Below are 1,153,433 nucleotides of genomic sequence, written 5' to 3'. Positions count from 1 at the left end.
TATTTGAAACTTTTTTATTTCTTTTCCTCTTTTATACTACCTCCCTATAAGGCACTAACAACTTAAACCCGGCACCTCATGGACTCCATTGTATACACGGAGCTCAGCTGCTTTGCAGTTTAAAGGGAATGATTTTTATTGATTTTATTTTTTTTATTTATTCATTTTTATTAGAGAGGAGAGAGAGAGAGAGAGAGAGAGAGAGAGAGAGAGAGAGAGAGAGAGAAAAGAGATAGAGAGAACAGAGGGAGGAGCAGGAAGCATCAACTTCCATATGTGCCTTGACCAGGGAAGCCCGAGGTTTCGAACCAGCAACCTCAATATTCCAGGTCAATGCTTTACCCAGTGTGCCACCACAGGTCAGGCTAAAGAGAATGATTTTTAAAATATACTTCTACCCCATCTCATCCTTCCTCATCCTGTCCTTGAGCTGAGGCTCTCCTCCTTGATGAGACTGTAGCTTTTGGTAGGGTCCTGTACATGCCGCTCTGCCTCTACAGAATGCCACTTGCTTCTGGATGGACCATCACAAGCTGCAAAGGTCAACCAGAGCAAAAACCATACCCAGCCTCCTGCCAAGGATCAGCAGTTCAAAGACAACTGCATAGCTTTAACAAACTAGCCTCTAAATCCAACAAGCTTTTTAACTTTAATTTCCAAAAGTTTCATCTACATTAAGCAACAGATATATAAATAGAAACATTCTTAAACCTAAGGACAAGTTTGTCATAGATTAATAAAAATCCCCAATTACAGGAAACAAAACCAAAAAGAAAACAGCCTCACAGATCATCTAAGCTGCTAGAATCTACCAAACAGCACTGACTCACGGGCTCCATCAGAGGCCTGTGACTTATATACCATCAACTGCCACTGTTTTGTCCTGTTTCTCAAAGTTCCTAGTTTATGCACCAGTTGTTGGGAGGTTGAGGTTATTTCCTCAAACTTCGAGCCTGCCTGCTCCATGGAAATAGCAGACTAGAATGAGTGCTTCTGGGGGCCACCTGCCCCAAAGAGAGATCGAAGAGGAATGGGAGAGGCTATGAATCTCATTCTCTACCAAATTTATCACCAGATAAATTGCTCCAGCTCAAGGGGGCTGGAAGTGAGAAGGCAGAGAGAAGCCAAGAGTTTTTTTATTAATTTAGGTCCCTTCATGTTTAAAGAAACATCAGGAATGGGAAGTAGGTTTTCCTTCCTAACACTTGTCTAAATTGATCCTCCCAATGCCCATCAATATTGCTGTCTTCTCATACTCCTAAGGATCTCACGTATCCACCTTTCCCACTGCTAGTGCCCAAGGTAGGCCTTTGTTTTCTCTTTTACTAAAAATTGTTTCCTTCTTACTCAGATACTGGCCTTTGTGCCCTAGCCTTTTCCTGTTCCTTTCCTGCCTACCCCACAACATACAAATTAGCAACACTGAAAACATCTTTCTTCCTGGACACCAGAGTGGTCGTTTTATTGTACACATCTGATGTGGCAACTCCCATGCTCAGTATCCACCAGTGGCTTCCCATTGCTTAAAAGATGCTTTCTCCTATGTCTGGCGTACAAGATCCTTCTCATGCTTTCGCCTATGTCTGGCGTACAAGATCCTTCTCAGTTTGAAAGGTTGGTTAAGCTTGTGGGCTCTAGAGAAAGAATGCCTGGTTTGACAGTTATTGCCTAGCTGTGAGCCCTTAAGCTAGTAACTTAACCTCTTTGCACTTCCCCTTCCTCATCTGTCAGATTGGATAATAACAGTACTTATTTCAAAGGAAGATTATCTTATAATAATATAATAATCCACGCAAAACACTTAACTCTGTGCCTGACATATAGTACGCGCTCAGAATTAACCATTATTTTTATTTGGCCTCAACTTGTTTATCTAGCCCCCTATGTGCCCCACTAATCCCCTCAACTGTAAGGTCGAGTCTTGGCTACTTCCTCTTCTCCAACACCGCCATGCTTTCTCAAGTCTGCCTTTCACCCGTGCTGGCCCTTCCATTGGAATGCCTTTGCCCATTTTGACTGCTTGGCAAAGCTGCCTTAATCCTTCAGTTCTCAGGTGAAGTGCTTTGTCCTCTGGGGACAGATTTAAGTGTTTCTTTTCTTGGGCTTCCACTTCCCAACGCACATCCTGTTCATATAGCAATTACCCCCATTCTCCTAAGACCATGCAGTTCCTGAGGCTGGAGACTGGGTCTTTACACCATTATTTCTTACTGGCTAACACAGTAGTAGATTAGAATATAGTAAAAGTAGAAGTATAGAATATCTTGTTGAATGAGTGACATTGCACATGAGCAGGCTTGTTTCTAGGGGAAGTAATTTCAAATTTTGAAAGCTCTGCGTGTATGGTATTTTTTGGAGAAGCAGCCCTTCAGCATACTTTCTGATGTAATTCAGTAGAAACTTTAAATGAAAAAGAATCATAGAATATAGATAATTGCTATTTTCACTTTAAACTACTTTTTAAGGGGTGTAAATTATAAACTAATAGAGAATTTATTTTTACCTGTACTAATATATTGTGGATGTGGGAAGAAGGGGAAAATAATTCACATCTAACCTTTTAGCTACCTTCTCTGTTGAAATAACTTTTCTAAAACTAATGATACAGTTGATAAAATCTCTTTTAAATGAATGGCGATGCATTAATATACTGCCCTAAGGAAGCTGGTTAGTCTCCAAGCAAACAGTTCTTAGATCCTGATAATTTAGAGCTTTCTTTTTTTTTTTAAACTTTTTAAAAGGTCAATTGTTTTATTTTTATGTGTTTAGCAACAGTTTACAAAGCAATCTTTTAGAGTTGTCATTGTATTAATTTTCATGGTTTTAGTAATTGTGAATTTTATATTTCCATGGGAAGCAATTAATACATTTAGGAAACTCTCCTGGGTTTCATAAACACTTCCAATTAAAAATATATTGATTTGGCAGTGGTTTCTCCTTGGAATAGACTCACAAAGACCAACAAGCAGTTCATGTGGCCTTGTCTAAACTGAATGTGAGCGAAAGTGAGACAACTCAAGATATTATCTCTTTTGCCCTTAGAAGTTAATTAGTTCTATAGGTATTATTAGCCTCCAAGTGCCTGGAAGGCAAGAGTAATGTCTTATTCATTATTATATCTCACCCAGGGTCTAGCTGAGGTCCTGCATATATTAAAGATGGCGATGGCAGCCCCAGTGGGGATTTGCATAAATGGAAGAAGCTTTGCCACTGGCCAGTGTGGGGCCCAGGAGGCGAATCAGCAAAGGTCAGTACAGGAGCTTGGTGAATTTCAGGACAGACTGGAACCTCTCAGAGGCCCGTGGGACTAAGGAGATAAGAACATAGCAGAGGAATTTTTCCCAGAAAGCCTGGAAGGGGAGGGGGAATGTGATTCGGATACTTCTGGATGTAGTACGATTCTCTGAATGCATTTCAGGTGGGAATCATGTAGAAAATTTGGATAAATATAGATGCTTGAGGGAAACAAGGGATAATTCCAAAGTCTGGGGATAGGTGTTCTGGTGAGGAGTGTCTGTGGGGCTTTCTCAATGTGGTGTGTGGTGTGTGCGTGTGCGTGTGGTGTGTGGTATGTATTGGGGGTGTATGTGTAGTGATTGAGCATTGTGTATGGGATATTTGGGTTGTTAGGGTGTGTTCGGTGGTGTGGTGTGTAGTATATGTGTGGCACTGATATAAGAAATGTTTAAACCTGTGAGAATTATTATGAGTGTATGTGTAGGGATGGTTGTGAGAGGATCCTCATCAAAGATTAGGCAACTAGTGTAGCAAAGGATTGGATTTCTCTCAGAAGCTAATTATTATCCTTATTCCCTAATGCTGGGTTCAAGTCCTATGGGCGTACAAATAAAATATAAAATATGGTCTGCTCATCTGTGGTCTACAGTGTAATTAGATATGTAAAAAGCATCAAGTAAGCATTGAAACACTATATATGACAAGGAGAAAATAGCGAGATATATTGTTTGGTTTATTCACAAGAGAAAGTCATTCTGGAACTTCTGAGGAGGTAAGGCATGATCTGAGCCGTGAGGGATGAATGAATGGCATTTCTATAAATGGAGGAGAGATTTTGCAGGTATATCCTGTGGCTATACCATCATGGTTTTGAGTGAAAGAGTTTGACTGATGTAGAAGATTCTTATTGTGTGAGGAGTGAGGACAGGAAAAGCTGGTACCTATTGAACATTCACTATAGTCTGGGCCTTGAATGTCAAGTAAAAGCATGTGAGGTTTACCAGTTAGGCAATGGAGAAGCATTTATAGTTTTTTTTTTTACCAGGGAACTGACAAGATCAAAAGAATCTTTCAGATTACTTCAGCAAAAGTGTCCAGGCTGGATTGGAAGAGAATAATCTGAGGCACAGACTGGTTTGGAGGTGAAAAATTTTTAAAACCCTGAAACACTGTATGTAGCATCTCCATTCATTCAAATAGAATTAGTCCACTTTAAGGTCATTCTCAGCAGAGTTCCATATAAAAAAATAAAAAGAACTAAATTTTTACTACATTCTCTTGATCATACTGCACAGTACAGATAAACTATTTTTAAAGTTCTCTTCACCTATTTAAAGGTTTGTTTTTTTTTAAAAAGAAGATAAAGTTATGACTATCATGTTATTCATATATACCATGAACATGTGGTAAAGATTTTATTTAACCTATTAAAGAAGGAACTGGTAAGATGTTATAACCAGTTCCAAGGAGGATCCAATGAATGGATACATTTATAGATCAGATATATTGAAATGAATGTACAAATGGAGATGAGACTGGATTTTCCCACAGTAGTAGAAGGAAGCCAATTGAACCTCTATCAGATAGAATTTACATGCCTATAGACAGAACTGTTTCGAATTTCTATCAGTTACTACAATTTGCAGAGTGGTAAAACAGCTTACTGTCAATGAAAGGCTAGAATCAGGTAATCCAGAAGGTTGTGCTGTAGAATTTTCCACTGAAACACAATATTTTTTCTAAATTTCAGAGGTTTATTATGGCCCTTTTCTTTATACCAAAATCTGTTTTAAAATGCCACCTATCTCTCACCCTGGGCTACTTCCTGTCACCTCTGAATCAGGTTTTTTTTTTTTTTCTAATGCAGATTAATGAATCCTTTCTTATTTCTGTTAGTTCTCATTCTTCCCTTACTAGATCAACTCACACAAACTGAGATTTTTTTTTCCCCTTAGAGGGAAGGTTGTGAACACATGTAGTTAATATATTCTCTATCATGCTCATGTGATTAATTTTATGCAATTATTTTGGACCAAAAATGTTTTGAGATTATGATCCTAATTGCCATTTTTCCCTCAAAGAGTGCAAAAGACAAAAAAGTGGGTAGGAAAAGCATCTTAAGTTTTCTTTTCTTATTTTACTATGCTGTAAATGTCCTACTAAGGGATCCTCTGGTCCAACCTTAGTTCAGAGTGGAAGCTACTAAGGACAGTTAGCTTGAATGTTTTATCCAGTTAGAGGCAGAGAAGAGACTGGATATTGGGTTCCTTGGTTTAAGAGTCAGTCAGACAACACAGACTTATCTGTGCCAGGTCTTCAAGGAGCTTACATTCTATGTGGTGAAATCAGGCATTAAGTAAGGTAAATGAGAAAAGTATGCAGTATATCATATATACATTATTTTATATTGTATTTTACAGAATGTGAACAATGCTATGAAGAAAAATAAAAGCAAGCCATTTAAATAGTGTATTCAAGGAAGACATTGTAGAAAAGGTGGTGTTTGCACAAAGAGAGGGAATTGAGGGAATGAGCCATGAGGATAGGTGGGGGAGAGCATTGTGGGCAGAAGGACCAGAAGCTGGGAGTGTGCCTGGTGTGCTGATGAGCAACAGGAGGCCAATGTGGCTGGGGTGGTGAATAGTGCAGCAGGAGAGCAGATCAGATTAGATCAGTATGGGGAAGGTACAAATCATATAGGATCTTCTAGGCCGTTGTAGGGCTTTCTGACTGAGGTGGGAAACCACTGGAAGGTTTTGAAAACAATTACATATTTTATATTTTAAGATTATCCTGGCTGTTATATTGAAAATAAACTGCAAGGGGACAAGGTTGGAAGCACCTGGCCAGCAGAAGGGTCATTGCACTAACAGAGACGAGGAGCCCTGGGGTGGAAGCGAAGGTAGTAAAATAATGATTGTCACGATGTTGACCTTGAGTCAGTTTACTTAAACTGTCAAATGGTATGGGGTATTTATTCATTTTCTAGCATTTTTCTAGGGACAGGGATATAGAATCACATAAAATCTTATAAGAATAAAAAATGGCCAGTTTCTGTCCCCGAGGAGCCTAATTTTATAAAAGAGACAACTATAAAAAGAAATTAAAAACATTACAGTGTGTTGTAGCAAGTACAACAGTAGAAATATGTTTCAGGTTCAGATGCAGACCCCTCCCCCAAAGGAACAGCAGTAGAGAGGGCTTCTTTAGGAGCTGTATTTTGCAAAAGGAACAACTTTCATGGGTACACTTCTCAGGTAGAAGGAAGCATTGCAGGTGGAGGGAACAGCAAGACTTGTAGGGTAGTGTAAGCTATTAAGTTTTCATTTCTGTTTTGTTCCTGGTGATGCATTAGGGTCCATGTATTGAAATAAGACTCCCCAGTCCTACTCCTTGTGGCCCAAGAAAAGCCCATTCACCCCAGTGGTTTAAAGTCTGTCTTGGGGTAAACGTTCCAGGCACAGTGAACAGCCAAGTGTAAAGACCCTGAAATACAACTTTTGTGTGATAGGGAACATCTGGAGGCTATGAGGCTGATCTGCAAAGGTAAGGGGAGCATAGCACACAGAGAAACATATGCCTGTGGCTATGGGAAGGAAAGGCCATCAAAGTTCATTTAAAGTTTTTCCCAGAGGAGGGAGAGCAATGTTTGTACTTTGAATTGGAGAGGCTGTGGAGCAAAAGGAACTCTCATTCACTGTTGGTGGGAATGTAAAGTAGTACAACCACTATGGAAGAAAGTATGGTGGTTTCTCAAAAAATTAAAAATAGAACTACCAAATGACCCAGCAATCCCTCTACTGGGTATATACCCTCAAAACTCAAAAACACTGGTATGTAAAGACACATGCAGCCCCATGTTCATTGCAGCATTGTTCACAGTGGCCAAGACATGGAAACAACCAAAAAAACCCTTCAATAGAGGATTGGATAAAGAAGATGTGGTACATATATACTATGGAATACTACTCAGCCATAAGAAATGATGACATATTACCATTTACGACAACATGGATGGACCTTGATAACGTTATACTGAGTGAAATAAGTAAAGCAGGAAAAACTAAGAATTGTATGATTTCATACATAGGTGGGACACAAAAATGAGACTCAGGGACATGGACAAGAGTGTAATTGTTACTAGAAGGAGGGAAAGTAGGAGAGAGAGGGGGTGGGGGGAGGGGAGGGGCACAAAGAAAACCAAATAGAAGGTGAAGAAAGACAATTGAACTTTGGGTGATGGGTATACAACATAATCAAATGTCAAAATGATCTGGAGATGTTTTCTCTGAATCTATGTACCCTAATTAATCAGTGTCACCCCATTAAAATTAATTGTCTAAATAAAATTAAAAAAATGAAAAGGAAAGTGGCCCTAGGGGAGTGAAGTAACAGACTTTCAAAGATAAAGATTTGGGTATTTCCTTAAGTCAAGGGCATGAAAGCCTCATGTAGTAGGAAAAGGTACATGTATGCTTGCATGGGGCCCATCAATAAGCCCTTTGGGAGTAATGATGATGTTTGTCTGTGGCCAATCCTGCAGGCCATGGAGAGCTGCACTGTGAACAGTGGTTAAGAGTAGAGTCTGCCCTGGCTGGTTGGTGCAGTTGTAGACCATTGGCCCAGCGTGTGGAAGTCCTGAATTCGATTTCCAGTCAGAGCACATAGGAGAAGCGTCCATCTGTTTCTCCACCCCCCCATCCCCCTCCTGCAGCTATGGCTTGATAGGCTCGAGCGAGTTGGCCTCGGGTGTTGAGCATGGCTCCATGGCCTTGTCTCAGGTGCTAAAAAATGGCTCTGGTTGCAATGAAGCAATGGCCCCAGATGGACAGAGCATCAGCCCCAGACTGGGCTTGCCAGGTGAATCCCAGTCTGAGTGCATGCAGGAGTCTGTCTCTCTGCCTCCCCTCCTCTCACTAAAGTTAAAAATAGATAAATAAAAGCTGTTATAGTCAGGCTGATGGATCAGATCCTAGCCCCACCACTCACCCTGGGCACTCTACTTGACCTCTGTGCCTTGACTACTCCACCTGCAAAATGGAGTTGGCAAGAATAGTACCTACCTCATAAGGTTGCTATGAGGAATATAACAAATCAATATATGAAAATTGCTTAGAACATCAGTTAGCACACTGGAAGTGCCCATGGACTGCAGATAACCTTGACAGAGAGAGGCATGAAATAGCAGACAGAACAGTAACAATAAAGGCATCCCTGTGGACCCTGGACAGGACCTCTTCTGTTGGAAGCCCTGGGATCCTTACAGAGGCCAGCAGAGAGAGAACTGGATTTCTCATCAACACTGGCAAAGAAAGACTGAGCCAGTTTTAATTTTATCTAGAAAAATAAAAAAAAGTGATGTTTCTCAAGTGTATCATGAAGCAAATTCTTAGTGGTTATGTGTTCTTAGGGAATTATAAATAGCTACAAATTGCTGAAAGATAGATTCTGAGGTGGGGCTAGGTGGCACGTAATGGTAGAAAGATGGGCAGGGATCAAATCAAGACAGACCTCAAGTGCCCTTCAATTGACCTTAGCCTTTATTTCATTCATGCTGGGGATCCAGAGAAGGATTTTTAAGCAGAGGAGACATAAAGCAATTTAGATATTTAATAACTTTGTTAGCAGCATGAGCATAGATGTAAAATTGAGAGAGAAAAAGTGATCAGTTAAACGGCTGTTGCCACAATTCCAAGAGGGAAAAGCAGGGACCTGGGTTAATATGTTGACAACAGGGGTGAAGAAGAGACATGGAGCTGAGACCTGTCTAGAAGTCTTGGACCTGATATTACCAACAGGGAAGTCAGGCTTCTGGCTTTGGATATATGATGGCCAAAAGAAAGAACAGACTTGTTACAACAAGATCAGCTTTGTCTCCTCAGCTTGAGATGCCTGTGTCGAAGTGGAGGTGTCAAGACTGGGCCAGAGATAGGGTTTTGAAATCAGCAGCATTGAGGTGGTTTAGGGAGGCCATTGAATTGCTGAAGGCAAGGCAGTAAGGTCAAAAGAGAACTCTGGAAACACAGAGGCTTTGTGGAGGATCGTGGGGAAGAAAAGGTCTGACCAAAAGAAAGATAACGAGAGGGTAGTTGCCAAGAAACTAAGAAAGGAGTCCTTAGGAGGCCTCATGATTAAACTCAGAGAGTCCAGGAACAGAGGACTTCTGCTGGTGCATGTCAGGGGGCTGGCGGAAAGAGAGGGCAGCCTTCAGCAAGTCAGGGAAGGAACAAGAAGCACGTATGGTGAAGGTGAGTGTGGACCACACTGAAGAAACTTAGCTATGAAGTAAAGATAAGGAAGGATCTGGGTCCTAGCCCTCTGGTGTTTAAGAACTTATTAAATAGGTCATGGAGAAGTTCTCCGTGAAAAGAGAACATTTGAGAATCCATATATTTCTACTTAGAAGGCAGGGATGTATGTCATGCTTTTATTGCTTCCCCTAAAGCAAGTCTTAAAAAATTATCAGCATGGCCGTCTGAAAAATGCACATAAGTAAGATGACATGAGTGGGATATGAGGGGAAGGATTTCTGTATTTAATTGACATTTTCATTAAAGTCTGATGCTTATATTTTCTAAAATACATTTTATTCTATGGAAGCAGCTCTCTGGCAGCCTCATCTCATTGCGCAAGTGAGTGTACTTTGTCCCCAAGAAAACTCCTTTTTGAAACTCTTTTACATGTGATATAAAAGTATACAGTTTTTCCTACGGCATAACTCAAAAATTTCAGACCATTAAGCAAGTGCTGAACACTGAAGAAACCCATTTTTACTATTCAAAAGCACACATGCTTCGTGAGAAAAAGGAATGGAGTTTCTATTGTGGAGAAAAAGCAGTGGGAACACTGTGGGAAGTATATTTGGGATAATTGTAAATGTAGTTTTTCTTTGCACGAATGAATCTTAGATTGTTAGTTAGGTATATCAGCGAGAACACACTCAGATGCCTCATTGTGTTCAGTGCTTTCTTTTATTAACTGTAACACCTGCCGCTTCACAGCCTGTGCTTCTGTTTCCAGACATAAAGTGAAGGGGGTCCCACAACAAATATTGGGCTAATTTAAGCCTCCAAATAATATAATAACAATCAAACTGTGTACTGCAACCCCAGGAATCTGGATATGTCAAGCAAAAGTGATTTTCTTCTTGTTAGAATGAAAGGTATTTGGTCTGAGCTGTTCCTTTAACAGATATTAATGAAGTGACCTTTATGTGCTAGGCACTGTGCTAGGCTCTGGAGTTATGGTAGTGACTCAAATAGACAAGTTCCATGGGCTGATGTTATTAATGGTTTTGTATATCAAGGCAACACTCAAACAATAATTCTATACATGAAGAATGAAAGGGAAAACACAGGGGGCATAGTGATATTCAGCAGGCAGGGATGTGGATCTAAATATATCAACTCTTTTTACTTTTTCTTTTTATGTGGTACAGGTGAGAATACTAAGTTTTAATTTGTGAATTTTCTCCATGTGGAGGGACATCCAGTCATCCCATCTGGCCTCTGATGTACCCTCACTTGCCCCTCTCCGTGGGATGAGAGGGGCATTTCAGAGAAGACCTGGCACATCTGTCTCAGCGTCTTCCCTTTCCTAGGAGGACCTGCCCTGTTCCTCAGCCAGATCTTCAGGGGCGACTTCAAACTGCTGCAAGGTGACCAAGTTCCCTGTGCCTTTATGGGCACTTGCTTCAGTGTTGAGTGTTAGGCGGCAGAGATGGACTACCTCAGTTAATGATTCCTCTAATGTTGATCTTTAAACCAAGGGGGAAAGCCACAGAGGAGCTTACCCCTTAGTTTTATTTTTTTGACATGAGCTCCTTAGGATCACACCTACTTTAGTGTCTCAATTTGCCTCTGGATGACTAACTATATACGTTAGCTCTGAATGTGGACTTAGAATTGTAGGACTCAAATAGTGCTCTCATCTATAAAGAGATGTTAGATTTCATTAAACATTTTTTAAAAGAAAGAGAAAGGACCCTTAAAATAGAGAGAATATGCCATATTCTTGGATTGTAGCGGAGAAACCGTTCAATGGAAGTTTTGCAGACTGAAAGGCAAAAAGTTCACAAAGTCTTTATCTGGGCCACTTGATCTCTAGGAATAAGGTTTACTCAGGAAGTCAGGCAGGACCTGGGGAGGTCTGGAAAACAAGCTTCAGTATGGCCAGCAGAAGATGGTAAGGAATGAAAACCGAGAAAGACTTGTTAACTAGAGGAAGAAAGATCCTTTAAGTAAGAAAAAAAAAGAGATATTCTGGACAAAGCAAATAGATATGCATGAGAAAATAACATTCAAGGCTTTGTATTTGTTTTGATAGACAAATACAAAGGTCAAACAAGGTTCTTTCAGACCTACCTCTTTGTACAAAAAAGTACTAGAAATAGGAGACATTCTTTCAATAATCAGGCATCACATGTTTATTGAGTGCTTCCTATGTGTCGGACACTGATTCTGGGTGATTGAAATATATCAGTAAATAGAATAGATTTAAGAATACTATCTCTATGTATTTTATATTTTAGTAGGAAAATCAAACAATAAATATAATAAATGAATACATTATATAGTATATTAGAAAATGATGAGTGTTACTGAAAAGAAAATATATCCAGGTGAAGGGAATTAGGAGTTCCTGGGAGGGAAATGGTGATAATGGTCAAGGTGGGCCTTATTGAGAAGGTAGTATTGGAGTAAGGACTTGAAAGAGATGAGAGAGAGAGCCATATGGTATCAAGGAAAAGAGAATTACAAGTACAAGGAATAGCCAAAGCAAACACCCTAAGGTAGGAGTATGTCTGATGTGTCTTATGAGGAACAAGGAGGCCAGTGATGTGGGAGCAAAGTAAGCAAGGGGGGGAATGGTAGAACATAATCTTAGAGAGGTAACAGGGTATAGAACAGGGGTCCCCAAACTACGGCCTGCAGGCCGCATGCAGCCCCCTGAGGCCATTTATCTGCCCCCACCGCACTTCCTGAAGGGGCACCTCTTTCATTGGTGGTCAGTGAGAGGAGCACATTGACCATCTCATTAGCCAAAAGCAGGCCCATAGTTCCCATCGAAATACTGATCAGTTTGTTGATTTAAATTTACTTGGTCTTTATTTTAAATATTGTATTTGTTCCCATTTTGTTCTTTTACTTTAAAATAAGATATGTGCAGTGTGCATAAGGATTTGTTCATAGTTTTTTTTTTTTATAGTCGGCCCTCCAACGGTCTGAGGGACAGTGAACTGGCCCCCTGTGTAAAAATTTTGGGGACCCCTGCTATAGAACTTTGAAGGTCCTTGTAAAGGCTTGGACTATCTATTAGCAGTGTCTCAAGATAATTGAAACAATCCAAGAGAAGGGTGAAGGTATCTTGGAGCAGGAAGTGGAAATAAAGTTTTGTCAACTTCTATATATATATTTGTGACAGAGACAGAGAGAGACAGAGAGAAGGACCGATAGGGACAGACAGACAGGAAGGGAGAGAGATAAGAAGCATCAATTCTTTGTTGAGGTGCTTTAGTTGTTCATTGATTGCTTTCTCATATGTGCCTTGACCAGGGGGCTACTGCAGACCGAGTGACCCCTTGCTCAAGCCAGTGACCTTGGGCTCAAGCTGGTGAGCCTTGCCCAAACCAGATGAGCCTGCACTCAAGCTGGTGACCTCGGGATTTCGAACTTGGACCCTCTGCATCCCAGTCCGACGCTCTATCCACTGCCCTACCGACTTGTCAAGCTAGATATATTTTGAAGGTAGAGCCAAAGGATTCCCTGATCAATTGGTTTCCAAACCCATATTCTTTTTACTATAACTGGCTGTCTTTTATTTTCTTGGGAGGGAGTAAAATGATCAATTAATTGGCCTACTGATGTCTTGAAAAGTTAATAGCCTTCATTGAAGCTAGAAACTATGTAGACTCCCAAGCTAACCTTTGCATGCGTGCCTGTGTTGTAAATTGCATCCTGAGGATTTTATGCTCTTAATCTGTTACTATTAGGAGCTGTGAAAGGTTATAATGACCTGGGCTCCATTTTCAAGGCAGTTTGACTATTGATGTTCTTTCCTCTCTGCCTCTTTTGCCTCAGTCCTTTCTCGCTTTGTTACACTTCCATCTCCTAAATAATTTTTCAATATAACTTGTAATAAAGCATAGACAACTCTTCTATTATTTATTCTCTCAGCCAAGATTTATTCTGTGCCAGGCTTTATATTGTAAGAACAGTGACAAATAGCACAGCCTATCCTTTATATTTCTCACAGACTTTGAAAGAAACCAACGTATTAGTGGTTCCTTGCAATCCTATGTAACATGGTATGCAGTGTGCATGGGAAAGGAACTGAATGAATCTGAATAAGTGTGTATTGTTGAAGTAGAGGATATTGAGGATGGGGCAGTCACAGTAGACTGAACAGAGGAGATCATTTTAAGTGCTTCTTTAAGAAGCAATTTCTTTAAGAAGCTTTCTGGGTTCAGAAGTAGTAGAGGCATAAAAGGGTCAATGGGTGGATTCATACATTATAGAGAAGTCTGCCCCATAAAAACACACCTGGGTCTTTAAAAAAAAAATCTCAACTCTCTGGCTCCGCCCAAGAACACTTGGAGGTGGGGCCTAAAACCCTAATGGTATTCAAAGCTCCCCAAGGGTTTCTAATGTGCCATCAGCACTGGGAACAACTGCCCTGGCAGATGGCATGATACTGAATGTAGAGGACCTTAAATATTTTAACAACAAAAAAAAACCCTACTAGAACTGATAAATGAATTTAGTGCCCTGGTCAGGTAGCTCAGTTGGTTAGAGCATGATCCCAATATACCAAGATTGTGGGTTCAATTTCCAGTCAGGACACATACCAAGAATCATAAATAATGAATGCATAAATAAGTGGAACAATGAAACAATTTCTCTCTCTCTGTCTCAAGTCAATCAATAAAAAAATAAATGAATTCAGTAGAGCAGCAGAATACAAAATAATATCCAGAAACCAGTTGCATTTTTATACACCAATGGTGAAGTATCAGAAAGGGACACTAAGAAAACAATCCCATTGACAATTGCATTAAAAAATACCTAGGAATAAATATAACCAAGAATGTAAAAGACCTGTACTTGGAAAATTATAAGACACTAAAGAAATTGAAGAAGATACAAATAAGTGAAAGCATATAATGTGTTCATGGATAGGAAAAATTAACATCATTAAAATGTTCCTGTAACCAAAGCAATCTATAGAATCAATATAATTTCTATCAAGATATCAATGATGTATTTCACAGAACTAGAACAAATACTCTAAAAATTTATATAGAACCACAAAAAACCCCAAATAACTACATCAATGTTGAGACAGAAGAACAAAGTTGGAGGAATCATGATACCTGTTATTAAACTATACCATAAGGCCAGGGTAACTAAAACATAAAAACAGACATATAGATCAATAGCACAGAATAGAGAGCCCAGAAATATACCCCTGCCTTTATGGTCAATTAATATTTGAGAAAGGAGGCAAAAACATACAATGGAGTAAAGATAGTCTCTTCAATAAATGGTGCTGGGAAAATTGGACAGAGACATGCAAAAAAAATTTAACTAGACCGCCTTCTTATACCATGCACAATAATAAACTCAAAATGAATTAAAGACTTAAATATTAGACTTGAAACCATGAAAATCCTAAAATAAATTGTAGGCAGTAAAATCTTGGACATTTCTCACAGCAATATTTTTTCTGACATATCTTGTCGGGCAAGGGAAACAAAAGAAAAACTAAACATACGGACTACTCAAACTAAAAGGCTTTTGCACATCAAGGGAAACCATTAACAAAATGAAAAGACAATCTACTGAATGAAAGAACATATTTGCTAATGACACAGCTGAAAATGAATTAATATTCAAAATTCATAAAGAACTTATAAAACTCAACACCAAAAAAATTTTAATTAAAAAATAGGCAAAGGACCTGAATAAACATTTCTCTAAAGAGAACATACAGATGGCCAATAAACGTATGAAAAGATGTTCAATGTCACTAATCATCAGAGAGATGCATTTTAAAACTAGATAAAATCAGATATCACTTCACATATATCAGAATGACTATCATTAATAAATCAATAAACAAGACCCTGGCCAGTGGCTCAGTGGTAGAGTGTTGGCCCAACGTGGGGATGTCCTGGGTTAGATTCTTGGTCAGGGCACACAGGAGAAGCACCCATCTGCTTCTCTACTCCTCCCCCTCTCATTTCTCTCTCTCTCTCTCTCTTCTCCTCCTTCAACCATGGCTTGATTGGAGCAAGTTGGCCCTGGCAACTGAGGATGGCTCCATGGCCACCACCTCAGGTACTAAGAAGAGCTTGGTTGCTGAGCAATGGAGCAATGCCCCAGATGGGCAGAGCATTGACCTTTAGTGGGCTTGCCAGGTGGATCCCGGTTGGGCACATGTAGGAGTCTGTCTCTGCCTCCCCTCCTTTCACTGAATTAAAAAATTAAAAAAAAAAAATAAAATAAAATTTTATTTTAAAAATAAAATCAACAAACAAGTGTTGGTGAGGATGTGGAGAAAAGGGAACCCTCATGTACTATATGGTGGGATTGCAGATTGGTGCAGCCACTATGGAAAGCAGTATGGAGTTATAAAAAATTAAAAATGGAACTGCCTATTACTCAGCAATTTCACTTCTGGGAATATTTCCAAAGAAACATGAAACACTGATTCAAAAGAATATATTATATGCACCCCTATGTTCATTGCAGCATTATTTACAATAGCCAAGATTTGGAAGCAGCCCAAGTACCCTGGTGGATACAAAACCTGTGGTACATTTGTACAATGGAATACTACTCAGCAGTAAAAAAGAAGGAAATCTTGCCTTTTGCAACAGCATGGATAGAACATGGAGATTATTATCCTAAGTAACATAAGCCATGCAGAGAAAGACAAGTACCATATGATTTCACCCATATGTGGAATCTAATGAACAAGATACACTGTACTAACAAACAAAGTAGAAACAGACTCATAAATACAGAGAAGAGACTGATAGCGGTCAGAGGGGAAGGGCTTGGGGAACTGGGTGAAAAATGTGAAGGGAATAATCAAAAAGAAAAAAGTCATAGACACAGGCAATAGTATGGTGATACCAGGGGAAAATGGTAGGGGTATATATAGTAGAGGGTGAAAGGGAAATAAATGGTGAACACAAAATAGTGTATACTCATGATGTATTATAGAATTGCATGCCTTAAATCTATACAATTTTATTAACTAATGTCACCCCATTAAATTTAATTAAAAAAAAAGAAAAGATTCACATCCCTGGAAAAACCCCAGCACTTCGAGCACAAAAAACTACAACAATGCCCATGTTGGTAACAGTATAAAATCTAACAAAACACAACACAACAAATGTGCCTTCATAGAAGGCAGAATAAATAGATTGTGCAATGCATGCTCTGCACTGGAATTTAAGCACCAAAAAGGGAAGAGATTGTGCCTGTTTTATTCACTGCTGCATCCACAGCACCTATATGTAGTACATAGTAAGCACTCAACTATTATTTAACAATGAACATGGTATATTTATATGATCTCATTATGTGGGATACCTGGGAACAATGACAAGTGAATAAATTACAGCTAAGTGCATTAAGGTAGATGACCACCCGAAACATGAATGAGAAAAAGAATAATCACAGTAGGATGCTACTTCTAAAAGTTTGAAATCAAGCAAAACCAAACAATAGAATATTCCATTATACAGCCATATATTCCAAATCTCTATGTAAATACAAGGGAAGGATAAAGCACCAACATTTTGTATTATTGTTGCAGCAGAAGAAGGGGTGGGAGCTACAGAATGACTTTGGGAGAAAAACATAGAAACTTTTTTTTTGAAATGTAGTTTCATAATTTGGGTGAAAGTTTTGGGGGGAATTTGTTTTATTATGCTTCCTTTATGTCTTACATATATTTATTATATATACAAACATTCTGTTAAAAAGTAAAGAGAACTGATGATTATTGATCAAGGGAAACAGGTGCGTATAGAAAGAAGGGTTAGCTCTGCAGGGATTAAAGGCACGGGCTTTGCTTTCTTCCATGTTTAGCAGAATCTGCGGCTATGGGAGAACCTCTTCCCCGGCCCCCTGCCCTACCATAGTCATCACTGAGGTGCCCTTCCTTAGGAGGGTGAGTGTCTTCAGGCTCTTGAACTCTGAAGGGCAGCCATGGAGTAAGGGAGCAGCCCCCCTTCTGGGAGGGAGACTAGCCTAGAAACACCCTAGTTTGGTGTTAGTGAGTGTCTGACCATAGACACCACGTTCACCATGTGGTCTCTCTCAGAGGCTGCCCCTAGGCATTCAGGAAGGGCTACACACACACCTGCAATTGTGTTTAAGATTCTAGTTGACCTACCCTCTAATTTCCTGTGTCAGCTTGGTAGATACCACCTCTCTTGGCTCCAGCCTCTTACACTGGGGGACAAAATTTTTGTTGCATCCACAAAAACACTTGTTCTTACCTAATTTGAGTGTGCTGATCTCAAATCTGACATTAGTTTTTCCCTGTAACCTACAATTTTTTTGCAATTCAAGATTTTAGGTTTTCATCTTATTGTAAATTTTTCAACATTTAGTTTAACATAATGAAGTAGAATGTTTTCTTGGGCATCATGTTTGTAAAAATATAATAATTTATATAATGCAGTAAATACACTAATATACTAAAAGATACAATTGCATCAGAATTTGTCTACAATTTCAAAATGGTACATGTTAAAACACTTATTTTAATCATAAAATTTGTGCAAAACTTATTTAAATTCTATTCAGGCAAAAATTTGCATTTGTAGCTCTTGTGTTTGTGTACTTGTTGAGGGCAATATCATTTGATGCTCCAGCAGTAGTTTGCTCATCACTAACGCTCCAAGATTTTCAGGAAACTTATCAAGGTGACTGTTCAGGAAGTGAATCTTAACGCTCATGTTATATCCAATGTTACGGAAAGCCAACAGCATCCTTTGAACCAGAAGTTCATGGTTTTCTGCTTTTTAGTTGCCAAGGAAGTTCTTTGTAACTGCCACAAAAGACGGCCATCCTGCTTTCTCCTCCTTACTCATCTTCCTGGCAAATTCTTTGTCACGTATGAGGGTTTGAATTTGAGATCCATCGAATACACCTGCTTTTATCTTCTAGAAAGACAAGGCAGGAAAAGCAGAAATAATAAGTTGAAAGCATTCACTTTCTCTATTCAAAGCATGAACAAACTGCTTCATTAAGCCAAGTTTGATGTGAAGTGGGAGAAAAATGATTCTGTCTTGATTAACTACAGGTTCATTCACAATATTTTGCATCCCTACTTCCAGAGCTTCACACTTAGGTCACTCCTTCTGTGTCCAGTGTTTCTCCTGAGCTCGGGTGTCCCACAAACACAGAAAGCAAGGATACTTCATGAAACCTCTCTGTTGTCCTAGCAGGAAATTTACCATTTTAAGATCCACACAAATGATCTAGTTATGCTCCTAATACTTCAGAAAGTTGAGGACAATTTTTATGTCATTATAATCTTCTCGCAGATGAGTTGAATAACCAATTGGAACCACTGCATAAACATTACTGTTGTGTAGGAGAACACATTTCAGACTCCGTTTAGAGCTGTCAAGAATAGCTGCCATTCTGTTGGACTGTGAGTGGTAACACCTAGCTGGCTGTGGAGACTACTGATATCATGACAGTAAACAAAGTGTTTGTCTTCAGAGAAAAGTCCACAAAAATTTGTTTACGCTTCCTGAAATGGGATACTTTAGTTGACCAGTGAAGTACATTTTTTTTTCTTGAAGTCTGGAGGCTAATAACTCAGCTGCTTTCTTTGATAGGCCCAAATCTCTTACTAAGCCATTCAATTTGGGTTGGCTAAACTGCTGAGGGGTTAATGACTGCTTGGAATCAGAAGAAGACCCTTCAGATTCTACAGCCATTTCCTCATGCATCTTATCAAAATACATTTGATCACTATGTTCACTTTCTTCATCTTTAGAAGAAATAAAACCATTGAAAACTGGAACCGGGAGTGTCTCAGAGTGTGAGATAGGTCGTATTGCTGAAGGAATATTAGGATATGCAATTATATGCCACTTTTTCTTGCCAATGCCCTTTGTATGGATCAGACAGAAATAACAGTCACTGCTGTGGTCCTTAGGTTCACACCAAACCATGGGAATACTAAAAGACATTCCTTTGCATTTTCCTTTTGTCCAGTCATGAAGCATTTCCTCACAATTATGACACACAATATGAGGAGCCCAATTCTTGCCTTGATCGCCAAGGGGAACTTGAAAATAGGTAATATATGCACATGTCACAAATGATAAAATATTGCACCTTTGACGTTGAAGTGTGTAACAGCCACATATATAACAGAAGGTGTCAGGACTATTCTTACATTTATGCCTACTCGAAGAAGTCATGATTCAATCTTAAAACAAAATAAGAGGGTGGTTTTTTTTATCAGATAATAACTTTTTACATTTAAAAACAACTACAATTATGTAAAAGTGATGTTTGTAAAACATTAATTGCCTTTTGGTTATGTTCAATCCAAGAGTCGTTGCCCTTTAACTCCAATTTAAAAACCAATGCATGCTATTAATTGTAACAAAAAGAAATTAAAATTGCATAAAAACTAGAGCAGGCACCAAAAAACAGATTTCAGATTTTGAATCAGCAATGCAAGAATATATAGGAACAGTTATAAAATTTCATGCAACAGAAAATAAAAAATAAATTGTTCCCCAGTGTTATCAGTATAATTAAGGGAAGAGATGAGAGTAGTTGTCTTCACACTGTGTCTGGTTTACCTTTAGAATTCCCTGGTGACAATGTTGGGTCACTTAGAGAGGGGGGTACAGTTGCAAAGGAGGTCTCAGCCTTGCCACACGTAGTCCAATCAGGTGGCCACTCTGATGAATTTTATATGTTTAGATTTTGTGTATAATTTGGTTTCAAAGGAAGGTTCTGCTGCTAGAATACAACACAATGAAAGCCTAAAGAATGAATAGTTTGGAAACCACTGGTCTAGATTAATGTTCACAAACCTACCTAAATATCAAACTACCCTGAATTAAAAAGAAATACAGACTCCCCAGACCTTCTCTTTGATTTACTGAATAGTATTTCCAGGCGTAGGGTCTCTGGGGCCTTTTGTAACAAACCCCCTGGGTGGATCCCACAGCAGCAGCTTGTCTCTAGTCTACAGCCTGGTTTTTTGTTTTGTTTTGTTTTTTGGAAACCCCCGTTGTGTTGGAACTTTGGAGTTCTCTAAGCAGTGACATACCACAAGTCTGTGTTTATATTCCTCCTGTGCATAACACCTTCTGTTCCATTTATTTATTTTTCCCCATTTCTACCAAAACAACAGCTTCTAAGAACCAAAATATCAAAACGAAGCTGTCATCTTATTTTGATTTTTTTCCATGCACAGAATTCAGAGTTTTTTGTTTATCTATCTATTATCTATCTATCTATCTATCTATCTATCTATCTATCTATCTATCTATCTATCTATCTATCTACTATTGTCCCTCCCCCTTTATAAACATTGTGTATAAAATAGGCTCTATATTTTTCTACAGTGCCTACCACTGTAGCTCCCACATGCTTCGGAAATCATGTCGTTCAAGTTTGAATAGATACTGAGGGAGTCCAGGGAGTCATTTTCCCTTGCATTGTTCAGGCAACAAAATTTTTCCAAATTGTGCTCTGACACTGACTTTGAAATATTTCTCCCTTCCTGTTTGCCCCCACCTTCTGAAAACATATCAGCATGTTAGATGAAATAGCCCACTGGAGGGAGTTAAAGAAAAGGCTGGAAACACCTTCTCTTGAAATAGTGTCTGTGGTTAGTACCCCTTAACAAAGAAATATGATTCTTAGAAGGGCCAGTGAAGGGCAAATGAAAGAATTAAGGGAATATGTGGGCTGAAACACAAGGTCAAAGTAAGAAGATTAAGACTTCCAGCCCACAGAGATGAAGGCTGCATGGGGAGATGATCAAAGTCCACGAAGCCACGGAAGCATCAATATCTTTGTGTTCACCAAATTCCAGAGTACAAGAATGGGCAGGGAGGATTCTTTGAAGCTTGCAAAAAGGAGAAATTTAGAACAAATAGAAAAAAAATTAGTTTACACAGTGAGTCATAAACTTTTGAAACAAGTCACTCCCAAGATATGGTCTGGGATGAAAATAATGAAGGTTCACAGAGGTGTAATATAGTTATAAGTCATAGAGACACAATAGTTTTTTGAGAGTGAATTATATTTCCTGTGCTACCTCTTTGATTTGTGCCACATGGGAGAAAGAATGCTAAGCTATGTATCTCTGAAGGTGATCTAATATAACACAATTTATGTCCTTTAGGGAGAAACACCTTATTCAGGCATGTGCCTTTAAAAATTTAAGTAATGGACACAATTTCCTCACTATGTAAAAATATTTTGCGTCCTGAAGCCCCATGGTTTATCAGTTGCTGGAGCGGCTTTTCACTAACACAGTGATGTTGGGGTGAGAATAAAGCAAATGTAGTGGTGAATGCATTAAGTAACCTGCAAACACATTAGCAGGGCCAGAGAGTCGTAAAAGATGGGCAGAAACCTCCACTGATGCTGTCACATACCCCATGAGGCTCATATTGGTGAGAAAGCCTTGTAAATAGTCCTCAGTGTGGCAGATGGGATTTCTTTCTGAGGCAAGCATAACCTTTTTACCTACTCATTCTTCCTCACTCATGCAAAGAACTGACAACTGCAGCTGATAGACAGAGGAGCATTACATCTTTGGATGTGAAGTCAGCCACAGAAAAAGGTAGAGCTAAGAAGGGATATCAAACAGGGTTGTTAGCCTTCTTCAAACTCTTTCTCATATTCCAATGAATTATATCTATTAAAACATTAATCTAGTAATAGTACACCAAACAGAAGGGTTAAGAGTTGATCCTTTTTAGCCCAGTAAAATTATACTGTATAAATGGCTGCATCATGTAAAGAATTTGATTAGAAGCTTGTTCTGCTTATCTAGTGCTGTGTAACAAACTATGTCAGCACTTAATGGTTTAAAGCAGCAACCAATGAATTATGCTCATGGATTCTCTAAGTCAGTACTTTGGATGGTTAAGCTCTTCTTCACAATGAATGGAGCCTCAAAATGGTTGGGGTGGTGGTGGAATCATCTGAGGGCTTTTTCACTCACATGTTTGGCACCTGGGCTGGAACCACTTGAGGCTTGAGCTCAACTGAAAATGTCAACCAAAGCTGGACCCTCCACGTGGCTTGGGCTGCTCATAGCACAGCCACTGGGTTCCAAGTGGAAGAATCCAGACATCAAACAGATGAAAGCTATGTGGCCTTTTCTAACATAGTCTGGTTTCCATAATATGAAGCAGCCACTTTTGTTGCATTCTACTGGCATAAGTGAATCACTGAGACTAGCCCATATTCAAGAGATCGGTGTTAAATGCCACCTCTTGACGGGGGCGGGGGAGGATGGTAAGGCTACATTGCAGAAGAGCATGTGGAAGGATAGATATTGCCAAGGGCATCTTGGAAAATGAAATGCAGTCTACCATAAGGACATATATGTATGGGCATGCATAAATAATCACTCTTTTCCCCACATTAAGGTCTGAGAGGGGAATTCTGTTGGCATCTAGGTGGCAAAGAATGTAAGTTATGTTTATTTCAGGATGGGAAGAGGGCAGGTGATTAAGAACAATATTTGCCACTTATCCATCAGAAGAGAGGAGGAACTGGATAGAACTCTCTTCAGTAAAGGATGAACACAAAAATAAACCAATAGAGGACCTTTGGAAAGTTTCTGCAATTTGAGAGATGGGAACCATTGCCTTGAAAGTGCAGGAGAAATACATACTTTGAAAAATGACCTGTTAAAGGGGACAAATGGATGTTTTAAAAATCTTCTGTGAAAGGAAAAAAGAACATAAATGAAACTGCAAATTGCATCTGTTACTTTAAAGAAAAAGTTGAGGGGCTCCTTTAAAGTACAGAGGAAATGGTCAAAGAGATGAGCATAACAGCAAAGTTGATTAATATGGAAGGCAGAGAATAGAGAATGAAACCATGAATATTAGGCATTTCTGAAGATAAAGTCAGCATGAATGCTATCGAAGTATTACTATAAGATATAAAGAAGAAAACTTTCCTAAATGAAAGATCACCAGCATTTAATAAGACTCAATAATTTATAGAGAAAACAAACTGAGTAAGACTTGCTTTCAGACATGTCCTGGCAAAAACATTTGAACTTTATAGACAAAAAACATTGATGCAGAAATCTGAATTCTGAAAGGTTTTATACAGAGGAACAAAATTCAAGTTGAATTCAACTTCATCTTTACAAATTTAACACCAGATAATGATGGAGTAACCTCTATAATATGAAGCACTGGATAATAATATACTGTTTACAAAAATTAGGGGATATTTCAAAATGAATATGAAGCAGTAAAATATCCCCTAATTTTTGTGAGCAGTATAGAGTATGAAGAAAAAAATTTTAACCAAAATACCCATTCAAGTTTTTATTAATGTTTGAAAGCAAAAGAAAAGCATCCTCAAATATATAAGGATTCAGACAGACTATCACACAGGAGTGATTTCTGGAAAATTATTAAAGATATATCTGTTGATGGTCTCTGGAATGAGAAAAGACACATTATGTAAAACTTACTAATAATAATCATGTGGATTTCAAATTCCATATGAGGTTAACAAAGAGTGACGACAATGCTGATGTTCTCAATTTAGATAAGAAGAACTGACAAATGTACTATTTCCACTTCTAGAAAGCAAATTGCAGATTGGTTGAGCATAGTGGAGAAAAACAACCATAATAATTGTAGAAGAGGATGTAGCTGAGAAAGAGCTGCTAGGCTGCCTAAACTATTACAAAAAGAATCTGGACTTCAAGCTCAGAGAGAGTAGACAACTGAGAGAGTGGGAATGAGTTTGCAGAAAGCAGAGAATTGAAGGTTTATATTTTAAAATATATTTATTTAAGGATATATAGTCAACTGTCTTCAGAAAGTCTAACAACCAAATAATTTCCTCCAGGCAAACACAACACCAAGAACAAAACAAAAACCCAGAGTGTTCTTTTGTAAAGAAATGGAACACGGATTTTGGGAGAACTTGAGCTGTTACTGTGGATGTTATCACCCTGGACTAAAGCCCGTCATGTTCTGTCATTTTGATGGCCCATAAATAAAACTGGCTTTCATTTCCTTACTCTGTCACCCTGAAGGGAAGCCTGTGAGTTGACAAATTTTGCTCCTAGTCATCCTTCTATTTGAGGAAGTTCACAGCATGGAAGAGAAGTGAAAAGTAATTATAAAAAAACTGACCCCTGAAGAAACAGAGAATTCAGGGAAATGAATACAGGGTGAGGCAAAATGGGTTCACAGTTGTGAGTACGTGAAACACAGTTTATTCTTGTACTATTATTTATTAACTATTGTATTGTTTTCCATATGAACAACTGTAAAACTACTTTTGCCTCACCCTGTATAATTTGAAAAAAACAAGAATAACAGCTCTAATGTCCTCAGAGAGATATAAGAAGTTATGGATGCTCTTATTGCCACAGAATAACAAGATCCTATGAAAAAGAAAAATACAAAGAACAAGGAAGAACACTTGAAAATTAGAGATGACTGCTCAAATAAAACATTTTCTCCAAAGTAATTGGAAGAAAATGTTGAGTAAATCTCCCAAAAAGTAGCCAAACAAGAGAACATAAAAGCAGAGAAAAGATAGAAGTCAATTAAAATGAAGACTTAGTAGTGTCCAGTGGATGGATTTAGCAAAAATCAGGCCATTGCTGACCTTGCCAAAAATAGTTTCAGGGAACAATAAAGCAAATACAACATAAATATCCAAATGATGTGATTCTGTTTATCTGGCTGAAGAAGATGGGTTCAGTGGTTTGAAGTTAGTGGAAAAGAATCTTGTTATCTCAACTCATATATAAGATCCTAAGTCATCCATATAGTTCAATGGATAGTGACTGCACAGTCTGTAATTCTTATTCAAGAATTACTGCATTATTTGTCACTTCTGGTTCCAGGTGGGTAGCAGTGACCTCAGGCTAGAAACGAGCTAGGCCAAAGTTATTTAGATTATTAATTTATTTTTCAAGAATCTAGGTAATATGCCATTAAGGATCTTAATAGTGTTGATAATCTTTAGTTGTATATTGGTTATCTCTACTAGGAAAAGGATGTGTGAGTTATTTGATGAATTTATTCATTACCACATCAGAAAAAGTACATAAATTTTGGTTTTCTACACATAAATAAATAAACTCAGATAAATGTTAGGAGAAACAAATGAAGATTAAGTAGTAGGAAAAATGATCCATAAACTACATTTTTAAAAGATTTCCATGAAGTATTATTCTTGACCCCAAAGTAGTATGTTACCACTATCAGCACCCTAAGAAAAGTAGTAGCTTGCTTTATTAATATTATTATTAGATTCAGGGGGGGGGGCGAGAGTTTGCTTTCCAGGAAAGAACTGTCTGGGAGCTCATTGTTTAACTACAAATCAAGGGTTTCCACATCTGCTGTGCTCTTTAACTTTGTATCATTGGCAGGAGGCAAAATGATAATGAATAATAGCTTAAAAAGTCACTTTTTATATAGCAAGCAGGCTTGAGACTTTCAATCCTGCAAATTAAGTTAAAATGAATGGCTTCTAAATAGCACACTGGGTGACAGGAAGTTTATAAATGTTATGTCTCCTGAGGTGTTCCAGTAATAGTAAGTTTGGGCAGAACAAGCTTTTTTGTAACAGCCTCCTTGGAAAGACCAGCAGTCTCGAGAGAGATTGGTTAATAAGTCAGTTACCTGAGTGTTGAAAGTGAAATTGAAAAGGTAGGGGAATAAAAAAGACTTTGAAGGAGTAAAATGTTAACCTAGCCAATTCAGCACATCTCCTACCAGAGTGATATTCAAGTCTGGCTCACCTACCGTCTGTGGTTTTATTCTAATTTCAATTTGTAGGATGGTCCCCACAAACACAGAGTTTTGCATTTTGGTCATGCAGAGCTGATCTAGAGAAGATGGTAAATGTAAGATTTAGGTCTGGTGCTGGGAGACAGCTGGAAATGGCCACGGGAGGTCCACTGGGTGTGCTGATTGGACAGCCCAGGGTTTAGAACAGGGGTCTCAAACTCGCGGCCCGCCGAACAATTTTGTGCGGCCCGCAGACTAATCCACGAAGTTCAAAATATTTTAGATAAAATTAAGTAAGCCTAGGGGCCTACTTGTATTTTTCATTTCTCTAGCATCCTAGCTAGATATTAGCTTAGTTAACAGCAGTTGTGATGCGAACTACAGTTTCTGGTCATTTTGTGACACTGAGTAAACTGCATGTACGATTGTGCTTGTTGTACTGATTTTTTTTTGTTTTCAACTGCAGTGAGAAAAGTGTTGCGAAACAGTTGCCTTTTGTAGACCTAGTGCGGCCCGCGGAACGGCTGTGATCTTGCTCTGCGGCCAACATGCTGAGTTGAGTTTGAGACCCCTGGTGTAGAAGATGGTGTTGTCGCCATGTTGCCTTTGCAGATCTCAGCAGGAATCGAGGTCATGGTAAATAGTATATCTGTATATCATGATATGACAGTTATCCCTAAAAAAGCATTTTAATTTTCTCACATAATGATGTTCTCAGAGGAAATGCAGTGAATGGGCTTCAGAAATGCCTTGAGACTTTGAGATCATTGGACAAATGGTGCTTAAAGTGTTCATGGGCAGAATATTCTTGGCTGTGTACAAGAGAGAGCATCTTGACAAAGATGTATTGTTTGCCTGACAAAGGCAGTGTTGTTTGCCTGAAATCTTTTTTTCATTGTCCTTGGGATGGGGTAAGGTTCTGAAGTAGCAGTGATAAAGAGATGAAGGTCTCTTCGGATTTCATGGGCCACCAACCCAGCAAGTCTCATGGTTTCATTGTATACACATAACCCTACATATTTTTACACATAATTTTTAATATTTTTTGGTAGCCCAGAAGTTAATAGTGTTGTTGTTAAATAAATGAATGTATTAATTTTAATGTGAAATGATTTTTGAAGAAGCAATAATGTTTTCTCAAGAAAGCTTCATGAAGTATTCATTTTTCTATCACCACACTGTAAATCTATTTACCAGTTATAATCATTTCAAGGTTTAGTTTGCTCTTTGGTTATTATTTTGACCGAAAGGGAAGGGAGGAGGACATGACATCATTTTATCATCTCTCTCCTACCTTCTATTCTCCTTTTTCTGCTCCAATGCCGTTTCCCCAGTTCAGGCTTGTACCCTCCTTGTCTGGACCATTGCAGTAACCTCCTCTTAACTGGTCTCCTCCATTGAGCTATGTTCCTCTGCAGATCCTCCATACAAAGTAGTAGGTCTCAAGGACTTATCTGAGCATGTTTTTTCCATCTATGATTTCCAGTGCTTAAAAGAGACTATCCAATTCCCATGCAAAGCTATTCATAAATGGACCCATTTCTACCTCTCTAATGTAGGGATTATCAACCAGGTTCAACTTTGCCTCATGGGACATTTGACAATCTCTGAAGACATTTTTGATTGTCACTATGGGTGTATGTGTGTTACTAGGATCTAGTGAGTAGATGTCAGTAATGCTACTAGACATCCTACAATGCATAGGGCAGCCCCCACAATATATAGAGTACATAGTCCAAAATGTTTATATTGCTGAGGTTGAGAAACTCTGCTTTTACCTATTCTGCTCATTGCTCCTCTGCTTGTAAGACTCCACACAGGGAGCTGCGTGCCCCTTCCTTAATATGCTATGCTGTTCCTCTTGTCCTCATCTTTGCACATGCTGTTCCTTTTGGCTGAAATGCCTCTCTCGTTCTCATTTTACCATCTGGAGGTAAAATGGTAACAATCATGGTACCTTGGGTATCTCTCTAATTTGTGCTTATGTTGTACTATAATGTTGGTTTTTAATTCTTTTTTCTTGTTCCCTACTGGGAGAGCCATTCGTGTTAGACATCATGTCTGATATCTTCCTGTTACCACCATCTGGTACAACTCTTGGCATATAATAGGTGTTCAGCATGCTTGTTTGTTGGATACTTGGCTAGATGCATGGAAAACAGAATCTATATTTAGATCAGATGATAGTCCAATATCGTTTACAACCCAAGGCTACTAATATTCCAATTTGGAAATTAATTCTTTGAGTCTGTTGCTTTCTATGTCATCTTGATTATTTTCTTTTGATTTCTACTTTGACTGCTGGTGTGTTGGATGTGGTAAGAGATCAGTTACTCTTTATTAAAGGAATGTTGGCTATAGGTCTAAGTTTGAACAGAGCATAGCATTGGATAATCTTACATTCTTTCTTTTTAGAAAGGCAGAAAAATATTTTTATTTTCTTTAAAATCCTTTAAACCCATTTCCCTGGGCCACCTGCTCCTACTCTGTTTCCTTCTACCTCTGTGGTACCTCTCTACCTCCCAGCTCCCTACCCGTGCTCCACCCAACACAACTCAGCACACCCTGAAAACTTGCGTACAGAACTTAAGTCTCAGGAGTGAGAAGGCCTAAGAGCCTCCCAAAGAATCTGCTGTCTTAGTCCCACTCAAGTTCAGGACATTAAATCCCACCCTTGCTGCACTAGTGCTGGCAGAGATTTGTCTCCTTTAAAGGCCTCAGCCTCTGTTATAGGTTCTTTCCCCTCAATTTTGAGTGCTGGTTAGTTCACCTTGCTTCTACCCTTATGTCTCAAGTTGAGCTATTTCTTTCTTTTCTTTTTTTAAAGTAAAATTAGGGCAGATACAGAGATAGACTACTGCATGCACCCCAACTGGAATTCACCTGGAAACCCTCGTCTGTGGCCAATGCTCTGCCCATCTAGAGCCATGCTTGCGACTGAGTTATTTTTAGCACCTGAGACAGTGGCTTCATAGAGCCATCCTCATTGCCTGGGGCTGATGTGCTCGATCGAATTGAGCCACTGGCTGCGAGGTGGGGGGGGGGGGAAGGGAAGGGGAAAAAAACAGATAGTCCCTTCTCTTGTGTGCCTGACTGGGAATCAAACCCAGGACTTCCATACACCAGGTGGATGCTCTACCGCTGAGCCAACCAACCAGGGCCAAGCTTTTTCTATCTTTAGCCTCCTTTTAGTCATCTGGAAGAGAATGGTCTATCCATTTTCTTGTGAATTTCCTTTCTTGCTCTGGCCTGCAGCATGCATCATTTGCTGGAAGTACTTTTATTGGGTCTGTATTCATGTAATTTTGCATTCATCTGTCCAGCCCTCCCTTCCCACCTTTTTCTCTCAATGCAGTCATTGTGTTGATAGTCTCATTTGGATCCACTTTTTTATTCTCTGGCCTTTTCATTTTTATTATTGGTTCTAGACCTCCTCTATCTGCAACATAATTCTTTCTTGTGAAATCCTTGGCTATTATCTTGTTCCTTGACCTCGTTCTTCTGTAGGTACATATTAGCACTTATATCTGTTCCCTTTGAATTTACCATATCCTTCTTTAGGTGATGGCATTTTTCTCACAGGCCTTTAACTTGAGTCTTCTGCCTATTGTACTTCTTGAGTAGCAGATACTTGGTGGTCTTGGTCTTTGAATTTTATTGTGTCTAAGAAATAGGGTTAGATGATGGTAGGGAGAAAGAGAGTACTTAAAAAAGACAAAAGTAAAAGATCTTCATTTCACTCTTATCAGAAAAGGGTAAGGATCACAGTGACAGGGATTCCTTTCTATTAAACTCAGCTCTGGGTTTTGTTAGAATTTTTTTTTCTTACTTAGAGCCTTGATTTTCACTTTAAACCATGAGCAAAGTTTCAGTAATTTGTCTGAGAAATTTGAAAAAGCAAAACCAACCTTAGGAAGGTTGCTAGTGGAGCCTATTCAGTACTGGGCATGGCAATAGGGCCACAAGGCAGTCAGAAGGGAGAAGGTTGTGATCAAGACTAATGGCATTGTATCAGAAACAAACAAAGGAAGAAAAAAAAATCAGTTTTCAGTAAAGACTCTAATCAGGAAGTTGCTCTTCCCACAAATATAAAAGAAAAAGAAACAAACAAACCAACTTTTCTCTTTCTTTGGCCACAGGCAGACAAAAAATACAGAGTTTAGAGAGTAGACAGACAGTAAGTCACAACATGTCTTCAACCGAGAGACAAACAATATATTCCAGAGGTTTATGCAGAAGGTAGGCAGCCTGTGTGTTACAGAGGATATTCGCAGGAAGCAAAGTATCCTCAGCAAAATGATGGATAATGAGAATGCATAAAGTGAACTGTGAAGTGCATTAAGAGAGGTTTAACAAAAGAACACTGATGAGAAATGCATGCACTGCACTATGAACCAGGGTGGAAAAAGAATAGGATGGTGACACGGAGGCAAAAGAACAGCAATTCAGAGTATATCAGAAGCACAGTCCCCTACTATCAATAGCTGAGAATTTTCAGCCTTTTATTTTTTCATAAGAAAGAACAAGATGTTTCTTTTAGTACCCTATTCTCTTTCTTTTATGTTTGTGTTTGAATAAAGTCCAGTCATTCTCAATGCACTAGTTATCTTCATGAAGAAGTCACAAGCTAACCTCACTGGGTTTCATTACATATAGAGAAGCTGATCCTATTTCAGCCTAGAGTCTGGCATGCAGAATGGAAAGAGTGGGGAAACAGCACCCTTGCTCAGTGCTCTGATTCCCAAGCTCTCCCATCCTCTGCCATCAGTTCTTTTGAATAAGGTAAACCAGTTAAACAGAGGTTCCCACTGCCATTCGCTGTGGTTTTAAATATTTCTTTCAAAATATTATCAGAAAAGGTCAAATATAAAGAAAATGGTTGGTGGCAATACTTAGCACATGAAAAGATCCTGAAAACTGTTTATGATTAATGATTAAGAATTCTGGAGAGAAATGGTGCCGTGAGGAGTGCTCCTGATACCTCTCCCTGAAACTTTAACAAATTCAACATCTAGAGACAGAAAAACAATCTCAGGAGCATCTGAAATACACATACATCAAACAAAGGTATCATTGAACAAAAAGGTGGCTGAATATATAATCCACTCTGAAGGAAATAAGACAGAGAACGGAGTATTCCGCTTTCCTCACTGACCTGAGCAAGGGCTGCTTTCACTTGGAACTGAGAGAAAGCGAAGGCTGGGGGCATGGAAATAGCTAGGCTAGGGCAGAGACATTCAAGCCAAGGAGAGAGTGTGCCCGTGGTTCAGCCTATGTGGAGCTAACACCAGTGGCAGACCCCAGCAGAGGTGGGCAAGCAGTTGCCTTGTTTACTCCTGGTATCCCGGTCAGCAAGTGCGGGCAGTGTGCGAGTGAATCCACCTGAAGCTTCAGGTGTGGGCACCGAGTTCCTGGATGGAGGGGCTGGGTCGGAGACTGTCAGTAGTGACCCTCTTTGTGGGCTGTGACCAGAGTTTCTGAATAATCCCAGCTTCCCAAACAACAGCGTGTGGGAAGTGCATGAAAGCCGGCTTCTCTACACCTGGACCTGTCTGGGCATGGCACCTCCACTAGCCATACAGGCTAACAAAGCACACTCCTGGAGAAGAGAACTGTGGAAGTGGTGGGGGGGAAGGGCATGCAGGCAGCTTGCAGACAGCCTCTGGAGAGCAGACCTGCGGAGTGCTGAGGCATACTAGACATGCATGGAGGCTCGTAGAAAGATACCTGAAAGGCAATTGGCTCCCATTCCTGCCTGATTATGCTAGTGGATCTGTCTGGCAAAACCTTACCCAGAACCCTGCATTGAATGGGGATAGAGGGGGGATTTGGTATCTCTTAGAGCCTCTCACTCTCCAGGTAGTGCTGGGGCAACTTCAAGCTGGGTCCCAGGCTGCTGGTTCAGGAAGGAGAGATTTGGGAAGAGGCTCTGGGAAAATGGACTCTCCCATTGTCGGAACCTGCAAACGCTATCAAGCCCTGCCTACCAACGGGACTGAGGCCTAGTTTATGTCATCACCATAGTGACACAACAACAAATCTCTGCCTAAGAATGCCACAAGGGCAGAACCTGGGGTACAGCACCACTAACCAAAAAGAGAGAGAAGAAAGATAAAGGAAGAAGGTAACCTCTCAAAACCAGAAAAAATCCAGTCTTTATAATTTTTTTCCATTTTTTTCTTGTATTTTTATATATTTTTCTTTTCCTTCCACCTTGGTCATTTTATCCTTTTCCATTTTATTCTTTTCTTTTTATTTTGAACGTTATTACCCATAGGTGTTACATTTTTCATTTTTTTCTTTCTCTATGAGTGTTACATTCCAAACAACTTAACTCAATTTTCTTTCTCTCTCTCTTTTTATTTCTTTTTTTCTCTTTCACTTTTTCTCTCATTTGCATCTCACCCACAAACAAATTTTATTCTGGATTCAATTTTTTTTTTGTGGCATTTTGTGTGCTTTTTACTTCACTTTTTATCTCCATTCTATAGTTTTTGTGCCACTAAATATAATAGCATTTTTATTTTTTACTGTATTTTTTCTATTTTTCTTTTCTCTTACACTATTTCTCTCATTTGACCATCATTTACAAACAAATTATTTTATTCCTGATCCAAATTTTTTCCTTGTGGCATTTTGTGGGTTCTTGCCTCGTTTCTTGCCTCTTTGTCACTCCCCCCAACCCAGGCCCTCCATTCTACATATTTTTGTTCCACATAGCACAATAGAATTTTCAGTTTTTCACTGCATTTTCTCAAAAATTTTTTTATCAACTCTTATTAGTGTTATTAATACCACTCTCAAGTGCCATTAAAGAAAAAGACATTGAATATCATGGATACAAAAGACAATGATATCACTCAGATAGATGAGGAAAAATCTATAGAAAAAAATTTCAATAGCTTAGAAATCTTGGAGTTAAATAACAGAGAATTTAAAATTGAAGTCCTAAAAATACTCAGGGATATACAAGAAAGCACAGAAAGGCAATTTAGGGAGCTCAAAAAACAATTCAATGAACAGAAAGAATACTTCACTAAGGAAATTGAAACTTTGAAAACAAATCAAATAGAAATGAAAAACTCAATTCATGAACTGAAAAACGAGGTAACAAGCTTAGCCAATAGAACAGGCCAGATAGAGGAGAGAATTAGTGACACAGAAGACAGGTAACTAGAGGTACTACAGAGAGAAGAGGAGAGAGACTCATGAATTTTTAAAAAAAAGAGATATCCCTACAGGAATTGCCTGACTCCATCAGAAAGACCAACATAAGAAAAATGGGTATATCAGAAGGAGAAGAGAGAGAATATGGAATGGAGAACATATTCAAACAAATAATAGACAAGAACTTCCCAAGCCTGTGAAAAGAACTAAAGCCTCAAATTCAAGAAGCAAACAGAACATTAAGTTATTTTAACCCTAACAAACCTACTCCAAGACACATCATAATGAAATTGGCACAAAACAATGACAAAAAAAAAATTCTCAAGGCAGGGAAAAGAAGAATACAACATATAAAGGAAGGCCTATTAGATTATCAACAGATTTCTCAGCAGAAACTCTACAAACTAGAAGAGAGTGGACACCAATATTTAAAGTTCTGAAAGAGAGGAACTTCCAGCCAAGAATACTATACCCATCAAAACTATCCTTCAAATACGAAGGAGAAATAAAAACATTCACAGATACAGAAAAGATGAGGGAATTTATCACCAGAAAACCCTCACTTCAGGAAATACTAAAGGGGTTTTTCCAACCAGACACAAAGGAAAAAACAAAACAAAACTACAAGTAAAAGCTCCATCAAGATCACAATAATAAGATTAATCTGTGACAAAGAAACAAAAAAGAGAAGAGGGCAAAGATTAACAGCAGCAAAGGAGGATGGAGTGCAGAAGCCCTTATGAGATAATGTACTACAATGAACATGATATGTATGCTTTCCATTATTTGATGGTAACCATCCCTGAAAAAACCAACACAGAAGTACATGGATTGAAAAAAGAAGTAACAGAAGAAAGAAGTATGGATTACAACAAAACAAAAACAAATGATACAAAAATAAAAGAGAAGAATCAAACAAGATACAAAAGCAATATATAAAATGCAATATATCAGGAAGCAATATATAAAATGACAATAAGAAACCCTGAAATGTTGATAATTACACTAAACATAAATGGATTGAACTCACCAATAAAGAGACACAGAGTAGCAGAATGGATTAAAAAAGAAAATCCAACTGTATGCTGCCTACAAGAATCACATTTAAGCTACAAGGATAAAAAAAAATTCAAAAGTGAAAGGTTGGAAAACAATACTCCAAGCAAATAACATCCAAATAAAAGCAGGTATAGCAATACTCATATCTAATAATGCTGACTACAAGACAGCAAAGGTAATCAGAGACAAAATGGTCATTTCATAATGATAAAGGGGACACTGAATCAAGAAGACATAACATTTCTTAATATATATGCACCAAATCAAGGAGCACCAAAATATATAAGACAGCTACTGACTGACCTAAAAACAAAAACTGACAAAAATACAATCATACTTGGAGACCTGAAACACCGCTGATGGCTCTACATCATTCATCCAAACAGAAAATCAATAAAGAAATATTGGCCTTAAATGAAACACTAGAACAATTGGATATGATAGACATCTACAGGACATTTCATCTCAAAGTAATGGAGTATACATTTTTCTCAAGTGTTCATGGAACATTCTCAAGAATTGACCATATGTTAGGCCACAAATGAAAATAACAATACAACATAGCAGAATCTCTGGGATGCAGCAAAAGCAGTAATGAGAGGGAAGTCCATATCACTACAAGCTGATTTGAACAAACAAGAGAAAGCATAAGTAAACCACTTAACTTCACATCTTAAGGGACTAGAAAAAGAAGAACAAAAACAATCCAATACAAGCAGAAGGAAGGAAATAATAAAAATTAGAGCAGAAATAAATGAAATAGAGAACAGAAAAACTATAGAAAAAATTAATAAAACAAGGAGCTGGTTCTTTGAAAAGATCAACAAAATTGACAAAGCCTTGGCAAGACTCACCAAGGATAAAAGAAAAGGTCTCATATAAACAAAATACAAAATGAAAGAGGAGAAATCACCACAGATATCATAGATATACAAAGAATTATTGTAGAACACTATGAAAAACTATATGCCACCAAATTTAACAACCTAGAAGAAATGGATAAATTCCTAGAACAATACAATCTTCCTAGACTTAACCTTGAAGAAGCAGAAAGCCTAAACAGACCCATAAGCAGGGAGGAAATAGAAACAACTATTAAAAACCTCCCAAAAATAAAAGTCCAGGGCCAGATGGCTATAGTAGTGAATTCTATCAAACATTCAAAGAAGACTTGGTTCCTATTCTACTCAAAGTCTTCCAAAAAATTGAAGAAGAAGCAATACTTCCAAACATATTTTATTAGGCCAACATAACTCTCATACCAAAACCTGGCAAGGACAACACAAAAAGAAAACTATAGACCAATATCTCTAATGAATACAGATGCTAAAATATTAAACAAAATACTAGCAAATCGAATACAACAACACATTAAAAAAATAATTTATCATGATCAAGTGGGATTCATCCCAGAATCACAAGGATGGTTCAACATATATAAAACGGTTAACGTAATACACCATATCAACAAAACAAAGGACAAAACCCACATGATCTTATCAATAGATGCAGAAAAGGCATTCAATAAAATACAACATCATTTTATGTTTAAAACACTTAAAATGGGTATAGAAGGAAAATATCTCAACATAATAAAGGCCATCTATGATAAATCATCAGCTAACATCATATTAAATGGCATAAAACTGAGGACTTTTCCCCAAAATCAGGAAAAAGACAAGGTTGTGCACTCTCTCCACTCTAATTTAATGTAGTGCTGGAAGTTCTAGCCAGAGCAATAAGACAAGAGAAAGAAATAAAAGGCACTCATATTGGGAAAGAAGTAAAGGTCTCACTTTTTTTTTTTTAAGGTTTCACTTTTTGCAGATGATGATCCTGTACATTGAAAACCCCAAAGACCATATATGATAAACCATCAGCTAACATCATATTAAATGGCACTAAACTGAAGGCTTTCCCCCTTAAATCAGGAACAAGACAGGGTTGTCCACTCTCTCCACTCTTATTTAACGTGGTGCTAGAAGTTCTGGCCAGAGCAATCAGACAAGACAAAGAAATAAAAGGCATCCATATTGGAAAAGAAGAAGTAAAGGTATCACTTTTTGCTGATGATATGATCCTATACATCGAAAACCCGAAGGACTCCACAAAAAGATTATTAGAAACAATAAACCAATACAGTAAGGTCACAGGATACAAAATTAACATACAGAAGTCCATAGCCTTTCTCTATGCCAACAATGAAATATTAGAAAACGAACTCAAAAAAATAATCCCCTTCACGATTGCAACAAAAAAAATAAAATACCTAGGAATAAACATAACAAAGAATGTAAAGGACCTATATAATGAAAATTACAAAGCATTGTTAAGGGAAATCGAAAAAGATACAATGAGATGGAAAAATATTCCTTGCTCTTGGATAGGAAGAATAAATATAATCAAAATGGCCATATTACCCAAAGCAATATACAAATTTAATGCAATTCCCATCAAAATTCCTATGAGATTTTTTAAAGAAATGGAACAAAAAATCATCAGATTTATATGGAACTATAAAAAACCCCGAATAGCCAAAACAATCCTAAGGAAAAAGAATGAAGCTGGGGGCATTACAATACCTGACTTTAAACTATATTATAGGGCCACAATAATCAAAACAGCATGGTATTGGCAGAAAAATAGACACTCAGACCAATGGAACAGAATAGAAAGCCCAGAAATAAAACCACATATATATGGTCAAATAATCTTTGATAAAGGGGCCAACAACACACAATGGAGAAAAGAAAGCCTCTTCAACAAATGGTGTTGGGAAAACTGGAAAGCCACATGCAAAAGAATGAAACTCGACTACAGCCTGTCCCCGTGTACTAAAATTAATTCAAAATGGATCAAAGACCTAAATATAAGACTTGAAACAATAAAGTACATAGAAGAAGACATAGGTACTAAACTCATGGACCTAGGTTTTAAAGAACATTTTATGAACTTGACTCCAATGGCAAGAGAAGTGAAGGCAAAGATAAATGAATGGGACTACATCAGAATAAAAAGTTTTTGCTCAGCAAGAGAAACTGATATAAAAATAAACAGACAGCCAACTAAATGGGAAATGATATTTTCAAACAACAGCTCAGATAAGGGCCTAATTTCCAAAATTTACAAAGAACTCATAAAACTCAACAACAAACAAACAAACAATCCAATAAAAAAATGGGAAGAAGACATGAATAGACACTTCTCCCAGGAAGAGATACAAATGGCCAACAGATATATGAAAAAATGCTCAGCTTCATTAGTTATTAGGGAAATGCAAATCAAAACTACAATGAGATACCACCTCACACCTGTTAGATTAGCTATGATCAACAAGACGGGTAATAGCAAATGTTGGAGAGGCTGTGGAGAAAAAGGAACCCTCATTCACTGTTGGTGGGACTGTAAGGTAGTACAACCATTATGGAGGAAAGTATGGTGGTTCCTCAAAAAACTGCAAATAGAACTACCTTATGACCCAGCAATCCCTCTACTGGGTATATACCCCCAAAACTCAGAAACATTGATACGTGAAGACACATGTAGCCCCATGTTCATAGCAGCACTGTTCACAGTGGCCAAGACATGGAAACAACCAAAAAGCCCTTCAATAGAAGACTGGATAAAGAAGATGTGGCACATATACACTATGGAATACTACTCAGCCATAAGAAACGATGACATCAGATCATTTACAGCAAAATGGTGGGATCTTGATAACATTATAAGGAGTGAAATAAGTAAATCAGAAAAAAACAAGAACTACATGATTCCATACATTGGTGGAACATAAAAATGAGACTAAGAGACATGGACAAGAGTGTGGTGGTTACCAGGGGTGGGGGGAGGGAGGACAGGGGGAGAGTTAGGGGGAGGGGGAGGGGCACAGAGAACTAGATAGAGGGTGGCGAAGGACAATCTGACTTTGGGCGAGGGGTATGCAACATAATTTAATGACAAAATAACCTAGACATGTTTTCTTTGAATATATGTACCCTGATTTATTAATGTCATCCCATTACCATTAATAAAAATTTATTTAAAAAAAAAAAAAAAAAAAAAAAAAAAAAAGAAAACCCCAAAGACTCCACAGAAAGACTACTAGAAACAATAAACCAATACAGTAAGATTGCAGGATACAAAATTAATATACAAAAGTCCATTGCCTTTTGGAACAGTGCTATGGTGTTCTTACGGTATTTTCCTAAAAGTGGGATTCCATACATAGATGGTACATAAAAATGAGACTCAGAGACATGGATAAGAATTTGATGGTAACTGGGGAGGGGGGAGGAAGGAGAGGGCGGGGGTGGGGGGGAGGGGAGGGCACAAAGAAAACCAGATAGAAGGTGACGGAAGACAATTTGACTTTGGATGAGGGGTATGCAACATAATCAAATGTCAAAATTATCTGGAGATGTTTTCTCTGAACATATGTACCCTGATTTATCAATGTCATCCCATTAAAAATAAAAAAAAATAGTAAAAAAAAATGTCCATTGCTTTCCTATTTGCCTACAATAAAACATCAGAAAACGAGCCCCAAAAAACAATCCCCTTCATGGTTGCAACAAAAAAAAATTAAAATACCTAGGAATAAACATAACAAAGAATGTAAAGGACCTATATAATGAAAACTACAAAGCATTGTTAAGGGAAATCGAAAAAGATATAATGAAGTGGAAAAATATTCCTTGTTCTTGGATAGGAAGAATAAATATAGTCAAAATGACTATATTACCCAAAATGATATACAAATTTAATGCAATTCCCATCAAAATTCCAATGTCATTTTTTAAAGAAATGGAACAAAAAATCATCAGGTTTATATGGAACTATAAAAAACTGAATAGCCAGAGCAATCCTAAGGAAAAAGAACGAAGCTGGGGGCATTACAATACCTGACTTCAAATTATATTATAGAGCCACGATAATCAAAACAGCATTGTATTAGCAGAAAAATAGACATTCAGACCAATGGAACAGAATAGAAAACCCAGAAATAAAACCACATGTATATGGCCAAATAATTTTTGATAAAGAGGCCAACAACACACAATGGAGAAAAGAAAGCCTCTTCAACAAATGGTGCTGGGAAGACTGGAAAACCACATGCAAAAGAATGAAACTCAATTACAGTTTGTCCCCTTGTACTAAAATTAATTTAAAATGGATCAAAGACCTAAATATAAGACCTGAAACAATAAAGTACATTGAAGAAAACATAGGTACTAAACTCATGGACCTTGGTTACAAAGAGCACTTTATGAATTTTACTCCAGAGGCAAGGGAAGTGAAGGCAAAGATAAATGAATGGGACTATATCAGACTAAGAAGCTTTTGCACAGCAAAAGAAACAGACAACAAAACAAACAGACAGCCATCTAAATGGGAGATGATATTTTCAAACAACAGCACAGATAAGGGCCTAATATCCAAAATATAAAAAGAACTCATAAAACTCAACAACAAACAAGCAAACAATCCAATAAAAAAATGGGAAGAGAACATGAACAGACACTTCTCCCAGAAAGAAATACAAATGGCCAACAGATATATGAAAAGATGCTCATCTTCATTAGTTATTAGAGAAATGCAAATTAAAACTGCAATGAGATACCAACTCTCACCTATTAGATTAAATATTATCAACAAGATAGGTAATAACAAGTGTTGGAGAGGCTGTGGAGAAAAAATAACCCTCATTCACTGTTGGTGGGAATGTAAAGTAGTACAACCATTATGGAAGAAAGTATGGTGGTTCCTCAAAAAATTAAAAATAGACCTACCAAATGACCCAGCAATTCTTCTACTGGGAATATATCCCCATAACTCAAAAACACTGGTATGTAAAGACACATGTAGCCCCATGTTCATTGCAGCATTGTTCACAGTGGGCAAGACATGGAAACAACCAAAAAGCCCTTCAACAGATGATTGGATAAAGGAGATGTGGTACGTATATACTATGGAATACTACTCAGCCAGAAAGAAAGAATGACATCGGGTCATTTACAACAACATGGATGGACCTTGATAACATTATACTGAGTGAAATAAGTAAATCAGAAAAAACTAAGAACTATATGATTCCATACATAGGTGAGACATAAAAATGAGACTCAGGGACATAGACAAGAGTGTGGTGGTTACGGGGGGGGGGGGGGGGAGGGTAAAAGAAGGGATGGGGGAGGGAGGAGGGGCACAAAGAAAACCAGATAAAAGGTGACAGAAGACTATATGACTTTGGGTGATGGGTATGCAACATAATCAAAAGTCAAAATAACCTGGAGATGTTTTCTCTGAACCTATGTACCCTGATTGATTAATGTTACCCCAGTAAAATAAAAAAAAAAAAAGAATTCTGACAACAGTAAGGTGATTACTAGAGAGGAATGGGGTGGAGGAGGTGGAAGAGGGCAAAGAGGGGATACATGGTGATGGAGACCTGACTTGGGGTGTGAACACACCATACAGTATACAGATGATGTATGACAGAATCGTACACCTAAAACTTATATAACTTTATTAACCAGTGTTCACCCCAATCAACTCAATAAAAAGTAAAAACTTAAAAATTCTGGAATTTTTAAGATTTAATTCATTGTCCTTTAGATGATGTAAATCAGTAACTATGGAAACTCCTACTTGAGTTTATTATAATAAGCCTACGATGATGACCTCAGTCATCTAAGAGAGACTCAGCTGTGTTCAGGATGGTGAACGTACTTAGACTGGGCAGAGAACTAATAATGCATCTTAGAAGGATTTCAAACAAAGGTTGAAGCAAAGGTTCCAAAAACATTCTGAATATATATATATTTTTAACTATTTTTTTAAAGAAAATTTTCAGACGTACACAAAAGTAAAGAAGATAATATAATTATCTAGAGGTTCATTTAGATTCAGTTTCAATTTTTAGGCAAGACTTTCCTGGTTTGCTTTGTGTCATGAAACTGTAGGTTCTGTTTGTCCCACTTGAAATGACGCTAAGATCCAGGGATGGGGACAGATGTGTTTATGATTAGATGTGTTATGATTAGTTTTTTTAGTAAAATTTTACTTCAAATATTGCATGGACATACTTCTACTAAAATATTACTTATTTGTCTGAAATACAACTTTAACTGGATGTCCTGTACTCCTGTACTTTTATTTGCTAAATCTGTCAACTCTGTATAGAGGGCTCAGGGAATAATCTGAGAGTGTTTGTGGTTCTGTGTACAGAGCCTCCAGCCCTTGAATTATCTCAGGAAAACTCAAGGGAGTGCTAGGAATGACCATGAATATTCCTATAGAAAGTGCTGATATTCATCAGAGCAAAGCCTTCTGTTCTCTAATAGGTATACCTTTTAATGGCCCCCTTACTGTATAGAAATAAACATCAATAGGCAGAGAGTTTCTAGGAGATCTGAAGGCCCTTGGCTTTCCCTAGCCACTCAGTCATTCTCACTGAGCATCTTAGTTTTATGAGGTCTAGGAACACTGAAATGCTAGGAGTCAGGGCAATTGCCTTTAGATTTAACCAGGTGAAATGGATGTTAAATAACATTTTGTTTAACTTGTTCAGACCTCAGTGAAGAGGACAATATGAAACCTTCATTTTTCATGATTAGTCATAAGACTGGAGAAATTAAAGGAGATGTGAGCATCTGTTTGTTTTAAATGTTGTTGTATAAAATAGATCACATCAAAGCTTATATTTTTTATGATCCCTGAGAAATTTGTGCAGTGATCCTTTTAGTACAGGATCACTGGCAATGTCTAGAGATGTTTGTTTTTGCCTCCTTATAGTGCATGTTGTTCCATTGATTTTTTTTTTTTTTTTAGCAAGAGAGACAGAGACAGAGAGAGACAGAGAGAGGGACAGATAGGGACAAACAGACAGGAAGGTGAGAGATGAGAAACATAAATTATTCGTTGTGGCACCTTAGTTGTTCATTGATTGCTTTTTCATATGCGCCTTGACTGGGGGGACTACAGCTGAGCCAGTGACCCCTTGCTCAAGCCTGCGACCTTGGGCATCGAGCCAATGACCTTTGGGATTAAGCCAGCAACCATGAGGTAGTCATGTCTATGATCTCATACTCAAACCAGCAACCCTGCGCTCAAGCCAGATGAGCCCGTGCTCAAGCCATTGACCTTGGGGTTTTGAACCTGGGTCCTCAGCATCCCAGCTCGACACTCTATTCACTGTGCCACCACCTGGTCAGGAGTTCTGTTGATTTTTTTATGTATATAAATCTGAAATAGAAACAGAGATGGCTGCCTAGCCATCTTTATGTGATATTGAATAATTCTCAGAGAGGAGTCTTTCTTGCAAGACAAAGAGCTAAGATTTAACACAATTGAGCATGCAGGGCTTTATGGTTTTATCTCTTCTTCTGTAAACCACATTTCTTTTATTTCAATGCTGTGGGTCTCTAGGAGCTGCCATTTTTATACAACATGTCCACATAGTTCAACTTCTGCTGATTGGTCCAAGGATGGTTACTTGATAAAAAATGGGCCACTCCTAATAGAGCCCTGTCCTTAATCCTTCCTGTGATCATCTGAGACATCTCTATTATTCTTTTAAAAAATCAATAAGTTCATTTTTTCCCCTATGCCAGAAAGTTCAAATTGGATTTCTAAGATTTGCAACTAAAAAAGTTCTAACTAATATAACCCAAAACTAAATATTTACAAAATATAGTACATAAGCCTTTAGGTTGCTTAAAAAAGAAAAGCAACAATTAAATCCTAACCTACTCACAGTGGACTCTTAAATCCATTTCTATTTATACTTATTTTAATTTTAAACCTCCTCATGAAGCTTTTTGATAATTTTTCTGGAGTTCTTTTTTTTCCTTTAGTGAACTATTATATTTTATTATTTGTACCAATCTTATCACACTTAATTTATATCTTACTTTTTTTTTTGGTGACAGAGACAGAAAGGGACAGAGAGAGGGACAGACAGGGACAGACAGACAGAAAGATGAGAAGCATCAATTCTTTTTTGTGGCACCTTAGTTCTTCAATGATTGCTTTCTCATAAGTGTCTTTACCAGAGGGCTACAGCAGACCAAATGACCCTTTGCTTAAGCCTTGCTCAAAACCAGATGAGCCTACGCTCAAGCCGGTGACCTCGGGGTTTCCAACCTGGGTCCTCCACATTCCAGTCCGATGCTCTATCCACTGTGCCTCTGTCTGGCCAGGCTTAATTTACATGTTATTATAACACAACTATTTTTCTTCACTTCATTCTCCTGTGTTTGAGAGCAAGGATCAACCTTTCATTCATTTAGTAGCCCTTGCTGTATCTACATTGTAAGTAAAAAATAGTATTTGTTAGGTTGATGAATAAAAATTCTTTTAGTTATTTGTTTTATATGTATGTATGTATGTGTGTGTGTTAGTGTAATAGAGGTTTGGTGGTTCTGTATTCCAGAGAAGCTATTTACAATAATTTTCTTTTAATTCTAAGAGATGTATACATATATGTGTGTGAATTGTGTATTTCACACAAACTAGAAAAACTCAAGTTTTGAAAATCTGATTTAAGAGGTGGTGGTAAGATGTGACTGGCGTTCAGAGAAAGGGAATATTGTCCATCAAGGTTCTCTGTGCGCTCTGAGGAGACCAGCCTCTATTGGTAACAGATGTATAAGGTAACTCTTAACTGTCCTGGTCAATTGGAGACAGTGGAAAAGAGCCCCATCCACATCTTTGAGTTGTCTCTGGGAGGAAAGCAGAACAAGGCTCAACAATGAAGTTAGTCTGGAGCAAACTGGATTTCTACCAGAAGCCACATTAGAGTTAGGCACAGGAAGAACTCCGAGTGACATCACTCTGAGGGAAAACATCTGTCCTTCGGCCAGAGGGTGCTGGGGGGAATGTGAGAGAGAGCATGGCTCCAGGTACAATACCTTGACGGATTGCTAACCCAGCCTCCCAAGCACCTGTGTGTCCTGGCATCTAGAGAAGAATCGTGTCCCTGGGGGGCTATAAATTCTGCTATGGGAAAACTCTTAGAGCAGTTTTTTTTTACAGGAGTAGAAGGCACTGTTTTCTTTGCCAGAGAGTCCAGAAGTTGGCCTTCCCAAAGAGACCAGCAGAGGTGGGGATAGCCCTGTGGGAGCTATAGATGGAGATAAGGAAAGCCAGGGAAAGAACAGTGGGGCTTAAGGCCAGGCCATCTCCCTCCCTGACCTCTTTTATTCATCTCAGAATCAAGGAGGGAATTATTGGGAGAAGGATTTCTGAAAAAGTTCAGATTTGGTGATAATCAAGCCAGTGGAGTCTTATAGGTTAGCATTATGGTAAACATATGATAGAATATATAACACATATGGTGTTATATAATATTAAGCATGTAGTATTATAGTATATAGTGTTACAGTATTATAATAAATAAGCATGATGCATTTGTGTACACTGGGATGAGGTCAAAGGACATTGGAGTGCCATGTGTATGAATGACTTGTTTAACCATTTCCAATTGTGTGACAGTTGATTCTAATTTTTCACTGTCATCAATAATGTAGGTATGAATTCATTATCTATAAATCTGTGCCTATATCTCTGATCATTTGCTTAGGAAAAGTTGCTGAAAGTATAATTAAAATCAAAAGTATAAATAATTTTACAGGTCTTGATACCGACTGCCTAATTGCTTTCTAGGATTGGTGTACTAATTTAGACATCAACCCATAGTGCATAATAGTTTCTGTTTCAGTGATAACATTATCAGCCTTGAGTGTTATCACTAAAATAAAAATCTTAGCCCAGGCACAATATGGGTATGTTTTGAATTTTTCATGTTTTTACTCTATTAATATGATATATAAATAAAATTTCTTTTATTGTACTCCTTAGATAAACCCAATTTTGTTTGCAGTAGAATTGCTTTTAAGAAGAGCTATTTGATTTCTTTTTTATAAAAGAAATATATTCAATGTCAAAAGCATAGGCAAGCAAAAAGGAGAAAATAAAGATTACCTATAATCCTACCTCCTGGAAAGAACCACTGTTGAAGCTAAACTGTATATATGTTTGGTCTTCTTTAAAATGAATATATTTCAGAGGTTGTCAAGCCTGGTTGCACATCAGAGTTCCCTGTGGTGATTTTAAAAAGTACAGATGAGCAGACCTCATCTCTGGAGATTCACATTGAATAGGTCCTTCCTTGAACCACTTTCCACCATTGTGCTTAATGGTGTTGCACCCAGCATGCCTTAACACTGTTTATTTACCCACTTTCTGTGGGTCATCTCATTGACTGCCAAAGCTTTGATGACCTATTGAGATGTAGAGATTTCTACCCTTACCCCAGATAGCTTTACTGTCAGAATCCTGCATCTCAACGCATATACCTCAACTCCACATGGGTGTGTTACAGATCCCCCATTTCAATATACAGTATGCAAAACTCACCTTGTTATTTACTGGCAAAAAAATGGGTCACTGCTTCAGTGATCCAAATAATATAGCTATCTACCCTCTTATCCAGGAGTCCCCAAACTTTTTACACAGGGGGTCAGTTCACTGCCCCTCAGACTGTTGGAGGGACGCCACATATAGTGCTCCTCTCACTGACCACCAATGAAAGAGGTGCCCCTACTGGAAGTGCGGTGGGGGGCCAGGTAAATGGCCTCAGGGGGCTGTAGTTTGGGGACGCCTGCTATCCATCTCAACCCACATAGCCAAGCAGACTAAAAAATGTTCTCCAGTGATCACTGCCATTCGGTATTCATGCCACCATGTCATTTCCTCCCCTTCAGCATGAGCTGACCAAGCTATTTGCTTATAACCAATGGATGGCATATCACTTGTATGGTTAAGTCATATAAGATTGGACTTGTGCCTTGCCAGCACACTCTTTCTTTGCCTGGCTTTGCTGAAGCAAACAGTCATGTTGCAGAGGAAGAATGTTCCACATAGCAAGGAATGGAGGCTCTTAGTCCAATTGCTGCAAGGAGCTGATTTCTGTCAAAAAATCACAAGAGTTAGAAGCAGGTCTTTCTCCAGTTGAGTTGTTAGGTGAGACCTTAGCCCTGGCCAATACTTTTTTTAAAAATTGAATTTATTGGAGCAACATTGGTTAATAAAATCATATAGGTTTCAGGTGTACAATTCTATAATACATCATCTGTACATGGTATTGTATATTCACCATCCCAAGTCAAGTCTCTTTCTATCACCAATTTATCCCCCCTCTACCCTCTTCTACCTTTCCCATCATCCCTCCCCGCTGGTCATCTCCATGCTATTGTTGGCTGTGTCTATGTGGTTTTTTTAATTTAATTTTTTTTCTTGATCCTTTTACCTTTTTCACTAAGCCCTGCAACCCCTTCCACTCTGACAGTTGTCAGTCTGTTCTCTATCTATGAATCTGTTTCTGTTTTGTTTGTTAGTATATTTTGTTCATTAAAGTCTACATAGGAGTGAAATCACGTGGTGCTTGTCTTTCTCTGACTGTCTTATTTTACTTAGCATAATGCTCTCCAGGTCCATCAGTGCAGTTGCAAAGGGTAAGAGTAGTATTCTACTGTGTAAATGTACCACAACTTTTTTATGCCTCATTTACTGAAGGACACTTGGCCAGCACTTTGACTTTAGCCTTGTGTGATCCATGAAGCAGAGAACCCAGCTCACCGGGTCCACATTCCTGCCCCATAAAAACTGTGAGATTTAAAAATGTGTTTGTGCTAAGTTGGTAGTAATTTGCTATGACCAGGCACAATCGTGCTGCCTTCTCACCCTGTCAGTAGTCTTGCGGCCTCCATTCTTGATTGTTTATTCACAGAATTGTCTTTCAATATGGAAATTGGATCATATTCCACTACCTAAAACCCACTAGCACTCATATCATTCTTGGGTTGAAGTTCAAGGTTTTAAACATGAGTCAAAGGGTTCTCTATAGCCTGGCCCCCTCTTTGCCACTCCTTAGGTCCTAAATGCATCACGTGCTCTTGGCTTTTAGTCTTCACCTTTGCTGCAGACTCTGCCTGAGGTGCTTCCTTATATGTTTCCCCACTTGCCCTGATTTGAAACCTTTTACCTACTACAACTCATTTTCACATACCAACACTTCCTTTTAGCAAGTCTTTCCCAGATGCTCAAGTCTGAACTGGATGCCTCTGATCATGTGCTGGTTCCATGGTCTGCATCCATCATTGCCATTATCTATTTATTTGTCTCATGTCCCCTATAGGTTGTAAAGTATGGATCAAAAGGATTACTTCCATCTTATGTACTACTTGGTTGACACTCAATCCATATTTATTGAATGAGTGAACAAATAAATGCCAGTGAGGGGGGTCTTTGTTCTCTGGGTTTAGTGACACCTCTGATGCAAAGACCACATTTCTATATGTACCATGTCTGGATAACATTGTTGCTTGATACTTAGAACCAGTATCTGGTCTCCTTCTGTAATATAATCCACCAGATCCCCAACATCATGCCACCTTTCTGCTTTAGGTTGCTGCCAAGTGGATCCTGGGATCACGTTCTTTCCAGTGTTAATATTCATGAGGGGTAGAATGGAGTAGAAGTGGTTCCCGGTTGTCTTAACTCCAGCCAAAGCCTTCAGCTTAGGAATGTCAGTAAGGATCAGTCAGGGCTTCCTCAGGGGCAGCCTGGGTCTGCTGCCTTTTCTTAGGAGACAGCCATGTGAATGAAACTCATTCTGGGTCTTCTCTCAATCTGGCTTTATCTTCAGTGGCTGAGTTTTAAAAGTTTTGTCATGTGAATGCTACCCTTCCATTTCAGGGCTTGTGGTAAAAGATTTCCCCTATATTCATTAGGAAAGTGGGAAGGAAGTAATTAAATGACTGCTTAATACCATTTGGCCTGAAAATAGATTTTCAATTCTTTAAACTTAGTTCTTTATAACTTATGTAATGCTCACCACAGTCTTCACATACAAGACTGCCTAATTTCTGGCTCCTATTTTAAATTCATCTTTGTTTATGGGAATGTATCTTCAAGAATATTTTTAGAGTTCTTACATACCTGAGAATGACTATTTTTGCTTCATGTGTGACTAACAAGCTGATGAAGTAGAAATATTTAGATAGTACCCTGTTCCTTCAAACCCTGTGGAACTGCTGTCATCTGGTGTCTTCACTATAACGTGGAGAAGTCCAAGGCCAGCCTGATTCTTTTCCTTAGTGGATCACTTTCTCCCCCCGCCCCTCTCTGGAGTCTAATGACTATTTTTCTTTATCTTTATAATACATTTTGCCCCTAGCATGTAATTTTAGTTCTTAATTTTGCCTAGAAAATACTAAACCCATTTAGTCTGCATACTCAAGTCATTTTTTTTCTAGCTTTGAAAAGTAATTTTCAATCATGTCTGATTATTGCTTCTGTCTTATTTATGTGTGTTTCTTTTTAAGAAACATTTATAATTCTTATATGGGCTCTTCATATCAATTGTGATTGTTTTTTATGTCTGAGGGCTGCTTTTGTGCAAAGAAAAAAGGCTATGCTGTTATTCAGGGTTTTAATTTTATATTCACTTTACTAAAGGTAGATTTTTTTCTTTGTTTTTTTAGAAATTCAGTTTTTCTTAAACGTTTAGGGTCACCTTACATATTTTATTATTTAATTTATGAATCCAGTAAATTTTAACAATTGCTTTCAAGGGAGCCTTTGAATAACATTTGTTCAGTTTAAGTTGAACACATTCAACTTTCAAACAGGCCCCTTTACAACATAGTTAATAAAATCCCTTTGAGTATTTAAAATCCATTTATAAATTTAATACATTCAGTCTTGTTTTAAAGCTTTTAAACGCCTGACCTATTGGGCAAACCTTAACAAGTCCAATAAATCTAATAAATTTACCTTAAATAATGAATCACATGTTCTACCCATTCTAATATTTTTAAACTTGATTAAATTCTCTAAATCTTTCCACTAAAAGATAAAGGTCTAAAATCCATTATTCAATTACATCTTCAAATTGGAATCCCAAGGTGAATGTGCCATATTCACCAATAAACCATATGCTTTTAAATATTTAACCTCTTTATATACTACGTATATGAATATTGACCCATGATTAGAAACTTATTCCCTAACTTACTACAATGTTATCAATTCTGCAGGTTTGATTTACATTGTTTTTTCTATATTTAATGCAATCTTCCTGGAGGGAAAAGACACTAACCTGCCAGACTTTATTATATAAAATAAATTGAGGTTGCCATTCCAAACAAGTTGGAGTTATCCTTCTGGGAGAAATGGGTGCTATGTTCCATCAGTTGGCTGAGAATGCATATTGGCTAGAAATTTTTGATCAGGATGCATAGGGTATAGGGTGATAGCACAGAGGTGTCATTATAACAGCAGGAGATCCCTTGTCCATTCCCTTCTAGATGTGATTTGTTCCTTCTGGTTTAAATTATGCAAGCCTTCCTTTGATTTAAGTATGTGGGATCTGACACACACACACCCAACCCCCAAGTATTGCCACTAATTCCGAAACTGCCTGTTTGAAGTTTGCATTTATTTAGCTTTTTAAAATCATTTTAATGTATTTCTCTTCACCTTTGGGGCCATGTGTATAATTCTTTTCTCTGATTTGAATAACGATAGCACAACAACCAGTTTATTGAGCATTTGCTATGTGTCAGATTAAGTGTTTTGCAAAACATATCTCTTTAATCCTCATGGCAGTCCTATGAAGAAAAACTATGATCATTCCCATCTTATAATTTGATTATTTTTTAGGCAAAGAGAAATAAAGTAATCTGACTAAGGTCACAGATCCAGGATTTCAACCCAGGTGGTGTCTTTGTGCTTTCTCACTAGGGAATACTTTTTATTTTTCTATTGTATCTAAGACCCAACAAGACTTCTAATAAAAACCTTTTAGTGAGGGGCGACTTTTCCTAAATTCTATTTATGTCTTTAGCTTGTAATCCACCTAATAAGGTTGTAGTTAATGTTCTTCCCAAATTCTTTGCTGCCTCATTGACTCTTGATTCATTGACGGGATATGCATGCAGATGAAGAGTCACGACTCATTGCTGATCTCACAGGTCATCTCCTCTGGTATCACAACCAGTGCCATGCTCATCACGTGCCGTTGTTATCAGTGTGCTTACTTGGCATGCATAGAGAATTCAGTATGTGTGCCCTCCCCATCCCTATTTCTTACTTGATTTTTCTGCAGTGTGACTTTCGCTCTTTACCATTTTCAATATGAGTTGAAATTCTGTTATTTTAATTTTAGTTTTCCTGAAAGTCTTCTTTGTTCCAGCCAGCTCCTTTTGCACTTGGTTTGTTGTTTTCAGAACTCTTTCTGTTGTCTTTGCATTTTTTATCTTATCTTTTCCTAAAGCCTTCTGCTTGGGGTATCACTGAGGGCACAGCTCTTGGACAATATTGGACAGTATCCAATTGGCTGCCAAGCTCATTCTTAGCATTTCTTCTGATTATTCCAAGTAAAACCTTTTTCAGGAATGTGTTCTTCTTCTGCAACCTTGAATAATTTTCCTCCCTCTTTTTTCATGTGACTTTCCCCAGCACCCTTGGGCAAGGGAAGAGGTCTTCCCATAGAGTACAACAAGAGAAGAGAAAGTAATGTATCATTCACTGTCCAGTTCTTGCCTTCCTATTTTCTGGGAGTTTCAGCCCAAAGAAATGGAAGGATTTGGTGAGTTCGAGGAGTTAGGAAGAGTGAGGAGAGGAAATAAGCAGCCTGTGGTTCTTCAGAGTGGGATCTGAGACCCTTCAAGTATAAATTTTAATCCATATTTATGAGCCATATCTTTCATTGAAATACTTCTCAGAGTGTAGTGATAGTTGCCTGTAGCTCTTTTTTGATGGTGTTGTGGGTTTTTTATTTTTCTATGGATTTATAAGTATTCTAGCTAGAAATTAGGAAAGTATATATCAAGGATTGTTAGCCAGATCCCACTTAAACGAGACATATTTAGCTATCATTCTTAGACTTTGATGGATAAATTGGAGATGACAAATGACTTATTTTGGGGTTTTCTAGTGGACTTTAAAATCCCATCAGAGGACACTATTGGCTCTCCATGGTGGCCAGGAGAGTTTAAATCCCTTTGCTTGGTATTCGAAACCACCTACAATTTGGATCCCATCTGCTTTTGCAACCCTCAATCTTACCACATCCCTGTGTGAACCCTATGCTAGAGGCAAACTGATGCACAAGGTGGAGCTTTACAGCAAATCTACGCTCTCCCACCCCGACTCTTTCTGTATAATATCCCCTGGCTGAATGTGCTTCTTCCCTCCTACCCAGAGTCTACTCATCTTCCAAGGCCCAGTTCCTGAAATATTCCAGCATTTATGGTCAGACATGGCCTGTATTGCAGCTGTCTGAGTTCTTGTGTTACCTTTCAGCTTGACTGTTCTTTCCAGTCTGACAGGACCCGCACATTGCAATCACGTGTGTCTGAAGGCCCAGCAAACTGACTTGCACAGAGTAGGACCGCAATGAATAAAATAGGTCATTTGATTGAAAAGAGAGTGATGGCAAGAAGGAAAATAGGAGAGAAAATATATAAATAAAATAGAGATAAGGCAGACAGAAAATAGAGATGACAGATAGAAGGAAACAAAGAAAAGGCCGGAAGGAGTAAGATCGACATCACTTTCTTTTTTATTCAGAGATATATATATATAAACATATTTCGTTGAAATGCTTGTTAGCATGCCAGTGTCTATCACATTGGGGAAAAGAGCCTGTCTGCTTTTATTTAAAAGTGCAAAATGTGCACTGGAAATAAACATTTATTTTCCTGTGGAATGCCGCAGCTTTTGTATTGTGTCAGAGAATGGTTTGGGTTTTTAAAAGTGTTTTGGAAACTCCAGGGTGTCTGTCAATTTTCCAATTATTCCTGTGAGTCTCTTTGACATTCACACTCTAGCATTTTTGCCTAATCTTTGTTATTTGAGAGATTAGGGCTGTCTCATTTCACAATACCTGAAAGATTTTATTTGAGACCAGCATTCATTTTATTATGTGCACACTTTTTTCCCCCCCAAATCAAAGCTATCATGTTCTCAAATTCATTCATTTTTGGTTTTGTTTTAATTGTTTCATGGTGGGGATATGTAGAAGAAGCCAAAATTTCTTCCTGTGCACAAACCCGGGAAGAAATGATTTGCTCCCTGTTCGCAGCCCTTAAGCGATTCTTTTTAAACCTCCAGAGCCTTAATTCTGAGCTCAGTCATCTCAAATGGCCACCGAAGCCAGCTTAGGCTGAGGGTTGTCATGTTACTGCTAGTTCAATACCACCTCGTAACAGCTTTTCTTGGGCCAATTGAAATGAAGACTAAATGTGATTTCTAGGCTATTTTCCACTCCTGCTTACTCTAAGATTCTAGTCAGTGAGAGATTTAAACATCCGAAGCCCTTATAACGCAGGCTCTAGCTGAAATAGGGTAGAATTGACTTTATGGCTTTTTTAATTTACATCATTCCTTTGTGGGAATGAGTTTCTGAACGTTTCATCTCAGTTCACTGCATGATGACAGATATTAAGGTGGTGATTCTGCAATCTGGCTGGCAGCCATGTCTCTCCCCTCACTATTAGGGGACTACCAGGAATGTCGGAGGGCATTCCTAGTGGGGAGGGTGCTGGACCTGGAAGCTCCGGGGAGGGGCACTGAGGATGGTGTATAGTGGAGCAAACTCTCAGTGTTGTGGTCAGTTCAGGATGAAAGAATGCAGAAACCACATAACTAACAATTTTGGCATTAGAAGCTATGGGAGAGAAACACATTTTCCTCTATCCTCAAGGTTCTAGCTGGCCTAATGATCAAATAGACACAAGATATATCAGAAAGAGAAAATAAACAAATTTAATTTGTACACATGTATAGTAAACCTGCACACGTGATAACATCCGAGACCCCACATGCAGAAGTTCTGAGATGGAAAGCGGGAGACTGAGTGTACAAGGCATTCTGAGCCGAGGATGAGGTAATAAACCTTGGGGGCTTCAAAGAACATTGCAGGATGATAAGACGAGCAGATAGATGCTCAGTAAATAGAAGTTTGTGAGGCCCTTTAGGCAGGCCAAAAGAGGTTATCTCTGATCATAGCTTATTATAGGCAGGACCCCTGATTCAAGGTAGTTAAAGGGAGGTGCAGAAATTTCTCTTGAGCCAGAAGCTAAAATTGACGTTAGCTCAAAGTAATCTGTATACCACTGAGGCACATCTTGGGATAGTTCATTCTGAACTCCAACAAAGCCAAATTGGAAGGTGAATAAGAGCAGTGGAGGGGGAGGGGGAGGAAAGGAAATTAATTTTGGGTAGAGGCATCAGCATATGCAAAGACCCAGAGGCAAGAAAGAACTGTGTTCTGAGAAGTGTGAGTGTAGGTAGAACATGGTGTTAGAATAGCTGCACAGAAACTCCATCTCTTTAACGTGACCCTTTCTCCTTTCTGTCCATCCACTCCTTTTCTTAATCATTAAGCCCTGAGTACATCAGATTTTGGTCAGCATCAAACTGTCTTAAGAGCACGTCTGTTGACCACAGAAACAGTCAAACTAAAGATAACATCTTGACCTCAGTTGTGTTTCAATCCCAGGCCCATAAAAGCAGCATAACCCTACTGACCACACCCTCAGGAAGTACAGAATAATGCCATAGCTGACATTAAGACCTGATACAATGATCGACTATTCCCTACCCTGGCCCCAACCAATCAGTAGAGCCCATAACCCCAACTACTTTAATCACCATGATTAGTAATTCTTCTTTCTATAATCTATCCCCATAGAGGCCTTTGAGTAGCCAGGCTTTATAATACTAACTTACCTGTGTCTTCAGGCTTCACACCATTTTCTTAACTATTAAACTTCTACTTTCTTTGTTGTAAACTGTTCGCGTTTTACTGTGTGCAGGCAAATAGACCCCTTTAGTCCAGTAGCAGAAGTAAAGAGAGGCAAGGGCCTTGTACCACCAGCAGAAGGAATGGAGACTTTGAGCTCAGAGAACAGGAGAGCTGGCTCCATGCAGTGGGAGTAATGATAGTGTCCACCTGAGGATTCAGTTCGGTAACTTCAGCCTGCATAGCATTGAGAAGGGCTTTAAGTCAGGGCTGCTGCCAGTATAAACAGAGCCTCTGCATGACTTTAGAAATAAACCCTTGTGGATGATGCTTTTGTTACCAGCTGCTGCATAACCAACCATTTCAAGCCAGAGTAGCATAAGACAACTATTTTATTATGCTCACAGAATCTGTGGGTCAGGAATTTGGACAGAGCCCAGCAGCGACGACTTGCTCAATATCTGGGGTATCAGATGGAGAGACTAGAAGGCTAAAGACAGCACAACAGCTGTGTATCATCTGTAGGTGCCTTCACATAAACATTTGCTGGCTGATATTAGCCGTCAGCTAGGACCTTAGCACAGACTGTTGGGCAGAACACCTGGTCACGTCTTCTCCATGTAGCCTGAGCTTCCTCATGGCACGGTGGCTGGGTTCTGAGATGGAACGTCCCAAAACACAGGAAGAAAGAGACGCTGCTTTGTCCTTTCCAATATTCTATTGATTGAACAGTAAAAAGCTTAGATTCTGAGGGGATGGACTATAAGTCTCATTTCTTGAGAGGAGGAGTATCAAAAAATTCAGAAGCTATTTTTAAAATCACCACCTGCTAATTAGAAGAAGATACTCACTCTTGGAAGACACATTGTTTCAGGCAAGAACAACTACTACTCCGTTCTGCAAACACCAGGGAGCACAGGCTGGACCCAGCCCCACTCAGCACCTCCAGTGGGAGCTTTTGTGCAGGTCACAGCCTGCACAACCACACACAGAGACCGGGCTCAGGAAATTCTAGGGGCTCACCTCCTCTACACTCCTCAAAATGGAAAGGAAAACTACCTTTCTCTTTGCAATGTTTAGCCTGTTCCCTAAATCTATTTTTCTCTTAATTGTGATTGACTCCATTTAATTAGAATTATTTTTTGTCATGTGGCTTGTGCTGATTCTGAATTTTTCTGATTGGTTATTTAAAAACAAGGCTTCACATTACTTATCATCGTGTATTCTCTTGTTTTCTACTTAATTTCCCCCATGCCTTTTTGGAACATACTTGAGACAATATAAATAATAGGTATTGTTTCTAAAAGACCCAGTTTTAATGATTTGTATTTTCTATTTTGGATCCTTATTTTTGGAAGGGGGGGCATTTTAAGAGTATTAACCTACTGTTCTCTTAAAAACTTCCATGTGTTAAATGTTTATCAAGTCAGAGAAGTTTTTAAATTAAAAAAAAAAAAAGAAACCACAAAAATCTAAATCACGTTATAATTTTTGAAACTTTTCCCTAAATCTTTCCCAAAGCAATTCACATTAAACGAGAGTGGGCAAGGAAATAAGTTAAAGATAATGGTTTCTGGTGAGAAATGGTTACTGAGATAAAATTAATTGAGCTATAAATAGGTGAAGCATAGGAAAATGGGCTAGTTTAGCATATTCATGATCCTACTGAGGTGGGGATGGCAAGGTGATGAAGAGAATTTGGGTCAGAACACCATCTTGTGCCAGCCGTCAGCTGACCCTGTTAGTCAAGGACAGCTTTGGGTATTCCCTGGAGGAGGTCCGAGGGAGAAAGGCTGGAGGCCTCACTGAGGAAGAAAGCCCGTTCATATGAAAGGTACCTTTACAAATAGCATACGCTGAGGGATTGATCAGCAATATTACATTATCTATACAGTATTCTCTGATTTATTTCCTGATTATAAGTTGCCTAATTGGGCAGACACTTATTTTATATTTTCCCAAATACAGCCAGAGTCAGTCCTGTCATAAAAGCCTTAAAATATGGAGTAAAATTCAATAGTGATTTCTAACCAAAGGTCTTTGCAGCCTTTATTCTTCAGTGGACCCATGTCTCCTCCTCTCTCTCTTTCTGAATTAGGAGATCTTGGTCATATTAAGAGAAGAAAAATGACTTTAGGAGTCATAAGGAGAAAAACTGCCTTCAGATTGGGAATCATCTGAATATTCAAAGTCTAAGAGTGGGAGTGTTTTGGTTATTGAAAGACTGTGAGTAAATATATTCTGTTTATTACATATTAAATGTAAGGCAGGTGGAAAATTTGTGCAGGTGACATTTTGTGTTCCTAAGTGCTGACTTTTGGAAAATCCCAAGTGAAATCAGAAAGACCTACTGTTTTAAATGGGCCTGGAGGGATTCAAAATAAAGGTTTTACTTTAGTGAGCCCTATGGCCAAGTACTGGTTTCCTCTGGGTGTTCAGTTACTGCACAACCCCGGGGGCACTGCCCCCTGCGGCTGTTCCCTCTAGGAGCAGAAGGAAGAAGATTGGCATGATCAGGACCTGAGGTTTTCAGTGAGGTGGCAGTTGAGGCTTGAGAAATTCTCTGTCGTCTTGATCTGGTTGAGTGCCAACAAGCTGCAGAGGGGACGGTGGAATACTGCTCTTTCAACTGCCCTCCAATGTGAACTTCAAGGCCCGGCCTCTCTTCCTTTAACCCACTTATGAGAGTATAACACTGTTAGATTATTTGTCTACTAGATGGCTCTGTCCTAATGAATTCTATTTTTACCCTTCTACACTTTTTCTAACCTACTTAAGAAATGTGGAAAAGACTACTGGTTTTTTAAAACCCTACTCTTCAATGCACCCTTTTCAACCAGTTTAAAAGCACTTTTTGAGGGGTACGATATTAGGGTAATAGCTTTTCTCATCCACTCAAGTCACCATCATTTTATGTACCATTAAAAAAGGAGGAAAAAATCTCTGGCAGTTAACTGAGAGATACCAGATGCCATCAATTGTAAGATGCATTCTGATTTCAGAGACATTAAAAAGCTTCGAGTCAATAAAGCAAGGTATACATACTTGATTTTCATCACTATATACACACATACAATTTTACATAAATACAGTATTCTAAAAAAGTCTATTTTCCTTTTCTTCCTCCACTATTGCTGCCATATCTATCTATCTATCTATCTATCTATCTATCTATCTATCTATCTATCTATCTATCATCTATCTATCTATCATCTATCTGTCATCTATCCCTCTATCTCATATAGTTAATTGTACATATATTATATAACTACATTGTGTAATGTACTATATAAAAACCTATATTATGTGTAATTCATATTTATCTTCATGATTATATAATCATATGTAAACTTATATACAAGTACATAAATGTAAAATTTTAGGAGGATTCATCATTATTCTATAATAATGTGCTTTTTATAGGCATTTTTTTTTCCTTTTAGAGTTTGTCACCCCAAACACCTTATGGAAACAAACCCCTTTTATAACAACTGGCAGAGCTGTAATTCATAATTTTTTTATGGTTATATAATATTTCAATTGGAACCAGTTAATGAGCATTCATTTTCTTTTTATTTTGTTATAGTTGTTATTGCTAACTTTTACAAATAGTGATACAATAACTATCCTGTATCATATTCTTATGTATTTGAGCTTTTATTTCTTTGGCTAGATTTTGAGGAAGGGGAAGTTTTATGTAAAAGATAAGTAAAGTTGCCTGACCTGTGGTGGCGCAGTGGGATAAAGCGTCAACCTGGAAGTGCTGAAGTTGCCGGTTTGAAACCCTGGGCTTGCCCGGTCAAGGCACATATGGGTGTTGATGCTTCCTGCTCCTCCCCCCTTCTCTCTCTCTGTCTCTCCTCTCTCTCTCTCTCTCCCTCTCCTCTCTAAAATGAATAAAAAAAAATTTCCTTTAAAAAAAAAAGATAAGTAAAGTTTTAATGAATATGGACAGACTATTTATCAAAAGATCATTTACAGTTTCCATTTCCTTTTAAACACATTTTTACCCTTATGTACATGTTTGTTCTCTTTTAAGAAATGTAAAATTGACGTATTTTAAGTTCAACACCAGCAGTAGTATTATTCTTTCATACTTTTCCATCTGATGAGCAAAGAGGATATTTCATTTGCTTTCATTTACATTTTTTGTATCACTAGTGAAATAGAACATCTTTGAATATTTCCTGGCAATTTGTATCAACTCTTCTGTGAGTTTTCTCGTGCTCTTTTCAGAGAGACAAAACTGTCTTCCTGTTAACTCATCGGAGCTTTTTGTGTACATCACATGTTAGCTGCCTGTTTTTCATCCATTTTGCAATATTTTTTCCAAATATGTTGTTTGCCTATTGGTTTGCCATCAAAAGTGTTTAGTTTTTACTTAGCCAAATATGTCTACTTGGAGGATGTGAGTTTCCACTTTGGGTTAGAAAAGCTTCCCTAGCCCCCACAATATTACATATAACCTCCTAGATGTTCCTGAAATATTTTTATTTAATATTTTTAATGTTTATATCTTTAACGCATCAAAATTTGTCTTGGCGCATAATGTGAGATGATAGTCCAAACAACTATTTTCCAGATGAGTAACATGGATAATTTATTAAGTGATCCATTTTTTTACCCAGTGAAATGAAATGCTACCCTTGTCATATATTAAATCTTCATATGCTAGCATCTGATTCTTGATTTTCTATTATATTCCAGTGATTTAAGTTTTATTACTAAATGAATACTATATACTTTCTATAGCATGTTATATCTAGTAAACCAAATCTTCTTTTGTATTTTTTAATCCTTTTTTTAAAATTCTTTTCTCAACTGTTCTTTATTCTTTCACAAAAATGTATGACCATGATAGCCAAATAACTTTAAATATCATATTAGAATTCTAATTGAAATTGCATTACAGTTATATAGATATATAGGTTGATATTTATATCGACATCTCTTGGGGAATTAAGCATTCCTATTTGAAGACATATTAAGTGACATACTTGTAGTTTTTTTCTCTATCTTACTATGATTTACTATTACAATAAAGCTAGTGAGATTTTCTTTATTTTCTATTCCCTAGAATAGTTTGAATAACACTGGAATTATCTGTTCATCAGAGCATTTGTAATTATGCTGATGTTTTGCTTATATCAGTGATGATGAGATGCTAATGTTATTTTGTTCCCAGGAGCTAGAAATAGGTTAACGTCAAACATGCAGAAGACAATCCTATACAACAAATTATTGTCCCCTTGAAAATACGAATAGTGTCCCAGCTGAAAAGCACTGGATTTGAAAAACTCAGCCGAGAACTCTCATATATCAATGCTTTTTTCTAATGATAGATTTTAAATTTTTTTTACTTTTTAAACCTTTGTGTTAATGATTATTTTCCCCTTAGGTTTAAAATATATTTTCACAGATTTCGGTATGAAATATTCTTCTGTTCATTGCTTTCAAAATACTTTGTCATTTCTCTTTTGATTTCCTCTTTGGTTCAAGGATTTTCTATAAGTGTGTTTCATCATTTCTTAGTAGTTATACTTTTCTTTCGGAGAAAACTTTTATAATTGATTTCTAATTGCATTATTTTATAATTGGACAATGTAGCATATGTATTTCTCTAATATGTTCAAAGTTCTCTTTGTGATTAAAGAGGATATGATTTTATAGATAATCCATGGGTCTTCTTTCTCTCTCCCTCTCTCTCTTGCTCTCTCTCTTCTTCCTCCCTACAGACACACACACATTCTATATTTGAAAATTAAGAGATTTAATATAAATTGTATTAGTTTGCTTGGGCTGCCATAACAAAATACCACATATTGTGTGGCTTACACCAGTGGTTTTCAACCTTTTTACACTTGGGGACTGGTGAAAATAGAAGAATTATTTTGAGGACCACTAAGGCAGAAATGACCCTGAGCATAAGCAAATTCAACTAAGATCAGCAGGTCTATAATCTTCATACAACGGCAGGGTGGTTAACTCTTGCAGATCAGCATGGAATTTCTGGCAGACTGATCTGCAGACCAGCAGTTGAAGAACACTAGCTTTCCTGACTTGTGGTGGCACTGTGGATTAAGAATCAACCTGGAGTGCTCAGATTGCTGGTTCAAAACCCGGGCTTGCCTTGTCAAGGCACATACCAGAAGCAACAGCTACAAGTTGATGCTTCTTGCTCCTCACCACCCTTCTTTCTTCCTTGCTCATCAATTAATAAAATTTTAAAACAAACAAAAACCAAAAAGAACCCACTGGCTTACACAACAAAAATTCATTTTCTCACAGTTCTAGAAACTAGAAGTTCAAGATCATGATGCTTACAGGTTTGGTTTCCTCAGAGGCCTCTCTCCGTGGCTTGTGGATGGCCACCTTCTTGCTGTGTCTTCACATGGTCTTTCCATTGTGTACACACATCACTCATGTCTCTTTTTGTGTTCAAGTTTCCTCTTCTAGTAAAGATGCCAGTCAGACTGGATTAGGACCTGCCCATATGACCTCATTTGTCCTTAACACCTCTTAAAGACCCTGTCACCATATACAGTCACAGTCTGAAATGCTGGGGATTAGGACTTCAACCTATGAATTTTAGGGGAGGGACAAAAGTAAGACTTATATCATAGATTTATTAAGTAAAGTTTATAAATAGCACTATTCAATTTCTGTCTGATCTGACTTATTTTTGTATGTGTGTGTGAACTAGAGTTGTGTAATGCTCAGAAAAATATATTGATATTTCAACTAAAATTGTATTTTCAAGGTCTCACATTTCTGATCATTTTTGCTTTTTGTATTTAATTCTTATGTTATAAAGAATTATAGTTATTATATCTTCTTAATTTGCACTTTTATTAAAACCTAATGACCATCTGTTTCCTGTTCAGGGCTTTTAATATAAATTTTTCCTTGTATAATACTAATATTATCTATGCCCATACATTTGTTTTCAACCTTTCTTAATCAATTTGTTGTCAATTTTTTATTTTAACTGCAAAAATCAAGGTTATCTCTTTTAGTCCAATTTGACAGTTCCATGCAGTGGGAGAATTCAGTCTATTTGTTTTGAGTGCAATGACTTGATTTTATTATTTTCTTTTTACCTTGTGACTTGTGGTGTTGTTCTGTTTTCCTCTTACCTTAATTTTAATTTGTGTGATCATTCTCTTTTTGATTTGGGGGAGACTTACTGTACTGCTTCTATCTATTAATGATTACTTTTCCTTTCCCTATACAGTGGTACCTTGACACACGAACACTTTAAATCATGAGCAATTTGAGAGACGGGCAGTCACTGTCAGGATTTATTTTTTGTATTTTTTTAAAAATTTTTATTTATTTACTTTTTTAGATTTTATTTATTCATTTTTATTAGAGAGAGAGGGGGGAGAGAGAGAGAGAGATAGAGAGAGAACAGGGGGAGAAGCAAGAAGCATCAACTCCCATATGTGCCTTGACCAGGCAAGCCCAGGGTTTTGAACCGGCGACCTCAGCATTCCAGGTCGATGCTTTATCCACTGTGCCACCACAGGTCAGGCAGGATTTTTTTTTTTTTTTTGTATTTTTCTGAAGCTGGAAATGGAGAGAGACAGTCAGACAGACTCCCGCATGTGCCCGACCGGGATCCACCCGGCACGCCCACCAGGGGCGACGCTCTGCCCTCCAGGGGGCGATGCTCTGCCCCTCCGGGGCGTCGCTCTGCCACGACCAGAGCCACTCTAGCACCTGGGGCAGAGGCCAAGGAGCCATCCCCAGCGCCTGGGCCATCTTTACTCCAATGGAGCCTTGGCTGCAGGAGGGGAAGAGAGAGACAGAGAGGAAGGGGGGGGGGGGTGGAGAAGCAAATGGGCGCTTCTCCTATGTGCCCTGGCCGGGAATCGAACCTGGGTCCCCCGCACGCCAGGCCGACGCTCTACCACTGAGCCAACCGGCCAGGGCCCAGGCAGGATTTTTTGCTTTAAGTCACAAGTGGATATCTGAATCATGAGTATTGGGCAAATGAGTTTGTCAAATTTGTGTTTTTTGAGTGCTCACTTTTATTGTTAAAAACAGCGCTGGGCAGCCATGTGTGTGCTTGCCCTCAGAGCAGGGCAGTTGATAGCAAATTGGGGATTACCTTCCTGCTTGGGTAGGGCCATTGTTATGCTAATGTTGGCTGAAGGAGAGGTTTTGGCACCAGAAAAGTTTTAAAAAGGAGAGTAGAAGAAGGAGGAAGAGAAGAGGCCATGATGGCAGAGAAAGAGCAGAGAGAATGCAGAGTGCTGAAGGAGGAGCCAAGATGGCAGGGTGCTGAAGGAGAAGCCAGTTTGTGCAGAGAGGAGAAGGGAGAAGGTGTGCAGATGGGGAACCATAGGTGACTGAGACTGGTGGGGGCCTTTGATTCTAGGAAAAACTCTTTGTCTTGATTTTTCACCACAAAGTTCTTTTTATTTTCACTCTAATCATTATTGCTTGTATTAAATATTTTAAATTAAAATATATATATTTTTACATCATCATTTATGTTTGCCCAGCAATTCCATTTTTCTAGATATGTGTTCTGTTTACTCTTTATAATCTTATTCTCTTTGGCTTTATTATAATTGTAAACAATATATAAATTTTGTATGCATTTGTTTATTTTTTATTTATTTATTTATTTATTTATTTTGTATTTTTCTGAAGTTGGAAACGGGGAGGCAGTCAGACAGACTCCCGCATGTGCCCGACCGGGATCCACCTCGCATGCCCACCAGGGGGCAATGCTCTGCCCATCTGGGGCATTGCTCTGTTACAACCAGAGCCATTCTAGCGCCTGAGGCAGAGGTGATAGAGCCATCCTCAGCACCTGGGCCAACTTTGCTCTAATGGAGCCTTGGCTGCGGGCGGGGGTGGGGGGAGACAGAGAGGAAGGAGAAGGGGAGGGGTGGAGAAGCAGATGGGCACTTCTCCTGTGTGCCCTGGCTGGGAATCGAACCCGGGACTCCTGCATGCCAGGCCGAAGCTCTACCACTGAGCCAACCAACCAGGGCCATTTGTTTATATTTGTGGTATCCTCATTGGCACTTAGGTCTGGTCATTGAAGAGCAGAAGTGGTAACAAATCAGGAAGTGAGTAGAAAAAAGACGATGTGGTCTCTACATTGTGGGTGGTTGGAGTCACTACAGGCTCCCACGGAGGTAACAAGAAGAAGCCTTTTGTCCTAGTTTTTCTTCAACTCTGCAGGGCTGGAGACAAGGAGGACCAGGCCCACATGCTTAGTTTCTTCTTATCCATTTATTTACTACTTCTTGTCTAAAGATCCTAGGCATGTGCAGGGGTTTTTGAATTTACTGAGTTCTGTGTGTCAAGCTCTTTCCAGCATCTTAGGAGTTGAGAAACTCAGATATGACCCTCTGAGGTTATTTATTTTACCTCCTGAGGTTATTTATTTTACATATATTGAATAGCTCCTATATAGCAAATGTGATGTGTTTTCCCCTTTGGAGACTCACTCTGAGGGGAGGTCTCATTTCCACCTGCAGTTGTTGAACCCAGTAGAAGCTGATAGACTGGAGTTGGGAGTACAGCTGTAGCAAACCTCAGCAAGGTGGCCGCATTATCAGAATCCCTAAAGGCCTATTTTGAAATGGTTACACTGTAAATCAGCAAAATTCTGAGCTTTCTAGCCTTTTAAATCAGGAGAAGTGATCAATCTAGGTTGATTCTTTACCTTAATGCACATTGGCACTGAAAGCTTTTTAGATGCCAAATGATGTTTTTGTGTGTTTATTTTTTGGGTTTTTTTTTTCTCCTTTCACATGTGTGAGACAGAGGAACATTTATTGTAAAAGTTAAACAGAGTGACAGCTTGCTTTGGCTGATGTGTAAGAGTTCTTAACTGGGCTGCTTTCCTTTCTCCCATAATAAGCAGTTAATAGAAACTCACTGACCTGCAGTGCGGACTTAATTTATCCTGTGTCTCAAGTTGATTTAACAGGAATGGAATGTGGTGGAACAATAGTTTCCCCTCTCTCCTCACCTCTTGGTGATCTGCCGACCTTTCGTCTGGAAAGAAAATCAGATTTAACACCATGTAGAACCTTTGTGATTTTAAATAATTGGCTGATGTTTGGAAAAAAATAAGTATTTAATCAATGGCAATCATCTGTTTCCTTGAAACACCATTGGGTTGGGGAGGTGGTATTTGTCTTTAAAATTTTTCACTTGTAGAAAAGGCTGAAATGGCTGAGTACACTCTGCACTTTGCACTGTACAAAAGAAAAACTGCAAACCCTGACTTGCTGCTTTCTTTCATGGCATATTCTCTATTTAGAAAATCCTTAATTAATTTTCTGTGAAAGCAGATGGTCAAAGGATTTAAAGAAGCCAGAACAACATCTTGAATTCCCTTCTGCTTGTGAAATGAGGAAAGTGAAAATGGTAAACTGATTAAAAGAAGTCATCACGAAGTCGACCATTCTAATGAGATGTAAATAACAACAGCAACAAATCTGAATCATTTAGGAAAGTTTTGCCATTTAAAATGCATCCTCCCGCCAACTTTGTTCTCTGGAGACTTCAGCCATTTAAAAGCGTGGTATTGGAACTAACCCAGCATCACTTTTAATTAGCGCAGAAATGCTAATTATACTTTTTCTGTGTGATTTTCCCTGTGAGCTGTCTGGGCCCGATATTGTCACATCACTCTCAGTGAGGTACACACGATCGTCAGGCCCATTTGAAAATTATAAAGGCCAATATATCCACACTGATTATTATTTTTAAACTGAAAGAATCTGCTAGGAGATGCATGAAAATCATGGCATCAAAGTGAACAGAGTGAGCTTTTTATTCACTCCAGACACAGCATATTTCTTTTTATTCAATATTTGTGGTCTGTGCAAATCAAATTTCTTCTCATTGCATCATTTAAAATTCCACATAAAGCTTGACTTTGAAAGAAAGCTACTTTTCATAAAACAGAGTCTCTTTTGAAAAGCAAATCACCTCTCTCTCTTCATTTTACAGGTTTACAGCTTTGAATTGGGATTTTCTTAAGGGAAGGTTGATCCATGTTCTTGATGTGTGTGTGTGTGTGTGTGTATGTGTGTGTGTGTGTGTGTGTGTGTGTGTGTGTGTTTAAGATGATAGCTCTATGATTGCAATGGATATTGTTCTTTAATAAAGTCCTGCATAAATTTAATTAAGCACAAGTTTAATTAACTTTATTTTAGTAATAGCAATTAGACCTAATCCTTTCCTACCCTCAAACACATAGCCTCCATGTTCAAACCTCAGAAACTAAACAAACGCGTCCCACTATAAAATCTGAGCCCTACGTCTTACCAACTTTATCAGAATCAAGGGGAGAGACCAGCTGGCTTTTAAGGGTTATTTATTATTATGTCAAAGGAGTTAATTGTATATTACCTCAATTTTAAAAATATTGATATAATGAGTACTAGAGTCACCCAGAATTTTTGTTGACAAAATTCAAAAAAACTTTGTATTTTTTTTGGGGGGGGGAGTATGATTTTCCCCCTCAACTAAAGTAAATCCTCTGTAATTTTACCTCATTTGGAAAATATTCTGAATTATTTTTTAAAAGTCAGAATTGCAAAATATTATATAAGAATAGGAATTAGATGGCTTTTGGTATACTTGGCCCACTGTATAATGATAATAAGAATGCAACAGTGATCACTGCAAAGCTTATTGACTGCCTACTCTGATCCCGGCCTGTGCTATGCACTTAACATAATAACCATACCAAGGAAGAGCCATTGTAATCTCCATTTTGTGACAGAGTACAATATGGCTGAGGACATTATGGAGCTTGTCCAAGGCTTCACAGCTAGCAAGTGACAAGGGTGGTTCATCTTTGGGCCTGTCTGGAACTAAAGCCTTCTGTTAACCATTGCACTGCTATGATGAAATTTATGTCTTTAGTGATAGAGTAGAAAGCCCTAGAGGTGTTTTTCTCCCTCTGCAATCAGGTTAATATGGTCCCATGATCATACTCTTACTGTTTTTAGGAAATGATTTCTTCTTATCTATGGCAAAAGCTGGTCTTCATTTATTGTGGTTTGAATGCTGACTGCTGTGGACTGAATTGTACCCCCTCATTCATTTGTTGAAGTCCCAACACCTGTCCTGAAGGTATTTGGAGGTGGGGGCCTTTGGGCAGGAATTAAGTTTAGATGAGGTCATGAGGGCAGACCCCATGATAAGATTAGTGTCCTTATAACAAGAGGAGGAAGCACCAGAGTGCTCTCTTTCTCTTTCTCTTTCTCTCCCCCTTCCCTCCTTCTCACCCCCACAACCACTGCCATGTGACCACATAGCCAGAAGGCAGCTTCCTGCAAGCCAGGAAGAGCGCCCTCATCAGGGAAGCAATTCACCTAGCACCTTGATCTTGGAATTCCCAGCCTCCAAAACCATGAGAAATAAATTCTTGTTATAACTGTGTTTTGTTAAGGCAGCTCTAGCTGACTAAGACCCTGACAGAATGCAAATCAGTGGGCTAACACAAAGGAAAAGTCAATGCAGGAAGTTAAATGGCAAGAACATTACTATAACAATGTCAAACACTATGAGTCCTACTATGTACCAGGCACCAATCTGTGTGCCTTCAAGTGCATTACTTACTTGACCGATCCTCACAGTAATCCTCTGTGTTATCTATTATTTATTATTATTCTCCCCATTTTACAGCTGAAAATACCAGAGGATAGAGGTTGAGCAGTTTTTCCAAGGGCATAGCTCTAGGCAAAATCAGAATAGAACCAGAATTCAAACTCAGCAATCTATAGCTCCAGAACCTATGTTCATTCTTTCTTGGTCTCCCAGAGGCTTTTTGTTGGTTTCCTTGTCTGTAAAATGGTGATAACAGCTGCCTTGTTTACAGGGTAAGGGGAAATAGGAGAGGCATGAATGTGAAACTACTACTAAAAAAAAAGAAGTAAAACTGAATATAAGGTATTAATATTTAGTAGCATACATTTTCAACATTGATATTTATTTAGTGAATATATTTCTACCCCAACTCAGTCGAAAAATAAGTTGAGAAAAGCTATCTAGAAGGGCATAAAAGTAGGCCCTGGCCGGTTTGCTCAGTAGTAGAGCATTGGCCTGGAGTGCAGGAGTCCCGGGTTTGATTCCCAGCCAGGGCACACAGGAGAAGCGCCCATCTGCTTCTCCACCCCTCCCCCTCTCCTTCCTCTCTATCTCTCTCTTTCCCTCCCGCAGCTGAGGCTCCATTGGAGCAAAGATGTCCCGGGCGCTGAGGATGGCTCTGTGGCCTCTGCCTCAGGTGCTAGAATGGCTGTGGTCGCAACAGAGTGACGCCCCAGATGGGCAGAGCATCGCCCCCTGGTGGGCATGCCAGGTGGATCCCGGTCGGGTGCATGCGGGAGTCTGTCTGACTGCCTCCCTGTTTCCAACTTCAGAAAATACAAAAAAAAAAGGGGGGGGGCATAAAAGATAAAAGTAAGATCAGTAGGAAAGTCAGATTTAAGCAAAGGCAGAAGACAGAGCTGCAAGAATTTTAAGCCTTCCAATTCCCAAGACAAAAGGTGAAACACTAGCTACATAGTTTTATCAATAAAACAGTGTTTTCTCAGGAGGGAGAAAGTTGATTTTTTTTTTTCTATAACATTACATTTAAAAAAAAAATTTTCACTTTGGAGTTTCTAAAGTAAACATGATGATCACTGGTTTCATTTGATTAATTATAATATCATCACTTCTCTCTCGTTGTCATGATAGAGGAATTAAGGAGCCATGAAACCTTCAGACCTGGTCAGCAGGGGGGAAGTGTTGTAGAATCTAAGGGCAGAGATCATTTAAGTCTAGATGGTCAACCCTTAAATTATCAGAAATTGACTCTTTGCCAGAGAAGGCCTCCCAGGTGTGCCAGATAGATGTGCCATGGCTATGACAATGTTAATCACCAAGCCACCTCACATAGGATCCAAGTAGGGTGTGATATGAGATACATAATTAGAAGATTCCTGCAGTTTCGGTTCTTGGGGACCAAATTTTAAATTAGACACAGTATATTAGTGCAAAGAATGGTTTGGAATATAGTTAAGGGAAACCCATATGCTTTGTAGAATATTTAGACAATATAGAAAAGTATAAAGAAGAGAAACCTCAATCAAATTACCATCATTGTTACTTTTTGATTCATATATTCTTCCAGTCTCTTATTCTCATTCTCTCTGTAAGTGGACCTATGGACACAGATGTGATATAGTTATGATACAGATATAAATATAGATATAGATAGATGTGGGTATAGATCAGGGGTCGGGAAACGTTTTGGCTGAAAGAGCCATGAACGCTACATATTTTAAAATGTAATTTTGTGAGAGCCATACAACGATCCATGTACGTTATGCATTATCCAATAAAAATTTGGCGTTGTCCCGGAGAACAGCTGCGATTGGCTCTAGCCACCCACAACCATGAACATGAGCGGTAGGAAATGAATGGATTGTAATACATGAGAATGTTTTATATTTTTAACGTTATTATTATTTTATTAAATATTTGTATGTGAGCCGGATGCAGCCATTAAAAGAGCCACATCTGGCTCACGAGCCATAGGTTCCCAACCCCTGATATAGATACATGTATGTGTTCATGCATATATTCAGAGATTCAAATGGGTTATGTACCTTTTGCAAGGTTTCAGGTCTACTGTGTGGCAAAGATGGAGCTCAAAACCATTTCTGTTTGATACAAAAGCACAATTCTCTTAGTCACTATTCCATATTCTCAGCATGTCATTTTTTGACACAATTTTTTACAAAAGTAGAAGCATGCACTATTTAGCATTTATTTGTACTATGCATTATTTATTGGTACTATGATATCCCCTCCCCAGTCACCTTGTATTGGGATGCACTATTTCAGGTAATTAGTATTTTTCTAAAACATCATTTTTGATAGATTTTAATTTCTATTATAGACAATCATTTTTAAAATTATCTTATTATTTAAAGTTTCCAGTGTTCACAAATTGTTATGTGTTCCTCATACAGGTGAGGGTGATAAACTCTGCTTGTATATTTTAAGAAAGGCTTTTTTTTTTTTAAAATCAAAGAAGAGGTTTATGGGCTAGTTTTTGAAGTTCCCCAGAGGTGGAATGGACAGTCTTGTAAAAGAAAAGTATACGCAGTGGAGGGATAAAGCATGGTAAGTCTGGAGAACTGGAAGTAGTTAGGGTGGCAATATGGTGTAACAGTTAAGTGATCAGACCTTTTTTTCAGATACACCTGAGTTCCAGGACTGGCTTTTGTGCTTCTTAGCTTTTGACTTCAGGCAACTTGCTTAGCCTCTCTAAGGCTGGGTTTTCTAATCTGTAAAATTGGATTATAACAAAGTTGTAAGGGCACAGAAGGCTCTTCATATAACAACTGATGCCTCACCTGACCAGGCGGTGGCGCAGTGGATAGAGCGTCCGACTGGGATGCCGAGGACCCAGGTTTGAGACCCCAAGGTCGCCAGCTTGAGTGAGGGCTCATCTGGTTTGAGGCAAAAAAAAAAAAAAAAAAGCTCACCAGCTTGGACCCAAGGTTGCTGGCTTGAGCAAGAGGTTACTCGGTCTTCTGAAGGCCTGCGGTTAAGGCACATATGAGAAAGCAATCAATGAACAACTAAGGTATCGCAATGCGCAATGAAAAAACTGATGATTGATGCTTCTCATCTCTCCATTCCTGTCTGTCTGTCCCTGTCTATCCCTCTCTCTGACTCTCTCTCTGTCTCTGTAAAAAAAAAAAAAAAACACACCAAAAAACTGACGCCTCAAATATATTTTTCTTCTTTGGTATTAGTATGATATCAGCCACCTTTGAGTGTATGATGGGGACTTTTTAGAGTCGAAGCAGGAGGAATTCAAGAGAACATTAAATGTCCTGCTGAAGAGCTGGGTATTTATATTATCTGTAGTTAGGCCATGATAGATTTTTAAGCTAAGAAATGCCATGATCAGATTTCAATTGCAGGACAGATACGGGACTAAAAGTGGGTACATTACAATTCCAGGTGACACACGAAGAGGGCTTGAGTTGTCAGTGTTGTAGTCTGAGAGGGGATAATAAGAGCCATGCTAAGGACCAAGAGTCACGGGCAGTAAGCAATTCTTTTGATCAAGGGTGAGGGGCAGAGTTTAGGATGATATAAAAGGTATCTGATGTTTTTGCCTGCGCACTGTTCCTCCTTCCTCTTTCATTCTTGGAAATAGTAGCTAGATTTTTCTCTGGGTAATTACTCTTCTTCCCTATTCAGTCCATTCCCCAATCCTATTCACCCAAGACGTGTGTGGATGACCCAATGGCTCCATATCCCTGACTATAATAACTAGTCAGGAATGGGTCAATGAATAAAGTTGGTCCAATGAGACAGGAATCTTGACTGAGATTATTAGGGAGGAGAACCTTTTTTCTTTGAAATTAAAGCCAGATGAACGTAAGCTTAGTGTAACCAATCTAGAATGGTGCTGGCAATGGAGAAGAGCTGAGAAGAGAGAGCAGGGCAGTGATGTTTGTAATATTACTTATCTGGGTCTTGTCAGACTTAGAGAAAGAGTCACCTTTAGACTTTTCAATTAAGTGATTCAATAAATTATGTTTTCTAGTCTAGCCAGATTCAGTTGAATTTCTTTTCTTTGAAATTGAATGTGAACTTTAATAAATACAAGTGATTTCCATATTTTTGCCTTGAGTGATTGGATAGTTTGACCAATATATCAAACATAGAGGAGATACAGTTTGGGGAGAAAATAATGACTTTCATTTGAAGCAAGTCAGGAGAACTGTCTGGAAGACACATGTATAAATGAATGGGCCTGAAACTTTAGAGAAGAATCAGAGATGGAAACACTAGTTAGAATCCATCAGGTTTTGGTTAGCAACATTTCTTTCTTTTTGAAATAAAATAAATTTATTTCTATTTTGGTGCAATGTTGATCCCATGGCCATTAACTCGGGATGTGTTAGTAAACTAAAGTGCAAATGGCAAGTAAATGAATACCACGTATAAGATTTCTCTGTGGTGATTGCACTTTTTTATCCATTTGATGTCCATTTGTATCACACTATTGATGTTAGAAGCTCCATCAGGTAATTAAGATTTCATTTTCCATATCAGGAAAACCAAAACGTATATTTTGAAAATCATCTTGTGATTTTTTTTTTAGGGACACAATATCACATACAATGCTTTTTAAACCAGAAAAGAACTGTAGTAAGCCTGGCTGCTTTTAGGATGAATGTAGAGTAAATAGCGTGAAAAACTAGAAAAGCTTGCTACGAGCTAAGATAGCATTAAACCCCAAAGCTAAGAGCATCTACACACTTATCTTCCTAATTACCACGTATGGACGTGAAAGTTGCACAGTGAAGAAGGCCAATAGGAAAAAATAGATTCATTGGAAATATGGTGTTGGAGGAGAGCTCTACAGATACCCTGTACCACTAGAATGACAGACAACTGGATCCTAGAGCAAATTAAGCCCAAGACATTGCTGGAGGCAGAAAAGACAAAACAGATGCTCTCTTCCTTTGGGTTCATCATGAGAAAGCAGGGTTCTTTGGAAAAGACAATAATGCTGGGGAAATAAAAGGCAGCAGAAAAAGAGGAAGACCAAATATGTGATGGGTTGACTCTATAAAAGAAGCCACAGGCATGAGTCTATTGGAGCTGAGCAGAGCTTTTGAGGGTAGGACATTGTGAACATCACACATTCATAGAGCCACCAGGAGTCAGAGGCGACTCAACAGCATGTCACGGACTAAATAGATGGGTTGGTTTCATGGATATTGGTCCAGGTGTTTGGCATTTGAATTATCTGTAGAGCTTTTTAAATCTGCAAAATTTTGAATTCCACTCCCCAGAGTCTGATTTTGTAAGTCTATGTGTCCAGGAAGCTGTATGTTTGTTCCCAGGTGACTGATGTTTGGATATAATTGGGGATTACTTAGTGGTGGTAAAAAATGTAGAGGCAGTCTTCCATCACACATATCTTTGAATGGCCATTTTGATTATTTTGCTAAAAATAGGCTGTTTCCTATATTCTTAAACTGAGGGACTTGAAATGATCTTTCAGGTCCCTTCTGTCTCTAAACATACCTTCATTTCATTAACTATACCAGTTTTTTTTTCTCCATTCATATATGACTATTATAAAGTGCTTCTCTTACTACATGAAGGAGATAAAAGAAATAAAATTCCAACCAGCATTTCAGCTGTCTTTTGACTGCGGACAAGATTTAGCAGCGTCTTGGTTTAGTGATGTGTAACAGTGATGAGAGCGAGCTGTGTTGTATGTAATTTAATCCTTAAGCATGCATCCGCCACACCAAGTTATTTTCTATGCACTCAAAATGATAAAATAGTGAGCAGAATATTCTTGAACTTTCTCTATTTTGTTATCGTATACTGTGCTATTCCCACAGGAGAAAGCATAGTGATTTTTTTTTCTGGCCTTTGAAAAATCAAGATCACGCAAAGTGACAGGTTTAGAACATATTTCTAAATCAAAGAATGACCATTATAAGACTCGATCATACAAGTTACCTCCCTAACTACAATTTATTTGTGCTAAAATTGGCTGCATTCCTGATGCTAATTCTACAAGACAGCAGTAGGATATGACTTGCCTTCCCACTGTTTGATATAAATCTCCACTGATATGAACTGAGTTCAGCTACAGTGAACTTAAATGCTAATGCTGAAAACATAAGGCAGCCTGCTGTTTCATTTATACCAGAAAGTTTTAACTTCCACAGTCTTCGGTATCCCCCCCACACTTCCATTTAGGTTAGATCAAATTAGAACCACTCCATTTCTGTCTGAAGGGTGACATGTGCAAGCTTGATTTACATAACTCAACATGAAAATGGAAGAAGAAATTAATCATAAGGCTGGGTGCACCACTCTTGTCCTTGAATAATATACCATAACGATCATGGGAAAATGGCGCCATAGCTTTTATCAGATAGCCCACTAGTATTTGTTAAGCACCAACTTCATCCAGTACTGTGTAAAGCAGTCTAGGGTCTAGAAAATAATCAAATTGGTAATAATGGAATTCGTTGGGTGCTCACTAAGTGCCGGACATTGTTGTCAGCACTTTATAGTTTTCTCACAGAATCCTCAAAACAACCCTAGGAAGTAAGTACTTATTATTATACACATTTTACTGTGTATATAATATGAGGCTCAGAGAGATTTTTTTTTTAAATGTCCCAGGTACTCCAGAAACCAGAAGTCAGACATAGGTGTCCATACTCTTGGCTTACTGATGTTCTTTAACTTTAAAGAGTTTATGATCTAGCTGGGAACACAAGGAATATAGCTCTTCTGGAAAAGGCCCAGCATTGCATAAAACAAGTAGAATCAGGACTCCTCTTTTATCAGGGAAGATGTAGACAGAGGAAAAAGGATCATACTGAAGCAGGGGCATGACCCAGGAGGAAAATACAAACAAGGATGGAAAAGAAGAGTCAGTTCAATTGTACAACACTTGCCTGGCTCACACCTAGGACATTTTTCTCAAGCTTGCGTGCATGCACTTTTCCCCATTTACTTGTGTTCTGATTCAGATCTGATCCTGGGATGCCCTGATATTAGGAGTGCCTGGAACCTTAGATGCTTACTTACCATTGCTGGTGCTCTGAACTTGACAGGGAGAGTAGGATGAGATGAGATGGAAGTGGCAGGCAGAGGCTCGATGGTGGGGGTTGTTGATGGTATCGTGAGGAATGTGGTCTGTATCCTAAGTGGGTCAGGGGAGTGACATGCTCAAAATTATATTTTAGCAAAATTATTTTGGGTGTGAGATGGGGAATAGGTTGAAGCAGATGCATGAGTGATGGCAGTGGTTTAAACTTGAGGTAGGATGGAATGAATGAGGTATATTTGAACAATATGTAAAAAACAGAGCTATAGGATTTCCAGTCTATGCCTTCACTATTCCTCTTAACGCCGCCTCTGTCATAGTCACAGTCAGTTAATGTTGCTGCACCTATGCGCCCTCTTCTGTTCTTGTTCTATTTAACAGTACTCTAGTTGACCTGTTGACTTTTGGACCCCATTTTTTCTTTTACCAGCTATTTTCTTTTTCAGATTACATTTACTTATTTCTCTTTTTCAACTTACCCTTTCAGTCTTTTTGTATTTTTTCTCTCTTTTAAACACGCATGATGAAGTTTATCAACGTTAATCTGGGGATTGCTTCCCTTCTCTCCCTCTACAGTGTGTTGTCTACATTGTTTTTCAAGGTGATTTTATTGTCTCTATGCTGCTGACTCATAATTTTATGTCTCAGCCCTAGACTTCACCTTAAAGTGCTAAGTTCACAACCAAACCTGCTACTTGACATGCCCATTTGGAAGTCTAACAGACATTTCAAGCTCAACACATCTAAAACGAACTTGTTGATTTCCTCCTTTTCCACCACCTCTGTTAAAAGCCCTACCATCCACCCAGATATTCAGTTGAGAAGCTGAAAATATTCCTTACTTTTTCTCTTTCTTTCAATACTTGCCTCCAATGCATCCAGAAAACTTTTCAATTCCAAACTCCCAATACCTCTCAGTGTTGAAGGCTTCTGTATTTCTTTGTTGCCCAAACTCCAGTGAAAGCAGAGTTGTCTTTCAACCTGTTTCATTTTCCCTTGCATTTTCTACTTTCTTATTTGTTTGTTTACTCATTTAGTGACTACTGTTTTCACACTAAACTGTAAGTTCCATAAAGGCAGGGAATTTGGCTGTTTTTTGTTTCCCACAGCACCTGATACAAACGATAGACTCAGTAAATATTTGTGGAACGACTGACTGACTGACTGAATGAATAGACTTACATTTGATTTAATATGCATGATGAGAGACATAGAAAGGAGAAAAACTTGCCAAGAGCCATTTCCTCAGATTTCTGATTTAAGTAAGTGGTTACCTGGTTATATCATTTACCAAGACAGAACCAAATTTGGAGAAAAAGAGTTATATTGTTTTTTACACATGTTGAATTTAAGTTTCTGGTAAGACAACCAGTGGATATATCCAATTAGCTTTTTGCTATATTGGACTGGCACTTTTGAAGTCAGTTCTGATGAGATATCACCAGCAAACTCATAAGCCTAATTAAGGATAGTACTTAAAGTCATTGGAGTGTCTAAGCTCCTTTAAGTGAGAGAATGAACCCAGAGAAACATTAAAATTATGAAATCAGTAGAAGAGTGACAAAAGTGATAGGAAGAAAATTTAAGAGTATATGCTGTCAATAGAGAAAGAGAATTTCAGGAAGGAGATTTTCATAATGTCACATGCTGCTTAAAGGTCAGAAAATTATAACTGAAATGTGACCATTGTACTTAGTAACACGGGGACAATGGTGATCTTGGAGAGCAGTTTCAATGGACTATAAAGTAGAGATCCAGATTTAAGAGTCATGAAGAGTAAGGGAGATATGGAAGATGGAGCAGAATTTGTTTAGGACAGAAAAAGGCACTCAAAAGAAACCTCGTCATCAGGAGGCTGGATGTATGGTTGATGGATTTTATTTTTTTAATATGGAAGAGACTTGAGCATGTTAAGTACTGTCCAGAAAAAGGGATAGAACAGTAATAACTGGGAGATCCAGAATGTGGGAAGAGATAGAAACCAGAGTAGGAGTGTCCTTCCACTGGAGAAGGTACAGCCTCCGTTGTAATAGGAAGGAGGAGAGGCCATGTGCATTGTAGATTGATTTGTGAATTTGGTCACAATTGCAAGAGCCCCATCTGATGGCTTTCATTTTTTCTAAGAAAGAGGAAGAAAGTTCTGTGCCAAGATCGTACTTTTTAGGGATTACCCCTTTTCAGTAAGGACTACTCTACAATATTTTGCATGGCTAAGTCTTCTTGAAATACTTCCTTTTGGTGGTAATCCAGAAATGAGTCTACCTGCTGGACTTCCATCTCTTAGTGACATCACCACTTCATGGACAGACTTTCAGAGGATTATGTGGGTGGATTTTAATCCTTCCCATGACTAATATAAAGCTGTTTATTTATTATTCGTTTGTTCCCTTTTTTTATGGCTACTTTGCTTTCACCTTCCTGTTTGCTGCGAGGCGTGATGAGCTGAGCAGATATATATGGTATAATGGTTTCAAATTATAATATCAGTACACTTTTGATGCCCCTAGATAATTAATGCTGAAATTCACAGCCAGTGGTGGTAACAGGAGTCAGAAAATAACTCTAAGAATAATGCAATATGCCCAATAATTGGTTTATTTTTTTTTCTCTGCCTAATAATCAACTTTATTTTTTACCTGCTATGACAAAAACTGGTTGGGGAAGAAACTTGATATGTTATGGTCTCCTCCTTGACCCCGTCCAAGTCTTGAAGACATTTTATCTGTTCAGTGGGTGACTGGGAATTTCAGGCAATATTGCAGTCATGTCTTTTCTATTTCCATTTTGGGATAACAGTAACTGCAACATCATTCACCTCGTGGAAACCCAAGATGCAGTATCTCAGTTGTTCCCTGTGGTTTTATTGCATGACCATTAAACAACTTTGAAAATCAGATTTTCACTGTTAATAATTAAGTAATTAGGGAGTTACGAGCTTTGACAGGGAAAATTAAAACAAGAAACTGAAAGTTAATATACTGAATTCACTAACTGGTTTTCAGATGCCCTGTCATTGAAATTTCAGGGAGAGAGGGACCAGGCATCTCTGAAATGAATTATTTTTTCTTCACTCTTCCAATTGTATGTTTTATTGAAGATTTTCTCTCTCTTATCTTAGAGATAAATATGTGTGACATTGGCTGGGCAACCCTTTGGGAATTTCCCATATTCAATCAGAGGCTTGCAGAGCACTGAGTATCTGTTTTGAATGTCAATGGAGTCTGAGGAATGGTCAACAGGGTAAAATTTGCAGACTAGGAAAGAAGAAAGAGCTTAGAGTGTTATTTATTTATTTATTTTTAAATAATTTTATTTTTTTAATGGGGTGACATCAATAAATCAGGATACATATATTCAAAGATAACAAGTCCAGGTTATCTTGTCGTTCAATTATGTTGCATACCCACCACCCAAAGTCAGATTGTCCTCTGTCACCTTCTATCTTGTTTTCTTTGTGCCCCTCCCCACCCCCTTTCCCTCTCCCATTCCCCCCTCAATGTTAGAGTGTTATTTTTGTCTTGAAGTAAAACAAGCTGATCTTGATGTCAGATCTTGGCTCCATAACTTATTATCTTTCTCTGAGTCTCAGTTTCTCACCTGTATAAAAAGGATAATAATACCCATTTCAAGGATTTCTGGGGATTAAATAAAGCAGGTCATGAGAAGCTCCTAACATGGGGTCTATCTAGAAGATATTACTCTCAATATGGTATTAGTTTCTTTCTCCTTTTTTTAAAAATCAAAATAAAATCTCTTCACAGCGTCAGCATACCTAAAATCTCCTTTGAGATTCATTTTGTTAGCTCTACTTCCGTGATAACCTCATACATCTATGTCCCAAGTTCAGATTGATATCCTTAAGACTTGAGTCCATTCATAGAATAGGCCTGCTCTGAAGCTTTCGGCGGTTTTTCATTGCATGCCTAGAAAACTCCCAAACCTCTTAGCCCAGAGAGGTGGAACGCTCCGTGTTTCAATCTCCATCCCTTCCCAGTCTCTTCACTGAATTCCCTACGTATACCTAACTAAATCATGCTATTCCTGTCTCCCTGAACACTGCTCATCCTGGCCTGCCTCTTTGCCTTCTCTGGCTTAGAATCTCCTCCTCACCCTCTCTTCTTGATGACATCCTACCCTTAGTGCAGGCCAGTACTAGTATGCTATTTAAGATGTCTCCTTTCCCTCCCTTCCTCCCACCCCTGAAAGAAAAGTTTTTTCTCCATCTAAAAACTCACTTAGCAATTTTCTTTGTTTGGCCATGTCTGCAGTGTTCTTTCCAGCCTCTCAGCCTTGTCCCTGCCTATCCATCCCAAGGTCTCAGCCTCAAATGACATCTCCGACTGTTGAGTCTGTATCAGTCCCCTTTGGTATACGCTGCCTTCGGAATACTTGTCTCATGTCTCATGGTGCTGTAGTCATTGTTATTCTGGTCACTCTATGAACCCACTTGCAAGACTGGAAGGAAAGGTGCCTGTTTTTCTCTCTGTTGTATCCTCAGTACATGGCAGAGAAAGCGCTCAATAAATACATGTTGAATCAATAAATATATAAAATATACCACTTGCCTTTCTTTAGAGCTACTTATATCCATGCCTGTCACATCTATGTTACTGAGAACAGGGGCTGTATCATATTAATCCCAACTGGTCCTTCAGCATGTAGCCCAATGCCTTGCTGATTATAGTGCCCACTAAGTATTCATTTGGTAAAAAAAAAAAAAAAAAAAAAAGAGCAAGCATAGAAAGGTAGAACCCACTCATGGAGACTACTACAGACATTTTAAGTGGTGCAGTAGCTATCGAGACAGGAGGGCAGACTAAGCCCACTTCAGGTTTAGTGGGAGTCTTCTCGTTTTAGTAAACAAAACACTTGTAGTGGGTTAGCAAAACCTTAATTTTTCAGATCTCATTCATAAATGGCAAGCCTGTTTTTCTAAGGAAAAAAAAAACATTCTTCAAGCAGAGATTAACATATAAACCCTTTCAGTAACAAAAACAAAAGCTGCCCTTCCACCCCCATGTTACTGATGTAATGGCCTTACTCGGGAGGTATAATTTCCTCTGTTCACCATCTTTCTTTTAAATTGCCCAATCAATCAGAAGGGGATATTTGTACCCCACCTGTGGTGAGACATTTTAAAGAGAGGAGACATTTGATTGCTATGTTTAGATTGATGGGGATTGAGATGACCCTGAAGATTAAATGAAGAAGCAACTGTGAAAAAGAAACTCAAACAAGGAGAAAACTGTTTTTTAAATTGAAGACTTATAGGTGTTGAGAGGTTTAAATGAGGGGATAGGTCAGAATGATAAGGTCCAGGTAGGTGAAGAGGGGGCACTTTGAAGGGAAGCCATGTTCATTGTCATGGGTGTTGACCCCATTGACCTTCAAGAGGCTGTGAGAATGATGATATCATGAGATGTGAATTTTAAAATCACATTTAGTGAACACCTAATCAGAGCTACAGATGGGCTTTAGATTTGATTTTCCTGATGAAACTGAATTAAGACAGGGTAGAAAACCAGTAATGAAGAGTGACTGTGAAATGAAATTCCTCAGTGTTATTTTTCAAGATGCAAGAGGCAGCAAAAATATATTGCTGTCTAAAACAAAAGAAATTTAATCAGTACAGATGAAAATATGAATTTTTTTTTCCAGAGGGAAAAAGATGCCTTGTAAACTTTCCCGTAATGTATGAGAAGTTTCCTTAAAGTGGACCTACTCCTAAATACCTGAGATTGATTACTGTCTGCTTCTTTCTGGGTCACGGGTCTATCCTCTGTTCTGCGTTTGGCACTATAATATCATTCCTTTTTGCTTTTTGCCCATCATCATTTAGTGACTTCAAAAATACCTTCCTAGGACTGATTGTGAAAATTCAGGGGCATTCAGTAAACGTTTCAGGTAGCTGTTCAATACCTTAACAATATTATAGGATTTGAACTGCAGGTCATGTCCTTAAGAATTTAAAGGAACTTTTTTTTTTTGTATTTTTCTGAAGTTAGAAGCTGGGAGGCAGAGAGACAGACTCCTGCATGTGCCCGAGACTGGGATCAACCTGGCAAGTCCACCAGGGGGCGATGCTCTGCCCATCTGGGCTGTTGCTCTGTTGCATCTGGAGCCATTTTAGCGCCTGAGGCAGAGGCCATGGAGCCATCCTCAGTGCCTGGGCCAACTTTGCTCCAGTGGAGCCTTGGCTGCAGGAGGGAAAGAGTGATTAAGAGGAAGGAGAGGGGAAAGGTAGAGAAGCAGATGGGTGCTTTTCCTGTGTGCACTGGCTGGGAATTGAATCCAGGACTTCTACATGCGGGGCCAACACTCTATACCACTGAGCCAACTGGCCAGGGCCTAAGGACTTTTGAAGTTATAAAGCACATACCTGAAATTATGAATAAGCAGTTAGGCCACAGACATCAGTCTAATAGGAGTTCAGGAGAAGAGAGAGGGATCCTTCAGGGCTGGGCCATTGTGGAAAACTACATGATGAAATGGACTTAGATGGGCAGTGGGAATTGGGGAAGTCATGATGAGTGGAGGGAGGGGGAAAGCAGACTAGAAAAATCATGAAGTCCAAATTGAATATAGGTGTTGACTGCCAGTGAGAAGACTGCCCTGTTATTAAGGAGAAGTGAGAGTCAACTGAAGTATAATCTGTTGACTTTGGGTAACTGGAATAAAGGAGAATTTTATGTTCTAAGAACATGATTATATAAATTGTTAAATCATTTATGTGTTGCATTTATGTATATATGCTTAAATACATGGATGTGTATTTATTTTGTTTTTGTTTTTTTTATTCTTGAAGCCTTTCTGTTTATTCTATTTATACATACACATAGAAACACACACACACACACACACACACACACACACGATATGCAAAACACTTTACTAAACATAAAGCTCCAAGCAGTGCTTAATTAATATGATCAATTTTTCTGTGAGGTATGGGGGAAGCAAATAACAAACTTTGTTCTGAGCACATCCCTCCTTTTATTTTACTAGATAAATGAGCTAAAGGGACTTATCTGTGGCCTTATGCTTGGAGAATAAAATTTACTAAACACAAAAATTCCATTAATAAGTCCAGATGGAAATAAAATTACAGTAGCTACATGGTTTAAATACTAGATTGATTATTTTAGAAATGTACATTTAAAATATATATGTGAAGTAAAGACATTTAGGCAATTAAAAAGATATCGGAAACCATATAAGACTATCTTCTGACATGTAGGTAAGGGAGATGAATAGCAATTTGCAGTTGGTAATATTGTAAAAAGAATAATGAAGCTTATTTAAGCTTTATATTTTAAGTGCTGGGAAACTGCAATGGTGAAGAATGAGAGGATAAAATATAATGTATTTGGAAGCAGCCTGAATTGGTGAATTAAGTAAAGCACCGGATTGAGAATGTATGAAAATTTCAAAATTCTTGTGCAAACTCAGTTTCTCTGTTTTAAAAGGATCCTATAAAACTAATAATAATCACCACCATCATCACCACCATCTTTTTAAGAGAGTTTTTGGGTTATTTTCTCTCATAACTCTTTTAACTCTTTAAAATAAAGAGAAAATAAACCCCTCTCTTAACTCTTTCCTGCTCTGCTATGAGGAGCAGAGACCTGTGTTCAAAGGTCACATGTCAGCTGGCATTTTGGTGGTTTCAGCTGTGGGAAGACTTGCAGGAGGTTGGCAGGTGGGAGGAAGCAGGAGGCAGAGTTCTACTTTGCTCCTCTCTGTCTGGTCTGATGCTTCTGCATTGTTCTAGTCATTCCAGATGAGCCCCATAGTTCTGGTTTACTTGGATGACCCTGACTGGGTGCTGGAAACACAAACACAGTTTCCTCCACTGAGTTTAGAGGAAGAGACTTCCTGTGTTGCTAATCTCCCAGTTGCTTCACTGTGTTCTTTGGTTATTCAACTCTTCAATCACCTGTTCAACACAACCCCTTCTGTATTAAATTCTTTCTGTTGTAAATACTGTTTTCTTGGTTGGACCCTGACTGATAGGCTGGTTTTATATGAGTAATACAAGGAATGAATTAACACATTAAACCAGTTTGAAATATTTGGAGAAAAGGAGTGGTACATATTCAAATAATAATTTTTATCTGATACCTCATGAATCTAAAGTAATCATATTTAACACCACAGGCTTTCACAGATGTATTACAAGGCTTACTCATGGGATAAAGTCTCCTAGTGACTCTGTAATTATATATAGGTATTGCTTTCTGCACTTACTAAAAAAATTGATAAATTCTCAAGTTCTGGAATGTACCTAACATATATAATGTGGAAGCAACCCAGATAAATTTTTCTCAGTGTTCAATTTATTTTAGCTCTTTCTATAAAGATATGTGCTTATTTTTATATGGGTAAGTTATTGTAATGTTTCCTTCATTGCTTAATTGGTTTGGCCAAATTGCAGAAGATCATAATGTGTCAGACTGTCTACCTCTATGAATTAAGTATATTTCACAACAGTTCTAGCACTGCAAATATGGATAATACTCTAATACAAATATGGGTAATACTTTGTAAGTCTGTTCTCCTTAAAGTCCTGATTCTGTTGGAAAGTCTTATTCTATGATATTGACCTATAATGGCTGAACTCAATTCTAGTCTTCTTATATTTTGACTCTCCATATCAGTTTTTCTCAAGGGTAGTTTGAGAAGTGCTTATGCTGATTGATTGTAAACTGTAATTGAAAATAAAAATGCTTACACTGGAGTCACCTGGGAGGTGCTTATTAAAAACACAAATGCTGAATCAGAACTTCTGGAAACAAGGCATGAAAATTTGAATTTTAATAATAAAATATTAAATTAATTAACCAATTAATTAATTTTACAAGTTAGAGTTTGCAGAATACTGGGTACCAATGAATGCAGAATTCCCATTAGTCTGTATTTTATCTTTTCAGTGAGATCAATGGCTTCCAATGGAAAGTTTTCTTCTAATCTGTCTTCCCTGCACTGGCAGAGTAATAAGCAATTAGTAAATGTGCAATAAGTATTGTAGAATTGATTTGAACCCCTTAATCAACCCAAATATAAGGAGTAATTTCTTGAGCATTATCCTAATGACAATAATTATTATTGTTCTATAAGAAATGAGCAACACTGACATAATTATGAAGCAAAAGCAAGGTAAGTCTAAAATGAAATAATAAAATGAACATTAATAGAGAATTTGCAAGCATTGATGGAAACATACAGGTAATGATAATGGACATTACAAAATAGAAATTGAAAAAGAGCAAATCATGCCAGAAAAACTTGATTGCTTTTTTTGATAGAGGTACGAGATCAGTAGATAAAAGTAATGTGAAATTGTAGATGCAATCTATCTCAATTTTGGTAAAGTGTTTGATAGTGTCACATGAAATTTTCCATCTTGCATTAATTGAAATCGGCTTCAGGGTGGACCTCTTGTTGTCTGCTCAATGCTACAAAAGGCTACTAACATGAAATAATGATGCATCTGATGACGAGATATTTCAGAAATGAAGTCTAAGTTTGCCTTCAATTGCCTTCTTAGTGTTTGATTTAGAAGCTATATTTAAATAAGTTGGTGAGATTTTACATTTGTGTTGCATTAAAACTTGTGGGAATCACCAGGGAACACTAAGATGTGTTCAGATATCATGAATATTCATATTTTATACCACTGACAACCTTCAGGGTTTTAAATATTCTACCAACTTGCACAGTTATGCTCACATATATCCTTTTCTAGATTTTGTGGATGTATAAGCATATGCCTGTTTGAAACATACTGTGGGGTGCCAGATTTATCAAATTAAAATAAAGACAACCCTAAATATACATAGAATTTATTCTCAAACACATATGCATTATAAGATCGTAAGAAAAAGTTACAAAAAAGTGATAATTATACTTATTCATGTAGGCTTACTGGGTCATTTCTTTTAGGGATAACCTGCTTGCATGGGCTGATATACATGTCTACTCTGAAGTATGTGGCTGTTCAAGTAGGTATATTTGGATGTGAATTAGAAATAACAAATTGAAAAGGACAATGAAATTTCTTTTTTCCTGTGATTTTGAGGGAAATATTATATAAATTATTATATTTTTAAAATTCTGTTTGTATAAAGTGATAAGAATGTTTAGTGCTAAAGAATTTGATTCATATTGCCCTGGCTAGTTGGCTGAGTGGTAGAGTGTTGGCCCACTGTGTGGAAGTCCCGGGTTTGATTCCTGGTCAGGGCACACAGGAGAAGTGCCCATCTGCTTCTCCACCCTTCCCCCTCTCCTTCCTCTCTGTCTCTCTCCTCCCTTCCTGCAGCCGAGGCTCCACTGAAGCAAAGTTGGCCTGGGCACTGAGGATAGCTCCATGGCTTCCACCTCAGGCGCTAGAATGACTCTGGTTGCAACAGAGCAAAGCCCCAAATGGGCAGAGCATCACCCCCTGGTGAGCATACTGGGTGGATCCCGGTCGGAGGCATGCGAGAGTCTGTCTTTCTGCCTCCCCGCCCCACATTGCTTCTCACTTTGGAAAATACAAAAAAAATAAAAAAGAATTTGATTCATGTAAGTCAGGCAAAAATAAATAAAAGAAATAAAGAAGTGTATGTAGTTGATAAAAATGGTAATCAAAGGAGTGTGATGTGTTGAGGTAGTTACTTAATAATATCCAAGGGATAGGAACACTGCATAATTAGTTACCATGGCATATAAGTATTAATGAATGAAATTAAGTAAATGAAAATTTAAAGAGAGTGATAGCAGGGTGAACTATTTTAATTATAAGACTCTTCTAAGAAATTGCTAGGTTGTCTAACTTTTAAAATATTTAAAATTAAACTAAAACTCAGAATATGCTAGGAAAAACTTTTAACTAGAGATGAAAGTGTGAGTCAAATTTGCAAATATGATGTATATGTTTGCTTGCTTATAGTTTGCATTGGGTTTGAGGGACAGGCTGTAAGCAGGCAAGATCCTTATAGCCTAAGGCTTAGTTTTAAAACTAAGCTTTCCCCCATACCCTTAACTGTTGCATGATGTGGGCTGGTGCACTCTCATGAAGAATCCCATTATGCCTCAGATAAGTAACTTTGTATCAAAGACTTCCTTGTTTGTATATTGGATTAAAGATTTGGATTTCTACACTATAAAATTGGGCAGAGGAGCCCATGCTGGAGGAGAGCAGAGAAAGGCCACATGGAGGAGAGGAGAGGCAGCCAAGATGGCGGAGTGCTGAAGGAGAAGCCAGTTTGTGCAGAGAGAAGGAGATGGGGAACAGAGGTGAATAAGGCTGGTGCAGTAAAACCTTTGATTCTAGGAAACTCGGATAAGTCAGTGGCTTTGGGAGCCCTGAATGGAAAGGGGAGTGTTTTCCCACTGTGTATTTCTTGCCCACCGGGTGCAAGCTAGGATTAAAGGTAACGGTCCACCAGTTCTTGGCTCCATTGTTTCATTACCGTCTGTCCAAATAAAATGTGAACCTGCATGAGTCAGGCGGCTGTGATGGTGGCCGTGGCTCCTGGCTTTACAGACAGCTTCTTATTTCTCATTTTCTCTGTATAAATTTACATTTTTCTATATAAGAAAGCTAATGATTGTTAACTTTTACTTAGTGTTTGCTGCGAACCAGTGTGGCTAGTAATTGTCCAGGTCCTGAGTGAGAACGGTGCGGAATGAAGAAATAAACTCAGAGAGAAAAAGGATGGGATCGGGAGGTCTTTGCACAATCCATAGCTTGGAAAAGCAAGTTTCCACCCCCAAACTGCTTTATTTATAGGGCAGAGCAAAGTCATTAGCAAATCAAAGAGATCTCTGATACAAAGTCACATTTCCAAGGCAACCGAAGAATTCTCCCAGGTGCAGAAAACCCTCCACCCTGCATAATATCTTAACTTCACAAAACAAAGAGTAAACATAGCTAACACTGAGGTGTGGAGAAGGGCATGTAAATTGCCTCTAGCAACTTAATTAAGCATGTGAGGTGGGGATATGGGTCAAGTACAAATACTCAGCTTCATAGCCAATATGGAGTTATGGGGAAGAGCTTAGTCTTTAGCTTAAGTCTTAAACTGTGAGGGTTTTGCCAGCATCAGGCTATCACTAAACATTTTTGTGGCAGGGATTAGCTCACTGAATCCTCCCAACAACCTAAGAGGTAGGTATTCTTATTATTCTCATTTTGTAGAAGAAGAATTATTATTTGGCCAAGGTCACATAGCAAGGAAGCTGAGATTTACACCCAGGTGTACCAATTTCTTAAATCTGTGCCCCTAACCATGATGCTGCACAGCCTCGTATGAAGACTAAGGAAGCTTTGATTCAATTCACAAAAGAAATCACCAGTATCTTAAACAGTAAGTTTCACTGGTGCATTTGAAATCATTCATTTTGCTCAAATTTGACTTGAGCACAACTCTTCAGGAGCAGGTCTGTTGGGTAAAGTGAGATATGTCTGCCATGCTCAGATTTCCTGTGGTTAGAGACATCAGTAAACACCACTTTATTCACACTCTAGGTGAGTAAGATATGAGAGATTCATAAACATAAAGAATGCTGCTGGAAACTTTTAAAAACTGTTATGAATGATCTCCTAAGACTAATGCTCCCAGAAAATGTGGTCATGCCCTCAGAGGAGAAGTTGATAGTTGAGCCTAGAAGAGTGTTTATCCCAACAGAGGATCTGAATCTATTTCTCCTACCCCTTTCTAAATTGCTATACAAATAATAATATTTTAGGAAAAATTACATTATAAGGAAAGAGATTTCTTTTTTAATGGTATGTTCTTGAGTTTTTATTTAACCTTCCAATGACTTTATAAACATTAAGGCACCCATGATGGTCTCAGGTTTTAAAACCTGATGGCTTAGCTTCATATCTGAGCTTGAGGGCATCTGCTTCTGGCCAACATGGAGTGACAGAGACTAGACTTACCTTCTAGAAACAGCTAGAAAACCAAACAAGATATATGACATTAGACATTATGCCAGGAAGGATAGCGATCCCTGAGATACAGGAAACAGATAAGGTGAGTCCTGTAATTGTTTCTGCTTACTGCCTGGAGAGAGTTTCCAGATTGAGGGGCAGGAAGGGGAACCCAGATAGAACAGGGCAAGCTCCCTGAGTTGAGAAGTTGTAGCTAAGAGTCCCGGGAGGCTGGGGCCAGCATACAGGATAGAGTATTGGAAAGAAGAGAGCCACACAGAGACAGCGCACTGCATATCCACACAGGGGCCCCCTTGTGTCTTAGGCTGAGTACTGATCAGCACTTTCATGTATGGAAATTACCAAAGACCAGGCAAGAACCACCTGAAAGGATTTTCCCCAGACCTGGCACTACTTCCTGTCTCCTGATTCATGGGACATCTGAAGAATTTTGCTTCCATAGTGGAGAATACTTGGCCCTGGACTTAACTACTTTGGTCCTGCCTAGCAATACTAAACAACAAGACTTGAAAGAATCAAATTGTTCCCAAGTAACCTGACTACATTTCAGAACACAGCTTAAGAAAAAAGTAAAAAAACAACAACACCCCAATACCCAAAAAAGTAAAATTGACCATGTTTTTGCTTCCAATAATAAAATGACCAAATCTATACTTGACCTCTTACCAGTGGCATCTTGAGTGAATATTCAGGCTCTCCAGTCCTGTTTCCTTATCTTCGAAATAAGGACGATAGTAGTATATTTCAGAGAATTGTGAGGAGCAATACCTTCAGAGATGTAAGTACCTAGTCCAGTGGGGAGCATTGTAAGTGCTTAATAGATAATGATCCTATATTACTCTCATGGTCATTTGTGAAGAACCCCATTTCTTACACGGACCTTCAGGAAACTTGTTGAAGACCTTTCAACTTCTAACATCTACATGTCTGTGAAATACAGAATGGTGCTTGCCATTCTTCAAAAATCCCTTTTCTAAGATACACTTTGGTTTTTAACAGCACCCCCCTAATTTTATTATAAGTACTTGGGAATATTCTTAGGGTAACAAAAATGTAAATACTCTATCTTGACAGGCAAAAATACGAGTTGTGTCAGCTGCAGATTTTTATTTGTTGAAAATAAACAGCAATAAGAAAATACTGCCATAAAAATGCCATTATTTGAGAGCCTTTTCTGACACGTAAAAGGGAAACCAAGATTGACCAGAAATTTCCTGACTGCTAACATCTGCCAGAATCTCATGTAGGTCTGTTATATCCGCCTCCCAGGACCCCTTACTCACCCAACATCACCTATGGTCTCCTGTTCACTTCCCCCTGTCACCAATCTTACTGTAATCTTACTGGGGCCAGGGGACCAAGGGTACAAGGCACATGATGGAGTGGGGGCTACCTAAGCCCATGATCCCATCTCTGGCCCTGAGCACTATTATTTTGAACATTAGTGGACAGCTCTGTTAATTATCTCCCAAGGCAACTGCATGTTTAGCAAAATAGAATGGAATTAATTTGGTGCTGTGGAGCCTAATATAAAAAAGTAAACTAATTGAAGTGATTTTAATTTAGAATGATTTATTTCTGGTTTCTTTCATTTTACTGTATAGCTCTGTTATTTCTAGCATTAAACAGATACCATTTTATTTTTAATGTCTAAGGGTTCTACCCTATTATTTTTTTTTCATGACCTTTCCTTCTTTGGTTACTGGATTCTTTGTTTTATTGTATTTGTTTTTTAGATGCTTGCACACTGTACCTCTAAAGGTTGTTAGCATTTGTCAGCTCTCAGAATGACAGTTCTATTCACTCTAGGAGACAAGTCATTTTCTTCCTGAAGAAAGGGGAAGCTAATCTCCTCCCACAGTAACATGTTTTGAGAAACATAATGTAGTGGGAAAATGTACCAATTATTTCGCTGCAAATTGTTTCCCTTCCACTAGATAGACAATCATATCAACATTTTCGGACTTTTTTTGTTGTTGTTGCAGTTTTATAACACAACTTGGCTACTGCAAAGTTAAGCTTGATGTTCAAGAAAACGAATGAATGTTCCATGAACTATATGAGTGATAATGTATTGCTGTGTGGTTCTGGGCAGCTATCATTTGAGATTTCATTTCTGTTGATAGCTTCCATCCAAACCCTTTAGTGAGAACATTTGTTTTCCATCATACAGCGGCAGGAGTGGGGAAGATGGCTGGATCGGTTATTTATTCTTCATGAATTTGGCAGGCAAAATTAGATAGTGTTTATTATATATCTACTTCCCTCTGACCTCATTAATGATTAGAGGGTGGTAGAAAGAAGAAAACAACTTCTTATTTGAGACCATGTGCAAACCAGTTTGTGCATAGTTTTGGGGTTAGAGTCTGACCTGGGTTTAAGTTCTGTCTCCTGCGTAATGATGGCTGGATGGCTTAGGGCAAGTTCCCCAGCTTCTCCAAAGCTTACTTTGTGCACCTGTGAAATGGAGATAGTCATAATATCTTTTCTAAAGGGCTCTTTGGGGGATTAAGGGCCCAATGCACTCAATGCAGTACCCAGTACTCACCAGAGGCTTTAGGATGTGGACCATTGTGATCATGGTCTTGACGCATGTTTAAGCTAAATGACTTTAAAATGATTTTAACCTCATTTAATGTAAAGTTAGCCTCATACAAACTTCACTTGGCATTTCCCTCCCAACAGAGTATATCAGTGCTGCATGTATACAGCATATGTAGAAGTTGCTATCATAGTTTCTGATAATGAGTCCTTCCTTATCTATGGTTTCAATTTTCACAGTTTCAATTATCCATGATCAACTATAGCCCAAAAATATTAAATAGAAAATTCCAGAATTAAACAATTCATAAGTTTTAAATTGCATTTCATTCTGAATAGCATGATGAAAACCTACACTTTCCGGCTCCCTCTGTCGGAGACGTAAATCATCCCTTTGTCCATGCTACTGTTTATGCTACCAATCCATTAGTCACTTAGTGGCTGTCTGGGTTATCAGATCAACATTGCAGGGCTTGTGTTAAAGTAGCCCTTATTTTATGTAATAAAGCTGCATTCACATCACTTTTATTATTGTAATAATTGTTCTATTTGTAAGGTTGTTAATCTCTTACTGTGTCTAATCCATAAGTTAAACTTTATCATATATGTAAGTGTGTATAGGAAATATCATAGTATATATTATTAGGTTTGTTACTATCTGCAATTTCAGGCATCCACTTGGGTCTTGAAAAAAGTCCTATACTGTGGAGGAGGGTTACTGTACGTCAGGGTTATCTGGCCTGTGTTGTTCCCTATCATATCTGAGGTAGGTGAACTTAAATAAATGACAAATTTACCTATTTAAAAATGTAGAATTTTTTTCTAAATTCTGATTATTAGTTCAACCTGATAGCTAAAAAGTATTTGTCCTACAGAGCCTCCTTCAATAATTAGGTAGCATCTTAATTTTTACAAATTGAGGAGACTTGTGTCTTTATCTAATTTATTGTGTTTTACAACTGAGGAAACAGATCTAGAGAATTTAATGTTTTCAAGATTGTGTAATTTATTGTGAACAGATGGGAGTATGAACCCAGATTTCTTCCAGCCTAGTTGAGCACTTGCTCTATATCTTTCTGGCACTCATTGGTTCTTTTGTAATTTAGCATCATTTTTATGCAAACAATGTTAATAATAAGTTACACGTCCTCTCTGCATACTGTTTACAATATAAATTCACACTAGAATTCTTTGTTCAGTAAAGTCCTAGTCAAAGAATTACAATATTGGAATTAGTATTATCCAGATGACTCTTAACTTTATTTTAATAGTGTCTGTGATTTCATTGTGGTTTGTATGGTTTTCACAGAGAACATTTCGTTTTCATGCCTGTGCATCTTTCCATCTCCAAAAGATAAAAATTAAGCTTTTCAGAGATAATAACTCAGAGAGAAACCCAACCAGGTTTTAATTTGACAACGTGAGTCACATGCATGCTAGACTCACAGCTTGCATTTCCCCCCTTACTATGCAATTATCTGTAAATACTGCATGTGCTCAGCTAAAATGCTGGGAAGTCTACAATTATATTAATGTAGCTCTTTAATTGCATATAATGGGATTTTTTTTCCAGGCTCCTGCAACCTATCACATTTATCATATTCCTAATAAAATTACTCAGTTTTTTTATCTAAAGCCTTTTATTTACCGTTCATTTAATTTAAGAGAACAGTAAAAAATAATTTAGTTCTTGAGAAATTAAATCATTTGAAATGAAGAAGGAAAATACAAAATCCAGGTTAAGAGCTGAATCCACTTAAGAGGCAGTTACCCAACACCCCAAGTTTTGTCGATGAGAAATTCCGTGCCACTGGCGGCACACGCTAACAAGTGAGTCATGGCAGGACTCTGCTTATAAGATTCCCAGCTCTCCTTTGGGGAGGAATATGAATGTTTGCAATCCCTTTGATGTCAAAAACAGGTATCCCTTGATATGTAGAGGAGATGTATTCCCCTCCAAAAGTTAGCTGCCTTTAAGGCATATTTCTTCACAGTCAGTCCCATTGACACTGACCGTCATTAGAAATCCGACTAGCATTTCAAGACCAAAAACTGTCCAGCGTATATAGTTTTGAAATCCTAATAAGGGAAAGACCCTGGTTTATAAAAATAAAAAAAAAAAGGCTAATGGTATTCAAAAACCACTGAAAAAAATACCCATGCTGACCCTCAAAGCACGGACCTTGGTTTAAAGCTGTAGTGGAGAGAAAGGCAGGAGCTAAGCACTAAGGAGCTGGATGAGCAAGGTAGGCTGGCGGGTCCCAGCAGGCTCACTGTGAGGCCCGAGCCTGAGCCTGTGGCTAGTTATGCATTACAGGGGCACATAGGAATCAGGTTATGTACTATTGGCTTGTTTGCTCTGTCCTATTCACTCTGGTTCTTTCTCTTTGACTTTTTTTTTTTTTTTTTTTTAATCTATCACATGTGTTGTTTGCTCAAAGCTTTCCATTCTGGTCTATCCAACTCTGGGGTTGAATCTCCTTATGATCTGGTTGGAGTCCCTGGGGTCATGTGTGGGAGCAGCCAATTCACTCTTTTCTCCTCACTTCTGGGGAAACCATGGCACAGAAATGGGAAGTATAGACAAGCTGTTTTTTGCCTTCCTGGTCTCACCATCCCTATCAGAGTCATTCTTCCAGGACAGTGGCAGCCTTTGGCTGCTCCCTTGGGCTCAGTGGAAACTTCCAGTGGCCTGTGTTTTCTAGCTCCTGAGAGATTTAACTCTGTACTGGACCACAAAGTTGGTAAAGAAGTTGTGTCTTATTCCTAAGTGCTAAGCTCCCCAGAGAACATTACTGGGTAGGGGAAGAGAGAGAGGGAGAGAGAGAGAATGAGAATAATAGAGAACATGTGTGTTGAAAAGTAGAGGATAGATAGTGATATAATAGTATATAAGGACATTTTGCGTTAGTCAAGTTTTGATTTATCCAAGTGCACTGGGGACCCTCATGAACAGTAGAGCATGAGGGTAGCAAGCCCCAACAGTTGCACTAAGATTTAACGCCCAGTACCAATTCTTGGCTATGTGACTTTTGGCAAGGTATTTATCTAACACTGTGCTTCAATTTCATCATCTGGAAAATGGGTGTAACAACTTTCTTAGGGTTGTAATGAGGCACAGAGTGTTCTAAGAAGCACAGAGTATTAATATAGGTAAGCTATTGTTACTAGCAACCTCTAAGTACAGTTCCCAACTCACCCTTCCTTTTTATGTGCCTGGTATGGGTTTGAGGGTTAACATGTTCTACATCTTTGGGTAAAATGAACAGACTTGGATCTTAGGGAATGTCGTTACCATCTATTTGTTTTCTGTTACCTATATGCTGTCATTGTGAAATGCTGCTCATCAGGCTGCTCTAGCTTAAGAAACACAAGGTAAGACAAAGTAGGTTTACAGTTGTTTGTGTGCAAAATAATACAATAATTAATAAATAATAATACAAGAATACACCCTGTGTTTTGCATACTCACAACTGTTAACCTACTTTTGTCCCACCCTGCATTTACACTATATGTAGTACATATTTAACATATACGGGGAGAGGGTGCCTAAACCCTCGTGGTTTTAAACTGTAGCATCTCTAATGACAGAAAGACTTTCAGGCTTTTCCCCCTAGAGTTATGTCTGTATTTTTTTCTATGAACCAAGGGCTTTCCTTCACAAATACTGGTTTTTGTTCTATCTCTGTCTCCCTCTCAACCATCTCCCCAGATCCTAATTCTAAGCACTGAATCCCATTTCTCTGGTGCTATACAGAGGCCAGACAGTGCTAGGCCTTGTTGTTATCTTTATTCTACTGAGAACTATCATTCAGATCTTATTGGTGACTGTAAGGGTGATGGAGTGGATGTTAGGAGAATTTCTTACTTTCAGCTTCCTACTCTCTGCCTTTTGCAGGGATTTATCTTGTAGGTTAGACAAATAAAATAAATACCAAAGCTTGGAATATTTTTTTTTGCTCAATCTAATGGGATTATAGTTTTAAAAATTCTGAAGTAGGGTATGATGGTAGAGGGCCAGCTCTTTGTGACTGCCTGGAGAGTGTGAGAATGTTAGAGCCAGTGTGTTATTTGCTAGCCTGCCTGCCTGCTTGACCTGATACATTGGCATCTGAAAGAAATAAATCTCAGGAGAGAATTTGTTTGGGTCACCATAGCAACAGAAGGGGGGGGGGTACAGAGATCGGTCTGGAAGCCTATAAAGACTGCACACAAGTTGGTATGACAACCACAATACCTAGTTCTCTGAGTTTAAATGTTTCAGAGAAAGTCTAATATTTAACTTTTCCAGTGGCATTCAAACTTTTCTTTGGCCATTGGTGGTTAATGTGGCATGACTCAGACTTTGATGTCTGATGTCTTTTTAAGAAGTTAGATTCCTGCAGGAATTCAGTGACTATTACATTTTGAGTCATGATACTCCTGTGGCAGTCTAGCAGGAATAAACTTTTTCTTTTTTAATTATCTTGTTCTATCTTTTTAGGTTTCTGACTAATAAAAAAAAAAAGTTCTTTTTATCGATGTGTCCTAACACCGGGTGCCCTTCTTTATTATTCTGTTACTGAGCCGAACATTTTAAATGTCATTTACAAGAACATTATATTGAGCTGCTCACAAAGAAATGCCTTTCATGTCGGGATTCAATATGGGAATGTAATTCAGCCCTGCCCTGAGATACTGGAAAGATTAACAGATTATGGGATGAGAATGGAAACTTATATGACAGATCAAAGACAATTGTCATCTTGACTTCCCCAACTAAGAGACAGATGAGTAAAATAAAGCATAGGTATTTGAAAAAGAGCAGACATAAAAGCAAGTTATACATATTTTTTGAAATCTTGACACTAGAGCATGGGTTAGAATCTGTAGACTCATAAAAATCTAAAGAGCATGGCGTTTCCAAGATAATGACCTTCTTCCCACCCATTATGTTTTCATCTTCAACCCATCCTAAACTCAGTCTTTTCCCTACTCTTTCCAGCTTTAAATTCTTTAGTTCTTGTGTGGAACTGTATGGCCAGGAGCCACCATTGTGGCCATTCACATGCAGGTTCCCATTGGATTCGGGCGGAAGGTAAAGAAATGGCGGAGTCGGAGGATGGTGGGCCATTCTGTTTATTGGTGTCTCACCAAGACAGGCAAGCCACAAGAGAAGCCAAGGGAAAAGCACATGCTTTTCCCATGGAGGGCAAGGAATCAGGGAAGCCCCTGCAATGGTGATAGCAGGAACTGAGAGAGCGAGCCCCCGGTCTGTCCCCATTTTATAGTGTAGAAATCAAAACCTTTAATCCAATATACAAATAAGAAAGTCTTTGATACAAAGCACTTATCTGAGGCATAAATGGAATTCCTCATAAGAGTGCACCACCCCCTATCATGCAACAGTCAAGGGTTTGGGCAAAAGCTTAGTTTTAAAACTAAGCCTTAGGCTATAATAACTTTGCCAGCTTACAACCTGTCTCCTACACCCAAAGTGAGCAAACATATATGTCATATTTAAAAACTTATTTGACCAACAGAAACCTACTCTTAGTTCTTTCCAGGCACAAGTTGGTTGACTCACTGTTCCAGTTCACCTGGGACTATCACATTGTTAGCACTGACCATCCCATGAAACTTCTCAGTCCCAGCAAACTGGGTGGCTTGGACAGTCACACTGAATGTTCTTTGCAAATTTCTTTCTGCTTTCCACACCCATTTCCCATCACTGCTCTGTTCTCTGCCACGTTATGATTTGCAAATGGCTCAGGCATGCACTGGTCAATATGTTAGTCATTAGCTACATGTGATTATTTAAATTTAAAAATAATTAAAATTAAATTAAATTAAATTAAAATTTTAGTTCCTCACTCTTTTTAGCCAAGTGATGACCAATCATGTGGCTAGTGGCTCCCCAATGGGTAGTGCAGATATAGAGCAGATATAGGATTCCAGAACATTCTATTGGACAGTGATGCTCTATGTAACAGAGATACTGAGAATGGGAGTAGAGCAGTGGAGGGGCATGCATGCAAGTTTTCCTAATAATTTATGGCATCGAGATCATGTTAATGGGAAACCTGAGATGCTGAAAGAACCAAGTAATTCTTCAGTCCAACTTCCTTTGAATTTCATCTTGTACCAACTAGGAAACATGTAATAAGGCTATCTGTCATCCTTATTGGGTCATTCATCAAAGAGTTATTGAGCACCTCTGCTGGGATACCATGATGAATTATGGCATCTTCCTTCTGGTAACTGTGATCTAAAATGAGAAGAAGATTGTGGTTGTTATCATATAAGATTCTTCACGAGGTACACAGGAGGATTTGATGAGCAATTGTGGTTGGTGGTCAGAGAGGGTTTTGCAGAGAAGATGGTACAGGGCAAGGAATCAAAGATGCAGACAGAGGCGGTACAATATGTCGTTAAGAAGCTGGGTTGCCTGAGATTGACGCTTGCCTCCTTTCTCCCCTCACCAGTTTACTGGCTATATAACTTTGGTCAAGTTTCCTAACTGATCTGTGCTGACATTTCTTCATCTATAAAGCAGGGAGAATAATAGTATTTGTGTCACAGGATTATGATTAAATGAGTTGGTGCCCATAAAGCTCATTGAGTAAGATCTAACATGGTAAGAGCTATATACAAATTTGTTAAATACAATATACAAAAAGGGAGGGTAGTGCAGGCACAGAACAGGAGAAGTGCAGAGATTACAACAGCATGGTGGGATTAGAGAACCAGGAGCTTCCTAGAGCTGTTAGAGTTAAAATGGTAGTGGTAAGTGGTGCCCATGCTAAGGGTGTGTGTGTGGATGGGTGGGGAGTAGGGAAGAAGAGGAGGAGTGGAGGAGGTTGAAGAGTCAATGGACATATAAGCGGGGTATGCCAAAGAATGGGAACATGATTCTCTAAGTGACAGGCAGTTGTAAACATTCTTTAAGCAGGGAGGGAAAGAGATAAGGTATGCAGTTTACAAAGGTTCCAATCCAATGACTAGAAGGATGCATTTGAGGAGGTTGACATCTAAAATATGAGAAGTTCTGAAAGGAGATTACAGATTTGAGATATATTCAGGAGGTTAAAAAAAATTGGTGACTAATTGGCTGTGGGGCATGAGTGGAAAGGAGAAGTCCAGTATGACAAAATAACAGTTAACTTAATATACCCGAAAGTAGGAAATGTAGTTTTAAATTTTGGAGCTAATTTCAAAGACACAGTTTTTTCTGCCTCTAGATGTTGTCACAAAAAATATGTGATTATTCTTACTTATGGCTCTATTGTTAACTTATAAATGGAGTTTCCATTTATTTTTAAAGAAAAATTTCCCTGTGATATGGAGAACGAAAAAGGGAAAATTTGAGGGTGGAGAGTGGTAGAAAGTTTAACATCATTCTTTTATTTTAAGTTATTGCTTTGTCTTTGGAAAAGTAATAAAAGCTTATTTCCTTTATAACTTCATCTGTGTACTCAGAGCTGTCACATTAACCCCACATTAGTATTAGATTTTAATAAAAGACAACACAGCAGGAAGAAAGATATTTGCTAAATCTAGAGAGTGGGCCATATAATTTAGTTTTTGGAAGATTTCTAATATTGTTTTTATTTTTTCATTGTCTTAAAATGATATTTGACTTTGCCAAATAACTGCAACAGAGAACAGAGGCTGTGTATGAGTAGTACTTGGAAGGTGTTGGTAAGCTGAGACTTTTGTTTCTTTACAGGTTTACTTCTTGGTAGCATTTGATGCCAAGGAGAATTGGATCCCATGATTGGAACAGAGTTCCTTGAGTTCTTCTTTGGGTTGTTTGAGACATGCTTTTGAGGGCGATCTTCTTTCCAGTGTGCTCCTTTTCTCTCTTTCCACATTCCTTACTCAATGAGTTCGGTGATTATGTTATGGGACCTCATGTAATCTCTGAGTCACCAAAGACTAATGAGCTCTGGTTCTCAACCTGGAGCTGGTTCTTGCTGCTCACACACCTAAATCATATTTTTGGCATGCTCCTTCTGAGCACCTCTTCCCTCACAGCTTCTTCTATGGACCCCAGGTTTCCTATCCAACGTGATCCAAGCCCAGGTATTTCCATGAACAGCAGATTTCTCCACTTAACCCCCCACCCCTGGGTCTACAGATATTATTGCCAAGACTTTTAGTTTCCTTCTTCATTTTGCTTCTTGGCTTTAAGAAGATTAGAAATGAAGGGAGAAGCATAGGTTTCATATTTCTATTTTCTACATGTTTTGTTGAAATATAGGGAGAAACTAAAAATGCCAGGTGAAATAGAATTAAGCAATGGTCTAAGAGCTTCAGTTACCTATGTCATGCCTGCCTCATGGTAGTAATAAACAATTAACAGTTGTAGGATTTGTTTTGCCTTTTGTTTTTCAAGTAGGTCAGTGCCTCTAACCTTCCCATGGCAGGTTCCTTGAGACTTTATTAGTAACATTTTGAGTTGCTTCTTGTGTGCCAGGCATTGTGCTAAGCACTGGACCTTCATTATATAATTCAATCTTTAATATAACTTACTAAAGTGTTTATGGTTATTAACTAGACTTTAAAGGTGAAAAAACTGAAGGTCAGATGGGTTGATTTATTTGTAAACAGTCACATGGTAGCAAGTGGAAGAGTTGGAATTTGGTGTTCTAGGTGGTATGGCTCTAGAATCCAAGCTCTTAGCCAGTATCCTCTAAGTATTACTTTCCCTGCTGGACACCAGCTTGCACGCATCCAGCTAGCTTTACTAAGAAGTGTCATAGGTAGTAGTACAGTCTGAAGCGATGTCAATCTGCAGGATCTCGCCAAAGTATGTAGAGTCTTGCAGATACCAGGCTGTCTTTGCCTTTCCTGTGAGACACAAGCACCTAAATCTTGCTTCTCAATGGTCCCAAAGTGCTCCTCAGAGAAAGAAGAAATTGCCCAAACTCAGTACCTAACTATCAAGTTTCCACAAGAGTAACTTTCTCTTTATAAGACATTTTGATAACAGTAGCTCAAACTCTTCGAGGAGCAAGGCACAATTTTTATCATCCCCATTTTTTCTGATGAACAATGGGACCCAGAAAGGTTAAGAGACTTTCCCCAAGGTTGAGTTGCAAGTCTTCAGAGGTGACACAAGAGGTGGACAGAAGATAAAGAAATCTCAACATTCTTTCAAAGCCCCCAAGGTTTGAGGCTTATAGGATTCTCTTCGCTTAGAATACTACTCTCAGCGTTTGACCTGACTTCTCATTCTTCCCTGAGGAGAGCTGGTGCAACTTTGGCAACAGGACCTTGTGTGGACCCATATCAGTTGATTCGTTTAATAACTGACTTTTGTCGTGCTCTTCCCACTCAGGAAGAGCTCTTGCATTTTGTTCTGTGCGTACTCAATCACATCGCCCGTCTGCTGCTGAGAAAGGCCACGGAGTATTTTTATTCTGGTCATCCTCTCATTACCCTCGGATAAAGTAGCCACAGGCACAGTGAAGGTAGCATTTATAGTGATTTTCAGTGGAGTTGGTATTCTTTTCTGTTTTTCCAAAACACAGCTAAGAAAAATCTCCTGGTAGTCAGAGAGAATGGAAGCTGCTCACCCACAGGTCAAATCCTATTACAAAGAATGCTGCTCCTGCTGACATCTCTGTGTGATGAAAAGAGTTTTCTGCAGTAGCACCCATCCTTCAGAAAGCAACATGAGACCTATTTACGCCTTCCAGCTAGTGTTTCATCTCCTTCCTTTCATCTTAATCACTTCTGGGGCACCATTCCTCCTTACTATTTGAAATTCTCAGAGACCCCTTTCAGAATAGCTCTTATTCTTCCAAATTGCATGGGGCTAAGCAGAGCCCACCTCCATTTACAAGGATTGCTGAAGGCGCCTTCAACTGTCAGAACAAAGGCTACTTCTCAGCCACCACTCTCTCTCTTCTGGTACTGCTCGCTACAGCTTTATTCTTCAGTAGTCTACAAACCCCCTGAGGACCCAGCACAGTGCCAGGTATGTTATAGGAGCATATATAGGGGTTGCCAGGAATGAGAGCCTCTGAGGGGTAGGCCTCAGTGGGCTGCCTATTATTTCTTGAGCATACGTCTTTTTCCTCTCTTAAGCACTCTTGGAGCTTTAGCCTGGCATTCTAAACTTTCCACCTCTCCTTGTAATGATGTATCATTTACATGTTTTGGCTATAATTTTATCTCCTTCAACCTCTACAGTTCCTTTCTCAGTTCAACACCTGCAATGTTCTTCAACCCCAACCCCCTGCACAAGAACACAGCAGATTAAATACCCTTGGACGTTGCTTCTACCAAAGGAGTTAAAAGTGTTATTTCCTTTAGGCAAGAACTTCGGTCCCTTTATCTGTGCCAATGATGCTGTTTTCTGTTGGCAGATATATAAAACTGACTTATCAATTCCAAATGGCTTTGCCCTCCCAACCTCCTAGACCAAGGCTCAGCAAATTTTTCTGTAAAGGACCAGATAGTGAATATTTTAGCTGTTGTGTGCTATATGTTCTCTGCAGCATCTACTCAACTCGACAATATAAAAGTAGCCAGAGGCAATGTGTAAATGAATGGGTGTGGCTATGTTTCAATAAAACTTTATTCATGAAAAAGGGTAGTGAGTGGGCCAGATTTGGGTTTTGGACCTTTGTTTGTAAGTTCCTGACCTCTACTATTCATATTGTTTAGCTTTAGCCTGTAATTTTTGAACCAGTAAAGTGGGATTCCCAGTGTGATATCTGTGATCAGGTACAGGTCAAATTCCTGTGTTTTGTCCACAGCCATGTTACCCCTAATCTATTCTGTAATGTGGGCCTAGAGTTTCATTTTTATGTCCCACCTATGTATGGAATCATATAGTTCTTAGTTTTTTTCTGATTTACTTATTTCACTCTGTATAATGTTATCAAGGTCTATCCATGTTGTCGTAAATGGTAATATGTCATCATTTCTTATGGCTGAGTAGTACTCTGTAGTATATATGTACCACATCTTCTTTATCCAATCATCTATTGAAGGGCTGTTTGGTTGTTTCCATATCTTGGCTACTGTGAACAATGCTGCAATGAACATGGGGCTGCATGTGTCTTTACATGCCATTGTTTTTGAGTTATGGGGGTATATTTCCAGTAGAGGGATTGCTGGGTCATAAGGTGGTTCTATTTTTAATTTTTTGAGGACCCACCATACTTTCTTCCATAGTGGTTGCACTACTTTACATTCCTACCAACAGTGGATGAGGGTTCCTTCAAAAGACAGTTTCCAGTGACAGGAAAAGCATGGATCTGGTGGGGAAAAACATCAAATCTAAAAGATTCATTAGTTCAGCCTCCGTCCTTCAGTTGTAGACAACAGAATTTATTCTACATAGTTTATACAACAATGGTTTTACTACAAGGTATTGGATAATTTACAGACTTTTCAGGCCCAGGAAACAATTTTTCATGCTATGCAGCCAGAAATAATGCAGCCAACAGAAATACTCTAAAATGGCAAGAGACTTCTCCAGAGGAGTCTTCTCAACCAGTTCTGCCTGCTGGTCATCACTCCTATAAATTGAACATAATCTTCACTGCTGACTTCAAAGAACCACAGGCTCTGCACTATGCTTGACAAGAATCCTATTTGTCCACTTGTTACTCATGTCCACCTTCTTTGTTTTGCATGGGTGTATTGGCTTGGCCGAACCCAGGTCATATTGAGTACCAGATCTGTGAGGGAGTCGGAAGCTAGCTCTCCATAGTACAGAAAGGTACAAGGGAAGAGAGCAGAGTGGGTTAATTGTAGTACTTGACACAACCATCTATTGGCCACAACTTTGGGTGAATTACTTACTCTATTTGAATTTCTCTAAAGATAAAATAGGGATAAAAAGACACTTCTTACAGTTTTGGTAAGATTGTTTGAAAAGCACCTAAGACATAAGTGCTTAGTAAATATCCATTATGTTATTTTAAACAGATAATAAATAAATATTTTTAACAGTATAAGTATACAATAAGCACACTGATGAAAAATTTTCTTATATTTAAAAGCATACAGAAATAAGAATGGAGCAAGCTTCTCACCTCAACAATTTTAGTGTCCCAGTTGTAGACATTTGGTCCTTTGGTCACTCCAAACAAATCTCAAAATGCTTTTAACCCATGTTTTACTGAACCAGTCTTACTCCAACTTCTAAAATATACTCACAACTTTCTATTCATAAAATATACTCTCTAAGTTATAAAAGTTACACATGATTATTGTGGAAAAACTGGAAAATATAGAAAAGTACAAAGAAGATGGTAAAGGTAATAGGTAATAATCCATGTTCATTCCTGACTTTTGCACGATAAAGAAAAGGCATTCATGATAGTCCATGTGCCGATTCATTGCTTGATGCAGGGATTGGGGTTCAGGTTCAGCAAAAAAATTGAGCACAGGCTATTCTGTTTGGTGTTTGAACATATGTTGTTAATTTTTTTTTCTCATTAACATTTGGGGAAGCAGCTATAATTGTCATCGTCATTTTACAGTGGAAGAAACTGTGACAGGAGGTGACCAATGTGTGGTTTTACAATATGCATTCTGACAGGTCAAGATTCAAACTTGGATATCCAGACCCAAGTCTAGCTCTTTTCTTATTATCTTTAACATCTTCTCCTTTTATAAGTTGTGTCTCTTCCCCACCCCCTCCCTGTGGTCCATCAGCAATGCAAAGGGGACTCTGCTATTGCTTTCCTACCCATTATATGTTTAAGGTGGGCCATTCTCACCCATTCTCTCATAAAGAGTGGGTTGGAATCACTTTCTCAGTTTAGAAAAGACAATGTCATGCCAAAGATGGTGCCAAATAGTAGCTTAGAAATAACTTTGACATGATGACATCATGAATTGATGGTTCCACACAAAGGTAGTTTGTATTATAATAATGAAGGTAGGGATTTGGGGTTTGGGTTGTTTTTTTTTTTTACCATTAAAGCTTTAGCACATACTAGAGTCTCAGTTAAATATCTTTTGAATTCAATTTATGATTATAAAAAAATAATTGACCTCTGGGAATTGTTTTAAATTGTTTACTAAGTGGATTGGCCTGTTCTTAGAATGAATTATTTCCTCATATATTGGTGAAAGGGGAAAGAGGACAACAAATGCATACCATCTAATTTAAATTTATTTGACTGTATGTTTTTTAATGTTTTAAAGTGCATTTTCACATGGTATTTGAATTTATAAGTGGAAAAAAATACAAAAATAAAACAAACAAAAAAACAGGGAAAAAGGACTCCTAAATCTATGTATAATGCACCAGTGATTTTCCTCTCATGTGTTCCTTGGGAATCCAGTCTCATTCTCTTCTATTCTATATGCAGTTGACACATTGTCATCAGAGTATCAGGGCTAAAAACAAAATTATTTATTTATTTAATTTTTAAAATAAATTTTTATTAATTTTAATGGGGTGTCATCGATAAATCAGGGTACATATGTTCAAAGAAAACATGTCCAGGTTATCTTGTCATTCAATTATGTTGCATACCCATCACCCAAAGTCAGATTATTCACAGTGGCCAAAACATGGAAACAACCAAAAAACCCTTCAATAGATGACTGGATAAAGAAGATGTGGTACATATACACTATGGAATACTACTCAGCCATAAGAAATGATGACATCAGATCATCTACAACAAAATGGTTGGATCTTGATAACATTATACGGAGTGAAATAAGTAAATCAGAAAAAACTAAGAACTGCATGATTTCATACATAGGTGGGACATAAAAACAAGACTAAGAAACATGAACAAGAGTGTGGTGTTTGGAGGGGGAGAAGAGGGTGGGAGAAGGAAAGGGGAAGGGGGAGAAAACTAAAAACAAAATTAAAAAAAATATCACCTGTGTAGAAGAGAATTGACCCAACTAATTTTTAGTGTCATTGGGTCCCACACTAGGGCTGGGGGAAGCAGAGCTAATACACAGGAGCAGCATCACTCCATGAGCTCTGGCAGAGCTCAAAGTAGCCCATGTATGTCTCAAGCCTCCATGAACTGAAGATCACTCATGTTCAAAGGGTCATGGTGCAGGTGACCAAGGCCTGCGGCAGCTGGAGTAGCTGTCAGTTGTAACTGTTGAATTCTCTATGCAGGGAGTGCACAGACATTGGGTTTCTTCTGGTATGTCACCGCATTTTCTTAGTCTCTCTATATAAATTATTCTTATGAAAAGACAAGTCCTCACTTTAGAAGACTAAATGTCAAATATTTCAACATATCATTCTCTCTAGTAATAGACACGTTTATTGTTTCCTGTAGAATTAAATTGCTTTGCTTCTTAGCTAGCTTTTTTCCTCATTGCATTTCACATAACTTTAAAAAATGGCTTCTCACATGGCAAAAAGGTGTCAGTTTACCCCCCTCTCATGATCGCCTCCTAGTCAACAGATTTCACCAAAGACAGCTTTAAACACGGTTCTGAGGTTTCTTCAGGAGAAACATTTCAAGCTTGGAATATATTATTGTGATCTATTTTTTTTTTTTTTTTTTTGTATTTTTCTGAAGCTGGAAATGGGGAGAGACAGTCAGACAGACTCCCGCATGCGCCCGACCGGGATCCACCCGGCACGCCCATCAGGGGCGACACTCTGCCCACTAGGGGGCGATGCTCTGCCCCTCCGGGGCGTCGCTCTGTTGCGACCAGAGCCACTCTAGTGCCTGGGACAGAGGCCAAGGAGCCATCCCCAGCGCCCGGGCCATCTCTGCTCCAATGGAGCCTTGGCTGCGGGAGGGGAAGAGAGAGACAGAGAGGAAGGAGAGGGGGAGGGGTGGAGAAGCAGATGGGCGCTTCTCCTATGTGCCCTGGCCCGGAATCGAACCCGGGACTTCTGCATGCCAGGCCGACATTCTACCACTGAGCAAACCGGCCAGGGCTATTGTGATCTATTTTTAAGTGCAAACCAACAGGAATATTTTCTTCACTGACACAATGCTTTGCTTGTGTTGTTAATAAAAATAGAAAGTATTTACAGTTGTGAAGTTCTTTAAATTTACTTGGTACTAAAAATATCACTTAATCATGAAAAATCTCCTAATTTTTTTATTTTTTGGGAAAACATGTATTCTGAGTGTGATATTTTTTCTTTCTATAAGTTTAAGTTTTGTCTTTAAGGGCATTTCACTTGTCAATACCCTTCTCCTTCATTTTTTTTATTTTTTACAGTAGGCAGGAGGACATATTTACATAAACTCTAGAGCTGTAATTCTCAACCTTGGTTGCACTTAGAATCACCTGGGGCACTTTAACAAGTACTGGTTGAACCCTCATAGAATTTAATTTAATTGGCTTGGGGCCTGGCCGGAGTGCTGGGATTTTAAAAGCTCCTTAGTGATTCTACTGTGCAGCCATAGTTGAGAACCACTGATCTAGAACAAGGATTTCATAGTGCATCCATTGGAGTCTCTGTTTATAGCTATTGAAATGGACTCTTGCTAACTTACGTTATAGGACAAAGGGAAGTTCATTGACTCAGTGAAACAGCTTAAATTACCAGGATTCAGAGAGGATAGAAAGCAAGACAACTATGGCAATCAAAGTAGAGTGAACTAACAAACTCTTTAGGCACTATTAGGATAAATCAGCTCTAACCATCTGCTGTCCTTATTGTTCTGCATAAGGTTTAAATTCTAGGGAAAGGAGAGGATTGGCTCAACTCTTAGGCCCACCTTTAGTCAGGAAAATTGATTTGTTCTTCTTGGAAGATGGCACTGTTTATTCTTGGCAGACAACACCAACAGATGTCCCCACACCCTGAAGTCATTTTGCTCTAAATGGGGAGGATGTAAGGTGCATTTTTCTCAAAAGGTAATTGGCTCAGAATTAGACTCCCTTGGTGTCTGCTAATTTGTTTGTGGTAGTGATTCATTCATTCAGAAAGTGATTATTGAATATCTATAATATAAGTCTTTCTGAGATGCCAAGTTGAGGAAGTTGATGCTTTTAGGGTGCTTACACTCTCATAAGGCTAAGAGACGTGCAAATGTAAGCATGATATGCCAGTCACATCTCTAGACATTACTCTCCAGAGTAAAAGTGGCATCAGTTAGTCCACCAATATTTGAGTGTTTATAATTTATTAGGCCCTCATAGCACCCAGCCAGTGAAGAAAAGATGGAACAGCAATTATATATTTGTGGATAAGGTTGATTCTTGCATTCATTACCCATGGCTGGAATTTCTGATCTTCTGGCTGAATCTTTTCCTATTGTTTCTGCTTCTTAGACTACCTTACCAATGGCATCTTCTCTAGAATGAGTCCTAGAATACTAGGACTCAAAACTGCCTTTATTCTTCTTGCTTTAGTTGAGTTTTCTGATCATTAACCACATGATTGCCTAACTCAAAACTCTGAGCAGCATCATTATTTTTTTCCTGAATCACTATTCTGACATAAGCCCACCTTCTTGTTTCCTTCCTTCCTTCCTTCCTTCCTTCCTTCCTTCCTTCCTTCCTTCCTTCCTTCCTTCCTTCCTTCCTTCCTTCCTTCCTTCCCTTTCTCTCTCTTTCTCTCTTTCCCTTTCTTTCTTTCTTTCTTTCTTTCTTTCTTTCTTTCTTTCTTTCTTTCTTTCTTTCTTTCTTTCTTTCTTTCTTTCTTTTTTTATTTCTTTAAACAAGGTCCAAGAAGAAAGATTCTTTCCTCATTCTTTATTAGGCATGTAGAATGTGCTAGATAGTAGGCAGAAAATATATTCTTAAACTCCTCTCTGGCCTTTTAGGCTTATGTTCTAAACTCTGATATAGTCTGGTGATTATTAGACTTATAGTGTACTTGGGTCTATTTTCTCTGATTTTATACTGAGTATGGTGGAAACCTGCCAAAACTATCAACTCAGCAATAATGATAAAAATAGAAGTCAGAATATGTTCTGATTTTTGAAAAACTAAAGGATCCATGGAATTATAAAAATAGCTCACAGTTATTAAATCTTTACTATGCCTAGCCCGTGGCATATAGTAAATGCCCAAAAAGATTGGTTGTGGGTTTATGGTTATTTGTTAATATTATTTTCATGTGGCCTGGCAGGCATTGTGATATTACTTTATAGTTACCTTATTTATACTAACTTATTTATTCTGCACAACAACCCTGTGAGATTATCCACTCTGATTATCCACATTTTATTGATAAGAATTTTGGGAAATATAGACATTCAAGAATCTGTCCAAGGTCCCCCCCATGTTTATGGCAGCATTGTTCACGATAGTGAAGATCTGGAAACAGCCCAAGTGTCTGTCAGAGGACGAGTGGATTAAAAAGCTTTGGTACATATATACCATGGAATACTACTCAGCCATAAGAAATGATGACATCGGATCATTTACAACAACATGGATGGACCTTGGTAACATTATACTGAGCGAAATAAGTAAATCAGAAAAAACTAAGAACTATATGATTCCATACATAGGTGGGACATAAAAATGAGACTCAGAGACATGGACAAGAGTGTGGGGGTTACGGAGTGGGGGGGAGGAGAGGGAGGGGGTTGGGGGGGAGGGGCAAAAAGAAAACCAGTTAGAAGATGACAGAAGACAATTGGACTTTGAGTGATGGGAATGCAGCATAAGCAAATGTCAAAATAACCTAGAGCTGTTTTCTCTGAACATATGTACCCTGATTAATCAATGTCACCTCATTAAAATTAATCCCAAAAAAAACAACAACAAGAAAAACTAAGTGACATGGTTGGGGACTACACTTGGGCAGTGTGGCTTCATTTACTTAACCTCAAGATAGTTATTGTTTATTTTTACTGATGAATATGTGCCTTGTGATGGCTTCACAAATGATTGTAGGATGAATGAATGTAGGAATTATGGGTTCTGTGGTTGTTGTTTTTTGACAAGTTCTCCATCATGCTCTGGAACACGAGAATTCAAATTTCTTTTTTTTCTTTTTGTATTTTTCTGAAGCTAGAAACGGGGAGAGACAGTCAGACTCCCGCATGCGCCCGACCGGGATCCACCCGGCACGCCCGCCCACCAGGGGCGATGCTCTGCCCACCAGGGGACGATGCTCTGCCCCTCCGGGGCGTCACTCTGCCACGACCAGAGCCACTCTAGCACCTGGGGCAGAGGCCAAGGAGCCATCCCCAGCGCCCGGGCCATCTTTGCTCCAATGGAGCCTCGGCTGTGGGAGGGGAAGAGAGAGACAGAGAGGAAGGAGAGGGGGAGGGGTGGAGAAGCAGATGGGCGCTTCTCCTGTGTGCCCTGGCCGGGAATCGAACCCGGGACTTCTGCATGCCAGGCCGACGCTCTACCACTGAGCCAACTGGCCAGGGCCGAGAATTCAAATTTATCATAGTTAAATTTTATCTGTGTAAAGAACTACTTTATGCTCTAAAAATCTTATTTTCAGTATATGCGTTTTTGTGTCTTGATTTGTTTATTATTTTTGCCAAATTTATTGAGATATAATTGACATATAACATGTAAGTTTATGCTGTATGTGTTGATTGATATACTTATTTATTGCAAAATGATTACCACCATAACATTAGCTAATACCATGTCACATGATTACCATTTCTTTTTTGTAGTGAGTACATTTAGGAGCTACTCTCTTAACAACTTTCGAGTATATACAACGGTATTATTAGCTATAGTCACCATGCTGTCCATTAATTCCCTCAAACTTGTTCATCTCAAACTGGACATTTGTACTTTTGCCCAATATCCTTGCACTTCCTCTGCTCTCTTGTCCCTGGTATCTACCACTCTACTTTCTGTTGCTCTTGAGTTTGGCTTTTACTCAGGTGCTTGGTTAATGTGGTATCGTTGACTTTAATGATTTCACTATTTTGAATCACTGAGATTTGATTATCTTGAGAGCAAAGGTCTATTTGACCAGTGTAAACAGTGCATCAGGGAAATGCAGCAGTTACCGAGAAAAAATATGGAGCTGCTTCATTCTTATCTTCCCGATCCTGTTTCCTGTGCTTTCCTTTTCTTGGATGGAGATGACTCTCCCTGAAGTTAATTCCTCAATTGTCCTTGAACAGTCAGATGCCTTTCTTTCCTGACAGATTTTCTTAATCCACTGTGGTTCTTTAAGTGGCTGTCTTGATAACACTAAGTGTTGCCTGGCAAGCAAATGACCTTACCTGACTAGCCACATATACTGTTAGAGAAGACTGTGAACTTCGTTTTGGCCTTAATTTTAAGAAACCGAATTCCAAGGCAGATAGAACAAACATGAAGATCTGTCCTATTTCCTATTCCTGCACTTTGCTGAAGAATAATAGAAATTACTGCTCTTTTTTTAAATATGTGTTCATTTATGTATTATTTTTGGAGAGCTACTAATTTTTAAAATGTTAGAGGAAGAACACCAGTGAACCCATATGTTGGGCAGATAAAATGTATTATGCTCACTTTGTTATATATAACATGAGGAGGCCGTCGCCCAGGTGATATTAATGTGTGTTGGGGTGGGCTAAAGGCAGGCAGAATCCTAGTAGCCTGGGGCTTGGTTTTGGGATTAAGCCTTTCCTACCCTTTTTGATGTGGGTTGGTACAATCCAATCATGCCTCAGAAAGTGACTTTGTATTAGAGACTTCCCTATTTTGTATATTGGATTAAGTGTTTGGATTTCTACACTATAAAATAGGGACAGAGCGGGAGTTTGGGCTCTTGGTTCCTGGGATGATTAGCATGAGAGAGAGAGGAGAGCAGAGAAAGGCCACGTGGAGGAGGCCAGGAGAAGCAGCCAAGATGGCGGAGTGCTGAGTGAGATGCCAGTTTGTGTAGAGTTTGTATCTGGGATAAGGAAGGAGATGGGGAACTGAGGAGAAGAAGGCTGGTGAGCTAGAAACCTTTGATTCTAGGAAACTCGGATAAGTCAGTGGCTTTGTGAGCACTGAATGTGACTGGGTTTTGGAGCCCAGTGTGTATTTTTACTTGCCCGCTGGGTGCAAGCTAGGATTAAAGGCTATGGCCCACCAGGTTTTGGCTCCATGGTTTCTTTACCAACTGTCCGAATCCAATGCGAACCTGCATGGGCCAGGTGGCTGTGATGGTGGCCTTGGCTCCTGGCTTTACACCATACATGGGTGAGTCATGGATTAAAAGTAGCTGTTGGTCAAATAAGTTTGTAAATGTGATATATATGTTTGCTCGCTTGTGACTTATATTGGGTGTGGGGGACAGGCTATAGGCAGGCCAGGTCGTTGTAGCCTGGGGTTTGGTTTTGGGACTAAGCTTTTCCCCACACCCTTGAATGATTGTATTATCTGGGTGGTGCACTCTCATGAGGAATCCAATTATGCCTTGGATGGGTGACTTTGTATCGGAGACTTCCTTGTTTGTATATTGGATTAAGGGATTTTGGTTTTCTACACTATAAAGTGGGACAGACCAGGAGCTTGGACACACAGTTCCTGCTATCACAATTGCAGGGGCTTCCCTGATCCCTTGCCCTTCATGGGAAGAGCTGGTTTTCTGCTTTTCCCTTGTCTTCTTTTGTGGTTTGCCTGTCTTGGTGAGACACCAATAAATAGGATGGCCCCCCATCCTCTGACACCGCCATTTCTTTATCGTCTGCCCGAATCCAATGGGAACCTGCATGTGAATGGCCACGATGGCGGCTCCTGGCCCTACAACTGGCGTAGTTTCCGGCAGGATTCAGAGATTGGTATGGAGCCACCATCCTTGATGGGTGGGATAGAGTACTGGTTGCTGCTCTGGCTCCCCATGGCTGTCCTTTTAGGGGCCATGGGCTACATGTTTTTTACTCAAGAGGAAACTGCCCGAGGTCAAAAGCTTCAGTATGAATTGAAAATAGAACGGCAGAAAAGGCTGGAATTGGAGCGAGCACTGGAGAAGGAATTACAGGTTCGCGAGTTGCAGTTTACCCTGGAAGCTGAACGTGTTCACCGGCAGTTGGAGAAACAACTGCGGATTCAAGAGCTCGAGTCTCAGCTTCTGGCCAAAAGCCAGCAGCCACAGGAGCCTAAACGGTCACCAAAGGAGCAGCAGCATCCGTGCCGGTGGATTGGCTTTGAGTCAGCGGGAGCAGGCGCTTGCGACTCCTCTTCTGAGGATGAGAAGGCTCAGGCTGAAGCTGCCATACGCACACTGAGAGCCCGACCAGTTGTCGCCAAGAAGGTAAAAACCCAGCAACAAAGAGTCCCTCAGGGGCAGCCACAGCCTCCAGCCCAGGTAATGGAACACTCTGTGGTCCGGCCCTATACCCAGGCAGAGCTGATGGAGTTGGGGGCACAATTTAGGCAGAAACCTACTGAATCCCTGGTAGCCTGGTTACTACGATTATGGGATATAGGGGTGGATGGCATCATGCTCTCCGGAACAGAGATGGAGAAATTGGCCGCCATTACCACACACTCTTCCTTGAGGCAGCGTCTTCAGAACTGCCATGGCAACCCAGGAGACCATACCCTATTAGAATGGGTGATGGCTGCCATTCGTATGGTCTGGCAGAATGCTGGAGAACTGCCGGGGGCAATGAGTCGGTGGCAGTGCTACAGTGAGTTAGTAAAGGTCCTTCGAGAACTAGGTATGAAGAATGCTGTTTTCAACCCTGGGTCTCGTGAGCCAGACGAGGAAGTGTTTATGGCCAAAATGAGGGAATTTGTCCTTGCTAGCGCCCCGTCAGCCCTTTTTGGGTCACTTGTGGCTATCTTGGGCCCCTATGTGGGGCAGCCCATCAATGCAGTTACACAGATGGTAGCAGATTTGGGAGAGCTAGAGGCCGCTTGGGATCATAAAGCAGTGAGGGCTGCTGCCTATGTTTCCCCCCCAACTAACAAGGGAAACGGGCCTGTAAAGGTTACCCGAACACAGATGTGAGTAGACTTGATTGCGGCTGGAGCAGATAAGGGGAAATTGGATGGCCAGTCTAATAAAATTCTTTTGGAGCTTTGGCGGCAGCTTAAACCAGAACAGAAGTTCCAGCCACTGAGACGAAAGGCCCCAGCAGCTACCAGTAAAACGTTTGGTGCACGCACAGCTCGGTTACAAGATTATATGATAGAGACAGCCGAGGGAGAGGGGAACTCCCAAGACCCACTGTACCAGTTTGAATAGGAAAAAGGCCGAGGGACCCGTCTAACGGGGATGGGCGGGGACCGGAGGCCACATGTGGAACTGGCTATCCACTGGTCCCCTTCCAATGTACAACAGGTGTTGGCCTTGGTGGATACAGGTGCAGAATGTTCCCTTCTCTATGGAAACCCAGAGCGGTTTGCTGGGACCCCAGTGGCCATTGACGGTTATGGGGGCCAAACTGTTCAAGTGAAGCCAATAACTATTCTATTGGGGATAGGGAGACTGCCTCCTAAGCCATATAAGGTGTATGTATCTCCTATTCCTGAATATATTTTGGGGGTAGATGTCTTGCAAGGACTGTGGTTGGAAACTACAGCTGGGGAGTTCCGGCTGCGGATCAGGGTTGTGAAGGCAGTATTGCAGGGACATGCATCACATTCCCCTTTGCAATTACCCGTGCCTCGGCGTGTGACTAACACCAAGCAGTACCGCCTGCCAGGTGGTTATGAAGAAGTCACAGGGACAATCCTTGAACTAGAAAAGGTGGGGATCATCCGGCCAGCACACAGTCCTTACAACTCCCCAGTATGGCCTGTGCGCAAAGCAGATGGAACCTGGAGAATGACAGTAGATTACAGGGAACTTAATAAAGTTGTTCCCCCTTTGCACGCTGCTGTTCCTTCGATAGCTAACATGATGGATCGGCTAAGCCATGAATTGGGGACATACCACTTTGTGGCAGACTTGGCCAATGCTTTTTTCTCTATTGATGTAGCCGCAGAGAGTCAAGACCAATTTGCCTTCAGTTGGGAAGGGAGACAATGGACCTTTACAGTGTTACCCCAGGGCTATTTGCATAGCCCCACCTTGTGCCATGGGCTGGTGGCTGCTGACCTGGCTAAATGGAAACAGCCAGAGGTAGTCCGCATGTACCATTATATTGATGATATTATGCTAACTAGTGATTCTCTTTCAGAATTGGAGCAAGCAGTCCCTACCCTGCTATCCCATTTGAAAGCATGTGGCTGGGCAGTTAACGAGAACAAATTACAAGGACCTGGGTTATCTGTTAAATTCTTGGGAGTTGTCTGGTCGGGTAAGACAAAAGTTATCCCTGATGCAGTTTGTTGGGCAGATAAAATGTATTATGCTCACTTTGTTAAAGAGGCCGTTGCCCAGGTGGTATTAATGTGTGTTGGGGTGGGCTAAAGGCAGGCAGAATCCTTGTAGCTTGGGGCTTGGTTTTGGGATTAAGCCTTTCCTACCCTTTTTGGTGTAAGGTGGTACAATCCTATCATGCCTCAGAGAAGTGACTTTGTATTAGAGACTTCCCTATTATGTATATTGGATTAAGGGTTTGGATTTCTACACTATAAAATGGGAACGGAGCGGGAGTTTGGCTCTTGGTTCCTGAGGTTAGCATGAGAGAGCGGAGAGAGTAGAGCCAGCAGCTAAAGGAGGCCACGTGGAGGAGGCCAGGAGAAGCAGCCAAGATGGCGGAGTGCTGAGTGAGATGCCAGTTTGTGTAGAGTTTGTATCTGGGATAAGGAAGGAGATGGGGAACTGAGGAGAAGAAGGCTGGTGAGCTAGAAACCTTTGATTCTAGGAAACTCGGATAAGTCAGTGGCTTTGTGAGCACTGAATGTGACTGGGTTTTGGAGCCCAGTGTGTATTTTTACTTGCCCGCCGGGTGCAAGGTAGGATTAAAGGCTATGGCCCACCAGTTTTTGGCTCCATGGTTTCTTTACCGACTGTCCGAATCCAATGCGAACCTGCATGGGCCAGGCTGCTCTGATGGTGGCCCTGGCCTTGGCTTCTGGCTTTACATTTGGCGTAGTCTGTGGCAGGATTCGATACAGTTCGGTATGGAGCAAGCACCACCTTTGAGCGGTGGAGTAGAGGACTGGCTGCTGTTATGGTTCCCCATGGCTGTCCTTTTGGGGACCGTAGGCTGGCTGACTTTTACAGCCATGCGTGAGGAAACTGAGAGCTCTGTGGAAGAGGCTGCCCGGGACCTGCAAACCGAGCAGTGGAAGGAGCTGGAGCAAACGCAGGAGAAACCGATGCTGACCCTGGAGCTGGAGGAGGAGGCCAACCAGGTGTTCGAGATTCGCCTGGAAATGGAGCAAACGCTGGAGGAGGATTCAGAGGTTCGTGAGTTGCAGCTTGCCCTGGATGTTGCGGAGAGCCAGCAGCGGCAGGAGGCCAGGGCTGAGGCTGAAGCTGAGGCCAGGCCCGGAGCTGCAAGGTCTGCGGAGCAGAAGGCTGCGGCAGCCCGGGGCTCGAGACTGGCAGCAGGAGTTGGTGTTTTCAGTTCCTCTTTGGAGGATGAGGAGAATCGGACTGGAGTTGTGATCTGCAGTCTCTAGAAGATGGAAGCCCAGCTGGAAGGAGCACCTACTGCGGCCCCGGTAGGTCTGCGATTTTGGGACATAGGCCTGGACATGCTTTTTGGAGCAGAGATGGAAATGCTGACTGCCATTGCCACGTGCTCCTCTTTGGGACAGTGTAAGACCTGCGAGGACAGCAGGAATGAGGGGGGTGGCTGATGACCCACGTGCGTGGACTGATTTCCTGGACTACGACCGGAGTGGGCATTGGCTCCTTTGTTGGATGGACTTTCGGATTACGGATTTTGGACAATGTAAAATACCCTGATGGGGGTGGGGGGTGGCTTTGCTGGAAGCACTCCCCTACCCCGGGAAGCTTTTCCCGTGGCTAGAAAGAAGACCGAGGACATTTTGCGCTTTGGGCTAAGTGCTCAGAGACTGGTGAAATGTACCTTTGTAATTGTTGAAACTGTATGATTTTTGCTGTTGTAATCTGTGTAATGTTCTAATTTCCTTGCACAGGAATGCTGGTGATGTAAATTGTGGGTAGTAAAGTGAGCATAGGGGTGGATTGTTGGGCAGATAAAATGTATTATGCTCACTTTGTTAAAGAGGCCGTTGCCCAGGTGGTATTAATGTGTGTTGGGGTGGGCTAAAGGCAGGCAGAATCCTTGTAGCCTGGGGCTTGGTTTTGGGATTAAGCCTTTCCTACCCTTTTTGGTGTAAGGTGGTACAATCCTATCATGCCTCAGAGAAGTGACTTTGTATTAAGAGACTTCCCTATTATGTATATTGGATTAAGGGTTTGGATTTCTACACTATAAAATGGGAACGGAGCGGGAGTTTGTCTCTTGGTTCCTGAGGTTAGCATAAGAGAGCGGAGAGAGTAGAGCCAGCAGCTAAAGGAGGCCACGTGGAGGAGGCCAGGAGAAGCAGCCAAGATGGCGGAGTGCTGAGTGAGATGCCAGTTTGTGTAGAGTTTGTATCTGGGATAAGGAAGGAGATGGGGAACTGAGGAGAAGAAGGCTGGTGAGCTAGAAACCTTTGATTCTAGGAAACTCGGATAAGTCAGTGGCTTTGTGAGCACTGAGTGTGACTGGGTTTTGGAGCCCAGTGTGTATTTTTACTTGCCCGCCGGGTGCAAGGTAGGATTAAAGGCTATGGCCCACCAGTTTTTGGCTCCATGGTTTCTTTACCAACTGTCTGAATCCAATGCGAACCTGCATGGGCCGGGCTGCTCTGATGGTGGCCCTGGCCTTGGCTTCTGGCTTTACACAGTTATAGATAAGATTCAAGCCTACCCCGTGCCCACTACGGTAAAACAGTTACAGGAATTCTTAGGTTTGTTGGGGTATTGGCGAGCATTTATACCGCATTTGGCTCAGTTACTACGCCCCTTGTACAACCTTATTCGAAAGGGGGTTCGCTGGGATTGGACTGAGCAGGCGCAAGGTTCATTTGCAGCTGCTAAGAGAGCTGTCAAGGTGGCACAGGCCTTGAATGTGTTTGATCCTGCCAGGCCCTGTGAGCTGGATGTTCACGTAACCTCGGAGGGGTTTGAGTGGGGCTTGTGGCAGCGGACAGAGCGCCTACGGCAACCTATTGGATTTTGGTCCCAATTGTGGAAAGGTGCTGAGGTTCGTTACTCATTAGTAGAGAAGCAGCTGGCAGCTGTGTATGCTGCCCTCCTGGCAACTGAGAGTATTACAACCACAACACCAGTTACAGTCAAAACAACATACCCTATAGCTGGATGGGTGAGAGATTGGGCAACTAAACCACGTAGTGGTATGGCCCAAATGTCTACCCTGGCCAAGTGGGGTGCCTATCTGCAACAACGCTGTGCTCTTAGCACCAGCCCATTGAGGGCAGAACTGCAGGAAGTCTTGGGTCCAGTCACCTATGCGACTTTAGAGTCAGGTGCAACTGGGGCTCAGGAGGCAGAACCTGAGGTCAGTCCCTACCAGGAGGGGCGGGTGCCCATCCCCGAGGATGCCTGGTATACTGTTGGTTCCAGCAGGGGCCAACCTGCCAAATGGACGGCTATCGCCTTCCATCCGGCCACTGAGACTATTTGGATGGACACGGGTACAGGCCAAAGCAGCCAATGGGCAGAATTAAGAGCTGTTTGGCTGGTTGCCCATAATGAACCTTCACCTCTGGTGATCTGTACTGACAGTTGGGCTGTCTATCATGGACTGACCCTTTGGATTGCTACTTGGCACATTAACCAGTGGATGGTAATGCACCGTCCATTATGGGGTCAGGCCATGTGGCAGGACTTATGGGAAATAGGACACCAGAAGCAGGTGACAGTATATCATGTGACAGGGCATGCCCCTCTAGCCCATCCTGGGAATGATGAGGCAGATACGTTGGCAAGGGTGCGATGGTTGGAGACTGCACCTGCAGGTGATGTGGCACAGTGGCTCCACCGGCGCCTGCTCCATGCAGGACAGAAAACTATGTGGGCTACGGTTAAGGCTTGGAACTTGCCTGTGTCCTATGCAGAGGTACTTGCAGCCTGTGAGCAATGTGCAGTATGTTCCAAGGAACACCCTTGGAGACCACTGGTGTCACCTGGACAGATCCAGAGGGGTCATGTCCCACTGACACGATGGCAGATAGACATCATTGGACCCTTACCAAAGTCAGAAGGGTACCAGTATGCAGTCACTTGTGTAGATACTGCCACCGGGCTGCTTGCTGCTTACCTCGCTCGTAACCCTGACCAGAGGGCAGTCATACAGGCTCTGGACCGCCTGAGTGCTGCATACGGGCGACCGCTGGTCCTTGAAAGTGACAATGGTACCCACTTCACTGGTTCAACGGTGAGGCAATGGGCTCAAAAGCTGGGGGTGGACTGGAAGTACCATGTTCCCTACCACCCCCAGGCTGCTGGTATCATTGAGCGTTATAATGGACTCTTAAAGCAGGGACTGCGACAGGAGGGGGGCACTGGCTCTCTTACTGGATGGACACGCCGCTTATGGACAGTACTTCGGATTTTGAATGAGCGACCTCGACGGGGAAGCCCAGCTCCAGTAGAGGCCCTCCTGCATCGGACAGCTGCCCCTATTCAGTTGCAGATACGCACCAAGGACATTTTACTCAAGCCAGGTTTCGGACAGCAGGGCAACGTGCTCTTGCCTGCTCCAACAGCCCTTCTTAAAGGACAACGGCTTCAATGGACTTGGCCCTGGACTGTACAGGCCCCCCATCTGAGATGGGTGGCCTTGTTGGCACCATGGGGAAAGGGGTTAGAGGTGGACCTCCAGTTAACTCCTTGGGCAACCAGCACCTGGCCACCTAAGGTAGAAGTGTATTATCCCTTGAGTGCTCAAGGGGACAGCATTTTGAAGGGCACCTTTGTAATTTCTTTATGGCCAATAATGAGTTCCCCTATTTTACTACACATAGAACCAGCAGATGCTGGTGTATTGGCCAATAAGGTTTGGTATGCCCGCTCAGGGCGGCCTCTGGTGCCAGCTACAGTGCTGTCTGCAGACAAAACTCTGGCCTGTATTCTGCCAGAGGGAAAAGATTTGCCTCTCTTGGTGCCACTGACAGCTCTCTCATTTCGCCCATAGTTTTTGATCTGTTAATCCTATTGCTGTAGTTGGTACTATTTCTGTTTATGCAATGTATCCTACTCCTTGCACAGTGACCATCATGGAAGATGCCTGTGGTTTAGATTGTAAAGCGAGCAAAAGGGGTGGAATGTTGGTCAAATAAGTTTGTAAATGTGATATATATGTTTGCTCGCTTGTGACTTATATTGGGTGTGGGGGACAGGCTATAGGCAGGCCAGGTCGTTGTAGCCTGGGGTTTGGTTTTGGGACTAAGCTTTTCCCCCACACCCTTGAATGATTGTATTATCTGGGTGGTGCACTCTCATGAGGAATCCAATTATGCCTTGGATGGGTGACTTTGTATCGGAGACTTCCTTGTTTGTATATTGGATTAAGGGATTTTGGTTTTCTACACTATAAAGTGGGACAGACCAGGAGCTTGGACACACAGTTCCTGCTATCACAATTGCAGGGGCTTCCCTGATCCCTTGCCCTTCATGGGAAGAGCTGGTTTTCTGCTTTTCCCTTGTCTTCTTTTGTGGTTTGCCTGTCTTGGTGAGATACCAATAAATAGGATGGCCCCCCATCCTCTGACTCCGCCATTTCTTTATCGTCTGCCCGAATCCAATGGGAACCTGCATGTGAATGGCCATGATGGCGGCTCCTGGCCCTACAGTAGCCCTGCTGAGAGGTCATGAAGATCCTGCAGTGCTTTTCAAACCAGGAGATCCTGAAGGCTACGATTGACAGTATCTCTTTGTAAAGCTTTGCCCTCCGATAAAGCTGTGCTATGATAAAACAAATGTCTCTGACAAACATTGGGTTCTAATTTTTCTGTGCTTGGGGCAGCAAGAATTGGTCATACTCCTCCTGCGTGTGGCTTTGAAAAGATTCTTAGTCTTAGAGGTCAAGTTAGCCTGGCTTCCGTACTGGAACAGGCATCCAGGCAGAGCACTTGGTTGGGGCTGGTGGGTAGGATGGTGGGAATGGGTGGTATGAGGTGAACTCATATCCATTGTTCACATAAAATGAAAGAAATCATCTCCAGGCATTTGGCTTCTCAGACAATCCTGTGTTAGAGAAAATCACCAACGATCTACATCTTTTTTTTTTTTTTTTTAATTTTATTTATTCATTTTTAGAGAGGAGAGAGACAGAGAGGGAGAAGGGGGGAGGAGCTGGAAGCATCAACTCCCATATGTGCCTTGACCAGGCAAGCCCAGGGTTTTGAACCGGCGACCTCAGCATTTCCAGGTCGACGCTTTATCCACTGTGCCACCACAGGTTAGGCCAACAATCTACATCTTAAAGAAGGAAGAGTTATTTCAAAAAAGCTGTCGGGGAGAGCATCCCAGGGAGCGACACATGTGTAGAGATTTAAAAAGGGAAAGAAAGCACAGGTGACCAATGCAGCTGTGTACGGGAGAAGTAGGCAAGAACCAGATTATGAACGTCATGTTTCTCCAAAATAATGTTTTATCCTGTATCCTGAAGGCTCAGGGAAGAAGGGAAGTGAGGAAGTGACAACATTGTATTTCCATTTTTGAACCGTTATGTGAAGAGCAGCACTGTTGAAGGATGGGTTGAGGTTGGCTGAGAACCAGAGGCAAGAAAACTGGCTTTCAAAGAGTGGCAGCAGAAAGAAGAAGAGGGTGTTGGATTGTTAAGATAATGTAGGAAGTGAAATCAATATAATTTGGTGAGTGACCCAACTTGAGTGAAAGGAGGTAACTTTCTGAGGCTGGTGACTGGGAGAATGGTGGTATTGGTTCTAAGAATCAGACTTCTGGAGGAGAAGCAGGTTTGGAGGGAAAGAATACATATGTACATATCTGTGGAAGCTGTTTTTTCAGCCCCAACTTACCTTGTGTACATGTATAATGGTACTTAAAAAATCTCAGCCTCGGCTGATTCAGTCCAGCGACTCCTGTTTAGATGGTCACTACTGATTCTCTTGTGAATCATTTGAAGACCATAGGAACTTGAAAACAGAAACATTTCCTATCTCAAAATAATTTGTGGTCCATTCTACCACAAACTTGAGCCTTAAAAACTGGGAAACCAAATCAGTGTTTCAGCTTAGGGACTTTTGGGGGGTAGACTGGTACAATAGCAACAAAATATACCCAGAAACAATCAAACCACTGAATCTAATGGGAGGATTCAATTCTGCTCTGCTCCATTCAGGGTCTTCTACCCACCCAATCCCATGATGCAGAACTTTCTCATAATATGGGAGAGACTCACACATTTCTGCTTCTCTTTCCTCCTGCCTCACAGACTGCCTGCAATTAAGGACCCATGAATCCTGTGTCCTTTCCTCCTTCAGGCTCCTTGTAGACCAAACACGTTACCATTTCCAAAAGTTATCCTTCAAGTCGCAAACTCTTTCCCCAGATTAATGGGGAGGCTCGAGAATTTTAACAAAATATTCTAAGATTTTTACTTTTATTTATTGTATAGTCCTTTGTGGGAATACCCAGAGGGAGAGGGGTTTTCACATATGTTCATGGGAGTCCTTGTGTTTTACTGTTCTCACTGACCACAGAACCAGTCACCACTGCTGCACCTCCTGGTGTCTTGTGTTTTGGGTGGGGATACTGATGTCTGTGTGGAGGATATTCTAAGAACGACCAATTCTGTACTTTGGTTGTTCCTTGTAGGTATCAACTTCATTGGTTTGTGGTGCCCAGATGTTTAGTCAAACATTAATCTAAATGTTGCTGTGGAAGTATTTTGTAAATGTGATTAACCTTTATGGACACTTGACTTTAAGTAAGGCAGATTACCCTGCAAATGTGGGAGGGCCTCCTCCAGTCAATTGAAGAGCTTCAGAGCGTAACCTGAGCTTTTCTAGGGGTGAAGAAATTCTGCCTCTAAACTATATAACAGGAATCCTGAGTGGCCTCCTGTTGACCTGCCCTATAGATTTCAGAATTGCCAATCCCCCACAATCACGTGAACCAATTTCCGAAAAATTTTCTGTCTATCTATCTATCTATCTATCTATCTATCTATCTATCTATCTATCATCACTTCTATTAGTTCCCCCCTCCCCTCTGGACAACACTGGGCAACACAGATGTCTATAACAAGGGTACTCTGAGCATTCCCAGTTCTTGAGGTTCTAAAGAATTAGGCTCGCTGCAGGGAGAAGATCTCTTTCTTTCACCTGCATGAAGTTTGTCACTAGGGCACAAAGTGACTCTACTGGTGCTTCCCATCTCTAGTGAAGGTCTCCCTGAAACCTTCATGAACACTTCTTTCCTAGCGTCTACCTGTACCTCATCACTCTACCACCCAGTTACAGGTTCTAGATAAGAAAGGGCCAAAATTCTTGCCTTTAGCTGTCCAGAGGGCTGAGATCACATCTACCTTTTCATCCTTGTGTCCCCAGACCTTAGCAGGATACTTAAACTTAAGATTTAGTTTTTATTTGAGGAGTTGTAATGAAGCAGTACATGCTATGTAATAGGTACTAAATATTTGCACATTGAGACAGATTTTTTCCTACTGTCCCCTTTACTGGGCACTTTTCCAATATCCAACAACCCAAATGCAGATCAACTTGTGTCAGTCCTGCCTATGATCAGCACACTCAGACCGAGGGGAGTAGCACTTTTGGCTCTAGAGCAGGGGTCTCAAACTCAACTCAGCATGTGGGCCGCAGAGCAAGATCACAGCCGTTTGGCAGACCGCACTAGGTCTACAAAAGGCAACTGTTATGCAACACTTTTCTCACTGCAGTTGGAAACAAAAAAAAATCAGTACAACAAGCACAATCGTACATGCAGTTTACTCAATGTCACAAAACGACCAGAAACTGTAGTTCGCATCACAACTGCTGTTAACTAAGCTAATATCTAGCTAGGATGCTAGAGAAATGAAAAATACAAGTAGGCCCCTAGGCTTACTTAATTTTATCCAAAATATTTTGAACTTCGTGGATTAGTCTGCGGGCCGCACAAAATTGTTCGGCGGGCCGCATGCGGCCCATGGGCCGCGAGTTTGAGACCCCTGCTAGAGGGAGTTGGGTAATGCTGTCCCCTCTCCTTCCTCTTTGGCTGGAGTTCATCCCCCACCTGCTCCTTTTCCACACTTCTTGTTCACACAGAATCTAGCTCATCTGTCTCACCTTTTAATTGTTTTTTTCCACTGATCTATTTCCCCAACAAGAGTGAAGAAGTCCTGGTTTATATCACTTTGCCTTCTCAGTACCTCAAACAGTACTTGGGGCTTCTTAGATGCTAAGATAATTTGTTTATAAAGAAAGGATAGGTAGAGGAGGAAGAAAGGAGGAGAAAGCCCGAAAAATGGGGAAAAGACAGGTGGAGAGACGTAAATCTCTACTTTTAAGACAGCCTCCACTCTCTGAGAATTGTACTTAGTTTTAGCAGGTTCTCCCCATCACAAAGCTTCTTTCAGCTGGTAAATGAAGTTTTTCAGAGTCCTGCTGGTTTAAAAACTATAGACGCAATACCTAAACTAGTATTCCCATGGGGAAGGAGTAGAAACTGATTTAAAGTCTGAGAATAACCTGAGAATTCAACTCACTGAACGACAGAACCCTAAACATACTTGCTGCACTCACAGTCTGGATCAGACACTTAATGCTGCAATGGAAAATAATCATATTGCCTGGTATATTTTCACTAATGAATGTGTGGGAAGGTACTCCTGTGATGGCAACTAACATGGCTTTTAATATGACTAAGTGGAACTGATGCCTGGTGTGCTGAAGTCTAGCGTTGAAATTGTTGTACTTGCTGCCAGATCCTAGAGAGACTCAGATGGGAGAATCTACCACTATTAGACTGTCACATCACACTTCCCCTCTCCAAATTGCATTTCTAAAAATAAGATAATGAAAATATGTATTCGTGTGGGAGAGAGTTTATTGTAGAAAGCTGCAAATAAGACACAAGAAAAACGTCTGTAGCCCCATTGAGGAGGAGGCTTTCACTGCAGGGAGCTTCTGTGCGATGAAGAAAGCTGCATAATGTGCTCTGAGAACAAAAGGGGAGCAGCCAAGAAAGCCGATTGCGTTTCTAAGCCCCTGGAATAAGAAGGCATGCAGACAACATTGTTTTCCCGGTTAAGGCCAGTTTTTGCTTCTCCCTGTCATCTGATTTCAGACATTCTTTGAAAGGCTTGGGGAGAGACTTACATGGTCTATTAAACCTTGCTGCAGCTTTTAAAGCTTTAAAAGGGTTCATTATTGAATACATTTTGTGGCCACTGTGTAGGGGAAGGCATCTAAAAGAGTCCAAAGGATTTCTCTTGTATTTTCTTTTTCCAGTTTCCCATTGTGCAGATGAAACTAAATATAGTAAAAAAAAAAAAAAAAAAAAGTTTAAGATTGTTATTAGTGTCGAGAGAAAGAATCAGCTGATCTATGAGTTTCCTTCTTTTAGGAGATTATTCTTCAACAATGAGGATTACTTGAGGTAATCTCTCTTTTGGAATGAGTGTATTAAGATGAAGGAGAAGTTTGGGGCACCTATCTTCTCAAGATTTAGTTTTTATTTGGGAGAGCGTAATGAAATAGAATCATTTACAGACCCACAAATAGACGTTTGGATTGTTCTTTTCTTCCTTTTTTAAGATTAATGGATACTTTAGGAATATAACATTGTTTACCTCATGTGAATGTAGAAGTGAAAGAACTATATCCATTTGGAGCAGGTTGGAGATGATGTTATTGTATTAACAGTGATGCACTTATTAAGAGATCATCAGTGCGCTAGAAACTGTCCATACACTGTTGAACTCCCTGCTGTTCTGTAAATTACTAACAGATTTTTGAAAATGTGGGCTTTTTACTGCTTCCTTCTTTCATCTAAATGTTGTTATTTTAGATTATTTTCCTTCTACCAGAAAAAAAGAATCATTTTAGAAATTTCATTTTTTTTAGTTAAGGTCTGCTGGAAATGCATTCTTTCCATTTTGGGGGTTTGTTTGTCTTAAAACATCTGGATTTTCCTTTTATTTTTGAGTATTAAAATCTTGTTATATTCTTTCAATACTTCAAAGAATAATTCCACTGTCTCCTGGTTTTCATCATCTCTTGTAAGAAGTTAGTTGACTTTCCTGTAGTTCTAGTAAAGATAATGTGTCTTCTTTCCACCTTTGTCTACTTTAATATTTTTAAATTTTCTTTAGTTTTCAGGATCTTGATGTGGTATATAGCTAGTTAAAGCTTTCTTTGTATTAACTTTGTTTAAGGTTCTAAGAATTCTCAAAACTATATTGTCTTTCGTAGGTTTTTGAAATTTTTCAGTAATTATTAAAGACAATCATTATTCCAATTTCTCCCTTCCTTCTGGGATATCAATTACAAATAAGTTAAATATATTTTTGGTTATTATTGTTCCACATGTATTTATGCTCTTTTTTGTATTTTTTATTGTTTTTCTTTGTTCTTCAGTATGGGTATTTTTAGGGGTCTATCTTCCATTTCAATAATTTTGTCTTATACTGTGTTAAATCTATTTAATAAATTCTTAGTTTCAGTGATTGTATTTTTCAGTTACAGAATTTTAATTTAATTTTTTATACATTTTAATTTTTGTTGTTTTCCATTATTTTATCTATTTAAAATATTTCTCTTATATATTTTTGAAGTTATATTTAGACTAAAAAATTTTAGTCTAAATTTTTTTCCTCTGTTAGTTATAATATCTGGATCAATATAGACTTATTTTTATACCTAATTTTTCTTTGGGGTTTTCATGTTGTTTTTGTATCTTGGCATGCCCAGTAATTTTGTAATTAAATGCCAGGCATCATATAAAAAAACAAATTGTGATGGCTCCAGATAATGTTATCTTCCTCCAGCAGGAATTTATCCTTTAGTTCTGGTAGGTAGAGTTGGGACTGTTTCTTAATTCAAATAAAGACTATGTTCAATTTTGGTCTACTTCTGGCTCACCTCTATTCCCAAGGCCTAAATGCCCTGAGAGCTTGTTAGTTTACTGAGTCCTTCACCCAGGTAGGGCCTAATCTCTAATTCTTTTCTCCTTAACAACTGAGATTCCTAAGGACTCTGTTTTGCTTTTAAATTTATCTGCTCAGCTTCTAAGCCTCCAAGCCTCACTTGAAAAATTGGCAAATGTGTGAAGAAAAAAGCTGGCTGTGTATCAGGCTTAGTTTTCTATTCCTCCCTTGTTGCCAATAACTTGGCTCTTTAAGCCTCCAAGTTTGTCTCTCTAGCATTATAAGACAGTGACAATCTCTGCTCATTAATCTGTCCCTAGTGGAGGCCTTCTGACTGGGCACAACCCAGGTTTGCATTCTCTCACTCTGAACCCAGAATCATAAAAACAGGAGCACAATGTCAGTATTTTTTTCTAGTTCTCCCCTTCCCAGACTCTTGTTCCCTCTAGTTCTGCTGTTTCAGCAGCTTGCTGATCCCTTTAAGGTTTTTGGTTTTTGCTCACTGTGTCCCTTCCCCTCAATCTTGAATGTTAAGTTAGTCTTGGAAATGTTAACCTACCATCATCTGGATGTTTTGTTGTTGTTGCAGGGAATAACTACTTGAGTCAGCATCTAAGATGCACCAGATGCTGTTTGAGGATGAGGATTGCTAAGGTAGATAAAGTTGATAAATTCTTGGGGTAGACTCTCTTCCCACAAGAATAGGGCCCTTTACTGGGGTTAGTTGTATCCTCTTCAAAAAGATATGTTAAAATCTGTATTCCTAATACCTCAGAATGTGCCCTTATCTGAAAATAGGGCCATTGAAGATATAAATAATTATTGTGAGCTCACACTGGATTGGATAGGCTCCTCGTCCTGTATGACTGCTGTTCTTATAAGAAAACAACCATGTGAAGGCCTAGCAATGGAGGCACAAATTAGAATCATATACCTCCAAGTTAACAAATGCCCAGGAGTGACAGCCACCACCAGAAGCTCAGAAGAGGTGAGAAAAGAATCTTCCCTGCTGATTTCAGAGGGAGGTGACATGCTAACACCATGATTTTTTACTTCTATCCTCTAAAACTTTGAGACAATAAATGTCTGCTGTTTTAAGACTCTCAGGTTGTCATTAGGTCTAGGAAACGGATATAGGTTCCTTGTCTTTAGAAGTCAGAGAAGCTATTCTGATTAATGAGGAACTCCTGGGGGGTAATAGAGAAGGGTGCGGGCTAAGAGGAGGCGACATAAAAAGTTGTAAATAGTGGTTTGATATAATACTTTGTGTTGTTAATAATGTTTGTGATATTCTAGATCTTTGGTGCATTCTAGATAAAGTGCTTCATTGATGTGATTAGATTTTTTTGAAGCAACCAGGAAAGGGCTTGAGAGCAATGCCCAGGTAATTGGGGGACAAAACCAATTAACATCTATGGGTGGGTGATTTTGAGGATGTACTTTGTGTTACTAGGTATAGCAGTGAATAACATGCATGCAGTCCCTCTCCTTATGGAGCTAAGACAAAACCAATAAATACACACACAAAAAGTATATATTACTTGTAACCTTCCCATGGCTGATTTCCCCAACTTAATTGCAAATATTTGAAGGCATTAGGCATATGTTATACTTGTTGGGTTCTTGCACTATGCTTGGTTGGACTCTCATTAACTTGGTTGGTTATTAATTATCTGACCATCTGCTTGAGAAGAAATTCTAGGTTTAAGGACTTCTTGGCAGAAAGAGTTCTCTAAAGTTGACATAGATTCTTACTTGGCTCCAACTTTTTCTCTATTTCCCACACTAGGCAGATGCTCAAGTTTTTCAGGTTGGTTTACAATGTGGTCAAGGGTTAATTTATTCTATTAGAGGTCTATGTTCACCCATGAAATTCAAAGTATTAGACTGAAGTCAGGGGTGCTATTTTCTGTAATTGACTGAAGTTAAGCAGGTGAGTAATACAGTTTCCAATGCAGGTAATACTGCTGAGCTAGCACAATGCTGGCTCTGTCCCAGCGACCCCTGAGCATTAACTTGTCTAAAATAAGCTACAACGTTCTTTTAACCAAGTTAAGCTCTCCCCTACTTCCTGACCCCTGAACAGGGCAGGTTTTTTCTTATATTCCAAGGCAACATCACTTGTGTTATCACACTCGGGACTTAGTTAAAGGAACTTTTATTGGACTTCAGCCTCTCATACTGCCTGGAATCCTCTTGTCTTGTTACTTAATAAGGTTAAGGGCTGCATTGATCTTAAAGTGACCACAGGAACCCAAACCCAGCAACCTGCTGAGAGTAAGGCTGAAGACTTGGCAGATAAGCTGTGCCTCTTAACTGAGAGAATGGGCTTATTATAGTACACTCTGGAAAGGAGGAAGCTGGCAGGAAGAAAATAAGGTCACAGCCTCTACTATTCTCCTTTTTATGCCAACCAATTATTGATATAGTTTAAGAGTCTCTTACCTTGAGAAAGGCATTTTCCCCTTTACTGAGACAAAGAAATGTTTCCCATGTGTTTCCACAGATTACTACATTTTTGGCCTCCTTTGCTTTAAAGCTAGGGGTATGTCCTGATAAAAGGAAGTGGATGCCTTTCAAAATGTGGGAATCATTTGGTGCTAGCATGATTTTGCTTTTTTTTTTCCAATGTGAATGGGGGTATAGAGAGAATATAACTCAGAAGTTTTTGTGCTCAATTTGCAGTTAAGACTGTTTCCATTGTCAAGAATACAATGGAAGTCCATGATTCTTTGTTAGCATTGTTTGTTTCATGTAGGCAAGAGTCAGTCTAGAGAAGTGCTGTTAAAATTAAAATCTGAACTACCTGGAGAACTAACTTATTTTTTTTTTAACTTACTATACTAGTTCCCTAAGACTGTTGTAACAAATTACTACAAAATAAATGGCTTAAAACAGCACAAATGCATTATTTTTACAGTCTGGAAGACCAAAATGGGTCTTACTGGGCTAAAATCAAGGTGCTGGCAGAATGCATTCCTTTCTGGAAGCTCTAAGAGATTCTGTTTTCTTGCCTTTTCCAGTTTTGAGAGACCATCTATAACCCTTGGCTCCTGGCCCCTTCCTCTATCTTTAAAGCCAACATCACTGGGCCTAGTCTTTCTCATACTGCTATTTCTCTGGTTCTCTTCTGGCTTCCACTGCCCTTTTCTAAGGACTCTTGTGATTCCATTGGGTCCCCCTGGATAAACTAAAGCACTCTTCATAATTGAGGTTACTAGCAACTGTCACTGGCTGTCTTAATTCCCCTTTGCCAAGTAACCTTACATATTCATAGGTTCTAGAGATTAGTTTGTGGACATATTTGGGGGCCCATTATTCTGCCTACAACAGGATACAAGATTTTCTCCATCTTATAAACCTGCACCCTGATTATGGGGTGTTTTTTGTCAAATAGTTAAGAAAAAATCTTTGAATTTTGATCTTCCCGGTCTTCACTAGTCTCAATTCATTATTCCTTCACAATATTCTTGACTTTGCAACTTAAGCAGTTAGACACAAGCATTGATTATCAACCACCTATTTCATCAGACTAAAACCTGCTGATGAATTGCTTATTGATTATGTATAACTGTCACATAATTATTTTGCTTTATTGTGTGTCTTTGCAGTGACTTTAAGATAGAATCAGATCAAATTTGTTTCCAGTACAATTTACCATTCTCAGACTACCATCCCTAATAGGCTGCTTCTTTGACTTTCTAATCTTCTCCCAGACGCATAGACTGGAAACTTTAGTGTCATCTTTGATAGTCTGATGCCCAGGCCTTGAAACCCAGAGTATACAAGTTCCCTGATTATTGCAATAGCTTCTAATCATTTGTCCTAATTCCAATCTCTCACCCCTTTGTCCATCCTGCACACTACCAGAAGAAGGATTTTTCTCAAATATCAGTTTCATGCCTGGCTGGTGGTGATGCAGTGGATACAGCATGGACCCGGAGTGCTGACATCACCTGTTTGAAACCTGAGGTTGTTGGTTTGAGCCTGAGGTTGTTGGTTCCATCCTGGTCAAGGCATGTATGAAAAGCAATCAATGGATGCACAACTACAGTGAAGCAACGAGTTGTTGCTTCTTTCTCTTTTTCTCTTTCTCTCTCTCCCCCTTCTTCTCTTCCTGTCAAAAAAACATCAGTTTCACAAATTATTTATTTTTTTATTTTACAGAGAGAGAGTGTCAGAGAGAGGGATAGACAGGGACAGACAGACAGGAACGGAGAGAGATGAGAAGCATTAATCATTAGTTTTTCGTTGTGACACCTTAGTTGTTCATTGATTGCTTTCTCATATGTGCCTTAACCGCAGGCCTTCAGCAGACAGAGTAACCCCTTGCTCGAGCCAGCAACCTTGGGTCCAAGCTGGTGAGCTTTTGCTCAAACCAGATGAACCCGCGCTCAAGCTGGCGACCTTGGGTTCTCGAACCTGGGTCCTTCCGCATCCCAGTCCGATGCTCTATCCACTGCACCAGCGCCTGGTCAGGCCAAATGATTAATTCTTGATGTAGTACTTAATGATTGTGTGTAATCTTACAAGGGTAGTTAACCTCTTTGAAAGACACAGATGAAATAGAGCTAATAATATACAATATCTACTATACTTTTAGGGTGGATGATGAAATGAAATTTAATACATGTAAGGTGCTTTAAGCAGTGCCAGGTATATATTGATCACTTAATAAACATTTACAGGTATCATTATTTATGATTATCATCAGTATTATTACTATAATAACCAATATCAATGCCTCTGCTTTGGTCTGCATGAACGCTTTGGCCCAGTCCTCTCCTTTGGAGAGATTGACCTCTCCCCTGCTTTCTTCCCCTTCATCTTCTACTCACTACCCACGTTCTAGCCTTAGATCTAAGAACCATTATCTGCTATTAGGCAGGGAGAGTTGGGAAGCCCTTCTTTATTATATCAAGCCTTCTTGCCTGTATCCCCTCTGGGCCTGAGCTTATGAGACCTAAAGGGCCAGGCTTTGAACTTCAAAAAAGCCTTTTCTTTTTTTTTCTGACAACCATGGCTGAGTTTGAAGCTTCACTTTTTCACTTGACTGAGGAAAATGCCAGAGTACACAGAAAATACTAGGAATCTCCTAACCCTGCGAACACACACACGCACAACCCACTTAAATTATTGAAATACTATCTGGTATAAGAAATGTTCTGAACAACAACAACAAATATTGAGGAAGCTCTTTCTCTGCAGTGGATGCTGTCCTTGGCTGGCCCCCACCTGTGCCTCTTCCCTTCCGCCTCTGCTTCCACCGGCCTCTGCCTCTGGCCTCTGCTTTACCGCTTTTCGGCAGGACAGCTGGATACTGTAGGCTTTGCATCCCCACCACTGACACTTTGCTTCTGCTGTTTCCTGTTTAAATCACCCTTCTCTTTCTTGACCATTTACCCAAATCCTCCTCCTCCTTTTCATGGCCCATGGGTAACACTTTCTCTGATCACTCTAAAATCCACGGTTCCTCCTTTGGCCAGGCACCATCGAAATGAAAATGAAGCTAGAGGAAAGGGCCTTGGACAAGCTAGCCGAGGAGAAAAGGCCAATACAAGACACAACAGAGAAAACACCGCAGTACTGTTAAATCACAATTTCTCTATAAGTTTCCAGAAAGCATAGTCAAATGACTGATTATAACTCTATATCTAACACATATATCAAATTGACCAAATCCTTTCACCTTGAAGCAGACTTCTGCTGTGAGCTTATGAACCTGTTTCAGTTACTATGTATAAATTAGTTCCAGAGCTTCCCACTTTCAGTAAAGCTGATACATGCAAAACAGGATTTACAAAATATTTTAGGTCATGATTATTTTTTCCACCAAAACTCTCAGCATAAAATTTTTTCTAAGGAGCAAACTTTATTTGCTAAATAGATTTAAAACATGATGTGATTTACAAAACAGTTTTGTTTGCATAGAATTTAAGAACAAGTAGCCATTACATTAAAAGGAGGCAGACCTCTAATTATTTCACCAAATAGCTTAAAGTGCCATGACTTAATGCAACTCCTCGATGAGCTTATTTCATTCCTAGGAAGTAATCTGAATTTAAGTTTTGGTAGAAGATATTAACAGAGATAATTAACTGCTAATATTCATCAATTCAGTTGCCCTTGGGAGATGTCACCACCCTCTTGACTCATTTATGGTTTTATTTATGAATAATGAGTCACTACAGAAAGAGTATTAGAACCTACAGAAAGGAATGGTCTTGAAATTTAGGTTGCTTCCGTCTTTAGAACAGGTTTCTTAAATGGGATTCTCAAGTCACAGATGAGTTTTAGGGAGTTTTTGTAAGGAGAAGACCATAGATAACTGATCAGATTTCTTAAAGGGATCCATGATCCTCACCCCCTTCCCCAAAGCCATTCTCACATGGATGGCCTTCTGGAAGTCCCATGAACCTTCTTGATTTGTAACACAATCTTGTATATCATATATACTTAGGATAAAGCCAACTAGGTACCCAAACTCTCAACTCCACTTTCCCTTCCTTCATCCTTCTCTACATTAATATTTGCCTATTTGAGTTTCTGAGAACTGACTTTATACTGAGTTTCATTAAATATACTTTTCTTATTATTGTCAAATAACAAAACTGAAACAATTTAGTAACAAGCTTATGCCTTTTTTTCCAGGGAAAACAATCCATGGATTTGGGGAGGATAGTGCCTCACTAGCAGTGGAGCACTTTGCCTAAGGGGTTTGGGCAAAAACGAGGTTATAGAATGTTCAAAGAGGAAATGTAGAAATGGACATGATTGCTAGGAGGTCAGGGATTTTCTCATAAGGCTAGCAGTTCCTGTTTTCTAGGGTAAAGTAAGCTGGCTAAAGATGAGGTGGGGAATTGTGGTTGGTGTTAGATTTTTTGGACATTGAGGCATTTTCCGTAACTGCAGGCTGACATGGGCTGGGTGACTAGAGTGGTCTTCAATCTGTGGGTCCCAATATATGAGTTAATTTTGTCAGTGTGGATTTAGTATTTCATGAGACTCAGAGTGCCTTAAAAGGATCACCACAGGGTCATCCTTGCACTTACCTATTTGTTTTGAGTTGCACGAATTTCGCCTTTCCAAGTGGTCATCTATTCTTTGCCAGGGATTATTATGCACAGCATGGCCCTTCTGATGTCAATTTATTCAATAAGTGTGAGGTTATTTGTATCATTTTCATGGGTTTATTTTGACTTCACTGGAATTTTTTTTTCTGTGTTTAAAGATTGAATTGCCTAACAGAATACTATTTGTATACCTTTCTGTGAGCATTGCTTTATATTCATAAGCTAAAAAATAGCACCATAAAAAAAGAAAACACAAAAAGAATCAAGGGAACAACCATATTGTAGAATAACTAATGAAGGGAAAATACCTTGTTAGGTTATGTTATGATAATGAATGTTAAATATTGTGGTAATTGAGCTCATTGTAATGGGATTTGATGTTGTTTAACATAAATGTCTATCAATTTGGAGGATGGAAACACAAAACAACTTCCCATTGAAATTGACTGTAATAGCATTTTGGAGAAATAGCCCTACAGACTTCTTTTCAGGAACAAATTTCTCCCAATGGTTGGTATAAGACTTGATTTTACTCTTGTCTAGAAAGATTCTTTTCCAAGGTTCTCTGATCTACAACGATATCAACCTTCTTTAGTTTTAAGGAAAGTGCAATGTGTGTGATGACCATTCTTCCTAGTCACAAGCAGGTGACTTTTCTCTTTGTTAGAAAAAACAAAACAAAACAAGAAAACAAACAAACAAAAAAACTTCACACTGTAAACATGGATATCAAAGAGGGGAAAAATGAGAATCAGTGATTGCCTTACAAAACTTTAGGTAAAATAAGTTTCATCTTGCTGTAGCATGTTTTCGTTTTCATCAGCATCCACTAGAAGTGCTAAAAATACCTATGACAGTCAGTCGAATGTGTGTGTGTGGGTGTGTGTGGGGGAGGGGCTGGAGGTGATTAACTTGGAGGATATTGAGAAGAAGCAGGTAGATTGCCGCAGGCTCCCCGGTGCTGTAGGAAGATTTTGATAGATGCTGTTTACTGTTGTTGAAGATCTGACTCAAGCCTTCTGGAGAAAGGTCATTAGTGACACCCAACAAATCACTTTTATGGTGTGGCTGATGTGAAAGTCAAATGGAAATTGTTTTTAAAAGTCAATCGGAGAAAGGCTTACCATGAAGTCTGGTTAAAATAACTTTTCCCAAACTTACTAGTTTACGGGCTACGAAGCCATGGCCAAGAGTACCAGAAAAAACAAAAGAGAAACAAACAATCTGGCTTCAGCAGCCTCTGTGGGAAGGAGGGCCCAGTAGGAGACTGTTTACAGGGCCATACAGCCTTCCCAGAGCCAGAACAGCACCCCCCACACCCACCCAGCAGCTTTCCCTCAACAATGTGAGCACTTAGCACGGAATGCCGCCAGCGCCACTGGACAGAGCCGCTAAGCAGCGCCTGCCAGCTCAAGCAGAAAGACTGAAGGGAATTGAAGCCCATGATTAGGAAATTGAAGACTGGCTGAAAACTTGAGATTTCCTGTACTTAGCCAGGGGGGACTCGTGAGAGATTTGACTAGAATGCACACCGAGGGGCCCAGTCTTTTGTCTCCTCTGCTCAACACTGGGCGGAAGTGGTGGGGTGCATTCCAGCATCCTTATTGGATTTGTCTCCAAAGATTTAAAGCATTCAAAAGTAAAATTTCATTGATCTGAAGGGTCAGGTAGGGCAGGAGAAGGCATTATAGCTTTAATTTTCCAGTTCTGGGTGACTTTCTAATATTTTACCTCCGTGACTTAGTACCTCCTCCATAAAAAATGGAACAACTGAATATTTAAGAAAAAAATAAAGAAGAAAAGCATTTCTCAGAAACAATCTGAATAAAAATATATGCTAAATATTTCCACAAGAAGTTAGTAAAAATGGACATTGTTGATATTGTTTTAACCTAAATCCTGTAGAACTTACTACGTATAAATAAGAAGCAGAAGTAAGACAGGAAGTTGTGTACTGTATGTAGTATATTATGGTCAGTGTGAACGTAAGTAATTTTTTATAAAGAAGAAGTTGGGTTTCTTCTACAGCTTTGGCTCCAATAAAATCCACATATCTAAAAGGGGGAAAAAATAAAAAGAAAAGACCAGATCAAATTGGATAGGTTGTTGTAATGCCAAGAAATAGTCCACAGCAACTTGGGTGCTCCTAATAGGTGTGCAGCCAGATGTGAGTGAAATGTGTTACATGCTTCCGTATCTCCGGGAGCCGATGACAATGAGATTCTTTTCTCTTTACCATTGCAGATACCTTCCAAGTTAGCCCTTTGATTAATTCTGCCAATTTCCTGTACTGCCAGAGCCATTTTGATTTAGTGACATTTTAAACCCAGTTCTTGTGTTTTCCTCCTCCTTCCATCTAAAGTTAGCTCAGCCCGGTCACATTGATGTCCAGTTGCCCTGTATTTCTTCACTTCAGAATCCCGGAGAGAGCCCAGATGTGGCACAGCTGACTTTGCTCACACAGGAGCCGACACAGCTGAGATGTATCTGTGATGGAAATCATTTTACATAGTAAATATGAATATCCCCGCTCTCTCCCGGGTCGCTGTACAGATGTAACATCAGTTTCAGATGCAGGCCTTCCTTTTCTTTTTTCACGTTACGGTTCTTCTCAATAGTTTTCAGCTAAATCAGTTTTTGCATGTTTACATTCTATTTATGACAGGGATGTGCATCGTTAGAATGTTAGAGAAAATGAAAAGGGGAGAAAGGAAGGTGTGTGTTATTCATAATTATATCCCGAATGCCTCATGTTCCTGCCTAAGTCGGCCAGTACCTTGCTGGGCCACATTAGGTGCTAAATATCTACTTTTCCAATGGAATAATTTTGTCTGTGGCCAGTGATTAAAATTAATAAAACCCAGTTCCCAGAATATACATATATATGTATATATATTTTAAAATTAGAAGCTATTTCTAAATTTTAGCTGGAAAATATATTTATAATATGTTCATACTAAGCATCTACCCCAGGGAAAGCTATACTCTCCAATCTAGGGATTGTCTCGGTTCATTCCATGGTAATTATAAGCAATGAGAATAATTTCCTGTCTTGGTTTGGTCAGTGACATGGTCAGTACTGTCCAATGATGTATTTTCTTTTTATGTTTAACAATGCTTCTATCCTTTCCACCTATGATCCTTCTATTCTCTCACTCCCACATACAATGAGTCAATGCATCCTGATGTCTCTACCTTCAAAATATCCAGAATATGACTTTCTTTATTTCTTTTTATTATTATTTTTTTCTTAAGTGAGAAGTGGGGAGGGAGAGAGACAGACTTCGACATGTGCCCCAAACAGGATCCACCCAGCAAGCCCCCTATGGGGCAATCAATGCTCTGCCCATCTGGAGCTATTGCTTCATTGCTTGTCAGTCGAGCTATTTTTAGCGCCTAAGGCAAGGCCATAGAGCTATCCTTGTGCCTGGGGAACACCTGCTCCACCCAAGCCATGGCTGGGTGAGGGGAAGAGAGATATAACGAGAGAGAAGGGAAAGGGGGAGGGGTGGAGAAGCAGATGGTTGCTTCTCCTATGTGCTCTGACTAGGAATTGATCCCGGGACATCCACACACTGGGCCAACACTCTACCGCTGAGCCAACTGGCCAGGGCCCAGAATACAACTTTCATTCATCTGTCAGAGCTCACACCACCACTGTCTCTTGTCTGGAAGGTCCATAATCTCCTAACAGGTCCCCTTTAGATTTTCTCAGCACAGCAGCCAGAATGATTCTTTAAGACCCCTTTTAAGTCAGATCATTAAACTACTCTTCCCCCAAACCCTTAAGTCTTTCCATCTCACTCAGAACAAAAGCCACAGTTTTGACAGTGGCCTCAGATCTGGTCCATATCATCTCTTGCACTTCATCTTGGACCTTATCTCTCTCTCATGCTTCCCAGTGCCAACCACACTTGTTCTTGAGGGCTGCAAACTCGTTTTCTGGCCCTGCATTTGTCATTCTTTTCACCCAGAATGTGTTCCCACCCATATCTCCATGGCTGGTTCCCTGACCTCCTTCAGGTATTTACTCAAATGTCACCTCCAAAAGTCCTTCTTTGATTAGTGTTGGGCAGATAAAATATATTATGCTCACTTTGTTAAAGATGGCGCTGCCCAAGTGGAAGCCCATCGCCCAGGTGATGGTATTGGTTGCCCTTCTTGCTTGGGATGGGCGTGATTATATTAATGTGTGTTGGGGGTGGGCTGTGGGCAGGCAGGGTCCTTGTAACCTGGGGCTTGGTTTTGGGACTAAGCCTTTCATACTCTTTTTGATGTGGGTGGTGCACTTTCATGAGGAATCCCATTATGCCTCGGATGGGTGGCTTTGTATGGGAGACTTCCTTGTTTGTATATTGGATTAAAGGTTTGGATTTCTACACTATAAAGTGGGGCAGACCGGGAGCTTGCTCTCTCTTGGTTCCTGAGATTAGCATTAGAGAGGTGAACAGAGAAAGGCCACATGGAAGAGGCCAGGAAAAGCAGCCAAGATGGTGGAGTGCTGAGGGAAAAGCCAGTTTGTGCAGAGTTTGTATAGAGAGAAGGAGATGGAAAACAGAGGTGAATAAGGCTGGTGAGGTAGAGACCTTTGATTCTAGGAAATTCGGTTAAGTCAGTAGCTTTGTGAGCACTGAGTAAGTGGGATTTGGAGCCCAGTGTGTGTTTTTACTTGCCAGCCAGGTGCAAGCTAGGATTAAAGCTAATGGCCCATCAGTTCTTGGCTCCATTGTTTCATTACCGTCTGTCCAAATCTAATGTGAACCTGCATGTGAATGGCCACATTGGCGGCTCCTGGCTTTACAATTAGTCTATTTTAAAATGATCCCTCCTGACAATTTTGTCCCTGCTTTGTTTTTCTTCATATCACTTGTTGCCCTGTGACATACTTATATTTTACTGATTTATCACTAAATTGTGGATCTCCTCCACAGAAGGTGAACTTCTTAAGACCCAAAGTCTGCATCTGCTCTGTTACCTGCTGTATTTCTGGAACTCAGCAGGGAGCTGACTCATTAAGTATTTGCTGAATGAATGAATACTTTAGCACTGTTTTGACCAAGCTGCAATGTCTATCTCAATTAATGGAATTTTCTTTTTTTTTCTTTCTTTTTTTTTTTTTTGTGATGAGATAGAGGGGGACAGATAGGGACAGACACACAGGAAAGGAGAGAGATGCGAAGCATCAGTTCTTTGTTGTGGCACCTTAGTTGTTCATTGATTGCTTTTTCATACATGTCTTGACTGGGAGGGTACAGCAGAGCGAGTAACCCTTGCTCAAGCCAGCTACCTTGGGCTTCAAAACAGTGACCTTTGGGCTTAAGCCAGAGACCATGGGGTTAGGTCTATGATCTCACGCTCAAGCCGGCGACCTCAGAGCTTTGAAACTGGATCCTCTGCATCCAGTCTGAAGCTCTATCCACTGCGCCACCACCTGGTCAGGCTCAATTAATCCACCTTTTAACAAGCCAAGCAGACTGATTTCTTTCTATGATACAGCTTAATGTGATTTAATATGTATCTAAAAGTAGATGACAGAAAGAAACTTCATCAGTCTTGTGCTCCTCAAATGTAACTGTATGCAATTACTTTAAACTTCATGGAACTCCAATTTAAGGATCTAGAATTGCATGCTTTAGCAAATTGCTTTTAAAAAAATTATTGGTATTCTATTATCTCTCTGAGCCCACCTACTCAGATTCCTCATACTTAGAAGGCTGGAAAGATAGTCACATTGCCTGGTTATTAGGGAGAAAAAGATGCAAAAGTTTAGAAAAGACATAAAAAGTATGGTTATGATAATAACACAGGTGGAGTAAACTGCTGTAATTGATCATTTAGTGTATTTAAGGGATGCTACAAGTTTTGAAAATTATTACAAGGTTTAATCATGTCAAATGTGCGACTTTTGTAAAAAGAACAGTATAAAGTCTTCTCTGAACATTTTTTTGGTATTACTGACCAGCTAGAGAAAGCTGTAACAGTAATTCTCACAAATAATAGTGACCAAAGAAAAGTAAACCCCTTAGAAAGCTGACTGCTCTTGAAAGCCCATTAAAGTACTTACTACATTCCCAAGTTCATTAATAAGCCTAATTAATGGCATCTTATTTCAGTATTAATGAGATAATTCTTTGACATGATTTAGGCTTTGTCACAATAGAATTACAGAGAACAGTGAGACGTTAAATAAAAAGTACTTGCTCCTGTTACTTAGCCTAAGAAACTTTAAAACTGCTTGAGTTTTCTATCTGAAATAAGTTAGAATTAATTACTTGTGTGAATTGATTTCTTTTTACCTTTAAGTTATTATGTAAATACATTGATATATGTATGCTTATGTGGATAATGGAATATATTCAAAGATGACAAATCCAGTAAAATATTTGGTGCAGGTATTTTTATCTTATTTAACTTGTAAATTATTGTCCATGTGCACATTATTTTTGGAAGTCCATTTAATTTTTTTTATAAAACATAAACATATAGGGCTTATACCATAGCAGTCTAGCATGTCCTCCTTTATTTAAAATAATGCGAATACAAAATTTTCCTGTTTTAGAATATCATGATAAGAAAAACTATGATAAAAAAAGATATTAGAAAAATTATTTCTTTTCTGCATTTTTCTTAGTTTTCTATTCAGATCATCATCAACTATAATACTGGGCAGGTTTACACCTGCCCATAGTGTTTTGCAGCTTAGGGTCCAATGGCTGTTACACACCTGTCCCCTCCAACTAAGTGATTAAATTTACATCAAAATGCGTGACAGCTATGGAGCAGTGCATAGAAAAGACATACAAACTTACTAACAATCATTGCAAACCCTGAGAGATAATGTCACATTTAAAGCTGAGAAAGAGAGAAGGGGTACTGTTGGGTGGATATCAAAACCTGTAGCCATTTGAACCCCATTGAATTGGTAGTTGTTCTTCAGCCCATTTTTATTTCCTTATAATTTTTTTAATAAACATTGATATGTAGAGCCAGTGCCTTTGCAGAGGTGGATTTTTTTCCTTTGCAAATGCAAAACTATTTTAAAGAGGTTGCTATTAAGATAAACAAGTGGGCCTGACCAGGCGGTGGTGCAGTGGATAGAACATCAGACTGGGATGCGGAGGACCTATGTTTGAGACCCCGAGGTCGCCAGCTTGAGCACGGGCTCATCTAGTTTGAGCAAAGCTCACCAGCTTGGACTCAAGGTAGTTGGCTTGAGCAAGTGGTTACTCGGTCTGCTGTAGCCCCACAGTCAAGGCACATATGAGAAAGCAATCAATGAACAACTAAGGTGCCGCAATGAAAAACTAATGATTGATGCTTCTCATCTCTCTCCGTTCCTGTCTGTCTGTCCCTATCTATCCCTATCCCTCTCTCTGTCTCTGTAAAAAGAAAAAAAAAAGATAAACAAGTGGGAGCCTAATAGCTGAAGTTATAACTCATTTTTGCCACTTACTAACTATGTGATCTTTGTCAAGTAAATTAATTTCTCTTTGCCACAATTACTTCATCTGTAAAATGGGGATATTAATTGCATCTAACTTAAAGTCTTCATATAAAGATAAATTAAGCAAGTATATGTAACATAATTAGAACAGTGTCTGAAAAATAGTAAATTTTATTACATTAATGAATGAATGGGCTTGGGAATCAAATATATTAGAGTTTGGATCTTTGTTCATTTAATTATTAGCCATATGATAAATTATATAATCTTTCTCAGCTTTGGTTTTCTCATCTGAAAAATCAGGGAAACAATTTCTGTCTCCTGGGATTATTGTGTAACATTTCACTATTAGTGCAGAAAATATATACATTTAACTTTCTTTAATTTTGGAAAAATATGGGGAAATGATTCATCCTCTATTAGGAGTATAAACTGTTGCAACTATTTTAGAGGAAAATTTAGCAATATTTCATCCTTTTGAATGTGCATAATTTGTTTGATTTTTAGTAATTTTACTTCTAGAAGTTTATCTCACTGACAAATAAAATGTATGTACAAGGATACTTATTGCATCATTGTTTTTAATAGTAAATTACTGGAAACAACTTAGAGTTTATCAATAGGAAACTAGTTAAATGATAATAATTCTATACAATGTAATTATATGTAACCATCAAAATTAATGAGGTAGATGCACAGATATGGAAAAATATCCAAAAATAATTATTATATTATATAACATTTGAAAATAGTGTATGACAAAATCATGCAGGAACATATGAATATATATTATATATGTGGGTACATATATATAATTGTGTATAAGTATATAGTAAGGATATAGTAAGTATATATAGACATTAAAATATATAGTATTGTAATATGCTGCACAAACTTGGTACACAGTACATCTCCCCTATTTTTTTCACTAATTGCTCCAGCATCCACCTGCCCTAATGAATTATTTACAAACTCCAGGGTTTATGCAGATCAAAAGGGGTGTGTCAATTCCCAACACCAGGGGGAGCTAGCACAGCAAAGTCTATTCAGTTCTTTCCTCACCTTGCTTCTCAAGTCTAGGCTAAGTTGAACAGACTGGTCTTGGCACCAGCTGCCAAGTAACACTAGTCCATGACTACTGGAATGCCTCATTCTCCCAGGATCCTGAGATACTGTGATGGCCCATGTTTTCACTGTAGAGGATTGCTGTTCTTAGTTTGTGCTCACAGTTTCAGTCATTATTCTCCAAATCACAAGTCCAGTATTAGCCACATTCTCTACAGGAGCCCTTCAGTGGAAACCCTTGGGCCCTGATGATGATTTTATGTCCCTTTGCCATCAATATCTTTTCCTGATAGAACCACCAGCCAGTCACCCAACTATTGATGGTTTTCCTAACTTTAGGCAGAATTTGAACTCTAGATTTCTTTTTCCCCAGAATACAATGAAAACAGGGATTCTTTTTCAAATTGGTCCATCTCCTCTCCAAACTCTTCAAACCAAAGGTAGAGGTGGCTTTTGCTAAAGTACACATGCCTGAATTGTCCCCTTACCCTCTCATCCCAGGAGACTAGATATCTGCTGGCCTTGCATTTGCATAATTATAAGCAGCTACTTTTTCTTTGCAGAATGAAGACCTTCCTTCAAGGTGACTTTCAGGATATGCTTTTTCAAACAGGTAACAACTGGAGAAATGGCTACCCACCCTGCCTCACTGAGCGTTTTACTGAATATATTTATCATGCATGCAACTTTTAATTAATTTGTTTCTTGGTGTCACAGTTTTAATTTGTTTATTCGTTTGTTGGTGATGCTTATGTGTATAAAAACTTCCTGAAACTTGAGTGAAAAATCACTCAAAAATTAATATTGTTTACTTATGAAGATTGAGAATAATCGTTAGGAGGAAGACCTTTATTTTTTACCTTATCCCTTACTGTTTTGCTTGAAATTAAAAAACTTACCTTGTAATAAGAATAAAAACAAAAATACAGAAAAATATAATTTTGAAAATAAGAAAATATGGTTCCTAGAAAATAACAAATATATAAAAAAAATTGTTTCTCTAGCTGTATCTGGCATTTTTGTGACCCTGTTATCTGAACAGAGGAGGCTAAACAAGTCTAACATGTCCAATATTGATGAAAATGTTTCTCCATGGCAGAAATAGGAGATAAAGGTCAAAAAAGATTTGAACTGTTTCCAGGTGGGGCAGTGTGTATGGGTGGTCTTTCTAATCATCTTCATTCACAGGGCTACCCACTATAGTTGTGTGGGATGTGCACTGGTTGCCTTTGCCTGGAAGATATGAAATGTGTCCTGTTCAAACAAAATTATTATATTATGATGATTTTATCGCAGATGGAAGCGAAACACATCGGTGCTTTAGAGCAGACCCCAGCACTGTTTGTCCATTGCCAGAAGCAATCATTTCCAACAAAGCCATTCTCTGATCTTCTCTGTCATTGATCTCCCTCTCTTGTAGGAGAAGTAGTAGGAGAAAAACAAAGGGTGGTATACACTCTCCTTTACCCCGAGCCCTCTCCCCAAACAAGGTACCTTCAGAATTAGTGGAGAGGTTTATTGTTATTTCTGTGAACCAGGACGGTTCTCTTGTGGTCCTTGCTTAGAGGTGTGAGTGATCTTAAACTAGATGGAATTTTTGTACCTTCAGACAAATCTTTACCTTCAAATTGTTGACTTTGAATGCCAGGGAAACTCAAAATGATTGAGAACCTTTGCTTGTGTCGATTATTTGGTATGTATGTCAAAACATAAGAACTGTTGCTGAGGTACTGCTTTGAAATATCCAAAGCATAATTTATTTTAATGTATTGATGTATACTAATGTATGTTATATATTATTTAACTTTAGGGTTAATTCACTTGCAACTTAAGCATCGATAGTTGTGCTTATGTCTCTAGTGTATAACCTTTAGTACTTAAGCTCTAAAAGACAAAGTGCTACATAAATACCTAAAGTTGGTATATTAAGAAGAGTTCAGTTCTAGGAGTCTACCTGTGCAACTCTGTTGGTCTTATCATATATGAGGTACAACCATTAAATAGTCTGTTAACAATGCCCCTGAGTAGGGTATTAAATAGATGAAAGGTTAGAGCAGTTAGGACTCTTTCAATTGCAAGGGATAAATACTCAAATTGAACTGGCTTAAGCACAAAGGGAATTTATTGGCTTCCACAGCAGAAAAGTCCAGAAACCGTGAAGCCTTCAGGACTGACTTGATCCTAGGTCTTAAACAATGTAATGAGGACCTAATCCTTCTTCAGGTGAGTTTCATTTTGGGGCTTTATATGCCAGCAAAACAACTGTAGAAGCTCTTGACATGCACTTACCTAAGTTCAACTCCATCAGAAAAGAGCATGTGCTTCTCCCTCAGCCTTACTGCATCTCTTCCAGATTGATCATGTGCCCATTCCTCAACCAATTTCTTTAACCAGAGAACATGATCTTCTGTTTGGCCAGGAATGGATCACATGCCCACACCTGAAGCCAGAGATGGAGTCAACTCTGCTGTGAATTTGTGGTCTAAAATTGGAGGAAAGGCTGGTTCCTCAGATGACTTCTGGGATACGGGTAGGAGAAGAAAAGACACTGAAAATAAAAAGAAAAAGTGCTCACTCTTAAAGTAAGGGAGTCTAACCAAAAGAGGAGATGGTCACTTCTCTTTAAGATGTCTAAGAACCAAAATAAAGAACAGCAGCACAGTCATGCCTTATGAATGTGCAGGGGAAGTGGTGGTTATGTATGTCAATCTATTAGGCATTGTTTGTTCATTAGATGCACTTAAATCTTAGTGAACTTCTTTAATCTAGATCTGATGGAAAGCACTTACAGTATCTTTGTTTTTAAAATGATTTTTTTAACTTCTTTATGTTCTAATGTAAACATTTCCTTCCCTCCCCCATTCCCTATCATATGTCTTTGTGAAAAACTTGTAAAAATTCCATAAAGTAAAGAGAAACAAACAAAAATCACTCAGATGTACCACCTAAAGATTTTCACTATCAGCATCTTGGCATATTTCTTTCTTTCTTTTTTTTTTCTATTGTTTTGTTTTGCGTCAGAAATTCTATACATGATTTAGAGGGGTTAATGAAATAGTAGCTATTTTAGGCTAGGAGCTCAGTATCTAGAGATAAAAATTCAAATAGAAAATGTTTCAAGAGTATGTGATACACAAAAACAAAACTCAAAAGACAACTGCATTTTCTGATACTGTGTTCTGTCCTGCAGGCAAGACATTATTCTTTCTCAGGATATGAATGGTTATCTCTGTGATATTGGCTTAAATCAAAGAGCCAGGTCAATCTGTCATGTGTCCCTGAGTTTTCTAATCAACAGGATTTACAGTATTATTAATCATATTTTTATGTCATTTAATCAGCTGTAGAGGTTCTGTATAGGGCTCCGGTGAGAATAAACATTGTGTCCTGCATTTTTAATACACTTGATATTAGACCTTCCTAGAGCTCCTCTCCCTTCGTACTGCTGTATTCTCATATTAAATCATTTTCATAATAACATGAAAGTAAAGCAAGGCAGAATGCTGCTTTAATTCTCTTAAAGCTCTTTTCTCTGTTGCAAATGGAAATTGTAGTTAATAAAACATTGCTTTGGAGGAGGCCTCCCAGTGATGTTAGCCTCGGACCCCCATGGCCCAGTTTCTCATATACTTGTGAAGGCTATGGCTCCCTTTAGTTACTGAACAACATACAAATTTCTATTTTTTCCCCCCCACAAAATCCCGTCTTACTGCTCTGTGGCTCAGACAAAATTTCCACATAACTAGCGGCCTGGTTGACAACTTTTCTTAGACAGATTTGGTCTTTCTCCCATAACCTCTATCTCAGGAATTTTTTTTTTTTTTTTTTTGCTTCCACATAGTTGTCAAGACCAGAAATCTGAGACTTCCTTGATTCTTGCTCTTCATTCTCCTCATATCCAGAAACAATTCTGGTTCATTATATATTGTAACCATTTTATATGATCATGAAGGATGGGCCTAGAAAACCATAGGAGCACCAGCCCAGTCATTTACCACATAAATGTCAGCATACCCAACTTCTTGTTATATGAAAAAAAAACCTCCCATCTGTGTAAGTCACCATCATTTGAGCTTTTGCTTCCTTGCAGCTAAAAGCATTCTTAATTGACACAGGGCCATCATAGATCATGTTTATTTTTATTATAATTTGTTATATAATAGCCTATCTCCTAAGCTAGAATGTAAACTGTAGTATGTGTTTGTATTGATCACCTCCTGAACTTAGCAGAGTGCCAAGAACCAGAGGGCCAAGATTTTATTAGGAGCAGCTGGATCCATAGTTCCAGCTAAAGTTGAGTAGTACATGTACCCTTGAACAAGAGCGATCAATAATCATTTTCCCATAGTCCCTACATTTATATTTTGTCCTTGACACTGAAGCCAAGTAGAGTGGTTAAAATTTGTGCTTACACTGCGGTCTAACTTCCAGTAGAGAATGGTCTTTGTATCTATGCAACTATAAGGAGGTGATTAAGAAGTAATTATAGGTAAACAATTAATAAATATTTATTGAATGAGTGTGTGACTTGTACTAGACCCTACTCCTTAGGATAGTAGAATCAACTTAAAAGAGGCAAACACTAACTGAATCACAGATATCCAGGTAATATTGGTGGCTACTTGGGATTACTATACCAAGCAGTGACACAAGGTTTTACAAAGCTAACTTCATGCTTTGGGTCTCATTTCAAAGGCTACTTTCTTGGATAGGCCTACCTTAAACTTCCCTTTTATTTAGGGTTGGAAATTCAAATGCAAAACAGGTAACATGATGAGATACTATAAACAGAGGACATCTTAAGCTGTCTTCTTCCAATACAACATTGTATTTACATTAAAGACATGAAACAGTTTCACTTAGAATAATACTTTACAGGTCCATCTTGCTATCACAAAAGGTAAGATTTTCTTCTTTTTTTAACAGCTGAGTGGTATTCCATTGTATAAATATACCACAGCTTTTTTATCCATTCACCTACTGATGGATATTTGGGCTGCTTCTGAACCTTGGCTATTGTAGATAATGCTGCAATGAACATAAGGACGCATATTCATTTGAAGTAGTATTTCAGCTTTCTTCAGATATTTGCCCAGAAGTGGAATCACTGGGTCAAAAGGCAGTCTTATTTTTAGTTTTTTGAGGTAGCTCTTACTGTTTTCCACAGCGGTTGCACCAATCTGCATTCCCACCAGCAGTGCAGGAGGGTTCCCTTTTGTCCACATCCTTACCAACATTTGTTGTTTATTGATTTATTGGTGATAACCATTCTGATAGCTGTGCGATCATATCTCATTGTGGTTTTAATTTGCATTTCTCTGATGATTAGTGACATTGAGCATCTTTCATATGTCTATTGGCCATCTGAATGTCCTTTTTGGAGAAGTGTCTATTCAGGTCCTTTGCACATTTTTTTTTATACTCAGAGAAAGACAAATACCATATGATTTCACTTATATGCGGAATCTAGTGAACAAAATAAACTAATAAGCAAAACAGAAACAGACTCATAGATACATAAAACAGACTGATGGCTGTCAGAGGGGAGGGGCTGAGGGGCTGGTGAAAAAGGTGAAGGGATTTAGGAAAAAACAAACAAACAAGCAAACAAACAAACAAAGAAAACCCAAAACCCTGACACAAACAACAGTATGGTGATTGCCAGAGGAAAAGAGGGATGAGGGGAAGTGGAAGAGGGCGAAGTGGGATAAATGGTGGTGGGAAGAGACTTGATTTTGGGTACTGAGCAAATAATGCAGTATGTAGATGATGTGTTGTAGAGTTGTGCACTTGAAATGTGTGGTTTTATTAGCCAATGTTACCTCAATATGTTAATAACAACAAACATGGAACAGTTCATCATTTCCACAAATATGCTCTCTCCCCTTTTTCTTGAAATGAGCTGCTCTTTCCATATCTCTCTTACTTTCTCATTTTTTGATAGTTATATTGATACAAAGACAGTGTTTGCTGCTAGAATTTAGACAACAGTACAATCACAAACACTTGGCTTCAACATCAGGGACGAAATATAAATGGTGAGAACTATGGGATATCGGCTACTGATATTCCTTGTTCAGGCATTCAAAACCTACTCAACATTGGCTGAAAATGTATGTTCAGTTTTGACCAAACTGATATTTCAGAAGATAAAAACCTAGATTTTTATAGGGAATCTGTTTCAAAGCTTGGGTCAAGTTAAAAGAAACTAAATAAGCTATGTCAAATATAGCTGGAGTTCAGATATGCCCATGGCTCATGATTTTGTATCCTCTGTTCACAGAATCAAACTCTGGCAGCCATTAATTGTTTACACTCCTCAGCAGAGTGGGTGGGTGGGCACATGAGTGAACAAAGAATTGGTCTTTCTGCTTCCAATTTCTTCTCCCTTTAATGTCTCTAACATGGTCTTACCTGACTCTTCATCCCCACACCTGTTGCACACTCCAGGCACATTGACCAGTCCCTAGATAGCTGAGTTAGTCTTAGTTTTGTTCTTACAATTCCTTCCTAGAAGACATTCCTCTTCATGCTTTTCATAGTAAATCATGCTCACCCAGCTAGTTCCATATTTGTTGTAACCTCCTCTCTGAAGGCTTCACAGGTGTATGTAGAAGAATTAATGGCTCTCTCTATCTTTTCATACCACTTTCTCTTATACTACAGAAACAGCAGGGCCTCTGTATTAATACTGATCAGTTTTAAACTGTCTGTCTCTGTAGCTATGTTATGAAACACTCATAATAGGGGCCAGATTTGGGGTTTCTTCTTGAGTAATCTCTGTGTCTTATTGCTACTTTGTGTTATTAACTTTATTTTTATGGGCTTGTCAATGTCTTAGCTCCCCAATTAATTTGGAAACTTGTGAGGGTAGAGATTGTATGGCTCATAAGACATCATACTCTGTTATATTTAGAGTACATATTTAGTAATTATCTTTTTAAAATGTCAACACCTTTTGAAAAAGAACAAGATGCTGTTTAAGACCAGTGACATGCTCTATTTTCTCTTTAAAATAAATTGATTTAAGGACCATTAAACTGGGCTTATTATCCTTAATCTAGTCCAATTTTGTTGGTTTTTAAAACTGCAAAACCAGAATTATAGGTTTGTAAGGAAATTCTATATTTGTTATATTCAAGTACATAAAGCAACAGTGCTTTTAAAATCAGCCCATCTTTATTACACCGAATTATTCTATGAGTTTTAAAAGTTTGCTGGTCTTTGTGCTTAAGCAGACCCAATTTTGCCCTTGTTTGCATTGTTCATTTGCTTAGCAGCAAATACTTCGTTCCATCTTCTATCCACATGCAGTAGAAAGGCAAACATTACTGGGATGTAATTGGCACACTCTGGTTATTACTACTGTATTGGAGTCTGTTATAATCTGTAGAACCCCTGTTGAACCATTCTATGACAGATTCCAGTGTGGATCCATCTTAAACAAAGTGGTACATAATATCTAGGAGTCTTTGGTTGCAAGAAACAGAAACTGACTCTGCCCAATTTTAATTCGATTATCAGGTAGCTCATAAAATTAATAACCTTGACTTTCTTAATTCTTGAAACATTCTGATTATATGTTATTTTCAAGATTATTTTGTTTTTTAGTGAAGCAATTTCACAAGAAAGTTGCCTTAATTTCTAGTCCAGCAGAATGTATCACAGTCTCCTTAATTTGAGTACCTTAAAGGAAAATAGCTCTCCCATCATAACTCTGTCAACCTCACCCTGACTTTATTTCTTTTTATTTTGTACTCTATGAGAAAAAAATGAAGCAACACCAGGAAAGAAGATTTCACCATTCTTTTAATAGGCACAATTGTATTCCAGGCTATACGTGAGTTTCAATTCAAGACAAGTGGAAGGTCAAATTCAGGATATTAATGAGAACCATATTTTTTCTTCCTTGGTGGCTATTAAAATGATAGATGCCAGTGCAGTAGGCTAGAGGAAACCCACTCAAGACCTTGAATGTTACCATGCATCGTTAAATCTCACACATACACGTGTCATTATATGTGAACAGTGTAAGTGCAGCCAAGCTAAGGCCATGGCTGCTTCCCGGTCTGTCACTGGGCTGTCAAATCCCATGCAAACAAAGAAGGTTCCCTTATTATTGATTTGATGCAGAATAGCGAGGAAGAGCTGAAGCCAGATCTTGGTGGATGCATTCCTGAGCTGAGTTCAAGCCAGGTCAGAAGGGTAGGAGTCAGGCAGCAGAGCAAATTATCCCATGCAGAATGCTAGCCCGAAAGGTGATCTGTGGAGGCAAAGCTCTGTTTACCCAAATGGTCTTGATCTCTAAATCTTACTTTTCTGTCAACTGTTCTTATGCTTAGTGACAGTTTTTAAGGGATGCTGTTTTGCTAGACTGCAGTCATGTCTGGCATTTTAAATCAGAGTGGGAGAAAAAAGAAAATGTATTGGGAGGGGCAGAATGAGAAAGCGAGGGGAAAGAAGAATTTGGATAGGCAGTTAACATGGCATGGGTCCACTTTCTGAGTTAATTTATTCATTCATTTACTCACTCAGTCACTCTCTATCCAATGCCTTTCTATGCATGCTAAATGCTGGGTGTGTCAGTGGTCCCCAAGGCTACCCTCAGATTTAGTGAGTCACTAGATGGACTCACAGAACTGAGAAAAGCTGTTATATTCATGTTTCAGTTTTATTACAGAAAAATGATGTAGATTAAAATCAGTAAAGGAAATGGGCATGTAGGGCAGAGTCCCAAAGAGACCAGCTCTTGCTTCCAGTTGTGCCTTCTCAGTGGAGTCACATGAACAGTGCTTGGCTCTCCTCCATAATGTATGACAACATGTGTGAACTATTTATATTACCAACAGGGAGGCTAAACTGAGCTTTGGTGTCCAAGGTTTTCACTGGGGGTCAACCATGTAGGCCTGGAGCACTCACATGACTGATCTTAGCTCATGAATATCCAGCCCCCATACCCTCAGAAGTTAAATTGACACAATGGAACCCAGAGCCCAAGGCAAGCATTCACCACAAACTACATTGTTAGCATAAACTATTAAGGATGGCCCAAGGATCCACCAGCTATATACAAAGACACTCTGTTAGCCAGCCTATTGCAAAGGCTCAGAACTTGTTTCCCAAAAGCTGGTCAAGGACCAGTACATATCAATAGTTTGGAATGTGCAGGCTTTGAAAATCTCAAAACTGATGAATTAACCCCTTTCAGCACACTGGGGATGAGGTTCTTTCTCCCAAGAGCCTGGAAGTTTGGTTATCCAAATAAGCATTTATAAAACAATACCACCAACACCATATTCTGTTACTTGGACTTAATTTAATGTCTTCTTGTTAACAATTAGAGTGTCTACTATGTGCCTGTGATGGCTGGAGGTACTGCGGATAAAGCAATTTTCTAAACATCATTCCTGTTCTCCTGTAGTTTGTACTCTAGCTGGGGAGATAGATAATAGATAGATGTGTGAATAAATACTATGTGTCAACTAATATGAAAATATAGGGGGGTGGTGAGAGATGGGGTTATGGAGGTTAGTGTTTTATGCGGGATGATGAGGGCAGGTCCCACTGATAAGACATTTGAGCTGAGATTTGAAGGAAGTGAGGGATAGAACCAAATGGACATCTTGGGAAAGGATGTTCCAGTTAGAAGTACGGAGAGAATAAAGGCAGGAAGCAGGTGTTTGCTTGGTGTTCCAGGAAGAACAAGGCAGCCAGTGGTGCAGAAGCAGAGTCAGGAGGATGAGCGAGGAGGAGTGTGATCACAGAAGGATTAGGGCCTGTTAGGATTAGGATTGTTACTCCAAGAGAGATGGGAAGACTTAGGTAGGTGTTGAGAAGAAGAATGACATGATCTAAATTGTGTTTTCAAAAAATCTTTCTGGTTTCTGGGAGGAAAACTAACTTTAGAGAACAGGGATGAAAATGAAGAGATAAAATGGAAAGCTTATATAAAAAGGTGGTAGCTGAGATGAGGTTTATGGTGACAGCAGCAGGGGGTGGTTAGAAGAAGTCCCAATCTATGTCAAGTTCCAAGGTATAGCTGCAGGATTTTCAGATTGGATGGATATGGAATGTGAAGGAAGAAGTAAAGGATGACTTCATTAAGAGAAGGAAATTCAGTCTGAATTTCCCCTGTAATCTTTAATTTCTAAAATATTTACCTGGTGCTTCAGGATGAAACACTGAAAGATCAAATGCAATTTTATGTAATGCTTTACAATTGACAAAATGTCATTTAATTGTTAAGATATGACATGGCATATGAATTAATATTTCCATTTTATGGATGTCAATTTTTGCTAGGGGTTAAGGTCTGACCATTAGTGAAAGTTAGTAGGAATGGTTGGTTCAACCCCAAATCTTACTTTTCATGTGTGACATTTTTATTCTACCAACCTCTGTATCTTTAGAATGCTTTTGGTTGCAAATGATAGAAACCTCACTCAACCTAGTTGAAATATTAAAGACATTCCTTATGTTACATAACTGAAAATCCAGGGATGGGGAAGGTTACAGTCAAAACATCATTTGCTCAAAAATATCATTGAGGGCTCAGGTTCTTTCTGTCTCTCTGATCTGGTCCTTAACATGGGCTCTGTGATGTTCAAGTCTGAGAGAAACTCCTCCTGCAGGTGTGGGATGAAAGTTCTTTATCAGTCTTATGGAGCAGCTTACTACCCCAGTGCCAATGGCCGTCACCAGCTAAAAAAATCATGCTCTGATTGTCTTATGTTAGTCAGGATTTATTTCTGCATCTAGGGAAGAAATCACTGTCCTTTGATTTATGTATGTAGCAGGGAGTGAAAACAATGAAAACAAAGGTCCTAAAGAGCATGACTGGAACATTCTAGACATGACAAGGTGATTAAAGTGGCTGGAGAGAAATGAATTAGAGCTTGAGTTGTAGGGAATAATGTTGGGGGGGGGGCAGATAATGTGCAACCTTATTATCTGATTCAAGTGGTTTATTATTATCAATATTATTTAGTCAACACAAATTCTTTTCAAAGCTCTTAATTGAAATACTCTTCTTTCACTATTGCAGGGTTTTGAGCAGAAGAATGGCATAATTTGACTTATATCTTAAAAGGATTCTTTTTAAAAGGGGAGAAAAGGTAAAAGCAGAGATCTATTAGTTATCCAGGCAAAGTGGTGTTGGTGACTCCCACAGGCAGTACCATTGGAGGTTGTGAGACGTGATTTGATTCTGGATGTATTTTGAACACAGAACACACAGAATTTCTGCAAAGATTGGATTGGTGCATGAAAGAAAAAAGGGTCAACGGTGTCTGTAATGTAAGGATGGAATTGCCGTGAACTATAATGGAGAAGACTTAGGTAGAGCATGGTCTGAGGTTTATGAGAGGTTCAGTTCTGTTTAGACGTGTTGTTTTTGAGATGTCTTTTAGATGCCAAAGTGAGAATATTAAGTAGGCAGCCCATTGTTCAGAGATATCAAGACAAGAAATACAGATGGAAGATGTGTCAGCATATACACGACATGGAAATCCATGAAACAAGACAAGATCACTAAGAAAGTGAGAGTAAAGGAAGAGGACCAAGGACTGACCCCAGAAACACTGTAAATGTATAAGGTTAGGGAGAAGATGAGAAAGCAGCTGAGCTGGGACTGGTGACATAGGAAGGCTGCTGGGAGACTGGGGCACTCTGGAAGCCAAGAGCTGACAGGGCAGCGTGGCGGAGGAATGATGAATGTGCCGCATGCTGCCACGCGGAGGTCTCTGGTGTTTGACAAGGTGCAGTGGGCGATGGCGTCCTAATTAGAGTGGTTTATTATTATTATTATCATTATTATTGTTACTATTATTTTAGTTCATACAAACAACTTTTGAAGCTCTAAATTCAAGTATTCTTCTTTAGGTATTCAGGTCTTTTAATGTTTCTAATTGTGTACAGCTCTCTATCCCCAAATAGTCAAGAATAATAACTTTATACATCATTTTACCCCCTTCTACTGGTTAACTTTTCTCCTGGTGAAGAAACCTGTACAAATAAATTGCTATGGGCAAAAGAATCTTCCTTTGATATTCAAAATCTGAATAGAAAGGATAGGTAAATTAAAGATTACTAATATTAAGGGCCAACACTGAGAACTCTGAGAAACACATGGACTATTCTCCTATTTACTATCCATAATCTAGAAAGGAGCTGCAACTATCATCACCCCAAGAGAGATGATATAACTAGGATTAGAGAGGTTATGTTAACCTAGCAAAGATTTTATTGCTGCAGATGGTAGGATGGCCGACCTGTAATTTAAGGTCATTTTATATAATTAGTTCTCCTGATATTACAAAATTTGAATTACAAAATTAGTTTATGTAAAATGTGTGGTGCAACAAAAATCCTTGTTGAATTTTGCCAAAGCGAATCACGTTATTGGGAATATCGAGTTACCCATGCCATGCCTGGCTGACGGTGTTCTTTGACCAGCCACCCGTTTTCCCAACTGAGAGGTTTACCCCCGCCCCCTTCTCCCCACTACACCAGGCAGACACAATTTCAGGTTGCCTGGTTTAAAAGCAATTATACCTCTAGAGAATCTTGTTGCCTCTGATTTCTAAGTGCTGGTTGTTTATAGAATTACTGCTCAGATCCCTTTAGTTCAAAATGAACATGCCAATGAAACTGAAATGAGAATCTGCACTTCTAAATTGGATTATCGGCTTCCCTTGTGTATCAGTTTGCACCATTCCTCCCTCAGCAAAGTTGCCCGGGATTCTCAGCAGTTTAGTTTTTTTTACAGCTTATGCTGGATGGTTGGAGCTAGGTGCATCTAGTTAACTTATTAGTTATGTTGTGTCTTGGGGATGACTGTTGCTACAGTAACAGACCAATAGACCTTCCTAATGTTTTAAAATAGGTTGGAAATCTCAAGGGAAAAAAAAAAAACTATATTGAGAGGAGGGTAAAATTCAGCTGTCAGTTCCAAGTTAGTATGCTCCAATGCAAAAAAAAAAAGAAAAGAAAAAGTTTTTTTTTTAAAGGAAATATTCCCTTGCTTCTTCCCTTTTTGCTTTCTGCTTGGAAAACCCTTTTCAGCTTTCCTTTGTAAAACAGAGTTGAAATCAATATGGCTATTTTGCTACCACAGCAATTCATACAGTGTGTTTCTATTGCTGACTATTTTTGTTTGGCACTGGCATAATTGACTGACGTCAACAGAACCGGATTAATGTTTATCAGTTAGCTGCCGCTGTAGAGTGGTATAGAGAAAGCAACACAAAGCAGTGTTTTTATAGACTTGATAAAAAGAGTGGGTGGGTGGGTGGATTAATTTCCCCCTAGACTGAGTATTAGAAAAATTAACAGCCTTGCCAGAACACAGTAAGATTACTTTTCAGGTAACTCAGGCTTGGGTCTAATTTCAGTCATGTTACCTTTTAATGTCTAGGAAAGAATTTAATCGAAAGATTTGTCGAGGATAAATTTTTTTAAAAAAATACAGTTTCAACAAAATACCACATATTTATAATTAAATACTAAGAAGAAACTCACTATATTCCTAGGATTTGGAAGCAACAGTTCATTATGTGAAGACAGAGCAGCCTGATGTCCGAGTGGAAGGGACCAAACATGGGGGCAGACACGTGACCCAGGAGCTGCAGTCGGAGGTCACGTGGAGGATAATGTATGCTCTTGCGCGGGCAAAGGGCAGGGTGCTGATGGATGCTGAGGAGTCACATGCTGTCTTTCCCATCCTCTTGAGTGGCACATGCTCTTCAGGGAGCAATCTGCCCACTCTGCCAAGGGAAATAAAAATATGGCAACACATTGGCAGCTGCTAATGAGAATGAAGAGGCCAAATGGGAAAAGTGGAATATGCTATGTTTACTTAGTTGTTTTTGGACTGGTTTTAAAAGATGCTGTGTAGCAAATGCCACTCGCCCTCCCAGAGTGAAAAGTGTTTTCATTCCTTTAAAAACAGGAACAGAAGTGAAGGGATCTACTATGCTCATCAGCGAGCTCAGTTGTACCTTATTGACTCTCTGTACCTCTCGTCTCCCTGTCGGGTCTTCTCACGGGATGAAGCTCTGGACCCAACCTTGACTGCCTGGCTGCCCATGCACATCATCTGTGTAGCTTTCTGAAATCTTGAAGCCCTGATCGTTCAAATGGGGTCTTCAGCATCTTTATTTTAAAAGAAATAATAAATGCCTGGTGATTCTAATGTGCAACCAAGTTTGAGAAACACAGGTTTGGTGATGACACTCTCCTGGCCACCCAGAAGAGGCAGGAGGGGTGGAGATCTTAATTGTGCAGGGATATACTAATTATGAGGAGAAAGCATGTTTTGTGAGAATGGGAATCAGAAGCAAATATTTGCCATAATGATGATGTACAACTTATTTCATTGAGAAACATTTTAAAATGTAGATAGATGTTGGGCATAGGAGGTAATCACGCCAAATATCCTTTATTAGCACCTTATTTTGTGTAAGGGGCACGAGTAGGTACTTTTATTGCGCTATTTCTTTCCATCTTCACAGCAATACTATGAGGTAGCTGGATATATCCACTTGACAGACGAAGAAAAGAGGCTCTGGGAAAAATAAGTCATCTGACACAGCTGGTGGAGCTGGAGTCACATCTGGAGCTGGGAGATTCCAAACCTGCTTCTATCACACTCAGCACTCTTCCCGCTGCCTCTTTAAAGGGAAGCTGTGTAGTCTCGGCCCCCTGTACGCACAGTCATCTTTAGCAGTCCTGCAAACAAGGGACCATTCTGCATTCTTCCTATTATTTGAAATTGCCTCTGCTTTCCTCCCTGTTGGACCCTCTTCTGTTTTATTTTTCTATCTTATTATATTCCTCCTCTTTTCACTTTCTCTGCGAAGGCCAGTATTAGAATGCTTAAATGGCACATTGCAAAAGCTGTTTCCTGGCACATTAAATGTTTTATTTATTTATTTTTAGCCATTATTTGCATACATTCAACTCACAACACACATTTCATTAAACAGATGGGGAACTGAAGAGAGGCAATCTCATTGTTCTTCTAAGATTTGAAATATTTTCCCCAGTGTAAGACTTTGACCATACATCTCACATACTGTACAACTTTACTATTGCCAAAAGGCTCAGCACCATAAGTAAGGGGGAAAAAGTGAGAGGCATAACTCCTGCACTGTTAGTTTCTGTAGCTGGCAATTTGTGTGCCCAGGGTAAGTGCTTGCTACTCACATTTGTCTGGGAAGCACACTGGGATGCTAAGGGTATGCCTTAAAATGCTGATTTGAAGAATGGTGTGAAATCAAGGTGGGCCCTTGCCTGCGTTCTGAAGAATAATGCCTTTGTCTGCAAATGGATGATTAGCTGCAATTGAGATTCTTGTTCTCAGTATAGTTCAGGAGAAGACCTATTAAAATATCAATAAGCTGCCTCCATTTATACAGTTTTACAGCGTTGTAGCGAATATAATTGGTGAGTTTCTCATCTTTCCATGTTCCTCCTCCCCCTGCTTACTTGTGAGTGTTACGTAGTAATGAAAAAGACTGGCTGGAATGAACTACCGCTAGGCAGAACATTTTTCCAGGGTTGCTAAGAGTTTCTTTTCTTTGAAACAAAATTGTTTCTTTATTCCCATAATCATTAGTCTGTGTTTTGATGAGAAAAACAGCATTAGAAAGTTGGGTATCCATAATTAATTCATGTTTACCATGCCAAATGATTTCTTGCTGAATAATGGCAGGAAAGGAGAAGGACTTTTCAATTCTGTGATTCTCAATTAGCCAAACCACACTAGTTACCGTCTGTATAGAAGCAGTATCTTAAATGTCTTAAATGCTGTGATTTGGGGAGGGTGGGAAACCACAACAGAGTTTATTTGATGGACTTTCTCGAATACTCAAGGCATTTTGCTAATTTTCTTGGATTTATTTTTCTGACATAATTAAAAGGTGAAAACAAAATTATAACAAATCTTTGGAAAAAATAGTTATACTGGCTCCTGCAAATTTGAAAAGGCAAACCAAATAGTACAGTTGTCCAATGTGGCAATCCCCATTGACATTTTTTTAAAAAGATTGATATTAGTTATCATTTTAAAACATCGGTGTATTCATAGTTTCTACACTGGAAAAAGTCCAACCATTTCTGATGAAAATCAGAGATAATGTATGTCTTGCCTCAAGAATGATAGCTTTGTATCTGTTCTTGGAAACCATTAATCCCCATCTTCTCTCTGCTACATAACCCCATGTTGTGCCAGAGCCGTAGAATTTTCCTCGTGCTACTTTTTATTTGTGGTATTTATGCGTTTTATTGATTATGTGACATAATAAAACCTAGCAAGTCAGATCCGTATGTGCTATGTGTTTTGTTCAATGGCGGTGCGGAATGTGAAGGCTCTGCTCTCCACTTGGAGAAACATCTTACTGGGATATAAATAGATTTATAATGACTGCTAGGCTCTGTGCCTGCAAAACATCCTGGTAGGTAGCTCATTATAGAGCTAACATCATTAATAAAATAGCTGAAAAATTTCACAAGTACAGGAATATCTTTTATATCAGTAGCTGTAAGGAAAATACCTAGCGTATGCATAATTTGAGGCTCATTTTAAAGCTATAATTTATCATCATTATCTACATATTATAATGGCAAAACAGGTTTAATTGCTTTTGACTGGACTGGCATGATGAGGAGGAGAAAAGTTAGTAGCAGATGGCCCCACTGTCAAAACTGCAGTCTCTTAGTCCAAAATAAAGTAACAGACTGAACAGAGCATGTTTTTGGTCTCTAGCTCTATCTTATCTTGATAAGTATGAATTAGCATTTTCTGGTATTATAATTGTCTAGGGAAAAGTAAAAGTAGTAATTATTTACAGAAGACTAAAATAGCTGTGAAATTCAACTTTAGCAGGTTTAAATCGTCTAACATTTTTGGAGTAGCAGAAATATTTACTCTTGGAATGACTTTGTGAGTTTCCACAATCTTTTCATTCTAGCTTTCCAGTGTCAAGTTGCTGGCATGTGCATATTTTAAAGCACATCTGTTTGGGGATGATGTAATATTTATCTGTCTGCTCCTCCTACAAAGTTCTCCATCCTTTTAATAACATCAGAGGCAAAAATTATTTTATTTGGACTAACCAGCTCATGTATGAACAAATAATGTATCCAGTAGTCCTAAACAATGTGCCCTATTTACAACTCACTGTTTGGAATTTCAGAATTTCTGCATCCATTACAATACAACACGAAAGATCCTCTTATATGAAATGCAACACAGATGAATAACTGTGATTTGTTTAAAAAAATAAGAGTCTACCATACCCATAGAGTTTCTCAGCAAATCAAAGAATTTAGATCAAAGCATAAGAATTCAAACTATAAAATTACCAAAATTAAGTCTCTCTTCCTTTTTTATTTTTTATTTTTATCTTTGATGACTTTGGTGGCTGGAGAGGAACGCAATTATCAGGTGGTAGATTACACTGTTGGCTGGTCAATGCAAGTAAATTAACTGCTTCAGTTGATAGAAGAGAAATGCCAGCTATAACAACTTAAGTGAAGGTGACATGCTATCTGCAAAATAATGTGAATTCGAAAGTACAGTTTAACCCCAAAGTAAAGGGAAGGAAAAAAAAAAAAGAATGGAGCAATCTGCCAGACTAAAATAATGTGCGACAGAGAAATTATTCGGAAATGGAACTGGTTATAGAGATACAGATTTATTATTTGGTTGCTGTCATGATAAATTTGCCTCAGCTATGCCCATACATGTTACAGTATTCATGTCCAAGATGAGTGAGTATGTTGCAAAAGGCTTTGCACAGTTGAAAATTCATTCTGAAAGTATAAATTAAATGCTCTTTTTTAAGGACACATATACATGCAGGTAGTTACGTGGGCGCGCGTGTGCGTGTGCGCAAACACACACACACACACACACACACACACACACACACTTTTACATAAAGAGGAAATAGCCAGTTAGTGAATTGAGGTATCCACATACCATAAGGGATTTGAGGCTATAAAATGAGTTTACTATTATTACCTATTTGTATACATGGTTTAGAAAACCATTTCAATGACTATGAAATGGTCATTTTGATCTAATACCAAATAGTAACTTTCAGCACTGGACACTGTGTGGATCAACATTAGTAATGGGCTTGTTCATTAAATATTAGTAACATATTTAAGCTAAGTAGTTCAATTTAATTTAGCTATATTTTTTTGTTTTCATATTCATGATAGTAATTTTGCCATCATATGATAGATTCATTATGAATTAGATTACTCAAATGTTATGAAAAATAAGATTCAGAGAACATGCAATGACTTTTGATATATAAGAGAAATAAGATAATTTCTCTAGTTGGAATTTATGGAGCCTCTTGTGGGTTGGGAAGCCATAATCCCTTTTTGGCACATTTGGTACAAAAGCTCACAGTTTGTTTGGTAGACTTCTATTAACGCATCTTCTTTTCTACCAATCTGCTTTCTCCAAGAAATATTCATGCATATGGCTCCAGTTTGGACTCTCCCAATGATATGAGCCTCTCTCTACTCTTTAAAGATTTCTGTTGAATGATTATTGTCACTTGATAGCAGAGTTCTGCTAATAGTTCTTGACAACAACATCCTTCTGGGGCTGTCTGAGTCATCTATGACTACACCATTATCTTCATCTCCTCATCTCTTCCTTTTAATTAAAGAAGTATCCTGACTCCTCTTTCTTCAGTCACTCCTCTGTTTAACACAGGTATTTTACATATGTCCTACCTAAATTGTATTTGGTAACAAGTGTAAGGGAGGAAAAAAATTCTTTTCCCCTCTACTCATTTTAGGTTCATTGACTGGACCCCTGCAAACTGGACTGACAAAAGACAGATTAGGAAGAGAAAATAGGTGGAGCACTCAGCAATAAGTAACTCAAAGGACTTATACAGCATAGAACAGAAGAACAATACATTTGCAGAAGTGACAAGAAAATAGAAAATGGCCTTTGAGCTTCTAGAAGCAGCAAATTGTGGGAAGGCAAATATATGGAGGATCTAATGATAGATAAGGACGAGTTTGTAAGAAAGTCTTGTTTGTGTAGACTCTTCCTTAGTGCCATTATCTCCTTCTTGGTATGGGAAATGGATGGAGGTCAGGAACACCCACACAAAGGGAACTTATTTTCTGTTTTTAAGTAGACAACAGGAGGGCAGAAAGTCTGTCCTATATCTGCTGTTCTTCAATTTCCTTCTGCTCAAAATAATCAATATGTCAAAGTGGCATATTTTGGGGGACCATATTCTGCTCTTCATAAACAACTGAATGACGAAAGATATTCTACATGTGTATATGCACCCACTTTTGATTACATTCAACTCTTGTTTTCAGGCAACAGGACGATCAGTTCAGCTATATTCAAATACAGTCTTTTGTGCCTGAATCCTCTGGGTCCACACTGTGATCACCTCCTGCATCACTTCATCTGTATCACATCAATTAACTGACAGTTTGCAACAAGCAGGCACTACCTCAGGGTGCATGGTAACATTTGGTACAGTGGCTCAGTGAGGTCCATATTTTTATGATCATCAAGAAACTGAGGTCTAAAGAGTTAAAGTGACCAAGGCCACACAATTAATGGGAATGATCCCAGCCTACATCTCTTAGATTCCAGAGTCTATGCTCTTAACCTCTAAGCTTTACTGTTTTCTCCCAAATAGTCTCTTTTATATTTAAACTCATCTTGAAACTATAGAATTGGTTAGAATTCCTAAAATGACTGGTATTTGAAAGTCTATTTAAAAAAATAGAAATGAAAACTAAGACCAATAAAAAAGAGAGAAGCATAGTAACTTTTGTTTTATTATAGTGGACTTCTTTTATGTTTTGAACAAATTGGAAACAACAATAAAGTTAATGTAAAGTAGAACCTATTTGTTAGGGGCAAGGAGAGGAAGTCTGACTGTAACAAAATCTATTTCATCTAATTCCTGTGTGAAGATTTATAATGTCCTCCTCTAGAAGAATACAAAAAGAACATTTTGGAACGATGCTGTTGGAAATGCACATTTTACCACTGCAATGTATAATTATAGCCTACTATAGCAGCTTACGTTATCCTTTAAATATTTATTCCTTTGAATAATTAGATCTAGAAGATTTGAATTCATTTGGTGAATGTGTTATTAATTTTTCATATATTTTGATAGTATACCAATCATTCACTTGTCTAGCACCTACTAAATATAATTGAATGGTGCAAAACTTCACAGCAAAATTATTCATCTTTCTGGATCCTTTTGAATATTTATATCCAAATAAAATACCCATTGCGAACTAGAAAAAATTCAGTTACTGATTTACTTCTGGTGGCTAAAAATTAATTTGACTAGCCTTCTATTTTACTTCCCTGCATAGCTGAAAGTAACGGTTAAAAATAAATGAAGACGATATTACATCAAAACCATTCCAAAGCTCAAAGAGGTTTATAGGCTGTTTCCATGGTACCCAGCGCGGCAGCTCACCAGCGGAGTTTGGCAATAGCCTCCTCAACAAAATGAGCCTAACTTTTGTTTTCTACAGGAACAGTAAGACTCCAAAGGCCTGTGTTGACAGGTAATGAGATTTAATTCATCAGAGGACAAAAAAAAAGGGGGTAGGGTGGGGAGAGAAAATATCCATATTCATTGCTTAATCAAATAAAATTCTTTCAGAGGATTCTGGGAATTCTCCCCAGTTGCTTCCAAAGCTTCCCTTTGATAGCTGTAAACAAATTACCTTACGAATAACTTCTTAATCAGGGAAGAGAAGCTCTGTTCTCAACTTGATCTCTCCCTTTGGGTGGTCCCAGCCAGAGAGCAGCAGTCTTCCTCCTGATAGCTTGGCTTCTGAAAAGCCATATAGCATTATGCTGACAGCTGTAGACCTCTTTTTTGTTAGGATAACAAACATCCTGTGTGGAGGACAGCATCAATCCAGCTTGCAGTATGCCCAATTAGAGAAGCTAAAATCTCATTTGTTTCACCATGGGAGCCCCCTGAAAGCACACCGTTTTGGCCTCATTACAGTATTTTTAACTTTACAAAAACAATTTCATTATGGAAATTAAAGAAGCTCATTTGGCCTTAGCGTGTACATGGAAGTTAATACATTCCAGAAGTATTTCAACGAACCCAGCATGTAGTTTTGTCTTCACTTAATCACAGCCAGTAGTGGCTTTGTAGAAAATATGGTGGACCCAAAGAAAATGATCGTTTTCATTTGATTTTGCTGTGCTTTGATGAACAAACCTGCAAGAAAAATAGTAACTTCAACTGTGTCAGACTGGAAGGAATTCATGAAATGGGTGTCTCTGTGGCTGTGTTGATTACATGAATGCATAAGCTCTGCGTGCTCTGTTTATGGGTAACTTCTTTGGACTATACCCACAAGTGAAAGAATAAAATTGAAATTATGTCCTCTACCCATTCAGTGTCCATGGAGTTGTTGGTGAAGGTTTAAAGAAAAGTGCTAAAATTTTTCACAGTTACTTTGAAAAGGGAGGAATGTTTCTGTTTTGGAAGTAGTGGGCTTTTGTTATACCAGTGGAGAGGAAAATAGTAAAACAGATAATGGTGACATTTCATGGTGGTGGATTTAAGACTCAGATTGGTTTATGTAAGATCATATCCCTGCCCAGGTGATGGATACGCTGTGCTAGTTGGTCCCCAACTCCCATCACATTGGACCCTGTGCTGGGCTACGTCATACTCAGTTACTTTCTGGGAAGAGAAACTATGAGCTGAAACATATCACATCTGTTTTTTCCCTTTTCTTCTTTAAGTTTCAGATATTCTGGGATTTCATTTAGCTAAAGTTTTAAGCACTAAACTGATGGCATTAAACAGACCTCTAAAATTACAATATTGAGGCTTTTAATTAAGAGGTAAATATGTAATTTTCTTTCCTCCATCATGAGACAGAAAAATGATGCATTAAAAAAATTAGAGGAAAAGAGAAAAAGCAAAGATTTTTAAAAAATATATAAACTGGAGAAAAGTAACTGTCAAAAAACATTATGGTAGTTTGACTTGAAAAATAAAAGATAGTGAGGCATAATTTCACCTTTCTGTCATATGGAAGTCTATTATTTATTTTTGTGTTTATTTTCTCTCTGTTTATTCGACAGCCCTTTTATCCTTCCTTTCTTTTTTCCTTCCTTCCTTCCTTCCTTCCTTCCTTCCTTCCTTCCTTCCTTCCTTCCTTCCTTCCTTCCTTCCTTCCTTCCTTCCTTCCATCCATCCCTCCAACCATCCATCCACCCATCCATCCACCCATCTATCCACCCATCCATCCACCCATCCATCCACCTATCCATCCACCTATCCATCCATCCATCCATCCAGCCAGCCAGCCAGCCAGCCATCCATCTATCCATCCTCTCTATCTGGGAAATAGTCGAATATTTTTATATAATGTTCTTTGTAACATAATGTCTAACTTGCTATATTTTATCAGTGAGTGCTGTTCATTCGATGCTCTTCTAGAGGGAAGTAGAACTCACACAAACCTTGGTGAGATTAGTTCCACTGTCCAATTAGTTTCACTGTCCTCCCTGAAGATAACTTTGCTGCCTCATAATGGAAAGTTCTGTCAGTGTCTCCAAAAACATTAGCAGTTTAAACTAAATATTCATGGCCTGTCTCACTCTCAAAGATAAAAAGCAGCAACTTAATATCATGGAAAGACTACTGGATTAGGAGTGAGTAAGCTTGAGGTTTATTCTAACTCTGAATATTGGCTAACTATTCTGCATAATATTAATATACTATAAAATTTATAACTCAAAACAATGAATATTATCTTAATTAACATGGCCTTTTAGGTTAGGAATTCAGGAGTGTTTTTTGTTTTGTTTTGTTTTGGGTTTTTTTTTGCCTCTGGTTTGTATCAGTTTTCTAGGGTTTCTGTAACAAAGTACCACAGAGTGGCTTAAAACAGCAGACACTTAATAGCTCACAATTCTGGAGGATAAAAGTTCAAAATCAAGGTGTCAGCAGTGCCATTCTGCCTTTTAAACCCATAAAAGAGAATCCTTTTTTTGCCTCTTCCATCTTCTGGTGTTTGCCTGTAATCTTTAGCTTTCTGTAGTTTATAGATGTATCACTCTCACCTCTGTCTTTATTGTCCCATGGCTGTCTTCTCCTGGTTTGTGTCTACAGAGCCTTTCCTCTGTGTGTATCTGTATTCTTTGTCAAGGTTTTCCCTTTTTATGAGGACAACAGTCATACTGTATTAAGATTTACCCTTATAGACATAATCTTAAACTGATTACATCTAAAAACCCAATTTCCAAATGAAGTCATATTCACAGGAACTAGAGATCAGGACTTCAACATATGTTTTTTTGTTAGTTAGTTTGTTTGAGAAATAAAATTCAACCTATAATAGGACCCTATCATGAAATTGCAATAAGATGTCGGCTAGGCCCGAAGTCCTCTGAAGTCTCAACCATGGCTGGAGGCCCTGCTTCAAGGTGGCTCATTCCTACATCTGCTACAGAAGACAGACACGGCACCCCACAGTGTGCCTCTTTGACATAAGCATCACATTGAGAAGCAGAAGGCTTGGAGAGAAGCCCTGAAGACAGAGTGTAAATTTGTCTTTTGTAAGAGAAATTTACATTTGTGAAGGAAACTTCTGGTTTTAAGGATGTCTCTTTCTATCAGAAGAGAGAGATGACTCCTGATCACAAGAGATACATCCATGGAGAAGGCACAGACTTCACTCTGCATAACATACTTAACCCTTCTTTACCATATTTCCTGATCACCGTCCCATAACTCACCCAGAAACCCAAATCCTCTTTTCCTTTGTTTTTGCCCATGTGGGCCTCTAAACCCAAATTCTAACCACCACTTTAAGTTACTCATCTCCAAGTTTCTCCCATTATAGATGAGATATGCATATTAATAAATTTCTGTCTGTTTTTCTCTTGTTAATATGTCTCTGTTTACAGAGCCCCAGATGAGAACTAAGGGGATAGAAGGGAAACATTTTTTCTTCTCTGCACTGGTATGCTGATGCCAGTTGTGGCAGGAGACCTCCAATTTTTCCCATTGGGTCTCACTCGGGACTGCTGAGGGTCCTCACAGCATAGCCACTGGCTTTCTTCAATACAGGCTACCAAAGAAAGCAAGCAGAAGTGGTAGTGTCTTTTGTGACCTGAAACTGAAAGTCACGCACCATCATTTCTACCACATTCTGTTTGTTACAATGAGTCACAAAGTCTGGCCCACAGTCGTGAAACGAGGAATTAGACTCTACATTTTGAAAGAGGACACGTCAAAGAACATACTGTAAAGTCACCCACTCTGCTACTCAGTAGATGTATGATCTTGTAAAAGCCATGGAGTGTCTGCACCTATGATATTAGTTTAATCATCTTGCAATTATGAGCATAAATTGACTGCTTTGAAGACCTGAGTGACAGTCCCAGTCATAGAATCATAGTAGGAAGGACCTTAAACCCTCTCTCGTCTCAATATTTCATGATGAATATAACACTTTTAATCCTAAAACAGTGAAGTGATCTAGTAGGTGTTTAACCAGCTTTTCCAGAATATTTGAATGAGAAAATTTTTCATCTTCTCTTGAGATGTATGGGTGTTGTGGGGGAGGAACAAACTTTCTTCTGTCTTCAAGGTTCTTTTGGCTGTTTTAATAATCAAATAGACATGAGACAGATTAGCAAAAGAAAATATATACTACATACATACATGCATATATACATACACAATACCTACATACGTACATACATATATGCATACATATGTATAAGAACCCTGCATACATGAGAGAGTCAGAGTCCCCATAGAAAGGGGGACTGAGGTATATAAGACAGACTGAGCTACATATGAGCTAATGCACCTTGGGAGCTTCAAAGTGTCACTGTAGGATGGAGGACAGTGTCACTGTCACTGAGAGGAGCAGATGCTTAGTAAATAGAAGTTTGTTCTGTCCTATAGATAGGTGAAAAGAGGTTATGTCTAATAATCACTTATTATGGGCAAATCCCCTAATTCAAGTTCTTCTAGGTAGTTAAGGAAGAGACAGATGTTTCTCTTGATTCTGTGGCTCAGGTTGCCTTTAACTCAAAACAATCTGCACATAGACACACAACACATACATATATATTTATATATATTAATATATATAAAACTAGAAGATAGAAAAGCTGAAGTCCACGAGGTATCTACAGATTGTGGTTGAAGGTTCAGCACCATCCAGGCATCCAAACCCTGCTGTGACAAAACTGCCTCATACGCCATGGAAGATGGGAAGATGGCCACTGCCTCACTATGCCAGTGCAGTCTTACTCTCTTGCAAGTGAATCTAGTTAGCAAAACACCATTCACACTAGCTGCCATGGAGTCTGGGAAGTATCATTTTATATTTTCTATGCTATCCAAATAGAAGCAGGGTAAAATGAAGGTTGAGAGAGCCAATGCAAGCCTATGCACTTCATGCAGTCTAACTCAGGACTCATGAGGGTTACTGTCACATACCAGGATCATTGTGACAGTTGCCTTCTGACACTTTGCTTACACTGCCACACCCCTAATCCCTTCTGGTGGGTGTTTACAGTCTCTCAATGGTTGCTAGATGTTGTGAACTCCCACCTATACACCCAGTAACTAGACAATAAAAATTTGAAGGCCAACACCTTTTCTAATGTTTCACAACAGCACTCCCACTCTGGTCCAGTGTTTCTGTTTATTAAGAACTCAATATAAATTTGATGAATACCCTGGCTGGTTGGCTCAGTGGTAGAGCGTCGGCCTGGCGTGCAGGAGTCCCGGGTTCAATTCCTGGCCAGGGCACACAGGAGAAGCGCCCATCTGCTTCCCCACCCCTCCCCCTCTCCTTCCTCTCTGTCTCTCTCTTCCCCTCCCGCAGCCAAGGCTCCATTAGAGCAAAGTTGGCCCGGGCGATGAGGATGGCTCTGTGGCCTCTGCCTCAGATGCTAGAATGGCTCTGGTTGCAGCAGAGCAACGCCCCAGATGGGCAGAGCATCGCCCCCTGGTGGGCATGCCGGGTGGATCCCAGTCGGGCGCATGCGGGAGTCTTGTCTGACTGCCTCCCAGTTTCCAACTTCAGAAAAATGCAAAACAAAACAAAATAAAACAAAACAAAAAAAAAGTTAATAAACATTTGATGAATACATGAAGGATTGAGAGCAGTTATGAATCTGTTATGAGTCTATCAGGCACCTTCTTGCCTTCTTGTCAGTGGGCACTGGGGTTGCAAAATATTTATAAGGAACAGAACCTCCCTCAGTACCAGAATCTGTGCAGATATAATTCTGAAGACTGGTCTTAGGAAAGGCTGTGCAATCAAGAAACCAATTTTCAGCTCTCTCTTTTCAGAATTGCATGAAAATCAACAATCTGGGTCAATTTGGTTGAAGAGTTCTCTTATTGAGTGCCATTATCTCATACTTTGAAATTTCACATAACTCTAGATTGATTTTTTAACTGGCTCTTGATATCTTTTTTAATGGAATAACTTATTTACCTACTTTTTACTTATGACTCTTTTTCATGGAGTCTGCCTATGTATTAAAAGATCCTTTGAAGAAGCCCAAGGCAGTCATTCAGTCCAACCTGGTGATGCAAAGTTTCATCTTCAACAAGAGACAATGTGCATAGAGTAGTTAACAACTTAATTAATGCCATTATATATATATATATATATATATATATATATATATATATATATATATATATATATTACTGTAAGATCCTTCACCCTCTCTGCTTTATTTCTGAACATTTTGTTGTTTGCTTTTGTGACTTCACTCATTCAAAGAAAATGTGTTTCTCGTTACATAGATGCTTCTTATCTTGCTCTCCCCATATTTACCATGTGCTTCTGTTGAAAATGGCTAAATAAGAATTCTAAAATTTATTCTCACAATGCATGTTATTCAGACACTAGGTCATATCAAAAGAATTTTTCACATGTATGCCACATGAATCAGTTCTCGTTCATTTTTCTCTCCTGTTTACTTTATACTTGGAGCTTAGATATCTGCATTGGTGGCTCCAGAATTTTACATTGGAGGGGTTGAGAATAGAAGTCTGGCTTATGTATTGTAGCTATATGGGTACTAGGGAAGGAGGTATGTGCATATGTGGGAAGGGGGGAGTGCCCAAGAGTTTTGTTCTTGAGTTGCATTTATATCGTAAGCTACACTTTTTATTTACATTGCCTTTATTTATTTATTTATTTATTTATTTATTTATTATTATTTTTTGTTGTTGTTGCCTATGGAAAGCTGGCAGAGGTTTGGATACAAGGTATTATTCAATGCCTCTCTAACTCATGCCATGATGCACCCATTAGGAATCTGACTTCCTCCAACCCTCAGGAAAACAATGCTCTGCTTCTAAAAATCAGAACTTTACATTCAACAAATTGATGAAATAAAAATATTAGAATCCAAAAACATCAGAACTATAAGGTCTACCGGAAAGTTCTGTCTGTTTCTATCACAACAAGTTTTGACATGTAAGCACGTTTATTTGGCGCATGTGTGCCTCTCTATTTTTATCACTTAATATATACATACTGATGTAGCAAATTAACTAAAACAAAGTTGATTCACGTTAGTCTTATATGTGAAGCCCTAGTGTACCCATGGCTACTGATAAAGTTCATTTACGCCACTGTAATTTTTATGAATTTCAACAAGGAAGAAATGCTACAGAAGCATGTCTGTCTCATCCACCAAATTCCCCAGACTTAGCACCCTCCGACTATCACTTGTTTTTGTCCTTACAAAATTTTTTGAAGGGCAAAAAATTCAAAAATGAAGAAGATATCAAACAAGCACTGGTTCAATTTTTCACATCAAAAGATAAAACATTTTTCAAAAATGGGATATACAAATTGCCCTCATGCTGGCAAGAAATCATTAATAATAATGGCAATTATATTATTTAATAAAGTTTATTGACGGTAAGAAAAATTTGTATTTTGTTTATTCCAAAAACGGACAGAACTTTCTGGTAGACCTTATATATGAGACTTTAGGAGATTTTCCAGATATCGTAAGCTACACTTTTTAGTAGTTTGTTTTCTTTTTTGCAAGAGAGACAGAGACAGAGACAGAGAGACAGAAAGGGAGAGAGATGAGAAGCATCAACTCGTAGTTGTTCATTGATTGTTTCTCAAATGTGCCTTGATGGGGACAGGGAGCAGCTGAGCCAGAGACCCCTTGCTCAAGCCAGTGACCTTGGGTTCAAGCCAGAATCCTTGGGCTAACAACTTTTGGACTCAAGCCAGTGACCATTAGATTATATCAATGATCCCACGCTCAAGCCAGCGACCTGTGCTCAAGCTGGTGACCCTGAACTCAAGCCAATGACCCTGGGGTTTCAAACCTGGGACCTCAGCATCCCAGGTAAATGCCTATCCACTACACCAACACTGGTCGGGCAGAGATTTTCCAATTTTATTTTTTCATAATACAAATGAGAAAACTAGGGTCCGGAGAAGTTAAGTGATTTCAAGGAGGAAAATGAAAGAAACACAGTTGGGAGAGTTGATCCAGATTCAGGACACCAGTGTACTTTCCACTATTTACTCCAGTGTGAAAAGATGAATTGTCTTCCATTGCCACTCAGCAGTGGGAAAAATTTAAAAAGGCCCAAAATATATTAAACATCAAGAGTCTTGGTCCTATGAGTACTTACATTAATTCATTTAGGGGAGACAGGCTATGGATAAATAGATTTGGCTGCTGTGGCAAGTATAAATAGCTCTTTCATTGTCTTAGAAGTCACTGATTCTTTTTAAACATTAGACATACCTCCCGAGAGATACAATGATCACTTCTAGAAGTTACTGAAGAATTTGAAGCTTTGAAGAAAGTTTAAATAAAAATCAAAAGGAAGAACTAATGCTGTGCAGTAGGTAGTCTACCCTGTGTGCCATCTGATTCCCAATAGGCACATTGTTTAGTAGATCAAAGATTCCACGTTTATACCTTCTATGCCAATAAATCTGAAAAGTAGAGGTTTTTGTGGTTTTGTTTGTTTGTTTGTTTTGTTAGCTCTCTCTCTCTTTCTCTCTCTCTCTCTCTAAACTGTGGCTGAATTTCAAATAGGGGCATTCTCTGATTCTAACTATTTTGAACAAAGTGGTAGAGAACATCATCTAAGGCACTCATCAGCCAAATGAGAGATTTTGACAATTACTTAACCTTTCTTATCAGCTATTTCCACACCTGTATAATTAAGGAGCTCTTGATGCCTCCAATGGGGATGGGTTAATAGCAATTTATTCATTCATTTACTCATTTATTCATTTAAATCATTTCTTTAACAAATAATTGAGGATCTAGGATGCTTTTTATTTCTAAAAGTGCCCAGTTCCTTGTCTTACAAAGTAAAAATTGTGTTTTCTGCCTGACCCAGACAATAAACACACTGAGGGCAGGCACTAATGCCTTTTGTATTCACTGATGATTCTGAGTACCCAAGAGTCTGCCTTTCACATACTAGGTATTCATTGGCAATCAGTGAATGCAAATATGTCCCCAATGAGTCTGCAGTGTGTGGACAGACAGAAAAACCACACAGACAGCATTATGACTCCCAGTATGGGCTATAAAAGGAATATACATTCAGCTTTAAAGAAAGCATAAAAGAAAGGCATTGGCCTCAGCTTGGTAGAATTAGGGAGAACGTGTTAAATCTTTACTAAAACTGTGAGATAAATGCTGTTCTATTCACTCGTACAGATGAGGAAAATGAGGCTAGATACTCTTAAGACTCAAGGATCACACAGAAAGTACTGAATCTGGGTCTTACACTCATGTCTTTGCATCTAAACTTTCCCACTGGATCTGCTGTATCCTCACCAGACAGTTCATAGATCGTCTTTCCCAGGGAAGTGCCCAGGAGTTCTATTAATATCTGAATTGCTTGAGATGAACGAGGGTTTTGTGTTGTGGTGTCGTTGAGCTGATAGAATGCTTCCAAACATATTCTCCTTTGTTTCAGGTGGTCCTCCTGAAAGCAGGCAATCTGATAAGTATGCCATTCTTGTATCTTTATTCCAAATCATCAATCTAATGGCCAATATCATTTCAATTTCTTACCTTCAGATGTATATTGATCGATGGATCTTTAAAGTGCCTTTTCTTCTCATTTTGTGATTGCAAAATAAAGTCATTTACATATAAAAAATGAGATCAGTGTTTCCACCCTCCTTCCTTTCAATTATATACTGTTTTGATCCCTCATGCTCCAAAAGGTACCTTCAATGCCATTAGTTACCAATTCAGTAATGGTTTTCAGTTTTCTAACCCCATCAAAATGTTAGCTGATCCTTGCCTTGCCATAAATCCCATCAAAGTCTTTACATTTACCCCCAAATCTCTTTTAAATGCAAATAAACAAGTTCAGCAGAAACACAAACACCACGTGGATCGTTAACTGCAGCCTGCAGACTGTTCCAATCGTTAACTGCATCTTGCAGAGATTCTTGACAAAAAAAGGAAGAAACGAAAGTATGGATGGTCTCCTTAATGAGACTTTCTTCTCCTTTATCAAAGATGGTGTATCTTTGCCCAGCTGGCCTGGTTTGAAAATTAGAAAATAGCTTAATCTGATTCACATAGAACAGTGGCCCCCAACCCCTGGGCCTCGAACTGGTACCAGTCTGTGGGCAATTTGGTACCAGTCCGCAGAGGAAGAATAAATAACTTACATTATTTCCGTTTTATTTATATTTAAGTCTGAACCATGTTTTATTTTTTAAAAATGACCAGATTCCCTCTGTAACATCCATCTAAAACTCACTCTTGATGCTTGTGTCGGTCACATGATACATTTATCTGTCCCACCCTAAAGGCCGGTCTGTGAAAATATTTTCTGACATTAAACTGGTCCGTGGCCCAAAAAAGGTTGGGGACCACTGACATAGAAGACTTTTCATACAAGTGAAGAAGTCCATGTACTAAGGTGAATAATTCTTTGATTTATTCTTTAAACTGTGCCCTTGGCCATCAGGCTTTCAGGACTGTGACAGGAATGATTAAACAAAAGCTGGCCATTTGAATAAATGCCCTATTGACTAGAAACATTCTTCTTTCTAATTATTTCTCAGATGTTCTCCTAGTCAAGATTATTGGGCAAGCATTAGAGTGGAATTATGAGCCTAGAAAACCCTTGCAAATCCTACAGTTGGGACTTCTTATTTCCTAGATAAGAATCAGTCACCCACACTGACTCAGTGGCTTGACTCTTTTCTTACAGAGAGTTAGGGACACCTATGGAACCAGAATGCAGGTCTTCCTGTTCCCGATCTTTTTCCACTACTTTACAATGGCGGATTAGGCATGGAAATGGTTATGCTATTTCCTTCTTTGGAGGGTGAAATACGCAACACAATTTTTAATCTCTTTGGCATGGTCTCTTCAGGCAAGGAGGCAGGTACAAGAAGTTCAGCTCAAATGGGCTTTAGTGAGAAAAGACATTTATGGTTATGCAGCCATATATAAAGTCTAAGGCTTCACGCAGACCTGGGTTTCTTCATTTTGGATCTCCATCATGGCTTCATGGTAGTCTCCATGTAGTGGTTGCCCACAGTGCTGGTACTACATCCTCCCAGGTTCAAATCTAAGGCCAAAAGAGAATTCCTACTTCCCCAGCAGTTTGAACTAATACACACCCATTAACAAACTTACATGCAACCCAGGACAACGTGATGCTTTCCACGGATAGGTCTGAGTTACATGACCTTCCCTTAGAGCTGAGAATGTTACCACTTCTAACAGAAGCATGGAGAGTGGTGGGGACTGTGGTTCTCTAGAAGAAGATTGGTGTATATTTACCTGAATAAGGTTGAGTGGGTATGCATAGCACAAACAATAAACAATCATTACCAACATTCTTATGACAGCCTTTCCAGAAGGCAATGTCTTCCATTCCTTTGTTTAATTGTACGTTTCTTTCAGCTTTAACTCAGCAGAATCATAAATATGCAAATAGCTAAAGTCCTGTGGGAGAGTGTATGCTTGAATATGATAATGATCCTTTCATTAAAATGTAAGTTCTTATTATTTTAGAAAAAAAATACTGGGTGAAATTTTAAAGCAATAACCTGAGTTGACTACCGATAGGCTGAGAACTCAGGGCATGCAGGCAGGGGTCTCGGGAGGAGAGGAATTTTTTCAAGCCTAGCTGAGCCTCTCTTCCCTCCAGCTCACCCACTGTGCTCTTCAATGAATACTGTCTCATGTAGTGGGCTTCTTAGAATTCGATTGCTGCAGAATTTTCTTCTCATTATTCTAATACTCCTACAGCTCAAAGAGAACAAGTCAGCACACACTGATTGAGAAATTGTCAGCCTCCCTTTTCTATCTGGGTTGGATAGTTAAAAGGAGTTTAGATTTAGTTTGACCTTAGAGTAATCCAGTGGGTTTGACAGGTGTCTTCTTAAGCTTCCAAAGCCCTCTTTTGCATTACTGGTTCGGGTCCCCAGTCTGGCCTGGTTCAGTGGGGCACTCCCTTTGAGTCTTGGTGTTTAGATATCTTCTTTCTACTCACTGTCCTGAGGCTGAGAAGGGGAACTCCTGTGGCCACAGGACCATGCTATCTGGGACACTTTATTCGGAAGTTGATGGGGCCTCTGGAGAATGGACCCCAGCCATTCCTTCTGGATGAAAGTGGCTTCGTATTCCTGGGGTTCATGCCACTGTCTGTGTGTGATATCATCTCCAAAGGCAAGGCTGAGGATGATTTATTTAAAATCCCACCTGGAACTACTCAAACAGGTGTTGAGCCCTGTTGATTAGCTCTCATTTCCACACTTGGAGAGGCCTCTGAATTTGAAATGTGTACAATAGTGCTATTCAACTCATTCAAATATTAATTAATGAGCAAGTATGTCTAGGCACTTATAGCACCACATTCTCTTGCTGAGTGATACTATTCTTCGGCAAAGTTGACCCTCCACAAGCGAGGCATTGATGAGAAGCTGAATAACGTTGTAGCAACATGTGCCCACAGCATCTCTATTTCTATGAAATCTCTCATATGGGCACAGCATGGATGTACACTTTCACGATTCAACCAAAAATGAGAGAGTTGCTTGAAGCCTTTGATTAATGCAAATAATTGCTGCTTTAGAGCAGCCCTGATGCTTGGGAGGCCATTAGTGGTGCACAACTGCCATCAGCTAGGATCCGGCTGCACAGACAAAGATGATTCAGGACCAATCGCACGGCTTGAACACACTGAATGCCCTGCAATTTGGTCTGGATAATTCTTAAAGATGAACAGTGTGTGTCTGGGGGTGGGGGACACAGGTGGCTAGAAGAGAGTGCCAGTGGAGGTGGTAGAACAGAATGGGTGATAAAGGAAAATGTCCTCATTCATAATGTCTTCTATTTCTCTGCCACTTTATAGTGGGTCTGTTTTGACTTAGAGTCTCACAATGTATGTGGTAAGAAAGGGAGTATGTATTACCTCCATTTAATTATTAAAGAAAATGAAAGTCACGGAAATGAAATAATGTTTTTAAAATCATAGTGATGACATTTAGTAGAATCAGGACACAAATCAAGACTGAATTAAAATCTAGTGTTCTTCCTACCCTATCAAGTGGTAGTATTGCTCTCTGGCTAGATATAGGGATGTAGGTGAGCTCACCCCTTAAAATCATGGGTGAAGTGATAGGACATTTGAAGGAGGTGAAAGCTATCTGAATTCCATATGAATATTGAATACTGTGTCCCTAAATAAATATCTGACTAGACTTGAACATTATTGTTTTAAAACTGTAGACTTGTTAGCATGCTTCATCCTGTGCAATTCTTGGCAAATACCTTGAACAGAAACCCAAATAGTCAGTCCAGTGAAAAAAATGCATATCTTTCTTGAGAAGAATTATATTAACCAAGTTTTCAGAGACCACGATGCCAAATTAATGTACTCTAAGAAATATAAGATCAGGAAGGATAGCCTGTTGTCTCCCTGAGCACATGCTACATGAAATACTGTTGTGTTTTTCTTGTATTATTTGTTCACAATTCTCTTTCTCACCTTTGCCATGCTTAACTAAGGGCAGAGTATATTTACCTGCCCTCATTGACTTTGGGCTTGGCCATGTGACCTGACTTGACCAATGGAATATGAAGGGCATACTGTGCAAAACATCCAATTCAAAGCTTTAAATGTGCTTGCATGGTTTGGCTTGTACTTGTGTTGCTGCCCTGCATAGTGAGAAGAAGATGCCCAAGTCTGGTCCTTCATTTTGAGTCCTGGAACCAGAGACTCCTGGGACAGATTTTAACGCAACCTGAATTCTAAAGTAGAGCTACCACAGCCAATCAAAAGTTTATGAGCAAGAAACAAATGTTTGTAGCTGAAAGCTACTGAGGTTTTTGCATTGCTTGTTATGAAATATTATTATACAACAATAGCTGACCAATCAGGAAGGTCGTGCTTGAGCATGGGATGGGGTCAGATGGCTCAGGGCCTCAGCCTCACATACGTCCTCTGTGGGGACATATCTGCCACTTGATCCAGATAGGATGAGTCCTTGGATCTGATCACCTTCTTTCCTGAATGGGCGTTCCCATTCTCAACTTCTTCCTTTGTTGCTTGCTGTCTTACTATCTGCTCTTCTCATCAACATAGTCTTTTTTCTCAGTGGAGAATTCTTTTTTTTTTTTTTTTTAGAAATTTCTTTTCTTTTTTTTTTTTAAAGTTTTATTTATTTATTTATTTTTAGAGAGGAGAGGGAGAGAAAGAGAGAGAGAGAGGAGAGACAGAGAGAGAGAAGGGGGGAGGAGCTGGAAGCATCAACTCCCATATGTGCCTTGACCAGGCAAGCCCAGGGTTTCGAACCGGCGACCTCAGCATTTCCAGGTCGACGCTTTATCCACTGCACCACCACAGGTCAGGCAGTGGAGAATTCTTTTAAGTGAGAGTTCACTTTTCTCTTTTATGTTTACTTTAAATTTTTACTTCCAGAGAATAATTGTTTTTCCCTAATTTCTAGTTGGATAAGGGCCTGCTTCATTTGAACTTCTTTGCAGAAACAATATCAACTATCGTTAAGTCTGGACCATTTGGCAAGCAAGAAGGAAGCCCCTGCTAAGCTATACTTACAGTTAAAATTAAACTACAGCTCATATCGAGCAGTTGAGGGGAGGAGCATGGCGTGATTAGGGCAAACAAGCACTGGGATCTACTTATCTCCCTGAAGTGAGGGTGGGAGAAGGGTGGTTGTAAACTGATTAACCCTGATTGCTGACCACCTGTTGGGAAGAGTGAGAGGAGGGGAGGGGAAGGCTGAACAATGTGGCTCAGAGTGAGCATTAGCAGGAGGCCAGGCAGGAGGTGTTCTAGGTCTCCCAACTCCAATTCTAGCAAATCTACCTTGTTGGAAATTGACCATGTCAAGCATTGTGCTTGAAGTAGGGAGGATTCTGGGTAAAACCAACATTTAATAAACCATAGAGTCTCAGGATAAAAACTGCAAGTTCATGGGTTAGGGTACCTGGGCTTGTACCCTGCCTTATCATCACTGTAATCTGTGTCACACAAGTCAACTACATCTTACCTCACCAGTTACATAGAAATAGTTGGTGTTCATAACCTAGGGCTTTTATAAGTTAAAATGCATAATATGCATAAGTAAATACTCAAAATAACACTTAAAACATAGTAAGCAGTCAATAAATATGACTTGTTTATAAGATGTACAGGGTCATCAGAACTTTGATACCAAATGTAAGATAATCTTTATGTTTAAGGAACTTAGAGCCTCATCAAAAAAACTTTACTATTTATCTATAAAAATGTAACTAGCACAGATAATAATATATATCAGAAAAGGAAATTATAAATATTGGTGTGTATTTTATATTTTAGCATAAGGTGAGGTTTTTCAGTGTTGGAAAGATAGGAATCATCATTATGAGACTGGATGAATAATTTACGTACCATCACACAATGGAGGACTATGCAGCTACAAAAAGAAGAAGAACTCTAGATTCTTATTGTGATGGTCTCCAGGCTAAATTGTTAACAGAAAAACTACACAGTCCTAATCTGAGTATGTAGCATGCTACCTTTGGTAAGAAATAAAATTATATAAAAATCTATGTGGTTATTTGCTTACTTGTGAAATAAGAGATACTGGAAAGATTAAGTCAGTTTTAATAAAAATAGTTACTTTTATGGATTGGGACAATAAAAACCAGACTTCTTTGAGTATAATTATTAATATAGTTTCAATTTTTGATCATGTAAATAATTTACATATTCAACAGTCAAAATTAATTCAAAGGATTAAAAAAGACAAGCCCTCAAATGGAAATGAATGGAAAGAAATCAGCCTGATTCTATAGCAGAATGATAACATAATCATACAGAAAAGGACTTATACCACATAACTTTTGAGCCCAATGCTCAGACTATTTGTAAGTGAGATATATAATTAAGAACAACTAAAAAGAGACCTTAAACTTCATTTAGTGATTTTGTTGTTAGTAGTAGTAACATTGATATTATAGATTTGAAACTACTCTATATATAGTGTATGAAAAGAAATGTTGCCTTTGCCAAGTAGCTCAATTGGTTAGACCTTCATCCTGATACACCATGGTTGTGGGTTCGATCCCTGACCAGGGTACATAAAAGAATCAACCAATGAGTGAATAAATAAGTGGGAAAACAATTAATATTTCTCCCTCTCTCTCTTTTTTCCTTTCTCTCTCTTGCTAAAAATAAATGAATAAAAATTTAAAAATGTTAATGTTATTATAAACCAAGATATTCTAATGTAAATATAAAACCAAAGACAGTAATAAAATCCTGTAATTTAATTTTAACCTGGAAGAGATCAATATAAATTTGTAATTTCTAAACCACTAAGGGATTTATAAACAATATAACCCCATAGCAATGAGCCCATTTAATACTGTATCTTGTCCTCTAAATCCCACTCTCTATTCAAAGGAACCAGAGCTCATTAAAGAAATGGCTAATTCTAGATTTGGGGTGGAGGATGATATGAACAAAGGCATGTAGTACTGGAAGACAAAGAAACACTCAGAGACTAACAATTGTGTCAAAGGGTTCACGAGCAATTCCATGTGACTTTCATTGCCCGTAGTTTATGGCAGTTTAAGATTCAAAGAATAAGAATTGTAATGAAGTTTAAAATGTTGAATAACACAAAGCATGAATTTGTAGTAAGAGGGAGAGTCATTTGAGAATATTGAAAGTGGTCATTACATTGACTTTTTAAATGTAATAATTAAAAATAAACCAAAACTGGCCCTGGCTGGTTGGCTCAGTGGTAGAGCATTGGCCTGGAGTGTGGATTTGATTCCTGTCCAGGGCATACAGGAGAAATGCCCATCTGCTTCTCCACCTTTCCCCCCTCCTTTCTATCTATCTATCTCTCTCTTCCCCTCCCCTAGCCAAGGCTCCATTGGAGCAAAGTTGACCTGGGCACTGAGGATGGCTCCATGGCCTCTGCCTCAGGTGCTAGAATGGCTCCAGTTGCAGTGGACCAATGCCCCAGAGGGGCAGAGCCTTGACCCCTATTGGGCATGCCAGGTGGATCTCGGTTGAGTGCATGTAAAAGTCTGTCTGTCTGCCTCTCCCTCACTTCTCACTTCAGAAAAAAAATTGAAACAAACAAACAAACAAATAAATAAACCCAAACTAAAAGTAAAGGATTTACTATATGCTTTTTAGGAAGAACTATAGTTCAACTCTGGTTGTTGAGAAAAAATTAAAAAAAAAAACCCAGCCCTGGCTGGTTGGCTCAGTGGCAGAACGTCAGCCTGGCATGTGGAAGTCCCAGGTTTGCTTCTGGGTTAGGGTACATAAGAGAAGTGACCATCTTCTTCTCCATCCTTCCCCTTCCTTTTTCTTCTCTCTTTCTCTCTCTCTCTCTCTCCACCTCCTGCCATCATTGCTCGAATGATCCAAGCAAGTTGGCCCTGAGCACTGAGGATGGCTCCAGGTGTCTCCACAGGCACTAAAAATGGCTCGGTTGCCAAGCAACACAGCAGCAGTCCCAGATGGGCAGAGCATCGCTTGGTAGGAGGCTTGCCAGGTGGATCCTGGTTGAGATGCATGTGAGAGTCTGTCTCTGCCTCCTCACCTCTCAGTTAATAATAATAATAATAATAATAATAATAATAATAAAATCTCACAACTAAGTGTAGAAGAATGATGGGATTAGAAAATCAGCATTTTGCAGCTTCTGGTGAAATTCTTGATTTAGACAAAGATCATAAGTGGGTGGGAAAATAGCATTAAAAAACATTGAAAGGTAAATATGCACTGGATGATAGGTAATATTATGGAATTATTGTTAATTTTCTTAAGTGTCACGGTGGAATTATGTTTTATGTAGGAGAAGGCGTTTAATTTTAGAAGCTGCTGCTGAAGTATTTGCAGGGAAAATGTGTGTCATCTGCAATTTACTTTCAAACGATCTAACAAAAAACGAATGCACACACATTTATACATAAAGCAAATAAGAAAGAATAGAAATAATTGGTGAATCTAGGTGGTAGTGAAATTGATATTTATCAGACCTAATATCCTTTCAATTATTCTATATGTTTGAAGTTTTTCATAATACAACATTGGCCAAAAAAAAAAAAAAGAGAGAGAGAGAGAGAGAGACTCTTCTCACTCGATGTTTTTAGTGACTTTAATGATTTTGAAATGTCTATATTATTGACAAGCTCTTCCATTAGATTTTAGTCAAGCGTAAACCACATTAATGCCAGCACTAATCATGCCTATTTCTCTGTTATAGAATTTATTTCTCTGCTATTAATAGTAATTTCCAGGCAAGATGAGCTGTGAGAGGATTCGTCCTTTAGTAATACTGGTTTGTGTTTTGTTTTTCTGTGACTGTCATGTCAGATTCTAGAAAAAAAAATCCATCTAGCCCTGTTGTCACCACTGATGAAGTTTGAAAGAATGTCATATATCTTCTCTCAGAACCGTTTGAATGAGAGTCAGATTCCATGTAAAAGATAGGTTGCTTGCAAAACTAATTCATCAGAACTACTATGCACTATTTTGGGATTTGAGGAAATGTACTGACTTTTTAAAAAATGTGTTTAAGACCCAAGTGATTTGGTTCAGGGATCCAATGAGATAAGAAAAAAAATCTATGAAAATTTATCTCAGAAACAAGACAGATCAAGATTTATTTTCATCCTGCCTGAGGGATCTTGATGTGAACCCGACATTAAGATTCCACCCTAGTGGATATGTGTGAGCACCATGCATGACGTAGGGGAGAAGAGACTGAATGGAAAATATTGTGTTAATCTCTTTGAACCATTATGTAGCTATTTCTTCTGTATGTTCTGCACATATGTGTGTATCCATATGTATTCCCTCTCAAATACTTCATTCACATCTTTCCCACCACTACCCGCGACAGCAGAACTCTTCCCTCTCTCCCTTTCTGCCAGTTCCTTTCATACAGTTGGAGTCCTGCTGTCAGTCATTAAATACTCAAGCATTCCAGAGAGTCAGGGTTCCTGTTTTTCCATGGCTTTCCTGTCACCAAGGTGGGGGACTGGACTTTATGGACAGAATAGCATTTACCAACAATTGGAAAGGCAAGGTTAGCACTGTTATTGATACCCTGCTGCTTTAATCCCACCCCTACGAAAGAGAAAACAACTCAGATGTAGACCTCTGAGGCAGGTAAGCAGTTTTCAAGCGAGACCTAAACCACCTACAAAGAGAGACGCCATGAGGAGGACTGAAGTGATCATTTTAATGGAAACAAAACAAAACAAAAGACAAATAATAGGTTGTTAATATCATTTGATTCAATTAGAAATGGTTATTTGTTTAGATCTGCAATAAAGAAATACTAGAAAGATAAAGCAGAAACCCCCTGTCCCTTCTTTAACAGTTTTATTTCTGAAAGCCCTGCCATGAAGTGAAAAAACTTCTTTTTTTAAAATCAATTCTAATTGGAAAAAATTGTGATGCATTCTACTCAGCCCAAAATACTCAAATGATATTCACAGGGAGAAAAAATATGATCAATTGAACATTAGAAATAAATTTTTATAACTAATAAACCATAATGTGAAAGAGAGAGGGTAGACCTGTGCCTGGTGTTTTCTAGTCGTGGGAGTGAGTGGAAAAGACCGGAAGGGAGAGCAGTAGTACGAGGGCTCCTGGGGGCCGGAGCACGAGGGGCCTCTACTTATACAGGGGACATAGGAAGGACCTGAATTTCTGTTTCTTTGAAATGGGAAGCCTTTGCAGATTTTGAGCAGTTGTCATGATCTAAATTACATTTTCACAGGATTTTAACAGGATGAGTCTGGCTGCTGTATTGAGATTGGACTGTAGGAAGATAACAACAGAATAGGAAACTCTTAGGAGATTCCTACAATACTCTAAATGCCAGAATGGCTTTATGAACATACATATCTGACTATGCCGTCCTCTGACTCAAAATTCTTTACTGACTTTCCAATATGAGTAGAATAAAATTGACACTCTTTGAATAGCTTCTAAGGTTAGTCATGATTTGTTAACTTCTACCATTTTGATCTCGTCCCGTGCTAGTCTTGACCACCGCCCCTACCCCCATTCTCTGGCCTAATTGACAGCCTGATAAATGCCCATTGGATTTTTATGACATAGTTTAAATCTTTCTCTTCTAAGAAGACTCCCCTGAGTTTACCTATGTTTCCACCCCACAATTGATTTAAACACTTGTTTCTTGTAATATTAATGTTTTTGGCTCTCTCCCCACTAGAATATATCTCCCTAAGGTTAAGGACTCTACTTTTCATCCTGTTACATTGAAATGACCAAGGAGAGTTAAATGAATGCCTTTAACTATGGAATATGTGTTGGCTTTCTCGATATGCAGTCCAGGGCAGGGGAGTGGAAGAAGGTGGAATAGAAGTGCCGGATTTTGAGATCACATGAGTTACTAGGTCAGGGGTCGGGAAACTTTTTGGCTGAGAGAGCCACGAACACCACATATTTTACAATGTAATTCCATGAGAGCCATACAACGACCTGTGTACATTATGCATTATCCAATAAAAATTTGGTGTTGTCCCAGAGGACAGCTGTGATTGGCTCCAGCCACCCACAACCATGAACATGAGCGGTAGGAAATGAATGGATTGTAATACATGAGAATGTTTTATATTTTTAACGTTTTTTTTTATTATTAAAGATTTATCTGCGAGCCAGATGCAGCCATCAAAAGAGCCACATCTGGCTCGTGAGCCATAGGTTCCCGACCCCTGTACTAGGTTATTGTTTTTTCCTTACTCTTAAAAGATTCCAGAGGCCACTGAAATCCTTCCTCCTTTCTCTCTCTCTCTCTCTCTCTCTTTCTCTTTCTTTCTTTCTAGATTTTATTTATTGATTTTAAAGAGAGAAGAGAGAGAGAGAGAGAGAGAAGGGGGGAGGAGCAGGAAGCATCAAGTCATAGTAGTTGCTTCTCATATGTGACTTGACTGGGCAAGCCCAGGATTTCAAACCGGTGACCTCAGCATTCCAGGTAGATGCTTTATCCACTGCTCCACCACAGGTCAGGCAGGCTAGCACTTATTTTCATGGTTGTGTTAATATTTATTTTACTCAAATCTCCAAGAATGCTATTTTATAAGACTTAATGGAGAAATGCCTATCCCTCAAATTTTGCAAACTATTTTCCCCAAAATATCAGCTTCTAAGATGTTTCTCCCCACTCGTTCTGCTTGTTTAATTTTTTTTAGCAGGTCTTCCAGTTGAGACCGGAAAGTACAGCATCTCCCCACAGTTCCTTCGATAGCAGTAGTTAAGACAGTCTTTTGTCTCATCATGTAGATCATTAATGAAGCTGTTAACTAACACTGGAGCTTCATTGATTCCTGGGGCAGGGTTACCAGACATCTCTGTAATGCAACACACCGCCTTTATTCTTGGTTTCTGTCATCAGCCTTCAGCTCTTAGCCAGCATAGAATGCTGGAGTCCAAATCCAATCCAATTTGAACTCATTTTGCAAGTAAGACTTTATTAGATACTTTATTAAGTGTTTAACCAAAATTAGGTTATGTTACATCTTGATTTCCTCTCTCTTCTATTACTTATGCAATTCCCACCCACTCCCCCCAAAAAAAGAAAAGGGGAGAAAGGAAGGAAGGAAGGAAGGAAGGAAGGAAGGAAGGAAGGAAGGAAGGAAGGAAGGAAGGAAGGAAGGAAGGAAGGAAGGAGGGAGGGAGGGAGGGAAGAAAAAAGAGAAAGAAAGAAAGAAAGAAAGAAAGAAAGAAAGAAAGAAAGAGAGAGAAAAAAGAAGCAACTAGGTTTGCTCAGCTTCATTCAGTCTCAAAACCCAGGCTGCTTATTGCCCATGGTTCTGTTATCATCTAATCAGTAGTAGTCAACCTGGTCCCTACCGCCCACTAGTGGGTGTTCCAGCTTTCATGGTGGGCGGTAGCAGAGCAACCAAAGTATAAATAAAAAGATAGATTTAACTATAGTAAGTTGTTTTATAAAGATTTATTCTGCCAAACTTAGCGAAAATCAGACATAATGTATTTGGTAAGTAATTATTATATGCTTTAACTTGCTCTAACTCTGTTTTATAAATTTTATAAAGTAAAGTTACTTCCCTACTTTATAAATCACCATTACTGTGGAACTAGTGGGCAGTTAGAAAATTTTACTACTAACAGAGTAGTAGGTATAAAAAAAAAGTGGGCGGTAGGTATAAAGAGGTTGACTAGCCCTGAATGTTTGCAGGTGCTAGCTGTCAGGTCCCTGTCTTGCTTCTTTATGAAGTCAGTGCCACATCAGCTTATATCAAAATTTCACACCTCCTTAAGCCTCAGTTGTTTTAGACTGAAAGTCCCATCTGATTAATGATGCTTAGAGCTGGAAGTATCCCCAGAGGTACTAAATAATGTGGTTTCCAAAGTGTTTTTCTCAAAATTCTGTCTTCCCAAAGATGCTTTAGGGACCAGAAGGAAGTGATAAGGAAAGAGCCCAGAAAAGAGGGTTCCTTATTCCTGCTTTAATCAGAGCAATCCAATTTTTATCTGTCTTAGGTATTAGTGTTCCATGTCCTCTAGTCCATATGGAGCTTTTGTGTAAATTAGAAAAAGTTACCCTCCTTCAGGGCAGACACAGACCCCCAACAGGGTAGCTACATTTTGTACAACATTTGACTTCCAAAAAGGGGCTCTTATGCTAAAAATTAGGTTGGAGAACTTTAACCATGTTCTCACGAAGCTTATATTCTAGAAGAGGAAGGCAAGTGATGAAGAAAATCACACATAAATGAAATTCAAGGTAGTAAAATGTGCTACAAAGAAAAATAAAGCAAGGTAAAAGGACAGAGAGTCAGGGATGGGCAGCATTACTTCAAGTACCCCATAAAGTAGTACTAATAATCCACGAGAGTGATTCTCATACCTCTCATCTTTTTTTGAAGTTTTCTATGTGATAGTTTAGGAAACAAAACAAAACAAACAAACATAGTCTTCTCAACTTAGTATTCAGAATATAATAATTCTGTCAATTATAAAATATGTTTCATACAACAATTTTAAAATGTATTCAATAAATATCACTGAATAGACACTGAAAGGAATGCATGCAAACAAATAATATGTGTAATAAAACATTTCTGGCCCTCAAGGTGCTTGAAGTCTAAGGACAGATAGGATATACGCTTAACCAACTATAACATTTATAATGAAATAACAAAGCTCTTTCAGAGAACAATGATTAATTGCCACTGGTAAGAGATGCTGGGAAAAAAAGGTTCTAGTCAATAATATTCAACAAACATTTGTGTGTCTGTATTCAGTTAATGAAGACAAGTCAAATGAGCTAAGCATCAAAGATGAGGAGAATTTTAGTAGAAGGTCAACAAAGAGAAGGAATGAGTGGAGACAAGTAAGCTAGTCTGATCAACAGAGAGGGACTTGATGAGGTGGAATGTGCAGTGTGGGGCACAAGACCATGGAGGAGTTGAATGACAGGCTAAGAAGTTGGGGATTTCTTCTATAAGCCTTAAGGGAAAATGGCAGAACTCAATGAGATGAATGGATAATCTAAAAGAGACATGCAATGGTTTTGTAACATATTGTATTAGTCAATATATTGTCTGAAAATAGAATAAGTGTATTAGTCAGGGTTCTCCAGAAAAAATGAATGCATAAGAGAATAGATGATAGATGATAGATAGATGGATAGATAGATAGATGATAGATACTGATTTAAAAGAATTGGTTTGTCTAATCCTGAATACTAGCAGGTTCAAAATTTGCAGGGTAGAGTGACAACAGTCTGTAGGGACTGCTGGCATAATTATTTCTTTCTTAGGGGAGGTCAGTCATTTTTCTCTTATGATCTTCAACTGATTAGATGAGGCCCACTCATATTATGGAGGATAATCTACATTATTCACAGTCTACTGATAGAAATGTTAATCAAATAAAAAGTACCTTCACAGCTATCTCTAGTTAGTGTTTGACCAGATGTCTAGATACCGAATAGCTTAGCCAAGTTGACACATAGCATTCACCATCATAGACAAGACATCTTCCTACCATTTTGTCTGTGTTATTCAATACATACTCAGTAAACAATTCTACCAGTGGCCTCCACAGCAGCAAGTTTGTGGAAAGTGTATGTTGAAGCCTGTATTCAAGTGATGGGAATGGGGGAGGCCTCTGATACATTTCAAGAGAAGGCACAGAGCTGGAGCTCAGTGCTTGTTGAACACTAACTTGCTTAGAAACTACCTGGAGATCATGTTAAAATATAGATTGTGATTTGGGAGGAATGGAGTGAGACCCAAGATTGTCATTTCTACCAAGGGATGCTGACACCACCAGTCCATGGTCCATACTTAGGACAGTAGTAGAATTCTGAGGCTGTGATTTTGGCAAGATGGGTGCAAGGCAACGTGGATGTCTGTAGGGGAGCAGGGGCCTCTGAGTTGTGATTGAAAGGATAGCGAAAATCACCTCCAGTGTTTGTTTGAAGGCAATGGTTGTCAGACTTTTGTGCCCCACTGTCCCCTAGAGAGCTTACAAAACATAGAGGCTTCCCCTCTGGAGATTATGACCGAATGTGTCTAGGGGCAGGATCATAGTTTAACCATAAAATTCCAGGAGTTGTTGATGCTGGTCTGGGGCTACCCTTTGAGAAACACTGGTTTCCATTTTTAAGGTTCAGAAAACACTACAAATACATTTTCTGGGAAAAGCCTTTGAGTCACCTACAACCACATTTGCTGAGGAGGGGGAGGCGGACTAGAAGGGTGGAAAATAAATTTTGACCAACCAATTTAAAGTTTTATTAGGATGAGGGGACACGCAGCCCTGGGGTATGATGAGTCTACAGCTACATGGAAAAACTCCTAACCAGACTGCACCTTGATTCCTCTACTCTTCCAAGGGCAAGGCACAGGGTGGCACCCAAGACCTGTGCATAGATGCAGAAAGTCTCTAGCTGTACCTGTTGTAGGTTTTCGAATTAGGTCTAACTGTTATATTAAAAAGTCCCCGACTTTACTGAGGTTTGTTTATTTGGCAGGAAGTCATAGTGTAAAGTGGCTGGTGTGGAGAACCCCGACGGTACTGAAGGACACAGCTCCTTCTATCCGTAGTGTACTGTCTCACGGTCTAAGAGAACCAGCTAGCACAGCCATATCATAAGCAGGAAGAGGGAGGAAGGATTGAAGAAAGGCTTGTATTTTTCCTTTTAAGAAGACTTCCCCAGAAGTCCAACGTATTACTTACTTTTACCTTTCAATGACCACACTTACTCAAATAGCCAGTTTAGCTGGAGTATCAGAAATGTCCTCTCAACCCTACCCACTGTCAGTGTTTTCTGCTGGAAGTGAGGTTTTCTTTTATAAAGGAAAAGGGGAGACTGGACATTGGGAGAAAGCTAGAAGTCTCTGCTAGTGTAGTTGCTAGAGGTTAACCCAAAGAGATGCCAGGATGGCAGGTGGGGGAAGAAAGGGAGGCTCTTCATGGGACAACCTAGGCTGGAACAATATATCAAAGCAGGGTTTCTGCAGCTGATTTTGCAATCATTCTGGCCTTCACTCATTGATTCAAACAATGCTGATGGGTTCTTGGGTGTATCAGGCACTGCCCTGTCTGTGTTGTTTATACAACCATGAATAAAGTCCCTGAATACAGCCAATACAGCCCCTGTCATTCAGAAACTTAATTTCTAGTGCAGGTTATTGATAAATTTACTGGTTATTATTATGTGTCAATTGCAGCATTAGTGCCAAACATAAGTCCCGGAATGACCCTTAAATTTGATAGCCAACCTAGTTTTGAGAATCAAGAAAGATGTGTAGGTGAGTAAGGGGTATGGTGAGAGCAGAGGGGTGAGGAGGAGTTAGTAGAAGTGTGTGCATGTGCTTGAGTCTGTGTCTGCCTCTGTGTGTACACACACGTGCGCACACACACACACACACACACACACACACACAGCCAACCCAATGGTAAGCCAGTGAGTGTGTGCGCAAGCGTGCTCACCTACGTGCTTTCAAAGAATGGGGCATTTAGCTGGGGGTTAGGCTGACAGAAGCAGTTATTTGCAAGGCCATGTAGGTAATCATATTTTTAATATTCTCTACAGAAAACAAAATGATTCATGACAAAAGATCTTCCCTCTTCCCTAAACTTAAGGGCTCATGGTTGTGTCACTACGATTGTGACAGTACAATGAGGACTGGGGGTAGATCTGCAACCTTGTACATCTTATGTGCATGCCTGGGAAACAGCTGGAGCCATTCTCCTGGGGTTAGTTTTCCAAAAATAGAATTTTACATTCAAAAGAGCAAGAAGAGCCTTTGAAAACAAGGGTTATTCATTTTTTTCCCAAAGATACCAAGTTTGGAAAGTTAAAAATGTGGTGAAAAGTTTTCATTAAGGTCTCTCTGATCCCCTGTAGTAGATCCATCATAAATCCTAAAGACCCAGGATGGTGCTTTAACATACTGACAAAACTTGTCCACAGCCCCAAAGATACTGTCATAATTAAGAAGTTGTTGTTTCTCCTAATGGAGTTTGATGGTCTTAGTTTATCAGCAACCTTTGAATTGAATTAACAACATGAAACTAATTAATCCTGGTATACCCTAGCAATCCACTTAGAAGTGGCATGCAAAATTCAATTAAGTCCCTTTGGCCTTTTATGAAGTATGCACAGTCGAGAAGCTTCGGTTTACAGCTGAGAATGAGGTAACAAAAAGAAAGAGCTTGTCATGTTTTTCAAACCCCACATTTGGAATTAGACAATGGGTTTTAGAATTCTCCCCCCCACCACCCCCGATTCAGAATGTTGGACTCTAAAAGGACAGAACAAAAACCCTTTCTGAGCTAACCAGCCCTTTCCTCTCTTGCTTCTCCTTAGATCAGAAGAGAAGGGTGGTGGTCTGTGCCTCTACCTCGCTGGCCCTGGTGTGACACCAGAACCGTATAGCTCACGCTGTTTCTTGAATGCTTTTTGCAAACTTCTTTTCCTGGCTTCTGGCATGCTCTGTGCTGTCAGTCTTATTGATTAAAACCCTTGGTGGATTTCAAGACCTTCTCACCCTGTATTGTCACAGATCTACTTAAAATGGATTTTCTCTCTTTGCCAGACCTGCATTTCTCAGTTGGTTGAGCAGATGCAAAGCAGGTGGTACTGAGATTTCAAATAGAGGCTGTTTCTAGTTACCAGGGATAAATGGTGGCATTATAACTTCTTTTGTTTTCTTGTCTCTTTACATTTTTATTGACCTAAAAAAATTCTTTATACCTCTCAGTGTATACGGTTTTCAAATAAGTAGCATTTATTGCTGTTAATAAAAGTGTTTGGCAGCGGTAACAACCCAAGGCTTTCAATATCTGAGAGCCAATGTGAGAAAGATGTGATAATGCACTATAGCACAGAAACTGTGTGCTGTGTACATACTAGTTGCTTCTCCCATATTTATCTTTTCTTTCCCTTTCCCAATAGTCCTTGACATTGGAAAAAAATCTTGGGATCTGATGAATTTGACATCAACCCCTCCGGCTTCAAGTTTGGAATGTATGACTTAGGCAGAGTCCATCAGAACATTTCTTATAAAAGATAGTTCTATCAGAGAGATTCTCAGGACTTTTTTATTTTTTTTATTTTTGAGTACTGGGATAAAGGCATGCTTTATCTTTCTTTTTTTTTGAGGATGAAATATGCAAGGTGAAATATGCAGATAGCGGACCCGGAACTTTTGCTATCTTTTTTTCACTAAGAGAATTGTTTTGTCTGTAGATAGACCTGATACATGAGAGAGTTCAGAGGTCAGAAATTGCAGTGAAATTTGCAGAGGTTTTTAGAAAGGAGGTGAAACTGAACATAAAGCCAAAACTTGCCCTGGCCTTTTCAGTTTGGTGAAACGATGTATTTTTTTATATGCTTTAGCTAGTTATAGGGTTCTATTTCATGTTACATAAAATGAAAAACATTTTAACTATATTAGTCAGCTTTAGTTATATAACAAACACCCCCACATTTAATGGCTTATTAGAATACATAAAAGAATTTATTAATATAGCACAATAGCCTATGAGATGTTTGGGGTCAGTTGATCTAGGCTCAGCTTTGCTGGGCTTCTCTGTTTATCTCTCCTGGGCGTGCCCATGAGTCTACTCATGAGTCATCTAGCGTAATCATTCTTCTGAAGGTAAACTGGGCCTGTGCTTGAGTCTGAGTGGGGTTGAGTGAGATCACCTGGAGTATCTCCATTTGACAGGTCTCTCCTTTTCTTGGGACCAGAAGGATAGCATAGGCATGCCTTTTTGTTGTTATGGTAGAGGCACAAGTTGATAAGTAGAAACATGCATGGCCTCTTGAACTTTAAGCTCATTACTGGCTCATTTCTGCCTCATTGTACCGGCCAAAGAAAATCACATGACCAAACCCAAAGTCAAAAGGTGAGAAAAAGTAGACTTGACCTCTTTGGGGAGGAAATAACAAATCATATGACAAAGGGCAAGGAAAAAGAAGGCTGAAAAACTTGAGTCCAATAATGCAATCTGCCATACTGATTGATATTGGGCCTGGCACCAACATTTATTATCTGGATAGCTCGAGATAGTTAGAAAACTAAGTTATAAAACTATATAGAAAGTTGTTATGCCAGATGTGGCAACCGTTTGAAGCTTACTTTTTGTTAGCTAATGTATTTGTTCTGATTAATTTTTTTCAGTAAAGAAACAAAGTTTAGTTTTGAATTATACTTTGGTATCCATGTCAGCTGATTTCTTTTCAGGCATAAATTAATTTTCTCTAGATTTAAAACATTTATTTTCCCTATGCATAATTGATTTAATGATTGTAAAAACCAACCATGTCTTTGTACAAATGACACACATTTATTTATGGAGCTCACATGTATGAACATATTTAATTAGTTTTACTGGGAAAAGGCACCGATATTGAAATCCTAGAACTTTTTACCTACATCATTCAGTTTAGATTTAAATACTCTATTGAGATTATGAATATAATACTAACAACAATAACAATAGTAATAATAGCTAATGCTTATAAATGCTTAGTATGAGCCAGGCACAGTCCTCAAGTGCTCTACATAAATGACCTCACTTAATCTCAAAACAACCTTATAAAATACTATCACTGTACTCATAATACAGACAAGGAAACTGAGGGACAAAGTCAGATATGTGGTAAATGGAATATCTGGGATTCAAACATATCTGGATTCCAGATTTCATAATCTTATGAGTTAAAATAATGTTGGAAACACCATCATTGCACTGTACTACACTATGATATTATTTTATATTCATATTATCTTTTATATAGTCTGTTAATTTCTGGAGACTAGAGATTGTTTTATTAATTTTTATACTCATAATACCTAGTATAGTGTCTGGAACATGAACAATAATATGAAGATTATTGATATTCATTGGATACTGAAATATATTTTGCAACTATAAAATAAGCAATTATTCTAATCTCCAATTCACTTATGTTCTTGTTTGCCATGATACCCTTATATATACTTAATCTTAACTCATACTTTCTACACTATTTTTTGTGAGTAAATTCATTTTTCCTCCCCTTAAAATTATGGCATCCAAAGTATTTCATCAGTGTTAGTCTGTTATTGACACCAATAATCAACATACTTTCAGGAATGTAGACTATAATGAGATATTTGGTCAAGTGTCAAGTTTCTCCTTTTTCTGTTTGATATGGTGGGAAAAATATAGATATTGTTTTAGAAATGATAGATCATTACTCTAATTATTCATTTTTAAAAGTTAAATATCAAGTTTCTAACTGCAATTAATTCTTTTAAAATACGTAGAATTAACAAGTAGGATGCTCCTTCCTTTAAAAGATTTCTGGATTCTAGCAACTAATTGTCTTCTTTCCCTTGAACCTTTATAGTATTTTATCCCATGACTTTTATTTTGGTTATTCATGCTCTTAAGTGAAGTCTCCACCATTGTTTTGGGAAGGAACTTAAACTGTATTCCAATCACATTCAGTATGATGACATATTAGAAAAGAAGGATATATAGAAATGGCTTAGAGTAAGCAGATTGTATCTTCTGTCTCCCTTTAATGATTTATTAACCAACACTTAAAAATGCAAATAGATTTGGCTTTGTTCCTCTGATACCATGTTGGCACAAATGTTGATAAATTAGACCTTGAGCCAGACACCACCATTAGATTATAAATATCTCAAGAGTAAACTTTATATCTTATTAATCAACATACCACTAGCAGCTAATATGGTGGCTGGTACATAATAATCAGCAGTGGAAAGACAGGTGGATGGATAGATTGATAGGAGGATGTAAGGGAAGATGGATGGATGGATGGATGGATGGATGGATGGATGGATGGATGGATGAATGAATGGATGGGTGAATATCAAAGATATTTTTATAAGGTATGTATTAGTGCTTTCTGATTATAAGATGTTGTCTACCCAGTAGGCTTATGGCAGCTGAAACACTTATTTTCTCACCCAAGAAAGTAACAACTGTCATAATATTGATTATTAGAAAGTCAAGGCAAAGCAAAAAAGTAAAAACAGTGTGTTTTCAACCATCTGTACCAAAAATTATACTTCCAAGTGAATGCTCTCTTTCAAACATGGGGAGACAGGTTTCTTATTTCATCCTTCTTTGCTGCTTATGCTCACAATATTTCTGCAATTTCCTTGAAGTAGATATTACTTTCCTAGAGATTCATTTGGGTATGCTTATTAAAAGTTATTCACATTACTTTGGTAGCCACATGCTCATACTTTAACATGGTGAAAAGATGACACGTGGAAAAGCAAGAGATAACAGAGGTAAAAATATTAATTTTATTGAACTAATGAAATAATATGGGGGACAACTAGAGGATTTGATGGCAAAACAAGAGTTTGGAAATATTTCTTAGAGTCCTTAGCTATAGGCCAGTGATAAAATACTGTATGTCAATTATAAGACCAAGCCTTATCTGCATTTCACTTTGAAAGACTGCATTTTTCAAAGGACTCAATTTTATCTTTTGCTTCCCTTGATTTATGTTCCATAATAGTTAGGTAGGTGACTAGATGGGAGAGTTGGAAGCGTGCCTCAAACACCTGACTATCATTTGCAGATTCTTATATGAACTGTCTTTAAATGCAAGTACCATTACCCTGTGTACCTTCATGGCATGGGCATTATGACATTTTCCTAATAAATTATAGATAAGTGCATCGAGAGACTGAAAGAGCTATGTAAGTGTTATTATCTAGCTTTTATGCATCCTGTAGTTCATATTTTAATATCCACTTTTATCATATTTCTTTAGGTCCTTTAAATTGTGAGAATTCTCTGTGTTCATTAGACTTTAATATCTAAGGAGTGTATTGGGCTTTTGAGGTATCTGTGTAAACTATTGATTATCAAAGAGGAATTCAAGATTTTATATTTACATGGAATTTTTTTCTCTGTCATGATGTTTTTAGAGGTCCCTCTTCTTCCTCACCCTGGGATAAGGATTATACTAAGAGCTCTAAAAACATTTTTTTTTTTCATTTTAAATGTTGAAATCCTGGGACCATGGTTATTCTGTCAGTTACATCCCAGTTATAGGTGTCATAGTGGTTATAACTGTGACCATTGCTAGCAACTTCCCTTCTAAGGACTTCTTTTCTTTTATTTTTTTTTTCTTTAAGCACATTTTGAGAATATTTTTAAAGGACTAGCCCCGTTTTCTTGTAGAAAACCATATTCTGTTCTGCGGTTGGAACCCATCACACTCCACTTCTACTTGGGTTTTAACGCCATAACTCTCTAGGTCCTAGGGATTAAATCCCAGATGTCTCTTGTTTATTCTAATTTCTTCTTTTTACCTCCACTAAGCAGACACATGACTTGTCAATAGTGTATTCTCTATGTCCTCTTTTATTACTGATCTGTCTTTCCTTACTTTTAAAGATTTTTTCCTTTTTAACCAAGAATTTTAAAAAAAATAAAATCCTCTGCCTAATTAAGAGATGCAACTTCAAAAATTATGGATAATATAGGAAAATAAAAAAAAATTGTTTTCTATGGTAAACTTTTATTTACCTTCCCCCAGTCCTCCACCCCTGACAAATAATATGAGAGGGGTTTAACAAGAACAGAGAAAATGAAGCAATTCTTTCTCCCCAATACTGTCTTCTTGTTATTACCATTTTAAGTTGTAGGCTTGAATCTAATACTGGCAATAGTCATTATGAGATGTGTGGATTAGAGAGAGAGTGACAAGAGCTGGTGAAAAGATTTGGGATGCATCAAGGAGACAGGCTTCTAAAAGCTTTGCTGCTTGCTAAAATAAGCTTTTGTGAAAATGGAAATCTCCAGTCATCTCTAAAATAATTGATTGGCAAATACAATGAGTGGCCTCGCTGAACCAGATAGAATTTGAAAAGTGCCAACAACAAAATTATATCCCTTTAGCCAAATATGTTTTCTTTTCTCTGAAATATAATTGACTCATAATAATGCTAATTATGCCTAATTATCATCTTAATTATTTTACCCTATCAAGCACATTTCATCATTGTGGTGTTTATCAATTATCTAATAATAATTTATATTTTTTAAAAGAAAAGTTTCAGTGATATAAACACACTTCCATGGCTTGGTAAGATAGAGCATTATTACTGTTGGCTTTTATTTGCTTCTAAGCTTTGACAAGTTAGAGAAAGTAGGTTTCTTTAAACTCTTCTATGGTAAGTTTGATCAGGAGAACAATTAAAGTGTTATTGCTATGTCTCTGTAAGAAGGCCACCTACGGCTTTACCGATTAATTAAAGGAGTTGAATTATCTTTTGGTGGGATAAATGTGACTAAGGACCTGTTACAGAGGCAACAAGAAGAAAACATTATGTTGCTACTATAACCTCGGAGTTACTAGGAACACACAAAACTTGCCACCATTATATGGGAGATTTCCCCTCTAATGTTCCTTTGGTAACTTCAGCAGGTCAGCCTTTGCCGGTCTCCCGATTTGAAGAAGTCTTTTGACAGAAACAGCCCCTTCTACCGGTGAAAGTCCTTCTTTGCTCTGAGCAGAAATGCTTCTCTCTATCAGTCTGACCTCTACGTCTTGGGGCCACACAGAACACACCTAAAACCTCTTTTATAGTACAGGTCTTCAGCTGTCATCAGGATGGCTAACATTGGTGAAGCATTTGCTCATCGACTAAGTGGTTTACTGTACATTATTACTGTACATTTAGTTGCATCAATTGCGCTGTGGCATCAGCATAGTGATCCCAGCGTGTACTTTTCTCTGCTCTCTCACCTTGTTCACCTTTCTGCAAACCCAGCTTACTCAGTCTTTGAGTCTTTGAATGCCTTTCTGTTCCAGCAGTGGCATCTTAAGTTTTTGTCTGTCAATTTGTCTTTGTTTTAAAAGGGTAACTCTGAGAACTAATTGTCCTGCTGTAAGCCTGGTTATCATGAACCAGACTTTAACCAACCCACTGTGGTCAAAGACTGTTCTCTTAAAGCAAAGTAAGATTTTATTTGTGTTTTCAGCAATGCTGTCTTCTGCAGGATCAATCTAGGCTTGGCCTCAACTAAAACTTAAGAGTTTTAATCATGCAGCTGCTGAGTCACCTTCCCCATCCTGTACTTATGAAGGTTTTTTTGTTTTGTGTGTTTGGTTTTAAGTCTGAAACAGCCCCAGTCCTCAATCCTGTGGGATCTGGGGTGAGTGGGCTGGACGGGGGCAGGAACGACCTGAGTTCAGTTTCCTGCTGCACCACTAATTAGTTGCCTTTCCATCTGTGCAAAGGGCAACCCCAACCTTCCAGGCGCCCAGGCCCAGAACCTTGAAATCAGCCTTGACTCCTCTCTCAAAATTCTTATGCTTTTCTCCTTCAGATATTTCTAGAAAACTTCCATCTTAACCTCTCAGGTTAAGTGCCACCAGTTCCTGCTTGGATTGCTGCAACAGCCTCCTACCTGGTCTCCTCTCCACCTCTGCCCCTTTATAGTCTGTTCTTCATACAACAGTCAGAGCGATCCTTTTAAATCAAGTCAGGACATGTTCTTCTTCTGCTTGAAATTCTCTGCTGTCTTTTCATTTAATTCAGAGCAAAAGCTAAAATATTTACAATGTCTAAAGCCCCTCTAACTGCCATGATTCTCTCCTTGTCTCCAACCGCTTTTTCCCGCGTTCCCGCCCTCTGGCCCTGGGCTCTTTCTGTCCCTCAGATTCGCTAAACCTGGTTCCCCTTCTGCACCTTTTCACTTGAGACCTCCACAGGAAACTCTCTCCTATCAGATTTCTGCTTGGCTCCATGCTCTCATGGTTTTTTGCCAAGTGCCATATCCTTTGTGGCTTAAAACAATAGAAATTTATTCTCTCATAGTTCTAGAGGTCCAATGTCCCAAATTAAGGTGTCAGGAGGATTGGTTCCCTCTGGGTGCTCTGGGGGAGAATTCTTTTCATGTGTCTCTCCTAGCTTCTGGTGGCTGCCAACGAGCCTTGGTACCCTTCGGCTTATAGATACATCACTCAGTCTCTGTCTCCATCTTCACATCACCTTCTCTGCGCAGTATCCCCATCTATTCTAAGAACACTTGTCTTTGGATTGAGTACTCATTCTCATATAAGATGATCTTGCCTCAAAATCCTTAAGTTAATTACATCTGTGAAAGCCTTTTCCAGGTTCTAGATGGACGTCTCTTTTTGGGAGCCACCATTCAACCTACCCCCCCCCCCCCCCCACACACACACACTATTGTGAGGATGACATAAAATAAGGTTTATTGAAGCTCTTTGTAGAATTTAATATATCATTCAGGTGTGAGTCATTCTGTTAAAACATTTTATGCTCTCAGATCTGATTCAGTCCAAGCATATTGAAATATGTTTAAATACTAATTCTAGTTTCCTGGGTGTTCATTAGCTTTCCTAACGCCAAGTCAATAGTAAAATTGCTGAATATGTTTTCTATCTATTCATTCCAGTTATTTATTTAAAATACATATAAAATAGAACAGAGCCATGGAGAAGAAGGTGAGATCTAAAAGTAGACAGTTTCTCTAGATTGGCATGAATTGGTTAATCAGCACTTTTTGTTCAGGTAAGTATCCTCCTCAGGGTACTTTCATTTTTCTATTTCTCCATATTAACCAATATTATGTTACTCTGTTGAATGTCTTATAAAATATAGATATAACTGCCTATCCCATTGCATTTATTTGTTGATTTATTCACCCATTTGTTTGACCAGGAATCATCGAGTGCCTGCTAAGTGCCAGGCACTGGAGAGTTGGTAGTGAACAAGAGACATTGTCTCTACTCTAATGGAACTTGTTGTCATTCATCATCTGGTCTGGTGATGGTGACTTGATTTAGAGAGAAACTATGTGTGTATATTATGGAGAAGGGACTGGAAATGAAGCCAGCCAGTTATGGCTTTTTTGTAGCCCATTCTAAACATCACTGTTCATCTTCGGGTGTTTCAAAACATCCCAATTAACTGGTCTGTTCACAGAGTCCAGCTTTCTCTTTATTTTACATGAAAATTAGAAGTGCATTTGTTGGCCTCCTGTCTAAGGGTGTGTATTAAGGTCTCTGAGTCTTCAGATTCAACCTGTGGTCAATTCCCTTGGAAATTTCTCTTGGTCCTTTGAGGTATAATTCATGCAAGGCAGCAGACCCGAGTCCCTTACCATAATCTGGATGCTCTTTTCTTATAGCAATTATGTGAATATTATTTTAGAAACAACAGCCACTGCTGTGATTTTCAGCAACTCCACCAGGCTAAATGCTTAACAAACACTATTTTTTTTTTAATTCTCACAAAATTTATCCAGTGAAGAAAGCATTTTACCTCTGCATTATAGATCAAGAAGCTGTGGCAACAAGGGGTTAAGCAGCTTGCCCAAGGTTATACAGCCAGTGATGAGAGCAGAGCCAAGTTCAGACCCAAGGCTCATATCCTTTCACCACTAGGCAACCCTGCCTCCCTACCTCCTTTCTTTCCCTTTGATCTCAGAGCTCTTTTAACTCCCTCCTAGAGTTCTTTTTACTGATCTGCGCCCCACCCCTTTCAGTTTAGAAATCCCCCAGTTTTACATAGTGGCTGTGTTCTTCTTCCTCTTGGTTATCCATTGAATTAGACCACCAGCCCAATGCAGAAAGCTGCTTATCCCTGTCAATGTCATGTTCTGAATAAAACTGTAAAAGCTTCCTTTGTTGTCCCTCACATTTTTCTCATCAAGCCTCCGCTCACTTGGGGCTTTCGCCTTTCTGACATAGTTCTTATGAGTCCATGCCTCTTTCATCTGGTTAAGAGCCCTTCTTACCATCTTTTGAATATTTCCATTTTAAAACCTGACTGGTTCAGAGAATTGGCTTCTTTAGGTACTTCTTTTCTTCCTGATGGGATTTGTTTGCAATTGTATCTCAGAATTACTCTTTTTTTTTCCAAAAAAGAACTTCCCACTTTTTTTTGAGTAATCTTCTTTTTAGCATTTTATAGCCTTGGTGTCAGCAATCAAAGAAAAAGTTGTATATGTGTACCTTGGGTCAAACACTGTGTTCAGTATAGAAATCTAAGAATCTGGCTAATCAATCTCTTGAAGGTAATATTAAAATATACCATAATATGTATGGCATCAAATACTGACATACATATTAAGTGTCGAATCTTTGTTTATTCGTTAAGTGGCATAGAGTGGGTTAGGGGAATAGCTGTGGGCTAGAACAGTAGAAGAATCCTTTTGGAACAGGAGAGACTTGAATGATGATAATGTAGTATATGCAACATTATAAACCCACTTAACCCTCCCTAGAGCCTATTAGAGTAACCCCACATTTTAGATAAGTTAATGGAAGTACAGAATGGCTAAGCAAGTTGTCCAAGGACACACAGCATGTTAAGCAGAATTTAAACTTTGTTTATATGACTCTAGAGTTCAAATACTTAACTGCTTGGCTCTCCCGGGAAGTTTCTAGATAAAGAGAAAGGGAGAAAGAAGAACAACCAAATGAAGAACATTCAGGACTTGAAAGGGGCAACATTGAGAAGGAGAGTTTGGTTGAAGGACCTTCACCTTTAATGGAAAGAAATGGATAAGGGCACTATATCTCAATACCTGCACTGAAAACCAATAAAGCCACAATGTACTCAGAGGAAACAGCACCAGATCTCAGGAAGCCCAATTCCGACAACATGACAAGAGTAAAGAAGAGAAGAAAGACTCATTTTGTGAATAATAATAATTTTAAAAACATTTTAAAAATTGGAGTGGCAAATGACAGCAAGCAGTGTCAATAGATGCTCCTTGCAACTAATCAAGTGCATTCAATGTGAAAAATCGTCAGAGTACATTTTGACATCTTGGGGCCATTCTCGTGCTCATAGATAGCTGTATTGTTAACAACACTGTCATTGAAAAGGAAGAAAAATGACACATATAACAAGTAAAATAAAGCCGTGTGAAAGGTATGGAATTTCTCGGAAAAATGAAATGGAAAAATTTCAAAGAAATATACATCTGTTCCACCATTCAATTATCAAACACCTTGAGTGCAAAAAACAGATGAGTTTGAATACCAGTTGGCTATATTGTCCTCTGGTGGGACCTACCCCCAATAGGTAACCCTGTAACAATACTACTCTTATGATTTAATCTCATGTTTTTCATGGAGCATTACGTTGCTTTTTAAGGATTTCTAAATACCAGGTTGCTGACTGGGTGTGATTATTAACAATCAAAGAGTCCTTTTCACAAGTGTAAAGGCTGCAGTCCTGGGAATCTGGCTAACTTCCAGTTGGGTAATTACATACATTAGTCCCCCTTATCCACTGAGGACACATTCCAAGACCCCAGTAGATGCCTGAAATCATGGATATTAACAAACTTTGTATATACTATATTTTTTTCTTATGGGCACATACCTATAATAGTTTAATTTATAAATTAGGCACAGTTAAGTGATTAACAACAGCAAATAATAATAACATAAGACAATTGTAGCAATATACTATAATAAAAGTTATATGAATGTTGTCTCTCTAATTACTGATCTGATAATTGATACGGCTGCTGAGTAGCTAACAGGTGGGTAGTGTATACAGCGTGGATATCTTGAACAAAGGAGTAATTCACAGTCTGGGTGAGACAGACAAGACAACATGAGATTTCATCATGCTACTCAGAACAGCATGCTACTTAAAACTTATGAATTGTTTATTTCTGGAATTTTCCATTTAATTATTTTTGGACTACTGTGACTCTGGATAACTGAAACTGTGGAAAGTAAACTGTAGACAATGGAGACTACTATATAGAGAAACTTGTTGAATCCCTCTTGGAGTTCTAGTTATGAAAGCAACATATAATGTGACTTATAACTGTGCCTTTGGCCAGAAAAATAGTGCAATGCATCAAAAATAAAATAAGCAGTGGCCTCTACAGAAAGGATAGCAAGTATCTATCATGTCTGCTATGAAAAGCTAATGGTCACCCTTACAATAAGAAAAATAATAAAAATGATTACTGACACAATCAAAAGTAAAAAGTAAATGAATCCTTTCTACTCCTAGTTTTGCAAACTTGTAGTTAATTACTAAATTATAGGAATATGTCAGAGAGTGTTTTGGGGTAATAATGTATTTGTTTCTGTTGTATCTATATAAGATATCCTTCCTTCCTTCCTTCCTTCCTTCCTTCCTTCCTTCCTTCCTTCCTTCCTTCCTTCCTTCCTTCCTTCCCTCCTTCCTTCCCTCCTTCCCTCCCTCCTTCCTTTCTTTCTTTCTTTCTTTCTTTCTTTCTTTCTTTCTTTCTTTCTTTCTTTCTTTCTTTCTTTCTTTCTCTTTCTTTCTCTTTCTTTCTTTCTTTCGAGAGGAAGGAAATAGTGAGGCAGACTACTGCATGAACCTGGACCAGTATCCCCCTGGCAACCCCCATCTGGGGCTAATGCTGGAATACCAAGCTATTTTTAGCACCCAAGGCTGATGTGCTCTGACAAACTGAGCTATCCTCAGCACCCTTAGCCACGCTTGAACCAATCAAGCCATTGGCTATGGGAGGGGAAGAGTCAGAGAAGGGGGAGAGGGAGGGGAGGAGAAGTTGATGTTCACTTCTCCTGTGTACCTTGACCAGGAATTGAGCTCAAGATGTCCATACACCAGGTCCATGCTCTATTAGCTGAGTCATCAGCCAGGGAGAGAAATTGTTTCTTAAAAGACAATTGAAATCTGAGCTTTCTTAATTATTTTTATATAATAAAACAAAGTTTTTTATTTTATAAGTTACATCATCCTAAACATTGCATTGAATAGATTAAGATAAAATAAATTTTTAGTTATTTAAAGATTTGTTAATTATGCTACTGGGTGTTTGTGTACAAGAATAACCTGAAAAGTTTAAAGGTAAAAAAAATTCCAAGTTCCTAGCTTCCTAACATGAACTACATAATTAATCAGTGGTTGTGGGTAGGATTTGGTAATCTGTATCTTTCTTTTTTATTTACTTATTTGTTTGTTTCTTTATTTCTTTAATTATTTTTATTATTTTAGTGAGAGGAGGGGAGGCAGAGACACACTTTCGCATGTGCCCCAACTGGGATCCACCTATCACGTGGGCGATGCTCTCCCATCTGGGGTTGTTACTCTGTTGCTCAGCAACTGAGCCACTTTTAGGCCTGAGGTGGAGGCCATAGAGCCATCCACAGCACCCAAGGCCAACTGGCTCAAACCATTCAAGTCATAGCTGTGGGATGGGAAGAGAGAGAGTGAGAGAAGGGGAAGGGGGAGGGGTAGAGAAGCAGATGGTCACTTCTCCTGTGTGCACTGTCTGGGAATCAAACCCAGGACATCCACATGCTGGGTTAATGCTTTACCACTAGACCAACAGGCCAAGGCATCTGTACTTTTCAAAAACATCTGGTGGGTGTGATATGCAGCCAGATTGATAACAGCTGATTAACTCCACTCAGCTTTTAGACAACAACTTTCCTTATGAACTAGCTACTTAAAAAACCCCACAAAGTTTTGATTAAAGAGTGATCGAAATCAAGATAACATCCCACTCTAAGGAGAACCAGCAGCTCTGGGGGTGACAGTAAATGTTAGGGCAAGGACATCTTGCAACCACAGCCTTTTCTTTTGATATGGCCTTAAAGTCATCAATAAAAGTAGAAAAAAAAACTTTAAAAAAATCCTATTGGTGCCTGATTGTTATTAGACAAAGATCATCAACCATCGAGAAATCCCCATTTCTTTAATGCATTTCACTGGAATTTCTTGAAAATATGCTACAGTCATTTTCAAAAACAATTTCTTCAAAAAAAAAAAAAAAGAGTAACGAACTGCAACATTTTCTGTCAAAGTCTCAAAGGAAACCAAATAAAAGTTTATCAATTGCTTCTTCCGGGTACGTTTTTTGGGTGCTCTCAAATTGATAGTATATTTATGGAAGTGATGAAAACTATCTAACTTAAATTGACTTTGTTTATGAAAAAAGTTTATCTTTTGTGGTGAAGAGCAACTCGAGTGTTCAGAACCATGGCCGTCTGAATTCATCAGACCACCTATAACTCAAAACAGTGTATTCATCAGATTTTGCCAGTTTATTGGCAATGGAAAAGAAAAGTTTATTCATCTTGTTGGATTAGATGATCTCTAAGGTGCTTTCCATCTATAAAATCCTATTATTCTTTTCCATCCCAGTAATAGACAAAGCATAGATATTCATCACATGTCTCTGGTACAATAGAAAACAATAGAATCTATAAGTATTTTAACCCCAAAGTTTGGTCTTATATTATATTTCACTGGTGTAGTACCTTATACAACCTTAATTTTTTATGATTCAAAAGTAGAAATTTATTAGTAATAATGATTAGAATCATTAGAGAGGTGCTGAGTAAAGATGGTAAATAATAGACTCATTACTATTCCTTTGGGTCTCATTCCTAGCTGATGATGGTTAATCTTTGAAATATAGAAGATCTTCTAGGATATTAAATTGTATGAAACCTATAGAATATCAAATAGTTGTGGTTTTATCATTGGTGCTCCTATAGTTATTCACATATCTGTTAACATTTATCTCATTATTTTATATTTTTCCTGTTATGCATCTCTGACTTTGTAGGCCAGGAGTTCTTTGGAGGTCAGAACCATTCGTCATTACATTGCCAAGATGCAGTCTAGCGCTAAGTGTATATTTAATTGGCATTGGATTGCATATCTCTTGAATATTAAATAAGCTCAACTGCTTACAGATAACTGCTTAAGGTTTGAAAAAATAGTTTTTTGTTTTTTTGGTTTTGTGTGTGTGTGTGTGTGACAGAGACAGAGAGAGTGAGACAGAGATAGGGACACACAGACAGGAAGGGAGAGAGATGAGAAGCATTAGTTCTTTCATTGTGGCACCTTAGTTGTTCATTGATTGTTTTCTCATATGTGCCTTGACTGGGGGCAGGGGTGGGGGCTACGGCAGACCCAGTAATCCCTTGCTCAAGCCAGTGACCTTGGGCTCAAGCTGGTTAGCCTTGCTCAAACCAGGTTGGCAACCTCGGGGTTTCGAACCTGGGTCCTCTGCATCCCAATCCAACTCTCTATCCACTGCGCCACTGCCTGGTCAGGCAAAACAATAAAGTTTGAAAGAGAAAAATCTTTCTGTAATGTCTATGACAGGGGTCAGGAACTTTTTGACTGAGAGAGCCATAAACACCACATAGTTTAAAATGTAATTCTGTGAGAGCCATACAATATGTTTAACACTAAATACAAGTAAATGTGTGCATTTTATGTAAGACCAACACTTTTAAAGTACAATAAGTCTCTGAATTCTTTTTAATAACATTGTTATGCTGTTGCTAACCAATGATGAATAAAGTACTCTTACCATTAATGCGACTTCTGGTGCTGCATGGTTTTGTTCATGGTTTTGTAGTCTGGTTGATATGTGGTGAGGTTAAGCTTCATGCAGGCGTTGAGACATCTATCCATTAAGTGTGATCGTAGGTTGGTCTTAACATTCTCTAGATGTGAGAAAGACTGCTCACATGCATATGTAGAGCCAAACATTGTCAGTACAGCAATACTCACACACTGCAGTGTGTAGTATGTGACGGGAAGCGCATTCCAAGTTTTGACAATCAGCTGGTCCATGGGTTGAAGTTTTTTCATTTCTCCCCACTGTGTTTGCTTGACAACTTTGCTTGCTGTCGTGCAAGTTTTTCCAAATTTTCATTCAGTGACTTGAACTTATTTACCCCCATGTCTGAGTCCTTCAGGTCAGCAGCTTGTAGCTCAAAATCTCTGATGGAGACATCGGGGATGTAACTCAGGTCGGCGCTGTCCACTGCACACTCGTGTGGATGGGTGATGAACTTAAAAAGACGAGTGCACTCACGAAATTCTCCAAAGCGCACTTTGAATGACTGCAGGAGATTAGATGTGATGTCCCCTAGCTGGTGGAGATCAAGATGTTGAGCAGGGTCACTTGCTGTGCATGCATCTTTAAACTCTCCCACTTTTTCAAAGTGTAGTAAACGACCTGTTTCAATGTCGGCAATGAAGAATTCCAGCTTGTTTTCAAATGCAAATACTGCTTGTTGAAGGGATAAGACTGTATTTCCAACACCTTGCATTTTCACATTGAGCTAGTTCAGATGTTCAGTCATGTCCACGAGATAGTAGAACCTCAGGAGCCACTCAGTGTTAGCTAACTCAGGATGCTCGACATTTTTCATTTCAAGAAAAGTCCAGATTTTGCTCAGACAAGCCATTAAACGGCTGAGCACCTTCTCTCTTGACAACCAACGCACATTGCTGTTCAGAAGCAGACCAGGATAATTATTCCCAACTTCATCCAGCAGTGTTTTAAACTGGCGATCATTTAAAGCTTGGGCAACAATAAAGTTGACCACCCGAATGACCAGTGACATCACCTTACCAAGCTGCTTGCCACACATCTGAGCACAAAGTGCCTCCTGATGTAGAATGCAGTGAAAACTTAGGATGGGTTTCTTTTCATGTTCATGAAGAAGCGCTACGAATCCTCTGTTTTTCCCCACCATGCACGGAGCACCATCAGTACACACCGAAATAAATTTACCCATCGGTAGATTTTTTTCTTTAGTAAACTCAGTGAAAAGATTTGAATAAATCCTCCCCTCTTGTTGTCTCTTTCATAAGCAAAACAGCAGGACTTTCCTCACGTAGTGTGTCACCAACAGCATACCTTGCAATCACGCTGAACTGGGATAAATGGCTTATGTCTGTTGACTCATCCAAAGCAAGAGAAAAGAATGGTGCTGCATTTATGTCCTTCACTTGTGTTGCCTCAATTTGATTTGCCACCATGATGGTACGATCGTGTACAGTTCTTGCATTTTCACATTGAGCTGGTTCAGATGTTCAGTCATGTCAATGAGATAGTAGAACTTCAGGAGCCATTCAGTGTTAGCTAACTCAGGATGCTCGATGTTTTTCATTTCAAGAAAAGTCCGGATTTTGCTCAGACAGCTCAGACAAGCCGCAAAATGGCTGAGCACCTTCCCTCTTGACAACCAACACACACTGGCAAGTTTTTTATTCATTTTATTATCTTGTCTTTATCTGAAAAGTCGTCAAAAAGTTCACTGGCAATATCAAGCATGAATGTTTTGGCATATTTCCCATCTGTGAATGGCTTTCCATTTCTCACAATTGCTAAAGCACCAGCAAAGCTAGCCGAATTCCAGTCACCTTGTTAGGTCCAAACATGAATTCGCTGCTGACTAGCTTGCACTCTCCACAGTAGCTCTTGACATACTTTCTTCCTGCTGTTCCCCACTGGATATTTTGATGCAAATGTAGTATGGCATATGTTGAAGTGCCGCTTTATATTTGACCATTTCATCGATGCAATTTTATCATTGCATATTAGACACACTGCAAAACCTGCTCACTCCAGAAAGGCAAATTCCTCTGTCCATTCCTGCTGAAAAGTACAATATTCCTCATCTTTTTTTCTTTTATCCATCTTCTTCATCAAAAGGGTTTCTGCAATTAACTAGCTGACTACTTGATTAAAAGGAAGAAAGTTTATTTCCTGACCTCACAATGACCCGTGTATGTTACGCATTATCCAATAAAAATTTGGTGTTGTCATGGAGGACAGCTGTGATTGGCTCTAGCCACCTGCAACCATGAACATGAGCGATAGGAAATGAATAGATTGTAATACATGAGAATGTTTTATATTTTTAACGTTATTATTTTTTTTATTAAAGATTTGTCTGTGAGCTAGATGCAGCCATCAAAAGAGCAAGCCATATGTTCCCGACCTCTGGTCTATAATGAAACTTAGAAAAGAAACTAAGAGAACCTAAGTCCCTAGAAAATATCAAGTCAAGAGAAGAAAGCTGGAACATTTACTTATGAGGTAAACTTTTTCTCATTTCTGTTTTTAACAAGGATAGGTAGATTAATTAAACAATCATCATATTTCACTTCAATTCATTATATCTGACTTCAATGTTCCTTAGTGTTTAGATCAAATAACACCATATATACAATGGATTTCATGGGGAACACCTTCCTAAGTCAGTATTTAGGTAGTCACTTGATAGCTTTGGCAAAATATTTAACCTGTCTGAAACTCAGTAGTATATTTTTTTTAAAAGGAAAAGTTAAATAGATCAAGTTTTCTAATATTATTAATAATAAAATCCTTTCTGTCTTTAAATACACACTTATGTGAATACCTTATGTAAAAATGATGCAGTGCTACACTTTAAATTAGGGGATCAGTGAACATGCAGATACTCCAGTACTTTCAGCCTTTCCGTGCATTTTCACTGATGAAATAAAAGTTGGTTTTGCATCTCATTTGCAATAATCAAACAACTTTCTTTGACTTGCCGTTTGTTTTTCTGATGTTCTTGTTTAATAAAAGAAAATGAATTTTTTTATCGCTTCATATTTATTTTGAAATTTACCCTAATATTTAGATGGAAGGAGTGCATTAGTTATTAACATTATACTGTAACAAATGACCCTGAACCTTAGTGACATAAAAAAAATAGTTTATTTCTCACTCACATAAAGTCAGTTTATAACTAAGAGTGGGGGTTGAGGATTGGACCTGTCTCCAAGTGATCACTCAAAGACACTAGTAGACAAGTCTCTGTCACCTTTAGATGGCTCTCGGGCAACTCTAGGTGATGATTCTAACCAGAAAATGTAGAGCGAGAGAGAGAGAGAGAGAGAGAGAGAGAGAGAGAGGATTACTCGTGTGTCTGTGTGTGTGGGGGGGTGTTTTACAGTCAGGCTTGGAAGGGGACACAGAGACTGCATCACACTTAACTGCAATAGAGACTGGGAAATGTAGTCTTTTTCTGTGTTGTTTCATCTTGTCTATCTCCGCCAAGCAATCTTGTGTCTCTTACTCTTTGTGCCTTCCTTAAGCAAGCTAACTGCAACCAGGGTTTTGGTTATCATCTGATGATTTCAAAATCTGTTTATTCAATCCATATCTGCAGACCTGGATACCCAAGTGCTCACAAGACATCTCCATTTGGATACCTCAATGTCATCTCATGTTCAAAATATCCAAGACTAAAATCCTATTTTTTTCTGTTTCTCGGAACTCTTTCTCTGGAATTTCAGTCTTGGAAGATTGTATAATCATTCACTAGTTCATCCAATTCATCATGGTCTGTTTCTCCCTCTTTTTTATCTTCCTCCAAACCAAAGTAGTCACAAAGTTATGACTTATATCTTTTCTTTTATAGAGAGAGGGAGAGAAAGAGAGAGAGGAGAGGGGAGAGAGTGACAAATAGAGGGAAAAATAGAGAGAGATACATCAATTTGTCATTCTAATTATTTATGCATTCATTGGTTTATTCTTAAATGGGCTCTGATTGGGGATCAAACCCACAACCTTGAGTATTGGGATAATGCTCTAAATAACTGAGCTCCCAGCCAGAGCTGACTTACGTCTTTTTTAAAGTTTTAAAAATTATTCCTACTCTCTTTAAATTACCACAGGAACTCAAATGCCCATCTACTCTCAGCTATATTATTTCCATAGGCCCTTGGCTGACCTCTCAGCCTACAGGCTCCCTCCTTTCCTATCTGTAGTGCCTCCAGGTCCCTAACACACACTCCCCCATGTGAACCATTTGCCTGGCTATAAGGCAACTCACGGTCTCATGTCTGCCAACTGTCTATCTTCATTTACTGTCCCTCTCCAGAAGAACAGTTTGCTACAAAGTACTCCCCATTCCCTAAATACACTGTGCCTCTAGTGCCTCCATGAAAAGTCTAGAAGTATCCACAGACAATAAGTAAATGAGCGGTCATGGCTGTGTTCTGATAAAACTGTACATACAAAAGTACGTGGAGGTTGGACTTGACCTTGGGGCTGTAGTTGTTGACCTCTGCTCAGTACCTTTGTATTTGTTGTTCCTTCTGTCTAGATTGCCCTTCCACCCTCATCCCACACTCATTCTATAGTCCCACTCCCCATTTTTAACTTCTAATCTCTTTCTTCCTTCCTTCATTTCTTTCTCTCTCTCTTCTTCCTTCCTTCCTTCCTTCCTTCCTTCCTTCCTTCCTTCCTTCCTTCCTTCCTTCCTTCCTTCCTTCCTTCCTTCCTTCCTTCCTTCCTCCTCCTCCTCCTCCTCCTCCTCCTCCTCCTCCTCCTCCTCTTCTTCTTCTCTCTCTTTCTTTCTTTCTTTCTTTCTTTCTTTCTTTCTTTCTTTCTTTCTTTCTTTCTTTCTTTCCTTCTTTCTCCCTTTCTTTCTTCTTTCCCGCATTTAAGGAAATTGTACAGGTGGGCACATCCAGAGTGCAACGGATAAGCCTTGCCCAGGGAAAACCACCTTTATGATCATGGTATCTTCCCTGCCAGGTATGAACTTCTAATTTTTCAAATATTTACTTAAACATTCTCCTTATATAAAGGCATCTTTGAATAATCCTCACTTCCAGAGCATATTATACATACAGTCACTTCTCACTCCTTGTGGTAGTTGTGCTCTTTAAAGTTGCCTTGAACACGGAATGAGCAAATACTGAACCATTGCTTCTAGGAGACATTCGGGGTTAAGTTGCTGCAAGCCTCTGGTCACAATATTTTCACCAAGTGACAGACGTACAGGCCTGTTTTACATGTTTTCTGGTTAAGACACCTTATTGAGTATATGTTTCGTAAACAAATTGTTTTTTAGGTTTCTTTGCTTGTGTTGGGGCAGCGCCATGTGTGTATAGTCTGTGGAAGACTGCGGGTGCTTGCCCTCAAGGCGGCAGATTGTGAATTGTGGATTGCCTGCTGCAGTGGGGAGGGCAACTGTTTGCTATTGTTTGCTGGAGAAGCCCCCCCCCCCCCAGCCTGTTCTGGCTAGAGCAGGCAGAGAGAGAGAGAGAAGGAGTCCAGAGAGTGAGTCCTGGAGCCCCAAGGGAGAGGGAAGTGGTCTTTCCTGCCTGTTCGTTCATCTGCTGTTAGGAGGCTCTAATAAACAGATTGGCCCACCATTTTCTAGCTCCACTGTTGCTTTACTGTCTGCTAGAATCTAATCAGAACCTGCCTGGCCATGGTGCAGCGTCCCCTGGCCTTACAGTATAGATTATTAGTTCAGTAACATTGAGATCTTAGCCAACAGCATTCTAGCTCAAGCCTACATGAAGCTTATCTGATACACATATTTCTTCCACAACCTTCTTGTGCTTAGAAACACCAGCCAGCCCTCCAGCAGTGGCTTGGAGAATATTTTAAACATCAAAATCACCAACAGAAGCACAAAAATGTAAAACATGGGCCACAAAAGAGACAGCTGCTTAGAGTGTGAGAGAGAAACAAGAAGGCAGAGCATTGCCTCAGATTGATTGCTCTAGCTCAGCTGAGAATGCGCATGTCAGGCAGCTTGGAGGTCTCAGTGCTCCACACACGTCTGCAAGAAAAAGTACCATAATTCTGGGCTTCCAAACTCATTCTAGTGACTAGGGGAATTTGCAAATATGGAATTGGTGAGGACTGATTATATATCCATAGCAGAGTCACCAAACTGGACAGCTAGGTCCTTCTGAACTAGTTCACTTGCTTTCTCTTTTTGATTTCTATGTCCTTAAGGCTCACATGAAGGTTTTGAATACTTGTATGAATAAACGAATAAGTGAATGAATTAACAGATGAATTCAGTGAAATACCTTCTGCTTAATATTTTCAATACAGGCTGTATACATGCAGGAAATGTTTCTATAAAAAAGACTTTCTTTTTAGAATTTGCTAAATGCTTAATAATTCTGCAGGACATAGGGAATGATGTTGCTTTCTTCCTCTTCAACATCTTCATTAACAATTGTCAATAAACAGTGAACAGTAAAATAACAAAATCTGCAGATGATACTATATAAAGAGGTATGGTAAACAGTGAGAGGACTGCTTTATGAATGCACCTAGAGAAGTTAAAAATACAAAGTAAATCAGGAATGAGGCAACCAGAAAAATACAAAATAGAAAATCTAGTCAAGCAAATTTTAAATATCGAGGACATCTGGCCACTCTGCTTGTTGATTTTAAATTACCTGTGTATTGATTCATTCAGTGGGCATTTGTTGAGGGCCTACTTTGTGCCTAGTCCAGTACTCTGTCCTGGAGTTGTTAACATAAACAAGATAGTCAGGGCTCTTGTCTCATGGGGTTTATATTCTAGAGCAGGAGACAGAAAAGAGAAATGAGTAGTCCAGAATCTCTAAGATGAGTGAGGAGAGATATTAGAGTTGAAACAGAGAGAATGAGTGGAAGAACAAGGGAGAAGAGTGCTCCAGAGAAAGACATCTAAAGGGCAAAGGTCCAGAGGGAAAAAAAATGGAAGTGTGGCCAACACAGGAACAGAAAACGCTGCTAGTAGCTAGAGCTTAAGGTAGGGTGGCCTGGAGAATAAGGATGACTTGTGACCAGCAAAAGAGCAGGTAGGGGGGTAGGGGTCAGGTTATGTAGTGCCCTGTAGGCATTGTCAAGGAAGTTGGATTTTATTCTATGTGCCACGGGAAAGCACTGAGCAGTTTTAAGAAGAGTAAGAAGCACGATTCACTGACGTTATTTGAGCAAATATATAGCAAGGAGTTCAATTAGGAGGTTAGAGCAGTAATTGCAGCAAGAGGCTATGTGGCTTGGACTAAGACCTGGAAAAGAGAAGGTGTAGGGGGACTGGGATCTGTTTAGGACTGAACACTAGCAGGACTTGTAATGGATTGGCTGGGGGGGGGGGGGGTCAGGCTGGAAGGACAGGGAAGAATCAAAGGTGAACTACATGTTTTCACTTGAATAAAAATTGGTTTGAGCAACTAGGAACTGAAGCTACTAACTGAAATTAGGGAGTCCTAAAGGAGAAACAGTTTAAAGAAGGAGGTAGAAATTGGTCCTTGTGGATATATTAAGTTTGAGTTGCCTGTTAGACATTCAAATGAGACTTTATTGTGAGTTTAGTTTGAATTTTCCAGATGGTTACTGATGTTGAGTGCTTTTTCATGCGCTCATTGCCATTCTTATATATTCCTTTATACAGCTTTTGTTAAAGACTTTTGCCCATTTTTATTTGGTTATTTTTAGTAATATATGTTAATGATTTTTGCTTCTATGATCATAAGGAAGATGGTTTGTAGTTTTTTGTTTTTGTGATTTTCCTATAATGTCTCTGTCTACTTTTGATATCAGAGCTGATAATTAGCTTATTAGTTTTCAAAATGTGTCCATTGATGAGTAGAATTTTTAAGTGTTACTATGTCCATTATATACTTCATTATATGGTTAGCGTTCGGTTTTTGTCTGAGAAATCTTTGCTTATCTCCACAAGGGGATTCGGGAAGATTAATGCACTCAGAGAGGGCGTGGAAGCTCTGAACTTTCCCCATACCTTGCTCTATTCATTGCTTCCATCTGGCTGATCTAAGTTATAGCCTTACACAATAAACCAGTAATTTGGAGAGTAAATGTTTTTCTGTGTTCTTTGAGCTGCTATAGCATTTGTCAGACCTAAGGTGGGGGTTATTAGAACCTCAGATCTGTAGCTGAATAGAGAAACACAGGTGACAACCTGGACTTTGGATTGGCTTCTGAAGTTGGGAGTGGGGAGCAGTCTCATAGGACTGAGCCTTTAATGCGTGGGTCTGATGCTATCTCCAGATAGACAGAGTCAGATTGAATTGGATTGTAAGACACCTAGATGTCAGAATTGGTCAGAATTGGCACAGGAAACCACCCTGTCTACATTGGAGATTGAGTCCAGAATCTTTATTATCTATCTATTGAGAATTAATATGTGGCCTAACATATGGTGCATCCTGGAAAATCTCTCTTGTGCATTTGAGAGAACGTGTATGACATCATTGTTGGGTAGAGTGGTCTTGATATAGCATTTAGATCTTCGGTTTAGTGTGTTGTGTGTGATCTTCTAATTCCTTACTTACGTTTTGCCTGGAGGTTCTATCCATTATTGTGAGTGAGGTATCGATGTCTCCAACTATTACTGTTGAACTGCCCCTTTTTCCCTTTAATTCTGTCAGCTTTTGCTTCATATATTTTGATGTTCTATCATTAGGTGAATAAATACTTATCATTGTTATATTTTCTTGTTGTATTGAGCCTTATATCAATATATAATATTCTTCATTATTTCTTATAAACTTTTATAATTTAAAGTTTATGTTGCCTGATGTTTGTATAGTCACTCCTGCTCTATTTAAGTTACTATATGCATAGAATATCTTTTTACATTTTTTTCACTTTCAGTCTGTTTGTGTCTTTGAATCTCAAGAGAGCCTCTTGTATACAGCATATAGCTGGACCATGTCTTTTTATCCATTCTGCCAATATCAGTTTTGACTGGAGAATAGGAACTCACTGAGTTCCTACGATGTGTAGGCACTGTGGTTGGCTCTGATGATAAAGCCGTAAATAAGATGGAGACAGTCTGTGACCCCAGAGAGCTTATATGTTCTCAGAGGTATACAACATTAAAAATTAATTACACAATTAATTTCTTACAATTATGTAAATCCTACAACCAGCAGTATATAGGTGGATGAGATTCAGAATAACATGCTTGTGATTAAAATCAGACTTTAAGCCCTAATTAATTAAGTCTGGAACTGACAAAGGAAACTATAGTGGAAATGTTCATCATTTCCAATGACTTTACTTGGCATGCAACTTACATATTGTTTTTCAACATATCACTATTTCTCTTCATAAATAAAATACATTAAGAAACCACTTCAATGTTCATAAATAGACTACATATTGGACATGCCAATAATTAGTGGTGGGATTTAAATAATTTAATAACTGGTTCTCTGCCCTGATGACCGTTTTAAGTATAAAAAAATGATATGCCAAAAGGTAGTTTATTATTTCATGCATTTAATACTTAAATAAGAACAATAAAAGAGGTACACAATACTAGATTATGTTATAAGAAAGAGTTTAAAAACATTAACAAAAAATATTAAATAATACCTGACAAAAAAATCAAACTGTTAAGATATTTCCATATTGCTTCTTGAGTGGCATCCTCACTTGCAATGTTTTTCACCTATGGACAGAATGAACATTACTACATGTACTTAGAATATGCTGTTGTGCAGATAAACGTTCAAAAAGGGAAAGGAATGTAAATTTGTGATTTTCACACTGGGAGGCTGCCCAGGCACTCACCTTAGAGGGAACCCTGATTACAAGTGCCATTTTAACAACCAATTCACCGAACTCAACAAAAAATTAGGTATCAGTTCTGCCAAACTGGTGTGAACTGGCTGAATCACACCACTTCTAATAATGATAACTTTTCTTAGAAACAAGTAATATTAACTTGTTTAATACGTGTTTGTATCACAAAAACAGACACTTTGTATTTTTCTTAGGACTGGATTATAGATATTATAGATGGAAAAAGCAGAGTTGGCCACGAAATGTCAATTCTCCCTACTTAAGAAAATGTCTAAATCTCCAGGCGCCTGTCTGGCCTCCTCATTTTGGTCCACCACTTTAGAATGATTGCATCAGACTTCCCATTGTGCTGGGCAGAGATAAGCACTCCTAAATGTAGACAACAGGAGGTAGGGTAGGCTATTTCTCAAAGATGTGTGATTGTCTCAAGTATTCTGTGGGCAGGCCAGCCATAACTTGTCTGATTACTTCCTTCTCCACGTATTTGATTTTGAGTTCTCTTAGCTGAAAGTTAGCTAAATTTTTAAAAAGTCTCTGAACTCTGATTATCTAAATGAGTTTAAGTGGATTCAATATCCACAACTTCATTAGACGCTGCACTAAATCCATTAATAAATCAAGTATAATTCAACTTGCTTCTGTATAATGGATATTTTTGCTGAAGGTGCTGTAATTGGAAGAACACCACCAATTGCTTGTTATTTAATCTAGGGATTTATACAGCTTTTTAAAAAAAATCATATAATAGGAAACCAATTAGCATTCAGTTTCATTTCTCAATTAATTTTTGGACTCTAATAATTAAACATAGCTACCTGAAATAGCTGCTAATGAGCTGAAACATGATGAAAATATAAGCTATTAATTGACTCATCAATTCATGTAACACAAACTGTTCAGTGAGTATATTTTTAAAGGATTTGAAAGAAAAAAATTTTTTTTGGAGAAGAAGCTAAGGGATCATTCATGGGTAAGACTCTAATTTTTTTCTTTTGACATAAACCTTGTAAATAATTTTAAGCTAAAAAAAAAATCTAAAATTCAAAACTGGACTTCGATAAGAGTGGCATGTGCTGGAAGCCTGTGCTGTCACAATGCAGAGAGATTTGTCAGGCTGTGCAAATTTATCACAAAAACCCATGTCCTTGCAAAGGAGGGCAGGGCTCCCTGTTTCTGTTTCGGTCAGCTCTTTGCATTGTTGATTGATTCGCTGTAGTGCTGTTGTCAGTATTTTATCAATAGTCGCATAGATCTCATGACTGGCATTTTGCCTTTTAAAAACCATCCCCTTTGCTGTGATAGAGGATTGGAACCTCAAAGCCTGTGGGGAATGACCAGTAGCCTTTTTATTATTATTTATGAATTCATCAGAAAGGAATATTGACCTCAAATTAAAAGCCAGAAAATTACTCCTGGAATAAATTGCTAAAGGTCAGTTTCTTTGCAAAGAACTTGCTGTGTGTCTCTCTGTGTGCCTCATGTTGTCACTGTAATAAATAAGGCAGCATTCAACCTATTTGCAAGACTGGGTGAAGATAAGGAATTTTTATATTAGTATTTGCTTTTGGTATTGAATTTAAATTAAACTTTTCTAATGTTTTTTTTTGTTGTTGTTGCTCTTGGTATGTTTTCCTTCTGAAGGTGGGAAAAACTGCTCTGTACCAAAAGCAATTAGAATGTTACATATTTTTTTATTCTTGAGAAAAGTAATATGTTTATTTTTAGTCCAAGAGAATTAAAATAGCAAAAATACTTGAGAACCCCATTCCCTAACAAAATAGAAGGTCTTTCTCCAATTATAAGAAGTTCTGGGCAAAGCATTTGTCTATTTTGGATTAGGAAATCAAAGTGAATCAAAATACTGTAGTAATCAAAAGAAACAGCCTCCCTTGAGATTTTTGGCACCGTGAATAGATATTTAAATATTTAACGACTCTTTTTATCTTTACCTGTTCACAAATGATAAACAGGGAGTTGGAATGAAATGAAAAAGCTGCCTATTGACTTTGAAATTAAAGTAGTTTTTATGCCCAGGGTTTGAATAACTTCCCTTCTGTCAGAAGGCTCTGCTTTCTCTCAGTCTTGCTGGTGTTAAATTAATTATGTGCCTAAAGAGGTGTTCATCATGCGATGTGGATGCTATATAGTCACTCATACTTTTAGAATATTGAGGAGGTTTTGAAATGTATCAACCCTGAAAAAAATATCTTAGAGGTGATTTCTGAAATCTTGTTGTATATTCAATGTAATAAGTAAATTTAAACAATCACAGTCTCTAATTTAAGTGTTTAGCATAAAGGTTCTCAGCTGGGGATGGGGATGAGTCTGTCAATGTCTGGAGACCTTTTGATCACCACAGATGGGGGTGGTTGTGCTACTGGCATCTAGTGGGTGCAGGCCAGGGATTCTGCTCTATACCTCACATTGCACAAGACAGACCTCGACAATACATCTGGCCCTAAATATCCATAGTGCAGGGATTGAGAAATACTCATTTAGAGAAATATGATAAAATGTCATTGAATGGTCATAGTGACTCAACACTAAAATTTCACATTGGGAAATACAAATTTAAATAACAATGGGATGTCTTTATTACTTATCTGAATAGCAAAAAGCAAAGGGAATGATAAAACCCGTTCTGGCAGAGGCCGTAGGAAGCGAGTACACTCATACATTACTAAAGGGAGAAGTCTGGCAGCATCTACTCAAAATGGAGAACAACTTCCTTTCAGTCAGCAACCCCTCATTTGAGAATATCAGTATACAAAGATCCAGCTCTTTTGTTGGGGTTGAAAAAATGACTGGAAAAAAACTGAGTATTAATAGATAGGAGAATAATTTATGAGACATCTATAATATAGAGTATTATGACATATTTAAACACATACATAATAATGGAGATTTTCCATATTTTATTAAGTGAGAAAACCAGTTTCCTAATAACATGTATATTACAAGATCATTTTTATAAAACAAACAGCAAACACCTTCCGTACATTTGTATATTTTTAATGAGCATGTGGAAGGCTGTAGCAGGTGTTGAATTTGATGACTCTTTTTGAAGAGATGAGAATGAAGATGGCTGGAGGTTGCTTATTAACCTCTCCCTTTTTGTATTTGCTTTTCCATTTTCGATTTAAAAATTATAATATTACTTTTCTAATTTATAAACAATTTAACAAAGATAACCTTGAGAAAATTTGGGATCGCTCTTCTGGGATTATTTTATATTTAGCATTGTTGTCTTGTGAACCACCTGGAAATGTATACCTTGGTCAGTGTAATTACAGAGGATATAGTAGGGTTTTGTTTTTGTTTTGTTGATGAATACTGAAATGAAAGGCATTATAAAATGAGTATTTATAAATACATATTTGTATATATGACATATACTATTCTATCATTTATGAAAACATGTAGAGTCCATATAATAAAAATTACCTGCATTAAGAAAATCCTAAAGTGATGGTAAGTAGTAAAGAAAAGTAATTGATAGCTCCAGAGTTGTCCCCGGCCTGGACCAACGGGTTGTCACTCACAGCTGCCCAGGGGCCTGTTAAGGAAAGGGCACTGTTGTTTCCTTGATGTCAACCTCAAAGGTTAGGAATCTTTCCTGAATCTTTTATTATCTCCCCATTTCTATGGACAGCTATTTAGTGTCTCAATAACATAGAAGTTGTTAGAGGTAGGGCAGGATTATTTTACATATTGACAAATAGTGGTGAGGTGGCTTTCTTTTCTTGAAAATTATAAGAGAACACTTTGGTGTCAATATTATAGATAAAATATGGCATTAATAGGCTATCATTGAGCAAGGGAAAGAACAGTGAGAAAATTTAAGGATCAGCACCCTCTTCATACTTTAATTATAATGGATACTAAAATCATGACAGGAAAGTGTTAACTGATCTGATCACCCTGTCCCATCCCTTCTCTATGGAATCAGCCAACATTACTGCATACAGGTTATATTTCTGATCCTAGTCTAATCTGTTCACATGACTTAATTTTCATGACAAAAAACAAAGATATCTGCCATTTTTATCCTTATTTTATACATGAGAAAATATGCACAGAGAAGTTAGGCAACTTTCCCAAAGTCACACAGCTACTATGTGACAGAAATGGAATTCTGCCAGGGAGGAATGATCCCAAGGACTGTGAAAATATAATGAAAATTTGAGACTATGGAAACTGAAGAATCTTACTTTCTTCTCAGTGATTAAAAGAAAAGGACATCATAATTGAATAAATTTTTAGCTTTGGTAATAAATAATTTGGTAAAGAAGACCCTAATGAATTAATCTGAGAATTTATATCACGTACTATGGACATTAGCATTTGGTATTTAGCTAGGAACTGCTTCCAATTTTAAACAATGGCGTTTATTTTTGCCCAGTGAAAAAATAATTTCTTCAACTTCCCCTATTCTTTAGAATGAGTGTGTGCGTATGCTCATGCTCCTGTAATTGCCTTGGACAGCAGTTTATAAGCGATACAATCTCCTGTAAATAAATACATTGAAAGTTTAAATTATTTGGACCATAACCCAGCTTTTCTGGCCTGGTAATCTTGTGTCTATGGTTATAATGAATGCAGTTCCATTACTGTTTAATATCTCATGTATATGTTCAACAGAATTGTGACACCAGCACATCACAGAATGTAGGTTATTCAATGAATAAAAATAGTTTGAAAGTGCTTTCTCACATTTGAGGCTTTAATTCTCTCTCTGCTGGGAGTGTTATATTGAGAAGAACATATTTTGCATCTATTTCCGCCTTTCTGCAATTTCAGATCTCAATTTCTGTCTTCTTCCCCTCCCCACTTTATAATTTTCATGTTCTCATACAATTCTTGAGCCATACAGTCTGCCACTAGCTGACTGATTTTGGGAGGTCTATTTTGTATCTAAGTTTTCCTGTCACTAGTGAGTGTTTTTCCCCCTTCTGCTTTTATTGCATAAATTTTTCACATAACACGTAAACCACCGTTACAGTGAGACACTGAATATAAAGTCCATTTTGAGGAGGCTGAGCCTCTTTCTTTCTTTTTTTTCTTTTTCTTTTTCCCCCAAAGAAGAGAAAATTCAAAGCATCAAACTCTGTAATAACTTACCCACAGTTTTTGATGAATAAACATTTGTACTGACAAGGTGAAAAAATAGCCAAGTGGAAGATCTTTTTTTTTTTTTTTCCAGAGACAGAGTCAGAGAGAGGGATAGACAGGGACAGACAGACAGGAATGGAGAGAGATGAGAAGCATCAATCATCAGCTTTACCTTGCAGCACCTTAGTTATTCATTGATTGCTTTCTCATATGTGCCTTGACTGCGGGCCTTCAGCAAACCGAGTAACCCCTTGCTCAAGCCAGCGACCTTGGGTCCAAGCTGGTGAGCTATGCTCAAACCAGATGAGCCCGTGCTCAAGCTGGCAACCTCGGGGTCTCGAACCTGGGTCCTCCATATCCCAGTCTGATGCTCTATCCATTGCGCCACCTGTCTGGTCAGGCAAGATCTTTGAGCAAGATTTCTGACAGTTGAGGTTATCATAGCTGGGAATAAATGATGATATGGGTTGGGGTGTGGGTCCCATTCTTACAGAAAGCTGTGACAGGGCAGACAGCACTAGGGTTAGGCTCCTGAAATGATAATTCTTTATGATAGTACCTGTTGTGATGGAGGATGGGTGGGGTCATATCTACTAGTCCTTCCCAGTGCTTGCCTAGAAGTAACTAGTCTGAGGAAGAATCAACACAATGGTATTAATAATATACCATGGGGTTCTGCCTAAATGAGGGTGATATCTTTGGGGACAGTTTACCCAATTGAACCTGTGTTACCTTCCTTTTTTAAAATCATTATGTTCTTTTATCTATTAGGTGTGGAAGGTGAACAAAGTTGTGTAAGACATGACACCTGCTCTCTAGAGACACATGATCAATTCTTTGATTCATTGTGGAGATGAGCATCCCTAGAATTAAGTGTAGAAAGTTAGATTGAGGTAAGAGAACTATTATGAAGAATACAAGTTATGTGATATTGAAAGACAACAGAGAGATTGGTTATGATTAAGAATAGGAACTCAAGGAAGTTTGCCTGGAGGAGGTGGTATGTGAACAGGGACTTTAAAAATAAAACTTTGACAGGAAGAAAGCGAAGGATGCGTGAGAAGAGGGTATCACTTGAGTAAAGGCAGGAGAATGCAAGTTGTGCAAAGTAACTACCTCATGATGGTTTTAGAGAATATCAAAGAGGCTGTAGTGGAAGATTAATCTGGACTCCAATCATGGAAGAATGGCACATTTCAATCACTTGCTTACTTATGTCTGAGACCCCCTATAAGAGAAGGAAACATCATTGCATATTGCATTGCCTGGCATTCGATAGATGCTCAATGTACATTTTTGAATAAACATCCAGTTCTCTGTAAACCTAAAGAGTTCATTCCAGCCTGGTTGTGGGCTCTAGTTTATTTTGGCAATAGTCACTTCCATTCGCCGTCAATGTGAATTTCCATCATTAATCCAGATTTAGGTAGTGTGTGTTCTGATTCTTAAATCTTGTGTAGAATAGAACATTACTTGGTGACACAGCTTTGTCTTCATAGTTGTAAATATGAGATAGGTGGCAGGTGACTGAAATGGTATTAACACCATTAATGCATTTGTTTGGCCAATTTGAAGAAGACAAAACACTTCCTTATCTATCAATACTCCCAAACACTATAACTCTTGGCGTTAAAAACAAAATAAAACAAAAAAAACCTGATGAAAGAAGGCTTGGCTACTGCATCTTTTTCACCCTCTCCATTTCGGACATTTCGGAAGGGGAGGCAGCCGCTGAATGCTGCAAAACAAATCACATCAGTATGATTGATCAAGGCTGTGCTTGGCACACCCCAGGTGATTGTGTTGGGTAGGAGAGTCGTCAATTTGCGCCCCCAAAAGGGTGTGTAGTAGAGTCATAAATATTTCACAAAATGTGGGGTGGCATCTGCTTTCTTGTTTACTGAGAACAATGCCTGCTAGAATGTTCCTCCTCCAGACAGTTGTTCCCAGTTCTGATCTATCAAAGACTTATTTACCAGCCAAGGGGAATTGTTGCTGTTTCTTTTATTTTCCTTTGAGTTTTCATTTTGATTTTTGATAACTGTGTATTCTCCAGAGGTTGAATTTTATTTTATTATGCATTTTGTGGGAGGTAAAAGAAAACACACACTCTTGCTTACGGGTTTGAAGTAGGAGCAGTTTCTAAAGGGCAGAATCATTTTTCATGTATTGGTATTTTGTAACTCAGGAAAGAGAAGCTGAATTCTTGTAACATCACAATTGAGAGAGAGAGATCAAGGTGCTCTTTGGGATTTTGGTTGGTCGTCTATTCTTGCTTGTACATTTTCATAATACTTTATATTTTTAAAGTACTTTCATATGTGTAACTTTATATGATTACCACAGAAACTCTGGAAGAAAGGGTAAGATTTTTTTTTTTTTTTTTTTTTTTTTACGGAGACAGAGAGAGAGTCAGAGAGAGGGATAGATAGGGACAGACCGACAGGAACGGAGAGAGATTAGAAGCATCAATCATTAGTTTTTCATTGCACATTGCGACACCTTAGTTGTTCATTGATTGCTTTCTCATATGTGCCTTGACCGCGGGCCTTCAGCAGACCGAGTAACCTCTTGCTCAAGCCAGCGACCTTGGGTCCAAGCTGGTGAGCTTTTGCTCAAACCAAATGAGCCCATGCTCAAGCTGGCAACCTTGGGGTCTCGAACCTGGGTCCTCCGCATCCCAGTCCAACACTCTATCCACTGCGCCACCACCTGGTCACGCAGACAGAGTAAGAATTTAAAAAAGTATTCAGAGAGGAGCAAATCAAGCCTCAGGTAGGTTAAGGAAGTCACCTGAGTTTGTGCAACTAGTTAGTGGCAAAGCTAGAATTAGAATAGTGACTGTCTTTATAAAATTCTCTAGATATGCACAAAAAGGAAGGAAAGAAAGGAGGGAGGCAGGATGGGAGGGAGGAAGGGAGGGGGAGCAAGTGTAAGGAGCTAAGTGTAGCTGGGAGTGTGCATAGGGGATGGGTCCATCTCAGTTCCCTCAAAAGCTGTCCCTGACATAAGAATCTAGGTACAAATAGTTAGAATCCTTTTGCCTGTTAATTATGTTACATATGGGGTGTTCAAAAGTCAATAAAGTTTTAAAATTATGATTGGCAATGGATATTATTTATGTTATTTTGTCCTCTTTGCAGTTAGGAGAAATTGGAGCAAGAGCAGGTAAAGTGAGTGATTTGCTTGCAATCATGAAACTAGCCACCATGGGAAATCGACAAGACTGTGATTTTCTAGGCTCAGCTCAGTGGGGTCACACTACACCTGAAGTCTCTTGCTCTTAATCCAAATAATAAACCTGTGGAGGTGACAGTGGGCTGTCATCCTGAGGCTGGTTATAACTGTGCCATCCTTTCCCGTTGTCATTGTTATGTCCTGGAACTGTGGCTACCCTGCCTAGCAGAGGATTCCACCCTTTGTTAAAAGTCCTATAACTCTGAGTTATTGCAAACCAGACTCCATTCTGTGCTGTTTCCAGTCGAGGTGAATTGTTACCGGCTTCTTGATTATAAACACTTGAAATATGTTTGGTCTTTTTTTTTTTTAAGTTTCAAAAGAGTACTGGAAATCATTTTGAAACACAACTTAATGAAGTTTCTGCTGCAGCTGAACATTCAAATGGGCACAAACCTGAGCTTATTTAGATTTTGCTATTGTTCTCTCTCCGGGGGACTTACAACAGGAAGCAGCTTATATTAGTGATGGGATCCTGCTTTCAGTATTTTTTTTTATATTTATTTTTGCAAAAAAATTTTAAAGACTTTAATTTGTTGATTTTAGAGAGAGGAAAGGCAAGAGAGGGAGAGGGGAGAGAGAGAGAGAGAGAGAAACAGAGAAACATCAACCTGTTGTTCCACCCATCCAAGCATTCATTGGTAGAGTGTAGTATGTGCCCTGACCAGGATGGAACCCACCACCTTGGTGTATTAGGACAATGCTCTAGCCAACTGAGCTACCTGGCCAGGGCTATTATTTTTACAAAGATTTATATGAAGTGCTATTTCTCACCAATCCCAGGGCTAAATCTTTTTTAATTAAAAAAAATTGAGGGGGAATTATATTGGGGGAGACAATATAAAATATTATTTACAAAGGATGTGCTTTATTTTTCTTCTGTTTTGTGGTTATAGGCATGCATCTGTCAACATTTAAACTTTTGAGAAGGTGTTGAATTTGGTTTGCTGCCTGAAGGGAGCCGAGCTGAGGTTTGCTACTGGGACCTTTCTTGAGGAGAAAGAGAAATCAGAGTGTTTGTTTCTATTTTTGTTTCTGGCATTAATGAGAATGTATTCAAAGTCATAAATGGGACTTGGGAGAAAAAGCAGCAGTGTCAACCAGGGAAGCTTATTCTTGAGGACAGCAAGAAAAAAAAATCAGTGTAGACTTGGTCTGGATGGATGATAGATACCTCTCCTCCCCAACCATCATTATACACATAAACTAGTGTATGGGGCCAAGATGCCAATGCACTGAGCTGCACTGCAGACTCAAGTTGTCCCGGGAAATGCCAACTTGATCTTCCAAACCTTGTTAGGCCACCTTGGGAGGAGGCTCTGTTGGGAATAGCCTTGCTCTGCCAGCCCCAGCCAGCTCCTGGGACATGGGGTTCTGAAGCTTTTCTTTTATTCTTGAAATTGGATATCCTCTGAGTTTTCAGTTTAAGGCATATTTTGGCTTTCTGAATAAATTTTTAAAATTTTGGGAAATGACCAGACCTGTCTTTATTTAATTCACATTCACAGTTGCCTTTTCTTTTGGTTCCAAGTCAATAAGACAATTGATCTAGGTCGTGGAAAATAGAATCAGATGAATTTTTTCACCTTGAAATGAGATTGCTGGGTCTGATAGACAATTCCGCTTATTTTATTTATTCAATCAACCACTCAAAAAATATTTATTGAATGTTGACTATGTGACCAACAGTGTCCTAGGCATTGGGATACAATAGGGAAAAATAATACATCAGCAAGAAAAAGGATGAATATTTCTGGAGCATTCACTATGTACCCGGTACCATTCTGAGAGTTATACTTTAAGAATTACATTTTACCTTTGCATCACTTACTAAACACATCATTTTATTCTTCCCAACAAATGTGTGAAGTCAGAATAGCAAGTACAATTTTTACTGTTTTTCATGGATGAAGAAACTGCCCTAGAGAGGAATTTGCCTGAGCTTCCATGTAAACAATCAGGTGAGAATAATTCCAGCTCACTCTACCCGTACTGAACACCTTTTGAGTTTTATCTGGGTTGGTATTCTCATTCACAATGCTGTTGTGTGTGGTTGAGCAGGTTTTCTAACATCTCTACAAAATTAAATCCACTTGGGATTATTCCAGGATTTGGAGTGATTAAAATTTTGAGGGGAAGGGAGGGTTCACGAGTTAGAGAAAGTTTGATGAGACAAGCACTATACACGCCAATTATTTCTAATGTGCAAAGTAGATATATGGGTGGATATTGCTATCCTCACTTTATGAAAGGATGAAAAAATGTAGGGCAGTATTGTGAAAGAATCTATTTGGGCTTGGCCATTTGGCTCAGTGGTAGAGTGTTGTCCTGGTGTGTGGATGTCCTGGGTTCAATACCCATTCAGGGCACACAGGAGAAGTGACCATCTGCTTCTCCACTCCCACCCCCTCTCCCTTCTCTTTCTCTCTCTCTTTTGTTTCCTCCCATAGCCATGGTTTGGGTGGAGCAAGTTGGCCCCAGACACTGAGGATGGCTCCATGGCCTCACCTCAGGTGCTAAAATAGCTCAGTTGCTGAGCAATGGAGCGACAACCCTAGATGGGAAGCACATTGCCCCATAGGGGGGCTTGCTGTGTGCATCCTGGTCAGGGCACATATAAGAGTCTGTCTCTCTGCCTCCCCATTTCTCACTTAAGGAGAAAAAAAGAATCAATTCACAGTCTAGTGGCAGAACTGGAATTTGAACTCAGGATTTTGTGATTCTGAACCCTGTTCTCTTCCTCTTGTAAAATTCCATTTCCCATGCTTATAAGAGAATCAGTTAACTTTTATTCTCAGCATTACTATAATCTTCAAAGGTAGTATGAGAGCTAATATAAAAATAAGGGGCACTAGGAAAAAAAATCTGACCCTATTCCATAGAGAAACAAATTAATACTTCCAGGGAAACTGTTTTTACTGCTTTTTAGCCTATGTGCTATTAAAAAATTATAAGGGACAAAGAAAATGAAATCTTTCTCATATTCCTTTGAAATCAAAATATTCAATGAATTCCCTTTTGAGTAGAATATGACTAATTTAGTCTCTCATTTTGAGAAGTTAAAAAATGTATTTCTCTTGATTATTCAACATTTCTGAATAACCAACAGTAGTAGTATGCAAAAGCCAGAAAGAAAATGTGACTGTAGCTGCCAGACTCCTGTTAATAACTTGGATGGTTCTGGAATCAAGCATGTCACAGTTTCTCTGATGATTTATTTGAGAAATATGCCCCTGTTCCTCATCTCCCCTTCGGAGTCAAGAGTGCAGTCTAGTGGAGTAAGAAACAGATTTGAATCTCTAACGTTCATGGTATGACTGTAGGCCAGTCATTTCTGGCTCCGTAGGGCTTATTTCTGCCTCTGAAATTACACGTAATTATCCTCACAAAGGTTTGGGGAGAAGATTCATTAAGGAAATTACCATTCATTTAGAAAATTGCTGCTCAAGTTCACTAAATGTTTCCCTGGTGGGCTTAATGAGCACACGGCTCTCCTCAAGGTGAATGAATCACCTCTGTCTCCCTGGGGAAGAGCCTTGCTCTTCTTCCACCTCCCTCTTTGTCTGGGGGGTGCCCAGGACTAACAGTTTGGTTTCCTTAGGAAGCACATTGACCTATTTACCTGATCTTTAGAGATAGTTATATTTCTCTAAAGTGATGGTTTGTTCTGAATCTTTTCTTCCAGTTCATTCTAGACTTGGGAACGTGGGGCAGGGGTGTTTAGAAAATGGCCTACACAAAGCAGCATTAAGACGAGCCCCCTTGATGTTTCCATAATCACGGCTGATTATTCACTCTGTAATTTTCAGATATGATTAGTCAAGATAAACACTGTTTTGTTCTGAATTGATTTATAAAGGCACATAAGAGTGGCATGCGGGACAGTTCAATGATCTTACCCACCGCTAAGTATATTATCACCCCCTTGTTTCTCAAGTCATCAGTGAGCAAGCACTAAGAGCAAATGCTGAAGACAGCCTGACTTGTTCAGTAATCAGGCGAGTAGTTGAAGATGCCTGGTCAAAATCTTCTGTGAATATTTGACTGTATGAACAAAATGATGAAGTAGACACTGTTATTGTATTGGAGGTGATGGATGGAAAGACTGGAGCATTAGCAATTTTCTTCCCCTCCCCTCTTGTTCACTGATAACTTCAGGCTTCAAACATACTCCATTCCACATTCTCCTCTTGAAAGTGAAAACACATGAATTATTCTGATTGACTAGGAACATTGGCTGATAGAATATTGTTCTTTTCTTCTATTTCTGGCCCTGCCCGTTTGTCACATAATAATGTCTGAAATCAAAGACTTGGCTAGCAAACACTATAAGCAAAGACCTTTCTGGTGGAGGCTCAGTTTGATGAAAATTTTTGCCTTCATCTTTTCAGTGATTTGGGACCTTGTAGTTGGCTGGACCTCCTCAGTAGGAGCTACAAAATCAAGCTTCAGGTGACTTTGCACAAACCACAAAGTCAGCTTTTTAGGTATGTTTTCTCTAATTCTATCATTTCTTGATATTTGCCATCATATTTTGAGCTCCTATAATAGAAAATAAGATTCCACTTATTAATACACTGACCAGTATTTTATTGAGACTTTTTTTTTTTTGTATTTTTCTGAAGTGAGAAGTGGGAAAGCAGAGAGACAGACTCTTGAATGCATGCAACTGGGATCCACCCGGCATGCTCACTAGGGGACAATGCTCTGCTCATCTGGAGCATTGCTCCATTGCAACTGGAGCCATTTAAGTGCCTGAGGCAGAGGCCATGAAGCCATCCTCAGTGCCTGGGCCAAGTTTGCTCCAATGGAGCCTTGGCTGTGGGAGGGGAAGAGAGAGATAGAGAGAAAGGAGAGGGGGAAGGTGGAGAAGCAGATGGGCATTTCTCCTGTGTGCCCTGGCCAGGAATTGAACCTGGGACTTCCACATGCCAGGCCAATGCTCTATCACTGAGCCAACTGGCCAGGGCCGAAACTTTCTTTATGGCAATATCCATACGACCCTATTTGTAGCTTAGAGTCTCCAGTGATAAGTAGTAGAGATACTATAGTGAGGGGAAATAAAAATATGAGGTCCATGAGGCTCAGATGCTTTATACCAGCAAAAATCAGAGTTAGGAAAAGATGGCAATGTGTGTGTCCATGTTGGGGGAGGGCAACGGGAACAAAGACAAAAGGCCTGCAGAAACATTGACCAGTTCATCTCTTCACTGAATAAATATTTTTTTCTAAGTATTGGGGAATTAATGTGTGCTTTTATTGAGTTGATGGAATTGTTTGGAAAATTCTACTTCAGAAAGTTGATTGAAGTTCTTTTAGTGATATTCTAATATTTGATAAGTAGTGGAGGGAGGCCCAGCTCTTTGAGGGCCCAGGAAATGTGGAGAAAGAAATGACTTGTATCTCTCCTATGAGCCAGTGCCCTGCCAGGAATCTTCACTGTTGTCCCCTCACTCAGGGGTCCCATCGTCATTCAGGGAAGGTCAGATGCTCTGTGTTTTTAATGACAAGGCAGACTTGGAGAGATAATTCAGCTTCTTCAAATGAGGAAGGAAAGGAAGAGAACATATGCACATCCCAAAGAGTATGTGGTAATTAACAAATGCTTCGTGATATTGGCTGCGGACTAGACTTATCCGATCCTTGGTGTCCAGGCTACACCCAGACCAACTAATTCCCACGCTCTGAGGTGGAACCATAGCATCAGTGCCTTTAAAGCTCCCAAGGTGATTCCAATGTCAGCTCATGCTGAGTTATCCTGTTTTAAACAATATTTAAAGTGTATTACGGTATATCTTTCTTTAGTTTCAGAATCAATGAAAGGGCAGGAATTTTAACCCTAAAACCACCTGATCAAATAGCTTACTTGTATCAAGGAAGAATCTATGGATGAGATAAGTAAGGTGACTAACAAAGTTTATCTAGCTAATCAGGGACAGAGCTGGGTGTCTTCCTTTACCTTTGACCTGCTGACCGTTCAAGAAAGGCTTGAATGTGATCATTTCCAGAAGGCTAAAGTACATGATGACTATTGGGGCTTTATCACACATTTTCTTGAACTTTTCTTACTTGTGGGAGTCATTTCTAAACATACACTAATATTTTAGTATTTTAGGATCCATTTTGACAATTTTTTTTAATTAGGGTGGTGATTATTTTTCAAAACAAAAAATATCCAGAAGGCCTTGCTAGAAAAGTAATTTAAATTTTGTTGAGTTCTTGCATAACTGGTGTATCTTTGCTGTCTCAGGAAAAGACTAGGGAATCAAAGGTCAACTTGAAGCACCTCATTTATATGATAATTACCAGTAAGCAGTGGCCAGTGATTCATGATACAAATCATTTGTTCCTCTGGGACTTGTATGTTTACTGGGCAGGAAGTATGTGATTATGTACTAATTAGTTTCTTGGTGACAGAAAATATGTAGCACAATTGAAACTAAGTTTGCTAATTGTGTGCTGTTTAGTTTATTTGCTTGTCATGGCTGAGTTTTTAATTTAATTTTTAATCCACAGGAAGTCTCTGAATGAATATACACCTGGATGACTGGGTATCAACCTTCATATTATTACCTTCATAGTTTATAACATGCCTTAATAGGCTAAGCTTATGTAATCATAGCACCAGCCCTTTGAGGCACATATTATTATTGTTATAAAACTCCCTTTACAGCGAACAAGACAGAGAAGTCAGAGTAAGACTCGAAGCTCCTCTAACTAGAAATGTATCATGTTCCTCATATTTCCTATGATTAGTAACTAGGAAATATGGCAATGAACAGCCAGAAATGATTATTGGTCATCTGGCTTTTTGTCATTTTCTCAACTACTAAGAAAAAGGCTATAAAGAAAGGAGGTAAGCAACCTTTACACAAGGTGTGGGGAATACAATGAGTAGCAGGGAGTATACATTTGAAGAGGTGTTATTTTCACAAGAGGAAAGAGCTTTAGCGAGCATATGTTAAATTAAAAAGCAACAGAGTGGTATTTCTAGTCCAGCAGAAGAGAGGTCTGAGAAAAGGAAGGAGAAGGTCAGAGTAAGCTTGGGCACCAACCAAAACCTGCAAAGGACAATTCAAGTAAATTTCATTGTCAGGGAAGAACAGAAGAAAGTGAAACCTTATGCCCAAATGCAGTGAAAAAGAAGTCGGTCATTAAACCAAGCAAAATGGGAAGTTAGAATTAGATAAATAACAATTTTGGTTTTCAGCGATTTTTTTAATGCTCCAGCAGTTCAGAAATATTAAAGAATGGACGGAAAGTTGTTATGATCTGAAATGAAACAGAAAAAGTGGATAGGCACCACTTCTACCGACAGCCCAGGTTTCGCTGCATTTGTCTCCCAGGCAAATGTTTCCTGAATATTTATGACAGAACCTTTCTGACAAATAGTACAGAGAGTTGTAATGCCTGAAATATAGGGAAAATGTTAGCTAGCTGGGAAGCCAAAGGCCCTCAGCTGTGAGTGATGTGGAAAGGATATTATCTCTGAGATGGCAGATTTTGCTATGCTTATAAAAAGCCCTGGGCGAAATGTAGGTACTACAAGAACCCGAGACGATCGTTCTATAGGTGAAGTGCTCCACAAGCTGACGGACTGGCACTGCCAGAGAAGATTACACCTCACACACTTGAAGGGCACCAGGATTGATTTAATACCTTTACTAAGCTCCAAATGCTTTCTTTGGGAATATTTTCATAAATTCACAGTGAAAAAATAATTTTGGGCCAAACACATACTACATATTGGTCTCTAATACATGAGCTTGGCTTATATCTTAAGCCTTCGTGTGGCCCTTTATAAGAACATCAGAAATAACTATTTGTCAGGACTTTCAGAGAAACAGAGTCAATAGGATATGTGTGTATTTATATCTATATGCTTATCTATTTATGTACTGTAGATATCCAGATATCTATACCAATATGTTAATATAGATATATAGATATCTATATAAACAGATTACTGCTTGTCTTTGATTTTTGCATCAGGAGGGTATTCTGCCAAGATATTTGTTTGTGAGTGGTGGACCTACATTTCATTCTAAGCCTGCCAGCTACCTGTCCATCGTGTCACTCATTTCTGGCTGGTCACGTCCCCCGTTTCCTCAATGGTTGTTTTGAACCTGCCCCACGTTCCTCAAGATCCCTCCCCTCCGTGGTCACTTAGGGACAATGATTTCATTGACTGTCTCACTGAAATGTAGGCCCCAATGGTCACGCACTTCCACAATTTGCCTCTCCTCCATCCCAAAATCAACCTCTTCTTCTCTCATCTTTCTATAACTTTGGGAACCTAGAGCCTTTCCTCTAAACTGATTAGTTCAGGCAGCCCAGGATGTAGTTAAGTACTTTGTGCGGAGGGGGAACTGGGGGATTTTTAGTGCACTTTTCGTTCAAGGTCAGTCTTGAACTTTCTAATATGATCTTTTAAAATTTTGCCTTTTTTTTTTTAAATTTCTTGATTCAAGTATATTTATCCTGTCTTCTACTCACCATTCATATGTGATGCACAGTATTTTGTTATTATTATTGTTATTATTATTTTGGCTTCTCTCTCAAGCATAATGATGCCTTGCCTTCCATAGTTCTTTTTTGGAATACCGAGAGTGTACTATTGACTACATAATGACAATAATAGATAAATATTTAGGGGATGCTTACCACATGGCAGGTACTATGTTAAATGCTTTACAGGGACCTCCTCAAATAAAGATACTTAATCTGTCTTGTATCACTAATTCCTTTGAGAATCTCAATCTTTTCCCCAGAAATATGTATACTTAGGATCATCCATATATCTTTCATTTTTCTATTACTGTCTGAAACAGACTGCCCAAAACAACAACAGTTTTTGTTTTTTATTTTTAATTTTCATGATTGTGTGCATTGGTGGGTGGCTCTTTTTGAGCTGGTGTCAGCTGGGACACTGGGTTCCCTGGAAATTCCTCACTCCCATGGCTGATAGTTGGTGCCAGCTGCTGGCTTGTGGCAAGAGGCTTCAGTAGTCTTCCTCATGGGCCTCCCCATGTGGCTGTATGGACTTCCAACAGTCTGGTGGTCACAGACTCACTTGCTCTGAATTCTATTAATTAAAGCAGATCACAGAGCTTGCCCACATTCATGGGAGAAAACTATACATAAGTGTTAATACTGGGAGGCATGGCTCATAGCAGGCCACCAGAGTTACAACCAATGATATAAATGCCCAGTTGTATATAATAATTGCAAGAGGTATGCATATCCCACAAATCTATTTAAGGACCCCAAGAAATAGATAAATTTCAGGTTAACTTATGATCTATGATTAAGTAAAGAGAAGCATTTTACCCAGCCTGTCTAGCATAGAGAATTCTACTGCATAAGGAATTGCACGTAAATAGCACACTGAGGGACCATGTAGGACATGCTTCAGGGAGAGGTAGAGATGAGTTCACCAAAAGACTAGGAATTAAAGTTGGAATCAGATTATGGAATATTTTGAAAGGCAGCCTGTGGAGCTTGAACTTCATTCAGTAGGCATTGGGGAGCCACTGTAAGTGTGTGTGTGTTTTTTAAAACAGGTGTAATGAGCATACATGCTAAAATAATTCAAGAGAATGACAAGAGTTAAGAAATAAGGTGACTGGTATAGAGGAAATTACATTCAGGAGCTTTATGAGGTTTGGAGTTTTGATTCAGAAGTCACTTTTAATGCCAGGATTAAGAAAATCACTCATTAATAAAGAATGGAAACATAAAAACTTACCATAGAAAAGGTGTTTGTAGTACTTTATATAGCAAATATATAATAATACAGAAAGCATTATATATCTAGTATTATTTTGTGTGTTGGATTAACAAAGAGCTCAGTCAGCCTTTATAGTTTCAATATATATGTATAAATCAAGCCAGGAATATTTGGAATTGCTTTCAGCTAAAGTTAATAGAACTCTTAAGTGGCTGTAAAGGATAATGAGTCTAAGCCTAAAACATGCTTATTTGGGTTCCTAAGAATAAAGAGGAAGCTGGGGTTCAGAGCAAACCTTGAATGTTAGCAGATTACTTTTTACTAAGGGAGAATGTTGAACCTATAGCAATGATCCCAAAGGGAAGAAGACTATCAGTAGGGTAGGGGTCCAATTTCTGTTTCTCAGCCCATAACACTGAGGTGTCCCCACTTTGGGCCTCAAAATGATACCTGTTAGTATGATATTTAGAGGATATGTATCAGGAGTTGGGTGGGAGGGCATAAAGGCACATGTTTATTTCAGGGATGAACTTTCTTATGTAAACTTAAATCTGCTTCTTGATTTTTGAAGCCACCTCTGTTGGACTTCTTTGCCATCAAGCTGTTGACTCTCTTGGTACTTATTACAAATGGCGCTGCCAGGTTCTTGAAGTAATAAATTGGTGCTGAGCTGTCCACATGTATCTTGGAGATTCTAAAGGTCTACCGGCCAGTATTTAAGGAACTGGGCAAGATGAGGTGGACAGTGTCATTAGGGGTGTGGAGCCGATCAAAGTCATGGGACTGCAGAGAGAGATTTCTCAATACTGGTCGTTCCCAAACTAAAAATATACAAAAACAAACAAACAAACAAAGATCTATATTTTATGCTGAGAAATTTCATTTAATTGGACTGAGGAATTGTGTGTGTGTGTTTGTTTTTTTCACTTTATTGAAGAATAATTAACAAATATAATTGTACAACATGATGATTCAATATGCATACAATGGAGAATACTACCAAGGTCAAGGAAACTGAAAATCCATACCTGTTGACCAGTCTCACGGAAACGGGATTTTAATATCCTGTCTAGATGATTCTACTGGGCAGCCATATTTAGAAACCACTACTTTATACACTCTCATTCTTAATCCTGAGCTCTTACCTACTGAGCTGTCCAGCCATGGTTTCTGATTTTGTAAGCATTAAAATGAGTTGGAATAAATCGTTTTCAGGCACCTATCAAGAGATAAAAGATGGAAATAACAAGTGCTGTGTCTATGATATCATAACTTCTTGATATGGAAAATACCAAAATAATGTCTTAGAGGATTTTTTGCTTTCTGCTTTCCTAACAGTTCTGTCTTTGTGATGAATGCCAGGCAAAAACCAACCTGGAAATTCAATGGCAGCAGCACTTAATATAAGAATAAAAGAAAAAGAAAAAAAATCCAGTTGTCTGGTTTTTCACTCAATGTGCCATAGTGTTGGGGGTTGTAGATTTTGTCTTCTTATACTTGATTCAGGGAGTTCCATTCTCCATCTTCAAAACACAACACCATCATTTCTGAATTTTTATCCTCTCCTTAGCTGTTTATAATTACCAATTCCTTGTTGCAATGTGTAGCTTCTGGCCCTCAACCTGCTAATTGTATTTTTCAGCTCTGATTCCGTTTTGGTTGTTCTTTACTGAGACTGGCCTTTCACCTCTCACATCTGTGTTTTCAACATTGAACTCACCAACTAGCATTTCAATCAACCAATCTCTCCCTCCTTCTCTCTCTCTACCCCTCCCCTCACCTTATTATTCTATTTCATCTCCCTTTCTCTAACTTTCAACAACCCCAAAGCAGCCTCTCAAGCAAAAGTCACATTCAATAACTTTATGTTTCCATTCCCTAAAGTAGAGCACACTTTTTTTTTTATTCTCAACAGCAATAGCTTTTATGCTGACAGAGCAAGAGCTTTGTTCTCAGTATAGGAAGAGCTACAAATAAATGTATGTCTCTGTGTGTATATACATCGCAGAGAGGGTTTGTATGCTGAAATATGGACAAAAATAGTGGTCTTTGCTGGGCTTGAAATCTAGTTGGACAATCTGTCTTGACTTTAGTTGAAAACTTTTCGTATTGAATTGCCCTCTTGGGGATTGAATCTATTCAAATTGATCTTTTCTATGAGCAGGCACATCATTTTAGAAATGTTTCTGTGAAGATGTGCTGTTTTCATGCTTAGGGAAGCACACTGCGTGCTGAGTGAGACCGAAGGAAATGCCAAATTAATTCATTATGTCCATGGCAATGTTCTTTTCCCAGGAAAGGGCTGCTTTAATAAGGCAGGTCGCGGCGTGTGCCATGGTGTACCTGCCTCTGTAGGAAGCTTGGTAATCCTCCCCGTAGAAAACTCAGCTCTGGTGTTTGTCGTTTGAGGCTCTTGATTGTAATATTACAATAGTTTCCGGTCCCACTCCTGGCCATATTCTATAAACAGTAGGGTAAGAATAACAATGGAAATTATGGCTGAGAAGGCTTTTCAATATAGGCAGTGTTGTGCATGGCCTTGGGTCTGTTTTCAGCACCCTGCCTGACACAGTGAATGGCTGCTGTTTCCAGCCAAATGCTGGCGATGGCAGGGCCACTTCCAACCGTCAGTGTGACAATGTTATCAAGCAGCTGAGTCCCTGCTTCTGTCAGTAAGCCATCATTATTCCTCATGAGCCAACTGCAGGAGAGGGCCACCGTGACAAATACTCTATTATGTTGCATTTTAATGTGTGCCAATCAGCTTAATTCTGGCCCTGCCGTTCATCTCAGGTGCTGCTCTTTTCCCTAACACATGCCTGCGTGCTTTCTTTGTCTGCAGTTCCCAAAGGTTCCCGAAAGAGCGGGTAGGCATCAGGAAAGGTCACATCCAAAGAAATAGAAATGTACTAAATCCATGGGACGGTTGGGCTCTTCCCAATTAAGTTCCGTAATATAGTTCAAAGTCCTCCGAACATCTGTGGCTCAGCAGTCTTCACATGGACTGATATATTTGGAGATCAAATGCCGAGACACCTATCCAGCCATAATGAACTTGTGCTGTCAAACTGCACCAAAGTGTCTGTTGATCTTTGGGGACTTGTAGGTCCTGTGGGGACTTACTTTTGTTCCTTAGGGAGGGGTGTAAGATGTGGATATGATGTTTGCCGTCACTTGACATTCATTTTAGGCTTGGAGTTGTAGGCCTCCAGAGATGATCTCCTTTGAGCTTCCACACTCTGATCCCAGAGAGCTGACACTTGGATGCTGTAATATCTGGATTGTCAATTTTGGATCATTGTAAGTTGTCTTCCCAGAAGAAGAGACAAATAAGTCAGTGGTCATTAGTAACATTTCTGTCCAACAAGCATGTCCTATGGGGGAGTGAGGGAGAATTTTATTAAAACATCTGAGCCTGACAATCACTGCATTTTAAAAGATCTAAATGTATAATTCAAAACAAGGCTGAAAGAAACACACATACTTGGGTAAACTTCTTGCTAATCTTTCACTGCTGTCACTTACATATCTGAACTTTATAAAAAAATTCACCTTGAATTTCCTCAACAGGTTGAACCTCGTTGGGGGTGTTCTAGGCAGTCTTATCTCCAGAGCAATGAGCTTTTGCTCTATTGGGATATCCCTTTAGCCCGAGGTTCCCAGATGCTACATTGATCTATAAGGAAGAGAAGAATATGTACACTGTGGTGACTTTTTCCTCAAGATGGATTTATTGCAACTGAAATTTTTTTTTTTGAGACTATGACTTTACCATTTGTGGTTGAACTGTCCATTCTTTATGAAATGATGGTGACAACACACGGTGATTTAAAAAAGGTGTCCTAACTTGGCAAAATGAAGTTTAATGTCTGTGGCTTTTTAATTCATTTGGGGGAAGTTAATCTGAAAAGGCTAAATTCTAGAACTGTATAATGGCATATAATATTGCTATTCGTAAGAGAATGAGTATCTTAAAATTTATGCAAATAAAGTGTTATTAAGGAAAGGTCTTATCTGATATTCTTTAGTAACTCCATAATATTTGTTTATAATTATTTTATTTTCATCTAGTCAATAATTGAGGAAGCATTTTTTTTTTCATTTCCAGTGCATGACACATGTTGTAGGGAATAGAAATTATGATTATGACAAGGTTTGCTGTTTTAAGAGACTTGTATTATCAGCAAGGGGTGATGAGAGTGGAACAAAACACATGCAATTATATCAGAAAAAAAAATAAATGTATGCAATCAAGCACTAAATACATTTGATAACACCCTGAACCCTGCTTAGAGAGAGACTGGCTCAATGTTGGGTACAGTTTCTAAAAGCTTTGTCAGGAGAAATAGAACTTGAATGATGAGCGGAGTTTGGAGGGGAAGGAACAAAGAGAGAGGCAGACAGGAAGAGCCGGAATTCACCAGAGAAGGGGGAGAAGTCAGGGAAGCTGTGGGGAGCAGTGAAAGATCAAGTCAGGCCCTGGCCGGTTGACTCAGTGCTAGAGCGTCGGCCTGGCGTGCAGGGTTGGATTCCTGGCCAGGGCACACAGGAGAAGCGCCCATCTGCTTCTCCACCCCTCCCCCTCTCCTTCCTCTCTATTTCTCTCTTCCCCTCCCGCAGCGAGGCTCCATTGGAGCAAGGATGGCCCGGGCGCTGGGGATGGCTCCTTGGCCTCTGCCCCAGGCGCTAGAGTGGCTCTGGTAGCGGCAGAGCGACGCCCCGGAGGGGCAGAGCGTCGCCCCCTGGTGGGCGTGCCGGGTGGATCCCGGTCGGGCGCATGCGGAGTCTGTCTGACTGTCTCTCCCCGTTTCCAGCTTCAGAAAGATAAAAAAAAAAAAAAAAAAAGGGAAGAGCTAAATGGCTTCTCATATTAAAAAAAAAAAAAATGATCAAGTCAGAGGGAGAGGGACAGGTTTGCTTCTGAAGGCTGTTGGATGCTGGAGTGGCTTGCTAGGCAAGTGGAGAATCACTCTGGATTCTTCGGCAGAGGGTAAAGTGGTCATTGGGGGATCTGTCTGGGCTTGATCGATAGCATGAGAACCTGGAAGAGAGGAAGGGGGTGACACCAGGCTGGTGGAAGTGGAAATGATAAAGTGGAACAATATTTCTGATGAAGAATCCACAGTGTGAAGAGGCTGACTAGATATACTAATAGCAGCAGAGTGTGTGTTCACCCTGCCCCTGGGCAGTCTCGTCTCTCCCTGTGAAATGGATAGCATTTAGGCAGCTAAGGGCCTAATTAGGATTCCCATTGATCAGTTGGTTGCACTAACTAGTTGTTATCTCTTGGCTTTGATTCCTGAAATATTCATTTATTAATAAAGGCCTCAAAAGACCAACAGCCACTAACAGTTATTGACATTTTAAGCATTATAACAGGGCCAGCAGGGACCTTTGTGTTATCAGATCACACTGTATATGTGGTGGTGTGCAGCCCATAACAATACTTTCTAAGGTGTCTACAAATTAGTAGTTTTCATAATATTTAATAGGTTTTCTGAAAACAGGAATAAAGAAAACAAACCATACATGTTTTGTGGAAAAGCCCATGGGCAAATGTTTGAGAAACACTGAGTAAAAATTCAAAAGTTCAAAAGGTACAATGTTAATAAATCATCAAGAAGATCCTTGATTGGAGGAACTATAATTTACATGTTTCCCAAACATTTTCACTAATTGAACTATGTGTGTGCGCATGTGTGGGTGTGTGTGGTACACGTGTGCACATCATCTCTGGGACTATTGTTCTGCGCAACATACTTGGGTAAACGCCAGGGTGTCAGCAAGTTCTCAATGAACTTAACAGCTCTTTTAGGAATCTTTTTGGCTTGTGGACTATCAGGTTTTTTCTTGTCATACCTCTTTTGATGTTTTATATAACTGAATTTTAAAGTTATTTCTTTCACAACAGTGCCAGAAATTGGCAAGAAAAAAAAAAGAAGAAAGAAGCAAAAGTAACTCTTTTGCTTGATGTTTCCTGTAAGTGTTTTGAGAAAAAGGCATAGGAAGGGATGCCAAGTTGCCCAATTTTGAAAGACTCTTTACTTTCTGCCACTATCCTCATTCAACAAGCAGGTGTGGGTTTAAATAATACCTGGATCCATTTCTCCTGTTGTAGGCCCTGGAATAAGTTACTTAACCTCTAAACTTCTCCATCTTTTTTGTGTTATTTTCTCCCCATTGATCTATATTTTTAACTATGAATTTTGTTTCTTAGAAGGGAATTTCTATAAGAAGAGCAAGTAATCCTTTAAGTCATAATTTGAAATGCGTTAAGCTTTTATTTTAAAAAACCAAAAACTTCTGTCAGGGCACACAGGAGAAGTGACCCCATCTACTTCTCCACCCATTCCCCTCCTCCTTCTCTCTCTCTCTCTCTCTCTCTCTCTCTCTCCTCTCCCCACAGCCTTGGCTTGATTGATTTGAGTGCATCAGCCCCAGGCATTGAGGATGGTTCTGTGGAGCCTCCACCTCAGGCACTAAAAATAGCTCGGTTGCAAGCATGGCTCTAGATAGGCAGAACATTGGCCCCAGATGGAGGTTGCAGAGTAAGATCCCAGTTGGGGCACATGTGGGAGTTTATCTCTTTATCTCCTTTCCTATGACTTGGAAAAAAAAATTTTAAAAACCCAAAAACTTCCATTGAGTTCTTTTATTAAATTTGGATGCCAGATAACTAGGTTGCTAAGAGAAGCAATTAGCAATTATAATAGGTGGTGGTTGGTAAAGAAATTGGTGTTGGCCTGAGGTATTCAAGTGACCTACTTGATTAAACATGTTCTCACCTGCTATTGTCATTCAAAAGGTGCTATTTTGTTTTTTCAAGGTCAGTGTCATAGTATAAAATGTTTTATATGTCTGTGTCATGCCATGTTTATGCTTTATTTGCAAGGTTTCTAACATGATTTAGGTCATTTAACTGCTTATATATGTCTATTTCAAGTGAGAGAGAGAAACAGTTATTGGCAGGATATAAAATGTTTATAATTCTAATTTTCATATCCTAAAAGAAAACACCATGGTGTTTAACAAAACCTACAAGATCCTCCATGCAAAGCCCATGTAATGTGGGTTACTACTGGCTTGCCATCATCATTAGAACTAGTTTTACTTTCATTATTTGGGTCTTGCATAAATCTTTGAAAAACAGAGCTTATAAGTGGTGATCCTATAATAGTTTTGCTTGAGATGTAAGCAATTAAAGGTTATTTTAACTATATTAGAGTTAAAACCATGATAATGGATGAAATTGCCTGTGGACAGCATGTACTTGCATGTTGAATTGAGCACCTTCTCTGAGTGAGGTAGTGGGAATGCAACAGGAAACCAAAGGTAACTAGGTACCACAATACTGGCTTAGGTCTGGGAATAACACAGAAATATTCCTCCCTCAAACACACACATCCTAGGTTCTTAATCATCTTCAAACTGCTAAGTTTCAGAGCTGCTAGCCGCCCCGAGCACCTAGGGATGATTCTACAGTGCTGTTCTGTCTCAATAAAAGTTCTTTAATATTCAATCACCAAAAGGACTAATAGACTTGATTCAGTTTTTGTTTATTCGAGCTGACCTTTCCTCTCCCAATTTCTCATAACTGTTACTGAGCTAGGTAGCTGTTAGTTACCCACTAATGTTTTTTTAGTTTAAGGTTTCCTTGTGCATCCCATCCTTAAATTTTTAGTACTAGTTAAAATGTACCTTAACTTTTAAATTTCTAACTTACTGAGTTCAAATTCTGTCATCTTATGAGGTTACCTCCATAAAACCTCCCCTAACCCCCCTCACACCCACCCCAGATGGAGCTAACCACTTTATCTGCTATTCTCTGCCTCTCTATACTCCTATCACATGAATGGCATTTAATTATTTAGATGTTGAACTCACAGAGCACAGGAGCTATATATTAATCATCTCTGTTGCTATCTCACAGCACAGACTGAATCATAAATATTAGTTGAATTGGACTGAGACACAAAAAATAACATTGCCAGGGATCACAGATAGGGATATATCTCCGGCCAGCCCTTCCCTTGTCTCCAAGCCACCATATACAAAGCTGGGAAGAGAACCAGGTAAATGAAAATCCATTTGGGAAATTTCAGTGAGCGTAGCCAAGGCTCTTTTCTTGCTGCTTTTGACAAATACCAGAAAATTTTAACAGGCAATTATTTTCAAGGTTCACACCAAATTAGGAAATTTCCAATACATTTAGTTTCTTGTAAATATTTATTTTTTAAGCATATGAAGACAGAAGTCTTGGATCCTATCTGTGTATGCTGAAGACATGCAGAATTTGCCCTTCTGACAATCTGCTATGCATTTTAACAATATTTGGAATTTTTATTGCTAATTAGTCAATTTGATATTTGGCTGTTGCCTTGGGGAATTTACACTGCCCTATTAATATTTAACACTAGGCCAATTAGGTTAAACTTCCAGCTTCCTGGAAATGCCTAGGTATGTGACAGAAGAACATGATGACATCATACTTGGGTAAGTAAGTATTAAGCAGTGAGCCCCTCATTCCCACCTGGGAGATTTGTATGTGCTTCTTAAGATCCACAATTCTGTGGCCCCTGAACATTTATAGACCTGCCCACGTGGCTTGGGGTGGCAGATGGGCGGTGATGGTGGCAGTGATGGGGTAGGGAGTGGACGTTGGAGAGGTTAAGCTTACCTACTCTGCATTCTCTCTGTCTTTCTCTCTCCCCTCCCCTTCTTTCCCCTCTCATTCCCTGCCCTCCCTACTGAGCTACCAGGCTATCATGTCAATATGCATGAAGTCCAGCTCCTTCCTTAGTTTCTACCCCCACCCCATTTTTTTTTTAATTTTTTTTATTTATTCATTTTAGAGAGGAGAGGGAGAGACAGAGAGAAGGGGGGGAGGAGCTGGAAGCATCAACTCCCATATGTGCCCTGACCAGGCAAGCCCAGGGTTCCGAACCAGCAACCTCAGCATTTCCAAGTCGACGCTTTATCCACTGCGCCACCACAGGTCAGGCCTCCCACCCCATTTTTTAAAAGATTTTATTTATTGGTTTTAAAAAAAGAGAGGAGAGAAAGGGGTGGAGCAAAAAGTATGAACCCATGGTTGCTTCACTTTAGTTGTTCATTGCTTGTTTGTCATATGTGCCTTGACCAGGTGAACCCAGGATTTCCAACTGGTAACCTCAGCATTCCAGGTCGACGTTTTATCTGCTGCACCGCCACAGGACAGGCTTCCTTCGCATTTTAAAAAATTTCCTTGGACCTGAGTTTAGTATCTTTATTAAAGAGTCACTGAACGGGGTAAAGAATGAATAAAGGGTTTGGGTGGAGAGTATGAGAATGTTGCCGTTCTTGTCACCTTTCCCCCATGACTCATCTTCTCCCATTATACTCTCCAATGTAGCCCAGTTTCCCACTTCTCTGACACAGCAAAGGTCTATCTACATTCAGAACCACTCCAAGGTGGCTTAGCAGAGTCTTTTCCCAACAATGATACAGTTTCTCTGGAAATTGTTTTTAGAGCCAGCAACAACAGTTTTGTCCAATATTGTTACTCCTCTAATATTAAAAAAACTGTTTTGTATTGGTTTAAAGTTATATTAAACGATTTCTTGGATTTTACTGTAACTGTGCTTGGTTTGAGGTGGGGTGAGGTCGGGAGTGACCTGGACTATAAAAGTTCTGTTATGAGAAATGCTTTTAACTTTATCCTATCCATTTTAGTATCCATTTATTTTTTAAAAATATTTTTGGCACATATATATTATATATATATATGTATATATATAATATATATGTATATATATTATATATGTATATATATTATATATATGTATATATATTATATATATGGAGTCCTCGGATTATGACAGTCTCAATATACAACATTTCGAGTTTACAACACTCACTCCCATAAAATATTAAAATAATTGAGACATGAGTGTTTCAGCTTACACATTAGCATGGAACTTAGGAATTACGTGGGTGAATTAGTTTGGTTGCACGTGGCAGAAGAATATGCAGTACGGTGTACAGTACAATATATTTATGTCCTTCTTTTTCTGTGGTTTAATTGTGATTTTATGTTCTAGATTATAATTTTACAACTGTGTTAGGATAGATAAGTGACTTAGGCTAGGGTGTCTTTGGACGTTCACCAAAAATCAGGTTGTGTCACTGTCGTAGGAACGGAACTGTGTCATAACATGAGGACCCCCGTGTGTGTGTGTGTGTGTGTGTGTGTGTGTGTGTGTGTGTGTGGATTTATTACAAAGAACTGGCTTACATGAGTGAGGAGGCTGGCTAAGCCAGTCCAAAATCTGTAGGATAGGAAGGGGAGGTCATAGGCAGCTGGAACTCATGTCCAAAGGCTGAAGCTGCTTTCCACAGATAGAATTTCTTCTCTTTTTGAGAGACTTGGCTCTCATTTTTGAAAACGTTATTGTGGTAAAATACACACAATAGTTCTTCCCATATTATTTAGGACTGAATGCTGGATACTTTTGTGCCTTTAAATAAAGTCAGTTGGTTAGGAGCTTTAATTATACCTACAAACCACCCTCACAGAAACAGCTAGATTAGTGTTTGAGGAAATGTGAAATGACTGGGGACCGTAGCCTAGCCAAGCTGACATATCAAAAAAAGTCATTGTTGATGCATAAACTGAGTAAAATGTTTATCAAAGGATGATGGTTAGAAAGCATTTCAACAAAATTTTTAAAGGTTAAAGCATGATAAAAAGGAAAAATATATATCTAAGAACTCTTTAAACAAAGTGTTTTTCCTAAGGAAGCATTTATTATTTATTATTTTTATATATTTTTTTAAATTTCTAAACCTTTTGTATTGAATTTATTGGGATGACACCATCTAATAAAATTACAGAAGTTTTAGGTGTCCGATTCTAGAACACATCATCAGTACATTGTATTGTGGGTTTGCCACCCCAAGGTAAGCCTCCCTCAAGGAAGCATCTAAAAGTGGCGATGGTAAGTGTGTAGGTTAAAGAGGGATTCTGACTCATATTGGGAAATATAGTGTTTAGCTTACTTATTACATTTTCAGAGTTCTACCTAAATTTGTAATTATTGCCTGAAAAAGGAAAAAAAGAGATTAATTTAATTTTTAAAGGAACCACTAAGATTTTTTTATCATATGATACTCATTCAGCCAATAAATTTATTCAACAAATATATAATGTAAACACTGTATACAGCAGACACTATTCTAGATCCTATAGATAAACAAATTATGGTCCTGCCTTCAAGAATTCTATAGTCATCAAGAAAAAAAAAATTCATCAAATGTGGACACAAACTATTTATCCAACATTGACACAAATAATTCTTATCAACTGTGATAGTTTCTATGAGGCTCTACAGTAAATGGTTCTTGTCCTTCTCTGAGGTGTTTGAATATTTTCCTGAGGACAAACATTTGAGTTGGTATCTAAACAACGGGCAGACGTTATTTATGCAAAGAAAAGGAGGAAGAGATCTTCAGTAAAGATAAAAATCTACTTGAAGAATGTGGCGAAGTCCAGGAAGGCTGGAACACAGAGAGTCAAGGCCAAAATGGCCAAGACAATGCTGAAGAAGTTGGCAGAAGCTAGTAACTTGGAAACCACAGTGAGAATCTATTTGGTCTTTATCCTAAGAGCAATGGAAGGCATTACAAGATTTTAAGATTTTAATCAAGGGAGTGACACAATTCATAGATAACTTCTTCCAAGACTTTGTAAGGTTCTACTTTTGCTCCTCAGGTAGAGATAGCAAAAATTCAGTTTCTACATCCACAAGTCCTTGTGCCTTATCCATGGCAAATATCACTAACCTATCCTGGCAATACTTTTTTTCCTGATGGAACCAAGACTTAAGAGTCTCAAAACATTCCAGACAACCAATACCAATCAGTATGTTTCAGCAACTAAGACAAACCCTATTTTACTAAATTCTTTTGCTTGTCTGAATAAAAACAAGATTGTTTGAGATAATGTTGTCAAATAAAATATAAGACACCTAACTAAGTTTGAATTTTAAACAAATGATTTTTTTTAGTGTAAGTATGTTTCATGCAGTATTTGGGAAACACACTCAAGAATTACTTGTTGTTATTTAATGATAATTTAAGGTGAAATTCACATTTAACTGGCTATTTGCTAAATCTAGCAACCCTCATTTGAGAGAATTAATTGAACTAACATAGGTTAGTTCATATAAAAATGCTTAATAAATGTTTATTAATTCAATCAGTTCATTTGTTCTAAAGGTATAGCTTCAGAACAGCATAAAAAGTACTGGTTTTTGACTTACCTAAATTTTTCTTCATGTATTAGTTAAAAGAAATAGTCAAAAAGAGTCTAAAGCTATGGTTCAACTACTTGTTTACTATTCTTTGTTTAGACTAATGGTTCTCCATCATTTCTTACCTTACCCCAAAGAGAATGCAAAAAAACCACAGTCCATTTGCTCCACCCATTATAACTTTCTAATGAGAAAAATAATAAGAAGAACATCTCAGTCCTGGCTGGTTGGCTCAGCAGTAGAGTGTTAGCAAGGCATGTGGAAGTCCCAGTTTTGATTCCTGGTCAGGGAACACAGGAGAAGCAACCATCTGCTTCTCCACCCTTCCCTCCTTCTCTCTCTCTCTCTCTCTCTCTCTCTCTCTCACTTTCTCTCTTGCTTTTCCTCTTGCAACCATGGCTTGAATGGTTTTTGCAAGTTGGCTCCAGGTGCTGAGGATGGCTCCATGGCCTAGCCTCAGGTGGTAAAATAGCTCGGTTTCCTAAGCAATGGAGCAGTGGCTCCAGATGGGCAGAACATCACCCCATAGGGGGCTTGTCAGGTGGATCCTGGTCAGAGCACATGTGGGAGTCTGTCTGCCTCCCCTGCCTCTCAATAAAATAATAATAATATTCCCTTCCCTTTCCCTCTGTTCTCTTTTCCTCTGGTCCCTTTGATCTTTCCTCTGTCTCAATTCTGTTCCTTAGTTCACATTGTTCATTGGATTCCTCAAATGAGTGAGGTCATATGATATTTTTCTTTTTCTGCCTGGCTTATTTCACTTAACATAATAGTCTAGGATGGGATAAACTTGAAGGGAAGGGGGGAGGGTGCTATGGAGAGGGGGGCAAAGGAGATGTTGAGGGGAATATGGGAGAGGGGAGATGCATTCGGGACAACACTAGAATCTATGTAAACACAATAAATTAAAATCAATCAAAGAATGGTTAAGATAGTAAAAAAAAATAATAATAATAAAAGAACATCTCAGTGCCTAGAAAGTAGGCTGTAGGGTTAACCAAACAACCTACCACAAAGTGCTGTTATAAAGATAAAAATAAATTAAAATAATTTAACATTCAAAGGAATAATAGAAAGTATTCAAATCATAAACAACTCAAGAAAATTCTTGATGCAATAAAAACAAATCACCCTTCCTGAATTTTGTGGGATTTCCAGTGATCATACACAATAGGAGTTTTTCATCTCATCACACACTGTGTGTGGCAATCAGGTGTCTTAGAAGACTATTGAATTATATTGCTCAATAAACTCTAGGACCTGCCTGGTTCTAGTTTATGAATCCCAAATTTTAGTGATTGTTAACTGATTTAGGAATTTACTAGAAAATAAACCTTGGTTATTTATATAAATGAAAGCCTATAGAATTCTGGGTAATTCATCCAAAGGTACTGAAGCGGAGACTTGCAATTTTAGATCAGTCTCAGGGTAATTAGGTGGCCCTATGTGGCCCACACTTTGGGAATCACTGATCTGGACAGAAGTACTGTCTTTTTCGGGCTTTTGAAATCTAACATAGTGGATATTAGAGTGTCTCAATCTATATATTCAGGTAAACTTTATGAAATAACAATGGTTATTTAAGCCTTCTAATTTTATCAGCAGGAATTGGGGAGAAATGGGAGCTAATAAAACACATCAGAGCACTTGGACCTCTTGGGTCCAAAATGTATTATACAAGCAGAGTATCTATTGTCTATCTAATTAATTCTAGTATCTCAGTGTCTCTAAGCTTGCCAGAATCAGCATCATCCTTCTTCTGAAAGAGTTTATATTACAAGCTTAACTACCAACCTTCCTCCTGGACTCTGTCCTGGGTTGACCACATCTGTATTATATTCAAGACTGATGCGCCTGGAGCTCCTTTGTGGGCTCGCCCAGATTCTTTTCAATATAAAGGTCCTGTAATTAAGGCTGGGAGGTGTGGTTTTGACCAAGTGCCCTGCAGATTGCTCATTACCATGCCATCTGAGCAATTTAATAACCTTTTTAATTAATCCAAAATTGGCATGTCCCCCTTCAGGCTACCGTGCAGCTTTTGCAAGAGTTGGTCTCTTGGTAGTTCTCAATTTAGCTTATTATTTGAAACCTAAATCTGCCCGGGCTAATGAGCGTGACCGATTCCTCTTCCCAAGACCACATAGGAGTCTCCATCTGCACTTCACTAAAGGGTGAGAGGACCAGATGGCTTGGGGTGATATTCTGGTTCTTGGCTTTTTAAAGAAGTTCCCCTCAGCCCAGAGATGAAAGAAAATAATTTATAAAGTAGTTGAAAATCACTTTTTACTTTCACTTTCTTGTTCTTTTAGTATTATCTTCTCGCTTTCAGGCTTGACTTCTATGACTTCTACTCTCAATTAGCCCTTTCATACTTTGGTGTTAGACAGAATTAAAAACAATTTAATGTTTTTTTGTGTGTGTGTGATTTTATATTCTGAAGCTTTAGTATTTCTGAAGAAAGTGGTTATCCCAATGGATTTAAAATATATTTTTGGCAAGGTTGAGCTTATATTTAATTTTTTTTAACTTAGAAAGACAGGACTAGGGGAAACTCTTTAAAGCCAGAAAAAGGTGTGTGTGTGTGTGTGTGTGTGTGTGTGAGAGAGAGAGAGAGAGAGAGAGAGAGAGAGAGAGAGAGAGACTTGGATATAATCTTCAATGTTTTCAATGTTTGAGCTACTTTCCCCTGATCAAACAGAAGATTTTTGGCCTTAAAACGAACCCAGGTTGTTTCTGGAGACTCATAAAGGCATGCCTCACAAAAGCCGACTCTTTCCTGCTTTTCAGTGTCATTCACCTCTGGTCTAGCCACTTTATTCTCCATTCTCAGGCTTACCTGCTTGTGCCTGGAAAAAAGCACTCAGCTGCCACTGCTGAAAATTTCAACCATTCATTCTGATAACAAATATTAGTTGAGTGCTTACATGTGGCATGTGTTGTGCTAGAAATACGTTAATACCATGTGCCTTTGCTATGGGGCTATCTCCATACCCACAGCAGCGGTCTCTTCTTGAGATGCAACAGTGAGGCTGCAGTCCATACAAAAAGTAGAATGCCCTCTGCCTACTGGCACCTGCTGACACCAGCACTTTTGAGCAGTGGGGCTCCACCGTCAGTTTTAGAACCATCTCTTATAAATAGCCCCTGCTTCTTGCCAAACAAGGGAAGATCTGAATTATAGGTTTTCCTGGTTGTATTCATGCCATCAAAGACTCTAAGCTGGATAAAATGTGAGTATCTTGAGAATGACAATTTCCCACTCTAAGTTCTCAGCACCCTTCTGGGCAGTTGTGGATGTGAGAAGGAAACCTGTCTAAGAGAGTGGCCTGGGAATGGAAGCGCAACCCTGGATGTGGCAGTGGGAGGTCTGCTTTCCTGTCCCACAGAACTAGCTTGAGGAAAACTTATTTTGGCTTTAGAAGTTCCATGAGAGCTTAGCACTGGCCAGTACTGTGCATAATCACCTCTCACTTGACAGGCTCAACAATGAAGAAAGCCTCTGCCATTACTAGCCACATCAGCATCCTCCACCAGAGTGGTCCTTTTGTTACAGCTGATGTACAGGTGTGCTCTGCCTGTGTGGGGGCCGAGGGTCTATTGCAAATCTCTCTATCTCCCTCTCCATCTTTCTCTCATTGTCTCCCACACACCTTGAAGAGCAGGCCAGGTGCATGTCTCCAGCCTCTGGCTGTTAGTTTCATGCCCTGGGTTCCTGATCCCAAGTGCAAATTCAGATGCACCTCCCAGGAGGAGGTGGATGAGACAAAGCTTGGCCGTTGGTGATATAGGCAGTGGGGCTCGCCACTACTTATAAACAGGAGGAGCTTGATTCCACCTGAACTTCCCGGAAGCCTGGGTTTATCCATTGTCTATTCTATCAGATTATTTTGTTGGCACTTGAGAACCCTAGAGAACAAACTGCCCTTCTTAAAAACAAATCAAATGTCTTCACTGGCCCACACGCAGCCTGTGTTTCATGTACAGCTCTAAGTTAAGAAGCCACGCTCCAAATGCTCGAGTCCCTTCCATGCGCACCTCATTAATATGGATGAAGCACTCAGCCCCACCACAGGGCTTCTCTAAAGTTGCTGTGGAGAGGTTCTCCCTTCTGGTGAATTCCTCCATTCGGTTGGTGAATGGAGACTGAGCAATATAACTGACAGCAGAAAGTGCCAGAGGGCATGTTACATAAAAACAATAAACAGAAGAGGTCTTTTTGGTAGATCCTTTTTAATTGGATGAAAATGCAGGCTTTGAGTGACAATATTTGCTACATCACCCCAAATGCAATACTTTTAAAAAGCCAGAGGGCCAACAGGTGTGTGGAAAAGCATATGGGTGTTGAATCTCAGTTGTCTTCGGGAGAGGAGTTAACCTCCGATGCACAACAGCCCCATCTATAGCATAAGAACATTGGGATGTTGAAGAGTGAATTGTGATAGAGTATACAGTTCATAAGATACACAGGTCTCTTCCTCCTTTCTCCTTTTTAAAGGCTAGAGAAAGGGGAAGAAAAGCCACCACTGAGGGCTTACTATGGATTTCTATGGGGGAGCAAAAGTTTTCTCTCGATACTCTTAGGGCACCTGGCTGTGTATAAAAATTAAACCGACAAAGGCAGATTTGGAGGAAAAAAAAATCATACAACTTTATTTAAGCTTTCCATGACCCAGGAGCCTTCATAAGGCAAGGAAGACCCTAAGAAGCGGTTGGACCTGTGTATTTTTCTGCCGTGTTTCATGAAAAGCGCACAGTCACGGAGGACGAGGACAGGATAAGGAGTGTGGGTAACTGTAATAAAGTGGGGGAAACTTAGCAAGGCCTGTTTGTTTGGATTCTTCTGGAAACCCTTTTGTTTCTCCCAGAAATAAGAATGCTGCTTCCCTCTGGGAGTAGAAAGGGCACCTCTCACAGGAGGGTTTTATGACCTGTTTCAGGGAAGAAGGGTGAGGGGGGAAGGTCAGATGACATATTTTGGGGTAGAGTGTCCTGAACCCCATCATCACCAGTGACTCATGCACTGAATTTGTGCACAAAAACGTTTACTCAATTGTGTGCAGTTTAAGAATCCAGACTTTTCTCCTTCAACCCCTTCTTCACTGCCTGCTTTCCCAACCTCACTTATTAAAGTCCACTCTCCGGTGCGTGTGAGGGGGGTGGGGGAGGCCACACTTGGCTAAGTGTCAAGTTCACTTCCGCGGCTCTGTTTCCATGGGCTGAAGCCCCACTTGGGCAAGCTCCACTCGGCTGAATGTTTTTCTGTCATTTCAAAGGACAACAGCAAAGATGCAAATTGCTGAGCCTGCTGGGGAGATGGGCACACAGAGAGGCAATTCAGGCTACAAGTGCGCAGGGGGCGGAGGGGGCGGAGGGAGCGGAGGGGCGAGGGAGGCCAGGCAGGGCGCAGTCTTCAGGTTCTTTCTTCTGCCTTTTGTTAGCGGGTTTATTGGGCTTGTTAAGCACTAAGGAAACAACACTGTGAGGCTTGGTGGCCGCCGGGCTTGGGAGGCCCTTTAGAATTCTAAACTGCAGGCATCTTGGGACTCTCTACCTCCTAGGGTCCCCTGAGAACCCTGGGAATGGGCTTCTTAGCAATTGCAGACATGAATCATATTTTTGTTCAAGGTAGCAAGAATAGGACACAGTGCATGACACAGGCAGGTAAAAATCACAGCCCCCTGGTGTCTGATGCAGCCGCCGCCTCATCCGCACCCCTGACCCCTTCTCCGGTCCAATCCAGGCACCTCTTCCAGCCTTAGGTCTCCCCTGCACGTGAACTGTGCTCTCTGAAGGAACCCCCACCACCTGCTCCCAGTGAACACGCCCTGAACGCCACCAGCATTTTTCTCCACCGGGTGGGGGTGTGACTCCTGCACAGGCAGTGTGTCCAGGAGTCCGGAGACCCGGGTCCCAGTGGCAGCCCTAATTGGCACTGTGACTCTGAGCAAGTCACTCTCCCCCTCTAGGCCTGTTACTTCTTTTATAAAATGAGGGGGTTGGGCTGGGTCTTCAGAGCCCTGTCCTGTGCTGACAGGGGAACCCCAGTGGCTCTAATTGCCTCATTAGACCACCAGAGAATGCCTGTCTAGTAATTGTCTCCTTGGCTCCTGTCTGACCCACTCCATACTGGGCTCTGCCTCCCAGGAAACAAGAGCAGCTGCTCTGTCCTCTGGGCCTCCTGGAGCCTGGCGAACCCTCTTTGTCAGCACATGTGTGCAGGCATTCTCCGTCCCACTCCCTCCGTCTGAGGCCTCTGTCCGAAGGCCTTCTGAGTGTCTCCTTTGAGCCGCTCTTTCTCTGGCCTGCTTCTTTGGCTAGAGGCTAGGCTCTATCCCAGGTGAGATTAAAGTGGCCTTTATTACTTGCTCTCCATCTTGCACGTGGATTTGGCAGTGGACGCTTGACCAATGACCATGTGCGACACAGCTGTCATCGAATCGGCTCAGATGTACGTGGCGGTGAATGGCTGGAGGAGGTTAATCTCATGGAATTGTCTCCGAAAACACGCACAGCTGCCCTTCAGATATGGTCTCTTGGCTAAACAGAGGATATTTTATTTTCTCTGTTTTAAGAACTAGGCACAAATGGAGTCGATAGTGTGGTTTTAAAATTCAACAAAAGAGCCTGTCCTCTGAGCCTCTTGTTTAATATGTTTGGGAGTGTGTGTGTTGCTGAGAGGTCAGGAAACAGTTTCTGTATGTTCATCTGGGCACCGGCAGGCAACTGATCAGAGATCTGGGAGAGGCGCTGCTGGAAACTCAGGTCTACTTGCAGAACAAGGAAACCCAAAAGCCTGGTAGAATCCGGAGCATTAGAGTTCTAAAAGCAGACAGAGTGAGTCTAGGAAGGCCGCTGAGGGAGGAAGGCTCAGGCAAGTGTTGGGAGGTCACAGCAGGTGGGGTGTAGCATCCAACATGGCAGAGACCGAGGCTCTAGCAGATGGGAGACGCTACAGTGGTTTGTGCCCCTAGAGAAGAGCCAGCCACCGCTCTCTGCCCTCCTGATGTCCTGGTAGAGGGTGGATGCCCGTGCGTGGCAGGTTTGTGCCCAAACACAGAGCTTAGTGGGTCACTGCTGTTTCTAATTTATTCAGCAGCTTTCCTTCACCCATGCCATGTGAGGCTAAAGAATGTGAATTCAGGCATTAGACAGAATGGGTTCAAATGCCAGATCTACCAGTTTACCAGCTGTTTCGCTATGCCTCGATTTTCTCACCTGCAAATTGGATATAATAATAGCAATTGCCTCACAGGGTGGTTGGAAAGATTCAAAATGCCTACTATAGTGCCTGATACATCAGAGGAAGTGTCAAATACCATTTTTTTAATAACATTTATTTATTGAGATCTCTAATGGGAGCCAGATGACAGAAAGATTCTCCAGGTACTTTAGCTTTCCTCAGAATCACTTGGAGGCCGTGTTTAAATACAGACTTCTGGGAGCCATGCCCAGAGTTTTGAAGTCACTCGGTGTGAGATATGGTCGACAGGTCGTACTTTGAGAACCACTGCTCTATATCCTATACATAGGACGTGTATACAAATGAGACCAGTATTTACTTAACAGACACCTGATTAGCACTTACCATGTGCCAGACTTGTACATATACACAACTCACAGTATTAACAAATATTGACTCATTCACTCCTTATCCAGACCCTAGGAGGCAGGTTCTGTTATACCCATTTCACAGAAAAGAACGCTGAGGCCTAGAGAAATAAAATAACTTTGCCCAGGCACTGTCAGCTAGTAAGTGACATGTTATAAAACCAGATAAGTACCACAAGAGATACAAAATCTTCAACAGGGAGCACAAAGATTCTGGTATTCCCAAGAAGTGTTTGGCATCTCGCAGGTTTTCCGTTTGGGCAGCTTGCTTGGGGAGGCACTCCCGGGCCCCGCCCCGGGTTAAGGCAGTGCAGGTGCAGTGGGGGGGGGGGGGGGGTGCAGAGACTCTGGAGCCAAACTAGGCTTAGAGTCCAGTACTGTCACGTGTGAGTTGTTGTGGACTTAAGCAAAAGAATTTATCCTTCTGTGCCATTTTCTCCATCTAAAAGAAGAAAAGGGGGTAAGAATAATAATACCTAACCAGCAGTGGGACTGTCAGGGACAAGATGAGAAAGCTCCCGGAAAGTCCTTGGGAAGGAACAGATGCTCAGTGAATAGTCTCTTTCCTACTTTCTTCATCTCCTTGTCCTCCTCTTCATGTTGGCAATGGCTTTTGCTTGATGGTGATAAGTATTCATTTCGCTCCCCCCCCCCCCGAATTCCTTTTTCTCAACCCAATTTCAATTTCTCTTTATCAATTTGTAGCATTTTAGGGTGACAGAACTAGAAAACACCTCAGATCATGTATTCCTGGCTGCATATCCAAGTCACTCGGGGATTAAAACATATATATTCGGTTTCTTGGCATCCTGTGTTAGATTGGATTATTCTTCAGAAGTATCTACTCCTTCCTCCTAATTCCCATGAGAAGAACATGCTCTCCCTCTCCAATGTTAGCTTAGGTTTTGTTTCAGTTGCTTGAATATTAAACAGACATGATGTAGTCGAGGCTTGAAATGCGTTTGTGAAGTTCATCTGACTCCTTTGCCCCTGCGCTGTGGCTAAGGGAAGATGGGCCCAGTCCAGCATGCTGGTCCCTAGAGTGGGATAAGATGCAGATGGATCAGAGATGAGCTGCCTCTGTGGAGCTCAGCTCTCACCAGGCCACCCCCAGCTGACCCCCTGATGTGACTGAGCCAGCCAGGATCAACACAGTTATCCAGCTGAGCCCATCAGCCGATATCTGGCCTGCCCACAGACTTGTGACCTAAATATGTGTTGATACATGCCATTAAAATGTTGCGGTTCTTTATAGAGAACCTGATTTTGGCTTTTTCACCAGAGATTCCAGGTAGCAGGCTTAGGAGTCAAGGAATCTGTATTCCTGAAGCTTTCTGCCTTCTCCCCAACAAATGGGATGATAATTTTCAGCTTGATTTGGAAACCACTGACCTCCTCTAATCCCCTCTTCTCTTAGAGGGAGATGCAGAAAACCAGAAAGGTAAAGTGACTTGCCCACAGTCTCAGTACCTGCCAAGGTTAGCATGAGAATACTAGATTTTTCAAAATTAATATGCTTTGTACTCTTTGGCATTGTTCCCATTAAAAAAAAAAAAATTCCCATGGAAGAAGAAATTCTTCATGTCCCATAACTTAGATGCTATGGGTTGGAGTATTTCAGCCCCACACTGATATCCACTCTTTGAAACCCACCGATGAAAGGATATACAAAACAGAAAGAGTATATTGATTTTGGTTGTAATTGTATTTACTGTGCCAAATGGCTCAGCTCAGGGTAAAAAACGCAGTCACTAGATCATGCGCTTTAGAAGGAATTTAAAGTACAGTATTCTTTTTCAACTTGGGAAAGTTTATGCGATTTCTAGGCAATTATTTCTTGTAGGAATAAAAATGTGTTCCTCTTTCATCCTGCTCCTCTTGCCATGGTTTCTCCTCATTAGTGCCTTCCTTCCTCTTGAGCTGCAGTGATGCCCTCCAAGAGCTGAATCTATTACAGCTGAAGCTGGGCTTTACCGACCTGACAGAAATATAGATGGGCAAGCTGAAAGTTCTCTCTTGAGTCAGACTCATATTTATTGAGCACCTGCTATGTGCCCAGCTTTGTGCAAACTGCTTGCACACACAGGATTTTTCAGCACACCTACAGGAATTTACAAGGAGTGGATGTAGACCATGTAGAAGGCAAAGAAGAGAGAGACACTCATGGCTTAAGGCTGTTGTTGCGAACTCCCTTTGTGACATTTCTCTACTTGCCAAGTCTCCTGTTTAATCTCCCCAGTCTACTAAGTAGCGAAGAATCATCTCTTTCCCATAGCAGCCCTCTAGCCCAAATGTCACCCTTTCCCACTCCTTTACTAGGCCAAGGACTGCTTAAGTACATAAAGCCAGACAAGGTACTAAATATGTCTTGGTTGAAATAGGCAGGAGCAGGGGCTCCTTCTTGGTCTAAGGGTTCTCATAGCTTCCCATGTGGGTCACTGCAACGCCCCTCCAGTCTTCTCCCCACCTGTTTCTCTACTGCCTAATCTGTTCTACCCAGCTCAACCTTCAAAATGCCATACTGCCAGACCACAGCTCCTGAGAGGAACCATTCATATAGATCTTCCTGCTGGAATCCTTCACTGTCCTTCTTTTATGACATTGCTTAACCCCCACAGAATCTCTCTTCTGCTCTAGACAGTTCATCTCTCACTTCTTACTCCTCTGATTTTTCTCCTCCTAACTTGAACTACAAACACATGCATGTGCACACACACACACACACACACACACACACACACACACACACAGGACTGATAATCTCTGCTGTTATAATTTTCCATATGCTTTCTCCCAGCCTGAGACCCAAAAAAGCTTTGTGTGTCAAATAAGCAAAACTGCTATACCTTTGTTTGTTCAAGTCCTACCAGATCTTAAAGTCCATCTTAGGTCACATTGAGTCTCAGTTTCTCACAGGGGCCTTGCAGTGTAAATGAGAGAAGCAGATGAGTGAGGGACAATAGGGAGTGGTGGGGAGCAAGCCAAACTGTTGAGGGTACACAGGTCTAAAGGGCACATTGACAACTAGGCCCTGGCGAATGAATGCCATGACACAATGTGGCCCAGTATGGACATATCTTCTACATTTTAGAAGGTAAAAATCCAAATTTTTGAGTGAAATCTCTAGATTTTTAAAGGTATGGAAGTATATTAAAACAAAACCAAAAAAGCTTTGTGTGTCAAATAGGCAAACCTGCTATACCTTTTGTTTGTTCAAGTCCTACCAGATCTTAAAGTCCATCTTAGGTCACATCTGTCCTAAAGCCTGTTTGGATAATTCTGATTGCTGTGTTCTTTCTCCCTGAGTCCTCCTGTGAAAAAGACCTGGGTAGTTATGTGCACAAGGTCCAAAAGCAGAGTACCTGGAAGCAAAGCTACCTGCTGGCTGTCCAGTCTTGGGCAAGGTAACTAGCGTCTCAAAGCTCTCTTTTATGTGTGTGTATGTGTGTGTGTATCCAAAATGATAGGGGTAGCCATGTTATCTATTTTATAGTCATGTAATAAAGATTTAAAAAGAACAGATATAAAGTACTCAACGTAATGTCTGATATTAGAGTAAACTCTCAGTGAATGTTGACTATTATACAGTATTATGGACTGTGGACCAGAGTGATGCTTCTCAACATGTTTTCTGAGATAAAGGTCTATTTTTAAATTTTTAATTCCAAATCTGTCATAAACCAATACTTTTATGAAGCATCATTGCATAGTGGTTAAAAAGAGAATTCTAGAGCCTGATTTCCAGAGTTAAAAATCTCAGTTCCAGCACTTTCTAGCGATGTGGCTTTGGGCAAGTTATTTAACTACTCTGGACTTTAGTTTTCTCATCTGTAAAATGGGGATATTAAAACCTATTGAGTTATTATGAGGAAGTGCCTCTTGAGTCATTTTCCCTTGTCTGTAGGTATGATATTGTTCTTTCTAACCTTACACCAGGCTTTCAGCTCCAGATTTAACCTTGAGTTCCTGGTCTGCAATACCAGCAGACTGGGCACTAAGCATTTCTCTTTACGGAGAGCATTCTGTTCAGCATTGCCAGTAGAGGGTGCTGGAGGAACATCATGGGAGGAGTAGGGGTCTTCTAGTTTTGTGCAATACATTTTCTTTCTTGCTTCTGCAGTATGGCTCGTGTGTGTGTGTGTGTGTGTGTGTGTGTGTGTGTGTGTGTGTGTGTGTGCGTAAGAGATATATGATACTCCTCTGTCCTAGTCATGTGCCCAGAGAATGTGATCTCGTGGTCATCGTGGTCAACTTGCAGTGCTGGCCCGGGCTTTGCAACTACCTTGCTTTGGCCCTCGGACTGCCCACTTCAGGGGTACCCACCACTCTCTTTGTGCCTACTCCCAGCATTGACTCATCTGCACAAGGAGGGCTGGTTCTTGCTTGCTCTGCAACTGTGAACCAGCTCAGGCTGAGGCAAACCAGCAAACATCTCAGCCATCCATTTCCTCCAATGAGGTCTGAGCCCCAGCTGTGGTGCCCTTGGCCTTAGGGCATTCTACAGAGTGCTCTTCACATCTTTGTGTTTACTTTTCTCTCATAGGTTAATCACTCTTCATAATAAACTGCCCCTGTTTAAATCACTGTGTGATTTCTGTCTCCTGATTAACCCTAGACTTATAAATATCTTGAGTCCAAACTTACTCCTGGTAACTCAGACATTCCAGTTCCAGTCTTTTCTCTCCATTTACTTATGCTGAACTTGCTTTCTTTCCTACAACATGCTATTTGGTGCTTAACAGATACTCACTGAGCTCACATGCAGCCTGAGTGTATTGTGTGTTCGCAATGCCCGGAAATCTAAAGGGACTGCTAATATGGACTGTGGACTACACTGCTGCTTCATGACATGCTATCTGTAATAAAGGTTTATTTTTTTAAATTTAACTTTCAAATATCTCATAAACCAATTCTTTTGTGAAGCATAATAAAAATGAACTACTACCAATAGGAAAAAAAATTTAAAGACATACAAAATATGAGCCCAATTTTTATTATCAGATTCTATAGACATAATCATTCTATGAAACTGCTATAAAACTTCCTAAATACCCCCAACTTCTATGCTTGTGTTGTCATGGGTGGTGGCACCGTGTAGATCATACTTTGACCAGCAGCGCTGATCTGGACTGTTTACCAATACCAGGAATCATATTGGGTTCTACACCCTAATTTCTAAATTTAATCCTTTTGTTGCCCCTTGCTTGCCTCTGGTTTTTCCTTTACTACCTTAGTGGACAGCAAAAGGATTCTCATCCATCCTATGGTTCCTCTCTCTGTACCTCTCTCCATCACATTCAACTATCAGCATCAAGTTCATGAGACACCATAGCCTAGTGCAGTTCCCTTTGGTCTTTTTTCGAAGGCTCAGTCCCTCTGTCCATCTATCAGGAGGTAATAGCTGTGACAATAAAGTGTGCCCATATTTCCCTGGGCTCTCGGGCACTGAATTCATAAAGAGACACACCACCATTCTTCCTGCTGCCCCCCACTATGTTTGCAGCTGATAAGAGCCAGAAGCTGAGGGTTATTTGCATATGTGAGTTGTCTTAATAGCATGGGCTGCACCCATTATTACAGCCAAAAGCCATGTGTCAAAGCCCGAGTTCAGCCAATCAGACAAAACAAAAACAAAAACAAATGAACTGGCCATGATGGCCAGCAAAAGCACCATAATTGTAGCTTTAAATGTGAAAATGGAGGCCCGCTACAGTACCCAATCTCCTTGTTCTTCTATTATAATGTGGGCACGGCATCCTTCTGTCTCTTAATTATTGTCATTACACTAGTCTATCTAAAACTATTAATATATTTGTAAAATTCTTTAGACTCCATGGCAATTCCACTGAGTTTATTTTCCCATCTTTCCTCTGGGTGTGTGTCCTGCCTTCTCAGCCCAGTGTGTCAGCCGAAGACTCATTCTGTATTCAGTGGCACTTTCATTCCATTGTTGGTGCTTGCTAGATTGTAATAGAAATGCCATGCCACCGAACTGTGAGTTGAAGCTGAATTACAATGATACCGCCCCAATTTTACAGACACTGCCCAGTGCCAAAGAGCTTTAATAAAATGCTCAAGGTCACAGAGCAAATCCAATGCAGAATCAGGGGTGGGGCCAGCTGTTGTAAATTTTGAGCCCAAATCTCATTTCTTTGTATCAGACTCCTTCTCAAAACCACAAGAGATATTCTTATCAATGTTGTTTGGTGGGTGTTCAGTTCACTGCAGTCAATACCGTCAAATGAAATCTTCAAATGCCAGAAGCGTGCTGTGAAACAGTCTTCACCTTTATGAACTTCAGCGTTAGAAGCTGCAGCAGCACAGGCACAACCAGGAAATCTATAGCCACAGTTAATGCTGGTTGTTAAAAGTATGTCTGCTTGGAAGTTATGTTAGGGTGACAATGATCAGTGCTGACATTCATTAAAACAATAGTGATAAAAACAACAAAACCCACAACCCATCTGAGACAAAATCTAAACTTCCAGCAAGATGGTCTATGGCATCTGTAAAGGACATAGGACTATATCTCTAATAAGCCAAGTAATCCAATTCCAAATAATGATAATATGAAATATGCTTTTTTCAACACACCCTCACCTCCCTCCTTCTCTCTTACCTCCCTTCCAGGATATTCTGATCACCCACCTACACACACACACACACACACACACACATCATCATCATCATCCCGCTTATTCATTGGTCAAAGGCCAGTTGAAACAGAAATAAAGAAAACTGGATTAAAGATAATTTAATGTAAATTGATGGCATTCATTGTAGGTCAAATACTCAGATAAATGCTTTATATACATTTACTCTAATTCTTAAATCAGCCTCATAAAGTAAATTTTATAGATAAAAAACTGAGTCTTGGAGAAAGTAACTTGCCCCTGATATAGATGGTAAGTAACTGAGATTCAAATTGGGTCTCTCTGGTTCTAAATCCTCTACTGCACTTTGCACTTTCCCTTTAAGGAATGGAAAATAACATAAGTAAATGGCAGTGGCTTATCTGTTTACCTTTAACACCAGTTATTTCAGTGCTGTGGTGGAAGTTACAAGAGTAGTCAGTGTGAACTGTTCAAAGTGCAGACAAGCTCTGGGTAGTGAATGCAGAACAACTTAAAAAAATAAAAGTCAGTATCTGATTCTGATTTATAGGTTCTATTTTAGATTACCAACTGCTAATTATGAAATAAAAGGAAAATGATGAGAAAGGGAGCAAAATTTCTCTGGCATTCAGAGTTATTCTTTCTCACTTAAAAGCTTGACTATTTAGAGGGCATGAGAAGGAATATGGACTTGGAAATGAGGTTTTTTATGTGAGATTTAGACACTTTCTCTGTTCTGCAAGCATTCCCTACCCTCACCCCTATTCCATGTGCATTCCTCTCCACCCTCACTCCCTAACCATTTAACCTTTTTTGACTAATAGACTAAGTAAGACAGATTTAGGAATTCACCTTGTCTGTGGGGTGGGTATGGATGTCCATGACAATATCTGTGGCTAATTTGGGGTTAAGCAGAAATAGTCATAATTATAAGAATACCTTGAATATATTTGACTCCTTCCTTTTTAGCTTTATTGAGGTATAATTAACAATAAGAATTGTATATATGTAAGGTATACACCTTGATGTTTTGATATACATACATCTGGTTAAACAATCACCATAATCACTCTAATCAATGTATTCATCACCTTACATACTTAACCTTTTGGGAAGAGGTGAGAATATTTAAGACCTAACCTCAGCATATGTAAAATACGCAATACTATACGGTTAATAAATTAACAACGGAACAGTTGCATTGCTATACCTTAGAGTCCCAGAACTCATGCATCTGGTATAACTAAAACTTTGTACCTTCTGGCCAATTCTTTCCATTTTCCCTTTCCCCCAACCTAGGTAAGCAACTTTCTGCTCTCTGTTATTATGTGCTAAACTATTAAGGGAAGTCATGCGGTATTTGTCTTTCTGTATCTGGCTGATTTCCCTTAACATAATGCATAATGTCTTTCAGGTTCATCCATGTTGTCTTCATATGTCAGGGTCTCCTTTTAAAAAAAAAGAAAGAAAAGAGAACACACACACACATCCATCGGTGGATATCTAATTTATTTCCATGTCTTTGTTATTTGAATAATGCTTCACTGAATGTGGGGGTGCAGATATTGCTCTGATATATGATTTCATTTTCTTTGGGTATGTAACAAGAAGTGGGATTACTAGATCCTATGGAGGTTCTATGTTTAATTTTTTGTGGAATCTCCATACTGTTTCTGATAATGGTTGTGCCAATTTACATTTCCATAAACAGCGTACAAGGTTTGCTTTTCTCCACATCCTTGTCAAAACTTGTTAGATTTTGACGTCTTGATAATAACCATTCTAACAAGTATGAGCTGATATTTCAGTATGTTTTTGATTGGCATTTCCCTGGTGATTAGTAATGTTAAGTTTTTCCATATATCTGTTGGCCTTTTCTATGTCTTTTTTTTTTTTTTTTGAGATATGTTTGTTCAAGTCCTTTGCCCACTTTTAGAGGTTTGCTTTGTGTTTTTTTTTTTTTTTTTGGGGGGGGGGTTGGTGGGCTTTTTGCTATTGAGATAGAATTCCTTATACATTTTAGACATTAACTTTTTATTAGATATATGTTTGCAAATATCTTCTCCCACCCTATAGCCTTTTTATTCTGTTGATGTTTTCCTTTGCTGTGAAGAACCTTTTAGTTTGATACAATTGTACTTGTCTTTTTTTGCATTTGTTGCCTGTGCTTTTGGTGTCATACCCCCCCAAAAATCTCCACCAAGACCAAAGTTTTATTTTTTTTTCTCTATTTGAACAAGATCAAGGCATTTCAAAGGCTTATTCATAGAATATATTGACATTGATTGAGCTGTAGCCTTCTCTGAGCTGGAATCTCCCTGTGGAGTGAGGACTCTTGGAAAGACTTCTCTTGTACTTGAGAGAGGAAGTTCTCAGCTTAGCTAAAGCTGTACTGTTAAAATGGATTTTTCACTCAAAAGAAAAAAAATAGAATATATTGATTCTTAATTCATTCAGAGTTGATAGGCAGCAGTTAATGACTTCATTTTGCACATGTCTAGACTGAGGCATATGGACACATTAAAAGATTTGTGAAGGGATGCAGTCAACTATGCAGGAATATAAGGCAAAATCTGGAACTTTCCATTCCTCCTTTGGAGTCAATTTCACAATACATTAGATATTAAGGTACTGCTGATATTTTCTTCATTGAAACTATTTTAAGCCTTATCAGGCAGTGGCGCCTGATAAGTGGATAAAGCGTCGGACTGGGATGAGGAGGACCCAGGTTCGAGACCCCTAGGTCACCAGCTTGAGCCTGGGCTCATCTGGTTTAAGCAAAAGCTCACCAGCTTGAACCCAAGGTCACTGGCTTGAGCAAGGGGTTACTCCGTCTGCTGAAGGCCCGCAGTCAAGGGCACATATGAGAAAGCAATCAATGAACAACTAAGGTGTCACAACGAAAAACTAATAATTGATGCTTCTCATCTCTCTTTGTTCCTGTCTATCTCTTTCTCTGACTCTCTCTCTGTCTCTGTAAAAAAAAAACAAAAAACAAAAAAAAAACTATTTTAATTTCATAACAAACTTCTGGCTAAAATATGTAGAAATACCAACAAAACAGTATTTCCACAATTGAATTCTAACACTGTGCTAGTCACACTCTGCTGAAGGAGCAAGAATATGGGAGAATGTTCTAAGTGATGTTAAGCGGTGGGCTATGTCCTGAAAGGACGCTGGGGAAAATGAGACATGATTCTACCTTTAAAATGCTCCGAGTCTGGTTTGAGAAACTAAACTCACTCCTATAAAGTCATCACAGCCAAAAATATGGGGTGCTGACCAAGATAACCAGAGGGCTCAATGGGACAAAGAGATTGACTGTAAATGACAAGGTCCATGGAAGGCATGATTGTTGAGTGATGAAGAATAGATAAAATTCAATAAAGACAAAAAGGAGAGAAAAAGAACACCCGTGCAAGCAACATTTGTGTAGTGCTCTTTAGTTGGCAGAGTATTTTCACATTCATCATGGGATTGATTCCTACAGTAACTCAGAAGAAAATGTTATTATTCTCATTTTACTGCTGAGGACCCTGAAGCTCTGAGAAGTCAGGTAGACTTTCTAAGATAACACAGCTTATGAGCAGTAGAGCTTAGCTGATGCATGCTCTTTGGTGCCAGGTCTGGAAGCTTATAAAACCAGGCAGAGGGAAATTATCACTAATGCCACTAGTGTATAAAAGTATATTTCCAGTTTAAAGAACAAAGCAAGCCCTTGTGTATCCCTTCATTCAGGTTAAGAACTAATATTAGCCAATTTATTTTATTATATCACTAAGGGAATGTGATATAATGAAAATGGCATACAGGAGGGTTGGAGACAGGGACATGAACCAAGGATCTCCCCCAGCCACCAAAGCAGCTGGGCTACATCTGTTGTGTGTCCATGACACGTGGTTGTACTTGTTCGATTCTGGCCTGTCTGACCCCTGACTCTAAGCTCCTTGAGGGAAGGGTTTCCCCTTTGATATCAACAAGGTCCAGTATGCTGCTTATCTAGTAGGAAGTTCTAAGAACATTTTGAATGAATAAAGTAGTCACAGCTCTGGTCTTGGCATGGAGTAATGATAATCTGATGACAGCAGTGGGCTTTGGGCAGTGAAGGTGAGTCCATGGGAACTGGTGAAGTAAGGAGTGTTAGGATGATCAGACTGGAGCCCATAAGGAATATCTCAGGTCTGGCTAATATTATTTCTTAACCTGAATGAAGGGATACACAGGGGCTTGCTTTGTTCTTTAAACTGGAAATACACTTTTATACATTTTAGATTACACTAGTAAAATAGAAAAATAGAAACAGAAAAAACAGGAAACATTTGGAGGGAGACATGAGGTCAATTCTGGGTATTCTCAGGGAGACTTTGTGCACTTGCAGGTTACGTCTCAGAGCCACACACCCATCCCGGTAAGTCCCTTGTTCCCTTTACTCCAAGTCCCATTCCCTGCAGAGCTGACTTTCTTCTTTCAGATGCCAGCATCTTCTTGCTATTAGGGGGCTGCTCCTCTCCCCCAAACAGATTCGGTAGTAGGATGATTATTTTTAGCCTCTCTCTTCATTAATGTCCCCCAAACTAAACTCACAGGTAATTTACTTAGAGCTTTTACTGCTGACCTCTGTGTCATGATAGCTAAAGATCAGCAAACCTTGTAAGCACTTGGGGAGTTATAAAATTTACAAAAATCTCACTGAATTTTGTAACAATCCAAGACAGCATTTCTGTATTTTTTAGATAGTATTCAGAAGTCTCTCGTTTCATGGTTCTGAGAGCCTTTCTTAGATGATTCTGAATGATAGTCTAAACTTTTCATAACATAGGATTAATCCTGGTGTCATGCTGATAATGTGCCAGGCAGTATTCTATATACATGACATATATTATCTTATTTAAACCTCAACAATCCCTAGAGCCATGTACTATTATTATCCCCATTTTACAGACGAGGATATTGAGGAATAGACCACGTAAACACTGACCCCCAGGAAGCACAGCTAATATTCAGAACACTGAAATTTGAAGCCAGGCAGCCTGATTTCAGAATCTGTCCACCTGTCTTAGAGGGTACACCACTCAGACATAGCCTGTGAAAGCTGTGGTCAAGAGCTTTGTGAGGTTTGACGCAATCCATGTTTCATTTCTGAGTCGTACATTTCAAGGATGAACCTCTTGGGCCCAGGTTGCTATCCTTCCCCTCAGATGTTCCTCTCCTGGGGTGTAGGCTGTGATACAGCAGCAGCAAAGGTGCTTCCCTGACCTCTTCTGTGGCTGGCCCCCAGAAGTTCAGCTCTTGTCCCAGGCTTTCTCCCCTTCCTTATCTGGTTTCTCCAGGTTCTTTCCTGGGTTCTGAAATCATTCCACAAAGACTTAAAATTGTCTCTCTCCTGCATCTTTCACTCACTTATTCATTCAACAAACATTCAACAATTTATTGTGTGCTGAGAACAGTGCTAAGGCTCTAGGGAATACCTGGATAAATAATGTATCACCCCCATCCTCTAAAGCCCTCACAGTCTTATGGGACATACAGATACAGAAATAAATACAGTTCACTGTAGTAAATGCTGTGGGGGAGGTATGTCCAAACAGAGAAGGGAGTGCACTTGGTTGTTAACCATGTCATGGCTATAGAGAGGGTTTTGCAATAAAGATAATAAATTGACTTTGGATAGTTAGAATTTTTTAAATTTAAAAAGATGGAGGGTCATTCCAAAGACAGAAAAGAGATCATATATATATATATATATTTTTTTTTTCTTTTTTAAGTCAGAGGAGGGGAGATAGACAGACTCCCACATGCACCCCAACTGGGATCCACCCAGCAACCCCCATCTGAGGCCGACGTGCTCAGATCAGCCGAGCTCTCCTCAGCACCTGGGGCTGATGCTAGAAACAATCAAGCCACTGGCTGCGGGAGGGGAAGAGAGAGAGAACACCTGGGTTTTCCTTGCCAGATGGCCTGTAGGTGATTCAACTCCAAAATCTCATTTAGAGTTAACTTCCTAGGATGCCTTCAGCTCTCTTAGGCCTAATGACCCAGGAGACAGGCTGTGAGGCAGGGATTTTCCATGCAAGCATTTTATTGGCAGGCATTCTCAGGGATAATATCTCTAAAGGATTGAGCAAAACAGTACTGGAGAAAGGGAGAAGATAAACTTTGGTGACCCCTAATCACAAATTCTGTATTGGTGAATTTGACTATGTCAACACCAACAATAGCTGTTTCACTCAGGACATACAGACAAAATTGACAGTGGGAGAAAAATCTGTGATGTGTAAAACTGATAAGGGGTTATTATCTGGAATTAAGAAAGAAATTATGATAAATCAGCAACAAAAATAATAGAAAAATAAGAAATGAGGATAAACAGGTAACTTCCACAGAGAAAATCTGGTTGGCTAACAATTGAATGATGAAATACTCAACTTCACTAGTAATCAGAGAAATACAAATTCAAGTGACAATGAGATACCACTTTAGATTCCAGAGATGAGCAAAACTTCGAGAAATCATACCAGGTGCTAGGAACGATGTGGGGATACAGCCCTTTATGTACTGAAGACTAAAGCATAATTGGAACAGTCATTCTGTAAGAAATAGGGCTGTATGTAATGCAATTAAGCATGTGCATATCTCCTAACCTGGAAATTCAGCTCCTGAGAATAGACTTCTAACAAGCAGGCTCAGGGCCATCTGGAGGCACTTATGAAGATGTTCATAGCAGCGGTGTTTGTGGAATACCTAGCACTGAAAAGCCCAATGTTCCTCTCTCCCTCTATTACTCCCTCCCTCCCTCTCTCTCCTGGTGCTCACACACACATGCACCCGTGGAAGGTGAAATGGAAGAATATACACAGAATCCTTTAGCATGGAGATGACGGGAGATGAGTATGGTCAACCAGGCTTCCAACATCTGAGATCTTGAAAGATAAGGGAAAGAAAAACAGATAAAATATTAGCAATACATTTGCTAACATCTGTGTCCTTTGCAAATACCCATTTATGTTATTATAAATTATTAAATTATATAGTTATAAATTATAACAATAAGATATTAACATATGAACCACTAATAACATTATATAGAGTTACATAGAGACTTTCTTCTGATCTCCATTCACAATTCCATCCAGCATTTGGGAATTTTTTTTTTAGTGCGACTCTTATTAGCACTCTTTTGAGGGCATGGCTGACGTGATGATCTTCATTGAAGACTTGAGAGGAGTGAACCATAGTCTTTATTTTATAGTTTAGGGGAAAAGGCTTGAAGAGGTTGAGTAGTATGTCCACGGTTGTGCACACTCTCAGTAGCTTGTAATTAAGGTGGATCTAACTCTGACAATTATATTCTTTTCTCATCATCTGGTTTAGTCCAACTATCTGCAGAATATTGTGCAATAGCAGTTGCCACTCATGGGGTTTCAGACATGCATATGATGTAGATAAAAAAACAGGTTAATTTTTTTCCTTTTTTTTTTTTCTTTGAGACAAATAACAACCTTACACTGGGACTAGAGTCACTTCAAGGTTCAAATAGCCAATGAACCACCCCTGGCAAAGTTCAGACTTGATCTGAGGAAAATGACTTTCTCTTTGGACAGTGCTACGGTTGGGCTCTTTGCTTGCCAATTTCTCTGCTTAGGAGCTCTCTGTTAAGAATTAATTTACTGGCATAGAGAAATATAATCTTCATAATCTCCCCAGTGGCTGGTGCTGTTGTCTGTCTGCTTTTTATGTCTTTTCTGTAGTTTCCTCAAAACACAGATAGGCTTAAACTTGGCTAGTGATTTATCAAATACAACACATATCTGTCTGGTGTTTTACAGTTTACAAACCCTCCCCACCCATTACGTCACTGCATGCTCATAATGGTCCCGTGAGGTGTCACTCGGTCATGATGCAGAAGAAGCAATGAGGCTTCTAGGAGGTCACATGTTTCTACTAGGGGGCAGAGCATACATTTGTATCCTACTTCAAATCCACTATTCTTTCCTCTTAACTATGCCTTCTCTGTTAAGAGTTTTAAAAAAATAAACAAGTTTTATTATTTTCACAGTGTTTTGCATACTTACATCCACCATTACTGTCTTAGAGCCAAGAGACAATTGCTTGTAGAGGCTGGGCGACCTGCCCAACCGCAGCCCGAGCTGGGATGCGAAGGGGGTTCTGGGAGTTCTGCCTCCGCAACTTGTCCTTTGTTCACAGCTACAGAAAAGAATACGCCTCCCGTGTAATGTGCGATCTCTCTAACTTTGGTCAGACTATGCCAATGAAGTGCGTGAGGGTGGTGAGTGGTGCTACCACTTCGGTGAGACTCTGAGCATGAAGGGATCATTTTAAGAGAGAAAGTAACCTGTTTTAAGTTACTTGATAGAACTGGGCTCCAGCCCAGAGCCCTCAGGCCCAGGCCCTTTCTCAGTGACTCTTAGACTGTGAAGAACAGCCCACAAGGGAGCAGGAGGATGGAGAAGTCTCGATGAAGCCACAGAGCTTTGTGAAGCAACTGAGATGAGAATGATGGTCCGAGAGCTCTGAATGAGTCAGGAGGTGATCAGTCCTTGGTGCTTCCTATCAGTCCCCGTTGGTTCTCAGCCTCACCCAGGGGCTGCCTGCCTTCCTTCCCACCCATTAGCATGCCCCGCAGAGGATGTTAGAAGAAATGAATGCCAGAGCAGCAAGCTTCATTATTTGAAGCAGTGTACATGTTGGGTACCAAGAAGTTCTGCCTTGGGCCTCTCAAGACAATAACCCCTGTTCCCAGAGCAGCTCTCCAGACTCTGGGAAGAACAAATTGCAAATCAGGCTCTGATTAGTAAGCTTAGAACTGGGTCCTCCCCGAAAAAAAGCCTGTTTTTTAAAGGCAGTGACCGAGAGATTGTGCCTCTTACACTTGGAATCAGAGGTAAGACAGTCTTATTACAGAAAAGGTATTATTCATCAATGATGCTTCTGTGGTCAGCTGGCTATATGCATAAACACAGGCAATCTACATTTTTCACCTGCTTAGGCTCTTCCTAACCTTGGTCTTTGATTTAGAAATGCGTGCAGGTCATAGGACAACCTGGTAGATGAAGTTCGGATGACTCAGGGCCTCTGTCGTCACGGCTGGTAGATAAACAACACTGAGCTCATGTTCTGACTGCAAGTTCATGGCATTATCTCTGAATGAAAGGATAGCGCTGCCCTATCACTACAGTATAAACCAATTAGCCGATCAGGCTCACAGATGGAACCTCGGCAATATCCCTAGAATCTGTCCTTTTCTCCCCATTTTAACAGCTGCCACGTTAACTCGGATCCTTCTACCCAGCTATGCTCGCAGGCTCCTGCGTGGCCCCCTGCCTCTTTCTCTGGCATACGCTCGACACGAGGCGTTCAGATCCTCCCCCAGGTGCTGCTTCCCATGTGCCCCTTACCAGGAGTGGAGCTTTCCCAAACCCAAACGCCTGCATCCTCCGAGCTGTTAGTCTTCACTGTGTTATGTAGGGACTTGTGTCTTGCATCTTTTTCAAGCTGTTTCATAAATAAATGGGTATGTGGGTCTTCCCTTATATGGTGCTAAGCTTCCTTTGGGGCAGGTCCAGCTCTCTTCTTTCTGTCCGCTCCAAAGCCTAGCCGAGTGCACAACCCACAGTAGGGAGCCATCGAACGACTGCAGAATCAGAATGTTTAATGTGAATTAAAGTTTTATATATGTGCCTACACATATGTTCTGTTACTTCTAGAACAGGGGACAGCAAATTAGAGCTAACCAGCAACCAACTAAGCCAACCCGACTCCTTGTTTTTATAAATAAATTTGTATTTGAACATAGCCGTGTCCATTCATTCATGTATCTCCTATGCCTCCTTTGTACCATGGGGGAGTTGAGAACTTGCAACTGAGATCGTCTGGCCTGCAAAGCTAACAATATTTACTATTTGACACTTTACAGAACCCAGAGCAGGGGTCAGGGACCTATGGCTCGCGAGCCAGATATGGCTCTTTTGATGACTGCATCTGGCTCGCAGACAAATCTTTAATAAAAAAAATAATAACGTTAAAAATAGAAAACATTCTCATGTATTACAATCCATTCACTTCCTACCACTCATGTTCATGGTTGCAGGTGGCTGGAGCCAATCACAGCTGTCCTCTGGGACAACACCAAATTTTTATTGGATAATGTGTAATGTACATGGATCGTTGTATGGCTCTCACGAAATTATATTTTAAAATATGTAGTGTTCATGGCTCTCTCAGCCAAAAAGTTTCCCAACCCCTGACCTAGAGTATAAATATTCTGAGAGAAGGAATTGCTTATTTTTATATCTGGTCTATTTACCAGGAAGCATGATAAATACTTATTGAATAAATTAATCAACACATCAGTATTTAATGAGGAACTGCAGTTCAAAACCTTGTTGTTGTTTTTTTAAAGATGGAACATGCTAGCTAACTTTCTGATGATGGATCAATTCCACTTATTCATTCATTCATTTGTTCATCCATTCCATTATCATTTATTGAGCATCTATTATGTGTGAGACACTATTCTTGGCTTTGAGATAAATGGTGAGTAAAACCATTAGAGTCTTCTGAGGGAACCAGACATCATTCAAATGTCAAATGTATTGTATGATTGCAGTAGGGAAAGAAAGAGACAAATGGGGGTCTGAGAGCCTGTATTTGTGGGACTAGCTCCATGAGGAAGGTCAAGCAAAGCTTCTCTGAGAAAGTGGCTCTGGAACTGAGATCTGCAGGAGGAATGGAAGTCGCTGTCCTACAGTTGAGAGAAGAGTATCCTTACTGCAGGAGTAGCATACAGAAGTCCCTGTGGCAGAGGGAGTTAGTGAGAATGAGGAACAATAGGGCAGAGTGAGGGAAAGTTCAGAGAAGGGACATGAGATGGGGCTGCAGGAAGCAGGGTCTGCTAGAGAGCCTTCAAAGAGTTTCCTCTTTCTTAGGAGCAACAGAAGACCACTGCAGGGTAAGCAGGGAAATGCTAGTAGAGGGGAGGTGAGAAGGGGAAGATTTCAATACAATTTGCATTTTGAAAAGATCACTCTTTGGAGGAAGATTTTTTACTGACAGCTGCTTTCAGATATCAGTTGCATATTTCTTAATAAAACAAACTCAGGAAAATGACAGTCATGTTCTTATTAAATATTGTGATAGTCATACCTTGTACTTGTTCAGTTTTAAGAAAAAACAAAACCCAACCCTCTGTTTTCACATTTAATGCTGTCTCTTTTAATAAGCATTGCTCATATGGTACCACCACGGGTAGAACATTTGGGGCACCCTCCTAGAAACCACACAGAATGGTGTATTAATGGAGGATTTAGACAATGGTTTTAGTTCCAGGGCTGATGCTTCTGGATCTGTTCAGGCTGAAAGCTCCTGGTCCAGGTAAGAGGAAGGATGGGTTGTAATGCCTGTGAGTGGTGGTGACCTGCTTCCGCACTTTGCTTTTTGTGTGTGTGGTTCAGGAAACCTTTGGGCCGACTGTCGTGAGTCACTCTCTCCTAATTGTTCTAGCTATGCATCATCTGACTTCTCCTACCTTTTTCTGTTTTGACCCCTTCACCTTCCTTTCCATGTAGTCATTAAAATGTCTCTCTGCTGCCTTGCCATCCTTTCTTCGGAAAAATTTCCACTTCTTCTCAGCTGGAGCCAATGCCTGTCTTGCTTTTCTGAGAAGAGCTGTGGGATGGCTGCTGTGGCATTCGGTGAGGGCACAGCTGCCAGGAGCAGAGCAACACCTGGCCCTGGAAAAGCCCGTGCAGAACACAAGGCACAGACCTGGTCTTTGTGTTTTTTCTCTTTAAAGTCGAGCCTGTGGTTATCTACTTGGGGATGTTGTAGAAACCCCTGAGAAATCATGTTGGTACACTGGCTCTCCTGACAGCTGACACCGGGAGATCTGGGAGAGCCACTGGAATCCGGAAACCCCTTGGCCAACGTGCGCCTTTTTGGAGGCAGCTGTATAATTAAGAAGAATTTCATGGTTTTCTTCCTTGGTGTCACTCTATATCACATCATTCATTTGTTATTCAATTAAGACATTTTAATGAACCACACCCATTGTTTAGAAAGAGAGGGGGCATTACTCATTTCTAAATTCAGTTGTCTTGGCCATGCCTAACTCTACTCCTACTTTGAATCTAGTCTAGTCCAGTATTTATTATTTTCATTGCAATTAAATATAAACTTGAAAATTGTGTCAGTAAAATGCTATGAAAACATTTTTTTTCACTTAAAAGATTCCCTTTGGGGTTAACCCATCTCTTTGGAGAGTTTTTTTCCCCTGTTCTTTTTTTTTCATTATTCGTTAGTGCATACGATTTACACATTTGATTGCCAAATCTATATTTTGATTCACCTTCCTCCTAAGGTATCTTTTTTTTCCCTCCTGTCTTTAAATTTTTTTCTCTGAAATTTATTTACTCATTTATCATCCTCTGGTTCACTAGCTTCCTTTCCACTCTGTCCATGATTGCATTAACCTTTGGTGCAGAATGAAATAGTTGGCTGTAGAGAGAGAAGGGAGAGAAAAACAGATTCAATTTGGGAGCAACCCTGATGATCAAAGAAGAGATGAGATCTGTGAACCATGGAAGATAAGAACTCAAAGGAGTGTGATATATTTATGACCTTGCTCTATGTTAAGTGTCCAGAGAGTCATCGTTAGTAAAATTACAGTAGACAGTCTCCTGTTCTGATCGAAGCAAAACAAAAAGATAGATCGAAGGAAAAGAGTATTCTCAAAATTGGATGGCAAGGTTTTGACCGAGACTAAAACCAGAAGTTTCTTGGATTTTTCTCTCTTGCTGTAAACAGGGCTGATCTTGCTTGACTCGATGACATTCCCAGGATCTCTTAGTGTTAGAGAAAGAAAAACAAACTGGCAACTTATTTTTATTTAAGATGCCATCTGATAAAAGCTCATATTTGGTTACATAAACATATAACTGTACCCCTTTGGTTCTGGGTTGCCCTGTGGACAGAGCAAATGGCTCCCTGTCTCTTCAGAGGTGGTGAGGCCAGTTAGCGAGGTACCATTAACTACAGACTGAATGCTGCAACTTTACACAAGGCAGTGGGGCAGAAAGTAAGACAAAGAGCTTTTCCCACCTTCAGGTTGGTCAGGATCAGCCTTTTGGATTATCCCACAGAGGAGCCAGAGTGACCAACTGACTCACACGTTAAAAAAAAAAAAAGGTAGCAAATCCTTGGAGGATGCCATATGCTCTGTTCTTCTCAGCAAGCTGCTGACAGCTACAGACCTGAGCTTCAGCACCACCCCAAATCCAGAGGACAGAAAATTCTCCAGGCTTTTTCATTGCTCATGGGGGCACACTCCTCCATCACTGATATTTGTCACCAAGTGAATTAGTTAAAATGCAAATTCTCTCTGCCTGAAGAAGTCTCTGTGTGCTGAGTGAATCAATAAAATACTACTTTTAAAGCACTGTGTCGAAGTTGTAGTTCGAAGTCCTCCTGCCTCTCTGTCATCATAGCCCCAGATGTCCTAACATCCTCAAGTATTGGCTGTTTAAACCTACCCTCTTTCCTGGTAGCCTGAGTGTAGCATGAAGTCGTTTCTGATGCTTCTTTATAAATATTCATTTCAGAAGGCAAGGGTGACCATGTTGCCACAGCACAGTTTTGCATACAAAACAAGTGTATACGGGCCCATGTTGTTAAAAACGCTCTTCCTCCCTTTTTCTCTATGCCTGGGAAATCCTCGTGCCTGTAATTACTGGCCAGGAGCACTACTCCTGCCATGCTCAGCGGCTGGCCTGCTCGTGATGGATGTGCACCGCGCGCCGGCAGGGAGAGCGTCTCCTTTAACAGGCATGGGTTGCTGCATATTTATTATGTATTATTATGCTCTTCCTTGTAACCTAGCCCAGAGTGAGGATGGCAGTGTGATTTCCATTGCAATTTCTTATTTTCATTTACTCCCAGCCCTGAGAAATGAGGTGAATTCTTTCATGAGACCACTCAAAGACCCTCTGATTGTACGCTGGCTGTTCACCTGGTTGTGTCTGACCCAATGAATGTAACGCTAGGTGCACTAATGTATATTTCTGGGAGACTGGGAGATGAATTTACGAGTCAGTGATATTCTGCTATGGCTTTTGCATACTCTGCTCTCCCTGTTTTTTACTGCTGATGGTTCTCTATTAGTGTGGAAGTTTATGTCCTAGTACAGCATCCTACTTAATGCCCAGTTGAGATCTGGCCTGCCCACTAATATTGATCAAGCAAAACAACAGGCTAGAGGAGGAGCACTCGGTTCCGTATTTAGAGAATCTGGGCGAGGGAGGCCTTTTCTGGCTGTTCTCCACAAAACCCTTCTCATTCAACCCCTGCTTTACTTCCTCTCTCTGTCTCTTTATGATTTTTTTTTTGGTCCATGGCTCTAAATTTAATGTTCCAGAAAATTTCACTCTGTTATAAAGCTGTGTTCACTTGAGATAAAGAATTCAGCACAAACACCGAGGTGCTGGACAGGTTGATAGGAAGCAATGACATAGCCAGTTAAACATATAATAACATGGCGATAAAAGCAGAGGGAAAATAATGGGACGACAGGGCGCACGATGAAAATATCAACAGAATAACAACGTCATTGCCTCGAGTCCCAGCCAACCAGAAGGCTGGGCTCTGGAACAAACCTTTGTCCTATATCCGGCCATGGCGTTCTGCTGGTTGGGTAATTCAGGTTTTGAGGGAGAGCAGTTCATGGTCTTGAAACAGACAGCGGCAATATCATGTCATCACCTGGGAACTAGTTAGAGCTGGAAAGTATTGTCCCTTTCTCCAGACTTACTCAATCAGGCCTGGGGATGGGACCTGCACTCTGTGTTTCAACAAGAACTTCTAGGTGGTTCTGATGCTGCGTAAAGCTTGAGTACAACCAGCTTAGGGCCTGGGCGCTAATATTGAAGTCTTCAGATGTTAAGATGTTTGAAGGTACTACCCTTGATTTAAACTCTTCTTCATGATTTGAATGTTTTATTACCAGTGATTGGTCAAACCAAAGGTAGGGAGCCTCAGAAACCAGAGTTCTCTTGGTTATACTATCAAGCTAAGGGGGGACTTCTAAATCAACAACCAGGTGGCTCTTCTATAGTATGATTCTGTCTTTGATGTCTGATTATCACTAGGAAAAGATAAGGAATTTTTATTTCAATTTTTAAAAAGAATAACCTGTTAGTTACTTATGTGTCATTAAGTAGATAACTGGTAGCTTCTTCCTTGGTTTACCAATTTCCTATCTTTCTCAGTGTCTTTCTGAGAACTTTTTGTCCAGTATGTGTGTGGTGAGGAGAAAGCAGTGAGGGAGGGTCTCAAAGGGTGCATAAGATTCAATCGTTTTGTACAATGACCACAGAGTACACAGTTTAGGAAAAACTGCTTCCTTCTCCAGCTCTTTCTGCATTAAACTTTGGTAATCCAGTGTGTACCTGTTAATAGTGACCTCTGCTGTTCAGAAGTAGTACTACAACCATACAAATCCATACGGGAATATGTTCATGAAAAGAAAGATAGTTATGTATTTATGGAAGTTATAAAAAGAAAAAAGAAAAAGTGGTATCTTCTTGCAAAAGCATTTGGGTGTTCTAAAATGAAAATGCACTGCATTTGCCTTGAAAAGAAAAATTATAGTGTTTCTTTTCCATTGCCAGTTACCAAATGTTACCTTTGATGGTTGTTGTTAAGGTAGGAAATTACTAGAATTAAAAAGTCAACAAAATCTCCTAATACCAAGAAGATTCTCAACCTTAAATATGTGACATTATAACCGAACACTAGGCTATTTCTGATTATCTGAAATAAAGTTTTACAATTCCTAAAATCAAACAAAATATTTTTATATGCTGTAAAGTAACAACATAAATTGTGGCATTGGTGGGACTAGGGTTCTAGTATCCAGTAAGTGATCAAATCTATTTGTTGAAAATTATCTAAAGGCAATTGGTACAAAGTTAAAGTACTATATTTGTAGCACCGAAGGCAACCCTGCTTATAGTGGAAAGGTAATCAAGATGGTTGCTTGCCTCTAATATGTAGGCCCTAACCCAAAATTGAATGGACATCCTTCACATTTTACTTTTTCGTGTGCGTAAGCTTTGCTGATAAGAAATTTAAGCACTTTGGGACAGATGTTAACTGCCCTGGGTAGCTTGAGTAATATTTTATGAACTAAGCTTATGGATACAACTCTTATATTAATCAATTTAGAAATATTTATTAAATACCATCTATGTGCTTAACTATAGAGTATTGTAGAAGAAAGTTGGGCATCAGAATTAGACAAACCTTATCACAGATATGTGGTTCTTCTTCTATTTATGGTCCTAGGCAAGGGACTTCACGACTCTGAACCTCAGTTTCCACATCTATAAAATGGAGATGAATTATACCGACTGTGAAGAAAAACTTACAAAACAGGAAATCAGGCAGAAAGAAGATAAAATGGTCTTAATACCATGCTGGGACCATTTTCTAAAACGTCCATCTGACTACAGAAGGAAATATAAAGTTGTACTGTTGATTAGGGTCCAAATATTTTCCAATTCTGTAAAATTGATAAAATGTGATAATATACATTTCTGTCCAATAGAGAAGATAGTCCCAAAAGTTATAGTTCTGTTGCCTTGTAGAACATTAGCTGGTTTTGTAACTAACTTAACAATACTTCCTCAGCATTCTTTCTTTCCTTATTCTCTCCTTCTCCACCCCACTGACTGTAATTCTTGTTTGTCACAACTTTCATGAACTGAATTTGCCATCCAGCCAGTTTCCTTAATAATGAGCTAAGTAAAATTTGTCACATGCTCACTCTATTTTTGTATAAGCATTATGTTTTTACATTTCGAAAATTATATTTTTACATACACTACTACCTTAGTTTGTTTGTGTTTTGGGGGCTATGTTTTTTTTTTGTTTTTTTTTTTTTTCAGAATTGCAAGAGAACACGTGTGGAAACTCCCCTAGTAGAGTAGTTGGTACATAATATACTTATTTTGTTTTCTCTTTCCTGGGTTTAAAATGTTTATGTGTGGTTCTTGCCCTCAAGGAAGAAAAACTCTAGCTAGGAGAATGAAATGATCACCTAAAGCTAACTGGAAAATGCTTATGGTCTGGGCCATGAGGTACCTATTCATTGATTTGGACTTAATGAGGCTGATTCCTAAGGCCTAAGAACCTGCATTTTAAGTAAATATTTCTGGTTACTTTGATATGGATTATAACAGTTTAGGGAAAGAATAGATAGGTGACACGAGACATTTCAGAAGAGACTATACTTGATGACAGACAGGATGTTAGGGTGGAAGGAGATAAATTCCGTGCTCAAACAGATGCAGGCTGTTGCAATCAGGGGGACAAGTAACAGGAATGAATCTCAGATTGCAACGTCAGTGTGCAAGAAACTTATGCTTATTTCTCTATAATTGAACTTAGTATCTATTTGGAGCAGAAGCATAATCCATGACAATAAGGATCACCCAAGGGTTTCTTGGGCTATTCACAAAGCCACACCTTCACAAATAGACACAGCACCCCTGGAGACTGTGGTGGTATGTTCTGGGTATACTCCCCGAGGGCCTAGGAGCTGCGGGAGACCTCAGTGGGCAGAAGGAGCTGGAACTTGGGATGGCGTTGTCTTCTGCTGGCATCAGCTGAGGCAGTCACACTAGAAAGGAGGCTTTCGGCCTGACCTGTGGTGGCGCAGTGGATAAAGCGCCAACCTGGAAATGCTGAGGTCACAGGTTTGAAACCCTGGGCTTGCCTGGGCAAGGCACATATGGGAGTTGATGCTTCCTGCTCCTCCCTCCCTTCTCTCTCTCTGTCTGTTCTCTCTCTCTCTCTGTCTCTCCCACTCCTCTCTAAAAATGAATAAATAAAAATTAAAAAAAAAATTAAAAAGAAAGAAAGGAGGCTTTCATTTTCTTTTCCTTATCTACTGGGAGTCCACAAATGTAGTTACAGAGGCTTGTGGGCTATTATCCATATTTCCAAAGCTTTCCTTGACCAGGTATTCATTTCCCACTCCTTCTGCAGACTGAACTCTCTTTCTCCCAAACAAATACTCAGGAAGCCCGAGTCTGGTTTTTCTTTGAAAGCAAGAAAATATTCCGTTGAAAATGCAAGTATTTAGGATCAGCATCCCAGTGGTTTTCTCTCTTCTTCATTGAAAAGTGAAGGTTTGGCCCTGGCCAGGTGGCTCAGTTGGATGGAGCATTGTTCTGAAACACCAAGGTTGTGGGTTTGATCCCTGGTCGGGGCAAATAAGTAGAACAATAAATACATGTTTCTCTTTCTCCCTTCCTCTCTCTCTAACATCAATAAATTAGTAAAATTTTTAAAAAATGTTTTGTTGGTTTTTTTTAAACTAAAAACTGAAGGCTCCACCTGGGTCTGGTACAAATGGCTTAGGTGGTCCTGGAGAGTGCTTTAGAGAACCAGAGTTTTCTTTTTTTCTTTTTTTTCCCCTCCACTTTCTTTGACCTTCAGTGTAAAAGATTAAAAAACGAAGTCATTAGAAACAAGAGGAATAGATTGGAGAAAGTAAAATAAGATGGTCTCCCCTGGGGCCAGGCAAGCTCCCTAGGCAATGAACAGAAATCCTTGGGAAAAGAACACATCCTAGCACTCAGGATAAAAGGGATCCTGGCTTCTGGGGTTTCCATCTTCTCCCTGTCACTTCTTCCCCATCTCCTATGTCAGGTATACACCACTGGCACCTGGTCTAACTTCAGACGTCCTGGCCCCACTTTGTTTCTAGCTCCTGTCCGTCGGGGAGGGGAGGCTTATTTATTCACCCAGCATGTAGTAATGTGCATTGAACATGGGCACTGTGTCAGGCAGTTGGCTCTGAGAAGTCCCCATAGGCAGAGTGAATGAGACAGATAGAAATATCCCCGGTCCGCCTTTGATGGATAGAATTCCTGACTCCATTTTGGAAGCAGGATGTCTGACCCATTTTGAGTCAAGGGAAATATCGCAGGCCTCTCACATTGGAATCCTGGATGGATTGTTCTGTGGGAACTTTGAGTCTTTGTACGTGCTATAACATTCCCCTGAAATGTCCTTTTCTACGTTGACTACCTGGAAAAATTAGCTGTGTCAGTGTATCATCCCCTTTCCTCGCCCCAGATTGAGAGAGAGAGACTGTTTCTACTGACTTTGCCAATTCTTCATACCTGGAGACACTTCTGCTTAAGCACTCAGCTCTCTCTTTGCATACATCAGTTTATTTTCATATCTTTTTATTGAGTACATACTAAAAAATAGAGTAGTAGAGCAGTAGTAGCCAAGACCATGTTAAAACATAAACTGAGGAATATTAAAACCTTTAAGAGTTTATTTGAGCAAAAATCAACTCTAATAAACCAGAAGTGGTTAGAGGCACTCCACTGATGGGAGCTCAGAGACTTTTATGGAGAAAAAGCAGGCACGAAGGACATTATTGATTAACTGTATCTGAAAGCCTACTTGGCTATTTGTGATTGGTTGTCCTTATGTTCGGATTTTGTAACCTGAAGGTATTTATAGACTTAGAGTTTGGTTGCCGTATGTATATAGGCTGCCAAAGCATTAGAGCCACTTCAATCAACTAGTCTCCTTTTTAAATTACTTTGACAAATGCTGTTCTGGCTTTGCACTCAGACATCCTCAGTTGGGTCTCAGTTTTGCCACTTGTAAGTTCTTTGATCTCAAGTTAGTTGCAGTCTGTCTCAGTTTCCTCCTCTGTAAGATGAGGATAATAATAGACCTAATCCAGAGGGCTGCTGTGTGTCAAATGGTGTAATATGTGTGCAGTTCTTGGAACAGTGATAAATGATTAAGAAATGTTATCTATTACCCTGTTTCAAATATTTTCTATTTGATATTCTGTGCTTTTTGAAGGCAACTGTGTCTTACTCATGTTTATAGCACCAGTTCCTAATGTATGTATAATAAATGAATCATTAATGCATTTACACACACTGAATCCTCCAATCTACCTCAGAGAATAATTTTATGGCTTATACATTTATTTTATGATCACTGATTCTCAAACAAATGGGATATCTGGTTTATACTATTTTTATTTCACAGAAATGCTTTTCTTCTAGATCATTTAGTATTAAAGCTCATGAATGAGTAGCTTCTTGTGAATGCACCGACAGTATTCTCATCATGGTCATCATTATCAGAGCTATAAAGAGGGAAATATATGGTGATGGATAATGATTTGACTTTTGGTGATGGACACACAATGCAATCCACAGTTCAAATGCTATAGACATGTTTACCTGTAACCTATGTATTCTTATTGATCAATGTTACCCTATTAAATTTAATTTATAAATAAAATTTTTAAAAAGAACTTACCATATAGTAAGTTCGGCACTGTACCAAGCCATTCATGAAAATCATCTCATTTCATTTTCACAACCCCCCAGAATGTGCTTATACTTTACATATAAAAAAACAAAACAAAACAAGCAAACAAACAAAAACCCTTTGCTTTACAGATGAAAAATGTAGAGTAATTTACCCCAAATGACATAGCTAGGACAGCCCAGGTGACAGTTTAAATCCATATACCTGACTTCTAAGACAGTGTTCCTAGGGCCTCACTCAACAGTCTGCTTGGCCAAGGGAGTAAAGCTGTTGGCATCACATCAAGCCACCAGTGACTGCAGGAGAGATAGTGAGAGGGGAAAGGGCAGAGTGCTTATTCCCGGAGAGATGCTCTTAGAATTGCCTTGAGAGCCTCATGGGGAAGAGTATTAGAAAGTGATCTAACTTTCTAACTCTGCTTTTCTCTAATTTGGTGATCTTGGCCATGTCATTTAACATTTGAACCTTGACTTCATCTGTAAAGTGACAGTGACAATAACCTACTCCTCAGGATTATTCTGAGACTCCATTCAAATAAAAGGATGATAAAAGGCTGCATACAGGCTTCGGCTGTTTTGTTATCTATCTTTGCTAGGGAAAATCATTAGATTCATGGAGGCAAGAAGGGAACAAGGTGGGGAACTGGCAACTTTCCGTCTTTAGGTCATCAAGGTTAACTGTTAATGGAAATCTCTGTGTAGGGAGGACCTTGACAATACTCATTGCTTGCTTGTGTGGGCACCTGGAGCGGCCAGCCGAAGGGATTTCCCGTATTTGAGGCACTGTGGGCTCCTAATGACCTCTGATTGACAGCTGCCTCCCCCAAGAGTCATATAGTTTATATTTAATTTTAATATGCAGTCATGTCATGGAGTCCATTAGAAAAAAGAAGATTGAGCTAAAAACAAGGAGATCTGGATTTTTTATTTTAGCCCAATCATTACGTGGGTGACTTTAGACAAATCATTTAACTACTCTAGTCCTCCATTTCCTAATCCAAAAATGGGATCATAATCCTTTCACTGAACCTTCATGGTTGCTGGGGTGAATAAAATGAGATAATTTATATGCCAGCGTTTTGAAACAGATGGAAGTACCATGGGAATGAATGTAAGGTTGGAGCTATTCCTTGCTGTTTAACCAAGATTGAAATCATGTATTCATTTACTTTCTGACAAGTCATTCAGAGTCTCCAGTATGGAAGATGTTATCTGAGGCATTAGAAGGGCACAATCACAGGGACAGTGTACTGGGTGGTGGGTGAAGAGAGCAGCAGATGGCACCTAAACTACAGATGTAAGCGTATTGGCAGACATCTTGTCACGGTGTAAGGCACAATGCACAGGAGAGAGAGAGAAATCAGGGGAGGCTCAGATGATCTCAGAGAAGAACCTAGAAGATGAGTGAGATTTCGTCATCTGGAGATGAGAAAGAAACTGGAGTGGGGAAGGAATCCCCTGGCCCGCTCGCAGACACAGCAGGAGTGAGTTCGCCTGCTTGGAATCACTGATGAAACAACTGGCAGCGGAAGAAGGGAGGATGGTTAGAAACTTCATGATCTGAATAATTCCTTTCTCTAGTCCAGAGGTTTTGAGAAGTGTGTTGAAATATACTTAGCCTTTCTGCTCTTTATCAGTGGACAGCTCTGTGCTCTTGTGGGAGTAATCAGCTCTTCTCTCTTGGCTTTGGGGTCTTACATGCCATATCTAGACCATGATGCCTTAAAAGAATTTTCGTGGACAATTTTGTCCCCCGAAATGGTGCTTTTATTAAATGTCAAGGTGTATAAGCAGTATCAAAATAAGTGAAGTCAAAAGAGATGATCATGAAAGGAGAGATTTCCTCTTTTGAGGGAAAAAGAATCAGAGGTACATGGAAAGGGTAGATCCTTTAATACCCTGGGAGGATTCATGAGCTCAATTCCTTACCTTCTATTACCTTAATAAAATGAGAACATAATAAGAGATCAGCAGGAAATGTAAATGTGTCAGGTTGGCTGGTTGTAACTGGAGGGAGATCATAAGTGCCGGGAAGCTTGGTGGGCGTGGTCACCTAGGAGGTGCAGCCATGACGTGGATCCAGAGTTTACTGTCACTCAGGAATGCAGACTTAGTCACCAGATGTGGGACAGTGCATGTAAAAATGGTTGCAATTGCCCGTGTCTCCCAATACCACTCCCCTATGCAGTGGAACTTTGCATTTTCTCTCATCAAAAGGTGAAATCTATTCATATACCCTTTAAACCCAGTTTGGCCTTGTGAGTTACTTTGGAAATAGGACAAAGTGACAAGGTGCCAGTTCTCATGTGCTTCCTCTTACTTTCTTGGAATTCTGCCCAACTTCCATGTGAGCCATCGCAGGCTAGCCACTGGAGGATGAAAGACCACACAGACCAGAGCCCATTGTCCTAGTATAGAGATATGACAGTGCCCAGCTATGAGCAGCGAAACTACCTACCCAACCTGGAGATGACTCCTGATACAGAAGGAAGCCCAGCCAAGACTACAAGGACCACCAAGCTGAGCCCAGCCTAAATTGCTGAACTACAGAACTTCAAGCTAAATAAATCGTGTGAGCCAAACAAGATATGTCTGCAGACCGAACTTAGCTCTCAGGTTATCAATTTGTATCTATGGTCTGACCTTGCATATTCTTCCTAAATGGTCCACAGACCTGGCTAGAATCTAGTTAGACTAACAGTTTATCATTCATTTATTCTCTTAAGAAATTGTCACCTTATAGTTATTGTACAGTTATTCTTCTTATTCTCCAACTCGCATGGCAGCCCACCTTTCCCACTTTGTTTGTGAAAGGTGGAAAAGCTAAAGTGAGACTGTGTCTAGCTACTGAGTCCCTAATGTTTATTCTAATGCAGAACTTGTCTTCAAAATCTGTCCCTCGGCTGACCATCTCCCCATCCACCTCTGAGACTGAGCATTCAGGGACCATATATGATATATCACCATTTTATAGATAACAGCTGGAATGGAAAGGTACATGGATAAACAGGATCATCATTATTGGATGCTTCTCTCAATAAACACCAGAATCTTTTTGCAAGGTAACAGGGCTCCCAAAAAATCTATGTTGGTTATGAGACTGTTCCTGATAAGGTGTTAGATAAAATGACTATTGTCATTCAGACAATTCGGTCATTTCATCCCTTATCTTCTGCTTCCTCTTCTCCTTATGCTTTCTCTCGAGTTCTCCTGGTTACCAAGCCCTTATCGGGTGGGTGTGAGTTGTATATATGTGTGTCCTTTTTCCTGGTGTAGCATTCTAATCATTTTTATGTGTTTGGCTCAGCAAATAATTTCTCCATACATTATTCATTTGGTTTAGTTATGTACAAAATATTCGGCACCTGTGATAGCAGAGTTTGTAAATAAAGGTGGTGTATGTGTGTGTGTATGTGCGTGTATGATAAAATAAATTCTTACATGTCTCCTTATTAGCTTTCCGGACAGTGTTTCTGTGGAGAATTAAATTTTATATCGAATCTGAGAATGAGTGTACTTGTGTTCCAAAGCACATGTCACTCTTCAAGTGAAACCTCTTGTCGATTATGTAGGACAAACCATTCAAAATTTGAAATTTGTTTTAAAGGCACATCACCTTCGGGTTGGATTATTGTCTCTTCTTCGTTGACTGGTTAAAATAAAATTCAGATGGCAGTTGAGGAAACAGAGTGATTGCTTTAGCTGATTAGTCACATTATTAGACATGACTGAAATTAGAAATTATATGACAACAATTCTGATTCTCGTTAATACAAGAAACCTGTTCCCAGCATGCTTTTGAAAGGCTGTCATGATGGCAGGTGACTACTCATTCTGTATTACTCTTGTTTTAATCTTTATTAACAAAGAGCTGGTTACAATATGCTCATGCTAAAATGATTGGTTTATGCACCATCACCGCCTGCCTGACATCTTGTCTTTTGTATTTGAGTTTTGCTCTTTCTTTTTTATAAAGGCTTTCATTTCAGTTCTCTGAGACTGAAGAAATAAGAGTGCTTGCAGTGTTGGAGGTACCCCCGTGCCCTCCGAAGACCATGTCTCCGTCGTCCCTGTTTAACTTGTTCGTCCTGAGCTAAGAGCTCTGCCCCTCCCACCGCAGAGAAAAACACCATTCTTGGGCTGGGTCAGAAAGGGCAGATATAAACCTCCAACGCTCAGATGAGCGTTTGCAATGATTTTAAAGAGACTCTCTTCTTTTAAGTTAGGTCTTAGAGGAAAATAAAACCCACTACACTGCTTACAGATACGGTTATAAAAAGCCCCAGATGCAGGTGAAAACAGGAAGCACGCAGGCTGAGAAATAATGGTCTATAATTGTGCTGGAGCGCCTTGTGTAGGGTGAGAGAGATGATGGCGGGTGGACCTGAGTGTGGGCGGGGGCATGGGTCCTCATATATTATTTCCCAAACCTTTCCTGATTGTGGGACTAGCCCTGTTTCCAGCAGTTGCGGCGAAATAGGAGCGTTATTTGGGCTTCATGCTTTATTGACTAGAGACCAAATGGGGCCACAGATGTCATCATTTCCCGATTATCGCTTTGCCGAGCACTTCCTGGCCTCCCTTCATTATCTTGCTCCACATTAGCAGTTCTAAGTAGCTTCTTTATAGGATCCAAATGCTACTGACTCCCTTTGGCAGTGCTTCTGCTTGGGGGGACCCAGTGGGAGGACATATGGGGGGCATTGCCTCTGCATTTCCAAAATCGTTAATGTGGAAGGCTCTGCTCACCTCTCTGTTCCCAGTGTGGGGGACATTTCCTTTTCCATAATGGTGAGATAACTTTATCTCAGTCATCCTGCCTTTTATTTCCAGGCAAGAATAGAAAGGCACGAACACTGGAAAGTGAAAAGCACAGATAAGGGCTGTGTGTGTCCTAAGAGGAAAGGTTATTAGAGCGTGTGTGCAGCCATTCAGGGCACCTGCCGTCTAAGATGGCTTGTCAGGTGTGTGTGCATGAGGATCAGGTGGCCCAACTGAGCAAACGGGGCAATCAATTTTGCTCAGATTCTGAGCTCGGGTCATTATTCTAAGGCTTCTTATCTCTGAGATGAATGCAACTGAGGCTTAGAAAGTTATTCTCTCACAAAGGAGGCTATACCTGGCACAGAATGCAGAAAATTCAAAACAGGGATTTCTGAGAGAATCCTTGATACCTATAGTATATCTTTCTTTGTACTCTTCATGCCATGATAGGTCTGGGCTTTTTGGACACTGATGAGAGGAAATCTTTGTTTTCTTTCCTTTGTCATTGCTAGTACTGTAGGTGTGTGTGTGTCTGTATGCAAGTTTTTGTGCCCTTGGCAAAGATATCTCATGGAATTCAAGGCGTAGAGCAGTGCAGGACTCACAGTTAAACCCCTACATAAATAGGTGTTGACTGGATGAGTGATTGAAGCTGACTTCACCATGCTCCAGCTCAGTAAGCCCAATGTCCTCATCTTTGTAAGTATGAATTGTCATGGCAACTCCCTATGGCTTCCTTAAAGAGTTAAATGAGACTTTGTATATAAAAACTTGTAAGGGTGCCTACTTGTAGTAATTAGACACTTAAAGTTGGTTTTGTTTTTTTTTTCATTCTTTCTTCTTTTCCTTCCTCTTGGGCTTGTTATGAGCTGCCAAGGGAATTATGGGTGCAAATGTTCTCTAAAAAGTCTACACAGATACACTGTGGTTTTATTGTTGTCTGGTGGGTCCTGGTGGACAAATGTAGATGCACAATGGCTACATATGTGACTCATTTGAAAGACTTCTCATTCTCCCACAGGCAAATGAGAAAGAGAAACACAATCAAGTCTTCTGCCTAATGATTCTTTTGTTGGAGAACTGGGAGAAGGAGAAGGAAAATTCATCATGTAGAAATGTTCAAGAGTTTAACTGGAGAGTCCTAGGTGCCTGTGCCTTCTGTATTGCTAGCAATGTTTCCTTTTAAAAACGAATGATGGTGACCCCGAGCCCCTGGGTCTGGGAAGGTGTGGCCGGCATTTCCCTGGAAATCCATGTTCAGCTACAGTTGAATCAGTCAGCACCTGGGGAACAAGCAAGTTTAAACAGAGTTGCATTTTTAAAAAGCTCTTGGAAGAAGAATAACTATTCATTTGCTCTCTTTTCCACTAGCATGTTTACAGAATATTTAGGGTGAGTAAGTATTTGCCTGTCTGTATTTGTACATGTTTATGGGAAGCAGAGAGAGACAGGAGGAGAAAATCCTGACTAGAGATGGTGAGGCAGGAAGGACAGAGAACTGGAAAGGGAAGAGAGAGCACTGAGACTGTGAAAAATGAAAACGTTCTAGCTTATATAAAAGAAGCCAAAGTGAAGGCTCATAGAAGGAGAGAGTGATGGTGGACACCTGAACAGCAGGAGATGAGAGACTTGGTGGATGCACTCAGCATGGGGGACGTTGGCTGCCTCCTGGAGGAGAGGGGGTGTGTGGATAACAGAAAACATCCTCGCAGGAGGAGGGGGAGTATGAGACAGACAGCAGATGCACACAGCAGGGAGCAGAGAGGCATCACAGAGCAGGGGAAGCAAAGAAATTAGGGATGGAAAAGACCTGTTCAGTCATTCCCTGCTCCTCACCACTGCCAGCACCTTTGTCTAGCACAGATTTTTAAATGTCTTCTGGATTACTACACTCACTCCTTCCTGTCCAGACACTTTGCTGAAAGATGAGGTATCTTTCCACCACCTCTAGTTTCTGAATATATATATATATATATGACATGAAGAAAGACCAGGATGAGAATAAAAAACAGAGAGGTCCTCAATGCAGAAGCATACACCTGTTGGGCACCTGCTGCCTCTCCCACTGATCCTTGTCTAACAAAGCTAATGGCCACTTATTTCCAAAATATTATTTAATGAGTTGGTTTGTTCTTGATTTGGGAGTGGGAAAGGGGAGCTCAGTGAGAAAAGATAGGGGTTAGAGGACATGGAATGTGAGGAGGAGGAGACTGGATGATGGAGGAGAAGAAGGGTATGGGGTGAAAGACACATTCTGTCTTCTAGGAGTAGGAACATGGAAGGGTATAGAGGGAGGAATATGGTGGAGAAGGAGCATGAGAGTATATAAAAACTCATTCTTGTAGTTTGCTTTAAGAATTTAGAGATCATAATTCATTGTCAGAAACATTTTACAAGTAGCACTGTGGTTTGCAACTGTGGGAGCTATTGCTCACCAGGAGATATTTGGCAATGTTGGAACATTTGTGGTTGTCCCAAACATCTGTGTGCATGTGTGTGGGGTATTATGAGTATCTTAGAGGCCAGGGATGCTGCTAAACATCTCATAATTCATAGGACAGCCCCTCACAACAGAGAATCGTCAAGTTCAGAATGCCAGGGGTATTGAGACTGAGAAACCCTGTACACACACATACATGCATGCACACAAACATGAAATGATTGTACAACAATAGTTATCCATCTTCATCATGTGCCATGCATGCTGATATTTTGTTTTCTAGTTTATTTTATTATGTCATTAAATAATGTTGAGCCAATTCTCTAAATTGATTTCCTCAGTCAATGTTTGAAAATACTAAGGACAGTGATGGAAACAGCAGAAAATTCTCTGATCCTTGAACGGTGCCTTGCATAGTAATAGGTATTCAGCGAAGTCCTGAGGACCTTTCTGATCTGGCCACTGGCTAACTTTTTCATCTTCCCTTGCTCCACCCCCTCCCTCACTCTGCTCCAGGCACACTGCCTCCTTCCCGTTCCTTCCTGCCTCCAGTTTCGGTTCTGGGATGGGCCTCTCCTAGGATTCAGATGTCTTACTTGTAATTTTTTTTTTATCTCTCCCCACCAGAATGAAACTTTTGTATAGTGGGAATCTTGTCTGTCTTGTTTATCCCTCTATCCCAAGTGTTTAACACAGTTCCCTGGAACATAGCATTCACTCAGCAAATAATTTCTGGGAACTTCTGAATGAATGAATGACCAAATAGCTTTTGGTTTGGGTAGAATGAAACTCTGCCATGCAATGTTCTTTGAGAGATTTTTTTTTTGTATCCTTCTTAAGCTAGAAGCAGGGAGACAGTCAGACAGATTCCTGCATGCACCTGACCGGGATCCACCCGGCATGCCCACCAGGGGGCGATGCTCTGCCCATCTGGGGTGTTACTCTGTTGCAGCCAGAGCCATTCTAGCACCTGAGGTGGAGGCCATGGAGCTGTCCTCAGCACCCGGGCCAATTTTGCTCCAATGGAGCCTTGGCTGCAGAAGGGGAAGAGAGAGTCAGAAAGGAAGGAGAGGGGGAAGGGTGGAGAAGCAGGTGGGTACTTCTCCTGTGTGCCCTGGCGGGGAATTGAACCCGGGACTTCTACACGAAAGGCCAATGCTCTACCACTGAGCCAATTGGCCAGAGCTCTTTGAGAGATTTTTGAGATCAGAATATTTCTGTCTAAGCGTGAGTAAATTGGATGTAAGGGGGTATGTTTTATATGTCTTAGCTTTGCCTTGTCCCCAGCACCCTCTGTAAAGCACTATCTTTGTTCCAGCACTGCTCTCTTAAAGGAAATACTGGCCCTTTCAATTCCAGAAGCACCTGAGGGGGACTGGCATGTGCAGTGGTTTCACACAACCAAGTATTGTCACGATGTGAGTGTAACTCATGGACCCATCTACTCCTTTCCAGTCTGTAAGATGGGACATCTTTCCTTCTCTGTGGCGGATTTAGATAAGGCTTATATCAAACATTTGACATGGCAGGTGCCTCTTTTTGAGTAGACATTAGCAAATGACCTCTTAAAGAACACAAGGAACACATTGTCTCAAGTCTTTATTTTTTCATTCTATTTTTATTGAGTTATTAAATGTAAAGTAGAGGAAGATCCAGGAAGATGATATAGACAGACCTCATTTTACAGACGAGGTAACTAGGAAAAGGTGAGGGAGATGAGTTCTGATAGGCCTAACAACCACCTTACAAGTGAGGTTGTGTCATTATATCTACTCTTAAGATAAGAGGATGGGGCACTAAGAGGTTGTGACATACTCAAGCTAGACAGCTAATAAATGGTGCAGCCAGGAATCAATGTTAGGTCTTCTTCTGCTTCAAAAAGCAAGATCCAGAGATGTGGGTTGGGGATACATCAACATTTATGGAGTGCCTAAAGCCATGGGAGTTAAATAGTCCACTGAGTACATCATGTAGCAGAAGAAGAGATGGGGGCCTGGGAAAGAAGCTAGGAAACATTAGTCTTTAGCATCCATGCTGAGAGAGATAGACCTGAAAAGGGTGACTGAGAAGGAGAGAGAGAGAGACAGGTTGTGGGTGGGGGAGGGAAGGAGAGCATGGTATCACAGAAACCCAGGAAGAGAGTTTCAAAAGGGCAGGAGTGATCCAGAAGGTCTAATGCTGAAAGAAATAGAATCAAAAGTGTCCTAGAGGACAGTGTTCTAAGGATTTGGCAACATGGGAGCAAGGAGGTTTAATGACCTAGAAGGGAATTACTGGAATAGTCAGATTTCACTGAACTGAGAAAGAAACAGAAGGTGAAAAATGAGACAGAGAGAACAAACACAGTTTGAAGTTTGAAGAGGAAAAGCAGGAGATAACTCAAGATCAATATAGGTTGTGTTTATTTGCTTATTTGTTTTTAAGATAATAGGGAATGACATTTGTGTCATATCAGGGGATCACTTTGTAAAGTATATGATTGGCTACCCACTCTGCTGTACACCTGAAACTAATACCAAATAATATTGAATGTCAACTGTAATTGAAAAACGAAATAAAATAAAGAAGGCCCCAGTGGAGAAGAGAGGCTGAGGATAAAAGTAAAAGAAAATCTTCAAGAGCTCAAGGCCCCCAAGTTCAGGAGAAGATAAATTTGTATGCACAGGAATTGAGAGTGAGCTTTTAGACACAACAAATAAAAATTCAAGCCTAATATTAAATATCAACCATTTATTGTCTATGAAGTCAAATAATTCATACAAAGATAAATCTTACCTCTTTTGGAGAGATCATCTCTTCATTCTTTTATTTTTTATTTTTTTGTATTTTTCTGAAGTTGGAAACGGGAAGGCAGTCAGACAGACTCCCACATGTACCCGACCGGGATCCACTCAGCATGCCCACCAGGGGGCGATGCTCTGCCCCTCTGAGGCGTTGCTCTGTTGCAACCAGAGCCATTCTAGTGCCTGAGGCAGAGGTCACAGAGCCATCCTCAGCGCCTGGGCCAACTTTGCTCCAATGGAGCCTTGGCTGTGGGAGGGGAAGAGAGAGACAGAGAGGAAGGAGAGGGGGAGGGGTGGAGAAGCAGATGGGTGCTTCTCCTGTGTGCCCTGGCCAGGAATCGAACCTGGGACTCCTGCACGCCAGACCAACGCTCTACCACTGAGCCAACCAGCCAGGGCCTCTTTTATTTTTTTTATAGCATTTATAACTTTCATTTCCTCATCTTTGTTTTCTTACTTTTGTCTTTATTTTTATGTAAAATGTGGGATCCATAAGGCAGGACCTACACCAGAGTAATAGAATGAATATTTAGAAAATTTTCCCCTTGAAACAATCTTATTTGGAAAGCAGGGTGATGCAAAAATAAATCTCATATAGAAAGTTTTTAATTAAAGTTGAAAGTGAGAAAAAATAGTCAAGTCACTAAAAAAGTGTGAATGTGCAGACTTGGATTGCATTGAACAAGCAATAAACCTAAGGGCACATAAACAAAACAGAAATTCTCTTCTGAACATGCAAGCGCTCTTGCAGTAAGCATACAACACACTTTCCTCTTGACCTCGCCTCTCAGCTTGATACTTTTCAAATTAGAAAATGAAACCATTAAACTAATTTGACAAAGTTAGGAAGAGCTGGAATGGATTCTTTAAAGGAAACTTGGTGTGTTCTTCTCATTCCCATTTCTCTCATCTGTCTCTCGCTCCCTTGCTAGTGTACCTCCCACTTGCAGAATGAACTTTCCATTCCCTCTAAGAAAACAAGAGCGGCACGCACCACCTGTAGGCCTATTTCTTGGTGTGATTCAGACCACTGAAACTCCCCCCAGCTCCCCGGAAGACTTCCAATCTTTTTCTTTTGAGAGGAACTTTCTGTTTTACTGATCACACACTGATCTTTGAAATTAAATAAGATGAAAATGCTACATCTCTTCCAAACTCACAAAGAGATGGGTGCCTTGGGACTGTGGGAAGCATAGTGAAGGAGAGGACATCCAGCACCATGCAGACAGCGGGGCACAAGGTTTCAGTTTATAATTAGCTGACGATAGCATAGCGAGGAATGCTCAAGGGCATTTAAGGAAGAGGGGACTAGATTTAGATTCTGTTCTGCCACTTACTGGCTGGTAACCTTGGCCTGTACCTTCACTTTTCTGAGAATTAACTTCCTCATATGTAAAAACAGAGGCAATTATGCATTCACAGACCTGTGAGGATGAAATAGATCACCTATGAGCATGACCTATGCCATGCCTCAGCAAATACATGGATTCTCCATGTTTGCATTCAACTTTGCACCCTAGATTACTCTTCTCTTCAGTTCTGCTTCGAGTGAACAATACCATTAAATAGGTGTTTTGTCTCAAGTGTGTTGTGGGGTTACATGAAAATAATCAAAGCAGAATCCAGAGGTGAGAGCAGGTGGTGCTTTCAGTTTGGGGCATGTTAATTTTGAAATACCTCTATGACTTTCAAGAGGAAAAACAACAGTCAAAACTTCTGGAGAGATTGCAATTAACACATAGGTGGTCGTAGGTAAAGAGAGTGAAAGAAACTCTTTAAACCCCCAGGATGACCATATTCTATAGGACCCACCTGAGAATGTGATTGGTGCTCTAGGAGACCTGGACGAGTGCTGCTGGGAACAGGAGAGACTGTGGCCACAAACACCAAAGGGAGAAAGAGTACTTCAGTGAGATGGTAGAAAGTGTGGCTTAAAGTTTTAAAAGTATGGGCCTGACCTGTGGTGGCGCAGTGGATAAAGTGTTGACCTGGAATGCTGAGGTCACCAGTTTGAAACCTGGGCTTGCCTGGTTAAAGCACATATGGGAATTTATGCTTCCTGCTCCTTTCTTCTCTCTACTCTCTCTGTCTCAACTTACTCTCTAAAAATGAGTAAGTTAAATTTTTAAAAAGTATGAAAAAATAAATTAAAAAAAGTTTTTAAAATATGGAGTTCTTTGGTGAACTGGTTGGAAGTATTTCCAGTGAAAGAGTAGAGGCAGAAGCCAGAATGCTAAGTGAAGAAGTGGAGGCGAGAGCATCAACTATTCTCTCAACAAAGAGGGTCACAGCGAGAGAAGGAAACAGGGTCCGGGTGAAGTACATATTTTGGGAGAAGAAGTTTGAACATGTTCATAATTGGAAGGCATGGAGATCTAAAGGAGAAGAAGAGACTGAATCCATAAGAAATAAAAGAATATTTGGGGTAGAAATTGAGAGGAATGGGAAAAAATTGGATTAAGGGTGGGAGGAAGAAGGTACCTTATCCTCTGGGACTAAAAGGAAGATGATGTTTATAAACAGAGGGATTTGAGATGGAAAAGGGTTGCTAGTTGATGGAGCTCACTTCTAATCACTTATTTTATCTTTACACATCCAGATGTGATGAAGTTTGGAATGGTTATTAAAGGGTTTTAAATGTTTTAAGCATTTTGAGGTTTGAAGGTGTTTTCCTAGTTCAAGGCCCCTTGTTCACAGTGCGTTTTTCCTGTATGGGAGGCTTCCATGATGTCTGGATCCTGTCGGTGCTGTGAGCCAGGCTTCTAAGGTATGGCTTCTGCATCCTTTACCATTCGTTTTGTTTTGTTTTGTTTTCCCATCTTAAGCCTTTAAGGATGTAAGCTCCATTGTTATTTTCAAGAACGGCATTCATTCCACAGCAACTTCGTGAGCCCTTTGTAGGAGCTAAATCAGTGGTCAAAATCACATAGTCTCAATCCTCTTTCCATCTAGTGAGGGTAAGAAAAAATCTAAACATAAATTGCTGATGATGTTAATACCTGTGAAAGTAAAGCACAGGACATGATGATAAGGATAAAAATATGAGGAGAGAAAATGATGTGAAAGTTGATTGAGAGAGGGAGACACAGTCCAGACCGTGCTGAACCTTATTAACCCTTGTGGACTGTATGGTGAACAATGGGAGACCATCAAAGAGTATTAAGCTGTATGTGGGGCTAAGGAGAAGTATAATGGGATCATATTTGCAATTTATAAAAGATTCCTCTTATAGTTTTGTGGGGAACCATTGAAGGGAACCAAGAAGGGAGGGAGGTACAGAGTGCCTTTCTAGAAACACTGTGATTGTTCTAGTGAAGGAGAATGGAAGTTTGAATGAGAAGGTGATGGAGGCTCTGGAGAAAAGAAGACTGAATTCAGACCTATTTTTGGAAGAAGGCTCAACCAGGCTTAGATGTGGTCATAAGAGGGAGGGTGCTGTCTTGGGTGATTCTCAGGGTTATGGGTCCACTGAATTCAACAGACTTAGGTAGTACCTTGACATACTATCGCTCCATAGTAGTATGAAGTTACATTTATCTAATAAATCTATTGGTTATAAATTTATTTTTTGAATTCAATTATATTCTCTATCTGAATTATATAGTAACAAAAGAAGATGGGTCTCTAGTTCTTTCAGTATGTTTTTTCTCAGGTTTCAGAAAAGTACCTACTTTCACTATATAACACTGATTAAAACAAGCTTTGAGCCATGTTATTCAGACTTTTTTGTGACCTTAAATAGTTTCACAGTTGTGTGACATTAAGTCAGTCATTTAGTCACCTCAGCTTTAGTTACTTTATCTGTAAAGATAAAAATTCCTGGATAGATAATTTAGGGTTCTATTAAAGATGAATTAATATAATATGACAAAGTTGCATTTCATGAGATTAAATCCAAAGTCAGTACTTAGACTGACCTATGATGTACTTTTGTATCTAATCAAACATATAGATCCAATCTCCTGGTTACAGAAGAGTCAAGGACAACAGAACATATTAATTAGTGTTAAGAAACCATTAGATGAATTCAGCATGTGGAATATTCTATAAGATATCGAGTTTGATCTTTTAAATAGTCAATATTATGGGGAGGGATATAAAAGGACATATCAATTAAGTGTGTGACTGTGATTAGACCTTGATTTGAAAAAACTAGCTCCAAAAGTTATGTGAGGGACTCTTGGGGATATCTGAATATGGATCATGTGGATCACATGAGGACATGACTGTGAATGTTTGCAAGGCATGATAATGGTGACACAGTTATGTAGGAGTGCATCCTTATTTCAGGAGCTGCATTTTGAAGTGTTAGGGGTGAAGTGACTTGATGTCTAACTTTGTAACAATCATACAAAAATAAAGGTGTAGAAATGGATAGATGGATAGGTTGAGAGATAAAGCAAATATGGCAAAATGTGAACACTTACTGGAGGGACTAAATGGGTTTTCATTGTTCTGTTCTTTTAACTCTTTTGTATACTTGAAAATTTCAAGTTGAAATGTCAGCACAAAAGGCAAACATTAAGTATCATCAGCATTGCCAGATGAGGAAGTGGCTTTCTAGAAGTTTAGGCTCCATGCTGTATGAAAGCATTTGTATCTTTAAACACTAGACTCACATGTAGCCTAGGAAGACGTGGCCGCTATAAGAGACCCATGGGGACCTGAGAACTAAGCTCTAGCAGTTCTGGGTGTCCTACATCCCATTCACGTGGAGGCTGATGCTCCTGGACTGGAATGGAGGGAGGGAGTATTTGTACTATGCAAATTTCTAATTTCTCTGTTTGCCATTTGTTTAGCCTAGCTGGTATAGCTGACTCTACTGTGCATTGGAGAAGATGCATAATGCAACTACACTATGGTTTATTTCTGGAAACTTCTCACTATTGTGTGTATATAATATGATAAATGCTATTTTAATCATGTGGCTTCTCATCATTTCAGACCAAAAGTCCGTCTTTGAATTTTGTTACTGCTGACCTGTCTACCCCCAGCCATTAACATCTACTTCCTACTTCTTTGTCTTCTTTTTCTTAGCAACCTAATGCTTTAATTTTGAGAAAGAGTGAAATTTTAACCATTTGATGGGTTTCTAGGACAAGCATTATGGGTTAACATTGAGTTCACTGAAGCATAAACTCAAGTGAGGGCTGAAGTTTTTAGAAACTTTTTAAAGAAAAAATTCAGAATTACATATACAAAATAGATATAAAATTGAACATTTATTTATTATAAGATAAATATCACAGCTTATTTAAAAAAATCTTTTTTTTTTATAATAAATTTTTATTAATGATAATGGGATGACATTAATAAATCAGGGTATATATATTCCAAGAAGACATGTCTAGGTTATTTTGTCATTAAATTATGTTGCATACCCCTCGCCCAAAGTCAGATTGTCCTCCGCCTCCCTCTATCTAGTTCTCTGTGCCCCTCCCCCTCCCCCTAACTCTCTCCCTCCCTCCCTCCCATGTCCTCCCTCCCCCCACCCCTGGTAACCACCACACTCTTGTCCATGTCTCTTAGTCTCGTTTTTATGTTCCACCAATGTATGGAATCATGTAGTTCTTGTTTTTTTCTGATTTACTTATTTCACTCCGTATAATGTTATCAAGATCCTACCATTTTGCTGTAAATGATCTGATGTCATCATTTCTTATGGCTGAGTAGTATTCCATAGTGTATATGTGCCACATCTTCTTTATCCAGTCTTCTATTGAAGGGCTTTCTGGTTGTTTCCATGTCTTGGCCACTGTGAACAGTGCTGCAATGAACATGGGGCTACATGTGTCTTTACGTATCAATGTTTCTGAGGTTTTGGGGTATATACCCAGTAGAGGGATTGCTGGGTCATAAGGTAGTTCTATTTTCAGTTTTTTGAGGAACCACCATACTTTCCTCCATAATGGTTGTACTACTTTACAGTCCCACCAACAGTGGATGAGAGTTCCCTTTTCTCCGCAGCCTCTCCAACATTTGCTATTACCCGTCTTGTTGATAATAGCTAATCTAACAGGGGTGAGGTGGTATCTCATTGTAGTTTTGATTTGCATTTCTCTAATAACTAATGAAGCTGAGCATCTTTTCATATATCTGTTGGCCATTTGTATCTCTTCCTGGGAGAAGTGTCTGTTCATGTCCTCTTCCCATTTTTTTATTGGATTGTTTGTTTGTTTGTTGTTGAGTTTTATGAGTTCTTTGTAAACTTTGGATATTAGGCCCTTATCTGAGCTGTTGTTTGAAAATATCATTTCCCATTTAGTTGGCTGTCTGTTTATTTTTATATCAGTTTCTCTTGCTGAGCAAAAACTTTTTATTCTGATGTAGTCCCATTCATTTACCTTTGCCTTCACTTCTCTTGCCATTGGAGTCAAGTTCATAAAATGTTCTTTAAAACCCAGGTCCATGAGTTTAGTACCTATGTCTTCTTCTATGTACTTTATTGTTTCAGGTCTTATATTTAGGTCTTTGATCCATTTTGAATTAATTTTAGTACACGGGGACAGGCTGTAGTCGAGTTTCATTCTTTTGCATGTGGCTTTCCAGTTTTCCCAACACCATTTGTTGAAGAGGCTTTCTTTTCTCCATTGTGTGTTGTTGGCCCCTTTATCAAAGATTATTTGACCATATATATGTGGTTTTATTTCTGGGTTTTCTATTCTGTTCCATTGGTCTGAGTGTCTATTTTTCTGCCAATACCATGCTGTTTTGATTATTGTGGCCCTATAATATAGTTTAAAGTCAGGTATTGTAATGCCCCCAGCTTCATTCTTTTTCCTTAGGATTGTTTTGGCTATTCGGGGTTTTTTATAGTTCCATATAAATCTGATGATTTTTTGTTCCATTTCTTTAAAAAATCTCATAGGGATTTTGATGGGAATTGCATTAAATTTGTATATTGCTTTGGGTAATATGGCCATTTTAATTATATTTATTCTTCCTATCCAAGAACAAGGAATATTTTTCCATCTCATTGTATCTTTTTCTATTTCTCTTAATAATGCCTTGTAGTTTTCGTTATATAGGTCCTTTACATTCTTTGTTATGTTTATTCCTAGGTATTTTTTTTTTTTGTTGCAATCGTGAAGGGGATTATTTTTTTGAGTTCGTTTTCTAATATTTCATTGTTGGCATATAGAAAGGCTATGGACTTTTGTATGTTAATTTTGTATCCTGCGACCTTACTGTATTGGTTTATTGTTTCTAATAATCTTTTTGTGGAGTCCTTCGGGTTTTCGATGTATAGGATCATATCATCAGCAAAAAGTGATACCTTTACTTCTTCTTTTCTGATATGGATGCCTTTTATTTCTTTGTCTTGTCTGATTGCTCTGGCCAGAACTTCTAGCACCATGTTAAATAAGAGTGGAGAGAGTGGACAACCCTGTCTTGTTCCTGATTTAAGGTAGAAAGTCCTCAGTTTTATGCCGTTTAATATGATGTTGGCTGATGGTTTATCATATATGGCCTTTATCATGTTGAGATATTTTCCTTCTATACCCATTTTGTTGAGAGTCTTAAACATAAAATTGTGTTGTATTTCATCAAAAGCCTTTTCTGCATCTATTGATAAGATCATGTGGTTTTTGTTCTTTGTTTTGTTGATATGGTGTATTACGTTAACCGTTTTGCGTATGTTGAACCATCCTTGAGATTCTGGGATGAATCCCACTTGATCATGATGTATTATTTTTTTAATATGTTGTTGTATTCGGTTTGCCAGTATTTTGTTTAGTATTTTAGCATCTGTATTCATTAGAGATATCGGTCTGTAGTTTTCTTTCTTTGTGCCATCCTTGCCAGGTTTTGGTATGAGGGTTATGTTGGCCTCATAAAATGTGTTTGGAAGTATTGCTTCTTCTTCAATTTTTTGGAAGACTTTGAGTAGAATAGGAACCAAGTCTTCTTTGAATGTTTGATAGAATTCACTAGTATAACCGTCTGGGCCTGGACTTTTATTTTTGGGGAGGTTTTTAATAGTTTTTTCTATTTCCTCCCTGCTGATTGGTCTGTTTAGGCTTTCCGCTTCTTCATGACTCAGTCTAGGAAGGTTGTATTGTTCTAGGAATTTATCCATTTCTTCTAGATTGTTGTATTTGGTGGCATATAATTTTTCATAGTATTCTACAATAATTCTTTGTATATCTATGATGTCTGTGGTGATCTCTCCTCTTTCATTTTGGATTTTATTTATTTGAGTCCTGTGCCTTTTTTCCTTGGTGAGTCTTGCCAAGGGTTTGTCAATTTTGTTGATCTTTTCAAAGAACCAGCTCCTTGTTTTATTGATTTTTTCTATAGTTTTTCTGTTCTCTATTTCATTTATTTCTGCTCTGATTTTTATTATCTCCTTTCTTCGGCTGGTTTTGGGTTGTCTTTGTTCTTCTTTTTCTAGTTCCTTAAGGTGTGAAGTTAAGTGGTTTACTTCGGCTCTCTCTTGTTTGTTCATATAGGCCTGAAGTGATATGAACTTTCCTCTTATTACTGCTTTTGCTGCATCCCAGAGATTCTGATATGTCGTATTTTCATTTTCATTTGTCTGTATATATCTTTTGATCTCTGCGCTTATTTCTTCTTTGACCCATTTATTTTTTAGAAGTATGTTGTTTAGTTTCCACATTTTTGTGGGTTTTTCCCCCTCTTTTTTGCAGTTGAATTCTAGTTTCAAGGCTTTATGATCAGAAAATATGCTTGGTACAATTTCAATTTTTCTAAATTTGCTGATATTGTCTTTGTGGCCCAACATATGGTCAATTCTTGAGAATGTTCCATGTACACTAGAGAAAAATGTATACTCTGTCGCTTTGGGATGAAGTGTCCTGTAGATGTCTATCATATCCAGGTGTTCTAGTATTTCTTTTAAGGCCACTATATCTTTATTGATTCTCTGTTTGGATGACCGATCTAGAGCCGTCAGCGGTGTATTGAGGTCTCCAAGTATGATTGTATTTTTGTTAGTTTTTGTTTTAAGGTCAATAAGTAGTTGTCTTATATATTTTGGTGCTCCTTGGTTTGGTGCATATATATTAAGGATTGTTATGTCTTCTTGATTCAACTTCCCCTTAATCATTATGAAATGACCATTTTTGTCTCTGAGTACTTTTTCTGTCTTGTAGTCAGCATTGTTAGATATGAGTATTGCTACACCTGCTTTTTTTTGGGTGTTGTTTGCTTGGAGTATTGTTTTCCAGCCTTTCACTTTGAATTTGTTTTTATCCTTGTTGCTTAGATGTGTTTCTTGTAGGCAGCATATAGTTGGATTTTCTTTTTTAATCCATTCTGCTACTCTGTGTCTTTTTATTGGTAAGTTTAATCCATTTACATTTAGTGTAAATATTGACACTTGTGGGTTCCCTACTGCCATTTTATAAATTGCTTTCTGTTAGTTTTGTATCTTGTTTGATTCTTCTCTTTTGTTTTTCTATCATTTGTTTTTGTTTGTTTGTGTTCCATACTTCTTTCCTCTGTTGCTACCTTTTTTAAGTCAAGTGTTTTTGTGGTGGTTTTTTTCAAGGGTGGTTACCATTAAGTAATGAAAAGGGTACCTACCATATTCATTGTAGTACCCTATCTTATGAGTATTTCTGCACTTCATCGTCCTTTGCTACTGTTAATCTCCATCCTCTCCCCCCTTTTTTTCCTTTGTTGTCACAGTTTAAGTTTGGTTTTATTGTGTTCTTGGTGGAGCTGTTACTTGTGGTGTTGTTTTCTTTTGTTCTTTGAATCTGGTTGGAAAACCCCCTTTAGTATTTCCTGGAGTGGGGGCTTTCTGCTGATAAATTCTCTCATCTTTTCTGTATTTGTGAATGTTTTTATATCTCCTTCGTACTTGAAGGATAGCTTTGATGGGTATAGTATTCTTGGCTGAAAGTTCCTCTCTTTCAGGGCTTTAAATATTGATGTCCACTCTCTTCTAGCTTGTAGAGTTTCTGCTGAGAAATCTGATGATAATCTAATAGGCCTTCCTTTATATGTTGTACTCTTCTTTTCCCTGGCTGCCTTGAGAATTTTTTCTTTGTCATTGGTTTGTGTCATCTTTATTATGATGTGCCTTGGAGTGGGTTTGTTGGGGTTAAGAAAACTTGGTGTTCTGTTTGCTTCTTGAATTTGAGGCTTTAGTTCTTTCCACAGGCTTGGGAAGTTCTCGTCTATTATTTGTTTGAGTATATTCTCCATTCCATTTTCTTTCTCTTCTCCCTCTGTTATACCTATTATTCTTATGTTATTCTTTCTGATGGAGTCAGACAATTCCTGTAGGGCTTTCTCGTTTTTTATTATTTTTGAGTCTCTTTCTTCTTCTCTCTGTTGTGCCTCAAGTTGTTTGTCTTCTATTTCACTAATCCTATCTTCTATCTGGGCTGTTCTGTTAGCTAAGCTTGTTACCTCGTTTTTCAGCTCGTGAATTGAGTTTTTCATTTATGTTTGATTTGTTTTTATAGTTTCAATTTCCTTGGTAATATATTGTTTGTGTTCATTGAGTTGTTTTCTGATCTCCCTAAATTGCCTTTCTGTGTTTTCTTGTATATCTCTGAGTATTTTTAAGATTTCTATTTTAAATTCTCTGTCATTTAGCTCCAAGGCTTCCAATATGTTGTCTTTTCTCCATAGATTTTTCCACATCTATTTGTGTTACCTCTCTTTCTTTTTTATCCATAATATTCAATTTCCTCTTTCTTATTGGCATCTGAGGGTGGTCTTGTTGATAGCACTAATTAGAATTAATAAAGAGTAAAAAGAAAAAAAAAAAGGTAAAACACCCCACAAAAAAAAAAAACAGTAATAATTTATTATTTCCCCCTTTTTTCTTTCTTCTCTTTCCATCCTCTCCCCTCCTCAGGGAAATATCGTGATGACCTGTGAATTATATTATGCTAAATGGAACAAGAACTGCCTATAATGGAGGGCCTGATTTGGGGTGAAGAGTTCAAGGGGCAAAAAAAGGGAGTAGGGACCTACTAAATGCAAAAAAAAAAAAAAAGGAAGAAAATCTTAGACAAGCATAAGATGATTTGCTTGTAAGTTATGGTTGACTAAGAGATATAATGAGAGGGATAAGAGGGAACCAGAAAATAGGAGAAAAAATAATAATAATAAAGAAAAAAATAAAAATAATAAGTAAAAATCTGTTGTATTAAGTGGAGCGAAGACTAAATACAATGGAGACCTTGGGTTGGGAGGAATGCTAGTGAGTTAAAAAGCAACGTAAAAAGTACCCAAAATGCCACAAAAATAAACAAACAAACAAACAAAAAACAAAAACAAAAGCGAAAAAGAAAAATAAAACCAAAAAAACACCTTGAGTCCCAAATTAACTAATTTGTTCGTGATTGAGGATTAAATGGGAGGAAAAGTAAAATGAGAAATGAAAAAACAAATAGAAAGGAAAAAGTAAGAAAAAGAGAAAAACGAAGGAAGAAAAAAAAAGGAAGAGAAAAAAACAAAATAAAGCAAAACAAAAAAAAAAAACAAAAGAGGAGAGAGTGAGAGTTAAGTGTTTTGGAGTATAGCCTTAAAGGAGGGTGAGGATGAAGATAAGAAATAAAATGTAACACTCATGGGTAGTGTAGTTCAAGAAAAGGGAAACATAAGATGGGCAGAGAATAGAAGGACCGAGGTGGAGGAAATAGAAATAATAATAATAAAGGCAATAAGATAGAAGAAACAAACAACAGCAAAAAAAAAAAAATTAGTGGAACAAGTTGTAAAGTCTGTGGATTTTTCTTGATTTTGAGAGGTTAACTTCTTCCTTTTTCTTTTCTCTCCCTCTTCCTGGTCGATGACTCTGTACCCCAGGCTCTGCCCCTGTGTCACACTTAGGTAGGGATTTGCAGTTGATGGGATTCTATGGCAATGTCATATAATTGGCTTTAGTCTTGCTGGTAGTCAAGGCTTGTAGGCATTTGCAGGGTCCAACGATGAGAGAGTTTGCTTTCCTGGAGTCTCTCTCCTAGTCCCCCCTTCCTGAATTAGCAGCCTGGTGATCCAGCTATAAGGCTGCTACTGCTTCTGCCTGGGGAGTAAGAGGCTCAAAGAGCTAGGAAATCCCCACTCTATCCCCACTCAGCGCAAGGCTTTGGGAAAGGCTCTGGCAGTCAGAGCCTCCAGTGTAATCAAGCGGGGGTGGGAGTCAATTGTTGTCAAGGTGACTGTTCAGTGCCTAGCATTCAGTTGGACCACTCAACCCAGGCTTTCCACACTTTGTAGCCTGTTTTGGCTGGGAAGAAGAGGCACTAGTCTCTGCTTGCGACTAGTGTAGTAAAGATCTTATTATCTGCCAAGTCCCTCTTGTTAGTGTTTATCCCTGAATATGGAGGATCTATCAATCAGAAGTTGCCCCCGTCCCTTTAGTGAGAGGTACTAAGAAATAGCACGCCTCTTGTCTTGGATCGCTGATCTGAGAGAGATCTTATCAATTAGAGCCCATGGGTGCGCAGATTTCATGGGTTAAGCTAATTTCAGTGATTGGGTCCGCAGCTGTGCTCCCGAAGGTATTTCAGGCTGCCTGTGCGCCCCTCCCCCAACGCTTGATTGTTAGCTTGAATGGCTGGGTGAGGTGCCCCGCCCGCGGAGAGAATCTCCCAAGTAGGGAAGACCGCCCTGGTGCCTCTCCCGTTCGCCCCGCCGCTAGCGGCTGGGGCGCACCGTGTGCAGAATAATGGGGCACCCTGGGTGTGCGGGCCAGTAGGGTGCACCGGGCGCAGGATAATGGGGCACCCTGGGTGTGTGGGCCAGTAGGGCACGCGCGCAAATGGGATGCTCCAGGCACCGGTGGCTGGGGACTCTCACTCGCAGTGCGCGGGCCGCTGGGAACGTTAGCGGTGCTCGCTCTGCAACCGGACCGGGCGCGCGCCGGCAGGTGCTCGCCGCTCCCGAGTGTGGGCCGACTCACCACAGGCACACTCCCTCCGCGGCTTGAATGAACGTCCCTGCGGTAGTTAGCTTCCTCCACACCCTCGTCTCTCAGATTCAAGTGATAACAGTCCTTTCGCTTTCAGTTTGTGTGGAACTCCGGAATGCTCCGAGGATAAATTTTTCTGTTTCTAGTTGATAAATTTGTTGTGATTTTGGGGAGATCTGTCGGACGCGCTGCTCACGGCGCCATTTCCGTGACGTCACTCTAAAAAAAAACTTTTTAACAATCTGCCAAAGTTCATAGACATAAAGTTCCCAAAATAAATAACTTTAAAAACCATAATTTTATGACACAGACCTGAAATACTTTTTACACACACACATTTTTGGGCTGAATTTTTTAACTTTTAATGTGACAACAATTTGCAAAATTATTTTCCATGGAGGAAATAAAAAGATAATTCCATCTTACCTCCAGCACTCATATTGAAAGGTTTGAAAAGTTTTCTCATCTTAAATGTTTGTTACTGGTAACATCAGATACATTATTGGAATTATGAGGTTGAAAAAGCTTCTATTAAGCTTCTTTCAGAGATGAGCAGGAAGACTTTAGGTCATTTCAAGTGTTTAATGTGCAGTGACTAATCACAAATTCTCTTGGATTAGACAATATTCATTAACCAGTTTTTCATCAATGTCATGATGAGTTTTTTGTCAACCTTGAAATTTCATGTTGCTGACTTGGGTTGAGCCTGTGCATGGAAATAGGGACTATTCTGCAAACCATTTCTATAGAAGGACAGCTGGCAATAACTTCATTACATAGAGATGGCAATAAAACATTATAAATATATTCTACTAAAACCAAAAGTAAATTTATCCTCAACTCAACTGTCCCTTTGCTTCAAAATGTCTCTCACCACTCCAATACCACCAGGCACAGGGAGAAGCATGACAGAAAAGTTAGAGAGGAAGCCCTGGCCGGTTGGCTCAGTGGTAGAGCGTCGGCCTGGCGTGCAGGGGTCCTGGGTTGGATTCCTGGCCAGGGCACACAGGAGAAGCGCCCATCTGCTTCTCCACCCCTCCCCCTCTCCTTCCTCTCTGTCTCTCTCTTCCCCTCCCGCAGCGAGGCTCCATTGGAGCAAAGATGGCCCGGGCGCTGGGGATGGCTCTGTGGCCTCTGCCTCAGGCGCTAGAATGGCTCTGGATGCAACAGAGCGACGCCCCAGAGGGGCAGAACATCGCCCCCTGGTGGGCATGCCAGGTGGATCCTGGTCGGGCGCATGCAGGAGTCTAACTGCCTCCCCGTTTCCAGCTTCGGAAAAATGAAAAAAAAAGAAAAGGAAAAGTTAGAGAGGAGATGGCAGTGGTGAAACTATATGATTTTTGCTGATTTTGCAAAATTATATGAACATGTCAACATACCACCAAACCCCTCCCATGGGTCTGTGCAAACGAAGTTCCTGAAATTTAACTCATTAGCTTTCTGGTGAATCCTACTGTACTTGTGGTAAACATTTCCTTGTTTTATGTAAACTTATAGCATCTAGTAAGTGTCATGCTTACAATGAGCTCCAGTTGCTAAATTTAAGTTGATTTTTTGGAAAATATTTTATATAGTATTGTACATGTTATTTAAAAGCCTCAAATAAAATAAGCCATGAGGAAAATATTTCTCAAATAATAATATTCAAACTTCTCCCTATATAATTTACATATCTCCAAAGAACCTTCTATAGCTTTGGTTTCCAGGCCTGGCTGCACATTAGAGCCTCCTGGGATACTTTTAGAAAAATACCAACATGGGCAATGGTATTTTTTAAAAGCTCTCCAGGTGATTCTAATGTTCAGCCAGAAATTGATACCCACTGTTCTAGTGGTTAAAATTCCTTTTTTAAATTAAAAAAATTCTTTTTGCTTAAATGCCAAAATATTAGTCTAGTTCTCCCTGGACTCTCTTTCGAATGAAATATAAGGATATGACATGTAATGAAATATACAGAAGTGTGTTGCACACGCGTAACACAATAGGCATTATGTGAAGTGCATCTTTGCTAGAAAGGAACTCTTCTGGTAAAACTGCTGTTTATGTAGAATTTGGTGCCATGGTGTGCTGACAGGACAAGAGAGGATCTAGACAATGTGAACAACTCCTAATTAAAAATTAAATTAAATTTCTACCAAACATCATCCGCTGCTGCACTTTAAAGCAAATGCTTTCTTTCTTTTCTTTTCTTTTTCTTTTTTTTTTTTTTTTTTGGTATAATAAAGGTGCCATGAAGGGGTCAACTGCAAGAGTATTTCAAACAGAAAAGTGTCTAGAATGATAAATCTCTTCTGGTTCATCAAACACCCACTTTCTCTCCGTGACTCAGGTAACCTGCGGAGCTGGGCAGGGCTGCCAACTCTCTCCAGCTCTCTGATCTCCAATCGGCATGGATAGTGCATCACACATGATTAATATCTGCTTGTTCAGTCTGTCCGCACTGAATACATTGCTCTTATTTTCCCAAAAATGGCTGGTTGGAAGAATAAATATAATTGTTTTTCTGTGAATGAAAGAAAATTAGAATAAAGAACTTTTTAAGTGAGATATTTAATGTTTTCCAATATTATTTGATGCTTCCTGAATATGAACTTAATCCCCATCTTTTCTAAGAGCTGTTGTTTTATTTTTTTAAGATGTTGAGAAAATTCTTCATGCCTGCCCTTCCTCTCAGTTATTTCACTCAGACTCATATTTATCAATAAAAGCATTTTTATGTACATTTAAAACTATAGATAATATGTACAGAGTTCACTCTACTCCTGGAAAGTAATCTTGCTCTAATATAAAGAACTTACCTCAGATGTGAAACTGGCCCATGATGGCCTGATTTCATAGGCTTACTGCTGAGCGGCTTAGCTATTGAAGTGTTTAGAAGTGGTTTCCAGCCCAAGGAGGATTTATAACATGGTAGAAGGAAACAACAACATAAAGAATGTCAAACTGAAATGAATTTTATAGTTAAAAAAAAAAAGCAAGCTTTTGAACCTGCTGTATGCCAGAGTCAAAGCATTTCTTTCTGTTTGATCACTCAGAACTGGTTGGGCAGAAAGGCCTTAAAGCTGTAATAAGAGGATCTCCCATCTGATGTATATTTCTTAGAACAGAAAAAATAGGTCTGCAGAAGAAATTCTTAGCCAATCAAGAAGGAAAAGCTCCTCAGTCCAAGGGAAATAGAGAAGCCAGGAGTACAATTTAAGGCATCCAGCAAGTATTCTAAGAATCCACCAGGAAAACGTAGACTCGAGCAAGGGGAATTTTAGTTGCAAGAAAGGATTTCTGGATAATTGCTGAACTACCTTTAACTTCCTCTTTACTTAGAGTGAAAAGTAGCCTCATCAGATCAGGCTCTCTACTACTGCACCATGCTCCAGAGAAATCTTAAAACATAGGACCTGATTATTTTAGACCTCTGCTCATAACTGTGTGATGACTTCCCCCAACTTTCCAAATCAAGTATATGGAATACAAGAATATTTTTTAAATATTATATAAGCCCTCTGCCTTCCTTTCCTATGTTTTCTCCCAGTCCTTCAACCCATTAAACTACTTGCATCACACATACACACACACACACACACACACACACACACACACACACACACACACTCACACAACATTGTGTCTCTCCTGCATAGTCTACTTGTCTTGCCTGGTCCACTTGACAAAGTCACCTTCCGCCATGAAAATTTTGCTTAGTGTCATTTGTCCATGAAGTTTCCTCTGAAGTGCAATTATTAATCACACTGATATCAGCAAGTCTTCTGAATTTCTAAAATTTTATACATTCCCCTGTATTTCTACAACTCTGTTCTACTGCCACAGAGTGTAAGCTCTTCAGGGGCAGGAACCATTTTCCCTTTTGGAGGTTGCTAGCACATACTATGAACCAACACAAAGAGACACTCGATAATTGTTCAATTCCATGAAAGGGCTAAAGTGTATTTTTTTCATTCTCCCTCACTTTTTCTGCTCTCTCACACTGGGTGATCTCCCAGGATCACAGATGAACAGATATTTCTTACACAAGTCCATTTGGTTATTTGTAATTCCGCTTGGGTGCAAACATGACTATAACAATTGTTAATTAACTCTTAAGTCATGACTTGGATATATAATATCTATCATTGTTTTTATTAAATTATTTCCCTTAAAGCTCACCTGGAAAGATTGCTATAGACTATGGTAAATTAAAGAAATCTAGAAGTTCTTTGTCATTCCTCCCATTGAGAGGGGGAATCAAATTCTTCTCCCTTTGAATCTGCTCTGGCCTTAGTGGCACTATTAACCAATGGAAGATAGAAAATGGTACATTCTGAGGTTTCTGAGGTTCAATTGTGCCTTGAAGCTTCCTCCTGAACCTGTCAGGTAAGATGTTCAAATACTCTGAGACCTCTATGCTGGAAGGTCATATATAGGTGTTCTGACAAAACCTTACCCTTTTATGCATCCCTGCCATAGGGCTAACATGTGACTGAATCATTCTTGGACTCCCAGACCACTTTATCCACCAACTTGAATATAGGTCCTCTTTCCCTCATTTCTGCTTCATTCCTCAAGAGCCTTATTAACTGAATCAAATATAGAAAGATTCCTGCTTTGAGTTCTTAAATTATGAGATAAATTTATATCTACAGATCCCTTGTATTTATCCCTAGCTAGGTACATTTTTCTATTTGTTTCTTAGGTAATGAACTTCCAGACGAACTTAGTCTTTAAGATTTCCAAACATTTCTAGCCATATTTTCCCATCATTTTCTTCTTACCTACCACACTCCTATCCCTCTAGTATCACTGTTATGGACATCAATAATTCTCAAATCTCCTTGCCTTTCTCCTCAAGAAAGCTTTATGGAGTTATGCAACAACCAACGTGGCAATAAGTGTTTGAACAGGCAATTAAAAAAATATATTAGAGGCTCTATATTTCCGGAAGACTTAAAATTAGGATAAGTAGTAGGTAAATTACTAGATGAGTAGTTTAAATATTCTTCATTGGAGAGTCAGAGGGCCTTGATTAGACAAGCTCTAGTGATTTCTTTCTGCCCTAAGATTCTATAGTCGATTCAGATGCATAGAACCAATCACAGCCCTGAAACATGTGAGCTATCCATTTCTTGATATCATAATTTTATAATTTTTCACAAGTAAGTAACTGCTTGAACATGCTTTTAATATATACTTGAAGAATTTTTATCTTTTTAGAACATGTTTTATTTTTTGAAAAGAGATAAATATGAGTTTCTTCTAAATATAATCAATGTTCATCACTATATTGATTTATTTTCTGGTATTTTTTAGTCCATTAATTTTTTTTTCTTTGTGAACATTTTCAAACTTTATAAGCAATTTTCCACTTCTAGTGTATTTAACTGTTGCTCAAGTATGTGTGTGTGTGTGTGCATGTACATAGATATGTGTGTGTGTGTGAGAAAGAGAAAGACAGAGAGACAGAGGACAGAGGTGAGAGAAATCTATTTACATATTTTCTTTGGTGACTGATCTGTACACTTCAGAAATGAGCAAGCTTTGTTTCCCCAATTGATGACAAGATGGTCTTCTAAGAATATGGGGAAAATATATAACCTGCTTGTCTTTTCTCTGAAGGTCTTTCCCTCAGAACAAATGGGAAAAAGAAACAGTACTGTCAAGATAATAGTTCAATAGCTTATGTTGACCTTTAAAATGTTTACCCCAGTAAACAATTTTTGGCCAAAGCAAGCAAGATTGCCAGCCACTCTGTATCTTCCACCCAAAACAGTGGAAGTAAAGAATTCTTGACATGTGATGTGTTGAACCACCAGAGGAGAGCTGTGGGTGCACTTATGTCTTAAAGCAGCAGGATTAGAATGAGGGAATGTGATGGGAGTGGGGGAAGCCTGCTATAGAAGGCCCCACACATGCATTACCTGCTGATTCTCGCCAACATGGTAAAATTTGTTTGCTATAACCTAACAACTCAATGGCTCTAAAGGTCTTACTTTCAAGTCTAATTCAGAGTGGGATGGGAATCAAGTTGGAATAGGCTCAGAGAGATTCTTCACTCTATCATGGAGGAAAGGCAATGTCACATAGAGTCTAAGAACCAGAAGCAGTCCCATGAGGAGAGTAGCTAAACGATGCACTGCAGAGCTCATAACAGCAGGAAAATCCGAAGACTCATTCAAGGAAAAGGGAAAATGAGGCTGTGCCTTCAAACAGAAATATGCCCCGAGGTGAAGAAGCCAAGTGAGAAAGAAGAGAACCCTGAGAAACTTCTTTCATCCAATAATTTTTTGACTTATTGTCTACTCGCTGCCAAATACTGTTTTAGACACCGAGAACATCACAATGACCAAAGCAATCAAAACATCTGGCCCTTATAGAACTTATATTGCAGCTGAGGGAATAAGCAATAAGTAAATGTCTTTTTTTTTATCATTGCAGAGTGACATGTCACGTAAGAATGAAAGCTTTGGAGAAAAGTAAAACAGGGTTAAGGAGTAGGTAAGACTGAAGTGGATGAGGCCTTTCAATTTTAAATAAGGTGGTGAGGAAAGGCATCCTTGATCAGGTGACATTTAAGTAAAGACTTGAAGGAGGAAAGAGGGTGAGTGACATCAAAATTTGGGGAAATAACATGTGTGGGTCTAATTGGTGTATGCCTCTGTCCAGTTTGCTCCTTCTGGGATCAGTGATCCCAGGATTACCTTTAAAGGAGCAGTGTGTGCTGGGGATGGAGGGGTCCTCCTGCATGCAGGGACCCTATATACTGACAATAATTATCTCTTTCTTCCAGGGAGAGACCCACACTCCTCGTTAAACAGTGAAGCCCAGTGGATAGAGAGTAAACCTTTGGGAGATGTTTGATGTGTGGGGTGGGGCCACTTATTCTCTGCTCCCAAGCTTGAAGGAAGAAAGGAGTGGTTTGATTGGTGGATTTAAGCATAGAAACTGGGTGTGCATAGTCCTGTCATTTCCTCACTGGTGTATCTTAAAGTCTAGACTGTGAGTTTATGCTCTGGACAATGTGGTAAGCCTTGCAACTCACAGAGGAGAATGGTGGTCATTTGGAGCACTCTGTGGCTGGGTGAGATAAATCACCCTAAGTCTGATGTTTGGTGTTACATTCCCTTGTCTGCATATTAGACACAGTCTCTTCTAGCAGTTTTATTAGATAAAAATATACTAATATAATTTTCATTTATTATTCTTTTTTTTTTTCTGAAGTAAGAGGCAGGAAGGAGGCTGACTCCAACATGCGCCCAACTGGGATCCACCTGGCATGCCTACTAGGGGGTGATGCTCTGCCCATCTGGGGCATTGCTCTGTTGCAACCGGAGCCATTCTAGCACCTGAGGTAGAGGCCATGGAGCCATCCTCAGCACCCAGGTCAACTTTGCTCCAATGGAGCCTTGGCTGTGGGAGGGGAAGAGAGAAACAGAGAGAAAGGAGAGGGGGAAGGGTGGAGAAGTAGATGAGTGCTTCTTCTGTGTGCCCTGGATGGGAATTGAACCTGAGACTTCCACACACCTGGCTGATGCACTACCACTGAGCCAACCGGCCAGGGCCTTCATTTATTATTCTTTTGTTTTATTTCCATTGAGTCAGAATTGGGAGGAGAAGAAAACTGCAATGTATTGGGAATCTTTATTCCCAAAATTGTGTGTGTGTACATGCCCAAAATGTATTATTCATATAATAAATAGTCACTGCATAAACAGATGAATGGATGACAGTTGAGTTTGTGCTCTTCAAACAACCTTGAGATTTTTTGAACTCCAAAACCTAGTGAAAATGCTAATTTAATTCAGATAAGAGTGGGCAAAGCTCTAATAGATAGATACATTAAGAAAAAGAGACCAAAGGGAAAAGGGAGGAATGGTTGTATACAACCAAATTTTTCTTTTTTAATAAGTAAAACTTTATATTCACTGATACACTCACCCCGTGGCATTTAAGTTCAAAAGGGTAGCTCCTTTAATTGAAGTTGCTATAGATAGAATTTTTTTACATACCTGCCCAGATTCCCCCAGTGGGAAAATCACAGCTTTGGTCTTTGATGTAGAATCTAATAAACAAAATAAACTAACAAACCAAATAGAAACAGACTCACAGATATAGACTGACAGCTATGGGGGGGGGGGTAGGAGGAATGGTGAAAAGGTGAAGGGATTAAGCAAAGAAAAATAAAACTCAGAGGCACAGACAACAGTGTGGTGATTGAGCAAAGAGAGTAGGGGAGGGTGGAAGGAGGTAGAGGGGGATCAATGGTGACGGAAGGGACCTTGACTTGGGCTGGTGAACACACAGTACAACATACAGGTGATGTATTACAGAATGATCCACCTGAAACCTGTATGATTCTATTAATCAATGTCACTTTGATAAATTCAATAAAAAAGAAATTAAAAAAAGAAAGAAAGCTTTGCTCACTCTGTCCGGCTGGTGTTCTTAACGGTTTCTGAACAAGTATGATAACGATAGGCACTGTCTCTTCCTGACACCATCACCTAGAACGTGGTCTGTCCTGCAACGTAAGAGGAGGCTTGGCTTTGTCCTTGAGAGGAAAAAAGGAATGAAAGAGCTGGATGTTATGATAAAGGGGGTATTTTCTAAGCTACGTAATCACAAAAAACACTTGAGAATCTGCCGCGTGTTCGGAGATGGCTAACTGGCCTGACCCTCTGAAGAGGCATGCTGCTGAAAAGACAGTCCAGAGGCCACAGCCCTGTGTCACCTTGACACCATGTCTGCACTTTCTGGGCTCTGGGTTGTTTCATGACTATGTTTCTAAAACTTTTTTTCTTTCTTTCTACATAGTTACTGACAAGCCTAAGGGCTCAGACAATGAGAGAGTCAAAACAACAGTTTGCTTTTCTTTTGTATTTGCTGAGCATTAGAATTATGCTTCTGTTTTTAAGTAGAAATTGCAGCATAAAGAGATACCATAATCCACATTTCGGTTCATTTGGGTGGCTGAATCCGGGTGTAATGGGACTTGCTTATATTCTATTGGCTGACAAATGTGACACCATAAACCAGCATGGAGCTTTCTTATGTAAAGAAAAGACCAGAGAAATTAGCATTAGGACAAACTGCATTTATAAAACTCTATTAGCTTTGGAGGTAGATTTAAATTGTTTTCTCTAGATTGTAAAAATCCTCTGCTCTGTCTCCTTTCTGCTCCTTTAGCTGCTGAATTCAATGCTATAAACACAAAGCACTCAATAAATATAACCCACGATGACAGACTTGGATATAAAAGCAAAACAGTATTCAAGATTGCTGAAGTTAGTTGGTTATAGTTAGATTTTTTTTTAAAGGCCACAGTGGTATAATTTATTAGAACTCTCAGCCTCCCTTAAATGATGACAAAAGGTAACCCACGCTGTCTTTGTAAGGCCCCTGGGTGTCTAGAATAAAGATGTATTAGGAGAAAAGGTCCTAGAGACTTAGCAAAGAGCTTTGTCATAAGATGTAGGGTGGCATAACTCTTAAAATTCTTCATGAGGAATCATCTCCATTGATAAGCTTTCCTATGCTTCTCAGAAAGGGCACAAGTAGAACTGTATTAATAACCAATATGAAATGATACATTACCTGGTCACATCTGGCCCATTAGAACTGACTTGGTGGGCTTTAGCAATGTCTCTTCTCTGATAGTTCATCTTAAATGTTTTCTGAATGACAGCCGACCTCTGAGACTATTCACAACCTTTACAAAGAATTGGTAACCCATAAAAGGATCATCCTTTAAAAAATGACCAGTTTTGAACAGATTTGTGAGAAAGGGGACCTTTACTTTTAAACTCTGAAATCATATTAATGTGAGTAGAGGGAGAGTTGGAAGAGACATCATCCTGATATATTACTATCTCAATTCTTTTTGAAGACTAAAACTGGGAATAATTATATGTTATCTATTTTTAAGGGATTTTTTATTTTATTTTCACAGACATTTAGCTTAAACTAGGGAAGAAGTCAGGTAGAATTTTTCAGGACTGTACCTTCAAAAGACACGAGGTTGGTTTATTGGCAGTTTATGGTTGGATGTTCATAACAAGCATAAAATAGTTGAAGCAGCAAATGATTTGTGAGAGTGTGTGATGGATAGGAGTTGAGAGGCATATATTGTTCTCTCTAGCAATCTGCAAATCCACAGCCCCTAAGACACCACTCCTCTGTAAGCGGGATGACCTTATCTAGCTTTTCTTTCTAATATTTGTAGATTCTGGCCTCCTTTAATGATTTACTTTTACCTCCAGTTAGAGTGTTTCTTGCAATTCCTCTGTCTTTAGATATGCTTTGTAGACTGAGAGTAAGAGAAAAATGAGTAAATGCTTAAATTACAAACTGTTCATCAGCTCTCCTTCCTTCTTTTCAAAATTTTACTTCTTTAATTCTCTCCAGGTTACTGAGAAACCTCTTCACATTTGAAGACCAGGCCTGGGTCTGTAATAATGCTTCAGCTGCTCTTGTGACTTTTCGCAATAATACCTCTTTGTTCTTCAGAAAATCCATGCAGATTTATGCTAATGATTATGTACTAGGCAAGTACTTCAAGTTAGTGTTTATAATAAAGGAAGTACTTGTCAGCAGACCAGAAATTGAAATGTAGCTCAGTTCTTAATTGTAAGACCTCATCTATTTGACTTAATCACTTTGGGATATACTTTTGCTTCTGTAGAATGGAGGTCTTAATAACTATCTTATAGTGCTATAGTAAAAATTCAGTAGATGAAAGCTTTATAGATGGCCTACCATACAAGTAGTAGGCATGTAGCAGGGACTGCTATCTAGCCACTCAAATCCATTCTACTCTTTTTCTGAATAATGGAGTTCTATCTGGATCCAGCCTGGGACTGACTGGACTTTCCGGGCTCCTGTGCAGCTAGGTATATCTATTTGTTTTAAATTCTTGCCTAAGGAATAAAAAAGGGAAAGATATGAATCACCTTTTCTTTGTTTACCTTTCAGGATGTCTCTGGCCCTGGATTTCAACTTGTCCTCTGGCTAGAAGAGCTATTAGCAGACTGACCTTGGAGACCAGGTATCATTATACCAGTTTCCTGAATCAAAAAAGGAGGCAAAGGTATGAGCTGAGCTAAAATATCTGCCTTGGACCATTGTTTGAGAGAGAAATGAATTCTACTTTTTTTAGCCTTTGTAATTTTGGGTCTATTTCTAATAGCAGTTTAGTCTACCTTAACTAATACTGACATTAAGTTTTAGTCCATTTTGATAGAGATTCATAGAACTGAAAGGACCCATAGACCTCACCTTACATATAAAATAATGTTTGGAGAAGAAATAATTTTTGCTTGGTCATGAAACAAATTTGTTGCAGAACTGAGATAACATCTAGTTATCATTACACAACTTTACTTCTTTGTAGAGTGGATAATAAACATATGAAACTGAATAGTTCCTGAAAGATGGTACATGCAGGACATATGGATAAATTTAGAAAGTGCCTGCATAAACTTGCTATAACCCCTTTAAAAGTGGCAAGCTAGAGAAGTGACATTTTTACCTAACCTTTTATACTGAGATCAGGTGGATAACCAGGCCCTTGCAGAATACAAACTCTGGGGGTCCTTTTATCAATAGTTCTCAAGCTGGAGGGTCCATGTTGTTACATAAAGGATTGCAACCCCTTCTGGTTCTGTGTCGGAGCAACCTCAGGGAACAGGGGCCAAACTAACGGTGGTGCCTGCCATGCTTTAGCCACAGCTGCTGAGAGCTTCTATACTCAAAAAGATTGATCTGAAATGACTTCTTGAAACATAACCCAACAAAAGAGAGATAAGATTATGTTTCTAGCATTTGAACCAGAACACGCTCACATTCTGTTTTAAAAGGCCTTATGGGACTGAAAAAGCCCAGGGAAACAGAAGTTGCTGTTCTCATTAAAGTAGAGAAGTATTTTTATTCACTGTTTTTATTCACATCGGTTAATTTAACATGCCTTCAAGGGGCCTCTTTCAGGGTAGTAGTATTAAAGTAGCAGCTTACTCACTGATTATAAACAAACATTAGTCAAGTTGACTTATAAATGTTGGTGCATGGATAAAAGGAAAAGAATTACCTTCTACCTGACAGATGTGTCGAGTCTCAAAGGTCTTTTTGGGCCTAATGATAATATACCATGTAAGAAACTTAGAATGAAATCCAAACTCTTTAACCATGACTTGTAAATCTCTCCATGATCTGGCCCAGACCTCCCTCTCGCCCTGACCTCAAGACCCTCCAACTTTGGCTCACTACTGAGAAGGCTGCTTGGTCCTTCTGTTCTATCAGCACAGCCTCTTTCATATGCCACGAGGTTCTGCACGTGCTGTTCATGTGGCTGGTTAATTCTGCTCTTGGGTCCTAACAATCACCACTTTCCTGACCACCCTCCAAAAGGATGATCACACCACTCCATTTTTCTTCAGTTTAGTTTATTTCCTTCAAAACACTTATAGAAACTGCCATTTATTTTATATCTATTGTCTGCTTATCCATTTTCAGGAGGCATTAATCTCCCCCACTGGACAGTGATTTAACTGGCTAATGACCCCTTTTGATCATAAAAGGGGTGAAGTTTAATCCAGGGAGAGTTTGAACACTCCATGCTGAAGCCAAACCAGAGCGCAGGTAGGGAGAACAGAAACCGAGAGACTAGGGATGAAGAGTGAGATTAGTGACCCAAAAGGTTTCCTCGAGAAGGATGGCAGACAGACTGGAGTAGACTCCCAGCGAGGATCAATCTCATATGAGAAGTTGAGCAAGAAAACCAAGGAGGTCAAGGACTTGAGAAGAAGCCAATAAGGCAGAAGTGAAGGCAGGGAAAGAGGCAGAGTCTCAACAGATTGACTAAGACTCTTTCATGCGTACCTCTTCAACTGAGCCTATCAGCACTCTCCTAGATAGCCAGCTGAAGGCCATTCTCAATATCTCTAAGGACCTGGATAATTGGGTCTTGTAGTCTTAGTCCCCAGAACCAGTGACTTCACCACTCTCTGAAGACAGTACTATTTGTCCTTGGATCAGACAACCAGAGGGTGATTCTTCCCTCTGTCTGGTGTCACCCCTGACCAGTTCTTAACTTGATATACACATCACAGCAACAGGACATTCTCCTACAGTTCTGGTTGCTGACTTCTCTGATAGCAGTTTTGCAGCATTGGTCTAGAAGCAGGTTGTAGGCCTTGAACTGCCCTTCCACTGACCCCAAATTCTGACCATCCGACGCCCCATTCATACATCAAAACTTTCTTCAAGTTTTGCTTCTTTTAATGAAAATTCAACTTTTTCCTCTTGGAGATGAACCCAGAAATCCTCCTAGTTTGTGGACTGCCCTCTCATGCATATGATACTCTTTAGACTTTGTCCTTCTATTGTTATAATAAAGGCAGATGTGCTTTCTGGGATGTTATATTTCCTGGAAACACTGTGTGAAGATCATAAGAGAAATTTACTTGGTCCCGACCCTATTTTAGACTTAAAAAAATCTCTTGTACCCATGACTCTATTTGTTTTCTTGCAATATAGAAACTGGGAGAAATTGGAAGGGTAATAGAATCAAGTCTTTATAAGAAGTAGGACATGTAACATGATGGAATCTGATATCTAGAGTGTTCCACTTCACTGAAGAAAACATAATGCTAATAATTTACCTGTACTATGATTATCAGCATAAGTTGTGCAATAAAATATGTGGATATAATGGAAACTTCAAAGGCATCAAGTAGATGATAAACGATATAAAACAGTGGATTATTTTACTTAGCTTTGATTTTAATGTTTGTATAATGAACAAAACTGCATTTACATGCAGAAACCCATATTATCATGAACATATTTGCTAAAACAAAAAGCATAAATTGTGGTTAAATGGAGTGATGTCTGATGATATGCTTGAATGTTGTTTTGTAATTAAATATGAACAATTGCTCCTTTAAGGTAAAGGTCTGTGTATATGTGATTAATCAGATTGAAATGAAAGTGCAGACAGCTCATGCCATGCCTAGTTATCAGAATGATTGATTTTAGTCTGTGCTTCTAGGTGAAAAAATATCTGTTAATAACCCCAGCAGCCAAACCCCTGATGTCACTGATAACTCAATAATTTGTGCACATTCTGCATTATCGCCCCCATTTTCAGGTAGAGGGTCTACACAATGATCCATTGGATTGCAAAATTATGACACGAAAAAGTGACATCCAGATTTATGCAAGAGTTATGACTGCTAAGTGCATTTCATCACTGAGAAGTTTAAAATTGTTGCTGTTGTAGCTGTCACGGGCATGCTATTTTCTTTGGTTTGTGTGTAGGCAAGGCTGTCAAGCTTTTATTGCACAAACTGGTGTTTTGTGTGTACTGTAGCTCTCTGCCTGTCTCTGAATCAAGCTGTTATTAAGTCTTCAACTTTAAGCTAGTGCTTTACCAACTTGGTTGAATTACATACTATCATAAATCCCTAAATGGGTTAGTGGGTAGGAAAGGTGCAGAGCAAAGCACGAAAGCAGTAAGTATTGGAGGGCTGCTGGTGGGGATTGTTGTGCTCTGTCACTGCAGGAGAAGTGGTGTCAGACTCGGAAGTCTCAGTTCTGGGTGCTCTCAGAATGAAGGACCGAGGTTAGCAGGAGACTTCTTGTGTAACATTTCAATGTCTTCTCCATCCTGTAACCCCGGATTTTCAGACCCAGCCACTGTGTCATTCAATGGTCAGACACTCTGGCCCTGCACCCTTCTGCCAAGAACAGTTCTCTCTCCCAGCTACCAAGCTGTTTGCTTCTGGGTGTACACGCATCCAAAATACCTCAGGGACTTTATTTGGCATACAACTCTCTTTCAGATTAATTTTTTTTTCTTGTACCCAAAATTGTTTTTGGTGTCTGCTATAATGAAACCAGGAGAAACTGACAGAGTATTAGAGTCCTATCTTGGCAAGAAAGTAGTGAGATACATTTTATGGGATGAAATATTATGCCTAACATGTTCTACCTTTATGGAAGTTAAATCAGTTCTAACACTTTATCTGTACTTCAATTATTAGGATATATTGTGAGGTAAAATATACAGATATAAGAGAAACATCAAATACTGTGAATAACAGATCTAAACCACAATGGATACATGTATTAGCTTCAATTGTCACACTTGTTAAAATGAATGAAGCAATGTATGCAGAAACCCTTTATTAGAAGATTCCAAACAGATGTGCCTGGCACAATACCTGGCCCGCATCAAGCACTCTATAAATAGGAGCCATTAATAGTAGTAGTATTGTTATGATTAGTATTATAAGCAAAAAAAGAATATAATCACATGTCCATTTATGTGTTGAATGGCCAGATAATGGAGGCCAGAAGCAAGACCACAGAGTAAATGAGATTTCCTGGAGAAATCTCACAGCCTGCCTGGCTTAGTGCTTACATAGCTACATCTTTCCTGGCCTAAAGCTCTGGGGCTGTGCTATCTAATGCAGTAGCTACTAGCCACATGTGGTTCTTTAGGTTTAAATTAATTAAAATTTAATAAAATAAAAAATTCAGCTTCTCAGTCATATTAGTCACATTTCAAGTACTCAGTAGTGACGTGTGGCTAGTGGTTCCCTTATCAAACATCACAGAGAACATTTCATTATCACCACCATGAGTTGTATTAGGTAGCATTGCTCTAGGGTGAACTCTGCAAAGAACCTGGGATTTGCAGAGGTCTGCCAAGGGAAAGGGGTTGTGGGGGAGGGGGATGGGGGAGGACGTAAAGAGGGACAAATGATTTGACTTTGGGTGATGGGCACACAACATTATCAACTGTTCAAATTGGTATGGAAATGTTTACCTGAAACTTATATACTCTTATTGATCAGTGTCACCCCATTAATTTTAATTTTCTAAATAATTTTTTTTAATTTAAAAATTAAAATATAAAAACAAAAACAACTATGCAATCAAGTGAGTACTAGACTGGTCTGTGGAAATCTATTAGGAGAGAATTGAAAAGTAACAAATTGCACCATGTAGATGCACTTTAAAGGCATTGGCTCCTGTTGAGTGACCCTCTTATGCTTGGTTGAAATGGGCAGGTATACAGGGAGAATCATCAGTCTCCTCCCACCATCCCATGGACGGGGAAGTGTGGAAGCGATGAGTCCTAAGGAGCTGCCATGGAATGAAAATCAAACTCAAACCAAAATCCAAAATGAAATTAAACAAGAGAAAAGTGGTGTGAGACTAAATGAATCTGGAACCATGTTGGTAATCTGAAAAGTGGCCTCTTCAGTACCCCAAATAACCAAACTAATCCTGGAAAAGATTAACAAAGTTGGAGGCATCATGCTACCTGATATAAAACTATACTACAAGGCTATAGGAATCCAAACAACATGGTACTGGCATAAAAACAGACACATAAGTCAATAGTACAGAATAGAGAGCCCAGAAATAAACCCATACTTATACGGCCAATTAACTTATGACAAAAGAGGCACAAATATACAGTGGGATAAAGAATCTCTTTAATAAATGGTGTTGGAAAAACTGGATACATACATGCAAAAAAAAAATGAAATTAGACCACGTATTTACATCATATACAAGAATAAACTGAAAATAAATTAAAAACTAAGGTGTAAGACCCAAAACCAGAAAACCCCTAGAATAAAACATAGGCAGTAATCTCTCTGACATTACTCTTAGTAATATATATATTTTTGGATATGTCTTCTTGGGCAGGAGAAACAAAAGAAAAAATAAACAAATGGGACTACATTAAACTAAAAAGGTTTTTCACAGTAAAGGAAACTGAATACAATGAAAAGACAACTTACCAAATGGAAGAAGATGTTCAACAATGATATATCTGATAAGGGATTAATATCCAAATTATATAAGGAATTAATACAACTTAAAACCAAAAAGACAAACAATCTGATTTAAAAATGGGCAGAGGGCGTAAATCTGTATGTCCAAAGAGGACATACAGATGGCCAATAGACATATGGAAAGATGTTCATCATCACTAATCATCAAAGAAATACAAATTAAAACCACAATGAGATATCACCTTATACCTCACACTTCACATACATTCTGACTGAAAGCCAAAATGTCATTCATCAATAAATCAACAAACACGTGTTGGCAAGGATGTGGAAAAAAGAGATCCCTCATGCACTGCTGGTGGGATTGCACATTTGAGCAGCCACTATGGAAAACAGTTTGGAGGTTCCTCAAAAAATTAAAAATAAAACTACCACATGACAAAGCAATCCCACTTCTGGAATTAATTTGAAAAGCTATATGCATCCTTATCTTCATTGCAGCATTACTTACAGTGGCCAAGATATGGAAACAGCCTAAGTGTCCACTGATAGACAATTGTATAAAGAAGATAGTGTACATATATACAATGGAATATTACTTGGCCTTCAAAAGAATGAAACATGCAACAGCATGCATGGACCTAGAGGGTATTGTGCTAAGTGAAATAAATCAGACCAAGAAAGACAAGTACCATATCATTTCACTTATATGTGAAATCTAAAAACACAGAATGAACAAAACAGAAACAAACTTATAGACACAGAGAATAAAGATGGTTGCCGGGGGGGGGGGGCATAGGGGACTAGGTGAAAAAGCTGAAAGAGATTAAGAAGTACAAATTTCCAGTTATAAAAATAGTCACAGAGATACAAAATACAGCATAGGAACATTAGTCAGTACTATTGTAATAACTATATATGATTTCACAGGAGTTCTAGACTTAAGGGGGGAATCACATCGTCAGTTACATAAGCGTCTATCCAGTATGCTGTACATTGGAAACTAATATAATATTCATTGCCAATTTTCCTGAAAAAGAAAAATAAATAAATAAAAGCGGCCTTTTCAAATACAATGTGCTATTTTAGTTTCTTTAATACATCTGAACTGAATTATGCTTAGAAGGTAAGCAAACTCAGTCCTTGTTACTCATTCTTATCTAAGTTTCCAGTTACCATCACATTATCATGCATTGTGCTACATTTACTAATGACTCTCACTTAATTAATCCCAAGAGAGGTAGGAGCTAATGTCTGGTTTTAGCCTTGACAATTATTAAAAATGCAACTGACAGCATTGCATTTAGAATAAGTGACTAGAATTAAATACATGTGATAGTCTTGACATTTGGTCATAAAAACAATATAAAAACATAAGTGACTTTTAAATGTTTACAGTTTTCTCTCCATAAAGGTTTCTTAATATTGTTCATATTTTTCAAATAATTTGAGTCACTTCAGTTAGGGAAAATTGGAAAACCCTGCCTTGAAAGAGTGTACCATTTGTAACCTCCTAGAGAATTTGAATACAGTCAATTTTGCTTAACTTTAGTGAATTGAAAACTGAAATTAGAGGATGTAGTGGATTGCATGATATTGTCAGCATATTAAATATTGAATGTAAGGTATAAAGACTATTGATTGTTTTTAAATTAAAAATGTATCTGTGCATTCAATATCAATTTTACTTCACTTTTTTAGAAATCAAGAAATATATTAGAATCATAATGCTAGCAGATACCTCAAATGACAATCTTATCTTTCCTCTGAGTTCTGAGCCAGGCTGGGGAGAAGTGGTCCTCAGAAGCTCATTGGGAACAGGTGAGTGGGATAGTGGAAAGATCACTGGACTATGGACCATGTGACCTCTACTCTAATCCCGATGTTGCCACAATTTTTCCCTAAACTCCACAATTTTTGTAGGTCTCAGTCTCCTTACTGGTAAAATGAGGGAAATGGACAAAATAGTCTCTATAGCATTTTCCAACTATATTAGTTTTCTATTGCTAAGTAACAATTGACTGCAAATTTAGTAGCTTAAAATCATACCCATTTAGGGCAAAGGACTTTAATAAATATTTTTTTAAAGAAGACATTCAAATGACCAACAAGTGTATGAAAAAATGTTCAACATCATAATCATGAGGAAAATGCAAATCAAAACTACAATGACGTATCACCTCATACCTATTAGAATGACTTCTATTAGAAAGATGAGCCAGTATGCTGGCAAAGATGTGGGGAAAGGAAATTATTGTGCACCATTAGTGGGAATGTAAATTGGTGCAGCCATTATGGGAAACACAATGGCAGTTCCTCCAAAAATTAAAAATTGAACTACCATATAATCCAGCAATCCCACTCCTGAGTATATATCTGAAGGAAGTGAAATCAGTATCTTAAATATCTACACATCCATGTTCATCGCAACATTATTTATAATGGCCAATACATGGAAACATCCTGAGAGTCTGTCAGTGTATGAATGGGTAACAAATATTTATATATACACACACATACAATAAAATAATATTCAGAGAAAGAAGGATATCCTGCCCTTTGTGACAACATGAATGGACTTTGAGGGAATTATGTTAAGTAAGATATGAAAGACAAATACTGTAAGATATCATTTATATGTGGAATCTAGAATAGCCTAACTCAAAAACAGAGAGTAGAATGGTAGTTCCCAGGAGCTAGCAGGTGGGGCAATTGGGGAGATGTTGTTTAGGGGTACAAACTTGCATCTAGTAGATAAATAAGTTCTAAAGATATAATGCATGATACAGTGATTATAGCTATACTATACTGTAAACTGTATTATACTGTATTATAAACTTGAAAGAGAATAGAACTTAATTGTTCTCATCACTTCAATTATGTAACATGATAGCATTGTTAGCTAATGCTGTGATGGTAATCATATTGCAATACATAAATTTATCATATGAACATATTGTACGCCCTAAACTTACACAGTGTTATATGTCAATTATATCTCAATTAAGAAATAAATTAAAAAAAACCAAAAACCATATATTATCTCATACTTCTTTAGGTCAGAAGTCCTGGAAGGCTCAACTGGGTTCTCTGTTGAGGGTTTTATAGGGCCAAAACCAGGATGTCAGGTAAGGTTGGCTCTTCTCTGAAGACTTAGCAGAGGACTTTACTTCCAGCTCATTCAAGTTATCTGCAGGATTAGGTTACTCGGAGTTGTAGGTTTGAGGTCCTTGTTGTCTGCTGGCTGTCAGGCAGGGCACTCAGCTTCTGTAGCTCACCTACATTTCTCATGATGTGGCCTCCTCTATCTTCAAACAGCAACAACATGTCAAATCCTTCTCCTGCGTATCATCTCTCTGACTTCTTTTACTAGCCTGAGAAAACATTCTGCTCTTAAAGGATCATGTGATTAGATTAGGCTCCCCCAGATAATTTCTCTTCATTGAACTCAAAATCAGGATTAGAAGTAACCTTAATAACATCTGCAGAATATCTTTTGCCATGTAATATTATCGGGGACATAACAGCCCATCTTGTTCACAGCTGAAGGAATTAGGAATATTTTAGGGAACAATGTTGGCATTCTGCCTACTATGTAAGTCTTTGATTCCATGTCTTCCAAACCTACAGAGAATGCCATTCTGTAAAGTTCGTTGCCTCTCTCTCTTGCTTCTGCAATCCTTTATTGATATCTGATGTTAGTGTCTCTTGTTGCAATTTAAACGCATTGCTTTCATTTCTGAATGTATTCTTCTGAAATCAGGTTTCATCTTAGTGCACTACTTAGTGCCTGGAGTTTGTGAATATTTCTAGAACCTGTTGTTTATCTCAGTGCAGTACCAACATTTTCTTAATGATGCAGACAGAAGAGGCTGACATGGGCAAATGGAAACCAGTTATTTTACTAACCCTAACAGGTACTTTGATAAACTATTTTATATATTCATTTATTTATTTTTATAGATAATGAGAGAGGAGGGAGAGAGAGACAGAGACAGACAGGGAAGGAGAGAGATGAGGAGCATCAACTCATTGTTTTATCACTTTAGTTGTTCATTGATTGCTTTCTCATACATATCTTGACTGGGGGGCTACAGCTGAGCCAGTGACCCCTTGCTCAAGCCAGTGATCTTGGGCTTCAAGCCAGAGAACTTTGGGCTCAATCCAGCGACCATGAGGTCATGTTTATAATCCCCTGCTCAAGCCAGCAACCCTTTGCTCAAGCTGGTAAACTTGCACTCAAGTGGGATGAGCCCACAATCAAGCTGGCAACCTTGAGGTTTTGAACCTGGGTCCTCAGTGTCTGATCAGGCAGACTACTGTTTAAAAAGTGGCAATGGTTTTACACATATGTGGGATCTAAAAATGAGACTCATGGAGATAGATAAAAGTGGAGTGGTAACCAGGGGTAGGGGGTTTGGGTGGGGGTTAGGGGGAGGGAGTACAGAGGGACAGATTTGTGGTAACAAAAATTATTTGACTTTGGGTGATAGGAACACAACACAATTCAAATGCTATAGAAGTGTTAACCTGAAACCTATGTACTCTTATTGATCAATATCACCCCATTAAATTTAATTTTCTATATAAAATTAAGAAACAAAACAAAAAAGGGGGCAATGAAATCTTCTTACATATCTTTTACAGAGTCAGTCCGATCTTCTTACACACTTAGCACTAGGCAATAGAGAAGAGGCAGAGGGATGCAGTAATATTGCCTTCACCCCTTAACAGCAGCCTCTGCTCAGGACATTCATAGGGAACGATTTTAAGTGAAGGTGATCTTTCTTCGGTCCAGCCCTTTGGTGGTGATTTCAGGTGACTCGGGTATCATTACGCCAATATTTTTTTATAATGATTTTTTGTTATATATACAAATAAAATCAGAAAGATGATCCAATAGGTAAGAATGAATATCACCATAATCATGCCATTCAGGGGTAACTACCATTAATATTGAGTTCTATATACTTCTCAATATTGTTCTATGATATGTGCATAAATTATTTTAAAAGGACATTGTACAACATTTAATAATTTGTAGTGAGAACATTTATGCTAATAAAAATATTTCTAGGATATCATTTTTTATTATCATTATAGAGGTGACAGTGGTTAATAAATTATATATGTTTCTGAGATACAGCTTTATAACACATCATCTGTATATTGTCTTGTGTATTCACCACCCCAAGTTAAGTCTACTTTCATCACCATTTATCCTCCCTTTAGCCTAGCCTACCTCCCCACCACTCTTTTTCCCTCGGTAATCATCAAATGGCTGCCTCCTAATATTTCATCTTGGGGTTATACAAGTATTTATTCAATCATTTATGCTAAACATTTAGGTGGTTTATATTTCTCACTTTTATGAAGAATGCTTCAGTAAATAAGTAGCTAGATCTTTGAGCATCTATTTAATCGCATAGATTAAGTTTCTAGAAGTGAAATTGTTTGGATGGAGCATATATACATATTAAAATTTTTTGAAATGTGTTGGCAATGTCTTCTTATTGTAAAATGCCCATTAATTAATATGGTATCATGGTAAAAACACTAGATTTAAAGTAGAAAGTTGGATAGGATCTCCTCTTTAATTGTTTGGTAGCTCTATAGTTTTAATCAAATCAATATCCTTGACCCTCAGTGTCCTCATCTGAAAACTGGGAATAATAACACTCATTCTCTTTATCTCTTATATGAGAGTTATTATGCAGGTGAAGAAAAATGGGTTATAGAACAAGACTTTGAAATCATAAAGTTATGAATAAATATAAGGCATTTATTTATTCCATCTGCCAAGACAAGGGCAGTGATCTTTAGAAAAAGTCATCCAAATTTCCTCCCATTAAATTACACCTTTTCTGAGAACATTTGATTGTACTGACACCCCCCCAAGTGCACACTGTGAATCTGATGACTTCAGTCCTGATTCAAGATGTGCTTCCATATTTGTTTGCCTGTGTCTTTTTTTGCACAATTATATCTATGACTTGAGAAATCTATTCTATATGGTAACTGTGTTTATTTATTTATTTTTGTCACCTTGCTTTCCCAAGCTGTTTATTTGCTCATCCCTCTCTGATGATCTATTATGTTCTCTCTGATGTTGTCTTTATTGGTCCTCATAGGTTGCATATAGCACTCATATGATACTTTTCACTTTTCATCTTGAAAGTACCTTATAGACATTAGCTAATTAATTTTCACATCACAGCATGATAGGTAGGGAGAGCTAATCTAAGCATTTGAGCTATGGCAATGGAAAGTATGTTACAAGAGCAATAAATTATTTTTTATTATTCTTTGGAGGAGGAAGAGATGGTTATGTAATTTGTCCCAAACTGCAGAAAGCATTTACATTATAGTTGAAATCCAAGCCTAATCTGATAAAGTTAGTTGTATCATAGGCCTTCTTTCCGATGCTGATCAGCTTGCTCCCAAAATCAGTGCTACGGGGGTGAATCCAGCCAGCTGGCTTTCCTTTCCACTCTGCAGGGGAAGCAGCATTACTGCCACTTGAGTCGCTTTGTTCCCTTCTTTTCTTTTTGAATGACAGCACTTACTGAAGTGAACCTGATGAGAAATTTGAAAATAGTTCAGAGGGCCATCCAAGTTTATGAGAGAGAAGGACAGGCACTAGCAGGAGGCAACACTCTGATAGAGCAAATATGGATGATAATTGGATTCAGAGTTAGATTGTAATTTGCTTTTGAAATCTAAGAGTCTTTCTAATTGGTAAAATGATCATATCACCCTTGCTTGAGCAGATGGGAAAGTAATGAATTTACAAACCCTTGACTTGGCTCTCTTGTGCTAGACCATTAGGGAAACTAGAGTAGAGAGGGAGGACCAGAAGAGGAGGACCCAGGAGCACTTGGTCTGGATTTTGCTCTTTAGCCGCTGGGCCTCCCCAAAGCTGTTAAGGATTTCCCAACTGCCCAGAAATCTCCAGACTTCCCCTTCCTGAAAAGTTCCTGCCTAGAACTAAGGCAGTGTTGGGCTTTGAGCCTCCAGGCTTTCTCTCTTCAAGAGATATAACTGAAGGTAATGACAGGATCAGATTCTTTTAGGAGAATATCTAATTCAGCTCCTGTGTCCTGAAATATGGTCAAGACTCACAACAATAGTAATTTAGATGACAAAATCTTTAGACTTTGAAAGGTATTGCTGAAGAGGAAGCCAGAAAGAACGAGTCCTGATATTTGAGCTCTTTGCCAATAGTTCTTCTCTGATAGTCATATTTCCCTGGTCTCTATAATTTCTCATGCCAGTGGGTGTCAGTCTGAACACCTAAGCAGATGGCCTAAATAAGAGAGGAGATTTGACATTTAGCTGTTAATTTATTTTACAATATGGGCCGCCATGTATTATACATGAGGTAAATAAAAGTGATGGACTAATTATGGAAACGAGCACTGCCTTCCAATTATTCTTGGATTACAGGTTTAATATTTTGAAGTATTCCAATTACAGGGAGATTTGTCACTGCAGCAAACTTTTTTATTTGTGGAATTCCAACTTTATCAGCAGCGAGGCTCAGCTGAGTCTGTTCTAAGTAAATGAACGTCTTTGACTTTCCAACACATTGGGATTTTTTTTTCTTTTCCTGGTTGAATCATATTTTAGACTTATATTTTTGACAACCTATTTCACAGATGACTAGCCTCCCCCTCCCAATCTGGGATTCTGGTCCACTTGCAAACAGGAGACCCACATTTGTTATCATAAAAGGGCAATCTTGTCATTTTAAAAAGATCACTTCTGGTTAATTCAAGATCTGTAACTTGTTTTGGTCTATTAAGTTTCTCATATTTCTTTCAAGAACAATTTGATTGGGAGAGGAATGGATCAACTCAGCAAAATGGCTTAGCATTATCCAAATGTCTGGTTAAAAATTACATATAAATTTTAAATAGCAGAAACAACTAAGTTCTTTCAAGCTTAACAGCAATAGGAGCACTAGCATGTTTGGAAACTAGAGGAGTGTTTTTCTTTGTGTCTAAAGACAATGAAACTCAATTTTGTTTTGTTTCAAATTTATTTTCTAATTTATGTTAACTATACAACCCAGAGCCATCCTTCTCAATTTCATAAAATTTAAAATTTTATAAAAATGAAATATTTGTGTTTGCTTTTCAGTTTAAAATAATTATTGCCTCTAATCCAGAGCCTGCCAATTTTATTCTGCTCTTTTGCAAAGAGTGGGCTTTGCACACTGAAGCATAGTAGCTCAGGAAAATACCATGCACATTATATCCATAAATAGTTGCATTATTTTTATATGCTTATATCTAATCTCATTCCAAAAATACCCTATTAGAGGCAGCTTAAACAAACACATAAACCAAAATAGGCAAATTATAAATGAGTTATAAATCGGGAACAAACAATTACAGACAGAATAGAAAGCCAAACCTTGGGAAAGAGTTGGAACATAAAGGAGAGGACACAGTTGCTATAGCTGAGCTACAGATTTGCTCTGCATTCTTTGTGTCCAAAAGAAAAGGGCAGCAGGACCAAGTCCATAAGACATACGTGTTCCTTGAGGTAAATAAAGCTTTTTTTCTTGATAATTAAGTTGTTTATATTAGTATACTACTATAAAAATATTGTGATATTAATATGCATTTTTAAAATAACTCTAAATGCAGGTTTTATTATTTTTTTTGTATGTGAGTCATTTTTGTTCCATAACTCAAGCATGGCAGCTTAGAACAAGTGTTTATTATTCCCCTCTATGCTGTGGTTGGTGGTTCTTTTGGTCTGGGCCGGTTTGGCTAGGGCAGGGTGGTGTAAGATAGTCTGAGCTAGGAAGTTCAGAGTGCCTGGGTCCTATCTCTGCCTGCTCCCTCACCCTCCAGAGGCTACTCAGGCTCGTTCATATTGTGGCAAGAACGTCTCCAGCAACAAGAGAGAGCAAGCTTCAATGAGGGACCACTAAGTCCCTGTTTATATCATGTTTGCTAATGTCCTTTTGGCCAAAGCAAGTCAGATGGCCAACCCAGACGCAAGGAATGGAGAAAGGGGCTGTGCCTCTTGAGGGCAAGAGCTGCGAGGTCCTATTGCAAAGGGTCATGGACGTAGAGAAGGGAGGAATTCTTGTGGCTTTTCTTGCAAACAGTCTCCCAGAGTTGGGAAGTCTGTCCTTCTCTTTACCACTCCGTATTAGTCATTAGGTTTTGCCCAAGTCTGGGCAGAAAAGAAGAATATTGTCTGCTGTCAATTTGTTGCCTTTCAGCTCTAAATGTACCTTTCAATATGCATGCTCTCTGATAACCATGGGATTCTTTTAAATGTTTCACCTTAAAGTAAGAATGGTGGTAAGCATTCTCAGTAGAGGCACTGGGGGACATTGCAAAAGGAAAAGGCTTCCTGCAGTTTCTGATGGGCCACAAGGTCAGCAGTGTGGGTGTGAGGACATCCTGTGGAGCCTGCCCTAGCCATAGGCCCAGGGTCTCTCTGTGATTTTGCAGCCTGGGCCTAGAGGTCACCTTTCCTCAGGCCTCTCTGCATGAAAGCCAGGGCCTTGTGCAACCTGCAGGGCACAATGTTGCCTACAGCCTAGTGAGTCACACACTTAGGTCTCATTCCTTCCGTTAGCACCTGCCCCTCCACCACGCCATACAGCCTGGCAGCCTCTGTGCCTGTTCCTCCAGCGTCCAGGCTCCCCCTGCACACTCAAGGCATGGGTTGCTGATTGTCTGCTCCCCAGCCTGCTCTCCCCAGAATGGCCTGGTGTTTGCCTAGCAGCTCCAGCCCAGCTCTGGCTGTGCTCATCCAGCCTGCTTCTCTGCTCTCCAGGGCCCGAACCACCCCTTTCCAAAGAGGTCTGACCCCTCTTAAGACTTCCTTCCTTAGGCAATCTCCCTTAGCCTTTGGGCGCCTTTGAGAGTTTATCTTGTAGTTTCTCTTTGATCAAAGATAACAATTCTTACATGAAACTCCCCCAGTTTAGCCTACTGTGTGGTTTCTATCTCCTGATTAGACTCAGACTGCTACAGACATGACGTAGAGAAATGGAAAAGCTGAAGACTGTCCTCCTGGTGTTGGTGAACAGGTGGACAATCCAGGTAGATGGAAAGGCAAAGCAAAGAACATGAGATTGTAGGAGGAAGGGAAATGGAGATACAAAGAGCTGATCATTTCTCCTTTTCTCCCTGAGCAGAAGCTAGGAGGATGTGTTTTTGGCATTAAAGCTACCCAGTCAATGTTGAGTAACTGAACTTCTCGTACATTGATGAGAGTGTATCATGGCATAAAATCTTTGACAAACATCTATCAGGTTATTTGTAGGTTTTTTTGTTTTTTTTTTATAAATACATTTTTATTAATTTTAATGGGGTGACATCAATAAATCAGGGTACATATATTCAAAGAAAACATGTCCAGGTTATCTTGTCATTCAATTATGTTGCATACCCATCACCCAAAGTCAGATTGTCCTCCGTCACCTTCTATCTAGTTTTCATTGTGCCCCTCCCCCTCTCCCTCCTTCCCTCCACCCCCCCCCCCCCCCGTAACCACCACACTCTTGTCCATGTCTCTTAGTCTCATTTTTATGTCCCACCGATGTATGGAATCATGCAGTTCTTGTTTTTTTTTTATGATTTACTTATTTCACTCGGTATAATGTTATCAAGATCCCACAATTTTGTTGTAAATGATCCGATGTCATCATTTCTTATGGCTGAGTAGTATACCATAGTGTATATGTGTCACATCTTCTTTATCCAGTCTTCTATTTTTTTTTAGTGATTAAGCAAACTCTTGACCAATATAGCAAGAATCCATAAAAGAGTAGTGTCCTTAACATGTTCACCAAGTCCAAGTTGGCACCAACACCATTCCAAATCCCTGCAAATGCAACCCAACCCCAGTTCAGTCTGTTAGGAGCTGTCACAAGGAGCAGGAGTCCAGGAAAAGTCCACATCCAGGAAAAGTCCGCACGGCACTGGAATTGTTGTCACAATTCTATACTTTGCAGCTCACGTCCAAGTCCCAATGACTGCTGCTTCTAGCTGGTAATGATTCAGGTAGACTGGAAAAGCCATCTGCAGCATGCGTGGATATGGAGCTTCTGTTCTCCTCTGCCTGGAGAGATGAGACCAGGTTGCTTTTCCCTAGAGCTCTGCGACTGTGGCATGGTAAAGAGAACCTTGGGATACACTAAGCTGGGTGGCAAAGGTAGATTCATCATAGAAGTTGGAAAGAGGGGGAAAGAGAGCTCTAAATTAGGAGTAGGTCCCAGCCTGAAATATGAGTGGGACATTGAGGTAGGAGGAATAAAAGAAACACTATATATTAAACAAAGCAGCAGAAAATCGAGATCACCCACAACAGAGATCTTTGAGGGAAGAATAAAAAACCTGACTATTCAGGCAAGACATAGATAAGTGGCCCTTGTGCAAATGAGATCAGTTTACTTGCTTCTTGGAAGAAATACCCTAGGCTCGTCCACAATGTCATAGATGGGGCCGATGGCCCTGGGCACCTTCAGCCTTCAGTGGCAAACCCCAGCTTTCTGGGCAAGGTTGGGTCATAGGTGGCTGGAGCAGGGCTGGAAGAGACTGAACCCTCCCTTAGAGGAGCGAGGGGGAAGCCTACATTCCAGTGTCCCTTTTTCCTCACAGCAAAGGTTATTTGTTTTAATGAAACTGAAAATATGACCCAGAAATTTCAATTCTAGGAATTTACCCAAGAGGAATATAAACATATGTCTACAAAAAGATTTGTACCTAAATGTTCGAAACAACTTTTTTTTGTAATTGGCCTAAACCAGAAATAGCTCAAGTGTTCATCAATAGGAAAATTATTTGTAATAATGCAGAGGTGGCTTAAATGTATGTACAACACACAGGTGAGTGCAGGGATGGTGCTTTGTAGCCAATAATAGTTGTTAAGTAATCAAGTTGCACTTCTTAAGTTTGTTTGTTTTTTTTCTTGAGAATTCTACTCTCATGGGCAAAATCATAATAGAGTTCTTAAACATAAGAGTCTGAAAGGCTGTCCTGGTTGTTGTCCCAGCAATGGAGGCATCATGGCAAACTTGTCAAACCATAAAGGAGGTAAGTTTAAGAAAAGGAGTAATTCATTAAAACTCTTGCTTAGTTAAGCATTCTCTAACCAGTCCAGTGTGCTCATGTTATCTGTGTGAACAGAGCTTCTGTCTATAACAAGCTCTTGGAATCAGAATGTCAGAATTAGACCCATTACTTTCAGATCAGGAAACTGAGAGCCAGGGAGACTGTGGGATTGTTCCCGGTTAGTAGTTGGACAAAAGCAGTGATGGCCCTTAAACTTGACTCTGACTAGTTTTTTTCCAATACTACACCCACAGTAATTCTGAAGTCCTAACCCATGTTAATTTCCTATGAAGTCAGATCATTTATTTCAGGGACACTCAACAATTCTGATGTGTGTTGTGTGAATAGAAGGAACTGCAAAATTGTCAATATTTACCAAATACTTATATCTATTTAGTGCTTATTCTCCACATTCCTTGACCTACCAAAGAAGTTAAAGAGATCTGTCCTAGGGAGCATGGGCGGAGCACCCAAATACTTATAGGATCCAAACCTTTGTTAAAAACGAGCAGGTTGTACAGGGGGTCAGCTCCAGCCAATGATTGTAGGCCCATTGTTGCTGCACTTTCCAGTTTTCCAGAATGCAGGATTTCTCTGTGAAATCTCCAGTTTTGTGTAATGGCCACTAATTCAAATTTTAAAAAATTGGGTTGTCAAAACATTGTGCAGTTAAATTTCAAAAACAAACAAGCATGCCTATGAGATGGATTTGCCCAGAAGCTTCCTCTTTGCAACTCTGATGTAGAGTTTGGAGGTTATTTTGCAATCTCTGTCAATGTGTATATTTTTACTAAGGAACTCCTGTGGACCTAACATTGTAGTCAACACTATGGGGATGAGAAGACGGAAAACCTACAGTAGTTCAGGATGCGTTTCCTACCTTTTGGGAGTTCCTAACTCAGTTGGGAAGACCAACCTATATGTATCTATGCATAGATATATAACTATGTATCTATGCACGAGAAATGACTAAGGAGGCATGTAATCAATATTCGATTGAGCGGTAAACTATAGATACTAGAGGAATTCAGAGGATGGTTAGAAGAAACAAATCGGGGTGTAGTGTATGCTGATTATTGATGTATTATCCTTAGTTCCAAATACATTCTTTTCGCTTGATCTGTGAAATTGGATCTGGGCCCTTTAAATATTTTTCCTTTGCCAACTGGCTCGATATTAAGCTTTGTCATAATAGAAGGAGAGAGTTTTGCTTCCTGGTCCTGGCACGCTAGCTTGGCAGGTCTCCTCACCTGCTCTGCTGCACCTGGCTTCTCTGCTTCCCAAATCCTGCCATGCACGTTGCCTGCAGAGGCCCCTGCCATCCACCTGGGGCAGTTGTATAGTGCCTGACTCCAGAGGACATCTTCCTGTGAACAGCTTTCCAGTGGTTGGCAAACTCATTAATCAGCAGAGCCAAATATCAACAGTACAACGATCGCAATTTCTTTTGAGAACCAAATTTTTTAAACTTAAACTATATAGGTAGGTACATTCCTTATTGAGGTAGTGCCCACACATGGTATTTTGTGGAAGAGCCACACTCAAGGGGCCAAAGAGTCGCATGTGGCTCGCAAGCCGTGGTTTGCTGACCAGGGCCCTAGACAATGGATTTCTGGAAAGTTCCAGAGGAAGGATTTCTGGCAGTGTACACCATGTGAGAGCACCTGTGATTCGGTAAGCCACAGTTGTGCCCAGTCCAAGGTCCAACTCTCATCCCAAGAGCCTCTCCCATGAGTGCCAATCCCTTATTACTCCAATCCCATGTTATAATAACACTTTTTATGTTAAAGTTTCCTTGTTGAAATGACGGTGAAATTTTTGGTCTCCTGATTGGACCAAAAGTGATATAAGCATATGTTTTTCCGCCTCACACTCATGGTGATTTCTCCAGGGCCCATGTCTTTTTTCCACTTGAAGCATTTGGTTTTAGTAGAGACTGTCCACCTTGGTTCTCAGCCTCCTGGTGATTGGCTTATAGGACAGGTACTTCATCAGAGAACCTTCTTCAATTTTTTTTTTTAAAACTAGAGCTATGGTGATGGAAATATTCTACATTGAGGTTGTGATGGTGGTTACCTATGGGTTTATAATGTATACTTAAAATTGGTGCATTTATTTATTGTATGTAAAGTATATCTCACTACAGGTAATTAAAAAACAAAACAAAACAAAACAAAAATCCTTGACCCCTGGGAGTACAGCTAAGAATATCAACTCAGAACTTGCTGAGGCCTGATGGGAAGGCCAGCCAGAGACAAGGATGCTGACGTGCACAGAGACGGAGAAGAGAGACAGAAGAGGGAAAGTCTGCAAGTTCCGGTCCTGGGTTCCTTTTGTTTACAAGAGTGGATCTACCCCTTTCTTTTCTGCTATTTACTCTTATGATCAACAAATTCTCCATTTTGCACAAACTACTTCAATTTGATTGTAAAGAAAGTAAAGGTCAGTGTGGGCAAACCATTAGAGATGAGGGTGAACTGAATTCTGTAGGGTACCCAGAGAAAGGGCAGAAACACACTGTGGGTAGAAAATAAGGAAATAAGGACAGGGTATGATGCTGGTTTAGAGAGGCTCACAGAATATGGCAGTTCAGAGCAGAGACTTTGAAATCATATGAATTTGGGCTTGCCATCTTACCTATGTTTGTAGGCTAGTGTCCTAGTATGGAGACCAGCGGCATTGGAGCTTCAGATAATCCTTGCAATATTTAAATGAGATTAAGTGTTATACTTAAAGCATCAGTGATTGTCATAGTAATAGAAATGATAGGAAAACTAGCATTGATAGTTCTTTGTGGTCATGATTATTGGAAAAGAATAAGGAAAGACATAATTATTTTATTCCATATGAATAATTGGTATAATTGACACCATTCTCTAGAAAATTCAAGAAAAATTATTAACCAAATCTCAATCACTTAGAAAAGAAGTAGTTGATTCCTAAGGGTCGGCAGTAGTTCACCAAGAACAAGTCGTGCCAAATTAACCACCCTTCCTCTTTATTAGTTTTATGAGTTGGAGAGAGTAAGGAAATGGTATCAGCATAGTCTGTCCTCTTTGAAAGGCACTTGTTAAAGTTATAATAAAACCGGACTTGAATACTTGCAGCTGGAGGGCTTTCCTTTGTTTACAGTGTACCCTAGACTTCTCATCAGCTATGTCCAGTTTTTAGGAAGCCTTTCCTTTATTGACCCAAAATTTCTGTATTTGCATCTGTAGCTCTGCTATCTGGATGTGCACACAAAGACTAGCTCTTACTCAAAGATGCCTCCTACATTTCCTTCAGATATCTTCTCCTTTGTTAAATCAATCCTCAGTTCCTCATACTGCTTTTCAATTAAAATAAATTCTAAATATGTCCAGTGTTCCTTCTCCTTAGAGCTTTTTTTTTGTTTTTTAGAGACAGAGAGAGAGTCAGAGAGAGGGATAGGTAGGGACAGACAGACAGGAACGAAAAGAGATGAGAAGCATCAATCACCAGTTTTTTGTTGCAACACCTTAGTTGTTCATTGATTGCTTTCTCATATGTGCCTTGACTATGGGCCTTCAGCAGACCAAGTAAACCCTTGCTCGAGCCAGCAACCTTGGGTCCAAGCTGGTGAGCTTTGCTCAAACCAGTTGAGCCCACGCTCAAGCTGGCGACCTCGGGGTCTTGAACCTGGGTCCTCTGCATCCCAGTCTGATGCTCTATCCACTGCGCATGGCCTGGTCAGTCTCCCTAGTGCTTTATATTGCCATGTTTCATCTGAAACATGGAATCTCTTAGACTTGGTTGTGATATTTCTGATGTTGTCAGACCCGTGTGGATTGCAGAAAGACTGAACACAGGATGCCTTATATTTTTATCTTATGATTTCAGTACTGTTAACATTTTAAAGAAGCTGTGTCACATTGTTGACTCATTTTGAACTTGAGAGGAACAAAATTTAACTATGCAACTTAAATTATGCACTTCTAAATCTATAGTTTTGCTATAACTAATGATGTTTTTTTTAATCTACAAAAATAGGATTTTACCATTACACTTCTTGTTAGTTTCAGCACAGTAACTCAACTGGTCAAAATCTTGATCCTGTCATCTGTCATGTTAGTTATCCCTCCTGGCTTCATTTCATCCTCAAATTGGATTTGCATGATCCCACATCATAAGCCACTGACAGAAGTGTTAAATAAGACAGAACCAAGTGTGAATCCCTGAAGCATGTCTGAAAGACTTCCTTCTGCATCGACATATTATTATTAATTGGTACTCTTTCAGCAAAATGTTTCAACCAGCTAAGAATTTTCTTACTTGCATTTCAGTCATCTTCTCACATGGATATTAAGAAAAACTTCTTCAGAGTTAAGAGAAAAACCTAGATTCTTGGTTATATTAGTCAGTGTTCTTCAGAGAAACAACAATAAACATGTGTGTGTGTGTGTGTGTGTGTGTGTGTGTGTGTGTGTGTGTGTGTGTTCCTCTGATTGGATGAGGCCCCCCCACATTACAGAGAGTAATCTTCTTTACTCAAAGTCCACTGACTTAGATGTTAATGTCATCAGGAACACCTTAACAGAAGCATACAGAATAATGTTTCACCAAACATCTAGGCACCATGGCCTAGCCAAGCTGATACATAAAATTAAGCACTGCGCTATTGTGAGACCCTGCCGTGGGAGCGGTCATGAAGAATTTTTTAGTCCACACCCTTCACAAAGTCACTGTGTTGAAAAAGTGGACACTGGGCTGTAGTCAGTGTACTACTCACCACGCTATGTGCCCCAGCTCTGACTGCATCCGGCACCTTGTACTTAGTGGTGTGTAGGCACGATCTGTGTACCAAGCGTTACGCCTCTGAGCACCTTTTTCTAATTTTCATAGAGGCTTAGAATGGGCAAGCTTTGGTCTTACACTGGGCTCCTGATTCTGCTTCAGTTTCTCACTAGCTTTATGCCCGTGGACTAAGTCATTCATATCTGTGAAGCCAGTTTTCCTCACCTATAAAATGGGATATGTAACTGGTTGTAAGACTTAGATCAAATGAGTTAACATTTATGAAATGCCTGGCTGTCCTGCTGCCTGGCAGACAGTAGTTATGAAGGAAAAGGTAGCCAGGTGTCACATAGCATCTCCCCAATACACAGCCGGGTAGCTCTCCAGAAATAGCCTTTTAGCATGTCCTCAATCTCAAATATTTCTTCTTTATTTTAATTTTTAAAAAAAATTTTCATTGATTTGAGAAGGGGGAGAACAGAGAGAGAGAGAGAGGAAGGAAGAGAAAGAGAAACATCAATTCATTGTTCCATTTAATTGTTCCGTTTCAGTTGTGCACTCACTCATTGATTGCTTCTTGCACATACCCTAATCGCAGAATGGAACCTGTAACCTTGCCGTAAGGAATGACACTTTATCCCCTGAACCTCCCTGCCAGGGCCAAATATTTCTTATTCATTTAGCTTAACTATGGATTCCATTTAAAACTATTGGCTGACCAGATGACCGCAAGGGCTGGTTTCTAAACACTTAAACAACAAGAGACACAGACATTGAAATTCCTTGTCTGGCTTAGCCAAGGACTCTCGGAGTTGAGGGACTGTGAAACAAACCCGTAAATTCCCATTGCCTGAAGCAAACAGCTGGAAAGTCTAATTTTAAGTCCTTACTGAAGTCCTTTTTGACATTATAAATGCAGAATGTTCTATTTTATCAAAACAATAAGTTCTGGGGAGACAATAAACAGATGACAACCATGCAACAACCTTCCTAAATAGAGCAGAATGCATGGCCACAAATAATGTTTATAAATAAATTAATAAGCTGCTGTTCAAAGAAATACAGAATTAGGAATGGATAAATAACAAGACTTCTTTTCCTTAATTAAAAGGACTTGGCTGACTTAAAACACTAAAGTGTCATTTGCCTTTGTAGGAGACGAACACTTGGAATTAAGCATTAAATTGCTTCTAATAATTTCATGACAGCCTTCAATCTCAAATATATAATGTTTTTAGTTTTACATTCTCCCCAAGGAAAGGGACAATGCTTTGAATACATCAAATGTTAATGAGTAGTGCATAAGAAGACATCTTATTTCGATTTTAATAAAAGTCACAATTTGAAAACAGCTGAGAAGGTAGTTCCTCTGTAGAGTATGTCCATACTCCAATAGACTCTGCTCCAGATTAATTCAAAAGTTTTCTTAACAAAGCACTCTTTCTTCTTCTTCTCCCTCCTCTTCCTTTTCTCTACAGAACAGCAGACTTGACAGGGGTGTCTGTGCACACTTGGTGGAGAGAAAAACAAAAGCTAGTAAATCTGGTCTATTTTGTTTTCAGTAGTTCTCCCCAATGTGACTTTCTCTCCCCCTACCCCTGAAGTCAGGCCTTCCTGTGTATACAGGAAGTCTAGGTATACAGGAAGAAAGAAAAGGGAAAAATAAGGAGGGGAGGAAAAGAGGAAAGGAGGGAGGGAGGGAGGGAGAGAGAAAGGAAGGAGGGAAGGAAGGGAAGAAGGGAGGAAGGGAGGAAGGAAGGGAAGGAGGGAGGAAGGGAGGGAGGGAGGAAGGAAGGGAGGAAGGAAGGAAAAAAGGAAGAAAAGATGGAAGGAGGAAGAAAGGGAGGGAGGGAGGCAGGGAGGGAGGGAGGGAGAGGAAACCATAGTAAATGGAAAAGTAGAAACAAAAGGGAGGGAGAATGAGAAATTCTGATGTTCCCTTTGACTTTTTTGCTGATGTCCACTGAATGAGATTAATTCTGTGAAAACTATCAAAGGTAGAAAGAACTCTGTGCTTTCTGTACAGTTTCTGCTTTAGTTGCATAAATCTGCTTGTACCTCCCAAGGCCCTTCACTGACTCAGTTCCTTCTAACCATAGATAATAGAATCATAGCCTCAAATAAAGCCTTGGAGGTGGTCTAGTTCACTCTGTAGGGAAAAGGACTAAGGCCTTGTGGGTGGTGACTGAGCCAAGGCCATTCAGCCAGCTGTGGCTGCAGCTGCACGAGAACCCACGTTTGCTGAAATCAGTTCAGGGCCTTTGTCCCTGTTGTGAGCAGTCTCTGCAAACAGCTCACTGTTCCCATTATCTCAAGTTTGATGTCACTTTGAGATTTCCTGAAAATACAGTTGAACAAATGCCAGTTTGTCTTGTGCATTAACTTACTTCTCTTCTGCTTTTCTAAGAGGCTGAAAAACACAGGAAGTCATATGAACTTTAATACTTTGGTTTAGCTTAAAACATTCCCATAGCTCATGTTTTAGTGACTTGAACCCATTCTCTTCCCTTACACACATCCAGTCCCACTTCCATCCTGCACACACCCTGCCTTCTGCTTGACAAATCGTAACAATGGCAGCAATTGGCATTTATTGGTTGCATACAACGCCTCACCAGCAATGACTGATTGGAAGATCACTGGGATCAATCACCTAGTAACTTAGAGCATTGACACACTGACTAACCATGCAAGGATATTAAGAAATCACAGTGCTGTCATTCATTGCTTCTAAGGCCGAAGGGAATATTTCATTGTGTTATACAGGGTATTTCATGATGTACCAGTTAAGGCTCAGACAGGAAAATAAAAACTGGCCTAGGTATTTCAAGCACAGAAGGCCTATTTTAAATAGGAGATTGGATTCATACAAAACCCTTGGAAGAACTGGATGTAGAAAAGTCAGGAAAAAGTTCTGTTAACTGTGAGACTCCTGCTATAGTTGCAGGACCCAAAGAATGGCCAGCATAGCTTGGAACACTGAAAAAATATTTTTCCCACCTACCCATGGCCATGCACTCACCCACTTCTGCTGGAAGAACACTAGTATCTGTTGCTTTTATGACTTCTACGTATTATGGGAGTTCTTTTTATTGGTGCAATCTAGCCTGGAATCTTTATAGCAAGGGATTCTGGGAAATATAGTTTCCAGATGACATATAAGCCTATGAGGTGGAAGGGGTTTTAGCAAGGAGAGAAGGGTGACAAATTGCCAACAATCTGACACAGATGGCATCTGTATTTCTTCATGCTGCAGTGTGAGAAGGAAGAGGAGAATCCTTTTAGCTTTGATATCCATCCCAGGTAGGCAGTAACTTTTCTTGTCAAGAGGAGTTTCAACTTCTTCCTCTTATCACTACAGCCTGCAAAAGAACCCTGACTATATAGGAAAAAAAGCTATCAATGACATTACAAACACAACACACAACTAAAGGCTGCAGTCTTTCCCAGGTTAATAACCTAGAGCAGAGGTTAAGAATCTTTTATCTGTAAGGCACCAGAGAGGTAAATATTTTAGACTTTGTAGGTTACCTGTGCTCTGACACAGCTACTCAGCTCTGCCCTGATTATGGTAAAGCAGGCATAGACAATATGTAAATGATTCACTATATTCCAATAAAACTTTATTTATGAAAACAAGAGGTGGGCCAGATTTGGCCTGCAGGCCATAATTTTCTGATCTCAGATCTAGATCAGTAATAAGTAAAAAAAATATATAAAAAGCCAAAACCCAAGACCAACCTTCTCCCTAAAGCAAACAAACAAAAACAACCAACCAAACAAACAGAAAAACATTATAGACACCTAGTAGAACTACCTAGGACAATGACAATGCAGGAGAAAGAAGGGTACAGAATAGGTAATTATTTGTTTTTGTTAAGGGTTTGGAGATGACTGCTATTCCTATACTTTGGTGAGGAGCAAACAGAGACCAACAGAATGCATGTACACCTTTGAAGTTGTTTATACCTGTGCCTGTGTATACAGTACTTGAGACATATAATTCTCCTCATAGAGTTTGAACCTAGGCTCTTGAACAAAACTTTTTTTTTACACCATTATCAACAGTCTTTGAATTGCAAATGATGAAAACCCAATCCAGATTGGCTGAAGCAAAAGGAAGGATTTTTTGGCTCTTGTAGCTGAGAACACCAGGGTATAACTGACTTGTGAAGTTGTTTCTAGGTGTACGTACAGCATCAGTAGAGATCAGTCTGGCTCCACTGGTCAGCTTGACTTCTCTCTGCTCTTCCTCATTCTCACTCAGGCAGGCTTTCCCTTCGGGGTGGTACACCTATGATGGGCCAGGCTCATAAAACTATTGGGAAGGGAGAGGCATTTCCCTCTTAGTTCTAGCGAAGTCCCCAGGCTGACTACTCTAACTGTTCTGAACTGAGTCTCAGCTTCAATGCAGAAAGACCTGAGCGTTCTGGCAAGAAGGAAGGAAAATGTTGAGTGTCTAAGCCTAGGTTCTGTGCCCTGTTGCAGGTAGGATTGGCTACACTTCAACCAGACTTGGAATAGGGAAGGAAGCATAGTTCCTAAAAGGAAAATCAGAGTGTCGTTATGAGCGGAGTCAAAGCAAAGCTAGGCAAGTAGACGACCACGAGTCTACCAGTTGGACTTGCTTTCATAGTTCCAAGTTACCCCAAGTCTGCTCAGGCACAGATACCTGAAGCAGGTAGACTATATCTGATGTGTACAGTTCAGGTTCCAGTGTCCCTCTAAAGAGCAGTGCTATCTCAGCCAGAGGCATAAAGCTGGCATGAAGCACATCAATAAATAAGGTTGAATGACAATGGGGCTTACTTAATTTGGATGGATAACTATATCAAACTTTCTGTGAAATATTTTTCTGCAAATTTTTTAAAAATGAGATGGAGACCAGTTTCCTTTGTAAACCAAAATGATTTGATCATTTGTTCTTGTTTTTCTTTAGTTCTCATGAAAGCAGTTAATGAACGAGGGAGAGAGAAACAATGGTCACGGTTTCCTTTCTAGGAGGCAGTAGCACTTGACCTTACCTTTCCTTTAGCTTATTTACCGAAGTTTATACAGACTTTGAAGCTTTTAAAAGCAAAGAGCATATAGATTTCATTGTATCTGGTTACAGAGATGTGAGTTTCATCATGCCTAAAATAGCCCCTACCCTCTCAGCTGTGGATCTGCAATTTAAGTGTGGCCACTGGTATGGTGGTGTGAGCAGGCACTGACCTTTTAGATTAGTGCCTAAGCCTTCATTAAGAAGAGCATCCAAAATGACAGCCATGCCTCTAAGGAAGCCCAGCATTCCACACTGGTAGCCCAAGCAGTGCAAATTGATTTGGCGTGGGATTCTCCTCTCCGGGGCCCCCATACTGGGAGCCAGGAGCACCAGACAGCGTGTTGGCAGATTCCAATCACTTAGGAGCGTTCCCTTATGACGCTGCTTTGTAAAAATGCATCTAGTTAAATTCACAGGGTCATTGACTGTGGCTTTCAAAACATGGGGTTTTATAAAGGAATGCGGACCTGGAATCCAAGGTTCAGAGCCCAGACCTTCAAACATATTAATCGCCATGGGGAGCATCATAAGAGTTTTCCAACTTTGGCTTCATCTTGTGCCCTAGCAACCATGGGGCCCCAATTCAGCAGCCCCAGGTGTTCACTATGGTCTGTTGAACAGAGCACTGGGCGAGGAGCCAGGAACTAGGACAGGCTCATTTCAGCTCCCCAACTGGCTCCTTGTGTGCTCCCTTGAGCAGGTTCTTAACTGCTCTGTCTGCATTTCCATCCTATTAATAGGAGAACAATCATGCCCTAAGACACAGAATTCCAGGTTAGGGGGTAGAGGTGGGACAGGTGCATGTGTGTGCCTGTGTCTGTGAGGAAGAGGGGTGTCTAGAGGGCGAGTAAATCATTTGTGATGGAGAAAACATCCTGCTCTGTCTAGTGGATAAAACAGGTGACTATGTGCTGCTCCTGTCCTTGCCTTCTGATAAGCTGAAGAAGAGTGATGGGGAGACAAAAGAGACAAATGAAAGAGACTGAAAAACAAGTGAAGAATGGACAGTCTAGCTTATGAGCTTAATATCACCTTAAATTTTTTCTAGAATTCTGTGTTAAAGTGTAAAACTATATATTTTTAAATTTGAACTTAAAATAGACTTTTCCCACAGCATAGGGGCTATGGTAGGTAATAAATAAATACCAATCAATTAGGAAAATGATTTCAAATAGTAGCTAGATTCTAGCCTGTCTATACCAGAGAAGGCAACCTGCAGGGAACACTGTGGCATTTACTGAGTACCTGCTGTGTGCCAAAAAACAGAACCTCGCATTTTTGTATAGATTGTCATACTCCTTCCTAAGAATAGATGCACGCAATCGAATGTTTGCCATCATCTTAATTTTACAGATTGTGAAACTAAGCTAGATGTACAAGAGTCATTTAAAATTTTATGATGTTGTGGAGCTATGATTAGAACCAAAGCAGTACAGTCAATTCTGGAGTCCACGAAGTCCCTCCAGTGTTCTGCAGGTGACTGTCCTGTCTACCTGGCGCTGTCATGGGAGACTAGGGAGACTTGGGGCTGAGGGCACCACCTAGAAGGAAGTTCTGGTCTCAGGCAGGCTTGCCAGACTTAGCAAATAAAAACACAGCATGCCCAGATCGATTTGAACTTCAGATAAACAACAGTTCATATTTTATTCTAAGTATGTCTTATTAATTATTTGGGACATGCTTATACTAAAGAATCATGTGTTTAACTAAAATTTAAATTAACATGAGCATCCTCTATTTTATATTAACAACCTGGGAGACATGGCTGTTGTTGAAGGGAGACTCCACTTCATAAATCCTGGGCAGTCTGGGGTCTCAAAGAAGGGGACCTGCACAGTGACCACCAATTTACAACTTACCCCTCATTCTCAACCTTCTACCCAAGGCTATTTGCCTCTTTAAACCAGTTGAAATCTAAAGTGCCTTATGCACGTAGAGTGACTATAGGTAATAGAGCATAAGGGAAGAGTGGGTACCTTATAAAGAAAACCATCCTTATATATGCATGTGCTTTGAGTTTGTGGGAGGAATTCAGGGGCAATTTCTGCTCATGCACACTCGGCCATTAAACAACGCAGTAGGAGGGGTTGGGCACCTATGCCCTGTGCAGTTGACAATCCCTCTATAACTTTGGACTCCCCCAAAAACATAACTGTCATAGCCTACCAGTGACTGGAAGCCTCACCAATAACATAAACAGTTGATTAACACATATTTGGTACGTTTACATATTATATAATGAATTCTTACAATAAAGTAAGCTAGAGAAAATAAAATGTTATTAAGAAAATCATAAAGAAGAGAAAATACATTTACAGAATTTATTGAAAGGGATCCACACATAAATGGCCCCATGCAGTTTAAACTCCTGTTGTTCAAGGATCAACTCTAGTAATAACTGTAGGCCTGCACCCTCTAGCTGCTGTGGCTCAGAGGTGTGGTTTTTTTGACTCAGTGACAATTGTTGACACCCTGCCTTCTGTCCATCAAAGTTTCTGCATATCTTATTTTTTTCTACTTGGCTACTGGCCTACTCTATTAATTTATGTTATCTGCCTACACCCTCCTCCCACAAACTCAAAGCACATATCTCCCAGCCATTTAAGTTGATAACTACTTTTAGGAAGACACCTCCCCAACAGAGAGCCAAAATTCAATTTTATTTCTACAACTGCATTGGATTAGGTGTCATAATTTAGGCAAATGTATGCAGAATTTTAAAATAATTTATGCAAATTTCCAATGATCTTCCTATTTCATGCACAGAGCAACGACCAGTGGTGAAATCCTAGTGAAACCCACAGGTAGAGAATGCGGGTAATGGAGCACTGGATTGAGGCGGGGTTCTCTGAACCTTGAAACAGAATGTGGTGTTAATGTTAATAGGGACTAACATGAAGAAGGCCCAAGGGGCTGGACTGGAACATCTTTGGTTTAGAGTCAGTGAGGCACTTAATCTTTGGATTTGTAAACAGCCTAGAATCAGCTGTAGAAATATCTATTTTCTGCTTATGAGAATCTCTTTCTCCAAAGAAGTAAAGAGATCTTCCAACCATTTAAATGAAAAAAAAAAATGGGTCTTGGACTTTCATTTTGCCTGCCTTGGTAGAAACAGATGACGAATTTAGAAGACTTTAACCTTACTCATGGCTTCATGTTCTGAACAGAATCGTGCTTCACATTGCCAACTGAGATCTGCTCCATGCAGGAAAAGATTGTGGAGGGTTTGAAGGGATGATGTTAACAAATCACAATCACAATTTCATTAAGCAACCGATTTTTTTTTTTTTTTTGCTTTTGACCTCGTTGTTATATCAACACCTTTTATTGAGTGTCAGTGGATTAAATAAAGTAATAATCACGGAAGCGATTCGAAAACTGTACATGTCTAATGTGAAAAGGCATTGATGGAACTATTAAGCAGTTCGTAAACATCCTTTGTCTTTGCTCCCAATTCAACTTTTGCTATATAAGCGGACAATGAAAAGTTGCATGTGAACTGGGGAGAAAAAAGCATCTCGGATTACTTTCTTGTTTCTGGCTCTGAGAAAGATCAGCGACGAGGGGCCGTAGGAGGTAGCGCGTGTGGGAGCAGGAAGGCCAAAGCCTGTTAAGTATTTAAATCTGGCTGGTGACTATTTATCTTCATGTCCCTTTTATCCTCACCCAAACCATTAGGTAATCAAGTTTAGACTATTCACTTATGCATTTTCAATATTTATCTTCAGGCCATTTAAACCAAGGTGCATTTCTGTGATTAAAAGCGGCACAATAAGGAGAGTTATGAAAAATGACTATAAAAGAAGGAAATTAGAGAGATAAGCTAAATAAACGAAGCCAATTAGAAAACAGGCCTCACAAAGGATGGGAATATGTGTAATTTTGTGGAAGAGATAGATAATGTTAGTTAAAGGTTTATAAAGTGCTTGGAGGGAAATGGGAGTCAGTTCTTTAAATATGATGCAGAGATGAACTAGAAATCAGTGGGCTTGATGGAGAGGAAGAATAAATTATTTGAGATTCAAGGTTTTAAACAGGGTTGAAGTGGGGGATGGAGACAAATTTGTCAGACGACCAAGATGGGTGAATTATAGAGATCAAGATGGGAGATAATGAATAAACTGGAGGGGCCTGGATGAAGAAAAGGTAAAGAATGTGGTGATGAAGAACATACTGAGACTAAAATATGAATATTCAACAGTAATATATGATCATCAGATTAAATAGTTAAGAATGATATGAATATAATAGGAAATAGAAAAGACAGAGTAGATGGAAAATACGGCATTTTCTATTTCTCTTTTAAGATGAAGAGTTGATTGCAAAGGAGGGGAAAATGTCAAGATAAATAAAATTAATGTGCTCTTGGCAAATAAAGGAAGCTACTGCCAAAGAGAGAAGAAATGGGGGCCCTACACACCCTCTCTCTCCCTCTCTCCCCCCCTCCTCTCTCCCTCTCTTCTCTCTCTCCCTCTCCTTCTCTCCCTCCCTCTCTCTCTTCTCTCTCTCTCTCCCTCTCTCCCTCTCTCTCTCTCCCCCCTCTCTCCCTCTCTTCTCTCCCTCTCTCTCCCTCTCTCTCTCTCCCTCTTTCTCTCTCTCTTTCTCTCCTCTCTTCTCTCTTCTCTCTCCTCCCTCTCTCCCTTTCTCTCTCCTCTCTCTCTTTTCTCTCTCCTCCCTCTCTCCCTCTTTCTCTCTCCTCTCTCTCTCTTCTCTCCCTCTCTCTTCTCTATCTCCCTTATCTCTCTCTCTCTCTCTCTAGTAAACAATATTTGGCAAGTCTTGCTTCCTCCAGGAACAGTCTCTGAAAATTCTTACATAATGTCATGTTTGTTTTGTTATTGTATTTAAACCTTTAAAGCGGCGCCATTTGTCATATTTTTCTCTCTTAATTTGCAATTATCTTTGTGTTTGGAATGAAAAGTTTTTTCTCGTGGTTATCACACATGTGGGTTTTGTGTCTCTTCCATCGTTTTTCAAGAGTAAGGAACGGGGCTTCAAAACTGTCTGTCCTTTCCCCCGCTGCATAGTACCTGCTCACAGTGTTCTCTGACTGCTTTACCCACCCTTACACCCAAGATAGGAATGGGAAGGGAGTCATGTTTCAGGAGACAGACTAAAATTTAGAGTGAAAATTAAATTCAGAAATAAGCAGTTTGGATAGAAAAATAGAAAAATATTAACTGATGAGAGCCAATTCAGGCAGATGTCTGATTGAGTGGAGGTCACTATGACCATGATGGAACAAGGACATTTCAATTGAAATGCAAAGTGAACTCAAGCATTATTTTACCTGACAAGGATTATGCACATACTTATACAAATGGATTTCTTCCCCAGACATCCCCTACCATAGGCAAAATCAATCCCATCATTTTTCTAAAAAGGGTTGTCCTCTTGCTCTGATAAGAATGGATAGGTGTGTATCTAACATAGATGAATGTTCTTAGGCCCCTGTGTCAGACCTTGAATTTGACCAGAGTTTCTCCTATGGGCATTGGAAAACTTTTCATCTACTGAGTAAAATGAATTTAACAGTCAGAACCCTGTGAATGGCCATGCTGGTCGACCTCATTATCAGTGGAGCAATCTACTCACACTCTTTTTCTTTTCTCTCTCTTTTTTTTTATGAAAAATGATCCAGTCTACAATGAGAATCACAGCTAAAATGCACAAAATGGATGGTGACTTGTTAATTTAGAGACAGAGGCAAAAAGACAGGTATATGGCAGGAAGGTATATTCAGGTGATTTATAGGGGTCTTTCTAAAAGCCAGTGACTCAGGTACAGTTTTAACTCTCTAGGCTCAGTTCATGAATTACCCTGTTGGCAGGATGCAGAGATCTCTGTTTCTTATCATCAGATGACCATTAAGTTAGGTCCTGGATAGGAGGTCTCAATAAAGCCATCTCCCTGCTCTCCAGTGATTCCCCATGGCTGCGGGCTGAAGGGCATCCGTTTGCGGTTTCCCGTGCAAAACAAATGAGAGATTTTCCTGTAAAATGGAAAGCCTGTATTACAGGGCACTAAGCACTCTTTATGACACCAGCACGATGTAAGCGAGGTGTGGATCTTTTCTTTACAGAAGTGCTAATGTGGTACTTTCTGGAATCAGAGCATGACGCAGGGAACTGGAGATATTATGCTCTTTAAAACTCTAAAAATTACTTTTGGCTGAGTTTCAACATGATTCAGGTCCCTGATTCTGTCAGGTAGGGTTAGCAATTGTGTTAATGGCACATGGCTGAGAAGCTGTGAATTTACGAGCATGGCTTCCAGAAAAGAGAAAGTACATTTAATGTGCCTGCTCAAGGCTTGGGATTGTGGGACAGTGATCGGAATGGTCTGTTGCCTCATACGAATTGCTATTCTTTCTGGATTTACCTCTAGCCTATGTTTGAAAGGTTGAGACGTTTGCTTCCCCCTCCCCTTGCTGTTTTCATTAAAATCTCTCCCCGCCAGTATTGCAATCTTCTTTTTATTTATTTTTTTTCATCTAATAATAAAAGCCAATTTTTGACCCTATGCAGACTGCCTACTCTTTTCTTTTTTTTCTCCATCTTTATTTTTTTCTCAAGCCTTGCAATGGGCCAGGCACAGTATCGGTGTTGGGAACAGAGTAAAAAGATGATGGAGCTGCAAAGAGAAATCAACAAATCCACTAGTACAGCAGGAGATTTCCTCATACTCAGTAACAGATAAAAAGGAACCTTGGGCTCACAGTCTAGAGGGGAGTTGGAGATGTGCACACTCCATTATGAGACAGGTGATAAGTTCACCAACAAAGATATCCTCACTCTGTTATGAGGGAGGACGGTCAAGAGCAGGGGTCCCCAAAATTTTTACACAGGGGGCCAGTTCACTGTCCCTCAAACCATTGGAGGGCCGGACTATAAAAAAAACTATGAACATTTTTAAATCCCTATGCACACTGCACATATCTTATTTTAAAGTAGAAAACAAAACAGGAACAAATACAATATTTAAAATAAAGAACAAGTAAATTTAAATCAACAAACTGACCAGTATTTCAATGGGAACTATGCTCCTCTCACTGACCACCAATGAAACAGGTGCCCTTTCCGGAAGTGCGGCGGGGGCCAGATAAATGGCCTCAGGGGGCCGCATGCGGCCAGTGGGCCATAGTTTGGGGACCCCTGGTCAAGAGGGTCTGGGAAAGCTGTAAGCTCCATAAGGCTCAGAATCGCTAGTATTAGATGTTGAAGGAGGTTAAGTATTGAGTAATGAAGGTTAGGTAAATAAAGATAAGAGAGGAGAAAGGGAAAGGATTAATTAAGTGGGACAATTTGCATCCTGAAGAATAAGTGAGTTAATCGTGCATGGGAATACCACATTGGGCATGAGAGGTCGGTCAGCTACTTGAGAGGGTAAAGCAGGAGAGGCAATTTTAAAGCTTTTGGGAGATTGTATATATGTATATATAATTTATGTGTAGTTAATGTATATGTACATGTATATATATGTATAATTTATATATTTATATAGAATTTGTCACAGAACAGGCTATGTATTTTTACCTTTTTAACCTCAATGATTGCAGAGTGGCTTTTGTGAAATCTCAATGAGAAGTATTGTTGGAATGAATGAAGGCAATGGGAGCCATCAGAGTATTTTAATAAAGGGGATAAAATAATTAGAGCTATACTTTAGGAAGATGATCATGTCATCAGTATGAGGTAGCACTTTATAACTTTAGAGTATGGATTATGGCAACTTTATAGTATTGGATTATGGCTCACACTTAAAGAGGGTGTGTGTGTGTGTGTGTGTGTATGTGTGTGTGTGTGTGTGTGTGTGATAGAGAATAAGGAGAGAGAGAGAGAATAATAACCCAGCATGCAGTGCTCTATTTGGTAATGTTTGCACACTGCTCCTCACTTTATTTCTTACAGTGTCATGGACAGCAACAGTAGAAGAAACCATTTAAATATCACTGTATTCAAGTTTGCAGAAGTAGAGATAGCAAGACAGGCTGCATGTGCAATGGGGGCAGAGAACAGTGAAGACCTGAGATGGCAGCTGCTGTATGTTGCACGGAACTACATGAGGTTCATTCTCTGCCTCATCGTTTCTATTCCCGGGTTGGATACGGGAGGAAACTGGTAAACTGGAAGGAAGCTCTACGTTAAGGTCAGAGAACTTTTGTTTAATTTTTTCTTTGGAAAAAAGCTGGGACATCTCTCCTCATCCTAATGTGCTCAATTTGTTTTAGAAAGAGAAATCATAAGATAGATACACATTAAAAGGATTGCTACTGCTTTCCATGGTATCCGAGTCCCACTCCAATGGTGTGGTGAGTGGCTGCATGGCCATGTTGCAGAAGAAGAAATGGCTCTGGTGGAAGGACCAGGGCATGTGGGTGCAGGCTGCATTAATTTCATAGCGCTGCTATAATGGTGTCCACACACTGGTGGCTTAGAGCAACAGGAATTATTCTCTTACACTCCTAGAAGCTGGAGGTCTGAAATCAGGGTGTTGACAGGGCCACACTCCAGAAAACTTTAGGGGAGCATCTGCTCTTTGTCCCTTTCAGGTTCTAGTGACTGCTAGCATCCTCTGACTTGTGGCTGCATCTCTCTAATCTCTGCCTGTGTCTCCATGTGGCTTTTCCCTCTATACCTGTCTTCCCTCTGTCCCTCTTAGTGACACCTGTTATTGGATTTAGGGCCCACCCAGATAATCCATAATGGTTTCCTCATCTCAAGATTCTTAGCTTAATTACACCTGCAATGATCTTACAAATAAGGTAACATTCACAGTGTTGAGGGATTAGGGCAGAAACGTATCTTTAGGGCAATTACTGAGCCCACTACAGGTGGAACGTACACTTTAGCCAATACTGGTATATGACAATTCACCATAAAAGACCTGGCTAGTACATCTGCTACAGGCGGAGTGTTTGTGTCCCCCTCAAGTTCATTTGTTGATACTCTAATTCAGTGGTTCTCAAACATTTTGAAGTCGGGGCACATTTAAAATGCTACAAAATAATTGTAGGCGCACTATATACAAATTTCTGAGAAATATGTTATAATAATTAAGTCAAATATTAAAGAAAAAAATATAAAGTCCAAGATTGGATTTTATGGTAATTAAATGAAATAAATACAACAAAATTAAATTTATTCTGACATTAAAAACATTTTTATGTTACATTTTTTGAGTTGTGTTTTTTTAGAATTTGTAAAAAAGAGGGGTTAAGAAATTTAAAAATGACAAAAAAGTTATCTTTTTTATATATAGAGATACATTCTTAGTAAGATTTAGTAAATTCAGCAGGTACTGGCGCAAACGTGTTAAGTTTTTTCATTCTTGTGTTTATGAGAAACATGAGCCTGATGTGTCCTAGCGATTTCTTCAATGTTTGGGCATATATTTGAAAGGCAAACTCTCATTTCTTCATCAATACATTGAAGAATTCCTCTTTTTTTACTTTTAATTGTGTTGAGAGCAGAAAATCCTAATTCACATAAATAGGATGTTGAAAATTGTAGTAAAATGTTCAAAGCTTTTTTAGATATTGCCACATATTCTTCTTTTATAGAAATCCAAAAGGCTTCAAGAGATAATTCCTTATGTTTAATCATCAATCCAAAAGCCCCACCATACATATCACCTTAACTTGACACCAAACAAAGGATAGAAGAAACTTGCCTCCAGTCTTTCCGGGGAACATGGGGGTAGTGTAAACAATCCAGCACCACAGCTTAACAGCCTTTTGCAACCTAATCAGGCAAGTGAGGTGGGAGGTTGGGCAGACTGTCAGCTTACAGCCTATTCTCCACACCTCTGTCCCCCCAAAATCTAAACTCCAAAAACCCTGTTGGTTTTTTGGTCCCAACAGGCACATATTTTTCTGGAATACCATAGGGTGCACCTGAAAATCTTCTAGGGTGCACCAGTGCGCCCTGGCACACACTTTGAGAGCCACTGCTCTAATACCTAATGTGATGGTGCTTGAAGATGGGGCCTTTGGGAGGTAGACAGCCACGAGGGTAGAGCTACCATGGTGGGATTTGTGCCCTTACAAAAAGGAACAAGAATTGCATGCTATCTTTCTCTTCCTCCCCCCCTCCCTCTCTCTCTGCCTCTCTTTCCTTTCTTTCCTCCTTCTCTCTTGCCCATGTGAGGATACAAACAGAAAGCAGTTGTCTGCAAAACAGAAAGTGGGCCTTCACTGGACACCGGAATTGCCAGCACCTTGACCTTGGACTTCCTAGCCTCTATAACTGTGAGAAATATGTGTTTGTTGTTTAAGCCATCGGTCTGTGCTATTCTATCACAGCAGCTCGAGCCAACAAGACAGCAGCCAAGCTAACACAAGGTGGGAAGGATTCATTCTGCGCGTGATGCTGAGCGTCAGTGCTGAGGCGCGTGAGTGGGATGGTGAGCAGTGAGGCCAAGATTCAGAACCGAGCTTTGGTTTCTTTATTATTGTGAGAAGAAAAGTGCTTATTTGTTGGGAATAAGAGTATATATTTTCCTATGGTACTATTCTGGGAAAGTAACCATGAATATGTAATGCAAATGTGTGTTAAGAAAGGGATGCCTACATATATATAATTTGGGGCAATTGCCTAACCTCTCAGATTCTCAAAATCTTCTGTAAAATTAGTGAGTTAAACCGGATGGCTCTAAGTTCCTCTCCACTTTTACAATTATTTCCTTCTGTCAGAACTTTATAGCAAGTGTCTAGCTCCCCAGCCCCCTTTTCCTCTCCTTGTGCCTTGCCAGGTGCTTGTGGTTTGCCCATGTTATTATCACATGATGGCTGTCGTGCGTGGAAGCTTAACCCCACAGCAGTGAATGGGTCTCTGGGGAACTCCAGAATGGAAACTACCTCATCAAGCAGATGAAAAGCTTTACTGGCAAATGATAACTTAATAATTACCATATATATAATCATTACAACTTAGAAAGAAAGAAGATCCAGTCCGGAACACTAACTGAAGATGAGACGTTAGTTTGCCTGTGAGACCCAGAACACTGGCCTATGGAATAGTCAAGTGTTTGGCTGTTGCCTGCTGTATTCACACACTCAGGTCTGGGCAGGTAATTCTTGGACAGTCTGTAGTTTGAAGGAGTCTCAGCCTCGTCACTGGCTTGCCCACTTTTCCTTCTACTTCAGAGTCGGAAACCTGGGATTGCACTTGAGGTAGGGTTCAGACAGCCATCTCAGTTCAAGAAGTCCAGCCTTGTTACTCGACGGCTCTGTTTCCTTCCCTTCAGTGTCTGGAGCCCCTGGCATTGTATTTACTCCAGGACTCCAAGATTCAAACAGCCCTGCGGGCACCAGCACCTTCAATTCTAAAAGGCCTCAAGCAGTTTTGATGCTTTGGGCTTCGGAAGCCTGGCACCTCTGGCTTCATGGCTTCGGTGCTGCAAACCCTTGTGTGGCTACCCCTTTCCTCTAGGCATCAAACCTTCCATTAGATCCTTCTCTGAACACCAAGGGAAGGCCCTTCCATGGGATGATCTTCAGTCTGTCAAAACCACTTCTCTTCCTGCAAAGCACTACCCTGCATCTTTTCCTCTTCCAAGGTAGAAGGGGGGAAAACAAAGTAGACTGTCTCTGAAGTGCTCATGTACAAGATCTAGCCCAGCTCTGGGGTACCCTTCACCCAGGCAGCTCAGAGGCTGCCTCAGTTACTGTGGCAACCCGTCATTCACAGGGTCTCCCAATCCTCATTAATTGCTAATAAGGATTCTGCATTTTACCGTGTCTCCACTTCAGACTTGTCAGTTGAAGACATCAATCTACCTTCTTTAAATGACTAATCCTGTTGTTTTTTGTTTTTTAAGCTAAAATTTCAGATATAGGAAGTCTCTAATAAATATCTGATGAGTGAATGAATGAATAGAAATACTTTGGGTCTCTAATGATACAAAGTATTTTTAAATGCATTCAGTACAATGGATTCCTCTAGTGAACAAGATAAAAATTACAGAAAATCTATATGAGATTGGGACACTTAATCTTCCCTCATGTAAGATCTACTCTTTTTTTGAAAGGGATCTGTGCTATTATATGATACCGTGCTATATTGTCAACAGATATTTAATCAGAGCAGATGATACTTTTGTACTGGTCTTTAGTCAAATAAGCATTTTCACATAATCTAGAAATGTTACAATGTCATCACCCTTCTAAGACATTGCCCTTCACTTTAGTGCTTGCATATATTTCTGTGTGGCTTCTACCCCACTCAGATACTTCCACCCCACTCAGATACTTCCCCTGAACCTGGCTAACGTCCTCTGCTCTCAGTATTTTTTTTTTTTTTGTATTTTTCCAAAGTTAGAAGCAGGAAGGCAGTCAGACAGACTCCCACATGTGCCCAATCAGAATCCACCTGGCATGCCCACCAGGGGGCGATGCGCTGCCCATCTGGGCTGTTGGTCCATTGCAGCCAGAGCCATTCTAGTGCCTAAGGCAGAGGCCACGAAGCCGTCCTTAGCACCTGGGCCAACTTTGCTCCAATGGACTCTTGGCTATAGGAGGGGAAGAGAGAGAGAGAGAGGAAGGAGAGAGGGAAGGGTGGAGAAGCAGATGGGTGCTTCTCCTGTGTGCTCTGAGCCAACCAGCTAGGGCCTGCTCCCAGTTTTTATTAATTCTAGATTTGTCTTTATCATAAAAAGGGTGATATTATATATTAAATCTAAGTGTGAGTTTGCCTGCCTCCCTAAATTGTTGGTGCCTTTGGTTCTCGGACTTACTCGTTCTTATTTTCCCAGTGCCCTAAAGCATCATTGTTGAACTGAACTTCTTAATTCAATTTCCTCCAACCCTCCTCCAACAGGGCATTCCTGCTCTTATTCTTCAGGAAGCGTTTGGGCTGCCATCTGTCTGTATATGTGCCTTTGCCTTGTATAATGCAGATCAGTGTGGGATTTGAGATAGAAAATGAGGTCAAGTGGCCCATCTGTTCAAGAAAGATTGAAGCTGGCCCTGGACAGTTGGCTCAGTGGTAGAGCATCAGCCCGGCATGTGGAAGTCCCAGGTTTAATTCCTGGCCAGGGCACACAGGAGTAGTGCCCATTTGCTTCTCCATCTTTCCCCCTTTCCTTCCTCTCTGTCTCTCTCTTTCCCTCTAGCAGCCAAGGGTCCATGAGAGCAAAGTTGGCCCGGGTGCTGAGGACAGTTCCATGGCCTCTACCTCAGGTGCTAGAATGGCTCTAGTAACAATGGAGCAACACCCCAGATGGGCAGAGCATTGCCCTCTAGTGGGCATGCTGGGTGGATCCCAGTCAGGTGCATGCAGCAGTCTGTCTCTCTGCCTCCCTGCTTCTCACTTCAGAAAAATATAAATAAATACATAAATAAATAGATAGATAGATAGATAGATAGATAGATAGATAGATAGATAGATAAAAGATTGAAGCTTCTAACATTAGCTGTAACCATCCAGCTAAGGAAGGATTTCTGAAGCTCACAGGCTCTCTTTTCTGAGGGTTTCTCCTGATAAAAGCAACAGGGAAACTTTCTGCTCAAAAGCAACATTCATCCTCCAAATCTCAAGCATTTTCTGGAATGGGATATTCACTTGTTTGTTTAACTGACAAATATCTGTGGTGCCTACTATGTGCCAGACACTTTCAGACCTGATGGGCTAGAGACCAGTGGGCTCTTAAAAACAGACAGCCAGGTGAATTAGTATCTGCATCTCAGGAAATTATTACAAAAAGAGCTTAAACTCCCCATCTTGGGCAATTTTAACATTTTGTGCTATTTTAAAATGTCTTTTGGTGTTGGAAACTAAAGTCAGAGTGCTATGACTTCGGCAACCCCCAGAAACCACCCCTCCCCCAAGTGGTTCTCTCTTCACAATCCAAGAAGATGGTTTGAAAAAGCACAAATGGATTAAGGCAAAACCAACTCATTGACACAGACAACAGTCTGATGATGACCAGAGGGCAAGGAGGGGTAGGAGAGGGCACAGTGGGGACAGACGGTGATGGAAGACTTGATTTTGAGTGGTGAACACACAACACAATATACAGATGAAGTATAGAATTGTACAGTTAAAACCTATATAATATTTTTTTAATTTTTATTTATTAACTTTAATGAGAGAGGAAGGGAGAGAGAGAGAGAGAGAGAGAGAGAGAGGAACATGAATCTGTACCTGTATGTGCCCAGACTGGGGATCGAACCAGCAACCTCTGTGCTTCTGGTCAACGCTCTTACCAACTAGATTATCCAACCAGGGCAAAAAAATATATATAATTTATTCAATAAGTGAAAAATACAATAAGAAAAAATAAAAGTCCAAGCACAAACTAGCTTTTAAAAGGATTCATCATAATTTTCTCATTCTGTAGTTTTAAAAAACAAGCTATTTCATCCCCAGCCACATTTAAATATTGAACTTTCTAGGCTTAGTAAAGCTACTGAACTCTTTCAAACACCCTATTTTTTTATTCATCTTACATATTTTGATATTTTATCTTTTATGCAACTTTTAATATTTCAGTTTTGCAGGAAAATTTACTGACAACTGAAAGTGACAATTGGTCTGTGGAGGCTCTAATTTGGCTTTGTTTCTAATTTACTTGATTTCTAGAACTTTATTACAATGTTTATAAACAAGTGAGTTGTTGTTGTTTTTTAAGATACCAGAACTCTAATGTGGAGGTGAGGAGAAACAAGTTTGTGCCTTAACGCTGCCACTTCCTAGCAAGATAGAGTAGCACCTCACATCTGTCTATGTAGGCAGTGTGGGAGTCAGACAGACCTCAGTTGGAAACCCTGTCCTGCTCTCTCTCCTTTCCCCTGACTTTCAGCTCCACAGTCCACGTCAGCTCCAATCAGTGATTCTCATTGCCAAAGACTTTTCACTTTTAGGTCTGCCTCATTCAGAAGTGCGTTGGAGTTCGTATGGCCAAAATAACTTACTGTTGCTTTGGTTTTAATGACTAGCTGTGTGACATTGGGCCAGTCTGTTAACTCATCTTTAAATGGAGCAGGCTAGATAGCTCTAAAGACTGCTCTGGCTCTAAAATTCAATAACATTTTATGCATGTTTTGGGGAAAAAATAATAGATTTTAAAATATACCTTACATAGTCAGAATATGGTCAGACCCAGTTTCCTTAGAGGTTGTTCTGTATCCTACCATCCTTAAATCTTTAGGAGACTTTCCAGTTTGGTCTTTAAACAACATATTCCTTCAACAAGCCTTTACTCAACACACTGTAGGTGGCAGTCTCCATAATAGACACTGGGTTATGAAGATAAATAAAATATTATCTACTGCTGAGATGGCTACTGGAAAAGGTAGCCATGAAACACTGAACTAGAACAATAAAGAGAGAGGTGTGAAAATCAGTGAGTGGGGCCTAACCGGAGCTGGCACAGTGAACAGAGCATTGATCTGGAGCACCGAGGTCGCTGGCTCAATCTCTGATCAAGGCAGTATGAGAAGCAAACAATGAATGCACAACTAAGGTAGAGCAATAAGTTGATGCTTTGCTCTCTCTCTCTCTCTCTCTCTCTCTCAAAAATAAAAAAAGAAAAGAAAATCAGTTAGTGGGTGCCTTTAGAATATGTCCTTATCTCATGAGAGGATGGGCATTTATGAAAAACAGGTAGATTTTTGGCCCTTCATTTCTACTGCCTCCTGCCTCACCATACATAAACACACAAATGCACATACACATTCAATGCAACCTCACATGCACAGAGACTCACTGTGTACAAAATACTTTCACTTTGTACAGTATATAAGTGAGAGAGGTATAGTCCATTTTATCAAGTAGTTTGCACCCTATTAAGGAAGATAAGATAGGCTCATAAATGTCTACACTAAGTAAAACAAGGTACATACCATAAATAAGGGCTAAAAACATCCCCAAAGGGATTCCCAAGAAGGAGGGAGCACTGCCAGCTCATTTACTTTTTATTTTCATTTATTCTTATTTTTATTGTTTTTATTTCTTTTTAAGTGAGAGTAGGAGAGATACAGAGACAGACTCCCACATGCATCCTGACTGGGATCCAAATGGCAACTTCTATCTGGGGCCAATGCTCTGCCCATGTGGGGCCATGCTCGCATCTGAGCTATTTTTAGTGCCTGAGGAGGAGGCTCCATGGAGCCATCCTCAGCGACTAGGGCCGATGTGCCCAAACCAATCAAGCCATGACTGCAGGAGGAGAAGAGAGAGAGAGAGAGAAAGAGAAAGAGAGAAAGGAGAGGGGGAGAGATGCAAATGGTTGCCTCTTTTGTGTGCCATGACTGGGAATCGAACCTGGGACTTCCACACACTGGATTGATGCTCTACCACTGAGCCATCTGGCCCGTGGCTAGAGCACTGCTAGTTTAGAACATCAGGAAAGGCTTGATGGAGAAGCTGACATTTCAGATAGACTTTCAAATTGGCTGGTAATTTTCAACTAAATATTGGGTGTCTCATGACTACTGACCTTCAAAGTGAAATTTGCAACTTGTATTTAAAAATCATTTCATATTTCTCTTTTGGAAGTGATTATCTTTCTTTTTTTCTTCTTAAATGTGTTTAAAATACTTGATATAAGTTAGCAGTTCTGGCAAATAGAAGCCCATTATTTTATTTTATTTTATTTATTTTTATTGAGTTTACTGGGGTGACATTGGTTAAAAAAAACACACACACATACAAGGTTCACTCAACAAAATATCATCTGCACACTGCATCATATGCCCATCACCCAAACAAAAGTTTCTCTCTGTCTTCATTTACCCCCCTTTTGTCTTCTTTTCCCTCATTTCCTTTCCTTCCTTCCTTCCTTCCTTCCTTCCTTCCTTCCTTCCTTCCTTCCTTCCTTCCTTCCTTCCTTCTTTCTTTTCTTCCTTCTTTCTCTCTCTCTTTCTTTCTTTCTCTCTCTCTCTCTTTTTCTCTCTCTCTCTTTCTCTCTCTTTCTTTCTTTCTTTCTTTCTTTCTTTCTTTCTTTCTTTCTTTCTTTCTTTCTTTCTTTCTTTCTTTCTTTCTTTCTTTCTTTCTTTCTTTCTTTCTTTCTTTCTTTCTCTTTCCCCAGAATAAGAGAAGAAGAGACAGACTCCCTCATGTGCCCCAACCAGGATCTAACCAGCAACCTGCATATTGAGCCAATGCTCTGCCTATCTGGGGCCATGTTCCCAACCAAGCTATTTTCACTGCCTGAGGCAGAGGCTCCATGGAGATGTCCTCAGTCACCAGGCGAATATGCTCGAATTAATCAAACCATGGCTGCAGGAGAGAAAGAGAAAGAGAGAGAGAAGGAAGAAGGGGAGGGGTGGAGAAGCATATGGTCACTTCTTTGATATGCCCTGACCAGCAATTGAATCTGAGACATCCACATGCTGGACCAACACTCTACCACTGAGCAAACTGGCCAGAGCCCCCCCTTTGTCTTCTTTCACCTCCTGCACCCCCTTTCACTTCTGGTTAGAAACCCTTTTAACCGACTCCACAGTTTGCCTGGGTACTTCCACTCCTACTGGCTGCTTTATACGTCTCCCAAGAGTTAATTGTATTTTTCTCAGATTGTTTGTAATTTAATTAAATATTATGTAAAACTGATGAAATATAAGAGAGAGAGAGAAGACAGGAATTGTTTTTTCTATAAAAATTAAATTGCTTCTGAAAGGCTAAATAGAGGTGAGTCATTGAAAAATCGCTGTTAAATTGGGAGCAGATGAAAAAGGTAAAAGACTTAGGAAGATAATAAGAGAAACTCTCTTTAGCAGACCCACACTTAAAGAAGAAGCTTTGACTTTACATAAACCTTAGATTGAAGTAAAACTTTAGCTTTAAATATGTATCATTTTTATGATTCCCTATACTAATTGACTTTTTCATTTGAATGTTTCAAATTGTGTTGGGTAATAAGGCCTCTATCCTAAAACTACCCTTCCTCAGATTCCTTTTATATTACTGCAGACTTTTTCAGAGCCTTTAGCGTAACACTGCAGGAGTTCTACAGCAGTTCATTGGTTTGATTGATGGTTCTAGTATGTACATTTATCATTAAGCTTAAATTCCAGCTTTCACCTCTACTTTTTTTCCTACTTACTAACTCCTAAATCTTTATTTTATGCCCCAAGTTCTTCATATCTTTCTTACTGATACTTGTACATTTTTCATCTAGGTTCATAAAGTCTTTGACTGTTAATGATATACTGTTAAATAATATTATACAGCCAGCCGACTCTCCACATCAACAGCAGATTCAAACAACTGTGGATAAAAAATATTAGGGGAAAAGTTACGTTGTTGCCAATGTGTACTATGTACTTAGCTTTGCAGTGTTTGCATCTGTACTGAACATGTACAGATGTTTTTAATTGTCATTTTTCCTTTAATACTACAGTGGAACAACTATGCATAGCATTTACATTGTATTAGTTATTATATTATAAGTAATCTAGAGATGATTTGAAGTATATGAGAAGATGGATATAGGTTATATGCAAATACTACACTATTTTATATAAGGGACTTGAGCATCAGCAAATTTTTGTATCCTCAGGGTGTCTGAGAGCCAGTGCCCCACAATAACTAGGGACAACTACACTAGTTAGTTGTCTAACCATATTTGCTGGTGTATATTAATGTCCCTTTCCACCTTCCAAAACAAAATCTCCAGATATCAGCCTTGGCAATGGGCAGGCATTACATATAGAAAATGTACATTGTGGGGAAGTGAGCCAAAACAACACATCTGACAATGATTAAATTATTGTGTCCTATTGGTAGTTTTTTGAACAAAGACAATAAAGCCCAAGTGACAGAGCTGATCAGATTTTATGTCACTCTTCTATCATTTGAGATTTAAATATCTTATCACTGCAACCCTTGACAGGTACCAGTGTTTACTGATACCAATATTTTTCTATTTTAGGTATGGTATTCTTTTTTACAATCAGCAGCCTATAAATTGATGTCCATTAATTTTCTTACTAGATTTAAGTATGCAGCATACTTTATAATTTCAAAACTTTATTTTCTCTTCATAACTATCTAAAAATTATTATAAAAATATATTTGGCAAAAATACTTACATGATGCGGTTTGTTTGTTTTTTACCAAAAAAAATATTTTTTTGTGAAGTTAGCATGTATCTTAACTCTGCACGACTTATATGTCAGCAAATGCAGCACCCGTATCTCCTCCTGGATGTGGAGTCCTTGAGTTCAGATCTTTGTCTGATCCATCTTTTTATCCCCACCCTGAGAGCAGAGCCTGGTGCATGAAAATACTTAATAAATATTTATCAAAATAGGTGGAGGCATGCTCTCTAATGATGACTATTTTACTTAGCCAGTCATTTCACATGTAAGTTTTATTTTAGATAATGGCTTGTTCCAGTGAGACTAACTAGAATTCTAAATATCTAATAATATACCTGGTATCCTTAGGCTTAAGAAGGGATAAGTAATTCTATATATTTAATGTGACTGATTTTATAAACCAAGTCCAGGATCAATCAAGCCCGTCCATGAAGAAAATACATCGTCATTGCTTTAAGAGAGGTAGCGTACTCCAACGATCAGAATTGAAATCCTGACTTTCATTTATTTGGCACTTGGGCAAGTAGTACTTGCCTCCATGATAGGTCACTTAATTATTTTGTATCTCAATTCGTCACTGATAAATGGAGATGATAATAATAGGATCTACCTCATAGCTTGTTGTAAAGATTATAAGGATAAAGTTAAACATATATTTCTGTTTATGCATCTATATTTAACTTTCTGTTATTTGGAACAGTGCCTGGGATATATAAATATTTGGCACTGTATACATATTTGCTTTTGGTATCAAACATAAAATTGTTTCCATTGGTAATTTTGCACTTTCTTTAAATATTCTTCTCATTTCATTTGACATATCAGGGACAGAGATACAAATGCCTTCCGTAATTAGTAGGTGAGCTCACAGTGAACAAGGTGTTAGTACCTCGAGATTTTTCTCTTACTAAATTCAACCATTAATTTCACACAAAAAGAATGACTTCCTGCTATATAAAAGGTACTGTGCCACGTATGAAGTCAACACGAACCCTCGATAGGCTGAGAGAGGGATTCGTTCCAGGTAGTTATGTTAGAGATTCATTAAAGAAGTTAGTTTGAAGGCAACTTAAAGGACCAAGGAAGCTGTCTTCTATTACAGTATTACTTTGTATGGCTTACTGCACTGTAAGAATCTAGTTTGGATTAACATTGGATATATGATAATAGTTTTATTTAGTTTGTTTTTTTAAACTTATTTCTTGTATTTACTCTAATGTTGAAGTTATTCATATTTTCTGAGAAACAGACTGACAAAGCCGCAGTCAACACCAGCAATTCCCCCAACTGATGGCGGGTCAGAGTCTCTGGGGGAGGGGGCAGGGAGGAGGGGGGTGGGAGGAGTTTTTTTTAAAAATAAGAAAATTGAACAGCAACTTGGACTTATTTAGACCTACAGATCAGTATGCTTGTAGATGGGACCCAGAATACTTATTTTTAAACTCCAGCTCCCATTCCCAACCTCTAGGATTTGTAGCCACACGTGAGTACTGCTGGACCGCACGCCACCATCTGGTGGAAGTTAACTGGAATGCAAACCCGAAGTCCTGGCTACGTAACTTTTTGAGCTATGTGTTTGGCCATTTGACTATAAGCTACAGAGATATAGAAGCTATCTAGTGACACTATTCAATTTCATTTTGCTGCCCAACAAATATAGGGGAAGCATTGAAATCAGAGCGCTAGATTTGGGAAAACTGTGTGTTGTTTAATCTATGCACATTGATTCAGTTTCTCACTGACAGCCAAAAATGGAGTTAGCAAGAGCGCATGGCTACACACATCCATCTCCAATGTGAGGTGAAGTTCTGACACAGTCCTGTTTCTCTCTCTGCCTTGCGCTCTGTCTGAAATAACTGATCACAGTAATGACTTTTAAACTGCAAATGATTATAGAGAACATTGGTTTTTTTGCAAAGACTAACTGGCAAGAAGGTTAGTGACTTACAAAATACTATTTTTCTCGGCCAAACATTTTGTTTTCCTCATCAGTGCTCTCCACGGCTGGTTTCTATCTCTTGCTTAGCAGCCCCACACCCTTGACTTTATTGCCCCAGAAACATGTGCTTGACTGTTAAGCTACCATTTGCCTGTTCCCTTCGATTGCCACTTTCCCCCTGGTACTTCTAAGTGGACTAGTTCCAATTTGCAGATTGAATTTCTTTTCACCTTTATTCTTATCTAAATTCATTTCCTCTTGAGTTTTCTGTTTAATATCTTTCTGCAGGACTCCAAAGACAAAGCAAACAATCTGTTTATTACTGAGAGAAAGGTTGTTAACCCAAAGTCCTCCAAGGGCCAGATGAGCACAATAATGAGTCAAGCAAGCAGGTCAGGGATGAAGTTGGATAAGGGCCAATAACAATTTGCCCACCTGGATGCTGTCCTGCCATAATATAAGCACAGGGGGCACCTTGATCTTGGACTCCCCAGCCTCCAGAACTGTGAGAAATAAACGTTTGTTATTTAGGCCACCCAGTCTGTGGCATTTGGTTATGGTAGCTAGACTGATGCAGTCACCCAGTCAGTTTGGGTAGTTTGGACTGTGCTCAGTACAGTGGTAGGGTGTTCAGGTGGGAACCTTTCCTCCCCCCAGCTTCATGTTTCCATAGAGAGGGGCAGCGTGAGTGCCACCCTCTCCTATTTGCTTCTTCACTTATTTCCTCCCAGAGGTGGAAGAGCAAACTGAGTGGAAATATTGGAGCTAGAACAGGACATATAGTGAGGGGTCTTCTCCCTCCTTTTCCTTTCCAAGCCAGGAAGTGCCCATCCTACTTTGCTTTTCCATGTTGTAAGTGGGAAGTCTGCGGTAGCAGCTCCGTCTGCGGTTCAGTGGGTAGATCTTTACTGTCCCTGGCTTCAGATGAGGAAGTCCAATGTCATTGCACACCTAAGCTATGTTTTTCACAGGCCAAGGAAGCTGGCATTTCAGTCTCCGTAGGCCTGATGTCTCCTTCTTTTCTGTCTCTTTTTTTGTTTGTTTGTTTGTTTGTTTTTTTGAAGCTGGAAACGGGGAGAGACAGTCAGACAGACTCCTGCATGCGCCCGACCGGGATCCACCCGGCAAGCCCACCAGGGGCGACGCTCTGCCCACCAGGGGGCGATGCTCTGCCCCTCCGGGGCGTCGCTCTGCCGCGACCAGAGCCACTCTAGCGCCTGGGGCAGAGGCCAAGGAGCCATCCCCAGCGCCCGGGCCATCTTTGCTCCAATGGAGCCTTGGCTGCGGGAGGGGAAGAGAGAGACAGAGAGGAAGGAAGGGGGCAGGGGGTGGAGAAGCAAATGTTCGCTTCTCCTATGTGCCCTGGCCGGGAATCGAACCCAGGTCCCCCGCACGCCAGGCCGACACTCTACCGCTGAGCCAACCGGCCAGGGCCTTTTCTGTCTCTTAATTGGTTCAAAGCTCCAGCAGTAAATGGGGGTAATTTCTAATCTCAGGTACCAGTTTTTAAATTCTTTGAAATTAAGTAAACTCTAATTTCAAATCTGTTCAGGAATAATCTATCTTTCTGTGCTTTCCTAGAAGCATATGCAGAATTCTGGTCCTGTTCTTTCTCCCAGGTCCCAAGGATGGGCCAGTCCATTTTTTCTTAGAAAGTGGGATGCCAAAGGCACTTTTGTTTTGCCAATAGGGCACAAGTATAATCAATGTTTGCTCTCAAAATATCCCTCCATGATCTTTTCTATTTGGGCATCACACTTGAGTTTATGTTCTCTTACTATTCTGTAATTGTTAGCTCTCTTGTGATTTTCTGCCTCCAACTAAGTAAATAGGCTTGAGTTGTCATACTTTATCTCTGCTGATGTTAGATCAGAAAGTAGGACCAATTCTTTTCTTCTTCTCATCAAATACCATCAAATATCATCATAGATTTATATTAGAAACACTAGTTTTCTTCCAAATCTTTTCATCATGAGTGTATTCAGGGAGGAAGAGAGAGAAGGGAGGCCAATATGTAATATACCTCTGATTCTAATTATATTAATCCAAGCTAAGTTCAATTCAGTTGGATTCATTAGGAATTATGAAGATTATCACCAGGGCTTCAGCAATGAAAAGAAAAAATATATATGTAGGATTTTATGAAGAAAACCAGAAGCTTGGAACTGTAGAGGAAAAAATAAAATTATTCTTATGTTATAATTGAGTTATCAAGGCTTAGCATGCAACATGCATCACAGTTCTCTAACTGTAAGTTAAGTCTCAGAATAGAAGATTTCACTGTTAGATTTATCATTCTGACCCGTCTGTAGAAGAAGGTCTCCCTAGAAATGTGGCAGAGGGCCTTCCCAAGCTCATTGCATCTTCTGTTCCTCAATCACCCCTTCCATTATAACCTGTGGAATTTTTATTCATTTAGGTATAATATTCTAATTCTACCTTTGCCTCAAATGCTTCTTCTATCTTCCCTTCATTAAAATGTGTATTTTCTGTGGCAATGCTATTCCCTTAGGGGCTGCCTAAATTTAAGGGTACCCATTTGTCCATCATGAGTCAATTGTTTAGGAAGAGGGATCAGTCAATTGTTATTCTCCACCAGTCCTCCCAGATCTCTGTTTTGCCACAATCACTCAGCAATAAACTTCCTCTTGAAAATGGATGCAATATTTTGGAGAGATACTATACTCCTGGGGCAAACAAATCTTACCCAGAGACTTTGGTATTGAACTTTCTTCTTTACCCTGTCCCATACAAGGGCCTCCTTGATAGTCACATCTATGCTGATGGCCTCTAGCTTCCTGGCTTTGATTGTTTTCACCTCTAATGACCTGCCTTAAGCTGGGCCCTTTCTTGCTCTGTCAACTGTCACTCCCTCTCTCTTTGTAAGCACTCAGACATTTTCTCAGCTTTCATTACGTGTTTTTCTGGTTAATCCAAACAACTGTCGTGTTGTCTTTCTGATACCTACCGGGCTGTGCTTTTTGTCTTCTTTCTGTCTCTTACCACGTGTCTGCCTTGTGTTAGAGGCACTCAGGTCCCTTGCCCCCAGTACTTTGTCAGAGGCAAACTAGAAAAGAAGAAAACATGCAGCAGAGTCAGACTGGCTTGACTTCCAATGCCAATAATTCCCCTGCTTTCTCGCCTTGTCATCTTTGGGTATTTACTCCAATATTTTTGGGCCTGAATGATTATGGTCTTTTCCTGAAAATTGGGGATAATAATAGCTACTTTTCTAGGTCACTTTTGAGGACTAAATGAAAAAGTGCACATGAAGTACCTAACATAGATTTTTGTTAAACAGTGATCAGAAAGCTCAAGGAGATTATTATCATTGAACTGAAAGAAAGAGTCTGTTACTGATCTTCACCCCCCCATCCCCGCCATGCTTAGTGTCTTGACCAGTGGCTGTGATGGTCAATATTTATTGAATACATGAATGAACAGGTGAATGAGTGAATGGTGTAAAGACACTTCCTGTTAAAGAATCCTTTCACTTCTTAATAAAAATAAATGCTATTGCATTCGAAACTGAGAAGGATACAAATTTAGTTATTGGTCCTGCCTTCTGTATTAGTTTGTCAGGGCTGCCATAACAAAGCACAGCAAACTGGGTGGCTTACCCAACGGAAATGTCTTGTCTCACAGTTCTGGAGGCCAGAGACTGACATCAAGGTATCGACAGGATTAGTTCTTTCTGAGGGCTGTGAGGGAAGGATCTGTTTCAAACTTCTCCCCTAGCTTCTGGGGATTTGCTAGCCATCTTTGGCATTTGTTGGCTTGTACAAGTATCACCTGATCTCTGCCTTTATCATCACGTGATGTTTCTTATGTCTCCAGGTCTTCTTCCCACTGTACATATTTTTCTTTTGTGTCCAAATTCCTCTATTTTTATAAGGACATAGTCATGTTGTGTTAGAACATGCCCTAATAACTTTGTCTTGATCTGGATCACAGGCAAAAGTTCTATTTCCATATAAGGTAACAATCACAAGTGGTGGGTACTAGACTTCAACATCCTTTTGGGAAACACAATTCAACGTACAGCAGCTACTAATTTATAGAAACTATAAATATGTATGAAAATACAAGAACAACATAAAATTATTGATGAACAATATAAAAGTGTATATATTTAGTCATTAAAATGAATGATATAAACCCTAAATATTTAATAAAACTGATGGTTGCCCTGGCCAGATAGCTCAGTTGGTTAGAACATCATCCTCGTACAGAAAAGTTGCCAGTTTGATCCCTGGTCAGGGCACATACAGGGATGGATTGATGTTTCTCTCTTTTTCCCCCTTCCTCCCTTTCTAAGATAATTTAATAAACATAGCAAAAAAGTAAATAAAATCAATCAATATATAAAAATGATGGTTTGCAAGGTCATAAAAAATTGACAAAGGCTGATTTGGAGGTGGGCTCTTTCCTTAATGAATGGTATTCCTTAAAAAAATTATATTTTCTGTACCTCTTACTGGTTAACATTTTGAAATAGGTTTAGATTACTTGAGCTAATGAGACAGCTCGAACAATAGGATCAGGCTGTTAATGTAGCATACGATAAATGTGTGTTGCAGGAAAGAAGTTTCCAGGGAACAAGAATTGCTATGGTAACCTGATATATCATTAAAAATGTAATGAATAAATATCATCAGGGTCTTAGATGCATCGCACATACACACACAAAAAAACTTCACAACTATTTAGTTCTCATGCTGATTGCTCAATATTTTTGTAAGCTAAATAAGAGTGATTGACCATTAGCACAAAAGTAGAAACATTTAAATAATCCAGGACTCCAGAAGGTACATAAAAACTCCTTCAGTATCGCTTTTTTAATTTAAATTGCTGCCATTTTTCTCAAAATATTAATTTTAGCTGTAAGAAATAGTCATAATGATAGAACTAGTTATATGCTTTGCAAAGAGATTATATTTTGCCAACTCTGAAGAGTCCATTACACACTGTAGTATCTTGGTTTCAATGTAGGTCTCCTTGGGAAGGGAGACCTTTTTCTTAGAGCTCTCCCTTGCTGATAGAAGATCCACCTTTCATACTCCACCTTTTCTCTCACCCCATCTTAGTAAGTTGGTCCTAAGATCTATCTTGCTGTGTTTCAGTTACTTTAGACTTACTGTCTATTTTTATGAGGCAAATATTCTAGCACTTTAAGTGTTAAACACAATTCGGCCTCTTGGGCAGCAGACATGGAAGAAACAGCCTGGGAAGGGTGATAGAGGAACACTGTAGACAAGAGACATCTGTGCCCTTGCTTTCATCAGCTCTCTGTAGCCACTTTCTGGATCTTTCAAGTTATAGTGTACTTTTCTCATCGGTTTCTTTATACCCATTTTCCATCAGAGGTCTTTGTGTTTTTGCCATGCTCCTCCTACCACAGGGTCTTTGCATGAGCTACTTCCTCTCTCTGGAACACTGTTCCCATGTATGGCTCACTTGTCCTTTAGATTGCAGCTCCAAATTCACTCTCTTAGATAAGTATTCACCTGACTTGTCATATAAGTTTTCATGGCATGTATAGCATGTTTACCCTTTTCTTCATAACAACTTGTCATGGTGGCACCTGTATGACATTTGATTAGTGAAACTTCGGTCTTTGGCACCAGCTATGGTCTTTGTATTTTCTTTAGTGGGAGAAAGAAAGAAACAGGTAGGGGAGTGATTAGAGAGATGAGAAAAATCAACTCATAATTGCTTCACTTTAGTTGTTTATTGATTGCGTCTCAATCAATACCCCTTGACCAGGGGTAGAGAAGCTCAAGCTGAGGCAATGACCTCTTTCCCAAGTCAGCAACCTTGGGCTCAAGCCAGCAACCTTTGGGCTTACGCCAGTGACCATAGGATCATGTCTATAATACCATGCTCAAGCTGGCAAGGCCCACATTCAAGCTGCCTAGTCCACACTCAAGCCAATGAACCTGTTCTCCATCCAGCGACCTAGAGGTTTGGAAATGGAGCCTTCATTGTCCGAGGGCCAATGCTCAATCCCCTGTACCACCACCAGTCAGTCCAGCTATGTCTATTTTTATTCACCACTGTGTTTCCAATTCTGGTCTCACTAGGTATTTATTGCTCAAAAAAATGAATGAATAACTTGTGTTCCTTGGATCGCACTTAGGAATTTCTGACTTAGACATGCCTGTATCCAGGAAGCTTTCTGTTTCATGTTTGCACTGGCACAGTGTGTTGGCAATTAGTGCCATGTGGTCTCCCAATCTATAATGATACCATTAATGGCTGTTGAAAATTTAAACATTATATTGCTTTCTTATTTCTGGAAGTATGTTTTGTAAATTGCATCACACGGTTATATCACCATGCTTGTTGATGTGTGTTGTTCATAATATAATGCACCCAGTTGTTGATGTAATGTAGCCAGAAATTTTCTATGGAGAAGAATGTTAGGCTTTAGTAGTTTTTGATGTACTGAATGATTACCACTGAGAATGCAGCTGAAAAAAAAAATGGTTACAGATAGGTGGAAACTTTGAAGTGTAATTAGGTCTTTAGGATTCTAAGGCCATCGCAATATTTAGCAGAAAAAGATTGATGTCATAGACCTTGTGGGCCTAAGAAGTGATAAGTATATTTACTCTCTGTGGTATGGCATTTTGGAATCTCAAAGAGATCCTATAGAGAAGTGCTCTCTGTCTGCAAGAAGCTCATAATCTAGTTGGGAAATGATCCATTAAAACATAAAGCAAGTCTAGATTTCTAACCATATGGTAAAATGCACATGCGTGCGCGCGCGCACACACACACACACACACACACACACACACACACACACACTGCATTCTTCTATAATCATAATTATAAGAAAGAGATAAAATCATCCCAATAAACTGCAAGTAATCTACACAATGTGGATACCAAACTTTCTTCTTTCTCCAACTTCACCTTCTACTGTTCTTTCCTTCTTTTCCTCCATACTGGTCAGCTCACTAATTCTACCACAGGGCCTTTGCACTTGCTGGCCCCACCCCCTGACACACTATTCCCACAGGTAACCACATGGCCGGCTTCTTCATATCCTTCAAGACCTAACTCTATCACCTTCTCAATGAGGCCTATTTTGGCCACTCTGTTTAAAACTGTAACATCAGCCAATCTTGCTGCTCACAACCTCTTTCTCTTCTTTTTTTTCCAATATATTTTACACAGTCTAATAACACTGTATATTTTATTTTTTTTATCATGTTGTTTTTCTGCTTTTCCCCACTAGAATAAAAGCTTCCTAGGAGTGTATACTTTTGTCTGTTTTTTCACCGCTGTGTTTTCAGAGTATAGAACACCTGATACACAGTCAGAGTTTGTTAGATGTTTGTTGACTCAATGAATGAAAGCACTGCACAGAAGAAGAGGGGAAAGTATGCAGGCTTTAGCGTTAAAGACCCTATCTCTACCTTTTACTTTCTGGGTAATTTCAGGCACAACAGTTAACCTCTGTGAACCTCATCTGTAAAATGATAATACCCCCCTTCATCACCACCTAGAATTGCTTTTGTATACCTCGCCTCTTCCTGAACTGAAGTGAGACTAGTAATCTTGTCCTTCTACAGGTAGCCCTGGGGGATGGCATATAGCTGGTGGTCAGTGACAGCTGGCTGTCACTGATGGAGTAAGTTTTGAGTAAGTAGAGATTTGAAAGAGACACTAGCAGAGTCTACAAAAGCAAATAAGTGATTGGTGAGGATTGAATGAGACAATGAGTATTAAGTGTCATTACAGAGCTTGCCTGTAGAAGGGGCTTAATACCAGTGATGGGATGATCGCTGTTCTTATCATGCTTAAGCACAGGGCCTGATCTGCAGGGAAAGAATGAGAGTGTTGAAGCAGGCTAACCATCCCTGAGCCACGTGGAAGACAGCAAGATGAAACAGGAGACGTGGAAAACCAAGACAATCTTAGGACATCATGATGGCCAAATATTGTGCGGGGAAGAGTCTTTCTTTAAGCATGTGTGGATGTTTGGCATTGTGAAAATCAAGTCAAGTCCTATTGGTGATAGGAAACGTTCTAGAGAGAACTGGAAATGTTTATGTGTGTGTGTGTATTGATCTGGCTGGTGGTTATATTGGTGAATATGCATGTTAATTCATGGAGCTGTACAATTTATAATATGTTACTTAAAATTCATCAAGCTGTATACTTTACATACTTTACAGTATGGAAGTTATACTTTTTAAATTTTTTTAATTTTTTGTATTTTTCTGATGTGAGAAGCAGGGAGGCAGAGAGACACACTCCCACAGGCACCAGACTGGGATCTACCCGACAAGCTCACCAGGGGGTGATGATGCTCCACCCATCTGAGCCATTCTAGTGCCTGAGGTGGAGGCCATGGAGCCATCCTCAGCACCCAGGGCTAACTTTGCTCCAGTGGAGCCTTCACTGCTGGAGGGGAAAAGAGAGACAGAGAGAAAGGAGAGGGGGAAGGGTAAAGAAGCAGATGGGCTCTTCTCCTGTGTGCCCTGGCCAGGAATCGAACCTGGGACTTCACCGGGCCCCCACGCTCTACCACTGAGCCAACCAGCCAGGGCTGGTAGTTATACTCTAATTAAAAGAGTTAAATTGTGTGTGTGTGTGTGTGTGTGTGTGTGTGTGTTTAAGTCCCAAGGGAATTTGCTCAACAATGATGAAGTGGTGATGTTAACAATGGCTGGGCCAACACATAAGAAAGGATAGATTCAAGCAAGAAATTTATTAGTAATGAGTGGCCTAGAGAACTTGCACTTGAGAGACCAGAAAGATCATAGTGCTGCTGCTTGTGCTGAGAAGGGAAGGAAGGGAAAGGTGCTTGCTGGCTGTGGAGGGAATCAGGGGGCTCAGGGAGTTTCTCTGGGTCACTCAGTGCTGAGTCTCTGTGTGGTGAGCTGTGAAGAAGCTTCAAGTAAGAGAGTCCTCATTAAAGTTAAAAGAAAAACTGATAGTGCTTCCGACCCTGAAAATTTCTGCTCTGAGCCATGGTGAAAGCTGTAAAAATCTCCTTGCAAAAGTTGGAGATATTTTTTAACACCACAAAGGAATGAGGAAGAGCTCTAGAAACTCTAGCTTTCAAAAGTAAAATACATTAGTGCCAAATATCTATAAGGAAACTTTTATGACCTTTTTGTGACTGATTTATTTTATTTTATTATTATTTTTGCATAGAATCATAGAATGGCAGGATTTAGAAGGATCCCAATGTCATCTGATACAATAGCTTTATTTTCTAAAAGCTAATCTTCAGGAAGGTATGGTGCAGCTGTAGTGACACCACTGGTTTATTTCAAGTTAAGGAGAATTTAGATCTATGTACATAGTAAACTGCTTCCTAGGACTTCCTTCCGTCATGCCCTCCCCGCAACTCTGCTGTCTCCCCTCCCTCTGTCCTCCCATTTTCAAATTAGGGCAGTATGTTTAGCAATCCCTTTAGCAATAAGATGAATAATAACTGCTTTTTAGATATTAAGAAATTGTATTTATTTTTGTTCCCTCTATTGTCAATGAAAATAAAACAAATGGAATGAAATTTTTTAACATACTGAAATTTATTCCTAGTTCTTTATCTGGAGGGAACTGTGAAGTAAAATAGCTTATTTCTTTTCTGCACAGGCACTTTCTTTAACAGGTGGAATAAGACTGTTTTGGGGTCAGTAACACCTTCGCAAAAGGAGAGCAGAAACATTAATATTAGAATCCCAGGTAAACTGTTCAAACACACACAAAGGCAGACTAGTTTCTTTAATTCGCACTAGGGTCTTAAAATTACTCCTGTTTTCAGCATGGGATCTTACTTCTGAGTCTGTAAAACTAACACAGAAAGAAATGATATGAAAACATTGAGAGGAAAGTCAACAATTAAAATTTTTGAACTGTAACGAGTCATCATCAATTAAACAACCAAGGAAGTAAGTCAGTTCTGAGCTGGATCCTAGAACATTTTTTAATTAAAAGAAGCAAATTCATTTTCATTTCTTAGTTATATTTAAGTTTCAACTGAAATCATAAGCTATTATTTTTGAATTAGGCAATATGCCTAAAATTGAATAGATCATCATGCATTCTATTAAAGTTTGCAATATCCTTTTTATTTCAAATATCAAACTGTAAAAATGGTCCTTATTGCCTCTTAGTAGAGTAGAATATATTAAATAAAAGAAATAAGACATTTTTCTATCCCTGCAAGTGCATCTGAGGAAAGAATTTGAAAATACTTTTCCCTTGAGCTCAGATGAGGTTGTGCCCCTGACTGGCCTGTGTACTGTTTGTTCTGTTCCTGCATGTGAATCATTTTTGGCCTCTAAGTCAGGAAAGAAAAGAAGAACAGGAATGGGGGATGTGTTTTCTCTTTGATGTGTTTATTGATCATAAAGGAAACTGGGAATATGGAAATGTATTTTCTCTCTGATGCAGGTTTTATCAGCATATTTATAAGCAACACAGGGAGTTCTTGCGAAGAAATAGAGTTGGGAGAATTCTTCTTTGGTTCCAGTGTATGTGGCATGATTATAGGAAGTACAGGGGAGCTCAGCTTTCATAGTGGGGTTAAATCAGATAGTCAACAATTATTTATTGAGTATCCTCCCAGGGATCATAACTTTGAACTGCACCCCAGGCCATAAACTGTAACTTCTCACGACTCAGCTCTATTGCATAGGAGATTTAAGTGTGGTTAAGAGCATCATAATGGGAAGCATTTCCTTATTTATCCTTAATTCAGTAACTGGCATTAAGTTTGATATCAAGCTGTTGCTGTGGGCGCATTCAAAAGGTTGGTGTGGAAATCCGACCATGTCCCTGAAGCTTGCAGCTGCGCTTCCTCCAGGTCCCGGTGCAAATACTGTATCATCAGTTTTGACTCTTTCAATTCCCAACATTGAATGGAAATCACATTCTTTTTGTGATTTTGGTTACACCCCTAGAAACTCGAAGTGTGTTGGTGACGTAATAGATTTCTAACTGGATTTTCCTTCTTTCGTTCTTTTTTCCCCAAGCAGAGCTCTAAAATGCTTAACCAACTTTGCCGTTATGGTTATTAACTCTCACTCCCAGTAAGATCAGAAATCTTCCTGCAGTCTGTCGCCATGATGTCTGAGTTTGGGCTGCTTAATTTCAGAAATTTGTTCTCTTCTTCTTCATACAGTGTTAATATTTGGTTAAAGGGGAACTGGATATGGAGCAGTGGTTTCAACACCTAAACTATCTAGAATCTTTTATTTAAAAAGAAAAAGTCCCTGGGCCCCATCTCTGTAAATTCTGATGTCAGTAAGTCTGAAATGAATTTGTTGGTGGACCTGACTGGGGAAACATCACTGTCCTATAGAGCCTGCTACTCAGAGTACGGTCTGTAGACCAGCAGCACGGGGCTCACCTCAGGGTTTATTAGAAATACAGAGCCTTGGGCCTCATTCTAGACCTATTATATTAATTAAAAGTGACATGTCAACCAAGTCTCCATGCATTACCATACGAACACTTGAGAGGTTCCTCTGTGAAACACTAGGACTCTGAAGCAAAAAAATCTAGATTGTGCTCCAAATTGCTGTTAGCAAAACGTGACCTAGCACATATGCTTTCAGCTTTCTCTACTCATTCCTCAGAAGAAAGAGAAAGAGAGGATGAGACAGAGAGGACAAGGAGAGTGGGTTTAAATAACACCTTATAGCTTAGGGTTCTAATCAGTTGTAAAGAGGTCTTTTAGCATTAAAGATGAACAGAAGAATAATTAAGAGGAATAAAAATGTCAGGCTATGTGTGTGTGTGTGTGTGTGTGTGTGTGATGGTATGTGTTTGGATGTAATGTGTGTGCATAGTGTGTTTTTGTGCATGGTGATTGGAAAACAAAAAACTCCTTTCCCCACTGTATTAGTTTTCCGGGGCTGATGTAACAAAGGGGCACAAATTGAGTGGCTTGAGCAGCAGAAGCGTGTTGCCTTACTGTCCTGGAGATGGGAGTCTGCAGTCGTGTGTGTGTGTGTGTGTGTGTGTGTGTGTGTGTGTGTGTGTATGTGCCCACACACAGCTGGTTCCTCCTGGGGGCCGTGAGGGAAAGAGGGGTGCAGGCCTCTCCCCAGCTTCTTGTAGTTCCTCAGTTTGTGGCGGTGTCACTCCAGTGTTCACATGGCTTTCTCCCGCTGTATGTGTCTGTCTCCAAATTTCCCCTTTTTATAAAGATATCACTTATATTTAATTAAGGCCCACCCTAATGACTTCATTTTAACTTGATTACTTCTGTAAAGATCCCGTCTCCAAAATAGGTCACATAGTAAGGTACTGGGGATTAGGGCATCAACATGAGAGTTTGAGGGAGAAGCAGCTCAGCCCATAACGTCCACAATAGTAGCAGACTGCAAATGAGAAGAGAGACATGGGGGTCCCTGAATCCCTCTTGCTATCATCCCCACTCCCCCTGGGATTAGGTCAGAACTATTGCAGACAAGCAGTTCCTGAGAATTACCATTCCCTGGCCGTGAGGTCACACCAGCACAGACCGATTATGCTCAGCATCATTCGAAAACAAAAGTCCTTCCATTTTGCTGACTTTTACTTCTTGACCGTAAGTGAATGAGAGACCAAGACAAATGATCTTTGATGGACTACTTGCAAGGTTTATTTCCACTAAAAATTAAATCCACCATAATTTTCTTCTAATGGCCCAACTGATCCCTGTTCAGGGCGTACAAATCTATCAGCCCTGGAATCCTAGTAGCTTCAAGAAGACAAAAATATCAGTGATTTTCTTCACTAGGCACTTGGCCAGAGTCTCTTGGGTCCTGGTTTTATAGTTGCTGTATCCGTGAGGTGTGGTCTGTGCATAATTTCAGAAAGTCAGCTACACGCTGAACGACATTGATTTAGAGCAAAACGCCGTGGATAGACTAACTTTTCCAAACAGGAGCAGACTCGGAGGCAATCGTAAAAGGAAACCTAGGGTGAGAAATGGTTCAGATTTGAGCACCTACTATATTCACAGCACCTGAGTGGACATAGACGACTCACACTGCTGGAGGTAGGAAAAACTTGCACCCCACTACCATTTCTGAGAACCTGCACAATATCAGTGAGTGACTCAGATAGTGGAACAAAGTATAGTCCTATTAAATCTGTCAGCAACACCTGCTTTAATGAATTTACATAAAGTTCAGGGTCACCTTGACAATTTAGAGAAGTGGGTACATGCAAACGGTGAGCAGTTTTACAGGTAATTCATGTAGAATAATTCAAATGTAAATATAAGCCACTGATGAGAATGAGTTGGCAAAAGAGTCACACATAGATATCAGAAGCAGGTGAAGGTAGAGCATGAAGGATCAATATGTGCAAATAGGACAGAAAGAGCCTAGGATAATGGTTTTCAAACTTTTCTGACCATGACTCATAGTAAAAAGTAATTTTACATTGTGACCTAGTACATGTATGCATACATACTTATAAATCTGGAGTAAATGTTTGACAAAAGAGTGCCTTTACTACATGTGAGACTTTATTTCTATTTTATTCTACTCTGTCCTCTGCTCTCCTCTTTTCTCTCCTCCCTAACCCTCCCCTCTCCTCTCCTTTCTTCCCTTCCCCTACTCTTCCCACCCCTTCCCTTCCCTGCTATACCTCTCTACTCCAAACCACTCCATTTCCTTCCAAGCTATTTTATTTTATCCTATATCCTATCCTGTCCTATTCTAATTGTCTTTATTTTATTTCATTCATCTTTTTATTTTGTATTTTGATGCTGGTGTGACCCGCTGCATTGATTTTATATTCCACCTAATGGCTTACAACCTGGAGAAGTTGAAAGGATTATCACTATCGCAGCGGTTCACAGCAGGGAGTGGGGATTTGAACATATCTGGAGATATTTTAGGTTGTCTCAACTGGGAGGGTACTTCTGGCACTCAGAAGATAGAGGCCAAGGACGTTGTAAAACATCCTGCAATGCACAGGGTACCTCCCCACAACAAAAATTTATCCTGCCCAAAATGTCAGTAATGCTGCTGCTGAGAAACTCTATACTTAGCACTCTCCTAAATTCTCTTTAGAACATTATTTTCTGTCTGAGTTTCTTGGAGCCTTGGGAACTCTGTCAGAGTGGTGCAGGCAGCAAGAGTTGGGAGGGTGACAGGGCTGTAGGGCTTCTGTTCTCTCCAACCGCAGTCAGGCTGGACATCTGTGTGTAGGATGACCAGTTGCTTTGAACTTTCATGGTTTTAGCACTTTAAGTCTCATATCCCAGGAATGCCCTTAGACCCCAGCAGCAAACAAGGCCAGTTGAGCCACCTTATAGTATATTAGACAGAACAATGGTTCTTTTTTAAATCACTTCTTTGTTTTTCAGTTACAGTTGATATACATCATTATTTTCAGGTGTATACCAATTGTGATTATTCATTACATACCTTACTAAGTGATTATCACAATTAAGTGTGGCATCCATCTGACATCATACATAGTTATTAGAATATTACTGACTATATTCCCTATGCTGTACTTTACATCCCCATGACTATTCTGTAACAACCAGTGTGTACTCCTTAATCCCTCCAACTTTTCACTCATCCCCCAAAACTGCCCTCCTATCTGGCAACCATCAGAATATTCTCTGTGTCTAACAGTCTGTTTCTGTTCTACTTTGTTCATTTGTTTTTTAGATTCAATTTGTTAGATATGTATTTATTACGATTTTATTGTTCATATTTTTATTCTTTTTTCTTCTTCTTATAGAAGACACTTTAACATTACATATAATACTGGTTTCTCTTGTCTGAGAAGCGCTTTATCTGCCCGTCAATTCTTTTCTTTTTCAATTATATAATTTTATTTAGACAATTAATTTTAATGGGGTGATATTGATCAACTAGAGCACATAGATTTAGAGAGTACATCTCCAGATCATTTTGACATTTGGTTATGTTGTATACCCATCACTCAAAGTCAAATGGTCCTCCTTGACCTTTATTTGGTTTTCTTTATGCCCCTCCCCTCCCACCCTACCCCCTCTCCTCCTGTCCCCTCTCCACTGCATTCTTATCTATGTCCATGAGTCTCAATTTTGTGTCCCACTTATGTATGAAATCATATAGTTCTTAGTTTTTTCTGATTTACTTATTTCACTCAGTATAATGTTATCAAGGTCCATCCATATTGTATAGATGATCCTTTGTCATCATTTCTTATGGCTGAGTAGTATTCCACAGTATATATGATATGTACCACATCTCCTTTATCCAATCATCTGTTGAAGGGCTTTTTGGTTGTTTCCATGTCTTGGCCACGTGAACAATGCTGCAATGAACATGGGGCTGCATGTGTCTTTATGTAGCAATGTTTTTGAGTTTTGGGGGTATATACCCAGTAGAGGGATTGCTGGGTCATATGGTACTCTATTTTTAATTTTTTGAGGAACCACCATACTTTCTTCCAGAATGGTTGTAATACTTTACATTCCCACCAACAGTGAATGAGGGTTCCTTTTTCTCCACAGCATCTCCAACAGCCTTGTTATTATCTGCCCTGTTGATAATAGCTAATCTAACAGGTGTGAGGTGATATCTCATTATAGTTTTGATTTTCATTTCTCTAATAGCTAGTGAAAATGAGCATCTTTTCATATATCTGTTGGCCATTTGTATTTCTTCCTGGGAGAAGTGTCTGTTCACATCCTCTTCCCATTTTTTTTATTGTATTGTTTGCTTATTTGTTGTTGAGTTTTGTGAGTTCTTTGTATATTTTGGATATTAGGCCCTTATCTGAGCTGTTGTTTGAAAATATCATCTCCCATTTAGATGGCTGTTTGTTTTGTTGTCTGTTTCTTTTGCTGTGCAAAAGCTTCTTAGTCTGATGTAGTCCCATTCATTTATCTTTGCCTTCACTTCCCTTGCCTTTGGAGTCAAATTCATAGAAAGCTCTTTTTGTCTGATTGCTCTGGCTAGAACTTCCAGCACTATGTTAAATAGGAGTGGAGAGAGTGGGCAGCCTTGTCTTGTTCCTGATTATAGAGGAAAAGTTTTTAGTTTTTTGCCATTTAATATATTATCTGATGGTTTATCAAAAATGGCCTTTATTATGTTGAGATATTTTCTTCTATACCCATGTTGTTGAGTGTTTTAAACATAAAATGATGTTGTATTTTATCGAATGCCTTTTCTGCATCTATTGATAGGATCATGTGGTTTTTGTTCTTTTTTTGTTGTTGATATGGTGTACTATACTAGTGAATTCTATCAAACATTCAAAGAATATTTGGTTCCTATTCTACTCAAAGTCTTCCAAAAAATTGAAGAAGAAGCAATACTTCCAAACACATTTTATGAGGCCAACATAACCCTTATGCTAAAACCTGGCAAGGACAACACAATAAAAAAAAACTAAAGACCAATATCTCTAATGAATACAGATGCAAAAATCCTAAACAAAATACTAGCAAATCAAATACAACAACACATTAAAAAAATAATTCATCATGATCAAGTGGGATTCATCCCTGAAACACAAGGATAGAACAACATACGTAAAACAATTAACGTAATACACCATATCAACAAAACAAAGAACAAAAACTACATGTCCTTCAATTCTAAATGGTAGCTTTGCTAGGTAGTGTAATTTTGCTTGGAGGTTGTTGCTTTCCATCACTTTGAATATGCTTGCCAATCCTGTTTGGCCTGCAAAGGTTCTGTTGAGACATCAGCTGACAGTCTTATGAGAGCTCCCTTGTAGGTAGCTAACTGCTTTACTGTTGCTTCTTTTAAGATTCTCTCTTTGTCTTTAACTTTTTACATTCTAATTATGATGTGGCTTGGTGTGGGCTTTTTTTATGTTCATCATGTTTGGGACTCTTTGTGTTTCTTGGATTTGTATGTCTAACTTCACCAAATTAGGGAAGTTTTCTGCCATTATTTTTTCAAGTAAACTTTCAATTTCTTTCTCTCTCTTTTCTCTCTCTGCCCCCCCCCCCTAATGCAAATGTTGATGGTATCCTTCAACTTATCCCAGAGGCTCTTTATACTACCCTCATTTTTTTAAACTCTCTTTTCTTTTTGCTGTTCTGGTTGGCTATATTTTACTTCCTCATATTCCGGATTGCTAATTTATTCTCAGTTTCATTTACTCTACTGTTGATTTCTTATAAATTGTTTTTCATTTCAGTTAGTGTATCCTTTATTTTTGACTGATCTTTTTTTATACTGTTGAAGTTCTCACTATATTCATTGAACATCCTTATAACCAGTGTTTTTTTAACTCTGCATCTAGTAGATTATTTGTCTCCATTTGGTTTAGTTTTTCTTTTCTGGAGATTTGTTTTGCTCTTTCATTTGGGACATTTTTCTTTGTCTCCTCATTTGTTTCTATATATTAGTTAGAGCTGCTACATCTCCCAGGCTTTTTAGAGTGGTCTAAAATAGTAGGTCTTCTGTGGGGGTGCCGTGGCACAGCCTCCTCCATGATTCAATGTGGACACTCCATGTACAACCCCCCTCTTATAGGCTGTGTATACCTTCTCTTATAGTTGAGCCTTAATTGCTATTGGCATGTCAATGGGAGGGTTTTACCCTCTGGCTGATCAGCTGCAATGACTGGCTGTGACCACCAACCATCATGGAGGATCAGCTGTGCAGGGATCCACCTCACAGAGCAGAACTTACTTCAATAGGGTTCTGGTGTCTACTGAATCTACTCCTTGAGTATATCACTATAGAGGTGATTGGATGGTGTTTTAATGTGGTCTGAAGCTATACACTGGGTGTGCTGGCTCTGGAACATCTTGGAGGTGCAGGTCAATGAAAACCACCACCTGTGTTCTGCCTGAGGACAGCCAGCATGAGCTACAAAGAAATCTGAAGATAGCTGCACTTGTGCTGGGTTTAGAGGTGACCATGAGAGGCCAACCTGTGAACCAAAGCCAACTGCCACCAGTGCTGGGCCTGGGGTCACTTAGTGAGAAGTACAGGGCATGCTGCTTGTTAGAAATTTTAGGAATGTCTGAAGCATAAGCCAAGACAGGCCATTTGTATGGAAACACCACTAGAAACAGTTTGGATGGGCCTGAAAGTAGGGTTGGGGCAGGGCCTCAGAAAATCACCAAGATGGGGCAAAGAGAATTAGCCAGGGTGATGCAGACTCAGATATGGCACCTGCCAGCTCTGTGGTGGTTGATGTTGGTGGTGGAACATCTCAGAATAGGAACAATAGCCTCTGCCAGCACTTCTGTCTGGGAGAAAACTGCCCCGCCATCAGTTTTTGTCCTGATGCCAGACAATTCAGTTTCTTCCTGTATGTCTCTGGTGCCTTTCAAGCTGCTACCCCAGCACTGAAGCCCAGTAGGAATGAGTTCAACTAAGTCTGTGTGTGGGTTTTTTAAAAGAAACTGCCTGGGACTCTAGCAGCTCCTTGTCTCAGTCAGCCTCAATCTCCACCAGTTTTTACAGCTTGAAGTTATGGGGACTTCTCTTCCTGGCACTAAATTCTGGGCCAGGGGGAGGCCTGGTGTGGGGCTGAAATTCCTCACTTTTCAGGGGGAACCTCTGTAGCCAAGATATCCCTCCCAATCTTAAACTGCCACACGTGGGTGTGGGGCCAGCCCACTCTGTGTCTCCACAACTCCTGCAAATCTCAGTGTGGCTCCTTCTTCAATTTCCTAGTTGTAGGACTTTCATTCAGCCAGATGTCAGTTGAATTTCTGACGGCTGGTTGGTAGTTCAGTTGTAATTTTGATGTGGTTGTGGCAGGAAGCAAGTGCCACATTTACCTATACTGCCATCTTGACTGGAAGCCTCAGGAACAATACTTCTGGAGAAGAAATGGCTCTGCTTAAAATCAGAAAGAAGGCTATTAAAAGCCAAATCTTTCAGAAGCATAAATCTTATCATGGAAGGCAGTTGAGGAGAATGTGGAGAAGATCTCTAAGGGATCATTTCTAAAATGTTATTAATGATTTGAGGACCAGTCTTGTGAAGAAATGTTAAAGAACTAGGTTTTTCTCCCCAGGCTGAGAACCCTGGGGAGAGAAAGATCTTAATCACCGTCTTCATGAGAAGGAAGCAAGCACACTATTTGAATGATTTTAAGCAGCTGTTCTCTGCTTCTGCATTTGACAGGTGAAGAAGGATTCTAGTGAAATATCAGGATGACCTTCTTGCCTTTAACAAAATGTTTGTAATGTCTTATTCTGGATTTCTGTGAAAAAAATAAAGATAAGAATTTATCTTTTAAAATATATGGTGTTTTTTTTTTTTTTTTTTGAATTGGGTACTTCCTATGGTCAAGGGACTTTCAGTTGTGGCCTCTTGAACTTTCTCCAGTCTGTGATTCTATGAATGGCTTGAACCCTTATCTGGTAAGTGCCCTGGCCTAGATGCATGATGGAATAAATGGAAAAAGACACAAATCCTATTCTCTAGGAGATGACATTCCTCAAAAAGTCAATCAAAATTCAACCATATCCTTTTTTTAGGTCAGATTTTCTTAAAAGTGTTTCTATACAGATATTTTTTCTGTTTCCTGCAAGCCAGTTTATTGTGGGTTCTCAGGTACTTTCTCTCAGACCTCAGAGGTACAACTAATTAAACTTAAACTAAGTAGCACCTGACCTCACTGTCTGACCTCTTTTCAGTGCCATTTTCTTATATTATACATTGGCTCAGTGTTCTCATATACCCTTAGCAGAAGGTCAACAAAACAGTTCAGAGCTATAATTAATAATATAGCTGTTGTTCTTTAAATGTTTTAAAAGCAATAGAAAATTCCCTCTGATTGCTATTTGCTGCCCAGAGCTACAATAGTTATGTATCAAAATAGCTTCTTTTGAACTTCCTTTCTCCAGAAGAGACCATAATAACATTTCCCTTATGAAAACGAGATATTCACACAAAGGTGCGAAGATGGAAGACATTTCTCTATATGCAGAGTGTCTCCAGCCATTTTAAAAATAGCTGCTATGCTTTATTTCCCTGACACGATGAGATCTTATAGAGTGTGACATGTTGGGGAAAGTCTGACTCAGGGAGTGAAAGGCCTGCTCATTGTGATGGAAAGCCCCAGAAAGAGGCATGAGAGAGAGCTCAGCTGTGGTGGCCTTCACTGCCCCCTTCATGGAAACTCCCCGGGAAGCAAAGAGGGAGGGTAGTGGAGGGGCCATGGATTTACAAATGAGCTTCTTCTACCAGCTTGACAAGAGGCTTCCAGATGTAAACAGCTCCTTCCTAACAAGGTGACACCTCATTTCCTTTCTTTAGGAATAAACGGAATGCCTTTGAAAACTCAGGAACTGTGTCACCGGTGTTTACAGTATTTTAATTATCATAGACCCATTTGTTCAATTTAAGAGGCTGTGGATAACTCTTAAATACCTGAATGGTCTAGCCTGCATTCAGAGTCGCTGAGCTATAAAATGCTCATTTGCCAAACCCTGTTGTCTTAGGCCATTAGTTACTACCAAGATCCATAATGGTCTGGCCATTTTCAGTGATAAGCAAAAAGAGAAGAGGTTCATTATCTGTAGCACCCACAACGAAAATGACTTGCTGCAATTCTTAACTGAATGGTTCTAGTGGCTAATAGTTCTTCCTAAAATTAAGGTGTTTTCTTTTTCTCCTGTCATTTTCCTCAGATAATGACACATATAGTGTGTTCAAGAATACATATTATATGTCCTTGGCCAAAATTGAATGTGGAAATCTCTCACATTTCAAATAAAAGATCATTAAGCAAAGTTCTTGCTGCTTGAGTGAGAAAAAGTCGCTGTGCAAATAGTACCGTACAAAGTAAATGGCCTCATTCCAGTTCGCTTTCCGGTTGGAACACAATGGCTGAGCACAGACGTTTAAGAACCAAGTTGGTAAGAGGAACAATTCGGAGAGACTAGGAAGGAATGAATTGTAGATTCAGGATGGTTTAGTCATTTGCTAAGCATTTCTCAGCTGGGTAAAGAAAGTGACTTGATCATTACCATAGGGTGGAGGGGGAAACCAGAGGGCCCAGGGTGGCAAGACAGTAAAAATACAAAATATCTAAACTAATGTAAATACAAAATAAAGAAGAACAGAAGTGTATGGAAGGGAGCTGATAGGAGGAGGAGGAGAGGCAAAAAGAAGGGTGAGAAAGCTGGTAAGGAGTTAGGTCTGAGCGGCGGAAATGATGGACATTTTAAGAACAGTAAGCTGAATATTGAATTTGCATGTTTATGTATTATAGAAGTTTCCCCCACTCTCTCAGGACCTTTTGTGAACTCCTATGTGGCTCTCACCTCCCTAGTTCTATGTTTTGTCCTGTTTTTTTCTTTTTGGGGGTCTGGGGATTGTTATTGTTGTCTTATTTTATTTTAGACCGTTTATTCCACTCTCAAACCCCTGTGTAATCTGTGTGTTTGGTTTTGGTCTGACTTTTCCTACTAGATGAGTGGAGTTTGTCTGTTTTGTTTTCTGATATAGTCCAAGGACAAAGCAGTGCCTGACTCACAGTGGATCCTCATATATATTTTTTAATGAATAAAAAAATGATTGACTGGGGCCCTGGTTGTGTAGATTAGTTGGTTAGAACACTGTCCTAATACACCAAGGCTGTGGGTTGGTTCCCTGGTTGGCACCTACAAGAAACAACCAATAAATGCACAAATAAGTAGAACAACAAATTGATGTTTTCCTCTCTTTTCTTGCCTCTCTCTATATAAAATCAATCAATAAAAACAATTTTAATTCAAAAGAATGATAACAAATGATGTTATAAAATAAATGATTGACCGAGAGCTACCCCAACACTTAAAGCTTTCAGAAAAATTGAGGGAGACCCAGGGAAGGCCTGATGGCCTGGCTACTGTGACTTTATTTAAATTCACTGACTTGTATCCTCTGATGTCTCAGGTTCCAGTTACTGTAAAGTCCTAACAGTTCTTCCTTCCCCTGATTTCCTCTTTCTCAGTAGCTTAGCTTTTACTTGCATAAAATCATGGCCCCTCTCTCCAGTCCTGTTCCACATGGCAAATTGAATATTGCTTTCTTTGTTTTATAAGGAAAAGATTACATTTTTTTTAGATTCTGCTAATTCATTTAACAATTTTTTCTATTGTCATTAGCACATGATCAATAATAAAATAATAAACACTTTTTCCTGTTCTAGAAATATGGATGTACACTAGACTTTGGGTACCTCATACCCTACATTCTGATTCTTGGTATTCGACTCCAGGCACTGAAAGCTGACAAACCAAGCATTGAGCTTGCTTGATGCATGAAGTATTTATTAGGATGGCAAATGGAAGCACTTGCACAAAATAGAAGCAGATCTATCTGAAACAATAGGGAGTGGTGGGGCCTGGGGTAGATTCGAAAGTGCTTCCCTCACCTCAATTCACATTTTGAAAATTTATGCTAGCCAAATGTAACACATTTACATTACCATTTTGTGAGTGCCATTTTGTAGTTATGATTCATCATCTCAAGCATAGTGGGGTTAAAAAGCTGATTCTGTTTTTAAATCTGTTTTATAATTCCTTGAAAATTTCACTCTCAAGGGGACTTACATGAAGATTTGAAAGAAAATGGAGTTGTGTGTGAAATCTATAATGTTAAGGTACAGGACAAAGACAATATGCGAAGGATGGTAAGAAAATCTATGAACTGCAATAACTCAGTGAAAGTGGAGCCAGTGGCAAAGAGAAAAATATAAGCTCCCGCCTTGTTTGTGCAATTTCTGGAGAGCTCAGTAAGGGTGAGGCTCTCCCATCACACGTGACTATATCAAAACCTGTTTGCAGTTGGTTCAAATCCCAATTCCTTCTTTGCTAGTTGTTTGGCCTTGGACACATTACTGCACTTGTATTAACTTTGCATCAAAGTGTCCTGCCTGCACAGTGGTGCTTTTAATGGTAGATGCTTCTTATTTCTTCATTAAAAAAGGTGTTATGAGAATCAAATGAGATAAAGCACACAAAGGTCTTAGAAGAGGGACTGGCATTGTACAGGTATATAAAGGATATATATATTTATTTATTCATTTATTTATATTATTGTTATTATAAATTTATTGTCATTTCATTTAGATTATTCCTATTTACGCTCTCAGTCTTCATTATCCCATATGCCCACGTGTTTAGAGCAAATATAATGGGTTGTACTGATCGATGTAACTTCAGTACCTTTACATATCACTTATGGATATGCTCTCTTTATGCATTTTATATAGAGAAATGCTTAAGTGTTGGTTATGTCTTCCAGATGAGCAACCGAAGTCTAGGAGCTTTGCGCCATCCTGGACCTAGACTTCTGATATTCCCAAAGCTACCTTTTTTTTTTTTTTTGTATTTTTCTGAAGCTGGAAACGGGGAGAGACAGTCAGATAGACTCCCGCATGCGCCTGACCGGGATCCACCCCGCACGCCCACCAGGGGCGAAGCTCTGCGCACCAGGGGACGATGCTCTGCCCCTCCGTGGCATCGCTCTGCCGTGACCAGAGCCACTCTAGCGCCTGGGGCAGAGGCCAAGGAGCCATCCCCAGCGCCCGGGCCATCTTTGCTCCAATGGAGCCTTGGCTGCGGGAGGGGAAGAGAGCGACAGAGAGGAAGGGGAAGGGGGTGGAGAAGCAAATGGGCGCTTCTTCTATGTGCCCTGGCCGGGAATCGAACCCGGGTCCCCCACACACCAGGCCAACACTCTACCACTGAGCCAACCGGCCAGGGCAAAGCTAGCTTTTTTTGAAACCTACTGCCAAGCCCAGTTGTTTCCCAATTTGGCATAGCACATAGTAAGTCTCTAATATGAAGCCTGTTGAATATGAGAGACTATTATGCATTCATACTTCCTAATCAATGGAACCCTTTTCCCTAGAGATTTGATTAGAAAGTATGCTCAGTATTTTATCACAAAAACAGCATTGCAGACCTGTAGGATCTTCAGCTTCTGGACATGATTATTCTTTCCAGGAGAAAAACTTGAAAGTGCATCCCTCAGCTAGTGCTCATCAAGTGTCCTGCCAACCTGTCCAACATCTGCTTCATTTCTCCCTCTCCTGGGTACCCCAAACACACACACTCGCATGTGCACAAATCATACACATAAGGCACCAATAAAATTCTCTTCTTTGAGCCAAAACAAAACAATCCTCTGTCCTCCCCAAAATTGACCCTCTATGTATATCAACACACAGTATCGGGACCCACTGAAGTGATTGAACAACCAGTTCTGCAAATAGACATATTAATCTGTCCCTTCACAATCTAAAATGATGTGTTCTCTCCAGGCCCTCAGAAAAGATGGAACTTACATCCTGTAGTCAGAGATGAGGTTACTCTCCATGGGCTGAGTGCCTCTCTTAGGATTTCTTTGAAATCTAGTTTTAGGAGTTTAGTGAAGTTCTAATTGGGCAGGATGCATTTGAAGAGGCTACCTGGCATTGGTCACATTCCACTTTGAGTTTTCAGTCTGGGTGTCTCATCTTCTCAAACTTACAACTTTCTTATGGTCGAAATGGGAGTAAGGTAGGACCTCACCAACCTGAGGGTTGATAAAGAGAGGCAGCTCTGTTAATGTGATCAGCAAATCCCTAACATTTTCTCTGCTTCCTTAGGTGACCAACCAGAGGCCAAGAAGGTAATGACCTCTACCTACCACTATCTGGGACAGTGATTCACAGGTTGTTAGAAATAGTTCAGGAGTTGTTAAAGGTGGTTGGTTTTTATTTTATTTCTGAAAGCTTCTCTCTCTCTCTTTCTCTCTCTCTCTTCTTTATGAGCATTATTTCTACTTGATCCAAATTCAATTACAAAAAAAGTGCATTTGACATTAATATATAATTTAGCGCCATGAAATAAATGTAATTTTCAAATGTTACATATCCTCTAGGCATTAAGGGGTGATGCAGTCCTACCTAATCTCTTAAACAGCAAAGATAATGCAATCACAGAATCACAAAATGTTAGTGCCAGAAGGAATTAAACATGACAAATATTGAATGTCAAGGGACTTTTAGAGGATTCTTACTGAATAGGCCTATATAGCTAAGATCCTAAAGAAACATCCTAAAATCAAAGTTCTTTCTTCACACATAGATGAGGCAGCAAACCATTCTTTTTAAAATAAATAAACTAATATTTGAAAATAAACTATTACTGATGAACGTATCTTGAGTGTTTCCTGTGTGCCTGGCATGGTTCCAAGTGCTTTACATGTGTTAATTCGCTCAGTCCTCAGACCAACTGAATATAGAATCTTGCACAAGGTCACACAGCTCATCAGAGGATTTCATCAGAGATAATTTGGGTCCAGATTGCTGTTTCCTAGTGCAGATGAGAAGCATGCTAACTAAAGAATGTGCAGTGTGATGGCTTTTCCATGCTCCTCTGTCTGTTTGGTTATATTGCCCCGATGTCTGCTGATCATGTTGCTACCTGATTTTAGACGATACCCCCCAGCCTGTTTTATAGCTACCTTTGGCTGTAATGGCCATGCTCCTCCAATGGGGAACAGGACATGTTGCCTGGGAATCCCAGGAAGACTGTTTAAAGGAAGCAGATCCCACTGAGAGGCATCTCCTGTTGTCCTTCTGCTTGTCCTCTTTCAGGCTTACAACTTGGGTGTGAATGTTGGCCCAAGTACATGATAGCGTGACCAGGAAATCAGTCCATGCACATGAGGTCTCAGCCACCCCCCTCATTCCTGCCATCCTGGCAGGTCTTACACGGTCCCAAAGAGGAGCATGTGGCAATGGCAGTCAGCATTTCCATCTCTGCTCTGGAGAGCATGACGGCATCCACCCCTATGTCCCAAAATGTCAGCAAACCCACCAGTGGCTTAGCAGGCACTCCCTGCCTTTCCAGCAGCCACTCGGCAATGCAAGCCTGGCTTCTGTTCATCCTCCTGCCGCAGCTGCCACCATTTACCTTCTGGAGTCTGTGAATTGCAACTCTGGCCCAATTCTCCTCATCCTCCAAAGATGAACTGAAAACACCAGCTCGTGCTGCCAGGATCAAGCCCTGGGCTGCTAATGCCTGCGTCTAGGAGTCAGCGGTTACTATAGCACACATAAGCAAGAACAGAGCACCAGGGCCTGGGGGCCCATCGGGGGCAATTCTCTGAGCCTGCCCTGCCAAAGCCTCCACATCCCTCCAGGTGATGGGGCGTGCAGGCCAGCTGCGAGGTCTTCTCCTGGAGCACTGAGGACACCCTCCCCTCAGGCGTAGTCGGTGTGGAGAAGGCCAGGGCTGTGGCTTTGGACAGGTGAAGACTGAACCTCTTAGAGGGTGCCCAAGAAACCCTGTCAAGCTGGTTGGGGGGTTCCTGGGATCCAAATTGGCTGAAAAATACAAGCATAACCTCTCCCTTGCATTAGAAGAGGGTGTGATCCCCGCCACTGTGCCGTGGCTGGGTCCTTCCAGTGTCATTTCAGAGAGAGGGGTGGGGGAGAGAGAGAGAGAGAGAGAGAGAGATACAGAAAAATAGACAAGACAGACAGAAAGAAGAAAGAGACATAGGGGCATATAGGCTGTCCCATGGGACTGCAGCAGGAACACGTGTTGGAGAAAATGGTGTCTGAGAGGCTGGGGTGGGGCATTGAGCCCTGGCAGGGAATGCGGAAGTAGTGACTTTCGCTTTTTCCAGCCACAGAGCTGATGGCATAGTTTCTAATGTATCTAGTTTCGTTTCTGCACACTCGGCTGCAAGTCCATCATACTCGGTGGCCCAACCCTTTTCTTCCTCTACAGGGGGAGGCGAATACAGAGGTAAGGGTTTCTCTGAAAGAGGAATAGACTGTAGGATGTTAGGGACCAGTGGAGGGTCCCCAGCAGAAGCACCAGTCAGGCAGGCATGTATCATTAGCAGGGCAGGAATGAGGCTGAGAAGGCAGGTTTGTCCCCCATGTACTTCGGCCAAACAAATGCATCGGAGAGCTTGGGCCCAAGTGTCTGGGTCCAAGAGGGGCACATCCTCAATCCAGGGATTGAAACCAAACCAGAGAGAATCTCCCAGTAAGTACAGAGATCATTTTCACAAACTTCAACTTGCCTACTCTGCAATAGGGTGTGCAGGGCTCAAGCCTGCAGGGCTCAAGAGTGTGGGAGAAGGTTTCCCATTGCAGAGGGTCACTCAACCGTCCCTTGGATGCCAGTTAGGTCCCTGCCCGACGTTGGGCATCAGTTGTGGACAAGTCCTGCCAAGGATGAGTACAATGGAGATGCAAAGACCTGACTCCGGGGACTAGGTTCAGTGACACAGATCCACTTTAACTAGGAAGTAAGCTAGCTTATATACATGGATTCAGCCAATAGGATGTTACAGCGTGTCTTTCATAGCCAATGGCTGAAAAGGTCAGGGAGCTGAGTGGTTGGCGCTAAGTCACTTCCTTATAGTGGGCGAGCTTCCTTCCTGGGCATGTCCAGGAGGCTTCTGGGAGCTGGAGTATTCTCACAGCATTGCATCAGCCGCAGCTGCTAGGAATGCACTCTGCGCTCCACCCACAGTTCAAAAGAAGCCTGTTAACACTATTTTTTGAATGAGGATCCTGACCCTTGTTTCCATCACTTTCCCCTAATTTTGTCTATAACGACACATCCATCTCTTGAACGCTCTTCTTTCTATACAGTCTCTTGAGGTTTCTTTTTTCTTCCCCTATCTCTTTCCTTTTCTACCTACAGTTTTCATCATCTTTGGCTCCTTTTCTATTCTTTATTCTCTTTATTATTCACTCTAGCTCTCTCCATGCTCTGTGTATGCATTTCTCTCTTTTTTCAAACATATGAATTAGGAATATATATGGAAGGCGATGTGAGATTTTGAATGAAAATATAGTAATTAAGTTTGCATGGCAGGATTACGGATGATTTTATTACAGCATTGTCAGTAATAATACATTCTAATGTTGTATATATATTTCAATAAAATATAACAAGAAATTGTACATTTAACATTCCATCTAAAGTTGGTGTTAACCATTTTTTGTTTATTCATATACATATTTTTTTAATCCAAGGAGGTTTCCTTCATCATTGAAATGTTCAGAAGTTGCCATTGATGTGTGGCCTGGAAAAACAAACCAGTTTTAGTGTTAGGGCAGGGTAAATATAATTAGAAGGTTCAATATGTTTTTAAATTGTGTAATACATTTTCATTCCCCCTAACAAGGATTTGGGGATTGTCTCTAGGCTTGTGTTATCCAGGTCGGTGAACTCTTCCATGCAGGAGTTGCGTTATTTGAAAATTAGTAATTGGCTCATGTCATCTTAAAGGTAGTTTTCCTAAAACCACTTTTAAGTAAAAGAAAATAAAATGTTTACTAAAGATGAACAGAACAGCATACAATGTAAGCACCTCCTCTATTTATTACTGATCCCTGGAAGTCTGTGCAGTGAGGAGCCATTGATGGTCTAATGGAAAGTTTTGAAGTCTCTTCTCTCTTATCCTCAGTAGACACTTCCCTTCTCAGAGTCTTCAAGTATTTTATACATTTAGGGATGAGAAGTAACCTTTAAGTCCTTTAATTCTACAAAAAGAGGTTGACCAAGGAAATTATTTCTTAAACAGAGCCAAGCTACTTGAAATGAGATGCTCTTTTATTAATGCACATTTTCGTTTCTTAAGGCAACATTTAGTTTCCAAATGAAAGAGATAATATAATTTTTCTTTTAATGTTGACATGATGAAGTTTCCAGTAGACACTTTTGCTGAGGAAGCTAGGAAAGGGGGAATCTGTTTTACGTCTGTGTCTTAAGAAGGGAACATTCCTGGCAACTAGAATAAAATTTACCTTCATATCTAAAACTTTTGAAATTTGAGCAAATAGTGCTCCATCCTTGATTGCCTCGGGAAATTTGCATATGTCCGGATACATCATGAATCAGTATGTATTAAATCATTGTGCAACAGGGATCATTCGTTTCAGAGGGAAAGAAAGCATTTTCCTGGGCATTTAGCTTTCTTCAGGGTTTTACTGCTACTTGTGCTTTTCACGAATGGCTTGTCAGGTCTTGTGGCTTCATTATGTCCCAGGATTTCAGCTGTTCTCTTTTAACCCTTTCACACCTCTTGATTTTCTCTGAACATTTTATTTTGCTATGAATGGCAAAATTGGCAATCTTGACGGAGGAGAAAACATAAGCTATAGTTTAAAGTCACTATCTAGGAATGTGAAAATTATTATGTTCTGTCAATCATAAATTGTGTTGTGTCATCTAGGTAGTTCAGATTTTGTTGTTGGCTCCTACCGTCTCCCTTTTTCCCTTTCTCTCTCCTTTTTTCTTACAATATTAAAAGCCAGTTCAATGATTTTCTTATCTAATGAGACCAGCTGTTTCCCAGAGGTTGGATCTTCTCTCTCCTTTCTAAATCAATGTCTGTCATAGGGAGACAGAAATATGTGTATGACTTACAGGATTTGTCTTCATAACAATGAATGTTTAGTTAGAACATTGATTATAATAGAAACCAGACTTTGAAAAGCAATTTAAAGCTATGGTGTCTGTCTGTTACAATCATTAAAAGCTAATGAGTATATTTCTTTGGTGTGGTTAATCTTTCCACAGTCTAACAACAGTGTTAATGTGGGAAAGATTACATTTAGTGTATGACAAACATTTTGCTGATTAGTCCCCAAATTATATGCTAAATATTTAGCCCATTATTTAAATGTGGAATAGAATAGAATCTGCTTCTTAACTAACAATCATGTAGAAAACACCCAGACTCAGGCAGAATTGAAAGAACATTTCTGTGTTTTATACTAGAAGGTACCTTACATGTGATTAAAATTTTAAATTGTTGCAGGAACAGTTGTTTTCAAAGAGATCAAAGGTTGGCTTTATGCATACGTCTTAACATAGTTGATTTACAATTATTTATCAAATGTCTGACAAGGCTAATGAGCTTTGTCTACATTTTCTATTTCTCTCACTAGAATTATAGTTTTATCCACTTTTGAAGACTATTAATGTGCACAAAACTACAACCACCAGAATTTCCTCTAAATTGGCAGACTTGGTCTTAAAGCACGTAGCTTTAAAAAAATAACAAAACCTTAAGTTTGAAACATCTAAAATTTTTAAATTTCGCCTGACCTGTGGTGGCGCAGTGGGTAAAGCGTCAACCTGGAAATGCTGAGGTCGCCAGTTCGAAACCCTGGGCTTGCCTGGTCAAAGCACATATGGGAGTTGATGCTTCCTGTTCCTCCCCCTTCTCTCTCTCTGTCTCTCCTCTCTCTCCCTCTCTCTCTCTCCTCTCTAAAAATGAATAAATTTAAAAAAATAAACAAAATTTTTAAATTTCATGTAATTGTAGTTTGACTTTTCAAAGAAGAATAGTTGTTTAGATCTGGAATGTAGATATAGAGATTATCTAATCCAATCCCTTTTTATTTTTTCAAAAGAAAATATTGAAGAAAAATTCAATTGGGAAGCTACTCTCAATAAAGTATTTACTTAAACAAGTGAGGTACTAATGGAATCTCTTTAAATATAATTCATGTATATGATATATCCACATGTTTGACTTAATAGTATAAGTATCACTAAATGTAAACTGGCTTTAATGATGAAGAGGATCTATTGGCTTCTGTACTTGGAAAGTCAAAAGGCAGGCCAGGGTTCAAGTTTGGTGTGATTCAGCAGTTCAGCAATGTCTTAGAGGTTCTTCCTTCCTTCCCATTTTTCCTCAATGTCAACTTCATCCTAATGCTTACTTCTTCCATGGTGGCAGAACACCTTGGCAGGTTTAGACTTCCTATCTATATATTGTACCAAGCATATAAAAATAATAATAAATTCTGGCTTTCTCAGATTAATAAATTACCATTTTTTCCCCAAGATACCCCTGGAAAAATCCCCTCATGTTTAAATTGGACCAATATGTCTGGACAGAATTACTCCACAGGTTGAATTGCTTAAGGCTGGCTTTATTTGACAAGTAGCCAGGAAGGTGGGTAGCACCCTAGGTTTAACACTCAGTAAAACATCAGGGCCTATGCCTGGAGTTGGAGGAAGATCTATGCTCAATCCTCCAGCACTCACCTCTGCCCTGTATGTACAAGGCAAACAAACACAACTTCTACTACCTATGCATCCTTTACTTCTAGTAAACATAAACATAATCTATGCTCATTGCAGAAAATTTGAAAAATTCCTTCCAGAATAATAAAAATAAATAATTATAATCTCACTTAAAGATGATGACTAGTCTAATGTTGACTAATTATGAACGTTTGGTGTATCTTCTTTTAATCTTTTTAAAAGATGCAATATTAGGACTGTACAATATCTTTGTCTGTCTGTCAGTCTGTTTATTTGTGTATCTGTCTTCAGCTTTATATCCTATTTTACTTTTCACTGTAACACTATTGGCAGTCTTTCCCCATAACATTGAGAACCTTGATTTTCTAAGATAGTTGAGGAGTAGATTTACGTGGAAGACAAAAACACATATGCAATGTGTTGCTTTCACCGTGTTTTTTAAACCTTTCAGTTTGTCTTTTAGCATTATTGGACTAAAGAGGTCACTGAGACTTTAACCTCATCTCTAAAGGGTTCCAAAACTTCCCTGAGGTTCTGAGACTTGCTGTGGGATAGAATCAGTAGAGGTATAGAAGACGTCAGTTGCTGAAAGAGGGCTTATTTGGATTAAGGCAGATCAATACTAAACTAAGAGCCACTGAGAACTGTCTCGGCATGAGGACAGAATTTTAGTGCAGCCTCTGCCATGATCCCAAGTGTGAATTGAGAAACCATTGCCAATGCTCTGTATCTTCGTTCTCTTATTCCTCAAGTGGAATAAATGTTCTTATTTACTTTGTCAGAATAAAATACTATGAAGTATAACTATGAGTGTTATACTTAGACAACTTCTTAATGTATGTCTCAATGTCGGTACTATTATTTCATTGTCATATTTTGTATTATTTTACACTCTTGTAAAGAGGTTAGCTTGACGGAGAAGATATTATTAACTTCTTATGATGTATGAGAAAACTGAATGTCAAAATAATATGACTTATATTAGAATTACTTTGCTTATTTAAGGTATCAACACTTGTAAAAGCACTTGGTGATGAGGGCGACAATGACAATGATCACAGTCATGATGGTAATTCCTCACAGTCGAGACAGGCTAAGTAACTAAGAATTAAATCACTGTGAATAGATGTATAGCATCTATTTTTAAAAACTGGGCTTGATCATTCAATTTTTTTATCATTCTGTTAAAATTATAATGACTTTAAAAATAAATTATTGGGTTTTAAGTTTAATTTTCTTATTCAGTTGAGACAACTTAGAGAATATATGGGAAGCAAGAAGAAAAATATCATCCTAATTCTGCTAGGTATAGAAAACCAATAGTACCTGGCCCTTTGAGGTTTTTTTTCTATGCTCACATATGTTTATCTTTTGGCGGTATTAAGTTCTTGAAACTAAAGAAGAAATCTTAGAGAGACCTAGAGATGACTCTGTAACATAATAAATAATAATGATTATTAAATGCTAACTCAATGGTATTATCTTAAGTGCTTTAAAGATATTAAATATACTACTCACAATTACTGCTAACAACTAATGGAGTGGAGGAAACCAACACATGTAAAGAGTAAGTCCAAGGTCATATATCTTTGGATTTAGGCATCTGGTTCCAAAGCCTGTGTTTTTAATCTCTGCTCTGTGCTGCTGCCCAAGAGTGTACCAGAACTTCGCGGGGTGCCCTGGAATCTAATGATTTAAGACACTGGCCTACATCTTGGAGGCATTCTTTGGACCATCTTTTGGCTTGTTTTACTTCCTGTGGGGTGTTAAATAAGATTGTAGTCTCCAAGTGGAGCAGCTGGGAAACCAGTTGTAGTGAGACCAGAAATCCCAGAAACCTGGCTACTCATTCATTGCAAGGAGCTTGTGGAGTTTCATGTTTAACTGGTCTACTCGTCTTTCCCCAGGGAACAGTAAAGATGACAGAAGACAGGAATGAGTGTGGTAAGTGTGTGTGTGTGTGTGTGTGTACAAGGGTAGGCAAAAGTAGGTTTATTGTTTGTATGAAAAATAATACATTATTAATAAATAATACAAAATACTCTTTGTTTCATGTATTCACAACTATAAACCTATTTTTGCCCACCAATGTATATATATGTATATATATAATATTATATTTTTTATATGACCTTTTTCTTGTCGAGTCCCTTATCAGGGTCTTGCACAGACATCGCTTTTAATTGCTTTTTTTCTTCCTGAATAGGTACAGGGACAAATGATATTTTTATTATAAATTACTGATAAAAATTGATTTAAAATTTCTCTTATTTGCATTTCTCAAATACTAAATAATAAACACATGAACTTTTTGTAAACAAAAATGAAATCTATTGCTCTTCCTCGGCAGGGGCTATCTAGATGCAAAGTCAAGCTGTCTTGTTTATGTCCAGGCTCTGCCAAACACCATCTTATATTCATTACTAAGTTTCTCAGCATAACGGTGCTATGAGCTCCACATTGATAAAAATGGAGATAAGAACTGTCTATACTTTAAATTGTGATTGTGAGGGTTTTATGAATGACACTTTAATAATTGTGCTGTCACATAGTAAACACTTAATGTTAGAAAGTGTCCTGCAAAAATATGTACAGTCATAAATGAGCAAAGATTTTTCCAGGAATATTGATTGTAATAAAGAAAAATTGGAAACTACCTAAATTTCCATACATAGGGGCATAACTAAGCAAAATTAATGCATTACACTATGGATTATTGCATGGCCATTAAAATTAATTCAATATATCAAAACACTTCCATTAGAATGTAAGGTCAATTAAGACAAAGATGTTCCTAATTATTTTATCCTTTGAGAACAAGTCTAGCAGATAGACAGATCTCTGTGACTATTAATAAAAAAATAAACCTTTGTGGATTAATTTGGACAAATATCTCTTATATGTTATGTGAAAAAAAGCAAGTTATGGGACTTTCCTCCCCATTCTCCACCTGCCTTTTTGTATCCGTCAGGTTGTAGTTTCTCAGAGAGTGTTTTCTGATCCCTCTACCAAATGCTTGCCCCTTCTGTATTCTCTATTCCAACCCTGGATTTCTTTCTTTCCTTCTCTGATTAGAATTTATAATTTTTTGTTTATATTTTGGTTTTTTCTCAGTTTCCTTCTTTCACTAAAAATAAGGTACCTCCCCTGACCAGGTGGTGGCGCAGTGGATAAAGAGTTAGACTGGAATGCAGAGGACCCAGGTTTGAAACCCCAAGGTCGCTGCCTTGAGCGTGGGCTCATCTGGCTTGAGCATGGCATCATAGACAGGACCACATGGTCACTGGCTTGTGCCCAAAGGTAGCTGGCTTGAGCAAAGGGTCACTCTCTCTGTGGGAGGCCCCTGGTCAAGGAATATATGAGAAAGCAATCAATGAACAACTAAGGGGCCACAATGAAGAACTGATGCTTCTCATCTCTTTCTTCCTATTTGTCTGTCCCTCTCTCTCTCTTTGTCTCTGTCAAAAATAAATAAATAAATAAATAAATAAATAAATAAATAAATAAGATACCTAAAGCAGGAATCATGTCTCTTCTGTTCACCATCATAACCCCAGCAGCCAAATACTTTGTAGGTACTAAACAAATATTTGCTGAATGAAGGAATATAAAATTGATATTAAAGCATTCACAATGAATGGTTTTCACTGCTCTCCTCTAAAGAAGGGAATAACTACAGGAACTGGGTAAAAACAAAGTTTTATTTTTACTCTATCTTCTGAATAGTTGATTTTTTAAAATAGAAAGTCTGAATTATGTTTATCACTAAGCTACAGAACTGTGGCAAAACATTCACATTTGACTAGGAAGGAATTACTCTTTACTAACTTATCTTTGCTATGACCATCTCCCTCAGTGAAGTTATAATGGGGGACAGCAAGAGTGGCAAGTTTTTACACCATCACCCTCCACTTCCATGGGAAGGACCTTTCAGGTTTGTAAAAGAAAGTGAAACTCTTGCTAGGGGACTCACTCTTTACGTAGGATTTGTTTCCTTTAAGCATGTTACTTGATTATATGTATTATGCTAATGATTTATTTAAAATGCATTTCTAAGAGCCTCTCAAGATGTGTTGAAGTATTGGCCACAGGTGGTTGGAAGATTATTTACCTATTAATGGTGATGAGCAAAGACATAATATATGGGGAGACAAAAAGGCTTAGGAAATTAGTACATAGCAACGTAGGCTTAAAGAGAGTTATTTCCCATCTTTGTCAGCTGAACAGGTGCTGAAATTGGGGATTGAACAAAAGCTTAATTGGCATTCCAAAAATGAAGACAACGGGCTACCCCAGAATGCAGCAACCAAAGAGCCCACCTGGAGTTATTTTAATGACTCAGATTTGAAGCTAATTTTATATGTACTATTAAAACCATCTTTTCCACATAAACATCTGCTGTGTCTTCCCTGAGGGAAGCCTGAAATTGTCACTGGGTGATGACGACTTGATTAGCAAAATGCTTACCTCAAACACAGTGATGAGGACGAGGTTCAGCCACAGAAATCTGGATGCCCAGTAGGTTCATGGGTGATGGAAGAAAATAAATTCACTGTACAAATACCCTCCCACCTCACTCTCCCACACACACACAACCCCAGGTCTCCAGACACACACACAACATCGTATCACTGTGGTCACATAAACAAACACTACGCTCCCTTTAATTTCTCAATCTTAGCACTGTTAATTCTTAGCACCAAAAATTCTTTGTTGTGGGAGGTTGTCTGGTCCATATGCAGGATGTTCCATGCATCTTCAGCCTCTGTCCGCTAGCTCCCAATGCCACTACTGCCACCCCCAATTGTGACAACCAAAAATGTCTTCTGGAAGGCGAAATCACGCTCTGGTGGAGAATCATTGCTCTAAACAGAGGTGGATTAAGGTCAGTGAGGCCCTGGGTGCAGAAGAAAATATTGGGCCCCCTAAAAAGAGACAGAGACAGGGAAAATAAAAATACATGTTAATCATATTTTTAAATAAATAAAAATATTATGTACTGTTAATGTTAAAATTGTACATATGAAACCAAACTTGGTGTCATTAGAAAAAACTGTAAAGTTGAGGTTTTGCAGGGCCCTTCAGAAGTCGGGCCCAGGGCACGTACCCAGTGCACCCACTGTTAAAATCTGCCTCAGGCTCTAAAACACATTTTCTTTTTTTTTAATTTTTATTAATTTTAATTTATTGTGTCTACATGGATTTTAGTGTCCCACTTAATATAACATCCTCACCCCCCAGCCCCATATCCCTGTTATAACTCCTTTATCCCGTTCCTAACTCCCTCCCCCATTCCCTCTGGGATTTACTGTCCTGTTAGCTGTATCTCTGTGTTACATATATATAATTTCACTAATCCCTTCACCTTCTCTGATCCCATCTCCTCCTCCCCCTTCCCTCTGACAGCTGTCCCTCTGGTCCCTGTGACCCCACCTCTGCCTCTATTCCATTCCTCAGTTCACTTTGTTCATTAGATTCCACATATAAGTGAGATCATATGACATTTGTCTATCTGACAGGCTTATTTCACTTAGCATAATAATCTTCAGGTCCATCAATGCCATTGCAAAAGGTAAGATTTCCTTCTTTTTCACGGCCGTGTAGTATACCATTGTGATATGTACCACTGCTTTTTAATCCACTCGTCCATTGACAGGCACTTGGGCTGTTTCCAAATCTTGGCTATTGTAAACAATGCTGCTATAAACATGGGGGTGCATATCTTCTTTTGAATCAGTGATTAGGTATTCTTAGAATATATTCCTAAAAGTGAAATGGCTGGGTCAAAAGGCAGTTCCATTTTTAATTTTTTGAGGAATCTCCATACTGTTTTCCACAGTGGCTGCACCAGTCTGCATTCCCACCAGCAGTGCAGGAGGGTTCCCTTTTCTTCACATCCTCGCCAGCACTTATTGTGTATTATTTTGTTAATGAGCGCCATTCTGACAGGTGTGAGGTGGTATCTCATTGTGTAAACCACAGTTTCCTAATAATGCAAGCAGTTATTATTATACTTTCATTTGACTAGCACTCCATCATGTGCAAAGCTGTAAGAATATGTTTCAGGAAATCAATTTTATCGCCACCAGGGAAAACAGTATGGAAACATGGATGGTTGTGTCATACAGTGATCTTCCACAAGCTGTTATCAGAAAAAATTGTTGGCCCACAGGAAGCTGATGAATGGAACTTTCCTCTTGGTTTGAGTTCCTTTGAGGTCACCTGCAGTTTGGAACCCTGGGGCAAGTTTTTTGTTCACTTTCTTTTCCCTTTAGAAAATGTCAAAAGAAATACTTCCTACAAAGAAGAAGTCATAACCTGTTATTAACTACAGTGTATTAGTTTGTCTCTTAGGTCTCTACTGTTCAGGGGCTTAGGGAAAAGTGTGAAGGAAATAGTCAATGAAATCTCACCCTTTTCCCTATTAGTCAAGTCTTGAGTTACAATCCATAAGAGAAAGCAGCCTGAAAGGTGGTTTCAATTCATTCAGCAGTTGGGTGCATGAAATAAACAACCTTGAGGTCTTTCACATTGTGTGACTTTTTAATGATTCTATCAGGTTTGTTCAGAGAAGTTTTGCCCCTTTAGATACTGATTTCTTTCTCAAATGTGATGTCGTCCAACAATATAATCTCTCTCTCTCTCTCTGTCTTTTCTCTTTCGCTATTTGTTTTTCCTCAATGGTATCTGAGACCTCAGCATCAAGATGTTATAGGAAGTTTTCATGCAGTGTGTAGAGGATGTTATACTGAGTGGGACACTTGAAACCATGTCAACACAATAAATTTTTTAAAAATGTTATAAGAAGAATGAGGTCTTTGGAGCCAGATAATCCTGATTCAAATCTTGGTTTCAACAATACTATCATTGCGGCATTGGGCAAGATTTCTAGTTTCTTAGTATTTCAAAATTCTATACCTTATGGGTCAGGAAAATAATGGCTATATTATCTGCCAAGACTCCTCAGTTATGAGTGACATATAACCTCACTCAAATTAACATAAGGAAAAAAATTGTTAGTAATATGAACTAAAAAATCCATGAGTAAATTTGTCTGCTTTCAGGCATGGTTTGATCTAGGTCTCAAACATTTTCATAAGGACTCATTTTTCACTGTGTTTTACTATATTGTCAGCTCTACACAGTAACTCCTGTTTACTTCTTCAACACCTGGACAGTATAAGAGTCTGTTTCCTCAATAGATCAACCAAAAGTTCTGGTTTGTCATTGATTCACCACAGTTGGTTAAGAGTTCAGATCTGAACCAGTGACTATAGTGAAGGTGTTGGAATGTACTAATTGGTTGAACCTGTGTCATATACTACATCTTTCAACCTGAAGCACATGGTGAAAGAGCTGAGAAGAGTGGTTCCTCAAAGATAAAATAAAAAATATAAGAAGGGGACTGGCTGCTGAATGAGAAATAAGATAAAACAAAACATTAATTAAAACAAAATAACCCAAACTCATATAAATTATATGTCTACTACAGCTACCTTGAAATACTGAAATATATATTAAATTATATAATATACAAATACTTTCGGAGTAGTTTTATCCTACTTCAGAATTTGGAAAACCAAGATATATGTCACTCTTTGTATGCTGTGTGAGTATGTATGTGTCTGTGAAATCACATTAAACAATCTATATAATGTTTGGTCATTTAAATTACACTGGGGAACAAATTTTTTTTTCCACTTTCTGTTGCATGAAGTTTTAGAACAGTTTCTATAGATTTCTGCATTGCTGATTCAAATCTGAAATCCGTTTTTTGGTGTATGCTCTAGTTTGTATACAATTTTAATTTATTTTTGTTACAGTTAATGGCATGCATTGGTTTTTAAATTAGAGTTAAAGGGCAATGACTCTTGGATTGAACATAACCACAAAACAATTAATGTTTTACAAACATCACTTTTACATAATTGTAGTTGTTTTTAAATGTAAAAAATTATTATCTGATTAAAACACCCTCTTATTTTGTTTTAAGATCAAATCATGGCTTCTTCCAGTAGGCGTAAATGTAAGAATAGTTCTGACACCTTCTGTTGTATATGTGGCTTTTACACACTTCAACGTCAAAGGCACAATATTTCATCAATTGTGACATGTGCATATATTGCCTATTTTCAAGTTCCCCTTGGCGATCAAGACAAGAATTGGGCTCCTCATATTGTGTCATAATTGTGAGGAAATGCTTCATGATTAAACAAAAAGAAAATGCAAAGGAATGCCTTTTGGTATTCCCATGGTTTGGCGTGAACCTAAGGACCACAGCAGTGACTGTTATTTCTGTCTGATCCATACAAAGGGCATCAGCAAGAAACAACAGCATATGATCTCATATCTTAATATTCCTTCAGTAATACAACCTATCCCACACTCTGAGACACTCCCAGTTCCAGTTTTCAATGGTTTTATTTCTTCTAAGAACGAAGAAAGTGAATATGGTAATCAAGTGTATTTTGATAAGATGCATGAGGAAATGGTTGTAGAATCTGAAGGGTCTTCTTCTGATGCCAAGTAGTCATTAACCCCTCAGCAGTTTAGCAAACCCGAATTGAATGACTTAGTAAGAGATTTGGGCCTATCAAAGAAAGAAGCTGAGTTATTAGCCTCTAGGCTTCAAGAAAAGAATGTACTTCACCAGTCAGCTAAAGTATCCCATTTCAGGAAGCGTGAACAAATTTTTAAGGACTTTCTTTTATGAATACAAACACTTTGTTTACTGTCATGATATTAGTAGTCTTCTCAGCCAGTTAGGTGTTACCACTTATAGTCAAACAGAATGGCGGCTATTCTTGACAGCTCTAAACAGAGTCTGAAATGTGTTTTTCTACACAACAGTAATGTTTATGCAGCGGTTCCAATTGGTTATTCAACTCATCTGCAAGAAGATTATAATGACATAAAAATTGTCCTCAACTTTCTGAAGTATGAGGAGCATAACTGGATCATTTGTGTGGATATCAAAATGGTAAATTTTCTACTAGGGCAACAGAGAGGTTTCACAAAGTATCCTTGCTTTCTGTATTTATGGGACAGCTGAGCTCGGGAGAAACACTGGACACAGAAGGAGTGGCCGAAACGTGAAGCTCTGGAAGTAGGAATGCAAAATATTGTAAATGAACCTGTAGTTAATCGAGACAGGATCATTTTCCCCCCACTTCACATCAAACTTGGCTTAATAAGCAGTTTGTTCAGGCTTTGAATAGAGAAAGTGTATGCTTTCTACATATTATTTCTGCTTTTCCTGCCTTGTCTTTCAAGAAGATAAAAGCAGGTGTATTCAATGGATCTCAAATTTGAACCCTCAGACATGATGAAGAATTTGCCGGGAAGATAAATAAGGAGGAGAAAGCAGCAAGGCAGTCTTTTATGGCAGTTACAAAGAACTTCCTTGGCAACAAAAAAGCAGAAAACTATGAACTTCTGGTTCAAAGGGTTCTGTTGGCTTTCTGTGACATTGATGTAACATGAGCATTAAGATTCACTTCCTGAACAGTCACCTTGATAAGTTTTCTGAAAATCTTGGAGCTGTTAGTGATGAGCAGGCTACTGCTGGAGCATCAAATGAGATTGTCCTCAACAAGTACACAAACACAAGAGCTACAAACGCAAATTTTTGCCTGAATAGAATTTAAATAAGTTTTACGCAAATTTTATGATTAAAATAAGTGTTTTAATATGTTCTATGTTGAAATTATAGACAAATTCTGATGCAATCATATCTTTTACTGTGTTAGTGTATTTACTGCATTATATAAATTATTATATTTTCACAAAGATGATGCCCAAGAAGACATTCTACTTCATTATGTTAAACTAAATGTTGAAAATTTTATAATAAGATGAAAACCTAAAATCTTAAATTGCAAAAAAACTGTAGCTTATAGAGAAAAACTAATGTCAGATTTGAGATCAGCACACTCAAATTAGGTAAGAACAGGTATTTTTGTGGATGCAACAAAAATTTTGTTCCCCAATGTTATATATTTTTTATTTTTGAGATATTCTCATATGTCATATTTAAATGAAACAAAATATTATATTATGAAGTCCTAACTGGTGGCACAGTGAATAGAGCATTGGCCTGATTGTATGGACATTGTGGGTTTGATTCCTGATCGAGGCACACAGGAGAAACAACCATCTGCTTCTCCCACCTCCCTTTACTACTTCTCTCCCTCTTTCCCTCCTGCAGCCACTGACTCAATTCGTTCAACTGTGGCCCTGGGTCCTGAGACACATCAGCCACAGGTGCTAAAAATGGCTTCATACTAGAACATCGGCCCCAGATGGGGTTGCCAAATGGATTCCCATTGGGGCAATTACAGGGGTCTGTCTTACTATCTCCACTCCTCTCACTTAGAATATATTAATTATATTATATTATATTATATTATATTATATTATATTATTATATTATATTATATTATATTATATTATATTATATTATATTATATTATATTATATTCTCTGCTCCTCACTCACATAATTGTCTTCCCCAGCATCAAGTTTTACAGTTTCTTTTATAGACTTTTTAAAATTAATTTTAATGAGGTGACATTGATAAATCAGGGTACATATGTTCAGAAAAAATGTCCCCAGGTTATTTTGACATTTGATTATGTTGCATATCCATCATCCAAAGTCAAATTGTCTTCCGTCACCTTCTATCTGGTTTTCTTTGTGCCCCTCCCCTCCCTCCACCCCCCTCTCTCTTTCTCCCCTCCCCCCTGTAACCACCACACTCTTGTCCATGTCTCTCAGTCTCTTTTTTTATGACTCACCTATGTATGGAATCATATAGTTCTTAGTTTTTTCTGATTTACTTGTATCACTCAGTATAATGTATCAAGGTCCATCCATGTTGCTGTAAATGATCCAATGTCATCATTTCTTAAGGCTGAGTAGTATTCCATAGTATATATGTACCACATCTCCTTTATCCAATCATCTGTTGAAGGGCTTTTTGGTTGTTTCCATGTCTTGGCCACTGTGAACAATGCTGCAATGAACATGGGGCTGCATGTGTCTTTATGTAGCAATGTTTTTGAATTTTGGGGGTATATACTCAGTAGAGGAATTGCTGGGTCATATTGTAGCTCTATTTTTAATGTTTTGAGGAACCACCATACTTTCTGCCATAGTGGTTGTACTACTTTACATTCCCACCAACAGTAGATGAGGGTTCCTTTTTCTCCACAGCCTCTCCAACACTTGTTATTACCTGTCTTGTTGATAATAGCTAATCTAACAGGTGTGAAGTGGTATCTCATTCTAGTTTTGATTCGCATTTCTCTAATAGCTAATGAAGATGAGCATCTTTTTATATATCTGATGGCTATTTGTATTTCTTCCCTGGAGAAGTGTCTGTTCATGTCCTCTTCCCATTTTTTTATTGTATTGTTTGCTTGTTTGTTGTTGAGTTTTATGAGTTCTTTGTATATTTTGGATATTAGGCCCTTATCTGAGCTGTTGTTTGAAAATATCGTCTTCCATTTAGTTGGCTATCTGTTTGTTTTGCTGTCAGTTTTTCTTGTTGTGCAAAAGCTTCTTAGTCTGATGTGGTCCCATTCATTTATCTTTGCCTTCACTTCCCTTGCCTTTGGAGTCAAATTCATAAAGTGCTCTTTCAAACCAAGGTCCATGAGTTTAGTATCTATGTTTTATTCTATGTAATTTATTGTTTCACATCTTATATTTAGGTCTTTGATCCATTTTGAATTAATTTTAGTACAAGGGGACAAACTGTAGTCAAGTTTCATTCTTTTGCATGTGGCTTTCCAGTTTTCCCAGCACCATTTGTTGAGGAGGCTTTCTTTTCTCCATTGTGTGTTGTTGGCCCCTTTATTGAAAATTATTTGACCATATATATGTGGTTTTATTTCTGGACTTTCTATTCTGTTCCATTGGTCTGAGTGTCTATTTTTCTGCCAATACCATGCTGTTTTGATTGTTATGGCTCTTTTATAGACTTTTTATCCCTATAAAAAGAGGGATTTTATCTCCCCCTCTCCTCATCATTGACTTCCTCACTCTTCCTTTTTCTTTATTCCAAAAATAGCATATTTTATATAACCTACTGCATTTTACATTTTTTCACTTCATAATATATCTTAGAAATTCACACATAACTATATATAACTTTTCACAATATACTACTAGTTGATTTGTTCAGCTGATTAACAGTAGGTGTTTATTGTATGCCAAACACCCAGTGAACAAAACAAAAATAAAAATGGGCAAAAATATCTGACTTCATGAAACTTATAATCTAATAAGATGATAAAAAGAATAAGAAAATAAGCAAATTATATAGAATAATAGAAGACAATAAATGCTATAGAGAAAAACAAAGCTAGCAAGGGGGTTAGAGTGTGAGAGTGCAAATGTTTAGATTAGGACTGGCCTCACTGAAGGCATTTGAAATATTCAATAAAAAGTAATTGAAGACAGAGAAGGGGTGAACCACACACTTAAGAGCTAAGAATTTCCCAGGCAGAGAAAAGACAGATAGTAAGGTCCTGAAACAGAAGTGTACCTGGTATGCCCAAGAAAAAACAATCCCATACAGACTGAGCTGTGAGAAAGACAGGAAGTGACAGGAGATGATACTTTAGAGGCAGTACAACAGATTGTGGATGGCCCATGGCAACTGTGATGAGGTGTTTTCTATTCTGTGTGAGATGAAGAAACACTAGAGGGTCTTCAGTAAAGGAATAATGTGATTTCACTTCCACTTAAAAACCGTTGCTGTGGTCAACCTGTGAAGACTAGCTATCAGCAGAGAGGGGCCAAGATGGAAGCTAGGAGGCTATATTAATATATTTTTCCATATATTTATATTTTTTGAGTGTATCTCAAAAATATGTTTAATTTTATTTTAGCATGTTTGGTAATAATTAAGATTTTTCTTCTTAGTTCTACTAATATAGTGAATTATAATAATAGATTTCCAAGTAAAGAACCAGTCTTGCATTTCTAAAATAAATCATACTTGGTCATAATATATTGTTCTTAATATGCTTGCTGGTTATCCATAATAATATTATATATGGGATATGTTTATGTTCACAGGTCTAATTGTAGTTTGTAGTTTTCTTTCTGTGCAAACTTTTTTTGACATTTTGAATCAGTGTTTTTATTAGCACATTGTAAGAAAACGGAATTTTTCTTTTTTTAAATTTAAAATAGCATGAGGATTAGCTATTTTTAAAAAGATTTGGTAACTTCCCCTGTGAACCAATTAAACCTTGAACTTTTTTGGAGAGGGTGGGGAAAGTAAACTATTTAACAGATTTCTTCTATAGTAATTGATCAGTTTAGATTTTCTCTCTTTTGAAGTCAGTTTTAATAAGTTATGCTTTCCTAGAAAATTATCCATACAACCAGATTTTCCAATTAATTTGCAAAGTTGTTGATCAAAGTCATCTGATATGATTACTTAAATTTTCTCTGTATCTGTAATTATTTCTTATTTTTTGTGTTTGTCCCCTCCTTTCTAGAGTATATCAAGTTTATCTAGTATTTTACTGTATGTGGGCATGTTGTTGCATTATTCTTAAAGATCATTTTTTGGATTTATTTGTTAGATCTCCATATATTCTATATTCTAGTTTACTAACTTTTACTTTAATATTTACTCATCTTCTGACTCTTGTATTTATTTTATTAATCGGTTTTTAGTTTCATAAGCTGGATACGCAATTCACTTATTTTCTTTTTTGTTTATTAATATGAGTATTTATGTTTGACTTTAGTGGTGATTGTTGGTTTACCTTATCATATACAGTTTTTATGTGTAAGATTTTTGTTTGGGGGGGAGTTTTTTTGGTCAGGGTTCAGACATTTTACAGTTTTGATTGCTGAATATACTCTTTGATCTAAGACTTGTTTGAGAGAGAGTTTTTTTTTTTACAGAGACAGAGAGAGAGAGTCAGAGAGAGGGATAGATAGGGACAGACAGACAGGAACGGAGAGAGATGAGAAGCATCAATCATCAGGTTTTTGTTGCGACACCTTAGTTGTTCATTGATTGCTGTCTCATATGTGCCTTGACCATGGGGCTGCAGCAGACCAAGTAATCCCTTGCTCAAGCCATCGACCTTGGGTCCAAGCTGGTGAGCCTTGTTCAAACCAGATGAGCTCACGCTCAAGCTGGCGACCTCGGGGTCTCGAACCTGGGTGCTCTGCATCCCAGCCTGACACTCTATCCACTGCACCACTGCCTGGTCAGGTGAGAGAGAGCTTTTAGTTTCCAGGTTGTGGGCAATTTTTGTTTTCTGATTTTATTTTGCTGCGTTGGGGTCAAGTAATATTTTCAGTGCTACTTTAACATTTTTGGATTTTTTGTTTGTTTTCTTTGTGACCTACAATATGTATTTTTAAATGACTATGAATTTGATACCTGGTGGTAGAACTAGCCCTTTTTGGGGGGTTATAGGACTTGATATATATCCTTTAGAGACAACATACTTACGTGTTTTCTGTACTTTTGATATGCTATGGATTAAAGAGAAGTTAGTCTACAACTGGTGATTTAGCTCTGTTTCTTGTTGCATCACTTGTTTTTGCTTCAGGAGTGTTAGTATATTGTTTGGTAAATAGATGTTGATTTGAGGACTTCTTTGGGGATTGTACCCTTTGGTATTATAATGTGCCATTAGATGTTTTAGTTAATATTTTGTATGCTAAACTAACCTGTGTCTGAGATTAAGTTCACAACCCTGATTTCTTTTTGTTTAGACTTACTTGCTATGCATTTTCTTATCTTTTTATTCTCAACCATTCTGAATCTCTTTGCTGTGCCTCTGTCTTCTGTGTAGCATATTTTTCATGTGATACTATCTATACATCTCTTAATAGAGGAGATTAGACCATTTGCATTTAGATACATCTGATTTTAATTAGATTTGTTACTTTATTTAGTGTCTGTGTTCATTACTTTTAATTCTTTCACCATGTAGCTTGTTTTTTATTGCTATATCTTCTGATAAATTGGGAAGTATAAAATATATTTTTACACTTGTTTATTATTATAAAAACTTTTCATAATTCTCTTTATTCTCCATTTTTTGGCATTATCTATTATCCTGATCATGAGCAACAATAACCATTTTAATACTTTTTAATCTACCTCTTCTCCTTCTCTTACTACCCAATTTTAGATACTCATTTTATATTTTTATTACTACTTTTGAGACATTACACTTTTACTTCTTTTCTGTGATGTGTCAATTCTAACTGATTTTCTTTGACCTCTATTAAATAGAAAAGAACTACTGTGCTTAAACTTTTCACCTTTTAGCTTACTTTCTCCAAACTTTTGTTAGTTATAACACTTAATTTCTCATGTTTATATCATTATATTCTCTTCTATAAGCACAATCCTCATACATGTTTTAATCTATTTTTATTATTATTAATTAAGTGAGAGGCAGGAGGCAGGGAGGCAAGCCTCCTACAAGGCAGGACGATGCTCTGCCCATCTGGGGCCGCTGCTTCGTTGCTCAGCAATTGAGCTATTTCAGTGCCTGAGGAGAGGCCATAAAGCCATCCTCAGTTCCCAGGGCCTAATTGCTCAAACCACTCAAGCCATGGGTGCATCAGGGAAGGAGAGAGAAAGAAAGAGAGAGAGAGAGAGAAAGAGAAGGGGTAGGGGTAGAGAAGCATTTTCCTGTGTGCCCTGACCAGGAATTAAACCCAGGATTTCCAAATGCTGGGTTGATGCTCTACCACTGAGCCAACTGGCCAAAGCCGCATGTTTTCATCTTAGTTCCACAGTTAAATACATTCAATGCTCACTAGTGGCCTTTTGCTGTAATTCTTTTCAGTTATCTCTTTGTTTAAGTTTACTTTCTAACAGATTGTTCATGAAGTTCTCATCTGAAATAGTCTCTGAATTCTTTAACGTTTTAAACTCTTGGTTTTCTATATACTTGCCTGGTACATTGACTTGCTTTAGATAATAGAGTGACACCATCTTTTCATTAAGATTTTGTAGTTTGTGTGTTGCTTTGGAGAAGTTTAAGGCAGGCTGATTTTTAAATTTTAGTTATTATAAATTATTTTACCATTTGCCTTTAGATCCAAAGTATTCTTTGTCCTTGTATTTTAATAACTTCATAGTATTAAGTCATTTTTTTTTTCTGGGAACAGTGTACCTTTCCAGTAAAAAGATTAAATTTTTTATTTTAGAAATTTTTCTTTATATATTTTAACATTTGTTTTATTTCATTACTTTGGATTCTTTTTTCTGAGACTCCAATTATGTATATGTTGAATTTTCTGTCTGTTCATAACAACTCTTGTCTTCCTTTTTTTCTATCCTTTCTCATTCTCTTTTTTCTCTTCCCTTTCTCCTTCTCTCCCTCACTCTCTTCCTTTCTTCCTTCATTCCCTTCTATTTTATTTTACTCACATATTTCTCTTCTTTGTACCTCTTACTGTATTTTAGTAATGCTTATACTCTATTATGCTTCTAATTTCTCCTATCTCTTGGTTTTATTTTTCTTTCACTTTTTCTGCAGTTCTCTGGGAATTCATGTTTTATCTCCTTTTTCCTAATCACCTTTTCCCTGAGGTCTTATATTCCAGGTTGTTTTCTTGCTTCATAGAGGCAATTACCATATTATTCTTAGTAGTAGTAATTAATTCACAATAAATATTTATCAAAGTTTTTATCTGTTGCATTGAAACATTTAAAAGTTTTTTTTAATTAAATATATTAGGATGACATTGGTTAGCAAATCCATGCAGGTTTCCCCCAACTCAACAAACCACCATCAGCCCAGTGCATGGTGTGCCCTCTGCCACTAGCAGCATCTTTCTGTCCCATTCCCCACCCCCTTTGCTCACCTCCACCTAGTCCCCATCCCCCTTTCTCTCTGGCTATCTCCACTCTGTTGGTGGTATCTATGTGTTATGTATATTTGTCTTTTGACTAATCCATTCATCTGCTTTCTTCCAGTGCCCCCAAACCCCTTCCCTTTGACAGCTGTCAATCTGTTCCATGTGTCCACGCTTCTGTTTTTATTTTGTTCATCAGTTTATTTTGTTCATTAGATTTCACATATAAATAAGAGCATATGATACTTGTTTTTCTCTGTCTGACTTATGTCACTTGGCATAATAATCATCAGGTCCATCCATTCTGTTGCAAATGGTGATATTTCTTTCTTTCTTTTTTATGGCTAAGTAGTATTCCATTCTGTAAATGGACCACAGCTCTTTTATCCATTCATCTATTGATGGGCACTTGGGCTGTTTCCAGATCTTAGCTATTATAAAAAAAGTTTTGGTGGGTCTTCTTCCTCTATCATTAAATTGTGATTTTATTTTATTTTATTTTTTGTATTTTTCCGAAGTGAGAAGCAGGGGAAGCCGACAGATTCCCACATACGCTGAACCAAGATCCACCCAGCATGCCCACCAGGGGTTCGATGCTCAGCCGCTCTGGGGCATTGCTCTGCTGCAACCAGAGCCATTCTAGCACCTGAGGCAAAGACCATGGAGCCATTCTCAGTGCCCGGGCCAACTTTGATCCAATGGAGCCTTGGCTGCTGGAGGGGAAGAAAGAGACAGACAGAAAGAAGAGGGTGGTAGGTTGAAGAAGCAGATGGGCACTTCTCCTGTGTGCCCTGGCCGGGAGTCAAACCCAGGACTTCCACACACCAGGCTGACACTCTACCACTGAGCTAACAGGCCAGGGCCACATTTGTGATTATTTTTCTACTTTTCTGTATTATGGTTATCTCTATAAAAATATCCTTACCTGTTCCTTTTTAATCATTCATCATGAACAATACAACTTTCTTTTTCTGAACACAGCATTTTCAGATTTCTATGTGTGGGTAGGGTAGACCCAAGACCATGCTTTATTTTAGTAGAAATTTTTTTTTTTTTTACTCAAATGATCATTATGGGAGCTTTTTAGCTTTTAAGTTTTTTCAGTTACTAGGGAGAACCAACTGTGGGGTAATTCAGGATGTAAATTCTTGTTTCTCCCCAATGGCACAGGCTGCTTCTTGCAAAACGTGTCTTTTCTATGTTATTCTTCTTAGTCTGGTTTCTTTTGCTTTTCAGAACCAAATCAGACCCGGGGAAATGCCTGTCCCCAGCTGTTGTATATCACTCTTGTGGTTGTAAAGCAAGTATTTAGGTTTTTACCTTAAGTTTGGGAAAGAAAAATTCAATAACTCTTTCTGATTTTTACAACTGAAGAACCTCTCTTTTTAATCCTCTTGCATGCAATTCCATATGGTCTATATTACTGTTTGCAGCCACTCTGTCCATTTTCTGAATTAAAGGTTCAGCTGTAACCAAATTTAATCTGAAATAGAGCTTAAATTTCTTATTCACTTAATTTCTCTGAGGGAGGAGGATTTCCAACTGAAAAAATACTTACTATTACACCATATTGGAACTAGAAAAAATTGCTTATTTGGTAGCTTTAACTCAAACACTTGTTTAAAGTATTTCAGCCATATCTTTTTATTTTGATCAGAAATAATCACATCTTACTTAACTGAAATTGACAACAAAGTTTTCATTTATGATACAATTTTTTGATCCATTTTATTTTAACCAATTTTAATGATCAATGTATTATTTGTGATACATTCAGTATGAGTAAATAAATAAAACCAGCTTTTGTCTTATAAAATTTATATTTCAGGCTTTATTTTAAAAGAAATATGGAACAAATGGTCAATGACATTGAGAGGATTAAACACCTAATTTTAAATTGTTTTTCTTTTCTTAGTAAAAGTAAAATAAATATAGTACCCTAGAATTATCAGTGTTTGATAACCTACCTGGTGTTTGAGTCTATTAGTCAAAAATTATTTATGGCTACATAATATGAACATATGGTTAGATCAGCATCATCAATGTATAAAATTAAATCCAAACCCACCATAATGATTAAATTTTTTTTTTTTTGGAGAGTCATGTCTAATTGAAGAGACTCAATAAAAATTCACCTTTATATTATATTAATTGAAAATAATGGGGATCCAGCCAGGCAGTGGTGCAATGGATAGAACATCAGCCTGGTACACAGAGGACCTAGAAACCCTGATGTCATGGGCTTGAGTGTGGGCTCACCAGCTTGAGCATGGGGTCACTGGCTTGAGAGTGAGATCATAGACATGACTCCATGGTCTCTGGCTTGAGCACAATGTCACTGGCTTGAGTATGGGGTCACTGACTCAACTAAAGCCCCCAGTCAAGGCCATATGAGAAAGCAATCAATAAACAACTAAAGTGCTGCAATGAAGAATTGGTGGCCCTGGCTGGTTGGCTCAGCGGTAGAGCGTCGGCCTGGCGTGCAGGAGTCCCGGGTTTGATTCCCGGCCAGGGCACACAGGAGAAGCGCCCATTTGCTTCTCCACCACCCCCCCTCCTTCCTCTCTGTCTCTCTCCCCCTCCCACAGCCAAGGCTCCATTGGAGCAAAGATGGCCCGGGCGCTGGGGATGGCTCCTTGGCCTCTGCCCCAGGCTCTAGAGTGGCACTGGTCGTGGCAGAGCGACGCCCCGGAGGGGCAGAGCATCGCCCCTGGTGGGCGTGCCGGGTGGATCCCGGTCGGGCGCATGCGGGAGTCTGTCTGACTGTCTCTTCCCGTTTCCAGCTTCAGAAAAATACAAAAAAATAAATTAATTAAAAAAAAAAAAAAAAAGAATTGGTGCTCTCATCTCTCTACCTTCCTGTCTGTCTGTCCCTATCTGTCCCTTTCTCTGCCTCTCTCTCTGTCTCTGTCTCTCATTAAAAACAAACAAATAAATATTAAAAAAATGAAAATAAGGGGGAAATAAACTTTAATAAATTGCTCAGAAATAATATCAAAATACCTGTAATAATAATAAATTCAGAAAAGACAATCACATTCCCTCACCCACTCATCCTATTTCTTAAAACTATTGAATGGTTTCGCATTCCTCTTCAAATGAAAATCAAAACATCTTAACATAGCTAACCAACCTTTCTGTGGCTTGGTTCTTACCTCCATCTCAGCTCCATCTTATATCATGACTCTCCATTGCTTTTCCTGGACCAGAAAATCTTTACTTCCCTCATATATGGTGTGTACTTTCTCACTCCAGGACCTTTGCACTTGCTTTTCCCTCTGGAACCCAATATTTGTTTATTCAATCAATACTCATCCTTTAGATCTCAGCTCAAGTGTCTCCTCTTCCAGGAAGCTTTCCCTAATCTCCTTGACTAGCCACCCTACTATATCTTCTCAAAGAATCTGAACCTTTTCTTTGCAATTGTCTTTCTTTCTTTCTTTCTTTCTTTCTTTCTTTCTTTCTTTCTTTCTTTCTTTCTTTCTTTCTTTCTTTCTTTCTTTCTTTCTTTCTTCTTTCTTTCCTTCTTTCTTTTTCTTTTCTTTCTTTTTCTCTCTCCTTTCTTTCTTTCCTTCCTTCCTTCCTTCCTTCCTTCCTTCCTTCCTTCCTTCCTTCCTTCCTTCCTCCCTCCCTCCCTCCCTCCCTCCCTCTCTTTCTCTCTTTCTTTCTTTCTTTCTTTCTTTCTTTCTTTCTTTCTTTCTTTCTTTCTTTCTTTCTTTCTTCTTTCTTTCTTCTTCTTATTTCTAGAAAAAGGCATAAAAAGAGACAGAGAGATGGGAACATTGAACTATTTCTGTACGTGCCCTGACCAGTGATCAAACTGGCAACCTCTGTGCTTCAACCAACCGAGCTATCCAGCCAGGACTTAATTATTGATTGATTGATTGATTGATTGATTTGTTTAGAGAGATAAAAAGAGGAAGGGAGATAGAGAAGAAGGGAAAGAGAAGCAAAGAAGCATTCATTTGTTATTCCACTTTGTTGTGCATTCACTGGTTACCTCTCATACATGCACTGACTGGGGATCAAACCCACACCGTGTCTTTTCAGGATGGCACTCTAACTGACTGAACTAACCTACTGAGCTAACCAGCTAGGGCCTCCTTTACAATTTTCATGTCTCTTCCACCAGCCATTTGGTCCATGTGCATGGCTGTTTTTTTTCACAGTATTTTGTTACTATCACATTGTAGGCACTTTATAACTATTTGTTGAAAGAATTAATAATGATACTTAGCATTTATTGGGTGCTAACTTTGTTTCAGGCATCTGTGTTAGCTCATCACAAGGACAAATCTTTCTTTGAGAAAATATGAAGTAAAGCAATGACAAAAGAAAGAGGGGAAAGAAGGGAAAAGAAATGAATCTAATTAAGTGTCCTTGAGGAAGAATTTTTGATCTTGTAACATTTTGCATATTTACTTCTTATGTTGGTTGAATATGAAAGGTACCCAGGAGTCTAGAATTTGCATCAAAACTATTTAAACTCTTAAGCTTATAAAAATGAGTAAGGATTCTAATGATGGGTTTTTAGAAGATATATTTGGCATTTTCTACTTGTAATTGGATTAGCATTACAAGCAGATCAAAATTTTCCACACATTTCTTACTTCTACCCTTGATCCTATACTAAATCAGAAAGCCCAAGGTAACAAGGGGGAGATACATTTTTTTAATGCATTGTAATTGAGGCTTTTGTCTTTGGAAACTTAATGAGAAGTTCGCTTTGGGTTTTGATTTTTAATTTCTCATATTTATTCTACTTTGTGGTGCCTAATGAATATGCCCACATACAGAGCTACTTTGAATTTTAAGAGAAAGAAGTGAAGAAATTAAGAAATGACCTGACCAGGAGATGGCACAATGAACAGAGAGCCGGACTAGGATGCAGAGGACCCAGGTTCAAAACCCCAAGGTTGCCGAATTGAGCACAAGCTCACTAGCTTGAGTGTGGGGTCACTGGCTTGAGCATGAGATCATAGACATGACCCCATGGTCACTGGCTTGTGCCCAAGATCTCTGCTGTACTTGTAGCCCCCAAGTCAAGGCACATATGAGAAAGCAATCAATGAAAAACTAAGGAGCAGCAATAAAGAATTGATGTTTCTCATCTCTCTCCCTTCCTGTCTGTCTGTCCCTGTCCTTCTGTCTCTATCACAAAAAAATAAAAATAAAAAAAGAAATGCTTTGTTCAATGCCTTTCATTTTACAGATGAAGAGATGGCTACCTAAAGGGCATATGTGCTGAAAGAATAGTGAGAACTCTGGTTTTCATGCCTCTTTTCCAATGTCCATTCCCAGCTATATTGGGTCGTAGAGAAAGACTAAGGTTAGACCTACTGTTGAATCATACTTTTGCATCAAACTTAGTTTTCTTATTGACTCAACTTAAAGATAAAATGATGGAAAAAGATCATACCTTGAATATACAAGTGTTTTACATAGATTTCATTTAATAACATAGAAGCATTTCAACTTTTAAGTCTATTTTTATTAAATTTTATTTTTCTATTATATAGAAGGTACCACTGTTGATACAATATGGTACCTATACAGCAGAAAGAGCACATAAAGCTAAAGTATAAATATATCTATGCTCAATTCCTGGTCCCTCCACTTATTAGCTTAAGCTTGAAAATGTTACTTACACATAGAAACCTTGGTGTCTTATTTGAAAAATTAAAATATTAGTACCTGTTTCATAGACTACCTGAAATATATTTTGGTAAGTCAGTATGCAAATAAATGTGTTTTTAATAGATAAAATACTTCAGAAGTTGCTATGTGCAATAAATAATATAACAGTGCCTGGCATATAAAAACTGTGTGCTAAATCTAAATTGCCTTTCCTCATAAAACCACTGGAGCCATTTAGGTCAGCCTGGGTGAAATTTTGCTTTGCATCCTACAGAGGCAAGCCATTTGCGATCTCTTAGGAAGGCACCATTAGAAATATTTCATGTCAAAAAAAAAAAAAGAAATATTTCATGTCAGTGTTACATGACATGGAACACATATTGAGAAATGTTTTCGTACTGAGTATTTATAAAATGACCCCTATGGTGATTGCTGCTGTAAGTGACAAGAAAACATGCGTGCGCTTGTGATTGAAAATTGCTGCTTGCTGGCACACCAAACTTTTGTTAATGTATTGATGGAAAATATTTGCATACTAGGTTGAAAGTTCTGTCAGCTTAATAGATTTGACTATCAACCAGAAAATCACAGATTTTTAGTACAAACCAGCAAGTCAAATTTAGTCTGCCTCATGAAGCAGATGAAATTCTTCAAAAGGACTCAATTGCTACATGACACTTGAAGAATATACCACTTCAGGCTGAAATATTGTCTAAGTCTGTAGATTCTGGCTTTTCCCACATAACCTTGTGGGAAGGCCATCGAATTTAGTGGGATCATTAGCACTATATTCCTCTAGTTCCCAGCACCATGAAGAAGGAGCTGAATTAGAGTCCAGGTGCCATTGTATTGTTGAAAATTCATTGAACTAGAATAGAAACTCAGAATCTTGGGTTTTCTCCTAGCACTGTATGACTTTGGACAAAACCACCTATTACTTTCAGTTCTGTTTTCTTAGTAATAAAACCATGGGCCTGGAATAGACTCTAATTAAAAGGATAAGATTCTGAGTCTGCCTCACTTACTAGAAAGATATTTTGGCAACAGCCATGGTGGTCCAGCACCTGGATCTCATTGTCCTATAAGGTAGTCTATAATGTTTGTTTACATGTTATTCTTCTTCTACATAACTCACCTTAAAGCTCTAACAGGCGTCATTTGGTTCTCCCTCTCCACTCTTGTCTATTCTAGGTCAAATATCCTTATTACTGTACATACTGATGTGGTTTCAATTTATTTTACCAAACCAATTGTGCCTGTGATTAAACTCCTAGTGCTCATAGTTCCCCTCATCAGCTAGATCCCTTAAATTCAGCATAATGCTCTTTATAGAACTTTCCCAGGGCAGGGAGTGGAGGTCAAGGTTTCTCAGCTATAGATCAATCTCAGGTCTTCCATCTTGTCCACAAGATTTCTTAAGATAATGATCTGCTACTCTGGAAAGCTCTTTTCAAACAAAAAAATAGTTTTTGTTCTGAATAACTCATTTTTTTAAAAACCAGGAGGGGGGGGTCTCTCAATTATTTTCATGTTCTTTGCTAATTACTCATAACTTAAATAGTCCATCATCTCTCCTAGAATTTTCTCTAGAAATTAACAGACTCATTGATTTGTAGGCTCAGAAATCCAACTTCTCTCTTTTGACTTAGGTATGAGTGCACTGTTTACTCATGGTCTATACTCTAGATTTTCCCCCACTCATCTATTTATAGTAAGAAGACAAAAATTGCACTGTACCTCAGTTTCCTCATCTGTGAACTAGAGATAATAGTAGTATACACCTTTATAGAGTTAATGTGAAGAGTTAACGCATATAAAACATTTAGAATACTACTTGGCACATATAAGATCTCAGTCAGCATTTGCTATCATTTTTTATTATTAAAGTATGTGTGATGAGAAAACATTACCTGCCCCCTGTAACCACTCCCATATATTAGGGGTTTCTTCTCTTTGCTATAACACTCTTTGCATATATTTATAACAGCCAATGTGGAAATGGTATCATATAATGTAATGGTCCAAGATAGTGATTTAAAATCTTTCTTACCCTTTGTTTTAAAAAACTGTTGTCTGAAGGTTACCTTTCCACTTAGTGTTTTCACTCACTGTCTCCTTGGTAACCTCAATCTCATCTCTAATATTCTTTGGACTTTTCTTAAAATATAACAACTAAAAAGTTAATTCTTGATTTGGCTGGGGGACTTTAGGATTCCAACCAATGCTAGTTTCCAGCCTCTTGGTCTGAATGGCCTGTGTCCCAGCTATACTGTTGTTAACTACTGTTAATTTTACCCCTGCTTCATCCCTCTGTGGTTCATGTGGAATATAGGTCCACAATGCTTTATCCATGATTCCAAAATTAGAAAAGAACTGAAAACCAAGTTATTTTTTTCATTCTTCTCTCTAAAAATTTATAGTAAAACTCATTGGGGCACAAATCTTAACCTGAAATGATATATGGAGTTTATCATCCTTATTTCTTATCCATTTAGTATTAAACAAATATGTTCCACTACAAAACTAGTAATGAATTTACTATAACCACTGCCTCAGACTATACTGAGGATGTGATGAAATAAAAGTGTACACATTGTCTTATATTTCTAAGTCCAAAAAAATGTCTGAATTCTAATCTAAAATGTATTTGGCTCTATGAGTCTCTGATAAGAAATTTGTGAATTTTACAGGCTAATATCTTGCATTTAAATGCTGCCCCTCCTATATAAATTATGTGAAATTGAGCGTTTAGTTAAGCATAGATGTTTTTCTTTCTATCATTCATATACAGGAGTAGGAAAAATAGGTTTACAGCTATAATGAAAATTAATAATACAATAATTAATAAATAATAATACAAGAATAAACTTTTTCCACGTACTCACAACTGTAAACCTACTTTTGCCCACTCTTGAATACCCTTATTTAATCAAACACTGTTAAATTGTACAATGTCATGCAATAGTGCCATCTTCAAATTCTTATTGATTTTTTCCTCCTCCTCCTCTTCTTTTTCTTCCTCTCCTCCTCCTCCTCCTCCTCCTCCCCTTCTTCTTCTTCTTCTTCTTCTTCTTCTTCTTCTTCTTCTTCTTCTTCATTTATTTTTTTTTGCCAGAATTGAGCATCCAAGTATTTCTCATCATTCTTGAGACATCTTCACTCTTGTGTTCTTTCTGCAACACACAGACACACATCTATATTTCCTTGAAACACTGAAATCTGTGTACACAGAGTACACATTTCCTTCCTGTGTATACTACAAATCACAAGGAAGAGGGATGGTCTTCTTTGGCTATCATCATTTTAACCCAAGAAAATGTTACCACTGGTACTTAGGGTCTACTTTTGGTTTCCAGCAAAACACAAATAACATCTCAAAACTGTTTTGTTTTTAAAGAATTCAATGCTTCTTTATGGATCAGAATGAAGTTCAGGGAATTGGCCCCAGTCATTGCTTACTCCATCATCTGAGAGGCAAAATGTTGTAAGAATTGACTAAAAATTCGCAAATTGTTCTGCTTGGATTAGAAGGAAACTTTCTAAACAAGTCCTGATCATTGACATTACTCATTATCGTTGTGTCTTTCCTATGTAGTTATTTATTGTATAAATGATGTTTTCCAGCAAGGTAATCTGCGGGGTGCCCTGAAGGCATTATTCTTCTTGTTCCCTTCCTCTCTCATTTTCATCTGAGTCTTTTCTACCTTCAGTGGATATAGTTCTCACTAGCATCCTCTTTCTTGGCATTTTGTGTTTGACTTCTACTGCTTTCATTAAATATATTGACTTTGAGCAAAGGAGACCTTTTTGTTGTCATAGTCTAATCATAATTGCTAACCTGTCAAACACCAGAAATATTTCAGAATAATACTGTTTTCTTGTTTGAATGGTTCATTTCAATGTATTGCATAAGTATTGCTCATTGATAGTGATCATGTATTGGAAGGGACATTTATTATTTGTGATACATTTCCTGTTACTTGAGAACTTAAGTACCTCTTTTCTTCTACTATTCATAAATAGCTCTTCTCTACAATATTGGGCTTTTTTCCTCCCTCTCAAATATAATTTTATCACCCTTACAATCTGATCAGGAAGTATCTGCTAAGGACATTGTTTCTAGAACACATTATTCTTTACCAAGAGTCCTTTATTCAGGAAATGTTTATCATGTTCCAGAAAGACAACCCTGTTCCTTGACCCCGTATAACTTCAATGTTCTTAACTTCCTTGTTGCCTGTGGCCTATTTCTCCACTCAGTCTCAGCTATGCAGTCTCATTGTCATTACTCTTAACGTTGATGGGAACCGCACTACCTCTGATATCTCAATTCCAAATATCTTATTTTCAGACCTCTACCTCCTATCCTTTTATCTTAATTCTTCATTTAGTCTTTAACCTTGTCAAGATATATAATTCATGAACCTTAACCATTTCCATTCCTGAGGAGAGAGGGAAGATTTCTCCTCCCTCCTTCCCAAGACAGGAATCCATAATCCATTAATATAATCATGGTCTAACATTTGCACCCAATTCATTTCATCTAGTTCTCTTTGTTATTTTTCTTGGTAAAATCCCAGCCTGGAAACTTCTCAAATCAAGCAGCTAAAGTTCATCAGAAAAAAAAATCAAATATGCATCCAGAATTTTGTTTCATTTTAAATTCAAGATTTTAATACTCAAATCTGCCTGACAACCCTTCTGTATTTATCTAGTATGCTTATAGTTCTACTCCACAAATGACAAAGACATTCTTCATGGCGAAATTCAGGACTAGCTCCTCTGAGCCCTTTTGTGACATGCTTCGAAACTCATGCCCTTTTCTTGTCTTGCTCAGTCAAGTTTTAGGAAGAACCTTGCTGAATCAATTTAGCAAAAATTCACCACCATTGGTATATGATCACTTCCAATAACTGATCAAATCTCTCATCTTTCCACTCTTGATATATCACCCTGGCCTATCTTCACCAAGAACCCTGTCAAGTTGATTTAGCCAGAATCCCTCTTACCCTTGATGTTTCCTTTTAGTAATTTTTCATCTACTGACTACCACCCTGATAGCTGGCTATAAATCCTCACTTGTCCTGTTGGATTGTGAGATGAGTAGCTCTCAAGTAAAGTCTTCCTTTTTGTTTGTAACAAATCATAATTGGTTTTTGACACAAGATGACATATTTCACGCTTTCTTTCAAACTTCCACATTCTCTCTTTTCCCCTTGCTCTTAGCTAATCACCTTGATTTACACTCATTTAAAATATATAAGCTCTTGGTCACTCAAAACTCATTTCCCTCTCACCAGAAATCCTACTCACCTCCTGCTTCTTCACCCTCTTTCTTCGTCTCTTTCTTCTCTCCTGTTGCAGGGGTGGAAATGTCCCTTCTCCTAGAAAAAGTCAGCCCTTCCACCAGTGCTACAAATCCCATCACTTGTTCCCTTGTCACTTTTTACTCATTTGCTTTCTCTTCAATCAATAAGTCCTTATTTATGAATGAATTAATCCCACCACTGGTAACATGCTTGAGAATCTTCCATATTGAAAAAACAGAATGGAATATCCCTTGGCCCCACTCATACCCAAAGCTGCAGTACCATATGTTGGAATCCATGGGAGTCCGAAAGACCAGAGTAACAGGCTTTATTGAAAGGAAGAAAGGAACCCTGCCGGGCACTTCTCCTGGGGGAGAAGAGCACCGGTAACAGACTAGGGGCCAATTATATAGTGTTTGGGAGAGCCTGAGGGGATACTGAGGCAAAAGTCCTGGTATGTCCGGAATGCTCCTCCTTGGGGGGCTTTGAGCATGTGGGTGTTGAATCAAAAGTCCTGGTATGTCCGGAGCCCCTCCTTGGGGCGGCTTGTCAGCCTTTTGGAATTCCTCTGTCTCAGGGTCAATAGTCCAGTAAGGGTGAGGTCTGACAGATAAGCGGAACATCAAGATGGCAGTTTGGAATTCACGTATCTATCACCATATACTTTATTTCAAGACCAGACTTTTCAAAGATTTGTCTTAACATGAGCTCTATACTTCCTTTGCTCCCAAACATCTCTCAACTCACTCCAGTGTAACTTCTACCCAGCATTCCATAATGTCACCTGTGAACACTCAATTCGAATGCTCTTTTCTATGTGTGTGTGTGTGTGTGTGTGTGTGTGTGTGTGTGTGTGTGTGTGTGTAACAGAGACAGAGAGAGACAGAGAGAGGGATAGATAAGGACAGACAGAGAGGAAGAAGAGAGATGAGAAGCATCAATTCTATGTTGCGGCACCTTAGTTGTTCATTGACTGCTTTCTCATATGTGCCTTGACTGGGGGGCTACAGCAGACAGAGTGACCCCTTGCTCAAACCAGTAACCTTGAGCTCAGGTTGGTGAGCCTTACTCAAACCAGATGAGCTCACGCTCAAGCTGGTGATCTTGGGGTTTCGAACCTGGGCCATCTGTATCCCAGTCCAAGGCTCTATCCATTGTGCCACTGCCTGGTCAGGCACTCTTTTCTATTCTTTTTTTTATCTAAATTTTTTTTAAATTTATTTATTCATTTTAGAGAAGAGAGACAGAGACAAAAGGGGGGGGGGAGAAGCAGGAAGCATCAACTCCCATATGTACCTTGACCGGGTAAGCCCAGGGTTTAGAACTGGCAACCTCAGCGTTCCAGGTTGATACTTTTTCCACTGTGCCACCACCACAGGTCAGGCCCTCTTTTCTATTTTTATTTGACCTCTAAGAAATATTTTTGCACAATTCACCATTTCCTCCTTACTGCTTATTCCTTAACCACCATAGAGCTTAAGTAGAACAGTGTCCTTTTTCATGTTGACCTATTTCACCATCTCTTGGAATTCCCACCATATAAGTCGATTTATAGTTTTCTCTTTCAAAATCCACTTTATAACTTATTTTCTCTGTTGAAAATGTGACAAAAAGAAGAAGAAATCTTATTTTGGTAAATAATTTTGTTCTCACTGAATAAAAAAATCAGAACTAGCTAGCTTGGTTAGGCTATATATTCTTTGAAAATTATATATAAAAAGGTATGATGTGGAGTAAAGTACATGTTGTAATAATCAAAGAGTAGAGCCCGTAGATCTCTATATCTAATAGAAACTCAAAGATTTTAAAATGAAATATCTAATAATATATCTTAAGTACTTCCATGGAAATTTTTTTTCAAAATGATAATTATTTTTATATGTATTGCTATTTCAATAGTTTAATACATACATATAAATAGAATATAAATTTTAGTGATAATTGGCAGTGGTGCTATTTTTTCTTAGAGTCTTAAAAATATTCAGAACTAAATGTTTACTTGTAAAAACATCTGCATCGTGACAAAAGTTCAATATACAGGCTGGGGCAAAAGTAGGTTTACAGTTAGTTGTTTGTATGGAAAGTATTACAATAATGAATAAACAGTAATAAAGGAATGAACTGTGTTTCACATACTCACAGCTGTAAACCTACTTTTGCCCCACCCAATATTTAATAAATTGTTAGAGAACAGACATGTCTCTCAGGATTATAGCAACCTATGACTAGGATTAATCAGATACTAAAATGAAATAATCCGAGGGTTGAAAGAACAATCAATACAATATTTCTAATTCATGCAAATGCTCAGTTTTACAAGGGAAAAGAAGTGTATAAAATAACAGAAGTAAATTAATTACGAATGAGCTCTCACTCAGTAAGGACTAGATAGAATGGCACGGATGTCTTCTACGGCCTTTTTCTGTTTTGCTGTGAACAGTCTAGATTAAGTGAAAAATGCAGTGCAGTTTTTCCTAACAGGAAAAAAATAAAATAAAAGTGAATCAGCTGAGACGTAAGAGAAGAATAAACACCGAAATAAACATTGCAGCTGAAACTAAAGTAACTGAAGTGAAAATGTTTTCATTATGAACTTTTATGTTTAACAAGCTCTGACACTGGGAAACAGTGTAAGCTATATTAAACCTTTTTATGAAAGGATTATGTTTTGTATGATGAGTGTTTTAATATAAGTAGGGTACACTCCGTAAATGACAACCACATTTAACTCAAAGTAATTTCAAGAATTCGGGCAAAATTATTTTCTCCTGTACTATCACATTGATACGGGGAAGAAAAAAAAAATCTTTTGGAATCTTTCACCAACATGTTTCTGTTCAATTATTTTTGGCAATACGTATTGCGTCTCTGCCTCGGCTACCTTTTATATCGACAGTTGGTAGCACAAGCCTTTTAACGTACAAAGGGTAGCAGCTCTTCAGCCAATCTGTGATAAAAGGGGAAAAAAATGAAATCACTATGGAAACTGCAGGAAGGATCTAAAAGCTCTCTTTATAAAGTAAACGTCTGATGTTTGTGACTGCAGGGGTAAAAAATTCATAAATCTGTAATTCATTTCTGATTTGTTATCACTGCAAATGCCAACTGGAAGCCTCCTGACCTCCACTTCATTAAGGGCGGTCTGTTCAGAAAGAGTTACTATTCAACAGGAGGAAGACGTGGTCTGCAGAGAGGTGGGGGTTTTCAGGGCAGAGTGGGGGACTGAGCGAAGAAACTAATTTGCTTAGAATGTTTCCTTTCTTTTCTCATTTGACTGTCTTTTTCTTTTAAATCACGGTGACTTGATGGAATCAGGCACACTGAAGTGTTCTGCTCTGTGTTTGATTTGGGTTTGTTTTTTATTCAGAAATGGAGCAAATCTCAGACCTAAATTCAACTTAGAAAACCATGCCTGTCTTTGATTTTTAATCGAGGGGGGAAAAGAAAAGAAAGAACAAAAACAAAAATGTTAACCCTCTTCTTTCAATCAAAAAGCAAAGAAATACCAAGGAGAAATCACCCTCACTTCAGCACCCTGGACCCTCAGGAAGAACGAAATGAAGGTGATAGTGACTTTACAAGCTCTGGTGAAGCTGAGCAAACAGCAACAGACACCTGTGTCACAGGAGAAGTTTCAGGATATCGCGACAGTTTTTAAAAGTTAAGGAACTTTTAAAAGATAGTTGTGTGGTTGTTGAAATATAGGGAGCTTTTTATTTTCATAATAGTTCACCTGTGGAGGAGGGACTTTGGGGTCAGGAGGACACTGAAAAAATTCTCAGGTGAGAAATTCTGCAAATTCAAGAATAGTCTTAGTTCAAAGGAAGATGAATATTCAAGTAAGTAGACCAGTTTCATGACACTATACCTATTTCTGCACTGTTGACAATTCAATACTACTTCTTTAGTTAGCTTCTCAGGCAACAGAAACTGTGGCTTTATTTCATTTTTTTAAGTATATGGCAACTTTACTACAGTTGTAATGCATTGAATTGTCAAAGATTGATGTGCATGGTAATTGATTTTATATCGTCATGCTGTATTTAGACAATTATAAACATTGCTAATCTAATGATTCAGGGTACTTATGAACAATTAGCAATTCTGCTCTAGCATCACAAACACACTTCTGATGATAATAATATACTGAGGTAGGTTCTATAAATCCTGAAAAGGCTGTTGTATAAATGATGATTAAAAAAAATTCTTTGAGTTTTTTCCCAGTGAAATGATTAAGGCTTTGAAACTGAAAACACGAGTATTCTGGACATGAGCCTGCAAATATTCAGCACAATTAGCAAGAAGGATGCTTTGCTTAACAATAATATACTTGTTTAAAACAAAAGAATATGGCATCCACCATCCAACTTAATTGAACCTCTGCTACTACTAAAGACAACTTGGCAGGCTGTGCAGCCTTTACCATTTCCAGTGCTTTCTCTCATGATAGAAGAGTGTGAATGGTCAGTGTCAGAGAGTCAGATGGAAGTGTGTGTTTGGGCACACAAACATAAGTATATCCACACCTTCGTTTGAAAACATTTAAATGCCTCATACATACTGATTTCATTGATGCTTTTTGGGCATATAATGGAAACCAATTTTCTGTGGAGAAAACTTGACTGGGTGGAAAGAAATTAAATTGGTTTTTAAAGACTTTCTTAAACAGCAGTAACTGGGGAAAGCTCCAATAACATTGTAGCTCAGGATTGTAATGACTTTGCTATATTAATAAATCATGCTTTATCCTGACTTTTATCAAAAGATTTGGATGAGGAGGATTGCACATGACAGAAGGAAGAGAGGGGAGCACTTTTAGCTGAAGTTTTGCATATATCAGACCACTCTCCTAATCCCTGTGAAGCTCTGGAAACAGCTGTTGCAGAAGACAGATAGGTCCTAATTTAAAAAAATGGGAAACAAGATAATATATCTACTAACAAACACTTCCAAAATGTAATTCTTGATGGAAGTATTTATGTTCTGAAATATTCTGGGATTTAAAAATGCTGTACAAAATAAATGTATGGAAATATTGACCGACTTTTCTGCCTAATTCCCTCCTGGAAGATCCCCAACTTCTATAAACTATTTGAATATCAACTCTCATGAATCAGCTCCATGGTAATTTTTTTCCACTGTGCTATAAGTCTGAGACCACTTAAGAGAACATTTATGGGAACATGGAAAACATATTGTTTCATTTATGCATGCAACAATGCAAAAACTTTCTCCTTTGTTTAGTATTCAAAACATTAGCATTCTGTTCTCTGGACGTTTGATCTCAGAATTGACTTTTAGTAGCTAATGTAGAATAAGAAAGGCAAACTATTCTACTGTTACCTCAAAATATCTGATCGACTACTTATTGATAAGTAAAGTATTTCACTGAGTTTTTCTGAAACCAAGTATTTATCTAATTTTAAACTCTATGTGAGCAAATTGATCAGGTAGATTCCATAATATAGATATTATTGTGCTGCAGTGAGGGCACTGTTAAAGAAAATTTATACTTTTTCTTCTATTAATTATCAAATGGCCAAACTATTAAATATTGCAGCTGTTTGGATGGTGGAAGATAGCCCATTAATTATTTTCCATTATATTTTCACTGAGTTTTCTGAACTTTGCTCTCAGACGTAACATTTCTCCTTCTTAGTGGATTAAATGGAAACCCAAGTAGCATACCTCATCCTGGATCCTAAATATCGAAAAGCTTTAGTTTATATAGTTCATGATGAGTTTTCTAATCAGCAAAGTTGCACGATCAGATTTTCAAGATTTCAGTTAGGAATGTAACCATGGTATTACCTTCCTCTCACATCTTGCAAAACTTTCATCTCTCGTCTCTCTTATCTGTCTCTCTCCTACTCTCAAGGAAGTGAAATTCTGTGGAATACATCACCAAGGACTCTCTTTATTGGCACTCAATACCCCTGGTCTTGGAAGTAGTTCATGGTTTTGCATTATTTTCTTTCTGTTAGAATCACATTGTAATACTGCCATGAATTTCTAACTTGTAACCGTCAGAAATCTTGCTTCCCCGTGAGCTTCTGCTCTGAACCAGAATTTATTCTCTAATCCCAAATCAGCCGGCTGAAATGAGACAAAAACTTTTAATTAAAATTTTAATATGTAATTCACGTCATTTATAGATTATGCACAGAGGTGATCTTCTCTGTATTTAATAACTGTGCGGAGAACGTAGATAATGTTTAATTTGGTGGAGAGACTATTTTTAACTTTCCTGGAGTTGAGTTACCTGCAAAGTTCCTGGAGAATCTCTTAGAAGTTCTATCAGCATGAGGTTTTATTGTGTGAATGAGTAACTGACTGTGTCTGTAGCAAATCCGGGGGGGGGGTGATAAAATGATAAAAACCGGACTATTCTGTAATATAAAAAATATTTTTGCTTTCTTTTCACCTTGCTTCTGGGAAACCAGAGTTCGTGTCTCTCAGTTTAAACTATGTGGATGAAAAGAGAGGAGTTCTCAGAGGAGCTCCAGGGGAATTAGCCTGGCCCTTGTTCCTGCTAGTGAGAGGTGCCCCCAACCTCATGTGTTTATCCCTTAAAAACCCAGCACATGAAACAGTGAGGGTTTTTTTTTTTCAAGAAACAGTTGACAGTTTACGTTGGATTTGCCCTTGACATGAATTATTTGGCAAATTGGGAATTGAAGTGTAAATTATAAACTTAAGTCTATATCATAGGTTTTAGGGGTGTTCTTGGACAAAAACATCCTGGTAGGTAATTTCACCAAAAAACTTCATTGAGAAAAAAAAACCCTTTCCCTGCTCATGAAACAGCAACAAAAAATTGTGTACATTGCCCAAATGCCGATACCTTTTTATACACATACACATGTACCTTAGCTGGAGTGTAGAGTGTATCTTGTTTTTTATTTACATATGCACACGACTCTCATTAATGTTGATAACCCTTTGCACATGCTTCCAAAAATAATGGACCCCAACTGTGTGAACTGTCTGTATTCAAACATGTTAAGAGCTGAATATATAAAATCTGTTTGGCACACCAAACTTGGTTTTCTGAACACAACAGAAGTTGGACAGAAAGATCAAAGAAAAAAAAAGGCAAAAGCATCGTGAAAGATAATGGCATCAGGATGGGGCCTGGATAATGCTCTAATTAAATGTACTTACACCTAAGACTTATCACATGTTCAGAAGTGAGAGCTTAGAAGCCCCTTCAAACTGCAGCGTTAGAGGCAGCCATTGCACGGAACTGTTACCTCCGGTGTGGTCCTGCTCTCTTCTATCTGTGCACCATAATCTGTCCTCTACTTTCTGTTATTGAATGGGCTTCTGCTATTTTGCTATTAAGAAGGTCATGATAAATTAGATTATCCTACAGTTTACAAAGACATGCGTGTTCTTTAAAGTGAATTTTTTAAAAATAATAAAATCAGCTTATCCACTTAGATAAAATAGGCTACAAAGTTCTCTTGTTTTATTGCTGGCTCATAGGTTAAGATGAGTTTGGAGTCTACTATTCTCCCTGTCTAGGTAAAGGCTTCTGATGTCCTTCCCCCTCAGAGGGTAATAGAAGCTCTCCCTGAGTATAAAACACGAGGTAAGATTTTGCGATGTCACCAGTTCAAGCAGTTTTAATTTCAAAAAGAGTTTCTAAAGTCTACCTGAATTGGGCAGGGTTTTAGTTAAATTAGCATGACTTAAACTGTTTCCAGAATGCTGGGATTTAAGACAAGAGACAGTGTGAAAGGAGGGAACTGTATTTTCTAGGTCCTTTTTCCTTTTTTATGGAGTTTTGGAAACTCATGATGTAATCTCTTATTTGGTCTTCAAAAAATAAATAAATAAAGCATACACTAGATTTTTAGAAGATACTGGTCAATGCATAGTTATATGCTGCATTACCATTAACAGTGACGCATGGTTGAACCTCCTACTGTTGTGTTGAGTATTAACCCTTTCACTCTGTAAAGTGATGCTTAAGTGTGGGTTTTACCAAGGAATTTCATAACCATTTCACAGTGTAAGATACCTATTGTAGTTGAATACGCAGCATTTCTTGGGAAAATGGTAACGATTGATAAAATTGTTGTTTGATTTAGAAGAAAGGCCAAACTGTTTGTTTATCAAGTTTTTAGGGAGAGTATAAGTCCATTTTTTATTTTAACTCAATGAGAAGCTTACTTTTTCTTTTTTTTCCCTTTTGCTTTTTGTTTCTATTCCCCACCTTCTAATGGTGCTAAATAATCAAATGCAAGGCATTTGCCTTCTTTTATTCCTTAGAAAAAAATAAAGTTGGAAACCCCCTGTAATCTAGAAAGGTCCAGGAATGTAAAGAATCATATGTACCTTCTGGATCTCAGGATTCATCAAGTTAGTTTTCTCGGAACTTCCTTAATTTTGTTTTACTGCCTTAGGCGTAACTTCAACATTGGTGAGGTTTTGGGGAAGCAGATGTTTTGGGGGAGCCTGAGAAAAGAGTGAAGTCAAGAAAGGGAGACCAAAAGACCCCAGCTCCTAGGAAAATGGGGAGGTGTAACTTTCTGTATGGATGTATTCAATGTGCCACACCCCTATGTAAAAGATGGGACCCCTTTGGTTTTGATAACCCCATTCATATTCTGGAGTATACTTATATTTAGGATGCTTTGAACAAACCTAACTTCTGTCTTCCTTTTAAAATTGGCTGCACTGTTCATCTTGGATGTCAAGGTTTTCTTTTACTCACTAAGTCTTCCCTCTGTACTCTAATGCTTTATTTCTCCTCACAAAAATAAGATAGCTGCATTAAATTTAGCATTTCAATAACAGTAGTGAAAAGTCCCCCTTTGTGAAAGGCACAGGATCAGTTGCTACTGTGAGCTCATCTGCATCATCTCCATTTATTTCTCCTGGGTGATGAGTAGACCTTTGCGTTTGACCAAAAAGCACTAGTAAATAAGGAGTTAAATTGAAGGCAGGCTCACTGGTTTGCTGAGATCTGTCAGAGTCTGACTGGCTGGCTACATATCTGTCTCTGGAACAATAGGTACCTGTATTCTGCACGGACTGCTGGGCAGCACTGACACTCTGGAGAAGGTCTGCCTCTGTCTGCGCTTTCCCGGTGAGAATCCCCAATGACAGCTCCACTTTTCAGTGGAGGAGAAAAAAATATCTGTCTACTCTCTTGATGAAGGACAGAGCTTTGATCATTTTTATTCAGGCTTGTCTTGGCCGGAGGTTTTAGGTTCTTAGTCTCAAGTCAGCAGGTCTCTCCCTTTTACTCTCTTTCTCCCTCTCTTTCTTTCTCTCTCTCTTTCTCTTTCTGACACATACATCCCCTCCCTCTCTCTCTCTCTCTCTCTCTCTTTCTCTCTCTCTCTCTTTCTCATTTCCCCTCATAGGTTCTATGCAGGCAGATGAGTGTCACAGCTGTAACTGAGGCACAGAGCAATGAACATAGTGGAGCCAATTTCCACGATGGCGAGAGGGGACACTGGAGGTGACCACAATGACAAGGAGTCAAGGACCGTCCTTCTGACAAGTTTTAGGTAAGAAAACATTTATGGCTTGTTTCTTGTGTTTTTACATCCCTGTGGCTGAGAGCGAATCTCAATAGGGAAATGTTTTCATGAGAGTATCGTCTCTGCTGTCACTTGCCTGCAAACCTGTGTTCTCGGGGCTTTGTGTTACTAGAATCCTTGGAGGTGAGGTGTGAACAGGGCTGGGTGAAAGGGTGAGCTGCTTTTTATATCTGTCTGGTGACATTTATCATGCTGTTTAAATTCATCTTTGGAAAAAATTCTGTTTGATGATAGTTAGCAATGTTTTGTGCAGCGTAGAGCATATGGCCGTGTAGAATTCAAGCGATGCTCTTTCATTCTTAATTTGTAATTATTTTTACACTCAACTGTACTGAGGTCAGAGAATTTTAAAAATTAATGAGCTTCCCTGTGGAGTTCAAATACTAATGTCTATGTGAGCTGACACAAAAAGATAAGATGATGCTGGTATATTTTTAACTTAGACTTAACTGTATTATTTTGAACATACTCCATTTGAAATATATGAATTGTACATTAGTTCATCAAGACTAAGTACTTTAAGATATTAGTGCTTAAAACATTTTTCTTTCATGACCTGGAGAAATGTTGTCAAAATTAGACTGTAGAAAATGCTTATTTTGTGTGGAGACATTGCTAAAACTTGATAGACATTGTTGTTATGACAATGGAGAATACCTTATACTTTCGAGGAAAGGACAAATAATGAATGTGCCACATGCTCAAAAAATCTGCAAATGTGCTTTTGTCGTAAGTCATTTACAAAAATTCAGGAGATATTTAGGGTGAAAAATTGCTGGCATGAACAAAGAAACAAGTGTGCTCATAGATGAGAATTCTTTGTCACCAAAATGAATCCAGGGCATGGATTTAGGAGGGTAAGTGATTTCACATTCTTAGTGCCCCTCCAAAGGGTGTCCAGACATTTAAAAATGTACCCAAAACTTTCATTTCCCACAATTTAAAAACACTGTTTATGTTCCTGCTACCACACATTGTTTAAATGAGGGGGATTGAAAAGCAGTCTGAGTATACAGTAATCGGACTAAAGATGCTTTTTATACCCAGTTCCCCATTTACAAGACCATTCTGAGCTTCCTGTGATATATTGTTATGTAAATACTGTGCAGCCAGGGAAAGCAGTACTATGGAGATTCAATTTACTTTGAAAGTTGTTCATTATAGCAGGGATGAATGTTATTTATTTGATGTGATTCAAAGGCTGGAAATGACTTTTTCATTGTGGCACCTTTTGTAATGGGTGCAGGGTGATCTAATCTTTTTAATTTTGGCTTTCACACCAGTGGAGATGAAAAGAGATCTGAACTCATTTATCGGTTGCTAGGTCCTTCTGGAGACCCAAGTCCTGTTCTTGGTTGCTATGGCCAGGCTGACCTTAATCTCTGTGGTTTGGGGGACTTAAGCAGTTTCTTCTCCTTCCTCTTTTTTTTTAAATTTTTTTTTATGAGGAGTAGGTACCTTGATTTATATCCAAAATTGTGGCTGAACGTCTTTGTCTGCGAGTGATAAATGGTGCCGAGCAATTCATCAGTTCTTACAAGTAAACACTGCTGTCCCGCTAAAAATATGTTTTGTTCTGGGTTAATGGTATGGAACAAGGCAGCCTCCACAAACAGATATCTTTTATTGTGGAGGGGCCTCTGCAACTTGGAACAAAGTGGAGGAAATTGGCTTTCATTTTCTTGTGTATTAGCATTTTATTTGTGATTCGGCTGATGCGGCTTTCGGTGGCTCAGGGGGTCGAGGATGCGAGGGGAACCTTGTTTCCTTACTTTCTGCCTTGTTGGGGCTGCATGTGCCTGGGCGCTGCTGGGTCGCTGAGAAGTCAGGCGTAGTTTCTGCGCTGGGGTTGGGCTTGGATTCGCAAGTGCCAAGTGCTAAGGCACAAACAGGCAGGTGTTCCGTGGCTCTGTTTCCTTCAGTCCCATGCTGGTTGTTTGAGGGAAAGTTGGATCCAGTTTTGGTGACTCCCAGGAATGTTGTGCTGGTGTGCTACTTAAGGGTCCCAGGGCGTTCCTTGTATTCTGGAACCCGGAGAGAAAGGAGCCCTAGTGATTAAGAGGCTGTGGAGAATACAGCCGTGCTCAGCAGATGAGCCCTCATCCATTTCCCCCATCCCCTGAAAAACTGCTTAATTGATGCTACAGGGAGCATACACTCTGCTAATAAGATGACGGTGACAGAAGAGGTGTCAGGAAAGGCATTTATTGCTTATAAGCGCCGTCAGCTTCCTTCCGAGATTGCGACTTTTAGTGTCGTTTTTTTCTCTTATTATTAATATGTTAATGGTTTTTATCCTAAATCGGCCAGCACTGAGCACCTTCAGGAAAAATGGGTTCCATGAGAAGTGGCATCGTCCTCGAATTAAAAGGTAAAAATATTAAACATTTTTCTAAAGTGCCATTTTACAAACCATTTTATGCACTTCTTGATAGTAGCATTAGAAAACTGCTTTCTAAATGAACTATTCAAAACTTTAACGTTTCGTTTCAATGTTAAAGGTTTCACGAAGAGACTGTCTTTGGGAATTTTATTGTTAGTTACTGGCTAAAACTGCCTAGCTTTAATTAACAAAATGCAGCTAGGTACTCTGTTTGTTTGCAGCCTTGAAAATAAGCAGATTTTTATATCTGAGAGAAAAAAATGATCATTTTGGGGATCAATAAAAATGATCTTTATCTATGTTGTGTAGCTTTTATTCCTAGAACTGGTAAACAAGAGCCAGGATTAAGTAATGTGGAATGTCTTTTCCATCTTGAAAATTCTTGAAAGAGTACCAGTTTTCAGAAAGAATGCAGAAGGATACCTTTATTAGGGTAATCGCACACAGTCAGCCCATCTTTAGCTCCTTTTACTTGAGCAGCAGTTAAAAGTGCTGTTCTCTGCTGTACAGGTAATATTTGTGACTGGAAGTAATTTCCAAAAAAAAAAAAAAATTGATTTTGGAAGGAATTTTTTTAAACTGCTACTTTAGCGCTTTATTAAGGCTGGGGTTTTGCAAAGCACAATTGTGGCTCTTTGGTTTTCCTCAGGTCTTCTTAAAGATAATACTTTATTTAAGTGCTTAATGTCACAAGAAATATTTAATTCTAGGATCCGAAGAAGGCCAATATTCCCCAGTGTGTGGTATGTACTTATGTATGTTTATGAACCTATTTTAATGTAAAATGTATAAATTTTACATTGTATTTTGCTTTGCTGTTATTTCAAAAGATTTAAGAGAGTGTTGGATAGTGCTCAATTTCCTGAAATGATTACATTCAGTCTCTGAAGAATCTGGGGGAAAGGCCTGTAATGACATTTTGATGACTTTCATTTTAAGGTGTAATAGAAATTGAGTAAAATATTTTAATAGCTATTCTCTAATATCTCCTTTCAAATACAATGTTTTTATTGCTCATTCTAGCTTACAATTTTCTGGTGATGATAATGTTGGCTGGTAATTGTTTCTTACATAGAAATCATTTTATCCTTATGTAAAAATTATTTCAGAAAAGTCTCCATGAATTTATCTCTGCTGAAGCAATTGCCTTGAACTCTTGAGATAAAACAGTATTTTCAGATTCCTCCTATTTTAATTTGGTACTTTCTTACAAGAATTAGGTGTATCTTAAAGGGAGGAATAGGTGATACGATAGTTTGTCATTTAAAAGGGGAAAATAAAGAGGTGTACAAGTCAAGGGAAGGCTCAGAAAATGGAATAAATACTATGTGCTATTATAAAATTGTCAGTACTTCTGGATGTCATGTATTTTTAAAATTTAAAAACGGGCTGAGAAATAATATATACGTATGTAAATATCCAGTTATTACATCTATCTTTATGGAATAGGTAAGTACAGGTATAGTAATGTAACATGATTGCAACCAATGATGCCAGCAAGATCTTTGCACTTCAATTCATTCAGGAGATGTAGACACAGTCAAGTTAATCACATAGTTTTTAAAGATTCAAATCTTTTGGGAACTAGAGTTGTGACATATTAGATCAATTTATGCAAGTCAAAATGAGATCCTTAAATCAGTCTTTCTGTGTAAGTTACACAAAGCCATTAGCTTCCGAACTGCGTTGTTCTAAACGCTAATTAGAAAATATTTTACTCAATTTAACTTGATTGTAGTGAATATTTAACGTCAGGATGTAATATTATTGCTGAATTAACACGCCATCAGTGAAAATGTTTGTAGAAGTGAAATTAAACGCTGGTATCCGATTATTCTCACACCTAATAGGTTTACTAAATTTCCTCAAATTTGCTTTCTTTTTGTAATTAATATTTCTTTCCAAACACTAGTGTGGCAGAACAATTCATTACTCTTCATGTCTTTGTGCCTGCTATAATTTTGTCTTTTTGGTGTGCCAACATTATCTGTCACCTAAAAAGTTCTATTGACTGTGAAGTAGTCTCTCTGACCTATTTGTCTGAGTTTGGGGTGACACCCCAACACTTATTTCCTTAGAAATTGTGTATAAAGTGTTGAAAGATTTGCATTGGCCTCGGGTTGATATTGGGAGACAGACTTTTCCCAGTAGTATAACAAGTTACTTGCATACTTCAAGAAAGCCTTGCAGTTGCCTCAGTTTATTTTCCACAAAATAGTTCGCCAAGTGGCAGACTTCTGATTTACACTTAGCATCATATAGAAAATTTAATACAGGAGAGAAGTGTCAGGGGAGGGTCTCCTTCTTAGATAGCTAGTGAAGGCGTCACCCCAAATTACTGCTCTAGCATGTTGTCAAGATGCCTGGTAAAATTTTACCTACTGTGGTTCTGTGTTTTAATCACCTCTGAGATCCAACTGCAGGTTTTAATTTGCACTGCCATCAGTCGGATACTTTTGTTTAAATGGCACCATAATAATTTAAGAAAATGAAAGTTATGCTGAAAAGCTTAATTGTATGCTTTAGCATTCACTGATAATTAATTAGGACATTTAAAATCTTGTTCATATTTTTTAATGTGAAAATTATAGTTTGCTTAATGGTGTTTATGATTTTTTTTTAAATCCAGAGATGGCCTGTGTAGACTTGTAATGACCCAGAGTCCTTCTAAAGTGGCTAGACTTAATGACGTTATACCAGATAGTGAAAAGAAAGTTTTTACATTCTTAATAACCCTAAGCCATAATTTATATTCTTAATGCTGCTTGGCATTTTTTAAGCACATGCACTTGTGATTCATACATCTTTGAATTTCCTTTATCTTCCTGACAGTTCACAGTCCAAATGCAAAGACTGAATGAAGTATACCATAATGCTAGGAGTTTCCTTAGAGAAAGGAAGGCAGGGTAGCTCACCATGGTCAGGAACATATGGTGTTTAGTTAATTATCAGAGTCTCAAGGGTTTTAACATAGTTTACTGCAGGCAAAATTGAAAATACAGGCTTTTCCAAAAATATCTGAAGGATTCAATTTGCTAGAAATTTGAAACATAGGAAACAAATACATTATTATAAAAATGTGCTGGCATGGAGATTTAGAACATTCATTCAGCAATCACTTATTCAGTGTATGTCCTGTGCTAGACATTACTCTTGTGGCTCTTAATTTAATATTCATTATTTGCATGATTTTGCAGATTATAGGAGTCTCACCAGTTATTCATACATCTTCAACTAATCATATCACAAACCATATAATTTTTGAGCTTGTATTTCTTTTATCATTCTTTAAATGGCTCTAAGTATATTCTAGGCATATATACAATTCAAAGGAATACATTGGTAAAATAGAGTGTGGTTTAAGATGTTCCCTTATTGATATGTATTTAGAAATGTCTAAATGCAACTCATCTTTTCCCTCACAATTCAGGCCCATGATGCAGTAGGCACTAAGTTGGTTTTATTATTCTTATGCTTTCTTCCAATGCTTCTTACACTTCTTATACTTATGGGGCTTCTAATTCTTATTATTAATGTCTAACATTTATTTTCTATATACCAGTCAATGTGCTAAGCTCTTTACTTTTTTTTTTTTTAGTTTAACCTTTTCAATTTTAAGAAAAGTAGCATCACTATCCCTGCTTGTAGATGAAGACACTGAGGCTTTAAGAAGTTAAGCAACTCCCTTGAGGTCACAGAGCAACTAAACATCTGAGATGACTTAATACCCAGCTCTTTCAAGTTCTATTCATTCTTCTAGTCATTCAGCAAACATTATTGAGCCTCAGTGGTGCTCTAGGCTTTCTCAAGGTGTTTAAAATAAAGCAGTGGCTTTATTCTAACAGGCAAGTGTCTGACCTTAGAATATAAGCTCACAGCCCCCTTGATACTTCCATTATGCATTCCCCTTTGCATCTATGTATTTCTCAGAGCCAATAGGATAAAATTTTTAATTTTCAGAGCTTCACTGGACTTCTCACCATTTGACTTTTGTCTTTTCAACTGCATTACTGACGATTTTTTAAGTAGGAATTTTCTGTGCCGGTAGGCTGACCTGCTCATCACCCTCATGAAGTTTTCTTTGTGTTTTCTCTGATCATTCTTGCACCTGAAATGCTTTCCCACTGCTTTCTCAATGCTTCCCACCCTTCAGTGTCTGGGTCAAAGCCCAAGGCTTCTACAATGCCTGTCTTAGAAACGAAATCCTAAAATTCCTTGGTCTGCATTGATCAGTTGACTCATTTGCAACAACTAATGTGATTTCAGGTTGGGTAACGTTTCACCAATTTCCTGTGTCCCGGCCTCTTCAGTGTTTGTAGAAACGTCCGACTGGCATGCTGGCAAAGAGTCCAGGGAACTAGCACTAAAACAAGAGAAAAAAGTAACAAATGTAACACTAGAAGGTTTGGAAGCAAGAACCCCACTGCCAAGCACATAGTCCGGCATAGAATATGCAGTTAATATACATTTGAGGCTGGGAAGAGGGAAAGAGAGGAGGGGAGGAGGGGAGAGACTGACTATAGGAGGAAACAGCAAGGAAAGAAAAGATAGTGTTCCTAAATTTATAGCCTAGGGCTTTCAAAGAGCTTTAAATAGGGTCAGAGATCCTATTAAGGAATAAATATGTGTACACAATAATCTTCACTTTCAAATATATATTTGCTTCTTCTGGGAATAAATTATCACTCGTCAATATTAATACATTATAGAACAAACTTTCTGGTTTGTCGAAGAAAAGGTGCTATTATGTTGTATTTGTTTATGTTTTCCATCACTATTCATGTCCATGAAGTAGCTGTCTATAAATTATGTTTATTGTATGCTATATATGAATATGACTCTATCTTTTGGGATATTTTTCAGTATCATACAAGTTGCTGACCACCCTTCCCCCCAAAATAGCCATCTTCTTAACCATCATAAAGTTTTATTAGTTAATACTACTAATAAAAGACAATTTAATATTCAAAACCCTAGTGCAAATCTCTTCAATTCACAAGCAGCTCTTTTGGTTAATTTTATTTATATTTTCACTCAATTGTATTCAAAAGTATACTCTTGAAATCTCAAGAAAAAATATATTGATATGGATTCTCAAAGCCAGTGCTTAAGGCAAAATTAAGGTAGAAATTTTACTTTATAGGAAAACCTAGGTGAATAATTCTTAAAGCAACTACTACATCTTGACCTCTACAATGGAGCTATTTTATTGACTGTAAGAGCCATGACTTGTATGCATAGATATGAACATAAGGGTTTCTTCAAGAGAGTACTACCAATACAAAATCTATACGCAACACGTACTAACTTTTCTGGGTGATGCAAGCTACAAAGGTTGCACCTGGAAGCAGTGAACATAGCCTGTGTGTTCCCTCTAATTTATATGGGAGCACTCTGCTGAAGCAACCCCATTCTTTGGGAATTCCTACCTGCTGGTTGAGCTAAGTGGGGATGAAGCTTTGGCCCTGAGGCTTTGAGCTATCATCTACTTTTAAGAAACAAGAAATGTTTCTGCAGTCTGTATTGTAATAGCAGCAGTTGAACAGTCCACAAGCGTTCCAAAAATGAAACTGTGCTCCAAATGCTTATTGCATGCTGTGTTGATGTCAGGAAAATGCAGAGGATGAGCTTGCTTCCCCTTTAACCCTAATTTTCTCTGGTCCTTTCATTTTGACACTAATTTCAGGCATGAACCTTGGCACCCAGCGACAGTGTGTAATTGTTGGTATCTCACTGCCACCTGGGTGCACAATGGAGAACAATATTTAGCCCCTGTGATTTGCCATAAGAACGCACCGCATGCAGTTGGAAAGGGAAATATTTAGTCAGCCAGTTTTCTCCACACAGTTCCAGTCAGTTGGGATGGTTGAAGATTTTATTTTCTCAGGAGTAACTAGAGATTTGTCACCATGAAGACAAAACCTTTGGCTCCCCCTCGAATTCCTACCAGGCAAATTTGGGGACAATTGCATATCAATTTGAATGAGCAACCAAAAAGTGATTTTAAAATATGATAAGTTAATAATTCATTTTGAGCAAAGGACTTGTTTTGAAGTTCTTTTGGTCCTCTGTTTTGTTGGTTGGCTGTGAACTTAATGTATAAACGGCTATATGTGATGCATGAATAATATTCCATTTTTAAGTACGTTGTATGATGACGCTGTTGATCTTTAGAAGAAATTCCATTTGGTGACATTTACAAAAATAGTTTTTACGTTAGCAGCTTTTAATTTTAATTTTTGTAAGAAAAATAACGAGCATGGCATAACTTCCACGTGATTAGCAAGTCACCTAAGTAAGAGGTGTATTCTTACAAAATGGAAACATGAGGTCTACCTGCCTCCCATCAAGTATTGTGCTTATATGCAGTTCAGGGAAATAGTTTTAAAAAGTATGAATATGGTATAAGAATAGATAATCTGTAAAAACAAGTAACATATCTTCTTAAAGACTGAGATCTCTCTCTTTTTTTTTTTTTTTTTCAAGACTGGTGCTTTCCAAGTGCCAGAAAGATTTGAATTCAGAGTTTTGTCTTCATGTTACTTTAGTCCTGTTAATTCAGTGCAATACAATCCATTTAGTTCACCTACTCACTTAGTGGGTTTCCAGCATTTATCAACATTTTAACTTCCTCTGGTCAATTATCTCTTTGATGGTATTATTTTATTTATCTGGTTGCATAAAGACAAATAGGAAATGTTGGAACACATGGCAAAGAATATTTAGCTCTTTCTCATAAAACAAAATAATTTAAAGAGTTTAGAATTTCCAGGTCGTTTGGGACATCTTTTTTTTTTTTTTCATTCCAAGTTTGGTAAAAAAAAAAGGTCGATATATGATCTTTTTTAACTAAAATACTATCTCTTTTACTATAAAAATAAAAACATCTTGATTATTATTGTAAAGTTGAAAAGACTTCAAATCACTTATGTACTCAATTATTCAATTGGCTTCTTTCCCTTAATTATCTTTTCTGACCAGTGCTGCTAAAGTCACTATGGAGGATTTTATAAAAGAAGAAAATAATGACCTTTCCTTCCTCCACTATAATATAATTGCAGGGAGAAAGACAACTCCAAAGAAACATTGAGTAATATAGTATAAGATTGCTCTTAGCAATAATACTTCAATACTGTGAAGGGAGAACCTGTTTTGTGATCATCATTTCATGAGAAATTAAAAAAATTAACTGTGTCACATGGTTAGCGATTGTCAGTGAAACTTACAAATGCTTTATTTTATTGGTGGTTTATAATAAAATGCCTTAGAGGGGGTTGAAGTTTACCAACCCCTTAACTGTATTTCATTATATTATTTTAATTTCTGAACACATATGTAAATTAAAATGCTTTTTGAAACATGTTTATCTTCCTTGCTAACTTAAGAAGACAGGCTCACACATTCTACGCAGTGGAAAACTTTTCAAAGCTGTCTTTAACAACATCCCTGGATGTGTGAAGCCCAGCCCATAGCTTCACTCTCTGGCAGAAATATTACACCAGTCACCCACGTTGATCAAAAACACTGTTCCAAATAAAACCTAACATTAAGCAAAGAGCTTTAGGATTAGTTCAATTCTTAGTTTCTATATGAAATACAAAGGTTTAGGATTTTAAGGAAAAGCATCAACTTGTATGCACACGATCATTTCCAAAGCCAAAGAAATTTAGAACTTTTCTTAAAGCCTTGAAGTTTTTGCCTTTAGTTGAATTGACACTTGTGTCCTGAAAAGTCCAGTGATCACTTAGTATTCTCTTCTTTTATCTTGTAGATTTTGTATTTTGTGGGCATAGAAAGAAGGGTGTTGGCCATTTTCTGCCTTTTCTGCTCAGGGAAGAGAAGAATTGGATAGAAAAATGCATATTCCATTCTTATCAACCATCTCCTATGGACAGTATCTAGCATCCACTAAGCAAGGCAGGATAATATGCTCTGTTATTAAGGGGCCAGGAGGAGATAGTAGCAAATAACTAATTGTCCTATGTATCCTATAATGGGAATGGAGCTATACTAGATACATAATAGGGAGAATCAGATGAAGAATATACAGTGAACCCCATTTGGAGAATAGATAGCAGCATTTTCTCTAGCATGTGGCTGCTCTTAATTATTGGTGTCTTTGGGAAAGAGGGCTTGTCATACACCTCTCTAACCAGGTGAGAGCAAAAACACTACACACCTCTCTGTGACTTGTGAATGTTTTTGGTGCCCCCCAAATACGGAAGTCCTCTCACTGCTTCCCACTCTGAACTGCACTTCATTTTCTTAGCCATTTGCAGGAGGCACATTTGAACTCCATGCAATGTAAAAGGTATGGTTGAGAAATTCTTCAATAGGATTTTTTTTCTACTCCACCTCCCTCCAGTGGGTAATTTGGAACATGAAGACTACAGGCTTATATCTAGCTTATCTCTGAAACTACACATTTAGGCTCACATTGTTTGAAGAAAAATGAAACTTTAAAAAAAGAAAAAAACTTGAGACAGCCAAAGCATTCTACATTAGGGGGTCATATGGTAATCAGTCAAGTCTGTGAATCAAAAAAGGTAAAAGAAAATATTTAGAAGAAGAGATCAAGTTTTTGTTGAACTACAGACTCACCTATTCTCAGTTTCATTTTCACTTGCTAGATCACGATGGCCATTGTATTGTTCAAATTTGATTTCGGTGCCATACCTCTTAACGTAGATATATTTTTGCATGGGCGTCCTTACCCTGTGCATTCTCTCAGGGGATGGCGCACTTCTTTGGTACACCTCCAGCATGCTCATTCATAATGATTTAACTTTGGTGTAACTTGCTCATCGATATCCAGGTCTTTCCCCCAGGAAAGTAGCCGAAGTAATTTGACTAATGGTGCTTCTGATGGCAAATACTACTTCTTATGTTTCATGAAATATTTAAATATGAAACAGAAATTATAGTGCTACATCAATATCCAGGAAGAGAGACTTATTTTCTTGCCCCGGTGGCCAATTCCTATCTTGTCAGTAATCAAAAAGTATCACCTTTTTAGGTTCATGTTCTTATTTTTTAGGCATCATTAACTAGTCATGGCTTCCATTATTTTTACATTTGAGTGTACTGACATGTTATTTGAAGGACTGGAATGATTTTTGAAAGTCTAATATTCAAGTACACACTGTGAAGGAACAGTGATAGAACACAGACATCCTTAGATGAGCATTGGGATGGTATTTGGAGCATCTTCTCGGCTGATGTCTCCTTATCTTAGTCATTCTGGGGACTCTAAGTTAAGCAGCAGCCGTTGAGGCCAGAAGGCTATAGTCTTTGGAATCAAACCAAATTGGACTCAAATCCCAGACCTTCTATTACCTTAGACCAAACACAGTTTCTTCTTCTGTAAAATAAGGGTATAATACCCACATTATGAACATTTCTTGGCTATTTCCCACATGGCAGGCATCATACCCACATGGGCTATAAGGCAAGTACTATTATTATCCACAGTTTATAAATTATCACACTGAGACTTGAAGAGGTTAAAAAAAACCCACACAAAGCACACATAGTTCTTCAGTAGCAGGGCTTCTTTTTGGTTCTTTTATTTTCATATAATTTATTTTTAGGAAAGGAACTGCAGGATCAAAAGAAATACACATAATAATTTTAGTAATTTTCCAAAAGGTTATTTAGTTTGTAGCCCTTGAATATGAGAAGGGGTATTAAAGCTGTAATTTATAGTTCACCATGTTGTTGCATCACTAACTGGTGCTGTCTGAGAGCTTGTAAGTGGCCTTGGAGAGCCATATGCTATGAGAGCTGCTTTATGCTTTTCTTCTTGGAGATGGTGATGGTACTCTCATCTTGATGATCACGACTCCTTTTCAGTAAAGATTCTGGATAAATGGCTGTTGCATGAAATGAATGCTACTCTACAAGGCAATTGTATGCCTGAGATGAAGAATGAATGTCATTTCCAGAAGATTTTGACTTTCTCAGGAAGGAGTTTTATAGCTTTAATGAATTTTATATTTGTGATTTGTGAGACTCTTGATAAAGAAAAAAAAAATAAATGAACCCTGGCTATATAGCTTGGTTGGTTAGGGAATCATCCTGATACGCAAAGGTTGCATGTTCAATCCCCGGTCGGGGCCCATACAAGAACAGATCGATGTTTCTGTCTGTCTGCCTGTCTTTCCCTTCCTCTCTTTAATATCAATAAATACTTTTTAGAAGATGAGACATACTAGAAATTTAAAACTTTTATTCCATTGTAGCTTCCTCTGCTACCCATTCTCCATTTGCAAGACACTGCTAAATTCAGTGTCTTCTCCCACTTCGTCTGCAGGCTCTTGAAGTCTGTAGGATGCCCAAGTGGGTATAGAAACACAAAAATAGCACAGTCCCTTTGGTTAAGAATAACATGTCAGTTTTCTTTCCTTGCTTTTGTGTGCTTTCTTGAGCTCACCCATGCATGATGTTCCAGTTGACTTCAAAGGCAAGTCTCTGGTTAGATGAGCTCCACAGGACAGGGAGCAAGGTAAGAAACAGGCTTAGTGCTTTCAAGGCCCACTGGGGAGCTGACAGAGCCAAGCTATGTGGTTACCAAGGCGACTTGTTCATTTATGTCCTCAGAGAAGAACAGGTAAATTTGCATAATTCCCCTTATTTTATTGTCATTCTTAAAATCATTTTTAAAAACATGGCTGAACAGTACTTTAAAAGGTTGACTTATCACTATATAATTCCTGCATTTGAGAAATTGATAGTCTGATAAGGGAGATACAGATATAATGAATTTGGAGTGAGAAAATACAACTAAAGTTATGAGGGCATGGAACATGCAAACCATAGGATACTTTTAGGTATTCATAAAAGGGATAGCGTAAGGAAAGTTGTGTGTAGGTAAGGTGTGTTTGCTGTCCTGGTTTTGCCAGCAAAGGTAGACATCTCACACAAGGCAAAAGTCAGGCATTCAGTGGGAAGGAAGGGAGAAGACTGGCTGAGTTAAAGACATTGTGGCAGACTTAGGTCACACTTTGGGAGAAGGCTTAGTAATGAAAGAAGAATAGTTAGGTGATGTGAGCACTGAGATGACTTGGCAGAGGATAATATGGCTGACTGGAGAAGGTTAAGAGACAAAGCAGACAGGGTATGAGGTGACCCCATAGACTGTGAAGCTAGGAGGGTCTACAATGTAAAGCATCAATATGGAAACCTAAGGAGGAAGTGGAAGTAATGAAGTCCATGCACAAGCAGGGAAACTGCCCCTAGCAGTTCTGCTGTGTATTGACAGTAGGATTATTTATGAAGTCTGCAAGCCATATGAAGGCAGATGAAGAGTCAATTTTCAGTAATCAGAGGGCCAAGATGAAAGAGGCCACAATAGTCCAAGTGAACAGTTGCCAGGCCCTGGACTGAGATGGTAAAGGTGATGTTAAAAAAAAAAAGAGCTACATTTAGTAATTGTGAAGGAAATAATAACAGCATCAGTGAAATCCAACATCATAGAAAGAAATTAAAAATCACTTGAAGGTTTTGCTTCTTTAATAGAGAAATTACAGATAGAGCAAGACTGAGTGAGGATATATAGCAAATCCTAGAAAGAAAAACAAACATACTTATTGCATTTTTTTTTCTTCTGTCTCTGGAATGAAGAAAAAAAAAGAATAAGGTTATTTCTTTGTACTTTGATTTATTCCATTTTATCTCCAGGATCACAAAGTATATGTTATAGTTACAGACTGCTAAAAGCACTTTTTGGTGTCCCAGCTCCCACACACCAGAGTTCTTTGAGGTTGTTTCAATTGGCATTTTCTAGGGAGACACTACAGAGAGAAACTGCTGTCCATGTGGTAACCAAAGGCACAGACTTTGTGTTACTGCCCCTTAGATTGAGCCTCGACTGTGGTTATGTTCTTCTAGTGAATAGAACAGAAACAGAAATGAATCATTTGTCTCCAGAAATTGTCTTTCTGACTTTGCTTTTGGAGACACCAGCATAGTACTGTGGCTATAGCAACCCTGCTTTGAGTTGTCATCGAACACTTGGTATTGGGTTTTGAAAGGGAAGAAAAATATTGTGTGATTCAAATGAGCTTTTCATTTGAAAAAAGAAAAGACTGAGTGTATAGCTATCTTTTCCAATTATTACCAGTTGACATTTTTCTCCCAAGGTACATGCCATAGTTTTATGACCTTGGAACTGCTCAATATTTGATTCAATATACACAAAGCATAGTTTAATGTAATCTCCTAAATCCTAGAAATTATAACAGGACTTTCAGTTTTATTTTTCTTTTAGCTGGAAAAAAATCTGGAATAAGAAATCATCAAGGGGAAGCACCTCATTTTATAGTTAAAATGAAGGCTGAACTTGGAGAAGAGACTTACTTGATTAAGGTCTCTGGGTTAGGTAGTAACAGAAGCTAGAAAGTCTCAAATCTATTCATATCCAGACTGAGCCTCCTTTTACTATGCTTTGCTGTTTCTTCCCTGAGTAGGAGATTATAAAGCGTAGAAAACAAGAAAACAAACTATATATATAATTGCTATTCACCAATAAATCAGATCTCATGTTTGATGTATAATCATGTGCCCACACATCTGTCACAGAAGAATTATTATAAAATAAAATAAAAGCACTCTGGCAATGACAGACAAGGCTTAAATAGGAGTTAAAAAGGTTTTTAAAAGGCAGTAATTATTTAAGGAAAACATATTTTCTTCTGATTTCCATAGAAGATATAACAAGATAATTATGAATCCAACTCTATCTCGTACCATGTTTGCATGCTAAAGAACCCACTATCCGCCTGACTAGGCAGTGGCGCAGTGGATAGAGCGTCAGACTGGGATGCAGAGGACCTAGGTTCGGGACCCCAAAGTCGCCAGCTTGAGCGCTGGCTCATCTGGTTTGAGCAAAGCTCACCAGCTTGGACCCAAGGTCACTGGCTTGAGCAAGGGGTTACTCAGTCTGCTGCAGCAACATGGTCAAGGCACATATGAGAAAGCAATGAATGACCAACTAAAGTGCCACAACAAAAACTAATGATTGATGCTTCTCATCTCTCTGCATTCCTCTCTGTCTGTCCCTATCTATCCCTCTCTCTGACTCTCAGTGTAAAAAAAAAACACAAAAAAACCCCCACTATCCTAGGACCAGGTCAAAATGCCCCGAATTTTTCTCAAATATGAAAGCGAAAAGAGAACGGAAAGGATCAATAAGAGAGGAAAGAAAAGAGGAGGGGCAGTGGAACAGCCAGCCACTGATAGATAGAGCCATAGCTGAGTTTGCTGTGACCTTGGTTGGCTCTCTGGCACAGATGGTCATCTGCTCTGATGCATCCCTTTTTGTTGTGTCCTAAAAATCTTCTCCTGTGTTCTCTTCCCTGTCCATTGCTCTTCTTACCATCTCATTCAAAGCTCTTGAAAATTTGATCTGTATGCACTTTGCACATTTCTTTGTCCCCACCTTACAATTCCCAGCATCTGGCACCTGCTTTTACGTCACAACTGAACTGATAGTTCTTGAATCGCTAAATCCAGTGGAGTTTTTCAGTCTTTCCTTGGTCTCTTTGCACCTTTGGCCAATTGACCGCTCCTTCCTTCCTAATGTTCTCTGCTCCCTGGCTTCCATGGAGCCATACTCACCAGATCATCTCTAATCATTCCTCTGTGTCTCTTTCATGGCCTTCTCTTCTTCCTCCTCTTGAGGGTTCATCCTCAGCCCATTGCTCTCCTCACCCTCACAACCTCCTTCCATACTCTCATCTACTGTCATGATTACAATTACTCATAAATTTTATATTTAGAGCAAATCAGACTCAACTGCAATTCAGACTCAACTGTCCAACTGCCTGCCATGTTCATTGAGCACTTTTCAACCCAACATGTGTAAATCCACCTCATCATTGTTCCTCTCCTCTTGGTTTCTCCATCTGTGCTCTCTCTATTGTTTTGTGGAATGATTGTTCATTCATTCACCCAAATGTCATTTTTTTTACCCCCCCCCCCCACTTTTGTTGTTTTCTGCATCAAAACCATTACAGGATCTGCTAAACTTCCATCCTAATTACTTCTTGAACCCATCTGTAATGACCATCATTACTACCACTATTCGAGTTCAAAACTGCTGCCACTGCTGTAATTTGTCTCTTATTTGGGCACCTGCACCATTGAAATGGCCTTTCTTCTACCAGCTTTGTCATCCTCAAATGTCATTCTACATACAACTCAAAGTAAACCTGCCTTGCAAGCTTAAAACCTTATGTTTCTCCACCTTGCTGGATAAAGTCCAAAAGAGTCCCAGCTTAAATTCTAACCTTAAATGTGCTGCTTCCTGCCTCTCTGATCTTATCCCTAACAATTTCCTGTTTTAAACTGCTTTCCAACAACACATGCCAGCTGGGAATTCTACATATAAACCATATCATTTCTTTGCTTTTATGACTCCTTTACCTCTAAGATACTTCTCACATCTCTTCCCTGGCTCAGTCCCAAACTTCCTTTCATCAGTCAACACAACGTTGTCACCTCCTCCAAAATCCTTTCCTTGATGTGTCTTCTCACCTTCCATTCCAACTTCCAACTATCTTTATCAAGCCCTTTGCATATGACAGTCATTGCTTTAACTATGTCATTTTCTAATTTGTATTTTTTAAAGCTATACTGTCTATTGACAGCTGTTAGCAACTTGTTAACAAGTAATTTATTTCCTTCAATTAAATTTAGATGTCTTTTGATAAGAATTTGATACAGAACTAAATAAGTCTTTGTCAGTTCCCCTGCTGACAATTGAGTCAAGAAAGTGCCCATTTAAGGATATGGATGGATGGATGGATGAATGGATGGATGGATGGATGGATGGATGGAAAGATAGATAGGTAGGTAGGTAGGTAGGTAGGTAGATAGGTAGGTAGGTAGGTAGGTAGGTAGGTAGGTAGGTAGGTAGGTAGGTAGATTCTTATATGTATGTATATATTTTGCCTTTGGCTTTAATTTAATTTACATATCGTTTCTTCTCAACAGTAACAGAGTCACAAGTATATGAGTATTTTTATTTTACCTCCTTGCCCAACATTTATACTTTTAACTATTGTATATTTTATCCATAAAAAAGCTGAAATTCAAAAAAGACTAAAGTTATAGGCTTGTATAGAACATCACAAATAGTTTAGACGTTTCACAAGATTCTTTTCTCAATCCTCTTATTATTTTATGACATTGCTTCTCTGTGATTCTTTAAACATTTAAAAGTATATCATATGTGATATATATTCTGGTACATGCTAAAACATGGATTTTCCAGGGTGGCCAGTTACTGTACCAGAAAAAAGAGATTTTAAAGCTTTATCTACATTTCATATACATGTTGTGGTGGCAAAAGTAGGTTTACAGTTGTGAATATGTGAAACACATAGTTTATTATTTATTAATTATTGTATTTTTTCCATATCGACAACTGTAAATCTACTTTGCCCCACCCTGTATATAGTTTTCATACAAAGAAGTAGCACACTAAGTTTTGCATTCTCCCAAAATTTTTAAAATGCTATTCTCTCAGAAAGAAGAGTGAGGTTTAATTTTTTGTCAAGGAAATGCCAAAAAACCTCAGCCAATTTGTTGGGCATAATTAAATTGGAACATCATTGGCAATATCTCCATCCATACAAATATTTTGCAAAAGTTTAGCTTAAGCAGTTTTTTTTGCCAGATTCTTTCCAGGATAAAGCTGAAATTCAAGAATTGGGGCAGTTCTCCCCAACATTATACAATACACATTTCCAAAGACTGGTTAAATAAGCTCCATTATCATCCTAATCAGTCAGCTCCAGCTTTCCCTTCTACGCCAACCACACACACCAAAACTTCAGCACTTGCCCATATGAGTGTGATTGTAGTGGCTAAGTTCAGATTTAAAAACACTGCTTGTAGAGTTACTCCATTTCTAATTTATAGTCCCACTGCCTACGTTTTATGCGTTCACTTTCTCTTTTTGGTTCTTCCTCGCATAGAGAGGGAACAAATACATATTACCCAAGAAATCACTCATCGACAGATAAGTTGATTCTATTTTTAAGTACATCATCCAATTTTAATTAAATATATTCTCTAGTATGTCTACTAACCTCTTCTGATGTAGCTCAAAAGCAGCCTGAGGTAATGAGTGGGACTGTGTCCCGGAGGAACTATATTCACACAAACAGGTAGCTCACTGGATTTGGCCACTGGCTATAGTTTGCCACCTCCCCATTTAATGTTTTATTTTGATTTATAAAGTCGTGGACATAAAGATCAATGCTTTTATAAATGAGCAACATGTTAGGTTATATCAAAGACAATAAATTATTTGAGGGTTAGAAAAGATTAATATATTTTAATATTTTTTCTCTATTTTAAGTGATTGCTTGTACAGTTGTAAGTTTCTTGAGGGGAGTGCATGGATCATAATCTATCCCATGCTCCCACCATGACCAAAATGCCTGGTTCATGGGACGGGCATTGTTTTGAACAAACAAATGCATGATTAAGACCACGTGTGCCAACAGAGAAGTTAAGTGGACCACAATGTAGACAAAATGTCAGACCCAATTTTTCAGACTCTTAAGTTCTCTGCTCTGTTCTTCCAAAGGATCCCAGATTAGCTGCTCTCACGTTGGGATAAAGATCGGTGCTATCAGCAGTAGGGGCAGTGTCTGTGCTCCCACCTGAGCCCATGTCCTGAAATGGATGTTTATAGGGGTTTTATAGGATAAGCAGGTATGAACAGGTTTTTAATACACAGGATGTGATTTTTTTTCTCCAGTGCTTTAAATTTGTTTTGTTAATACCAAGAGGGAGACTAACCCTTTTAGCTGTGAATGTGGGCTGGGGAGCATAATGGATTTACTATTCTTTCAACTCCTTAGATTTGAGGTTATCATGGGCATCGTGTCCTGGGTGAAGCTTTTGGAAGTTCTTGTGATGAGTTAGTGGCCATATGTCAGAAAAGATATGCTCTCTATGTTAATAAAAAGATATCTATGCTACAGAACTTTGTGACCAAATAGGTAGTCAGATAGTCATAGGCTCAGTTACAGAAGACTTATAGCCATAGGCTCAGTTACAGAAGACTTATAATTACATTCAGCAATCCCCAAGTATAAGTGCCATAAGTTATAGTTTTTATTCTTTTAAAAATTAATTATAAAAGTGGTAGTAATCATAGTGAAATTTAAAGAGTTTAAATTTTAAATAGTTAAAATTTAAAGAACTTCCTGTTCTCCTTCTGCTTCTTCCTCCCAAATTCTATTTCCCTTCCCATATACAACATCTGTTAACAAATTGATCTTTGCTTTTTCACTTTTTCTGTACATTCACTTGTCTATGTGTGTGAAACTTAACTAGAAAAAATTGAGGTGATAGACAGATATAGATATAGATACAGATAGAAAGAGAGAGATAGCATTCCATGCTAGAGAGGTAAATCTCCCTAATTCACGTATAGTACTACCCATTATATAACCACTTTATACTTTTCATCCCTCCCCCTTCAAACACTGTGGTATGCTTATACTAATACATATTCAAAACAATGCTTGCAGTAGTTAATTAAGAAAAAGAAAACAGGTTTTTCCATGGTGGGGAAATGGATATCTACTTTCATTAATCTAGTTTAACTTTTAGTTGGTTCACAGGTAATTGTTGATAGCCTTGTAGAGTTTTACCAGTGCTCTACCAAATGCATCCTTGGTTCTTACTGTGGCATATTTTCTGTATTACTGTGTGCTTATAGTGATAAAACCATGAGGGCCCGTGCCTGCAAATGCACAAATACAGATTTATTTATTTCAAGGAGACAATTCAGGTGTCCAAACTCAGTGGAGATCATTATGACATGTATCTGCCTTTTGTGACAATGGGATCTTGACAGATTACAGCTTTCAGATGTTGAGCTTTCAGAATATTCTGCCATTCTACAATAATTGCTACATGCTTTCAGCCATATTAGCAAAGAACATCTTTAACTCTCCATGTGCAGAAACCTTTATACCTTACTATTCAGAGACAGCTATTTTAAAAACTTCCAATTTCACTTGCAGCTCTGTTCTCTGCAAGATCTACCCATCTATTCCAACTGTGTCAAACTGTGATGGAAAAAAAAAACCCAGAAGAAAACAAGAATAGACCACATGTCACTCAGGTTGGCTGAGAGATCAGCTGAGAAAGAAAGAACTGGACGATAGAGGGAAAAATGTACCATAATTTGAAAAAGAACTCTTCTCTTTCAAGCTATATATAACTTAGCCCTTGCAAACCGAGTTAAGACTTTTAATAATAATAATTATAATAACACCTTACATTTGTCTAGTTCCATCTAAGTTACAAAGTTTCCCTCAAATTTTAATTCATTTCATCTTTGTGACAACCCCATCAATTAATCAGGACAGAGCCGTTATTTGCTCCCTACTTCCACTTCTGCAGGTATGTCCTGCTTCTTTTTCCAAGCCTGGCATATCTGATTTGGAGAAGTAAAGTCCCCGGCCTTAAATATCATCTCCTGAAAGTCGTCATATTTGGGCATCATACTAAGTGATACGTCAGAAGATGGGGATTTCTGCAGTGAGCAACATTCCCTCAGGGAGTGTACAAATCACTGTAAAGAGCAGATCAGATAACTTAGATTTGAGTTGATGCTACTTTTCTTAAAATAGAGACATGTGACGGTATTAAAAATGGGTAGCATGGATTAATTCCTTAAATTCATTCTTAGTATTATCACAGAGTCATTTAAATTCCATCCATTTCCCCAGTAAATTAGCCACTGATAATCATAATTATGACCCTTAGGTGCAATAAGACAATGCCATGTCTCTTGAATTATTAAGAAATGTTCATTTATGTCAACTCCATATGTAGTTTTGAGTATTTTGCTGCATTATCATTCCTTGAAAATTGGTCACCTGCATATATGATATATACATATGATTAAGTTTTAGTAATGGTAATATATATTTATTTAGAAGAAAGCCCTTATTCCAAGTGCTGAATAAACATGATTATATTTTACCCAGATTTTTTTTTTCTAGGTTTCTTCTCATTATCCATGGTCGTGATATATTTGTGCATTAGCCGTAGGTGGTTCTTTGGGGAAAATAATGCTAAGCATTTTTATAATGCTTTATTAGGATCCAATGCTTTTATTGTCTTTTACATTCTCCAATTCATTCTGCAAACCTCGAAAGGCATTATTATTACCAGCACTTTCTAAAATAAGCCTCAAGGAGCATAAGTGTTTTTGCTCAAAGCCACATGGCTAAAAAGTGGTAGAGAGGAAACCTAATTCCATCAGTCCAAGTCCAGAGCTTTCCCTGTCAAACCACAGCCGTCTCAGAAGCCCGTCTCCCAGAATTTGTGTCAGGAAGCTCTGCCAGCCGTGGGCCACTTGGAAGCCCATCTGGCTGGGTTTCTTCCTAATGCCAGTCAGGGGAGCTACTATCAACAAACAAACCAGAGAGTCTGAAAATGTGCCGCAGTCCTGATTATTAGTGAAAATGGATCATGTCCCCAATATTAATTAGTTTATGTCCCATCCACCTGGAGAGGGGCACAAAACGCATCACTTTTTAGAGAGACGACTTTATTTTGCCTACACTGTGACTGAGCAGGACCCTTTTGTGATAGCTTTTTACCATATATGAGAGTAGGAAGCTTTGAAAGGAGATATAGGTGTGAGCATTCTCCATTTACTGTGGATACCAAACAGATTTTCTGCCTTTGATGAAAAGAACAGGCAGTGCCCATTCTAAGGGGGGGATGTGAAACAAGACCTCTGGGCACCAGGTTTTATCATCACCTTCGCTTTTTGTTATTATTATTATTTCATTCTAAGCAGAAACCTATTATTAAACAAGCTGCCCTGGTATGAATAAGTGACATAGCAAAGTCACCGCTTGAATATGCTCACACAAAAAAAGGGCACGAGAAGTTGAGGGACACCTCTAAGGAAGAAGGGCCTTTGCCAGTGATAATTATCTGTAAGGAACAAACAGTGCCTGGGAAGTGGGGCTGGACTCACAGAAATAGAAACCTAAAACATTAGGGCACGCCTCTGCTTTTGAATGAAATATTGCTGATGTTGACTGAATACTGATTTCCAACTAGAATGATGCTGTAGCTAAGCCATCCTGCAGACAGCCATTCTAGAATATTAAAGAGAAATGTTTTCTGTATGTATTAAGCCCCTTATAATTATTTCTGACATGTCAAATATACTGGGGATAGATAGAATAGTAAAGGATTCAGGGGGGGGGGCTTTTATAATGTGATATCAAATCTTCAAAGAATTGAATGAGTAACCCCAGAAATAAACATGCTTTAACTGTAACGCTGTCATTTAATAAACCAACAGGGAAAATATTGAAAGAAATTCTGTCAACATTCTGAGACTAGTGTAATTTTGAACAATCAAGCATAATAGCAAGATCAGGATTGGTGTCACACTGCATAACTTGCACTTCTGTGAAATTATAAAATTTGAAAACAAAAGGGAATGAGTACCAGGTAATGATGGAATGGACTCAGGGATGTGGGAAGCTGAATGTGCCAGTTCTGTCCCCTCTTGACTTCACTGATATGCAAATGGTTTCTTTATGTCAAAATAGCAGAGGTGAAACCACCCAGGTTTCCCAAGACTTTTCGGTTTCACCACAGAAAAAGATAAGTGTTGCATTTGGGAAGGCTGAGAATACCTGAAGTGTTGTCTCATTAAAATCTATGATCAGAATTAAGTCACATTCATTTCGTTGAGGGCTAACTCGCTGGGTTGACTCTGTGCAGGTGAATCATTAAAAAAAGGATGATGAGAAATGACAGCTGGTCTGCAGAGTGGCCAGTGAGGACCACTCATAGATAGGATCTTTTTCTTTTTCTCTTTTTAACTTTCCATTTGGTGTTTGGGGAATCAAGGTCATTTTTTGGCACTTAGATATGATATGAAATAAGTAGAATCCTTTTTAAAATCACTCAAGTTAAAGGATTAAAACAATCTTAAGTGAGCAGGGAGCAATAAGAAAAATAAGACTCTTACAAGAAAGTAAGAATGGAGCTTGTCGAGGATAATTTTGTGCCATGCACTGTGTTCAGTTGACTTAATGATGTTCTCAGATAGAAAGCTTATGCACTGGATAAATTTCCCACAAAGTTGGTGAAACGGTCCATTTCTTGTGCCCTGATGGCTCATCATCCTAAGTCAGAAAGCAGAGACTCTGTCTGGCTCCTTGTCACCCCTGTTCTTCACCTCTCTTTGGTTGCATAGCACTGGGACAGCATCTCTTTGTGCCTCTGTCATTGGTGTGGATAACTCCCAGCTGAGGATGGAGCCATCAGTTGCCAGTAGAGGTCTTCTGTGGTTCTCAGCCCTTCTGTTTAACTTCTAATAATTGAATGGCTATCGGAAAGTTCATTTCTTCTCTAGCTTTTCAACCACCTTCTTCTATTTCTGTGAGTTCTAATCCTGGAACTGCCCCTCACTCAGTGATCCTCGAGGCAGATGAGCATTTCTGGGGCCCACCCTGTTCACCTAGAAAACCGGAGGCTCATTACTGCTCAGGTCTCTTTTCAGAATCAAGTCTGCTGGTCTGGGAGTTTATACAACAAGTCCATGCTCTCTGAACATGTACACTGGTGGTGAGCTTTCCCAGGCACAAGTGTAGGATTAAAATCAAAACTGTGTGTGCTTTGTCTCACTGTCCCACATTCTGTCTGTTCTCTTTAGACCAGATATGAGACTGCACACTGATCCTGTCATTCAAAATCTTAATTCTTGACTAGGGTGCTACTTTATACGTCAATTCTTCCTTCCCCTCAGGATTGCCAAAGAAGATGTGTTCTCCAAGGCACTGAGGAGTGAGACAAGTGTTCTCTTCCCCACTGCCGGCTGCTTGGGACCAGCAAGCTGTGGCAGCCAGACCACAGAAGGGCAGATCAGTGCATCCAGAGACTATCCAGGTGAAAGAGTTAGTTTTACCTCAAGTATCTTCTCCGTGGTTCCCCTGCTAGACCTGCAGGCTCCTCACTCTCCTGACAGTGCATCCATTTTAGAACTGAAAAGGAAAAAGGTTTCAATCTGCTCCTTTTTCTTTGTGCAATAGTTACTGCGTAGCTCAATACAAGTGGGCATTCAGTGATTTTTTTTCTTCTTGTACTTGCGTTATTTTCTCTTTACGATGGAAATTTCTAGTTCAGGTCCCCAGGCAGCCATTTCTAAGTCAGCCATGTGGCCTCAAAGAGTTGGGACTTTAGCATAAGCCTAAATTTTTAGAAAATAGAGAAGGGAAGGGAAAAGAAAGAGTAAGCACGAGAGAGAGACAGAGAAAGAGAAGTAGGAAGGGGGAAGGGGGACAGGGAGGGAGGGAGGGAGAAAGGAAGAAAAGAAGAGAGAAAGAAAGAAAGAAAGAAAGAAAAGAGAGAGAGAAAGAAAAAGAAAGAAAGAGAAAGAAAGAGAAGAGAAAAAGAAAGAGAAGAGAGAAGGAAGGAAGGAAGGAAGGAAGGAAGGAAGGAAGGAAGGAAGGAAGGAAGGAAGGAAGGAAGGAAGGAAGGAAGGAAGGAAGGAAGGGGGGAGGGAGGGAGGGAGGGAGGGAGGGAGGGAGGGAGGGAGGGAGGGAAGGAAGGAAGGAAGGGAGAAAAACAAGCTGAACGCATGGACTGTGTTACTACAGTGGAATCACAGCATTTTCAAAGTTGCATCTTTACTGTTTTGCTGTCCGGGTCAATTTCACTGCAACAACTCTGCAGAAATCTGGATTATATTTTTAAAAATTAAGCAATAATCATTTTTTATTAGTTAAAACTTGACCTTATAGAAAAATTGACTGGCCCTTAAGGTGAATGTCTGACAACACTGTAAGCTCTGATGACTTTTTAGGTAGTTCTGACGTGTTCTGTGATCTCCCTGTGTGCTTGAAAAAGAAAGGGAGAAAGGAATTATCCGTGCAGATATGTCACTGAATTTTTAAAGCCAAATTATCTCTGGGCTGAAAGGATTTCCTGTGACTACAACAGATTTTTATAAAATCTTTATTAATATTTTTATACCAAAATGACAGGACTTTGAATTGTTAATGTTTAGTTGTATCTGGAGACTAGTCTTATACAAACTAAATATAATAATAACAACATACATTTACCGAGTGCTCGCTGTGTGCCATGCACTGGGTTAAGCATTTTAAGTGGATTTGTTTATTTGATCCTCATAACCCTGAGCAGCAGAACTATTTTTATTCCCATTTAATAGATGAGAAAACTAAGTCATAGAGAGATAAAATCACTGGTCCAACTTGCAAAACATAGTGTCAGGATTTAACCTCGAGAGGCCTGATTCCATGAGGCAACTCTTAGGTACATGCTCTACTCAGAGGCTCTATTTAATCACTTTTATTCTTGATGGGGTTTTTTTTTTTTTCCTTATTTGAATGAGCTTAGTCAATGAGCATCTTCCAGAACTTAAGTTTTAGAGGAGTAAATAGTATCTTGAAATGATGATCAGTGAGAATTAATTTTGCTTCTGAGTGTATTAACTCGTTATGAAAGAAGGAGTGGCTGGCTCAAAATGGAAGAAAATGTCAGTAGGTAGCAGAAAAATGAGTCAAGGGGCCAGACCAGTTCAGAGAGTAAAATTTAGTCTCTTGCTTTCAAATCCCAGTCACATAGGAAAGAAAGAGGCAATGTAAAGGAATCACTTTCTGATACTTTCATCTCCATCCTCATGAGGTCGGCTTGGTTGCCGTGGCCCAGCCGGGGGCAGAGAAGCAACGTGAGAGACAGACTCTGGATTCAAGTCCTGGCCCCACCACTTCCGAACCACCTAACCTGAGGCAAGGTCCTTGCTGCCTCTGTGACTCTTGCTTCCTGTTCTGTAAAAGAGAAATAACAGGACTTACCTTATAGTGTTGTCAGGAAGATTAAATGAGTTCATGCAAACAAAGCGTTTAGAACAGCTCCTAGTGCATAGTCAGGACACTAAGAGTGTTTGCTGTGTCATCATCATCGTCATCATCATCGTCATCATCGTCATCCTGAGGTCCTCAACCATCATATAGCAAAGATATCGATAGCAGTTTTATATTTAGACATTGTTAGGGCTTTTAGATACCAAGAGTAAATAATAGATTAAGTTTATATTAGACTTTGCTATAAGGCAATCCTTAGATCACCTACATTTATTTGGGTTTCAGAGTCTGAGTGGTAACTTATAAGTCATTCAACTAATGTGTTGCCATGACTCAGTCTGAAGGAGGAATTTTGCTCCCAGCAAAGGAGGATTTAGCATCTTAATTGAATGATTGTAAAATAGAAACAGACTGACCACTACCCTGAAAATCTGAAGATAGGAGTGGCAAAAAAAAGGGAGATAATCCTGTCTGCAAAACCCAAGTGATTAGGGACACTGGGATTTGGAGTTTGACAAAGCAAATTTACTTTGGGGTGGTGTTGGCAAAGTGCAACCCATAAAGCACAGTTTGATAGATTCCCATGCTTTTAAGTCTTCACCCCTGCTTTCTTCAAATAGTTGGATTGATGCTCTCTGACACAACTCTGAGGTCATCCATGGGGGTGAGAGAGGCTTTCTTCCTTCAAAGCCACTTGGTCCAACTCTGCCTGCTCACGGATGCGGGAAGCCTGGTGAAATTCCAAAGGTGATTAATGGTCTATCTATTATTTCACAAGGTTTAGTGTGCTTGGGTGGAAAATGGGGGAAGCCTATAGTTACATAGCTTTTAGTAGAACATGTCTGCTAAACCTCTTTTTAATCTAGAATTCTGAAAGTATCTCAGTGTTCAAGATGACTTGAGGGCATTGTGCAGAATAAAAAGCTCCCATAGTTGTTACTAAATCCTGATGTGCAAGTGGGAAGAGGGTAAATATTTCCTCCAAAATATTGATTATCATTTTCACCCATTTGTGTGTGTGTGTGTGTGTGTGTGTGTGTGTGTGTGTGTGTGTGTGTGGTCAAAATTCTCTTATCAATTATTTGAACTCTGAGAATTTTTCTCCCATAAATATAAAATCAGAGTCACTGGCGTAACTTAGACCAGTTAGGAAAATGTATTGCATTTTAAAACTGTGTCACTACTGTTCGGTTTAGAAAAAATATGACTTGGGTTAAACCAAATTTTGAGTTATCAACTATTTCAATAGTCATCCTTGCCTATAGAATATAATCATTCTTCTTATATTTATAGGTTCTTCGATTTACATTCTAAATGACTGCCATGCAAATAAATTAAAACAACAATCATGCCATATTTTTTTTGTTGTGTTGTCATGGGTCGTTTTCATCAAATGCTTAGTAATTTCATTGCACTTGTAATTAGGTGAAGACACCCGCCGAGCATCCATGGGTCAGCTATGTGGACTCTAGCTGCCAAAGGCGCTTCTCCTTCTGAACAGAGCGCTTTGCTCAGCCAGTGTAGACATGGCCTGATACACAATGGAACTTCTCCCCTGAGAGCCGAAGTTTGTATTGATCTGAATCTTTAACTCCAAGGCGCGCACAGGTTTGATGAGCAGTTAAAATGCCTTCCTTTTAGCAAAACGAGAGCTTGCATTGACAGTAATGTGAAGAATCGCATAATTTTTAATGAACTCAAAAGGCAGTAGGACTCCGCAGTTGCACAAGCTAATCAAGGGGCTATCGAATCAAAGTTTTAACATGAGTTTAAATATCTGTGACAGGGAGGTTGTTCTTGTAGGTTTATATCTGTCAGGTCTTAACACTAAACCTGTCAGAGTGCAACATGGCTCTGTCACTTTTAACCAAGATGTCACATATATTGTGGGAAACAACCTGCTTTGTGTTTTCTTCCCTAGGATTTTGCTAGGAAAAGCCAATGAAAAAGGATTTTTTTTTAACACTGTGTTTTTATTTTGCAGATTCTCAGGCTGATGGAGTGAGTGAGTGAGTGACGGAGTGGGTTGACAACTGTAGTTACTCCACTCCTTGCAGTGTGGCTTCGGGCAACAAATCCAGACATGCCCGGGGAAGTCTGCCCAGGGTGAAACAAATACTTTTGAGGTTTAAATCAGGTGCGTGAAGCATGCTGGAAACATGACTTTTGGATTTTTTTTCTTAGTTTTTTTGCATTTATATTTCTCAAGGAAAGTGGAAAGGTTGGTGGCTTTTGATGGTTCACCCAACTCTTAATGCTATAAAATATCCCCAAAAGTTAACCTACTTTCTCGCTTAGGGTTTGATATGCTCTATTTTACTGCCTCGAAGTGCTTTCGGTTTTATCAAAACTTTAGACTTTTAAAGCACAATGGTAATTTTTTCATAGTCAAAATGATTTTGTTTTGGAGACATTTTAGAATTGGAACTTGACGTCTGATAGGCTTTATTTACAACTTGTCAGTTTCCTTGGAAGAATAAATGCTATTGGTTATACATGAGTTAGCTACAAAGTTCCGAAGAAAACTGAAGTCCAGTTATCTTTAAAAATAGATGTTCACATTATCTTCAAAAAGTTGTCAAAGTGGCTCAGAGAAAGCAAGCAAAGGTATCTTTTTTCAGAATGTACAAACCACATTTCCTTACAGGATGAAATCGTACTTACTAGGCTCTGTTTAATTCATTTAGAAACTACACGGTTTTTGTTGCTATATTTTGTTAGAAAGGAAGGAGAGGCTGTTTCTACAGGTGTCATAGAAAAATCAATGCTGAGCCACAGATTATTGGATCCCATAGAACCATGGAGACTTGGCAGTGACATTCTTCCAAAGGTGAGTAGGGGCATTGATTTCCCTTCTCATGCCTGAAGAAATATGACACAAAGAATGGGAGCTAAATTTAGACTTGAAAACAAGTCTGAATTGAAACTATGCCTTCAAAAAATAAGTGACCTTTTTTTTTCCAAGAAAATAAATGAGAAAATTGAAAGAGAATTTGAGCATATAAAATTTTCCCATATATTTCTCTTAGATGTACTTCTATTTCTTATTCCTTTGAGTACTTTTGAAGAACAAAATGAACTATTTGACCAACATTTTATCTGTAATTCAGATCCAGTGATTTCCTTGTGGAATACTTCTGTGATACAATATAAAATAGTCTCTCTCTTAAATGTGTAACCAAAAATGCAGTCGTCCTTCAGCTTCTGACAAAAAGTTTATTATCTACAGTCGTACTGAAAAAATATGAACCCATCTTTACTCTTCCTAATTTAAACAGTGTGTTTTTCCAGAGAATTTGTGCCAGAATATTTAGATGTATACTTGCTTATCTGTTTACTCATTTTGTAGTTTCTTCTAGATTTTGCAAAGTTGAAAAGCTGCACCTAACACATTGGTTGTTTTTCCGCATTGCTTAGCATTCCGTCCGTGCAGGCAGACGGCGCTCCTAAGTTCAGGAGGATCAATCCCAGGGGAAGTACGCTGGAGAACATTTTATGCATCAATCATTCTATTATGAGCCCTCTGCTGTTCCCTCTCTCTACAAGGTAAGAGATTTATTGTGCATTGGCTTCTGGCAGAAAATGACGTATGCTAATGGCTCTTGCTTCAAAGTGTATGTGTTTGGAACTCATAAAGGGGAACATAGAAATTGTTTTATAAGTAAAAGAATAATTGGGAGAATTTTAAGTGACTCACACACGCTCTAACACATGCAGCAGTCCCCAGTAGCATTTGGTTGTTCTACTCTGGGACACACATTCTGTAGTATTGCCTTCCTCATGTTAAGTGAGGTGGTAAATTGGTCATTTTTTTTAAATGAATTTAAGCAGAATACGGGATCAAGAAAGATAATTCAGGTAACAATGTAGAAAATTATCAAATTATCAGTTTGGTTTTGTCTGGGGGGTTAGGTATAATTTAAGTTTTAATATTTTGTGGGATCAAAAAATGATTATGAGAAAATTAAAATGTAAAATACTAGCAAGTTCATGGTAATATATAAAATTACCTTATTATTATTTTTTTATTGCTAGCCAGTGGAATATTCTTACTCTTTTTTTCTTATCCTAAATTTTTAGATTGGCTGTACCAACGACAACAGTTGTTACAATTACCCTTTAACTTTGGATCATCTAGTTAACATGCTGATGCTGATTATCTTGAAAGACAATGTCCTATAAGAAAGACTATTTGAATGCTGCTACTGTATTAGTAATAACAGGGAAAATGCAACATTCTTAATGTGCCATCTGATGAGGTAAGCTTTTATTTGTTCCCATAAAATGAGATTACAGTTGATTTTATTTGTCATTATCCCAATCCCAAGAAGGTTTTCATTTAGCAATTTGACACAGAAACCTATAATAGAAATCTATAATATAAAGCTTCACGGACATTGTCTAAACTGTGACCAATTTGAGGCATTTAAAGCCAAGCTATTTATTTAGGTATTAATTACATTATTTTTTTTACTATTTTTCATCCTTTCCAGTTTAGAAAACTGACTCATTATGCACGCAACCTAGTTAAATAAAAAATAAATTATGTACATAATAATTGTTATTGGGGGAAAGGCCTATCATTCTCTAACTTTTGATGAGATTTAACTGTTGATGTGTGAATTCTTACATGTAAACAAACCAAAGACTATAGCATAGTTTCAAGTGCTCTAAAGTTAAAATGGGAAATAAAGAGTTTGTGGTAAGTGGCAGCCTTGTATTTACCATTGTAATAGTACAATGTCCACATGAAAAGGAAAGAAGTACCAAAGACAATGAAGAGACGATGAGGGAGCCGGACATATGGAAAGGTCCAGGTGCCGGCTGATACAATAAGAAGATAGTAAATATTTGAGTCTATCAAAGTGGTGAGGTGCTCACTTTTTACTCTAAGAATACTGGTGTTTTCAACATTGTTTGTGTTTATACCAAAATCTCCCACAATGTGTAAAACATATTTTATCCATGTCTGAGTAACATGATAGTAGCTATTCTCTCTCAGGGTTAAGCACATCACGTGACTTATTCTAAAATGTTGCAAAGACAAATATTCACTAGCTAAATTGTGGTTTGTAAAATATCATTAATTTTTGAAGGGAAATGTGGCAGTTAATTGAAGCATAAATATCTTAACTGTGAAAACAGTCTGGGATGCCACATTTGGCAAGCACAATGTCTTGCATTCCTTACCATTTTCTTTGCTTGCTTTGTTGTCTTCCTGCAAGTTCTTTCTGGGTCCATCTCTCTTTTGTTCCCCTTTGACTCTATTGTATTCCGGTGGCAGTTAAAGAACAGAAACGGAGCAATAAGACTGCATGGCCACATTTCCCAGTGCCACCCACCGGGAGCTAAGCTGACTAACTTCGTGAAAGCCCAGCCCATTTCCATCACAGCAGGCATGGCAGGTAAAAGCATTTCTGTATTAAAGGACACACTTTGGTTCTTCAGGTTCTTCATCTAATTTCTCTTGTTCGCCAGTTGGGGGGAGAAATGAAAATAGGTTGAGGACCAAATGCCTGGGGTATTTAATCAAATGCCCAGCTACTCTTGATGATAGGATGCAGACATTTCACTTTCGAGGATTAACTGGTGCATTTTGTCCACCCAAATACATGTCTCCTTCTCCCCAGCATGTGACTAGGCTGCTTTCTGCCTGAATAGGATGTCGTGGGAGAATTCCAGAGAGTTTTAATAATAACTCCTGGGTTCACAGAAACTAAGCATGCGGAGTGAAAATGCACCTTAAATAGATGTATGTCTAGTGTTTCTCAAACAGTATATTTAAATGCTATTGTTTCCTTCTACTAAAACAAGCCACAGAATTGATTTTTTACTGTGTTCTGTTAATTTGATGAGTGCTTCGTAAGTGGTAAGTATAAACTCCTTAAATATTTTATGAAATTCATTTAATCAAGCAAATATCCTCAAGCACATCATTATATTGATCCTTGACCTTTTGACCTGTCACCCTGCCATGTCCAATGCCTTTTCTCATATCCTTGCCACGAGAGCTTAGGGAGCAGAAAGAGTAAAGAAAGGCATCTGCTTGTCCTGTGAGCAGCAGCGGGCTGTGTGATTGTCTCCCGGGGGGGTATTGCCTTGTAAGTGGTGAAACTGGGATGAATAATATCAGTTTGCGTTCATACTGAATATAAATTTAGGAAGCTTAAGAGGACTACACAAGAGTCATCTAGGAGGGATAAATGTAATATACAAGTAAGGTGGGAAAATGGAATTGCTGAGACGTGTCAGATTATAGTGATACTATCAGAGCTCTCATTTTATGGGTAAATCAAAATACTCCTCAGCTAGTTCCTGCATGCTGTATATTGAAATAAATTTTCTTCACTGGAGTTTAGAGCCTTAATGTTCATCTTCTTATCCTAGTTTGTTTCGTTTTATGTTCTGTGACCAGTCTATGGATAGATCTTATTAGGTTGGATCAAAAGTTAACAGAGGGTTCCATGTAAAAACAGAATAACTTATTTTTGAAGATTTAGCAAAAAAAAAAAAAATATATATATATATATAAAGGATTAGCAGCCTGATGGATTGTCCACATCATGACTGTACCTGGAATTTTTTCAAGAGTGTGAGGTCCCTTCTCTGTTAGCAGTCAGAATAAACTCTTTACCAATTTGGTCTCAAGTCGACAAATATTTTTTATTTATAAATGTCCTTTGGGGTCCATGAGGAACCTGTGATACTCATTTGATTTCTAAAAAAATAGGTTCAGCATCCATAATTTCAAAACATTTCAGAGTTACCATGGACTTCTCTGCTTGACTGACTCAGCACTGCTGTGGACACACCCGGACACGCAGCACGGCTGACTTCCACAGCCTTGTAGTGCCCTCAGTGGCCTCCTGTTGTCTAGTAGCATGACATCTAACTTTTGGTTAGTGGATGCTGTCTAGTTTTCAAACTCTTTCTCGAGACAGTCATGGTTTGGGGTAAGAGGTCAAAGGGTGGAGGACAAGGACATTTTTGTGTTTCTTTTTCTAATTTCTTAAATGAAAAAAGCTGGAGAATAAATGACTTTCTTTGTGGGGGGGCTCAAATAGTTGCATGAAATGTGAATCACAGCATAACTGTCAGGGAGAGGAGAAAGGGAAAGACTCAATTACCCGTTAGCTATTCTTGTTCCTACGGACACACCATGGTAGCTGTTAGTAAGCTAAAAGGAAGAGGCACCATTCATTTTTGACATAACATAAAAATACAGTTCCCTTAAACAGATTCATTTTAAAATAGAAAGGTCAGAGGGTCCATAATCCAGGTTAAATACATGCATACACATTCATTTGCATATACTTGTCCAAGTGTTTGAGCTAAGTCAGGGGTCGGGAACCTATGTCCTGCCAACCAGATGTGGCTCTTTTGACGGCTGCATCTGGCTCGCAGACAAATCTTTAATAATAATAATAATAATTTTAAAAATATAAAACATTCTCATGTATTACAATCCATTCATTTCCTACCTCTCATGTTCATGGTTGTGGGTTGCTGGAGCCAATCACAGCTGTCCTTCGGGACAGCACCAAATTTTTATTGGATAATGCATAATGTACACGGGTCGTTGTATGGCTCTCATGGAATTACATTTTAAAATATGTGGTGTTCATGGCTTTCTCAGCCAAAAAGGTTCCTGACCCCTGAGCTAAGTAAGTAATAAAAATAGTGGAGAGGAGAGAACAAGATTCCCTATGGATTCAAGAGCTGGTGATCTTGTAATCAGACACCAAAACAAGTCCATATTTAATTTGATACTTTGGGTTTCAGTTTAGAAATTCACTCACATTTTATATTCTGTTCCTTTATATATTGTGGTGGCTTTATTATTGAAAATTTTTAACTTCCTTACCTTTGAGTAAATATGATATTTGTGATGAGTGTGCCACATTTGCCCTTTAATAGCTTATTCCAAGAACATTTATTGAGCTTCTACTATGTGCCAGACACTATTTCACCCCTCGCTCCCAACACTCTCTCCTATGCCAGACACTTCTATTGAAGTTTGAGAAATCATAGACTAGAGATATACAAGGTTGTGAGAATGACGAATGGGCTGTAGATAGGTGAGTTGTAAATTACCATAATAACTTGATGCTGTGCACATTTTTCTGCCCAGGGATTTTATATGATCATTGTCAGAATTTAGCAGAAAGCCTCATCAGAGCTGTAAATTTTTGTTGAACTTAAAGCTAGTTCTTCAAGCATTAGAAGGTTACATTTTCATTATTTATTAGGGATAACAAAAGTTCTTATTTTCCATTTTGACTTTTGACAAGTGCTATGCACTTCATGCTCAAATTCTTCTGTTTTCACTTTTCCCCTCCTTCTTGTTCATCTTTTCCAGTGATGGAATGCTGCATTGTTTTTCCTTCTTAAGCCAATTTTGTATACTTGGTGTATGTTGAACCAGGATGTTAAAAACTCAGTGGATAGGAAGCTCTGGCTTTTATACTACTGGGTCTAAAATAACGAGGTGTGTGTGTGTATGTTATGGTAGAAACATTGCAGCTTCAGTTTAGTGCACAGATATAGTGGTTAAATTGGAATTCGATTGGTTTGAGTTTTTCCTTTACCACTTTCTCACTGATAACAAATCAGTTTCTAAACCTGCTTCTTCAATTATTAAATGAAGAAAAGAACATACCCACCCCACTGGCATACTATAAAGATTAAATGCAGCAATGATTATAAAGCACAGTACTTGGCATATGGAAAGAGATCAAAATAGACTGCTCACAAAAATTAGGGGATATTTCAAAATGAATATGAAGCAATTAAAAAAAGAAGCATTTGATAGATTTTATTAAATAAGAACATCAGAAAAGCAAACGACAAGTCAAAAGAAGTTGTTCAATTATACAAATGAGATGAAAAACCAACTTTTATTTCGTTGGTGAAAATGCACTGTACAAAAGACTGAAAGTGCCGGGGTATCTGCACATTCCCTGGTCCCCTAATTTTTGTGAGCATTGTATGTTAGTAATGCTCTTGAGTATTATTATTTATTGTGTTTCTGTGCAGATTCACACTTATCTTGTATGCACAATTTTTCTAGATCATGCATTATTCAAAGAATGATGGCTACTATTAGGCAAAATTGTGAAAACGGAGATGTATATGTACATCTGCCTTCAACATCGGCAGCTTTCATTGAGACGGTGCCTTCTCTCCTTACACCCCTCAAATACCCAGTGCCTTGCCTCTCGTCTTCTCTTTCTTGGTAAAACCTCCTTTCAGGTAAGGATCTAAAACTTATCCATACAGAGGTCTAGATGACAGAACATTTGAGATGTTGCTTCTGTGAAGGTCAGTGACCTCTTATAAAAGATCAGTCCTGTCATTTACAACAATGTGGATGGACCTTGATAACATTATAATGAGTGAAATAAGTAAATCAGAAAAAACTAAGAACTGTATGATTCCATACATAGGTGGGACACAAAATTGAGACTCATGGACATAGATAAGAGTGCAGTGGTTACCAGGGGGAGGGGAAGGGAGGAGAGAGAGGGAGTGGGGGGGGAGGGCAGGGGCATCAGGAAAACCAAATGAAGGGTGACAGAGGACGATTTGACTTTGGGTGATGGGTCTACAACATAATTGAATGTCAGAATGATCTGGAGATGTTTTCTCTAAATCTATGTGCTCTAGTTGACCAATGTCACCCCATTAAAATTAATTGTCTAAATAAAACTATTTAAAAAAAAAAAAGATCAATCTTGGGCTGATGTGATTGCAAGCACCTGCAGCAGCTGGAGAAATCTGTCAGTGTGATCTCTCCCTGGCCTTCAGGAGGTCTGCCCCAAGTGGGGTTCACGAGGCCAAGGAGTAAGGTTAGATCTGCTGCCGAAGGTCCTGCTGGAGCTCTCCTGGGGGTTGTCTGACATCCTCAAAGCCTGCCTCTCTTTAAGCCCAGGGCCATGTAGAAATGACTGTCAGCTCCTCCTTATTTTTTTTTTTTTCTTCTTTTCTTCTTATTTGTGTCTGCGGGTTTTTTAATCTACTTATGCCTGGGACCACAAGCTGTATTTTTTTGAACTTTTGTTCCTAATATTCTTCTTTATTTTTAGATATACATTCAGTTTTTTATACTCACATCTTATTCACGTATTCATTCTTGGTTGGCCCATTGTATTTCTTTGACAAAGACCTGTATTCATGATTTAAAGTTTTTTACACATCAAACAATTATGCTGAGCCATTCTCCTAAAATAGTCTTGTTATTTATGTAACTCTGCTTCACCTCTATTTCCTGTGCACAGATTTGAGGGTTTAAAGGGCTGGGTTCAAGTTGAAAGTATGCCTTCACATACTTCCAAACAATGTGTGTTTGGATAACTAATTTCTCAGCCTGGGTTTGTCAATGAAGTGGAAATGAAAGGGTTTCCACGATGTCTGGCGTCCTAAGAATCAAATCGTGTTTTGTAAGCTCGAAAGTGACGAGAAGCTTTTTGGTTTTCATTGTAACCATCACAGCTACCCCTTCCAGCAATATATTTTTAAGGGAGGTCATGAAAACACACATTTCGTTCAGCAACTGGTGAAAGAAAAGATAGGATTATCTCTCTCTGACATTGTCCCTCATTACCTGAAATAGCTATTGTGTGCCTTTCTTTTAATATCACTGTCAGTTCCCTCTGGCAGTGTGATATCATTTAATACAAGGAGAGCTCACAAGGGAATATTCTCAGATGAAATTATATGAGGAAAACTGTCCACTGGTAAATAAGGGGCCCAAAATGGTGGACTAGATCCATAAACGGTTTCTCAAAAGATCTAGGTCTGTATAAGACATGATCAGCTGCATTGCCCCAGGTCACTCAGAAGTTTGGACTAGAACTAGGGGGCATAACGTTTTCAGGATCCTCTGTGCAAGTGAGAAAAAATAAAAGCTAGTGATTTTCCAACACTTTCAGTACTAATAACTGCTAACTTGGATTTCTGCTAGACATCAAATAAGCACTGAGCTGCAGACAGTACTCAATTTTCTAATCCTTATGACTCCGTGACACTGGTATTATGTCCACTTTGCAGTGGAGGAAAATTTGGGTCCTCGACACCAAAGCCAGTGCTTTCTGATGGTCCCAAAGATCCTGAACTAGTGATAGCATTCTGTACATTTTGCAGATGAGACTATGTATATGGGAACACAGAGGGATTCTTTAACTTGTCCCAATGGCTCAAAGTCGAAGAGCTAGAATCTTAACCAGGTCAGCCTGACCCTGCACATTAGGCTACACTGCCATTTTGAGTATTTTAAATCTCAAAAGTAGCTTCTCCACCCTACTTTACATGTTGTGGATGGATATTTTCATAAAATTGAATTACTGGAAAACTAGAATTTAAAATGACCTGCAAAATGCAAGCTCAGATCCTTTGGTATTAGCTTCAGAAAAACATAAACTTCCTCTGTCACGTTGCTGTAGACACTTCTAAACACTATCTCACAATTTCTGCCTATGTTACGGTGGGCCAATAACAAAACTGCTCGCGCCAGCACAGACGCACGGGAAACAATTTGAGAAGCACTTCTCTAGACCTCTGGGATATGAAGATAAGACCGTTTTTTCACTTTTCACTCATTAATAGAAGCCTCATAGCCATAGATTTGATTTCAACATTCATCAGGAAGGCCTTGAATAATACCCAGGTTGGAAATACACTAAAACATGGTTAAATATTGAATGTCATGGCCTCTATTTCTGCATGTTTTTTTCTTTTTTATTTAATCTCACCAAAGTTAAATAGAATGTCTTAACAATATACCAACAGGAACTAAATTAATTTTGGATGGAATACATCTATTATTCAAAGGCCTATCCTCTCATCACCTATATAGCCAAGAAACGTGGACCGTTGTAAATTAGCTTATTTGATAGAATAGAGATACCAATATATTGCAAGTGTATCACTCTCTCTCCAGAAGACAGGCTCATTGTTGTGTTGATTAATTAATATTCTCTCCCACTGTATCCAGGCAGGTTAAAGAAATCAAAAGAAACGTGATAACAAAGCCAACATAGCTGGTTAGTTCCCACAGTGACTGGAGTAATGCTTGTCGCCTGCTTTTTCTTGCTGGGCAGAGTAAGTTAGCTTGACGACGGCTCCTTTTCCAATATTTCTGAAAGCAAAGCTTAAAATAGAATGGCCATGAAAAATAACAAATATGTGTTTCCCTGAGGAAAACATGGTCTGCAGCAGGTGCCCGTCTTCACATCCATCTGGAGAAGTGTCTGCAGGGGGAAAAAAATGAGAAAGAAAGGCTTAATAAACAGAAAATGAAGAGTTGCTATTTTTGACATTTAGTTCGCAACACCATACGCAGATTTCAAGACAAAACTTAACTTTTGCCTGATTTCTGGCTCACCCCTCCAAGCACATCCCTGCTGTTTGGAACACTATATTTACACGACATCCGTGGCAGTTCCTGTTAATCTCAGTTGGGATGTTATTTCTAGGGTTAGGTGCAAGATTAAAGAATCTGTTTGGACCAATCATTGTGTTACAAGTGTTACAGCTATATTAATGAGGAACTTTCTTTGCATGCTGCAGAGGTAAAAATAATGGCAGAAAATGCACCAGAGCCGTGTTTGTTCTTATAAAGGAGCCCTGTGCAGACCGCCACACGTTGGTGATCTGAGGACCCTGAAATTCAAATACAGCTCCATTTTGTTCTTTGCCAATGCCCTGCCTTGGCATCTAATCTGATATACAAATTTCATGAAGTCATTCACTAATGAAATACCCACTATGTGACGGGTCCTGTGAGAGATAAGTCGAACTTGGAGAAACAGTTGTGGCAGTTTGGCTCCATCTTCGAAGGGAGCCCAGCCTGGTTGGGAAGGTACAGGGACTGAGATCTAGATTCTGAGCATTGTAGCCCTTGCCATTATAACCAAAGGGACTGACTGGCCTGTGGGTGTAGAGGAAGGGACAGACTTGGGCTGTGAAGTCAGGAGGTGTTGTTTCACAAAATAGGTAACACTCAGCCTAGATCTGGAAAAAAAATAAACAGGAGTATTACATTTAATAACGGGAAATACTTTGTATTAATATTTTCGTGCAATGTGACGTTCCTTGGGTTCTTTTCATTCTCGACCTATTTTCTTACGATTCTCACTTAGTCTCCCAGTAGAACTACTATTTCTTTTATGGACTATTTCATATGGTTTTGCTGCTTCTCTTCATCACATTCCTCTAATAGCTAAGAGTTAAGAGGGGTTAAAAGCAAGCTTTTATTTGTACTTCCCATATCTCCTGACTGTTTTTGCCATATTAATTGCCAGAAGCTTCCTCCTAGTTTAAGAAACTCAGCATTTGCTAATGATTTTATTTTCTTATGTTCTATGATAAAACACATCAGGAGTTATGAGCTTCTAACTACTAAATAGGATTTGAACCTTGCCTTCAAGAATATACAAGACAAGATGTAACTAAGATAGCATTTAAAACAATAAGCTTATATTTATTCAATTTTAGCTATGGGAAACTTGACAAAATGAAAGCTTTTCTTTTCATTTTATTGTTAAAAAAAAGAAGAAAGAAAAAGAAACTCCATAGGGAAGTTAGAAGATGTTTTAAAACACACCCCTTGTTTTAGAATTTCAGGGGGAAAGTATGGTGCTTATTAAAAAAATTAAATAGTACTTTAAAGAATAAAGGCTATAAGCATGCCTTACTAACTTATCCTTTTTTCTTTGTTGGTCTTGTCTAGTTTGCTAACTGGAAAACTAGACAAGGCCAACAAAGAAAAGAAGATATGTTAAAAAAAAAAAAAAGGAAAAAAATTACCCAAGTGATCCAAATACAGTGTGTTCGTAAAGTCATGATGCACTTTTGACTGGTCACAGGCAAGCAACAAAAGACGATAGAAATGTGAAATCTGCACCAAATAAAAGAGAAACCCTCCCAGTTTCTGTAGGATGATGTGGCAGCATATGTGCATGTGCAGATGATGACGTAACACCGTGTATACAGTGGAGCAGTCCACGGCCATGCCAGTCAAGATGTGGACAGTACAGAGGAAAGTTCAATGTGTTCAGTGGCTCGCTAAATTAAAATCTGTGACCAAAGTGCAACGTGAATATCGGCACATTTATAACGAACTGCCACCACATAGGATAACATTACTCGGTGGAATAAGCAGTTGAAGGAAACTGGCAGTTTGGTGGAGAAATCCTGTTCTGGTAGGCCATCAGTCAGTGACGAGTCTGTAGAGTCTATACGGGATAGCTACTACCTAAGGAGCCCTAAAAAAATCTGTGTGTGAGCCCATATCAAACTGCACTGAATAGGTATGAAACTGGGAGAAATTTCCTTTTATTTGGTGTAGATTTCACATTTCTATTGTCTTTTGTTGCTTTCCTGTGACCGGTCAAAAGTGCATCATGACTTTATGGACAGACACACTGTAGGCTGCCTCACAGCTCTTGGCTGCAAACCAGATGTTGGCTTGGGCCACATAGAACTTAAGGGTCATTGATGAGGAGTGCCAAAACTGCTTAACAGTCAGCTGAAATGTGAAGTTAGCAAATTCCTATGCATGTCAAGAAAGTGTCAGGAGTAAATTCCAGTGTCCTATTTTTGTCCAGACACACACTCAATACCCTTCCAGAATCCTGCAGTTCTGAGAATGAATAAAGACATCTGAACATCGGAATAAGTTGATAGTAAGCACTCAAAAAATGTCAGTCACCGTTTATTTATTAAGATAGACTGATGCACTTAAAACACTTTTTAAAAACAAAACCAAGAACTTGGCATCATGCCTTTATCTGTGCCAGTGCAGTTTTCTCGGGATTGGAGACCCTATAGCAGGGGTCCCCAAACATTTTACACAGGGGGCCAGTTCACTGTCCCTCAGACCGTTGGAGGGCCAGACTATAAAAAAAACTATGAACAAATCCCTATGCACACTGCACATATCTTATTTTAAAGTAAAATACAAAATGGGAACAAATACAATATTTAAAATAAAGAACAAGTAAATTTAAATCAACAAACTGATCAGTATTTCAATGGGAACTATGGACCTGCTTTTGGCTAATGAGATGGTCAATGTGCTCCTCTCACTGACCACCAATGAAAGAGGTGCCCCTTCTGGAAGTGTGGCAGGGGCCGGATAAATGGCCTCAGGGGGCTGCATGCGGCTGGCGGGCCGTAGTTTGGGGACCCCTGCCCTATAGCAGCAATTTTCAACTGGTATGTTGCAAGAGTTTTTAAAACATGCAATACCTGAATATTTAGTCAGGGGCACTGCCCTCTTTTTCCCTTAGATTGTCAAATAGAAAAATGACAACAGCCAAGACAACAATAGCCACCGGTGTGAATGCATCAAAATGATACCTATTTTTTTTTATTTTCAGATTGTCAAAAATATATTTTTTGGTGTGCCAAAGAATTTTGGTAATTAGTTTGTGTGTGCCACGAGATGAAAAAGGTTGAAAATCGCTGCACTGTAGTGAATGAGAAATACTTATTCCCTATTGTATCCCAGATAGGGAGACAGATGTTCATCTAGTGCTAAGTAGGTGGCAACATAGTAAGTAGGGGGCACAATGGGTATAACTAACAAGGAGATCTAGCCAACTGTTGGGGTATCTCTGAGAAAGTTTCCTCAGGAAGTGACGTTATAGTTGGGAACTAAAACACCAATGGAAGCTAGTAAGGCTTGAAGAGAGGCTGAAATAGGGCAGACATGGGAGAAACTATTGAGCACATGTGAGCGGTAGGATTGGATGTCATAATAGAATAGACCTATTGGCTAAATCCCAGAATATAAGCATTGGGGCATATACCCCTGGGATCTCAGAGCTGTGGCAGACCAAATACCAGGAGACAGAAGACCCAAGGGCTACTGCCACCTCAGACACTTTCTGGAGGTCAGCTTGTGTGTGCCTGTGGTCTGTCACACCATCTTTTCTCACATCTTTGGAATTGTGGGAATGGTGCACGGTGGGGCAGTGAAAGTAAATACACAGTTTTTTGCATGGAAAGTAAGACAATAATTAATAAATCTGTTTTTCACACTCACAATTACAAGGGGTGTGATATCAATGAACCTCAGCTTTTCCCTTAGACTTCAGTATTGGAATCTGAGTATTGTATATATATATTTATATTTTTAGCAACATGAAAAAAGTTCTTAGAAAAAAAATTACTTTTGTTTAAAAGGATCATATATATATATATATACATATATACATATATATACATATATATGTATATATATATATTGCCATACCTTGTATCTTAATACATATGATTTCAAACTTCAATTTGTTTTATATCCAGGATATTAAAATAGGGAAAATGTGTGATTTCTCTTCACTTATTGCTATACTGAATTCCTCCCTTTAGAAACATGGAAAATGACACTTGGACTTGCTTTCTGCGATGAGTGAAGGAAATGGTAAAGGAAGTAATATAAGAAGGATTACCTTCCCGGGGACCTTGTTCACAACTGTTTGAGAACCTCTCATTTTAATCTTCATGTTATGTTTACTTTTATATTTCATTCTGTTGTTGATAGTCTATCAAAGATTTTAATTGGATAATACTAGGTTCTCATTTTCTCTCTGAGATTTATAATTTGGAATAGGTGAAATGTGCTTGTCAGATGTGTGCAAATTATTTAGGGGTATCTAAGGCAAAGTACTCAAAATTCTCTAAGGTACTCACAAAGCAATTTTAAAACATTAATACTTAACTCCTATTGTTATGCTTAAAGAACTACAAGTGAATATCAAAACAATTCTGAGTTAAGAATATAACTTACTAATTAGGTAATCAGTGATGAATGCAAATCTTCTCAAGTGAATGAATGGCTACAAAGAGTGGGTTTTCACAGAGGTTGAAACAGCAATGACAGCTACATAAGGCTGTGTTTAGATTTCTTCTCCTAGTGGAGCAGATGCTTAGATATGACAACAAAGACTGAAACCTGCGAGTAACACTTGTTTTCTGCGGCAATGACTACTTTAGGCTTCTTCTTTTGAATTACAAACAGTTTCTTTCATGAAAACCACAAATATATATGGTGACAAGGACATGCATTACTAACTCTGTCATTCTTCTCATCCATTAACTAACAAGATGTACACAGTAACTGGGAGATAAATAATAAGTTTAAAATATTTGAAAGAAATCCTACTAGAGATTTCCAGAGATTAGTCATGTGGGTGTGAAACTCAAGAGTTGTGATTGTTTTATTCTTATTTATACCTGTTGAAACAGGTGAATGAGTGTGGAATAGAGGAAGTCATTTTTATGGAACAGTAGAACACCTTTCCTCTCAACCCCTAATCTAAGAGAATGAATGAAAGCATAGAACAGCACCAAAGATGGAAACTTGGCAAATTTGCTTACATTGAAAAGATGAGAAAAATGGAAGAGTCTGTGAAAGTTGACAGAATAAAGCAAAAGAGACTTAGGAAAGAATGACACCATGAAAAAAAAGACAACAATTGATTTTGAACAGAAGAGAGTCCCATTAGTGCCAGTTCAACTGAGTTGCCATGTAGTATGTAGATTAAGCCATCAGCCTTTGGTTGGAAATAAAAAAGTTTATGACCATGTCCAAAAGCTTGAATTATTGAGAATGTAAGCTATATTCCAATGAATGGAATAATAAATATAATTTTAAGAGTCAATGATTGTAAGCAGCTTACATTTTTCTACATATTTGGTGTGGAGGGGAAGCAGGTGAATAGTATCGTAGCTACAAACGGCAGTAGGATCAAAGGAAGTTTTTAGAGAAAGCAAGAGTTGAGCACCTTTGTAGGAAATGATGTTTCTAATGAAAACAGGAACAGATTACCTAATGGACACAATCCACCTGGAAGAGAGGACAGAGAAAGAAAAATGTATCTGTTTCTCCTCCAAGAGAAAAGAGAAGAAGCTGAGGTCAATTGCCAACTGGTGAAATGATGAGATTTCCACTTCTTGGGCCCTTTTATTCTTTAGGAAGAAGAAAGCAAGATAGTTAACTGAGAGTTGGCAAGAGAAGAATAGTAAAGATTTGTAACTGCTTCTTAGGACATGGAGAAGAATAGATGCAAGTGAAGGACTTTCTGACGTCATCCTTTTGCTATGGCATCAATCTGAACAGTGGTGGAAGTTTTTTCAGTATCATTGAATAGCTTTGGAGCAGGGATAGAGAAGATCTATTAATTAAATTACCCAGAGTTAGAAATTGATCCAGGGGGGTGTGACAGAAAGACATTGGGGCAAAATGTAAAGTCTGAAAGCAATTAAATGTAGGATGGCAGAGACTAAATAATCAAGACATAACTTTGCTTTTTTTTTTTAGTACAATCTTAAAGGTTTCAGCAGAAGAAACTTAATTTATTCTAAGTCAGCTTTAAAAGAAGACAAATATTTAGACAGGAACCAGCTACTCTTTTTTTTACTAGGTTTATCATTATGTAAGGCAGCATAAGTAGAGGAAAGCTAGATTTGCTGACTTACTTTTCTTCAGTTTTTCCAGTAAAATGAATTCTCAGAAAATTGATCTTATGAACAGGATTTTAACCAGAAGACCACTATTATTTTGTCTCAACAGCTATCTTTGTAATTATTTGAATCTGTATTTACATTCTAGCTAGTAAGAATAAAACTAGATTTTGGAGAAGGGATAATTATAAATTTATTTGTAAAGACTCCATTATAAGCATACAGCTGATACTAGAGTTCCTCTTTTCTGTTTGTGTCTTTTTTAAATTTATTTTTTAATTCATTGTGTTGACATGGTTTCAAATGTCCCACTTAATATAATACCATCTACACACCACATCATCAGACCTTTAAATACTGTCTCAGAAATTTTTTGAAGTCTGCCTTCAAGTATAAAAAGCTGTTTCATTAATATGTTCTCTGAGATATGACTATATAATATACTAAACTTGCTGGTCTGGTTCTGTTCTCAACCACACAAATCCAAATATGTCACTTTATACTTAGGACTTCAATGTAATCGGCACAAAAATCTCTGTACTTTCCTCCAAGGATAAGCTGGGAGCCTGCCATGTAAGAGAAATCACCTAATAGTGAAATCCTCTTACGTGGACAATGAAGATGGTTCTACCTTCTCCGACTTCCTTTCCCTTTTCTTTGCCACAATTCCTTCCTCCCCCAGGCCCCGCCATCCCCCGTCAATACTGCATGAGGTCAGAATATTCTGGAAATAAATATTCACATTCTGCGTACCAGTGACACCTTTGAACTTGAATGACCTCTGCAATGCTATTTTTACACCACTGTGTTGAAATTTTATTCTCATGTTTATGTCTTATCCACTAGACTCTACCTACCTGAAAAAAAAGAGAATTTCTTCAAATTCTCATGGTGTAGCATAGTATTTGACACATAGTGAATGATCAATAAAGTTTTGTGAAGCAAGTTAATTAGTGAATAGATCAGTTAACATAAGCATGTTTACATTCTGAGACAACGGAGGAAACACATTTACAGAAGATTTAGTATAATTATCTCTTAAGATGTAGTGATCTACCATGTTAGATAGAAAGAAATACATTTCATTAGCTTGATCTGTTTGGTGACCTCAGAAATTAAACAATTTTATAATTTTAGTGAGTTCCAGTTAAACCTCTATGAGCAACATTATCTGCCATTGCTAACAATAGATGGAGGCATTAAAAAATCCCATTCATAAAAACCAGAGAGAGGCTGGTTAAGCTTATAGAGAAAATAAGATTTTTGGTTTTCTTTGTTGCCAACTAATAAATGATTTCTATGAGTCACTTATTTACTTTGTAATTGAGCCAGTCATAAAATGAATTGAGCATCCACAGATCTGTTACAAATGAAGATGAACCACCATGTACTTTTATTAAATAAAAAATTGAATTTTCAAGATAGTTAAAAAGGTTGGTACTGTACATTGTATGGTCATAATGCCATTATTCCAACAAGTGGTTATTCAGTTTGTCTCAGTAGAATGTTAGTTAGCCTTCTTGAGGGAACTGTTTTTTACTAAATTGGCAGTATCTTGAATTTATTTGTCAAAATTGCATTAATCTTTTATCACATATGGAATTACTTCTAGAAACCCCACAGGTGATACAGACATTTGTTTATGCATGTTCACTTTATGTGACACCCATGAAAATGATCAAAAATGTTTTAAAATTCAATTTATTTTTAGTTTATCTCGGTTCATTCCCACCAAATAAGTAAATTTGTTAAATTATACTTTTATGCATAGTTTTTTTTAAAGTTGAATTTAGTGGTTGATTTGTCATTATGCAAACACAGTTTAATCACATGGAGTCTATGATTGGGATCGTGTTTCTCCTCTCTTAAATTTTTAAAAATTATTTTTTACCTCAACTAGTTTTTTTGTGTTATAAGAATGAAATTCAAAATTTGACATAAATTTCAGAGTTGAAATTTTTTTTTAGGATCTTTATCTCTAATTGTTTGAGACTATATAGAACAGAGAAGGTAATATATTTTAAGGAGAATGGACTTTTACTGTAAACTTAATAATAAACTGGGAAATTATATTTCTCTTTACCAGGGAGATACAAATTATTTCAAAGTGTCTCTTTAGAAATCCCTTGACATTATTTTTTGATTTTCTAAAAAGGAGAGCATGGAATAGTGAAAATATACAAAATTTGATCCTGAGGTACATAAATTTAAATCCTGACCCTGGTATTTATTTTGGTATGAACCAAGGTAACTTATTACAGTAATCTGCTGTGTCTCAGTTGTCTAATTTAGGAGATAATGTCACTTTGATGAATAAATGAAGTAAGTAATTACAGCAAGATTAAAAGTAGAATGAAATAACCTAAAGAGAGATATTTACTTTATAGTCAAAAACTATGGAGGTAACAAAGACAAAATGTCTTTGAATCGATTAAGTCCCATAGGTTAACCGTACCATTGTGTTATAATTTTTAGTCATATATATGCATTTGCATATAGTTTTAATTTTAATTTTATTTATTCATTTAAGAGGGGAGAGAGAGAGAGAAGGGGGGGAGGAGCTGGAAGCATCAACTCCCATATGTGCCTTGACCAGGCAAGCCCAGGGTTTCGAACCGGCGACCTCAGCATTTCCAGGTCGACGCTTTATCCACTGCACCACCACAGGTCAGGCATCGTTTGCATATAGTTTTAGCTATTGCAAGCACTTGGTCTTAACTAAGGCAATATTTGGCAGATACAAAGATCTATGTTTAGTTTTTCAAAGATAAGTTTCATAAGCACAGAATTGAAGGGGCCCGGCTTGTCAAGAGCGCAAACAAGCAAAACTCTAGCCACTTTAATTGACTGCTTTATCTTACAATTCATCCACTAATTATTTATTGAGTTTCTATTGTGTGCTAAGTACTGAAAATGGAGCCATAAGCAAAACAGACAAGAATTCTGGCTTCGTAGAGCTTCTGTTCAAATTAATCATAAACCCAACACAAAACAAATCCAATTAAGCGGCTGTGAGAGAAAAAGAGGGAATTCATTTTTTATTATGGTTTCCAGCTACAGTAAATCAGATTCTAATGAATTTTATGCTTATTGGACTTACTTGTTTTCTCATGTTTATTTTTGGAGATACAAGTAAAGGAGATGTTGGTCTATTGCAGCGGTTCTCAACCTGTGGGTCGCAACCAACAGGTTGAGAACCGCTGGTCTATTGGAATGTCTTGGGAAGATAAAACCATAAATTTTTGAAAGCTTGTACATTGTAATTTGTGTGCTAGGAGAAATGGGCAAAGGGACTAGGTAGGTTCAGAAAAGAAAAGCGCTGGAGGAAATGACAGCTGACTTCATGCACTGAAAGGGTTGATTCCAAGGGAAGGCAACAGACTGACTTTCCATTGCTCCAAATATAGGACTAGAACCAAAGAGTGGTAGTTTTTTGTTTTGTTTTTATTTTTTAAAGATTTCAGCTCATGACAGAATTTTCTGTTTAGAAGAGTCATTCTGTAGACAAGAGTTTTTTAGGAGGCAAGCTTCCTTTTTGCTGAGGGTAACTTGGCAGAAGCTGGAAGAACAGGGTCAAGATCCTCTTAGTGGGATATCAGCAAGATACGCCTTGGATTCTGCAACCCCATGACACCATTTTTGCTCTATGGCAACCCACTGCAATAATTTACAGCCTCCCAAAAGCTCAGAGCCAATATATTTTCAATGACAGTATCCCTATAAGTTTCTGACCTTTAAAGTTCCTTACAATCTTGCAACTCTCAAAGTTATCTCTCTACCTGGTAAATTTTATTTGAAAAGAGAATGAAGCCCGTCTTATTTATCAGCCATATTCAAGAAAAAATTTGTGTGTGTGTGTGTGTGTGTGTGTATGGACTTCAGTTTTGTTTTTTAAAATGGTGACTGCCTTGGAGATTTGCTTGTCTAAATCCATTATCTTGTCAGGATTGAACATAACAGGTTAGTCTAATGCCCACATATTTATTTTTATAGTGTATCTATATATTTCATTGGCCAACCTACTGTGAATTTTCTGGATTTTGATTAGCTTGTTCTAAACCCCTGGCAAGCTAAATTCCTCTAATAGTCTTCAATTCGTTGCATTAAATGCCTGATCAGCCTTGGAAGATATATTGATTTTTTTTTCTCTGCGAAGTGACAAATACCATTTTCATGACTGTAATAGAGATTGATTATATTTTATGGAACACACAGAGAGAGCTGATCTTGGCGAGACAACCTTGAGGCTTACAAAAATGAAAAAATCATTTGAATTAATAATGAAGTTAATAAATTCATCTGTTTCTGATGAAGTAGAAGTATTTTGAGAAAGAAAAATGAAAAGTTCTGTTCTGCGGCTCCACAAACACTATGAGGAGTTATGACCAATTTCAATATTTTTTTGGAGGTTCTGGTTTTGTGATACCTTCTGAAAGTTAATAGTAATTGTTTCCAAACCTAAAGCGATGACACAAACCCTCAGCACACCTGGGCATATTGCGTGATAGTATGTATATTGAATGACACTTTTCAATTAAGTCAGGACAAAAACGTAGATCATAATCAGTGTCAGCTAAATGGGAAATATCAAGTAGTCTATGGGGAGCTCTCTATGTTTCTGATGAGATTTATGTAGTCTCAGTTTAAAATTGAACTGATTTCCTTTTCATTCTAAACTTTTTAAAGGTAACCCTTCACTAGAGCAAATGCTAATATGTTTGTGTCATTCTGCCTTGTTGTCCAGTAGCTTTTACCTCAGAACCTAAAAGGTATTTAAAACAAACAAAAAACATGTACACACATCATAAGCTTTACGTATGTAAAGGGTATATGGTTTTTCTTTTTGTGTGTGTGTGGAAGCAAATAAAAATAAGAAACAAAGGGTATTTTAAGGTGTTGAAAAGTTATGGTGGACCCAGAAAACATTGCTAAGAAAGAGTATTGAAACTTTTTGGAAAAAAAAACCCTTCTGAAACAAGGAAACCAGCTTATGTCTGTTTAAGGGCTTTTTCCATTGGTTCACCTTCTATCCCTGTCACCTGACATTTACCAAATATCGTACCTAGCACCTTGTAGGAACTCAATAGTATTTGTTAAAAGAATAAACTAGTTTTCTTGATAGCAGAAAGAAATAAAAATTATCCTAGCAAGCAACATTGTTAAGGTACTAATATGTACTATGGAACTTGACCATTTTTACCTCTAATTTTTGCAATTCTTACATGGCCACAAGGTGATAAGTCCTGGGGTGGGGTCTGGGGAAGGAAAGAAACCAGCATTGATGGAGCTGAAGATATTTATACATGTTCTGAAATATGTGCTTACATAATTGTTAGTTATTGGTTGGGGGTGACCATATCTAAGGATTTGGAAAATACCAGAGAAAGTATGATGGATATTTTGGTAGCCTACTCTTTTATTCTATGATTGTGCTACACATAGAAACACCCTATTATATTTAAAATAGTTTCTTATTATTTCACATAAGCCTTGTCTTTTCTTTAAGCTCCTTGTTGGCAAATTATTTTAGGTCCTTCCTAGAAGTTCTTGCATCAGCCTGACTGTAACTTTGAATACACAGTATTTCTAAAACTCCGTACACCAGGGAGATGAAATCTTCAATTTTATCATATTTATGCTCAAATATGAAAAATCATTGCAGTAATAGTTGACTTTCTTTTTTTTCAAATCATGTTCTAGAGAACACCTTTTATATTATTATTATTATTTTAATTTTGTTAAAATTTCTAACACTACATTTACGGAAAGAATACTTTGTTCAAGAACTTAATGTTCGCATAAGTAGTCTCAGTTTATAAAACGTGACCGTAAAAGTAATTTAAATTAATTAAGAGCTGTAGGACTTGCTAGTTGCCTTCAAATGCTATGAAACTCTGCAGCAGTTTTCTTCTAGTTATTTCCTATCCAAATAGGCTTGGTGAAGCTGTTCCTTTCATTGTAACATACACAGCCAGCGAAGGTGTTCCACTGAAACTATTAAATATATAAAAATGTGAATTCATACCATCACTATTCTATATTTTACTTTTCTTTTCATATTTCTTAAAATTGCAGTAAAGCTACAACCCAGATTAAAACCACTTGCTGAAAAATTCAAACATAAAACCTGGGAAATACAAAAATCTACCTAATTATAGAAAATTTCATGCTGAAGTTAAGTTTTTTTTAATAATGTTTAAGAAATTTCCCAACATTTGAAGATATTTCCTGACTTGAAAAAATATATATAAATTAATTTTGTGAATTATTTTAAATTGCTATGGTGGTATAGAAAAAAAACAACACCATTTTTTTACATGGTATAAATTTAGTGACTTAAATAGCATCTGTTGGATGTCTTTTTGAAAATGAATTGCTATTAAACTTAAAGTAAGTGTTGATAGTCAGCATTCCCATATATTATTAGTTATAGGTTTGTGACTATAACTGCATAATTTCCTGTGCTACATAGGTTCTTGATGTAATTATTTCTTTACTAATGTTTTTGTAAACCGTCTCCTTTTTCTGTAAGTTAATGATTACATGAGCATTTGTATATGTTTGTGTTTGCACTTCTGTTTATTTTTCTAAGCTATGTTTTGTTGTTATTGTTAGGAGTGTGAATATTTAAAATTTTGTTAGGTTTTACCAATTCTCCTCAAAAAGGTATATCAAATTAAACTCTCATAAACAGATGTTAATAATTCTCTTTTTCCACTACCTTCACTAGCACGGAATATTATTTATTCTCTTAATTTTTACAGACAATTGGCTAATTTTTCTAAGGATAACCAAACTAATGTTTAATTATCTGAAGGGCAAGTGAGACCCGAAAATAGCTACTTACAGTAGAGTTATCAGAAGTAGAATAGTGTACTTTAAAAAAGTATTTTTTTAAGATAATAGTAATGTCTTATAGAGAAGTAAGTTGAACTTCAAAAGCATTCTTAAAAACATATCAGAATATTGACATGGGAAATTCTGATGAGAGTTTAGGTTATATATTTAGAGAAAAATAAAAATATTGATATTTATTTGGAGCAAAGGTTATATTAGCACACACCTAGATTAAAATAAGAAATGGTGATTGGATGGCTTGCCCAGCCTATCTTCGTGTCTTTCAGTCCTCCTTTCCCAAGGTCCTTCTAACCTATCCTTCAGGGCACTTTTCTCCAAATACTTTAAAGGCTCTCTATTGCCGCTAAGAGATTAAAATAATATCAGAATTTGTGAATTTATTTAAAAAGCTAATTTCTCAGTTCTGATCCCGGAAGATTCTGATTCACAATGTCTGGAGTGGGTCGGATAATCTGAGTTTTCAATAGGAATGCCAGATCCTTCATCAGACTACATCTTGAGAAAGATCGGGAGGTGGAGGGGGGGCAGTTGATGTCCTAGTAAAAACTCCTCATAATTCTTTCTTACCTTTTTAACATCACACAAGCTTCCTCTGTCCTCTTGCCAAGTGGGATGACTTGCTCTCTCTCCTTTAAATTTGAAGTTCTATCTCTGTACTTTCCCCCTGGAAAACCAGTCCTTTCCTCTTTACCTCTATCTTGACCTTATCCCTCATGTATGTCCTAAATCAAATCATACCTCTCAAATGAAGACTTCCATTTCTTCATCCCAAAATGGGCCACTTCTACAACATGTATTTACATGGTACATTAGACACTTAGGTTTAGTGTTTTTCCTTATGGTTCACGTGTAATTCTTCTCTGTATCCCTTATAGTGCTTTTTACATAATCGGCACTGTAAAAAATGTGTTGGATGAGGAGTGAGAATGTAATCAAATTACTAGGGAACAGGTCAAAGACTACACTTCAACACCACAAAACCACATCATAACATTTTGCAATTTACTCTACTCTTGAGAGATTCCATGATTGCTTGTTTTGGTAAATAAAATCAAAGCTAATGCTGCACATATATTTGGGTCTATTAATAACATATATAATCCATTCTACATGCAGTGCTAGAGAAAGTTACTCCATACAAAAGGTAAAATTTTAAAATTTTATTTGAAATCTAATAACTCTGTACAATTTTTCCCCAGTAGGTGTATGTTGCTAAAGGCCAAGCTTGCATAGCTTTTTTAAAAAGAAAATTGTTTTTATGTTTAGAATAATTTCTTATCAGTAGCTACAACATAACATTGTGGTGAGATCATTAAAATAAATGGAACATTTGTCACAGGCACAGAACCTTAAGTGCATTTGATGCCTGTGCTGTATTGTTGCTATATAGAACTAAATTGTATAATTTAGCATAGCAATGAGTATAACCTGGCGTGGTGTTCATAAAAATCAGGATATAGTTCATGGTACTAAAAATGATAATTTCCTGAGAATGGAAATTACATATGTTTACCGATATTACTCAAGCTTGTCTCAAAAAAAATTACTCACTGGAAACATATTTTGATCATAAGGTAGGCATCTCCTTAATACTGTTTCACAGCATGGGAAGGTTAACACTACCTATTTTTCCTCTATTTTCAAAAGTAAACACTTGGTAAGTCACCTTGGAAAAATGGAAGCGATGTATTAATTTGACTTTTTTTTTTTTTTTTCTGGACTGAAAACAGTGAACAACTAAAAAGGCAGCCATTGCACATATATTTCTTTCTCTTAAAACTAGCAGTTTAGTACTTGGTCGGCTGGTCGCCAGTAGGTTTGACTAGGAGCAGGTGTGCTCTTCCAAAGTGTCTTTACAAGTGCCTCTGTGGGGCTTCCCTCCCACGCCTCCGCGGGAGACGGCTCATCTGTTTAATCCTTATGTTTTAGTCAACCTTTCTTATTATGCAGACAGGGTTCTGAGGCTCAGCTGGATTTGACTCTCCGAATGAATTGATGGGCCTCTTTGATCTTAACTGTGTACTGCATCTGTTTCATCCTTCCTCTTAATGCGGTCTTCCAAACTCCCCTTCTGGCCGGTAACTCTTAAAATAAGTGGATAATTGTACAAACAAATAAAAATTGCTATTTAAAACTCAGCTAGAAACTCTACTTTTCATTTTGGACTTCTCTTTCTCTCTCTCTCTCTCTCTCTCTCTCTCTCTCTCTCTTTCTCTCTCTCATCATAGTAAACTTTCCAGAAAAAAATCCCCAAAGCAAGTTAATTATGTTACTCTGTTTGGGACCACCAGATGAGAGTATTTAACTGTGTGTGTATGAATGTGAATGTGCTTTGTAGGAATAGATTTGCAAAGAAAATAAAGATGACTGACCATTACAATTTAGTAAACTATATGGTAGCATATACTGTATTAATAGATTACATCAGAGCAAGAGGTGTACAACCTAGTTAGAAAATTTTACCATAGAACTATTGAGATCCTGTTGGATGATATTCCTCTTTTTGATGGGGTTGAGGGAGACTGAATTGCAGAGAAAATCAGTTAGAATCAGAACTAATCCATATGGAGAATTTATTCTAGGTCATTGGATGCTAAAATAACATCATTTCTTTTCAGCAAATCTTTAAAATGAAATGTGTAGGTTCTTGTGTGAGGTGGGAGTAGAAAGTGTTTAAGGAACGGCATGAATTGTTTGCTTACCCCCATTAAGGCATAGAAAGTTATGATTAACTCATCCAGCAAATATTGAGTTTTTATCTGAGTAACCTTTGATAGTATAATCTAGTATTTTGGAGACTTATTTTAATTCTTTTTTATTTTTAATTCCCCATGAACCTTTGTTTATCTTGAAGTGTACCATGATCTTGTGATGATATTGTAATGTCAAAGCTGTCAGAATAATTTTAACTGAGCAAAAAAACTGATGTTTCATGAAAGCCAGAAGCCCTGGAGAGAGTTCGGAAAAGGTCTTTCTTCAAGAGGAGGAATATTGTGATATGACCTTTTAGTCTGTTAAACATGTCTTTATCCCAACATATATACACTAAAAGTACTAATAATTATTAGCAAAATGTCAGCACAAACCTTTTCCTCAGAAACATTTAGAGATAAAATATATAAGGAATTTGGTCCCTAATCACAACTCTAAAATATTGATAATTTTGAAAATATTTAGTTAACTTTCTTTCACTCAAGAGTATCTTTCAAGCCCCATACATTGTACCCTACTCTGAACTCGGGAGATTTCTTTTCTGCACGATTTTTGTGTTTTTAATATGGAATCTAGTGCTCGCTTTGGCAGCACATATACTAAAATATGGAATTTGAGAATAATCGTGTGGGAACGTTACCCAGTCCTTCTTTAGGGAGAACTACTCTGAAAGCCACTAAACATGGCATTACTCTCCCAACCAGTTTGTCTTATCTGGCTACCAGCTGTTACACGTTTTCTGTTTGTTTCTTTGTTTGTTAATATTGCAATTGGAAAGAAAAGATCTAACAACCAGTCAATGAGATAGGTGCTTTCAATGTATTTCAGCTTCCCTGACTTTATTTGCTTTAGTTTCTTATCTCACACATCTGATTGTTGTGTCTCTTCTGTAAAATTGAAACAAAAATGCCTACACTCTTAGCCTATGGTGATTCTCTGCTGCTTGAACTTCAGAACTGAACGTGATTTTGCTTTGGCCTCATGAAATGAATTAACACAAACATAAATCTCATTTTTTCCATGGTTTTTTTTATTTTTGGTGATTTATAAGTCTTTAAAAGTTCCAGTTTGTGTTAAAATAATGTCTTATCTGTTTCACTGATGAAACTAACATCAAAGGCAATGAATGCAGCTTACCACATCAGAAGTTATTCGGAAGATACTAAATTGCTACCTGCACATTACCTCGTGTTCATCGATTCTGACCCATGTTCACTCTTAACTTACCTGCTTATAAAACCTCCTAGTGACTGGGTAATTCACTTGAACTTGGTTATTCTATCTAAATGTTAACGGTGATTTGCTTACATTATGTTCAAGAGAAGGGAGGGAAAAAAACGCCATTTATATTGTGTGCCTTATTTTATAACAACCCTTTATGGGCTCTGTAACCATGCCTTTTGGTCTGCCCAGTGTAGCCTCAATTCTTGAACACCTCTTGCACCCATAAACTTCCAAAGAACCAGCCTCAGCTCCAGAAGTTACCCAAGGCTATCTTATTTTTAAAGTCTGAATAACCCATCAGTGGATGAGGAAGCCAACTTAGTAAATCATAACTAGTATTTAAATTAAAAAAGGAGGTAAAAGAAAGAATATCACAGTGCATTGCATGTGGTAAGAGTAAATATTGTTTCATGAACACACTTTTTCAAAAATATTTTTAATTTGTGTGAGGTAGGTATTTCGTTGTGTTGTAAATATTTCCTTTCCATGAATCCAATCAAAAAAAAAAAGAAAAAGAAAAATAAAGCCTGAAAAACAAAATGAAACTAAAACTGAATTGGTCACATATCCTCTAGTAATCTTTGCCTGGATGCTGGGTTTTAGAATTTAGAGTATTATTTTATTGTATTCAAATTTACCAGTTATCCTTAAGCAAAGCAAAAGAATTAGCTCATAGCAATAGAAATAATAATGGAAGCTTAGCAAATATTTCCAAAATTGTTGAGTTAAGACATATCAGCTTACCCAAGGGTATAATATTCTTACTGATTAAACTGTTTAGCTTTAAGTCGTTGTTTTAGAAACAGATATGAATATTTATTTATACAAGAGAAGCATACAGATCACAGAAAAAGGATTTTGTTAATACCTTATTTTGTTACTGGGCCAAACAGAATGACTAAATGACTATAAACTATGACTGTATACATGTGTTATAACAAGAAAAAAAATAACAGTTATCACTCTTCTAAATTAACTCAAGGCCAAAATCTTTGACTTTTCACTTAAAATGTCTTTGTAAATGTTACTATTCCATTATGAATGATACAATCGGGTATTTTTTTTCCTTACCTTTGTGTCCACCAGGTCTTAGCGGAGATTATAGCTGTAACTTTGTTGTTTACTAGTATTTTATTTTAAGACTAAGAGAAGTAAGTGTTTTTCAGCAAAGTAAGCATGAAAGAGAGAAGACAAAAATTATAATTGTACACATGAGTAAGTGGTGTAGTATTCATTGTGTTCATGACCAACCATGTCATTCTTACCTTCTGCAAAGTCCATGGTGGGCTATAACCTTGGTACTCCACTACCAGCAGCAGCATGAGAAGCAGCCTCACTCAGAGCCTGTCAAACATGGGGAAACTTGGCCTCCACCCTAGACCCACTCAATCAGAATCTGCATGTTAACATGATCCCTAAGTGATTTACATGATCATGGACATTTGAGAAGTGCTGGTCTACGAAATAAGTATTGGACTTGTATTTATTTCATTGATAACACATGCTCTGAAAGGAAAAATTAGCATGTGGAAAGAAACAGCAATTTTTCATACCCTAGAGCTGTGATTGACCATCCAATCAAGTTTAAAATGAACAATGATAACAATGACATTGCTGCTAAGAGCACCATTACCAAGTGCTCCCAAGTGTTGACCATTGTGTCTAGTGTGTTAACTAACTCATTTAATCATCATCTTTCCCCTATGAGTTCATTGCTGTTTTACAGACAAGGCAATAGAAACGACAGGTTGCCTAAGATCACCCTGTTTTAAAGCCAAGCATTCTGATTCATTATATCTGTGATTTATAGTTTTACCTTCTAAGCGTAGTAAAAACTATTTGTTTCAAATAGGGTGAAAATGTCTCACCTGGAAGATTCCTATGAAGGTATTGATTGGCATTTGCTTAGATAATGTTTATGATTAGCAATGAATTCTCAAATTTTCATATTTGTAAACACAAGAAGAAAGCTTAAGTTTGAAGCCCACACCACACTTGAAGGCGATCAGTTCACAATTTCATATACAGTAGGTGTATGTGCTCTGTTGTATCTTGTGCCCCATCAGAAGCCCTTGGCTTTGCACATCCTTTGAGAAAGGGGATGCTGTAAGAATATCAACAGTTTGGCATTTATTGGGTGAAGTGAATTAACTCACGCATCAAATGCAATTGAAAATCGCATTGACATGAGAATTCAAAGCAAAAAGTCATGAGGTCGTGTTATAGTTCACAAATCAGTGCTGTGTGTCCTGTGTATTAGCTGGGAAGTCAGGAGCTGGTGAATTGTGACCACTAGCATGAGGAAGTTGAGGGTGTCCAGACTTTCTAATAAAGAGACTGAAATATACTGGTTACATATTGAAGTAGGGATAATGAATTTTTAAGAGAAATGTGTTAATGTTTTAAAAGATACATATATATATGTGTGTGTGTGTATATATATATATATATATATATATATATATATATATATATATATATAACAAATTTATACAATAGCAAAGAATATACTGTAAAGAATAGTTTTCCCTCTACTTCTGCCCCCAAACCCCAGTTTCCCTGCTGAAGCAACCACGATTGGCACTCTTGCAGATTTTTCGGGGTTGTTCTCTAAATATAACATCATATGTACAAAACCCTTGTTAAACAAAATGATACATACAATACACATGGTTCTGCACCATTCTTCTTTCCCTTAAAATGTATCATAGAAATAATTTCATATCCATACTTCATTCATTCCACAGCTGCATGGCATTCCACAGTGTGGGTATACCTTATTTAACCAGTTACCTTTGGTGGTCTTTACACCATCCTCATCCAAATAATACTTCAGTGAATATCCCTGTCCAATTATTGTCAAAGATATGTGAATCTATGTATTTTTAGGTCTTCATAAAGTGCTGATTTAATTTTACTATACAATAGTTAAACGAGGAAGAAATAACCAATTAACATAGAAGCCAGAGCAATACTAATAATTGCAAACATTATTTACTAGGTGGTAAGTACTTGATAGTAGCCATTTAATTTTTATTACTCTATGGGAAAGTTATCATTGTTGTTGTTGTTATTTAAGTGAGAAAGCCAGAGTCTGAACTGACTCAAAATTCCTGATTCTGGATCCCTGGCTCCTATTGCTGGGCTGTACTGCTTCCCAGTTACTCCATTGCCACTTCAGCAATGACAGGACATTGACCGGATACCTACGAAGTGCTAAGCAATTGATACGTATTATTTAATGTTTACAATAACATTGCAAGGTGTTGTTGTTGTTGTTTTAAGGGTCTTAATGAGGTTTACTAACTTGCGCAAAGTGCCAGAGCTAGCAAGGGAGGAGCCAGTATGGCTTGGAAGCAGGATATCTGACTCCTGAGACCACAGCATAAGAAAGATGGGAATTTAGGCATTTGAATTTACACCTAGCAGGCTGGGAGGCAGAAATGAGATGAATATACGTATGAGACTTAATTAAGCATATTCAAGCGATCAAAGAGATTAAGAAGGGCTGTTGCAAGGGCCAGTGGAAGACGGTTGGTGGAACACCTATGAAAACATCTGAGCAGCATGGGACTTGGTGGTCTGTGTGGATGAACAAGGTTTTCCACCGATGGTGTTTCCAAATCTAGATTGCTTTGTTCTTATTGAGTGTGTCCATCTTTGCAAAATTGCACACCTACACACTGTATTTATAAATCAAACATTTGCGATATGTAGCACTGGCATGCCCTGGAGAACGGTGATTCTGCTCTGATTGGGATTTGTACTCACAACAAGTGCCCACCCTGGAAAATGAAAGGAAGAGCAGGGAGGTTTCTGATGGTGTCATTTTCTCCAGGTCAATTTTGCTTGGCGCAACTTTTTTTTTTTCTAACGTTGCATCATTTAATTTAGTTACTTTTATGGAATGTTTCATTGAACAAGTAAATGATGTAGTTAGTATAAAAGACATGTCGAGACTATTTATTATCATTATAACCTACCTAATGTGGATTTACTGATGGTCAGGAAATACGCAAAAGGTTTTATACACATTATATTGGTTTAATGTCAAATCTCTCTCAGAATATTATGATGATTGTTCTTTTTATTTTACAGTTGGGTTCTTTTTTCTTTCTAAGTTTTTTAGAAGTAACAATTATAGTGGGGTTAAGGTATGCTTTTGTAAAAGAAGAGAATACTTTCTAATCCCACAGAACACGTTTTCTATTTTGGAATTTCTTCTTTCAATCTTTGTCCAAATGTACTCAATAGTCAATATATGTACAATTCTGTATTTTTATTTTGTATAGTTGTAAGAAGTTGGTTTTCTCAGTCATTCTCATTATCACATAATAAATGCATACGAGTAATGCTATAATTTCTTTAATAATTTCCCTCACTGGGGATATTAGGTTGTTTCCATTTTCTTTTATAGGTGCTACTGCACTGAAAAATTTTGTGTATGTAATATATTTTACTCTTTTTGCATTTTCTAAAAGAAAGTCCTTTGTTCAGTCAAAGAGTAAAGATCTTTTCGGTGCATCCTAAATTCTGAGTTAGATTTTCATGGCAGCAAAGTGAGCATTATTGATACACTTATTTTGTAATCTTTTTTTAAAATTAAATCTATTATAGTGATACTAATTAATAAATTTATCCAGGTTTCAGTGCACAGTTCTACAACACATCTTCTGTATGTACACTGTATTGCGTATTCACCACCCCAAGTCAATTCTCCATCCATCACCATTTATCCCCTTATACCTTCTTCAAAGAAATATCTAGTTTGAACTCTTTTCAGGAATGAACTGTTTTTTAGTGTTTTAGTGGTATAATTTGAATGAATATATGGTAATTAATATATAGTAATCAATATAGGCCTAATTAGTGTTTTTTTTCTCCATTATTTAATTGTAGAAGTAAGTGAATTGGGCTAGGAAGAGGACAGTGTAGACAGCAGAAGTATTCATTCCTCATCACCAAGTCTTTTTTGAGAAACTACTCTATGCCACGCCTATGGTAGTCACCAAGTTTATGATGGTGAATATGATAGACACAGCTCATTTCCCAACATTCCTAAAAACTCTCATCTAAGATATTTTTGTCCTTGACATTGTGCCAGAACACACTATTGTCGTCTAACATTTCTGACTTCTTTCTTCCTTTGCTTTTATGTAATCTGACTCATTTCCTAATGTTAGTGTAAGGTATAACAAATAAAGAATATCTTACTTTCAGAGAGAAATCTACATATACATATATTTAATTTCTAAGAATTCCGGAAACCGTATTTTCCCCCTCCCATCTCTGTGCTGATGGGATTTAAGAAACCTCTTTATCTTCCTAGATGAAAGTATTTTGCTCTGTAGTTTGGGAATCTCTAAATCATAATTTCCGATGGCTTTAGGCAACCCCTGTGTTTTGGTCATTTGACCCCCGCCGGGGTCGCGACCCACAGGTTGAGAACCACTGCTCTAAATCATCCTAACTGTGTGGCACATACCTTCTATTGCATCTAAACACATTTATCTTTCCAACACCTTAGGCTAAAGAAACCAACTACAGGGAGGGTCCTCCACTATAGGAACATCCTCATGTGAACATAAAATATAAATTCAGGGAACATACCATGGTTTATTAATACAATGCACTATCACTGCAATTTCCACAGGTAGCGATAAACATTTTGGTCCCTTTAGAGAGCCAAATATATAGAATTCTTATGTAAAATGCACTTCAAAATTGCATTTTAACTTTCCACTAAACTTTTCCATCCCAGAAAGACCTGCTAATTGGTTGATGAATATAACTTTATTATCATGTTTTATATTACCCTTTTTTTCAACTCTGCAGTGCACAATTTTTGCTTCACTGGTGCCTAAAATTTCAATGGGGAAAAATATCATTTAGTAAATATGATGTTGGCTTAATGGCTTACTACGCAGATCAAGCTTTTTATGATTAATTGAATGTTTCACTATCAGAGATATTGTAATATCATTTTATAGGAATGTTATGTATGTTACCTAATAAGCATTTAAATTTCAGCAAATTTATTATTGGTATTTGTATGTATATCTACCTATCAATCAATTGATTCAGTTACATGTATATATTTTAGTGGACTGATTTATTTTTCAAAGGAAAATTTGTGCTAGGATATAAATATAGAGATCTATCTCTCTATTCAAAGTTGCATAAGTGATTTTTAGCTGAGATGCCCAAATTAGTTGCTCATATTATTCTGCATAAACATGATTTAAACTTCTATATGAGAATGTGTTCCATAAGTTAAAATTTATACAGTATTGTTCTTGATGGAAAGAGGACGAGTGGACACAATCACGTTAGAATACCATTTCCATGGGTTGATGTAATGCTACTCAGCCCCAAAGCCGGATCCTATGGGTAACAGTCTGACCATAGATATTATCAAGGTGGCATGGAGGTAGGAAAGGAAATACAAAGGCACATGAAAAATGAGCTCTGGTAGATTTTTAAAAAATTCTCCTTAAATTTCTAATAACTCATATCCTTAAAATTGGAATTGAAGTCATCCCTGTTGCAACTTTGCACATACCCTACTGTTTGAACTCAAACCTAGGAACTACATGTCTGAGAGCTGAATGTATCCTTGGTCCCAAATCAATCTTGTCACTGCTTGGAAAGCAATGCAAGATAATAAGTAGTATTCACCCGATTGCTTTCCTGCCCTGAGACAGCTGGTGACGCGTGTCTTCCTGATAACCAGGAGTCTCAGATCTAAGGCAGGGATAAGGGGGAGCTAGGAGCTCGGAGAATCTAAATTTGACAGTCGATGGCTGAGGAGAGGGTCAGAAAGGATAGAATCTGTGACATGTATGAGAAAGGAACAAAATTTATTTGCTCTCGTTGTAATGATTAGATGTCTTTTGTCTGGCTTTCTTACAGTGATTAGCCGCAAGCTGGCTAATATCATAATTAACAAAGTTGCTTCTACGTTTGCAAAGTTTAATCGAAAAATTTTCCAGTGATATGATGGCATTGTCACAAAGATCACAAGGGACACAGAGTCATCTCCGGCTCAAGGTGGAACAGCAAAGCTGTTTAGGCAAGAGGAGAAACCGCGAACTTGTTCAGCCAAAGGTATGTTTCTTTCATAATTCCACATGCCGGGATTTCTTAGTAAGATAGTTTTGCTTGATGGCTGGTGGGTTCTTTTTTGTTTCATGACCAAAATGATTTATAAAAGAATCCATATGCTTCTTGAGCATGTAGAGCATATTCTCTGAAAGCTTTGGGCTTTTTTTTTCCAAAACTGGAAATTCAGAAATAAAATGGATTATCTTTTGATAGTGAGAGTTTTGCCTGCTGTTGTGTCTAGCTGATCTTTATCAGGTTTCAGAATAACTCTTTGGTAACAAGTATCAATTGAACATTTATACTGCATAGCATTGGATTTATTGGGCTCAACAACGTGAAAGCCGTTGTTCTTCTTCATTCTATTGTGTCAACCTAGTTACTGGAGCCAAAAAAGAAAAAAGGCAAGCATAGTTATGGAAGATGTAGAGATTCTATTTTAGTTTCAAGAAATGTTCAAAGTAAGGGACAGAAGGGCTGAAGCCTTGATTTTTATTAAACAAAGTAATTGAGGCTTTTTACAACATTTAGAAAAACCTGTATTTCTTGATATTATGTTCTATTCCCCAATGCCAGTCTGGCCATTGACTGTTATACCTGTATTTTCTTTTCACTGTGGTTTGTTTTGCTTGATTGAATATGCAGGCTCTGGGGAGTTTCCCAAATTATAGCCATCACATATTGCTATATGAATGAACGTGAACACGTGCGTCTGTGTGTATGCCTGTGTGCTTCCTCTGAGTACAGAGACAGGAGGGCATCTCAAAAAATATGCAGGAGACAAAGTCGGGCTTGTTTATGCTGTGTCACATCACTGCTATCATACCAAGGCAACCAATTTGCTATGTGATCAAAGGCATAACATTAAGGTTCTTTTATTTTTCCTATGTGGTCTCTATATCATAGCAATAAAAAGCCCAACAGTTTGTTTTTTGCACATTGCTCTTTGTCTTTTGTATTAATAGCCGTGTTTAAACATCATGAAATAATATTTTGGGAAGAAATAAATTTATAGCACGTATATTTTTAATAAGCTCAGTTAAAACCTTCTCATGGTTTTATGCCTAACCATGGGAGACTAGTCATTTCAGAATACTCATTTTAAAATTTGACAATCAAATTTAATATTCTCGAATCTTAAAAATGAGTCATTTTATGGGATTATGAGATTTAAAGCTTTTAAGTATCCAGATTAGTTTTTAAAAAAGTGCTTATTGAAATTTTGCTTAAAATTTGACTAACATTTTACATCTTTTCTACAACTGCATGACACTGATAAGCTGAAAGTGAAGGTTTAAATAATTATTTTATTATATTCTGGACATCGTTTTCAGAAGAGAATGTTTTTCTCATGACAGTCTCTCTTTTTCCCTTTAAGTTTACATCTTTCTTCTCCTAGTATCTGGCACATAATAGGCACACAATATATATTTATTGAGTGAGTAAATTAATGAATTTAACTCTTTCTACTGCTATTCAAATATGGTTAACATTTGCTCCCTCCGAGTTAGTAATAATTTTTGTATGTGGCAAACATTATGGACAGAAATGAGGAGATGAATGGTATAATCACAGACAATAGGGAGGATTAGGTTCCTAAAATTATATAATGTTGTTTTAACCTAAACCTCCATAATGTTTTGTGTACTTGAGATTTGCTAGTGTATAAACTCAGCTGGAGTGGCGGAGGTCTGTGAGGATTAGAAAGGGCTAGGAAAGTGGTTCACAGCTAATGCACCCGTTCTTTTAAACAGGATTATCTCCTGAGATGTGTAGAAATGAACTCTTGACAGAGTTTCAAAGGAATTAATATTTTTTAGTAAAATGTGCTAATGTAAAGAGTTGGAAGATTAGCGGTGCATAATGAAAGGAATGCATTCTTTCGCATGGAAATAAGAATGTAATAAATGTCCTGTAGGTGATTGGGGCTGTAGCAATTTTATTGAAGATTAAGTTTGATTGACCTTTGTGAGGGTGATTAACCCTTCTGAAATTAAAAGCCAGAGCTGAATTATTCTGGCCAATTTAAATGCAAACATTGAACAGGTCGTATGTCATTCACACAATAATAATAAAAACCCTCCTATTTTAATTTTCATTTCTGCACATCTGGATGGGGTGCTGTTTGGAAGGATCACAGCTCTGGCAAGAGTGGCTCAGTAGCAGAGAATATAAAATAATGTATAGGTAATTGGGAACACGTGGGAAGAGTCCCAGACATCACTCCCTCCCCTCATTCAAAACATCAAGACCACCACCCCAACAAAAGCAGACGGCCTGAAGGCAGTCTGCAGACACCGAAAATGCATGATCTCATTAGAAAACAATCTAAGAATATCCTGAAAAAATTGGGAATAAATAACATCCTAATCCAATGCCAACCACCTAAACTGCATATTATATCCACTATTAATCTATATATGCTGTCTCCTAAAAACAGGGGCTGCTTGATATGGTTGCATTTGAAGCTGTTCATAAAAGTTGATTGTTTCTGATGTCTGGAATTTTATTCCCCATGATCTCTGATATCTATGGATATATTCACTATTTCCATTAAGTTAAAAAATGTCATAGGAGAAGCAAACTCTAGTTATTTAGAAAGCCATTTGATGGTTTGGTTCTATTTTTCTTCATCTAATTTTCTTGAAACCTTTGAAAAGTTGCATATTCACATCACTTCAAAAAAACTGTTTCCATTTTTCATATCATATTCAATTTTTTTTTATTACTAAGTCAGTGAATATTTTTAGATTTTTGGTTCAACCACAGAGTGAAGGCATCTTCCTTTTATGTGTCTGTGGACTATTAAAATGATAATAAAGGCTCTCTTCATTCCATATGTAATTTATTTCTCTCTCTTTTCATCAAAGAATTCACTTTGAATGTGTCAAGGTGGAAAAGTCCAAGGTATTATAGTGTAAAAATTAAGAAGCCTGAGGTGCCATAGTTTATTTTTGTACAAGCTTTTCATGTACTCCTTTAACATCCTTTTAAAAGATAGATTTCTACTCCAGGCTTATGAAGAAAGTCAAAGATGAAAAACTTGAGATAGAGTGATTGAGATTATTCAGCTACCAGAGTGACTCTGGCATTCTCCAGAGACTTAGATAATACCTTGCAGCATAGATTAATAATATGTTTAACTAAGATCTGTTTGCTATAAGGATAATTTCCTAGTTCTTAATTGTGGCGCTAGAATTTAACTGCAAATTATAAACAAATATGTTGTTCTGTACCTTGCCTGATAAAATATAGATTATCAGCTTTAGCTTTGGTTACATTGATTTGTCAAACTTAAAAACAACAACCAAGTGGTTCCATGCTAATACTTGTTTTCTTATTAAAGATAATTTTTACTAAAAACTAAACTCCATCACTAATTTAAATAAGCGCTATTAATTCTCCAGATAGAATTAAGTCATCTTCTCTGATTTGATTATTTTGTTTCACCTCTTACCGGAACTAAATGAAAATAATTTTTGTCATTAAAATTTATCGTAAACACAACATTCTGTAAGCACAAGAAGCTAATGTGCCGAACTACTGACGACAAGCATCCTTCTCTGTGTTGCCATTAATTATCAACAGTCTTTTCCATAAAAGAAAATCATGGCTCGAGAAGGGAGAAATTAATATTGTGTTCATGGAGAAAAAAAAGAAGTGGTGCAAGAGCAAAGACAAATAAGATTATATTTTGTTAAATCCCGAATTCAATACTTTGTTTTGCTCTAGTGTGCTTAGAAGACATCTTAATTTATTTGCTGCCTTTGCTTCTGACCGTCTGTCCCCTCTAATCCATCCAGTTCAGACCTGACGCTTTCCCTCATAGTTGGGGTTCTTTGCTGTTAACAGGCCAAAATTAATCTGTTTGATATTTTTATAAGCACACATTTTGGTTGGAGTTCTTCTGTTTAAAAAACAGGATGCTTAAAAAGTGACCAGTGGTGTTTGTTTTACTTATTTCATATTGTTTGGGAGTCAACAATTTAATTCTACTAAAAATTTAGAGTAGTCCGACCATGAGCAAGTACTTTGCATGGGGTTAAAGAGAGCTAACAACTGAGAAATTCAAGGATTTTCAGGGTTTTTCAAATCATTAATAGTCAAAAAGTAGTCACCTATGAATTTTTCAAGATAGTATTCTCTTTAACAGACAGTAACTTTGGAATGAAATCGTTTGGACAATTTTGATCGAATAAGTTACTTCTTATATAATTTGTTTGACAAAATAATAAAAATACTCTAGATATAATAAACGCTCCAATGTTACCTTTCCAGTGAGTTGTGAAAGTGGGTTCCCGAGCACTAGTTGTCAAGGGAATTGGAAGCCTACCAAATGTAGTGGAGTGATGTGTGGCCTGTTGATGCATTCCTGATATTTTTGTGAAAATTACGCCATTCCCTCTACATATTACTTTAGTATCTTGGAGAACTGCTTAAGATAACTTTGACTAAAATGCCTTTGACGTTAATATTTCTAAAGCCAGACCTTTGTTCAGTTTCAACAAGTATTTATTTATTTATTTATTTATTTATTTATTTATTTATTTATTGACAGATACAGAGAGACAGTCAGAGAGAGCGACAGGGACAGACAGAAAGGAAGGGAGATAGATGAGAAGCATTAATTTTTCATTGTGGCACTTTAGTTGTTTATTGATTGCTTTCTCCTATGTGCCTTGACGGGGGGAGAGGGGGCTACAGCAGACCGAGTAACCCCTTGCTCAAGCAGTGACCTTGGGTCCAAGCTGGTGAGCTTTGCTCAAACCAGATGAGCCCACACTCAAGCTGGTGACCTCAGGGTCTCGAACCTGGGTCCTCCGCATCCCACTCTGACACTCTATCCACTACGCCACCACCTGGTCAGGCTCAACAAGTATTTATTGAACATCTCCTATGTTCTAGATATTCCCTCAAACCTAGGGAGCTACATTTTATGGTCCAGAAACTGAGACTCGCCTGACCTGTGGTGGCACAGTGGATAAAGCGTCGACCTGGAAATGCTGAAGTCGCCAGTTCGAAACCCTGGGCTTGCCTGGTCAAGGCACATATGGGAGTTGATGCTTCCAGCTCCTCCCCCTTCTCTCTCTCTGTCTCTCTCTCCTCTCTTTCCCTCTCTGTTTCTCTTTCCTCTCTAAAAATAAATAAATAAAATTTAAAAAATTAAAAAAAAGAAAAAGAAAAAAAAAAGAAACTGAGACTCAGGATGGAGACTGATTTGCCAGAAGTCAGACAGCCAGTCAGTGGCACAGTTTAGGTTGGAAGCTGGTCCCATATTTTAAGACCTTCTTCACCAGAGCTATTATTGTGATACTTATAACATTTCTCTTTCTAAAATGTGGTGATTTTGAGCACAGGATATTTAGAAGATTAAAACAATTTCTCTAGATGAAGGAATTTACTAAAAGCAAAGAACTAAAATGAATTATTTCTTTCCTGAGTGACTTCTGAGGAAGTAAAAGAGAAGTGGATTAGCATGCCAAAGATTACTGACTGGCACAGTCATCCAGTGACCTTGACTTAGTTGGCTCATTTTATTGAATTTGTCTACCCCAAATATTTATTATTTAGTTCATTAAAAATCAAACATTAGGATCTCTTAAAATTTGTCTTTAAAATGTTTGTGGTTACCTGACTTTCATTTAAAACTTATAAAGAATTCAGTTAAAGTCACTGTCAAAGTCAGACCATTGTCCCACTCCTTATACTTTTCAGGGGCTGAGTAGGTTGATACCCATTGATAAATGGGCCTCCACGTTTTATAGTTCTTGCTTTTGAAACTGGATGAGCACAGAATCTGTTAGATTTCTCTTCCATAGGGAATTATTTATACAAATGCATTTAAAAGGATGTATGGGAAAAAATATTTTCAATAAATATAAAAAATAAACATATATGTTGTATGAGATTGTTGCAATATGCATAAAAGATACCATGCTACTTGGCAAATTAATTTTGGCCCCCATTTCTTGATTTTTATAAGAACAAAATAGTTAACCAATAGCCCAATAGCAAACCTCTGCAAAATTAGCCTGAGAGATTCCAAAAAATTGGAATTTATTGATAAATTTTCACTTGGACACTGGGTCCACCTTTTGAAAGTTGATTCTTTTGGTCTGTAAACTCTGTAAGCTTGGCCCAGAGAAGTATTATAGGTCTAAATCCATCTCTGTATTTACCCACAGGGCCTAGAAGAGTGCCTGATACATGGTGGGTACTGAAAAAATGTAGGTTAAATTATATTGAAAGGAACTATTACCATTAAAATAAAGCTGGGGACGCTGGACTCTATACATCATTATGGAATCCTGGTCTTTTTACTAAGAAATAAATCTAAGTTTCAACGTTTGAAAAGCTAAAGAAGTTGAGATGTATACATATATAGCTAGGTATGTAAGTATAGGTAGAGACAGATGTAGATATTGACATAGCTATAGGTATAGTTGTAGATCTATTCCCATAAATACTCCAGAATGCTTTTTAAAATGGTTCAATATTTTTCTTTCACTTAGCCTTAACTCTAGGCCTATCAGTCTCACCCCACCCAGAAATGTTCATTAATCCTAGTTAATCACTTATAACTTACCAATAGTTAAGATGGTTTTTATGACTTGATTAGATGATTTAATCAAAAAAGAACAGATTTATTCATATTTGGAGAAAAATGGGAAAAATAATTCACAATCTTTATCTTAAAATGAATAAAAAAGTACCTAAACGGCATTGTGTAGATTCAGGGAAGTTTGAGAGCATTTGCAGGAAAATAAGCGATTACTATTGTCAGTCTAACTGCAAAAGAGAGGACTTCACAGCAGAGAAAATTGAAGTGTGTAATAAAACCAGACACACTGAGAGCATCTTCCCTAAGAGATGCTAGGCAAGATGCGAGAGCAAGTTTGACCAACATCTCTTCTAATGATGTAAATACTTGAGAATTCGTTAACCATTTGAATCCTGCTTGATAATGATTAAACCCTTTTGGCAGATGTGAATCAACTTTACTATGTGGAAACATTGAGGAAAACATTTATGAAAAATATCATCCAATTTCTGAAAGTATAAGCCAATTAAAGTTGGAGATTTAATTTAGGAATTTTCACTCTGTCTGCATGATGTATACATTAATGATGATTTCTTTCCCTTCATTCTTCATCTTCATAAGCAAAAGGGGATTTTTTTACTTATTGACATATTACCGAAAAATCTAGCTTTTCCCCCAAATTACACATTTTTTTGCATAAATGTGCCTAATTACCTGAATTCAGTTTTGATTAGCAGTGTTAATTGATGCAGCTGTGGATGGTATCTGTTTATCTAAATTACCATGTGCAAACAGCAATATGTCTGGAAGTGAATATGCTAAACTGAAAATACTAATTAGCTAAGACGGATTGTTATTCAAGTCACATTGTGGAGCTTTCTAATGAAAGCCTGTATGTGTCAGGGTTCTATGATATTCAGACAGAAATGTCTATATTACATATGATTTCTAAATTTAATTCATAAGGACAGATGGGATGTCAGCCAGGGTTCTTCTCCCTTATTCCAGTATTAATGTGAATATTTTACTAAACTGGAGATATATTCATATGTTTCTTTGTAAGAAACTTGTCATGTGCTTTGATAATGTGCCAACCCTGCACATTCAGACTCATCTTATTTCTTGTTTTGATCAAGTTTATTGAGGTGACATTGGTGAATAAACTTATAAAGATATCAGTTGTACCAGTCTATAACACATTATCTGTATATATAATAGAATTGTGTGTTCATCACCCCAAATCAAGTCTCCTTTCATCACCATTCAACTCCTTTTCACCCTCTTCTACCTCCCTGAAACCCCTTTCCCTCTGGTAATCACCATACTGTTGTCTGTGTCTGGGAGGTTTTTCATTTTATTTTATTTTTTGCTTAATCCTTTCACCTTATTTATTTCCTGATCAACATATATCTCAGATTATATCCACTTACTCTCCCCAAGATGAAGATAAACCACCTTGCAAGTTTAATTAAATTAACTGGCTAATTTAATGAAATCTGGTGCAGGAAGGTTAAACAGACAGCTTACACTGATTAGTAGTTTATGGGTGTTTTCTTTTTGCATGCCAAATTAATAATAATAATAATAATAATAATAATAATGTTTGATGATAGAATTCTTAAGAATCAACAAACAACTCACAGGGCTGAAATGTGGGTTTTCATTGCCTTGAGATTGTCTCATCTTTAATCACTTAAAAATAGATAGCAAAGCAGTGCTTATTCCCAAGCACCCAGTTTAAAAGCTTTATAGTCTTTTCTGTCTTTGGTTCCCATTAACTTTTTCCTAAAGTATGACCTGCTTTGCTTAAGGTTTCTCTACAAAGAACGCATTAATCTTTTACTGTCTGCTGTGGCGCTCAGCACTCATTAATGGCAATGTGACTTAGAGGTACCCAAAGATTACAGTACAAATCTTTCACATCATATAGTGAAGTAATAATGAACCCATCTTCCCTTTCCCAAGAGGCTGAATAACTATGCTTAATGCATAATAGGTCTCTTCTTCCCAAAGGCTGTGAAAATAAGGCCTCTTGACTCAAACTTAAGAGTTTAAGATCCTTATTAGATATTTTTAAATGCCATGAGCAAAATGGGGATAATTTTCATGATGCAAATTTGAACATAATTATAGTTTGGCATATTTAATTTAGGTTTAAGTAAGAATTATAATTACCAAAAATTGAATTATATCAGTTATGCTAATTTCTATTCCCAAAGTTTTGTGTAAATTGGGTTCCCTAAGATAGGTTTAAATTCAGCAAAATTTTAATAGAATCTAATACTAAAAATAATAAATTTGTGCAAATGACTGTTTACATCTTATAAATATGTACTGTACGGTCCCAGGAAAACACGAAGTGCTTGAAATTGCTTAAGTCAAAGTGGATAAAAGGGACATTGGGTCCTATGTGGATGGACCATTTGTATTCTAGTTTCTATATCAATACCAATTGTAGCAAATTACTGCTATTTGCTGTCTAATCAGTGAAGTTAATCCCAGGATTTTGTTATAGTGATGATTATTTAGTAATATGCTTTACAAAGTCACCTTCAGAGTTGTTTTGCCTTATCATTTTAGCATCAAGGATGTTTAATGTAAAATTTCTCTATTCTTGTAATTTCTTTATTCTTGAACACTTGGAAAAGTTTCTTTCCCAGTGGCTGTAGGTACTTCGCTAAATGTTTTGTGGAAAGTCTAAGAGATTTACTGTTATAGAAACAAAATGGATGTGTGTGTGTGCATGTATGTGTTCATACATTCACAAAATCACCTAAGTGAAGAGTTGAATTTAGACTCTAGAGTTGGCCAACCGGTTTGATTGTTAGGTGTGTCTACTTTGTGTACTACTGCACTCACTAAAACCACTGCAAAATAAATGTAACCCTGTTTTCAGAGCAAAGATGAAATTAAAAAAATCTCCAGCATAATGTTCAGCTGTCCGTTCCATTCAGAGTGATGTTTGGGGTACTCTTTTCTTGTCATGAGATTCTCTATATATTTTAATAATTTTTTTTGTCTTTATGTGCAAGATGTAAAAATTGTTTTGTGTCAGAATGTTTTTTAATAATCTTTCTTGACACATGAACATTTCTACACAGTAAACCTTAAATTGGGAAAAAAAAGGTCAATGACATGAAATGTGAAATGGAGTTAAGGATTTTTATCAGACATTCCAGTGAATTGTCTTTAGGCAAATCACTTCACTTTAGTGTGCAAATTAGTTAATTTTAAGAATAAATATAGCTATCTTTCTGATTTATAAAGGATTTATCACTGTGCCCAAGGTTCAACGGATCTGTAAATGAAGTGTATGAATCTTGCCTTTGAACTCTAATTGGCATGTGGGGGAAGCCGGTCAGACTGAGTTAAAGGCTGAGGGACTTTAATCCTTCGAAAAAAATTTTTGATTTAATTTTATTACGTCTAAGTACTACTAATGTATTCTAAGATTTATTTGACTCTTTGCTTCCTGTATTGTAATTTCTTTCAAAAGGATAGATTATAGCCTCCCTGAGGAATATCTTTTATTACTTTGTCAAACCTTCCCCTCTGCCTTTATGTGTTTCTTCAGTGAGAAGTGGTAGGCACACAGTAGGTGCTCTCAAGACAATCCTTGATTACAAATCATGGCCATGGATCCCATCTATAATTTTCAGGAACCTATATGACAGGGTACTGTGTATTAACTAAAACAGGGATGTAAATCCTCTGGTGAACTTTTTTAAAAATGTAAACCTCCCCATTATTTTGAAAAAGTTGCGTATTTTCAATCAGTTTATGTTCTGGACGAAGGAACCCTAACATTTCACAAAGGATATGATTCATTTGGACTTGCTCCCTTAACCATATAACATGTGTTTCTCTTGAATTAATGCAAATTTTAAATGAATGTGATTTGAATTGGTAAGCAAAGCTTTGTAGACAGGCAGACCTAAATGCCTATTTTGCCTCTGTTATTCCCAGCAGTGTGACCTTGGGGCATTTTCTTAATTTGGGGAGGGGGGGAGGGTGCTTAGTTTACGCACCTGCAAAAGAGAGTTAACAATACCTATGTAGAGTGGTGTTATGATAAATAAACTACATAATGTATAGAAACACCTTAACTCAATGCATACCATCAAGCTATTTTGTTCCAGGTAAACATTTTGTCCCAGGTATACATGTGTACATGCCACATACATAAGAACAAAATTAAACACCTGACTTCCCAAGGTATGTGATACAGAACTTCTAGCTTTTTCTTTTCTAATAGTTTTCTACATCTATATAACACTTCATAGCTCAAATATAATTCTTTACACATTATTATAAGCAATCCTCACAATCAAGATGGGCAAGTGACATTACATTTCTCTTTGTAAATAAGGTTTGCAGAGATGTTAAGTTACTTACCTAATGTCTTGCTACAGTGAGGGATGGGAAGAAATGAAGGTAGGAGAATACACTTGGAATCTTCTTCTAGACTGTTTAGAAAAAAAAAGCTGACAATGCTGTTTCTACAGGCAATATTGGCAAACAGTAATGTCCTAGGTGTGAATACTATTACATTTAAGTATAGGACCCAGTAATGAGTATATTATGAAATCCTAGATGTTATCCAGGTTTTCATAGGAAGAAGAGAATTTGTTTCTCCTCAACAAACATTTATTAAATATTCTGACTCATTGTACTATTCTCAATAGTTACACATTATCATTTTTCCTGTTATTATCAGAGCTTATGTGGAAATGGGCTGGGCCATATTTGGGAAAGCCAGGACCAGAAACCTGTGTCTCTTTCAGGCCTGGAAAAGGCTTAGAGGTCTAAACATGGCATAAGTCTAGGAATTATTTTAAAAATTAGTGCCAAAAGCCAGATTCTAGAAAAGCCTATTCTTTCATGTAAGGAGCTAGCACAGGAAGGGAAAATGATCCAAGGAAGCCATTGCATCCACTTAATATTTATTATGTGGGTAAAAAAATATTTCACTGATTCAACAAATATCTTACAAATATCTTGCATTTGTGAGGTATCACTGAAAGCACTGTAGGAATATTAGAAATATAGAAACTATAAGGTACTTGCTTCCTGCAAGAGTTTTGAATAACTATCTTTACCTTTTATAGCAGCAACAGTATAGTTTGAGTGGCAAAAATTCTTCATTTTTTCATTTAAAGAACATTAAGTGGCCTGACCTGTGGTGGCGCAGTGGATAAAGCATCGACCTGGAAATGCTGAGGTCGCTGGTTCGAAACCCTGGGCTTGCCTGGTCAAGGCACATATGGGAGTTGATGCTTCCAGCTCCTCCCCCTGTCTCTCTCTCCTCTCTCTCTCTCTCTCTCTCTGTCTCTCTCCCTCTCTCTCTCCTCTCTAAAATGAATAAAAAAATTTAAAAAAATTTAAAAAAAAAAAAGAACATTAAGTAATGCATTTATTCATTCATGTATTCATTCAACTAACATTTTTTCCTCCTGCACTGGGGAATGGAATTCAAATATGGTCTTTGAAATCAGAGGATCTGGGTGTAGGTCATTTGTTGTCTACTCAGTAAAGGTGGAACAATTTATTGGTATCTTCAGCTTGCTTATCTAAAAATTATATTGAGATTCACAGTATTTGTTAGGCCCTCCCACAAATGCGATTATTTCATAAAAATGAATGCTCCCCCACTGAAGGGACGTACAAGTAGTTGGAATGGAGATTCACAAACCTAGAGCAACTAGGGATTTCTATCATGCCATGTCAATAACTACAACGTAACATAGTCTAGATTCCATAGGTGCTGACAGAACTTAGAAAGAGGGAAAGTATTTCAGAGAAAGAGGAAACAGTAGCAAAAATACTTTCTAAGCAGTGTGGTGTCTACATTCCAGCCATGCCTTTGTTCAGTACAAAGCCTGATGAGCATCTCCCTGGAGACCACTGTTAATTTAGGAACCTACAACATCTGTGCAATTTAAATAGGACCAGGGCCCAAAACCAAAAAACACAGTGAACACGATTTCCTATTCAGTGTGGTTGAATAGGATAGCATCCGTCCCTGGGCTGTGATTCATGAACTACATACATGGACCTAATTGACACTGGGCTGTTGCCTTTTCAGATAGCGTGCATGGCAGAGTTTGGGTGTATTTGGACTTGTTCAGGGTTCGTATGTCCAGAAATTCCAAATTATATTTTTGTTATTAGCTTGTCAAGTTTGTCTTAAGCCCACTTAATGAGGTCTGCTGGTGGAATGTCTTTTATGTTCTGTGGCCTTTATGCTTAGTCTCAGCCACTCTCCACTGTGGCTGAAAAGTTAATGAAGTTACCACAGTGCTCGTCTGTCTGCGGCTTTTGAAAACGCACCTCGTATGTGTTTGGGTATTTAAATTCTGTTTTCTAGCTTTTAGGGTTTATATTCTCGTGGTGCATTCAAGTGCTATGGAAATAAGACCAGATGGATGTGACAACCAGCCATTCGGGAAATTACATACACATTACATTTCAGAAAACCAGTGTACATATGTCTATCTGGATGCGCTCATATGCTGGATTATTTTTGTTACATCCAAATGGTTGGGATTTCAGTGAAATTATTACCAAGAATATCGGCTTGAGAATTCCTTGCAGAGGAAAAGTGTGGCCTGCGGTTAGACGTTTTGTCAAATGCGGCTGAACTTAGGGACAGAGGAACAGTCTGTCACTGCTTTTCTCAGCCTTCCTTTGGTTTTCTCCATCAGACTCATAACTCCAGACCTTTTATTATACATTTGTTCAATGTCTAGCATGCTCCTAGAATGTAAACTCTATAAGGATGGGTGATTTTTTTTCTTGGCCTTGTTTAATACTGCACTGTGCTTGGCACATAGTAAGTACACTATGTGTAATAATGAATAAATTGGCTATGACTAGATAATGAAATGATATTTAATTTCCTGTTGTGTTCAGGCCAACATAACATGTAGATTTTCTTTTGGTTTTTTTTTTTAAGTGAGAGAGACAGAAACAGACAAAGAGAAAGACAGAGAGAGAGACAGATAGGGATAGAACAGACAGGAAGGGAGAGACATTAGAAGCATCAATTCTTCATTGCAGCACCTTAGTTGTTCATTGATTGCTTTCTCATATGTGCCTTGACTAGGGGCTATGGCAGAGTGAGTGACCCCTTGCTCAAGCCAGCAATCTTGGACCCAAGACAGCAACCTTTGGGCTCAAGCCAGTGACCATGGGGTCATGTCTATGATCCCAAGCTCAAGCCAGCAACTCAGCAATCAAACTGGTGAGCCATGCTCAAGCCAGATGAGTCCAAGCTGGTGACCTTGGGGTTTCAAACCTGGGTGTCCTCTATATCTCAGGCCAATGCTCTATTCAAAAGAGCCTGATCAGTCTCTTTTGTCTTTTAAATAATGAACATTGAATTGTGAATAATGATGATAATGATGATTATGATCATACCTAACACTTATATAATGTTTACTATGTGCCAAGCACCATTTTAAGCACTCTCAAAAACCCTTGAGAGAATTACTCGCCCTACTTTATGGATGGGAAATCTGAAGCACAAATACTTGTACATGGCACAACCAAAATTCAAAGCCACAAGCCTGCCGTTCTACAGCTCAAGTGTTTTAATAAATTGTGGCTTCCAGAGTTTAAAAATAAGTCATCTCAGGAATTTACCCATCTACCTTTTCAGTTAGCAAAAATCATCACATATTAATGATCTGAGTTTTATGCTATATTCTTTTTTAATTGAATTTATTGGGGTGATATTGGCTAATAAAATTATACATATAGGTTTCAGGTGTACAATTCTATAATACATCATCTGTATGTTGCGTTGTATGTTTACCACGCCCAAGTCTCCTTCCATCACCATTTATTCCCCTTTACCCTCTTCTCCCTCCCCCACCCTCCTTCCCTCTGGTAACACCATACTATTGTCTATGTCTGTGAGTTTAGGTTGTTTATTTTGCTTGATCCCTTCACCTTTTTCACCCAACCCTCAATCCCCTCTCCCTTCTGACAGCTGTCAGTCTGCTCTCTATCTATGAGTCTGTTTCTATTTTTTGTTAGTTTATTTTATTCATTAGATACCACATATGAGTGAAATCATATGGTACTTGTGTTACTCTGACTGACATTAAGTATGCTATTCAACCCGATGGTGCAAGGGTGATTACTCCCATCTCACTCTGAGACGTAGGAATCTGAAGGGGTCATCGCTTTCCCTAATTTCTATCACTCTCTTCATTGATTTGCCTACCTACTTGCTCTTTTGTGGAAAAGGGAAAAGAAGACAGATTAGATGATAAATGCTAGCTGAAATAGTGTGTGAATAAGCCCAAAGCATATTGTCAAGCTGGATGGAAAAATTGGTATTGGGGACTCCCCCTTGGCTCACTCATGGTTCCTCAAATTTCACTCTTACACATATGGTGATAGAAGATTCAAATTTAGATCTAAGGTGAAAACATAGAATGTTTCACAACAAATGTGGCCATCCAGTTGGGTTTGGTTAAGCTGATATTAAAGATTAGTTTCTATACTTCAGCACAGACCTCCCATAGTGGTGTAGGCTTTGTCCCAAATGAGTGGCAGAAGACATGAAGAAGCCAAAATATAATGGTAAATTGCCTGCAAATTGAAATTCACATCCATATATATAGGTAGTCAGGGAGTAGAAGGTGTATAGAATGTAATTAATAGATAATAAATCTTCAAAAAAAGTGCCATGGTTTTCAGTGACTCATTTGTGTGCACAGGGAGAGTGCTCCATAGCCAGAGGGACCATATCTTCACTAGGATTGTGAACTGTGTTCATTACTCATACTGTTCATCCACACAACAGTATTATTTTATCACTTTATTTCTATGATGCTTCCTCAAATCAGTTCAGGTGCCACATCAATGTTCTGGCATCCTTTCTCCTCCTGATTTTATCAGTTCTATAAAATTTCATTTAAAAATGAGCCCTGGCTGGTTGGCTCAGTGGTAGAGTGTTGGCCTGGCGTGAGGGAGTCTCAGGTTCTATTCCCGGCCAGGGCACACAGGAGAAGCGCCTATCTGCTTCTCCACCCCTCCCCCTCTCCTTCCTCTCTGTCTCTCTCTTCCTCTCCTTCAGCCAAGGCTCCATTGGAGCAAATTTTCCCCGGGCGCTGAGGATGGCTCTGTGGCCTCTGCCTCAGGCGCTAGAATGGCTCTGATTGCGGCAGAGCGACGCCCCAGATGGGCAGAGCATCACCCCCTGGTGGGCGTGCTGGCTGGATCCGGGTCGGGCGCATGCGGGGAGTCTGTCTGACTGCCTCCTCGTTTCCAACTTCAGAAAAATGTAGGGAAAAAAAAATTTTCATTTAAAAATGAAATACTTTATTTTCAGCTCACATAATCTTATTGATTCATTTTATATAATATGCATTTATACGCTATGAAATCTTGATATTACCTAATACATTAGGATATCAATTCCTGCCCCTAACTGAATGAGGTATTTCATGGAAAATGTTAAGTAATACCAGTACATGGTAAAAAAACAAAACAATATACCTCAGCAAATGACATCTATTATTAGATATCAATTACCTGTAAATATATGCTAATACATTGGGGAGAAAATTAGAGAAATCAATTTTTCACAAGGCCTTTTGGATGAGCCATGATGGTTTTGGATAAAGCTGTTTGTGGTCCGATAAACAAAATCATAGGTTTATATCAAATTACCCTCTTGGACTTTGTAATCATTGTATTTCTAGTCCTCATTACTTCCCTTTCATATATTATAAAATCCACTGGTTCACATCTAACAATCATCATAATCATCATCCTCACCATGATAAATAGTATCTCCAAAAAACACTATCAATATTTACAGAGTACTTTATAGCTTATATGGCATTCCTCTTACGTTTTCTTTTCTCCACAACCCTTCTCAGTTGACATTACAAGTAGAGAGTACACCATTCATGTTGCTAATGTTACACAGATTGAAGACTATAAGAGTCTGATTCTCAGATGGCATATTGCACTGACTAATGGGAAATATGTGTAATTATTAACACAGCAGAGAATTTTTAATAGTACCTGCGGGCATGTCCCACCTTCAGAGAACATATTTTGTAAAGGACTTTTTTGAAATAATGAGTTACTGAATCTGATCTTAAGGAATGTAGGCATTCTCTCCTGTGTCTCTTCCCCTTCCCCCTCTAGTTAGTGATTTTGGAAAGGGTTCTCAGATGTTGGCTTTCAGGTGTCCCAACTCTTCAGTTAGGCAGAAAGGCAAGTAGGTATAGCAGGTCAGAGAGCTGAGAATAACCGCTGTTTCCATCAGGATTTTAATATTGCCAGGCCAGAAGTGTAGCAGGTACTGAAAAATTTTTTAGAGTAGCTATAGATTTATAACAAAATTGAGAGGAAAGTAGAGGTTCCCTATATAACCCCTGCCCTCACACGTGCATAGCCTCTCTCGTTATCAACATCTCTCGCCAGAATGGCACATTTGTTACAAAGGGTGAACCTACATTGACACATCATGGTCACCCATAGTTCATAGATTACATTAGGGTTCACTCTTGGTGTTCTATAGTCTAGCAGTTCGGACAAATGTATAATGACATAGATCTATCATTATAATATCCTACAGGACATTTTTACTGCCCTAAAACTCCTGTGCTCTGCCTATTCATCTCTCTGCTACCCGTCCCTGGCAACCACTGATCTTTTTCTTGTGTCCATAGTTTTGCCTTTCCCAGATTATCATATAGTTGGAATCAAACAGTATGTAGCCTTTTTAGATTAGCGTCTTTTACTTAGTAATATCCATTTGAGGTTTCTCCATGTCTTTTTATGGCTTGATAGCTCATTTCTTTTTAACACTGAATAATCTTACATTGTCTGGAGGGACCACAGTTTATTTATTTATTTCTCTACTGAAGGACATCGTGGTTGCTCAGGTCATGGAATTTGATGAGGAAAAAATCCTCAGGATGAACAAATTCTCCTCATTAATGTCTAATACTGCAATATTACTATGATTCTGCATAAATATGTCTTAATAGTTTATAGCTAAAGGAGAGATGAGTGGGGAATGGTTTTTACAAATTACCTGTGTCATTGTATAGGATGAGAAATGGAAGTATGCCAGTTTCTTATTTAAACAACAGATCACTGTGTGACAAAACATTCCAGATAACAGGAAAGACTTATCTACGGGTGCAGTGCTGAGTGCTTAGTCATTGCGGGCATGGCAGGAAGTGAGAAATGAAAGAGGGTGATTTATGTAAAACTGAAAGAGATATGCCTCAATCATTATTATCAAGTAACTATTGTTGTTTTTTCATATGTAAAGATAAAAAAATAATGATAACTTTCTTCTCACCTTTCTAAATTCTTCTGTTGTGCTAGTAATCATATTAACATGAGACAGATTAACAGGAGGAAATATCCAAAATATATTATGGAGATACATGCAGGGATGCCGTAAGATATGAGACCAGATGACACATGGGGCGGTTGAGGCTCATAAACCATTCTGGACAAAAGAGAGAAAGGACTTGAGATTTCAAAGAGAAAGCAGGCAATTCATAGGTAGATGAGAAAAAGCAAGGATGTAATAAACAATTTCTTGCTAGGCCACCCAGAAACAATGTGACATAAGAGGAGGTCCAACAAATAGCTCTGCTAAATTTCTCCCTGCTGTCACATTTAGTTTATATTTTGATACCAAGATGATACTCTCTTCCTTTAAGCAGATTTTTCTATATGAATTCCTCGAGGTAGGTAAAGGGGAAGGGTGCAAGTTTCCTCTGAGTCTTTTGTTTCTTAATAACCAGTTTAAAATCAATATCCCCAAAGGCAAATTTTTGGGGTGGCAAAACTTTGGTCCATATTATATCATATATCTTAAATTTGAATGTCATCATCATCCTTGAAGAGCTTATATCTCAGGTAGATAAACATTGCTGGGTTTGTTGGCTTATTTTTTTAGTCACTGAGAATATTTTTAAAGTGTGTGTGTGTGAAGAAGAGTTAATCTTCCACATCTATTTTTTTTTTTAAATAGCAGAACTTACTTTTTCACATTTTTTTTCTTTTTTTTTTTTTAAATTTTATTTATTCATTTTAGAGAGGAGAGAGAGAGAGAGAGAGAGACAGGTGGGAGGAGCTGGAAGCATCAACTCCCATATGTGCCTTGACCAGGCAAGCCCAGGGTTTCGAACTGGTGACCTCAGCATTTCCAGGTCGACGCTTTATCCACTGCACCACCACAGGTCAGGCCCACATCTATATTTTTAATCAAGGTGATGTTCTTGTCAAAGTAAGGCCTTGTGACTTTGACTATTTTGTGGCAGTGGAAGTAAAGAAAAATATATTTGACCATATATAAAACTAATAAAGATAACCAACAGAATTTTAAAAATAACCAATGGAAGTTGACCTGAGAGGTTTTATTTACTTTTATCAAGCTCTAACAGACTTAAAGGTATAAAAACAGAAACTTTCGGGAAGAATGATTTGGGAACATCAATAAAACAAAAACAAACAAAAGATTTCAGAGTTTGCAGGAAGATAAGCTGCCTAGGGCTTGGCTACTCACCTCAAATAGTTTTAAACTCTGAAAACATCTGGCCATCATTGGCATTAGAACAAGACTCTGTAAGAAGTTAGAATATCCTTATAGGAACACATTGATCCTTTTTGGATTGCAGAAGAGTTTTGGATTGACCAGTAGATCTTTGAGAATACCTCTGTGTACATTTGTATTTATTTGATTTGTGAAACTGGCTTGTTCCCATCATGGCCAGAAGGAATCATTCTCAGAAGGCATGCAGGCAATCAAAATATTTTCAAATCCCAGCAGCCAAAAGAATCACTAGCTTTGGGTTCATTTACTGGTATGTGTCTTTCTGAACACTTTAAAAAATATATATAAGTAGCCCTAAAGGGCAATAAACTAAGCCTCCATTGGGCCTACCAGATAAAAAAAGATAAGAAGAAAAGGCATTCAGCAGGAACAATGTCTGTTCAAGATGTGTGTTTACTGAGTTAAATTCAAATGGAAAAGGGGAAACAAAGGATAAATATTTTGAGTTCATACAACGCAGCCAAAACTTTCTCAGGAGCATGCTTATTACAAACTCCATTAGGTAATATATATATATATTTGTCCAGCTAACTCCCATGTGAAATCTGTTTTCCTTTTCTTAGTCCCCATCCCCATTTAGTCTCACACTTCTGTGTCAGCAGTGTGCTAACTACTGATGAGGCAATATGAACATTTCAGAAATGAATGGCTATGATTTGCTGGACATGTCATTGTTGACATGCACACAGGTACTAAATACTAAAGGGTGGGTTCAGTACCTGCACTCCATGGAGAGAGAAATGACATAAACCGAGTTGAGGTTTCAAATCTCTACACAATTCAGTATTTTGTGATGTGTTATTTTTTAAAAAGATTTTATTTCTTGAATAGGGGGAGAGAGAGAGAGAGAGAGAGAGAGAGATGGTGGGAGAGGAGAGGGAAGCATCAACTCGTAATAGCTGCTTCTCGTATGTTCCTTGGCAGGGTAAGCCAGGGTTTCAAACAGGCGATCTCAGCATTCCAGGTCAACGCTTTATCCGCTGCGTCATCACAGGTGAGGCTTTTTTTTTTTTTTTTTCTTTTTGGGGATGTGTTCTTTTTTTTTTAAGATTTTATTTATTGAATAGAAAGAGAGAGAGAAAGAGTATTTCATGTTGAATGCTTTCTTTCCCATTTTCTATGCCAAGGGGTCAAAGTATACAATGTTTGTTAAGTAACTAATTAGCACCAACCAAGAGTTCAGAGTTGAACACAACTTGAGAAAACCAAATGACATTATTGACAAAGGACCAGTTCTCAATGATTTAAATGCTGTGTTGACAGACACTAAAAATAGCTAAATATTAAAGAACTAAAATGATGTAGGTGTGTCCAGATATCAGGACATGGACTGTTTTGACATTTCAAGATGGGGCTTGTACAGGATTGAGGATTTCACCTGTGTCCGATCATTTAAGGTATGTTTGGCCAGTCCTTGCTTCCTTTGAATCACATAAAATATTTATGGGTTTCTGTCAGTTACCACAAAGTTAAAATTGAACCCCTGCTCTTGACTCCATGAAATAAAATATTTCCATAAGAATCTTAATATTCTTGACATTATTTCCAGTTCAATTTACTCTACCTTCATAATCCCATGCCACCATGGATCCAGAACAGAACATTATATTTTGTAGTCTCTCTCCTTAATAAATGTCTTTGGGCCATATAGTCATCCACATACGTGCAAAGTTAGGGTGGGAAGTAGGCTTGCCGAATCCCAGAATCCTCAAAATATGGCATTTTCACTAACATCATTGAGGAAGGTGAATTGATCTACCTTTATTGAACATCTATCATATTGCAGATGGTGTGTGTGTGTGTGTGTGTGTGTGTGTGTATAATATTCTAATCGTCAATCGTCACAACCCAGAAAAGTAGACAACACTATCACTATTTTGTAGAAGACAAAACTGAAGCTCATTGTGTTTAATGAGTTTTCCCAAGGTTCCCCAGATCAGATTTTTAAATGAAGGTTGACTCCAAAGATCATATTCTTCTGACCACACCACAACATGCCAGCTTCCTACCTCAAGAGGCTGTAGCAATCTGAAATATCAAGAGAACCAATGCTGGTTGTAGCACATTGTTAACAAATGCGAAGCCTGCTCTTCTACTGAGGCTCCTCAGTCCTCTCGGTAATTGAGTTACCAAGGCCAGCATTTCTTGTGCCACCTGGGGAAAGATAGAAAGTTAGCTAAAGAAAGGGGAAAAAAAAGAAAAAAGGAGTATTACACTTGTTTACTTGGTGGTGGCTCTTAGAGGAAGTAAAAGAAAAAATACTTGTTTTCCTGCTAATTTTTTTTCTGTTTAAAAGAGAACAGGGATGGCAGGGGGGAAAGGGCAAATACAGAATGTTGATACTGTGGTGATGAGCAACAGAGAGTTGGTTTGGGGGTGTTTCTTCATCTCCCTGGTCATTCCGCCCTTCGCTGAAGAAGACTGTGCCGTTTGGCTTTCAGGCTGGGGTTGTCATGCGAGAAGTGTATGTTAATTTCATATTTTCTCATAACTTTCTTTTGGGGATAAGCATTTTGGTTTTCTGCTGTTTACTATTTCAAAGGCATCTGTATGCTAATATGTTTATGCTAATTATTTTCATGTTTCCCCTTAGGTTATGCTTCATATCACCCACCAGGGAGGATCATCTCTCATGAAAACTTTCTAATTTGATTTTGAAAATTATTCAGAAAAATTTAAGCCACCCTGTCTTCCAATGTAGGAAAGAATATGCTCTGGAGATTCCTATAATTCAAAGAAAATGGACCGGGATAGCATTTGGGTTCTCATGCTACCCAAATCCTCTTGAGCAGGTACACAAAGCATTTAACATTGTGACATTGAAATGTTAGAAGAGCAATTAAAATAATAATCTAATCATAGGTTTGGGGAAATTGCTAAATTTCAATGTTTGATCCAGAGAGGAGAAAGGAAAGGCTATTTTTATTCTCCACAGGTTCTGAGGTGTGTTAATTGCTTCTATTGCTATAATTACTGTGTTTTAATTGTATGCCATTATTCCTTAGCGTCATTTCTGGAAACTTAATTTTAATAATATTAATGCCTGAAGCTGAGTTTCTGCTCACAGGCAAAATCAGGTGAAAGGTAAAAGAAGAACTTCATATAATGAGCTAGTTTGGTGTTTTCTTCCAGCTTTTTTGTTATAGAGAAATTTTTTACAAGGTTGTAATTTGTTTTGAGAGTAGGTTGCCTTTAAAAAAAAAGATACATATAGAAGTTAACCAATTAACCTATCTTAAAAATATCTTTTCAGTCATCTTTTTTTGAAGATAATCAAGACTACAAATCTGATTCACTGACATGAGATATTAACATTTAGTTCACTTTGGAGGGTAATTTGTTTCTCCCTTAGTTAGGCATTGGATTCCTTTTGTTCCTAAGCATTTCTGAGATGCAAAGTAAAGACCCCTGTCTCACTTTTCTCCATGTTATTCTTTGTCCTGCTTGGTGCTTATGAAAATCAAGAAGTAAAAACACAGGAGGATTCATACTCCAGACTTCAGTTTCTTGCGGGTTCTGGCCTCCTCTTTACCTAGCCTCCTCTCTGCGTCTTTTAGTAGCTGCACCTAATTTCATTTCTGTTTTGTAAATGCTCCCACTTTCAGACCTCAACAGTGCTTCACTGTGCAAGAAGTGCAGCCCAGCTACAGCTATTTCTCCTCTTATCTCATTTTACAGCCTCTTGAGCTCCAAGGCAACTCTAACACTAGGAGAGTTCACATTCAGGGCTGCAAGATAGGTCTTCTGAAAGGGGACCTGACCAGTAAACTAGGCTCTTCTAGTTTAGACAGGTTCCTGGACTTCATGTGCTGGAACTGGCAACAACCTGCATTTCAACATTTACTGTCATCTCTCTTCAAACAGGAAGCATTGTTGCTGGAGGTACATTTGGTAAATCATTTAGAATACAGGATTGTCAACTAAAGATGAAATACATTTTGTTGAACCCTGGCTATGTTTGGTACATTCTATTGAAATAAAAAGACCTATAATTGTTTATGTGTTCAACCTTTGCTACCCAACATTATTTTCTTTCCATCCTACTTTTTGTCTGTGATAATAACAAAATAGCTACACATTTTCCCCCTTTGAAGATGTGTTTGGAGAAGGATGTATTGACCATTGAACAGTCGATCTTCAGTCAGTCCCAGCTAGGAAGAAACTTTCTCTTCTTGCTCTTCTCTGAACATAATTTAAAGATAATTCAAATAGAAAAGCAATTTGTGTACAATTAGATCCAAATTTATTAGGTGTGGGTGAACCATGCAATCTGATTAAGGAGGCTGCTTAGAGTGTCTTATTGTCTTTATGAACTAAATTCCTTGAGGACAGGAAATATCTCTATAAGCTACTGTCAGCCCAGAGCTCTAGAAGTTGGCTGCTGTCTGTGGCTATTCAGCAAACAATTGGGGTTCATGACTCAGTCTATATGATTACAGAAATTTGATTCAACACAGCTCCAGAAATGCTGCATGATCTGTGAGGAAGAACACTACTGGGTCCTGCAATGATCATAACTTTGCAAAAGGCACATGGCTTTGAAATAAATTCAGAGAAGCCTGAATTTGCATCTAACATAACTACCTATTAGTTTTCTGACTTAGATGAGATTCTGGGCCTCCTTGAGCCTCAATCTCTTTGTGGAAGATACTAAAAAATAATATCATATTTGTTTTATTTAAATCAGCTGTGACATTTAAACAAGATGCTATATTTGCATGGTACCCACAGCTAGTAAATGTTCAACTAATGGTGGACACTATTTCTATGATTATTATTATTTTTATTTTTAATGATACTTTTTAGGGTTGTCATTACATTGTTAACAATATTAATGGTTATGTGAAAAGTTCAATTTTTTTTTTTTTTTTACTTTTTCTGCTAATAGCACAGGGCCTATGAAATGAAAATGCAGAAAGCTATTCTTTTAAATGTGACTCACTGCACACAAAGAGTCACTAAACATCTTTTTTTTTTATTATTGTTCTTGTTAAATCTAAGATGCTGGACAGAATTTAAAAAAAAAACCATCAAATGGTTTTGCTTGTATCTAATCAATGCCAAATAATTCAAGATAGAAAAAAAGTCACCGACAAGCTAGATATTTTTACCGTGACTTTCAAGAATTCAGATGTCTATCTAATGAGCTGGCTTTTTCACTTGTCTTTGGATACGTGATATTATCAAAGCTATTTTGTGATTAGCTTCTTGTGTTGCTGGTAGTGGTGACCTCATTGATTACGGTGTACAGTTTGAAATTCCTTAGTTTTATGAAGTGCTGACTAGCTTCGAAAATAGGCTTGCTATAGGAAAAGCTATCTTGCAGGTTGAAAAGCCCTAGTAAATGATCAGGCCATCCTTATGGAGCCAGAACATCATATAAGAGCACACAATTAGGTCTCAAGGCCATTAAAAAGTTTCAGTCTTGAAGCTAAACAAGAGAAGAATAAATAGGCTTGTGTTTGCCTCCAAAACTCACGGCTTCTCACAAACAGAAAACTCAGGTGTTAATTAAACCTTTGCAGGTTTAGAATGGATCCTGCCATTCTGTATTAAAAAGTCAGCTTTGACTTTTAATTGCATACAAAAAAAGAAAAACAAAAGAAAAGTTTCAGAAATGTATTTTCTAATAAAGGTCTTTACTATATACAAGACTTGGTTAAAAAAAAAAAGGACAGAAAAATAATTCCTTTTTTTTCCTTTGTATTTGGAATGGTTCACAATAGAGCCTTCATTAAGACACTATCTTGAGTATATATTTGTTTTATTTAACTTTTACCTTTTCCTGTGGATTTCTATTATAAAGCCATCCCACAAAGGAAATGCTGACAATAAATTGATAGCCATACCCTGGTGTATTTTGTGATGTTTCATTTTAAATATTCACAGTTATGTTAAGATGTAGCATCATTTTTATCTTTCACAATACCTAGCGTATAAAAGAGGATAAATAAATAGCAATTAGGAGTAGATCACAGTATTAGAATTAGAGCAAAACTTTCCTATATTTCATTTCTAGTCTGTCATCCTTCACTGATGTTGGTGCAATTTCTCCTCCAACGGGCAAGATTTGGGATATTTCACAGTCACCAGTGAAAAAGAGAAAGCAAAATAAGGGAGATTTTCATTTATAAGATTGCTGTTTTCTTATCTACTGGTCTTGCCTCCCAGACTGTCTGTCTGTCCCTGGAAAGTAGAGTCAATAAAAATGACTAGAATTGGCAACTCACAAATGTACACCCTTAAACCATGAAGCAGTAATGTTGTGCAGGAAATATTTTTCTGACCTTTTCAAATTGCATCCAGCTGTCCCGGGAATTTCTCAGTGACTAGAGGTAATAAGGTTCAATCCGTTTTACTGGCTGGCTTCAAATTCAGTTCCTCCAAATCTCAAACTTATCTATTCTTTGCATCTTGGCTCTGGCATCCATTCGGCTCAGAAATTCATGCATCTAATCTATTTTTTTTTCTCCTCCTCAGGCTTCGCTAAAGGATCACACGGTAGAATCTACAACCCCTTAAGGTCCCTCCGGAAACAAAATATTAGCTTGGGAAGGTTAGTGGGCACGTTGTCTTTTGAGAGCTCTTATTGAAATGAATTAGCTTTTAGATTTCATCTCTGTCTTACATCTCAGTTTTTACCTATTTGATTTATACCTCAATAATCTTCATTATGTAAAGCTTCTTCAACTTAACTATACCATGAGCCCTCTGGAGAATTGTTAAAGAGGCAAAAATATGTGGATTTCTTTCATGTTGAATTGATTTTGGTTTTTCTTCTGTGAGTCCAAATGCAATGGACACACTCCCCCGGCAAGGATGAGAGTCAGCCAAGTGTGGCGTACTAACAGGCAGCAGGGCGGCCCCATTCTTCACCGTGTTCTCTGAAGGGGAACAGAAAACAGAAGCTGGGGACACATTTCTTGACCTCCCAAAAGCATCGGATGTCAGTGAGTCTTGGCAAGGAGTTAAAAAGCTTGTCTTACTTTTCATATTTAGAGCGTTTCAGTGCTGAATGGGATGCTGGGGAGTACCCGTGTTTCTTCACTTGTAGGACACACCCCATGCAGCACTCACTCTGTTCGGTGGCTCCCATTCATTGCCTTTGAACTGTCTTCCACAGCCGTGATTAGATTCTTGGCTGGAAGTTCCTGTGGTCACTGGAGCTTGGAGCTTCTTTCCAGAGCCTCCTCTCTGTTCATGGTCAAACAGCTACCAGGGGGAGGAAATCTTTTTGAAGTTGGCCTTCTAAGGGTTTGTATATGCCCACACAGTAACTGTCAGGCTTGATTACCACCGATATTTGGCTTTATAGAAGGGAGATCATTTTAAAAACCCAATTTAGAAAATAAGTTTGAAAGGAAAAGGATGAAAAGCAGACATTTTTAAAATTTGCAGCAGTGTATGTTTTTCTTGAAAGGAACAGTATACACTTGACCCTGCATATCCATGACCCTGCTTCCACTAATTTGACCAACCACAGATCAAAAATATTTGAGGAAAAAGGTTATCTAAGGGACTTGAACAATGTGGATTTTGGTATTCATGTGTGTGTGTATTGGGAGAGGGAGAGCCTGTACCAGTTCTCCATGGGTACTGAGGGATGTCTCTACATTTGTGCCAAAGTTTGTCTTCATAATAAGCTCAACTTTTCCATTTCAAAAAACAAAATGGTTTTAATGAAAGTTAAAAGAATTCATAGAATGTATGTTTATGAGACAAGGCCATGGAGGCATCCTCAGTGCAACTTGCTTGAATGAATCGAGCCATGGCTGCAGGAAAGGGGGGGGGGGGAGAGAGAGAGAGAGAGAGAGAGAGAGAGAGAGAGAGAGGGAGAGAGAATGTGCTCTCTGCCTGCCTTTCCCTTTTAGAAGCTGCCCTCTGCTTCTCCTGTGTGCCCTAACTGGTAATCAAACCGGGGACTTCCACACTCCGGCCGACACTCTACCGCTGAGCCAGCCAGCCAGGGCCCAATATATAATAACTCATACAACTAACCTGACCTGTGGTGGTGAAGTGGACAAAGTGTGGACCTAGAATGCTGAGTCGCCAATTTGAAACACTGGGCTTGCTTGATCAAGGCACATACAGGAGTTGATGCTTTCTGCTCCTCCCCTCTTTCTCCCCCCTCTCCTCTCTCTCTAAAATGAATAAATAAAAATCTAAAAAAAATTATTGAAAAAAATAAAATTGATATAACTATATACCAAAATATTACATTTATAATAATTTTAGAATAAAATTAAGAAAAAAAAAAGAAAGTATCTTTAAGAATAGAAGTGTTTTCTTGAAGTTGCTATTTTGTTATTTGAAATCCAATTCATCTTGACCATAGAGGCACAACCCCAGTAATGTCTCATGACCTGGGTATGGTTAGCTGGTATTTTTGTTTTCATGGAGATGTGGCATTTGGGCAGTTTTGCATCATCAGATCTACCCAACATTTGCAATGCAGAATAGTATTTTTATCACCAGCTGGGGCAGAGTGAAGACTTTCAGGTGAGGGAGTTAGGGCAGGTCTTTTCCTCACATGGAGCTATAGGACACCTGATAGGTTATGGATGCAGGTGTGTGTGTCTGCATGAATGCTCCTGATTGGATAACACTGCTGTTTACCAGTTTATCACAGCTCACTCACAGGAACCTGCCTTAATCTTCATCCGAGCCTGGTAAGAGCGACACATCTCTCCTCGCTTTGGAAGGACACAGAGTGAGGCTTAGAATGGCTGGAACTGAGTTTGCTTGTATGTGGCAGGAGGATGTTGTGAAGAGCATTATTTTCACATGGAAAAGAAGAAAATAACTCATTTGTTTACTCAGTGGCTTTTTGACATTTTCTTCTTTTTCTCCTCCTTTATCACCTCTTATTTTCTTCTTATGCCACTTCTCCTTTCTCTTTTCTGAAGAAGAGGGTGAATTGAGCCAAGTGGTGACAGCACTGTCCCACTACATCCTCTTCAGTGGGACAGCCCGTCTCTTCTCTATCATCACAGAGCTGCTTTCAGTAGAGTGACCTAATTACTTTGAAAGTTTATAAGAGCCAAAAGTTTGGGGAGGTGTCTTGTATTACTATGACAGGGGTGGGCAGAAGTAGGTTTACAGTCATAAATGAGGAAAATAATAAATGATAATGCAAGAATAAACTCTGTGCTTTGTGTATTCACAACTATAAACCTACTTTTGCCCACCCCTGTATAAAAGGTAACTTTTATTACCTTAAAAGAATAATACAGGTGGCAGAAGATTATATTTTATTTTTTACCTCTTCATGATTTACCAGGGTAAAAGACAGATTGATAAAAGCAGGTGGTCAAAGGTATTTGTGTTAGTAGCCCAGTAAAAACTTTCTTTTTTTTTAACTTGTTTATTGAATTTATTGGTGTTACATGGATTAATAAAACTACATAGGTTTCAGGTGTAAATTCTAGAATCCATCATCTGTATATTGCATTGTGTGTTCCCCACCCGAAGTCAAGTCTCCTTCAATCATAATCTATCTCCCTTATAACTCTTCTATCGCCCTACCCCCTTTCCCTCTGGTCATCACCACACGGTTGTCTGTGTCTTTGTTGTTTTGTTGTGGTTTTGGTGTTTGGTTTTTGCTTAATTCCTTCACCTTTTTTCACCCAGCCCTGCAACATCCTTCCCTTCTGACAGCTGTCAGGCAGTTCTTTGTATATTGGGATGTTAGGAAATTAAAATCCTTCAAATAGATACCTAAAATATTTTTGCTTTTTCTATTTGCCTCACAAATCAATATTACAAAAATAAATGTTCTTGATTGCCAAAGCAAGCTTGTTATCGAGGCCTTAGCTCAATGGAGCTATCTATGCATAGAGAAGGATTCCAGTTTCACTCCTTCCAGTGATGCCTAAGTCACTTCAATCTGTTTCTTAGTGGAGGGGCTTGGTTATTTATGGCAGGTTGAGTGGGCTTCCTGTGTTTCCACAGCATCACTTAGTCCCCAGGGCCGCGGCCAGCAACCTGATGAGGCTTCATTTGTTCCCAGGCATATCAGAAGACAGAAAATTGATTCAAATCTAAGCGGAGTGGTAGAATCTCAAATGCTCTGTCACCGCCATTCACTGCAAACATATCTCTTCCTAGAGTGAGTGTTCTTAAAATCCAGAAGCATCTGAGCTGTAATAAATAAAATTTCAAGCAGATCTGCAGGAAAGGTTTTAGATGGAAATATGCTACCAAGCTCTCTCTCATATGCACGTGATCTCAGTGCAGAGTGCTTCCTTTTTGTTTGCACAAGACCCTTCGGTCCCCACTATCCCCACTATTGGAAACAAACTCAAAATAATATAAAACAAATAAGAATAAGTCACTCTGAAACTATGTGCCGTCTGATATGCCCCAGACAGTCCACCTTCACCATTTTGCTCTCCCTATGGCATAGGGAAGGGCATTGACAGCCTCAGCCTGAACTCGTAGATTTTGTTGTGGGCACCTGCCTGTGCTTCTGTGATATACCGGCAATTCCCACTTACTGTCAGGGTTGCAGCAGTATTTATTTGCTCTTAATTGGAACCCCACTGATACCCTGTGGGATTTCCTCCTCTTGACAAGGCGATATATCCACATGGACATAGAGCATAGCCACCGGGGTCTATGGTAATGTTATAGTCAGAAATATCAACATTGGGGTGAAAATTAAAGCCTGACCTCAGCTAATGGAGTTTCTAGGCTGCCTTTTGATACTATTAGGAGCGCATCATTTTTCTCAGTGTTGATCTTTGGAGTTAGAGCGCTGTCAGCAGAAAATCAAATTGAATACTCTTCCTCACCGTGTTCCCTCTTCTGTTGTAATTCATGGCATCGCTACGAGAAGTGAGGGGTGACTGGTAGGATTACCAGCTATCACGTGTAATGAACAAGTAAACAAACACAAGAGGCTTGGGTACTCCACATAGAAATGTTACGGTTTTGTGATGTTTCCTTTTTTTTTCTTAGCTGAATAAATATAATAAAATCAACTTTATGAAGATGCCTGGAAAACCTTCATATTATTCAAATTGAAGAAACTACAAAGAGATTAACAAGTAAACCCACTTTATCTTTTCATGTCAAAACAGGATGCATTACCTTGGCCATCAGAGGGCCATGTCATTGTCTGTGTTTGTGGTCATGGCATTTGTATTTGCTTCTCCCTTGTGCTATTTTTATTTCTGATACTGGAGTTCATGAAGACTTAATCATCAGCCCTCTAATTTTCCAGGGGGAAAAAAATGTTGATTTATTGAACTGGCTGCAGAAAAAAGAAAGAAGAAAAAGAAGATCAATCTGACATTATAGGTTAATAGTAGGGAACAAAACACATTCATAATTAAAAGAGAAAAGGACTTTCCTTGTTCATTGCAGTATATAATAAAAAGCCTTTCGCCAAAGTGTCTTAGAAAATAATGCATTCAGACTGAGTCGAACTACCGCCTAGCAGATTCTATTTATCTGTAGCTTAAAAAGCAGCTGCGTTTTTGTAAAAAGCAATGAATGTGGCAGTCCTACTTAAAGGTAGAAGAAAAAGAACACCCCTTGTTTTGTAATAAGGGGATTTTCAATTTAAAAGAGAGAGAGAGCCTGTTGTGTGAAGTACGGTTATTACATTCACTGTATTCTATCTCACCCACCAGGAGGCTAATAACGATGGGGCCAGGGAAGGAGGCCAGTGCTACGAGGGTTATCTCACAGCCTCAGATGCTGGATAAGTCGAAGGAGGCAGAATCGCTTTTGGATGACATTCAGAAAGGCCGGAGTGATTATTTGGAAGAGAAAAGCCTGCCTATTCTTTTTCCAAGGTAAACAGTTCATTTCATCTGTCAGCTGCATGTTTCAGTATAAAAATATGTTTATATAAAGATATCTATAAAGGTTGCATTTATTTTTTTAAAAAAATCATTGTAGGTGTGTGACAATTTCCCTGGCCTGCCAGTCCACCGATGAATTACTAGCAACCTGCCTTAGACAAAGGATGCACTCGGGTCCCCACCATACCTAAAGCCATGCTTTGAAGGATCTGCCAAGCTCACTTTTAATCATGAGAAAAAAATTACCCACATGGAGTCAGCAGAAAATGAGAAAGTAGAGCTCGTGCTACGAATAATTCCAGCAAGTGCCAAGGGGCTAGTTGAGGAATGGCTTCATGAGGTGAATATCTTTAGCTTGTACTTAGGGTTTGGCTGGTGTATAATCATTTTCTCTTTTAGGAGCCATGATTACCCTAAGCGCCTTTACTAACTAAAGAGTTCTCAGAGTATTTGTCAGGATGTTGACAGATTCAATGTCAGTTTTGTCTTTGTTGTTATATACTATGATTAATTTTACATTTGCAAATATGCAAAAATCAATTGTGGTGAAGAGGATCTCTGAGCCAATGACTGTTAAGAGCTGTATGTATTTGTGTGTATTGCTGTGTGTGCATGTCCAGTAATCTCTGTCTCTGTGTATGTATGTGCCCTTGTTCTTGTCTTCTCTCTGTTGTGCACATCAGCTGGGAGGATTGGCCAGCCAATGGGTCCACAGATGTGGTCCTAGGCTTTCATTTGATTTTTGGACCAGGAAAAAAAGAATGTGTCACATCATGATTAATGGTCAATCTGGATTTTCAATTCGTATGAAAGGAGAAGGGGGAGGAGAATGTAAGCCCAGTGATGAGACTAACCTTTTCCCTTTGAGGAGAGCATGATTCAAATTAAACATCACTTTCGGTATGAAATTAGTTTGAAGGCCTCTTTTTCTTTGGGGTGGGGGGAAGCCTGGTTTAACTCCTTGACGGCTGCTCTTAACAGAGAGGATCCCTTCCACACTGCCTCTGTGTCCCAGTCTGTTCCCAGAGCCCATGGTTCCCCTTCCTGTGTTCTATTTCTCTAAAGATCAGGTCCAAGAAACCAAGAAAAGAATATTGAAGGTTTCACTATTTTTAATAATCCATTATTCACAAGATAATGATTCTTCCAAAACCATGTTATTTCTTTGTGTCTCAAACTAATGTTGCCAATAAATGGGGAGGAGAGGGAGAAAGAAAGAGAAGGAAGGAAGGAAGGAAGGAAGGAAGGAAGGAAGGAAGGAAGGAAGGAAGGAAGGAAGGAAGGAAGGAAGGAAGGAGGGAGGGAAGGAAGAAAAAAGAAAGAAAAAAAGAGGGAGGGAAGAAAGAAAGAAAGAAAGAAAGAAAGAAAGAAAGAAAGAAAGAAAGAAAGAAAGAAAGAAAGAAGAAAGTAAGAGGGAAGAGGAAATGGAGAAAGAAAGAGAGAAAAAGAAAAGATAAGAAAAATGTTTTCTTTTAAAGATAAACTTGCCAGGGGACAGGGAAAGGAAAACTGAAAGATCTTTTCAGTGTCCTCTGCTCTGTGCCAGTTTCTGCTGGCAGAGTGAGGCACAGAGGGAGATCAGCAACTAAAACTCCAAGATGTCTCTCAATTCTCTAGTCTCCCACAAAACTGAGTCACAGGATTGCCATGCCAACCTGCAGTAACTTTGCCTTCAAGCAATCATGTGCCAGGACACTCTGAAACTGTTTTGCAATACTTACTGGTTCAAGAACTGAGACTCAAACTTGTAGAAAGAACCCCTGTCAGTGGAAATGCTAGCCTGCATGCCCATGTGTGCACAACCTGGATGCCACAATTAGGTGACATCAGGATTTGATATCCAACTGATTCTCTTTCTGGAGTGAGGTGGCTTCTGGGGAAAGGGTAAGTATTGAAAAGGCTAAGAGACAAGGTTATTCTTCCAAAATATTTTCAAAAGGAAAATGCTAGGGCTCTTTAATTCCTTCCCTAAAGGATGGTGAGGTGTGGTGGGGGCGGTGAGGCAGCTGGAGGTGGAGGGAGGTAGGGGAGGTGAGGCAGCTGGGGGTGGAGGGAGAGTTGGATTGAGGGAGGCAGAACATAGAGGCAGATGAGCAGCTGTGTTTATTTTTATACATATCATTTAACCCTTACCTAAAAACAAATTGGAGAGGTTTGGGAGTGCATTAATCTGGACCCAATTAACATGTCTTTCTCCTTCAAAAGTGCAACCTGAGATTAATGAATATAAACTAGAGTTTCAGATGCAGTGCTTAAATCATTTGCATGTTTCATGCATGATAATTGAATTTATGTATGCACTTCCTTTCATTTAACTATTTCCAGTCCCCTCCCTGTGATTCACATAAACCAGGATTTCATTATAGTAACCTCTGGGTGGAAATGGCTTGCCTGGACCTAATCAGAAACTCAAGCTCTTGTTTCTTTTATTTGAGTTTGCATAATAAGGTGTGTTTTGTTTTGGTTTTTTTTTTTTTTAAGCAGAAGGGTGCTCAATAGCCTGGGACACTGTTTCAGGAGTTGGTAATTAGGCACTCAAAGTTTATTTTTGAAAGGCCAGAAATCCATGGGGTTGAGTTTTCAGTGGTCCTGGAGAATTGGGTTTGGGTGTGGCCATTTATAATTCCACAGCAATGCCACTTTAATTCAGCAAAAAAGAGTGTTCTTGGGCTCTGGACCTGAGTTACTTGGATCCCTGAGAGATTTAATGAACAGTATTGTTTCTGGAAGTTAGATATTCTCTTCCATAGATGGGAGCGGGGTTGGTGTCAGCCTCCATGAAGGTCTGTAGGTGAGCAGTTAGCACTCTTGGTCCTTTAGCATGCTGTGGAGTGCTCTCTCTCTCTCTTTCTCTCTCTCTTTTTTTGTTATTTAGATGTAGAAGGCTTAATGATGACTTAGGGCAAGCAGGTGCCCAGTTCCCCCCTCTCCACCTGCTCCAAAATGGAAAGTCTGAGAGCTGGCTGTGGGCATGTAAGAAAGCTTTCTGGGGAAGACATTGAAACCGGAGGCTTGAAATAAATGCCCTGGTTTCAGTTTTTATCAGTGATTTGTCTGTCTTCTGTCTTTCCTCATGTGTTTCCAAGTCCCATGTCAAAGTGATGAGCTTTTCTCCAGAAATTCTCCCCAGTGTCCTTTGTTTTTGGTGACTTCAATGGTTGTGTGTTGCTGAGTGTCTCCTGGTCTTGTTTCCTGGTCCTTGTAGCTAAGAATGTTGTTGAAGGATGAAATCTTGTTAATCTGTGATGTCACAATTTAAGTGTGCTTCCTGTCACTTATGTGTGGTTTAAAATATTCCTTAATTTAGCATGAAATGATTGGTTAGCTTTGAAATGGTTGTGAAATCATGTGAAGAAAATAAGTTTTGCATCCGACCAAGATAAATTCACTCTAGTGCTTTATGGCTTTTTATTCCTATGTGATAGTAATAAAGTCTCATGTAGGGATGGAAGCCATGAAATACATTGTGAAAAATCATCAACTAAGAAGGGGCCATCAGTATAGAAAAATGTTAGCCTGTGGAGCTATGAACGTGACGGAGAAATGATCTAGTGTATAGCTTTGCTACATGCTTGTTGTTTCTTTGAGTTTCTTTACCTTAGATTTTGACAGCTAAGGAATCTAGGTTACCAGAGTTGGTTCATCTTTGTAATCATTGATTTACATGCACATTTGGGTTTGCACATCTCTGTTTACCATACATTTCTCCTCTGTTTTCTGTTAATGAACGTTCTCTAGGAAAACAATTAATAGCCCACCAGTCTGATAGGCAGCATTCAGTCCTATGCCTTCTTTCTCCTGTTGTGGTCTTTCTTCTGAAACAGAAAAGAAATTGTCAGATCCGACTTGCCCTCTTGGAAATGTGGTCCAGATTGCTCTACTCCCAAGCTCCAAAGAAGGTATACAGCGGGTCTTTGGGTTACGACACAGTTCCATTCCAATGACGGTGATATAACCCAATTTTGGTGTAAGTCAAAACACACCCTAGTCTAAGTCACTTACCTATCCTACCACACTTGTAAAAATCATAACCTAGAACATAAAAACACGACTAAGCCACAGAAAAAGGAAAAGGACATAAATATACTGTACTGTACACTGTACTGTGTTAACAGGAAAAAATGACAAAAAATGAGTGTAAAAAAAATTTCTTACCTTTATTCCTGTGGTTGGTTTGCACACTGAAAGGGGCACTGCAAGGTGGGAGAGAGTGACCTATTGGGAGGAGGAAGCTGGAGAGGCAGGAGAACCTGCAGAAGGTGCTGGAGATACTGGGTCAGGTGAATCAGGATTGCCTAAGTAACATGCAGGAGATGCTGGAGATGATTCTACCTGTACTACAGGTGTTTCTTCTTGAGAAGCAGTTGGCACAGAGGGTACAGAATCTGATGGAGGCCTCTCTACCTTCTTAAAGAATTGTTCCAGTCTGTTCTGGAGGGTTGATGACTTCTTCTCTTCCAAATTCTGCCTATAGAAATGTAAGGCATCCATAACAGCTCTGTAGACCTTATTAAATCTGTCATTGCTGCACAGTGCTAACAGCCTAAGCCAAAGCACTCACGTCTCAACTTTTTTAAATTTTTATGCAAGTGAACGTAGTAAACTAGAAACATCGTGTGTTGAGACTGTCATAACCTGAGGATCCCCCTGTATATATTATACATTATATGGGCTAAATCAGTAGCTCTTCAGGTCCATAAATCCATTCAGAATTGTTTTCCACTTATGGGTGTAGTGTGGTCTACAAACACCTGGTGTCAAGGGACAGAGAGTGGGCTTTGGAGTGGAGCTGGGTTCTAATCTCTCTGCCACTCCAACTTCATGATCTGAGCAAGTCATTTAAACTCTAGGAACCTCTTTATCTTTAAAATAAGGAAACGTAATACATTTCACAAAGTTGTAGGATTAAATGAAAACATATAATGCCTAACAAATTATTTAGCTTGTTGTTTTGAAAGCTAATGAAATATTAAGTTTCTCTCCTTCCTTCTTTCTTCCCTCCCTCCCTCCCTCCCTCCTTTCCTTCTTTCCTTCCTTCCTTCCTTCCTTCCTTCCTGTCCTTCTTTTCTTCTCCCATTCCCTTCTCTTTCCTTCTCATGTCCTCCCCTACGTTCAGATGTTAGTCTAACAGCAACATCTTTGGAAAAGAAGTGAATGTCTAGTTGCAAGTTCTTTCTATCTGTACCTTAACCCTTTGAGTAGTACGAACATTCATGTATGTCCTTGTGTCTCCTGACCATCCAGAGTAACTGGAACTAATGTCATTTTTTGAATTAAAAAAAAAAAAAAAGATCTCCTGGGCATCAACAAGCATGAAAAAAACTCACTACTCAAATGTCCTTGTGTCTCCTGACCATCCAGAGTAACTGGAACTAATTTCATGTTTTGAAAAAAAAACAAAAACAAACTCACTCCTGGGGGTCAGCGAGCATGAAAACAAAACAAAACAACAACAAAAAACCACTACTCAAAGGGTTAAATACTTCAGTTGGATTAATAGTTTAATTACTTTTAACTTGAACTGTTTTTATGTTGACAATTGACCAATGAATTCTTTTTACTGTTTTCTGTATATATGTTTTTTCTTCGATTATTTTAATGTTGAATTTGGACCTATACTCACTTTCTTTGGTTTTCTGTATTGGTTTTCAGTGAGAATTCTAATAAAAATTATTTCTGTTATCTTTTGCCTGTCCATTTTCTCCACATAATAAGGTTTCAGCCTGTCTTTTGAAAATGTCTGCAGCAGGGAGATAAATAAAGCCTTTTCCTTAGACACCACCCACTGGCAGCGCTAAGAGGACTGTATCCCCCTGCATTTACCTATCAGTATGCTTGTAGAAATTTATCAATTTAGTTATAAACTTTGATGCTAGTTTGATTTATAGAGATTAGAGACATATAGAGATTATAATTTGACATTATCACTAAAGTCTATAGAATAATTATGGATAAGAAAAGGAGTTAGGAAGTATAAATGCTGAAACTTTAAAAAAATTGGAAATGTATGGCTATAAAAAAATAAACTATAGTGAACATTAGTGACACCATATTTGTATCCAGAGTTATTCTGTTGTAATTGAATTTGTTTTTTAAACCCCAAGCTTACCCCTCTATATCCAGACCCTAGTAATGTCCCTGATACTTGGTAGGTATTTGGATTTTTGTGAATAAATGGAAGGGAAAGATAGGAAAGAGAAAGATAAGAAGAGGGAAATAAAGACAAGGCCATATCGCCACAAGAAATGTATGGTTAGGAAGTAAGGCCAACACACATACACAGTTAAAGATCACTGCAGGTTGAGGAGAGTTTAATTCTGTACTAGGCCATTCAAGATAGACTGTACTGAGTGACATATAAAAAATTACTCTAGGGATCCAGAGCAAGAAAAGTCCCTAGAGTCAAGGAAAGATTCATGTCAGGATTTAGAGTATCAGCCAGATTTCCATAGGCAAGAGTCAAGGATTGAAAATCAATTTATCCAGGAATTTATAAAAAGCTCACGTGGTGAGTGGTTCTTGTGAATTTTTCTTACAAAGTATTCTACCCTGGAGAACATATTTACTTCTAAATATCTTCACAAGTACCATTAGAAGCAGCTAGTAGATTTTAATGGACACACTTACTTAGATTAATTAATTACTGCTGAGTCTCAGTGGGCTGCAATTAGCTATTGCCCGTGTGAGATAGGCTGAGTCTAAGCTGCCAGCATGCCCGGGATTTCAAGGATGACCATGTATTTGCCTTGTTCCCCCCTCCTTTATCTTTGTGTGGTTATATTTTAAACTCCAATCCTTGCTGTACCTATGAGACAACTTGTGCAGAAGTGGTTGTCTACAAGAAGGACTCAGCCTCTCCCAACACCTCTGGATCTTGAGTGTATTACCAGACACTGACCTTTTCAAGATTATTGGTTGGCATTGAATCCCACATTCCTATGTAAAGTGCTTATAAATGCATTGGCCAAGGGCACAAAATGTTGCGATAAACAGTGATCTCACTCAGCAAGTGGATGAGTACATCTCCATCTCGCCGGTGGCCACGACATAAGCAGGAAACGGCATCAAACGAGTAGGAGTGTGAATATGGGACAGAACGGTCCTTTCCAATTTGTTTCCCTCTTATGTCCTACTCAGAAGCTTCACTTCATTAGCAGTGCCACCAACAACATTACTTTAATCAAGGCAGAGTGATATTATGAGATCGGGGTTAAGGCGTTTTAAGAAAAGCCACATATTGCCCTACACATTTAAACCCCAAATGACACTATGGAACTGTGAGTCCTATACAAGAGAAAATAAAGAGTTCAGAATTCTTTTATTCTTTTAGATGGTCTCAAGCATTCTGAATCCATGACTCAAATAACAAAGCCTAGTATTCCGGTCACAATTCAGACCTCAACAAGTAGATACGTACTTTGAGTTGTCTTTGCCCAAGAGGCGTTGGGTTCTATCTGGCTCACACTTTCACTTGTGCATCGATAGCACCAAAGGCACTCAAGTTTGCATGTAAGGCTTGAAAGATGGGTAGGTTCAGCCAGTAGCTCCAGAGAGATGTCTACATAGGACAGCAGAGCCCAGAGCCTCAACAAACACCAATGAAACTGACCTTGGTCATGAGCTTCTAGTTTTCCATCTTTAAATTAATCCTTGGACTCGGATCTGTCCCAGACCCTGGTCTTATAAATTAAACTCTCCTTGGATTTAAAATACTAATGATGGTCAAAGGGTGAGTGGGATGAGGTTTGAGAAAATTTCTCATGATTCTACTAGATGGCTTTTCTTTTCATAACAGGCTCCTTACACATGACAACCCCATGATGGATGCCACGGATGCCAGGCCTTCTTACCTTTCTTTTCACTGTTAGACCTTATCAAGACAAATACAAAATAAATTAGTTGATTTAAGGTAATAATATCAGCCCTCAGAGTTCATCCATTCATTCTCTTAGCTTTCTTCTCTTTCATGTGTTTAATTAAGCATTAAGGGGGGAGGGACATTCTAGTCGAACATAGAAAAATATTCTGGGAGTATGTTTTAGCAAAAAATATATAAGCTACCTACTGGTCACCCAATATAGGTTATACAATGAGGGGTCAATAAATATTGATGACTTAATTTCTTGTTTAATGAAGTTCAGAGTCCTTAGAGTGACCCACGGGGCCACACACAGCCTGCATTTGCTTCATCTGTTTGAACTCACCTCCTGCCCTAGTTCAACTAGTTCTGACTCACTGACTCTGTGGCATTTCATAAATATACCAAATGTGCTTCTATTTCAAAGCATCTGAAATAGCTTTGAAATTTCCAAATCCTCCACCTAGAATACTCTTTGTGGATATCTACAGGCTAGAGCAAAAATAGGTTTACAGGTATGGGTATGTGGAACACAGAGTTTATTCTTGTATTATCTATTAATTATTCTATTATTTTCCATAGAACAATGGCTAACCCACTTTTGCCCCACCCTGGACATGTCTCACCCTCGCATTGCCTCAGGTCTCTACTCAGAAGACCCTTTGTCAGTGAGGACTGCGTGACTATTCTCTGTAAAATAATAAGTCCTCTCCACCAGCCTCCCACCACCTGACCCTGATTCATTCTTCTCTATCCATAACACTTTTCATCATCTAATACAATCCATATTTACCTGCTATTAAAAAATTGATTGATTGATTGTCTTTCCTCACTGGAACATAAGCTCCATGAAGCCAGGGGATGGAGCTGTCTCTTATTTTCTGCTTTATTCACAGAGCCTGGCATTGTGTCTGCTCATAGTAGACACTCAAATGTTTGTTGAATGAAGTAATACTTCTCTGGCACTTCTGGGTGTCTATGTGTAAAGATACTGGGACTATTTATGATGACCACAAAGAATCACTTGTATATCTCACCATTGCCTAATTAATTTTTGGGCGGTACAGATTTCAAGTGTACAACTCAACAAAACACCCTCTGCACACTGCATCATGTGCCCATCGCTCCAAGCAAAGTCTCTTCATCCTCATCCCCCCACCCCTTTGCCCACCTCCACCTATCCTCCACCCCACCTTCCCCTGACTATCACCACACTGCTGTCTGTGTCTCTGTATTACATATATGGGGTTGCTCAATCCCTTGAATTAACCATGCTTTAAGCATCATCTTGTAACACATAGTTTCGCCTTCCAGTTTCCCCTAATACAAAGAATACTGGGATGAACATCTTTGCTCATCAACTTTTATCCCAATTCTCTAGGATGGATTCTTAGTTGTGGAATTACTGAATTAGAAATTAATGGGCATTTTTATGGCTTCTTATATACATTACCAAAATGCTTTCCAGGTGTGTTGTACCAACCCACACTCCTATCAGGAATTAAATGTCAGAAAACTTTTGATTAACTTTTTTTTTTTTTTTTTTAAATCAGTATTATGTTGTTTCTACAGAGTTAACCTGATTCCCTTGCTGTCTTGGTTCTTTTGCTTTATTCATCCTTAATGTATCAAGTAGTGACACCTTTATTTACTTTGTTGAATTTGATTCTAGGTTCCTAAGATAAAATGAATTATTTTAGAAATGAGAGGAAGTCAGAAATTGTATTCTCCAATCCCCCTGTTCTACATGTGAGGAAATGAAGTTCTGAGGTCACATTACCGGTTTCTAGCAAGTCTAGGCCTGAAGGACACAGGACTGCTGACTCTCAAATGACTACCTGGAAATATTTTAAAACTATGAGTCAGCTAATAAGAATCAGAGTACACCATGCTAACTCTTAACATTCAGTGTTTGTCTGTTCCTCATTAAAATTAATGTCAAAATATCCACACGAGTATCTCTTCATGTTGAGAGGTTAAATATATTTATGGTGTGGAGGGTCTAACTTTTAAGTTGAACAACCTGTTCCCCTTGCTGTGAAAACTTGTTCTAGAATCTGTTGTTTATTTTAGTCTCTATTGCAAAATCTGGCCCCTTCACATTTATCTTCTCTGAATTTTATAAAATTACAAGGCAACCAAGAACTAGTAGGGTTTGTTGCATTTCTTTGAATACAAGTGAGACAGTTAAATAGCTGATCTTTTTAACAAAGAAGACAGTCCGTGTGTCTCTGGAGTTAACACAAACTGTCACATGAAGACTTTGTGGGGAGGACTATTCAAACCAGCACACACATTTATAAAAAGTTCTACACCTTTGAAGACATCTCTCTTCACAGGGGAGCACACACAATCTCTGATTTCTCTGTAGAGAAATGAACACTAATGAAAAACTTGAAATTATATTTTGCTTTTCCTATGAAATTCTCAAAATGGATCTCATTTTTTTTTTCTCACATATATATTCCTTTCTAAGGTTTCTTTTCAGATAAGGTGCTCTTACCTTACTCAGGAATTGAATTGTTACAAGAATTCCATAGCTGAAGTCAAACAGGGCTTAACTTCCATGATAAATAAGAACAATGAACAGAGTTCTGTTGATTTCCAAATCTTGAGAGATGAATCCCTTGATAGTTTAAATAGGACACAGTGTCCTCATAAAACCATTAGTATATAAATACATGTCTTATCCTGGGTGCCTACTCTAAGTGCAGGAAGTCTGAAATTCCAATCAATTTATGAAAAACATATTGTTATATACTGATAGGCATTAGTGTCTCTAAAGAAAATGTAAGAGTCTAGGTTAAATTAACTCAAATTGAGAGGACACCTTCAAAGGGAACTACAACAAACGAATTTAATCGCTGTTCACCATAGTTGTATGGGGCAGATGTGTACATGTGGGTCTGTTTCAAAAGCACAAATTTACTTTAAATACAAGGGCAGAAAAGTGTGATGTTTACCTTAAAGAAACTGGGCTTTACACAAAAAATACACATGATTTGGGGGCAAAATTCATTTTAAACATTTATTTCTTGGTTATGGTTCCTTTTTATCTAGAATATAGAAAATGGTTTTAGTAAATTTTTTTTCAGTTTTTCATCAAATCCAAATCTTTAGAGCCAGTTGGACCCCCAATATCTGACAACAGCTAAACCCTCTCAAGTCTAGAAAATAACCTTCTCTTAAGATATTTATGGCCTCATCCCCTCTCACTCCATTTCTATACCATTCCAATCCCCACTGAGCTAGATAGGGACTAAGAAAGGTATAAGCCAACAACCACCTGTTTCAGGCCACGGCTTTTACAGACATCTTGATGTATCCTCTCTACAATCTCACCAGGAAGTTATTGTCCACATATTTTTTATTTATTGTTCAGATTTACAAAAAGGGCTGAGAGATTGTGATTCACCAGGCTGCTTTTCACAATGTTCTCATTATGTGTCTGAGGTCAGTCCTCAACCCCAGGGCATGACTCATACTAGGTATACTGATTATTAATATAATGTTTCTCAGCTCCCAACCCAACTTTTAAGTTTTGTATGTGGTGAGACAGTGTGGTACCTTCACTCATCCCCAGAGGCCTGAGGTTTGTGAGTGCCCAACACCACCCTTCCACACATACCCCTTCCCTTGTTTTCTCTAGTTGTTGAATCGACCCAGGAAAGGGAGGATTTGTAACCCCCCAATCATTGTTCTATCCTCTTACCCCTTCCTGTGTATTGTTGCTGACCTTTTCTCAACATTCTTGCTAAAGGTCAGAGTGAGGCTAGAAAAGGCGGAGATGGCCCTATCAGAGCAAAAAGCCCTCCAGGTACTTGAGCAGTAAACTCCTGCTTCTCAAGAAGGAATGGAAGTGTCAAGGGTCACTGGGTCCCTGTGGGAGGCCTTGTAGACCTTCTTCACTTCCTTGTGAAGACAGGGCAGTTGAAGGTCTGTATCCTAATTCTACTAAGGCAGGTGACATCAAGAATAAAGGAGGCCCTGGCCCGTTGGCTCAGCGGTAGAGCGTTGGCCTGGCGTGCGGGGGACCCAGGTTCGATTCCCAGCCAGGGCACATAGGGGAAGCGCCCATTTGCTTCTCCACCCCCACCCCCTCCTTCCTCTCTGTCTCTCTCTTCCCCTCCCGCAGCCAAGGCTCCATTGGAGCAAGAATGGCCCGGGCGCTGGGGATGGCTCCTTGGCCTCTGCCCCAGGCGCTAGAGTGGCTCTGGTCGCGACAGAGCGCAGAGCATCGCCCCCTGGTGGGCAGAGCGTCGCCCCTGGTGGGCAGAGCGTCGCCCCTGGTGGGCGTGCCGGGTGGATCCCGGTTGGGCGCATGCAGGAGTCTGTCTGACTGTCTCTCCCTGTTTCCAGCTTCAGAAAAATACAAAAAAAATAAATAAATAAAAATAAAAATAAAAGAATAAAGGAAAATGGCGGAGCTGCTATCTCAGAGTGACTCAGCTACCCATTTGCAATCCACAGAGGCTTTGATAATGGAATACAAAGCACATTTTCTGAGGTTGGCTGGTGAACATGACACAAGTATTACAGTCAGAGGGCCCAACTCTGCTCTGGGCTGGCAGTGTGACTGTGAGAAGGTCACTTACTCTCTTGAAACCCAGGTTTCTACCTGTAATCTATGGTAATTTCCATTCTTCTTGTTTCAAGTATTTCAAGGCTCAGCCCAAGCAACACATAAGCAGAAATACTTTCATAAACTAGACAACACTTTGGAGACATAGCATCTAGGGCAGGGGTCTCAAACTCAACTCAGCATGTGGGCCGCAGAGCAAGATCACAGCTGTTCGGTGGGCCACACTAGGTCTACAAAAGGCAACTGTTTCGCAACACTTTTCTCACTGTAGTTGAAAACAAAAAAAAATCAGTACAACATTGTTCAGCGGGCCGCGAGTTTGAGACCCCTGAGGGGGTTATTAAGTTGGAAAATGAGACAAAATGGAAAAAATGTAATTTCTTTTTATTGAAATTTAACAAAGATTTGAAGTTCATTCACTGGTTCACGTGCCAAACCCTGCACCAGAGCTGGGGATGTTGCCGAGAATAAGGCAGTTTCGGTCCTCAGTGGAGATGAATGTCATGGGGGAGGTCACACGCTGAATAAGTCGTCAAAGTAGAAAGAGTGTTATGAAAAGTGATGCCCAGGTCTTAATAGATATAGAAAGAGGTTCCTTTGGGAGATTAGAGAAAGACTGCTAGAGAAGTGACATTTAATTCTGGTTTCAGAGGTGGGTGGCCATAACTTCCTGAATATCATAAAACTAGAGAGCTGCTACTCTCCCGTTCTCTGATTTCCATACCTTACCCAAAGATGAAAAGTCACTCCTTCTTCTACCACACAGATGTAAAAACAAAATCAAAAAGAATTCTGGAGCTAAGGATGATTACTCTTTACACAAAAAATGTTCTACTGTGGTCCTTCTTGGCTAGCTGGGCAGAGCTCAGCATCTCCTGATCCATGGTTGGGAAATCCAATTTCATTTTTCCTGCTAGGTTTAAAACAGGAGCCATAGCCCCATATTTTCTGAGGCAATAAAAATATACATTTCCTACTGTTACATAAAAAGACCAAAGGACTTCTCTCCAAGGATTAGGAAAAAGTCAACCCCTCCAGCAACTTTCCTAAATAAATCTCACCTTCACGTGTGAAACTTTTTCAGGGAATTGTCATTGTGTGTGACCTTGGGCCAGTTATTTAGCCTTTCTATGGAGGAAAAGTAAAATGACAGCGTGTTTCTTATGAGGTTATTGGTAGAGTGAAATCACTTATGACTTAAAGTAGTACTGTACCTGGAATATAGTAAATATTACACAAGGATAAGCTAATATTATTATAATTAAAATCATCATCTTCTTTTCCTTACCTCCTATTTACTCTCAGTTCATTCCAACTTGCTTATAACACATACTCATTCCATAAACAGCTCCTGTTCAGGTCACCAATCACCTCCATATACCTGAACCTCAGGGACTATCTCAGTTCTCATTGCTGACTTCTCCCTGTTTATCAGTGCCTTTTAAAAATGTATTTTCTCACCCTGGCCAGTTGGCTCAGTGGTAGAGTGTTGGCCTGGTGTGCAAGAGTCCCAGGTTCGATTCCCGGCCAGGGCACACAGGAGAAGTGCCCACCTGCTTCTCCAACCCTCCCCCTCTCTTTCCTCTCTGTCTCTCTCTTCCCCTCCCACAGCCAAGGCTCCATTGGAGCAAAGTTGGCCCGGGTGCTGAGGATGGCTCCATGGCCTCTGCCTCAGGCACTAGAATGGCCCTGGTTGCAACAGAGCAACGCCCCAGATGTGCAGAGCATCATCCCCTGGTGGGCATGCCTGGTGTATCCTGGTCAGGTACATGCGGGAGTCTGACTGCCTCCCTGTTTCCAACTTCAGAAAAATACAAAAAAAAAATGTATATTCTCTCTGCTGACATCTATGACACAACAATTTCTTATTCTCTCTTTTTTTTTTTATCTCTTTGGCTACAACTCAATTTCTTTTACTGGCTTTTCCATCTCAGCCCAAACATTTAACATGAGTGACTCAAGATTGGGCTTGGGTCTTTTCCTCTTCTCTTCCTATGTAAGCCTTTTTAGTCCCAAGGCTTGAACAAATTCTTTGATCTCTTTTCTGAGTTTCCACAAAATCACTACCTTTAATACATGTCCATTAAGATGTTTCAAACATATGTCACTTATAATATACTTAAAACAAATAGCTATTTTCTTCCCTAAACCTGGGTTTCCTCCATGGTTTCCTACCTCAGAAAATTTAATCCATTGCATAAAGTAAAAATCAAAAAATAATCCTTGATACAGTTCTTATCTACTTTCTACTCTAATTTCTTTCTTTCTTTTTTTTGTATTTTTTCTGAAGCTGGAAACAGGGAGAGACAGTCAGACAGACTCCCGCATGTGCTTGTGACCAGAGCCACTCTAGCACCTGGGACAGAGGCCAAGGAGCCATCCCCAGCGCCCAGGCCATCTTTGTTCCAATGGAGCCTCGGCTGCGGGAGGGGAAGAGAGAGACAGAGAGGAAGGAGAGGGGGAGGGGTGGAGAAGCAGATGGGCGCTTCTCCTGTGTGCCCTGGCCGGGAATCGAACCCGGGACTTCTGCACGCCAGGCCAACGCTCTACCACTGAGCCAACTGGCCAGGGCCTCTACTCTAATTTCAAGTTTTAGCTCTTATGTGTCTATTGAACCTATTCACTTTTCTCTGTCTCCATTTCCACTATCCATGTACCAGAGCCACTGCAGTAACCTAGACCTTGGCATTTCCAGTTGTTTTCTGCACCCTTTCTAGGCCCCCAGTCTCATAGTGCAGCCAGACATAGGTCTTCAATTCAAGTGTGACATGTCAACTTAATCACCTTTTTCAAACCTTTGAAGGGTTTTCCAATGCTGTCAAAATAAAAGCCAAAGTCATCACCATGCCCTGCAAGGTACTAATGATCTGGACCCTATCTACCTCTCCCCATTGCTTTGTGTGTTCCATACAACCGAGTGTCTCTCAGTCCTTCAGAAACGTTTCTTCTTTTCTGCCTGTTTACACTCATGGCAGCCTCCATCCGTAAAGTTCTCCAACCCCACCACTCTGCCTCTCTCTTTCTAGGGAGGGACTTCTAGTCAACCTTCAGCCTCGCCTTCTCCCATATGCCAGCTTCCCAGTCTAGGTCAGGTTCAACTGTCACATATTTCCACCAAAGTGTGTTTCTATTTTCCAAAAGATTTGACTCTGTTTGTAACTAACAATTCATTTGGTGATTAATTAAGGCTCTTATTCCAAAATATAACTTTGTCTTCATGAAGGAAAGGACTGTTTCTGGTCTTGCCCCTAGTTTTTCTCCAGCACTTACTGGAGGGTCTATTACACAGAAGGAACTCAACATTGGTTGAATAATTGAATGAATGACTTTCCTATTTTGGGTTATGTTATTAGAATATTTCACGTTACTTTTTAAAACCCTCAAATCCCCTCCAAAGCTTGATCTTAACACATTCCAAAAAAGATTTGAAGGTTATAATTGAAATTTTGGCTAAAACAGAGCCAGAGTTCCATTTTAACAGATGCGGTTTCCCTGCAAAAGAGGAGATCTGGTAAGCAGCAGTTGAAAGAATTTGTGTAAACATTCTTAAATCAAATGCACAAGATTCAAACAGCAGTGCAGCTGCAATTAATTTGAAACCTAAATTGTATTTCTACATCAACTGAGTTATAGAGAAAAACGAGTCATTAAGTAATTGCTATTGTGACATAGATTCATATTATACTTGAAGTACTTTGCACAGCTGTAAGCTTAAACTACCTTGAGGTTTGCCACATTTTTAAATTTTCTGATTGATTAAATAGATTTTTTTTGACATTTTGGAAGATCACAGAAATTGCTGAATAACAAAGACTCCTTTCATTCTTCATCATTTGCTCTTTATTGTCCTTAATGCAAATTCCTTAGAAACAAAGGTGTGGTATTTTCTTTTCTACAATTTATTTTAGTGTTGTATTTTTACTGATAATTGTAGCAGTTCCTACACAAAAATTTCACATTATTAACTTAGGTAGCACTCTCTCTAATTGAAATGCAATGCATAATGAGATATGAACTTATATCACATTCTGACTTTTGTAGTCTTGTCATTTGTACAGAGTATTACATGCTTTTGTGTTCCTGTCGTTAGAACAAAGGATTAAAAAATAAATAAAACAGTGATCATGGAAACTTTTTTTGGCTTTGGCTGCTCATGTGTGCATCCTTTGGGAAACTAGGTATTTCCAGGTGGCTGGTTAAGTGATGGTTTGGACAGTGTTTACATTGATTAGACTGGCCAGAGAAAGGCTTTGTGGTTCCAAGCTCATTTTATCTAATCTGGTCCATTCAGTTAGTACTGATGATATAAATATTGTCCCTCATCCGCTGGGACCTACACAGACCTTCATTTATAACCTTCATCCAACTTCTGACTTATGTGAAGTGCCTTAGCATGGCATCTCTAATCAGATTCTCATGTCTCCTCAAAGGGAGTGGATATTTGTTACGGACTGATGGTGTAGAAAATCCACCTCAACAAACATTCCCTGAGTTTGTTTTAAGTGATAGGACCTGAACAAGGCATTAGAAATAGACACTGAAAAGATACTGACTTCTCTTTAGCCCAAGATACTCAAGCGGGGAAAACAATTATGATGTCGTGCAATAGCTGCTATATTGGAGAATTTAATCATCTCCTATGCAGACTTAACAAGCAAGGAAGGCTTGTTAAGGAAGTAAGGTCTTAGCTGAGTTGAAGAATAAGAAGGAGGAAATCCAGTGAAGAGAGGTGGAGGGGGAAAGTAGAGGATACAGAATGAGTCATCCCCAGGATGAGATTCAAGATGTGCAATCAATTCAGTACATCCCTAGCACAGGCTATAAAAAAGATATCTGAAAAGAAGATTCCAGTAGAGACCTGAAGGGCATGTCAAATGAGGAGCTCTATTTTATCTTTGCCTGCAATAGACAGCCACTTTAAGTTTCAAGGACAAGGAAGATTTTCACCAGTTTTGCTTCTAAGGAAGATCTCTCTGGTTGTAGGGTTGGACGGTAAAGATAAGATGGAGGCAGGGAGACCTATTAGGAGGCTGAAGCAGTCATCCAGGAGACTATTTTTCAGGACTGGAACCACTGTGGTGGCAATGGAGATGGAGACCACAGGGGACAGATTAGGAAACTATTTAGGAGGTATATTAGGCAGTCATTTGCAACCACTGAATGCAAAAGGGGAGGAGAAACCAGGCTGAAGGCAATTCTTAGGTTTCCTTGGGCTCCTATGTGGATGGTTTCATATTAGATAACATATGTTTCCTATTGGCAGTGCTAATTAAAAATTGTTGTACATACTTCTAGATCCTGGGATCTTTACATAGAAGGGATCCATAATATTCCTTAGCTGGAAACTTTTCACTCTGTACAAGAGTTTGGAGACTGTGACATTTGTTATCTATAGGGAGTCTTCAGTTAAATGGCGCTTTATGTTTCTGTGTCACCCTCCCCCCTGTTCCTTTGCTTAACTGTTTACCTCACCATACTGTGAGCACCTTTCCAGCAGGAAGTGTGTCTTATGAATCATTACTCAGACATGTATATTGTACTCAATCTACTCAATATCCCTGGTGTCTACTATGTGTCAGGCACTCATTTGTTACATGCTCAGGACCTTGCATAGTGGCTGGCATACAGGAGACCCTGAATGAAAGATAAGTTGAATTCAGCATATGTTTTAGTTGGCTTAATAATCAAAGAATTTGCAATAATGTAAGGAAATTTCAGAGTGTAAGTTTTTTTTCAGACAGGTTGTCCAAACTAACCTTTCTACTCATGTGGTTTGAGGATCAATAACTTGAGCATCACCTGGAAGCTTGTTAGAAATACAGAAAGAATCTCAGACCCTGACCTGACCTAGTGAATGAGAATCTGTGATATAATAAAAGCTCCAGAGACCTGTGTGCATGGTGAGGTTTGAGAAGTCTGGCTCTGGAGTGTCAGTCTGAATTGCTACAGCCCACAGATGAGTAGCATACAAATGGTGATTCCCAAGTATTTCTTGATTATACTTCCGTGTGCTCTACTCCGAGCTAAACTTTTGTCTCACAGCCACCACTGTACTCCAGTACCAAAGGGGTACATTTTTCTCCTGTTTTATCAGTAGCTTATCCTTCTGGGCAAGCTGCATTGTGACAATAATCAATATGGAGAGCAATAATGTCTGCTATTTTCTTTTGGGATAGTAGTGATTAACTGTTGGTGCTTTGCAACCAATTAAATCTGTGTTCAAATCCCAACTCTGTCACTGATTAGTGAGATGTCACAGCTGTTTTATTTTCATTTTCTTAGCACCCATTTTCTCATCAGTAAAATGAAGATAATAATAGGATCCACATCATAGGATGATGGTGAGAAATGAATGAGATATTGAGTTCCTAACTCAGTAATTGATACAGAAATCACTAAATTTATCTACAATGATTCTATTTATGGAAATCCTTTGCAACTTTACAGCATTTACTGTATATCACTGCTGAAGATCTATGATGTATAAAGCCTTGTAGTATGGAGGATGCAAAGATGCATACCTTATGTGTAGCAAAGAAGATAAAATAACAAGTAGACAAATTATTGTACTAAAAGGGAGCATCCTGTAAGTGCCACCCCTCTGCTCAGTGGTCCTCAAGGTGGTTTATATAAAATGTTGGTGCCAGGCTCAACCCTCAGATATTTTGATTCAATTGGCCTAGGCATCTAGTATTTTTTTAAAATGCACCCAGATGGTTTTATGTGCAGCAGGTTGCAGACAAACATAAGAAATTCAATGAGGAAAAAACTATTTAAGGATGAAATTCCTTTAAAAAAAAAAGTTTCACAATAGGGGTAATATTGAGGGAGAAATATAATCATTTTAAAACTTAATTAAGCACTATACTTTTCCTTATAAAAAATGCAAATGGCAACCCACCTCAAATCCCATAATTTATTTTTGTTACGGTTTTCTCCCTTCTTTTGTTAATATGCATATATATTTGTCATACTGAAGCAGAACTATTCAATAGACAGATAATGTTATTGAATAGTTAGAGCCACAGATGCAAGTCATACATATAATTTTGAATTTCTCAAGATTCACATTATAAAAATTAAAATGAGACAGTGAGAAATAATCTTTTTTTTTTTTTTTTTTTTTTTTTTTTTTTTTTTTTTTTTTTTTTTTTACAGAGGCAGAGATAGACAGGGACAGACAGACAGGAACGGAGAGAGATGAGAAGCATCAATCATCAGTTTCTCGTTGTGCGTTGCGACTTCTTAGTTGTTCATTAATTGCTTTCTCACATGTGCCTTGACTGTGGGCCTTCAGCAGACCAAGTAACCCCCTGCTGGAGCCAGCGACCTTGGGTCCAAGCTGGTGAGCTCTTTGCTCAAGCCAGATGAGCCCGCGCTCAAGCTGGCGACCTCGGGGTCTCGAACCTGGGTCCTTCCGTATCCCAGTCCGACGCTCTATCCACTGCGCCACCACCTGGTCAGGTGAGAAATAATCTTAATTAATTTTATTTAACCTAATATATACAAATATTATTGCTCCAACATGTAATCAATGTAAAGTCAATGGGATATAATACATTCTTTTTACATACTAAGTCTTCAAAATCCAGTGTGTATTTTATATTTAATAAAAAATCTTAATTCAGACTAGCCTCATTTCAAGTGTTCAATAGCCCCATGTGGCTGGTGGCTATAATGTTGGACAGCATAGTTCTAGACAGTATGGTCTATATAAGACTATATTCAGAAGAAGCCAATATATTTTTGATGTTACAGTGTTATCTTTGTTGTTATTAATTTAGAGATCTGGTACAAAACAAATCCCGTAGAGTCACAGACAACAGTGTAGATTATATCAAATACTGGGATAAAGAATATAAATTTTATTTAATGGCCATGAGAAAGGACATGCTTTTGAGTAGAAATATTAATTTAGCTAGGATATGTCAGATGAACTGGAACAAAGGGCAATTGGAGGCGAGAAGACCATTTAGAAGTCCAAGGGAGAGGTCATTGTGGAGTGGAATCCAGCCAAGGCAGGCAAAATGAGAAGAAAAGAACAAATGGAATAAAGTTCACAAAGGCACAGTGATTGATTTCATTTGGGATTGAAGTAAAGAAACAATAATAGTCAAAGATGACTCCTTGGCAGATAGGAAAGTCGGGGGAAGCCTTTGTCTAGGCGGTATGGGAGTGATTTTATTTAGTTTTTCATGTTGAATCTGAGGTCTAAGCAAGAAGACTCCTTGATCCAAATGTCTAACTGGCTAGAATGTAGATTTGGAGCTTACCTAGAGTGAAAGTTGGAACCAATAAAGAGAGTAGATAACATAGTAGAGGAAATTGGTGCGGGAATATGATAGCTATCTTTAAGTACTGGTATCTGGGGAAATGGACTCAATTTACCCGTGCAGCACTGTGTCAGGAAAGCTATAGAGAGGCAGACTGTAGCTTCATACATTAACAAGTTCTCTAACACTTAGATAACTGTCCACACATAGAATTGTGGCCTGAAAGGGTAGTGAATTCCTCAGACCTCTTTCTGGAGCAAGCATTTAGAAAGAAAAGCACATGTAAATACAAACCAGACAACTTTTTACCTTTCTATGTAGACTTTGTTTTGCATCATTTCTAGGAGAGCTTATTTTAACTCTAATTTTAAACGCGCAATCTCGGTCAACTGTTAACTTCTATTAAATTTTCATTGTAAGTTCCTGGGCTGTGCCATACTCATTTGTAGCTTAACCCTTGGCAGACAGGTGTGATTAGCCTTGGATCGATGCTTCCGTGCTCCCGAGCCTTTCTGACCGTGTTCTCCCGTCACGTGGCTCCTCTGTTCTCCAGCCAGGCTCAATCTTCCTTTGGTTTCTTTGCTCTATCCAATCAATGGTAACTATTAAGAGGGCATTCTTGGGAAAGTTTATTACTCCCTTTACTCCTCCTCTGTCTCCTTAGATTAAATTGTAATCAATAAAAGGAACATGTAGTCAGTTCAAAGGTTCAGTTGTGGTGTAATTTTGGTATAAAATAAAAGGGAGTAAAATCTGACCTGCTTGTGGCTGCATGCTCTCTTGTCTCTCTCTCTGCCTCTCTCTCTCTCAGCCCCTCCTCCTTTGCCTCCCTCCTTTCATCCCTCCCTTCTTTCCCTCTTCCTCTTTTTTCTTGGATCTTTTGCTTATTTTGGTTTGACATTGGAAATATTAGTGGTTAGAAAGAGGTCTCAGTCCCTCTCCCACTGAAAATAAGGAGATTTTTCACTTCCACCTTCATTGTTTTAGAAAACAAGCAGGATTTGGGGAAGATTTGGGGCATGCCAAGTGTCACTATTGTGTTTTTTTTGTTTTGTTTTGTTTTAGTCCCAAAGCCTGGAAGTAAAAAATGTTTTGTGCTTCCACATTAACTACCACTTCTTCTAGTAGAGAGGGGTGCCATGTAGCGGGCAAGGGCATGGACCCTGCTGCCGGGCTGCCAGGCCCAAGCCCGGCTGCACCACACACCAGCTGTGCGTCCTGAGGCAGTTGGCTTAACCTCTGTGTTTCTCCCACTTCTTAACCTGTAACATTAGGGGGTGCATTATTTCTACTGTTATATGGCTGGCACTGAGGATAAAGCAGTAGCTATAGAGATAACATCCCTGTACAGCTAGAGCTTACATTCTAGCAAAGAAGACAAAAACAAACAAGCCAAAATAATAAATGTATAATTTTTTGAATGATAAGAGCAAAGAAGAAAAACAATACAAGGCTAAGGGACAGAGAATGGTGGAAGGGGTATTGATCTGTATGGCAGATCAGATGACGGCTTCATGAGGAGTGATGTGCAGCCAAGACCTTGTATATATCTGGGAGAAGCATATTCAGACTGAGGGAACAGCAGGTGGAAGGCCCAAACGAGGGAAGCTCCTTCGAGTGTTCGTGACTAGCAAGGAGACCAAGACAACTAGAGTGAAATGAGGAAGGAGAGAAGAATGCAGAGCGAGGACAGATCACTCAGGGCTGACAGGCAAGGATACAGAAGTTGGATGATATTCTGAATGAAATGAAAAGACATTGGAGAAGAGTCAGAGATGACTGCAAAGTCCTTTGCCAGTGCAATTCAAATTCTGTACAAAGTTGTCATTGACTGAGGTGAGGGAAGATTAGGGAAAAGCAGAATGGGAGATCAAGAGTTTATAGAGAAGTACAATACATTGGAGATGCCTACTACATTTTTAATTGAATAAGTCAAAGGAATTTTAATACAATCTATACCTTTAGAGAGTAAAGGCTGCTGGGAGTTCATGTGAGATGAGAACCAACAATTGATTATTGAGTTTGGTAACAAAGAGGTCATTAGTGACCTGGACAGGGTAGTTCAGTATTTTAATATTCCAGTATTTCAATGGGAGAATGAGAGCCTGACAGCTGGGAGCTAGAGGGGATGGGAAGTTCTGCTCCTGGCTCTGATGACTGAGCTTGTAGCAAACCAACTTCCTGCTGAAATAACTAGAAAAGCTGGATTTAAAAAACCTCTTTGAAGATTTCTGAGAGATACTAAGACTGAACGTACTTGAAAGTCAAGCTGCAGATGATGTACAATGAGGGAAGATCAATATTTGATGCTGAATGTTTTTCCACTTAAGGCATTTGCCTATTCATCAGTGGTACCAGAAATAGAGGCTAGGAGACCAAGTAGAAAATAATAGCCAAAGAATTAAGATTCTGAGCAAACCTGTGGACAGTCTAACAGAGCTGTAGAGACAAACATTTAGAAGTAGGTGGACTTCCCTGGCTGTTTAGCTCAGTTGGTTAGAGTGTCATCCAGAAACACCAAGGTTGCAGGTTTGATCCTGGGTCAGGGCAAATAACGGAAGTGACTGATGAATACACAACTAAGTGGAACAACAAATGAACGCTTCTCTTTCTCTCTCCCTTTCTCTCTCTATCTCTCTAAGTAAATAAATAAAAAAGAATCAATCAGTTGAAAAAATTTTTAGAAGGGCTGGTGAATAACTCAGCATTTCATTTGGAAACCAGAAGGGCTTTGTCCTAAGATTAGAAGGAACCACAAACAGAATAACCTTCCCATAAAATAAAGAAAGGCCAGCTTCTACTCACCTAAGTTACAGACTAGAGTAACTGTCTTTCAGAAGTAAAGAATACATCCCCTGCAGCAGGGCTGTCCAAGACAAATTTCTGTGATGATGGAGATATTCTATACCTTTGCTTTCTAAAAAAGTAGCCACTATCCACATGTGTCTATTAAGCACTTGAAATGTGACTAACATGACTGAGAAAATAATTTTAATTTTAATTAATTGCATTTTAAATAACCACAGATACTTAGGTTCTATATACTGGACAGTGTAGCTCTGGAGGAAGATAAGATCATGCAGTGCATCAAATTATGTTTATAATCTTGTATACGTCATACCTACTTTTAATAAAAAATTATCAGGCATGTCAGAATATAATAGCAAATGATCAAAAGGCAAGAAAAAATTTATTAAGAAAGAGAATCATCACCTGACCTGCGGTGGCACAGTGGGTAAAAGTGTCGACCTGGAATGCTGAGGTCGCTGGTTTGAAACCCTAGGCTTACCTGGTCAAGGCACATATGGGAATTGATGCTTTCTGCTCCTCCCCCCTTCTCTCTCTCTGTCTCTTTGTCTCTTCTCTCTAAAAAATGAATAAATAAAATCTAAAAAGAAAAAAAAAGAAAGAGAATCATCGATCATCCAAGTGTATAAACTATGATTAATATATATATATTTTTTAAATTTTAATAAAAAGATGGGTGATTTCACCAGAACATTGGCACTAGAAAAATAGATTTATATAGAGATCCTATAACAGGAAATATAAAAACTCAGTAGATGAGTTTAATCAAAGATTAGAAAGAATTGATGAGAAGATTAGTGAGCTGGACATGGGTCATTAGAAAAATCTCCTGATTGAAGTATAGAGAAAGAAGAATGGAAAATCTTGAAAAGTATCTATAGACATATGAGACAATTAAAAAGTCTATTAAACAGGCAATTAAAGTACTGGAAGTAGAGGGTAGAGAATAGGGTATAAACAATTATTCAAGATATAAGAATTTTCAAACTGATGAAAGTTTTCACCACGTTCAGGAGGGATGAGCTATGACAGTATACCTTTCATGGTCCTGGACTCAAATCAATTCTATAATTCTCATTCATATATTCTATGTCAGTTTATGATCTAAATGAATCAAAACACTATAACAAGAGAAGCTGGTATAAATCCATATGCAATGCTGGATTGGTTATCAGGTTACCCCTATAAACCTAAATAGTTGGCCTTATTAGAATAACAGTCATGGTTAGAAAAAATAAACATAACAGAACAATACATTGAAAAGAACATAAAAGCAAATAATTATTTTGTGATGAGCACCTGCCTGCCCTTCTTACCAGACTGAAAACTGCTGGCATAAAAAGGATATGCTAATTCTGAATAGTTTATTCACCTTCTTTCATTTTGTTTAAGACAGTAGATTGTGGACCATATACTTAAATAAATCTCTTTTTCACATTAATCAGAACTCCACATCATTGAACTTTTGTTTTAGAGGGCAGGTGTAAGAAATGAAAATACTGACAATGAACTGGACACATGAAGTAGAAAGTTTATCAGAAGTAAAAGAAAGAGCTAGAAAGGACCTAAAGCTTTTATAGTCCAGGGAATTCTGGAGATTTGGAAGAAGAATAGGTCTAGGCTGGGGTGAGCAAAAGATCCTTAGGGGCTATTCTGTTTTCCTCCTTCAGCCAGAACTGTCTTGAGTGTTCAATTAGGATTTTATTTGAAGGAAGGTTTCCACTGATTATATAAAAGAAAAACACTTTACAAATGAAATGGTAGATTATTGGTCAAGTCTAACCCACTCAATGAAGAAACTGACTCAGAGAAAAGAACAGCAAAGCTTTATATTATTACAAATTTGTGGAGCTTTAAAGCAAGTTTTCTGTTTCTTGGGGTTTTTTTTCCAGAAAAAATTTTTTTGAGCTTTATCCAATAATAGTTGCTCATGTGTGAAACCTTACATTAGTCAGGTTAAGAAAATTACCTGGTTAATATTACTGGCAAAGAAATCAGTGATTTGAAATGATTTAGCATGGGACTAATGGCACTATATCATTTTAAGAACAGTTAAACTTGTTAATTACAGACACTCTAGAGATTTAGAAAAATGGCTAAATAACAGCCTGTCATTAATTCTAAGGAAACACAGCTTCCTGGGCAATACCTGCTAGGTATATGCAATTGCCAGGTTAATATAGACTATTAGAAATTAATAGTTTCCTTATTCTTAAGCCACAGTGAACTGAAATCTCTACCTGGCTGCAGTGGTAGCCACAGTGATCCATTTGAATATTTTATGCTTTTATTTCGTAACCTTCAAGAGGTTGAGAAAATTCAGTACACATATTGAGTGTTGGACATAGACTATATAAAAGCTGACTCCTCGAAACTATACATTGTAAAAATAAATCTTTTAAGAGGAGTAATATGTACTCAGGGAAAAATTATAGAAGAGAAAATCAAATATGGCACCTCCCATATAACTTTTACTTTCAACGAGAAAAGTTGAGTAAACAGTAATGCACTTCCTTTTATCACTTCCTACGTGTCTGATGGGCTAAGAAATGTATTTACGTTTATCAAATTATCCTCCAGCTTTAGCTATGAAAGCCTTGAGATCTTTGGGTTCTTAGAATCAGGCAGAATTTTGCCTTCAGAAGCCACAAATGCCACACGACTGTGAGGAGGTAATGGCAGCCACACAGTGCATCCATGTATCAGGATGGTTTTAATTACATTGGACATTGAGTACCAACGGCCAGGTCATGTGCTTTACAAGCATTAGCCCCAAATCATCCATCCAACAACAATATGCATTCAGTAATTATATGTGTTTTATAAATTCAGACACTTAGGTTCGGGAAGAAGAAAAACAATTGCCACGTGTCACTGAGTTCATAGCGGCTAAGCTGGGCCTGGACCTCTCTTTCTTATTCCAAAATGTATGCTCAGAAGAGTACAATATTTACCTCTGCTCACGATACTGTGGCCAGGAAAAACATTACCTCATCGTTGCATAATAATACTTTGTATTTACAAAGTCCTTTGTATCACTCTTTCATGTTTGAACCACAAAACTTTCTAGCGAGGAAGGAAGGTGAGACCCTAAGACATAGCGATGAACCCAATAATCTATACATTTTTGTTACTGTAAAGCCCAAGCTCTTCCCACTAACCACACTTCTCCCCCATGCAGAAACATGCTTCGTAATAATAACAAAATAATGTAAACATGTGTTGAATGCAGACTCTGTGCCAAGAGGTTTTTCTGTGTTTAAAAATCATAACATTTCTTTAACATCTTTATGTCTACAGCAATGTTAATGGGTTCACGGCTGTCTCAGTTTTCAGTCTGAATTTGTTTTCCCACATGCACTGTCCCAAGCATCTCACACATTTATTCAGGAGCCCTGTAGATCATTCTTTTAAACTTTTATTGCTCTTCCTAATATCATTAACTTAGTACAAGATGTCTTCATTTCACACTTGAATTACTACAGTTTCCCAAATTGATGTTTTTAAGAGCTTCTTTTTTTTTTTTTTTTTAAGAGCAGCTGTAGGTTTACAACAAACTTGAGAGCTTGAGAGGAAGGTACAGAAACTTCACATATATTGTCTACCTCCACCCACCCCCCCCACACACACACACTTGCACATACCTCTCCTATTACCAGCATCATTTCCCAGAATGGGACTTTTTTTTTTTCTTTTTTACCAAGGAATAACTGCCTTGACACATTGTAGTCACTCGTCTATAGTTTACCTTAGGATTCACTCTTAGTGTTATATAGTCTATACATTTGTTTAATGTATAAGGGCATATATTTATCATTATAATATCATAGAGTTTTTCACTGCCCTCAAGTCCTGCATTCTTTACCTGTTTATCTCCTACTGATACTTTTACTTTCTCCACAGTTTTGCCTTTTCAAGAATGTCATATACGTTGGAATCATACAGTATGTAGCATTTTCAGACTGGCTTCTTTCACTTAGCAACAGATGTTTATGTTTTCTCCATTCTTTTCATGGCTGTATAGTTTATTTCATTTTTAATGCTGAATAATATTCCGTTGTCTTGATTACCACAGCTTATTCATTCAACTACAGAATGGCATCATGGTTGCTTCCAAGTTTTGATAATTATAAAGAAACTGCTATTCACACCCAAGTGAAGGTTTTTATGTAGACATAACTTTTCAACTCCTTTGGATAAATACCAAGAAGTGTGGTTGCTGGATTGTATGGTAAGAGTATGTTTGCTTTTGTAAGAAGCCACCAAACAATGTATGAGGAGTCCTGCTGCTCTATATCCTCTCCAGTATTTGGTATTGTGAGTATTCCTGATTTTGGCCATGCTAATAGCTGTGTAGTGGCATCTTGTTTTAATTTGCATTTCCTAGATTATATAAGATGTGGAGCATCTGTCCACATGCTTACTTGTTATTTGTATAACTTAATTGGTTAGGTATCTGTTAAGATCTTTGATCCATTATTTAGTTAGGTTGTTTTCTTGTTGTTGAGTTTTAAAAGTTTTTGTGTATTTTGGGATAACAGTCCCTTATCAAGTGTGTTTTTTGCAAGTATTTTATCCTAGGGTATGGCTTGTCTTCTCATTCTCTTGACATTGTCTATATCAGAGCAGAGTTTTTAAATTTTAATAATGTCCAGTTTATCAATTACTTTTTCATGGATCATATTTTTGGTGTTGTATTTAGAAACAAACAAATAAATAAACATCATCATACCTAGGTATATCTAGATTTTCTTATATACTATTATCCTCTATGAGTTTTATACTTTTATATTTAGATCTGTGACCCATTTTGAGCTAATTTTTGTAAAGAGTGTAAGGTCTGTGTCTAGATTCACTTTTTTCGCATGTGGATGTCCCATTGTTTCATTATCATTTTTTGAAGAAAGAATCTTTGTTCCATTATATTGCCTTTGATTCTTCATCAAAAATTTGTTGATTGTATTTAGGGAAATCTATTTCTGGGATCTCTGTTCTTCTCCATTGATCTATTTGTCTATTATTTCACCAATACCACACTCTCTTAATTACTGTTGCTTTAGAGTGAGTCTTAAAGTTGGGTATTGTCAGTCCTGAAACACTGCTCTTCTCCTTCAATATGGTGTTGGCTATTTTAGGTCTTCCATTCAGACCTAAAATGGTGTTGGCTATTTTATTGTCTTCTTCAATTTTACGTATCATCTTGCTTCTACACAGTGTTTCCCCTTACCGATAAGTTCCTGAGCAAAGTAATAAATCTCATGTATTCTGTTTCCTTTCCTGTAATTAAAGCATTTGTGTTAGAAACAATGCCAAAATTTCCTAAAATTTTGATATTTACTGATCCCTAAAGCATTCTTTTAATCAGATCACCTCTCTGATTAATTTCCCATGGATTCCCATTACCTACATATAAACTCCAAAAAATATTTACTATTTACAATCTTGAGGAAATATTCTTCTAAAATTGTTTTCCAACATTTTCCCCAGTCTTCAGTCCCTTTGTTTTAATCATAGTCTAATTTGTGAATGTCAAGTTGGTGCCAGACTGTATACTATATTCCTTTCACTCCCATACTTTTTCTCATTAAGCCTCATAACCTTCCCTGCAGAGAACTACAGGAGACCACTACAAATTGAAGACTACAATGTGAGATAATAAATATGCTTAAAATATTTGAAGAGATAAAAGGAAAATCAGAATAAATCAGGTAAAAATAAGGTCTTATGAAATATAATAATAATAAGATTTGAAAAAGAACCAAATAGAATTTCTACAATAAAAAACTAAATGGACAAATTATAGCATAGATTAAAAGCAGCTGAAAATATAATCAGCTAACTGGATGGTTGATTTGGATAAATCATCCACAATGCAAAATAGACAGATGAAGAAATAGAAATTTCGAAGAGCAATGAAAGATGTGAAAGCTAGAGACAGATTCCAATAATATCTCTCTCTCATAAGAATTTTAAGGAGTGAGAGGTGGGCTGGGGTAATTTCAAAAAACAATGGCTGAAAAATTCTTTAAATTGTATTTAGGGAAATCTATTTCTGGGATCTCTGTTCTCCATTGATCTATTTGTCTATTATTTCACCAATACCACACTCTCTTAATTACTGTTGCTTTAGAGTGAGATATGAGTTAAAAAACACATAAACCCATAGATCAAAGAAACACTAATTAGAAATCTATTTTTAAAAAATAAAATAAAAATCAACTTATTCCTACATAGACCCTGGTCAAATTTCAAAATATAAAAGACAAATAGAAAATATGATGTGCAACAAGACAGAAATACAGATTGCCTTCATCTTCAATCTGACAAGCCAAAAATATATATCCTGCTAAATTCTCTAAGAAGAATAAAATTGAAGTATGTATCTGCTCAGGAAATGATACAATTACATGAAATCACAGTCATCCCAGAAAAATAAAAAATCTGCAAATATATTTCTTACCTTTTAGGAATTCATACACTGCTAGAGAAGATGTGTTCATCTTTTCACTTCTTCTCACTAACTTATTATTTTATACTCTGTCTATTAGGACAAATCCCTCTTCACATTGCTGTCTGATTAACATATGTAAAAAGTCTTGATCATACTACTTTTAGTTTAAAAATTACAAAGACTGGCTGTCTAATATTGTCTAAATCAAGGGTCAGCAAACATTTTTTTTGTAAATATTTTAGGCTTGTAGACTACATATAGTTTTCTTTACTGTTTTTTAAATTTCTCTAAAAACATCACAACCATTTTTAGCTCATGTGCCCTCCAAAAAGAGGCTCTAAGCAGATTTGCCTGGGTTTTATTTGCTGACCCTCTATCTAACTCTTAATTTGTCATTCAATGACCTCTACACTCTGTGCAGGTTATTTTCTCAATACTCTACTCTGACGTATTTAACAGAATAAAATACATTTACTACAAGCAATAGCAGAGGATTTTATGTTGTCTTTCTGGACTATCCCAAATGCTATAGTTTGACTGGATCAAGGGGTACTGTTGACCTGTGGTTCAGAAAAAGTTTCCTTTTTAAATAAGGTTATGATTTAAAAGTGAAGCAGTCAACTGAGGTCTTTATCAGTTCATATTTATCCTTGGAATTGTTAGACTACAAAAATAATTGGGGTCTCATCTGAAATGTGAACAATTCAGTTTAACCTTTTTGCATGTTATGAATACCCTGAGCAAATCAAGCATTAGCCTAATTGCTGGTTTGCAAAGATGCATTTAACTGTCACTTCTTTGGAGGACCTCAGAATCTACAAAGAAAAGAATTTAAATGAATTAGTCAAAGAATAACATTTCAAGTTCATGATCATCAGTTTTAAACTATGGTCTATTAAGAGAACATGGTCAGCAAAGTCTAGAGATTAATCTTTAACACTTACCTAAGTCACATAGAAAAAAAATGCAGAAGCTTCTGCCATACAGAAAAATGCCTGGTTATGCCATGATTTTTTCTTTTGTCTATAATTTATACAAATATTTAAAATATATCTGTTATTTCCTCAGGTTCTTATTTGTTAAGGTGCACCCTTGTCCTCTTTGCACAGATTAGAGACTGTTCTAAGTCAGTCTTGCTTTCTGCCCAATATGTGACTGTCTGTATTATGTGGGTTGTATGTATGTGCATTGGGTAGAAGGAATGTGCACTATTGTTGGTAAAAGGATAGGAAGGTCTCCTTCAACCAACAAGGAAAATGCTTTGCTTTCTTGGTCTTTTAAACAATCCAGAAACCCCTGTGGATTCTGTTCGGCTTCCAGTCATCAACTCCATCACTCCATCACAACCTCAGAACAATCACCTTCCAGCTCCCCATATAGCTAGTTCTACACAACATAACTCCAGCTGTCTCAGCACTGAAGCCACAGCCTTAATAGAATGTATCAAGTTGCTTGTGATGCTTCATTCACAGTAATCTGAAAAAGAAGTCAAGCGGGCGCATTTATCATGGTGACCGCAGAGCTTGTAGGTGAGATGCTCGGAAGGGAGAAGATACCTTTGATTAAGTTAAGACAAACTATAATGGATGAGGGTTCTGCTCAAGTCCAATAAATCACCAGAGCCTTTCTAGGCTAGCCGGAATAGGAATCACTGGTAAATTAAAACTTGCTCCATTGGCTATGCTGATGCCTTCAGTGTGGATTCTGTCTGGATACTACTGCAGAGAAAGGCAGGGAAAGGAAGTCTAAATAGTCTTGAGAGGATACTCATGAATGACGACTATAAAATGCATAACCCATTGGACTGATCCGGGGCTATGCTTTAATAAACCTTGGTTCCTTCTAACTGTGGAGGATGTGGTGAAAGGTCGCTGGGCTCAATTTTAGCAATCAGACTGGCAGGCTGAGACAGCAATGATGTTGGGACCACTGTGTTTGCAGATCTGCAATTCCTCTGAGGGACGGGGAGTCAGTCAGAGGTGTCATTGGAAATCAGAAAGTGTGAGCCTTTTTGTTTTGGGTTTCTCTGTCTATATATTTTTGGATTTTTTTTTCCTCTGAAATTCAGAGACCATGAATAAAATATGAGCATGTTCTATTGCCTTTTCCTTAATGAGAGATTGCCTTGGATGGTAAGCCATTCCCCGCACAAAGAAAGCCACACGCTGGATTTATTAACTCTTAGCAAATGTTTGTTCGATGCTGAGTAATGAGGAGGTTTGCCGCTGTGGCAAGATAAAAGGCTTCCCCATTTTGTGTTTATCCTCTGGGTAATGAAAAAACAAATTGGCGATTTTGTATTTTTTCCTGATGGAAATTCATAAGGTCACCCGGGGAAAACAGAAAAGGTTAACTGGCATGAACACTTGCCTGTAAGCATGGTGTCAGGAGAGAAAGGTCACAAATGGATGAAATACCCCAGACCAAGAGCACTGCCACTGCAAATGCAGGATCTGAAGGAAAAGAAATTGCGTTCCATGAAAGCAGAGCTTTGGGAATTGCATGGACTGGCATGCGACTGATCCTGTGTTTTCAGCATGCAGGTGTCAAAAAATACCTTATGAAAAAGCCAATAGAATAATACCTCCCTTCAAAAGTCCTTAGCTCTTTGCCACCTTTCATTATCTCCCACTCTGTTGGAATTATTCCCCTCCCTCTACCTTCTTGACTTGGTATTATGTCCTTCTACCCTTTTTTTCTTTTCATCTCTCACTGAAGAGAAACCCTACTTGCTAAGGATCAAAGGGAGGCAGGGGGAGAGGCTTGGGGAGCCTGAAGTCGCAGCCTTTGGACCATTGCTATCTGCAGTGTTCAGAGCAGCCTTAAGCTTCAGTTGATAACTTGTCTTAACATGGAGTAACCCCGTCCCTTCTTTCTTTTGTTAGACATGAACTCACCAGGAACCAGAGCAATGGGATTTCCTTCAAGTGTGCAGAATATTTCAGTGTGATATTTTGCTGCAAAGTTAAACCAATCGGTTGTTACCTCTGGATGAATAAAACAGTTTAGTTAAAGATTCTGTTAAGGTAGAGGGCAAAGCCTGTGGTCATTTCCTTCCAGCAATCTTATTTTTCTAGCCTGGGGTGGGGGGAATGGGAAATGCCTTTTTCAATCCCTTTAGGAATCCGTGTTCTGCTCCACAACAGTCTAGTTTGGGTTAAACATGGAAGAACATTCTTCTGATTGATGGCTTTCGCAGAAAGCAGAATAACCCCTGTCCTCAGCAGGGAGGCAGGTGATGCTTGTCAACAGAATAAGAAAGCTGAGAGAAGAAAGAGGGAAGGAAGTAAGAAGCTAGTAGGGGAAGAGGGGAAAACCAGAAAGAGAAATGAAAAGATGAAAGCAGGAGAGAATTGTAGAAAAAGAGGAAAATTGTAGAAAAGGGAGGAAGAGACTGGCAGAAACCAAAGTGGAGAGTAAATTTGGTACAAGCCTGGGAAGATGAGGGTGGCCAAAAATAAGGTCATTTTTGAAGAAGATCTTGTTGGATTTCAATTATTTCCCTCATTCTACTCTCCTTCACAAGTGGAAAATTACAGGGTTCTGGCTGGAAAACTATAAGCTCTTTATTTTGAATCTGGAAGGAAGGGGAGACCAAAAAGTGCTCAGAGGAAAAGGGATGTGTACATATTATGTAACTCTCCACTTCGAAGCTTAAAGAAAGCTATGTGGTCATAGACTCTAGAGGTTGGAGGGGACCATTGACATCTATCTAGTCTAACTTAGCTGTTTTGCAGATGGGAAAGTCAATGTTCACATGATTGGAAGGGCTTATCCAAAACTGAGAGTCTGTTACAGTGACACAGTTGAGAGTTGGACTTAAATCATCTGCCCTTTTGTCACGTGACTTCTGTGACTGCTGCGAGAGCTGACCATTTATTTCTCATTACAGATGCCGGGTCCCTGACAGAGCACTGGGCTTAGGCCAGCTGCTCACCCTTCACAGCTCTGACCCTAGACACAATATGGGGCAGCTACAAAAGGTTTTCAAGCAGGGGAGTGATGTAACAAAACTGGGTTGGTGGAGGATCATTCTAGCAGCCGAGTACAGTAGACAGAGGGAAGATAAAGAAGTTACAGCACCATAATGCACTGATGAAATACCTGTGTGACCTAGAACAAACCATTAACCCCTGAACCCAATTCCCTCCCATATAAAATGACAACATTGGCCGGTCTCATGCACCTCTATTATTTCATGACTCTGAACTGCCCCTTTCTATGACCATGACAGTTAACATTACTTAATTGCAGCATCTGACAGGCCATGACATGAGTGTCGTTTATTTCCCTCAATGTTGGCCATAGAGGCCCTGAGGTACACTGACCACTCCACAAACATATCTCTTGAAAAATGGCAATGCTGGCATCTTGCCAGAGGCTGGACTATGGGATCCAAATGAGGAAAAGACGGCAGCACGCAAATGTCTGTTCAACTTTTCTTTCTTTGATTAATGAATACGATCCAAGGTAGTCGCCATAAAATACCAAGAATTTACACAGCAAGAGACTCTCTACCAGTTTCTCCAACCCCAACCAGCTAATAGGAATAGAGTCCCAGGGGTTCTGGCTGAAATAGTTTAGGATCTAATTGAAGGCAAAGAAACAGCAGTCAGCTAATTCTGTCACCGATAACATTGGCATTATGAAGAAAACCTAACTCCTTAATTGTTTGAAAATAATTGCTCTCTTAGTTTTAAAAGGTGTCATTTAAAAGAAAATGTCATCTCTTGGCAGAACTTACCCTTTAGAATCAGGTTGATAGTAGCCCATTATATAAAGAAGGGTCAATAATGAGGATCTGGAAAAATAGTTAGTACTTGTCATCAATGAAGATAGAAGAATCCTTCAAGAGGGAAACATTTTATGGAGAAAATATTGTTCTGATATTTTCAGAAAAGTTGTGTAGGTTGTTCATAAAGCATTCTCTGAGGCTGCAAATGCTAAATTAATGAACAGCTTTGGGGTATTTATTACTGATGGTGAGATATTTAATGGTGTTATCTTTCTTATTCTTTTGTAGTTTATCTTTTCCCTTTTTGCTGAATTTTGAGATATCTTTATCATTGGTAATAGAAAATTTCAGAAATTATACAACTATTTTTTGGAGGGGGAACCTTGAAAAACTATTAAAGTGAAGTTTCATCTCCTTTCAATGTTGGACGTTTTGTTCATGTTTTTTCATTTTGTTTTACTCAAAATCTTTTATTTTTATATATAATCTACTTGAGATATATAAACAAGTCAGAAGAGTACCCTTAATATTTTGTTACAAGCTGCAAATATTCTTGTAACCACCACTAAAAAACAAGAAAGAAACAATTCCACACCCCAGAAACCTTCCTTCTGTTCTCTAATCACTGTACTACCGTGACCAGTCTCCTGATGTCCAACAAGATTAATTGTGTCTGGTTTTGTCTTTTACATAAATGGAATCAATATATCAATTCTTTACTAATTTTCTTCTAGGAGCATTTTTTCATCCTTTCTCTGGACTTCTTGGTTGTCAGATGTTCAACCTTCCAGTTTGATACTTTGTACCTATTATCTATTCTCTATCATGTCCCCCGCTTACCTTAAGAGAATGAAAGGACAAGCCACGGACTCAGAAATAATATTGGCAAGTTTCATACCTACAGAAGGCTTGTATCCAGAAAATATAAAGAATACTCAAAACTCAATAAAAAGAAACTAAACAACCCAATTTAAAAATGGGCCTCAGATTTGAACAGATATATTACTTAGGAAGATATACAGATGATAAATAAGCACAAGAAAATTTGTTTAACATAAATAGTCATCAGGGAAATGCAAATTAAAATGACAGTGTGATACCAGTGCACACTTATTAGGATGGCTCAAGTTAAAAAGACTAACCCTATCAAGTGTTGGCAAAGATATGGACCAACTGGAATTCTTAGACACTGTTGATGGAAATCTAAAATAGTATAATCACTTTTTTTGTTTAATCCCTTCACCTTTTTCACCAAACCCCACAACCTCTATCCCCTCTGACAACTGTCAGTCTTTTCTCCTTATCTATGAGTTTGTTTCTATTTTGTTTATTAGTTTATTTTATTCATTAGATTCCAAATATAAGTGAGATCATATGGTACTTGTCTTTCTCTGACTGGCTTATTTTACTTAGTGTAATACTCCCCAGGCTCATCCATGCTGTCATAAAAGGTAAGGTTTCCTTCTTTTTGACTGTTGAGTAGCACTCCATTGTGCAAATGTACCACAGCTTTTTTATTCACTGGGAGGAAATGGGGTTGGGAGAGGTGGAAGGAGGGGGGGGTAGATGGCGATGGACGGAGACTTGACTTAGGGTGTAAAAACAAAAGGCAATATACAGATGATGTATTATAGAATTGTGCACTTGAAAATTATACAATTTTATTAACCAACATCACCCCAATAAATTTAATAAGTTTTTAAATAAAATCTATTAATAAAAAAGAAAATAAAAACAAAATAATCACTTTGGAGAACAGTTTGACAGTTTCTTAGAAAGTTAAATATACACCTACCAAATGACACTGCTATTCAACTCCTATGTTCTTAGACAAAAGAAATGTAGGCATACATCCATATAAAAATTTATGTTCAAATATTTATAACAGGTTTTTTAGTAGCAGTAGGATTTGGAAATAACTTAAATATCCATTAATAGGTGAATGGATAAACTAACTGTTATATACGTAAACCATGGAATAATAATAAACTATGGATGCACATAACAAATTGGATGATTCTCAAGGTAATTATGCTGGATGAAAGAAACCAGACCAAAAATGAGTACATACTGTAAAATTCCACTGACAGTCTACAATTCCACAAATTGCAAACAAAACTATACTGATAGAAAACAAATCAGCCTGACCTGTGGTGGCGCAGTGGATAAAGCGTCGACCTGGAAATGCTGAGGTCACCGGTTCGAAACCCTGGGCTTGCCTGGTCAAGGCACATATGGGAGTTGATGCTTCCAGCTCCTCCCCCTTCTCTCTCTCTCTCTCTCCTCTCTCTCTCTCTCTCTCTCTCTCCCTCTCCTCTCTAAAAATGAATAAATAAAAAATAAATAAATTAAAAATATTAAAAAAATAAAAGAAAACAAATCAATGTATGTCTGGAAATTAGGTGTGGGGGAGGGAAGAAAGAAAACAATTACCCAGGAACACAGAGAAATATTAGGAATGATGGGTATGCTCACAGTCTCCACTGTTGTAGTGGTTCATGGGTGTATGCACATGTTAAAAGTCTATTACTATTGTACATCTGGCCTGACCAGGCGGTGGTGCAGTGGATAGAGTGTCAGACTGGGATGCGGAGGACCCAGGTTCAGGACCCCGCGGTCATCAGCTTGAGTGCGGGCTCATCTGGTTTGAGCAAAGCTCACCAGCTTGGACCCAAGGTCAATGGCTCGAGCAAGGGGTTACTCGGTCTGCTGAAGGCCCGTGGTCAAGGCACATATGAAAAAGCAATCAATGAAAAACTAAGGTGTCACAACAAAAAACTAATGATTGATGCTTCTCATCCGTCTCCGTTCTTGTCTGTCTGTCCCTATCTCTCTCTCTCTCTCTCTGATTCTCTCTCTCTGTCTCTGTAAAAAAAAAAAAAAATTGTACATCTGAATTTTTTTAAAAAAACCTCACTCTTTTTCCCTCAGAATTTTGACAACCTTTTGTCTTCTCTTTCATCATTCAGTAGACTTTAGAAAACTATTATTTTTAGAAAAATCATTTTGCTGACAGAGGTCTGATGGCACATATTTTGGCTCTTAGCTTCCTTTCATATGTATATGAATATAAATATATAAATATATACATATTTATATTTCACAGGCTAAAGCAGGGATGCTTTAAAATACCCTTTCCTCCGGGGTCATGTTCTTTTCCGATCTAAATATTACTTTTCTACTCTTTTTTGTGCTATTATTGCTTTTAATGACATTCAAGAGAAAGAGTACAGTGGAATGATCATATACCACAAACACCACCTTTAAACATTTTTTCTGAAAGGTATGTCTGTAAGACATGCTAATGCCTTGAGAAATGATGTGATTCATAGTGGAACACAAGAGAGCAGCTGAGGCAGAGATGTGTTCTTTGCACGTGTACCTAAAAATGATATAAAAGAAAAAAAACAATTAGCATGCTAGTACTTTGAAATCTAGATTTACTTTTTCTACTTGGAAGACAAAAAAAGTTCAAGAGAAAAACTTGAACTGCTTGGTTAACCACAAGTTTAGCAAGGATTGCAATAGGCCCCAAACTTGGTATGAATCAGCAATGTTGTGCTATTGTATAAAAGCTACCAGTATTCTGGGTCATGTTAAATAAGGATGTGGCAGAAGAAATCAGAATTGATTCTTTATCTTGCAATATTTTCAGACCTATACTTTAAAAAATAGTATCAAGTTTTTTTCATAAATATTTATTATGCATCTTCTATCTATCCCAGGCTCTGTGTTAAGCATTGATAATCTAATGGGGTAAATCTTTTTCTCTACATTGCCATACTTTAAAGTGTAAGTTCCCCTCTCTTACCTGTATTTTCTGAGTCCCAGTCACCAGAAACACCTCAAACCAGCAGCTGAGGTTGCTTAGATGCTCCAAGGAGTTCTTGGACTTAGGCCCTGAGGTCATCCTGGGCCCCAGGGCTGGCACCTGATTCCAGGCAATGGACCTGGCAAGCTAATCTCTCCTGCTGACCATTGTGGCATTTTCTTCCAGGATCACATGAGCTTCCAGGATGGTACTGGCTCATGTTGTTTTTAGATAGATAGAAATTCTGGAGAATTTGCCTGGGATTCTGCCTATCCAAGGCAAACCTGGGGTAAGGAGCATACTTTTCTGCTAGTGGAACAGAATGTTCAGAATGCCAGTGCAAGAGATCACAAAGGGACTAAGGCACATAATTTAGAAGCTAGAAAATGGGGTGCCTTGCATTCCACAGAAAGGAGGTTGGACTTTATATTAGGGTCGGTGGGAGTCCATGAAAGAATTTCAATGGGGAAATTACTTGATCATATTAGTGTCACCTTTCTTAAAAAACAAAACAAAACAAAAAACTAACAAAAACAGTACTAAGACAGTAGAACAACGAGAAACAAAATGACCAGAGGAAAGCAGTTGGTCCTTAATGGAAAGGTTAGAGAGATAACTTATCTTCCCTCTATGACAATTTGGGGAGGAGGAAATGGGATTTCTCTATGGCTTTCTGAGAGGAAATGAACTTAATTTATATCGGGAGAAAATCTGTCTGAACATTAAGAGGACATTCTCACCCTTGGGAAGGGAACATAGGAACAATTCAGCTCAAGATAGCAGGCCACTATCCCTGGAAACTTACAAGACAGCACCATCTCTAGTGGTTTCTGTCTTCTCCTGTACCAAGAATGGTAAAATAGAGAACCCTGGGAATTAGTAAAGAAAATTTCAGTTTCATGTGATAAAAATGTATCTCTAATTAGTTAGAGAGGAGGGGAGATTATTTGGTTTACATAATTACAAAATCCAAAAGAAATGGATCGAGCTTTAGGCATGGCTGGATCCAGAGGCTCAAACCATGTCATCTACACTCGGTTTCTCTCCACCTCCTCCCTATGCTTTCCTTTTCATTGGTCACATTGCCTCAAACAGTGGTTCCAGACTTATATACTACTTCTTTAGCAACTCAATAAAATGATAATGCCCCTTTCGCAACAGTACTAGCAAGATTCTAAAATTCATTCTGTCTTGTTTTGAGTCAAGGCTTGCACACAAAACCAATTACTGAGAGTTAGTAGTTAGGAAAGTCTACTTTGTCACTATTGAGTTATAAGCTCAACCTTGGCGCTGGGGCTACTGGGTCAGCCTCACATAAATTACGACAAGGTCCTGGTCATGGGCAATTCGCAGAGGTACGCTATAGTGTTCCTAGGAAAGAAGACGGAAGATATGCCAAGCAGGCAAAACAAAAAACAACAAAACAAAACAACCTCTCCCCACACATGGATGTCCACTCTACATTTTAAAGTCTTTTTCAAATCTATATGTACTGAGTTTGGTTATCTTAAGATGATGCCAGCTGAAAGCATTTCTAGATTTACTACATTTTGCTCTGTGATCATTTATGCTTTTGCTATCATTCTCCAAAAGCATTTTTTTTTGTTTCCATCTTGCACACTTTACAATGAAAACCAAAGCATAAAGAAACTAACTTCTTGGCTGTGGGTCACCCAATAGAATGTGTTCTCTTTTATGCCCTGGACTGCAAATACCTCTTGGCAAGAAAATAATGAAACTAGCTGCCCTTGTCATAAGGGAGAGGAACCATGTGTAGCTTGTGTCTGAAAAAAAAACAAAAAATACCCAGTGTACAACTTTCAAACAACAGATTGTCCCCAGCAGTGGCGAACCATGCACAGTGACAAATGAAGCCTTCTCAGGCTGTCCCCTGAACCTTAGTTTTGCTCTGAACTGAGCACAGTAGCAGCTGAGAGTCATCAAGGCACCGTGCCCAGTTAATCCTTAGTGCTCATGCCAAGACTTTCAACAAAGGGCCCCATTGTCACAGCACAGCAGGGCTATGGGTACCAGTATGCTCAGAACTGGATGGAGACCACCAACCCATTGACTGAATGCTGTCTCCCACTCTCTCCCCAAAATGGAAATCAATGTTTGGCACTTAGCATTCGTGAGCAGTCTGACAATTCCATTCTCATTGTGCACAGCCTTGCGAGGAAAAGAAATGGATACACTAAAAGCAGACTTCACGTCCAAACCTCCGAGGGGTTCTCCCATCATTGAGAAAAATTGATTTAGCAAAATTATGGCTGGTGTTGAAGATCTTTTAATTGCATGCTGAGTTCTGGGGTAATGTGTCTGCGTTTCCTCGTGCATTATAAAGATAAAAGAAGTTGCAAGAAAAAGGTTGGGAATCAAGAGTCCCTGAAATTCCCTTGAAAATTTCCAGTCTCGGCACACTGTACTGGCTGTTTCTTTTTATTCCTTGGAAAATAATCTCAGTTTCAGTGTTGGAGGTTATTCTCTTGAACCGTTTCAGACAGTTTTCTGTTATTACTTTAATTCTCAGTAAGCTGTTGGCAATTGCCATCAAATTGCTTCATGGATCAATTCTTCCTTCATAGCCCATTACATTTAGATTTTTTTTTTTGTCCTGAGTAAGAAGTTACAAACACATTTGGTTACATTTGGTCAGTGGGCCATAAGCTTTTTACTCCTCTTTAGAACTTAGTGCAATAGATTCACATTAGGGTTTCTGAATGCCCCGTATTTATGGGGCTTTTTCCTATGCAGCACCATCCTGCCATTACAGCAAGGTCTGCTGGATTCAATGTTATTTGCCTGGCTATGCAATCAGGTAGTGGTGTAAGTGTAAGGGTGTTGTCATACTGGTCAAATCCTGATAGTTTTGTTGTCGATTGCAAAAATGGACACAAATTAGTCCTCTCCTTTTATCCAGGCCACTTAGCAATGCGACTTTGCAGCTGTTTGCCAAATCACAGGTCTCTTTTCCCACCTTTTAAATGTGTGCTGGCCTGTGATTTGCTCTATAGCATTTGGCAGAAGTCATGATGTGCTGTCTCCAGCCTGGGTTTCAAGAGGCTGTGCACACTTCCACTCGCTCTCCTGGAAGCCTGCTTCCCCTAGGTGAGCAGGCCCAGACTAGCTTGCTGGTAGATGAGAAGCTACGTGAAGGAGAGCCACAGGCCCTGGGTTACAATAAACCAGACCCCAGCTGACCTGACAGCTGACTCCCACACAGCTAAGCCAGTGGTGGGATTCAAATAATTTAACAACCGGTTCTCTGCCCTAATGACCGTTTTAAGTATAAAAAAAAACTATATACCAAAGGTAGTTTATTATTTCATGAACTTAATACTTAAATACTGTAAGAACAACAAAAAAAGAGATACACAAAACTAGATTAGAAGTTATAAAATATTAATTAAAAAATATTAATACCTCAGAAAAACAGTAAAACTGTTATTTAAGATATTTCCATATTGCTTCTTGATTGGTGTCCTCACTTGCAATTTTTTTCATTTATGGATGGAATGAACATTACTATGGACACTTAGAATATGCTGTTGCACAGAAGAACATTAAAAAAGAGTAAGCAATGTAAATTTGGGATTTCCACATTGGACAGCTGCCCAGGCGCCCACCTTAGAGGGAACCCTGATCACAAGTGCCATTTTAACAACTAGTTTGCCAAACTCAACAAAAAATTAGGTATCAATTCTGTCGAACTGGTGTGAACCAGCTGAATCCCACCACTGAGCTAAGCTCAGCCCACATGGCCAAATCAATGGTTAACAGTTTAAGCCATTGAATTTTTAAGGTAGTTTATGATGCTATAAAAATTCATTGACAAAATCCTCATCCTATTTTTTCTGGCAGTCCTTGGCATTCTTACCTTTTAAATAACACCTTCCAGTTTCTATTTCAAACTAAGAAATCCTTAGAAATTAGTTAGAAAATTAACAAAGATAAAGATCTATCACTATATTATTTATGTCTATGATGGTATCAGTCTTATTATTAGCTTCTGAATAGTGCTCAAGCTTATCAATCCAACATTCAAGAACCTCCACAATTTGGTTTGGCTTAACCATTCACCCTTATATATATATTTTTCTTTCAGTCTAAAACATTTTTTCTGGACTGTATGAATTATTCTGTTTATTCCCAAATTCCAACTTTGGGAAAGTTTTTACTTTCAGTTCATAGGTAATAAAAATGAGGCTCAAAAACCTAAGTAATTGGTCCAAGGGTCCACAACTCCTGGGTTGTATTAAATTTGGGGTTTCACTTTGTCTCTTAAGTCCCACTCGCAGCCCCCGTGCCGGGACACAAGGCAGTTATCACACCAACGGCATGGAGAAAACGTGGTCAGAGCTTTGAGTCCACATTTTGGCCCATAGGCACCACTGTACTGAGTTAAGGAGTCAAATGAAGGGAAGATAACTGCTGAGGAGACTCAGTAGAGTAGCTAATCACTTGTTTCTTCAACTTCCTTTGGCTAATCCAGAATGTTCTAAAATATCTTATGAGTTATTATTGCCAAATAGTGGCTCACCACTATTCCGCTGTTTGGTGCTAATTGGGAACTAATAACTTTTCTCCCCTCCCAGTCATAATAAATTTCTGTTTGTGTAGTCCAGCTTGTCTGTAAGATTAACACCCACAAGTTTGGCCTTAAATGGTCAGATTTCAATACGGCAACTGCCTTGTGGCCCAGGTCCTGCAGAGCAAGTTGGCAATGGGGATCCCAAGTAAGAGGGAGAAAGCTTGACTTTACTGCTCAGGAAGTGCAGGCTAACCTCTCTTTCTTTACCAGAACTTTTACCAAGGTCTAATTTGTTCGTTTGGAAAGCCATGGATTATTCTTTTACACACATCGTGAAAGTGGGAAAATGTTTCTATACTTGCAATTCTTTTATTTCTTAAAATAGTAAAAAGAATAGAGGAACTCAAAAGAAATCATATTTTAGTCTTATTGAAAACTATTCTTGTAGACAGAAGCATTCAGATTCTAGTTTTGAATGGCAGGAAGGTTAAGGCTGACCCCGTGGTCCTGTGGTCTGCTGGACCACACTCTTGGGCACGGAGACCCTGCTATTCCATCTTCAGTTTGTCTAAGACATGTATCTGATTGGCAAACAGTTCTCATACCTGAGATCTCACAGTGGGAGAGGTTTGTCCTTAAATCCAGGTTTCATAGGATGCAAGTTTCCAGACTGAACCCATGCTCCCACTGAGCGGTTTCCTGGGTCTCTATCTCAAATGGTCCTTCCCTTGGCCATAACCTCGGTGTGGCTGCCTCAGCACAAAGTACCTGCCTGTTCCTTGAGGACCACAGCCAGACTCCATTTCACCTAAAGAAATAGCTACCTACTGCAGAAGGCTCAGCACTATCTGTGGATTTTGTTAGCACTGAAGCACAGTACCATTTGGAAAGGGTGATTCACCCTGACTTCCTTTTCTGGCTCCTTGAAAGCCTCTGACCCCAGTGGAGCTGCAGCTTGGCTGATGCCAAATGCATTCACAGTTTAATTTGATACGCAAATATCTGTAGGCACCATGAAGGCCTGACAGTGCGCTGAGCCCAGAGGGGAATTAGACGTGATTTCGATGCTTCAAAATCTCTTCAAGGATATGATATAAACACATGACATTAGAGAGAGAAAATAGAGCTGGTAGTACAACTGCTTCTCATTGTGTTTCTGATGCTTTTACTCCTTTGGGCTTTACTTGCTTCCTCTTTTACTGCGGCAGTTTCTCATTTTCAGTTCTGAGAACAGCAGAGACAACAGTTAGGCCATGTTTCTTCAACATATTCTTGCCAATTGCTGTGTTTCACTCTGAACTGATAACCTGACATTTGAAAAGCTGTTAGTGGAGGTTCATGATTGGACACTTGCAGTGCCTTGCACATAATAGGTGCTCAAAAAATACTGAATAAAAGAAAGAGTAAATTCATCAAGGAGGAGTAGCCAAGTGGTTAAATTAAGTACATGTTTTTTTTTTTTAATATCAGATGCCTGAGTTTGAAGCATGGCCCTACCACTTGCTTGCAGTGAGTGATAGACACTATGAGCTAATGTCTTGACCTCTCAAAGTCTCTCAGTGTCTTCATCTGTCAAATGAAAATAATAATAAAAAATAATACATAAACTGAGGTTTGTTATGAGGTGTAAGCAATAAGCTCAGTATGTAGGACATATTAAGAACTTGATCAATATTATTATTATTGTTGTCAAGCACTATGCAAAGTGATTTATCTGCATTTTTCTCATTAAATGTTCACAATGTTCACTTTGAAAAAAAAAATATATATATATATATATATTCCAATGGAAAATCTAAACTCAGAGAGATAATGAACTTGTCCAAAGCCATAGAAGGAACTGACTCAGAAATCTATTTCTTCAACCCCAGCAACCACAGAAGGAAAATGTACAAGAAAAGAAAGGCTTTTATTGAACTTAAAAAATAAAGTAGCCTGTGGCCTGACCTGTGGTGGTGCAGTGGATAAAGCGCCGACCTGGAAATGCTGAGGTCGCCGGTTTGAAACCCTGGGCTTGCCTGGTCAAGGCACATATGGGAGTTGATGCTTCCAGCTCCTTCCCCCTTCTCTCTCTCTGTCTCTCCTCTCTCTCTCTCTCTCTCTCTCTCTCTCTGTCTCTCCCTCTCCTCTCTAAAATGAATAAATAAAAAAAATTTTTTTAAAAGAAAAAAGAAAAGAAAATATATTATAAAAAATAAAGTAGCCTGTAAAGTTTGTGGTGGGCTGATTCTTCCAGACTTAGCAAAGGTTATTCTATACAACTTACATAGGTTGCCCTGGAAGTGGGTTAGTAGTTTAGAGCTAAGTTTTCTCTGAAATCTCCTTGCCTACTGCGAGTGTTATTTCCCACCAAATAGAACACTAGGGATCTCATTTCCTTTGTTACTACCTCCTCCTTCTCAGATTACTTGTCACACTAAGAGCCTGAAGCCGAGTTACAATTTAGGATCTCTTCAGCAGGCTCAGGGTCCTGTCCAAATTTGGGTCTCTGTTCCCATCAGGTCTCCCAATGGGGCACTGACATTCTAAAATACCAACTCTCTCTGTTCAGCTCCCTACTAAACCACATTCCAGATACAAAGACACATGTGCACACCATGGTGCCTCTAGGGACCAACAGTGTCTTTGGCAGGGTGCAGTAGGCTGGAGTTCCTAAGAAATAATATTTCCTACAGCACTCAAACCTGGAATTTGGTCACTCCTGGTCCTTATGACAGTGAACTTTTCTGCAATCTCTTTTTATAAAAGAGGTGGGTTTCCCAGTGATGCTGGTGACAACTTCCAACAGCAAGGTCTTCAAAGAGCTAAGCCCTGTTCATGAACCCCCTATGCATGGGATGCCTCAGCCATAATACCATGCTGTTTTGGGGGAGCTCCCATTTGGTGTGGGACTCCTGACAGCAGCCTCCTTCCATGTTGGCTGCTGCTGGTCTTCTGTACTAATGGTCATGGACCACTCTCCTGGCAACTTCACCATCCTCCAAACCTCTCAGGGTCTCTGGAGTCTTAGAGCCCACCCTGAGCATCGTTCCAAAAGGCAGCTTCCAGCTGGATGTCTACTGGCAGAGGTGAGAAACACTCTCTTAAAGAACACCATCCCAGCCTTCAGAATTGTTTACGTAATAACTACCCCTATTAATAATGATGAAAATAAACTAAAAAGAGTTACCACTCTTACACACTTCCTACATGCAGGCCCTATATTAATATATTTTATCTTCATCACGATTTTATGAAGTGAATATCCCAATTTAAGACATGAGGGAATTGGGGACAAGAGAAACTAAGTGACTTGCTCAAGGTTGCTGGTTGGCAAGTGGCAGAGTAAGCATTCAGATGCAAATGTATCTGATTCAAAAGATCTTGCTTTCATCCTCAAACTGCCTGTTGAAAGTGGTAGGTACCCTTCCATACTGAGAGCCTTGCCTAGGTTGACTCACATAAAGAAAGTGTGGACAGTGGGTGCTATGCTAACCACCCATCCTTCTGAGATGGTCCGTGTAACCACCTAGCTCAGTCTGACCTCTCAAGATTCTGAAGAGACATACTCACCTGCTGGGAGAGCCAATCAGGACACTAACAACAGCTTAAATTCTATACCACATCTGTCTTCTCCTCTGCTACCATACCTCCTACCATCTCTACAGAGCAAATCTGGGAAATTGGGGACAAGAGAAACTAAGTGACTTGCTCAAGGTTGCTGGTTGGCAAGTGGCAGAGTAAGCATTCAGATGCAAATGTATCTGATTCAAAAGATCTTGCTTTCATCCTCAAACTGCCTGTTGAAAGTGGTAGGTACCCTTCCATACTGAGAGCCTTGCCTAGGTTGACTCACATAAAGAAAGTGTGGACCGCTTTTTCCTAAGACATGCCAACCAAACTGCCAATTTTGGCTGACCTAGGTTCCCTGAAAAATGGTGGCAATGAGTGCATTTTATACCAGATAAAACCAATTTGTGGATCTTCCAGAAAGCAAGCTGAAGTCAAATCTAACAACTAGCTTAAAACTCCAACTTTGAATATCCATGAATGGAGTATCCATGGCAAATGTTTAATCCCACATGAGCTAACATATGCAAGGGGCTTTGAAAAGAAAAAGAATTCTCCAAATGCCACACTCCCCCTTTTAGCAGGTATGTGCCAAGGGAATAAAAGGACTTCAGGTCTAGTCTGAGCCAAGCTTCATTGGACTGTGTGATGGTAAGGCACCGGATGCCAGGGTCTGAGCCCTCAATAACAGTCAAGAAACCTGGGTCTGAGCCCCTGGCCCGCCATTAACAAGCTGGAAACTCTGGCAAGCCACTAGTCTTTTCTGATCTTCAGTTTAATTCAACAATAATAATGATATTATAGGTAAAAAAAAAAATTAACACAATTACATATGCTTACTTAAGCATGTGGTTCTAAGAGCTTTACATGCAATAGCTCATTTGATTCTCACAGCAGTTCTCTGTGCTATTAACACTCCCATTTTGCAGATGCATAAACAGAGGCCCAGAGATGTTAAATAACATATTCTTGACTTCTTATCAAGTAAGAAAGCCAGCATTTGGATCTAAGCCAAATTCTATTTTGCTATTCATTGCAAAGTCAAGTGGAAATTATTTTGGGGTAATTTGTGCCTTGTTTCCATTTCACTTGCAGGAGAATTAGCCATGGTTAGATTTAGAATTCCTAAAGAAGGAGGAAGAATCTTGTTAGAATCCCAGTGAGAACAAATAGACTTCTAATAACTGAAGCAGGCACATGATTGATTATGACGTTTTCCTAATACACAAGCTGTGCTTGCTTTCTCTTTAGAAAATGCTTTTCAGACTAAGGGCATGGCTACCAGAGGATGCTACCATGGGAGAAAGTGGAATATTGGCCTTAACCCCTTGTAGTACTACTACTAATTGAGGCTTCTCTCTCGCTTTTTCTAGACTCAATGCTTTATGGAAAGTACTAGAACTCACCTACATCCTGGGCACCTATCACAGTGCTTGTCGCATGCATAGTAGATCAATTTCAATGGCAGAATGAATGAACATGTGCTTGCAAGATGAAAGAATATATAAATGAATGAATGCCTGGCTCCTTGCCCTTATAATTTGTTGTTCTTTCTTAGTAGAGCTAAATGACTTTTAGAGTTAAAAGACTAATCTTGTCTTTTGTCACTCAGAGTCTATGAAACCTAGTTCAGCAACTCAAGTATTGAGTTAACCTTGGCACTCATGTTTCTCAGCTGTTGTAGATCTCTGTCTTACTTCTTATAAAAGAGTAACGGACATTTGTTGTTCATGAATGTCCACCGTCTATGTTACCTTCATTCAGAATCATCAACTCCCTACTCTAGACGTGAACCCAGGGTCCAAGTAAGAACAATCAGTATACTCCATTCTCTGGCCAGAGTAATTGCTTAGATCATAAAAGAAGACATCAATCACATAGCCTCAGCGAATCGCAAGACTTTTGTTGAACCAATAGGGAAAAAAAAGCCTATAGCTGCCAGAGGCCACCTTGCTACTGTAAGGGAATAGCCCGCCTGAGAATGAAGCCAAATCAAGAAATGAAGAGAGAGAGGTATTCTCAACAACACAATTTACATTCTGTTTAAAAATCTACCCAGGCTTGAAGACAAATTGGCGATTGGACTTTCAGTTAGGTAATCCAACAAACCCAGTCCCCTCCTCTGTGTGTGTGTGTGTGTGTGTGTATTTGCACGTGTGTAGTCTGTCCACAGCTTGGACTGCTATATCATTCATCCCCATATTTGTTGAGTACTGTGCTTTAAGGACTAACGTAACTTGCCCTGACTACAAGATGGAAACAGCTGTTTTGATTAGTGTCTGTCTCGTGCTGGTGGTTGTATGTAGCCTCTAAGTCTTTGTTCTCCAAGTGTGAGACTGTTCCGTCAGTAATAGAGTCCTGAGTTGCTGTTTTGACACATGTTAGTGGAGAAAACTGGTGTTTTCAGTTAAAGATACAGTAATGTGGCTTAATAGGTATGAGAATTTGGACACAGGTAAAGCTGATTTTATAGCTCACAAGCTATATAACTTTAGGCAAATGGCTTTATCTCCATGAAACTCAGCTCTCTTGACTATAAAATAGAAATAAAAATGTCCATATTGCAAGGATTTTGGCTAAGATTTGTAAAGTGCGTAGAGTTAGGCAATAAATAGTAAAAGCTCCATAAATGGTACCTATTGGATTATCTTTTTATAAGTCTTAAAGGCAATCTACCAAAAAAAAAAAAAAAAAAAAAAAAAAAGCTTCTTTGGGCTTCCTCAAAGCTGAATAAGCTGAATACTGACTGTTGTATGGAAAACAGATACCAGGTACACTTGCAAGGTCATCACTGTTGTAAAGAATGACTCATCAACAGATTGTATGACTGATTACTTAAGAACTTCAGATACCAGAAATAGGAGGTGACAAGTCCTATATTGTTGTGTAATGTAGACTTCAGAAAGAAATCAAAATACCCTGAGAGTTTTCTTTTCATTAAGAGCATTTGGGCAGAAAAATAAACATCTTAAAATTTATTAGGCACCAAATACTTTATATGAATATGAAGAAATATGGGAAATAACTTTAGATTTCATTAAAAAGGATTAGAGAAATATGAGTAAGACCTCTTGATATAAAACCAGCTAAATCAAGTATCAGAAGTAAACAAATATGTAGAAGGATTTATTACAATAATTTGTATACATGTATGTGATATTGTATTATGAAATTTTTAAAAGGCAGGCATATAATTTAGTAGTAGACAAAAATAGCCTCTATGATTTTTTTGAATGAAAATTATAATAGGGGTGACAAAGCAAAATAATTACAGTAGAAAAGAAATATTAAGGAAAATATAAAATAATGATAGACTGAGAGAACAATATTTCTAAAGATATGAATGTCTGTCCCTGGCCAGCTGGCTCTGTGGTAGAGCTTCAGCCTGGCATGTGTAAGTCCCGGGTTTGATTCCCAATCAGGGCACACAGGAAAAGTGTCTGTTTGCTCTCCACCCCTCCCCTCCTCACTTCTTTCTCTCTCTCTCTCTCTCTCTCTCTCTCTCTCTCTCTCTCTCTCTCATTTCTCCTCCCCTCCTGTAGCCATGCCTTGATTAGAGTGAGTTTGCCCTGGGCACTGAGGATGGTTCCATGGCCTCTGCCTCAGGCACTAAAAAATGGCTCCAGTTGCAATGAAGCAAGGGCCCCAGATGGTCAGAGCATCGCCCCCTTGTGGGCTTGCTGGGTGGATCCCGGTTGCAGCACATGTTAAGAGTCTGTCTCTGCCTCCCCTCCTCTCACACACACACAAAAAAGACATGCATGTCCTTAGAAAAGGAATGAAGTGTGGTTGGCAGCAGAGACAGTAGAATGTAATGAAGAGGAGCAGGAGAGGTCACCCCAAAATATGTGCCTGTGGCATATTGACTACAACTTTGAATTAAAATTACTTGAGAAACAGCCAGTGCAAGAAGGACACTCTGACATCCTTTTGTCCTCCTGAAAGCAGAAAAGTACCTTCCCTACACCAAGAGGGTAGAATACATCCTTATTACCACAGATAGAGAATTTGGCACTGACAGGGCTATACAAACAAAAACTTGTTACTTCTTCACTAAGTGACTACCCCTATTCCAAAGCCCTTTGTACTTTCAATTCTTCACAATTTTTTATTTTGTCTAAAAACTACCTGCTTTGGTCACTTCTGTGAGTCTCATATTTCTATGAGCTTCTGTATGTATGAAATTAATTTTTTTCCCTCCTATTACTCTGCCTTATGTCAATTTAATTATTCGAGCAACCAAAGAATAAAGGGAAAGTTTTCCTCCCTGACGGTAACTAAGCAACTCAAGATCAAGTTTTCTTATTGGAGTCCTGGAACTTGCTTTGAAAGAAACTCTCCAATCTGGAGAAGAGTTTAAGTGGAATGAAGAAACAAATTCAAATTTGCAAAATGACAAACTAGTAGTTATATATATAAAAAAAGGGCCACATAAATAATAACATTAAGTCCATAGGATAAAGTTTGGAGGAGTCAGTGGAGGGAAGATAGAGAGAATTCAAAAAAGCAAGAGAAATGGGGCAGAGAATAATAAGAGAGGAAAGAGTGGGGAAGAACCAATGATTTAATAAGCAGGCAGTGGTGTAATGACAGGAGGAAGAGCTTTGAGTTAGTCTAGCATTTCCCAAAGATTCTGTTCAGCAGGATGCAAGATTAATAAGGTATTTGTAGGTGTTCTGCAGAAAGAACACAGGGTCTATGGTCAGATACATTAATACGGGTTATGTAGATTTCTTCATGAAGGGCTTTTCTCAGAGCCTTTTTATGTGTTGCAGAGTGAATATCTAAAAGAAGAGTATAAGAATAAAGAATATGGCTTTTTACTAAAATAATTTTTCAGGGAATGCTGTAGGGGTGGAGAGTAGAGGGAGAGAAACTCATAATATTTTTTAAAATCAGAGTTTCTGTCATTTCAGAAAGACTCAGGAATCAAACACACTGCTAAGACAAAATTTCACCCTGCCTACTCTTTGGCCTGTAGGAAAATGTTCCATCATTGATCAAAACATTATCATGGCACTGTAGAATAGATCCTTCATCGTTCTGGTACTCCTACCCCCGGCTTTCAGTACCTACCAAGGGAATTGGGACAAGATTAGAAAGGGGCCCTGAATGCTTAATATACCTCTTCCCACTTGGGCATGTGAATATTCAGCATTTTCATATACCACCTATAATGAGTTCTTTCCTTGTTAATATATTTCTCTTTTTCTTCACACCCCTCTCTATCCCAGCATTTACCCTAGTAAGCCTAATGTATTAATACATTTAACTACTGTACTGTGTCTAAATTCAGACCTTGTGATCTAACACCACTAATAACAAAAATCTTTTTACTAGTTTTTCAGAGTTGGATTTTCCCAATTCATTTATTGCCTTGGGGAGAAAAGGAATGAAAGGTGGGCACCCTTCCAGAAGCCCCATTGATGAAAAGATGAGGGTTTTGCAATGGAAACCAGTCTCCTTTTATAAATGAGGCTGAATTTCATCTCCATTGCCTTCGACCCTCTCCATCGTCCCTTTAAATGTCACATCTGCCTGTGTCACACAATATGTTTTGCATAGGTCAAGATGTTTCCCTAGCTCAACTGAGGAGGCATGAATTCTTGAGCACTGAGGATTCATCATCTTTGCAGATGTTCAAAGTGCTCAGTGTTAGAAAGAAAAGCCACAAAGAATTGCCTTTAGAGCACAATATGTGAAATCCACTAAACCCTGGTAATTTAGTTCTAAGGAATATTTTGAATGCCATCCTGAGGCTCCTTTAGTGGCATCAGAGAAGGATGACTACAAATTGGTTAGTGAAAATCACTTGCTAATGGTTGGGTGGCTATCATATGATTATTATAAATTTTTTTTTCTCTTAGGCATAAATGTTCATCTGGTATGCACATCTAATGCTGCAGATCCTGATGGGAGATCAATCTAGTTTGTGAGATGGGAGGTTGAGCTACAATTCTGCTGTTTAGCCACCAGGTAATAAGTATAGTTGTCCCTCAGTATCAATGGAAGATTGGTTACAGGACCCTTGTGGATACCAAAATCCATGGGTGCTCAAATCCCTTCTATAAAATGCTATATATAGCATTTGGATGTAACCTGCATTTGCATATAGGCTACAGCAGGGTATGCCTACACATCAATTCACTTGTGCGGATTTATTGTAGTGCCTTGGCAGGTAGCAAATTCTGTTTTGCTTTTTGAAAAATTTTCAGGGTTTTATAATTTCAAATATTTTTAGTCCTTGGATGATTCTGCAGATATGGGGGGCTGGCTATATGCTAAATTCATGCAAGCCTCCATATTTTGCATGTGTTTCAGTAGAAAAGTTATCCTTGAGTCCTTTTATACTCCCCACTAAAACTTGTAATTGGTGTGTTGTGTTTAAATCATAGTCTGTTTTGTTTGCTCAGTTAACTCTCCAAGGATATCTATTTTGAGCAGAAATAGCAAGAATAGGAAACAAAAGTTGTACCTAGAGAATTAATCTAAGAACCCAAACAGAATCCTTTCCAGAGGCAAGAAAATTGACAGAAAATGATGGGTGAGACACAGCTTGCTGTCAAAGTAATCACCTTTAGTTGTGGGAAAGGAGGTGGAGGGTGAGAATGATCACCATTAAATGGAACAGGTATCATGGAGAACGCATTTCTGGGAGCACATTTTGATGGAGATGCCTCATCAACCACCAAATCTCTATGCAGCTTTACAAGGATCATTCTGCAAATGGCCATTGCGGTCTGGATTTCATCGTTTCACATTTTCACCTTGCAGCGTTTAAGAGCCATTAGAACCTAAATATTGTCCCATCAAAGCTCGACCCAGAAAGGGCTATTGCCGACAGACAGATAGCCTGTGAAAATCTTGGCTTTTGACACTTCTTAAATAGGTAAATACTTTTGCTTATGGGAGGAAATGATGATTTGGAAATTCTGATGCTCTAAAATGCTGATGGTATCCGCAAGCAGTTGAATACTTGACATTGACTCCCATAACCGTCTAAAGATAGCGTCACTTTCCTGCAGGTTGGGCTTGACTATCAGAGTCCTCGTCTTTTAAAAATTTTGCATAATGAGAGACTTTAAAATTAAGGCTACTGTTCATTGCTCGGTTCTTATACAGATATTCTCAGATTCACAGTGAGATACTATTTCCCTTGGAGATGCTTTCTGTCCCTGCCAGTTACTGAATGCAATCAGATAGCTTTGCGTGGGCTGGCATACCAATTAGAGGCCTTGTCTGGGTTAAAGTGCCATGTCTTCCATCTGAAGCTCAATAGCACATTGGCACATAAATAGATACACAGAGAAGAAAGCCCAATTTGCATAAAAACCCAGAGACTGTTTCTGTCCTTAAAATTACATGTGTACATGTACTCAAGGTGGAAGGAAACATAGCCATAAAGCATGGCGAATAAAAGAAGATTAATGCAGAAAAGAATCTGACAACAATATTTAATTAGAATGCAATGGCCTGGCCCTATTATCTTGTGTTATTATACATCTTGTCATTAACCGAATCTGTAGCTAAACTGCGGGCATTTGTCTTCATTATGTAGTAAAACGGTATAATGAGCAGGTTCTCAACAACGGGTAACTGCCTTGAAATCATGCAAACCTGGAGAATGGTGAATGTTTTTGTTTTGATTCAGCAGGGCCTGGGAGCGAGAGCTTAGCACTGCTTTGAGAAACCAAGCAAGAGAAATTCCTCTGTGTTTAAAATCATGAGCGCATACATAAAACCAAGGTGTCTTAGAGCGTGACAATTAGCAAACTTGGCATCCAGAGGCCCAGAGGCTGGTCTCTGCTATAAACTTGCCATGAGACCTTCCTTGGAATATAGTTTGCTCATCTGTCAAAGGTGATGAATCTCCATCATCTCAAAGGTCCCTTCTGGTGGTAATATTCTGTGTTCCAGAAAATGACAAGAGTTGATCATTCTTGTTTGGGGTCTAGTTGAACGGATTTCCAGAAAGCCATTCTTCACCCATTCATTTTGTTCATTCACTAAACATTTATTGAATGGAAATAGTAGGCAAACTGATCATTCAGTTATGGATGATTCGGAGATCAAGTTTCTGCCCGTAAGTTAGTTCTGCAGTTCCCAGACCTAACTGTACATTAGATCGACTGGAAGAATATTTTAAAATCCTGATGCCTGGGCCCTGGCCCCAGAGATTCTAATAAAATTGGTTTGCCATAGATCTTCATTGTCAAGTGCAGGCTTGAGAAACTCCTGGTCTAAAGGAAGATGTAGAACTTACACTACATCATACTAGAGGGTTGAGTGTGTTGTCTCTTAAAGAAATACTTTCCAGTCACTCAGGGAACTAACAGAGAGCAAGTCCTCCTGCAGGAAGTAACATCCAAGGTCAATTTTAGAGGCTGAGCAAGAGAGAACCTGGCTGAGAGGGGAAGCACATTCTCTCTCCTGGAAGAGAGAACTACACGCCCTGGTGCAGAGGTGTGAAATGACCTGAAGATGGCCAGACTCTAAGAAGGCCCAGTGTCACCAGAGCACAGGGGGGAAAGCTCAGTAGATAAAGTTTAGAAACATTAGGCACTTGGTTCCCCAATATCACTTGTTTTTTTGTTTTTGTTTTTGTTTTTTTTTCTTTTTTTGTATTTTTCTGAAGCTGGAAACGGGGAAAGACAGTCAGACAGACTCCCGCATGCGCCCGACCGGGATCCACTCGGCTCGCCCACCAGGGGGCGACGCTCTGCCCACCAGGGGGCGATGCTCTGCCCCTCCAGGGCTTTGCTCTGCCTCGACCAGAGCCACTCTAGCGCCTGGGGCAGAGGCCAAAGAGCCATCCCCAGCGCCCGGGCCATCTTTGCTCCAATGGAGCCTTGACTGCGGGGAGGGGAAGAGAGAGACAGAGAGGAAGGAGGGGGTGGGGGGAGAAGCAAATGGGCGCTTCTCCTATGTGCCCTGGCCAGGAATCGAACCCTGGTCCCCCGCATGCCAGGCCGATGCTCTACCACTGAGCCAACCGGCCAGGGCCCAATATCACTTGGTTTTAAGGAGCAACATGGCTACGCAATTAGCAACCATATTCTCCAGCTCCCTGGCAACTAAGTCTGGCCATATAACTAAATTTTGGACCATAGGAATGTGAATAGAAATGATGAAACAATTTCTAGGTCTCATCCTCAGGAACCAATCTGCTGACCTCCCTTCCCATAAGCTAAAAGACACACACAAAAAATACTGCATCGATCATGTTGGTCAATAGCATCCCAGGGAATGAGAGATCAACAAAACAGAAGAAATCCTTCTCTGAATTATACCTGGATCACTCACCAGCTTGGAATTATACCCCAAGGGAGATAAAACTTTTATTTACTTAAGTGAATGGTAATATTTGTTACAGCAGTCTAGACTATTCTCTAATTAATACACCACTAGAAGCTCGCTTTCTTGCAAAGAAAAAGAACCACTACTTTTGGAGGTGTAGCTTTTATAAATGTCTGCTTTTGTGAAGTTCTTTTGTAGGAAGTACATCAGGGGGTTTTTACAAAATCTTAGTAAAGGAAAATATGCTCTGAGCAATCATTTTTCATAAACCACCCGCTTGCTCTCAGTACAGTTTTACTGTAACTAACATGTGCTGGTGTTTCTAAATATTTCAAGAGTATTGATAAATATTTGTCATTCAACAACCTAGTCTGTCTTTGGTTGATGAAGGCCCAGCTATAATTTTCAAGTATTATTGGAATGGGGCTGGCATTGGCCTTTTGTGTAATATGCTGGAATGTGATTTTAGTGTGCAATTCCCAACCTTTGGGGTGATATAAGCACTCAGGCACTTTATTGGGTTTTGATTGAGAATATTTGCAGGAGCAATTTTCAAGGGAACATTTAGGCGATCTGCCTCAGGAAGCTGCAGAGCTAGCTGCAATCTCAGGTCCCAGGGGGAAGGAAATCACCAGCAGAAACATGACTATTACAAGGGAAATAGATCTTCCTGACAGGACATAAATCAGAAGCTCTGACCGGACATGGCAATGGAAATGCCCTTGGCTGTTCTATGAGACCAGAGGTATTAACATCATCAGGACAGAATAGCAAAAACAACAACAACAAAAAACTAACAAAAAAACTGCTTTGAGTTCCAGAGACCTTCCATCTACTTCACTTTATGTCATTCATAGACCTGCTTGCAAACACTGAGCAATTGATAAAGTGATCAAGTGGATCGTAGTGCCTGTATTTCCAACTGGTTTCCACCTTCATTTCTCCAGAGCTGAGTACCCTCATTCAGTCTTGCCCCTAGGACCACATCTGGGCTAAGACCCTTTCCCTACCATCTCTAAGACTTCTATTCTGTCAATCGCTTTTGCTGCTGCCCTGGTTCATATTCTCCACAATCTTTTGTCTGAGCAACAGCAGCCATCAGCTCCTAACCAGTCTTCCATCCTCCCTTGCTTGTCTTTACTCTAACTTCATACTGTATAGCCAGGGACCCTTCAAGAGCACAGTTCTTATTATGCTACCCCTCTGCCCTAGCAACCTCTGCCCCACATCTTCCCTTTGCTCACTGGATCCTTAAAGTACTAGGTCTGCCAACTTCCTATTAATCCCGTGGTCTTAGTTCTTCATTCTCCTTTCCCATAGTTTGGCAGATGCATTGTTTCCCCTTGTCTTTGAGCAGATGAAACCATTTTCATTGGTGGGGGTGGAAGACCCTCCAGCCTCACACCCCAGATCTGAGCCCAAAGTTTTCACTCTGCTTCTATTTGCCCTAGCTCTTAGAGAGCAACATTTCTGCATGATGAATGTAGCCAAATAGTCCAAGTGCTGTCAGCACACTTATAACTGGCTTCTCACCATTCAAGGTACTTCTGCTCTTAGGGTAAGAGACCAAGCTGGCTATGGATGGTTGTTATAATATAACTAGCAAGAGGCAGTTCATGAGCTATGATTCTTAAAAGCCTTAATGAGTCTTATCCCAACACACACACACACACACACACACACACACACACACACACACACACACCTGCTTCCTAAGAACCAAACCGTTATTTAGAATACTTAGGGCAGCAATAGAAAATAAGAGAGCATTAAATGGGGTGAGGGAGTGTTAAAAAAAAGAAGAAGAAGAAGATGGGGAGAATATCCCTGAAAGGTAATTGAAGAGACAAGAGAAACTTTGAATACTTCACAGTTTTGTCAAGAGCTGGCCTTGGGCCCAGATAATTGTGGTCTATGACCAGAGTTGGTTGGGTTTTGGTGGCCAGAGCTGGCCTTGGGCCCAGACAGTTATGGTCTATACCCAAAGTTGTTGGGTTTTGGTGGCCGGTGGATTAATGACTGCAAGGGTGCTTAAAGTTTGTAATAGCCTGTGTGGAAACCTGCTAAGGAGTTGGGATTCTTGGTGACTAGGCCTCTTTCTTCAATTCTCTTGAGAAATGAGGAAGAAAGATACTGAAATGCAAAGAGGAGTGCACCAAGGATAAGAAAAATTGGTGTTCAGTCCCAGCTTTCCCATTTACTACTTGGGTGCCCTTAGATAAGTTATTTATCTTCCCCAAGTCTTAATTTTCTGAATGGTAAACATAGAAACAGAAACACCTCTTTACCAGGTTACCATGAGTCTCAATGAGATGAAGATGCCTCGGTTGCCAGCCTGGAACCAGCACACAGAAGTGATCAACAGATGCTTCGTCTCATCTTCTCTGAGCATTAATCTCATCTATGTCAAATGGTAGGAGGATTATTTGCATTGTTTTTCACAGGGCTGTTAGGTCTATTATTAAATGACATACATGGAAAGACGGTTGAACATTTTAAAGTACTTTATAATGTAAGCAAAATTTTTTGTTGTATATTTGTTAATTATTGTTGTGATTCTTATGATTATTTATGAGGACTTGAAATTTAACATTTTTTTTTGAGAGGTTAATGATTCTTAGTCTAAGAAATGCAGATATCTGGTTCATAAGCAATACATGTCACTCTTGGGAGCTAGCCTACTCCTATTGAAGAGAAGGAAGAAAAACAATGTGTTGGCCATACCTGGGAAAGAAACTGAATGGAGGCTTAGTAGACTTGGACTTAGTCTTTGCTCTACAGTCTTTGGCTCTCATATGACAAGAGAAAGCTCCGAGCTGCTCTACTGATGTGGGGTGATGATGTAATCACTATATAATATCACTCTTATATGATGGTATTCACTGTCTGGTGAACTTCTATCCCACCTCTAAAGCCAGCTCAAGTGTGATCCATTTTATATGGATTTGTTTTTTTTTCTCAATACTTCCACACACTTCATGCTTACTTCTATTTATACAGTTTTCATATTACAATATACTCCATCTATCCACCCATCCTACCATCCACCCATCAGTCTAGCCATTCGTGCATCCATTTTTCAATAAATACTTTTGCATGTCTCTCCTGGGCTGGGCACTGTGCTAATTGCTAAGTCATACAGTTGGTTCATTCATCTATTCCCTCCACTAGACTGACAGCTTTGTGACCTTTATTTTTATTCATGTCTATATTCTTGCGGCTTAGCCTAGGGCCTGGTACATAATATATACTCAGGAGATAGTATAGTGTCGTGACTAAGAGCATGGCAAGTTCTTCACAAAAGTTAGATTTAAGCCTTAAACCTCATTTTCCTCATCTGTTTTAATAACTCCTACCTCTGTGTCTACTGTAAGGATAAAAACAAATACATAAATCACTTGGAAAGGTACCTGGGATCTAGTCAATTCTATATATGTGATAGCCATAATCATAACTGATAAATTATTTGGGTTTACACTCATAAGTACAGGAGACTAGCTGGCCATAATGGATGGGGGAGCTCAGGTATCCTTGTCTTTGTTTCTTTCACCCTTCCCCCAACTTTTCCCCTCACTACCAATGCCCCTCATAACCATGAACATATACAGCAGTGTTTTCTGGGTCCTTCTCTCACTTTGGTTATAAATTTGCTAAGGTCTCTGACAGGCCTTCCCAGAACCAGGTGTCATCTGTCCGATTCTTAGCAACTTTGTCTCTCTGTTCTCACATCAAGGAGAAAAACTCATACAACGTCCCAAGGGGAAAAACTCATATCGGAGTACAAAACATTTCACTTTAGAAGCAATGCCGAAACTGCCTGGCCCCGAACAATGTCCCTTTCCCCAGGATTAATGTTCTCTTTTCATAACTGCTGATCAAATTAAGACTACAGTGTGAGAAATCAGAGCATGGCAGAAAGGGAGCTACAGAGAACAGAGAAGTTTTTCCATTTCCCCACCCCCTACAAAGCCAACCACATAAGGCTCAAAGCTAAAATACAATTAAAGGGAAGAGAAAGAAAGAGAGCAGCACGATAAGGTGCCGGTATGCAGTTTAGAAAATCAGTTTAACTGAAGCTTTAAAAATAAAGTGCTGTGGTGGTTCCTGTGATTAGATTTAAAAATTCATCTTCCCAGATAAAATCCACTCTGTCATTCTGCTTCCCCCTGTCCTGCCTCCAAGTCATCCTGATGCCATGTCAGTAGTCCTTGAGTCTGTCTCCTACCTCCATGGCCAGAGTCACATGATGCTCAGCTAGTGACAGTTACTTCAGGGTCACCAGAAAGAATCTTAACCAAAAACATGGGTCTTGGGTCAGTTCAATCTAGGTTCTATCCCTATTCATCCCTTTTAAGTTAGGTGGCTGTGGACAAGTTTTTGAACAAACTTCTCTAAGTGTGTTTCCCCATCTGTCAAATGTATGTAGTGACACCTTCTTCACCATGGAGTTATGAGTTTGCATAAGGTATAAATGGCCCGGCACATATTAGGTGCTCCATAATCGATAGTTCCTTTCTCCTTGACACCTGAAGTGTCACTTTCACTTTTTTTTTTATCTTGAAAATGTAAACCTCTATGAAAAGAATAAACCTTTAAACTATTATCAGTCATTTGCTCCTGAATGGGTTTCAGATTTTTGTTATTTTGACTATAGGCTTCTATAGAAGAAGTGAAGGGCAGATGCAATGTGACGGATGCAGAGCAAGTGTGGCATCCTTGGAGAAGATGACTCTGAGAGTGGAAGAATTACAGAATCATGAGACCAAGAGCCCCAAGACAATCGTACCTCCTTTAAGAACTTGTCAATTCCCGGTCCTTCCTCCTTTCCTCTCTCCCCCTCCTTCCCCTCCACCTTTGCCCCTCCCTCCCTGAAACATGATATATGACTCCATTTATTGAACTCTTACTACACACAAACACATTATAACTTAATTCTCAAAACTAAAGTATAAATTAGATTTATTTTAATGAAAAAGTTCAGAAAGCTAATTCTAACAACCCAATACTCTATCTATCTATCTATCTATCTATCTATCTATCTATCTATCTATCTATCTATCATCATCTATCGACTTAGGGAACCAAAAAGTCTGGAGTTCTAGTAGGATGCAGAGACTTAAATGGCTTTCTCCAGTTCCTTTCCCTTATTGTTTGTTAGGTTCATGCTCGGGCAGACTCTCTGCAAGGTGTCCAGCAGCTTCAGGTCTAATTCTTCTCAGTTTAGTTACCCTAGCACCCTGCTATTATTTTTTCCCAATAATTCCTTGAAATATTTTTAATTGGGGTCTTATTATACCAGCCTAGGTCATGTGCATGACCTTGAAACAGTTCCCATGGTCAACGGTTGCAGAGTTCTGAAAGCCCAGGTGCAGACTTGAACTTGGGGTGGAAAGCATGCTCTGAGTTCCATTACCAAAAGAGCAGAAATGAATGCTCAGGCCGGTGAAAACAAAAGTTGTTCACTCCAGTATTTCAGGAGGTCAGAATTGGTGTCCTTTTTTTACAGATGGAGAAATGGAGAGTTAAAGAGATTAAGTGACCTGCTCACAGTCACAGAGCTGGGAAATGACAGAGCCAGGACTTGAGCTGACATCTGCCAATTTCAGGTCTTCTGCTCTTCTACAGGACTCTGCTACGTAAACTGGAGGTCAACATGGAATGAAGCAGTTAAGTATTAGATTGGGTTTCTAATACTTATTTTTGTTTGTTTTCAAAGACAAAATGAGGGCTCCCTTCCCCTCCACTATGTTTGATTCACCTCCCTCTCATTCCTTCCCTTGGACAGTCAAGGCTCTGGGCGTGTATACTTCTCTCAACAGGCAGAGCCTCTTTTCAAATACATTGTTATTAGTACATTTAAGGGCATATTTATCTGCTTCCAGATTTCAAGAAAAAAAAGAAAAGAAAGAAAGCCATTCTCAGCAATGTCAGTCTAGTCAAACTAAAATGTCTGGAAATCTGTGTGGCAGCCAAGGATCCGTGGTCTGAGTGGATTTTATTTATTTCTACATTTGCGTTAAGGTCAGTGTATTCATTTCACAGTAGGGAAGGATGAATTCTGACATTTTTATGAGGGTGATTGATTGGTCTGTGTCCATTTGTGAGACTCAATGTGGCAAGAAGCCATGGCTAATGGAAGAGAAGCCGGGGATGGGGGGAATCCAAAAACAACTATTTTTGTCAGAAGCTTTTCTATAACCATTTTGGAAATGCCCAAAAATGTTGGATGTGGACACAGATCTGAGAAGATAGAAAGGTGTTTGATACACATTCATTAAAGTACAAAGGGAAGAATATTAACAAGGATTTTATTTGAAATGTGGATCCCAGCTACCTTGAAAGAGTTATCCATCTCGCCCCACTCCCTTACCCTTTGCTGATAAGCCTACTGTGCTAGTCCCCAAAAATCATTAAAGAAGAAAACTCTCATGGAAGGGCAATGTGCTAGACCTTTAGCCTGGAACCCTCAAGTTTATACTCATGGTCTCCATTTAACTTCAAGTTATATCGACCTTCTTCTAGAGAGTGGGAGCCCTCCTGAGCTCCCAGACTAACTCTGCATGCCCTCCACAGGAGGGTAATGAGAGCACTTTAAACTGCTACTCAGTGGTTGTTTTCCTAGCTAGACTCTAAGTCTAATGAGGCTACGGGATATGCGTATCTGCTCACCATTGTATCTCATGTGGTCAGCTTAGGACATAATGTTTATAGCAGGGTATTTTGTACTGGTCTCAGCCTATCAATAACCAATGTTGTAGCTGGACCAACCCTGTGGTTCTTACTATGATTGTAAGGTGGCCTTTAGCAAGCACCATCAGGAAACTTTGAAGAGATATACTGGTAGGTTTTTTATTTACAGGCCTGGAAAGTACACAGCACAGCTGGGGCCACCCAGTGGGGTTGTAGATATAGGTAGAAAAAGCTCATGGACTTGGGCTTAGGATTCTCTTTCATTGGAATTGAGGGTAGAGGTCAAGAATTTCTAGGGCTCACTATTGGTGATCTGAAAATGTAAGAGCTCGATTTTAAAGTGTGGGAAGAGAGAACAAGTAAGTACCCCAAATGGTCAGTTACTGAAATCAACCAAGATCTCTATAACAAGATGCCTCATTGTTGGGAAGTGGCCTGGTTCTTTGTCTAGTCCTGTGGCTGGCAATGTGTTTATTCAAGATAGCTACCTTTGAAATGGATGCTTTGGCAATCAAAGTTTAAGTCAGGTATTTATATTACAAAAACAAAAAAAAAATCAAGACTTTTATTTTAAAAGCATCATCAAATATTTGTTAAATCAATGAATGAAGGTTGGATTATCTCATGATTTCAGTTATATCTGCATGCAGTCAGGAGGTGGAAATCACTTGGTCCTATTGTCTCCACAGGCAGTTCCTGAAATAGTTAATAAGTTACAGGGCCAGGGATTTGCTGGGGTCAATTATGCCTAGAAGAGTAGCCTCAAGTGTTGCATTTCCTGTTTTGAGTTTTATCTTGTACATTACTATAAAGGGATGAAATTATTACCTTGAGGTTGTTCCCTGACTGCCATGTTACCATTCTTTTCCCCTAAAGAAATTTTGGTTTTTACGGATCAGTACTTTTCCCTCCTCTGTTGTTTTCCTAAGCAGGATGAAAATAGGTCTCAGGTCACAAGTCCTGCACTCTGGGCCATTGCCCATAGAGAAAAACTATCACTAATTAGCATCTTCATGCAGGCCTGAGGACAGGCTGCTGTGTGGAGGGGTTTTTTAGGTGTGTGGGGGGGTTGATTCCTGCTTTTATCCCTTTGGCAAACATCCCTGGAAAGCTAGTGGTAAATGTTCATGAAATCTCAATTTCTATTAGAAGATGCTGTCTTAGAATATTTGGAAGCTCAAAAAGTCCCTTTGCTATGTGGTGCATTGTTGTATATATTAATATGCTTTTGAGACCTGCTTTTTTAATATATAATTTAATGTCTATTTAAAGAGCATTTATCCCAAAGTAAGGCATCGCCTATGACATTTCTCACTTTTACACCATCAGCAGGAACAATTCATTTTAGCCACCTGATATAGAATATATTACCTTTATCCTTGGAGTTCCAAGGCACTTTGGTGCTAAGAACTACACAAATACAGAGGTCCATAGCTGCAAACTTTCAATTTCTCAAGAGGAGTATAAATATGAAAATCTAAAAGAATATGATACAACTCTCGCAGGTGCGGTTCTTTCTTAGAGTTACAGTTTTGATGAAATGCAGTGCCCACCGAGCCCAGCAAACTGCACACCAGGAACAATCACTGTAAGAAAGGCAGCCCTTCGCATCGAACATTAATCTTCTCAATAAGCGAGTTAATCTACTTCCCTACCCCCTAGCAAAAGTGTCAAGTTTATCAGGCCTAAAGTGCACACATCCATTGGAGGTCCTGTGGGGAAGAAGAGAAATATACCCTGGTTTATCAATGACCAGGACACCGGCTGGGCACACTCGGAAGAGAAAACTGGTCTTGGTTACTTCTCCATTTTTAATTCCAGCTTTCTGATCTATTTGAATTTTGTGCTTATTGTTGCTCCCACACAGCCCCTACTGCTTTATTTTTTTCTGTGATTACGCACTGGTGTCTGGTGCTTCACTATAGAGTTTCGAGTCTTGACAGTGTTTCCCATCACAGCGTGAGAATGTTCTATTTTCCCAGGCCCTTGAGATCAGGTCTGTCTTTTGTGAGAAGGAGGCTTTTCAAAGACAGCTCAAGTGGGTAAAGAGCTGCGGCTGGGCCCACCAAGGAGGAGTCCGCCCGTGAGCTGCGGACCGCAGCATTAGCCCAGCTCTGGAATAGCTTGTTTTGAAGAGTTTGGATGAAGTTTATGGAAATAAAAAGACTTTTCTTTTTTTAGCTTTTTTTTTTTAAATTTTATTTATTCATTTTGGAGAGAGAGAGACAGAGAGAGAAGGGAGGGAGGAGCAGAAAGCATCAACTCCCATATGTGCCTTGACCAGGGAAGCCCGGGGCTTTGAACCGGCAACCTCAGTGTTCCAGGTAATAAAAAGACTTTTCAATGTTACCTGGCTCTGGGATGGGCCAGAGCTACCCTTCAGAGAGCACAAGAGGCCCCAGCTAAGAGAAAAATTAACAAAACTTATTTTAATTGAGCAGCAGAGTCTCACTAACAAGGCCAGACAAAAGCAGCCCCTCTTTCCTGGCTCCCTGCTATCTCCTCAGTTTATTTATATATTCAATAACACCATCACCAGCAACTTGAACTCTTCTCCTTTTGAGATGTTTATGACAGGAGCAGACTTCTGAGCAAGAGTCTCTGCGTATCAGTCAACAAGATTGTTTTCCAGGTTAAGTAAGGAGAATGTTGTCATGTGTGTAATACAAGAGAAAACCATTATGCAAAATCAATATCTCTTTAAACACAAATTACTCTAATTAGGTTGGGACAATAAAGGAACTGATTTGGGAAGAAGCGGATGAGTTTATTGCGATAATTATTTATTCTCTCAAAATAATCTTTTGTTAGGTGAGTCAAGACATTTTGGAAGCTCTTCTTTATACCCCAGAGCTGACTTCCCTTTACTCCTTGGCTTTTTGGGCTGCAGCAGAAAGACTAAGGTGTCATAAGAAGACTATTAAAGGTGGCCAAGCAATTGGAATCTGAATTAATATGAGCTCAGGCTGGCCCTTAAAGTCAGCTATGAGAGAGCATGGAGGACAGTGGACTGGGGCATTTATTGCATGGTTCTGTGGGAAGTGATACATGAAAGGAATATTAGTATTATTTCTAGCTTAGGTTACGGTAAAGATAATCTTCATTTCATTGCGCTAAAGACGAGAAGCAAACACAAATGCTTCTATCAGAAGCACTACTTTCTTCTCAGAAACACTTTGGAATAAAATCTTTACTTTAGCAGAGACATATTTCTACATACAGAAATTTTTGAGTTCGTCATGAATAAGAAGTTCTTAGATATACGTAATAAAAAATTTTTAAAAAGATATGTATAATAAAGGTTGTCGCTACCTACTTTTGCTCATAAAGAGAAACCTAATGAAAATGAGATTAAAGTTATGCTTGTATTTTAGCAGTGTTTTAAACTCTGTCCTCCAACGGGAACAATGAATGTGTTTTTAGCTGGAGGCTAAAACATGTAACGTTCTTCAAAATCTACAGGGAAATAATGCATGACAGTTCCTTGGCATGATGGTTTGGCTTATGGAGTGAAATGTTAGCCTGATCATAGCCTGTGGAAGCAGGAGAGGCTGCAGCATGGACATTAAGAATGCCAGGTATTTGATCTTGGTCCTAAACACAAAAGGAACAAGAAAGGGATAGGAGGCTGGTAGAAGGCTAAATGCTATAAGCACGTTTATAGTTGAACATGGATATGGTAGGCAGTTTCCAAGCCAGCTCCTATTATCTCTGCCTTCTGGGTTTCATTCATGCCCTTGTGTAATTTCCTCCCTTTGAGTATAGTGACTCAATTCTAATGAATAGAATAGGGCAGAAAGGACGGGATGTTGCTTCCAAGATTGGTTATAAAGATATAGTGACTTCTATCCCACTTGCATTCTCTCTGTTGCTGCCTGCTTGTTTCTCTGATGCAGGCAGCTGCCATATTGGGAGATTCTCTCTGGAGACAAACAAGTGTCAGAGAAATAGGGGTAGCCTCCAGCTAACAGCCTGGGTGGAACTGGGGCCATCAGTCCAACCAACAGTGAGAAAACAAAACCTGCTAACAACCATGTGGGTGAGCTTGGAAGCAGCTCTTTCCCCAGCAGAACCTAGATGACTACAACTCAGGCTGATGCTCTGATTACCTCCTGTGAGCAATCCTGAGCCAGAGAACCCAGCTAAGCTGCACCTGGATTCCTGACTCATAGACACTCTGAGAGAATACATGTTGTCCTAAGCCACTAAGTTTGGGTGTAATTTTTTACACTGATATTGACAATGAATATAGTAAAGATCTGAAAGTTTTATCAAACTGGGCTTCATTTCCAGAATGGCTCAAGCCTCGCTATTCCAATTTTCAAAAGATAAAAACAACAATAACAATCTTGCCTATGACGGGGAATCTCTTTTTCTCTTTTTCTAGCTATTCTCAGGTGCTCTATTTGGCTAAAGTCTGTTTCTGATCACTGTGGTTCTGGATTTGATCCTTGAATCCCCTGGAGGTTTTGATGACATAGGGGTTATGGTGATGAAGAAGTTACCACAGGTGATAAAATAGCTCAGTCTCAGAGTTCTCAAGGATTTGATTGCAGTTTCATGGTGGTAAGAACATTAGGCTGGATCCTTAAGAGTTCAACTCAGCAACAGTATCTCAATAATTGAACCCTCCCTGCATTATAGCCTTGGCAAGCTGTATATCTTGTGCCTGCAAAATGGAAGGTTCTATGCTAGGTCTTTAAAGAATGAATGAAACCATTCCTGTTCTCTAAGAATGCCTTGTATGATCTGGGAGAAAGACACACTCTAATATGAAGATGGAGCAAACATCTGAGTGAAGTACTCTCTGGCTACTTCTAAGTAAATGACTACAGGAAAGAAAAGTTTGGAAAGTAGTTATCTATAAGACTCTGATAATTGAACCAACTAGGAGAGGTGTTTTCTCATTGATGGGATTCAATTTTTCCGAGAGAAGTTGAATCCGAGGGCATTCAAATTTGAAATACTGTTTTATTGCTGACATGGTATTTGGGCCATGCTCTGCAATGATGTGATCCAATGTGTCCAATGGGATGATCACTGTGTCACCTCCAAAAAAATCTGGTTAAGTACCAGAGCTGGTGGGTGGTGCTATAGCCTAAGATGAGAAATGAAATGGGAGTTAAATATTGCCAGGAAATGGTATAATCTTGGAGTTAACTTAGTTAATGTCCTGTTCTTCCTACTTTTAGCAACAGTGAGAGCAACAAGTAAAATGTGCTTGGTTCTGGTTCCTAGAGCATGAAAAAAAAAAACAGTTAAACTTGGGACCCCAGTTTCTCTGATATTACATTGTTTTTCTTCTCCAAGGAGGCAGTCAGGCCACTCATGGACAGTGAGCTTTGTGATCAGTTCCCACAGGTTAACAGAATAAAGAGATGGAGAATAGAAAAGCAAAGGTACAGGTACAATTTCTGCCCCTTTCCAAGGCTATGTGCTCATTCCTTCTTTAATACTGATCCTATAAGTAGTATCATAAGATGTTGATAACTCCTATTTAGGATATGGTAGGCATATTTTGTGTTACATTGTCATGCATACACCTCAGAGCCTTTTCATTTTTCTCATGTCTCTCTGTGGTTGGGGGTTAAGTGGGAACAGTTTTGAGGCAAGACCTGCCACAAGGAATTTTCACTCTCGTGTACCTTTTCTCCTCAAGACCTACTTGGGAGTTCTATTGAGCCTTTGTTGAAAGAAGCCCTCCTTTGGCCCAGAGAGGGCTAAGGTACAAGCTCCCACCAAGTATCACCAGAATTCTGAATTGGGGGTATAAAGAGTTTGGCCCATGTAATAATTGGCATTTTCTTTCCTATTGAGATCTTCGTCCTTGGGTACATTGGTGTATGTGTGTTTCTTTAGAATTTCAAATCTGTTATCTTAGAAATGGACAGTGTTTGGGTGCTTTAGGGAACAAGACAATTAATTTTGATAAGAAAATCTAGGATGGTTTCATGGAGAGATGAGGTGATTCTTAAATATGAGTAAGAAAGTACTTAAGAGAATATGAAAGGTGAGGGCATTCCAACCTGTTTTGAGTTTAGGAAGCTAGCTCTGGTGGCCACATGGGGAATGTATTAAAGCTGGAGGCAACTAGAGGCATTAAAAGGCAGTTGGCAGAGTTCTGAGATGAACGCTACAAGATATAAAGATTAATGCTATACAGAGAGTGTGTGGTGTCATCAGAGGTGGCACAGGATGAGTCACTTTTTGATAGAAAAGACATCTTAGAAATATCTTTATCAGACAAAATGTGATTAAAGGAGACAAAATGCTTGGAAACCTCCTTTGAGGAGAGAGGGATAACCTACTCATACAGAAAATACCAAGATATTCGAGATGATTGAAAAACACTTATGAAATAATGCACCTGATAAGTGCAAATAGATGTGGTTCTTCCATTGCCAATTTCAGATTGTGAAGAAGAGCACTGAATGGTGATGGAGAAGCAGGGAGAGCTGAAGAGGAATGTACTGATGTGCTTGAACATGTTCAAGGGAATAGATGAGCATGTTGAACTGGTAAGGGTAATTTATTTTCCACCTTGAGCATTGTACTTGCCTAAACAAAGTCAAAGCTGAATAGTAAAAGGTTCCTACCCATATTCTGTATGTCATCTGGGAGAAGTAGTTCTGAACAGATTCAAGGAGAAGAAGTGCAGGAGTTGTTACAAAGAAATGAGTTGCTCATTCTTCCAAGAAAAAGATTGTTAAGTGGAAAGTATGTACATTCCCTGGGCAGGAGATGAAGTTTGGTTAAAGTAGAGGCCAGAGGCCTGACCTGTGGTGGCGCAGTGGGATCAAGTGTCGACCTGGAACACTGAGGTCGCCGGTTCGAAACCTTGGGCTTGCCTGGTCAAGACACATATGGGAGTTGATGCTTCCTGCTCCTCCCCCTTCTCTCTCTCTCTGTCTCACTCCTCTCTCAAAAAAAAAAAAAAAAAAAAAAAAAAAAAAAAAAAAAAAAAAAAGGCCTGGCCTGTGCTGGCGCAGTGGATAAAGCGTCGACCTGGAAATGCTGAGGTCGCCGGTTCGAAACCCTGGGCTTGCCTGGTCAAGGCACATATGAAGGCACATATGGGAATTGATGCTTCCAGCTCCTCCCCCTCTCCTCTCTCTCTCTCTCTCTCTCTCTCTCTCTCTCTCTCTCTCTCTCCTCTCTAAAATGAATAAATAAATAAATAATTTAAAAAAAAGAAAAAAAAAAAAAAAAAAAAAAAGTAGAGGCCAGATGTTAGCAGCTTTGGTGGCCAGACTGTGGATGTTGGTAGAAGTCTTGGTGATAGGTAGGTCATCACACACTGAGCAGCACCTAGTTACTTTCTAATGAAATCTGAAAAATGCCAAGAAGACTCTCAGTTGAACTAACACCATCCTTTCTAAAATGGACCATTACATTGCATAATGAATAAATTTTCTTAATGTTCAACTACCCTAAAAAAGCTAATATATTAAACTGACCTTCAATTATTCATACTCACTGATATTTAATTTAATATAATATAATACTTTTCTTTTAAGATAAATTTCTCCAAAGTCAAGAGTTTTCAGAAATCGGAAGAGGACTGAGAAAGAATTTGTAAGTCCAAGGAATTACCCAAAAGGAATATCCTGAGTTGATTACCTCAGAGGGGCCTATTTCTTAAAGTAAAAACAGGTTGATGAGACTGAAACAGGTAGATAGGAAAGTGGGAGATAAACCAATGTCTCAGAAAAATCTCAATTGGAAGAACACAGATGAAGCAATAGCCAAGATGCCTCTTCACTTAAAATCATGGTCCTGAAAGAAAAGTCAACATAAGTGTTATTAACTGAACTATGCTAACTGGTTATCAGCGACAGCCAACTGATGGGTTATCATCTCGGTATGGGGAGGGCAGACGAGCTATGAATAATATTGTGCCTGGCTGGTAGGACAAGACAGGGAGAGTGGCGATATAAGCAAAACCCATCTGGGGCTTCTGTTATTCTAGTACAGTGGACATCAAAATTTTTCTTTAAAGTCCATATATTAAATATTTCAGGTTGTACAAGCCATATGGCCTCTGCTACAAATAATAAACTTATTATAGTGTGAAAGCAGCCACAGATATCACAGAAATGAATGAGCATGTTTGTATTCCAATAAGACTTAATTAAAAAAATAGAAACTTAGCCCGATTTGAACTATAGGCCATAGTTTGCCCACCCCCATTATAAAATAAAGGATCTTTCTGGTACAATAAATCCAAAAAGAAAAAGAAAAGAAGAAAGGAAGAGATGGAGGGAAGGAAGGAGCAAAGGAGGAAGGAAGGAAGGAAGGAAGGAAGGAAGGAAGGAAGGAAGGAAGGAAGGAAGGAAGGAAGGAAAGAAGGAAAGAAGAAAAAAGGAAGGAAGGAAAGAAGGAAGGGAGGAAGGGAGAGAGGGAGGGAGGGAGGGAGGGAGGAAGGAAGGAAGGGAGGGAGGGAGGGAGGGAGGGAGGGAGGGAGGGAGGGAAGGAGGGAGGGAGGGAGGGAGGAAGGAAGGAAGGAAGGAAGGAAGGAAGGAAGGAAGGAAGGAAGGAAGGAAGGAAAGAAGGAAAGAAGGAAAGAAGGAAAGAAGGAAAGAAGAAAAAAGGAAGGAAGGAAAGAAGGAAGGGAGGAAGGGAGGGAGGAAGGAAGGAAGGAAGGGAGGGAGGGAGGGAGGAAGGAAGGAAGGAAGGAAGGAAGGAAGGAAGGAAGGAAGGAAGGAAGGAAGGAAGGAAGGAAGGAAGGAAGGAAAGGAGGGAGGAAGGGAGGGAGGGAGGGAGGAAACCATGGCCAGGTTCAGCAAATCCCAGGCAACAGTAGTTATAGGTTAAGTATCCAGAATCAGGATCAAAGTACCAGGACCAGGCAGGATGGCCCAGACAGCTACTGTGTCTGATCTTTGTAAAACTCCTTGTTTAGAGTTTAGACAGGCCAAGGGAAGATGGGGGAGGATGAACAGTTTGGGGACTCTCAAGACAAACACCTAAAGAGCTGGTAAGGAGGAGAAGGGACTAATCTGGTCAAAGGGAAAACAGCATATAACTAAGTAAACTGTATGAAGCTAATGTTAAGTAGCCTTCTCTATGGACAGATCGGGGCTGACAGGCATGATACTGACTGAACACTGCTTCACAAACAAAAGGACACTTATGTTACAGCTTCCTCCCTATTCTAACAGGCAGCAATTTCTCATATGTCTCCACCCTCCCTCAGCCCTGGAATTCAGCCTCCTCAACAAATGTGTATTTATTGATATTCCATATGGTTAATTTGTTTCTAAATTTCTTCATAGAATTCAAAAGAGCAGTTTGATTTGGGACGTTTCATTTATTCTCAGAGAATGAGACCAGTTTATCTTTTATGCCTTTTTGCTTTGCATGCCAAATAAAACTCAAATTGTCATTCTGTGTTCAGAAACAAATACCATCTTGAAATTGTTTATTTTTATTGTTTCAATTAATTTTGATTCAGATAGTTTTTCTATTGCAAGTAAACAATGCACATTTAATAAATTAAAATCATTTTTTCCATTGAAATAATTTTCTTTTAGGTAGAACATTGTTTTGTCAAAAATTGAGATGTCTCAATACTGTCTATAATTTTTTTTCAGATACTTCTAGATGAAGTGTTAAATAATGGTCCAAAATCAAAGTCCTTGTTCTGATTCTTCCACTTATTAACCTATGACATCTTCATTGTCGAATTTCATTTTGTTGCTTCTTTTTTTCATCAGGGAAAAACAAAGACATTAATCCTTTTTTAATTGAATTTATTGGAGTGACACTGGTTAAAAATTACATAGTTTAAAGTGCACAATTCTACTACACATCTTCTGAACACCATATTATAACTTGGGAAGAGGGGTGAACACACAATACAAAGATATTCATTCTTCCTCTGGTTCTCTAATAAGAATTTGTAAGAGTCTTATGAGTTAATATATGCAAAATGCTGTAAACTGTAAAGCTCTTTAAGAACAGTAAGTATCATGATTAGTCAAGCATTTATTTTGTTCTTATTTTATACCAAGAACTGTGCAATGGATGAGGCACACAAAAATAAATAAGACTAGTTTCTTCTCTCCAAAAACAAACTGTATTCAATTGTTAATTATAACAGCTAATTTTTATAGTATTCACTGTGTTCTAACCAATCTATATATGTTTCATTTAACCTTTACAGTATAAATAAGTACAATTCTTGTTTCCATTTAAGATGAGGATATTAACAAAAAGATGGGTTGAGTGATTAGCCACAGGTCACACAGCTAGTAAGTGGCTGAGCCACAATTCCAACTTAGAATGATTGCCTCCATCATCCATGTGCTCTACCATTATGCTATATTGAAATTTGGGATTACAAATACTTAACTGGAAGTGATTAGAAAGTCATTAGTGATTTTATAAATCAAATAACCAGGAAGGAATAAAAGTAGGGATGGCCAGAAGAAATAAATATTTTCTAATGTGTGTTCCATGGTACTCAAGTCTCCTTGATACTCTGTTATAAAATAGATTATGTCGCCAGATATTTGGGAAACATCTTGACCCTTTTCAGAGTCTTAAAGTACATTAGCCTAGTAAAGTTTTACTTAGAAGTCCTACAGTAAAGATATTTATCTTCTTTTGTTTGATCTAGTGCTTCTCAAAAGCATTTGTCCTCAGGATCCTTTTTCACCAACATAATTAACTGAGTTCTGCTGTAAATATAGCATCTCCCTAAAACACTGTTGATTTTAGAGAGAGAGGAAAAAAGAGGAAGAGAGAGAGATTTGTTGTCCCACTTATTTATACATTCATTAGTGGGTTCTTTTTTCTTTCTTTCTTTCTTTTTTTTTTTTACAGAGACAGAGAGAGAGTCAGAGAGAGGGATAGATTGGGACAGACAGACAGGAATGGAGAGAGATGAGAAGCATCAATTATCAGTTTTTCGTTGTGACACCTTAGTTGTTCATTGATTGCTTTCTCATATGTGCCTTGACTGTGGGCCTTCAGCAGACCGAGTAACCCCTTACTCGAGCCAGTGACCTTGGGTCCAAGCTGGTGAGCTTTGCTCAAACCAGATGAGCCCGCGATCAAGCTGGAGACCTTGGGGTCTCGAACCTGGGTCCTCCACATCTCAGTCCGATGCTCTATCCATTGTGCCACTTCCTGGTCAGGCTCATTAGTTGATTCTTGATGTGCCCTGACTGGGGATCAAAACTGCAACCTTGGTGTATTGGGACAATGTTATCACCAAATGAGCTATCTGGTCAGGGTCTAGAGTACGGATCTCTTGAAAAAGAGAAGAGGTAGGTTTCAGGTGGCAATGGTAGGGGCTGGGTTCTCTCGGTTGCTGGTCCCAGAAGATCAATGCCCTCTAGTAGTAGGTCTTGGTTCAGTCAGTAAGCACACCACTTTCTAGGGTAGTCCTTAAACTTTTAGGTATCAGGATGCCTTTGCACTCTTAAAAACTATTAAGGTCCTCAAAAATCTTTTGTTTGTGTGGGTTATGTCTATTAATATACATTTTATTTTAAATGAAAACTGAAAATTAAAAAAATATTTATTCATTTATCTCAAAGTAGAAATAATAAACCCACTACATGTTAACATAAATAATACATTATTATAAAAATGTGCTTATTTTCTAAAGTAAAATAAAAATTAGTAAAAAGAAAAAAGTGTCATTGTTTTGTAGTTTTTGCAAATCTCTTTCAATGTTTGCTTAATAGGAAATACTCAGAATCTCCTGTCTGTTTCTGCAATCACTCTGTCGTCATCTGTTGTTTCAATTGAAGAAAATCCTGCCTCCAACATATAACTGGAAAAGGGAGAAGGTTTTGTTTTTGTTTTTCAGACAATTGCAGGCATTCTTCTTTAATATAATACCAAATTTAAAAAGTAATAGTTTGGAATGGTTAGTTACAATGTAGAACCTAAAAACATATTAATGAATTCCTGGTATTTTATTATATTAAAAATTTATTGAATCATTTTATTTTATTTTATTTTATTTTAGAGAGGAGAGAGAGTGAGAGAGAGAGAGAAAGAGAGAGAGAGAGAGAGAGAGAGAGAGAGAGGGAGAAGGGGGAGGGAGGAGCAGGAAGCATCAACTCCCATATGTGCCTTGATCAGTCAAGCCCAGGGTTTTGAACCAGCGACCTCAGCGTTCCAGGTCGATGCTTTATCCACTGCGCCACCACAGGTCAGCATTTTATATTTTAAATGAATCTTTTGTCCATGCAAGATTTTGTAACATCATGCACTGACCAATTGGAAAATATTGGTTAATTAAGATATGCAGATATTCCAAATGTCAGTTGATACAATGAATTACACAATATAAAACATCACATTTAATTAATATCACCTTCATCATCTTAGAAAAGTCTTTATGTTGAGAGAAGCTATCAAGTTCATGATGGCCAACAGAAGTTTTGCAAAATTCTAATGTTTACTTAAAAGCTCAAATTTTATCATCAACAAAAAATACTCTCAGTCTTTCCCTTAAAATGATAGGTTCCCATAGGGTCACCAACTGTCTGCTTTGCCCAAGATTGGGGAGTTTCTAAGGAAGCGTCAGAGTTCCAGCACTGACACCAGGAAATCCCCCGGCAAACCTGGATGAGTCACCCTAGGTTCATTTATTTTTCAGAAAATATCCATAAAATACTCAAGACAGAGTATTTCTAGTCTGTCTGTCAGTCATTCTTTGCAGAAAAAAAGAAATATGATCTTCCAAAACAAAAGCAACTAGTTTAGCTGGTAACTCACACAGCAGCATGAGTGCTTTTTCTCTCAGATAATCATCATTCTTTGTTATGCCACAGAAGCGTTTATGGATATTTCCTATTTTATCACACAGAGTATTAAAAAGACATGCACTCAAGGGTCAATGTTTAATAAAGAGATGAATTCTACTGCTTCATTGAAGGCATTTTTTAAATGAACCTGGGTTTCTAAAGGATGTAATGTATGGCTGTGAAGATTATCATAACTACCAGTAGTTTTGGTGCCACTGCCCTGTGAACCATACCCAGGAGCAGAAGCAGATTAAGGTCAGTTGAGGCCCTGAGCACAGAAAAGAATATTGGGCCCCTTAAAAAAAAGAGAGAGACAGGGAAAATAAAAATACATGTTAACCATATTTTTAAATAAAAAAAAATATGTACTATTTATGTTAAAATTGCACATATGAAACCAAATGTGGTGTCATTAGAAAAAAGTGTAAAATTGGGGTTTTGTGGGGCCCTTCAGAAGTCGGGGCCCAGGACATGTGCCCGGTACACCCACGGTTAAATCCTCCTCTGCTCAGGAGTCAGCAGTTTGATATCCCGTGGCTTTTGCACTATGTAGGTAAAAAACAACAGAGGGAAGAAAAAGTAAATAATGTCTTACAACATTATGAAAATAGTTCTGACTTCATGGACTGCCTATCCCCAAAACTCTACAAACTACGCTTTGAGAACTATGTTCCAGGGCGTAAGCCTTGCCAGTTCAAGCATCTGCTCACTTGTGAACCCAGAATTACCATTCTCTCTTCTTCTCATCCAAGGATCCTCCCAGGATTCCTGAAGTTCTCCTTCCATGTTCTCAAAGCACTCAAGCTTCAAATACACCACCTTTCTGATCATAGAATGCTGACCCTATGCCTATCACTTACTTTCAGGGATTCAGAAGCCTTTCATCATTGTCCTTCCAAGAAAATCCACCTTGTTTGATTCCAACCTGGTTTCCTGGTCCCGTCCGTCTAAAGAAGAGTGAAACATGGTCTTTACTGGGTCACAATTGTGCTGCATATTTTAATACACATTAATATCCGAGTAATCATAATCAAGGCAGAAGACCAGCATTGAATAAAAATGAGAACAGTTTCAAATTAGTAAAAGTACAGATTTTTGTTATTTCACTACAGATACTAATAGGATTTATCTGGGGTTGTTAATAAATACTTAAGATTTGAGATTGATATTGCCAGTAAGAAACCTCAGTTGGAATTATAAAAAATGAAACTGACATCTTGTAACCTTGAGGCCTGTGCATAAAAACAAGGCTTTGTGATGGAAAGTAGACTCTGAGCTACTTTTCCTCCAGTCTTAGAGCTGTCCAGGGTTCTCATTATCTGTCAGAACATCTGCCGTAGCTGCCATAGGCTGATGGAGAATGAAATAAGTGTACTACACTGGTGACATTTCGCTGCATTTAGAGTTTGAAATAGCTGCTTCTTTTTTTTTTCTTAAATTAAAAGAAAGACAGACGAAAGGAAGTCTGAAATGAGATTGACAGGTAGATGTATTCCCTGGAGACATATATTGCTATTCTTTGGAGTCAGAAACATAAGCCAAAATTAATTAACCCGCATAGTTCTACTTTCATTTTACGTAGCATTTTACAGTTTATTAAACACTTAACATGTACTATCTTATATCCCTTTACAATATTCATAAAGTAGGTGTATTTTTTCTCCCTCCATTCAACCGCAGGATTCAAGGCTGAATGATTTGCCTAACATCACACCACAAAGTCTCCTGCTCACATCTGTGGACCCAAAGTACAATGTCTATCCAGTGGGCAGCAGTGGCTTTATAGAAACCTTGATGGTGGAGAGGAAAAGTAGGGGAGCAAAGTTAAATATGGAAGATGGAAATCACTTGTTCACCTATGCTAGCTCCTTGTGCTAGATGTTGGTCATGCAGCACCAACCCCATCTGTGCTCTCCCCTGGGAGCACATGTCCCAGAATCCTTTACCAGAGCATTCCCACAATAGGTGGAAAGTAGAAGAGAGGCAGACATGATTTTATTGGCCCTGTACCAAAAATGTGCGGTGATGTAGCTTCAGTGTGTCTGAGGTTTCGTAGCTGCGTCAAAGTGGTTTGCAGGGTTGCACCCAACTCAGGGTCATTGAGGGTGGTTTCTGTACTTCCTGAAACTGCTTTTCTCTCTGAGAGCTATTGGTGAACCTGAGAACATGCAGAGATCTTATGTGATCTTGAAACTCCAGCCCTTACCACAGTATTCTAAACATCTCTAATACCTAAATTAAATTCCTTCTTGTATGAAATACCTTGAGTGGTTCATTATTTTCTGAAAAGCACCACTGATAAATTTTCCAACCCCACAAAAATGATAGTAAGATAAGAAAAGAAGCATAAACCTTTAATGACAATGAGAATGTAAGTTAAAACAATAGCAAAGACATTAATAGTTTTTCTTTTTTGGATGAGTGTATTTAGATGAGTAAGAACTGACATATCAGAGAGAAGAAAACTGAAAGTCAACGATGAGTTGTGATGAAATATTGATAAGAAGTAAGCTGATTAATACTGTACCACAGATTCCTGGAAAGTTTATGGACTAGAAAGCACCAAGTAATTTAGAAGTTGGTAGCACAGGATGAGTTAGAAATAAGTGTATTGATTGAAAGTCTGTATAGTTTAGAAGCTGGAAAACTTTTTCTGTAAAAGGCCAGATAGTAAATATTGTAAACTTTGTGCCCTATATAGGCTCTGCCACAATTATTTAACTCTGCAGTGTAATATTAAAACAGTTATGGGCAATACCTAAATGAATGGGAATGACTGTGTTCCAATAAAACTTTATTTACAAGAACAAGTGGCAGGTCAGATTTGGCATGCAGGCCATAGTTTGCAACCACTTTTTGGACAATTAGAATGTTTTCACCAGCCTATATAGTTTTCCTCATATCAGATAAGACAAGAATTTTACTCTCTGGAAAGGTTGAAATAAAGAGATTCTATAGTTGTTTATATTAGACCCAGCTGAGGAGTAGTTAAGGAGTGAAGAACCATACAGAAAACAGAAGCATTATATGCTAGAGTACAGACTAAGCCAGGAAAACCATAAACCATACAGGCCGTACCTAGCCCATCTCTGAAAAAGCATGCCTTAAAAAAAATGGAAGTAAATAACAAAAAACAAAACAAGCAAACAAACAAACAAAAACCTGAAAGAAAATTGAAAATGATTCCCAAAGGGTAGTGAGAATCATGAGTAGAGTACTATTTCTCTTTATAGGAAGCATAGTAGTTATTTCACCTACAAAAACAGTGAATATATTATTTAGATAAAATTAAATTAATAAAAAACAAGTTAGGTAATATGAGGTCCCACATTCATGTTTCATGACCTCATGGTGTCTGAAGGGCAGGCACTTGATTTTCCAAGTGAAGAATGAAGGGTTAAATTCTGAAGCAGAATACATAGGGGAAAGCTATTACTGTGGATGAGGGGAAATAGATTAGGTTTAGTCAGTAAATGTAGAAGAAATTATCATCAAATTATGGGAAGTGTTGGTAGAAACTCACAAATACAGGAAGCATTAGAGTGTTTAAACTCTTATGAACCCAAGTATGAGCCAAGAACAGTGCTGGGCACCAACAGCATCAATTGAGCTGAAAAATCTTGCCTAAGCAAGAGCAATGCCAGCATCGCTCCTAGTTGCCTGAGGTTTAAACACCTTCCTCCTGTTAATAATATAATGATGAAATGCAAATGAAGTAAACAATTATTAGATGCAGAGTAGCACATGGCTTAATTATCTACCTTGGAGGAAGTATTAGAATGGAATTTGCAGGATTGGAGTAGTACTGCAGTAGACAAAGGATGAGGCCATGATGAGGTGAACTTTGGTTATCAATAAATGTGAGCTGGAGACTCTCTTGGTTAATACTGACTTGCTTCATCTCTTTCTGATGTCATTAAAGTAGGCGTATGCTGCTAATTCTTCAATCCCTTACCATTTCCACCTGAAGTCTTCACTTCAGGAGAGAAAAGTTCAAGACAGGTAGAAGACGGAGCTTATAATCCACACCCTTCGGTGTGTTTGGAAAATTCACTTGAGTGACTAAGAATGACCACACCTGCCTTTCTTAATTACTCTCCGCATTTCTTACTTCTATCAAAAAGAATAAAACCTACTCAAATGGATATAGTTAGCAGGAAATAGGAGTCAACAAGAAAGTAGGTTTTAGCAACCAATGCCTGGATATTACACCTGCCCCCTCATCTGATAGATGACATCAACAACCTTCTTAGACCCTTTGCTTCCTCTTTCGTTAATAAATATTTGAGAGATGGTGGTTAATTTTATACATCAACTTAAGTGGACAGTGGAGTGTCCAGATATTTGGTTAAACATTATTCTGGGTAGGTCTGTAGGTGTCTCTGGATGAGATGAGTGAATTGGTGGGCTCTGTAAAGCGGGTTGTTCTCCCTAATGTGGGTGGGCCTCATCTAATCTGTTGAAAGCCTGAATAGAACAGAAAGGCTGAGTAAAATTTTGTGCCCTTCTGACCGATCGTCTTTAAGCTGGAACATTGATCTTACCCTGCCTTCAGACTTGGACTGGGACTAGAACGTGTATGATTCATTGTTTCTCTATGTCTCCAGCTTGCTGACCATAGATCTTGGGACTCCTTAGCCTCTATAATCATATGAGTCAATTCTGTATGTCTTCTATTGGTTCTGTTTCCTGGATAATCCTGACGTTCACAAACGTCAGGATTTAGATTTCTGAGAAAGGTTTGATTTGACATAGCACCTGACCAAATGCCAGTAAAAATACATGCACAAAATGATCTTTTCATCATAGTGGTCTGCTTGGGGGAAAAAATGAAGAAAAATCCAGAAGTATAAATGTTTATTACTCTTTGTGAAAAAGCTGTAGAAGGTATTAGGATGGAATGTGAGCATTAGAAAGAAACCCTGCTCCCCAAATATTAGCTGTAAGATGTTAGACAAATGACCTACCTTTACATAATCTCAGTTTCTTCCTATATAAAATGGAGTCAATAACAGTTTTTTGCTGTATGCCTGTTTTGAGGATAAAATGTGATGGCATAGACAACCTTGTGTGCAGTAAATGGTGGCTATTATTTCTAGAGGTCAAATGATTACCAATCACTTAATTGGTTAATGAAGGTAGGGTCCCAATCTAAGCCCCTTTACTATTCAGCCCTGTGACCTACCACTTTATCAACTGTCTTGCAGTTGGAGTGCCATCCCTGGATTTTGCTGGGTGAGAAATAAAATACTCTGGTGCTGCCTGAAGGAAACTAAACCCCACTCTACATGACCTTCCTTAAAGGTGCACTTTTAATGAGAGAAAGACACCTTTATTTGGCATGAACAGTTTCTTTCTTTCCACTGCTAATCACTGAAGTAAAATTGTCCCTAAAAAGAGCCTGTGATCTTATGTCTTGGGCTCTTTTTAATTAAAGGTGTGTCTGGCTAATGATCAGCCCAGGAGTGAGAGTTGGCTGGGGTCAGGGTATGGAGAAGTCCATGAAAACTACTATGTCAGAGACTGCACATCCTACTGAATGCCAGGCATTCAAAGTTCATTATTCAAAATTGATTAAAATGACTTTTTGGACTTGGTACCCGTGTATCAGGCACACACCCACAAAATGCCTTCATCTATTTGGGCAGCAATGGGGCACTTCTTTTTCAAATGGAAAGTGTCTTCCAAGGCTGCATTGTCAAGAAACCTGAACTTCTACAGGCCAGCACCAAACAAAAATAATTCATTTCTGGATAAAACCCTGAATCTGCCATCTTGTTCAGAATATTCTGTGTTTCCTGAAATGTAGGACACAGCTTATCAGAGTTCTGGGCAGTTTTAGAGAGTATGGATGTGATATCTTGGATGATGAGGGGTAGCTCAGGTTACTATTCCACTTTCTATTACAAAAGGGTTCCCTGATGCTCTGCCTGTAAGCCAATGGCTGCTTTGAAAATTGTGGAAGAATCAAATGATTTGTGTCTTTTCTCAAGTTTTTGTTTTTATTTTTAAAAAATAAGTTCATCTTTTTTTTTCTATTTTAATACAATAAAGTATCTAGATCTGTGGTTCTTAATTTCCTTGGGTGGTTGAGGGAGGTGAGGTCACAGACTCCTTGAAACCTGGCCCTACATAGATACATACAGACATTTAGACACACACACACACTTTTATATTGGGTTTTAAGCAACCCATGTTCTAAAAATTATTGATTTGGATGAAGAATAAAAATAGACTAAGGAATAATATGTTTAAGAAAATTTAAGGAGATATTGGAAGGAGATATCTCCCCCTGCTCACTCTTATTTTTTTATTCAGTGAGAGGATGGGAGGCAGAGAGAGAGTCCCACATGGCATGTGCCCTGACCAGGATCCACCCGGCAAGCCCCCTACCAGGTGATGCTCTGACTATCTGGGGTGTTGCTCCATTGCTCAGCAACTGAGCTCTTCTTAGTGCCTAAGGTAGAGGCCATGGAACCATCCTCAGCACCTGGGGCCAACTCACTACAATAAAGCCACGCTGCAAGAGGGGAAAAGAGAGAGAGAGAAGTGAGAGGAGGAAGGATGGAGAAGCAAATAGGCACTTCTCCTGTGTGTCCTAACCAGGAATCAAACCCATGACATCCACACACTGAACTGATGCCATACTGCTGAGTTAACAGGCCAGGGCCATGATCACCCTTGTTCTTTTGGTAGGTCTAATTAAAGTGACATAAAACAGATTAACAGAAGAAAAAAATGATTCAATTTGTACGTACAGAAGTGTCACAGAAATGGTACCTAAAGAAATGACCAAAGAAGGCAGCTTTTGTAATTTCTAGACAAAGAAACATTATGTCTGTTAAGAACTGAACTGACAGAAGATTGATTTCCTGTTTTCAGTAGGGGACAGAGAAAAGAGGGTTAGTGTGTTCTTCTTGCACCAGCTATTTCTCAAATAACTTTAATTCACAATAATCAATACACCACCTGGCACGTTTAGGAGCCACCTGCCCCAAGCTCCAGCAGAAGAGTTGGGAAGATGACTGAATCCCAGCATGCGCTTTCATGACTCAGCTTCTGGAAGGAGGGGAAGAAAGAAGAAGCACTGGGTAAAAAAAGAAGAGAAGAAGGAGGGAGAGAGAAAGAGATGGAAGGGGGAAGAAGGCAGGCAGTCAGAAGCCAGTGGAGAAGTTCAACAAATACTGCTTACTGACTGTCTCCTCTACACCAGGCGTGGTGCTAGGAGCAGGCCATCCAGAGAAACACCTGCACAGGAGTTCACAGAACAGAAAGGAAGCGCAGGCACAATTCTTTAGCTCTATAAAGGGATGCCTGGGGGACTCTCAGAGGACAGTGGGGGACATTTAGGAAAAGCTTCAAATCAGAGGAATAAGTGAATGGGGCCCGCAGTATAACAATGATTTCAGCAGACCCAAGGGTTGAAGTATTTTAGACCTCTCGAATGCCTGCGGATTTGTGCCAGCAGCACGACTAAGGTCATTGTTTGGAACTCCAGTTTCAATTAGAATCCTTCAACAAGGACACATTAGGCCTCTGCTCCAAAGCAGGACTGAGGCAGGAAAGGAAGCATCATGCATGGTCTGCATCAGGGGTCCCCAAACTTTTTACACCGGGGGCCAGTTCACTGTCCCTCAGACCGTTGGAGGGCTGGACTGTAAAAAAAACAAACTATGAACAAATCCCTATGCACACTGCACATATCTTATTTTAAAGTAAAAAAAAAAAAAAAAGGAACAAATACAATATTTAAAATAAAGAACAAGTAAATTTAAATCAACAAACTGACCAGTATTTCAATGGGGACTATGGGCCTACTTTTGGCTAATAAGATGGTCAATGTGCTCCTCTCACTGACCACCAATGAAAGAGGTGCCCCTTCTGGAAGTGCAGTGGGGGCCGGATAAATGGCCTCAGGGGCCGCATGCAGCCCGTGGGCTGTAGTTTGGGGACCTCTGGTCTGCATTCTTCAGGAACTTAGACTCCAAGGGGCAAGACAAGGTAACAACCCGGTAAACCCAGAGCCATGGAGAGGCCAGGGTAGGATGTAAGCAGGAGGCCAAGCAGGGGCCTCTGGCTGAGGTCTCTCCTGGATTCAAAGCATCAAGGGCGGGAACTGGCAGCTGAATCCGGAGATGGGCTATTCCCATCTGGGCTTCCCACCACCTGGGTGTTTCCTAGCCGTGAGAACCTCCGTTAACTTAGATTCTAAAGATTTTATTCTTTGCTTCTTCCTCTAATTTTTTTTTCAGAATTATCATTTTGTGAATTTTGTTTTAAATGATATTTTTGTTTTTTGTCTAATCTCTGGAAAATATAAGTATGCTCATCCGGGATCAGAAGATCCTTGGAGCCCAGGCTACTTCTGGTTAAGTTGCAGAAGAAATGGCAAATATTACAAAAATAAAACTGGTGGTTTTCCATTTTTAAGAACTGTATTTCAGCTGTGTAGGGGAGGAAAAAGAAGTATTTTCCCTCTATCCTTCTAAATTCTCAGCTGGGGCTCTGTAACAAAAGGCAGATTAACCAGAGAAAAGCACACAAATTTATCTCAGTTTTGCATGACAAGGAGCCTTCTGAAGGAAATGAAGACTTTTTGGAATGGTTAACCCTGAATATTTGTATGCTAAGTTGGGTGAGGAGCGGACAATCACAGAAAAATGTCATAAGACAAAATGATATGAGCTAAGGGTAGTGAACTGGGGCATCTTGGCAAGGCCTGCTCATTCTGATCAGATGTCTCTCAGTGTCCTCCATCTTCTGAGCTAAATAGGCTTCTTTCCTGGGGCAGGTTGGTGTTGGGGGACAGGGATCTTTTCCAGGAGAGTTTACAACCTGCTTCTGGGGAAGGTCAAAGAGTCTTTCCAGGTCCTGCCCTTTCTCAAATTCCTTCAGCTTAAAATAGTCAATATTCCACATGTGCCATATTTGGGGGTAATGTTCTGAACCCAGTCAGCTGCTTTCCCCATTTTCTCATATATTTTATTATAACTTTCATGGTCCCCTTTTCTCCTCAGTCTGTGGTTCAACTTCCTTATAAGCCAGGGAAATGAAATCTTTATCTCATTAGGAGGACAGCTAAGAAAGATGGAATAAGAAATACTTGTCTTTCTCAGGAACTGTCTGAGCTTCTTCTAAGAAGCTCATCCCACACCTGTTGGCTGGGAACCTATGCAAAGCTGGCCACAGTTCTAGGGCCTGAGGATGGAGCAGAGTGGGGCAGAGAGGTGAAAATCCCTCCCTCAGAGATCTTACATCCCTGGTGAGGGAGAGGCTCCAGACACAGATAATTAATTAAGATATATAATACTCTAGCTGGATAAAGACAAATAATGAAGAAAAATAAAGCAGGGAATGCTGAGATGGGAAAGGGTAGCAATTTTTAAATAAAGTAGTTAGGAAAGGCCTCCATGATTAAAAGGCATTTAGACAATCTGGGAACAGACTTCCATGAGGCTACAAAGACTTCTGCCTCAAAGAGGCATTCCTTTGGAAACCCTCTCCCCTTTATTTATGCTAAAATACTGTACATATAACATAAACTTTTACCATTCCTTTTTTTAATATAGGGTTATTTATTTATTTATTTTTTTTTTTTCATTTTTAGAGAAGAGAAAGAGAGAAAGAAGGGGAGAGGTACAGGACTTAAACATTCAAATCAGTGTCATTAATTACATTCACAATGTTGTGTTTAACAATCACCAATGTCTACTTCCAGGTATTTCAAATCATTCCAAACAGAAGCTGTTACCATTAAACAGTTAGATAACTCCCCGTTTGCCCTCACACCCCAGCCTCTGATAACTTCTATTCTTTCTGTATGTTTGAATTTGCCTGTTCTAGATTGTTCACATTGGTATAATTGTACAATGTGTCCTTTCATTTCTGGCTAATTTCAATTAGCATAACAGTTTCAAGGTTCATCCATGTTGTAGCATGTGTCGGAATTTCCTGGCTTTTTATGGCTGAGTAATATTCCATTGTATGCATATGCCACATTTTGTTGCCTGTTAATCTGTTGTAACACACTTAGGTTCCCACTTTGGAGCAATCATGAATAATGTTGCAGTGAACACTGGTGTATAAGTATCTGTGTAATTCACCCTTTTCAATTCTAATTTATACCCACGAATGGAATTGCTAAATTGTAGGGCCAGTAGCCGTGGCCGTCATGGCCACTCACATGCAGTTTCTCATTGGATTCAGGCAGATGGTAAAGAAACAGTAGAGCCAAAGAATGGTGAGCCATTCCTTTACTTAAGTCTTGCACTGGCTGATGAGCAAACATACAGGCACCAAAGCCCTGACACATTCTCCGGTTCCACAACCAGGACAATCTTCTCCGGTTCCTTCTAGAACCAAAGGCCCCACTAGTCTCAGCGGAGCTCACAAAAGCCCCTCACCTCTGGTTCACCATCTGCACACCTTCTCTGTCTCTGCACAAACTGGCTTCTTCCTCAGCACTCTGCATTCTCTCTGCTTTTAAGGAAGGAAGCCCTTCCGAACCAGGAAGCTTTTCTTCCTGTTGGAGAGAAGCTTCAAGGACATTTTATGTTTTGGGCAAAGTGCTCAGAGAAAGGCACCTTTGTAATTGTTGAAATTGTATGACTTGTACTGTTACTGTAATTTATTTGTATAATGTACTTCATTCCCTGCACAGGAATGCCTATAGTGTGGATTGCAAAGTGAGCAAAAGGGGTAGAATGTTGGCCAAATATGTTTGTAAAATATAATTTTTATGTTTGCTCGCTTACAGGTTGCAGTGGAGGCTGAGCAGCACCAGCTAAAAGTGGTCTGTGAAATTGCAAATGACCTCCTGCTTGGGAGGGGCCATTGTCTCGCTAATGTATGCTGAAGGAGAGGGTTTTGCACCAAGAAAGTTTTGAACAGAGAAAGGAAGATAGAACTTATCTGAAAACCCCTTCCTCTTCTATTTTCTTAAATAAATTTCAATGCTTATTCTCCGACCTCATCTAAACTAACCCTCCCATCCTGAAATCATGTGATTGATGTGTACGTCTAGATAAAGGAATCATAAACCCCTTGCATGTCAACCTGTTTCTGTAAAGGGTATATAAGATGTAAGAACTCTAACTTTGGGGAGCATGTGTTTGGCTTGCCTCATTTGGGGTCACGCTGTTCCACCAGCTAAATAAATACTACTTCCTTCATCAAGTTCTCTGGGCATTTCCTTTGATTCCTGCAATACTGCCACTGCAAACATGGATTCTCTCTCTCTCTGTACAAACTGGCTTCTTACTGCCTCCTCTCCTTCTTCTCTGCAAAATTTTCTGGCATAAAACCCTCTCCTCCAGCAAACATTAGCAAAACAATGGCCCTTCCCAAGCAGGAAGGTCATTTGCAATTTCACAGATCACATATACTTGGCACTGCCCAGCCCCCAATGCAAACTATAAACGAGCAAACATAAAAACTTATTTGACCAACATGAATCATATGGTCCTTGTATATTTAGTTTTTCACAACAGCTGGGCCTTGTGTAATCCCACCAGCAATCTACAAGGGTTCCAATTTTTCTGCATCCTCACCAACACCATTTAGTTGTCTTCTCTTTGTTGTTGTTGTTTATAATATATATATTATAAACATTCTAGTAGGTATGAAGTGGTACTCCAATGTGATATTGATTTGCATTTCCCTGATGACTAATAATGTTGAGCATCTTTCTATGTGCCTATTGGCCAGCTGTAATCTTCTTTGAAGAAAGTCCATTTTCCCATTTTTTAATGGTGTTGCTTGCCTCTTATTGTTGAGTTTTAGGAGTTCTTTATATGTCCGGTGTTGGGCAGATAAAATGTATTATGCTCACTTTGTAAAAGATAACGCTGCCCACGTGGAGGCCGTTGCCCAGGTGATATTAATGTGTGTTGGGGGCAGGCAGGATCATTGTAACCTGGGGCTTGGTTTTGGGATTAAGCCTTTCCCACCCTTTTTGATGTGGGGCAGTACAATCCAGTCATGCCTCAGAGAAGTGACTTTGTATTAGAGACTTCCCTATTTTGTATACTGGATTAAAGGTTTTGAATCTACACTATAAAATAGGGGCAGAACGGGAGCTTGCTCTCTTGGTTCCTGGGATGATTAGCATGAGAGAGCAGAGGGAGCAGAGCAGAGAGCAGAAAGAGGCCATGTGGCCAGGAGAAGCAGCCAAGATGGCGGAGTGTTGAGTGAGACGCCAGTTTGTGCAGAGTTTGTATCTGGGATAAGGAAGGAGATGGGGAACTGAGAATAAGTCTGGTGAGCTAGAAACCTTTGATTCTAGGAAACTCAGATAAGTCAGTGGCTTTGTGAGCACTGAATGTGAGTGGGTTTTGGAGCCCAGTGTATGTTTTTACTTGCCCGCCAGGTGCAAGCTAGGATTAAAGACTATGGCCCACCAGTTTTTGGCTCCGTTGTTTCTTTACCAGCTGTCCGAATCCAATGCGAACTTGCATGGGCTGGGCTGCTGTGATGGTGACCGTGGCCACTGGCTTTACATCTGGCATATTAAATCTTCACTGAATATATGACTTGTGTAAGGTTGGAGGGCAATGGGGAAAGGTCACATGAAGAACCAGGCCCGGGAACTTTGGCTAGAACCGCCCACACCCATGTGCACCACAAGAAACTTCCCAGGAGTTTTTGGAAAAGAGCGACCGTCTGTCAGCCAGTGAGATTTTGCCACATTGTATCAAATCGCTTTCACCCTGCAGACCCTATGAATTTCTCCCATGTGGACTCCTCCATGCGACTTCGCTGGCCTCTGTCCCTGGGACCAGAGAACATCATTCGAAAAGTGCTGTACTAAATAAAGCTTTTGCTATTCCACACTTCATGGCTATTCCCTTCCTTCTTCCTTGGCTGGAAAAAATACCTTACATTTGGTGCTGAAACCCGGGAGGAGTTGAAGCCCACTGGGGCCGCTCCTCTCCCCTTCCCTTCCAAGGAAGAAGCAGGATCTCCGACTTTCCACCCACTTTGGCACATGGTGTGGTAAATCCCCTGCCTCCAGTCTCCCCTCAGTTCTTTCCACCGAGACTCCCTGTCCATAATCGCAGCTGTGTTAAGGACCTCTTTTCTGTTCCGAGTGCGTGTGTGTCTGTGGAGACGTCCCATGCATATCCACTTTACCTAATCGTCCAGTGGCCAGAGCTTGAGCTGTGGGATGCCAGTTCTCATCTCTGACCACTCCGAGGACTGAGGGTGGCCATAGAGACACAGGAATCTAAACCTGACTCAAAAACACTCCTGGAGTGCCTTATCCGAAATCTCTCCCTCCCTAAAGAAGAAGAAACTGTTCTTCTTTTCTGCTGTGGCTAGGTCACAGAACCCACTGGATAATCGAACAGGTGACCTCCTAAAGGGACTTGTGATTTTAACATCCTCACCAATTTAATTATCACCAAAAGAACCGGGAACTGGTTGGAGATCCCTTACATCCAGGGCTTCTAGTATTTGTGCTCCAGTCCTAATCTCTGTGCCGCCTGCTACATGGCACAGGCCCTTTTTGGCCAGAGAAACCTCACCTAAACCCTCTGCTCCTGATCTTTCCTCCTTCGAAGACTCCCAACTCTTTCCCCCTCCTGACCAACCCCCAGGGTGCCCCTCTTTCGGGAACCCTCTCTGGTCCCTCTGCGGACCTCTTCCACTCGGGTTTCTTCCCTCCAGGAGTCCCCTGCCCTCCCTTCACAGGACCCTGATTCTCATTCACCTGCAAATACCACTCTCTTTCTCCTCCCTTGCTGGCCAGGGGGCCCTCCCTTCCCCATTGTGTTCCTAAATCCCTGCTCTGCAAGGCATTGGCCCTTATGCCTTTGCAGAACTCCTGACTCCACGGCCCAACCCTGATCTTCTTGCAGGAAGGCCTGGCCCTGTCCTGCCTCTGGCTCCAGCGTTTCTGGCCAGATCTGGGTGCCAGGCTCCCCAGGAGCCCCCTCCTCTTATTCTCACCCCCAAACCCCTTATTGAGACCCGTGAACATGGCATTTAAAGCTTTTAATGGTCACGGCTAGTAGAAAAAGGCCAAGGCTGTTCACCAGGCCTGCATGCAGCAAAAGGTAATGCTCCAAACCCAGGCTCTTATGGCAGCCCTGAGGCTGGCAGATCAACAGGGGCAAGGCACAGGAGGTGCCCGACCCAAGTCCAAGCCGCAAAGAGGAATCCAACCAGGACCTTGCTTTAAATGTGGCAAGGGGGGGTCACTGGTCCCGACAGTGCCCCTGCCCCAACTGCAAGCAGCCCGGTCACTGGAGAAACGATTGCCCCTTTGGGCAACAGGCTTTTCCTCAGTGCCTTTACATAGAGGACAAGCCACCCAAATGGGAGGCAAAGCCAGCCAGGCAGGCCCACTGCTCGAACTACTCGACCTCATGGACGACTAATGCGACCCAGACTTGAAGACCCCCATCACCCACATGAAGTCCAGGGTAATGCTGCAAAAACGAGTAAGTCCATCTCATTTCTTGTAGACACGGGGACTACCTTCTCTATTTTACCATCACACTCTGGACCTGTAATTTCCTCACAGGTCTCAGTTATGGGAATGGATGGGACCCCTTCTTTTCCCCTTTGCACCACCCCTGACATGCAGTTTGGACAGGATCCCCTTTTTTCACTCCTTCTTAGTTATGCCATCATTCCCTGTACCCTTCCTGGGTTGAGACATTCTGTACAGTCTTGAAGCCACTATCCAGCTGACAGTATCTTCCTACTTACTCCTACCATTCCTCACTACCAAGGGCTCCCCCATAATCAATACTACCCTCATTTCTAACCATGTCTCTTGCCTCAAGCTTGCCCCCATGCAGGACCGCTGGCAGTTGGAACCACTGGGCCCTACCCATCTCCGGCTCACCAAAAGGCTGGACCCTGCAGATCCTCCTATTGCTCCTCTTTTTTTAAAATCCTTACAGGACCGCATCCACAAAGTTTCTCGAGTCATGGTCAAACAGATGTTCCTCCTAAATCCCCTCAAAACCACCACCTTCCAATCTCCCCTCCCTACGACGCCCCTAACCAGCAGGAAGTAGCTAGATGAATAGTGGCGCCCCTATCTAATACATAAGGTTGGAATGTAAAGTCGATGGGCAATGGGGAAAGGTCACATGAGGAACGAGGCCCAGGAACTTTGGCTAGAACTGCCCACACCCATGCGAGCCACAAGAAACTTCCCAGGAGTCCTTTGGAAAAGTGCGACCATCCGTCAGCCAGTGAGATTTCGCCACGTCATATCAACTTGCCTTCACCCTGCAGACCCTATAAATTTCTCTCACATGGACTCCTCTATGCAACTTCCCTGGCCTCTGTCCTCAGGACCAGAGAACATCATCCAGGAAGCACTGTACTAAATAAAGCTTTTACTATTCCACACTTCATGGCTATGCCCTTCCTTCTTCCTCGGCGAGGAAAAATACCTTACAACTTGCAAATATTTTCTGTTGGGAGAAATCTTTTTAATAAAAACCATATTACAAAAGGTTAAGGAGTAAGGCAAAATGAAGGGAAGAAAGCAGAGGGCAAAAGATTCTTTGAGAAATTAGGTGTAAGAGAAAAGGCAGGAAGAAGGGTTTAGTTTACAAAGCTGAGAGACGATTAAGCATAGAAGGTAGAAAGAGAAGAAGGAGCCAATGAACGTGATGAATTTAAATGAGGGGTCATTGTGAGGGGAAGATGCCAGAGAAGGGAGTGGGTACAAGGATACAGAAGGATATAGCTAGAAATATGAGTCTTGCAAAGAAGTGACCTCTTTTTCCTGATTTAAAAGACAAAGTGACTAGGTGGGGCTCCATGTCCTTTCCGCTATCTTCACGAATATGGAAAGTTGATTTAAAAGAAATCAAGTCAATACCATCTAGAATTTATAATTCCTCCCCCATAAATTCAATATGCTTAATGAACAGTTATATATCTTTAAAACAGCCTCAAACAAAGGCATAAAGCCTATGCTTATACATTATAAGCATGCAATCAAATGACTTTTAAAAGCCCCTAGATTTTCTGGACCTCCAAATTACAAGGCCAAAATGTTTTGCAAAGGATTGCAACACCCCTGTTGCCCAGGGGTAATGGTGGTGATGATGAAACATTGATTTTGACAAACTTATCCTTGTAATTGTGTGTGTGTGTGATCATATTATTACTCAAGTTTGTGTGCTAAATATCCGTGTTTTAAGATGCTAAGTAAAAAGACTTTGACCAATTGTGCCAGGAACACCAGACTTGTATTGCCTCTGCTTGTGCCCTCTCTTAGGGTCTAAGTCTTTGTCTTTATATTAAAGAACCTGAGAAGTCCCGCAGAAATCAATTTAACTTGGCTAACCCATGTTGATAAAAACTCATTTGAACACAAAACGCTTTGGTTTATGTACACAACTGTTAATCTCCCAAGGACTGGAATTCCAGAAAATACACTTTGGAAAGTGCTCAGTTGGATGAGTAATTCCTTTTCAAGATTGTTCCACTTGTCATTGGTTTCATCTCACAAATCTCGAAAGAAAACCTGCTCCCGTCCTGCAATGTTTTCCTTGCTCCCTTCGAAGTTCCTTTGCTTTCTGATTTTCTCAAGGAAGCATTCAGAGTGGCATTTGGCATTTCCACAAATGGCATTATACAGAATTGAGTCTCATACCGGTAATTGAAATATATACAGGACCACAGATACACATACACACATGCACAGACAGATACACACGTATTATTGTTGTTATCATTATTGTCTCCATTTCTTTCTACTGTTCCGATCTCTGACAGCCCTCTGGCAGTTTCATGGGCATCGTTCCATTACATAGGGTTGTTAAGCAGAGATGACTCAGTAGGAGTGTGGAAATGTGCCCCAGGGATGTGGTTAAGACTGCAAAACGAACCCCATATGAACACGTAGCTTAAGAGCAAGGTGGTACGGCAGCAGACCCCCTGCCTGCTTGTAGGTATTTGTAAAGAGAAAGGGGCAGTGGGTATATAATGAAGTGGATGGATAAGCCTATGGCTTTTGTCATGCCACTGTGACCATGAGCCCCTACTGTAATTATAATGAAGTGGTTCCATAAACATTATTACCATGTATTAAACATATGTGATAGCGTCAGATAGACATCATAATAACAACAGAATGTTAACAAGCACATATGTTTTAGGGTTTCGCAAAGTCTAGCACAAAACTTCTTGAAGCAGTGCTTTTCCTTTCAAAGGGTGCCAGCAAGTACAAAACACATGATTCACGTCAGATAAACAGTCAGACAAGGAACAATATACAAAAAAACAACAAAACAAAACTCTACAAAACAGGGAACCTGAATTCCAGTTTTTAAAGGAACATATTGAGTTTCTTTTCTTTGGCCTAGAGTCAGAACGACAATATTATTTAGGTGTGAAAATTGAAATTTAGTGTAAGAAGGAAGTACACTTGATGAAAAAAGAAGTCTTCATTTGGTATATTTAGAGGACGGGGAGAATTGCATCAACAGGAAACGGCCGGCTTCCATTAGAGCAGTAATTTTCAACCTTTTTCATCTCATGGCACACATAAACTAATTACTAAAATTCTGTGGCACACCATAAATTGGTATAATTTTGATTCATTTACACAAGATAGCTATTGTTTTGTTGGCTGCTGTCATTTTTTTATTGGACAATCTAAGGGAAAAGAGGTCAGTGCCCCTGACTAACTAGTCAGGTACTCATGATTTAAAAATCCTGTGGCACACCAGCAGGAAATCACTGCTATGGAAGACAAAGCATGGGTCCCACTGCTGCTGCCGTGACTGACCTCCCTAAGTGTCAAGGTAAATGAAAGTGAAAGAAGGGTAATCTCATTAAGGAAGCAAGACACAGAAAGCAAAGACGTGTTTATTTGTGATAAAATATAGAACGAATGGAAAATCAAGTGATCAGAACTTGAGAAGGCAATGTTTTGGGGAATACGTTTTGACCTGTGCTGGGTAATGAGAAAAAACACAGGACTGAACATCAGTAGACCTGAGTTATAGACTACACAGGGTAAATTAACTCCCATAACACAATGGTCCTCAACCCCCGGGCCTCGGACTGGTACCGGTCCGTGGGCCATTTGGTACTGGTCCGCAGAGAAAGAATAAATAACTTACATTATTTCTGTTTTATTTATATTTAAGTCTGAACGATGTTTTATTTTTAAAAAATGACCAGATTCCCTCTGTTACATCTGTCTAAGACTCACTCTTGACACTTGTCTCAGTCACGTGATACATTTATCCATCCCACTGTAAAGGCTGGTCCATGAAAATATTTTCTGACATTAAACAGGTCCATGGCCCAAAAAAGGTTGGGGACCACTGCCATAACAGACTACTCCAAATGTGAGTGGATTAGCATAATGGAAGTTTACTTCTCATTTATATCACAGACCAATGTGGTCAGCAGTGGGCTCTGCATCACCAAGGTACTCAGGGACCTGAGATAATGTCTTCTATTGGATTCACAGCTCTTAGGTCCTCCTACAGCCTCACAAACTTCCACTCCATGTCTGACAAAAGTAGAAACAGAAGAGAAAGTGTAAAGGACTGTGAGCTTTTATAGGCCTGGATCCTGGAAGTTGAACATATTACTTCCACCCACATTCCACTGGCCAGAACTCAATCATGTGGTTTTGCCTATTTGCAAGGGAAGTTGGGAAATGTAGTCTCTCTATGTGTCAAGGAAGAAAATAAAATGGGTTTACCTTTGCCACATAAATATACAGGTGAAACTTTTTGTCTTACTTTTCTTATCAGTGGTCAGGTCTCAAACCAAAAAGAATTGGGTTCATAGCCAGGTCCTTCCACTGACTAGCAATATGGCTTTGGGCAAGCTGTATGAATTTTTTGAGTCTCATTTTTTGTCATTCTTTAAATTGAATAGTATTGTGTGTGTGTGTGTGTGTGTGTGTGTGTGTGTGTGATAGATATCTATGCTGATTAAGTTATATGGATTATATGAAGGATTTAGCATAGTTGCTGGCATAGAATAAGCACTCATTAAAATTAAATTTATCTGCATTGTAAGAATTATTTTGAGTCTAAGGTTTAAGATTTTATTTTTATTAAATTAGTTATTGGTGGCCCTGGCCGGTTGGCTCAGTGGTAGAGCGTCGGCCTGGCATGCGGAAGTCCCCGGTTCGATTCCCGGCCAGGGCACACAGGAGAAGCGCCCATCTGCTTCTCCACCCCTCCCCCTCTCCTTCCTCTCTGTCTCTCTTCCCCTCCCACAGCCAAGGCTTCAGTGGAGCAAAGATGGCCCGGGCGCTGGGGATGGCTCCATGGCCTTTACCTCAGGCACTAGAGTGGCTCTGGTCGCAGCAGAGCGACGCCCCAGATGGGCAGAGCATCGCCCCCTGGTGGGCATGCTGGGTGGATCCCGGTTGGGCGCATGCGGGAGTCTGTCTGACTGCCTCCCCGTTTCCAGCTTCAGAAAGATACAAAAATTAGTTATTGGCAAGTTAGCCCATAGCTATTGTCATTGGAAAAGGAAAAGGTTCCAGGGTTGACAAATATGACATCTGTGTCACCATTTTCCTCTCCCATACATGTAGTAGCCATTGCTAATTGATAGCCACACTTTCCCTTTTAAGCTGGACAAGCCCTTAGAATCCTCATCAACTTGGCATAAGAAGTGGCATGAATGATACAAACTATCTGCCACCATGAAGTTAACTTTTATTCTAGTAAGAGGTGCGATCAAATGCTCTGGGACCAGTTGTACCATACAGGCAATAGGTTTAGATACAAGAAAGATTTGGATTTCCAAACTGAATTCAGCACTACCCAGAGCAGAGAAGAATGAGACATAATGTCTAGTTGTATGAAGTCCAGCCAGGATGTATGGTAAAGCTTCAGACAGAAAAGAGAATGAGGATGACCGAAGATGATAAAGGGTTTTAATGACCTATTGAATTCCCAAATCGGAAGCTAAATTAAATAAAATCAGGATTGGTGAACAGTTATTTGATCTGAATAGTCAGAGGTTTTCAAGTAGATCTATGAATGCTGTTTGTGGGCTTGGACTGGCTCAGGAACCCAGGTAGGAGCAGGGCTGCAATTGTACGTGTTTGCAGAAAAGGCAGGCTGAGTTCCATTCCGTAGGAGCTGAGCCAAAAATATAAGTGAAAAAATTGGCTCACGCTTAGGCAGAAGTTGATGATCGAGGAAAATTTTTTAATAAAAGGAATCACAAAAGTATGCTCAAAACTGTATGGAAAGAACCACAGAGACCAAAGGTCTATTTCATAATAGCAGCAGAAAGAAATGGAAAAATCCCAAAGAGAAAACCTGCAGGGGCACAGCTGAGTGACAAGAAGTCAGAGGAAATTAATAAGAGGCCAGACACAGTCCTCACAAACTAAAGGCTCCAAATGCAGGAAGAAAAATTGCAAACTTTCTGCTAGTTGGGAATGGTGCAGTGAACCTGTGAAAATTAGGGCAAATGAGTTTAACTGAACTTCGCAAAGTGAGGGGCATAAATTCCATTTTAGATTAGGACAGACTTGCAACTAAGCAGTCTGAGTCATGGAGAGAGGCTGCCCATATATAGTGGTTTTGCTAAGCCATGCTCTTTCATCTCTAGTTCCTCCTTTAACCTTAAAATCTTATTTCCACTCTGATAATCCCTCTTGGACTGCCAGCCTGTTCTTCTTCCATGCTACTCAAATGGAGGAAAGGAACACAGTGCCAGTAGTCAGATGGCCCAGGGTTCGAATCTTAGCTCTAGTGTTTATTTGCTCCTTATAATCACTCTTTCCTCACTTGCTAAGTGGGAATAATGATACATCTCTTTAAGGCTAGTAGGAAAACAAAATAAGAAAATATATATAGAATATCTGGCACTGTGCCTCATACTAAGAGATTCTTAATAATGACTAGCTATTGTTGTTTAAAAGCAAAAGAATTCCACTCCACAGTTCAGTTCTTCTATAGATAGGTGCCTTAAGTTATTTATTTGATTGTTTTGTACCACATTAAAAAAATAAATTAGAAAGTCTGTTTCTGAGGCCCTGGCCGGTTGGCTCAGTGGTAAAGCGTCGGCCTGGCGTGCAGAAGTCCCGAGTTCGATTCCCGGCCAGGGCACATAGGAGAGGCGCCCATCTGCTTCTTCACCCCTCCCCCTCTCCTTCCTCTCTGTCTCTTTCTTCCCCTCCCGCAGCTGAGGCTCCATTGGAGCAAAAGATGGCCCGGGCGCTGGGGATGGCTCCTTGGCCTCTGCCCCAGGCGCTAGAGTGGCTCTGGTCACAGCAGAGCGACGCCCCGGATGGGCAGAGCATCGCCCCCTGGTGGACGAGCCGGGTGGATCCTGGTCAGGCGCATGCGGGAATCTGTCTGACTGCCTCCCTGTTTCTAGCTTCAGAAAAATACAAAAAAATAAATAAATAAATAAATAAAAAGAAAGTCTGTTTCTGATCATGAGAGAGTAACAAGATCTACACTTATCCTCCCACCATAAGTAACTAGAAAACTGAACAAAATATGTAAGCAGTCACTTTCCAACATTGGACCACAGGTTGCATGGGACTGTGATCCTCGAACAAGGAAAACAACAGAGTGAGACATCACTACAGAAGCTGTGCATAAATCAATAATCAGGGTCCTGGCCACTGGTTGGCTCAGTGGTAGAGCATTGGCCTGGCTTGTAAAAGTCACAGGTTCAATTCCTGGTCAAGGCACTCAGGAGAAGGGACCATCTGCCTCTTCATCCCTCCCCTTTCTCTCTCTCTCTCTCTCTTTTCCTTCTCCTGCCACCATTGCTCCATTGGAGCAAGTTGGCCCTGGGTGCTTAGGATGGCACCAAGGCCTTGTCTCAGGTGCTAAATCAGCTTGGTTGCTGAGCAACGAAGCAATGGCCCTAGATGGGCAGAACATCGCCCAGTAGGGGGCTTGCCAGGCAGATCACAGTCAGGGTGCATGAAGGAGTCTGTCTCTCTGCCTTTCTGCCTATCACTTAATTAAAAAAAATAATAAGAAGAATAGTCAGGGAATATTTTGGACAGATTTATTCCAATAAAGTTGACATCCTAGATAAAATTGATACCTTCTTTGGAAGACACTCCTTACAAAACAGACTTAAGAAGTAATGAAAAACCTTAATAATCCTAAATCAATTTGAAAAAATTAACTCCATCTTTAAAACTCTTCTCAAAAGAAAACCCCAGTGATGCCTTTACTGATGAGTTCTATCAAATGCTTAGGGAAGACAGAACACCAATCCTAGGACATTACAAGAAAGAAAAGCTACAGAATAATATTTTTTATGAAGATAGATGAAAAACATTCCTCAACAAAGTATTAACATCAAAGCCTGTTATATAAAAATAACAACACACAATGATCAAGTGGAAATGCAATTTTGGCTCCTTTTCTTATAAGGACATTAATCATTTTGGAATAGGGCCCACCCATATGACCTCATTTTTACTCATTTGCTTCTTTAAAGAACTTATCTTCAAATATTGTCCTATTCTGAGGTACTGGAGTTAGGAATTCAATACGTGAACTTTGAGGGAGACAATTTAGCCCATACAATGACCATTGATTGGGTATGCCTTTGCTCTACATGACAACCAATCCAAATCCTACCCAGCCTCTTTAAAGACCAGATCAGATATTACCTCTGCCTTGAAGTTTTCCCATATGGGCAAACCAGAGAGGCTCGTTCACTATTCTGAGTCTCTGTAACATTTGGTTTGTGCATCTGTCAGAATATGAATCATAGTCACTATGCATTAGAGCTACTAGGGAGCTTTTCTTCTCTCCTCTCCAGTATTGTAAATCTCTGCAGCCAGAGACTATATTATTTTCATTATTGTGACTCCCTTGACTACTAGCATTGTTCAGGCACAAATAAATATTTGTGGTTGACTGTGGTGTTTAAGTCAGCCTTTAAGACAGGATTTCAGGAGCCCAGAAAATCCTCTTCACCTTCTTCCTCCTCACTTCCTGATCTACTTCATTAGTTCACGTACAGCATTGATTCTAAATCAATTGCAGCATCTTGATAAGTATAATGATATTTTTTCAGAGTAGATTTTAATTCTGAGAAAGCATGAGGAATATGGGAATTTGGGGCAAGGAAGAAGGTAAAAAAGGAATAAAAGTATTTATTAAAGACATTACCCGATAGGACCTTTAGAACCTTTTTGTTCATCTGAATGAACCTCATGACAATCCTCGATTTTCTCCATTTTGTAAAAAATAAATCTGAGACTCAGTGAAGTTAAGTGGCATATAGTTAGCAATAGCTCTTGGTAATTAGTGGTACAATCAGGGCAAGCATGTCTTCAGTACTTGACTGAAATCTCTTTCTACCATGTTCCACTCGATTGTAGCTTTGGTAGATCTGATTAAAACCCAGTGTGTGGTGTTTATTAGATGGGAGGCACTGTTCCGGGTACCTTGGATACAGTAATTCATTTCATCCAAACAATAACTCTATGATGTAGGCTCTAAATTTTTCCACTGTTTTCATAGGAGAAAACTGAGGCACCAAGATGTTAAGTAATTTGCCAAGACAACTAGTAAGTAGAAAGTCCAGAACTTGACTCAAGCAACCCGAATCTAAAGTTCCAGCCCTAAGCTACTCTATTGTACGGCATCATTTTACAAGTTGCCAACTTCAAATGTGTCCCAGCTACCCTTCGATTTGCATTTCCATCTGCACTTTGTGCTCATCAGAAGTATGGTCAACAGCGACTCTGCAGACCAGACAGAGAACCACAAGTCAGTTCAACTTTTCCCAGTTCATATTTCTTTCTCAAACTTTTCATCGTTGAGGTAACTACTAAAACAATGGATACTAGACTTGCTTTTCGCCCTTCAGAAAACACATTTCCTGGTCCACGTGCCAGCACATAGACCATCTCAGCCCAAGCTGGGATGAGAATTGGGTTTAATCTTTTCTTTCTTTTTTTTTTAAAAGTAAAAGTGAGTTTCAACCACCTCGTTGATCTCCATTGGTTGCCTTTTGGTTTTGTTTTTATTTTGACTTCTTCGAATAGGGAAAATATGCATTGGGATTTTGTCCAAAAATATATCAATTATTTACACTGCATTTCTGCAGACACTTTTCCCAGCTGCTACTAAAAGGCAAAAAGACATTTTTTTTTCAACTGCTTTACCTTTCTATTAGCTACCTTTGAAGAAGAAAATTGAATTCGTCCAGGAAGTGATGGGAAATGTGTTCTGAGCACTACATCTCCCCTTCTGGCTTCTATGGCTAAGGGGAGAATTTCTTCAAAGATGCCCTTTGCTCACTTTTCCCCTATGGAGATGATATAATTTATCTAAATGGTAAATTTGAAGAGAATAGCTGGATCCTTTTCTATATTTCCTTGAGCTGCCTTCACAGGTAAGAAAGGGGACTAACTTCAAATTTGGGTGGCTGGTTCATACTTCAAAAGACTTTCCCCACAGGACTGCAAATGAACTTTGGATTTAGTAATTACATAAGAAGTGTGTAATTATTTCTCCTTCCTGGGAGAAAATTCTCTCAGGCCTAAGGACTTCCATGACAGGAACCAGTGGTAGTGGGCATACCTGCATATAACCAAAATATCCACTCACACAATGTCACGGAGGCCAAAATACTGAACAAAGCTAACAATGACTAAAGCTGCCACCAACCAAATTTCTACATATTGCTAGAAGGTACAAAGAAAGATCTGACAATAAAGCCAAAATGGAGACCACTGCTTTACTTCCCATACATGGTAAATGCAGGGTGCCGAAATTAAGCTTTTGTAGGACCATTTCTGCCAGTCATGTTTAAGTGCATGGATTATGACTTTGGAACAACTGGCCTTAAGTGGTCAACATCCTGGAGAGGCTACAACCTCTCAAAGACCATTAAGTTTCTAGCACCATCTTTGCAAATACTAATTGAGGCAATGCAGAAGACTGGCTATATGCTGAACTTTCTTTGCTGTTTGAGTTTTGAACAATTTTAGAAAATAAAAGAGATAGAGATCGAAAATACTGACAGAGACTAAATTGGAGTGGTTAGCAAGTTCTGGAAGCCAAATGAACTTAAACAACTACTGAATTTCAGAATTAGACAGACCTAAAGACCTGGTCACATCAGTGCTAAGGACAGTAGGTCGTTCTGACCCTTGCCTTGGAAGAACAGCAGAGAAGCCACATTAAAAGTATGCTCCTTGTAGATAGCTCCCGTCCAGAGGAAGAACGTGAGCTTGGATGAGCAATGCTCAACTGCTATTCTTGCCCAACATAAAGATAGAGAAACCAGAGAAAAATTTCCCTCCTCGTGAGAACAAAGAGTGGGAAAACAACATTCCTATCTATTAAAGTCCAAAATAGCCCAATTTCCTTACTTCTTAATTCAGATCTATCAATAAATCATTTTATTGTGCATTATGCCAGGGAACTTGGTTCTTACACTTTAGTTTTTTGCAACTTCTATAATTATACAGTGCAGGGATTTAGTACCAGGACTGTTGCAGGATGAGGAGTTGTCTCCATGGCTTACCTTGAATAATATGGACACGACTTTCTCTTGTTAATATTTCAGCATAGACCATTTTGGATTACCATGTCAAAAAAAAGTGACTTTCTTTGTTCCTTGGTTGGGCAACCACAATATTTAAATAACCTTAAAATCCAAAGATATATAACCAAGGAAGCAAGTACATCAATTTTGTCCTTTGCCACGAAGGAGGTAATTTCCAAATCATCTTGTTCCCTCTCTTATTTATCTATATCATTCAGGCTTTTCTGCATATATTTAGTTCTCCTTCAATAATAACATATTTTCCACCTTCTCAACCCCACAAGTTTTCTTCCACAACAGGGAGAGCTATTCTATTTGTAACAATTTTTAATATGCTGCCATTGTAAGTTAATAAGATACAATAGGATATACATTTTTAAAAAAATGCAATTGATACAGTGAGCTTAACCTTAGTGAAGTGTGCCTGCACGGCTGTAAAACAATGACTCTTGTTCCTTTCCACTGGAATGATGGGTCCGTGACAGACAGGAGCATTATTTAATGTCCATCTAGACACCTCAACCATCACACATGACACCTGCCATAGTGCTCACTATGTAAGCTGATTTGATTTTCCAACATTGAAAAGGTTAACCAATTTGATTGCTTAAATTTTATTCCTAAGCTGGTTCTTCTCATTAGTGGGACTTGGGAGGAGGATTCATGAATGCAAGTTTGAATTTCAAAAAACATGCCAATTTATGAGACTTTGAAAAGATTTTTTTAAAAACATTTTTATAAGACATTAACTCACAATAAATGTTTATCTTTAATTTTAACCTGAAACTATGTTTGAGAAATTCCAATCCACATGGATCTATTTTTTTTTTTTTTTTTACAAAACTCATCAAAAAGGCTTACAGAAGTACCTGCTGATAAAAGAAAGAAAACAACAACAACCCACAATGATGGAACTGCTGCTTCAACTCTAAGACAGTCTGGAGGGTTTTAGTTATTATGACCCTGATCACTGAAATCCAATTTAAATAAATGAAGAAATTTTTACATGTCCTAAACATTAAAAATGATGAAGGGAAGAAAGGAAGAGGTGGGGAGGAAAGAGAAAGGAGTGTTGAAGAAGCTACACTGACTATCTGAACAAATACTACAGTTCACTTGAAACACCTGGGGTTAGGGACATGGACTGCTCGTGCACTAGAAAGCCATGCACAATTTAAGGTGGCCCTCTGCCTCTGCAGATCCTGCCCCCAGTTGACCCTTAAACAACGTGGGTTTGGACTGTGTGGGTCAAACGGGAAAAAACTCTTGTGTAAGCAGACCTGTGGCACTCAAACCCATGTTGTTCAAGGGTCAACTGTATTAGAGTATGGTTAGGGAAGGTCACTGAGCTGGAGTCCTTTGCCAGTGCCTAGATATCTCACCTTTAGGTGGACTGTCAGTGAGGGCTCACTCTGGACATCACCAGCCACCTGGGCTCTAGGACCACAGTGGGGATGCAGAGTTGATCCATGGGCTGGAGTTGGCAGAACCCTGTGCTTCACCTTCCTCTATGCCAGTGGTAGTCAACCTGGCCCCTACCGCCCACTAGTGGGTGTTCCAGCTTTCATGGTGGGCAGTAGCAGAGCAACCAAAATATAAATAAAAAGAAAGATTTAACTATAATAAGTTGTTTTATAAAGATTTATTCTGCCAAACTTAGCAAAAATATGACATAAAGTATTTGGTAAGTAATTATTATTATATGCTTTAACTTGCTGTAACTCTGCTTTATAAATTTTATAAAGTCAAGTTAGTTCCCTACTTTATAAATCACCATACTGTGGAACTGGTGGGCGGTTAGAAAATTTTACTACTAACAGAGATACAAAAGTGGGCGGTAGGTATAAAAAGGTTGACTACTTCTGCTCTATGCTATCTGTCACCTCTGCCTGGGATGTGTTCAGCAGGCCCTTCACAAGGTCATTTTTTGCTGGGTTTTTGTCTTTTTTTTTTTTTTTTTTTTTTATATTTTTCTGAAGCTAGAAACGGGGAGAGACAATCAGACAGACTCCCGCATGCGTCCGACCGGGATCCACCCAGCATGCCCACCAGGGGGCGATGCTCTGCCCACCAGGGGGCGATGCTCTGCCCCTCCGGGGCGTCGCTCTGTTGCAACCAGAGCCACTCTAGCGCCTGGGGCAGAGGCCAAGGAGCCATCCCCAGCGCCCGGGCCATCCTTGCTCCAATGGAGCCTCGGCTGCGGGAGGGGAAGAGAGAGACAGAGAGGAAGGAGAGGGGGAGGGGTGGAGAAGCAGATGGGCGCTTCTCCTGTGTGCCCTGGCTGGGAATCGAACCCGGGACTCCTGCACGCCAGGCCAACGCTCTACCACTGAGCCAACCAGCCAGGGCCTTTTTGCTGGGTTTTTATTTTTCTTGCCTTGACTTAGGTGCCACTCCCTCTAGAACCTTCCCTTACACCTAACTCCAGGTTACAGGCCCCTCCCCGTGAGCTTCCAGTGCACCCCTACACTGTCCCACCAGTGGCTCAGCACTCTATATTATAATTGGTTTACATATTTGTATCCCTCCCTAGACTGTAAGTCTCACAGGGCAGGGACCAACTTTGTCTTTCTTATTCTAAACTCAGTACCCACACCTAGTAGGTACTCAATAAACAATAACTCTTATGTTTATTATCATCACTGCCAGATTCAGTTAAGCGGGCCACTCTGGGTAAGCCGGAAAACCTAACAATGACTTCTGTCAGAAAAATCAAACTGACAGACTCCAAAGACCAAATTTTCTCAAATCAGGGCTGCCTTGGGTCTGCACGGAGGAGACTGCAGCTGGTAAGCAGGAACAATGGTCTGAGCCCAGAGTCAGTGCTTCTCAGGCTCCGTGTGCATGACAGTCACCTAGGAGAGCTTTTTTTTTTTTTTTTTTTTTTTTTTGTATTTTTCTGAAGCTGGAAACCGGGAGGCAGACAGACTCCTGCATGCGCCCGACCAGGATCCACCCAGCACACTCACCAGGGGGCGATGCTCTGCCCATCCAGGGCGTCGCTCTGTCGTGACCAGAGTCATTCTAGCACCTGGGGCAGAGGCCAAGGAGCTATCCCTAGCACCCGGGCCATCTTTTGCTCCAATGGAGCCTCGGCTGCAGGAGGGGAAGAGAGAGACAGAGAGGAAGGAGAGGGGGAGGGGTGGAGAAGCAGATGGGCGCCTCTCCTGTGTGCCCTGGCCGGGAATCGAACCGGGGACTTCTGCATGCCAGGCCGACGCTCCACTGCTGAGCCAACTGGCAGGGCCACCTAGGAAAGCTTTAAAACTCACCGATGCTTAGATTCTACCAGCCCAGGCTCTGATTCAATCATTCCAGGGTTCAGGCTGGGATGACAGTCTTTACCACCTCCCCAAATTTTTTAGTGCCCTGGGACTGCACAACAAATCTCCACAAATTGGGTGGCTTATAGGAACAGTAGTGTTATTTTCTCAGAGTTCTGCAGGCCAGAAGTCAAAAATGAAATTAAGGGAGGTTCTAAGTGAGAATCCTTCCTTACTTCTCCAGCTTCTGGTGGGGGTAATGTTCCTTGGTGTCTTGGCTTGTGGCCCCATCACTCCAGTCTCTGTCTCCCTCTTTGCATCACCTTCTCCTCTGTGTGCCCATTCTCCTGCATGTGGCTCTTACAAGGACACCTGTCAATGGATTTAATGCCCACTTGGATAACCCAGCATGATCTGTCTCAAGACCTTAATTTGATTATACCTGCAAAGTATTTGATCCAAATAAAGTCACTTTTACAGGTCCTAGGAATTAGAATCTGGACTTATCTCTGGGGGAGGGGGCAACATTCAGCCCCAAACACTAGGTAATTTTGATTTACAGCCACTCTCTGAGTATCAGGCACCCATTTAGAGCTGGGCTCACATATCCGTGCCCAGGCTTGCGTGGGAATTGACCACTTCATGAGCCAGATGAGAATGATTATTTGGGAGCATCCCATACCCCAATGAAAGAAGAATAAAGGGCTAAGGATGAATGGTGATCGAATGCAAGTGGAACAGAGGGAAAGCAAAGCATGCATTTCATAACCAACTTCCCTCTGTTCTTTGTTCTTCACTCGTCTCTCAGAATTATCTTTCTCTATACAAGTGAATCTCTAATACCCAGACTTCCCTTTTTCTCTTTCTTAGTGGAAGCATTCTGCCTTGGACTGAATATCTATAGTCCTATCATCTCGTATTGTTTTAAAGACACCCATCTCCTGCATTTGGGTCAGACTTTTAGACAAAGCTGTGGAAAGGGTTCGGATATGGTTTTTTGGGTAATTGAGATATTCACCGTTACAGCAAAGGAAAGGCTGCTCCTCTTTCAGTCTGGCTGAGGTGGGAGGGTCAGATGTGCGCCATGTATTTCACTGAAATCAGAGCAGTCGCATGCTGAGTGGGAGTCCTTTAAAAGCTAAAAAAAATAGGAGGAAATGAAATGTGTTCTTCTCATGAAATTAGAGCTCTTTCCTGCTTCTCTGTTTGCTGTTTACTTTTCAAAAGTCATTTTACTTTGAGCTCTTACCAGAAATAACTTAGAAAATCTAACAGTGATGATCAGATTCTGGAAAGAGATCAGGGAGGTTGGGGATAGAGTGCCTGGTTACCTTTAGATTTCCCCACTCTGCCGTCTTTTGGAACCAAACATCATTAGGAGCTTTAATAATTACAGCACAAACAGTGCTTTCACGGTAGTCCTTCAGCCACCCCCTTGATGGGAAATGTCTCTTCCTTATTTATAATAGCATAATGTGATTTTGAAAGAGGCAGCCCGATTGTGAGTTTTGTTTTGGCTGAAAAAAAAATAGACACAGCATTTTTTTTTTAAGCAGAGAAATGAAAGGCTGTTGGAGGCTGTGAGATAAGAAGTAGTAGGGAGAGTATACTCATTAATGCATTCTGCAGTCTGTCTGGCATGTGGGCTAATACTACTCCCTGACTGCTGGCACCAACCTGCTTCTGCTATTATGTGGGAGAAAAAAGAAGAAGAAAGAAAATACCCATTCTGCCCATTTCAACTTTATTGTCTCATTCTTATTCTAATCCCCCTATAAAAAGGGCAAATCCTTTCTGCTGATACAAGACCTTTTGCAATTTGGAGAAAAATTCCATTTTATTTCCTCCCCCCCCCCTTTTTTTTGTTTGGATGAGATGATGAGTAATCCTGGTAGACTAATTTAGGTAACTTTTCAGGTGTTCTTACTGAAATGAGAATTGCCAGAGAAATGCGAAAAATGCGAGCACTTATCGGAAATGCAAATGTGGCATTTGTTCAGCTTAATGTGAAGAGCCTTGCCCAGGCAACAACAGAAGAGACAATTAGAATGCAGTCATGGTTCCAAAAACTCACCCTTTCTTCTAACTAATATGACATTCTTTCAAAAGGAGAAGAAAGAAAGAAAAAAAGAAGAGGAGGAAATCTATGTGGTTTCGCTTCAGTTATCAACACACACACACAAATGCCAATTGGGTATGGGTTTTATTTTAACTAAAATATCTGTTATTGTGCAAGTATCATCAGCACAAAGTAGCAATAAAGGAATTTTATGTCTGTGCTGCCTCTATTATGGCTGGGTTTTAAGAGCGTGGAACACAGGTCATCCTGTGTTAGGAGCGACTGTGGGTGTTAATCTCCACGGAGGACTGTTGTGGTGACTGTCCATCATTTTTCAATGATTTTATGCCATCATCTGTGAGAATAAAATAACTCTGTAGCAGGCATGCATGTAAATAAATTAAGCATTAAGAACCAGCAAGTTGTAATCATCTTTCTTTGAGAATGTACTAAATAGTTGCAATCACTGAAATGGATGAGAAATTGCATTAAATTGCCTTTCTGGTTACAGGTTACATAGCATAGCAGCTAAAACAAGACTCAGGGTGTCAGGGGATGTCTGAAGGGAGAGAAGAATGCAGTGGTCTTTGGGGTGTTTTAGACAACAAAACCACACTTGGCATATAATGCATGGTTCACTTAACCTTCCTAAGTGAAAGTATCTATTATTGATGAACAAACAGTGAATGAACTCTTTAGCCATTTGCCTCATTTAAGCATTCAAGTCTCCTAGACCTGAGAACCATAGCAAATATAAGACCAATTGTCCCCTTGTATCATAATGCCTCTTTCCACAATGACCACTTTAATTGTTCAGAGGATCTTTCTAAAATTAAGATTGACTGAGAATAAGAGGAGAGAGTTTGATGAAGAGATGGAGAATTTTTTTCCTTCTTTTTTTCTAAGGAAAATGGGAACTGCGTAGTATAGGGTAGCATTTTCTTTACTTTTATTGAATTCGTGGTTGGACTGTTTTAGCTAGTACCTTCCCCAAAGTAAAAAATGGTGCTGTCCAAACTTTTCCCAATTTTCAGTTGAATAGTGTTACGTTGGACCTTCCTGGATATTTGCTTTAGTCAAGAGATATCTTTAGCTTATCATCTTAAATTCTGATTCATTCGAGCCCATTTATTGGCAGGAGGGGGGGGATGTTGAAGCAGAAAGAAACTATAGGTTTCTCTACCACACTGCGGTTTAAATCCTGGACAAGCTGTTTATCTTCAGGTTAATTTTTTTTAACCTTTCTAAGCCTTTTCCCCCTCATAGATAACATGAAAATATTATGCTCACATGTTACTCTTGTCCTGATACAATGTCCAGCACAGTGTTTGCACAACTGATGAATGCTGAAGCTGCTAGTCTTACAATTCAGGAAACTGGCAGTTAAAGTGCTCTTCTAGAAACAGTATGGCTGACTCACCACTAATGTTTACTGTGCTTCTACTGCGTGCCAGTACTCTGATATGTGCTTTCATGTATGTCGTCTCATTTCTTTCTTACAACATTCAAGGTGTTTTTGCATAACTCCCATTTTGCAGTGGGACAAAATGAAGCATAGGAAGCATCGAGACTAAGTCACTAACTGCTGGGGCTAGAAATTGGATCCAGGTTTTATCTTTTCAGGCTAGAGCCCCCGCCCTTCCAATGTTCCCAACCACATATGGCAGTAAAGTTAGGAGGTCTGAATGTAAGATTTGAAACCTGAAGCTTTATTTATGGCTGACACTATGATTTACTCCAGGGGTCTCAAACTCAACTCAGCATGTGGGCTGCAGAGCAAGATCACAGCCATTCGGCGGGCCGCACTAGGTCTACAAAAGGCAACTGTTATGCAACACTTTTCTCACTGCAGTTGAAAACAAAAAAAAAATCAGTACAAAATTGTTAGAAATAATAGAAATCCAAATCGTACTGGAGAATTATACAGAATTCAAAAGGAGATTTATATACTGAAAGGACTTTTGTATGGAATCCAAAAAGGAGAATTTATTGACCTGAATAATGAAAAAGTTCAGGAGAAGCTGGTTTTAGGTAGAGGTGGGATTGGGGACCTAAGCAAGTTCAAGAACTCTTGGCCGTGTATCATCTTGACCTTTGGCTCCATCTTGGCAAATTCTCCCTTTCCTCCAACTGATAGCGATATGGCTGCCTCCATGCCCACAGTAATAGCTCCACAGTGGAAATAAAGAGCTTCACTTCTCAACAGAAGAAGCTTCCAGAATAAAGTCTCACTCAGCAATTTGGGTCACATCTCCAACCCTGAACCTATCACTCTAACCAGGATAGCTGGCCAGAACTGAGTCACATACATCCTCCTGGAATTAGCAGTAGACTTCAGTCAGCCCAAAGAGCATAAACAGAATTGGGGTTGGGGGTAGATTGCCCAAGGGAAGTGCCTAGAATTAATGTGAGTGAACCAAGTGATGGTTACTCTTCTGGAAAGAAAACTGAGAATCAAGCCTCTCATTTACAAGCCAGGTGACCTGAACCAATCAAGTGTCTGTTAAGAATTAAGGGCTCTGGCGCCTGACAGACTGGATGAATTCTGGCTTTACCATTTTTGAGCTGTGTGACTTGAAGCAGGATACATTGTTTCTCTATACATCAGTTTCCTCACCTGGAAAATGACACAACTTATAGAGTGTTAAGGAAAAGACTAAAGAGGTTAAACCATATCAATTTACATACTGTTAAAAATGATTTGCATATACTAAGTGCTTATTAATTAACTGCTGCCTAACATTTTCAAATTATTATGCCTTAGTTTCCTCAAATTTAATGCAGGACTTTGCTTTCCTTGACTAACACACAGAATGAAAGTGAGAACACACAAGTGATGGTAGACTGAAAAAATTGAAGGCATTCTTGACTGTTAATGCACTTCCAGGAATCCGATGCCCCCCCCCCCCCCCCATGGTACCTTCTTCAAGTAAAATTTGTCTGACCATACCTGTGAAGTGACCTCTTTGGAATCATACTGCTCTTGCCATTTTCCAGTGAGCTGCTCTAACATGAGTGCTTGGCTTTTACACTGAACGAGAAAAGAGGAGCTCTTGCAGGTCATATCTGTCCTCTGTTCAAACCTTCTAGTGATATTCGATCTTATCAGAATAAAACGCAATGTCCACACCATAAGCTAACAATCCTACATAATCTAGCTCCTACCTTCTTTTTCTCTTTTCTTATTGCTTCATATTCCACTCTTCTCTCATTGGCTTCATCCACAGTGGCCTCTTTAATCTTTTTGATATGTGAACATGCTCGGTATATGATAGCCTCAGGACCTTTGCATATACTTTTAACTATCCTTGACCCACCTTCTCACGTTAGTTAAGTATCTGGGCAAATGTTGCCTTGTCTGTGAAGTCTTATCTAATCCACCTGACACAAAAATAACCTCTCCTAATTCTTCAAATTCACTTTATCCTGCCATAGTTATTTTTTATAAGCTCTCATCTTGACTTGTTATTTTATAAATTTATTTATTCACTCATGTATAATCTGTTTCCACTAACTAAAATAAAAGTTCCTTAAAGGAAGGATTGATGTTTTTGTTGATCATGGCTGTATCCCAGTGCCTACAGAGAATGACCATAGTACTAGATAATCAATAAATATTTGCAGAATGAGTGAATAATAAGAGAAATAAAAACCCCTGGTGCAAAGCTTGGAATATAATCAGTATTCAGTAAATGTTTATTTAAAAATATATTTCCAACTAATCCCTCAGTGAAATTTGGTTGGTAGTTATTTGAATTTACCAGAGATACTATTCAGCAGTTGCACTCTTACATATTTATCCAATTGATTTTAAAATTATGTCAACATAAAAATTTGCAAGTGAATATTTATAGCAACTTTACTCATAATCGCCCCAAACTGGAAGCAACCAGAATGGCTTTCAATCAGTAGGTAAATGGATAAATTGTGGTACATCTAGATGATGAAATGTTACTGAGCAACCAAAAGAAACGAGCTACCAATCCGCAAACAAGTCCGGGATGAATCTGCAATGCGTACTGCTAAGTGAAAGGAGTCGGTTTTTAAAAACTACATGCTGTATGATTACAATTATATGGTATTGCAACAAAGGCAAAAAACTTAGTAATAGTAAAAAAAAATAAAATAAAAATCAGTGATTTCCAGGGATTTGAGGGATAAGAAAAGAAGGATTGAATAGCTGAAGCACAGGGAAATTTTTAGGGTGGTGAAACTCTTCTGTAAGATACTATAGTTGTGGATACATGATATCATACATTTATCAAAACCTATTACCTATTAAATTTTACAGCACAAAGAATAAACCTTAATTTTTGTAATTAAAAAAATTATTTAGGAAGTCTGCTCATCATAGGATGGAAAGCAGAAAGTCATTGAACAAGCTAACTGTATACAACCTCACTGGAAGGGGTGGAGGGGAAGGTGACAGCCAAAGCAACTTTGGGAATGGGTGGAATATAAAACTAAGGGCAAAAGAAATTAGAGATAAGCTGATAAGGTTGTATCTCATCAGGCTGCCAGTTAACAATTCTGATACTGCTCTATGTGGGGACTGGAACTGGACAAGTAAGTAAACGGATGGTGGAGGATGGAAGCCAAGTTTATCGCTGGTGGAGTGCCTCCACCAGTGCATAGATATGTACAAGGAAGACAGGTATGCATATATTTTTTTTCTTGCTCTCTCAGTCTAGAGAACATAAAAGCAACAATATCCCAGAAGCAAAGTGCCTATCCAGTGGCCAGATGCTGGTTTCTAATACAGTTCTCCATTAAAAAGAACAGAAGCTCCTTGAGGGAATGGCTAGAACAGTTTATTCCGGGATTAGGACAAGCCTGGAGCATCTATAATGCCAGAAAATCAGGAAGGAAGAAGGGAGGGAGGTAGGGAGGGAGGGAGGGCAGAAGAGAAAACAACAATAAGAAAATAGCCCAAAAATGATGGAGGAATATCAAAGGCACACGAGAACCAAATGAAAGAACTCCCCATGACCAAAGCAATTTGAGCAACAACATAAAAAAGTCTTAGATTATAATCTTAAATATAAAATAAATATCTATGAGTCATAATTATATAAATCAAGGGTTGAATAAATGCATAAATAATTGGCAAATTTCCTATGCTGAAGAATTCCAAATAATTTTGATTATTTTACCCTCAAGACTAGGGAGCATAATTCAGATCTTTCAGTGCAGCTGCACAGAGTGGAGAAACCTGTCAAACACGGCCTCACCCAGGTGACCAAGTCAATGACCTCAATGATAAGTCATGTTAGTGATGTCATGTATCCTTGACATGAGGTGATGAAAACAGCACTTCTCCTCTGTGGCCTTCCTTCTTCTAATCCTTAACCACAGACTAATCATGAGAAGACTTTCAGACCAATCCCAATAGAGGGATATTCTGCAAAATAACTGACCAGTACTGCCCAAACTGTGAAGATCATTGAAAATAAGCCGGGTGTGAGAAACTGTCGCAACCAAGAAAAAACTAAAAAGAAATGATGATTAAATGTGATGTGGCATTCTGGATGGGATCCAGGAAGAGAAAAAGAACATTAGGTAAAAAATTAAAGTAATCTGAATAAAATATGTAATTTAGCAAATACTAATACATCATTATTAGTTCATTAATTGTAACACATATCAATAGATGTTAATAATAGGTAAAACTGGCATCAGGGTTTGTGGATGGGTACTCTCTGAACTATTTTGCATTTTTTTGGTCAACCTGAAACTGTTCTAAAAATAACATTTACATATCTTAGAAAAAGTTACTGAAGACACAATCTGTGGGTAAAGAGTGCATCGACTAAAGTGTGGTGAACAAAAGAAAGAGAGTCGAAAAAGGTCCCAAACTTTAACTTGGACTAATGAACGGGTTTATCCACCTTCATCAATCCATTCATCCAGTGCAGATCTACTGCCTGTCCGCATTTACTAGGACCTCTGCTATGAGATGGGACACAATGGTGAGTCAAGAAGAGGCACATTCCCTATCCTTAAGAAGCCAGATGAGTAGGGAACACAAACATTACTAAAATATTTTAATCACATGAGTAACCGTTAACATTCCAGGGGTAGGTAGTGCTACAAAGAAGCACACAGTACCCATGAGAACACACAGTGGAGCCCATGGGTCCATCACAGAAGCTAAAAAAGGTGTCTCTGATTCAATATTGGAATCACAGTCATAATATACATGCCTCAGGGAGAGGGCAGAGAAAGACGGTAGCCGTCCACCTCACAACATAACTCTTTGAGATGTCTTAGCTTTATTTTGTCCTTGGCAGTCAGCTCGAACAGGAACAGATTGACTGTTGTGCAAACAACTTTCATTTTGTTTAGTTTTTGATAACTATCATCTTATAATAAGCAACTGCTTCTTGTGTGAAGTAGGAAACAAGGCAAAGAAAGAATTCAAAAGACTTTAAGGCTACGCAATAGGGTGGCTTTGTGATAACAAACAGAGCCATGAGAAATGTTTGAAGTGTGACACATGGCTTCATGGGGGTTGTTGTTTTTTTCTTGGTTTTATTGGGTAACCCTTCCTCCACCCCTTTCTAGTGATTTCGTGATAGATACAAAATAATTGTTTGTGAGGAATGAAAAGGACTTATACTAAAGGCTGCTTTCCTCAGATTTGGTGTGAATATGACTACTGTCTATTCTAATCCTTGAGGCATCCTTAAGAGCCAGTGTATGAATCAAGAAAGACTCTTACCTTTATTCCTTGCTCGATATGTAAATTCTATTTTTTAGCTTTCTTTTTTCCCCCTTCAGTTGAAATGCTTACTCCCTCTTCTTTATTTTTTTGAATAAATTTTCTTTCCTTTTGTCTTTTTCCAGGGTGGATGTATTATTACTCACATTTGGGGGGGGGGGTTATATTAAACCTATTAATATGTTTACTTTTTTACCTATTGAGAATGCCGTGAAAGACAAGGAAAATGAAATGACTAAGAGGTGCTTTCTGAATAATGCCATGGCGCTCACAGTAATGGCAGTCATTTCTGAGCACTAAGTAGTAATCTGGCTACATTGTTAAAGTAGAGTATCCAGCATTCTAATATTTTCTCTGTAACAACAGCCCCAGAAGTATATTAATTATAACTGGAGGAATTAACATGAGCGTCTAACACATATGCCCCATTTTCCTCCAGGCTGGATGAAACAGTGTGAGCAGAGAAATAATAATCCTCAGGCTAAGCACTAACCTTTGTTCTCATTTTCCTTCCTGGTTTTATGCAGGAGTAACTAAGCAGGTTAATGTCTCAGGACTGGCTGTGATTATTTTTAGTTTAAACAACAGTGTCTGCCCAGGATAAATGCATGTGCGAGATAGATTTCACCCCTGAGAGCAGTTCATCTCCTCTTTCGTGTGCCATTTTCCATTTACTGCCCCTCAAATGGGTTCTGGACGTACAGATTACATTATCACATTAAATAGCGATGGGCAAATTTCAAAGCGTTTATAGTTGAGATGCACCTGGACTTTTAGATTCAGACTTGAAAGCTAGCTCACATTAACTGATCTATGAAACTGTGATGGAGACACCTAATGTCATTGTCAAATTCCTTTGAATACTTTTTAAATGAGGCAAACTGAATGCAGGATTCCAGGGTTTTTCAGCTATCCTTTCTAAACTGACCCTGCAAAGGAAAGGCAAAGAACGATTTAAAACTTTGCAAAATTATATGTTATAAAAGTGTACTTATATCACTACTCATAACCAAACTTATATCTAGTCCTGTCCATTTAGTTATTCAACAAGAAAAATGTGTGTAAATTGCAGTTATTGGCATGTAGTAACAATGCTATATATCTTTATTAATTTATTTATTGGTTGATTCCTTTATTCATTCAACAAACACACACTGTGTTTCTACTATATCCAAACACTATGCAATTAGGTGAGTTTATAATAGCTTTAGCCACCAGGCTGTGAGCTAAAGTGACTGACATGTGTCATTTTTGGGTCAAAGATTGTAAGACTCTGCAGAGCTCTTTTCTTCATCCAGGGTGAATAAGAAACACATGTCTCATGTGGTTCAATGACAACACGGGGAGATTGTCAGCCTGGGTTGAGTACGGCCTTCACTAACCCACAATGGGCATGTGCTATGAGTACAAAACAAACCTTTACTGTGTGAAACCACGGGATTTTGAGATTCAGTTTTTGTTGCATCATAACTTAGTTTATCTTGACTAATAGTTAACTACTTAACTAGTACCCATGATGATGAGTTACCATTTATTAAGTCCATAAAAAATCAATCATATTTTAGAGGTGAGGAAACTGAAGTTCAGAATATCAAGTAACTTACTCTAGGTCATTCACATAGCTTATGAAGCAGAGAAAGACTTTGGACCAAAGTCCCATGCCCATGAATATGTCTCCCATGCTCTAAATATCCTAATTAGGGGCTATATGTAAGAATAAATATCTTTCATAATATTAAGGAAATAGTTACTAATTTATCCATGTATTTCAAACTCTTTCAGCACTTATGAAACAGAAATATGCTCATAGCAGTGAATCCTAGTGTTCTTTACAAAATTCTGGATCTTCAAGATATCAATAAGATTTGTTCTGTGGTCAAACAAATAATTTTTTGAGACACTCTATACAATTTGCATAAAACCCAATTTAGGTACTCATTCAGATTTATTTAACTTCACCTGTCTCTCAGCTGACAGCACTGTCTCTATTGCTACAGCTGCCACTACCTGGTCTCCCAGCATGACCTGCTCTTTTGACAAGTATTGGGCTCAGCGAGACCTCCATCACTTTTGTTGCTGTGGAGTTAAGATAGCACACAGATGTGTCAGCAGGACATAATGGTGCTTGCTGGAATGAATTGCAGCTGCGTGACAGACACATCAGGAATGAGCCTGAAGCCCTCACAGTGGGCAGAGCTGCAGGTAGTATTCCACAATTGGCCACACACTTGGTATAAAGAAAATGTTCCTGGGGTCAGGCTAGACAATGACTTTTGGGCAGTACAAATGGGCTACCTGGTTGGCTAACAAACTGAAAGAAACAAGGCAGGATTGGTGACAAGAAGGTCTGGGATTGAGCTATGTAAAAGAACCATGGAAACGGGCACAAACAAGCCAGCTTTTGATAGCTTTAGAAATCAAAAGAGAGTATCTCTAAAAAAAAGAACGGAATACAGGGAACTACCATAAGACTTTCCTTGAGACCCACTGTCCTCCAGTTGTCTATTACGATAGCTCTACATGACTCTGAAAAGTCAGTATATGATGTTTAATTAAGTTAATGCGTCACCCTGCCAAAATGACATTTCTATTTTAGAAAAGGTCTTCTAAGTCTAATGTAAGTGGATATGTGGGTGATTACTACTATAGCAGCAAAATAGCAGAAAAAATTTCTGACAGGAGAGTTTTTATTGGTTCCTGCATCAGAGCCAGAACTTGGCCTGAAGAAGACCAATTCTTCAATGGTGTCAGTATCACCCACAAATATACCAATTCTCCCAATATAAAGATTGCTATTCAGGGATGCACTGAAAACCCTTCAGATAGTACATGTCCATGTAAGGACTAAAATGTTTGGCAGAGAAAGAAAGGGTAAAGATAGATGTGCTCCTACCAGCATTTCCTGAATCTTTACTCCTCACCTTTGTTTTTCTGAAAAGTAAGCATCCCTGAAATTAAAACTGTAATTCTGTAGATTAATGTAGTGAAGTCCCCTCAGATGACCTGGACTTGAATCTTGGCTGTGGGGTTCAGTCAATAGGTAACTCTGGGGAAATAGTTCAATCGAAGTTTTAGTTCTCTCGTCTGCAAATTGGATGTAATAAATACTATCCATTCTGTATATATCATCAAGTTATCATGAATTTAATAAGATGATGATTCTTCCATTATTTGTATAATCTTGGACAAGTTAAGTAAATTGCCTGGGATCTAATTTTCTTCACATCATTTCTATATTAGAGACTTAGTTGGGATAATCACCAAGATCCTTCTAGCTCTGATATTATAGATCTATACACATGAAAATGTTCATTGAGAAGCATTAGAGAAATGTAAATTTGATTACCCTTATAATTTATAATATTTCCATTAGTACTGCTAGTTTGAATGCAGTAGTCCTTGAGAACTAGACTTCTTTAAAAAGGGGAAAAGCATGGTCCTTGATACTTTCCACATGGGACTGTTGTCAGCTGCAGGGATTCCTCTCTGTAAAGGGCAGCGGTGAAAAGCATGGAGCCCTTTGCTCCTCCTGCTCAAAATTGATGACCTCCCTGCTCTAACCACCAGAGGGGAGACATCATCTGTTTCATGTTCTGATTTAGACCCAGGAGCTTCTTGTGGCAGGTTTGAAATTAATGAACCCACACCCGCTTGAAGTCAGAAGCAGCAGAATCATCAATTCCTCATTGATTTCTAGAAGAAATGAAGGCTCTGCCCTCTCACCCCCTCTCCTCTACTCTCCTTGGAGGATGGATAGAAAATTGCACAGGAATCCTGGTTTCACTGTATGTTATGGTGCCTTTGCAATGATGATAAATCATTTATTAAGACTTGACTGTGCACTTGGCACTGAGCTCTGTTCTTCACAATTATTTCCTTATTTAATCCTCACGATAATGCCATGAGGAAGGACACTTGGGCTTAGAAACGGTAAGTAACTGAGAAGTCAGTGAAATGGGGACTCCAAAGTTTGAATTCAAGGCTGGTAATTCTGAACTGTTTTTGTTCTCAGGACTGCTTTACATTCTTAAAAATTATTAAGAACTCCAAAAAGGTTTTGTTTCTGTGTGTCATATTTATCGATCTTTACCACATTAGAAATTCAAGTTGAGAAAAATTTAAAACACAAGAATACCCAAACATTCCATTAGTAATTAGGGTAGTGACATCATCATGTTATTTAGCCTCTGGAAAACTCCACTGTACAACCAAAAGATAATGAGAGTAAAAGAGGTAAATATCATCTCAGTATAATATGAAAATAATTTGAATTGGTAGATCCCCTGAAAGAGTTTTGGGGTCCCCAAACCATACTACTCAGAGAACTGCTATTATAAATGTTTACATTTCACACTATGCTAGCATGCCTTGCATTTCTAACATATGTTCAAAATAACATAAATATCTTGTACAAGTCAGACAGAGATCTCCAATTCTCAAATGTTTTATCTCCACAGTGAAAACTTCATATCCTCTGTCCCTTTTGCATTGGAGAGTTAGTCTCTATTTTTTTCCCTTCAAACGGTATATATGAAGGGTCTATAGAAATGAGAGGTGAGACCAGGCAGTGGCTCAGTGAATAAAGCATCAACCTGGGATTCTGAGGACCCTGATTTAAAACACCAAGGTTGCTGGCTTGAAAGTGGGCTCACCAGCTTGAGCACAGGGTTAGGTGCTTGAGCATGGGATTATAGACATGACTCATGCTCACTGGCTTGAGCCCAAAGGTCACTTGCTTGATACCCAAGGTCATTGGCTTGAGCCCAAGGTCTCTATCTTGAGCAAGGGGTCATTGGCTCAGCTGTAGCCCACCCCCGCCCCCATCAAGGCAAGTATGAGAAAGCAATCAATGAATAACTAAAGTGCTGCAACTACAAGTTGTTCTCATCTCTCCTCCTTCCTGTCTGTCTTTCCCTATCTGTCCCTCTCTCTCACTAAAAAAAAAAAAGAAAGAAAGAAAAGAAATGAGAGGTGATATTTTATGCCTGAGGTGGTGTAGTGGATAAAGCATCAACCTGGAACACTGAGGTCACTGGTTTGAAACCCTGGGCTTGCCTGGTTAAGGCACATATGAGAATTGATGCTTCCTGTTCCTCTCCCCCTTCTCTCTCTCTCCCTTTCTAAAATGAATAAAATCTTTACAAAAAGAGAGAGGTAATATTATTATTACCAACTTCTTTGCAACTCTTGCTTACTTCCTTTTTACTTATAGAGTCCTGAAATCCAAATGTTATCTGATAACTTTTTGCCTTTGCATTCCATAAAAAGAGATGCTGGTGGATGTAGTTCATTTTTATTTTCAAGAAGTATTTATCCAGTGCCTACTATGTGCTAGTCACTGCGGCAGGCCCAACATTCACAATAATATTTGTGCCCAGGAAGCTTAGCATCTGATGGGGAAGGATAGACACATCACAAAAGGAAAATTATGAAAACAATATGATAACTTAAGAATATGGAAGCACATAATAATGACACCTAATTGATAGATATATGAATTTACCAGAGATTCCAACTGCCCTTTGGTTGTTCTGCCTGATTGCCTGATCTCACCCTTACTTACTGGACTATCTATCACCCCTGAGGCAGAAGAGTTCTAGGAAGCTGATCAACTGCCTCGAAAAGGAGCCTTCCAGGAAGCCAAAACCGTAAAACTGTAAAAGGGAACATACCAGAACTTCTGACTCAGTATCCCCTCAGGCTCTCTGAAACCCTATAAAATTCGCCTTATAGTCTGTACAGGTGCCCTTCTCACTGAATAAGTGCCCGGCAGGGTTCCTTTCTTCCTTTCAATAAATGCCTGTTACTCTGGTCTTTTCAGACTCCCATGGATTCCAACACTAATTCAGCTTTCAAAGATCAGAGAACATTAAGAAATACACTAGTAATTTGACTGCTGTATTTCACAGCACCCATTTTTATTTTTAACTTCCTTATCTAACTTGATGTCACTTTCAACATTGACTTCTAGTTTTCTCCCCTCTATTTTAATGTTGAAGGTTTCTTTTTTCATATTCAGACAAATCGCTTTACATTTTCAAAGTCAAGTCTCATTGTTATTCCTTCTGTAGGTCCTTTTGTATCATTTCCCTGATATCCCTGGTATTCATAATATCTCCCAAATGAGTACCATCTGTGAATTTCATCAGTATGCTGTCTGTTCCCTGGTCTGGGTTATGAATGAAGATGTTAAATAAGAACAGACATTATAGGGCAGCTGCTTTGTGCAGCACCCCACCAGGAGTTTTCTTGATGTTTGGGACACCTTCTCACTGGCATTCATTACATTTTGTTGATAGTCCTTCAGGTAGCTTTGAATCCAAGTAATAATGATAATGTACAAGCACATTTAAAGTTTTGTGATTGCCTGACCTGTGGTGGCGCAGTGGATAAAGCGCTGACCTGGAAATGCTGAGGTCGCCGATTCGAAACCCTGGGCTTGCCTGGTCAAGGCACATATGGGAGTTGATGCTTCCAGCTCCTCCCCCTTCTCTCTCTCAGTCTCTCCCTCTCTCTCTCTCTCTCTCCTCTCTAAAAATGAATAAATTAAAAAAAATTAAAAAAAAATAAAATAAAGTTTGTGATTAAAATTTTAGTTAAGATGTGGCATACTTTCTGTTAACTTCTGAGTTCTGGAAAGCAGTTACTTAGCTTCCCTATCTCCAGCCCAAAATGACTCTAGTATTTGTTAATAAACTTTAAAATCCACATATGGAGAAAACTTTATTTCCAGGTTTAAGTATCACATTCTCATATGAGGAGGAATGCATGATGGATATTTTCAAGAGAAGAAATAAAAGATTTTTCCAACTACTCGTAGGGTCAAGGGTTGGATTGTTAGAGATTATAGAGGGATTTTCGGAGGCAACTGGTATACTGAGAGTCCCATGCATTCACTAAGGTGTATGAAGGGTATTTTACTCTTCACCTCAAATTAAAAGAAAGGCTTAATTCAGAGAATTTGATAACTATGCTCTAAAGTTTGGGGGATGCTTTATATTATGACCTTTCACTTACAGTAACATCTGAAGATAAGGAGTGACTATGCTAGAAAGCCTTTCTCTTAGAGATTTAATCTGAGCAAGCTATATGGGACCATGTACAATATGCACAAGAGAAATCCATTGGACTGATTTTTGTTCAAAACTGGTCAAAAAGAATTTTTCAGAAAGAAGCCAAAGGTACCACTCAGTTTCCATTGATGAAAAATGAAATGTGAGCATTTGGCTAGGTGGAAATGAATTAATTTAAGCCAATAGAACCACTGGTGAACATGGGGTGGAAATGGTGCAACACAGAAGAACCTGTGTATATCAGTTAGCTTTTGCTGCATAGGAAAATACCCTATAACTTAGTGACTCAAAACAACCGTTTATTTTAGCTCATGATTCTTTCTTTTTATTTTTTTATTTTTCTGAAGCTGGAAACAGGGAGGCAGTCAGACAGACTCCCGCATGCGCCCAACCGGGATCCACCCGGCATGCCCACCATGGGGCGATGCTCTGCCCATCCGGGGCATCGCTCTGTCGTGACCAGAGCCACTCTAGCGCCTGGGGCAGAGGCCAAGGAGACATCCCCAGCGCCCGGGCCATCTTTTGCTCCAATGGAGCCTCGGCTGCGGGAAGGGAAGAGAGAGACAGAGAGGAAGGAGAGGGGGAAGGGTGGAGAAGCAGATGGGTGCTTCTCCTATGTGCCCTGGCCGGGGATCAAACCCGGGACTCCTGCACGCCAGGCCGACACTCTACCACTGAGCCAACCAGCCAGGGCCAGCTCATGATTCTTTAGGTCACCAATTTAGGTGGAAGTTAATCACAACTTTCTTTACAGTCTAGACTGGCCCATTCATATGCCTATGGTTAGATGTGGGTCAGTTTTGGACTCACTGATCTATTATAGCCTTAACCGAGTTAGCTAGTCTCTGCTCCACATGGTCTCTCATCCTCTAGCAGACTGTTTAAGTGACATCAAAGTAGGGTTTCAAAAGAGAGTAAAAAATACAGTACTTCTTGAGGCCTAACTTATAACTGAAACATCTTTAATTCCTTCACATGCTGTTGGTCATGGCAAGTCACAAAGGTCTCATCCTAAAGATAGCCAAGGGGGAGGTTGGAGGAAGAAAAAACAGGATACTTAATAACATTATTGAGCTATGAACCTGCCCTCTACTGCCTACTCCTGTTCCTTTGTTGCATGAACAAAACAAACAAACAAATCCCTTTCCTATTTAAACTACTGTTTATTGGGATTTTTCCTACTTGCAGGCAAACATATTTTTGAGTGGTACAATAATAAATTTTTATAAAAGAAGAGCTAAACTGAGCTGCATGACTACAGAGGGATCAAATTAAAAGATGAGTAAAAAATGGATAAAGGTAATAGAAAAAATAAATTAAATAACATGGATTAAGAGTTATATGAGAAAATATTAAAGTAAGTGGAATTTTTCTGGTCTGAAAAAACATAAAACTTGGAAAATTAGTTTAGCAAAGTTGCATAAATGGTTATTGTGCAAAAGATTATAAATAATCTGCTTTTTTTATTTGTTATAGAAGGAAAAAAATAAGAACCAAGATTTCTTATTAGAAAATGAGATGGATAAATTCATCTTTGCTGATAATAATGTAAACAGTGGAATTCTGTTGAAAGAATGCTCTGAATATTCTTTTCTAGAAATCTTTAAGAATGAACAATACCTGTTCTATTTAGTATTACATATGTTTTGATTCCCAAGAAAAAAAACATAAGTAACTTATTTTTCAGCCTTACATTTCTTCAACAAGTATTAGTTTTACATATAAGAAATAGATAAATGTATAAAACAAACCTGATTTTTTCAGTAATTTGAGGGAGGCTTTTGACAAGCAAAAAGATATGCATTAGAAAGTGTCCTGGTGACTTATGCTTCTATTTTTCTCCATTCAGAATCAAAATCTTGACTTCCTGACTGTCCATGCCTCACTTTCATTTTATTCAGTAAGAGTATCTTCTTCTCTTACAGAGATTCAGGATTTTTCTATACATCTCTTTTATAATAGAAAAGTCATTTATTTTGCCACAATCATAAATTTGATAACTATCATTTTAAAGCTTGTTTAAACATTGTCAAGACATTCATTCATTGCTTGACTCCATTTTTATTTTCTTCATTTACTCCAATTTGTATGTATCATCTGAAGAGCACCATACTTTAGAGTTGAAGCTTTTGCCACAGACTACCAAAATGTAGTGATTGCAAAGAACATATTCATAATATAGGTAATTGTTTCAGCTCTTGAAATATTTTCTCCTTCTGTAACTGTGGCATACACAGAAATTAATGTATATCAAGATAGAATTATATGCAAGGGTTATTTGTCCTAGTTTATCTCACTTGGCACCAAAATCAGGACTATATTAGGTACGTAGTATCCATAAAGGTCAGTTACCTACCTGGAGGGTTTACAAAGACAATAGTAAAATGTGAGAATGACTGAAATCTATATTATAGGATGAAAAAAAAATACATATCTTAAAACACATTCTTATATGTAAAATTTATGAATAAGATATTTTGGGTTCTGACAGCAAAATAGAATTCCTCCTCAATAAGAAACTAGAAGTGGAGACAAGATGGCGCTGGAGTAGGTGGACGTACCAACATCTACCTCCCAGAACCAAAGTGAATTATAAACTAATTTTAAGAACTATCATCTGGAAAAACCAACTTTGGACTAAACTAAGAGGACTCTTCAACCAAGAAACTCAGAAGAAGCCACACCGAGACTGGTAGGAAAAGTGGAAATGCTGAGAGGGCGGCCCAGCTCCCCGGAGCGAACGGCAGCAGGGAGAGACTCGCGTGGCAGGAAGTGAGTTTAGCAGAGGGGAAAGGGTCCTGAGCCCCAGGAACAAAGCCCCAGCCTGCAGCCCCAGAGCCCAGAAGAGGCATAAGGACAGTATTTAGCTGGAAACAAGTCAGGATACTGTTTGTGAGAAAGAATCTGATTTCTCAGACCCAGGATCCTTCTTAAAGGGACCGCGCAGAACATCTCTCTCACAACCACTCACCCGGGGCTCCTGGGGACGGGGGGAGAGAGGAGAGTACCAGAGTAACAGGAAGAGAGTGTAATCTAGGAAGCACACAGAGAAACATTTTGGGAGATAGCCACCCTAACCCGTGGGACGAGTCACGCCCCAAAGCTGAAGTGAATATTTCTCCCGGAAACAGCAATACCAGCAAAGGGAAGCAGGAGAGCAGCCAAACAAGCTCCCCCGCGGCACTCAGAGGAGTCACATAGAAGGAAGGAGCTTTTGGGCCTACAGTAGTGAGTCTTAGGGTCCGAGCTGCAATGCCCCCACCCATGCAGCTGAGGGCGCGCCAGAGGGCGGGCGGCAGCGGAAGACAAAAGCACAGGGGCAGAAGCCAGTTGGCAACCACTGGGCTCAGGTGTGAGCTCAATCTTGCCCGGTTGGGGAGAAGGGGGCGTGCAAAAGCAGTCAAGCTCAGCTGCCGGCAGCCTGTAATCCAGCCTGTGGGAGAAGGGCGGGAACCCCAGAAAGGGTGGAGACCAGCCCCTGAGCAAGAGCAGAGGAGCACAGCCTTGCCCCGCCCATGCAACCCAGGCTTGCGGTCTGACTTGGTAGCCGGCTCCTCCCGTGGGGGTGGAGCCAAAAGCCCAGAAGAGGTGGAGTTCCGCTACTGAGCTGAACTTGGGCACGCAGTCCTGCCCGGCGGTAGAGCCAAGGCTAGCAGCTGTTCCTCGAGTGGGCTCCTCCTGCAAGGGCAGGGTGAAAGCCCGGAAACAGGCGGAGACCCGCAGCTGAGCAAAGGTGCTCGCCAGTGCCCTCAGGACCGAGCATAACGTCACAGACGGGGGTGGGGCAAAGGCCAAGGCCACCAATGCTTGTGCACCCGAGCACATGATCACAGCCACTCCCGTGAAGAGAAAATGCAGAGGCAGAGAAATACAACACAAATAAACCAAGAGAAATCCCCAGAAAAGGACCTAAGTGAATCAGATATAACCAAATTACCAGATGCAGAGTTTAAAATAACGATTGTTAGGATGCTCAAAGATATTAGAACAACCATAGATGGCCATTATGAAAACCTAAATAAAAAGATAACAAATATAAAAAATGACATTGAAATAATAAAAAAGAAGCAGTCAGAAATGACAAATACAATATCTGAAATAAAGAATACGATGGAAGGAATTAAAAGCAGGATGGATGAAGCAGAGAATCAAATCAGCGAGGTAGAGGACACGATAAATAAAGGCACAGAAGCAGAGCATAAAAAAGAAAAGAGACTCAAAAAGTCTGAAGAAACTCTAAGAGAACTCTATGACAACATGAAGAGAAATAACATCCGCATCATAGGGGTTCCTGAAGAAGAAGAGAAAGAACAAGGGATAGAGACTTTGTTCAAACATATCATAGCGGAAAACTTCCCCCAATTAAGGCAGGAAAACATTTCACATGTTCAGGAAGCACAGAGAACTCCATTAAGGAGAAACCCAAAGAAACCAACACCAAGACACATCATAATTAAAATACCAAAGCTAAATGATAAAGAGAAAATATTAAAAGCTGCTAGAGAAAAAAAGGCTATCACCTACAAAGGAGCCCCCATAAGGATGACTTCTGACTTCTCAACAGAAACACTTGAGGCCAGAGGGAATGGCAAGAAATATTCAAAGTAATGCAGAATAAGAACCTACAACCAAGACTACTTTATCCAGCAAGGCTATTGTGTAAAATTGAAGGAGAAAAAAAAAGCTTCCCAGACAAAAAAAACTCAAGGAATTCACTACAACCAAACCAAGACTGCAAGAAATACTAAGAGGCCTGTTGTAAACTGATCAAAGGAGAAAAAGTATATAGCAAAAGAGGAATACAGCTTTAAAGAATAAAATGGCAATACACAACTACATATCAATAATAACCTTAAATGTAAATGGATTAAATGATCCAATCAAAAGACAGAGGGTAGCTGCATAGATAAGAAAACAGGACCTGTACATATGCTCTCTACAAGAGACACACCTTAAATCAAAAGATGCACACAGACTGAAGATAAAAGGATGGAAAAAAATATTTCACGCAAATGGAAATGAAAAAAAAGCTGGGGTAGCAATACTTATATCAGACAAAATGGACTTTAAAACAAAGACCATAGTTAGAGATAAAGAAGGTCACTACATAATGATAAAGGGAGGAATCCAAAAGGAAGATATAACCATTATAAATATCTACACACCTAATATAGAAGCACCTAAATATATAAAGCAGACTTTGATGGACTAAAAGGGTGAGATCAACAGCAATACTATAATAGTAGGGGATATCAATACCCCATTAACATCATTAGATAGATCCTCAAGAAAGAAAATTAACAAAGAAACAGCAGACTTAAAGGACATATTAGATCAACTCAATTTAATAGATATCTTCAGAACCTTTCACCCTAAAACAGCAGAATATACATTCTTTTCAAGTGCTCATGGTACATTCTCTAGAATAGACCACATGTTAGGGCACAAAAGCGGTCTCAACAAATTTAAGAAGATTGAAATCATATCGAGCACTTTCTCTGATCACAAGGGCATTAAACTAGAAATCAACTACAATAGAAAAATTGAAAAACATTCAAACACTTGGAAACTAAATAGCATGTTATTAAATAACGAATGGGTTAACAGTGAGATCAAAGAAGAAATTAAAAAATACCTAGAAACAAACGATAATGAGCATACATCAACTCAAAATTTATGGGACACAGCAAAAGCAGTCCTGAGAGGGAAGTTTATAGCATTACAGGCATATCTCAAGAAGCTAGAAAAAGCTCAAATAAACAACTTAACCCTGCATCTAAAAGAACTAGAAAAAGAACAGCAAGTAAAGCCCAGAGCTAGTAGAAGGAAGGAAATAATAAAGATCAGAGCAGAAATAAATGACATAAAGGCTAAAGAAACAATACAGAGGATCAATGAAACCAGGAGTTGGTTCTTTGAAAAGGTAAACATGATCGATGAACCTTTAACAAGACTCACCAAGAAAAAAAGAGAGAGGACTCAAATAAATAAAATTAGAAACGAGAGTGGAGAAATAACAACGGACACAACAGAAATACAAAATATTGTAAGAAAATACTATGAAGAACTGTATGCCAAAAAACTAGACAACCTAGATAAAATGGACAAATTCCTTGAAACATATAATCTTCCAAAAATCAATCTGGAAGAATCAGAAAACCTAAACAGACCAATTACAACAAATGAGATTGAAACAGCTATCAAAAAACTCCCAAAAAAGAAAAGTCCTGGGCCTGATGGCTTCACAAGTGAATTCTACCAAATATTCAAAGAAGAACTAACTCCTATCCTTCTCAAGCTATTTCAAAAAATTCAAGAGGAAGGAAGACTTCCACGCTCCTTTTATGAGGCGAGCATAATTCTGATTCCGAAACCAGGCAAAGACAACACAAAAAAAGAAAATTATAGGCCAATATCCCTGATGAACTTAGATGCAAAAATCCTCAACAAAATATTAGCAAACCAGATCCAGCAATATATGAAAAAAATTATACATTATGATCAAGTGGGATTTATTCTTGGTAGGCAAGGCTGGTACAATATTTGCAAATTAATCAATGTGATTCATCACATAAACAAAAGAAAGGAGAAAAACCACATGATAATTTCAATAGATGCAGAAAAAGCATTTGATAAAATCCAGCACCCATTCATGATCAAAACTCTCAGCAAAGTGGGAATACAGGGAACATACCTCAACATGATAAAGGCCATCTATGACAAACCCACAGCCAACATCATACTCAATGGGCAAAAATTAAAAGCAATCCCCTTAAGATCAGGAACAAGGCAGGGGTGCCCCCTCTCACTAGTCTTATTCAACATAGTTCTGGAAGTCCTAGCCACAGCAATTAGACAAGAAAAAGAAATAAAAGGCATCCGAATTGGAAAAGAAGAAGTAAAACTATCATTATTTGCAGATGATATGATCTTGTATATAGAAAACCCTAAAGTCTCAGTCAAAAAACTACTAGACCTGATAAATGAATTTGGCAAGGTGGCAGGATATAAAATCAATACTCAGAAATCAGAGGCATTTTTATACACTAATAATGAACTGTCAGAAAGAGAAATCAAGGAATCAATCCCCTTTACCATTGCAACTAAAAAAATAAAGTACCTAGGAATAAATCTAACCAAGGAGATTAAAGACTTGTACTCAGAAAATTATAAAACATTGATAAAAGAAATCAGGGAAGATCCGAATAAGTGGAGGCATATACCATGCTCATGGTTAGGAATAATAAACATCATTAAAATGTCTATATTACCCAAAGTAATTTATAAATTCAATGCAATACCGATTAAAATTCCAACAACTTACTTCAAAGATATTGAACACATATTCCAAAAATTATATGGAACCAAAAGAGAACACGAATAGCCTCAGCAATCTTGAAAAGGAAGAATAAGGTGGGAGGTATCATACTTCCGGATATCAAGTTATATTATAAGGCCATTGTACTCAAAACAGCATGGTACTGGCATAAGAACAGGCACATAGATCATTGGAACAGAACAGAGGACCCAGAAATAAACCCACAGCTCTATGGACAACTGATATTTGACAAAGGAGGTAAGGGCATACAATGGAGTAAAGACAGCCTCTTCAACAAATGGTATTGGGAAAATTGGACAACTACCTGCAAAAAAATGAAACTAGACCACCAACTTACACCACTCACAAAAATAAACTCAAGATGGATAAAAAGACTTAAATGTAAGCCGTAAAACCATAAGCATCTTGGAAGAAAACATAGGCAGTAAGCTCTCTGACATCTCTCGCAGCAATATATTTGCTGATTTGTCTCCACAGGCAAGTGAAACAAGAGACAGGATAAACAAATGGGACGTTATCAAACTAAAAAGCTTGTGCACAGCTAAAGACAATAAGAACAGAATAAAAAGACAAACTACACAATGGGAGAATATATTTGACATTGTGTCTGATAAGGGGTTAATAACCAAAATTTATAAAGAACTTGTAAAACTTAATACCAGGAAGACAAACAATCCAATCCAAAAATGGGCAAAAGAAATGAACAGATACTTCTCCAAAGAGGACATACAGATGGCCAATAGGCATATGAAAAAATGCTCAACATCACTAATGATTAGAGAAATGCAAATTAAAACCACAATGAGATATCATCTCATACCAGTCAGAATGGCGCTCATCAATAAAACAACACAGAATAAGTGCTGGCGAGGATGTGGAGAAAAGGGAACCCTCCTGCACTGCTGGTGGGAATGCAGACTGGTGCAGCCACTGTGGAAAACAGTATGGAGATTCCTCAAGAAATTAAAAATCGAACTGCCTTTTGACCCAGCTATACCACTGTTAGGAATATACCCCAAGAACACCATAGCACTGTTTCAAAAGAAGAAATGCACCCCCATGTTTATGGCAGCACTGTTCACAATAGGAAAGATCTGGAAACAGCCTAAGGGTCCATCAGAGGACGAGTGGATTAAAAAGCTTTGGTATATATATACTATGGAATACTACTCAGCCATAAGAAATGATGACATAGGATCTTTTACAACAACATGGATGGGCCTTGATAACATTATACTGAGCAAAAGAAGTAAATCAGAAAAATCTAAGAACTATATGATTCCATACATAGGTGGGACATAAAGATGAGACTCAGAGACATGGACAACAGTGTTGGGGTTACAGGGTGGGGGGAGGAGAGGGAGGGGGTTGGGGGAGGGGAGGGGCACAAAGATCATGACTTTTCAGCATTTGCCATATTCCCCCTTTAATGTATAGACAGACAGCAAATATTTACTTATGGTGTTTCCACTATAAAGACATAAAGGGGACAAATGCTGATGAACTATGTCAGCAGTTCCTCCTTTTTCAAGGACTTATATGTCAATGTTTCATGTTTCATAGGACATACCCAAGCTCACTCCATGCTCCCTGGAGCTTTAGCACAAGGGAATGCCCTTTTTTTATTTTTCTTTTCTTTTTTTTTTTTTTGTTTGTTGTATTTTTTCTTTTACTTATTTATTTATTTTTTGTATTTTTCTGAAGATGGAAATGGGGAGGCAGTCAGACAGACTCCCGCATGCGCCTGACCGGGATCCGCTTGGCATGCCTATGGGGGGGGGGAATGCTCTGCCCATCTGGGGTGTTGCTCTGTTGCAACCAGAGCCATTCTAGCGCCTGAGGCAGAGGCCATGGGGCCATCCTTAGTGCCTGGGGTGGCTTTGCTCTGGTGGAGCTTGGCTGCGGGAGGGGAAGAGACAGAGAGGAAGGAGAGGGGGAGGGGTGGAGAAGTAGATGGGCGCTTCTTCTGTGTGCTCTGACTGGGAATCGAACCTGGGAATCCTGCACACCAGACCAATGCTCTACCACTGAGCCAACCGGCCAGGTTCTAGGAATGCCCTTGTTGATCAAGCTACCCAAAAGAAAATTATATGGAGCAACCATGACAGACCGAGCAAGTCAGTCTCATACTATTCATCACCAGAACGCTGCAGCCTGGTGTAAACAGTTTCAACTTTCCTGGGAAGCAGCACAGCAGATTGGGAAATCCTGTCCAAGGGGTCCTATACTGCCCCTTCATTTGGAGTTAACCCTCAAGAACCCCTACCAGGACAAATTTGGCAGATGGATGTTACTCATATACCTTCATTTGGCAAACAATCTTATGTCCACATTACAGTAGATACATATTCTGGATCTATAGTAACCTCTGTCAGAACAGGAGAGGCTGCTAAGCTCATTGTCTGTATGCACTGTTCTATTATTGGATTTCCTAAACTGGCTAAACTGAAAATGCTCCTGCATATGGAACAAAAGCATTTACTGTATTTTGTCATGCTTACAATCTTTAAAGTTAAGGTATTATTAAAGTGTACTCAGCAAACATTTTAAGGTCAATTTAAAAAAAAATTTTCAAAGGGGGTAGTCATATCCTATGGGTCTATCATATCATGCTTTTTACTTAAAAAAAATTTACATTTCTTTTGAATGCTGATGAACAGGAGACACCAAATCTTTTTTGCCTGCAAACTACTACCTTCTTTATTAGATCCAACTAATAACACTGTTTTGTCTTTTTCCAAATAGTTTCAGATATATGGAAAAGATTTATATAGAAGGATAGGGATCCTCAAACCCCTCAGTGAGATCTTCTGAGCATGGCTTTTAAGATACCTAGAGGCAGAAAAAGCCCAATAGAGATCAGGGGAACTACCAGCTTTTAGAATACACCCTTAAAGGCTCCAACACCCCAAAGGGGTCTCATAGGATGCCATCTGGGTCCTGCTTCAATAGTGAAAAGGAAGGTCATTGAGCTAAAGCCTGCCAGGCTTATATGCCTCTGCTGTGAGAAAACAGGGACACTGGAAGGTAGGCTTCCCCCTCGCTCCTCTAAGGGAGGGTTCAGTCTCTTCCAGCCCTGCTCCAGCCACCTATGACCTAACCTTGCCCAGAATGCTGGGGTTTGCCACTGAAGGCTGAAGGTGCCCAGGGCCGTCGGCCCCATCTACGACACTGTTGATGAGCCTAGGGTATTTCTTCCAAGAGGCAGGTAAACTGATCTCATTTGCACAAGGGCCACTTAACTATGTTTTGCCTGAATAGTCAGGTTTTTTATTCTTCCCTCAAAGATCTCTGTTGTGGGTGTTGATAGTCCTATTTTCTGCTGCTTAATATATAGTGTTTCCTTTATCCCTCCTACCTCAATGTCCCACTCATATTTCACGCTGGGGCCTACTCCTAATTTAGAGCTCTCTTTCCCCCTTTTGCCAACTTCTATTATGAATCTACCTTTGCCACCCAACTTAGTGTATCCCAAGGTTCTCTTTACCATGCCACAGTCGCAAAGCTCCAGGGAAGAGCAACCTGGTCTCATCTCTCCAGGCAGAGGAGAACAGAAGCTCCATATCCACGCATGCTGCAAATGGCTTTTCCAGTCTACCTGAACCATTACCAGCTAGAAGCAGCGGTCATTGGGACTTGGACATGAGCTGCAAAATATAGAATGGTGACAATTCCAGTGCCATGAGGACTTTTCCTGCATGTGGACTTTTCTGGACTCCTGCTCCCTGTGACAGCTCCTAACAGACTGAACTGTGGTTGGGTTGCATTTTTCAGGGATGTGGCATGGTGATGGGGCCAACTTGGACTTGGTGAACATGTTAAGGACACTACTCTTTTATGGATTCTTGCTGTATTGGCCAAGAGTTTGCTTAAAGGCTTTTAATCAGTGTAAAAAAAATAGAAGGCTGGATAAAGAAGATGGGGCACATATGCACCATGGTATACTATTCAGCTAGAAGAAATGATGACATCGGATCACTTACAGCAGAATGGTGGAATCTTGATAACAGTATGCGGAGTGAAATAAGTGAATCAGAAAAAAAACAAGAGCTGCAGGATTCCATACATTGGTGGGACATCAAAACGAGACTAAGAGACATGGACAGGAGTGGGGTGGTTACAGGGAGTGGGGGGAGGGAAGGAGGGAGAGGGGGAGGGGAGGGGGAGGGGTACAAAAAAACTGGATAGAGGGTGACAGAGGAGATCTCTCTTTGGGTGATGGGTATGCAACAGAACTAAATGACAAGATAACCTGGAAATGTTTTCTTTGAATATATGTACCCTGATTTATTGATATCACCCCACTATAATAAAAATTTATTTATAAAAAAAGAAACTAGAAGATCTATGGTAATATTTCAACACTCTTTAGTATTTTTCTTGTAATCTGTCCTATACCATTTTTATCAATTAAAATTTTCAGAGATATGTCAATACCTTGCTCTAGGACCCTCATTACTAAGCATAACTTATCTCTAGTCTCTGGGAGAGGCCCTATAAATGCATAAATGTATATGAATAAGATAATCTAACCACAATTACTTAAGGCCACTGTTTATTTCCACTCCAAACTCCATTCTGTCATACTTCCCTTCAAGTCAGATATTGCTAATGTGGTTACAGGTATTTGGGACTCTCTCTAAAGAGAGATTGAATGGTTCATATATTCATTTGTGTTTAGAGAGATATATTTATGGAAGTGGCTCACAGCCCCTTCCATATATTGTTAAGATATTGCTGGCCTTCCTGGTGATGCAATGGTCTCCAGGCACACTTCTGTCATTCATTAAGATACCTCATTGAGCTTCAGGACACCAAGATGTGGGACCAAAGGTCATATACAATACAAGCATGCCCTATGGTAGCTGGCATGGGAAGCATGTGGGCATGAAGGAGAACCATGGTTTGAAATATATGAAGCAAGATGCAGGTCAGTGGAGAATCTTCCAATCAGCAGGCATGTAGCAATGGAAGATTTAGCTTTCATTAACGTCTGGTCAGAACTGAATTTCTCTGTTGGGGATTTATTCACAATATGGTAGATGAAACTACATATGTACTAGACATTTATATATGTACTAAACATTTTTGAAGGTAATAGTAAGATACAGAATTTGTCAGAATTCCTGTGTTAGTAATACCCCAAATTATATTAGTATTACACAGAGTGAGCACCTCTGTAATAAATTAGATATAAATAAAAACTTGACACTTTTGCATATTTGTAAGATGTTAATAATTAGTGTTAAAGGTAAAATAAAATTTTTTGAATTATTAACAATAAAATAAATGTTAATCACTAATTTAAGAGACTTTTTTCTGTTTTATCTTGAAAAGATTATATTAAAAAAAATGAAACTTGACCACTTTTTTACCCCATACACAAGAATAAACTAAAAATAGATGAAAGACTTAAATATTAAACTCAAAACTTTAAAAATTCTAGAAAAACCTTAGTAAAATCTTGGAAATTTCATGTAGCAATATTTTTTCTGATATATCCTCTCTGGCAATGGAAACAAAATTAAAAATAAACAAGTGATAATACATCACCTAAAAAGTTTTTGCACAGCAAAGAAAACAAGCAACAAAATAAAAAGACAACTCATGGAATGGTACAACATATTCAATGATACATTAGATAAGGGATTATTATCCAAAATTTATAAAGAACTTCTAAAACTCAACACCAAAAGAACAAACAATTCAATTAAAAATGGATAGACATGAATAGACACTTTTCTAAAGAGGACATACAGATAACCAATAGACATATGAAAAGATGCTCAACATCACTAATTATCAGAGAAATGCAAATTAAAGGCACAATGAGATATCACCTCACACCTGTCAGAATGGCTACCATCAATGAATCCATAAACAACAAGTATTGGTGAGGGTGTGGAGAAAAGGGAACCCTTGTGCACTGCTGGATGGAATGCAGATTAGTTCATCCACTGTGGAAAGCGTTATGGACTTACCTCAGAAAGTTCAAAATAGAACTACTTTATGACCCAGTGATTCCACTTCTAGCAATTTATCTGAAAAAACCCAAAACACTAGTTCAAAAGAAAATATGTATCCTTACATTCATTGCAGCATTATTTACAATAATTAATATTTGGGAGCAGCCGAAGTGCCCATCAGTAGATGAGTGGATATAAAAGCTGTGGTACATTTACACAATGGTATACTATACAGTTATAAAAAAGACAGCATGGATTCCTGAATGCCCTAGCAGAGTAGATGGCGGGCCTGCAGACAGACCACACCTAGGGAACACAGAGGACACCCAGTGGACTCCAGTGGCCAAAACCTTCTTTTACACAGACAAAATGAGAAGGCAGAGAAATGCAACAAAAATGAATCAAGAGAAATCCCCAGAAAAGGACCTGAATGAGTCAGATATAACCAAATTACCAGATTCAGAGTTTAAAATAACGATTGTTAGGATGCTCAAAGATCTTAGAACAAAAATAAATGGTCATTACAAACACCTAAATAAAGAGATAGCAAATATAAAAAAGGACATTAAAATAATAAAAAAGAATCAGTCAGAAATGACAAATACAATAACAGAAATGAAGAACACAATGGAAGGAATTAAAAGCCGGATGGATAAAGCTGAGAATTGAATCAGTGAGTTAGAAGACAAGATAAATGAAGGCATGGAAGCAGAGCAGAAAAAAGAAAAGAGACTCAAAAAAGTCTGAGGAAACTCTAAGAGAGCTCTGTGACAGCATGAAGAGAAATGACATCCGCATCATAGGGGTTCCTGAAGAAGAAAAGAACAAGGGATAGAGACTTTGTTCAAACATATCATAGCGGAAAACTTCCCCCAATTAAGGCAGGAAAACATTTCACATGTTCAGGAAGCACAGAGAACTCCATTAAGGAGAAACCCAAAGAAACCAACACCAAGACACATCATAATTAAAATACCAAAGCTAAATGATAAAGAGAAAATATTAAAAGCTGCTAGAGAAAAAAAGGCTATCACCTACAAAGGAGCCCCCATAAGGATGACTTCTGACTTCTCAACAGAAACACTTGAGGCCAGAAGGGAATGGCAAGAAATATTCAAAGTAATGCAGAATAAGAACCTACAACCAAGACTACTTTATCCAGCAAGGCTATTGTGTAAAATTGAAGGAGAAATAAAAAGCTTCCCAGACAAAAAAAACTCAAGGAATTCACTACAACCAAACCAAGACTGCAAGAAATACTAAGAGGCCTGTTGTAAACCGATCAAAGGAGAAAAAGTATATAGCAAAAGAGGAATACAGCTTTAAAGAATAAAATGGCAATACACAACTACATATCAATAATAACCTTAAATGTAAATGGATTAAATGATCCAATCAAAAGACAGAGGGTAGCTGCATAGATAAGAAAACAGGACCTGTACATATGCTCTCTACAAGAGACACACCTTAAAACAAAAGATGTACATAGACTGAAGATAAAAGGAGGAAAAAAAATATTACATGCAAATAGAAATGAAAAAAAAAGTTGGGCAGCGATACTTATATCAGACAAAATGAACTTTCAAACAAAAGCTATAGTAAGAGATAAAGAAGGTCACTACATAATGATAAAGAGAGTAATCCAAAAGAAAGATATAACCGTTATAAATATCTATGCACCTAATATAGGAGCATCTAAATATATAAATCAGACTTTGATGGATTTAAAGGGTGAGATCAACAGCAATACTATAATAGTAGGGGATTTCAATACCCCACTAACATCACTAGATAGATCCTAAAGACAAAAAATTAACAAAGAAAGAGCAGACTTAAAGGACACACTAGACCAACTCAATTTAATAGATATCCAGAACCTTTCACCCTAAAGCAGCAGAATATACATTCTTTTCAAGTGCTCATGGTACATTCTCTATGATAGACCACATATTAGAGCACAAAAGTGGTATCAACAAATTTAAGAAGATTGAAATCATATCAAACACATTCTCTGATCACAATGGCATAAAACTAGAAATCAACCACAACAGAAAAACTCAAAAATACTCAAACACTTGGAAACTAAATAGCATGTTATTAATAACAAATGGGTTAACCATGAGATCAAAGAAGAAATTAAAAAATTCCTAGAAATGAACGATAATGAGCATACATTAATTCAAATTTATGGGACACAGCAAAAGCAGTCCTGAGAGGGAAGTTCATAGCAATACAGGCATACCATAAGAAGCTATAAAAAGCTCAAATAAACAACTTGACCTTGCATCTAAAAGAACTAGAAAAAGAACAGCAAGTAAAGCCCAGAGCTAGTAGAAGGAAGGAAATAATAAAGATCAGAGCAGAAATAAATGACAAGGAGGCTAAAGAAACAATATAGAGGATCAATGAAACAAGGAGCTTGTTCTTTGAAAAGTTAAACAAGATTGAGGAACCTTTAACAAGACTCACCAAGAAAAAAAGAGAGAGGCCTCAAATAAATAAAATTAGAAATGAGAGTGGAGAAATAACAACTGACACAACAGAAATACAAAATATTATATGAAAATACTATAAAGAACTGTATACCAAAAACTAGACTACCTAGATGAAATGGACAAATTCCTTGAAACATATAATCTTCCAAAAATTAATCTGGAAAAATCAGAAAACCTAAACAGACCAATTACAACAAATGAGATCGAAACAGTTATCAAAAAACTTCCAAAAAAGAAAAATCTTGGGCCTGATGGCTTCACAAGTGATTTCTACCAAATATTCAAAGAAGAACTAACTCCTATCCTTCTCAAGCTATTTCAAAGTATTCAAGAAGAAGGAAGACTTCCAAGCTCCTATTATGAGGCGAGCATAATTCTGATTCCAAAACCAGGCAAAGACAACACAAAGAAAGAAAATTATAGGCCAATATCCCTGATGAATTTAGATGTTAAAATCCTCAACAAAATATTAGCAAACCAGATCCAGCAATATATGAAAAATATCATACACCATGATCAAGTGGGATTTATCTTGGGAGGCAAGGCTGGTATAATATTCATAAATCAATCAATGTGATTCATCACATAAACAAAATGAAGGAGAAAAACCACATAATACTTTCAATAGATGCAGAAAAAGCATTTGATAAAATCCAGCATTCATTCATGATCAAAACTAACAGCAAAGTCGGAATACAGGGAACATACTTCAACATGATAAAGGCCATCTATGACAAACCCACAGCCAACATTATATTCAATGGGCAAAAATTAAAAGCAATCCCCTTAACACCAGGAACAAGGCAGGGGTGCCCCCTTTCACCACTTTTATTCAACATAGTTCTGGAAGTCCTAGCCACAACAATCAGACAAGAAAAAGAAATAAAAGGCATCCAAATTGGAAAAGAAGAAGTAAAACTATCATTATTTGCAGATGATATGATATTGTATATAGAAAACCCTAAAGTCGCAGTCAAAAAACTACTAGACCTGATAAATGAATTCAGCTAGGTGGCAGGATATAAAATTAATACTCAGAAATCAGAGGCATTCTTATACACTAACAATGAACTGTCAGAAAGAGAAATTAAGGAAGCAATCCCCTTTACCATTGCAACCAAAAAAAAATAAAGTACCTAGGAATAAATTTAACCAGGGAGATTAAAGACTTGTACTTGGCAAATTATAAAACATTGATAAAAGAAATCAGGGAAGATAAAAACAAGTGGAAGCATATACCATGCTCATGGTTAGGAACAATAAACATTATTAAAATGTCTATATTACCCAAAGCAATTTATAAATTCAGTGCAATACTGATTAAAATACCAATGACTTACTTCAAAGATATTGAACACATATTCCAAAAATTTATATGGAACCAAAAGAGAACACGAATAGCCTCAGCAATCTTGAAAAGGAAGAATAAAGTGGGAGGTATCACACTTCCAGATATCAAGTTATACTACAAGGCCATTGTACTCAAAACAGCCTGGTATTGGCATAAGAACAGGCATATAGCTCAATGAAACAGAACAGAGAACCCAGAAATAAACAACCCACACTTTTATGGACAACTGATATTTGACAAATGAGGTAAGAGCATACAATGGAGTAAAGACAGCCTCTTCAACAAATGGTGTTGGGAAAATTGGACAGCTACCTGCAAGAAAATGAAACTAGACCACCAACTTACACCATTCACAAAAATAAACTCAAAATCGATAAAAAGACTTAAATGTAAGCCATAAAACCATAAGCATCTTAGAAGAAAACATAGACAGTAAGCTCTCTGACATCTCTTGCAGCAATATATGATATTTGCCGATTTATCTCCATGGGCAAGTGAAACAAGAGACAGGATAAACAAATGGGACTATATCAATCTAAAAAGCTTTCGCACAACTAAAGACATTAAGAACAGAATAAAAAGACAAACTACACAATAGGAGAACATATTTGACAATACGTCTGATAAGGGGTTAATAACCAAAATTTATAAAAAAACTTGTAGAACTCAATACCAGGAAGATAAACAATCCAATCAAAAAATGGGCTAAAGAAATGAATAGACACTTCTCCAAATAGGACATACAGATGGCCAATAGGCATATGAAAAAATGCTCAACATCACTAATCATTAGAGAAATGCAAATTCAAACCACAATGAGATATCACCTCTCACCAGTAAGAATGGCGCTCATCAACAAAACAACACAGAATAAGTGCTGGCGAGGATGTGGAGAAAAGGGAACCCTCCTGCATTTCTGGTGGGAATGCAGACTGGTAGAGCCACTGTGGAAAACAGTATGGAGATTCCTCAAAAAATTAAAAATCAAACTGTGTTTTGACCCAGCTATCCACTTTTAGAAATATACCTCAAGAACACCATAGCACTGTTTCAAAAGAAGAAATGCACCCCCATGTTTATGGCAGCATTGTTCACAATAGCGAAGATCTGGAAACAGCCCAAGTGTCTGTCAGTGGATTAGTGGATTAAAAAGCTTTGGTACACTACGGAATACTACTCAGCCATAAGAAATGACATCAAATCATTTACAACAACATGGATGGACCTTGAGAACATTATACTGAGTGAAATAAGTAAATTAGAAAAGAACCAAAAACTATATGAATCCATAGGTGAGACATAAAAATGAGACTCAGAGACATGGACAAGAGTGTGGTGGTTATGGGGTGGGAGGGGAGGAGAGGGAGGGGGTGGGGGGAGGGGAGGGGCACAAAGAAAACCAGTTAGAAGGTAACAGAAGACAATTGGACTTTGGGTGATGGGAATGCAGCATAATCAAATGTCCAAATAACCTGGAGATGTTTTCTCTGAACATATGTACCTTGGTTTATCAATGTCACTCTATTAAAATTAATTAAAAAAAGACAGCATGGATGGACCTGGAGAGCATTTATGCTCAGTGAAATAAGCTATTCAAAGAAAGATGGGTACCATATGACTTCACTCATATGTGGACTCTAATGAACAAAATGAGCTAACAAAATAGACAGACTCAGACATAGAGAGCAGGCTGACAGCTGTCATGAAGTGGGTGCTGGGTGAGAGAGGTGGAGGGATTGAGAGAAAATGTTAAAAATAAAAATGAAATAAACTCATGGCCAAGAATAACATTGTAGTAATTAACAGGGTGAGGAAGATGGTGGAGGGTTTAGGGGGGGATATATGGTGATGAACAAAGTCTTGACTTAGGAGGGTGAACACCCAATAATACAGTGTAGAGATGTGTTGTAGAAGTGGGTACCTAAAACCTGTATAGTTATGTGACTGGTGTCACCCCAATAAATTCAATTAAATTTTTTGAAATATTGCCATATGAAGAAAGCAATCAATGAACAACTAAGATGCTGCAATGAAGAATTGATGCTTCTCATCTCTTTCCCTTCCTGTCTGTCTGTCCCTCTCTCTGTCTCTGCCACACACACACACAAAAAGTAAATATTATAGAGATATGTCCAGCAGTTAATTAATAAAAACATCATTATTTTTTGTTATGTTTTTGTATTTGGCAGCTTTAAAATGTATATATTATTTGTTTCTATTTTCATTCTAAATAAATACCTTTCTAGTAACTAAGTTTTCATTTATAATTTTATATTCTTTTTTCTGAAATGGGCTCCCTAAATTATGCAAGTTTCAGGTTCCCAGAAATTTAATAAATTTATCCCTGGTTGTCCCCCATCCATTGATATCTCTCTCTCTCTCTCTCTCTCTCTCTCATACACACACACACACACACACACACACACACACACACACACACACCAGAGTTTAGTGCACATGGCCTGCATTTGTGTTCTCTATGATGTTTTGTTTGTTTGTTTATTTAATGAGACTTCTTAATGTAGTAGAGAAGGGGTATTTTTGTATTTTTAACCTCTTTCTGGGGGAATAGCCACTTATTGGGGTTGGCAAGTGAGGTGGAGTCTGAGTGGATAAGAAACTTTCTTGTTGGCCTACTCCATGAGCTTTTTTTTGAACAAGAGGTCAGGGTGTTTAATCATGTCACGTTTTAGTGACCTTCACAGCAATTCTTACATGTCACCAGATTCATTTTTTTCTTCTTTGTCTTCCTTTAATAAACCCTATACATTTAGTTTTCATTATGTCCAAGACAAAGTGATAAGGAAAATAAATGCACCAGGAAGAATACTTCCAGCCCACAAGAGTTCACCCTGCGTTCCAGGTAGGGCTACTCCTCTGTGGTACCAGATGTTGGTACAAGGCAAACAGCAGATATGGAGCCTCTGATTAGGACAGTGTTGAGGTCAAGTTGCAAGTGGTTGGTTAGGGTGGGGGGAAGGTCTTGTACCAGTGAAGAATTCAATTGTTATTAGCCTAAGAACAGAGTCAGGGCCATTGGGAGACACATCTACAGTCTAAAGGAGAAAATGGAAGAGTGAAGTGACTGAGGACAGAGAATGAGTCCTCTGGAAACACTCAGAGATGTAGATTCATTTTAAGTCCCAGATGAAAAAATAACATGGATGCAGTATCAGGATGCAAAACAAATGCCAGGGTATAGATGGCATCCAGGACAAGTTCAGCAGCCAGTTCCCCAACTGCTCCAAACCCAATGTACTACACTTTCAAGGACTAGCTCTGGCTGTTGGCTGGACTTAACAGAGATAAGGGATTGCTTTGCCTGAGGATCTGCATGGCTTTCAAGAGATCAAGACCTTAGATAGTTCCAGCATTAGCTACGGAGTTTATGACATCTCCATCTGGCAATGATTCCAATAACAAATAGGTGTAAGTATGATTCTTTCTTGAATACATTAGTAGCATGTCCCATCTTTGAAAGGAGATGAAAAATTCAAAGGTTCAGTTGCAGTCCCTCCATGACAAAGTCCTTCAACCAATAATTCTCTTCCTTAACTAATAGCAACATCTTTGCTTTACCTTGCAAGTCATTGTTAAAATTATTCCTTGATATTAGCAAGGTAGATTTTTACAAAATAAATTATTATTATACGAATAGCGTTAGCCTGCTTTAGAGGTTTTTATATTCTTTTTCATTAAAGGAGAATAGCATGTATCCTAGATATTGGAGTTCCTTCCATTAGGAAGAATAGTAGCATTGTTTATTTTACTTACGCATTTTATTATATTTGTCCCACTGATTGTTATTACATCCTAGAATAATGGAAGATATTCATAACTTTCTCCAACCTCAAAATAAACCAGACTTAAAGCTTTCCCCAGGTACCTCTAACCTTGAATTCAAGTATTAATTCCTCTTTGCGATTCTTCCATTTTGTTTTATCAGTACTTCCAACTTTAAATATAGCTTCAAATCCCTGAAGATTTTCTCAGCTTAACCACATGATGCACTTAAATAGACTTCACTCATAATTAATTAGTTGAAATGTGTTTAACTATTACTCATTGTCCAAATAAATGCAAAATGAAGTACCTCTACTTAAATGTACAAATAGCCATTTATAAAATCATTAGCATTAAAGTTATATAGTTAGATTTATTCCATTTCTTTGGTGAAGCTAAAACTTGAATGTTAGCTTCTTAATAACATTTTCTTATGCTAAAGAAAGATATACTGCTTCTGATTGCCTATCGTTTTTAATATTTGCTGATATGGAAAAGCGCTAGTCTTTGCTAAATACAGAGAAGCCTTGACCTACTTTATTTGATTTTAACATCTTGCATTTTAAAATGTGGGATCAAGGACTGTAGATTTTTATCATCTTTCTTTAGCCTTATCTACAATAAAGGGAATACAGGCAAATTCTGGAAGAAGAGATGCAGGAATCTTGTGGCTAGTTTGATAGAAAAAATATTTTAAATAAATGCTAAAATGGGACACATTGAAATGTGTGCAAGGAGAGACATGGAATTGTCTACAAAATGTAAAAAATCACACATATTCACAGTGAATGCTTGGAAAGATTTTATAATCCAGTGCCTCTCATTTGCTTGTCTCTCATAAATCTTCCAGACCCTGACAGGCACAAGATATTGACAATTGTCCTTTGAGGTTAAGGCGAGAGAGGGTTGTGTTTCTCTTGAGGGAAAAGCCTACTGTTATGTGTCAAATTTGGGGGCTGTTGATAGAGTATTCAACAGACATGGTTAACTGAGCAGATCACCCATATTTAGACCAGAGAAGAGAAAGACAATGGCACTACCTTCAGCAGACACAGCTGGGTGACAAGACAGGACAGGAAATAGTTTTGCAACTATCAGCAAGCTGTGCAAGTGGTTGAGTGAGGAAAATCAACAGCAGATAAGAGGGAGAGAGGCAGAGACAGAAGGAGGTGTCTGGGGCAAGTCCAGCATACGTTATCACCAGGGTAAATAGACGTCTGGGTGGGGTTGATTAAGAAGGGAGTCGGTGTCCTACAAATACGGATGGCTGAAGAGCGAAAGAAATATTGTTTAACACCTGATGTTACCTGTCTTTACTACCCATCAAGGATGAACGAGAGCAACATAATCCCCAATGCAATTTTAGAAGAAAATCCCCTATATTATACTGCTTCTCAGTAATTTAGAGTGCCTGGGATAGTGAGCACTATTCTGTTACTCAACTATCAAAGAGCTTAAATTTTTCTTGTGTGTGTCTGAATGATTATGGCATTGAAATAAAAATATTTTATGCCCACTAGTCTTGGTTTGATGTCCCTCAAAGCATTTCCTGAAATTAGGACTCTGAGCATATACCACCTCAACCCCCTCCACTCATGATATCATAATATTGCAAATGGATCGTTGGACAGGTGTTATAGTTTAGTAGCCCCAGGCAAAAGCTTGACAAACTACTGAATTTGTAGTCTGATGCTGCTATTTGCTGACCATATGGCCTTTGAGTGGTTACTTGTCTGTGCCTTGATATTCTTATCAAAAAATGTTGATGCTATTAGGATCCAGCTCTTAGACTTGTGCAAATTTAGAGTAAATTAATACAAGAGCTAAGCTTAGAATAGGGCCTAGTGTATAAAAAGTGACCAGTAAATAGCTTTTCTTTTTTATCATGGATTTTTTTTCACGCAGCTTCAAAAATCTTTCTTAAAACAGTGTTTCAGACAGCCACTGTCAATCAGAGTTGACACAAGAGAGGAAACCAATTTGTCTAGTTCCCATAAAGTAAGAGGATAGTAATCCCAGAAGAGTAACCTGTGTTGCTGTGTCCATGAAACTTAAAAAACTTGTGAAATCATAGACTCTCCAATGAGAGAGGGGCCATAGATATCAGCCACTCCAATCTCTAGCCCGCTCTGGAAATCCCCTCCTCAGTTGTGCCCTATGGTATATTCAGGTTCCTGCCTGGTACTCATGCTCATTACATTATTTGATTTTAATGTTTAGATATTGTCTTAGTCAGTTTAAACTGTTCACAATGAAACACCATGACTGGGTGCCTTAAATAACAGAAATATATTTCCTCACAGTTCTAGGGGCTGCAAATTCTAAGATCAAGGTTCTGGCCCATTCGGTACCTGATAAGACCTTTCTTCCTGGCTCACAGACGGTGGGCTTCTTGTGCTGATAGGACTTCTCTTTCATTTGTATTCAGGATGAGAAAGAGGTTTTCCTCTCTCTTGCTTTTTTTTTTTTTAATAAGGCCACTGATTCTACAGGATCACCCTTATGATTAATTACCTCCCTGTCTCTAATATAGTCACATTTGGGATTAGGGCTTCACCATATTAATCTGAGACAGAGGGAACACAGCTCAGTCCATAGAAAACATTTTTAGTTTGAACGGAATCCTGCATCACTGTAAGTCACAAAATTGTGACTTAGAGAGCAACAGAAATGAAACCTCCTTCCACATAACAGTTGCCTAATAATTTAAATCACTTAGTTTTTCTCATCTTCAACCTAAATGTCCTCATTTCTTTCAATAATGTTTCACCATCCCATGAACACTGTCACTTGTTGATTTCTACGTTTCAGAGGGTACCTATAATCGAAAGCAATGTTCCAAATGTGATCTGATCAATATCGAATGCAAAGAAATTAGTATCCTTTCCCTTTCCTGTAACTATTATTGCTTTAATGCAGGTTGACATTGCATTCATTGTTTAGTCGTTAGATGACAACAGGCAAATAGCATACTGCCTGGCATTTTAGGTATTCAGTTAGCATTGGTTGAATTGAACCAGAGTCTACTCAGATGGAGTTCTTTGTAAAAGGGAGTCATATATATTTCTTATCAGTTTCAGTCTAAAGGGTTCTTAGAAGACTGGGAATAGCTATTTGAAATCTTCTTGATATTCTTGCATTTACAATAAAAATAGTAGTAGAGTTCTGGGCTAGAATGGAGAAAAATTGCAATGGACCAATATCAAGAATGTTTGCACTGAAGAAAAATGGAGAAATTTTAAAACTCATTTCTTTTTCTTTTCTTTTTTTAATAATTTTTTAAATAATTTTATTTTTAATGGGGTGACATAAATAAGTCAGGATACATATATTCAAAGATAACAAGTCCAGGTTATCTTGTCGTTCACTTATGTTGCATACCCATCACCAGGACAAGGTGCTATGCTCCTATGGTGTCTTCAGTAATTGCTTTAACATGTGACTTGCTATTTAAGCAATAAATGACATTTACTAAGGGTTTAATATATGTCAACTACGGTGCCAGACACTGTTACATTATCTCGTTAATGCCCTCAACAGCCTTGTGAGGTAGGTCTTATTAGTATCGTTTTAAAGAAAAGTTATGGAGTTTGCCTAATTTTACATGCTAAAGACAGTTCTTGCTTTGGCTGCCAAATCCCAAATACTTTCCAACACACTTGAGCTTGTGGAACTGCAGTGCACCAGGAGATCCTGGAAACCACGGCTGAATGTATGGTGTATTATCCTGAGACATTCATGTCCCTGATAACCGGTGTATTCATTGACTAGGCTTGCCACAACAAGTACTACAGACAGATTAGCTTAAACAACAGAAATTTACTTCCTCAGAGTTCCAAAAGCTGGAAGTCCAAGATCAAGGTATGAGCAGTGTTGATTTCTTCTAAAGCCTCTCTTCTTGTTGTGTAGACATCTGTCTCCTTTCAGTGTCTTCCCAAGGACTCCTCCGATTCTGTCTGGGTCATAATCTGCTCTTCTTATCAGGTCACCAGTCATATTGGACTATGGTTTACCCCAATGACCTCATTTAAACTTAACTGCTTCTTAAAAGGCCCTTTCTCCAAATACAGTCACATTCTATGGTTCTAGGGATTAGAAGTTCAACATAAAAATGAAAGGGGACACAGTTCAGCCCATACAGCAGGTGATCCAAAATATCTTAGAAAGCAAATAAAATATAACACACAACAGCCTGGTTTCTGGAGTAGGATTGCTCTGGTTGAATCCTGATTTTTCCATTAACTAGCTGAGTGACCTTGGGCAAGTTATTTGCCTTTCTGTATCTCAGTTGCCTAATACTTAAAGTGGAGATATAGCATTACATGTACAGGGTTTTGGGTAAGAATTAAATGAATGTGTGTGTGTATGTGCATGTGTGTGTGTGTACACATACATACATGCACTATAAACACACACATATATGTAGATAGATAGATAAATAGATGACAGATAATCAAGCACTAAGTGCCTAGAATATAATAAGCTCTGTATATGAATTAACTCTCATTATAATATAGAATAGATAAACTAAAATGTAATTTTTCTTTAATTTTAAAGCTAAATCATAGAAAATTATTTTATTTACAAGAGACTATTTTAATCATAAATATGTATTCACTTTCCTCTTCTCATGGGGTAGAGTAGAGAAAAGACTGAGAAGTAATTTCTGCTACCAGACATTTGCTCTTCATGCTAGGCAGGCATCTAATATGCCTCCCAATGATCCCCACCTACTGGTATTCATGCCTGACAAAACACCCTCCCTGGGAGTACAGGCTGGACCTAATGGCTCACTTCTAATGAACTAAATAGCAAAAGTGTTAAAATGGCATGTCCAAAATTAGGTTATAAAAATCTGTGGTTTTTATTTTGCTGTCTTTCTCTCAATCTTTCTCTGGCTTTTTTTTTTTTTTTTTTTGCTTACTTCCTCTGATGGGATAAGTTGTCATATTCTGAGTGGCCTTACAAATAGACTTATGTGGCAAGGAACATAGGGAAGCTTCTGGAAAACAGCTGTCAAGAGACTGAAGCTCCTGTGATCAACAATCAAGAAATTGAATCCTGCCAACAACCACAAGATTGAGTTTAGAAGTAGATTCTTCCCCAAGTGGATTCATCCCTTTTTAAGCTTTAGTATGACTGAAGCCCCAGTAGGCACCTTGATTGCAGCTTGTTAGAAGACCTTGCAGCAGAAGACCCATTTGACTTATGCCAAGATTCCTGACCTCTGAATACTATAAGAAAATAGATAGTGTTGATTCAGCCACTCAGTTTTGGGGTAATTTGTTACACAGCTAGAGATAACTAATACACTCTTCTGAAAGTGGAGAATGTTGTAGAAGATGGACCATTATGATTCAAGTGGGAAATAGAGACCATGCAACTAATTGTCTCCTCTGAAAGTGAAGAAGGTTATGAAAGAAGATGGAGCCATCATGATTCAGTGGAAAAGGAGATTCACGTGGGCACAGCAAGATCCAAGAAGTAGAGAGTAAGAAAGCTGCTGCCCTCATAAGATTGTAACTATTCTCTAAGACTCACTCTGCTCAGATAGTGTCTCCCCATTAGCATGTCTGGTATCAATCCTTAATTGAATAGCTTGCAATACCCTTGCTTTGCACTAGTTGTACTTTAAAGCACTTAAGTTGCTCAACTTGCTCAAATACATTTATTCCTACTGTTTTCATCATTAATGAGGTATTCAGCTTTTATAATCTAGGAGATGACCTAAAGATCAGAGTTAATTTAATTTAAAGTCAATGTACTAGAGAGGAAAGTCCTTGCCTTTAGTATTGATGTCAAATTGCAGGCAAAGACATATAACAGCATATGCCATGCAATTATTTCCAACCAGGTGCTTATAGTGACACACAGTCACAAAGTTCTACAAAAAGAGACTCTGAAAATTGGTCCCATCTGACTTAATGCTACTTATTGGAATTCTTTGTTTGATCAAGTGAAATGCAAACCACTTCCTGGATTTATTATTGAGTCTTAAAACCAGTATCAATGAATCCTACATCCCTGATATTTTGGAGATAACTAAAAAGCTAGATTTCTGAGCAATTGTTCTTATAAAATATTTGCTTTTTTTTAATGGAATTCTATTGGCAAAGTTACTTGTCCTACTGCTAGAAATAAGGAGGCTTTGCAATACAATGGCTGAAGGCATCTACCTCAAATATAATTTTTTTAATCTTCTAAGTCTCTTTTCTGATTTCAAGGGTTTTCAGTGAGGTGACTTCCTAGTTAATTGTTTTCATTCATTCAGTCAGTCAATCATTCAGCAAATACTTACTTCATATCTCTTCTGTGCCAAGCACCATGCTAGGTCTTGAAATTAAAAAGGGATAACACAGTACTTCCACCAAAATAGACTCAGTTTCTATAGTAACAAACAAGCTCAAAATCATCTTCATGGCTTATCCTAACGTGTTTATTTCTTACTTATACCAAGTCAGTGAGGTTCATGTAATACTTCTATGGCATCCCAAGCTTCTAATTTTGCTGAGACAAGGGGAGATCAGACTGGAAAGAATGATAGCAGTAATTAAATGCTCCATGAGAAAGAGACACAATTTTTTGTTTGCATGGCTACATCTACCCTCAAGTATAAGTGCAGCCCCCTAGAGTTCCATTAGCAGGAGAAGGAGAAATAGAATATGGTATTGTCTATCATTCACAGACTTTGCCCCCTGACATCCCACACCAGCCTAGTTGTGTTAGCCTATACAGTCTTATCATGGGCATTTGTGGGATATTCTTTAGGCTTTCAAAATATTAAACATTTCTTGGTAACCCCTTATTATGGTATTTATGGACAACTAAGAGAACAAAAATGTTATATTGGAAATGACTGTCTTCATCTCTCCAAACATATTACAGTTCTCAATTTCTTCTCTTCCCCTGTGGCCCAGGAAAGAAGGCCTGGTTCCTCCTTGAGAGTAAGAAAATATACAGAAAAAAAACAAGACTAAGACCAAGTTAGACTGTGAGAATCACCATTAAATTCTCCTATACATATGTATACATGTATGTATGTATGTATGTATGTATGCATGTATGTGATCATATGACTATTTGAGAATTATGTGTTGAGCATTGCTACTGTATGTTGTGTACTAGGAGTAAAATGTTGATTAAAATAGTTAGGATTCAAATAGTATTAATAAGGGCTATGATAGAGCCTGACCAGGCGGTGGTGCAGTGGATAGAGCATCGAACTGGAATGCCGAGGACCCAGGTTCGAGACCCTGAGGTCGCCAGCTTGAGCGTGAGCTCATATGGTTTGGCAAAAGCTCACCAGCTTGGACCCAAGGTCTCTGGCTCAAGCAAGGAGTTAGGCCCGCAGTCAAGGCACATATGAGAAAGCAATCAATGAACAACTAAGGTGTTGCAACACTCAACGAAAAACTAATAATTGATGCTTCTCATCTCTTCGTTTCTGTCTGTCTGTCCCTGTCTATCCCTCTCTCTGACTCTCTCTCTCTCTGTCTCTGTAAAAAAAAAAAAAAGCTATGCTAGAGAAATGCAGAGAGCTCTGGGGATACAGAGTGTGACCCCAGTGGATGAGAGGAGCCCTACAGAGGAAATAATGTTCAAGCAAAGGTCTCAGTGCATGCACATGAGTAAGCTAGGTGAGAAGAGTTGGAAGAAGAATGTTCCAGAGGAACAAAAGTCTGCGGGAGAAAGAGAGACAAAAGAAGAGGCACCATAAAAAGAGAAAAGACAGCAGATGAAGTTTTTGACATGATCAGGGAAGTTTAAGAAGCCAGAGCATAAATTCAATGTGATGGAGTTTTGAGAAATAAGATTGGAGACATTGGGAGGTTCCAAGTTTCAAAGGCCATAAGCAAGGGTTTGGACTTTTTCCTAAGAGCTGTAGGACACCATTGAAAGGTTTCAGTCTGGAAAGAAAGTGATATGATAGATAATTCAGGTTTGAAGTAACAACTGCCTTTTACAAAAGCCCAGCAGTTAATATATATGTGACAAAGGACCAAACCAAACGCTTGCTCACAGCAGTCCTGGTCTTTGGCTGGGTTTCTTGATAGGGTGGTTTAAGAGCAAGTAGATTGTGTGTTTGGGATGATTAAGAACACCAGGAGAGCCCCTAACACAAAACTGACTTTTCCACTCTCAGCCATTGACACTGAAACCCCACTCTTTATTCCTTCATTTTTTTTCACTTCTCCATGTATCAAATATGCCCGAGCACCTGCTATGTAAATGGCATGGAGCTTGTGCAGTAAAGAAAAGAGGATAAGAACAAGGATATTGTTTTCAAAAAGCTAAAGGTCTAGAAAGGAAAATCAGATGGGTTTAATAGTCTCATGTGTGGAAGGAAAAAAAGAGCTATAGAAAAAACCCCAGAGAAAGAAGCAAGCCTTTAAAGCTGGGGAGCCGAGGGAAAGCTTTGCAGAAAAAATACCAGCATGGCTGGGCCTTAAAAAATGAGTAAGGTCTGACCAGGCAGTGGCACAGTGGAGAGAGTATCAAACTGGGACACAGAAGACCCAGATTCAAAACTCCTACATTTGAGCGCAGGGTCACTGGCTTGAGTGTGGCGTCATAGGCATGATCCCATGGCTGCTGGCTTGAGCCCATAGGTCACTGGCTTGAAACTCAAGGTCACTCACTTGAGCCCAAGGTCACTGGCTTGAGCAAAGGGTCACTCTCTCTGCTGTAGCCCCTCCATCAAGGTACATATGAGAAAGCAATCAATAAACAAATAAGGAACTGCAAGGAAGAATTGATGCTTCTCATCTCTCTCCCTTCCTGTCTGTCTGTCCTTATCTGCCCCTCTCCCTCTCTCTCTCTTTCTGTCTCTGTCACAAAAAAAAAAAAAAATTAGTAAGATTTTCTCAGTGCTATCTATGATAACTCAAATGAGTTTAAACAAAAATAGAACATATATTGGCTCCTATGCTGAGAAACCCAGAGGTACAGTTGACATCAACTGGATCCAGGCACTAATGTTATGATCAAAGCTCACTCTTACTCTCTCATCCATAGGACAGATACTCACTGGTGAGCAAGAGAGTGCTCCACAAATCCACTGTATTATTTCTATTAAGCTATGTAGCAAATCCCCACAAACTGGGCAACTTAACTGAAATTTACTCTCTCAGAGTTCAGGTTGGTCTGAACTTAAGGTATCAGCAAGGTTGAGTCCTTTTGGAGGCTCTGAGGAAAAATCTATTCCCTGCCTCTCTCCTAGCTTCTGGTGTTTGCCGAAAGTCTTAGCCATGCATTCCCTCCAGTCTCCGCTTCCACCTTTACACTGCCTTCTTCTCTATTTCTCCACTGTATCTCTTTATGTAAAATCCCCCTTTCCTTTCTCTTGTAAGGACACCAGCCACTGAATTTATGGCCTACCCTAAATCTAAGCATCATCTTACTTGAGATCCTTAACTCAATAATTTCTGCAAAGAACTTGTTGCAAACAAGGTCATATTCTGTGATTCCAGGTAGACATGAATTTTACGGGAACACTATTCAACCCACAACATTCTGCAAAATTATCTTTCCTACTCTCTATGGTGCAAAGATTTCCTTCTAGTTGGCCCAGCCTGGGTTATGTACCAGAACTGTGTTGGAGGGGTGGACCATGGAGTTCAGCCCCACCAGAACCACATGCATTGAGTTCCCAATGGAAAAAAAAAAAACAAAGTTCTGTTATCAAAATAACAGAAGATGTGCCAAAGAAACATAAATGATGGAATTCTGGACCAGAAGGAGAAAGAGGTTTCCAGGCAAGGTCGTAAAAAGTAATTTTTATTTTGTGTCATTTTGTGGCCTCTATTTGGGACAACAAAAATATTAGTGGCCCATATTGGTTTTCTGTATTTTTAGAGAGAAAAGGGACTTTAAGGACTCATGAAATGCAAAGTCTTGGATCTCAAATCTCAACCAACTGCTTTATCTCATGAGGTAGCACCAGATCTGAGCAATCTCAGTGAGAAGTCACAAAGGGCCTCCCTGAACATTCATTTTTCTTAAGGGAAAGGTGGTCTTGGCTTTGAATTGATTTTTACTATGTTTACTGTGTTTTAAAAAAGCTCTGTGTTGCTCAAGATGAGATTGAATTTGTTAGGCATTGTTGGTTGCTAAGGGATGTGCTACTCTGGAGTGAAGAATTCATATGGTGTCTCCTAAACTCCTGTAGCTTAGAGACCTTACCACCATTATCCCAAGTGCTTCAAAACACAAGACCCACTTCTTAGTCAAAGCAGCTGAGCTGGTTGAAAGCCTCTCATTCAATTTGAAAACTTTTACTGATATTTTTTCAAACAGAAAAATTAGCAGGGCATTCTTTAGTGTAATTGACCTGTGAATTTGAGTTTGATTTCTTTATCCACAACAACTATCACACCAACTCAGCAGTAAGCATGCTTCAGCCAAACCTCACAGCTGGTGACATCTGAGTTACACATCATTCGTAACACAAGCACTCGTCGTGGCGCCTCCACCCAAGCCACTCCTGTTAGAATGCATGTTTGGAAGTGGAGAGAGGGATTGTGAAGGCTTATTTAAGGCATCAATCAGAAATAAACAATTTTGGATGGGGGTTGGGGAGGGACTTAGAAGGTGTCAGCAAGGTTGAGTCCTTTTGGAGGCTCTGAGGAAGAATCTATTCCGTGCCTGTCTCCTAGCTTCTGGTGCTATCTCTTCTTACACAGAAAGCAAAGAGATTCTCAAGACTAGCATATTGGCCATTCACTGGATTCCCTAGAGACCTACATTTTTGTTAGGTGGTACTATTGGGTCCACTTTCTCTACCTGCACTAATTTCTTTAGGTATTGATTAGCTCCTGAGGAATGAGGAGATGAACAATACTGAAAAGCCAGCAAAGAATAAGCATAAGAGTAATCTTGTAAACCAGTGCCTCATCCTCCAAGCCCTACAGTAGAAAAAATAGAGGATATTCCCTATCTATTTTTTTATTCATTTATTTGTTTATTTATTGTTTGGCTGATTTATTCACCATTGATCCACTAAAAAATCAAAATTTTATCAGTGACTATTATATGCAAGATAGTTCTTTGTCTCAGATCGTAGAATAAAGAGATAATTAAAATGAACTGAAAGGAAAGAGTATTTAGGAAATTCATCTTAGCTCAGTTTTAAGGAGGTTGTTGGTATCTTGAAGGCCCTTGGGTGTCCTATTGGCCTCAAAAGAGTTGAGCAGGTTTCAAGCTTCTATTTTAGAAGAGATAAAGCCATCCGAAAAGTTGATTAGGGCTTGCTCCAGGCCTAACAATTTAAGGGAGAGAATCACAACACTGATGAGTCCTTCCCAGGGACACTCAGTTCCCCAGGGAAGGAAAGCAGACAAGGATACAGGGCATATTTCTGTCTAGAAAGAGTGTGTGTGTCCCTTGGCACCTAAACCTAGAGGAAAGCTCACAGGGAAAGAAGGGAAAAGGAACGAGTAGTAACTGCCCTGATTTGCCATTAACATAATGCGTACTTATTGATATTAAGACTCATTACTGATTACAGGATATTAATAAGCAATTCAAGTCCTACTTTAGTGCCTATTTTATGACCATCACTGCCTTAGAGTCACAGAAAGACAAAACATAGCTCTTACCTGCAGGAGCTTGTCTGGTCAGAAAGGAAGACTGATGATGGAAAAGAGGAGAGTCTTACCTTTGGTTGAGCTTTATGAAACACATAAGGGAGTATAACATCTTTCCATCGTCCTGGCATTTCCTCCGAAGGCTGGTTCTATCATAATGAAAACAGATTATGTTTTCATTAATAGCCACTCCTATTACATACTTACCAGGTGCTGTTCTGCTCTGCATACATTATCTCACTTACAATGTTATTATCCTGGATTTGCAGATGAAGAAAGTGAGGCACAGAGAGGTTAAGAGACATGCATGTAAGTTATAAGGCTAGTAAATAGTGAAACTCACATTCCAATTCAGGTATCTGATGCAAGGGCATTTGTGCATAACCAGTGTCTATGGTGTTCTGTCTCTGGGGACTGCTGTGTCCGAACCAGGGCTCAGCAGTCACCAGAGTGTGCAAGGCCAATGGCGTTGGTTTCTAGAGACCAGATGGGCAGACCAGGCCTTCAGAGACTGGTTCCATCTACCAGAAATGTCATAAATGGAGGTGGGCATCTGATCATTTGTGAGATGAGCCAGGATAGTCATCCAGATACACTTTCAGGGGTAAGGAACAGGCCTGCAGAGATGCTGATTTGCCTTCAGGGTGAGCAAATAGAGCCACATGGACAGACTGCAGGAGACAGAACCAGGAGGCTGGTGGATGATGACTAAATTAACATAGAGATGACCTGCAAGTGATTTGCTTAGTCTTTGTTTGGTTATAAATAAACTAAGCATAAATCATCTTAAATAAACAAGGAAATGTATTGGTTCATGAGACTGAAGTGTTCATGAGTCTGTTAGCTGCAGGCATGCCTGGATCCAGCAGCTCAAATCAGGAGTCTATATCTGGGACCTTCATTTTCAACAAGACTTTCTTCATGTAGTAGTTTCTGAGAGCTTAGCAATGACAATGAAAAGAAAGCTTCGTTTTTCCAATAATTTATTACTTAATTAAATCAAATATTTATTTACTACCTACAATGAAGAATAGGTAAGTTTCCTTCCTCGTGGACTTTATATGTAATAGGAAAAAAATGGTCAATAAACAAACACAAATACAGTATTTGGTAGTGATAAATGTTATGAGAAAAAATTAAGTCAGGGTAAGGACAGAGAGATATGGAAATAGAATTTTAGCTAAAGTGATTGTTATGCACTGACTACATCCTACCAAACTCAAATGCTGAAATCATAAACCCTAAAGTGATGGTATTAGGAGACGAGGCATTTGGGAGGCAATTAGGTCATGAAAGCAGGACCCTCATGAATGGGATTAGTGCCCTTATTAAGTAGAGCTCTCGGACTCCTTCTACCATATGAGGGCACAAGAGGTAGTGGGCATCTGTAACACAGAAGTGGGTTCTCACCAGAACCTGACCATGCTGGCACTCTGAACTTGGACTTCAGCCTCTAAAATTGTGCAAAAGAAACTTCTGCTTTTTATAAGCTTCCCAGTCTACAATACTTTCTTACAGCAGCTCAAACTGACTAGGACAGTGACCAAGGAAGGTCTTACTGAGGAAGTGACATTTGAGCAGGAAGAGAAGGAATGAGCCATGTGGATGTGTGGAGAGAGAGAACCTCACGAGGAGAGAAGAGCACACGCAGACTCAGGTTTGTTCAGTCTGAGAACATGGGCTTCCAGTGCTATGCTGAGTGTACGAAGGCAAGTACCCTGGAACCCTGTTCTCAGGAAGGTAATAGTCAAACAGAAGGAAATGGGCAGGTTTAAAAAGGTAAACAATATAATCTGATTCACTTGGAGATGTGCCTGACAACCAGTGTTAGAGGGTACAGTGGGGGCACAAAGACAGGAATGCTCAGGGAAGGTTCTCATTTTGGAATCAAAACTTTACCCCCTACGGTTAAAAATACAGCACTCTGATCGTTACACACAGTAACCAGCTTGACAGCTGTGATTTCCATACTCGAGTCTTGGGTGATTGTTTCCTTGTACATTTCCACAGTAAAACTTGTCAAGATTAGCAGATTACACCTAGATCTGCACCCTTGTTCAATGGTCTACAGCCTCTTCTCATGGATGTGATGAAGAATCTGAAATCCCTCAAGAGAAAATGAAAAGATAAGTTTTGTTTCATGAAGGTTAACCTTAAAATCGAATGCTGCCATTTTACCGTGAATAAAGGGACTTTTGCTAAGAATCCTCAACTAAAGCCACCAATCAAGCTGGCTTGCCCTTTCTGGCTCTCTCTCTCTCTAGCTCATGCACTGAAGAATGATTTATCTTTTAACTTAGCTTTAATTCACAATTTCACAATTAATTAAACATCAGCCTAATCATTATACCCACAAAGCATTTAAACTGATGTTGGGAGAATGATGGGGAAATGAATAATGCTTTGAAGGTCCATTTCAAATTAGTTATTTGATTAATGAATATTCCACAAGGGCATTTGGGAGATGACCTCTGTTGATGATTTAAAAAAAGACATGTCTGTTTAGATAATGAGAAGACAAAGCAAGCTTGAGTTATCTCTGGGTATACGTCGTGCAGAATTACAAGGACTAATCCATACAAAAATGTATTACTTTTCCCATGGCTTGTTGGAGATAACATAGAATTGTAAGATCAATAAATAAAGTTTGGCATTTCAAAGATGCTGCTTGATGATAAACTGCATAATGTGCACCCCAGACTGCCAGCCATGGTGGCACTGAGCCCCAGACGCCCACCAGAGGCTTAGGAAAGAAAGCTGGACTTGTCCCTGATAAGGCTGGCAGTAGAGCAGGCTGTTTGCCTCATAAACTCTCCATAATCCCTCCTAACACCTGACCTTTCGATTTCTTAGAGGGAGAAGAAGAAAATTGGTTGTCACCAGCTTCCAGTATATTCAAACAAATAAGAAACAGCTTACCTTGTTTTGTGGTTTAGCAGAAACATTTTACCAGCAGTTTCATGATCAAAAGTGCATATTGTAAAAAAGGAATCAAATATAGGTCAAAGACACTGCCTGCAGCCCATGGTAAGAGTAGGACATGGAGGAGGGCGTGTTTTAATCACAACCAGACTGCCTCCTTCAGTGAGCAACACTCATCTCAAACTCAACATTGTCATCTCAGACACCTAAGTTACTTTTCTTCCTTAATTATGCTAAATCTTAGAACAGCCAAAGCAGAATCAAAAATGGGGGTCATCAGGGTTGCAAAAGGATTGGAGTTCTTTGAACAGGAAGCAAAATGTTAGAGTGGGCTTAATTTTCATGGTAAACAAAATAGTGCATCTTTCTTTCCTGAGTTTTTTCCTTTTCAACAGAGAATGGCTTCTCCTAAAGCAGGAGTTACATTCATGCCACAGATGACTAATAATACAGAGCCTCCTGGTGCTAAATCATTTCTTAATAGCAAGTTGAGAACTTGAACTCTAATGGGCCCCAGGGAACCTCTGGACGCCCAGAAGAAACTGAAAGATCGAGCCTCGCTTGCTATGCACAGGGAGAAGTTGGGAGGGGCCAGGTATTGGTGCCAACCTCCGTCTCGTGGTATAATGAATGAGTTAACATTTTCTAAAATCATATGTTAATGAGTATAATTCTAAGGGAAGAAAGATGGAGTACTCTTTTAGAAACTTTCTTTTAGAAGAGGAGACTTTATGATATGGTTTGAACTTCCAAGCTCTAATTTGAGATAATAGAAATCTTGAAATTACAATATCCCAGTCCTGGGGGCGTCACTGAAACTGATTCACTGTACAAGTATTTACTTTCCTTCTTCTAAAAAAGCAAAGGCTTTGTTCAGTTTAAAGTTTCCTTTCAGCTCATAGTGTCTCTTCATCGATGTGTTTTTCCTTTGCATTGATGAAAAAACAAGGAATTATGACATGGAAATTGTTTATAGTCATTGTCACCTGACCATTAGGAAAATAGATTTTTAGACTTTGGGGTGGTTCTTAGAACTTGAGTCCTCAATTTTTGCTATTTTTTCTTTTTAGATGGCCTTTAACCTAAACCACCAGCAGGAATTTATTTATTATACTCTTCATTCATTTGTACTCACTTCCAAAAAATTACTTGAAAGCAGGTTTCTCATACCATTTATAGCATTGTATGATGATTTGGGTACTCTTTGGCACACAATCTTTTTGGAATTGAAATACTCTAGCTCATATAGTAATTTCTAAGGTTATTGGCAAGGCAAAATCCTTGCTTGAATTTGGTCTTAAAAAGATTTCCTTATGTTGTATATTTCCAAGATGATCTTCCTCCAGGAGAGCATTTGAAAGTCAAATGGCAAGCATTCTCCCTTTTTAAGTCCAGAAAGATTGTCCCAAAATATTTGGCATCCTACCCTTTGGAAAGACAGCATCTGGAATTGCTCAAGATGTCAAGCACTTTTTGGTTTCCAATTTTTGCTGTGTCTTCTTACAAATGGAGACATCCTTGCCACTGGGATCAATTCAGACCTAGGGCAGGAGGGATGTGAGTGAAACTAAGACCTCTTTCTGGGCTTCTTAAATGTGTCTTCCTCAATGCACCTTTAGCTTGGACAGTGAGCCTGCCTTTAGTGACTGATTTTCTCCCATTTTGCCTTTATCTTGTATCTTGGAGCCCTGGCAGATGACTGTCCCTGAGAGCACTCTTGAAGAGTTGTAACTTTTCAATGAATCAGAACAAGATCTTATATTTATTGATAAAGCCAGGCAAGTGGTTGGCATCGGGGAAGAATTTCAGGTAGTATCAGATAGCCCATCACAAGGCACCAGCTTAAGGACCAGGATGACTTTCCTCACAGAAACTGAGGCTCCAAAGGCCTGACCACTTCTTTACCTGTAGCTGGCTTTGTACTTCTGACTTTCCTCCTTGAATTCATTTTTTAAAACTTTTCAATTATAATTGACATTCAATAGATATTAGTTTCAGGTGTGGAACATCATGGCTAGACATTTCTATAACTTACAAAGTAATAGCCCAATAAATCTAGTACCCGCCTGGCACTACAAATAGTTATTACAATAATGACTATTTTTCTTAAACTGTACCTCACATCCTTGTGACTATTTTGTTACTGCTAATTTGGACTTCTTAATATCTGCACCTCTTTCACCCATCCCCCCAACCCCCTTACCATCTGACAACCATCTCTGTAGCTATGAGATTGTTTCTGTTTTGTTTGTTCATTTATTTTGAATTCATTTATTGACTGTAGTCCAATCAGAACTGACACCTGGCTATAATATCCTAGGCAATTCCATCCTCATCAGTATGCATGACAATTTGAATAACATACAACACTATCTTCAGTCAACTAAAAAAAGCAATTTTCCTTATTAGAACTTGATCAACATGCAAATTCTTCTCAAAAATTATTTCAAGTCAGCTTTATTTTAACTTTTTTTAAATTGAGATATAATTAGCATACAGCCTTATATTAGTTTCAGGTGTACGACATAATAGTTTGGTATTTGTATATATGGAAATTCTTTTAGTTATGGTTTGTTGATAACCAGTACTATCCTCCAGAGATTATACAGGGATCTGGATTTCACATCATATCTACTGGACCGAGACAATCAAGGTTGGATTCTGATCAACACACAATTGGATTGCTGAGTTAGCCATCAGAATATCCTGGTTTTTCCACTACCTGCCCAAGGGACTGACTGCTCCTCCTACCAGCAAGATCATTCTGTTAGGAATGTCTGGTTTCTTGTTTTAGGGCCTCCTCTTTCTGGCCAGCTGACGACACTCTGCTTATTCACATGCAAATAAAACCAATTAACCTGACAAAACAACAGATTGACACACGGCAGCTTTACTAACACAAAATGCTCAAATACTCAGAAACTGTAATACTGCCAGTACTTTCCAATGTTCCACTTGCTCCCATTTTCCCTTACCTTTTCCCTTTCATATCTGATGCTACCTTCTCATCAGTATCCTGGGAGGAAAGAGCCTTTGCAGAGAAAGGATGTGGAAACTGTCCCCAAGGAAACCTGTTTGCCTGAACACATTTTCATGGCTGAAACTCATGATTCTATTTGCTACCTGCCCTTCATTACCTGGGCTTTTATGGAAGAAAAGGAATTTTGAGGAGCAAATGTGATAGGAATCTAAAAAAAGAGCAGGAAGAGTACTTAAGGACTGCATCCCCAGCAGAATGGACATGTTTTTGGAGAGTAGTTACAATCTTTACTCAGAAACAGACCCAATTCAGACAGCTTTTAGGGCAGTGAAGTCAGGCAGTTGAAAATCATCTGAAAAGCTTTTTATATTGAACTACCATTGAGGAGTCCCATTTTAAGAGACTTAACTTATTTTCTTCACTCTGTGAAAGTTCAAAATCAGGGCTATTGTAATTGCACCATATTTTTAAAGTGGAGGGGGTTTCCATTATTCCCTGAAGCAATAGGCATTTCTGCACATAAAGATAGAATAGACATCAAGAACTCTTAGGATCATGGCATACGGCAAATGTTAAATTTGGCCCAAGGAGTAACACCTCCCAAGAAAAAGAGAAGAGCAAGAAGTCATGCTGTATAATGTCTTCAATACAAATGTGTAAGTCAAGTGGTGAGGTTATGGGTGAATGTACGGCAAACATAATAAGTTTGTCTCATTTTGGACTCATTGTTCCTGAACTATTGGGAGTCTAGTACTCCTTGAGGCTACAATGTAAAGAGGGCAAAACAGCGTCTAGCATCCCAAGCACCCTTGACTATGAGTATTGTGATTTTAGAGGGTGCTACTTGGTTATTCCTAGCAATTGTTCCCCATCCCAGACAGGTTTTTAGAATTTAAGGCCACAATAGAAGTGGAAATGAGCACAGGGTTGGCAAAAATACAGTGATCTATCTATACTCTATCTTTGTGGGTCATCTTCAGGTCACTGTTAATCTTCATTTTTAAGTAGCTGTGGCTCTTCCATAGCAGGAAGTGACTATAGATAACTTCTTACATATGGTGCCACTGGAACACAAAGAACAAAACCTTTGTTAAATTAATTAAGAATACATGCCCTGGCTGGATAGCTCGGCTGGTTAGAGCATTGTACCAAAGCGCAGAGGTTGCCAGTCCAATCCCCGATCAGGGCACATACAGGAATAGATCTATGTTCCTGTCCCTCTCTCTCTCTCTTTCCCTTCTTCTCTAACTAAAACCAATCAATAAAAAAAACTAAAATAAAGTACATAAAGAGCTCATGGGACTCATTTGTAGGAGGGTTAGCTATGCTTTATACTGGCTGAGTTTGGGAACATAGTGTCAAGACTAAAGGACATTCTCCCTGTAAACTGACTTTTCTCTTCTTGCCAATAGCCCAACATGACCTTAGTCTTTTCATGTTCCCGTAGAGATCATCCGATTCACTCTGCTCAAATTTGGGAGTGTTTCCAGGATCAACCCCTGGTCCAGCCAGCACTGGCCAAGAAGGGACTCTTGTGTGCTGAGTCCCTATTATGCTATTATGGTGAGAGTAATGAGCACTTGATCAATATATATTTGTTGAATAAATAAATGAATTCAATTCAAGTCCATTTTTGTTTTCTTTGAGACCACCACTTTTCTAAAATTTTGGGTAAAGAGATTTTGCATCACTATTTCTCTAATTTATTTAAAGGTTATTTGATTGATTCATTCATTCATTCAACAAAAATATATTGAGTGCCCACCATTTTCTATACTAGGTACTAAGAATACGAGAATCCTTAAAACTCATAGTTATATCTTTTGTTGTTTTATTGTTTAGTTCTTAATTAATTTTCTGTTTTAAAAAATTTAAACAATACATTAATAAAAATGAAATATCCTCATGCACTGACCATGTCACTTCCCTCTCCCAGACTATAGTCTCCCAGAGAGGTTCTTACAGATTTTTCTGCAAGTCCAACCATATGAGCATGGGTTCAGGTGGACCAACTAGTCTCCCCCTGCCACTGACATTGATAACTCATGGCTATTCCCTCGCTACTTTCTCCACTGAAAGTTTTAAACTAATCCTGGTGTCAAGGGAGTCAAATTTTATACACAGTGTCTAAAATATTGTTGATGCTTCACAAATATTTGTTGAATAAATAATCCTCCACACAGACACCTTTGTTAATCCAGGAGCACTGCTGATCCCATAAAACCTTCTGTATCGGCTTTGCCACCAATGACAATTCCCCTATCCGATCTACTATTGCAAATTAAACATACCTTTGCATGTATATTTTTCAAAGTAGTATTTGGCTCCTTTGGTCATATATGTATCTTACCTCACAACTAGAATAAAAAATTTCCTAAGAGGTCAAGGGTGCAGCTCACATTATTAAAAGATTTTAGGCCCTGGCCAGTTGGCTCAGCAGTAGAGCGTCAGCCTGGTGTGTGGGGGACCCGGGTTCGATTCCCAGCCAGGGCACATAGGAGAAGTGCCCATTTGCTTCTCCCCCCCCTCCTCCTTCCTCTCTGTCTCTCTCTTCCCCTCCCGCAGCCAAGCCTCCATTGGAGCAAAGATGGCCCGGGTGCTGGGGATGGCTCCTTGGCCTCTGCCCCAGGCGCTAGAGTGGCTCTGGTTGCAGCAGAGCGACGCCCCAGAGGGGCAGAGCATCGCCTCCTGGTGGGCAGAGCATCGCCCCTGGTGGGCGTGCTGGGTGGATCCCGGTCAGGCGCATGCGGGAGTCTGTCTGACTGTCTCTCCCTGTTTCCAGCTTCAGAAAAATACAAAATAAATAAATAAATAAATAAATAAATAAAAGATTTTAATGTGCCAGACTCTGAACCAAGTGCAGAGTTGTGACAACAATACCTAGTTTTTATAAGCACTTACTATAAACCACATACTTCATTAAGCACATTACATGAGCCTGACCAGGAAGTGGTGCAGTGGATAGAATGTCGGCCTGGGACGATGAGGACCCAGGTTTGAAACCCCAAGTTGTTGGCTTGAGCACAAGCTCATCAACTTGAGACCAAAGGTTGCTGGCTTGAAGCCCAAGGTCGTTGTTTTGAGCAAGAGGTCACTGGCTGGAACCTCATGGTCAAGGCACATATAAGAAAGCAATCAATGAACAACTAAAGTGCCACAACTCTGAGTTAATGCTTCTCATCTCTCTCCCTCCCTGTTTGCCTGTCCCTGTCTCTCTCTCTCTTAAAAAAAAAAAAAAAAAGAGCACATTACATGAATAAACATTTCTTCCTCATTACAACCCTATGAGGCAGGTACTATTATTACTAACACTTTGCTGACGAGGACAGTAAGGCAGACGGGGGCCAAGTAACTTGCTAAAGGCTGCGCAGCCAGCAAGTGGTGCAGCCAGGTTTCAAACCCATACAGTCCAACTCCAGACTCCATGCTGCTGCTGAGCTCTCTGTTTTAGAGTCTGATGCCTAACTCCTGGTTAATTAATTTGAATATATGGGAAGATAAATTTTTTTCTACCATTCACTCAATCTTAAAAGAAACTGCGTTGAAAAAAAAATAGGTTGGCAAGTTTGACATCCTTCTAGCTGCTTTGCTTGAAGAGACGCCCGCTGTTCTGGAAATAACTTCAGCGTGACACTGTGTTTTGCCAGGCGCCCAGCTAACTTTAAATCGTGTGGGTCACAACTATAAATGCTCTGTCCTTTTCTTGTCGGGATTTTGAATTTGCAGAGCTTACATAAGTAGATGTTGTTAAGACAAGGATGAGAGATGATTTGATTCAGGTATATTCAATCAGGGAGGAAGTGTAATAGGGAATTAGCCCGAAGGGGAAGGACTTCTGATATCAGTTTTTCATTTTCCAGACAATCCGCTGTGCCTCTAAGCAAGTCGTTTTATTTCTATCTCCCTGTTTACCCTTCTCTAAAATGTGTGAAATAATTCCTATGCCTCCTACAAGCAGATAAAGAGGCTATCTTATTTAAATACGAGAAGAAAGTAGGAAGAAAAATTCGATGATTCTGTGTTGTTGTTATACTAAACAAGAGCAGATTCATAAACAGTTTCAATGACTCAGTGCTGCAGTGAGCAGGTAGCACAGCCACAAGATGGTAGCTCTGTGAAGGCCACATGCTGAAAGAGGGGCTGCTCACCTGCTTACTCACTCACTGGGGATCCCTGACATTAAACTAAGATAGACTTTGAGGGTTTATTCTATATAAATCACATAAATACCATCAGGAGGGGCTTCAACTAGAGGCTTCATGAAGACAAAGTAAATGGTTCAGAATAACATGCATACTACCCTAGACTAGAACATTATTTTACATATATAACAAATGATAAAGTCTATGCACAGAAGGTTCTGAGATGAACTACCTATTTGTCCTCCCTTAGAATCTGATGACAATGACTCTTTTTCCAATGAGATCAAAAAAAGAGTTTCAAATCCTTTAAGGAAGAGTCTTTATTTAGACTCTCCTGGTTTGGGTGTGTGTGTGTGTGTGTGTGTGTGTGTGTGTGTGTGTGTGTGTGTGTGTAATCTGTGCTGAGGTTGGTAGTATCTTTGTATTAATCCTTATTTCTTTTTGCAAATGATTCTCAGTCTCTGTGAATGTATTAGTATAAAGTGTGCTCTAAGTGGCTTTTATCGATTGACAGAGACTTTTACGCTCTCCAATGGATTTCCCAAGGTGCCTGTAGCCATGATTATTTCTTAAACCCGAATTGATGGGTCTTACCCCTCTGTCTTATGTGCTTTCCATTGTGCTGTGTGCTGAGCAGACATATTTACCCATCTGGTTGAGGGCCTCGCTAAAGAAGACAAAGGCTCATTGTTCAGTACCATGAAAATCTCACTGCTCAACACAGCCCTGAACTTGCAAACAAAGGCAAAAACAAACACTTTTATGCCCAATATAATTCTGCTGCTATCATTAAGTTTTTATCACCTTAACATCAAGATGCCTAGAGGCATCTTGACATTCTTTTGGATAATGAAATACAAATCCCGTTATGTGTGAGAGGAAATGCTGAAATAGAGGGAGAAATGGAGAGTAACTTTAGGATGTAAAGGGGGAAACAGGGTACACTGAATATCATGTCTGGTTTTGTGTTAGGGCTCTTTTTATTTTCCTTCCTTCTGAGGAAATATATATTTTGGAGATGTCTTTTATGCAGGGAGTTATTTCTGTTTACTTCTCTACAGTCCAGTGGCTCAATCTTTTCACAGTTATCAGCAGCTGTGTGGAAGATAGAATGAGAGAATAATTCTACATTTGAAATTCTGTGGAATAAGAAGGAGGTAAGGAAGAAGCACGAGTGCCTTTATACCATAGCTTGCAGCCTGGGCCATGCTGTCCTCCAAAGTACATCAAATATACAGCCATTCTTTGTAAATGATGAAAAGTTATGGAACTGCAAGGTAGCTGTTTTGTTGTAAGTAGAGTCTGGGTATTCGCATGCCCTTTGGCAATTGGATACATCAGAAGTGGCCAATTAAGCTCAAAGGCATAAGCACAAAGCTAGACTAATTCTCTTTCCAGTCAGTGTGCACTAAAAGCCCATTTTCATTTTGATTCAGACCATTCTTCCTAATTGTGGAGGAGCTGATGTTTATTTACTGGTCAGCACCTCCTTGCGACCATACCCAAGAGTACACACAATGTACATGGTAACAGTACTTGTGTGCAGCCGTAAGGAAAATCTGTTTTGTGCTGCTTGTGAAGAGGTGAGGACAAGAAGTCCTCGAGTCTGGTTGACTCATCAGTACTCATATTGTTATGTTCTTCCCACAGGTGGGAGGCCACGCTGTTTTGGCAAAAGGTTGATTCTTGACCCTATCTTCTTTTTCAATTTTCCACTGTGTAAGGAAGGGCCCCTTAACTTTTTAAAGTAGGGTTGAAACAAGCTTTGTACTTTGGTGTGGCATCAACTATGGGAGGATTCTCTTACCTATTTTCATGCAGCTGTTGTGTAATGAGTGAAGCAAGTCTCCCCAAGTGACTTGATGGTGTGGACAGGATGCTGTCATGGAGAAATGGCTGTCTTCAGACTTCAAATCTGGCTCCTCTATTTCTAAGTTGTGTAAACATGGACAGGTTACTTAAATTTTTATTACGTCAGTGTCCTTGTCTACCGAGTAGCAATACTAGTCCTCACTTTCCAGGATGGTCTGATTGTGGGCTTTACTTGCAGGTGTTATTTAAGCAGATGTTTCCTGTATGTCTCAGTTTACTTAAAATCATTGTAAATATAATATCTTTGAAAGATTCTAACAGAGAGATATTGCTGCCTGGGGATTATCACCAGCCCTCACTTTGGTCAGCTAGGTGCTGGATAGCCATGAATATGATAAAAAGACTCAAGAAAGAAGAAGGGTGAATCTCACATCTGGGCAGAATTGTGATAATTTGGGTTTAGAAGATGGAAGATGTATTGTGACTCACAGGAGCCCTTACCAGTGACTCCATCTTGGTCCCCATGCATCCTGGTTCAGGGTAGGGGCCCCCAGGGTGCCTCCATTCAGCTGATAGTCTCCAGAAGTGAACATGCACACTTCCCTCTGACCAGCAGGCCCCTGGATATCTGTGGCCCTGGGCCTGTAGGGCCAGGGCCTGGCCCCATCCACCTAGTCATCCATATGCAGCATGAGGATTTTATGAGTGTCATGGTTTAAAGGGTTGTGTCCTCCAAAATTCATATGTTAAAATCCTAACCCCCAAAGCAATGGTATTAGGAGGTGTGGCTTTGGGAACCCTCATGAGTGGGATTATTGTTTTTATAAAATAAACTTCAGAGAAATCCCTTGCCCCTTCTACCATGTGAGGACACAGTGTGAAGACTATGAAGTCTATAGACCAGGAAGAAAGCCCTCACCATATACCAAATCCACTGCTGCCATGATCTTGGCCTTCCCACTTTCCAAAACTGTGAGAAATAAATGTCTGCTGTTTATAAGCCACCCAGTTTATGTTATTTTTGTTGCAGAAGCCTGAACAGACTAAACAATGAGATTAAATCAGCAGATAGTGCGAGTTCAAAAAATGTGAATTTCCTTCCCTTTTCCTCCTTCATTACAATGCATTTGGGTCTTGTATTATTATAATTGGGCTACTCACGTGAATAAACACTGAGTAGGGTATTTGCCAGTTTGGCATAAATCTAATTTTTTGATTACCAAAAGTAGACACTGTTTAAAAATTAAATTTGTTGGCTTTTTATCCATCCTGCTATAGGATCAAATATAGTACATAAGGAAAACAAATAAGGAACAAATACTTATCCTATACCTTATCGTACTATAACTTTTGCTTCCTTTCGCCCTTGATTTTATTGACTTTATTGGAGAGACAATGGTCAACAAAATCATACAGGTTTAGTTGCTCAATTCTACAACACATCATCTGTTCACTATTGTGTGCACTCCACCCATCACCATTTATTCCCCATACCCTTCTCCACCTCCTTCCCTCCCCTCGCTGACAAATTACCCACCGTTGTTCATGTCTTTGAGGTTTTTAAATTTTTTCTCAGTCCCTTCACTGCCTCCCCTACTTTGTTTTAAATCAGTGAGTGAAATTATAGGCATATGAATGCTTTACACATAATAAAAGTAGGTTGAACTTGCTACCAATAATTTCAAGCTGAAAACCAAACATTTCACTTAGTCCTCATTGTACAGCATGTTCATTTAGTGAGGCTGCTTGGTAGTTATTTTTAAACTCAGCCACTTAAATCATCATGTCTGGCATACTGTCTAGAAGATGCAATGTTTCATTATGAAACAGAAACATTATGTACTGTGGCATATGAGTCATTAAAGGAACAGCAAGATATGTTGGCACTCCCAAATAATAAGGCTTGTTACTATTATTGATGATATGTCCTTTCAGAACCCCTTATCTGAAAATCTCACATAGCATTATAATTGAACTACATAAAATTTCAATAAGGCAGGTATTCTAAATGCGTTTTGCATCCACAATCCACGCTTTTATTTACTTAGAAAACATTTATTGAGCATCAACTATGTGCTAGATACAGTGCTAAACCCTGAGGACTCCAAAATGAATAAGGCCGAGACAAATCTTATAACGTCAATTAGTATTTAGAGATATTTAATTAGAAACTAGGTTTACTTTAACCTGCTGAGTAACCTCTGTGCATTAAAGAATCTCCTATCTTAAAAACAGGACTTTTGGAATGCAAATGTCAAAATATAAAAGCAAAAATGATTTCTGAAAACCATGCAATTTAGAAGAAACTGAGAGTCCATTCAAAAATCTTCCTATATTCTATTGAAATGTATTTTGGTTGAAGGTAATAATAGGAGAAAGTTGGAGGACATCTCAAATGGAATATATATATATTTGGTTATCTTAAAAACTGTCAATAAAACTATGCCTGGAAAAACAAAGACAGTCATGAGGTTATATTTGGACAATGATTCATACTGTATGTTGTCATTTCTCTATTTTAGCTAAGAGAAAAGGAAATATTGATATAGTCAAATACCAAAAAAACTGTTACTAAAACACTTAATCTATTTTTTTGATAAATGTGGAAGCAATTATGTTCCTACTGCTAGAGAGAAAATTTCGTTAATAGCTTCTGATTCTATATGTCTCTGAAACCCCAAAGTCCTAGAAAAATATATTCACAAATATGTGTGTGGCTATGCATGTGACTGTATATGTATATTTTTCCCAAGGACTTTTAGACTTTTATTAATAAGATACCTTTCATAGTTCTGTCAAAAGATTGCTATAAATGAACAGATGAGTCTAAATTAAGTTAAGAGAATATTGAGACAATGACCAATAAAATTAATACTTATTTTTAATAGATTTTATATTTTTTCCTATTTTTATGTTTTAAATTGACATAAAACACTGCATATGTAAAACACTTCAAAATGCTAATTTAAAATAAATTAATTGTAGTTTATTAATAGGTACTGTATTAGAGGTCTAATTTGTGATGGAAAGATTATAAATGAATAGAAATTATACTTTGTAATGTGTCTTAATTATTAACCACACCATGAGAATTAACAACATGGAGCATGAGAACAAAGCTGAGGCATTAGCTACTTCAAAGACACTTACCCAAAGTTCAGACTTAGGACCAGAGAGAAACTGAACATCCTGAAGCCATCTCCATCAACAGGAAGAGTTTAGATTTTCACTTAACGTTTATTGAAAGTCTACTATATGCATGCATTGGCCTAGGTCCTGAAGATTTAGCAATAACTTAGACATATTCCCCTTTTCCAGGAGTTCACACTTTGTCAAGCAAGACACACAAAGTACAATATGACAAAAGTCAATGGATGGACATAAATAAGAGTGCAGTGGTTACCAGGGGGAGGGGAAGGGAGGAGAGAGAGGGGGTGGTGGGAGGGAAGGGGCATAAAGAAAACCAAGTGAAGGGTGATGGAGGATGGTTTGACTTTGGGTGATGGGTATACAACATAATCAAATGTCAAAATGATCTCGAGATGTTTTCTCTAAATTTATGTGCTCTAGTTGACTAATGTCACCCTGTTAAAATTAATTGTCTAAATAAAACTATAAAAAAAAGTCAATGAAATATCTACATCTCTGAGACTGTTCCAACCTTGCCTATCTCGACAGGTAGCATTGGAACATTCTCTTCCTGGAATGTCCATTTCTTCCTTTCCTGGACTACTAATGTTTAATGGAACTTCAGATCTCAGTTTAAACAATACTTTTCTAGAAATAAGTTCTCTAACTCTGTAACCACGGGTGAGTTTATCTGTTTTATATTGTCCATAGCACCCTGTTCTTCCTTCCTTCCTTCCTTCCTTCCTTCCTTCCTTCCTTCCTTCCTTCCTTCCTTCCTTCCTTCCTTCCTTCTTTTTTCATTTCTTCCTTCCTTCATTCATTCCTTCTTCCCTTTTTTCCTCACAGTACCTTATAATTATTTGATGTCCATCTCTCCTATCTTAGTCCACAAAGACAGACTTTGTGTGTTTTCTGTTTACTGCTTTACCCCACATCTAGAGCAGAGATTTTCACAATATAAGCCATTGGAAGAGAGCATAAGAAGGAATCTGAGCAATTGCAAACTTATGTAGTTATTTGATCTTGCCCACTTTTATTGAACTCTGGGGTTTCATCCTCAGCTTACTCTCTGCTTCTGGTCTATTACCTTCTCATTTTTAAAAAACTGATCCTATAATACTTGCCTATAGGGTTGTTCTGTTTGTTCTCTTCACTTCTAAGAAGCACTTGGAATTAAAACTATTCTTCAGAGTTTAGATCTAAGCTACTTTCAAGCCTCTCTTTGGAATGGTTGGTCTTCTAGTTGTTAATTCATGTTTGTGTCACATAATCTCCTAGAGGACTATGTTGAGTTCCAGTGGATGACTTCTAGTCTTGATTGATTTTTGTTTTGTCGAGTTACAGTGCTAGCAATGAGCATGGCAAGCAGAGATCCATCCATAAAGATGCTCCACATGAAAGGCTTTGTGTTTGACATTCTGTTTCTTTTAATATTTAGGTTTAAATATTAATGAAATTTATATCTGTACAAATTAGATAAAAAAACAAGGGGAGAAAAGTGCTTCCCAGATCCCATGAGACAAATCAAGCAAAAGTATGTGCTTACTTCCACAACAGGACATGTTTTAAATGTCCTTCTTCATAAATATTTAAAAGTAAAGTCTAGCAGCAGTTATTTCTGAACAAGGATGACCAGACTGTTACAATAGAAAAAAACAACATTGTCTATCTAAATTTCTTGGTCTACAGGAAAAGTACTAAAACACGGTAATTTCATCAAAATGGAACAATAAGGACAATCCATTTAGGAAGTGCACCAATAAGTTCATTAATGATATATTTACATAAAGAAATACATACATATATTAAACATGATTTGTACTATATTTTTCATTTTGCTGCTTATTTTTCAAAGTATCTATAAGGTACACATTTTAAGTTCTATATTATAACTCCTGCCTTCAAAGAGTGAAATGAGCTTTTAGCCTGAAGGAAAAAAATTATCGCCTATACCCACTTACAGTAAGATTTGGACCAATATTGTTCAAAGAGCAAAGTCAACTAATAGAGAAATGAGATTAGTTCCTAAGGTATTTTTTTATTTGTGTTCATACTTAAAAGTAAAGGGACAATTAAATATCTAAAATAAGTTAGTTAGCTTGGAATCTTACAGTTTCTTAAAATATCTTGTCACCTTTCTTTGAAATTGTAAAATACTAAATATTCAAAAGAAAAGGTTAAAAGAGTTGTGATATCATTGCTTTCAAATATTTAATGAGAATTCAAGCAATTGTTCACATGTCACCTCCAAATAAAACCAACTAATAAGTGTGTGTATGTTTATCCTGATACAGTAAGAAAGAAAACAGTTTCTCATGTTTAACTAAAATACTATAAAAGATTATCAATGAAAACTGAAAAATCATTTATGTTGTCATTTAAAAATATTATCACATACTGTTTTCAGATCACAAATGTCATAAAGCTATATAAAATTCAAATATTATGGAACAAATTTCATAAAAAATTTATATCACTCCCAAAGATAACTACTCTGAAAAATTGGGAGCATATTTCTTTGATGATTTTCTTCACATAATATAATTTATTATTATTTTAAAATGAGATAATATTATATAAATGTTCTGCAACTTGATTTTTATACTTATCTTAAACATCTTTTATATTAGCAATATTTTTCTATTTTTTATTTTTTATTTTTTTCTATGGATGCATATATAAGCAATCCATTATAAGAATTTTATCATATTTTTAACCATGTAGTAGTGATCAACTTTTCTGTTATTTTCATTTTGGGTTCAGAACAAAAAAATACTGTAGTGAATATTATTTTATATATTTATATGTAAATATTGATTATAAAAATTACTAGATACTCTAATATTGCTCTCTGAAAGTATGTACCTGTTCTTACATAACTTTATAACTATTGATACTATCAGTTTTTAAATATGAGGCTAATTTAACAAAACCAAAATATATCTTATTTTTAGTTTTATTTGTATTTCTTTTATCATCTGTGATGTTAAAAATTTGCAAACTTTTTTTTTCTTTTTACCAAAACCAATTGTCCGTTTTCTGCTATTTTTCCCTTTTATTTTGGTTTGTCTTTTTCTTATTAATTTTTAAGATCTCTTTACATATTATAGACAGAACACTGTTTCCATTGAATATTTTGTAAATCTTTTCTAACAGTATTACTTATATTTTAACTTTGTTAAATTGAGCCACTTAACATTTACTGGTTCAAAGTCCATGGAACAGCAAGGCTTGTGCTTAGATTTCTTTTTCCTTCTTTTGTTATTGGTAGACACTTTCATTCATTATAAGTCTGAGGGTACATATATTATTGGTGATGAACTCTCTCCAAAATATTTACCTTCACTTAACCCACTTTTAAGAAGCTCAGAAAGTATTTTACAAATATAAGTAACTGAATAAAGAAAATATGTGTAAGATCAAAACCAAAATGAGTTCAACATAGGTCAAACACGATGAGCATTCCTAGGACGATGGTGAAGGGAAATACTAGTTCAGAGCAGGGTAGCAATCCTAAATCAACTCTTCCATACTAGAGCAAAACAAGTTCCAGGAGGCAAATTTCCAAAGGAAAACATAAAACAGATAAATTTTACCATATTAAAGAGAGTTTCACATTTCTTATAAGAGAGTTTGATGAAAGAATTTGTAATAGTTACATTTAAAAATGAAGCAAAGTGATCATTTTTAACAGAGCCATACAGTAAAGCCAGCCATATAATAAAGTCCAAAGTTGGTACTTTGAAAATACTAATGAAATAAATGAACACTTAAAAAGACTATTTAAGGGGAAAAACTAAAAAAACAAACAAACCATAAATTATCAATAATAAAATCTGGGTATCAGTCCAGAAATAGATATTTTAAAGGAAATAAAGAAATATTGTGAATATCTTCAAAATAATAAATTTGACACTGTAGATAAAATGTAAAAATTTTTTAGAAAATAAAACTTACAAAACAAAGAGAAGTTTTAAACAGTCCAATGTCTATTGAATGAACTGAATCCATCATTAAAGACTTGACCATAAAAATCTAAGTAAACCAAACAAAGAACTGTCCCAGATGGCTTCACCAATTAATTCTTTTGAACATTTAAGAAAAAAAAATAAACCAATCTTATTTTAAAAAGTCTCCCATCCAGAAAATAGAAAAAGGAGAAACACTTTCCAAGTCATTTAGTGAGGCTAGGATAACCCTGATAAAGGGAAAAACAAACAGCAGCCCAATAGAGCTTATGAACATCAATGAAAAAAATGCTAAGCAAATAATTGCAAGTTGAATAGAATGGTATATGAAAAAAGGGGTGCATCATAACTAAGTGGGGCTTATATCAGGTGTGCAGAAGTTGTTAAAAATTGAAAAATTAATTAGCATAACTGACCACAATAATAGAAAAAAGAAAAATTAAGTATATATACCAATAAGCACAGAAAAGCATTCCAGATATTCAATATTAATAAATTCTTACCAAGTTATAAGTAACATATTATTAGTAAGCATAATACTTAGTAATGAATTATTAAAAGTTTTTCCCAGAGAACAGAAAAAATGATAAGACAATTCATTTTTTTTTTCAGTATTGTATTGCATCTCCTAGCTGGGACAATAAAGCAAGAAAAAGAAACAACACATGTAAGAATTGGAAAGGAAAATAAAACTATAATAAAAAAACTTTAATAATCTATGAATCAATTATTAGAATTAAAAATTAAATTTAGCAGGGTTCTAGGTATGAGACCAATTTAAAACAAAGGAAATGCCAGAACCTCTATACTGAAAATGACAAAGCAATGTTGAGAGAAATTTTAAATGACTTAAGGGAAGGAGGATTATACCACATTCATATATCTGAAGACTTAATATTGTGAAGGTATCAATTTTCCTCAGCTTGATCTATAAAATCAGTTTAATCCCAACATAAATGCAAGATGTTTTTGTATGTGTGTGAAAATTGACAAGCTGATTCTAAGATTTATATGGAAATGCAAAGATTAAGAATAGCCAAAGCAATCTTGTAAAAGAAAAACAGAACAGAAGGACTTACATTATCTGAAAGTATGCCTTTGCATACCTTAATAGTAATTAACACAGTGTGGTATCAGTGAAAGGAAGTAATAGAGAATTCAGTAACAGATTTGCAAATATATGGTCACTTGATGTATGACATAGCTGCCTCTCTAAGGCAGTAGAGAAAGGATGGTCTTTCTGGTAACTGATGCTGGATCAATTAGATACCCATATGAGGGAAAATTAACCTATAGCTATACTTCAAATCATTCACACAAAAACAGTTATAAGGAATTACAGATCAAGATGTGATAGGTAAGAAATAAGCTTTCAAAGAAAAACATAGAAGATCATCTTCATAACTTGAAATAGGCAAAAAAAAAAAATTAAACAGGTCACAAAAAATACCTAGTTGTACTAAAATTTAAAATTTCTATTCACCAAAGGACCATTTGAAATAGTAAAAAGGCAAGCCCAGAATGGGAGAACACACTTGCAATTCATAAAACCAATTAAGAACTAGCATCCAAAATACTAGTATGTAAATAATTTTTACAGATCCACAAGAAAAAGCAGAAGATCCACCTTCCATACTAGTAATGACCCTGGTATGACCTATTACCTGTGTATTTTTCTTTCTATGTATTTTAGTTAGTTTAAACTGCTATAACAGAATACTGTAGACTGAGTGGCTTAATAACAAACATTTATTTCTCACAGTTTGGGAGGTTAGATGTCCAAGGTCAAGATGCCAGCAGAATCAGTGTCTGGTGAAAAGTTACATCTGGCTTGTAAACATTTAACTACCTTATCATTGTATATTCACATACTAGAGAGAGAGGGGAAAAAGGAAGCAACCTGTGCCATGTCATATTCCTTCCTATAAATTCACTAATCCCATCATGAGAATCTCAATCTCATGATTTAGTTACTTCCCGATGGCCTCATTTCAAATATTATCACATTGGGAATTAAGGTCTCAGCACAGATAGGAACACAAGCATGCTGTCCATAACACTCAGCTTTTCACAGGTTTTCACTGTTACTCCACACCTACTATCTGGTTTCAAATCTAGCTACACAACTTTAGAAAAATGTCATTATCTTTATGCTCTCATTTTGTTCCTGACTCTTTACCTGAAAAATAGAGATTATTGTATTTTCCTCAGAAGATTGTGACTAAAATTAAGTATCTATTAGCAAATTCTATAAATGTAAAAATTCTAGATAACATTCTAGTAAATAGAGTCAAGTAATATAATAAACTAATAATTCACTACAAAGAAGTAGGGTTTATTTCCCAAATGCAAGCATACTTTATTATTAGAAACTTAGGTCTATAGTGTGGATTCAATCATTATTAGTTAGAGACAATAATAGTATTTGCCTAATAAAGTTATTATAAGAATTAAATGTGATATTTTAAATAATGCTAAACTCAATACCTGGCACATATTAACTAACAATATATTTTGGTTATTTTTATTCTTGACATTATTATTATAGATCATAGGTAAGATAACACATGAACATCTACAGAAATGCTAAACTTTTGATAAAATCTAGCAATTCTTAATTCAAATACATATATAAGCAAGGTATAGAAATAAACTCATTTAATAAAATAAAGACTAGCTATATAAAATTAGTAGGTAATATCATATCTAACAATGAAACAGTAAAATTATCATTAATTCAAATACCAAGGATACTTGTTATCATAGCTATAACTTAACATTATTCTAGGAACTGTTGCTAATGCAATAAGTCAAGAAAAGTATATGAGATACAAATACCTGAAAAGAGTGAACTAATCCATTACTTGCTCATGATACATGTTTCTATCTAGAAATCCTGGGACAGTCAATAGATAAATAAATGTAATAAGGTGGATGCTGACAAAATAAATAGAAAAATAAAAAGCTTTACCTTTCTATTAGCAGTAACCAGTTAGAAATCAGAATAGGAGTTCTTATCCACACAATAAGGGAAAACCTTAATAATGAATTGAACATGCAGTGTGCTAGCCTATGCAAAACAAAGAATAGGATGCCACTGAGATTAAAAAAAGAAGATTGAAACAAAGAATAAAATGGTATCTGCCTGGATAGGAATGATGCTCCTAATGAGATATTAATTTCACACAAATAAATCAATAAATTTAATGTAATTCCAACAGAACTTCTGTGGAAATGAAATCATAATAAAAATATTATATTACATGAAGAAATTTTCTCAATACAATGTGAAATGGGGGGAGTAAGAGAGAAAATTATATGCACTATATGTATTGTTCCTATATTTTATAAATTATAAAAAATTTAATTTTTTAAATTATTTATTTTTTATTATAAATTTTTCTTAAGTTTAATGGGGTGACATCAATAAATCAGGGTACATATGTTCAAAGAAAACATCTCCAGGTTATCTTGTCATTCAATTATGTTGCGTACCCATCACCCAAAGTCAGATTGTCCTCTTATCACCTAATGTCTACTGTCTACTGTTTCTTTGTGCCCCTCCCCGTCCCCCTTCCCCTCTCCCTCCCACTCCTCCCCCTCCCAACCACCACACTCTTGTCCATGACTCTTAGTCTCGTAAAAAATTTAATTTTTATAAACTAAAAGTACAGGAGCAATTCATATAAAATATCTAGAAAAAATATTATAAAATTTTAACATGGGATTGTGCAGACAAAGATTACTGGCAATGTCTTTCTAAATTTTTTAAATTTATCACAATGAGAATATATTTTCTGAAGTTTTAAAAAAGGTATGTCACATAAAATCTAATAAAATGATTTTATCTGTGTGAAATAGGCTGATGATGAGATTTGCTTTTTGTGGGCCCTGCTAAAACACCATTATGCACAGTGTGTTTCTGAGCAATCGAGAATATATTTATTAATTAATTCTCCACAGTATGTGAAAATTATGCTTCAATGCTAAGTATTATTTCACATAATGGATTTCTATAATTTATTTCATCAAACAGTATAATTAGTTAATGGGGTTATATTCATAAAGACTTGGTCCAACATAAAATTATGTTCCCTATATGACCATTTGAAAAGATGTACTTTGTTTGCCTGGATTACACACACTCATTTTTTTTTTATTCAGATGACCATCATTTGTGGCTTTCAGAGAGAGCTTTCTATTTTAATTTCTATTTTTACCTTGTAGTAGAAAAATATCAATAGATTGAAAATCAGGTGAGGTTTAGAAATATCAGTAAGTCTGTTCGTTAAATATTGTGTGTCTAGAATGAGGTAAAAGAGAAAAATTTTCTTCTAGAAAAAATATATTAATTTTAAATGCACTTTTACAATAACATAAAATATTTTATTAACATAGCTATTATGTTATATTGTGCTATAACATTCTTATAAAGGCTTTGCCAAAACATTTTCACCACACAAAATAATGAGCTAATTACTATCATTTTGGTTTCAAAGAATGCTTTGTTTCATAATACAAGGCATTAAGAGACTAGCTCCTGGTAGAAAGAGTAAATATTAAAACTTGTTAGTCATTGATACAAAAACTTCTGTTATACATTAACATAGTAAAATGCTCATATTTGGAAACCAGGAAAATCATACTGAAATATTTTAATAAAATTTATGTCTCTCCTAGTACCCCATGTTGCACTTTCAAATACATTATTGTGACAATTTCACAATAGTTTGGTGATTTTCACATTATTCTCATAATGTTCCAGAGAAAGAAACTTTAACAGAAAGATACCATATCATTTGTCAAGTAACAAAGAGTAGAATTGAGAACTAATGCCCTACTTATTAAAATGCACAGTACTTCTGTTCTGCAGAGTATAACACACATGAGTGTTTGTTGTACTTCTGAAATGATCGATATGTTAGTTACCTTACATCCATTCACCAAACACTAATGCCATGTGATGTATATACACCAGGAAAGGAATTGTTTGCCTTTCTCCTTCGCAAATGAGGAAGATGCTCAGTCTGAAAACTGAGGATTACCTTTGGCCCTGCCTTCACTATTCGCATTCAAGCCTTTGGTGTAAGTCTTGTCCATTTTGCTTGAAAGGCATCATGCATCCATTACTTCTCTTCATCTCCATTGGCCCCATTGCAAGTCAAGTCCAAATCTCCCAGCTAGACCACCACAGCGTCTCCTCACTGATCTCTCCTTTCTGCTTTTATACTCAGGATATTCTCTGCTAAACAGAGTAATTATGTTCTGCTTAAATGCATTCATATCAATCCCTACTCTTTCAAGAAGGCCTTTGTGGCTTCCTAGTCCTCTTAGAATAAAATAATCACATACAAACTTTTCATCCCGCATGAGCAGGACCTCAATTAGCTCTTCAGCTTCCACTTGTTCTGCCCATCCCTTGCTCTTCACTTTCTGGCCACATGGTCTTCTGCGGATACATCATGTTTTTAGTTTCCTCCGGACCATTTTCCTTAGTGCTCCCTCAGTCTGGATCACACTTCAAAGGATCAGTTTTTGTCTTTCAAATTTCATCTTAAATGCACTAACTCAGAGAGCCCTTCCTTAAGCACTCTATCTAAGTAGGGTCCCATCTTTTTATTCTTTACCAGAGCGCCCTATGTATTTCGTTCTGAAACATAACACAACTCATTTGCTACCTCTCTCCACCACTAGAATTTATGCCCAGTAAGAGCAGGGGCCTTGCATGTCTCATTCATCACTGTACAACCTGTTTTGGCACTAGTTTTGGAGCACAGTGGACTCTGAATAAAAATTGAGTGAATGAATACTTTTCTTCACGATCAACACATAGAGGTTATATAGAGAAGGTTAGACACCCACTTTTTCAAGTCTTTCTAACTTCTCATGTGGCTTTCAGTAATACAAAAGCAAATTATGAACTGTAAGATAAGACAGTATTCCACTTTTCTCTAAGAACTGACTGATGAAAATTGGCTTATGAAATATTCAGAGAAAAACAAAATTTTAGTTAATCTAATTCAAAAAGGAAATCTAACACTAGTTTAATTGCTGTAATTGTAGTAAATGTCACTTTAAAAAGATACCTTGGTTAAGTGGATATTGTTAACATTAATATGCTTTCCTTTGATAATTAGTTTCTTGAAGCCTGTGGTTAGGAAATCTTTTATTTTTTTTTAATTAGTTTTGTTTTGTTTTGTTTTCATTTGTTATGAGTTTGTTTGTTTTTCCTAAAGAGTTAATTACATTTTACAGTTCTAAGGGCAGATAATACATATTCTCTTGTACCCAACTTCAGATTTAACTTTTTATTTGGATTTTTAAAATCTTGTGTTGACTTCTGCTTTGGGTTATTTCATACTGTATTTTAAAAACAAAAATCTAGTTACTAAACTATGTAAACTCTAATAGAGAAAATATCACATGTTAGAAGTCTAATATATTTTTCTCAGAATCAGGCATTTATCTTGCTCCTACTGTATACATGGTTCTAGCAAAGTGTAAAAATAATACAAATGGTTATAGAAAAATAGCATCGGTTTGTCCCACTATTTTTTAATTGACATTGGTTCACAAAACCACATAGGTTTCAAGTGTATAACTCAATAAAACACCATCTGCATGCACACTGCATTGTGCACCCATCACTTCAAGCAAAGTCTCTTTCTATCCTCATTTTCCCCCACTTTGCCCACCTCTACCTACCCCCACCCCCTTTTCTCTCTGGCTATCACCACACTGTTGTCTGTGTCTATGTGTAATGTATATACGTTTTTTGGCTAATCCCTTCACCTATTTTCATTCAGTCCCTCAACCCCCCCCCCACCCTTCTGTTAGCTGTCAGTCTGTTTCATGTGTCCATGCCTTTGTTTCTATTTTGTTTGTCAGTTTACATTGTTCATTAGATTTCACATATAAGTTAAATCATATGGTATTTATCTTTCTCTGACTGGCTTATTTTTCATTCTTTTTTACAGTTGCATAGTATTCCATCGTGTAAATATACCACAACTTTTTTATTCATCTACTGATGGATATTGGGGCTATTTTGAGATCTTGGCTATGGTAAATAATGCTGCAAGGGGTGTATATGTTCCTTTGAATTAGTGTTTTGGGTTTCTTAGGATATATTCCCAGAAGTGGGATTGCTGGGACAAAAGGAAGATCCACTTATAATTTTTTTGAGAAAACTCCATATTGTTTTCCTCAATGGCTGCAGGAGTCTGCATTCCCACCAGCAGTGCAGGAGGACTCCTTTTTCTCCACATCCTCACCAGCACTTGTTGATTTATTGCTGTTAACCATTCTAGCAGGTATGAGGTGATATCTCACTGTGGTTTTAATTTGCATCTCTCTGATGATTAGTGACAGCATCCTTTCATATGTCTATTGGCCATCTGTATGTCCTCTTTGAAATGTCTATTTAGGTCCTTTGCCCATTTTTTAATTGGATTGTCTTCCTGGTATTAAGCTTTTTGTATATTTTGGAAATTAACCCCTTATCAGATGTATTATTGGCAAATATGTTCTCCCATTCAGTGAATTCCTTTTCCATTTTGTTGATGGTCTCTTGCTGTGCAAATGCTCTTTATTTACACAGTCCCATTTGTTTATTTTTTTCCTTTGTTTTCCTTGCATGAGGAGATATATCAACAAAAATATTTCTGCAAGAGATGTCTGAGATTTTACTGCCTATGTTTTCTTCTGGGATTTTTATTGTTTTGCAACTTAACATTTAAATATTTTATCCATTTTGAGTTTATTCTTGTGTAAGGTATGAATTGGTAGTCTAGTTTTTTTTGTTGTTGTTTGTTTTTTGCATGTATCTGTCCAATTTTCCCAACACCATTTATTAAAAAAGAAAAGCTGTCTTTACTCCATTGTATGCTTCTGCCTCCTTTGTCAAATATTAATTGACCCTAAAGGTGTGGGTTTATTTCTGGGCTCTCTGTTCCCTTGGTGCTACTGTTGCAAAATTGCTGGTTGAGTGCATCCTCAATATTTCTCTTGTTCTGCTGGTGTTTCGTGGTGTCTGTCTGTTCTTTGTCCTGGACCTAGATTAGGCAGATGACAGTAAAATTCAGCTGAAAGTGCTGGGGGCTGAGACTGCTTGTTGGTTCTTCTGTCAGCAGATGAACTGATGTCTCCATTATTGTTACATGAGTATCTGCCAAATGGTAGGTGGCACCCAGCCAGTGGGATGAAGCATTGAAAGTCTTGTCTTGGAAGACTACATGCTGTAGTCTATGCTTAAGGAGAACAGTTCCTAGATGGAACTGTTGATGAAGAGGCTGCCACCGACCAGGTGTGTAAGGGCCCATTTGAGTGACCCTGTGAGTCAGCTGGATGAGCTCCCCATAAAGTCATTCTCTGTCTACCCTGTGGTCCAAGAGGTCAGGGTGATAGGTGCTGATGGCATCCACACTGGTGGCTGCTCCATCCATCTCAGGCCTGAGGGAGCTCAGTCTGCAACTGATTAATTAGTAGGGCCCAAGATTGCTCTTCTTAAACAGCTTCTGGGCAGGTACTACAGAACTCTTCAGTGCAGTTGAATGTGGCTGAGCCTTTGCTCATGTCTATTGAATAATGGAGGTTGGAGATAGTAAAGTTGAGTGTGAGGGTTTCCTGTTTGGGCCACAGAGTTGTAGAAGGCTCAGTTGGACCATGTTTATTATCACTTGGAGGGTATCCACTGTGAGGGCACAGCCAAGGTCGAGGTGGGGGGTGTTGGAGGGGCTAGGTGAGTTGGGGAAGGCTCTCATAGTCATATCCTCCTCCTCTTGGAATTAGTGCTTCCCACAGTGTAAACCAACTCAGATCTATCCTGTGGATCTCACTGGCAGGTGTATAGGTACAATGTGGAGTAAGTCACTTTCCTAGTCCTCTCTACTCGGCTCAGGCTGATCCTGGAGGCTAATGCTGTATGCATTCCTCCTTTGGAAATCACCTGCATGTCCTGCTACTATTAATAAGGATCCTCTAAGAGAGTTTATCTACTCTGAATTAAAAACATAGAGGGATTTCTTATAGATGGATGGACTTGCCTTGAAGTTAATATGTCAGGATTAATTATTTAAAAAAAAAAAAAACCCAACTTTTTTTTTTTGGCCTGACCTGTGGGGGCGCAGTGGATAGAGCATCAACCTGGAATGCTGAGGTCACAGGTTTGAAACCCTGGGCTTGCCTGGCCAAGGCACATATAGGAGTTGATGCTTCTTGGTCCTCCCCCTCCTTACTTCTCTCTCTCTCTCTCTCCTCTATCTTCTCTCTAAAATGAATAAATAAAGTCTTAAAACAAAAACAAAAATAAACTTTTTTATTTGTGAAATTTTGTAAGTTAAATTACTCTAAAGCAAACAGAAAAAAAAAGAAATAAAATTAGCAAGGCAGTTTGTCACAATTAAAAAAAATACTTAATTGCACACAGCATCCTTCTTCCACTTCTTTCTTTCACACCATTATTCAAAAACCTGGGACTAGAGCTTTGTTCACAGGCCAGCAGTAAATACATCGGCTATAATGTCAATGAACTTTAAAGCAAGCTCACCAAAATGGAACTCATTACTCTTTGAGGCATATCACTATTGGCATATGGTACATTCATTCCATTACTTTCATTGTGTAAGTGGATTATATTTCTCAGAATGATTCTATTTTTTTAATGCCTAAACAGGCATGCATTTTTATTTAATGCAGATCTGAGAAGCTTTGTGTAGAGCAACACATCTTTAAGTACATATAAATTTTGTCCTTGGTGACAAGCTAATATATATTACACCAGGGAATTTGGTATAGATTGGTTTCTGTTTGTGGGTGAGAATAATACAGGCGTGTTTATTCTTCTATAAAGTTCACAAGGGAAGGGGATAAAGAAAAGATGGATTTTGGAGTGGTTCTAATTACAAACAGATTATAGCATTGACATTCCAAAGTAGAAATGGAGAATATGCTCTGATTATACATTGACATAAAATGGTGGATTAGGGATCAGTGAGCTGGTGAATGAATTGTAGGCAAGAGTTATTTGCAGGGAGATAGCTTAGTGTTGAGTTTGACTATGTTGGGCACAGCCTGAAATCACAGCAATCATCTGAATAATTCTCTGCCAGACGTGAGACCTGGAGTTGATCAGAATCAGCAGATCATTTCAATGAGTACAAAATGGAAGTGTATTTGTTCTTTAGGGCAGCGATTTTCAACCTTTTTTATCTCATAGCACATAAACTAATCACTAAAATTCTGTAGCACACCAAAAAAATTTTTTTGCCAATCTGACAAAAAAAAGGGTATATTTTTTATTGGTTTACAAATAATAATAGTAATTACCAACCCTTTCTCATCCAAGTGACTTTTAAAAAATCAGGTGCCTATACTTGTATACAAGGATTTCTGGTACCAAGAATTAACCAGTCAGATGCAACTCTAATATATGACCTATACATGCAAAACAGGCATTCACACCGGGCAGCTATTGTGTTGGCTTTTTATTTTTATACAATTTAAGAGAGGTCAATGCCCTTGACTTAAAGTCAGGTATCACGTTTTAAAAATTCTTGTGGTACTCGGGTTGAAAATCACTGCTTTAGGGGATATCTACTTCTACAAGATGATAATCAGCTGAAAAATCACATTTTTGGTTATAGAAAATATATAAAACATAAACATATCATTTCTTTTTTCAACCTGAAGTCAGGTCATTAACAAACACATGGTTTTGTCCTTTTTCCATCCTATGTAGCATGAAATCAAGATTCAAAATGAACATAATCAAGAAACATCAGGCTAACAGTAAAGTTGTAAGGAAAGAGGTAAGACCATAACACAAACAAATGCACTTTTGGCTATGTTTAGTCCTGATGCTTGGACATCAAATATTGCTTTTCTTTGTAGAGATAAGTTGCCAAATTCTCATTTAATGGTAAGTTTACATAAAACATACATTTTCTTCTATTACATTCTAAAAGGCCTTCTGTTTTTCTTTTGAAATTATTTATTACATAAATCACTCTAAAACTTTTCTGCCCCCCTTTCCTCAAAGATCCCAATATCATCCCCTAAGGACAGACTGATACAATTTAGTACCCCCAATTTCTACTCTAACTTATTTTTAAAATTATAAATACTTGACATTTCTCATTAAGTCCCTGACTCTACTTAGTAATCCAATATCAGGCTCTCATTGGGGGCCTGGCATTTGCTCCAAATTTCTGTTTCATTTTTGTTTGGTTGTTTGTGTGATGGTCAAACTTAATATAGCAAAGCAAGAGATAAAAACTAAGACCAACATTTCAAATTCTGAACTTCACAGGTATCCTGTCATCTCTCCCAATAAAAAAGTAAATAAATAAGTAAATGAAGGCATAATTTAGGGAGAAAAAGTTGAAATAAAATGAAATCTGCTTTGACGAATAAAGGTCAGCTATCAGCTTGTAGTGACAACCTGCACATGGTCACCAGTGTTTCGTAGTCCCTTCCTCGGTGAGGCATGTGTCACCAATGCCTGTCCTGAACTAGGCAAACTGTCTGAGCATTGTAAATAGTAAAAATGTCACTACCTGCTCATAGATTATAAACCTAGTAAAGTTAATTACCCTAAAATTACATGATTACACTTTACTAGATGTACATATAAATTTCCATAATAGTAGTACAAAGAAAATAATAAATTATTTTGTAATTCCACACATATAATAAGGTAATAATACCAGAATGAGTGAATATTTGCTGCTCTTACCCATGTGGCAGACCTTTATATTTGTGTCATTTTATTTTCTTTCTCTTTCTTTCTCTCTTTTCTTCTTTCATTCATTCTTTCTTTTTTTTTTTAACTGAGAGGAGGAGAGATAGTGAAGCAGACTTCCACATGTGCCCCAACCAGAATCCACCTGGCAACCCCATCTGGGGCTGATGCTGGAATCAACCGAGCTATTTTTAGCACCTGAAGCTGATGAACTCTGACCAATCAAGCTATCTTCAGTATCTGGGGCCATGCTTGAACTAATCAAACCATTGGCTGCAGGAGGGAAAGAGAGAGAGGAGGGGGAGGGGGGAGTAGCTGATGGTCGCCTCTCCTGTGAGCCCTGAGTAGGAATTGAACCCAGGATGTCCATATACCAAGCCAATGCTCTATCTACTGAGCCACCAGCCAGGGCTCATTTTATTTTCTTAACTACCTATGAACTGGGTTGAATGAACAGGATGTATCGGGTATAGTCATGAACATTTTTGTTTGTCTCCCAACTCTTACAGTGGGAAAGTGCTTTCTGCTCCACCTGGAAACATGGTCAGGCCTCATGATTTTCTTGACCTGTCTTAAGGATGCAATACTCCTACAGTCATGTTAAGCCACAAAATATAATCTCAATTTTAATATCTACTTAACAAGGACTATTTAAGGTAAAAATCTATTTCTTCCTGAGTCTCTCAAATTCCATGGTTCACATTTAACATTCTTATTCAGGCCTACTTGCCCATATATGCAGTTTTATAGAGCAGATTTTAAGATCTCCAACCTGAAACACTCATACTTTCTGTGTACTATTATTTTGTTGTTGTTATTGTTGATTTTATTGATCTTAGAGAGAGTAATGGAGAAAAAGAAAGAGGGACAGGAACATTGATCTGTTCCTGTATGTGTCCTGACCAGGACTGGACTGGCAACCTCTGTGCTTGAGGATGATGCTCTAATCAACCTAGCTATCTGTCCAGGGCACTCATGCCGTCTTTAAAAAATATATAGCTTAGGCCCTGGCCTGTTGGTTCAGTGGTAGAGCATTGGCCCAGTGTATGGAAGTCCCGGGTTTGATTCCCAGTCAGGACACACAGGAGAAGCACCCATATGCTTCTCCACCCTTTCTCCTCTCATTCCTCTCTATCTCTCTCTTCCCCTCCCGCAGCCAAGGCTCCATTGAAGCAAAGTTGGTCCGGGTGCTGAGGACAGCTCCATGGCCTCTGCCTCAGGCACTAAAATGGCTCCAGTCACAACAGAGCAACACCCCAGATGGGCAGAGCATCGCCCCCTGGTGGGCATGCCAGGTGGATCCCAGTGGGGTGCATGCGGGAGTCTGTCTGACTGCCTTCCTGCTTCTAACTTTGGAAAAATATAAAAAAAGTAAAAATAAAAAAATAAACATATATATATATATATATATAGCTTAGACCCAATATTTATTAGAGTCAAACAGATATTTATAAGGTATGTATAAAATCAAAAGAGTAATAGTAATATGTTTCAATATTCAATTTAAGGAATAGAACAGGCCCTGGTCAGTTGGCTCAGAGGTAGAGCACTGGCCTGGCGTGCAGGAGTCCTGGGTTCGATTCCCGGCCAGGGCACACAGGAGAAGTGCCCATCTGCTTCTGTACCCCTCCCCCTCTCTTTCCTCTCTGTCTCTCTCTTCCCCTCCCACAGCCAAGGCTCCATTGAAGCAAAGCTGGCCCAGGCACTGAGGATGGCTTCATGGCCTCTGCCTCAGGTGCTAGAATGGCTCTGGTTGCAACAGAGCAAGGCCCCAGATGGGCAGAGCATCACCCCCTGGTGGGCATGCCAGGTGGATCCCGGTTGGGTGCATGTGGGAGTCTGTCTGACTGCCTCCCCGTTTCCAACTTCAACTTCAGAAACACACACACACACACACACACACACACACACAAAATAGAACATTCAGTGTGCCTATGCATCATTGCATTATGTAACTGCAGTTTAATCATCTTCTCTAGGATATTTCATTATATGAATTTAGTACAATGTATCCATTTTCCTATTGATGGACATTATGTTTTAATTTTGCATTTCCATGACTATTCATATGGTTAAACATCTTTTCCTATAATTACTGTTCATTCCTATTACTACCTTCTCTTTTTCACATTTACTATTGTTTGACTTTCTCTTACTGAGTTTTAGAATCTCACTTTCCCTCCCTCTCTCTCTTATCCATTGGCAGTTAATATTTTCTGCCAGTGCATAACTTGTTTTTTCATTTTCTTTATGGTGATTTTTGATGAAGAGAACTTAAGATTCTTAAACTTAATGCAATCAAATATATCAATAATTTCCTTTATGCTTTATCATAATACTTCTTTATCCCAAGATTGCAAATAAATGATTTACATTGTCTTATAAAAGTTTTATAGCTTTGCCTTTCACATTTATCTGTAATCTGCATGGAATTGATTTTTGCCTATTGTAAGATATAAAAACTCAATGTCATTTTTATCCATATGAATGACTCTCCCAACACAATTTATTGCATAGACCCTCCTTTCCTCACTGTTCTGTAGTGCCATCGCTGTCACAAAGTTTCCACAGATCTGTGAGTCTGCCTGAGGAGTTCTATATTCCGCTCCATTGATCAGTTCGTCTACCCTTGCAATAATGACACGCTATCTTAATTACTAAAGCTTCATAATCAGTTTTGACATTTCGTATGTCACACTCCCACATATTTTTTTCTTCACCAGGCATATTGTAACTATTCTTGGCTTGTTGCTCATCCATATAGATTTTAGAATCAGCATGTCACAGCTCACATACACAACACAACACAGCACAACAAACAAGAAACCATTCAGATTAAGAGTTTGATTACCTAAAACTCTATAGATAGTTCAGGGAGCATTGACATTTTGCCATGGCTTGGTGATAAGTCTCAACATCATTAAGACAAGTCCTATATAATAATGCTGTTTAATGATGCCTTGCTTGTTTGAGAACATTTCTTTTTACACATGAATTCTAATGCCCTTAGAAGTATTCAATGGAGATTTAATTGGGATTGCATATGTGTTGATTAATCCAGGGGAGAATTTATATCTTTCTTTTAAAGGGATAAAACCATCCAGGAGCATGAACTATTTCTTCATTTTTTCAGAACATCTCTCTCTTTTACTCAAGTTTTAAGACTTTTTTTTATCATAAAAGTCTTGCGTGTTCCTGATTACATTAAAAGCCTTTGTTCCTGTTGCTGTTGTGGAAGGTTTTTAATTTAATTAAATGTTCTGATTCTTTATTGCTTTGGTAGAAACTGTTATTCATTTTTGTACTAGTCTTGTACTTAGCTGCCCTGCTAAGCTGTCTTCTTAGTCTTAATAGATTTTTTTAGGTTTTATTATAATTTTTTCAATCTGTCCAGTTAAATAGAAGCAGTGACATTGGTCTCCCATCATGTACTCCTAGTCCAGTTAAAACCCTTTTCACTAGGCCTCACGTACAGAAAGAGGAGGAGGGATGCCCGCAGAACATCAGCAGCTTATATATATTTGCACTAGTTAGAGCTCTGACAAAAACCTGCTCCATTTAATTCCAAAGACTTTGATCTTTGCACTGGAAGTACAATGAACACTAGAATTGAATTTACTATAATGAAAATGCATTGATTATCTATTAGTGCAAAATATATATTATACTAAGTCACTATGGTTTCTGTCTGAAATTTGTGTTATAATTTCATGGGAAACATATAATATATAATATACTACTTGATTTCATCAACTCCCTCAAAAAAAAAAAAGAAACCATTTAAAAACAAACCCTTGAAATGTTCTCAGCAAGGAGACCCTCAAACAGATTCATTAACCAGAGATTGAACAAGAACAGTGCCATTTTTCAAAGCACTAAATTATCCAAGTGAAATCATAACATCGCTTTTATAAAAGGAATATTTTACTCTTCACTTGAATAGTAGGCCTTAAAAGCTAAAAGTTAGTCATTTGAAGTTTGCCCTTCTTTTAGAGTGGTATTTGATTATTCATAATGAAAAGGCAGTGCCTTTGAAAGTAGACTAGGAGAGAAAATAGGCCTTTTTTTTTTCATTTTTCTAGTGACTGCACAAATGAAGGATCTCATTAATTAAGACAACTCCATTGAAAATTTATCATTAGATGCACTTCACCATGCAGTCATCATTTTTACCCCCCTGTGAACTATTTCAGTTTCATGCACTTGCAAAAACAAGTGTTATCCCTTTGCACCTCATCAAGAATCAAATTGCATGTCTGCAATATTTGAAAAGTATATAGGAGGGAAAGTATACATTCAATGAACATTTATTAAAGCACTAAGGAGGCCCTATGTGACATGCAATGGTCTCAGGATATGGAGAATATGAATTTGTGGAAGTGCTAATCATTGGGCAGTATCCATCTTTAGCATTGCCCCCGGAGAAAAGGAAATATATGATGGAATTTGTTCAAGGATGAAGATAGGCAAAGGGAGCGGCAAAAAGGCCAGGCTCAGCGTAGGGCAAAATAAATCCAGAACAGAGAAGGGACAAGAAGACTGATGGGAGATACAATATCTTCCAACCATACACAGAACAAACTCCAAAGCCCTCACTGAGACCTACAAGGTCCTACACAATCTTGCCCCCAGCTATCTGTCCAAAAGTCCTGATCTACACCTTGTCTAGTGTAACAGGTGTGCTCCTTCTGCGTGCTATTGACAGATACTGTTTCTTCTGCCCAGATCACTCTTTCCCAAGATATCCACCTAGCCCCTTTTTACTTCACTCAGTCTCTTCTTTTAATCATGCCTCCTCAGAGTGGCCCTCCTTGACCAGTTACCCAACATAGCACTTCCTGTCACTCTCCATCTCCTTACTGAACTTTATTTTTCATTTTTAACAATTATCATTATTAGACACTACGGTATATACTTACTGTCTTTTTATTTTCTGTCTCCAACTAGACTATAAAAGTACCAAGAGGACAAAGACTGTACAACATCTTTGATTAAATAATTCTTTTATATTTCAAAAATCAAATAATTTAAGTGTGCATTTCTAAGTCTTGCAGTCCCCCATCCTTTCCATTACCCTAGAAGAAAGCCTCATTCATTAAATTCCTGTGTATCTTTCCAGCATCCAAATGCAAATACAAGCAAATAGGAATACATATCTTCTTAGTTTTCTTCTCCTTCTTCTCGTTCAACTTCTCCTCCTCCTCCTCCTCCTCCTCCTCCTCCTCCTCCTCCTTCTCCTCCTTCTTTTTGCCAAAAAGGGCACGTGTTAAATATACCATTGGGTCCGTGGCTCTTCTCTCACTCTTAATCTTCCTCAGCAGTGCATAAAGTCCTTATTTTACTTTAATTTAGAAGATTTAGAGCATTGGGATTGTTTGATTTACAGCCACATAGTGTTCCATTATATAACTATGCAATAGTTTATTGGACATTTGGGTGTTTTCTATTTGTCCTATTAAATAAATAAGTAACTTTGTACATACTTTATTTTATCTGTATGCAAATATCAATATAGACTAAATTCCCCAAGGCGATTCGATGGCTACATATATTAATAATTTTGACAGAGAATACTGACTTGCCTCCCACAGGGAGTATATTAATTTCCACTTCCACTAGCCATGTGTAAAAATGCTGTTTTCCCACAGTCTTACCAACAGTAAATTTTTTGCCAATCTGAAAAGTGAAATGCATGCCTAGGTGAGATGTTTTGTTTATATTCTCCAATTATGAGTGAAATACAGCTTCCTTTCTCAGGTAAAGGGATTTTATATATTTATATGCATTGTTCTTTCCTATCAACTATTTATTCTGGTATTTTATGAATAGGACTTTGTCTATTGGACCACTAAGTTCTCAGCACCGAGAACAGCATCTGATCTACAGTAGGCTTTTAATATATTTTTTGAACTAATAAATGAATGGGGACAATAAAATGCTGTGCTAAAGATGTGAAACAAAGAGGAGGTGAATAAAGGAAGGGGAACTTTCAAAATACTGATTCTTGAGAGAGAGCAATTTTAAATGATGCTACATTCCTATGTGTCACTATAACAGCAGCATCATAGCCACAAAGATCTTAGAAACAGAGAAATGTGGTGCCTCATCAGCATAGGAAAGGACATGAAATAAAGCGTCACATCGTGAGCTGCCGGGACAGAATGTGCATCCTTATGTCTTCCAAAAGATGCAGATAAAAATGATGCTTTGATTCTAATTAGACATCCAGCGATCTACTTCCAAGATGATCCTCTGGGTGTCCAAACTTACCTGCTTTGGGTCTAACTGCACTCCGCAGCCTCCCACTCTCTTGCCATTTTTCACTGTCTCTGGCCCTGCTTACCTTGGCTTATCATCTTCTCTGGCCTTGAATCCATTCATTCTCCAGTGCCTCCTCTCCTTCAGCTTATTGTTGTTTAGATTCCCTCTCTCTAATTAGCTCCCTTTCGGACTTAGGAGTTCTAGGACCTGTCCTTCTCCCTGCCTTTGGCCGCCTAGAGTTAGGTGTTGAATACAGAAAGTAAATCTTCTTTCCTCGCTGCTCTTGTCTTTCAGCATAAAATGGAATCATTTGTAATTACCAAAGCTATATCCAGAAAATTTCTCTCGCTCTCAAAGATGTGGACAGCTGTCATGGAAAATGACTTTCTAAACTCAGATTTCTCTTTAACAAATCAGAGGATGACAATCACTAAAATGAAAGTGTAGCCTTCAAATCTTTGCGGAGCAGTTTATAATCAGTTTGTGAACCTTTGCTATAGTGTCATTGTGTTGTTCTGTAAATGTATTTTTGGTTCACTCTTTATATTATGAAAAACCATTCTGTTACTGAAAATTCAATTGAATTTAGCATGAATTTATTGAGCACCTAATAATATTTCCAGCATTGTGCTAGAAGTTGTGCGGAAAACAGATGAGGTCTATGATATACCCTTGCCCTGGGGGAGTGTAGGATTTTAGCAAGAAACAATATGTATGCAAATAATCCAATTAGCCTGAAAACCCACAGAGCACAAATATGGAAAATTAGAAAATGAAGTAAGTCAACTGGATAAAAATTATGCTCCAGACACACTGGAGCATTCATCTACACTGGACAAGCTAAACTTGTTCCTTCCTTATGATTTCTGTCCAGAAAGCATTAACTCTAGGTTATGGCATAGCTGGTTTCCATTTCTGATCACTCAGGACTCTATAACGAATTCCATATTGACCCATCGAAATTACCCAGATCTTTCCAGCCCCAATACCACTTTCTCTCTTTTATTTTCTTCATACCATTTCAGTCTTTAAAATGATCAGTTTTAGGTATTTGTTCACTTGCTTATTGTCTTTCTTTTCCCACCAAATGGAAGCTGCATGAGTGCAGGCACTTAGTTCTATTTCCGACTGTGTTCCCAAGGACTATACCAGTACCCAGCGTATCGTAGGGCTCAATAAATCATTGAATTAAATAAAGAAATGGACAAAATGGATAGTATTGACACTAAAGGAGAGAAGAAAGAACCAAATTCTGCTGATCTTGCTGGGTATGGTTTCATGGATGTGGTAGGACTTTAGGTAGTATCTAAAGAATGGGTGACATTTCAATTAAAAAAAAAAAAGGATACTGACTGATTACCCAGTTAGCTGATAGGTATCTTGCTGCAGAGAAGATTTAGTAAGCTTTTATAATTGTTTCTTTTCATCAAAGAGATTGTGTCAAAACCTGTATAATCCACAAGGGAGACAGTTGTGCTTTTCAAAGTACTGTACATTGAAGAGTTTCCTGAATTGGAAGAAATAAGGGCTCCTATATGGCCACTGATAATCCATAAAAACCCATCAGGATACTTGATTTTTTCCAATGACAGAACCTCCTTTCTGGTTCAAAAGTATACTTAATATTATTGGAAAACACTAGACCAAAAAGATCATTCAAAACAAGGATTTTAAGGGAAATTAAATTTGATGTCTCAGGAGACGTAACAATGTGCTTGAGTATATTTCATGGAACTTACTTTCAAAGACAGGGACAAGCTCTATTGCCTAAGAAATAAGCTAGAGACATTGTTATTCTCCATTTTTCCTCCCAATCCATCACCAAATCTCATCAACTTCACCTCCTTATACATCCTTGAATCTGCTCACTCTATGTTCTTTGCAATGCTCCTTCCTCTGTATAATTTTCCATAGCTCTCAGCTGGCTGATTGCCATAGTTCCACGATTGCCTACCCTCACGTTGAGTCTTCCAGTCTAACCTCCACTATGCAGAAGAATAACTTCTAAAAAGCCAATTTGACCACACCACACCTCTGTTAAGGTTTTCTTATTATCTTGTAGGTCAACTCCAAATTCCAAATCATGATATTCAAGCCTCTGAGTGTTATCGATTACCTTCTTCTAACCTCCAGCCTCAGAGCTCAACACTACTCCCAAACTGGTCCCCACCCTCAGCCACCTCTACATTATAGATGATAGAACTGTTTGTTGTTTTCTAAACTAGCAGCATTATTTCTTGATTCTGACATAAGTTCTTTTACCCTATTTACCCTGCCCCACCATTACACTTACCCGAGTTCTAACCCCAGAACTTCTCCTCCTTGTTGTGGCCTCATCTCAAGCGCCTTAGAGTCTGGGAAGTTTTTCTCAACAGTCCCCCTACTATTCAACCAAAATTAGTTCATTACTCTGCCCTTTTCTTCGGTGTGCCCTGCATAGCAGGTACTTCCTGCTCTTGCATTTATTATATTCTACCTTAGTTATTGCTTTATTCCTTGATTCCCCCAACAGCCTGGGAGATATGCCTTACTCATCTTTTTGTCCACAGCATTTCACTTGGGTCTGTCATGTTCCTAATGGACCATCAAGACATATTTGTTAACTTCCAAAACTGGATACCCATTTTAAAAGGCAAGAAAAAGAAATTCACTAGAAAAGCCATGTTTGCCAGAAGCTAATAGTTGCAATCTTATAGTATTAGTCAAGAAAGTGCAGGCAGGGTGGGGAGGGGAGGGTTGGGTATCAAATCTCCAAGTTCAATGCTGTGAAGGAGCTGAAGTTACAGACAAGAACAGTTTTCAGCTCTTACCTCCCCAGCAAGGGAGCAGCTGGTGTCTGGCAGAAGGGGAAGATCCATGTCACTAAACAGCAATAGTGAAGTGGCCACTGAGCCAGCATCCTAAACACTCTTCCCTGGGCCAGAACAAGGCTGGGGGGAAAAGGTGGCCACGCAGCAAGCGTCAGCTGGAGAAAGCAGCAGAGGCCATGGTGACATACTGGCAGGGAAACTGCTTCTCCAGATGAGCCCAGTTAATTAGGACTAACAGGGCACAGGGCCAGGCTGCCAGGCTAAATACCCAAACTTGAAAATGTAGCTCAACAAACACACTGCTTATAAAGTCTCTCATGCAAAGAACTTCAACAAAACCCTTTCTTAGCTTCTCACCACCTACATCCAAGCCAGTCACCAAATGTCAAAGACAGTATCTGATAAGTGGCTACAGACATGCTTTCCCTCCATCATTCTCTCCCACAGCCTTTATTCAGGAATTCATCATTTTAATCTAAACTGTTTTTATCAGCCTACTAACAGATTTCTATGTCCAAAATAATCCCTCTCCTCCATATTCCTAGTATATTTTTTAAAGAGAACCTTTTATTAATTTTAATTTATTATGTTTACATGGATTCAAGTGTCCCACCGAATATAACTCCCCCACCCTCCACCCGTGTCCCCCCTTATACCCTACTTGCCCCCCTCCCCTAAACACCCTCTCCCCTTCCCTCTAGGATTTGCTGTCCTGCTATCTATATCTCTGTTATGTAGATATAATTTCACAAATCCCTTTACTTTCTCTGATCCCAACCCCTCATCCCTCTAACCTCTGAACATTGTTCCTCTGCTCCCTATAACCCTGCCTCTGCCTCTATTCCATTTCTCAGTTCACTTTGTTCATTAGATCCCACATATAAGTGAGATTATCTGATATTTGTCTTTCTCTGCCTGGCTTATTTTACTTAGCATAATAGTCTCCAGGTCCATCCATGCTGTCAAAAAAGGTAAGATTTCCTTCTTTTTCACAGCCACATAGTTTTCTATTGTGTATATATACTGTTGCTTTTTAATTCACTCATCCACTGATGGACACTTGGGCTGTTTCCAGATCTTGGCTATTGTAAACAATGCTGCACTAAACATGGGGGTTCATTTATTCTTCTGAATCAGTGATTCGGTATCCTTAGGATATATTCCTAAAAGTGAGATAGCTGGGTCAAAAGGTAGTTCCATTTTTTATTTTTTGAGGAATCTCCATACTGTTTTCCACAGTGGCTGCACCAGTCTGCATTCCCACCAGCATTGCAGGAGGGTTCCCTTTTCTCCACACCCTCGCCAGCACCTATGGTGAGATGTTTTGTTAATGAGCGCCATTCCGACAGGTGTGAGGTGGTATCTCATTGTGGTTTTAATTTGAATTTCTCTAATGATTAGTGATGTTGAACATTTTTTCATATGCCTATTGGCCATTTGTATGTCCTCTTTGGAGAAGTGTCTATTCAGTTCTTTTTCACATTTTTTAATTGGATCATTTACTTTCCTGGTGTTGAGTTTTATAAGTTCTTTATAAATTTTGATTAACCCCTTATCAGATGTATTGGCGAATATGTTCTCCCATTGTGTGGTTTGTCTTTTTATTCTGTTCATATTGTCTTTAGCTGTGCAAAAGCTTTTTAGCTTGATATAGTCCCATTTGTTCATCCTGTCCTTTATTTCACTTGCCTGTGGAAATAAATCAGCAAAGATATTGCTACAAGAGATGTCGGAGAGTTTACACCCTATGTTTTCTTCGAAGATGTTTATGGTTTCACGACATACATTTAAGTCTTTTATCCACTTTGAGTTTATTTTTGTGAACGGTGTAAGTTGGTAGTCTAGTTTCATTTTTTTTTTTGCATGTACCTGTCCAATTTTCCCAACATCATTTATTAAAGAGACTGTCTTTAGTCCATTGTATGCTCTTGCTGCTTTTGTCAAATATCAATTGGCCATAAAGGTGTGGGTTTATTTCTGGGTTTTCTGTTCTGTTCCATTGATCTATACTGGTTCATATGCCAGTACCAAGCTGTTTTGAGTACAATGGCCTTGTAGTATACTTTGATATCAGAAAGTGTGATACCTCCCACTTTATTCTTCTTTTTCAAGATTGCTGAGGTCATTTGTGTTCTTTTTTGGTTTCATATACATTTTTGGAATATTTGTTCTATATCTTTGAAGTATGCCATTGGTATTTTAATAGGAATTGCATTGAATTTGTAGACTGCTTTGGGTAATATAGACAATTTAATGATGTTATTCTTCTTAATCATGAACACAGTATATGCTACCACTTGTTTGTATCCTCCTTGATTTCTTTTATCAATGTTTCATAATTCTCTGAGTACAACACTTTTACTTCCTTGGTTAAATTTACTCCTAGGTACTTTTTTATTGTTGTTGCAATAGTAAAGGAGATTGTTTCCTTAATTTCTTTCTCAGGCAGTTTATTGTCAGTGTATAAAAATGCCACTGATTGCCTTACCTGTGGCGACGCAGTGTATAAGGCGTTGACCTGGAAATGCTGAGGTCGCTGGTTCGAAACCCTGGGCTTGCCTGGTCAAGGCACATATGGGAGTTGATGCTTCCTGCTCTTCCCCCCCTTCTCTCTTTATCTCTCTCCCTCTCTCTCTCCTTTCTAAAATGAATAAATAAAATAAAAATTGTCACTGATTTATGAATATTAATTTTATATCTTGCAACCTTGCTGAATTCATTTATTAGGTCGAGTAGTTTTTTGACTGAGACTTTAAGGTTTTCTCTGCACAGTATCATGTCATCAGCAAATAATGATAGCTTTACTTCTTTTTTTCCAATTTGGATGCCATTTATTTCTTCTTCTTGTCTGATTGCTGTGGCTAGGACTTCCAGAACTATGTTGAATAAGAGTAGTGAAAAGGGCACCGCTGCCTTGTTCCTGATTTTAAGGGTATTGCTTTTAATTTTTGCTCATTGTGTATGATGTTGGCCATGGGTTTATCATAGATGGCCTTTATCATGTTGAGGTATGTTCCCTGTATTCCACTTTGCTAAGAGTTTTGATCATAAATGGGTGCTGAATTTTATCAAATGCTTTTTTCTACATCTATTGATATTATCATGTGATTTTTCTCCTTCCTTTTCTTTATGTGATGAATCACATTGATTGGTTTGCAAATATTGTACCAGCCTTGCCTCCCCAGAATAAATCCCACTTGATCATATGTATGACTTTTTCACGTATTGCTGGATTCGGTTTGCTAATATTTTGTTGAGAATTTTAACATCTAGGTTCATCAGGGATATTGGCCTATAGTTTTCTTTCTTTGTAGTGTCTTTACCTGGATTTGGAATGAGTATTATGCTTGCTTCATAAATGGAGTTTGGAAGTCTTCCCTCCTCTTGAATTTTTTGAAATAGCTTGAGAAGGATAGGTGTAAGTTCTTCTTTGAATATTTGGTAAAATTCGCCTGTGAAGCCATCTGGTCCAGGACTTTTGTTTGTTGGGAGCTTTTGATAACTGTTTCAATTTCATTTGTTGTTTTCGGCTTGTTTAGGTTTTCTGATTCTTCACGATTTTTTTTTTTTTTTTTGTATTTTTCTGAAGCTGGAAATGTGGAGGGACAGACAGACTCCCACATGTGCCCGACCGGGATCCACCCGGCACGCCCACCAGGGGACGACGCTCTTCCCACCAGGGGGCGATGCTCTGCCCCTCCAGGGGGTCGCTCTGTTGCGACCAGAGCCACTCCAGCGCCTGGGGCAGAGGCCAAGGAGCCATCCCCAGCGCCCAAGCCATCTTTTGCTCCAATGGAGCCTCGCTGCGGGAGGGGAAGAGAGAGACAGAGAGGAAGGAGAGGGGGAGGGGTGGAGAAGCGGATGGGTGCTTCTCCTGTAGCCCTGGCTGGGAATCGAACCTGGGACTTCTGAACACCAGGCCGATGCTCTACCACTGAGCCAACCGGCCAGGGCCCTTCCCGATTGATTTTTGGAAGATTATATGTTTCAAGGAATTTATCCATTTCATCTAGGTTGTCCAATTTTTTGGCATACAGATCTTCATAGTATTTTCTTACAATAATTTGTATTTCTGTGGTGTCAGTTGTTACTTTTCCACTTTCATTTTTAATTTTATTTTTTGAGTCCTCTCTCTTTTTTTCTTGGTGAATCTGGTTAAAGATTCATCAATCTTATTTACCTTCTCAAAGAACCAGCTCTTGGTTTCATTGATCTTCTGTATTGTTTTTTTTAGTTTCTATGTCATTTATTTCCCCTCTGATTGTTATTATTTCCTTCCTTCTACTTCCTCTGGGTTTTATTTGTTGTTCTTTTTCTAGTTCTTTTAAATGCAGGGTTAAGTTATTTATTTGAACTTTTTTTTGCTTCTTAAGGTTGGCCTGTAATGCTATGAACTTTCCTCTCAGGATTCTTTTGCTATGTCCCAGGGATTTTGAGTTGCTGTATGTTCATTTTCATTTGTTTCAAGAAAATTTTTGATTTCTTCCTTGATCTCCTTGTTAACCCATTCATTATTTAATAACATGCTATTTAGTCTCCAAGTGTTTGAATGTTTTTCAGTTTTTCTATTGTAGTTGATTTCTAGTTTCATGCCATTGTGATCAGAGAAGATGCTTGATATAATTTCAGTCTTTTTAAATTTACTGACTAGGTTTGTGTCCTAACATGTGATCTATCCTAGAGAAAATACTGTGAGTACTTGAAAAAAATCTATATTCTTCTGCTTTGGGATAAAAGGTTCTAAAGATATCTATTAAATCCAATTGATCTAGTGTATCATTTAAGGCTACTGTTTCTTTGTTAATTTTCTGTCTGGAGGATCTATCCCTTGATGTTAGTGGGGTATTTAAGTCCCCTATTATTATGGTATTACTGTTGCTCTCACTCTTTATGTTTATTAAAATCTGCTTTAAATATTTAGGTGCTCCTATATTAGGTGCGTAGATATTTACAATGGCTATATTCTCCTGTTGGGTTGCTCCCATTATCATTATGTACTGATCTTCTTTATCCCTTATTATAGCCTTTGTTTTAAAGTCTATTTTGTCAGATATACGTATTGCTAACCCAGCTTTTTTTTCATTTGCATTTGCATAAAATATTTTTTCCATCCCTTCACTTTTAGTCTGTTTGTATCTTTTGTTTTGAGGTGGGTGTCTTGTAGACAGCATATGTACAGGTCCTGTTTTCTTATCCACGCAGCAATCCTATGTCTTTTGATTGGAACATTTAATCCATTTACATTTAAGGTTATTATTGATATGTAGTTGTTTATTCCCATTTTATTCTTTAAATCTACATCCCTCTTTTTCTAGATTTTTTTATCCTTTGCTCTGTTTACAACAGGCCCCTTAACATTTCTTGCCGTATAGGTTTGGTTGTAATAAATTGCTTGAGTTTTTTTGTTTGTTTGTTTTGTTTTTGTTTTTTTGTCTGGGAAGCTTTTTCTTTCTCCTTCAATTTTAAACAATAGCCTTGCTGAATACAGAAATCTTTGTTGTAGGTGTTTGTTTTGCATCTCTCTGAATATTTCTTTCCAATCCCTCTGGCCTCAAGTGTTTCTTTTGAAAAGTTGAATGTCATCTTTTTGAGGGCTCCTCCATAGGTAATTAACTGCTTTTCCCTTGCAGCTTTTAGTATTCTTTCTTTGTCTCTTAACTTTGGTATTTTAATTATGATGTGTCTTGTTGTAGGCTTCCTTGGGTTCCTCTTTAATGGAACTCTCTGTGCTTCTTGAACATGTGTGACTTTTTCCTCCATCAATTTAGGGAAGTTTTCAGCTATGATTTCTTCAAACAGTTTCTCTATCCCTTGTTTTTTTCTTCTCCTTCAGGAACCCCTATAATGTCGATATTGTTTCTCTTCATGTTGTAACAGAGCTCTCTTAGAGTTTCCTCAGACTTTTTGAGCCTTTTTTCTTTTTGCTACTCTGCTTCTGTGCTTTTGTGTATCTTGTCCTCTAAGTTGCTGATTCGGTCCTCTGCTTCATCCAGCCTGCTATTAATTCCTTCTAGTGCAGTCTTCATTACTGATATTGTATTTGTCGTTTCTGACTGATTCTTTTTTACGATCTCAATGTCCTTTTTGATGCTTGCTATCTCTTTATTTAGTTGCTCATTCTGTTCATCTAGTGTTTCTCTAAGATTCTTGAGCATCTTGAAAATCATTGTTTTAAACTCTGCATCTGATACTTTGGTTACTTCCATCTCATCAGCGCTTTTTCTGGGGATTTCTCTTGTTGATTCATTTGGATTGCATTTCTGTCTTCTTATTTTGTCTTTGTATAGACTCCTCCTTTGGGTGTGCTGTTTGTGTAGCGAGTTGAGTCTAGGGTTGGTGCTGTCTGCCTCCAGCTTCCAGTTGTGTTCTTTCTAGATCTTCTTGGGTTGGCCTCAGCTGTTGTTTGTAATCTTCTGTGGACTACTTGTCTGCAGCTACTGTTTTTTTTTTTTTTGCTGTTTGTGTCAGTGTTTTCTGTGCCTTAGCTAGGTCAGGTTTGAGGAGCCCTTCCTTAAGATACCACTCTAACAAGGGTTGTTAGGTCCTGAACTGATGCTCTCTACATCTGGCTGCTGGATGTGCCAGCCCTGGGCCTCCCTGGCAAGAACCTGGCACAGACCAGTGGGGGTCACTGCCTATGACTGGCCCTTAGCAACCTTTTTGGAGCCACAAGCAATCCAGAGTTTGTGGCTGCCTCTGCTGGGCCCAGGTGCCATTGTAAATATCAGCTGCACTCCTAGGCTGGCTTTTATCTACTCCTGGTCTGGGCAAAGTCTGCATAAAAGTTCAAGTTCCTCTGAGATCACTTTCTGCTGCCTCTTACTGCTGGCTGCTTGTTGGGCTCAGCACAGTAATTCAGAGATTAGGAAAGGTAGTAGGTGTGGCTTACCCCTTGACCTCAGGTGTCATTCTATCCAGAATTCTTTTTTTCTTTCAGCCCTCCATAAGATATGGCCACAATAGTCCAGTAGGTGTGTCCTCTGAGATCCAGAGGTGTGGTCTGCCTGCCTGCTGCTGTAGGCCCACCCTCCAGCAAGTATTCAGCTTTGTGGGGGGTAGCTCAAGCCTCAGCACCCCAAACCTGTGTCCCTGATGCACCCCCAGCTTCTGAGTGACCCTTTGCCCTGACTGGAGCAGGGGAGATTCAGGTGGGTGGGGTAATTGCTTCCCTTTGCTGGCGCCACTGAAAGGTGTTGCTTCTCCCAGGAAATATGGCCACTTCAGAACTGGGGAATGACTCCTCAGGACAGGGGTGGCCTTCACCCACAGTGTCTCTCCCTGGGTCTTCGAGTTTACACTCTTCTCTCGCAACTCCAATCCTCTCAGTTGTCCCCGCCACCGGAGTCCCAGGTAAGTGGCTGTGAATGAGGTTTTCTGCATAGGTCCTTTAAGACAGAGCCTTGGTCTGAGAGTTCTGTCTCTTTCTCATAAACAGTAACCTGGCTCTTTTCTCAGCTAAATACTGTCTGGATGCCTCTTCTAGGCTCTGGAGTTCTAGGCTGGGATTCTGGTCCTGGGGCTGAGGACACACACCTCTTAGGGCAACCCACCCTGCCTTGCTCCTGGGAGTGGGGCAGCCCTTTGACGTCTCCAGCCTTCCTATGTCTCAGTGTGACTTTTTCAGTGATCCTTGGTTATAGATTCCTCTTAGTTTAGTCCAAAGTTGGTTTTGCAAGATGATTGTTCTTAAATTAAGTTGTAATCCAATTTGGTCCTGAGAGATGGCAGTTGGAATATCCACCTACTCTGTCGCCACCTTCTGGATCCTCTGATGTGGAGGTGTTTAGCTGAAATCTATGTACTCTTGCTGATCAATGTCACCCACAACGACTCAAGGTTCCAATCCTGGAGCAGGGCTAAGTTGAAGCTGTCCACGGTGGGAGGTGTCAGTGTCAGTGCTGAAGCTGATGCTGCCGAAGCCGCCACCACCACCACCGTGCCTCCGGCCACAAAGCACCACTCACTGGCTCGCACACAGGCACACCCCTAGTATATTTCTATAGAAATTGAACAGGGCCATGTCACATCCTTTCTTAACAATATTTTTGGGCTTCTAAAAGCTGACAGAATAAAAGCCAATTAATTGTTTAATATTCTTAAGAAATTGTACCTTGAATTTCTCATTTTTAAAATGAGATAATAGCATTTACCTCATAGAACTCCTTGAGGATTAAAGAGTTTACTCTATGTGAAGCTTTAGAATTGTGTCTGGCACAGTGTAAGGACTATGTAAGTGTTAGTTATTATCAATATTATTATTTGTATTAGCTTTGTCTCCAAGATTCCTTCTTATCTGATTTAATCTAATTGAAGAAATAACAGAGTATGTGTCAGTGCAGACACAGAAGTCAGAGTGTTCTGGATTCAAACCAAGACACTGTGTGTGTGACCACAGGCAAGAGACCTCTCCAAGTCTTAATTCCTTATATGCAAAATAGGAATAATAGTAGTTGCTAGCCCAATAGGTTATTTTGATAAATGTAGTAGAGAAAGATGAGTCACCAAAGGTAATAAAAAAAGGTTTCTACAAGTTAGGAGGAGAGCCAAGAAGGAATACTCTTCTAAATGCCAAAGAAAAATAAATTGAGAAGAATATAGTTCCAGAGAGTCAAATTGGATGAAGTTTGAAAATAAACCTTAGATAGGGTGTTTCAAGAGTGTCAATGACCTCAACAAGATCAGTGTCAGAATAGTGATGGAGGTAGAAAGCAATTGCAGTAACTTGGAGAACTGAAAGTATAGCAGGCAATGTATTTGGAAAAGTTGCACTGAGGCCAAGTTGCCCTGAGATCTACAGGTGTAGATGAAAGTTGAGTCACAGAATCACAAGCTCAGGACTCATCACTGCCTAAGAGACATGAGCAATAGTAATCATAACATAGGCACGCCAGGCATAACACAACTATGTGCCAACCCTTGGCTTAAGCACTTTCCGTATATTCTAATCATCTTATATTCGCAACAACCTGAATGTCCCCATTTTAAAGAGGATAAAATGGAGCCTCATTAGTGGTAGAGCTACTATTCAAATCTAATTAATCTGGCTCCGGATGTGGTGTAGCCATGCTCTTATGTTACACCCTAATTCAATTCAATTTAACAAATAGTTTTTGAGTGATTCTCTAATGCCAGAGATTATTAAAGTCGCTTGAGGACTCATCAGAGAATAAAAAAGAGTAAGACATATCTTGCACACATCAAAACTTAAAAAAAATATGCCTAGCCTAAACGTCCCCAATCTACTCTGTTGTATTTTCCACGTCATTGGATATGGGCAGCATGTTAAGCGCATGCTATTATAGATAAGAATGGCCAATTTTCCTACATAAGGAAGGTTGCCTTTAGTTTTTCTTCACCTATTAAAAAACAGTGATGGAGACCTCCTAAGAGGTTGTATCAAGAGGTGACAAACGATCTGATAGTAGAATAGACCCCAGATGCCATAGTCCATTGTAATTCTGTTAATCCATTAGCTACTTAAGGCAAGAGTATATGTGTTATCAATGGTTCCCTGTTATAGGAAGACAGTGACAGACAGGGACTCTTTTCCTAGTGACTAGAATTTCTCCACAGAAAATCTGCTTCCCTGCCCACACCTGGGGATAGATTCTCTCTCTCCATTACACCATCTCCTATACCTTTTATCTGACTGCACTTTTGCTCCAGCAATGACTTCAGTTTTCTATTGGAATAGTAGCTTGGTGGCTCAAGGGCAAGTCTTTAACTTTTTGGTCCTCCCCTGTTAATGTCTGAAATCTTTTTTTTTCCAAGTTATCATAAGTTAGGTCAACCATTGATCCTTTCAAAAAGCCTGGTCTCTTTCATACCCAGAGATTACTGTTCATTTCTTCCTTTAGGTCCCACTGTAACTTTTATTCAACTTATTTTTTCTTCCCCTATGAACTTGTACAGGGTGGTCTTTTGATCCATGCTCCCTAGGGAAGTGACTGACACATAGTAGTTTCTTAGCATTCAATAAATTATGAAGGAGCTGATACAGTGCCTGTAGCATTGTAGCATCATAGTTCTCACTAAATGGTGTCTCTTGGGTGTATGATTAAATGAATGAACAAATGAATGAACAAACATAGACGTTAGATGTTTCCATCAGGGACTAAAATGCATAAGCTGTTAGAATTTTCAGTGAAGGTCTAGTGGGTGGTATGTTTTAAAAATCAGTAGTAGAAACTGGTTCTTTCTGATGTCTAAAAGAAAAGAAAAAATTATCAGTCAACTTGAAAAGCCACCACTTTGCATAATGATTTTATTAATGTTATGAGTGATGCTGGGCCCATTTGCTGTAAAATGACAATCATTTCACAGAAATTGCTTGGGGCCTGTTTGGGGATGAAAAGTGCTCCTTTTCAATGTGTGCTTTCATGTGCCATCCACAGGGGCAAGGGAGAGACAAAGAGCTAACTTGGATCCCATGAGGAAGAATCAGACCATTATTAGAGACTCCAGCTTCTTTCCCTGAAAGCTTTGAAGCAGGGGGCTGATGATGACAAAGGGTATATTTCCCTAAAACACAATCTACAACTGGCTGAAAGCCAAAATGCTTCCTAAAGAGGAATCAATAAAAGCCACAGAAAGACAAAAGGAAGAAGTCGCAGTCACAGTGGAACAAAGCCCACCTGGATGACATTACCAGCCGCACATGGGGCCACAAGAAACAGGAAAAGGGGACCACTATTGTGAAGGGAAATTGTAAGCCAAGTACAGTTGCAGTCATAATGAACCCCAGAAAACTTTGCCTTTGCTTTTCTAGCACCTTATCTCTAACTCACGGGCCTTGCCTTTAGAAATCAGTGTCTTCTTTTTTTTTTTTTACTCTTTACCTAACTTGGCTACCTGACTCTCCATTTTGCAATTCCCAACCTGACCTCTGACTCCAGCCCCCAGCCAGTGCTGGCTAATTGGTCCTGTTCTTAGAACGCAGACCAAACACTCACCTCTCCAGCCCCGGCCCCTGGCAGGCCACCAGCTCTCCCACACTGCTCTTTCCTCCACTTAGACGTCACCTGGAGCTTGACTCCAAAGACAAGTCATTTCAGCATTTTCTTGTCCTCAACTCCTAATTGTTTACCTTCTGTCAAAACAACAACAACAAATCATCAGGCCTGTGAAAGAAAAACTTGTCCTGAGAGGAGAATAATAACTCCAGCCTAGGACAGGTTAAAGAAGGTAGCAGGGGAAGTAAGAGATATCAAAACAGTATTTAATTAATTTATGTATACCCTACTTTTCCTTAAAATAGACTTAAAGTCATTTTCAGATACAATATATATATTATATATAAATATATATAATATATATATATATAATATATATATAAAGAAAAGACAGGTTAGAATACCTAGATCAAATTGTTGATCAAAATGGTGTTCACAATGTAAATTATAAAGTCTGATCAACTTGCCAGAGGGTAACTACAAATCTGGCCTTCCCTGTATCCTATCCAAGTTTTTATTTTACTATTTTTACTTTAATTTATGTCACAGAAATTTCTTATCTTATTGTACCATTGCCATAACAAATATTGCAGAAAGACCCATGTGTTCCGTCTTATGGTGCTACTGGCGTGGATCTCAACTTTTTCTGCCTTCTTTCTATTTCTTCATTACTTATGGGACAACAGGAAAGAAATTGACCAGGATAATCCTCGCCAGTGGTAGGAAGGCAATATTCAGTTTGAGCCTGACTTAAACTCTCCAAGACTGCATAAGCCCCAATGCTGGAGTCTTCTCTAGTCTCTTCTCTGTCCCTGATCCTTTCCATTACCATGACAACCCATGTAATTAAATAGAAGAAAGTCCAGGAAACTATCTTTGTGATTCCAAGGTTTACAATGCCACCAATTATGTTCAGCTTTGTGTTTTGAACATCTCAAATCATGTACAGTTTATAGATCCGTGGGAGTGTTTACTTCTGAGGGACAAAATAAGAATAAAAAAACAGTTGAGACTACAGAGAGAACAAAGGTAGGAGCAGAAAAATATAATAAAAATCTGGCATCTGGCATGACTCTGCTTTGAGGAGATAGTGCCAGGTACCTGCAGATGCTGGCATGGGGGGGGGGGGTAGAGGGTGAAGGGGGATGAGGTGGTTGTTACTGAGCTCCCAAACAATTATTGAGATTCCACAAGATTTTAATGCTCTAGCGTTTACTTAATGTTCTCCTATGGTTAAACATGTTGGTGATTGCCAACTTCCTGTTCTTATAAATACATCAACAGAAGACATCTTTACTCATAAAGTGTTTTTCACATTAAGATCTTTGAGAGAGATTCATGGTGGAATGAGGAACTTCAGCTCTGAATTCAGATGGCCCGTTTTTCACCTCATCTCCTCCCTTCCCTAGCTGTGTAGCTGTAAAGCAACTTCTCTCTGTCACAAGTTTCTTCTTTGACAAAATTAGGATGATGTTAGCAGCTAAAGCTATGGGGTAGGTTATGAAATTTAGTTAACATAATATCCAGAAAGGGTTTATGAGAGTGTCTGACACGTAACAAATGTTCTATAAATACTATTAACATTTTCTACTTATGGAGGTTAAACCGTGAGCTTCCAATTGTCTGTGAACACCCAAGTGCAAGTGCTAAGCCTTGATGCTATCAGTGCCTCCAGATCCTAGAACAGTGCCTGGTGGGTAGTAAATCCACAGGTAAGCTCCACGAAGGCAGGGTGTGTGTTGTTGACAGCTAAATATCCACAGCCTATAACAGTACCTGGCACTCAGTTAGCACTCATTATATTTTTGATGAATGTCTAAGAATTTATAGAGCTAAAAGGAACTCATTTGAAGCCCATTTGGACCTGAGCAGGAAATAGTCCATTGTATTTGCTATTGTTACCCGTAATGGTTGGTGCAGGAAACTGAGGATGGGCAAGTATTAAGGGTACATGTGTGTGGCAGGGGCACGGAGGAAGGGAGGGTGCAAGCTGGAGCCTCTGGGAGGAGGCAGCACATGTGCAGAAGAGAAGGGACTGCAAACTGGCATTGGGAAGCAGAGTGAGATCCCAGGACGGTGGGGGTGGGCAGGGAGGAGTGGTAAGGATAAAGTCAGGTTAAAGGTGCCAAGAAAGTAGACTTTGCCTCTTTCCTCTAAAGCAGCCATAAAAGGAATAATTCTCCAGAACAGATACTGAATGGTCCAGCTGTGGAAAGAATTCATTAGGTAGTGTCTATTAAAATGAGGGAGTGTGACACAGTGGGAAAAAAATGGTGTGGGGAGTGGTGAGAGAAAATAGACTTGATGTATAATTCTGCCTGTGCCATTTGTCCATACATGGCTTGAAGCTGAGCCTCAGTTTCTTGATCTGCAAAATAGGCCAATACCACCTCACCCTTACAGGGTTGGGGTGAGGGTTAAACTTCCAGTGAGACAGGGAGCTTGAAGCTCTACAGTACATATAGCGCTGGGCATCTAGTGGGTTCTTAAATGGTAACTAGAGTATAAAAATTAATCACAGTAATCAGGCCTCACAACAAAAACCGACATAGGGCTTATCAAACGAAGTCTCTCCACCGCATGAAAGAAACATGAGAACAAGCCCAGATTAGCTTCCTGTATTCCAGCAGCAAGCGGAGGAGACTGCCGAAGGTCATAGCCGCCATCTCACAGAGAAAGAAAATGACATGGAACCCCAAGTCCCCGCTCATCGGCAGTGAATGCCCACCTAATTAAGCAGCTTAAACATTCACTTGTTGTGATGAAAAAGCCCCCCCCCCACACCCCGTGCAGCTGAGCTAGGCTGCCTTCTCTGCTTCCTCATCCAGAGCCTGTCTGTTAAATCACCCTGCCTTTCCCTTCCACATTCAGGAAATAATTGGCAGTTGTTTAATGCCAAATTTACATTTGTTTTGCATGGGAACAAAATTTGCTTGCAAACAGCTATGTGTGTGAGCAAATGGGCATTTGTGCTGGTAAATAAAATAGACATGCAGTTTTCCAGTTTGCAGATGTATTATTCAACAAAACGAGAAGCAATGGCCTTTAATTTTCAGTTATTCCTAAATACTTAAAGCACAAACTGGAGCAAAAAAAAAAAAAAGGCCCCCCTTTTTTTTGTCATTTGTGCCTGTTCCTGAGGTTTTCACATCTGTCCCAGATGCATATTTATCAGAACAGACCAGATTTTCAGAATTTTTGGAATACATGTCCTCAATGAAGCAATTTATGGAGTTAACAAATATTTGCTAAGTACCTACAACAGACTGGTTTGTAGGGATTCAGAGGTGAATCCATGGTGCCTGGCTTTGGGGAATCTGGCAAGTCATGGAGATTGATATGTAAATGAATGTGACCATAAAACAAAAGGATCACCCTAAGAGAGCTCTAGGTAACAGGTTGGAGTGCAAAAGAAAAAGAGAATAATTACTTCTGCCTGCACAGTTGGAAGAGATGATATTTGATTTTAGCAGTGAAAGCAAAACAAAATAGAAATAGTTTTCCAGGCGAATGGATAAACCTTGGAGGTATGAGGATCCAGAATTCTTCAAGGGTTTTTAAGTGAGGGGGTACAATGTGCCTGAAGAGGGGTTGTGTGAGGACAGGAAGTTGCATTTTGAGATCCTTGAATGCCATGTTAAGTATCTGAACTTTATCATTGCTTCTCTTACTTTAATATGCACATGAATTACTTGGGCTTCTTATTAAATGTTGACTTTGCTTCAGTAAATTTGGGGTGGAGCCAGACAGGCTACATTTATGATAAACCATGTGCTTTTTCTGATAAGTGGTGTGTTGATAAATATTTAACAACTGGCTCTGGAGCCAGGAGTCAGAAGGGAATTTGCCAATTCCCATGGTGTAAATATCACTCTCCCACCCCACCCCCCACCATGGCCTATTTCAGGCCATTTTATCTACTGGATGTCAATAAATACTAGTTGGAAAGAGATGTCTACAATTGGCTCTTTCAAGCCTCTGCAAGCTGGCCCAGGATACCAATGTCTCCTAGGTGGTCCCAATGCTGTTGGTCCGAGGACCCCACTTGGTATAGGAAGGCTCTAGTACAGTGGTTCTCAACCTTAGCTACATATGAGAATTGAGAGAGGTTTTTTCCTTAAGTCAAGAAAGAGAAATGAAGAAAACAAGCTGCCTCCAACCTTAATTCATATGTCAGTAAGTATTTTAAGACATAATACCAAAGTGGTCAAATTGCTCTAATTTTCTCCTCTCCATTTCTGTTCCTTTCTTGTTTCCACTCCCTCACTCCACATGCCTAGGGCTCTTATCCAGATCCTCAATTTGCTGATAAATATTGGTTTTCCTTCTTTCTCTAACAGCTCATCAATTCTATTTTTCTTAAACCTTTTTCTATTTCCAGTCCCCCTAAGGAAAAAAGAAAACATTTATTTCTTTACTGTAGATTCTATTTGGGCATTGGCCAGATAGGTAACAACCTACTCTGTTTTAATAGGTTTTATTGTAATTTAGATAGTGTAAGGCCCACAGATCAGGAGATAACTGTCCTTGGAAAGGTATTTTATTATAATCACAGTTCCCAAGAGAGGGAGAACCCATTACTACCATGCTACAGGGAAGCTGCATGGGAAAGTAGCAGGGTTGGTCACAAGGTGCAGAGGGGAGAACTGCGGGCAAGAGGCTAATTGTGGGAAGGAAAAGGCAAGGGAGGTTAAGCAGGCTTGGGACTGGCTAGTTTGAATAATGTCAGTGGTCCCTGGAACATAGTCACTGTCCCTGCTTATCAGGAACCTGTCCCTGGGATGATTAGAGCTAGTAGATAGTGTGAAAGCTCAACAAGGAAGGTGACTGGGGTTATGGATTCTGGATTGGTTGGTTTGTATTTGAAAAGCATGCCCCCAGGAGGAGGACTTCACTGGAGGAGGATGTCAAGGCAAGGTGCCTCGGGCATATTATCAGGTTGTCCAGAATACAGTGCATCCAGGAAATACCTGTAGAATGGATGCTAAAACATCAAGTTAGCTTACAAAGGCTACAAATAAGGTTAATACACTCATAATTAGATAAAATATTTAGAGCTTTTTTTTTTTGCCTTTCCTTGGAATAGTTGAATTTTAAGAGTTGATACCCATTAACCAAATGATTCTCTAGGGGTTAGAATTATTTAATATGTCATTATCAGCATTTATCCTGTTATTCCATTCAACAGAACTCTGCACACCTGCTACAGCCAGGTTAATGGTAAGCACTGGAGATGGGGAAGGTGTGCCAGCAAGAAGAAGGGATGGAAGAAGAACGACTACAACACAGTTCCGGTCATCCTGCATTTTGTTACCTCACAGGGAGGCCAACACACAAACAGCTACCTGGCAAATAAGGCAGAATAAATTGAAGCTTAGACAAGATAGAGGAAAGAAGATTTAACAGGTAATCCCTGTGAGGTGGCGATTGTCATCGCTGATAGTCGTGTGGAAGACAATTAAAAGTGGAAATCACTCACAAGCCCCAGAAATGCAGATTTTCTGTGGTGTTGATTGAAAGGAGGATAATTTTCTCAGCATACCAGCAGTCCAAGTAGCAGGCAGGTTGTTTCTGTTCTGAAAATTAAAGAATTTAACTTGTAATTTTGTCTAGAGAAAGGCTGCCTTCTCAGCTTGAGAGTCAGCCAGAGGGCAAGTCAAATCATTTAGAATGTATTCGTGGAAAGTAACAGAAAAACTGCCTCATAGTAGTTTAAACCATAGAGATAAGTATTAGTTACATGCATGATGGGAAAAAAAAATGACCACAGTTCTTGGTAACTTCTCCCATCAAGAGGCTGAGCCTATTTTCATCTCTTGAGTCTTGACTGCCTTGCCTCTTTCTTGAGCTAAGAAAACGCAGCAGAGGCAAAGTGGAAACATTTTAAGACTAGGCTTTAAGAGACCTTGTACACTTCCATTTTTACTCTTGAACTCTAGTTAATCACCCCTTCATAAGCCTGGACTAACTTACTGAAGGACGACAGACCATGTGGAATAGAAATGGGCCATCCCAGATGTATACCCACTCTTCCCTCCTCTGTACACCAACCAACTCTCAACTGGCCTAGCAGTTGACTACAGATGTGTAAGTCAGACCAGCTGACTCCAAAAGACCCAATCAGTTGAACTCAGCTCAAATGGCCATGTATAGAATCTTGAGCTGGCCCTGGCCAGTTTGCTCACTGGATAGAGCGTCAGCCCAGAGTATGGACATCCCAGGTTCAATTCCCAATTAGGGCACACAAGGGAAGTGACCATCTGTTCCTCCTTTCTTCCTTGTTGCTCCCCCTTCTCTTCTTCCTCTCCCTCAGTCAGTGGCTCAGTTGGTTTGAGCATGATCCCAGGGTACTGAGGATAGCTCAGTTGGTCCAATTGCATCAGCCTCTGGCACTAAAAATAGCTCAGTTGATTCAAGCATCAGCTTCAGATGAGGGTTGCTGGATGGATCCTGGTCAGGGAACATGCAGGAGTCTGTCTATCTCTCCTCCTCTCACTTAAAAAGAAAGAATTCTGAGCTATATAAATGGTTTTTGTTTTAAGCTATTAAGTTTGGGGATGGTCTGTTACTCAGCAAGAACTAGCAGATACAACATCTTCATGATGTCATCAGGAAGTAGGATCCTTATGCCTTTCTTTGCTGCCATCAACAGTGTGTTATTAGCCATAGCTCCCATTATGGCTAAGGGATGGCCACTGCAGTTCCAGACTCATATCCTTACCCAATAGCATTACAAGTATGAAAGAAGGAAAAGAGGCAAAAAAAAAAAAAGATTAAAAGGCATCTCTGACAGTTCTAGCTTTTACCAGGAGTGTAAGCTCCCTCAGACAGATCTTAGCTGACTTCACCTTGTGTCTCACTGGCTGTGACTGATACACATGGTCTCCCCAGACAATCCTTGGCACAAGATAGTGAAATAGTGTATATAAAATCATTGCATATTTATAAGATGTTAGGATTATCAGTACTTCTTTTATTTATTTTTTCCTGTTTTTTTGCCTTTCCTTACCTCTAGTAGTTGCTCTTAATTCACCAGTTTCCTAGACAAGATCAAGTTTAGTCTAGAAAACAATCACAGGATAAGTGAGTTTTGAAGGAGGAAAGAGATGTTGTTTAATAAATTGGTTATCAGTGAGAGGAAGGCCTTCTGAAGGTAAAGGGAGAGAAAAATGAGCTGTGAGAATGTACACAATATAAGCAAATTAATCCTAAAATAAGAACAATTTGCATATACTGAAAGTCAACAGAGAAGAGCAGTAGCCAAGATGTTGAGAGAACTTAATTTAAGGTTTGGTATTGGCATATGATTGACCTGGTGTATGATTGGCATTTAATTTTAAAGTAAGAACACAGTTGCTGTTCTTAGAAAGATATAGTGCTATTAAAAGAACAACTTATAATTGGGACTCTAATAGTTGGCATCTGAAGTGTAGTTATTATTTATAAAAAGCTGTCCAGACAAGGAGCTTCCTATCCCCTGTTGAGCAAAGTCAAATACATGGAAGAAAAGGAACCTCATAGAGCATTCATCGACTCCTGTTTGGGTTGAAGTAAATATTCCCCCACTGAATGCTTTTATACAATCTGCCACCCAGGAGTGACATATGGGCACTAAAGGAGATTGCATTTATAATGTAAAATTAAATGTAATTTGATTATGAGTGAGAAGTAAAAAAAAAAAAAAAAAAAAAAGGCAGTTTAACTCCTGAGAGGACTTAGAGAGATCATGATTATAGGTCAATACTTGAACCACATGTAAAGGAATTTTAGACTCATTACATGCCTAACGCTTGGTGTGTTTTGAAGCAAGGCTAGAGAAAGGAGAAGAAGAAGAAGAAAGGGTAGGGCAGAGAAAAGGAGAAAATACAAAAATGAGTAAATGAAGAAAATGTAGGTCTGAAAATCAAAATGAAATTTTAAGAATACAGATCCAGGCTCCACATAAGGAACAATTTAATGAAATTTTATTCTCGGCCTCAGTGGGAATGGACTACCTGGGGACATTAAGGGATGTATGCCACTTGAAGTACTCAAGGAAAAGGTACATGGTCACTTGCTCAAGCGTGATGAGGAATTCTCATGTAATAGATGAGGGTTAGACAATATGGTATTTAATATCCTTTCTAACTCTGAGATGATCTGAGTTATAATATATTCAATATTGATTTACTTAGTTACTAGGACAAGACAGACCTAGTTCACCTATGGATGGACTAACCTATTTTATATTTTTCAAAACATCTTCTTTCTTCTATAAGAGTTATTTTTTAATGACCTCTTTCTTCTCTGTACCAATTCTCCCTTTCCCCTATTCCATAGTGATATGGTCACTATAAACTGCCTCCAAAGCAAGAAAGAAAAGCAATCTTATTAACTCACTGCCTTAATGTGTTAGAGACTCAACCCAGTGAATTTTCCCCACCAGACTGATTCCCATTCTAAAGGGACCATGGGGGGAAAGCAATGCTTAGAACAAAGGAACGAATGAATCATTACTGAGGGTAGTGTTCCAGACATCAGACATGTTGCTCTACTTGTAAAAGAGATCTCCTTTCCACCCCTCAAGGCTTGTATTGACTACTCAAACTTGAAGTAAAAAATAGAAGAATACTTGGCAGTCATATAGAAGCTGTTACTGATGAGAACTTTGAATTTGGTTGTGCAGATAGAGTAATAAAACATAGCTACCTTGCCTGCTTCTTGTTTCAGGTAAACAATTATGACTCCATTACCCTAAACTTTAGTTAATTTGTACTTGATTTACATTTGCAGACCCAACTAATAAATAGTATAAAAAATTACCAACAAGAGTGAGTCATACACCATCCAGCTTCCTGGAAAAATAGCATTTATTTAGGTTCTTTGTAGATCATGTATCCTCCTAACCATTCATAAATGGCAACATTTTCTCAGACACTCATGACCACATATGATAAGAATATACATTTTCTCAGAAACATATGAATAAAACTCACCCCAGTGTCTTAGCCAAATCTCATCCTTTCTTGTCTGAACAGCTACAGTAACCACTTAACTGGAGGCTTAGTCCTCAGTAATCTAATTCCCTCAGAGCCACCAGTCACCTTGCTGGAACACATCAGATCATGACACTTTGTTGCTCATAAACCTTCAGCATTTCCCAATGGCCAGCAGAACCAAGTTCAGACCCTCTACCCTGCTACACATAAAGCTATAAAAGAAATTCTATTTTCTTGACTTCTTAATTTAAAACTATTTTGCTTACTGATTATTCTATAGCTGATTATAATTTCCCAGAAATGTCAACATCTGCCAGGTGGATTCTCATTCATGCAGCTGCATGCAAAAAAAAAAAAAAAAAAATCTTTCTTAAGTCATTGGTCTTTATTGTTTTTGGAAAGTTTTAAAAGCTCTTTAAATGAGTTTTTTTTCTCATTTTCTACCAAATACCACCACTTTCACCTACATGTGTACCTAATGGTGGAGCCATTCTTCACTCCTCTGCTAAAAAATAAATCATAAATGTCTCATTGCATTTAGAATAAAATACAGAAATATTAACCTCTCACAAGAGCTTGCATGATCTATTTCCCTCCCAACTCTCCATTTCATCCCCCACAACCCGGGTTCCAACCACACTGATCTTTTCAGATCCTCAAACTCTCTGCATATTTTTCTGCTTCCGGACCTCTTCCTGACACACTGCCTCCCTAACACACACCAGGCTATTTCTAACTCATCCGTCAAAACTCAGGCGAAACAACCCTTCCTCAGAGCTGTCTTCTCTACGACTCTTTTAGGTCTTTCTGTAGTTTTCTTTGAAACATTTATTACAATTTAAAATTCTAAAAAAATTGTTAGATTATTTGTGTTTAACACCTCTATGAAGACAAGATTCAGAAATATATCCATTTGTAACTCTTAATAGAAATCAATATATATTTTTAAAATAAAACAATGATTAGATGCTGAAGAATGAACCATAACTCAAAGCCAGCACCCCCTCCCCAATTTTTGCATTGCTTGATTTAGACAGGTCCAGTCTTTCTTAAATCGGATATATACTACAAAAATCTTTCTTAAAACCGAGAAGAAATTTCTTAGGGAAATTGTACAGGCTCCTCACCTAAACAGCGCAATTACCTAATAACTTTACTAAGTTTTTCCAAAAAGGTCATCCATTAATTAAATCATCTCTCTTTATGAAATAGGTTCAATAATAATAGCATTTTTGAAATCAATTTGTGCAGTTATATTTAAACAGAGAGAAAGTTGTTTATATTTTATATATATTAGGGTTGGACATTTAAATATATCATATGGCAGATCCCAGATATATCCTTAGAGTTTTCTGGAAGTATTATTACAGGATAACGGTGGATAGAATGAGGACGGGAAAGATGAATAGTGGGCACGCCTAAGCTTCAAGCTACATTGCAGAGATTATAATACCAACCTGCTAGTGTGGTGGAAATTACTGAAACTAATATTGAAAATGCCTAGAAAATGCCAGGATGGAGCAGGCATGTAATAAATAGCAGCTATTATTTTTATCATGTTATTAATTTTATTATCATCATGCCTCTTAAAGCCATATGTGAATAGTGTTATTATGGAGCTAATAATCAAAGAGCAATTAATGATATTGCTGAGATAGTCATTTCTGCATAACTGCAAAAACTTTGAAAGCTTCAGTGGCTCCCTATTGCCAATTGGATAATGTCCCAGTTTTCTAGCAGAGCTTTCCATACTCTTTGCAAACAATGGTCAAAGAACATGAAAATAGAAGAGAAAATGCAAAAAGTCAATCAACATTGAATTAATATTTGGCATACACTGATATTCAAAGAAATAGAAATTAAAACAATGGTGTGCTATGTCATCTCACTATCAAATTAGCAAAGCTGTTTTTGTGATAATATTTACTCTGGATGAAGATAAAATGAAAAAGGGGTCTTATATTATATCCTGTAGAAGAAATCATTAAAATAGTTTTGACAAAATTAATAATATGTTATTGGGAACCTTAAAAGGATTTTTACTTTTTTACCCAGTCATTCCATTATTGACAATAAATGTTATATTTGAGCCAACTACTGTGGAAAGCCTCTCATATATATTATATGATAAATCTAGGAAAATAATCCAAAAATTAGAAAAATATTTATGTAAACAATAGTTATCCTAGCATTGTTTATAATGTCAAAATTTTTTTTTAAAATCTACCAACTAAAGCATGGTTTTATTCATGTGATGAACCACTAATATCATGATTATGAAAAAATGATCATAAAGAATTATGTGTGGTGCCTGACCAGGCAGTGGCACAGTGGATAGAACGTCGGACTGGGATGCGGAGGACCCAGGTTTGAGACTCCGAGGTCACCAGCTTGAGCGCGGGCTTATCTGGTTTGAGCAAAGCTCACCAGCTTAGACCCAAGGTCGCTGGCTTGAGCAAGGAGTTACTTGGTCTGCTGAAGGCCCGTGGTCAAGGCACGTATGAGAAAGCTATCAATGAACAATTAAGGTGTTGCAATGCTCAATGAAAAATTAATGATTCATGCTTCTCATCTCTTCATTCCTGTCTGTCTGTCCCTGTCTATCCCTCTCTCTGACTATCTCTCTGTCTCTGTAAAAAAAAAAGAAAAAAAAAGAATTAAGTATGTTATAATGTTATTTGAAAAAGCAATATAAAGCATTGTATGTCTTATTTGATTTCAACTATACCAAAAATATCAATAAATATTTTTAAAGCATGGAAGAAAATGACTGGAAATAAATACACCAAAATATTAGCAATGATTTCCACTGCATGATGAGATTATGAAGGATCACTTTTTCCTTTAAACATCTCTAAATTTTTAATTTTTTACAGTAAGTAGATATCATAACTTTTACAGTTAGAAAAAAATTTTTAAGTGTCCTATGTAAATCAAATATACGGTAAGACAAAAGTAGTTATGAGTATGGAAAACAGAATTGTTCTTGTATTACTATTTATTAATTATTGTATTATTTTTATATGAAAAACTGTAACCCTACTTTTGCCTCACCCTGTATACCTCTCCACAATAGTCTTTTACCATTCAGCCCAGACCACTTTTCCAGACTCAAAGCCTCACACCGACCCAACCTGAGCCTGAATTAAATGCTATGCTTTTCCATAGCAGTGTGCCTTTCTAAGTATGACATTTCCTTTACCATGTTCTTTCTGTTCCATTCGCTTCACGATGACTCATCCTTTAAAACCCCCATTCAACTATCTCCTCCTCAAATAAACCTTCCATTCAGCCAGTAAAGTTAGGTTTTTCCTCTGAGAGCTCACTGCTCCTTGGGTGCACCTTCAGCATCAACTAGAATAGCACACTTTGCTCCATTCTGTGCAGGAATTTATTAACTTGTTCATCTCACAATAGTTGGCAATCTTTCCATGACTCCCTTACACCCAGCATAGAGCCAGCCATACTTGTTGGATGGATAGATGGGGAGATGGATGAATGGATGGAAAGACAAATGGATAATAATGTTGTATTAAGCTCAAAGCCATCTCACAGTAAAGAGACTGACTGAAGAGAGTCAAGATAGTCTTTCAAATAACAATAAGAAATGTACACAGTATCTAATACTACCTGGTTAAAGAATATCAATTTTAGCAACAACAAAAAATTAGGACACATATTCCTTCCACTAAAAAAAAGTAAGATCCTGTTTTTTTTAAAAAAAAAAAGTCATGAAAAAGACACATAACCACCAAGATCTTGTGTTTGTGAGATTTCTTTGCTCTAAGTTTTAATTCTGTGTTTTGAAACTGTGTACGAGACCTTAAGCAGAGGTTGGTCTTGAAATAACTTCTGACCAGAGAACTAGGAGATAAAGCATTTCCTTGAGTGTGATGCACACAGCAATACTTTTCATAGTGTCCAAATATTCTTTTTCATCAAACCTGTAGAAAAGTTTTCAACCTGCCCTAATTTTCACCAATGAATCTAATAGACCTAGATTAAACTGCAAGGAAGATGAGAACATAAATTTCATTCCTTTCATTCCTTGTAATATTAGGGTTTGTATTTTTTCCAGCTGTAATAACCTCTAGACTTCAACAAAATTGAAAACCTTTAAATAGCCTTTCACAACCTTTCAGTGGAGTAATGAAGTTTTAAGTGCTCACCAGGGATTTTTCAGTTCAGAAAAATCTAAGCAGCAGTAGATATTAAAATCTAATGTTTACTTCAACTCTTTTACAGCCTAATGGGTTTTTCTGACAGTGTAATTTTTAAAAGGTTGGGTTTCATTTATTAATATAGTGTACTCATGCTGGTAACCTTTCTTCTTTAAGGACTCTGATGGGAGTCTTATGGTTAAACCTTGGTTGAAAGCCAAAGGTATCAGCAGGCCAGGGAAAACAAAAACATGCAAAAGGGACTAGCAAAGGCTGCCCCAAGCAGGTTGCTTTGGGTTTGGAAAATGGGAAACGTCCTCTCTTTATGACTTAAGCACAACAGGAGGTGAAAAACAAACGCAGGATGAAGAGCCCTTGTGTGCACATTATTGTGAGTGTGTGAGTCACTGGATTTCACAGTTGCTCGCAACCAAAAGGTCTGTAATGGGAAATCTAGCTGTTCGCTACACTGATGGGAGGGTACTATTCTCTGGAGCTGCTCCACCAGGGGCCAGTGGGAGGGTATTTGGAAACCGAGGAGAAATTGCATGGTGAGCAACAGGCATACTAAAGCAGAGAGAGGATGTGATTTGGAGAGATTCCATTTTACATACTGTCTGTGGAAACCAGTATGCAGGGAGAGCCTGAGCGAACTCAAACCAAGTGGTAATAAAAAACCAAATGCAACTTCTCATAGGCATAATGCCTCCGTGTAGTTAATGGAGGTTTGCAAGATAAGTACACTGGAGTGAAAAGGGGCGGGATTTATTTCCAGGGACTACGATGCAGTAAAGCTACTCTCAGGTATACATCTATTATCCAGTGGACTGTTTAATTATAAAATAAAAGTGCCACTTGAGTATGAAATTAAAAATAATATTGTAAAGTAAAAGCTTGATGGTCATAAAGGATGGATAGTTTGATGTTTTACTCATCTCCACATTTCACAAATAGGTGGTTTTGTTCACATGCATATATTTGTGGCCCCAAAATTGGAATCCTCTCTTAATGCATAAGGCAATTTCATAAAACATAGAACATGAACTAAATTAACACTTTAACCATTTTATATTAGTATCAGGATTTATTATAACTACTTGGGAGGCATTTATAGTTTTTTAGAGGATTTTTAAAAATTAGATAAACAAAACCAAAGCTAAAATCTCTTATAATCCCAATAACCATAGGGGAAAAAATTATCAGTATTTGGGCTATGACTTTTCAGTAGATTCTATTTAGCATGAATGTTTTCATATATCCTTTTCTATAGCAATGATTACATAACGTTGTTTTGATTGTTCTGTTGTTAAATTCTGATAAGGACCCAAATGAGCTTCATTAGAAACTATTACTCATTCTATTCAAAAAGTTCTGATTTGAGTGATGAACTCTTACCCTGATTTTTCAATCAAAATCTTGTCTTGTTTCTCCAGTTGCTTTGGTAGATCCCCATTTGGGGCTACCATAACCTTGACACCCCCACCCCAAAAAAAAGCTCATCTTTCCTTTCATTCAATTTCTCACTTACATTCCTTGCAGGTAATCAGTATTTATATCTGGTTTTCACTTCTTTTTCTCATCTAGGCTCTGTAATTCTTATGTTACCAAGGATGGCACATGCAGCTCTTCCGAACAGCTCTAACTTCGGAGCCTACAGCTGGTTCCGGCACTCACCTTGTCATGCCCAGGGTGTTGTCAATAACCAGCTGATCTCTTATATCTCTTTTCTCCTAATTTCAAATCATATAACCCTTTGATGCTTATACGATCAAGCTTAATTAACTAATTTATGAGTTAGTCACTCCGCAAGTATGTAACGTATGCCGACTATACACCAGGTAATGTGCTAGAGACACTGGGGACGTGAAACAAAATTGCATCCTTCCTTATTCAAGAAATTTACAGTCTAATGGGAAATAAGAATGCTAACCCAATAATTATATCATTATCATTAGGATCAAAAAGAATATAAAACAAGGAACACCTAGATCTTTCCCAAAGACTCAAGAAAGAGTTTATCTTTCTAAAATAGAACAATATTTTTATGTCACATCCATAACAAGAAAATTCCTAAATGCCTTCTCTAGCATAAAGTGCAAACTGCTCAATCTGGCTGCATGGCTCTATAAAATGCAATTTCCTCCAATTTATATAATTCCGTCTGTAACTTCTCTGCTCAAACCCTACACTCCAGCTAACCCATCTCCCGTCTCTCACTCTGCTGTTGACCATGCTATTCCTTCACCCAGGATATCTTTCCCACTCCCTTCTGATTCTCCAATCCTAACTGTCCATCATGGCCTGCCTCTTTCCAGACTCCCTGATGTGCCAGCCGATACCGACTGACCTTCCTCTGTTCTGACCTTGTGAGGCAATTATTCCAACATTTCCCATTTTAACTATTACATGTGTGTCCTACATCCCTAAGTAGACATCTGGTTTTCAGGAGAAATAATGTTTTCTTACCCTCAGTACATGGCACAGTACAAATGTCATGTAATCTAACAAATACTCTGACCACAAGAGTGAATGCATAATTGCATAAGCTATTTAACTGTGGTATATAGCTCTTCACTGCTGACAGACAAGGAGCATGACTCGAATTAACTGACTATTCGAAAAATATAAAATGAGTGCCTCCTGAGAAGTGTCAGACACTGCACTGGTATTAGGGAGTCACTGGTGGGCAAGGCTGCCGTGGTGCCTGCCCTCCCTGGGCATACAGTCTGTGATGTGATAAAAGCTCCATCTAGAGAGGTGTTGTGCAAGGGAATGCATGGTGCTAATCAGAACCCAACATAGTCAAGGAGTACAGGAAAAAGCTTCCCAAAGGCAGTAACATTAAAATATGTCCCGAAGAATAAAAGAAATCAGCAAAGTCAAGAGGCCATGAGAGGGGGCGGCAGAAGCAACAAGATCAAAGACGGATGGGCAACATGAGCGTGTCCCAACTGAAGACCTAGAAAAAAATTCAGCGTGGCTCAATGTAAATGAGGGGAATGGGAGATGGAGCTGAGGCAGGAGCTGAGGGTCAGCTCATGCTAAAGATTTCAGACTCTACCCTACAGTGCTGGGAGCCATTTAAGGGCTTTAAAAAAAAAAGCAGATGGCACGAGCAGATATGTATCTGGAGTGTTCATTAGGAAAAGTGGAGAATGGAATAAAAGAGAGGAAAAGGGCTGTTGGGGAAGTAAGTTAAAAGGCTGCTGCTGCAGTCCAGGAGGAGGCAGGCGATGGCCTGAAGCAGACCACCGTGGGCGAATCTGACCTAGGAGTGAGCTGTGTAGGAGAGGAGGGGAGGGCACGTGGCGTTGCACCACAAAACTCACAAAAGCAGTAGCTGGACATTCTAGACCGTTTTGTTGGTTTACAAAAGGGTGATTCTAGCTGGCTCGTGGAAGCTGGGGAGAAGGTGACTCCAGTAAGAGCATACAGACAAACTAAGTAGCACAGTGTTTTTCAGTGCATAGGAGACGCTCAGGAATTGTTAGTTCTTTTTTCTCTCCTCCACATATGAGCAAACTTGTCACTAGGACAGGTATCAATTTCCTAACAAAATCATACCTTGAAATGACCTTTTACTGGAAATCTTTCTAGGGAAACTATTTAGCTCTGTTCTGTGTGATATCTACCTGCATGACGGCAGGGGCTTACACATGATTAAGTAGGTCAAGCACGATGGACAGGTGCACTGGGTATAAGGCAAGGAGGAAGAATGGAAAAGAGAGGGAAAGCAGAGGAGGAGGATGGGAAAATAGGGAAATAAAAAGAAAGAGCATGAACCTATAGGGTGCATAAAATATATCACTTAGATGTTTTCTTCAATTTGGTCATAAATTTATACAAGAAGAGGATTTGTTTTGGGGAAGATTGAAAATTTGCAAGAGTGCAAGTTTCCAGCAATTCACAAAGAAAAACACTCTCTTGGTGCAACTGTTTTATAGCCTAACCCAGATGGAGCATATGTTTACATTTGAAAGGTTATTTCCAGCATTTATTTATCACTCCAGTGAAATGTTAAGCCCACATAAATTTCCCAGTTTTAAGTTTCAGATGAGTAATTTAAACCTCGTGGCAAAATAGCGAAATTACCAGTGACTACATTAATCTTTTATTCCAGTGATTAAGTGTGGCTTTTCTTTTGGTGAACTTCAGTGGACTCTGTCACTGTCTGCTTTACTCTCTGTCTCGTGTAGCATCAGACTTTGCTAACCATACTGGATCCATGCATCTCTTTCTCTGAGGGATGTTTAGATCTCTTGCTGCATTCCATAAAAACCCAGCTCGGCCTATGAAATCCAGGTATGTGCATTATCTAGCATCAGAGTGCTTCATCCTCCCAGACTTGGTGAACAAATGACCCATGCTGGTTCAGAGAGGCTTCTTTAGGAGCTTGTCCAGAACTGTGTAAAAAAAAAAAGGCAGTTCTCACTTCAATGAGATTACAAACTGAAAAAAACAAGTCAACCATGAGAAGAGTTTTCTGCCTGAAACTGAAGCCAATAGGGAAGAAAGTAGAGCTGAGAAATAGAAAGAATAAGACTGGATGATGTATGTATTTGAGCACCTGGATCCAGACACACCTGAAGCTAGCAGTCCCTCCTATGGCTGAGTTACATGAACCAGACATGGCCCTTTTCTTTTTGCTTAACCTTCTTTGTGTTGACTTTCCATCACAACCCAAAACAACTCGACACCACTTTCATATTCAATAATACTTAAATGCTTGCATATTGATAAAAAAATATTTGCTACGAGATATCTAGAATTGTTTTATTGGAATTCTATCTGGATCAAACCCTTAGCCCAATTTTATATTGCATTTTTCTTACGTGTCAATTTGACAGAATTTCAAATAAAGTGTTTTCATTCAAACATATACAAAAGAATATTTGTTACTTTACTAATGCAAGAAGTTGAGGAAGCAGTGTAGCTTACAAGAATGAACACAAGTTAATTCTGGAGTAACATCTTACATGGACCACCTAACAGTTGTATGGTTTTCCACATATTAATAGCAATGGTAGCCTCACATTTCTCATCAATAAAAGGGCAGTGATAATGCATCCTCACCCTGGGGAAGAGTAAATGAAACCACATTAATAAAGTATTAGCACCTTGAAGATAAGAAATGGGTTCTGGCCTGACCAGGCGGTGGTGCAGTGAATAGAGCATTCAACTGGGATGCAGAGGACCCAGGTTCGAGACCCAGAGGTCGCCAGCTTGAGCACAGGCTCATCCAGTTTGAGCAAAAGTTCACCAACTTAAACCCAAGGTCACTGGCTCGAGCAAGGGGTTACTTGGTCTGCTGTAGCTCCATGGTCAAGGCACATATGAGAAAGCAATCAATGAACAACTAAGGTGTCACAATGAAAAACTAATGATTGATGCTTCTCATCTCTCTCCGTTCCTGTCTGTCCCTTATCCATTCCTCTCTCTGACTTTCTCTCTGTCTCTGTAAAAGAAAAAACAAATGGGTTCTGTTTACTGTTACATTCCTAGGCTGTAGGACAATGTTCAGCACACATTACATGCTTACTACTTATTTGTATCTGACAGAAAGTTCTGGGGTCCAGTGAGTGTTCAATACACAATAACTAGTATGATAGTGATGATGGTGATGATAATGTACATGTGGGTTAGTGAACTGTGTCACTTGTAAAGAAAAAAGTGACCTGGTCACCTCATAGGAAAATTGTTCAAGCTATTTCCTTAGCCAAAGCAAACCTCTGACATTACGGAGGTTGACAAATGCATAACTTACTAGGATATTTCTTTATAACCCCAGAACATAAAAAGAAGCCATAGTTTTTCATTAGCATTAATGAGTAATAGAGAGCATACACTGAGTAATATGCTAGATGCCATGAATGCAATAATAAGATTAATAGTAATAGTAACAGCTAAGTTTTACTATTAATATTAAAATATTTTAATAGTAATAAATTATTAATTTATTTGCTTTTTGCCAGGTATGCCTCTGAAGTACTTTATATGCTTTAACTCATTTATTCTCACAAAAGTTCTCACTTACTGGCACTACTATTATAATCACAACTTTACAAATTTTGGAAACTGAGGCATAGAGCCTTTATATAACTTGTCCAAGAGCAGACAACTGAGTGGAGCCAGAATCTGAACGCTGATGTTGTGGCTTCAGGACCCATGGTCTGCCACAGATGCAGATTTTCTTAAAGAGACACCAAAATATGAAAACCAACTTTTAAAGATTGTGGTCTAACAGTAGACATAGGTGGCTAATGTGCTATCGAATGGTATTTTCTTTGTCCTAGAGAATAAACAAGACATGGGGAAGTATACCAAATCCCAAATTAGGATTTCTCAGTTTAAATACAGGGCCAGGTCTAAGAACAACATGAAAGTATTTTAAACATCACCTTCTCCTTCCGGCAGATGCCTGGGCCTACATGTGTCTCAGCCCAAGCAATGCCTTTCCAACCAACTCTGGACTCCTTGGACGTAAGGGTCCCCAAATCACCCTTCCTTCTTTCCTTTCTCCTTATCCTCCCATGTCTTTTTGTGACTGAGTACTATTCGTTGAACAGTTTTTATTTAATTCTTGGGAAAGAGATTGGAGACACTAATTTACACAGAAATTGAGGATTAATCATGGTACCATGGTTTTTCCCTAAAGCATTCATTCAGTTTCTTCCCAGTTAAACTGTTAAATAGTCCTCTAGTCGTCCAGACTTCAGTGTCCACCCTTTTATTTTGGGATACATCTGAAAGGTTCAGCTTTTTCAACACTGTTTTTGATCAGTGTCCTAGTCCAAAATCTGTGGCTGCCCACTTACAACAGAAAGAAGTCCCGATTTGTTAAACTGGCATTTTTACACCAATGTCTGCCTCAATATGTCTTTCAGAATACACGGTCCATCGGAACCTTTCTCCTGCTTTACTGTTTCCTGCGCACACAAGCATGCTCTCTCCGCCTCGCCATTTCCCGTATTCTTCCCTGCACCTGGCATCTTCTTTCCCTTTCATTCAATTCATTCTTTTGCATTTTTATGAGCCTTTGCTGCAGGCCAGTCTCTACGTTAGGCCCTGGGAATGCCGTGTTAATCAAGTGGGACGTGGTATCTACTCTTCACGGAACTGTTCTTCTAATGAGTGAAAACACTAAATAAATGAACACAGGAATTTCAGAGAGTGGTAAGTGCTATGAAGATAATAAAACAGGGTGATGTGGTAGAAAGGGAATGTGTTTATGGGGTGGGGGATCCTTTCACTGGGTGTTCAGGGAAAGATATTTCTGAGTTGATGATGTTTGATCTCAAAATATCAAGAAGGAGCCAGCCATGTGAAGATCAGAGAGTTCCAGGGAGAGAGCTCAGCAAGTGTTCCCGATATTCAAATACCATCCACTCTTGAAAGCCTAGTTCAGATGCAACCTCAGCCTCAAACCTTCCCTTATCTTCCCACCTGAGTTCCATCCAACCTATATTACTTTATCTTCCTTGTGGAGCTTAACACTTTATACCTGGGGTCCCCAAACTTTTTACACAGGGGGCCAGTTCACTGTCCCTCAGACCGTTGGAGGGCCGGACTATAAAAAAACTATGAACAAATCTCTATGCACACTGCACATATCTTATTTTAAAGTAAAAAAACAAAACAGGAACAAATACAATATTTAAAATAAAGAACAAGTAAATTTAAATCAACAAACTGACCAGTATTTCAATGGGAACTATGGGCCTGCTTTTGGCTAATGAGATGGTCAATGTCCGGTTCCATATTTGTCACTGCTAGCCAAACGAGTGATATGATGCACTTCCGGAGCCGTGACGTGTGTGTCTGGCGTCACCGGAAGTAGTACTGTACGTGAGCAACGCAGCGCTTTGCAGCTGTGCAGCTGTGCTCCTCTCACTGACCACCAATGAAAGAGGTGCTCCTTCCGGAAGTGCGGCAGGGGCCAGATAAATGGCCTCAGAGGGCTGCATGCGGCCCGCAGGGCCGTAGTGTGGGGACCCCTGCTTTATACCTTGGATGTTAGCTCTGCATGCACATGTCGTTCTAACCTATGAGAATTTCCAATTCTTGGAGATCTGCTCTTCTGTTTATCACTTACAGTGCTTAGTCCAATATTCATATAGAAATAATAATAAGTCCTACTCAATATTAACTTATTAATTTGTATTAATTAATTTCTTGATATTATAGAATACTATTTCTTGAATGAGAGAATTAAGAAATGAAGGAAGGAATGAAGGAAGATGGTGGAATTTTATTTCACCTGGGGCAGAAGGACAGAGAGCGAGGATGCAGCCCTGGAGTGCTTCGAAAGGGGTCACAGAGCCTGCAAACGAGGCTGGTTCTCCTCGTGGGGAATGGGATTCTCTCATTTCCCATTGGCTCATTTTGGAGGAGCAATTCCTCAATAAATTTTGATTCTCTGTGACTGTCTTAATTTTTTTTTTATTCATTTTAGAGAGGAGAGGGAGAGACAGAGAGAGAGAGAGAGAGAGAGAGAGAGAGAGAGGAGAGACAGAGAGAGAGAAGGGGGGAGGAGCTGGAAGCATCAACTCCCATATGTGCCTTGACCAGGCAAGCCCAGGGTTTTGAACCAGCAACCTCAGCATTTCCAGGTCGACGCTTTATCCACTGCGCCACCACAGGTCAGGCCCAAGATCTTAGTATTTTTTTTTTAATTTTACCAACTTTTTTTTAGATTTTATTTATTCATTTTAGAGAGAGGAGAGAGAGAGAGAGAGAGAGAGAGAGAGAGAAAGGGGGAGGAGCAAAAAGCATCAACTCCCATATGTGCCTTGACCAGGCAAGCCCAGGGTTTTGAACCGGCAACCTCAGCATTCCAGGTCAACACTTTACCCACTGTGCCACCACAGAACTTGGTCTTTTCACCAGGCTTGTTGAGTTGTTCTGCTGGGGCAAACTCCAAAGCCATAGAGAATTTCTTCAAAGATCTGGCACAGTCTGAAGCCTGGGCATGCTTTGATGAATTTAATCATATAGAGCTGGAGGTAATTGTAGTATCAGTTTTTTCACAAACTTGGTATTCAATGTAAGTGACATGCCCGACAACTTCATTAACAGCAATGACATTAAACAACATTGACTGTGTCTCACACAGTTAAATAGTGAAGGAAAAATTACAATTTTGGTACATTTTAATCAAACTCCGCTGGTAGTTTCAGTCAGATCTGCCCTTGTTGGGTTTTTTTTTTCCAGCTGTGTTTTTCAGCGTGCTCCTCCTTTAAGTGCTGCTGGGGAAGTGGTCCTCCCCCAGGCCCCTCTCCACACAGTAACTGGGGGAGGCTCAGGAGTTGATTGATGCTGCATATTGTTCGCTATAGATTAGCTGTGAGCTCCCTCTCTGGCATGCAACCTGCCACTCCTGGTGTCCAACTGACAGTTGCTAACTTTTATCTGTGGAATGCTTATAGCCAGAGAAAGATGCCCTAACGCAGTGTTAATTACCTTTCCAGCACCGCCTCTGCCTTCAGAAATTCTACTAAAGGTGAAATGCCTTTGTTCTTGATTGAGAAGGCATCCTGACTAGAGAATCAATTTCACTTCCCCAATTAACTGGAGAGAATAAATGTGGAGAAATATGGCAGGAAATATTCTATAAGACAGAGGGATGACATGCTTAGTGCCATGTTTTAGCAACAAATGCAGCTCAAGGCTTAAAAAAATAGTTGTATTTCATTCAAATGTCTTGTTTCTGAAGTGGCACAAATACGTGTCTTTTTAAATACTAAAATGGATTTTTCAATTTTTCCATTTGCTACATTTATGTTGTGTTTATGACAAAAATACATTTAGTAAGAAATCAACATTTTTACATCCTTCCTTTGAAATGTCTTTATTTTGTACATTTTACTTCTTGTCAATGTTTTGAATAAATTACCTCTTTGAATGCATTCTCTGGGTGCATGCATATATGTGGTGGTTTACATATCTCTTAAAGGGACGTTGCAAAATAATTTGACATACAGAATTATTTTTTTAAAGTTGCCCAAAAAGATTTGTATAGAGCTTTAAGTTGTTTTTTCTTCACTATCCCTTTAGCAACCCAACATTTTTTTTTCCAACATAGCAGTAACCTTTGACATTGAGCCCTGTCTGAGCCAGACCACATGCCTAAAATTGCTAGTTATAAATTCAATTCTCGGGTAGAGCTGAGCTGTCACCTAATTTCTTTGAGACATGGTGTCAGAGGAATAATGCCAATGTGTCCACAATGGCATAGTTAGGTCTGCGCTATTGGGAAATGACATAACTTTAAGAATGTCCATGTCAAAAGGACAGTGTTTGGCTTCCATCAAGAAAAGACATGTTCCTGTGAAAAATATAAAGTTTATGTTCAAGTAAAACTCATGGGAAGAAAATGTGTGTGTGAAATCTTTATTTGCCTTTGTGCATTTTTCCTCTTACCCTCTGAAGAGTTCCCACAGGACCTACACTAAGCTTCTCTTCATTAGAACCCAGATTTCAATTTAAATTTTAATTAGAACAGATGACTAGAATACTTGCCATTCTCTGTAGCTTCTGCATATAGCTAATCAGCATCTAGAAGCATGTCCTATGTTTTCATAAAAAGATTAGGATCTTATTCCACAAAGATTTACTGCTATCCATAAAATTATTTTATATCCCACCATACCACTATTTTTGTGGATGAGTCATTTTTTGAAGAAATTAATTGTTTTTTCATTTATACAGTAACAAAACTGAGCAGAAAACTTGATTTTAAATATGTAAAAAAATATCAATTTTTGTAAGATTATAGTTTTACTGATAAACAACCCATAAGCCCCTGGACTTTCCCCCTAGCATTTCAAGTATAAATTTGAATATTGTAATAATTTCCACAAAAGAAATTGAAAAGAAATGTTAATCGTACACTATATGCTATTCTATAAACCAACCTAGTTCCATATTAATGAAAGTAGATCTAAGTTATTATTTTTAATGACTACATCACCAACACTTAAGTTTTTTACACTTTAAAGTTTACAAAACAATTGTATTTGATTGGTCATTTATTCATTCAACATAGAGCTATTGGGTGTCTGTCTACTCTATGCCAGAGTCTATCTTAAATTGGGTGAGAAGTAGATTTAATATTAATTAAGGTTGACACGGCCCGGCCCTTGCCAGTTGGCTCAGTGGTAGAATGTCAGCCTGGTGTTTGGATGTCCAGGGTTCAATTCCCAGTAGGGCACAAAGGAGAGACAACCATATGCTTCTCTAACCCTCTCCCTCTTTTTCTTTCTCTTTCTTCCCCTCCCGCAGCCCAGGCTTGACTGGTTTGAGCACATTGGTCCCAGGCACTAAGAATAGCTATATGGAGGCCCTGCCTCAGGTGCTAAAAATAGTTCAGTTATAAGCATGGCCCCAGATGCACAGAGCATCAGCCCCAGATGGGGGTTCCGGCGTTGCCAGGTGGATCCCAGTTGGGTGCATGTGGGAGTCTGTCTTTTTCTCTCCCCTCCTCCCACTTTGAAAAGTAGCAAAAAAATAGAAGATTAGCAAGGCTCGACTGCATATGACTTAACAGTTTCTCAACCACTTAGGAATGGGAGTAGGAAAAGTACTATTATCCAGACTTTATAAGAGCAAAGGAAATAGACTCAGAGAAGCTATATGACTAGCCTAACATCATCACACAGTTGATGAGTAGCCAAACTGTTACTTTTACTTATAGTTTTCTTCAAATAGTTCTTTTCCTATTTGTGACTACTGTATGACAAATCTACCTTAAAATCACAACAAATGCCAGCAGGAATTCAGTGTGGAAAAAAAAATTAGAATATAATATAGCCATTTTCTGTTACACCTAAAGTGTCACTTTCTGTTTCCCCAAAGAGGAAGCCTTCTTTCCTGGAGGGTTTAGTCCTTATAACCAGGATTCTGTGAGCAGAGCTTTGGAAGGTGTTTCTGTTTTCAGCATTGAATATTTTATTCACTTGTTCCCTCACCAGATTTATTGTGTCTACATCCCTAAGAAGGGAGTTTCTTTGGTTAAATGTTTCCTCATTAGGTTGAAAAAAGGTAGTCACCTGGTAATTGGAGTGAGGAAGTAAATATGGGGGATCTAAATGATCCTTTGCCAACCAATCTTAGCATTTTTCAGTCCCATCTTTAACCCTCACCTTTAGATGTACCTGATTTCTCCAGTTCCTTTCTAGGAATTGGTGACAATAGGCTTCTATGACCTTACTCTCCTGAGGGTAGGCAGGTTTCTGTTTTCTCTTTGCTACTAAATTAGTTCCTACTTGTTCATTTGCTCTGTGTCTTGCAGAATTGCTTACATTCTCAAATAGTGTTGTCTTATATGTTCTCATGTATAAGATGCACGCTTTTTCAAAAAATTTGGGGTCTAAAACCTAGGTTGTAGTTTCTTTACTTGCATTTCCCACTTTTTTGCGCTTGTTTTTGCGATCATTGTTGAAGACAGTGATTCGTCATCAGACACAGATGAGGACAAGCTGATGGATGGGAGTTTTGACAGTGATGAAGAGTTGTATGAATTTTATGATGAATAAAACTTGAGTTCAATAAATTTATGTAATACATTTTTTTCAAATTTCTGGCCCCCAAATTTAAGGTGCATCTTATACATGGGAGCATCTTATACCTGGGGAAATATGGTAATTGTTTTTATTCATTTTCAAATGTGAAAAATCAGTCTTTAGAGGCACAAGAAAAGATTCCCATTGTAATTATGCAAAAATTATGTTAAGCAGAATGTCCTCTCCTGCTACTGAGATAGTAATGCTACACTGACACCCCCCACCCCCGGACATCACAGGAGTTATATCAATCCAGCCTTTCCACCTGCCTAAATGATATTGGGCAAGTCATTAACCTTTCTGAGCTTCAGTTTCTTTCTTAATAAATGAAATGATTATTCCTATCTCACAGGGTGTTATGAGAATTAAATTAAATAATGCACATGTAATATTTAACTCATTGTCTGTATATAGCTCAATGAATGTTTTAGCAGTTATCACATTAATTATTAGTATTGTTATCATCATCATCATTATCATCAGTAGCAATTCATAAGGCAAAAACACTCTGAGAGTCCTTTTAGTCCCCCAGCCCCAAACTTCAAAGGACAGTGACCATGGAGATTGATGGAGCCAAGAGAGACATAAATGATCAACGGCACAATAGCAAGAATCTTCTTGGATTTAATCCTACATCTCTTTGGAAAACAACTTGTTCTAGTGGTAGAAATAAGAAACAGTAAACATTGAAATAATATTATCCAGCACACACCATTATTTATCTTAAAAAACCTCATCCAAGTCATTATAGAGACATCTGATGAAGGTCAGTCCAACCACCCCATCAGTAGCAATTCATAAGGCCAGCCATTTGTAAAGGTTTTCTGTAAAGGACCAGCTAGAAAATATCTTAGGATCTGGGAGACCTACTGCTTTTGTCACACTAGTGAACGATGCCGCTGTAGAGTGAAAGCCACCCTAGACAATTCATGAGCAGGACAGGGCTGGGTTTCTAATAAAACCTTATTTACAAAAGCAGGCAGTAGCCCAGTTTGGCTTGAGAGCTTTAGCTTCTAAACCCTGCACAAGAAAAAAAATGTCTTTTGTTGAAAATATTGTTAATTGGGCTAATTAACACTGCTTTGGTAGCTAACCACCGCAAATTCTCAATGGCTTCCTACAATCAATATGTATTTCTGACACACAGTTTGGTGGGCAGCCATCCTATGGTGCTTTCAGGATCCTGTCTCCTTCCTTCCTGTGGCCATCCCATCTCTCAGGGTTCCTTGGAGTCCCTTGCTGGGCCCTCTGCATCCAGCCAGTCATTGAGTGAAGAGAAAGGATAAGGAGGATCATGTGGAGCATCTCAGGGCCAGGCTAAATGTAGACTTAAATCTACATTTCTTTTGCCAGAGCTAACTACAAAAGAGGCTAGGAAATACAATAACTTCCTGTAATAGTGTCCAGTAAAGGAATGGGTTGATGAGCATCTAGACAATCTCTACTAAAAAAAAAGAGAGAGAGAGAGACAGAGACAGAGAGACAGAGAGAGAGAGAAGGGCTAACAAGTTAAAGTGCAAGCCATTCAGTAAGATTTGGCAGCCAAAATTTTCCCTTTAAAAGATCTGAGTCCTCCTTCATGGATAGCTACATAATTCATTAGGTGCAGTATTAAATGAAAATGTGAGGTCCCCTTCAGTAAAAACCAGGTATAAAGCTTTTGCCTTCCTTCTGTAGTCTCTTTCAAGCTGTCATAGCATTTCCTTAATTCATTATTTAACCTCTTATTTTCTTGGTCTTGGGGATACTTATACAGCAAGATACTCACCAAAAAAAAACAACAAAAAATAAAACCCCTAATTCAGCACATGGGGCCCACTTTGGACCCTGACTCTTCTATCTGTACTGAAGCCCCATCACCTAGCCCCAGTGAGGAGGGGTAGGCAGCCAAGAGCTCATCTTGGGGTAGATAAGCATGTTTGTGAGCTAAGACTCTGAGCCCTACAACCTGCTTCATTCCAAACTTCACTTATAAAACATAAATTTAAAAATAAAATTATTAAGAATTTCAAGATGGTAACCACAGAACACTGAATGCCAAGATTGGGGACTCATCTGAGTATGGGTCCTGGGCCACTGCCCTGGTCACATACCCATGAGGCCAGCCCTGCTATCCCTTCATCTCCATCACTTACTGGAGGAGAAAGGCCTACAAGTCCCCACTTTAAAAAGTTTAGTAAAAGTCAAGTCCTGAGTGACAAATCCAGCACCCTTCTGCCAGCTTTCTCCAACCTTCTTCTCCAGAAAAGGCATTGCATTAGATGGCTGTAGAAATTTGGCAAAAATTGAAGTGGCCTTCAACATGAAAACCCTTACCCCTGGATTGTCTATATTATTGCATGTTAAGGAGAGGCTAATGATCTCAGTGCTCTAACATTAAATCATTCTACTATTTTTTATATGCAATATTTATTTCTATTTTAAAAGTTGTATAGGTAGATTTTAAGTTAGCCATTTATTCAGCATTTATTTTGTCCTACTAATAATACTGTGGAAGGCATGCAGAGCCAAGGTAAAGAATTCTGATTGATGTACAGTCTTAGTTCCTGGATTAGCTTTATGGCCATATGAAAGATGTTGCATTTCTAGGAGCCTCCATCTCATCATCTGTAAAATGGATGTGGTAATATCCACTGCACAGTACTGTGGTGAGGATGACAAAGAGATAACCTGTGTACAGATCTTTGCACAAAGAAGCATTCAAAACATGGAAACCATTGACTACCAGGCATTGGTGACAATGTCAGTCATTAGTATTGGGAAGTAGGCTTACAGGGAGATTTAAATTATAAGTTTAGAGGGAGAATGAGTCCTAAACAAAACCCATAAAGCCAAGCAGTAAACACATAAAGCCCCAATAACAGGACAGATCAGGTATGTTATAGGTGCAATAATGGTAAGGTAGCAATATTTCATTAGGATTGAAGAAACTTGTCAGACAGTCTTTCCAGGCTATTTTTAAGACTGCTGGCTCTAAAGATAAACACTTCCAAAGTTTTTTCTTTGGAGAGCAGTGTTGTACAATTTAAATATATGGCTATTTGGTGGCTTAGGAATTTACAGTGGGGCAACTATCTATGAAATGTGGTGCAAGTAAATAATGCAATGCGTGTACCCACAGTAAGTAGTACAAGTCAGGAACTGTAAGTGGTTTCTAGATATTGCCTTTGGTACTGCAATTCAGTCAGCATTAGCTATATGCTATGAGCTCAATGGGGAAGAGAAAGCATCCTCATAAAATAAATACTTGTCTGCAAATTTTCCAGTTGAAGGAGAGTCAGGCTTTTAGCTCTGCTACCTCTACTGCACATGGTGATAGGACATTAGTGAATCACACAGCCTGGTTCAACCTAAAAATTGTCCTACAATGAAACTGAGATATAATAAGAAGTTGTGCTATTTTTGTTATTTCCAAAGGAGGAGGCCTCTGACACAGCTGTGCTCCTGTGCTGAAAAAGTGACCCGCAAAATAAGGAAATGATACAGGGCAATCTAAGCTCTGAGATTAAAAGAAGCAACAAGACAATCTTGTTTCTGTTTCATAAAAGGATGTGCTCACAATAGAAATATGTCTGTGGTACCAGTCATAAAAAAAGATCAAATCAATCAGCTTCTCCTGAACTTCCATGATCTTATGCAGAATTTTAAATATGGGAGCCAGACTTCCCGTCCCAGGTTGATTTTATATTTGAATTAAAAAATATCTGACTATTCTTAGAGGATCCTTGTATAGAAATACAGAAGTCTGCTCTTTTCTACAATGTTCTAGTGGAGTACTGGAATTTCATTAAAATTCGGAAGATATGAAAGAAGAAAACTTGCAAATCCCTTAGTAAAACACAAGTCTGGCTCTTTGGATAAGGATGCTATTGCATAAGATACATATGTATATTTGAACATGCAGTGTACATGTGTGCCCTGCATTGTCCCTAGAAACATGTCTAAACCTACTGGTTTCTCAGCAAGAAAGAGACCATTGTATATAAAATACATATGCCAAATTTATATTTGTAAATTACAGAAAATCACTTCTAAGACTCTTATGGCTGCTATAACAAATTATTACAAACTTAGTGGCTTAAAATTTGGAAAAAATAATCTTTCTTTTTTCAATTCTAAAAATCTTAACCAGCCTGCTACCTGACACCTGCCCCTACCATTCTATCATAGTTTTGGAAACATCAGCAATGACATCCCATTGTCAAAATTCTATTCTTCTTAACATCTTCTTAGCATCCTCTACTGTTAATGAATCCTTTGTTCTTCAAACACTCTCTTCCCTTGAATTTTGTGATGGACATTGGTCCTTTTCCCACTCAGAATTTTATTCTGGAAATTGCACTTGGCTTTGCTTTAGGGAGACACTCTTCCCTCCCTCCCTTACCTTCAGTGCTCCTGAATGTACCTCCAGTGACTGAACTGGGCATGTGACTATGCCTAACCAATCAGGTATCGTCTGTCCTTGGCCACAGTGATTGGTCCAGGGACAGGCAAATGGCCTTATCAGAAGAAGTGAGATACAATCCCAGGACTTCTAGTGAGACAACCGAGAGACCCCTTTTTTCAGCAGGACCATAGAATTTGGCCCCTGATTTGACACTGACTAGAGTCTGCACATAAAGCCCAAGTGATGGAGGAAGCATACATGAAAGAACAAAGACCATATTGTGATTATTTATGTTTGGCTACATGGAAATGAAGTTTAGGAGTGGGTCTGGCTGTAGACAAGTATGTGGGCATCAGGAGGAGCATCTATCTAGGTGGTAAATAATAATGTGAATATTGATTTGGAAGAAAACCTAAGAGAGAAAATGTTAGGGGCAAGGACGGGACCGGAGATTCTTCCATGTTTAAGTGAGAGCAGAAAAAAAGGAGAACAAGGCCCTGGCCGGTTGGCTCAGCAATAGAGTGGAGGCCCAGCGTGTGGAAGTCCTGGGTTCAATTCCCGGCCAGGGCACACAGGAAAAGTGCCCATCTGCTTCTCCACCCTTCCCCCTGTCCTTCCTCTCTGTCTCTCTCTTCCTCTCCCGCAGCCAGGGCTCCATTGGGGCAAAGTTGGCCCGGTAGCTGAAGATGGCTCCATGGCCACCACCTCACACACTAAAATAGTTTCAGCAGCAACAGAGCAATGCCCCAGATGGGCAGATCATCGCCACCTGGTGGGCATGCCGGGTGGATCTTGGTCCGGCGCATGCAGGAGTCTGTCTGACTGCCTGCCTGCTTCTTCTAGCTTTGGAAAAATAAAAAATAAAAATAAAAATTAATTAATTAATTAAAAAGGAGAACACTAGTCTTGAGGAGGGAAACCAGAGACAGAAACAATGTCAGGTGAAACCTTCTCTGAAGGAAGTGACCCAAAAGCTGCTGTAGTTGATTTAAACAACTAAAAGGGATATGGCAGCTCACAAAACCAAACAAAAGCACTGATATCAATGTCCTGAATCCTGGTGCCTCTTTGATGTCAACTATTTACACTGATGCTGTATGATTACAGCCCTTACGTGTTTGCCCCGGATTACTATATCCTCTTCAGGCTCTTTTACTCTCTTTTACTCCAAGTTGCAAGTCTTTTCACTTATCCTCGCTGGAAATTTCCTCTTAACTGTCTTCTTCTTTGAATTCCACCCCTCAAGTTAGTGTAAGAAGGACTGAAGATGATATAGTATTTCAACTAACATCTCACCACTTTCCTGGAAAACAAATCCTACTTTTCTGAATTCACTGCATCCCCATAGGCCTCCAAAGCTCTCTAGGTTTTATTTTTTTTTGCATATGATAAGACCCAAACAAAATAAATAAATAAATAAACTCTCATAGTTTCTTTCCCTTTTGTATTTTCTGTTTCAAGATTATGACCATCCCCTTATTTCTTAGCAACTGAATACTTGGGAACCAGCCCAGCAAATGCACTCCAGCCTTCTATACACAAGTCATACTGGCTGAGTTACTGAGTCCCTCTAGTTCCAACTGAGTCTCTTGAACTTAGGTCTAGCCTCATCTATCCTGGAGCTTTCTTACCAGCACTGACCCTGTGAGATCCAGGACTGCTTTCAGCATCAGCCCTAACCTCAAGAACCTCACAAAAAATGGACATCATTTTTATGTTCCATCTTAAATAAGAGTTCCAGTGACATTTACAGCTCTTGACCCAAAGTAAGAGGCCTAATCCAGAAGTTCCTTGGGGTTAGAGAGAACAGAAACCCTAACTGCATTCCCACTCTTGACAGATTATGTAGAAAGATGTAGATCCATCCTTTCTAATGGAGTTGCCACTAGTCACATATGGTTACCAAACACTGGAAATATGCCTCATGTGACTGGGGAACTGAAATGTTCATTTTAATTTGAAGGAGATTTGACTTTGGGCAGCAGGCATACAATGCAATATACAGATATTATATCATAGAATTGTACACTGGAAACCTATATAATTTTATTAACCAATGTCACTCTGATAAATTTAATTTAAAAAATTAAATCAGTGAAGTTTTAAAACTCATACTCAGTTCAGCTACTAGAACACTTTCAAGGAACAACTCGGGTATGTGACTCTACATTGTCAACTGTTAATTTTATGAAATCTAAATACAGATCAAGTATTTCCAATGAAAACTTACTATTCAATGAGATGTGCTGTAAGTGTAGAATATACCCAGGTTTCAAAAACTTAATAATGAAAATTAAAAACATCTTGTCGATAATTTTATGTTGATTTCATATTGAAAGACTATTTTGGATAGATTGAGTTTAATAAAATATTGTATTCAAATTTTACTTTTTTAACATTTTTTATGTGGCTGCTAAAATGTTTTAACTATATATGTATCTCACATTACATTTCTATTGGATAGCACTGCTCTATGTCAATGTTGGGAGTATGGAGAAACTAATGTGTTCTAGTACACCATGCTTAAATTGCTACTGAGAGGACTAACTTTTATTAATCATCTTCTAAGCTCCAGAAATCATTCTAAGTTCTTTATCTGTGTTAAGTTTTTCAATATGATGAAAACCCCATGATGGAGATATGACTGAAGCTTGTGAAGATTAAGTTTGTGGCCCCTACAAAAGCACATAGCAGAGAAATGGCAAGCTTATGTTTATGCACAATATGTAAAAAACAATAAGAGCATGGCTGGGTAGCTCAGTTGATTAGAGTGTTGTCCCAGTAGGCCAAAGTTGCAGGTTCAATCCCCGATCAGGGCACATACAAGAATCAACCAATGAATGCATAAGTAAGTGGAACAACAAATCAATGTTTCTCTCTCTTTCTCTCTCTCTCAAAATCAATAAATAGAATGCTAAAAATAAATAGTAAAAAAATATTTGAACAAAACCTATGATGTGCTTTCATAGAAGCTTTTTGTATTTTTTCTTATTTAATCATAACATTAATTTTCTGCATTGTAATTATACCTACCTTATAGAGGGATGTGAGTTTGAACCAAGAGAATGAGTGTGAAATCTGAGAAAGGTACTTACTGTTTGTCAATTACTATTTTATTTTTCAGAGGAGCAAATTACAATGTACCTCTGTCTGATTCCACAGGCAAACTATTTCTACTCTATCATGCTGCCTCCCTTTATTATCATAAATTTGCATGCAGCACTTTTTCCAGTTTGGTGTTGGGCTGTTTCTTTTGGTTTTGAATGATGGATTGTATCTACCATTCTGCTTTTCCTTAACTACACTTGTCATATCACACATATGGCCAGTGCCCCTTCAAATATTAATCCCCAAATTAATCTTTAGTCAAAATCAGTCTCCTTTAATATGTCATATGGAAGAATTTAACCTATATCTTTTAGCTTTGCTTTTTTTATCATCAATAAAAATGAACCTCCCATTAATAGGTTAAAAATTAGCCCACTAATTTTTAATTATGTTTAGGACAGGTAGTCAGTGCAAAAAAATAGCAATGACTCTTCCAATAGTGTCTTTTCTATTGTGTTACAGTCTGACTGAAGTGAACAGGTACAAAACAGGAGTCAATGATAGTCCTTATGACAGAAATTCAACCATGGAAACTACAGACACCAAAAATAACCTGCTATCAGAAGCAGCATGTCTAGAAAGCCCAAATGAAATTCTTACTATTTTTTTTGTCATTATTAAGTGAGATATAGAAAGACAGGGAGGCAGAGAGACAGATTCCTGCATACGCCTGACCGGGATTCACCAGGCAAGTCCCCTACTGGGTGATGCTCTGTCCATCTGGGGCCACTGCTCCATTGCTCAGCAACCAAGCTATTTCAGTGCCTGAGGTGAGGCCATGGAGCCATCCTCAGCACCCAGGGCCAACTTTGCTTGAACCATTCAAGCCATGACTGCAGGATGAAAAAAGAGAGAGAGAATAGAGGAGGGGGAGGGGTATAGAAGCAGATGGGCCCTTCTTCTGTGTGCCCTGGCTGGGAATCGAACCTGGGACATCCACACACCGGGCCGATGCCCTACCACTGATTTAACCAGCCAGGACCCAAAAGAAATTCTAAAACAGATGTTTGATTTGCATGTTTCTATTTCTGTCCCTTATGGCTTCTAATAAATCACTGGTGAATTGATTTTAACAAGAAAACCTTAGTGAGTGAGCCATACCTGAACAAGGTATGAAAAAGAGTCACTAAATTTACTTGTTTGTATTTTTATACTTTTAGCTTACAAAATGCACTAGAATCTAAATGTCATATGAGCAGGAATTGTTTCTCTTGTTTCATTCATGGCTCTGTCCCAGCACCTGGACTAGTGCCTAGTCATGTAGTAGGTGCTCAATAAATTAGGTGAGCAGATAGTCTAGAAAACTGAGAGGCAGTATAAATGTAGCCCCAGCAAAATGGCGAAGCATAGACAGAGTTGAACAGGAATGCTGGGCTCTCCTCACCACCTGGTCTGGAAACCGCTTTCCTGCTGATGAACGATAAATGCATTTTCTTTTTTCTTTTTTTTTACACGTGAGTTGTGTTCAGTGGTCCCCTAATCTTTGAGTCTGGCTTTTCAAATGGATGAAAATAATATTCCAGAGAACATCAAACTCAAGCAGAGACCACAGTAAGTGAATCAGTCTGAGCCAATTAGAGGAGACAGGTGAATTGTGAAATCCCCTGGCTGGGCACACAGGGTGTGGTTCAAGGTCCCTTGCATCATGCAGTGAAAATGTCACACAATTGCAAAAATGCATCAGAGTAAATATACATCCATCTCCACACTGAGCCCACGCCGTAACTAAACGTTCACACGCAGGAAAGGCAACAAGGTACAGAGGAGCTGTCTAGACTTCGGTCCCACACGGAGTTGAATTCAACACCTTGCAGGGTGCTGGCAGGCACTGCCTTGCTGTGAGAGCAGGAAGGACTGACACAAAAGGAAGGTTAAACCCCAGGAAGCAAGGGAAGGCATGAACATCTCATTTCCTTCGATTTGGTATGATGCTAAATAAAACCCAGCAAGAAACCCGGAGTGCTCAGGACGACACTGACAAAGGGGCAGGAGGATCTCATATTTATAAACAAGTACCTTTCAGAAAAACTGATTTTGTTTTTTAACACTTTGTAGTCAAACCCTTGAAATATTTAGTGCTTATTTATTTATCCTTTTTTTCCCACTTATTTAACAAATGCAAACCATGTGTCCTGTGCTGGGTTAGGCACAAGATGTGACAGGTGACTAAGACAAGTGGCCCCTTGTCTAGGAGCTTCACTCTATGTCACATGGGAGAAACACCCACAACTAATTGACTTGAAAGACAATTTCTATATGTAATTCTAAAAGCCTAGCTTCCTAGGGTTGCTATAACAGATCGCCACACACTTGTTGTTTGAAAACAACAGAAATTTATTCCCTCACAGTTCTGGAAGTTAGAAGCCTGAAATCAAGGTGTCATCGGGGACACACTTTTTCCAAAGGCTCTTCAGGACAACGCTGCCATGTCTCTTCCAGGGTCTGGGAGCTCAAAACGTTCCTTGGATTACAGCTACATAGCTCTAATCTCTGCCTTCATATTTACATGATTTTATCCACTTCTCCATCTTTCTCTCCTGTGTCTCTTATAGGGACACTTGTTGAATTTAGTGCCCATGTAGATAAACCAGGGTGGCCTCATTTGAAGATTTTAAATTATGTCTTTAAAGAGTCTTTTCCCAAATCAGGTCACATTCACGGGTACCAGGATGGAGCTGTCATTCAACCCACACCGGGTAGTACAGGTCAGTGAAATGGGTAGTATCAAAAAAGCTTACCTGGAGGAGGGTAACATTTGAGTTGCATTTGAAACAATGTGTAGAAAATGTAGGGGTTATACAGGTATTGGGGCTGTGGGCTGTCATTCTAGGCAGAAGGAATAGCATGAATGAAAGTATAAAGACATAATGAGTGAGTGTAAAGCAACAGCAAGCAGCGCAGTATTTCTGGAGGGTAATGTGAACGAAGAAGAGCAGAGAAAGACAAGGCTGGAGATCGAGGCATTGGCCAGACTCTGGACAACTGATGTGCTATGCCATGGAGCTGAGCTACTACTGATCAGTTATGCTTACCTAGTATGCCATGGCACCCTGATGGGTGATCAGCTCACCAAATGCGGTTAAATGTTTGAATAGCTACATTGCAGCCATACTAAACTACTTCCAACTTTTCAAACTGGACATGCTCACTCTCATCTCTGGGTCTTTGTACTTTCTCTTTCCTCTAGTAGGAATGTTGAGTCTAATTATTCTCTCCATTTCTTTTTATTGACTGTATTGGGGTGACATTGATTAATAAAATTATATAGGTTTCAGATATAAAATTCTATAATATATCATCTGTATATTGTATTGTGTGTTCTTATTTTATGAATAAAGAAAATGATATTCAGAATGAACTGTCCAACACACTACATTATCAACCTCAAGTAAAAAATTCCCAAGGATAGCCTGATCAGGCAGTGGTGCAGTGGATAGAGCATTGGATTGGGATGCAAAGAACCTTGGTTCAAAACCCCAAGGTTGCCGGCTTGAGCATGGGCTCACAAGCTTGAGCGTGGGGTCACTGGCTTGAGCATGAGATCATAGACATAACCCCATGGTCACTGGCTTGAGCCAAAAGATCACTGGCTTGAAGCCCAAGGTTGCTGATCTGAGCCCAAGGTCACTGGCTTGAGTAGGGATCACTGGCTCAGCTGCAGCCTCCCGATCAAGACACATATGAGAAAGCAATCAATGAACAACTAAGGTACACAACAAAGAATTGATGCTTCTCATCTCTCTCCCTTCCTGCCTGTCTGTCCCTCTCTCTGTCTCTCTCTCTCTCTGTCTCTCTTGCCAAAATAAAATAAAATAAAATAATAATAATAATTCTAAGAATAAATGGTAGGTCCTGTTCCTTCATATTGTAATTTGAAAGTAGCTGAAAGTAGCAAAGAAGTAGTATAAACTCCAAATAATAGTGGATTATTTCTCTTTCAAGTAAATGATGTGAGTTGTCCAGGGCCAGAATGGTGACTCTGCTATCTAAAGTCCTCAGGAACTAAGCTGCTCCCTCTCCCTAGAGTATGGTTCTGTCCTCATGATAGAAGGTGGCTTCTAGCAATCCTGTCATCATATCTCTGTTCCAGGCATAAGGATAGATAAAGGGATAAAGAATAAAGGACAAAGAGCACCCACCAGATGATGTTGAAAGGAAAACTGGTAGAAGCTACTTCATAACATTTCCATGCCCCTCATCACCAAGAATGCCTGTCTTACTCTGCCCTCTTGCCTGTGGTTCCAGGAGCCAGGAGGAATCTCTGCATGCTACAGGTGACTGTCGTGTCCCTGCCTGCACAGCACTATGGACAGGAGTAATGAGGGTGCCCCAGGACTCTGTGTGCTTCTAGCTAAATGTCAATTAGCCCTCAACTCAGCACTCAAAGCCTCACCACCACTGTCTGCCCTGTCAACAGCTCAGCATGCCTTTTAACCTGTTTACATTAGTCACAGCAAGAACCCCTGAATCCAAAGGCTAACCTTCAACCCCAAAACTCTAATTCCTACTCAGCTTCATCGAGAATGAAGCAACACCCACATCTTCTGTCACTCTCTGTCCTCCTACCTTGCTTCATGATGACATAGCACTTGTCATCACTTGAAATAATGTATTTTTAACTTGTCTATTTCCTCCCAGTAGATTATAAACTCCTTGGGGGTTATGGATTATTGCAGGGGTTTTTTTTTTGTGTATATTTTATTCACTGCTGTATCCCTACAGCCCAGACTACAGAAGGTACTCAATAACTATGTGTTGAATGAATGAATGAATCTCATTGGTTAAGACTTATATATATGGTAAGACCTGAAGAGGAAAGCTAGGAAATGCTGTTTCTATACAGTGATTATAAACCTCACTAAAAACTGGGAGAAGGGAAATATAGGTATGGTGAGACAGTTAGCAATCTCTAATGCAGAGGGTACCCACTAAGTGATTTTATGTAAACTTTGTGAGTATGTTTACTTTCACCAAGATAAAACTATAAAGATAGCATATACAAGCCTGCCTGAAAGACAGGATAAGAGATATGTGACTTAGGAGTTTCAGTGACAGAAAGCTCTGTCAGGAAAAAGACATAGTGAAGAAATAGATGTTTCATCGCTTCATATTTATTTTGAAATATCCCCTAATTTGGCTCACAAAAATTAGGGGATATTTTATTGCTTCATATTCATTTTGAAGTATCCCCTAATTTTTGTGAGCAGTGTATATCTATATCTATCTATTTATTTAGTTGGATGGATAGGTAGGTAGATAGATGATAGATAGATAGATAGATAGATAGATAGATAGATAGATAGATAGATAGATAGATAGATGATAGATAGATGATAGATAGATAGATGATAGATAGATAGATATGTCATGAGATTGTAGTATGTATATGAACAACTGATGTTCAAGAAAATTAAGTAAATTGCTCTATGACACAAAATTCATTAAGTGTCAAAATGAATTAAGGGCCAAAATTCATTAAGGGCCCAAACTTTTGGTTTTGGATTCTACCAGGTGTGCCATAAAACTTTTTGTCATACTGTTGGGTTTTTGTTGATTCTTTATAGACAGAGATATGTATGGAGGGGAAGGTGAGTATATATGTGGTCAGAAAATCTATACGCTTCAGACTGAGCTAATGACTAGGAGTTGAACATAGCTCAGGAGACATGAGAGGCCAGAGAATTCTGAATTTGTAAACTGATGTGTTTTGAAATACTCCGTGAATAACTATCAGACCCCAGCTAGTTCTAGATGTCTCTGTGAATCCAATACCTTATCTGCTATATTATTTAGTTACTGACTATTCCATATGAACATCTATATGTAACCTTTACAACTGGAATCATAAATTCCTAGCATCATTTGTATTAGCCAACTGCCCTACATATTGCTGAAAATAAATTAAAGTAAAAAATAAATAAGTAAATAAAACAGGAGAGTTATCTTTCTATTTTTTCCAGCTCCCCTCATAAGATCTGAGTGTTATAGTGAAAATGACAATTTTGCTAGTAATGTGTGAGTCTGAGCCAAACTCAGCTTTCTCCTTTTCAGATGTCAAGCCTAAAGAAAGTACTGACAAAGAGGTGTTAAAAAAAAGAAGAAGTTGCCACATTTTAGGGCAAGCTATTTGACATGTGGGACATCATTATTTCAGAAAGCAAAATGGCTCCTGGTAACAGACCCAATCCTCCCAAACCATCCCACCATCACCACCACTGCGTACAAACGGAATATCATCTCTTTAAAGATGCCGAAGCCAACGAATGAGAGGGAAATGAGTCCTAGAACTCCTTGTGTCTTCAAGGTTTTAAAGTACGAAGGGAGGCAGGCATCTGATTCTACCTCATCAAGGAAGTAGACCTTGAGTTGCATTATCAGAGCACTGGATTTTCCCTATCAGAGCCCTGCCCCATTACATGGAAATTCCTTCTTGGTTAGTCTCCACCTATCTAGTGTGTGCTTTCTGAGGTCAGGAACTGTCTCTGTCTTTTCACCTAGACCACTCCAAAACTTCTATACAGTGTGGTAGGTAATAAATACTCAGTATAATACTATTGAATCAATTCAGCTGTCGCATCTTAAATGGCAGGTGTGGGAGTTGGATTAAGTGGGAGGCACAGAGAGAAAGGTTAAGGAAGTAATAGATTATCATAGAGAAAAACTGTTAAATAAAACCTAATAAAATTTGATAGTTGCCTACAGAAATTTTAGTCTCCACACTCAGGTGATCTCAGTTTATAAACTTATTTTTGAATTTTTAAAGCATAGATGTATTTTTTTAGCAGTCATACAATGTAAGGAAGTCTAAAATTATTATTGTTAAAGATGACATTGATTTGGGTCGGTGTCATTCTAAGCTTCACGTGAGCTGGAAAGAGGCATGAGTTGGTTGTCACAGAAATTAGAAAATGATTCAGATTCATAAAGAAGCTTGATTGGAATATGGAATTGACTTGCAATTCAGTATATTTTTAGTTGATGTTGAAGCTAGATTCAAAATTAAATCTTCTATCAGTTAATTGTGCAGAAGAGTGTTTAATTAATTTCATCAAAAGCACTGCTGTGATGAAACAATAGTATTCTATTTAGCACACTTGCTTCAAATGTCTTGCCTTAGACTCCAATTCTATTCCAACTTTTCCTAACTCTTCAAACAAAAACACACAAACCCAACGCATAAACCAATCAACAAACCAAACAAACAAAACAACCTTTATGAGTAGATGGGTGATCTATAATTTCTTGCCTGAGGCACTAGAGATCTGTTAAAGAGAAAACAACAAGCCTCAAATGGCATCACTTGTGCTAAAACACATGATAAAAAATCTACTTAGTAACTGACCTAATTGCTGTTTCAACCTCTCTAAGAAATATGTATAAGCTTAATCAACCAGTCTGGAATTTTCTGGTCAACATCAATGAGGTAATCTGTTACATGGCCCTCTCTATCCCCCTTCTAATCTTTCCTTAGAAAGAAGAGGCAATCTGCATAATAAAAACACTTGCCCTTGTCTTCCCCCACCTACCCGAAAATAAGTCCTTGTATAAAAATGTTTTTTTTTTCTTTTGTTAATAGTTCCCTTGACCCACCCTCCTTCCTATGAATCCTCCCATTTTGCACAGCTTCTCAGAACACCCTTCTAGTTGCTAGATAGGATGTTGCCCAAATTCATGAATTGCTTAACAAAGCCAATTAGATCTTAAAATTTACTCAGTTGAAAATTGTTCTTTAACAAGTCTTTTTAGAAGGTAGTGTTTTGATATAGAGAGTGCTATTATTATGTGAGATTTATCCCATCTATCAGTATTTGAATCCTGAAATTATCAGTGGTAAATGATATGAAAGTAATTTAACATTTATATTTTCATACATATATAAATTATGAAGATATATATTTCTATAAATACAGTGTTAAGGGGGAAATGTCAGGAGAAATCTCATGTAAGCCTTATAAATATTTGTACCTTCACTAAAATGAAACTAAAAGGCATCATCCTTTATAAAAACACCATCCTGATGTTTTAAACATATTATATATTACAATTCCTTCTTGATTAAACACTTTCCAATATAATAATGGTTAGTATCTATAAAGTTCTTCCTATATTTTGGGACCCATAGAACATCTGTATGTCATTGTAGCATTTCATTCTTTCATCCTAGGAATAGCTACTATTGTAATCTTCATTTACCCATAAAAAAGTTCAGCATAGAAAGATGAAGTGAGTTGAGAAACAATAGGCAAAGTCATCTCAAATTCCAAAGTCTTGTTCTCTCCCTTAGTTTTAGGAAATTGCCTGGTTACAGAAAATATGCATGATAAAAACTCTTTTGTCTCTTTCCTGTGACCATTCTGTTTGTGATTTTATGACATGAAGAGTGATTCTCACTAGACCCTAAGTTACTTTCCCCCATTTTCATCCTTGTCCTGGATAAAAGTACTTACTAAATCCAACTTTATTTGCCCATGATTTTTCTGATGTAAGAAAAGTTTAGCTTCTTCTCTAATATGCATTTTGCCTTCTTTGCCCATTTCCACTAGAAAAACATCACCCCCCCCCCCAAAGAAAGGTTCATAACATCTGCACACAAAAAGAAGGATTCTCCCAGTTGTCCAAAAGTTATGCTGAATCGCTCTGAATGTAGCTGGGATCAGGTAAGATAAAATTTAGGGATCTGACTTATACATTGAGTGACTACATGCAACCTTCACAAAAAGGAAGCCTACATATGAATTTGTGCTAATTCCTATTTTGAACTAAGCCATGTTCTGAAAATATATATATACAGTGAGTCATGGTACACTTTTGACCGGTCACAGGAAAGCAACAAAAGACGATAGAAATGTGAAATCTGCACCAAATAAAAGAAAAACTCTCCCAGTTTCATACCTATTCAGTGCAGTTCGATGTGGGCTCATGCACAGATTTTTTAGGGCTCCTTAGGTAGCTATACCATATAGCGACTACAGACTCATCACTGACTGATGGCCTACCAGAATGGGGTTTCTCCACCAAACTGATGGTTTCCATCAACTGCTTATCCCACCGAGTAATGTTATTCCTATGTGGTGGTGCTTTGTTATAAACGCGCCGATATTCACGTTGCACTTTATATTGCACAGATTTGAATTTAGCGAGCCACAGGACACACTGAACTTTCCTCTGTACCGTCCATATCTCGACTGGCATGGCCATGAGCTGCTCCACTGTATACATGGTGTTACATCATCATCTGCACATGCACACATGCTGCCACATCATCCTACAGAAACTGGGAGGGTTTTCCTTTTATTTGGTGCAGATTTCACATTTCTATCATCTTTTGTTGCTTTCCTGTGACCAGTCAAAAGTGCACCATGACTTTACGGACACACTGTATATAATTGTTTTATATTGGTGTAGGGCCAATAATCGCTGTCGTTGCCGCCATTCACATGCAGGTTCTCATTGGATTTGGGCAGATAGTAAAGAAACAGTGAAGCCAAAAAATGGTGAACCATTCTTTTATTAAAGTCTTGCACCAACCGACGAGCAAACACACAGGGCCCCCAAAGCCACTGACACATTCTCCAGTTCTACAACCAGGAGAATCTTCTCTGGTTTCTCCTAGAATCAAAAGTCCCACTAGTCTTAACGGAGCTCGCAAAGCCCTTCATCTCTGGTTCCCCATCTGCACACCTTCTCCCTCTCTGCATATGGCTTCTTCTTCAGCACTCTGCATTTTCTCTGTTCTCCCTGCAAAACATGGTTTCTTTCTATTTCTTCTCCTTCTTTCTCTTTCTTCTTCTCTTCAAAACTTTCTGGTGTGAAAACCTCTCCTCCAGCAAACATTAGCAAGACAATGGCCCTTCCCAAGCAGGAAGGTAATGTACAATTTCACAGATATATACCTGGCGCTGCCCAGCACCAGTTGTTAACGCTAAAAGTGAGCAAACTCAAATAATACAAATTTTACAAACTCATTTGCCCAACAATTGGCCACTGAGTGTAAGGAGAATGGTGTGTGGACGCAGACTGCCCTTTCATTTTTATTGTCATCGTATGTGTTGCACAATGTCACCAATATGCATGATGTTTCCTAGTTCTTGGTTTGATGGTTTTTCATCTGGGTTTATCTGTAGACTGAGGAAATACACAGAAAGCCATAAGCCAGGCATCCCCAAACTATGGCCCGCAGGCCGCATGCAGCCCCCTGAGGCCATGTATCCGGCCCCCGCCGCACTTCCGGAAGGGGCACCTCTTTCATTGGTGGTCAGTGAGAGGAGCACTGTATGTGGCAGCCCTCCAACGGTCTGAGGGACAGTGAACTGGCCCCCTGTGTAAAAAGTTTGGGGATCCCTGCAGCATAAGCAATGAAGAACTCTTGTTATGAGATGCATCAAAAAGAGTTTTTGTTTTTGTTTCTTTTTTTAATGTACAATGAGAAGCTGTTGGAATCCATGGGAGTCCGAAAAGACCAGTGTAACAGGCTTTATAGAAAAGAAAAAAGGAACCCTGCCAGGCATTTCTTCAGGGAGAAGGGCACCAGTTACAGACTAGGGGCAAATTTTATAGGATTTGGGAGAGCCTGAGGGGGTACTGAGTCAAAAGTTCTGGTATGTTCCCTTTTATGGTTTTAGGATTTCAGCTTTCTGGAATGCCCCTTCTTGGGGCAGGTTGACCAACTTCCTGGAACTCTCCTGCCTCAGGGGTGATTATCCAGTAAGTAAGGGTGAGGTCAGGCAGCCAGGTGGGACAACAAAAGGGCAGTTGTAAGTTCTGGTAAATTCATATATCTATCACTTTTTAACTCTGTGGTATGATAAAAAAGGAAAAGAGGTGGGGAGAAGGAAAGGGTATGGGGTTCAGGAAGGAGGTTTGTCTGGGACCGGCCATCTTCTGGAGCTACTTCCTGCTGTTATCCCTATAGGGGGCCTCCTTCGTGAACCCTCCCTGGGGCAGTTGGAGTAGGGGTTGTAAAAGCATTTGATAGTAGGTAATCCTGGAGATTTCTCTCATTCGAGCCTGCAGGAACTTGATAAAGAAGGGGCAAGCATTAAAATTAGGCACAGAATTAGGATTGGTCCTATAATTGGTACTAGCATGGAGAATAAGGGGTTTTTCCACCATTGTTTGGAGTAGGGGTCAGTACCAGCCTGGTCACTGTGGATTCGTTCTTGAAGTTTTTGGAGAGAGTTGATATTCTCCTAGACCAGGCCAGACTCGTTAATGTAGAAGCAACACTGTTCCTGTAAAAAGAGGCAAGTACCGCCCTTCTCTGCTGTTAGTAGATCTAAAGCCTTCCAGTTTTGTAGGGCAACCTGAGCTAGAGAGGTCAGTTGTCTCTGGAGGGAGACTAGAGAGGTGGCTGAATTATCAAGGGCCTATTCTAGGTCTGCCTTTAGTTGGTTAGTAGTCCATATACTATGGCCTAAGCCAGCCCCACCTATCCCTATAGCCGCTATAGAGGTGGCAAGGGTAAGGCCAAGGAGGACCGGGAGGAAGGCAGCCTGTTTATTCCTGTTTGTCCTCAGCTAGTTTGAAAACTCTTCCTCTCTATAATATGTTAGTTGTGGTGCAACTATTACCAGGACACAAGGGAGGGGGGAAGAGGTGTTTAAGGTTTTTAGAATGGTTCCATTGCACCAGAAATGAGTTCCATTAGGGCTGGTTAGAGAAGTTTTGATTGGGATAGTCTTATTACATAATGGGGTAGGCCGATTGGTGTAGCAAATTGAGAGAGTTGAGGTGGGGTCTTCTGGGAAGAGAGAAACTCCAGAAAGAGAAAAATGGTCTGGATTTTTGGTGATGTTGAGTGGGTAGGGTAAAGGAACTGCAGTGATGGAAAGCTTATTAAGAAAGGCGCAGAGAAAGCAGTGAGAAATGTTATATACAGAAGTAAGGTTGAGAACTTGAATGCCCTGTTTGATGAGTCCTATCCATGAAAAAGTTTGAAAGTAGGGATTAGATGTTTGAGTTTTAAGTTCATTTTCATGAGTAAGAATAAAATGGGTTAATTCTTCAAGAACCTTGGAGGGGGGTTTTGTCCTCACCCATTTTCGATATATTTTGAGTTTTCTGTTTGGAAGACCAAAATTTGATGAATAGAGATACACTAAATATGGTTTTACCCATTTATTATCCCAGAGGTCCCAGATATTAAAGATCCAAGAATTAGAGGAGGTGGTCAACTGAAGAGAGAGACAATCTTTAAAGAACTGACCATTAGTGCACTTATCTTTACATCTGGGTTTAATTTGGAGATCAGGAATGCAGAGATAAGGAGGGTTGTATAGAAGGGGGTGAAAATTCTTCCATGGTAAAGTTAGAGATATTCTTTCCTGGCAGCCCTGGAGAGAGCAGTTAGCTTGAGCTAAAAGAAATGTTTCATGTCCGTTTGTAGGCTCTTCTTCAGCCAAGAAGACCCAGAGATCTTGTCCCCTTACTATGTGAAGGGTAAAAAGACTGAGAAGCGTTAAGAGGTGAATGCTATTCATTCTTCTAGTTCTTCAGGGATATGGGATAGCTGTAGGATTAGGGGACCTGTAGAGGTTGAAAGATAGGCTTCAGGAGGTTTGCTGATATAGGGTTTGATATGAGAGAGGTGAGTCCAATGGGTATCTTCCTCTATTTTTACAGCTGTTGGAGTGCTCAGGATGACTGTGGGGGTCCCGTCCAAACTGATTGGAGTGGTGTCTTTCCTCAGGTCCTCTTGTATACCTGGTCTCAGGGTAGGAGGGGAAAATGTGTCTTAGTTGTTGGAAAAGGTTGGGGTAGCAGCTTGTTGACCTCAGCATGTAGGTTGGCTCGCATGTGAGCCAGAGCAGGAAAGTAGGACCTTATAGCCGGATCCAAGGGTGTAAGGGGACTGGAGTCTAAGACAAAGGGTTTACCATACATGATCTCAAAGGGGCTTAGGTTTAATGGTTTTCTGGGCATAGCTCGAATTCTCATGAGGGCTAAGGGAAGAAGGTGAGGCCAAGGTAGGTGTAGTTCTAGGATGAATTTTGTGAGATAATTTTTGAGGACCTGGTTTGCTCGTTCAACCTTCCCTGAGGACTGAGGATGATATGGAATGTGTAACTACCATTTGAGTCCTAGGTAGGATGAGAGGGATTGGGTGATGTGAGAAATGAAGGCAGGGCCATTATCAGATTGAAGCACAGAAGGGAGACCAAATTGGGGAATAGTGTACTCGGTTAAAATGATGGCAACAGTGCCAGCATCTTCCCGTTTAGTGGGGAATGCCTCAATCCATCCTGAAAAGGTATCTACTATGGTGAGAAGGTATTTGAATCCCTTATATTTAGGCATATGTGTAAAGTCTATTTGCCAATTTTGGGCTGGTAGTTGTCCCCGAGCCTGGTGGGCAGGGAAAGATTTAAGATGTATTCCTCCCTGTGAAGTGCAAGAGGTACAGATATGACAAGATGAGGTTATGCGTTTAAGAATTGCAGAAATACTATTACTCGTGAGGAAGGAGGAGATGTAGATTAGAAGAGGTTGGTAGCCTACATGGAAAGACTCGTGTATGAATTGTAAGCTGGTCTCAGTTTGGGATTGCGGAAGGAGGGGTTTTCAATCCTTGAGAAACCATTCCTCCTTTTGTGGGAGAGAGTAGATAGTGTTCTCCTTAGTGGAATATTGTGGAGTAAGTGAGGTGAGGAAGTAAATTTGTGAATCAGGAGGTTGGGTTGCAAGTTTCTTGGCTACCTGATCGGCTAAGTTATTTCCAATGGATATAGGAGAGGTGCTTCTTTGATGCCCCTTACAATGAAAATGGCTGCTTGCTTGGGAAGTAGAGCTGCATTTAAAAGATTTTGTATGTAAGTGTGGTTTTGGAGGGGATTGCCTTTGGTAGTAAGGAATCCGCGCTCCCTCCAAATGGCTGCAGCTGAATGAAGAATATGATAACAATATTTTGAGTCCATGTAAATATTAGCCATTTTGCCAGAGCTGAGAGTCAGTGCTCCTGTAAGAGCTATAAGCTCAGCCTGATGTGAGGTAGTACCTTGTGGTAGGGGCTAAGCCTCGAGGATGAGGTGTTGGTCAGTGATGATTGCATAGCCTGCCTGAGTGGACTGTTGTTTGGTCTTAAATGCACTCCCATTAATGAAGAGGGTGAGGTCTGGACTGGGAAGAAGTGTATAAGAGAGGTGAGGGAAGGGGGTAGTGAAACATGTGAGAGTTTCAATGCAGCAATGTACTGGGGGTAAGGAGGAGGTAGGGAGGAGTGTGGCCGGATTTAGACTAGAACAGGGCTGGAAAGAGAATTCGGAATTTTCAAGAAAGATGATATGAATTTGTAGTAATTGAGAGGGTGATAAATGGGCTAAGACCTTATGAGTAACCAGGTCCTGTAGATTGTGAGGAGATTTGATGATGACCTTTTGTCCTAATGAGAGCTTTTTCTCTCAAGGGCTAACAGGGCAGTGGCTGCCAGAGCTCTGAGGCAGGGTGCCCATCGTTTGCAAGTGGGGTCAAGCTGTTTAGAGAGATAAGCAACTGGTGAGAAGGAGGGTCCCTTTTGATGTCCAAGGACTCAAAGGGCAAGCCCTTGTTTTTCTGTAACATAGATTATGAATTGAGTTTAAGTCTGGAAGATGTAGGGCAGGGGCTTGAAGGAGAGCCTGTTTGAGTTTGGTGAAGGGTGTTTGTATTGGGAATTAGGATTTAGGGGTTCGGTGAGGTCTCCTTTAGTGGCCTCATAGAGAGGTTTCACTAATAGACTAGTTAGGGATCCATGATCTGAGGAAACCCGTAATTCCCAGGAAGGAGAGAAGCTCCTCTTTGGTAGAGGGTGTTGGTATGGAGGATATTAAAAGTTTTCTATCAGTGGTGATGGCCTTCTGTCCTGGGGTCAACTGTAGCCCTAAGTATGTGACCTGAGATAGGGAGAGCTGTACCTTAGCAGGAGCTACCCGGTAGCCTAGGTGAGCTAAGAAATTGAGTAGTTGAAAAACAAAGAACAAAAACCACATGATCTTATCAATAGACGCAGAAAAGGCTTTCGATAAAATACAACACAATTTTATGTTTAAGACTCTCAACAAAATGGGTATAGAAGGAAAATATCTCAACATGATAAAGGCCATATATGATAAACCATCAGCTAACATCATATTAAATGGCACTAAACTGAAGGCTTTCCCCCTTAAATCAGGAATAAGACAGGGTTGTCCACTCTCTCCACTCTTATTTAATGTGGTACTAGAGGTTCTAGCCAGAGCAATCAGACAAGACAAAGAAATAAAAGGCATCCATATCGGAAAAGAAGAAGTAAAGGTATCACTTTTTGCAGATGATATGATACTATACATTGAAAACCCCAAAGAATCCACAAAAAGACTACTAGAAACAATAAGCCAATACAGTAAGGTCGCAGGATACAAAATTAACATACAGAAGTCAATAGCCTTTCTATATGCCAACAATGAAACAACTGAGAAGGAACTCAAAAGAATAATCCCCTTCACGATTGCAACAAAAAAAATAAAATACTTAGGAATAAACATAACAAAGAATGTAAAGGACTTATATAATGAAAACTATAAACCATTGTTAAGGGAAATCGAAAAAGATATAATTAGATGGAAGAATATACCTTGTTCTTGGCTAGGAAGAATAAATATAATCAAGATGGCTATATTACCCAAAGCAATATACAAATTTAATGCAATTCCCATCAAACTTCCAATGACATTTTTTAAAGAAATAGAGCAAAAAATCATCAGATTTATATGGAACTATAAAAAACCCCGAATAGCCAAAGCAATCCTAAAGAAAAAGAATGAAGCTGGGGGCATTTCAATACCTGACTTCAAACTCTATTATAGGGCCACGACAATCAAAACAGCATGGTATTGGCAGAAAAATAGACACTCAGACCAATGGAACAGAATAGAAAGTCCAGAAATAAAACCACATATATATAGTCAAATAATTTTTGATAAAGGGGCCAACAACACACAATGGAGAAAAGAAAGCCTCTTCAATAAATGGTGCTGGGAAAACTGGAAAGCCACATGCAAAAGAATGAAACTGGACTACAGTCTCTCCCCCTGTACAAAAATTAACTCAAAATGGATCAAAGATCTAAACATAAGACCTGAAACAATTAAGTACATAGAAGAAGACATAGGTACTCAACTCAGGGACCTGGGTTTTAAAGAGCATTTTATGAATTTGACTCCAATGGCAAGAGAAGTGAAGGCAAAAATTAATGAATGGGACTACATCAGACTAAGAAGTTTTTGCTCAGCAAGAGAAACTGATAACAAAATAAACAGAAAGCCAACTAAATGGGAAATGATTTTTTCAAACGACAGCTCAGATAAGGGCCTAATATCCAAAATATACAAAGAACTCATAAAACTCAACAACAAACAAACAAACAATCCAATAAAAAAATGGGAAGAGGATATGAATAGACACTTCTCCCAGGAAGAAATACAAATGGCCAACAGATATATGAAAAGATGCTCATCTTCTTTAGCTATTAGAGAAATGCAAATCAAAACGGCAATGAGATACCACCTCACACCTGTTCGATTAGCTGTTATTAGCAAGTCAGGTAACAGCAAATGTTGGAGAGGCTGTGGAGAAAAAGGAACCCTCATACACTGTTGGTGGGAATGTAAAGTAGTACAACCATTATGGAAGAAAGTATGGTGGTTCCTCAAAAAACTGCAAATAGAACTACCTTATGACCCAGCAATCCCTCTACTGGGTATATATCCCAAAAACTCAGAAACATTGATACGTAAAGACACATGCAGCCCCATGTTTATTGCAGCATTGTTCACAGTGGCCAGGACATGGAAACAACCAAAAAGCCCATCAATAGATGACTGGATAAAGAAGATGTGGCACATATACACTATGGAATACTACTCAGCCATAAGAAATGATGACATCGGAACATTTACAGCAAAATGGTGGGATCTTGATAACATGATACGAAGCGAAATAAGTAAATCAGAAAAAAACAGGAACTGTATTATTCCATACGTAGGTGGGACATAATAGTGAAACTAAGAGACATTTATAAGAGTGTGGTGGTTACGGGGGGGAGGTGGGAATGGGAGAGGGATAGGGGGTGGGGAGGGGCACAAAGAAAACAAGATAGAAGGTGACAGAGGACAATCTGACTTTGGGTGGTGGGTATGCAACATAATTGAACAACAAGATAACCTGGACTTGTTATCTTTGAATATATGTATCCTGATTTATTGATGTCACCCCATTAAAAAAATAAAATTTTATAAAACATAAAAAAAATAAAATAAAAAAAAGAAATAAAAAAAAAATAAAAAAAAAAAAAAGAAATTGAGTAGTTGAATGGTGTCTGATTTAGAAGTTTCCAAGGATGGACTGCAGTGAAGGGGATCATTAACATACTCTAAGATGGTGCTCTGGGACAAAGTTAGTGATTTGAGGTTATTAGCTAATGCCTGTCCAAAAAAGTGGGGGTTATCCCAGAAGCCCTGAGGTAGGACCATCCAAGTTAGCTGTTGTGAATGTAAAGTGTCAGGATCTGTCCAAGTAAATGTGAAGAGGTTTTGACAGTCAGGATGTAAGGGAATAGTAAAGAAGGCATCCTTAAGATCCAGCACAGTAAAGTGTGTAGTATTGGGGTATGGTAGATAGGATAGTGTAGGGGTTAGGAACTACAGGAGTAATGGAAAAAACTGCCGAGTTAACGGCTCGCAAGTCCTGCACTAGCCTATAAGTGCTGTTGGGTTTGACAACCGGAAGGATAGGACTATTGTATGGCGAACTGGTGGGGATAAGAAGTCCTGCATTAAGGAATTTAGTAATAAGTGGTTTCAGTCCTCGGAGGTGTTTGTGGGAAATGGGATATTGGAGTACGTTAGGAAAGAGGGAGGGATTTTTAAGGGAAATTTGGACAGGGGTATGATGTCTAGCTATGGATGGATGTTGAATGTCCCAAACCGATGGGTCTACTAGAGAGGAAGGAAAGGGAGGGGAGAGAAGTTGGGAGTCGGCATGTTGGGGTGATGAACCACTGGCCAACGAAAGGAGAATATTGGAAGTTTATTGTTGTAATGTTTGAGTAGAGCTAAATGGAAATAATTGGAGTGTAGTATTGAATTTAGTTAGGATGTCCCATCCAAGTAGTGGAGTGGGACATTGTGGAATAACTAGAAATTGATGTGTGACTGATGTCTGTCCTAGTATGCAAGTAAGTGGTGGAGTTATAAGAGGGCTAGTGCATAGACCTGAGACCCCGACTATAAAGGTATTTGAGGGATTCAGAGGTCCTCTGAATTCAGGGAGGGTGGAGTAGGTGGCCTCAGTGTCAATGAGGAAGGAGATTTCCTTACCTGCTACATGAAGTTCTACCCTGGACTCACTGTTGGTGATGCGTACTGGGGCCGGTGTCCCAGGGCCTCCTCAGTCCTCCGTTGCCAGGCCTAGGAAATCAGTCACTGACTGGGTACTAGTGGGGAGGTTTGACTTGATCCCTCTCTGACAACTGGGGCAATCAATTCCCCAATGACCTTCCTGGTGACAATGCGGGCAAGGCCCTGGCGGTGGATGGGGATTAGGGTATTGCTTAGCTCAATGTCCAGGTTGATGGCACTTAAAGCAGGGACCTGGTGGCTCGAATTTGGAAGATTGACCCTGGAAGGGTTTGGTTTTTGAGCCCATAATAGGATTCCCTTTAGGGCCTTTGCTAGCATTAGGTAATTCTCCTGATTCCTCTTTTGTTGTTCCTCCTTCTCCGTGTCCTCCCAATTATTGAAGACCTTAAAGGCTAGATTTAAGAGATCTCTCTGGGAAGTCTCAGGCCTGTTCTCAAGTTTCTTAAACTTGCGCCTGATGTCTGGAGCAGATTGTGAGATAAAGTGTGAGTATAAGAGGGTGGTCCCTGTTGGAGTTGTTGGGTCTAGGTGAGTGTACCTTTGAAAGGCCTGTGAAAGGTGTTCTAGAAATTCTCCAGGGTTCTCTTGGGGCCTTTGAATGATTTTGTTAATTTTGTCATAATTGACAGCCTTATTGGCAAGTTGGTTGAGGGCCTGTTGTAGGTAATCAATCATTTGATCTCTGAGTTTTTGATCAGCATGATTGAGCTGGTAATTCCAATTGGGACCGTCTGAGGGAACTAATAGACAAACCATGGGGAGGTTGTTGTTCCTACTGTTTGCCTCATCTGCAATTTGTTGGGCAGTGGTCCATATTCGGTCCTTGTCACTGACCGACAGAGAGGAGGTGAGAATAATACTTAATCATGCCAGGGTAAGTCATAGGAGTAGGTAAGGTTTTTGAACTTTTTTATGTAGGTGTTCAGGTCTGAGGAGAATGACCCTAGGCAGCACTCAATTGGGGCAAAGTCAGAGAGGGAGAAAAGGATAGCGGCCCTAACAATTCCCTCAGCTCCTGCAACTTCCCGGAGAGGGTACATGCCTGGCTGGGGTGGCTTACGCAGGCATAGATAAGGGGGAGAAATTGGAGGAGAGGAATTAGGAGAAGGAGGTAATGGAGTGTTTTCAGGTGATTGTGTGTGATAGGGAGGTGGAGCAGTAGAAGAAGGAGATGGAGGAACAGGAACAGAGTGGTCTTGAGGGTCAAAAGTATCAGATGGAGGGTCAGAGAGAGGAGAGAGGGTAGAATATGAGGAAGAAGTTCTGGCCAGCAGAACTTGATAGGTAGAGCATGAAGAGCAAAGAGAAAGTCTAGACCGGAGATAGAAGAAGTCCTGCATGTAAGGGATTTCTGATGCCTTCCCTGTCCGGTGGCAAAAGTTGTCAAGATCTCTTAGGATATTGTAATCAAGGGTTCCATTCTCTGGCCAGTGGGAGTCGTTGTCTAATTTATATTGAGGCCAGATGGTATTACAGAGGAAGCTGAGTTTTTTTGGTTTGAGGTCAGACAGGCCAAGTTTGGCAAGATTTTTGAGGACACAGCTGAGGGAGTCTGGCTGGACAGTTTGGACTGAGAGGAGCCCACAGTAGAGGAGACTGGTGAGAGAAGGGGGTGTCCCCACCTTCAGTCACAGTCCCAGGAGGAGAAAATTTCCATAGAAAGAGAGTCTCAGACAGGAGGTCGTCGCCCCAAGGCTGAGATCCCGGGACGTAGAAGAGGGGCCTGGCTAGGCGCGCCTAGACTTTCGTAAAAGTCCATAAAGGAGTAGAGGCAGACCACCTGTAGGTATGGGGTCCAAAGTCAAAACCGTCTGACCAGGAAGGGGTGTTTTGGAGAGAAATTTGAAGGCCAACCAGGGAAGGGGAGGGAGAAACTCCTTACTTTCCTGGTCCGGCAGGGGTTCAGGACAGGGTCGGACTGCTGGTCGCTCAACCGTGCTCACACAGCCGAACAGAATCAGGGAGTTAGCCCGGATGAGCTGCCGCTATCCACTGCTTCCCTGGTTGTAAGTTCAGCTGGCAAGGGGATCATCCAGGCAGCCGGTGCCCCAGCCTGGGTTTCAGCACCAGATGTAAGAATGAGACGGCACTCAAACTCCAGGTGTGCAGGCTTTATTAGAGGAGAAAGACCTGCCGGGGCACTCCTCTGAAAGAAGGGCACCGGTTACAGACTGGGGGCAAATTTTATAGGGTTTAGGAGAGCCTGAGGGAGTACTGAGTCAAAAGTCCTGGTATGTTCCCTTTTACAGTTTTACAATTTCAGCTTTCTAAAATGCTCCTTCTTGAGGCAGGTTGACCAGCTTCCTGGAACTCTTCTGCCTCAGGGCGATTTTCCAGTAAGTAAGGGTGAGGTCAGGCAGCCAGGTGGGACAACAAAAGGGCAGTTGGAAGTTCTGGTAAATTCATATATCTATCAGAAGCATCTACTTCCCTATGTTTCCAGATTTCAATTGGATTTGAAATATCCGAGCAGGACAGTCATTTCTGCTCTCTTGACCACAGTGGACATAAAAATTAACCATTACTCTCTAACTAATACTTCCCTAAGCACTGTAAAAAGACAAACTGAGGCATATTAAAATTTTTTTAAGAGTTTATTTAAGCAAAATCCATTTGAATTGGGCAGCACCAAATGGGATGTGGTGAGGGGCACTCCATAGACAGCAGTTTGAGGCAAGAATTAACAGAGAGAAGGTGCAGAAGCAAAGAAAGGTAATTAACTGATTGGCTATAGCTTACAGCCTAGTTGGCTGTTTTGTAACTGGTTGTCCTTAGGTTTCAATTTCATAACCTTGAGACATTTACGGGCTGAGGTTTGGGTTTGCCTATGTGAGCCATCAAGGCATTAGAAACACCTCAGTCTAATGGTCTTCTTTTTAAATTAATTTAATAGCATATAGCTAAAATGGCTTTTATAGAGAAATGTAACACACTTTGCCAAAAAAACAAAAAAAAAAAACAAACCCACAAATGAAAGTAGAATATTTTAAAGAGGGTAGGAATGGATTTGGACAGTCACACTTGAAAACTCAAGTCAAACTGAAAAAAAAAATCTGTCATATTTCAAAAAATCTCACAAAAGACTTTCAAACTCCTGCAGACTCTATTTCATGTTAAAAAATAAAACCTCTCACCAACAATAAATGGTGTCTTCTAACCAACTGAAAAGATCCACAGGGTAATTTTCATTGACTCTTTATTTTCTTAAAAGTTTTAAATATTTTAAAGTAAATAAAGACAAAGAACAATATATCCCTATTTGTTTAATCAAAACCTTTTCTAAAATTGAAGATTCTATTTAATTTGATTTTTTAAATTTATTTCTCCTTTAAGCTGAAAACCCTAATCCATTTGGGTTTTTTGCTCTGAGACCCTTTACTTTGTGAATTGGAAAAAGTCGAACTGAAAACAAAATTTAGATTTAAATGCCTTAGGTTGAAGTGCTTTCACTAAAATGTTCCCCATTTCAAAAAACAGTTTTGGATTTTATTTACATTTGAACACCCTTGTAAATTAGGTTTTTCCTTTTCCCTAAAATGGCTTAAAACTTTTGCATCATAAAATGTAGATCATTTGGTTAGATACTCAATCCAATATGTTTTAAATGAGTTTTCGATAAAAGCAGTTTCAGAGAAACTGCTCTAGACTATAAATATAAAAAAGTCCATTTGCCTATTTAGTCGGCCATTATTGAATGAGGAAAAGATATAAATGTCAATGAAAGGCAGATTATTTATTATATTCTCCCATCTGCTTACTGCATCGGTTATTTGAGTCTCTTCTAGGTGTAAAATGCTTTATATTAATATATTCAGATGATATGTGTTGTTTTATATAAACACAGATGTCATTTTGCAGCTTGAACTGAAGTTCACAGAATAAAAAATAAAAACATGAAATTTGAATTGACAGAGAAAAATTGAAGAATGAAAAGCCCATTTTCAACTCTTATGCATTTACCTCTTACTCAACAATATATTTCAACTTATCACCAACCTCCACTAAAAATTTTTTTTCAAAAAAGCACTTCAAAGCATGAAGTACTTTAAAATTTTTTGGTGTGTGACATCAAATGTAATATTATTTATATTTCCTGTGGACCCTTATAATTACAATGACTTTATCCATAGAGGATCAGAGTCATAACTACAGTGAAATTTGGGGGGTTTTTTCATTGTTGTTTATAAAAATTGAAACAAACTAGAGAATTGGTACATAGGCCAATTGGTCCTCTAGCTAATCTCAGACTTTTTGTTTCACAATGATCAAAACAATAATTCCACCAGAAAATAAGAAGGTTGGCTGAACCAATCAACATAGCCTAAAAGGTACTATAAGGACACAGGTCTCAGCTTTTGTTTTCAAAGCAATATATTGTAATAATACTTCAATATGACTGCAGGGATACTTTAATATTAGACACTTGCCTGGCTTGGGAATCTAGCTTGAAGCAGTCTTCAACCTATTTCTGTGAAGTTCTTATTTGACATATTCCAGCTTATTTTCAAGGGCCACGTCCAGTAACCAGAAATGGGAAGCATATTGTAAGTCTGTAGTCCTCTTTTCTGTGTGTAATTTTTGCACACTTTAGGACCACAATGTTATCATTTTATGAAATTGATGATGATGATGTGATAATGATGATATGATGATGGTTTATTGAGCACTTTCCACATGCCAGGCATTGAACTAATAACTTTTTATTATTTAATCTTATGTCAACCTATGACACAGATATTATTTTTTTTATCTCCATTGGACAAATAAGGAGAAACAGAAGCTGAAGGTCTCAGCTTTCATTGAGATCATTCTCCTATTAAATGAGAGTCAGGACTGCAATCTAGATTTGTCTGTGTCCGGAATGTATGCGCCTAATCATTATGTTATATTCATTATTAACTATTAAGGAAATACAAACTTATTGAGTCTAAAGGTCAGGACATTGTTTTGTTTGTTTCATTTGAGACCTATCACTTTTTTATACCACTGACAAAAGCACTGGATAAAGTCAAAACCTCTCTGGTTGCAGAGCATTTTAGAGTTATGTGTTTTGAAATTAAAGGAAAGATAAATCCTAGTTGTCGCTTGAGTTTACTACAGAACTTGATAAAGAGTCATCAACCTTTCTGCCAGGATATTTATCATCTTGGCAATTCTAGAAGAGAAGATGATTTTGCCTTCCACAAATAAGATTTTCTTCAAAGGTATATATGAGGTAAACTCTAAATGTCCCCAGTATCATTGAGATCTATTTCAGCAGAGTTGGGCTTATATAAGGAAGCACAGAAGAGTTCAGACATTGCATTCTACACTGGCTGAGGCCTGAACAATATGGGATCCTACTCTCACACCATCTCCCACATTTCCAAGCATCAAAAGTCAACCGTCTCTGCCCAGAGAGTCACAGCTCTCCTCTGCAGCTCCTCTATAGCCAGAGCACCTTCTGCCCTGGCCTTAATCAACCCTGTTCACCTTGGAAATATAATTTGCACTGCATTCTCTTCGAGTTCTGCCTAATATTAAGTTATGGAGTTCCAAATCTCAGACATGAGTAGAATTGTAACTATCACCTCTCCAGTATCTTCTTGATGCAGATAAGAGAGCCAAAGCTTTGTCACATGTCTTGGATTACCTAGTTGGTGAGTGGCAAGGGTAAGGGAAATGCTATACCCTGCCTGCAGACTCTCAGTTCTTTGCATTGAACCATGTCACCATCCCTTATACCATGCTGTCAGTCAGTTAACCCAAAAAGTTCATCTACAGCATAGATAGCTATGAACAACACTCTCCCTTTCTTTCCCATTACCTTATGCATTTCAACAGGGGATGGTTTTGAAGACAGGAGTGATAAATAACTTTAGTGACTTAAGGAACTCCAGGCCTAAGCAGTCCAGTTAGATAAAGAGAGCCTTCTGGGCAAACAACTCTTATATGCATTGTTGAGATACATTCATCATGGTTATTTCTGGTTAAGCCCAACCAAAACTCTAGAAAGATCTTGGAAAGCTACAACTAATCATAGAATGAATTATGAGATAGAAACCAGGGCCTATGAAAAAAAAATTTACAGAATGTAGGATTACCCAGCCTGAAGAAGAAGAAAAAGCAATGAAAGCTACTGTCGGAATTGCCTTCTACTCAAGGGGATTTATAATACAGACAAAAAAGTGACTTGCCTTCCATGGTGAGGATACACAGAGAGATATAAGGCTTAGAGGACAGTGAGATAAAAGGGTGGTCCCACTGAGTGTCAACTGGTCCCTTAGGTGACTTCTGAAGGATTTGTGTAGCCCTACTCTGAAGGGAGAACTTGACTGTACTGTGCAGGAAGCATTACAGGAGAGATGTATGTGTATAATGGTCAAGACAGGCTTGTTGCTGAAGGCAGAGGTGTGCACTGTGCAAGGTCTTGAGTTTCCTCACAATCATGTTGCCCAGAGTTGATTTTGTTTGCTTTATAACTGCGGAGAAATTTTGGAGGAATCACTTACCATACACAAACTTCTATCATGTGGGCAATGAACCCTCTATTGTCATTGACAAAGGGATCAAATTTCATTCCGTCTCAAAAAGAGCATCCAATTTTGGACCATAATATGGTTAAAACTGCTCCCTGCAAACAGGTTTCTAAATCAGTTTCTTTGCTAGCACAGTGGGATAAGATTTGCAATTCTCTCTTTGAATTACTCTGACTGTGCTATGAGAAGCATAAAGTCAATCTTCATTGCAACCAAAATTTGAAGGTTGTTTCCAGGCAGGAAAGTAGGTGGTTCTGAAGCCATGATCAATCAGTGATGTCAACCTGCCAGAAGTAACTTATTACGCACAGATATTGGACATTTTAGTTTGAAGCTTTCTTTTTTTCTCACTCCTGAGACTCTGACATTCAGTCACTTTATTTTATTTTTTTTCTAATTCATTGAAAGGAAGGTGCGGTGGAAGAAAATTTATGATCTCCAGGCAAGGAAATGCCTTTTTCATCACCATCGTTGTTGATTTCTTGGATACCGATTCCTCTAGCATTTTCTCACATCCTTTTGAAAACTTATAATTATTCCAAGGCTAATAGTGAGGGTTGTTGAAATACATAAAAATCAACAGTTCCATTTTTTTTTAAATTGAGAAATAAACTGTTTTCAAGGTAGGAGAAGTTTCTTTCAATGTTAATACCAAATGTGAAATAGCCTTTATTAGTTCTATTTTTATCATCGCTTTGATCTTAAAATGAAAGTCATTTTTTCAACACTTAATCCCTTATAGGTTGGCTAGCGAATGTCAGGTTGGTAGGAAAATAAGTTAAGCCCTTCAGTAAAGCTTTTCCTGTGTGTGTGGTGGGGAGTTAGGGGCAGGGGGATGATGGTTTTAGGTTTTCAGACTGAACGGGCCTAGTGTTTAAAAACTTTCTTTCACTAAAAATAAAAAACTAGCAAATCTAAACCATGTTGGGTGAATAATATTGGCAGTGGAGAAGAGGACAGGAGAAGGAATTGAACAGTGGGAGAGGTTCCATTTAAGAGTTATGCTTAAGTACAAAAGAGATAACTCCATGATCATCATTTTGATATAAGTGGCTGTCTTAGACTGAATGTTGGCCATGTTTGAGAACAAAAACAGTGGTCTAATGATATATTTTCCAAAATTTACCTGACTTTTCTGACAGTGTCTTAATTCACTATAACAAAACAAATCCACCGTAACAAAAATACCATAAACTAGGGATTTAACTTGATTTTCTTATAGTTTTGGAAGCTGGAAGTCTGACATCAGACTGCAAATATGGTCAGGTTCTCGGGAGGGCTTCCATCCTGGCCTGCAGACGGCCACCTTCGGGCTGTGTGTTCACAGGGACTTTCCTCAGTGAGCACATGGGGGGAGAGAGGGACAGCAACCTCTCTGGTGTCCTTTTCATAAGGGCACTAATCCTATCATTAGAGCCCCATTGTTGTGACCTCATCCAAACTTAATCATTTTCCAAAAGCCCCAACTCCAAATATCATTACAATGGGGGTTAGGAATTCAACATGTGAATTTTGAGGAAACACAAACAATCACTCCATGACAGTAAAACTAGAGATTAACTAAACTGTGTATCATATACAATAAAAGCTGTGCCTAAGCTACCCTTCCTTTTATATTTTCCATACTCCTCTAGGAATCTTTCAGAAATCCACATCCTGCATTCTTGGATCTTCAACTTCACTGGTTCCTCTTAGCATACTGTTCACTCATCCACGAGGCTCCTGCTCTCCTCTCTTCTTGTCTTCCCCATCAAACTGCCAGTTGTCACCCAGGAGGTCAGAAACAGGCAGTGTGCATAATCAAAGGGGTGATCATGCTGCATTTTGCATCATTCCGAGGAAATATACATCCATTGTATTCTTACACATCTCTGCCATTTGAGTTAGACATTACTGGTTCATCAAGGACAAGAGTCTGCACGACGCCCAATGCAATAGACACTCGGGGGAAAAGAACTTGATCATCATGGCTTATAGGAATAAAGTTCCTGATGACCTAGGATGCTTTCATATACACTGATCTGTGATATCCTCATTTTTATAAGGTATTATGACTCTGAAATGCTTTTTTAAACATAAAAACCAATAAATTTTAATTACTGAAACTTTATAAAGGAATGCATACAGACACATACATTTTTTTAAAGGATGAAGAACACAAACTACGCTGCTGAGCTCCCACCACATGCTTCTCTCAATCTTGCTCTTTCTATCCAGCTGCCACCAAGGGGGGAATTCATTTTTTGAGCTTGGAGAGGTCCTCAGCACTAAGCTATGTCCCACATGAGAAACACAGGGTATAAATCAAAGGAATGCACTTTGAAGCCAGACAAACCTTGGTCCTAAAATTGACTGTGCCACTTATCTATACAATCTTGAGCTCATTCATTTTCATTTCTAAGCCTAAGTTTCCCCATCTGTTAAACTAAAATAAAAGCAATAGCTAGAATGATTGCGAGTATTAAACAAGCTAACACAGGTAAAGCATTCAGCACACTTTCTGCCTTGCGGTAAACACTGCCCATTGTCATTATTATGATTACCACTTATTGTCCAAAGATAAACAAGACATAATATTGACCTCGGAAGACTCACAGTATAATGGGGAAATAAAACAAGCTTAAATAATGCCAGTACAAGCAGATTCCAGAAAGGATACGGAGCAGATGCACAGATTTTTCTCCTGCTGCTCTTTTCCCCACTACTTCCCAAATGTCATAACCTTCTTGCCCTAACAATTAGCAAAATCCTAACTGATATCATCCCAGTATTCTTTTTTTTTTACCTCTGGGAAGCAGAAATTTCAATTCATGAAAGTATGTCAGCAGAAATGGTAAGCATATGGGGTAAAAACTGAAAGCAAAAAAAAAAAAAAATTGTAACATTTTATGACTCCAGCTTGATGTAACATTTGCAATTCACAGCCTTGTCAGTCTGTTTTATATAACACCATTGCTCAAATTTGTGACAAAGTCCCAGCCCCAGAATCCTAGAATGAAGAAATTTGGCACGGGGTAGACTTGTTTACATTTTTTCTTGCGAATATTTTCATTTAGAATTTTTTTTCAGTTGCTGTTTCTGGTAATAGACACCCCTGATTACAAATGGGGAGTAAAACTATGAAATGTCAAAGTGAAGTGGAGTAGAAGTTAAGTTGGGTCTGAGATGATCTCTCCTAGCCCCTCCCACTTGCCCCCCTTTTTAAGACGTAACAGAGATGTCAAGGGCACACAGCTGGCTTCCCAGGCACAGCAGTGTTTTTCTTTTCTTTCTTTTTTTTTTTTTAAATAAAAAACTTCTCATGGGCCAGGGGTTGTTTCAGGTAACTTCCAATTAATAAATATAATTCATTAACCCTTACAACAATCCTATGAGTGGATCCTTTTATTATTCTCACTATATAGACAAGAAAACTGAAACAATTTACCCTTGGGCACAGAGACAGTAAATGATTGGGCTTGGGCTGTAAACCCAGGCAGCTCTGAAATCCATATTTGATGCTACTGTTTATTTGTGGGGTGTGGCAGGTGCAGGATTTCACTCTGTGACCGCGGGTTATTTTTGCAAGTGATGTTAGGGTGAAGACAATGACCGTGAATGTGATTTGGATCTCTTCAGAGCTGCCTGGCTTGTGGAATTTGAAAGAGTTAATGTTCCACCTCAACAACTAAACTTAATTCTTGCACACTGACTTATAAGGATTAGACCTCTCTACCAGAATACTGATAGGTTTATATATTTAATTTTGCAAAAACATGAATTCTGATGAAATTAGGTGGTCCTAATTTTTACTAGGTTTGTGATTTATGATTTTAAATTACAGACTTATGGATATGAGCAGAAGCATGGAGCACCAGATATTGAACATATGGCTTCTTTTTAAAACAATTTAAATTGGACTTTTATGTAATTTTTCATTTCTCAAATCCCTTTTTTACACTCAAATTGCAGAGCCAAATTCCACTTTAAACCAGATGATAAATGGACATATATTACAGTTGTTTTTTTAAAGCATTTGTTAGAAAGGAAAGTGGTATATTTGATTAATGTTGTCCTTTTTCTGCCCCATGAAATAACGTACCTGAATTCAACTCAGCAATTAAAAAGCATTAAAGCTCTATTACCTACTGGAAAATTTGACCACTGCATGGCCAGTGACCAGTACTTAGTAGGTATTCAATAAATATATGTAGTTGATAAATGAATGGTTCCAGGGATTCAAAGATGGATATGAGTCTTCCTTACCCGGCAGTGGTTTAAGATCTAGTAAGTCAGTCCTGCAAACTAAAAACTAAAATACACTATGATAGATTTTAAGAATAATGTACAGCCTGACCAGGTGGAGGCACAGTGGATAGAGCACCAGACTAGGATGTGGAAGACCCAGGTTCAAAACTCCTAGGTTGCCGGCTTGAGTGCAGGCTCATCTGGTTTGAGCAAGGCTCACCAGCTTGGACCCAAGGTCGCTGGCTTAAAGCCCAAGGTCACTGACTTGAGCCCAAGGATGCTGGCTTGAGCAAGGGATCACTCACTCTGCTGTAGCCCCTCCCCCTGTCAAGGCACATATGAGAAAGCAATCAATGAACAACTAAGGTGCCACAACAAAGAACTAATATTTCTCATCTCTCTCCCTTCCTATCTGTCCATCCCTATCTGTACCTTTCTCTGTCTCTGTCACACACGCACACAAAAGAATAATGCACATACATGAGCACTATAAGTGACTACAGTAGTTCCCTCCTATCCATGGTGTGTTCCAAGATACCCAGTGAATGCCTGAAATCAGATGATACCAAACCCTATATATACTATGTTTTTTCTTATATGTATATGCCTATGATAAAGTTTAATGATAAATTAAGCACAGTAAGAAATTAATAACAATAACTAATAAGAAAATAAAACACTTATAATAACATACTGTAATAAGTTATGTGAAAATGGTCTCTCTCAAAGTATCTTACTGTACTATACTCACCCTAATTCTTGTGATGATGAGAGATGATAGAGTGCATATGTAATGAGATGAAGTGAGGTGAATGACACATTATTAAATACAATGAGGTTCACTTGAACACATGATGCCACAGCAGTGGGTCTGATAATCCACAGGACTACTAAATGCCTAATGATCAGGGAGCATGGGACAAAGGGATAGTTCACTTTCCTTTATATTGATTGGTTTTCAAATAATGCACCAAACCTGCAAAATTTTGTACTACATCTCATCTGCTCATGATACATTATTTTGTATTATTACATAGCATTGGATTTTACTATATTGGTCAGTATTTTTTTTTTCTCTTGTAATGTCTTTGTGTAGCTTGATGTCAGGGTTATACTGGCCTCATTAAATGAGTTTAGAACTATTCCCACTGCTTCTATTTTCTGGAAGAGTATGAAACATTGGAATTATTTCTTTTCTAAATGCTCAACAAAATTCAATAGTGGAGCCATCTACGCTTATAGTTTACTTTTGGGGAAGGTTTGAAATATGAATATCACTACTTTTATAGATACATCGATTTTCAGGTTAACTATTTATCTCCCTCAGTGTCTTCAGTAGTTGGTCCTTTTCGAGTAATGTGTTCACTGCACCTAAGTTGTCAAATTTAATCACCTGAAGTTGTTCATAATTTTCATTTGTTATTCTTTAATATTTATAGACTCTGCAGTGATAGCCCCACTTTCATTCTTAAAATTGATTTGTATTCTCTCTCTTTTTCCTGCATTCATCTAGTAAAGTTTTATTAAACATATTAACTTTTTTTTTCAAAGAATCAGCTTTTGGTTTCACTTACTTTCTCTATTGTTTGTCTAATTTCTATTTCACTATTTCCACACGTACTTATTATTTCCTTCCTTCTCCTTACTTAGAGTTATTTGTGTGGGTTTTCCCCCTCAATTTCTTATGGTGAAAGCTTAGGTCATTTTTGAGACCTTTTTAATATTTTCTAATATATGTTCTATGTTATATATTTTACACAAATTTTGATAACTCTATTCCATGAACTTTGATAATGTTTTAATTTCATTCAGTTCAAAATATTTTACTTCTATGATTTCATTTTTGACCAGTTATTTAGAAGTGTATAATTTAATTCCAAACTGTTAGTAAAATTCCTGATATTTTTTTTGTTGATTTCCAAATTAATTCATTTGTATTGTAGAATATATTCTGTGATTGCAATCTTTTAAAATTTATTAAAGAGTTGTTTATGGTCCCAAATATGTTATTGTTCATTTTTATATAATCAATTTCTAAGATGAGATTTATATGTCAAAGAATTCATTTATATTTTAATAGATATTGCCTAATTGATTTCCATAGTTTATACTGACATTTTGTATATTGTCTTTATTTTTCAAATTCTATTTATCCTATATACTTAGTGAAAATAGTATTCTTTTTCCATTTTGCATCTCCCAGGCAACAAGTGAGGTTTAGGAATTATTTATACTATCCATTTACATTTTTTTTATGGCTTATTGTTAAAGTTCTTTGTCTACTATTCAATTTTATACACATTTCCAGGAATTTCCTTGAGTCTTTTGAATTTGGCACTGTTATTTATGGAAATGACACCTTTTTATCCTTAATGTTTCTTTTATATTATAGGAAAATATATATTTATATACTTTCTGTAATGAGTCAGGTACTTTACATATATTTTTTTCAATCCTTAAAACAGCTTTCAAAAGTACAAATACATTTATTTACACACCATCAGTAAGCAACCTGGTGTTAGTATCACAGTTTCCAAACTGCAGTTGAGGAACCTGAACTATTTGGAGTTACTTGCTGTAGTTTACACAGGAAATTTAATTTACTGCAGAGCTGGACTTGAATTAAGGACTATCTGTCTCCAAAACCCATGTCCTTATTATTTATAGCATGCAGCTTTCTCTTGATTAAAGAAAACGTTTAAAGTGCCAATGGCCTTTTATGTTGCTCCTATAATTGACAATGAGCTATTTATCCATTTATGTATATATGAGGAAGGAGTCACTATAGGAGTCAAGGAATACTATAGTCAAGAGATAAGGTCATGCCATATTCACCAATAATATATCTAATAAGGGATTAATATCTAAAATTTATAGAGAACTCAAACAACTCAATACCTAAAAACCATCCAACTAAAAAAAGGGGGGGGGGGGACGGACCTGAATAGACACTTCTTTCTCACTTCTCCAAAGAGGACATACAATACAGGTGGCCAATAGGCATATAAAAAGAGGTTCAATGTCATTAATCATCAGATAAATGCAAATTAAAACCACAATGAAATATCACCTTACACTTGTTAGAATGGCTATCATCAAAAAAATCAACAAACAAGAATCGGTGAGGATGTGGAGGAAAGGGAACCCTCGTTCACTGTTGGTGGGTATGCTGATTGGTGCAGCCACTATGTAGGATGATGTCAGGGTCCTCAAAAAGTTAAAAATGGAACTGCTTAATGACTCAGCAATTCTACATCTGGGAATATTTCCAAAGAAACCCAAAATACTCATTCAAAAGAATATATGCACCCCTATGTTTATTGCAGCATTATTTGCAATAGCCAAGATATAAAGCAACCCAAGTGCCCATCAACAGACAAATGGATAAAAAAGCTGGGGTACATATATATAATGGACTATTACTCAGCAATAAAAAATAATGAAATCTTACCATTTACAACAGCATGGAGGGGCCTAGAGGGTATTATGCTACATGAAATAAATTAGTCAGAAAAATAAAATACCTTACAATTTCATTTATATGTGAAGAATGATATAAGTAAAAAAAAACAAAATGGAAACAGACTCAGAAACAGAGAGTAGGTTGATGGTTGTCACAGAGGAGGGGGTTTGGGAGACTGGGTAAAAGTGTAAAGGGATTTAGAAGTGCAGATTGAAAGTTACAAAGCAGCCTGACCCGGGGTGGCGCAGTGGATAAAGCGTCGACCTAGAACACTGAGGTCGCCGGTTCGAAACCCTGCACTTGTCTGGTCAAGGCACATATGGGAGTTGATGCTTCCTGCTCCCCCCCCCTAAAATGAATAAATTAAAAAAAAAAAGATTTAAAAAAAAAAGTTACAAAGCAGTCACAGGATGTAAAGTACAGTTAAAGAATACAGTCAATAATTGCGATAATGATGTATGGTGTCAGGTGGGTACCGGAAATATCAGGGAGAAGACTCTGTAAAGTATATGACTGTCTAACCACTATGCTGTACACCTGAAACCAATATAAAATAGTATTGAATGTAAACTGTAATTGAGAAAATGAATAAAATTATTTTAAAAAAAGAAATAAGGTCGTGCAATCTCAAGCATTCAGAACCAAATTCTCTCCTCCCATCACTGGCCAAAAAAATTGTGCCTAGCTTGTCTCACTTTCTCTTTCTTTGGACTCAAAATCTTGCTAACTACTATGCTAATCCCTTTTACTTTCAGATTAGGTATAGCTCCAGTGGGAAAATTCTAGAGAATTATTTATACAAGGTCAAGGTCCAAGAGTCTGAGCTAATTCACAAAACGTTCAATCACAAGTTTCCACCATAGGCCATGCTCTGTGCCCATTTAGATGATCCACAGAAGTCAGGGAGTTGAACAATACCATTGGGCAGAATGGTAATAAGTAGCCCTTAAAGATGCTTTGCAAGAGATCATTATTATCTTAAATTCTGAAAACAGAGAATGAGTTAAAGAGACGCTTTTCCCATTATCCTTATTATCTTCATAGAAGCAATTAGTGCTGGATTGTCGTTTTATAAAACTACACACTGCAAAGGCACCTTGCCATTGCTCTCTTTCCTCTGTTATGTGATGACAGCTGACCTTTCCTCCTACAAATGTCCCCTACCACATTCTGTCCACCTCACTGACATGGCTTAGAAGATGCATTTACAGCCTCTCTGATTGTTTGGGTTTGTCCAGATAATTCATCCTAGTTACGAGTTTCATCTCTTCACTCAGGTTGTTGCTACCAGTAGAAGTACTTATTTTAATAATTTAGTCTAAAAAGAGCTAGCATCACACAATTCTTGGTTCTACAGAGCAAACAGAAATGACATGGTTCAGCTCTATTAAGATCTCAAGCGACAAAGACCAGATCTGAGGGCTTCTTAATTGTAAATCCATGCCAGGCACTGTTCTAGGCTCTAGCACATGCACAACGGTGAATGAAACAAAAATAAAAGTCCCTACTTGCATGGAACTTATATTCTAAAGGGAAATGAATGTGTCCATTAAAATTATATGGCTGTCAGCCCTTTAACTTACATACTATAAGTGCTTCTAAGTTACAGAGCTGAAAGTTATATAAATTCTCATCTTCTTCATCAAGGGAGTAATTATAGCTAGGGTGGTTACAAAGGTAAAAAGAGATCATATATGAAAAGTGTTTTAGCACAGGGCTAATTCATAACAAACCCTCAATATAAATGGGAGTTGTTGTTGTTACATTTCTGCTCACTCCTATTTTCAGTGACTATTATCTTAAAAACACATTTTACATACTCTCCACCTAATCAGTTGGATGTCCACAGTCTAATTCTCTGTTGTATTATATCTGACAAAATTCTAACCATGTTCTTCCATATTATCTCTGCTCAACCACACTGTTTTCTCTTTAAGTCCTTGTTAACTTAAAATGGATCAGAGATGTCCTCCCAAATCCAATTTGTTCAGCCCAAAGTTAACGTCCCTCTGCATATAATGTAGGTCCCACAAGAGAAGGATGTTGATATCTTGGGTGATTTGGGGAGATGGAAGCAGTCATGAGAATCAACAGTGTTGTGGAAGCTTTTTCAGACAAATAGACAGTCGTGCACATCGCAAGACAAGATGTTAAGGGACAAATCAGATCAGAAACATTGACTCTCTGTCACTTCTACTTGGAGGAAATGAACAGCAAAAAAGGCACCAATAAAAAAGTACTTATTTAAAACACAGTGCATGTTGGGGAGGGGAGATGTATGATGGTCGACTGGAATTTACAGATATGGGCTTCTGGCCATCCTTTTGTCTTCAGCCTGATGCATGACACTCAAAAGTCCTACATCCTTGCCATGCTTATTTTCTCATCTGCATAATCAGGCCATGCCACCTTCATGTTCTTTGTTGCTTCTAAATTGCTGTGTTCACTTCTGCTGCATAGTTATTTTTGAATGAGAAGCCTATAAGAACAGGACTTTTTAAAGGTAATTTCCTTCCTTCCTCATCAATGTTATATGGAAAATAAGACCCCCTCAACAGGGCTGCTATGAAGGTCAAACTGGGAAGTATATGTAGAATGCTGAGCAGAATAGGGGGATGGAGTAGGCTACTACCACATGATGTTCCGACGCTTTCCCTACCTTGAAATCATAGAACATAATACTGATAATGTAAAGTAATCAAGTAAAAACATAAAGAAAATGATCTCTCTTTAAAGTAAACTACCATAGGGGGAAAAGAAAGTGAACAGATGTAGAAACAACATTAAACTGTCTGGGTGGTGGGATTGCAGATATTTGGGGTACATTCTTCTAGGTGAGAGACTACATAGGGTAGCAGTTTGACTTGTGGCTTCACTGGGCATTGAGTCCAGCTCTGATACCAGTGGTGTGACCTTAGACACGTTTTATAACCTCCCTGCCATGAAGACATACTAATGCTCCCTTATTAAGAAATGAGTTTATATTTGTGAAGCACATAGTAAGCACTATTGAAATAACTGTCAAATAAAATACTTTCCAAATCTGCAACACTGGACATGCATACTCATAATGGAAAGGAAAAGACATTTCTTTGTAAAACAATGGTTATTACCCTAATTTAGTAATTCTATGCCAGGCTTTGTTCCAATCCCTTTATATGAATCAGTTAACCCTCACTATACTTGAGCGAGGTAGGTACTCTTGTTGTCAGAGGGAAGACGCCCCCAGAGGGCTATTGCGCCCTACTCTTCAGTCTCACCAAGGCACAAGCTAGAAACCTGCTCATCCCTATGCACCTTCCCTAGTTTGCTGGCCTTTGCAGGCAGCACACCTCGAACTTCATTTGCATAGAGATGGAGCTGCTCTGGATAATGAGCTGGACAAAGCTGGACTAGTCTCACCATCTTGTCCCTTTTCCTGAAACCTGTTTAAGGGTTCAGTTCACATATTCCTCTTGCTTTTCCTCTTACCAAAACAGGCTCTCTTTCCAGGTTCTCGTGTGGGAGTGACAGTCAAAGGACTTGGTTTGGGTCCTGGCTCTATCTTAAATGCTGTGTAATTTTCAATAAGTAACTTGACTCCTTAGAGTCTCACATTCGTATGTAAATTTCAATCCACTCAGAGTTTCTGAGAATTTTTGTCCAAGAGAGAGAGATAGAGAGAAAATTGTTGCCTGTTAAGACACTGAATGCATGTTGTGGAAATAGTTTCAAGAGAACAATATTTAAAATGCCAACATCTACTCTAGACTGTTGTGCCGCACTCAGCATGGCCAAGGTCACTGAGAACTACTCACCTCTCTTCTGTCATCCACCCTGCCCCATGGTGCTGTATACACCAGTACAGAGAAACATACTTCTGAGGGTCACAAAAGGCTCTAATGTGACTTGCAAGGTTAGAGTTTTTGACCCTTTTTGTTTCCTGCTGTTGGATGCAGTGGTTTTCATTAGGCAGAGTCCTCAGTGACTTTCACCTTGATAAAAGTCTGCAGTAGAAATTTTCAGTGTTTTCTGCATATTTGCTGCTACCAAGGAGTAAGAGGAGAGAAAGAAAAGCCGTCTATAGAGCAATGTTTGTTTGCTTTCACTTGTTCTTCTTATCCAAAATTATCCCAATTTAAAAGTCTTAGGCCAGAGGTTGATTGGATGCAAAATTAAAATGCTTACAATATTTCTTCTCTGCTTTTTCAGAACGTGCCCATTTTGACACCACAGTATTTAGAGTAATAGTGTCTATTTTCACTAATTCTGAAAATACTACCTGGTGGCATCCATATAATTTGGCCTACCAGATTAAAATTATTCTAAGGCCCTTGCAGGGTAGCTCAGTTGGTTAAAGCATCGTCACAATACGCCAACGTTGTAGGTTCAGTCCCGGTCAGGGCACATACAAAAATCAATCAATGAATGCATGGGTAAGTGGAACAACAAGTTGATGTTTCTCTCTCACTTGCTATCTCTCTTTCTCTTTTTCTCTCTCTCAAATCAATAAAATAAAAAAATATTTAATTATTCTAATTTACAGTTAAGGGCCTTTAAATTTATGACATGATTTTTAAAAATAATTAATAAAAAGCTTCAGTGGAAAACTACAAGTTTATTTTTACCCTAAGCATTTTAAGCTTAATAAAGAAGTATAGTTGTTGTTTCAACCTTTGACAGACTTATTTGCCTTGCAGGTTGCATTTATAGTTTTTCAACATCTACTAAAGTTGCTAATATTTATGTGTATAGAAGAACCACTTCTCAGCCATTTCTTTTTTTCTGATACTTGAAGGATACATTCTAATTTCTTTTTTTAAGTTCAGCAGAATTGGAAAGGGGTTTTTCTTTTTTGTAAATAATTTTATTAATTTTAATGGGGTGACATTAATAAATCAGGGTACATATGTTCAACGAAAACATCTCCAGGTTATCTTGTCATTCAATTATGTTGCATACCCATCACCCAAAGTCAAATTGTCCTCCATCACCTTCTATCTGGTTTTCTTTGTGCACTTCCCCTCCCCTCTCTCCAGCCTCCCCATCCCCCCACCCCCCCGTAACCACCACACTCTTGTCCATGTCTCTTAGTTTTGTTTTTATGTCCCACCTATGTATGAAATCATGCAGTTCTTAGTTTTTCCTGATTTACTTATTTCACTCCATATAATGTTATCAAGATCCATCCATTTTGTTGTAAATGATCTGATGTCATCATTTCTTATGGCTGAGTAGTATTCCATACTATATATGTACCACATCTTCTTTATCCAGTCATCTTTTGAAGGGCTTTTTGGTTGTTTCCATGTCTTGGCCACTGTGACAAATGCTGCAATGAACATGGGGCTGTGTGTGTCTTTACATACCATTGTTTTTGAGTTTTGGGGGTATATACCCAGTAGAGGAATTGCTGGGTCATATGGTAGTTCTATTTTTAGTTTTTTGAGGAAGAACCATACTTTCTTCCATAATGGTGTATTACTTTACATTCCTATCAATAGTGGATGAGGATTCCTTTTCTCCACAGCCTCTCCAACACTTGCTATTACCTGTCTTGTTGATAATAGCTAGTCTAACAGGTGTGAGGTGGTATCTCATTGTAGTTTTGATTTGCATTTCTCTAATAACTAATGAAGATGAGCAGGATACATTCTAATTTTTTGGTCCAAAACAAAAGCATCAATTGGAGTAATTTTTTCAGTCTCACAGAGTAAATATCCATTTGTATAATAATGAGAATGGCTGCCTTTTATTGAAACACTCACCAGATGTTCTGCTAGAAAAGCTGCATGTATTATTTATAAATTTACATTAATGCTGCTATGTGCAGATATTATTATCCCCACTTGACAGTTAAGAAAACTGAGGTTTTGAGCATCTAAAGTGCTCAAATCACACAACTAGCAAGTTACAGAACCAGGAGTAAAAAAACAGTCTGGAGTTCTTTCTTATTTACCACAAGTCATCAAGCCATTTTAGAATCAAATAGAGAGCCATGCAGAAAAATATAATTGATATGAAAGTTCCCAATGCAAAACTAATTTTTATTACAATTTTTTTATAGTTAGAAGGAGTTAGCAGAATAGAGTAAAAATAATTTGGATTTTGAAATCTAGTAACCTGGATTCAAACCCAGCTTCACCACTTCACAGGTGCCTGGATTTAGAAAAATTACTTAATATTATATAACATCACTGCATAAAGTTGGGAAGATTGAATAAGATAGATCATGTAAGTAATGAACATATTTTCTGCACCTGGTATAGACTTAATAAGTAGTATATCTGTTCAGCCTGTTATTTTAAAATAAAAACTATTTCAAACTAACTAAAAATATAAATATTTAAAAATCATTGTCCCATGAGTTCCTACTGTCACAATTATTGTATGTCTTTTGTTTTTGTCACTTATCAACAGAAATATAAACCAGCTTCTTACAGAGGATTTGCAGGATTTGTAAGAGAAGCTGTTTCCCCTGATGCGTGTTTGAGAAGGAGCAATTTTTGTTTTTTACCATGAGAAAAATAAAGGCCTTTTTTCTTCCTCAGGTGCATAAGGTTTCTATTATGTGAAAGCAGATTGAAAGCAGATCCAACAAGATTTGGCATGGAGTCTAATCAGAAGTGAAATGGAACTGGGACACAGCATGATTTATCACAGTAAATTTTATAAATACCCAAATGGAAACCCTTTTTGATGGTGGAAAGAGAAGGTGAATTGACCGTCCCATTAAAGATTGGTCAGTACTTTTTGTAGGGTATTTGAACTGAAGGGATGTTAAAAGGATGATGTCTGTTGCTACTAAACATAAGTTTGACCAACACCCATAAACATAATGGAATTTGGCAGTAATAGATTTGAATAGAAGAAAAAGTTGCTTCTCTGAAAGATCATGGAGAACTGTGTTTACTGGGTCCAGGAAGAAGCGACAGTTGATTTAACCCAAGGAGTTCATGAGAGGGAAAGCTTGGGCAGGCCAAGAGCAAAGTGCTGTCCGTAGGGAGGGCACTCCAAGAACAAATCATTGCTCTTTCCCAAATGGAAAAGCCCATGGAAAACCTCATATACGGAATTGTCTTTTTTACTTTTTCCCACTCAACCTTCTGGCCAACTTGTAATGCCCGCCAGAAGGAGTTTTTAATCTTATCAGTTTCACACCTTTTGTCATATATCTTATATTGGCTGTATTCTTCTTTTTCCTTCTTTTCATTTTATTGACTTTATTGGGGTGACATTGGTTAATCAAATTATATATATGAGTTTTTACCAGATCGTGGTGCAGTGGATAGAGCGTCAGACTGGGATGTAGAGGACCCAGGTTCGAGACCCCAAGGTCACCAGCTTAAGCACAGGCTCATCTGGTTTGAGCAAGGCTCACCAGCTTGAGCTCAAGGTCACGGCCTTGAGCAAGGGGTCACTTGGTCTGCTGTAGCTCCCCAGTCAAGGCACATAGGAGAAAGCAATCAATGAACAACTAAGGTGTCGCAACGAAGAATTGATGCTTCTCATCTCTCTCCCTTCCTGTCTATCTGTCCCTATCTGTCCCTCTCTCTGACTCTCTCTGTCTCTGTCACACACACAAAAAAATTATATGAGTTTCAAGTGTACAATTCTATAATCATCATCTATTCATTGCACTGTGTGTTCACCACCCAAAGTCAAATCTTCTGTCATCATATATCTTTACCATTTACTTCAACCCTTTCATTCATTTTTCTCTCTGGTAACCACCATACTGTTGTTTGTGTTTATGTGTTTTTGTTTGTCTTGTTTGTTCACTTGTCACTTTCAGTTTTATACCCCACATATTAGTGAAATCATATGGTTCTTGACTTACTTGGTCTGACTTATCTCAGCTAACATGATAGTGTCAAGTTCTATCCATGTTGTTGCAAATGGCAATATTTCATCTTTCTTTATGTCTGAGTAGTATTCCAATGTATAAGAGAAGCTTCTTGTAAGCTTATATCTTATAAGATGTGAGAGGATAAATAAATGGAAGGATAGGTTTATGGAAATAATACAGATAGGAGCGAGAAAAATAAAGGAAAAAGAGAAGCATCCAAAGTTGGGTTGAAAGGACAAAGATTTGTGACAATATTCTATATTCTTTCCATAAACCTATCTCCTCCCATTCATTTATCCTCTTATATCTTGTAAAAAAAAAAAAAAAAAAAGCTTCTCTTATTAACTAAATTTAATAGATTGGGCAACAGAGGCACAGATAAATAAATAAATTTGGCTAAGTTCAAAGCCAGACAGATGCAAGATTAGAACTTGTGTCTCCCTGGACTCACTGTTAATCACAGTGCCTAGTGCCACGCATTCATGAACATAAATATCATATATGTGGAAACAAGTATTTGAATATATCAGGACATATAAAATCTCAGCTTACTGTAAACACCACTAGCTGCAAAGACAAAAAGTTTCAAAACACTATACATTACAAGTAGAGAATATCCAAAATGTCACGATGACTTATATCTTCAGGAAAACAACAAAAACTAAGGAATGCAAATAGTTGCTGAAATCACCAAGCTGAAGTCACAGGATGCTAAAGGTTATTGAGCTCTCTCACGAATATTTGGAAAGGAACACCTCTGTGCTGATGCTGACTAGTCATCACTTTCTTCAGTTAATATCATTGCTGCACAAAATATCATAAAGTTTAGGGACAAAGAATATAATCCTAGAATACTCTACAGCGGGAAAAAAAGTTCATTTCAAGGAGAAGCGGATGTTTTTTCCTCCTGTTTTTGCTTTATCGTGGCACATTAACTTGATGAAAATTTCCCTTGTGGATATGAGGAATTACTTTCACCCTTGTATGTTTATTTTGATGATTCTAAATTTAGCAAACCATTATTGTCACCATTGATCCTAGAAAATTATTCACCTGTTAGTGAGTCAATCACTGCCTGGGTTTATGGTATCATGAGGGATATTGACTGTCAAGTTTATTTATAGTAATTGATGATTTTTTAATTGTTCTCTGTTCCTGTTCCTAAAATAACTAAGCAGGAATGATCACTTCCCTGGAGGAAAGTAAAAAGGCTCATAAGTCGGAGGGGAAAGGTCTCCAGGTTTACTTAAGGAGAAACAGAACATGCCTAACAAAAACCCTAGAATTATTCTAACTCAGGCAAAAGCCTAAGAAGCCCTCAGGAGCTAAATGGACTGTTGTCTCCCATGGGAAATGTCCCCTGCCCTTCCTACATGAAGCAGTGACCTCCTCTGCCTCTCCATCCTCACTTAACGTCCACCACCTTTCATAATAGATGGCCTTCCTCCCCTACAATAGCATCTAACATAGTATTCACTCCACTGACTATGTCAAATTACTGAATTTGTCAATGAGGTTGTTTCCACGGTTCTACTGTGAGCTCCTGAAATATAAGGATGGTGTGTATTTATGGGCTTTGCATGCCCAGAGCCTTGCTTCGTGCCTGGACCTTGTTACATGCTCCAAGGAAATTGGCTGAGTGGCAAACCAGGTGATGGTAAAGACTGTGGAGCCAGTCAGCCTCTGTTCAACTCCTGTCCCTGCTACTTAATAGCCTTGTAATCTTTGCAAGGTACTAACCATTCCATGCCTCAGTTTCCTCATCTGCAAAGTGGGATAACGAAGAACTTCTAAGATAGCTGGAAGGATTAAATGTGTTTTTATATGTAAAATGTTTAAAACAGTAACAACCCACCCCCCACCCCCCATCTCAGTGGATCAACAAAATAAAAGGTTATTTTTCCAGCAAAGATGGTCCTTGCCCTGTGGCTGTTCTCCAGGTAATGATGCCAGGCTCTAGCTCCTTTTATCTTATAATGTCATCATCTTTAACACATGGTACCCACAATTTCATGGAAGGGAAGAGAGGCTGATTATATTAAGAAGGTTTTTTAGGGCCTAGGCCAAATAATGACAGAACCAGTCTCAGGGCCTGTCCCAGATGCCAGGAAGCCAGCCAACAACGCCTACATTAGCTATGCTGACTTTAAATGAGCTAGTCTGGTGAATACATAGTATTGTATCTGCCACTCAAAAGACTTAAGTAAATGCTAGCAATTATTTATAAAATTAAAAGCACTAAAATCATCTATGTAGATGCACATGGTGGGTAGTCTAGTTTCAATTGCTAAAGTACCACTGCTTTAATTTTAAATTCAATTGTTACCTGCACATCCTTCTGCATTATGCTGGCATCACTCTGCTACACTGGATGCTTCCAGCCCACCTGGGACTCTTAAACCAGGAGTCACAAATGTCTCCAGAGACAAGGCAGATGACATAAATGAACAATGCAGCAGAGGTGGATGGGGACTGGAGAGCTCTGGGGAGGACACCTTCTCCTTCAGACACTACTATACTAGCCAGCAGGGACACCATTCTAAACTGACCCAGGCTCTCTAATTTCTTTTTTTTTTTTTTTTTGTATTTTTCTGAAGCTGGAAATGAGGAGGCAGTCAGACTCCCGCATGCGCCCGACCGGGATCCACCTGGCACGCCCACCAGGGGGCGATGCTCTGCCCATCCGGGGCGTCACTCTGTCGTGACCAGAGCCACTCTAGCGCCTGGGGCAGAGGCCAAGGAGCCATCCCCAGTGCCCGGGCCATCTTTTGCTCCAATGGAGCCTTGGCTGCAGGAGGGGAAGAGAGAGACAGAGAGGAAGGAGAGGGGGAGGGGTGGAGAAGCAGATGGGTGCCTCTCCTGTGTGCCCTGGCCGGGAATCGAACCCAGGACTTCTGCACGCCAGGCCGACGCTCTACCACTAAGCCAAACGGCCAGGGCCTCTAATTTCTCAAGAAAAGACAGAAATAGTGATTCTTATGCAAAATCTCTCAAATGGAAAATGTTGGCAAGTTACTTCCAATGTTTATAAAGCACAAGGTGGGCAAAATATATGTTTGCCAATGAAAGCAGAGCCTTTACAAAGCAATGTTAAGAAGATATGTTAATATTTTAAGGTGACATGTTGATGATACTTCAGACAATGATGGAAAAAATGCTCAAGAAAATGGTGTGAAAGCAAGATCATGAGATGTGTGAAGAAGTCAAAAGATGGAAGTTTCCTTTACATGTCTGTTCCCTCACCAGCCCAGGGTATGGGCCTCATTCTGTCACCTCGACCTTCATATTAGGATATGCCCCATATTTTAAAATGCTAAGTAAGTGCATAGATTCTGGAGCCAGTCCACTAGGATTTGAAGCTCAGCTCTGACTTCCATGGCTGTTATCCCAGTTCTCTCTTCTGTGATCTGAGGATACACATGAAATCTGTCTCAAAGGATTGTTGAGTGGTTTCAATGAGCTAATATCTGTAAAGGATTTAGAACATACCTCACAGGTAGGAAGTGTTTGATGGTTGTTAGCCATTATTTTTCTTATTATTATTATCTCTGGTTTATAGGCCAAATTTGACCAGCGGGATGTCAGTTTGCAATTTTTGCTCTAAACTATGGCAACTGGGATTCAAATCAGAAAGCACTTATCCAAGAAAACCACACATTGAAGAAAAGCCCCTGTGGACTGGCAAATGCCTGTCATAGCTTGATTTGCTTTGCCCCACACTCACTCTTTGCTCCCAACTCCATTTCTGCTTCTACTTGGCTCTTGGTTTCAGTAGTTATAGCTCACATTTTCAATTCTGTTCTTGCTTTTTGCATTGACAATGTTACTTTTCTTGGTTTGAAATCCACTTTCCAGCCCTGGCTGGGTGGTTCAGGAGTAGAGTGTCAGCCTAGCATGTGGAAGTCTTATGTTCTATTCCCAGTCAGGGCACACAGGACAAGCAACCATCTGCTTCTCCACCCATTCATATCTTTCTCTCTCTCTCCTCTTCTCCTCTCACAGCCATGGTTCAAATGAGCAAGTTGATCCCAGGTGCTAAAAATAGCTCAATTGCCGAACAATGGTGCAGTGGCCTCAGATGGGCAGAACATCAGCCCCAGACAAGGGTTGCTGAGTGGATCCCAATTGGGGAGCATGCAGGAGTCTGTCTCTCTGACTCACTGCTTCTCACTTGATTTTTAAAAAAATCCATTTTCCCTGGTAGGGCTTACCTCTCATTCTATCCTCTCACCTCCTCCAACCACTACTACTCATCATTGGCCTGGCCAAGTTAAAACTCCCAGAAGAAAGGAGGCTTGGAGAAGTTAAGCAATTCACCTAAAGCCACACAGCCAGGATCTGACACTCATGACACCAGGATCTGAACCAGGTCCTATAACGATGGCCAGGGTCTTCAAGCTTTTAGCTGTACTGCAATCAATCTTTATTTTGCTGTAGCAGAAACTTGAGTCTCTGATGATTTTGGAGTTAGCGTATGAGAATAAACCACTTAGGAAATCAGTGTAGCCCCAGGAGTCAGGCAATGGGCCTTTGTTATTCTGAACTCAGTGTGGAGGTGTGTAGCATTTCCATGTTGTAACAAGCTTTGTTTCTTTATGACAAATGGCCATACAGTAAAAGATCAAATTTTAGTAAGAGTTAAATATACATGCAGTTAGCTATCAGCAACAGAACTGCATAGGAAGTTGGTAAATCTCAACAGAATTAAGAAGATATTCATAAAGATCTGGATGTTTCTCTCAACAAAAGCAAGAGTCTGCATAAATAGTAAAAAAAAATAAAATAAATAAATTAATTAAATTAAATAAAAAAATAATAATAATCATGGCCCACTAGCTAAATCTGATGATTTGGGAGAGGAAGGAACATACTGAAAGAAAGCATTTGGTGCTGTTAAATAAATAATCTTTAGCCACTGGCACACTTTTTTGGAGTTTTGGCTCACTGGCCTATTATATAAAATAAACAAATGAGTATGAAGAATTGTTTCTACACATCATTTTACATTCCCCCTCCATATGCCCCTAACTTTGCTACCTTATTACTGAAACAACACATCATGGCCATTTGAAATATTTAAAAAAAAATGCCTCTTTTCTATGAATCCATAAACTCATTTTAAAAAGTCGTGGCCCTAAAAGATCAGGATCAAAGAAACATTTTGTTGGTTCCAATTTAGTCTTACTTTTCATAGTTTTCCCAGCTTATGCCAGACACAGTGCTGGGAACTTTCACAAGCATTTTACTTAACCTTTATAATTTTCTAATGCATTTTAGTAATAGCATCCCCATTTTATAGTTTGGGAAACTGGTTCCAAAAGACTTAGTCACTTGCCCAATATTACACCCCTGGGAAATGGTGGATTGGAGATTCTGACTTAAATTCTGTGTTCCTCACTCTCTTTCATGCTGCCTCCCACTGTTGTGATTCAGTACTTGGAAATAATTTTCAAAAAATAAATAAGTAGCCTAGAAAAGTATCCATCCATTAAAAATGTTTCCATTGTCCCTCTCTGTACCTTGTCATGACTGTGATGGAGGGGAGCATCAGTTGTTTGAAATATTCAATAACAATTCCTTGGATGGTAGTTCTAATTTTAGCTTCCTGTGGATCCTGTCTCTTCAGCCAATTAATAATTTGCATGGCAAGTTTACTTCTGAGCAAGACATTAGAGTTGAAACCAAGGACATTTAGAATAATTTTATGGGAAAGTGTAGCTTCCAAATTGCCATTAAAATCTGCTAAAATGCATCATTGATGGTACACTATTGATTGTATAATTAATCTTTCTATAGTTTTCAAGTGCCTATTAAATTTGTCTTCAGCACAATAAGCATTTATATTTCCACAATAATAATAGTAAGACAATGGCTCTTTAAAGCTCATTCAAAACTGTATTTTTATTCCTGGTAGTAATCTTTGCCATTCCTTGGCCATCCCCCCACCCCATCCAGGCTTTCTAAAATTAGTAAAAATTGGGGGATGCAGGACCCAATTTTGATTTCATGTCATCACACTTTTTCATCTCTACCATCTTTGGTTTAGTCAACTAGTAACCCTTGGTCTACTTCCACTACACACACACACACACACACACACACACACACACACACATTTTAAGATTTTTCTCTCCTATCTTACTGTAATTCTAACACTATTTTATCACAATTCTTGGTGAACTTTGTAGATCAACATATGCTCCGGTAGTAAATATTTTAGGCTTTGTGGGTCGAGAGATAAAAACAAAATATTATGTAAGTGTTTATGTAACAAAGAAGAAAAGTCTTGACCCATCATACCCACCCCATTTGCCTGGGGTGCCATCACAGTCAATTTCACCTTCTTCTCCTGTGACCAGATCCCAGAATATGCTTTTCTACTGAAGAGCCCAGTTTTTTTCAGCTTGGGCAATTGGCGAGAAGTAAAAGAACTCACTGAATCACAAATGCCTCATCTGAGATTACACAGGTTGGTGCCTGGCAGTTGCCAATAGTAGAGTCTCCAGCAGGTAGGTGTTGAACAGTATGCATGAGTCTTGAGCAGCAATGAGGTGTGGTCACCAGCCCTGTAGGCTGGCACTGGGAGTGAACATGTACACAGTTAAAGGATGCACCTGTTGGTCTCTGTGGCTCACAGTGCTAGCCAGCTCCAGATGTGCTGGGGGCCATACAAAGCCAGGCAGTGGGCCAGATTAAGCTGTGGTTTGCCACCCTCTGATGAAGATTATCATTCCAATACATTGGCCTCTCAATCTCTTGACCTCTTTTCTTCTGATGATCTGTCCTCACCTTACCTCTGACATTCATTCCTGTGGTTATGTTTTATCATTGCTGAAGACAGCGACCACTCCCCATAAATTCAATTCTAAGTGTTCCATCTCTTGTACCACCTATCTTTCCAGCACATTCTCTCTAGTTCTCCAACACCAATAATTCTTCAACCCACCAACTCTGACAATCCATGGATCCTTACCTCCTTTTTCACTGTATTTTAATATTCTTGGGTTAAAATGCATAGGAATCAGTCATCACTTCAATACAAGTCTAGCTCTCTTGAAATCCTCTGACTTCATCATCATACCTGGCACAATCCCAGCCCTCTGTGAACAGTTTTCTGCCTCTTTCTTACTGCACTCACACAGCTGAACAGAGCTGAAGAAAAACACTACCCTACCATCTGGTTTCCCTGTAAATTTATAACCTCTCCCCTTAAGTGGTCTTAGTAACCTGCTTTCACTCTCCTAGATTACTATTATATGTCTCCTCCTATTTTTCTCCAACCTCTAATATCTTCTTATTCTAAATTGAACATGCTTTCTGTTTCAAAAAAAATCAGAAGATATAATTCTCACAAGCTCACACTACTACATTTATCTACCCACTCACATCTGTGCCCAAAGAGTTTCCCTTCTTTCCTGAGCATGTTCTGTCCATATTCCCCCTACAGCAATTTGTGCATTAAATCCTATCTACCTTGCCTACTCAAGGACATCACTTCAGAACCTTGTACTTCTCTCCGCTGCACCATTAACTTTTTCTCTTTACTGTATCATTTTTGTAAATGCTCGAGAATGCTGTAACCTGTCTCAGCTTCAAAAATAACTCTTAACTCCACATGTCCTAAAAATACTTCCCCATTCTCTGCCCATTATTGATTCATATTGATACTTTTGGGTTCCTAATTCCTCTCTTCCTATTCTGCCTTTAACCCATTCAAATTGGGATTTACCTCCTGCACTCCACCAACACTATTCTAGTCAAAGTCACTGGCTTCCAGGTTGTTAAAGCCGATAAACCCAGTGAACATTACTCGCCTTACTTAGTTCCTCATCTTAATCGACCTTTCAGCAGAATTTGGTGCAGTTGGTCATTCTGTCCTTCTTAAAATTTTTCCTTCACTTCTCTGCATGAGACCATGCCCACCCACTTGCCTCCCACCTAACTAACATGTCTCTCTTAGTTTTTATTGGTTCCTCATCTCCCCAACCTCTAAAACCCTTAACTGTCCACTAATCCTTAGAACTTTTCTCCATATATTCTCACTCTTTTGGGGATCTCACCCAGACTCATGATTTTAAATACTATCTTTACACCAACAACATCCAAATTTACATCTCTAGTCTACAGATCTTCCTTGACTACAGACTCATTTAACCAATTATCTTTTCGGTGTTTCTTCTTGGGTTTCTACAAGGTGTCTCAACTTTACCATGGCCAGGGGATGTTCATTTCTGATAATAAAATTCTCTGGAAACCTGGATCAATTCTCTTAATTGAAAATAATTAAAAACTCTTGAATTGGGTTTTTTTCTTAAAAACAGTATCAATAACCAAATAATAAAGTAAGCACAAGAACTGAGAGAAAGCAGGAATTCTGAAAAATTAGTAGGGCACTGAAGTATATATTCATGCTCAGATACTTTGCTCAGTATAATAAGGTTCAATATTCATGATTTATACAGTACATGGAAAAGCTGGGGGAGGGGGGACCTTAGGCCTGCCTAAATTGGAAGATCTAATAGGCAATATTCTCCTTTTAAAACTGGGACCCCAAAAGGTTTCATCATCAGTTTATAAATGATATATAGTTATATGAGTGATATATCAGTTTATGAAAATATACTGCCATATTATCAGTAAATGGGTGATATCTGGTAGTATAAGTACTCCAACTTTGTTTTTGGCTGTCCTAGGTTTGCATTTCCATATAAACTTTAGAGTCTACTTGTCAATTCTCACCAAGAAAAAAATAAAAAATCCTGCTGGTTTATAATTGGGATTCTATTCAATCTATATATCAACTTAACAATATTGCTATCCATAAACATGGTATAGCTCTCTATTTACTTAAGACAACTTTAATTTCTCTCAACTCTATGGTATTTTTCAAGTTTTCAGTATAGAAGTTTTATATCTCTTAAATGTATGCTTATGTATTTGATACTTTAAAAACCTAATATAAATGTTAATTTAGAGTTATTTTAATGTATTTATTTCTCTAATGTAAAATTTTAATTGATTTTTGTATATTAATCTTTTATCTAGTAATGTTGCTAAATTCGCTAGTTCTTGAATTTGTTTGTACATTCTTTACAACTTTCTGCTCACACTTGCTTTTAATTCTAGTAGTCCTGACAATTTGACATTACTTTTATGAATAATAATCTCTACTCCACTTCTGATTTGCTGAGAAGAAATTAGAGTGATATGAGAAAGTAATCTACATGAAGAGCCACACAGAACCCAGAGGCATAAAATATACAAAAAATTATTCTAAACTAGGTCTTTTTTTTTCTAGTCTTCTCTCTCACTTCTCATTGAGACTATAATTTAAAGCTTGAAATCTTCTGAAATATTCCAGAGGAAAGTAAGATTTTCTGAATGACATATTTGGAAATAATTACAATATTCATCTTCATCCAGGTTTTCCCTCAAATGTCTATTATACCTGAACTTGGAGGAGTAGCAAATTAAAACATATCTTCAGATTTTTCTATCTTTAACAAAATCATAAATTACTTAGATGGTAAAGTGGATATAATAGTAAAACAAAATTATAAGATGATTCTAAGGTCTTATAGAAGAATAGCATAGAGGAGAGAAAAAAAAATCCAGGTTTTGGTGTTCCAACAGTTAGGTTCCAATCCTCTCTCTTCACTTGCCAGGTGAGTGATCTTGAACAAATTACCTCTGTAAATGTCATTTTCTGCCCCTCTATAATGAAGATATTAGTTGTTTCTTCTCAACAATGCTTGTGAGGGTTCAATGAGATGACACATATAAAACACCTGGTCCAGGGTCTGGTGTGCCATACACTTTCAATAAATATTAATTCTCCAGACTGATGGTTGCCAGAGCAGATGGGTGTTGGGGAATGGGTGAGAAGGTTAAGGGATTAATAAATATAGATTTGTAGTTACAAAATAGTTATGGGGATATAAAGTACAGCATTGGGAATATAGTCAATAAATTGTAATAACTATATGTGTAGCTAGGTGGGTACTGGAAATATCAGGGGGAACATTGTGTAAAGTATGATTGTCTAACCACTATGCTGTACACCTGAAACTAATACAAAATAATATTAAATGTAAACTTCAATTTAAAAAATTAAATTAAAAAAATGAATACTGAAAATAAATAAATACTGGTTCATTTTTCAGCCCTACTGTTTTGAAATATACCACACAATCTTTTCTCAAGAAAACTTGGAATGTGAGTCACTGGAAATTAACTTGGGACCTTATTAAGTTTATCTCACTTTTTAACATTTTTTAATGACAACCACACCTCAAAATATTATTGTATTTTGGAAGAATTTAAAATTTGAGTAATTCACTATCACATCACTAGAAGGGGAAATGGCAGGCACTGTAAAGTCACATCATTCCACTTCTGTTAGATCCTACTTTCCTTATAGCAGCTCTCTCAAATCTCCATTCTTTTCAAGGCCTCAGTTACATCTCATTCCCACTCTCAAAAGATATTAAAAATAAAAGCTATCAGCCATGTAATTCCCTGAATACTCCCCCCTCACTTCATGTTTCTGCATCTTCACTTCTTGCTTATTTTCTTTCTTGTTACAAAGACAGGTTCTCCCTTCTTTCTAAGGAAATCCCTTCCACTGTATTCTTTACCTAATACTCTTTATTTCCCCCAAAACATACTGAATTATTTATTTACTCCTATTTACTCCATATATTACACTTTTGACTTCTTCATCTGAACAGGCTCTCCTCCCTGGTTTGCAAACAGGCTTCACATTTGGTCTTTACTCCCTTTATGATGTCACATTAGCCCGTTGAGACTTTCTCACATCCCATCTGCTTCCTTTGCTGGTCACTCTCACAGTCACCACTCTTGCTCTGACTTCATGCATGAGGTCAAGATCAGTACTTCCTACTACTTCCTGCTTGGCAATTTTATGGGACTTTTCCATTGCAAATTCAAATTTAGTGAGGTTACAATGGACTGTTATACCCTTTCCCCACCACCCTCATTTGGGCTTAACCCTGAGGAGCATTGGGCCTCTGTGCTGAGCTAGTAAGAAAAGGGAAAAGTTGGAACTGGCAGGTCTGGTTCTTAAGGAACAAACTCAACCCCCAGACTGATCAAAATTCGAAAAGTAAAATAAGCACTGGAACAATATTTGCAAGAGTCACAAAAATAATGAAGCAGGGGTCAGCAGGTCAGAGCAGCGATTTCTCAACCAGTGTGCCACAGGAGTTTTTAAAACATCCAATACCTGACTATTTAGTCTGGGGCACTGACCTCTTTTCCCTTTGATTGTCAACTTAAAAAAAATGACAACACCAACACAACAATATGAGTTTAGTGTGAATGAATCACAATTATGCTTGTTTTCTTGTTGGTGTGTTTTTGTTTTTGTCAGATCAGCAAAAATATGTTTTTGGTGTGCTGCAAAATGTTAATAATGTTTATGTGTGCCATGAGATGGAAAAGGTTGAAAATCACTGCATTAGAGCAATGCGGAAGTGAGGCTGGTGTGAATGTACTCCTCCCGTGTTGGCCACCTGGTTGGGACAATAGTTCCATTCAGTGGTTGAGGACAGGAGAGCAGAGCTTCCAGGAATACAGAGCTGGCAAAAACTTGTAGATTTCCAGGGCCCATTTCAGTAACGAAGTTGAAGCCCAAGGTAGTTTTGCTGGTCTCAGTGATAAAATTGCATACAAGTTGAAAAGGAAGATTGATCCAGAAATCCTACTTCTGGGGATAGATCTGAAGGAAATTAAATCACTGTCTCAAAGAGATATCTGCACTCATGTTCATGGCAACATTATTCACAATCGCCAAGATGTGGGAAACAACCTAAGTGTCTAAGGATGGATAAATAAATACCCATGGCATAATATTGTAGCAAAATATGAAGAAATCCTGCCATTTGCAGCAACATGGATGAATCTGAGGGTGTTATGCTAAGTAAGTCATACAGAGAAAAAAATATATATTGCACGGTCTCACTTATAAGTGGAATCTACAAGAGTCTAACTCATAGGAACAGACAGTAGACTTGTAGTTACCAGGGACTGGGGGTCAGGGGAAATGAAGAGACGTGGGTCAAAGGGTACAAACTTCCAGTTATAAGATGAAGCAATCCTGGGACCTAGCGTCCCACATGTTGACTATAGTTAACAATAGTGTATTAAATACTTGAAATTTTCTAAGAGACTAGATCTTAAATGTTCTCATCACTTAAAAAAGGGGGTAACTATGTGAGGTGATAAATGTCAATTAATTTTACTCTAGTAATTAATTCATAATATATATACTGTATATACACATATCAAATCATCACATTGTACACTTTAATCCTATACAATGTTATTTATCAATTATATCTCAATAAAGTTGGTAAAAAAAAAAAGAAAGAAAGAAAAATGCAGCTAGAGCTCATTCAAAATAGAAAAATCCAGCAGGTCTGAGATAAAGTTCCCCTGAAAACCAGCTTTATGAAGCGATGACAAGTTGAGCCAAATGTATTCTCTCAACAAATCTTTACTGAGCACTGACTGTGTGCAGAGCAATACTAAGCTGAGGACCGGCATTGTGATTGTGAATAAAATACATTCACACGCACAGTGCTTGCTCTCAAAGGCAGTCTGGGGAAGGCTAGAAAGCAGGAAAGGGCCAATTACAGTAAGGAGGCGGAGGAGATGCCAAGATGAGGAAGTGCAGTGCCCTGAGAGGCACCTGACACAGAATTACAAAATTAGGAAATGGATGATGAACACTTGTCGTGTTAGCTGCTGGTCAAGCATCTTTAATCCTTTCTGGAATCCTCAGGAAATTTTCAGCTGTAGGCATCCCTCTTTGCTAACATAGGACTCAGGAATCTTGCCACCCCAGCCTCTACTGTAACCAGGCACGGGTGTGTTCCCCAGGCTACACTAATCAGCTTTGCCTCTGAGAGATTTTGGTTTAGAACCGGGAAAGGTGAATGTGGAGGCACCCCACGGAACCATTTAGCCTTCTAGGCACGCAAGCCTTAGCAGCATCACCGGTCGGGAGTCCAGGCTCCTGACTCGGTTTAGCATCCGTGCGGGTTGCCCTGGCAAATCTGTCAAGTCAGGCTCCCAAGTCAAGTCAGTGCTCCAAAGTGTTATGAGCCGTGCAATAACCTTTTCTGCTTAATAAACCAGACTTGGCTTCTACCACTTGCAACTGAAACCACTCCCTGAACAAATATTAAATGCTTCCCAAGGAAAATGATGTCAAAACTGAGATATATAAAAGAGGGGTAGGGCTGCTATATGGTATTTATGAAACTTACTAAGAGTAAATTCTAAGAGTTCTCATTATAAAAAAAGAATTGTTTTTCCATTTCTTTTTATTGTATCTATATGAGATAATGGATGTTAACTAAACCTACTCTGATAATCATTTCACAATATAGTTAAGTCAAACTTCTATGCTGTGCACCTGAAACTTTCCCAGTGATGCCTGTCAGTTATATCTCAGTCAAACTGGGGTGTGGAGGAAAGGGGAGTGGGGGTTAGCTAGGGAAAGAGGAAATCAAGTGTTTGCAGAAGAAGGAACAGTATGGTCCCCTAAAGAGAAAAGTAGAACGTCGTATATTTAAGAGACAAAAACGTTAAGAGGCATGAGAGATAGTGAGTGGTGAGAAATGAGACTGAGCAGGCGAGCAGGGGCCTGGCCAGGTAGATCTCCTGGACCAGGTTAGGAAGCCCTTTAGCAAGACTGACTCAGCAAATGAGCAGGACTGAGGTTGTGGTTGAAGATCTCATTGCCAAGAACTAAGGGGCTGGGAGAGGCTCAAGCTGACGTCACTATTCTCCTAGTCTTGCTTGCTGCCTCCAGGAAGGATGTTTTCCTCAAAACTCTTTAGCCAAGGCTGAGTCTCAGTACCCTTATCTCCAAAGTAGACAATGCAGAAAAGATCATCCAAAGCAAAGTCTCTATCATAAAATACTTTCCTACATGGACAGAAAATTACCAATGAGTGTTTTATATAGCAGATGGATAGACTTTCAATCCAAAAGTGTTATAAAAAAAAAAAACCAACCACACATTAGTCATGTTATTTATGCAATACAGGGGGTCCTCGAGTTACGACAGTTCCATTCCTACAATAGTGATATAACACGGATTTTGGTGTAAGTTGAAACACACCCTAACCTAACACAGAACACTTGTACTTTTAACAGTCCAAAATGGCATAGGTAAGTGTACTGGGAGATGCCAACTCCCTCCCTCACTCATACACTGTGTTACTGCATATTCTTCCGCCACGCACAGCTAAACTAGTTCACCCACGTAGTCCGTAAGTACAACCCTAACACTGTAAACTGAAACACTCACGTGTCAATTGTTTAAAGTTTTTATGGGAGTGAGCATCATAAACTTGAAACGTCGTATGTCGAGACTGTTGTAGCCTGAGGACTCCCATATCTCTGTCTCAGTTCTTTTGCCCAGGGAACCCAGTTCGTATTCCACTTGCCATACTTAACGACCCGCTGCGTACTCCTGACAGCGAGAGCTGGAGCGGCATCTGTAAGTATCTAGTCATGAAGTAGCTATAAAGACAGTCACAAATTCAGCCACCCTAACCATTTGGTACCTACAGCCCCGATATCAGTGTGTTCCAGGGATATTAATAAATATTGTTACAGAAACGCTTACAAGATCAAAGAAATACTTACTGAAACCAAGCTGATGAGCAGAGAGAAGGTTTGATGGGCACCCAAACCTCCAAGATGGACAGAGAGGATGCAGCGTGTTCCAAATTTATTTAATTCCCATTGGCCTGTGCCTGGAGAGGTGACCCACAAAGCCCATCTTAGATCATTTTTTTCTCTTTAACATGAGCCACCAGTCGTGTAAAGCTGAGTCTCACGTTGGTGTTTGGCTGAAAGAGGAGAGAGGCAACCGAAGGACGCATAGCCGCCCAGGTCACGCCACTTGCCCTTGGGCGTCCCCCCCACTCTGACATCGCTTTCCTTTTTTATGAGAAAGACCTCGTTTCATATATTTGATATTTTCCTTTCTCATCGGTTCTTTTTCTTTTACTTCCTTTGTTTTCATTACTAAGTTCTTCCCCGTGGTGTTGTTTCTTCTGTCTTAGGGAGAAAGTTTCTTCATTAAGTTCTCCTGAAAAATTTCCCAGGATCCAATCAGATTTTCACATTCTAACTCTGTCTGACACATTTTCCAATTAAGAGACACACACTCAAATGTAAACAAAGCCAGGGCCTTGAGGTGGGCAGGAAAAGTTTCTTAATGAGGTCATCTGTGTTAAAAGGCAGCTGATATAAATCAAAAATAAAAAAGCTCAAGGACCAAAGATCAATTATAAATTAGCGTAGGGTAGGCAGTGAAACAAAAAATACCAGACCTTGAAAATACTTCAAATCTACTAGTTGGACAAAAAATCTACTCCCTGATTTGGGCTGTGCCAGCAGAAGGAGAGGAATCAGGTTCACCGTGTCACCTGAGACTGTCAGACCCCTAACACAAGGAAGGGTGTCATAGCAGCCTTCCATACTCACCTAGACCAGCAGTTCTCGGACTTTTACTGGCTTCACAATCCCTCTGGATTTGTCAAAACTCAGATTGCTGGCTCTCACCCCAAGAGTTTCAAATCTTAGGGATCAAGAGTGGCTCAGCCATTTCTCTCAGGTTTCCAGGTGATGCTGACGATGTTGCTCGGGGGACCACACTTTTGAGAAGCAGACATAGGTGAGAGCAGACAACAACTTGGGGCCCAATCTATTGCTGACAAGGCACTTTCTCTTTTCGTTTTCCCCCCACCTCCACCCATGAGCAACCTGATAGCAAAATACTAGAAAACAGACATTTGGGTTAGACAGACCCTGGGTTCAGTCCCAGACATATCATTCACTATTTGAGGTCCTGAAACAATTTACTCACGCTACATAAACCCCGACCGTCCCAGGTGCAGCATAGGGCCAGAGCAGGCCCAACCATGTGCACATTGGAAAGAACACATACAACAAGCTCTCAACAAACTCTGGCTCACAATAAAGCACTCAATAAATGGGGTCCTCAATGAGGATTGTTTTTTTCAATTTTTCAAAAAGCTCTGTTTGTATCCTACTCCTAAACTTCCAGTACTGAGCAAAGAGAGTCTGGGTGCTTAAAATAGAATTTATCAAAAATCCAATGGGCAAGACATATTAAATCTCCAGCCCTCTAAGACACAAACCAAGAATTATTACAGAACTCATCCCAAAATTATTGTGTGGGTTTTTTTTTTAAGATTCCTTTTTGACAGGAGAATATTTTCTCCAATTGCTTTTGCCTTTATATGGTTTCCATCTATGGCAGGAATTAGAATTTGGGGCTCCCCAGACAAAAAAATCCAAAAGGGCTTCTATGCCGCTACTAATTGTAAAATAAGTAGGGAGCCCTATAGTATTTCTTGAGAATCCTCAGATTTCAATGTAAACTTCAGGGACCCTCTCTCTGATGTCCCCCTTCCCCATCAGGCTTGGTTCGAACCCCCCACCAGATGCAGACCTTATATCCTGTACCCTTACCTCAGAATCTTTTACACAGTTGTCATCCTTCCATGAACTATTTGTAATAATTTGTTTAATGTGTATTTTCTAGCACACATTTCATGAGAGAACCATGTCTACTAAGTTCCCCACTACACCCTAGAATAGGACCTAGAATATAGAAAGCCCATAGTAAATATTTGATGAGGATAAGACCAAATGACCAAATTCCTGAGAATTCCGAACAGAATGAAAAGAACAATTTATTTCTCTTTTATGTATACAATTGGCATATTTCAGAAATGTATGTATTTGACAAGAAGAAGTTAGACTTGACTCCTCCAACCTGTTTTTGATGACTGGATAACAGAAGTTTCTACTGAATTAAAAACTTGATTAATCCAGTATAAGAGCAAAATTAAAGATCCCCTAGTACAGAAAAGTCTGCTTAAGAAATAATAAGGTTTTGGCCTGACCAGGTGTTAGCACAAAGCATTGGCCTGGGACACTGAGGACCCAGGTTCGAAACCCTGAGTTCACCAGCTTGAGTGTGAGCTCATCTTGCTTGAGTGTGGGGTCACCAGCTTGAGGGTGGGGTCATAGAGATGACCCCATGGTTGCTGGCTTGAGCCCAAAGGACGCTGGTTTGAAGCCTAAAGTTGCTGGCTTGAGCCCAAGGTCGCTGGCTTGAGCAAGGGGTTGCTTGGCTAGAGCCACCCCCCACCCCCCGACTCCCCCACCCCCAGTCAAGGCACATATGAGAAAGCAATCAATGAACAACTAAGGTGCCACAACGAAGAATTGATGTTTTTCATCTCTCTTACTTCCTGCCTGTCTGTCTGTCTCTCTCACTCGCTAAAATAAAATAAATAATAAGGTTTTGGAATTTATGTGCATGTTGGAAAGTCATATATTGGTAAGGCATCTCCATAGGATTTGGAAAAATTCATTTAACTCAGTTGCATTTTTTTCCTTTTGAGAACAATGACCATTTCCCTCGTTACTCTGCTTGGTATACTCCCTCCAATGTGGATGTCCATGTAAGTGCACTGCTGGGCCTCTGCTTTTCCTTTCTCATTTTAAACTGCCTCTCCACTTCACCACAAATTGTATATTTGGAGTTCCATTTGTGGCCAAAATGCAATTGTTTAATTGTGCAATATGTAATTTGTAATATAATTATGCTGGCCAAATCATTTCCTGGGCTGCTCAATTACTATGATTACATTTGTTAAGTTTACAAGCCACATGCTGTTATTCTCCTTTTCTTCTGGCTGGTAAATGGTTTTATTTCACTTTTAGTTCTTGGGTGCAGGGCTTTGAGTGGGTGTCATAAGGGGGAGTGAAATTTGATATCTTGTTTGCTACCATTACAGCCCACTTGTGCTAATGACTGCAGAGCTGAAGCTGCAGAACCACAAACAACTTTTACTGTTATGCGGCTGCTCAGCGCTTGGACTGATGATAGCACATTTCAAATTCATCTTCCGGAACATCCCATTCTCTAGGTGGTGAATGGCTAGCACTTCTTGGGTGCTTTCTACATGCTGGCTACTAACTTAAGCACTTTACGTACATGTAAGCGTTCATCTTTGGGACAAACTTGTGATTATCTCTGTCTTTGCCTAGGTTCCCGCAAAGAACAGAGCCTGTGGCAAGGGCTCATGAGCAGGTAGTTTATTTTATGAAGCAAACAAGGGAAAGGCGTGGGGACCTGGGAGAATGGAACAGGGAGGGGGGTGTGGGATTTACCCTGTGAGCAGCAGGTGTTCTAACTGGTGAGGGCAGCTCCAAGCAGGCATGCAGAAAGCACCCCAGAATTATCTGCCTGAGACTCCAAAGGGGAAATTTTTCCCTGGATTCTGTCCTTGGCAGAACCAAGAGTCAGTGGGTAGGGCATTGACACTATAACGTTTCTAGGGCTGCAATGCCTGAAGACAGTGAGCCCTGCAGGTGACTTGGGGCTGCAGGTGGAGAAACCTTGAGACAAAATGTAAGACATGCACAGGCACTGAAGCTGTCATCAGTTACACCTGGAATAAAATGGTAGGCAACCTGACATGTGTCTTGCTCATACTGTTTTTCTTTCTGTGACATACTTCAAAGACCTTTTAGTAATATTCCTATAATGCACCACATTTTTTTGCAGCTTTATTGGGGTATAATTAATATACAAAAAAAACCTGTTTAGATTTAATGTGTACAATGTGATGAGTTTGGACATATGCAGACATACATGATACTATCACCACAATCAAGATAACGAACATATCCATCACTTCCCGATGTTCCCTTTGTTCCTTTGTCTTTTTTGTTTTTCCTTTCTTTTTCTGTGGTGAGAACATTGAGAGCTAACCTCCTCCGAAAATGTTATGTGCACAACATTGTATTGTTAACTCAAAGCACTATGTTGCACAGCAGATTTCCAGAATGTATTCATCTACTAATTGTACAATGGTAACTCTACACTCATTGAACAACTCTCCTCTTCCTCCTCAGCCCTCCCACCAGCAACTACCATTCTATTTTCTGCTTCTATCATTTTGACTATTTTAGATACTTCATGGAAGTGGAGTCACATAGTATTTGTCCTTCTGTGACAGACTTATTTCACTTAGAATAATGTCTTCAAAGTTTATCCATGTTGTTGCAAATGAACCATCCTTGGATCCTATGGGTCAATCCCACCCTATCATGGTGTGTGATCCTTTTAATGTGCTGTTGAATTCTAGTTGCATACAATTCGTTGAGGATTTTTTAATCTATGTTCATCGGGGAAATTGGAGTGTAATTTTATCTTCTTTACCATACTTGTCTGGCTTTACTGTCACACTCTTTTGTCAAACGACAACAGCAAAAACAAACTGAGGCTTGGAGAGGTTGCCCAAGAATAAAGGGCTAGTACCTGGCAGAGCTCATGTTCTGACACTCAGGATTCCGGCCCATATTCACTTCCCACAGCTGCTATAACAACTACCACAGAACTGGGTGGCTTAAAACAACAGAAATGTATTCTCCCACAGTTTTAAAGTATAGAAGTCTGAAATCAAGGTGCCTGCGAGACCATGTTCTCTCTGAAGGCTCTAGGGAAGAATTTTCTTGTAGCTTCTGGTGGCTGCTGGCAATCCTTGGCATTCCTTGGCTTGTGGAAGCATTTCTCCAATCTCTGCCTCTATGTTCACATGACCATCTTCTCCTTATAATAGATCAAGTACTGTGACTGGGTCAAAATCCCCCTATTCTTATAAGGACACCAGTCATATTAGATTTAGAGACCCTCCTAATCCAGTACTACCTCATCTTGAATTTATTATATCTACCAGATCCTATTTCCAAATGAGGTCTATTTATAGATTGTGGGTAGACAGATCCTTTGGAAGGACACTATTCAACCCAGTGCACAGTCCTAGTTCCTCTTCCTTGGAAATAATCCTTTTAGATGTCTTTTAAAGTTTTATTCCATATATAGCCCTTTCAATAACCAAATATGTATTAGGAAGGTATGACTACCCATTCCCTAGAGGAGTCAGTTTTTTTTTTTCTTTAAAGCAGGCTTTATGTTCTAGCAGCCTCCAGATTTCTCAGATGTCCCTCCAAGAAGACAAGTCTACCAGCTGACCAGGAAACTTTGTAACACACTGTGGTTTAGTGTTAATCCAGTCTCAGCCAGAGTTCACCTTGAACACACAGCTGTTGCAGGGGTGGTTGAAGCCACTACCTAAAACAGATGGGCAGGCATTGGATAAATTCCTAGACCTCTACACTGGATTCATCAATCAGAAGTAAAGTGATCTTTTGTCAGGTTTAGGTAAGTTTGGCTGCTTGAAGAAATTGACAGGTGTTCTGCTAGCATTGTTAGTCCCGTCAGATTTGATCATATTCAGTTTGACCAAGTTTCCGTCTTGTCTGAGAGAAATAGATCAAGTATCAAGGTATTTTATGTAGCTATGATTAGACATTGATCTTTGGTCTTTTTTTTTTCTTTTGTATTTTTCTAAAGTGAGAAGTGGGGAGGCAGAGAGACAGACTTCCGTATGCGCCTGACCGGGATCCACCCAGCAAGCCCACTAGGGAGCGATGCTCGGTCCATCTGGGGCATTGCTCGGTTGCTACCAAAGCCATTCCAGCGCCTGAGGCAGAGGCCATGGAGCCTTCTTCAGCACCTGGGCCAACTTTGCTCCATTGGAGACTTGGCTGCAGGAGGCGAAGAGAAAGAGAGAGAGAGAGAGAGAGAGAGGAGAGGGGGAAGGGTAGAGAAGCAGATGGGCACTTCTCCTGTGTGCCCTGGCTAGGAATCAAATCCAGGACATCCACACGCCAGACTGACACTCTACCACTGAGATAACTGGCCAGGGCTGCATGTTATCTTTAATCCTCACAGCACCTCTGTTGAGATAGTATCATTCTGGTCGTATCAGGGAATTGAGACCTCAAAATTATAAGAAATGTATGCGAAGTCACAGCCAATAAGTAATAAACGGGATTAGAACCAGGTTTTTATGACTCCAGAACCTGGGATATTCTCTAGTATCAAGCTGCTTTCAAATTGGTCCATAGACATCAAAGGCTTTCAATCATGTTATTTAAGGCTGTTTCTTGATTTCAAAAATTTTGTATAAAAATACACAGAAAATTATGAACCAATATAATAGTAGCTTTCAACCCTCATTGAGTCTCCAACTACATGTGAAGAACCTTAGACAAATGAGGTTGGAAATATTGTTTTGCAGATGTAATGAAATCAAAAGTCAGGGAGTTTACTTTACTTGCCCATATATTGTAGATTACAAAGGTGACAAAGACTAGACAAGAATTCAGCCCAAGTCGTACTTATTCCAAAGCCTGTTCTCTCCACTACTTTATATAGTGCTTTGCAACATCAAAGCCTTAAACAAACAACATAGAAGCTCAAAGTCAGGGTTCATTTTGAGTAAAAGGATTGGAGAAGACTTTATGCAGAGCTAACATTAGGATAAATCTTGAAGCATGAGAAAGATTATGATAGCTAATGGGCAGTCAGAGGAGTCTGAATACTCATTTATCCATTCATTCAATGTATAGTTCAGGGAGCATATACTCTGTACCAGGCACTGGGCTGGTGACTGGACAAACGCAGTGGCTGTGATCTATGCATTTGTGTTACTTAAAGGCCACTTGAAGAGTGGACAATAGCTGAACAAACAAATAACTGAATTCACAACAGATTCCGTGAGCAGTAGGTAGAACACAAAATGTGTGTGTCAAGAGAACAAGACAGGATTTTACTTAGGGAGGGTCAGGGAAGACTTCTCTGAGGAACTGACATAAATACTGAGCCGTGCATTTAAGAAGGAACCATCCCAGCCCTGCCCAGGTAGCTCTGTCGGTTAGAGCGTTGTCTCAAAATGCCAAGGTTACAAATTCAATCTTTGGTCAGGGCACATACAAGAGCAAGCAACGAATGCAAAAATAAGTGGAACAGCCTGACCTGTGGTGGCGCAGTGGATGAAGCGTCGACCTGGAAATGCTGAGGTCGCTGGTTCGAAACCCTGGGCTTGTCTGGTCAAGGCACATATGGGAGTTGATGCTTCCTGCTCCTCCCCACTTCTCTCTCTCTCCTCTCTCTCTCTCCTCTCTAAAATGAATAAATTAAATAAAATAAAAAAATAAGTGGAACAATAAATTAATTCTTCTCTCTGTCTCTGTTTCTGTCTCTTTGTCTCTCAAAACCTGTCAATAAAAAAGGAAGAAAGAAGGAACCAACCCTTCAAGAGCAAAGGGAAGACCGATCCTACCAGAGGAGTCTGCAAAGCTCTGAGGTGAAGAAAGAAACTCTGTATGACGGAGCCATCTGTGGCATGTAAGGGGGAGAGAAGCCTGACAGTTGCCAGGAGGCAGGCAGGGGCCAGACCTCACAGGGCCTTTTAGGCCACACTTGGGAATTCCAATTTCATTCAAAGGACAGTGGGAAGCCATTAAAAGTATTTCACCAGAGGAGCAAAATTCTCCAGTTTATGTGTCTATGTCAATCTGGTCATTCTGTGGAGAACAGCTATGGGGGGACCAGCTAAGAGACTACAGCTGTAACTTGAGTAAAAGACACCACTGGGCAGTCAGGGCCGTGGCTATGGAGACGGCAAGGAGAGAGAGAGAATTTGAAGATGGAGCTAACAGTTTGTGCTCGTGGGTTGGATATGGGAGGAGGGGACATAAAGAAAAGGGAACAAAATCAAATATGACTCCCAGCTTCCTGGCTTAAACAATTAATGTGGTGGTGGGGCCAAGGAGCACCATTACTGAAATGGAAAAGACTACAATCGTGATGGGGCAGCTGGGACAAGTGGAACACATGCACCCCGACTGGGTGAGGAGAATGCAGAGAGCTGTCACTGATGGTGAGTAATTTCTGTGGGTGTAGAATGGCATGCTACATCTAAGTTATAGCCCAGTGGTAGTCAACCTGGTCCCTACCATCCACTAGTGGGTGTTCCAGCTTTCATGGTGGGCGGTAGCAGAGCAACCAGAGTATAAATAAAAAGATAGATTTAACTATAGTAAGTTGTTTTATAAAGATTTATTCTGCCAAACTTAGCTAAAATCTGACATAAAGTACTTGGTAAGTAATTATTATTATATGCTTTAACTTGCTATAACTCTGCTTTATAAATTTTATAAAGTAAAGTTACTTCCCTACTTTATAAATCACTATTACTGTGGAACCAGTGGGCAGTTAGAAAATTTTACTGCTAACAGAGATACAAAAGTGGGCCGTAGGTACAAAAAGGTTGACTACCCCTGTTATAGTCCATCTAATTTCTTGACTGAAAATAGACTCACAGCAGCATGTGTCAGGTAAGGAGAAATATGGCTGAGAGATTCACACCTGGCACCAAATGCTTTCAAGTCACCCTCCCCCAGCTAAGACACCCATGCAGAGTACTTTCCCTGAGTGTCCACAGAGTACAATGCTGGGATTGGTTGTGCCGATAAAAATAAAGAAATAATAGCAGCGCAGCTAACTCAGAGTCTGCAAGTCGAATGAACATATTGGGTCATCAAGAGGGAAAACCAGAGGAGGCCGGAATACCTTCCAAAGGGAGGGGAGCATGGTAGAAAAAAGCGTTCTTTAGGCACTGACGTATTTACCGGCCTTCAACATGATTAAGGATCTACCACAGGGAGAGGACAAGGAACATAATTCCAGGCAAAGTGAGGAGGAAGGACAAAAGATGGAAGCGCACTGATGCATGACATATTTGGGGGACAGCTTGTGTGCTTCTAAGACTTGAGAGAAGGAAGGATTTGGGGTCAAGTTGTCAGAAACTATCAAGTGCCAAACTGTTTACACTATCCGTAATCAACAGAAAGCAGCACCACACACGTGAATCTCAAACTCTCTCTTTCTGTCTCTCTTTTTCTATCACCCTCACACATGGACACACACACACACACACACACACACACACACACACACACTCCTGTAATGCTGTTTTCCACCTTAATGTTGCAAATACCTCCCTATCTATACCTGCAGACAAGAGAAGTGAGAAAAAGAAGGTTTTGTGGATAAACAGTTCTCGGATTCGGCTAAAGATAGCCCTGAACAGGTGGGTCTCAGCGACAGCAGCGTTTGCAATTCAGAGCATAATTTCTTTTCCATTTTCGTCAAGACTGCCCAGCTAACAGTCTTTACCCCTTCAAATGTCACTGCCAGATTCATCTTCTGCGGAAAATCAAGTGCATAGCACATCATTTTCCTAAGTCCTTCCCTAGTTTTCTAAACCCATCAAGGAATTCCTGCTGTTCTCACAACCCCAGAGCCCACCAGAGGGTAAGGCTCTGGGGTTGCTATAAGGAGGAAATATCTATCTTAAAAATTTACAAGGAAGGGGACTGAGTAAATACATTCACCTGGGTCTGACTCACATAGTATTCATAGATATAAGAACAACATGCTGGATACTTTCAGTCCTACCAGTGCTGGCTCGGAAGAGAAGTACCCATCAATACTGTGATTTAATATGTGTTGTTTTTGGAAGATGGTGTGCGGGAGGAAACCTGAGACAGGTGGTTGCACTATATTTACACTTGCTGCTGTTGTTTCTTCATAATCAAAAGCGACACTATAGGCGATAACTGCTACCTTCTGGTGCAGGTGTGACTGAAAAGACAGTTTGGAAGCCAAGAGGCCCCCATGCATGCCGCTTGCTCATAAAGATGGGACCTTGATTTGTGGTGTTTATAAGCAGCCCTGTCCAGTAGAACTTTCTGCAGTGATGAAAATGTTCTCTATCTGTGCCATCCCACTGGGCACCTGTGAGCCATATGTACAAATTGATTCCCTGAATTGGGGTTAGTGCAACTGAATTTTTCATTGCATTTAATTATTAATTTGAATAGCTATGTGTGTGGTTAATGCTACCACGTCAGACAGCACAATTCTAGATCTGTCAAGATGCTCTTTTCTGGTCCCAGGTCTCCTCTCTGTGAATGTGTTCTCTTGGGTGGTTCAAATCTTTTCCTCAGGCTGCTATAATTAATTACCACAAACTGGGTGGCACAAAACAGCAGAAAGTTACCATCTTACTATTCCAAAGCCGGAAGTCCAAAGTCAAGTTGTTAGGGTCGTTTCCTTCTAGAGGCTCTGGGGACAATCCAGCCCATGCCTGTCCCCTGGCTTCTGGGGGCTGACAGTGACCCTTAAAGTACCTTGTCTTGTAGCTACATCACTCCAGTCTCAGCTTCTGTCTTCACATGGCCTCCTTCTCTGTCTCTGTGTTTCTGTGTCTCAAACCTTCCTCTCCTTCTCCTGGAAGGATACTGGAGTTGGATTTAGGGTCCATCTCAAATCTACAATGATCTCATCTCAGATGCTTAACCACATTTGCCAAGACCCTTTTTCCAAATATAGTCACATCATAATTAAAAGGGGTTAAAACTTAGACATGTTTTTTGGGAACATAAAATTCAAACCACTACAGTGGCATTCCAGCACTTCCTTCCATAAGCAGGCCCTCACTCAGGGGGCGTGCATAGGACACAAATAACGTTCCCCTAACAGCAATCTGTTTGCTTATCATCATGGTATCTAAAGTCACACATATGCCTCTTTTCTCCAACCCAACCCCTCTTCCTGTTACAGCCTTCACACCCTGAGCTAGTCTGACTCTTATCTTCAGTCAATTATCAGCATTTTTAGGTGCTTTCCAATAGTAGGGCTAATTCCGGACCTAACCTTTCTTTCAAGAGAAGCGATGGGTCTGAAGTCTCAGGACACTATGAAAGCATTCAGTTTCTTGACTGCCCTTTTTGGAGTCCTTACTCAGAAAAATATTAAACAATATCCAGATAGCACCCAGCTTTCTGTCAGTCTTTTGCATATGAGATTTATTCTTTTTTCAGGTGTATAACACATATAAACACTTTTGTAAGTAGGGACAGCTACAGATACCGGGAGACTGTGGTTCCAGGTAGAAATGTACCCTGCCCCGTTCCTAAGTCCCCTGGGGTAGTAGCGATTGGTAGGGTAAGATTCAACATAACACCATCATCTCATTTGAGATGGGTTTAACAGGACAGTTGGCTCTGTTCTTCCTAACAACTTTTTATTTAGCAAGTTGGAACAATTTTTAGACAGAGACTTCTCACAAGAACCTGGCAAACATTCCATGTTTTCTTTGTTGCAATATGTAGAATTGATATTTCTGACAAACTTGCTCACACATCCCAATATAACCTGTTTAATAGTCATACTTTTTTAAATTTTATTTTTCCCCCAAGATAAAGAAAAAAATAGGATTAATGATCTATTTTTGGAGGCTAGGGAGGTGAATTCAACTACAGGTCTCCTGAAAAGCCAAGGCCTGTCAAGTCTTTCTTCCTGGGGTCTCTCACTCCCACAACTTCCCACTCAGCCTGCCACTCAACCCTGAGTCACAAGCTCATTACCCACCAGTAACACAGGAGCTGAAATACCCTAACTGGCCTCCCAGACCAGAGGTTCCGCCTTTAAATTCATTCTGCACCACACTGCTCATTTCATCTTCCCAAACACAAAGGCATTTCAATATTCACCTCTGGGTGGGAGGGAGGTCCTCAGTGAATAAAGATTATTTCCTTTTTCACCTTTTGCTTGGTTTTTGAAATAGTTAACTGAATGTTTTAAAATTCAAACGATTAAATACAGTGTGAGTTTCAAATATCATTTGAGAACACTAAAGCTACTACTCCCTTACACCTAATTAAAAGATTAAATTAATATTTTCAAAACCTGTTTATGTAAAACTAAAAACAAAAACGTATAATTCCCTCAAATTCTAAACATTTTTACCTGATACAATTCTGTGGCCTCACTTTCTCCTTCAGGATGACCTCTTCTTTCATTTCTGCTCTGTACAAATCACATTATTCTTGGGTTATTACCAGAATTAGCTACCATTTGTTGAGTGTCAATGGTTTTATATACATACTTCATCTTATTTCATTTCAAAGCTATGGGATGAGATGGTTGTTATTTTTCCCACTTCACAGATGAGGAAACTGAAGCATAGAAATGCAGGGAGGCTTTTTGTTCAAAACCAGTCACTGGTAAGTAGCAGTTCAGCAATTTAAACCCATATTGGTTTGACATCAAATTTCACATTTTTAACCAAAGTACAATGCCTGGCACAATGATCATGTTCAAAATCCATCCCTGTTTTGGAAGATCCTCTCTTGAGGTCTTTGATGAGTGTTTGAACTATACTCTCCACGTGCCAATGGCAAGGATTCTGCTTACTATTGCTACGTAACAAATTACTCCCAAACCTAGCAGCTTAAAAGAACTATTTCATTATGCTCAAAAATTCTATGTCATAAATTCAGACAGGCAGGGCATAATGGGCATGGCCTGCCTCTGTTCCATGATATTTAGGGCTTTAACGGGAAAGACTCAAAAGCTATGGGGATGACTCAATGGCTGGGGGACGAAATCATGTAAAGTACAACCAGAAGTCCAAGATGGTTCACTAACAATGCTGTCCACTGACACTCTCTGGGCGCCAGGGTTTTAGCTAGGACCACTGCCAGGAGCACCTACATGTAGCCTCTCAGCATGGCTGTCTCAGAGTAACTGGATTTATTACATAAAGACTAACCCTTCCTAGAATGAACACCCCAAGGGAACCAGGCAGAAGCTGCATGGTCTTTGCTAACCTAGCCTTAAATGTCATCTAGTGTCATTGCCATGGCATGCATGGTATTGACTAATCGGGAGTCTCTCAGGCCAACTTAATACAAAGAGAAGGAACTTAGACTTCACTTCTTGATTGAAGGGGTATCAAAGAATTTGCCAATATGTCTTAAAATTACTACATCAGGATTATCCATAATGAAAGGACTATTTCAGTGACAGACTGAACACCTATTCCCAGAACTCAGAAATTGGAAAAGACATCTTCATGGATGCTGAAACCACCATGATGATGATGATGGTCCTTATAGCAAAAAAGAAACTACGGGAACCAATTGTCAGAGACTTCACAAAAGGAAGATAAAGGATTTGGGGGCAGGTAGAGAGTAGCATTGCAACAACATGCAAGGGTAGAGGATGTCTTAGCCAGATGGTAGTTATTACTAGGCATAAGCAGGTATAATCACCATCTGTTTCCTCCTGCCTCCTCAAAGGAGGAGGGTTTTTTGTTTCTCTTTTTTCCCACATATCAGTAGAGAATTAATGGTCTACCAAAGCATCAGGCATCTAAGATCATGTCATCCTTATCTCTGATCCCTGCAATATTGAGAGAATGGAGAATGACATAATTCTCTGACAGGGCTGCAACAGACCCAGTGCCCTCTGAGGACAGCCAGGGTTCAGGTTAGACAAAGAGACAAGAGTGCTTTGTGAGCATTAGAGTTAGGTTCCAGAGGGTCCAGTAAAATGAGATAGGAGGGATGACAGCAGAAGGAAGAAAACTTACTGAAGATAAAATTTAGCAATGTTTATGGTTGCAGGTAAAAGAAAAACACACAGAGAATTAAAACAAAAGAACTATTATTGTTATCCAACAAGAAATCTAGACAGAGATTGGCCCTGGATTCCTTTGACTCCATCAATCTGTCATCTACCATGTCTCCCCTCATTGTACAAATGTGTCTTCCCCAACTCCAAGTGCCTCATCCTCAGACATTGGGATCTACCCTTGAATCAAAGTGGGAAGATGCAAAAAAAAATCTTCTCTTCTATTGCCTTTATTTTTTAATGAAGAGGAAAAGCTGGCCTTTGCTCAGGGGTTCAGTGGATAAAGTGTCATTCTGGCACACCGAGGTCATGGGTTCCACCTCAGGTCAGGGCATGTAAGAGAAACAATCAAGAGTGTACAACTAAATGGAACAACTGAGTAGAACAACAAGTTGATCCTTCTGTTTCTGTCAATCAATCAATTAGTAGAAAAATTAAACAAGAATTAGGAGGAATAGGAGGAGGAGGAGGAGGAGGAGGAGAAGGAGAAGGAGGAAGAGGAGGAGGAGGAAGGGGGGGAAGAAGAAGAAAAGTTGCCAGAAGCCTTTAGCTGACTCTCCTTCAATGCCATGCCACACTTTTGGCCCTATATCAATCATTGGCATAGAGGAATCATGGCTTAAACCCATTACAATTCATCTCTTAGGCTCAGCGCATTGCTGCCCAAACACAAAACCATGTCAGTAAGAAGACAATGGCTGCTGGAAAGGGACGCAACAATACCAGTCACACTGAGGGTGGAGCTTCAAGTAACATGGAGACATAAGTGTCAAAATAGCAGAAGTACTGTAAAAAGAAAAGCATAAATTTGCTGATCTTCAAGGTCCCCCCTAGGCTAACATTCTACCCACAGCATTTATCACACTTATACCTTTTCTTTTATTATGGCTATTTGCCCATATGTTATCTCCTCAACTAGATTATTGTTGTGGATCTTGTTTCCTTTGTCTTTATATTCCATTTTATCAGTTAGTATCTGAGGATAAAAGCAATGTTCAACACTCTTCAAAGCTGTGTGGCTTTCTCTGTGAGACTACTCAGGTTTTCTTTCAATAGCTCCCCTAAGTGAGAGATAAAAAGAGGTGGCAATCATTGTTACCCTATATATTGAACACCCATCATATACCTCCTGCTATTCTGGAATCTGAGGAAAATGTAAAAGGCATTGGCATAAACAATTCTATTTTTTGTGGCATAAACAACACTTAAAAAGAACAGGTGGCACAGAGAACCCCAGGCTGCATCTTTAGACAAGAGCCACTATGCTTCCTCCACTATATTTCAGAGAGATGTATCCAGACAATGGCCTAAATGCATTGATACAGGAAGTTATTTCCTCTGTGGATTGAGCTGTAAAGAGCTAGTGGATGACTGAGGGAGAGTGACTGACAGGGAGGGCGGCCATGAATGAGGAAGGGAAGCAGGGGAAGCTGGAATGTTTCTTTTTCTGTGTGGTATGAAACAAATCACAAATTTAGTTATCATTTGGACTGAGCTAAACTATCATTATTCAAGGGATTTTTTTAGTTAGGAAGTCATGAGTTTTAAAACTTGCTGGAATTTCTGTCCAGTTGGCCAGTTTCCTATGAGATTCAAACAGACAGAAATGATCAGCTAGAGTGGATGCTTGTTCCATGAGAAATACATGTACTTTTAAATTTAACTTGGAGTGTTTGAGACAATATGACAGTTTCTAAAAACTGTAAGCACAGTTGGACAGAGAGAGTATAGAACCCTATGATCGCAAAGTTGGAAAGCACCTTGAAGATTATTAACTCATTCCTTTCTGTAATCCTCTACAAATGCTCAAAATTCTTATGTGAGCAAATAAAAGATTTTATCCTCCTGCATCTGAAGTGCCCCATACTTGTAGTTGTTATGTTGACAAAGTACAATTTTTTGGCATATGAAAACACACTATTTTGTCTCCTGTAGCCTTTAAACTGTAATCAGAAGTGGTAAATGAAAACCATATTTTTTCTCACTCTTAAGTATCAGACATCTGTTAGGACAGTTTAAGCTATAAACATAGATTCATTTCAGTAATTAAAAATGCCCATTCCAATGTATTTGTTAACCAAAATTATCAATTTGATCTAACGTTCTATCTTGCCACTTCCTCAGCTTGGGTCAGCTTCAGGCTGGAAACCCGCAGCAGGAAAGGGTGGTGTTTCATATGCTTGTGGATGGTGCTGGGTTGATGGCTGGCTTCTTATCTGTGTTTCAGCTTGCTAGCTAATTTCTGATCTTTCCAAACTTAGAATGGGTAAGATGAAATAAAAGGCCTGGCTCTAACCTGGCTTTGCATTCTCCAGGCTTGGCAGATGTTTAACACCATTTTGTTTTTCTTTTGTAGGTGTTTTTGGTTCTTTTGTTGAGAATTCCATCCCTGGAGACCATTTTCCTGAAAGTCTTTTGACCCTACCAAATATATCTCTACTAAAGCTGTTGCCTCGATGGTTGTCATTTGAGATGCTTCCTGACCCTAGAGTCCAGCATTGTCCTTCATGTTCTTGCTGCTGAGGTCTCTTATCACTTCCAGGTAGGCAGATAAACAGGACTGAAGAAAGCTCCATGTCAGCTTTCTCTCTCTTCTCTATGACCCTATGGTTTACTTCTTATCCCACAGACTTTGGGTATTCCAGCTGGTCTATAGCATCCACCTCTTGGGCATTCATCTCCCTGACTAACAATTGTAATGAAATCACACTGAAACTCTTCAAATGACTTCATGGAAGCTTCCTCAGCAAACTGGAGGTAAAGGTTACAGCTGTCACCAAAGTAATTTTCTTTACACATTTATACCGTCTCTACATTACAATCTAGTTTATAGATACTTCCTTTGCAATTCTGCATGCAGTGATTTGCCTAACCCTTACTTTGGTTTCTAATATCCTGTTGTTTTATACTCATAAACATGTAGCATGAGATCTTATTAGACATCTTATTCTTTCAAACCACTTTGAATTTATCCTTTACTGTCATTCCTGTGGCAGACTGTCAGTGATATCCTACATTTGTCCTTCCTCCCTTTCTTAGTAAAACTAAAATGTGTGTCCTGTTACCTTAAACTGGAGAATGTATTTTTCAGCCTCCCTTGCAGCTAGGTGTGGTCCTGGTATCAATTTCTCATCAATAGAATACAAGTGGACGTGAGGAGTGTCTCTACCATTCCATGCATTTAAGAAGAAATCACAAGGTTCAATTCTGGTTAAGTAAGCACACCAGACTCATGCTATCTCTCCCACTTATTACAACTAAAAAGCTTGGGCAAAACACATAAAGCAACTATCAGAGGACTCTGAAAAGTGCATAAGGACAGAAGGACTAGATAGGAAGGTCAGGACACCAAAGCAACCCAGCAGTGTTATCATTGTTTGTTTTTTTGTGCCTCTGATGCATGTTGGCTTGGATGTTGGCTTGGGTTCTGAAGCACAAAGAGGGAGCTCCAAGAGAAGTCTATGTTCTCTGGCTAGAGGACTGTATCCCACTCACACAAAAAAATAAATTTTATTATGCATAAATGCAAAACAACTTTAAACAAAAGAAATCACTTTCCCTGGACATTCTTCCTATTCTTTAGGACACTGACATAAAACTGAGCAACTTTGCCCATGCAGAAAAGGACAGCATCCAGAGGACAGCAGAGCAATGGCACATGGGCACAGCTCCCCCAGCAGGTCTGGACTACCATCCTGGGGTCCATGTTTGCAGCAACTTCACCTCTACCTTATCTAATCAAATCTCTAATGCTTTTCACATGGGCTCCCACTAAACCATGTCTGCCCCATCTATCACAGGTGCAGGCAGCTGTTTAACCTTGGGTAGCTTGTCATCCAAACCAATTTAGATTGTATTGGATCCAGAGTCTCCGTCATACAATATATTTACAACTCCTCTCCAGTGAGTCACATCTGAAAAATTCATATTGATAAAGACATTGATAAATATGTTGATCAGGACTTAGAGAGAGAGAAACAGGGCACTGGTGATCTTTACCTCTAGAATAAAAGGAGAAGATGGAGAATGTTTACCAAAACATGAACTGATTAAAACTTTCTGAGTGTAATTTCTATCTAGGCTGGTCGCAATCACTTTAATTGCCAAACAAGTTATTAATCCATCTAATTATATCAGCTCTAACTTATTTTCCCCACTTTATCCACAAGAAAACAAAGGGACAGTTTTCATTAGTGACTTGCTAAAATGCAAATATACTCTGTCTCTCACATTTCTCTGTCACTCTAGTTTTCAACATGGCAAACAAGAAATTAATTTATCCAGCAGGAATTAGTCTTAGTCTCCTAAAAATTGTCTTGGTGAGAAACTTCCTTTAGAAGACAGACACATACAATAATGATCAATTCTAAAATTGTATTTGGAAGCAACTGTACCAACCCAAGCTTTGCTAAATCTAGGCTTTATCCTGTTTTGAAAATTAGAGTAATTTTTAATGCCAATAATTTTCTGGCACATTTTTTCTTCTTAATTTTTCAATAATAATAGTAGTTCAATAACTCGACTTACAAGTTCTTTATAATCATGAGAAATAATTAATCTGGGTTTAAGTGCAAAAAAAGTCATTTGTTATACCTGAGTTGTCTAGCTTTGAAACTTTATTCAACTGAGATTTCTGTTCCTTTGTATCAGAGTTCACTCACTTACTATTTCATTCATCAATTCAATATACATCTACTGAGAGCCTCCTATGTGCCAGGTGTTATAGAAGTATTGAAGAATCAGCGAAGAACCAAACAGATAAAAATCTCTCTAGGAGTTTATGCTTCATCAAATAAAAGTGTAAAATTTATAGAGTGTGAGATAGTGACTAACTGTAGAAAGCTAAATATTTTAGGCTGGTTTGAGTGTGAGATTAGAATATTTTTAAGGGTGGTCAGAAAAGAGTGGCTAAAATAAAAAAAAATAGATTCACTTGAGAAAATGTTGAAGGGGGTAAAGAAGAAGTCATGCAGATCTTTTTGGTAAAGGATTCTAGGAAATAAAGCAGCAAATACTAATGCCCCAGGCCAGAAACATGCCTGATATGTTTGAGTAAGAAGGACAGTGTTGCTGGAATGGAATGAATGAGTGGAAGAGAACTTAGAGATGAGAACAGAGAGGTGATTGGACAAAAGACTACATAGAAAGGGCCAATCACCAACAAGTTCTACACGTGCTTTCTCCTCACTGGGAGTTTCTGAGCCAATTTAAGATATTATTGATACATACATAGTATTACCCTGCCTCCCTCCATGAGGAGTCTGTTTTTTTAACTTGTTGATTTAGCACATTTTGGTTGGGCACCTACCGCATGGCAGGTGCCATTGTGGACACTGTATAAAGCTCCTAAGAAACTCAAAGTTTATTAGGAAATAAAGACTTTATAGTTAATTGTGGGGACTTCAGCTTTTACTTTGAGCAAATCCTGGTTTGAGCAGAGTAGTGACTTTGGCTAGCCAGTTTTAAAAGAATTTTTTTAGGCTCCCAATGGTTAAAAAAAATTCTAAGAGGACTGAAAGAGAACAGGACAATTGGGAGGATATTGAAATAATCCAGGCAAAGATGATATGCCCACCAGGTTAGAAACAGAGAAACATTTGCAGATTCAGGGTTCATTGTAAAGGTAGAGCCTCCAGGAATTGAAGTAGGCATTGAAAGAAAGACAGGAGTTCAGTCTGGATCCAGAGTTCCAAAAAAAAAAAAACTGTTTTCCCTTTTGAGGAATCATATAAAGAGTACTCATTTTTCTGAGCTAGAGACATCAATGCAGAGGAGATTTCAGTGAAAAAGAATCAGGAGTGTTGTTTTGGACATTTTCATCTTGAGAGGTCTAAATTATAGCAAAGTGGAGATGATGAATAGGCAGAATTTGGGAAATGTCCAGGCTGGAGATAGAACTCTGGGAGTCATAAGCATACAGATGGAAGTGAATACTGTGAGGCTACCTAGGAGGTGAGTGAAGACAGAAAAAGAAGAGGCCCAACCTCTGAGTCTGGGGACACTTTAATACTTAGAGATGAGGACATGTGGAGAAACTGACAAAAAGGACTGAGAAGTAGCAGTCAGAGATACAAAAAGAAGTGCTAAGAGAGCGAGGTGTATTTGAAGCCAATTAAAAAGTATATCAAGGACAGAGTGCTCAAGAATTGCAGACAAGAGAGGGAAAGGGGGGATGGAGGTGGGTGGGCAACATAATGAAATGGGAACGAAAAAAGATTTTGCCTGGGGGCATGGGAGCAAAATGAGGGGGGTGGTCAGGGGTGTTATATTAAGAGGGACACTTGAAACCATGTTAACACAATAAATTAAAAATTTTTTAAAGTAAAGCAATATAAAAACTTCAAAAAATATACAGAAAGAAAGTAAAAAACATAAGGGTATGCTTATCTCTATAGCAACAACTCAACTCTGTCATTGTAGCATAAAAACAACTATAGACACTAATAAATGAATCAAGGATCATGGCTGTGTTTTAATAAAACTTTATGCATACTTCAAAAAAAAACCAAAAGAATTACTGACAAACAAATTACAGCAAGTACTAAAAACTACTTATGTAAAGGTCATTTGTGGCCATTACAACAATAGTTTGACTAGTGCACTGGTTCTAAAAGCCTGATTGGAGGGAATTCCAAAAAGAAGAGAAGAGAGGGGTTGGAGCAGCAAAAGTAAACATCCCTTTCTACAAACTTTGTGCTAAAGGAGAACAGGGAAATAGAGGGAGAGAAGAAGCCAAGCCCTCATGAATGGGATTAGGATATTCATTAAGAGACCCTAGAGATCGTCCCTTCTGCCATGTCACATCAAGACACATCAAGGGGCCTGACCAGGCAGTGGCGCAGTGGATAGAGCGTCAGACTGGGACGTGGAGGATCCAGGTTCGAAACCCTGAGGTCACCAGCTTGAGTGTGGGCTCATTTGGTTTGAGCAAGGCTCACCAGCTTGAGCCCAAGGTCGCTGGCTTGAGCAAGGAGTCACTCGGTCTGCAAAATCCTTCCCAGTCAAGTCACATATGAGAAAGCAATCAATGAACAACTAAGGTACCGCTACAAAGAATTGATGTTTCTCATCTCTCTCCTTTCTTGTCTGTCTGTCCCTATCTGTCCCTCTCTCTGTCTCTATCTCTGTCACAAAATAAAAAAAAAGAAAAAGACACATCAAGGGAACTGCTATAAACTAGGATGTGGGCTCTCACCAGACACCAAATCTGCTGGCAACTTGATTGTGAACTTCTAGCCCCAGAACATTGAGAAATAATGTTTGGTGTTCAAGCCACCCAGTGCATGGTAGTTTTGTTCTAGCAGCCTATAACAAAATGGACTATAAGAGAAAAAGATTTAATTTTATGCTAAATGCTCTGGTATGTTATTCGTCACTGGTGACCCTTGTTCCCATTTTAAAGGATTCTTCTGATTAGTGGATGCAGAATGGATTGTAACCCAAGAGTGGCAGCAAAGAGAACAGGGAAGAGGTGTCTGTCATTTTCCAGGCAAGAGGTGGGGGATGGTTGTTCACAAATAGGGGTAGAATAAGTGGAGAGACATGGGTGGATTTGTTTTCTATTTTAGAGGTTTGACCACGATGACTTGATGATGAATTGAATGTTAAAAGTAAGAGAAAAAGAGGAATGGTCTATGATTCCTAAGCTTTTGGCCTGAGTCACAGGGTCAAGCTGCTATTACAGAGATGGGGGAAATAGCAACACAGGGAGATTGGTTTAGGACAGTAAAACCTGCAATTCCATTTTGGACTTAATTTGTAAATACCTATCAAACATTCAAGTGGAAATAGTTACAAGGCAATTAGCTATAATAAATAACAATAGCTGATGCTTCTCTGATGTTTACTGTGAACTAGGCATGGTTCTCTGTACTTTACAAACATTAAATCATCACAGATTGCATTTTCATGCTCAGAGCTGGGTGAATCCACCTAGGGAGAAAAGACAGATGATAAAGGAAGCTTGGGAACAAGGCCTGGACACACCAGCATTTAGAGGTCAGTTAAATACCCTTCTTCCCCAGATCCACAGGTAAAAGTCACTGGTTATATAGGCTTTTACATAAGAGATCCAATTTCCAAATCCTATTTATTGACAACATCTGCACAGACAGCTGCTTACCTCCTATCTCTTGGTCTGTCTTCCAAAGTCTCAGGCATTGGTGGGAGGAATTCATGTAAATACCAGCTGTATACATAAGCCTTTGTGTTTTCTATCTAAAAAATGATTGTCTCTAAGGATGCTGCCCAGTCTTAGATTGCTATTTATCTCTATTTCAACTCCCTCCACCTCTCAAATGCTCTTCAGTAGAAAACTTACTAAGAGTCAGACCCTCCATCACATGTTGGCTACATGCTTCAAGTTCTGCATCTCAATTGGCCTTTCTGGGGGAAAATTCAGAAAATTCCATCACCAAATTTATAGCTAATTTCTACTTCCCATTATGTTTTCACCTCCATCAAAACTCTACTCTCTATTAAGCAACCTACCCAAATGAGTACAGGCACTGACATATATAATTCATGTTGTCTTCACTTGGTAAGTAAGGGGAGGGTTGTGAATTCCTATTTAAATGAAAAGCCATAACCAACATATTAGTCCCAAAGAAGACTAATTTAGGGAGGGTTGGTGGTCAGCTCAGTGCCTGCCACCTCCACTGTTAGGAAAGCAACCATGAGTTTGCTGGCGGCAAGATAGCAATGGAGTAGGCAGACATACCAACTTCCACCTCCCAGAACCAAAGTGTATTACAACTTAATTTTAAGAATCATCATCTGGAAAAAGTAACTTTGGACTAAACTAAGAGGATTCTTTAACCAAGGAACACTGAAGAAGCCACACTGAGACTGGTACGAAAAGCAGAAACACGGCATCCCGGAGGGACTCGCATGGCAGGAAGTGAGTTTAGCGGAGAAGGGAGGGTCCTGGGCCCCAGGAACGAAGGCCCAGCCTGCAGCCCCAGAGCCTAGAAGAGGAGTACAGACAGTATTTAGCTGCAAAACAAGCCAGGATACTGTTTGTGAAAAAGAGAGAAATTTCTCAGACTCAGGATTCTTCTTAAAGGGACCGTGCAGAAAACCTCTTTCACAACCACTCACCCGGGACGATGTGGAATGGGGAGAGATGAGAGGACTGGAGCAACAGGAAGAGAGTGTAATCTAGGAGGCACAGGGAGAAACACTTTGAGAGACAGCCACCCTAACCCCTGGGTTGAGTCACTGACCAAATCTGAAGTAAATATTTCCCCTGGAAACAGCAATGCCAGCAAAGAGAAGCAGGACACCAGCCAAACAAGCTATCCCAAGGCACTCAGAGCACTGTCGCTTAGAAGGAGGGAGCCTCCAGAAATACAGTATTGAGTGTTAAGGTCTGAGCTGCATTGCCCCCACCCACACTGCTGAGGGCATACAGGAGGGCGGACGGCAGCGAGATGCAGAAGCGCAGTTCCATCACCTGTGGGGGAAGCCAGCCAGCCACAATTGAGGCCTGGCAAGAGCTCAGTCCCAACTGGCTGTGGCAAAAGGGGCACACAAAAGTGGTTTGGCCCAGCTGTGGGCCAGGTGAGCAAGAGCGGTCTGGCCTGCAGTCCTGCCCACAGGGGCAAGGCAAAAGCCAGAGAATCAGCAGAGAGCCAGTGGCTGAGCAGGGATGCGCAGCCCTAACGAGGAGCCAGGGCGTGCGGCCCGGCATGCCAGCACAGCCCCTCCATCGCCACTGGGGGCAGGGCGAAAGCCGGGAACCAGCAGAGACCCGTGACTGAACATAGGTGTGCAGCCCCACCTGCCATGCCAAGGCTTGCAGCCCCAGTGCAGATCGCAGCTCCATCTGAGGGGGCGGGGCAAAGGCCAGGCCCACCAGGGCTTGTAGCCCGGGTGATTAAAAACAGCCCCACCTGTGCAGGAGAGGTGGAAACTGCAGTGACTGCCGCAGCCATACCCTATCACCTGAGGCAGCAGAGTGGTGGTGGCCGGCCTGCAAACAGACCACATCTAGAGAACACAGAGGCCACACCCACTGAAGTCCTGCGGCCACACCCTTCTTATACACAGACAGAATGGGAAGGTGGAGAAATGCAACCAAATGAATCAAAAGAAATTCCAGAAAAGGACTTGAATGAGTCAGATATAAACAAATTACCGGATGCAGAGTTTAAAATAATGATTGTTAGAATGTTCAAAGATCTTAATCAGCAATAGATGGACATAATGGGTATCTAAATAAAGAGAGAGCAAATATTAAAAATGACGTTGAGGCCCTGGCCGGTTGGCTCAGTGGTAGAGCGTCGGCCTGGCATGCAGGAGTCCCGGGTTCGATTCCCGGCCAGGGCACACAGGAGAAGCACCCATCTGCTTCTGCACCCCTCCCCCTCTCCTTCCTCTCTGTCTCTTTCTTCCCCTCCTGCAGCCAAGGCTCCATTGGAGCAAAGATGACCTGGGTGCTGAGGATGGCTCTGTGGCCTCTGCCTCAGGCACTAGAGTGGCTCTGCCCCCAGATGGGCATGCCGGGTGGATCCTGGTTGGGCGCATGCGGGAGTCTGTCAGACTATGACTGCCTCCCTGTTTCCAGCTTCAGAAAAATATGAAAAAAACAGACATTAAAATAATAAAAAAGAATCAGTCAGAAATGACAAATAAAATATAAGAAATGAAGACCACAATGGAAGGAATTAAAAGCAGGATGGATGAAGCTGAGGATCTAATCAGCGAGTTAGAGGACAAGATAAACAAAGGCACAGAAGCAGAGCAGCAAAAAGAAAAGAGACTCAAAAAGTCTGAGGATACTCTAAGAGAGCTCTGTGACAACATGAAGAGAAATAACATACGCATCATAGAGATTCCTGAAGAATAAGAGAAAGAACAAGGGATAGAAACCTTGTTCAATCTAATCATAGCTGAAAACTTCCATAAACTGATGCAGGAAAAAGTCACACAAGCCCAAGAGGCACAGAGAATATCATTAAAGAGAAACCCAGAGAAATCTACACCAAGATACATCATAATTAAAATACCAAAGCTAAGAGATAAAAAGAAAATATAAAAAGCTGCTAGAAGAAAAAAGAATAGCTACAAGTAGGAGCCCCCATAAGAATGACATCCAACTTCTCAACAGAAACACTTGAGGCCAGAAGGGAATGGCAAGAAATATTCAAAGTAATGCAGAACAAGAGTCTATAATCAAGACTGCTTTATCCAGCAAGGCTATCGTGTAAAATTGAAGGACAAATAAAAAGCTTCCCAGACAGAAAAAACTTAAGAAATTCATTACAACTTAACCAGTGCTGCAAAAAATGTTAAAGGGCCTGTTGTAAACAGAACAAAGGGGAAAATTTTTATATAGCAAAAGAGAAAGATAGCTTTAAAGAATAAAATGGCAATAAACAACTACATATCAATAATAACCTTAAATGTAAATGGATTAAATGATCCAATCAAAAGACATAGGGTAGCTGTGTGGATAAGAATACAGGACCCATACATATGCTGTCGACAAGAGACACATCTCAAAACAAAAGATACACATAGACTAAAGGTAAAAGGATGGAAAAAATTATTTCATGCAAATGGAAATGGAAACAAAGTTGGGGTAGCAACACTTATATCAGACAAAATGAACTTTAAAACAAAGGCTATAGTAAGAGATAAAAAAGGTCACTACATAATGATAAAGGGAGCAATCCAACAGGAAGAGAGAACCATTATAAATAACTACGCACCTAATATAGGAGCACCTGAATATATAAAGCAGACTTTGATGGATATAAAGGGCGAGATCAACAGTATTACTATAATAGTAGGGGATTTTAATACCCCACTAACATCACTAGATAGATTCTCAAGAAAGAAAATTAACAAAGAAACAGAAGACTTACAGGACACACTAGATCAACTCGATTTAATAAATATCTTCAGAACCTTTCATGCTAAAGCAGCAGAATATACATTCTTTTCAAGTGTTCATGGAACATTCTCTAGGATAGACCACATGTTAGGGCACAAGGGATCACAACAAATTTAAGATGATTGAAATCATATCAAGCATTTACTCTGATCACAATAGCATGAAACTAGAAATCAACCACAACAAAAAAACTGAAAAATACTCAAACACATAGAAACTAAATAACATGATATTAAATAAATGGGTTAAAACTGAGATCAAAGAAATTTAAAAATTCCTAGAAACAAATAATAATAAGCATACAACAACTCAAAATTTATGGGACACAGCAAAAGCAGTACTGAGAGGGAAGTTCATGGCACTACAGGCATACCTCAAGAAGTTATATAAAGCTTAAATAAACAACTTAACCCTGCAACTAAAACAACTAGAAAAAGAACAGCAAGTAAAGCCCAGAGGAAGTAGAAGGTAGAAAATTATAAAGATCAGAGTGAAAATAAACAACATAAAGGCTAAAAAAACAATACAGAGGATCAATGAAACCAAGAGCAGTTTCTTTGAAAGGGTAAACAAGATCAATGAACCTTTAACCAGACTCACCAAGAAAAAAAGAGAGAGGACTCAAATAAATAATATTAGAAATGAGTGGAGAAATAACAACTGACACAACAGAAATACAAAATATTTTAAGAAAATACTATGAAGAACTGTACGCCAAAAAACTAAACAACCTAGGTGAAGTGCACAAATTCCTTGAAACATATAGTCTATCAAAAATCAATCTGGAAAAATCAGAAAACCTAAATAGACCAAATATAACAAATGACATCAAAACAGTTATCAAAAAACTCCCAACAAACAAAAGCACTGGGCCAGGTGGTTTCACTGGTGAATTCTACCAAAGACTCAAAGAAGAACTAACTCCTATTCTTTTCAAGCTATTTCAAAAAATTCAAGAAGAAGAAAGACTTTCAAAGTCCTTTTATGAGGTGAGCATAATTCTGATTCTAAACCAAGCAAAGACAATACAAAGAAAGAAAATTATAGACCAATTTCCCTGATGAATTTAGATGCTAAAATTCTCAACAAAATATTAGCAAATCAGATCCAGCAATACATGAAAAAAATCATACATCATGATCAAGTGGGATTTATTCTGGGGAAGCAAGGATGGTACAATATTTGTAAATCAATCAATGTGATTCATCACATAAACAAAAGGAAGGAGAAAAACCACACGATAATTTCAATAGATGCAGAAAAAGCATTTGATAAAATCCAGCACCCATTTACGATCAAGACTCTCAGCAAAGTGGGAATACAGGGAACAGACCTCAACATGATAAAGGCCATCCATGACAAACCCACAGCCAACATCATAATTAATGGGCAAAAATTAAAAGCAATCCCCCTAAGATCAGAAGCAAGACAGGGGTGCCCTTTTTCACCACCCTTATTCAACATAGTCCTGGAAGTCCTAGCTACAGCAATCTGATAAGAAGAAATAAAAGGCATTCAAATTGGAAAAGAAGAAGTAAACCTATCATTATTTGCAGATGATATGATACTGTATATAGAAAACCCTAAAGTCTCAGTCAAAAAACTACTGGACCTGATAAATGAATTCAGCAAGGTGGCAGGGTATAAAATTAATACACAGAAATCAGAGGCATTTTTATACATCAACAATGAACTGTCAGAAAGAGAAATTAAGGAAACAATCCCCTTCACTATTGCAACAAAAATAAATAAATAAATAAAGTACCGAGGAGTAAATTTAACCAAAGAGATTAAAGACTTGTACTCGGAATATTACAAAACTTTGATAAAAGAAATCAAGAAAGATACAAACAAATGGAAGCATATACCGTGCTCATGATTAGGAAGAATAAACATCATCAAAATGTCTATACTACCCAAAGCACTTTATAAATTCAATGCAATACCAATTAAAATACCAATGACATACTTCAAAGATATAGAACACATATTCCAAAAATTTATATGGAACCAAGAAAGGACACGAATAGCCTCAGCAATCCTGAAAAAGAAAAATAAAGTGGGAGGTATCACACTTCCTGATATCAAGTTATACTACAAGGCCATTGTACTCAAAACAGCTTAGTACTGGCATAAGAACAGGCATACAGATCAATGGAACAGAACAGAGAACCCAGAAATAAACTCACAGCTCTATGGACAACTGATATTTAACAAAGGAGGTAAAAGCATACAATGGAGTAAAGACAGCCTCTTCAACAAATGGTGTTGGGAAAATTTGCGCTATCAGCAAAGAAATGAAACTAGACCACCAACTTACACCATTCACAAAAATAAACTCAAAATGGATAAAAGACTTAAATGTAAGCCGTGAAATCATAAGCATCTTAGAGGAAAACATAAGCAGTAAGCTCTCTGACATCTCTTGCAGCAATATATTTGCCAATTTATCTCCATGTGCAAGGGAAATAAAGGACAGGATGAACAAATGGGACTATATCAAACTAAAAAGCTTTGCACAGCTAAAGACAATATGTACAAAATAAAAAGACAAACCACACAATGGGAGAACATATTCGACAATACATCTGATAAGGGGTTAATAACCAAAATTTATAAAGAACTTGTAAATCTCAACACCAGGAAGCAAACAATCCAATCAAAAAATGGGCAAAAGAAATGAATAGATACTTCTCCAAAGAGGACATACAGATGGCCAATAGGCATATGAAAAAATGCCCAACATCACTAATCAGTAGAGAAATGCAAATTAAAACCACAATGAGATACCACCTCACACCTGTCAGAATGGCATTCATCAACAAAACAACACACAATAGGTGCTGGTGAGGATGTGGAGAAAAGGGAACCCTTCTGCACTGCTGGTGGGAATGCAGACTGGTGCAGCCATTGTGGAAAACAGTATGGAGATTTTTCAAAAAATTAAAAGTGGAACTGCCTTTTGACCCAGCCATCCCACTTTTAGGAATATATTCCAAGAACACCATATAACTGATTCAAAAAAAGAAATGCACCCCCATGTTCATGGCAGCATTGTTCAGAATAGCGAAGATCTGGAAACAGCCCAAGTGTCCATCATTGGATAAGTGGATTAAAAAGCAGTGGTACATATACACAATGGAATACTATGGGCCGTGAAAAAGAAGAAAATATTACCTTTTGCAACAACATGGATGGACCTGGAAACTATTATGTTAAGTGAAATAAACCAGGCAGAGAAAGAAAAATATCTTATAACCTCACTCATTTTAGGAATCCAAGGAACAATGTGAACTGAGGAACAGAATTAAACCTACTTCTTTTTTGTGGCCATGTAGTATTCCATTATGTATGTGTACCACAGCTTTTTTACCCACTCATCCACTGACAGATACTTGACCTGTTTCCAGATCTTGGCTATTATAAACAATGCTGCAATAAATATGGGGTGCATATCTTCTTTTGAATTAGTGTTTTTGGATTCTTAGGATATATTTTTAAAAGTGGGATAGCTGGGTCAAAGAGCAGTTCCATTTTTACCTTTTGTGATGGCATGGATGGAACTGGAGATTATTAGGCTAAGTGAAATAAACCAGGCAGAGAAAGACAAATATCATACAATCTCATTTATATGTGGAATCTAATGAACACAATAAACTGAGGAACAAAATAGAAACAGAGGCAGGGTCAAAAGGAACAGAAGGACAGTTGTCAGAGAAAAGGAGAATGAGAAAGCAGGATCAAAGAAGGTGAAGGGATTAGCCAAATTATATATATATATAATATAGATACAGATAACAGGGCAGCAAGGTCCAGAGAGACGGGGGTGATGGAGGTAGAAGGAGGTGCACAGGGGTAAAATGAGAATGGAAAGAGACTTTGCATGGGGCATGGGGGGCATGGTGCACGGGGGTGAGGGTGTTATATTGAGTGGACACTTGAAACCATGTTAACATAATAACATTAAAAATTTTAAAAATAAAAAAGAGTTTGCCTATTACTGATGGATCAGCAGTTGCTTCTATACAAAAACAGCCCCTTCGACACAAATTCAATGCATTGTATTCTTAGGACTAATTTAATAAATAGCGCTTACTTGAATCACTCTTAATGATGTGATCTAAGTGCTTAAATGGTAAGGTTTATTATCTATTTGTCCCCTATTTTATTATTTTGGGAGATCAGACTTGGCTTCTATTTATAATCAGCTACAAGAGTCATAAAAGGGCTTTGATTTCAAAGTATATACTGTACATAAATTGTGTGCATCTTTTTTCTTTGGAGATAATAAAAGGCCAATATTTTTTTATATATTTTTATATTTTTCTTTTTTTAACACTAAACAGAAGTCCTCCCCAAAATTTTTAAATGGCAGTTCTTATTAATTACAAGTGAAGTCTTAATTAGGGTTTAAATAAGAGAAACCTATGGTAAGTGATCATATTGGTGGCAATATTGCGTGTATTATTTCTTATATTGTGTTCGCCTGCACGCGAATTCTCGCTCTTTCCCCACCCACCTCTCTTTCCCTCTCTCACTGTTTGCAATTTTCAGTCCTTGTCCCATGACATTTCTCTCTCTGATAGCATCATTTCTGACCTCTTCCCTGGGGTTTTCCTGCCAGCTTCTCACGATGGCATCTGGGACGTATCCAGCAGGGAAATCATACTGAAAATGAATCTAAAAGCAAGCCTTTGGTTCATCAAGGAGATAATATGAGTCAGAAAATGTCTCATCTAATTCTCTGGATTCTGCCTTATAATCTGCCATAAAATATCGAATCCCCTGATTTTAAATCAGAACCTGACAGGAATCCAAGATGTAGACATTTAAATGGTAATCATTAGGGATTTGCCTCTCCCATATAAAATTAATATCTTGATTTTCTGCCAGTTTGGTATATGGATTTCAAATATGCTGATGAATTGATTTTTTTAAAAAAGGACTACAGAAATAAACTACCGTGGTACGTCTTTATTTGGAAAAACAGCTGCTAATTAGGAAACTTCATTATTATTTATAACACGTTATAAATTAGGTTTGTGCTATGGTCTCCTAGCCTAAATATTTTACAAATCCTTCTGTATATTTTTAGGTGGAAATATATAACATGCAGAGCTACAACATTTAATAAACAAAGCAACTGATCCCTCTGGGTTAAATATTTTAACATTTTGAATACATGTAAAAATTTTAAAACAGATCTAGGGCAATACACTGGCATGGTTGTATGTTGGGAAAAAGCCCTAAATGTTTTTGAAAGAACAATCTAGAATTTGGGAACAGCTAGAGGCAAAAGGCCTAATGGATGAACGTGGGGCAACAGTTCATCAATCCCAAAACCTATCACAACAGGGTAGCTATAGAGTAAACTAGGTGCAATTTCACATGAATGGAGGCAGAACAGGTGTTTCCAAAATGGAAGAAAACTCCTGTAGAGAAAACTACTGAGAACCTTTATTACATTTTCATATTTAACCTACTTCACTAATTCAGTTTTCCTAATGATCTGCCATTGGGATTCTAAAACCCCTGAGTTGTTCTGTCCTTAAGAAAAAAGAAGAAATTTAACAACAACAACCAAAAAATAGCTCTGATAGCCTGTTCTTAATCTCCTAAGCAAAATACTGCATCCCTCCCCAGCAGGCTTACAGGAAAGAGAAACAGAATTCTTCAAACCCAAGAGGCTTTCTAGTCCCCCCAGTTCTGCAACAGCTAAAGCTCTGCATTGTCAGCTTTTCTAACACTCTTGAACCAATGCGTTTGGGTGGTGTGCATTTGGGTGGTATGTATTTTGATGGTATGCATTTGGGTGGTGTGTGTTTGAGTGGTATGTATTTGGATAGTATTGTTTAGGTGGTGTGAATTTTGGTGGTGCCCATTTGCGTGGTGTGTATTTGGGTGGTGTGCATTCGGGGGGTGTGCATGTGGGTGGTATGCATTTGGCAGTTTTTGTTCCATGGACTTCTTCCCAATTGCACTATTCTAGAAATTCAGGAATCGTGTCTGTCTGGTTCACTTTTCTTGGGTAAGACACTGCATGACACAGCGTCAGTTTTCAATAAATAACTGTTGAATTTTTTAAAAAAAGAAACATTCTCATGAAAAACAGAGACTCCAAGGAAGTTGGGAAGTTGAGAATGTGTCCACATAAGAAGGTAACAGCATCACATTATCAAAGAAAACATAGCGACCACCTGTTAAATGCTCACTCTCAGCCTTCCTGCCTCAGGAGGAAGAGCACGGGCTCTGCTGTTCATCTGCTTGAGTTGGAAGCTGGTCGCTACATCTCCAGACTTTGTGAGCATGTTATTTTAGCTTTCTCTGTGTGTATGTCACGTTCCCTATAAAATGAGGATTTTGATGTCATTTTACCGCTCAGGGCCACAGTGAGGGTAACTGAAGTTCCCCTGGAAGGAGTTAGCACAGCACCACGCCTTCAGTTGGTGGGATGTACTGAGCACTGAGCACTGAGAACTGGGCTCAGTGAAGAGAATGCTGGAGCACGTGTCACTGTCCCCACTTTGCAGAATCCAGTCTCACACACTAGGTCATCCAGAAGTATATCATGGAGCTGGGATTACACAAGGGTGTGCGTCCCATCTCCCAAGGCGTGGTCTTTGCACTAGTTTCAGTGACTCAAAGAAAGTAACTCATCATCTACTATCACCACAGTCAGACCCATTGAAGAGCTAGAACAAATACCCCGGCCTGTGAGAGTGAGGCATGGCCACCACACATCTTCCAAAAGATTCCACCACCCTCTACCCCAGTCTCTAGAACTGACCACAGACCAGCTGATTGTACTGCCAGCAAGGTGCCAATTAACTAATAAGTCACTCATGAGCCAGATGTGGCTCTTTTGATGGCTGCACCTGGCTCGCAGACAAATCTTTAATTAAAAAACTAATAACATTAAAAATATAAAACATTCTCGTGTATTACAATCCATTCATTTCCTACCGCTCATGTTCATGGTTGCGGGTAGCTGGAGCCAATCACAGCTGTCCTCCAGGACAACACCAAATTTTTTTGGATAATGTGTAATGTACACGGGTCGTTGTATGGCTCTCATGGAATTACATTTTAAAATATGTGGCGTTTGTGGTTCTCTCAGCCAAAAAGTTTCCCGACCCCTGCCTAAGGCATCCCAAAAAGTTTCCTGACCCCTGCCTAAGGCATCAATGAACCTGGCTTGGATTAAATAAAACAAGAGCACCTAAGGTTAAGAGCTAATGGAATAGTAGGTCAGTTAATGTGCAGATGAATCACCTAGGGATCCTGTTAAAATTCAGATTCTGATTCAGAAGGTTTGGAGAGACGCCCAATATCTTGTGTTTACAAACAAGCTCTCTACTGATGTTGATACTGCTGGTTCCATAGATGGCACTTTGAACAGCAAGGGTATATAGTTACAGAGGAGACCTCCACGGACTGAACCATGGAACACACTCCAGTGTTAAGAGCTTGAAGAAATTGAGGCCAACTCAGAAAAAAGACAAAAATGATGGTTGATGTCCTAAGACCTAAATGAAGAAATTGTTTCTTCATGTTTATCAAATGCAGCTGGTAATCAAGTAAAATCCACCAGACTAAGAACTACGGTGGTCTGGTCGTTGGTGATTCTGAAAAGAGTAATTATAGTGAAGTGGTAAGACAAAAGTCTGGTAAAATTAGGTTCAAAAGGAAATAAAGCTAGAAATTGGGAAGTCAATATGGTTCATTGTTTTGACTAATTTGGGTATAAAAGGAAACAGAGACCCAGTGGGAACTGGAAAGCATATACGCTTGAGGGAGAGTTTTGTGTTTTTTTGTCTTGTTTTGTTTCCTGGTTTGTTTTTTTAGAAGTGAAATGAATCTATTTGTATGCTGATGGAAGTTACCTAGTAGAAGTGAGGAAATGGTGATGTCATGGAGAAGGAAGTTATGATTGGAGCAATGAGCATTAGTAAGCAAAAGATGATGTGATTTTGTAACTGGGAGGATGTAGATGGGAGCACAGACTATGTACCCATAATATCAGAAATGAAGGCAGGATGTCTGGGTGCATATATCATTGGGTGAGAAACTTTGATAGTGGAAACATGTAGTATATATCTTCTCAGTGCTTCTGTGTTCTCAGTGTAACAGCAAGCAAGGCACAGTGGAGAGTGAAGGGGGGTGCTATGAGATGAGATTGGTGTAGAAGGGGCCTCTCAAACATTAAGGTACATACAAATTACCCAGGGATCTTATTAAAATGCAGATTCTGATTAAGTTGCATCTAGAACAGAGCCTGAGTTTTGCATTTCTAATAAGATCTCAGGGACATAGATGCTGTTAGTCCATGTACCACACTCTGAGTAGTAGGACTATAGGATAGGGTTTCCTAATGTTGGCACTTTTGATTGATATTTTGGATTTATTGTTGGGAGCTGTCCTGTATATTACAGGATGGTTAGCAGCATGTCTGGCCTCTACTCATTATATGGCAATAACATACTCTTCTCCAGTTGTGACAATACAAAATGTCTCCAGACATTGCCAAATATCCCCTGGAGACAAAAATCAACCTTGGTAAAAACCACTAGTCCAGGAAGATAAATGAGTAAATAGACGAGAAAAATGTAGCAGGGACAATGGACAGCATCATCAAGGGCCTTCCCAGTGTTTATGGATTTACATCATGGCTATGTGTGTTTTCTCCAGTTATATTTAGCTATACAGGTGTGGGCATGGAACAGGTAGAGAGTAGTATTTGACCACAATGATGTTGGTAATCTCCAGTTAGGAATAAAAAGGAAAAGTAGAACATCTGGGGGTGAAGGATACTGAGAAGATGATGAGGCCCTGGCTGGATAGCTTCACTGTGTCAAGTACTATCCTGTACACCAAGGTTGTGGGTTCAGTCTCCGGTCAGATCACATACTAGAAACAACCAATGAATGCATAAGTAAGTAGAACAACAAATCTTTCTCTCCCTTTCTCCTTTCTTCTTCTCTCTCTAAAATCAATTTTAAAAAGCATATGCTTAAAAAAAGATGATAAGATCATTTGACTATAGATCCCAGTGGGATCAAAGAACTGTTGAAGTTGAGGTACTAAACAGAGAAATCCAGAAAGATAGAGAACAGCAGTCAAAGATGAATAATGGAAATAAAAAATATGGAGTAGATGTGATTCTTGGTGATGAAAGACCAGGTCACGATTGTGATGACTAAGGTATGTTGAAAGACATGATCACTAGAAAAAAAGTCAAAGAGCTAAGAGGCAGACTTTGAGAATATTATCTATGTGAATATTGAAATCTCCAAAAATTTTATTAGGAGCAGTATTAAAGAGAATGAAAATGAGTGAGTTAAAATCTTTCAGGAACAGATGAGAGTGTTATGGGAGTCTACTCATCACAGAAGTTAGGGAGAGGAATGAGTGATACAGTGTGACAATATGAGTTGGTCCAATTTGGATGTTTCTCAAGTGGGGGGAGGGAGCAGTAATGAGTGCAATATTTCATTTAGAATAGGAAGTTAAAGAAAACATGCAGGAAAAAAATTGGGACTTTAAGGCACATTGTGAGCTTCAGATAGCACAAAGGAGAGATTTTGGATGTTTAGAAATTATGGGAAAAGGGATCAGATACAGAGATATGTAAGGATAAGAGTCCACAGGGAAGGTGGTAGCCTGTAAGTCTTAAATTTCTTATAATGTTTGATGTAAGCATTGATAAATAAGGTGGCATGCAAATTATCATTCAGACTGGGACAAGAAAGGGTCTGTCAATATGAGGCATACCAGGATGTATCATTCCCTTTTGGATAAAGGTTGTGATAGAATGGATTCTGACAGCCTCTTTGGCAGATTGTGATAGTGAGGATGTGAGCATTGGGAATTGGAAATGGGAGTGTCTCAGGAGCACAGAATTCTCTGCAACTTCTGTGCTCCTGAGAGCACAGAATTCTGTGTTTGTCAAGTAAAATTCTGATTTTACTTGATTCTCTAAATTTACTTCTGCCAGTGCAGAAGAAGGCTGGAAGAGGGGCCATGTGTTGCTGATGGTCCCAAAGCTCCAAGCTGCCAGTTTTACCTACAAATTAGAAATGCCAGTAGAAAGATTCTTATTTCTTTTTTTACTGTTAACTGTTTTCATTGTAAAACTACCCAATAATAATAAGGTGTTTTTAGCAAAATATTCAAAATGCTCATGAGTTAACTTACCCCAGAGCCCAGTGAAAGTGATTCCTGTCTAAGCATCTTTCAAAGTAGAAACAAATAATAATGCCCCCTAGTGGCCAGAATGTTCCCAGGTAGCCAGTTACAATATCACCAAATGAACTAGAAATAGGAACCACCTGGTCTAGACACTCACCTCTAGCTAAGTAAACATGTATACAAGGGTCATGACTCTACATACCATAAATGCCTAATTAAGGATGGAATTAACTCTAAGCCTAGAGGTTAAATCTTATCCAAGAGACACTCTCGCTATGAAGACTGCCAGTAAGACCATTTCTCCCCAGTATGACCACTACCTCCCCACATCCTCTCCCCAACCCTGGATACAGAGTTTGTAGAGAAATATCTGGCAGTCAGACCATTTAAAACCTTGTAAACTAGATTCAAGATCTTGGTTATTATTCAAGAGCAATGGAAAGCTATGGAAATATTTCATGCTGAGAAATGTTAAGAGTGGGGGTCGTGTCATGTTCAAATTTGCTCCAACTACTGGAGAACAGTCAGAGGGCAGGGCTGAGTAGATGTAGAGATTCAGTTATATGTTAGTATTAGTAGTAAAGGTGAGAGGTAGGATTAGGATGGTCTAGGGTAGTAGAGGTGATAGAAATAGAAAGACGCAAGCAGATTCAAGTGTTATTAAGTAGACTCAGAAGGATGTGGAGGTATCTAGCCTGAAGGATGAAAGAGGGATTGGTGTCAAGGATAACACTAGATTTGAAATGTATAATGTTCACAGAGATAGGAAACATTGGAGAAAGACACAGGCATAGAGAAGGGTGGGAGCAGAGCATGGGTTTGATTTTGGGTAGACTTTGTCAACATTGCTTTGACTCATACATAGTATTAGAGATACTGAGTAGGCAAGTGACAAGACTGTGCTCAGCACAGCAGAGAGGCCTGAACTGTAGGCAGCACATAGTGAGTCATCTGCATATGACTGTTCTTTTCGTCTTTCCATGGGAAATATTTGTCTGTTTACTTACGTGCTGAATAGTTGGTTGATTGGTTGATTGATTTTGTTTGAATTTGTCTATCTAGAATAGAAGACCCTTTCTAACTCGCACCCTGATCCTTTTTGAGAACTGTGTTGAGCTTTCCACTATGAAGACCAAAGGGCTTGACCAAAGTTCCCCTCAGTTCAATACCACTATGAAATGGGCTGGCTTAAGCTCAGCCAGGGGGATGCTTCTTGACAGAGCTCACCTACCTACAACTGAAAGCTCTGAAGAGAGGTAGGGGTCCCTCATCATCTAGTAGCAGCCCAAGTAGCCTTGAATTCAGCCTTTTCTACCTCACAGACTTTAATGAGAGGCTCCTGAGCCCAGCTCTTGATTCCTGTCCATTACTCCAACCTCCCATTGAGTCTGCGAGCCTCCCATATTTTTACATAATTTTTTCTTCTCCTCCTCCTCCCTCCCCTCCCCTACCCTTACCCCTACTCCTTCTCCCTCCTCTTCCTCCTCCTCCTCTTCTTCTTTTCTTCTTCTTCTTCTTTTTCTTCTTCTTCCTCCTCCCCCTCTCCCCTCCTTCTCCTCCTTCTCCTTCTCCTCCTCCTCCTCCTCCTCCTTCTCTTCTTCTTCTTGTTCCTTTTCTTTGCCTAAATACTTCTCCTTTTCACTTTATATTTGTTTCTTTCTACAATTTTTCTAAATTTTCCATTTCTCTATCCCAACCTTTTCTTTCTTACTGGTATCTCCTTATCACCATCATCTTTTCTACACTTCATTTTTCTTTTTATTATTCCCTCCACAAACCTCTACTCCCCCTCAGTATCTGGTCATAACAGAAAGCTACGGATACAGGGCTGAAAAGTAGAATGAATTCACCAACATAAATTCAGGACTTTAACACTTCTAACAAGCTGGAAGAAGAAACTGAAACTTATGGGATGAAATTTAATTGAGAAAAATGTAAATTCTTGAGCTTAGATTCTAAAATACACTCTAGAAAATGAGCAAGCAATAGTTTAATGGCAAACCCTTTTGAGAAACAAAAACAAAAAAATCTTTGAATGGGATTTCCAGATAAAATAAATACGTGGCACATACTTCTACTAAATAATTATAAATTGTTTATTTGAAATTTAAATTTCACAGGCTGTTCCGTGTTTGATTAGTAAATCTGGCAACCTTCATCTTGAGATTCTAGTTGGTTGAAAACTCAATATAGGCCTTCAGATATGGGTGCCCTGAAAAGCAAATCGATTTTGTAGTGTGATTGGAAAGAAAGAAAAAAATGTCAGGATTCACTGGGCTCAGTAGAGCATGTACTGATCACTGAATACCTTTCCAGGCCGCACTCTTGGAGAGAGCCTGGTGAATGGGAACACTGTCCACAGTGAGCAGTAAGAATTGGAATCACATCTGAGCAATACTAGCCAAAGGAACCTGACAAGGGGACCTAAGTGGATCATGCCTCCAACACCCCCAGAAAGACTCAGACTCCTATCTTTCTTCTCAGCCTGGTTTTCCTCAATTCTTTGAGCAGCCCAGTGTCTCACCAAGAAATTTCTTGTCTTCCTAGGTTTGTCAGCATCAATTTCTGTTGCTTACAACTGCCAATCTCAAGTGATACATTGGGTGTTTTTTTTTCCTAATACTGTATCTGGAGGGATCTTTTACAGAAGAGAATTCAGGCCTATTAAGAGAGTAAATCTAGACCCTGAGGTTGAAATCAGATAAGTCAATGTGGAAAAGAACTTTTTCATTATCTCAACCACTCCAAATTATAAAGTCCTGTGGGTTGGGGAGAGCTCATTGTTTGAAGAGGTTTAGGAGGAGTCAGGACTGCCAACAAATAGGGCTAAGATTCCTGAACTTACTGGCAAAACAAACTGGATCAAATGCCTTATGGTGGCATGTTTTGTTTTGTTTTAACTTAGAGAAGTTTGTTCAAATAAAATCATATATATATATATATATTATATATCATATATATATAATATATATATGAAATATATAGTCTCCAAAAGCTGAGAAACTATGTTATTTTCAGATGAGGACCAAGTTCATCCCATTTATCCTTCCCCTAAACTTATAGGTGTTCCAGAATGGGACTTGTAGAATCATAGTTGATGCATAGTTTAAAAATCATTGGAGTAAAATAAGTAACATTTATTGGGTACTTTCAAAGTTGCAGGCACTCTGCTCAGTACTTTTCATGTATCAACTCATATAAGCCTCCCAAAACTATATGAAGTATTATTATTGGCCCCATTTACAGACAAAAGAATGGAAGCACAGAAAGGGTAATTAACGTATTCAATGTCACACAGCTGGAAGATAGGAGACCTATTATTCAAATACACGTGGACTGACAATACAGTGTACAGAGAGATTCAGCACTTGAAATCTGTATTATTATGTTAACTAGTGTCACTCAAATAAATTCAATTTTAAGAAAATAACAAATTCAGGTGGTCTGACTACTGAAGCTGCATTCTGGACTACCATGCTGCTTTGCTTTTAAGATTTTATGATTAAATGCAGCTTAATTTTCAGTGCTTATCATTCCTATTGAGTTCTATGTGCCTTTCACGCCTTCATCATCAGACTAGTTTAAGATTTTCTAGGCTTTTCTAAAATGGCACTCAAATAAATGTAATTTGTTCTTCAAGAGCCTCGCTTCACAGTATTTCCTTTAAATGGTTTTTCTTAATAAGTATTTTTTAGAATGATTTCACCTTCCTTTCTAAACGAGTTGCTTTAAGGTGTCACGTCTTAGGGCTGGCTGCAAGGCTTTGTGCCCTACCAGAGGTCAGCATTCATTCCCTCGGGTGGGTGTTCATGGTGTCTCCTTTATCTCTTCACAGAGGAACGGGGTGCAGGAAAGAGGCTTGGTTTGTTCACCAGGCTTCATCTGACCAAATGAAGATGGAGGCTTCCTGATGCTCACAGCCCAGAGGGAGGGGCCGGCAGCGGGAAAGGCACAGGTGCATCGCGTACTGACTGTCCTGGCGCTCACTCCCACCCCTCTTCTCCCTGCCGCCCAGCGGCACGCAGGTAGGAGCGAGGCAGTGGGAGCGGCCTGGCCTAATCAAACACACATGACCTGATCAAATGCCGCTGAACACTCCTCAGAAGGCTGCCAGGCAGCTTGTGGAGGTCAGTGCCGCGTGTGAGCACTGCTGCTGGCGCACGTTCTCCTGGGCTCGGTGTGATCCTTGACTCTTCCATGCTGTCAAATGCATCTTACCATTCTTTATCCCCATGTGAGAAAGCAGATTCCTAAAGACACAGGCCATTAGGACCAGGCTCAAACCTGAGGGCCTGGGTTCGGGAGAAGGGGCACCGAGAGCCTCTCCTCTCTCGTACACCTGTGTCTCCCCTCCCCCAGGTGTGCCCTTTGCTGCCCTGGGAACCCACCCCATCCATCCTATTACTTACTGACTGCCACTAACAGCTGCCCAGGTCTCAGTTTCTCTTTGTAAGATGCTCTCATGTACTGTTCGCCTAACGTCACCTGTGACTCCCTGAGGCATGGACCATTACTTCATATTTTATAAAGGACAGTGTAAGTTCAGCTCTCCATAAATATAAAAATGGTGAATAGCAAATTTCCCCCATGCCGAAGCCGTTTCATTTTCCTCAGCAAAACAGTTGCTTTTATTTCCATGCAGAAAACCCAACAAGGGAAATGTCTTCATTGCTCAGACAGCTACAAACGTGATCACATTTTCCCCCCACAGCTAATGTGCTCTTATGTATAAAATTTAAATTTCAAAGTCTGAGCAGATGGCCTATAAAGTTCTTGTTTTCCCTCTGAATTGAATTTCTTCCTGCTTATAGTGGGATTTTTAAAAAAATCATTTGAAAGGGCATAATAAAATGTTTCTATAAATTGTAATAATCATTATCTTTGATGATTGGCCTTTCCTGAAAGTGTCCCAGAGGAAAGATTGGACACTTGACAATGAGTCTAGACTCTTACCTGCCCTGTCATATTCACAAACATTAATCAGTACCAGTCAAGCCCTGCTCATTTTGAAATTGGTCACCACTCTTATTTGAACTCCACAGAAGTTCCCATTATTTTAGAAAACAAAAGGTCAGGGGGTGAAATGACCTAAGTACTATAGATTAGCTGCACACAAGAATATAGATGGAATGTTTCAGCTCTTTTTAAAAAATATTATTTTCAAGTGTTTTAAGAGCCATTAGTGAGCTAATTATCTTTTCACTAAAGAAGGCCCCTAAGACTTCAACTCAGCTATACTTAGTTGATGGTCAGTTTGGGTGATAATTTGTATTTTGTTTTTCTAACTCTTCCATAATTCTCACTCACCTTAGCCAGCACATCCCAATATGAACAGAATCAGGATTAGCTCTGTGTGGTTTCTGATTTATATACGTAAAGTATCTATGGTAAAATATGTGTAGAGTGGTGGGGTCCTTTTCCTTTATTTATTTATTTATTTGTCATTTTCTACATTTGAAGGTACCTATCTACAGGAAGGTTAAATAAGTTGATAAACTGTAGGGACTGACATGACACTTTCATCCCAACACTAATTTGCAAATTGAATTCTTTGCCATCGGTCTGCCCTTAAAATTTGCCGGGCTCAGAAGTGAAGGTACAAATGGAAGCCCACCTGCTATATGTCCATAGATTTACAAACTATAAACCAAGCTATAAAATATAGATATAAAATATAGGTATAAAATAAAGCACATTCTGTCTGTTTGCTTTGAAAAATATACCCTGACAGAAAGTTCTACCTAGTCTGGAAAGTTGAAGGCCAGGTTCAAATTTAGTCACGTCGGTCCATCATGGTCTGCACCTGAGCATGGCAGCACAGCAGCACCAGCACTGGCCTACAATGCGCCCACCTTCACGTCCCACCCCAATGCCATGCTGCACGGCGAGGGACATTATGCACACAAGGCACACACACTCTCCTGGCTCACATTTCCAATCTCCAGCACTACTTTTGTCCTCTTCTTCCTACAAACAGCTGCCCCTTGGTCACCCACCAGGCCAAAGGATGCAAACTCTAGCAGTATAGTCTTCCCTTGGGAGAATGGGAGAAGGGACTTCCCTTGGAAGAGGCCCATATAGTTCTGCAAGTGGAATCAAAGCCATTAAGAGAGGAAATTCCAGAATTATAGATATGAAGAATATGGTCTAGTAGGTACAGTGGAGGCAGTGGGTTGTCTGCATAGAATTTTACCTATCCATCATGTCATGTTCTTAGTCATCTATTGAGGTAATAAAATCTCGGGCTTTTTGCCCAATAATAAAACTATAGCCACAGTAGATTCTGGGCAGGGGCCCCTCTAAGAGCAGGACTGCCTGTTGCCACAGCATTATAAACAAGACCAGCAGTTCTTGTTTCACAAACATTTACTAGGCACTGAGGAGTAGTATTCATAAGAGATCTTACTATGTGCTCTAAGGAAAACAAACACCTGTGAGATTCTGTCTCCACCCTTGAGGAGCTATCAGTCTAGTTGAGAAGATCACAAACACAGAAACTGTGCCACAAAGATGAACGCCCTAAGAGCCAGAGAAGAGGTAGAAGTCAGGTCCATGGTTTGTTAGGGACTAAGAAGTATTAAGTAACCAAGTCTTCTTAAACCAGTTAGATAAAATGTTTAGCTACCTTCTTTAATAAACCTTCAGGGCACTCCATGGAAGAAAAAGAAAAAAGGCTTAGCATTATCCTATGGAACACTCTGGAAATAAACAGGTTAAGATTCTGGCTCCCTTCCTTGAGCAAATCTGATGCAGGCAGGATTAGAAGTAGAAAGATTTAGCTCCCAGTTCAGCACATTGTGTGCCAACCCATCTGCCCACATCAATGTCTATTTAAAAGTGAAGCCAATCAGACCAGCCCCATCTTCACCTGTCCTACTGATCGCCCTTAGCAAGGGAGGAACCGAAGGCCCACAAGTTGGTCTGGAAAATTGAGCCTCTGTGCAATTTCCAGTCTTGTGTCTGCTCGGAGGCACACAGCCAACACAGCCATCAATCTGGCAGTTCTTTAACACTGACCCAGTATATCTTTGCGAGGCCATTTGCACCATCTGCCATGCAAATGTCAACTAAGGAAATAGCGCAGAGTTGTGGGACTACCAGGGTTAAAAGGCCATTTAGCAAGAAGGCACTGGTTCCAGCAGCAACTGCCCACAGGAGAACAAAGAGCTGGGAGAGCCAAGGGTGATGAAAAGGGAACAGAGGTATAACAGAACAAGGCTCCCAGTCTCACTTGCTCTCCACTCTGGGCTTATTTCATTATGGTGCCTTCAGAAACATGGGCCTTCCTTACTGACAAACACTCTGCATGATTCCACTGAGTTAAAATGCTCATGTAGCAACTGTGAGTGTAGATATATATGGATATATAGTATATAATGTCATATTGATTGAGAATATATATAAGTATATTTTATTGTATATAAATAATACATAAAATTTATAAATATATAAAATTTTATATATACATACATACATAAAAAAATTTTAAGAGACAAAGAGCACCCATAGTCTCCTTTTCTTAACATAACTCCCCACCCTCTTGAATCTTGCCTGCTGGTTTTGGCCCATAGGTTAGCAACATGGGCAATCACGTATTGAGCCCTTACTACAATATTCTCAGTATTGTATTAGCAGCCCATTATTTCTTTCTCTAATGTCTACATCAATACTAAGAGGTTGGTATTTTCTTCTAATTTTATAGATGTAACAAACATGACTTAGAGAAGCTTTATTTTGTGTGAGTGTGTGTGTGTGTGTGTGTGTGTGTGTGGCAGAGACAGAGAGAAAGACAGACAGAGGGACAGGTAGAGACAGACAGACAAGAAGGGAGAGAGATGAGAAGCATCAATTTTTTTGTTGCAGAACCTTAGTTGTTCACTGACTGTTTTCTCATATGTGCCTTGATGGGGGGTGGAGGGATGACCCCTTGCTCAAACCAGCGGCCTTGGGCTCAAACCAGCAATCATGGGGTCATGTCTATGATGTTATGCTCAAGCCAGCAACCCTGTGCTCAAGCCGGATGAGCCTGCACTCAAGTCAGCGACCTCGAGGTTTTGAACCTGGGTCCTCTATGTCCCAGTAGGACACTCTATCCACTATGCCACTGCCTGGTCAGGCAAGAAGCTTTATTTTTTTTAAGCCCAAGGACAGCTTCGCATTTACATACAGCTTGTGAATGAAAGACCCAGACTTCAGATCAGCCCATCCTCTTGCAATGCCCATGTCCTCTGTGCTGTAGCCACTCCTGTGTGTATGCACACTAATTCATTCAGTTTAAATGAAAGAATATATAGCATTTTATGTGTAACTTTGTTCAGTTAACAGGCATCATAAATATTTTATAGAGCCATCATGTTTATCACTTTTAACAGCTGGATAATAATCCACCTAATGATTCATATTAATTTATTTAACAAAGTATTTAAACTCTCTTTCTGTATCATTTTTTTGTCTTGCTCACTCTCATTTTCATTCTTTCTCTTTCATATTTAATAGTACAATGAACATGTTGGTAGATACAGCAATTATTTTTGCTTCTATTGTTTTATTTCCTTAGGACAAATGTCCAGGAGTATATCACTGGACCAAATAGTAGGACGATTTTTATGACACTTGATACACACTGTCATAGTGATTTTCAAAACTACTCCACTAGCCATATGAGTACTTGAACTTACAGCCAGCATACCAGTACTGAATGTTTCATCAAATTTACTCTTTGCTAAATTATTAAATTCTAAATGGCACCTCAAGCTTGCTTTGGATTGCATGTTCTGTTCCAAAGTGGTGACGGACCTTTCCCCCACCTCCGTGCTCACTGCTCCCACGTGGTCTCGCGGGCTGTTCCTCTCGCGACACCCCCCCCCCTCCCGTCTCGAGGTGCTTTGTACAAACAAGTGCCTACTCTTGAGCGGAGGAACTGTTGCCCCTTTGCCTTGTTTTCTTCGTTCCTGAGGAAATGTCTGAGGAAAAAATGCTAATATGACATATAAAATGCCAGTGACAAATCCTTCTCCAGAACGATGCCTAAAACTGAAATAATGAAGAGGTGAAGAGCATGAGCAAGTTATTTGGAAATATGTAGGTAAATATCAAGAGAAATAGCTAAAAGGGCTTTAAAGAGGTAGCCCCTTGGGAGTGAGGGGTGGGAACAGGAGAGAGCTGTTCTTTGTCATTAGTCTGGCATAACTAGTTGACTCTTTCTGTGGTAATTACAACTGATGAAAAAATACAATTAAATGTATAAATTCTTCTCAACAAATGAATTGGAGTGTCACATCATGCTCTGTGCCCCTGCTTGAGAAAATCTTCCAATTAGGCTTTCTTCTCTCAAAAATGAACTTACGCTTCACATCCCCTTCCCACCGCTCATGGCCGCAGAATGCTGAAAGGGAGGGACAGAATCTAGCCAAATTGTGTTCAAGGTTGCTATCAGTGACATGTCTTTCTGAATTCCAATTCTCATTATTTCCCTTTTTTATGTACTTCATATAGACTTAATTAGAGCTCTCACATTGCAGTGAGGATCCATGACAGGAGGGGTCCTCTCTCCAGAGAAAAATTGATGTTCATTAACAAAAGAGAAACAGATCACCAAATTAATTTCGTCTTGGGAACCTAGGATTCAAGTACCTGGGAGCAGTACTCTGTCATTCTAATCTCTTACAGGAGCAAATCAGAATTACCTGAGATGACTCATTCCTCTAAAACAAGGCTGATTTCTAGACTCCGAACATCTGATTTGGATCCTCTCTGTGTCGCTTTTCAGGTGTATGACCTTGGGCAAGTTATTGAACCTTTCTCTGTCTCAGTTTTCCTATCTGTAAAAGTGCAGATAACTGTCATACCTGCCTCATGGTTTTTGTAAGAATTTCACGAGTAAATGCACTTAAAGTTCAAAGTTCTTAAAACAATGCCTGTCACAGCACAATAACTCAATAAATGTTTCCAAATAGCATTATCTTTGTTATTATTCTCATGTGACAGGTTATCCTTGTGTGTAAGAAACTTTGTCCATGACCACACAGCATGGCATAAATGTGCATAGAGATTTGCATTGAATTAGAAATCAGACCCATTCAGATAGTAACTTTGACTCTGCTGCTTATCATCTGTGCAGCTCTGTGCAAGACATTAATTTCCTCCTTAAACATTGAATCCAGATCCCTAGTTCATAAGATTGACTTGGAAGATCAAAGGAGACATCGTATCTGAAGCCTTCTCTTCTCACTTTTGCCAGGATATGTTGCTCAAAGGGGCAACGAGGAGGGGTGCAGGAAGAGTCATAGCAGTTACCTGAGAAAGCTGGGGCCGAACCAGCTTCCCTAGCCCTAACGGCACCAATTGCAGGTGATTGGTGGGAGAGCAGAAGAAGCAGAGAGGGCTATTGACTGAATGTTCATTACTTAACCCACAATTATTGCAGAGCCAGGTGCTGTGCTAGGAGATAAATCAGGTCACTGCCCTCAGTGAGCTCAGTGCAGAGCAGGAAATAAAGACAAGCGTAATTAGAATACTGTGTTCTAAGTGCAAGAATGGAGCTGTACAGATGGCTGCACAAAGGAGAGGTGCCTAGGGTGTGGGGAGCTGCTTGGAGTTGTATTAGTAAACTACAGCTGTGTAACAAATTACTCCACAACTTAGTGACTTAAAGCAGCACACATAAACTATCACATATTTCAGTGGGGCAGGACTCTGGGCGTGGCTTAGCCAGGTCTTGTTTTATAGTTTTCTGCAATGGTGCGACCTGGTTGTCAGCCTCAGTAGGCAGTCTCAGCTGAAAGCTCTCCTGAGGGAAAGATCCACTTCCAAGCTCCATGGTATTGGCAGAATTCATGTCTGTGTGTGCTGTTGGGCTGAGGGCATCAGCTCTTCCGTGTTGGCTGGAGGCTGCCCTCAGTCCCTTGCCACGTGGACCTCTCCAACATGGCAGCTAGCTTCATTGAAACATGCAAGCCAAGAAAGCAAAGGAGAGCCTGCTTGCAAGATGGGCATCACAGCTGCCTGTAGCCTTCCCATGGAAGTGACATCTCATCACTTTTGCCATACTAATAATCCTATTACTTTTGCCAATGCTTGGCAAAGCACTAGGTTCAGCTCACTCTCAAGGGGAGGACATTCCACAAGGGCATGAGTACTAGGAGGGAGGGCCTTGGGCTCTTGTCTTAGGAGTCAGCCTGCCCCAAAAGGATTCCTGAGCTGATTCTTGAAGCAGAAGGTTGGATCAGTCTACATGGGAGCAAAGTGGAGGGTCATGGAGAAGACAGACAAGCAAAAAGAAAAAAGGAAAAAGGAGATAAATAGGTTATCTTATTTTTTAGATGTTATCTTATAGGAAAATAATGGGGAGAAAAGGTCTGTTTCAAATAATGGAAGAAAATGAGATCACTGATACAGATAAGAGAACAGGAGTGAATTTTGAAGGGAAAAACAATAACTTAGTGTTGCCTGTGGAGTGGTTTGAAAGCCACTGCTAATGAGGGTTATTTTTCTAAATTTATTTTGAATTAGAGAGTGGATAAGAGGTCAGAGTGACAGAGGTGGACATGCGTGAGGGCGAAAGCAAGGATGGCAGTCACAGTCTGTCCCCTGGCTTTCTATTTTTAATTTATTTATTCAATAAATAGACTTCTTCAGACTCCGCTCTGTGATGGCCATGTAATTAACCATTCAATGTCTATTGTGATACTTTCCATTTTCTCTTTAGTTTTTAGTGTACCCCATGTTCTCATGATTATGTTTTCCTGGCATGCTTGTAAGAGAAAATGATTATAAAAAATCACTGTCATTCTATTGAGTATTTCCGCCTCAAATTTGGCATTCTCACTGGTCCCCATTATTTCAGCCAAAATGTAAGTTATAATGAGGAAGAATGATGAGTGCTCTCAACTGAGCTTTGGGGTGCAGCGTGCTCTGCCTCAGTGCCTGGAGCTATGACAAGGGAATAGCAGGACCCACCGCCCCATCTGAGACAATGTCAGTATTAAATGAGATAATGTAGTAACTTCACTGTAAAAATTATAAATTGTATATATATTATACAAGGGAATGATTCATTCTGCAAATGGTTATTGGGTGTACTGCACAAGAGACAGTAGAAGTGTCTAGAACAGAACTTGGCCCTTTTGTTTGGCTCGATAGTAGTGGTAGAGAAAGACATTCCAACACATTTTTAGAATATAGTTTCCTAGATGGGATCATGGAGACCTATACAAAGGCCATTAGGTTATTGATAAATTCATTACATATTTTAAATATTCATCCTGTTTTCGTGGAGTCAAACAACATTTAACAAATACTACTGAGCATCTGTTTCATAGTTTTATTTTTGTTGTTGTTGTTGTTGGGTTTTTTTGGATGCGACACAATATGGTGGTTAAGTGAATGAACCTGGGAGAGAGCCTGACTGAGTTCAAGCCCTGACTCTGATACTTACAAACTGTGTGAACTTGGGCAAGTTACCTAACCATGCTGTACCTCAGTTGCCTCATATAATCTATCATAGTAGTGATCTCATAGAGGTGTTGTGAGGATTAAACAAGTCAGTATATGCAAAGGTCTTAGAACAGTACCTGGCATTTAATAAGCATAGTACAAGCGTTTGTTTTTATAACTGTAAGCAATGCATTGTGCGACGCCCAAAGGCTGCAACAAAGAACAAGACAGCATCCTTGCCCTCCAGTAATTTAGAGATTAATAGATGAGTCTCTTATTCCGTTATACATCAGATCATCTAGACCAGGAACCTAGAAGTATCCTGAAACACATTCCTCTTCCTCAGTTCCACCTCTGTCTTCCCAGCCCTCACAATTGCTCACTGAGTCAGATCATCTACATTTTCTAAAGATCTCATCTCTGGTCCCTCCTCCCTACCCTCATAGCACCTTCATTCCAGCAACTCATCTTCCCTCAACTGCACAGTGTCTTACAGCCCGTGTTGTTGGCAACATGTCAGTCTGAGCACCAACATCTCTGATTCAAACCCCTATAGTGTTTTTTCACTGCATTATCGGGCCAAACTCAAATTCCTTAACAAGATCCTTCATAATCTGCTCCTTGAACACCTCCATTCTTGCCTGGAGACAGTTTCACAGTGGTTAAAGACACAGACTCAGGAACCAGACCATTAGAATCCAGTTCTACCATTTCCAAAGCACGATCTTAGTGAAGTTACTTTGTCAATTCATGGTGATAATACCCACCTCGTGGGGATTTTGTGAGGATTAAGTAATTTAACATATACTCTGGCATGGAGTAAGCATTATATAAATGTTAGCAATTATTATTACCTGCCCAGTCTTGAGTCCCTCTTCCTTAACTCCTCCATCCCATTATAGCCATATTGAATCATTGTTCATTCCCAACATGCTCTCTTATCTTGTCTTCTCATTCTCCCACATGGTGAACAAACACTAGGGTGACCTCCAATAAGTCCTCCCTTCTAATATTCATGCCTCTGTGGAATTTCCTCCCCTTAGGTACAGGTGAGACCTAGATTTGCTTCTAACTAATAGAATATGTCAAAGGTGATGGGATGCCCTTCCATGATTTCATTACACTGCATAAGACTTGTCTTAGCTAAATAGACTACAGACTCCCATTGCTGGCTTACTGAAGTAAGGGGTCATCTTAAAGAAGACCTCATGACAAGGAACTGTGGTCAGCCTCTAGGAGCTTTAAGTGGCCTTAAGACCTGAGAATGGCCTTCATCTAATGGCCAGCAAAGTGCATTCAGTCAAACAGCCATGAGGAAATGCAGCCCACCAGGCATGTTGAGTATAGTTCTGTGTGACCTTAACCAGAAAACCCAGGCAGCCCATGCCAGACCCTGGATCCACAGAGACTATGACACAGTAAATGTTTGTTGTTTTAAATCACTAAATTTGTGATAATGTGTTACATAAAGATAGAAAACTAATGCACCCTCAAACCTGTTCACTGAGTGAACTACAAAAACCTGTTTAAGTGCCACTCCTCTGTGAAGTCTACCCTGATGCTCCCATGCACACATGGCCTCTCCTTCCTGATCCCTGCATCCCACCAAAAGAGCTGCACTGTATTGCTACTATTTATTAAGCTCTAAGTCTTTAAGGAAAGGCACTGTATTTTATTCATCTTTTGAATATTCAATTTCTAAAATATGATGTCAATTTTGGAGGAGAAAAGAGGGAAGAGAATGAAAAAGAAAAAACAAAAAGAAAAGAAAAGAGGGATTAGCAAGGTAACTAAGTGCTCCATAAACGTCTGTTGATAAGTGAATGAATAAACAGTATTTTGATTATGTTCTTCTCCGGTCTATTGAATTCTACAAAAATGCTTTCATTTCACTCTGATAGGCATCTCAGATATTGAGCTATCATCATAATGGAAGATTGAATTATCACTAACTTTGATTGCAAGCAAAAACCTTAAAATAGCATTGAGAAAAGAATACTACACCAAAAAAAAATAGTCATTTATTTTTATTGTTAAAAGAAAGCCCTCGCCAAATAAGGTTATTAGCTTATAAAGGAATGGGGGTAATTATTTTAGTTGGCCAAATGCAGGTTAAAATAAACTAAGTCATAGGAAACATGGATAAGACTCAACCAACTCAGAAAAGATGTCCTTTAAATTTAGTCAACAGACATAAACAATAGAAAAACTGGCAGATTCTCAATTTCTCAAACTTTTAAGCAACAACAATAAAATTTTTTAAAGTATTTCATTTCTTTGAAGGAAAAATAAAACAGTTAAATAAATCACCACCTCTATTTTGTTCGTTTTTTGTTTTTTCTATAGGAGCCTTGTCACCTGAGAGTACACAGCTTAGGCCGCCAGAGAGCTGAAGTTGATTGCTTATCCTTATTGTGCAAATTTATTCTTTACCGGTGTGTCATGTTGCATCTGAGAAGAAACAAAAGCAGAAGAGGCCTTCGGTAAGCGAAAAATATTAAACCTGGCCAAAGCATCAGTGAACCACAGGTAAAGTCTGAATTTTTCCTGGTGTCTGCTTTCTGCAAATCAGGGCCACTGCAGGCAGACAAATAAAGAACAGTCCAGCTGCTGAGATGGAATGATGGATGGGTATGTGACGGGCACCTGCTGCTACCTTCCGTGACAGCCTCTGCCCTACAGCGCCAAGTCAGTTGCTGAGAGGAATCAAGTAAGTATTAACTTCGAGCAATAATGGCTATTTCACATCGCCTATGTGTCCGGGAACTTCTCAGTTCACCCTCTGCCTTGCTCGAGGAGATATTCCACATGTCAAACCCGGAATGCCCAGTAACTGGCTTGTAGTAGGAATACATCGATATTAGTAGACCATAAGTCTGAACTACTGCTCTAAAATGATTCCCTCTTTTGGGAAATGAATGCTTGTAACTCAGAACTGGCATTATGTGTCCCGACATTAATTTGGATGATGATATTTTGGCCTGGGAGGGAAAAAGTTGAAAATTTGAGAATATGAGCTGAGAGACCAGATAGGGAATTGTTTCTTTTCAACTTTTCAATAAGAAAAAATGTTGAATCTTATCATGGACTTTTGTATTAATTTTTTTTTAAGCCAGTGTGTTGGGGGTAAAGGCAACTAAATGAGTTGGTTCTATCAGAGCAGCCAATGAACTGTTATGGACTTTGTGTAGCCTGGGACCCTGCCATCTTGGACCGCCCAGGGTCTGCTACATAAGGAGAAGGGTGCATTAGTTTCCTATTGCTCCTGTAACAAATTAGTTTCCTGTTACTGCTGTAACAAATTATTTTAGTGGCTTGAGTCAAAACACATTTATTCTCATATAATCTTGGAGGAGTTTTAAAAACTTCAAAATCAGTCTCACTCAGCTAATGTCAAAGTGTCTCCTGGGCTGGTTCTTGCTGGGAGCTCTAAAGAGAGAACTGGTTAGCTTGCCCTTTGCTGCTTCTGACGCCACTTGTATTCTTTGGCTTTTCACCCCTTTCTCCACCTTTCAGACATATCACCCCAATCCCTGCTGCTATAATCACTGCCTTCTGCTCTAACAAGGCCCATTGTGATCACATCACACCCCATCAGATAATCTGGGATTATCTCTCCCATTTCCAATATGCTTCACGGAATTATACCTGCACGGTCCCTTTTGTGAGGTCATAGATTCCCAGGTTCTGAGGATTAGCACTTGGACATTTTAGACTAGAGGATGACTGTCAAACGTACCACAAAGATTTAGCCACAAGTCTGACAGAATGTTCAAAGTTGTTTAATAAGACAATGCACATTTAGCATCAAAACCAAACCCAGGACTAACAAATGCCCTTCTATGTATAAATAAAGCATGTTGCTTTGACTCTTTCAGCCAGCAGTTTTCCAATCACAGGATGAGGTAGCATGGCTGAACGTCTCATAAATAAAGATTGCTCGCTCCTCATCTCCACGTTAGTCTGTGGCTGTGAGAACCACTGCTTTTAGCCCTTTAGGGGTCCACAGAGTATGTTGGGGTTAGTAATTTCCTAACTCTCTGTGAGGATTCTCTCCTGGTCCTCTCTGTGGTCCCCTGGTGACCTAAATACGTAAATTTATTTCTGAATGTGCTCAACAAACTCAGAGGGAATTTATTCAACCTTGATCAGCATTAAAATGTCTCCACATCAGGCTATCTCCTAACTGGCTTCATTTCCTTTCTCAGGCTCAGCCAACACAAAATAAAATTAGCTCCTAAGTTTTCACCTCCTGTGACTTGTGCTCATCAATTGCCAGTGGGTGGGTGACAATTGGGAGCTAGGGGATACCAGACTGGGCTGAACGTGATTAATCCCCCCTGATTTATTTAGCTCCTGATGTCATCAAAGACCAGTGTTCTATTCATTTCCTATATTAAACAGGACAGAGTTGCCAGGTGGGAGCAGCTCACCCTCTGCCCCTGGGGGAAAGCCAAGTAAAGTTTGACTTGCTAATCTTGTGCCCCAGCACAACATACACAGAAACAGATCTTTTTTTCTATTAATTAGAATCCATCTGAGTGGGCTTGCCAGGTCCTGGTAACCCAAAGATACTCCTACACAGCAGTTTTCTTTCTCTCACTCTTCTTTTAGTTTGGCACCGCCTTGTCAACAGGTGTGATCACCAGTAAGGAGACACGCAGAGCCAGGGCTCCTGTTCTGGTCCACGATGGGAACCCACTACTAAAAAGATGGCACTCAGCATTAGGCAGGCTGCCATGACATGGCCCTTCCTTGGCACCAGTGACCATGGTGAGCATCGAGGCAACTTCTGATTGGGCACCGTGCCCTCCAAGCAGATGGGCATGAATGTAAGCAGGCAAGAGACCATTTATTTATATCAACTGTATTTGCTGAGGACAGGGTTCCCAGCTGGGAACATCAAAACAGCTCTTTGTCCTGGCCGTCTGTAGCTCTGATGGAGGAGATGCAGCCCTGCAAATTCAGCTGGATTAATTTTGAAAAATAAGAACAATGTTTCTATGGACACCAGGGGATGTTTTTGGCTCCCTTCAATGGTTCAGAGCACAGAGCAGACTGGGCCCAAGTCATTTTAATAAAATTTCCCGTCCCTGTTTGGATTTGGTGGGAAAGCGCCAAGAAAGCTTTCCAAATCAGGCCAAATTTAGGTGATCAGAGTTAGCCCCACATGGAAGCCGGCTTTGTGAGTCCTTTACACACAATGGCCATGGCTGCCAAAGAAAATTAAGCTGAAGTCACCTAGACTCGGGAACATTCTGGTTGAGCTCACCACTGCACTGTTTGTCTGGGCATCCACTAACCTTCTGTTGTTGTCCCTCCTGTAAATTATGAATGGAATCAAGTGCGGATGAAAATGCAAGGACAGACATGAGGGCTGACTTCCATGACAGCTTCACTTGGCTTTAGGGTAAATAGATACATTAAAAAAAAACAAGAATAATTATCATCTGTATTTAGACATCTGAACAATTGTAAAGGTCTCTGGAGAGGACAACTTTATTATTAATATTAGTATTAACTACCAAAATACAGAGTTTGCTTACAGTGCATCTGGCATTGGCTTAAGCACTTCACATGCAATCTTGAAATACTAAATTCTCATAATTGCCCTGTGGAGGTGATGCTCCTTGTGAGTATTATCACACAGATGAGCAAACCGAAGCTCAGAGAGACTTACCCGAAGTCACACAGGGGGACAAACCCAGGACTGCCTGACAACAGAGCCACAGTGTTGGAGAAAGTCACAGAGAGGACGTGACCGCTGGTTGACCTGCAAACCAGACTCAGGCAATTGGAGGCTCCTTACCACCTCCCTTAGCCTTAGAATGCAAGCTCTGCCCCCACATTCTCACAGTGGGAGCCATTTCAAGAACACAGCCCTGATAGAGTATGGTGTTATCAAGACCATCTGAACTGACTACCTGGCTGACCCCAATGAAGGCCTCTCTATAAACTTTTGAGAATCTAGAGGTCAGCTGCAGAGATCTACCCATCTTGTGGTCACCCAAGACAATCCTTAACTATGTTCCCAGGCTTATTAAACCTGACACCTGCCAAACTGGAATGGTCTGCCCCTTTCTTGGTCTCTTCTTGCCCTCTGTGTACAGGGTGCCAGTTTGCGAACCAACGTATATCTGTACCCTACTTTCTCTAGAAACACTGATCGCTGCCAATCTATTTAGTAATTGGCTTGCCTAATTTGAGGATGTTTCTTATAATAGTGATGTAGGCCAAAGCTTCTCAAATTTTAATGCACCTACAAATCACCTGGGGGGTTCGCTAAAATGCAAGTTCTGATTCAGTAGGCCTGGTTCGGTCGACTCTGCCTGACTCCATCTGACTCGGTAGATGTCAGCATCTCCCACAAGCCCCTGAGGCTGGCACCCAGCTCCCGGAGAAGGTGGAGGTTTCCGGATGGAGTACTCGTTCTTGATCTGGGCTGCACATCAGGATGACCTGGGGAGCTTTATAAATTCCAGTGCCCACATTGCACCCTCAGAGAGTCTGATTTAACTGCTTGACAGCCACTGGGTTAGCAATTATCTGAGTTGCTAGCACTGTGTCATTTATTGAAGATAGGAACTCTGAAATTTAGAAGGTGCCTTTGGTCAACCTATAGAGACTATTCTACCCAGTAAGACTATCAGTTAGAATTGAAAGACAGATAAAGAGCTTCCCAAATACACATTTACACACACACATGAAATCAAGGAGTTCATCACCACCAAACCAATATTACAAGAAATATTAAAGGGGCTTCTTTAAGAGAAGGGGAGAAAAAGAGATCATAAATATGAATTAAAAATGGCAATAACTACATACCTATCAATAATCACTCTAAATTAAATGTAAATGGATTGCCTCAAATATGACACTAATCTTAATTCTAAACCTACACCTAACACTATTAACGAAACCTTTCCATAACCCTCACCGTAACTTTAACCATAATTTTCACCATAACCTAACCTCAACCCTAAACCTGAAGTGAACCCTAGGCACAAAATATTCCTAACCCTAGCCCTCATCCTAAACCCGAGCCAAACACTATACCTAACCTCATACCTAACCCAAACCCTAATCCTGACCTATACTTAACATCACCATAACTCTTATTCTAGTTCTAACCAAAACCCTGAAAAACCTCTACCACTACTAATCTTAACCCTAATCCTTTACCAAGTAAATAAATATACTGCTCACAAAAATTAAAGGATATTGTATTGCTTCATATGAAGCCAATAAATAAAGCACTTGGTCACATTTCTTGTAGCCGGATGAAGATGAACTGTTGGAAGGCCCTCCCAGATCTTTGCCAGTTCCTTTCCCTGATGTTGACTATCTGTAACAATCCTGGAGGCAGGAGATGGGATGGACCTGTTACTCCCACCGTGGTCTGTACTGTGAACAGCAGGGAGCAAGAGCAGACCAAGGTCAGCAGCACCTCTGTGATCATTTGGAGCAGAGTGTGACACAATTTATGTTGATGAAGGTGGTGAGAAAATACAATCCGAAACATTTTCTTTCTATGCCATAGGTTTTGTCGATTGTCATTTTTTGGTTGAGAGGCTCTGCATGGGGAAACATGGGAGGACCAAACCTTTAATCAATTGCACATAACAAGCAATAGTATATAGATCAGGTGTTCGATGATGGCATTTATCAGAGAGGACCAATTGATTCATTGTTGGCAGACGTCTGGCCATAGCTCTTTGGGGAGTTTCCTGTTAAGTGTGATCAAATTAAAAAAAAACTATAGATTATTAACTCCGAATCAATATTTTTGCTGGGAAAAGCAAAGCATTCAGTGAGTGGGAAAGAAGTATCCCTATTTCAGAAGATCTCAGCCTCATGTATTATTAATGCGAAGATGATCAGGTAAAAACTGGAAGTTGGCAAGCTGTCAGATAAAAAATGCAGAGTGAATCAAAAATTTATAAAACAGTATTGAGTTATTACAATTCTATTAGAGATACCAGTAATCATTTTAACTGAAACAAACCTCTTATACAACTGTACAGCTGAGACATTAGGGGATAAGGATTTAGGACTCAACCTATGTGGGAAGGGGTGAGAATACCACAAAATTAAAAATTAAATGTGAAGAGTAAATGATTTAGTCATAGTTCAGCAGCAGATTGAATAGAAACGTTTAAAAAAATAATGGCAGTGTTTTCCTTCTTGCGCTGCATTTTGCTGACTTCCTTGAAAAATTACTGGCGTTAGGTTCAGAGTAGGATGAATTGCTTTACAGCATCTGTAAACTAATTTGTGTATGTGCCAAGCACACACAAACACAAGACACTGGGGAGGAAAAATGACTTGGTGAGATATTTTGTCACTTATGGATTTTCTTTTATAGAAAAAAAATCCCAACTCTATGATTTTATTAGCTATCTCATCTTGTGGAGGAGCCTCTTCCCTCCCTGACATGGAAGCTCTGACAAGACCAGGAGAATCATCAAGAATGGAGAGTTGGCTGTCACCATTCCTAAATAGTCAGAAGATAATTGCCAAGCAAAGTTAGAGCATCTTGACATAAGACATTCCTTCAGCTCCCAAGACAATTTGCCCATGCAAGATCAAATAAATAGCTATAATTATAAAATCACACATACTGATATGGAGTTGGTATCAGACAAATGACACCGAGAACATTTGACAGTTTGACCTCCACTCTGTCCTTGGCTTTTCCTCAGAGCTTGGGCAGAGAACAAAGAAGCTCTCCTGGAACTGGAAATATCTCCAAAGCAAGGTCAGTGCCAAGCTCAACCACAAGCATCAGCCCTGGGCTTTCCTGCTTTAGGACTGAATCTGAAACTGGACATTATTAATGTGGTTTGCATATGAAATAACTTTGTCTTTTAGAAACAGAATTGATTCCACTTAAGTGGACTTTAATCAAGAGGCAAAAGGGGGGAAATGCTTTGCTTAATTATACCAAGAGCCAAAGTACCCCAAGCCATGACCCATTTCAGTTCTTCTAGAGATAGGAGCACATGATCAACTTCAATTGGACTTTGATAGGCAAAACCTTCATGTGAATGACCTGTTTGACAACTAGTCATAATATTACATGCTGACACCTCACCTAAAGTACCAATGCAAAAAAAAAAAAAAAAAAAAAAAAACAACAACAAAAAATCAAACTTGTGGTATTCACTAATCTCTATGCATGAGAGATCACAAAACAACCCAGATTCTCTGCCATTACCTGAATTATGCTGACTTATTATTATTATTATTTTTTTTTTTTTTTTTTCTGAAGCTGGAAACAGGGAGAGACAGTCAGACAGACTCCCGCATGCGCCCGACCGGGATCCACCCGGCACGCCCACCAGGGGCGACGCTCTGCCCACCAGGGGGCGATGCTCTGCCCATCCTGGGCGTCGCCATGTTGCGACCAGAGCCACTCTAGCACCTGAGGCAGAGGCCACAGAGCCATCCCCAGTGCCCGAGCCATCTTTGCTCCAATGGAGCCTTGGCTGTGGGAGGGTAAGAGAGAGACAGAGAGGAAAGCGCGGCGGAGGGGTGGAGAAGCAAATGGGCGCTTCTCCTGTGTGCCCTGGCCGGGAATCGAACCCGGGTCCTCCGCACGCTAGGCCGACGCTCTACCACTGAGCCAACCGACAGGGCTGACTTATTATTTTTTTATTTGATGATTCATTCATGTCCTTGTGGCTGTTTTGAAGAACATAGGGGAAATGCAACTGCAAGGAAAATTTTCATTTCCCACCTAAAACCAACTTTAAAAGGTTCCCGTGACACCTGCATTTGTCTCGGGGAATGGGTTGCATGCTCTGTTTTGTTCATCTTCCTGGGAGTAGGGGTCATTTCTGCAGTGTTAGTTCTCACAGTGACTAGGCTAGGGAACTCATCACAAACCAGAGATGAGCTGGGGAGACTGAGCTGTGACATCTCGAATGAGAATAAGCTCATTGCTAGAAACAGGCCCGTTGCACGTTGTCTGTTGTGTGCCCTGCCTCGTCAGTCTGGCCAGGAACTGGAAACCGCAGCAAGTATTTCACACAGAAGGGATTCAATACAAGGAGTTGGGTCCATGGGTGAAAATGAGGGGCACAGGGTCTTTTGGACAAAGTAGAAATAAAAATCTCTAGGGTGAAATGCACACAAGACTTGGGTCGGCTTAGCCAAAACCCTGGTTTAAAATGTGTTTCAGCCATTTGAATTGCCTGATTTGCTTCTGTTGGGAAGTATAAAATCTCTCATTTCCTGTTGTCAATAGCAGCATGGAGTGGCTGAAATTGTCCAAGCAATTACTGTGTTCCACCAACTGGGTGCCTTTGGCCATATGGAGCCTTTTGGGTCTGCTGTCCTTCCCCTTTCTTGGTTGATCCTGGTACAAACTGTTGATGGCTCCATGAGTGTGTCCTCTAGCTCACTGGATGGTGTTGGTCAAATAAGTTTGTAAATATGATATATATGTTTGCTCGCTTATAGTTTGCATTGGGTGTGGGGGACAGGCTGTAAGCAGGTAAGGTCCTTATAGCCTAAGGCTTAGTTTTAAGACTAAGCTTTTCCCACACCCTTGACTGTTGCATGATGTGGGGTGGTGCATTCTTATGAGGAATCCCATTATGTCTCAGATAAGTGACTTTGTATCAGAGACTTCCTTATATGTATATTGGATTAAAGGTTTTGATTTCTGCACTATAAAATGGGGCAGACCGGGAACTTGCTTGCTCTCAGTTCCTGAGATTAGCATTAGAGAGGAGAGCAGAAAAAGGCCATGTGGAGGAGAGGAGAAGCAGCCAAGATGGTGGAATGCTGAAGGAGAATCCAGTTTGTGCAGGGTTTGTGCAGAGAGAAGGAGATGGGGAACAGAGGTGAATAAGGCTGATGAGGCAGAAACCTTTGATTTTAGGAAACTCGGATAAGTCAGTGGCTTTGGGAGCTCTGAATGGAAAGGGGAGTGTTTTCCCACTGTGTGTATTTCTTGCCTGCCAGGTGAAAGCTAGGATTAAAGCTAATGGCCCACCAGTTCTTGGTTCTGTTGTTTCATTACCGTCTGTCCAAATCAAATGCAAACCTGCATGGGCCAGGCAGCTGTGATGGTGGCCGTATCTACAGGCTTTACAGAGGGGAAGTCATGTCTCTGCAAAAATGCTGTTTGCTTTTAGATGTGCATCCTGATGGTGCTAATGGAAGGGTGGTGGTGGTAAGAGAGGATATGAACTGAGAAGACGGCTCACCCCCAGTATTAATCCAACCACCACTGCTGAGTCCTGTTGACTCTGCCTTTTAACTACCCTTCCAATGCATCCCCTTCTCCAGTCCCGGAAATGTTCTCACTGTGTTCCTTTCAGCCACCTCATTTCTCAGCTTAAATATCCCAACAGCCTCTTGACTGGCCCCTCTGCCTGCTCCCAGCTTTCTTCCTATAATTCTCCATAGCAGTGCTTCTCAACCAGGGGTGAACTACTGTGCCCCACGCCCTCTTGACACCCAGCAGCAGCGGACATTTGCAAATGTGTGAGAGTGTTTTGGGTGGGAGCGTGCTGGCATTAGGGAGGCAGGAACCAGGAACCTAGTGTATTCATTTCCTATTGCTGTGATAACAAAGTACTACCAAGTCAACAGCTTAAAACCACACCCTTTCATTATCTCACAGTTCTGTAGGTCAGAAGTGTGACGGAGGTTGAACTGGGCTAAAATCAAGGTTTCGGTAAGGTTGCAGCCCTTAACTGGAGGCATGCTTCTCTTCCAAACTCAGTCAGGTTGCAGGCATAACTCAGTTCCATGGCATTGTAGGACTGAGGTTCTAGTTTCCTCACTGGCTATTAGCAGGAATCATTCTCAGCTTCGACGGGTCACCCACATTTCTTGGCTATGACTCCTTGTGTCTTCAAAGCACATAATAGTGGATCAAATACTCATGCCTTAAGTCACCTGCCTTTTCTTCTGCCACATATTTCTCTGATTCCTCTGTCTTCCTCTCCCATGTTTAAAGGCCAGTGTGATTAGATTAGGCCCACCCAGTCTAAATATCTAGAATAACCTCTCTATTTTAAGGTCCATAAACTTAGTTTTCTCTGCAAAGCCCCTTTGCCAAGTACTGTAACTTGTTTACAGGTTCCAGCAATTAAGACATGGACTCTTTGGGGGAGCCATTCATCTGCCAACCACACCTGCAGTGCTCTCCACAATAGAGAATTACTCCACCTGAAATGTCAACAGCAGCCTCATTGAGAAAACTGAAGTGGCTGATCTCTCTAGAATGCAAATCTGATTATGTCTCTTTCTTGTTCTGAAAATTTTTAGGGATTTTTTCATTGCACTCAAGATAAAATCCAAGACAAATCTTTTTAGCATGCTTACAAAAAAGTTCTTTATGATTGAGCACATCTTCATATCACATATCACATTCAGCTTCTGCCTCTTTGTTCCACCCACAGTGAACAACTTTCTGACTATCCAGTGTGTTCTCTTCCCTCTCAATCTCTATGAAGGCTCTTTTCTCCACCTGGGGCACACCTCCCTGCCTTACCCTACCTAACTCCAATTTAACTTTCAGAACGACTTTATTTATTTGTTTGTTTGTTTGTTTTGTATTTTTCCAAAGTGAGAAACAGGGGGACAGAGGGAGGCAGGCAGACAGACTCCTGCATGCACCTCACTCGGATCCACCAGGCACGCCCACCAGGGAGTGATGCTCGGCCCATTTGGGGCGTTGCTCCACTGCAACTGGAGCCATTCTAGTGCCTGAGGTGGAGACCATGGAGCCATCCTCAGCACTTGGGCCAACTTTGCTCCAGTGGAGCCTTGGCTACAGGAGGGAAGAGAAAGATAGAAAGAAAGGAGAGAGGGAAGGGTGGGAAAGTAGATGGGCACTGCTTCTGTGTGCCCTGGCCGGGAATTGAACCTGGGACTTCCACACACTGGGCTGACTCTCTACCATTGAGAAAACCGACCAGGGTCAGAACGACTTTAGATCTTACTTCCTCATCAAAGCCTGCTGGGACCCAACAGGTCTGAGTTAGGCATCACTGCTATATACTCCCAGAGCACCTCCATGCCTACCTATAAATTACCACACCGCTTTGTAATTTCTTGCCCATTTGTCAGTTCTCTCAAAAAAATCAAGTTCTAAGAAGACAGCAAGAGCATCTGCCTTGTTTACTGTTGTATTTTAGCACTTAGTTCACACCTGTTGTATACTTATCTTTAAGAAGCATTTATTCATTAAATCAGGGGTAGTCAACCTTTTTATACCTACCACCCACTTTTGTATCTCTGTTAGTAGTAAAATTTTCTAACTGCCCACCGGCTCCATAGTAATGGTGATTTATAAAGTAGGGAAGTAACTTTATTTTATAACATTTATAAAGCAGAGTAACAGCAAGTTAAGCATATAATAATAATTACTTACCAAGTACTTTATGTTGAATTTTTGCTAAGTTTGGCAGAATAAATCTTTATAAAACAACTTATTATAATTAAATCTATCTTTTTATTTATACTTGGGTTGCTCTGCTACTGCCCACCATGAAAGCTGGAAGGCCCACTAGTGGGTGGTAGGGACCAGGCTGACTACCACTGCATTAAATAAATTACTTAGTCATGTTGATTTTTATTTTTAAAAAGGTACAGTAAATTTGGGTCCAACCCTTCCACAATAGAGACTTAATCAAAGCAACAGTTATGTACCAAATTTAGACAATAAGACAGCATTTCATCTAACCTCCATATCTTCATGAAATTAAAGTTATTGTTATTAAATCAATATTACCTAGGAGGAGAATGAAACTCCAAAGGGAGAAATAACTGCTCACAAAAGCCTGTGACATGTGGCAAAGCTAGAATCCAAGTCTAGTTTCTGATTCCTATGCCAATACCGTGGTACCTTTCTGAACCAACAAATAGTCTGCTCACAAAAATTAGGGGATATTTATAGCTTTATATTCATTTTAAAATATCCCCTAAACTTTGTGAACAGTATAGTATCTTACAGCTTATAAAGCATTATACCATGGAGTCTGCAAAATATTACTATGGATAAGAATGTTGATCCTTTTTTTTTTTAAGAATGATGAAAAAAAGGCATTGAGATTAAATAACTTGTACAAGGTCACACAGTTAGCATGGGGTAAATTCAGAACTAGCATCCAGATATTTTAATTTTATTACTCTAGTTCTAACTAGACTACCTGTGAACTGGGACGATGGCAGCACTTGGAGAGCGGAGAGGACTATTTCGGCAATTTATTCTCTGTGTCTTCATGACATCACCTCAAGTTTCCCTGCCCACAAGTAACCAGTAAAGAATTTATAGTGGTCCTGGCTGGTTAGCTCAGTGATAGAGTGTCAGCTCGGCGTGTGGAAATCCCAGGTTTGATTCCCAGTCAGGGCACACAGGAGAAGCAACCATTTGTTTCTCTATCCCTCCCCCTTCTCTCTTTTTCTCTCTCTCTCTTTTTTCTCTCCTCTCTCTCTTTTCCCACTGCAGCCATGGCTTGAATGGTTCAAGCAAGTTGGCCCCAGGCACTGCAGATGGCTCCATGGCCTCATCTCAGGAGCTAAAATAGTTTGGTTGCTGAGCAACGGAGCAGCAGCCCCAGATAGGCAGAGCATCGCCTGGTACGGGGCTTGCTGGGTGGATCCCAGTTGGGGTACATGTGGGAGCCTGTCTGTCTGCCTCCCTGCTTCTCACTTAATTTTTTAAAAGGCTTATATCAATGAAAAACCTCTTTAGACAAAAAGGAAATTCCTCTATTCATGAATCGTTTGTATATTATGTATATGGTAAAAAGAGAGAGAAATATATTGTGAGAATTTGACCTCAAAAAAGATGATAATCAATAATGGCAGTGAAATTAAGAATAAATATAAATTATCATAGACTCAGAATACGTAGGTGGTATAAAATCTAACCTTGAGGGAGAGACATAGGTCACCATAGTTCATTAATCAGGACTCTTTTGGTTATAGCCAGCTCCTGAGATAGCTTCCAGTAGTCTTTCCCTCTTGGTCATCATGTCCTTGTGTATTTCCCTCCCATACTGGATCATGGCTGACCAGCATCAACAATAGAATACTAAACATATGACAGTGTGTGACTTTCAAGGTAAGGTCATATCAGACATTTGCGTCTTCCACGCCAGTCCCCTGAATTACTTGTTCTAGGGGGAGCTACCTGCCGTGTTGTAGGAGTACAAGCAGCCCCCATAGAGAGGTCTGTGTGAAAGGGAACTGAAACTTCTCAACAGCAGCCAGTACCGATTTGCTGCCATGTTGCTCAGCCAGCTTGAAAACAGACCCTCCAGCCCCAGTCACACCTTTAGGTGATGACAGCTCCAACCAGCCTCTGAATGAACAAATCAATCCCAAGTCCAGACCAGCCAGCCAAGCCGTTCCTGAATTTCTAACTCACAAAAACTGTGAAAAGTAATAAATGAGCCTTGTTGTCTGAAGCCACTAAATTTTATGGTAATTTATTATATAGCAGTAGACAACAATATTATAAGTTGCAAGTGACAGAACCCCGATATCAATTAGCATTAAACAGAGTGGGACCTTTTAACCTATGTAATTACAGGAAGGTCTGAGGGCATATAGTGTCAGGGATGATGGAACCAGTGCCCCAAAAGGTGACAGAACTCTTTTTCTTTATCTCGTCTCTGCTCCTCTCTGCACATAAATTCCATTCTCCCAGCAGGCTTCCTCCCATGACAGAATACACGGCCACCAACGTGAGCAGGTGTTACATCTCACCTTCTCCCACTCCCAGTTCCAAAAGCCTGGAAAGGCCTCCAGTTGGCCTAACACGAATCATGTGCCCACCTTACACCATCAGTGCAGGCCATGGGTGGGATCTATAAGAATATGTCCATTTCTATCCAAGTCACATGATTAGGGTGAGAAAAAGAACATGTCTTAGAAGCAGAATGGGACAAGCAGTTCCCTTAGAAGGAGAATAAGAGGCCTACTGGCTACACGTTGTCTGTCTGCACAGGAGCGTGCAATGTGTTGCTCTGTGCTAATCTCCTGGTGATACTTGACCTCATTGCTTTCATGTGTCATTTCATCATCTGGACCTAAGGACAAGTTTCTCTCCAGCCAGGAGGTTACATTAGCCAAATTTTCAATGAGAAGTAAAGCTTATTTTTCCAAAGAAGGAAATATTTTTAAAAATTAGTCCAAAGAAACCCAATATTAGATCATACTTTTTAAAATGTTCTCCCTATGATGTAGGGCCTAGATGAGGAGAGAAAGAAGAAATATTTAAAGATAATAGCACCATCAAGCAGGCACGTTAGGCCCATGAGGTTTCTGAGTATCACGTCATTTGCACCATCTTAGAAGGATGGTAAATGCCAGAGCCAAGTCCATGCTTTGGTTTGTCTGTTGCCAAAAGTCCAAACTTTTAATCACTGTGCAAAATACCAGAGAAGAGAGCACGTAAGCCCAACACTTATCCAAGTCCACACAAGCACCTCAGCTAAAGAGAGGCAGAACACGCTAACTCGGCTCAGAATTCATCCTTCTATGGATTCTACAACTGGCCAGACCTCACTCGGCACTCCTGAGCTCCACCGGGCGGAACTGGACACCAGCCCACTCCTGCTGCTCTTCTCCGTGAAGCATAGCAGGACCAAAGTGAAGGTTTTCAATTTTTTGTTATAGCAAAATCTCTGCCTTTCACTATCCTTAGCAATGAACTTTGCTAAGCCAGTTTTATCTTTGGGTGATTCTCAGATTAAAAAAAAAAAAAAAGAAGTGACTCATTCTGGTTGGAAGTGGGCCACTTGGAGCACAAGATTTTGAGCATTCATCAAGGCAGGCGTGACAGCTCAGGGCAGCCAAGAGGACCTGCACTGAGGGCTGTGCCGATTGCAGCTCACCTGGGTCCCGGCCAGGCTGATCTCTCCATCTCATGATTCCCTTATCTGAAAAAACGGCCCTAAATCACACATCTCACAGAATGAGTGTGAAGACGAAGTGAAGTGCCATTCGTGGGGGACACCTAGCACAGTACTTGTTAAATATTGGTGGCGTTTTTCTTTGTTTTGCTCTGTGTTCTCTTCAAGAAGACTAGAAACCCCTTACGGCAGAGACACTCTTCTTGCTGGTCTGTAGCCCACACATCACCTATGGGCAGGGCGTGCTTGATGAGCTGAGGCAGTGGGCTAAACAGAGAGCAAATGAAACAAATAGCAGGCGGCGTGCTTTCTGGCAGGTGGCAGTATGCCCTCCTCTCACCTGATGACAACAGTGTGGATGAACACTTCAAAGGCTCGTCTAATAGGTATCTAAGCTAATAGTCTTAGTGACTATAAAAGACAAACCTATGGATACAAATAAATACTTTAACCCTATATGGCAAAAATAGGGTCAATGGGTATCAGAGATCAGTTAACAGGGCCTACTCCTCCACACTGGACCGGGGCAACCATGCCCTTTCTACAATGCCTTCGACGAGGAAGCACAATGGCCACATTGCCTATTGCAGTGAGACCACGTGATCCTCTCACTGCTGCTCGGCTGTGCAACCAATTGGACCAGAGGCAGCAACTTATGACACAACCAGATACAGAATGAAGAATGAAGCCAATTAGATTCTTTTCCTTGGGAGCCTGTCTTAGTTTGTTTCAGCTGGTATAACAAGATAGACTAAATAGTTTATATTAAAAAAAAAATGTATTTCTCATGGTTCTGAGATGGGGAAGTCCAAGACAATGGCACTGGCAGATCTGGTGTTTGGTAAGCGCTCCCTTCCTCACTGACAACTGCCTTCTCACTGCAGCCTCTCATGGTGGAAGGGGGAACGGGCTCTCTGGGGCCTCTTTAATAAGTGCACCACTCCCAATAGGAAGGTTCTACCTTCATGAGACAATTATCTCCCAAAGGCCTCACCTAATACCATCACCTCAGGGGTTAAGATTTCAGAATATGAATTTGGGGAGGGGAGACATGACCATCCTGTCCATAGCAAACATGAACTGGGAAATACTGAGAGAATGAGGCAGTGCCCGGTGGGAGTTACAACTGAAGAAACATCATGAGGAGGCAGATCACAGTAGGGGATGGAGACTGGAGCCAATGGCCCGGATCTACGTACCAGCTCAGCTCTGTCAGGCCTGCCCTGTATGATGTAGGCCAAGGTACTTCACCCTTCTGCATCTCAGTGTCTTCACCTATAAGGTGGAGATGAAAATAAACCCGTCTTGCGGGTTTAGGGTAAAGATTCAAAGAGTAAATAGATAGGGAAAGTACTTAGAATGATGGCTCGCAAATAGTTAGAGCCAAGTGAGGGATGACTAGCACTGTCAGGTAGATGCCAAGATTAAGGCGAGTTTACTCCATGTGTAGGCCATTATGAGAAAGCAGAAACTACATGAGGACATAGAAATTTGGTCAATATTGAGGGACAACGGGGCATGTGAAGGAAGAAGCTGGGAGTCACAGAGACCCCCTCGCCCAGGAGAGCGATACACCTGCCTTCATGCTGATCTTGCTCCAATTTTCTTAAAATCAACTCCCTGAACGATGAATCAACCTGCTTGTGCTTGTTACTGAGCTCGTAGGCAATGTGAAGAGCCTAAAGCTTGGTGCTAGAGGGACCCTGAATAATCAGAGGCATTGTGTCTTTACTGCTAAAAAGTTCACAAAGGCATGATGAAAATGAGGTATCCTAATTTTTTCAGTGAAGAGAAAAAAAATAAAGGAGACTTTAAAAAAAAATCATCAGCATGCTCCTTCCCTTGTAATGAATTCCTGGTGAAAGCCCCAAGTAGGCACATCTGAGCTTCCTACATCTAGCACATGATAACCCTTATCAAAGAGGCAAAGTCTGAGGCAAAGACTATCTTGCAGCCTCGATAAGCTCCAAGGCGCTGGGCCAGGGTAATGGACCATAGGAGGGCGAGGAGGGATCTGCCAACCTCAATAACGCAGCATTGTTGCTGCATTGGAAATGTTTTAATTTACATTTCAAGCGCAAAATATTTTCCCCTCATGCTTTGGCTAAATTAGGTAGTTAAAGTCTGTGAAGTGGCAGTAATTGGAAACAATGGATTTTATATTTGACCTTTATTATTTTAGCGTAATCTGTTTTTACATTTACAGCAAACATCCAAGGACCCCTGCAGAAGTTTCTTTTGCTACTGCATTACCATTTAGTTCTAATAATGCACTCTGAATCCCCAGTTCTTGGTTATAATAACATCATTTCAGATGGAGTAAGAGATAGGGTAGAAGTAAACCTTCAATGGATATTGTACCCCCATGCTTTCCTCTCCTTTTGTCGAACTTTCATAAGCTGATAATTTGTTCAATATATTTTTACCCTAATTTTTTACAGTTTCATGTTGTTCTCTAATTACTTTATATGTTTTGGCCTTACTTCACTAAAAGGCTACTTAGGGCAAAGATCATGTGTTATTATCCCTCTAGTATTTGCTTTGAATCCAAACACATAATGAGAATCAGGAAATGTTTGGTTGGCTACTCAGAACATATTAGCGTTTTAGGTAATGGGGAGTTAGATGCCAGGGGAGGCATCTGGAAGGACAGAATTCCTGTTTGATACAAGGAAAGACCCTTATAGAGCTACTCAAGATGGGTTAGGCTGATTCAGAAAGTGGTGGGTTCTTCGTTCCCAGTAGTTCTCAAACAGAAACTCAATGACCATTTGACAAGGAGAAAATGAGCCAGGGATGAAAAGCTTTTAGAGTCAGAATAAACTGGGCTTGACCTCTAGCTTCATATCTTCAAACTGTGCAACCATGGGCAAGTGACAAGCTCTCTAAGCCTCAGTTTCTTCATCTTACAATGAGATTAATAGTCTACCTCCTATGAAAAGTCAGGACACAAATCCATGTAATGAACCAGATATCCTGAGGGGCTCCAAATAGTCAGTGGTCCTTTCTTTCACTCTGAGGAAAGGTTAAAAAACACCATTTTAATTCAATTTTTAAAAATACCATTTTGTCTTTGACTTTGATAATTAGAAAAATATAGACTAAATATAACTCAAAGACAGCCACTAGAAATAAAAATAGAATATGTACCTTCCAAATTATAGGAGGAGCTGAAAATGACTGAGAACAAAGTAAAAAATAAAAGAAATCTAAAATAACAGAAACTAAAAAACAAAAAGACATAACAAATGCAACCTATATGTATTAATACTAATTAAACTATCAATGCCAGAAGCCATAGTAAAACTTTATATATTTTATCTCCTTTAGGTCTTACAGTGTCCTAAAGGTTGGCATTATTATTATGCACATTTTACAGGTGAGAAAACTACGGTTTATTGGAAGTAGAAAATTTCTGGCCTTGGCCAGTGGCTTAGTGGATAGAGTGTTGACCCAGTATATAGATGTCCTGGTTCAATTCTCGGTCAGGGTACACAGGTGAAACAACCATCTGCTTCTCTCACCCTCTCTCCCCCCATCTCAACCCCTTCCCCTCCCACAACCAGTGACTTGATCAGTTTGATCATGGCCTCTGGTGCTGAGGATAGCTCCATTGGAGCATGTCAACCTCAGGCACTAAAAATAGCTCAGTACTCAAGCATTGGCCCCAGATAGGGTTGCAGATAGATCCCGGTCAAGGTGCATGCAGGAGTCTGCCTCACTATCTCCTCTCCTCTCATATATATAAAAAATTCTAAATTTACTCAAGAGCTAGTAAATTTAAACCCAGGCAGTCTAACTACAGAGTTTATACTCCTAAACATTATACCACCCCACAAAAATAAAAGGAGTATACAGATATTTGTATATCTAAATATGCTCATATATTTATATTGGTAGGAAAGAATAGGTCATAAATAAATGAAACATTAAATTGTTTATTTCTAGGTATTGGCATTATGTGCAATCTTTTCTTATGGTTGTCTATTTTTCAAAATTTTTTGTAATTAGCATATATTTTTATAATCAGGGGAAAGGTTGTAGAATTTATAATAGATTGTCCCTCTGCTTGTTATACTAAAAAGCCTAAGTCTTGGTCTAAAATGCTTGAGATTTTCCTGGGATTTATGCTCCCTGAAGGAAAATGTTTCCAAAGTGATCTTATAATTTCTTCCAGTGGAGCCAGAATTAAAACTACCAATAGATAAAATTGTTTTGTTGTGTCTAGTATATCGATGAAAGAGAGAGTTTTAGGTCAGAGGAAATTTTTCAAAATCCCTTATCTAATTTTGTAATTTGATTCAAGTAAAATTTTTTAAATGGCATTGTCAGAAGTTCTGTAAGTTTGAAGCACTATTATAATGCATGTCTCATCTGAGGGGGTTTAAGCAAACCTCCAAATCCAGAGAAAGGCCCCATCCAAAGGGCAGCATGTGAGAGTGCATGTCTATACCCCAGCATGGTCATACAGCAACATACACTTCCCCAAAGTATTTCCATTCCACTGAGCCACAGAAATTATCAGGAAGGATCCTAGCCGTGGGTCCAGCCCTTTGCAGATGAGGAAACCAAGGTCCTGAAAGGTACATCACTTCATTCTCAGCATTACCTCCCTAGCCCAAGCAGTGGCTACCACTCACCTGGATTTCTCCCAACTGATCTGACTGCACGTGGAAGGCAGAAGTTGATCTGGAGCTAGAAGGAAGGGAGAACATAGACCTGTGAAGAGGAAAGAGAAAAGGCTATGAAAATCACTGTCTCCCAAGCAGAGATAATGTCTCTGGAAGTATCATCAATAAATTTTGTAAAATATCAGCTCAAATGGAGAACAGTGGCAGAAATGTGACTGTGAGAAAAATAAGGGTTTACGGTCTTTTCCGATCCCCTATGGACTGCTGACAGAGATGTTGGGATGCTTGAGGGACAGTATCACTCTCAAACTCAACTATGGCATCTCTACTGTCCAAATGCCAATATTAATAGTTAATAATAAAGTTAACACTTATTGACTCTTACCCTTTGTCATGCACTGTATTAACTGCTTTGCATATATTATCTCATTTTTTTGCACTTAATCCTCCCAAAATTCCTATATGAGAGTAGGCAGTATCCTCATCTTACATATGAGAAAACTGAAGCTTTGGCAGAGTAAGGAACTTGCTAAACAAGATAATATGGCTGGATAAAAAAAGCCAGATTCTCAATCTAAACCTCTAGCTTCGGCACCTGAAAAATAAAACAACTCAGAAGTTTCCAGTGCCATTTTTCTTTAAAAAACAAAACAAACAAACAAACAAAAAAACTAACAGCCCAGAGCATGAACTCAGGAGACCATCCACATAACCTATTATGAATAATCTTAAAGAATTTTATTGAGTTGTACAGGAATAGAGAGATAAAAAGAGGTCAGTTCTCACAACTTCAAGGCATTAAAATTTCATTAGTTTAGAACCATTTAGTTATGACTAAGAGAGGGGAAAAAAACTATAGTGTATCCGAGTTGGTGACCCAAAAACGATATGAATTCCTCTCTATTCTTTCCCCACCACTGACTCTTTCTTACTCTTTAATAGTAAATAATAGTATTTTAATACACCCATTACATGAAGCATAAATACAGGATATAAATTGTAGCATTGATGGAAGGAAAGAAGGGAGGGAGGGAGAGAGAAGGAAGGGAAGGGTTCAGAAAAATTGTCTTCTGTTATTATCAAATGATGCCAGCCACCTCCTCTTATCTTCCTTCCATCTCAAGTAGTGAATGTTGACAATAGTGACACCTCCTGGCAAAAACAAACTTGACCTCCTGAAGGATTTTGTGTTTCATGCATTGCAAATTATTTTTTACTCTTCTTGTTGCCTCCAGGTACAACTTTGTGTTCCTTACCTGGAAGATCACATCCTGACACAGTCCATCCTCAACCTTAGAGACTCAACAACCCAGTGCTAGCTTGAGGACAGAAGTCTGCCCGGCAAAGCCTCCGGAGTTTCATCCTGAACACGTCAGCATGATTAGCCGGGACCCAATTCACAGTCTTCCTACTTACAGCAACATTAAATATAAATAAAGCAAACTAAAGACCAGCTACTGAAAAATAGTTCAATTAAACCCTACAATGAGAGTGCCTCTTGATTTTAATGTGTTTAATCCCCTGGGAAACATAGCTGGTGTATGCCCTTTACTTGTAGAATTTGGGGAAGGGGCAGGGGAATAGGGGATCTCAGACTTGCATAAATTATGCAGCCACCAAAGAACATAAAATGTTGGCATTATTGTTAACCTTAAACAGTAAAAGATTTGTTTAATGAGTGTGGGAGGTTTTGTTTTACCTCTTGAGAAACCTTCTAGGACATGATCTGTATGCTAGCTTGCTTTATGAATAGTATATTGGAAAATATAGTAAGGTGTTTTGTCCCTTCTTTGAAAGTAGTGCAGAATTTTGTTTGTTAAACTAGACCACTGAGTAAGCATTAATTAAAGGAGAGAGGAGTTGACCAATCATAGGAGAGAGTAGACAGCTCAGACCCTGTGTGTTCTTGAATTATATAAAATAGCTAAGGACTTCTGTTGTTCTCCATAAAAGGCGAGTGTTCACTGGTTCAGAGCATGAAGAATTTACATTGAAACTGGTTTCCTTCTATTCCATTCACAGTCTGCACAACGTGAATGGATGTTTGGCTATTAAACCTTATAAGTTCACAGGTTGGAAAATGTCTATGAACATTCCCTTAGTTATATTTTTATTTTGAAAAGTTTTCTAAGATAGATCTGTACATTTATTCTCAGGTGAATGTGCATCCCAAATTAATAAAAATTCAAACCTTTGCTCCTTTCTACATCTAGTGATTCTTTCGGAAAATAAACCTTGGAGACTAGACTCTGCCTTTTGCTATGCATGAAAAGAAAGCACTTATATTAGAGAGAACAGAAGCCCTTCACACTGATCAAAAAGGAAAAGGCAATTGGATTGTGGAAGTTATATTTTTGCTTCTGTTTTGTTTTTCAGTGAAAATTGTGGTTGAAATTTCAACTTCATTCTGACATAGTAAAGATTCCAAATACAGGCATTTCAAATCATTTCTGCAAAAGCAAATTGCAGTGAGGGTGGTCCATTTCTAAGTTCTCTGCTCATTTTAAAGTACACTTGAAAGATAGACAACAAAACTAAAAAAAAAAAAAACACGCTTCATGATTAACATGGCATCTGATAATATACAAATAATGAACGTACCTTTTAACTCCATTAAGTAGTTTATTCACTTAGTCAACAATAAATAAAATGTTCATGGTGGATTAAGCCAAATGCTAGGACCGGGGAAACCAGGATGATTTCTGCCCTCAAGTGAGTCAGTCTAGTAGGAGAAAGGAATGCACAGGACATACGTATGATGCTAAAATATTATTTATTGTTTATCTGAAAATTGAATTTAACAAGGTGTTCTATATCTTTATTTAGTAACCTATCTGATAACCCTAGGAAATAGTAAATGGCAATTTCAACAGAGTGAAGTGATAAATGTAATGCTGAAGATGTGCTTAAGGAGGTACAAGTAACCCAGACTTGGGAACCAGGGTCTGAAAGATGAATAGAACTTACCCAGGAAGAGAGAAAGAAGATTCCAAGAAGCAATGCAAGTGCAAAGTTCACAGGGAGAGAGACTTTGTTCGAAATGACAGGGCATGAGGTGATAAGGCAGGAGAGGCTAGCAGATGCCAGGCATGGGAACCCTCTAAAGGCATTTGGACGGCTTTAGGACAATGGGATATTGTAAAGGTTTCTAGGCAGAGGCATTACACAGTCAGTTGTATGATTAAGGAAGACTATTCTGGGTGAGTGATGTAAAAAGGATTGACAGCTAGCAAGGTGGGAGGCAAGGCAACCAGTTGAAACAATTTGCCTAAGGGATGCTAGTGGCTTGAACTAGTGATGGGAATGTAGAAAGTGGGAAAATTAGAAAGAGACTTGTAGTAGAAACGGATTAGGAAAGAGGCACAAGAAGATTTTATGATCAATGAGATAGGGGCTTGTTAGAAATGAAGAAATTAAGTATCATACAAATAACATTAATTGAGTACTTATTATAGACCAGTCACTATGCTAAGTGCCACATAAATAAAGTTCTCACAAGTCTATGAAATAATCACTATTATTATTGTTTTTTTAGATGAGGGAAATAAAATTTAGAGAGACAAATGTGCAATTTGCCTGTGAAGCTAGGAAGTGGAATAGTAAGGATGTTGTCCAGATTTGGAGGCTGAGCTAAGGGTACCTTTGACCTAAACTAGAAACACAGGAGGCGAACACATTTGTGAAAAGGTACCAAGCTCATTTTTAGACTTACTGACTTGCACCTGTGGATGATGTCAGGGGGCAACTAGATAAATGGGTTTAGAACTCAGCGAGAGCATCAGACCACCGGTAGGGACTTGAGTGTCATCAGCACAAGCAATTAAAATCGAAACTATGAGAAAATAGATAGGATGCCTTAGAGAAGGTATGCACAGTGAAACCAAATCAACGTTTAAGGGACAGGTGTGGCCTGAGCAGTAGGAGCAAGACCAGGGGAACATGGTATCAAAGAAGATGAAAAAGATTCTAAAAAGTATGAAGTGTCAGCATTGTGATATGAGTTAGGCGAGGTGTGCTAATGAGAGAGGAAATGCAGATGGTCAATTTGTTGTATACAGCGAAAGAGAAAAGTTCCAAAGGTAGTTAGTTGAAATAAAAGGGGTTAAATGAGGAAATGTGGGGAAAAGTACACTGGAGCACAAAGAGACAGATACAGCAGGGGAAGAGGATGGTGGGAACGCGAACTGCTGTGCAGTCTCGCCAGACAGGCTATGAGCTGAAGCAAGAACACATGAGAACACGACCAGGTAGGTGAAGGTTAATTTCAATAAGGACTAAATTAGATGTTTTAATAAAATTCAATAAAGACCAAAGCCACTCCTGGTTGACCTAGTTATGAGGGGGTTCCATCCCATGTTGATGGTATTATTAGGAACAACAAACACAAAGGTGTAGCCTTATTCAGCCAAGCTTATTCTACCTTAAGGGACAGACCTTAAGGGAGGTGCTGTAGGGAAGGAGGAGAGGGCTTCATATTATTGACAAAAGGTAAGGGAAAGAAGGTAAGCTCATTATAAAGGAGGTAAATTGAGCCTACCTGCTAGAGAGTGTCTAGATACAGCACTTACCTTTTGTTTTCCTATTGTCTTTGAACATATATCCTAATTTTATGTACTATTAAGAGGGGGAAAAAACACCGCAGCATGAAGCTGGAAGACAAAAGGGCTACACTCTTTGTATTATGAGTAAATGAGAAATAACACACCACATAGAAAGGGACAGTGAAGAATTGGTACTAGGTAGAGAGGAGATTAAAACTCTCCCCTGAGAATATGAACCAGAGCTCAGGTTTTGATCTAAATTCACACCTTCAGTGTGGCCAAGAAAAACCTCAAGCTGAGAATTTATTGTAAAGTGGTTTCAGGTCGACAGCGGACCCACACGTCTGGCAGAAGGAAACTCAAATCCTTCAGAAAAGAATCCGATGTCAGTCCAAGTTAACGGGATTAGAAACGCCATGAACTGTAAAAGATGCTAAAATGTAAAGAAAAGAAATATGCCCTAGACTCTACAAAATAATATAGTTATTTCATGCTTCTAACAGTCAGCCTGGAAGGAATTGTGGACTTTCCCTGGTGACCCATGAGGTTGATTTAGGATCAGAACTTAGATTGTTACCCTGGGATCTGAACTTAGATTTCTCTTACTGTCTTACTGTCATTCAATGGCACTGATCCCAGAGAAGGTCCTGAAGGATACGAGGGAGTTGATGGCTTGGATCAATGATCATTCTCAGGGGAGATGACAAGCTGTGTTACTGGGCTCATAAAGAGCCCAGATCACACCATTCTTCTCAGAAGTCAATAGACGAACTGAAAGAGTCCAATGAGTTTAGTAACTACATCACTACTTCTCCCTCCAAGAACAATTTTGATGGAGTTGAGGAGAAGAAAAATTGTACTGGGTTGAAGTTGGAAAGGAGGTGAATAAACAGGCAGCATTGGCAACAATGCCTACAATAAGCCTGGTTCTAAATGGGAGAAGAGAGATTTTAATTCTCAAACACGGTGTCTGTCCATTATTTCTATTCCTGGAGTCCAGAATAAAACATTCCTGGAAGACCTTTTGGAGGATTTAGTCTAAAATCAATAGCTATATCCAACCAAAAGCTCTTGAAATGAAGAATTTCTTCATGAATATGCCTCCAGATTTGTTAAATTAGACTACTGAGAGGCATAATAAATTTGAGTGTATCGAATGACTTTCATCTCTTTGGTCCAGTGTGAAAGAATATTTAAACTAATTCAACTTGTTATATTCCACTGACTAATATACATTTATATCTTTCTGTCTAATATGTATTCTATTTTTTTTTCTTTTTTATTTATTTTTTATTTTTTAAAATAATTTTATTTTTTTAATGGGGCAACATCAATAAATCAGGATACATATATTCAAAGATAACAAGTCCAGGTTATCTTGTCGTTCAATTATGTTGCATACCCATCACCCAAAGTCAGATTGTCCTCTGTCACCTTCTATCTAGTTTTCTTTGTGCCCCTCCCCCTCCCCCTTTCCCTCTCCCTTTCCCCCTTCCCCTCGTAACCACCACACTCTTATCAATGTCTCTTAGTTTCACTTTTATGTCCCACCTATGTATGGAAAATGCAGTTCCTGGTTTTTTCTGATTTACTTATTTTGCTTCATATAATGTTATCAAGATCCCACCATTTTGCTGTAAATGATCCGATGTCATCATTTCTTATGGCTGAGTAGTATTCCATAGTGTATATGTGCCACATCTTCTTCTAGTTGACACCAAAGTGCTCTTATTTAAAATTTTCCCACAAGCCAGATTCTCAGCTGTTTCTGTCATCTTCTATCCTAACATCATCATTCTAAATTAGTGAATTCTTGCTGCCTATGTAATAATTGTGTTTAGAGATATGTGGAATAGTCCTCAAAGTTCTTTTCATTATTTCCAAACTCACAGAAAAATAACATGTAAAATAGGCATTGTTCCTGTCCAGCCCCTCCCTCTCCATAGAGAATAAAAAGTCATACAGCTATGCTTAGAGTCTGATGGTTCAGATGTTTTTGTTTAGAAGATATATATTGTTCTGTTTTCACCAATGCAAAAGAGAGATGTTTGGATATAATCTCTTTCTGAACTTGTCTCTGTCAGTGAAATGGAGCTGGTAGACTCAAAAGTAGGATGTCTTAGAAGGAAACTGTCCAATGGGAAGGCTTGTCTACTACTTTTTAAATTATTTTTCAATTACAGTTTACATTCAATATTATTTTGTATTACTTTCAGGTGTACAGCATAGTAGTTAGTCTTTACAGAGTAGTTCCCCTGATATTTCCAGTACCCACCAGGTACCATAGTTAGCTATTATAATACAGTGTGTCCGTAAAGTCATGGTGAACTTTTGACTGGTCACAGGAAAGCAACAAAAGATGATAGAAATGTGAAATCTGCACCAAATAAAAGGAAAACCCTCCCAGTTTCTGTAGGATGATGTGGCAGCATGTGCGCATGTGCAGATGATGACATAACACCGTGTATACAGCAGAGCAGCCAACGGCCATGCCAGTCGAGATGTGGACAGTACAGAGGAAAGTTCCGTGTGTTCTGTGGCTCGTTAAATTCGAATCTGTGACCAAAGTGCAACGTGAATATCGGCGCATTTATAACAAAGCGCCACATAAGAATAACATTACTCGGTGGGATAAGCAGTTGAAGGAAACTGGCTGTTTGGTGGAGAAACCCCATTCTGGTAGCCATCAGTCAGTGACAAGTCTGTACAGGCTATACGGGATAGCCCCTAAAAAATCTGTGCATGAGCCCACATCAAACTGCACTGAATAGGTATGAAACTGGAAGAGCAGTTCCTTTTATTTGGTGCAGATTTCACATTTCTAGTGTCTTTTGTTACTTTCCTGTGACCGGTCAAAAGTGCACCATGACTTTACAGACACACTGTATTACTGACTATATTTCCCATGCTGTACTTTACATCCCCATGACTATTTTATAACTGCCAATCTGTACTTCCCAACCCCTTCATCTTTTTCACCCAGTCCCCTACTCCTTTCCCTCTGGCAACTATCAGCCTGTTCTCTGAATCTGAGTTTGTTTCTGTCCTGTTTGTTCTTTAGATTCCACATATAAGTGAAATCATGTGGCATTTATCTTTCTTTGACTAATTTATTTCACTGAACATAATACCCCCTAGGGCCCTGCATGCTGTTGCAAGTGGTAAGACTTATTTTTTTATGGATGAGTAATATTCCATTGTGTATATGTGCCACAACATTTTTATCCATGCATCTATTGATGGGCACTTGGGTTGCTTCCATAGTTTGGCTATTATAAATAACGCTGCAATGAACATATGGATGCATATATTCTTTCAAATTAGTGTTCCTTGCTTCTGACTTAATAGCCTTCATGGAATGACACCAAAGGTGAGAGGTCAGAGCCTCATCAGGAGCAGAAATGCTGTGGTATGCATCTTGCTGACCACCCAATACTCTGAGATCTGAGATGACGATTTATGATTTCTCCTACAAGAATGTGGCAAGCTGTTGAAAATGGGAACATAGCAGCAGTCAGATTCTCATCCAAGGAAAGCTATTTGTATCATATCCAATGTCATCTAACTGGTAACTTTAGGCCAAAAATAAGAAGGAGGGATGAGTTAATAGATACCAAATCTATATTTCTTTTTAGTCTACAGTCCTTAAATCAATAGGCTTCTTTTCTTTTTGCAAAACGTTTTGTGCTTATAAATGATAAATTTGAAACAGACAGCTGGACTCTTCCAAATAGCCTAGAAGATTATTTGCAAAAAAAGAAACACTGGGGAGGTTTATTTGCTTGGCTGGTAGGCCAAAATGTTTGGATGTTATGAAAGTGCCTTACTCTATTAGTTTCTTATTATCATATTCTCAGTGGCTTGAAACAACAGAAATTTATCCTTTCACAGTTCTGGAAGCCAGAAATCCAAAATCAATGTCACTGGGCCAAAATCAAGGTTTTATCAGGGCCAAACTCTTTCTAGAAACTCTAGGGGAAAATTTATTCCTTGTCTCTTCCAGTGTCTGGTGGCTGCTGATATTCTTTGCCTTGTGGCCACGTAACTCCAACATTCAAGGCAAATATCTTGAAATTTATCTCTGTTTCATCTCCACATACTTTCCTCCTCTGTGTATATCAAATCTTCACCACCTTCCTCATATAAGGATACAAGTGATTGTATTTAGGACCCAACCAAATAATCCAGAAAAATATCACCACCTCAAGATTCTTAATCACATCCACAAAGACCTCCTCATTTGCAATATGAGGTAACATTTGCAGGTTCTAGGGATTAGGACGTGGAAATCTTTGGAGGGCCCGTTGTTCAGCCTACCACACGTACTTCATGCCTATCATTTAACACATGCAAAGACACATAGATAGAGGCAGAGATAAAATACAAGTCCAAGTGACAAATTATCAGCCTACTCTTCTTCTAACGTTGTTATATTCAGTTACCTGGAAAAGTCACCTTCAAAGAACAGTTTTCCATTTATATAATTCTGGATGAAATAAGATGCCTTAAAAAAAAACCTCTTCAGTAGCCTGATTTCAAAGTGTTTTACTTTGGATCACAATTTTACATCATGCCTTAGAAAGATTTTAATATGGAAATGAGAATGAAAACAGAGAACTGGTATCACCCTATAACTTCTAATTGTGTTATACCTTCCTTACTTTCTGTCCATCTAGACAGATGTGTGAGGAGAGAAGCAGGATGGAGTTGTTCACCCCTGGACTTCAATATATTCTTAAAATCCAAACAGAAGCTCTGTGACAAAGTGAAAGCCATTTGCTTCCATATTGGAAGAGGACATGAGTCCCTAGGGTAATAAAACTCTACTCAATTCAATACACAGCCTTAGGGAGGACATAGAATTGAATTCAGAGTTAAACCATTCTGAATTTCAATACATCAAATTTCTAATATCTTAAAATGTCATGGTGAGTCATCCAGGCAAGATGGTGTGCTGGATGAGATTGAGGGTGAGAATAGATCAAAAACAAAAATATATATAACCTTAGAGCCTGCAACTCCAGAAGAGCAGTTAACCAAGGAGGTCTTCAAGAGGAAACCTTTGCTTTTGTTTCCACCTTTAATTTCTACTCTTTTCTCTCTTTCATTAAATATATTTTTAGTTCTATAATAAATCTGATGTTCTTCTTGGGTGTAATAAGAAGCATTCTGGGATTTAGACCAGAAATCACTCAACAGAGAAAACAGACACACACAGCTGTCCTCACACAGAAGATTGTGAGGATGCCCATGTACCGTACCAAGAGTAAAGTGACTCATGAAGCTAAATCACGCCAACGCTTTCTAATCCCAGCTCACCAGGGATTTTAAATTGTACAATGAGAAAATGACTTACTGAATAACTTCCCGAGTTTGTCTTAAAATTTAATTGCAGGGTACCTAACACTTTTAAAAAACATATACATTTTACTATGTTTCTCAGTCAAAATATCCCTCTAAACTTTTTCTTTTCTTAGTAAGTGATAAGAAGTGTTCTTGTTGTAATTAATGAAGTACAAAAAATATTGGGGAAACACGCCTGAAGGCTGAAGCTATAATTCTATTACTAATATATTCCCTTGGCTTGCCTTTTGAACTCTGCTGCCTCTTGCCTTGCAGCTGTGTTTAATGAGTGGAGAGATTATTCAAATGAGCCTGCAGCATAGCACTATTTCCGAGGCTCTCGCCATCTTGAACAGGCATCTCCTCTCACAATCACGCGGTCAGAGCCTCGCATTTTTTCTTTAGTTACCTAGCCTTGTATGTGGTAATATAATTCCATACACATCAGATCACATCCCTTGATTTGGATAGAAGCTGCTAATGATCCTGTGACTAAACAAGAGGACAGGAGAAACAGCCTTCAAGGTGAAAAATGAGAAAGCCCCTACACTAGCCTCTACCGTGCTTCCCCTTACAACGTGTCACTAGCTGTCAGTGATGAAGATGGTTAGTATCTAATAATGCAAACATGCAGCAGTACAACATAGTCACTTTAGAAAGCATCGTTTGTGGATACATGACCTTTGTCCCAACTAATATTGCAATGAAACCCGTCGCAAATGGGCAGGACAATGTTTAATGAATTTTAGGATGTTAAAATGATTTTCTGCTCATGTAAGATTTAAAAGTAAGAATAACTCTCTAGGGGAGAAATTCCTGAGATGCTTACAAAGTTGCCAAGAAAATTTAATAAGAACTAATTTTGAACTGATAAGCATTCAATCCAATATAGTGGGATTAAGCAATAAGAATTCTTCCTGGGAATTTACAAGAGATAAGCATCTCATGAATAAGTAAATTCTGAAACAGGGGCTACAGGGTGTTTATTGATTTTGAAAACATTTGTTTGAGAAGTTGCCCTTGAGGAAAAGCCTATTATGGCTGATAATATAATAGTTAAATGCAGAGACAACCTACTTCTTTGGCTGATGGCAGAATATAAAAATTACTCACCCAATACAAAGAGTATAGGCCAAAGTTTGATTTGTAAAATTCACTCATTATCATAATTTTCCATTTACTAATTCCTAGAAAATAATTTTTATGTAATACAAAAGTTGGAAGTAAGTAAAAGCTAAATAACAAAGATATACTTACTAAATTCTTTACTACAACTGGAATGAAAATTTTTTTTCTGTTTTTTTCTTAATTTATTGTGTTAACATGGATTCAAGTGTCCCACTCAATATAACTCCCTCACCCCACACCCTTGTCCCCCATTACCCCTAGTTTGCCCCCCTTCCCCTAACTCCCTCCCTCCCTCCCTTTGGGATTTGCTGTCCTGTTATCTGTATTATGCGTTATACAAGAGGACAGGATCAGAAAATGAAGATATATTTTTAAAAGGCTTTCTCAAGACCCATTAATAGCAATTTCTTATGCCTTATACATCTGCCCCTGCAACTTGGGGTAATTAAAATTAAAATTTGCAAGATACTTCTGAGGCGTTTCAAAATTTTAAAACGAAAATGTTCTTTTCAGTTTGTCATTGTCATTAAAGAAAAAAATGCAATCACTTTGAACAATGGTGGAAACATAAGGGAGGGTGCATGTGTATGACTTCTAAGTTAGCCAGAAAATTCCATTATCTCACCCAGTGTTTTCTAATAACTGGGTGATTATGTTTTTTCTTAAACATTCTTCTGGAAGACAGTCTTTCAGTTTCCACCTTTCATAACAGATATCTATCTAACAAAGTGAGATAACAGGATTCAATTGAGTTGCCAATAGTGACTCAGCTTCTGTAACAATATTGTCTTCTCTGAATTGATGAATCAGTATTGGGTTCTGGTTAAGTGGTGAGATATCAATTCTCTCCTGCTCACCTCTAGTGTCTGAGGAAGAATGAGTTTTTCTCTTCTGGGTAAACCCTCCTTCTCTGTGTCCTCTCAATTTTATCTCTTCCTGTCTCTTCCAGAATGTTATTGTATCAATTGTGTCCTCTTCTATATTTATTCTTGCCTTTTTTGTTGGACAGTTTGCCTTAGCCTAATAACATATTCAAGTGATCTTACTTCATTAAAAATTAAGACTATACTTATGAAACTAGAAAAAATTATAAGAAAAAATTTAAAACTACACAAACATATGGAAGCTAAATAACATATAACTAAACAATGAATGGAATACTGATGACATAAAGAAATAAATCAAAAAGTACCTTGAGACAAATGAAAATGAAAATATAACAACTCAAAAATCTATGTGACACAGCAAAAGCAGTCCTTAGACTGAAATTCATAGCATATAGGTCTTCCTCAACAACAACAAAAAAACTCAAATAAACAATCTAAACTTACACCTAAAACAACTAGAAAAAGAACAATAAACAAAACCCAAAGTGAATAAAAGGAAAGAAGTAATAAAGTTCAGAGTGGAAATAACAAAATTGAGTCTAAAAAATACAAAAGATCAATGAAACCAAGAGTGATTCTTTGATAAGATATATAAGATTAATAAATCTTTAACCAGACTCATCAAGAATAAAAAAAAATGGGGGGACACAGATAAATAAAATCACAAATAAAAGAGAATTGACAACTGATATCACAGAAATATAAAGGATTATAAGAAAATACTATGATCATAGTTGGACAATCTGGAATAAATGGATAAATTCCAAGAAACATACAATCTTCTAAGATTAAATCAAGAATAAAACAGAAAATCTGAACAGATCAATTACTACTAATGAAATTGAATCAGTAATCAAAAAACTGCCAACAAACAAAAGTCCTAGACCAAATGATTTCAAACGTAAATTTCACCAAACATTCAAAAAAGAATGAACACCCATCCTTCTCAAACTATTCCAAAATATTCAAGAGGAAGGCATCTCCCAGGCTCATTTTATGAGGCCAGTAGAATCCTGATTCCAAAACCAGACAAAGACATTACAAAAAGAGAAAATTGTTCATGATGAACATAGATGTAAAAATCCTCAATGAAAAATTAGCAAACTGAATTTATCAATACATTAAAAAAATTATATACCACAATCAAGTGGGATTTATTCCTGGGATTCAAGGTTGGTTCAATATCTACAAATCAATTAACATGATACATCATATAAACAAAATGAAAGATAAAATCAAATGATTATATCAATTTATGAAGAAAACACATTTTCAAGATCCAGACTCTATTTTTAATTTAAAAAAAAATTCTCATCAAAATGGGTATAGAGGGACCATACCTTAACATTAAGAAAGGCCATACAGTGCAAACCCACAGCTAACATCATATTCAATGGGGGAAAATTAAAAGTGTTCCCCTTAAGGTCATGAAGAACACAGAGTTGTCCACTTTCACCACTTTTATTCAACATAGTGTTAGAAGTTCTAAACACAGCAACAAAACAATAAAAAAACATCCAAACTGGAAAGAAAGAAGTAAAACTGTCATTCTTTGAAGATGACAATACTGAATAGAGAGACCTAAAGATTTCACACACACAAAAAAATAAATTCAGTAAAGTTGCTGGATACAAAACTAATATTCAAAAATTAATTGCATTTTTATATACCAATACTGAACTATCATAAAGATAACTTAAGAAAACAAGTCCATTTACAACTGCATTAAAAATATACTTAGGAATAAAATTAACCAAGAATATAAAAACATGTAGTTGGAAAATTATAAGACATTGAAGAAAAAAATTGAAGACAATACAAATAAGTGAGTGTATATACAGTGCTCATGAATAAAAAAAATATATCATTAAAATGTCCATTTCACCCAAAGCAATCTATAGATTCAATGCAATCTTTATTAAAATACCAACGGTATTTTTCACATAACTAGAACAAATAATCCTATAATTTATATATAAAAAAAGACTCCAAATAACTACAGCAATCGTGAGAAAGAGCAGAAATGGACATATCATGTTACCTGATATCAAACTATAGTACAAGGCTGTAGTAAATAAAACAGCATGATAATAGTATAAAAATAGACACATAGGTAAATGAAAAAGAATAAGAAACCTAGTAAAAAACCAATGCCTATATAGTCAACCTATTATAAAGGAGGCAAGAATATACAATGGAGTAAAGTCTATTCAATAATGTTGGGGAAATTGAACAGATACATGGAAAAAATGAAATTAAACCATCTTTTTATACCATATACAAAAATAAACTCAAAATGGATTAAAGACTTAAAAGCATAAAATTCTTTGAAGAAAATATAGGCAGTAAACTGACATTTTGCTTAGTAATATTTTTACTGATATAGCTCCTCGAACAAGGAAAACAAAGGGAAAAATAAACGGGACTACATCAAGCTATAAAGTTTTTTCACAGCAAAGGTAACCATCAACAAAATGAAAAAAATAACTTGCTAAAGACACTATTTGCCAATGATGTGTCCAATAGGGGTTAATATCCAAAATTTATAAAGAATTTATATAACTCAACACCTAAACAAACAATCCAAATAAAAAATGGGCAAAGAACTCAAACAGACACTTCTCCAAAGAGAACATACAGATGGCTGATAGACACATGAAAAGATGCTCAATGTCACTCAGCATTAGAGAAATGCAAATTAAAACCACCATGAGATGTCACCTCACACCTGTCAGAATGACTATCATCAATAAATCAACCAACAATAAGTGTTGGTAAGTATGTGAAGGAAAGGTAACTCTCATGCACTGTTGGTGGGATTGCAAAGTGGTACTGCTACTATGGAAAATAGTATGGAGTTTCTTCAAAAACTGAAAATAGAACTATCATATGACCCAGCAATTCCACTTTTGGGTATACATCCAAAGAAATTCAAAACACTAATCTGAAAAGATATATACATCCCTATGTTCACTGAAGTATTACAATAGCCAAGATATGAAAGCAACCAAATACCCATCAATAGACAAGTGGTTAAAGAAGAAGTGGTACATATATACAATGGAATATTAGCCATAAAAAATGAAATCTTACCATTTGTCATAGTTAATGCGGTACTTGCATCTTCCCATAACCTTATCAAAATTACAGCTAAACTACAGAATAACCATCATTCAAAACTGGAAGAAACTTAGCTGCATATAAGTCCTATAACTTGGGATTTCAAGAAGAAGCCACATGGAGACTGGTAGGAGGGGTAGATACATGGAACAAGCTGACCCCATGCCCATGTGTACCAGATAAAAATCAGGAGATATATCTCAGATGCAGAGGTCCCCACTGAGGAGCAAGGGTTCTTAATTTAATACCAAGTCCCCAATTCCCAGGATTCCAATACCAGGAAGAAAATTTCCCATAACTTCTGGCTATAAAAACCAGTGGGAATTGAGGCTGAGTGAGACAGAGGGTTGCTAGAGTCCCAGGTAGTTCCTCTTATAGGGCCACATATGGACTTACTTAGACTCACTCTTTCTGAGCTACAGCACTGGGATAGCAACTCAAAAGTCATTAGGGACTTATGGAGAAGAACCAAAGTGTCTGTCAGCAGGGTGAGGGCTGTGGGGTGGGCAGCTTTCTCCCAGACAAAAGTGTTGTCAGAGACTGTTGTTCCTTTGATGAGCCCTCTCCAACAGAGCCAGCAGGCGGGCACCATATCTGAGCCTAGCTCACACTGTTCGCCCTGTCCTAGTGATTCCCTGAGACCCTAACCAACCAAAATTACAGATCCGTTCAAGGTATTTCCAGTATTTTTTTCATACAAATGTCCAGTCTTGGCTCATGCTTCAGACTTTCCTAAAATCTCTCAAATAAGCAGCATCTGGCCTCAGCATACCCCGTACCTCTTGCTAAGTGGCCCCAGGGCTGGCATTCACAGCAGTCAGTCTTGGTTCACAGTTTGGCCTCTCCTGGGCACCTCCAAGCCTAGCACAATTAGCAGCCATTTGCAGATCGCTTTGTAGTTCAAGCCAAGTGGCCCTGAGCAGAACACAGGCATTGACTGGCCTTGTCCTGCACCTCCCCAGAGCCAGCAGACCTGCTGAAAAGCTTAAGAGCATGTCACACCACCACCCAATCACCTCTACAGCAACACACTCAGGGGTAAACTCAGTGGGCACCAGAGCCCCACTGAAGTAAGTCTTGCTCTGTGGGCTGGTGCTCTCCACAGCTGATCTTCCACAGTGGTAGGAAGTTGGTGTTCAGTGGTCATAGCCAGTCTTTGCAGCTGATTGGCCTGTGAGTAAATCGTTCCTATTGATGTGCCAACAGCAATCAAGCCTTAACTACAGCAGCAGGGGTACACTACCACACAGGGGGTGAGGTGGGAGGACAACTGGAATGCCCAACTTGAGTGATCAGAGAAGCTGTGCCACTGGACCCTACAGGACACTTACTACATTAGGCAATTCTACCAAGCCTGAGAGACATAGCAGCTCTACCTATTACATAGAAACAAACACAGGGAGGCTGCCAAAATAAAAAGACAAAAAAATATTTCCCAAATGAAAGAACAGAACAAAACTCCAGGCACAGAACTAAACAAAATAGAGACAAGCAATTTACTATGTGCTGAGTTCAAAACACTGTTATAAGGATGCTCAATGCACTTAGGGGTAGAATAGTTGAACATAGAGAACTTCAACAGCATAAAAAAGGACATGGAAACCATAAAAAAGAACCAGACAGAAATGCACTAGAAGTTTGCACTAACTAAAATGAAGAATAACTTACAGGGTATCAACAGTAGAGTGGACAAAGCTGAGATTCAAATCAGAGATTTGGAATATAAGGAAGCAAAAAACACACAATCAGAACAGCAAAAAGAAACAAGAATAAAAAAAAAATGAAGGACTCTATCTGTAAGGAGCCTCTGGGACACTTCAAGTGTACCAACATTCACATCATGGGGGTGCCAGAAGGAGACGAGAGAAAGCAAGAAATTGAAAACCTATTTGAAAAAATGACAGAAAACTTCCCTAACCTGGTGAAGGAAATAAACATACATGTCCAGAAAGTGCAGAAATTCCCAAACAAGATGAACCCACAGAGGTCCACACAAAGACACACAATTAAAATGCAAACGGTTAAAGACAAAGAGAGAATCTTAAAAACATCAAGAGAAAACAAGTTAGTTAATTACAAGGAAGCTCCCATAAGACTGTCAGCTGGTTTCTCAACAGAAAGTTTACAGGCCAGAAGGAGTGGCATGAAATAGTCACAGTAATGAAAAGCAAGGACCTACAACTAACATTACTCTAACCAGAGAAGCTATCATTTAGCAGCAAAAGACATATAAAGAACTTCCCAGCAAGGAAAAGCTAAAGGGCTTCATCACTACCAAATCAGTATTATATGAAATGTTAAAGGGGCTTCTTTAAGAAGAAAAAACAATAAAAATATGAACAATAAAATGGCAACAAATAAATATCTATCAACAAATGAATCTAAAAAAATAAATAAGTGAAGATGCAAAACAGACTCATAGATACAGAGAACATTTTGATGATTGCCAGATGGGAGTGTGGTTGAGGGGATGGAAAGGTGAAGGGATTAAGAAATACAAATTGCATTTTTCTAATGATTAGTGATGTTCAAAATTTTTTCATCTGCCTATTGGCCATCTGTACGTCCTCTTTAGAGAAGTGTCTATTCATTTCTTTTGCCCATTTTTTGATTGGATTGTTTGTCTTCCTGGTGTTGAGTTTTAAAAGTTCTTTATAAATTTTGGTTATTAACCCCTTATCAGACGTAATGTTGAATATGTTCTCCCATTGTGTGGTTTGTCTTTTATTCTGTTCTTATTGTCTTTAACTGCACAAAACCTTTTCAGTTTGATATAGTCCCATTTGTTTATCCTGTCTTTTATTTCACTTGCCCATGGAGATAAATCAGCAAATATATTGCTGCAAGAGATGTCGGTGAGCTTACTGCCTATCTTTTCTTCTAAGATGCTTATGGTTTCACGACTTACATCTTTTATCCATTTTGAGTTTATTTTTGTAAATAGTGTAAGTTGGTGGTTTAGTTTCATTTTTTTGCAGGTAGATGTTCAATTTTCCCAACACCATTTGTTAAAGAGACTGTCTATACTCCATTGTATGCTCTTACCTCCTTTGTCAAATAACAGTTGTCCATAGAGCTGTGGGTTTATTTCTGGGTTCTCTGTTCTGTTCAACATCACTAATCATTAGAGAAATGCAAAATAAAACCACAGTGAGATACCACCTCACACCAGTCAGAATGGTACACATTAACAAAACAACACACGATAGGTGTTGGCGAGCATGTGGAGAAAGGGGAACCCTCCTGCACTGCTGGGGGAATGCAGACTGGTGCAGCCACTATGGAAAACAGTATGGAGATTCCTCAAAAAATTAAAAATGGATCTGCTTTTTGACCCAGCCATCCCACTTTTAGGAATATATCCCAAGAACTCTATATCACCATCTGAAAAAAAGAAATGCACCCCCATGTTTATGGTAGCATAGTGAAGATTTGGAAACAGCCAAAGTGTCCATCAGTGGACAAGTGGATTAAAAAGCAGTGGTACATATATACAACAGAATACTATGGGGCCATGAAAAAGAAGGAAATATTACCTTTTGCAACAACATAGATGGACCTGGAAACTATTATGTTAAGTGAAATAAGCCAGGCAGAGAAAGAAAAATACCATTAGACCTCACTCATTTAAGGAATCCAATGAACAATGTGAACTGAGGAATGGAATTGAGACAGAGGAGGGATCAAAGGGACCAGAGGAAAAGAGGACAGAGGGAAAGGGGATGATAGGATGGGATAAACCTAAAGGGAAGGGGGGAGGGTGCTGTAGGAAAGGGGGCAAGGGAGATGTTGAGGGGAATACGGGGGAGGGGAGGATGCATTTGGGGTGACCCTAGAATCTATGTAAACACAATTAATTAAATAAATAAAATACAAATTTTTTGTTATAGAATATTTATGGGGATGTAAAATACAGCATAGGGAATATATTAAATAATAATCTAATAACTATGATGGATACTAGGTTTATTGGGATGATTACTTCATAAATTATATAATTGTCTAACCACTATCCTATACACCTGAGATATAAAAGAATATTTAATGTGAACTATAATTACACAATAAATTAAAATATTAAAAATAAATAAATACAATAATTCTCCCTCATCAAAGGAAAAATTATTGAGTCCACCTCTTTCAGATTACCAACTCATCTTCATCCAGATTTTTCAGTAACTATATGCTGGTTTCCACACTGTCACTCCACACACAGCAGAAGCACCTTTGATTCATTTACTAGGCACCAACATAATACTTAAATGTCTCTTAAACTTCACTCATGCTAAACTGCCTTAGTTTCTCTTCAACTCCCTCAATCTCTCTTTCCACCTCCCATGACCTTGCATTCTCCTCGTTCTTCTTCTCCTGTCAGATACTCTTGCTAGGCTCTCAGTCTGAACTGCCTTTCCATCTTCTAAAAGAACACTAGACATTCTTCAAGGTCAACCTAAAATGCCATGTTGAATATGGAAACTTCCCTGACTCCATCCAAAAGAAGAAGTCATCTATACCTTGCACATACTCTTTAAAAGCTCTTATCACATCAAATAGAATTTTTATTTATTAATTCACCAAATATTACTGAGCATCTTCTTGGATTAGGCCCTGTTCCAGGCACTTGGGACATCTCAATGAACAAAGTCAAGGTCCCTACCTTAAAGGAGTTGCATGCCAGTGGGAATAATTGTGACATACAAGAATATTATGTATAGTATATATTAGAAGGTTATAAACTCTATGAAAAAAATCACACTAGGAAAAGGAATAAGTAATGCTATGGTAAAGCAAGACAGCCATTGTAAAATCAAATATAGTGTTGACGTGTATGTCTCCCTGCTAGATGGTGATCCTCTTGGAGGCAGAAATCATGTTTTACTCATTTTTATATATCTAGGGCTTAGCCAAGTGCCTGGCACATGGGAAATTATCATTTATTCATCTTTTCCTTAAGCAAACATCTTTTGAGGAGCTATTCTGCCCCTAAGGACTGTACTAGACACTCTGAATAATATTAACAGTACCATTTATTGAGTGCTTATTGTATACCAACTATTTCCATTAATATACGAAGACACAGAGGCTCAGAAAGGTTAAAAATCCTACTAGTCTAAGGTCAAGATGCTTACAAATGGTTGAGCCATGATTTGAACCCAGACAGTCTGACATCAAAACCTGTGTTCTTAGCCACCATGCTATACTGCCTATCTAGCTTCTGTCCTTAACTTGTTTGGAACTAGTCAATAGGACAAATATTAACATAGAGTTCTAGGGTGATCAACCATCCCAGTATTCCTAGGACTGTCCAGGTTTTAGCACTGAAAATCCCACATCCCAAGAAATTCCTCAGTCTTAGGCAAATTGGAACAGTTGATTAATCTAAATATCTTGTCAAATTTTACTTTCTCGAACCACCAACCTTTCGGTTAACAGCTGAATATACTAACTGATTGCACCACAGAGACTTACAGAAATTTCCTTTCTCAATTAGACTTCGTATGGCTATTTATTTATTTACTTATTTATTTACTTACTTATTTATTTACTTATTTACTTATTTTTTACAGAGACAGAGAGAGTCAGAGAGAGGGATAGATAGGGACAGGCAGATAAGAACAGAGAGAGATGAGAAGCATCAATCATCAGTTTTTCGTTGCAACACCTTAGTTGTTCATTGATTGCTTTCTCATATGCACCTTGACTGTGTGACTTCAGCAGACCGAGTAACCCCTTGCTCAAGCCAGTGACCTTAGGTCCAAGCTGATGAGCTTTGCTCAAACCAGATGAGCCCGCGCTCAAGCTGGCAACCTTGGGGTCTCGAACCTGGGTCCTCCACATCCCAGTCCAACACTCTATCCACTGTGCCACTGCCTGACCAGGCATGGCCCTTTAATTTAAATGTAGCTGACCTCCTATAGCACTCACAATCTTCCATATCTTGGACTATCTTTTCTTATCATACTTACCATCTCATAAAAATTACATCATTTACTTACTTGTTATATTCAGTATTTATTGCCTATCTATCAGAGTATAATGCAAGCACCCAGAACAGTGCCTAGCACTTAAAAATGTATGACCCAGCATGCTAATTCCTCTTGAAAAAATATGCTCTTGTTTTATGGAATCACCATGGAGAGTTGAGGAAACTTTCCTGGAAGAGCTATGGTTGACTCAAAGATGGAGTAAGAGTTTGACTAGTTCCCAAAGAGGGGCTCAAGGGTATGTGGAAGATATTTCAAAGAGAAGAAAAGACTATTTCAAAAACCCAAAGGTGATGACCAACATGGTGGTGTCAGTACATGTATGTGGGTGGTGGGGTGGTTAGGAGGAAGTAGAGTTGCTGTAATACAAGAAATGAGGCAGGAATTGGCAGAGATAAGGCCAAAGAAGTAAACAAAGTATATTTGGGTTTCCCACTGTCTTTAAGACAGAGTCCAAAATCTCTTACATGTAAGGTTCTCTATTATACTAACCTCTGACCTTGAGTTCTGCTTCATGCATCTCTCATTCCAGTCAAGCTAAACAATGTGTTATTCCCTGTTCATGCTCTAGATTGTCATGCCTTTTATGGCTTTGCAGAAAACAATCCTACTCCTTAAAATGCTCTTCCCCTCCTGATTCTTCCACAGTCTCCCCCAACTCAAAATTTCCTTTTCGTGAACACGGAATGCCCCAACCAAAGCAATGTCTTTTGTCTCTAAATGCTCAGAACCATTCACTCACATTTCTAACTCTTGATTACCTTCCTTTCTGTCCAGATTACATTCATGCAGAATGTTTCCTCTCTATCTTTCTGCTCTCATTTCTAACCTACCTACCACCCTTCTGAGGACCTTGGCTTCTTTCTGCTCCAAACAGTGGCTTGCTCCTCTCTCAGGGCCCTCAGCACTGGTGTCCTTCCTGCCCTGGACTCACTCTCTCCACTTCACTGTTTTCTTCACTTCACTCAGATTTGCTGCTCAGAGGAGCATCTCAGAATTCTTCCCTGGTCCCTGCCACTCTCTGTCACATTATGTCTGTATTTTTATTTCTTTAGAGAACTCATCAGTATCTATTTTATAAATGTTTTCACTTGAATGTGAGCTCAATGACCTTGTCTGTCTTGTTCACTGCTGACTCCCTAGTGCTTATAACACACAATAGGACTCAATAAATATGTGTGGAATGAATGGAAACCTCACGCCCTCTATTAAATTATGGGCTATTTGAGAACAGAGAAATTCCTTTATATGTCTTTGAACCCCCTAGGTGCATCGTCTTTTTCCTAATAGATAGTAGTCATTCTAATATTTATTGAATGAGTGAAAAGAGTTCCTTGGATGCATTCTGATGATTAAAAAAAAAAACCATAAAACTTTTACCCTCACTGCCCAGTAGAATTACTGGAGCACTTGTTAGAAATGTCAATGACCTAGTCCCACACTCTTCAATTCTGATTTAATTGATCTGGGAAGAAACTTGGACATCAATTTTTTTTATTTTTTATTTTTTATTGAGAGACAGAACAAGAGGGACAGACATACAGGAAAGGACAGAGATTAGAAGCATCAACTCATAATAGCAGCACCTTAGTTGTTCATTGATTGCTTTTTCATATGTGCCTTGATGGGGGACTCCAGGCAAGCCAATGACCACTTGCTCAACCCAGGAACCTCGGGCTCAAACCAGCGACCTTGGGGTCATGTCTATGATCCCATGCTCAAGCCGGTGACCCCATGCTCAAGCTGGACAAGGTCATGCTCAAGCCAGTGACCTCAGGGTTAAAACCTGGATCCTCAGCATCTCAGACTGAAATTCTATCCACTGCGCTGCCACCTGGTCAGGCAATTTTTTTAAGTGTCCCAGACGATACTAATGGATAGCCAAGGTTACTCTAAATCCTGCAAAAGAATGCCAAATTTAAATAAAATTTTGAATTCTGAACAAGCATTAGGACATGGCCATTGATTTCATTCTTGAGTAGCTAGCTCTTCATGAAGAATTGTGACCAAATGCCCTCTTTTGCAAATGCCTGCCAAAAATAGATCCCTTAAAAAAAAAAGAAAAGAAAGGAAACTACGTCGGTGCCACACACTGAAGGAAGTTACCTGGCAAAGCAAACACCGCTTAGACCCATCTCCTGTTCACAATTTCTTTGGAAAGAGCATTGGCTAGCTCACCAGTAGGCCCCCACAGGTCACAGCAGGGAAATGCTGCTGTGTCATAAAGGCATTTAGAATACCCTCTTGAAACGATTTGGAGCCTATATGCAAAAGGGTGAATTATACCTCCCTAGCATAGTTTTAATATGACTGCGTAAGCCCATTGTGTTCAGGATTCAATAGGTCCACAATGAAATAGGTAGAGAGGGTGTTTATAAAGCAGAAGAAAGCCTGCCTAATTAGAAAACAAGGAATAGGAAAATAAATAAAGAAGTTGAACAAAGTCAGCTCCAGCTCTAATTTGCCTGGAGACATCCTAACACTTGCTGCACAATAAATCGAATTTTTGCTGTATACATTCAATATTTGTTAATAAGCTGCCAGCTAGCTTCCCCCCTCCCTGTATTTCCAGCACAAGCAGGGAACGGCATGCTTATTTTCAGGCTGGCATGTGAAATGAGCCACACAGAGGCCACCCCTAGACTATAGTGGGACAGGCTGACTCAGGAGAAGACTGTTGCCAACTTGCAAACAGGTGTGGGGAAGTAAGGGGGAGGGCACAGGTGAGATCCATGGATTTCACATATTATCTCGGGGAGAAAAATAATGATTTTTTGAAGCAATTTGACAAGAAATTTCTACCCTGCTAGTCAGGGTTAGCATTTCTGAACATGATAAATAACAGGGCTCTTGGACAGTCCATTTTTTCTTTATTTTGATATCCTTACAGCAGTAATCATGCCTCTTGTCAAGTGTTATAAAGATAAAGACAAATGTTTCCTATTGCTATTCTGTCAATGCAGCTCAACCCAAGCCAAAGAAAGGCACCCCTGCCGGATGTGTGGAATGTACCATTTGTCTTGTCTCCACCACAGATTGAGGCACATCCTGTCCCAACAGGATGCTCAGGTCACAAAAATAGAAATCCGCTGCTGACAGTGCTGAGGCTTGCTTTGCCTGCTCCAGAAACTGCCGTCCCATGTGCATCCCCTCCACCCAATTCTGAGATTCATCTTCCTTTGCTGGGACTATCGATTAGACCGTGCAACATCCATAAGGTCAAACAGCAAAACAATCCCTTTGTCAAATAACATGGGCTTTGGTATCCATGGCTTTTTTTTTTTTTTATCAGAAAGATTCCACACAGTAGTCACTTACTGATGGTAGCAATATTTGAAAAACATAAAATGATTTCCAAAGATGTGGTCCAGGAACCCATCTGAAAAAAACTTGTTTATGCCAAAACAGATGGAGTTGGGCTTAATTGTTGAACTAAATTGCCATATGGAACAAAACACAGCTGATTATTGCATTAACACTAATGTTAATATGCTTCATCATTCTGTTGTCATTGTAGCTACAGTTGTCACCAGACTTTAATCAAAATGTTCATAAGGGAATTTGAATTTTGGAACTTAGGACCCAAAGAGATGTCAGAGATTACCTCATCATTTTACAGATGAGAAAACTGAGGTTTATGGAGGATGAATACAATTTGTATAAAGCGTATACCCTACAGTCTGAAACACACAGGGCACTTCTCATAAGAGAAAAGCCATTTTTAACACAAGATAAAAAATATCACTACTGCAAATGTACATGATAGGAAGTTTGGTGCAATTAGGTGAAATAAACAGGACCACATAATTTGATAAGATTCTTTTTCATGCTTAGCATCTCTTAGTTAAAACCCAGGATATTATGTATGTTCATTTTTTAAATTTTTTGCAATGTTTTCTTACTTACTATTCTCTTTCTAGGATGTTTTGAGTATTAAAAAAAGAGAGAGAAAACCTTGTGAATGATAGAAGGAAAACACAAATAAGCCATCGATGACGGTGAGGAAAGGAAAATGGGACACGAAAACAAAAAGACATCATCCATTTTCAAGTATAGTGAGTGGAATTTTTTTCTCTTAGTTTTTCTCATAACGGTTGATCCTTCCCTGGTCTTCTTTTCTCTGTAAAGTGGAAAATGAATGGGAATTGATCTGAAAAGCTATTTCAAAAGTTATTACAGGATTGTCAGTAATCCTCTAAACCTAACCTCCATCCTCACTGCTGCCCTTATACCCAACACACAAAACCCTTTGAAAAGCTAGTGTTGGGAGTCTGAAGTGATAAAACAGTAAACTAGTGGCCATCCCCTACCCCCACCCCAGCTCAGGGTCAGTGACCCAGAAACAAGTAAAAGGAAGCCTCCAAGTTCTATGAAAGTGATTGTACAGCTGCATTGAATGGCTGCTCTGTTTCATCATTGGTGTTTCATTCCATTGCAGCAAACTTTTAAAAGATGCCCAAATCCTTTCATTTTCTTAGATACCACCCCTGACAGAATCCTGTTACTTTTCACCTTTAATTTCCCCTTTTGCTATTTTTTTTCTATCTTTCCCTGCTTGTTTGACAGCTCCGACTCTCTCCAAAATATAATTATCTATGCAATTCTGTGCCTAACACACAGTCAGAGCTCAGTAACTATTATTGAGTATGTGCATGAATCTAGCATTTATTGAGCTCCTGAGTTCTAAGTGCTGTGAGCTAGTGTGTGTTGATGTGTGTGTGTGTGTGTCTGCTGTGTATTTGTTAAGTATGAGTAAGGGTGAAAACCAAGCTAGCACTATAAGAAAGAGACCTAAAATATATAATAGCATACTTAAGATAGAAGATTCTTTTTCTCCCACATAACAGACAGGGTGAGTGGTACAGGGTTAATAAGTAGGTCTGGTCTGAAAAGCCATCCTGAGACTGAAGCTCATGGGTTAGCTCTACCGTCCACACACATATGGCTTCCTTTTCTGGGTCTAAAGTATGACTCCACTTCCCAGCCTGAGGAAATGGGGAGGGAGAATGAGAGGAAGAAAGAGAGAGTAGTAGAGGGCAAGCAGCTTTCTTGGCACACATTTTATTTTTCCATTCACCTCCCAGTGGCCACAAGTTTGTCACATGACCAGACCTTAGCTGCAAGAGAAGCTGTGAAATGTAGTTTGAAGCTAGGTGGCCATGTGCCACCACTAAATAAAATGCAAGTGTGGGGTAGTGATGGGAAGGAGAGGTACCTGTTAATAAAAAGAGAAAAGAAAATGAATGTTAAGAAATTAGTTGTCTCTACCACAGTGTGTGTTTTGGAGGAAAGAAAAGCAAAAAGAAAACACACTTTGGACTTCACAAAATAAACAACTAATAAAAACATGTGTTGTATCAGTATGATTTTTCTGTCCCAAACTTAGCACTTAAAATATTTATTTGCTCAAAATTCTGTGGATTAGCAATTTGAGTTAGGCTCAGCTGGGATGAATCCTTTCTGGTTCACATGTCAGGCTTATGTGTTAGCTGGCTGACAATGGCCTCGGTGGTATATCTTGTGGTTGTCTGGCCATTGGCAGTGGCAAGGAGGTAACTGGCCATATGTTCCTCACCATCCACAGGTAAGCCTAAGCTTGTTCACATGTGACCACAGAGTTATCAAGAGTATAAAGAGAGGGTCCTGTGCATATCATTTCTTAAGGCTCCACCTGCATCATATGTGCTAATGTCTCACTGGCCAAAGCAAGTCCAGACTCAAGGAGCGGAGAAAGAGATGCCACCTCTTGATGAGAGTTGCTGCAAATTCACATCACTAAGGGGCATGAATAAAAGGAAGAGGAGGAAGTTATCACCATTTGCAAAAATATCTACCATAAAAACTAGACTCAAACAACAACAGGAAAAAAAAAAGTACCACAGAATGTATTGCAAAGCTTTCTAAGTGAAAATTATTATACATATTTTCTAAAACTGATGGCAAAATTTTGTTAAAGAATTAAATACGTATTATTGGTAGCATCATCAAAAGTACAAATCCAAACAGAATGAATAATTTTATTCTTTAATTTAAGAAATAAACTCTTTTAAAAAGAGTATCACAGAAGCATTATGAAAAACAAAATAAATCACTCTCTCTATAGCAAGAGTGATGCTCCCGAGGGGTGGGGAGTTGAGCAAAATAAAACTATATTAGTCCTAAAAAACAACTCAAGAGAACACTTCATGTATCCCCCAGTTATACCTTACTAATTCAATTCCACAAGCCTTTATTATGTACCTACTCCATGTTAAGCCCTGTGATAATTGTGTAATTATAAGGAATATTATAATATCATGAGTTTGAAGTTTTGATTGATTTTTTTCTTGTTAAATCATTAATAAAGTGAGTTTGGTGAAAATGTTACCATTTATTTTTGGCAGTGAAACTGAATAAGAAGGGTGCTTTAATAAAACTGTGTAAGGCTGCAATGGCCAGACCCAGGACAGAGTACAGAGCCGCCGTGGCTGTGGACTGGAGCCCAGCTGATGAGAAGCAGGCAATCAAGACAAAAGAGGGCTAGATGGGAACATCTCTTATTTTAGGAATTCAAAGATGCAAAAATAGGATGATGAAGAACTAGATGCAAGTTATAAAATTAATCTCTATGTGAGTAATATAACATTAATAACCTGCTTCTAGAAGCTTTTCATCTACAGTATCTACCTTCCCAGCTGTCAGTTCTATTCCTTCTCTTCACCCCAACAACTTCTCCATGTTAGATCCTTAAAATATCTCCCCTAGACTATTCCAATGGCCCCTAACTGTTCTCCCTAACACCCATTCGTCTCTCCTCTAATTTCTTCTGGACCGAATCACTTGAGCCTTTTTCCCAATAGCCTTCAACAACTTTCAATGCTCTCCCATTGCTGGCAGGTTCTACGCCGCATCCCTTAACAAAGCACTAACCCTCTTGCTGACCTATCCCCAGGCTACTGTCTCAGCTCAACTCCCCACACAAACCCTTATTCAGCACCAACACTCCAGCAACAAAATAAAGCTACACACGAGGTGTCTGTGTTTACTCACCCTGGTTTGTTTTGTTTCTTCCACCAAGAATCCCTTCCCTTGATACCTGCTCAGTCCTCCATATCCAGACCACAACTGCCCTCTTCCATGAAACCTTTCTGATCCTTTTGGTTGAAATTAAACCCTCCTTCCTCTGTGCTCCACCAGGCTTTCCCACTTCTCTATGGATGCATACCATACCCTTCGTTGATATTAGTATATTGTCTAATCTCCCCTGCTAAAGTACTAGCTCTTTAAAAATGTACTCATCTCCATATACCTATGGCACTTTCACTATGTGATAGGTATGATTTCAAATGTTGCAGGTGTGTGAGTAGCTTTTTTTAATCCTCATAACAATTTTACAAAGTATATGCTTTTATGCCTATTTTATACATAAGTAGACCTAGGTACAGTACAAGCAAGTGGGTCATTTGTCTATCCTTGCAACGCTAGTAAGTGTTGCAGCTGGTCAAACTGTCCCTAGAGTCCATATAAACTTAAACACTATATATACATATATGTAAACATTTAAAGTTATCCAAAGAAAGCATTTAAATACTTCTGAAGACTGGTAGAAAATGATATAGAAGCAGGTGGTAGAAATATTAGGGAGTAAACCCACGGAAGTTAAGTTGCCCTCCCCCAAATTCACACAGTAAGTTACTGGCAGAGACAAAGTACAGTCTGAGTCTCCGGAGGGTAGTCTATTGCTCCTTAAACTAGATCAGGGCTGCCACATGGTTCCCATGGAGAGACTGGGCGAGAAAAGAAGAGATGAGAAATGTAGTCGAGTCTGATGTAATTGTAAGAAGTAATGAACTCAGGCAAGGATAGATCTCAAGATACTACAAGCAAACTCCCCAATAAACATTTCTTTGCAGATGAATTTTCTTTCTTTTTTTTTTTTAATTTTTTCATTGATTTGAGAGAGAAAAAGAGAGAAGCATCAGTTTATTGTTTCACTTAGTTGTTCCAGTTAGTTGTTCACTCATTGGTTGCTTCTCATGTGTTCCCTGACTGGGGGTCAAACCTACAACCTCTGGTGCACCAAGTCTACACTTTAACCACTGAGCCACCAGGCCAAAGCCTGCAGATGAATTTTCTTAAACTCTAAAATGCGAAGTGACGTCACGGAAATGGCGCCGTGAGCAGCGCGTCCGACAGATCTCCCCAAAATCACAACAAATTTATCAACTAGAAACAGGAAAATTTATCTTCGGAGCAAACTGAAAGCAAAAGGACTGTTATCACTCGAATCTGAGAGACGAGGGTGTGGAGGAAGCTACCTCAGGGACGTTCATTCAAGCCGCGAGAAAGTGCACCGGTGTGCTATCAACAAGACCACCCGCAGATGCCAATAAGAAAGAGGACATCGAATATTATGGATACAAAAGAAAGAGAGGTAACACAAATAGATGTGGAAAAATCTATGGAGAAAAGACTTAACATATTGGAAGCCTTGGAGCTAAATGACAGAGAATTTAAAATAGAAATCTTAAAAATACTCAGAGATATACAAGAAAACACGGAAAGGCAATATAGGGAGATCAGAAAACAACTCAATGAACACAAAGAATATATTACCAAGGAAATTGAAACTATAAAAACAAATCAAACAGAAATGAAAAACTCAATTCACGAGCTGAAAAACGAGGTAACAAGCTTAGCTAGCAGAACAACCCAGATTGAAGATAGGATTAGTGAAATAGAAGACAAACAACTTGAGGCACAACAGAGAGAAGAAGAAAGAGACTCAAAAATAATAAAAAACGAGAAAGCCCTACAGGAATTATCTGACTCCATCAGAAAGAATAACATAAGAATAATAGGTATATCAGAGGGAGAAGAGAAAGAAAATGGAATGGAGAATATACTCAAACAAATAATAGACGAGAACTTCCCAAGCCTGTGGAAAGAACTAAAGCCTCAAGTTCAAGAAGCAAACAGAACACCGAGTTTTCTTAACCCCAACAAACCCACTCCAAGGCACATCATAATAAAGATGACACAAACCAGTGACAAAGAAAAAATTCTCAAGGCAGCCAGGGAAAAGAAGAGTACAACATATAAAGGAAGGCCTATTAGATTATCATCAGATTTCTCAGCAGAAACTCTACAAGCTAGAAGAGAGTGGACCCCAATATTTAAGGCCCTGAAAGAGTGGAACTTTCAGCCAAGAATACTATACCCATCAAAGCTATCCTTCAAGTATGAAGGAGATATAAAAACATTCACAAATACAGAAAAGATGAGAGAATTTATCACGAGAAAGCCCCCACTCCAGGAAATACTAAAGGGGGTTTTCCAACCAGATTCAAAGAACAAAAGAAAACAACACCACAAGTAACAGCTCCACCAAGAACACAATAAAACCAAACTTAAACTGTGACAACAAAGGAAAAAAAAAGGGGGGGAGAGAATGGAGATTAACAGTAGCAAAGGACGATGAAGTGCAGAAATACTTATAAGATAGGGTACTACAATGAATATGGTAGGTACCCTTTTCATTACTTAATGGTAACCACCCTTGAAAAAACCACCACAAAAACACATGACTTAAAAAAGGTAGCAACAGAGGAAAGAAGTATGGAACACAAACAAACAGAAACAAATGATAGAAAAACAAAAGAGAAGAATCAAACTAGATACAAAACTAACAGAAAGCAATTTATAAAATGGTAGTAGGGAACCCACAAGTGTCAATAATTACACTAAATGTAAATGGATTAAACTTACCAATAAAAAGACACAGAGTAGCAGAATGGATTAAAAAAGAAAATCCAACTATATGCTGCCTACAAGAAACACATCTAAGCAACAAGGATAAAAACAAATTCAAAGTGAAAGGCTGGAAAACAATACTCCAAGCAAACAACACCCAAAAAAAAGCAGGTGTAGCAATACTCATATCTGATAATGCTGACTACAAGACAGAAAAAGTACTCAGAGACAAAAATGGTCACTTCATAATGATTAAGGGGACACTGAATCAAGAAGACATAACAATCCTTAATATATATGCACCAAACCAAGGAGCACCAAAATATATAAGACAGCTACTTATTGACCTTAAAACAAAAACTAACAAAAATACAATCATACTTGGAGACCTCAATACTCCGCTGACGGCTCTAGATCGGTCATCCAAACAGAGAATCAATAAAGATATAGTGGCCTTGAACGAAATACTAGAACACCTGGATATGATAGACATCTACAGGACACTTCATCCCAAAGCGACAGAGTATACATTTTTCTCTAGTGTACATGGAACATTCTCAAGAATTGACCATATGTTGGGCCACAAAGACAATATCAGCAAATTTAGAAAAATTGAAATTGTACCAAGCATATTTTCTGATCATAAAGCCTTGAAACTAGAATTCAACTGCAAAAAAGAGGGGGAAAAACCCACAAAAATGTGGAAACTAAACAACATACTTCTAAAAAATGAATGGGTCAAAGAAGAAATAAGCGCAGAGATCAAAAGATACATACAGACAAATGAAAATGAAAATACGACATATCAGAATCTCTGGGATGCAGCAAAAGCAGTAATAAGAGGAAAGTTCATATCACTTCAGGCCTATATGAACAAACAAGAGAGAGCCGAAGTAAACCACTTAACTTCACACCTTAAGGAACTAGAAAAAGAAGAACAAAGACAACCCAAAACCAGCCGAAGAAAGGAGATAATAAAAATCAGAGCAGAAATAAATGAAATAGAGAACAGAAAAACTATAGAAAAAATCAATAAAACAAGGAGCTGGTTCTTTGAAAAGATCAACAAAATTGACAAACCCTTGGCAAGACTCACCAAGGAAAAAAGGCACAGGACTCAAATAAATAAAATCCAAAATGAAAGAGGAGAGATCACCACAGACATCATAGATATACAAAGAATTATTGTAGAATACTATGAAAAATTATATGCCACCAAATACAACAATCTAGAAGAAATGGATAAATTCCTAGAACAATACAACCTTCCTAGACTGAGTCATGAAGAAGCAGAAAGCCTAAACAGACCAATCAGCAGGGAGGAAATAGAAAAAACTATTAAAAACCTCCCCAAAAATAAAAGTCCAGGCCCAGACGGTTATACTAGTGAATTCTATCAAACATTCAAAGAAGACTTGGTTCCTATTCTACTCAAAGTCTTCCAAAAAATTGAAGAAGAAGCAATACTTCCGAACACATTTTATGAGGCCAACATAACCCTCATACCAAAACCTGGCAAGGATGGCACAAAGAAAGAAAACTACAGACCAATATCTCTAATGAATACAGATGCTAAAATTCTAAACAAAATACTGGCAAACCGAATACAACAACATATTAAAAAAATAATACATCATGATCAAGTGGGATTCATCCCAGAATCTCAAGGATGGTTCAACATACGCAAAACGGTTAACGTAATACACCATATCAACAAAACAAAGAACAAAAACCACATGATCTTATCAATAGATGCAGAAAAGGCTTTTGATAAAATACAACACAATTTTATGTTTAAGACTCTCAACAAAATGGGTATAGAAGGAAAATATCTCAACATGATAAAGGCCATATATGATAAACCATCAGCTAACATCATATTAAATGGCACTAAACTGAAGGCTTTCCCCCTTAAATCAGGAACAAGACAGGGTTGTCCACTCTCTCCACTCTTATTTAACGTGGTGCTAGAAGTTCTGGCCAGAGCAATCAGACAAGACAAAGAAATAAAAGGCATCCATATTGGAAAAGAAGAAGTAAAGGTATCACTTTTTGCTGATGATATGATCCTATACATCGAAAACCCGAAGGACTCCACAAAAAGATTATTAGAAACAATAAACCAATACAGTAAGGTCGCAGGATACAAAATTAACATACAGAAGTCCATAGCCTTTCTCTATGCCAACAATGAAATATTAGAAAACGAACTCAAAAAAATAATCCCCTTCACGATTGCAACAAAAAAAATAAAATACCTAGGAATAAACATAACAAAGAATGTAAAGGACCTATATAATGAAAATTACAAAGCATTGTTAAGGGAAATCGAAAAAGATACAATGAGATGGAAAAATATTCCTTGCTCTTGGATAGGAAGAATAAATATAATCAAAATGGCCATATTACCCAAAGCAATATACAAATTTAATGCAATTCCCATCAAAATTCCTATGAGATTTTTTAAAGAAATGGAACAAAAAATCATCAGATTTATATGGAACTATAAAAAACCCCAAATAGCCAAAACAATCCTAAGGAAAAAGAATGAAGCTGGGGGCATTACAATACCTGACTTTAAACTATATTATAGGGCCACAATAATCAAAACAGCATGGTATTGGCAGAAAAATAGACACTCAGACCAATGGAACAGAATAGAAAGCCCAGAAATAAAACCACATATATATGGTCAAATAATCTTTGATAAAGGGGCCAACAACACACAATGGAGAAAAGAAAGCCTCTTCAACAAATGGTGTTGGGAAAACTGGAAAGCCACATGCAAAAGAATGAAACTCGACTACAGCCTGTCCCCGTGTACTAAAATTAATTCAAAATGGATCAAAGACCTAAATATAAGACCTGAAACAATAAAGTACATAGAAGAAGACATAGGTACTAAACTCATGGACCTAGGTTTTAAAGAACATTTTATGAACTTGACTCCAATGGCAAGAGAAGTGAAGGCAAAGATAAATGAATGGGACTACATCAGAATAAAAAGTTTTTGTTCAGCAAGAGAAACTGATATAAAAATAAACAGACAGCCAACTAAATGGGAAATGATATTTTCAAACAACAGCTCAGATAAGGGCCTAATTTCCAAAATTTACAAAGAACTCATAAAACTCAACAACAAACAAACAAACAATCCAATAAAAAAATGGGAAGAAGACATGAATAGACACTTCTCCCAGGAAGAGATACAAATGGCCAACAGATATATGAAAAAATGCTCAGCTTCATTAGTTATTAGGGAAATGCAAATCAAAACTACAATGAGATACCACCTCACACTTGTTAGATTAGCTATGATCAACAAGACGGGTAATAGCAAATGTTGGAGAGGCTGTGGAGAAAAAGGAACCCTCATTCACTGTTGGTGGGACTGTAAGGTAGTACAACCATTATGGAGGAAAGTATGGTGGTTCCTCAAAAAACTGCAAATAGAACTACCTTATGACCCAGCAATCCCTCTACTGGGTATATACCCCCAAAACTCAGAAACATTGATACGTGAAGACACATGTAGCCCCATGTTCATTGCAGCACTGTTCACAGTGGCCAAGACATGGAAACAACCAAAAAGCCCTTCAATAGAAGACTGGATAAAGAAGATGTGGCACATATACACTATGGAATACTACTCAGCCATAAGAAACGATGACATCAGATCATTTACAGCAAAATGGTGGGATCTTGATAACATTATAAGGAGTGAAATAAGTAAATCAGAAAAAAACAAGAACTACATGATTCCATACATTGGTGGAACATAAAAATGAGACTAAGAGACATGGACAAGAGTGTGGTGGTTACCAGGGGTGGGGGGAGGGAGGACAGGGGGAGAGTTAGGGGGAGGGGGAGGGGCACAGAGAACTAGATAGAGGGTGGCGAAGGACAATCTGACTTTGGGCGAGGGGTATGCAACATAATTTAATGACAAAATTACCTAGACATGTTTTCTTTGAATATATGTACCCTGATTTATTAATGACATCCCATTACCATTAATAAAAATTTATTTAAAAAAAAAAAAAAAAAAAAACTCTAAAATGCAAAACCTTAAGTCCATGGGTCTAAGAAAACATAGGCAAAATACAAATGGACTGAACCTAGGAAACAATAGCAGTCTCCTTTTTTTGGTATTTACCGTATGCTTAGATCTGTGTTAAAACTTGATCTAATTGAATCCTCACAGCCAACCCATCAGTATTATTATTAACTGCAGACTACAGAGACAGGAACAGTCTCAGTGACTTTCCTAAGGTCACAGAGCAGGTAAGAAATAGCCCGGGGAGGCAGATTCCAAATGAGTCAATTTTTTAGATCATAGAAGCGCATTCCTCGAAGTCCTAAAACCAGTTTGGATTTCAGCACTCCCACATGCAATACACAGTACCCTGCCTTCCAAGAGAAGGAATGGAAATATATTTTAATTTTTTACTTAGTTCCCAAAGTCATCATTATGTGTGTCCCTATGCACCAGTTCCCTTCAAAATGGCTGTAAAGAGGCAATTATACAGCAATGCCTTGTTGAGACAGGTATGTCTAGTGTCTGACAGTAAAAGGTCTCTTAAATACTGTTTCTTAGTACCTTTGCCTGCTTTTATGGTTTTCCCATCCTTTTTCTCATCAAAACACAGAAGCTACTATTTCTTGCAGTTACATGCCTTCATTATTTCCACATCTTTCTCCCATGAGCAAGAAAACCATTGAAGGAGCATTGTTAGAATTTGGTAAAAATTCAGAGCTCTTAAAATTTGAATGCAGGGCTGAGATACTACAGCACAGAAGTTATCAGTCAAACCCTTTTCTTGAGCTGCATCCCTGATCATTGAAATGCTAAACAAGCGCTGGGGGTGTGGTGGGGTGGCGGTGACCATATAACATTCCCTTGTAATGACAGATTTATCAGGATGAATAAAATAGAGACAATTTTAAAGGAAAAAAAAATAGACTATTTGTAAGGCCAGGAGCCGCCATCGTGGCCATTCACATGCAGGTTCCCATTGGATTCGGGCAGACGATAAAGAAATGGCGGAGTCAGAGGAAGGGGGGCCATCCTATTTATTGGTGTCTCACCAAGACAGGCAAACCACAAAAGAAGACAAGGGAAAAGCAGAAAACCAGCTCTTCCCATGAAGGGCAAGGGATCAGGGAAGCCCCTGCAATTGTGATAGCAGGAACTGTGTGTCCAAGCTCCTGGTCTGTCCCACTTTATAGTGTAGAAAACCAAAATCCCTTAATCCAATATACAAACAAGGAAGTCTCCGATACAAAGTCACCCATCCAAGGCATAATTGGATTCCTCATGAGAGTGCACCACCCAGATAATACAATCATTCAAGGGTGTGGGGAAAAGCTTAGTCCCAAAACCAAACCCCAGGCTACAACGACCTGGCCTGCTTATAGCCTGTCCCCACACCCAATATAAGTCACAAGCGAGCAAACATATATATCACATTTACAAACTTATTTGACCAACATTCCACCCCTTTTGCTCGCTTTACAATCTAAACCACAGGCATCTTCCATGATGGTCACTGTGCAAGGAGTAGGATACATTGCATAAACAGAAATAGTACCAACTACAGCAATAGGATTAACAGATCAAAAACTATGGGCGAAATGAGAGAGCTGTCAGTGGCACCAAGAGAGGCAAATCTTTTCCCTCTGGCAGAATACAGGCCAGAGTTTTGTCTGCAGACAGCACCGTAGCTGGCACCAGAGGCCGCCCTGAGCGGGCATACCAAACCTTATTGGCCAATACACCAGGATCTGCTGGTTCTATGTGTAGTAAAATAGGGGAACTCATTATTGGCCATAAAGAAATTACAAAGGTGCCCTTCAAAATGCTGTCCCCTTGAGCACTCAAGGGATAATACACTTCTACCTTAGGTGGCCAGGTGCTGGTTGCCCAAGGAGTTAACTGGAGGTCCACCTCTAACCCCTTTCCCCATGGTGCCAACAAGGCCACCCATCTCAGATGGGGGGCCTGTACAGTCCAGGGCCAAGTCCATTGAAGCCGTTGTCCTTTAAGAAGGGCTGTTGGAGCAGGCAAGAGCACGTTGCCCTGCTGTCCGAAACCTGGCTTGAGTAAAATGTCCTTGGTGCGTATCTGCAACTGAATAGGGGCAGCTGTCTGATGCAGGAGGGCCTCTACTGGAGCTGGGCTTCCCCGTCGAGGTCGCTCATTCAAAATCCGAAGTACTGTCCATAAGCGGCGTGTCCATCCAGTAAGAGAGCCGGTGCCCCCAACTCCATCAGCTCTGCCTGGGTATAGGGCCGGACCACAGAGTGTTCCATTACCTGGGCTGGAGGCTGTGGCTGCCCCTGAGGGACTCTTTGTTGCTGGGTTTTTTACCTTCTTGGCGACAACTGGTCGGACTCTCAGTGTGCGTATGGCAGCTTCAGCCTGAGCCTTCTCATCCTCAGAAGAGGAGTCGCAAGCGCCTGCTCCCGCTGACTCAAAGCCAATCCACCGCCACGGATGCTGCTGTTCCTTTGGTGACCGTTTAGGCTACTGTGGCTGCTGGCTTTTGGCCAGAAGCTGAGACTCCAGCTCTTGAATCCTCAGTTGTTTCTCCAACAACTGCCGGTGAACACGTTCAACTTCCAGGGTAAACTGCAACTCGCGAACCCGTAATTCCTTCTCCAGTGCTCGCTCCAATTCCAGCCTTTTCTGCCGTTCTATTTTCAATTCATACTGAAGCTTTTGACCTCGGGCAGTTTCCTCTTGAGTAAAAAACATGTAGCCCATGGACCCTAAAAGGACAGCCATGGGGAGCCAGAGCAGCAACCAGTACTCTATCCCACCCATCAAGGGTGGTGGCTCCATACCAATCTCTGAATCCTGCCGGAAACTACGCCAGTTGTAAGGCCAGGAGCCGCCATCGTGGCCATTCACATGCAGGTTCCCATTGGATTCGGGCAGACGATAAAGAAATGGCGGAGTCAGAGGAAGGGGGGCCATCCTATTTATTGGTGTCTCACCAAGACAGGCAAACCACAAAAGAAGACAAGGGAAAAGCAGAAAACCAGCTCTTCCCATGAAGGGCAAGGGATCAGGGAAGCCCCTGCAATTGTGATAGCAGGAACTGTGTGTCCAAGCTCCTGGTCTGTCCCACTTTATAGTGTAGAAAACCAAAATCCCTTAATCCAATATACAAACAAGGAAGTCTCCGATACAAAGTCACCCATCCAAGGCATAATTGGATTCCTCATGAGAGTGCACCACCCAGATAATACAATCATTCAAGGGTGTGGGGAAAAGCTTAGTCCCAAAACCAAACCCCAGGCTACAACGACCTGGCCTGCTTATAGCCTGTCCCCACACCCAATATAAGTCACAAGCGAGCAAACATATATATCACATTTACAAACTTATTTGACCAACACTATTCTAATAGGATTTGATTATAAAAATTCAAATGCTGCTTTTAATCTTTATTAAATATTAGAGAATGGTAATATGATGAGATGTAGGAACCTGGACTTTAAACCTAGACATACCTAAATTATAATCTTTTCCCACTGCTTTCTGACAATTGACTTAATTTTCTCTGAGCCTCCATTTTTTATCTTCATATCTTAAATTGTGGATAATGATAAACCTATCTCATAAAGTATGTAAAGTACCTGACATATAAAAGTTAGCTTTAAAATCCCATATAATAGTGTTGAGATCACATTTTTATTACTTGAATTTAAAATATGCTTAGTCTTAAAGTTACAGTCATGGTCTAGAATTTATAACTCATAATTATAGAGCACAAAAGTTAAAGAATATATGTTGTCATCTTAGAAATTTTGAAGGTGGTAGAGTTTTATCTCCAGAGTATCTGTATGGTCAAATAAGTTCACAAATATGATGTATATGTTCGCTCCCTTATAGTTTGCACTGGGTGTGGGGGACAGGCTGTAAGCAGGCAGGGTCCAAGCCTAAGGCTTGGTTTTAAGACTAAGCCTTTCCCACCCTTTTAATACTAAGATCTTCTCAACATTAAGCTTTTCTCCACACCCTTAACTGTTGCATGATGTTGGATGGTGCACTCTTATGAGGAATCTCATTTATGCCTCAGTTAAGTGGCTTTGTATTAGAGACTTCCTTATTTGTATACTGACTTAACGGTTTTGATTTCTACACTATAAAATGGGACATACCAGGGGTTTTCTCTCTCTTGGTTCTTGAAATTAGCATTGCAAGGAGAAGCAGCCAAGACGGCAGAGTACTGAAGAAGAAGTCAGTTTGTGCAGAGTTTGTGCAGAGAGAAGAAGATGGGGAACAGAGGTGAATAAGGCTGGTGAGGTTGAAACGTTTGATTTTAGGAAACTCAGATGAGTCAGTGGATTTGGGAGCCCTGAATGGAAAGGGAAGTATTTTCCCACTGTGTGTATTTCTTGCCTTCAGGTGAAAGCTAGGATAAAGATGATGGCCCACCAGTTCTTGGCTTTGTTGTTTCATTACCGTCTGTCCAAATCAAATGTGAACCTGCATGGGCCAGGCAGCTGTGATGGTGGCCATGGCTACTGGCTTCACAGTATTTCTTGCCCACTGGGTGCAAGCTAGGATTAAATGTAATGGCCCACCAGTTCTTGGCTCCATTGTTCCATTACTATCTGTCCAGATTAAATGTAAACCTGCACGGGCCAGGTGGCTGTGATGGTGGCCGTGGCTACTGGCTTTACAATCTGTATGGCTTGAATTTACCAATCATCATTTGAGCCATATATTCTCACTTCAGTTGTTTCTTATTAAAGATCTGTTGGATGGATGGATGGATGGATGAAAATAAATACCAACACTTGGACACAAAGGTAATATTTAAAGAGAATGAATTATGGAAAAATGGAGATAGAGATGTAAGTATATATCCATAACTGCTAAGAAGATTAATCTAACAAGATTAGAAACATAATTTAAGACCAATTTGGAAAGACTTACCAGGACTTCAGCTTAAAGTGTGACAGGACTTCAGAAACATGGAACTGAAAGAAAGAGTAGAAAATCAGGTGGGGTAAGAACCTAGTCCAGCTACAGAGATGGTCCAGGGACAGGCAGCTGGATAATTGGAGGCGTAGAATCCAAGGGGCACAGTAAACTCAGAACAATTCAGGAAACTATTACTCCCGGGGGAGATGTGCTGACATGAAGAGTGCACAGAAATGGCAATATCAAAAAAGAGGAGAGCAAGAACTGTCAAGAAATGGGATGAGGACAGCAATAGCAGTCTTGGGAGCTCTCTCCATTCCATATAGACTTAAAGCGTGAAGCCTGTTACACCAGAATGATGCCCTAAACCTTAGAGAAAGAGACTGGAAAGAACCAAACAAGCTGATTTTGGGGGCTAAGGGGCCAGAAGAAATGAGCAGAGAGATACAGCTGACAAAGGAGAGTAGGGCTAAGGTAGAATCCTGGGGAAAGAAAGGTACCAGACCAGGTAAAAGAAAGTTGCAGCCTGACCAGACAGTGGCACAATGGATAGAGCATCAGCGTGGGATAAGAAGACCCAGGTTTGAAACCCCAAGGTTGCTGGCTTGAGAGTGGGCTCATCCGGCTTGAGTGTGCGCTCACCAGCTTGAGCATGAGGCCACTGGCTTGAGTATGAGATCATATTCATGACCCCATTGGCACTGGCTTGAGCCCAAAAGTCACTGGCTTGAAGCCCAAGGTCGCTGGCTTGAGCCCAAGGTTGATGGCTTGAGCAAGGCTACTCAAAAAGCCTGTAAAGCCAGTAGCCGTGGCCACCATCACAGCCACCAGGCCCATGCAGGTTCACATTTAATTCGAACAGATGGTAATGAAACAATGGAGCCAAGAACTGGTGGGCCATTAGCTTTAATCCTAGCTTGTACCCGGCAGACAAGAAATACACACAGTGGGAAAACACTTCCCTTTCCATTCAGGGCTCCCAAAGCCACTGACTTATCTGAGTTTCCTAAAATCAAAGGTTTCTGCCTCACCAGCCTTATTCACCTCTGTTCCCCATCTTCTTCTCTCTGCACAAACCCTGCACAAACTGGCTTCTCCTTCAGCACTCCACTATCTTGGCTGCTTCTCCTCTCTTCCACATGGCCTTCCTCTGCTCTCCTACAGCATGGGCTCCTCTGCCCCATTTTATAGTGTAGAAATCAAAACCTTTAATCCAATATTCAAACAAGGAAGTCTCTGATACAAAGTCACTTATCAGAGGCATAATGGGATTCCTCACGAGAGTGCACCATCCCCTATCATGCAACAGTCAAGGGGGTGGGGAAAAATTTAGGCTTAAAACTAAGCCTTAGGCTATACGGACCCTGCTTGCTTACAGCCTGTCTCCCACATCCAATGCAAACTATAAGCGAGCAAACATATATATCATATCTGCAAACTTATTCGACCCACACTGCCTCAGCTGCAGCCCCTCACCCCCAGTCAAGGCACATATGAGAAAGCAATCAATGAACAACTAAGGTGCCACAACTATGAGTTGATGCTTCTCATCTCTCTCCCTTTGTGTCTGTCTATCCCTGTGTGTCCCTCTCTCTGTTTCTGTCTCTCTCAGAGAGTTGCAAATACTATAACTCTAGCCATGTGACAACAAAACAGTGCATATCCCAAGACAATGTGGCCCAGCACCTACTGCTGGGCTCGAGGTTCTGGAACCCAGATTCAGGAGTTAAACTCATTTTCAGGTCCTCCTAAATAGTGAAAATGAGGTTATATTTCTGCCTCACTCAGGATTAGTTTTAGTTAGAATCGGGACATAGCTGATGCTGGGTAGAAAGAGTCAGTAGCTCTAGTTATAAAAAATTGGAAAGGCAGAAGCAAGAGAAACAATGCTAATACAGTGGTACCTTGACAGATGAGTTTAATGTGTTTCATGGCTGAGCTTGTGATTCAATTTGCTCATGTGTCAAATCGAATTTTCCCATTTAAATTAATGGGAATGCAATTAATCTGTTCTGGCCCCCAAAAACCACACAAATTTTTTGTTTTATATGCTTCGAAATAAGAAAATGTACTTTATAAATAACAAATACATACACATATATACCTAATAAAAGAGAATGTAAAGAAATAAACTGGTTTATGAAGTGTATTTACCTTGAAGGTCAGGCAAAGATGCTGACAGAGGGGGAAGAGACTAGCGGAGAAGGTTTTCATTTTGTGTGCTATCGCTTAACATAACTTATCCTCTACACACTTAACACTACATTTAATTGCAAAATTTAACTTACACAATAACATATGATATGTAACTTTATTGCTAAACTTAATTGCTATTTCTTTACTTTGCTTAATCATCATTGTATGGCTTCCTTCTCCTTCCCCTTCTTCTTTTCTGCTCTTTTCAAAACTTTTTGGTGCGAAAACCCTTCCTCCAGCAACACTAGCATAACAATGGCTCTTCCCAAGCAGGAAGGTAATTAGCAATTTCACAGACAGCTGCCCAGTGCCATATTTTTCCACTTTTTTTGTTTCTTTCATTTTCTTATCTTTATTTTTTCTCTTCCACCTTGGTCCTTTTATCCTCTGCTCTTCTTATTGTTTTCTCTTCATCTTGAACTACATTACCCATAGGTGTTACATTTCCCTTTTTTTTTTCTTTTCTTTTTTCTTTCTCTCTATGAGGGTTACATTCTAAAAACCTTAACTCTCTGCCTTTATTTCTTTTTTTTCTTTCTTCCTTTTTTTTCTTTTTCTTTTTTCTACCTCTCTCTTAGTTTCTTCTCTTCTCTTTCACTTTTCCTCTCATTCGATCCTCACTCACAAACACATTATTTTATTTTAGATTCAATTTTTTTCTTTGTTGGCATTTTGTGTGGTTTTTACTTTGCTTTTAATTCATTAGCATTCCCGCCAACCCCGGCTCTCCATTCTACGTAGTTTTTGTTCCACTTAATACAATAGTATTCTTGTTCTTGTTTTCTTCTTTTTATTTTTTTAATTTATTAATTTTAATATAGTGACATTAATGAATCAGGGTACATATGTTCAGAGAAAACATCTCCAGATTATTTTGACATTTGATTATGTTGCATACCCCTCACCCAAAGTCAAATTGTCTTCCATCACCTTCCATCTAGTTTTCTTTGTGCCCTACCCCTCCCCCACACCCTCTCTCTCCTTCCTCCCCCACCTTCCCACCCATTGCCATCACATTCTTGTCCATGTCTCTGAGTCTCATTTTTATGTCCCATCTATGTATGGATTCATATAGTTCTTACTTTTTTCTGATTTACTTATTTCACTCAGTATAATGTTATCAAGGTCCATCACATTATTGTAAATGATCCAATGTCATCATTTCGTATGGCTGAGTAGTATTCCATAGTATATCAGTGGTCCCCAACACCCGGGCCATGGACTGGTACCAGTCTATGGGCCATTTGGTACCAGTCCACAGAGAAAGAATAAATAACTCACATAATTTCCGTTTTATTTATATTTAAATCTGAATGATGTTTTATTTTTAAAAAATGACCAGATTTCCTCTGTTACATCTGTCTAAGACTCACTCTTGATGCTTGTCTCAGTCACGTGAAACATTTATCCGTCCCACCCTTAAGGCCGGTCCGTGAAAATATTTTCTGACATTAAACCAATCCGTGGCCCAAAAAAATGTTGGGGACCACTGGTATATATGTAACAAAGCTTTTTAATCCACTCGTTCACTGACAGACACTTGGGCTGTTTCCAGGTCTTCACTATTGTGAACAATGCTGCCATAAACATGGGGGTGCATTCTCCTTTTGGAACAGTTCTATGGTGTTCTTAGGGTATATTCCTAAAAGTTGAATAGCTGGGTCAAAAGGCAGTTCAACTTTCAATTTTTTGAGGAATCTCCATACTGTTTTCCACTGTGGCTACACAAATCTGCATTCCCACCAGCAGTGCAGAAGGGTTCCCTTTTCTCCACATCCTCGCCACCCCTTATTCTGTGTTGTTTAGTCGATAAGCGCCATTCTGACTGGTGTGAGGTGATATCTCATTGTGGTTTTAATTTGCATTTCTCTAATGATTAGTGATGTTGAGCGTCTTTTCATCTACCTATTGGCCATCTGTATGTCCTCTTTGAAGAAGTGTTTATTCATTTCTTTTGCCCATTATTGGATTGGATTGTTTGTCTTTCTGGTGTTGAGATTTACAAGTTCTTTACAAATTTTGGTTATTAACCCCTTATCAGACACACTGTCAAATATGTTCTCCCATTGTGTAGTTTGTCTTTTTATTCTGTTCTTACTGTCTTTGGCTGTGCAAAAGCTTTTTAGTTTGATATAGTCCCATTTGTTTATCCTGTCTTTTATTTCACTTGCCCGTGGAGATAAATCAGCAAATATATCATTGCGAGAGATGTTGGAAAGCTTACTGCCTATGTTTTCTTCTAAGATGCTTATGGCTTCACAGCTTACATTTAAGTCTTTTATCCATTTTGAGTTTATTTTTGTGAATGGTATAAGTTGGTGGTCTAGTTTCATTTTTTTTGCAGGTAGATGTCCAATTTTTCCAACACCATTTATTAAAGAGGTTGTCTTTACTCCATTGTATGCCCTTACCTCCTTTGTCAAATATCAGTTGTCCATAGAGCTGTGGGTTTATTTCTGGGTTCTCCATTCTGTTCCATTGATCTATATGCCTTTTCTTATGCCAGTACCAGGCTGTTTTGAGTACAATGGCCTTGTAGTATAACTTGATATCAGGAAGTGTGATACCTCCCCCTTTATTCTTCTTTTTTAAGATTGCTGAGGCTATTCGTGTTCTCTTTTGGTTCCATATAAATTTTTGGAATATGTGATCTATATCTTTAAAGTATGTCATTGGTATTTTAATTGGTATTGCATTGAATTTATAAATTGCATTGGGTAATATAGACATTTTAATGATGTTTATTCTTCCTAACCATGAGCATGGTATATGCTTCCACTTGTTTGTATTTTCCTTGATTTCTTTTATCAATGTTTTATAATTTTCCAAGTACAAGTCTTTAATCTCCTTGGTTAAATTTACTCCTAGTTACTTTAATTTTTGGTTGCAATAGTGAAGGGAATTGTTTCCTTAATTTCTCTTTCTGACTGTTCATTGTTGGTGTATAAAAATGCCTCTGATTTCTGAGTATTAATTTCATATCCTGCCACTTTGCTGAATTTATTTATCAGATACTGTAGTTTTTTTATTGCGACTTTAGGGTTTTCTGTATACAATATAATATCATCTTCTTTTCCAATTTGGATGCCTTTTATTTCTTCTTCTTTTCTGATCACTGTGGCTAGGACTTCCAGGACTATGTTGAATAAGAGTGGTGAAAGGGGGCACCCCTGCCTTGTTCCTGGTCTTAAGGGGATTGCTTTTAACTTTTGCCCATTGAGTCTGATGTTGGGTGTGGGTTTGTCATAGATGGCCTTTATCATGTTGAGGTATGTTCCCTGTATTCTCACTTTGGTGAGAGTTTTGATCATGAGTGGGTGCTGGATTTTATCAAATGCTTTTTCAGCATCTATTGAAATTATCATGTGGTTTTTCTCCTTCCTTTTGTTTATGTGATGAATCACATTGATTGATTTGCAAATATTGTACCAGCCTTGCCTCCCCAAAATAAATCCCACTTGATCATGCTGTATGATTTTTTTCATATATTGTTGGATCCGGTTTGCTAATATTTTGTTGAGGATTTTAGTATCTATATTCATCAGGGATATTGGCCTATAATTTTTTGTGTGTTGTCTTTGCCTGGTTTTGGAATCAGAATTATGCTCGCCTCATAGAAGGAGTTTGGAAGTCTTCCTCTTGAATTTTTGAAATAGCTTGAGAAGGATAGAAATTAGTTCTTCTTCGAATAGTTGGTAGAATTCACTTGTGAAGCCATCAGGCCCAGTACTTTTTTGGGGGGGAGTTTTTTGAAAACTGTTTTGATCTCATTTGTTGTAATTGGTCTGTTTAGATTTTCTGATTCTTCCACATTGATTTTTGGAAGATTGTATGTTTCAAAGAATTTGTCCATTTCATCTAGGTTGTCTAGATTTTTGGCATACAGTTCTTCATAGTATTATTTTCTTACAATATTTTGTATTTCTGTTGTGTCAGTTGTTATTTCTCCACTCTTATTTCTAATTTTATTTGAGTCCTCGCTTTTTTTATTGGTGAGTCTAGTTCATTGATCTTGTTTACCTTTTCAAAGAACCAGCTCCTGGTTTCATTGATCCTCTGTATTGTTTCTCTAGCCTCTATGTCATTTATTTCTGCTCTGATCTTTATTATTTCCTTCCTTCTACTAGCTCTGGGCTTTACTTGCTGTTCTTTTTCTAGTTCTTTTAGATGCAGGGTTAAGTTGTTTATTTGAGCTTTATATAGCTTCTTGAGGTATGCCTGTAGTGCTATGAACTTCCCTCTCAGTACTGCTTTTGCTGTGTTCCATAAATTTTGAGTTGTTGTATGCTCATTATTATTCATTTCTAGGAATTTTTTTTATTTCTTCTTTGATCTCACTGTTAATCCATTCATTATTTAACAACCTGCTATTTAGTTTCCATGTGTTTGAGAATTTTTGAGGTTTTCTGTTGCAGTTGATTTCTAGTTTCATGCCATTGTGATCAGAGAAAGTGCTTGATATGATTTCAATCTTCTTAAATTTGTTGAGACCACTTTTGTGCCCTAACATGTATATTCTGCTGCTTTAGGGTGAAAGGTTCTGAAGATAGCTACTAAATCCAGTTGATCTAGTGTGTCCTTAAGTCTGCTGTTTCTTTGTTAACTTTCTTTCTTGAGAATCTATCTAATGATGTTAGTGGGGTATTGAAATCCCCTACTATTGTAGTATTGCTGTTGATCTTGCTCTTTACATCCATCAAAGTCTGCTATATATATTTAGGTGCTCCTATATTAGGTGCGTAGATATTTATAATAGTTATATCTCCCTGTTCAATTGCTCCCTTTATAATTATGTAGTGGCCTTCTTTAGCTCTTACTATATGCTTTGTTTTAAAGTCCATTTTGTCTGATATGAGTATTGCTACCACAGCTTTTTTTTCATTTCTATTTGCATAAAATATTTTTTTTCATCCTTTTACCTTTAGTCTATGTGCATCTTTTGTTTTAAGGTGTGTCTCTTGTAGACAGCATAAGTATGGGTCCTGTTTTCTTATCCACGCAGCTACCCTCTGTCTTTTGATTGGATCATTTAATCCATTTACATTTAAAGTTATTATTGATATGTATTTGTGTATTGCCATTTTATTCTTTAAAGCTGTATTCCTCTTTTGCTATATTCTTTTCCCACTTTCATCTGTTTACAACAGGCCCTTTAACATTTCCTGCAGGATTGGTTTGATTGTAATGAATTTCTTGAGGTTTTTTTGTCTGAGAAGCTTTTTATTTCTCCTTCAATTTTAAACGATAGCCTTGCTGGATAAAGTAGTCTTGGTTGTAGGTTCTTGTTCTGCATTACTTTGAATATTTCTTGCCATTCCCCTCTGGCCTCAAGTGTTTCTGTTGAACAGTCAGATGTCATCCTTATGGGGGCTCCTTTGTAGGTGATAGCTTTATTTTCTCTAGCAGCTTTTAATATTTTCTCTTTATTATTTAGCTTTGGTATTTTAATTATGATGTGTCTTGGTGTAGATTTCTTTGGGTTTCTCTTTAATGGAGTTCTCTGTGCTTCTTGAACTTGTGAGAGACTTTCCTGCATTAATTTAGGGAAGTTTTCAGCTATGATGTGATGTAACAAAGTCTCTATCCCTTGTTATTTCTCTTCTTCAGGAACCCCTATGATGCAAATGTTATTTCTCTTCATGTTGTCACAGAGCTCTCTAAGAGTTTCCTCAGACTATTTGAGTCTCTTATTTTTTCTGCTCTGCTTCCATGCCTTCATTTAACTTGTTCTCCAACTCACTGATTTGATCCTCAGCTTCATCCATCCTGTTTTTAATTCTTTCCATTGTGGTCTTCATTTCTGATATTGTATTTGTCATCTCCAACTGATTTTTAAAAAATATTTCAATGTCCTTTTTTATACTTGCTATTTCTTTATTTAGGTGTTTGTAATGACCATCAATGTTGTTCTAAGATCCCTAAGCATCCTTACAATCATTATTTTAAACTCTGCATCCAGAAGTTTGGTTATTTCCATATCACTCAGTTCATTTCCTGGAGGTTTCTCTTGTGGTTTTATTTGGATTACGCTTCTCTGTCTTCTCATTATGTCTGTGTGTTTGGGTGTATTGTTTGTATAGCTGATTGAGTCTAGGCTTGATGTTGTCTCCCTCCAGTTTTCAATTGTGTTATTTCTAGGTCTTCTTGGGCTGGCACCAGCTGTTACTTGTCCCAGTGCCATTTTTAACAATAAAAGTGAGCAAAGTTAGAAAACACAAATTTTACAAACTCATTTGCCCAACAATCATCATTTTCTTCACTGCCTTTCCGCTTTTTTGCCACACTTTCTTTGCTTTCACTTTGAGGCCATTTCAATAAAAAAACTTTTCTATGGAAGTTTGTTTCTTCCTCCCTTTCAGAATGTTTGGCAGGTTATCTAGTGGAGGGTCGTGGAAGCTCATGATTCAAATTTCCGCTCGTGAATTAAAGCAAAAAATCCCATGAGTGACTGCTCATCTCTCAAATTGCTCGTGATTTAAAGTGTTTGTGTGTCAAGGTACCACTGTAATATGTTTCTGATTTGAAAATATTTTCAAAAGCTCCTTGAGGGCAGGAACCAAGTCTTCTTTATCTAATGCTGCCTCAAAACACAGCCTTAGATAGGTAGGTAAGCATTATAGTTAATCCTTAGGAAAAAAAAAGAAATCTATATTTTTGGGTACAAATAAATATTCCAGTCAATCTTTAATTGTTACAAGCACCATTTACCATTTTTTTCTTGTGTGTCTATAAATAAGGATATCTTGTCATATCATTTTTGCTTTTCAAAAATATTTTCCTAGCATGCAGCCTTACCTCCATCTGGGCCCTGACTGCTTTTCAGAGAAAAGTGTTAATTACTTTCACAGCATTCATCTGTTAATCTTAAACCTTCTTACCAAAGGTATTTTGACCCATATAGACTAGAGCTCTGAAATTCTGCATAATTTTGTCTTCATACTAGTGCTAAATTTAATAAAATAAACATTTGTTCAGCAACTACCATGGAGACTAGATGAAAGGATACAAAGGAATATCAGGTACTGGGAAGAAATATGATTATGACAAGGTCCCTGTCTTCAAGAAGGTTTTAAACTAGTCAGATAAGCAAAGACACATAGTACACTAAGGCTGAATGGAACAAATACTATAATGAAAACACAAAGGATATGAAAGCAGAAGCAGGAAATTCCTACTCAAAATGTGTATGTTATCAATCTCAAGATCACTCCCTTATGCACTTCCTAGACCCTCTAACAAATTGCATTCACAGTAGCCCCTTGTCTATCTCAGGGGTTAGGTTCCAGAACCTCCCCATGATAGGTGAAAATCCACAAAATAGCGACTTTATATTTATTTTATTATTTATATATATTTTAAGACTTTATAAACCCTGTCCACCCAACACTCTTATAAACCTTTCCCACATTGTTATTAACCTTTTCTACACTCTTATAAACACTTTCTACAGTCTTAAACCTACATAATTTTAATAACATAAAATTCTGTATGGGTACTCACCTGAGAATACTAATATGTTTTAATTAATATTTTTATATTGTTTTCAATTTTTTAGGTTAGAAAATGCTTATTTTACCACAAAAATAATTAAAATAATAAATATATAAAAATACCTATATACTGCAAAATCCCACAATATAGCAAAAAAATCTGCTATACAAAATTAGATATATACAATTAAAAAATCTGTGATACAGGCCCTGGCCGGTTGGCTCAGTGGTAGAGCGTCGGCCTGGTGTGCAGAAGTCCTGGGTTCGATTCCCGGCCAGGGAACACAAGAGAAGCGCCCATCTGCTTCTCCACCCCTCCCCCTCTCCTTCCTCTCTGTCTCTCTCTTCCCCTCCCGCAGCCGAGGCTCCACTGGAGCAAAGATGGCCCCGGCACTGGGGATGGCTCCTCGGCCTCTGCCCCAGGCGCTAGAGTGGCTCTGGTCGCAACAGAGCAACGCCCCAGAGGGGCAGAGCATCGCCCCCTGGTTGTCAGAGCGTCGCCCCCTGGTGGGCATGCTGGGTGGATCCCAGTCAGGCGCATGCGGGAGTCTGTCTGACTGTCTCTCCCCATTTCCGGCTTCAGAAAAATACAGGAAAAAAATCTGTGATACAGTGAGACCACAAAAAGTGAACCATGATATGGCAAGGGACGACTATACTGTCTTCTCTGAAATTTCATAATATTTATTCCAACTTTTGGAATAACTTCTTAGACTTTTTACTTTGTTGGTTACATGTCTTTGCCCTTCAAGTACAGTAGACTGAATGCTGGCAGAAGACTTCTTTGTCTCTGGCACAGGTTCTTGGATATGATGGCATTTAATTTACATTTCCTGAATTGAACAAAAACACATATATGCACACACACCTATGTACATACACACGTATAAAAAGTGAATATCTACTGTTTGAAGAAATAATAATTATTCTTAAAACTTTTATTCTAAAATATCCCCACAAGTATGCATAATTAAAATATTGAATTAGACATGGTTCCCCTCCCATCAGTTTCAAAACAACTGCTTCAGCCATTTTTAATAAAGTTACAACATCATAATTCAACTTTTCAATGTAGCAGCATAAATAATTCAGGGAAAAAACTATGTAAGTCACTCCTTTAATACATATAATGTACACTATCCATAAAGTAGAATTTTAGCTATATTAGGCATTAAAAATATTCAATAGTTATGATCAAATAACAAATCCTACTCTTTGCAGAATAACTATAGACACTGAGTTTTTGGTTTGATCAACATAAGAATTCATTAAAAGAAAAAGCAACAGTGTACATTATATATATTAATTAAAAAGAATTAAAATCTTGAAATCAAGGCCAAATCCAGAATGTAGATCACTGAAACCAATAAATGCATAACCTACCAAAGTATTATTCTCCTCTAAAGCACAAAATATAAATGATTTTTTTTTGTATTTTTCTGAAGTTAGAAATGGGGAGGCAGTCAGACAGACTCCCGCATGCACCCGGCAGGGATCCACCCAGCACGCCCACCAGGAGGCGATGCTCTGCCCATCTGGGGCATCACTCTGTTGCAACCAGAGCCACTCCAGCACCTGAGGCAGAGGCCACAGAGCCATCCTCAGCACCCGGGCCAACTTTTGCTCCAATGGAGCCTTGGCTGCGGGAGGGGAAGAGAGAGACAGAGAGGAAGGAGAAGAGGAGGGGTAGAGAAGCAGATGGGCACTTCTCCTGTGTTCCCTGGCCGGGAATCCAACCCGGGGCTCCTGCACGCCAGGCCGACACTCTATCACTGAGCCAACCAGCCAGGGCCAGCAAATGATTTTTGAGGTAAACATTCCATTATAAAAAGAACTTGTCTGACCCTTCCCAATGTAAACCTCTTTCCCAGGTCACACTTCCCACTGGGAATCCAAGTGGGACATTCAGTTTCCACATTCAGAGTTCTTGGATCTCCAATATTTGCAAATTATTTTCTCAAAGAGTTTGATAAATAAGAATGGTAAGATAAATAACTTTCTCCTAATGTTACTGTGGTAGGCCTAGAGCTAGATGCCCTAATAATCACGTGTTGTAAAAGGAAGGAAGGAAAGAAGGAAGGAAGGAAGGAAGGAAGGAAGGAAGGAAGGAAGGAAGGAAGGAAGGAAGGAAGGAAGGAAGGGGAAAGGAAGGAAGGAAGGAAGGAAGGAAGGAAGGAAGGAAGGAAGGAAGGAAGGAAATAATGAGGGAGGGAGAGAGAAAAGAAGAAGGAAGGAATTCCAGCAAGTCTGGAAACTTCCTTAATGGCATACAGTGAATGGGAAAACATTTATTTGGGAAAAATGTAATAAATCTTAATAAGAATAGCAAGAATTGTTGGCATTTGAGCCATAATCTGTTCATGCACTCTACACCCCAGCTCAGTGCAACAAAGCTCTACTCTGGGTGACTACAGCCAAGAAGATGGGACAAGAAGGAAAAAATGGTGGGAAGGGGTGTGATGGTTAATTTTATATGTCAATTAGACTGGGCCACAAATAGTATTTAAGTCAGCGACTAAGTAAAGCAGACAAACTTCCCTAAGGTAGGGCCTCATCCAATCAGTTGAAGGCCTGAATAGAACAAAAAAGCTAACCCTCCCCCAAATAAAAAATGATAAAGTCGTTTATATAATATAATCTGAGAATTACACTTGAATGATTAAGTAATATTTCAATAATAAGAATACAATTTTCATCTTTGTTGAATCTTAAAGCTATTGTTTATAACATACTTATCTTTTCTTTGTCATTGATTCTAAAAACTATAGTTTATTTAATTCTGACCATTAAAAATCTTCTAGATGATGGTGCTAAATTAAAACTAAGTTCTGTTTAAAACTGTTGGGACACATATCAAATACCCAACACTGAGGTCCTACCAAAAGGGAGAAGTCATTAAAACAAATCCTTAGAAATAAAGCATTCATCTTCCCCATGGTCCTGAAAAGGTCCCATACCTGCTGCTGCATAGAGCACAGGGTCTTCTAAGATCAACTTGGAGACATTTTGAAATACAGAAAAAAAAACACCTACCCATGAGATATGTATGGCCAGGAGCTGCCACTGTGGCCATTCACATCGAGGTTCCCTTTGAATTCGGACAGACGGTAATGGAAACATGGAGCCAAGAACTGGTGGGCCGTTAGCTTTAATCCTAGCTTGCACCCAGCGGGTAAGTAAAAACACACACTGGGCTCCAAAACCCACTCATTCATTGCTCACAAGCTACTGACTTATCCGAGTTTCCTAGAATCTAAGGTTTCTAGCTCACCAGCCTTATTCACTTCTGTTCTCCATCTCCTTCTCTCTGCATAAACTGGCTTCTCCTTCAGCACTCCACCATCTTGGCTGCTTCTCCTGGCCTCCTCCATGTGGCCTTTTTCTGCTCTTTTACAGCATGGGCTCCTCCTAGAACATAATCGCTCTTCCCTCAGAATAACGTGATCTCTCTTCCTTTTAAAACCTTTTGGCTCGAAAGCCCTCCCCCAACACATATTAACATAATCACGCCCATTCCAAGCAAACACCTGGGCAATGGGCTTCACGTGGGCAGCGCCATCTTTAACAAAGTGAGCATAATATATTTTATCTGCCCAACAAGATACAGGTTTCCTAGGTCTCCCATTTCAGATACATTCAGTCAAGAGTTCCCTTGTACCCCTTCACAAAAATTCACACACACACACACACACACACACACGCGCACACACAATGAGAGAGCAAGAATTGAATGCTGCAGCACATGGAGGGCACCAAATGGCCATTGGCTTTAGTTGGGGAAACTGGAAAGAACTTACTAAGAGATAATAATATAATCACCCCAGGTACAGTAAAAAAGGTAAATATGCATTAATTTACTCCCTTAATCCCTTCTCTAAGATTTAAAAAGGAAAATAGGAGGAAGCATGAAAATATCAGATTCCATATGCCTCCCTACTTCAGGTCTTACAAGTTACAGTTAAATTTGAAAGGAAAGGTGTATGGTGGGGTGGTGAGAAGATAAAGATGAGATTAAAATTGAGTTTGAGAAAAAGAGCTTCTACAGTGGTGGTGCAGAATCTCCATAGATCTTCTTCCCAACAAAACAATCATAACTACTAAAGTTCCTTTTTTACATAATTTAAAGTATCTGTAAGTTGTCCTAATGACATACAGCAAATGGAAGAACATTTATTCAGGAAAATCTAATAAACCTTTATAAGAATAGCAAGAATCTATAGCATTTGAACCTGACCCATACCATCACCTTACATGGCAGTTCATTTCAATGGAAGTTATATTATGAAAAGAAGAATGCTAAGAGAGTTAGAATGGATATATTAAATAATATCAGACAAACTAGACTCTAAAAGAAAAATATGTTACAAGCAATAACAAATATTATTTTATAATAATAAATAAATAAATCTACCAGGAAGACATAACACTTATAAACCTATATGTATGCATCTAACAACAGACTCTCCAAAACACAAAAGCAGAAATTAACAGTTTTAAGGGAGAAATAATCAATTTATTAGTATTCGTTGGCATCTTTAATATCTCACTTTTAGTAGAACAATGAAGCAGATTAATAAGGGTATAGAAGACTTGAATTGTGCTATAAATCAACTAAACCTAACAGCCATTATAGAACATTCTACCCAAGAGAAACACAATATACATTCTTCTCAAGCGCAATGGGTCATTTGCAAAGGTAGATCATATGCTAGATCCTTAAAAAAAAAAAAATCTCAATAAAAATGAAAACTTTGAAAGTGTGTAAAGAACTGTCCCCAAACAGAATAGGATAAAGTTAGAACTCAATCACAGAAAGAAATTTGAGAAATTCACAAATATATATAAAGAAATCAAATAATACTCTTATAAATTACCAATAATACAAAGAAGAAATTACCAGGAAAATTAGAAAATACTTTGAGATGATAAAAACAAAAACCAGAACCTAGCAAAATTTGTTGTAGTTAAACTAGTACTTCAGGAAAATGTATAACTGAAGCAATATGTGAAAGAAAATCATAATCAATGCCTATTTTTTTTCTTTTTTTTTTTAAATAATTTTATTTTTTTAATGGGGCATCATCAATAAATCAGGATACATATATTCAAAGATAACAAGTCCAGGTTATCTTGTCATTCAATTATGTTGCATACCCATCACCCAAAGTCAGATTGTCCTCTGTCACCTTCTATCTTGTTTTCTTTGTGCCCCTCCCCCTCCTCCTTTCCCTCTCCCTCTCCCCGCTCCCCCCGGAACCACCACACTCATATCAATGTCTCTTAGTTTCACTTTTATGTCCCACCTACGTATGGAATAATGCAGTTCCTGTTTTTTTCTGATTTACTTAATTCACTTCGTATCATGTTATCAAGATCCCACCATTTTGCTGTAAATGTTCCGATGTCATCATTTCTTATGGCAGAGTAGTATTCCATAGTGTATATGTGCCACATCTTCTTTATCCAGTCATCTGTTGATGGGCTTTTTGGTTGTTTCCATGTCCTGGCCACTGTGAACAGTGCTGCAATGAACATGGGGCTGCATGTGTCTTTATGTATCAATGTTTCTGAGTTTTGGGGGTATATACCCAGTAGAGGGATTGCTGGGTCATAAGGTAGTTCTATTTTCAGTTTTTTGAGGAAACACCATGCTTTCTTCCATAATGGTAGTACTACTTTACATTCCCACCAACAGTGTCTGAGGGTTTCTTTTTCTCCACAGCCTCTCCAACATTTGCTATTACCTGTCTTGTTAATAATAGCTAATCGAACAGGTGTGAGGTGGTATCTCATTGCAGTTTTGATTTGCATTTCTCTAATAACTAACGAAGATGAGCATCTTTTCAAATATCTGTTGGCCATTTGTTTTTCTTCCTGGGAGAAGTGTCTGTCCATGTCCTCTTCCCATTATTTTATTGGATTGCTTGTTTACTGTTGTTGAGTTTTATGAGTTCTTTGTATATTTTGGATATTAGGCCCTTATCTGAGCTGTTGTTTGAAAATATCATTTCCCATTTAGTTGGCTGTCTGTTTATTTTGTTATCAGTTTCTCTTGCTGAACAAAAACTTCTTAGTCTGATGTAGTCCCATTCATTAATTTTTGCCTTCACTTCTCTTGCCTGTGGAGTCAAATTCATAAAATGCTCTTTAAAACCCAGGTCCATGAGTTTAGTACCTATGTCTTCTTCTATGTACTTAATTGTTTCAGGTCTTATGTTTAGATCTTTGATCCATTTTGAGTTAATTTTAGTACAGGGGGACAAACTGTAGTCCAGTTTCATTCTTTTGCATGTGGCTTTCCAGTTTTCCCAGCACCATTTATTGAAGAGGCTTTCTTTTCTCCATTGTGTATTGTTGGCCCCTTTATCAAAAATTATTTGACTATATATATGTGGTTTTATTTCTGGACTTTCTATTCTGTTCCATTGGTCTGAGTGTCTATTTTTCTGCCAATACCATGCTGTTTTGATTGTCGTGGCCCTATAATATAGTTTGAAGTCAGGTATTGTAATGCCCGAGCTTCATTCTTTTTCTTTAGGATTGCTTTGGCTATTCGGGGTTTTTTATAGTTCCATATAAATCTGATGATTTTTTGCTCTATTTCTTTAAAAAACATCATAGAAATTTTGTTGGGAATTGCATTAAATTTGTATGTTGCTTTGGGTAATATAGCCATCTTGATTATATTTATTCTTCCTAGCCAAGAACAAGGTATATTCTTCCATCTCATTATATCTTTTTCGATTTCCCTTAACAATGGTTTATAGTTTTCATTATATAAGTCCTTTACATTCTTTGTTATGTTTATTCCTAAGTATTTTATTTTTTTTGTTGCAATCGTGAAGGGGATTATTCTTTTGAGTTCCTTCTCAATTGTTTCATTGTTGGCATATAGAAAGGCTATTGACTTCTGTAAGTTAATTTTGTATCCTACGACCTTACTGTATTGGCTTATTGTTTCTAGTAGTCTTTTTGTGGATTCTTTGGGGTTTTCGATGTATAGGATCATATCATCTGCAAAAAGTGATACCTTTACTTCTTATTTTCCTATATGGATGCCTTTTATTTCTTTATCTTGTCTGATTGCTCTGGCTAGAACCTCTAGTACCACATTAAATAAGAGTGGAGAGAGTGGACAACCCTGTCTTGTTCCTGATTTAAGGGGGAAAGCCTTCAGTTTAGTGCCATTTAATAGGATGTTAGCTGATGGTTTATCATATATGGCCTTTATCATGTTGAGATATTTTCCTTCTATACCCATTTTGTTGAGAGTCTTAAACATAAAATTGTGTTGTATTTTATCGAAAGCCTTTTCTGCGTCTATTGATAAGATCATGTGGTTTTTGTTCTTTGTTTTGTTGATATGGTGTATTACGTTAACCGTTTTATGTATGTTGAACCATCCTTGAGATTCTGGGATGAATCTCACTTGATCATGATGTATTATTTTTTTAATATGTTGTTGTATTCGATTTGCTAGTATTTTGTTTAGTGTTTTAGCATCTGTATCCATTAGAGATATTGGTCTGTAGTTTTCTTTTTTTGTGCTATCCTTGCCTGGTTTTGGTATGAAGGTTATGTTGGCCTCATAAAATGTGTTTGGAAGTATTGCTTCTTCTTCAAATTTTTGGAAGACTTTGAGTAGAATAGGAACCAAGTCTTCTTTGAATGTTTGATAAAATTCGCTGGTATAGCCGTCAGGGCCTGGACTTTTATTTTTGGGGAGGTTTTTAATGGTTTTTTTTCTATTTCTTCTCTACTAATAGGTCTGTTTAGGCTTTCTGCTTCTTCTTGATTCAGTCTAGGAAGGTTGTATTGTTCTAGGAATTTATCCATTTCTTCTAGGTTGTTGAATTTAGTGGCATAAAGTTTTTCATAGTATTCTACAATAATTCTTTGTATTTCTGCAGTGTCCGTGGTGATTTCTCCTCTTTCATTTTTGATTTTGTTTATATGAGTCCTTTCTGTTTTTTCCTTGGTAAGTCTTGCCAAGGGTTTGTCAATTTTGTTGATCTTTTCAAAGAACCAGCTCCTTGTTCTATTAATTTTTTCTATAGTTTTTCTGTTCTCTAATTCATTTATTTCTGCTCTGATTTTTATTATCTCCTTTCTTCGGCTGGTTTGGGTTGTCTTTGTTCTTCTTTTATAGTTCCTTAAGGTGTGAAGTTAAGTGGTTCACTTGGGCTCTCTCTTGTTTGTTCATATAGGCCTGAAGTGATATGAACTTCCCTCTTATCACTGCTTTTGCTGCATCCCATAGATTCTGATATGTCGTATTGTCATTTTCATTAGTCTGTATATATCTTTTGATCTCTGCACTTATTTCTTTTTTGACCCATTCATTTTTTAAAAGTATGTTGTTTAGTTTCCACATTTTTGTGGGATTTTTTTCCTCTGTTCTGCAGTTGAATTCTAGTTTCAAGGCTTTATGATCAGAAAATATGCTTGGTACAACTTCGATTTTTCTGAATTTGCTGGTGTTGTTTTTGTGGCCCAAAATATGGTCAATTCTTGAGAATGATCCATGTACACTGGAGAAAAATGTATACTCAGTCACTTTGGGATGAAATGTCCTGTAGATGTCTATCATATCCAGGTGCTCTAGTGTTTTGTTTAAGGCCACTATATCTTTGTTGATTCTCTGTTTGGATGACCTATCTAGAGCAGTCAGCGGTGTATTGAGGTCTCCAAGTATGATTGTATTTTTGTCAGTTTTTGTTTTAAGGTCAGTAAGTAGTTGTCTTATATATTTTGGTGCTCCTTGGTTTGGTGCATATATATTAAGAATTGTTATGTCGTCTTGATTCAGTGTCCCCTTAGCGGCTCTGAGTACTTTTGCTGTCTTGTAGTCAACATTATCAGATATGAGTATTGCTACGCCTGCTTTTTTTTGGATGTTATTTGCTTGGAGTATTGTTTTCCAGCCTTTCACTTTGAATTTGTTTTTATCCTTGTTACTTAGATGAGTTTCCTGTAGGCAGCATACAGTTGGATTTTTTTTAATCCATTCTGCTACTCTGTGCCTTTTTATTGGTGAGTTTAATTCGTTTACATTTAGTGTAATTATTGACACTTGTGAGTTCCCTATTGCCATTTTATAGATTGCTTTCTGTTAGTTTTGTGTCTTGTTTGATCCTTCTCTTTCGTTTTTCTATCTTTTGTTTTTATTTGGTTGTATTCCATACATCTTTCCTCTGTTGCTATCTTTTTTAAATCATGTGCTTCTGTGGTGGTTTTTTCAATGGTGGTTACCTTTAAGTAATGAAACAGGTTCCTACCTTGTTCTTTGTAGCACACTATTTTGTGAGTACTTATGTACTCCATTGTCCTTTGCTACTGTTAATCTCCATCCTCTCCCCCCTTTCTTTTTGTTGTTGTCACAGCTTAAATTTGGCTTTATTGTGTTCTTCTTGGAGCTTTTACTTGTGGCTTTGTGTTTTTTTTTTGTTCTTTGTATCTGATTGGAGAACCCCCTTTAGTAATTCCTGGAGTGGGGGTTTTCTGATGATAAATTCCCTCATCTTTTCTGTATCTGTGAATGCTTTTATTTCTCCTTCATATATGAAGGATAGCTTTGATGGGTATAGTATTCGTGGCTGAAAGTTCCTCTCTTTCAGGACTTTAAATATTGGGGTCCACTCTCTTCTAGCTTGTAGAGTTTCTGCTGAGAAATCTGATGATAATCTAATGGGCCTTCCTTTATATGTTGTATTCTCCTTTTCCCTGGCTGCCTTGAGAATTTTTCTTTGCCGTTGGTTTGTGTCAATTTCATTATGATATGCCTTGGAGTAGGTTTTTTGGGTTTAAGAAAAATCCAAGTTCTGTTTGCTTCTTGAATTTGTGGCTCTAGTTCTTTCCACAGGCTTGGGAAGTTCTCATCTATTATTTGTTTGAGTATGTTCTCCATTCCATTTTCTCTCTCTTCTCTTTCTGATATACCTATTATTCTTATGTTATTCTTTTTGATGGAGTCAGATAATTCTTGTAGGGCTATCTCATTTTTTTTAATTTTTGAGTCTCTTTCTTCTTCTCTCTGTTGTGCCTCAAGTTGCCTGTCTTCTATTTCACTAATCCTCTCTTCTATCTGGCCTGTTCTATTAGCTAAGCTTGTTACCTCATTTTTCAGCTCGTGAATTGAGTTTTTCATCTCTGTTTGATTGGTTTTTATAGTTTCAATTTCCTTGGACATATATTCTTTGTGTTCATTGAGTTGTTTTCTGAGCTCCCTAAATTGCCTTTCTGTGTTTTCTTGTATATCTCGGAGGATTTTTAGGATTTCTATCTTAAATTCTCTGTCATTTAGCTCAAAGGTTTCCAATATATTAAATTTTTTCCCCATAGATTTTTCCTCATCTAGCTGTGTTACCTCTCTTTCTTTTGTATCCATGATATTCGATTTTCTCTTCCTTAATGGCACCTGAGGATGGTTTTGTTGATAGTATTACTGAGATTTAATAAAGAATGAAAAGTTAAAAAAATAAAAAATCAAAGAGTTGTTTTTTTAATTAATAATGAAATAAGGAAAAATAAAATTAATTAAAATTTAAAAAGAAAAATTATTCCCCCCCTCCTGTTTTCCTCTCCTCTCCTCTTCCCTCTTTCTTGAGAAAATCTTGTGGTGAACTGTGAATTATATTATAATAAGTAGAACAAACAATGCCTGTAATGGAGGGCCTGAATTGGGGAGAAGTAATAAAGGGGCAAAAAAAGGGGGGGTATCATCCACAAAAAGCAAATAAGAAAAAATTTTCATCAAGAATAAAATGATTAGCTTTTAGGTGTTGGTTGATTAAGAGTTATGATGAGAGGAATAAGAGGGAAACAGAAAAATGGGGGGAAAATTAAAAAATTAGTATTGTATTTAGTGAAACAAGAACTAGATAAAATGGAGAGCCAGGGATGGGAGCACTGCTAGTATGTTAAAAAGGTGAAGTAAAAACCCCCCAAAATGCCACAAACATAAGTTTGAGTCCCAGATAAGATATTGTTTGTTATTGAGGTTTGAATGAGAGGAGACGTAAATGAAAAAGGAAGAAACTAATATAGAGGGAGAAAAGAAAGAATGAGAGAGAGAAAAAAAAGAGGGAACCACTAAAAGAAGAAAAAAGAAAAAAGAGGAGAGAGAGAGAGAGAGTTAAGGGTTTTGGAGTGCAACTCTCATAGAGAGAAAGGAAGAGTAAAGAAAAGATAATGGGAGGTGTAACACTTATGGGTAGTGTAGTTCAAGGAGAGGAGAGAGTAAGACTGGCAGAGAGTTAAACGACCAAATTGGGGGAGGAAAAAAAAATCAAGAATGAAGATAAGAAAAACAAATGAACAAATATAATAAAATGGGATAGGTTATAAAGTCTGCATATTATTCCTGATTTTGAGAGGTTATCTTCTTGCTTTTTCTTTTCTCTTCTCTTCCTGGTCGGTGACTCTGTACCCCGGATTCTGCCCCTTTGGCATGCTCAGGTAGAGGTTTGCAGTTGATAAGTCTCTATGGCGATGTCATGTATTGTGCTTTAGTCCCGTTGGCAGTCAAGGCTCATTAGCATTTATAGGCTCCGCCAGTGAGAAAGTCCGTGTTCCTGGAGCCTTTCTCCTAGTCTTTCCTTCCTCAATTAGTAGCCTGATAATCCAGCTATGGGGTTGCTGCTGCCTCTGCCTGGATAGTAAGAGGCTCAAAGAGCTGGCAACTCTCCACTCTATTCCACTCAGCACAGGGTTCTGGGTAAGGCTCAGTCAGTCAGAGCTGCTAGCATAATCAGGCAGGTCTTCCGCCCACTCAAAGACCTCTGGCTCTGCCACTCTCTCCGGTAACACGGGCGGGCACCCACTCCCGGGGCGCTTGGGGGAAACTCTCGCTCACTATCTGCGCATGCAGACCATGATATCAGGCTGGAAGTCTCACACTCTGAGTGAAACCCCCACCCACACGGAAAAGTTCCAACATTGGAATTGGCTCTCGCACCATCCCCATGTGCGGCTTTTTCAGGGTGCTGGGGTGGCCTGGAGATTCCGCTTTTGGCCCACACAAAGGCCCCTGACTCTGCCCCTCTGTGGGATAACATGGGCGCGAACTGCTGAGGCACTCGGAGGAATCTCTTGCTCACTATCTGCATGCGCAGACCAGGATATCAGGCCGGCTACCTCACCCTCTGAGTGAAACCCCCGCCCGCACGGAAAAGTTCTAGCATTGGAATTAGTTCTTGCTCCCACCCCGTGCGCAGCTTTCCCAGGGCGCTGGGGCGGTCCGGAGATTCTGCCTTTGGCCCACACAAAGGCCTCTGGCTCTGCCATTCTGTCCGGTAACACGGGCAGGCACCCACTCCTGGGGCTTTGGAAGGAATCTCTCGCCCACTATCTGCGTGGGCTGACCAGGGGGTCGGGGAAAATGGCTGCCCCGCTTGTCTTTCTTTGTCTGGGTTTGGTGCGAGTGTTAGCTTGTATTGCCCAGGTTGCCACAGGAACAGTTTTTCCTCAGCTTGGATCTCCGTGCCACAGCCTGGTTCGGCCATTTGTGCTGCGGCCTGGATCTATTCACCCCCTTTGCTGGCCTTAGTTTCTATATTCTCAGTTCCCAGTGAAAGCTGCCCTGTTTAGGTTAGTGAGGAAGGTGGAGCATTTCTTACTCCCTATTTCCTTCGGGGTTTGATTATATATTTAGCCAATTTTTTGCTCGACCATACCTTCGGGTATATTGTGAAACATCTGGAGGCTCCAAGGATAGGTTTTTCTGTTTCTGGTTGAAGATCTTGTTGAGTTTGGGGGGAGATTTATCGGTATCGCTTCCTACCACGCCATTACTCTGACGTCATCTCCTATATTTTTTTAAAAAGGAAAGGATTCAAATCAAGAAGATAACTTTCTATTTAGGACACTGAAAAAAAAAAGAGCAAACTTGTTAGTCAAATAAGTTTGTAAATATGATGTACATGTTTTCTCGCTTATAACTATAAGCACTGGGTGTGGGAGACAGGCTGAAGCTGGCAAGGTCCTCATAGCCTAAAGCTTAGTTTTAAGACTAAGCCTTTCCCACCCTTTTACTACTAAGATCTTTTCAACATCCTTCTAATACTAAGATCTTCTCAAAACTAAGCTTTTCCCCACACCCTTAACTGTTGCATGATGTGGGTTGGTACACTATTAGGAGGAATCCCATTTATGCCTCAGATAAGTGGTTTTGTATCAGAGACTTCCTTATATGTATATTGGCTTAAAGGCTTTAATTTTCTACACTATAAAATGAAGCAGACTGGGGGCTCTTCCTTGTTCAGATCCTTCCATCAGCATTGCAGAGGAGAGGCAGCCAAGATGGTGAGTGCTGAAGGAGAAGCCAGTTTGTGCAGAGTTTGTGCAGAGAGAAGGAGATGGGGAACAAAGGTAAATAAGGCTGGTGGGGCCTTTGATTCCAGGAATACTCAGATGAGTCAGTGGCTTTGGGAGCCCTGAATGGAAAGGGAAGTGTTTTCCCACTGTGTGTATTTTCTCACCTGCCAGGTGTGAGCTAGTATTAAAGGTAATGGCCCACTAGTTCTTGGCTCCATTGTTTCATTACTATCTGTTTGAATCAAATGTGAACCTGCATGAGTCAGGCAGCTGTGATGGTTGCTTCGACTACTGGCCATACAAAACTGAATCCAAAGCAAGCAAAACAAAGGAAATAATAAAGACTAGGGCAGAAGTAAAGGAAATGAAGAATAGAAAAACAATAGTAAGTGACGTCACGGAAATGGCGCCGTGAGCAGCGCGTCCGACAGCTCTCCCCTAAATCACAACAAATTTATCAACTAGAAACAGAAAAATTTATCCTCGGAGCATTCCGGAATTCCACACAAACTGATAGCGAAAGGACTGTTATCACTTGAATCTGAGAGACGAGGGTGTGGAGGAAGCTACCGCAGGGATGTTCATTCAAGCCGCGAGGAAGTGCGCCTGTGGTGAGTCAGCCCACACTCGGGAGGCGCAAGCAGCCGCGAGCAGCTGTGAGCAGCCGGGCGCGCGCCCGGTCCGGTCGCAGAGCGAGCACCGCTTACGTTCCCAGCGGCCCGCGCACTGCGAGTGAGAGTCGCCAGCCACCGGTGCCCGGAGCACCCCATTCGTGCGCGTGCCCTGGGCATTCCATGCGTCCAGAGCGACCTACTGGCCCGCACACCCAGGGTGCTCCATTATCCTGCGCCTGGTGTGATCCAGCCGCCAGCGGCAGGGCGAGCGGGAGAGGCTTGGGAGATTCTCTCCGTGGGCGGGGCACCTCACCCAGCCATTCAAGCTAACAATCAAGCGTTGGGGGAGGGGCGCGCGCAGGCAGCCTAAAATACCTTCGGGAGCACAGCTGCAACCCAATCACTGAAATTAGCTTAACCCATGAAATCTGCGCACCCTCGGTTCTAATTGATAACATCTCTCTCAGTTCAGCGATCCAAGACAAGAGGCGTGATATTTTTTAGTGCCTCTCGCTAAAGGGGCGGGGGCAACTTCAGATTGATAGAGCCTCCATATTCAGGGACAAACGCTAACAAGAAGGACTTGGCAGATAACAAGATCTATACTACACTAGTCGCAAGCAGAGACTAGTGCCTCTTCTTCCCAGCAAAAACAGGCTACAAAGTGTGGAAAGCCTGGGTTGAGAGGTCCAACTGAATGATAGGCACTGAACAGTCACCTTGACAACAATTGACTCCCACCCCCGCCTGATTACACTGGAGGCCCTGACTGCCAGAGCCTTTCCCAAAGCCTTGCACTGAGTGGGGATAGAGTGGGGATTTCCCAGCTCTTTGAGCCTCTTACTCCCCAGGCAGAAGCAGTTGCAGCCTTATAGCTGGATCACCAGGCTGCTAATTCAGAAAGGGGGGACTAGGAGAGAGAATCCAGGAAAGCAAACTCTCTCATCGTTGGACCCTGCAAACGCCAACAAGCCTTGACTACCAGCAAGACTAAAGCCAATTATATGACATTGCCATAGAATCCCATCAACTGCAAATCCCTACCTAAGTGTGACACAGGGGCAGAGCCTGGGGTACAGAGTCACCGACCAGGAAGAGGGAGAGAAAAGAAAAAGGAAGAAGTTAACCTCTCAAAATCAAGAAAAATCCACAGACTTTACAACTTGTTCCACTAATTTTTTTTGTTGTTGTTGTTTGTTTCTTCTATCTTATTGCCTTTTTTTCCTCCACCTCGGTCCTTCTATTCTCTGCCCATCTTATGCTTCCCTTTTCTTGAACTACACTACCCATAAGTGTTACATTTTATTTCTCTTCTTCATCCTCACCCTCCTTTAAGGTTATACTCCAAAACACTTAACTCTCACTCTCTCCTCTTTTGTTTTTTTTTTTTTTTGTCTTGCTTTATTTTGTTTTTTTTCTCTTCCTATTTTATTTCTTCCTTCGTTTTTCTCTTTTTCTTATTTTTTCCTTTCTATTCGTTTTTTCTTTTCTCATTTTACTTTCCTCCCATTTAATCCTCAATCACGAACAAATTAGTTAATTTGGTTCTCAAGGCTTTTTTTGGCTTTATTTTTCTTTTTTGCTTTTGTTTTTATTTTTTTTCTTGTTTGTTTATTTTTGTGGCATTTGGGGTCCTCCCAACCCAAGGTCTCCATTGTATTTAGTCTTCGCTCCACTTAATACAACAGATTTTTACTTATTATTTTTATTTTTTTTTCTTCTTTATTATTCTTTTTTGGTCCTTTTTTCTGGTTCCCTCTTATCCCTCTCATTATAGCTCTTAGTTGACCATCACTTACAAGCAAATCATCTTATGCTTGTCTAAGATTTTCTTCCTTTTTTTTTTTTTTTTTTTTTGCATTTAGTAGGTCCCTACTCCCTTTTTTTGCCCCTTGAACTCTTCACCCCAAATCAGGCCCTCCATTATAGGCACGATATTTCCCTGAGGAGGGGAGAGGAGGGAAAGAGAAGAAAGAAAAAAGGGGGAAATAATAAATTATTACTTTTTTTTTTTTGGGGTTTTTTAAATTTTTTTTTTTTTTTTTTTTTTTTTTTTTTTTACATTTTACTCTTTATTAATTCTAATTAGTGCTATCAACAAGACCACCCTCAGATGCCGATAAGAAAGAGGAAATCGAATATTATGGATACAAAAGAAAGAGAGGTAACACAAATAGATGTGGAAAAATCTATGGAGAAAAGACTTAACATATTGGAAGCCTTGGAGCTAAATGACAGAGAATTTAAAATAGAAATCTTAAAAATACTCAGAGATATACAAGAAAACACAGAAAGGCAATATAGGGAGATCAGAAAACAACTCAATGAACACAAAGAATATATTACCAAGGAAATTGAAACTATAAAAACAAATCAAACAGAAATGAAAAACTTAATTCACGAGCTGAAAAATGAGGTAACAAGCTTAGCTAACAGAACAGCCCAGATTGAAGATAGGATTAGTGAAATAGAAGACAAACAACTTGAGGCACAACAGAGAGAAGAAGAAAGAGACTCAAAAATAATAAAAAACGAGAAAGCCTTACAGGAATTGTCTGACTCCATCAGAAAGAATAACATAAGAATAATAGGTATATCAGAGGGAGAAGAAAAAGAAAATGGAATAGAGAATATACTCAAACAAATAATAGACAAGAACTTCCCAAGCCTGTGGAAAGAACTAAAGCCTCAAATTCAAGAAGTAAACAGAACACCAAGTTTTCTTAACCCCAACAAACCCACTCCAAGGCACATCATAATAAAGATGACACAAACCAATGACAAAGAAAAAATTCTCAAGGCAGCCAGGGAAAAGAAGAGTACAACATATAAAGGAAGGCCTATTAGATTATCATCAGATTTCTCAGCAGAAACTCTTCAAGCTAGAAGAGAGTGGACCCCAATATTTAAAGCCCTGAAAGAGAGGAACTTTCAGCCAAGAATACTATACCCATCAAAGCTATCCTTCAAGTATGAAGGAGATATAAAAACATTCACAAATACAGAAAAGATGAGAGAATTTATCAGCAGAAAGCCCCCACTCCAGGAAATACTAAAGGGGGTTTTCCAACCAGATTCAAAGAACAAAAGAAAACAACACCACAAGTAACAGCTCCACCAAGAACACAATAAAACCAAACTTAAACTGTGACAACAAAGGAAAAAAAGGGGGGAGAAGATGGAGATTAACAGTAGCAAAGGACGATGAAGTGCAGAAATACTTATAAGATAGGGTACTACAATGAATATGGTAGGTACCCTTTTCATTACTTAATGGTAACCACCCTTGAAAAAAACACCACAAAAACACTTGACTTAAAAAAGGTAGCAACAGAGGAAAGAAGTATGGAACACAAACAAACAAAAACAAATGATAGAAAAACAAAAGAGAAGAATCAAACTAGATACAAAACTAACAGAAAGCAATTTATAAAATGGCAGTAGGGAACACACAAGTGTCAATAATTACACTAAATGTAAATGGATTAAACTTACCAATAAAAAGACACAGAGTAGCAGAATGGATTAAAAAAGAAAATCCAACTATATGCTGCCTACAAGAAACACATCTAAGCAATAAGGATAAAAACAAATTCAAAGTGAAAGGCTGGAAAACAATACTCCAAGCAAACAACACCCAAAAAAAAGCAGGTGTAGCAATACTCATATCTGATAATGCTGACTACAAGACAGAAAAAGTACTCAGAGACAAAAATGGTCATTTCATAATGATTAAGGGGAAGTTGAATCAAGAAGACATAACAATCCTTAATATATATGCACCAAACCAAGGAGCACCAAAATATATAAGACAGCTACTTATTGACCTTAAAACAAAAACTAACAAAAATACAATCATACTTGGAGACCTCAATACACCGCTGACGGCTCTAGATTGGTCATCCAAACAGAGAATCACCAAAGACATAGTGGCCTTAAACGAAATACTAGAACACCTGGATATGATAGACATCTACAGGACACTTCATCCCAAAGCGACAGAGTATACATTTTTCTCTAGTGTACATGGAACATTCTCAAGAATTGACCATATGTTGGGCCACAAAGACAATATCAGCAAATTTAGAAAAATTGAAATTGTACCAAGCATATTTTCTGATCATAAAGCCTTGAAACTAGAATTCAACTGCAAAAAAGAGGGGGGAAAACCCACAAAAATGTGGAAACTAAACAACATACTTCTAAAAAATGAATGGGTCAAAGAAGAAATAAGCGCAGAGATCAAAAGATATATACAGACAAATGAAAATGAAAATATGACATATCAGAATCTCTGGGATGCAGCAAAAGCAGTAATAAGAGGAAAGTTCATATCACTTCAGGCCTATATGAACAAACAAGAGAGAGCCGAAGTAAACCACTTAACTTCACACCTTAAGGAACTAGAAAAAGAAGAACAAAGACAACCCAAAACCAGCCGAAGAAAGGAGATAATAAAAATCAGAGCAGAAATAAATGAAATAGAGAATAGAAAAACTATAGAAAAATCAATAAAACAAGGAGCTGGTTCTTTGAAAAGATCAACAAAATTGACAAACCCTTGGCAAGACTCACCAAGGAAAAAAGGCACAGGACTCAAATAAATAAAATCCAAAATGAAAGAGGAGAGATCACCACAGACATCATAGATATACAAAGAATTATTGTAGAATACTATGAAAAATTATATGCCACCAAATACAACAATCTAGAAGAAATGGATAAATTCCTAGAACAATACAACCTTCCTAGACTGAGTCATGAAGAAGCAGAAAGCCTAAACAGACCAATCAGCAGGGAGGAAATAGAAAAAACTATTAAAAACCTCCCCAAAAATAAAATTCCAGGCCCAGACGGTTATACTAGTGAATTCTATCAAACATTCAAAGAAGACTTGGTTCCTATTCTACTCAAAGTCTTCCAAAAAATTGAAGAAGAAGCAATACTTCCAAACACATTTTATGAGGCCAACATAACCCTCATACCAAAACCTGGCAAGGATGGCACAAAGAAAGAAAACTACAGACCAATATCTCTAATGAATACAGATGCTAAAATACTAAACAAAATACTGGCAAACCGAATACAACAACATATTAAAAAAATAATACATCATGATCAAGTGGGATTCATCCCAGAATCTCAAGGATGGTTCAACATATGTAAAACGGTTAACGTAATACACCATATCAACAAAACAAAGAACAAAAACCACATGATCTTATCAATAGATGCAGAAAAGGCTTTCGATAAAATACAACACAATTTTATGTTTAAGACTCTCAACGAAATGGGTATAGAAGGAAAATATCTCAACATGATAAAGGCCATATATGATAAACCATTAGCCAACATCCTATTAAACGGCATAAAACTGAGGACTTTCTACCTTAAATCAGGAACAAGACAGGGTTGTCCACTCTCTCCACTCTTATTTAACGTGGTGCTAGAAGTTCTGGCCAGAGCAATCAGACAAGACAAAGAAATAAAAGGCATCCATATCGGAAAAGAAGAAGTAAAGGTATCACTTTTTGCTGATGATATGATCCTATACATCGAAAACCCGAAGGACTCCACAAAAAGATTATTAGAAACAATAAACCAATACAGTAAGGTCGCAGGATACAAAATTAACATACAAAAGTCCATAGCCTTTCTATATGCCAACAATGAAATATTAGAAAACAAACTCAAAAAAACAATCCCCTTCACGATTGCAACAAAAAAAATAAAATACCTAGGAATAAACATAACAAAGAACATAAAGGACCTATATAATGAAAATTACAAAGCATTGTTAAGAGAAATCGAAAAAGATACAATGAGATGGAAAAATATTCTTTGTTCTTAAATAGGAAGAATAAATATAATCAAAATGGCCATATTACCCAAAGCAATATACAAATTTAATGCAATTCCCATCAAAATCTCTATGAGATTTTTTAAAGAAATGGAACAAAAAATCATCAGATTTATATGGAACTATAAAAAACCCCGAATAGCCAAAACAATCCTAAGGAAAAAGAATGAAGCTGGGGGCATTACAATACCTGACTTTAAACTATATTATAGGGCCACGATAATCAAAACAGCATGGTATTGGCAGAAAAATAGACACTCAGACCAATGGAACAGAATAGAAAGCCCAGAAATAAAACCACATATATATGGTCAAATAATCTTTGATAAAGGGGCCAAGAACACACAATGGAGAAAAGAAAGCCTCTCCAACAAATGGTGTTGGGAAAACTGGAAAGCCACATGCAAAAGAATGAAACTCGACTACAGCCTATCCCCGTGTACTAAAATTAATTCAAAATGGATCAAAGACCTAAATATAAGACCTGAAACAATAAAGTACATAGAAGAAGACATAGGTACTAAAATCATGGACCTAGGTTTTAAAGAACATTTTATGAACTTGACTCCAATGGCAAGAGAAGTGAAGGCAAAGATAAATGAATGGGACTACATCAGAATAAAAAGTTTTTGTTCAGCAAGAGAAACTGATATAAAAATAAACAGACAGCCAACTAAATGGGAAATGATATTTTCAAACAACAGCTCAGATAAGGGCCTAATTTCCAAAATTTACAAAGAACTCATAAAACTCAACAACAAACAAACAAACAATCCAATAAAAAAATGGGAAGAGGACATGAACAGACACTTCTCCCAGGAAGAGATACAAATGGCCAACAGATATATGAAAAGATGCTCAGCTTCATTAGTTATTAGAGAAATGCAAATCAAAACTACAATGATATACCACCTCACTCCTGTTAGATTAGCTATTATCAACAAGACGGGTAATAGCAAATGTTGGAGAGGCTGTGGAGAAGAAGGAACCCTCATTCACTGTTGGTGGGACTGTAAAGTAGTACAACCATTATGGAGGAAAGTATGGTGGTTCCTCAAAAAACTGCAAATAGAACTACCTTATGACCCAGCAATCCCTCTACTGGGTATATACCCCAAAACCTCAGAAACATTGATACGTGAAGACACATGTAGCCCCATGTTCATTGCAGCACTGTTCACAGTGGCCAAGACATGGAAACAACCAAAAAGCCCTTCAATAGAAGACTGGATAAAGAAGATGTGGCACATATACACTATGGAATACTATTCAGCCATAAGAAATGATGACATCAGATCATTTACAGCAAAATGGTGGGATCTTGATAACATTATAAGGAGTGAAATAAGTAAATCAGAAAAAAACAAGAACTACATGATTCCATACATTGGTGGAACATAAAAATGAGACTAAGAGACATGGACAAGAGTGTGGTGGTTACCAAGGGTGGGGGGAGGGAGGACATGGGAGGGAGGGAGGGAGAGAGTTAGGGGGAGGGGGAGGGGCACAGAGAACTAGATAGAGGGTGGCGGAGGACAGTCTGACTTTGGGCGAGGGGTTTGCAACATAATTTAATGACAAAATAACCTAGACATGTTTTCTTTGAATATATGTACCCTGATTTATTAATGTCATCCCATTACCATTAATAAAAATTTATTATAAAAAAAAAAAGAAAAGAAAAACAATAGTAAAAATCAACAAAACGAAAAGTGATTCTTTAAAAAAAATCATCAAACTTCACAAATATTTAAGCAGATTGATCAAGAAAAAGGAAGAAGAATCAAATTACTAAACTCAGAAGTGAAAGAAGAGGCATCACTACCAACCTTACAGAAATGAAAAGGATTACAGGGGATACTATGAACAACTGTATGCAGTAAGATAATTTAGATGAAATAAATAAATTCCTAGAGGGACACACACTACTAAAACTGACTCAAAATAAATAGAAATCTGGAAGACCTATAACAAATAGAGAGAATAAATTCATAATTTTTAAATTTTCTACAAAGAAAAGCTCAGTGCCAGATGGCTTCACTGGTAAATTCTACCTGACTTTAAAAAATAATGGTAATAACAATTGTTCACAAACTCTTTAAAAAAAATAGAAGAGAACATGTCCTAATTCATTTTATGGGATCAGTATCACCCTAATACCAAAACCAGACACAAACATCATAAGAAAAGAACACTGTAGGCAAATATCTCTTATAAATAGTGTATAGATACAAATGTTCTCAACAATATACCATCAAACCAAATCTTGACATATAAGAAGTATTATATACCATGATCAAGTGAGATTTACTTGGGAAATGCAAGGTTGCTCTAACATCAGAAAATCAGTTAATGTAATCCATCATATATGAAGGAGGAAAGTCCTCTCAATTATCTCAATAGACACAAAAATGTAATTAACAAAATTCAACACCTTTTCATGTTTAAAAAAATACATAAGAAACTAAGGATAGAAAAGACCTTCCTCAATCTGATGTAAAAAAATTTACAAAATACCCACAACTTATATCACACTTATATAAAATACCAAATGCCTTTCTCCTATGATCAAGAACAAGATAAGGATGTTCATTCTTACTACTTCTATTCAATATTGTACTCGAAATTCTTTTTGTTTTTAAAGTTAGAGAAGGGGAGACAGTGAGACAGACTCATGCATGTGCCTCAACCAGATCCACCGGAAAACCCCCTACTAGACAATGCTTTGCCCATCTAGGACCATTGCCCAGTGACTGAGCTATTTTTAACACCTGAGGAGAGGCTCCACAGAGCTATCCTGAGTGCCTGGGGCCAAATCACTCAAACCAATCAAGCCATGGTTGCAAGAGGGAAAAAGAGAGAAAGAGAAGGGGAAGGAGCAGAGAAGCAGATGGTCACTTTTCCTGTGTGCCCTGACCAGTAATCGAACCTGGGACATACACACACTGGATTGACGCTCTACCACAGAGCCAACTGGCCAGGGCCATACTCAAAGTTCTTACCAGGCAAAAAAAATTAAAAGCATTAAGATTAGAAGAAAGAAGTAAAAATGTCTCTATTTACAGATGACATAGTCTTTTAAGTAGAAAATCCTAATACATCCACTAAAAAACTATTAGAACTAATAAACAAGCTCAAGATAATTGCAGAACACAAATCAATATACAGAAAAATCAATTATGTTTCTATAAATAAGAAATGAATAATCTGAAAATAAAATTGAGAAAACAATTTTATTTAATATAGCATTGTAAAGAGGGAGACACAAAGAAATAAATTTACCAAAAGAAGTACAAAACTTGTACTCTCAAAAATACAAAACACATTGAAAGAAATAAAAGACCTAAATAAATGGAAAGATAATCAATGTTCATTGATTAGAAGACAATATTATTAAGATGGCCATACTCTTCAAATTGATTCACAGATTCAGTGTAATCCCCTTAAATATCTGAACCAGTTTTCTTGCAGAAATTGATGTGTATCCTAAAATTCATATAAAAATGCAAGGGACAAAGCAATCTTGAAAAAGAACAAAGTTGGTAGACTTACACTTTCTGATTTTGAAACCTACTACAAAGCTACAGCAATCAAGATAGTGAGGTGCTAGTATAAAGACAGGTATATACCTCAGTGGAATAGAATTCAGAGTGCAGAAATAAACCCTTACACTTAGAGTAGATTGATTTCTGACAAGGAAACCGAGACAGCTCAATCAGAAACCTACAGCTTATTCTACAAGTGGCACTACAACAATCAGACATTCATATGCAAAAGAGTGAAGCTGGACTACTTCCTTATACTTTACACAAAATAAAACTAAAAATGGAAGACAAACCTACATGTGAGAGCTGAAACTATAAAACTCTTAGAAAAAAAAACATAGAATAAATCTCCGTGACCTTCGGTTATACAAAAGCTTATTATATACAAACCAAAAAAGCACAAGTGAAATGTCTTTTTGCTTCTGGTAAGAACACTTAACATGAGATCTACTCTCTTGACAAATTTTCAAATGTACAATGAAGTATTGTTAACTGTAGTCATGATGTTACACAACAGATCTCTAGAACTGATTCATCTCACTTAACTGAAACTTTTATACTAATTGAATAATGTCCCACTTCCCTTTCCTCCCTGGCAACTACATTTCTATTCTCTGCTTCTATGAGTTGGACTATTTTAGATACTTTGTATACATAAAATCATGCAATATTTATCCTTCTGTGACTGGCATATATATCAGTTAGCATAATGTCCTTCCAGATATTTCCATGTTGTCACAAATGGCAGGATTTCTTTATTTTTTAAGGCTGAATAATATTCCATTACACACACACACACACACACACACACACACACACACATTACATTTTCTTTATCAAGATCATAGACGCTGAAACATATTCCTCAGTATGATCATTCTTCCATGGTGTAGTAGCTACATATGATCTAGGACAAGTAACTAACACTCTGAGCCTCTCTCTCTTCACACATAAGATGTGAATAATGCATCTTCCACAAAGTTCTTGCTCAGAATCCCTGAGCTAATCTATGTTGTACCTCCCACATCTTCCCAGCCTACAACAGGTATTCAACAGTACAGTTTTGGTTCTCCTTCCCCCCTCTTCATTCCCTCTTTACTTCTCCTGGTTCAATTTGGATGCAAATATAAATAGATCCACAAATATTTTCATTCTTTGATTGATGTTGTTGTTCTCATTGTTGTTTTTAAGAGTGAAATAAAGACAGTTTGTCAAGTTACTTTTTTTAATTACCAAGCTTGAAAGACAGCAAAGTAACAGATGTTACTAATAATTCTTGAATTTTATACCAATTCTAAGTGATGAGTTTTGTCTTCCTGGAACAGAGAAGCCCATCAAGGAAAAATACTTTATGCCTTGTTTTCCCATCTGCAAAATAAAAATAATTATAATTAACCTACCTGACAAACAATATCTTTATAAGTATCAGATGAGTTATAAAATGTGAAATATTTAGAAAAAAATATATAGATATTATACCAACACTTCTTTCACCTATCCACACACTTGGCTCAGTGAAAAACTGAACATAAAACAATTAAGAAGTTCCCACACTCTTCCCACCCTTCATTCACACTTCCCATAATCCGAGCCAAAATAATTTATCATCCACTCTTGAACTGAATGAGGATTTTATTTACTCTTCAGGAGAGTATTCCTGTGCTAGAGAAAAAGTAATAATTCATACTTATTCAAGTGTTAGCATTTCTAAAAGCTTCAAAGTTAGAACTAGGGAATTTATTACAGATTTAGGCAATGCTGAAGGTGCCCCAACAGCAATAATTGATGCTCTAAGGCACACGCAGAGAAAAAAGTTCATCTGAATTCTTTCAAGCTGTTTCCCTTCAAAATTATGAAATATTGATAGAAAAAATATAAATAGGTATTAATGCTGTTTTAGTAAAGATTTGGTCCAGTGGAGACAGAGCATAATTTATTTCTAGCCTGCAGGATTAACACCAGAGTTGCCACTGATTCTGCACTAATAGCCAGAAATGTGTTTCATCCGTCTCCACGCTCCAGGTTTCCAGGCAAGAAATCAGCCCTAAGCTTCTAAGGCATGCCTCTGGAGGACACTACTGAAAGATTTCAACTCCTGTAGAACTTTCTTGCCCACACAATCATGGGCCAGAGACTCCATTCTGTCTTGTTTCCATTATTTTCCCCAACCCTACCTATGTCAATCAGGGATCATATTCAGTTGAGAGTCTTAGAAAACTCCATTGTGAGGGTGTAGATGGGAAAGCCAGGAGGTAATTGCTAATGTTGACTCAAGATAGGTACAGAATAGAGACAGATAGTGCTGTTCATTGCATCAAAAAAGCAAGGCCTTCTCAGAAATATCAAGCAAGGCTTCCTTCTTATGTTTCATTGTCCAGAACAGTGTTCCATGACCACTCACAGCTTTGAGGCAGTCTAAAAATGTGAGTGTTTAGTTTTGCAGCTTCTATGGAAGGAAGTAAAGGAAAAGAGTCTGAAATGAGAACTGAGAGAGGTTACAAACTATCTGGCTTAGAAGTTCTAAATTAGTATTTTTCAGATGAATGAGATCATCAGAACTGATTCTTGCCTCACTGATACTGGAAAAGACCTAGAATTTTGTGACTTCTAAAAGAAGTACCTTTGTCAGACCCAAATTAAAGTTTCAAGAGAGTAGGTCAGTAATATAGGTAATATCGTGACAGAAAACTGGATGGATGGATGGATGGATGGATGGATGTGTGTACATATGTAATGAAAGCCAGATATATTCATTATTAAATGGAATAAGACCATTTTTTGTTATCCAGCTCAGGCTTCCTAAATTACCCATCCTTTCCTCAACTACCCCACCTCCCACACTCACACCTACCTATCAAACATACATCACAATGAAAGTATAAAGGTAACAAAAGTGGGGAAATATTAAAGAAAGCCAACATGGCCCTGGCCAGTTGGCTCAGTGGTAGAGTATCGGCCTGGCGTGCAGGAGCCCCGGGTTGGATTCCCAGCCAGGGCACACAGGAGAAGCGCCCATCTGCTTCTCCACCCCTCCCCCCCTCCTTCCTCTCTGTCTCTCTCTTCCCCTCCCGCAGCCAAGGCTCCATTGGAGCAAAGTTGGCCCGGGCGCTGAGGATGGCTCTATGGCCTCTGCCTCAGGTGCTAGAATGGCTCTGGTTGCAACAGAGCAACGCCCCAGATGGGCAGAGCATCGCCCCCTGGTGGGCATGCCGGGTGGATCCTGGTGGGGCGCACGCGAGAGTCTGTCTGACTGCCTCCCCATTTCCAACTTCAGAAAAATACAAAAAAAAAAAAAAAAGAAAGAAAGAAAGAAAGGAAAGAAGAAAGAAAGAAAGCCAACATGCACATGCAAAACCTTGTGCACGTGTGTATATTTGGGGAAGGGGTAGAGAGTAGACATGGGAAGAGAATATGGGTTATATCTATTTATATCTCCACTCCAGATGTGAGAGATACTTTGTATTGACAGAAAGAACAGAAGGAAACACCCTGACCAAGTGGCAAGCTTGTGGGGCCTTGGTTCCCTCCCCACGGCTTCTACGCCTGCTCCCCTTTCTTTCTTCCCGGTTCCAGGGCGCTTCTGCCCTTCATGAAGTCTTGCTATAAAATCTCTGCTATTTTTTTTTTTAATTTTTTTTTTTTTTTTGTATTTTTCTGAAGCTGGAAACGGGGAGAGACAGTCAGACAGACTCCCGCATGCGCCCGACCGGGATCCACCCGGCATGCCCACCAGGGGCGACGCTCTGCCCACCAGGGGGCGATGCTCTGCCCCTCCAGGGCATCGCTCTGCCGCAACCAGAGCCACTCTAGCGCCTGGGGCAGAGGCCAAGGAGCCATCCCCAGCGCCCGGGCCATCTTTTGCTTCAATGGAGCCTTGGCTGCGGGAGGGGAAGAGAGAGACAGAGAAGAAGGGGGGGGGGGGCGGGGGTGGAGAAGCAAATGGGCGCTTCTCCTATGTGCCCTGGCCGGGAATTGAACCCGGGTCCCCCGCACGCCAGGCCGACGCTCTACCGCTGAGCCAACCGGCCAGGGCTTCTGCTATTTTTTATGTACAGGAAATTCTATTTATTTACAAGGACATATAAAGAAGAAAAGCTTTCTTTGCTTCAAAAACGAATCAGATGAAATAAGGAGCAAAAAGAGTATCCCTCATCAAAAGAGACAAAACTCCACTCCCACTGAAGGTGAAGGAGACAAGTAGGAGGTCAGGCAGGGGAGGAAGATGAGGATATGGGGCAGAAAGCCTGTGTTTATAAGCAGAGTCCTGTTCCTTCCACCTCCTTAGCATCTCTCAAATCAATCCATTCATTCTTCCTGCTTGGCTGGGGTTCAGGTCTGAGCCTTCTCTGGCCGTAGTCACTGTAAGAGCCTATTAAGTGGTCTCCCTGCTCCAATGCTTGATCCACACTGTCCCATGGGTCATTTTTCCCTTATTCTTCAAAGGATATATTTATATTTTATATTTATATAGTGTACATTCATATACATGCACACAAATATACATATATATACATAAATAAACACATATATGCATGCATCTATGTATGTCTATTGAATTCATTGCTATAAGAACTTTCATCTAAAACATCAAGTCAGCAAGGTCTCAGAATTGAAAGATAATGGCAGTTATGTCATAAAGGCAGCAGTGATAAGGGACATCTTCAAGCCTAGATCCATGTGCCTGGATTTAAAACAGTACTTGTATTGAATATATATGGTCTGTCTAAACTTCTCTCTCCTTTTATTGCCTAAATTTCATCACTGGAGATTCAATCCCTGGCCATACCTATTGGCCACTCCTTGCATTTAACATACAGCTCTTTCTAAGAGAATTAACATGCTACATGTCTAAGAAAGCATGAGTATACTAAAAGGGAGATTGAAATGGCAGGTCAAATGCAACACTCATCCCCAAAAGTTTACCCTCAGGCATTTTTCTAATTAAGTTTCATTTTTTGCAAATTAAATGTAATCACAATAGAAATCTAGTAAAGACTTCCATCAAATATTTTTAAAATAAAAAAAAGTGAGCATTTACAATGATATTTGATTAGCATTTTCATTACCAAGTTTTCTTTTTCCTTGTCTACAAATGTTGGCATAGAAACCAGGCCTCTTCGGTTTTGCTTTCTCAGGTTTGAAGCCTAGAAAATCTGGCCATTATAAATTTATTTTTAAATGGATTAACTGCTCTCCCAGGAGCGATCTTTAAACTTTTCCATCTATATTTTGATAAAACTTCACATGAAGTCAATAACAAATTAGAACATAAATATTTAAGCAGCTCAAAGATAAAATTAGAGCGTCTCTCTCTCTTTTTTATGTTGCTGGTAATTTTCCAAATCGGAGGAATTAAGGGTGTTGGGGAATATGTCAAAAGTCTTTGCATGTGCAAACAAGAAAAACCAAGCAAAAGGTCACTATTGCCAGAGAGATTGGTGTCACCTTGGAGTGGATCTCATTCACTTCAAGAATCCCTAATATTCTCAAAACAGCCTCTATCCATTGTCTTCCCAGAAGTTTTTAATGCAGGAGCAAGTATACAAATAATTTTTCTATGGGATTTCTGCCCTTAATGAAGGAAGTTTTTCAATGCTGTAGGAAGTGCACTAATAACTTTTCCAGGGCGCTTCTGCCCTTCATGAAGTCTTGCTATAAAATCTCTGCTATTTTTTAGGTACAGGAAATTCTATTTATTTACAAGGACATATAAAGAAGAAAAGCTTTCTTCGCTTCAAAAACGAATCAGATGAAATAAGGAGCAAAAAGAGTATCCCCCATCAAAAGAGACAAAACTCATTGAAATGAATATATGCTAATAAATGCAAAGACAATTTCAGAAAGTGATGAACTTACACAGATAAACCCCCCTAAATAAGCCACACTTTTGCAAAAAAAAATCACAGACTGTTTACTGGTAACACCTTTATGTGGAGATTGTTTATCAAGCAATGAATCTTCTCTGTTCTGGGTGCAGAGATAAGATCTCCTGCCAGGGAGGATTTTTCTCAGGCTTTCATGGTAATTGTAGATATTTGATTGCAAATCAGAATGTTTGTTCTACCTAATGAACAAAAGCACTGGATTAGTCATAGCTAGTATTAAAAGTTATTTTGTTTACAGCATGGTTTAGACTTTAATGTTCTCTGAGTACTCAAAGAACATTTTCCAACGTCATATTTGTAGCATAGGCTAGCTCCCAATTTGAGGAAGCTGGAAACTAGCAAATTAAGTGGTCTTCCTTCACTAATAGGAGCATCTCCACCTCTGCTCTAATAGTCAAGTGCAGGAAATGGTCTGCAAACAGCGGTTTGTTCTGACTCACTTCCATTTAGCTAAGAAGGATGGGAGAAAGCATTTGATGTCAGGTCATGTCATTCAAGGTGTACTTTTCAGGGGTAACTTCACAATGTTTTCATCTAGCTGAAGGACATTAACACAAGGGATATTGAATGGGCTACCCAGCCAATCTCTCTAATTCATCTCATAGGAAGACAGAATGACTAGAATGCATTCATTCATTCATTTATTCATTCAACAGATATTAAGCAACTGGCAGGCACTGAGTTTATTATTGCAGATATAACAATCAGCAAGAGAAAAACATTCCCTGACTACCTCTCCTTCACACACACTGGAGCTTGCACTGTGCAGCTGTGTGCAACTTGAACAGAAATGAACATAAAGGCCATGGGTTCTGCATTCAACCTTCAATTATCTGCAAAATAGAGAGTCGGTATCTGCCTCACGGAAACCAGAATGTAAGCACTGAGAGAAAAAATCAGGACCACCTCTGTTACTACAGGTGATGCAATAGGATCTGAAAGGTTAAAAATCTGTCATGGCTAATTGAATAGTAAAATCAGAACTAGAATTCAGGCTTTCTACTCTTCATCTGTAGTTTCCACACCACTCCCACAGGGCCTCTTTCTCCCCCAACCCCACCTCCACCATCCACATTTGCTTAAGAGAAAAGGAACATCTAATTTTTTAAATGATGGCCACATAGAATACATCACGACGTAGTTAATGATAAAAGCAAGACTTCAACACATGCATACTTTAAATAACACATTAGGCTTATCACTGATGATATCTTTAATTATGCCAAAGCAAAATTGGAGACAGTCTAATGGGAAATACAGATTACTTGTTAAAATTATTAACAGAGTTAATGTGCTTACATTTGTTTATGTGTACCAGAATCAGCTCAGATAGTTGACTGCGATGACAATATGTGTAAAGATCAATTAAAAGTCATAGAGATGAGATATTGGATTTCCAGACCTTAATAGGATTTCATCTGCACTTGCTATATTATGTTATACAATTATAATTGAGCTTCCATCAAACCACAGAATCTGTCACCTCACCAATTTCTTTTCCAAGCACTAATGAAATTTATTTCCTGTTGAGGATGCTTTTAGAAGCACAGTCCTGAGGAAGAGGGGTGGCATTGGGAGTGACAGGCTTCTGTTGACTTAGTAAATCTACATAGAAACTTAGACATAAGTAAAATAAATTTGACAGCTTTAGGAGGGTCCTTAGCAGCTATTTGTTCATATTATAAAGAGCATGTAAGTGCTCTCAAAAGGAATTGTAAACATCACACATAACTCATGCTCACTTTGAGCCCTAACAGCCAATTGAGTCTCTGCCTCTTCATGGTAAGATAGTCAAGCTACAAAGTAGAGTGGAAGTGGATATAATATAGTTAGGGGATATTTCAAAATGAATATGAAGCTATAAAATATCTCCTAACTTTTGTGTGCAGAATTAGGGGATGTTTCAAAATAAATATGAAGCTATAAAATATCTCCTAATTTTATGAGTAGTGTATTTTCCTTTGGATCGTCCTTAATTTTTTTCCTCAAATTGAAATCATGCATGGATTATTAAAGTTCTCTAAAAAATAGCTTAGTGAGGAAGCTTTAATTTGATAAAATGTGAATTCTCTTTTAAATTTTGTTGAGAGAAGCAAAGACAAGATCTAAAGCCTGTAGTGTTATATAGCTGTAAGATGGCATATGTCTAGAATGACAGAGCAGATTTTCTTTGGAGAGACTCAAAGCTCCTCTAATAATCATCTTGTGCTTCTCACACAGGCCTGTGATGCTATAGCAGGGGTTGGGAACCTAAGGCTCGCGAGCCAGATGTGGCTCTTTTGATGGCTGCATCTAGCTCGCAGACAAATCTTTAATAAAAAAAATAATAATGTTAAAAATATAAAACATTCTCATGTATTACAATCCATTCATTTCCTACTGCTCATGTTTATGGTTGTGGTGGCTGGAGCCAATCACAGCTGTCCTCCAGGACAACACCAAATTTTTATTGGATAATGCGTACGGTACATGAGTCATTGTGAGATCAGGAAGTAAACTTCCCTCCTTTTAATCAAGTAGTCAGCTAGCTAATTGCAGAAACCATTTTGACAAAGAAGATGGCTAAAAGAAAAAAAGATGAGGAGTGTTGTACTTTTCAGCAGGAATGGACAGAGGAATTCGCCTTTGTGGAGAGAGCAGGTTCTGCAGTGTGTCTAATATGCAATGATAAAATTATATCGATGAAATGGTCAAATATAAAGTGGCACTTTGACACATGGCATACTACATTTGCATCGAAATATCCAGCAGGGGACAGCAGGAAGAAAGCATGTCAAGAGCTACTGTGCAGAGTGCAAGCTAGTCAGCAGCAACTCCGTGTTTGGACCCAACAAGGTGACTGGAATTCGGCTAGCTTTGACGGTGCTTTAGCAATTGTGAGAAATGGAAAGCCATTCACAGATGGGGAGTATGCCAAAACATTCATGCTTGATGTTGCCAATGAACTTTTTGACGACTTTTCGGATAAAGATAAGATAATCAAATGAATAAAAGACATGCCTCTGTCGGCAAGAACTGTTCATGATCGTACCATCAAGATGGCAAATCAAATTGAGGCAACACAAGTGAAGGACATAAATGCAGCACCATTCTTTTCTCTCACTTTGTATGAGTCAACAGATGTAAGCCATTTATCCCAGTTCAGCATGATTGCAAGGTATGCTGTCGGTGACACACTAAGTGAGGAAAGTCTTGCTGTTTTGCCTATGAAAGAGACAACAAGAGGGGAGGATTTATTCAAGTCTTTCACTGAGTTCGCTAAAGAAAAAAATCTACTGATGGATAAACTTATTTTGGTGTGTACTGATGGTGCTCCGTGCATGGTGGGGAAAAACAGGATTCGTAGCGCTTCTTCGTGAACATGAAAAGAGACCCATCCTAAGTTTTCACTGCATCCTACATCAGGAGGCGCTTTGTGCTCAGATGTGTGGCGAGCAGCTTGGTGAGGTGATGTTGCTGATCATTTGGGTGGTCAACTTTATTGTTGCCCGAGCTTTAAATGATCGCCAGTTTAAAACACTTCTGGATGAAGTTGGGAATAATTATCCTGGTCTGCTTCTGCACAGCAATGTGCATTGGTTGTCAAGAGGGAAGGTGCTCAGCCGTTTCGTGGCTTGTCTGAGCAAAATCTGGACTTTTCTTGAAATTAAAAACGTCTTAGCATCCTGAGTTAGCTAATACTGAGTGGCTCCTGAAGTTCTACTATCTCATGGACATGACTGAACATCTAAACCAGGTCAATGTAAAAATGCAAGGCCTTGGAAACAGTCTTATCCTTTCAACAAGCAATGTTTGCATTTGAAAACAAGCTGGAACTCTTCATCGCCGACATTGAAACAGGTTGTTTACTACACTTTGAAAAAGTGGGAGAGTTTAAAGATGCATGCACAGCAAGTGACCCTGCTCAACATCTTGATCTCCAGCAGCTAGCAGGCTTCACATCTAATCTCCTGCAGTCATTCAAAGCATGCTTTGGAGAATTTCATGAGCACACTCATCTTTTTAAGTTCATCACCCATTCACACGAGTGTGCAGTGGACAGCGCCAACCTGAGTTACATCCCCAGTGTCTCCATCAGAGATTTTGAGCTACAAGCTGCTGACCTGAAGGCCTCAGACATGTAGGTGAATAAGTTCAAGTCACTGAATGAAGATTTGGAAAGACTTGCAAGACAGCAAGCAGAGTTGGCAAGCAAACACAAGTGGGGAGAAATGAAAAAACTTCAACCCACAGACCAGCTGATTGTCAAAACTTGGAACAGGCTTCCCATCACATACCACACACTGCAGCGTGTGAGTATCACTGTACTGACAATGTTTGGCTCTACATATGCATGTGAGCAGTCTTTCTCACATCTAAAGAATGTTAAGACCAACCTACGATCACGTTTAACGGATGGAAGTCTTAATGCCTGCACAAAGTTTAGCTTCACCATGTATCAACCAGACTACAAAGCCATCAGCAAAACCATGCAGCACCAAAAGTCACATTAATGGTAAAAAGTACTTTATTCATGATTGGTTAGCAACAGCATAACAACATTATTAAAAAGAATTCATAGGCTTATTGTACTTTAAAAGTGTTGGTCTTACATAAAATGCACACATTTACTTGTATTTAGTGTTAAACATATTGTATGGCTCTCACGGAATTAGATTTTAAAATATATGGCATTCATGGCTCTCTCAGCCAAAAAGGTTTCTGACCCCTGTGCTATAGCCACAACTGAGAGATAGATGTGTCCCCATCAGCAGTAGGGGGTGTAATTTCTTAGAATCATTTTTTAAAATTTATTTATTTTTATTTAGACAATTAAATTTAACAGGGTGACATCGATCAACTAGAGTACATAGACTTAGAGAAAACATCTCCACATCATTTGAACAGTTGATTATGTTGTATACTCATCACCCAAAGTCAAATCATCCTCCATCATCTTATATTTGTTTCTCTTTATGCCCCTCTTCCTCTCCCCCCACCCCTGGTAACCACTGCACTCTTATCTATGTCCATGAGTCTCAGTTTTGTGTCCCACCTATGTATGGAATCATATAGCTCTTAGTTTTTTTCTGATTTACTTATTTCACTCAGTATAATATTATCAAGGTCCATCCCTGTCATCATAAATGATACTATGTCATCATTTCTTATGGCTGAGTAGTATTCCATAGTATATATGTACCACATCTTCTTTATCCAGTCCTCTATTGAAGGGCATTTTGGTTGTTTCCATGTCTTGGCCACCATGAACAGTGCTGTGATGAACATGGGGGTACATGTGTATTTATGTACAAATGTTTTTGAGTTTTGGGGGTATATACCCAGTAGAGGGATTGATGGGTCATATTGTAGTTCTATTCGTAATATTTTGAGGAACCACCATACTTTCTTCCATAATGGTTGTACTAATTTACATCCCTACCAATAGTGAATGAGGTTTCCTTTTTCTTCACAGCCTCTCCAACACTTGTTATTACCTCTCTTGTTGATAATAGCTAGTCTAACAGGTGTGAGGTGGTATCTCATTGTAGTTTTGACTTGCATTTCTCTAATAGCTAGTGAAGATGAGCATCTTTTCATATATCTATTGGCCATTTGTATTTCTTCTTGGGAAAAGTGTCTGTTCACATTCTCTTCCCACTTTTTTATTGGATTATTTGCTTGTTTGTTGCTGAATTTTGTGAGTTCTTTATATATTTTGAATATTAATCCCTTATCTGAGCTGTTGTTTGAAAATGTCATCTCCCATTTAGTTGGCTGTCTGTTTGTTTTGCTGTCAGTTTCATTTGCTGTGCAGAAGCTTCTTAGTCTGATATAGTCCCAGTCATTTATCTTTGCCTTTATTTCCCTTGCCTTTGGGGTCAAATTCATAAAATGTTCTCTACAGCCAACGTCCATGAGTTTAGAACCTTTGTTTTCTTCTATGTAATTTATAATTTCAGATATCATATTTAGGTCTTTGGTCCATTTTGAATTAATTTTTGTGGAAGGAGACAAACTGTAGTCAAGTTTCATTCTTTTGTATGTGACTTTCCAACTTTTCCAGCACCATTTACTGAAGAGGCTTTCTTTTCTCCATTGTGTGTTTTTGTCTCCTTTATCAAAGATGATTTGACCATATATATGTGGTTTTATTTCTGGGCTCTCTATTCTGTTCCATTGGTCTGTGTGTCTATTTTTCTGCCAATACCATGCTGTTTTGATTATCGTGGCTCTGTAGTATAATTTAAAATCAGGTATGGTAATGCCTCCAGTTTCATTTTTTTTCCTTAGGATTACTTTGGTTATTCAGGGTTTTTTATGGTTTTCAGGTTTAATATAAACCTGATGGTTTTTTGTTCCATATCTTTAAAAATGACATTGGAATTATGATGGGAATTGCATTAAATTTGTTTATTGCCTTGGGTGATATGGCCATTTTAACTATATTTATTCTTCCTATCTAAGAACAAGGGACATTTTTCCATTTCATTGTGTCTTTCTCAGTATATAGATCCTTTACATTCTTTGTTATGTTTATTCTTAGGTATTTTGTTGTTGTTGTTGCAAGTGTAAAAGGGATTTTCTTTTTAGTTCATTTTCTGAAACTTCATTGTTGGCATATAAGAGAGCAATTGACTTCTATATATTAATTTTGTATTCTGTGACCTTCCTATATTGGTTTATTGTTTCCAATAGCCTTTCTGTGGAGTCTTTGGGGTTTTCTATATACAGAATCATGTCATCTGCAAAAAGCAAAATTTTTACTTCTTCTTTCCCAATATGGATGCCTTTTATTTCTTTCTCTTGTCTGATTGCTCTGGCTAGAACTTCCAGCACTATGTTGAATAAGAATGGAGAGAGTGGAAACCTTGTCTTGTTCCTGATTTTAGAGGAAAAGTTTTCAGTTTTTTATCATTTAGTATGATGTTAGCTGATAGTTTGTCATATATGACCTTTATTATGTTGAGGTATTTTCCTTTTATACTCATTTTATTGAGTGTTTTAAACATAAAAGGTGTTGTGTTTTATCGAACGCCTTTTCTGCATCTATTGATAGGATCATATGGCTTTTGTTCTTTGTTTTGTTGATATGGTGTATTATATCAATTGTTTTACATGTTAAACCATCCTTGTGTTTCTGGGATGAATCTCACTTGATCATGAGGTATTATTTTTTTAATGTGTTGTTGTATTCAATTCACTAGTATTTTGTTTAGGATTTTTGCATCTGTGTTCATTAGAGATACTGGTCTGTAGTTTTCTTTGTTTTCATTAATCACAGGCAGTCTCAGGGGCACTAGCAATCATGTGATGTGGTCCCTAACAGAAAACCCCCGCAGGACAGTTGCATGGGCAGATCTGCTTAGTTGCATGGGAGCTCACTGCACTGAAACAGTCACCAGACAATTGTTAGAAAGTTCTTCCTTATGCCTTGAGGGTATGTGCCTGCTGGTAACTTCCATCCTACCCTCTAAAGGCCCACACATTCCACTTAGCTCAACTCAATTTTTTTTTTTTTACAGAGACAGAGAGAGAGAGTCAGAGAGAGGGATAGACAGGGACAGACAGACAGGAACAGAGAGATGAGAAGCATCAATCATTAGTTTTTTGTTGTGCATTGCAACACCTTAGTTGTTCATTGATTGCCTTCTCATACGTGCCTTGACCGCAGGCCTTCAGCAGACCGAGTAACCTCTTGCTCGAGCCAGGGGCCTTGTGCTCAAGCTGGTGAGCTTTTTGCTCAAACCAGATAAGCCCTCGCTCAAGCTGGCGACCTCGGGGTCTGGAACCTGGGTCTTCTGCATCCCAGTCTGACGCTCTATCCACTGCGCCACCACCCAGTCAGGCAACTTAGCTAAACTCAAGAAGCACTTTCACTGCACCCATGTGTGCCTGAAAGGCAGCAGACAGCTGGAGCTCAGCTGCCCTTTCCCTTCAGCACCCCCTGGCTTCTCTTCCTGGCCCTGGGTTTGTGCTGGAGAAAGTTTGTACTCTCACAATTGTACAGGGCAATGCGTGAGTTCACATAACACCTTGCACTCAGCTTGTTCTGTTGTGTCAACATATTTCAATAGATGTACTCTTAGCTGGTCACTCTTTTAGAGGGAGACAACAAAGTTCATCAAAACATATTTAAAACAACGTTATACTAAATATTTAAAAATACTACCTCTCACGTCTCCTTCACCCCAGTCTCCTTCAAACTAACTAAATAAGCTCACTTTGCCTAATGAATTTATTCTCTATTCTCTGAGACAGAGTTTCCTGAGGGTATCCCAGTCACCCCTCACATCCAGTCACCAAGTCCTGCTGATCTCACCTCCTCGACACCTCTTCACTCTGTGTCCCACCCTGCTCTGGCCAATAGCGTCCCCACCTGGCCACCAGATCCTCACATGTCCCTCTGCCTCCATCATCGCTCCCTTACAATTCCAGGGTCTTCCCCTTATCCACAGGGGATATGTTCCCAGAAGATGCCTAACACCACAAATGTTACCAAACCCTAGCTATATTGTCTTTTTCCTATAAAGACCTATGGCAAAGTTTAATTTCTCAATTAGGCACAGTAAGAGATTAACAATAACTAATAATCAGATAGAGCAATTCTAACAATATATTGTAATAGAAGTTTTGGGACTGTGGTCTCTCTCTCTCTCTCAAAATGTCTTCGTATGCTGCACTCAGCCTTCTTCTCGTACTAACATGAGATGACACAGGGCCTGTCTGGTGAGGTGACGTGACGTGATGTGAGGTAGACGATGCCACCACTGTGATGTGGCGTTAAGCTACTGTAAGGGGGACAACACAAACAGAGATATCTCAACAGTCAATCTGAAAACCCAGACACTACTAAGTGATTAGCAGCTGGGACAGGGGGGTGGGAGGAGGGGAGGCATATACAGTACAGATGTGCTGGACAAAGGGATGACTCCTGTCTCAGACAGGATGGAGTGGGAAGGTGCAAGATTTCATTCATCACGCTACTCAGAATAGAATGCAATTTAAAACTTTCGAATTGTTTATTTCTGGAATTTGCCATTTAATATTTTCAGATTGCAAATGACCATTAGTAATGAGGTGAGTAACCGAAACAGTGGAAAGTGAAACCGTGGATAAGGTGGGGAGTGATTATACTGCTTTAGCCTCTAGCCAGAGTGAGCCTGCCAGATTATTAATCTCACGATTGCAAGCTCTGCTGAAAATCCTCAATAGCTCCCAGTGGCTCTGAGCATGAAGTTCAAACACTCTCTCTTCTCTAACATAAACTCTTTATAATGTGATCTCTTCTCAACTTCTCTCTGCTCAGCTCTCCCCAGTCTCCCCCACGGAAATATTAGCCCCAGACAGAGAGAACTTCTTTTCATTTCTTCAACAAGCCACACTCTCTCTCACCTCCAGGACCTTGCTATTTCTCCCCTAAGGATTCACCAGCAACATTGTTGCCTGGCTAATGCATGTTTCTAGCCTTGGCTTAAAGGACACTGTCTCAAAAACGTTTTCCCTGGTACTTAGGACACCGAGCCATGCATTCCCATGGCACCTAGCAGTTCCCCAGTCCTCATGTTCATCTCACATTGTGGGTAATTTTATCACCGCTCTTCCTCCCTAGAACATTAGCTCTCCAACGACAAAGTGCATGCTGTCTTTTTTACTGTTAAATTCTGAGTTTAGCATGGTGCCTATAACATAATACATACCTAATAAATATTTTTGAAGTGTGAAAGGGAAGGTGGGAGAGACAGAGGGGAAAATGTTATCTGCCATTAAAACATATCACCAAGGCTGATCTGCAGTGGTACAGTGGATAAAGCATCGACCTGGAACACTGAGGTCTCCAGTTAGAAGCCTCGAGGTCACTGGCTCTGAGCATGGGCTCATCAGCACAGGGTCACTGGCTTGAGTGGAGGGATTGTCCACATGACCCCAAAGCTTACCAGCTTGAGCCCAGAGGTCACTGGCATGAAAAGCTCGAGGTTACTGGCTTGAGCAAGGGTCACTGATTCACTGGTTCAGCCTGGTCAGGGTACATACAAGAAGCAACATACAACTAAAGTGAAAGCAACTATGAGTTGGTGCTACTCATTCTCTCTCTCCCTTCCTGTCTCTCCCTCTCTTTCTTTCTCTCTTTAAAAAAATAAGATAAAAAAATAAAAGCTGTCACCCAGAGCAAGCTAAGCACAGTATTCTAGACAGGATCCACTAAGAAAAGTGAGCAACTAAAGCCAGACAGTTCTCTCTCTGGGTCTGATGGTGTTATTTCTTAGAAGACATGAAGTTCTAAGGAAGATTTGGTCATTTATTTGGCAGAAATTTATTAGGCACCATATTATAAAATATATCTCATATTATAAATACAGCTTAGAATTGTAGTTTAGAGCCAATTCTAAAGCCAGAATGCCAAGGTTCAAATCCCAGCTCTAGCTAGCCCTTACTGTGAGACATTGAGCCTGTTACCTAACCTTGCTTGGCCTCACTTTCCTCGTCTGTAAAATGGCAAAAAATGACCAGGGCTTCCTGGTAGTTGAGACTAAGTTAATACTCATATATAAAGCACTAGATCTTACTAAGAGCTTTACAGGTGATCGCTTTGGGTGCCAGATGGCACCTCACCAAGTGTAAAACCAATAAGAGTTCTCAGTAAAAAATACATGTTTTGTTTTGAGAAGCAGTATCACTAACTTAAAAAAACCAACTACAGTACCTGCTATAAGGGCTGTAGTCAACGAGTTAAATCTACCATTATTATTTTATTTATGTGTTATATTTATATATTATTTTCTATATGCATATATTTATAATTTATATTACAAAATGTATTGTAACATTATGTTAATGTATAAGTTGAACCACTACACTGCCTCACTGATTCCTCAGAACAATTTTTTATGAAAGAATGAGAAGGTATTATTGTTCTCAATTCATAAATAAAGAAACCTGGACTCAAGCTGGGGCTCCCGAAGACTCTAACAACAAAAAGTGTCTTCAAGTTGCATTCTTCCACTTGCAGTCATGACACAGCCAAGACACTGGGCTCAACAGGCTGTGAATATCTCTTGTTGAATTCTCACAAACACTCTGAAAGACAAGCACTGCTATCACCACCTCATGGATGGCAGAAATGAAGACAGAGTGGTTCATGACCTTGGCCAAGATCCCTCTGCAGGCCATCCACAGAGCTTGTGCCCCCTCACTCCACTGGTGGCACCCAGAACTGGCTAAGCATTCATTCCTTAGGATGTGTAGGATGTTCCCCAACTCCCAGAGACCCCAATTTAGCTCTAGTGTGCCGTGAGAATACTCTTTTATAAAAGCCTGTTGGAAACCCTGAATCAGTGATTAGGAAACATTGAATACCCTCTCGTGTGACGGGCCAGCTCTTGTGGACCCTCAAGTGTCCAAAGAACAGAGGATAGAGGGCAAAGGCAAATCTGAAGACAGGTTCTGCCTTCCTCACCAGTCTACCCAAGGTTAACTCCGGTGACTTCCTGTACATTTATTGAGCTACAGCTCTTGAAAGTCAGATTGTCAGCAAGAATTCAAGTGTTATCTATTGAATTTAAGTGGAGCTCGATTCCCCTGACATACACTATTTATTTTAGTTTACTTTATCCTTCTCTCTCTTTCTCTTTTAATCTATTGGCCAAAGAATCATCAAAAAAGAGACATCAATGATAGTTGAGGGTTCTATTTACCTTAAATTTTTTTCTTTTTAAGGCATGGCTATAGGTATGCAGCAGGGGTTGCTGACAACATTGTAATATGCATGATTCATGGTGGTGGGGATAGAGGTCACCATATTTCTACGGTGAACATAAAATGCTGAAGTGGTAGGGGATACACTGGCATAGAAATTGCTTGCTGGTCTCCAGTGACTGAGACACCATGGTTACAACTGTAGTTTAAACCCATAAACCACAAGTGCACGTCTAACCAGAAATAAAAAGGATCTGAGCTTCAGATACTCCTAACCGGATTCTTCCATAGAGAAATGTTGGGAAAGAGTCTAGCCCCGAGTACTTAACTTTGCAATTCAAAAGAGTTGTGACTTAGCTTCCCTTACATAACATGGGCAGCTTTTCATTATGTTTATTTGATGCAATGTTATTGAGGCAATATTTTATATGAATAATTCATTTCTACTACAACTTTATCTAGCAAAGTCAAAAGCAGAATCCTAAATTTCAAAACAGATCAGAGAGTTTTTTTTAAATAAATTGCAAATGCCTTGAGTTGCTGGCTTTCTGAATCTCCCTGCCTTGTCTATGCATTAAGTAAGCAGTTACTATGGGCAGTGAGATACGAAAGTTATTAAATGTTCATAGCTCTCCCTGCATTTTCTTCAGTGAAGATGAATTTTAGTGTCCCAGTTTTGCACTGTTTCCTCTTGTTCTTATCCAGAAATTGAGTTCTATGAGAGCGAATCACATCCAAGTCATTTTTTTTTTTTACATATCTTTAACTTGGGTTGGGAGTGCCTGACTTGCCGAGGCCGTCACGACCCTGATTGCCTCCTGTCCCACTGGGCAGTCTGATGAACACAGCGGGCAGGTTGTGGTGAATAAAATAGAGCAATTACATTTGGATGCTCCAGACTGCCAGCTGCCTGGGGACGCCTCACCACAGCTTCGGCATTGTGGCTATCCTCCTTTCAGAGCTTACCAAGTCATGCAAGAAAGTAGCCCTTCAAAATGATTGACATCCAAAGAATTGCCCTGGTTCTACCCAGCCACGGGAGCTACAAACAGGAGTGGAGCAGTCAGAAAGAAACATTAAACATGGAAGGAAAAAAACGTGTGCAGAATCACTGAATCATACCTAAGCACACTTTAAAAATAAATGGGTTTAGGTCAATAGGAGAAAAATAAAAGATCTCTAAAGTGATCAAAGAATGCTCACTGCATAGGTGACTCTGTTGGAAAGGACCTTAAAGCAGTAATTTGACCATCTTCTTGCCACTGAGAGGAAGGTCATCTTTCCAGGTTGAGGCAGGTCGACATGTGGGGAAGAATGTGGTGGAGGCATCAGAGTATGACAGACACAGAAGTCAGAAAAATCTAGCTTCAAATCTTAGCTCAGCCACTGACTAGATAGGGGGCCCAGGGTAACTTGCTATACATTTCTGGATTTCTGTAATAAATAAATAATGCTGCCTGCTTTGTGAGATGTTGTTGGAAAAATGCAAATAAGTTTGTGTTTGCAAAGTGTCCAGTATATAGCAGGAAATAGCAACCCATATTTGGTAACATGGATCAAGATTTACATAAAGATGTTCTTCTAACATCATCTACTGCTGCCTGATCAGCACTACATGTTGAAGATGAATGAAAATGTTTGCTCCAGCCTGACCAGTGGTGGCTCAGTGAATAGAGGATAGATATTGGATGCTGAGGTCCCAGATTTGAAACCCTGAGGTCTCAGGCTGTAGCGCAGGCTCATCTGGCTTGAGTGCAGGCTCAGCAGTTTGAATGCAGGATTGCCAGCATGAGTGTGAGATCATCAATATGATCCTATGGTCACTAGCTTGAGCCCAAAGGTCACTGGATTGAAGCCCAAAGGTTGCTGGCTTGAACCCAGGCTGCTGGCTTGAGCAAGGGGTCATTGGCTCAGCTGAAGTCCCCTGGTCAAAGCACATATAAGAAGCAATCAATGAACAATTAAAGTGACACAACTACAACTTGATGCTTCTCATCTCTCTCCCTTTCTGTCTCTTTCTCTAAAAAAGAAGAATGAGAAAGAGAAGGAGGAGGAGGAGGGAAGGGCAGGGCAGGGGAGAGGAGGAAAAGGAAGGAAGGAAGGAAGGAAGGGAGGAAGGAAAGAAGGAAGGAAGGAAGGAAGGAAGGAAGGAAGGAAGGAAGGAAGGAAGGAAGGAAGGGAGGGAGGGAGGGAGGAAGGGAGGGAGGAAGGAAGGAAGGAAAGAAGGAAGGAAAGAGAGAAAGAAAGAAAGAAAGAAAGAAAGAAAGAAAATATGTGCTCCAAACATGTTCCTTTAGTTGCCTTATCTCCACAGTAGACAGTGTTTAGTTGTTTATCCAACAGCCAGTTCCATCCTCTGCTTCCTATGGGCAGAGCCTGTTTGCATTAAGGAGACTTGAAATGCAATATACTCATTTCCCATCATCCCTTGTGGCTAAGCATAAGTGAAAGTTGCTGGGGTCTTCTGGGATGGAATGTCTTCCCCGATAAAAGAAAGAAGGATGTGAGGAGAAAACACTTTTCTGCTCTTTAACCTTTCTGTCATGTAAGAATACACTTCAAGTTGCTGCATTTATCTTAAATCTTGAAAAAACAGTGAAACAGATTCTAACCTTGCTCACTAACATGACAGACCTACTGAACTAACCCGAAAATAACCTAGCACCACACTCCTTGGAATGAGAGATAATGAAGTGCTTTTATTGTTTAAACTCCCATCATTTAAAGCTGAAAAATACAGTCTGTATTCTCCCAATGCATGGAGAGAATTTTTCCATTCTGAGTTTGAGCAGTTAAGCAGGAATATGGAGACATTATACAAAATGTGTTCTTCTTTAAGAGTAATGTTAATTGATTTTCAGAGAGGTTGAGTAACTCATCCAATGTCACACAGCCACAAATGACAGAAAATAATGAAACACAGGTCTGTCCTCCTCAAAGGCCAGTCTTTTCAGAATACTGTTGCTATACACAGAGCTGTTAGCCGGTCCAATAAGAAATATTTAAGTAGGTGAAGTTCCTTTTCCTTTTCTATGTTTCCTTTCAATTTATATTCTGAGTTGCATGATCCCATAACTTCCAAACTTTGACCTCCTTAAGCAAAGTCGTGTTCTAAAACTTCCCCTTCTATGTCCTTTTTCCCAACTGAATTTGTCTGTTCTGGGCTCCATTCCCACAAGAAAGCCAAAATGCTTCATAAGGTTAAAGCTAGATAGTTAAGTGAGGGGGAGGGGACTCAGGGGAGGGGAGTAAAGAGGAACAAATGTACAGTGACAGAAAATGATCTGACATTGGGTAATGGGCACACAACACAATAAACAGTTCAAATGCTATAGAAACATTTACCTGAAACCTATGTACTCTTTTTTTTTTTTAAATAAATTTTTATTTGAATGGGGTGACATCAATAAATCAGGGTACATACATTCAAAGAAAACATTTCCAGGTTATCTTGTCATTTAGTTCTGTTGCATACCCATCACCCGAAGCAAGATCATCCTCCGCCACCCTCCATCCAGTTCTCTCTGTACCCCTCCCCCTCCCCCTCTCCCTCCTTCCCTCCCCCCACCTCCCCATAGCCACCACACTCCTGTCTATGCCTCTTAGTCTCGCTTTTATGTCCCACCAATGCATGGAATCCTGCAGTTCCTGTTTTTTTCTGATTCGCTTATTTCACCCCGCACAATGCTACCAAGACTCCACCATTCCTCTATAAGTGATCCAATGTCACCATTTCTCCTAGCTGAATAATATACCATGGTGTATATGTGCCCCATCTTCTTCATCCAGTCCTCTATTTTTTTTTACAGTGATTAAAAGCCTTTAAGCAAACTCTTGGCCAATACAGCAAGAATCCCTAAAAGAGTAGTGTCCTTAACATGTTCCCCAAGTCCAATTTGGCCCCATCACCATGCCAAATCCCTGAAACATGCAACCCAACCACAGTTCAGTCTGTTAGGAGCTGTCACAGGGAGCAGGAGTCCAGGAAAGTTCCCCACAGGAAAAGTCCGCATGGCACTGGAATTGTTGTCACCATTCTATATTTTGCAGCTCATGTCCAAGTCCCAATGACCGCTGCTTCTAGCTGGTAATGATTCAGGTAGACTGGAAAAAGCCATTTGCAGCATGCGTGGATATGAAGCTTCTGTTCTCCTCTGCCTGGAGAGTTGAGACCAGGTAGCTTTTTCCTGGAGCTCTGTGACTGTGGCCTGGTAAAGAGAACCTTGGGATACACTAAGCTGGGTGGCAAAGGTAAATTCATAATACAAGTTGGCTAAAGGAGGAAAGAGAGCTCTAAATTAGGAGTAGGTCCCAGCCTGAAATATGAGTGGGGCATTGAGGTAGGAGGGATAAAGGAAACACTATATATTAAGCAAAGCAGCAGAAAATAGGACTATCAACACCCACAACAGAGATCTTTGAGGGAAGAATAAAAAACCTGACTATTCAGGCAAAACATAGTTAAGTGGCCCTTGTGCGAATGAGATCAGTTTACCTGCTTCTTGGAAGAAATACCCTAGGCTCGTCCACAGTGTTGTAGATGGGGCCGACGGCCCTGGGCACCTTCAGCCTTCAGTGGCAAACCCCAGCTTTCTGGGCAAGGTTAGGTCATAGGTGGCTGGAGCAGGACTGGAAGAGACTGAACCCTCCCTTAGAGGAGCGAGGGGGAAGCCCACCTTCCAGTGTCCCTGTTTCCTTGCAGCAGAGGCGTGTAAGCCTGGCAGGCTTATTGATCAGTGTCACCTCATTAAATTAAATTTCTAAATTAAAAAAAATAAGGGAATTTTTTAAAAACAGGATCCTTGTTTGAAGAATGCCTTTAATCAAAGTTTTCAATGTCCTACTGAACCAGAATATGAGATGTTCCTTTCATATTGCAAGGTCAGATATCTTCTTCACATACAAAGGGCTGATTCTGCCAATGAAAGATTACTGGGAGAGGTGTGGAGCATGATTAGAATTTATTTATTCCTTAAGCAAGTACCTAAGAGGCACCTCACTATGCCAGCAGTATTCTAGGTGCTAGGGATATAGAACTAAACAAAACAAATTTCTCCTTTTATGAAATTTAAATTCTAGTGGGGGAAAGACTATTGAAAATAAAATATGTAGTATTTCAAGTGGTAAAAAAATGCTATAAAAAAACTAAAGCAGGCTACCAAGAATAGATTGGTGAGGGTAGACTGTCTCATTGATAGTGATCAGGAAGAGTGAAATAGGAGAAGAAAGATGAGGGACGCAATAAAAAAAAAGCTATTATCCTCTTCTCATAAAGTAGGAAATTGGTCTGATCTGTGGTGGTGCAGTGGATGAGGCATCAACCTGAAATGGTGAGGTCGCCAGTTCAAGACCCCGGGCTTGCCTGGTCAAGGCACATATGAGAGTTGATGCTTCCTCTCCTCTCCCCCCTTTATCTCTCTCTGTCTCCCTTCTCTTTGAAATGAATAAATAGAATCTTTTAAAAAAAATTAACAAAGTAAAGCAGGAAATCAAGGAATACTGATAAGACCTGATTGAACAAGAAAGAAGAATTTAACTATAGTAAGTCCTCACTTAATGTCGATAGGTTCCACAACTTTAAGCAAAGATGATGTATAATGAAATCAATTCTACTATAGGCTAACTGATATGAACAAGAGTTAAGCTGCTGTTCCTATGGCATTTCAGCAACATAATAACAAACTGATGTTAAACAAAATAACATTATTTGAGGACCTGCTGTATTTAAAGTTACAAAGATAATCAGTAGAAAAACTAAAAAGTCATGGAGGAGAAAGGGACATTGTAGATGAACTAAATCTTCATTTTTCATTTCTAGGAGTCAATAGAAACTGCATAATTGGGAAAATGGGTTTTAGCTCACATACTACCTTTCACTGACAAGCCGTGGCTGCCTGGGGCATTCCTGAGTAGAACTCCACACACCAGACCCAACTCTTTGAGAAAGTGTGTTATGATCAATTAATTAGTGCCATCTGCTATGAGTGTACAAAAGATCAAGGGCAGCACATAGGCCAAAAACTGTCATCTTCACTCATATCAGCACTGGGTCATCTGGGTATAAGATGGCCAAGGGCAGAAAGAAAGCAATAGCAATTGTAAGTATAGGTTGTATCAGGATTTAGGAAGTGCATGTGATGATGATAGGGGGACCGGCGATACAATGGGTTCTCGCATCATACTTTCAGTTTGGATTGATAGCATTCTGAAATGTACAAAGGAGATAAGCTATAGAAAAGACAGACAAAAAGGAGTTAACTTTACATCTCTAATGTCAGAGTAGTGTGTCTTGGATTTCAAATCCTGCCTTTTCCAAGTCTTAGAGAAGAATTTAAGCAAACAAGTTTCTAAGGCATGTGCCTTTCTTAGCTGGACTGCATCCAGTGACTCATTTAAAATCAGTGAAATGTTTTTTGGAAACCTTCAATAAAGAAAACTTACCGTTGGTCCAATAAAGCCCTTCCTGCTGTACCAATTACCTAAACAGAGGAAGCCGAGATACCAGGGTCCCAGCTGTACCATCTCGCCAAATCCTGGGAATACAAACAAAGCTTGAAATCTTGTCTCTAATTAAATCATGTGGAGCCTGGTGACTTTGCTGGCCTCCTGCTCAGCAGAAAGCCACGTGAAACTCTGAGCAGGCTCCCATGGTGGCTAATGTCTTCAATAAAGGCACAACCCCCAGCCTGGGTCTGTGCTCCCCAGGACTGGCACCAAGTGAAGAGCACAAGAACACTCGTGGTTATCAGAGGGGCACAGTTAGAGAGCTGCCTGCTCACTAAACGAGGCAACAATGAAGCTCTGTAGTCCTTTGGCACCCTACGTCTTCCTCCACCTTTGTGAGAAGCACCAGCGAGGTGACTGCTGCGAAGAGCTCTACACCAGAGTTCTCATTCACACCCAACACTGACATCTTTATTTATTTGTTCAGCCAATATCCTGCCCAACCCTGTGCTGAATGATAAATAACCGAGCCACTCTCATTCTAGTACCTGAGGCTTCACCAGTAGCCAGGGCACCTCACTCTACAGTGTAAGTTCCAATGGGCATTAACTGCTTCCAGTGTGGCCAGACAGGTCGCCCTTGTGCAGAAGTTCCCATTGCCCATGTGAGATAATTAGAGGAACACTGTCCCCACGCACCTCTTCCACTTTGTCCAGGACAAAGGAAACCTAAAATTAGACACTCATCCATTTAGATTCCTTCTGAAATGTCCCTGTAGAACTGGCATTGCACAGTTATCAGCCATTAACACCTTAGCCTGACGTGTTTTAAGATAAGAGCCTACCTAAGTGCCTTAAATCTACTCTGTAAGACTCAAAACAGTCTGGCAGGGTCCAATCATTCAATACACACATGCATGCATGTACACACGTGTATATTGACCAAGTAAATTGAATAGCACCTGGCACAGAGTGGGCACAGCAACCTTGTCAGAGGTAGATACGTGGATGGTTGAAAAAAGGAGGAATTAAAGATAGTAGATATTGAGGCTAGATGTCTGGCAACATCCTTGGAAGAGGTTTAAGAACATGATCCATGATGGAACCATGTTGTTGACTTAAGCAGATGGGAAACTAAAAAATATCTGGATCACAGGGTTTGGGGACAGCATGGGCAGGCTGGGAGTGTGGCAGGAGAAGGGCAGAAAGCAGGAATGGAGATCAAGGAGCTGATTCTAAGCTGCCTCTCAGAAGTGGGTGTGCAGACTTGATACCCTGTGGTTTTGGGAGGTGGCTGACCCCACCGAGGGCCATCAAGTGAAAAGGAGGGTGATAAGCATTGCATCAGGATGAGTGCTGGCAGGAGACACCAGTGCCAAGATAAGTTCGCAGTCAGAGAGAATTCTAATGGGAATTTTGATTATGCCACTTAACTGGGTCACAGTATTAGAAATTTCTAGGTCTCAATTAATTCCTCAATAAAAAGAGCTAATCCTATCAAATAGGATTATTCAGAGGATGGAAGAGATGGCAGATGTCCATCAGGAATTCTCACTCTTCAAAAACTTGCAGCATGAGTTGTTGCTAGGAGGAAACTGTCCAGCCAGGCACTGCATTTTCTAGGGCCTCGTGTGGCCAAATATCCCATGTTTTAGGCAATAAAATGTGGGCAGAAACAACACATTCCTCTTCTGACCAGAGTTTGTGAAGAAGCAGGTGAACCTTCTCTGCTCACCTTTCCCCAACCAGCCCCTGGATGCAGAGGATCCTGGGTTTCCTGGGGAATGGGAGCAGCACCATGGACAGGGCCTGGGTAGCAAACCATCGAAGCTGCCGTTGGAGCTCCGGTATCGGAGGGTTGTGTGGACAAGAAGTAAGCCTCTTTGCTCTTGAACTACTGCAATTTTGTGGTTTATTTGTTATGGCAGGAGGCCTCATACTAACAAACGGGGCAAGGATTACAAGATAAATAACAGATAAAACATGTAGCACTCTACTCAAGGTAAGGCCTCCATAAAAAGTAGCCAGAAATAAAAAGAGGAAGCAAGAAAGAAAAGGAACTTGTGATGATGAGCAGAGAGTGGCTCACTCAGAGAAAATGTCCTGAGGGAGCCCTGAGATCTGTGTGGTCTGCCTGCTCTTTCTTTTGTTAGGGGCCTGAAACATAGGTGTTAACCTAGTAGATACCTTTGAGAATCTAAGGAGATAGACACCTTCATATGAGTGAGGGAATGAATGAGTGGATGAATGAATGAATGAATGAATGGGAGATCAAGAGCCTTCTGAAGCCTATATTTTTACACCCTCTGCTCCCACACACATAGCTCACACATCTCCCCAACTCCAAGCCAAGTTAAGAACATTTGGCTTGGATTTTGGAGCTGCTGACACCCTCCTACCTACTGGCCCTACAGCCCATCTGCCAGGCCTCTTTTCTTTGACAGGCAAAATAACAGCCCCTTGAAAGATGCCCATGTCTCAATCTCCAGAACCTGTGACTATGTTACTTCACCTGGTTAAAGGGATTTTGCAGGTGTAATTAAGTTAAGGGTCTTGAGATAAGAAGATCACGCTGGATTATCTAGGTGGGCCCAATGTAATCACAAGGGTCTTTGTAAGTGAAAGAAGGAAGCAAGAGGGTCAGAGTGACAGAAGAGTTGGTGATGGAGCAAGGTCACAGGATGAAAAAGAGATTTGAAGACACAGTAGTGCTGGCTTTGAAGATGGAGGAAGGAGCCACGAGCTAAGGAACACCGGTGATCATTAGAAGCTGGAAAAGGCAAGGAAACAGATTCTTCCCCAGAGCCCCCAGGAGGAATCAGCCTGCCAACAGTTTGACTTTAGATCCTTGAAATGGATTTGAGACTTCTGACCTCCAGAAATGAAAGGTAATTAGTATGTGTTGTTTAAAGCCACAACATGTGTAGTACTTTGTTACAGGAGCAATAAGAAACCAATACATCTATCTCCCCAGAACAAGCCCCTCATGACAGGGCTGCTGGGCTCCTCCCTGCCTTGACTTGCCACACTGGCCTCAGAGAGATAAGAAGCCACTCTGAGTCCTCAAGCCTTAGTCCCTAGAGCAGAGAAGCACATCGGGAAGCTGATGTGCCGAGCCTCTTCAGAGCACAGATGTCCCACTCTGTGATCCAGCCATTATCCATCACGGGCCAAACCGACCGTGACAGCACACTAGATAACGACCAGCTCTATTAACTGGGAAATAACTTCTCAGCAACCTAAAGGATTTCACAGACATCATATTGCTAATCCATTTCTGGGAAGGCTTGACATTTTTTTCTTAAGTTCTTTGCTAGGTAGCCAATTAGGCAGAGGACATCGAAAGATAATAATAGTTTTATTAAAACTTCTATATCGGCTAGATTTGTTTCATGTATTAAAGAATAGGTGAGTTTCCAAATTCACTTTATGTTTTAAAAGATTATAATGAGCACATAATTCACCTAGACCCACATAACACCTCTTCAAGTGGAATCAAGTGGGTCCTCTCTTTCTCCCTTCCAATGCTAAAACAGGGATGACAAGGGAGGGGATGCTATAGGCTGAATTTTGTCCCCCAAAATTAGTATGTTAAAATCCTAACCCCAGTACTTCAAAATGTGACTATATTTGAAGATAGGGTCTTTACACAGATAATTAAGTTAAAATGAGTAAAGAGGGACAAATATATATTCCACATAGGTGGTATAGAAAACTGAGACTCATGGACATAGATAAAAGTGAAGTGGTTACCAGGGGGCAGGGGTGAGGGAGAAGGGAGTAAAGAGGGACAAATATATGGTGACAGAAAATGATTTGACTTTGGGTGGTGGGTACACAATGCAATCAACAATTCAAATGCCATAGAGATGTTCACTTGAAAACTATGTACTCTTATTGATTAATATCAAGCCATTAAATTTATTTTTCTAAAAAAATGAGGTTATTAGGATAAGCCCTAATAAATATGACTGGTGTCCTTATAAGAAGAGGGATAAATGGTGATGGATGAAGACTTGAATTGCGAAAGGGGGTGTGAACACACAATACAGTGTACAACGATGTATTGTAGAATTGAACACCTGAAACCTGTATAATTCTTTTAACTAGTGTCACCCCAATAAAATTCAATTAAAAATAAAATAAAATATTTTTTTTAAAAAGAGGAAGAAATTAGGACACAGTCAGACACATAGGGAAGACCCTGTGAATACACAGGCAAAAGACAGTCATCTACAAGCCCAGGAGAGAGGCCGCAGAAGAAAGTAAACCAGCTGAAGTAGGGAGGGTATGTGGCAGAAGAACTGCAATTAATAAAAGCTACCGGAGCTGCCAAGAAAGAAGATCACCCCGCACTGGATTTATGGCTTAAAATCAAAAGAGACCAGCTTGATCCAACACAGCAAATTATTTTGCCTAATGGCAACCCCTGGCTTTATGATACATTCATTGTAATACATAAGCATGCTAAACAGCACACCCCACACCACCATGACCGGAAATGGAAAGCCCACATAAAGAGAGAAAATGGCCAATGGAGCTTCTCTGATAAATCTCCACCCCTTTCCCAGGAAGATCCTGAATATGCCTCCTCCTTACTGAATACCGTCCTTCCTGATTAAATGAACTCAATAAAGGAAGCAAATATCACTAAGGGGGTCTGCTCTGCCTACGGAGCAGCCCATTCTCTGTCTCCCTACATCACCAATAAGCCCATTTTCACTTTAAACTCTATGCTGGTTTGACTTTGAATCCTTTCCTATGCAAAGGAAAAGCCCATAGTGTGTCACAGACCCTTGAGCCCTCAGACCTCTAGAATATTTGCATCATAGTGAGATCTTGAGGTTGGACTTATTGCTTCTAGAACTGTGAGAAATAAATTTCTGCTGTTTAAGCTGCCCAGTCTGTGATGCTTTGTCCTGGCAGCCCTAGCAGACTAATACAGGGGGTTATCTTTATCAGCACCCTACACAGATTTCTCTACTCGGCTGATAGCCAGAATTAATGTGCTAAGATTCTGTTTCCAATATATTCAACTCTTTTATGAAAGTAGCAAATTGATATCTTATGTTCTGTTCATTGCACCAACTAATTAGGTGAAAAGAACTAACATTTTTCAAGTCCTTGCTATACCCCAGACACTGTAAGAGGCTATTCACATCTGTTATCTCATTTAATCCTCACAGGAGGCATTGTTATTCTTTTTAAAAAAAAATTATTTTCCCATTGATTTGGGAGGGGGGAGAAGAGAGAGAGAGAAGCATCAATCCATTGTTCCACTTAGCTGTTACATTTAGTTGTGCACTCATTGTTTGCTTCTCATAAGTGCCCTGACCAGGGACCAACCCGTGACCACAGTGTGCTGGGACAATGCTTTATCCACTGAGCCACCTGGCCAAGACTAACATTTTTAGTCCTTGTTTTTTTCTGTTTGTTTGTTTTTTAAGGTGAGAGGAGGGGAGATAGTGAGGTAGACTCCCACACAGGCCCCAACCAGAATCCACCCAGAAACCCCATCTGAGGCTGATGCTTGAATACCGAGCTATATTTAGTGCCTGAAGTTGATGCACTCCAACAGAGCTATCATCAGTGCCTGGGGCCACACCTGAATCAATTGAGCTACTGGCTGGGGAAGGGTAGAGAGAGAGAAGGGGGAGAGGGAGGAGAGAAGCAGATGGCCACTTCTCCTGTGTGCCCTGATTGAAATCGAACCTGGGATATCCATATGCAGGGCCAATGCTCTATCCACTGATCCACCAGCCAGGACCATTGTTAGTACTTTAAACAAAAGTTCAGATGAGGAAACTAAGGCTTAGTGCAGTTTTAAAACCTGACCAGGGCCACGTGGATGTTTTGTGACAATAACATCTGAGTTCAGCACAACCTTCTCCACACAACTATGTTACCTTTGTACTGAGAGTGGTGTAGTCTCCCAAGCAAGTATGAAGATGAACAGAGGCTCTATTTTGTCTCCTTTGAGCTAGGAGACTATTTCTGGGAAGGAGGTACAAGAACAGTAAGAGGATGAGAAAAACAAAAGCATCCTTTTTTATGTATACATAGGAAGCAAAAATCTAGCTGCTTACTGAGAGGGTTTGTGCATCACTTCCCCTCCCTTGGTAATGCTGCTGATGCCGGCTGCTTGGAGATTGCGATAAACAAGTTGTAATATATTAGCACGAATGTTTGCAGCATGCTCCTATAGCTGGCAGAATTCCTGAGAAATAGTTTTTATGGCACCGATCTCCTTGGAGACTTTAAATAACAGCCTAAAATGTATGGTACAGAGATCACAGGGTTTATTACTTTAGTTTCTGCCTGGTGTTCTGCAATTTATAGGTTTCCTGATAAATTGGGATCCATTCAGCTGGTACATATTATGTGGGATGGTGGAATTGTCTCTTCCGTGTTGAAGGATTAGAAATGGGCAGATGCCTTGATTGGGTAATAACGGCGCCAACCCCAGCTGTGCGTGTCAGACAGGGCCCAGCCTGGGCATTTGGGCTCATTTTAAAGAGAAATGGGCTTCCACAGTAGGACTTCACCCCTTCCTCCAACTCCCAATACCTTCTAGTCTCAGAGGAGCCAGACATTGAGTTAGTAATCTCGTATTTTCATCAGACTCGGTCTAAAAGCAAACAAATCAGCATATCAGTTCTTTGGGGGGTAAGGGGTGGTGGTAAAGGGGTCTTTACTAAAACATGCAAACTAAAATTACACTTCAGAATCCAGCAATAGGGGGTGGCTTTTTTATACAGAACCTCAGAGTACACTGTTCCCTCTCTTCCATGGATGAAGTCAAATAAAATCTGCTTATAGCGGCTGTGGCTGCTCTATATGCACTTAATTAATCTGCCTTTGTGAGAAATCAAATTTTACGGGCCATGAACAAGGAACCTGTGAGAGAAAGCTGTGAATTTGTGTTCCTGATTTTCACTTGATCAGTCTGTTGCCTTAAAAAATAAAGAAAAAGTTTTTTAAAGGAAAGGGACATCAATTAAATTTTGTTGTTTCTGTTGTTGATGTTCTGAGTCTTTTTGTTTTTTGTTTTTTAATCAAGCTAGTATATAGGAACAGTACGTTCCTTTCAACTGAAAGTCTGGTATGGATTTCAGCGTTTGGACATTGATGCCCTTTTAGATCCCATCTGGCAGCTAATCTGCAAAGGATGACGGATTTACACAAAGGGTCTCAACTCTGAAGTGTCATTAAGTTCCATTGGGTCAATAAATCTTGAAAATGCATTCAAACAACAAAGCTCAATAATTGTATAAGCATGGTTAGCCTGTTTCTTCAGCGGATAAGAAAGAAAAGGAAAAAGGAAAGAAGAAGGCATGGCTTGGTTATGAGAAGTTGGAAAAACAGTTGGAAGAAACCTGCCTTACACCCACCACACTATGAATTCTAGATATTCCTTTAAGCTCAGAAGGTGCCCAGTTTTCTGTAGTAAGAAATGTTTTCCAATGTGCTCATGCAATTTGTGACCCAGTCCTGGGAAGACAGCTTTCTACCTAATGGGTCTGGCCCTAAGATAAATTAACAGCCCTTTATGAGGTCATTGAACCTCCTGGAAAGGAAGGAGAGGGCTCAGAGGATTCAACGGACATCCAGTGTTGTGAGAGTTGCTAAGCTCATGTCTCAGCCACCAACTGCTGCTGCAGAACCATTCAGAGCCAGTTCTGTTAAAAGGCCATGCCTAGGCAGGTACAAGGTCATGAGCCTTCTTCTCTCAGGGGCTTTACCAAGGATCAAGATAACTACTTTTGAGAAATGAAAGACAACCTAGATTGCTTACTGTTTTATAACCTATAGCAAGATTCCCAACGGTCTTGTCTCCTAGAAAAGATGAATTCTGGAAATGACTCCAAATGTCCCATATGCAGTGGCCATATAGAGAGGGAAGGAGGGAGAAGTTGACAATGAGGGCAGAGGATGCAGTGATCAGCCCAAATGGGCTGTCTTGAGCGCCTGGCAAGAAGCACTTCTCCTGGATCCTCTTATGTCCACAAAATCCATGAGGTTACTATTATTCCCATTTTACCCATTAGGAAACTAACACAAACAAAATAACTAATTTCAAGATCCATAAGCACAAAGTGATAGAAGCATGTGGTCTGAAATCAAAAAAAAATCTGCCTCCATTGTGCACATTGAAGTTGTAAGGGATGCTCTTTGGTGGATAAAACTGAGTTTATAAAGTTCACCAACCAATCTAAGACCCAACTTTGGGAGCATAATTCATTCATCATTAGTACTGCCTATAGAGAAATGCAATGTAAACACATGCAGACATCAAGACCTACCAATGTATCTGCACACAAAAAAAGACCCACTGAAAGCTCAAGCATCATACAGCCAAAAGCTAGATAATTCACAACGGCCATTTCAACTTTGCTGTGGGACCATCTAAAGTGGAGTGATTTCTTTAAAAACATCCTTTGTGATATGTGTGGGACCCCTCCTTTGCCCTCACTCCCAGTTATCCCTCAATGGCTAATCCCTTCCTCCTGACACTGGTCCCTCTCACCCTGACCACTTCCAATTACTAAACTGTTAACTGGAATAAACAACCTCACAGACCCTCTGGGGAAAGCCCAGAGAAATGGCAATCACTGCCCCAAGCAAGAGATGGCCTCATCTTAAAAGAGAACAAATCAAAAACACACAAGCTTCACACCCTGATTACTTCTCAGAGGTGAACCAGTCATCTGTTGGAGCAATTCTGTCCCTTTTTTCTTCCTTTTTCTTTTGTTGTTTTTTTTTCCATTGATTTGAGAGAGAGAGAGAGAGAAAGGGAGGGAGTTGGGAGAGAAAGAGAGAAGCATCAACTTGTTGTTCTACTTAGTTGTGCACCCATTGATTGCTTCTCATATGTGTCCTGAATAGGATTTGAACCAGTGGCCTCCAGGCTGAGCTGGCACTCATGGGATCCAACCAGTGCCATCTGTGCTCCAGGACAATGCTCTATCCATTGCACCAGCAGCCAGGGTTTTTTCTTTTTCCTTTTCTTTTGTTTCCTTTTCCTTTTCTTTTCTCTTCTTTCCTTCCTTCCTTCATTTTTTTCATTCTTTCTAATAAAAACTTCTAGCCATGCCCACAGGAATAAATAAACACATCCAGGAAAACCATTAAAATTACAACCAACTACTTGAAGGGCTAGGGGTCCTTCAAGCTTTCACAGTGATGTAAGGTAGCCATATCCTGAAGAAGTAAGAAGCCTCCCATGACTGGTAGGCAAGAAGATGCGACTACGTTCATTAGCAACCATGTCTGGCCTTCCACCCCAAAGCCACGCTTCCCCATCAGAGAGGAAATAAGGGAGAAGGGTTACTTGTCAAGGCCTTTGTATTGCTAACTGCTCAGAGCCCAGGCCTCCTATACTCATCTTCCCAGTGAGGAATTAGTTTCTCTGAGGATGGGATTTGGGCAAGGAGTAGTTTGAAAGGCTAGTTATCTATTTCTCGTATTGGAATGAGAGAGAAGGCCAAAGACCTAATCCCAGGAAGAACCCTCCAGCACAATACTCTTCCATCATCTGCTCCCACTGTATTGGACTTTTCTTGGGGACAGTGTGGATGGTGCTCCCAGCCTCTGGAGATGACTCTAGTATGAATTCAGATAATGTACACATTACTTCAGCAAAGATCTTTATGGAGAACTTATGACATGCCAAAAAATGGTAGCAGAGATCAAAAACACCAAAGACCCAGTGCTCACCATGCCAAGGAACCCACAGACTGGTTGGAGGCAGGGATAAACAAGCTGAGGGGTATAGTAAAATACAATGAAGGTCATGACAGAGAGAGGCATGGATTTCCTGGGCATAGACAGGGCAGGGCAGCACATCAGACTAGAGGCGAGGACAAGGTTGAGTCTTAGAAGACAAATAAAGGAACAGATGGCCCAATAATTATTATTAATTTAGAAAAAACATAATTCTCTTATGGGATCTGTTTCCCAAAAGAATTCATATGTTGAAGCCCAGTACCTCAAAATATGACTATATTAGAGAAAGGGCCTTTAAAAAGGTGATTAAGGTAAAAGAAGGTCATATGGGTGGGTCCTAGTCCACTATGACTTGTGTTGTTGTAAGAAGAAGAAATTAGGACACAGACACACACAGAGAAAAGACCATGTGAGGATACCAGGAGAAGACAGCATGTACAAGTCAATGAGAAAGGCATCAGAAGAAACTTACCCTGCTGACATCTTGATCTTGGACTCCTAGCCTGTGAAAAAACAAATTTCTGTTGCTTAAGCCACCCAGTCTGTGTACTTTGTTATGGAAGCCCTAGCAAACTCATACACTCTTTAAGAGAAAGACTAATAAAAGAGAGTGTGTCGTGGAGGTTTATATACATAGCAAGTACATCAACAGCAGCAATCTTGTTTACCATTCTATCCTAGCACTCAAGAATGGGGTATGTGGCAGGTTCCCTATGAATATCTGTTCTCTGAACCTGCCAAGCGTACCTGGTCTCAGGACATTTGCACTTGTTGCTCCTTCTACCTTGAATGCTCCCATCCTCTCCTCTGCGTTCCTCACCCTAGCTCTCCCAGGCATTCTCAACCACTTCCCCTTACTTGAGCTTTTCTCATACCACCCACCTCCTAACATAGTACATGGTTGTTAGTTTACTGCCTGTTCCCCCACCCCCCCCACCTCTGCCTAAACTCCATGAGAGTAGAAACTTTATTTATGTAGATGTGCAGCTGCTCTCTTTAGCAATTAAACAGTACCGGGCACATAGAAAGCATCAATAAATACTTGTTGAACAAAGGAGTGCACTGTCCATACAGTTTTATTCTCCCTCAAAGCCATCTTTCCCTTTGCTCCAATTCTGTGTTCATTAAACCATCCTGTGGTCCTAATTCAGTGATCTTACTACTAGGAGGAGATTTTTCTGAAAAGTGTTTTGTTTTATTTTTTTGTTTGTTTGTTTATTTTTACTTTAACAATAAAGACCCAGACAACAGTTTTGAAGGTGAGTTCAAATAAACATGGAAAGACTTCCCATTGTTCATTAGGTCAAGACTAAATCCTTAGTACGTCATACTCCATACATTACATCAGGTTTCTGTCCTCTCCTCCACCCTCACTCCCCCTTACTCTGTGCCTCCTACTTTAGACTTTGATGCATTGAGCCACTCACGACTAATTCATTCATTCACCCAACACTGAGAGGGACCTCCTCTGTGCCCGGCAAAGTAGTGCTCTGCATGGCGACCTTTGTGTGTGGTGTTGTTTCTTTCATGAACCTCCTTCTGGCTTTGCCAAGTTAACAGGTTTGTTCTCACATGGGCAGATTATCAGAGTTGAGAACAAACCAGGAGGAAGATCAGAGAGAATCAGCAGGGAGGTTGATCGCTGTCCTTAGGGGCAGCTTTAAGATCATAAAACATAACCACAAAGAAGGCAAGAGGAGACCAAAGATAGCTTCTTTATTTCTTGTAGTCACTTGGTGTTCATTTTTGCCCGCATTGTCCTTCATATCTGTCCCCATCCAGGTTTGGGGCGGTAAATCTATTTTTAAAAAAATAAGAGGGTTGTGGTAATTTAACTCAGTCTATACATACATTTCACCCACAGTAGTGTAGAGATGGGAATTTTATAAAAATTTGATTGACATTAATTAATAGTGAGATACCATTTTGCATTCATGAGATGAGTAAAATGCATTAGCAAGAATGTACAAAAGTGAGTCCTCTCATCATGCTGTGGAAGTGCTGGGCCTCTGGGCTGTCCTCTTCGGAGGACACTTGGCTCAGCAGTCCCACCCCTTGGTATCTACCCTAGAGGGACATGCCATGCACCCAAGGAGGCACAAATTAGGATGCTCATGGTAGTACGTTCATAGCCAAACATTACAAACAATCTAAATGCCCATCAGAATAGGAATGGCTAAATAAACTCCAACATGCTCATAATATAGAATACTACATAGCCTTTAAAAAGCATAAGATATATATGTATTTGTACCACATGAATTGATTGCCTGTGTTAACTCCATGAACTCAAGGGGTTTGATTTCTTCTGCTGGTTGTCCGGTGTGTTCCTAGTAATTGAAGACTGTACCTGGCACCTAGCAGCTACCCAATAAATATTTATTGAATAAATGGAAGTTAATTTAAAAAGCATGTTACAAAGTATACAGTATGGTACTTTTATATGTGATCATTTGTATTGGAAAAAAGAAAACCAGTAGTATTTTCTATGAATACATGTATGTGTGTTAATGCTTAGGAAAAGATCTAGAAGGATACAAACTGGGAATACACTGGGAGCAGAATAGGGAAGGTCAGTAGAGACTTTAGCTTTAATGATACTGTTTCCATTATTCCAAGGAAAATATTCTATATTACTTTATTAGCCATATTACTTGGCTAATAAAAAATTAATTTAAAAAATTTTAAATGCCTAATTACAACTACCATGCTTGCTTCTGAGGCAGAGGAAAACAATTAGCTCAGTGCTCTTTAATTTTCCTCTGTCAAAAAATGGGATGAATCCCAGAATTTGAGGCAGAACCCAGTCTGCATGTGCTGGAGAATTAGGGACTCACACCAGGGTAAGGAAAGTGCAAGGCAAAGTGGTGCCATGAATATCAATATGAAAAATTCTTTTCAAAATTTTTACTTATTAAGAAAAGTAAGGGATAAGAAGAGTGATGGAATGTAAAAAATCCCCTAGAAAAGATGACAAGCACAGTTGTGTTACAAGCAGATGGACTCTTTGAGAGAAAGACCTTGCTTTAATAGGAGAAAATGCCCTGGCTGGTTGGCTCAGTGGTAGAGCATCGGCCTGGCATGTGGAAGTCCCGGGTTCAATTCCTAATTAGAGCACACAAGAGAAGCACTCATCTGCTTCTCCACCCCTCCCCCTCTCATTTCTCTCTTTCTCTCTCTTCTCTTCCCCTCCTGAAGCCATGGCTTAGCTGGAACAACTTGGCCCTGGGGTGTTGAGGATAGCTTCATGGCCTCCACCTCAGGCTCTAAGAAGAGCTCTGTTGCTAAGCAACAGAGCAATACCCCAGATGGGCAGAGCATCACTGCCTAGTGGGCTTGTCAGGTAGATCCCAGTTGAGATGCATGCAGAAGTCTGTCTCTGCCTCCTCTCTTCTCACTGAATTTAAAAAAAAAAAAAGATAGGAGCAAATTAGTGGTTTTAAAAATTCTGGGCTTGAAGTGATTGTGAGATGTCTAAAAGGATATCCAGTAGGCAGGAAGGTATTTCCTGAAATGGAGCAGGGATGATGAAAGTTATTTGCATAGAAGGGATAATGAAACATTGGAATAGGAATGAGCTCTCCACTGGAGAGAGTATGAGAGCTGAAGAGCAGAGAGAATATATCTAGTCAATAGCCACCCCAGTTTGAGAAGTGCCTAAGTATGGTGCTTGTCAAACAATACCATTGTCACATCACTCAAAAGGTCAAGAACACTCAGACAGTAATGTCAATGACTGAACTTTGACCAATGTAAGTTAACAGGAAAAAACTAGTAGAAAATTCATTAACGAAAGTTCAGTTATCAATTGCAATCAATAGCCTGGACAGAGATGTTTTTAATTGATAGGTCATCCCTGCCTGTAAGAGTTACAGCTTGTGTGAAAAATACCAATCTTGTATTTCCTGGGAGGGGCCTCTCCATTCATGTAGCACAATGCCATTCCAACTCAATCACCAGGGCAGATTATCCACAGAGGAACCCAAATCACTATTTCTGCACCATAAATTCAGGACAAGAATTCCTCAAAAGAAGCATCAGATTAATGCCCAAAACTCTATTGAAAGGCTCAGTTTCGGCCTAGCGTGCGGAGGACCCGGGTTCGATTCCCGGCCAGGGCACACAGGAGAAGCACCCATTTGCTTCTCCACCCCTCTGCCGCGCCTTCCTCTCTGTCTCTCTCTTCCCCTCCCGCAGCCAAGGCTCCATTGGAGCAAAGATGGCCCGGGCGCTGGGGATGGCTCTGTGGCCTCTGCCTCAGGCGCTAGAGTGGCTCTGGTCGCAACATGGCGACGCCCAGGATGGGCAGAGCATCGCCCCCTGGTGGGCAGAGCATCGCCCCTGGTGGGCGTGCCGGGTGGATCCCGGTCGGGCGCATGCGGGAGTCTGTCTGACTGTCTCTCCCTGTTTCCAGCTTCAGAAAAATGCAAAAAATAAAAATAAAAAAAAAAATAAAAAAAGAAAGGCTCAGTTTCTTCTTGTTAAGACCCTCCTCTCGAGTTAGAATGCATGTTACTCCCATCGTGATAGCACCTTGGAAAATATGCTGACGTTGGAGTCAACCCAACTGAAAATCAAATCACAATTTTCCCACTTTAGCTCTTTGAGTTTGCCTCCCAAAGCCTCTATTTCCACATCTATAAAATGGAGTGATAATGTCTATCTCACAGAGTTGTTATAAGAAATAATAGAAATAATGTGTGTAGAGCACATGGCACATGATAGCCCTAGAATAACTAGCAGTCCCCCATCTTCCTGTCCCCTCGCTGAGGGAAAGAAAGAAAAACAACGTCTGAGGGCTAGAGGTGAGAGGAACATGCCTGACCGGCCGGTGGCTTTGCTTCACCACAGATCTCCACACAACGCTGAATAATGACTTCATTTTTAACTAAACCTTGATGAGGTAGGTGTCTATCCTCACCTGCATCCTGCACACCACCAAAGAAAAAAATAATCAGCCTGCCCCACACTAAGAAAGGAACACATAACTAAGCAGTGTCATATGTCTTTCTTTTTTTTTTTTAAGAGCTCTAGATATGAGAAGATGAAGAGGAAAAAGAAAAGATGGATTTCTTTTCTGAAGAAGACAGCCCAAAGCATGACCATGTCACACGTGATCATTAACTCACTAGGCTCCTCCTCCTGCTCTCCATGCTGAGGCCAGCCCAGCATGTGCTGGGAGCAGAGGGGATGAAGAAGACAAGGGCAAGGGCAAGAGCAGCAGTATGAGTGACGGCAAAAACCTAGGGCGGGAGTCTTGTGGCTCCTGCATGGTACAGGGCACCCAGCCCCATTGGAACAGCTCAGCCATCAGTATGTCCCATCCACATGGTGCTGGAGGCTTGAGTAATGGCCCAAACCTTTCATGTTGTGTGTGCATGTTTGGTTGTCCAATGACTCAGCCATTCTAGAGGGTTTGGGGGAGATTGGGAAGGAAGAAAAGGATTTCCCCCTCATGGACCTGTCCCAATAACTCACCAGAAAATGATTACATACATATTAATCACCCCTCACACACACTATTTCAGACATTTTAACCAATCTTCCCACTGCACCTTACATTTCATTACATTGTATACAGCCTAACATATGGTGACATTTAAGTAAAGTTTAATGATGAGCAGGGAGGTTAAGAAAATGGGTTCTGGGACCTAAACACCCCGCTCTTCATTCACTACGTTGTGTGACTTGGAGCATGATAGTTTCTCTGTGCCTCAGTTTCCTCATCTCAAAAATCATAAAACATGGGCAATATTAATACCGACTTTATTATTACAAATTATGTCACATGTTTACTTTGAGAACTAAGTGAATAGACATAAAGCTATTAGGACAGTCGATTTTACTAATGCAGTAGCATAGTTTAGGCACAAAATTAGGGGATGTTTTATTACTTCATATTTGTTTTAAAATATCCCCTATTTTTTGTAAGCAGTATAGTGAGAGCTCAGTAAATACTAGTTCTCATCAGTATTATTATTACCAATTTAATATCACAAGGCGTTAGGGATCATGTGAAAGTATCCAATCTCTGCATTCTGAGTATTGTCTTCAACTTCTCATCAACTGTGCTACAGTATCACTTCATTTGATGATTAGCTCTCATTTTCAGGATATTCTTGAGTAGTTGTATATCTATTATTTATCTGTGGCTCTTAGTAAGGTTGAGAAAGCATAGCGCAATAACCACATGTCCTAATTTTTCTTGGATAATCTAATTCTATTCTTTTTCCATAAAAAGGCTTTGATTTGGTAAATCATAGCTAAATGGAATTTAATTTTTTATTACTACAAGATTTCTAAATACATAATTTTATAAACCAAGCAGAAATCTTTTGGTCTCAACTTTCCATTGTGAAAATGGTTATAACAAGCACATGTAATTTTAAGAGACTAGGTTGTAATGATTCCTATGTTGGTAACAACACATCTAAGAATTTCCAGGAAAAAAAAAACTGGTGAAGGCTTTGACCTAGAGATTCACTTTGTCACTAAGGAAGCTGCTTTGCAACTTCGTCAACAGAGTGCTTTACACAGAGTGTAAGCAATTACAGTACAACCTTTCTGATTCACACTAATGACCACGAGACCCAATGAACACATGATCTACTGACTTTTGCTTATTAGAGAGAATGTGAAAAGATGAGATGAAAAACCAACTGGCTATTTTACACAGTAAAAATATCAGAAATGCCTCTCAGTGTTATTTGTACTTCGTTATTTTCTAATTTAAGGTATTTCATTCCCAAGGCATTCAAGAAGCCAAAGCTTCTTTAAAACAAAGTAAATTTTACCATCCTTGCTATTAATTAGAGTGTGGAGGGGTTCACATGAAAAGATTAAATTGGCTGTATCTCAAAAGGAAAACGCTGGAAGAAACTACTCTTTAGGTTTTGAATAACAAAACCTGGACGCGGCCCTGGCCGGTTGACTCAGCGGTAGAGCGTCGGCCTGGCGTGTGGGGGACCCGGGCACATAGGAGAAGCGCCCATCTGCTTCTCCACCCCCCCCCCTCCTTCCTCTCTGTCTCTCTCTTCCTCTCCCGCAGCCAAGGCTCCACTGGAGCAAAGATGGCCCGGGCGCTGGGGATGGCTCCTTGGCCTCTGCCCCAGGCGCTAGAGTGGCTCTGGTCGCAGCAGAGCGACGCCCCGGAGGGGCAGAGCATCGCCCCCTGGTGGGCAGAGCATCGCCCCTGGTGGGCGTGCCGGGTGGATCCCGGTCGGGCGCATGCGGGAGTCTGTCTGACTGTCTCTCCCCGTTTCCAGCTTCAGAAAAAAAAAAGAATTAAAAAAAAAAAAAAAAAAAAACCTGGATGCTCCATTCCTGACTCTGTTATGGAGCCGCTACATGGCTTTAGACAAAACATACATTTATCTTTACAAATGGACTGCAAGACTACTCAGCTTTTATAGTGCCTGCCAGTCTTTGAATGCTCCATTTTGTTATAAAAAAAAATCCTGGTACTGGGTGCAGAGATTGCTTAGCTATTTTACCTTATTTAAAGTGGCTCTGCCAAAGCACCTCTCTCCCAAAAGCTCCTCTCTGGATGAAGGCAGAAAAATAGCCACGGCCCATCAACCCATAAAGATTCCCACTATTCACCCATGGATATGACGTTCCCTATACTAGGGCCATGCCTTTGCAATTCATTCAATTCATCTAATGCATAAATGGCTCCAACTTGAGTTTTCCTGCTGAGCTCTGCAGAGATGGTTTCACCCTCAAACACTGAAAGTTTTATAGAGAAAGAAGGAGGTTTATAAGTACTTCTGCCTCAACCTTATGGTAAGTTTTTTAGAGAGATATAAGGTAATATGAGAGTTTAAGGGAAAAGAAAAACAGTATATCTAGGGGGCTCTGGGGACAGAGAAGTTGGAATTTGGGGTAGGTTTCAAAACTGGGAGGAAGTTAGACAAGTTGAAATGGGTTGGCAGGGCATTCCAGGAGGAAAGGTGGCTATGGCAAATGAACAGAGTCAGAAGAAAGAGATAGAGTGAATTGAATAGAATCCCTGCCCCCAAAGATATGCCCAAGTTCTAACCTCCAGTACCTGTGAAAATAACTTTCAGAAAGAGGGTCTTTATAAATGTGATTAAGTTAAGGATCTCAGGATGATACAATCATTATCCTTATAAGAGAAAAAAAAAGAGAAAAAGGGGAAAAGGCAATGTAATGATGGAGGCAGGGATTAGGATGATGTAGTCACAAGCCAAGGAACACCAGCAGTCATCAAAAGCTGGAAGAGGAAGGAAGAACTCTTTCATAGAGCCTTCAGAGGGAATGCAGCCCAGCAACAGCTTGATTTTGGACTTGTGGCTTTCAGAACATTGAAAGAATAAATTTCTGTAGGTTTTTCGCCACCTGGTTTGTGGTAATTTGTTATGGAAGCCCCAAGGATCTAATATAGAAGATGTTTTCAGAATTGAAATATGAGGGGCCCACCCAGCTCTCACTTGAGTGGTATCAATTCAAGAGATGGAAACTGAGAAAAGAAAATAATGAAAGGATTAGATTTCAAAGAAAGGTACAAAGGACATGGCAGGAATGGAGAAACAAAAACATTTGAAACAGTAGGTTTATCAAGACTAGACAATTAAGGTTTTGTGTGAGATAGACTTGCAGGGGAAGAGATTAGAGATGGCCACTATTGCAAAATTTCAAGAAAAAAGTAACACAGAATTAAACAGAAGCAATGACAACAGAGTTGAGATCCTCAGTTGGGCTGAGGATTTTGTGCTTAGCCTGATGAGCTGAGGAGAAGGAAAGAGAAGTCTAGGGCCCTGGCTGGTTGGCTCAGTGGCAGAGCATTAGCCCAGCATGCAGATGTAGTGGGTTTGATTCCTAGTCAGGGCACACAGGAGAAGCACCCATCTGCTTCTCCACCCTTCCCCCTCTCACTTCTTTCTCACACTCTCTCTCTCTTCTTCTCCCTTCCTGCAGCCATGGCTCAATTAGAGCAAGTTGTCCCCAGACTCTGAGGATGGCTCCACCTCAGGTGTTAGAATGACTCCGGTTGCAGCGGAGCAAGGACCTCAAATGGGCACAGCATTACCCCCTAGTGGGCTTGCTGGGTGGATCCCGGTCGGGGCGCTTGCAGGAATCTGTCTCTGCATCCCTTCCTCTCACTAAATATTAAAAGGAAAAAAAAGGGGGAAAAGAGAAATCTAAGCAATTCTTGTGGAAGCTTTGAGAGTTCAAACAAAGGAAAAGGGGTCAGTACACAAGAGCACAATTCCATCAGGGAAGGAGAAAGGAAACTAGTGGAGAACCAAAGGAGGCCAGAGATTGGGGCAGGGGCACTGTCTACCTTTATGAACAGGTCATCAGGATTAACAAGGAGAGTTTGGTGATTAAGTGCTGATGGAGGTTTTCAAGGGCCAAGTAGCTGTGACATAACAGGAAGAAAATAGAGATTATAAGAGACTAAGAAAGGAAATGGACGTAACAAGTGTAATGAACTCACGATTATTTTGATAAAAGAGAATCATGGGCAAAACATAACTTGTATTAAAGCACTGTGAAGAAAAGCTCCTTTAGATCCTGATCAGGCTTCAGCATGTCAACACACTCCCCACAAAGAGCCCCTGCTAACCTGCAAATGAAATGGGATACAGTAATTTATAGCATAAATATGCTTGCCAGATGAGCCAAGTGTCACTCAGAAGGAACTATTGTCCAAGAAGGGTGCCTAGGAGACAAGAATATAACATGAATCTGTGTGTACTAAGAAAGAGATCAGGCAAGGATAGCTTATGTTTTGATAGAATATATAGCTGACAGTCCTAGAGAGCTGGGGGTTAAGGGCTGGGGTAGCGTGAAGCCATGGGAAAGGTAGAGGTAGGGAGTGGGGATGAGGTAGGACAAACCAGTGTGCCAAATGACAACTTTGCCTATTCTGCCATTCTGTCTAGGGACAGCTTTTGCCTTGCGGGTCCTCCAGACACTCTGTGATTTGTTCTGGTAATTATCTAGCAAGTATCCTCCAAAGAGAATTCAAGGAATGGGTAATCATTGGAAAGTACACACTGCCTCTGATTTCTGGGCCTTTTCATGCACTCAAGAGTACTTTTCAAGAGTGTTCAAAAAGTGCAAGACAATTGCTGCCAGCCCAAGAAGATTTTGTGCAAAGATCTCACAGAGCATCAGAAACAGAGCATTTTCAAGTGGAAGAGACCGGAGGTCACCCAGTCCTGCTCTCTGCAGCAATGCAGGTCATTATCCGAGATGTACACCACACAACAAACCCTCCGCTCCTCATTCCCTCTGGTTTGTTTACCACCTCACATATTAGGGTCCATGAGGCACAATTTTCCTGACAGTAGAGAACATCCAGAGATATAATGACACTTGTAAAGAAGTATAAATATGCTTAGAGTATCCAAAGGCCAGTTGAAAGATTCAGCCTCTCCTCTCTTCCCATCCCAGGACTCTGCCTATGCCCTCCAAGGCTGGTAAGAGTTTATTGCCATGTTAAAATGTTTTCTTCAAAACTCCACAGACTTATTTAGTAGCTGAAGATTACATAAAAGAAGGAGGTGTGGGGAAACAGTTTCTGTTTTATAGAAGATTAGACAATTCATGACTAAGTTATTGTCAGGGTTGAATGGAGCCCACAATCTGAATGATCACATACGAATTCAGGGTTGCATGGAATGCAGGAGGAGGCCTCTGTGAAGAAGCCATTAGAGTTGGCAGTAAAGATCCTGTGACAATAAAATTAAGACCTGAACAAAAAAGGGAGACAGGTATTTACACCAAATTCAGAAGTCAGAAACAACCTTTCAAAAATTATTTACAAGCTTTCTGCCATGAGCCAGACACTGGGCTAGAAAGGCAAGGAACTCATTATGGGTTAGGAAGGAGCACAGAGATTCAACCCTTATGATAGTATGAACCATTTTTAATGTGACATGGCATGGTGTTCCTCAAATGTGGAAAGAATTTGCCTCAAGTTTCAGAAGTGGCAAAACACAATGGCCATGGTAAAAGCTACAGAACAGATGGTGACAATGGCTCACATGGTGGCCATTGTGTGAGACAATGAAGAGTCCAGCATCCTTTAGAAGTATGTGCCTGCCTTGGACGTACAAGAAGTATATTCTAAATCCTTGTCAAAATAAGGACTCTGATAATCCTATTTTCCCAAGCCTGGGTCCTGCATGGATCTTCTGATCAATGGTTTTTATTTTTCTCTTCCAGTACCTCACCTCCCTTATTCTGCTAGAACCCCCATTTCTTCTAGAAAAACTATTGCATGTGATTCAGATGAGGCTGACTCTGCCCTAGGGCTGACCTTTCAGAATACGTAGCTCCCGGGTTTCTGTGACCAAACTAATCAGAGTCCGAGACTTCAAAGTGAGAGCTCTCTTCCTGCTAGGCTAGAGAAAAAGCCTGTCCAACAGTTGGAACAGAAATGTAGAGCCTCGAAGACATTGCTGGGACACTTGGAGCCAGCCTTACCTGAAACCAGCTCTATCCCTGTACTTTTCATTACTTTATACTTGTCTGCTTTGAATCACGTTTTCGTACCTTCAACTACACTAATCCTATTTAACACAAAAGAAAGCATGTTCCAGGTATACTCCTAAACCAGGCTTGATGAAAAATCATTAAGAAGTGGGTGGGAGCTGAAGTCATGAGTCCCACTTCAAACCGGCCATGTGGTGTGCCCTTTGAAAGAAGCTCTTTTTTTTTTTTTTTTTTTTTTTTTTTAAATAAACCTTTTCTTTTTTTCTTTTTTATTTTTTTTTTAAATTTTTTTTTAAATTTATTATTTATTCATTTTAGAGAGGAGAGAGAGGGAGTCAGAGAGAGAGAGAGAGACAGGGGGGAGGAGCTGGAAGCATCAACTCCCATATGTGCCTTGACCAGGCAAGCCCAGGGTTTCGAACCGGCAACCTCAGCATTTCCAGGTCGACGCTTTATCTACTGTGCCACCACAGGTCAGGCGAAGCTCTTTTTTAATGCACAGCTTCAGACTGCTGTCTTACCAGCAAAGTTGCTCAGGATCAAACTCTTCTATTTATTTTTATGACTTTAATGACATTTATTAGGGTTTTTAATTACAAAAGTTATATCATTTATCATAGAAAGTGTTGGAATATATTTATATTCCCATCACCCAGAGGAAAAGAACATGAACTCTTAAATGTGCTGTCAGGCTTTTTAAGGCCTATCTATCTTTTTAACCTATTCTCCCCTTTTTAGTTTATATACAACATGAACATCTTCTCAGATGAGTTAATCTTGTTATGCAGTGTAACTTTAATGAAGCATAACATTCTATCCAACAGATGTGCCATAATTTATTTAACTACAACCCTACTGCCAAAATTTGAGGTTGTTTCCAGTACTGTGCTGGGATCCATAACATTATAAACATTAGGCACTTTTACAGAGATCTTCATTTGTAAGATACATAGTCTTACAACATAATTGCTTATTAAAGGGTATGAACTTTGTAAAGGTTTTACAAAATTTTTAAAGATACCCAAAGAATTTCCTCCCTGCTCTTCTAGTGCAAAGGGAAAGATGATTCACCATTAAGCCGCATCCCTAATATAGCAGTTGTGGGGTATACATCAGCTTCCAATTACTATAGGAACATATTGCCACACTCCATTGTTCACAGCCCCTGCTCCCGTTCTCGTTGTTCTCTAGGTAGAGAAGTTCAGCATGCTTGCATGGGTCTCATGAGACTACAATCAAGGTGTCAGTTGGCCTGGCTCTTATCTGGAAGTTCTAGGGGAAATTCCACGCTCTTCCAGTTGTTAGCAGAATTCATTTCCTTCTCTCAGTTTCCATGTGACTCACTTCATCTTCAAGCTGACAACTGCAAGTGATGACCTTCTTTACTCAGAATGTCTCTGATGTTCCTCCTGCTACCTCTCTCTGACTCCTGCCAAGAAAGTTCTCTGCTTTTAAGGGCTTATGTGATTAAATTGGGCCCACCCAATAATCCAGAATAGCTACCCTATTTTAAGGTCCATAACCTTAATTATATATGGAAAGTCCTTTTAGACATGTAACATAATGACAGTTTCCAGGGATCGTGAATTGTTCTCTTCACACCTACTGTAAGCACCTCAGCAAGTTTCCAACTGGCCGAAAGGATTATCTTGCAAAACTTTCCAATATCTCTTGTTGCTAGGAAACCATGGTCTCCATCCCCTCAGGGGCAGGCTTTCCTTCAGGTTTATATGCAGTGCTGTACCGTTGTAATAAACTACACTTTATCATGTGCTCAGGCTGTTGCCAGTCAAAAAAAGAATATAAAAATTCAAGTGTTTTTACACATAAATATAAGCCTATATATGGAAACTCTGCCCCAAACACATGCATAGGGTGTCCATGTATGTAAATTTTATTGTGACCTATTAAGTTGGGTCCCCTCCCCCTTGATTCTAACTCATTTATTTCTTATTAGTTTTCTGCAAAGGTTTTCTTCTCTATGGCTAATTTCGAAGGAAATAGTGTGAGTTTTCAGCAAAAGCAGTTTCCATGGTTACACTGAAGACTTCTAAAAATAGTACATGATGTAACCAGCCAAACTTTAACTACTAAAGTCACTAGACAAAATGGATCTGCATTTCTGTAGGAAGTTGGTTCTGTCGTTTAAGCTGTGTGTATGACACATGAAGAGAATAGTCTGAATTATTTTTAATGCCCGAGATTCCAGCTCCTCAAACACATTTGTGGGCAGCTCCCAAGCTGTTCAGGCTCTGGAATTATTTCTAACGTTGTGTGAAGGAGAAAGGCAGAGAGACAGGCAAAAGGGGGCAGGAAGAGGAGAAGGGAACAGAAGAAGATAAGTACTTACTTGCTTCCTTTTTCCCCAAGAGACATCAACTCCTTTTTCTCACACAGTCTCTTTAAACTCACTACATGGTGCATCATATAAGGAAAAGGTGTTAACTCTCATTTGATAAGTCTACACCCTCTGAATTCTACAGCTAGCTACATACTCATCCTTTTTCACTTGCTCTTGAATGACTGACTCAAGGTTCAATATCAGAAGGAACTACAAGAGGGGGCCCCATTCATTGTATTATTTCTCTCCCATTATTTCTGCTCACTCTCTTTTATACAACACTAGGGGAGTGCAGACACCTGAGATAAAAAAAAAATCTTCCCTCTTGAGTCTGGTGTTCTTTGTCCTCATTACTCTGGAACTGTCACTCTGCACAGCTGGGTCTCTGTTTCCAATATCCTTGTTCCCCACACTTCCTATAATCAGAAAAGAGGAACAGGAATAGTAATCTTTTCTACTTCCAAGACCATCCCCCTACACTGCCACCCAAATCTTTGAATCCAGAAGTCAACAAGTTAGCCGAATCTCACCCCTCTCGAGTGACATGTTCAATGTCATCTTCAGTCTAACCACAGAGCCAACTCCACCTCCGAGACTGCCTGTTTGTTATTTTTGCACAATGTGTTCTTCAGACACCATTCTCTCTGTCTCTCCCTACTGTTGTTCAAGGGGACACTCTTCAAACAAAATTCTGTCTCAAAAACAAGTTCTTCTTACTTGGTCTCCATCTAGGAAAGCCCTAGAAATATACCTGGTTTCCTTTTGGAGTCAAAATAGCAATACTTACTTCTTGTTAGTTTGGGGACTCAACAACTACATCTCAAAAGAATGTCATCATTTTATTGAGTTTATAACATTGGAGAGAAAAGGCTGAGATCATTTTTAGACAGCATAGCCATTGCATGTTGGAAATTTCTTAAGTGTATTTTTATATCAGGAACACTCTTAACAGTGGTAGGGCCAGAACAATTTAAAAGTCTACAAATATGCTCTACTGAACTAACATAGCAGTGTTCCTTTAAAAACGTTGTCTTCTTAAGTAACTGGCTTTAGAAGGACACTTGGAGCTCACATGTTTATTTTTTTTTTTCTTTTTTGAAGCTGGAAATGGGGAGAGACAGACAGACTCCCGCATGCTCCCGACCGGGATTCACCCGGCACGCCCACCAGGGGCGACGCTCTGCCCACCAGGGGGCGATGCTCTGCCCCTCTGGGGCGTCGCTCTGCCGAGACCAGAGCCACTCTAGCGCCTGGGGCAGAGGCCAAGGAGCCATCCCCAGCGCCCGGGCCATCTTTGCTCCAATGGAGCCTTGGCTGCGGGAGGGGAAGAGAGAGACAGAGAGGAAGGAGGGGTGGGGGTGGAGAAGCAAATGGGTGCTTCTCCTGTGTGCCCTGGCCGGGAATCGAACCCGGGTCCCCCATACGCCAGGCCGACGCTCTACCGCTGAGCCAACCAGCCAGGGCCTCACATGTTTAAATTGCTTTTTATGGCACACCTTTAAGATTCATTTATTTCTCATTAGCTTCTATAGATAAGTAACTTATGAATATAGTCTCAGACCTGGCCGGGAACTCTCCAGGTATTATGCATAGACAGTATAATTCAAACATAAAGGACATGGAGGAAGAAGGAGATTATGGGAGGTGAAAGTATTGAATTTCTTACAATTTTATTTATTTACTTAGATACTTGAATGGAGACATTCAGTGAAAGGTTTTCATGTGAAGGCCTAATTAAAGAAATCTATTTCCAAGAGAGATGGTGAGGCAAGAGGAGAAAAGATAAGTGAAGGCTGAAGGTCAATGTTACGGTGATAGCAGTCCTGGTACTCCAGGCGAGGGGATCAGAAGAAAGAAAGGGTTTCTTTCTGCAAGAGATATCTGTATTGAGAGCAGGTGTTCAGTAGGAAGTCCCAAAATAGGCACCGTGCCAGACAGCTCTACTGAATCGCTGAGTCCCTGCAGACACACTATAAATCCTCCTCCACAATTCTCCCTGCCCAGCAGTGCTATCCCTGGGGGGTGCAGATCCCCTCAGTGGGCTCCTGCACCCTCTGGTTTCCAGCTGGGTGAGTTGGTGGGAATCCTAAGACGATGCTAATAAGATGATCTTTAAAATAGGGATCTCATCCTGGTTGGTGCAGTAGGCCCACAGAAAAAGTAGAAGAAAGTGGCGGAAAAGAGGTCAGAGCAATGTGATGTGAATATTGAAGACAGCACTGACGGTTTTGAAAATGAAAAAAAAGAGGTTGTGATCCAAAGAGTCTCAGCAGCTCCTAGAAGCTGCAAAAGGCAAGGAAACAGATTTCCTTCTGGAGCCTCCGGAAGGGAACAGCCCGGCCAATACTTTGATTTCAGCCAGTGAAAGCCATGTCGACTTCTAACCCAGGAAAGTGTAAAGATAACCACTTGGGTAGTTTTAAGCCACTAACCCTGTGGTAATTTGTTGTAACAGCAATAGAAAACTAATATGCCTATACACTTATGTTCCAGGTATACCACCCCTGCTGATGTTCCTTCTTACTCTCTTGGAGCTATTCTTTTGTCAACATAATTACTTAATTATATTCCTCTCTTTCTCAATACTCAAAAGGCATACCCTCCATTTCTTGTCTATATATTAGCTATCAAACATGATAGCCATATTTTTTAATAAAAAAAAAGACACAGAAATGAAAAAAAAATGTAGCTGTATTTCCTATTTGACTTTGGACAAGTTACTCAACCTTTCTGTGCTTCAGTTTCCTTGTCTATACAATGTGTATTATAATAGTTCATCCTCTTCCAGATACTTAGAAGAAATAACAAATGCTCAATAAATATTAGCGACTATAATTATTGATGCATCCAATAAGAGAGAATATTGATATCAAGCCTATTCCAGAAAACCCAAGAAGCAGACACAGATCCTGTACTATTAAGCCACATTACCAGCAGATTCTATTCCTTTCAGCATTTTTGTAGTCAATAGCTTTCTGCTGCTTTCAAGAATGATTTCAGCCATCACCTGAGCAAAGATTTTAAATTTAACACTACTCAGTGTGGGTAAAGGTATGGAGAAATGGGCATGCTCACACTCTTTGGCCTGAATATTAGATATAATCCAACTAAACTTCTATCTTACTTTTTATTTTCTCTGTTGCTCAAATTTTATATATGTATGAAGTATATTTAACATTAAAAATTAGAAAGTTGTTTTAATTTTAAACAAAACAATCTAGCTTGACTGTTAGAAGTTTGGCAGTTGTCTCTCAGCCTTCTCTGGAGTACACTTGTGGCCGAGAAGATATAATCACGGCAGAGCCAATGTGATTTGTTCTCAACCCAGACCCAGGACTGGTCCTTAGAATTGGCAAGAAGCACAAAAGTTCCCTGAGAGCAAGAGTCTCTAAATATGTTTACAGACACAATAATCTCTATGATATTTTTCCCACACAGAATAAGACTGCTGTAAAACTCAATAATGTAGTTCTTTCTTTGAATAGTACAAAGGGTCCATGGGTGACACCATAACAAATGAAAAAAAATATATAGCAAAAATAAGAGCAAGACATTTGGTCCAATTGCTTGGGTCCACTCACCTCTTTTGAGTAATCAAATTTATTAACATGTATCATGAGGAGAAGCAAGTTCTACAGCTGCTTCTTGAATTTCAAATTTGGCACTAGATAGTGCTTCTGACAGGTTTCTGATGATTTCTTCCCACTTTGGGAAATGAAAACAATCACCTTCCATGGCTAGTCTAGTATCATTAGGGAAAATGGTACCGGGATGTTGAATTGGTTAGCAAGAAGATTTTAAATACTTCACCCTCTATTGTTGAACTGCAAAGTAAAGAGTGACTTTTTTGTTGTTGATTTATTCTTTTATTCACTCACTTATGCATTCATTTGTTCAATAGTTATTTGTGATCCAAACACTGTGCTCAGTGCTGGCAGGGCAACAATGGACAAGACAGACTTGGTAGCTTCCTTGGCCTTCATGTAAAAGTGAAAAAGAAAAATATGAAACTAAAATTTCCCTGGGAACCTGTCACCAAGGATTAGTGAAAATTACCATTCCACATTCTTTGATTCTTCATCCTTTCAACTTTATTAAAAAGAAAGGAGATATATACATATCTTCCTAAAAGGACATTATGGACAAATGACCAATTGCAGTAAAAAGGAGACCAAGGGTGGGCAATTCACCCATATGTTAATTCATTCACTCTTTCAGGAAAAAAAAAAAATTCTTTGAGAGGATGTACTGTGCGCCAGGCACTTTTCATGGTGGTTGAGTTATAGCAGTGAACAGATTACATGCCCACTCTACTGGAGCTTCACATTTTAGGGAAGAGTGTTAACTAATCACATTTAGAAAGACAGAATATTAACATTTAATAAGAGAGTCAAAAATTTAGGAAAATGGGTCTCTGAGTACCCTTTCTTCTCCACTTGTGTCTGTTAAAATAGTACCTTCAAATCTTTGATGAAGATTCAGCTCAATACCAGGCTGGTCCTCTTGCTTCCTCTGCATCCCCTTCATATCTTGCTGGGTCAGAGTGCTTTATGCCTTGTGTTGTGTTTATGTTTTAAACCTATTATAGAATACAAACCCCTTGTCCATCAGCTAACAGCACCTAGTATACAGCACAGCCTCAATGCATTCTCCTTCAATTAAGCAAATGAAAATGAAATGATAAATATCAAAATGGTTCAGTGTTTTCTTCTCTCCCTAAAGGAGAACTAGATTAGATTAATACTCTTCCAGTCCTTAAATAAAATTATTTTTAAGATAGAAGTTTCAACCTGCTTGCTATATAATACTATTAATGTCGATTATATTTGACAAGTCTTCCCAAATTCAACAGTCAAAATTAAACTTTTTACTTGGTTTCCAAAACCCACTTCCCCTGTTGTTTTCCCAATATAATGTAATGGCACTGAAATTCTCCTGGTGGCTCAAACTAGAAACTTCTGTCCCTCTTGATTTGCCAACTTCTTTTGTTGTTGCTTTACTTTCCAGTACTCATCAGTGCTATTCCCCTCATGAACATGAATTCTATCACCTGGATCTTTCTCTTCCCGTCAGTCTCATCCCCACTGCCGCAGCAAGCCTGACTCTCTCTCTTGCTTGAAGTATTCAAGTTGCTTCCAATAAACTTCTATTAACATTCTTTGCCATCCTCAATTTCGCCTGCATTTCACTCTTTACACATTTTAGGTCACTCTCTTATAAAAATCTTCAGTGACTCCCAAATTACATTGCTAGAAGGCATTGCATTGAGAGAATGTCCTATGGCTGAATAATTTGGAGCGCTATTTGCTTAAACACATTCAGATAGGTTTCTTTAGTGCAGAACTTCTCAGAGACTTTGATACCCTACTGTCCACGGCGAGTCTGCATGAGGAAGCAGGCATCTACCAACATATTTCATTTCATTTTTTTCATGTTGTAGTTTGGCGGATTCATCATCTATGCCAATTCCTTTATCCTCTATTTTCCTCTGTTACAGAAGTTGGAAAAATTAAAATACTCATTTCCAAGACTTCCTAGCTGCCAGGTGTCCCTAAGTAACAATTCTGGTCGACATGATACAGACAAAAGTCATGGAGAGCACTTCTTTTCTCCCTTTCCCTTCCTTTCTTTTTGCCTAGAATAAAAATGTAATGTTGGAGGAAAGGCCACTACCTTACACCACTGCTGAGGATGGAAGAACAGGATGATGGCAGGAGCCTGTGTCCTTAATGACATCATTGACCCATGAACCAACCTTGGATTTCCCTTAAGAAAATTAAGCTCCTTTATCATTAAGCTACTGTGTTATGGGTGTTGCTACTTGTAGCTGAATGCAGTCTTCATTAATACAAACATTGTACAGGCACTGAGCACTGTTTGGGAAATAACAAAATGCAAATAAAATTTACGTATGTGAGTGGCATACAACCCACTGTTTTCCATATATCTTCCTTACTGCTACCCCTTTGAAGACACTAAAATTATTAATTCCGCAAATATGTGATTTTGTGTAATGTGTATAATATGTATGTCATTACCAGGACTGTCCACTATGGAGACAGAGTCTTGACTGCAGTCATTAGCTGAGTTCTCTGCTTCAGAGGCATCCTTTTGATAACCCCTGTAAGGACCATTTATCAAACTCACTGTAATCATGTTTGTTGCTGTTAGAAACTACAGACTGGTACACATTTGGGAACTTTGGGGAATATATCTTTCCTTTACTGCTCACTCTGAAAACTCCCCACTACAAGTGCAGAGAAACACCTTCTGCGCCCTCCTGCATGAAGTCTTGTTGCTTATTCGGACTCTGTGGCAATAGAGCTCCTTGGGCCGAACACTGCCTCGGGGTGTTTTCTGCCGTTACTCCACAGACACAAGCTGAGCTGCACCGTCACACCACCCCACTGACTATAGTGGCCTATCTTTTGCTTTTCAGTTATTTATGCTTATTAGATTTCTTTCACAGTCTGACATGCCCTTTTCTTCATCTCCCTGGTAAGTGATCCATTTGGGGGGAAAAAAACTGAGCTGAACTGTCCCCTCCCCTGGGAGGCCCTTCCCACAACAACCAGAGTTTCTTGAGCCTGTTTCCTCCCTTACCCGTTAAACATGCCTCCACTAAAGCGCTGACCACAGGTAATGTGATTTTCTATTTATGTAGCTCTCTATCCTAATAACCTGGAATTTCTTTAAGAAAAGATATCACATAGTCTTTATATTTGAAACTCCAGGATCCTATACAGTGCTTGATATATGCTAACCCTAACCCAATCCTTCTTCCCCTTTTCCAGGCACAGAGAACTCTACAGGTCACCACCATTACTGCACCTCACCACCGCATGCTATCAGTGTTATCCCTCATCCTTACATAGTCCTACAACCCATGGACTTGTGTCCACTAGAGCTGAGGCCACATCCAGTTTCTGTAGTCTCATCCCCTCAATTCTCTCAGATTATAACTGTAGCGGACATCTTTTTCAGTTCCCATAATCCCACTTCCTAAAGCACAAATTGGCATAAGGGCACCTAAACCCACCCCTTCCCCGCTCAAGGAGATGAGGCCTAAAACCTACACCTAAAGTCATTTCTACGTCTCCCAAAGGGTAAGGACTCTTCACTGCATCCAAAATACAAAAGTCTCTTCACACTCTTCTTTCCCAATTGTTCAGGCTGCTTCCTCATATAATTCTACCAAGAGAAGCTATTAGTGTTTTTTATGATGCCTGTTAAGAACTGAATGTTTGTATCTACCCAACCCCCACATTCATATGTTGAAGCCTAATCCCTATTGTGATGCTATGGTCATATGCTGCTTCACAACTTCTGGGAAATACCTTCTGGGAAATGCATCATTAGGCGATGTTGTCATTGTGCAAACATCCTAAAGTGCACTTACACAAATGTATGTGGTATAGCCTACTACACACCTAAACTATAAATATATCACCATTATATAATCACATATGCAATCCATCAATGACTGAAACGTCATCATATGGTTTGTGACTGTATTGTGAGGTGGGGTCTTTGGAGGTTATTTGGTCATGAGAGTGGAGCCCTCATGAATGGCATCAATGCATTATAAAAAGACCCTCAGCAAGCCCCCTCTCCCTTTCCACCACATGAGGACACAGAGAAAAGATGGCCATCTATAAAGAAGCAGACTCTTACCAGACACTGAACTTGCCAGTAACTTGATGTTGGACTTCTCAGCCTCCAGAAGTTGGAGAAATAGGTTTCTGTAGTTTATAAACCATCTAGTCTCTAGTATTGTGTTATAGCTGCCCTACTTGACTAAGACAGCGCCCAAAGCTACCTTTCTGGGAAAAGCTAAAACTAGTTATTACAATGTGATAGTAGTCCTTATACAGTCTGGGCCCTAATCGGCAACTTCTGTAGATAAAGAAGTGGAAAGGGCCTGACCAGGCAGTGGTACAGTAGACAGAGTGCCAGACTGGGACACAGAGGACCCAGATTTGAAACCCCGAGGTCACCGGCTTGAGCACGAGCTCACCAGCTTGAGCGCAGGGTTGCTGGCTTGAGCGTGGGATCATAAACATAAACCCATGGTCACTGGCTTGAGCCCAAGGTCACTGGCTTGAACAAAGGGTTACTCGCTCTGCTGTAGTCCCCTGGTCAAGGCACATATGAGAAAGCAATCAATGAACAACTAAGGAGACTAAGGAGCCGCAACAAAAAATTGATGCTTCTCATCTCTCTCCCTTCCTGTCTGTCTGTCCTTATCTTTCTGTTTCTCTCTCTCTCTCTCTCTCTCTCTCTCTCTCTGTCACACACACACACACAAAAAGAAGTGGGAAGGGACAGGGGGTCTTTGGCACGACATTCCCTAGGTAAGGCATCCAGCTACATGAAAAGGAACATCAGGCCTTTGAGGAAACTGTGTTCTATTTCCATGGGAAACAAGAAAAAGAGAAAGAAGTATACCACCCTGGCTGGATAGCTTGGTTAGTTAGACCATTGTCCCAATATGCAAAGGTTGTGGGTTTGATCCCCAGTCAGGGCACATATAGGAATAGGTCAATGTTTCTGTCTCTTTCTTAAAAAATCAGTAAATAAATTTAAAAAGAAAAAGAAGAAGAAGAATATCAAGAGATGGTACAAAACTCAGAAGATGAGTCTTCAACAGTGTAGTATGCATTGATGTGCACACATGAAGCAACATTAATTTTGGGCAATGTTCCTGGCTAATTGTGCTTTAATGACTATGCATCTTTGGAAAGAGAAGGTCAAGCTGATTGTTTAAAAACACCGACTAATGTTCTTATCAGCATCTAGTTTTCCCTGTTCAAATCTGATTTAAATTGTCTGGAAACAGAGATTGTGCAATGAGATCCTGATATATGTCATTATATGTGATTTATTTGTCAGACATTTTTGCTTGAAAAAATAGAATTTTTCAGACAGTAAGACACAGAATAGACTTGCCAATATTTCATCCCCTGATAAACATTGATAATTTTACTATCTACTAATAGAGTCATCAAGACAGATGCCTTTGGGTGACTGAAATCCCTCCATGTGAAATGTCATTTACTGGTTGAAGAGCCTTGAAACTGATGCTATTTTTTAAGCTCACAGGTGAGCCATCACCCAGAAGCAACAGGCTATGAATTGGGTGGGTGGGGGATGTCTTTTTTCTTCTCTGATAACGCTCTTCACAGTTGAAAAGATGTGTTGTGTCAGAGGGAGTCTTTTTCCTAAAAATTTTAAAAAACAGTTTCAGAACCAAAAATAAAAATTAAGATATAACAATGTCCTCTCTCTTTCTCTCTCATTCCCCCCCCCTCTCTGTTAGTCAAATAAGTTTGTAAAATATAATTTTTATGTTTGCTTGCTTACAGTTTGCATTGGTGGCTGGGCAGCACCAAGTATATGTGATCGTGAAATTACAAATGACCTTCCTGCTTGGGAAGGGCTATTGTTTTGCTAACATTTGCTGGAGGAAAGGTTTTCGCACCAGAAAGTTTTGAAAGAAAAGCGCAGAAGGAGAAGAGAGATTCTGCCCCCACCACTGAGAGGTGTAGTAGGATTTCTTTATCCTCCTTGATCCCTTGCCCTCCTTGGCTTTCTTGTGTCTTGCTTGTCTTGGTGAGACACCAATAAACAGAATGGCCCATCATCCTCCAGCTCTGCTGTTTCTTTACCATCTGCCCAAAATCAGTGAGAACCTGCATGTGAATGGCCACGATGGCTACTGCCCTTGGCCTTACACTCTCTCACTCAGCTATTTTTTCTTTCCTCTATTTTCTTCAATAATCCTATTAAGATCTTTCTCCTTTCAAGTCCACTGAACTCTGAAATCCTATAGAAATTGCCTGTTGAAATAAAAAAGAAATAAGAGCACTGTATTAGTATTAGTACTTAGCAAATTTTGGTAAACTAAACGCTCTCAGAACACACCTAACTTTCAGGGCTTTGACTATTCTTGAAGCACTCTTTTCTTTGCTACTCAGAATCCATTTCCCCACTTGGACACTAACTTCTTTATCTGAAAAATATTTTTCATCACAAGAAACAGAAACCAGCTCTGCTAACTTAGGCAAAAATGATTATAATTGAACTACATGGAGGAACTCCCAGATGGACTTGGCTTGAAAAGGCCAGAAACCAAGGAAGCTCTGGGAGTACAGTATAGGTCCAGCACCTTGAGAATTAACTCCTCAGGCCACCATCCGTGAGAATGAATCAGCAAGCCAGGCTGTTTGCCATTTTGCTTGGGATTGAAATCCCGAACAGAGAACATCCCATGTAGCCAGCACCCACTCTTTATAATGGAAATTAGGGAACCCCAATTCACACACCCTCCATATGGTGTCCAATGGAAAAATTTTAGCTGCTCAACATTTTAAAGGGGATGCTGTTACTTAAAAAAAAAAAAAAAAAGGAAAATTGATGCTGAGGAAAAAAAAGAGACAAAAGGACAAAAGGTAAATGACAAAAACTCTAGGTGAGTTGATTGCCTATTAAGAAGATGTACTGGGGTCTACTTCTCTGGCATTCCCCAGAGTACCCAGGCACAAAGTAAGTGTAGAACACAGATGAAGAACTCAATGCATAGTTTACTTATTGGTTCCCATCACCGCTGGTTAGACCATAACCTCCATGAGGGTGGGGACCATGTCATTTATGTATTACGATATCCTCAATGCCTAGCAGAGTATCTAGAATCCAGGGACCTGGATTATTTGGATAATGAACAAATAAATGAGTTTTTAATACTATCCCAAGTATTTGATCAGTCATTTCTTTCTTCACCTTTCCCTTATCATTTTTCCCATTTAATTACCTTTTTTTTCTCCTTAGCTTTAACCTGGGCCAGTTTTGCTTTTTTTTAATCAGAGACATAAACACTGTTAAGTATCAAAATCTTAGGAACAAGAAAATCCACAAGACCACAGAGCTCTCTGTGAACGTTGTGTTGGTGGCAGTATGAATTATTCCATCATATTTCCCATCATCTGAGCATGAGAATCTGGAATAATACATTTTAAAAAATTCAGCTTGCAAGAAAAGCGGAGACTCTTAGCAAAAATTTGCTCCAGGAATTCATCACAGACAGACCACATTCTTTATATAACATATTCTAGGAATCAGAAACTTTAAAAAAAGGCATTTATTGAAAAAACCCAGGCCAGAAATACCATAGAGATCTAATATCTGTATTTAGCCTTTAATGCAGCCCAACTTTGCTTTAAAACAAAATAGAGAAAGAGCTGTAATAATAATAATTGTGTTCTTGACAGTTCATTTAATAGTTGAAATTTTAATTATATTTTGTCATTTGGAAAGATATACATTCCCAAGGAAGATTGTCTCTGCATAGCTGTGAGCTGGCCTTCAGGTCACAATGAGCCTAACCAGTTTTTGTATAATTAGCAGTGTTTAGTAGATGTCATCGCTACCACTTTGGCATGGTCTCTGTGTTTAGATAATGCAATTTCTATTTATGACTGGACTTGCTAACACAGGGTGGGATCTTAGGTGAAAGGTCAAGGGAAAGCTTTATTAGATAGTCTCAGCCTCTTTCTTCTTTTGGAGAAAAAAAGATTTACAGATAATATGGTCCTTTGTTCTCGTTGCAATTTTACCGTATGGTAGATTTGATACATAACCAATGGGAGGAAAAGATACATAACTCCAAAGTACTAGTGCACAGTACTAGACTACATCAGTTCTTCTCAGACTTTAATGGGCATGCCAGTCACTGGGAGAGTTGGCTAAAAATTCAGATTCTGATTCGTGAGTTGGTCTGAGAGCGCACATTTCTAACAAGTTCCCACAGGGAACTGCCGCAAGTATCAAGAACCCAAATAATGAGTTCTGATCCACCCAGTGCATTATAAAATGTTCAGCTTAGAACACCCTCCTTTTTCTAAAACTTTTGACACATATTCCTCACATAGTCCAAATTTTTTTCAGACTTCAGACTGTGACAATTAGCAGATACAAAGAATTTCCTTGTCGATCCCTCATCCACACATTTTTTTGTTCCTGAGTTTCACATCCTATTTCATGTTACCTGAGCTCTGAACCTCACGTTATGTTACGTATTCTAATGTGCCTAACATTTCAAATTTAATATGAATTTGCCATTTTTCATGAAAGGGTGGTAATACTTGATTCTTTTCATGATTGGTTTCCTAATAAAGTTCTTTTTCACTTTCTGTAAGGAGAAAGGGGCACTCTCAGATATACATAGGGTATTATTTAAAGAAAAGAATAATCAACCTGCCCCATAAGAAGAGCCACGATGGTTTAGTTCGATTATTTTTAAATTTCAATCCAAACCCGCTGAGGGCAACAGAATGTCTGCTTCACTTTTAGTTTCTCCCATCTCTTACAACTCACTGTTATGCAGCAGGACTTTCTCATCTCGGTTCAGAAATGGAGGTGGCATTTCATCCACCGTGAGCTTCTTTCCACAATGCAAAGTCATTTAAAAGAGGCTCATTAGCTACTGCTGGGCTCTGCACTATAATGATGGACTGAGACAAAAAATATATATATCTGCCTGCAGAGCAGTGACCGTGTCTGCTCACAGCACGTTCTCAGGAGATCTCCCAGAGTCCTCCTGGGACCAAAACAGTGGAGTTCATGCCTCCTCCTGCCCTCTCTACTAGAGTGGATTGATGGCATGCTGCTTTTCCTCTCCCAGAGATGAGGTTTGTTACCAGACAGGGGAATCAGAATTGTAATCCTTCTTAGATTCTGTCGAATTGCTGTTTACTGCTTTGACCTTTGCAACAATACATATTTTTTTTTGAATGACTGTATGTTCCGTTTCTTCAGGGGATTTGAAGTGATGAGGGCCAAGGAGCTCATGGGGTGGGAGAAGGATGCTGCAGAGGGACCTAGAGTGATGTGATGAGGTAGTTTTTGACCTTCTAGACCAGAAATTTATATTCTTGTGATGGAAGATATCCTGCAGCTTACAGATACACATTGCAAGGATGAGATGGCAAACTTCAATTGCATGTGGCAGGAAACCAGGGGGTTTTTCAGTCTAACCAAGTACTGTATTGATGATGCCTGTGATATCATCTATCATGGTTGTCTTATATTTTCCTCTTTTTAAATTTTATTATTATTTTTTTTTTACAGAGACAGAATCAGACAGAGGAACAGATAGGGAGGGACAGACAGATAGGAAGGGAGAGAGATGAGAAGCATCAATTCTTTGTTGCGGCATCTTAGCTGTTTATTGATTGTGCTTTCTTATATGTGCCTTGACCAGGGGGCTACAGCAGAGTGAGTGACCCCTTGCTCAAGCCTGCGGCCCTGGGCTCAAGCCAGATACCTTGGGCTTCAAGCCAGCAATCTTTGGGCTCAAGACAGCGACCATGGGTTCATTTCTATGATCCCACGCTCAAGCCAGTGACCCCGCGCTCAAGCTGGTGATCTTGGGGTTTCAAACCAGGGTCCTCTGGGTTCCAGGTTGATGCTCTCTCCCCTGTGCCACTGTCTGGTCAGGCTGTCTGGCATTTTTCTTCCCTTTACACTCTCTGCCCTAAAAAAATCACATAGGGCTTATTATCCACATGCTGGGGTGCAACATTATATCATCAGATAAGAAGTCATGAAAGGCCAGCAGAAGTTGAGCAAAGGTGACATGCTGCCCATAGACATTTTTGTCACCATGACTAGGTAACCATAAGCCAAGCTGAAGAACATAAAGCCACAACATGGCATGACTAATCACATGCTCTTCTGAAACTTACTGATTTTTCAGATCCCTCTTTTCAGGGAAAAAACCTGGCATCCAGATTCAGAGTCAAGGAATGTCTGCAGGTATCACTCTGTCCTGAGCTTTAGGCTGACCCCAAAAGGCCTATGGTCTGTCCCTGGGTGTTCACAGATCTGCCGCAGTGCATGCTGCTGGGGAATTTCGGAACTGGGTTCCCTTATCTGTTAGAGAAGAAGTGATTTCCTCGCAGGGTTGCTATATGAATTAGATAATTAGAGAGAGAGAGAGATGATAGACAATAATTTTAATAGGTATAAATATATCAGAATAGTAATGTGAGCTATTATTCTTATTATGAACGTTGTATTTAATTCTTACAACATTGAAGGTAGACTTTGTTGTGTTCATGTCTGAGTCTGGATGAGCTGCTATAACAAAATACCAGAGATCAAGTGGCTACTACACAACAGAAATTTATTGCTCACAGTTCCAGAAGTTGGGAAGTCCAAGGTCAAGGCACGACAGGTTTGGCATCTGGTAAAGGCCTGTCTCCTAGTGGCTATGTTGTCACTGTAGCCTCAGAGGGCAAAGATGGGGAGGGAGCTCTGTAGGATCTCTTCCATAAAAGTCCCAATCCCATTCATAAGAGCTCCACCCTCATGATCTAGGGACCTCCCAGAGGCTCCCTCTTCCTAATGCCATCACATTGACCGTGAGGATTTTAACATATGAATCTGGGCCAAAGGAGAGAATGCAAATATTCAGACCATAGCATCCCTTTTACAAATGAGAAAACTGAACATCAGAGAGAGAGACTGATAGAGAATTGCATTAACTCTTTCAAGCCATTTGATGCTCTGGAGTCAGTAAGTCCAAGGGAAAAAAGGAGACCTCAAAAGTAATACAGGATTTGCCACAATGCCAGTGGTTTTTGAATATTCCAGAATCTCCACTTAGGTGTTCTACAAAACCTTCTCCCGTTGGCTATGTCCAGTTTCTGCCCCTCACTAAGGCTTGGTTAATTCGAGGAAGGCAGCAAGTTAAAGAAAACTCTCGGGAGCCAATACCCGGGGTATCACCTACTCATCTTTTTTTTACTTGTATGAATTTATTTCATAGATAAAGTCACATTAATTTGCAAAGTTATGTGTACAAGATATCCCTTGTGGCTTTCTAATCATAAAAACAAACACATGGATACTAAGAAACAGCTAAAAGGTCTCTCCAAAGGTGGCAGTGTATATTCATTATGGTACATTTTTTCCAGCTTTATTGAGATATTAGTTATATGACGTGTAAATTTAAGGTGTACAACATGATGATTTGATACATTTATATATTACAAAATGTTTACCACAGTAAGTTTATTTCACACCTCTGTTTCCTCGCTGAATGTGTGTGTATGTGTTTGTGTTTTAAGACATTTTTTTTTTTTACCTACCCATCTTGATATCTGGCCCCATGGTCTCTGACAATCAAGGTCTCCCAGAGAAAAGTCACTCAGGGGACTTTTCTGTGTGTGTCAATGACCATACTGTGTGTGCCCTGAATCAGATCTGGCCTAACTGAGCTTTGTTTTTTGTGTTCTATTTTCTTTTCCCTTGCTCAGTACCAACTCACAGGACAAGTGCCAGCTTGGGATTTCCATATTTGCAAAAGAAGTTCACCATTTCCAAATAAGTCTTAGATAGACAGTGATATAAATAAATCTGTGGAAGCCTGGGAAAGCTAAAAGGGGAGCTAAAAGGGGAACATTTTTTTGTGGCTAAAAAAAAAAATGTTCTCAGAATGCTGGAAGCCAAATGAGAGGTAAGGTCAGCAATGAGGGGTAAATGCCAAGGCATGGGGCGATGGGATGCTCATTGGATGCCAATCAGTAGACCAGTTTTTTTTATTATTAGACAGATTATTGTTGAGTCCCTACCCTCTGGGATACTGCACTAGGAGGGTATTGAGAGTACAAGGATAAATAAGAAGCTGAAGAAGGAAAATGGTCTTCTTACATAAGGCCCTACCCTTCCAGTTTACAGCTGGTATTAGCCCACTATTTCTCAATCCTGCTAGGCTTCATCCATACAGACCTAGCCCCTTGCTCTCCTTTGCAATGTCACACTAATGTGGGCATGACTTGGGCTGGAGAGCTGGGTTTGCCATTCAGTGGCTGTGTTACTTTGGGCAACCTATTGACACTCCCTAAATTTCTATTTCCACATCTGAAAAGCAGGGCTTATAACACTCACTTCTTACTATTGTGAGTATTAAAGATCGTTTATGTCAATAGTTTGGAGCAGTATCAGGTATATACTAAATGGTCAATACACAGTAGGTACACTCATTAAGACAGCCATTGTAGTCAGATTTTTGAGTTATTAACAACCACAAATACCAATACTTGGAATATTATTCAGCCATGAGAAAGAAGGGCATCCTGCCATTTGCGACAGCAGGGATGCACTCCGAGCACATTATGCTGAGAGAGCTAAGTCAGACAGAGAAAGACAAGTACTGTATGATATCACCTATGTTCAGAATCTAAAAAGTCAAAAACAGAAAGTAAAATGGTGGTTAGCAAGATGTGGGAGGGGAGATAAGAGCAATGGTGCTTAAGGGTACAGACTTGTAATGAGTAGTACAATATATAAGCCATGGAGACCTAATGCACAGTAATGGCTATAGACGGTAATAATGTCCTATAATTATGTGATGTGGTCATTATTGCTACCACAGCAATCATATTATAATGTGCAAATGTATCAAGGTAACAGGCTGTACACTTTAAACTTACACAAGATTCTATGTCAAATTTATTCAAAAAATTAAAAACAAGTACCATTAGTATGTGCTGCACAAACCACTCTGTCCACCTTAAGGAAACGGGGTTGGTTTGGAGGACATAGCCACACCCACTTCCTGTCAGCTCCCAGCTCAGGGCTTCCTTCCCACAAGCAGCTGCTGACACAAACGGCAGCACACAGGCTGAGAACAAGCTCAGGGCCAGGGTCAGGCTGCCTGGATTTGAATGCCTGCTCCTCCACGCTCACACTGAGGACCTTAAACACATTACAGATACCTCTGCCTCAGTTTCCTCAACTGTGACATAAGTTTGCTAACAGACATTGTCTCATGGGAGTGCCATGGAGATAAAGTGGCACCACCTAGCACCCATCCCGATCAGTGTTAATGACTTCAAACACTTCACAAACATGTGTTGAAGGGAAAAATACTTGCTTGGAAGTGAAAAGCTCCAACACGGAAGTATGCTCAAGAGCCCTTCGGAGTCGAAGGGGGCAATGAAGGTGTGGCCGCAGAGACCAGATGGGTTCCACTAGCCCCCCTTTCCTCTTTGGCATCGCCATCTGTGAATTAACAAACCTGCTAGGCAAGACAGTCTCCAAAGACCGATAACATAAAAAAAAAAAAAAAAGCCCGGGAGAATTATCTACCTTTTCAGACTCAACTGTGGGAAAATCCTGGTTAGGATGCATGGGAGAGATGTATGGTGGAGATTAAGAAGAAGTGACATGTGTGTGATATCTCCCCTTCACAATCCATCACGCACAGGTGTGCATGTGCACAGGCGCACGTGCACACACACACACACAGCTCACATCAGTCAGTACCCGCATTGCAGTTCTGCTCATTACTTTGCAGAAACAAGATGAAATGCTTCTCAGCCAAACAACAGAGTTCAGTGACCTTATACCAAAGCAAGACAATGTATCACTCTGTACATTGAATAGTGTGGCCAGATTTTGGCCTGGTTTGTAGTCGTGATTCAGAAAGAAACAGGGGCCAAGTGGAAATCAGCAGACTATAAGCCAAGCACTGGTCAAGGAAGGTAAGAGCCACACTGGCTAACGGTGGAGACTGTCTCCCTCCTGAAGCAAAGGGTCCTTGGGACAAAAGCAGGGACTCAGGCCTCCCGCAGAGGCCAGGCACCAGCTCACAGCTCCAAACTCCTGCCTCTGACGCCCTTTCAGGTATTTGGGGATGATTTTGCTTTTTATTGTGATTCGAAATGGTTCCATGACTCAATTCTATTGTTGTTCTGTGCACAGTGAGTAATGAAACATTTTTTAACGGCATCTTTTGGGCGCCTTTTCCTTTGATTTTTCCAGCCTAATGACATTATTGGAAGGGCTTCGGGGACTGTTATGCAGATGTACTTCCTGGTGCAGTCACTGCTTCAGGAGAAGTCATTACTTTTTGTGGGGCCCACAGGCCCTGGAGAGGCTGCTCTTACAAACAGCATCCTTGCAACCGTTACCTCATGAAAAATATGTTATATGTCACATTGACTTCGCAGTGCACACCTCAGCTCAGCAGACTCAGGACATCTCTCTAACGGAACTTGAAAGGTACCCAGGGTTTTAATTAAAATCAAGAATGTAATTGTGCTTAGTTAACTCCTCAGAGATTATCCACAAAATAATACGAAGCGCTCACCTTCGCTTTCTGACAGAATAAATGAAACTTGATTTGTTCCTCCCTGTAATATTTATTACCAGGGAAACTACATTTTAATTGTTGTTGACAAATATTCTGATTTATGGGGTGCATACACTGTGGTCTAGATAACATGTGTCTACTGAACTTCTTTGCAAAATTTTGCTTCAGGAAGCAGGGCTGGCTGTCTGTCATGGGTATTCTGTAAGCCAAAGCGTATTCAAGTAAGTCACCAGATTGGACCTTGACTAGTAAAAAGAACCATCTGTTAGGGATAGATAGAAGCAGTGGGCGATGGCTTTGGTACTTGCCAACACAGGGAAGGCAAAAGGATCAACGGGAAGAATGGCAGTGTCTGGGGGATTCTATCCAGAAGCTAGTTAGCTTCCCAACATCCAAATCATGCATTTTTAATTGATCACATGGCAAAGAGACAAGTCAGACACTAATTGGCACCATGAAAGAAAATTTGCACCACACCAGGCACTGTTCAGGGGTGGGGGGACTGCAACCTTTCCCATGGACGATTTTGTATTCTGTTTAAAGTTTTGAACTGAAGCTTGAGGATGCAGACATGGATGAGGACTATGCAAGTCACAGATTCCATTCCTAACGCTAGCACATCACTGCCAGAAAAACATGTGGAGGTGACTATGCTCCTGACCTCTTCCCAAACAAAGTAAAAATATTGGAAGTAACTGGTATATGTACAATAGAATGTTCCAATTTATTTATTGATAGGCAGGTATTAAGGACACAAAGTATTTGCTACCATATTGACAATGTGTTGGTTCCTATCATGGTCATTTTTTTATATGTGTGTCCTTAAGGAAACTGGGATAAGTATTGATTAATTTTAACACTATATGTTAAATGCTGTATATTAATATATTTCAGAACAGCTAAGCTGAATAACCTTTAAGACAGTATTTCTTTTCACTAGGGAGTGTGAAGCCTCAATCATACACAAACGTTTTTCCAGATTCTTCTCCTAGAAAAAGCAGAATGGATGTTACGGGAGGGTCTTTGCCTGCACTAAGGACATGGGTGATTACAGACTTTGCATACTCTAGTTTCAAATTTTTTCTAATGGCTGCTTTTTCAAACTTATATTCCAACACACTTTGCTTTGGCTGCATTTTTCACTCAAAAATGCTCTTTCAGGCATAATTAAACCATTTCATGTTCCTGAGTGTTATCTTCCTGTCTAAGAAATGTGATTTCATGTCATTTCTTTAATTTGAACTCCTATCAGTGCTTCTGCCTTAGAATATGCCTGTCTTTGTGAAGTTCCTGCAGGGACATTTCTAACACTGGAGCGTTTAAGAAGTTTAGGTTAACCCAATATTGCCCCATCGCTACTCCCCCTGGTGTACCTTCTCTGGTACACTTTGAGACTTAAAAATCACTGTGGGGACTCAGCATTACATCTCGGCCAAGCTCTCCGTCCCTGTCTCCTGGAGTGAGAACAATGTGACAATCAAGCCCTTTCTTTCAGTTGACATTTGCAGGGTTCAGATATAAAAATGGATTTTCTCTTCTTCTTAAGCCTTGAAATTTTTCAAATCTTATGGCAAGTCTGGAAAAAAACGTTAAAGATTTTTTATCATAATGGCCCGAAAGAATGGTTGTGATTCAGGGGAGCAGAACCTGAAGGAGAATCAGGAACAATGACTAATTTGGCAACCTCACCTAAAATGAAGCAGTATCCAAAACTGCTGCTGTCTTCGCCAGCTCAGGCTGCCATAGCAAAGCACCACAGGCTGGGTGGCTTTTTTATTTAGTGACTCAAGGCTTTTTCTTTCTTTCAGTATAGTTGGTATATGATCCTATATTGGTTATGTTAGTTTCAAGTGTGCAAAATAATAATCCAACATTTTTATACCTTACAAGGTGATGGCTCCACTAACTCTCATAATCATCTGTCACAATATTACTGATTGTATTTCCCTTTGCCTTGTTCACCTATCCCTTCACACCCCTCCCCTCTGGCAACCATTCCTTTTGCCTCTGTTTCTATGAGTCTGTTTTTATTTTGTTTTGCTTGTTTGTTTGTTTTGTTGTTATTAGGTTCCATATATAAGTAAAATCATGTGTCTTTCTCTGTTTGACTTATTTCACTTAGTACAATATCCTCTAGGTCCATCCATTTTGTCACAAATCCCAAGATTTCATTCCTTTTTTTTATTGAGGCATAGTATTCCAATGTGTGTGTGTGTGTGTGTGTGTGTGTGTGTGCGCGCGCGCGTGTGCGCATGCACACACACACATCACATCTTATTCATCCATTCATTTACTGATGGACACCTAGGTTGCTTCCATATCTTGGCTAGTGTAAATAATACTGCAATGAACATAGAGGTGTATATATATTAGTATTTTCATTTTCATCAGATAAATACCCAGAAGTGAAATTGCTGGGTCATACACTAGATCTAGGTTTAGTTTTCTGAGGAATCTCCATACTGTTTTCCACAGTGCCTGCATCAACTTGCAGTCAGACTGGGTGACTTGAACAGCAAAAATGTTTTTCCTTTCAGTTCTGGAGGCTGGAACTCCAAGACCAGGGTGTCAGCATGTTTGACTCTCCTGAGCTCTCTCGTTGGTTTGTAGGTGGCCACGTTCTCGCTGTGTCCTCACATCTCATCCCTGGTGTTTCTCCATCTTCTAATAAGGACACCAGTATATTGGGTTATGGCCACTCATATGACCTCATTTAACTATAATTACCTCTTCAAACATCGTATCTCCAAATACAGTAATATTCTAAGGTACTGTGGGTTAGAAACTCAACACAAATCTTGAGGGGCACAATTCAGTTTATATAGTTGCAAATGCTCTTACATGCGGAGAGAGCAGCCAGTGAGGGGAAGGGTTATTTAAACCGACCCAGGATGCAGAGTCCTCCACTGGGCAGCAAGAATAAAGAGCATCTTTATTCTTGTATTTGGACTTGTATTTTATTTCTGTACCTAGAAGGGCTGCATGAGGACTCTGGGATTCACAGCCCAAGAGAATATTTTCAAGAAAGAGAAAGATATAAGAAATGGATAATCAAAGCTAAGTAACTGTTCATAGGCTGTTCCTGGCTAATCTAGCCTCCAATTTATTCTAAGCCCAGAATTAGGGCTTTGGATAAATCTCACAGTAGTTCTAGACTGTGAGCTCCTCCGAGGCAGGGACTCTGTGTCATACATCCCTTTGTCCTTCATGCTCAGCAAAGGACGTGACACATTCAGTGGGATGTGTTTCCTGAACAGAAGCAAAGCCTTTGTTAGCAGAGTAAATGAGGAGACTCTGGAGAGCCTCGAGTCCTGCTGATTTCATTATATCAGGTGGAGCTATCTGGTGTTTCTCTCAAATTAGAGCTTTTTCTGCCAGAGTGGTATTTGAAATAGAATGCGTGACAATGGTGAATAAAATGAAGAACTCGCTTTAAACTTCCACTTATTCATTCCTAGTGTTTACTCTGAAAGTGTTTTCAGAACATGCTAAGGCATTAAAAGTTTCAGAGAGATGAATGTCAGGGGCCCTATGGAAATGATCTAAATATGTCCCAGAAACTCTCAACAAACTTCAGCACACTACTTCTTTGAGATTTCCATCCTTTCTTAGAGAAAGATATGACATGCTCTCTGTTCTCCAGATTCCATATCTCTTTACAAGTGTACCAGATAGTAATTTCCACTAAGCTCCTAATTTTACCCCTTATTAGTTTGATTAAATACCAGCCACTCAGCCAACCCACTCTCAGACAAATAATTGTTTTTTAGTAATGAACTCTGATTTTCACCTATTAGCGTGGCAATAAAGGGAATCGTAAATGGTTTAGGTCTACCATATTGACTGTTCAGTTGAACACGGAGCTGGTAAGCATGATGCAGAGCCCAGGAAAGAATCAGGCCCATCCTTTAGACTCCAAGTATTTTCTTAAAACAATGAGTGGAAGGCACATTGGCTCTCCTGTCCAAGGTTTCTTTTATTTCTTCCAAATCCTCAAAGCAATTTTGCACATGTTCTCTTTTATCTTTACAATATTCCTCTCAAGAAAACCACCTGCAATGACCCCGTTTTGTGAATGGAAACACTCATACAAGGAGATATGTTTTCCTACAAGGTACGGCCTACCTAGAGCTGAGCTCACACTCTTTGCTGCCTTCAAAGCAGAGCTGACCTGAACAGCTGTCAATGGAGCCTTTCTGAAGACACCTGTAATTGAAAGAGCTCCTGGCATTGTGTGGGCACTCGGTACAACACAACTTAATGTAGCAATGAATTTCAGATCAACCGAGCTTCAATTAAAAATTCTCCACAGTGGTCCAGGACCACTTATGAAACAAAACCCTCCTGTGACTATTGTTTTCACAAGAGAAAATTATCAGGCAGAGCCACATTGAGCAACCTGGAGATGACAGCTGGAAGGTGTTAATCCCTGCTCTGTGAGGAACAGAATAGTGGCTACCACTTAAAAATGGAAGGGAATTTTTCCTCTCATTACAGACAAATCACAAGTGGCCGACCTCAGGTCTCTGTGTTCAATGCCTCTGTTAACACCATTTTTAGATGGAGTTTAAGTTAGAACCAGGTAAGCATAGCTGTAAAGGAGTCTCAAGGGGTATCTAACCTAGCATTCCATTCAGTGCTTGAATTTCTTCTATAATGTCCCACAACTAATGGTCACTCACTCCTTGCTTAAACATTTTCAATACTATAAGGGACCATTACTCCTTTGAACATCTCTGACTGATGAGGAAATTTCATATATTTCAATTTTGTACAATGAACATAAATGCCTTATGCTAACTTCAACCTGTTTATTTCATTCTATCTAATGGGGTCTCAGAGAACTGATCTTTCTTCTACAAAATAATACTGTAATAGTTGGTGATCTCATTCTGTCTCCTTTTCTCCCAGATAAATAACCCCAGATCTTTCAAACACCCTGAATAGAATGTGGATTCAGGTTACTACCTCTCCATGTACTCATGCCACTGAATGTTTATAGTTAAATATTTATTAAGTTAACAGAAATTTATTGAGTGTTTATGCCAAGAACTTTCCCAGCCTGACCAGTGGTGGTGCAGTGGATAGAGCATCAACCTGTGATGCTGAGATTCCAGGTTCAAGACCCCAAAGTAGCCGGCTTGAGCATGGGTTCACCTGGCTTGAGCGAAGGCTCACTAGTTTGAGTGAGGGGTTGTCAGCTTGAGTGTAGAACCATCACCATGATCCCAAAGTCACTGGCTTAAGCCCAAGGTCGTTGATTTGAGCAAGGGGTCACTAGCTCAGCTTGAGCCTCCCAGTTAAGACACATATGAGAAGCAATCAATGAACAATTAAAGTGATGCAAGTTTGAGTTGATGCTTCCCATCTCTCTCCCTTCCTGTCTCTTTCTCTCTCTCAAAAAAACAACTCACCCAATATGTTCATGTCTTTTCAGGTGAAGCCAAGAACTAAAAATCATGCTATACATGTGATCTAAAACTCTACTAACAGACTAAAAATAATTTAGCTAAATTACTGAGTATCCTCCTGCATAAGTTTCTCTCAGGGCCCTGGCCAGTTGGCTCAGCAGTAGAGCATTGGCCTGGCGTGCAGAAGTCCTCGGTTCGATTCTCGGTCAGGGCACACTAGAGAAGTAACCATCTGTTTCTCGACTCCTCCCCCCTTTATCTATCTCTCTCTCTCTCTCTCTCTCTCTCTCTCTCTCTCTCATCTCTTCCTCTCCCACAACAATGGCTTGAATGGTTTGAGCTAGTTGGCCCCAGACACTGAGGATGGCCCCATGGCCTTGGCCTCAGGTGCTAAAATAGCTCTGTTGCCAAGCAATGGAGCTGTAGCCCAGCTGGGCAGAGCATCGCCTGGTAGGGGCTTGCCAGGTGGATCTGGTCAAGATGCATGCAGCAGTCTGTTTCTGCCTCCCTGCCTCTCAATTTTTTAAAAAAAAGAAAGAAAAAACAAAGTCTCAAAATATCACTTCCCATTAATCTAGATGCTATATTTCTATTAATATAACTGAAGGCTGAAGTTTTGTTTTGTTTATATTTTGGGTTTTTATTTTTAGTCAGGAATAATGGCTTACTTCATTAATGGTTTGCTTTTTTCTTGCCTTTTCGTGGCATGAGATAGGGAGGCAAAGGCAGGGGAAGGGCTGTGTTCCTCAGTCTTTCATGGACCCAGACTTTGGCACCTCCTGGGGCCTCTGGGTGTCCCAAGGGATCCAGCACTAAATGAAAGGAAAAGTGAAATTACGGAGAAGCCTTCACACTCCTAACTATCTTGGTCCAGAAGTGAAGAATGTTCAGTTCTCATGTTTCATTGGCAAAAACCTGTCCCAAAGGAGATTGGAAAATGTAGTCTAGATGTGGGCCCAGGAAGAAGAGAGAAACTGAATTATGTTGAGTATATCAGTGTCTACACAGCTTTTTTGGCAGCTGTCTTCAACCATGCCTTATATAAAACTACCTGTCCACTCAACCCTAGATCTACAAAAAGTCATATGAATTATGACTGTCCTGAATTTGTACAGTTGGTTTACTAGACTCAAGAGTAAATATACTTGAATATAAAATAATATTGGATATTGACTGTAGTTTAAAAATAAAATAAAATTTTTAGGACTAGATACAGCCTTTGCCAATTATTTGTCTGATTCTATTCAGCCCATTTGTTTTGCTTTGATTTGGATCTTTATCGTCCTAGATAATTTATGCTATCACTTCCCTGTTCATATCATCTTATCCGTACATTTCATAAAACTGTGTTATAGCCTCATCAGAGACATTAATTACAAAGTTAAACTATCTGGGGCAGAAGACAGAGTGCTATGGTCTACTAGTAGAAACCCCCTTTCAAGGCAATGGAAATGAGCATCCTTTGTACTTAGTCATTCTCCAGATTATGAAGCCACACACATACAGGCATCCCACTAAAATGCATATCTCCTCAACATTCCTTTGCTTGAAAGCCATCATTCATTTATTGAATGAACAACTTTTTTAACCTTTACTGTGGGCCAGGTACCTTCTAAGTTTTTGATACATTTGTGTTTAATACTTATAAACACCTATAAAGTAGTTATACTCATTTTATAGATAAAGAAACTGAAACTTAGGGAGATAAAGAAATCCACTAAAGCTACGTAGTTTAGAGTCAAAATTAAAACCCTAATGTCTGCCTCCAGAGCCTGCATTTTCATGTACTTCATGACCTTACTGTACCTCAGTGGGTTCTCTTCTCTGTTTTCCTCTGTCTTAGAGCCCAAGAGGGATAGGGTTAGAGAAGGAGGGATAACCTCAACAAATATATCTCAAAATTATTCTCCAGGGACCACTTTTATGTTCATTGTTGCTCATTATTTTCCCAAGACCCAATGTCAGCTAGACCAAACCATGGAGTTCTCCATAGCCAGTAGCCATTTTTGCTGGCCTTTCCTCTGTTGGCCACTTCTGCTCTATTGCAATACTTTCTTTCCTCAGTTCCCATGATCCCTCACCCTCTTAGTGTCCTTCTCTCCCTCTGGCCATCCCTTCTTGTCTCCTCCTCTACTTAGCATTACATGTTGTTCCTCCATAAAGGTGTAATCTAGGACCCATCTTCTCATCCAAGCCTGTAGCTACATCACCACATACATGCAAATAAGTCCAAATGTACATACGCCATTTTAGACTTTCCTCTGACCTCCAGACCCAAATATCCAGCTACTTCCTTAACTTATCGTATGCAACAGCCTAAGAGCAGACAAGAGCTTCCCTGGCAAGCCTAGTTTCCTTCTGTGTTTCTCTTAGCTCCCAAAATAGTCCCCCTATGTACACCAGAATCTGAGAATCACCTCTCCACCCCTACCCATCACCATCCTGTCATTTTTATCTCATAATTATCTTAACATGCAGTCATTTTTTTTCCATCTATGCCACTTCCACATCAATTACCACACTGCAACCAGAGTGATCTCGCTAAAACCTAAACTAATTTTACATCTATCTTCTTCTGCTTTAAATTCCTCAGTGGCCTGTCATTGTTCCCTGGCACCTAGCCACGCGGACTTTTGCTCAGCACCCCTTAGATGCCATGCTCCCTCAATTTGTACATGTTGTTTCTTCTGCCTATAATGCTCCTTCCCATGGCCGTCCCACCCCCTTTCCTGAAATAAATCATATGCATGCTTCACCTCCGGCAAACACCACTTCCCAGGGAAGACCAGGTCAATTTTCTTATCAGAGGTTCACACTTATAAACCTTTCTCCTTTGTCATTTCACATTTATTCTGGTGATTCTGTGATTAATGCCTGTCTTCCCCACCACACTGTAAGTTATACAAAGGCAAAGCCCATGTCTCCTTCCCTCCTCTGTTGTATTATTCCCCATGCCTAACAGAGTGCCTGGCACGTTTCTGTTGAATAAATGAGTGACCCAACCTTTGCTCTAATTCTAATCATATGATTTCCACGAAACTGTCCCGATTTAATGAAAAATAAAATATCCACTTCATTGCTAAATTTTGACTTTATGAGACTTCATTGTGGGTAGGCCAGTGCCAACATTTCACCCAACCAGTGGAAGCATATTCCTTCGTGTACATGATATCTGCCGTATGACTGCACAGCGCATGAGGAAACATCAACTCCAGTCTGGAATGTTTTCCAATCATGATCTATTAATAATTTAACAAAATTAATTCAAAATACTTCACTCAACATTGAAACCGAGATGAGGTGGAAATAATGCGTGCACCAGTCTTCTGGGGTGATATTAAATATGGCAAATGAGCAAAAGAAAAATGCTGCCAACTCTTGTTTAGCGTGAAAGTCTCTATTTAGAATTTAATACAAATTTTGTGTTTTTCTAGAGGTATTAAAGAACAAATATCAGGAATGTAAATAAAAATCTGTAATTGCCCTAGCTGGATAGCTCAACTGGTCAGAGTATCATCCCCATACTCCAAGGTTGCCGGTTCGATCCCCAGTCAGGGCACATACAAGAGTCCTCCAATGAATACATAAATAAGCAGAACAATAAATCACTGTTTCTCTCTCTCTTTCAAATCAATCAATAAATAAAATTTTTAAAGCTGTGCTTCACACAGGTGAATGATTAAACATAGTAATAGTCATTTGTCAGATCATAGGAAAGGGAAGAAAAATTGCAAGTATTGTTTTTTTCCTTCCGCAGGAAGCAGTAATTAAGTCAAAGAATATTTTTCAGTAATTATTATTAATAGGAGTAATCACTGGAAGTAAAAAGTGAGGCAGATAATCCACAGAGCATAGAATTAGCCCCTACCCAGAAGATCCCACAATTTCCACTGGAACAGGGTGGGAAGCAGGAGGCATTCATCAGAAAAAACGGTGAGCCAGTAGTCAAAGTTTTATTTTGGATAGGGAAGCCAGCCGCATTCTCAACAGCAAACACCAAGAGTGAAGAAGAGAAAGATGGAGAGCAAGCTGCCATAATCATTACCCAAGAGAGGTGAAGGGGAGACAGCTCTGCAGGAGTGAAAAATTACTCTCACCAGAGAGAAACACTGGTATATGGAACAGTGGTCCCCAAACATTACAGCATCACCATCATGTGAGGACTCATTTAAATGCCCAGGAATTCGCATTCAGAGGTGCTGCTGCTCCAGGGACCACCCTTTAAAAACCACACGCAAAACTTCTAATAATGAGTGCTTACTCTGTGCTGAGGGTTTTACCTATGTCATCTCATTCCATCTTCACAATACTGTGAAGGGGGAGTAAAATCCTCGTCTTACAATCAGGAAACTGCGGCTGAGACATTAGCTGGCGGGCCAGCCCAATGAGTAGAAAATCCTGTCTAATTCTAAAGTCCAGTGATCTTAACTGCTACCCAGTACAGTCTTCTCAGCATTAACCTAGTTTTAAGAACCTTCCATTAAACTAGGACACTATCAAGTCTAAAAGTCATCATTGACACCCCCCACCCCCCAAAAAAATTATTTTAATCACTAAGTTGATTTTCAAAGTGTACAGCAGCGGTAAGCCCATACACACACCACAGGGTGGTTCCAGTTATTAGTACTGCAATAATGCCCGTGAAACAGATCATTATCAATGTTGCCGACAGGGACTGGATACGTGTGCTGGGCCTGGCAGAGAGAAATGAAGAAGAGAACGAAAGGCTCCGATGGAATCCCGTCAGGGACAGAAGAGCGGACCATGCCTCGATGGGTTATAGTGAGGATAACCAAGAGGCATCCAGGTTCTTGGAGAGAAGATGCAGGCAGTCAAAAGAGAAAGGAGTTAGGAATCAGACATCAGGACACAAAGTCCTGCCAAGGTGACACATGACTCATGCAAGAGCCAGGGATGAGTGGTAGGGAGGTGATAGAGGTGCTATTTCATGTGAATTAGTTCTTCTCACAGCATCCCCAATGCTCTCCAAAGAAGCCAGCCTCCTAGAGAAATGGGAGTAGTCAGGAAAAGAGCCTCGGAGTATCACAGACTGTGCCCAGGTGACCCTGGTTACAAAACTCCTCTATACCTCATCTGTTTAATGCAACAGATGATTCCTACCTCAAAGGGTTGTAAGAATTAAATGAGATACTGTATGTAAAGCATTTAGTATCTGGGGCATTATACTGGCCCAATACATGCTGGCTTATTATCACTATTGCTATTGTCGCTCTGCCGTTATCATCATCAATATTATTGTCCTCAAGGGAAGAGCAGCTATTTCAAAGGAAAAATACAATGGCCTAGATAAACTTCAGTGACAAATTCACAGGTATTCCTCCTGTGAATCAAAAGCTTAGCAGTGCAGGTCACATGGTCTCTAATGACACAAGTGCTCCTGATAAACTGAGCAAAAAGTCAAATAAAATAACTGAAGCAGTATCCGGTGCCCCACTTTTCTCCAGTATGGTTTACATGTTCTCCTAATTAAATTTCTGAGTAAACTCTGCTCCAGAGCCATGCTGGGTTCACTCGGATGCGCTACAGAATGAGTCACAGCCTCAACAGAAACTTCTCTGCTCCGAGTGCCAAATGCCTTGCTGTAGGTGCAGCATCAAAATTAATTTATTATTTCACCCGCGCTTAATTAATTCCACTGCCAGCTACCTGTTGTTGATGGACTTCTGTTGACAGCGCTGAGCAAACTTTTAAGCCAAATAGTTTTAATAACTTGTTTACTGCTGGGTGGTCTGCCACTTTTGATTAAATTTCATGAGGATTTACAACCATCTTTTCGCCCACATGTCTGTAACCTTTGAGGGATGTCTGACAAAAAAGCAAAGGTCGTGGGTTCCAAAAGCCCTTGTTCTCGTAAATATATTAGACAGCTGATCCTGAGCATGCAGCTGTTTCTCATCCTCTCGCCACCCTCCCTTCACTCTTTTTTTTTTTTAATAGCAATTCTCAACGGGGATAAAAATTAACATGAATAAATTAATGGTTTAATTTTGCAAGAGAAAGGAGAGAGTTTACGACGTCTCGCTGGGGAATGGGGCCCCTGTCTTCGCTGATGACCCAAACATGTCTGCCAAGGAGAAATATGGTGTCCAGTCTCCCATTGAACTGCCACAGGAATGGATTGGCCGTGGCTACAGGCTTGACAGGTGCAATAAATATTAATTAGTGTGCTTGGCTACAGAGGGAGTAATGATATACACTGCTCCTCTGAAGCGTTAAATTGTAGTGTTAGGCTTGATAATGCCTCATCTTCTCCATCATGGCCGGAAAACATTTTGAGTTACATGCATCCTCGTAAAAGCAAAGGTATAAAGGTTTATCTGTTGTCAGGAATTACAGGCACAAAAGTGGGGGCTAAGACTGACTGCTCGTGAGTCAGGCAGTAGGTATTCCCTATGTGGTTATTATGTTTTGTTTTATTTTATTTTTTAAAATCATCATTTAAAGTAGTACTAACCAATTTCTAAAAGGTTTGTTGTTGTTAAGGGATAAAGCTGAAACATTTTGCTATGTTCAAGATATTTAACTACATTGGCAATGGATGCTAAAACTCCTTGTCTAAAACAGCAGCCATGATATGCATTAAATATTAGAGGAACTGTGCTTATTAGATTATGGGGGAGTTGATAGGTTTATGGAGTTTGACTGAATTATTAGAATGTCCCCCAGTGTTTCAGGATAAGTCCCTATAACAGCCTGGGATCTGGAGGTGGCTGCTTTGGGGAACTAAAGATAAAATTGCTCTTAAAATTCAGCTCTGATCAGAAACAAGAAAACAAAAAACCCAAGTAAAATCGTCGAGGAAGTAAAATCGTCGAGGAAGCCACGATAAGAAAATTAAGATTAGCACAGATTCTAGGCTTGCAACAAAACACAGTATTGAAATGGGTATGTTTAGTTGTTTACACCTAAAGTTACAGCAAAACAACATTTCACCAAGAAAGGAGGCTCTAATTAAATACTGATATTTTCCAAATCCTTAATTATAATGGCTTACAGTTCTGCCTAAGGGCTTCTCTAGGAGCTAATTTGCTGGAATATCACCATTTACACTTTTTCATTTGTTGAAGATCTTGCTCCCTCGCGAATTGCCTTTTTTAGTTTGTTAAAACTTCATTTGGCATTCTCTTTCTGGGAATGCTTCCTACCCCCTGTATAGGAAAAACTAGCAAGAAACTTGGCAAACAAAGTTGCATTTGCGATGGAATTCTACCCCCTCCTGCATGACTTAAATGTGTGGATATCTGTTTCTGTGGTGCAGCTGCAGAGAAATCGTTTTTGGCAACGCGAGAGCACATGTGTTTTATTCTCTCCTGGAGCCCTGAGTTCTAGCAGCATATCCCCAAGCAAGTGTTTCTGGAGCTACAGGGAAGCAGGACCCAAGGGCATGGAAATATTAACTAATGATGAGTTGTCTTGACTCAGCAGGTGCCAGGAGACTGGGGCCAGGCGATTTCTGCGAAGTACGGCCTGCAGGTAATCCCTCAGGACACAGGCCCCTAGGTCAGTGGGACGTGCCCTCCTCCAGTGCCCTCCTCCCCTACAACACTTCCGCCTGCTTTCCTAGGGAAGGGCACAGCTCATCTTCCCCCAAGACCCTTGGAAGAGCTTTGTCTACTTCCTGGAGGTAGACTCTAAAATTATAATCCTCTACATTTCCTGCCTACAAGACCCTTAAACACAGAGACCACTGTGGGACGGCAGCTGAAGGGGAATAGGAATGAATACATGAATGGTCACTTCTTGTCCCCAGACTGGAGTCAGATTTCTAGAACTTGATCCTTGGCAGAGTGGGCCAAGAGGTGAACAGGAAGGTCCGTGGGATAAGAACAGGGTGTATTCACTAGCCTCAAGTAGAAGTGTGCTCCCCTACAATCCTCTGGACTAAAAGGTTCTGCCTGGTTCTGTTATGAAATAATTCATAGAAATGGCCAAGTTTCTAACTGTCATCAAAATACAGATAATGAATGACATCCTTGCAGAAGATTAGAATGTGGGTGCTGTGGCCTCATTATTAAACATGGCCTTACTTGTATGTGCCTCCTACCTACTTTGAAAATGTTCAAAGTCCAATGCCCTCAATAAAAAATTTAAAAAAAAAATCAAGGCATATCCAAAGGCAAACCTAGAGATAGTATTCAGGGACGTATTGGTCCCACGAAAATTAAAAGTCCACCAAGTAAATATTGAGAAAATAATAAAAAATTGAGCAAGCTTTGATTCTTTTCTTGGAGCTCTAGGGATTCTTTCAGATGCTCTTTCATATGGAAGGGGCCGTACCTGCACCTTCCTGGGCTGTGACCTAGTGATTGAAATGACTAAACTTCCCTGAGGCGTGGCTGAGAGACTCACACAGAAAGACATCCAGTTAGATGCAATTATACTTTTTTCATAAGAAAAGTCCCTATTGAAAGCTCTAAAAATACATATCTTAAAAGCGTGCTAAATAAGGGGGAGTTAAAAATAAAATACGAGTGGAATTTGGAACCAGAGATCTGAGTTTAAGTATGGATTCGCCAAGAGATGCTCTATCTCAGGTAAGTCATTAGAGCCTCAGTCCCTCATCTGTCCACTGAGTATGGTGGTACCTTCTAGAAAGGGCTTTTAGGGGGATCAAATGAGATTATGCTTCTAATGTTTGTCAGTATGCTTAATGCTAATAAACAGATGCTATACAGAGTCATGACATGATGTTAGTAATTGCTAATAAATTTCAAAATCCTTGCCATGACCCATAAGACCCTGCATCATCAGATTCCTCCTCACAGCTAGACCATGTGGGCAGCAGAATTTCAGCCATCGAGGAGATTCCACAGTCTCCAAGACTGTGAACCTGATGAGTTACTGTGCCCAAGAATATGTTACAAAGAATATGTTTAAAGGGCTAATCAGTCCGCCTAGACGGTGGCACAGTAAATAGAGCATCAAACTGGGATGCAGAAGATCCAAGTTCAAAACCTCAAGGTCACCGGCTTCAGCACAGGCTCATCCAGCTTGAGCGTGGGATCATAGACATGGCCCCTTGATCACTGGCTTGAGCCCAGAAGTTGCTGGCTTAAAGCCCAAGGTCATTGGCTTGAGCAAGGGTTCACTCGCTCTGCTGTAACCCCCTAGTCCAAGCACATATGAGAAAGCAATCATTGAACAACTAAGGTGCTGCAACAAAGAATTGATGCTTCTCACCTCTTTCCCTTCCTGTCTGTCTGTCCCTACCTGTCCCTCTCCCCTCTCTCTGACTCTCTCTCTGTCTCTGTGAAAAATAAATAAATAAATAAATAAATAAATGGCTAATCAAGTGATTTTAAAATGGAAAGAGAATCATGGATTATCCAGATGTCCAATAAAATCGCATAAGCCCTTAAAAGCAGAGGTAGGCAGGGCAGAGAGATTTCAAACCTGAGGACTTAACCTGTTATTGCTGGTGTGAAGACAGAAGGAGCCACATGGATAGTGTGATGAAGAAGTGAATTCAGCTAACCACCAATGAGGACCAGGAGCCCCAGATGAGAACTGCAGCCTGACTGACATCTTGATTTTAGCCTTGGGAGACCCTAAGCAGAGAATTTACCTGTGCCCACACTTCTGTCCTCTAGAAACTGTGAGATAATAAATAGAAGTTGTTTTATGCCCTGCTTTTGTGGTAATTTGCTATGGCTGCAATAGAAGACTACTACAGTCATCTACCTCTTACAAAGCATACACTTTTGGAACATACCATGCTCTTTCTACCTCAGGGCCTCTGCACAGGCTACTCCCTTTATCTCTTTCCCCAACTCTTCACCCAGCTAACACCGTTTGTTCATCACGTTGGTGTCAGCTCAAATTTTACCTCTTCATAAAAGCAGTCCTTGAATTTCTCATCTAAAGTGGGTCTCCCCCATTTCAACTCTCTTTCAAGACCCTATTGGTTACTTTGTGAGTTTTTGTCATAGTTTGTAATTAGCTTGTCTTTTTTCTTGGGTTTTTTTTTCCTACTTACCATAACTATAAATGCAGTACATACTATGACTCAATGAATAGTTGTTGAATAAACATAGATTAATGCCTTACTCAATCTTTATGAATTGTATTTATTTCTGTGAAGCCTAGATACTACTATTAGCCCCATTTTACGTGGGTTCAATCCTGGTTAGGGCATATACAAGAAGCAACCAATGCGTGCACAACTAAATAGAACAACTAAGTGGGACAGTAAATTAATGTTTCTCTCTATATATATTTCTTCCCCCTCCCCTTTCTCTCTCTCTCTCAAATCAATGAGGAAAAAATATTTAAGAGATTGAGTAACATTCCGAAGACACACAGTCCCTACGTGTTGAACGCAAGCATGATCTAAAGTTCATATCCTTAATGTCTGAGATTTCATGCCCCTCTGATGTAAGCTCTACAGGTAAGAAAAACCATCAGAGTGAACCAACAGATTTTATTCCCCGAATTCAGCTATTTCGAGCACTGTATGATGTAACAGACCCTTAAATTCAAAGTTTTGCCTCGTTCCACAGCCCTTGAGGCATGGCCTCTCTATTAGTGTTCTAGGGCTGCTGCGACAAAGTAGGTGGCTTATCACAACAGAGAGGTGTTCTTTCCCATTTGGAGAGGTAGTTCTGGAGGCCAGAAATCTGAGTCAAGGTATAGGCAGGGCCAGGCTCCTGACACCTACAGGAGGATACCCTTCCTGGCCTCTTAGTCTGGCGGTTGACTGTAATCTTTAGCATTCCTTGGCTTGGAGATGCATCACTCCAATCTCTGCCTCCATTGTCTGTGGCAGGTCGCCCTGTGCGTCTGCACCCAAATTTCCCCTTTCTATAAGTCATATTGGATCAAAGGTCCACCCTTATCCAGTATGACCTCACCTTTGTTAAAACTAATTATATCTGCAATGGCCTGATTTCCAAATAAGGTCACATTCTTAGGCACGGGGGTGGGGGTGGGGGGAGGGTGTAGAATTTCAACATATAGATTTGGGGGAACACAATTTCACCCCTCACAACCTCCAAACCATAGGACATGATTTTGATATTCATCAGAATAGCTGTGTTGGTCCTGCTCCTCTCTGCTGATATGTGGCTTCTTGCTCCTGGGTAGAACACAGCGTCCGAGGTCAGAGGCTGCCACCACTGCCCAGGTGGCTGCAACAGGAGGGAGCAATTAGAGGAAAGAGCTTGTTTGTGAAAGCCAAACTCGGTTCCCTCATTACTTTCTCTGTCGCTCCCTGCACCTTCCTTGCTCTCTGCCCACTCTCTTGGGTGGTCATTTATGGGAAGCCACGTGACAGGCAGGTACAACAGTAAAAGTGTAATCACTGTCTTGGACATTTGATTTTTGCAAATGACAGTTTTACAAAAGTATCTGCAGAAATCCAGTGGAGTCCTTTCCAGGTGGCTCCAAATGGGGACAAAAATAGAAACGTACAGCAGACACCAAAATTAATGAAGCCAGATTATTAAAACACTAAAATACCCACTCCTGGCTCTGCAGCAAGTCACGACTCTTACATGTTTTATTGTACTAGCAAGAGACCACTGCACAGCTTGAAGTGTGACTCTGAGGTCACTGAACTTGGGGAATTCTCCAACTGTTTTGCAGCTACCACAGGTTTTGTGTGTGGAGCCTGCATATTTGCAGGGGGGAAACATCCATGTTTTAAAATTAGCTAGTCACAATTTTTCAGTAATAGAAAAACATAAGATGAAAACCATGAAATATGCTTTAAAGCACCTAGTGTGTATTGAAAATGGAAAAAGGGCTTTTAGTAAAATACGTGTTGTGTTTCTTGAACTATTTGTTCCACTCATCTTGGGCTCCCTCTAGCCCATGGCTATCAAAAGGAAAGTAGTAAGAATAAAATATTCCAGTATCTGAACCATACTGCTGATTATGATGTCCTGGCATTCTGGTTCAAATGTTCCAAAACAATAAAAAGATACTGAAAACTGGATGACTTGGGCACTGGCAAAGAGAACAGGCCCTGCCCTTTGCAGAACAGGGACAAGCATTAACTCTTCAGTGCCTGGATCTCGGAGAAGGTCTGAGGGTCCAAAGGAAGGATCAGGGTGACAGCTCTTACAAGGAGCCTTCTGGGGACACAGGGCAATGGTTATCTATCCACTGATAAATTGTATCCATGTGAATCAGGTAAAACCAATACTGTGCAAATTTCTACCCCAAAGTTCACCTTTAATATAACAATCTGTAGACACAATTTACCATGAAAGATATGAATATGTCTTTTCTTTGGGGTAAGATGTGAGTTCTCCCAGCTGTCCCTTGCTGCAGCTCCTCAAGATTCTGTTAAGCCACTGACCTATGGCATTGTTTTACCTGGAGCTTAGCCATCTCCACGAGGAAGGACTCACTGATCATTGGAGTCCCTATGTCACCAGATAGTTAGCCCTGCTTTCACAAAGGTGGTGCTCTCCCAGACATTTCCAATGCAACTTGCAGCATTTTTTATAGGAAGCCCTACTTTTACAGGAAACAAATATATTCAAAGTCAGTCCTGTGAACAGATTTTCTGCTCAATAGATGATGCTCACTTGGAACTTAGCTTCATATATCCCCTCAGTAATTTCCCGTTCCACTCTGATGTAGCTGTCACAGTTCAAAACAGAATGGTTAATTCCTATCATGAAGAAAGAACAGTTAGAAAACCCCATAAATTTCTGTTTCTTTTGAGTTTAAAAGAAGTTAACTGATAGGTATAAGAACAATCTATATTCTTGAATTAGTTGTCAACAATTCAAGCTCAAAATCCACATTTAAATAAAATTTGAATTTCCAGCTTGCCTTTAAAAAAGGGGATCACCCACTCTGGTCCTCCAGTCCCACATTATTACATTAATTACAACAATCAGAGTAAGGGGGGGCTGGCTCCATGGCCAACCTTAATTCACCATACTCCTTCCCAGCTAAACTCATTTTTGCTACCTATCTAACCTGTGGGCAATTCAGTTTCTGACCCTTGATGTCATCTGTCAATGGCCAAGGCCAATTTATTTCTGTAAGGAAAGACCTCTGTATTGATTAAAAGTTTTCAGGACATCAACCTGAATTTGCTTAGTCTTGGTCCCTGCATGTGAAATTCAATACTTGTACTATCCCAAAACATCTTCAATTGCCATTCAACTCAGATGCATTTACTTAAACAAGCAATTAGCCCTGGCAATAAAAGGCTGAAAAGAGATTAAATTCACGAATCAGCTACTTGTTCTTCCCTAGATGATGCCATTAGTCAGTGTCCAAGTGTTGATGTGTAGCAAATATTGTGCCAATTCTGGTACCAAGGAGATTGAAGATAGGACTGTCTAATGTTTCAGAAAATTCAGAGGCAGAAGGTGGGTTTGGCGCAGAAACGGTCAATCAATTTACTTAATGTCTACTGAGCATACAACACTCTACCAGGCAGGCTGTGGGCTTGGGAGGAGGGGAAAAGATTGAGAGAATGAACCCACACTTTACATAGTATATTTATTATAGACATGAATATGAATGAATATATATGTATATTTATATATACCACATTGTTGCCACTGATTAGAAAATCAAAATAATTGTAGAATATATTTGTAAATTAATGACTGGTATTTAAGGAGCAAGTATAACTTCTTTTACAGCTTAACTATGTTTTAAATAACAAAAATAAATTCACCATGTTATGGGAAAATTCTCTTTATAGGAGATTGATATGCTGTCAAATACACGCACAAACATGCTGAAAAAAAATTCAAAAATCTATAGTCTTTTTTACCTCTCTGCATGGACACAACTAGTATTGTATATAGCGTTTTCTTTTAAACCTGATTTGGATTTGCCAAGAGGGAAAAGACGGTTAAATTAAAAGGCCATATATATTTTACCATTGTGTATAGCGAAAGGAAAGGGAAGGCTGTAAAAATCACTCACATGCTTTCATCTCCCTCCTTCTTTTCTCTAAATATCTGTATTTCCTATGCCCCGGAAGTCATCCTCTCTAAATCCAAGACCCAGCACCCGTCCTCTCGTTGGCAAGTCACAAGCCATGACCTGGAGCTGAATGACTGACTGCTTCTCTTCTTGGACAAAAGATACTTAACCCCCAAATATAGGGCTTGACCCATAAATAAACCCACACCTATATGGTCAATTAATCTATGACAAAAAAGGCAAGAATAAACTATAGGGTAAAGATAGTTTCTCCAATAAATAATGTTGAGGAAATTGAATGAATATATGCAAAAAATATATTAAACTAGATCACTTTCTTACACCATAATTTTTTTAAAAAAAGAAACTTAAAATGGATTAAATATTTAAATGTAAGACCTGAAACTATAAAACTCCTAGAAGAAAACAGAGGCAGTAAACTCTGTGACATTGCTCTTATCAATATTTTTTTTTAGATATGTCTCCTCAGGCAAGAGAAACAAAAGAAAAAACAAACCAATGGGTCTACATCAAACTAAAGAGTTTTGCACAGCAAAGGAAACCATCGACAAAATGAAAAGACAATGTACCAAATGGGAGAAGATATTTGCCAAATTTTAAAATAGTTTATACACCTTAACACCAAAAAAAAACAATTTGATTTACAAATGGGAGGAGGACCTGAATAGAGAATTCTCCAAAGAGGACATACAAATAAATGGCCAATAGACATATGAAAAGATGTTCAACATCACTAATCATCAGGGAAATACAAATTCAAACCACCATGGGATATCACTTCATACCTGCCCGAATGGCTATCGTCAATAAATCAACAAATAATAAATGTTGGCAAGAATGTAGAAAGAAGAAACCCCTCATACACTGTTGGTGGGATTGAAAATTGGTATAGCCAATATAGAAAAGAGTGTGGAAGTCCCTCAAAAACTTTAAAATAGAAATACCACATGACCCAGAAATTCTATTTCTGAGTATTTATACAAAGAAATTCAAAACACTAATTGAAAAGATATGGCCCTGGCCGGTTGGCTCAGTGGCAGAGCGTCGGCCTGGTGTGCAGGAGTCCCGGGTTCGATTCCCGGCCAGGGCACACAGGAGAGGTGCCCATCTGCTTCTCCTCCCCTCCCCCTCTCCTTCCTCTCTGTCTCTCTCTTCCCCTCCCACAGCCAAGGCTCCACTGGAGCAAGGTTGGCCCGGGCGCTGAGGATGGCTCCATGGCCTCTGCCTCAGGTGCTAGAATGGCTCTGGTTGCAACAGAGCAACGCCCCAGATGGGCAGAGCATCGCCCCCTGGTGGGCATGCCGGGTGGATCCCGGTCGGGCGTATGCAGGAGTCTGTCTGACTGCCTCCCCGTTTCCAACTTCAGAAAAATACAAAAAAAAAAAAAAAGAAAAAAAAAAAAAGATATATGCACCCCTATGGTCATTACAGCATTATTTATGGAAGCAACCTAAGTGTTCAACACATGAATGGACAAAGAAGAAGTGGTACATATATGCAAAGAAATATTACTGAGCCATAAAAATGAATGAAATCTAACCATTTATGACAACATGGATGTACCTAGAGGGTATTATGCTAATTTAAGTAAGTCAGACAGAGAGACACATATTACATGATTTCACATATATGTGGAAACTAAAAAACAAAATAATTGAACAAAAAAACAGAAAGAAACTGAAAGAGAGAACAAATTTATGGTCACCAGATGGGAAGGAAGGTAAAGAGTTTTGGTGAGAAAAGTCAAAGGGATAAAAAAGCAAAAACTGCCAGTTATAAAATAGTCACAGGGATATAAAGCGCAGCATAGGGAACATAGTCAACAATATTGTAATAACTACTATGTATGGTATATAATTATTTATGATGGAAACTAGATATACCAAGGTGACCACTTACTTATAAGGCATATAAGTGTCTGATCACTATGTTATACACCTGAAATTAATTTAATATTGTATTTCAACTGTAATTGAAAAAATAAAATTTAAAAAACAAATATAAGGCTTTCGGCCCTGGCCAGTTGGCTCAGCAGTAGAGCGTCGGCCTGGCATGCAGAAATCCCGGGTTCGATTCCCGGCCAGGGCACACAGGAGAAGTGCCCATCTGCTTCTCCACCCCTCCCCCTCTCCTTCCTCTCTTTCTCTCTCTTCCCCTCCCGCAGGGAGGCTCCATTGGAGCAAAGATGGCCCAGGCGCTGGGGATGGCTCCTTGGCCTCTGCCCCAGGCGCTAAAGTGGCTCTGGTTGCAACAGAGCGACGCCCCGGAGGGGCAGAGCGTCGCCCCCTGGTGGGCGTGCCAGGTGGCGCATGCGGGAGTCTGTCTGACTGTCTCTCCCTGTTTCCAGCTTCAGAAAAATACAAAAATATATATATATAAGGCTTGAAAGAGAAAACTTTCGAGAATAAACACTAATTTTCAAACACTTCTAGAGTAAGCCTTTTTTTTCACAATTAAGCACAGACTTGGCTAAGACAGATGCTATTACTAAACTGAATGGCCAAAAAAAGAAAAGAAAAGAAAAGAAAACACATTCTGAATCAGTTGTTTTGTAATAGATTGAGAAGGGGTGAATTGATGTACATTTGCATTCCTTAATTTATTAAATAAACATTTAATGAGTACCTACTATGAGTTTAGGTTATGTTTTAGACAATGGAGATATAAAAATGCAGCCCCTGATTTAAAGGGACTCATTCCTACAGGAGAGTTCGACCATAATAAATGCTATATTAACAGTATGAGCAAAGTGCTATGGAAGTATTTCAGAAAGGATAGCTGATGTATCAGCTACTGCTGCATAACAAAGTACCACAAACTTGGACTCAAAACACCAACCACTGATAATTCTCATATGCCTGAGGGACAACTGAATGATTCTGTTAATCTCAGCGTGGCTCAAGTACACATCTTCAGTAAAATGTTGGATGCCTGGTCCAGGATAGCCTTGACTGAGTTAACCTTCACTGACTGCTCAGTTTCCTCTGTTTCATTTTCACATACGATTCCCTGGACATGTCCACAGAGAAAAAAAATGGGATTAAGGGAAAGGGGGGGGGGGGGGGAGGCAAAATCAACAGGTGTTCTTTAAAAGCATCTGCTTGAGTCAACTTTATCATTGTCCCATTGTTCAAAGCAAGTCACATGAACAAGCCCAGAGTCAGTCTGGGAAGGAACCATCATGTAACAGAATGAAGGATGTGGATAAAGGGAGGCCATTTGATTAGGGTCCCTGATGCAATCACTCTAGCACAGACAAAGAGACTTGGAAGCTAGGAGACCAGTTAGGAGCTACCACAGTTGTAGTAGCAGAAAAATAAAATATAAGGGCTTAAGCCAGTGGTTCTCAAACATTTTGAAGTTGAAGTGCATTTAAAATCCTAAAAATAATTGTAGGTGCACTATATACAAATTTCTGAGAAATATGTTATAATAATTAAGTCAAATATTAAAGAAAAAATATAAAGTCTAAGTGTGCTTTTATGGTAAATAAAATAAATATGACAAAATTAAATTTATTCTGACACTAAAAAAGATTTTTATGTTACATTTTTGAATTATGCTATTTAGAATTCATAGAAAAGAGGAGTTAAAATTTTTTTAAATGACAAAAAAGTTATCTTTTATATATATAGGTACATTCTTAGTAAGATTTAGTAAATTTGGCAGGTCCCAGTGTAAATGTGGTGTTTTTTCATTCTTGTGTTTATGAAAAACATGAGCCTGATGTGTCCTAGTGATTTCTTCAATGTTTGGGCATATATTTGAAAGGCAAACTCTCATTTCCTTGTCAATACATTGAAGAATTCCTCTGTTTTTACTCTTAATTGTGTTGAGGGTAGAAAATCCTAATTCACATAAATAGGATGTTGAAAATTGTAGTAAAATGTTCAAAACTTTTTTAGATATTGCCACATATTATTCTTTTATAGAAATCCAAAAGGCTTCAAGAGACAATTCCTTATGTTTAATCATCAATCCACGATCAGTGGATATAGCTGCCAGTTCTTCTTCTGTTAATGTTAAACCAAAATCACTTGAAGCTTCCATGAATGGGTTTCTAATCCAATTGTATTGTTCAGTGTTAAGTGATGGAAAATGCTATAAATCAGGGGTTGGGAACCTATGGCTCGTGAGCCAGATGTGGCTCTTTTGATGGCTGCATCTGGATTGCAGACAAATCTTTAATAAAAATAATAATAACATTAGAAATATAAAGCATTCTCATAATTACAATCCATTCATTTCCTACCACTCATGTTCATGGTTGCGGGTGGCTAGAGCCAATCATAGCTGTCCTCCAGAACAACACCAAGTTTTTATTGGATAATGCATAATGTACACAGATTGTTGTATGGCTCTCACAGAATTACATTTTAAAATATGTGGCGTTCATGGCTCTCTCAGCCAAAACAGTTCCCGAGCCCTGTTATAAATTAAATTCTGCCCATCAGCCTTCAAGTCCTATTTTATTTACACTTAACTTTTGCTCACTTCCAGAATCAGATTCTTCAATATCACACATCTTTTTGAGAAATCTATCCATTTTATTTGGGTGTATTTATCTAAAAATAATATAATGATGTGTTAATAATAAATATAATAATGATGTGTTAACAAAAAGAGCGGTATTTCCGTAATGAAATGGTATAATAAAGTAACTATATTTATTTTTATATCTGGACACATGCCACGAACCAGCGCAGCTAGTAATACCAGGTCCTGAGTGGGAATGGTGCGGAATTAAGAAGATACACAAAATTAAGAAAATACAGGGTCGGGAGGGCCCTGTAATTGCTGCTGGCAAGAACAAAGGGCACCCAGAAACTGCATCTTGCTTTATTTGTATGGCAAAGTGAGGCCATTAGCAAATCAATGGTCTCTGATCACGTTTCCAAGGCAACCCAAGAATTTTACCAAGTGCAGAAAACCCCCACCATACATATTATCTTAAACTTTACACCAAACAAAAGATAGAAGAAACTTGCCTCCAGTCTTTCTGGGAACATGAAGGGTATTGTAAACAATCCAGCACCACAGCTTAACAGTCTTTTGCAACCTAATTAGGCAAGTGAGGTAGGGGATTGGGCAGACTGTCAGTGTACAGCCAATTCCCCACACCTCTGGCCCCCAAAAATCTAAACTCCAAAAACCCTGTTGGTTTTCTGGTCCCAAAAGGCACATATTTGTCTGGAATACCATAGGGTGCACCTGGAAATCTTGTAGGGTGCACTAGTGAGCCCTGGCACACAGTTTGAGAACCACTGGTTTAAGCTAAGGTGGCAGCAGCAGAAAAGATAAGGAGGGGATCTGTGAGAGGCATGGTGAGTGCAGAATCTACAAGAATGAATGCATGTAGGAGTGGGGAAGAGAGAATAGTCAAATGTGAACTGAAGTATGCATGTTAAGCACCTGAGTTCACATCCCTACTAGTAATGAGTCATAAACAAGAAGCAAATTTGAAGGCAAAGAGAAAGGATGCATTCTGGTTTTGTCATGTTGGTTTAGAGGTACCATCAATAGTAGAAAGATCTAATAAACTGCTGTGCAAAGAAGACAATTTTCAAAGATTAACGAACACCACTGAGGTCAGTTGTGGTAAATTGTTAAGAGCCATGGATACAGAGTTGAAACTGCTAGCGTCCCAGGTCTTGCCCTTATTAACTGGGTAACAATGTGAGGATGGAGCAGAGAAGAAAATACGGTAACACAGGAGGTTATCAGTTGTTCATTCGTTTACATGTTTTGAATCCCTGTCTTTGCTTTTGCTCTAGTTCTGCCTCTTCCTTCAACCTACATCTCCTGCTCATTTGTAAAAGTCAGTCATGCCTACAAAATTCTACTGGGAGAAAAAAATCTTTGTATCCAGGGGGATGTGCATTTCACCGACAGGTTTTTTATACCATTTGGGATTTTTTTTTTAATATCAATGAGCTCTGTTCAGATAAGCTATTGCTGTAATTTTTTCTTTAAACTTTTAAGTCACTATAACTTTAAAAATAACCTCAGCTGTTTTGCATTTAGATGAAGACTTATTTGCATTATTATTTCATCAGAAAAATCTTGACTCAAATAATTTTTACATATGGCTTCAGAAAGGTAACTGAGTTTGTAAACATGGCTTGATTGAATTTGGATGCTAAAAACGTGTCCAGAAATACATGTATGCAATTTTATGTTGAAAGTGTATGGAAGGCCTGACCTGTGGTAGCACAGTGGATAAAGCGTTGGCCTGGAACACTGAGGTCACTGGTTCGAAACCCCAGGCTTGCCTGGTCAAGGAACATATATGGAATTGATGCTTCCTGCTTCTCCCCTCCCCTTTCCTCACTAAAATAAATTAATTAATTTTAAAAAAAAAAGAATATAGAAAAGCAGAGGGTCATGATACCAAAACTGACTCCATAGATTCCCTTTGGGAACATAAGTACGACAAAAATTAATGCTAACTTTGAGTGAAGAGAGCACAGAGCTACTAAGGAGTCTTTGGAATAACCAAGTCTAGTCAAGTCACGCCAATCATATTCCTGGGTGGGACTGAATTTGAGCTGTTTTTGAGGGAGCAGAGAGACATGATTGGGATGGGAAAGAGAGGAGATGGTGCAGTGGAACTGGTGAGAGAGATGGTCCATCATATGCTTCATTACCACCAAGCATTTGCAACTAGAATGAAAAGTTGAGAGGAATACAGAGTCTTGAGACCATTGAAAGCCTCCTGAATTTGCCTGACCAGGCGGTGGCGCAGTGGATAGAGCGTTGGACTGGGATGTGGAAGGACCCAGGTTCGAGACCCCGAGGTCGCTAGCTTGAGAATGGGCTCATCTGGCTTGAGCAAAAGCTCACCAGCTTGGACCCAGGGTCGCTGGCTCCAGCAAGGGGTTGCTCGGTCTGCTGAAGGCCCGCAGTCAAGGCACATATGGGAAAGCAATCAATGAACAACTAAGAAGTCGCAACGCGCAATGAAAAACTAATGATTGATGCTTCTCATCTGTCTCCATTCCTGTCTGTCTGTCCCTGTCTATCCCTCTGATTCCCTCTCTGTAAAAAAATAAATAAATAAAAATTAAAAAAAAAGAAAAGAAAAAGAAAGCCTCCTGAATTTATATGGAAAGATAAAACTCATTATTTTGGCCTTAATGGACTTGCTAGGGCTGCCCCTCTCCTCTCCAAGCTTCTGTCTCCCTACTCCAGCTAAATGGTCCACCTCAATATCCTACCAGCCCACCACACCTCAGAACTAGGGTTGGCGTCCGCCCACGATAGAGAGTATGCATTACTGTCACCTGTGAAGCTTTGTCAGCTTTGCTATTAGTTTTTAATATAACTGTCCTCCATCTCCAAAAGAAAGAGGACAGATATATTAAATTTCTTGACATCAGAGTCTAGGTCTAATGCAAGTTTGTGGAGACAATGAAGAAAATCGACATTTGTTTTGAAGGTGATTTTAATGAGTCTGATAATGATTGACACCTCCCTACAAAAACATGATGCATAGGTCACAATGAGAGACATGCACTTCTCTTCCTGGTGGCAGATTAATGAGTTTTTGAAAGCTGCCATCTTCAAGAGGCTGTGAGAAGTATCATAGGGCGAGACGACATAATAAGAGTCAGCGATTCTCTCCCATTCTCTCAGCGTCTGGCAGAAAGGCTTGGTTGGTCTGTGGGACAGTTACATTCACTGTGGGGCCATACTCTGAAATAGGGACTCTGGGCTTGTGTTGTTCTCTCTTTGGAAGGGACTAGCAAGAAAAGAGCCTTATAATCAGGGCAAAACAACCCAAGTTTGGCTGCCAAATAGTTAGCGTGTAGGTGCCAACCATTTATAGGAGTTGTTAAAAAAACAAACCACAAAGGTAAGTGAAAGGACAGACCCTCCCACTAATTAAAGGGTGTTGTCAAGGGTCCCCAAGACCACCTTTAGTTCATTGATTCACTAGAGAGGCTCACAGGACCCAGAAAAACTATCATTAACTATAACAGTTGTTCGCTATGGTTAACAACAGTAAAAGGAAGCAAATTAAAATCAACAGCAACAAGACACAAGCTTCCAGTTGTCCTCTCCCAGTGGAGTTATATGGAGAGCACCTAATTCTGCCAGAGAAAAACACGTGTGACAACACATATAAAGTATTGACAACCAGGGCAGTTCACCGAGCCTTAAGTGCTCAGGGTTTTATTGGGGTCAGTCACGTAGGCATGGAGCACCCCTGTGGCTGACTTTCATTTCTCAGCCTCCAGGAACTCCAGTCAAACCAATAGGGTGAGGTCAAGACCCCAACCATAAATCACATATTTATATACACTATCTAATGGGGTTCGAGGCCACATGTAAACAACAACACCTTTGTCAAATAGGATACTGCAAGGTCTTAGAGGTTATGTCCCAGGAGCCAGTCAAGGCCAGACCCTGCTTTGGAATATGCAGGGTTTGAACATCCCAGGCTTCCTGAGTCAAACCTTCACAACACCAAAGAGGAGCAACTCAGATACATTCATAGGGCTATTCATAGACATCCTGCTTGTCTTTTCAGGAAGGAAAGGGGATACTGCTCTGAAACCCCCACACTCCTTATTCTTATAGTGAGGGCCAAACTAAAGCCTGACCATACATATCTTTGAGCTCTCAAATTTATGTCCATAAAGCATAATACCTTGCTATCTCACATATAAAAGAAGAGCATATGTATCTGCTAAAAGACAAGAATGAAAACCCAAGTCTTTCAACATTTTCTATGCCACTTAACCTTCTGCTAAACACTTTGAAAAGTCAGGAAATAGTCTTTAGCCTTGAAACAGCCTGTGGCTTTCAGTATTTTCTTTCCTTCTTCCATACACTTGGCTATCAGGTATCTTTTTAACAGAAAATTCTGAAGACCTTTATCTACCTTTTGCTGTCTACTTTAATGTACTTGCAAATTAGATCTGTGCTCTTTGATACAGGTTGATTTCTTGGCATCTCTATTTAATTCCTTCATCAACAAGCACCAGAAGCTTCTTGATATGCTAAGAATCCTGTGTTTTCGTGGGTTGAGAAGAAAGAATCTGCAACATTCAGAGAACTAAGACTGGAAGTTTGCTTTGAACCTGGGACTCTCCCACACTGTACCCGAGCCCATGCCAACTTTGTACAGGTGTACTCCACATGAACAGATGAACCAATGTGATTATAAGCACTCTCAGGATGCATTTCTCCCAATGTGGACTGGGGCATCTGCTACAAACTTGCTGTATTTGTTTACTTGCCAGCAAAAGAACTACTTAAACTGCTAAGCTTGTACCCCATTGCACCTTATGGTTTAAGTAGGGGGAAATAAAGGACATGATGAGATGACATGGCAAGGTTGTCATGATGTGCTCAATGTGAGGAGAGTACGAAGCTCAAGAGAAGAGGCACAAGATGTGAGGTGTCCTAACCTTTGGAATATTATGGTGATCATATCGCCACCCTTTTGTGCTGGGAATACAGTTACTCGGAAGGAATGTCAAATCATAAAGATTAATTAATATGGCTTTTGTAATAAGAATTGTTGAAAGCAAAATATATATAAATGATAATTTGGAAAATAAATATAGCTAGAATGTTATCCACTCCAGACCCTGGATATCTTAAAGGTACTCTCTTTATATAGTTCTTATTCTCCTTCTCTGTAACACCCATGCCCTAGATTCTTGCTTCTCTCCCTGCTTTGCAGTCTCCTAATTTTTTTTCATACATTCCTCTAAGTTTTCATTCACTTGACAAATGGCTTTTAGTGTTCATTCGATCAATCCCTGCCCCCTTGGAGCTTAAGTGGGGCAAAACAGATCATTAAAATAATATATATGCAAACTAAGTATGTTAGGAGGTACTGAGTGCTCTAGAGAAAACAAAACAAGGTGAAAGGGATGAGAAAGTGCCCTGGGTTGAGCCAAAACTTTCCTGGGCTCCGTCTGTTTCCCTCTGTACTTCTCAGCTGCTCTGATGGGCTGACTCAGCTGGATGTGTTGCCTTCCCACTAGTGTGTACAATGTGCCGGTAGTAACTGACATTTGAATTATTTCTTTTAATCATTAAAAAAACCTATTTGAAGGAAAAAAGCTTCAGAGAAGTGAATCACAAGATGAAAGTCCAACAGCTATTAAATAACAGAATAGAAATCTTGAATCCAGTTTCTCTGAAACCAAGTACCCTGAACTTTTATACACACAGTCACTCCTATTGTTTGACACCCAAAAGAAAAATTAAAGGTATGAATATCAGGCCAGGTGGAGAAGAGAAATGTCCCAGGTAAAATGGTAAAACAATCAGTCATGAAGGCAACAGGCAAACTGTTTTGGTGCACATCATGGGTGCTCAAACAGCCATTCAACAAATGTTTATTGAGTGTCTGTTATGTGCTAGGTACTAAAAGTAATCCTCTACTTTGCCTGAAAATAAGATACGTTAGATTCAAATCAATATCCAGTGGCCGGCTAAGGAATACATGTTTTAAATGAAAATAGAATATCATACTATCAATAATAATTGTCTCGTGCATCTATTAACTTAAATAAAGGTCTAGAAAAAAAGCTACTAACATATGAAGAAGAAGAATTAAAGGAGATAGGGAGTGTAAATAAACTACATGTAGAACCAGGGACAGAATCAGGTGTTAAATCAGAGAGAGCTCTTTGTTACGTGGATAGTGAGTTCAGCTGGGTGAAGCAAGGCAGTGGCATTAATCACTGTAAATTCCTCCTAAAAAACCTTAAAGAGAGACGTCGTGAGAAAGAGCTATGGTGCAATGGATCAAGCACAAAACTTAAAACTCTCCAATCCTGACTCTGTCATTTAGTGGTTTTGTGACCTTTATCTAGAAAATGAAGTTAATAATCCTTCCCCGGCGGGGTTGGAATTGCATAAGGTCACCCATGTGAATGTGGTGCCAAGTGAGCATTTTTGTTAGGGCTCTTGCAACTGCAGGGGACAGAAATCCAACTCCAAAGGTTATTTATTGACTTGCACGAACAAAAAAAAGACACAGTGCTAGTGCTTTAGGTATGTCTGGAGGCAAGAACTCAACTGATGTCACTGGGAGCCCAGCTCTTTCCATCCCTTGGCTCTGCTCTCATCTGTTCCAACCTTATCCTTGGGTGAGCTCTTCCCTTAAGGAAACAAATGGTGGCTGGCAGTTCCACACTCAAATCTTCATGGTGCCCTGGCCGGTTGGCTCAGCGGTAGAGCGTCGGCCTAGCGTGCGGAGGACTCGGGTTCGATTCCCGGCCAGGGCACACAGGAGAAGCGCCCATTTGCTTCTCCACCCCTCCGCCATGCTTTCCTCTCTGTCTCTCTCTTCCCCTTCCACAGCCAAGGCTCCATTGGAGCAAAGATGGCCCGGGTGCTGGGGATGGCTCTGTGGCCTCTGCCTCAGGCGCTAGAGTGGCTCTGGTCACAACATGGCGACACCCAGGATGGGCAGAGCATCGCCCCATGGTGGGCGTGCCGGGTGGATCCCGGTCGGGTGCATGCGGGAGTCTGTCTGACTGTCTCTCCCTGTTTCCAGCTTCAGAAAAATGAAAAAAAAAAAAAAGAGAAAAAAAATCTTCATGGTTACAGAACAACTTCACCATAATTCCACCCCAAACCTTAATAGGGCCCTCCTTGGCCTGGACTGGGTCCCAGGGCTATCTTTCAACGAGTCGTTATGGACAAGGTAATTCTGCACTCGGATTTGCCCGGTTTGGGTTCCTGCTTTGGAGCCAGAGATAAAGTCAGCCTCAACTACTCTACAAACATTAGGGGAGAGAAAGATAATGTCCCAGAGAAAACCGAGAATGCTGTTGTGAGAAGGAGGAATATAAAATGGGAAAAAGCAAACTAAATCCTCTCATTCAATTAGTATTTGTCACATCTGGACCTGTTGAGTTTGGAGATCATGTTTCTGGATGGGTCAGAAATAGAATATAGAACTCAGTTTCTGTGTGAATCGTGTTTTCTAATTAATGTTTCTTCTGCTGGAAAATATAAAACTAATTATAATAATGCTTTCTCTGAGCATGGAAGGCCCACTCAAATGGCCTGGTGCTTCAGAAAAGAAAAAAAAGATTCATTGCTATGAAAAATGCATTTCTTGCTTGGTTCACAAACTGGGAAGATATTGGAAATTAATATTTAGTACATGCACCTAGAAATAACCCTGTGTGCATAAATATGCTTTAGCATCTCCATTTATACCTGTATCAAGGAAAAAATTAAGTTATGATGCACTGCTGTGAAGAAAAGAAATGAAACAGCACACATATATTAAACCTAAAGAATAGAAATGAACCCACAACACAAGAAAATTTGGAATCTCACAAGATCCGCTTTCCTTAAAGTGGCTCTCTGTGCTTCCCTGTCTGTTTCTATTGACTAGTGGTGAACTTCGTGATATAGAAAATTAATAGCTTTTCATCTTTCACTTTACCTGTAAAAGAATGTGATAAAGCAAGTCTCTCCCACCTTAAGCACAGCCTCTTTCTCTGTCTCCCACCCAATACCCCCTATCTGCACAGCCATAGTTCTAGACAAGGAGGTTTACATGAGCTGTTTCTACTTCTGTACCCGCCCCCTCACACACAAGCCCCTGAAGTTTGTCTCTACCGCCTGGAAACTGCCCTCACCAATGAGTTTTATCCAAGCTCAGCAGATACTCTCCAGGCTTTTTGTAAAATATACCAGTAACAGTCTCTACTTCCAGAAACTCCTTCCTTCAGTTCCTCTTCACCAGTGTCTCCTGGTCTCTCTCATTCTTTGGCCGTTCCGTTTCAGTCTTGTCACGGCCCCCTCTTTTCCACTTACCCTGTACGTACAGCTTCCCTGTGTGGCTTCCTGCTCTACATTTTCTCCCCTAATCCTGTCTCCACTTGCTTCTTGTATGCTCATGGCTCCAAATCTTTATCTCAAAACCAGACCTCTACATCACACTGCCACTAGACTCTGCCCCTGGATTGTCCCACACTTGCAGCAACTATTTAAAAAAAAAAAAAAAAGACCAGGAAAAGCGAGAGCAGCATCTCTAGGAGATACATGGAGGAGGAAGAACACTGAGGTTGTTTAGAGATGTATAACAAGAATGAGAAGTGAGAGGTGTCCTGGCAGCCAAAGCAAGAGAGGTTTTTTGAAAGAAAGAGGGCACAGAAGTAGGACATGCAACATCAAGCGACATGAGGATGAAAGATGATCCCTTTAAAGCAGGGCTTGGGAACCTATGGCTCGCGAGCCAGATGTGGCTTTTTGATGGCTGCATCTGGCTCGCAGACAAATCTTTAATAAAATAAATAATAATGTTAAAAATATAAAACATTCTCATGTATTACAATCCATTCATATCCTACCACTCATGTTCATGGTTGTGGGTGGCTGGAGCCAATTTCAGCTGTCCTCCGGGACAACACCAAATTTTTATTGGATAATGCCTAATGTACATGGGTCATTGTATGGCTCTCACGGAATTACATTTTAAAATATGTGGCGTTCATGGCTCTCTCAGCCAAAAAGGTTCCCAACCCCTGCTTTAAAGAAACAGCTAGGAGCTCCTTATTCGCCTTGACAAGGGACATTTCAGGGGTTAGGGCAGGAATGAGATTGTGGTTGGTTGAGGAGTAATTAATAAGTAACAAAATGGATATAGAAAACATGAGTTATTCTTTTAAGAGCTTGACCAAGGGCAGAAATAGCTATATGGAAATAAGGAGCAAGGGAGGGCTTCTTTATTTGGTTGATTGAATAGGTAGTAGTTTTTAAGCTGGGAGAAAGTTGAGGCTGTTTGCTAAAGGGAAAAAAAAAGAAAACAATATGAAATTAGAAATCAGAAATCCAGGAACTAGAGAGGGTAGGGGGGATGTTAATGGTGGATAAACTTCTTATTGCCGCCATTGTGTTCTGTCAGAAATACAGCTGGCATGTGTTTCACCACCTTTGCTTCTAACACCTTCAGTAATTCTTTATGGAAACAGGTTAAAATTTTATCCAGAGCCTGGCATTTAAACGACCTCCTCAAGGTCTGAATTCATCTCTCCCGTGTTACATCCCACAAGTCCTACTCAAAATGATTCTGGAGCCTGGCTTTACCTTTTTCTCTATTCTCTGCTTCTTTATAAACTCTATCCATTTCTTAGGGCCTTGTTCGAGTTCAATTTCCTCTTAGTGTTTCCCCAACTACCTCAGTTCGCAGTAATTACTCCCTTTATAGAACTTCTGTAGCACTTATATGGTTCTTCATTTTTCCTGCTTTGTGTAATTATTCCCCCAATCATGTACATGTTTCTGCTTCCTAAAGCCGTTGTTAGGCCATGAGGGTTACTGCCTTTCCAACATTTGGCAGAATCCCTAGCTTTGATTTTGGGGTCCTTGCCTTAGTGTCAACCACAATAGAGCAGTCTTGTAAACATTGGAAAAGGCTGAAATTCACTCTATGAAGGTCAGCAGTGACCTTGTGAGTGTAATTGACAGGTAGAGTAGGGAGCAGCAGGAGCTGAATAAGGTGTAAGACACATAAGACAGTGCAGGGGAGTACTCAGTCCTAGAAGGGTCCATGTCATTCACAAATATTTAATGAGCAACTGTGATGAACAGAGCACTGTCCTGATAGGAGAGATACAACAGTGAAGAAAGTAGAACATTTCTCTGTCCTCATGGAGCTTGTAGTTCAGAACAGCAGGTGGACATCAAACATGCCGTTTCAAATGTAACAAGTGGGAAAGAAAGGGTACAGTGGGAGAGGATTGTATCCAGTATATTCCTGGTGGCTTGAGCATAGCCAGATACACTGTGGGCACTCTCTGAAAGAAGGGAGAGAAAAAGGAAAGAAAGGAGGGAGGGAGAGAAGAGAGAAGAAGAAAGGTGAAAGGGAAGACGGGAAGGAGAAAGAAGAGATATGATGCATCTAAGCACCTCGTATGTTATTGATGGTATGAGTGAAGGAAAAACAACTTGTTTACCTTCCGATCTTTTCTTCAACCATTCCACCAACCCCTTCATTCTACAATGAGTCCCGAACCCCCTTTATCTGGTTTCTCTGATCATTCCCCAACCCCCTCATCCACTTAATGATATTCCCACCTTTCCCTTCCCCATTCACGTGGCCATTTAAACTACCTAATCCAGAAAGAGTAAGATTGTACGGTCACCACCCCAGCCAATGGGGCAAGACCCAGCCTAGGGCCTGTGTTAGGAACAAAAACAGAACCAACCCCTTGTCTGCATGCTTGCTGGCCAGCTTTCACTAGTGTCAGCACACTCTTCTGCAGAACTTATTAAAGTTGCCTTGCCAAGGTATTTTGTCTCCATAAGTCTTGCTTAATTGCAACTCTAACATGGGTAAAAACTGAAAAGTTTAAAAAAAAATAAGGTTAAATTCATTCATTCCCAGAACAGGTATTTATTAAGTACTTATTATATGTGAAATACCAAGAGAGAGTTATTTTTATTTATTATGGGTGATATATCTAAGTGAATAAAAGTTTTAACTGTGGTGAAAGCATAAGGAAGCTTTGAACTAGATGACTTCTAGAATCTCTGGCTTGCTTCTCTACAATCCCTGACCTCACTGGTCAACTCTATTGAACAGGGTCCTATACACAGTTGCTGGTAGATGTAGCTTGAGTTGAGCTGCTTACATTCAGGTTAAGTCTTTTCCAGAGTCATAAGTGAAACGGGTAATGGGTAGCCTCTTACTAACTAACACATTCTGTTTGTGAAGGAAAGGGGTGTACTTACCTCTTGTTTCTTTAAAAAAGAAAAGGCAGATTTTGGGAGACTTCATAAATATCCAAATCCTGAGAAAGAAGGATATGTGAGAGATGCTTCCAGTGGAGCAGATGTTGGGAACAGTCAGCTGCCACATCAACATATGAAGCTGCATCATGTGTCACATTATTTGTCATTTTAATGCAGTAATAGAACCACAAGATTACAAAGTTAAATTTATGTAAATCATGTTTTGGAAATTACTGGAGCAGACTGTGGGGGCAGTTTGTACTCAATCTGCTAATGAAAGGACCCATCTTACCAACAGAAAAATCAAATGAAGAAAATATTTTGCTGCACTTCCTCTGGCCTAATTTGAAGATGTAAAAAATTCTGTTAAGAATATTGCCCCCACAGGCTTTAATTTGGAAGAGACTGGAACGGAGAGAAGCCCGTGTTCATCCACTGTCAAAGAGACTAGCTTGGGAGCTGGGGAATGTTCCCCTTGGTTTGTTGTCTATCCTGCAAGGCGGGTGGTATTTTTGCTCCCAACTGATTAATCTATCAAACCCCCAATGTTTTCAAGGAACCATAGACTACGCAGGCTATCCTTATGAGATGTTTCTACATTATGAATCTAACATTCATTCTCCTAGATGGCAGCGTGACTAATGATGATGCTTTGCATTTCTATAATAATTTACAGTTTCCAGACCACTTTTACATTCATCATCTCATTTGATTCTCGTGACAACCCTCTAAGGTCTGAGGGCAGGAATTACTGGTCTTATATTTCATATGAAAAAGAGCAGCAACTCAAAGCTCGGAGGGAATGTTGCCTCCCCAACCTGGTAGTGGAGAAGTAATGATTCTAACATAGGCCTCTTGATATATCTCTATATGTATATAGAGAGATAGCTATATGTATAGATATAGATATAGATATAGACATATGTTCCTTGTATCAGCCAAGATTCAGTGCAGGAGGAAGAACCACTCCAGATGTTGCAGAAAAGACATTTAACAGGAAGAGCAGAAGTCAGGGGCTGTCCCATGCTATGCAGCTCAAGGGCTCATCTCTGCTGCCACAAGTAACTAAGTCTAGAGCTGCTATTGTCACAAGACAAAGCCAAAACTATCAATAAACAATCACTTCCCAACACTATGCTGTACATCTGAAACTAATATAAAATAATATTGAATTTCAAGAAAACTCTACTTAAAAATATAGAAGAAATGAGGGAAATACTAAATCAAGACTAGGGACATACCACAAAAATTCCTGCAATGTACTCCAGTGTATGCCAAAATTAGTGGGTTAAAAATTAAGGAGAATAAGCTATTTGCCTAGTTTGAAAATATTTTTCTCTAAAATTTCAAAGGACCTTGAGGATTTTGTGTTATCCCATATTAGAATATAATAAATAGCCTAATAAAAATCATTTAAAATATACTTTCCTCTAAATATTAGCTAATTACAAAAGATACATCATAAATTTACAGTAAAAAATCTGGCAAATACTATGTTAAACAAGTGATTAAGGTAAACAGCACTAGTAATAAGACATTAGTATTGCATAGTTTCTGATATCATGCACATCCATTTCTACGATATTCTTTTCAAAAAAAAATTTTTTTCCAGTTGATTTAAGAAAGAGAACATCAGACAAACTCAAACTAAGGGATTCATCACAAAACATCTGACCAGTAATGTACAAAATTATCAAGGACATAGAGTCAAGAAAGACTGAAAATCTGTCAAGGTTAGACTAAGGGGACATGACAACTAAATGCAATGTGGTATTCTGGATGGGATCCTGACACAGATAAAGGACACATTTGTTGAAAGAATGATGATATCTAAATAAAGTCTATGGTTTGGCTGAAAAAGAATCACGTCCCTGTGACCTTGCTTACCAGTAAGAACCATAGCAAAAAATTACCAGCATCTCACTTTCACTTTCCAAATTCTATAGGAATGGATGCGATTGGCAGAACTAAATTCTCATCCAAAACTTAGTTGCAAAGAAGTCCAGGAAACCTAGTTTTGGGACAGAATCGAGAGCCCAACTACAGTCTCAATTGTATCCCTTTTAAAATTGCATGATGCTCATTAACATTTTAAGGCTATTTAAAAAAAGAAAAACTACAGTAAAGGAAACTATTAAATTTAAACCTTGCTGAACTCAGCTTTTGCAAAATTACTTGACCATAGAACTCTATACTGTACCTGCCAGCCCTCACTGTGCACTGTGGCAAGCTGGGGCAGCCACAAGCAGCCCACACAGGCACCAGCAAATGTGAAATCCAGGAGCATGTGTTGCAAGCACTGGGCTAGGCATCATCGCAGCTCCTGGGCCAAGTCCAGTCCACACAATAAACATATGAGGCAAAATCCCTTTCCTTGAAGGGATTACAGTATAGCTGGAAAAAAAAAAACAAAAAAACCCACTACAGGCCAAGGCCGCAGAAATAATACTAACTGGAAAATAGTTAGACTAGTAACTACTGTAGAATAGAAATCATCCTCCATCATTGAAGGTCAAACCCAGCCTGCGAACCGAGCTTTTTATTTTTATGTTTTAAAATTTTCTATTGATTTGGTGTGGGTGGGGGTGGAGAGAAAGAGAGAGAGAGAGAGAGAGAAGCATCAACTTGTTTTTCCACTTAGTTGTTTCATTTTCATTATGCACTCATTGGTTGCTTCTCATACGTGCCCTGACTAGGAATGGAACCTGTGACCTCTCCCAGGACAACACTCATCCACTGAGCCACCCGGCCAAGGCCAGTTCGAGCTTTTTAACACAACTGAGCATTGTTGGGTGAGTCCAGCACTTTCTGTCAAACTGCCCCATGACTCTCTATTGTCTTGCATCTGACCAGATCACGAAATTATGTTTCTTTCTGGTACCTGTGGGCATTTGAGTTTGATGCACAAAGGGGGACACACGCAGATGAGAAGACTTTATGGAAAAGGTGCAATTTGGACTAAGCTTTAAAGGCTAAGAGGAACAGCATCCTCAGTAGTATTTCTCCTAGGCTTCTGGGAGAACATTATGCTACCTATAACAGTGGGCAAGATGGGGTTAAAGGGGAGCCTCTGCTACAGCTACCCGGACCGCACTGAGTGCCCTGGAAATGTGGCCCGTTTTAGTGGGGAAATTTCTAATGAGAAAAGGATATATGAGGCAGTTCTCAACTGTGATTTAGGAGAGAGCATATCTTCACCTAAAGCAAAGAGGGTCTAAAAGAGGAACCCAACATATCCCTTCTCATTTATCACAGAGAAAGAAAACACATGCTATATAATGACTATTGCATCTCATTCTAGTGCAGTTTCCACTATGAAAAGGCAATCTTTCCTGCATCCAGATTCAATTGTTAATCAGCTTAAGTGAAATACTTAAAATACAAGTTCCCATGGACCCAAATTTGGAAACCTTATCCTATAATAATTTGGGGGTTTTTTCCTTCTCTCACCCTACTCTACCCCCACTTTCTTACACTGTACTGAGGATATCTAATACTTGCATTCTGTTTGTTTAAATGCTTTCAAAGAGAAATGCACTTTCAAGGGGACTTTTAAAAATCCCTAGGAAGCATTAATTAGGGAACATAAAAATGTTTTTTTAAAGACCGAGCATTACTCAGGGCCATAAGAACTAGCTTTGGTAAACTAAAGAGAAATTGAGATGAATGGTAAACCCTTCCCATACAATCTTTTTATACCATATTGTTAAAATTATTTCCAAGGAGATTACCATGAAATAAGAAACTATTCAGTGTAAATGTTATCTGGCTGGTTTTATAACATAAACATCACTGGTGAGGTGACCAAACTGTTTGAAAGCCAACCATGCCATCATTCGAAATGAAGAGTTAGTGAGTATTCTGAAATAAATACACATTTCATTTATCACCAACTTCCTGAAGCTGGATTAATATTACTTTTTCTCATGCAAGAAACATGCATGCATGTTAATAGCAAAGGATAACCAAAAGGCACCCAGCAGAATGTGGAGCTCTGGCTTTCTAGAGCTATGTGGAATACACCAAATCCAACACCCTCAGATGTCAACTCTTTGTTCATTCAAAAATATTTATTGAGCACCTATATGCACCAGGCACCAAGGTAGACACTAGAGTACCATGATATATGCAAGAGATGTATCCCTGTCATTGAGGACTTTACAAGATAGAGAGGAAGTCAGACAAGAAGTAAACAGTCCAATGAACACATTACTTTTTCTTTTAGGTCTTTGAAAACTATGGAGGGAGGCAGAATTCTACTAAGAAATGGTTATAGGGCCTGACTAGGTAGTGGCGTAGTGAATAGAGCATTGGACTGGTACGCAGAGGACCCAGGTTTGAAACCCCAACATCACCAGCTTGAACCCAAGGTTGCTGGCTTGAGCAAGGGGTCACTCGGTCTGCTCTAGCCCCTCTGTCAAGGCACATAGGAGAAAGCAATCAATGAACAAATAAGATGCTGCAACGAAGAATTAATGCTTCTCATCTCTCTCTTCCTATCTGTCCCTATTTGTCCCTCTCTCTGTCTCTCTCTCTTTCTCTCTCTTTCTCTCTCTGTCACAATAAAAAGGGGGGTTATAGGGATGGCCTCTCTGAGACACTAACATTGGCAAAGAGGACACAGTGAAGGCAGAGGCACTGCAGTGGGAAAGAGGTTGGCATGTTCATGAAGTAGATAAGAAAGGGAGCTTATCTACTAGAGAGAGGGTCCATGATGAAAAGCCCTGACTTCATTCTGGAAGCAATGAGGAACCACCAAAAGGCTCAGCTTTAGTCATTTCAGTTACCATAATGAAATACCATAGACTGGGGGGCTTAAATAACAGGAATTTATTTCTCACAGTTCTGGACACTGAAAAGTCCAAGATCAAGGTGCCAGCTAATTTGGATCCTGGTAAGGGCCCTCACTCTGGCTTTTAGATCCCTGCCTTCTTGCTGTGCGCACACATGGCCATTCTGTGGCATGTGCACAGGAAGAGAGAGAGAGAACAAGCTCTCAGATAAGGTCTGCCTTATAAGGACACTAATCTTATAAGGACACAGGGCCTACCCTTATGACCTCATTTAATCTTCATTATTTTCATAAAGACCCTATCTCCAAATACAATCACATTGGGGGCTAGGCCTTGAATTTGGAGGAGACACATTCCATTTAAAAAAGGTTTGAAGTAGGAAATAACATCATCTGATCATCTAATTACATTTTTTAAAGGTCGCCTTGACTACTGTGCAGAGTGTGGCTCATTAGGAAAAATAGATGAAGCGGAGAAGCCAAAAGTCCTGAGCAGGAAGAACAATGACGTGGACCAAGTGCATGTGGTATTATATAGAAAAACCACGGGGAAAGAATCAGGTAACCAGATCCAAAAAATAATCCCTGCTTGATATAAGAAAATGAACAAGATCTGGTGTACTAAAGAAAGAAAATTGGAGAAAAGATAAATTGTCCACAGTCAAGTGACTTTTTAAAACAATATCATTGATGTTATTTAAGGAGAAAGACAGCCTGTGTGGGTCCCCGTGTGGTAATGCTGTAGAATTGTATTGATCATTAGCTGACTTTTTCTGTATTATTATCATGATTCATAGTCGAGGGAAATCTAGGAAGGTTGCAAGGTTCAGTTAGGATAGGCAATTAAACATACAAATGTTTATTAGAATAGGTATTAGGTTCCTATTGCTGTATAACAAATTTCCACAAAATTAGGAGCTTAAAACAACACCCATTTGTTATTTCACCATTTCTGTGGATCAGAGGCCCAGGCATGGCTCAGCTGGGTCCTTTGCTTAGAGTCTCTTAAGGCTGAAACCAAGGTGTCAGCTGGACTGGGTTCCTTCTGGAGCTTGAGATTTTACTTCGAATTCACATCGTTGTTGGCAGAATTCAGTTTCTTATGGTTGAATGAATGAGGCCCCTTTGTTTTAGTGGTTGCCAACTTGGAGACACTTATATCTCCTAGAAGCTACCTACAGCCCCCCTTCTAAAGACTCATCAAATAAGATCAGGCCCATCCATTAATCCCCTCTTGATTAATTCAACTAATTAGTGACCTTGATTACATCTATAAATATTTTTTTCATAACAAAAACACAGAACTGATATTTCATTGCAATCACAAGTGCCACCCACATCAACAGGGGGAATTACATGAGCAAAAGATATTAGGGGCCACTTTACTCTGCCTACCACAGAATATCACTGAATCTTTGAACCCTGTGTAAAGACTTCCCATTATTGCCCGGAAGTAAGCGTCATGGTGGGTAGGGCCAGAGGGTTTTAATTTCCCTGGTTTCTGATTGGTAGTTAGTGTTCCGTTGCTGAGGATTCTATATCTGGTTCTGGTGCCGAGAACTACTACACCTACAGGACTTAAAAAATAAGATGTGAGGATGCTCCAACTCCTATTTCCCAGAACCAAGGTGGATTACAACTTAATTCTGAGAACACTCATCTTGAAAGATCAACTTTGGATTAAACTAAAAGGATTCTATAGCCAAGGACCACCAACGAACCCACACTGAGACTGGTAGGAAAGGCGGAGATGCAAAAAGGGCTGCCCTGCTCCCTGGAGCGAGCAGTGGCCAGGAGGGACTCTTGCGACGGGGAGGGTTGCCCTGCAAGTTATGGGTCCTCAGCCCCAAAACTGGAATCCCAGCATAGAGCCCTGGAGCTTGAAAGGGGCTTACAGACTATATTTGGCTGAGAAAAGAGCCTAGATATTGTTTGAGAGAAGGAGGCAGAACTCTCAGACCCAGATTCCGTATTATAGGGACTGCATGGAGAGCCTCACTCACAGCCACTTTCCTGGAGCTCCAGGAGTGGGGAGCGCTAGGAGGACTGGAGTTGCCAGGGAAAATTGTGGTCTCAGAGGCACAGGGGGAGACACTTTGAGGGATGGACACTCTAACCCCTGGGCTGAGTCACTCCCCAAATCTAAAGTGAATATTTTTCTTTGGAACAGCATCACCAGCAAAAGGAAGAAATTACCCCCTCCACTGGAGACTTTCCTGCCCCAGTCAGAACAAAGAGGTGCTTAGAGGCAGGCAGCATGTTAGGGACACAAACAGTGAGTGCAGAGCTCTAAGCTACACCACCCCCCATGCTGCTGGAGGTGCCAAGGTGTGGCTGTGGAGGCCAGGGCAGTCTGAGCAAGTGAGTGCACCAGCCCACAAAGGCAGAAACTGTGGCGGTCACTGCAGAGGTCCAGGCTCACGCAGAACCCTTCCTGTGGTGTGGGCCTGCTCCTGGCAGGGGCAGAGGCCTAAGTGACAGCAGAGTGGGTCCACACAGGCATGCGCGGGCCCACCAGTGAGAGCGGAAGCTGCAGCAGATGCTGCAGAGGCCCAAGCCCATGTGCAAACTTTCCCACAGCACAGGCCCACCCTCAGTGGCAGCGGAGGTTGGGGTGGCCTTAAAAGCGGTCCAAGAGGGCCCACACAAGCCCACCCAGGGCAGTATTGGCTGTGGCGGCCATGGAGGCAGGCTGGCGCCAGCAGCATCTGAACCCAGGCACTGCAGGCAACAACAGCAGCGGCTGGCCAGTGGAAAGACCACACAACAGTGGCACAGGGGGCACAACAGCTGGAACCCTGTGACTACACCCTCCTGAGTGCTGAAAAAGAAGAAAAAAAAACAAAATAAAATAAATAAAAAGTCTGGATCGAATGGTACGTGAGGCTAAGGGGCAGGCCACATCCAATACAGTACCTAATCACTGAATTTGAGTACTGAGCCCTACAAGTAGCCAACAATAAGAAGCAACAGGCCCTGGCCGGTTGGCTCAGCGGTAGAGCGTCAGCCTAGCGTGTGGAGGACCCGGGTTCGATTCCTGGCCAGGGCACACAGGAGAAGCGCCCATTTGCTTCTCCACCCCTCCGCCGCGCCTTCCTCTCTGTCTCTCTCTTCCCCTCCTGCAGCCAAGGCTCCATTGGAGCAAAGATGGCCCAGGGCTGGGGATGGCTCTGTGGCCTCTGCCTCAGGCGTTAGAGTGGCTCTGGTTGCAACATGGCGAAGCCCAGGATGGGCAGAGCATCGCCCCCTGGTGGGCAGAGCATCGCCCCATGGTGGGCGTGCCGGGTGGATCCTGGTTGGGTGCATGCGGGAGTCTGTCTGACTGTCTCTCCCTGTGTCCAGCTTCATAAAAATGCAAAAAAAAAAAAAAAAGAAGCAACAGAAAGTGGATCTCAGGGGGACTTGAACTGATAAAGGAACTTCCCGCCAAGCCAAGAGTGGATAAAAGCAAGCCTAGGAGTGCAGCTGATATTTACAATGGCACCTGGAAACAGCAGAGACAGCCACAAGATCTGGATTGCCTGAAGCTCCAAAAAGGATGATAAGAGCCAGTCATAGGCAGTGACCACCACTGATCTGCACCAGTCTCCAAACAGGGAGGTCCAGGACAGGCACATTTAGTGGCCAGATACATAAAACACCAGGTCAGGACCTAACAACCCTTGTTAAAGTGGAAGCTTAAGGAAGGGCTCCTCACACCTGACCAAGCTAAGACATAGAAACTGCCGACACAAACAGCAAAAAGAACAGTGATAACAGAGAAACAGCCCACAGCGGATTACAACAACAGCTGATGCCAACCCAAGTTAACCTAGAAATAACACAACTGAAAAAAGGAGGCAGACAATACCAACCCTAGACTCAGCTAGCTTCACAAACAACAGACCTAAATAAGGAGTGTATACACAGACAAAATGGGAAGACAGATAAATGCAATCCAAATGAATCAACAAGAGAAATCACAAGAAAAAGAACTGAGTGAGATGGAAATAACCAAACTACTGGATGCAGAGTTTAAAATAATGATTATTAGAATGCTCAAAGATCTTAGAACAACAATGGATGGACAAAATGAGCACCTAAATGAAGAGCATAAAAAGGACATTGAAATAATAAAAAAGAACCTGTCAGAAATGAGAAATACAATATCAGAAATGAAGACTACACTAGAAAGAATTAAAAGCAAACTGGATGAAGCAAAGGATCGAATCAGTGATTTAGAAGACAAGATAAATGAAAGCACGAAAGTGGACAAGCAAAAAGAAAATAGGCTCAAAAAGTCTGAGGAAACTCTAAGAAAGCTCTGTGACAACATGAAGAGAAACAACATCAGCATCATAGGGGTTCTGGAAGAAGAAGAGAAAGAACAAGGGATAAAGAACCTGTTTGAAGAAACCATAGCTGAAAACTTCCTTAAATTGATGCAGGAAAAAGTCACACAAGTTCAAGAAGCACAGAGAATTCCATTAAAGAGAAACCCAAAGAAACCTACACCAAGACACATCATAATTAAAATACCAAAGCTGAGAGATAAAGAGAAAATACTAAAGCTGCAAGAGAAAAAAAGTCAATCACCTACAAAAAAGGCCCCAAAAAGATGACATCCAACTTTTCAACAGAAACACTTGAGGCCAGAAAGGAATGGCAAGAAATATTCAAAGTAATGCAGAACAAGAGCCTACAACCAAGACTTCTTTAACCAGCAAGGCTATCCTTTCATTTTTTGTGTGTGTGTGTATTTTTCTGAAGCTGGAAACGGGGAGGCAGTCAGACAGACTCCCACATGCACCCAACCGGGATCCACCCAGCATGCCCACCAGGAGGCGATGCTCTGTCCATCTGGGGCATCGCTCTGTTGCAACCAGAGGCAAGGCTATCCTTTAAAATTGAAGGAGAAATAAAAAGCTTCCCAGACAAAAAAAAACTCAAGAAATTCATTACAATTTTACCAATGCTGCAAGAAATGTTAAGGGGCCTATTGTAAACAGAACAAAAGGGGGAAAATATAGTAAAAGAGGAATTTAGATTTAAAGAATAAAATGTCAGTAATCAACTACATATCAATAATAATCTTAAATGTAAGTGGATTAAATGATCCAATCAAAAGACATAGGGTAGCTGCGTGGATAAGAAAACAGGACCCAAACATAGGCTGTCTACAAGAGATACACCTCAAAACAACAGATATACATAAACTGAAAGTAAAAGGTTGAAAAAAATATTTCATGCAAATGGAAATGAAAAAAAAGTTGGGTAGCAATATTTATATCTGACAAAATAGACTTTAAAACAAAGGCTATAGTAAGGGGGAAAGGCACTACATAATGATAAAGGGAGCAATTCAACAGAAAGATATAACCATTATAAATATCTATGCACCTAATTTAGGAGCACCTATATATAAAAAGCAGACTTTGATGGACATAAAGGGTGAGATCAACAGTAATACTATAATAGTAGGGGATTTTAATACCCTACTAACATCACTAGATAGATCCTCAAAAAAGAAAATTAACAAAGAAACACAAACTTAAAAGACACATTAGATCAACTGGATTTAATAGATATCTTCAGAACCTTTCACCCTAAAGCAGCAGAATATATATTCTTTTCAAATGCTTATGGTACATTCTCTAGGATAACTACATGTTAGGGCACAAAACGGGTCTAAAAAAATTTAAGAAGATTGAAATCATATCAAGCACTTTCTCGGATCACAATGGCATGAAACTAGAAATCAACTGCAACAGAAAAACTGAAAAACATTCAAACACTTGGAAACTAAATAGCATGTTATTAAATAACAAATAGGTTAACAATGAGATCAAAAAAGACATCAAAAAATTGCTAGAAATGAATGATAACCAGCACACAACAACTCAAAATTTATGGGATACAGCTAAAGCAGTCCTGAAAAGAAGTTCATAGCATTACAAGCATACCTCAAGAAGCTAAAAAAGCTCAAACAATGTAACCATGCAACTAAAAGAACAAGAAAAAGAACAGCAAGTAAAGCCCAGAGGAAGTAGAAGGAAGGAAATAATAAAGATCAGAGTGGAAATAAACGACATAGAGGCTAAAAAAAAAATACAGAGGATCAATAAAACCAAGAGCTGATTCTTGGAAAAGGTAAACAAGATTGATGAACCTTTAACCAGACTCACCAAGAAAAAAGAGAGGTGATTCAAATAAATAAAATTAGAAATGAGGATGGAGAAATGACATCTGACACAACAGAAATACAAAGGATTGTAAGAAAATACTATGAAGAACTGTATGCCAAAAAATTAGACAACCTCGTTTTTATGTCCCACCAATGTATAGAATCATGCAGTACTTGATTTTTTCTGATTTACTTATTTCACTCCATATAATGTTATAAAGATCCCACCATTTTGTTGTAAGTGATCCAATGTCATCATTTCTTATGGCCGAATAGTATACCATGGTGTATATGTGCCACATCTTCTTTATCCAGTCTTCTATTTTTTTTTTTTTACAGTGATTAAAGCCTTTAAGCAAACTCTTGGCCAATACAGCAAGAATCCATAAAAAAGTAGTGTCCTTAACATGTTCACCAGGTCCAAGTTGGCACCAACACCATTCCAAATCCCTGCAAATGCAACCCAACCCCAGTTCAGTCCTTTAGGATATGTCACAAGGAGCAGGAGTCCAGAAAAGTCCACATCCAGGAAAAGTCCACTTGGCACTGGAATTGTTGTCACAATTCTATACTTTGCAGCTCACGTCCAAGTCCCAATGACCACTGCTTCTAGCTGGTAATGATTCAGGTAGACTGGAAAAGCCATCTGCAGCATGTGTGGAGATGGAGCTTCTGTTCTTCTCTGCCTGGAGAGATGAGACCAAGTTGCTTTTTCCTAGAGCTCTGCAACTGTGGCATGGTAAAGAGAACCTTGGAATACACTAAGCTGGGTGACAAAGGTAAATTCATAAAGAAGTTGGCAAAAGGGGGAAAGAGAGCTCTAAATTAGGAGTAGATCCCAGCCTGAAATATGAGTGAGACATTGAGGTAGGAGGAATAAAGGAAACACTATATATTAAACAAAGCAGCAGAAAATAGGACTATCAACACCCACAACAGAGATCTTTGAGGGAAGAATAAAAAACCTGACTATTCAGGCAAGACATAGTTAAGTGGCCCTGGTGCAAGTGAGATCAGTTTACCTGCTTCTTGGACCTAGGCTCATCCACAGTGTCGTAGATGGGGCCGACGGCCCTGGGCACCTTCAGCCTTCAGTGGAAAACCCCAGCATTCTGGGCAAGGATAGGTCATAGGTGGCTGGAGCAGGGCTGGAAGAGACTGAACACTCCCTTAGAGGAGCGAGGGGGAAGCCTACCTTCCAGTGTCCCTTTTTCCTCACAGCAAAGGCATGTAAGCCTGGCAGGCTTTAGCTCAATGACCTTCCTTTTCACTATTGAAGCAGGACCCAGATGGATTCCAATGAGACCCCTTTGGGGCATTGGAGCCTTTAAGGGCGTATCCTAAAAGCTAGTAGTTCACCTGATCTCTATTGGGCTTTTTCTGTCTCTTGGTACCTTAAGAGACATGACAAGAATGTGGTGGTTATGGGGGGGGGGAGGAAAGGAGGGTGAGGAGGAGGTGGAGGGGGAGGGGTTCAAAGAAAACTAGATAGAAGGTGACAGAGGACAATCTGACTTTGGGTGATGGGTATGCAACATAATTGAATGACAAGATTACCTGGACATGTTTTCTCTGAGTATATGTACCCTGATTTATTGATGTCACCCCATTAAAATTAATAAAAATTTAGTTAAAAAAAAAAAACTATTTCCACAGACAGGTCTTTAGGGTGCGACAGATAAATGTATCACGTGAACAAGACAAGTGTCAAGAATGAGTCTTAGACGGATGTAACAGAGGGGGAATCTGGTCATTTTTTAAAAATAAAACATCGTTCAGACTTAAATATAAAAAAAAAAAATTAGACAACCTATGTGAAATGGATGAATTCCTTGAATCATATAATCTTTCAAAAATCAATCAGGAAGAATCAGAAAACCTAAACAGACCGATTATAACAAATGAGATGAAAACAGTTATCAAAAAACCTCCAACAAACAAAAGCCCTGGGTCAGATGGCTTCACAGGCAAATTCTACCAAAGATTCAAAGAAGAACTAACTTCTATCCTTCTCAAGCTATTTCAAAAAATTCAAGAAGAGAGAAGACTTCTAAGTTCCTTTTATGAGATGAGCATATTTCTGATTCCAAAGCCAGGCAAAGACAACACAAAAAAAGAAAATTATAGGCCATGTCCCTGATGAATTTAGATGCTAAAATTTTCAACAAAATATTAGAAAACCAGATCCAGCAATACATGAAAAAAAATCATACATCATGATCAGGTGGGATTTATTCTAGGGAGACAAGGCTGGTACAATATCCTCAAGTCAATCAATGTGATTTAACACATAAACAACAGAAAGGTTAAAAATCATATGATAATATCAATAGATGCAGAAAAAGCATTTGATAAAATCCAGCACCCATTCATGATCCAAACTCTCAGCAAAGTGGGAATACAGGGAACATACCTCAACATGATAAAGGCCATCTATGACAAACCCACAGCCAACATCATACTCAAAGGGCAAAAATTAAAAGCAATCCCCTTAAGATCAGGAACAAGTCAGGGGTGCCCCCTTTTATCACTCTTATTCAACACAGTTCTGGAAGTCCTAGCCACAGCAATCAGACAAGAAGAAGAAATAAAAGGCATTTAAATTGGAAAAGAAGAAGTAAAGCTATCATTATTTGCAGATGATATGATACGGTATATAGAAAACCCTAAAGTCTCAGTCAAAAAACTACTGGATCTGATAAGTGAATTCCCCAAGGTAGCAAGATATAAAATTAATATTCAGAAATCAGAGGCATTTTTATACACTGACAATGAACTGTCAGAAAGATAAATTAAGGAAGCAATCCTCTTCACTATTGCAAAGAAAAAAAAAGTACCTGGGAGTAAATTTAACCAAGGAGATTAAAGATTTGTACTCGAAAAATTATAAGACATTGATAAAAGAAATAAAAGAGATACAAACAAGTGGAAGCATATACCGTGTTCATGGATAGGAAGAATAAACAGCATTAAAATGTCTATATTACCCAAAGCAATTTATAAGTTCAATGCAATACCAATTAAAATACCAATGACATACTTCAAAGATATAGAACACATATTCCAAAAATTTATATGGAACCAAAAAAGAACAGGAATAGCCTCAGCAATCTTGAAAAAGAAGAATAAAGTGGATGATATCACACTTCCTGATATCAAGTTATATTACAAGGCCATTGTACTCAAAACAGCTCAGTACTGGCATAAGAACAGGCACATAGATCAATGGAACAGAACTGAGAACCCAGAAATAAACCCACACCTTTATTGACAATTGATATTTGACAAAGGTGGTAATAGCATACAATGGAGTAAAGACAGCCTCTTTAACAAATAGTGTTGGGAAAATTGGACAGCTACCTGGAAAAAAATGAAATTAGACCACCAACTTACACCATTCACAAAAATAAACTCAAAATGGATAAAAGACTTAAATGTAAGTCATGAAACCATAAGCGTCTTAGAAGAAAACATGGGCAGTAAGCTCTCCGACATCTCTCACAGCAATATACATATTTGCTGATTTATCTCCACAGGCAAGGGAAATACAGGACAGGATACACAAATGGGACTATATCAAACTAGAAAGCTTTTGCACAGCTAAAGACAATATGAACAAAATAAAAAGACAAACCACACAATGGGAGAACATATTTGATAATATGTCTGATAAGGGGTTAATAACAAAAATTTATAAAGAACTTGTAAAACTCAACACCAGGAACACAAACAATCCAATCAAAAATGGGCAAAAGAAATGAATAGACACTTCTCCTAAGAGGACATACAGATGGCCAATAGGTAGATGAAAAAATTTTCAACATCACTAATCATTAGAGAAATGCAAATTAAAACCACAATGAGATACCACCTCACACCAGTCAGAATGGCGCTCATCAACAATACAACACATAATAAGTGCTGGCAAGGGTGTGGAGAAAAGGTAACCCTCCTGCACTGCTGGTGGGAATGCAGACTGGTGCAGCCACAGTGGAAAACAGTATGGAGAGTCCTCAAAAAATTAAAAATGGAACTGCCTTTTGACCCAGCCAACCCACTTTTAGGAATATATCCTAAGAATACCATATCACTGATTTAAAAGAAGAAATGCAAATGCACCCCCATGTTTATGGCAGCATTGTTCAAAATAGCCAAGATCTGGAAACAGCCCAAGTGTCCGTCAGTGGACAAGTGGATTAAAAAGCAGTGGTACATATACACAATGGAATACTTTGGGGCCATGAAAAAGAAGGAAATCTTACCTTTTGCAACAACATGGATGGACCTGGAAACTATTATGTTAAGTGAAATAAGCCAGGCAGAGAAAGAAAAATATCATATGACCTCACTCATTTGAGGAATCCAATGAACAATGTGAACTGAGGAACAGAATTGAGACAGAGGAGGTATCAAAGGGACCAGAGGAAAAGAGGACAGAGGGAAAGAGAATGATGGGATAGGATAATCTTGAAGGAAAGGCGGGAGAGCACTGTGGGGAGGGGGGCATGGGAGATGTTGAGAGGTATATGAGGGAGGGGGGGTGCATTCAGGGTTACAGTAGAATATATGTAAACGCAATAAATTAAAATAAATAAATAAAAACTACTTCCCATTATCACGATCTCTTCTCATGTGATTCCCCACAATATACTCTGTAATTTAAAAATCATAGAGGTTAAAATAAAATAAAATTAAAAAGAACAGTCAGTATGTTGGCTGGAAAATGAATTTGTTTGAAAACAATCATGTCTTTTAAGGGCCAGTTTCTTGGGTGGTGCACATGGGTCTTTCATTCCATCTCAATGTCTTCCATATTGCTTTTCATCAGAACTCTTTTAGAGTCCATATTCTTCCACCTTGGGTTTTCTTCTAGACACTGCTACTCATAACTTCTGACTGTTTGTCCTTTAGTAAAACAAGAAGAACACATCTCCCTGTAAAAAGAGACAGTTCTTCTTCCTAACCACCCAAGCCCAGATTGGGTGACCTGAGCAGCAAACATACAGACAACCATCTGCTGCCCAAGGGGACCTGGGAAATCTAAGAAGGAATGCTGAGACAAGAAAGATGGCAAAAGATGAACTAGAACGTCCAGAAAGCTGTGTATGGAAGGTAACCTGGAATAGGATGTGTGAGGTAAGGAGCCAAGAGACGTGCTTGGTGGTTACCTAACCAACTTTTTCCATCAAAAATATCGAAATTGAAACTGAACTTCTGTAGGGTAGGAGGCGATGACGGAATGGACATCCTTTCTACCTCACTTATGACATCATCCCCATACACAGTGTCTGATACTCCATATCTCTCAGTCTCCTAGCAACACCGACTCCACAAGCCCTGGGCAGATGTCCTCTATGCCTCTAGCCCCAGCCACACTCCAAGTCCTCCCTTTCTGCATGACTTCTAAAATCATATTTTCAGATGTCACTACTAAGAGCAAATCCTGAAATTTCTTCAGCTTGCTGTACATCCCTTATTCCATGACCATTTGTTGAGCATGCTCTATATACCACCTGAACATACAAAAGTGGACAGTATATAACAGGTCCTGTATGGAGTGTACACTCTATCAGGGAGAGATAAAAACAAATAGATACATAATGACAAAAAAATTAATATCAATCTATCTAATAGCAAGTGCTAGAAGGAAAATAAAGCAAGGTGAAAAGATAGTGACGAGAGAGCCAAGTTCTCTTAGAGGAGATGCCATCTGGGCTGAAGCCTGAATGCTGTGAAGTAGCCTACTGGGGAAGAGAGAAGATGGGGGACAGGGCGGAGGAAAGCATTGCTGGCCGAGCGAGAGGGGCTGCAGCGCCCTCGGCAGGGAGGGAAGGAAAGCAGTCGCCGTGGCTGCAGCGCCCTCGCCAGGGAGAGAAGGAAAGCAGTCGCCGCGGCTGCAGCGCCCTCGGCAGGGAGGGAAGGAAAGCAGTCGCCGCGGCTGCAGCGCCCTCGCCAGGGAGGGAAGGAAAGCAGTCGCCGTGGCTGCAGCGCCCTGGGCAGGGAGGGAAGGAAAGCAGTCGCCGCGGCTGCAGCACCCGGAAGGACGCAGACTGGGGCAAGGAAGTCCCGGAGCTAAGTGGAAGCCAGATCATGAAGGATCTTACAAGCCATAGGAAGATACTAAATTTTAGTTCCTAATTTATATTAAAATTACCTCAAGTATCATCTTCCCTCAAACTATTTTTGTCATTTCCCTTCTCTGCCAAAACAGATTTTACCTCCATTCTGCATATCATCTGGCTCAAATGTAGGCTTGAACTTGACTTCTTAAGCCCCATTTACCCTTTACAATCCATCAGCTCTGTCAATTCTTTTCTCAGTGTCCTTTCACCTTTTTTTTTTTTTTTTTTTGTATTTTTCTGAAGCTGGAAACGGGGAAGCAGTCAGACTCCTACATGCACCCGAGCGGGATCCACCCGGCACGCCCACCAGGGGGCGATGCTCTGCCCATCCGGGCGTCGCTCTGTCGCGACCAGAGCCACTCTAGCGCCTGGGGCAGAGGCCACAGAGCCATCCTCAGCGCCCCGGCCAACCCTGCTCCAATGGAGCCTTGGCTGCCGGAGGGGAAGAGAGAGACAGAGAGGAGGGAGAGGAGGAGGGGTGGAGAAGCAGATGGGAGAAGCAGATGGGCGCTTCTCCTGTGTGCCCTGGCCGGGAATCGAACCCGGGACTCCCGCACGCCAGGCTGATGCTCTACCACTGAGCCAACCAGCCAGGGCCCCTTTCACTTTCTTATCTTTTCATGGTCCCAACATGGCCACCCCACAGCAAACCTTCACCGCCTTATACCTGGACTATTGCAGGAGCATACTAACTGGTCCTCTCACATTTATTTCTCCTTATACCAATTCACCAAACGTGATCATCATGATTACTGTCTTGGATCATCATATTCAAAATGTTACTCCCCTATTTACAAACTTCCAGTGGATATCTATGACTTAAAGGATCAAGAACAAAGGTCTTGGTAGGGAGTAGGAATTTAAGACTAACCTACGTCCCTCCATAACTTGAACTTCATGTGAATTCAGACCTTCTGTCTCCATACTCCATTTCCCTCTCTCTCCCAAACACAACTTGCTCACTTCTCCTTCTTGTCTTTTCTCACACTGGAATGCCCTGTCTTTACAAGTCCAAAGTACATCCCATAGAATCCAGGTCAACACCCAGCTAGCTCTTTCTTCCCACTCAGGCCCAGAGGAGCAGTTTTCAAAGCTTGCTACTGAGGGTCCTGACACACTGTCAAGGTGTCTCTAAAATCTTTCTTTGCTAACTGCACAATCAGGTAAGGCCAGACTTTCTCCACATAGTTCAACCAAAGCCATATATCACAGCAGATGGACTGCAGAAGTGCATAGTAAACCAGGCAGTTAAAAGGTTTGAAAGAATGTAAAACAATGACACTTTTCTCATTAAATTTTTTTGTTTTGACAATGCCAAATTTAAAAAAAAAAAACTGGATTAGATAAGGGAGACATTATTCAAAAAAGCTATTGCAACGAGGGAAATGCTCTAACCTGGGAACCTGTAAGCATTTCAAAGTCAAAGAGAAAAATGGCTTCTCTCATTTAGAGAGGGGGAAGCTGGGCTAGTGGGGACCCTGCGGTGGGGAGAGCAAGCTGACAGGGTGAGAAGGTGGCAACACCGGGACACTTCAATGAGAAATGTTTCTTTTTGTTCTTAGCCAGTTCTCAGAATGAGCTAAGGGGGAAGGGTTTCTAGTGCTTTAGTGTGTGCTCAAACTTGGAGACCAGCCAAAATTCAGGGCCCGTGCAGAAGAGAGAGGCCTGGTTACAATTTGGTGAAGCCAAGTTCAGTGGCTGAGTAACAGGCGCTTGTGCTGAGTCAAAAATAGAGTGATTGTTCAAGAAAATAATTTTATGCTTATCTGTAATGAGTTTAGTATTATTACTACTTTGAAATAAAGAAATTTTTCATAATTGTCTCATTTTGATATTAAATGTCAGTTTTATATGGTAAACATCAATAGATATAACCCACATAAACAAACGCTCTTTGGAGTCCTCAATAATTTTTAAGATTAGGAAGGGATCCTGAGAACAAAATGTTCAAGAACCACTGTTCTGGATGACTCACAACTGTGCCCACTAATTACAGAACAATGGTGTGACTGAGAGCTCTTCTGGACCAATCATGTTACACATAAACTGAGACTCAGGGAGGCTACGTGACTTGCACGAGACCATAGGTAATAAAAAGCACCACTAGGACTGCAGGGCTGACTCCTGATTCCTACTCCTATGTTTACCCTGCTATTGCTATTTCATTTTTTAAATGTGTGTCTGAGTTGTTTCCAACTTTTAAGATCAAGCCTCTGTCGTATATTTCTTCCATATACATCAGAGCACCTGGCACACACCCCTGATAGGCAGACGACAGGGCTCAAAATTCTTGCTGGATGAATGGATACAAGAAGAGAAAAAGGAGGAAGGAAGAAAAGGTAGGAAGAAGGAAGGAAAGGAAGGAGGGAGGGAGGGAGGGAGGAAGCCATTCACAGATCCACAGGCTCTGGAACCATCACAGTCTTCCGACGACACTCACACCTATACCATTCCACACACATTAACCTTCTAGTACTTATTTCCAGACTCTTGAGGCCCCTAAAAATGGTTTAAGAGAAACTCCCCAAATCTTCCTGAACAGTTTACTCTGCAGCCTGAGCTGTCCAAAAGAATGCCTGCAGAAGCAGCGTGACTCGTCACCGTCCTGATGAGCACAGCTGCCACAGGCCACAGCAGGAAGGTCGCGGGGGCCTTGCTCTTGCCCACTGTGTGGCCCACACACCCTTCGACTTCACAGAGCCCTGAGTCATGCAGCGGTTCGGTTGGACAGGAGGGAAAAGCGAGACAGAGACAGGAGTGTGCTGATGCAGACAGGAGTCCCTCCCATCAGGAGGAACCAGAGCAACATTCCCGGGGGAGCCTGGGTCAGCAGCATAGATGGGGACCGTGAGAACAGCCTGCTTTTAAAAGGCAAAGGAAACAAGAAAGGCTATTGATCTTTTAAGAAAAAAAGAGAGAAAGGCGAGGAGATAATTGGGTGAAAATCATTTCTTAACAACAGAAAATCCTCCCTTCTTTATGTTAAGGCACAGAGTCTCCCATGGGCTGCAGTAGGACATTGTTCTCTAGTCCCAGGAAAGTTATCGAGACCACAGCTCTAAGAATTAGAATAGAAAGGTGGGAGTCTGTGGGTGAAGTGATATTAGCTTTGATCCAATTGCTGACCAGCTCTTGACCACTAACGAGGGCTTCAAGGGCACGTCCATAGTGTATAGGAGGTGATCCAGTGCCCATTTGTTTTCTCGATCAAGTCCATGCCAGCTAAATTAATCCTGCTTAAGGCACTGGGAAACTCTACATAAAGCTTCAGATCTATTTCCTCCACTGTCTTTATGCAGTTCACACAGGATTCCAAAAACCACTTTAAGTCCATGTATTTGCTCATCCCTCCATTGCTGCCCGGAACCCAAGCTACATTGTTGCTCATTGCATCAGTCAAAATCCATCCAGTAAAACCAAGTCCAAATTTGTAGAGGGAGCTCCTTAGAGAGGTTTTGGGAGAGCTGCAAAGCCAAACAGAGAACGGTATGCAACCTAGAGGTTAGCAACCCCAGGGAGCCACTATCACCAAGACTGAAGGAAGTGAGGGAAGAGATAATACCTGGGGAAGCCAGGTGGGAAGAGGAACCCTGCAGGATCTGGGCCCACAGACAATGACACTGACCTGTGTATCTGTTAAAGGGGACCATCCAGGAGCAGTTGATACCACAAAGGACCAACATAGCTAGGGATGCCCAACTAAGCAGGGCGAAACAAGAGAAAATATCCTGGCTTCTCCCTTCCTTTAGCTCTGCAGTTTCCCTTCACCGCCTCCCATTGGTTCAGCCCACGCAAAAGCGAGTGGGCCAAATTGTTTGGGAAATATACTTTGTTTCGCATGAGAAGGGTAGAGAATGGATTTGACAACAAACAGGCACACTCACCAACCCCAGGGAAATTTTCTCCCAACTGCTCTCCAGCCTTGTATCTTTACCTCTCATCCGCCCTTTCTCTGCACTGGGATCTCTATGAATTGATTTTCATCCTTTCTATTCTTCTCACAGCTTTCTGTCGCTTCCAGGACCACATCTATATTCCTTTTCATGGTCTACAGGGCCTTTTGTGGTCCTGGCTCTGCCGATCTTCCAGCCACATTTCAAAACACTCTCCCCCGTGGTCACCAAGCTTGCTCCAACCCAAAAGGTGTCTTCAGTCCCTCTATGTGTCAAACTACAGGGCCTTCACACCTGTTATTTTATTTGTATGGAAATACCTATTCCTTCTGCTTTGGTTAAATCCTACTCATCCTATAGGTCTCTACTTAAATGTCATTAAATTCTTCAGAGAGGTGGGACTGAGCTTTCTCCATTTCAATGAGATGCAATGTTTGTGGACTTCATTCGTGTGCTATTCCTTTATAGCACTTAACAGAATTCATACATATAGATTTACTTATATCTTAATTTTTTTTAATATCTGCTCTCTGCCTGTCCAGAAACTCCACAACAGTAGGAATCCTGCTGAGTGGTGTCGCTGGGATGGCTGATGCCTCCAGCACTGTGCCCAGCACAGACAGATACCCACTAAAACAATGGCACAGGATAAACGTAGAGGGATGCAATGATGGGAGCCCAAATTTAAGATTTTCTCTAGACCCATCCAGTTTCCCTCTGACCCTTCATTTAGAAACCCAGGAACTAACCATCTCTGAACAAAGTCTTCCCAATGGTAAATAGGTTTGCAAATCTGCTGATGCTAAATTGAGCTTCAAGGATATATTTTTTGACTCTGTGTTTAAAAAGACAAAAAGTTCATTGTGTCCTTTGGAGAATGACTCTTGCTGAGAAAACAGGAGAATTCTGAGGCCACCAGTTACCTTTTCGTGACAACCTGTAAAAAAGCTACTTTCTTTTTGTTTCCAGTCAATATTATAGCTTGTCCTTATTTTGTGAGTGTGTGTGGGGGGGGAGTATGATTCTGTCATGCTTTGTAATGTTCATTTAATAACATAAGGATATCACAGTATGTTTACATTACTCACAAAAGGCAGCCCCATTCTTTTTGGATTTGTAGCACATTTTTTACAAAGCTCTTTTAAGTAGGTTTTGTTTTTTGCACAGGGAAGGCTGCTATGTAATACACCCAAGGACACATCCATGGTTGTAACCATGGCCCCTCCTTGTGGCTAAACACAGGCAATGATTCCAAATGCCATCTATGTATTCCTCTCCGTCTTGCCTTTCCCGGCAGACTAACAGAGGAGCACAATATCCAGGCAATCCTGGTCTCAAATGTAAGCCACAGCTTTGCCACTTTCCTCAGACTTTCCTTACCCCCCTCCTGAAAGCCTCTTCTTCCTGGAGCAGCCCTCAAGTCTTAAATTCCAGCTTGTTACTTCTCATCATCCTGAGCTAAGTGTGTATTAATAACAACCCCCTCCTCAAATATTAAGTATGGTGTGCACACTAATCTAAAATTTTGAGCTGGCAATTAGTTGAAGCGAAATGCAATTAGATGTTTACATGCTGGAAAACATGGGCAGCCTTTGCAAGTAATTGCAAAAATAAGCCCTGCTTTCTGTGTTTGTGTGCAAATACACAGCTTCCCAGCACACCTGCCTTTGCCTAAACAGACCAGAGTCCCAGGAGTCTTCTTGCTTTATGATCACTGAGATATACAGCAGATAAGAAACTGATCGGCCTGTAGGTAAAAATGTGTTTTTTCTTCACTGCAGAAGCTCATTCATTAATTGACATTGACTTTACCCATGGAGAGCTGAGAGGGGGTGTATAAACTAAGTCTGTTGGTAGCTCCATGTAGCCCTGTGAGGTGAATTAAGACTCTTCAGAGCTCTAGCACCCCTTTTTGTGCACTTAGAGTAATAGCTAATGCAATTCAATCCATTAAACACTTCATGAGCATCTACCCTGTGCAAGACTATTAGGAGCCCTGGAGGATACATATTGAATGAGATGCTGTTGACATCTTCCAGAAGTCACAGTCTAGGAGAGGAGATAAGGCACAGACACAAGCACCATCATGAGATGGGCTCCACAGGAGGTTGGCGATGGAGTGGCTAAGTAGTAACACCCTTGACAGCTGCACCTCAGTGTACCCAGAGGAATGCTGGGAAGTGAGGGTGTCTCAGTTCCCATGTCAGTGCCCTGAAGGAGAATCTAGTTTCAGTGTAGTTCCTAGTCAAGAAGTCACAATCGTAATACAAGGGCGTGAAGGGGAACCTTCCTACCTCTGTGGAAAAGCAAAGCACAGAAAGGAGAAAGTAGGGCAATGTTGCATAACATAAAATCAAACAAAAAAATCAAGGACCCTGGGTTTCCTGCATATAGCATTCAGGGCTCTGAAAGAAGAAAGCAGCATTTTAGTGTAGGTATGGGATCGAAATGAGGAGGGACACACAGAAAGAATTCAAGAGCCAGTGGGACATGGGTGATAAAAAGAGGAAAAAGTAATAACCCAGCAGAGCCCAGAAACCTGTTGACCACATGACTGAAGAGTGTATCGATTCCTTGGTGAGAAGGAAACAGGCCAACATCAGAATCACCCTGTGTATAATGTGTAATCCCTTATTTATAAACAATTTTGCTGCTAGCTCCACGTAGTTCTCATTGCATAATATAGATAGGTCCAGTTATTATTTACTTATTTGTACCCCATAATGTTCCAGGGCAACTAATATTTCTGTTAGCTTCATCAAGTTCTAAGAGAAAGAGCCCCTTTTAGATATTGCCATATGCATCAAAATATACACTGGTTGGACCCCACCTGCCTGCCGTGATCAAGATTTTAATGCTCCAGAGATGGTGAAACCACACAGGTAGCCCACGGCACTGAATTTTGCCAAGTGTCAAGACTCTTGTGCCTGTGTGTGCTATGGATTACAATAATGAAAAGTGTCGCAAAACATAATGGGGGAACATTCGAAGGATTAGAGAGTGTAGCTCTATAATAATCATAAACTTTCCTCTACCCAGCATAAAGGTGTCCACAAACCTGAAAATCCTTCTATTCCTTGCTGCCATTCCAGATTTAATAATTTTTTATAAGGAAAACCAAAGCCATGGATTACCAAACAATTATTTAATGGAGAATTCCATTTTTCAACATGGATTATTTTAATCTTTTTAAAAATATGTATGCAAAGGTTTGCAGGAGGAGGAGCTTTCCCAGAAATTAAGAAAATTCAGGACGACTTTTTAACACTTTCATAGGAGAGGCTTCTAAACATGAGCGGCATGATTATAGAGGGGCTCCCTTTCCGTGGAACAGGGAACATAGGTTGATAAAACCAAGAGCTGCTTTGATAAAGGAAGCATCACTGAACGGACAGGGAGCGTGGAGGCTGTCAACTACAGTCCCACACTCTGCAGGAGATGTAAGGAGGGATCACAGGTGATTAGAAGTGTTTTGAGCTAACTGACTCTCCCAGGTAAGGTTAAGCTGAGCAGGAAGACCCCTGCCAGACTATTGCTCCAGCTTTGATTTGCACTCAGTAAGCTGCTGGCATCTCGACCCCTTTTCAAAAGCATGTGTGACTGGATGAAAAGACACAGTGGAAGATGTTAGGCAGGAAGTACCCAGGTGCCCGTGGTTAATTGCATTAAACCTCACTTGTCCATCTGTGCATTGCATGGGGTCCTCTTCTTCTTTGACTATGGGCATCATTGGTATAGAGCAAAGGCCAGGGAGGTCCCCACTTACCACGTCAGTCATTGGTAGATTTACTTCTTTCCAGACATCAACTGTATTGTTACACTGTCACCACATTCTTTCATGTTCCCTACTGGGAATGCCGTTTAATAATAACTAACCATTCTAATAGGATGCTTCCTGGTTTGTTTTAAATTCATTTAAGTCAACAAGAAGGTATAAAATAGTAAAAGTGACAATCAGGGTAACAGTTTTTTTTTAATCCAAGAAAAAAGATGGGAGTTTAAACCCACAGGAGTTGAGACCTAGGCATCTGCGCACTGGGTGCCTGAACACAGGATAGTACTGCCAACTGAGGTGGGAAATAGACTTACCTGCAGAGCTCAAGGTGCCTAAGGGACAAGGTCTTCATAAAGAAAGGTCAAGCTCTGCTGTGGCAACAAATAGCCCCCACACCTCAGTGGCTTAACAAACTTATTCCCTGCTCCTATCACAGCACAATGTGGTTTGGGCAGCTCTCCTGGGAAGCACTCCTTCAAGGAATGACTCAGGAACACGGGCTCCTCCCATTCTGTGACTCTGCCATCATGGAGAGCTTCACTTCCAGCCAGGAGGACAGGAGAGAGGGGTGAGTGAAATGGGTGCCTGTCATTTTCACTGACATCAATTTTGTGCTCATTCACTGGATGCCAAACTAAACGCAGGCAAGGCTAGCAACTCTAGCACCCCTGTGTGCCCAAAAAGAGGAGCAGGGTTGGATTAGCATATTGCCTGTCTCTGCCACAGACATCCAGATGACAATAAAGTAGATAGCTGAATATGCCAGTGGAGGGTCCAGGGCAAGAAGAGCATGACTCAGAGCTGCAGATGTAAACTTGGACATGGTCAACTACTGAAACCTAGAAAATCCATGAGCTCATATATCAGAAGGTAAGAACAGAATTCTGAGAAACACCAAAATTTAAAAAGCCAGAAAAGAAAGATACACTGAGAAGGATGGCCAATGTGTGACATCAACTGGGACAAGGTGAGAAGCACAGAAAGTAGAATAAAGAATGTTCTGCTGGGAATTAAGAGAGATGTACGCAGCATTTGTTGGCGTGAAGCTAGGTAACAGTGAAAAGACCATGTTTACAGAGCCAGGAATGTTAGCACTCTGATGATGAATTTTTGTTCCTTCTGGGTAATAAAGGAGTGCTGGGATTTTTGGTTTGGATGCTGGAACAATAGAATTCCAGGACTTCTCAGTTGGATTAATAGAAGCAATATTAGGATTGCAAGAAAACACATCCAGAACGGTTGGCATCTATACAATGGAAGGTGAACTGGGCGAGAAGCCATAAAAAAAATGAGTGCTGCTTCTGGCTCTAAGTGCCTTTGATGAAGTCACTTAGTTTCTCTGCATGTCATTTCACAAGTCTCAGAATGTGGAGGTGTACTTCCAATAATAGCAATAATGGGTGACATGCCAGACCCGACACTAAATCTTCTGGAAAGATTACCTCATTTATGTAATCCTAATTCATTTCAATCCTATGAAGGAGATAATATAAGGCTCTCTATTTTTCAGATGGGGAAACTGAACCTGAGAAGCTCAGCGAGTTGCCAAAAATCACATGTCTAGGTCACATGTAAAATTCAGGTACAGGCTGACAGAAACATGGGCTCAGCAGGACCAGGATTCCCATACCAGATGATGCTGCCAAGCTTTCTTTATTTATTCAGTAAATATTTAATAAGTGCTTTAGAGACATTGTCCCTGCTCTCATGCAGCATTTTCCCAAAAAATGGCATACCAAGCACAGAGGATTTTATCCTCCAACATCCAGGCCGGCAAGCATATCAGGAGCTATGCTCTCCTCAAGACACACCTCCTTGGCCCAGCTCTACGTGGGATAAATTTGAGGCTCAGAATTTGATGGGCTTTCAATCCACTTGAAAAGATGCTTTTCCATTTTTGAGAAGGTGATTCCCCAGTCTTTGTTAGCTGAGTAGTTTAGTAATTAGGTTCTTTATCACTTTGTCAAAATGGAGCAAGAAGAGCTAAACAAAGCTGGACTTCAATGACCTGTATTCCATCAATATGAAGAAAATGGAGAAGGTGACCCAATTTGTAAATTCCTATCAAGGTAAAAAGCTCAATCGTTTCACATACTGCCCCCCTAAAGAAAAATAGTGTTCTTTTAAATCTACCCATTTATCAATTTACACAGTTTAATATTCTTATGATAATAAACCATAGAATTTAATGGATTCTAGGAGACTATGAATATGATCATGTAATGCAAATTATCAAGAAAAAACTACATTACAATAAATGAAACTAGTTTACTATTTTACTTTTTTAATTTCAGTTTAAGTGCACTCTTTAGTCCCCTATAATTTTCAGTAAAATTAAATTCTCTTTTCCAATTAGACTAAAATCAAAATGTTTAGCTGTTGAGCCTCTCTGAGCTCTCTATAAATCTCCTTTAACAGGTAAAATAAGAGCGATAGATAGCTGGCACACGACCAGTCCCAACGGTGTTATTATTATACATGGTATACAATAAAAAGATGGTGACTTTTTTAGTTTTCAAAACCCAACAAGTCTAGAAAAGATATCTTGCTAATGATTTGCTGTATTTTTTCCCTATTACTACCAATGAACCTATTACACCAAGTCTTTTCAGTATTATACCCCAGGACCTTGTCTGGGTCACAGTACCTATTCATAAAGTGTTGACCTGGAACACTGAGGTCGCTGATTCAAAACCCTGGGCTTGCCTGGGCAAGGCACATATAGGAAGCAACTACTATGAGTTGATGCTTCCTGCTTCTCCCCCATTTTCTCTCCTTCTCTTTCTCTCTCTCTCTCTCTCTCCCTCTCTCTCTCTCTCTCCCCCCATTTCTCTCCCCCCCCCACCAAATCAATAAATAAAATCTAAAAAAATATTACCTATTCAATATTTATTAATTAGTTGATTTAAATAGATAAAAATATAGTATTTACTAAGGATAGAGCAGTAAAAATTAGACATAAAGTAAAGTTGCTGCTATCAAGAAGCTTATATTTGTGTGGTGAGGGTTGGGAAATGTAAACCAATAATACAATACATTATTCTGGCATAGCTACTAGTATAATTTTGATAAAAATAATAGTCCTTATATATATTCCATTGAAGGTCCGCTTCTTTATCCAAAATGAACAACTTCTGGAAAAATAAAAATAGTACAATAGAACTGGGCATCCCACCAGCCAATTCTGTCTACTCAAGCCTAGTGATTCACCTTGACCAAACTTGCAATTCTGTTCCTTTAATTAAACAAGGTCCTACACCAACCCAACCCCCTTAAACTACTAAAATAACCTGGAAATTTCTGGGTGTTGTCTGTCTGTCACACAATGCTGGAAAGTCCTTGAGGACAAAACTTAATTTCAATCACTTCACAAGGCAAAAACTAAACACTGATATTATCTGGATCTATAGATGTAAAATTGCAATGGTTTGATTAAGAATGTTGTTGTGGCCTGACCAGGCAGTGGTGCAGTGGATAGAGTGTCAGGCTGGGACACAGAGGACCCAGGTTCGAAATCCCGAGGTTGCTGGCTTGAGCAAGGGGTTACTCGGTCTGCTGTAAACCCCCCCCCCAGTCTAGGCACATATGAGAAAGCAATCAATGAACAACTAAGGAGCTGCAACGAAGAATTGATGCTTCTCACCTCTCTCTTCCTGTCTGTCCTTATCTGTCCCTCTCTCTGTCTCTCTCTTTCTGTCTCTTTCACCAAAAAAAAAAAAAAAGAAAAAGAATGTTGTTTTGGGTTAGCTGTATGCAGGCCCATCTCAAATGTTTTGCACATATAGCTTTAATTTGTCCCCATCTCATTAAAGATGAGGAACCCTAGGCAATATTGAAGATCAAGACAAGTCTGTCTTAGATGCCTAGACTCCTGTTTCTACACTCTTCTATATTATGCTCACATACTCACTGTATCAGTCAGGGTTTGTGAAGGAAAATGGAAACCACTCTAGGTATTCAAGTAGGTGGTATTTTAACAGAGGACGAGGTGTCTCCAAAATCACTGAAGACCTTGAGGAATGGTAAGCAATGAGCTTAACTAGAACTACAAAGAGAGTGGTTGGGAAGCTGGAGGAGGCTCAGGTTCAGAAATTTAATTTTCAAATATAGCCCAAACAAAGTAGCCCTGTTTTCTCAAAGAACAGAGATACTGTATCAAGAAAAGCTCTTGACCATTCTAAGAAACTCTTGACTTCAAAAGCAGATTTCTAAAATTTAAGCCTCACTTGGTACACAAGTGCAGGCTTTACAATTCCATAGACATAAACACTCTAAAAATGTAATTTGGAACATAAAAACCAAAGAAATAAAGCTAATATCCAGCACTGAGAAAACTGTTTTAAGTAGAAGAAACCAAACGTCAAAGAGAATACAACAATCAACCCCAACCTTTGTCTGTCAGTACCGGCTTGTGTAGGTTTAAGTCCTCTGAGACGACACTGTCTCTTCTTACCTTTTCTAAGCCCTAGGAATCTGCACCTTGTGCAGGGACCACAGGTAGCAATACAACTTATTACAACAGCACCAGATCTACAGTCTCATCTTCTCACATTCAAGAATTTGAAAAAATCATTCCATTAAGCAACTTATGCAAAAATCTATTACTTTCACAATAAAGCTTTGAAGGGAAAATTTTTTAACTATAATGAACAAAGTACAGTTTAGAACTCACATGCTTCTGACATCAAAAACCTGTTTCATTTCTCAGGTTTGTTTGTATTAAATACTGGAGATTTCCAATTCTTTCTGAAGCTCTGCCCACACTGTCATGCCCTTGCATTACAAACACCTGTGGCGTCCCTTGCTCTCAGGACTGCACAAAAGAATCTGCTCCCTCTTCACCTGGGGCTTGGCCCGAACTGGCTAGGACCATGGCCATCCACACAGCTGTGGAAGCAAGGCATCCTTGGGGGTTTGACACTCGCTGTGCCTTCTTCTAAGTCAAAATAAGAGGGCATTCTACTTCCTTGACTGTTTACTGTCCCGAGACAAATTGATCACTCATTAAGTAGAGGAGTGACTTCCTTTACACCTGCCACTTGCTTTTTCTGGTTTCCTTGCTTTGTCAGAATTTGTACACAAAATGGTGCCCTCCTTCCTTCCATAAATATACTTAGGAGCAGTTCCCAAAGGACACAAACACACCAGACCATCCCCCAGGACTGCGGCGCTCTGACTCTTAATCCAGGTCCTCCTTTGGCAGAGGAAGAGACCCCATGACTTCCCTGTTCTTACCATTTCCACAAAAGGACAATGGAAATTAAGAATTAGATCAGAACCAAATGATACTAAAAGATGATAACAATACAGGAATTTTCCAAAATGACCAAAGTAAAATCTTTTCAAAAAAGCATTTATCCATTTATGTAACAGCAGTATCCAGACACCATGACTCATCCCAGACCACACTGGTGAGGCTCTGATAACAAAGCATCTTGTCTACAATTTCAAAAATTCCACCAAAATGCCTCTAAATATATATGACTAGAGCTTTGTAACAATGATAAATATCACATAACTGAGTACTTATTACTATTATTATTATTATTTTAAACAACAGAAACAAATACTGTGCAACTTCAACAAAAATTATCAAGAGGGAGAGAGGAACTTTATTGCAAGGGAAATAAAAGAAAAGCCAATGTGTTTAGAAGGAACAAGAACTGGGAGTGTCCGTGATAAGCAGAAGGAAAGAATGTAGAGTCTTTTAGTATGCGGCTATCAAGAAAAATAGGCCCTGGCCGGTTGGCTCAGCGGTAGAGCGTCGGCCTAGCGTGCGGAGGACCCGGGTTCGATTCCCGGCCAGGGCACACAGGAGAAGCACCCATTTGCTTCTCCACCCCTCCGCCGCGCTTTCCTCTCTGTCTCTCTCTTCCCCTCCCGCAGCCAAGGCTCCATTGGAGCAAAGATGGCCCGGGCGCTGGGGATGGCTCCTTGGCCTCTGCCCCAGGCGCTGGAGTGGCTCTGGTCGCAATATGGCGACGCCCAGGATGGGCAGAGCATCGCCCCCCTGGTGGGCAGAGCGTCGCCCCTGGTGGGCGTGCCGGGTGGATCCCAGTCGGGCACATGCGGGAGTCTGTCTGATTGTCTCTCCCTGTTTCCAGCTTCAGAAAAATGAAAAAAAAAAAAAAAGAAAAATAGGATGCAGCCATTTTCACTTTGGCCTCTACACTGAGGAGTGAAATTTCAGATAGACATTCTACCCAGACTAGCTCAGTCAGTTGGTTACCCCAGAGCCATGTAGGACAGGCACTGTGACTGAGCGTGGCATCAAGTAGGAGGGAAAGTTGAGCCTCTGCTGGCAAAAGCACAGATACCACAGGTACACCAATATATATGGCTGCCAGGCTCTACAGTAGGGTGCAAATTGGACTCTGCAGGAACCTCAAATAACACAATCACCTTTAACACCTCAATTTAGAGCTTATTTGTAAGTAACTCTCAGTAACCCTTTGTTCTGAACTGAATTGTGTCCCTTTATAATTTCTATGATGAAGCCCTAACCTTCAGTGTGACTATATTTGGATATAGGGCCTTTAAAAGTGATTCCAGGCCCTGGCCGGTTGGCTCAGTGGTAGAGCGTCGGCCTGGCATGCAGAAGTCCCGGGTTCGATTCCCGGCCAGGGCACACAGGAGAAGCGCCCATCTGCTTCTCCACCCCTCCCCCTCTCCTTCCTCTCTGTCTCTCTCTTCCCCTCCCGCAGCCGAGGCTCCATTGGAGCAAGGATGGCCCGGGCGCTGGGGATGGCTCCTTGGCCTCTGCCCCAGGCGCTGGAGTGGCTCTGGTCGCAACAGAGCAATGCCCCAGAGGGGCAGAGCATCGCCCCCTGGTGGGCAGAGCATCGCCCCCTGGTGGGCGTGCCGGGTGGATCCCGGTCGGGCGCATGTGGGAGTCTATCTGACTGTCTCTCCCTGTTTCCAGCTTCAGAAAAAAAAAAAAAAAAAAGTGATTCCAGTTAAATGAAGTCATGAGGGTCATGCTCTAATCCAAAGGGACTGGTGTCCTTCTAAGATAAGGAAGAGATTCCAGGAATGTGCACAGACACGGAAGCAAGGGGAGAGAGACCCTAGGAAAAACTAAACCTGCTCACACCTTGATCTGGTACCTCCAGCCTTCAGAACTGCAAGAAATAAATTTCTATTGTTTAAGCCATTTAGTTCTGTGGTATTGTGTTATGGCAACCCTAACAGATTAATATACCCTTGGGATTTTTTTTGGGGGGGGGGTGTCTAAGAATTTGTATGCTTTTGTCAATAAAAACTGATGAGAAGATAAAAATTATTCCCAGCTAGCCTGACCTGTGGTGGCACAGTGGATAATGCGTCGACCTGGAAATGCTGAGGTCGCCGGTTCGAAACCCTGGGCTTGCCTGGTCAAGGCACATATGGGAGTTGATGCTTCCAGCTCTGTCTGTCTCTCTCTGTCTCTCTCTGTCTCTCCCTCTCTCTCTCCTCTCTAAAAATGAATAAAGAAAAAAAAAGATTTAAAAAAAAAAGTAATTAAAAAAAAAATTATTCCTGGCTTCCATGGCCCTCCAGATAGTTCAGACCACACCCTGATGAACTGCTCCAAGAACACAGGTTCAACCAAGCTTACTTTTCCTGACAATTGTTCCAACTTTACCTTCATTTAAACCACAGTATGGCCCTGGCCAGTTGGCTCAGTGGTAGAGCATCAGTCTGGTATGTGGATGTCCCTGGTTCAATTCCTGGTCAGAGCACACAGGAGAAGTGCTCATCTGCTTCTCCACCCCTCTCTTTCTTGCATCTCTCTCTCTCTCTCTCTCTCTCTCTCTCTCTCATACACACACACACACACACACACACACACACACACACACACACACACACTTGCTCTCTCTCTTCCCCTTCTACAGCCATGACTTAATTGGAACAAGTTTTCCCTGGCTGCTGAGGATGGCTCCATGGCCTTCACCTCAGGCACTAAGAAGAACTCAGTTGCCAAGCAACAGAGTAATGCCAGAGATGGGCTGAGTATCACCCCTAGTGGGCTTGCCGGGTGGATCCTGGTCAGGACACATGCAGGAGTATGACTCTCTGCCTCCCCTCCTCTCACTGAATAATAAATAAATAAATAAACCACAGTAAATCTTATAAATAAGATGAATTGTTGACAATTATCACCAGAGTCATATTTCTCAAAGAGGCTCAGAGCCTGAGTGTAAAATAGGTACCGATTTCATTAGCAAACAAATACTACATGCTATTGTTAGCTGTGCAACAAACTAGCCTCTGACGATTCAGAGAAAAACATGAGATCCAATTCCTGACCTGAAGGAACTCAGAAGGAACTGAAGACAACGTGAAAACAATTAAAATTCACTGCCATAATAAGGTGTATAGCACCATGTTTATCTAACTAGAAAATTATTATTCTACAGGGATGGATGCAAGAAACTATACCAGATAATAGTCAAATTCATACTGTAAAGATGGCTCATTATCCCATAACATCAACTGTATTTGAAAGCTTGAAGACTAAAATTATGTTATTTAACTGGTGATTAAATATTATTTTTATAATTTAGTCTCCAATAAAAAATTCAGTTGGGATAGCAGACCCTAGGATCTACTATGAATCACTTTATTTTGCTATTAAAGCTCCTTTAGTGGAATATTTTTAAAAATAGAGAAACCCAAAGTCCTCAGCCCTTACTCCCTCACCCCTGACTTCTCTCTATATATTGATAATGTAAACTTTTATGCTTTTTAATCTTGTGGCATTAATGAATATAATACTATGCTAGTTTTTAATGATGTTATCCTCAACTGATTTTTTTTCTATAATTCAATGTTTCTGGGAAAAAAAATCCCCCTTGCCTAAATCCACAAAATAATATTAAAAAACATATGCTGATGAATATTCAAATCCCATTGAAAATGTACAGAGTAGCAAAGAAAACCCTCTTATTATGAAATATCTATTGTATTTATCAAGATGCCTACCTAAAAAATATCTCCCCAACCAAGAAAAGATTAATTTGGCTAGCATCTAAATGCATTCAGATATCTTCATAGGCCAAGGACAACTAGGAAATTATTTAAAAGGAAATAGCTAGTACGATTCGCTATCTGAAGTCATACTTTTATCATACTTATAAAATATGTCTTTAAAGTATGTATTAAACTAGTCTGAAGTTAAAAGTTTCTTCCGAAACAAAGAACTCAGTAAAAAATGAAAGACACCAGACTGAACAAGGAGAAACTCTTGAGCGCTTTCTCCCACTGTGCATAATCCCTTGTTGATTCCACAATACCCTACATTTCCCAGTCTGAAGGTCAGTCGATAAATAGATACTTATTAAGAACCAAATGGATATTGAGGCCAGTTCTGAGAACTGTAGGGAAATAAAAACAGCAACAGAAGACATGGTCCCAGCCTTGGAAGAGGTTCAATTGGAAGAATACAACCTACCCTCTGCTTCTTAGAATCCCTAATGGCAAAATTCTTTTTAAGTTGCTTCAACAACAGATCACATCTTTGACTCTCAGTGGAAAGCAGACTAACAGAGTTCTGGAGAACCAATAGAGATAAATCTGAGTAAACCAACAGACTAAAAGTTGACATGATCTGAACCCCCACCTTCCTTCTGAACTAATTTAAGGGAAAATGTGGATCATACAGTTTATATTTTTATGAACTGTACATGGTTTATTAAATTAACCAGAAAATTGTTCCAGGAACTCTCCTTTGTTTATAGATGTAAAACAGCAATGAAAGTAAATTCTATTTTTATATTATTCTTATGACACTTGTTTTCATCTTTATTTGTATTTCCTTAGCTTGCTTTTTGAACATCATCTAACAATGTTTTGTTTCTGCTGTTGAGTTTTAGAAATACAAAGGAAGTGAACAATCTGAAAACACAAAGGAAAAACATTAACCAAAAATGTGGGAAACTTCTTTAAAATACACTTCTTGGGTACTATTTCACCACATGACATGGGCAATGGGAAATTTTTTGTCATGATACCCAGTAGTAACTATGAATTGGTCCTTTTTTCAGAAAAATTCTGCCACAAAATGCCTTAAAATAAATTAATGTTCCAATCTTCATTAACTCAGTTGTTAAAAAAATAAATTATTAAAAATGGTGTTCGAGGCCCTGGCTGGTTGGCTCAGCAGTAGAGCATCAGCCTGGCATGTGGAGGTCCCGGATTTGATTCCAGCCCAGGGCCCATAGGAGAGGCGCCCATCTGCTTCTCCACCCTTCCCCCTCTCCTTTCTCTCTCTCTTTCCTTCCTGCAGCCAAGGTTCCATTAGAGCAAAAGTTGGCCCCTGTGCTGAGGATGGCTCCATAGCCTCCTCCTCAGGCACTGTAATGGCTCCCACCAAAATGGAGCAACGCCCCAGATGGGCAGAGCATCACCCCCTGATGGGCATGCCGGGTGGATGCTGGTTGGTGCAAGCAGGAGACTGACTGCCTCCCCACTTCTAAATTTGGAAAAAATACAAAAAAAATGGTGTTCGTTATATGAGTGTAGTGCAGTGTTGTTTGTTTGTTTGTTTTGTATGGAAGTGAGTATTGTTATAAATAAGGTTGAATTAAGATATGACTGTGAAACCAGGGAAGATAAGGCAGGCTATGAAGAGAAGAGAAATAAGAAAAGATTATTAGGACCCAATGTTTGTCCTTAAACTAAATGTTCTTATGACATACTATTTCATGAAAGATTCTCCTAAGAGGCAAGACATAGCTGAAGTAGGTACATTATAACCATAAGCGAACAATAAACTGTGATGTGGCAGACATCTCTCCTCACCTATATTTTAGCTCATTTTTATACAGTATGAGAATAAATTTAGTTGATTCTATTGAGAATGCTTTTACTGACAGATCCACAAAACACAATTTGTCACAAGGGGGTAGAGTAAACATCAAGAATTTAGAATGTGAAATGGAGATTTTTTTTCGGAATTTAATACCTTTCTTGAAAAGCCTCCACCTCTGTTCTATTACTTGGAGTACTTATAGCAACACAATTGTGGAGCCTGGTGGTCTAGCTTGGACCCTTGACTTAGCCAAGATTGCTACCAATCCTGAAAAAATTACTTAACCTCATAGGTTTTTTTGTGCAGATTAACTATGATAGGGTATGTGAAGTACTTAACATACACTAATGACTCAATAAATAGCACAAAGAGAGATACGGAGAGGAAGGTAGGTGATAGAGGATTGAGAGAGAGAAAGAGAGAGAGAGAGAGAGAGATAAGAGAGTTTATCCTCATTCACTATTCAATGTTTACTTTTGAAATAAAGGTTTATATTACATAAATCCCAAAGTTGTCACTTGGTGTGAAGTCGTAACTTAAGTTACAACAAAATTTAATTTAAAGCCTTAAAGGTGTTGGTTAATTTAGTAATTATACCTGAAAATCCTGTTGCATGAAACGTTAATTGTCTTCTCTTTGTTCTTGGATTAAGGCAGCCTTATTTTATAGTAGTCCAAATTTAACAATTTGAAATCAGCATCTTTCATTTTTTCTGAACATTTATTTTTCAACTAAAATTCATGTTTCAGATGGATAGTTTTAAGAGTCACAATGTATCAAAACTGTAAGTAATAAATAATTTGTGTACAAGTTAAAGCAAAAGGTAAGTATTTTTCTTTCAGTCATTACAGAATAACTAGTACCAGATTTGCTTCCTGCTAAAGACAACTCTAAAACTGGACAGAGTATTGAAGGCAACTGTTTTAAGGCATTGAACAGCAGATAGCACAGGACTCTTTTCTTTGAGAAAAGGGAGAGACAAAGTGAGGTCAAACAGAGACTGGGGGACTACTGAGCTAAGGAGAGAATAATGACAGTTCCAGGTGGCTAAAATGATTGAAATTGGTGGGTCCAAGTACTGAGGAGAGGGAGCTGCATAGATAATGTGAGGCTCAGAAGTAAGGTAAGGCTTCATTGTAGTTTTTTGCCCAGTGTCTAGATTGTGCAGGGTAAAACTTCATGAAACCTAGAAATGCTGGCCTGCTTTGAGCCTGAGCCATGATTTTTAAAGAGATGCTTTAAAAGAAAAATTTTAAGGAGATCTCTAAGTGGAGCTAACAGAGGTCATGCAGGACAAGCCCAGCCAGAATGGAAATGATACTCAGTTTAAACAATGGAAACTCCTATTAGGAGTGAACATCAGAGGACAGAGTAAAGGCCACACGCTATGATTAAATATAAAACTGAAATAGACCCAACCTAACAAAGAATAAAGCCAAGGCTAGTAGGACAAAAGGACTAGTCAGTACTTTAACTGCCTGCCCAAACAAAACTCAACACCTACTAAAGGAAGACATTCTAATCCATAGTTCCCAACATGAGTCATCCTCAGTGCCTGGTATAAAATCAAAAACCTACTTGACATGGTTAAGCAGGAAAATGTGATGCAATAATCAAGAAAAAAAATGCATTCAATAGAACTAGAGCTCAAGTTAACTCAGCGGTTTGAATGAGCAGACAAGAACTTTAAAAGCAGCTATTACAAAAAAATGTTCAAGGGCCTAAATGAAAAGATGGCTACAATGAGTTTGAGAAATCTTGAGTGACAAGGGTAAACGATATGTTTTTTTTAAAAACAAACAGAAATTATACGCATGAGAAATAAAATATGTGAAATAAAAACTTGACTAGGTAAACTTAAGAGGATATTGGAACTAGCAGGAAAAAAGGGGTTAATGGTTTTGAAGACAATAGAGATTGAGGGGAAGAGAATGAAAGAGACTAGTTACCTGTGGGGTGACACCAAGCATACATGTCACTCGAGTCTGCAGCGGAGAAGAGGAAGCAAGTGTTATGGGGGGGGGATATTTGAAGTAATAATGGATCAGAATGTTCCAAATGGATGAAAAACACACTGACAGATAGAAGATGTTCAAGTTTTGTAGCTGAATAAATTTTAGACCTCTTCTTATTTCTAGCCCAAGATTCCATTAGTTTTATTTTTAAAACTTCTCTTTATTTTTCTAGTACTTAACATTGTCTTTTTAAAACTATGGGTGGTTACAATAAAATAACCTTCAGAGTATTTAAAAACTTTCCTTTGGTGCCATTTTTCAGAACTCTAAGATCGAGAAAAGAGCTTCTCTTTGGAAAATATCAGTTACTATAAATTATTGGGGTCACTGTGACATCTATCTCAGCATCAGTATGCAAACTTAGAAAACCACGCTGTGTCACTGTGAAATGCAGTTACTGAGAAGTCGAGCTATTTATTCCCTTCTGCAAGGTAACTTCCATGAAAAAAAGCAATCTCCCTCAGGCCACCGCTTTTCTACAGGGTGGACAGGAGCAAACTGCCTCATGTCTTCCTACTATGGATTCCATTCAAGAGATCTCACTCCTTCTCTGAAAATAACATTTGCCTCCCCAAAACTTCTCTTATCCCTCCCAAATAAAACATCCACAACTGTCTTTAAATTTCATATCTAATAGGAGGTATATAGAAGCTAGTGCACCTAACATTGTGAAAATTCACCTTCAATCTTGCAAAAATCCTGAGGTAAGTAGCTAAGTCATTCGTTAGTCAACGGCAGAGCGGACTCCAGCTGACCAGAACTCCTGGCTCTGACCACTACAGACAAGGGCTGCCTTTAGTGATGAAAACACCAACTGAGCACATCGCTTCTCTCCGAAAACAAAATGTATTTTATCATTAAATGTTGATATAGTCAACTCAGTTCTGACGACTTCTTGAATCCATTTCATTCAAAATCAGTGTGCCAGCAAACCTAAAATAATCTTCTGAGGACATTTAGGCAAAATAAAATTTCACAAAATCAGTGAGGTCTGAAACTATTTCTCACAAATTTCTATTATCCGGTTTTAAATTAAAGGATAAGAAAGGACCTCATCCACCCCCCGGTAGCCTGAGATTGCCCCTCACAAGAGATTATGGGAGGGTGGAGTACACTCCAGTAACCCAGCGTCTCTTAAACTTGCCATTATATGTCTTCAGAATACCATATCCCTCCTTCTTGTGTTTATCACAGTTTCAACTCTACCTTTATCCACAGTTACATGATAAAGCAGGGGTTGGGAACCTATGGCTCGTGAGCCAGATGTGACTCTTTTGAAAGCTGCATCTGGCTTGCACACAAATCTTTAATAAAAAATAATAATAACGTTAAAAATATAAAACACTCTCATGTATTACAATCCATTCATTTCCTACTGCTTATGTTTGTGGTTGCAGGTGGCTGGAGCCAATCACAGCTTTCCTCCGGGACAACGCCAAATTTTTATTGGATAATGTGTAACGTACACAGGTCATTGTAGGGCTCTCATGGAATTACATTTTAAAATATGTGGTGTTCATGGCTCTCTCAGCCAAAATGGTTCCTGACCCCTGTGATAAAGTCTTTCTCACTCACTAAACTGTAAGTTCTGCATTTTATTTTTCTCACCATTGTGCCCCAATAAGTAACATGGTACCTGGACATTGTAGGTACACAGTAGATGTTTGTAGGACAAATGAATGCTGTCCCATCAACATGTTCTCCAGAACCCTCCCTTCACCGAATCTCTCCGTAAAGTCTTTAGGCCTTTTGTTGGCCAGCATTCTCCAGGGAATCAGAACCAATATTTTATATAAAGATATATAAAATTGGAGATTTTTTTATAGAAACTTTTCACAAGGGCAGGAAAATGCAGATTTCCTAACTCAAAGAGGGACTTCACCTTCCTTTGCTTTGTGTGGCTTTCAGGCCCTCCATGGACAATGTCCATCCACTTTGGTGAGGGTGAGCTCCTCTCTTCAGTCTACTGAATCACACACTAGTTTCTTCCAGAAACACCTGCATGGACAAACCCAGAAATAATGTTTAACAGCTATCTGGGTCTCCCTTGGCTCAGGCAAGCTGACCCATCAATTTAACCATTTCAGGTCTTCAATTGTGACTCCTGTATCCAGAGATAAAAACATTCCAGATCAGGACACTATTTTGGCATACAACTCAAGGTAAACACTTCAGAAAGCACATATTACCAATATTTCACCTTCTATGCCTGGCATGATTGAAGCAAGCACTCATTTTAGGAGTGAGAAAACTAGGCTGAGAGAGACTGAAAGGGCTTTTAACACAGTCAGAAGGAGAACTCCAGTCTTGTGGTTCCAACTCAGTTCTTTCTTCTTGACACCACAGCTTTGACATGAGGAAAACAAGACTAGAGACCTGGGCTGGCAAGAAAAAGGATGAAGGATGTTGGGGCAGATCGCTAAAATGCAGCCCTGAGCAGTTCCTGGGGCTGCCTACGAGCAGGGCGTTGGGAAGAGAACAGACTCGGTATTTCAGGCCTCTGACAGGACCCCACATCCAGGACCAACCCGTCTCTTCTTTCAAACTTCATTTACATTTTTACTCACTAACAACTTGGGTTTTAAGAGAGTTCTATGCATTAATATTTTCACTTGCATAAGTTAGAAGAAAACCTTACAATCTTCTTTTCTTTGAACTCTAGGATTATCCTAAACCAGAGCAAAGTATGTAAAAACTTCATCATGTCTGGCTGAGTTTTAAAGATCTTCAAGAGCACGTTCCCTGGGATTTGTTTGGCGAGGCACCGCCATGCTTCTCTAATGTGCTTGTGTAATTATTATACGAATTATTGATTTCTCAGGACTCATATTCTCTGCAATGTCTCATTGATTAGTCCAGGGTTGATGTTATTGAAGGCCAAACAAGGATCTCCAGGAATTGAAGAAGCACAGAAATGAACGCACTTCTGGGTTTCATTGTCTCTACTGAGCCGTGTGCGGTATCTTTGCTAGCATGCGTGAGTGAAATTCCCAAGTGCTGGCACAAAGCTGGAAGCTTCTGGAAATTTTAGGGGAAGATTTTTTTTTTTTAAGCTCAATAGTAAAAGTTTATTGACAGCATCTCTGATTTTCTTTTCCTGCCCTTTGCTATGGGCTCGGTTGTTCTGCTAAATTAGGTTTGAGGTTCCCTTGATTTGTTGCAGCACCACGTTAATGAGGCCGAAATGTCAGCCTCCATCTCTGTAATGAAAAGCTGCCCCCCTAACCTCCAGGAGCTTCCCTGATAAATGAAAGCAGAAAGGATAGTTCCACAATAAACAACTTTTAGGGCCCAAACAGGGAGACTGGCATCACTTTCACTTATACAAAATAGCAAATTGTTCCCCACCATTAAAAAAGAAAAACCCAAAGGAAATGATTAGTGTCATAGAAGAAATGAGGTTGCGGGGAAAAAAAAGAAAATTAGAAGGTACAAAAAATGATCAGCAGAGAACCATACCCGTGGTTTAGAAGATGGAAATTTTCAGCCATTTGGCTTGAGATGCCCCAATGATCACTCTGCATAAATGTGCTAAGCAGTCCAGGTTGCACATCGAGTAATTAAAATCTGATTACTTCTTACTGGGTTAGCAAAGGGTGCTGCTTTTTACCCCCCAAACAAATTGGCAATGTACCTGAACGGTAAATTTAATTTGTCGTTTTGCACATTTCACTGGCTCTATTGTAATATACTTAGAAGCACATTTGCCACTCTGTCCCTTTTTGATATCAGTTCTGCCTACACTATGTACAGGAGATAAATATTACAATGTAGATAGGTCAAAATACTTTTAAAATGCTCTCATTTAAGAACATCACAGTGAACTAATTGCAATTCAAGGTACCAACATAGCTTCTTGGCAGTTGCTACCAGTAAAATATAATAAAATGTGAATGAAAAAATTATTGTTTAAACAGCAATACTTTTGATAATTAGCAGCTATATTGGGGGATAAATATGGGGGGGAATATCTGAAAAGGGGAAAAAGGGATTTAAATTTAAATAGGATTTTCTTTCATGTTTCTCCCATTGTGTAAAAGTCCATCTTTAATTCATATTACAGTCAGTAATTTGTAATGCTGTGTCAAAATAGATATGCAAAAAGGATATGCATTTGAATTTTAAATCTGATCCCTAAGTTTGAATTTAATATAGCCCTAACTGAGTCCTGTACGTGGAATAGGAATTTTGAATCTGTTTTGAATGTCACAAGGAGCAGCAATCATGCATAGTGTTATCATTGTTCATTATCTACCGTGACTTGTGAAAGGAACATGAAATGGCATTAATCATTATTTTTCACTAATAATAACCTTTCAATACACATTTTGCCATTTTCTAAATATCTGCCAGGAGGACAGTCTTCACCTTCATCATACCTGTGCACAACCCCCTCTACTTTATTCTTGATTTGCAGCCAGAAGCCTTGGTGAGTGATGTTCATGATAAAATACATCCCCCCAAAGGGAAGATTTAGACCTTACAACATTAAAGGAAATTTGAACTCCTGACCCCAAGCCTGAATACCTAGAATCATAAAATCATTGAGCTCCAAGGGACCTCAGGAGTCATCTGATCCAGCCCATCATCTGTCAGATAGTGAAATAAAAGCCCATTTGGTCGATTGTCTTTCCTGAGGTCACCCAGCTTGTTAAAGGCAGATGGGACAATGGAAACCAGAGCTCCTGACTTCAGGCTGAGTGCCTTTCTCAATGCACAAAATAAGCAGAATAACATCAGCTTTAGGAGCAAAGGCTTTGGGATTGAATCCTGACTCTGCCAATTAATTGCTTTAATTTCCTCATCTGAAAAATGTATAAGCTAATGGTATAAAATTTGCATGTGCCATTGTGAGGATTAAATGATATAATGCACATAAAGTACTTGGCTCTAGGCCTGGCAAAAAGTAAATATTCAATAAATAATAACAATGATTCTTAGTATTAACTTATGTTACCTACACAAGAATTTTTGTCCATATAAGTAACTTAAGTCTCCCCCTCACTAGATAGATAGATAGATAGATAGATAGATGATAGATGATAGAGTATATATTGCATATATGTTTATAGATTGTATAGCCTGAGACCCAGAGTAGAATAAGACCTTGCTGACTTTGCTATTGAACCCTGGTGATGACAAACCAGACATCACATGACATGTGAGGAAAGCTGCCATAGCATGACTGAACAACAGTCTTCATTTACATTCTAGTTTATAAATCATAGTGAAAAGCATCATTGTGATCTAACATTAAACAACCTTGTGCAATACATAGAAAAGATATTCTTGAATCCATATCATAGATGAGCAAATGGAGGACAGTGGGGTAAGTGACTTTGCCAATGTTCAAGAAGTCCAGTGGTAAGTCTAGCCACTTCAGAGTGCCAGAACCCAGTAACGTCCCCAAGATTTCATCTCTCTCTCACTCCATCTCTCTGCTCTGTTTTTCTCTCTCTCAGGCAGGCCCAGCTCCCACAGTAGCCTCTGGCACCTCCAGGCTTATATCCTTCATCCTAGCAATGTTGGTTTCTCCTCCCAACACTCTAAGAAAGTCCCAGGACAGAGCTTTATTGGTCCATTTGGGTCACAAGCCCATCCTTGACCCAGTTTCCATGGCCATGAGGGAATGGAACAGACTGACTGCTCAAATCCAGATCCTAAGTTCCCTTCTGAGATTAGGGGTGAGAAAAAGGAAGAGTCATCTACTCACACCACATGAACCAAGTTTGGGCAAAGTATGACTGCTCAATAGAAAAGCAAGGCATACTTTGCAAGAAGGGGAATTATATTGGGAAGGTAAACCCAGTAATGTGGACTGACTCCAGGACTTTGGTAGACTAATAATAATAGATAACATTTTTTTTTTGCAAGACTCTTGTATGCAACGACCTATGTTAAGAGTTCTATATACATTATCCCACTTAAACTTTAAAACAATCCTATAAGTTAGATAGTAATATTACATGTATATTATAGATGAGGTAACTGTAATATATAGAAATGAAGAAACTTGCCCAAGGTTACAAACCAGGGCATGAAAAAGCCAGGATTGGATGTCAGGCAGTCAAACTTCAGAGCCCAGGTTCTATGTCTTACCCAGGGCACCATCCCATGCAGGGGTTAGCAAGCACATTGGTTAGATCTCATGGTACAACAGAAGTGAGCTTCTCAGCTACCACCAGTGGCCCTCAACTTCCAACATCCCCACGTCTCTAAAAAGATATTGAACAATTATTCGGTATTAGCAGTGTGAAGCCACGCTCCAAAATCAAGCATCGTGTTTTTGGTCTTCCCAGGACACTCGTGTGTTTTGGTTCAACTCAGAGTGGATTAGAAGAAAGAACATAGAGCCAATGAAGGAAAGCATCCTCTCTATTGACTTAGAGCCCCAAAGTCCTGATACAAATTACCTCAGTACCTGACAGAGTCCCGAGCCCATCAGTCAGCCAGCTTCCTAGGATAAGAGAAACCGGAAGCAGCCATTATCTGCCTGGCTTCCTCTGCAGCTCTTCAAGTCCCAGTGGGCAGGGGAAGCCACTGAACACCACTTAGAGGCTGGCTGTGCTCCAACTGTGGGTCCTAGGAATTCAGAAAGCCTCTGGTTAACAAAAAAACAAATTTTAGTCTCAGAAAGTGGAAATAAATAAATAAATAAATGGGTGGGGTTCTTTGCTGACGACTTTCTTTTAATAGCAAAGAATTTCTCATTACAGCCATACAAAAGGCGCTTTAAAAATTCCGGAACTAATTCGGTTGTGTTGATGTAGAGTATTTCTTGGCAACTTTTAATGTAAGAATATTTAAATATGTGTAGCTGTGTTTACTTGGACATTCCTAAATTAAGGCTGAATAACTAGCTGATAGATACATAGTACAAAACAGCTTGTTTGTAACAGGAAAATTGTTCAATCTATCTTCCTTTATAACTGAGCCTCCACAGCCTTGATTTATTGGTGTGGTTTAGGAAATTTGTCCCACATAGAGTTATAGAGAATCACTTTCATTTGTATGCTAACTACTTTTGATTTTTTTTTTTTTTTAGCATTGTCAGTAGCCTTGATGATTGATTTTCAGTCTAGCTAAACCAGTTTGTATTATACATATTCCCCAGTAGGAAAGAGATTAGCTTAGCAGACAGTACAATTCACAGCACAAAGAAAGTTCTGATTCATTCCATTGACATTTGAAAGTTTCCCTGGACTATGCCACATAAGCAAGGCCTCTTGGCTTTTGCAGGAAAGATTATAACCACAACAACAATAAAAAGAACTTAATTCTTTAATGAAATGATGTATGTATAGTATAGTAAAGGTATACATATAGGCTAAACATTTAGTCAAGAATTTAGCTGCTGGAGTCAAGACTCCAGGGTTTGAATCCTGGCAAATTATATAACATGCCTAAACCTGGGTATCCACCCCCTAAAATTAGAGCCACTAACAATATCAACAACACTGAGTTATATAAGGAGGAATAAATAAAATAATGCATGGTTTTGGGCTCATAGAAAGCCCTTAGTAAGTTGTTGCTGATGATGATGATGCTGTTGTCGTTAGAGCTGCAAAGGAAATAAACACAAAGATATCTCTCTGGCCACCAAATACTTAAGTGAGAGGAGAGGAAATAATGAAGCACACTCCTGCATGTGCCCGATCCAGGATCCACCTGACAACCTCAACTGGAGCCGATGCTCAAGCACCTAGCTATTTTTAATGCCTGAGGACTAACCAAGCTATCCTCAGTGCCCAGCGCCACACTCAAACCAATCCAGCCACTGACTGCAGGAAGAGAAGAGGAAGAGAAGTGAGAGAGGGAGAGAGGAGAAGCAGATGGTCACTTCTCCTGTGTGCCATAACTGGGAATCAAACCTGGGACATCCATATGCTGGACTGACACTCTATCCATTGAGCCACCAGCCAGGGCCTCCTTTGATTATTTTCAACCCATATATGTCACAGTGTCATAGTCAAGGAATGAGGTAGGGTTATTATATCCAAGCTTAGCTCAGTTAATCTACCAGTAAATTTTCACTCATTTCAGAGTTGTCCTTCCTGACCCACATCATATTATATCCTAACCACAGAAACAAGGCCTTTGTCCTACACATGGCCTTTCCATATTTTTTGTCACCCACAACACCACCAATTCTTTGCCAAAATATTTATAGCATGATCAGCTATGACTTGGTAAAATCGGAGGGTGGCCTCCACATTTTACGTGAGACAAAGTGTGTTTCCCATCTTTGTCCTCCAACCTCTCCAGGGAAAACAGGCATGCAGGGAAAGGTCTTTTACAGTTGATGGTATATAATGAGCATTTCTATGGCTTCTATACACACATCCATGCTCTTCCTTTGGGGACAAGCACTGAATCTCTTTGGGGAAGTCTCTGACATTTCTTTGGGGAAGGCTCTCTAGACCATTGCATACAGCTGCAGTGAGGCTGCATTATGGTGCCAACCTCTTCTAGACAAAGAATGGACATGTGCCCTGCAACAGTTTCCTAAGGGTACTGAAACAAACTACCACAAACACGGTGGCTTAAAACAAGAAAAACAAGTATTCTCTTAAAGAGGACCAAAGTCCAAAATCATGTGTCTGCAGAGTTGCTATTTTTTTCTGGAGGCTCTGAGGGAGGAACCGTTTCCTACACCCCTTCCAACTTATGGTGGTTTCTGGCAATCCCTGCTGTTCCTTAGCTCATAGACACATCATTCCGACTGCCTCCATTTATATCACCTCCTTCTTCTTGTCTCTTTGTCTCTTCCTTTTATTTATTTATTTATTTATTTATTTATTTATTTATTTATTTATAGTGAGAGAAGAGGAGGTGGAGACAGGCTCCTGCATGCACCTCTACCGTGATCCACCCAGCAAGCCCACTAGGGGGTGATGCTCTGCCCATCTGGGGCCCTTGCTTCATTGCAACCTGAGCCATTTTTTAGTGCCTGAAGCAGAGGCCATGGAGCCATCCTCAGCATCCAGGGCCAACTCACTATAATCGACCCATGGCTGCAGGAAGGGAGGAGGAGAAAGAGAAAAGGGAGAGGTGGAGGGGTGGAGAAGCAGATGGGCACTTCTACTGTGTGCCCTGACCAGGAATCAAACCTAGGACATCCACACACCAGGCCAACACTCTACCACAGAGCCAACTGGCCAGGGCCTGTCTCTTCCTTTTCTTATATGGCCTCATTCCTACCCTTACCTTAATCATATCTGCAAAAACTCATATTCCAAATAAAGTCACACATTTTGAGATTCTGAGTGGATGTGAATTTTGGATAGTGTTTCTATCTAACTCATTCTATGACCCAAGACAGGACAACTCAACTCTCTCTTCAGAAGACCAGAAGTGCTGAGACCTTCTGCAACACCTTCATTCCACCAGTAGAATTCTGAAGAGACTGCTCACTAGTTCCCTTTACCTACATCCCAGAAACTTCCCTGGTCCCCTACTTGGCATGGCTAAGCTATTCAAAATCTGCCTTCTGTGCATTACCCAATATCTTGCCAATAAATTCCCATTGAGCTTAACCAGGTTCCACTACTAAAACCCACAAAAGTCTAAATCAGAGATCACAACACCTGAACCACGTTAGTCCTCAAATGTAGAAATAAGATCAATGTGGGGTCAAGGCCTGTCTTTTATACTGTCCACTGACTAAATATTCCTTCAGTCACAACTATTCTACCCATCTAACTTAGAAGATTTTATTTCTGGAAACTTTACCTGCTGCTTTAGTAATTTTTTTTCTGTAAGTTTGAAAAGTTTATTTATGCAAGCGTATAGGTGATAGCTCCTGGCATCCTTCCAAATTCTGAAAATGATGACAGACTAACTAAACTAAGATGTTATCTGATAAGCCTCAGACTGACTAATTAAATCCTACACATTGACATTTTGGTCTAAAAAAAAAATTATAACTATACTAATTAGCCCGTTAGAAAATATTCATATTTCATTGTGCCAAATGAGAGGGGATTCCTTATAATTGTTCCTACAGGACATCATTTAATTGCAGGAAACGTCATTACCTTCCAAGTCCCATCACCCACGTAAGTACCATAGAGGTCCCCACCCGAACAGTGAGGGGGAGTTGGAGCTGGATGGTTTTCCCAGAACCATGGCTCATTACCACTGCACTCCAAAGTTTCCAGAAACGTAATGAGTCTTTGAAAGTGAGATGAATGCGGCCTCTGACTTCCTACCAGATCCCACACCACCTTGGGACACAAAGAAGCCAAAATGCTAACCAACTCATATAAACAGTAAACAATTAAAAACATTATTAACTTTTGAAGATACTCTGTTCGTTACAGCATGTGTTTATAAAGAACAATTTGGTGCTTTCTGAGAAGCATTTGTTTAAATAAAATCCCTAAGGATTTACTAAATGTCAGGCCGTGAAATTACAATAACAGTAAATGGCAGAGAGGTCAAACTAGAATTAATAACATGGAGGTAAATCACTCAAGTCAATACAATGGAACCAACCTTTGTGGATCCCTACTATGTGGAGGCACAGTGGGAGGCCCTGCCGGGGAGAGAGATGAACAAGAAGAGGCTGTGGCCTCCAAGGGGTCTACAATTCAGTGATGAGGGTAAAAGAAGAATTTAAATCCCAGAAATATAAGAAAAAAGTAAATAAATTACATAGGAAAGCAACAAATAAAATGCTAGAGGGAAAAGGGGTTATACCAATGGCAAAGATTAGGGAAGATTTTCATAGAGTAAGTAAAAGTAGGGGTGGTCTTCGACTGACGGGTACAAAAGATGAACCAGGTAGAGAGTCAACCCAAGCAAAATCGGAGAGATAGGAAAACTCATGGTATACTCAGAGGACCAAAACTAATTTAGTTTTCCTGACATATAGGATTTAGCTGAGAGGGAAAAGTAGTTGGAGCCACTCTAAAAAAAGGCTTTAAAAAACAAGATCGAGGTATTTCTTTATTCATGGAGGGGAACAGGGAGTCACTGAAGGTTTTTCCAGGGAACAGTCTATTCAGAATTGGCTTTTAAGAGATTAATCTGCAGGCTATGTGAATGATAAACAGAAGCCAGAGAGATCAACTAGTTGGAACTCTGACTCAGTTTTAAGCAGAAGAGTTTGGAAAGAAAGCAGGAAACAGGACAGGAGAACACACATACAAGAGGTAGGACAATGTCCAAACCCAGAGTAAAAGTTCTCAACCCTGGATGCACAGTAGGATCTCCTGTACAATATTATTAAAACACTGAATCCCAGGTCCCTTCCCAAGCCAATTAAATCAAACACCTATGGTGGAGCCCAGGTATTGGGATCTTTGAAAAGCTCAGTGGGTGATTCCAACATGCAGACATTACTGACAATCACTTCTTCTTCAAGGTATAGTGCCAGGACCAGCAGACCCAGCATCACCTGGGAGAGTGTTGGAAATGCAGTCTTCCAGACCACTCCACTCAGAATATGCGCATTAACAAGGCACCCAGCTGATATGCCCATGCACGTACATACAAGTTAGAAAACACAGCAAGTGCTTCTGGGACAGCCCCTGAGATGCTACTGGTCTAATCAGTGCCCAGCTAAAGCCAATGCTGGCCCAGAGACCATACCTGAGGATGTGTGAGAAATGCAAGCTCTGTACGTGGCAGGCCACTCACTGGGGTTTCTGCTCTGTTCCTGGGGTCCAGTTTCCTCCCCTTTGCTTTCCTGCTTAGTGTCAGTCCTCATTCTTACCTCTACATACCTGTCACCAGCTTCACTGTTCTCAAGAACAACTCCAGGAAAAACTTGGCTGTTCCTTTAAAAGCTAAGCTTAGAATTACCACATGAGCCAGCAGTTCCACTCCTAGGTATACACCCCAAAGAACTGAAAGCAGGGACTCAGGACACTTGTCTGCCAATGTCCACTGGAACATTATTCACATTAGCCAAAAGGCAGAAATGGCACAAATGTCCATTGATAAAGAAATGAATAAATAATGGAGATATATATATGTATATATGGAATATTGTTCAGCATTAAAAAAACAAAGAAATTCAGATACATACTATAACATGATAAACCTTAAAAATATTATGCTATGTGAAATAAGCCAGACACAAGATGACAAATATTGTACAGTTTCATTTAAATAAAACATCTAAAATAGACAAACTCATAGAGACAGAAAGTAGATTAGAGGTTATCAAGGGCTGGAGGGAGGAGAGAGTGGAGGACTATTGCTTAATGGTTACTGAGTATCTGTTTGGGGTGATGAAAAAGCTTTGGAAATAGTGTTGATAGTTGCAAAGCATTGTGAATGTGATTAATGCCACTGAACTGTACACTTAAAATGGCCAATTTTATTTTATTTTTCTTCAACAATTAAAAAAAAAAACCTCCATCCCTACCATTAGAGTGGGAGGAGCTGAGCCTCCTGCTCCTGTTCCCTAGCTCTACACCTCATTTCTGGACTGCTCTCATTCCCCCAAATGGTATTCCCTGGACTCCAACTAAAACTCATGGTGACACCAAGGAGACAGCATCTGTGTTGTACCTGAATACCTCACATCAGAACACTGGATGTTTAGCCGTACTCTCTAGGATACATGAACTGTCACATGACCTTAGACTTATTATAGGACCTCCACCATTCTCTCTGCCAGGAATGCTGCAATGTCCATTTTACCCTAAACCATCCCCTATTGGTTCAAACCAGAGGGTACTCACAACATTCAGAATACTGGCTTTTTCAACATTATGAAAAAGGCCCACCTTCAGCAAGCCAACACTTGTTAGGGCAGGAGGCAAAGAGTCCATTTCATATAACATTAGGGCATTCCTATTACCCAGAACTCATGAGGCCTAAAATGACCAATACAGATGGATTAAAAATATAGTCCTTCCAAATCCATTCTCTCCTTGAAACTGAGAGGGTCTAGCTTGATGTTTGGAACAATGACAATTTGTTCTGGGCAGAACTTCCAGAGTAATCTATGAACTCTGAGTCTCTCTACATAAATTGTCTACTGTGGTGATTTAATTTCATGTGTTTAGTTTTAAGAAGAAGGGATTTGGATAAATGTTCTAATGCAGTAATTAGCTATTACATTAATAGTATTGATTTTCCATTATATTGTCCCATTATTCTAATTATATTTCTCTTTAAACAATTTTTCAGACTGTAATCTTCTACCTAGATGAGCCTGACAGCCTTCCTTTTTCACTATGCACCCAAATTGGTAACGAGTCCAGTGCTATTTAGCCTCATACCACCCATTTTTTTAAATCACTCTAAAGAGCCCTAGTTAAATGTCCTCTCTTGAGCAATTTCCTCCAAATGCAACATTGCAGCAGTCAAAGCAGGTGGTCATCTGGCAGGACTCTCTACACAAAGCTCCTTGACATCCCACTGACATGCCTAAACTCCTACCCTTGAAGAGCCACTTAGGGAATCTTTGGAGTTTTTCAATCTTCAAGGTTATGAAAAGAGGAAGTTATATATCACACAAAACCTGGAGAGAATATCCTCATCAAGACCCTATGAGATGCACCAGATGCTCTTTGATTAGAGATAATACTTGTATGCCACTACTCCATTTTGGGGCATTATTCTAAGTGCTTTACATTTAATTCCCCCCAAACCTCTGTGAGATAGATAATATTATGATTCTCATTTTAAAGATGAGGAAACTGAAGCTCATCCAAAATCATCCAGCATCTGCTACCCACCCAAGAATGTATCACAACATCCAACCACAATGGCTAAATATCTACGAAATGAAAAATGATGTAAGAGGCCACATGTTTACTAAAGAAAAGAATGACTGATAGGTATGGCAGAACCTACTAGCTGATTGACAAACCTATTTTATCTCCCTCTTAGACACACACTGCAAATCTCAGCATCCCTTGTAGTCAAGAGTGACCAAGTGACTGAGTTTTATCCAATGGAATGTGGGCAGAAAATCTTGTAGACAATTCACCCTTGAAGCAGCTCTAAGAACCTAGAGCAGAGAAGAGCCACAAGAGTGAAAGAGTCTGGATTCCTGATTGACAATGTGGAAGGCTGCCCAACCAGGAACAGATCCAAAGGATTGTGGCAACAAAAAGGAAACTTTTAAGCCACAAGAATTTTAAATTTATCTTTTTTAGTAACTAGTGTTACATTGACTAATATAATAAGGTGAGTGCAGTCATCAAAAACTTAAAATACCTGTCTTTCATTTACAGTGCATTTTACATGGATGATAAATAACTCAGGTTGGAAAGCTGTAGATCATGTGATATGTGGCCACAAAACATTTGATAAAATTGTCCCTGCAGTAACTTGGAAGGCAGCTTACATGCTAACTGCATTTTGCTCCAAACGAAATGGGCTTCCATTAAGGTTTTGAGCAGCAGAGTGACATAATCTGACTTTATTAGATAATCACTCTGGCTTTTATGTTGAGAATACACTGGGGCTCACAGTTAGAAACAAGACAACCAATCTTCCACTAGCTGCAACGAGTGAATTATTGGGATGAAGGCTCTCTTCTCACAGCTGATGATGCATGGTTCTCCTAAAAAATGTTTCTGAGCCACCAGACCACACAAAGTTACTACCATTGGTTCTGGTTTATGATCAATGACTGACTTCAAAAACAAACTGAATACAGAGAAATGACATGTATCAGAGTATTCAAAAATTTTTTTAGTTAAAATTGTCTTTCATATGGTCTCATCTGCATTAGAAAGAAATTCCACAGATGTTCAATTTATTTAAAGGGCACTTAAATACCTAGTTTTGTTGTCTATAGAATTATGCCTGCTCTAAATTTTGGATGCATGAAAATAGAAATGATCCTTAGGAATCTACCAGCTGCAGCAAGAACTGAGACATTTACACTTGGCCTTCCTGAGATAGACAGACACAGTTCACTCCTACCTCTGAAACACCCCAGGGCCTGAGCATGAAACCCATAAAGCCAGAGAGTAGGGTTAACATCCCTCTGCTCCACCCCTCACGTGAGCCCAAAAACCTTCTCCTACGGGGACCCACCATATCTCTTTTCCAGTTCCAAAAGGCTGAATCCAGTTTATGGTTGTTATCACATACTAGTCAAATTCTAAGAGATTCACAGGGCCAGGAATAAGATGTTTGGAATAGAAGAAGTAGGAATTCTAGCAAGAATGTTTAACACTCACTTATTCCCAAACTCCAATTTAGCCAGTAATTAGAAGCCACAGCACTAATTGCCTAAGCCTGAGGGCAAGCTTATTTGTCCATGACTTGTTTCTGATCCATTGTCATTACTGAATTTACATCCTAGAGGTTCAGGCGTTTTGTGGTAGGGGTGATTTGAAAAAAATGTTTTAAGTTAAAGTGGATGGCCAGGGAGCCACAGTTTTCTTCAAATGAGGGCAGAAGGGACTCTCTTTCAAGTCAGGATCCAGATGCCACTCACGCTTGTCAATAATAAAATGATCCCTTGAAGGAGCTGAGAAGGAAAGAGCAAAATGGGACACCCACTGTTTTCCTGTTTGCCGAACAACATACAGAGGTAGCGTTAGCTTTTCTTGAAATAACCTGAATTGTGGAGAAAATACCAAAATAAGCCTATTACACTGGGACCTGACCATTACAACCAAGAAAATAATACAATAAATTCTTAGAAATGAAGAAATACAGCAACAGGCACTTGAAAACTGAGAGGTGTTTTTGTCACTAAATTGCAGCATTAATAGTGCGATTGCTAAATTGTATATTTCTGTGATGTGCCTTGCTCAATGGTATATTTCTGAAGACACTCAAAATGAGTATTAGGGAAATCACACTTATTTTAAACAACTCGTTAGCAGAAAGGAAGAAAATAAGATGTTGTTTTCAAACCATAAATCTCCTTTATAACTAACTGTGAATCTGATGATATTGAAAAAAGGAAACAAACTGAACAGGAAGGGATGATTTAAACTGTGCTATAATCTTGGATGTAAATGAACTATTATCTCATCAGTAGAGGAAAAGTCCTATTTGGAATACGATGCTGAATGTTGACAATATTCCTTCTCAGATAATGATAAAAAACGAGGAATCACAGAAGTTATTTCTTTTTACATTATCACCAAGATGCTGATGTGATTTCTGTATCCCAATGTTGAAGGGGGTATTTTAACCAATTTTTCTTCCCTAAAGATATACCCATTTATCTCAACTAATGAAATACCACTTGAATTTATTCTATCTACTAAATAAGACACATTCAAAGGATCAAAAGGAAATTGGAGCTCACCAGCACACTGATCCATAGGCAAGGTCTCGCTGATGACCGGCTCCATTTCCAGACTCATTAATTCCCTGTATTCTAGATGTCTGTTTACCCAATCCCAGTTCAATTTGTTATAGGAAGTTGAAGCCATGACTCAGCTATAATGTGGCAACATTTGAGTATTAGACAAAAATGCAAATCTAGCAGTCCATCCCTAATGAGATGTAGCAAGCTCATTTTTCTTCATGTCACTTCCAACTCAGTCTCTCTGGTTTGGGGGAGCATTTATGTAGCACGTGGTCATGAATAAACTTTGTATTATTACTCCTAAGCTGCTCCTACATTATTAGTCAACTTGAAGGCCTAATTCTGAAAACTACTGGCTTAGAGACATGGTGTAAACACTCAGAAAAAAAATCCTTTTTTTTTTTTTTTTTAACCAAACAACCCCTGTAACGAAGAGGAGAAAATGCTCTTCTTTGCTGTTCTAAAACTCCCTGTTCTATCTGTGCCCAAAAGTGACTGCTAGGTTTCAGAGTCCCCAATGTCTTCAGATATATGCAAGGAGTCTTTCTCACCTGTCCTCCTACTGCATAATTCTGTCATCAAGCAGCAGAAGGAAGGGGTATGGAGTTGTCTTCAGGCAGGTCTTTAGTGAAGGTAGTATTTGGGAGGCGATCTCAGGAAACACCATAAGCAAATGGGGAAGAGTGAGAGAGGAAAGGAAGGAAGATGAGGAAAGAGTAGGTTAATGAGAGATTACCCTGTGGATATCTGGGCCTCTATGCCACAGGGGACTCTCTGAGAGATTGTATAACAAACACCTCAGAATTGCTGACAGGCAACGAAACAGGGTACTAGTCTTTCCATTTCCAACCTTCAGTGATGGAGAGTTGCTCCTGGGGGCGTTAACTCCTTAGAGCTTCTGGCCTGCCCTGTGTTGTAGCTCACTTAGCACACGCCAGTAGCCAGAGAACACTGTAGGTCAAGCTTATTTGTCCATGACTTGTTTCTGATCCATTGTCATTACTGAATTTACATCCTAGAGGTTCAGGCGTTTTGTGGTAGGGGTGATTTGAAAAAATGTTTTAAGTTAAAGTGGATGGCCAGGGAGCCACAGTTTTCTTCAAATGAGGGCAGAAGGGACTCTCTTTCAAGTCAGGATCCAGATGCCACTCATGCTTGTCAATAGTAAAATGATCCCTTGAAGGAGCTGAGAAGGAAAGAGCAAAATGGGACACCCACTGTTTTCCTGTTTGCCGAACAACATACAGAGGTAGCGTTAGCTTTTATTGAAATAATCTGAATTGTGGAGAAAATACCAAAATAAGCCTATTACACTGGGACCTGACCCAGAGAGATGGAGAGATACAGGAAGCTGCCACTGGGTAAAGGAATCTTGGTGCTGGTGAGCTCCTGGAGGGCCAAGGGAATATGAGCAGAGACTGCTAGCAAATGCTGCAGCACTCTGAGGCAGGGTGAAGACAGACTTGGTTTGACCCCCTGGTTTCCTTCTATTCACAGTGTGACTTAGCCATATCACCCAAGATCTTGGAACCTCGTTTTTCTATAACATGAGATTTATAATGCTGATCTCTCAGGGTGATAATAAGGACTCAATATAGTGATACGATATTGTATGTAAACTCCCAGCACTAGACTTAGCATGCAGCTGGTGCTCAGTAAACACTATTTTGTTTGTGATTATTATAATCTTGATTAGTTATACTGTACAATAAATATTCTTCAACTGCTGCATCTCCAAGTGGAGTCAGACAGTCCTGCCCATGTCTGCCTGGCCCCCAAGGCATAGTCTAGGACAGGAAGCCACAGGGCTCTCTGAGACTTCACAGCATCACTTCTTAGTACATGTCGTGACATTGTATGCTAGACACAGTCAAGCAGTTCTCTGAGAAACCCCAGCTGCAGAGCAAGGTGTGCAACATAGAAGTGAATCCTCATCTACACTCACCACAATACCTTGAAAGAAAAAGTCATGTGAGGAAGTCTGTGGGCTGCAAAAATTGATGTTATCTAAGGGAGGTGCTGACCCTGAGTTCCATTAACCTCAACACTGAGACCCATTCTTGCCCCTATCCTTCCAGCAAAGCTTTGATCTTCTTGGGCTAATGGTACCATGAGGTTTTATCACACCATTCACTTTTATCCCAACCCCTAGACCATTGTTCCTACAAGATGAAAAAGACAAAACAGTAGTTGCCATTAGGTAGTCCTAACTGTTAATAAAAAGAACACTGTTCCTAAGTCTAGTGAATGTCTATTGATTTTTTTTATCATGCTTAGCTTTTCATATTCTAGTCTTACTTTGTTTGCCCTCTGTTAAAAAAAAAAAAAAAAAAAAAAAAAAAAAGAACTCATGTTCCCAAGATTACTCTTTATCAAAACAATGTCTTCCTGGATCTGGGTTCTGTTACCATTTGCAAAGTGTCAATAAAGCCCTTTCTTCCACAGACCATAGGGATAGGTGGACCTCACTGTTACTTTTATACATAGCTAAATATTCCTAAACTTATTCCTCCCGACTCTATATTTACTAACCAATTCCCAGGGGAAAATCAGAAATGAGAACAATAAGGTGTCTTCTAACCCTATGAGCCCTAGTCTTGACATTCCAGAGGGACCGTAGAATTAAAGGAAGGAGAGAATGAGGGCAGTGAATGCAAAATCCAGGAGTTTTTGTATAGTTATGTGCATTGGGAATGATCTTTTTATCACATTGAGTACCTGAATAGCACTCTTACTTGTATCTATTATATTATACAGGAAGACTGAGGTAAAAGAATTATGGCTCTCATCTTTACAAAAGGAAATCATCAATGAAAATCTATCCACCTGATGAATGTTCATATCTCATTCTAATGTGACCACATGTCTGAATGGCAGGCTGAAATATAAATAGCTGATGGTCTGATCTGATGCTGCAGTGTCTAATGAATTGTTGCTCCCATAAACTTTTTATATGTTGCACAGTAGAAATGAACCAGTTTAAAAGCTTTGGTAATTTGAATCCTCCATATAAAGTATCTGATACAAGAAGGTAAATGTCTTTGACACTTTTGACTGCTTGGTGAACCAAAACTTTGTTTATATTGTCTTTGTAATATCTTTAAATGTACATTCCTGTGATATTTTGCTCTTACATTTGTACTAAATGAGCACTTGGACGTCATTAAATTAGAACACTGGCTGAACTCTTTTGTTTCCCCTTTTGTAAAATAAAATTTGAAGACAGATTTTTAAATTTTTATTTTGAACCTTCTTTTCATTAAATTTGTTTGTATCTCTACCTATTCCATTCTGATCTCCCTGGCATCATTGTGAAGAAATACTTTGAGAAAAAGCTGATAGTTATATTTCATAGAAGCCAAAGTTCTCCTTGCAAATTAAAATTACATTCCACTTTGTTGAACTCTCAGGAAGTCAGCCTTGGAAAATTACCTCAGCCCTAAAGATTGGGCTGCCACTTACCAGTCAGACCCTGTTCCTCTACTGCACATTTGGGAGCAAACACGCTTGGCTCTGACTCACGCTGGGCTAAACTAAATCTCATTAATAGGCTTGGCCTAAAAGAACACTTGAAACGACAGCTAATCATGTTCTACATGATGGGAAATGTCACACAAAATCAGAACAGAGGTGAATTTTTGGACAAGTATTCTATCAAGAGGATGGCACCCTCTTCCAAAATCTAGTCTAGAATGTGTCATAGCCGGTCTTCCAACTGGTCCAAGCACTTGACTGAGATTGGTAACAAGCTCTTTGTGAGATGAGGACCAGAAGGAAAAAGAAAGAGGGGAGGGTGGTGTCTTGCACGCAACAGAGAGGAAAGGCCCAGTGACCACAGCCCAGGCACTGCAGGGGCACTGGGTTAGGGATGTGGATGGGAAGCCAATGCTGCCTTCCAGGGCCTTGCAATTTAGAGGAAAGACAGACTAACAAAAAGCAATTGCAAAACAGTAAAAGCAGTTTGAATTTGGGACTGAAGCAAACAGAGAAACACTAAAGTCAGCTAGAAGAGGTCAACCTCATACAGAGGAGTAACTTTTTGAGTTGAGACTTAAAGGATGAGTCGCTCAGAAGACAGGTGTTGGAAGGACAGTGCAGGTGGAAGAAACTGTGCCTGCACGGTCAGCACCACAGGAGCAGGGGCTCAGGAAGCCAGAGGGAAGAGGTAAGGCAGGCAGGTAATATCAGGCCACTTCAAGAAGGACTTTGAAGGCCTTAAAAAGAAACTTGATTTGCTTCTGCTGTTAATCTATTCATTAGAACCAGTAAAGATTATTGTGCAGGAGAGTAGCATGATTATACCCAATCATTAAAGATATCTCTCTGCTCACAGTCCAGAGGAGAGATTTGTGAGTTGCAAGAAAGCGGTCAGGCTGACCTCTGGGAAGGACAGTATCCCTTCCACAAATACAGCGATGCACTTCACAGGCCATGTCTTTTAACATTCCTCAGAAGAGGTCTATGGCCTGATGCTAAACCTAAATCACTGAAAGCAAAACTTATGAGTGGCCAGTTGGTCTAAATTAAGGCTCTCTATGGACCAGATTAAATCTGACAATGAATTGTAGAAGTCAGACTTTCCATCCATTCTCATAAACATTATTTCTTAAGTCAACTTTTTGATAAGTTTCAGATAGCTGTGAATCAAAGGTTCTATCCCCTGACACTTTCCTGGCACACACCAATTCCTCATGGCTGATTAAAGACACACACATGCCACAATTTCAGTGCCATGCTGGCTGTGACAGACCTAACCCTCCTAGCCATTTTAGACTGTAAGTCAGCATGCCCTGATATATTTAAAATGGTGAACTCTGGATTATCTTCCTTGTCAAATCCTGGCCATCCGAGTGTTATCTGGTATTTACCCAATCTCAACTTCTCAAGAAGCCAATCAATCCAATTTGCTTTCCTTGAGCACTTTTGGCAAAAAAAAATCAAGAAAAATATGAGGAGATACAGTTCAAACTAGTACATGTCCTTAACAATCTCTCTAAAAGTTAGGTGAGGAAGAATTTAGAACTTCCATGGCACTTTTTCTTTTTAAGAGAGAAAGAGGCAGGGAGAGAGAGACAGAAAAACAATAACAGCTTGATGTTTCTGTATGCGCCCTGATTGGGGATAGAACCAACAACCTCTACACCAGCGGTTCTCAACCTGTGGGTCGCGACCCTGGTGGGGGTCGAACAACCAACAGGGGTCGCCTAAAGCCATCGGAAATATGTAGCGATGGCTGAGAAGCCTTGCTACCGTCTGCAGCAGCGCTATTCAGCTTGAATGCACGCCGTTATGGACGTGTGTTCCAAACTGAATGCCTGCGGTCATGCGCAGACGTGTTTGCATCATCCGTTGGGGGCCTAAGGGGTTGGGGAAGGGGGGGGACCCTCCACAGTCCATAGCAGCATGGCTGCTGGTCCATAGCAGCGCATTACATGTGTCCGGAGCTTGCTGATGTTATCAATGGGCGGGTGCAGCAAGCACCGGAGGACAGAAGCCTAGGAGGCGGAGAGGCAATGAGAATACATAAAGCATATCAGGTATTTACATTCCGAATCATAACTGTAGCAAAATTACAGTTATGAAGTAGCCACCAAAATTATTTTTTGGTTTGGGGTCACCGCAACATGAGGAACTGTATTGCGGGGTCACAGCATTAGAAAGGTTGATAACCACTGCTCTACACTCTAGGACGATGCTCCAACCAATCAAGATATTGGGCTAGGGCTTAATTTTTTTAAATTGATTTTTAGAAAGAAGAAGGGAGGAAGGGAGAGAGAGGGGAGGGGGAAAGAAAATATTCATTTTTATTTTTATTCAGTTATGCATTCATTGGTTGCTTCCTGGGTGTGCCTTGACCAGGGAGTGAACCCACAACCTTGTCATTTTGGGACAATGTTCTAACCAACTGAACTAACTGGCCAGGGCCCTCCATGGCACTTAGACATGGCTATTCCATAGGCTAGGCCTTCACTACTCAGGTTATACTACTGGTCTGTCTAGTAACATAATGCCCAAGCATCGAATGGTTTGTATGCAGTAACTACGTAAAAGAAAACCAGAAGCTCAGAGAGGTTAATTAGCAGCTTGTAAGCAGCAGAGTTGAAATTACTGCCCAGGTCCTCCTGGGGCAAAGTCTGAGACATCCATGTCATGCCACCATCTTTTAAGTAGTTCTCCTTCCTAATTCAGTTTTGGCTTTTATTCAAGAATAGAACTGAATTTCATCTAAAATGTAATGTAAGAAAAGATAGATTCAAACTTCACAGGTGTAACCTAACACTCAAGTTCTCAAAGTTTGAGAAAATACTAAGCTTTTTGGTGTTTATATTTTTCATATTTCTTCCCCTAAAGTCTTTTTCTGTTTTTTCTAGATAATAATAAGTCAATTCCTATACCACTTTCTTATTTAGAGAGTTGGGCTTTATGTGTGTATGACAGTTAAATATTCCATCTTCTTATAACTAAATCTAAAAACCAATAAATAGAAGTAGGAATTTTCACAATTTCACATTAAAATGCCTCTGTGTTTGGTTTTATCAAATTATATGTGGTTATTTCTTATCGTAAATAGGTTTCGCGCTGTCAGGATGATCCTTTCTTAACACATTTCCCAAACAAAAATTTTTACACAGAACCCTCTATAAGAAGCACAGAAAATACAGGTTTTCCTGTCAAGGAAGAAAACATGATAATTGATGACTGAGATAGGCTGCCCTCTGGAGGTTTTTAATTACCACCTTTCATTTACATAACACTTGAAGCTCTTCCAAGAGCTTTCAGGTACTTCATCACATGTGTTCCTCAGCACAACCCTGCAAGGAGAGAGAGCAAATATTATAATTATCACTTTCAAGAATAAGTCACCAAGAGTGAGAGAGGTGAAGTGATTGACAAGGTCACACAGCTTGTTATGGAGGGAGCTGGGGTGAGAAGTCAGGACACATAGCTCCTAATCTGCTATTCTTTCTCCCACACCTCCCATAATTCCACTGTTTAGAAGGATCCAGTGTGATTCTTCCTAAAGGTCTAAGGACTGGGCAGCTGATGGCAAAATAAGTGTTATAATTTCTATTACGAGCATTTGTTATCTTTCCCTTGGACACATGGAAAAACTATGGTTTTGTTAGGAAAGAGATAAGAGATGGGGTTGTGGGTACCCATTTCAGCAAAGGCTGCTCAGCTTGGGGTCAACTCAGCCACTTGCTAGCTAAGCATCCTTAAGTCTCATTTTCCCTGCTATAAAATAAACATGGCAATGGTACCTAGCTCATGAAGTTATTGTGAAGATTGGAAGAAATAATGTATATAAGACACTTATCACTGTGATGGAACATATAATAGTAAGTGCTCAATAAATGGTTGCTGCTATTTTTAGAGTTGTTGTTACCATCATCATTATTATTAATAATATAGATCACGGTGAATGTAACTCTGAACTCTTTAGGTAAAAAGTTCCAAATACTACCAAGATGTCATTAGGGGGTTGGTTATATTGGCCTGTACATTCCTGGCCCTGACTCATATAATAATGTTTTCCATTTCATTGGCTGGTTATACTAATGAGAAGCTTTTTAAAGATTTATCTTGTCCATTGAGGCCACTAAATAATCTCCACATGGGTCAAGCTCTGTGATCACCCCATTGACTGTACGAGTCAGCAGTTGACGCCATGATGAAAGATCCATGGTGAACAGAATGAAAAGAGTCTGAAGACCCAGAATTAAGCTTGTCTGTGACCTGGTCATTTCTTTCATTATACCCAAAACTCAACTTTTATCTACACGATAATGAAATAATAGGACATTTTCTTAACCAGTATCTTGCCCCCTTTTAAATACATCTTTTACTAGATGGTAGAGCTTATAAAATATTCATCAACACAAGCTACTGCAGGGTTTTTTTCCTGCTGACCTAACCTCAAAGCTGCTCAAGTAGAAATTAGATTTTTTTTGTTAACTCACTGAAACTGTCTGCATTTGCTAGATTTCCTAAGAAGCAGGAAAAAGTAATTCCGAAGGATTAATAAGGGCAACATACATTCTTATTCCAAAAGACACACAAAAAGGGGGCAGAAATGTCATTCAGTGAGGATAATTGATACTGTAGCTCAGCATTCTGCCTAAGCTCATTGTGGTTTTGAATGGTGCACAGGTCCTTTGAATCCCTATCAAGAATAGCTTGTGTGTCTCTCACATCTTATCTTGAATTAAGGAAGACTTTTAGGGACCTTGTGAAATGTAAGATGCTTGTGATGTTAATCAGCAAAAACAGACATCTGATTGCACTTTCAAAAAGAACAAGAGAGACTTTGTGATTTTTATAGGTTTTGCTCCTCACAGAAAAAGCAGAAAAACCTAATAACTGGTCTTTATCTGTACTCTTCTCAACTCATGAACATATTTGCTGTTCTTTCTATTCTCTCCTCTTCTCTTAGTACTTTTTACTCCTTATTTCTTTCTCTTAATTAAAAAGTTCAAGGGTCCTGAAGGTTATTGGTTCATTACTGAAAGTCAAATTGTTCGTTCTTCTGTGGTGATTATAATACCAGGATCTCCAAGTAGCCTCTCCAAGAACCCAAATCTTTCCTTGGTGTCCTGGTCTTGAAGTAAACTTCCTGCAGATACTCAGAGACCCTTTTGATAAAAATGTTCATGCAAACACTAACAAAAGACTAAAACACTCAACTTGCTCAAGTAAGTCTCTGACTCCTCTACAGTAACAAAAGCAGTGTGTCCCTCACTGTGGCACCCTTCACACATATCCAATGTCTCAACCACAGCATGAACCCAAGCCTAGTTTCTCTATTTTAATTTCTCTCCTTAGAAAAGAAGGAAATCAGCTTGGCATTTACCACACTGAAGGGGAGGCAACTGTTATCTGCACAGAAGAGCTTGAAACCCACTCCCTCCTTATGTTCACAATTATTGCATCCACATTTTCTTGCAAAGAGATGTGTTGCCTGCCCACTCAGACACTAATTTTATGATAATTAAAATTTATGCTATTGATATTAAGAAAATTGAACCACACGAAATGAAAATGTAATACAGTATTATCCTAATGGCTAAGTTTTCTGTTTGCAGCTCCAAGTCCTTGGGGCCACACAGTAATAATTTATTTGAAACTTTTCTATCTCTGAAGTAACCTTAGCAACAGGATAATGTCAAAGGGTGGTATTTCCACTGACATACTTTCCGTTTTATTGAAATGCTGATCTTAGGGCTGTGATAAAACGGAAGTGGTGACAACTGTGCCCTCTCAGTGAAGCTTTACTTTTTCATTTCAGTCTCCCACACTCATGTCACTTTCTCTCCCTCTCCCCTCTGGGACCTTCAGAAATGGAGACTCCAGGTCAGTGATTTGCACTCGGTAAGCTATACAATTTTGAGGGAAGCTGCAGACTTACTGCACTGAGTTGAAAACCCCGATGCCCTCTGACATTAGCTCAGTTTTGCCACCATAAGCAAGGACCTACCACAATGAGCCAGCAATAACTAAGTAGAGCTGAGAAGATAATGCCACTTCTGAACAAAGCCCCGAGACAGGTGGGCCTGTCCTGCTCTGTAAGACCTCTGAACTTGACACCTCCATCTGGTTCACATGATGTCTTGAGATGCAACTCCAGACCCAGGGTCATTAATATTGATGCTCAGGATGCAATTCTCCATCCTGTCCACCATCAGCCCATCTGCCCCAAAAAGAAGAATGCTCTGACTGGAAACAGGAGTGGAATCATGACAAGCCAGACTTAGTACCATCTGCTTCTACTGTATTCAATAAAGAGGCTTCAACCCACCCCATTTTTTTTTAAGTTCTGGTCTTAATCATTCACCATGTGACTGAGTTAAGGTCCTATTTACTATATTCCCTGTAGTCTTTGCTATATTTTTATTTTTCTATTTTAACATTTCTGAATTCTTATGTGAACATTGATTATTGTGTCTCTTTCTTTTCTAAAATGTTGCCATTAAAAAAGAAGTGTCTTATCATCTATGTCGTCTTAAAATCACTACACTCAGGTCCTTCCTCCGGCTGACTTCAGAGCCATCTAGACCAATACCAAAAGGCCTGATTGTCTCCCCAGATTTTTAAGCCCTCCATGCTGCTATGATGAAGCTACTCAACTCTATAAATTCAGTCTCACTTCTGTGGCCAATCAAGTTCCACTTATCTCCCCAAATTTGAACATACACAGGCTATCCTTACATCCCAATTATGGTAACTGAGCTCTTATCAGTCTTGTTTTTTGTTTTTTTATCAGTCTTGTTTTTTTGGCAATGTTTTCCTAGCACCACCTGCTTGTTCTGGGGTTTCTGTAAGTAAATAAATGTAGCTTATCTCTGCTGAGTATCTGCCAGGTGTCAGGTGTTCTGCTAGGAGCTCTCAGGCACAAGAGTAAGAAAGAACTTCACTGAACTTTTTTACATTTATCTTTTATGTTTCTTTTGTTTTTACTTTGAATTGATATGCCGAGGGTATTATAACCTCTTCAGCACTTAGGTCCTTTTTTTTTTTTTAATTATTTCCACTCACTTATAGAACTCTTTTTTTTATTATTCATTTTAGAGAGGAGAGGGAGAGACAGAGAGAGAAAGAGAGGAGAGACAGAGAGAGAGAAAGGGGGGAGGAGCTGGAAGCATCAACTCCCATATGTGTCTTGACCAGACAAGCCCAGGGTTTCGAACCGGCAACCTCAGCACTTCCAGGTCAAAGCTTTATCCACTGCACCACCACAAGTCAGGCACTAGGTCCTCTTAATAACACAAGGCTTAGTCCTGCATTTTGCCTACCATCAGATCTTCATGGTACTCCAAGCTACTGGTCTTTGGGGACACTCATCGTTTCCTACATTTGGGCCACAGCAGCCCTCACTGAGCTTGGCTTTGGCTTTCTCCTACTTCCTGCTGATAATTATCATTCTACCCTTGGTTCGGCCTTTGGAGGTCTGTCAGATTTTCAGGACCCACAATGCCAATTTTACTTTGGGCAGCCTTGGTTATTTGTGTTATTCATCTTTCATGAGGAAGCTGAGGGAGGAAGCTCAGAGTAGAAGTTAAAAGAACAGATAGACTGTCACAGGGACCTTAGTTAGGCTATTTAATTCCTTTGAACTGTAGTTTCATCTATAAAATGAAGATAAAAGTAGTAACTACCATTAGTATTAGATGAGGTTTAAATATGAAAATGTACATAAATATCTGAGCACAGTTTCTACCATACAAAGTATTAATATTCAACAGCAATTATTAACAATTATTATTAAGTGATTTTTTTCCAAAGACAGAGAGCACATGCATAACAAAATTCTACCCCACTAACTCACCCTGCCTCATTTAAAGAGTTGACCAAATAGCATGGATCTGCTGTCCAAAGTCAAAAGCTCTCTGATGACCATGGCAGAGCAGGGGGTTTGGAGGCACCAATTCTGAATCTCCCTTCCCTTTCACAGGACAAAATTTGTCATGGAAGAGAGAAATTAAATGATGCTTTGTATTGACCATACTAGTTCTGTGCAATCGGATGTGAGAGGAAATGATGTGTTCAACTTCCAGTTTGTGTCTTGAAAATAAGGGTCATGCCCACCTGTTCCCCTTCTCCTCTTGCCATTAGGTAGATCAAACGTGGATCTATTGGAGGAAAACATGAAGTGTGGCTCAATAAAATAAAAATGTTCTAATTATCTAGCTACGTGACGAAAGCACAAACCACTGCATAACATGACAAGTCCCCTATCACTGAAGGTGTCTGAGCCAGCATAGATGTAGAGCATTAAGAACAGACTGCCTTGCCTGACCAGGTGGTGGTACAGTGGATAGAGCATCAGACTGGGACACAGAGGACCCAGGTTCAAAACGCCAAGGTCGCCGGCTTGAGTGCAGGATCATCTGGTTTGAGCAAGGCTCACCCAAGGTCTCTGGCTTGAGCAAGGGGTCACCCGGTCTGCTGTAGCTCCCCAGTCAAGGCACATATGAGAAATCAATCAATGAACAACTAAGGAGCCACAACAAAGAATTGATGCTTCTCATCTCTCACCCTTCCTGTCTGTCTGTCCCTATCTGTCCCTTTCTATCTCTGTCATCAAAAAAAAAAAAAAAGAACAAATTGCCTCATCTTTAGCTTCCTTCCAGTCCTGAGATTCTAATGATTAGGAAACAAGTGAGTTTTGCAGAGTTTATTTGTTTGTTCTATGCTAACTATCAAGAATAAATATAGCATGGCTCCAAGTTGTGGTTTCAGTTGGGGTATCAGAGCCCCTTTCTTTTAAAACCACTGCAGAAGAGAAACCATGGAGAAAGTGTCTGTCTCAAACACCGGAAACTAAACCATGATTTGTGTAGTTTAAGAGAACAAAGAGACTTTTTCTAAATGGCCAAAGAATTAAAACCTAGCATGTTCATTATTAATGTATTTATTTCTGAAGTAATTGACAATAATTTCAATTTATAAACTACAACTATTTTTTACAGTAGTCTTTATGTTTTGACTTATCATCATTATCTAAGTCAGATATGCTTCATAAAACTTGGTGTCTATACAAATCTTTAGGGTGGGTAACGAAAGATTCTTTAGTAAAACAGCTTAAAAATGGAATTCATATATTTTGACGCTGTAGAGCAGAAGACATAAAAGAAAATTTATGTCACTTATGATAGAAGAGAAAATAGTTTAACTTAATCCTACCTGGCTATTTTGCCTTAATTAATTGATCATCCCAACAAGTCTTTTTGTTTAGTTCACTGGGTCATAAACAGAGCTTTCACAACAAAACAAGAAAGGATTCCAGCACATTTACCAAAAATAAAGTACTTTGGTGGCTAAAAGATTTTGCATTGTATTGTTTCTTTAATGGAAAGCTAATTTGGTTATTAAAGGGATAATCAGATACATAATTTCATATTTTCCTTTTTCAAAGAAAGGGATTGTGCCCGAGGCTGTAACATCTTCAAAGATCCCTTACCACCAACACCAACACCCTACTTTATAAATACAAGAATCTCTGAGCTTTATCTGGTTCCTTGGCCATGAAGAATAAGACTTACTTCCCAGTCTTCCTTGCAGTTGTATGACCATGTCTGTGACTAATTCTGTCTAGTACTCCAGAAAGAAGGAGAAATAAAATATGTATTTTCTGATGGCTTTAGGCGACCCCTGTGTTTCGGTCATTTGACCCCCGCCGGGGTCGCGACCCACAGGTTGAGAACAGCTGCCTTAAAGGGAACAGTCTTCCAGGCAAAGGGAACAGCAGATGCCAAATCCCTGTGTTAGGAGGAAGTGTGGCAAATCTAAGAGACCAGGGAAAGCCTATTGGAAGGAGCAGTCAGTGGGGCATGCTGACGGAGCCTAGATGTCAGAACTAAGGAGTTTTTACTTTTTCTCACAAATAATGAAATCCCAAGAAGTGTTTTAAGCAGGAGGGCAGGCAACATAAGTGATCTCTGCCTCCTGGCTTTCAGGAACATTTCCGGAGCCTCCATGCCTCTCCCCAACAGTCACTCCCCTTCTCCCCCGAGATGAGGACATACTGGAGCCCTGCTACTGTTATAGCTCCTTCATTCAGCGCCTCAAAAATTAGTCATAAGAACGTGCCCTGGAGACAACAGGATGCAAATGCAGATGACATGGAATGGTAATAACATAAACATTATGAAACAATGCAAACCAGTTGGGCCCCCCGTGGAGAAATCATCTCCGTGCTCCCTTCCGAATTGTCTTTATGGAAATTTCATAAAATTTGCCATTATTAAAACTGAGTAGCAATTATTTTTTTTTCCTTTGGTTCATCAGTTGTGGGAAGAAAATTAATTGTGTTCTCCTTCTTTCTGGAGTTCATCAGCTAGAAATGAGGCAACAAGGGATCAACAGGAGTGGGGCCTCTGTTGATGGAAGGAAGGCAGGAGAACGCAGGGGCTGTTAGCACAGATGTGGCCGTTAGCACAGATGTGGCTGTGGAGGTGGGAGCGGTTAAGAGCAGTGGTAGCAGATGCGGCCACGCTAACAAGTGCGCTCAGGAAGCCGAAGTCATTACGGTATGTTGACATAACATTTGCCAGCTTCACAGGGGCCATCATTGTAAATTAGATTTAATATTGATCAGGCTGTTCACAATCAGGGCCAGGAGAAAATTGGACATAGAGTTCTTAGTCAAAATTGGCTCTTAAGAGTCTGCTTTCTAATTAACATAGAAGAACAGAAACTCAGGGCTTGTCTGGCTGACCCAGCATGGCAATAACTGCTACCCTGTTCCCTGAGGGTCGTGCAGAAGTGACAGCAATTTCCACTGTCTTTCTATTTTCTGTCCCAGGTCAGTTCTGCTGTGCAGGCGTGGAGGAGAAGGGGTCGGAGGTGGGCTACGGTGAAGGGGAAGAGGGTGTTCAGACTACAGATGGCTGCATTTCTCTTCTCAGTCAGAAAGACGAGAAACTTTGTAAAGAAATTTGAATTGACCTTAGTCTAGTTTGTAAAACTAGATGACTTGACATCTCTAAACTTCAATTTCTAGACAATAGAAATAATACTACTACCTTCCTCAAAGGGTTGTTGCGAGGACTTAATGGGCTAAAGCATCTATTATACATTTAGCGAAGATCAGCTATTTTTTTTTCAGTATTATTATCTGTGCTTATGATGGCCTTTATTATGATATGGTTTGCCCTGTTCAACAATAATATTAATACTACTAATAACAACAACAGGAGCATGACATGTAATTGTTTTACTTTAAAAATAATATCTGGCCAGAACAATGCCAATGCGAGTATCAGAAAGCAGCCCACGGGCCATCTTAAACACATGTGCTTCTCTCTACCAACTGAAGTTCCAATCCAGGGGCTTTAAGAATCTTTGGAATTCTAGTTTCTCTTTTCCACATCCCTTCTGTGTGAGCTTCAGGTAGACTTAATACTTCTCGAGGCTTACCTTCACCATGCCTGAACTTGCCAGGTGGGAAATTACTGGGGCTGGAAATCATCTCTGTGTATAGAGCAAGAACAGACTTTCTAAGCACCTTTGACAATTCTGACAATTCAATATGGAGTCACTGTCAGCCATGACAGTCATGTCAAGTGCTCTGTCGAGACTGAGTAAAGAGATATAACAGAATGCCTATAGGAGGACCTCAGAACACCCAAAATCATAAGTCTAGACACCAATATGAGTAGAACTTCCACTCCTCAGGGGCTAGAAGAGCTCGGAGTTGCAACCATTCAATGTTGGAGCTTGGCTGTACTGAGGGTCTCTCTTGGAGCCCTGTGAGATTTTGCCTCTACTGGACACGTTTCACCACTGTAACCACCTGGCTTGAGGCTGATGCCCACCTCCCTACCTGGGGATGCTGCTAGTGACCAGGAGTTCACACCAGACACTTGCTATGCTCACTTCTATCACATAAGCTCCCCCATTCTGTGTGTAACTTGCATGTGATTCTACTGGCTACTGGGGAGGTCTCTCCTAACAAACCTAACATTGTGGAAAGACACAAACATGTGGGAGAGATTCTTTTCAGGGATGCTGCCTTGCTCAGGACAGTCTGATTTATCTTTGGATCTCTGGCACCTTACTCAGGACTCAGCCTGTAAAAGTAGGGTCAGAACCGGGGTGAGGCAACAGAGGCTCCTTGAGCATAAAATCTAAGGTGTCAATGGCTCTCAGGCACTAACTCTACACTCTCACAACCCTGAGAGTGAGCACCTCCCTAAGCTGTGTGCCCTGGGAACCTCGCTTGTCCCTGGCTCTGCTTAGAAGAGAGGTGTCATCAAGACAACATAGATCAGTGGTTCTCAAACCTTTTGAAGTCAGGGCGCATTTAAAATCCTACAAATAATTGTAGATGCACCATATACAAATTTCTGAGAAATATGTTATAATAATTAAGTCAAATATTAAAGAAAAAATATAAAGTCCAAGCATGCTTTTATGGTAATTAAATGAAATAAATACAACAAAATTAAATTTATTCTGACATTAAAAAACATTTTTATGTTACATTTTTGAGTTATGCTTTTTAGAATTCATAAAAAAAGAGGGGTTAAAAATTTAAAAATGACAAAAATGTTATCTTTTTATATAGATAGATACATTCTTAGTAAGATTTAGTAAATTCGGCAGGTCCTGGCGCGAATGTGTTAAGCTTTTTCATTCTTGTGTTTATGAGAAACATGAGCCTAATGTGTCCTAGTGATTTCTTCAATGTTTGGGCATATATTTGAAAGGCAAACTCTCATTTCCTCATCAATACATTGAAGAATTCCTCTGTTTTTACTCTTAATTGTGTTGAATGCAGAAAACCCCCACCATACATACCATCTTAACTTTACAGCAAACATAGGATAGAAGAAACTTGCCTCCAGTCTTTCTGGGGAACATGGGGGGTAGTGTAAACAATCCAGCACCACAGCTTAACAGCCTTTTGCAACCTAATCAGGCAAGTGAGGTGGGGGGTTGGGCAGACTGTCAGCTTCCAGCCAATTCCCCACACCTCTGTCCCCCCAAAATCTAAACTCCAAAAACCCTGTTGCTTTTTGGTCCCCAACAGGCACATATTTCTCTGGAACACCATAGGGCATGCCTGGAAATCTTCTAGGGCACACAGTGCGCCTTGGCGCACACTTTGAGAACCACTGACATAGATAAATGAATGAAGTGAGAAAGGCTCCCCCAACTGTGCTCTTACCCAAACTCACAGCCCCAGGCCTCCAGAGGCTACTGCTCCTTTGCAGGCCTGCATATGCATGAAACATTTTGAGACAAGAAAGATTTTAAGCATTTGCTTTACCACCAATAAGTGCAAAAATAGCTACTTTTCAAAATCTAAACAACAGTCCCAGGTTTGCCTCACCTGCAAAGAGTTCTTTCTCTGAGCTTCACGGAGTTACCAGTTTTCAGAATTAATTGCAAAACTCAAGTCCAACCAGAAACATCTGCTGCCCTTAAGTGAAAGGCTAACCAGAGAACTGAAAGCAAACAAGTCCCAAGGCTCAGCTCCCTGTTTATTAATTTACAAAGCCTGCTTCCTTTTGCTCCTTCGAACAATTTCCAGAAAGAGTCCAGCAGGTCTAGGTTCTGGTGGGATTTCATTCTCTGTCCCCCGGGACCATTTCTTGCAAAATAAACACCTTTCTTTAGAAAAATTTTTATTTCCCTTTGACTGTAACCCTGCATTCTATTTCAGCCTCCTCCTTCAACTCCATTAGCTTTCTTCCCTTAGAGCCATAAACCCTCATCCATCCTTCCCATTTCTCACTGTAGTGAGTTCTCTACTCTGCGACACCAAACTGCAGCTACAGAAATTTGCTTATAGAATAAGACTATGCATTAGATATTTTCAACATTGTATCATAAGCACAAGGCATATTGTAAAATATACATACAGGGGTGGGGCAAAAGTATGTTTACAGTTGTTCATATGAAAAATAATACAAAAATTAGTAAATAATAATACAAGAATAAACTGTTTCACATGCTCACACTGTGAACCTATTTTTGCCCTACCCTCTGAATGCAAAAGCACCCAACGATAAACCACTACCATCTCAATCGCCGACTGTATATTTACTACATGCCAAACCTTACTGCATTTTATCCTGCCACTAATTAACTCAGCTGTCTCTCCCATAAAATGCTCTGCGTGAATGGTTTTTACATCATCGTCTTTACATTTGAAGGCATCCATGGCCATGCTGCCCAGGTCACTGATGGTCTCAGGCGCTGGGGCCTGACTTAGTTACACACTGGCATGGATATCTGGCCATTTTTCCTACTCAGCATACATCCTGCTGTTTCCAGAAATACCTCCCCAATTTTCTTTTGGAAACCACTTCTCTCCCTCTCAGACCATGAACACTGGGTGGGACTGACTCTTCTGTGCTTGCAAAGAGGTATGGGAATCAGCCTGTACCCACACCTTCTTAGTTCCTGTGACCTCCCAGGTATGGGCAATGCAGTTGAATGATGGAATGCAGATCCAGGTCATTAGCTAAAATTACTGGAGAGTCCTTTCCTGCACAAGATGACTATAAGCTGGGAGTTGCTAAGTTACCACTTTGCCTTCATTCAGGAAGACCCTGCCTGCAGAAAGCAGACCAGGAGCTGGGGAAGTCTCATGTACACACCAGAGCCATCGAGGCCAGAAGTTGGACTTTATAGTCACATAAACCAATTTACTTTCACTTAAGCTAATATGTGATATAGGGGACACTCATCCAGCAGTGATGTAAATCAGTTGGAAAGTAGTGACTTCCATAATAATCCAACACCTTGACCCAGACCAGCTATTGCCACTGTCTTCACAATCAGATCTCTCAGGCATACACCCATGTGGTCAATCCAAATTGACCCCAAAACATGACACTGCCTATTTCCTCATTCATTATCCCTCACTACATGATGGTGGGCTGGAGGGAGTCCCTTCCCCTTTCAGAGAGAGAAACATCGACACAGAGAACATCAGGTTTTTAGGTCTTTTTATGATCCCCTCCCTGATGGGACTGACCTGCATACAAGAAACAAGTTTTTCGGGCTCCAGTTAAATACTTGAGTGACAAGACTGGGGGATCTAAACCAAGAGTCTTTTATTTTGCACTCCAGAATGGCAGAGATTTGGTAAGTGCACCTTCACACCCAGGAGCTTGCAGAGGCTAATGAAAGCTGAACTGAGCCAGGAGCCAGCGTGCTGGGCACGGGGAAATGGATGGGCTTGGGAGGGTGGCTGCCGCGGGGAGCCTCTCGCAGGCGGCTGTCCCTAATTGTACAAGCAATAATGCTGACACTGCGGGGGCTGGAGGCTTGGCAGACGTCGAATGTTGCTTAAATGAGACCGACTGAGTTCTTAAACTTGTCACTTGGTCAATAAGACCTGACTGGTCCAAAGACAGAGGCAATGCTAAAATGGCCTTTACATAAATCTTCAGCCTCTAGAGCTGATTCCGTGAGAAAGCCCCAGAAGCTCCGCGATAGCTACGAGCACAATCACACTCCTAAGGGACCTGCAGGCAGATGTGGCTCAGCCTTCTCTGGTGTATTAACCAGATTTCTGGTCCTAGTTAGGTCTCCCTCTAAATGTATGTCTTTGCTTTCTCTTTGCTTCTTTAAATCAAGGCATCTCCTGCTGAACAGTTAGGGAGAAGGCAATGCTGGAACGAGTAGCACATTTTTAATGATGTGAAACAAAGCTTTAATCGCCATCGTTATTTACAAAATAATGTCTTTCTTGCACTTGGTTTAATAGCACTTGGTCCACAGCTTTCATCAAAACAACTACCCGTCTGACTTATTGGAAGATTATATTAAATGTCAGAAGAGCTCCCTAGACTCATAAAGTGCTTCCTTGCCAATCAGGATTTTAATTTTGGATGGGGAAATAATAAATACAATCATTATTGAACACAGTGACATTAACTGATAAAGATATCCGCTTCTCTTGAATTATCAATTTCACATTGGCATAAAAATTAGATTAGTGACACTTTAATCCCACATCTGGTGACCTTTAAGTAATGTTGTAACACTTCACAGCTTTGTCATTAGAATGTCGTCAGCCTCCTCTCTGAAAGAAATGATACTTAAATGCTTTGTTTTAGAACCGTCTCCAAAGTTTGCTAATGTTTACTATCTGGTTTAAAAAAAAAAAAATCTAGAGGGTTAAAGAAGACCCAGATATACCAGGAAACTTTGTCAGTAGCAATTTGCAAAACAATCCTATTATAACTTACACCATATGAGAGAAATTAGGTAAAGTCAGACACTCATAGATCATAATGTACATTGCGTCCATGGGGAGACCTGCTCACTGCCATATCCCTGGAGGATAGATATATTGGTACTAGCTCTGGGAGTGTCAATTGGCCAAATCCATCAAGATTTTAAATGCACATTCCTTTCTACACAACAGTTCTATATATTTCTAGAGTCCCCATTTATAGAAATATTTATACATGAGCACAAAAGACTGTCCATCACAGCATTGTTTGTAATATCAGCCATATCAAAACTAAACAAACTAAATTTCCATGAAAAGAACATTAGATAAATTGGTACACCTGCATAATAGTATATGATGCAGCCACTAAAAAAAATAAACTGACATGGTAAGTTCTTCATGCTCTACTGTTAACACTCCATATTCTACTTATCAGAAAGTCCTAGACTCCTTTCAAACCAGAATGCAACCACTTCTCACTACCTTCCCATGCTTCTACCCTGACTCAGGCCACCATCATCTCTCACCCAAATACCTCCTATCACCTACTAACAGGTCTCTTACTTCTACTTTTTCTCCAGAAAAGTCTATTCTGAACACAGCTGCCGAAGTGATTTTTTTTTCAAATGTAATGCAGATCAAGTCTCTTCTTGATATCAGAACTCCACAGTAACGACCCATTTCACTCAGCATAAAAGCCAAGTCCTCACAATAGCATAGGAGGCCCTGCATGATCACCTCATTCCCTCAGCCCCCGAAACTACCCCTCTGACTTCTTATTCCTCTACCGGCCTCCCTCTAACCTTTGCTCATTCTGCTTCAGCCCAACTGACTTGCTATTCCTCAGTCAGGCAGAATCCTCAGGATCTTTGCCCTGGCTGTTCCCTCTTTCCCAAGTACCCACACACTTACTCCTGTACCTCCATCAAATCTCTATTCTGATTTTACCCCACAATGAAAGCCCACCTTGACCACCACATGGTCAATTGCCGAGAGTCTTCACCTGCCACTTTAATCCCATTTTTCCTGCTCTCTTTTTCCTCCTTTTGTAACACTTACCTTCTAAGTTTCTGCATAGTTTACTTAGCTGCCGAGTCTCTTGCTTACTGTTTATATCCCCCTCTCCCCACTAGAATGTAAACACAAAAAGAGCAAGGCTCTTTGTCTATTTTGCTCCCTGACTTATCCCAAGAGCCTGAACAGTATTTGGCATATAGTAGATGCTCAATAAATATTTGCTAAACAAATGAGTGAGTGAACATAATAAAATTATGAACATAATAAAAAGGATATGACAAGTGCTAACCTCCCTATAAGCACTAAACCAGGGGTCCCCAAACTACGGCCCATGGGCTGCAGTTGGCCCCCTGAGGCCATTTATCCGGCCCCCGCCGCACTTCCAGAAGGGGCACCTCTTTCATTGGTGGTCAGTGAGAGGAGCATAGTTCTCATTGAAATACTGGTCAGTTTGTTGATTTAAATTTACTTATTCTTTATTTTAAATATTGTATTTGTTCCCGTTTTGTTTTTTTACTTTAAAATAAGATATGTGCAGTGTGCATAGGGATTTGTTCATAGTTTTTTTTATAGTCCGGCCCTCCAACAGTCTGAGAGACAGTGAACTGGCCCCCTGTGTAAAAAGTTTGGGGACCCCTGAACTAAACTAAGCACTTTACATGTATGATGTCCCTTACACCAATGCCAGAGAGAGCAGGAAGAGCAGAAGAGGAGGTGCGACATTATGACTCCCATCCTGTAGCTGAAGAAAACTAAAAACCAGAAGGCTAATAACTCACCACATCACATTCTAATGAGCAGCAGAATAAATGAGGGCAGGGGGAGGAGACAGTGCAAGCTTGACTTCCTGCCAAATGGAGGTCTTTACCACCTTGCCTTAGTGCAGCCCAGCCTGTCAGAGCTGCATGTTTCTTCAACCTCTTGCTCCATCCTTTTTTGGATTTCCGCAATCCCAGCTATTTAGATGAATGTCATTAAATTGAATAGTGATTTAACTTTATGTACCATAAAAAATTAAGTGTGATCTTGGGTCAAACGTTGGGTGAGGTCATAAGTCTTTAAGTTTCCTTCAAGCTTTCTAACTTTACTATTAAACTCCAAATCATGTTTAGCTTCCGAGGTGGTACTTTGGTTTGTTTATTTCACTATGAGAGACTGTATCTCTCCCTCTTGCCCAACTTATTAGCTTTAGTCATAAACAGCAATCAGTGAAACATGAGGCTTATTTTATGAGGTAGTTAAATCCAATATGGGGCTCTTTGTATCTTGGAAAAGTTTTAATGTCAGCAAATTTGCTTTTGAATCTATGAATACAATTTTGTTCTGGGGGCTCCTGTTTTACAAGTGAGATTCATTTTAGTTAGATCATGTGTAAAAAAAAAATAGGCTTTCTTAATTTAGCATAATATATTAAGAAATAATTTCTCTTCCATAAACTAAACAAGTGCTGGGGTGTTTAAAAAAAAAACTGGTAATGTGTCTAGGATCCAGGTGGTAAAATTAAACTGAAATATTTTTACGAGAAAACACCTTCACTGATTATTTAAAACCATCCCCAGGGCCAGTGATTTAGGGTTAACCCATTGGTTCAGCACTGATTTGGAGAACTCACTGTGTGGGTAACAAAATACACTTCACGGTGCCCACCCACACCCTCCTGCCCCATACCACATTCTGCACGCCAGCCTGATTTCCAATGGCCAGAATCTGCAGCCTTTGCCTGAGAAGTGTCTTTGGCATCCTGAGCTCTTCTGCCCAAGCACCCTGGCCAAAGTGTCAGGAAATGTATACCCTTGGGTACACGTCTCTCAGACGTGGGGCTTGGTATAGAAATGCCCCAGCTCCCTCAGTCCATAGGGTGAGTGGGGGGGGGGGCCTACACTGGCTCCTTGGGTGTGGCCCAGCCAAGCTCCATTGGTAACTTGTCTGACAGTATATTCTTCATGAGCCACCCTCCCTTCTGTATCTCAGTTCTACAACTCCCTCACTGGTGTAACTGGGATCCACCTATGGAGGAAACGAAGACAGCTGCCTTCATTTGGGGGCTTAGCTGGAAGTCAGAAAAAGGAGAAGATGATAGAAAAATAATAATAATAAGTGTTATTATTCATTTCCTCTTCAGCAAATACATATTCAGTACCTACTATGTTCCAGGCATTGCTCTTGTCATTGGGTATCCAGAGTGACCAGATAAATAAAAATCTCTGTCTGTGCAGGATTCACATTGTTAGGGCAAGGGGCAGTTATAAACAAGATGAAAAGATACTGTTAGACAAATGACCAATAGCTAAAGAGGAATGCCTGGAGTTGAGGTGTGCAGTTGTAAATGGGGGACAATGTAGGCCTGAACAAGAGAGTAAAGTATGAACAAAGACCTGAGGGGGTAGGTGGACAGCAAGCCAGGGAGAAAGAGTGTTAGTCTAGGCAGAAGAAAACAAGTGCAGAGGGACCAGCAGGGCCCCTGGGGCAGGAGCATAGTGAGGAAGGGAAAAGATAACAGGAGATGGAGTCATTTCTGTAATTGTCACTTTGAGCATTGTTACTATTGTCAGTACTATAGTTTAATAGGTTTCTTTTGTTTTCACACTTATTATGAACATTACAGCAGAGTTAGAAGATTTTACAGTGAACATCTATATTCTCACCATCTAGATTCTACATTTTGCTATACTTGCTCTTTTTTTTTTTTTTTTTTTTTTTTTTTTTTTTTTTTTTTTTTTTTTTTTTTTTTTTTTGTATTTTTCTGAAGCTGGAAAGGGGGAGACAGTCAGACAGACTCCCGCATGCACCCGACAGGGATCCACCCAGCATGCCCACCAGGGGGCAATGCTCTGCCCACCAGGGGGCGATGCTCTGCCCATCTGGGGCGTCGCTCTGTTGCGACCAGAGCCACTCTAGTGCCTGAGGCAGAGGCCATAGAGCCATCCCTAGTGCCCGGGCCATCTTTGCTCCAATGGAGCCTTGGCTGTGGGAGGGGAAGAGAGAGACAGAGAGAAAGGAGAGGGGGAGGGGTGGAGAAGCAGATGGGCGCTTCTCCTGTGTGCCCTGGCTGGGAATCGAACCTGGGACTTCTGCACGCCAGGCCGATGCTCTACCACTGAGCCAACCGGCCAGAGCTATACTTGCTTTTTCACACATCTTTTCTTCTACCTATCTATCAAGACATCTGGCCCTGGCCAGTTGGCTCAGCGGTAGAGCGTCGGCCTGGCGTGCGGGGGACCCGGGTTCGATTCCCAGCCAGGGCACATAGGAAAAGAGCCCATTTGCTTCTCCACCCCCCCCCCTTCCTCTCTGTCTCTCTCTTCCCCTCCCGCAGCCAAGGCTCCATTGGAGCAAAGATGGCCCAGGCGCTGGGGATGGCTCCTTGGCCTCTGCCCCAGGCGCTGGAGTGGCTCTGGTCGAGGCAGAGCAACGCCCCAGAGGGGCAGAGCATTGCCCCCTGGTGGGCAGAGCGTCGCCCCCTGGTGGGCGTGCCGGGTGGATCCCGGTCGGGCGCATGCGGGAGTCTGTCTGACTGTCTCTCCCCATTTCCAGCTTCAGAAAAATACAAAAAAAAAAAAAGAAAAAAAAAGAAAAAGACATCTGTTTAATGCATTTCAAAATAAATTGCAGCCTGACCAGGCAGTGGTGCAGTAGATAAGAGTGTCAGACTGAGATACAGAGGACCCAGGTTCAAAATCCCGAGGTTGCCAGCTTGAGCGCAGGCTCAACTGGTTTGAGCAAGACTCACCAGCTTGAGCCCAAGGTCACTGGCTTGAGCAAGGGGTCACTCAGTCTGCTGTAGCCCCCCAGTCAAGGCACATATGAGAGAACAATCAATGAACAACTAAGGTGATACAACGAAGAATTGATGCTTCTCGTCTCTCTCCCTTCCTGTCTGTCTATCCCTATCTGTCCCTCTCTCTGTCTCTCTCTGTCTCTATCACACACAAAAAAATAAAATAATAAAAATAAAAATTAAATAAATAAATTGCAAGTATTTAACAAACACAGTCATTATATTGTTTCTAAACCTGACAGCAGCATTACAGAACATATGATGCTATCTCCCCATTTTTCAGATGAGGAAACAGAGACAGAAAGGTTGACTAACTCAGCTAAGGCAGTCATATGAGTGGCTGAATGAGATTCTAACCTAGGTTTGTTCACTGCCAATGCTCCTATTCTTTCCACTTGAACTTTCCACTGTTGCTTGGAGGTAAACATACCTCCGCTCTTGGCCCACAGATCAATATTAAAGAACAGACAAGACAATGACAAGTTACTCTGTTCCTCTCTGAATGAGGTTGTTTTCCTTCACTATTTCCTCTACATCAGAAAGGTGGAGATCCAGAGACAGGCTGGTAAATGTTGACTAATCAGCTCTTTGGATGGGAAACAAAGAGAAAAGGGAAGTCCTGGTTTGCAACATCTGCCAATTTCTGTGGTATAAATACTTCTCCCATGGCCAATTTCAAACTACCAACCTGATATCAGATTGCAAGCTCTGTGAGCTGGTGTGAGCTGGGTCAGCCCACCGCTGCTGATGTTTTAGTCCTATACTGTGCATAACAGGTATTATTGGCCCTTAGGGCTAGCACCAGATTCAGGATCAGTGCCCAGTGCCTGTGTGCAGTGAGTGCTCGTATAGGCAGGGGTGGTAGTGCTGGTAGTGGTGCACCTTTATACACACACACACACACACACACACACACACACTTTATATGAAGGATGCATGGCAGTGCATGTGAACAATGAACATAGTGCAAACTTCTCCACAAAAAGTAACTAAACCCCTTTCTCCATGTAATTTCTAGCCCTCGGTCCATTGCTCTTGCCTTCCTTTTTTTCTCACCACTCTTGAACCTCCCCGTACTGTTGACTATGGTTTGTTGTTGTTATTGTTGTTTGTGGCAAGAGCACGTATGGTGTGCCTGATACCAGAGACTGCCATATTTTACATGAGTTGAGGTTATCAACCACAACATGCCAGACACTTCGCCTGAGAAGCTTGCCTTCTCCTTCCTGAGTTTCCCTCTGCAGTCAAATCGCTCTCTCACCTTTCAAGCATTGCCCAGTGCCACCTGATACCAGCCTGCCACCTGGAAGCCTGATTCTTTTTATCCCCTTGCCACCCCTCCCCCAGACCGCTATCCGCTTTCTTCACCAACGTCCCTCTGCATCTTTTCCCCAAGGACCTTGCACACTGAGATAACATCCCTGCTTCTCCACCTAATGCCCCTTTGTCTTCCACAATTGCCTGAGGCCATTTGCACCCACTTTGGTAAGTGGCTCCTTGTTTATCTTGGCAAAGACTGGCTTTCCTGAATTGAATCCCTGGTCGTTTCCTCCTTCCCACCACACTCCACTTCTTCCCCCATCCCACCCCACATATTGTTGTCTGATTCAGGACACATCCCCAACAGTCTGTAGTGCAAATAACAATCATCACTAAAGGAATCTGCATGAACAAAGTCTGACACTTAATGACTTCAAAGCATTTTTTATAGTATGGCAAATCCCATTACCATGCAACAAAGAATGGCTAATTGTTAGGAATTAATAATGAGAAGTAAGTATAGATAATGGTTTAGCTGACACTGTCATATTTTAATACAGTATGTTCTGAAATATTTGCTCCTTTGGGTCGTGAATGTGCTATTTTTATCACTAATAGGCATATAGAGGCTTAGTAGAAATGAGAAGTTTTCTCAAAGAAATTTAGGCATTCTGAGATGTCTCTGATAAGGGGAAGGGGTCAGTGTGCCTGTAGTTTCTGTGCTTCATTAAGATTCTACATCCGTACTGCATAATGTAAGCAATATTAATTTTCTAAACATTCGTGTACAGCAGCTGCTAACTAATTTCCATAACAGTGTTTCTATTCTACGGGCATTTTTAAAAGGAGAGAGATGACTGCTGACTGTCTGCCAGAAAGAAATTCTCATCCTAGCCCACTTCTAAATTATTCCGGACCAAAGAAGAGGATTAGGAGTGCTGACTCCCCACACACAGGATGTCTGGGATTGAGCAAGCCACCTTACATCCAGAACCAGCGCACCTGGAATGAGCCCAGGGCTTTCCTCTACATCCTTCCTCTGCACACCTTTGTGACAGCCCAGTTCATGGAACCAAGACTGGCTACTAATCTTGGGATTTCCACAGCCCCAGTCATACAGGGTACCAGCTGCTTCCCCCTCCCTCCTGGTCCCTGCCACTGAAGTCCGAATGAGAAAGGTTGCAGTGAAAGCAGCCCACACTGTTTCCAGGAAAGCAGCAGGGCTGAGGCACTGTGAACCCCTTGCATTTTAGAGGCTTGCCATTAGAGTATCCTTCACTCAGCCTCCTCCAGAAAACACTAGGATGCCCAGGCTCACAGTCAGCATATAATTGCAACAACTTTCCCTGGCTGGAAGTCTCTTCTTCTGTCCTCTGCCAAGATGAACAACTAGTGCCAAGAACTTAAACACTATTAAATCCCCCTTTCTCCCTTCCCATACTCCTGTTCTTTTGTCAATATTTGCATTCATTCATCTTTGCAACCCATCGACTTTACCTTCATACTCTAGCCCCAAAGTCTCTCTAACCTTGCCTTCCACTTCTTCCCAAGTGCCTAGTGATCCCCCCACACCAGTCTGCTTGGCCACTTCCTCAAATAAACCATGTTGGGTCACTCCTCAAGTTTTTATTCATCCTTCCATCTCCAGCTAGATAGCTCACCACCACCTTCTATCCCAGTAAAATTTTACTCTTGATCCCTTTCTAATCCCCTAAACAACATTAATCCCTGCCGTTTTCAAACTCTCCCCAGCTTTTGTCCATATTCATCAGTGTAGCATTTGCCTTGTTGGTAGTTGGTTGGTTGATTGGTTGATCGGACAGTTGGTTGATTATATGCAGATCTGTTTCCTTTGCTTATTTGTGATGCCTAGAATGCATGAGCCTGAGTTTTACCCATCTTTATATGCGCTGTGATCTGAACATTGAGGCAATCAATAAATCCTTATTAAATGAAATTTACAAAATGTGCCTGCACAGAAATATGTAAAAATAGGTGACCATAAATTTTGTAAAGTTATATACACTCATAATTAGAGTTATCTCAGGTAAAATCAAGTAATATTTGCTCCTAGTCTGTAGCTTTGTCATCCAGAAAATGACTACTAATTAGTGACCACTTACCATTCACATGGATTAGCAAATATATTATTCATGTGCTCCAGAGAAACAGAACCAATATGATTGTGTGTGTGTGTGTGTGTGTGCGCGCGTGCATACATGTTAAGATATTTATTATAGAAAATTGGCTCACATGGTTATGGAGGCTGAGAAGCCCCATGATCTGCTGAGAATTGGAAAGTTGATGGCATAAATTCCAATCCAAGTCTGAAGGTCTGGAAACCAGGAGCACCAATGGTGTAAGTCCCAGTCCAAGGGCAGGAGAAGACCAATGTCCAGCTTAAGCTATCAGACAGAGAGGGTAAATTCGCCCATCCTCCACCTTTTTACTCTATGAAGGACATCAGTGGCTGAAATGATGCCTGCCAGTATTGGGGAAGACATCTCCTTTACTCAGTCTACCGATTCAGATGTTAATTTCATCCAGAAACATCCTCACAGACAAACCCAGAAATAATGTTTAGCTAACTAACTGGGCACCCCATGATCCAGTCAAGTTGACACATAAAATTAATCATCACAGCAAGTGCTTTGTGCAAGTCAGTGCTGTTCCTCACCAACAATCCCTACAAGATGTGTATTATTATTATTATTGTCCCTATTTTACAGATTATGAACTGAAGAATCAAGAAAATGAAGCCACTTGGTCTAAACCACATAGCTAGTGAATGGCACAGGCAAGTGAAGGACTCAAACCTCAGTCTGAATGGTTCCAAAGTCTGTGCATCACCCATCCCACCTACTAACTCTTTGCACAAAAAAGGCTACACCTGTTATCTCACTTCCCAAAGCAATCCGAAGGAAGAATGAGGAAAACAGTTAATAGGGGCTATTCCTTTCCATACTACTTACTTGTCAGGATATTGTGTACAGACATATTTAAGCTCAATCACCATAAATAAATGTTGAATAAACATTGTTGCTATGGAAAGACAATGACAGAGGCTCATACAAGGCTGGGATGGACCCTAGGAGAAGTGGCATCTATTTTCATACCTGGCAGTTTACCCTGCATACTCCTCTTCTCTGCCTTTCTGACCCCTCCCCTTCTTGTGACAGCCCCACTACTCTCATTCTGCTCTTTGTTATCCTGAAATTGACCCTTCCCCATTCACATTTCAAAGCTCACCCAGCCTTCTCAAAAAGTGTCCAAATTACCCAACACACAAAACTAAAACAATAAACCAAAATGAATGAAACCAAACAGTAAAAACTCCATAGGTGAGAATAGTCAGAAATGCAAAATTCCTGTTCTCAGTCCTGCTATCATTGAAGAGTCTGTGACTAAACGTTTTTGCCTTGACTCTAAATGTAGAACTGGCCTCAACACACACTAAAATTAGCAGAGATGTTCTGCAATCTCCTTTGGAAGCCACTAAGTAACTGAGGAGATGTTAATATTAACACCAGAGCCTCAAATTCATCAATTGAGTCACAACAAGACTAGGTCCCAAGTAATAAAGTAAGAGATGTACTTCATAATTCATTTGGTGAAATCTCCGTTAGTAGACCATTAAGTAAGATATGATGGATTATTTTGTGTTTTAATCAACTGCTTTTGGGAATGCATTAAATTTAAATACTCATCCATAAAGCACTAAGAGTGTGAGCAGGAAAGAGTCAAGAGCTGAAAAATGAGAGCTTCCAAATAGCTAGATCCAAAGGATCAGGCATTTGCTTGGCCAAGAAGGTGCCTGAAGGAGAGAGCGCTCAACTTCAAGTGGTAAAATATAACCAGTTACTTCAGTAATGTGTTTCAAATTCTTGCAATGAAGATTATTTAAATATTCAGAAATACCTAGACAAAAGTAACATTAAAATGAAATCTAAATATGTTCTTTAAATTCTGCTCAAAAGAAAAGGCTTTTGAGAATTTACTGTGTCTCTAGAGCTGTACACAAGGTTCTGGAAGAGATGAAGGAGAACTGCGGTGGTCCCTGCCATCGAGATGACCATCTGGTGATGATCCCTCAAGCAGACATGGCAGCAGTCCCTCCTGGATGACCAAAGGAACAGCCCCCACCCATCATTACGGCCCCATTACCCCTCACAGGGCTTTAAATTACACCATTAAAGATGAATTCCTTCAGGTCTTGAAGGTTAATTGAGTCTCTTAGCAAAGGTTAAGTACTCCTGGGATGAATACCTTCTTCATTCATTATCACCTGAGAGTGGACCCAAGCAATAGATCACAGCTAGCAGAGAGCATGCTGGACAGAGGAGACGGAAGAGCAGGGAGGGAGGGGTTTCAGGACAAAAGATCTGGAAAAAGGAGGCACCTCCACGCATCACTGATTTGTTTCATTTGCAATTTTCCTCATTTTTCGCATGTTCTAAGCAATTGATCGTGGCACAGAAAATTTACAAGAGACTGATCATCAGCACACATCCTCTGAAATGCCTTCTCCAAGCCTTCATCGCTGGCTTTCTGGGCTCAACATCTGCATGTTTCATCCTGAGCCACTTCTAATAACAACAGGCCTTGATCAATGGTTGGTTAGTCTGCCCCTGCCAGTTCCTAAGAGCTTTACAAGAACTATCTCATCCAAGTCCTACAACCATTCTATCCTCATTGTACAGGTGACGAAACTGAGGGTCAGAGAAGTTAAGTAACCTGTTCCAATCAGCTAGCTTTAAATTGCAAAGACAGGATTTAAATTTATTTAAAGTCAACTCTAGAGCCCAAATTCTTCATTGCAATACTATAATTCCCCATAATTTAGGCTGAAATCATTGCAATAGCCCTATTAGACAGACTTAAGGAGCAATGGTCCCATCTTAACCTGGAGATGCAAGGTCCAGTTCAACTGTGAGACCTCGAATCTTAACATCCTCATCTATAAAATAAAGTTAATAAAGTCTCGTGTGAGGTCATGTGAGGAACAGATTAGTTCAGGAGAAAAATGTTTGGCACAGAATAAGTATGCCTGAAATAGCAATTTTGTTCTGCTAATGTGCCTGTTCACCTCTAGGGGTTACTCAAGTCACTCCCTGCCTCTCACACCTTCAAGTTGTCAGGGTCTTCAACCTGACTGACTGTGCATCTAAATCTCATGGGGATAAATACAACACATACATATGTGGGTGTGTGGCTTTTATTTATACGTACATATATATGCATGTGGGTGTACATGTGTATATATGTATCTGTAGGCAGGGGTGAGCAAAAGTAGGTTTACAGTTGTGAGTACATGAAACATGAAATTTATTCCTGTATTATTACTTATTCATTGGTGCATTATTTATTTGTATTACAAGTGTAAGCTTGCTTTTGCCTTCCCCTACATATACACACACACCCAGGAGTGGAGGCCTAGACTTCTATTTTTTAGAGTAATTTTAGTGACTCTAATATACAGCAGGGTCAAAAGACACTGCAGAGGAAGAACTAGAAAGGGCCAAGGCCAAGGACTTTGTGTAGTTGAAGCAGCAGGAAATGGATGTTTCTGAGTGAGGAGTAGTTAAAAATTCTAGGGTTTAAGTAACAAGTTTCCAAGTTGGGAATCTGTTTTTTAGGCCCCTCTATTTTAGATTCCCCATCTTCCTAGGATCCCACTCTTGGCTTAGTAATGAAAATCCTAGCTACACTCAGGCGCTGGGGTCTGACTTTGACTTGGCCCCAGTAGCACCTTGCCACTGCCTAGATTCCCTGGCATTAGGCCCTGGTGACGACTGGGAGACGTCCTGCTCCCCAGTGCTATCTTTGGCGAGCCCTGCTTAGGAGCTGAGGTAATACTCAGAGAATGCCTTCAGCCCCACGGCTGACCGTCCAGCGTCAGCCCCAGCATGTGGGACAGCTGTCTCACCTCTATCCATCTCACAAGCATGACAAGGACCAGCTCAGCCTTGCTTCAAGTCAAGTCCTCTTTAAACCCTGGGCTGATATAAGACATCTAGAAGTGGGCCCTCTTTCCCCAAAAGCAAAATTAAACATGTATTAGACTTCGCTGATGACTGTTACAGGCGGATCGCACACTCACAATTCAAACTCCGGTCTTTGTCTACCCTGGGTTCAGCTGGCAAGCCCGTCAGCCGGCCCAGGTGCACCTGCTGCCATCACAGTGGGATTCGCATTGTCCCTCCACACTCCCTCTCCAGGTTCTTCAGTTCCTCGGCCATTATTTTCCCAAACTACGGAAAACCCACAGAGAAGGCTACTCCCTACCCACCTCCTGCCCTGAATTGGGAATCCGAGCAGTTAAATTATATCTGGATGCAAATAAGAGCCTTACATGTTTTTTGTAAGAGGCAAAATGGCCCCATTTATTCTCACACTTGTCACTCAAAGGGGGCTGAGCATATATTTACCAACTTGGCAGCATTTTACTCTAGGACCGAAAACAAACATGATACAGTTCTCCTCCAGAGATAATTTTGGTGAAGTGTATAGGTCACTGAAAATGATAATGTTATGACTTTAGTGCTGTGATAATATATGGTAGTAATTATATTAACAAGGGAAATTACATTCCTTTTCAGCAATTTCAGTCCATACCACCCACATGAATAGTGAGCAGCAGCAAAAATGCTGAAACGGTGCTAGTAAAATAAGGAAAGAATATTTGCTGAATTTAGAACCTACTGTAATCACTTTTTTAAATGTGTTCCTCCTATATGCCAGGCACCCCATAAGCAACTGCAGGGAATGAATCCAACGTGGCCGCTGACCTTAAAGGAAATATGACATAAATCACACAAATCATGGCAATGCCAGGTAGGAAGAGAAGGTGATAAAAGAGAGATACAGATTGAGTTCTGTAAGAAGTAGAAATAGAAAGTTATTCCTTGTGGGTGAAGTTGGGCTTATGCTCCAGCCTACCCAGAAAGCAATCAGACACCCAGGAGGAGACAGGTAAGCAGCACTCCACAGTTTCCCAGCATGGAGATAAAATGCAGCTCATTAACACTGGAAAGTCTGCCCACTGACCTGGCCCCAGAGAATGTCCACCAGAATGCTCCATAGCTGGATGACCGTGAGAGCAAACCCTACAGTCCTCGGTTCCAGAAATCTTTCTGAAAAGTCTTTTGCCAAGGACTTACAAATGTGTGGACTAATGAACTATAAATATGGATTAAATGCATGAGTAAAACTCCATAATTCATTTTGAAATTTTATTGGAACCAAATTTGAGATACTTGCTCTATTCACTTCTACCAATTCGGTTAGCTTTTGTTTCATTTCTCCCGTATGCAAGACGATACAGGAGATTTCAAGAGAAATAAGACACGGGCCAGATCCTGAAGAGGCTTTGAATCTCATATAGGAAAGAAAGACACACCAAATAATTATAAAGATGATCCACTGTTTTATCAACGTGATCTGGTAGAAGAAAAGAAATAATAGTAAAATATTCTGGGGAAAAAATATTTGATGTGAGATTAGCTCTACCAAATATTAAGATGTAGAATAAAGCTCTACTAGTTAAATAATATGGTACAAGCACATAATATGCAAGTAGAAAAAATAAAATAAACTAGAAACCCCTTTAAAAGACTCAAATGCACCTGACCAGATGATGGCATAGTGGATAGAATGTCAACCTGGAATGCTGAGGACCCAGGTTGGAAACCCCACGGTTTCTGGCTTATACACAGGCTCATCTAGCTTGAGTGAAGGCTCACCAGCTTGAGCACAGGGTCACTGGCTTGAGTGAGGAATCATGGTCATTGGCTTGAGCCTAAAGGTCACTGATTTAAAGCCTAAGGTCGCTAATTTGAGCAAAGGGTTACTGGCTTGGCTGAAACCTCCCCATCTCCATTAAAGCAGGTATGACAAGCAATCAGTGAACAACTAAAGTGACACAACTACAAGTTGATTCTTCTTATCTCTCTCCCTTCCCATCTCTCTGTCTCTCTCTCTCTCTCTCTTCACCCCCCCCCACAAAAGAAAAACAAAAAACTCAAATGCACATTGATATTTCAAATTAGTGGGAAAAAATAAAATATTAAATAAATACTGTTTGTTGGGATGGACCTTGAGAACATTCTACTAAGTAAAATAAGTAAATCAGAAATAGCTAAGAACTATGATTTCACACATAGGTGGGATAGAAAAATGAGACTCATGGCATGACCAGGCAGTGGCACAGTGGATAAAGCATCAGACTGAAACACAGAGGACATAGGTTTGAAACCCCAAAGTCACTGGCTTGAGCACAGGCTCACCAACTTGAACACAGGGTTGCTAGCTTGAGTGTAGGATCACAGACATGACCCTATGGCCGCTGGTTTGAGCCCAAAAGTCACTGGCTTAAAGCCTAAGGTCACAGGCTTGAGACCAAGGTCACTGTCTTGAGCAAAGGGTCACTTGCTCTGCTATAGCCCCCTGGTCAAGGCACATATGAGAAAGCAATCAATGAACAACTAAGGTGTGGCAATGAAGAATTGATGCTTCTCATCTCTCTCCCTTCTAACCTGCCTGTCCCTCTCACTGAGTCTCTGCCACTGTAAAAAAAGAAGAAAGAAAGAAAGAAGAAAGAAAGAAAGAAAGAAAGAAAGAAAGAAAGAAAGAAAGAAAGAAAGAAAGAAAGAAAGAAGAAAGAAAAATGCGACTCATGGACATAAACAAAAGTGAAGTGGTTACCAGGATGAGATGGATGAGGGAAGGGTAGTAAAGAGGGACAATATATGGTGACAGAAAACTATTTGACTTTGAATGATGGGCACACAACACAATCAATGGTTCAAATGCTATAGAGATGTTTAGCTGAGACCTATATACTCCTATTTATCCATGCCACCTCTTTAAATTTAATTTTCTAAAGAAAAAATATATTTTTTGAATAATAGACTATCCCTTCAAGAAAAACATTAATTACTTACCTCATAATAGCCACAAAAATAGATCCCATTAGACCAGATTTTAAGGTGAAAATAACAATTAAAAGAATTAGAATAAATAATGGGGAGGAAATTTATTTTTTAAGTTTTATTTCTTTAAGGGGAAAGAGCTTTCCAGTATTATTTTTTAAATCCCAGGAGTCATATATAAATAATAAATTTGACTGCATAAGAATATTGAAAAATCTATGGAATAGCACACACACACACACACACACACACACACATAGAGTAAAAACACAACCTGGGAAAAACTTCTGCAACTCATAATAAAATGAAAAGACAATGTTTCTATTATGTGAAAGCCATCTATAAATCAATAAGCAAAATCTGAATAACCCAATAGAAAAATGGGCAAAATATATAAACAGTTTACTAGACAGAAAATATAAAATATATAAAATATAAAATGTTTATATAAAATATAAAATGTAAATATGTGAAAAGCTGTTCAGCTGTCCCATAATAAGGAAAATGTAAATTCAAACTACAATTAAGTATTATTCTTTACCTAACAGACTAGCCAAGATCAGTAATGTTTGATAAACACTCTGATAACGAGGGTAGGGGGAAGCAGCCATTTTCTTACACTTCTGAAGAGATTGTAAGTTGCCAGTCACAGAGGAGAGTAATTTGGCAATATTCATCAAAAGTTAAAATGTCTATACCCTTTGATACAATGGATTTCTAAAGCATTAATCCTACAAACACTATAAATAAAATACCATACATTCAAAAGATACTCACTACAAGCACAAAATCTTTGATGTTGGCAAAGTGGTCTCTTTTAGCTGAGAAGGCTCTTTATCACATCCACACACTGGATTTATTAAAGAGTGCAAAGCACCTTTGTCACACAGGATCTGACACTCAGAACAGCATAATGCAAAGTGTCACCCTAATAATCTGTTCATATTCTTAACGGTGTTCAGGTCTCAGGAAAAAGCTGCTCCACGTTTTTTGCCTTAGATCTTCAAAGTAAGAAGCAAGTTTATCCAAATCCAGTGAAAACTGGTGGGTTATGCCCCTGCCAGCATTAGGAATGACCACTGCTTTGGAGAACAGAAAAGATGTGAGCTATGGAGCATTTACCTAAGACAAACTAATTAACTCACCAAATATTCCTCTCAGATATCAACAGTACATTCTTGTTTTCTTTTTTTACAATAAAGTTGATCATCCATCTTGCTCTATCTGGTTTGTTTTTTCAATGTTCAAATTATAATGATACCCACAGTAGTTTCTGACCAACTGTTGGTTGAGGCACATTGTCCAATATAAAAAATGTGACTTTTTTTTCTTTTTTTCAGTGAAAGAGATAGAGAGAGTGAGAAGAACAGAAATATAGGAAGGGAGAGAGAGATGCGAAGCGGTACCTAAGTTGTTCATGGATTGCTTTCTCATATATGCCTTGACTAGGGGGCTCCAAATGAGCCTGTGACCCCTTGCTCAAGCCAGCAACTGTGGGTTTGTGCCAGTGACCTTTGAGCTCAAGCCAGTGACCATGAGGTCATGTCTATGATCCCACACTCAAGCCAGCAACCCCACACTCAAACCAGTGACCCTGCACTCAAGCTAGTGAGCCGGTGCTCAAGTCAGTGACCTTGGGGTTTTGAACCTGGGTTCTCAGTGCCCCAGGTCAACATTCTATCCACTGCACCACCACCAGGCTTAAATGATTATTTTAAATGAAAAATAACTTTTGGAAGACAAAAATTAATTTTAACTGATTTATATTTTACACATAATTTATATTTTGATAGAAATTACACTTTGACTAGAATTACATGTTGAATCCTAAAATTATTCTTATCAATAGAACACAATTATATACAAATCTTGATTAAAATAACATAATTACTAATTTTGCTAAAATGAAAGAAAAATAAATTTTATAGAATACTTAATATATTAATTACATGCTTTATTTCCATCAACCCAAGTATCAGTAATCCATCACCAGAATGCCCAGATATATGCAATAATAATTAAGTAAACTTTTAGTTATATAAGCTTTATGCCATTTTTCCATTTCATGTTATAGAAATATATTTGTAAAAGTAACGGGATAGGACATGCATTAGTCAATAATTGTGAGCTTGATTTATAACTTATAAATATCTAGACACATTTTGTAGGGGCTCTATTTATACAATTGTCCTGGGCTCCCCAAATGCTGTGGGAGGTTTAGAGGGCAGTATTGTGTATAATAGAAAAAATTTTAACAGATCCATTTAACCATGTCCATTAACGTACTTAACGAACATATTATGTATAAAATCTTCTAAAGAGCACATGTGTATTTGTGTGTGGGTGGATGTATACAATCTCTAGAATAAAAACACACACACAAAAAAGGGAGTAACAACAGTTGCCTTTGGAAAATAAAACCTTGAGAGTAAAGACTGAATTTAGTTTACTACAATGACCCTAGAGCCAGAAGAGTTGCCCTATACATAGTAGATGTTCAATAAATAAATGTATTGGATGAATAAATAAACCAATGAAAAGGGGAAGAAATTGATGATGAACAGTTCACCAATTATCCTTTTGTATATATTGAATTTTAAACCATATGCATGTTCCCCTAATTCATGGGGTGGGGTGGGGGGTCCAATGATTGATAAATTTTAACATTCCAAGTAGTTCTGATTATATCAAATCAGAACCAAATACCATCAGATTTTCCTAACTGTAAGTTTTACTGTTCAGTGTCCTGAATTCAGAATTGCCAGGGGCTTATGTTCATTGTACCTTAGCACTAATTTATATATGTCTGGTTTATTATGGTTAATGACATTCTATCATATGCACAGTATAGCTCATTCTACTTAAGTTTTAAAAAAAGTCACTATTTCTATATTATAGATTAAAACCCTACCCAAGTTCATACAACCGTTGGTAAATTCCATAGCCCACAAGGTTGTTGTAAAAACACATTTATTGTTTTAGAAAGATAGCTCTGTTCTATAGAATAGACAGCAGATTCACTTCCCTACACAGCTGGTATCCATTAATGTTATAACATCCACTAAAGCTAGATATCTACTCATTCCACAGTCACACTTTATGAAGAGAAAAAGAAGGGGTGTTTTGTCTCCTCTATTGTTTATTTTTATAGTGTCCTATGCTTAGTAATAAGCTTTGTTATATAATTGTGTAAGATGTAATAGGTTTGCCCGAAAATTCTTCTCATAGGTAATAAAACTTTCTAAAAAAAAAAAAAAAATCTCTCCAAAAATAAAAAATAAAAATAAATAAATAAAAAATCTTCTGTCCTGATTTTAATTTTTTTTTCCATTTTAACCCACTTCCCTGGAACTTTTTATTTAAAACAGTTCACTTTTTTAAAGATTACATTATCATCACATTCTTCTTAATTACATAATCTTTTCAACTTTCTCGTCCTTTACACACTGTGCTTTGGCACCCTTTTATTTTCAAGCCCTTTTCATGTTTTCTTCCTTTTGTTTTATTTCCACGGGCGCTCTTATTGTTATCTCAGCCTTGATTTTAAGGCTTCTGCACTGAGGTCTGACCCAACAACGAGGAAATGAAAAGGGAAAGTCTCACAGCCACACTGCAGCGAGAGAGGCAGATGGCTGTAAAGGGGGAAAAAACTGGGTGTTGTTCATTTTTTGCTTTTTTTTTTTTTTGATTTTGGTTTTTTTTGGTCTCCAAGGTATGATATCTTTGAAGATGAAATATAATGACATTTACACAAGCACCTATCTGAAAATGTGACTTGCAGAACACAGAAATGCCAAGAAAACATTCCTTTCATTAGAATCTTGGTTCCCTGTCCAGTAGACTAAGTCAAATTTACTTTGAAGGCATGAGTGAAAGTACTGCCTTGTAGGAGGCCAAACTTGACAAATGAACTGTCTCTATCTTGCAGCCAGCTCACTAGTAAGTGAAATTTAGAATTCTGTTTGAAGTTTGATAATGTTGATTTACATGAAGCAAGCCCACACTCCTTCAAGATCTCCAAAGCAAGATGTCTATTTGATAAATCAGTAAGAATGGCCACAGTATGATTCCCAGGCAGAAAGATCAATAGTCAATATTAGAAATTTTCTCAAATAGTTGTTCCTCCCATATTTCAGATCTAGCTCTTTATGCATCCTTTCCTTGGAGCTCACCTGGTTTGATTTATCTCTCACCTGTCTGTCTTCCCATCAGTATTGCCTGAGTCTTCAATCCATCTATAATTTTACTCTGAGTATCCCATAACCCCTGAAGTGCCTATAGATCAAGAATAAACATCAAAATAAGAGACAAATCTCATCTGATGTCAGAATAATGGTGGCATGAGAGATACTCTGGATCTCTCCTCTTGAAATTTCAACAATTTAATACCTATAATGCAGCAAAAGAACCTCAGCTAAGTGCACAGGCTTGCCTGAAAGATCCACACATGGAACCGACTAAAGGGGGGAAGGGTTGAGAATGGAGGCAGAAAATAAGATGCATTTGAGGTGGGCTCTGGAGAGGAGAAAAGCCTGGACTTTCTGAGTTTTGTCTGCCAGGGCTCCAGAAAGGGGAGAAGCTCAGAGTGACTGGGTCTTCTGCCAGGAGGAGCAGTGATATTGAGGAGCAGTAGGGAAGATATTAAATCAAAGCAGTGACCAAATGAGGGGTCATGGCCAGTGTTCCCATGGTCTGCCAGCAGCCTGCACTCAAACAAAGACAGAAAAATAAAGTGCAGCCCCCTAGCTTCCAAGATCCCACCTCTCTCACCACAGGATACAGAGAGTAACAGAGACGTATCCCACAGCTTGTTCCACAGGGCCACTCTCTACCCTGAAGAACAGAGGTGCTCTGTGTCTGGTCCCCTGGTCTGTTGAGACATGGGTAGGAGTGTCCGGAGATCTGAGATTGCCATTGTTAAAGCCATAAACCTCACAGCACTCCCCACCCATCATCACAACTGCAGCCCCGCCTCCATCATCACACAGCAACATCTCAGTGCAGCCCCGCCTCCATCAGTCACGCAGCCCAGGAATTTCACAGAGTTAAACTTGTAATACAATGCCATCAACTGGAAGAAAATAAAACAGAAAAACCCTTTGCAACTGATTTTATTCTTTTTTTCTTTTTGTCTTGAATTTCATTTTTCATTAATTTTTATTTTTAGTTTTGTGAATATTTTGTTAATTTTTATTATTGGTTTTCTTTTGTTCTTTGTTTTTTGTGTTTTTCTCTTTTCCTCTTTATTATTTTTATTTTTTCTATTTTTATTTTATTGTATTTTTGTACTTGTTTTTTGTTTTATTTTTTAACAATGCCACTAAAATGCCAGGAAGGCAAAAGAAAACTAATACATGGCTACATAAGAAAGAGACATAACTCAGAAAAAAATAAAAAATCTCTAGAAAGCAATCTCAATCACATGGAAATCTTGGAGTTAAATTTTAAATTGACATTCTGAAAATATTCAATGAGATGCAAGAAAACACTGATAGGCAATTTAATGAGCTCAGAAAACAAAATAAATATCTCACCAAAGAGATTAAAACTTGAAAACAGAGATGAAGACCTCAATACATGAATTGAAAAATGAGCTAACAAGTTTAACTAATAGAACAGACCAGATAGAGAAGAGAATCAGTAACATCGAAGACAGGCAACTACATATGACACAGAGGGAAGAAGAGAGAGACTTGGGATTTTTATTAAAAAATGAAAGAGCTCTACAGAATTATCTGAATCCATCAGAAAAAGCAATATAAGAATAATAGGTATATCAGAAGAAGACAGGAAGAAGGGAATAGAAAGCCTATTCAAAAAAATAATTATGAGAACTTCCCAAGTTTATGGAAAGAGTTACAGCCTCAAATCCAAGAAGCAAACAGAATACTGAGTTACTCAACCCAAACAGGACTTCTCCAAGCACATAGTAATAAAACTCAAAAATCAATGACAAAGAAGAATCCTCAAGGCAGCTAGGGAAAAGAACATAATGTATAAAGGAAAGTCCATCAGATTATCATCAGACTTCTCAGCAAAAACTATTCAAGCCAGAACAGAGTAGACCAGGGGTCTCAAACTCAACTCAGCATGTGGGCTGCAGAGCAAGATTACAGCCATTCGGCAGGCCGCACTAGGTCTACAAAAGGCAACTGTTACGCAACACTTTTCTCACTGCAGTTGAAAACAAAAAAAAATCAGTACAACAAGCACAATCGTACATGCAGTTTACTCAGTGTCACAAAACGACCAGAAACTGTAGTTCGCATCCCAACTGCTGTTAACTAAGCTAATATCTAGCTAGGATGCTAGAGAAATGAAAAATACAAGTAGGCCCCTAGGCTTACTTAATTTTATCCAAAATATTTTGAACTTCGTGGATTAGTCTGCGGGCCGCACAAAATTGTTTGGCGGGCCGCATGCGGCCCGCGGGCCTTGAGTTTTGAGACCCCTGGAGTAGACCCAAACATTCAAATGGGAGATGATATTCACAAACAACAGCTCCGATAAGGGGTTACTATCCAAAATATATGAAGAACTCACAAAGGTCAGCAACAAACAAGCAAACAATTTTAAAAAGTAGGGAGAGTACCTAAACGGGTACTTCTCCCATGAAGACATACAAACAACAAATAGATATATAAAAAAATCTTCATCTTCTCTAGCTATTAGAGAAATGCAAATCAAAACTACAATGAGATACCACCTCACACCTGTTAGATTGGCTATTATCAACAAGACAGGTAATAGCAAATGTTGGAGAGGCTGTGGAGAAAAAGGAACCCTCCTCCACTGTTGGTGGGAATGCAAATTAGTACAACCATTATGGAAGAAAATATGGTGGTTCAAATGCAAAAGCAATAAATACTTTATAAGATCCTTCAGTAGAGATTTGTCTCGTTTTTCTAAAAATTAAAAATTGAACTGTTGATTGTGTTGTGTGCCCATCACCCAAAGTCAAAACATTAAGAGAAAAACTGATGCATGTGTGTGAGTGTGCCTGTAGATGTGCAGGTGTGACTGTGTGCATGTGAGTGTGTAACTATGTGTCTCTATGTCAGTGTGCACATTTACATGTATATTTGTGTATGTGCCATGAAGAGGCATCAAGGAGAGAAATCAGTATGTTAGACTATTTTTCATTTACCTGGCACTAAATGTGCAGTTACTTGCAAATATATATAATTGAATTTTTTGTTTAAAAATAGAAGTCTGGAGTAAACATATAGCAAATGTAAATGACTTTCCCTTTGCCTCAAACTCTTTTTTTCATCTATTCCTTTTCCTTTCCTTGTCTGCCAAATTTCATTCTCATTTTGCTTTTCCTAGCTGGTATTTCCTAGATGTTCTGTTCTGTTCCGTTTAATTTATCCAAATGTCATACCCAATAAGTGGCTGAATTTCCACTCCAGTCCTGCTGAATGACCGCATTACTTCTAAATAACTTACATCTGCTCTCAATTCTCCCATCTGCTTCCCTTCCTCTTTACTTTCTCACCAGGAGGCCTTGGCTCTAGGTTAGGGACAGTGGCCAGGCACTGCTGATTTTTCATTTTTTAACCACTGACACAAAGGTAGTCATCCTTTCTGAACCTCTCTGAAAAGCTGGCCCCAGGCCCGTTTGTAAAGGAGGTCAGATGTACAAGGCCCACCACACACCCTGTCAGTCCTTCCTCATTCACAGCTGTCATCCTCCGACCCAGGCACCCCACACTTGGCCTTCTCGGCCTTGTCTTTCAACTCCCGTCCTTCACATTGTACACATCCAGTATCCCTTTGCCCATTGCATCACTTCTAGGAGAAATCCAGCAGGAAAATTCTACAAAAATATTACTTATAGACAATAAAAATTTAATATTTTATCCTCTAAAGGATAAATTTCAAGACCCTGGCCGGTTGACTTAGCAGTAGAGTGTGAACCCAGCATGTGGAAGGCCCAGGTTCTTGGTCAGGGCACACAGGAGAGGCAACCATCTGCTTCTCCACCCCTCCACGTCCCCCTCTTCTCTCTCTCTCTCTCTCTCTCTCTCTCTCTTTCTCTCTCTTCCCCTTCTGCAGTCATGGCTCGATTGATCAAGCACATTGGCTCCAGGTGCTGAGGATGGCTCAGTGGAGCCTCCATCTCAGACACTAAAATAGCTTCGTTGTGAGCAGCCCCAGATGGGCAGTGCATCAGCCCCAGACTGGGGTTGCCGGGTGGATCCCAGTCAGGACACATGCAGGAGTCTGTCTCTGTATCTCCCCTATTCTCACATTAGAAAAAAAAAGAATAAATTTCAAGACTGATATCTCTGTGCTCTGTTGTTAATACAGGCATGTGGGGCAGCACCAGTAAAGTAACCAGTTGCAGCTGATTCAAGGTGCATACTTGTAGGAAGATTTGGCTACTGCCTTAATCTCTAGAATTGGATGCCTTTTTTAAAAGAAGAAAGGAAACTACATTCCCTGAGTATTTTATTTTATGCCCAAAGCAAGCTGCATTTCATCCTCATTTTAACCAATGAAAAGCTAGGATGTTTGTCCAAATGAAAAAAAAAATCACATGGCTATGAGAAGTAGAGATGTGATCATATGGCTACTGGAAGTGGAGATGCCAGGTATAACCCAGCA

This window comes from Saccopteryx leptura, chromosome 1, assembly GCF_036850995.1.
Source record: "Saccopteryx leptura isolate mSacLep1 chromosome 1, mSacLep1_pri_phased_curated, whole genome shotgun sequence".
Taxonomy (NCBI): Eukaryota; Metazoa; Chordata; class Mammalia; order Chiroptera; family Emballonuridae; genus Saccopteryx; species Saccopteryx leptura.
Note: the sequence above shows the minus strand (reverse complement) of the source record.